Source organism: Pristis pectinata, chromosome 3 (genome assembly GCF_009764475.1).
Source record: "Pristis pectinata isolate sPriPec2 chromosome 3, sPriPec2.1.pri, whole genome shotgun sequence".
Classification (NCBI taxonomy): Eukaryota; Metazoa; Chordata; class Chondrichthyes; order Rhinopristiformes; family Pristidae; genus Pristis; species Pristis pectinata.
This window is the reverse complement of record NC_067407.1, coordinates 67396969-68550401: the sequence shown is the minus strand read 5'-3', so window position 1 is coordinate 68550401 and position 1153433 is coordinate 67396969. Positions and strand designations below refer to the sequence as shown.

The following is a 1153433-nucleotide window of genomic DNA, read 5'->3' as shown; positions in this document are numbered from 1 at the left end:
CCAAGATCCCTCTGTTCATCAGCGCTGTTAAGGATCCTGCCATTAATTGTGGACTCTCTCTATGTTGGATCTCCCAAAGTGGAGCACCTCACACTTGCCCAGGTTAAACTCCATCTGTCACTTCTCCACCCATATCTGCAACTGATCCATATCCCGCTTTATCCTTTGGTAATCTTATACACTATCCACAATGCCATCAATTTTTGTGTCATCTGCAAACTTACTCACCCTCCCTACCACATTTTCATCCAAATCATTTATATACATGACAAACAACAGAGGTCCTGGTAGAGATCCCTGCAGAACACCACTAGTCACAGACTTCCATCCAGAATATGACCCACCCACCACTACCCTCTGTCTTCTATGGGCAAGCCAATTTTGGATCCAATCAGCCACGTCACCATGGATCCCATGCATCCTAATTTTCTCGATCAGCCTATGATGCAGGACCTCGTCGAATGCCTTACTAAAATCCACGTGTACAACATCCACTGCTCTACTTTCAATCACCTTCATCACCTCCTTGAAAAACTCAATCAGGCATGTCTGACTATTCTGAGAGTTTTTTTTGAGGAGCTGACCATCTCTATTTAGGCTATGCTTCTCCAAATGCCCATAAATCCTATCTTTAAGAGTCCTCACAAATAGGTTCGCTATGACTGATATGAGACTCACCGGTCTATAATTTGCAGGATTATCCCTATTCCCCTTCTTGAACTAAAGATAAACATTAGCTACCTGCCAGTCCTCCAGCATCACACCTGTGGCTAGCGAAGATACAAAGATCTTGGTCAAGGGCCCATCAGCTTCATCTCTTGCCTCTCTCGATCACTTGGGGTATATCCCATCAGGCTCTGGGGACTTATCACTTTAATGTTTTTGGTTGGACAAACTAGGGTAGTTTTCTTCAGAGTGTCGGAGGCTGAGGGGAAACTTGTTAGAAGTTTATAAAATTATAAGAGGCATAGATAGGGGAGACAGTCAGAGTCTTTCTCCCAGAGCAGAAATGTCAAATACTAGAGGGCATAGCTTTAAGGTGAGAGGAGGGAAGTTTAAAGGGGATGTGTGGGGCAAATTTTTTTTTTTTACATAGAGTGTGGTGGATGCCTGTAATGCGCTGCCAAGGGTGGTGGTGGAAGCAGATACGACAGTGGCATTCAAGAGGCTTTTAGATAGGTACATGAATATGCAGAAAATGGAGTGATATGGATCACATGCAGGTGAGGGGTAATATACAAAGCTTACCAGTGACACAAAGCTGGGTGCCAGTGTGATTGTGGGGAGGATGTAGCGAGGTTTCGGTAAAACAGGCTAAATTAGTGGGTGAGGACATAGCTGATGGAACATAATGTCATCCACTTCGGTATGTACAATTATTCAGGTCCCTGGTGAGATCACACCTGAAATATTGTGTGCCCCTGATCTAGGGAAAATTATGGCCCGGGCTATTTCCATTGCTGAGACTCCAGCAATATGTTCTCACTGGTGAAGACTGATGTAAATTATTCACATCATATCTCAGCCCTCTTTCTCCTTGACTACATTCCTTTTTCATCCCTAACTGGCCCCATCCCTCATACAACAGTTTCCTGTTCATGTGTCCACAGAAGAGTTTTGCTGCCAGTCTGCTCTCAGTCTTTCTCTTTCCTTTTGTTTACTTCCCTTTTGAACTTTCTTTCATTAGCCTGGTTCCCATGTGTTCACAACCTGGCATCTATCATATTTTATTCTGTTCTCTATCTTTTTGGTCATCCAGACAGGTCTGGATTTCTCTCCCCTTCTCCCTCATGGGAATATACACTGACTGTAGCTGAAACATCTCCACCTTAAAGACCCCCATTGTTATACAATGAGTTTTCAAGCAAACCTTGGAGCAGTAGTTGAGGGGAGATCAGATGGAGGTGGACAATTGTGATACATTCAGATAAGAGGTGTTCTCTTTAGCTGATGGCACAAGGACTGGGGAACACAGATCGAAGTAGTAGAGGGAGATCTGAGGAAGAACTTCCTCGCACCATGAGTGGTGATGACCTGACCTGTGAATGGGTGAAAGCGAAGATCAATAGTTCCATGAGGATTGACACTTGCAGGGATATGAGGATGGAGCAGGGGAGTGGGACAAAGCAGATTGTTTTACAGAGGGCCAGCACAGACTCTATGGGCTGAAGGGCTTCCTCCTGTGCCATTCTGACTGCATGAAATACAGGCAGGATAACAATTTTTCCAAACAGGTGAATCAGGTGTTGACACAGTAACTTCTGAGAAAGTTGATCAAGAACAGCCAGCATGGCTTTGTGAAGGGAAGATCATGTCTCACAAGCCTGATAGGGCTCTTTGAGGAGGTGACCAGGAAGACTGATGAGGGTAGTGCAGTAGATGTGGTCTACATGGATTTTAGTAAGGCGTTTGACAAGGTTCCACATGGTAGGCTTCTTCAGAAGGTCAGAAGGCATGGGATCCAGGAAGGCTCGGCTGTGTGGATTCGGAATTGGCTTGCCTGTAGAAAGCAGAGGGTTGTGGTGGAGGGAGTGCATTCAGATTAGAGGGCTGTGACTAGTGGTGTCCCACAGGGGTTGGTTCTGGGACCTCTACTTTTTGTGATATTTATTAGTGACTTAGATGAGGAGGTAGAAGGGTGGGTTAGCAAGTTTGCAGACGACACAAAGATCAGTGGTGTTGTGGATAATGTGGAGGACTGTTGAAGCTTGCAGAGGGATATTGATAGGATGCAGGGCTGGGCTCACAAGTGGCAGATGGAGTTCAATCTGGAGAAGTGTGAGGTGGTACACTTCAGAAGGACAATCTCCAAGGCGGAGTACAAGATTAATCGCAGGATTCTGGGTAGTGTGGAGGAGCAGAGGGATCTGGGGGTTCATATCCACAGATCATTGAAAGTAGCCTCACAGGTGGATAGGGTAGTTAAGAAAGCTTATGGGATGTTAGCTTTCATAAGTCGTGGGACTGAGTTTAAGAGCCACGAGGTAATGATGCAGCTCTACAAAACTCTGGTTAGACCACACTTGAATTACTGTGTCCAATTCTGGTCGCCTCATTATAGGAAGGATGTGGAAGTGTTGGAAAGGGTACAGAAGAGATATACCAGGATGCTGCCTGGATTGGAGAGTATGCATTATGAGGAGAGACTAAGGGAGAGATATCTAAGGGAAAGATTACTCTTTGGAGAGAAGGAGGATGAGGGGAGACATGATAGAGGTATACAAAATATTAAGAGGAATAGAGTAGACAGCCAGCTCCTCTTTCCCAGGGCACCAATGCTCAATACAAGAGGGCATGGCTTTAAGGTAATGGGTGGGAAGTTCAAGGGAGATATCAGAGGGAGGTTTTTCACTCAGACAGTGGTTGGTGCATGGAATGCACTGCCTGGGGTGGTGGTGGAGGCAGATACTTTGGTCAAATTCAAGAGATTGTTAGATAAGCAATATGGAAAGGGTTAGATAGTCTTAGGCATGGTTTAAAGGTCGGCACAACATGGTGGGCTGAAGGGCCTGTATTGTTCTATGGTTCTAAATCTGTGTATGTGTCTATCTTATATGGGAACGTAGAATCTATACACCTCTCTGACCCACAAATGGACAAGGTCTTGACAACTGCTCCTATTATCATTTATTGTCAGCGTAATCATGCTTCAGTTATACAAGGCGTTAGTGAGACCACTGTGACATACTGTGCACACTATTGATCGCTTTATTTAAGGAAAGATATTAACACTGGAAGTTGAGGAGACACAAGAGACAGCAGATGCTAGAATCTGGAGCAAGACACAATCTACTGGAGGAACTCAGTGGGTCAAGCAGCATCTGTGGGGGCACAAGGAATTGTTGGTGTTTCGGCAGGGTTTTGACATGAAATGTCGACGATTCCTTTCCTCCCACAGATGCTGCTCATCCTGCTAAGTTTCACCAGCAGATTGTTTGTTGCTAATGTTGGAAGCAATTCCAAGAAGTTTCATGAGACTAAAACCTGGAATAGGCAGGTAGTCCCATGTAGAAATGTAGGTCAGGCTAGGATTGTATCGACAAGAGCTGGAAGAGTGAGGAGGAAGAGATTGAAACATACAAGATCCTGAAGGCTCTTGACAGAGAAGATGTGGAGAGGATATTTCCTCTTGTGGGAGAATCCAGAACTAGGGGCCACTGGTTAACTGTTAGGGGTTGCCCACTTAAGACAAATGGTGCAAATGTTTCGTCTCAAAGGACCAAGTCTATGGAACGCTTGTCTGGAGAGTGAGGGAAGCAGATTCTTGGAATGATTTTAAGACAGAGGAAGATAGATACCTAGGAAGTACGGATGTAAAGCTGACCAAGGGTGGACTAATCCAGGAGAAGTATGAAGAACAGCATCAGGACAAACCCTGAGAACTACAGATGACTGCTGGTCAGACCATCTTTTAGGCAGATGAATCAAGAACACCACACCATCAAAATTTTGACTCTATCAATTACCTGGAAGGTGCTATTTATTTATTGGGGGCACAGTGGTGCAGCAGGTAGTCCTGCTGCCTCACTGTTCCAGGTTCAACTCTGATTTACAGTGCTGTCTTTGTGGAGTTTGCACGCTCTCTCTAGTGTTGCGTGGGTTTCCTCCCACATCCCAAAGATGTGCTGTTTGTAGGTTAATTGGCTGCAGTAAACTACTCCTGTGTTGGTAAGTCATAGGATCTGGGAAGAGTTATATAGTACAGGACGAGGCCCTTCAGTCTATTACATCTGTGCCAACCGTCAACCATCCAGTTACACTCATCTTACATTAATCCCATTATATTTTTTATTCTCCGCACATTCTCATCAACTCCCCCAGGTTCTACCCATTTATGCCATTCAAAATTTTGTAAATCTCGATAAGGTCCCACTCTCCGGCCTCCGCTTCAAGGAAAATGGCGTATCCCATCTCTCCTCAGAACTGAGATGCTCAATCCCAGGCAACATCCCAGTAAATCTCTTCTGCACCTTTTCCAGTGCAATCACATCCTTCCTATAGTGTGGTGACCAGAACTGCAGACAGTATTCCGGCTGTGACATGACCTATGTTTTATTAAGTTGTAATACAACCTCCTTGGTCTAATATTTTATGCCCCAACTAATGGAAGCATGTATCCCATACACTTTCTTCACCACCTTCTATATACATGTTCTGCCACCTTCAGGGATCCATGGACTTGTACCGTGAGGTCCCTCTGTTCCTCACTACTCCCTTGGACCCTAACATTCATTGTTGATGTTCTGCTCTTATCAGTCCTCTCAGATACATTACACTTCACTAATCAGGATTAACTTCCATTAGCCGTTGTTCCACACATCGTACCGACTGATCAATATCATCCTGTACCCTACAAAACTTCCCCTCACTATCAGCAACACCAGCAATTTTCATGCTAACTGCAAACTTACGGAATTCGCATCCAAATTGTAAATCTGTATAAACAAACATGAGTGTCGTAACCTTGACCCCTGTGTTGCACCACCTGTCACAGGCTTCCAATCACAAAAGCCCTTCACCATCACTCTCTGTCTCCTATCCTCAAGCCAATTGTGGATCCAGTTTGTCAAATTGCCCTGGACATGGACTCTAACCTTTTCAACCAGGGTCCTATATGGGACTTTGTCAAAGGCCTTAATGAAGTCAGCATAAACTACGTCAATCCCACTACCAAATATATTTTGCTACCACTTCGAAAAACTCAATCAAACTGATCAGACTAGATTCTCACCCCAACAAAACCATACTGACCAACTTTGTATAATTCCTCTAAGTGCAGTGATTCAGAATTTTTTTCCAATAATTCCCCTCCCACTGATGAGGCCTGAAATTACCTGGCTTACTCCTGCTACTCTTCCTGAATAAACGTATATCTGCTGTCCTCCAGCAATCTGGTACCTCACCTGTGGCCAGCAAAGATTTAAAAATCTCTATTAGGGCCCTAATCTCCTCACTTGCCTCCCAAAGCTGCCTGGGTCTCATAGTTTAACTGGGGTTTAAACTAGTTTGACGGGGGGATGGAAACCAGAACACCAGGTCAGAAAGTGGAGGGATTGAGAGGAAGGCAGAATTCATGATCAATGAATCTGTAAGGACGGACGGGCAGGAGCAAGGTAACAGACATAATGGGACGGACAGGTTGAAGTGTGTTTATTTTAATGCTAGGAGTATTAGAGCATGGATCAGGACACAGAACTATGATGTTGTGCCCATTACAATAAGACCATAAGACACAGGAGAAGAATTAGGCCATTCGGCCAATCAAGTCTGCTCCACAATTTGATCGTGGCTGATTTATTTATCCCTCTCAACCCCATTTTCCTGCCTTCTCCCCGTAACCTTTGATGCCCTTACTAATCAACGAACCTATCAACCTCCATTTTAAATACCCCCAATGACTTGGCCTCCACAGCTGTTTGTGGCAATGAATTCCACAGATTCACCACCCTCTGGCTAAAGAAATTCCTCCTCATCTCTGTTCCAAAGGAATGTCCTTCTGTTCTGAGGCTGTGCCCTCTGGTCCTAGACTCTCCCACTACTGGAAACATCCTCTCCACATCCACTCTATCCAGGCCTTTCAATATTCAGTTGGTTTCATTGAGATCCCCCCTCATTCCTTCTAAACTCAAGCAAGTACAGGCCCAGAGCCATCAAATATGTTAACCCTTTCATTCCCGGGATCATTCTTGTAAACCTCCTCAGGATCCTCTCCAATGCCAGTACATCCTTCCTTAGATATGGGGCCCAAAACTGCTCAAAATACTCCAAATGTGGTCTGACCAATGTCTTATAAAGCCTTAGTATTACATCCTTGTATATATTCTAGTCCTCTGGAAATGAATGCTAACATCGCATTTGCCTTCCTTACTACAGACTCAACCTGCAATTTAATGTTTAGGGAATCCTGCACGAGGACTCCCAAGTCCCTTTGCACCTCCAATTTCTGAATTTGCTCCCTGTTTAGAAAATGGTCACTTCTTGGCCCATTCTCCCAACCTGTCCAAGTCCTTCTGCAGACTCCCTGCTTCTTCAACACTACTTGCCCCTTCACCTATCTTTGTATCATCTGCAAACTTGGCCACAAAGCTATCAATTCCATTTTCCAGTGAAAAGTAACGGACCCAACACCGACCCCTGAAGAACACCACTAGTCACGGGCAGCCAACCAGAAAAGGCCCCCTTTATTCCCACTCTTTGCCTTCTGCCAGTCAGCCAAACTTCTATCCATGCCAGTACCTTTCCTGTAATACCACGGGTTCCTATCTTGTTTAGCTGCCTCATGTGTGGCACCTTGTCGAAGGCCTTCTAAAAATCCAAGTAAACAACATCCACTGACTCTCCTTTGTCTATCCTACCTGTTACTTCCTCAAAGAATTCCAACAGATTTGTCAGGCAAGATCTCCCCTTAAGGAGACTATGCTGACTTCAGCCTATTTTATCATGCGCTTCCAAGTACCCCAAAACCTCATCCTTAATAATGGACTCTAAATCTTACTAACCATTGAAGTCAGGCTAACCAGCCAATAATTTCCTGTCTTTTGCCTTCCTTCCTTCTTAAAGAGTAGAGTGACATTTGCAATTTTCCAGTCCTCCAGAACCATTCCTGAATCTAGTGATTCATGAAAGATCACTACGAATGCCTCCACAATCTCTTCAGCTACCTCTTTCAGAACCCTGGGGTGTAGTCCACCTGGTCTAGGTGACTTATCCACCTTCAGATCTTTCAGCTTCCAATCACCTTCTCCTTAGTAATAGCGACTACATTCACTTCTGCCCCCTGACTCTCTCGAATTTATGGCATGTTGCTGGTGTCTTCCACAGTGAAGACTGATGCAATATACTTATTCAGTTCATCCACCATTTCTTTGATCCCCATTACTACTTCTCCAGCATCATTTTCCAGCAGTCTGATGTCCACTCTTGCCTCTCTTTTACTCTTTATAAATCTGAAAAACATTTTTATACTATTGGCTAGCTTACCTTCATATTTCATCTTTTCCCCTCTTTATTGCTTTTTTAGTTGCCTTCTGTTGATTTTTAAAAGCTTCCCAATCCTCTAGTTTTCCACTAATTTTTGCAATATTGTATGTCTTCTCTTTTGCCTTTATGCTGTCTTTGACTTCCCTTGTCAGCCATGGTTGCCGCATCGTCCCTTTAGAATGCTTCTTCTTCATTGGGATGAACTGATCCTGTTTTCCAAAATACTCCCAGAAACTCCTGCCATTGCTGCTCTACCGTCATATATGGTCCCCTTCCAATCAACTTTGGACAGCTCCTCTCTCATGCCTCTGTAGTTACCTTTACTCAACTGTAATAACGATACATCTGATTTTAGTTTCTCCTCAAACTGCAGTGTGAATTCTATCATATTATGATCACTGCCTCTTAAGGGTTCCTTTACCTTAAGCTCCCTAATCAAATCTGGTTCATTGCACAACACCAAATCCAAAATTGCCATTTTCCTAGTGGGCTCGACCACAAGCTGGTCTAAAAAGCCATCTTGTAGGCATTCTACAAATTCCTTCTCTTGGGATCCAGTACCAGCCTGATTTTCCAAATCTACCTGCATATTGAAATTCCCCATGACCACTGTAACATTGCCCTTTTCACATGCCTTTTTTAATCTGTTCCCCACATCCTGGCTACTATTCAGATGCCTGTATATAACTCCCAACAGGGTCTTTTTATCCTTGCTGTTTCTTAACGCTACTCACAAGGATTCTACGTCTCCTGATACTATGTCACTTCTTGCTACGGATTTTATTTTTTTTAACCAACGAAGCTACCCCACCCCCTCTGCCCACCTGCCTGTCTTTTCGATAGGATGTGTATCCTTGTATGTTTAGCCCCCAGCTGTGATCTTCTTTCAACCACAACTCTGTGATGCCCACAACATCATACCTGCCAATTTCTAACTGCGCTATAAGCTCATTTACCTTATTTTGTATACTGTGTGCATTCAAATATAACACCTTCAGTCCTGTATTCACCACCCTTATTCTCACATTTGTCTCCATGCTGCCTGAAGTTAAGTTCTTATCCCTTTCTAAACTTTGTTTTATTCTTTATTCTGGAGATTTCAATAACCTCTCCTGCACTCTCCTTTTTTTTTTACTTTATCCATACTTTTCCAATCTGTTGAACCCATCTCCGTACTATTTAGTTTAAAGACCTATCCACAGCCCTAGTTATGCAATTCGCCAGGACCCTTGTCCCAGCATGGTGTAGGTGGGGCCTGTCCCATCGGAACAGCCCCCTCCTTCCGCAAGACACAAGAAATTCTGCAGATGCTGGAATCTGGAGCAATACACAAAAAGTGCTGGAGTAACTCAGCAGGTCAGGCAGCATCTATGGAGGGAAATAAACAGTTGACATTAGGGGCCAAGACCCCTCATCAGGACTGGAAGAGGGCAGAAGCCAGAATAAGGGTGGGGGAGGGGGAGGAGCACACGCAGGCAGGTGATAGGCGAGTCCAGGTGAGAGGGGGAAATGGGTGGGGGGAGGGGGGGGTTAAGATGTAATAAGCTGAGAGGTGATAGGTAGAAGAGGCAAAGGGCTGAAGGAGGAGGAATGTGGTAGGAGAGGGCAGTGGACCATGGAATAAAGGATGGGGGAGGGGAGGGGAGGAGAGGAGATGGGCAGGTCATCAAGGCGGGGGAAGGGAAGGGAAGGGAAGGGAAGACCACAGGAATAAGGGAAGACAAAGGAGTGGGGGAAGTAAAAGGGGTGGGGTTACCAGAAGTTAGAGAAATCGATGTTGAGGCCATCAGGTTGGAGACTCCCAAGGCAGAATATGAGGTGTTGTTCCTCCAATCTGCATCTGGCCTCAACGTGGCAGTAGAGGAGGCCATGGATAGACATGTCAGTGTGGAGTGGGATGTGGAATTGAAGTGGGTGACTGCCGGGAGATCCTGGCTGTTGCAGCGAACGGAGCAAAGGTTCTCGATGAAGTGGTCACCCAATCTGTGTCGGGTGTCACTGATGTACAGGAGGCCACACTGGGAGCACCAGATGCAATAAATGACACCCTTGGACTCATGGGTGAAGCGCTGCCTCACCTGGAGGGATTGTCTGGGACCCTGAATGGTGGTGAGGGAGGAGGTGTAGGGACAGGTGTCGCACTTGGTGCGGTTGCAGGCATAAGTGCTAGGGAGTTATCAGTAGGGAGGGATGAATGGACGAAGGAGTTGTGGAGAGAGCGATCCCTGCGGAAAGCAGAGAGGAGGAATGAGGGGAAGATGTGCCCAGTGGTAGGATCCCATTGGAGGTGGCGGAAGTTGCGGAGAATGATGTGTTGGATGTGGAGGCTCGTGAGGTGGTAGGTGAGGACAAGGGGAACCCTGTCCCTGTGATGTCAAGGGTGGGGCAGACATGCCGGAAGTGGAGATACAGCATTGATGGTGATGGAAGAGAAATCCCGGTTACTGAAAAAGGAGGACATTTTTAAAAAATTTTATTTACAGCATGGTAACAGGCCCTTCCAGCCTAACGAGTCCGTGCCACCCATTTTAAACCCAAATTAACCTACCTGTACGTCTTTGCAATGTGGGGGGAAACCGGAGCACCCAGAGGAAACCCACGCAGACAAGGGAGAAGGTACAAACTCCTTAAAGACAGCGACGGGAATCGAACCCTGATCACTGGCGCTGTAATAGCGTTGCGCTAACCGCTATGCTACCGTGCTGCCCTGATGTTCCAGAATGGAAAGCCTCATCATGCGAACAGATGCGACGAAGGTAGAGGAACTGGGAGAAGGGGATGGCATCCTTACGAGTGACTGGGTGGTAAGAGTTATTGGTTTATTATTATTGTCACTTGTACCGAGGTACAGTGAAAAGCTTGTCTTACAAACCGATCATACAGGTCAATTCATTACACAATGCAGTTACATTGAGTTGTACATTGTAGTACAGGTAAAAACAATAACAGTACAGAGTAAAGTGTCACAGCTACAGAGAAGGTGCAGTGCAATAAGGTGCAAGGTCACAATAAGGTAGATCGTGAGGTCATAGTCCATCTCATTGTATAAGGGAACCTTTCAATAGTCTTATCACAGTGGGGTAGAAGCTGTCCTTAAGTCTGGTGGTGCGTGCCCTCAGGCTCCTGTATCTTCTACCCGATGGAAGAGGAGAGAGAATGTCCCAGGTGGGTGGGGTCTTTGATTATGCTGGCTGCTACACCAAGACAACGATAGGTAAAGACAGAGTCCAAGGAGGGGAGGCTGGTGTCCATAATGCGCTGGGCTGTGTCCACAACTCTCTGCAGCTTCTTGCGGTCCTGGGCAGAGCAGTTGCCGTACCAAGCCGTGATACATCCAGATAGGATGCTTTCTATGGTGCATTGGTAAAGGTTGGTGAGAATCAAAGGGGACAAACCAAATTTCTTTAGCCTCCTGAAGTCAAGGTAACTGTGGGAGTCAGTGGGTTTGTAGAAGATGTCTGTGATTAGTCTGTCTCTGCAGATGAAGACAGAGATCCAGAAAGGAGAGAGAGGTGTTGGAGATGGACCAAGTGAATCTGAGGGCAGGGTGGAAGTTGGAGGCAAAGTTGATGAAATTGATGAGCTCAGTGCAGGTGCAGGAAGCAGCCCCAATGCAGTCATCAATGTGGTGGAGAAAGAGTTGGGGGGAGTTACTGGTGTAGGCTTGGAACATGGACGATTCCACATAGCCAAAGAGGCAGGCATAGCGGGGACCCAAGCGAGTACCCATGGCTATATCTTTAGTTTGGAGAAAGTGGGAGGAGCCAAAAACGACATTGTTAAGGGTGAATAATAGTTCTGCCAGACAGATGGTGGTGGTGGTGGTGGAGGGGAATTGGTTGGGTCTGTTATCGGAGAAAGAACAGAGGGTCTTAAGGCCTTCTTGATGGGGGATGGAAGTGTACAGAGACTCAATGTCCATGGTGAAAATGAGGGCTGAGGAACTGGAAGTTGTTGAAGTGATGGAGAGGATGTGAAATGACACGAACATAGGGAGGAAGGGACTGAACTTCTTCCACAATACTGGTGCCAATGTCCCACATATTCAAAAACCACTTCTGCCGCACCAATCTATGAGCCATGCATTTAACTCTCTGATCTTATAGACCTTGTGCCAATCTGCACGTGGCTCAGGTAGCAATCCAGAGATTATTACCTTTTAGTCCTGCCTTTTAATTTTATCCTGAGCTGCTCAAATTCCCTCAGCAGAACCTCTTTACTTGTTCTAAGTTGTTGATACCCACATGGAGCAAGAATCTCAGAGATTTGCTTGAGAGAGGAGCAGGACTAGATGTTTAATGCTCCAGGGTTTCAATGTTTTAGAAAAGATAGAGGAGGAGCTGGTGGGTTGGGGGCGGGGAATGGTGTTGGGGGGGGGGGGGGGGAGGTTGGTGGGAGTTGGTCTATTAGTTAGAGGACAATATCACAGCTGCACTCAGAGGGGACATAATGGAGGGCTTATCCACTGAGTCTATATGGGTAGAAGTCAACAATAAGAAAGGTGCAATCACTTTGATGGGATTATACTACAGACCGCCCAATAGCCACTGCGACATTGAGGAACAGATGTGCAGGCAGATTAGGGAAAAATAGCAGCGTTATTGTCATGGGTGACTTCAACTTCCCTAATATAGACTGGGACCTGCTCAGTGCAAGAGGTTTAGATGGGGCAGAATTTGTTAGGTGCAACCAGCAGGGTTTCTTAAATCGGTATGTAAATATTCCAACAAGAGAAGTGGCCGTACTGGACCTGGCGTTTGGAAATGAGCCTGGCCAGGTGCCTGACCTTTCATTGGGAGAACATCCAGGGAATAGTGACCACAACTAAGTTTTAAGATAGCTATGAATAAGGATAAGTATGGATTTTGCAGGAGAGTACTAAATTGGAGTAGGACAAACCATGAGAGCATGAGGTAGGAACTAGGGAGAGTTAATTAGGAACAGCTGTTTTTGGGCAAGTCCACATCTTACATGTGGAGAGTGTTTAAAGACCAACTGCACACAGTACAGGACAGGAATGTTCCAGTGAGAAGGAAGGACAAGGATGGCAAGGTAAGGGAACCTTGGATGTTGAGAGAAGTGGTGAACTTAATCAAGGAAAAGGAAGCATATGTAAGGTTTAGGAAGCTAAAATAAAACGGAGCCCTTGAGAATTATAAAGGTTAGAAAAGAATTCAAAAAGTAAATTAGAAGAGCCAGAAGTGGCCACGGAAAGTCCTTGGCCAGTGTCGTGGTTACCCGCAATAAATAGATGACCAGGAGAAGCAGAAGATTACTCAAGAAGTTAAACTTTTATTTGCAAAGAAAAGTTGTGACAGTCAGACAGTCAGTTACTAGTCACGCTCTGACTACTGCCCTCTCTGACTGCCCCCGAGCAAAGCTCGAGGGCCTTTTTTTATACCTTTTTTCTTAGCTCAATTACATTGTTGCACTCCATCATGTTCTCTCTTATCTTCACAGTTTCATCCTTCACCATTTGCCTCCTTTCACAGTTGTCTCCTGGCTCACAATCATTTGTCTTTCGCCACAGTCATTTCCTGACTCAATCGCAGGGTGCCCCAATTATTTATGGGCATTGGGAGTACTGGTACTAGGCTACAGAACTATCAGTTATAAAACAATACTAGGCTTATTCGCTACAAGGCTAACAGTTATAAAACATTACAATGTGTCTCTATTACTTATGAGTTCTAAGACTCGCTTGCACCTGGCTTATCAGTTATGAAAACTATCAGCTACACAACTGCTACAAAATCATTAGTCGCACTAGCCCTAATGACCATTAGCTACACAATAAATCAAAAGTGTCTCCCTAGGAATGGGCTAACTATTTCTTTAATGAGCTATATGTTTCCTGCACTAAGAGTTTCCCGCGCTCAGGCTGGAGAAGGAGGCGGCCCAGTGGCCATCTTAAGGAGATCAGCAGCCATCTTAAGCACAGAGCAGACTATGAATAAAAAAAATATAGCCTCTACTTTCTATATATTCTATATTCCCCCCTTTGAGACCTAATGGTCTCACATAGAGAGAGAATTCAAAAGGGCACGGCATTTAGATGCCCAATCATCCCAAAAACAGGTATAATGTACTTTTCGTGCATAAGCCCCATGGATTCACTCTCTATTTCCCAGGCCAGAGGGCCAAAAACCCATCCCTCCGTAGCGGAGACAGGGAAAAAGACCCTGAGGCCCTCACAGACTATTCCCAACATAAACATAATTGTCATCCGCAGTGTTATCGTCATCATTCGGCACATCTCCCTAAGTCAGATCATAGAGGTATATTGTTGCAACTTCCTTCTCCGGGGGGTTCAACTCAGCCATTGCCAGAAGTATCGGAAACTGTTTCGCTGTGGCGTGCACTAGAAAGGACTTAAAGAGTGGAAGGAAGCAGCACAAGATAAGTGTAGACATAAGCAATGCCATACCCACAACCATTGCAATTTTGGTTAACCAGGCTCCCCAACCACCTAACTTATTTTCCAGCCAATCAAAAAACTGATGTCCAAACCCTGCATTCTGTTTAACCTCTTTCCTCAAATTTTTCAGTTTATTCATTGCCTTAGCAAAGGATCCCTCAGGGCTGGTGTTATTTGGTACAAAAGTACAACAATGTTCCCCAAACAGTACACAGACACCTTTTTTATCTTTCTCATCACTTGCCCCCTTGCACAATGGTCTAGCCCATGTGCCTCTGAAATGAGGGTAGTCAACAAAGGGGTGGGTACTACCAACAAACCATCATCCGTGCTCCATAAGCCTTCCTGGTTCCGCTTGGCTCCTCTTTGTCTCCACATTGTTTGTTCTGCTAGAGTTGCCTTACCTTGCATTTCAATTATGTCCTCCATTACGGGTTCTGGACTCACTGAGGTGCAATAACAGCCAAACAACATCCAGAGGCTTTCCTGGCTGCTTCATCGGTAGCCTGATTTCCCTTTGTCACCATGTCATTTCCCTTTTTATGCGCCTGACATTTTATAATAGCCAACGCTCTAGGTTTCATCATTGCTATTATTAAATCTAAAATTTGCTGACAATGCTGTATAGGGTCTCCATTGCTTTTCTTGAACCCTCTTTGTTTCCATACTGCTCCAAACAAAAATGACATACTCCATGAGCATATGCTGAATCCATATAAATATCAACTTTCTCACCCTCCATCATCTCACATGCTGCTGTCAGAGCCTTAATCTCTGCTAATTGAGCTGAACAGGGTTGTGGACAAGCTTCCAGCCTAATTGTTTTAAACTGAGACTGATCCTGTTGCACCACTGAAAATCCTGCGTGATTTCCATTGTGGTCTCTGTAGCAAGAGCCATCCACAAACAAAATCTTTTTATCTACCTCATCCAAGGGTTCTGACTGTAAATCCACTCTTAATTTGGCAAATATCATTGTATCCCTTACACACTCATGGGGCTCTCCTTCATAGCCCAGTGGAACATAATCAGCTATGTTACTTGTGGTACACCTTTGTATAGTTATGTCTGGAAATGTCAGTAACATCCGAAATGCAACTATCCTAGCTGGTGTCAGTACAAACTTTCCCTTTTCCAATAATTCTGCTACCTTATGATGCGTGTACAGAATCACAGGATAACTCATGGTCACAGATGATGCTTTCTCATAAGCATAGTACAATGCTGCTAGTCCCTGATAACAAGGTGGATATCCCTGTGCCACCTCATCCATTCTGGCACTGTAATATGCTATTGGCTGTTCTGTTCTCCCTATGCCCGTCTCCTGTGTACATAACCTTCCTGTCTGTTCGACACAGAGATGAAAGACCTTTTCATAATCAGGCAAAGCTAGCACTGGGGCTGACTGCAATTCCTGCTTAAGAGTGTTAAAGGCTATTTCTGCCTCCTCATTCCATTGCAAAACACCCTTCAAGTCTGTATGTCCAGCTTCCTTCATCATTTTCCTCTTTGGCATCACAATTTCAGCATATTCTCCAATCCAGTCTGAACTGTATCCTGCCACTCTCAAAAATGTCATCATCTGTCCTACTGCCTGAGGTTTAGGAGCCTTAGTTATCGCCGCAATTTGATCCGGCGCTATCGACTTTGCTCCCTTAGATATTAATCTACCCAAATATTCCACCTGCCGTTTACAAAACTGCAGCTTCTTTCTGGATACTTTATGACCTCCACATGCCAATCTTTCTAACAAAGCCAGAGTATCCCGCTCGCACTGTTCCTCACTTTTGGAGCAAACCAAATCATCCACATACTGTATCAGTGTACTTTCCAATGTTACACCCTTTAGGTCTGCCTTCAGTGTCTGGTTAAAAATATGTGGTGAATGCTTAAATCCCTGCTGCATCCTAGTGTAAGTATACTGGTTACCTCTGTAATGTTGTCCGCCACATTCGTTAAGCCAGCTGAAATCATCAGTTCTCTTAGTTTCAGGGTTCCCACTACCTTTACCAGTAGTGCCTTCAAGTCACCTATTGCCAGTAAATGTCCTGTGGTCTCGTCCTCAAAGGCTCTAATCCATTTTCCTGCTCCTTCATATATACTGGGTAATGCATTTTTTTAACCCTTCCTGGTCCTGGGACCCCAAGGAATGTACTGTGGCTGTCCTCCTCCGTTTACCAGTAGGGGCTGTAATCCCACTGTCTCTTCCCGACCCCTGGCTTTCTATTTCATCCTCTGACTCTTCGCCACTCTCTGATTCTGTCTCTATTTGTATTTTCTGCCACGTCAGCCTTTCCAGGGTTGCTTTTCTCCCTCGCTTCTCTTTTTGTTCTCTTCCTAGATTTCTTTCTTCCCCTTCTATCTCCAGCAGTCCTCTCACTACTGGGCATTGTTTCAGGTTCCCTTCATCTGGATAGGGAGGGGGTTTTTCTGCTCCTCTTAAATCTGGATATAGAGGTGACCCTTCCTCCTCTTCTTCTATAGGGAGTTGTTTTTCTAACTCTTTGGCACCCTGTCTAGTTACTATTGGTGCCTGATATGCTTTCCTTACTCTTTCTCCTCCCATCCTAAAGAGTTTTAGCATCTCCGCCTCCTGCTCCCTCTTCTGGTTTCTTCTTCAGATTTGTCTTTTGGTTTGTAGTTTTTGATTAACCCCTTCATTTCCTCACACAGACTTAAGTCAAAAATTCCCTCTTTTGGCCATTTCATAACTAGATCTTTGGTTCTCTTTTCCCATTTTTCCAAAATTTTTGTGATATCACTTTTAGACACTGGAAATTTTTCACTTAATATTTCACCTGCAGTTCCTTTTCCCATCATGTTGTTTTACAGGGTGTTTCTCAGAATCTCACAACTTACTTGTTAGCACTATTGTTTCTGATACTGCTTCTACACCTAACTCTATAATTTTTACTGCCCAATTTGCCGGCTTTTATATTATTTAATCTTATCCAATTTATCAAAAGATTCTTACCTCTTCTGTTCTGCCCGTGCAGACCCCTTCCTACAGCAGTATCCGCAGAACTTTCTTTTACACCTCGTCCGTTCAGACTCTCCTGCGAGGTGGTATCCACGAGGACTTTCTGCCCTGCCTGTTCAGATCCTCGTCTCCTGCGAGGCGGTATCCAAAGGGGCCCTGCCCGTTCAGACCCTCATCTCCTGCGAGGCGGTAGCCACAGGGACTTCTCTTATCCTGTCCATGCAGACCCTTGCTCCCTGCAAGGCGGTATCCACAGGGGCCCTGCCTGTTCAGACCATCGTCTCCTGCGAGGCGGTATCCACAGGGACTTACCAACACCACGTGGAATTTTTACTTTAATCAATTTCTATTCTACTCACCCCAGTGCGCAGTTTTCTTGACCAATCCTCTGATTCTCCTTTAATTTCAATTTATGCCAGATTCTTTGGATCGGAGAGATCCTTCGACAATCGTTTAACACTTCTGTGTCCGGAGACCTCCCACACCCAACAGAGTTTTGGTCCGAATTAACAGTGAAAACGCTTATCTTTTTCTGGGTCGTCACCCTTTACACTCTGCTGGTCTCGTGGGGGTCCCCTAGGGACTAGGAAGTGTCCTTGATTTGTCGTTCTTTTCTTATGGATTTCTTTCCGACCCTGCTCGTGACGCCAAATTTGTTGTGGTTACCTGCAATAAATAGATGACCAGGAGAAGCAGATTACTCAAGAAGTTAAACTTTTATTTGCAAAGAAAAGTTGTGACAGTCAGACAGTCAGTTACTAGTCATGCTCTGACTACTGCCCTCTCTGACTGTCCCCGAGCAAAGCTCGAGGGCCTTTTTTATACCTTTTTTCTTAGCTCAATTACATTGTTACAATCCATCATGTTCTCTCTTATCTTCACAGTTTCATCCTTCACCATTTGCCTCCTTTCACAGTTGTCTCCTGGCTCACAATCATTTGTCTTTCGCCACAGTCATTTCCTGACTCAATCGCAGGGTGCCCCAATTATTTACAGGCATTGGGACTACTGGTACTAGGCTACAGAACTATCAGTTATAAAACAATACTAGGCTTATTCGCTACAAGGCTAACAGTTATAAAACATTACAATGTGTCTCTATTACTTATGAGTTCTAAGACTCGCTTGCACCTGGCTTATCAGTTATGAAAACTATCAGCTACACAACTGCTACAAAATCATTAGTTGCACTAGCCCTAACGACCATTAGCTACACAATAGATCAACAGTGTCTTCCTAGGAATGGGATAACCATCTGTTTAATGAGCCACACTAAATCAAAAGTGTCTCCCTAGGAATGGGCTAAATATTTCTTTAATGAGCTATATGTTTCCTGCACTAAGAGTTTCCCGTGCTCGGGCTGGAGAAGGAGGCGGCCCAGTGGCCATGTTAAGGAGATCAGCAGCCATCTTAAGCACAGAGCAGACTATGAATAAAAAAAAGTATAGCCTCTACTTTGTATATATTCTATACCAGTAGGATTAAAGAGAATCCCAAGGCATCCTATACATTTATCAAGAGCAAGAGGATAACTAAGGAAAGGGTAGGACAACTCAAGGATATTAGAATTGGTTTATTATTATTACATGTACCAAGGTACAGTGAAAAACTTGCCTTGCATACCATTCTCACAGATCAATTCATTACACAGTGCATGGAAGTAGTACAAGGTAAAACAGTAACAGAGTGCAGAATAAAGTGCAACAGCTACAGAGAAAGTGCAGTGTAGGTAGGCAATAAGGTATAAGTTCATCATGAGGTAGATTGTGAGGTCAGGAGTCCATCTTATCATAACTAGGGAACCATTCAATTGTCTTCTAACAGCAGGATAGAAGCTGTCCTTGAGCCTGGTGGTTTGTGTATTCAGGCTTTTGTATTTTCTGCCCGATGGGAGAGGGAAGAGAAGAGGATGTCCGGGGTGGGTGAGGTCTTTGATTATACTGGCTGCTTTACCGATGCAGCAAGAAGTATGGACAGGGTCCATGGAGGGGAGGCTGGTTTCCGTGATGTGTCCACAACTCTGTAGTTTTGAGAATAATCGTGGCGGAGGTGTTGCTGCCTCTCCTTACTGATTGCAGTCTGTTGGTTAGAAAGTCAAGGATCCAGTTGCACAGGGAGTTGTTAAGTCCTAGGCCTCAGAGTTTGGGGATGAGTTTGCTTGGAATTATAGTATTGAAGGTGGAGCTGTGGTTAATAAGCAGTAGTCTAACGTAGGTGTCTTTACTGTCCAGATGCTCCAGAGTAGGACCAGAGAGATGACATCCAGTCTCTTGAAGCACTTCATGATGGTGGATGTCAGAGCCACCAGGCAGTAGTCATTAAGGAGAGGAGAATGTGGGCGTTTGCATCGGTATTTACTGAGAAGGATATGGAGGTTTTTAAGATCAGCGTGGAGCATGCTGGGTATGAGGTAATGTTGGGTCTCTTGAAGAATGTTAAAGTGGTTAAGTCCCCAGGGCCTGATGGAATATACCCCAGGTTATTGAGAGAGGCAAGATATGAGATTGCTGGGGCTTTGACCAAGACTTTTGTGACCTCTCTAGCTATAGGCGAGGTCCCAGAAGACTGGCAAGTTGCAATGTTGTTCCATTAGTCGAGGGAAATGGGGAAAATCCTGGTAACTATAGACCAGTGAGTCTCATGTCAGTGGATTCTTAGGGATAGGATTTATAAGCATTTGGAAAACTATGGCCTAATTAAGGACGGTCAGCATGGCTTTGTGCAGGCCAATTCATGGCTTATTAACTTGATTAAGTTTTTCAAGATGATGAAGGTAATTGATGAAGGTAGAGCTGTGGATATTGTCTATATGGATTTTAGTAAAGCATTTGACAAGGTCCTTCATCGTAGGCTCATTCAGAAGATTAAGATGCATGTGATCCATGGTGACTTGGCCTTTTGGATTCAGAATTGGCTTGCCCATAGAAGACAGAGGGAGTGGCTGATGGGACTTATTCTAGTTACTCACTTGTAGACTTACCTGTAGGTAGCTGTTACCAGTCTATATTTGACAGCATCTGCAGTCACTCATCTCCATTGTACAACTCCACTGCAAAGTCTTTTCAAGGCTTGCTTACTTTGAAGAAGATTCCCTCTTGCTGCCTGTCTGACCTGCTGAGTTCCTCCAGCAGCTGATTTTTTTGTTCCCGATTCCAACATCTGCAGTCCCGTGTCCACATTTACCAGGTTCTACCTTTTGATACTGAAATCAGCCTTCCCTCAATTCAGGACTTTACTTTCCAGACCATTCTTAGCCCTTCCCGTAACTACCATGAAACCTAGTAATTCTACGTCCAAATGCTCTCCCACTGACACTTCAACCACTTGCCCAGTTACGTCCCTAAGATTAGATTCAGTACGGCCCCTTCTCCAATAGGACTACTTACTGGATGTACATTCTAATCATTCTGTGCCTTTCACACTAAAGCGACCGCAGTTTACCACTGGGGAAATTGAAATCCCTGACTCCTATAACCCTATGATTCTAACTTTTCTCTGTGATTTGTATACATGTGTGTTCATCTATGTGGACTCAATATTGAATTATTTAGGTTTAGATAACACTCTTTCAGAGAAATCCCTTCATCACCCTCCCCATTACCTAGACTCATTTGTTTCTCTTTCTCAGATCAGATGACCAAGTGCATCCTTGGACCTTCTGGGAAGCAAGGAAAAAAATTGCAGAGGCCCTTGCAGAGATATTTGCTTCATCCTTAGCTACAGGTGAAGTTCTGGAATAATGAAGGGTGGCTGATATTGTACAATTATTTAATAAGGCTGGCAAAGACAAGCCAGGGAACTGCAACCCAGTGAGTCTGACATCAGTGGTGTACATTACTGGAGGGGATTCTGAGGGACAGGATCTATCTACATGTGGATTGGCAAGGTCTGATTAGGTATAGTCAGCACAGCTTTGTGCATGGTAAATCGTGTCTGACAAATGTGTTAAGAGTTTTTCCAAAGAGGTTAACCAGGAGATTAGATGAGGGAGGGCGGTGGACATTGTCTATATGGACTTCAGCACAGACAGCGTGGCAGGCAAGTCTGTAAGGTTAGATCTCATGGGATCCAAGAGGAGATTGCGAATTGGATTCATGATTGGCTTGATGATAGGAAGCAGAGGATGATGGTCGAAAGTTGTTTCTCAGACTGGAGGCCCGTGACTTAATGGTGTGTCACAGGGGTCGGTGCTGTTTGTTACCTATATAAACAATTTTGATGGGAATATACAAGGCATGGTTAGTAAGTCTGTGAATAATACTGAAATAGGTGGTATCATAGATAGTGAAGAAGGTTATCAAAAATTACAGAGGGATCTTGATCAGCTGGGAAAGTGGGCTGAGGATTGGCAAATGGCTTTCAATTTACCTAAGTGTGAAGTGTTGCATTTTGGGAGGTCAAACCAAGGTAGGACTTTCACAGTGAATGGCAGGTCCCTCAGGAATGCTGGAGAACAGAGGGACATAGGATTACAAGTACATAGTTTGGTGAAGGTGGCGTCACAGGTAGACAGCATGATGAAGGCAGCATTGGCTTCTTCAGGCAGCCTTCATCAGTCAGGGAAATGAGTATAGGAGTTGGGACATTATGTTGCGATTTGACAAGACGTTAGTGAGACCACACTTGGCATATTGTGTACAGTTTTGGTCACCCTGTTATAGGAAAGACATCACTAAACTGGTACAGGTGCAGGAGATTTACAAGGATGCTGCCAGGAACCAAGGGCCTGAGCTATAGCAAAAGGTTGGGCAGGATAGGACTTTATTCCTTGGAATGTAGGAGATTAAGGGGTGTCCTTATAGAGGTGCATAAAATCATGAGGGGTATAGATACAGTGAGTGTACAATATTTTCCCAGGGAAGGGTAACTAAAAACTGGAGGACATATGTTTTTAGGTGAGAGGTGAAAGATTTGAAAAGGAACCTGAGGAGCAACTCCTCCAAGCAGAGTGTGGTGTGCAAATGGAATGAGCTGCCAGAGGAAGTGGTTGAAGCAGGTACAAAAATAACATTTGAAGACATCTGGATAAGTACATGGATAGCATGGGTCTAGAGAGATATGGGCCAAATGTGGGCAAATGGGACTAGCTTGGTAGGCACTATGGTCAGCAAGGACAAGTTGGGCAAAAAGGCCTGTCTCCATGCTGTGTTACTTTATGATGTGTCCCTCATTTGATATATCAGCTGTTTCTGTTTCCACAGGTGTTGCTGGACTTGCTGAGCATTTCCTGCCTTTTGTTTTTATTTTAGGTTTCCAGCATCTGCAGGCCTTTAAAATTTTTTTATCTGCTCTTCTATTTTCTGTGGACTGTTAGGAGCCCTGCTTCAAACAGCAGCACAGTGATCATTCCCCTTTTGTACCCAAGCTCCACCACATATAGTCATAGAGTTATACATCATGGAAGCAAGCCCTTTGGCTCAACTGGTCCATGCTGATCAAGATTTCCATCTAAGTTAGTCCCATTTGCCTGCATTTGGCCCATATCCCTCTAAACCTTTCTTATCCATGTACCTGTCCAAATGCCTTTTAAAATGTTGTTAATGTACCTGCCTCAACCACTTCCTCTGGCAGGTCATTCCATATACTAACCACTCTCTGGGTGAACAAGTTGTCCCTCAGGTTCCTATGAAATCTCTCCCCCTTCACCTTAAACCTATGATCTCTATTTCTTGACTCACCAACCCTGGGAAAAAGACTGAGTGCATTCCCTGTCTACGCCCCTCACAATTTTATAAATCTTTATAAGATCACCCTTCATTCTCCTATGCTCCAATGAAAAAAAAATCCAACCTGCTCAACCTCTCTCCATAACTCAGTCCCTCGATTCCTGGTAACATCCTTTCCAGATTAATGGCATCTATCCTACAGCAGGGTGACCAAAACTGAACACAATATTCCACGTGCAGCCTCACCAACGTCTTGTACAAAATCCCAACTTCTATATTCCGTGTCCTGACTGATGAAGGCCAGCATGCCAAAAGTCTTCTTCACCTAGGGTGGTTCAGGAGGGTTTAAACTAGTTTGCGAGGGGGATGGGAACCAGAGGGGTAGGTCAGAGGAAGAAGTGGATGTGGAAAAGTCAGATCTAACATGTAGAGAGGCTTTGAGGAAGGAGAAGCAGAGTACAGGGTATAAAAGTAGAAAGGTGGATGGGCTAAAGTGCATTTACTTAAATGCAAGAAGTATCAGGAATAAGGGTGTAAGGGCGACGAACTGAGAGCTTGGATAAGTACATGGGACTATGATATTGTGGCTCTTGCAGAGACTTGGCTGTCACCAGGGCAGGAATGGATATTGAATATTCCTGGATTTCAGTGTTTTAAAAGGGGTGGGGGGGGGGGGAGGGGAGAGAAGAGGAGCAGGGGTGGCATTACTGGTCAGGGATACTATTACAGCTGCAGAAAGGGTGGATAATATAGAAGGATCCTCTCCAGAGTCAGTACTGGTGGAAGTTAGGAACAAGAAAAGTGCAGTTACTCTACTGGGAGTATTCTATAGGCCCCCCGGTAGCAGCAGGGATACTGAGGAGCAGATTGGGAGGCAGATTTTGGAAAGGTGCAAGAATAACAAGGTTGTTATCATGGGAGATTTCAACTTCCCAGATATTGATTGGTACCAGCTTAGTGCCAAAGGTTTAGACAGGGCAGAGTTTGTTAAGTGTGTCCAGGACAGATTCCTGTCACAGTATGTTGACAGGCCATATTGGATCTAGTATTAGGTAATGAACTGGGTCAGGTGACAGATCTCTCGGTGGGTGAGCATTTGGGGGACAGTGACCACGGCTCCCTAACCTTTAGCATTGTCATGGACAGGGATAGGAGCAAAGACGACGGGAAAATATTTAATTGGGGAAGGGCAAATTATGAGGCTATAAGGCTAGAACTTGAGAGTGTAAATTGGGATGACATTTTTGAAGGGAAGTGTACTATGGAGATGTGGTCATTGTTCAGGGATCTCTTGCAGGATGTTGGGAATAAATTTGTCCCAGTGAGGCAGAGAAAGAATGGCAGGGTGAAGGAACCATGGGTGACAAGAGAGGTGGAGCAACTAGTTAGGAAGAAGGCAGCAGCATACAAAAGGTGTAAGCAGCAAGGATCAGAGGAATATAGAGCAGCAAGAAAGGAACTTAAGAAGGGGCTGAGGAGAGCAAGAAGGGGACATGAAAAGGCTTTGGTGAGTAGGGTTAAGGAGAATAAAAAGAAAACCATAGAACCATACAGCACAAAACAGGCCCTTCGGCCCACCGTGTCGTGCCGTCCATCAGACCACCCTCACACTACCTAACCCCTTCCTCCCGCATATCCCTCTATCTCACGTTCCTCCATATGCCTATCCAACAAGCTCTTGAACCTGTTCAATGTATCTGCCTCCACCACCACCCCAGGCAGTGCATTCCATGCACCAACCACTCTTTGGGTGAAAAACCTCCCTCTGACATCTCCCCTGAACCTCCCACCCATAACCTTAAAGCCATGACCTCTCGTCTTGAGCATTGGTGCCCTGGGAAGGAGGCGCTGACTGTCTACTCTATCTATTCCTCTCAATATTTTATATACCTCTATCATGTCTCCTCTCATCCTCCTCCTTTCCAGTGAATAAAGCCCTAGCACCTTAAGCCTCTCCTTATATTCAATACCCTCCAATCCAGGCAGCATCCTGGTAAATCTCCTCTGCACCCTCTCCAATGCCTCCACATCCTTCCTATAATGAGGCGACCAGAACTGAACACAGTACTCTAAATGTGGCCTAACTAGAGTTTTGTAAAGCTGCATCATAACCTCGCGGCTCTTAAACTCAATCCCGCGACTTATGAAAGCCAACATCCCATTGGCCTTCTTAACTGCTCTTTCCACCTGTGAGGCAACTTTCAACGAACTGTGAATATGAACCCCCAGATCCCTCTGCTCCTCCACACTGCCAAGTACCTTGCCGTTTACCCAGTACTCTGCCCTGGAGTTTGTCCTTCCAAAGTGTACCACCTCACACTTCTCTGGATTGAACTCCATCTGCCACTTGTCAGCCCAGCTCTGCATCCTATCAATATCCCTCTGTAAGCTCCGACAGCCCTCCACACTATCCACAACACCGCCTATCTTAGTGTCGTCCGCAAACTTACTAACCCAGCCCTCCACCCCCTCATCTAAGTCATCTATAAATATCACAAAAAGTAGAGATCCCAAGACTTTTTTCACATACGTGAAGAGCAGAAGGATGATGAGAGTTAAAGTAGGGCCAATTAGAGACAAAGGTGGGAAGATGTGCATGGAAGCTGTGGAAGTAGGTGAGGTTCTCAATGAATACTTCTCTTCAGTATTCACCAAAGAGAGGGGCCTTGATGAAGCTGAGGACAGTGTTGATAAGGGTAATGTTCCAGAGCATGTAGATATTAAGAGAGAGGATGTGTTGGAGCTGTTAGAAAACATTAGGACAGATAAGTTCCCGGGGCCTGACAGAATATTCCCCAGGCTGCTCCACGTGGCAAGGGAGGAGATTGCTGAACTGTTGGCTAGGATCTTTGAGTCCTCGTTGTCCACGGGAATGGTACCGGAGGATTGGAGGGTGGCAAATGTTGTCCCCTTATTCAAAAAAGGTAGTAGGGATAGTCCAGGGAATTACAGACCAGTGACCCTTATGTCTGTGGTGGGCAAGCTGTTGGAAAGGATTCTAAGAGATAGGATCTATGAGCATTTAGAGAATCAAGGACTGATTTGGGACAGCCAGCATGGCTTTGTGAAGGGAAGATTATGTCTCACAAGCCTGATAGGATTCTTTGAGGAGGTGACCAGGAAGATTGATGAGGGTAGTGCATGGATTTTGGTAAGGCGTTTGACAAGGTTCCACATGGTAGGCTTCTTCAGAAGGTCAGAGGGCAAGGGATCCAGGGAGGCTTGGCCGTGTGGATTCAGAATTGGCTTGCTTGTAGAAAGCAGAGGGTTGTGGTGGAGGGAGTGCATTCAGATTGGAGGGCTGTGACTAGTGGTGTTCCAGAAGGATCGGTTCTGGGACATTTACTTTTCGTGATACTTATTAATGACTTGGATGAGGGGGTAGAAGGGTGGGTTAGCAAGTTTGCAGATGACACAAAGGTTGGTGGTGTTGTGGATAGTGTGGAGGAGCGTCAAAGCTTGCAGACAGATATTGATAGGATGTAGAGCTGGGCTGAGAAATGGCAGATGGAGTTCAATCTGGAGAAGTGTAAGATGGTACACTTTGGAAGGACAAACTCCAAAGCAGAGTACAAGGTTAATGGCAGGGTTCTGGGTAGTGTGGAGGAGCAGAGGGATCTGGGTGTTCATATCCACATATCACTGAAAGTTGCCTCACAGGTGGACAGGGTAGTTAAGAAAGCTTATGGGATGTTAGCTTTCATAAATTGTGGGATTGAGTTTAAGACCCACGAGGTAATGATGCAGCTCTACAAAACTCTGGTTAGGCCACACTTGGAGTACTGTCCCCAATTCTGGTCGCCTCATTATAGGAAGGATGTGGAAGAATTGGAAAGGGTGCAGAGGAGATTTACCAGGATGCTGCCTGGATTAGAGAGTGTGGATTATGGAGGAGAGACTAGGGGAGCTAGGGCTTTACTTTTTGGAGAGAAGGAGGATGAGGGGAGACATGACCGAGGTATACAAAATATTAAGAGGAATAGATAGAGTAGACAGCCAGCGCCTCTTTCCCAGGGCACCAATGCTCAATACAAGAGGGCATGGCTTTAAAGTAATGGGTGGGAAGTTCAAGGGAGATATCAGAGGAAGGTTTTTCACCCAGAGAGTGGTTGGTGCATGGAATGCACTGCCTGGGGTAGTGGTGGAGGCAGATACGTTGGTCAAGTTCAAGAGATTGTTAGATAAGCATATGGAAGTTAAAATAGGGGGATATGTGGGAGGAAGGGGTTCGATAGTATTAGATGTGGTTTTAAGGTCGGCACAACATGGTGGACCGAAGGGCCTGTATTGTGCTGTATTGTTCTATGGTTCACCTCCGTCTACCTGTTTCCTCAGGGAACCTTGTTTTGTATTCCTAGGACCCTCTGTTCTACAACACTCCCCAGAGCCCTACCAATCACTGTGAAAGTCCTACCCTCATTTGTCTTCTCAAAATGCTATACCTCACACTTATCCAAATTAAACTCCATTTGCCATTCCTCAGCCCACTTACTCAGCTGATCAAGATCCTTCTGTAAATCCTGATAACCATCCTCATTGTCAATGACACCACCTATTTTAGTGTTATCTGTAAACCTAATAACCATGCCTTCTACATTCTCATCCAAATCATTGACATAGATGTCAAATAGCAACAGGCCCAGCACCGAGCCCTGGGGAACACCACTAGTACCAGGACTCCAGTCCAAAAAACAACCTTCCACCATCACCCTCTGCTTCCTACCATGAAGCCAATTCCCTGGATCCTATGCAATTTAACTTCCCACAGCAGCCGACCAGGCAGAACCTTATCAAAGGCCTTACTGAAGTCTATTTGGATACGTCTACCGCCCTGCCCTCATCAACCTTCTTGGTTACTTCTTCAAAAAACTTAATCCAATTTGTGAGACGTGACCTCTCAAGTACAAAGCCATGCTGACAATCCCTAATCGACCCTGTCTTTCCTAATGCTTGTATATCTTATCCCTCGGAATCCCCTCTAGTAACTTATCTACCACAGATGTTATGCTTGCTGGTCTATAGTTCCCAGGTTTTTCTTTGCAGTCCTTCTTAAATAAAGGCACAACATTAGTCACCCTCCAGTCTTCCAGCACTTCACCCGTCAATGATCATGCATAGATCTCAGCCAGGGCTCCAGCAATTTCTTCTCTAACTTCCCACAGTGTTCCTGGATATACCTGATCAGGCCCTGGAGACTTATCTACCTTCATAGACTTTAAGACATCCAATACCTCCTCTGCTGTAATGCAGACTATCCCCAAGACATCCCCATTAACTATCTCAAGTTCCGAATCCTTTATATCCTTCTCCATGGTAAAAACAGAGGACAAAAAATTGATCGAGGACCTCAACCATCTCCTGCGGCTCCAAACAAAGATTTTTGAGGGGCCCAATTCTCTTCTTAGTTACTCTTTTCCCTTAATATACTTGCACAAACTCTTTGGATTCTCCTTAATCTTCTCTGCCAAAACTATCTCATGCCCCCTTCCCCACCACCATCTCCCCCCCCCCCCAAAATTTCCTTCTTGAGTATACTCCTGCATCGCCTATATTCCTTCAGGAATTCACGATCTCAGCTGCCTGTATCTGCCTCCTTTTTCCTGACCAGAGCCTCAATATCCTTTGTCATCCAGTGTTTCCTACTCCTGCCAGCCTTGCCCCCTTGCCCTTCACTCTAACTAGAACATGCAGATGTTGAACTCTCGATATCTCACTTTTAAAAGCCTTCCCACTTTCCAGACGTCCCTTTGCCTGCAAACAACCTACTCCAATCAACTTTGCAAGTTCCTGTCTAACACCATCAAAATTTTCCTCACCCCAATTTAGAACTTTAACTTGTGGACCATATCTGTCCCTTTCCATAGCAAATTTAAAACTAATACAACTATGATCACTGGTCCCAAAGTGCTCCTCCACTGACACCTCAGTCACTTTGTCCTACACCATTTCCCACGAGTAGGTCAAGCTTTGCCCTATCCCTGGTAGGGCTTTCAATATATTGCCCGAGGAAACTTTCCTGAATGCACTTAACAAATTCCACCCCATCTATGTCCTCAGCACTATGGCAGCCCCAGTCTATATTAGGAAAGTTAAAACTCCCTATGACAACCCTATTATTCTTGCAACTTTCTGTAATCTCCCTGTATATTTGTTCCTCTAATTCCCTTTGTCTATGAGGGAGCCTACAGTAAAATCACAACAAGGTGGTCATCCCCTTATTTCTGAGCTTCACCCATAAAACCTTTACTGGACAACCCCTCAAGTAATTTCATCCTGGAATGCTACTGCGATGTTCTCCTTAATCAGAAATGCAACTCCCCCTACTTTGTTTCCTCCACCTCAAGCACTTGTACCCTGGAACATTAGATTGCCAGTCCTGTCCCTCTGTTAGCCATGTTTCTGTAATGGCTACAAGATCCCAGTCCAATTTAGCAATCCATGTCATGGGTTCATCCACCTTCCCTGTCAGGCTTCTTGCATTGTAATAAATGCAGTTTAATCCAACAGTCTTTCCTCCTGTCATGCTGCTGCCCGTCTTGTTTACTGACCTTGCTGTCATTGAATTCTGTCTCAACTTCTAAACTTCCATCTCCCTCACTTCTGCTTTGGATCACACCCCTCTGCCAATCTAGTTCAAACCTTCCCTCAGAACAGTAGCAAATCTTCCGGCTAGGATATTGGTCCCCCTCCAGTTCAGGTGCAACATTACCTCTAGCCCACAAGAGATCTCAATGATCCACAAATCTGAATCCCTGCACCAACTCTTCAGCGACAAATTCATCTGCCATATCCTCCTATTCTTCCCTCACTAGCCTGTGGTGCTGGGAGTAATCCAGGTATTACTACCCTTGAGGTTCTGCTTTTAAACTCTTTCCTAACTCCCTATGTTCACTCCACAGGACCTCATGCCTATTTCTACTTGCGTCATTTGTGCCAACATGTATGACTTCTGGCTGCTTCCCACCACCACCAACCGCCCCCCCCCCCCCAAAAAAAATGTTCTCCAACCGCTCAGAGACATCCTTGACCCTGGCACCAGGGAGGCAACGCACCATCCTACAGTCCCTTTTGCAGCCACAGAATCTCCTGTCTGCCCCTGTAGTTATCAGCTCTCCTGTCACTATCGTCCTTTCTACCTTCACCTTTCCCTGCTGAGCATCAGAGCCATAGATATGGCTGCTGCTGCCACCTTCTCCTGTATGGTCATCATCCCCCCCCCCCAACCCCCGCCACTTTCCAAAATAGTATATTTGTTTTCAAGGGGAATGGTCACAGGTGAATCCTGCACTGTCTACCTCCTTAACCTTTCCTGGTGGTCACCTAGCTACCTGCACCCTAGGTGTGACCACCTCACTGAAACTCTGAATCCCAGGAGGACCAATATCCTGGCGGGGAGGTTTGCTAAGGCTGCTGGGGAGAGTTTAAACTAGAATTGTTGGGGGGTGGGATCCGAACCGGAGAGACTGGGGAAGAGGTGTTTGGCTCTCAAATAGATAAAGCTAGTAGTAGGTATGATAGGCAGGATGATAGAGAAGGGATGTGCTCAGACAGGTCTGAGATGTGTCTATTTTAACGCAAGGAGTATTGTGAACAAGGCGGATGAGCTTAGAGCTTGGATAAATACTTGGAGCTATGATGTGGTGGCCATTACACAGACTTGGATGGCTCAGGGACTGGAATGGTTGCTTCAAGTGCCGGGTTTTAGATATTGCAGAAAGGACAAGGAGGGAGGCAAAAGAGGTGGGGGAGTGGCACTGTTGATCAGAGATAGTGTCACGGCTATGGAAAAGGTGGACGTTGTGGAGGGACTGTCTACGGAGTCTCTGTGGGTGGAGGTTAGGAACAGGAAGGGGTCAATAACTTTACTGGGTGTTTTTTTATAGGCCGCCCAATAGTAACAGGGATATTGAAGAGCAGATAGGGAAGCAGATCCTCGAAAGGTGTGAGAATAACAGAGTTGTCGTGATGGGGGATTTTAATTTCCCAAACATCGATTGGCATCTCCAGACAGTGAGGGGTTTGGATGGGGTGGGGTTTGTTAAGTGTGTTCAGGAAGGATTCTTGACGCAATATGTAGATAGACCTACAAGAGGAGAGGCTGTGCGTGATTTGGTATTGGGAAATGAACCTAGTCAGGTGTCAGATCTCTCAGTGGGTGAACATTTTGGTGATAGTGATCATAATTCTATCTCCTTTATGATAGCATTGCAGAGAGATAGGAACAGACAGACTAGAAAGGCGTTTACTTTGAGTAAAGGGAATTACGAGGCTCTCAGGCAGGAAATTGGAAGATTAAATTGGGAACAGATGTTCTTAGGGAAAAGTACAGAAGAAATGTGGCAAATATTCAGGGAGTATTTGTGTGGAGTTCTGCATAGGCATGTTCCAATGAGACAGGGGAGTCACGAGAGGATACAGGAACCGTGGTGTACAAAGGCTATAATAAATCCAGTCAAAAGGAAAAGAAGAGCTTACAAAAGGTACAGAGAGCTAGGTAATGTTAGAGATCTGGAAGAGTATAATGCTAATAGGAAGGAGCTTAAGAAGATTAGGAGAGCCAGAAGGGGACATGAGAAGGCCTTGGCGGGCAGGATTAAGGAAAACCCCAAGGCGTTCTACAAGTATGTGAAGAGTAAGAGGATGAGATGCGAAAGGGTAGGGCATATCAAGTGCAGCAATGGGAAAGTGTGTATGGATCCGGAAGAAATAGCGGAGGTACTTAATGAATACTTTATGTAAGTATTCACCACGAAAAAAGATCTGGGGGATTGTAGTGGGGGCTTGCAGTGGCCTGAAAAGCTTGACCATGTAGATATTAGAAAAGAGGTGGTGCTGAAACTTTTGGAAAGCATCAAGTTAGATAAGTCGCCGGGACCGGATGAGATGTACCCCAGGTTGCTGTGGGAGGCGAGGGAGGAGATTGCGGAGCCTCTGACGATGATCTTTGCATCGTCTATGGAGACGGGAGAGATTCTGGAAGATTGGAGGGTTGTGGATGTTGTTCCCTTATTCAAGAAGGGGAGTAGGGATAGCCCAGGAAATTTTAGACTGGTGAGTTTTACCTCAGTGGTTGGTAATCTGATGGAGAAGATCCTGAGAGGCAGGATTTATGAACATTTGGAGAGGTATAATATGATTAGGAATAGTCAGCATGGCTTTGTCAAGGGCAGGTCCTGCCTTACGAGCCTGATTGAATTTTTTGAGGATGTGACTAAACACATCGATGAAGGGAGAGCAGTAGATGTAGTGTCTATGGATTTCAGCAAGGTGTTTGATAAGTCACCCCATGCAAGGCTTATTGAGAAAGTAAGGAGGCATGGGATCCAAGGGGACATTGCAGTGTGGATACAGAACTGGCTGGCCCACAGAAGGCAAAGAGTAGTTGTTGAAGGGTCGTATTCTGAGTGGAGGTCGGTGACCAGCGCTGTAGCTCAGGGATCTGTACTGGGACCCTTGCTCTTTGTGATTTTCATAAACGACCTGGATGAGGAATTGAAGGAGTGAGTTAGTAAGTTTGCAGATGACACAAAGGTTGGGGGTGTTGTGGACAGTATGGAGGGCTGTCAGAGGTTACAGCAGGACATAGATAGGATGCAAAGTTGGGCTGAGAAGTGGCAGATGCAGTTCAACCCAGATAAGTGTGAAGTGGTTTATTTTGGTAGGTCAAATATGATGGCAGAATATAGTCTTAATGGTAGGACTCTTGGCAGTGTGGAGGATCAGAGGGATCTTGGGGTCCCAGTCCGTAGGACGCTCAAAGCGGCTGCGCAGGTTGACTCTGTGGTTAAGGTGGCGTGTGGTGTATTGTCCTTCATCAATCGGGGAATTGAATTTAGGAGCCGGGAGGTATTGTTGCCGCTATATAGGTCCCTGGTCAGACCCCACTTGGAGTATTGTGCTCAGTTCTGGTCACCTCACCACAGGAAGGATGTGGAAACCATAGAAAGGGTGCAGAGGAGATGCCTGGAATGCGGAGCATGCCTTATGAAAGCAGGTTGAGGGAACTCGGCCTTTTCTCCTTGGAGCGATGGAAGATGAGGGGGGACCTGAAAGAGGTATATAAGATGATGAGAGGTATTGATCGGGTAGATAGTCAGAGGCTTTTCCCCAGGGCTGAAATGGTGGCCATAAGACGACATAGGTTTAAGGTGCTGGGGAGTAGGTATAGGGGAGATGTCAGGGGTAAGTTTGCTACTCAGAGTGGTGAGTGCGTGGAATGGGCTGCCAGCAACGGCGGTGGAAGTGGATACGATAAATCTTTTAAGAGACTGTTGGATAGGTACATGGAGCTGAGAAAAAGAGGGCTATGGGTAAGCCTAGTAATTTCTAAGGTAGGGACATGTTCAGCACAGCTTTGTGGGCTGAAGGGCCTGAATTGTGCTGTAGTTTTTCTGTTTCTATACTCTCAGCATCCCAGATGATCTTAAGTGCGTCCAGCTCCTTATCAGTCAGCTCGAAGCTGCAGCTGGACACACTTCCCACAGCTGTGGTCCTCAAATGCGCTGGAAGTCTCCCTGATCTCCCACATCCTGCAGGACGAGCATATCACTGCCCTAACTGCCATCCAGATGCACCAAGTGTGAAGACTAAAGTTGAAAGACTAAAGTTGAAAGACTTTACCTGTGCTCACCTTAACTTTTACCTCTGCTCAACCTCTTCAGCAAAGCCTCACAACCAAAGCCTCAGCACTTTGACATCAAACACAACCACTCTCAAAATGGCCTTCCTTTTATACCTGCAAAACAAGTTTTAAAGTCTGCAGGCTCCTCCCTTCTGCTGCTAAGGCCGCTGGGCCTCAAAAACAAGTTCTGAAATGCAAAACAAGATGGGATCGGATACGATCACTACATTTTAGAGGCACTTTGACAGACACTTAAAGACGAGGTAAACAACAATATGGACCTAATGCAAATGGGATTAGTGCAGATGGAAAAAAAGGCTGGCATGGATGTAGTGGGCGGAAGGGTCTGTTTCTGTGCTGTACAACTCTATGACTCTACAATTCTGAGGAAGATAGGTAGGGCAGCAGGATAGGTAGGGCAGCAGGATAGGTAGGGCAGCAGGATAGGTAGGGCAGCAGGATAGGTAGGGCAGCAGGATAGGTAGGGCAGCAGGATAGGTAGGGCAGCAGGATAGGTAGGGCAGCAGGATAGATGGCAAGAATCATTTTCCCTTGTTGGAGTTCTAATCCATTAGGGCATTGGTATAAGGTGAGAGGTAGGATGTTTAGAGAGACTGAGGGGGGATTTGTTCCACACAAAGTAGTCAGAATTAGGAGTGCGTTGGCTGAGATGGTGGAGGCCGACCTTATCACAAGACTTAAAAATTTAGATGAGCACTTGAATCACCAGTCATAGAAAGCTATGGGCCAAATGCAGTTAAATTTGACTGGTATAGTTAAGTACAATGGTCAGCATGGACGTGGTGGACCAAAGGCCCTGCTTCTCTGCTGTATGTCACTATGACTCTGTCAAAATGAATAATTTATTTCCTGCATTACATTTCATCTGTCAAAGTTTTGCCCACTCACTTAACCTTTCGAAATCTGTGCTCTTCACAACTTGCTTTCCTACCTCTCTTTATACCTCAGCAAATTAGGGTCCTTTCACCTGTCATTAAGACATGTAAATAGTTGAGGCTCCAGCACTACTCCCTGCGGCACCCTACTAGTTTCAGCTTGCCAGCCTGACAAGAATCTAATTTTACCAACTGTTTGTTAACCAATCATATGAATATATTACCCTTAATGCCATGTGTTCTTAGCTTCAGTCATTGTCCTTTACGTGGCAGCTCTTCAAACGCTTTCTGGGAATTCAAAAGCACTACATCCATTGGTTCCTCATTATCCACCCTATTTATTACCTCCTCTAAGAACTCTGATAAACTTGCCAAAAACAATTACCCTTCTATAAAACCATGGTGATTCTACTTAACGGTCCTTTAATTTTCTAAACACTCTGCTATTACTTAATAATGAATTCCAGAATTTCCCCAACCAAAATGACTTCTAAGGTTCTTGGATTCAGTCTCTCTCCCTTCTTAAAATGGGTGATACTCTTATGATTTTCAATCCATTGAGATCTTTCCTATCTATGCCTCTCTCAATTTTGTATAAACTATCAAATCACTCCTCAGTCTCCTCTGCTCCAAGGAAACAAACTCTACCTATCCAGTTTCTCCTCATAACCAAAACATTCCATCTCATGAAACATCCTGGTGAATCTCCTCTGCATCCTCTTCAGTGCAATCACATCCTTCCTATGCACACAGTACTCCACCTGTCCAAATCAATGTTTTACAAACTTGCACCAAGACCTTGCTGCTCTTGTACTCTGTGCCCTGGCTAATGAAGGCTAGCATCCCATATGCCTTCTTTATCACCTTATCTTTGCTGCCACCTTCAGGGATCTTTGGACTTGTACTCTAAGATTCCTGTGTACATCAATATTCCCAAGGGCCCATCATTCATGGTATACATCCTTCACATATTAGACTCCCCAAAATGCATCACCTCTCACTTTTCAGGATTAAATTCCATCTGCCATTACCCTGCACAATTTACCAGCTGATCAATACTATTCTGTAGCCTACGAGTATCCTCACCATCAACACCAATTTTTGTCATCAGCAAACTTACTAATTTACAATACTCCCACATTCACATTGAAGTTGTTAATGTATATAAAACAGAGCAAGGGTCCCAGCATAGATCTCTGTGGTACAGCACTGCTCAAATGCCTCCAATCACAAAATCAACCTTATTACCAATTTTGGATCCAATTTACCCAAGTTCCAGTGGGTCTACCCTTTTGGACCAGACCATTCTCCATCAGTCAGATGATTTTTTTTTGATAATAGAGAGATGTTGGAATAGGGAAGGAAACAGTCTCTCAGATGTGATTCTGCATTTTCAGAATTGGTAAATAGGGGACCCAGCAATTTTCACTAGTGACTCAAGGGGGCGAAGAGTGAGGCCTAATAGGAGGAAATGATCTTGGGATATTCCCTTTGATTCATTATTGACCAGTCTGTACATTACATATCATCTGAGCTTTGTATGTGCCTGGAACTGGAGCACAAGAAAAAGTTCAATTAAAGCTGCGTCTCTAAAACTTTTCAATTATAGTCATAGACCAATAAAGCATAGAAACAGGCCCTTTAGCCCAACTTATCCATGCCGACCAAGATGCTCATCTGAGCTAGTACCTCTTACCTGTATTTGGCCCATATCCCTCTCAACATTTCCTGTCCTCAACATATAAAATGTCTCTTATATGTTGTTATTGGACCTGCCTCAACCACTTCCTCTGGCAGCTTATTCCAGTTACACACCACCCTCTGTGAGAAGTTGCCCGAGGTCCCTTTTAAACCTTTCCCCTCTCACCTTAAACCTATGCCCTCTAGGTTTTGATTCCCTTTCCCTGGTAAAAAGACTGTGCCCCACATGATTTTATACACTTCTATAAGATCACCCCTCAGTCTCCTATACCCCAAGGAATAAAGTCCTCGCCCATCCAATCTCTCCCTACAACTCAGGCTCTCAAGTCCTGGCAACATTCTCATAAATTGGGTCAATGCTTTCCACCAATGGAAATGAAAATGCTTCAGAGTGGTAAGGGTTGATTCTCCCATTCAGTCCATCACGTAACCCAGTGTTCTAGTTATTACATTTCAGCCCTGTCCTTCCATTAGATTGGGAAATGTTGATGAATCAAGAGACATAGATGACCTTGTACATAATTTATTGAAAGCTCACATACTGATGCACCGGGCAATTAGGAAGTAAATGGTATATTGGCCTTCATACCAGGATTTGAGTACAAGAATAGGGACGTCTTTCTACAATTATCCAGTGCCTTGCTGAGACAAGACTTGAAGTAATATTTACAAATTTTGATCTCCTTCCCCAGGTAATGCACTTGCTATGGTGTGAATGCAGTGGAGATTCATAAGGTTAGACCTTGGGATGGCTGATTTGTTGTAGGTTCAGTCTGAGCCTGTACTCTCAAGAGTTTAGAAGAATGAGAGGTGGCCTTACTGAAGCATACTCAATGTTTAGAGGGCTTGACAGAGTGCATATTGAAAGGTTTCCCATGGCCAAGGCGGCTATAAACTACAGGTCACAGTTTCAAGGGGTAGACCATTTAGGGTTAGAATGAGAAATTTCTTCATTCACTAGGAACTGAATCTTTGGAATTCTGACCAGAGGCTTGTGAAGACTCAGTGATTGACTGCATTGAAAACATTACTACATTTCTGGATATTAAAGGAATCCAGGGGATTGGGCATGAAAATTTTACTGAGATAGATTGGACAATATCTTGCTGAGTGGCCTGCTCCTACTGGTGTTCTTTCCTCCTCCTCCTCACTTGCTTCTGTTGCAAACCAACAATTTTCATCTTTTTATTAACTAATAATAGGTTCTAGTTTGGAAGAACATGAAACACCACTGAAATAAAGTGAAGGGCAGGAACAGGGACATGATGGTCAAGGTAATGCACATTCCAAGATAACAGTTCCAACAAATGGCTAGGCCACCCACTCAACTGACCAGTTAGGGCATTTCAGATTGTGAGGGGAAATTGTTTTGGATTTGATCAAAGTAACTTTACCAGAAGTTTATATACAGACACTGAAACTTTGTGTCATAAATACGGGGAAGAAAAATGCATGTTGAATGAAAAATTGAGGATTAAAGCAGACTTCGTTCTGAAGGAGGAAGAGATCAACAACTAACGTGGTAGTGGGAGAGGCAGAGAGTTTAATGGATTAGATGTTGAGAATTAACACCATAAGCCAGTCAAACTAATAAGACAACTTGTTAACCATAGAATATCAAGGAGCTAATAAAAGAACAAAGTACATCAAGTAAAGACAAATATAAATTGTCTAAAAATACCAATATATTTTCCAATGCCTTGTGTCAGTTTCTGCTCCACTTCTATACCTGAAAGATTTCATTCCTCTGTATAATTTTTTTTGATCATAGTGAAATAATTTCTCAATCTTGATTTGTCCACCTCTACATATTTACAACCTGACTCTACTCCTTCCAGTTGAGATCTACTGTTCCTAGATTCCCTGCAACAATAATCCTGCAATCTTTGCAGAATTAGCTATTTTTTTTAATGTTAATTTAGTTTGTTAATCTGCTTTCATCATGTTTCATCAATTTGTACTCACTGGATCCCTATATATTCAGGTATATGTCTTATCAGTACTCTTTGACCAATGTTCACAGGAATACACTCCCAGCTGATTTGTTACACTCTCACCTTTGAAATGGGCCCTTCATTGAATTGTGTTTTATGGGATTGCTTTAATGTTATTAATGTCATGTTATTGCTACACTTATCTCACACCAACCAACAGTAGTAAAAGTACGGGTCCTCAGCTTCAACTTTAACTATTCTATAAAACCTTAAGTTCAAACATGGGCAAAGAAACCTGCTGATTACTATCCAGCATCCTCCCTCAGCGAATGAATAAGGTGTCTCAAAATTCAACATGAAGAATGCCTCAGTAACATCAGTGTAGTAGGTACACCCATCTCACTGTGACACAGGATTTACAAGTAAGCTAGGCAATGGAAGCAGTAAGAAAATCCAGTAATGATAGGATGCAGAGCTGGTCTGAGAAGTGGCAGATGGAGTTCAATCTGGAGAAGTGTGAGGTGGTACACTTTGGAAGGACAAATTCCAAGATGTTGTACAAAGTTAATGGCAGGATTCTGGGTAGCGTGGAAGAGCAAAGGGATCTGGGGGTTTATATACACAGATCACTGAAAGTGGCCTCACAGGTGGATAGGGTAGTTAAGAAAGCTTATGGGATGTTAGCTTTCATAAGTTGTGGGATCGAGTTTAAGAGCCGCGAGGTAATGATGCAGCTCTGCAAAACTTTGGTTAGATCACACTTAAAGTACTGTGTCCAGTTCTGGTTGCCTCATTATAGGAAGGATGTGGAAGCGTTGCAGAGATTTTCCAGGATGCTGCCTGGTTCAGAGAGTATGCATTATGAGGAGAGACTACGGGAGCTAGGGCTTTACTCTTTGGAGAGGAGGAGGATAACAGGAGACATGATAGAGGTATACAAAATATTAAGAGGAATAGATAGAGTAGATAGCCAGTACCTCTTTCCCAGGGCACCAATGCTCAATACAAGAGGGCATGGCTTTAAAGTAATGGGTGGGAAGTTCAAGGGAGGTATCAGAGTGAGTTTTTTTTTACCCAGAGAGTGGTAGGGGCATGGAATGCGCTACCTGGGTGGAGGCAGCTACATTGGTCAAATTCAAGAGATTGCTAGATAAGTATATGGAGGAATTTAAAATAGAGGGATATGTGGGGGGAAGGGGTTAGATAGTCTTAGGTGAGGTTTAAAGGTTGGCACAACATTGTGCTGTACTATTCTATGATTCTATGAAATGGATTATAGTTCTGCCACATACAATTGTTAAGATGTAGATTACCATGATCTAATTCCATGGTGGGAAAAGCCGGTGTGTTGTTCAATAAGGTGGATGCCGACAAATTCAAGGCCACAAGCTGGGTTCCAATTCCTGGTCAGAATCAGCTCATGGAGGTAACCTGGTCAGCATGGACAATTTGGGCTGAAGTGCCTGTCTCCATACTGTATAACTATGACTCATTCGTGATACCTTCCATTGATGGATATACATGAACATGCCTATACTCACTTAAAACAGATACTGGAACATGACTGAAGCCACCAATCTAGAAAGAAAGTATTAGTGTTTAGGTGTTATTTAGAAGTAAACATAGCTTATTTCTGTTGGCTTCAAACAGCACAAATGTATGAGAGTAAGCTTGACGTATGAGAGTAAGGTTGTACGTCAACACTTGCTTCAAATGCAGTGCTAGTTTAAAATCAGAACAGAAGAAATCCAACATCCAGATAGCACAACTTGAAAAATCTTTTAATGATGGTTAGAGAATTAGAAACCAATTATGAGTGGAAAATATACAAAAAGGTTGTGACTGAGTTATAGTGTTTGACTCGACAGATGAAAATATTTTCAATACTCCATCACAAGCAACTACTGTTTGACAAGAATGAACTGAAACTCAAAGAAGAATTAAAATCAAACAATGGACTGTGACAAGATTTGCTCACAAATCTAGGTAAACGATAACAGTGTTAAAAGGTCAGTTCTTTAACCTGAATATCAATGAAACCTGAATACCAGGCCAATCCACACCCTGACCAGGTAACAATTAAATGGGACAGCTACAAAGCAATGCAATCTAAATGCCCTCCATAACTCAGATTCTGTTTCAAACCTCTGCTCCCTGTGAAAAGTGTCCCCATTTGCACCTCTCCACTGCCACACCTAATGCTACACAAATGGCCAAACCTGACCCCACGAAACCTGTGCACTGCCACCCTGGCACAGTATAGAGCAATTGCTATAGTATTCCAACTGTAACTTAGTGAAATAAAGCACTACAAGAGAGCAGTGACAGAGTCCACAGAATCACAGTCACTCAAAATGCTTTCACTCTCTCTGTTACTACAGCTGGTAGCAGTAAAGAATACATTCGTCCAACACAAGGAAGCTTCACTGTTTTAAAGAAAGCACTGTTTGGTGACTGTCCAAACCAAAATCACATCAGGTTAAAAACAATGACTTTAAACCCAGTTACCTTGGTTTGGAGCCCCCAGATAAAAATTGAGTCAGGTTACCTTGGTAGAGCTTATATAAACTGAAATGGAATGGCCTAATTTCTTCTCTCTAGTCCTGCTCTTGGTAATCCAATTGCATTCCGGTTATTATAATAATCTCTGTGAAACACAAGACAGAATTAAATCATTGCAGTTACATGTAGACCACGTCCATTGAAAATACGAGTTCCTTATTCTTCAGAGATTTCAGTTTATGAAAAGATTGGTCAGGATTACTTCAACCTCCCATCACATTCTCCTGATCTATAAGGAGCATTTACAGTTACATGGTCATGGCACTTGCAACTGTTGCTGGTGGTGAAGGATCATGAAAAGGATGAAAAGGTTGCCTGCCAAAGGTTTTCATTAATCCCAAGGAACTTGTCTTCATGGCAGCAGTTGACTGGGAAGGTACCACCAAAGCCATCTCCATTCATACCAGCTCCAGCACCTGGAAACAATGTCACAGGTCAATGAATGACTATACCTGAAGATAAAACAACCCCCAGAAAAGCAAATGGCAAAGACCTCCCAATCTAGAATAAAATGAGAAATAACCCCACCCGAAACACCAAAACTGCACTCCTCAGTAATAACCTCACTGCTCCTCCTTTAAATGCAGTGCCTCATTCTAACCCGCTCTTACAGTAAACACAGATGCATTGCCCTTGTGGATTTAACCATGAGGAAAGCTCCCTGGGATACCCATTCTAAATATACTGTAACTTTGAGGTCATTTTTACACTTTTCATTCTTTGCTCACCTTTATTGTGCCTTGGCTGTTAGCAGCTATTAAGACATTTGATTCCTGTTGAGTAAAAAAAAACATGCTTAAACAGCACTCACAAAGGTTATAATATAATCAATCTGAATCTTCATGAAATCACAAACTACAACAGTCCACTGACAGAACTCCATGCTATACATTCACTACAATAGTTCAGTTCACTGATTATTCCTCTTAGTGAACCACAGTAGCCTCTATTCTAGAGTGCAGATACCTGTATATACATGTCCTCTCCTTAGCTAAATGGTGGTAAAACCCAGGAATTGGTGCTGAACTGCCAAGCCGATTTTCATCTGCTGCCCACTCACATAAGCATTCAGGATTCCCAACATTGAAGTATACGCCCATTCTATTTATTGAAACAATTTATTGCATAACCCAAGGGAATGGGCACCATGTGTCCCTTGAAATCTGAATCAAATATTGTGGCCTCAAGATCAGCGATCTTTTCATCAAAAGAAACACAGAGTCAAAACGTTAAGCTGCAAATGGCAGACAGCATGGAAGCTTCCAAATGTACCATCACAGCACAATTAGCTAAGTTACCACTCCCTCGTGTACAATGAACACATCTGTCCTCCTCCAGCCTGTATTATCCTTCAATAGACTAAATAAACAGCCACTTATTCGGTCAACAATATCCTCTGACACCATGAGTAAATAATGTAGTCAGTCAGGTAATGCACTAAGTCAGATTAAACATCCGACAGCCACATCTTCCAACCACTAAATAGCGTCCTACAGCAATATAGCAGAAATGAGTCCTTCGGCCCAACTCGTCCATGCAGACCAAGGGGCCCACCTTAGTTAGTCCCATTTGCCCACATCTCTCTAAACCTCTTCTATCAATACACTTTATCTAAATGTCATTTAAATGTTATTGTACCTGCCTCAATGGCTTTCTCTGATAGCTTGTTCCGTATTATTCTTATTCTCAGTTTATCTCAACGCTGGTGCCCCACAAGGCTGCGTCCTCAGCCCTCTACTCTACTCCCTATCTACTCATGACTGCGTGACCAGATTCTGCTCTAACTCCATCTACAAGTTTGCAGATGATACCACCATAGTGGGTCGTATCTCAGATAATGATGAGTCAGAGTACAGGAAGGAGATAGAGAGATTACTGACATGGTGTCATGACAACAACCTTTCCCTCAATGTTAGCAAAACAAAAGAGCTGGTCATTGACTTCAGGAAAGGGGGCGGCGTACGTGCACCTGTCTACATCAGTGGTGCTGAGGTTGAGAGGTTTGAGAGCTTCAAGTTCCTAGGAGTGAACGTCACCAATAGCATGTCCTGGTCCAACCACATAGACACCATGGCCAAAAAAAGCTCACCAGTGCCTGTACTTCCTCAGGAGGCTAAAGAAGTTTGGCATGTCCCCTTTGACACTCACCAACTTTTATCGATGCACCATAGAAGGCATCCTTTCTTTTTCAATCTTTTTATTAGTTTTCAATTTAATATAGATTGATATATAGCATCAATATTTATACATGTAATACAAAGAGATCAGGATAACAATCATAGCATAGATAATCATAAAGAACAATAAAATATTTAAAAAATCTGTAGATCCAACGATCTCTTAGTAAATATAATATAAAAGAAAGGAAAAGATTTATTATGTAAATTAAAAAACCCCCAAATCAATAAGAAAAATTGTAAACAATATAAACTAAACAAAAAAAATTAAAAAAAAAATAACAAAAAAAACTGGGCTAAAATTTCTCAGTAGAAACAGAGCAATATTATGTCGTCAAGTCCGCTCCTCCAAGTTGAAAAAGTTATTGATAGGGGATCTCTACATCATGTGAAAATATTGAATAAATGGACTCCAAATATCTTCAAATTTAAGCGAAGGATCGACAGTACCACTCCTAATTTTTTCCAAGTTTAAACATGATATAGTTTGAGAAAACCATTGAAAAGTAGTAGGAGGTATTGGATCCTTCCATTTAAGCAAAATGGATCGTTTGGCCATTAATGTAACAAAAGCAATCATACGGTTAGCAGAAGCAGATAAATGGCCAGGCTCTATCCTTGGTAATCCAAAAATTGCAGTGATAGGGTGAGGTTGTAAATCAATCTTCAATACGTTTGAAATAATGTTAAAAACGTCTTTCCAATATTTTTCCAGAAGAGGACAGGACCAAAACATATGTGTCAAAGAAGCCACATTCGGTTTACATCTATCACATATAGGATTTATATGGTTATAAAAACGAGCTAACTTATCTTTGGACATATGGGTCCTGTGGACTACCTTAAACTGTATCAACGAGTGTCTGGCACACATTGAAGATGTATTAACTAAATGAAGAGTTTTCTTCCAAGTCTCTATAGGTAGAGATGTCTGGAGTTCGCTTTCCCATTCATTCTTAATTTTGTCTAATGATTCTAGACGTATTTTCATAATTAAATCATAAATTATTGCTATCAAGCCCTTCTGACAAGGATTAAGACCTAAAATTTTTTCCGTAGTTTCAATTTTGTAAAGTGTCGGAAAAGAGGGTATAGTAGTTTTTAAAAAATTTCTAATCTGCAAATATTGAAAAAAGTGTGATCTAGGCAAATTATATTTATTAGACAATTGTTCAAAAGATGAAAAACAGTTATCAATTAATAGATCATGAAAACATACTATTCCCTTCCTTTTCCATATGGAAAAAGCTGAGTCAGCTCTAGATGGATGAAAGAAAAAATTAGATTGAATGGGACTTGACAAATTAAATTTATTCAATCCAAAATATTTATGAAATGGAAACCATATTCGTATTGTATGTTTAACAATTGGGTTAGTCGTATGTTTACTTAATTTGGTAAGTGCAAAAGGGAGTGAAGCACCTAAAACAGAAACTAATGAAAATTCAAGAATTGATTGGTGCTCAAGGCATACCCATTTGGGGCATTGAATTACATCAAAATCTTGTATCCAAAAAATTAAATATCTGATATTAATTGCCCAATAATATAATCTAAAGTTAGGCGAGGCCAAACCACCATCCTTTTTTAGTTTTTGTAAATATTTCTTACTTAACCTTGGGTTTTTATTCTGCCAAATATATGAAAGAATTTTAGAATCAATAGTGTCAAAAAAAGATTTCGGGACAAAAGTTGGAATTGCTTGAAATAAATATAAAAATTTTGGTAAAATATTCATCTTGATCACATTAATTTGGCCTACCAATGATAAAGACAGCAGAGACCACTTAGTAAATAATTGTTTAACGTGGTCAATTAAAGGCAATAGATTAGCTTTAAATAAGTCCTTATGTTTCTTGTTAATTTTAACACCCAAGTACATAAAATAGTCAGTTACCAATCTAAAAGGTAATTGGTTATAAATTGGGGTTGAAGGCATCCTATCTGGATGAATCACGGCTTGGTCTGGCAACTGCTCTGCCCGGGATCGCAAGAAACTGCAGAGAGTTGTGGCCACAGCCCAGCACATCACGGAAACCGGCCTCCCCTCTATGGACTCTGTCTATACCTCTCGTTGCCTTGGTGAAGCAGCCAGAATAATCAAAGACATGCACCCCCCACCCCCCCCGGGGTCATTCTCTCTTCTCCCCCCTCCCATCAGCAGAAGATACAGGAGCTTAAGGGCACATACCACCAGGCTCAAGGACAGCTTCTATCCCACTGTTATAAGACTACTGAGCGGTTCCCTCGTACGACAAGATGGACTCTTGACCTCTGAATCTGCCTTATTACCTTGCACCTTATTGTCTACCTGCACTGCACTTCCTCTGTAGCCGTGACACTTTACTCTGTATTCTGTTATTGTTTTTACCCTGTACTATCTCAATGCACTGTGTAATAAAATGATCTGTAGAAATGGTATGCAAGACAGGTTTTTCACTGTACCTTGGTACAGGTGGCAATAATAAACCAAGACACACACTACTCTCTGCACGACGTTGTCCCTCAGGTCCCTTTTAAATCTTTCCTCTCTCACCTTAAACTTGGGCATGCAAAAGTTTGGGCACCCCTGGTCAAAATTTCTGTTACTGATGACCTGATTTCCAAAAGGCATAAAGTTAAAGATGACACATTTCTTTAATATTTTAAAGCAAGATTACTTTTTTATTTCCATCTTTTACAGTTCCAAAATAACAAAAAAGGAAAAGGGCTCAAGGCAAAAGTTTGGGCACCCTGCATGGTCAGTACTTAGTAACACCCCCTTTGGCAAGTATCACTGCTTGAAAATGCTTTCTGTAGCCAGCTAAGAGTCTTTCAAATCTTGTTTGGGCGATTTTCACCCATTCTTCCTCGCAAAAGTTCTGAGAGATTCTTGGGCCGTCTTGCATGCACTGCTCTTTTGAGGTCTATCTACAGATTTTCAATGATGTTTAGGTCGGGGAACTGTGAGGGCCATGGCAAAACCTTCAGCTTGTGCCTCTTGAGGTAGTCCATTATGGATTTTGAGGTATGTTTAGGATCATTATCCTGTTGTAGAAGCCATCCTCTTTTCATCTTCAGCTTTTTTTTAAACAGACGGTGTGATGTTTGCTTCCAGAATTTGCTGGTATTTAATTGAATTCATTCTTCCCTCTACCAGAGAAATGTTCCCCATGCCAATGGCTGCAACACAAGCCCAAAGCATGATCGATCCACCCGTGCTTAACAGTTGGAGAGGTGTTCTTTTCATGAAATTCTGTACCCTTTTTTCTCCAAACATAACTTTGCTCATTGTGGCCAAAAAGTTCTATTTTAACTTCATCAGTTCACAGGACTTGTTCCTAAAATGCATCAGGGTTGTTTAGATGTTCCTTTGCAAACTTCTGACGCTGAATTTTGTGGTGAGGACGCAGGAAAGGTTTTCTTCTGATGACTCTTCCATGAAGGTCATATTTGTGCAGGTGTCACTGCACAGTAGAAGAGTGCATCACCACTCCAGAGTCTGCTAAATCTTCCTGAAGGTCTTTTGCAGTCAAACAGGGGTCTTGATTTGCCTTTCGAGCAATCCTACGAGCAGTTCTCTCAGAAAGTTTTCTTGGTCTTCCAGACCTCAACTTGACCTCCACTGTTCCTGTTAACTGCCATTTCTTAATTACATTACGAACTGAGGAAATGGCTACCTGAAAACGCCTTGCTATCTTCTTATAGCCTTCTCCTGCTTTGTGGGCATCATTTATTTTAATTTTCAGAGTGCTAGGCAGCTGCTTAGAGGATCCCATGGCTGCTGATTGTTAGGACAAGGTTTGAGGAGTCAGGGTATTCATAAAGCTTTGAAATTTGCATCACCTGGCCTTTCCTAACCATGACTGTGAACAAGCCATAAGCTCTAACAAGCTAATGAAGATCTGAGACCTTGGTGAAAGTTATGAGAGCTCAAATCTCTTGGGGTGCCCAAACTTTTGCATAGTGCTCCTTTCCTTCTTTTTCACTCTAAAATTGTGCAAAACAAATACACTAATCTTGCTTAAAACGTTGAAAAGAAGGTTTCATCTTTAACTTTATGACTTTTGGAGATCAGATCACCTTCTACTCACTTAACTATTCACAGTAACAGAAATTTTGACCAGGGGTGCCCAAACTTTTGCATGCCACTGTATGCCCTCTGGTTTTTGGCTTCTTTTCTTTGGGAGAAAAGACTGTGCGCATTCACCCCATCTATGCCCCTCATGATTTTATGCACCACTATAGCATTATCCCTCAGTTTCCTATGTTCCAGGGAAAAAAGTCCTAGCCTGCCCCACCTCTCCCTACAACTCAGGCCCTTGAGTCCTGTCAATATTCTTGTAAAGCTTCTTTGCACTCTTTCCAATTTAATGACGTCTTTCCAATAACACAGTGACCAAAGCTGTATAGGATATTCCAAGTGTGGCCACACCAATATCTTGTACAACTGCAACATAACTTCCCAACTTTAATGCTCAATGCCCTGACCAATGTCCTGAAATATTTATTGTGTCAATAATTTTCTGACATTTTGACTTTAGCAGTCAACTTTTTTTAAAAAAAATTGCAGAACGTCAAGAATCACTGGCAAGGGCAGTAAGCAATACCCTTTCTTCACTGACCTTGAAGGTTGTGATAAGTTGCTTTCAGAAACCACTATAAACATTCCACCATGTCACCATTAGATAGGGAGTTTTGGGACTGTAACACAGTGACAATGAAGGAAAGATGATATTTTAAAATCAGTACTGTGTGCATGACTTGCAGGTATTCCATGTATCTGCCTGCCATGTCCAAACAGGTGGCAAGGGTCGTGAGCTTGGGATATAATGCTGAAGTAGCTTTGGTTAGTTGCTTTAATGCAATTTGAAGGCAGTGTATACTGCATTCAGTGTGTGTTGGTGAGCAATGAATAGCGAATGAGATGCTACTCAAGCAGACTATTTTGCCTCCAATGTTAAATGCTGTAGGAGCTGCACTTATCCAAGTGGACAATATGTCTTCATATTTTTGATTTATGCCTTGGAAGCAGTGGAAAGGGAATCCAGATGCAACTCACTTAGAACACAGAACAGTACAGCACAGGAACAGGCCCTCCAATCCACGATGTTGTGCTGAACTGATTAAACTGGTCATTAAATACCTAACTAAAGTCATCCCTTCTGCCAACATAGTGTCCATATACCTCCATTCTCTGCACAGTCATGTGCCAATCTAATAGCCTTTTAAACACCACTATTGTATTTGCCTCCACCACCACCCCTGGCAGCACATTCCAGGTAACCACCACTCTGGGGAAAAAAACTTGCTCCGCACATCTCCTTGAACTTTCACCCCTCATCTTAAATGCATACCCTCGAGGATCAGAAAGGGTGGGGTGGGGGGTGGGGGGAAAATTAAGGTACTCTAGTTCAAGGTGATCACTGCTGGCATTTGTGGAGCCCAAATAATACCCAATTCTCAACCCATACCCAACCATCCTCCAAGTTTTATTGCATGCAAAGCTTGCTTTGAGTTGTGACTGGATTAACACTGGGCAATTGCCAGCAAACATCTAAGTACTGACCTTGCAGGGAGGTCATTGATCAACAAATTGAAGATAGTCTGGCCAAGGACAGAACCCTTGAGGAACTCCTGGGTTTATGATTGACCTCCAACACCACCTTTTTTGTATATGATGCATATTCAGTGAGTGAAAAGTTTTCCTCTTGATGCCATCTTCAGATTTACTCTGTACACTCAAAGAGAACTTTGATGTCAATCCGATCTGAACTCTGAAACTCAGCTCAATTGCCCATGTTTGGACCTTTGCTGAAATGAAGTGTGGAGTTGAGTAGTCCAGATCCCAAACAGAGCATTGGTGAGCAAGTGCCTCTTGATGGGACTCTTCACAACATCTTTCATCTCTATGCTGACAGTAGACTAATGTGGTGATAATTTACTAGATTAGGTGCCCTTTCTTTTGGAAACAGCCAAGGAACAGCACTTCAAATATCCATGTTTCTGTGCAGATGTCAGAAATGTGGATATTGAAGTGGTGTTCCTTGGCTGTCTCCAAAAGATAGGACACCTAATTCAGTAAATTACTATATCAGAACAGCATAAATAGACCAAAACTAGTTCTGAAGAACAAATCTTCAGTTGGGCAACCACCACATGGTAAGTGTCGCAGCCTTTGCTTGATTTACTGCACTCATCCGTTTGTCAATGTCATGAAAAATAATCAAATTGGCTAGAGATTCCTTTCTGTGATGGTGAGAATCTCAGCAGCAGGTAGGGATGGATCTTCAACTCAGCACTCCTGGCTGAAGACGACTACAGAGTGAGAGTTATATAGCATCCATGCCAACTCATAGACTGGGGCTGCCTTAGTGCAAGAGGTTTAGATGCGACAGAATTTGTTAGGTGCATCCAGGAGGGTTTCTTAAATCAATACGTAGATAGTGCATTCTGGACCTGGTGTTGAGACGTGAGCCTGGGCAGGTGACTGACCTTTCAGCGGAAACAGTGCTCACAACTCCTTAGGTTTTGATAGTTATGATTAGGGATAAGTATGGACCTTCCGGGAGAGTATTAAATTGGAGCAGGGCAAATTACGAGTGTATTAGGCAGGAACAAGGGAGAGTTAATTGGGAAATAGCTGTTTTTGGGCAAGTCCACTTCTGACATGTGGAGGTTGTTTAAAGACCAACTGCACAGAGTACAAGACAGGTATGTTCCAGTAAGAAGGAAGGACAAGAATGGCAAGGTAAAGGAACCTTAGATGTCAAGAGAGGTGATGAATTTAATCAAGAAGATAAAGGGAGCATATGTAAGGTTTAGGAAGCTAAAATCAGATGGAGTCCTTGAGGATTATAAAGAAGAAAATAACTCAAGAAGGGGATTAGGAGAGCCGGAGGAATCATGAAAAGTCCTTAACAAGTAGGATTAAAGAGAGTCCCAAGGCATTCCATGCATACATCAAGAGTAAGAGGATAACTAGGGAAAGGGTAGGACCACTTGACAAAGGAAGAAACATGTGGTTGGAAGCAGAGTATGTGGGCAAGTTCCTAGATGAATATGTTGCATCGGTATTTATCAAGGAGAAGGACATGGAGGATAGTGAGATTAGTGTGGAGTGTGCTAATAGGCTAGGGCATTTTGAGCTAAAGAAAGAGGTAGCGTAGGGTCTCTTAAAGAACATTAAGGCGAATAAGTCCCCAAGGCTTGATGGCATATACCCCAGGTTTTAAGAGGCAAGAGATAAGATTTCTGGGGCCTTGACCAAGATCTTCATGTCCTCTCTAACCACAGGCAAGGTCCCAGAGTACTGGTGAGTAGCTAATGTTATTCCATTATTCGAGGGAAATAGGGATTATCCTGGAAATGAAAGACAGGAAGCTATTGGGTAGGATTCTTAGGGATAGGATTTGACAGGATTTGGAAAACCATGGCCTGATTAGGGATAGTCAGTACGACTTTGTGTGGGGCAAGTCGTGTCTTATTAACTCGATTGAGTTTTTTGAGGAGATGACGAAGGTGATTGATGAAGGACTGTGTAGGTTGTCTACATGGATTTTACTAAGGCATTCGACAAGGTCCCTCATGGTAGGCTCATCCAGAAGATTAAGATGCATTGGATCCATGGTGTATATAAAATGACCTGGATGAAAATGTGGATGGGTAGGTTAGTAAGTTCACAGATGATACAAAGATCGGTGGTGTTGTGGATAGTGTAGAAGATTGCCAAAACATAATAGCAGGATATAGATCAGTTGCAGATATGTGCAGAGAAAAAGCAGATGGAGTTTAATGCAGCCAAATGTGACTGCACAGTTTGATAGAGTGGTAATGAAGGTGTATGTCATGCTTACCTTTATTAATCAAGGTATTGAGTTCAAGAGTCAGGAAGTTACATTGCAACTTTACAGAGCTCTGGTTAGGCCACATCTGGAGTACTGCAGTCAGTTCTGGTCACTCCATTATGTGGAAGGATGTGGAGGCTTTAGAAAGGGTGCAGTACAGGTCTATGAGGATGCCCTGTAATCCGTGCTATAAGGAGAGGTTGGACAAACTTAGGTTGATTTCTCTGGAGCAGCAGAGGTTGATTTCTCTGGAGCAGCAGAGGTTGAGGGGAGACCTGACAGAAGTGTATAATATTGAGAGGCACAGACAGAGTAGACAGCTGGTATCTTTTTCCCCAGGGTTGAAATGTCTAATACTAGAGGGCATGCATTTAAGGAGAGAGGGGGTAAGTTCAAAGCAGATATGCAGGGCAAGTTTTTTTTTAAACACAGTGGTGGGTGCCTGGAATATGCTGCCGAGGGTGTTGGTGAAGACAAATATGATAGAGGCATTTAAGAGGCCCTCAGATACATGAATGTACACAGAATGGAGGCATATGGGCATTGTGTAGGCAGAAGGGATTAATTTAGTTAGGTATTTAATTACTAGTTTAATTACTTTGGCACAACATCGTGGGCCGAAGGGCCTGTTCCTGTGCTTTACTGTTTTATGACCCAACCCATTCATGCTGACAAAGATGCCTACCTGAGCTAGTTCCATATCCCTCTCAACTTTTCCTATCCATGAACCTGTCCAAATGTCTTTTAAATGATATAACTGTACCCACCTCTACTGTAGCAGTTCCTCTGACAGCTCATTCCATAGGTCCACCACCCTGTGTGTGAAATAGTTTCCCCTTAGGTCCCCCTTAAATCTTTCTCCTCTCACCTTTAACCTTGTCGTGGCTATCCCTTAAGGTCGAGGATGGTGGTCTTCGTTCCGTTGATCTATTTATGGGCTCTCAAGTGGCTTATGAGTCCAATCTTGGCTCTGAAAGTTCTTCCGCATTCAGGACAGGTAGTTCCAGATGGCAGATCGGGCTTTGGTTGTTGCTGCTTCTCTTTCCATTTTCTTCTCTTTTCCTCTAATTCTGCACATCTATTGGCTTCAAAAGTTGCTGTTCCTTCTCGGATGATGGTTTGCCAGAGTTTCCTGTCCTTGGCATTGGTTTCCCAATTGTTGATGTCGATGTTACATTTCTTCATGTTAGCTTTTAAGACGTCTTTGACTCTCTTCAATTGTCCGCCTCTTTTACGTTTGTCTACTTTAAGCTGGGAGTAGAAGATTTGCTTCGGCAGACGTTCGTCTTTCATCCGAACAACACGATCTTAGTTGGTTCTTGATAACATAGGCTTCAATGCTTGTTGTTTTTGCTTCATTTAGCATGCTGACGTTGGTTCTTCTATCTTCCCAGCTGATATTTAACATATTTCGAAGACAGCGGTGATGGAACTTTTCAAGTGCCTTCAGATGTTGTCGGTATGTTGTCCAAGTTCCTGATGCATACAGGAGCTTTGGGATCATCACTTCTTTGTACACTAACATTTTAGTGTCTGTTCGGATGTCACGATCATGAAAGACTCTTGTTCGGAGATGTCCAAAAGCTGTCCCAGCACATTTAAGACTATGTTGTATCTCGTCATTAAGGTCTACACTGGAGGAAAGGTGACTTCCAAGATATGGAAAGTGGTCCACATTTTCCAGGGTTGTTTCACCAAGTTGAATTGATGGTTCTATCCGATTTGTCTCAGTTGGTAGATGATCTGAGTCTTCTTGGAATTGATGGTAAGTCCAAGTTTCGTGTACGCATGGTTAAAGGCAGCCAGAATCTGTTGTAGGTGGTTTTCTGAAAGAGCTGCCATCTGCGTATTGGAATTTGATGAGGGAACTCGTAGATGTCTTGTTTTTGGACTTTTCAGGTCGATAGGACATCCCATAGGAGTTCCCTTGATACCGAGTCAAACTCTGTCCACCTGTTCCACCGTTGAGGTCTTGGTTGGATTGTTCTTTGTAAGGGACCTCACCATTGACCTTACCGCCAAGGGTGACCCTACCAGGAGCATAGCTCCAGATGGCATCGCTCTCGGGATCTCAGGACCACACAAGGTTCTCCACCACGACAAGGTGACAATCCACGGAGAAGACCTTTAACCTATGCCCTCTAGTTTTGGACTCTCCTATCCTGGGATGACTCCTATCCTGAGCATCCACTTTATCTATACCCCTCATGATTTTATAAACCACAAGAAAATCAGCCCTCAACCTCCTATGCTCCTATGCAGGGAAGATAATCCCAGCCTATCTAGTCTCTCTTTATAACTCAAACCCTCCAGTCTTGGCACCATACTTGTGAATCTTTTTTGCACTCTCTCTATCTTAATCACATCCTTCCTAGAGTATGGCAAACAGAACTGCACAAAATATTACAGGTGTGGTCTGACCAATGTCCTATACAACTATAACATGATGTACAAACTTTGTACTCAATGCCACGTCCGATGAAGGTAAGCATGTCTCACGCTGTCTTCAACTCTTTGTGAAACAAAATGGCGCCAGAAGGGGTCGATGTTTTGTGTGCAGCTCACAAGGGAATCAAGTACTCCCCTTTGGAACTATTACAGCTGAAATCTGCAGCCACAGAGACTGCAGTAAGTAACATTGTTTTAACCTATTTAAAAGAACTAATGATCTCAGACCTGAGGCTCAGGAATCCAGACCACCCAAGGAATGAGTGCAGCAGCTGCAAGATCAGGGGAGGTCTCCATTGTCTCAGAAAATGTGGCTGCCAGGGAGGACTCCAGGTAAAACTGAAGCACAGGGCCCTGAGGAACCCCCTCCCTACCATACTCCTGGTTTATGCAAAATGCTGATTTCCTGTCACTGGAAAATAAAATTGAAGACCTCAGAGCAAGAGTGCAGTACCAGAGGGACATCAGGGACTTCAGAGACATGGCTCACTCCCAGCACTCTGGACACAGTGCTCCAGCCCAAAGGCTTCATCATCTACCGCATGGACTGGATGGCAACATCAGGTAAAGGCAGAGGCTGCGGCGTTTGCTTCACGTTGCTTCCTGTTGCCCCGATCACCGACCTAGAAAATCTGGCAGTCAAATGTTGTCCGCCGTCCAAGGGAGCTCTCTGCCGTCATCCTGGTAGCAATGTACAATCCACCCAACAGATGTCAGGCTGGCACTGGATCATCCGATCATCGAAGGGAACTTCACCAGGCTAGCTTGAGGACGACTTTGGCTATCTACCACCAATACGTCACCTGCAGAACCAGAGGAGCCAACACACTTGATCACTGTTGCACCACCATCAAGAATGCTTACCGTGCCATCCTACGCACATACTTGGGCCAGTCCTATCACCTGGCTGTACTTCTACTCCCAGCATATAGGTGGAGACTAAGGACTGCAGCATCAATGGTGAGGATGGTGAAGATATGGTCAAGGGAGGCGGAGGAGCGTTTCCAGAACTGCTTTCAATCGGTGGATTGGACCATATTCAAGGATTCATCTTCAGATCTGAATGAGTATACCACAGCCATCACTGACTTCATCAAGACCTGCGTGGATGAGTGTGTGCCTTCGAGAACATAGTGCTCCCAAACTAGAAGTCCTGGATGAACCAGGAGATTCGCAGTCTGCTGCGGGCTAGCTCTGTGGCTTTCAAGACTGATGATCCAGAATCCTACAAGATGTCCAGGTACGACCTACGGAAGGCCAGCGTAAGAGCAAAAAGGCAATTCCGGGTGAAGCTGGAGACAGAATTGGATGCACGATAGCTGTGGCAGGGTTTGCATGCCATTACTTCCTACGAGGCAAAACCTAACAGAATGAATGGCAGTGATGCTTCAACCTCTGACGAGCTCAAAGTCTTTTATACACGCTTTGAAAGGGAGAATAAAACATTGCGAATCCCCACAGCATCCGGCAACCCTGTGATCTCTGTCTCGGAGGCTGATGTCTGAACATCCCTCAAGAGGGTGAACCCTTGCAAGACATGAGGTATACCTGACTGGGAACTGAAAACCTGTGCTGACCAACTGGTTGACTGTTCAAGAACAACTTTAACCTCTCACTGCTGCAGTTTGAGGTTCCCATACGCTTCAAAAGGGCAGTAATCATTCGAATGCCCAAGAACAAGGTGAGCTGCCTCAGTGTCTATCACTCAGGAGCACTCATATATACACTCATATGAAGTGCTCTGAGAGGTTGGTTATAGCTAGAATTAACTCCTGCTTGAGAAAGAACTTGCACCCACTGTAATTTGCCTACTGCCACAACAGATCTGCAGCAGATGCCATCTCACTGGCCCTCCACCCTGCTTTGGAGCACCTGGACAACCGCAAAACATGTCAGGCTACTGTTTATCGATTACAGCTCAGTGTTCAACACCATCATCCAATAGCATCAGTACTAATAACCAAGTTTCAAAACCTGTGCCTTTGTACCTCCCTCTGCAACTGGACCTTCAACTTCCTTATTGGAAGACCAGTCAATGCAGATTGGCAATAACATCTCCTCTCTGACAATCAACGAAGGTGTACCTGAAGGATGCATGCTTAGCCCACTGCTCTACTCTCTCTACACTCATCTGTGTGGCTAAGCACAGCTCAAATGCCATCTATAAATGTGCCAATGACACCACTTTTGTTGGCAGAATCTCAGATGGCAACGAGGCTTACAGGAGTGAGAAAGATTGGCTGGTTGAGTGGTGTTGCAACAACAACCTCGCACTCAATGCCAGCAAGACCAAGGAGCTGATTGTGGACTTCAAGAAGGGGCAGGAGGGATAACGTACACCAGTCCTCATTGAGGGGGTCAGCGGTGTAAAGGGTGAGCAGCTCACGTTCCTGACCTTCAACATCTGAGGATCTATCCTGGGCCTAACATCACGAAAAAGGGCACGCCAGCTTCTCTACTTCATTAGGAGTTTGAAGAGATTTGGTACATCAAAGACTCTACAAATTTCTGTAGATGTTCGGTGGAAAGCATTCTGACTGGTTGCATCACAGCCTTTATGAAGCCTCCAATGCACAGGATCACAAGAGGCTGCAGAGGTTATAAACTCAGCCAGTTCCATCATGGGCATAACCCTCTGCACCATTAATGACATCTTCAAAGAGGTGATGCCTCAAGAAGGTGGCATCCATCACTAAAGATCCTGACCATCCGGGACATGCCCTCTACTCGTTACTACCATCAGGGAGGTGGTACAGGAACCTGAAGACCCACACTCAACAATTCTGGAACAGCTTCTTTCCCTCTGCCATCAGATTTCTGAACGGTTCATGAACCCATGAACACTACCTTGTAATTCCTTTTTTTCTGGACTATTTATTTTTGTAATTTATAGATTTTTGTCTTTGTACTGTACTGCTGCTGCAAAACAACAAACTTCACGTCATATGTCAGTGATAGTAAATCTGATTCTGTCTCTCACCATGTTAAGGGAACACCCATTCAGCCCATTGTGCCTGTTCTGCTTTTCAACATTGATCATCTACCTCAGTGCCACTTTCATCCACTAACCAGTCTTGAATATACTCAGCAATAAGGTTCCACAGTTCCAAAGACTCCTCACCATCCAGATGAAGAAATTTTTTCTCACTTCAGTCCTTACGTTAAGACTATGATCTCTGGTCATCAACTCCACATCTACCCTGTCAAGCCCCAGTCAAAATTTGTACACTTCTAAACTCAAATGAGTAAAGGGCCTAGGCTACTTAATCTCTCCTATGACCAACCCACCATCCCAATGATCAAGGATGAACCACAGTATTCCCTCCTTTACAAGAATATCCTTCCTTAAATAGGGAGACCAGACCAGCACTCAGTATTCCAGATAGGGAAAGGGGAAACCCAATATATAGGAGGGAAAAGCAGAGCAGTGACAGGTGGACAAAAGAGGGGAGGCGGGGTGGGCACAAGGTGGTGATAGGTAGATACAGGTAAGAGATAATGATAGGCAGGTGCAGGGGAGGTGGGGAGAGCAGATTCACTGGGGGATGGGTCAAAGGTAAGGAGAGAGAAAAAATATAAAAAAGGCAGTAGAAAAAAAAGTTGCTAGGAAAGGGAAGAAAAGCAGCAGCATGGTGTGGGGATTACTGAAAGTGGGAGAATTCAATGTTCATGCCATTAGGCTGCAAGGTTTCAAGAGGGAAAATGAGGTGCTGTTCCTCCAGTTTGCGCTTGGAATTCTCCTGGCAGTGGAGGAGGCCAAGGACTGACATATCTGTGAAAGTGTGGGAAGGGGAGTTGAAGTGACTGGCAACGGGGAGTTGCAGATCGCAGTTACGGAGCGCAGGTGTTCTGCCAAATAGTCACCTAATCTACGTTTTGTCTCACCAATGCAGAGGAGGCCACACTTGGAGCACTGAACGCAGTAGATGATATTAAAGGAGGTGCAGGTGAATCTCTATGTCTCACCTGAAAGGACTGTTTGGGTCCCTGGATGGAGGTGATGTAGAGGCAGGTGTTGCACCTATGGTGGGGGCAGTGGAAAGTTCCCGGGGTGGGAGCAGGATGAGTGAACTAGGCAGTCGCGGAGAGCGCGGTCTAGGTTGCATCTAATGATTACGGAGAATATCACAGCAATAGCCCAGGATGAAATTCCTGAGAGATCCTCCAGTGAGACTTTATGGTTATAACCACGAAATAAGATGGGGATCATCGGCTTGTTGAGGAACAAATGTGCAGCTAGACTGCAAAAGGATGCAAGAATAAAAGGGTTATCATAGTAGGGGACTTTAACTTTCCTAATGTAGACTGGGCTTAGATGGGGTGTTCAATGTGTTCACCAAAGTTTCCTCAGGTAATACATAGAAGGCCCTACTAGGGAGGAGGTAAAGCTTGACCTACCTTTGGGAAATGGGGCAGGACAAGTGACTGAGGTGTCAGTGGGGGAGCACTTTGGGACCAGTGACCATAGTTCTAGTCGGTTTAAAATAGTTGTGGAAAGGGACCGATCTGGTCTACAAGTTCTAAATCTGGGCAAGGCAAATTTTGAACTTGAAAAAGTTGATCGGAGTAGGTTGTTTGCAGGTAAAGGGACATCTGACAAATGGGAGGCTTTTAAAAGCGAGATAGAGAATTTAAGATCTGTATGTTCCTGTTCGAGTGAAGTGCAAGGCTGGCAGTCGTAGAGAATTCTGGATGAGGAAGAATACTGATGTTTTTGTCAGGAAAAAAGCAGCGTAGGTCAGGTACAGACAGCTGCGATCAAGTGAAACCCCTGGAGCATAAGGAATGGAGAGTATACTCAAGAAGGAAATCATAATGGCAAAAAGGGGGCATGAGATAGCTTTTGTAGAGAAGATTGAGTATCCAAAGAGATTTCACAAGGAAAAAAAAGAGTAACTAGAAAGAAAATAAGTCCCCTCAAAGACCAAAGGGGACATCTCTGTGTGGAGCTGCAGGAGATGGGTGAGGTCCTTGATCAATATTTCTCCTCTGTTTTTACGATGAAGTATAGGAATACTTTGGAACTTGAGTGTTTCATTTTGGGAAGACAAATGAGGGTAGGGCCCAGGGAACTAGAGGGCATAGGTTTAAGGTGAGAGGGGAGAAATTTAATAGCGACCTGAGGGGGAACTTTTTCACCCAGCAAGTGCTCAGTATATGGAATGAGCTGCTAGAGGAAGTGGTTGAGGCAAGTATACCAACAACATTTAAAAGGTACTTGGATTGGAAAGGTTTAGAGGGATATGGGCCAAATTGGACTTGTTTAGATGGGAATCTTGCTCTGCTGGATCAGTTGGGCTGAAGGGACCATTCCTGTGCTATATGACTCTTTCAAGCCTGCAAATTAATAACAGCACTACCTAAAGAGGGAAAGAGAAGAAAATGGCACCTTGATTAAGCTAAAACAATTGTGACTTACTGCTTGCAATTCCTACGCCATATGCGAAATTCAGGATGCTTCATTGAGTCACATCTGTGGGAATTGTTTACAGAGAGAGGTCAAGCTTGAGGGGTTCCGTGGTCACTGTGGAGCTTCAGAGAGCCTGCGTTTCTTGGATTGAACAGTTCCTAGAAGTGGTTACATCATAGCCAACGCCAACTCATTTTAGAACAAGCGTTGGAAGTCGAGTACAAGGTTGCAGCAGACCAAGAAAGATGGGCAAATTTAGAATGCATGTTCATCATGTACATGCACTTACACAAGACTGGTAAGCTGCAGGCATAAATAGTCATGTGGAATATGATGTAGTAGCCATAACTGACAGTTCAGAATAGCAGAGGACTGGAGGAAGCTCAATCTTGTGCTGAGGAATGAGGTGGCCCAAGTAAACCAAGTATCAGTGGAAGACCAAATGGGAAACAGCAATCATTGTATGGAGGAGGACAATATGCAATTTGAAGCAGGATTTTTTAACTGAAGGAGGGCTAACTTCAGTGGGGTGAGGGGCAACTTCAGTTGATCAGTCCAGGTTCAAGTACAATCAAGTGCTAAGTTGGAGATCTGAGGGGTAAGTTTTTCCCCTACACAGAGGGTGGTGAATATCTCAAACAAGCTGCCAGAGGAGGTTGTGGAGGCAGATACAATTACAATGTTTAAAAGGCTTTTGGATAGGAAAGTAGGATGATACAGGTCTGAGGTGGACAAATGGGATTAGCATAGATAGGCACCACAGTCAGCATGGATGAGTTGGGATGTAAGGGCCTGTTTCTGTTCTGTACAATGATTCAAAGACAGGTAATACAAACAGAACATTGGTTGAAATGTTTCCAGTATTGGCTCTGCATATTCCCACAGGGAAAGGAGATGAAACCAAAACCAGAAGTTCCTAGATAACAATGGGGACAGAGAATATGATGAAATATAAATAATTGTCAAAGTCAGACAGCATAGAAATGCGCCCTTTGGCCCACCACATTTGTGCTGACCAAACTAATCCCCTTTGCCAGCAATAGCATCATATCCTTCTAAGCCTTGTTAATTTAAGTGTCTGTCTCTGAAATGTGGTAATTGGATCCAACTCCATCACCTCCTCTGATTGGGAAAGCCAGGAAGGCAGTGGATCTCAGGAGAGCGAGTTTGTGGAAGGTCTACGGGATGGCTTTTTGGAGCAACTTGTTGATGAGCCCACCAGGGGATCAGCTGTTTTGGATTCAGTGCTGTGTAACGAACCAGAGGTGATTAGGGAACTAAAGGTAAAGGAACCATTAGGAACTAGCAATCACAATATGATTTAGTTCAGTTTCAAATTTGAAAAGGAGAAGCTAATATCAGATGTGTCAATATTTCAGTGGAACAAAGGAAATTACAGTGGCGTGAGAGAGGAACTGGCCCAAATTGATTGGAAAGGTAAGCTAATTGGAGGGACAGCAGAGCAGAAATGGTGGAATTTCTACAAGAAATAAGGGAAATGCAAGATATATTCCAAGAAAAAAGGTTACGAATGGAAAAATGGCACAAATGTGGATAACGAGAGAGGTGAAGGCTAAAATAAAAGCAAAAGGGAGGGCATACAAGGAAGCAAAAATTAGTGGGAAAACAGAAGACTGGGAAACTTTTAAAAACTTACAGAAAGAAACTAAGGTGGTCATTAGGAAAGAAAAGATGAATTACGAAAGGAAATTGGCAGATAACATTCAAAAAGATACTAAGAGTTTTTTTTAAATATATGAAGAGTAAGAGAGAGACACAGGTTGATATAGGACCAATTGAAAATGGTGTGGGAGAGATTATAATGGATAACAAAGAGATGGCAGAGGAACTAAATGAATATTTTGCATCGGTCTTCACAGTGGAGGACATCAGCAATATACTGGATAGTCAGGGATCTTGGGGATAGAACTGAATTCAGTTAAGATTACTAGAGAGAAGGTGCTTGGGAAGCTAAATGGACTAAAGGCAGATGAGTCTTCAGGACCGGATGTGATGCACCCCTGGGTTCTGAAGGAGGTGGCTTCAGAGATTACAGAGGTATTGGTGATAATTTTCCAGGAATCAATAGACTCCGGCATGGTTCCGGAGGACTGGAAGGTCGCAAATGTAGTTTCGCTGTATAAGAAGGGTGGGAGACAGCATAAAGGAAATTACAGACCTATTAGTCTGACATCGGTGGTGGGAAAATTATTGGAAACGATCCTCAAGGATGAGGTTATGGAATACCTAGAGGTGCAAGGCAAGATAGGCCCAAGCCAGCATGGTTTCGTGAAGGGAAGATTCTGCCTGACCAACCTACTGGAGTTTTTTTTTTGAGGAAATCTCAGATAGGGTGGATAAGGGAGAGGCTGTGGATGTTGTGTATTTAGACTTCCAAAAGGCCTTCGACAAGGTGCCACACAAGAGGCTGATTAATAAGATGAGAGCTCATGGAATTACAGGTAGGATATTGGAATGGGTGGAGCATTGGCTGGTAGGCAGAAAGCAAAGGGTGGGAATAAAGGGATCCTGTTCTGGTTGGCTACCAATTACTAGTGGTGTTCCGCAGGGGTCGGTGTTGGGGCCACTTCTTTTTACTTTGTACATTAATGATTTGGATTATGGAGTAAATGGTTTTGTGGCTAAGTTTGCAGACGACACCAAGATAGGTAGAGGAGTAGGGAGTACTAAAGAAATAGAAAGGTTGCAGAAAGACTTAGTTTAGGAGAATGGGCAAAGAAATGGCAGATGAGATTCAATGTTGAGAAATGTGCCGTTGTACACTTGGGAAAAAGAAATAAATGGGCAGATTATCTAGATGGGGAGAAAATTCAAAGTACAGAAGTACAAAGGGACTTGGGGGTACTCGTGCAGGATACCCTAAAGGTTAACCACCAGGTTGGATCGGCGGTAAAGGAAGTGAATACTATGTTAGCATTTTGAGTATAAAAGTAAGGAAGTGTTGATGAGGCTCCATGGGGCACTGGTGAGACCTCATTTGGAGTACTGTGCGCAGTTTTGGGCCCCGTATCTTAGGAAGGATGTACTGATGTTGGAGAGGGTTCAGAAAAGATTTATGAGGATGATTCCTGGAATGAAAGGACTTAGCGTTTGTTAGCTCTTGGACTGTATTCACTGGAGTACAGAAGAATGAGAAGGGACCTCGTAGAAATATTTAGAATGTTGAAAGGACTGGACAGAGTAGATGTGGTTAAGCTATTTCCCCTGGTGGATGAGTCCAGGACGAGAGGGCACAATCTTAGAATTAGAGGGTACCAGTTTAAAACAGAGATGAGGAGAAATTTCTTTAGCCAGAGGGTAGTGAAATTATGGAATCCTTTGCCACGTACAGTTGTGGAGGCCCAATCATTTGGGGCATTTAAGGAGGAGATTGATAGGTATCTAATTAGTCAAGGTATCAAGGGATATGGGGATGAGGACGGAAATTGGGGCTAGATAGGAATAGTATTAGTTTAGCTCATGGAGCAAACTCGATAGACCGAATGGCCTACTTCTGCTCCTTTGTCTTGTGATCTTGTGATAGAGCATTCTAGATATCAACCACTGTAAAAAAGACTTTCTCCTCAGATCTCCTTTGAAACTCCTTCTTCTCACCTTAAACCTATGGTCTCGTTTCTTTTATATATACCCCTACCATGGGAAAAAGATTTTGACCATCTGCCCTATCTATGCCTCTCATAATCTTCTATACCTCTATCAGGTCACCCCTCAGCCTCCTTTGCTCCAGGGAAAACAAGCCCAGCCAATCCCATCTCTCCCCAAGTCCTCGAATCCAGGCAACATCCTGGTGAATCTCCTCTGTATTCTCTCCGGCACAATAACATCCTTCCTGAAGTGTGGTGACCAGAACTGTTCACAATACTCTAAGTGCTGCCTAACCATTGTTTTTTTTTTAAATAGTTGCAACATAATGTCCCATTCTCCTATATTCTATACCCAGAGTAGATGTGGCAAGTATGCCTATACCTTCTTCACTACACTATCAACCTGTGTTGCCACTTTCAGCGAGCTGTGAACTTGGAGTGCCAGATCTCTCTGTTCATCAACATTCCTCAATACTCCACGATTTACTCTATGTCCCATCCCTACCTGTCTTCCCAAAATGCATCACCTTGCACATGTTGGGATTAAATTCCATCTACCAACAGTCCACCCAACTTTCCATCTGATCTATATCCTGCTTTGGCCTTAGACAACATTCTGCACTTTCAAAAACAACAACCAATTTTTGTGTCATTTGCGAACTTACTAATCATACCTTCTACATTCACATCCCAGTTGTTAATATCTCTCAACTAACGGATAAACTCCTAGCACCGATCCCTGTGGTAAACCACTCGTCACAGACCTCCATTCAGAAAATAAAACAGCCTTCCACCACTACCCTTGACCCTGCTCATCACCAGGGAATTTTTGGATCCAATTAACCAGTTCACTTGGATCCCATGCACATGAACGTTCTGGACTGGCCTACTATGCTGTACCTTGTCAAATGCATTACTAAGGTCCACATAGACAATGTCTACTGCCCTGTCTTCAACAATTTCCTTTGTCACCTCCTTAAAAAACAATCAAATTACTGAGACAAGACTTCACCCCACACATAGGCATGGTGATTATCCCTGATTTGCCCCTGCCTTTTCAAATATACATAAAACCCATCGCTTAGAATGTTCTCCATTAATTTCACTACCACTGATGTAAGGCTCACCAACCTGTAGTTACCTGGCTTATCCCTGCTGCTCTTCTTAAATAAAGGAACATTAGCTGTTCTCCAGTCTTTTGGTACCTTATCTGTAGCCAACGAAGAAGCGAAAATCTGTGTCAGGTCTCCAGCAATCACCTCCCTCAGTTCCCATAGCATGCTGGGATAGATCTCATCTAGCCTGGGGATTTATCCACCCTTATGTGTTCCAAGACATCTAACATCTCCATTTTCTTAATATCCACATACCCCAGATTATCAACATATCACTCCATGAACTCACTATCATCCAAATCCTTCTCCTTAGTGAATACAGACAGCAAGTTTTCATTTAGGATCTCACCCATTACTCCTCTGGTCCCCAAGGGGACCCACTATTTCCCTAGATATCTTCTTGCTCCTGATATACTTAGAGAATGACTTAGGATTCTCTTTAATCTTACCAGATATTTCATGGCCTCTTTTTGTCCTTCTAATTTCTTTAAGTACTCTCCTAAACTCTCTACATTCCTCAGGTGTCTCGGTTGATTGTAGTTGCCTATATATGACGTATGCTTTTTTTCCCTGACCAAACTTTCAATATTCAAGGTTCCCTAATCTTGCCATCTTTGCCATTCACTCTTACTGGAACATGCTGGCCCTGAACTCTTGCTAATGCTCTTTTAAAAGACTCCCCACTTACCAGATGTTTTACTGGAAAGCATCTGTTCCCAATCTACTTTTGTCAGATCTTCTCTTGCAAAAATCAGCCTTCTGCCAATTTAGGACCTTAACAGGAGGGCCAACTTTATCCCTTTCCATGACTACATTGAAACTTATGTGGGTGTACGACTCATATCAGGTGAATAATTCATGAGAACAAGGCCAAAAAATTTAAGAGGGGAGATAAGGTGGAAAATGCAAAAAAAGAAGAAATAAAAGCAGGAATCGATAGAAGTAATAAAAGCAGAAAATGCTGTAAATACTCAGCAAGTAAACTGCATCTGCGGAAAGAGAAACAGAGTTAACTGAAACTGACAGAGTCTTCATCCTGAAACATTAGCTGTTTCTCTTCCCTCAGATGTGGCTTACCTGCTGAGTATTTAGACCATTTCCTGTTTTTACAATAGATTTCCAGCATCTGCAGACTTTTGATTTTCACATGATAAAAGGCAGTTAACATAAAAGGGAACCAAAAGTTCTTCAAAAGGCATGTAAACAGTAAGTGGATAGTAAGAGATATCTTAGACCCATGAGGGAACATTACGTCGATCTCTGCATAGAGGGGGAAGAACATGGCTCTCATAATTCATGTCATTCTTTACCAAGGAAGAGTTGATTATCAATATAGAGCATTTTCTGGGGCTGTGTTCATTGAGTAGAAATCTTCATGGGGTGGATGGATGGTGCTAATGGATGAGCTAAGAATTGTTAATGAGGATATACCAAAGAAGCTAGCTATACTTCAAGTGGATAATATACTTAAAGTGGATAAACTACCTGACCCAGATGGGATGCATCCTAGGTTGTTGAGGAAGTAAGGGAGGGAATCACAGGGACCCTGTCATCATTTCAAACATACATAGATTCAGGACTGGTGCCTGAGGGATGGCACATGTTACACTCGTGTTCAAATGGTGGAGTAAGTTCCAGATGCAATGATCAGGGAGTAAATCAGCAGTCACTTAAACAACTGCAGATTAATCAAAGAAAGCTGATTTGTTAAGGGCAAATGACATTCAATTAACTCAATAGGACTTTCTTAAAAAGAGAGGGTAAAAGAGCAAATGTAGTGGATGCAGAATGTATGGACTTACTAATGGCATTCAATAATGCGCTTGTGATCAATACTGAATCTCATGGAATAACAGAAGCAGCAACAGCATGGTAAGGAAATAGGGTGAGTAACAGATGACAGTGGTGATGAGAGGTTTATTTATGGACTGCCCTATCTACACCCCTCAATTTTATACACCTCAATCTTTTCCCCTCTTAACCTTCTCTGCTCCAGGGTAAACGGACTAGATTCTCCACTCACTCTTCATAACTGAAACACTCCATCGCAGGAAACATCCCGGTGAATCTTCTCTCCAACCTCTCCAGTGCTATCACATCTTTCCTATACTGTAGTGATCAGAACTGTACACAGTACTCCAGATGATGTCTGACCAACATTTCATAAAGTTTTGAGCACGACATCCCTGCTCTTGTATTCAATGCCACAACTAGTAAAGACCAGCACTCCATGCGCCTTGTTAACCTTGGTATTGACTGAATCTTTGGACTTGTACACCAAGGTCCCTCTGTTCCTCAATAATCCCTAGGACCCTACCATTCATGGTGTATATCTTACCCTCATTGGCACTCCTAAAATGCATCACCTCCCATTTATCAAGATTAAACTCCATCTGCTATTTCTCAGCCCATTTCACCAACACATTGATATCACCCTGTAGCCCAAGACTACCCTCCACAGTCAGCAACTCCACCAATCTTCAAGTCATCTGCAAACTTACTGATCATGCCTTCTACATCCACATCCAAATATTACAAACAGCAAGGGTCCCAGCACTGATGTCTGTCGAACACCACTAGTCATAATCACAAAAACAACTATGACCTGCTGTCTCCTACTGCCAACCTAACTTTGGATCCAATTTATCAATTTTCCCTGAATCCCATGGGCCCTCATCTTTAGGACCAGTCTCCCATGTGGGACCTTGTCAAAGTCTACCGCACTGTCCTCATCAATACACTTTGGTACCTCTTCAAAACAAATCAGATTGGTCAGATAGGAACTGCCCTTATCCAAGGTATGCTGGCCATCTCGGATTAGTCCCTAACTTTCCAAATGATCATTCTATCCCTCATTTTCTTCCACGATAACTTCCCAAATTAGTCAAATAAGATATTCCCTTCATATCGATGTTGACTCTGCTTAATCCTATTATTGTTTCAACCAGGCAGGCCTTAAGTCTGTTTTGCCAAAATTTTATCAGCATGTGAACTTTGCAACTAGGGGCAATAACACATTAGACCTGGTGTATACAAACACCAAAAACTCATATAGAGTAGCCCCCCCCCTTCCCCATACTGGTAACTCTGACCACCTAGCTGTTATGCTCACACCTGCATATAGACCTAGGGTGAAATAAGACAAGTCAGTGGTCAGAGAAGTTAAAATATGGCCACAGTAAGCAATTTCAGCATTGCAAGACTGTTTTGAAAATACACAGTGGGATATCTTTAAAGGGGCAGCAACATATGACAATGTCATTGACTTGCAGGAATACACAGAGACCATCATTGGCTACATCAATAAATGCATAGATGATGTGACTGTGGTCAAAACCATCAAGGTGCGTGCCAATCAGAAACCTTGGTTGACTGGGGAAGTTTGTTCACTGCTAAGAGCCCGTAATGCTGCATTTGAATCTCAGGACATTGCTGCATACAGATTGACAAGGAAAAACTTGTCCCGGGGGATCAGGGAGGCGAGGAGGCTATATGGACAGAAACTTAACAGCCACTTCACAAACAACAAAGACACAAGTCGTTTGTGGCAGGGATTTCAAACAATCACCGACTACAAGCCCCGCGCCCCCCCCCCCCGCAGATATGTCACAATGATCCCTCTTTACCAGATAAACTTAATGTCTTTTATGCACGTTTTGAGGCAAACACCACCATTCAGGCACAGATGCTTCCACCATCAAGAGACCAGGTACTTCAGCTGTCTACAGCGGGAGTGGAAAAAGGCCTTTGCCAGCGTCAATCCATGTAAAGCTGTGGGGCCAGACAACATTCCTGGACGTGTTTTAAAGGATTGTGCAGAGCAGCTGAAGGATGTCTTTGCAGACATCTTTAATATCTCGCTCAGCCAGGCAGTAGTGCCCACTTGCCTCAAAAGTGCCATCGTTATTCCTGTCCCTAAAAAGTCAGACCCAGCCTGCCTGAATGACTTCCGCCCTGTGGCCCTTAGACCAATAATAATGAAATGCTTTGAGCGATTAAGACCTGTTTTCCTGCAAACTTAGATCCCCTACAGTTTGCATATAGAGTCAATCGATCCACAGAGGATGCAATCTCCACTTTGCTCCACCTCACATTGTCACATCTGGAGGGGAAGAATACATACGCCAGGATCCTCTTCATCGATATCAGCTCAGCATTTAACACGATCATTCCACAACAGCTGGTGGAAAAGCTGAGGCTGTTAGAGGTGGATACTGGCATTTGCAATTGGGTTCTCAATTTCCTGATGCAGTGGCAGCAGATAGTTAGAGTTGGCAGTCATACATCAGGAACCATCTCAGTGAGCACAGGCTCACCTCAAGGCTGCGTCCTGAGCCTTTTACTGTTCAGCCTGCTCACACACAATATTGCATTGCTAGATTCAGCACCAACTACATCATTAAGTTCGCTGATGACACAACAGTGGTGGGTCTCGTCAGTGACAATGATGAGTCTGCATATAGGATGGAGGTGGAGCAGCTAACAGTGTGCTGTAGATTCCACAATCTCACCCTCAATGTGGACAAAACAAAGGAGATAGTGATTGATTTCAGGAGGGCTGGCAAGCATGATCATACAGCGCTGACTATTAATGGTGCTGCTGTGGAGAGGGTCAGCAACATTAAGTTCCTGGGGGTTCACCTAGCGGATGATCTGACCTCCACTATTAACACTGCAGCCATCGTTAAAAAAGCCCAGCAGCGGCTTTATCCCCTCCGGAGACTCAGAAAGGCAGGCCTCCCTATTTCATACCTCATCACTTTTTTATAGGGGCACCATTGAAAGCATCCTGACCTACTGCCTCACCTCCTGGTTTGGTAGCTGCAGGCCTATGAACAACAGCAGCTCAATAGGATGGTGAAGACAGCTAGCAGGATCATTGGTGCCCCTCTCCCCTTTTTGATGGAGATCTATCAGCAACGCTGCGTTCGCAGAGCTATGACCATCATTAAGGACTTTCATCACCCTTCTCACGACCTGTTTTCCCTCTTGCCATTGGGGAAGAGGTATAGGAGCATCTGCTCTAGATCTAGTAGGACACTGAACAGCTTTCTCCCCCCACAAGCAGTCAGGATCATAAATGGACTGTGTCCCCTTCCACTTCCACCGACAAGCTCTCCCTCCACACACACGTACATACTCATCAATACAGAAACAGTTTGATAGTTACCTGATACGTTGAACTTCATCTCGAACTGAATAAGCACTTATTAATACATAAACGCACTTTAACAGATATGAATATGTGGTGTTGATATGTTTTTAGTTTTGTTTTAGAGATGTTTTTATAGACTATTTTAGATATTTATCACTGTTCTTTTTGTTGCACTGATATGAGCTGGTGAGAAACAGTATTTCGTTTTTTTTTGTGTATGTAAATACTCAGAGAAATGACAATAAAGTAAATCTTGTTTTCAAGGTATTCTGTTGTTACGTATTTCATTATAGTGTAGTGACCTACCTTCGAGGCAAGCGAACCGGCTCCGAGAACAGTGTGCGTTGGCAGGAACGCTGGCCGCAAAATAGCACCGGGCCTTCTTCGACAGTGAGGAGAGAAAGCCTGCATGCGGGAAGAGTTGGTGACGTATTGCGGGCGTCACTTCTGCCTGGAGAGGGCGGGATCCCTAATAGGTTTAAAGGATAGCGCGGGAGGTTGAAAAATAAATCAGTCTCGAGTTCAGACCTCCGACTGCGTGTTTCATTCTTAGATCAGTGCACAGCACCTCGCCACATTGGTGACCCTGACGGTCCAAACGGGAGTTGGACCGATGATGATCAACCCTTCAGTTGTTCACGCAGTTTCACTTAAACTGCCAACTTTTTGGATGCTGCGGCCCTGACTGTGGTTTGATCAAGCAGAGGCCCAGTTCCAGGTTCGATGGATTTCTTCTGACTCCAGGCGCTACTATTAAGTGGTGAGCTCCCTCGACCAGGAGACAGCCGCTCAGGTCGAGGACTTCATTCAGTCGCCACCGGAGGAAGGCAAATACACAGCATTCAAAGCGCTGCTCGTTCGCACCTTCGGCCTCTCACAGCAGGAGCAAGGCGCCCGCTTGCTGCACCTGGATGGTTTGGGAGACAGGCCACTGTCCGTACTAAGAACGAAATGCTGGCCCTGGCTGACGGACACAAGCCCTGCCTCATGTTCGAGCAGGTGTTTCGAGAGCAGCTGCCCGAAGACATACATCTGCTACTCGCTGATGCAGATTTCAGTGACCCCCGGAAGGTGGCAGCCCCGGCAGACGTGCTGTGGAAGGCCAAGAGGGAGAGCGAGATGTCCGTCGCACAGATCACCAAGCCACGTGCCCAACGGCAGACCAGACCAGGCCCAGCAATGGAGCGCGCGCAACCTGGAGGCAGCAGTGAGGGATCCAACGTTCAGTGGTGTTTCTACCATCAGCAGTGGGGCGCAGAAGCCCTCCGGTGTCGCCCGCCCTGTGAGTTCCCGGTAAACGCCGAGGTCAGCCGCCGCTGATTGCTAAGGCGGCTGGCCACCAAGACAGCCTTTTGTTCATCTGGGACAAGCAATTGGGACGCTGCTTCTTGGTCGACACCGGAGTGGAAACCAGCGTTTTACCCCCGACGGGACACAACACCCTCAACAGGGAGCCAGGACCCACCCTCAGAGCCGTGAACGGCAGCACGATATGAACCTACAGCACCTGCACAGTGCAGCTGCAGTTCAGCGCCAGCCGGTTCACGTGGGACTTCACACTGGCCACCGTGGCCCAGCCACTCCAAAAGGGGTGGACTTCTTGCGGGCCCACAGCCTACTGGTTGACTTACACGGGAAAAGACTGGTACGTGCCAAGACTTTTCAGACGTTCTCCTTGGGTGAAGCCAAGTTGCCGGCTCCACACCTGGACTTCGTCACGCTGTCAGACAACGAATTCACCAGAATCCTGGCGGACTTCCCATCGGTTCTGGTGCCGCAGTTCATGACAGCCATACCCAGGTACGGAGTACAGCATCATATCCCGACCAAGGGACCACCCCTCCACGCCTGCGCACGACGGCTTCCCCTGGACAAGCTCCGCCTGGCGAAGGAGTTCAAGCGGATGGAGAATTGGGGATTATATGGAGGTCTGGCAGCCCATGGGCATCCCCCCTGCACATGGTGCCCAAAGCAGCCAGGGGCTGGAGACCGTGCGGCGACTACCGTCGGTTGAACGAGGCCACAACCCCAGACCGCTACCCCGTACCCCACATACAGGCCTTTGCAGTGAACCTGCACGGGGCGAGCATCTTTTCCAAGGTAGACCTCGTCCGGGGATACCATCAAATCCCGATACACCCTGAAGACATCCCCAAGACAGCGCTCACCACCCCGTTCGGCCTGTTCGAGTTGCTCAGGATGCCTTTCGGCCTGAAGAATGCCGCACAGACATTCCAGCGGCTGATGGATGCCGTAGGACGCGACCTGGACTTCGCATTCATCTATTTGGATGACATCCTCATAGCCAGCCGCAATCGCCAGGAACACCTGTCCCATCTCCGCCTGCTCTACTCCCACTTGAGTGACTTCGGCCTCACCATAAACCCGGCCAAATGCCAGTTCGGGCTGGACACCATCGACTTCCTGGGCCACAGAATTACCAAAGACGGGGCAACTCCCCTGCCCGCCAAGGTAGACATGATCCGCCACTTCGCCCAGCCCTACACGGTCAAAGGCTTGCAGGAATTCGTTGGTATGGTCAACTCCTACCACCGTTTCCTCCCCTCGGCAGCACAAGTCACGCGCCCTTTGTTCACCCTGATGTCGGGTAAAGGCAAGGACATTACTTGGGACGAAGAGGCCGCGCCCGCCTTAGCAAACGCCGCGATGCTGGTGCACCCCAGAACGGACGTCCCAACCGCCCTCACAGTGGACATGTCCAACAAGGCAGTCAGTGGGGTGCTGGAACAACTCATCGAAGGGCGCTGGCAACCCCTAGCATTCTTCAGCAGGCACCTGCGGCAACCTGAACTCAAGTATAGTGCTTTCGACCGGGAGCTGTTAGCACTTTACCTGGCTATCCGGCATTTCAGGTATTTTTAGAGGGCAGGCCGTTCACCACATTCACGGACCACAAACCATTGACTGTCACATTCACAAAGGCGTCCGATCCCTGGTCGGCCCATCAGCAGCGACATCTGTCCTACATCTCCGAGTACACGATGGACACCCAGCATGTCTCGGGAAAGGACAACATCGTGGCGGACGCACTCTCCAGACCAGCTATCCAGGCCCTGTCCCAGGGAGTGGACTACACAGTGCTAGCAGAGGCACAGCAGGCAGACGACGAGTTGCCCAGCTACAGGACCGCAGTCTCGGGTTTTCAGCTGCAAGAGTTCCTAGTAGGCCCAGGTGGGAGGATCCTCCTATGCGACATAGCTACCGGCCAACCTCGCTCCATTGTCCCAGCAGCCTGGCGGCGGAAAGTTTTCAACTCCGTATATGGTTTGGCGCACTCATCCATCAGGACAACCGCCCAGATGGTCTCCAGCAGGTTCATGTGACACGGACTCTGCAAACAGGTCAGCGAGTGGGCCAAAACGTGCGTGCAGTGCCAAACAGCCAAGGTGCAGTGGCACACCAAAGCACTGCAGCAGCAGTTTGAGCCCACCCGCCGGAGGTTCGAACACATTCATGTGGATATTGTGGGGCCCCTGCCTGTGTCGAGAGGAGCGAGGTACCTCCTAACTATGGTCGACCGATTCACAAGATGGCCAGAGGCTGCCCCGCTCACTGACATCACCGCCGATTCCTGCACCCAAGCGCTGATCACAACCTGGGTAGCACGCCCACATTAACTCTGACAGAGGCGCCCAGTTCACCTCCAGCCTGTGGTCAGCCGTGGCCAGCCTGCTGGGAGCATGTTTACACCACACAACCGCCTACTACCCACAGTTGAATGGGCTGGTGGAACGCTTCCACCGCCACTTGAAGTCTGCTCTCATGGCCCGCCTGATGGCCCAACTGAGTGGACGAGCTCCCCTGGGTCCTGCTGGGAATCCGCACAGCACCCAAAGAGGATCTGCACATCTCGTCGGCCGAGCTGGTGTACAGAGCACCCCTGGTTGTCCCAGGAGAGTTCATACCAGCCCCAAGGGGGTAGGAGAAAGAACCGGCAACAGTCTTGGACAGACTACGCGAGAAGCTCTGCAACCTGGCCCCCGTACCGACTTTACGACATGGACAAACCCTGACCTGGGTACCCAAAGACCTGCAGAACTCCAAGTTTCTTTTCGTTCAAAGGGGTGTGCACCGGACACCTCTGCAGTGGCCATATGAGGGACTGTTCAAAGTACTGAGGAACAACGGGTCCACATATGTTCTGGACATCGGGGGGAAAGAAGAAGTGTTCACGGTGGACCGGCTCAAACCGGCCCATGTGGACGTCACAGACTGTTGAGGCTCAGGCTCCACGGCGCAGAGGCAGACCGTCCAAACAGCAACTGTCCCAAACTGTGGACTTTGGGAGGGGTATTGCCAGTTCTGGGTGGGGGGGGGGGTGGGGGGGAGTTCATGTAGCGACCTACCTTTGAGGCAAGCGAACCGGCTCCAAGAATGGAGTGCGCGCCGGCAGGAAGGCCAGCCGCAAAATGGTGCCGGGCTTTCTTTTTTGACAGTGAGGAGAGAAAGCCCGCGCGCGGGAAGAGTTGGTGACGTATTGCGGGTGTCACTTCCGCCCGGAGAGGGCGGGGTCCATAACGGGTTTAAAAGCTGGCACGGGAGGTTGAAAAATAAATCAGTCGAGTTCAGACCTCTGACTGCGTGTTTCATTCTTAGCTCAGTGCGTAGCACCTCGCTACAATAGATTCTAAAAATTGACAGTAAACAAATAATTTGGTAGTTCACCATTTTCTTCTCTCTCAAATAGTACAGTCACATTTGTAGATGTACATCATCAAGCCCTTGGAATTTGATCTTTTATCTCACCTACTTCTTGACTTATTTTGAAACTGCTTAAAACACTGGTTAGGCCATACATATTTCTCTCCCCACAGATGCTATATGATGTTCTGTGTGTTTCCAGCTTCTTTGTTTGATATTAGAGAAATGGAACTGAAATGATTGCTCTACATACTACAGTATGTGAGTCCAGCATCATTTACTTCACCTGAAACATCTTCCAACATGCACTGTGTATACAATCACCTTTACACTGGTCGTAACATCTCCTAACACTAAATATATCACCACTTACCCCATCTGGTAATGCTCTCCAACACACAGCACTGACAAATTCATTGGTATCATCCTCCTTTTTGTCTTTGTCCAAAACACTTTTAACTGTGTCAAATTTAAAGGTGAGCAGTGTTTTTGAGAGCCCCTTATAGTAGAGGTAGAGAGAATTGTTTTCACTTCCTGGAATGAGAAACAAGATTAAAGCCACACTCTCAAAATTCATTATTTAACACACAGAGTCCATCATTAATATCCATCAAGATTTCAGAACAAACCCACAGTTAAGCAGTAAGAACAACAAATGGATTATGATATCTTGTACAGAAACTGGTGGGATTACTTGACATGAGGTGGTGGTAGTGGGTGTAAGGAGAGAGAATGTATGGTGGAGCAGCCTACTTATTACAATACAGAAGGCAGCAATCGCCCCACTGGTCAGCTCTCAGGAGAGCAATCCCATCAGCTCTATTCTCACTTCCTCAATTCCCTATAACCCTGCAACAATTCTCTCTCACAGATGCACCAATTTTCCTCTCATTCCTTTGCCACTTATCGACAGTCAATGGAGACCCATGTGATCATAGGGACAATATGCAAATTCCACAAAGGCAGTACCCAAGATCTGGACCAAATACAGGTCCCTGGAGCTGAGAGGCTGGAGCACCAACTGCAGTATGAATATGCCACCCATACTCCTCACAGAAGTCTTGGAATTCTCTCATTTAACCTCAGCCTCAAAAACTGGTCCTTAAAAAAAAATGCCTCTCAAGCCAATCTCATACTTTAACAGCTCCTCCCTTGCTATGGTGTCAACTTTTACTTCAGTGGACTTCCTCAGGACATTTTTCCAAATAGATAACTTTTCATCAGAATCAGAGAACCTTACACCATCAATTAAGGATGCACCATCTCTGTGGTACAGTCCTCACCCGTACCTTCCCAGTAACATTTTTCTTCTCAACTATGTTTTGCAAGTTCCTTCTCAAAATTATCATTGCATTTACTTTAACTTCATTTTCAGAGAAATTCAAATAGTCAAATTCCACTTCAGTTGCTGCTGTCAATTCTTGGAGATCCTTTAATATAAAAATGTTTTTGATTTCAATGATGATCAATAAATTATGGTCTGTCCAAAAGATGATTTGGATATAGGATATAAAATTTTCATATTTCCAAGTAAAAAGTCACATCAACATTTACTAGTGGCTGCCATGTTAGTTGCATCAATGCTGTTTGCTGGGGAGAACTGGTGAACAAATGTTGAAGGTTTACTAAGACAAAACACCCTCTCTCACCTACAACTGATGCAAATTATTTCTACTTAGGCCTCCACACTCAGTATTAAAGTCAGTCACTTACCACAGGCGATATAATCTCCATTAGATGCTAAACCCACAAAGTTCTTTTCATTGATGTGACCTTTAAATGACCGCAGGCAGTGTGGTCTGTTCACATTCCACAGCTTTAACTGACTATCTGTTGACCTGCAAACAAACTCCATGTCAATAACCACAGTGTAAAGGAAGGTGATCATCTTCAGAGGACCATGATGGGCTTCACCTACTCTATGTGAACTGATCTGTGAATTTGAAACAGAAACATGGAATAGGAGGGAAGGAGGGAAACTCAAACAGAACAGAAAAAATAGGCTGTTTATCCCTTCGAGCTTGCTCCATAATTCAATATGATCATAGTGGATCATTCAAATTCAGTACATGGTTTCAGCTTTCTTTCCATACAGTTGATCTCCTTAGCCATTTAACCATAGAACCATACAGTACAAAACAGGCCCTTCGGCCCACCATGTTGTGCCGTCCATCAAACCACCCTCACACTACCTAACCCCTTCCTCCTGCATATCCCCCCCATCCCACACTCCTCCATATGCCTATCCAACAAGCTCTTGAACCAGTTCAATGTATCTGCCTCCACCACCACCCCAGGCAGTGCATTCCATACACCAACCACTCTCTGGGTGAAAAACCTCCCCCTGACATCTCCCCTGAACCTCCCACCCATAACCTTAAAGCCATGACCTCTCGTCTTGAGCATTGGTGCCCTGGGAAGGAGGCGCTGACTGTCTACTCTATCTATTCCTCTCAATATTTTATATACCTCTATCATGTCTCCTCTCATCCTCCTCCTTTCCAGTGAATAAAGCCCTAGCACCTCAAACCTCTCCTCATATTCAATACTCTCTAATCCAGGCAGCATCCTGGTAAATCTCCTCTGCACCCTCTCCAACGCCTCCACATCTTTCCTATAATGCGGCGACCAGAACTGAACACAGTACTCCAAGTGTGGCCTAACTAGAGTTTTGTAAAGCTGCATCATCACCTCGCGGCTCTTAAACTCAATCCCGCGACTTATGAAAGCCAACATCCCATTGGCCTTCTTAACTGCTCTTTCCACCTGTGAGGCAACTTTCAATGAACTGTGAATATGAACCCCCAGATCCCTCTGCTCCTCCACACTGCCAAGTACCTTGCCATTTACCCAGTACTCTGCCCTGGAGTTTGTCCTTCCAAAGTGTACCACCTCACACTTCTCCAGATTGAACTCCATCTGCCACTTGTCAGTCCAGCTCTGCATCCTATCAATATCCCTCTGTAAGCTCCAACAGCCCTCCACACTATCCACAACACCGCCTACCTTAGTGTCGTCCGCAAACTTACTAACCCAGCCCTCCACCCCCTCATCTAAGTCATCTATAAATATCACAAAAAGTAGAGGTCCCAGAACCGATCCCTGCGGGACACCACTAGTCACTGCCTTCCAATCCGAGGGCACTCCTTCCACCACAACCCTCTGCTTTCTACATGCAAGCCAATTCCTAATCCACACAGCCAAGCTTCCTTGGATCCCTTGGCCTCTGACCTTCTGAAGAAGCCTACCATGAGGAACCTTATCAAACACCTTACTAAAATCCATGTAAACCACCGCACTGCCCTCATCAATCTTCCTGGTCACCTTCTCAAAGAACTCTATCAGGCTTGTGAGGCAAGATCTTCCCTTCACAAAGCCATGCTGGCTGTCCCTAATCAGTCCATGATTCTCTAGGTGTTCATAAATCCTATCCCTTAGAATCCTTTCTAACAGCTTACCCACCACAGACGTGAGACTCACCGGTCTATAATTCCCTGGCCTATCCCTATTACCTTTTTTAAACAAGGGGACAACATTCGCAACCCTCCAATCCTCTGGCACCATCCCCATGGACAACGAGGACTCAAAGATCCTTACCAGCGGTTCAACAATCTCCTCCCTAGCCTCTTGAAGCAGCCTGGGGAAAATCCCATCAGGCCCCAGAGATTTATCTGTCTTAATATTTGAACTATATCTAACTCCTTCATGTATATATTTATTGATCTGATCTCAATGGCCTTTTGTGGTAGAGAATCCACATGTTCTCTAGACTTTGGACAAAGAAATTTCTCACCTCAGTCCAAAGTGGCTTATCCTATATGTTTAGGCTATGACTTATGATTGTGGACTACCACACCTTCAGGGACATCCTCCCTGCATTTAGTCTGTACAGCTTCAATGAGGTACCTCTCATTTGAATCATAGAGACATACAACACAGAAACAGGCCCTTTGGCTCACCAAGCCTGCGAGGACCATCAACCACCCATTTACACCAACCCTACAAAAATCATTTGTTTTATTTTCCCCACATTCTTATCAACTTTCCCCAGATTTTACCAGCCACCAACACACTGGGGCAATTTACAGTGGCCAATTAACCTAACAACCAACATATCCTTAGGATCTGGGAGGAAATCCTTGCAGTCACAGGGAGAACTTGCAAACTCCACAGACAGCACTGGAGGTCAGGATTGAACCAGGGTCTCTAACTGTGCCACTGTGCTTCAGTTTTCTAAACTCTACTAAATACAAGCCTAATCATTCCAATGTTTTTTCATACCTCACTCGTGCCATCCTTGGAATCAGTCTGGTGAACCTTCCTAGATCTGCCACCATAGCAAGAACATCTTCCTTAAACAAGGAGATCAAAACTGCACACAATACTCAAGGTGAGGTCTCACGAAGGCTCTGTATGACTGCAGACAGATATCCCTGCTCCTCAAATCCTCTCATTATGAAAGCTTGCATGCTTTCATTGACTGGTTTATAAAGGAGAACCAGGTCTCATTACATGTGGAGTTACAAGGGTTGTACAGGACAAATACAGGCTCTTTGTCCTAACTCGTCCATGCCAACCACAATGCCTATCTACACTAATCCCATTTGTCTGCATTAGGTCTGTATCCCTCCACACCTGTCCTATCCAAGGACCTGTCCAAATGCCTTTTAAACATTGTATCTGCCTCAACCTCTGGCAGCTTGTTCCATATAATCACTACTCTATGTGGGGAAAAGCTTGCTCCTCAGACCTCCTTCAAACTTCTCCCCTCTCACAAACCTGTGCCCTCTAGTATTAGATTGGCCAGCCCTTGGAGAAAGACTCTATCTACGCCCTTAAAAACCCTCCTACACTCCACGAGAACAAATCCAACCTATCCAATCTCTCCTTATAACTACAGCCGTCCATTCCAGTCAACATCCCAGTGAATCTCTTCTGCACTCTCTATTGCTCCCACATCCTTCCTGTAGTGTGGGATCAGAACTGTACAAAGTACTAAGTGCAGCCTAACCAATTTTTGTACAGCTACAACATGATGTCCCAACTCTTATGCTCAGTGCCTCAATTTATGAAGGCAAGCATGCATTCTTTACTACCCTATCCACCTGTGTCACCATTTTCAGGGAGCTGTGAACTTGCACCCCAAAGATCTCTGTACATCAACATTCCTAAGGCCCCTGCCATTCACTGTACAAGTCCTACCAGTATTTGACATCCCAAAATACACTTCACACCTGTCTGGATTAAGTTCCATCTGCCACCACTCCACTCAACTTTCCAGCTGATCTCTGTCCTGCTATATCCTTAGACAATAGTCTTTGCTATCTATGACTTCACCAATTTTCGTGTCATCACTAAAATTACTAATCAGACTTGTGTATGACAAACAACAAAGTACCGATCCCACTGCTCACGGACCTCTATCCAGAATAGCAGCCTTCCACTCTTAGAAACTTGGACATTTTCTTTGTGGTATCTCAAATGCACTTTCATTGGGCAAGCCAGTTCAGAATTCAAGCTTGCAATTTACCCTGGCTCTGCTCAGTGGCAATCATCAAGATAACCCCACTTAAGCATCAGCTTAAAAGAAAGTGCAGTTGAGATACCACGGAGAAAAAGATGTTTGAATTAAAGAAAATGTCCAAGTTTCTGTCAAGTTTTAAATTCTGTTGCCCACCCAGCCATCACTCGATTCCTTTTCAGTTTATGAGTTGCTGTGAGGCCCAAAGAATATCCCAGTCAGAGCAATAACAAAAGCTCTCAGTTCTCATTATATTTCCCCACTACCTGGTAAGGTGAAGAGATATGGAAATGTATGGAACCGAAGACCAATGTGAACGACTGATGCCCCAACCCCAAATGCATCCCTTCAAAGAAAATGATGGGATTTGCTATAGAGCCACAAGTGTCTCTCAATGGGGTCAAAGGGAGGTTCTTAAATTGACATGCAAGTCATTACAGATCTATGAACAAAAAGCTCAAGAATCGAAACAGAACTTACGCTGAAACTATTTCTTCTCCGATTACAAACTTGGCATATGATACTGCCTTGCGATGTCCCTTAAAGACCATGATAGGCTGTTTTGTATTCCGCAAATCATAATAATGGACACAATGATCTGTGAAAGCACAATTTTTGACCTTAAAAATAGAGTACATTTTGCAAGCTTCAGTCAACAATAATGTTTTAATATCTATAGTTTTAAATATATATGAGAGAGAGAGAGAGAGAGAGAGAGAGAGAGAGAGAGAGAGAGAGAGAGAGAGAGTAACCACAGTGTATGAAATTGGGCACCTATAAATAAGTATGCAAACCGCAAGAGATAATCTACAATCAGTGGTACTTAACTATAACCCAAGAAACACAAGCAGGGTTAGATCATTTCACCCTTCCAATTAGGCTCATTCAAGCCTAATTTCCCTCACTATTCCATATCCCTATATTCTGTTAATAACAAAAAATTCAGTTGATCTGTCTTAGGGTCATACAGTTCAGAAATCTGCCCTTCAACCCATCATGTTCATGCTGATCATCAAACATCCATCTATACTCATCTCATTTATCAACTTGGCAACTCAAGAGCTTGTCTAGATACCTCCTAAATGTTGTGAGAATACCTACCTCTAATACCCCTCAGAATCGCAACCACCCTCTGGTTGAAAATATTCTCTCTCAGATGCACTCTAAATCTCTTACCCCTTAACCTAAACTTATGCCCTCTAGTTTTAGATACCTTTGATTTGGGAAAGCAAAATGATCCCAATATGCTATCCATATAACCTTACCTAACGGTGCTGCTACTTTCGGAGATCATTACATATGGCTGTGTTTCTGGATTTAAGGTGACTTTGATTTGGGAAAGCATATATATTTAACTACGTCCTTCATAATTTATGTTCACTTCTGTCAGGTTCTCCCATAGGCTCCACTGCTCCAAAACAAACCCTGCCTATCCAGTCTCTCCTCATAGTTGAAACATTCCATCCCAGGCAACATCCTGGTGAATCACCTCTTTAGCCTCTCCAGTGCAATCATGTTCTTCCTCACAGACCAGAACTACAAACAATATCCCAACTGTGGCCTAACCCACGTTTTATAAAATTGTATGCTAACTTCTGTTGTTATATTCTATGGCCTGGCCAATGAAGGCAAAAATGGTAAATTAGTCATTTGATTTATTATTGTCACATGTACCAAGGTGCAATGAAAAACTTCGTTTTCCATGCCATCCATACTGATTATTTCATCACATTACATTGTGGTAGTACAAGGGAAAAGCAACAACAGAATGCAGAATAAATTGTTACAGTTACAGAGAAAGTGCAGTGCAGGCAGACAATAAGGTGCAAGGTCATAATGAGGTACAGGAAGTCCCCGGGTTATGAGCGGGTTCCGTTTTTGAGACTGTTCATAACCCGATTTTGTGTGTAACTCGGAACAGTGTCCGCGCATGCGCACTTGGCCTGGGGATCACAACTGCACTGCGCACTTGGCCCGGGGACCACGAAGGTCGGTTCGTAAGTACGGACACTTGTAAGTCGGGCACTTCCTGTATTTGAGGTCAAGAGTCCATTTTATCATACTGGGGACCATTCAATATTCTTATAACACCGGGATAGCTGTCCTTGAGCCTGGTGGAATGGGCTTTCAGGCTTTTGTATCTTCTGCCTGATGGGAGGGGGGAGAAGGGAGAATGTCCAGGGTGGGCGGGGTCTTTAATTATGTTGGCTGCTTCACCGAGGCATTGAGAAGTGTAGACAAGAGTCCATGGAGGGGAGCTGGTTTTCGTGATGTGCTAAGTTGTATCCACAACTCTCAATGATCCCAATATGCTATCCATATAACCTTACCTAATGGTGCTGCTACTTTCGGAGATCATTACACATGGCTGTGTTTCTGGATTTAAGGTGACTGGTACCATGGTGGTACCACAGGACACAAAGTTCTGAAGGTACTTTATCACTGATGATAGAACAAAGCCCTGGAACTAATTTGCAGGAGTGTTTTGTTAATATTCACCGCACTTCCTCTAAGGCTGGAATTTACCGTAAAATTCCACTCATCTGGCACATTATTACACAATAGCAAAAAAATTTCCAGTGAACCTGGAGAGTTCAAGGGTGCATGGGAACTGGGGACCCAGTGAGTTCAAGGGTTCGCAGGTGTACCTGGTCAACTGGTTCCAGCAAAACTGTAATGAAACCTATCACAGAATGGCAGAAGCCAGTCACTGCAGCCTAGATGGGAGCTAATACCAAATGTGCTGGGCCCCTTCACTGGTGAGGTCAGCTCCCAACATGAGGAGGGGGTGGGAGGTGGTGTAACAGTGCTATCAGGATACCCACTCAGATATCTACCACCCTAACTCCCCAGTTGACAGATCAGAGCAACCTACGAAGAGACTGATGTTTATTCTGACCTATGCATCCCTCTACCACTTTACACAACACAAACTATTACCCATGATCAACCTGAGACAAACTAGGTTACCTTTGCCCACACAGTAACTACTGACAGCCATGTCCTATAGTCTCAAATTCATACCGAGACCAGGTTGATGAGGACAAGAATGTAAGATTTGAATGCAATGTACGCCACAATGGTCCAGTGAGGGAGGAGGGAGCGAAATGCCACGAATGACAAATCTACCATCTTCAACCACAGGCATCACCGACAGTATCAGAAATAGACCATGCCCTAAAGTATATCCACAGTAGGGTGGCTGGAACTATTGAATGGATGAAACTTATTTAGGAAGGTCACCCAGAACACTTGGAGCAACATGTTATTCCTACCAATGCTAGATTCAAATTATTTTCCCACATGGCCAGTTAGAGATAACAGATAATGTAGATGTAGGTCCACGTAGGGACATGTTTTCATAGGGATTTGGGTAGATCATCTGTTGTGGGGCTTCTTACTGGCTTAAACTGGAACCCGCTTCAGCTTTCTTCCTCCCAGTGTCAGATTTCTCTCCATGGGGCCGACAAGGGTGTGTGTGTTAGGGATTGTTAGACACGGAACATCTCTCAAGAATTATGTGGATAGAAGCTATTAATACAAATGAGAACCAGTCTTCAAACAAAAACTGTCACAATCCAACATTCATTGTGTATTGAAATTAACCATTGGGCATGGGACATTCTGATTCTGCACCATTGTAAACTACATAGGGGAAAACAATAAATGTTTGTTTGTAATCAGCCCTCACTGAAACTCACAGGAGATCAGGGAAGGTATTAAGTGGCCATCTCCTATCACTTAATGCATATTCCTGCATAGTTCAAGACATATTTGTTTTGTCAATTAATATTCTAGGTGTTTGCATATCCCTCAGTACTGTAATAAAACTATACTTTGGGTGTCTGGGGTTTTATGTTCAGAACCCTTCAGACCATCCACAGGTGGTGTTCAGATATGCAAAGATGTCCTGTCAGTTGGGATGTGCTCGCATTATATGTAATTCTACTAAGTAACATTTTTGGGTGTAGACAGGTAAAAGTAGGTAATTATAATTTGGCACTACAGGTTGTAAAGGCGGCTTTTGGCATCATGGCATTCATAAATCAAAGTATTAAGTATAGGAGTTGGGATGTTATGGTGAGGTTGTATGACACATTGGTGAGGCCAAATTTGGAGTATTGTGCGCAGTTCTGGTCACCTAACTATAGGAAGGATATCAGTAAGATTGAAAGGGTGCAGAGAAGATTTACTAGAATGTTGCCAGGTCTTCAGGAGTTGAGTTACAGGGAACGATTGAACAGGTTAGGACTTTATTCCTTGGAGCGTAGAAGAATGAGGGGAGATTTGATAGAGGTTTACAAAATTATGAGGGGTATCGACAAAGTAAATGCGAGTAGGTTCTTTCCACCTAGATTAGGAGCGATAAGTACGAGGACGTGGCTTTAGCGTGAAAGGGGAAAAATTTAGGGGGAACATTAGAGGGAACTTCTTCATTCAGAGTGGTGGGAGTGTGGAACGAGCTGCCATCTGACATGGTAAATGCAGGCTCACTCTTAAGCTTTAAGAATAAATTGGATAGATATATGGAGGGGAGAGGTCTGGAGGGTTATGGACCGAGTGCAGGTCAATGGGACTAGCGGAATAAAGTTTCGGCACATACTAGAAGGGCCGAATGGGCTGTTTTCTGTGTAGTGTTCTATGGTTCCATAACTATTGAAACTGTCGAATATCTAAAATACATTGAGGTTTTGTACTCTAAGCACAAAGATAGCAATGGGCAATTAAATATACAGATTCTCAGGGGGTCAGTGGGGGAGGGGGGAGAGAGAGGTGAAGAAGAGGGATCCTTCTAGAATGCCTGCTTGTTGTGCTGAATACAGACCTTTTTTTTTAATCTACGGTTCCAGTCTCCATGTGGGTCATTGACGATCACAACACAGCCTATCCTAACAGCAGTTTACATCCCACCCCAGGTGGACATGAAACTTGCATTCGATGAACTATACTCCACAATTAAAGCCTTGAAATAGTATACCGAGGCCTTGTTCATCACTGCTGGGGACTTCAACAAGGCCAGCTTCGAGAGTGTTACCAAAATATTATCAGCAAGTCTCCTGTCCCACAGGGGCTCCAAACACCCTCAGCGACTGCCACACAACTATTGAAGAGACCGATCCATGCCCCAGCTGCACTTTGGAAAAGCAGACCATCAGGATGTGCTCCTTCTCCCTGAAAAGCTCGAGAACACATACCAGCAGACTCAAGGACAGCTACTATCCTGCTATTATCACTCTTCAACGGATCTCTTTTACGCCAAAGATGAACTCTTGATTACTCAATTTACCTCATCATGGCCCTTGCACTTTATTTGTCCACCTGCACTGCACTCTCTCTGTAACACTATATTCTGTATTGCTTTTTCTCCCCTTATTGTACTACTTCAATATACTTATGTTTGGAATGGTCTGTCTGGATGGCATGCAAACAAAAGCTTTTCACTGTATGTCAGCACATGCGACAATAATAAACCAATTACCACATCTTTCCCCATAACTGAAGTCCTCCAGTCCAGGCAACATTCTGGTTAATCTCCTCTGCACTCTCTCCAGCAGAACCACATCCATAGTATGGTGACCAGAAGTGTACACAATACTCCAAGTGCAACATAACTGGTGTTTTGTAAAGCTGCAACATAACATCCCAACTCTTTAATTCTATACCCAGACCCATGAAGCCAAGCATGCCATTTGTCTTCACCACCATATCCACTCTTTTTTGCCACTTTCGGGGACTATAGCCGTAGATCTCATGGTCTCTGTCAACATTAACATTCCATTGTACCCTACCATTTACTCTATATGCCCTATCCCAATTTGACTCCCAAAACACAACACCTTGTATAGGTCAATATTAAATTCCATTCACCATCACCCTCTGCTTCCTACTATCAAGCCAATTATATATCTACTTAGATAGCACTCCCCAGATCCCACGCGATCTAACCTTCCAGACCAGCTTCCATGCAGGACGATGTGAAAGGCCTTGCTGAAGTCCATATAGACAACATCCACTACCCTGACCTCATCAATCCTCTTGATGACCTCTTCAAAAAGCTAACAGTTTTGTGAGACATGATTTTCCATGCACAAAGCTTTGCTGACTATCCCTAATCAGACCATGTCTATCCAAATGCTGGTAGATCCTGTCCCTCAGAATCCCTTCTGGAAACTTACCCACCACTGATATCAGGCATATCAGCCTGCAGTTCCTGGCTCTTCTTTGCTGTCCTTCTTAAATAACAGTACAACATTAGCCACCCACCAGTCTTTTGGAACTTCACCTGTGGCTATAGGTGATATTTCTCACAAGGTCTGAAGATGCACTTGGTCAGGCCCTGGGGATTTATTCTCTTTAATGTGCTTTAGGACTGCCAATATCTCGTCTTTAGTATGTTGTATATGGTCCAAGATATCACAACTCATTTAACTTAATTCCTTAGCTTCCATGATCTTCTTCACAGTAAAAATTGATGAGAAATATTCAAAGATCTCACCCACATCCTGTGGCTCCACACACAGATGACTATGCTGGTCTGTAAGTGGACAGAGTCTCTCTCTAGCCACCCTTTTAATCTTAATACACCCATGAAATCCCTTGGGATTTTCTTTGACTTTGCATGCCAGATCCATTTCATACCCTCATTTTGTCCTCCTGATTTCCCTCTTAAGTGTACTCTAAAACTTGTTGAGGGAATCATTTGATCCCGACTGTCTAAACCTGATGTAGGTTTCCTCCTTTTTCCTGACCAGAGCCTCAATAACTCTCGTCAACCAAGGTTCCCTAAACTTGCCAGTCTTGCCCTTCATCCTAACAGGAACTTGCTGTTTCTGTCCCTGATATCACACTTTTAAAAGACTTCCACTTGCCAGATGTCCCCTTACCTGCAAACAGTCTCACCGAATCAACTTCTGCAAGATCCCACCTAATGCCTCCAAAACTGGCTCTGCCCCAATGCAAGACTTTAATTTGTGGACCAGTCCTATCTTTCTCCATAACTATTTTAAAACTACTAAAATTGTAGTCACTGGTACTCCCCCACCACGTTCCCTAGGAGGAGGTCCAGTGTCACTCCCTCTTGTAACTTTCTTGGACACATTTAACAAATTCCACCCCATCCAAGCCCTTTGCACTATGGGTGACCCAAGTCAATATTAGGGAAGTTCAAGTCTCCCACTAATTATTCTTACAGCTTTCTGTGATCTCTCTACACATCTGCTCCTCTAGTTCCTGCCGACTTTTGGGGGGGGGGGGGGGGGGGCTCTAGTACAGTCCCATCAAAGTGATAGTTGATGGAAATAGACTTGCAGGACTGCAGAGACAGAGCAGGAGAGGGGGACTAGCTGAACTGCTCTACACAGCCAGCATGGACTCACTGTCCCTCAAATGATATTGCAAATTTTTTCAGCTCAAGTTCACTTCTTACAAAGAGGATGATAGAAGCACTGCTGTGGTAATCAGAATGATCCCCGTTTCTGTGACACTAAAACTGAAGCAGCTGCTTTCATCAATTCCTGTCGATCTTGTTGCATGTTTTAGAAGTTTAAGAGCAGCACTTCGTAAACCAGGACAACTCTAAATTCACATCATCTCTACAACAAGAAAACACCATAGTCCAAATAATAGATAAAAAACATATTTCAGAGGATGTTACCTGCACATCCGAAGGCCAAGTGGTACCTGGAGGTTGGGCTGAACTTAACGCAGCAAACATTGGCCTTTGCTTCAATGCTTGCCACAGAGTTATCCAGGTTTGTGGACCACAATTTCACTGAAATTAAACCAAAGGAATGAATAAAACAACCATCAAATCATAAAACAAATTAAATCGGCAAATTTGCCATCAGGGAAATTCTGGATGACACGAATATCCCAGCCTTGATTAAGAGGAATACTTCTCTGTCCTAAAAGCCAGATGTATGACTCCATTTGCTGTCTGCTGAGTTTGATAGCTCCGGACAGCTTCAATAACAATGGATCAATTTTTCCTCCTGTGCTTGTTTGAAAACTTGATCTTCTTAATTCTACTTTGCCCCCTTTCCCAAAAACTGATGTCTCCTGCAAAAGCTTGGAGGTCTGCAAATACCCAGCAATCAAACAATCTGGAAGTTTTATAATCTGGAAGTTTTAAATTTCATTTAAAATTGTGCCATTGAATTAACAGTGCAGGCATCTAGATTAATAGAGTAACACAACCACCACACTCTCATCCCCAGTGGAGATGGATTTGGAAACATATAAGACATGTTGACCTTGGACCAGAAAATCTTCTGGCAGAATCAGGCATCTTCTCTCTTTCAAGTAAATTTGATCTCATACATGGGAACTTATCTAGTCATAAGAACATAAGAAATAGAAGAGCATTCTGCCCCAAGCATAAACTGCCATTCATCAAGATTGCGATGATCTTCCATTTCAACACCATCTTCTCATCTTACCTCCTTTTTCTTTGGTTTTCTAATATCCAAAAATATTTCTCAATTTTGAATGAAATCAATGATTGAGCCTCCATAACCCTCTGGGACAGAGAATTCCGACAATCCACTATTCATGAAGTGAAGAAATAGATCCTCATTTTAGTCCTACATGGCCTATCCCTAATTCTGAGACTGATTCCAACTTCTTGAACACCTCAACCAGGGAGAATATCCTCCACAGGTGAGCCCCTTAACAATCTAGAATGTTTCAATGAGGTCACCTCTCAATGTTGTAAGCTCTAGAGAATAGAGGTCTAGTCTTCTCAATCTTTCCTCTTATAACAGACCTGCCTTCTCAGGAACTCATCGGGTGAATCTTCACCAAGCTGTCTCAAAAACAAGTCAATTTTTTTTTAAGCAAGCAGACCAAAATTGTACATAATACTCCAGATGTTGTCTTACCAAGGCCCTACATAATAATAAGACATCTTTACTCCTTTAATAAAGGCCAACATACCATTTGCCTTCTTAATTGCTTGTTGTACCTGTATGATAGCTTTCAATGACTTGTGTATAAAAATACCATGGTCCCTTTGAAAATAACATTTCCCAACTTTCCACCATTTCAAAAACACTCATCATTTCTGCTTTTTCTATCAAACCTCATTTTTCCAGATTGTACTGTTACTAGCTCGGCTTGCATCCTCATTTCAATTCATGTTGCCACTTACACTTGTTCCATCAAACTTAGAAATGTCCTCTTTGGTCATTGATACACATTGTGAATTGTTGGGACCTCAGTGGCCACAGCCTGCAAACCTAAGAAGGACTCATTTATTCCTGCTATCTGTTAACCAACTCTCAATCCAAACTGGTATATCATGTGCTCTACCCTTGTTCACCAACCTCTTGTGGAACCTTGTCAAAAGCTTAGAAAAATTCTAATATGCTGCATACACTGGTTACTCTTCACCTACTCTGCCTATTCACACTCAAAGAGTCAGAGAGAATCACAGAGCTGTACAGCACAGAAACAGGCCTTACGACCCAGCATGCTCACACTGACCTTTTTACCCATTTACACTCATCCCATTCACCCACATTAGCACCATATCCTTCTATGCCTTACCTACTTAGGTGTCTGTCTAAAGGCCTCTTAAACATAACAATTGTATCTGATCTACCACCTACTCTGGCAGCACGGTCTAGATATCAACCCCTCTCTGCTTAAAAATAAACTTTCCCCTCAAATCCACTTTAAAATTCCTACTTCCCAGCATAAACCTATGCCCTCTTGTTTTTGATACCCCTACCACAGGAAAAAGATTTTGACTATCTACTCTATCTGTATCTTCTATAATTTTATATACCTCTATCAGCCTCCTTTGCTCCAGGGAAAACAAGCCCAACCTATCCAATCTCTCCCCATTACTAAATTCCTCTATCCCAGGCAACATCCTGGCGAATTTCTGCATCCTCTCCAGTGTAATCACATCTTTCCTATAATGTGATGACCAGAACTGCAGCAATAGAATTCCAATAACTTAATTAGATACGATTGCCCTTTTATAAATCCATGTTAACGACTTTTACTTTCTCACTTACACTGGACCTTTGGTTCTGTGGATATTTCTGAGAGCTTTCTATGTCGTCTTCTGTGAAGACAAAGTAGCTGTTTAATTTCTCCGCCATTTCTTTATTGCCCAATATGAATTCGCCTGTCTCAGGAAGGGACATGGATTTTTCCCCATTAATCTTTTCCTTTTTGCATATGCATGGAAGCTGTCCCCATGCATTTTTATGCTTATTAGTTCACATTGTATATTTTCCCTTCATCAAATCTTGGTCATCCTTTATTGAATTCTAAAGCAATCCAATCCTCAGGCTTACAGCTCTTCTGGCAAATTTATAAACCTTTTCCTTAGATTTACCATAATCTGTAAATTATCTTGTAATCCATGACTGGAAACCCATTTTCCTCTTCTACCTTTTTGCCTCAAGGAATGTATATTTGTTGCAAATCATGTAAATTGCTCATCATTTCCTGAGTACTATTATACCCTTTAAAGTGTTTCCCAATCAACTACAGTCAACTAATTCTTCATATCGAAATTTTCTTTGTTTGGATTGAAATGCATCACTTTGAAATAATGTAAAATTCCATCATTTTACGGTCATCCCCTTTGCAACAGCATTTTGAATTAACCCTTTCACACTTCACAATACTAGAATCTAAGACAGACTGCTTCCAAGTTGGTTTCTCAACATACCTATCTGGAAATCCATCTTGTATACATTCCAAGAATCCATCTTCTACTTTGATTTGCTCAGTTTTCATGTAGATTAAAATCCCAAATGATTACAGTGTTATCTTTGGTACATGCACCCCTAATTTCCTCTTTTCTCACACCACAACCACTATGGGTTGCCTATAGCAACCCGCACTGTCTTCTGCCTCCTGCTACTTTGCAGTTCTACCTCTATTTCCCTCAACTTGGCACTAATGTCATTGTTTTTTTTAATTTATTGCGTCATCCGTTTTGTATAATTTATGTTAATTTAAGTTTATGCAAGTTACATTTGTAATGTACTGTGCTGCTGAAAAACTGATTTTCAAGGCATTTATACCCTGGGTATGTATGCCCACAACAATAAACTTGAATCCAAACTGATTCTAATGCTATATTGACCCAGTATCCTTCCGAATAACTCCTGTCTATGCCGGCTCACAAAGCAATCCCATTCCCCACATCCCATTTACTTTCCTTGCAACCTATTCATCCCACATTTCCAGTCCTACCACATGAGGGGTAATTTACAGTGGCAAATTAACCTGAAACTGGAGCACCTGGAAGTCCACATGGTTACAGGGAGAACGTGCAAAGTCCACAAAGACGACACCAAAGATCAGGATTGCTGGGTCACTAAAACTGAAAGGCAGTAACGTTACCACCTGTGCCACTGTGTTACCCAATGTATTATTCCTGCACTCTCTAGCCACAGGTTCATTTGGTCTATCCTCCTATTTTGTCCTTGTCAGTACTGAATGTAACCCTGATATCATGAACTTCAAGACCTGCTCTTCAATAGCTCCTTAACCTCTAGTTGCTGAACTTCAACCCTGCCCTTTACCCTATCCCTTTTGGATAGTCTACCTTCAATAACATTGCAATTTTCTGTGGCCTTTTGCCTACTTTGAGACATGTACCGATGAAAAACTTTCTTGCAGTACAAGTAGCAATCATTTGAGCATTGATGAAAATATGCAGATTCCTTCCTACTTGATCCATGCTCCTCAATTAAGTGTAAAAAATGCTTGACAGGAGGAGTACAGGGTGATGTTTCCCTGGGTAGGTGCCTCAAACCACAGGTCATAGTGTCAGAATAAGGGGTCAAATCAGGGCTGAGGTAAGAACAGATTTCCTCATACAGTACGTCCTGGAATTTTGGAATTCTCTACCCAATGGGGCATGGAGGCTCAGTCACCGAATATATTCAACAAGGATGGAAGAATTTTAGATATGAAGGGAATCAGTGAACACGGAGTTAGTGTAGATTCGTGGTGCTGAAGTAAAAGATGAGCCATGAATTTTTTTAACCGCTAAGTTGGTGCAGGAGGCCAAATGGCTAACTACTGCTCATGTTCATCTCACTGCATAGTGTTGATTTATAGGTCAGGTTGACTGGAACAAAATTTAGACAGGGTCAGGTTGAAAGTTAGTTTTATGAGAATGTTTGTGAAGTGCAGGAGATACTGTGGTTGAGTGCTTGCCTCACTGGGCATGTGAGATTACCTTTAGCATCGTCAGAGCCTGAAGCAAGGAGCTTGGGATCCATTAGATTAAAATCCACACTCCAACATCGCTTTTCATGCTCCTGTGATGGAAATGCACAACAGCCGAGTAAAAATAAGCTCAAATTCAGGGTATGGTAATATTGTTAAGAGATGTTATGGGTCAAATGATGAAAGGAAGACATCCTTTACACTAATCCACAAATATGAGTCTCATTTAAAAAACATCAACTTGCTTTTGGGGTACTTATCTTAGTCATAGACACGACAATCTCAAGGGGGTTGGGAGTGGGTTGGCAGGGCTGAGGGAAGGGCCTGGGAGTGTCTTATTGAGGGGAGAGCATAGGGAGAGTGGAGATGCTCAATAGGGGAGAAACTGGATACGGCTGTATTTGTTTCCCTTGGAACGGAGGCGGCTGTGGGCAGACCTAACAGAGATATACAAAATTACCAGGCAAGAGGTCAGTAAACTTTTCCCATAGCAGAGATGTCTGTAACCAGCGGGCGTAGGTTTAAGGCAAGTAGCTAGGGGGATACAAGGAAGAATTTCACCCAGCGGGTAGTTGGAGTTTGGAATGCACAGTCTGAGAGTACTGGAGGCAGGTACTCACACATTATGTGGCAATACCTGGAGATCACATGAGGCAGCGAGAGGGAGTTACAATGCTGACGAGAGCTATAAAAGAGAAGTAGGTATAGCAGGATCAGACATATTGGCGTGGTCATTTTGAAAATGGCTGTTTCTGAGGTTGGCGTGCTGTGATTGAAGTGAAAGTTCAGGCTTAATTTGGTGAAAATAATCTGTTCATTATAATATTTTGCAAAACTATACAAGTGTGGAACTGGTGGGACCATGATTAGAACAGGAAGAACCATTCTCTTCTATTTCTTAGGAGGACTGGGATAAAGGATATGGAGACCAGGGCAGTTTTATGTTCCTCCTTCAGGATGTGGGAGATCAGGGACATTTCCAGTGTTCCTGGTGATGATACCTGTGGGAAGACTGCAGTTGCAGCTCCTGTCAGACCACAAAGCAGCTGGAGTTGCAGTTGGACTTGCTGAGTAGCTAGGATGCAGAAAATGTGGAAGATAGTTTGTTTAGTGAGTTAGTCATGTTGCAGGTACAGAGAAGAGATGGGTGACTACCAGATAGGGCAGTAATGCAGGCAGGTAGTGCATTCCCCTCTCAAATATGTATACAGTGTGGGTTCCTTTTTTTGGGGTGGGTGGGGGAATGGCATCTCAGAGGAAAGCAGCAGCAACAGCCCAGTTCATGGCACCATCGAGGACTTTGATGTACAAAGGGGAAGGAATAAGACTGGGAAGGTGATTGTGTTCGGGGATTCTATCATAAGGCAGGATGATGCACTTTTCTGTGGCTGCAAATGAGATTCTAGGATGGTTTGTTGCCTCTCTGGTACTAGGGTCAAGGATGTCTTAAGAGTGGCTGCAGGACATTCTGAACAGCCAGAGATTGTGGTACATGTTGGTATCAACAACATAAGTAGAAGGGATGAGGTCCTGCAACACAAGTTGAGAGAGTTAGGAAGTCATTTAAAGAGCAGGACCTCAAAGGTTGTAATCTCTGGATTGCTTCCAGTGCCACAGGCTACTGAGCATAGGAATAGAAGGATGGGTTAGATGAATGTATGGCTCAAGGGATGGTGCAGGGGGATGGAATTTAGGTTCCTGGGCCACTGGGACCATTTCTGGGGAAGGTGGGACCTGTAAAAGCAGGATGGGTAGCACCTAAATCAGACCAACATCTGTGCAGGGATATTTACATGCTATTCAAGAAGGTTTGAACTGAATTGGCAGGGTATGGACTCAGAATAGATATTCAGGTGGGGAGGTACAGTCACCTAGAGGAGAAAAAGTTACCGAGTCCAGTAGTCAGTGCAGGCGGGTAAATGCACGAGTTAAATTGCATTTATTTTATTGCAAGGAGTCTAACTACTAAAGTAGGTAAACTTAATGCTTTAATTAACATGTGGGACGACAGTATTGTTGCCATCACCGAAACGTGGTTGAAAGAGCAGCAGGGCTGGCAACTCAGTTGCTGGGATATAGAATTTAGGCAAGACAGAGGGGACGTCAGAAAGGTGTCAATACACTGTTCATCAAGGGATGCATTGACTTCAGTATTGAGGGAACATATACCATAAGGTTAGTCAGACAAGGCCATCTGGGTAGAGATTAGGAACAAAATGGGGGTGTATTACAGACAGTCAATAGGAGATTGAGGGACAGATATATAGGCAAGTAGCAGGGAGATGTAATAAAAGTAGGGTTTATAATATTAGGGGATTTCAATTCCCCAGATATGAACAGGGATTGCCTTAGTGTAAATTTTGGAGGTGTGTCCAAGACAGCTTCTCAACACAGCTTGTAGATTACTCAGAGGGAAGGAAATTTACTGGACCTTATATTGGGGAATGTAGCTGGTCAAGTGGAGGGAGTGTCAGTGGGGGAGCATATAGGAGACAGCAACCATAACTCTTTATATTTCAAAGTGGTTAAAGTAAAAGGTTGATGAAAAATCAGAAAAAAACCTGCAGATGTTGGAAGTCTGAAATAAAAACAGAAAAAGCTGGAAACACTCAGCAGGTTAGATGAGGCCTGACCAGCTGAGTATTTCCAGCACTTGGATTTATGATGGAAAAAGACAGGGATGAACCAGGAATAAATTGGTGAAGGCCAATTTCACTAAAATAAGACAGGACTTGGCAAAAGGTAGACTGGGAGCATTTATTTGCAGGCAAGTCTACATCTGCACAGTGGGAAACATTCAAAGGAGAAACAGCGAAAATTCAGTGCTAACATCCTTGCAGGAGCAAGGATGAAAGCCAAGAGTAACAAGCGCAGGGAACCCTGGATGTCGAGGGATATTGAGGGTTGGATAAAAAGAAAAAGCATATGGCAAGTATAGGGAACTAAAGATGGGGGAAGCCCATCAAGAGTATAAAAAGTGTAGGGAGGCGGGTTGAAAAAGAAATTAGGAAGGAAAGTAGGGTCACAAAATATCACTCACAGACAGGATTAAGGTAAAGAGAGACACAAGAGACTGTAGATGCTGGAATCTGGAGCAAAAACCAAACTGCTGGAGGAGTTCAGCGGGTCAGGCAGCATCTGTGGGAGGAAAAGGATAGTCGACATTTTGGGTGGAGACCCTGCACCAGGACTGATAGTGTAGAGGGAAGACAGCCAGGATAAGGAGCAGCAGGAAGGATGAGGCTGAGGCTGGTAGGTGATGGGTGGAACCAGGTGAGGAGAAGGACGATGGGCAGATGGAGCCAGGTGAGGAGGGAGAGGTGTGGAGTCGGGAGACAGCGGCTGGTGGGTGATAGAGACACAAGGAGGTAGATGGAGCCAAATGTGGGAGGGGAGGGTGGAGGAAGAGACAGAGGCTGGAAGGTGATAAGTGGAGAAATAAGACACTGTAGGTGCTGGAACCTGATAAGGAAGGAAAGTGAGAAGTGGATACAGATGGGGGAGAGATGATGGGCAGATGGAACAAAGTGGGTGGGGTGGAAATGAAATGGGAAAACTGGATTAACGGGGGGGTGAAGAGGAGGTTGACCAGAAGGATAGAGAAAAGAGCACGGGGGTGTGGTTTACCTGAAGTTGAAGATAATTAATTGTTCACACCATTGGGTTTGTAGACTACCCAGGCAGAAAAGGAGGTGCCGTTCCAGTTTGCTTTTGGCTTCATCCTGGCAGTGGAGAAGGCCAAGAACATTGTGGGAACAGGAAGTGGAGTTGAAATGGGATGAAACCAGGAGATGAGGTAAATCTGAAGGCATTTTACAAATACACTGTGGGCAAAATAACCAGGGAAAGAGGGTCCAGGTAAATGGGCAAGGTACCAATACTGGTATTCGCCAAGGAGAAAGTCATGGAGGATAGCAGGATCAGGAAAGGCAATGCTGATATTCTAGGGCATGTTGATGTCAAGATGGTAATATTGGGTCATTTGAAGAGCATTTTGGTGGATAGGGCCAGAGTTTACTTAGAGAGGCAAGGGAGGAGCTTATGGAGGGCCTTGACAGAAATCTTTGCATCCTCTTTAGCCACATGCAAGGTCCCAGAGGACTGGAGAATAACCAATGTTGTTCTGTTTAAAGGTAGTAGAGATAAATCAAGAAATTATAGGACAGTGAGCCTTACATTAATGGTAGGGAAATTATTGGAGAAGATTTTCAAGGATAGGATCTAATCCCTTCAGGAAAAATAGACTGATTAGGGATAGCCAGCGTGGAGAATCTGGGTAGTACATTCCTTATGAACTTGAGATGTTTTGAGGTGATGAAGATGATTGATGAGGGTAGAGCAGTGGACATGGACTTCAGTAAAGCTTTTGACAAAGTCCTTCATGGTACGCTGATCCAGAAAATGAAAGCTCATGGGACCCATGAAGATTTAGTAGATTGGATTCAAATTTGGTTTGGCCGTGGAAGGAGGGCAGTGGTGGAGAGGTGACCGGAGGGGTCTGTGGCCTGTGGCATTCCACAGGGATCAGTGCTGGGACTTCTGTTGTTTGTGATGTACATAAACAATTTGGATGAAATCTCAGTTTTTTGAAGAATTAACCAAGAGCATAGATGAGTAGTGGACATTGTCTATATGGACTTCCGCAAGGCCTTTGATAAGGTTCCACATGGCAGGTTGGTCTGGAAAGCTAAATTGCATGGGATCCAGGAAGAGATTACCAGTTAGATTCATAATTGGCTCGATGGTAGGAAACAGAGAGTGATGGTCAAAGGTTGTTTCCAGGACTGGAGGCCTGTAACTAGCAGTTTGTCACTGGGGCCCGTATTGGAACATTTTTTTATTGATATTTATATAAACAATTTGGATGTAAATATACAAGGCAGGGTTAGTAAGTTTGCAGATGATACTGAAATAGGTGGTGTCGTACACAGTGAAGAAGATTATCCAGAATTACAGGGGGATCTTGATCAGCTAGATAAGTGGGCTGAGGATTGACAAATGGCTTTCAATTCAGATAAGTGCAGTGTTACATTTTGGGAAATTAAACCAGGGTAGGACTTATAAAGTGAACTGCAGGGCCCTGAAGAGTGCTGTTAAACAGAGGGACCAAGGAGTACAAGTATATAGTTCGCTGAAAGTGGCATCACTGGTAGACAGGGTGGTGAAGAAGCCATTTGGCACACTGACCTTCATCAGTCAGGGCACTGAGAATAGGAGTTGGGATGTTATGTTGCAGTTATACAAGTCATTGGTGAGACCGCACTTAGAGTATTATGTAGAGTTTTGGTCGCCCTGTTATAGGAAAGACATAATTAAACTGGAAAGAGTGCAGAGATGATTTATGAGGATGTTGCAAGGACTTGAGGGCCTGAGTTATATGGAGAGGTTGGGCAGCCTAGGACTTTATTCCTTGGAACGTAGGAAGTGACCTTATAAAGGTGTATAAAATCATGTGGGGCATAGATAGGGTGAACACACAATCCTTTTCCCGGGAAAGGGGAATTATAAACTAGAGGGTATAGATTTAAGGTGAGAGGGGGATGACTTAAAAGGGACTTCATGGGGAATGTCTTCATGCAGAGGGTAGTGGGTATATGGAATGAGCTGCTGGAGAAAATGGTAGAGGCAGGTACAATAATAAGGATAGTTGGATAAGTATATGGTTAGGAGGGATTTAGAGGAATGTGGGCCAAATGCAGGTAAACAGGACTAGCTTGGTGGATGCCATGGTTGGCATTAACGAAAGGCCTGTTTCCTCGCTACATTACTCTATGACTTTATGAAATATTGATGTGCTGATTAGTAAGTTCGCTCAACACAAAAATTGGCAGAGTTGTGGATAGTGGCAAAGTTGTAAAAGGATTCAGCAGAATATAAAACAGTCGGAAACATAGGCAAGAGAAATGGCAGATGGAGTTTAATACAGACAAGTGTGAGGTGTTGCATTTCGGGAGGTCAAATGTGAGGGGAAAGTAGACAGTAAATGGCAGGACCTGTAGGAGCACTGAAGTACAGAGATACAGGCATCTTGGGATGCAATTCCATAGCTCCCTGGAAGTGGCAATACAAGTAGATAGGATGGTAAAAAAGGAATATGGCATACTTGCCATCATTGGTTGGGGCATTGAATATAAAAGTCAGGTAGTCATGTTGCAGCTGTATAAAACTCTGGCTTGACTTCATTTGGAGTATTGTATGCAGATAGAGTCATAGATGGAGTCATTGAGTCATACAGTCCGGAAACAGGCCCTTCAGCCCAACTGGTCCATGCTGACTAAGATTCCCATCTAAGCTAGTCCCATTCACCAGTGTTTTGCCCATCCCCTCTAAACCCTTCACATCTACGTACTTGTCCAAGTGTCTTTTAAATATTGTTTATGTACCTGCCTCTACTATTCCTGCACTCTGGCAGCTTATTCCATATACTCACCACTCTCTGGGTGAAAAAGTTGCCTCTCAGGTTCCTATGAAATCTCTCCCTACTCACCTCATTGCCCTTTAGTTCTCAATTCCCCAACCATGGGAAAAAGGCTATGCACATTCACCCTTTGTCCCTCATGATTTAGTACACTTCCATAAGATCACCCCTCATTCTCCAATGAGGAAAGTCCCAACTTGTAGAAAAGATTTATGAGGATGTTTCCAGGACTAGAGGGCCTGAGTTACAGGGAGAGGTTGGCCAGGCCAGGTCTTTGTTCCTTGGAGCATAGGAGAATGAGGGGTGATCTTATAGAGGTTTACAAAATCATGAGGGGCATAGATAAGATGGATGGTAACAGTCTTTTCCCCAGGATAAGGGAGTCCAAAACTAGGGGGCATAGATTTAAGGTGAGATGGGAAAGATTTAAAAGGAACTTGAGGGGCAACTTTTTCCCACACAGAGGGTAGAGCAGAGTATATGTAACGGCTGCCAGAGGAAGTGGTTGAGGTGGGTACAATAGTATTATTTAAGCAGCACTTGAATAGGTACATGCAGGGGCAGGGCTCAGAGGGATATGGGCTGAACACAGGAAACTGGGACTAGAGGAGTGGGCACCATGGTCAGCATGGACTTGTTGGGCCGAAGGGCCCGTATTAATGCCTGTATTGCTCTATGTCTTTATGCTCAACCTCTCTCCATAACTCGGTCCCTTGAGTCCTGGCAATGTCCTCGTGAATCTCCTCTGCATTCTTTCCAGCTGAATGGCATCTTTCCTATGGCAGCGTGACCAAAACTGAACACAATATTCCAAATGCAGCCTCACTAGCACCTTGTACAATTGCAACTTAAACATCCCAACTTGTATTCTCAATGCCCTGACTGATGATGGCCAGCGTGCCAAAAGCCTTCCTCACCACCGTCTACTTGCGATGCCACTTTCAGGGAACCTTGTAATTGTACTCCTAGGTCCCTGTTCTACAACACTCCCCAGGGCGCTACTGTTCACTGTCAAAGTCCTACTTTCATTTGTCTTTCCGAAATGCAACTCTCACACATATCCAAATTAAACTCCATTTGCCATTCCTTGGCTCATTTACCCAGATGATCAAGATCACCTTGCATATCCTGATAATCATCTTCACTGTCAATGGCACCACCTATTTTGGTGTCATCACAAACTTACTAACCATGCCTTGTATATTCTCATCCAAATAATTGATATAGATGACAAACAGCAATGGGCCTAGCACCGACCCAAGGGGAACTAGTCACAAGCCTCCAGTCCGAGAAATAGCCTTCTATCATCACCCTCTGCTTCCTACCATCAAGCCATTTGTGTATCCAATTAGCCAACTCTCCCTGGATCCCATGTGATCTAACTTTCCACAGCAGCCTACCATGTGGAACCTTATCAAAGGCCATACTGAAGTCTTCCAATACTGCACCTGTCACTAACAATGATGCGTACATCTCAGCCAGAGCTTCCACAATTTCTTTTCCAGCTTTCCACAGCGTTCTTGGATATACCTGATCAGGCGCTGGAGATTTATCAACCTTCATAGGTTTTTAGATATCCAGTATCTCCTCTGCTGTAATACTGACGATCCCCAAGACATCCCCATTAACTATCAGGTTCTGAAGTCCTATTCCCCAGCAAAAAGAGGAGAAATATTCAATGAGGAACTCGCCAATCTCCTGCGGCTCCACACAAGGATGTCCTCTTGGTCTTTGAGGGGCACTATTCTCTCTCCAGTTATTCTTTTTCCCTAAATATACTTATGAAATCTCTTTGGATTCTACTTACTCTTCTCTGCCAAAGCGATCTCATGTCCCCTTTTTGCCCTTTTGATTTCCTTCTTGAGTATACTCCTGCATCCCCTATACTCCTGCAGGAATTCACTTGATCCCAGCTACCTATACTTGACCCATGCCTCCATTTTTTTCCTGACAAGAACATCCATACCACTCATCATCCAGGGTTCCCTACTGTCAAATCAGTGTACGACTTGTAGTATGAATGGTAGGGCACTAGGGAGTGTAATACAACAGAGGGACCTAGGAGTACAAGTGCATAGTTTGTTGAAAGCAGTGTCACAAGTAGGTAGGGTGGTGAAAAAGACATTTAGCACATTGGCCTTCATCAGTCAGGGCATTGAGTATAGGAGCTGGAACATCATGTTGCAGTTATACAAGTCATTGGTGAGGCCACACTTGGAGTACTGTGTACAGTTTTGCTCAGCCTGTTGTAGGGAAGACGTGGTTAAATTGGAAAGAGTGCAGAAAAGATTTACGAGGATGTTGCCAGAGGACTGGAGACCCTGAGTTATGGGGAGAGATTGGCCAGGCTTGGTCTTTATTTCTTGGAGCATAGGAGAATGAGGGGCGATCTTATATAAGTGTTTAAAATTACGAGAGGCATAGATAAGGTGGATGGTAACAGTCTTTTTGCGAGTGTAGGGGAGTCCAAAACTAGGGGGCATAGATGGGATGAAAGGAGAAAGATTTAAAAGGGACCCAAGAGGAAACCTTTTCACACAGAGGGTGGTGAGTATATGGACTGAGCTGCCAGAGGAAGTAGTTGAGGCAAGTACAATAGTATCATTTAAGCAGCACTGGATAGGTACATGGAGGGGAAGTGCCTGGAGGGATATGGGCCGAACACAGGAAATTGGGATGAGATGGGTAGGCACTGTACTCAGTGGGCCGAAAGGCCTGTTTCTGCACCATATTGCTCAATGACTCTACTGCCAGCCTTGCCCTTCACTCGAACAAGAACATGCAAATCTTGAACTCTCGCCATCTCACTTTTAAAAGTCTCCCACTTGCCAGGTGTCCCATTGCCTGCAAACAACCTACTCCAATCAACTTTTGCAAGTTTCTGCCCAATACCATCAAGATTTGCCTTGCCCCAATTTAGAACTAACTTGTGGACCAGTTCTGTCTCTTTCCATAACTGATTTAATAGAAACGAATAGAACTACAGTCACTGGTCCCAAAGTGCTGCCCCACTGTCACCTCAGTCACTTGTCCTGCCCTATTTCCCAAGAGTAGGTCAAGCTTTGCCCTCTCCCTGGTAGAGCCTTCTATTTTTTGCCTACAAAAACTTACCTGAACACAACAAATTCCACCTATCTAAGCGCATAACACTTATGGAAGTCCCAATCTGTATTAGGAAAAGTAAAATCCCCCACTATGACTACTATTCTTGTAACTTTTGCCTATCTCCCTAGGTATTTGTTCCTCTAATTCCCGTTGACTATTAGGGGGCCAAAAGTACAATCCTAGCAAGCTGAACACCCCCTTCTTGTTTCTCAGCTCCACCCATAAAGCCTTACTGGATGATCCCTCAGTTACTGCATCATGGACTACTGCTATGATGTTCTCCTTAATGAGAAATGCAACTCCCCTCCTCTTTTCCCCCACCTCTATCCCACCTATAGCAGCAGTACCCTGAAACATTTAGCTGCCAGTTCTGTCCCTCCCTTAGCCATGTTTTTGTAATGGGTAGATTATCCCAGTCTAATGTAGCTATCCATACCCTGAGTTCATCCAACTTCCCTAATGGGCTTCTTGCATTGAAATAAATGCAATTTAATCCAACACTCTCCTCACTCCCAGCCCTGCTGCTGCCTGTCTTGTCTACTGATCTTACTGTCATTGAATTCTGTCTCAACTTCCAGCCTCCCATCTGCCTCACTTCTGCTTTGGATCCCAACCCTCTGCCAATCCAGTTTAAATCCTCCCTAGTAGCACTGGCAAATTTGCCCATCAGGATATTGGTCCCCCTCAAGTTCAGGTGCAACCCGCCCCTTTTTACAGGTCATCTTTGTTGCAGAAGAGATCCCAATGGTCCATAAGTCTGAATCCTGTCCCCCGCACCAACTCTTCAGCCACACATTCATCTGCCATATCCCCCTATTTTTACCTTCACAAGCACATGGCACTGGGAGTAATCCAGAGATTACTCTACCCGAGGTCATTTTTTTTTAAACTAACTTCTGATATTCACTCTGCAGGACTCATCCTTTTTTCTACCCATGTCATTTGTGTCAACATGCACAATGACTTCTGGCTGCTCACCCTTCCCCTTGAGAATGTTCTGCAACCACTCAGAGACATCCTTGACCCTGGCACCAGGGAGGCAACACACCATCGTAGAGTCCCTTTTGCAGCCACAGAATCTCCTGTCTGCCCCTGTAACTATCAGGTCTCCTATCATTATAATCCTTTCTGCATTTACCCTTCCCACTGAGACTCAGACAGTCCTGGTGGCACAGACCTGGCTGCTGCTTTCTCCTGAATGGTCATTTCCACATTCCTCCCCCCCTCCTCCACCCAAACATTATCCAAAACAGTATACTTGTTTTCAAGGGGAATGCTGCACAGTCTACCCCCTCTCTCTTTCCTGGCGGTCACCCACCTACCTGCAGCCTAGATGTGACCACCTCAATGAAATTTTTTTTTATCTATGATGCTCTCAGCATCCCAGATGATCTTAAATGCATCCAGCTCCAACTCCTTCATGTAGTCAGTTAGGAGCTGCAGCTGGACACACTTCCTGCAGGTGTAGTCCTCAGGGACACTGGAAGTCTCACCGATCTTCCACATCCTGCAGGACGAGCATACCACACCCTAACTGCCATCCTGATACACCAAGTGTGAAGATTAAAGTTTTGGTCAGTTCTTTACAGGAAGGATGTGGAGGCTTTGGAGAGGGTGCATAAGAGGTTCACCAGTATGTTGCCTGGATTAGAGAGTATTAGCTATAAGAAGAGGTTGGACAAACTTGGATTGTTTTCTCTGGACCATTGAAGGCTGAGAGGTGACTTGATAGAAGTATATAAAATTATGAGAGGTATAGAGACAGGGTAGATTGTCAGACTCTTTTTCCTCCAGAGTGGAAATATCAAATACCAGACGGCATAGCTTTAGGGTGAGAGGGAGAAAGTTTAAAGGAGATTTACAAGTCAAGTTGTTTTTCTTTTAACTGAGTGGTAGATGCCAGAGGAGGTGGTGCAAGCAGATACAATAGCAATGTTTAAGCAGCACTTAGACAGGCACAGTAATGGAGGGATACAGATAAGGTGCAGACAGGTGGGATTAGTTTCGATTGGCATCATAGTTGGCACAGACAGCAAGGGCTGAAGGGTCTGTTCAATGTTCTCTGTGCACCCACTGGTTGGCATGGACATACTGGCCTGAATGGCCTGTTTCTATGCTGTATGACTCTATAATATTTAACTAACTTCTACATGAGCAACTGAATTACTGAGGTAGAGAAGGATACGAACCAAGAGCTGGAACATGGGATTAGGGTAGATGGGTGCCTGATGATCAATATGGATATCGTGGGGCATAGGACCTGTTTCTACCCCACATAACTGTCAGTCCATGAATTAAGGGCAGGGATGTGACCGATAGTAAAGCCCTGCTGGAAGCTACCATGCTTCAAGATGGAACTGAACGGTGCCCTGCTTTGTTATAATCAGTTAGTTCTGATGAAATGTTATCTACCTGAAACATCCACTGTTTCTCTCTCCACAGATGCTGTGTGAACTGCTTAGAATTTCTAGCATGTTTTTTTTCAGATTTCTGGTGTGTGCAGCTTTTTGCCATTCAGATCTTGGGGCTTGCTTGTGAGTTTCACTTTACAGGACTCAATAAGTAGCAAACTTGCCTCTTTTAAACAGCAGCCAATAAAAAGGTAGGACCAAGCAGAGCAGCCATTGTGACAGTAGTCTAGTGTAGGAGTGGGGAACTGAGGCTGAATAAAGTGACCCTGATGTGGGTGTGACAGGGGATCTTCGAAAAGGCTTCAGTGAGGCGACACAGGTAAGAATAGGCAAGGTTTTATATTGTTGTTGATCTTTATCACTTGATTCAGTGTAGGCAGGATGGTAGTTGAGGCAGTGGAATGATCCTCCTGCAAAATGTCAGAAGTCAGGGAACCTCACGATCTCCATAATGATTACATCTGTAGGAAGTGCACCCAGCTGCAGCTCCTGATAGATCAGGTCAAGGAACTGCAGCTGGAGTTGGATGTACTCAGAATCATCCAGGAATCTGAGAGCATCACAGATGAAACTTTTACAGAGGTGGTCACACCCAAGGTACAAGCTTCAGATAGATGAGTAATCACCAGGAAAAGAGAGTAAGCAGTCAATGCAGGGTTCCCCTGTGGCAATTCCCCTCACTAACGGTATCTTTGGATACTGTTGAGGGGGATGGTCTTTCAGGGGCTGCAACAGTAGTCAGGTCTCTGGCACTGTGGCTGGCTCTGAGGCTCAGAGGGAAAGGATGCAGACAGACAGGGTGATAGTGATAGGAGACTCCATAGTGAGGGGGACAGACAGGAGATTTTGTGGCTGCAGAAGAGACACCAGGATGGTGTATTGCCTCCCAGTGCCAGGATCAAGGATGTCTCTGAGCAGCTGCAGAAAATATTTGAGGAGGGAGGGCGAACAGCCAGAGCTCATTGTACAGGTTGGTACAAATAACATAGGTAGAATAAGGGATGAGGTCCTGCAGAATGAGTATAGGGAGTTAGGTAAGAGGTTAAGAAGCAGGACCTTGAATGTAGTGATCTCTGGATTACTCCCAGTGCCACCCAGTTCTCCCAGTGTCTAGCGAGGTCAGATATAGAAGGATAGGCCAGATGAATTTGTGGCTGAGGAGATGGGCAGGGCAGGGTATCAGGTTCTTGGACCAGCGGGATCTCGTCTGGGTTAGAGGTGAACAGTACAAGAGGGATGGGTTGCACTTGAACCAGAGAGGGACCAATATCCATTTGCTAGTAATACATGGGAGGGTTTAAACTAGATTAGCAGGGGTTAGGACTCTGAGCAGGAGTAAGTCGTGGGATAAAGCAGTAGGCAGTGAGAGCAAGTTTGGTAATCAGGATAGCCAGGGGCACAGTAAAGGCAGGGAAAAGAATACCCAGTTAAACTGCATTTATTTCAATGCATGAGGTTTGACAGGTAAGGCAGACAAACGCAGAGCATGGATTGGCTCCAAGGACTGGGATGTTATAGCCTTAACAGAAACATGGCTGAGAGAAGGGCAGGACTGGCAGCTCAGTATTCCAGGATACAGATGCTACAGGAATGCGAGGAGGGGGTGTTGCCTTCTTGATAAGGGAGGACATAACAGTAGTACTTAGGGATGGCATTCTTGGGGGATTGTCCAGTGAGGCCATATAGGTAGAACTTAGAAACAAGAAGGGGACGGTCACTCTAGTGGGGCTGTGTTATAGACCCCACCCCCCAATAGTTAGCAGGAACTTGAGAAGCAGGCATGCAGAGAAATTGCTCGTAGTTGTAAGAATAACCATAGAACCATACAGCACAAAACAGGCCCTTCGGCCCACCGTGTCGTGCCGTCCATCAGACCACCCTCACACTACCTAACCCCTTCCTCCTGCATATCCCTCTATCTCACATTCCTCCATATGCCTATCCAACAAGCTCTTGAACCTGTTCAATGTATCTGCCTCCACCACCACCCCAGGCAGTGCATTCCATGCACCAACCACTCTTTGGGTGAAAAACCTCCCTCTGACACCTCCCCTGAACCTCCCACCCATAACCTTAAAGCCATGACCTCTCGTCTTGAGCATTGGTGCCCTGGGGAGGAGGCGCTGACTGTCTACTCTATCTATTCCTCTCAATATTTTATATACCTCTATCATGTCTCCTCTCATCCTCCTCCTTTCCAGTGAATAAAGCCCTAGCACCTTAAGCCTCTCCTCATATTCAATACCCTCCAATCCAGGCAGCATCCTGGTAAATCTCCTCTGCACTCTCTCCAATGCCTCCACATCCTTCCTATAATGAGGCGACCAGAACTGGACACAGTACTCTAAATGTGGCCTAACTAGAGTTTTGTAAAGTTGCATCATAACCTCGCGGCTCTTAAACTCAATCCCACGACTTATGAAAGCCAACATCCCATTGGCCTTCTTAACTGCTCTTTCCACCTGTGAGGCAACTTTCAACGAACTGTGAATATGAACCCCCAGATCCCTCTGCTCCTCCACACTGCCAAGTACCTTGCCGTTTACCCTGTACTCTGTCCTTCCAAAGTGTACCACCTCACACTTCTCCAGATTGAACTCCATCTGCCACTTGTCAGCCCAGCTCTGCATCCTATCAATATCCCTCTGTAAGCTCCGATAGCCCTCCACACTATCCACAACACCGCCTATCTTAGTGTCGTCCGCAAACTTACTAACCCAGCCCTCCACCCCCTCATCTAAGTCATCTATAAATATCACAAAAAGTAGAGGTCCCAGAACCGATCCCTGCGGGACACAACTAGTCACTGCCTTCCAATCCGAGGGCACTCCTTCCACCACAACTCTCTGCTTTCTACATGCAAGCCAATTCCTAATCCACACAGCCAAGCTTCCTTGGATCCCTTGGCCTCTGACCTTCTGAAGAAGCCTACCATGAGGAACCTTATCAAATGCCTTACTAAAATCCATGTAGACCACATCTACTGCACTACCCTCATCAATCTTCCTGGTCACCTCCTCAAAGAACTCTATCAGGCTTGTGAGGCAAGATCTTCCCTTCACAAAGCCATGCTGGCTGTCCCTAATCAGTCCATGATTCTCTAGGTGTTCATAAATCCTATCCCTTAGAATCCTTTCTAACAGCTTACCCACCACAGACGTGAGACTCACCGGTCTATAATTCCCTGGCCTATCCCTATTACCTTTTTTGAACAAGGGGACCACATTCGCAACCCTCCAATCCTCCGGCACCACCCCTGTAGACAACGAGGACTCAAAGATCCTTACCAGCGGTTCAGCAATCTCCTCCCTAGCCTCTCGAAGCAGCCTGGGGAAAATCCCGTCAGGCCCTGGAGATTTATCTGTCTTAATATTATTTAACAACTTCAACACATCCTCTCTTGATATCAACAACCTCGAGAACATTACCCCTACCAGCACTCCCTTCCGCATCATCAAGACCCCTCTCCCTGGTGAATACCGAAGAGAAGTACTCATTCAGAACTTCTCCCACTTCCGCCGCCTCCAGGCAAATTCTCCCACCTTTGTCCTTAATCGGACCTACCTTCACCCTAGCCATCCTCCTACCCTTCACGTACTTGAAAAAGGCCTTGGGATTTTCCTTAACCCTACTAGCCAAAGCCTTTTCATGTCCCCTTCGAGCTCTCCTCAGTCCTTTCTTAAGTTCCTTCCTCGCTACCCTATATTCCTCACGGGCCCTGTCTGAACCTTGCTGCTTATACCTCACGTATGTTACCTTCTTCTCCCTAACAAGTCGTTCCACCTCTCTCGTCACCCACAGTTCCTTCACCCTGCCATTCCTTCTCTGCCTCACTGGGACATATTTATCCCTAACATCCTGCATAAGATCCCTGAATATTGACCACATCCCCATGGTACATTTTCCTTCAAAAAGGACATCCCAATTTACACTCCCAAGTTTTCTCCTTATAGCCTCGTAGTTAGCCCTTCCCCAATTGAAAAACCTCTTGTCCTCTCTGCACCTGTCCCTGTCCATGACAATTTTAAAGGTTATGGAGCAATGGTCACTGTCCCCCAAATGCTCACCCACCAATAGATCCTTCACCTGTCCTGGTTCATTTCCTAAAACTAGATCTAACATGGCATTCCCTCTGGTCGGCCCGTCAACATACTGCGTCAGGAATCCCTCCTGGACACATTTAACAAATTCTGTCCCATCTAAACCTTTGGCACTAAGCAGGTTCCAGTCTATATTTGGGAAGTTGAAGTCTCCCATTATAACAACCCTGTTATTTCTGCTAGTTGTACTAGTGGGGTTGTACTAGTGGGAGATTTTTATTTTCCCATTATTGGCTGGACTACCCAGAGTGTTAAGGGCCTGGACGGGATGGAATTTGTGAAGTGTGTCCAGGAAAGTTTCCTGAGTCAATATATAGAAGATCCTACTCGGAAGGGTGTAATACTGGACCTTCTCTTAGGGAACGAGGTAGAGGAAGTAACTGAAGTGGCAGTCAGGGTGCACTTTGGCTCTAGTGACCATAATTCTATAAGTTTTAAGACAGTAATGGAAAAGGATAGGACAGGTTCACAGGTCGCAGTTCACTAGAGCAGGACTAATTTTGGGGGAAATCTAGCGGACGTCTATTGAGTGAGTCTGTTTGAAAGCAAAGGAATGAATAGCAAGTGGGAGGCTTTTAAGTGTGATATCAAGAGTCCAGGATCAGCACATTCCTGCAATGGTGAAGAGTAAACTTGGCAAGGGCAAAGAGAGGCTATGGGATGGATCTGGCAGGTGAGGTTACTTAGGGATCAACAAGGCTGCCTATGCCTTGAGCCGCAGGAGATGGGTGGGATTTTTAACAAGTATTTATCCTCATTGTTTACCGAGGAGAAAATCATGGTTTCTCAAGAGATAAGGTTAACCAGTAAAGATGTTTTGAAGTATATTTATATTACCAGGGAGAAGGTATTTGCAGCCTTACAGAATTTTAAGGTGGCTAGATCCCCTGGGCCTGAGAGAGTGCATTCTAGGCCTTTGTGGGAGGCTTTGTGGGAAGAAACTGCGGAGGCCTTTGCAGAGATATCTGCTTTATCGTTAGCCACTGGTGAAGTTCCCAAAGACTGATAGGTGGCTAATGTTGTACTGTTGTTTAAGAAGGGTAGCAAGGACAAACCAGGGGATCACAGGCCAGTCAGCCTGACATCAATAGTGGGAAAATTACTGGAGGGAATTCTGAGGGACAGGATCTACTAGCATTTGGATAGATAGGGTCTGATTAAGAGCGAGCATGGCTTTGTGCATAGAAAGTCGTGCTTGACGAATCTTTTAGAGTTTTTTTTTGAAGAGATACCAAAAAATGGTAGATGAAGGGAGGGCAGTGGATGTTATCTACTTGGACTTTAGCAAGGCCTTTGACAAGGTCCCACATGGAAGGTGGGTCTGGTAGGTTAGGTCCCATGGAGAGCTAGTTAGGTGGATTCAAAATTGGCTTGAAGGTAGGAAGCAGAGGGTGGTGGTTGAAGGTTGAGAGTAGTGGTGTGCCACAGGGGTTGGTGTTGGGACCCTTGTTATTAGTTGTTTATATCAATGCTTTGGATGTAAATGCACAAGGCTTGATCAGTAAGGTTGCAGATGTCATGAAATTAGGAAGCGTTGTAGACCCTTCGGCCTAACTGGTCCATGCCAACCAAGGATCAACTCTATTTGTCAGTGTTTGGCTCATAACCTTCCAAACCTTTCCTATCCATGTACCTGTCCAACTGTCTTTTCAAAGTTGTTATTATACCAGACCACTTCCTCTGCCAGCTCATTCCACATTTTGTGTAAAAAAAAAGTTGCCCCTCAAGTTCCTATTAAATCTTTCCCCTCTAGTTCTCGATTCCCTAACCCTGAGAAAAAGAACGAGTGCATTCACCCTATGATTTTATACCTAAATAAGATCACACCTCAGTCTCCTACACTCCAAGGAATAAAGTCCTAGCCTGTCCAACCTCTCCCTACAACTCAGTCCCTCAAGTCCATGCAACATCCTTCTGATTCTTTTCTGCACTCTTTCCAGTTTAATAACATCTTTCCTATCGCAAGGTGACCAAAACTGAATACAATACTCCAAGTGTGACCTCACCAGCACAGGGGGGGTGGGGTAGGTGAGGAGAAATGGGGAGGAAACGTTTCTTAACTTCACCTAACCTTTCCTTATAGCTGTGGTCTCTGGTAATATCCTGACAGGCCTGCTCTGTACCTCATCTGCACCTAAATTAAATCTGATGGAATATAAACCAGTCATAAATCAGTCACCAGCACTAAACAGCTGAGAGAGTATATGCCACTATCATATCAATCTTCAATAAGTTCAGGTCCTTTGAATTTAGTAGAATTAATGATGGGAGGTGAACACTGTAGACAGCCAACTACACAGATGCAAGGGACAAAGATGACTAGAAACTTTCCATCCAATAGTTGCTCAGATGTCATGAATAAGTCCCGAGTTGTCAACCAAATGATGACTGATGAAATAGACTTCCACCCTAAACATTATGAATTGCAAATGTGGCTAAGTTGACATTTGTAAAATATTCAATATTTGAAGCAAAATATTCAAATCACCCTACATTCTATACGCATTAACAATTCCCAAGGAGTATGAAGCTGATGTTTTTCTACTAAGCGAAACAAACCAGCCAAACCAGCATAGGACTTATACTATGAATGGTAGGGCACTAGGGAGTGTAATGGAACAGAGGGACCTAGGAATACAAGTGCATCATTCATTGAAAGCAGTGTCACAGGTTGACAGGGTGGTGAAAAAGGTGTTTAGCACGCTGGCCTTCATTAGTCAGGGCACATGGTACAAGAGTTGAGACATTATGTTGCATTTGTACAAGTTGTTGGTGAAGCTGCACTTGGCTGTGTAGTTTTGGTCCCAATATTATAGGAAAGACATGGTTAAACTACAAAGAGTGCAGAAAAGATTGATGAGGATGTTTCCAGGATGAGAGGGACTGAGTCGTAGGAAAGGTTGGGCAAGCTAGGTCTTTATTCCTTGGAACATAGGAGAATGCGGGGCGACATTATAGAAACATTTAAAATTATGAGAGGCATAGATAAGGTGGACAGTAACAGTCTTGTCCCCAGGGTAAAGGAGTCCAGAACTGGGGGGCATAGATTTAGGATTGGTACATGGAGGGGCGGGGCTTAGAGGGAGATGGGCTGAATGCAGGAAATTGGTACTAGCTCAGTGGGCATCATGGTCAGCATGGACTTGTTGGGCCAAAGGGCCTGTATCCATGCTGTATTGTTCTACGGCTCTATATAATTGGCATTGCTTGCCATGACTTCAGTTACATCAGGTAATCATTTAAAGTTGGTTACAATTCAGGCCAGTGAAGTAGTCCAGCATTTGCCATGACCTTACAGGTGTGAAGTTCATGCTACCATTGGGGTTAGAACAATGAATTTTAGAAATATGGACCAGGGTATGCCACATAGCCACTAAAGCCTGCTCTTCCTTTCAGTAAGATAACAAACGATTTTTTCTATATTTAACCACACAACCCTTTATTTTACAACTCATCTCCCCCCCCCCCCCCCCCCCTTTTCTGTCTACTGTTTTGCAATTCATTTTGGTCTTTTTTCATTTCTGTGCAGATAATCCTATTCTTTCTTTGCTGTTCAGTAACTCATCACATTCCTCTCTCTGATTCCACTTATATCATCTCTCTGACTTCACTATTCATCCCACTTCCTACTCCATTATGCAAGTTAACCTCCCTCTTCCCCACTACTGCTCCTGTAAACTGCTGGCCTTCTCATTTTACAAGACATCTCATCCTCTCCACTAGTGTGAATACGTCCTAACCCTATGCTATTCTTGCACATAACCCTGTCTCTACTATAGAAGAGGACCAGATTAACTTTGCAACTTTACAGAAGTAAAATGTTCCAAAATGAATAGTTACACAGAAACATAGAAAAACTACAGCACAATTCAGGCCCTTCGGCCCACAAAGCTGTACCGAACATGTCCCTACCTTAGAAATTACTAGGCTTACCCATAGTCCTCTATTTTTCTCAGCTCCATGTACCTATCCAACAGTCTCTTAAAAGACCCTATTATATCCGCCTCCACCACCGTTGCTGGCAGCCCATTCCATGCACTCACCACTCTGAGTAAAAAACTTACCCCTGCATCTTCCCTATACCTACTCTCCAGCACCTTAAACCTAAGTCCTCTTGTGCTACCATTTCATCCCTGGGGAAAAGCCTCTACCTACCCGATCAATACCTCACATCATCTTATATACCTCTATCAGGTCCCCCACTCATCTTCCGTCGCTCCAAGGAGAAAAGGCCGAGTTCCCTCAACCTACTTTCATAAGGCATGCTCCACAGTTCTATAGATTATACCTCACGGTGGATGTGCTCACTTTGGACAAACTGCAGTCTAGATTTATCACAATGCAAGGCTCATTGGTCTGAAGCATAGACAGTTTCTCCAAAGATGCTGAGTATCTCTTGCATTATCTTTTTCTTAAACCTTAGATTTCTCACACATCAAGTTTTTCACTTTTCTTTGGACTCCAAGGGTTAAATTATGAGGATAATCTTGAGGAAAACAGTTTAGGTATATGGCAATTATTTCCCTTGACTGAGAAGTCTTGGATTTAGGGCATTATCTAAAAATCAGAGCCAGGTCTTTCAAGAGAGAAGTTTCAGTCTCTTCTATAAATGGCAATTTTATATCCAAGATTAATGTAAATATTAAGGGACATGGGCAAAATCAGGTTATGGAGTTCACTCAAAATTCAGCCATCAACATCATTGAAGAAAGCAGGCTCAAGGACTCAAAAGATTTGCTCCTCTTTCCACATTTCACTGTGCAAGTTAATCTGCCTTGTCATTGATATCTCACTAAAAATGGTAGAAGGGCCTTCATTTTGGTTCAATTTAAGGAATGAGCTGGTTCAGACAAGATACTGAGCACCAACTGATCAGAGAATCTAATATATCCCTCTTGATAAAAGTCCATGCATGACAAGTTGAAGTAAAATTGATAATCAACACCCAAGGTTCACAAATGTCACCGTGGTTTACAGCTCAAATTACCTTTAAGTGGGAGGTAAATGGCAGTGCATAATAGATGTTACTGTACCTGGTAGACCTTTGATCTCTGCCCTGTGAATCCATCCCACAAAATCACTGTCCCTTCATAGTCACTGCTTGCTAACAAGTTCTTGTGGTAGCTGCTCCAGCTGATACAGCTGCAATCAAATCAGAACAGTCATTAGAAGCTTTGAGCCTAATTCCCTCACAAATATATTTCTGCAGACCAACAGCTTTCTACTTTAACCAACCAAAAGTGCATTCAGCCCCTCGAGTTGTTCAGTCATTCAGATAGCAGCTAAACTGTTATTGCTTCCTTTTCTGTCTTTGCCCCTTTGATATCCTTGCTCAATTAAAAGCATACAGCACGAAAACAGGCCCTTCAGTCCAGCTGGTCCACACCGACCAAGATTCCCATTGAAGTTAGTCCCATTTGCCCCATCTCCCTCAAAAACTTTCCTACCCATGCACTTGTCCAAGGGTCTTTTAAATGTTGTTAATGTACTTGCCTCAACAACTTCCTCTGGCAGCTCATTCCATATGCTGCCCACCCTATGGGCAGAAAAGTTGCCCCTCAAGTTCCTATTAAATTGCTTCCCTCTCACCTTTAACCAAGGTCCTCTAGTTCTGATTCCCCAGCAACAATTTCATTGCCACCCCTTGCACCTGCGTGGAACTCGACAATTTCATACTCAACTCTTTCTTCGCTATATCGACGACTGCATTGGTGTCACCTCTTGTACCCATGCAGAACTCGACAGTTTCATAAAAGACAGAACCAGTCCCCTTCCACTAACCCTCTCCTCCACCTGGCTGAACTTGTCCTCACCCTAAACAACTTCACTTTTGATTCCTCTCACTTTCTACAGACCCAGGGCATAGCTATGGGCACTCACATGGGCCCCAGCTATGCCTGCCTCTTTGTTGGCTACGTTGAACAGTCTCTGTTCCAAGCCTACTCTATCCCCATTCCTCAACTCCCTCTCCACAAAATCAACAACTACATTGGTGCCAACTCTTGTACCTGTGTGGAACTCAACAGTTTCATAAATTTCACCAAATTTTTACCCTGCTCTCCAATTCACTTGGACTATCTCTGACACTTCTCTGCTTTATCGATCTTTCCATCTCAGCAGATTCCTTATCCACCGACATCTTCTACAAACCCACTGACGCCCACAGCTACCTTGATTACAGTTCCTCCCACCCTGTCTCTCGTGATCCCTCTTTCTCAATTTCTCTGCCTCTGCCACATCTGTTCCCATGATGAGGCTTTCCACTCCAGGACATCCGAGATGTCCAACTTCTCTAACTGGGGCGACTGTGGTCGAGAGAGCTCGCACCATATCTCTGCCATTTCCCGCACCTCTGCTCTCACCCCTACTCCTCCCAGGCCCAATAGGGATAGGGTCCCCCTTGCTCTCACATTTCATCCAACCAGCCTACATATCCAACACATCATTCTCCACCACTTCACCATCTCCAATGGGACCCCACTACCAAGCATATCTTCCCCTCCCCATCCCTTTCTGTCTTTCGCAGGGGCCGCGCTCTCTGTGACTCCTTAGTTCACTCCTTCTACCCCACCCATCTCACTCCCACCCCAGGAACTTTCCATTGATCCTGCCATAGGTGCAAGACCTGCCCCTAACACCACCTCCATCACTCCATCCAGGGACCCAAACAGTCCTTTCAGGTGAGACAGAGATTCACCTGCACCTCCCTTTATATCATCTACTGCATTTGGTGCTCCAACTGTGGCCTCCTCTACATTGGTGAGACCAAACGCAGACTAGGTAACCATTTCACAGAACACCTGCAATCTGTCTGTACCCGTGATCTGCATCTCCCCATTGCCAGTATTTCAACTCCTTGTCCCACACTTTCACAGGTATGTCAGTCCTTGGCCTCCTCCACTGCCAGGAGAATTCCAAGCGCAAACTAGAGGAACAGCACCTCATTTTCAGTCTTGGAACCTTGCAGCCTAATGGCACGAACATTGAATTCTCCCACTTTAGGTAATTCCACCCCACCTACCATTCTTCTTCTCTTCTTCCCTTTTTTTGTCCTCTCTTCTTATCTTTTACCCATCCCCCGGTGGATCTGCTCTCCCCTCCTCCCCTGTACCTGCCTGTCACTATCTCTTACCTGCATCTACCCACACCACCTCCCCTCTTTAGTCAACCTATCACTGCTCTGCTATTCCCTCCTATTTATTGGGCTTCCCCTTTTCCAATCTTCAGTCCTAAAGAAGGGTCCTGACCCGAAACGTTGACTGCCTGCTTTTCTCCATGGATGCTGCCTGACCTGCTGAGTTCCTCCAGCATCATTGTGTTTTTCACCTGGGAAAAAGACTCTGCACATTGTGTTGAAAACTTCAATTGCCTGCAACTTCAACAGCTTTTAGAGCAGTGAATTTCAGACTCGCTCAGTTCTTGCTAACAACCATGAAGAGTATAGCACTCATTTTAAAATTATCCACTTGTTCTGGACTTCCCAACCTACTGCGCAAGCTCCCATAATTGTTTCTACTTTTCAATTACATCACACACATCTTTGAAACTTGAAGGAATAAGACCAAATCAAATCAATTTTCCCTCAATGTGATGCTTTAGTCTTGGAGTAATTCTGTTGAACCTGCCCTGGCAAGTCCAACAAATCCTTCCCCAAGTGTGTTACTTACAACTGAACAGTTCTGATCAAGGCTGCTCTATAATGCTGTGAATTGCTGAAGCACACTCTACACCACTTTGCCATCCAGTCCACATGATCAAGGACAATATTCCAATAATTTTTTTTAAAATATTGTATCTATCCAAGAATTTTTCTTCTGTCATGGAAGCTAAACCTCTCCCCAAACTCAGATTTCAAATCAAAATGATGATAAAATACGAAGTCAGGCCATTTAGCCCATCGTAATTGTTTGAAAATGCTGTCCAGTTAGTACCACACAGCCCTGAAAACATCAATTTTCAGAAACACATTGAATTTCCTCCCATTGAAATTATGGGCAGGAAACCATCAATGCGCAACAATCAATGGGCTTCTACTAAAGGCAGCCATTTATTCCATCAATCCTCTTCAGCCTTTTGAATAACTTTACTCTTCTTTATTAGAGTAAAAAGGCATGACTTTGTCAATGATTATGGCTACACAACTTCAGCAGATCCTCACAAATCTTTTCTGCCAAACTCCTCTGCTTTGATAGGTCATTAAATAGTGAAAAATTATACCATACTGCATACATCTTTAGAGTGCCTGAAAAGCTAATAAGTCAGGATTATACAGCAAAAAAAAAACACAGGCCCTTCAGCCCAAATTATCCATGCCTACCATGTCTATTTGGTTGTATTTGACCACATCTCCCTCTAAACCTTTCATATCTATGTACCACTCGAAGTGTCTTTTAAACATAATTACATCTTATCACCTCACCAGCCTCTACCACCTCCTCTGGCAGCTCGTTTCATACACCCATCACCCTCTGTGTCAAACACCTGCTGCTTAGGTCCCCTATAAATCTATCCTCTCTCTCCTTAAACACATGCCATCTAGTTTTAGACTCCCCTACAAGGGGAAAAAGACTATCCACCTTCTTTGCCCCTTGTGATTTTATAAACCTCTACAAGGTCACCCCTCAGCCTCCTACGCTCCAGAGAGAAAAGCCCCAGCCTATCCTTATAACTCAAGCTCTCCAGTACCTGTAACATCTTTGCTAAACTTTTCTGCACCCTTTCCAGTTTAATGACATCCTTCCTATAGCTGAAAGGCCCGAACTGAGTGCAATACTCCAAGTGTAGTCTCACCGACAACTTGTACAGTTGTAGCATGATGTCCAACTTCTGTAATCAATGACCTAACCGACAAAGGGAAGAATACCAAAACACCTTCACTACCCTGTTTACATGTTGGCACTTTCAGGGAACTATGTACCTGTACCCCACTGTCCCTCTGTTCTACAACAATCTCCAAGGCCCTACCATTTACTGCGCAAGGCCTGCCCTGGTTTAACTTATCACTTAACTTGTATTTTTCCAAGTTAAATTCCATCTGCCATTCCTTGGCCCACTTCACCAGTTCATCTAGACCTTGTTGTAATCTTAGATATCCTTCTTCACTGTCCACTACACCAACTTTGGTGTCATCCACAAATTTACGTTAACAACATTGTCATCCAAATTGTCAACACAGATAACAAACAACAGTAGACTAAGCACTGATCCCTGTGGTCACAGGCCTCTAATCTGAATAACAACCCTCCACAACCACCATCTGACTCCTTCCACCAAACCAATTTTGTATCCTATTGGCTAGCTCACCCTGAATCCTATGTGATCTAACCTTCCAGACTAGCCAACCATGCAGGACCTTGAAGTCCATGTAGACAATGTCTATTTCCCTCCCCTCATCAAGCCTCCACACTATCAATCATCAAATCCTTGTCCTTCCAAATGCTGGTAGATCCTGTCCCTCAGGATCCCCTCCATTAACTTTCCCACCACTGATGTTAGGCTCACCGGTCTGTAGCTCCCTGGCTTGTCCTTGCAGCCCTTCTTAAATTCAAGCACATTAGCTATCCTCCAATCATCCTGTAGCTCACCCATGGCTCAAGACAATGTAGGAATCTCTGCCAGGATCCCTTCAATCTCATCCCTAACTTCCCACAAAGTCCTCAGATACACTTGATCAGGCCCCAGGAATTTATCCACTGTTGTAATGTGGAAATGTTTACATGTATTACTATTCACTTCCCTTCATTCCTTAGCTTCCATGACGTTGTCGATGGTAAACAGTTGAGAAATATTCATTTAACACCTTGCCCATCTCCTGTGGCTGCACACATAGATGACCACATTGATCCTTAAGGGGACCTATTCTTTCCCCGGATACCCTTCTGCTCTTCACCTTACCTGCCAAAGCTTCCTCATGCCCTCTTTTTGCCCTCCTGATTTCTCACGTACCTCTACATCCCCTTTACTTAAGAGTTTCATTTGATCCCGGCTGCCTGTGCCTAACATACACCACCACCTATTCCCTGACTAGACCCTCACATCCCTCATCAACCAGGGTTCCTTAATCCTGCCAGTCTTGCCCTTCACTCTGCTATCCCTGTACTCTGTCTCCCTATCAGAAATTAATTCTGCTGACACTTGGGCACACAGATCAGTGATTACAGTTAACGTGCTCACCTGATTTTAGAATTGCAGGTCATTTCATTGACCGGATAATGAATGTCAACAGCATCCTGAATCACTGTCCCATATTCAAACACCTTGATTCGCTTTGTCACACCAGCAATTGCAAAAAAATCACAATCTCGATCAAATTCAATGCTGCAAGGCAAAAGGCAAAAATCTCAAACAAGTTGTAAGAGGTGAAGTGAGAGGACAGCAGGGATTAACTGACTATATTCTGCCATAAGAGGCATTGAGAATAATAACCAAATAGCGAGAAAGGAGTTCAGGACTATCACAACCCCTACAACAAATACAGTAATTCCAACAAAGATGCTTTGTCATAGCACCTTTTCTCTCCCACTCACCCCACCTGATTGCAATCTCTCTCAGCAGTCGCACCCCCATCCCCGCTTTTCAGGCCCAATTCCAGGTGTAATCCATCCCCACAACTTACCTAGAAACAATACTTGAGCCATTGTATAAGTCATTAGCGTAGGAGAGAGTGGCAAGGGGCCTTACTGAGCTGTACCGTGTAAACTTTGAAAGACACTCCTGAAATTCTTCCAGTTGATTAACTGATCTGGTTTCATCTGTAATATGTAATACAAAGAGTCAGTCTTATCTCCATTCCTGACATGTGATATAATTGTAACCTCAATGAATCTGACCAATATTAGACTGGGTGAACTCAGCCAGCAAGCTGATCCCCAGTTTCGCATTGAATCACCATGCCACAAACAAGCTGTTGATCTTTGCACAGCACACCCTGAGAAGGCAACCTCAAAAATGAGGTGACAATGGATGCTGCAGTTTGTTACCCTAAGGAGACGACAATGGGTGAGAATCCCATTTGACCACCTGTGAACTCCAGCAGGTTAACCTGCAAGGACTTGAAAACAAAAGGAGTTTCTACTGCCAGCTATTTAGTAGTTTTAAGCAATATAGAACATTTAAAACATAATCTAAGGGATACAATGCACATTCAACTTAAGTATATATTGTCAAAGGGATAGGCAGTATTTGTACAAGATAGTTTTTTGAGACAATTATGTAAATAGTCCCCCCAGAGAAGTGGCTGTGCTCCATCTTATTTTAGGAAATGAAACTGCACAGGTGGTGGAAGTCTCAGTTCGGAACACTTCAGAAACAGTGACCATAATTCTGCAAGTTATAAGGTACTTATGAAAAGGGACAAGGTTGGTCCTTAAACTGAAGTCCTAAATTTCTGATTTCAATAAAGAGGACTAGTGAAAGTAGACTGGGAGCAGAGGTTTGTGGTTAAAACAGTATCTGACAGACAAGAATGTATTAAGAGCGAGCAAGAGTTGAGGGACAGCATGTTCTGGTGAGGGTCAAAGGCAAAGATAGCAAAATTAAGGAACCTATCTTGCAAGAGGGGCAAGCAGGGCGGTATGCAGGAGTCTCCTGTGGCTGTCCAACAAGAAGGAGCTAGATAGGTTTCTTATAGATAGGGGAATCAAGGGATATGGGGACAAGGCAGGAACAGGATATTGATTGTTGAGGATCAGCCATGATCTCAAAATGGCAGTGCAGACTCGAAGGGCCGAATGGTCGAATGGTCTACTTCTGCTCCTATTGTCTATATCACTCTGGATACTATTTGGGGCTGAGAGGGAGAATAGCCTCTCATGGTAAAGCAACAGCAGCAGCCAGATGAGTGACATGACTGGCTCTGTTGTACAGCAGGGGAGGTCAAAGTCTAGGTGAGCAGTAGTGATAAGGGACTCTTTAGTCAGTGGCACAGATAGGAGCTTCTGTGCCCATGAGTGAGACTCCAGGATGGAGTTTTGTCTCCCTGGATGAAGGATGTCTCTGAGCGGACAAAGGACATTCTGAAAGGGGGGGGTGGGGGTGGGTGAGCAGCCAGAGGTCGCAGTCCATATTGATGCTAATGACATAGACAGGAAGAGAGATGAGGTCCTGCAAAGAGAATTTTGGAAGTTAGTAGGAAGTTAAAAAACAAGACATACAGGGTTGTAATCTCAGGATTACTCCCTGTGCCGCATGTGAGCGAGGCAAGAAATAGGAAGATAGTACAGCTAAATGTGTGACCTAGGAGCTGGTACAGGAGGGATGGCTTCAGGTACATGGATCACTGGGCTCTCTTCCAGGGCAGGTAGCACCTGTACAAGGACGAAGAATTGCACCTAAACTGGAGGGGGACGAATATCCCTGCAAGAAGGTTTGCTAATCCTACTTGGGGGTTTAAACTAGCATGTCAAGGGGTGGGAACTGGAGAAGTAGGTCAGCAAGTTGAGGGACTGAGGGAAAGGAGATTAGGTTGAGCAAGTCTGAAAGAATGGATAGGCAGGAGCAGGTTAATGAACACAGTGGTACTGAGGGGCTGAAGTGTATTTATTTCAACGCAAACAGTATTGAGGTGAGACAGATGAATTTAAAGCCTGGATCAGTGCATGGAACTACGAAGTTATCACAAGACAAGACAAAGGAGCAGAAGTAGGGCATTTGGCCCATTGAGTCTGTAATAGTTATGGCTATTACAGAGACTTGGTCAAGAGAAGGGCAGGACTGGCAGCTCAATGATCCAGCCTTGGATGTTTCAAATGCAACAGAAAGGTCTATAAAAGAGGTGGTAAGAGTTGCAATACCAATCAGGGAGAATGTCACAGCTGCACCAAGAGGGTATCCTGGCTCATCCAGTGAGGCAATATGTGTAGAGTTCAGGAATAAAAGGTGCAATCACTCTGATGGGGTTGTACTATAGGCCTATCAATAACCAGCAGGAGATGGAGCAACAGATATGCAGGCAGATTGTGGAAAGTGACAGAGCTGTTGTAGTGGGTGACTTTAATTTCCTTAGTGGTTGGGACCTCCTTAGTGCCAGAGGTTTAGATGGAGTAGAATTTGTCAAGTGCATGCAAGAGAATTTCTTAAAAGAGTAAGTAGATAGTCCAGTCAGGGAAGGAGCCACCTTAAGATAAGAATAAGGAATAAGGATAAGACCAGAGCTTGAGGGAAAGTGCTAAATTGGGGGAAGGCTAATTAGGAAATTCAGCATGTCCCAATTGACCCTCACCAATTTTTTGTAGAGTCATCCTATCTGGATGCACCACAGCTTGGTGTGGCAACTGCTCTGCCCAGGATCGCAAGAAATTACAGAGATATGGAGACAGCTCAGTCCATCATGCAAACTAGCCTCCCCTCCATGGACTCCGTCTACACTTCCTGCCGCCTCGGGAAAGCAACCCTCAAAGATCCCTCCCACCCTGGATATACTCTCTTCTCCCTCCCTTCAATCAAGTAGAAGATACAAAAGCTTGAAAACATGCACCACCAGACTCAAGGACAGTTTCTGCACTCTTTCCAGCTTAATGGCATCTTTCCTATAGCAGGGTGACCAAAACCGAACACGATATTCAAATGTGGCCTCAGTAATGTCTTGTACAACTGCAACATAACATCCCAACATCTACTCTCAATGCCCTGACTGATGAAGGCCAGCGTGTCAAAAGCCTTCTTCACCACCGTCTACCTGCAATGTCACCTTCAGGGAATCATGTACCCCTTGGTCCTTCTGTTCTACAACACCTCCCAGATCCCTGCTGTTCACTGTGAAAGTTCTACCCTCATTCGTCTTCCCAAAATGCAACACCTATCACTTATTCTAATTAAACTCCATTTGCCATTCCTAGACCCACTTACCCTCTATAAGATCCCTCTGTAATTCCCGACAACCATTTTTAATGTCAGTGAGACCACCCATTTTAGTGTCATTTGCAAACTTACTAACCATGCCTTGTACATTCTCATCCAAATCATTGATATAGATGACAAATAACAATGGCCTTAGCACCGAGCTCTGGGGAACACCACTAGTCACAAGCCTCCAGTCCAAACAAACAACCTTCCACCATCACCCTCTGCTTCCTACCATCAAGCCAATCATGTATCCAATTAGCAAGATCCCACGCAATCTAACTTTCCAGAACAGACGAGCAGGCAAAGTCTTTACCGAAGTCCATATAGACTACATCTTTCGCCCTGTCCTCACTATCCTTTACTTCTTCAAACAACTCAATAAAATTCATGGGACATGATCTCTCACACATCAAACCATGCTGACTATCCCTAAGCAACCTGTTTTACCAACTGCTTGTATATCTTATCCCTCAGAATCCCCTCAGGTAACTTATCTACCACTGATATATTTGGCTTACTGGTCTATAGTTCCCAGTTTTTCCTTTGCAGCCCTTCTTAAATAAAGGCACAGCATTAGCCACCTTCCGGCACTTCACCTGTCGCTAATGATGATGCATATATGTCAGCCATGGCTCCCATAATTTCTTCCCTAGTTTCTTATAGTGTTGTTGGATACAATCGGTCAGGCCCTGGAGGTTTATCTACCTTCGTATCTTCTAAGACATCCAATACCTCCTCTGCTGTAATGCAGACTATTCCCAAGACATCCCCATTAACTACCTCAAGTTCCGAAGTCTTCATTGTCTTCTCCATAGTTAAAAGAGAGGAATGTTCATTGAGGACCTCACCCATCTACCACAGCTCCACACAAAGATGCCCACTTTGGTCTTTGAGGGGCCCAATTCTCTCTCTAGTTATTCTTTTTCTTATAAAATCTGTTTGGATTCTCCTTAATCATGCCTCTTTTTGCCTTTGATTTCGAGTATACTCATGCATCTCCTAAACTCCTCCAGGGGTTCACTGGATCCCATCTGGCTGTACCTGACCCATGCCTCCTTTATTCTGACCACAGCCTCAATATTCCTCATCATCCATGGTTCCCTACTCCTGCCAACCTTGCCCTTCACTAACAGGAACAGGCAGATCTTCATCTCTCGATATCTCACTTTTGAATTGGCTGGGCTTTCTCCCCCTCAAGCAAAGGAGGCTGAGGAGTGACCTGATAGAATTATAAAAGATTGTAAGGGGCATAGATTGGTTAATTGTCAAAATCTTTTTCCCATGGAAGGGGTATCAAAAACAGGAGAGCATAGCTTTAAGGAGAGAAGGAGGAGTTTTAATGGAGATTTGAGAGGCAAGTTTCTTTTACATAGACAGTAGTCAATATCTGGAATGCACTGCCAGAGAAGGTGATTGAATTAGATACATTTACTGTGTTTAAAAAGCATTTAGACAGAAAATTTAAAAAGGCAAGGCACAGAAGGATACAGTCCTAATACAGGGAAATGAGATCAGTGAACTTGGTCCAAAAAGTTTGGCATGGACGCAGGATTCGTTTCTATGCTGTATGACTATAGAAGAAAGAGTCTTACCTGATAGACGAGATAACCTGGTCGAGAAATAACATTGCTCGAGATCCTCAAAATGAGCAGTTAATCGCTTGCGTCGGGAGGCCAATGTGTTGTTGTATGTTTGTCTCTTTCCCTGCAAACACAATAAAGCATCTGTCAAAGACTATATGCTAGAAGGCAGCAACAGATTTAACAAGCCCATTTGATCATCCAGTCTTTAAGCCATGCTGAAACTGCAACACCCCAACTCTCCCATCACATTTCTGATACACTCGGAATAAATAATCTGTATTCATATTTACTCATATTTAACGTTGTGCAATAACACAAGATGCTTCAGAGAAGCTGTAAACAAAATGTGGCACCAAACCATAAAGGGAGAATTGGACAGTACAAACAATGAAACATCCCGTGCTTCAACCTTAAGATCAATAAATCTAACTCCTGGTTCACCTTGTCCTTTGGATGCAAGCTCAGGACCAGAGCAACAGGCCAGGTGAATATAAAGCTTGAGGCATTGCCATGGGTCCAACAATTCCAATCCCTAGAGCACATCATAAGCCCAATGAAACCAAATCTCTGAATTAGTAACAATGGCTTCAGTGGATCTAAACTCTGGACAAGCCAAAATGTCCCAATGAAAAAGATTCTTGGGTTGGAAACTAATCATTAAAAAAAATCATATATCTGACTACAATTCATATTGGTAATGGTTGTAAATAAATCACCAGCTCACCTGTGAACTTCCACTGAAACCAGGGTGCTGGGAATATTCAGGAGAGTCCATAATGCTACTGAAAATGATACAAGAACAATAAGGAATGTTATCACAGAACAGTTATAGCAGAGGAGGTGGCCTTTCAGCCCACTGCACCTGTGCCGGTTCTCTACTGGAGCAACTCACCAAATCCACACCATTGCTCCTTCTCCATAGCCTTGCTAATTTTTTTTTACCATATATTTATCCAATTCCCTCTTGATATATCATTGCATTATTTAAATGAGCCCAAAACTAATAGCTTTGCTCTTCAGAATTCAACACAAGAACATAGGAAATGCTGGTAGGCCATACTGCTCTTTGAGCCAGCTCACTACTCATCTGATATAATTTGATCTCTGATCTGATATTCCTGTCTTTTCACACTCACCTCAATGCCCCAAGGGCCAAAAATCTTAACCTTGAATATACTGAGTAACTCGACCTCCCAACTAACATCACCCCACATTTCAACTAAACTTTGACACATTCTACTCCACTCAATTTCATTTGAAAACTGGATTGATCCCTGGGATTTAGGGGTTAAGCTTTCCTGTACCACCTCCAAGGCACGCATAACCTTCCTTACAAGAGGACCAAATGGGTACACAATACCCCAGGACATAAGTTCAAAGTTCTTTTTTTTTTAAAAAACAGTTCCAGCTTAACTTCCTTACTTTTCCAAGAAAATATTCTACCTCCCTTCCTAAATACTGCATGTCAACTCTGTTCCTTGTAATATGACAGCTGGATATCTCAGAACTTAAACATTAATCATGTCACACTATTAAAATATAGCTGTGTTCTTCTTAAATGGATAACCTAATTTCCATGGAAATCTGCCATTTCTAAAGTAATTTGGCAGAGGGAATGACAGTGAAATACAGTATTAGGAAGGAAAAAAAGTGTAGAAAGAATTGGGAGATACACCTACTTATACAATGGAAATCATACATTTTCTTATTTTGTAGGATCTGACCAAGCAAAGGTCTTAAGGTCAGACAGCTTTACAGTGCATATGACAAGTAGTCAGGTGGGATAATGAAATTGGAAAGCTGGTTCAAAAATGGCCAGGACTGAGCACTAAATATTTCTATATACAAAAGATTCAGGAAAGGTAGAGAAAGAAAGAAAACAACTATAGCAGTATTAAGGAAAATATTGAGGTGCTGGAGGTAGTGGATGTTCCTGAGGGATTAAAGACAGAGTCTGTATGATAGTTATGAAATAATAGGGGTGCCATCACACTGTCAGATTTATTCAGCGGGATAGGACAGAGGAGAAAATGTGTACAGAAATTAGCGAAGTGTTATAGAAGTGACAATGGGGGAACCTCAGTTATCTTAGTAATGGACCACTTGGATGCAAAGAATGGCACTAATTCTGTTAAATTTGAAGCTAATTGATTTTGTTGGATGAGAGGCAAGTGAAGATCACAAATTATGATAAGTGTCTTGCTGGACAAGCGAGAGATTGTTTAAGATGAAAGAGGGATTCTATTGGAACAGCTCAGTGGAGGAACATTAACAGATTAATTCACATCACATATATGCACCTCTGTCAAGGCCATTATAGCAAACAATTAAAATATAACCATTCTGCTGTAATTCTGGAGTCAAATATATCCCAGATGCGTAAAAAAGATGAATTTTATTCCTTAAAGTATATTAATAAATGAATTGGGGTTTAAGACAATCTAGTAAATTCATAATCACCATTACTAAATAACTTAATTAACTGAATTTAAACTGACAACTCTGGATCATCAACCAATTCCTCTGGATTGTTTACCCGGTGACTCAAACATTAGTTTGTTGCTCATGAGGAATGGTGAGAGTTCTATTAAAGGACAGGTTCATGGGACTCTGTTGCTTATAAGGAATAGATAATTCTGAGTTGTACCACTTATTAGAAATTGGAGCTGTCCTCATTTCTTGATCGAATCTAATGCATATTTTTATGAATCAATTACCCACAAACTGAAAAGGGTGCTAAGTACCTGTGTGATGGGGATGGTGCTTCAAACTGCGGAACTGTGCTATCCAGGTTTGGCACGCGAGTCAATTCACTCATCGGAGAATACAGACCTGTTGGCTCATTGAATATCAGACCCTGAAAGAAATCCTTACATTAATGCATTTCATTCTCATTGTTGAAAATGTTGCTCCTACTTGTCCACCTCCCTCAATCCAAAATCCTCCATGCAAAACTTCAGCATTCACTATGTTCCTTCAGTTACCAAAAAACTTGTGTCACTGCCCAAACACTGTAACAGCAAAGATAAAAGTAATAGCGTAGGTTGTCTCAAGGACCTATCCTTGGGCTTTCTCTTTCCCATGCTTCCCATTCTAGGCAATATCATTCAAAAAGAACCAAGTTCAGTCTGGTTATATTCAAGGATAAAGAAAATGCGGATATCTAAGTGCTGATGTGAAAGAAATCCAGTTTCAATGAGTTGGAGAGTTTAAATGTCAAGGTGAATTAAAATTGCAGATTGGCAGGTGAAATTTATTGAGAAATAGGAACCATGCAAGAATAGACCTTGAAGGAAAACTGCAATTTGCTTATAGTTCTTTCAATTTAGTTCACTGTAGCAGTTGATCATGATAATAGAGTCATAGCGTAATAGTTATACAGCATGGAAACAGACCCTTCGGCCCAACTCATCCATACCAACTAAGATGCCCATCCAGGCTAGACTCACTTGCCTAAGTTTGGCCCATATCTCTCCAAAAATCTTTCCTATCTGTGTATACGTCCAAACATCTTTTAAATGTCATTAATGTACCTGCCTCTACAACCTCTGGCTGCTCATTCCATATACATACCACCCTGAAGAAGTTGCCTCTCAGGTCTCTTTTAAATCTTTCTCCTCTCAACTTAAACCTATGCCCTCTACTTTTTAAATTCCTTTTCCCTGGGAAAAAGACCATCTATTCGCCCTATCTATGCCCCTCATGACATCTCCATACACCTCTATAACATCACCCCTCAGTCTCCTACACGCCAAGGAATAAAGTTTTGAAATCTTTCTATCTCATCCAAAAACCATACAATTAGGAATGTTGTGCTGCCATTTATATCCTTTAAGCCACGTGTCAGCATTAACTATGAATAGCTGATGCAGCTCTTCACCCAGGATACTCCAACAAAACCTCTCAAACCACCAACATCTACCATCAACAAGGACATGGGTGCAGGCACATGGGAACACCACCAACTACAAATTCTCCTTCCTCTCACATAGCTTTCTAACCTGGAAATATCCTTGAACTTCCTCCACATCAGCACTGTGCGAGTACTTTCGCCATATGGACTGCAACAATTCAAGGTGGCTTATCATCAATGTCTCAAGGACAATTAGCGACACCCAGACCCTGAAAATGAATTTAAATAAAAAATATTTCTGCACCCGAGACCTTGAATCATCTCCATTCTTCACTTAGCTCCTTGCATTATAAACTTCCTTGCCATTCATCTTTGAGCCTTTGTTTCCTTTGACTTCCAAAATAATTTTCCACCTTCCACAACTGGCCTTGCTTCTTTCCTATCCAAATCAATGGTCAGGTTTCCATGCCTTTGCCTAAATAGTTTAAACCTAATTGCATGGAGAGACTTCCCGCAATGATTCTGGTTCCAATTGTACTGAAGTGAAACAATCCAACATGTACAAGTCTCACCTGCCCAGGAAGGGTTCACAATACCATGTGAACTAAATCCTTCCCTCCTAGCTGCATCAGTACATGGGACAAAAGTAAACTGAAAGTAAAACCTTGTAGGGAAGACCTCAACACTGAAATGGACCACTATAGTGAGTCAGAGTCATACAGCACAGAAATGGGCCCTGCGGACCATGACGTCCATGCCGCCTTTCTGCCCATCCACACTATACCCATTCTCTTATGCCTTATCTTGTCTAAATGTCTCTTCAACATAGTAACTGTATCTGATTTTATCAACTCCTCTGGCAGCATGTTCCAGACATCAACCACTCTCCGTATAAAAAAAACTTACCTATTTAAAACTCCTTCCTCTCATCTTAAACCCACATCTTGTTTTTGATACTCCTACCATGGGAAAAACATTTCAAATACCTTACCCATTCATCATAATTTTATACATCATTGTCAGGTGATCCTTCATCCTCCTTCACTCCAGGGAAAACAAGCCCAGCCTATCCATTCTCTTCCCATAACTGAAGTCCTCCAATCCAGATAACACCGTGGTGAACCTCCTCTGCATTCTCCCCAGTGCAACCACATCCTTCCTATAATGTGGTGAATAGAACTACACACAATACGTATGGAATGCCTTAGAATTCTCCTTAATCTTACCTGCTATAGATACTTCATGGCCCCTCCTTGCTCTAATTTCTTTCTTGTACCATCCTACACCCTCTATAATTTCTCAAGGGACTTGCCTGATTGTAGTTGCCTACACCTGTCACATGCTTCCTTTTGTTTTCCTTATCAAACCTTCATCCAAGTTTCCCTAATCTTGCCATCTTTGCCTTTCACCCTTACCAGAACATGCCAGCCTGAACTCTTGCTAATGCTCTTTTAAAAGACTCCCAGTTGTCAGATGTTGTTTTACCCACAAGTATTTGCACCTAATCTACTTCCTGTTGTACACAAGCTGTTCATCGCCCCACTCCATCCCATACACTCAGAACATTATTCAGCTGCTCAAACCAGGAAGACAACACACTATCCAAGAATTGATTCTACAGTTTTAGAAATATCAGTTTTCTGTCATAACTACTGAGTTATCAATCCCAGCACAAGCGAGCTACCCATGGTGATGTGGATTTAGCTCTGGCCATAATTCATAGTGAATTGAATAACTGTCAGTGAGCATAATGCACTCAAGGTACTACTTGTCCTGGTCCTCCTTGCTCATCTGGCTGTCATCCATTCATTCGCTACCTATACATTCAAACCATGGGATGACCACCTCCAACGTGAGGTACAGTTCTCAGTCTCACGACGACCTCCAATGATCCCAGATCTCGAGTATGAGCACCTCAGCTGAGCATCAGTTGCAAGCCTGACTAAGAACAGACCGCGTACTGCCATGCCTAGGCAACCTCTGGACTCAGAGGCCAACAAAGCAGCGTAATATCTAGACTTATAGACGAGCACAATTGTTAACTTATGGACCAAAAATCGAGCTGCTGGAGGAACTCAGTGGGCCAGGTACCATCTGCGGAGGGAAATGGACAGTCGACCCAGTGCAGATGAAGGATCTCAACCCGAAACTCAACTGTCCATTTCCCTGCACAGATGCTGCCTGATCTGCTGAGTTCCTCCAGCAGCTTGTTTTTTGTTCTAGATTTCAGTATTTTCAGTCTGTGTCTGTAGGTAACAAGGGTTTCTCAAACAGTTATTAGAGAACATTAAGCTTTGTTTTCAGATCATCTGTTCTGAAGTGTTCAGAAATGAGTCTAGATTTCTTTGCTAGCATTTCAAAAATGAACTTAAACATAGGTGAAACAGTTTTGTAAAAAAAAATTACAAACCTCCACTCGTTTGATATCCTCCTCAAGAACATTCAGCTCCTTTTGTAACTGTTCCAGTTGCTGTGAAAGGAAATTTGAAACAGTTAACCTTAGCAGTAACCTTAAAGGATAAAAGTTCTGTCATAAATCCAATTTAACCCACATCATCCAGTAAGATGGGGTAACCCTCCCACCACCCAACTGTACCTTTCCTATCCAAGTACCTGTCCAAATGCCTTTTAAATGTTATAATTCTATCTGCCTCCACCACCACCTCTGGCAGCTCGCTCCAAATAACCACTGTGTTATAACTGTGTGAAAAACTTACCCCTCACATCTCCTTTAAATTTTCCCTCTCTCACATTAAACTTGCGCTCTCTAGTTCTCAACTCCCCTGCCCTGGGAAAAAGATTCTGACCTATCTATCCTTTGTCTCTCAATTATATAAACCTCTTTATGATCACCCTTCAGTTTCCTATGTTCCAGTGAGAATAAACCCAGCCCATCTAATCTCTCCTTGTAACTACAGCCCTCCATTACAGGCAACATCCAGGTGAATCTCTGCTGCACTCTCTCTATTGCCACCACATCCTTTCTATAGTGTGGGATCAGAAATGTACACAATGCTATAAGTATAACCTAAACAATGTTTTATATAGCTGCAACATGATGTCCCAATTCAATACCTTGACCTGTGGAGTCCAGGATATCAAATTACTTCTTCATTACCCTTTCCTATCCAAGTACCTGCCCAAACACCTATTAAACATTGTAACTGTATCCGCCTCCACCTATGTGGCCAATTTCAGGGAGCAATGGATTTGCACTCCAAGGTCTCTATATACTTCAATTCTCCTAAGGTCCCTGCCATTTACCTTATGTCCTACCAGAATTTGACTTCCCAAAGTACATTAGCTCACATTTGTCTGGATTAAATTCCATTTGACACCACTCAACATTCCAGCTGATCTATGTCTCTCTGTGAATACTTATACAACCTTCTTTATCTACAACTCCCATCAATTTTCGTGTAGTCTGTAAATTTACTAATCAGACCACCAATATTCTCAGTCATTTATATGTATTACAAAGGTCCTAGCACTGATTATAATTTCCAGCCAGAAAAAGTCCCACCCACCACCACTGTCTCCTATCACCAAGCTAATTTTGGATCCAGTTTGCCAATACGCCTTTGATCCCTTGTGCCTTAACCTTCTGGACCAGACTACCATGCAGGACCTTGTCAAAGGCCTTACTGAAGTCCATTTAAACCATGTCTACTGCTCTGTCTTCATCAATTTTCTTAGTTGCTTCCTCAAAAAACAGATTTGAGAGACAAACTTCTCTTTAAAAGAAAATATACTGACTCTTCCTAATCAGTTCCTGCCTTTCCAACTTAACGCAAATCTTGTGTCTCAGAATCTTCTCCAACAACTTCCCTACCACTGATGTAAGGCTCACCAGCCTTTAGTTTCCAAGCTTATCCCTATTGTCCTTTTTGAATAAGACAACATTAGCTATCCTCTAGCCTTCTGGTACCTCACCTGTGGCTAACGAAAGTGCAAAAATCTTTGTCAGAGCCCCAGCAATCACTTCCATTGCTTCCCTTAGCATCCTGTGATAGATCCCATCAAGACATGGGGGTTATCCACCCTAATGTGGTTCAATATTTCAGACTCCTCCTTCCTCATACAGATGTGGTCGATTATATCAGTGTACCCCTTCCTCAAATCAGCATCCGCATCTTTCTTGGTTTCATCCACTGGCTCCACTGATTACCCCAATGACCCAAGGGGACCTATTCCTTTCTTAGCCACCCTTTGCTTCTAATATAAAAGGTCTTAGAATTCTCCTTAATCCTACTTACCTAGGTCATTTTCATGGCCCCTTTTTGCCCCCCTAATTTCTTTGTTCTCTCTTACATCGCCTGTAAACCTCCAGTGACTTCTTTAATACCAAGCTCCTATACCTGATATATGCCACCTTTCTTTTCTTCAAACCATCAATATCCTTCGTTAACCAAGGTTCCCTAAACTTATCATCTCTGCCTCTTACCTTTACAGGGAGATGCTGACTCTGAACCCTATCTCCTTTTTAAATGCCTCTCACATCAGATGTTATTTTCTTCTCTAGCAGCTGCTCCGAATCTACCTCCCAAGTCCTTCTTACACCATCAAAATTCGCTTTCCCTTATTTAGGACCCTAACTTGAAGATCAATTTTATAAGATATCTTTATTAGTCACACAGTGAAATGCACCTTTTGCGTAGAATGTTCTGGGGGCAGCCCACAAGTGTTGCCACACTTCTGGCGCCAACATAGCATGCCCACAACTTCCTAACCTGTACCTCTTTGTAATGTGGGAGGAAACCTGAGCACCCGGAGGAAACCCACGCAGACACAGGGAGAACATGCAAACTCCTCATAGGCAGCAGCCGGAATTGAACCCGGGTCGCTGGCGCTGTAAAGCGTTACGTTAACCACTACACTACCGTGCCTGCCCATGACTACCTTGACTATCTTATCTGTTTCCATGACCACCTTGAAGCCTACTGAAGTAAGATCACTGTTTACAAAGAGTTCCTCCACAAACACTTCAATCACTGGCGAAGGGTCTCGATCCAAAATATCAAATAGTCCATTTCCCTCGATAGGTGCTGTCTGACCCACTCAGTTACTCTAGCAGTTTGCATGTTACTTCTATCACTTGCCTCTCACCATTTCCTGAGGTCAAGTATAGCTCCCTCCCTGGTAGGACTCTCTACATACTGCTTCAGAAAACCCTCTTGGATGCATTTTACAAATTCCTCCCCATACAAGTCTCTTACAATAAGGCAATAATAAAATCCCCCACTACTACAACCATAAGGTCTTATACCCTTCTGTGATCTGCCTACATCTGTTCCTCTAATTACTGCTGACTATTGGGAGGCATATAGTATAACCTCATCATAGTACAGCCCCTTTCTTATTGCTAAATTTTACCCTTATAACCTGACTGGCTGATCCCTGCAGGACATCCCCCTTGAGTACTGCTGTAATGTTCTCCCTGATCAGTGGTGCAACACTCTCTTCCCTTTTGCACCCCGTCATGTCTGAAACTTCTGTGCCCAGAACATTGAGCTGCCAGTCCTACCCTTCCCTCAACCACATTTCCGTGATTGCGCTGATCCATGCTCTCAGCTTATCAGTCTTACCTGTGAGGCTCGTTGTATTAAAGTAAATGCAGTTAAGCCAACCAACCTTCTCACACTGCCCCTCCTTTCTCTGCCCACTGGACTTGCCAGTTCTATTTTCTACAAATGAGTCAGTCTCCCCACCTGCTGCACTGTCATTCTGGGTCCCACCCACCCTGCCTTATTAGTTTAAATCCTCCCAGGTAGCACTACAAAATCTCCCTGCACGGATATTCGTCCCCCTCCAGTTCAGGTGCAACCCAGCTTTTTTGTACGGGTTATGCCTCCCCCAGAAGAGATCCCAATGATCCAAAAACCTGAAGTTGCTGGGAAAGTGAGGGAGAACAAAAATAGAATTAGTGTAAGATCGGTGTAAATGGGTGCTTGGTGGTCAGCACAGACTCAGTGGACTGAAGGGCCTGTTTCTGTGTTCCATGAGTCTGATTGAACTTCTACTTCGATTTGAGGGGCAGACTGGGCCTTGGTTTAACATCTGAACCAAAGAAATCATGTGCTGCAGTCCTTCAGTGGTGCACCTAATTTCAGGCAAGGCAATGAGAAACCACTGGTGTGGGACTTGAATTCCAGTTCAAGGGTAAGTGCTGCCCTCTAAAAACAGGTGTCATATACAGCATTAACTGCTGCCAGATTGCATCTGAACAGGACTTTCAAATAGGCCAGCTAATGGGGGAAAACTACAACAAAAAGCCAAACTAACCTCCTTCTTATTCCTTTTTGCCTCCTGAAGAAACTCCATGAGGATATGCAGCTGAGCTGCCTGTGATTCCTATGCAAAAAAAAAGTGGCAATGATTATAAATGCAAAACTCCACCACACACATCATCTTGGCCCTGTCACTGCATGGGCTGACAGAGATTCGAACATAGAAAAACTACAGCACAGTTCAGGCCCTTCGGCCCACAAAGCTGTGCCAAACATATCCCTACCCTAGAAATTACTAGGCTTACCCATAGCCCTCTATTTTAGTCAGCTCCATGTACCTATCTAACAGTCTCTTGAAAGACCCTATCGTATCCACCTCCACCACCGTTTCCGGCAGTCCATTCCACGCACTCACCACTCTCCGAGTAAAAAAAAACTTACCCCTGACATCTCCCCTATACCTACGCCCTAGTACCTTAAACCTATGTCCTCTTGTAGCCACCAATTCAGCCCTGGGGAAAAGCCTCTTACTATCTACCCTATCAATACCTATCACCTTATACACCTCTATCAGGTCCCCCCTCATCCTCCGTCTCTCCAAGGAGAAAAGGCCGAGTTCCCTCAACCTGCTTTCATAAGGCATGCTCCGCATTTCAGGCAGCATCCTTGTAAATCTCCTCTGCACCCTCTTTATGGCTTCCACAACTTTCCCGTAGTGAGGCGACCACAACTGAGCACAGTACTCCAAGTGGGGTCTGACCAGGGACCTATATAGCTGCAACAATACCTCTCGGCTCCTAAATTCAATTCCCTGATTGATGAAGGACAATACACCATATGCCTTCTTAACCACAGAGTCAACCTGCGCAGCTGCTTTGAGCATCCTATGCACTCAGACCCCAAGACCCCTCTGATCCTCCACATTGCCAAGAGTCCTACCATTAATACTATATTCCACCAACATATTTGACCTACCAAAATGAACCACTTCACAGTTATCTGGGTTGAACTGCATCTGCCACTTCTTAGCCCAACTCTGCATCCTATCTATGTCCTGCTGTAACCTCTGACAGCCCTCCAAACTATCCACAAGACCCCCGACCTTTGTGTCATCTGCAAGCTTACTAACCCACCCCTCCAATTCCTCATCCAGGTCATTTATAAAAATCACAAAGAGTAAGGGTCCCAGTACAGATCCCTGCGGTACACCACTGGTCACTGACCTCCATGCAGAATACAACCCTTCAACAAATACTCTTTGCCTTCTATGGGCCAGCCAATTCTGGATCCACACTGCAATGTCCCCTTGGATCCCATGTCTCCTCACCTTCTCCATAAGCCTCGCACGGGGTACCTTATCAAACGCCTTGCTGAAATCCATATACACTACATCTACTACTCTCCCTTCATCGATGTGCTTCGTCACATCTTCAAAAAATTCAATCAGGCTCGTAAGGCAGGACCTGCCCTTGACAAAGCCATGCTGACTATTCCTAATCATATTATACCTCTCCAAATGTTCATAAATCCTGCCTCTCAGGATCTTCTCCATCAGCTTACCAACCACTGAGGTAAGACTCACTGGTCTATAATTGCCTGGGCTATCCCTACTCCCCTTCTTGAATAAGGGAACAACATCCGCAACCCTCCAATCTTCCGGAACCTCTCCCGTCTCCATAGACAATGCAAAGATCATCGTCAGAGGCTCCGCAATCTCCTCCCTCGCCTCCCACAGCAACCTGGGGTACATCTCATCCGGTCCCAGCGACTTATCTAACTTGATGCTTTCCAAAAGTTTCAGCACCACGTCTTTTCTAATATCTACATGCTCAAGCTTTTCAGGCCGCTGCAAGCCCCCACTACAATCCCCCAGATCTTTTCTCGTGGTGAATACCGACGTAAAGTATTCATTAAGTACCTCCGCTATTTCTTCCAGATCCATACACACTTTCCCACTGCTGCACTTGATAGGCCCTACCCTTTCGCATCTCATCCTGTTACTCTTCACATACTTGTAGAACGCCTTGGGGTTTTCCTTAATCCTGCCCACCAAGGCCTTCTCATGTCCCCTTCTGGCTCTCCTAATCTTCTTAAGCTCCTTCCCATTAGCATTATACTCTTCCAGATCTCTAACATTACCTAGCTCTCTGTACCTTTTGTAAGCTCTTCTTTTCCTTTTGACTGGATTTATTATAGCCTTTGTACACCATGGTTCCTGTATCCTCTCGTGACTCCCCTGTCTCATTGGAACATGCCTATGCAGAGCTCCACACAAATACCCCTGAATATTTGCCACTTATCTTCCGTACTTTTCCCAGAGAACATCTGTTCCCAATTTAATCTTCCAATTTCCTGCCTGAGAGCCTCATAATTCCCTTTACTCCAAGTAAACACCTTTCTAGCCTGTCTGCTCCTATCCCTCTCCAGTGCTAATGTAAAGGAGATAGAATTATGATCACTATCACCAAAATGTTCACCCACTGAGAGATCTGACACCTGACCAGGTTCATTTCCCAATATCAAATCAAGCACAGCCTCTCCTCTTGTAGGTCTATCTACATACTGTGTCAAGAACCCTCCTTGAACACACCTAACAAACTCCACCCCATCTAAACCCCTCACTGTCTGGAGATGCCAATCGATGTTTGGGATATTAAAATCCCCCACCACAACAACTCTGTTATTCTCACACCTTTCTAGGATCTGCTTCCCTATCTGCTCCTCAATAACCCTGTCACTACTGGGCGGCCTATAAAAAACACCCAGCACAGTTATCGACCCCTTCCTGTTCCTAACCTCCACCCACAGAGACTCCGTAGACAATCCCTCCACAACATCCACCTTTTCCGCAGCCGTGACACTCTCTCTGATCAACAGTGCCACTCCCCCACCTCTCCTGCCTCCCTCCCTGTCCTTCCTGAAACATCTAAAACCCGGCACTTGAATCAACCATTCCAGCCCTGGAGCCATCCAAGTCTCCGTAATGGCCACCACATCATAGCTCCAAGTATCGATCCAAGCTCTAAGCTCATCCGCCTTGTTGACGACACTCCTTGCGTTAAAATAGACACACCTCAAGCCTGTCTGAACACGTCTCTTCTCTATCACCTGCCTATAGTACTTACTCCTAGCCTCCTCTATTTGAGAGCCAAACACCTCTTCCCCAGTCTCTCCAGTATGGATCCCACCCCCCAACGATTCTAGCTTAAACTCTCCCCAGTAGCCTTAGCAAACCTCCCCGCCAGTATGTTGGTCCCCCTGGGACCTGCCCCAAAAGAGGCCCCAGTGATCTAGGAAACTGAATCCCTGCTCCTTACTCCAATCCCTCAGCCACGCATTTAACCTCCTCCTCATTCTTTTCCTATACCCACTGTTGCTTAGCACAGGCAGTAATCCGGAAATTAATACCTTTGAGGTCCTGCTTCTCAACTTCCTTCCTAATTCTCTATAGTCTCTTTTCAGAACCTCATTCCTTTCCCTACCTATGTCGTTGGTACCAATATGTACCACGACCTCTGGCTGTTCTCCCTCCCCCTTCAGGATATCTTGGACGCGATCAGAAACATCCCGGACCCTGGCACCTTGGAGGCAAACTACCTTCCTAGTTTCTTTCCTGCGTCCACAGAATCGCTTGTCTGCCCACCTAACTGTAGGGCCCCTATCACTAGTGCCCTCCTCACTCCTTCCCTACCCATCTGAGCCACAGGGCTGGGCTCTGTGCCAGAGACACAGGTCGGCTGTCTCCCCCAACAGTACTCAAGCAGGAGTACTTATTGTCAAGGGGTACAGCCACAGGGGTACTCTCTAGTACCTGACTCTTCCGCTTCCCCCTCCTGACTGTGACCCAATTGCCTGATTCCGATGTTCCCGGCGTGACCACCTGCCTATAACTCCTCTCTATCACCTCTCACTCTCAGATTGTAATGCTGGCAGAGGTCAATGAAAGTTTCTTCAGTGCTACAAATAGGTACAATAGTGGGTCAAACAGCTTCTGAAGATGACACTGCCGTAACCTGTACCCATGTCCATTTCTCTACACTCTGCTGTAATAAAACCCATTGACATCAGTTTTAAATTCCAACTGGACCCCAACATCCATGATTTTTAGATTTCCACGAGCCTGTGTAAGTGTTAACCAATTTCTCTCCAATTAAGCTATCCGTCTTTGTTCTAGATTTCCTTATCTTAGAGTAGAATTTCCAAGTACCCTATCAAATCTACTTATCACTTTAAAATGCATGATCACATCAGTTCTCAGTCAAACACCTAATTACAGGTTAAGGATATAGTACAGCAGGCTTAAAGGGCCAGTTCTACACTCTTACTCCTACTTAGTTAAGGTTTGAATTCAAATAGTATTTTTTTAAATCATAATAAATATGGCAAAATGCTTCACTGAAGATTTTTCAAAATGCTACTAAATAAGTCAAAGAGATACTACCCCTTCCATCTATTGTTCCAAAAAAAATAGTGGTTGATTGGAGAATTTAAGAACGACAACTGCTTAACACAACTGGAGTAGAGCAGTTCTGGGTCACATATCTTAGGAGAGATTGGAATAGTGTTCATGCCAACCAAAAATTGTCTTTGGTTCATCCCACCAAGCAGCTCCTTGCCCACAGCCACACTGGCCATGACTGTTCAGGTGTTCATCCAGGGACTACTTGCATGCGATGAGTGATTCCTCCTCGACTACCCCATCAGGCAGTGAGTACTAAACCCCTATCACTCATTGAGTGAAATAAACGTTTCCTCAACTGCACTCTACCAATTTATTGTGTATTCCCTCACCTTGTTTGCATTACCTTGCATTCCTCCATACCGAATTCCATCTGCAACTTTTGTGCTCACCCAATCACATTGATACCTTCCCTGCAATCCAGATCTTCCTTCCTCCCTCTCAACCAAACTGCCAATTGTGGTATTACCAACATAGTGCTTAATGTGCTTAATTAATTAATCTTCTACTTTAATCTAAATTATACAAATGTACCATGAGAAGGGAACCTGTGGAATTGCACTGCATGCAGTCCTCCAGTCAGTGATGCTCCTGTCAACTGTTACCCTTTGCTTTATTCCATTGAAATACATTTTAAGCCAGTTTGCCATTTCCTTTTGGATCCAATGGGCTTTTCTGTTTTTGACCAATCTTATGTGGAATTTTGTCAAAGACTTTGCTGAAATCCACGTAGACCAAGTTAAAGGCTTTATATTCATCAACACTCTACACTGCCTCAAAAAATTCAATCAATCCTTCCAACCTCTACAAACAGGCTACCATTTTAGGCTCTACTATTTCCCTTCTAATTTACTCTCCCTTCACTTATTTTTTCATTACGACTTAAAGGGTTTTTCCTTGATATTACCTGCCAATATATTTTTCATGCACGCTCTGTCTTCTATATACTTTTTTTTCCTGAATTTCATCTCTGTACCTTGCATAAATCCTCCAGGTTTTCCATAATGTTCAACTCTTATCACATTCATAAACTTCCCTTGTATGTTTCCCCTTGTCCTGTATGGACCTTGAGCTCCCTGTGGGACCTGAAATTAAGAGCTCCTCTTTTGCTTTGAATACACATTTTTTTTGAACCGTTGAATAACCCCCACTGATTTACCTTCAAATTTTAGGTCCACTTTTGTCAAATCATACGTCAACCTAGTAAAGCTGGCCTTGCCCCAGTTTAGAACTTTTTCTTAGTTTACCTTGGTTCTTTTCTATCACTATATTAAATCTATCAGTAATGATCACTATCCCCAATATCTTCTCTCAGTGTCATTTTCTATTTGCCCAGGTTCAGTCTAAAACTTCTTAGTCACACCATCTCTCCTGATGGGCTTTTTTGCATCTTACTCTAATCAACGTGAAGAGTAAATATTCTCACAAATATTCTCACTATTTCCCAGCTAACAGAGTAAATTGGATCTCCAATAATCAATGCCGTGTGATTTTTGCACTACAGAAATTTATGTATATATTCACTTTTCTATCTCCCTCTGTTAGAGAGTGTATCGTACAATCCCATCAATATGACTGCCCCTTTATTCCTCTTTCCTGTATATCAGTCTCCTTACAGCTGTGTGGAGCATTGGCTACATCATTAATATGTTGAAAGTCAGGTTATGGATTAGATTAGAAGTATAGCTAGAAAACTCAAGGTTTTCCTTGCATGTAAACACTAACTATACATCAAAGCAATGTGATCAGGGAAGAAACAGCTCACTGGTCTGAAGGAGGAAAAAATAAAATTATACATTAAAAGATATTACTGCATATGAATATTTGCCAGTAACTGACTGTAGGGGAGAGACACCTAGGCCTGGATTATCTCAATATTGCATGTTTGACATCCACCCCTCTTGACTGACACTCGTCCTGGTCCCTCTCCTCCCACCCAATCCACTGCCCATCACCACTGACCAACCGCTTAGCTCCATTATCTTCAGACAGAATGTAGAATACTCACAGCTTCCAGCTGCTGTTTTTTCTGCATTATAAGCTCCAGCATGAGGTTTACATTGGCAAGATCCAAACTGTCCTGGTCTGTGATTAAAACATCTTGTATCGCTTGCCATCTGTGACCATTCTAGAAAGGAAAGCAGGTAACATAAAAATACATCAACATTTAGACTCCAGCTAGAATAGAAAAAGCAAAAAGCTAGTTCCATCAGCAGCAAAACCAACCCTCAGCCATCCCGTCCCTGTCTCCCCTCAGCCTATGCATGTTGTTACTGCATCCCATGTCATTGCTTTCCGATTCCTCCACCCCTTTTCCCTTGCTGCTCTCCTGCCCCACATCATCCCACTGTCTTCTCATCCTGCTCCACCACCCCCTATCAGGTCCCCTTCATCATACTGCTCTGCATTATCAATCCCTCAAAGTCAAACTCACTCTGACTTTGCCCTTCTATACAATTCCTTCTCATCCCAAAACTTACTCCAGCACATAACATCCTTGCAAAGTATCCTCCTGGTGCATGCCATTATCATCTAGAGATGCCTCCACTACCCAAATGCATGCCACCATCTTCCTAGCTTGAACCCCTGGTGAACAGCAATTCCCCTAGCAATATCACTTCTCAATATCTGATAGCCTGAGTGACTAATTTCCTTTGATTTTTCCAGTAGACTTCAATTTTTGTTGACATCCTTTAAGCAATTCTGCCACCCAATCTGTCAGTACCCATTCTACCCTTCATCGTGAAAGGCTAATATTGCACCTTAGTAATCATTAAATGAGCTTCCACTAGACAGTTTGCAACACACTCAGCTCAGCGTGGTATTTGTGGTAATATCCATCAGTACTTACTGGGTGTTCCAGTTTTATTCGCTTATCTTCAAACCTTTGCTTCTGTTTCAGGATTAGTTCATTAACTATAGGGAAACAATTACCCAAGCAGTAATTAAATGTGATTAATAAAGAAAATTAATTGCTCTAACTTCACTTTACAATTGATAAGCTGGGCAATGACATCAAGCAGACCAGCTTAATGGGGTTTTATAGTTTTCATCAATGTAGCACAGCTCCCCACACTGACTCAGGAATCCTGTGCTCCGTACTTTTCTTAGTACATCCATCAGGAAAGGAAACATCCCTTGTCATTACTTCACTTCTCCTGCCTTTCCACTGCATCACAATAGGAACAGAGAAACAAGAGTAGCCCACTTAGGTTCTCCAGCCTGTTCTGCCATTTCTGTGAGATTTTGGCTCCTTGGTACCACCTTTGCCCCAAATTCCTTGTTTAACAAAAATGCAATCTTAAAAAAAAGTAATCACTGACCTAGTATCAATTCTAGTTTATGAAAGGGGGGTGTCAAATATCATCCTTTCCATACAGAACCACTTCCTAATTTCATTCCAGGAAAGCCTGGCTGTAATCTTTCACCCCAGTCAACACCCCTATAAGTCCTTGGCAAATTCTTGGCAGTAGGCATTTACCTATAACTCCTAGGTTGATGCTTATGTCTAAATCATTTTAATTCTACAGGCCTCCTCTCTCCAAACCTTCAGTTCTCCACTTCTCTCCGTACTGCTGAGTACCTAAGAAATCCCACTCAAGTAAATGTATCAGTAAATGAGTCCAGATGCTATCCTTTATTAGCCAAGGAATAGAATTTGAGAGTAGGGAAGTTATGCTGGGAGTATATAATACATTAGGCCATGGCTTGAGCACTGCTACAATTTTGGTCACATTATTGGAGATGCAAAAATAATATACAGAGAAGACTTACAAAAATGTTGCTGAAAAATTGCAAATATGATAAGAGATTGGAGAAGCTATGGCTGTTTTGTTTTGACAAGAAACTGAAGTATATTACAAGGGGCCAAGATAGAGGTGATGAGAAGGAAGTTTAGGAAAAGGGTCTCTGATGTGAAACATTAGCTGTTTCTCTTTCCACAGATGCTGCCTGACCTATGTGCTTGCAGCATTTTCTATTTCATATTTCAAGCGACTGTAGATCTTTTAAAGAGGAGTGGAGTCACAGAAAGACAGGGTGGTGAAGGCAGCTTTTGGCATGCCAGCCTTCATCAGTCATGGCATTAAGTAGAAACGTTGGGAGGCTATAGTACAAGACATTGGCAAGACCACACTTGGAGAATTGTATTTAGTTTTGGTCACCCTGCTATAGGAAAGATATTATTAAAGTGGAAAGAGTGCAAAATAGATCTATGAGGATGTTGCCAGGACTTGAGGGACTGATTTATAGGGAGAAGTTGGACAGGCTAAGACTTTATTCCTTGGAGCGTCGGAGACTGAGAGGTGATCTTATAGAGGTGTATAAAATCATGAGGGGCACAGTTAGGGTGAATGCACTCAGGCTTCTACCTAGGGTTGGGGGAATCAAGAACTAGAGGGCAAAGGTTAAGGTGAGAGGGGAAGATTTAATAGGAACTTGAGGGGCAATTTTATTTCATTACACAAAGTGTGGTATTAATGTGGAATGAGCTGCCAGAAGTGAGTCAGATACAATAACAACTTTTAAAAGGCAGTTGGACAGGTACGTGGATAGGTAAAGTTTAAAAGGTTATGGGCCAAACACTGCCAAATGGGACTGGCTTCAATGGACATCTATTCAGCATGGACCAGCTGGGCCAAAGGGCCTGCTTCCATACTGTATGACCTTAGCAGAGGAGTCAAAAACCAGGGGATATAGATTTAAACTAATTGGTAGAAGGATTGGGGGGAGATGAGGCTTAGAGGGAAGATTCTTAGGAGGAGGTGGGAATAGAACTCACTTCCTGAATGGGTGGTGGAGGTAGAAACCCCCATCATATTTAAAACAGCATCTGTCCATCACCGACATACCTATCCACCTGGGTTTCTCTCCCTTGGTTCACCTTTGCTATCCCTCTATTTGGTTCCATCATCCCTCACTTATCTGGTTCCACCCATCACCTACTAGCTTGTCTCTAACCTCCCCCTCCCTTCCTCCACTCGATTCCATCCGTTTTAATCTCCCCACCCCCATTTCTTTCCACCTATCATGTACCAGCCTCCGTCTCACCCCTTGTCTTTATACCAGCTATCTTCCCTCTAAGTCCTGATGCAGAGTCTCGACCCGAAACATTGATCATCCCTTTGACTTCACAGGTGCTCAGTTCTTCTAGCAGTTTATTTCTTTTGCTCCAGATTTGAATAGTACTTGGATGTGTATTTGAAGAGCCATGACCCAGTGCTGGAAGGTGGGATTAGGCTGGGCAGCTCTTGTTCAATTGGCCAATGCACAATGGGCCAAATGATATCCTCTATTATATATTTTCTATGACTAAAATATGCAACATGGATTGGATGCAGACTCAAGCTCCCTCTAGTGTCCAAAACTTCTTCGATCAAGTGGAACAACATGGTTTTGCTTCAAACTGAAGATTGTCAGTAGTTCAGTATAACACATTGCTCAATTTACAGCTGAATATCTGCTCTCTTTTAGATATTCAATATGGAATTCAGAAGAAATGTCTTTATCAAAAAGTGGTGTGAACATGGAGCTCACTATCACAAGAGGTTAAAACAAATGATATGGATGTACTTAAGGAGAGGCTGGACAATCAGGAAGTAGAAAGGAATAAAGAAATATACTGAGAGATTTAGAGAAAGATGGGAGGAGACTGGAGCAGAGTAGCTGCTTGTGTGGACTGGCTGGGCCGAATGGCCTGTTCCTATGCCATTCTATGTAATCACGTGTATTTTCTTAGCTGCTGAGTCAATCACATTGATTCAGAGAATAAACGATCATACTGATATGAACTCAGGATTGTCAGATTTGTGCCATTTATTTAAAGTGCTGTTATCCCATGCTTTTTATAATTGTCCAGAATCAATCCTTGCAGCCAACCTCTGTCACAATTATTCTCAATACTGGTGCCCCACAAGGCTGTGTCTTCAGCCCCCCACTCTACTCCTTATACTCTCACAATGGCATGGCCAGATTCTGCTCTAACTCCATCAACAAGTTTGCAGATAATACTATCGTGGTGGGCCATATCTCAAATATAGATGAGTTGGGTACAGGAAGGAGATAGAGAGCTTAGTGACATGGTGTCATGACAACAACCTTTCCTTCAATGTCAGCAAAACAAAAGAGCTAGTCATCGACTTCAGGAAGGAGGCAGTGCACATGATCTTGTCTACAACTGTGCTGAGGTCGAGAGGGTTGAGAGCTTCAAGCTCCTAGGAGTGAGCATCACCAATAGCCTGTCCTGGTCCAACCACGTGGACGCCACAGCCAAGAAAGCTCACCAGCACCTGGTAGGGCAACTGCTCTGCCCATCACTGCAAGAAACTACAGAGAGCTGTGGGCACAGCTCAGCACATCACAGAAACCAGCCTCCTCTCCATGGACTCTGTCTACACTTCTCACTGCCTCAGTAAAGTGACCAGCATAATCAAAGACCCCACCCACCTGGGACATTCTCTCTTCGCCCCTCTCCCATCAGGCAGAAGATACAAAAGCCTGAAAGCACGTTTTACCAAGCTCAAGGACAGCTTCGATCCTGCTGTCATAATACTATTGAATGGTTCTGTAGTACAATAAGATGGACTCTTGACCTCACAATCTACCTCGTTACGACCTTGCACCTTGTCTATCTGCACTGCACTTTCTCTGTAACTGTAATACTTTATTCTGCATTCTGTTATTGTTTTACCTTGTATTACATCAATGTACTATGTAATGAATTGATCTGTATGGAAGGTATGCAAGACAAGTTCTTCCACTGTACCTCGATACATGTGAGAATAATAAACCAATTTACCTTTCCAGGTTGCATCATATTCCTTGTATACACTGCTTCTACAATACACAGAGCTCATTTTGTTGATCAGTTTTACTGATATTATTCACCAATTTGATCTTACGAACAGCGACTTACCTAGAAAGTTAGGGTACAGCTGATCAACATTATCAATCACATAGTTACACTTCGGACACCGATTACTGACCTCAAGGCTCTGCCGAATACATTTATAGCTGTAGAAAGACCAGGCAGCAAGTTAGAATATTCATCCTCAACCCAAATGATTATACTGCCTGAGTATTGCATCTCATACCATTTCTTATTAAACTTCTCATTCAAGTGCTCATCTTTCTTCAACAATTAAACAGTCTGATCTGAAGATTACTCCAAACAGGACATAGATAGCCCAACTAGAGGTGGTACTGGACCCAATCTTAAGGAATGTAGCTGGGTAGGTGGTTGGAGTGACACAGGGAGAGCATTTTGAGGAGAGTGACCATAACTCTAAATTTCAAAGTAGTTAAGGAGAGAGACAAGGATGGTCTGGAAATTAAGGTCCCAAATGAGGGAAAGGCTGATTTCAATATCATAAGGCAAGACCTGGCAAATGTAGACTTGGGGCAGATATTTGCAGGTAGGTATACAATTGGGCAAGTAACATCATTCAGAAGTGAATGAATGAGAGATCAAGAAAAAGCATATTCTGAGAAGGGTGAAAGGTGCAGACAGCAAATCCAATGAACTCTGGATGTCAGGGGATTCAGGGGTCTGTATAAAGAGAAAAAAGGAAACCTTTGGCAGATGCAGAGAACTGAAAACAGGGAAGGCTGTTCATGAGTATAGGGGAGCACTTAAAAAGGAAATTAGAACACAAAAGGGAGGCATGAAGTATCACTAGCAGACAAGATTAAGGAGAAGATGAGGCATTTCATAAATAAAGGGCAAGAGGGAACCAGGAAAAGAGCACGGCCCATTAGGCACTGAAATTTGTGTGTGGAGTCAGAACACAAGTTAGGTCTTAAATGAAGACCTCATCTGTATTCACTAAAGAGAAAGACATTGTACATGGAGAATTCAGGAGGAAGGGGAGGTGAAATTCTGGAACATATCATTAAAGGAATTAGATAAAGCTGGAGAAATCCCCAAGCCTAATGAAATGCATCCCAGCAATGGGAGGCAAGGGAGGATACAAAGGTAAAAACCTCAAGGCCCTGAAAGAGATTTTTAAATCTTTGCTGGTCACAGGTGAAGTACCAGATGATTAGAGGACAACAAATATGGTACTCTTATTCAAAAAGGACAGCTGGGATAAACTGGGTAATTTAAAGCTGTGTCTAATGTCAGAGGTAGGGAAGTTATTGGAAAAACTCCTGAGGCACAGGATTCATACACTTGGAAAGGCAGGGATTAATCAGCATGGTTTTGTTAGAGGGAGATCCTGTCTGACCAATTTGACTGAATTTTTCAAAGGGTAGCAAAATGTATTAGTGAGGGGGGAGTGATTGATGTAGTCTACTTTGGCCAACTGGAGACAAAATTGGCTTGATAAGAGAAAAAGAATAATGGTGGACAGTTGTTTTTGTGATTAGAAGCCTGTGACCAGTGCTGTAGCTCAGGGATCCTGCTGGAACCCTTATTGTTCGTTTTATATATATATATATATATGAAAGATTTGGATGTAAAATAGGAGAACTGATCAGTAAGTTGCAGATGACAAGAAAATCGATGATGTTGTTGATAGTGAGGAGGACAGTTGTGGGTTACAGGATGATAATGACCTATTGGTGAGATGGGCAGAGTAACGGAAGATGGAATCTAATCCTGATAAGTGTGAGGTGATGCACTTTGGAATGACTAACAAAGCTAGGACATACACCATGAATGGTTAGACCTTAGGAAGTATTGAGGAACAGAGGAACCTTGGTGCAGCACAGGTAGAAAAGGGGGTTGAGAAGACAAACGGATACTTACCTTCATTAGCCAGGACAAAGAACATAAGAGCAGGTAGGTTATGATACAAAAAACATTAGTGAGGCCACATCTGGAGTACAGCTGGCCACAGTTGAAGTCAGCACACTTTAGGAAGGACGTGACTGCACTAGGGACGATGCAAAGGAGATTCACCAAGATGTTGCCTGGGCTGGAGCGTTTCAGGCATGAGGACTGGCATCGTGGATATGGAAGGAAGGGAAACAAGCACTAGTGTCATGGAACATATAGAGATTAAAAAGGAGGAGGTACTTGATGCTTTACAGTGAATAAACGTAGATAAATCCCCAGGGCCTGACAAGATATTTCCTCAGACCTTGAGAGAGACGAGTGTAGAAATTGCAGGGGCCCTGGCAGATATGTTTAAAATGTCCTTAGCCACAGGTGCGGTGCCAGAGGACTGGAGGATAGCTCATGTTGTTCCATTGTTTAAGAAAGGCTCGAAGAGTAAACCAGGTAATTACAGGCCAGTGAGCCTGACATCAGTAGTGGGTAAATTATTGGAAGGTGTTCTGAGAGATAGGACATAAGTATTTGGACAGCCAAGGGTTGATTAAGGATAGTCAGCATGGCTTTGTGCGTGGTAGATCGTGTTTAACGAATCTTGTGGAGGTCACTAAGAAAGTAGATGAAGGTAAGGCTGTGGATGTTGTCTACATGGACTTTAGTAAGGCCTTTGACAAGGTCCCACATGGGAGATTAGTTCAGAAGGTTCAGTCAATGGGTATCCATGGAAAGGTTGTAAACTGGATTCGAAATTGGCCGAGTGGGAGAAGACAGAGTGGTTGTGGATGGTTGTTTCTCAGATTGGAGGCCTGTGACTAGTGGTGTGCCTCAGGGATCTGTGTTGGGGCTATTATTGTTTGTTGCATATATCAATGATCTAGACGATAATGTGGTAAATTGAATTAGCAAGTTTGCGGATGACACTAAGATTGGAGGTGTAGTGGACAGTGAGGAAGGCTTTCAAACCTTGCAGGGGGATCTGGACCAAATGGAAAAATGGTCCAGAAAATGGCAGATGGAATTTAATGCAGACAAGTGTGAGGTGTTGCATTTTGGAAGGACAAATCAAGGGAGGACATACACAGTAAATGGTAGGGCACTGAGAAGTGCGGAGGAACAAAGGGATCTGGGAGTTCAGATACATAATTCCTTGAAAGTAGAGTCACAGGTAGACAGGGTTGTAAAAAAAAGGCTTTTGGCATCCTGGCATTTATAAATCAAAGTATTGAGTATAGGAGTTGGAATGTTTTGGTGAGGTTGTATAAGTCATTGGTGAGACCAAATTTAGAATATTGTGTGCAGTTCTGGTCGCCGAACTACAGGAAGGATGTCAGTAAGATTGAAAGAGTGCAGAGGAGATTTACAAGAATGTTGCCGGGTCTTCAGGAGTTGAGTTATAAGGAAAGATTGAGCAGGTTAGGACTTTATTCCTTGGAGCGGAGAAGAATGAGGGGAGATATGTTAGAGGTTTATAAAATGATGAGGGGCATAGACAGGGTTAATGCAAGTAGGCTCTTTCCACCTAGATTAAGAGAGATAAGTATGAGAGGACACGGCTTTAGGGTGAAAGGGGAAAGGTTTAGGGGGAACATTAGAGGGAACTTCTTCACTCAAAGAACGGTGGGAGTGTGGAATGGGCTGCCATCTCATGTGGTAAATGCAGGCTCGCTTTTAACTTTTAAGAGTAAATTGGATAGATACATGGACGAGAGAGGTCTGGAGGGGTATGGGCTGGGGACAGGTAGATGGGACTAGCAGAATAGTGTTTCGGCACAGACTAGAAGGGCCGAAAGGCCTGTTTTCTGTGCTGTAGTTTTCTATGGTTTCTAGGAGAGACTGGATAGGCTGGGTTTATTTTTCTTTAAGCAAAGGCAGCTGACAGAGGTATACAAAATTATGAGAAGCCCAAGGTAGATAGTAGGAAACGTTTTGCCTTAGTAAAGGTTTCTAACGCTATAGGGCACAGATTTGGGTAAGGGCGAAGAGATTTAGAGGGAAGCTGATAAGAAACTTTTTCACCCAGAGAGTGGCTGGAATCTGGAATATGCTACCTGAGTTGGCAGTGAAGACATCATCACAGGTGGATGGAGGTGAAAAGGGTGTTTAGCATGCTGGCCTTCATCAGTCAGGGCATTGAGTATAGGAGTTGGGACATTATGTTGCAGTTGTACAAGTGTTGGTGAGGTCGCACTTTGAAGTACTATGTAGTTTTGGTCACCCTGTTATAGGAGAGACGTGGTTAAACTGGAAAGAGTGCAGAAAAGATTTCAGGGTGTTACCAGGACTCGAGGGCCTGAGTTATAGGGAGCGGTTGGCCAGGCTAGGTCTTTATTCCTTGGAGTGCAGGAGAATGAGGGGCGATCTTATCAAAGTTTTTAAAATCATGAGGGGCATAGATAAGGTGGACGGTAGCAGTCTTTTCTGTAGGGTAAGGGAGTCCAAAATTAGGGGCATAGAGTTAGGGTGAGAGGGGAAAGATTTAAAAGGGACTTGAGGGGCAACTTTTTCCACAGAAGGTGGTGAGTATATGGATTGAGCTGCCCCAGAGGTTGAGGCAGGTACAATAGTATCATTTAAGAAGCACTTGGATAGATACATGCAGGGGCAGGGCTTAGAGGGATATGGCCTGAATGCAAGAAATTGGGACTAGGTAAATGGGCACCATGGTCAACATGGACATTGGGCCGAAGGGCCTGTATCTATGCTGTATTGTTCTATGACAGAAGATTTTTCAAGGAAGTGATCAGTGGATTCATCATCTGTGATGGATGCAATGGGAATGCGAATATCAAGAGGACAGCCATGAACATGGATAGAGAGAGGTGAGAGTGAAAGATAGGAAAGACTGAAAGATGAATTGAGAAGTTTTATATCACCGAGAATACAGTTACTTGCTGCAGAGGCAAAGGAATAAAGCAATGAAAGCATTTCATTGAGAATGTTATGATACCTGGGTAGATATTCAAGAATTTGAATTTTAAATGAGGGGTGAAACTGAAACAATGTCAAAGGAAGAGGTGCCATAGTAGGGAAAGAGACAAAAATATAATTGCAGCAGGGAAAGTTGTGGAGGGGTACAGCAGACCAACGCTTCATTTAAACGGAAGTGAAGTGTCAACCATTGTCTAGGTTTATGTCAGGACATAATGTTGATGCAGTTACCCACAAAATGGATATAAAGTGGCTTAGAGGGATATGGCCCGAATGTAGGAAGTTGGGACTAGATGAATAGACACCATGGTCAACATGGACATTGGGCTGAGCAAACAAAAATTTTGTAGGAAGGTGAGAAGTAAGAGGTAATGATGATCCACTGGTAGAGTCCACAATTTGATACCGAGCTGGATTGGCAGGAGACAGACCACAGAAAAAGCAACCAAAGTTGCTGCTCTTGTGCAGGCCTACAGCTTATAATTATTACTAAACACACTCACTATAATGTTTCCTCACACCTTTAGTGAGGAGACAAACTCATCAAAATGCTAGTTTTTTTTAAAAAAAGGCTCTGGTCTTTGTTGTCAAGACCACTATTGTTGTCTCTCCCCAATAGCCCCTACGAAGGTGATGACGAGTTGCCTTCTTGAATCACTACAGTCCTTTTGGTGAAAATGCTTCCAGAGTGTTGAGTAGCAAGTTCCAAAATTTAAACTCAGAGAAAGGAGGAATAATGATATATTTCTAATTTAAAATGGTCTACAACTTGCAAGGGAATCTGCAGGTGGTGGCGTACCCCTGCGTTTGCTACCCGTGTCTCACTAATGATAGAGGCTGTGAACTTGGAAGATGCTGAGAGCAGTCTAGGCAAATAACTGCTGTGCATTTTGTAGATAATGCGCACAGAAACCACAATGCATTGGTGTTACAGGGAGTGACTGTTCAGGATGGTGGATCGGGTGCCAATCAAAAGGGTGCCGTTTTGAACTGAATGTCATAAATCTTCGAGTGTTGTTTGAACTGCACTTATTCAGGCAAGTGATAAGTATTCCAATACACTCTTGACTTAGTGGAAAGGCTTTGGGGAGTCAAGTTGAGAGTAAATCACTACAGGATACTTAGTCTCTGACCTGTTCTTGTGCCATGGGACTTGTGGTTAGTCCATTTGTGTTTCTGATCAATGGCAACCCTTGAGATATTGATGTGAGGAACTCAGACGGTCATGTTACTGAATGTCAAGGGCAGATAGTTAGACTTTCTCATATGATGTCAGCATTACATGCCACTTATTGACCTATTCCTAAATCTTGCTAAATTGTCTAAATCTTGCTGAACACAGGTATCCTCTGCTTCATTTTCTGAGCAGTGGCAAAGGGAATTGAATATTGTGTAATTTCAGCGAACATCTCCACTTGTAACCTTTTGGTAGGTCACTAATGAAACAGTTGAAGGAGTAGCCAAAACCAAGTGCTGGAGGTGATTTGACAGCTGGGACTCTCATTTCAATCAGTTCTCATAAGTTTCTGGAATTAGAGCACAGGGAATCTGCTAATTTTATGGAAAGAGTACTCAAGTTTCTAACTGTTTCCTTCCCAGTGGTAGGATCAGAAATGGAGCTATTATGTGTATGCTTAGCGCACACCTTACTTATTGACAAGCGTGTCTCCAGACCTGATTTTCAATTGGTTAAGGTGCAAACTTTGCACTTTTAAGGATATATGGACCTTTACTTAAGTTATTATGCTAAATCACAAATGCTACATTCACATTTCAAGACAGGAAAGCAACAATGCATTAAGTGAAAATAATATTTACCTGCTAAAGAGCCATTAAAAGTTGCTTCTCATTACAATTCAGTCACATTTTAATAGAACACCACTTCATTTGCATAACACCAACAGAACTTTATCATTTTGACAGCAACAACATTAAGTTTAGGCATCTTTGTCTTTATCTTTAAAAACTCTGGGGTATTTAACTACGAATCTGCTGATGAGCTCATAAAAATCATACTTGTGAAATCCCAATAGTTGCGGAGAGTCATTTAGTTTCATTGTTATTCTTGTAATTCCTTTGCATTTATTTCTGGTTAACTCCAATTAAAGCAGGCTTGCAGATTATTTTTCCCCATTGAACTTCCTATTTCATTTTTATACCTTAGAAAAATCTGAAAAAGAGATAGTTGTCTACAACAAAGTTACTTAATGCCATGCACTTACCAAAAACTGTGACCACATTTTGTCATATGTGCCTCTTCAATCATCTCAAAACAGATAGGGCTGTGAAAGACCAAATGGAAACTGTTACCATCCATTATCACAACAGGACCATGGGCTAACAGCTCATGTCACTATTCACTATTTGAATAGCAAGTCACAAGGAATGGTCAGTGATACAACCTATTCTCTCAATATAGCTCAGGGAAGAAAAGGCCAGGATCACGGCTGATTATCATGGGCCATGTGGAAATTGCAGTGTCACTAGTCAAGTTGCTCAACACAGCACCAACGGTTACTGGCCAACATAAACAGTGCAAGCTCAAAAGGAAACAATCTCTGATCCTTGTAACACTGAAAAGCAGATGAATTTTGATGAAACAGAAGATCCTGCCAAAAATACCAAACGAAACATCAGATTACTAACGAAACTGATCAGAGCAAATCTCTGACCAGGGCAAGAATGACACTTAAAAGTCACTTGGGGAACCAGAAGCACTCAAACTACTTACTGGGTTCCTTGGTAACGAACCAGTTCCTTTTTACAATTGTCCATTAGCCAATTTTGTCAGTAAGTCAGAAAATACAAAAAAACTTGATGTGGTAACCATACCTCCATAATATTGTAATGAATGGTATCCAAAGCACAGAAGACTGATAAAAACAATTGCTCAAAGTGGAGAGGGAGGGGAAACTAGTTCTGCCATTCATAGGAATGAACATCTGCATATACATAGGACTTTTGAACTTAATGACATTATGGGAGATCATTCGTATGTAGGGCAAGATGCTTGTAACCCAGGGCCTGTAAAGGTGACACTGGACCACAAGCAAATAAGCACAAATTAAAAACCAAAGCCAAATGACATGCCAAATCATAACAGGATCCCTACAGGCCATTTTCCTGTCATATCTGGCACAGCACCCTGCAATACAAAGTAGCAAGTGATAATGACAAACATACACAAGGGTAAGCCACCTTCTACAAGGGCACCAACAAGTACACCTTCAATCATCGAGGATTCGCTTTTTGTCTTTTTCCATACCACTGACTACAGCACCAGAATCAGCCAAGGCTACCCACTGGCAGAAGAAATGAAAAAACTTTGGCAGCAAAGCTACTGAAAGTAACCTGTGAGTAATTACCACCTACACACCTCCACAATCTGGCTCCAATTACCAAAGACAAACACAGCAGAGCCTGAATGGATTGGGAGTTGAATTCAGCAGATGCTAGTTTCTCACAAAATCGTGGGGCCCCTATGCAACTAACCTGTTAGGAGAAACCTAGAACATTACAGCACAGGTCAGGCTCTTGGGCCCACAATGTTGTGCCAAACTAATTAAACCAATGAATCCTAATTAATCTACTCTCTCTTTCCTGCACAATGACCATATCCCTTCCTTCTCTGCATATTAGTGTAGCAGTTAGCGTAACACTATTACAGCGCCAGCTACGCCGGTTCAATTCCAGTTACTGTCAGGAGTTTGTATGTTCTCCCCGTGTCTGCATGGGTTTCCTCCAGGTGCTCTGGTTTCATCTCATCTCACATTCCAAAGACATATGGGTTAGGAAGTTATGGGCATGCTACGTTGGCGCTGGGAGCATGGCAACACTTGCGGGCTGCCCCCAGAACACTCTACGCAAAAGATGTATTTCACTGTGTGTTTCTATGAACATGTGACTTATAAAGACATAATATGCCTATCTAAGAGTCTGTTAAACACTATGCTAACTGCCTCTACCACACCCCTGGCAATGCATTCCAGGCCCCCACAACTCTGTAAAAAAAAACTTGCCTCATACAACCTGGCTGCGCAGGTTGCCTCTGTGGTTAAGCAGGCATATGGTCTGTTGTGCTTCATCAATCAGGGAATTGAATTTAGGAGCCGAGAGGTATTGTTGCAGCTATATAGGTCCCTGGTCAGACCCCACTTGGAGTACTGTGCTCAGTTCTGGTTGCTTCACTACAGGAAGGACGTGGAAGCCATAGAAAGGGTGCAGAGGAGATTTACAAGGGTGCTGCCTGGAATGCGGAGCATGCCTTATGAAAGCAGGTTGAGGGAACTCGGCCTTTTTTCCTTGGAGTGACGGAGGATGAGGGGGGGACCTGATAGTCAGAGGCTTTTCCCCAGGGCTGAAATGGTGGCCACAAGAGGACATAGGTTTAAGGTGCTGGGGAGTAGGTATAAAGGGGATGTCAGGGGTAAGTTTTTTTACTCAGAGAGTGGTGAGTGTGTGGAATGGGCTGCCGGCAACGGTGGTGGAGGCGGATACGATAGGGTCTTTTAAGAGACTGTTGGATAGGTACATGGAGATGAGAAAAATAGAGGGCAATGGGTAAGCCTAGTAATTTCCAGGGTAGGGACATGTTCGGCACAGCTTTGTGGGCCAAAGGGCCTGAATTGTGCTGTAGTTTTTCTATGTTTCTATCTCCTTTGTACTTTCCCCCTTACCTTAAATACATGCCCTCTAGTACAAAATATTTCAATCCTGGGGCAAAGATACTGGTTTTCTATGCCTTACATAATTTTATAAGCTTCTACCAAATCTCCCCTCAGCTTTTGCCATTCTGAAGAAAACAACCCCAGCTTGTCCAGCCTCTCCTTACAACACGTTCTCTAAACCAGGCAGTATCCTGGTAAACTTCCTCTGCACCCTCTTCAAAGCTTCCACATCCTTCCACATTAAGGAATCCTTCCACATAAGGCAACCTGAATTGAATACAATACTCTAAAATATGCCCCAACCAGAGTTTTATAAAGCTGTAACAAAACTTGTCAGTATCTCAGATCTCAATTCCTCGATTAATGAAGGTAAGCACACCATACGCCTACTTCACCACCCTATCAACCTGTGTGGCCACTTTTAAGGAGTCATGTACCTGGACCACAAGATCCCTCTGTTCATAAATGTTGTTATGGATCTTGCCATTAATTGTGTACTCTCTCTATGTTGGATCTCCCAAAGTGGAGCACCTCACACTTGCCCAGGTTAAACTCCATCTGCAACTGATCCATATCCCGCTTTATCCTTTGGTAATCTTATACACTAGCCACAATGCTACCAATTTTTGTGTCATCTGCAAACTTACTCACCCTCCCTACCACATTTTCATCCAAATCATTTATATACAGTGGCATGCAAAAGTTTGGGCACCCCTGGTCAAAATTTCTGTTACTGTCAATAGCTAAGCGAGTAAAAGATGACCTGATTTCTAAAAGGCATAAAGTTAAAGATGACACATTTCTTTAATATTTTAAGCAAGGTTACTTTTAAATTTCCATCTTTTACAGTTTCAAAATAACAAAAAAGGAAAAGGGCCCGAAGCAAAAGTTTGGGCACCCTGCATGGTCAGTACTTAGTAACATCCCCTTTGGCAAGTATCACAGCTTTCCGTAGCCAGCTAAGAGTCAATTCTTGTTTGGGGGATTTTCACCCATTCTTCCTTGCAAAAGGCTTCTAGTTCTGAGAGATTCTTTGGCCATCTTGCAAGCACTGTTCTTTTGAGGTCTATCCACAGATTTTCAATGACGTTTAGGTCGGGGGACTGTGAGGGCCATGGCAAAACCTTTCAGCTTGTGCCTCTTGAGGTAGTCCATTATGGATTTTGAGGTGTGTTTAGGATCGTTATCCTGTTGTAAAAGCCATCCTCTTTTCAGCTTCAGCATTTTTACAGGCGGTGTGATGTTTGCTTCCAGAATTTGCTGGTATTTAATTTAATATCTACCAGTGAAATGTTCCCCATGCCAATGGCTGCAACACAAGCCCAAAGCATGATCGATCCACCCCTGTGCTTAACAGTTGGAGAGGTGTTCTTTTCATGAAATTCTGCACCCTTTTTTCTCCAAACATATCTTTGCTCATTGCGGCCAAGAAGTTCTATTTTAATTTCACCAGTCCACAGGACTTGTTTCCAAAATGCATCAGACTTGTTTAGATGTTCCTTTGCAAACTTCTGACGCTGAATTTTGTGGGGAGGATGCAAGAAAGGTTTTCTTCTGATGACTCTTCCATGAAGGTCATATTTGTGTAGGTGTCACTGCACAGTAGAACGGTGCACCACCACTCCAGAGTCTGCTAAATCTTCCTGAAGGTCTTCTGCAGTCAAACGGGGGTTTTGATTTGCCTTTCGAGCAATCCTACGAGCAGTTCTCTCAGAAAGTTTTCTTGGTCTTCCAGACCTCAACTTGACCTCGACCATTCCTGTTAACTGTCATTTCTTAATTACATTACGAACTGAGGAAACGGCTACCTGAAAATGCTTTGCTATCTTCTTATAGCCTTCTCCTGCTTTGTGGGCATCATTTATTTTAATTTTCAGAGTGCTAGGCAGCTACTTAGAGGAGCCCATGGCTGCTGATAGTTGGGACAAGGTTTGAGGAGTCAGGGTATTCATAAAGCTTTGAAATTTGCATCACCTGGCCTTTCCTAACGATGGCTGTGAACAAGCCATAGCCCTAACAAGCTAATGAAGGTCTGAGGCCTTGGTGAAAGTTATCTGAGAGCTCAAATTTCTTGGGGTGCCCAAACTTTTGCATGGTGCTCCTTTCCTTTTTTCACTGTAAAATTGTACAGAACAAAAATAATACACTAATCTTGCTTAAAATGTTGAAAAGAATGTTTCATCTGTAACTTTTATGACTTTTGGAGATCAGTTCATCTTCTACTCACTTAACTATTCACAGTAACAGAAATTTTGACCAGGATGCCCAAACTTTTGCATGCCATTGTATATGACAAACAAGAGGTCCCAGTAGAGGTCCCTGCAGAATACCACTAGTCACAGACTTCCATCCAGAATATGACCCACCCACCACTACCCTGTCTTCTATGGGCAAGCCAATTTTGGATCCAATCAGCCACGTCACCATGGATCCATCCTGATTTTCTGGATCAGCCTACCATGCAGGACCTTGTCTAATGCCTTACTAAAATCCATGTGTACAACATCCACTGCTCTATCTACAATCACCTCCTTGAAAAACTCAAATGGGTTAGTCAGAGATGACCTGCCCCGCACAAAGCCATGGTGACTGTCCCTAATTAGACCATGCTTCTCCAAATGCCCATAAATCCTATCCATAAGAATCTTCTTGAATAGCTTCCCTACCACTGACACGAGACTCAAAGGTCTATAATTTCCAGGATTATCCTCCTTTCCCTTTTTGAACAAAAGGAACAACATTAGCTACCCGCCAGTCCTCCGGCACCACACCTGTGATACAAAGATCTTGGTCAAAGCCCCAGTAATCTCATTTTTCATCTCTCTCAATAACCTAAGGTATATCCCATCAGGTCATGGGGACTACTCAACCTTAATGTTTTTCAAGAGACCTAACATCACCTCTTTCCTAATCTCAAAATGCCCTAGCATCTTAAGCATGCTCTACTTTGATTTCACTATCCTCTACATCCTTCTCCTCCGTAAATACCTACGCAAAGTACTCATTTAGAATCTCGCCCACATCCTCCCCCTCTAAGCACATTCCCTCCTTTATCCTCGAGTGTCCTACCCTCTTCCTCGTTATCCTCTTGCTCTAGATGTATGTGTAGAATGCTTTGGGATTCTATTTAATCCTACTTGCCAAGGACTTTTCATGGCCCCTTCTAGCCCCAAGTCCCTTCTTTATTTTCCTTCTGGTTCCTCTAAAGTGGTCAAACACCCTGTTCCATTCCAAATTCCTAAACCTTACATACATTTCCTCCTCCTTCTTCATTAAATTAACTACCTCTCATCATCATTCAAGATTCTTGTACCTTGCCATCCTTGTCCTTCCCGCTTACTGGAACCTTCCCTCTTACTCTGAGCAGCTGGCCATTAAACAACTTCCACATGTCAGATGTAGATTTGCTCAAAAACAACTCTTCCCACTTAACTCTCCTTAGCTCCTGTCTGATGCCCTCATAATTTGCCCTCCCCCAATTTAATATTTTTCTGCAAGGTCCACTCTTAACCTTATCCATAGCTATCTTAAAGCTTAAGTTGTGATCACTGTGTTCACCCACTGAAAGGTCAGTCACCTGGTCATGCTCATTCCCCAGTACAAGATCCAGTACAAGACCCTCTCATTGGACTATCCACATACTGCTTCAAGAAACCCTCTTGGACACAGCTAACAAATTCTGCCCTTCCTAAACCTTTTGAACTAAGGAGCTCCAAGTCCTGGCTGTTTGGGGGTCTATAGTATAATCCCATCAGAGTGATGGCACTTTTATTATTTGAGAGTTCTACCCATGTAGTTGATGAGCCTTCCATTTCTTCCCGTCCGAGTGCAGCTGTAATATTATCCCTGACCAATAATGCAACCCTTGCCCCCCTTTTTTTAAATCTCCCTCCCCCATCTCTTATAAAACCTTGAAACCTGGAAGATTAAACAAACCAGGGATCATAAAATGAGGTCACCCACTTCAACTCAATGCATCCTGCATTACCAATGACACAAAGAGGCCTGTGTGAAAGTCATTCATAATTGGACTGTTGACATAAAGGTGATATCAATGCAGTGCTTCAAAGAAAATGGCCAATACTATAAGTCAGCAGAAAAAAGCCAATACCACCACAAAACCTCACACAAAACAGAAAAAAAAGTGTCACTCATTATCAACACTAGTTTATGAAAATGTCAGACACTGAATATTTTAACAAACAGGCGAGTAGGGTTAAGGAGAATCCCAAGGCTTTTTTCTCATATGTGAAGAGCAAAAGAATGACAAGAGTAAAGGTAGGTCTGATTAGAGACAAAGGTGGGAAGATGTGCCTGGAAGCTGTGGAAGTGGGTGAGGTTCTCAATGAATACTTCTCTTCAGTATTCACCAAAGAGAGGGGCCTTGATGACGCTGAGGACAGTGTTGGTAAGGTTAATGTTTTAGAGCATGCAGATATCAAGAGAGGGGATGTGTTGAAGCTGTTAGAAAATATTAGGACGGATAAGTCCCCGGGGCCTGACAGAATATTCCCCAGGCTGCTCCGTGAGGCGAGGGAGGAGATTGCTGAACCACTGACTAGGATCTTTGAGTCCTCGTTGTCCACGGGAATGGTACTGGAGGATTGGAGGGTGGCAAATGTTGTCCCCTTAATCAAGAAAGGTAGTAGGGATAGTCCAGGGAATTACAGACCAGTGAGCCTTACGTCTGTGGTGGGTCAGCTGTTAGAAAGGATTCTAAGAGATAGGATCTATGAGCATTTAGAGAATCATGGACTGATTAGGGACAGCTAGCATGGCTTTGTGAAGGGAAGATCTTGCCTCACAAGCCTGATAGGGTTCTTTGAGGAGGTGACCTGGAAGATTGATGAGGGTAGTGCAGTAGATGTGGTCTACATGGATTTTAGTAAAGCATTTGACAAGGTTCCACATGGTCGGCTTCATCAGAAGGTCAGAGGGCAAGGGATCCAAGGAGGCTTGGCTGTATGGATTCAGAATTGGCTTGCCTGTAGAAAGCAGAGGGTTGTGGTGGAGGGAGTGCATTCAGATTGGAGGGCTGTGACTAGTGGTGTCCCACAGGGATTGGTTCTGGGACCTCTACTTTTCGTGATATTTATTAATGACTTGAATGAGGGGGTGGAAGGGTGGGTTAGCAAGTTTGCAGATGACACAAAGGTCGGTGGTGTTGTGGATAGTGTGGAGGGCTGTCGAAGCTTACAGAGGGATATTGATAGGATGCAGAGCTGGGCTGAGAAGTGGCAGATGGAGTTCAATCCGGAGAAGTGTGAGATGGTACACCTTGGAAGGACTAACTCCAAAGCGGAGTGCAAGGTTAATGGCAGGATTCTGAGGAACATGGAGGAGCAGAGGAATCTGGTGGTTCGTATCCACAGATCACTGAAAGTCGCCTCACAGGTAGATAGGGTAGTTAAGAAAGCTTATGGAATGTTAGCTTTCATAAATCGTGGGATCGAGTTTAAGAGCTGCGAGGTAACGGTGCAGCTCTATGAAACTCTGGTTAGACCACACTTGGAGTACTGTGTCCAATTCTGGTCGCCTCATTATAGGAAGGATGTGGAGGCATTGGAAAGGGTGCAGAGGAGATTTACCAGGATGCTGCCTGGATTAGAGAGTATGGATTATGAGGAGAGACTAAAGGAGCTAGGGCTGTTCTCATTGGAGAGGAGGAGGGTGAGGGGAGACATGATAGAGGTATACAAAATATTAAGAGGAATAGATAGAGTGCACAGCCAGCACCTCTTTCTCAGGGCACCAATGCTCAATACAAGAGGGCATGGCTTTAAGGTAATGGGTGGGAAGTTCAAGGGAGGTATCAGAGGGAGGTTTTTCATGCAGAGAGTGGTTGGTGCATGGAATGTGCTGCCTGGGGTGGTGGTGGAGGCTGATACATTGGTCAAGTTCAAGAGATTGTTAAGATAAGCATATGGAAGAATATGTGGGAGGAAGGGGTTAGATAGGTTTGATTTAAAAGACGGCACAACATGGTGAGCCGAAGGGCCTGTATTGTTCTATGGCTATCAGGAATATTAAAGTATTAAAGAGTAATGTGCACAGTTCTGCTTACCACACTACAGGAAGGATGTGGTAGAAATAGAGAGAATGCAGAAGAATTCACTGTGCTGTTATGTGGAATTATAGGGCTGTAGTTATTTTCACTGGAATGTAGGAGGCTGAGGAATGACCTTATAGGGGCTTACAAAATAATGATGGACATAGATAGGACAGTCAGAATCTCTTCTCCCAAAGTAGGGGAATCTAGAACTAGAGGGCACAGGTTTAAGGTGAGAGGGGAGAAACTTAAAGGAGATATGATAAAGAAAGACAGAACTGAGTTTAGGGAACCTTGGTCGATGGGAGTTATTGAGGGTCTAGCCAGGAAAAAGGAGGCATACATTAGGTTTAGGCAATTGGGAAGTAAATCCCTCAATGTTTATAACTGTAGGAGTGCACAAGAGGGAAATCAGGAGGGAAAAAGGGCATGAGATGGATCTAGCAGGCAAGGTGAAAGAAAATCCCAAGATTCTATAGGCATATTAAGAATAAAAGGGTGGATAAGGAGAGAATAAGTCCCCTTAAAGACCAGCATGGCTGCCCACATGTGGAGCCATAGGAGATGGGTGAGATTTTTAATGAGTATGTCTCATCAGGTTTTACTGTGGAGAAAATAATGGATGCCAGGGAATTGAGACAAATGAATTGTGGTCTTAGACCACATACAAATTACCGAGGTGGTTTTGGTGGCCTTAAAGTACACTAAGGTGGATAAATACCTAGGGCCAGACCAAGTGCATCCTCAGACCTTGTGGGAAGCTGCGAAAAAATTGCAGGAGTCCTTGCAGAGATATTTGCTTCATTGTTGGCCACAGGTGATGATCTGGAAGGCTGGAGGGTGGCTAATGTTGTACCATTACTTAAGGAGGGCGGCAAAAACAAGCCAGGGAACTACAGGCTGGTGAGCCTGACATAAGTTACTGGAGGGGATTTGAGGGACAGAATCTACCAGCATTTGGATAGACAAGGTATTGGTATATTATCGTCACTTGTACTGAGGTAGAGTGAAAAACTTGTCCTGCATACCGATTGTACAGGTTAATTCATTACACAGTGCAGTTACATTGAGTTAGTACAGAGTGCATTGATGTAATACAGGTTAAAAACAATAACAGTACAGAGTAAAGTGTCACAGCTACAGAGAAAGTGCAGTGCAATAAGGTGCAAGGTCACAACAAGGTAGATCGTGATGTCATAGTCCATCTCATTGTATAAGGGAACCTTTCAATAGTCTTATCACAGTGGGGTAGAAGCTGTCCTTAAGTCTGGTGGTACATGCCCTCAGGCTCCTGTATCTTCTACCCGATAGAAGTGGAGAGAAGAAAGAATGACCCGGGTGCGTGGGGTCTTTGATTATGCTGGCTGCTTCACCAAGACAACGAGAGGTAAAGACAGAGTCCAAGGAGGGGAAGCTGGTGTCCGTGATGCACTGGGCAGTGTCCACAACTCTCTGCAGTTTCTTGCGGTCCTGGGCAGAGCAGTTGCCGTACCAAGCTGTGATACATCCAGATAGGATGCTTTCTATGGTGCATCGGTAAAAGTTGGTGAGAGTCATAGGGGACAAACCAAATTTCTTTAGCCTCCTGAGGAAGCAGATGTGCTGGTCAGTTTTCTTGGCTGTGGCATCTATGTGATTTGACCAGGACAGGCTGTTGGTGATGTTCACTCCCAGGAACTTGAAGCTCTCAACCCTCTCGACCTCAGCACCATTGATGTAGACAGGTGCATGTACACCATCCCCTTTCCTGAAGTCAATGACCAGCTCTTTTGTTTTGTTGATGTCGAGGGAAAGGTTGTTGTCATGACACTCAGCTCTCTATCTCCTTCCTGTACTCCAACTCATCACTGTTTGAGATACGGCCTAACTCCATCTGCAAACTTGTAGATGGAGTTAGAGCAGAATCTGGCCACACAGTCACGAGTGTATAGGGAGTAGAGTGGAGGGCTGAGGACGCAGCCTTGTGGGGCACCAATGTTGAGAATAATGCTGCCTATCCTCACTGATTGCGGTCTGTCTGTTAGAAAGACAAGGACCCAATTACAGAGGGAGGTGTTGAGTCCTAGGTCTCGCAGTTTGGTGGCTTTGTGCATGGGAAAGAGAGAGCGGAGAGCGGAGAGAGCGGAGATTGCCGGAAAATAACGAGGTTTTTTTTCTCTTTCTAGCGTTCGGGACAGCGGCGAGTGACTGCGCAGGCGCGTGACGTCACCCGGAAGCGCGCGGGCGATTTAAAAGTCGAAGGTTCGCCTTCAAGTTTTCTTTCCAGCGACGAGAGAGCGGAGATTGCCGGAAAATAACGAGGTTTTTTTTCTCTTTCTAGCGTTCGGGACAGCGGCGAGTGACTGCGCAGGCGCGTGACGTCACCCGGAAGCGCGCGGGCGATTTAAAAGTCGAAGGTTCGCCTTCAAGTTTTCTTTCCAGCGACGAGAGAGCGGAGATTGCCGGAAAATAACGAGGTTTTTTTTCTCTTTCTAGCGTTCGGGACAGCGGCGAGTGACTGCGCAGGCGCGTGACGTCACCCGGAAGCGCGCGGGCGATTTAAAAAGCAGACGAGCATATCTAGCGGGCAGCGTCGGAGCGGGCAGTGGAGTGAGAGGGAGCAGAGTGGGTTGGGCTTTGGCTCAACGGGCTTCGGCGAGAGCGGGAAAGAGGCGAGATTATAGAGAGGGGTGAGTTATTAGTTTAGTTTAGTGTTGAGCTCAGTGATATTCAGCAGTATGCATCTGGGATTAGTGTTGTGTTTGGAGTGTCAGATGTGGGGCCCCTGGGAGACGACCAGACTCCCTGATAACTACATCTGCGCAAAGTGCACCGAGATGCGGCTCCTCAAGGAACGGATTGAGAGTCTGGAGCAGCAGCTGGATGACCTTCGGTTGGTTAGGGAGAGCGAGCAGGAGATAGACAGGAGTTATAAAGATTATGTAGACAGCACCTCAGTGGCAGTCCCCCTCAAAAACCGATATCTCATTTTAGATTCGGTTGGAGAGGATGACTTCATAGAGGAAGACCTCAGCAGCCAGGACCTTGGCACCGTGTCTGATACTGTGGTCCAGCAGAGGAAGAGACATGCAGTGGTTATTGGGGATTCGATAGTAAGGGGTACGGATAGGAGATTCTGCGATAGCGATAATGAGTCTCGGATGGTGTGTTGCCTCCCTGGTGCCAGGGTATGGGATATCACAGACCGTGTCGAGAATATTCTGAGGGGGGAGGGTGAGCAGCCAGAAATCTTGGTACATGTAGGTACCAATGATGTAGGTAGGAAAAGAGAAGAGGTCCTGAAGGAGGAATACAAGGCATTAGGGAGAAGGTTGAAAAGTAGGACCTCAAGGGTAGTAATCTCAGGACTACTACCCGTGTCGCGTATCAATGACAGGAAGAATAGAAAGCTCTGGCAGTTAAATGCGTGGCTGAGTGACTGGTGCAAGGGGCAGGGCTTCAGATTCTTGGATACCTGGGACCTTTTTTGGGGGAGGCAAGACCTATTTGCTAAGGATGGGTTGCATCTAAACTCCAAAGGGTCCAATATCCTGGCGGGAATGTTTAATTTAGTTGTAGGGGAGGGTTTAAACTGATCTGGCAGGGGGATGGTAACCAGGATGCTAGGTTACAAGATGCTAAGGTGAGGGAGAAAGTGTATAGAAACGAATCCATTGAGGATGGCAAGAATGACAGGCAGGTGATAAGTCAGGATAATTTACTGAATAATAGAAGTACAACAAATCCGGATGTTAGGATACAGAATGTTAGGATCGGGGATGAGGATGTTCGGTTACCGAATGTTAGGATAGGGGATGAGGTCTACACGAACATGTCTAAGATAGTAGGTAGCGAAGATAGTAAGAAGGATGGACAGGTAGAAAGTCAGGATAATCTGCTGATCAATAGAGGTACAATAAAATCAATAGCAGATACCAGTCTAAACATACTATATTTAAATGCACGTAGCATCAGGAATAAAGTAGATGACCTAGTGGCACAACTACAGGTTAATAAATATGACATCGTTGCAATCACTGAGTCGTGGCTTCATGATGGATGTGATTGGGAACTGAATGTCAAGGGGTATACAGTATATAGGAAGGATAGGAGGGTAGGCAGAGGGGGAGGTGTGGCCATGATGGTTAGTAGCGATATAAAATCAATAGAAAGGAAGGACATTGGGTCAGAGGAGGTGGAATCCTTATGGGTGGAGCTGAGAAATAGCAAGGGTAAAAGAACAATAATAGCAGTCATATATAGGCCCCCGAACAGCAGTCAGGAAGTGGACCATAAGTTGCAGATTGAGATAGAAAAAGCATGTCAGAGTGACAATGTGAAGATAATTATGGGGGATTTTAACATGAAGGTGGACTGGGAAATGCAGCAAGGCGGTAGTACTCAGGAGAGTGAGTTTGTGGAATGTCTAAGGGATGTTTTTCTGGAGCAACTTATTGAGGAGCCCACCAGGGGATCGGCTGTTTTGGATTGGGTGCTGTGTAGTGAACCCGAGGTGATTAGGGAACTAAAGGTAAAGGAACCACTGGGAACAAGTGATCACAATATGATTGAGTTTAGTTTCAAGTTTGAGAAGGAGAAGCTGATAACTGGTGTATCGATATTTCAGTGGAATAAGGGAAATTACAAAGGTATGAGAGATGAGTTGGCCCAAATTGATTGGAGGAGTAAGTTAGCTGGAGGGACGGCAGAGGAAAAATGGAAGAAATTTCTACAGGAAATAAGGACAATGCAGGACAGATATATTCCAAGAAAAAAGAAGGTTTTGAATGGAAAAAAGGCACAGATGTGGATAACGAGGGAGGTGAAGGATAAAATAAAAGCAAAAGGGGCGGCGTACAAAGTAGCAAAAATTAGTGGGAAAACAGAAGATTGGAACGATTTTAAAAATCTGCGGAGAGAAACTAAGAAGGTCATTAGGAAAGCAAAGATGAGTTACGAAAGGAAGCTGGCGGACAACATTCGGAAGGATTCTAAGAGTTTTTTTAAATACATAAGGAATAAAAGAGAGACACGGGTTGACATAGGACCAATTGATAACGGTGCAGGAGGTATTATAATGGATGATAGTGAGATGGCAAGGGAATTGAATGAATATTTTGCATCGGTCTTCACCGTGGAGGACATAAGCAATGTGCCCATTAGTCAGGAGTCTCACGAATTGGAGCTGAGTTCAATTGAGATTAATAGGGAGAAGGTGCTTGGAAAACTAAAGGGGCTTAAGGCTGATAAGTCTCCCGGACCGGATGAGGTGCATCCCCGGGTTCTGAAGGAGGTGGCTGTGGAGATAGCGGAGGCGTTGGCGATTATTTTTCAGGAATCGATAGATTCTGGCATGGTTCCGGAGGACTGGAGGGTAGCGAATGTAGTTCCGTTATATAAGAAAGGTGGGAGGCAGCACAAAGGCAATTACAGACCTATTAGTCTGACGTCAGTGGTGGGAAAATTATTGGAGTCTATCCTCAAGGAGGAGGTTACCGAATACCTAGAGGCGCAAGGCAAGATAGGACCTAGTCAACATGGTTTTGTGAAGGGGAGGTCCTGTCTGACCAACCTATTGGAGTTTTTTGAAGAAATCACAGGTAGGGTGGATAAGGGAGAGGCGGTAGATGTTGTGTATTTAGACTTTCAAAAGGCCTTTGATAAGGTGCCTCACAAGAGACTGATTAATAAGATGAGAGGTCATGGAATTATGGGCAGGGTAGCAAAATGGGTGGAGAATTGGCTGGTTGGCAGGAAGCAAAGGGTGGAAATAAAAGGATCTCGTTCTGGTTGGTTACCGGTTACTAGTGGTGTGCCGCAAGGGTCGGTGTTGGGGCCTCTCCTTTTTACCTTGTACATCAATGATTTGGATGATGGAATAAATGGTTGTGTGGCTAAGTTTGCGGATGACACCAAGATAAGTGGAGGAGTAGGGAGCATAGAGGAAATAGAAAGAATGCAGAGGGACCTAGACAGTTTAGGAGAATGGGCAAGAAAATGGCAGATGAGATTCAATGTTGAGAAATGTGCAGTTGTACACTTTGGAAGTAGAAATAAGCGGGTAGATTATTATCTAGAAGGAGAGAAGATTGATAGTGCGGTAGTACAAAGGGACTTGGGGGTACTTATACAAGATACCTTAAAAGTTAACCACCAGGTTGGATCGGTGGTTAAGAAAGCGAATGCTATGTTGGCATTCATCTCGAGAGGTATAGTGTATAAAAGTAAGGAAGTGTTGATGAGGCTCTACGGGGCGCTAGTGAGGCCTCATTTGGAATACTGTGCGCAGTTTTGGGCCCCGCATCTTAGGAAGGATGTGCTGACGTTGGAGAGGGTTCAGAGGAGATTTACGAGAATGATTCCAGGAATGAAAGGGCTTAAGTATGATGAGCGTTTGTCGGCTCTTGGACTGTACTCGCTGGAGTACAGAAGGATGAGAGGGGACCTCGTAGCGACATTTAAAATGTTGACAGGTAAGGATAGAGTAGATGTGGCTAGGCTGTTTCCCTTGGTGGGCGTGTCCAGGACCAGAGGGCACAATCTTAGAATTAGAGGGTACAGTTTCAAGACAGAGATGAGGAGAAGTTTCTTTACCCAGAGGGTGGTGAAATTGTGGAACTCCTTGCCACGCACAGCAGTGGAGGCCAGATCAGTGGGGGTGTTCAAGGAGGAGATAGACAGATATCTAAATAGTCAGGGTATCAAGGGATATGGGGATAAGGCTGGCAAATGGGATTAGAATAGTTTTTTTTTCCCACCCCATTTCTTTTTCCCTTTTCCTTGGAGCAGACTCGATGGGCCGAATGGCCTGCTTCTGCTCCCTTATCTTGTGATCTTGTGTTTGACAAATCTGTTAGAGTTTCTCAGAGGTAACAAGGAGGATATACGAAGGCAGGGTGGTGGACGTTGCTGATTTAAATTTTAGCAAGGCCTTTGACAAGGTAGGCTAGTCTGGAAGGTTAGATCGCATGAGATCCAGGTAGAGCTAGCTAACTGGATTTGAAATTGGCTTGATGGTAGGAGAGCAGAGGGTGATGGTGGAAGGTTGTTTCTTGAACTGGAGGCCTGTGATTGGTGCTGGGAACTTTGTGGTTCGTAATGTATTTTAACGATTTGGATGACAGTATACAAGGCATGATTAGTAGGTTTGCAGATGACACTAAAGTAGATGGTATCGTAGACAGTGGAGAAGGTTATCAAAAATTACAGAGAGATCTTGATCAGCAAGATAAGTGGGCCAATGATTGGCAAATGGCTTTCAATTCAGGTAAGTGGGAAGCGTTGCATTTTGTGAAGTCAAAACAGGGTCAGACTTGCATAGTGAATGGTAGGGCCCTGGAGAATGTTGTAGAACAGAGTATAGGTACATAGTTCATTGGAAGTGGTATCACAGGTGGACAGGGTGGTGAAGAAGGCATCTGAAATACTGGCCTTCAGTCAGGGTATTGAGTATACGAGTTGGGACATTCTGTTGCAGTTATACAAGACATTGGTGAGGCTGCACTTGGAGTATTGCGTACAATTTTGGTCACCCTGTTATAGAAAAGACGTTATTCAGCCAAAAAGAGTGCAAAGAATATTTACAAGAATGTTGCCAGGTCTGGAGGGCCTGAGTTATAGGGAGAGGTTGGGCAGGCAAGGACTCTATTCCTTGGAATGTAGGAGACTGAGGGGTGACCTTATAGGTGTGTATAAAATCATGAGGGGCATAGATAGGGTGAATGCACACAGTCCTTTTCCCATAGAAAGGGATCCAAAAACTAGAGAGCATAAGGTTTAGAGTGCGAGGGGAAAGATTTAAAAGGGACCAGAGGGACAACTTCTTCACACAGAAGATGGTGCGTATACAGAATGAGCTACCAGAGAAAGTTGTTGAGCCAGGTACAATAACATTTAAAAGACATTTGGAGAGGAAGATGGATAGGAAAAGTTCAGAGGGATATAGGCCAAATACAGTTAAATGGGACTAGCTTGGGTGGGCACCTTGGTTGGTATGGACAAGTTGTGCCGAAGGGCTTGTTAACATGCTGTATTAATTTATAACATCTGAGGGTAAGTTTCTCACACAGAAGGTGGCAGTTATCTGGAACGAGCTGGCAAAGGCGATCGTGGAGGCAGATACTATTACAATGCATCTGACTGGAGGGGAACCAATATCCTTGCTGGGAAGTTTGCTAGTGCTACTCGGGAGGGTTAAACTAGAGTGACGGGGGATGAGAACCACAGCAGCACGGCAACAGGTGGAAGGATTGCGGGCAAGAAAGATAGTATAACAAGTAAGATTGAAAGGAAGAACAGCAATGGACAGGCTAATAAACATGGTGGGACTGATGGGCTAAAATGTGTTTATTTCAATGCTATGAGTATTATGGGGAAGGAGGATGAACTTAGAGCCTGGATCAGTACATGGAATTATGATGTTGCCATTACAGAGAACTGGATGCATGAGGAACAAAACTGGCCACTCAACGTTCCTGGGTTACGTTGTTTTAGACGTGATAAAGAGGGTGGTAAAAGAGGTGGAGGGGTTACACTACTGATAAGGGAGAATGTCACAACTGTACTCAAAGGACACACTGGGACAATTTGGTTGGCGTTCAGAAATAGGATAGGTGCAATTACATTGATGGGATTATACTATAGGCCTCCCAAGAGCCACCAAAAGGTGGAGGAAAAGATATGTAGACAGATTACAGGAAGGTGCAGAGACAACAGGATCATCATAGTGGGGGACTTCCCTAGTATTGATTGGAACTTCCTTAATACAAGCAGCTTAGATGGGGCAGTATTTCTTCAGTGCATCCAAGAGGGGTTCTTGAAACAGTATGTGGCAAGTCCAACTAGAGGAGAGAACATACTGGACCTAGTTTTGGGAAATGACCCAGGCCAGGTGGCAGACCTGATAGTGGGTGAACATTTTGGGAATAGTGACCACAACTCATTATGTTTTAAGGTAGTTATGAGTTAATGATAAAATTGGATCTTGCAGTAAAGTACTAAATTGGGGGAGGAGAAATTATGACAGGATAAGGCAAGGAGCTAAGGGACATTGATTGGGAGCAGCTGATGTCGGACAAGTCCACGTCTGACAAGTGGGAGTTGATTAAAGAGGGTAAGGCAGTGGACGTTATCTACATGAACTTTAGTAAGGCATTTGACAAGGTCCCTCATGGAAGGTTGATTCAGAAGATAAACATGCATGGGATCCAGGGTAAATTGCAAGTTTGGATTCGGAACTGGCTTGCCCATAAAAGACTGAGAATAGGGGTAGAAGGCTGTTATTCTGACTGGAGGTCCATGGCAAGTGGTGTTCTGCAAGGATCGGTGCTGGGACCTCTGTTGTTTGTGATATATATCAATGATTTGGATGAAAACGTAGATAGGTGGATTGGCAAGTTTGGAGATGACACCATGATTGGCGCAGTTGTGGACAGTGTAAAGGACTATCAAAAAATACAGCGGGATACAGATCAGTTACAGATATGGGCAGAGAACTGGCAGATGGAGTTTAATCCAGGCAAGTGTGAGGCATTGCACTTTGGAAGGTCAAATGAAAGGAGAATGTATACAGTTAATGGTAGGCCTCTAAATAGCATTGAAGTATAGAGGGATCTTGGGGTCCAGGTCCATAGTTTACTGAAAGTGGCTATGCAAGTGAATAAAGTGGTTAAAAAAAAAGGCATAAGGAATGCTTGCCTTCATTGGTAGGGGTATTGAGTACAACACTTAGAGTACTATGTCCAGTTCTGGTCGCCTCATTATAGGAAGGATGTGGAGGCGTTGGAGAGGGTGCAGAGGAGATTTACCAGGATGCTGCCTGGATTAGAGAGTATGGATTATGAGGAGAGACTAAAGGACTTTACTCATTGGAAAGGAGGAGGATGAGGGGAGACATGATAGAGGTATACAAAATATTAAGAGGAATAGATAGAGTGGACAGCCAGCACCTCTTTCCCAGGGCACCAATGCTCAATACAAGAGGGCATGGCTTTAAAGTAATGGGTGGGAAGTTCAAGGGAGATGTCAGAGGGAGGTTTTTCACCCAGAGGGTGGTTGGTGCATGGAATGATGGTGGAGGCTGATACATTGGTCAAGTTCAAGAGATTGTTAGATAAGCATATGGAGGAATTTAAAATAGAGGGATATGTGGGAGGAAGGGGTTAGATAGTCTTAGGTGTGGTTTGAAGGTCAACACAACATGGTGGACTGAAGGGCCTGTATTGTGCTGTATTGTTCTATGGTTCTATAACAGTAAGGAAACCATGCTGCAGCTATATAAAACTTTGGTCAGACCACACTTGGAGTATCGTGTGCAGTTCTGGTCACCCCATTATCGAAAAGATGTGGAGACTGTGGAAAAGGTGCAGAAGAGGTTTACCAGGATGCTGCCTGGATTAGAAGGTATGAGCTACAAGGACAGGTTGAACAAACTTGGGTTGTTCTCCTTAGAGTGTCAGAGGCCAAGGGGAGACCTGATAGAGATCAAGGTTGGTACAACATTGTAGGCCGAATGGCATGTCCAGTGCTGTACTGTTCTGTGTAATGCTTAAAAAGCGTTTGGACTGGTAGGATAGGCATTAAGGGAGACGAGCCAAATGCAGGCAAATGGGATAGTGTAGATAGGCATCATGGTCGGCATGGAGAGGTGGGATGAAAGGGCCTGTTTCTGTGCTGTATGATTCTATGATTTTATGAAAACATCAGCATCATCACTAAAATGGCCGTGAGGGAAAAGAGTCATTGTTCACCATCAATGGGCAACAGCACCATGAGGAAACAATCATTTTAAAAGCAACAACAGGGTCCTGAACAAATCACCAGTTACAGTGTCACCTATCACAATGGGCTCTCAGGAAAAAGTCAATGGGAAATTCTCTGGGCACTGTCCACTATGTTATTCCAAAGCTCTGAGGAAAACATCAGTTTTACTGCCCACCATCTCAATGCATGGCCATTCTGAAGCAAGTATCAACGTCACTGAAAACTCTCCAAACACAGACTTTGAGAAGTATCTGGACAAGTACCACCAAGGATCACCAAGGCATAGAAGGTGGAATTAGTATAGATAGGTACTTGATGGATGGCATGGAAAGGTGGGCTAAACACAGAATACGCCCAGGAACATGTCCTTCAGCCCACCATGTGTGCTGACCATGATGCCAATCTAATCCCATCTGCCTGCACATGGTCTACATCCACCCGTTCCTTGTCTGTCCACTTGTCTGTCTAAATGCCTCTTAAATGTTGCTATCGTTTCTGCCTCCACCACCACCCCTGATAGTACGTTCCAGGCACTACAACTCTGTGTAAAGAAAGTACGTTCCAGGCACTACAACTCTGTGTAAAGAAAGAACCTATCTCACACACCTTTAAATTTTCTCCCTCCCACGTTAAATGCTTGTCCTCTAGCCTTCAACGTTTCCACACTGATGAAAAAAAGTCTGGCCATCCACTCTATGTCTCTCAATTTTATTCTATCAGGTCTCCCCTCAGCATCCGATGCCCCAGAGAAAACAATGCAAGTTTGTCCAACCTCTCCTTGTAACCAATCCAGGCAGCATCCTGGTGACCCTCTTCTGCACCCTCTCCAAAGCCTCCACATCCTTCCTGTAATGTGGCGACCAGAAGTACACACAATACTTCAAATGTGGCCTAACCAAAGTTTCATAAAGCTGCAATGCGAGTTCTAACTTTTATGCTCAAACTCAGAATGATAAAGGCAAGCATGCCATACGCCGTTACCACCCCATCCACGTGTTGTCACTTTCAAGGAGCTATGGACTTGCATCCCAAGATTCCTCTGTACATCAATGCTTCTAAGGATCCTGCCGTTTACTGTTTCCTAAAGGGCCTATTTCTGTGATGTATGACTCTATAACATGGCTACTCGGAAGTGGTTAGCTTCACTGTTACCTCAACAATACAATGCATCGAAAGGGAGGGTGGACAGCCAGAGGTCGTTGTACATGTTGGTACAAATGACATAGGCAGAACAAGGGATCAGGTTCTGCAGAATGAGTATAGGAAGTCACGTAAGAAGTTAAGAAGCAGGACCTCAAGGGTTGTGATCTCTGGATTAATCCCAGTGCCACGTGCCAGCAAGGTCAGAAATAGAAGGACAGGCCAGATGAATAAGTGGCTGAGGAACTGATGCAGGGGGCAAGGATTGAGGTTCTTGGACCATTGGGATCTATTCTGCGGTGAAGGCAACCTGTACAAAAGGGACACATTGCACTTGAACCAGAGGGGGACCAATACCCTCCAGGGAAATTTACTAATGCTACACAGGAGGATTGGCAGGACGAAGGGACTCTGAGCAGGAGCAAGTCATGGATAAAGCAACAGCCAGCAAGAGCAAGTTTGGTAATCAGGATAGCCGGGGGCACAGTAAAGGCAGCGAAAGGAATACCCAGTTAAACTGCATTTATTTCAATGTATGAAGTTTAACAGATAAGGAAGACGATCTCAGAGCATGGATTGGCTCTGAGGACTGGGATGTTATTGCCATAACAGAAACATGGCTGAGAGAAGGGTAGGACTGGCAGCTCAATATTCCAGGATACAGATGCTACAAGTATGCAGAGGTACAGGTAAGAGAGGAGGGATGTTGCCTTTTTGATAAGGGAGAACGTAACAGCAGTACTTAAGAGATGACATTCTTGAGGGATCGTCCAGTGAGGCCATATGGGCAGAACTTAGAAACAAGAGGGGAGGGTCATTCTGGTGGGGCTGCATTATAGACACCACAATAGCCAGTGGGAACTTGAGGAGGTGTGCAGAGAAATTGCTCATAGTTGTAAGAATAATAGAGCTGTATTAGTGGGAGGTTTTAATTTCCCCAGTATTGACTGGACTAGCCAGAGTGTGAAGGGCCTGGACAGGGTGGAATTTGTGAAATCTGTCCAGGAAAGTTTCATGAGGCAATATATAGAGGATCCTTCTCGGGAGGGTGCAATACTGGACCTTCTCTTAGGCAACAAGGCAGGGCAAGAAACTGAAGTAGCAGTCAGGGAGCACTCTGGTTCTAGTGACCATAATTCATTAGTTTTCAGAAAGTGGAAAAGGATAGGACAGGTCCATGGATTAAGGTCTTAAACTGGAACAGGGCTAATATTGGGGGTAATTAGGCAGGATCAAGCAGAGGTTGATTGGGTGAGCCTGTCCAAAGGGAAAGGAACGATTAGCAAGTCGGAGGCTTTTAAGAGCGTGCTATCAAGAGTTCAGAAGCAGCATGTTCCTGTTAGGGTGAAGGCAAACCTGGCAAGTTGAGGGAATCTTGGCTAACAAGAGATATTGAGCCTCTGGTCAAAAAAAAGGAAGAATACATTGGGTTTAGGAGATAGAGGACGATTGCTTCACTTGATGGCCATAAAAAGATTAAGAAAAAAGGGAAATCAGGAGGTCAAAGAGGTAAGAGTATAAGATGGATCTGACAGGTATAGTTAAGGAAAATCCCAAGAGGTTGTATAGCTATATAAAGCGTAAAAAGGTGGCTAGGGAAAGAGTAGGTCCCCTTAGAGATCAGCAGGAGTGCCTGTCTTGAGCTGCAGGAGATAGGTGGAATTTTCACCGAATATTTCTCCTCACTGTTTACTGAGAAGAAAATCATGGTTGCTCAAGAGATAAGGGAAACTAGTGGAGATGTTTTGGAGGAAATTCATATTACCAGGGAGGAGGTATTTGCAGCCTAACACACATTAAGGTAGATAAATCCTAAGGGACTGACTGAATGCCTCCTCGGACTTTGTGGGAGGCTAGAGAAGAAATTGCGGAGGCTCTTGCAGAGATATTTGCTTTATTATTAGCCACCGGTGAAGTTCCCGAAGACTGGAAGGCGGCTAATGTTGTTCCATTGTTTAAGGGCAGAAAGGACAAGCCAGGGAACTGCAGGCCGGTCAGCCTGACGTTAGTGGGGAAGTTACTGGGTGGAATTCTGAGGACAGGATCTGCCACCATTTGGATAGACAGAGTCTGATTAGGAGGAGTCAGCATGGCTTTATGTGTGGAAAGTCATGCTTGACCAACCTTTCAGAGCTTATTTGAAGAGGTAGTCAAAAAAGGTATATGAGGGTAGGGCAACGGATGATGTCAATTTGGACTTTAGTAAGGGTTTCAACAAGGTCCCGCATGGTAGGCTGGTCTGGAAGGTTAGGTCGCAAAGAAACCAGGGAGAGCTAGTTAGTTCGATTCAAAATTGGCTTGGAGGTAGGAACCAGAAGGCGGTGGTTGAAGGTTGTTTCTCGAAATGAAACCAGTGACCAGTGGTGTGTCGCAGGGATGGTGTTGGCACCCTTGTTATTTATATAAGTTATTTGCATGCGAATGCATAAGGCTTGATCAGTAAGTTTGCAGATGACATGAAATTAGGAGTTCTTGTTGATAGTGAAGAAGGTTATCGTAGATTACTGGGGGGGTTCTTGATCAGTTAGGGAAGTGGGCCGAGGAGTGGCAAATGGATTTCAAAACAGATAAGTGTGAGGTGATGCATTTTGGAAAGTCAAAACCAGCGTAGGACTATCAATAGCACTGGGGAGTTTAATAGAACAGAGGGACCTATGAGTACAAGTGAAAGCAGTGTCACAAATAGTGTGGTGAAAAAAGCATGCAGCGCACTGGACCTCATCAGTCAGGGCACTAAGTATAAGGAGTTGGGACACAATGTTGCAGTTACACAAGTCATTGGTGAGTCCGCACTTGTACAGTTTTGGTCACCCTGTTATAGGAAAGACATTGTTAAACTGGAAAGAGTGCAGAAAAGACTTACGAGAATGTTGCCAGGACTAGAAGGCCTGGGCTATAGAGAGAAGTTGGCCAGGCTAGGAACATAGGAGAATGAGGGATGACCTAACAGAAATATTTAAAATTATGAGAGGCATAGATACAGTGATGGCCATAGTCTTTTCCGCAGGGTAGGGGAGTCCAAAGTTAGGGGGGCATAGATTTAGGGTCAAAAGGGAAAAATTTAGAAGTGACCAGAGTGGCAACTTTTTCATGCAGAGGGTGGTGAGTATATAGAATGGGCTGCCAGAGGAAGTGGTTGAGGTATGTACAATAGTTTAAGTAGCACTTGGATTGGTACATAGTGGGGAGGGGCCTACATGAATATGGACCGAATGCAAGAAAATGGGACTAGATGGGTGGGCACCTGGTCGGCATGGACTTGATGGGCCAAAGGGTTTGTATCCGTGCTGTATTGCTCAATAACTCTATAACATAGAAACAGGCCCAACGGCTCACCACGTCCATCCATACGCATGTGGAAATGTGTTCAAATGTGCCAGTCTCTGCACCCTCTCAGGCAATGATTTTTTTTCCCTTAATACCCTTGTTAAATAAAAGTCTTCATGAGTGCTGTCACCCCAGTATTTCCCCCCATGCTGTCCACAGACTGCTCCATACTTGTCTTGTTGGCTGTGGTCAACACAGACCCTCTGCTGCCCCATTCAATCCCATCCACTACATCAGGAACTGGACTCCCCCCATTGAGCAGGATCCACGGTGACGCTGACACTCAACGCCAGTCAGTGACGGACAGTCTCGCGCCCCCGGACAGCGCTCTGAGGCCCGGGAGGCTCCGCTACGACGCCAGCGGGCAACGCTCACGGTCCAAGGCGCAGGCAGACCGGAGGTGGAGCTGCTCCACACCACGGGTTGGGCCTCCCTCCCTCCCCTTGTTGGCGCCGCGGGGAGAGGCTGATTCCCGGGCCGGGGAGTCCCGTGCGGCCCAGCGTAGGTGTGGGGCTGGTGCCGCAGGTCGAGGCGCAGTGACAGGGGCCAACCCGGCCAGCCAGCCAGAGTCCACCGCGGCCGGCCAGCCAGAGTCCACCGCGGCCGGAGGTGGGCCCGGGTCTCGCCTGACTTCCACCCCATTCCTCACCCCTCCACACACCCCACCCCCCCCCCCCGCACCCCGGCCTCCCTCCCACCTCACTCACCACACGAAGTCGCTGCTCTTGTCCTCGTACGAGTTCACCAGGCCGTTAAGGAGCGGCCGCTTCTTGTTGCCAGCGGCGGGAGCTTTGCCGGGCCCGCGGCTACTGCCCGGGACGGGGGCGGAGGCGGAGGCGGGGGCGCCGCTCACCGAGCCAGGCCCAGTGCCAGCCCCGGGCCCGGGCACGGGCTGCGGGCTCGAGCTGTGGCGGTTACTCGCCATGTCCGCGCTCGGGGACTGCTCACGCAGCGCCGCCAACCACCGGAAGGTAGCCGCATGGCATCCTGGGAATCGTAGTCCATTGGGAGTCCGGAAATGGCTACGGCAGGGCCGGAGATTGGAGTGGGCGGGACATGAGCGGGAGGCGGTCTTCTGGGGTGGGCGGGGCCTGAGCAAGGAGAGGGATCTGAGACACGTGGGCGTGGCTTGAACAAGAAAAGAGGTGGGAGACGCGTGGGCGGGGCCTGAACCAGGAGGGCGTGGCCGGTGCGGGGCATGGGCGGGGCCTGAGCAAGGAGAGGGGTCGGAGACGAGTGGGCGGGGCATGAACCATAAGGGCGTCGCTGGTGCCGGGAATGGGCGGGGCCTGAGCTGGTAAAGGGCGGGTATTGAGTCAGGAGTAGATGGGATTTAGGTTAGTGCATGCAAGTTTGGTTTGGGTGCACGAATGTTTCCAATGAAAACAGAAAATAGTGAAACACTCGGTGAGTCGGGAAGCATCTGTGGAGAGAGGTACATAGCTGATGTTTCAGGTGCGGGACCTCTCATTCGTTCTAGGGAGGGGAAGGGAGGGCGGAGAGAGGCACAGCCGGTTCTAGAGCGCATGTTCTCTGGTCCCTCGGCGTTTGTGTGTTCAGTTAGATGATCGGGTGTGCCAAGAGCTGGCTTCTGTGAATGACAGACCTCGGGAGACCAAGACGGGCAAGTCATGTCACATAGTTTCCTCGTCTTTGCCACTGACATGCGGCCTTATACCATCAATGACTGTGACCATTCTGTTTGTGCACCACTGTTGAGGGACTGCCCACCTTTGAACGTGTACTGGTTGTGGAAGTTGTTTAACTTGGTCTATTCTTTGCAGCTTTTGTGGTGCTGCACCCCACCACCCTCCAACAGTGAAAGGTCCACCCAGTGAGAGCCTGGAAAACATGGCAGACATTCATGCTGAAATTCATTTTTGCCATTGGGGTGTCCACACAGCCTTTGACCACCTGAGGAAAAGGGAGGTTAGAAGATCAAGACCTTAATCCCGCACTAAGCCATGGTCTAAGGCACTGAAGAGGTACCATAAATGCTGCCTCTGCTAAATCCTCCATTGTTAGTCATCTACATTAACAATTTGTCATATTTGTAATATACTCTGCTGCAAAAAAAAATGATTTTCATGGCATTTATATCCTGTGTAAGTATGCCCATGACAATAAACTTGAACTTGATCATGACAAACATTGATAAGGTCACAGTCTTTTTCACAGGGTATGGGAGCCTAAAACAAGAGAGGATAGGTTTGAGGTGAAAGGGGAAAGACTTAAAGGGGACCTGAGGGACAAGTTTCTCATATTGATGGTGCTGAGTATGTGGAATGAGCTGCCGAAGGAAGTGGTAGAGGTGGGTACAATTATGATATTTTAAAGACATTTGGACAGATACATTGATAGGTTTAGAGGGATATGGGTCAAACACAGGCAAATGGGACTAGCTAAGGTAGACAACTTGGTTGGTATGGACAATTTTGGGCCAGAAGGTATATGCTGTATAACTATAAATCTACTGAGAGGATAAGTGAATGAACATCAATGTTTTCACCTAAGCCCAATATTCCCAGCATTAATACCCTTGTTACACTTAGCAACACTGGGCAGACCACATAGTTCTCATGGCTGACAGCAGATTTCTGAAACAGACATAATATTTTGGCTCTGTAATGAGAAGCAATTCCCAGGCAGACATTGAGGATAAGAATCAAGGACGTCCTCCAAAATCCTTACAAAAAAAACCCCACTGACTGCTGCGAATCTCTGGTCCATGAGAAGCAGCATTCAAGATGATACTGAGAAGCTTGTCCATATATTGGGAACACACCAAAACCCAATGTGTAATGAATTGATCTGTACGAATGGTATGCAAGACAAGTTTTTCACTGTACCTCGGTACAAGTGACAATAATAAACCAATACCAAAACCAATGGTGGAAGGAGTTCCCCTCACAAACCTGCCCACCCCACCAGGCACCTCCTGTGGCAGAGTGCTATATTGGGTTCCCAGGTAAGCCTTGAAGCCAAAGAACTGGAGTGGAAGCAGGTCATCCTGGATCCTGAGGTGCAGCAATGAAACTCTGCTGAAACTTCACTAATTTAGCACCTCCTTCTTAGATGCCTGATATTGCTACTTTTCTACAATCTTCACCATACAGATGTTGGATTCCTGGCATGGGAGCTAGGGACCTGGTGTGCAATTAAAGATCATAGTAAAATGCAATTCTTCTGCTGCTGCAACTGCTGCCTGCAAAGCTCAACAGATGCCTAAACTACAACTGCTGGATTTCTTCTGAATCTAAATCATCTTATACATGGTAGAGCCATGCACATGATATCCTCTGGATGTGATGACTATCTCCACAGGGACTCTCCCAAGGCTATCACAAACATTATATCTGCAAGAGGTAATTACGTTTACCACCATGTTACTAGTGTTTCTTCAGAGCAATGAATCTCAACCTACATGGAGCAGCAGTGACAAATTTATACAGATGCACTGTTGAAATTATACTGACTGGTTGCATCGTGGTGAATGCACAGGAACGCAAGAAGCTGCGGAGAGTAGTGGACTCAGCTCAATACATCACTGGCACATCCCTCCCCACTGTCGGTAGTATCTACAGGAGGCGCTGACTCAAGAAGGGAACATCCATCATCAAGGATCCCCACCATCTGGACCATTCCATCTTCTCGCAGCTACCATTGGGCAGGAGGTACAGAAGCCAAGTCCCACACCACCAAGTTCAAGAACAGCTACTTCCCTTCAATCATTCGGTTCTTGAACCATCCAGCACAACCTTAATCAATACAGTTTAGTAACACTCTGACCACTTGAATCACTTCACACTAAAATGCTTTGGTTTTTTTTTGTTCTAATTGTATTCTTTCTTGTAAAAATTCTGTATAATTTATGTTTTTCTTGTAAATGCTGTTATCTGATGCCACATGCTATAATGCTGCTGCAAGCAAGTTTTTTCATTGCACCTGTGCATATGACAATAAACTCTGACTTTGATGCAGAATGGACTTTGCTCTGACCAGCTAGGAGAGGGCAAAGATTGTACTCTTCAGAATGAGGGACTTCACTGACCATTACCTCAAGTAGCTCAGTACGGCCACCACTAACCAATTTGTGATTCCTGATGGGCAGCTGCTGGATTAGATCTGTGCTGGTGGGCACAGCCCCTACATGAGGGATAAACCAAGTGGACCACAAGTAGGTCAAGAGAGAATTTCTAACATGCATGTTTGGAAAGTGCTGAGAAATAAACTCAGCCAAGATGTGTAGAAATCAATACATTTTAAACCATCGAACAATGTGTCCACATAAAAATAAACTCTCAAAACTCCAAAATGTTAACAATAGACCCATAGAACAATACAGGCCCTTCGGCCCACCATGTTGTGCCGCCCTTCAAACCACACCTAAAACTATCTAAACCCTTCCTCCCACATATCCCTCTATCTTAAATTCCTCCATATGCTTATCTAACAATCTCTTGAACTTGACCAACATATCAGCCTCCACCACCAGCCCAGGCAGCACATTCCATGCACCAATCACTCTCTGGGTGAAAAACCTCCCTCTGCCATCTCCCTTGAACTTCCCACCCATTACTTTAAAGCCATGCCCTCTTGTAATGAGCATTGGTGCCCTGGGAAAGAGGCGGGGAATGACATATCCCCATCTGTGCAGAGCCTTCACAAGCAACTCAGTATCTTTGTCATTTGTCTCTTTGTCCGGGCTGGCCAGCAACAGGTTATCTACATATTGGATGATGGTGGAGCTACCGGAAGAGTTAATGATGTCAGCTGTTTACGAACAGTCTGCGAGAATAATATGGGTGAATGAATAAGGCCTTGCGGAAGGCACGTCCATGTATACTGCCGTCCCTCATAAGTGAAAACAAGAAGGTACTGGCTGTCTGGGTGCAGAGGAACTGCAAAGAAGGCACGCTGTAAATCGATTACCATAAACACCGTAGATGCCGCAGGAATAAGACTCAGTACAGTGGCTAGATTTGGCACGATAGGATGCATTGCATCACAATGTCATTGATAGCACGTAAATCCTGTACTAGGTGCCACTCAGAGCTTCCCGGTTTCGGGACCGGGAAAATCGGTGTGTTGTAGGGGAAGTGACAGGGTACGAAGATGCCTTGATGTACCAACAAGTCCACCAGTTCCCTAATGCCTTCACGTGCTTCCGGCTTCAAAGGGTACTGTGGTATGGACAATAGCTGGACGTTGGGTTTTACCGATATGTGTACCGGTGCACAGGTGGTTTTTCCTACCTCATATGGAGACACAGACCAGACCTCATCAGGAATTTCTGTCCTGTCCTGCGACCGGTGATGTTTCAATATGCCAAGGAATTCTTGAGCTGTCGCACAGTACGTCAACACGCCTTGAGGGAACTCCTGCTTAGTAGTCAAATTAGGATCAGCAAGATTCACCAAGTTCCTTAGCTGTATGTCATTTATTAATAGTGAGTGTGACATGTGGATGGATTAACCCTGTTTGCTTCCACATCATATCTGGCACTTCTGCAATCAGGGCTGTTCCTCATCTTTTCCTGTCAAGTGTACATTAACTATGTGTCCTTCATACGGCTTAGAGAAGTACTTCTTCTCCCAATCACGACCAGTGGGATCATAGCACAGGGTGACATGAGGGTTAAACAGGTCAGAAAAACGTGGCACCGGGGGAAGGTCTACTGACCACTATTGGGGAGGGCTGAGTGCCGCTAGGGCTCGTGGCTGCACAGAGGGTGAACTCACATAGAGCCCCCTATCAGTACACAATACTTCCACTTCAAGTCCTCTGAGCAAGTCCCTTCCAGCCAAATTGCAACCCAAATCCGATGTGATGGTGAAGGGTAACGTATGACTAGTGTAATCATAAGTCACTTGTAAGGGTGCTGTGGTCGGATAGTCTCTGAGATTACCTTCCAGTCCAGATATTCGAACAGTACGAGTAGCTACAGGGAATCCGTATTCCTCCACGAGTTCCTGATCCAGAGTGGATAAGATTGCCTCTGTATCATTCAAAAATGGAAGAGGAACTCCCTGCACCTTCATCATCACAATGGGCTCTTCACTTCTCCCTGATACTATTAACGGAAGAGCCCTACCTTGCGACCTCAGGTCACTGTCTGAAGGGGTTGTTGGTGGTAAAGGGTACCCTCCTTCTCTCATACCTGCTGTCTGTATTCACCTGGTGATCAATAGGACATTCCCACTGCCAGTGTCCCTCTCGCCCACACTTAAAGCAGACCTCCCTGCGTGGTGGTGGTAGTCCATTGAAAATATTTGGTTGATAGGATCTTTGGAGGAGAATCTGTGTTGCTCCTCTGAGAGGATCAGCACTGCTAGAATATGGCCAATCTTCCCAGTCATCAACTCCCATCGGTGCACATAGGGGAAACTCATACTTCACGCGGGGCTTGATTGAGGGTCCAGTTTCCTCTACATTGCTGGGCCAAAAAGCTAGTACTGCCCTGCAGGATTGTTCCCTTGTATTATTGCACCAGTCTAAATTGGTTTTTGCTAATGATGCTGTTTTCTCTGGGAGACACTGCATCAGAATGGGATTAAATTGGGCGGACGGCTGTCCATTATTGTATGTCTGATATGCTGTAGTAAAGCGTTCCCAAAATTCTTGGGCTGTCTCTTGAGAAGTAGGTTTACATTCCAGAACCTTACTCATATCAATTGGGTCTTTTCAAACTCTCCGAGAGAGCTGTCAATATAATATTAACTTGTTGATGCGGTTATCATTTTGCTGATTTAAATCTTCATATGCATCAATAGGATTTCCCCCCTCCTGCAGGAAGCAGCATTGCTGCCTTCCATTTAATATTCTCTTCAGGATTCAATATGGCATGACAGAGGGAAAGAAGATCTCAGGGTTGTGCTTCGTATGTGGTCTGGGTAGATCGTATATAATTTACGAATCCAACTGGATCTTTGTTTCTATCTGGGCGTGATGGGCTATTAGTATCATCTCTTGGAGTTTCCACGGTGTATAGATCTGCATAGTGTCATCTTGGCCCGGAGCACCCACTCGGGGATTGGGGAGTACTTGAACCGGGTGCATTCTTGCCTCAGGGCTTTTTTCCCTCTTTGCTCTGCGGTCTATTTTCACATGGTCAGCTATCGTTTCTACTGCTTGCTCATCCCTGATGGGAGGCTGGGCTTGAGGTATTTGCTCCGCACCACGAGGTGCTTGTACCAGTTCCTGCGGTGGTAAAGCCTGGGATCCCTGGGGGGCATACGCCGGTGGTCTCACCCATAAGGAATCTTCCAATTCCTCATCTTCATCATTCTGCAAGAATGGGGTCGCCATGCCTGACAATGAGTCCCCGGGGTCATTATTGGTCTTTTTACCTTTGGCCATTTTATTAATCAGTTGGCGCTGCGCCTGGACTTTGTTATTCTCCGCACTTCTTGGTTGTCATACCATTCACACTCAGCCTTTAGTACCTCCTAGTCTTTGGGTGCACCCTCCTTAGTACATAACTCAATCCCCCCCTAACTTGCATTGTCCCTCCAACTGCATTCTTTTATCTTCTGCCACTCTTTTAAACTTTGTTCTTTCCATTCTTTAATTTGTTCTTTCCATTTCTTTCCTACATCCTTTTTCCATAATAATTGTTCTGCTTCCTCTAAAATTTTTACTGACCAAGTATCACCTGGCAGCCAGTCTGTGTTACCCAATTTTGTTGATAAAGCTGCTGCCAATTGTCTAGATTCCTTTTGATGTTCTGGGTGCAGATAACACATTTGTTGCACCGGGGCACCCCCATCACTTTTATCTAAAGCTTGTCCCATTCTACTAAATGTCTGCTGTCCGAATCACAATTTATCCTGGCCTCACTGCCACAGGGCGAATTACGATTTATAGTCAGGGAAACAGATAGGAGGTTCTGGGGCAGTGAGCATGAATCCTGGATGGTATGTTGCCTCCCAGGTGCCAGGGTCCGGATGTCTCTGATCGGGTCCACAGGATTCTTGAGAGGGAGGGAGAACAGCCAGAAATCATGGTTCATGTTGGTACCAACAACATAGTAGGAAGAGGAATGAGGTCCTGAAAAGTGACCAAGGCAGAAGGCTGAAGAACAGGACCTCAAGGGTAGCAATCTCGGGATTGCTGCCAGTGCCACGCGATAATGAAGGTAGGAATAGGAGGAGATGGCAAATAAATGCGTGGCTGAGAAGTTGGTGCAGGAGGGAAGGTTTTAGATTTTTGGATCATTGGGATCTCCTCAGGGGAAGGTGGGACCTGTACAGAGAGGACGGGTTACACCTGACCCTGAGGGGAGCCAATATCCTTGCAGCCAGGTTTGCTAGGGTGGTTTGGGAGGGTTTAAACTAATTTGCGAGAGGGATGGGAACCAGAGGAATAGGTCAGAGGAAGAAGGGGATGGGGAAAGGTTAGATCTAACAGGCTTTGAGGAGAAGCAGAGTACAGGCTATGAAAGTAGTAAGGTAGATGGGCTAAAGTGTATTTACTTAAATGCAAGAAGCATCAGGAATAAGGGAGATGAACTGAGGGCTTGGATAAGTACATGGGACTACGATATTGTGGCTATCACAGAGACATGGCTAACATCAGGGCAGGAATGGATATTGAATATTCCTGGTTTTCAGTGTTTTAAAAGGGATAGGGATGGGGGCAGAAGAGGAGGAGGGGTGGAGATACTGGTCAGAGACACTGTTACAGCTGCAGAAAGGGTGGATAATGTAGAAGGATCCTCTCTAGAGTCAATATGGGTGTAAGTTAGGAACAAGAAAGGAGCAGTTACTCTACTGGGAGTATTCTATAGGCCCCCCGGTAGCAGTAGGGATACTAAGGAGCAGATTGGGAGGCAGATTTTGGAAAGATGCAAAGATAACAGGGTTATTATAGTCGGAGACTTCAACTTCCCAAATATTCTTTGGCACCTGCTTAGTGCCAAAGGTTTAGACAGGGCGGAGTTTGTTAAGTGTGTCCAGGACGGATTCCTGACACACTATGTTGACAGGTCGACTAGAGGGGATGCCATATTAGATCTAGTTTTAGGTAATGAACTGGGTCAGGTGACAGATCTATCGGTGGGTGAGCATTTGGGGGACAGTGACCATTGCTCCATAACCTTTAGAATTGTCGCGGACAGGGATAGGAGCAAAGAGGATGGGAAAATATTTAATTGGGGAAAGGCGAATTATGAGGCTATAAGGCGAGAACTTGAGAGTGTGAATTGGGATGACATTTTTGAAGGGAAATGTACTATAGGGATGTGGTCGATGTTCAGAGATCTCTTGCAGGATGTTAGGGATAAATTTGTCCTGGTAAGGCAAAAAAGGAATGGCAGGGTGAAGGGACCATGGGTGACAAGAGAGGTGGAAAAACTAGTTAGGAAGAAGAAGGCAGCATATATAAGGTGCAAGCGGCAAGGATCAGACAGGTCTTGTGACGAATATAGGGTAGCAAGGAGAGAACTTAAGAAGGGGCTGAGGAGAGCGAGAAAGGGACATGAAAAGGCTTTGGCGAGTATGGTTAAGGAGAATCCCAAGGCTTTTTACTCGTACGTGAAGAGCAGAAGGATGGCTAGAGTAAAGGTAGGTCCGATTAAAGACAAAGGTGGGTAGCTGTGCCTGGAAGCTGTGGAAGTGGGTGAAGTTCTCAACGAATACTTCTCTTAGAAGAGAAAATTTGATTTGCGGAAGTATTAGGACAGTTAAGTCCCCGGGGCCTGATGGAATATTCCCCAGGCTGCTCCGTGAGGTGAGGGAAGTGATTGCTGAACCATTGGCTAGGATCTTTGAGTCCTCGTTGTCCACGGGGATGCTACCGGAGGATTGGAGGGTGGCGAATGTTGTCCCCTTATTCAAAAAAGGAAGTAGGGATAGTCCAGGGAATTACAGACCAGTGAGCCTTACGTCTGTGGTGGGTAAGCTGCTAGAAAGGATTCTAGGAGAAAGGATCTATGATCATTTAGAGAATCATGGACTGATTAGGGACAGCCAGCATGGATTTGTGAAGGGAAGATCATGTCTCACAAGCCTAATAGGGTTCTTTGAGGAGGTGACCAGGAAGATTGATGAGGGTAGTGCAGTAGATGTGGTCTACATGGATCTTAGTAAGGCATTTGACAACGTTCTGCATGGTAGGCTTCTTCAGAAGGTCAGAGGCCAAGGGATCCAGGGAGGCTTGGCCGTGTGGATTCAGAATTGGCTTGCCTGTAGAAAGCAGAGGGTTGTGGTGGAGGGAGTGCATTCAGATTGGAGGGCTGTGACTAGTAGTGTCCCACAAGGATTGGTTCTGGGTCCTCTACTTTTTGTGATATTTATTAATGACTTAGATGAGGGGGTGGAAGGGTGGGTTAGCAAGTTTGCAGACGACACAAAGGTCGGTGGTGTTGTGGATAGTGTGGAGGGCTGTCGAAGCTCACAGAGGGATATTGATAGGATGCAGAGCTGGGCTGACAAGTGGCAGATGGAGTTCAATCTGGAGAAGTGTGAAGTGGTACACTTTGGAAGGGCAAACTCCAAGGCGGAATACAAGGTAAATGGCAGGATTCTGGGAAGTGTAGAGGAGCAGAGGGATCTGGGGGTTCATATCCACAGATCACTGAAAGTTGCCACACAGGTGGATAGGGTAGTTAAGAAAGCTTATGGGATGTTAGCTTTCATAAGTCGTGGGATCGAGTTTAAGAGCCGCAAAGTAATGATGCAGCTTTACAAAACTCTGGTTAGACCACACTTAGAGTACTGTGTACAGTTCTGGTCGCCTCATTATAGGAAGGATGTGGCGGCGTTGGAACGGGTGCAGAGGAGATATACCAGGATGCTGCCTGGATTAGAGAGTATGGATTATGAGGAGAGACTAAGGGAGCTAGGGCTTTACTCATTGGAGAGAAGGAGGATGAGGGGAGACATGATAGAGGTATACAAAATATTAGGAGGAATAGATAGAGTGGACAGCCAGCGCCTCTTTCCCAGGGCACCAATGCTCAATACAAGAGGGCATGGTTTTAAGGTAATGGGGGGGGAAGTTCAAGGGAGATGTCAGAGGGAGATTTTTCACCCAGAGAGTGGTTGGTGCATGGAATGCGCTGCCTGGGGTGGTGGTGGAGGCTGATATGTTGGTCAGGTTCAAGAGATTGTTAGATAAGCATATGGAGGAATTTAAGATAGAGAGATCTGTGGGAGGAAGGGGTTAGTTAGTCTTAGGAATGGTTTGAAGGTCAGCACAACATGGTGGGCCAAAGTGCCTGTATTGTGCTGTATTGTTCTATGGTTCTATGCCAGACTATGTTTCCAAATGAACTCTGTTTCCAAACGAAGTCTGTAGTACTACTTTATTTCCAAATGAACTTATCCCAAATGAACTTATTACTTATTCCATACGACCTTTTTTATACCAAACGAACTTATCTTTACCAAACGAAGTTACTTACTCCACATAAACACTAATTTTTACCAAACGAACACCAAACAAACTCTTTTTCTTTATTCCATATGAATTCTAATTCCAAACGAACTTTAATTCCGAACGAACTTATACCATATTGTAGCAACTCACCGTCTGAGCAAGCGAACCGGCTCGGCGGTCGGGTCGCACGTCGTTGGAGAGGCGAGGCCCAAGATGGCACTGGGCCTTTGTCTTCCCCAAGTGACGGGGAGAACCCGCGTGCGGGAAAAGTTTGATGACCTAGTGCATACGTCATTTCCGTTTTCAGTGGGCAGGAACCGTTCCTCTTAAAAGGCGGGAAAATAAATCAGTTTTCATTCTGCAACTCGACTAGTGTCTTACTTTCGCCTAGTGGTAGCAGCCGCTACATTGGTGAACCTGACGGTCCAAATGGATTTTGGACCCACACAATGGATGACAACGCAGCAGCCAACGCAGTGGCACTCAAGCTGCCCACCCTTTGGACGCTTCAGCCCCGCGTCTGGTTCGACCAGGCCGAAGCACAAATCCAACTTCGGCAGATCACCCCCGACTCCACACAGTACTACAACGTGGTCAGCTCCCTGGACCAGGAGACAGCCGCTCAAGTTGGAGACTTCATCCAGTCTCCTCCAGAGGAAGGCAAGTACCCGGCTTTCAAAGACACTCTTATTCAGACCTTCGCCTTCTCCCGTCGTGAGCGCGCCGCCCGCCAGCTTCATCTCGATGGCCTGGGGGACAGATGAACGAGATGCTGGCCTTGGCTGAGGGACACAAGCCCTGCCTGATGTTCGAACAGGCTGTCCTCGAACAACTACCCGACGACATTCACCTGCTGTTGGCCCACGCCAATTTTAGCAACCCACGTGAGGTAGCTGCCCGGGCAGATGCCAAGTCGCCAGACCGCGGGCCCAACACCTACCTAAACCAGTCCCAGCGACCGAGCGACCACACCCCAGAAACACAGACGACGACACTGGCGACCAGCTGTGTTTCTACCATCAGGGGTGGGGCGCAGAGGCCTGTTGATGCCGCCCACCCTGCAAGTTTCAGGGAAACGCCAGGGCCAGCCGCCGCTGATGGCTACGGCGGCTGGCCACCAACACAGCCTCCTATTCGTTTGGGACAAGCAGTCTGGGTGTCATTTCCTCGTCGATACCGGAGCAGAGGTCAGTGTTTTGCCCTCGACCGGCCGCGACACTCATAGCAGACAACAGGGTCCTGCACTCAAAGCCGCAAATGGCACAACGATACGAACTTTCAGTACTCATACAGTTCAATTACAATTCGGCAACAGCCGTTTTACCTGGAACTTTACCCATGCTGCCGTCGCCCAGCCACTCCTGGGAGCCGATTTCCTTTGGGCCCACAGCCTGTTAGTCGACCTGTGAGGGAAGCGGCTAGTGCACTCCAGAACTTTCCAAACCTACTCCCTGGGAGAAGCCAGCCTACCAGCCCCGCGCCTGGACTCCGTTCCCCTGTCTGGCAACGAGTTCACCAAGCTCCTAGCTGAGTTCCCACCGGTTTTGGTACCTCAGTTTACAAATTCGATGCCCAAACACAGGGTGCGGCATCACATCATTACCACAGGGCCACCCCTTCATGCCCGAGCACGACGACTACCTCCAGACAAGCTCTGTCTGGCAAAGGAAGAGTTCCGCCGCATGGAGGAGCTGGGGATCGTTCACAGGTCAGACAGCCCCTGGGCCTCCCCCCTGCACATGGTCCCCAAAGCCACCGGCGGGTGGAGGCCCTGCGGTGACTACCGCAGGCTAAATGACGCCACTACCCCAGACCGCTACCCCGTCCCTCACATCCAGGACTTCCCGGTGAACCTACACGGGGCCCACATCTTCTCCAAGGTGGACCTCGTCTGGGGATACCACCAAATCCCGGTCCACCTTGACGACGTCCCCAAAACTGCACTCATCACTCCATTTGGCCTCTTCGAATTCCTTCGAATGCCATTCAGCCTTAAGAATGCCGTGCAGACCTTCCAGCGGCTGATGGACGCAGTAGGCCGTGACCTGGACTTCGTGTTCATTTATTTAGATGACATACTAACTGCCAGCCGTGACTGCCAAGAACACCTTTCCCACCTCCGCCAACTGTACTCCCATCTCAGTGATTTCGGCCTCACTATCAACCCGGCCAAGTGCCAATTCGGACTTGACTCTATCGATTTCCTCGGCCACAGAATCACCAGCAAAGGAGCAACACCCCTACCCGCCAAGGTAGACGCTATCCGCCATTTTGCCCCGCCCAACACGGTCAAAGGCCTGCAAGAATTCCTGGGGATGGTCAACTTTTACCATCGATTCATCCCTGCAGCAGCCTGTATCATGCGCCCTTTGTTCTCGCTGATGTCTGGCAAGGGCAAGGACATCGCCTGGAACGACGAGGCTGCGGCTGCCTTCGTTAAGGCCAAGGACGCCCTGGCAGATGCCGCGATGCTGGTACATCCTAGGACAGATGTCCCAACCGCCCTCACGGTAGACACATCCAACACTGCAGTCGGTGGGGTACAGGAACAACTAATCGAAGGCCGTTGGCAACCCTTGGCATTTTTCAGCAGGCACCTTAGACCACCTGAACTGAAATAGAGCGCTTTTGATCGGGAACTTCTAGCGCTGTACCTGGTGGTCCAGCATTTCCGGTACTTTTTAGAAGGCAGGCCTTTCACCGCTTTCACTGACCATAAGCCTTTGTCCTTCGCCTTCTCCAAGGTCTCTGATCCCTGGTCAGCTCGTCAGCAGCGACATTTGTCTTACATTTCTGAATTCACAACGGATATCCAACATGTCTCCGGAAAGGACAATGTCGTTGCTGATGCGCTTTCCAGACCAACCATCCACAGCCTGTCCCTGGGTGTAGACTACGTGGCCCTGGCTGACACACAGCAAGCTGATGACGAGCTGCCCAGCTACAGAACCGCAGTCTCAGGCCTGCAGCTCCAAGGTTTCTTAGTCGGTTCAGGTCAGCAGACCCTCCTTTGCGATGTCGCAACAGGTCAGTCCCGCCCTATAGTTCCTGCAGCCTGGCGGAAACACGTTTTCAACTCGGTACACGGGTTGGCGCACCCATTCATCAGATCAACTGTCCGACTGGTCGCCAGCAAGTTCGTCCGGCACGGCCTGCGCAAACAGGTCAGTGAGTGGGCCAGGACTTGTCCGCACTGCCAGACATCAAAAATCCAACAACACACCAAGGTCCCCCCCACAGCAGTTTGAGCCTCCCCGTAGAAGGTTCGACCACATCCACGTCAACCTCGTTGGTCCCCTGCCAGTTTCAAGAGGAGCCTGGTACCTCCTTACCATCGTGGACTGGTTCACAAGGTGGCCAGAGGCAACCCCTCTATCTGACATCATGACTGATTCCTGCACCCGGGTGCTGCTCACAACTTGGATCTCGCGTTTTAGTGTTCCTGCCCACATCACTTCAGACAGGGGCGCCCAGTTTACCTCCAGCCTATGGTCTGCATTAGCGAACATGCTAGGGACGCAGCTGCACACCACCACGGCCTACCACCCTCAATCAAATGGGTTGGTAGAACGTTTCCACCGCCATCTGAAATCAGCCCTGATGGCCCGCCTGAAAGGTCCTAACTGGGTCGACGAACTGCCTTGGGTCCTGCTCGGCATACGCACTGCCCCCAAGGAAGATCTCCATGCTTCGTCAGCTGAACTCATGTACGGTGCGCCCCTGGTTGTCCCAGGGGAGTTCATACCTGCCCTTCGGGGGCAAGAGGAACAACCCGCAGCAGTCCTGGAAAGACTGCACAAGAGGCTCGGCAGCTTGGCACCGATTCCCACTTCGCGGCATGGTCAAGCCCCATCCTGACAGCCCAAGGAACTACGAGACTGTAAGTTCATTTTCGTTCGCAGGGGTACACCCTGGGCACCATTCCAACGACCATACAAGGGGCCGTTCCGGGTCGTCAGGAATAATGGGTCCACCTTTATTTTGGACACTGGGGGCAAGGAAGAAGTCTTCACGATGGACCGCCTCAAACTGGCCCATTTAGATCTACAACAACCGGTCGAGGTCCCGACACCGCGACGCAGACGCTGACCTCCTAAGCAACGGCTAGCACAGCCCACGAACCTTGGGGACCGTATCACCGGTTCTCGGGGGGGGGGGGGGGGGTTGTGTAGCGACTCACAGTCCGAGCAAGCAAACCGGCTCGGCGGTCGGGTCGTGCGTCATCGGAGCGGCGAGGCCCAAGATGACGCTGGGCCTTCGTCTTCCCCGAGCAACGGGGAGAACCCACACGCGGGAAAAGTTTGATGACGTAGCGCATACGTCATTTCCGTTTTTGGTGGGGGGAACCATTCCTCTTAAAAGGCCCACGCAAGGCAGGAAAATAAATCAGTTTTGTTCTGCAACTCATCGACTAGTGTCTTACTTTCGCATTGCGGTAGCAGCTGTTACAATACGAACTTTAAGTATTTAGATCTCTCCCCAGTGTTACACAAAATGAACTCTTTTTTTCACCATACGATTATTTCTTAAAAATAACACGCTCCTACCTGTGAATTTCTTTGTTCTCTTTCCTGGTTCTTTTTGGATCTCGGCAGGGAACCAGATCTACCTCGGATGAGGGACCACAGTGTTCCCAAAGGTCAATGTAGGAGTCAGACACAAGGGGTCTGAAGGCGCCTTTATTTCTCCTGTTGACCTTCCGAACGCCGCATGCCACTTACTCAGTCCGGAGGTGTCCAGGTATCCCAGCGAAATCCTGCTGACTACGCCAAATGTGAAAGTCGTTCGACGCTGTAATAAAGCAAAGACAACCAGAACCAAGGAGTGTACAACAAGCACTTTATTTTTCTTTCGCTAGCGGGAGTGACGGATACAGAGAAGGAGTAAACAGTGTAACCCGAGCTCTGTATTGATCCTCACTCAAAGATTCAAGTGCCAGGGTCCCTCTTTTATACTTAAAACAAAGAAGCCTACGTGCTAAGTTTCACATACCAAGCTCTCCTAATAATTTATTTTTTCTTAATTATAATGATTTACTCTTTGCTTCATTATCCATTATTTTTCTTTTCTTTAAGCACTTTGTAACTCAACAGCAGTTCATCATGTTACGATCTGAAGTGACAGACAGCTCCAGGCTCCAAGGATAACTGCTTATCGCAAACAGCTCGCAAAGACGGGGATACTCCTTACTTAACCACTTCTTTGATTTACACAAGGCACCTGGATATCATGCATCTCTACTATAGTCATGCAATGGTTAGGCCACAGCAGCTGAACAACATTAACCCTTACATTCTCAGTTACTTTTACAACATCCTTCCTGTAACTGGGTGGTCAAAACAGAACACAGTACTCCAAGCGTGGCCTCACCATCAACTTGTAGGATCACAACATCACCTCCCAACTTCGATGTTCACTGCCCTGACTGATGAAGGCCAGCATGCCAAAAGCTTTCTTCACTGCCCTATCTACCTGTGACTCCACTTTTAGGAAATTATGCACCTGTATCCCAAGGTCCCTCTTTTCTACAACAGCACCGCGGGACCTTCTGTTCAATGTAAAAGTCCTATCTTGATTTGTCCTCCCAAAATGTGACTCTTTGCCCGTAATTAAACTTCATTTGCCATTCCTCAGCCCACCTACCCAGCCAATCAAGATCCCCCTGCAATTCTTGATGCTCTTCACAGTCTATGACACTACCTATTTTAGTGTCACCTGCAAACTTATAAACTATTCCTCGTATATTCTCATCCAAATCATTAATATAGATGACAAATAACAATGGGCCAGCACCGACACCTGGGGCACACCACGAGTCACAGACCTCCAGTCTGAGAAATATCCTTCCACCATCACCTTCTGTTTCCTACCATCCAGCCAATTTTGATCTCCCATGCACAAAAATCTGAACCCCGGCCCTTGCACCAATTCTTTAGTCGCGCATTCATGTGCCATATCTTCCTATTCTTTCCCTCACTAGCATGTGACATAGGGAGTAATCCAGAGATTACTACCCTGGAGGTTCTGCTTCCTATCTTCTTCCCTAACTCCCTATATTCATTCCACAGGACCTCATCCCTACTTCTACCTATGTCACTTGTGCCAACATGCACAATGACCTGGCTGCTCAATCTCCCCTTTTAGAATATTCTACAGCTGCTCTAAGACATCCCCGACCCTAGCACTAGAGAGGCAACACACCATCCTGAATTCCCATTTGCAGACAAAGAACCTCCTGTGTGTCCCCTATCACTAAAGTCCTGTTTGCCTTCAGCCTTCCCTGCTGTGCCCCAGAGTCAGTCACGGTGCCATGGTCTTGGCTACTGCTGCTTTCTCCTGAAAGGACATTTCTCCCCACCCCACCCCACCCAACCACCACCCCACCCACCCCCCAACGGTATCCAAAGCGGTATACTTGTTTTTGAGGGGAATGGCCACAGGGGATTCCTGCACTCTTTTCCTATTCCCCCTGCTCTTCCTGGTGGTCACCCAACTATCTGTAGCCTGAACCATACCTCACCTTTCAGCTATGATATTCTCAGCATCCCAGATGGTCCTAAGTACATCCAGCTCCAGCTCCACTTCCTTGACCCAGTCCTTCAGGAGCTGCAGCTGGGTGCATCTCCCACAGGTGTAGCCCTGGGACACCGCAAGTCTCACTGACCTTCTACATCCTGCAGGAGGAGCATGCCACTGCCCTGACTATCATACTGCCTACTTTAAAGTACTAAAAGTTAAAAGTAACGGACCTTACCTGTTCTTACCTTTAACTCTTCACAGCCTTTTCTCACCGAAGCCTCTTGAGACAAAGCCTCAAATACCTGCCACTCCAACACCGGCCACACTCTCAATGGCCGCTCCAAAAATGGCCACTCTGCATTACCTTGCCTTTTTAGTGGCTGCTGTGCCTTTTACTCAACCAATCAGGACTGCCTGCTACCTCCTCCAATCACTCTCTCACCTCTGTAACAGACTTTTCTTTTAATCTTCCTGCTCCTGCTGCTCAGGACTGCCTCTCTGCAAAGGCTTTCTGCTTTCAAAGAAAGGAATTATGATTATGGTCATGACTGTGGCTTTGCCTCGGTCAGAGTTTGGAGATGACCATTGGACAGTTTCATGGCAGTTTCTTGCTGGTTATATATGACAGAGTAAATCTAACATGGTTGTCAGCATTACGTCCACCACTATGGGAGAGAGATGCATACAAGATTCCTTACCAACAGATAATGGTTCCACAATCTACATCTGCAGTTTCCAAAAGATAGAAACACATGAACTCATCAGCTTAATACGAATGGCAAAGCAGAAAATGATGACAAAACTGTGAAAGCACCTTTCACGACACAGAGGTTGCTCTCTCCGCAACTCCCTAGTCCGGTCATCTCACCCCACTGATCACCCTCCAGGCACTTATCCCTGTAACTGTGCAAAGTATTACATCTGCCCCTACACCTCCTCCCTCACCACCATTCAGGGCCCTAATGAGTCCTTCCAGGTGAGGCAGCACTTCACGTGAATCCATCGGGGTCATTATTGCATTCAGTGCTCCCAGTGCAGCCTCCTCTACATAAGTGAGACCTAACACAGCTTGGGGAACCACTTCATTGAGCACCTTCGCTCTGTCTGTTGCAACAGCAAGGATCTCATGGTGGCCAGCCATTTTAATTCCACTTCTCATTCCCACACTGACATGTCTGTTCACGGCCTCCTCTATTACCACGTTAAGGCCAGACGCAGGTTGGAGGAACGTCTCATAATCTAGCTTGGTAGTCTCCAAACTGATGGCATCAAAATTGATTTCTCTAACTTCAGGTAACCACTCTCCCTGTGTTTTCCTTTCCCACCCCCCTTGTTTTCCCTCATTCCTGTGGTCCCTTCACCCCTTCTCTTTCCTCTCGCCTATCCTCATGACCTGCCTACCTCCTTCCCTTTATTCCATGGCCAACCGTCTTCTCCTATCAGATTCCATTTTCTTCAGCCCTTTGCCTCTTCCACCTATCACCTCCCAGCTTCTCACATTCTTCCCTTTCACCTTCCCTCCCCCACCTACCTCCCTTCCCCTTCTCATCTGCCAACTTGTGCTCCTACCCCTCCCCCTTTATTCTGGCTTCTGCCCTCTTCCTTTCCACTCCTGATGGTCTCAGCCCAAAATGTCAACTGTTCATTTCCCTCCATAGATGCTGACTGACCTGCTGAGTTTCTCCTGCATTTGGTGTCTGTTGCTCTAGATTTCCAGGATCTGCAGTCTCTCGTGTCCCTTTATCCAGAGCTTCTAGCTGAAAGATTGGTGTAGGGGTAGGTACAGCAGAGAGACTCACCAGCAGAGGTTTATGACATTACTTCCTACAGTAGCCTCCTTACTGACTGAGGAAGACACTTGTGCAATTATTATGGTGATGAACCGTTTGGAAACAAAACTTGAGATTGACGACTTTTCAGAAACAGGCTCCCTTCATTCTTGTGAAGTCTCCAAAGCAAGTTAGGAAATGCAACACCTTAGAAGTCCCAGAAGATAAAGACATTGATCACAGACCTGGAGGACATGTCAATGTCTGCCTTAATTCAAAGATTACTGTTTTTATTTATATGGCCTATCTGTGATTCATTTTGTTTTGGTCAATATTCAATATGTGTGCGTGTGTGTGTTTTGAACTATTGAATTAGCTAGATCGAACATAGTCATACAGCACAGAAACAGGCCCTTTGGCCCATCATGTCCACACCGGCCATTTAGTACCTAACTGTATTTACCAGCAAGCTTCCGACAGCCTCCTATACCTTGATGTTTCAACTGCTCATCTGAAAGGTTATTCTGAGTGCAGTGAGTTCCAGGTTTCAGTCACCCTCTGGGTGAAAAAAATTGTAAGATCCCCTCTAAATTTACAACACCTTACTTTAGACCTCTGGTGTCTAATCACAGAAATCTTTGCTGAGGGGTAAGGTTTCTCACTACCTATCCTCACAATTTTGTACACCTCTATCAACCTTCTCCTCTCCATGTAAAACAAAACAAACCCAGCCTATCAAGTCTCTCCTTATAACTAAAATGGTCCAGCACTGGTAAATCTCCTCTGCACCTTCTCCAGTGCAATCGCATCCTTCCCATAGTGTGGCGACCAGAACTGCACATGATAGTCCAGCTGTTACCTAGCCAATGTTTTATAAAGATGTATTAAGACTTCCTGCTCTTATATTCCATGCCCAATTAGTGACTTCTTAACTGCTCTTTTTATCCTGTGTTGTCACCTTTACTAATCCTTGGATAGGTAAACCCAGGTCCCACTGTTCGTTGATACTCCTTAGGGGTCTCCCTCTCGGAAACTATGACTGGGAACACCTTTGCTGAATGTATCTTGTGCATGAGTCATCATCTTGGGATTTGTCAGCTGATTCCTCCATGACCTACAGAAAAACAATAAACTCCTGAAACTACTGCAATCTTGTCTGTTTAAATTAAGCAGTTGTTTCTTTAACAACTGCTGGGTATATCTATTGTATAAAGAGATACTGGTACAGAAGGTACAGATCCCCAAGTAGTTCCATGACTAGGTTGCAGAGAAACCACAGGTGGGAAGGATTTTCCCGCACCAGCTTCCAAGAAGCATTTGAATCCATTGCATGTCTCGGTAACGGATAAAACCGTTCTGATGGTATGTGATTTTATTCAATGTACGAGCGAGATCAATTTCTACACAATTACATGAAAGTATGTTATCTTTCACTCAACTGGGTTGCTCAGGTCCACACATAACCATTGGACTGACATATCACAGAAGATCATTCTCTCTACAGAAGATTTTGCAACTACATTTTTCAATATTTCCACTCTTCATAATGATTCAGAAAATAAAATTAACATTTATTATTCTTTAGAATTTGAGATGTTAGAATGCACATTCCAAAGGAGTGGAAAGAAAAGGGGTTCTTCAGTTCAATATGGTGGTTGGTAAATATAGTTTAATGGTGCCACATAGTGAAGGCCCATCAGACCACAGTAACTACAAGAGGGAGACGGCTCTATATCCAGACTAACTGGCAACAAACTTCAGGCTTCAGGAAAAGTGTGGATGTACTCCAGGAACTCTCAGAATTTGCGTGCAGTCAGCACAAATCAACATGCCCCACTCTACATTCAGCCAGTTTCAGAGCCACCAGAACCGCACGTAAACTATCAGCATGACCGCAAAGACGGCAACAGCTGCCAGCTTGGCATATGTCGAACGCATGTTCAAGTACTTGGCATCTTGTCGGTACTTCTTCGACAGGCTGGAAAGACCACTGGCTTTGCTGTCCAAAGCTATAACAACAAAGAATGAGAAGGAATTATTCCAAACCTGGCATCTGGAAGGTAGTGATTGGGATCAATGGGTTGTGGGTGAAGCAGAGACATGAACCATCAATTCTGCTAAATACAACTGCACTTTAACCACTCAGACCCCAAGGCTGTCCAATGTTGCCAGAAGCTGTGTGTGGTTTCATCGATTTTACCCTGCAATCTAATCTTCTACAGTAGTATACACACTCCTATTTAATTTCCTTCTGTAGTCCACATACTCTTCCCATTGTAAAGTATACCCACCCATTTAATCTTCCAAGATAAAGCTCGATGAATGTTCTCCCCAACTCTGGAAAATCTAAAATTTCAAGCTGACAATTGAATGCTGCAGAGTTACTTAGCACTATAAACATCTCAGAGGGAAAAACACTGCTAGACTAACTCAGCAGGTCAGTCCGCATCTGTTAACATCTCCTTGGACCCAGTAATCACTGGTAGCTCTATTTGAAGGGAAAGTTTAGTCTGGATAGGAGAATGTAAGAGGAGGGGTGACGTTATCAAGGTTTATCAAGTCATGAGGTAAAGGTAAGGTGGGTGGTCGCAGTCTTTTCCCCAGGGTAGGGGGAGTCCAAAACTAGGGGGCACGGACAGGGTGAGAGGAAAAGAGTTAAAAGGAACCTGAGGGGCAACTTTTTCATGCAGGGAGTGGTGAGTATATGGAACAAGCTGCCAGAGGAAGTGGTTGAGGCAGGTACAATAGTATCATTTAAGAAGCACTTGGATTGGTAACTACAGGGGTGGGCTTAGAGGGATATGGGCCAAATGCAGGAAATTGGGACTAGATGGATGGGCACTATGGTCAGCATGGACTCATTGGGCCTAAGGGTCTGTATCTATGCTGCATTGCTCTATGATTCTGTATGAGGTGTAATTCATTCTGTATTTCAAGCAAAATATTTATCTTTATCAACACATCCCCACTCGTGAAAAAGCAGTAACACAGTTTCAAAATAATACAGGCAGGATGATAGTTGGGGCAGTGGAATGCTCCTCCTGCAAGATGTGGGAAGTCAGGGAACCTCCTGGTCTCCTTGATGACTACATCTAGAGGAAGTGCACCCAGCTGCAGCTCCTGATAGACCGGGTCAAGTAATTGGAGTTGGAAGTACTCAGGATCATCTGGGAATCTGAGAACATCATAGATGAGACTTCTACAGAGATGGTCACACCCAAGGTGCAAGCTTCAGTTAGATGGGTGACCACCAGAAAAAGTAAGGGGAGTAGGCAGTCAGTGCAGAGATCCCTTGTGGCCATTCCCCTCAGGAACAGGAATACCTCTTTGGATACTGTTGAGGGGGATGCTTTTTCAGCGGCTAGCAGCAGTAGTCAGGTCTCTAGCACTATGACCAGCTCTGAGGCTCAAAGGGAAAGGGTGCAGTCAGACTTTGGCAATAGTGACAGGAGACTCGATAGTGAGGTGGCAGAAAGAAGATTCTGTGGTTGCAGAAGAGATGCCAGGATGGTGTTTTGCTTCCCAGGTGCCAGGGTCAAGGATGTCTGTGAGCGGCTGCAGGAAGTACTCGAGATGGAGGACAAACAGCCAGAGGTCATCGTACATGTTGGTACAATCATACAGAACAAGGGATGAGGTTCTGCAGAATGACTATAGGGAGTCAGCTAAGAAGTTAAGAAGAAGGACCGAGGGTAGTGATCACTGGATTACTCCCAGTGCCACGTGCTAGCAAGGTCAAAAACAGATAGGCCAGATGAATGCGTGCCTGAGGAGCTGGTGCAGGGGTCAGGGATTCAGGTTCTTGGACCAGTGGGAGCTCTTCTGGGGTAGAGGCAACCTGTACAAGAGGAATGGGTTGCACTTGAACCAGAGAGGGACCAATATTTATGCATGGAAATTTGTCAATGCTACATGGGAGGGTTTAAACTAGATTGGCAGGGGGGTGGCACTCTGAGCAGGAGCAGGTCATGGGATAAAGCAGCAGCCAACGAGAGCAAGTTTGGTAATCAGATAGCCAGGGGCACAGTAAAGGCAGGGAAAGGAATACCAGTTAAACTGCATTTATTTCAATGCACGAGGTTTTACAGGCAAGGCGGATGAACTCGGAGCGTGGATTGGCTCCAAGGATTGGGATGTTATAGCCATAACAAAAACATGGCTGAGAGAAGGGGAGGACTGGCAGCTCAATATAGATGCTACAAGTGTGGCAGAGGTACAGGTAAGTGAGGAGGAGGTGTTCCCTCTTTGATAAGGGAGGACATAACAGCAGTACTTAAGGATGACATTCTTGTAAGATCGTCCAGTGAGGCCATATGGGTAGAACTTAGAAACAAGAAGAGGAGGGTCATTCTACTGGGGCTGTGTTATAGACCTCCCAATAGTCAGTGGGAACTTGAGGAGCAGGTGTGTAGAGAAATTGCTCACAGTTGTAAGAATAGTAGGGTTATATTAATGGGAGATTTTAATTTCCCCAGTATTGACTGGACTACCCAGAGTGTTAAGGGCTTGGATGGGGTGGAAGACACTGCCACCACACTACAGGAAGGATGTGATTGCACCAGAGAGGATAAAAAGGAGATTTACAAGGGGCTAGAAAATTATGGGTAGGAGGAGAGACCGTCTTGGCTGGGGCTGTTTTCTTTGGAACAAAGGATTCCGAGGGAAGATTTAACTGAGGTGTATGAATTATAAGAGGCCTTAACGAGGTGAGCGGGAAGAATATTTCCCTTTGTAAAGAGGACAAGAGGGCATAGGTTTAAGTTATTTTGCAGATGGTTAGTAGAGAGTTGAGGAAAATGGTTCACATTCAATGAGGAGTGGGCATCTGGAACATTGGTAGCAGAGGTATAAGTACATTATAAAATTGCCAAGATAACTCATGGAAAGCCATAACCCACAAGGCTATGGGCAAGAGCTGGGCAGTGACATTTACCTGGTCCAATTTTGACTGGTCTCCTTCTGTGCCATGGACTTTGATCATTCTATGGAACATAAATGCCATGCTGATCTTTACTGTAATGGGACTGCAGTACAATGTTAGGAATTTTGGCTGTATTTTGTACAGCTGTTTGGTGAGATTAGATTATAATTGGAGCACAGTTTTGGTCTCCAAGCTTACCCAAGGAAGGATGCATTTGTCTTGGACTCATCAGAATGATTCACAGAATAAGGGGCTGGTCTGATTTGGAAAGATCAACTTGAATGAACCTTTACTCAGTGCAGCTGAGAAGAATGAGAGTTGATCTCACTAAAGCAGAGGTTCAGGGAAGGAGCATAACTCAGTGACATTTTCTAGGTCTAGGGGCAGAAATTCAGAAGAAGGAATCAGCTGTGTAGAACTGGATAGGGAGTAAGTTCTTCATTCAAAGGGTTATGAGCCTTTGGAGTTTCTCAACTCCAGAAGGCTGTGGATGGTGCTGTGTAGCTTCAATGCCAATACCGACAGATTCTTGGATTCTTAAGGGGAAGGGCATGAAAGTGAATGGAGCAGAGTATTACCATGGCAGTACTCGGTTTAAGGATTTTAGCTTAAAATCATAGGATGGTTACAGCACAGAGGTGATCATACTTCCCATCACCTCTGTGCTAGCTCTCTATGAGAGCAACTAATTTCAACCTCTGCCCTTTCTCTAGAGCTTTGCAAATTTTTCATCACCATATCTTTCCAATTCTGTGTTGAAGGCTGCAGTGGAACCCGTCTGTACTACATCTGCAGGCAGAGCTTCCCAGATTCCAACCACAAGTTGCACAATTAACTTTTTTCCCATTAATATATACCTGTGGCCCCTAGTCCTCTACACCTTCACCAATGTGAACAGACTCCCAATATTCACTGTCCAGACCCTTCGTCATTTTCTATACTTCTATCAAACCTCCCTCAGTGTTCTCTAGAGAAACCAGCCCCAACCTCTCCAATCTGTTCTTGTAACTGTGGCCCTACATCCCAGAAACCATTACAGTAAACCTCCACTGCATGTTTCCCACATTGAAGCAACCAGACGTGAACACAGTACACCAGATGAGGTTGGATCAGTGTTTTATGAAGGTTCAGTGCAATCTTCTTGCTTTTGTACTCAATGTCTGTGTTGATAAAGCCCAGAACCATGTTTGCCTTATTAACTGCATTCTCAACCTTCCCCACCTTCAATGATTTCTGCACCTTTACCCCAAGGCGCCTCTGTTCCTGAACCTCTTTAGAACAGTATCCTTTATTCCAGATTACCTCTCTTATTTTTCCTACCACCTCACAATTCTCTGTATTAAACTTCATCTGCCATTTGTCTGTCCATTCTATCAGTATATTCTTCTGCAATCTTTCACTATCCTCACACTGCCAAGTTTTGTTTCGTCTGCACATTCAGAAATTGTGGATAATCCACAATTTCCATTGGGAGCAAGAGGAGAGCGAGCGGAATCAGCCAAGGACTTCCAAAAAGATACGTTTTTTTCTAACAGTTTGGGGGTAGTGGGGATAGACTGCGCAGGCGCGTGACGTCAGTCGGTAGTGCGCGAACAGTTTAAAACGAAGACTACCATAACCAGCAGGCAGCGTTCGGAGCGGGCAGTGGAATGAGAGGGAGTAGGGTGATTGGGCTTTGGATCAACGGGCTTAGGTGCTAATTGAGGAAAGAAAGGAGTATGAGTGCAGTTTTCTGTGCTTGGTGTCAGATGTGGGAGTTCCCGGAGTCTCCTAGCCTCAGGGACGGCTACATCTGCACCCGGTGTATCGAGCTGCAGCTCCTAAGGGACCATGCTAGGGAACTGGAGAGGCAGCGTGATGACCTTTGTCTGGTCAGGGAGAGTGAGGAAGTGATAGAAGTTATAGGCAGGTGGTCACACCGGGGCCACGGGAAACAGGCAAGTGGGTCAACGACAGGAGGGGGGAGGGGAAGAGTCGGGTACTAGAGAGCACCCCTGTGGCTGTACCCCTTGACAATAAGTACTCCTGCTTGAGTGCTGTTGGGGGAGACAGCCTACCTGGGGGAAGCAACAGTGGCAGTGTCTCTAGAGCAGAGTCCAGCCCTGTGGCTCAGAAGGGTAGGGAAAGAGAGAGGAGGGCAGTAGTGATAGGGGGCTCTATAGTTAGGGGGGCAGACAGGCAATTCTGTGGACACAGGAAGGAAACTCGGATGGTAGTTTGCCTCCCAGGTGCCAGGGTCTGGGATGTTTCAGATCGCGTCCAAGATAACCTGCAGAGGGAAGGAGAACAGCCAGAGGTCATGGTACATCTTGGTACCAATGACATTGGTAGGAAAAGGGATAAGGTCCTGAAAAAAGACTATAGGGAGTTAGGAAGGAAGTTGAGAAGCAGGACCTCAAAGGTAGTAATTTCAGGATTACTGCCTGTGCCATGCAACAGTGATTATAGGAATAGAATGAGGTGGAGGATAAATGTGTGGCTGAGGGATTGGAGTGAGGGGCAGGGATTCAGATATCTGGATCGTCGGGGCCTCTTCTGGGGCAGGTATGATCTGTACAAAAAGGACGGGTTGCACTTGAATCCCAGGGGGACCAATATCTTTGCGGGGAGGTTTGCTAAGGCTACTGGGGAGAGTTTAAACTAGAATTGTTGGGGGGTGGGATCCGAACTGGAGAGACTGGGGACGAGGTGTTTGGCTCTCAAATAGAGAAAGCTTGTAGACAGTACGAGAGGGAGCATAGGCAGGTGATAGAGAAGGGACATGCTCAGTTTGAGACGTGTATGTGTGTATTTTAACGCAAGGAGTATTGTGAACAAGGCGGATGAGCCTACAGCTTGGATAAATACTTGGAGCTACGAGGTGGTGGCCATTACAGAGACTTGGATGGCTCAGGGACAGGAATGGTTACTTCAAGTGCCAGGTTTTAGATGTTTCAGAAAGGACAGGGAGGGAGGTAAAAGAGGTGGGGGAGTGGCACTGTTGATCAGAGATAGTGTCACGGCTGCAGAAAAGGTGGACGTCATGGAGGGATTGTCTACGGAGTCTCTTTGGGTGAAGTTTAGGAACAGGAAGGGGTCAATAACTTTACTGAGTGTTTTTTATAGGCCGCCCAATAGTAACAGGGGTATTGAGGAGCAGATAGGAAAGCAGATCCTAGAAAGGTGTGAGAATAACAGGAGTTGTTGTGATGGGGGATTTTAATTTCCCAAACATTGATTGGCATCTCCATACAGCAAGGAGTTTAGATGGGGTGGAGTTTGTTAAGTGTGTTTAGGAAGGATTCTTGACACAATATGTAGATAGGCCTACAAGAGGAGAGGCTGTGCTTGATTTGGTATTGGGAAATGAACCTGGTCAGGTGTCAGATCTCTCAGTGGGAGAGCATTTTGGAGATAGAATTATGATCACTATCTCCTTTACAATAGCATTGGAGAGAGATAGGAACAAACTAGAAAGGTGTTTAGCTGGAGTAAAGGAAATTATGTGGCTCTCAGGCAGAAAATTAGAAGCTGAAATTGGGATCATATGTTCTCAGGGAAAAGTACGGAAGAAATGTGGCAAATATTCAGGGGATATTTATGTGGAGTTCTGCATAGGCATGTACCAATGATACAGGGAAGTTACGATAGGATACAGGAACCGTGGTGTACAAAGGCTGTAATAAATCTAGTCAAAAGGAAAAGAAAAGCTTACAAAAGGTTCAGAGAGCTAGGTAATGCTAGAGATCTGGAAGAGTATAAGGCTAACAGGAAGGACCTTAAGAAGGAAATTAGGCGAGCCAGTAGGGGACATGAGAAGGCCTTGGTAGGCAGGATTAAGGAAAACCCCAAGGCAGTCTACAAGTATGTGAAGAGCAAGAGGATAAGACGCGAAAGAATAGGACCTATCAAGTGCAACAGTGGGAAAGTGTATGGATCTGGAAGAAATAGCGGAGGTACTTGAGTAAGTGCTTAAGTCTGGATGAACTTTGGCTCAGAGTTGATGAGCTGGAGTCGCAGCTACAAACACTGCGCAGCATAAGGGAGGGAGAGAGTTATGGAGACACGGTCCATCAGGTGACAGTCACCCCCCCTTAGAGCAGGTACATATGAGGTTCAGGAGGCAGATAGAATGGTGACTGTCAGGGGAGGGAAGAGGAAGAAGTAGTCAGGCAGGCAGACAGAGCAGGGAACCCCGGAGGCTGTTCCCCTCCATAACAAGTTTTCTGCCTTGGAAGCTGTTGAGGGGGATGACCTGCAGGGGCCTAGCTGCAGTTACCAGGTCTCTGGCACTGGGACTGGTACAGCTGCTCAGAAGGGAAGGGTGGGAAAGAGACATGCGGTAGTGATAGGGGACTCGATAGTCAGGGAAACAGATAAGAGGTTCTGTGGCAGTGAGCATGAATCCCGGATGGTATGTTGCCTCCCAGGTGCCAGGGTCCGGGATGTCACTGATCGGGTCCACAGGATTCTTGAGCGGGAGGGAGAGCAGCCAGAAGTTGTGGTCCAGGTTGGCACCAATGACATAGGTAGGAAGGGGGATGAGGTCCTGAAGAGTGAGTTCAGGGAGCTAGGCAGAAAATTGAGGAACAGGACCTCAAGGGTAGCAATCTCAGGATTGCTGCCAGTGCCACGTGATAGTGAAGGCAGGAATAGGAGGAGGTGGCAGATAAATGCGTGGCTGAGAAGCTGGTGTAGGAGGGAGGGTTTTAGATTTCTGGATCATTGGGATCTCTTCTCGGGAAGGTGGGACCTGTACAGAGAGGACGGGTTACACTCGAACCAGAAGGGGGCCAATATCCTTGCGGCGAGATTTGCTAGGGTGGTTCGGGAGGGTTTAAACTAGTTTGTGAGGGGGAAGGGAATGGGGAAAAGTTAGATCAAACAGGTAGAGAGGCTTTGGGGAAGAAGCAGAATACAGGCTGTAAAAGTAGTAAGGTAGATGGACTGAAGTGTGTTTACTTAAATGCAAGAAGTTTCAGGAATAAGGGGGATGAACTGAGGGCTTTGATGGGTATGGGGGACTATGATATCGTGACTATTACTGAGATGTGGCTGACGTCAGGAGAGGAGTGGATATTGAATATTCCTGGTTTTCGGTGTTTTAAGAGGGATAGGGAAGGGGGGAGAAGAGGAGGAGGGGTGGCGATACTGGTCAGGGACACTGTTACGGCTGTGGAAAAGCTGGATGTTGTAGAAGGATCATCTCTAGAGTCCGTATGGGTGGATTTAGGGAACAAGAAAGGAGCAGTTACTCTACTAGGAGTATTCTATAGGCCCCCCGGTAGCAGTAGAGATATAGAGGAGCAGATTGGCAGGCAGTGTTTGGAGAGAAGCAAAAATAACAGGGTTGTTATAATGGGAGACTTCGACTTCCCAAATATAGACTGGAACCTGCTTAGTGCCAAAGGTTTAGATGGGATGGAATTTGTTAAATGTGTCCAGGAGGGATTCCTGACGCAGTAATGTTGACAGGCCGACTAGAGGGAATGCCATGTTAGATCTAGTTTTAGGAAATGAACCAGGACAGGTGAAGGATCTATTGGTGGGTGAGCATTTGGGGGACAGTGACCATTGCTCCATTACCTTTAAAATTGTCATGGACAGGGACAGGTGCAGAGAGGACAAGAGGATTTTTTATTGGGGAAGGGCGAACTATGAGGCTATAAGGAGAGAACTTGGGAGTGTAAATTGGGATGTCCTTTTTGAAGGAAAATGTACCATGGAGATGTGGTCGATGTTCAGGGATCTTATGCAGGATGTTAGGGATAAATATGTCCCGGTGAGGCAGAGAAGGAATGGCAGGGTGAAGGAACCGTGGGTGACGAGAGAGGTGGAACGACTTGTTAGGGAGAAGAAGGTAGCATATGTGAGGTATAAGCAGCAAGGTTCAGACAGGGCCCGTGAGGAATATAGGGTAGTGAGGAAGGAACTTAAGAAAGGGCTGAGGAAAGCTAGAAGGGGACATGAAAAGGCGTTGGCTAGTAGGGTTAAGGAAAATCCCAAGGCCTTTTTCAAGTACGTGAAGGGTAGGAGGATGGCTAGGGTAAAGGTAGGTCCAATTAAGGACAAAGGTGGGAGAATTTGCCTGGAGGCGGCGGAAGTGGGAGAAGTTCTCAATGAGTACTTCTCTTCAGTATTCACCAGGGAGAGGGGTCTGGATGACGCGGAAGGGAGTGCTGGTAGGGGTAATGTTCTCGAGGTTGTAGATATCAAGAGAGAGGATGTGTTGAAGTTGTTAAATAATATTAAGACAGATAAATCTCCGGGGCCTGACGGGATTTTCCCCAGGCTGCTTCAAGAGGCGAGGGAGGAGATTGTTGAACCACTGGTAAGGATCTTTGAGTCCTCGTTGTCCACAGGGATGGTGCCGGAGGATTGGAGGGTTGTGAATGTTGTCCCCTTGTTCAAAAAAGGTAATAGGGATAGGCCAGGATTCTAAGGGATAGGATTTATGAACACCTAGAGAATCATGGACTGATTAGGGACAGCCAGCATGGCTTTGTGAAGGGAAGATCTTGCCTCACAAGCCTGATATTAGAGTTCTTTAAGGAGGTGACGAGGAAGATTGATGAGGGCAGTGCGGTGGATGTGGTTTACATGGATTTTAGTAAGGCATTTGATAAGGTTCCTCATGATAGGCTTCTTCAGAAGGTCAGAGGCCAAGGGATCCAGGGAAGCTTGGCTGTGTGGATTAGGAATTGGCTTGCATGTAGAAAGCAGAGGGTTGTGGTGGAAGGAGTGCCCTCGGATTGGAGGGCAGTGACTAGTGGTGTCCCGCAGGGATCAGTTCTGGGACCTTTACTTTTTGTGATATTTATAGATGACTTAGATGAGGGGGTGGAGGGCTGGGTTAGTAAGTTTGCGGATGACACTAAGATCGGCGGTGTTGTGGACAGTGTGGAGGGCTGTTGGAGCTTACAGAGGGATATTGATAGGATGCAGAGCTGGGCTGACAAGTGGCAGATGGAGTTCAATCCAGAGAAGTGTGAGGTGGTACACTTTGGAAGGACAAACTCCAGGGCAGAGTACTGGGTAAATGGCAAGGTACTTGGCAGTGTGGAGGAGCAGAGGGATCTGGGGGTTCATATTCACAGTTCACTGAAAGTTGCCTCACAGGTGGAAAGACCAGTTAAGAAGGCCAATGGGATGTTGGGTTTCATAAATCGTGGGATTGAGTTTAAGAGCCACAAGGTGATGATGCAGCTTTACAAAACTCTAGTTAGGCCACACTTGGAGTACTGTGTTCCGTTCTGGTCGCCTCATTATAGGAAGGATGTGGAGGTGTTGGAGAGGGTGCAGAGGAGATTTACCAGGATGCTGCCTGGATTAGAGAGTATTGAATATGAGGAGAGGTTTAAGGTGCTAGGGCTTTATTCACTGGAAAGGAGGAGGATGAGAGGAGACATGATAGAGGTATATAAAATATTGAGAGGAATAGATAGAGTAGACAGTCAGCGCCTCCTTCCCAGGGCACCAATGCTCAAGACGAGAGGGCATGGCTTTAAGGTTGGGAGGGCATGGGAGGTTCAGGGGGAGGTTTTTCACCCAGAGAGTGGTTGGTGCATGGAATGCATTGCCTGGGGTGCTGGTGGAGGCAGATACATTGGACAGGTTCAGGAGCTTGTTGGATAGGCACATGGAGGAATGTGAGATGGAGGGATATGTGGGAGGAAGGGGTTAGGTAGTGTGAGGGTGGTTTGATGGACGGCACAACATGGTGGGCCGAAGGGCCTGTTTTGTGCTGTATGGTTCTATGGTACTTAATGAATACTTTACATCAGTATTCACTACAGAAAAAGATCTTGGTGATTGGAGGGAGGACTTTCAGCAGGCTGAAAAGCTTGAGAATGTAGATATTAAGAAAGAGGAGGTGCTGGAGCTTTTGGAAAGCATCAAGTTGGATAAGTCGCCGGGACCGAATGAGATGTACCCCAGGCTACTGTGGGAGGTGAGGGAGGAGATTGCAGAGCCCCTGACGATGATCTCTGCATCATCGATGGAGATGGGAGAGGTTCCGGAGAATTGGAGGGTTGCGGATGTTGTTCTCTTATTCAAGGAAGGGAGTAGAGATAGCCCAGGGAATTATAGACCAGTGAGTCTTACTTCAGTGGTTGGTAAGTTGATACGAGTGGCAGGATTTATGAACATTTGGAGAGGTATTAATATGATTAGGAATAGTCAGCATGGCTTTGTCAAGGGCAGGTCCTGCCTTATGAGACTGATTGAATTTTTTGAGGATGTGACTAAACACATCCATGAAGGGAGAGCAGTAGATGTAGTGTATATGGATTTCAGCAAGGCATTTGATAAGGTACCCCATGCAAGGCTTATAGGAAGTAAAGTGGCATGGGATCCAAGGGGACATTGCATTGTGGATCCAGAACTGGTTGCCCCACAGGAGGCAAAGAGTGGTTGTTGACAGGTCATATTCTGCATGGAGGTTGGTGACCAGTGGTGTACCTCAGGGATCTGTTCTGGGACCCTTACTCTTTGTGATTATTATAAATGGCCTGGATAAGGAAGTGGAGGGATGGGTTAGTAAGTTTGCGGATGACACAAAGGTTGGAGGTGTTGTGGACAGTATAGAGGGCTATCAGAGGTTACAGTGGGACATAGATAAGATACAAAACTGGGCTGAGAAGTGGCAGATGGAGTTCAACCCAGATAAGTGTGAAGTGGTTCATTTTGGTAGGTCAAATATGATGGCAGAGTATAGTATTAATGGTAGGACTCTTGACAGTGTGGTGGATCAGAGGGATCTTAGGGTCCAAGTCCATAGGACACTCAAAGCAGCTGCACAGGCTGACTCTTTGGTTAAGAAGGCATATGGTGTATTGTCCTTCATCAATCGTGGAATTGAATTTAGGAGCCGAGAGGTAATGTTGCAGCTATATAGGACCCTGGTCAGACCCCACTTGGAGTACTGTGCTCATTTCTGGTCACCTCACTACAGGAAGGATGTGCAAGCCATAGAAAGGGTCCAGAGGAGATTTACAAGGATGCTGCCAGGATTGGGAAGCATGCCTTATGAAAACAGGTTGAGGGAACCGGGCCTTTTCTCCTTGGAGCGACGGAGGATGAGGGGGGGACCTGATAGAGGTAAATAAGATGATGAGAGGCACTGATCGTGTGGATAATCAGAGGCTTTTTCCCAGGCTGAAATGGTTGCTACAAGAGGACATAGGTTTAAGGTGCTGGGGAGTAGGCAGAGAGGAGATGTCAGGGATAAGTTTTTTTACTCAAAGTGGTGAGTGCATGGAATGGGCTGCTGGCAACGGCGGTGGAGGTGGATATGATAAGGTCTCTTAAGAGACTTTTGGATAGGTACATGAGCTGAGAAAAATAGAGGGCTATGGGTAAGCCTAGTAATTTCTAAGGTAGGGACATGTTTGGCACAGCTTTGTGGGCTGAAGGGCCTGAATTGTGCTGTAGGTTTTCTATGTTTCTATCCTGATCAAATACGGTCTCTTATGATGAAAATATGAATTAAATGTTTATTTTGAAACAAATGCTAACATCAGTGAAAATGATCATAATACTGTTGGATTTAAAAAGACAAAGCAAACAGTCCACTCACAGGAGGGACCATCCCCATCCTTATCCAGTCCGCCTACACGCAAGTCCTCTTCCACACTGTAGGAACTATTACGGAACGGTCTTTAAAGTTACAGCCAAATCCAATCCAAATGGGTGCTCTATGACAGGGGTCACCCTTTCAATTAAAGGTTGATGTTGTGCAGGAACACAGGTAAAGTTTCAGGGTCTGAACAATTGGTCAGACTGGGCGAGATCTGTGGCTGAGCTCAACGCTGCGGGCACTGTTACGTTTACACAATACTAAGAGGATTTCTCTTCCACTCCCTTTTTGAAGGAACCACCCAGCACATCTTAAGTTGCTGATGTTCATACATAGAGGCTTTACCTGAAAGTGCTTCTCCTCGCTGCAACACCTCTTCAATATTCGCCACCATTATTCTCTGCACATCCTGCAGCTCTGTGTTTATGGAGCCGAGGTTTCTCCGTGCTCTGCTGTCGATGTAGGATTTCTTTGTTTTTTGAATGTATGTGTCTGAAAGAAAATGTAAACAGCAAAATTTAGTTACACTTCACAATCACCACTCTACATAATCTGGCTCATTACCGCCCAGTCATCTCCCAGTTATCAGCAGAGTAATGGATGGTGTCCAGCAGTACTGAATCACTAATAACCCACTCTCTGATGCTCAGCCTGGGTTTTGCTGGAACCACAAAGCTTAACATGGGCTGAGGTGAGAGTCTCTGTCCGTGAAATCATGGGAGCATTTAACTGAATGGGGCATTAAGAGCCTGGGTAAAGTATGAAGTAAATGCACATCAAGGAGAACACATTTCCCTAGCTGGAGTCAGACCTGGCCAAAGGAAGGTGTTTGTAGTTGTCACAGGTCAATCATCTCAGCCCCAGGACACCACTTCAGGAGTTCCTCAGGGTAGTGTCCTGGGCCCAACCATCTTTAGCCGCTTCATCAACGATCTTCCTTCATCAGGTCAGGAGCGGAGATCTTTGCTGATGCGTGTACAATGTTCAATTTCATTTGCAGCTCCTCGGCAAATGAACCAATGAATCAGTCCACACCTGCACACAGCACCATGCAGGCACAGTCGATAATTCCAAGCACACAAGTGCCAGGCAGTGACCATCTCTAACAAGTGCACATCTAACCACCTAACCTTGACGTTCAATGGCATTAACATTGCTAAGACTCCACCATCAACATTCTGGGATTATCAATGACAAAATCTAACTGGACCAACTGCAGAGGTACCAAGGCTGGGTACTGTACACCAAGTAATCATCTTCCAAATCCCTCAAGTCTTTCCACTATCTATCTATCTATCTATCCATCCATCCCAAGTCAGGAGTGTGATGGAATACTCTCCAATATCACAAGATACTCAACTCATCCAGGATAAGGTTCTCACTTGACTGGTACCATCCTGGACATGGATAAGGAGTCACTGCGCTGTGGTGGTGGATGGTTTTTCCACCACTGCAGTTGTTTGTTGGGGCTTCTTCTTTTGCATTTCCCAAACCCACAACTTCTTCCACCAAGTAGTACAGGGCAGGAGGTGCATGGGAGCAACTGCCAATCATACATCCATGTGATACGGAAACATATCATCGTTCCTTCATCATCACAGGATCAAACTCCTGGAATTCCGTCCCAGCCTTTTTTCCAGGGTTGGGAGATCAAGAACTAGGGGACATAGTTTTAAGGTTAAAGGTGAAAGGTTTAATAACAACCTGAGGGGCAACTTTTTCTACACAGTGGGTGGTAGATAAATGAAACCAGCTGCCAGAGGAAGTGGTTGAGGCAGGTATATTAAATACATTTAAGTAGTATGTGGGCAAGTATATGGATGACAAGAGTTTAGAGGGATATGGGCCAGGTGCTAGGATGTAGGATTAGCCTGAATATACATCCCTCCCTGCCATCGAGGACATCATCAAGAGGCAGTGCCTCAAGAAGGCAGCATCCACCATTAAGGACCTCATCACCTGGGACACGTCCTCTTCACGTTACTACCATCGGGGAGGAGGTATAGGAGCCTGAAGACCCACACTCAACGTTTCAGGGACAGCTTCTTCCCCTCCACCATCAGATTTCTGAACTGCTGCCACAAAACAATAAATTTCATGACATATGTCAGTGTTAATAAACCTGATTCTGATCTTAGTTGGCATGGACACGCATGGGCCAAAAGGCCATTTTATGAACAGCACCACGGGTCTCGTTTGCCACAAGGCCAGAAGCAGCTCATGATGGCAGCTCTGCAGCAGCTTTTCAAGGACAATTAAGATGGTACTGTAGCAACCTACCTCTGAAGCAAGTAAACCGGCTCTGAGAACGGAGCGCGCATCGGCAGGAAGGCCGGCCACAAAATGGCGCCAGGCCTGCTTCTTCGACAGTGAGGGGAGAAAGCTAGCGCGCGGGAAGAGTTGGTGACGTATCGCGGGCGTCACTTCCGTCCGGAGAGGGCAGGATCTGTAATGGGTTTAAAAGCTAGCGCAGGAAGTTGAAAAATAAATCAGTCTCGAGTTCAGACTGCGTGTTTCATTCTTAGATCAGTGCATAGCACCTCACTACATTGGTAACCCCGATGGTCCAAACAGGATTTGGACCGAAGATGACCGACCTTTCAGCTGTTCACGCAGTTTCACTTAAACTGCCAACTTTCTGGACGCTGCAGCCCCGACTGCGGTTTGATCAAGCAGAGGCCCAGTTCCAGGTTCGACAGATTTCTTCCGACTTCACGTGCTACTATTACGTGGTGAGCACCCTTGACCAGGAGACAGCTGCCCAGGTCGAGGACTTCATTCAGTCACCACCAGAGGAAGGCAAATACGTAGCATTCAAATCACTGCTCATTCACACCTTCGGCCTCTCACAGCAGGAGTGAGGCGCCCGCTTGCTGCACCTGGACAGTTTGGGAGACAGGCCACCATCCACACTAATGAACGAAATGCTGGCCCTGGCTGACGGACACAAGCCCTGCCTCATGTTCGAGCAGGCGTTTCTAGAGCAGCTGCCCCAAGACATACATCTGCTACTCATTGATGTGGATTTCAGTGACCCCCAGAAGGTGGCGGCCCGGGCAGACATGCTGTGGAAGGCCAAGAGGGAGAGCGAGGTGTCCGTCGCACAGATCACCAAGCCACATGCCCAACGGCAGACCAGACCAGGCCCGACAACGGAGCGCGCGCAACCTAGAGGCAGCAGTGAGGGAGCCAACGTTCAGTGGTGTTTCTACCATCAGCAATGGGGCGCTCGCCCTGTGAGTTCCCGGGAAACACCGAGGCCAGCCGCTGCTGATGGCTACGGCAGCTGGCCACCAAGACAGCCTTTTGTTCATCTGGGACAAACAATCAAGACAGCGCTTCTTGGTCGACACCGGAGCAGAAATCAGCGTTTTACGCCCAATGGGGAGCGACACCTGCAACAGGGAATGAGGACCCACCCTCAGGGCCGCAAACGGCAGCACGATACGAACTTACGGAATCCGCACAGTGCAGCTGCAGTTCGACATCAGCCGGTTCACGTGGGACTTCACACTGGCCGCCGTGGCCCAGCCACTCCTAGGGGCGGACTTCTTGCAGGCCCACAGCCTACTGGTTGACTTACTCGGGAAAAGGCTGGTACATGCCAAGACTTTTCAGACATTCTCCTTGGGCGAAGCCAAGTTACTGGCCCCACACCTGGACTCCGTCACGCTGTTGGACAATGAATTCACCAGAATCCTGGCGGACTTCCCATCAGTTCTGGCACCGCAGTTCACGACAGCCATACCCAGACACGGAGTACAGCACCACATCCTGACCAAGGGACCACCCCTCCACGCCCACGCACGACGGCTTCTCCAGACAAGCTCCGCCTGGCGAAGGAGGAGTTCAAGTGGATGGAGGAATTGGGGATTGTACAGAGGTCCGACAGCCCATGGGCTTCCTCCCGCACATGGTGCCCAAAGCAGCCGGGGGCTGGAGACCGTGCGGCGACTACTGTCGGTTGAACGAGGCTACAACCCCAGACCGCTACCCCGTACCCCACATACAGGACTATGCAGCGAACCTGCACGGGGCGAGCATCTTTTCCAAGGTCGACCTCATCTGGGGATATCATCAAATCCCGGTACACCCTGAAGACATCCCCAAGACAGTGCTCATCACCCCGTTTGGCCTGTTCGAATTCCTCCGGATGCATGTCGGCCTGAAGAACGCCGCACAGACGTTCCAGCGGCTGATGGATGCCGTAGGACGCGACCTTGACTTCGCGTTCATCTACTTGGACAACATCCTCATAGCCAGCCGCAATCGCCAGGAACACTTGTCCCATCTCCGCCTGCTCTACTCCCACTTGAGTGACTTCGGCCTCACCATCAACCCAGCCAAATGCCAGTTCGGGCTTGACACCATCGACTTCCTGGGCCACAGAATTACCAAAGACAGGGCAACTCCCCTGCCCGCCAAGGTAGACATGATCCGCCACTTCGCCCGGCCCAACACAGTCAAAGGCTTGCAGGAATTCGTTGGTTTGGTCAACTTATACCACCGTTTTCTCCCCTCGGCAGCACAAGTCACGCGCCCTTTGTTCACCCCGATGTTGGGTAAAGGCAAGGACATTACTTGGGACAAAGAGGCCGCGGCCGCTTTCGTTAAAGCCAAAGAAGCCTTGGCAGACGCCGCGATGCTGGTGCACCCCAGAACGGACGTCCCAACCGCCCTCACAGTGGACGCGTCCAACAAGACAGTCAGTGGGGTGTTGGAACAACTCATCGAGGGGTGCTGGAACAACTCATCGAGGAACCCCTAGCGTTCTTCAGCAAGCACCTGCGGCAACCTGAACTCAAGTATAGTGCTTTCGACCTGGAGCTGTTAGCACTTTACCTGGTAATCTGGCATTTCAGGTACTTTTTAGAGGGCAGGCCGTTCACCGCATTCACAGACCACAAACCATTGGCCTTCGCGTTCATGAAGGCATCCAATCCCTGGTCGGCCCATTAGCAGCGACATCTGTCCTACATCTCCGAGTACACGACGGACATCCAGCAAAGGACAATGTTGTGGCGGACGCACTCTCCAGACCAGCTATCCAGGCCCTGTCCCAGGGAGTGGACTACACAGTGCTAGCAGAGGCACAGCAGGCAGACGACGAGTTGCCCAGCTACAGGACCGCAGTCTCGGGTTTTCAGCTGCAAGAGCTCCTAGTAGGCCCAGGTGGAAGGATCCTCCTATGCGACATAGCTACCGGCCAACCTCGCTCCATTGTCCTGGCAGCCTGGCAGTGGCAAGTTTTCGACTCTGTACACAGTTTGGCACACCCATCCATCAGGACAACCATCCGGATGGTCTCCAGCAGGTTCGTGTGGCACGGACTCCGCAAACAGGTCAGCAAGTGAGCCAAAACGTGCGTGCAGTGCCAAACATTCAAGGTGCAGCGGCACACCAGAGCACTGCTGCAGCAGTTCGAGCCTACCCACCAGAGGTTCGACCACATTCATGTGGATATCGTGGGGCCCCTGCCTGTGTTGAGAGGAGCGAGGTACCTCCTAACTATGGTTGACCAATTCACAAGATGGCGAGAGGCGGCCCTGCTCACTGACACCACCGCGGATTCCTGCGCCCAAGCTCTGATTGCAACCTGGGTAGCAAGCTTCAGTGTACCGGCCCACATTACCTCTGACAGAGGTGCCCAGTTCACCTCCAGCCTGTGGTCAGCCGTGGCCAGCCTGTTGGGAGCACGTTTACACCACACAACCGCCTACCACCCACAGTCGAATGGACTGGTGGAACACTTCCACTGCCACTTGAAGTTGGCTCTCATGGCCCGCCTGTTAGAGCCCAACTAGGTGGATGAGCTCCCCTGGGTCCTGCTGGGAATCCGCACAGCACCCAAAGAGGATCTGCGCACCTCGTCGGCCGAGCTGGTGTACGGCGCACCCCTGGTCGTCCCAGGAGAGTTCATACCAGCCCCAAGGGGGCAGGAGGAAGAACCAGCAACAGTCCTGGACAGACTACATGAGAGGCTCAGCAACCTGGCCCCCATACCGACTTCATGACACGGACAAACCCCGACCTGCGTACCCAAAGACCTGCAGAACTGTAAGTTTGTTTTCGTTCAAAGGGGCGCGCACCAGACACCTCTGCAGCGGCCATATGAGGGACCGTTCAAAGTACTGAGGAACAATGGGTCCACATATGTTCTGGACATCGGGGGTGGGGGGAAAGAAGTGTTCACGGTGGACTGGCTCAAACTGGCCCACGTGGACTTGTCGCAGACTGTCGAGGCTCAAGCTCCTTGGTGCAGAGGCAGACTGCCCAAACAGCGACTGTCCCAAACTGTGGAATTTGGGAGGGGTATCGCCGGTTCTGGGGTGGGGTCATGTAGCAACCTACCTTCGAGGCAAGCGAACCGGCTCAGAGAATGGAACGCACATTGGCAGGAAGGCCGGCCGCAAAATGGCGCCGGTCCTTCTTCTTTGACAGTGAGGAGAGAAAGCCCGCGCACAGGAAGAGTTGGTGACGTATCACAGGCGTCACTTGCGTCCGGAGAGGGCGGGATCTGTAACAGGTTTAAAAGCTAGCACAGGAAGTTGAAAAATAAATCAGTCTCAAGTTCAGACCTCCGACTGCGTGTTTCATTCTTAGCTCAGTGCGTAGCATCTCGCTACAGTAGCTTTGACATCGTGTAACTGAATAAAAAACACACTGCAGGTAGCTAGCTCCAGCAGATCACTACACAATGAAGGAACAAATTCCCCACTCCTTTCACACCACCACCCCTCAGATGAGATCTCTATTCCTATTCTCCTGTACTCCTCTAACTCTCCATTGTATTCACATGTCAGGAGTAGACTTTATTCCAGTCTCACTTTTATTCCTGGGCAGTCTATTATTCCCTTGGGATTACTTGGTTAGAAGACTGTATGATTAAGAACAATTCAATAGGGGAACTAGTTTGGAGGAGAGAAGTAGGATATGCAGAGAAAACCGTTGGGAGAAGCGATGAATGGAGTGCAAATACTTCAGGTCCTAACTGGGACTGAACTGGGGGCCCTGGAAATGGAGCTGGAAGTCATGCGGGATAAGATCGTCAAGTCCCAAGGAAGGACACACGACTGCGGTAGCAAGTCTGGGTGAGATACTATCCCAACTATTTGGATGGTAGTCACCATTGTAGGGCAGGCACGGTAGTGTAGTGGTTAGTGTAATGCTATTACAATGCCAGCGACCCGGGTTCAATTCCAGCCACTGTCCGTAAGGAGTTTGTACCTTCTCCCCGTGTCTGCGTGGGTTTCCTCCGGGTGCTCCAGTTTCCTCCCGCATTCCAAAGACGTATTTCCTCCCGCATTCCAAAGAAGTTGTGAGCATGCTGTTTTGGCACCAGAAACGTGGCGACACTTATGGGTTGCCCCCAGAACACTCTACGCAAAACACTGTGTGTTTCAATGTACATGTGACTAATGAAGATATCTTATCCTATTTCTGCTGAATACTTCTAGGTGAAATATCTTGGTGAATTCTCTTTTTCAACAACATAAAAGCTTCCCTTTCAACCGTCTTACCCACACTAAACACTTATAAGCAAAATTGGGAGGCAGCTGGATGTGAAGGACAAGAGGGGTGATTGCAAACAAAGGCAAGACTAGGGAATGGTATACTCACTACTCACCAAATTCAATGAAAGAGTAAGGGCGAGAGACTGTTGGGACCTTCTTTCCATGCTGTTCATCAAATTCTGCCTGCAGGTCTTCAAGATATGCAAAAGCCAATTTTTTTGAATATGCTGCATCGCATAAAACCAGATAGCAGACACCTTTCTCTATCACATAACTGTAAAAGAAAATATTGTGTTACAGGAATAACTCTTATTAAGGCAAGAGTTCCCTGATCACATAAGGCACTAGATCTGACACTTCTTTTCCAAATGAAATTTTCCAATCACCAACTGCAGCCGAAGCAGGAGATAAAGGTTTCCAGATTAACAGCTCATCCACAAAGATGCAACTCTGACTCCGCAATGCCACTTCACAATGGATCATCTGTCCATCTTAAATTCCAACTGAAGTGTTAAACCCCTGTTTATATCTTGCTGATTATTTACAAATAGACACTAACTATGCAGGTATACAGGCATCATCTGAATATTTAGTGTTAGATAGGGTCATTATTGGTCATTTAGTGCAATGCAACTATTTAAAAACTCATGTACACAATGTGGTGGCCTTATATAGAGGTTTATAAGATCATGAAGGGCAATGATAAGGCAGATGGTCACAGTCTTTTTCTCAGGGTAGAGGATATAGATTGAAGGTGAGAGGGGAAAGATTTAAAGGGGACCTGAGGGGCAAGTTTTTCTACACAGAGGGTGGTGGGCATATGGAATGAGTTTCCAGAGGAAACTAGAGGCAGGTACAATTACACGTTTAAAAGACATTTGGACAGGTACATGGATAGGAAAGGTTTGGAGGGATATGGGCCAAATGCAGGCAAATGGGACTAGCTCAGGAAAGCACCTTGGTGGGCATGGAAGAGTCGGGCCGAAGGGCCTGCCTCCACACTGTATAACTCTATGGCCCCATGTAGAAAACAGCGGACTTTTAAGAGGATACAGATGGCTGATGAAATTTGACACAAGTAAATGCAAAGTATTGCGCTTCAGAAAGATGAATGAGAAAATCCAATATGAACACAAGGCACAATTCTAAAAGAGGAACAACAGCAGAGAGATCAGAGGTATATGTCCTTACACCATTAAGAATGGCAGGGAAGGTGGATAAAGTGATTAAATAAGAAAAGGGGCAAAGAGACCATATGAGAAAAGAGTTGCACATTTATACATGGAGGAGTATGGCATATTAAGGACAAAGATGGGAACATCACATGGATACTCAGGACAAGAGTTAAGCTACTAGATGAACACAGACATCTGCCTTCACCAGGGAAGGTGGTGCTTCCACAGTAATACTGAAGGAGGAGATGGCTGAGACACTGAACACATTAGAAACTTACAATATGAAGGTATTAACAAAGATGACTAAACTTAAAGTAAGTCACCAGGACTGTTTGGGATGCCTCCTGGGATTTTGAGGGTAGTAGAGGAGGAAATCATGGAAACACTGACCATAATTTTCCAATGCTCTTTGGATATGGAAATACTAACAGAGGATGTACAGTAGCAAATGTAACTCTCTTTTTCAAGAGAGTAAGGATGAGGTCACAACTACCAATAGTCACTTGGCGGAAAATAAGTTAACTAAGGCAAGCTAACATAGATTTGTTACGGGCAAGCATGGTTAACAATTTGATGGGGTAACACAATGGAGTACATAGTCATAGAACAGTACAGCACTGGACAGGCCATTCAGCCCACGATGTTGTGCCGATCTTGATGCCAATTTATATTAAATGTCTTCCTCCTGTGTATCATCCATATCCCTTCATGTTTATATGTCTATCTAAAAGCCCCTTAAACTCCACCAAACTGCCTGATTCCACGACTTCCTCTGTAACCCATTCCAGCCACCTACCACTCTGTGCCTAAAAAACTTGCCTGTCACGTAGCCTTTAAACTCCCACCCACCTCTCCCTCCCCCCAACCTTAAAATCATGTCTTCTGGTGTTTGACATTTCTACCTGGGGAACAGATTCTGACTGTCAACCCTATCTAAGCCTCTCATAATTTTAAAATCCTCTATCAGGCCTCCCCTCAGCCTCCGATGCTCTAAGGAGAACAACCCAAGTTTGTCCAACCTGTCCTTATAGCTCGTACCCTTATAGCTATAGCTCAGTCTTCTAGAAGGCTTTTGATAAGATGCCACATGATAGACTTATCAACAAAGTTGAAGCATACAGCACAAAAGGGACATTGACAGCATAAGAAGATGGGTAAGTAACAGTAAGATGTAAGATGCAAGATGGGTAAGTAAGCAACAGGGCGGACATGTCACAGAGAGATGTAGAAACAGTAGGGTTATAGCAGTAGGTGACTTCAACTTCCCTGACCGTAACTGGGATCGCCTTAGTGTGAAAGGCTGAAAGGGGATAACCTTTAAGGTGCATCCAGGAGTGCTTTTTAAGTTTGTTAACTCCAGGTATTAACGGTTCAGGTAAAAGTGATCACACAGACATGGCTGCAAGGACAGCATTGATTAGGATCTGCACATTGGTTGGGTACATGACATCCAGGAAGGGCAGGAAGCTAGCAAAAGGAGAGGGGTGGCCCTGTTAATTAATGATGGTATTATCACAATAGAGAGGGATGAACCAGTGAAGGAAATCTGGATGTAGAAGTGGTTTGGGTGGAGATTAGTAGAAAAAGCAAAAGTTCACCTGTGGGAGTAGAGTAGAGGGCACTGAACAGTAATCAGATGGCAAGACAGAGTAAAAAGGATGAAATAACAGGTGGGATATGGAAATAATCATGCAGGATTTTAATTTGTTTAGAGAATAAAAATACAGATGAACAAGGTAGTTCAAAAGAGTGCTTTCAGATAGTTTCTGACAAGAGCACATGGAGCTAACCAAAGGGCAGATGATATCGTGCAGTGAGCTAGATTTAATTCATGACCTTGTTGTGAAGATAGCCTGAGGTAGCAGTGATCTGAATTTTACACTCGGTTGAGGGAGAGACAGACAGATCCACGACTTGTATTTTAATCTTAAATAAGGACAATAAAGAGGGCAAGAAAGGAGAGATCAGAAAACCAGGTTACAGGATTATACAACCAAACTGCAGAAGCAGATACTTAAGGGAATCTTACTGAAAACATAGAATAGAAACGTTCCAACAAGAAAGGAAAATTCTAAGGAGCGGAACCAGCATCTGTGTTAACTAAAAAAGTTAGAAGTAGTATCAACGTTAAACAAAAACAGGTGACAGGTCAGCTTCTTATTGTAATTACCTCATCTACTTTCCCTGGTAGCTTGTTCCACATATGCACCACCCACGGTATGAAGATTATGTATCCACTTCCTGGATCCCATGCAATCTAACCTTCCACGTGGGACCTTATCAAAGGCCTTGCTAAAGTCCAAAAAGATAACATTCACCGCCCTAGCTTCATCAATCCTTGTCTATCCAAATGCTGAAAGATCCTGTTCCTCAGAATCCCCTCCAGTAACTTACCTATGACTGATGTCAGGCTCACCGTTATAGTTCCCTGACTTGTCTTTGCTGCCCTTCTTAAATAACAGTACAACGTTAGCCACCATCCAGTCTTCCGGAACTTCACCTATGTCTAAAAAAGATGCAAATTTCTCTGCAAGGCCCTCCACAATTTCTTCCCTAGCTTCCCACAAGGTCTCTTCCTTAAAGGGCGATATCGCAGAGTCACATAATCATACAGCACAGAAAGAGGCCCTTCAGTCCAACTCATCCATGCTACCCGAGATACTCATCTACACGAATCCCATTTTCCTGCATTTCGTCCATGTCCCTCTATTCCTTTCATATCCATGTACCTGTTCAAATGCTTTCTAAACACTACGACTGTACCTGCCTCTACCACCTCCTCTAGTCACTCATTCCATATATCCACCACTCTCTGTGTGGAAAAACTTATCCCTCAGATCTTCCCCTCTCACCTTAAACCTGTGTCCTCTAGTTCTAGACCCCCCCCTCCACCCCCACCTTGGGAGAGAGATTCCGACTTATCTATCCTACCAATGCCCCTCATAATTTTATAAACCTCCATAAGGTCACGCCTCAGCCTCCTAAGTTCCAGTGAAAATAAATCCAGCCTATACAAAACCTCTTTGAAATGAAAGGGCTCTGTTCCAGGTAACGTCCTGGTGAATCTCTTCTGCACTTTTTCTAGTGCTACCACATCCTTTCTATAGTGTGGTGACCATAAATGCCCACATTATTCCAAGTGTGGCCTCACCAATATCTTGTACAGCTGCAATATGATGCCCCAACTCTTCCACTCAATGTCCTGCCTATGAAGGCAAGCAAGTTAAATGCCTTCCTTACCATCCTATCCACCTGTGTTGCCATTTTCAGGGAGCTATGAACTTGGACTCCAATGTCTGTTTGTACATCAACTCTTCAAAGGTCCCTGCCAGTATATGTCCGGCCAGTATTACATGGTCCCAAGTGCATTACCTCACATTTGTCTGAATTAAATTCCATCTGTCACCGCTCCACCCAACTTTCCAGCTGATCTATGTCCTGCTGTAGCTTTAGTCATCTCCTCACTATCTACAACTCTACTAATCTTTGTGTCATCAGCAAATCTAGGTGGAAGCGGAATCTTTGAATATTTTTTAAGAGTTTGAGAGATTCTTGATGCGGAAGGGTGAAAGATTATTGCAGATAAAAGGGAGTGAAAGGTTATTGTAGACAGACTGAATGCAGCAAAGGTGAGAACAGATCAGTGGTTGAGCAGGTTCTAGGGGCCAAGTAGCCTTCCCCTGTTCCTAATAAATCTGCTGGAATGGAAAGGTTTAGTTCTGTGGGCCAAGCTGGCATTGCACACAACCAGGATACACTCAATGGGCCAAATGGTGTGGCCCTTCAATGATTCTACAATGCAATTGAGTGGATTGCTGGCCCACTTGAGAGGGGAGACAAGAGTCGGCCCATGGGTCTGGAGTCACACATAAGCCAGATTTTAGGTGCAGGCAGTAAATTACATTCTCACTAGGCTGTAGGTGCATTCAGTGGCTCTTTACAATGCCTCATAGTTTCACCATCACCATCAATGGCATTACACTACCAAGATTTTTCTAATTAACTAGATTTAAATTGCTAAATAAGCTATCCAAAACCCCAGCCTTGGTGGGATTTGAACTCAACAGTTGGGTTTTTGGGTAGTTTGCATGGTGATGTAATCACTATACTGCCATACTTTTGCACCATCTGAAGACCACATGGTCACATCAAGTAGGATCAGCCCAGGTAGGATATCTGCTGTAACAGAACTGAAAGTACACAGAGGTTCACTGTCAAAACCCTTGGAAACATAACCCAGGAACAACAATGTCGTAAAGAGGGATCGAAGTGTGCTAGAGATTCTGCAAGGGTAGCACTTACTGGAAGGACATAGATCCTGCTTGCAACGTACACCGAGTGGGTGACTGCTCATTAAGCTTGCGGAACAGCTGTTTGGCCTGGCTCTGATAGAGTTGCAGATCTCGTCCAGACTGAAAGAAACAAAACAATATGTTAAGCAAAGACGGGATAAGGAATATTTAATTCAAACTGTACTAGTACCAACTCCATATTGTTTGCAGCACCACCTTAATACACTTCCCACTCACATTATGCAGATGCTCAATCCATGATTCAATTCCTGCACTGTTTGTGTATTTATATCTCTAATTCACTCTCCATGGTGATTAAAGGACTTAATGCCTCTCATTCTTTTCTCTATCCTTTTACAGGATCTAGGTGTTGCTGCTCTGGCCAACATTTATTGCCCATCACAAAGTGGTAGTGAGTCACCTTCTTAAACCACAACAAGGGGCGGCACGGTAGCGTAGCGGTTAGCGCGACACTATTACAGCACCAGCGATTGGGGTTCAATTCCTGTCGCTGTCTGTAAGGAATTTGTACGCTCTCCTGGGTCTGCGTGGGTTTCCTCCCACATTCTAAAGACGTACGGGTATGTTAATACGGGTTTAAAATGGGCGGCGCGGACTCATTGGGCCGGAAGGGCCTGTTACCATGCTGTAAATAAAATTTAATTTAAAATCTCTGTGGTTAATTTATTGCCTAACCAGCATCACTGCAGGAGTTCCAGGATTTGGATCCAGTGCCAATAAAGGAGAGCAATGATAGCATCTTCCTGCAGCCTAAATCTTTTCTCCTCACTGTCAACCACATGGACAATCAGGTCCTGCATGTTTGGCTAGTCCAGAAAGATAAGAAACAAGGGATCCAAGGCGAGCTGGAAAACTGGATCCAAAATAAACCTGGTGATCGGAAGCAGAGGGTGGTGGTGGAGGGATGTTTTTTTGATTGGAAGTCTGTGACCAGTGTTTTGTGACTGACAAAACTGAGCCACATGGAAGCTGTAACTGGGAGATATAGAAGTCATTACTTGAAACAGCAGATCTTCTGGAAAGAATCTAGATTTGTCTCCAGACACAATGTTTTATATTCTTTTTTATACACAAAGATAACAATAAACAATTAGCTACAGTTTCAATGGCTATAATCCCTACTTTAACATTTTGAATGTAGACAGGTAACTTTGCAGAATTATATATGGAATCATAAAGCAATACAGCAGGGATACAGGTCCTTCGGTCCAACGAATCCATACCGGCCATGGTGCCTACCCAGCTAGTCACAATTTCCTGCGTTCAGCCCATATCCCTCTAAGCCCCGCCCCTGCATGTACCTATCCAAGTGCTTCTTAAATGAATCTATTGTACCTGCCTCAACCACTTCCTCTGGCAGCTCGTTCCATATACTCACCACCCTCTACATGAAAAAGTTGCCCCTCAGTTCCCTTTTAAATCTTTCCCCCTCTCACCCTAAACCTATATCCCCTTGTTTTGTACTCCAATACCCTGGAGAAAAGACCATCACTGTCCACCTTATCTATGCCTCTCAGAATATTAAAGACTTCCACAAGGTCGCCCCTCATTCTCCTACGTTCCAAGGAATAAAGACCTAATCTGGAAAACCTCCCTATAACTCAGGCCCTCTAGTCCTGGCAACATCCTCATAAATCTTTTCTGCACTCTTTCCAGTTTCACCATTTCTTTCCAGTTTCACCATTTCTTTCCTATCACAGGGTAAACAAAACTGTACACAGTCCTCTAAGTGCGGTCTCTCCAATGACTTGTACAAATGCAACAAAATATCCCAGCTCCTATACTCAATGGCCTGACTGATGAAGGCCAGCGTGCCAAGTGCCTTCTTCACCACCCTGTCCACCTGTGATGCCACTTTCAATGAACTATGCAATCGAACTCGAGATTCCCCTGTAATCTATGATAACATTCTTCACTATCAACAACACCTCCTAATTTCATGTCATCCGCAAACTTACTGATCAAACCTTGTGCATTTGCATCACATCACATATAAATAACGAACAAGAGTCCCAACACCACTAGTCACCAGCCTCCATTCTGAGAAACAGCCTTCAACCACCACCCTCTGCTTCCTACCTTTGAGCCAACTTTTAATCCACCTAACTAGCTCTCCCTGGATTCCATGGGACCTAACCTTCCAGACCAGCCTACCATGCGGGACCTTGTCAAAGGCCTTGCTAAGTCCAAATAGACAACATCCACTGCCCAATCCTCATCGACCTTTTTGGTTACCTCTTCAAAAACCTCTAAAAGGTTTGTCAAGCGCTACTTTCCACGCACAAAGCCATGCTGACTCCTCCTAATCAGACTCTGTCTATCCAAATGTTGGTAGATCCTGTCCCTCAGAATTCCCTCCAATAACATCTCCACAACTGATGTCAGGCTGACGGGTCTGTAGTTCTCTGGCTTGTCCTTGCTATCCTTCTTAAACAACAGAACAACATTAGCTACCTTCCAGTCTTCAGGAACTTCACCAGCAGCGAATGATGAAGCAAACATCTCTAGGCCTTTGCAATTTCTTCTCTAGCCTCCCACAAAGTCCTAGGATGCACCCAGTCACGCCCTGGAGATTTATCCACCTTAATGTGCTGTTAAGCTGCAAATACCTTCTCCTTGGTAATATGAATTTCCTCCAAAACATCCTCCCTTATCTCATGAGCAACCAAGATTTTCTCCTCAGTAAACACAGAGGAGATATAGTCGTTAAAGATCCCACCCAAGTCATACAGCTTGAGACATAGGCGGCCCTGCTGATTTCTAAGGGGACCTACTCTCTCCCTGGACATCCTTTTACTCTTTATACGTCTATACAACCTTTTGGGATTTTCCTTAGCCTTACCTGTCAGATCCATCTCATACCCTCTCTTTGCCCTCCTGATTTCTCTCTAAAGTGTATTTTTATTTTTTTTATGTATAGTTATCAAGCGATTCACTCATCCCAAACCTCCTAAACACAATGTATGCTTCCTACGCTTTCTTGACAAAAGCCTCAAAATCCCTCATCAGCCAAGGTTCCCTAAACTTGCCAGGTTTACCCTTCACCCTAAGAGCTCCTGGACTCTTGATCTCTCACTCTTAAAAGCCACCCACTTGCTGTTTGTTCCTTTCCCTTCAAACAGGCTCACCCAATCGACCTCTGCTAGATCCTGGCTAATTTCCCCAAAATTAGCCCTTCTCCAGTTTAGGACCCTAACCTGTAGGCCTGTCCTCTCCTTTTTCATCACTATATTAAAACTAACAGAACTAATCCTTTTCCATCACTGATATCTGGAACGCGCTGCCAGAGGAGGTGGTGGAATCAGATACAATCACCGTCTTTAAGAGACATTAGACACGCATTTAAATAGGCAAGGCATAGAAGGATATGGACCTAGTGCGGGCAAATGGAATTAGTGTAGGCAGATAATAAGTTCGGCATGGACGTGGTGGGCCAAAGGGCCTGTTTCTGTGCTGTACAATTCTGTGACTCTATTACCCACAGCTAATGTTTGTATTATTTGCAAACCTTTATCATGCTCCCAACATTTAGGCCAAAATCAAAAAGTGAAGCAAGGGGTATTGAGTAACAGCCTTCCAGTCACAGAAATACCCGCCAGCCATCGTCCTCTGCTTCCTGCGTCAGCCACTTTCAGATTCAGTTTGCACAATAAATGACAGGCACTGGAGAGCGCTGTGTAACAAAGAGACCTTGGGGTACAGGTACATAGTTCTCTGAAAGTGGTCACAGAGGTAGACAGAAGGTGTATGGCATGCTTGAGCATTGGGCATTGAGTACAAGAGTTGGAATGTCATGTTACAACTAGGCATTGGTGAGACCGCACCTGGAATATTGTGTGCAGTCCTGGTCACCATACCATAGTATCCTCAAGGATGTTGCCAGGAGTGGAAGGCTTGAGTAAAAAGGAGAGACTGGATAGGTTGGAACTGTTTTCCCTTGAGCAAAGGAGGTTGAGGGGTGACCTTATAGAGGTTGACAAAATCATGAGGAGCAGAGATAAGGTGGATGCTCACAGTCTTTTTCCCAGGTTAGGGGAGTCTAAAACTAGAGGGCACAGGTTTAAGGTGAGATGGGAAAGACTTACAGGGAACCTGAGATGCAAGTTTTTCCCACACAGAGGGTGGTGGATATATCGAATGAGCTGCCAGAGGAAGTGGTAGAGGTGTGTGCAATTACAATGTTTAAAAGATACTTGGACAGGTACATAGATAGGAAAGGTTTAGACAGATATGCGCTAAATGCAGGGGGACTAGCTCAAGAAGGCACTTTGGTCAGCATGGACGAGTTGGACCGAAGGGCCTGCTTCTGTGCTGTACAACTATGACTGCTGTCACTTGGAAAAAGACTTGTTTATTCCTGCTCCTTGCTTTCCATCAACCACATCAGCACTTTACCCCTAATTCCATGAGCTTCATTTCTGCACACTAGTCTCTTAGATAGGATCTTATCGACAGCCGTCCTAAAGTCCAAATACACCACACCCACTAATTCTCCCCATCTAGTCTGCTGCTTACATCCTCAAAAATTCCAGGAGATGTATCCAGCATGATCTTCCTTTCACAAATTCTTGTCCGATCATCTCACTCTTCTTCATTATTATAAAGGAAGACGACATTTCCCCCACCACTGATGTGAGGCTAATTGGTCTATAATTCCCTGTTTTCCCTCTACTTTACTTTCTTTGTATAGAGGTGACATTAGCTACCCTGCAATCCGATGGAACTATTCCAGAGTCTAAAAAATGTTGGAAAATGGCCACTGATGCCTCCACTATTTCAGGGTCACTTTCCCAGGTGCTCTGGGATGCATTCTATTGGGCCCTGGGGATTTATCAGTCTGCCAATCCCATCAACCTCCCCAACACAAGTTCCCTACTATTCCTGATTTCCTTCAGTTCCCTCGCTCACTGGGCCCTGTGTTCCCCAACATTCCTGGGAGGTTATTGATGTTCTGCTTTGTGAAGTCAGACCAAAGTACTTGTTTAACTAGTCTAAAATGTCTTTGTTCACTGTACCCTGTTCCTGACTACAAGGGATTTGTCTTCACCAATCTTTTTCTCTTCACGTATCTTTACAAGCTTTTCCACTTGACTTTTATGTTCCCTACAAGATTACTCTTGTACTCTATTTGTTGTACTGACAACAGATCCCAGTCCTCATTCAGGTATGCTGCTTTTTTGGGCCAATACATTGTCGCTTCTTGGATCTAACACTATCCTGAGTTTCCTTTGTCAGCCACAGTTGAGCCAGCCTTCCCATTTAATTTTTGTGCAAGAAACAAACAATTTCATTTACATAGACTTAAGCAAGGCTTTTGACAAGGTCCCACCTAGTAGGCTGGTCCAGAAGGTTAAGGCACAAGGGATCAGAGGCCTGTTGGCAAAATGGCTTCAAACAAGGAGGCATAGGGTAGTGGATGGCTGTTTTTCTGACTGGACTATTGATGTACTTCAGGGATGGGTACGGGGACCTTTATTGTCTGTAATATGTAGAAATTACTTGAATGAGAATATAGATATTCTGATTAGTAAGTTTGCAGACAAAACAAAAACGTGTCCTGAACCAGGGTCTTTACCCAAAATGTTGAATATCCCTTTGCCTCCACAGATGCTATCTAACCCACTGAGTTTCTCCAGCAGTTTATTTTTCGATCATTTAGAACCGCACACGGAGAGTCAATGCGAGTCATTCAGAGAAAGTTGCATCTGACAAACAACTGAATTTGAGGAGGGAATGTGGAGAGTTGATGTGGTTAGCTCAGCGGACAAATGTCGTATTATACGAGGATTTTAGCAAAACGCCTGGTAGATTGAACAAGTAAAAGCCCATGGGATTCAAAGAAATATAGCACACTTAGTTTAAAAACTGACAATGGCCAATGAATGAAGAGAAATCTGGATGTAGTGGGTTGCAGAAGGCTGGACCCACTACACTTTACTGTAGATATTCATGATTCAGTTTAGGGGACGTGGTCAGGAAACATAAACAGAGTTCTACAAATTCACAGCAGGTCACACAACACAAGTAGGAAAAGAATCTGTTTCAAAATGATGACGTCAAACTCTCATTACAGGTACTGATGAGTTTTTCCAGCATTTTCAGTTTTATTTCAAATTTTCTGCACGAAGAACATTGCCATGAAACGGATTAACTGCAAGAAGGCGTGAACTGGTGAGTTGGACAAAAAATGGCAAATGTACCTCATTCTGGGGGAAAGGACAAGGTGAAGCTCGGAGAGCGGGACCCAGTGTCGGTGCTCGGTCCCCACTCCTGAGCAGCGACGGGGACCGGTCAGCGGGCATGAGCGACCTGCCGGAGCCACCGGGCCACCTCCGACCCGTCCTAGCAAACCGCGCACGGCCAAGAGGGGCCGAAGGGCCGGCTCTCACCTGCTCATCCTCTTGCATGGAGGCGGCGAGCGGCAGGCCGTCGGCCACCCGGGCGATCATCGTCAGCAGCACCATCGTGGGTCGGCTCCCCGCCGGCCCGGAGGCTGGGCTCTCCTGGGCTGGTCTGGGCCGGGCCTCGGGCTCTCCTGGGCTGGTCTGGGCCGGGCCTCGGGCTCTCCTGGGCTGGTCTGGGCCTCGGGCTCTCCTGGGCTGGGCCTCGGGCTCAGGTTGCCCTGATCTGGGCCACTTCCCGCCACCCCAGGGTCTCGGGCTGTCCTACACTGGGCCTAGGCCTTGGGCTCAGCTCTGCTTGGACTTGGCCTCAGCTCTGCTTGGACTTGGCCTCGGACTGCACTGCCGTCACCAGCAGAGGGAGTGGTTGTGGGGACGGGTGAACGGGCGGGGCGGGGATAGGGCGGGACTTCACTCCGGCCGTCCACTGACCCCGGCTTTGAGCTTCGACTCCCAGACACTGGGGACGAGTGCAGTGGGGCGGGGAGGGGGAGGAGGGGGCGGGGCGGGGAGGGGGAGGAGGGGGCGGGGCGGGGAGGGGGCGGGGGGGGAGACGGGGAGGGGGAGGGGGGGGCGGGGAGGGGGAGGGGGGAGACGGGGAGGGGGAGGGAGGGGCGGGGCGGGGAGGGGGAGGGGAGGGAGGAGGGGAGGGGGGGAGGGGAGGGGGGGAGGGGAGAGGGGAGGGGGGGAGGGGGGAGGGGGAGGGGGGGGAGGGGAGGGGGGAGGGGGAGGGGAGGGAGAGGGGGGGAGGGGGGGAGGGAGGGGGAGAGGGGGGAGGGAGGGGGGAGGGAGGGGGGAGGGGGGAGGGAGGGGAGGGGAGGGAGGAGGGGGAGGGGGGAGAGGGGGGGAGGGAGAGGGGAGGGAGAGGGGGAGGGGAGGGGGAGGGGAGGGGGAGGGAGAGGGGGGGAGGGGAGGGAGAGGGGGGGAGGGGAGAGGGGGGGAGGGGAGGGGAGGGAGAGGGGGGGAGGGGAGAGGGGGGGAGGGAGGGAGAGGGGGGGAGGGGAGAGGGGGGAAGGGAGGGAGAGGGGGAGGGGAGAGGGGGGAGGAGGGGAGGGGAGAGGGGGGAGGAGGGGAGGGGAGAGGGGGGGAGAGGGGGGAGGAGGGGAGGGGAGAGGGGGGGAGAGGGGGGGAGGGAGGGAGGGGGAGGGGGGAGAGGGAGGGAGGGGGAGGGGGGAGAGAGGGAGGGAGGGGGAGGGGGAGGCGGAGGGGGAGGGAGGGAGGAGAGGGAGGGGAAGGGAGGGAGGAGAGGGGGAGAGGGAGGGGGAGGGAGGGAGGAGAGGGGGAGAGGGGGGGAGGGGGAGGGAGAGGGAGAGGGAGGGAGGGGGGAGAGGGGGGGAGGGGGAGGGAGAGGGAGAGGGAGGGAGGGGGGAGAGGGGGAGAGAGAGGGAGGGGGAGAGAGGGAGGGGGGGAGGGGGAGAGGGGGGGTGGGAGGGAGAGGGGTTTGTGGGAGGGGGAGGGGGGAGGGGAGAGGGGGTGGGAGGGGGAGAGAGGGAGGGAGAGAGAGAGGGGGGGTGGGAGGGGGAGAGTGAGGGAGGGAGAGAGGTGTAGAGAGAGAGGGGGAGGGAAGGAGAGGGAGGGAGAGGGGGAGAGGGAGGGAGGGATAGCGGGAGGGAGGGAGAGGGAGGGGGGAGGGAGAGGGGGGAGAGGGAGAGGGAGGGGGAGGAAGGGGGGAGGGAGAGGGGGGAGAGGGAGGGAGAGGGAGGGGGAGGGAGGGGGGAGGGAGGGGGAGGGAGGGGGGAGAGAGAGGGGGGAGGGGGTGGGAGGGGAGAGAGGGAGGGAGGGATAGCGGGAGGGAGGGAGAGGGAGGGGGGAGGGAGAGGGGGGAGAGGGAGAGGGAGGGGGAGGAAGGGGGGAGGGAGAGGGGGGAGAGGGAGGGAGAGGGAGGGGGAGGGAGGGGGAGGGAGAGGGAGGGGGAGGGAGGGGGAGAGAGAGGGGGGAGGGGGAGGGAGGGGGAGGAAGAGGAGGGGTATGGAGGGGAAGGGAGGAGGGAGAGAGAGGGAGGGGGTGAGGAGGGGGAGGGGAGAGAGGGAAAGGGAGTGGGAGAGGAGGGGAAGGGAGAGGAGGGGAAGGGAGTGGGGAGAGGACGGGAGAGAGAAGGGAGGGAGGGGGGAGAGGAGGGGAATTGAGTGAGGGAGGGGGAGAGGAGGGGGAGGGAGAGGGATGGAAGGGGAGGAGGGGCGAGGGAGGGGAGAGTGGGGTGGAGGGGTGGGGGAGGGTGGGAGTGGAGGGCAAGCTGGGGAGGGGAGAGTGAGGGAGACCTGGGGAGGGGAGGGAGGGAGGGAGGACTGGGGGTGAGGAGGGAGGGAGGAGTGGGGAGGGGGGAGTGGGGAGTGAGGGTTGGGGAGGGAGGGTGGGGGGGTGAGGGAGGGGAGGGGGAGAGTAGTGAGGGAGGGCGGGCTGGGGGGAGAGAGGGAGGGCTGTGAGAAGGGGAGTGGGAGGCAGGGCTGGGGAGGGGAGAGGGAGGCAGGGCTGGTGCAGGGGGAGGGAGGGCTGGGGAGGGGAGAGGGAGGCAGGGCTGGTGCAGGGGGAGGGAGGGCTGGGGAGGGGAGAGGGAGGCAAGGCTGGTGCAGGGGAGGGAGGGCTGGGGAGGGGGAGGGAGCGTGGGAGGGCTAGGGAGGGGGTGAGGGTGTGGTAGGGATGGGGGAGGCCTGCGTAGTGGGGAGAGGGAGGGGAGGGGTGAGAGTGATGGCTGTGGAGTGGGCTGGGAGGGACAGCCGTGGAGGGGTGGAGGGAGGGCTGACGGGGTGATGGTGGGTTGGGGAGGAGGTGGGATGGAGGGAGGGCTGGGGAAGGGGTGACGGAGGGCTGGGGGGTACTGGAGGGAGGGAGGGCTGGGCAGAGACCGGTGAGGGATGGCTGTGGAGGAGGGGTAGGGAGGGCTGGGGAGCAGGGGGGAGGAAGGAAGGGAGAGCAGGGGGCGGGAGTGCTGGGTAGTGGAGGGGGAGGGATGGAGTGCTGTGGGGAGGGGAGGGAGGGCTGGTGAGGGGAGTGGATAAGGGGGGCAGAGGGAGGGAGGGCTGGGGAGTGGGAGGGAGGTTGTGAGGGAGGCTGGGGAGGGGAGTGGGAGGTGGGGATTGAGTGGGAAGGGGGGATGGGGGAGGAAGGGGAGTGAGTGGGCACGGAAGGGGAGGGGGTTGGGGGTATGGATGGGAGGTGGGTAGGGATGTAGGGCTGAGGGGGAGAGGGAGGGAGGGGAGGGTGGGGGGATTGAGGGCTGAGGGGAGGGGGAGGCAGGGAGGGGAGGTGGGGGGGCTTGGGAGGTGGGGTGGGAAGGCTGGAGGGGGGAAGGAGGGAGGGAGGGGTGTGGGGGAGGGAGCGCTGAGGGGAGAGAGGGAAGGGGATGGGAGGCAGGTAGGTGGGTGGTGGGAGGGGGAGGGGGAAGGAGGTGTGGCGGGAGGGAGGGCGTGGGGTTGGGGACAGGAGGGAGTGGTGGTGGGGAATGGAGGGGTGGGGATGGGAGGGGAGTTGGGACGGGAAGGGAGCAGTATGGATTGGGGGTGGGGAGGGGAGCATTGTGGAGGTGAAGGGCACGGGAGGGAGGGGTGTGTGGGGGATGGGGGAGGGGAAAGTGGGGAGGGGTGTGGCAGTAGGAGGGAGAAGGTAGTGAGGGGCAATGGGACTTAGGGGAGGATGGGAGGAGGAAGGATGGGGGAGGGGCAGTGGAGTCAGAATGGGGGACGGAGGGTGGAGATGGAGGGAGGTGGGTAGGGATGGAACGGGGGAGCGAGGAAGGGAGGGTGGTGGAACTGGAGGAGGGAACGGGGAGGCAGAATGGTGGGGAATGGAACGGGGTGGAGGGATGGGAGTGTGGAACGGGAGGGGAGGTGGCGGGGGACGAACAGAATGGGAGGGAGTAGGGGGACGGAATGGGGGAGGGCGGGATTGAGGGGAGTAATGGAACGGGAGGGTACAGAACGAGGGAGGGAGGCTGACGGGGGACGGAATGGGAGAGGGAGGGAGGCGGACCAGGGGATGGCGGAACGGGGTGGTGTGGGACAGGAGGGGGGAGGGGATGGAACGAGGGAGCCAGGGGGAGGGACGGAACGGGGGAGGGTGGGGTGGGGGCGGATGGAACAGTTGGGGTGACAGGATGGTGGATCGATGGGGATGGAATGGAGAGTGTGGTGGGGGATCCGTGGGGACAGAACAGGGGGGTGGGTAGGTGGTCGGTGGGGACACGGAGGAGGTGTGGGTGGTCATTGGGGATGGGAGGTGGGGGTGTAGGTGGTTGGTGGAGGTGTGGATGGTTGGCGGGGACCGGTTGGGGGTGTGGGTGGTTGGTGGGGTTGTGTTTGGGTTGTCAGTGGGATGGGGTTGGTGTCAGTCAGGACAAGAACAATCGCTTTCCACACACCAGCCCCTCACAGCCTAGGGACTCTATACCACATCTCAGGAAAGATGTGGAGGTTCGGGAGGACACAGTGATTTACTGAAGCGATTCCAGAGACGACTTACCTTTGGGTCTGTGAACAGGCTGGAGAATCCCTGTCTGCTCTTCCCTGGAACAGAGGAGGTTGCAAGGCAGACAGAAGGAGAGGCAGATGGAGTGAGGTGGGGGGTAGAGGAGGGTGAAGGTGGACATACCTGCTGGAGGGAGATAAACAGGAACACAAAGGGCTATCAGTGCTGAACCCTGATAAGTAGAGGTGATAATGGGAACTATTAGGGGAGAGGTGAGGGGCAGGTGGAACCAGATTGGGGAGGGTATACACTGGGTAAAGTGTGTGGCTAATATGTGGATGGGGTCTGTAGGGGAAGAATATGGGAAAGGGGATAAAAATGGGACTGGAGGAGGTTGGGAGGATAGAGAGGGCAGGGGGGAAACACACTGGAGGTGAGGGTTACCTGAAATTGGGAAACTCAACATTCATGCCATTGGGTTGTAGAATACCCAGGCAGAGCATGAGGTGTTATTCCTCCAGTTTGTGTTGGGCCTCACCCTGGCAGCGGAGAAGGCAGAGGATGGACAGGTCGGTGTGGGGATGGGGAGGTGAATTGAATTGGCATGCAACTGGGAACTTGGGACAGCCATTGCAGACCAAGCGTAGGCGCTCTGTGAAACAGTCACCCAGTGTGCACTTGGTCTCACCCATGTAGAGGAGACCACATCGGGAGCACCAAATGCAGTAAACGAGGTTGAAGGAGGTGCACATGAATCTTTACCTCATCTGGAAGGGCTGTTTAGGTCCCTGGATAGTGGTGAGGGAGGAGGTGCAAGAATGAGTGTTACACCTCCTGCGAGGCCAGGGGAAAGTGCCTGGGGTTAGGGAAGGGTGAGTGGGGAGGGAATGAGTGGACCAGGGAATCATGGAAGCAGTGGTCCCTGCAGAAGGTGGAATAGGGTAGGAAGAGAAAATGTGGCTGATGGTGGGATCTCATTGCAGCTGGTCGAAATGACAGAGGATGAGGAGGCTCCAGAGAGTGAAAGGTGAGGACTACGGGAACTTTATCTCTGTCCTGTCTTGAGCGAGCTGGAGTGAGAGCAGAAGTCTGAGAAACAGAGGAAATGCGAGATTGGGCTCCCATCAACCATAGTGGAAGGGAAACCATGCTTCCTGAAAAAAGAGGGCACTTCAGATGTCCTGAAATGGAAGGCTTCAGCTTGGGAGTGATACGGTGGAGACGGACAAACTGGCAGAAAGGGATGGCATCCTTAAAAGAGGCAGTGGGAAGAGGTGCAATCTCAGTAACTGTGGGAGTCAGTGGGTTTATAGTAAATGTCAGATTTCCCACTCATTGATGGGATCATGGTCCAGGGGTTGGTATGAAGAGGTATCCGAGAGCTGTTGTCTGCTTGTGTGTTCCAGACTGCAGCCAATCTGGGAGAAAAAGCTTTTCCTCATATCTCCTCTAACCCTCTTAGTCCACCTTAAATCTATGCCCTATGGTTTTAGACTTCTCTGGGGGGAGAAGTCTCTTACCATCTCCCTATCTATAGCTTCATAATTCTGTATACCTCTCATCCTCCCCCAGAGAACAACCCCAGCCTATCCAGTCTCTCCTCATAAGTGAAACACTCCATCTCAGGCAACATCCTGATGAATTTCTTCTGCACCCTCTCCAGTGCAACAACATCCTTCCTATAGTGTGGTGACCAGAAATTAACACTACTCCATTTGTGGCCTAGCATCCCATATGCCTTTTTCACCACCTGGTCTATCTGTGCTGGTACCTTTAGGGATCTGTGGACTTGTACACCAAGGTTGCTGTGTTCTTCAACATTCCCTAGAGCCCTGCCATTCATGGCAGATGTTCTACCCTTATTACACCTCTCAAAATGGATCAGCTTGCACTTTTCAGAGTTAAATTCCATCTGCTATTGCCCTGCCCAATTTAAAAGCAGATCAATATTACTCTATAACCCTCATCATCCACAACATTATCCATTTTTGTTTCATTCGCCAATTTACTAATCATACCACTTGTACTCGAATCCAAATCTTTAATGTGGATATAACAAACAATAAGGGCCCCAGCACTGATCCCTGTGGTACACCACTGGTCAGAGGCTTCCAATCACTAACTAAGCCCTCACCATCTCCATCTGCTCAGCCTCTGCAGCCATGACCTTGTCCACTCAAATGTCTTTGCTCCAAGGAGAACGACTCCAGGTTCTCCAGTATGACTCGATGGCTGAGATCTCTCACACCATCAACCATCTTAGTAAAACTTTACCGAACTCTCTGGGACCTCCACACCCTTCTCTAAGTTTGGTGAACACAACTGGATGTAGCGCTCCAATGTTTTGTACAGGTTCAACATTATTATCCTGCATATCTACCTTATGCCAATGGTTATGAATTCCAACATCCCAAATGTTGGGGTGTTCTAAAATTATTTTATAAACTGCATTCAAAGCCCCCTGCAGTCTTGGTGGGACCTGCTCTGTCCCTTTTACCTCCTCTCTTCCCAGGATCCAACATTCTTTCCAGATGAAGCTGCAATTCAACTGCATTTCTTCCGATCTAGTGTACTTCAGCTAGTGTTCACCATGTGGTCCTCTCAGCACTGGAGAAACTATACTGCGTGATCATTTTTCAGAACACCTCCATTCTGTCTGCATCACCTCTTTCTTCAATCCTCTGCCCCACTCCCACTCTGATTTCTCTGTTTGGATCTTCAACATTGTTTCACTAATGCCCAAAATAAACTTGAAGACCAGCACTTCATCTTCCAACTCAGCAGTTTTCAAGGCACAGCAATGAATTCAACAACTTCAGATACAGGTATCCCTTCATTTATGAAGGATTCCATTACAGTATATGGTTCCCATCAGTTTCAGTTTAAACTCTGGTGTGTTTCAGAGATTAAGAACGTATCAAAACACTTAAAAATACATCACACAAGTATTTATAATTATAAAACATATTATTTACAAGTAATAAATTAAGATAAAAACATAATAAGTATTCACTAAGGACTTCTTTAATCCCCAGTTCCACTGTCTCTCTCTCTCCCCCAGGATCACCATCTTCCCCCTGCCCTCCCACCATCACCATCTCTACCCTGCCCATCCCCTTCAGCCATGTCACTGACATTCTCTCACCCCCAGTGTTGCTCTCTCTCTTTCTTCCAGTGTCACCCTCTCCCCCAGTGTCATCCTCTCTCTTGGGGTGCAAGTCTACAGCTCCCTGAAAGTGGCAACACAAATAGATAAGATGGTAAAGAAGGCGTATGGCATTTATCATTCGGAGCGCTGAGTATCAGAGTCAGGAAGTCATGTTGCAGCTATATGAAACTTTGGTTAGGCTGCACTTTGAGTATTCTGTGCAGTTCTGGTTGCTGCGTTACAGGAAGGATGTGTAGGCTTTGGAGAAGAGGTTCACCAGGATGCTGCATGGACTAGACAGTATGAGCTATCAGGAGAGGTTGGACAAACTAGGGCTGTTTTCTCTGGAGTGTTGGAGGCTGAGGGGAGACCTGATAGAAGTTTATAAAATTATGCGAAGCATAGGTAGCCAGTATCTTTTACCCAGGGTAGATGTATCAAATACAAGAGGGCATAGCTTTAACATAGAACACAGAACAATACAGCACAGGAACAGGCCCTTCTGCCCACCATGTCTGTGCCGAGCAAGACACTGAATTAAACTAAATCTATTCTGCCTGTAGAGGATCCATATCCCTCCATTCCCTGCATGTTCATATGTCTATCTAGTAGTCTCTTAACACCTCTATTGTATCTGCCTCCACCACCACCTCTGGCAGCCCGTTCCAGGCATCCACCACTCTCTGTATAAATAAACATAAAGAATGTTCACCATGAAACATGCAAGAGGCTTTGACCCCCAGTTTTTCTCTCTCTTTCTCGCTCACCCCCCCCCCCCCCCCCAGCATCACCCTCCTTTCTCCCAGGATCACCATCTCTCCCTCTTCCCCTCCAGCATCACCCTCCCCTCCTCTCTCCCAGGATCACCATCACCTGCCCCCCCAGCATCGCCATCTCTACCCTGCACTCCCCCCCCCCACCCCAGCTCACCTCACCTCACTGACACTCCCTCTGGCATCACCCTTGCTCTCAATTCCACAGTCCTCCCTCTCCCCTCACTCTCTCTTTTTCTTCCCCCCCCCCCCATGTCACCCTCTCTCCCTCTGATGATGCTGGGGGGGGGGGGGGGGGGCAGAGGAAGATGGTGATCCTGGGAGAGAGGGGGAGATGGTGATGCTGGAGGAGGGGGAGAGAGAGACAGTGGAATTCGGGGTTAAAGAAGCCTCTTGCATGTTTCACTTGGTGAACACTTTTTATGTTTTTCTTGTCTTAATTTATTACATGTGAATAAAATGACATTTTATTATTATAAATACCTGTGTTGATTTATTTTTAAGTGTTTTGATATTTTGATACATTCTCTCTTGGGGTGCAAGTCCATAGCTCCCTGAAAGTGGCTACACAATTAGATAGAGTGGTATAGAAGGTGTATGCCATGCTTTGCTTGCCTTCACCAGTCAGCCTTGATGAGTATGTCACCACCATCATAGACTTTATCAGCAAGTGTGTTGAGGACTATGTACCAAAGAGGACAATCTGGGTGTTCCCCCAAACCGGAAATCATAGTTGAATCAGGAGGTCCACTCCTTACTGAAGTCGAGGACTGCTCCACACAAATCTGGTGTTCATGACCTTTACAAGATATTGAGATATGACCTCTGTAAAAGCTATCAGGAATGCCAAGAGACAATACTGGTTCAAAATAGAGTCCCAGACCAGCTGTCAGTTGTGGCAGGGCTTACATGCTAAAACGGGCTACAAAACAAAGTCGGGCAGCATGGTTAATAACAGTGCATCCCTTCCTGATGAGAATGCATTTTATGTGCATTTTGAACAGAAGAGAGGTGGATTGTCACCACCCACCCTGACAGCCTCTGATGCAACTGAACCCGTGGTCACCGTCGAGGACGTAAGGTTAGTCTTCCAGAGAGTAAACCTGAGGAAAGCATCTGGCCCAGATGGTGTCCCTGGCTGAGTACTCAGATCTTGTGCTGATCAGCTGGCAGGGGTATTTGCAGACATATTTAACCTCTCCCTGCTTTAATATGAGGTTCCCACCTGTTTTAAGAAGACTGCTAATGCTGGTACCAAAGAAAAACAAGGTAACATACCTTTAATGACTACTGACCAGTGCCTCTGACATCCACCATCATGAAGTACTTTGAGAGGCTGGTCATGGCACGCATAAACGACAGCGTCCCAGACAACCTTGACCCACTGCAATTCACCTACCGCCATAACAGGTCTACAGTGGATGCCATCTCCCTGGCCCTACACTCATCTCTGGAACATGTGGACGGTAAAGTACACCTATGTTAGACTGTTGTCTATTGACAACAGCTCCACCTTCAATTCTATGATTCTAAGCAAACTCATAACCAGACCCCGAGACCTGGGATTCAACACCTCCCTCTGTAACGGGATCCTTGACTTTCTGACCAAGACCACAATCAGTGAGGATAGGCAGCAACACCTCCAGCATGATTATTCTCAACACTGGTGCCCCACAAGGCTGCATCCTCAGCCCTCCACTCCCTATATACTCATGACTGTGTGGCCAGATTCTGCTCTAACTCCATCTACAAGTTTGCAGATGATACCACCGTAGTGGGCTGTATCTCAAATAATGATGAGTTAGAGTACAAGAAGGAGATAGGGACCTTAGTGACATGGTGTGATGACAACAACCTTTCCCTCAATGTCAGCAAAACAAAAGAGCTGGTCATTGACTTCAGGAAAGGGGATGGTGTACATGCACCTGTCTACATCAATGGTGCTGAGGTCAAGAGGGTTGAGAACTTCAAGTTCCTAGGAGTGATGATTACCAATAGCCTGTTCTGGTCCAACCATGTAGATGCCATGGCCAAGAAAGATCACCAGTGTCTCTACTTCCTCAAGAGGCTAAAGAAATTTGGCATGTCCCTTTGACATTCACCAACTTTTATCAATGCACCATAGAAAGCATCCTATCTGGATGCATCACGGCTTGGTATGTCAAATGCTCTGACCAGGACCGCAAGAAAGTGCAGATAGTTGTGGACACAGCCCAGTGCATCACGGAAACCAGCCTCCCCTTCATGGACCCTGTCTATACTTCTCACTGCCTTGGTGAAGCAGCCAGCATAATTAAATAGCCCACCCACCAGGGTCATTCTCTCTTCTCTCCTTTCCCAACAGGCAGAAGATACAGGAGCCTGAGGACACATACCACCAGGCTCAAGGTCAGCTTCTATCCCATGGTGATAAGACTATTGAACGGTTCCCTTATATGATGAGATGGAGTCTTGACCTCACAGTCTACCTTGTTTGACCTTGCACCTTATTGTCTACCTGCAATACACTTCCCTGCAGCTGTGACACTTTACTCTGTATTCTGTTATTGTTTTTACCTGTACTACCTCAATGCACTGTGTAATGAATTGATCTGTACAAACAGTATGCAAGACAAGTTTTTCACTGTACCTCAGTAAAAAAGGCAGTAATAAACCAATACCAATACCAGGGTATTGAGTAGAAGAGTAAGGAAGTCATGTTGCAGCTGCATAAAACTTTGGTTAGGCTGCACTTCAAGTTTGTGTGCAGTCTGGTTGCTGCATTGCAGGAAGGATGTGGAGGCTTTGGAGAGGGCGCAGAAGAGGTTCACCAGGATGCTGCATGGATTAGAGGGCATGAACTATAAGGAGAAGCTGGACAAACTTGGATCATTTTCTCTGGAGCTTTGGAGTCTGAGGGGAGACCTGATGGAAGTTATAAAATTATGAGAGACGTAGATAGGGTAGACAGTCAGAATCTTTTTCCCAGTGTAGATGTGTCAAATACCAGAGGGCATAGCTTGAACATAGAACATAGGACTGTACAGCACAGGAACAGGCTCTTTGGCCCACAATGCCTATGTCAAACATGATGCTGAACTAGTTTTCTTCTGCCTGTACATGATCCATATCCTTCCATTCTCTATGTATTCGTGTGTCTATCTAACAGTCTCTTAAACACTACTGTCGCATCTATTTCCACCAACACCCCTGCCAGCATATTCCAGACACCCACCACACTTTGCGTAAAAAAAAACTTGCTCCACACATGTTCTTTAAACTTTCCCCCTTTCACCTTAAATGCATGTCCTCTCGTACTTGACTTACCAACCATGGGAAAAAGATTCTAACTGTCTACCGTATCTATGCTTCTCATAATCTTATAAACTTCTGTCAGGTCTCCCCTCAGGCTCTGACGCTCCAGAGAAAACAACCCAAGTTTGTCCACTCTCTCCTTATAGCTCATACCCTCCAATACAGACAACATCCTGGTAAACCTCTTCTGCACCCTTTTCAAAGCCTCCACATCCTTCCTGCAATGGGGTGACCAGAATTGCACGTAATATTCCAAGTGCAGCCTAACCAAAGTGTTATACAGCTGCAGCATGACTTTCTGACCCTTATATTAAACACCCTGACCAATGAAGGCAAGTGTGCCATGTGCATTCTTTACCACCTGTCTACATGTGTGGCCACTTTCAGTGAACTCTGGACCTGGACTACAAGATCCAAGATTTAAGTTGAGAAGGGGAGGTTCAAAGGAGATGTGTGAGATAGATTTTTCACACGGAAGGTGGTAGGTGTCTGGAACGGGCTGCCAGGGGAGTGGTGGAACCTGATATGATAGAGGCATTTAAGAGGTTTTAAGATAGATGAATATGCAGTGAACGGAGAGATATGGATCATGTGCAGGCAGAAGGGATTAATTTGGCATCATGTTTGGCACAGACATGGTGGGCTGAAGGGCCTGTCCTGGTGCTGTACTGTTTTATGTTCTCTCCCCTGTGTCACCCTCTCTTTCTCCCCCTGTCACCCTCTCTCTCTCTCTCTCCCCCGGTGTCACCCTCACTCTCTCCCCATGTCACCCTCACTCTCTCCCCCAGAGTCACCCTCTCTCTCTCCCCCTGGTGTCATCGTGTCTCTCTCCCTCCCTCCCTCCCTCTCCTCCCTCTCCTCCCTCTCCCACTCTGCCCCATTGTCACTCCTCTCTGTGCCCTCTTTCTTTATCTCCCCCCTCCCCCATTTCTCTCCTCTCTTTGTTGTCCTCTCTCTGCCTCTGTCATTTCTCTCTGTCTGTCTGTCTGTCTGTCTCTCTCTCTCTGGCCCTCTCTCTTTCTCTTACTCGCTTCCTCTTTCTCTTTTTCTCTGTCTGCCTCCCTCTCTCACCCCATTACCACATCTTGTACACTCACAGATCTTTGGTTGTCTCATGGCTGGTGGGCTGCTGCATTACTGGCTGATGTGTTGCATTGTTGACCATGAGCATTGACGCTGTTGACACAGTTAGCCACTCTCAGTGTGTGTTGCTGCACTGTAGGTTTAGCAGTTAAAATGAGGGTTGTGGAAAGTTTCAGTATTAGTGTCTTGTGGTGATGGTTCTGTCAGCACATTGTCCTCGGATGCTCCCTGTGGTGCCGGCAGTGTTTCTGAGCAGGTGTCTACACCTACACAATACACAGACTCCAACACCTGCAAACTCTAAACTGTTCTTGATGGTAGTAAACTTTGACAAGCATACAGCCGCTTCTGTCCCAAGTTGGGTGTTTACAGGAAGTATTAACCTCGGAACTCCTGCTGCAATCTCTCTGCCCTAGATTGTGTACATCACTGTGTTCTGCTCCAGCATCTACTCCACATCATTGGTTCAGTGTTTGCCACAGATGCCAGTAGTGTTCAATACAGACCTTGGTAGAGGATTAGATACCCCAGCGATGTGCTATCTAGGCTTGACAATAGTGTGATGGTTTAAATATCTCCATTACATACTTGGAGATACAAGAACTGTAGACGCTGGGGCCTGGAGGAACAAACAATCTGCTGGAGGAACTCAATGGGTCAAGTAGCATCTGTGAGGAGAAAGGAATTGTCAACGCTTCAGATTGCAGATGCAGAGTCTCAACCGGAAACGTCGACCATCACTCTGCCCCACAGTTGCTGCTCAACCTGCCAAGTTCCTCTAGCAGATTGCTTGTAGCTCTATTATATCCTTCACTGGCTTGTCGGTATTTTTAAGTATTCCGGTGTTGCCATACATCGTAATGTGTTCAGGTTTAACAACCGAGTGATGTCTTACATAATAAAAGCAGAAATGTTGGAAACACTCAGCAAACATAGAGCATCTGTGGAAAGAGAAGCAGAGTTGACGTTTCATTAAAAAACTGGGAAAAGAAAGTTCAAAGTTGCAGAGGAAGTGGGGAGGGGCAAGAGAACTAAAGAAAAGGTCGATCAGGAGAAATTGAACGATACAAATGGGATGGTGCCAGCTGAGAGAATGTGGTGAGGTCTGGTGAACAACACGATGTGTGTCTCAGAGGTATAAATAGAATGAAATATGATCCACCCAAAGAGGAGAGAAAAGTGAATGCTGGAAATGTGAGCAACAGGCTGGTTATCTGAAATGACTGAATTCAGCGTTGAGTCCGGAAGGCTGTGATATGTGAAGTGCTGTTCCTCAAGGTTACTTTGGGCATCGGTGGAGAGTTTGAGTGGGAGTGGGATGGAGAATTAATGTGAAAGACAACTGGAAGCTTAGGGTCATCCTTGTGGACCAAATGGAGGTGGTCTGAAGATTTGTCACACAATCTGTGTTTGGTTTTTCCAGCATAGATCACGTTATGAGTGGCGAATAAAGTACACAGATTTGGAAGAAGACTTATTCGTTTTGTTATCACTTCTCATTCTACTGAAATGCAGTGAATGCTTACACATTCTACTCAATCCTTCCTCATAAGGCATGAACTTCATCCCAGGAACCTGCAGTAACCTTTCTGCACTCATTTGTCCCAACCTCTCAGCCCTTCAGTAAAAAAAAAGATTACTAAAGACAAATATAGGTTCCTTACATCAGAAACAGGGGGATTTATACTGGGAAACAAAGAAATAGCAAATACTTTGGTTCTACTTTCACACAAGGTCACAGATAACCTTCCAGAAATGCAAGCAAACCGAGAGTTGAATGAAAAGGAGGACAAAGAAAATAAGTATTCGTAAAACAAAATAGTGGTGGAGAAATTAATGTGACTGAAACCAATAAACCCCAGTGCTTGATAGTCTGAATCCTAGTGTGCTAAATGAGGTAGCCATGGAGATAGTGGATGCACTGGTTTCAATTCTATTGATAATGGGACAGTTTCTGCAGATTGGTGAATGGTGAATATACCCACACTATTTAAAAAAGGAGAGAGAAAAACAGGAACCACAAGCCAACTGGCCTAATATCAGCAGCAAGCAAAAAGCTATTGGATTTGATAACGGAACACTTTGAAAATAATTTGGGGATTAGACAAAGTCAAGGTGAATTTATGAAAGCCAGATTGTGTTGTACAAACCCACTGGAGTTTCTTGAGGATGTAGCTGGTAGAATAGATAAGGATGGACCGGTGGATGGAGTGCAGTTGAATTTTCAGAGAACCTCTGATAATGTGCAAAATGAAATCATTGGGGATTGTGGCAATAATCTGGCAAGGACTGAGAATTGGTTGACAGAGAACAGAGAAACCAGCTTTATTCCCAGATGGCAGTGATTTGGACGAGGGAACCAAACATAATAATTCTAAGTTTGCTGACAGCAAGAAACTGGGTGGGATTTGAGCTGTGGTGAGAACAAGAAGTGTTTTAGACAAGGTGAGTGAGTGGGTAAATACATGGCAGAGGCAAAACAGTGTGTCTAAATTGAAGCTATCAACTTTGGTAAGTCAAACTGAAAGGCAGAGTATTATATAAATGGTGATAGGTTGGGAAATGTTGGTATACAAAGGGATCCCTGTGTCCCTGTACACCAGTCACTGAAAGCTGATGTGCAGATTCAGCAAGCAAACGGAAGGGGATTTGAGTACGGGAGCCAGAATCTCATATTGGTTCTTAAGACAAAGAAGGAGGTCATTGAGCCCATCAAGTCCATGCCAGCTCTCATACCAATCCCATGATGCCATTCCCCCACATTTCCCTGTAACACATTATCATGCCCATTAACTTCCCATCCATACCCCCACCCAACCCTAGATTTCCTCCGCATGCTCCCATGTCCCAAAGACAGGTTACTTGGCTGCTAGCGTGGGTGGCTGATCAAAATTGAAAACTACGATTGGGCTGGACACATGGGAGGCAGGGAAAGCCCTGTCTGGGGGGATCTGGAACCAGGACTGGCAGGATACTTGATAGAGGTGTACAAGATGATAAGAAGCATAGATCAACTGGACAGTCAGAGACTTTTTCCCAGGGTGACAATGACTAACACAAGGGATCATAATTTTAAGGTGATTGGAGGAAGATATAAAGGGGATGTCAGGGGTAAGCTTTTTACACAGAGAGTGGTGGGTGCCTGGAATGCACTGCCAGCAGAGGTGGTGAGGGCAGATACATTAGGGACATATAAGAAACTTAGATAGACACATGAATGATTGAGAAATGGAGGACTCTGTGGGAGGGAAGGGTTACATAGATCTTAGAGCAGGATAAAATGTCGGCAGAACATTGTGGGCCAAAGGGCCTGTACTGTGCTATAATGTTCTATGTTCTATGATACAAGGTGATACATTGGATTGAGATGGGGTGAAATTTCTGCAGCCAGAAGGCTGTGAACCTCACCAACAGTGTTCACTCAGATTCCAGTCCTGTGTACAGCAGCTCCTCATTGAGCAAGTTCTTAGGTTTGTTCCTTGAGAATTCCTCTGGCTCCACTGGACCCAGTATGGTGTGGAGGTCTGGACAAGTTTTACAGGAAGGTGGGGCAGACTAATTCCAAAGCTTCCTCCTGCTGGGTGTTGTCCTACAGCCTGTTTCACATTAGCTGTCCTGTATATTGTGAGCTGTCCCAAGCCCTCCGATATCCATCGCACCCAGCACAGCTCCACCCCCTGTGCCTGTCCCACTGATGTCTGGAGCACATGTTGGGAACAGGAGCAAACCTGGTCTGAGGGTTTGGCAGTCGGAAGGCCTGAAGGTCAGAGAGTCTGGGTCACGTTCAGAGGATTGAGGCCAGGGACAGTCTGGGTCCAGGTAGTTTTCTTCACTGATGAGAGAGACGGTGATGTTCTGTGTATTGAGATTGGAGTGGCTGCGCCGTGGGGGAATCTCAGCTGGGGGCTTTCTGTGGGGGCTTTCTGTCCTCATGGTATCTGGTGTGCTGGGCCAGAAGTCCGTGCTTCAGCGACCTTGCCCCTTTCACTCAGTGACACCAGCTGTGAATTTAGGAAGTTAATGTCAAATGCACTCCAAGAATAGAAACGTGAGAGTAAAAATGGGCAAGTTAAAGGGTTAACTGAACTTGCACTGAACTGTAACACTTGGGTGGTGTAGAACCCCTGGGAGATGCTGCTTAGTAACACCTCCCAAGGCTTTAGACAATACTAAGAAGTACTTGAGCATTTCAGAACAGAACAGCGCAAGAAATAGTACAAAAGTAGGCCTTCTGTCCATCAAATCTGTTCACCTTCCATCAAGATCAAAGCCAACCTTCTACCTCAGCACCATCTTCTTGCACTATCCCCTTATCCCTTGATTCCATTAACATCCAACAGAAGGGGATTGGAATGTCACCACCTGCCCTGACAGTCTCCAATGCACCTGAACCCTCAGTCACTGTTGCAGATATAAGATCAGGCTTCCAGAAAGTGAACCTGTGAAAAACACCTTGCACAGGTGGTGTCCCTGGCTGTGTTCTTAGATCCTGTGCGGGGGTATTTGCAGACATCTTTAACCTCTCTCTGCTTCAATCTGAGGTTCCCACCTGCTTTAGGAAGACCACTATCATCCCGGTACCTAAGAAAAACAAGGTAATGTGTCATAATGACTACTGACCAGCGGCTCTGACATCCACCATCATGAAGTGCTTCAAGAGACTGGTCATGGCACGCATTAACTCCAGCCTCCCAGACAAACTCAACCCACGGCAATTCGCCTACTGCTGAAACAGGTGGACACCATTTCCCTGGCCCTACACTCATATCTGGACAGTAAAGGCACCTACGTTGGACTATTGTTCATTTACTACAGCTCTGGCTTCAATACCATAATTCCAGGCAAACCCATCTCCAAACTCCTCCTTTTGCAACTGGATCTTTGACTCCCTGACCAACAGACCGCAGTCAGTGAGGACAGGCAGCAATACCTCCGCCATGATTATCCTCAACACTGGTGCCTCACAAGGCTGCGTCATCAGCCCCCTACTCTACTCCCTATACACTCATGACTGTGTGGCCAGATTCTGCTCTAACTCCATCTACAAGTCAGAAGTTGTGCAGCCAGAAGTCATGGTTCATATAGGTTCATATATGACATAGGCAGGAATAGGGATGAGGTCCTGCTAAATGATTTTAGTGAGCTAGGTAGAAAGTTAAAAAGCAGGACTTCTAGGGTAGTAATCTCAGGATTACTACCCGTGCCACGTGCTAATGAGGTGAGAAATAGATACACAGTGGGGTTAAATATATGGCTAAGGAGCTGATGCAGGAAGGAGGGCTTCAGATTTATGGGTCACTGGGCTCTCTTCTAGGGCAGGTGGGACCTGCACAAACAAGACAGCTTGCATCTGAACTGGAGTGGAACCAATATCCTCACCGGGAGGTTTGCCGGTGCTACTTGGGAGAGTTTAAACTAGAGTGGCAGGGGGATGGGAACCACAGCAGCAGGGCAACAGGAAGTAGGGTTGAGGGTAAGAAAGATGGTATGACAAGTAAGATTGAAAGGAAGGACGGCAAGGGACAAGCTAATAAACATGATGGAACTGATAGGCTAACATGTGTTTATTTCAATGCTAGGAGTATCTGGGTAAGGAGGATGAAATTAGAGCTTGGATCAGTATATGGAATATGCTGATCCAAGCATATGGAAGATGTTGTTGCCATTACGGAGACCTGGTTGTGTGAGGGACAGGACTGGCTGCTCAACGTTCCTGGTGTTCATTGTTTTAGATGTGATAGAGAGGGGGGTAAAAGGGGTGGAGGGGTTGACCAAGGGAGAATATCACTGCAGTACTCAGAGAGGACACACCAGAGGGCTCATCCACAGAGGTAATTTGGTTGGAACTCAGAAGTAGGATAGGTGCAATTACACTGATGGGATTATACTATAGGCCTCCCAATAGCCACCGAGAGGTGGTGGAACAGATATGTAGACAGATTATGGAAAGGTGAAGAAACAACAGGCCTGTCATAGTGGGGGACTTTAACTTCCCCAGTATTGATTGGAAATTCCTTAATACAAGAAGCTTAGATGGCACAGGATTTCTTCAGTGCATCTAAGAGGGGTTCTTGAAACAGTATGTGGAGAGTCCAACTTGAGGAGTAAACATACTGGAGTTAGTGTTGGGAAATGAGCCAGGCCAGGTGACAGACCTGATAGTGGGTGCCAGGAGAAGTCCAGCGCAAACTGGAGGAACAGCACCTCATTTTCCGTCTCGGAACCTTGCAGCCCAACCTCATGAACATTGAATTCTCCCACTTTAAGTAATCTCCTCAACCCCACCTCCCCACCTCCACCCCCACCCCCACCCCCAACCATGCCTCTTCTTTTCTTCCCTTTCCTATCCTATCTCTCTTTCTTCTACCATTTTTTCCCTCCTTACCTTTGACCCATTGCCCAGTGGATCTGCTTTCCCTTCCTTCCCTGCACCTGCCTATCACTATCTCTTACCTGCATCTATTGGGCTTCCCCTTTTCCTAGCTTCAGTCCTGAAGAAGGGTCCTGACCCGAAATGATGACCACCTGCTTTTCTCCACGGATGCTACCTGGCCCACTGAGTTCATCCAGCATCACTGTGTTTTTCATCGGGACATTCCACCATCTGCAGTCCTTTGTTTCAAACGAGCTGGTCATTGACTTCAGGAAGGGGGGGCATACACACACTCCTGTTTACATCAATGGTACTGAGTTTGATAGGGTTGAAAGCTTCAAGTTCCTCAGAGTGAGCATCACCAATAACCTGTCCTTGTCCAACCACATAGATGTTATGGTTAAGGAAGCTCACCAGTGTCTCTACTACCTCAGGAGACTAAAGAGATCACCAACTTTTATGCACCATAGAAAGCATTCTATCTGGATGCATCACATCTTGGTATGGCAGCTGCTCTGTCCAGGACCACAAGAAACTGCAGGGAGTTGTGAACACAGCTCAGCACATCACAGAAGCCAGGCTTCCCTCCATGGACTCTGTCTACACTTCTCACTGCCTCTGTAAAGCAACCAATGTAATCAAAGACCACACCCACCCCGGACATTCTCTCTTCTTCCCCCCCCGTCCCATCTGGTAGAAAATACAAAAGCCTGAAAGCTCGTAGCACCAGGCTCAAAGACAACTTCTATCCTGCTGTTATAACGCTAATGGTCCCCTCGTACAATAAGAAGGACCTCACAATCCACCTCGTTATGGCCTTGCAATTTATTGTCTATCTGCACTGCACTTTCTCTGTAGCTTTATTCTGCATTCTGTTATTGCTTTTCCTTGTAATACCTCAATGCACTGTTGTAATGAAATAATCTATATTGACAGCATGCAAAACAAAGTTTTTCACTGTACAATAATCAACCAATTCAATTCAATCTAACAATTTCAGTTTTGAATCAACTCCCTCTAAGGCAGAAAATTCCAATGATTCACCAGAAGATGGTCTACCCCTCATTCTCAAAGTGTACTCTTTGTAAGTTGCGATGAGATCTCCATTCATTCTACTGAAGGCCTTGTCTACTCAATCTGTCCTCACACCGCAAGCCTACCATCCCGGAACCAGTCTACTGAATTTTCATGAGAGCCTCTCTCTGACAAGTCATAAAGTCACAGAGTCATAGAGCACTACAGCACAGAAAAGGCCCTTCAGCCCATCTAGTCCATGCAGGTCTGGTTTTCTGCTGTCCCATCCTACCTGCACCCAGACAATAACCCAACATACCTCTTTCATTCATGTGCCTATCCAAATTTCTCGTAAATTTTACAATTGAACCCGCATCCACTCCTTCCGCTGGCAGCTCATTCCACACTCACACCACCCTCTGAGTGAAGTAGTTCCCCCCTCAGATTCCCCTTAAATATTTCACCTTTCACCCTAAACCTAGGATCTCTAGTTCTAGTCTCAGCCATCCTGAGGGGAAAAAGCCTGCATGCATTCACCCTATCTGTACCCCTCATAATTTTGTATACCTCTATAAGATCTCCCCTCATTCTCCTGCACTCCAGGGAATAAAGCCCTAACCTATTCAACCTATCCTTGTAACACAGGTCCTCAAGTCCCAGCAACATCTGTGTAAATTTTCTCTGCACTCTTTCAAGCTTATTGATATCTTTCCTGTAGGTAGGTGACCAGAACTGCACACAATACTCTAAATTTGGCCTCACCAACATCTTATACAACTTCAACATAACATCCCAACTCCTGTACTTAATGCCCTGACTTATGAAGGTCAATGTGTCAAAAGCTCTCTTTACAACCCTATCTACCTGCGATGCCACTCTCAAGGAATTACAGATCTGTGTTCCCAGGTCCCTTTGTTCTTCCACACACCTCAATGCCCTAACATTCACTGCGTAAGTCCGACCCTGACTTGTCCTCCCAAAGTGCATCACCTCACACATGTCCACATTAAATTCCATCTGCCATTTTTCAGCCCAATTTCCAGTTGGTCCAGATCACTTTGCAAGCTTTGATAGCCTTCCTCGCTGTCCATTACACCCCCAATCTTAGTGTCATCCACAAATTTGCTGATTCAGTTTACGACCTTATCATCTAAATCATTAATATGGATGATAAACAACAACAGACCCAGCACCGATCCCTGCAGTACACCACTAGTCATAAGCCTCCAATCAGAGAGACAACCGTCTACTGCGATTCTCTGGCTCCTCCCATTTAGCCAACATTGACTCCAACTGACTACTTCATCCTGAATGCCAAGTGACTTAACCTTCTGGAGCAACCTCCCATGTGGGACTTTGTCAATGGCCTTGCTTAAAGTCCATGCAAACAATGTCCACCACCTTTCCTTCATCAACCTTCCTGGTAACCTCCTCGAAAAACTTTATAAGATTGGTTAGAAATGACGTACCATGCACAAAGCCATGTTGACTATCCCTAATCAGGCCCTGTCTATCCAAATAGTTATATATCCTGTCCCTCAGAATACCTTCCAATAATTTACCCACGACTTACCTCAGGCTCACCAGCCTATAATTTCCTGGCTTATTCTTAAAACCTTTCTTAAACAACAGACCAACATTAGCTATCCTCCAGTCCTCCGGCACTTCACCCGTGGCTATGGACATTTCAAATACCTCCCACAAGGTCTGAGAGGACACCTCATCAGGCCCTGGGGATTTATCCACCCTAAATAGCCTCAAGACAGCAAGCACCTCCTCTTTCGTAATCCAGATACGGTCCATGACCTCACTACTCTTTTGCCTCAGTTCTACAGTCTCTGTGTCTGTCTCCTGAGTAAACACAGATGCAAAAAATCCATTTAAAATCTCCCCCATCTCTTTTAGCTCCATGCATAGATGACCACACTGATCTTCAAGAGGACCAATTTTGTCCCTTGGTATCCTTTTGCTTTTAATATAGCTGTAGAAACCCTTTGGATTCTGTTTCACCTTGCCAGAGCAACCTCATGTCATGTTTTAGCCCTCCTGATTTCTCTCTTAAGTGTTCTCTTGCATTTCTAATACTCCTCAAGCACCTCATTTGATCCTAACTGCCTATACCTGATATGCACCTCCTTTTACTTTACCAGGGCCTCAATATTCCTCGATAACCAAGGTTTCCTAAACCTGTTAGCCTTGCCTTTTATCCTAACAGGAACATACAGATTCTGTACTCTCAATATTTCACTGTTGAAGGCCTACCACTTATCAAGCATCTCTTTGTCGGAAAACAACCTATCCCAATCCACGCCTACCAGATCCCTTCTGATGCCATCAAAATTGGCCTCCCTCCAGTTTAGAAACTTAACCGAGGACCAGTCCAATCCTTTTCCATAATTATCTTGAAACTAATGGAATTATGATCACTAGATCCAAAGTGTTCCCTACACTCACTTCTGTCACCTGCCCTGACTCATTCCCAAAGAGGAGATCCAGTATTGCATTCTCTCTAGCTGGGACCTCTACATATTGATTAAGGAAACTGTCCTGAACACATTTGACAAACTCGATCCCATCCAGTCCTTTTACAGTGTGGTAGTCCCAGTCAATATGTGGAAAGTTAAAATCACCTACTATCACAACTTTATATTTCCTGCAACTATCTGTTATCTCTCTACAAATTTGCTCCTCTAAATCCTGCTGACTATTAGGAGGTCTATAATATAGTCCCACTAATGTGGTCATCCCCTTTTTATTCCTCAGTTCCATCCAAATTGACTTGGTAGTCGAGCCCTCTAGTATGTCTTCTCTGAGCACTGCTGTGACATTTTCCCTGATGAGTAATGCCACCTGTCCCCCTTTAATACCTCCTATCCTATAGTGTATCCTATTTTAGGTTAGGAGAGCCCATGCTCCAGGTATGGTCTCACCCAGGCACAAGATAACTGCATTAAGCCTTCCTTACTCCTGCCTGCAAATTCTCTTGTAATAAAGGCTAACATATCATTTGCCTTCCTTCTTGCTTGTTGAACCCCAGCATATTCGTCTTCAGTGACTCGTGTATGAGCACACTGAGATCCCTGCGAAGGTCAACACAACCCCTTTCCTCACTATTTCATATTCTGCTTTTCTTCACCAAAGTAGATGCCCTCACATTTTCCATACTCTATTCCATCTCCCACATTCTAGCCCACTCATTCAGCTTGTCCAGATCTCCTTGTAGCCTCATTACATCTCCTCCATACTCACAATCCCACCTAGTTCAGAATCAGCAAACCTGGAAATATGACATTTGGTGCCGTCAGCCAAATCACTGGTATAGATTGTGAATATATATCTGTGGCCCAAGCACTGATCCCTGTGGTACCCACTAGTCACAGCCTACCAGCCTGAGAAAGATCCATTGATTCCCACTCTTTGTTTTCTGTCTGACAACCAAATCTCAATCCATGTCAGCATAATATCCCTAAGACCAACCTCCTGTATGGGACCTTACGCCTTGAAAAATCTAAATACACCATAGTCACTGGTTCCATCTTACTTATTCAACCAGTCATATCTTAAAAGAACTCCAACTAATTGGTCAAACATGATCTTCCTTTTATCCATGTCAGCTTTTCAAGGTGTTCTGTTATCACAGCCTTCATTATAGATTCCAGAATTTTCCCTACCACTGGAGTGTTGTGTTCAGTTTTGGTCACCCTGTTACAGGAAGGACTTGATTAAACTGGAAAGAGTGCAAAAAAGATTTACAAGGATGTTGCCAGGACTCAAGGGACTGAGTTATAGGGAGAGGCTAGACAAGCTGGGCCTTTATTCCTTGGAGCGTAGGAGACTGAGGGGTGATCTCATAGAGGTATATAAAATCAAGAGGGGCATAGATAGGGTGAGCAGTCTGTTTTCCAGTGTTGGGGAATTGAAAACTAGAGGACATAGTTTTAAGGTTAGAGGTGAAATGTTTAATAAGAACCTGAGGGACAACTTTTTTTTACACATTGGGTGGTGGATAAATGGAACCAGCTGCTAGAGGAAGTGGTTGAGGCAGGTAAAAAAGATACATTTAAGAAGTATGTGGACAAGTTTATGGATGACAAGAGTTAAGAGCAACATGGGCCAAGTGCTGGGAAATGGGATTAACTTGAATATATAGTTTGGTTGGCATGAGAAGAGTTTCCTACTTTCTCTCTCTAATGAATACTGGGGTTACATTTGCTACCCTCCAATCCTCAGGAAGAATCCCAGAGCTTGGCTCCAGAACTCATCACAAACTCAGTTCAAAGTATTGCTATTGGTTTATTATTGTCAGTGGACCAACAAGCCGAGTACCAGTCGCTAGGTGAGGGAGACTGCCCTTAACATCAAGGGAACTGATGGAGTGTGGCATCACGAGCCCTTGTAAGACTGAAATAAGTGGGTATAAAAAAACCCACTCCAGTGGTTGGAGTCACACCTTGCACAACAGAAGATGGTTGTGGTTGTTGGCGGTCAATCATCCCAGCTCCAGAACATCACAATAGGTGTTCCTTAGGACAGTGTCCTGGGCCCAAACATCTTCAGTTGATTCATCAACCACCATCCTTTCATCATAACATAAGAAGTGAATGTATTTTTTGATGACTTGTACAATGTTCAGTTCCATTCACAACTCCACAGCAAACAAAGCAGTCCATGTCAACATGATTTAAGAATGAGAGGGAACCTCATTGAAGCAAATAGAATTCTGGCAGGACCAGTAGGAAAGCTGCAGGGAGGAATTGTTCCCTGGCTGAGGACCAAGAACCAGGGCTCATCCTCAGGATATAGAGTGTGACATTGAGGATTGTTCAGTTTTGGTCAGACTGTTATAGGAAAGATGCCACTAAGCTAGAAAGAGTGCAGAGGAGATTTACGAGGATAGTGCCAGGACTTGAGGAAGTTAGATATGGAGAGAGGTTGAACAGGTTGGTACTTTTATCATTGGGGTGTAGGAGAAATGAGGGATGATCTTACAGAGGTGTATAAAATCATGAGAGGCATAGATTGGGTTAATGTGCACAGTCTTTTTCCCAGTGGTATCAAAAGCTAATAGGTTTGTGAGTAGGGAGAGATTGAATAGGAACCTGAGGGACAATTTTTCAGTGGTCAGTACATAGAATGAACTGCCAGAGGAAGTGATTGAGGCAGATACATTAACAACTTTTAAAAGGTACTTGGACAGGTACATGCATAAGAAAGGTTTAGAGGGACATCGGCCAAATGCAGGCAAATGGGACTAGATTAGATGGACATCTTGGTTGGCATGGACCAGTTGAGCCAAAGGGCCTGTTTCCATGCTGTATGACTCTATGACTGAGATGAGGAGGCATTTCCCCACAGAGGGTGTGAACCTGAGGAATTCCCTCCCACAGAGGTCTGTGGAGGCCACGTCACTGAGTATACTTGAGAAGGAGGCAGGTTGATTTCTAGACACAAAAGGCATCCAGGAGTATGAGGAGAGATTGGGAATGTGGTACTGAAGTACTGAAGTAGAGGATTAGTCCTGATCATATTGAATGGGTAAGCAGGTCCCAAGGGCTGAATGGACTCCAGCTGCCCCGATGTTTCCATCCACCCCACTAGTTTTGTGATCTTCCCTGCCTTCCACTTCCCACAGAGAGCCTTAAATCTGGTTGATGTTGTATCTGGTGTCATCCAGCTCCACTCAGGCCTGTGTGCGAAGCTGGGGTTTCTGGCAATGGGAATATTTGCCTGAAGAATTAGTATCAGCATAATGCAGCAAAAGGCTAACCTGAAGCAAGTGATGGATTCCCCAAGGAGGGAAGTGTCATATTCATCTTTTTCTTCCATCAGGCCGTCCCTCAGGATTAAGGACAACTTGCTTCCACTATGGTTTTAAGTGTTCGAAGGTGACTGATGAAGCCTCGTCCACAGATGGGGCAGGAGGTGTTGACAGTTTAGGTGTGTGGGGTAGTTTGTGAGATGGCACAGTCCTTACTCAGTGCTCTTGTGTGTTCCTGATGCGTGGTTCCCAATCCCATCCCAAATGCACCTCCTTCACCTTGAGCCGTCCTGTGCCAGAGGTTCCTAGGACTCAGCAGGGATCTGGCACCTCTTCAAGGAGGCTCTGAGATCACTTTTGAATTTTTTCTCTGTCTGTCCACTTTCCTTCCCTGTGATTGAGCTTGGGATAGATTATTTGCTTCAGGAATCTCCAGCTCTATCCACAGTCCCATGTAGGTTCTTAGCACTGCCAACAATGTTGTCAACCCAACATGGTCAACAAAGCAGCAATTAGAAAAAAAATGGAAATTACTGGAAGCATGATTGGGAAATTACTGGATGACATCAGATCAGGTAGCATCTGTGAAGAGAGAAACAGAGTCGAGGACCTAGTGTTCAAACTGAGAAAACAAACATGATGTAAGTTGTAGAGAGGTGGAGGATCGAGAAAACCAACAGTTGGAGAGAAGAGAAATAAACAAAGGAAAAATTTGGAGGCAAAAGAAATAAAGAGCAACAAACAATGTGCTGGAGGAACTCAGCGGGTTGAGCCAGATGTTTCCCCAGATGTTTCTGGGGAAGAAAGGAATTGTCGACTTTTCAGGTCGAAATCCTGCATCAGAACTGAGTATGGAGAGGAGAGATGGCCGGTATTAGTAGGTAAGTGGGAATGGTGAGACAGGAGTCCAAGGCGATTGGTGGATTGGGGAGGGGTGTAAGATGACAGGCAGGTAGGGGAGGGGAGGTGGGGTGGAGTTGGGAGACAGTGGCAGGTGGGTGATAGATGGAAGCAGGCAAAGGGAGAGAAAAAAATGAGAGGCAAATGGAGTGAGGTGGGGGGATGGGAGAGTGAAGGTAGAGACAGCTACAGGAGGGAGATAAGCAGGAACACAAAGGGCTACCGATGGTCGAATCTGAGAAGTAATGGAAATGAGAATGGGAACCATCAGGGGAGAGGTGAAAGGCAGGTGGAACCAGATCCAGATGGGGGAGGGGTGGGGGGTGGGGAGGGATAGAGGGGTGGGAAGCCTATGGGTGAACTGGGTGTGTAGTGGGTGGATAGAATGGGGAAGGGGAAGGAGAAGACAATTGGTGAGGGGGGGCTGGGTGGGGGTTGGAAAGGGGAGAAATATGGGAGGACTGGAGGAGGATTGGAGAGAGAGGGAAGGGAATGTGGAGATAGGGGGAAAACCTACAGGATGGGAGGGTTACCTAATATTGAAAAACTCAATGTCATTGGGTTGTTGACTATCCAGGTGGAATATGGATGGGGACAGATGAGTGGAGGGAGTGGTCCTTGCAGAAGGCAAAAAGGGGTGGGAAGGAGAAGATGTGGCTGGTGGTGGGATCTTGTTGCAGCTGGTGGAAATGACGAAGGATGATGTGCTGGATGTGGAGGCTGGTAGGATGAAAGGCGAGGACGAGGAGGTCTCTCTCTGTTCTGTCTGGAAGCAGGTGGGGTGAGAGCGGAAATACAATTAACAGAGGCAATGCAACTGAGGGCTCCATCAACCACACTAGAAGGGAGGCCACACGTCCTGAAAAAAGGGCATTTTGGGGACCTTAGGAGTGGCGATGTACAGAGGATCCCTGAGGTGCAAGTCCATAGTTCCCTAAAAATGGCGACACAGGTGGATAGGGTAGTGAAGAAGGCATTTGCTATGCTTGCCTTCATAGGCCAAGGCATTGAGAATAAGAGTTGGGATATCATGTTGCAGCTGCACAAAACATTGGTTAGACCGCACTTAATGTATTATGTACAGTTCTGGTCATCACACTACAGAAAGGATGTGATTGCACTGGAGAGAGTGCAGAAAAGATTCACCAGGATGTTGTCTAGAATGGAGGGCTTTAGTTATAAGGAGAGATTGGATAGTCTGTGGCTGTCCTCACTGGAATGTAGGAGGCTGAGGGGTGACCTTATTGGGGTTCATAAAATTATGAGGTATATAGATAGTATGAATAGTGAGAACCTGTTTCCCAGGGCAGGGGAGTCTAGAACTAGGGGGCACAGGTATAAGGTGAGAGGGGAGAAATTTAAAAGAGATCTGAGAAGTAAGTTTTTCACAGATTATCTGGAATGAGCTGCCAGAGGAGGCTGTTGAGGCAGATACAATTACAGTTAAAAGGCATTTGGACTAGGTGGGCTGACGGGTGCGTTTCCTTGCTCTATCTATGATGCTCATCTCCTGTCATGGCATGTTAGTGTGCCCAGGACTTAATACTAAATTCACTCAGGCTCGTGTTGGGGGTGTGGGTCTGGGATGGTGCTGACCTCAGACCCCACTGTTGGGTGGGGGTGTGAATGTGAGGGTTTGTGTGTATGAGAATATCTATGGATCAGTGTGTACATGTTAATTTTTGTGCGTGTGTCTGTGTGGGCTCGTGTGTGCAGGAGTGTGAGTGAGGTTGGAGTGTGTACATGTGAGAGAGTGTGTGAAACAATGTGTAAACATATGTCATTTGAAGATTTGTAAACATGAGGATGTGAATGAGTATGAATGCATGTTTGTGTGTGGGAGTATGAGTGTATGTGCGCATGTTTGTATGTGTGTGGTGTATGTGTGTGCATATGTGTGTTTATGTGTCTTGTAGTTTCTGTGTGTGTCTGTGTGTGTGCGCCTGTCAGTGTCTGTGTGTGTGCATATGTCTGTGTGTGCGTTTGTGCGTGTGTGCGTGTGTGTCTGACTCGGGTGTGTGTGTGTGTGTGTGTGTGTGTGTGTGTGTGTGTGTGTGTGTGTGTGTGTGTGTGTGTGTAAGTGTGCACAAGGTTTAACAGGAGTACATGACAGAGTGGACACAAACTTTGCTCCAACTGACAGGAGGATGAGGTCAGCAAGTGGGAGTTTCTGGAATTGAGAGTTCTCTGTGACTCTTCCATATTTGAAAAGTTTGTCCAGCACATTCCTGAGTGCTGACTCAGTGCTGCTCTTCCATGGTAAATACTTGTGGTAAAAGGCAAAACCAGTCTGATTCCTTTACTGACTGTCAACCCTCCAATGGCAGCTCACTGCCTAATGAGGCAAAAGAGTGAGAAGCCCAACTCTTGCTTTCCCCAGCTGTGGAGAGAGAGAGAGAGAGAGAGAGAGAGAGAGATAGAGAAGGGGAGAGAGAGACAGAGAGAGAGAGCGAGTGAGAGAAGAGAGAGAGATAGAGAATGGAAAGAGGGACAGAGACAGAGAGGAAGAGAGCAAGAGATAAAGAAAAATGGATGGAGATCTGGAGAAAGGTGAAAGTAATAAGGAAGGGAGGGTGATAGACACAGGAAGTCAGAGAGTGCTGAAGAGACAGACATGTTCCAAGCTTTCTCCCTCCCCAAGATGAATCCTGGGCTGGGCTGTCTGCCAAATGCCCAAGAAGCTGCAAGTTGCTCTCGGATAGTTTCAACATTAATCTTCTCCTGTTGATATTCCCAAATCCTGCCATGAATGTCTATATTAATGTAGAGAGAGTGAGACTGAGGGAACTGATGGAGTTCAACAATCCCTTTGAGTCCATGTTTAAATCCCAACCCTGGTCTCTACTTTCCTGACCCTGATCCTGTAACAGACAATAACGGACACCCCTCGTAGTGAAGGTGATCTGTGGGGAGGGCAGGGAGGAGGACAGGAGCAACACTTTGGGTGTACCCTATTTGATTCCAAAGGTAGATTCTATCTGGAGCCAACCCAATGGGAGCAATGCCATGGTCCACCCTGGAAATAGTGTGTGGACTGAGTCTATTGGCACCCGAGCAAACGAAATCCAACTGTGCTTGTGTGGGGCTGGGTTTGGAACTGCCTGCTGTCTACGAGCAGACAGTCATTGTGCAAAAATGTGTCTGTTTGGACACTGATCGTCAGTAGTGATTGTTGCTGTGACCATTGCTCCACTCAACAGTCATTAACCATTTCAATCTTGGTGTTGCAGAGACATCTGTCCAGTTATAGAACCATACAGTACGGAAACAGGCCCTTCAGCCCAACTGGTCCATGCCGACCAAGGTGCCCACCTAAGCTAGTCCAATTTGCCCACAGTTGACCCATATCCCTCTAAACCTCTCCTATCCATGTACTTGTCCAAGTACTTTTTAAATGTTATTAATGTACCTGCCGCAACTACTTCCTCTGGCAGCTCATTCCATATACTGACCATGTTCTGGGTGAAAAAGTTGCCCTTCAGATTCCTATTAAATCCCTCCCCTTTCACCTTAAACCCATGCCCCTTAAACTTATGCCCGCTAGCTCTTGATTCCCCAACCCTGGGTAAAAGACTGGGGAGTTTGTGGATGACTTTTGTTTCTTTGGGGGATGTGAGCATCACCAGCATTTACTGCCTATCTCCATCTGTCCAAGAAGCTGAGAGTGAGCTGCCAGTCCTTCTGGTGAAAATATTCTCACGTGACATTCAATAGGGAATTCCAGGATGCAACAATTCCAAGTCAGGATGGAGTGTGACTTAGAGGGAAGCCTGCAGGGGTCGGTGTTCTGATGTCCTGCTGTGCTTGGTGATAGAAGTCGTAGGATTGGGAGGTGCTATCGGAGTAACTGTAGCTACCACACACCGTGCTCTGGTGGTGGGGAGAATTAATGGTTAATGTGGTGGATAGGGGGCTGATTGAACTGGCTGCTTGATATAACGATATGTGTGAGGCTGGCATTGTAGATGATGCTGAAGCACTTCAGGCAGATGTGAACTCACTGGGCCCTATAACTGCAAATAATGTTTGCCAGAGGAAATGAACACAGGTGTGGAGATACAAATAAGAATATGCAGATACCTCTCAGAGAAAAGCACTAAAACAGGTGGTGAAAGACTGCTCCAGTGAAGGCCTGAAGAGCTGGGATACAGTCTCAAGCCAGTCCCAGGGTAGTGCTTTTAGTTGCAGTAAATGGTTGTACTGAGGAAATCCAGGATAGTCTGTGAGTGGTAGGGCACTGAACCTCAGCGAAATGTATAAGTCAACTTTGATTTTATGGCTAGTGAGGACACTACACATTTCTATATGTATATGGTCTGTATATGGTCCTCAACCAGCTGGTGGTTCACCTCTACTAAGTGCAGATAGACTGACGTTCATCATCGAAAAGAAACAGATCTTCAGAATCAGTATCAGATTTATCATCACTGAATTAAATGACATGAATTGTGTTGTTTTTGGCAGCAGTACAGTGTAGAGACAAAGAATTACTATAAATTACAAAAATAAATAAATACTGCAAAAAGAAGGAAACACGAGATAGCGTTCATGGGTTCACGGAATCATGATGAGAGAGATGGCTTGGGCATTTCTACTCTGTCCTAAATAGACCATCTAGAATTACTGATGAAGCAATAAATCACATTCCACAATTTCCAACAAACCTCGCTCTTGGCCAGGCCTGGCGGAAGTTCAAAAGTCACTGTCACAATGATCATGTTGAGAAGCTCCAGGATCAGATGCTATACCGACAGAAGTCTTCCCTGTTCTCCCTGTTGACTGAGAAGCTGAAAGAGCTACTTCAGGTGTTAACAAGGAGAAAACACCCCAGGACTTCAAGGATACCTCAATTACACACCTATAGAAGCGTACAGGGAACCGTCAAATCTGCAATAATCACAGAGGAATCTCTTTACTCTCGACTGCTGGTAAATCCTTCCTGGAGTCCTGGTAAATGGACTGACCACTCACTTTGAGGAATGCCCACTTCCAGAAAGCCAATGTGGTTTCTGTGAAGAGTGTGGAACTGTAGACATGATCTTACGCAAGACAACTCCGAGAGAAGTGCCAAGAACAAGACTGCAGCTTGTTCACTACTTTTGCCGGTCTCATTAAAGTTTTCAACATTTATTGTGAAGGCCTGCGGAAGATCATGGTTACCCTGAGAAGTTCATCACAATTGTCTGATGACTCTATGATGGTATGATGGCCAGCGTAATGGATAAAGTAGAGTCTTCAGACCCATTCCCAGTCACCAGTGGTGTGAAACAAAGTTGTGTGCTTGCCCCTGCATTGTTTAGTGTGATGTTCTCTGCAATGCTGTCTGATGCCTACCCTGATAAAGAAGATGGAATCGACCTTACATACAGGACTGATGGGGATCTTTTTAACCTAAAGAGACTCTCAGTCATACCCAAAGTACGAGGAGCCACTTAGGGGACTTCCTCTTTGCTGATGACTGTGCACTCAGTGCAAGCTCAGAAGCGGATATGCAGCAAAGCTTGGACAAATTTGCTGGTGTCTGTGGCAACTTTGGCCTCACAATTAGCACCAAGCAAAAAGGAGTTATGCACCAACCTGTAACAAACACCCCAATACACAGAAGCAAAAGTCCTTGTGAGGCTTGGTCAGAGGCTTTCAGTTGTGGACAGACCTTGGCAGCACTGTCTAGATCAGTCAATGTTGATGATGAAGTCAGCAACAGGATAGCAAAAGCCAGCTCTGCTTTTGGAATTAAAAAGTGTGAGAATGAAGAGGAATCAGCCCACAGAAGGTATATCGTGCTGTTGTCATATCCATGTTACTCTATGTTTGCGAGACATAGACAGTGTACAGCAGACATGCCAGACAGCTCAACTACATCCATATTACCTGTCTGTGCAGACACTTCACAAGACAAGGCAAGATTGCAGACACACAGATTCCGTCCCAAAGTCACCTCCCCCACATTTACATATTGTTAAAAGAATCACAGATCAGGTGGGCAGGACATGTCAAGAGAATGTCTGAGGACAGAATACCAAAGCAGCTACGTTATGGAGAACTGACTGAGGGCAAACACTCAGTGGTGGACAGAAAAGGAGATTCAAAGACTCTCTTTGAAGAGTTTCAACACTGACACATCCCACTGGGAACAATATACATTGGATCACCCTGTATGATGTATCCACATAAAAAGGAAGCTAGAATAGAGGAAGCAAAGAGGAAAAGAGAATCTTGAAAATCAAGGACCACTGATGCATCCCCACACCTCTATTACCAGATTGGTCTAATCAGACATCTCCATGAGCATTGCAACACTATAGACGATGTCGTGGTCTCACAAGTGACAAATACTAGTGAGGACACTACATCAAACCCAAAACAAGGTCAGATGTTCAGAGCTATTTCATCTGCCACAGGTGGGGACAGATTCCTTCTCCCTGGAATTACTGCCCAGTATCTCCCTCTCTCTCTGTTCTTACACACTTTGTGTCTCTCAGCTGTTGGTCTCTGATATTATTGCCTCATTTCTCTGTGCTGTCACTCTCTGATTGTCACGCTCTCCCTTTCTGCTGTTATCCCAGAGCTTGCCACTCCTTGGTATTCCTCTCCCACTGCCTTTACTGTCTTGTTTTCTCTTACACAGTTTACTTTCTCTCCCTGTATTGTTACTACACTGGTTTATCACTGCAGTTTCATTCTTATTATCCTCCAGTTTCTCTCTGCTGCTATTCTTATACCCATTCTTATAGTTATTACAACAAAGAGAGAGGCCATTTGGCCCACTTGGTTCATGCTAGCTCAAGGGGATCAATCCCATCAGTCCCACCCTCCCTCTGCTTATCTCCCTGTACCCCTGCCACTCTCACTGACATGTCTCTCACCCCCACTTTGATTCTTTTACTACTGACCTGTGCTGGAGGTCAGTTAGCCAATTAATCTGAAAATTAACTGTTGGATTATCTACTGGTCTTCCTTATCCCTCATTGCTGTTTCCCTTCTTTAGTAGGTGGGGGATGTGGGCATTTACTGCCCTTTCCGTATTGGACAGGGAAGTGCCCCACAGGGCAGTAGGAGAGGAAGGTGCAGGATACTGAAGGGAAGGCGATATATTTCCAAGAAAGGTAGGTGTGAGGGGAACCTGTGTCTTGTGGCGTTATGTACATTCTCTGCTCGCTGTCCCTGCTGTTCCTGCCCCTCTGATTTTCCCTTTTTCTCTCTTGCTCTCTCCTTCCCCGCATTTCCCTGTATTTTTTGAGTTGTAGCTGATCCAACGTGGGCCTCACCTGAGCCTTCCATTCTCCTCCCTTCTCTCTCGCTCACCATCCAACAGGATGTGAAAGAGGGAATTGTTAACTTGGCTTGGAAGTTGGCCAAGGATTGACTGAGTCTGTAGTATTTGATTGGAACCTTTTATTTACACATTGAGCTTCAGCCTGCAGTGTTATGGAGCTGAATTCCATAACACTGCAGTCATTTAACTAGCTCCCACATAATGATCCCTGTAAAAAATGCTGAACGTCTCCTGAGAGTCCTTTGTGGGTTAGGGTCAGGGCTCTTAGAATCTAAAGTTAGTACACACCAGCTAAATTTAGTGTATTATAGTCAGAAGTATGAACTGCTTTCTTACTGGGGCGGGGTGCATAAAGTCATCTTAGAACAAGCCCTCAGTTCAGTATGCAATCAGTGAAATAAACAGGAAGTTTTAGTCAATGTGTGAGCTTTGACGTCAGATGTGAAAGCTTTAAAGTTGCTGACCACAGGCTGCTTTTGGGTAAGGAGCACAGAGTGAGCTCAGAGACACAAGAGGAAGAGAGGGAGCAGGAGAGAGCTGTCAACTCTGCTGCCACAGCCACAACTCGTTGACAGGACTTGTGACTCCGGGTCAGACTGAGTGATAAGAATGTAGCTTAAAGAGCAGGTTGGACCCTGAAAATGTCATCAGGCTGCCTCGGGAGCTGAACCAGTGAGGTGAGTCTCAGTTTAAGCAGCACAGAGTCGGAGCTAAGACTGAGTTTCATGACATGTTTAAACTGGGCCTGCCAGGTAGGTCCAGACTTGTTCCGGTAAGGGTGTGGTGAATGATTGAACGAGTCGTTTGTATCACAGTCTCTGTAGCTTCACTCAGTCAAGGACTTGTTTAAGGCACTCACATACTAACTTAATATTTGATCTCACTGCGCGTGGCAGATGCTCCTGTGTGGTGCCGAATGCTCCAAGTACATCTCGATGCCATTTCCTCTACACGTGGTAAAAGAGGAACGATTTTACTGCTTTAGACAGCTCGGGCCGAGTGTGTTTCAGTCAGACCTGTCTGTGTGCAGTGTGAGTGTGTATATGTGTCCGAGTGTGTGTGCCTGTGTGTGAGTGTGTGCGAGTGCGTGTGTGTCTGAGTGTGTGTGTCTGTATGTGTGCGTGTGTCTGTACGCGAATGTGTGTCTGTGTGAGTGTGTGTGTGCCTATGTGTGAGTGTGTGTCTGTGTGAGTGTGTGTGTCTGAGTGTGTCTGTGTGTGCGTGTGAGTGTCTGTGTGTCTGTATGTGTGTGTGTGTGTGTGTGTGTGTGTGTGTGTGTGTGTGTGTGTGTGTGTGTGTGTGTGTGTGTGTGTGTGTGAGAGTCCCTGTCAGCTCCTGTGAGTAAAGGAAAGCGAGTCTCAACTAGCTGTTTCGACAGGTTACTGGGAGTAAGCTGGCAAACACAGACAAGACACAGTGATAAAGAGGAACAAACCGCTCTGGTCCAGGACTGTGCTGTCCATTTGTGTCTCGGGGTTTTGGGGGAAATGGGTAGGTGGGATCTTGCCCATCACTGCTCCATTCTGCTCTATTTTTGTTCATTTCCAGCTCTGGCTATCATTGGAAAGGCCCCTCTTTGCTGTTGAGGAGGTGATGAGCTGTTGCCTTGCTTCGTCTTGTGGTCGAGTTGAGCGAGGGAGGTGTGAACAGGAAGAATATCAGTCCCTCTCACACATTCGCCAGACATGTGCATCATGGGCTGTGCCAGCATTTATTGTGCATCCCTAAATTGCCCTGGAACTGAGGCGGGTGGTTCAGAGTCAGCCACGCCTGCCCATTGCTCTGTGTCATTGTATACCCTTATCTTACACTTATTAAGCTCAGATTTATCAGGTCAGCAGCCATTGCTTTTGTTAGACAGAGTTACGTTTTGTGTGAAAAATGTGCACCCAGCTTCACTCCTACGTCTGCCTCTAACTTTATGGTCCTAGAGTCATAGACTTATACAGCATGCAAACAGGCCCTTCGGCCCAACTCGTTCATGCCAACCAAGGTGTCCTCCTGAACTAGTCCCATTTTCCTGCACTTGACCCATATCCCTCTAAATCTTTCTCATCCATGTACCTGTCAAACTGTCTTTCAAATGGTGTAATTGTACCTGCCTCAACTACTTCCTCTGGCAGCTCGTTCCATATACCCACCACCCTCTGTGTGAAGGAGTTGCTCCTCAGGTCCCCTTTAAATCTCTCCCCTCTCACTTTTGCCTTCTAGTTTTAGCCTCCCTGAGAAAAAGACTGTGACCATTCACCTTATCTCCACCCTTTAAGATTTTATAAACCTCTATAAAGTCACCCCTCAGTCTTCTTCACTTGAGGGGAAACAGTCCCAACCTATCCAGTGTCCCCTTATAACTCAAACCCTCCAGTCTTGGTAACATCTCCCCTTGTTCTGGACTCCAGTAAAGCAAAAAAACTCCTAATTGTTTCTACCCTATTTAACTTTTCAGTATCCTGAGATCCTGAATCGACCCACCCCTTAATCTCCTGTAATCCAGGGAAGATTGGTAATCTAATCTCTTTTTATAACCTAATCTTCAGAGTCCAGTTCATGTCCTGGTGAGTCTGTGCAGTATTCAATCCAAGACTATATCCTTCCAAAGATTCAGTGCCTGAAACTCCGTACAGTTGTACAGATGTGTCGAGCAAGAGGTCACATAGCTAGAGCAGAATGTCCCATCCACATTGCAGAGGCTAACATTCCAGGACACTTTCTCATTTACCTTTCCAACTGATTGTTCCCTTTTGGTGGTCTGTGTCCATGGGTCTCTGAATTGTCCATGTATTCCTTATGTTTCAGTTGTACAAGACATTGGTAAAGTCATGTTATGTTGCAGTTGTACAAGACGTTGGTGAGATCACGTTATGGTGCAGTTGTACAAGGTGTTGGTGAGGCCATGTTATGTTGCAGTTGTAACAAGACATTGGTAAGGTCACATTATGTTTGCAGTTGTATAAGACGTTGGTGAGGTCACATTATGTTGCATTTGTACAAGGCGTTGGTGAGACTGCACTTGGAGCATTGTGTACAGTTTGGGTCACTCTGTTATAGGAAAGACATCATTAAGCTGGAAAAGTGCAAAGAAGATTTATGAGAATTTTGCCTGAACTCAAGGAACTGTTGGGGAGAGGTTGGGCAGGTTGGGACTTTATTCCTTGGAACGTAGGAGACTACGTATTGAGGGGCACAGATGATGAGAAAGCACACAGTCTTCTTCCCAGGGAAGGGGAATCAAGGCATAGGTTTAAGGTAAGAAGGGAAAGATTTAAAAGGGACCCAAGAGGCAAATTCTTCATACAGAGGGTGTTGTGTGCCTCGTCCAACCACGTAGATGCCACAGCCAAGAAAGCTCACCAGCGCCTCTATTTCTTCACGAGGCTAAAGAAATCTAGCACGTCTCCTTTGACCCTCACCAACTTTTATTGATGCACCAGAGAAAGCATTCTATCTGGACGCATCACAGTTTGGTATGGCAACTGCTCTGCAGGAGACTGCAAGAAACTGCAGAGAGTTGCGGACACAGCTCAGCACATCAGGGAAACTAACCTCCCTTCCACCTACACTTCTCACTACCTCAGTGAAACAACCAACATAATCAAAGACCCCACCCACCCTGGACATTCTCTCTTCTCCCCTCTCCCATAGGGCAGGAGATACAAAAGCCTGAAAGCACATACCACCAGGCTCAAGGACAGCTTCTATCTCATTGTTATAAGACTATTGAATGGTTCCCTAATACAATAAAATGGACTCTTGACTTCACAATCTACCTCGTTATGGCCTTGTGCCTTATTGCCTGCCTGCGCTGCACTTTCTCTGTAAATGTTACACTCGATTCATGTGGGACTTTGTTGGTTGGGGCATAGAATTAAAGAGCAGGGACGTTCTTGTACAACTTTATAAAACTGTTTGTAGTTCTGGTCACTGAAATACAGAAAGGGCGTGAATGCACTGGAGAGGGCACACTGAAAAGATTCACAAGGATATTGCCTAGGAGAGACAATATCCTGGTGAGGAGAGACTGGATAGGCTGAGTTTGTTTTCCATGGAAGGGAGGACATAGGGGGAAACCTACAGAGGTGTACAGGAGTATGAGAGGCACAGAGTAGATAGTGGGAATCCTATCCCCAAAACAGACATGTCAAAAACTAGAAGATGTAAATTTCATGGAAGAGGGAAGAGGTTTGGAGGGGATCTGAGGAAGATGTTTTTCACCCAGAGGGTGGTTGGAATCTGGAATACCCTGCCCGAGGGGGTGGTGGAGGCAGAGATTCACAAAACAATTAAGAAGTATCTGGACAAGCACTTGAATCACCAAGGCATAGAGAGATACAAGTGCTGGTGAATGGGAGGAGTGTAGATAGGTATTTGGACATGATGGGCCAAGGGGCTGGTTTCTGTGTGAACATTTGTTTATAATTTGTTTATAATTTTACACTGCTATCTACTCTGTGCTGCTAATTGTTATGTCATTCACAGATTTGAATGTAATTTGTTATGAACAATCTAGTGAATATTTACAAATCTCTTTTTAGTTCATTTAAATGTCATAGAGTCATTACAGCATGGAAACAGGTCCTTCAACCCAACTCGTCCATTCTGACCACCTGAGCTGGTCCCATTTGCCCGCGTTGGGCCCATATCTCTTTAAATCTTTCATATCCATGTACCTGTCCAACTGTCTTGTAAATGTTGTAATTGTACCTGCCTCAACCACTTCCTCTGGCAGCTCGTTCCATATACCCACCACCCTCTGCAGGAAAAAGTTGGTCTGTGACTGTTTTCTTAACACCAACAAAAGCCATTGCAGTTGTTTCTCTATTTCTAATTTCTTTGCAAAGATATATATATTCTTCCACAATAGAGATTGGTGCAAAATAATCATTATAATCATTAAATGCATTTGCTGCATTCTCTTTTCAATTTACAGTATTGTCATCACTTTCAAAGTGCTCACATTATCCTAGATTGTCCCATTTCTTGCAATTAAGTTATCAAACTAGACTTCTTTATGTGCTCCAATTTTATAACTCTATTTCCTTTCGCTAGTTTACATATCTCACTGCCGGCCTCCCAGAATTACACTATTTTTTTGTCTACCTGTATGTTTTCTCTATGGGCTCCTTGTTAAAAGTTCAGCTGTTGCCAACTCAAGTCTGTAATTTTGTAACCAGAGCTTTGCTGGCAGGGTACAGAATCAACTTCTTAAGGAGCTGGGTATGTGGTAAGGTCAAGGGATACAGTATGGAGAGTGTTCCAGGGATAGGGGTCTGGAGAGGGCATGGGGTTCGTGGGGTTAGGGATGACGAGGGTTACCTGGGGTTAGGGATTTACAAGGGTTCCTGGGGTTAGGGGTGAGGAGGGGTTCCTGGCATTTGGGGTGAGGAAGGATTCCTGGGGTTGGGGGTGAGGAGGGGTTCCTGGGGTTTGGGGTGAGGGCAGGGTTCAGGGTGGGGAGGGGGTTCCTGGGGTTCAGGGTGAGGAGGGGTTGCTGGGGTTCAAGGTCAGGAGGGGATCCTGGGTTTTGGGGTGAGGGCGGGGTTCTTGGGGTTCAGGGTGAGGAGGGGTTGCTGGGGTTCCGGGTGAGGGCGTGGTTCCTGGGGTTGGGGTTATGGTGAGGTGGGGGATCAGTGAATATGATATCAATGGGCAGCGGTCACTTTGTGTTTGGTGTCTAATCCAGTGTTATTGCTTCCTTTCTGCAGGAGTCTCATGGGTCACGGAGTGGGATTGGCACTTCACTCTTTCCCCAGAAGATCTCCTTATGCTTGGGGTTGAAGTTAGCTTTTGTCTGGACCCTCTTCACCTGACCCCCGATGCTTGTGAGAGAGTCAACAGCCGGTGCCTGGTGTGAGTGTAAGCGAGTGTGAGCAGTGCCCTGGTTTGTGTCCCGTGTGAGTGTGAGTAGTGTGGTCTGCTTCCAGCGTGAGTGTGAGCTTGCCCTGAGGGCCAGGCCATTTGCGACGATGCTGGAGCAGGTGTCTTCGTTTGTGGATGCGATATGGGAGCTGATTGTGAACAAGCACTCGGAGGGGATGTATAACTCGGTCTGCCTGGTGGTGCTGCTGACCCTGCCCTTGCTGCTGCTACTGCTTGCCCTGTGTCTCTGCTGTCAGGGCTGCTGTGGTCGTGGCTCTCGCTGCAGCTGCTGCCACCGACGGCAAGCCATGGCTCGGAAGAAAAAGCTGGATGACCTTTGGATTCCAAGCCAGCCGCAGCCCATCATGATGGAGAGCCTCTCCATGTCAGTGTGACTCTGCAGCGGGACTTCCTGTCACCTTGCACTCCACGCACCCCCTCCCCTTTGGAAAGCAGGACCACAGCTCGGCTGGCCACATCTGGAGGGATCACTCCACACCTGCTGCTGAATCCTCAGAGACCTTTGTCCCTAAGTAATCTCGGCTGTGCTGGATGGGTCAGTCCAGGGCTTTTGGAAACTCCCGCCCCTCCCCACCGCCTCATTCACACCAGCTCACAACGCAGGGATGGGAGTTGAATCACTCCACTCCAGCACTGGACTCTACACACCACATCCCAGCTCTCCATAACGCTTCAAGGCTAGGTTCTGTGGCGTGGACTCTTCTGTTATTGAAGGATAATGTCTTATATCACTGCATAGTGTTTACAGGTCTGTTACAGTGTGACCGTGCAACACAACGAGATGCTTGTACTTCCCTAGTGTCAGTGGTATAGACAGGTGTGGCTACACAGATGTTCAAACCGACACACAATTCTGTAACTTTTTTTTATTGAACCACACTTTCTTTTGGAAGAGGTGTCTTAGATCATTTCAAAACTTACAAGAACGACCAAGCTTCTTAAGCTGGTGAGCTCCACAACTGACAACAGAGACCCACTGGCTGATTTGTGCCAGACAGACTGATAGATTTTGTAATGAGTTGGGGTAACTCTGTTACAAGACTGGCTGCACTGGGTGAGAAGCTGGACTCTGTGCCTTTAGGTTTTCCCTGTTTTCTCTTTATTCTAATGGATGTATTGACTTTCTGTTTGAAGCTTGTAGTGGAATGCCTGTTCAAAGGGGTTTGTTCCTCCCAACTTATATGGAACAGCTGTCAGCCCATGGAAACAACTGATGCTGTACCCAATGCTACGGGGCAAGGCAGTGAGACTGCCACGGGTCACTCACCTCCTTGACCTACTGTCCAGTCCATGTGTCGTGGGACTGGTCATCAATGTAAAGTCTGAGTAAATGTCTGAGGAGGGGAGTCTGGGCTCAATGTACTCTGTGCCTGCATCTCCACATAACATGGTCAACAGCAATGTTACATTCGTGTAAATAAAATATTTTCTGTTTTTTTTGAGATCCATACTGATCACGTAAAAAGTAAATATTTTGGGGAAAAAAAGAGATTAACAGATGCATGCACTTGGCTGTAGTGGAACCACAATTGACACAATTTACTAAACTACATGGATCTGTCACACGTCAATACAACTTGATCAACCAGCCACCATTCTACACATCAACTTCCATACACAGTGGCCAGATCCCCAACATTGCACTGGGATTCCTTAGACAATATCTGGGGTTCAATCTGCCTTGTTTGGGATTCTAAGTACATGGACGGGGTTCACTGTGTGAGGATATTTCAGAGGAGAAAGTCCATTCTCAGGGCTGTGGTGTCCCATTCCACATAAGGATGAATGCTCCGTATTCTCCACTGAATGTCCAACATCAAAGTCGAAGTCAAGTTTATTGTCTTATGCACGAGTACATGTATGCTCAGGTGCAATGAAAAACTTACTTGCAGCAGCATCGCAGGCACATAGCATCACCTAAGCAGCATTCACAAGAAAAACATAAATTAAACATAAATTATACCCAAGTTTTGCAAGAAAGAACACAATTAGAACAAAAAAAACCCACAAAGTCCATTTTAGTGCAAAATAATCAAAGTGGTCACAGTGTTGTAGTGATTAGAGTTGTCCTGGTTGGTTCAAGAACCGGATGGTAGCTGTTCTTGAACCTCGTGGTGTGGGACTTCAGGCTTCTGTACCTCCTGCTCGATGGTAGCTGCCGGTAGATGTCATGGCGTGGATGGTGGGGATCTTCGATAATGGATGTTGCCTTCTTGAGGCAGCACCTCCTTTAGATACTTCCAGTGATGGGGAGGGATGTGCCTGTGATGTATTCGGCTGAGTCCACCACTCTCTGCAGCTTCTTACATTCCTGCATATTCAAATTCAATAAACGGGACCTGGGTTACATCTGGTGTTCAGGCTTTTTCTGCAGTGGCACTATTTCAACATATAGAGGCTTGGGTTATCTATACCGGGGGGGGGGGGGGGGGGTCAGGGTGGATGAGACTATGCTGTAAACTAGGATGTAAGTTCTAGTGGGCAATGGAGAGCTGGAACCCAGGACGTGAACATGGATCTGTGTCCTGACTGAGGTCAGGGGCAGGGTTTGTATGGAGGGAAATGGTGGATTCTGGTCCTTCCTGAAACCAGGCTTTTCAACTTAAACTGTGGTGGGCTGGGCTATACTGGGAAACCATCATAGATGGTATGACACGGGATAAGCAATGGCCAGCACGGAAAGAAATAGTACATGATTTTCATCAGGTAAATGTCCCTTTCAAACACAAGGACACAACAGGAAAAGTGAGCTAGCTGTGAATTAAATCTAAGTATATAAATATAAAATGGACTGGGGGAACTTCCATACAGATGTGAAAAGTAAAAGACCAACAAAGGAAAGACAGGAGAAATTATAGTGGGCAACAAGGAATTAAATTTATAATGGCCAAAGGAATTAAACAGCTTCTTCACAGAAGACTCACAAAGCTTCTTGTAACACTTGAGAACCAAAGGTCCCTGTGCAAATGAGAAAGTAAAAGGAATTAGTAGTAATAAAGAAATTCTACTAAAGTTAATGAGCCTGAAAAGTGATAAATCCCAAGTATCTGTTGACCTTTGGTGCAGAGAGTTGAACGAGGTGGCAATGGAAATGGTGTACATTGTGGTTATCGATGTCTGCGTTTCTGTCGACTCAGGGAATGCTCCTGCAAGTGTTTGCTGGACTATTTCAGGAAGGGAAAAGAAAGCAGGAAACAAAGAGCATGAATAAATGGGTAATTACTGGTGGGTAGTACAGGGACCTGACAGCCTGGCATCCGGTGCGAGAAAGATTCTTGAATCCAGAGCAATTTCAAGAACAGAGAATAATGAGAGAAATCAAACTTTGAATCCTTTGAGGATGGCTGGAGTAGAATCAATGAGGGGGAACCAGTGGATGTGGTGGATTTGTTTACTCAAGGTTTTCAACAAGGTGCCAGAGTGGAAGTTGGTGAACAAGGTGAGAGCATGTGGAATTGGGGTAATGTACTTGTTTGGATTTGATGAACAGATAGTAACGCAGAAAATAGGAGCAAGAGAAGGCCATTCAGCCTTTTAACCCTGCCCCCTCATTCAAACTAATCACGGCTGATCATCTAGATTCAGTAGCCATCATCTAATTCCAGGAGTTGTGTCCAGCAGGATTTCCCTTTCCACATTGACCTTGTCTGATCACGTCACACTTCTCCAAGTGCAACACACAAAGAAGCTGAAGGAACTCAGCAGGTCAGCCAGCATCTATGGAGGAAAATGGACAGTCGACGTTTTGGGTCGAGACCCTTCACCAGACTCTTCTCGAAGTGTTACTATTACACCCTTTATATGGACTCCAGCATTTTCCCCACCACTGATGTCAGGCTGACTGGTTTATAATTCAATGTTTTCCCTCTACTTCCCTTTTGAAGTACTGGGGTGGTGTTAGCTACCCTGCAATCTGTTGGAACCTTTCAAGAGTCCAAAGGAAGTGGAAAATGGGCACCAATGCCTCTAATATTTCAGGGTCACTTCCCTCAGTGCTCTGGGATGCAGATCATTAGGCCCTGGGGATTTATTGGTTTTCAACCCCCTCAAATTCTCCAACACCAGTTCCCTACTAATTCCTGATGTCCTTCAGTTCCTCCCTCTCACATGTGCTTCTCAACGTTTCTGTGGATGTAATTCTAAGTATGAATGTAATTGATCTGCTATTCCCCATTATACATTCCCCCATTTCTGACTGTGAGGGACCTACATTTCTCTTTACTAATCTTTTTTTTCATTAATAAAAACAGAAAACATTGGAAATACATGGCAGGTCAAGCAGCATCCGTGGAGAGAGAAATTGTTAATGTTTCAGGTTTGAGACTCTTCATCAAAATTGGGAAAGAGAGAAAAGTTAGTTTTCAGGAGCAGAGATGGGGAATGGGTGGGTAGAACAAGGGGATAGGGTGGTACCATAACACTTAATGTGACCGATATCATTAGATGATGCATCTTTGTTACTGTAATAGGATTTGTAACTGCAAGGCTGTGGGACACACCCAACAGGTCAGACTACACAAATAGAAAAAAGAAAAACTGATCCAAAATGATGGCAGACAGAAATGGCCAGTTCAGATACAGAAGGAAATAGACCATAAGATCATAAGACATAGGAGCAGAATTAGGCCACTCAGCCTATCGAGTCTGCTCTGCCATTCAATCATCACTGATTTTTTTTCAACCACATTCTCCCGCCTTCTCCCCGTAACCATTAGCCCCCTTACCAATCAAGACCTAACAATCTCTGCCTTAAATACACCCAATGACTTGGCCTCCAGAGCCTTCTGTGGCAATAAATTCCACAGATTCACCACCCTCTGGCTGAAGAAATTCCTCTTCATCTTAGTTCTAAAGGGACATCCATTTATTCTGAGGTTGTGTCCTCCGATCCTAGACTCTCCCACTAATGGAAACATCCTCTCCATATCCACTCTATCCAGGCCTTTCATTACTTGGTAGGTTTCAATGAGATCCCCCCTCAGCCTCCTGATCTCCATCAATTACAGGCCCAGAGACATCAAACACTCCTCATATATTAAGCCTTTCATTCCTGGGACCATTCTTATGAACCTCCTCTAGACCACATCTTTACTCAGATATGGGGCCCAAAATTGCTCACAATACTCCAAAAGTGATCTGACAAATGCCTTATAAAGCCTCAGCAGTGCATCCTTGCTTTTATATTCTAGTCCTCTCAAAACGAATGCCAACATTGCATTTGCCTTCCTTACTACCGACTCAGCCTACAGGTTAACCTTAAGGGAATCCTGCACTAGGACTCCCAAGTCCCTTTGCACCTCTGATTTCTGAATTCTCTCCCTATTTATAAAGTAGTCTAACCAAAGTGATTCTAACCAAAACCAATTCTTCTTACCAAAGTGCATAACCCCACAATTCCCCACACTGTATTCCATCTGCCACTTCTTTGCCCACTCTCCTAACCTGTCCAAGTCCTTTTGCAGACTCCCTGCCTCTGCGACACTGTCTGTTCCTCCACCTATCTTGCTATTCTCTGCAAACTTGGCCACAATGCCATCAGTTCCTTCATCCAGATGATTAAAGTAAAAAGTTGCAGTCCCAACACTGACCCCAGAAGAACTCCACTGGTCACCGGCCACCATACTGAAAAATACCCCTTTATCCCCACTCTCTGACTTCTGCCAGTCAGCCAATCTTCTGTCCATGCTAGTACCTTGCCTCTAGTACCATGGGCTCTTATCTTATTTAGCAGCCTCATGTGTGGCACCTTGTCAAAGGCCTTCTGAAAATCCAAGTAAACAACATCCACCAACCCTCCTTTGTCTAACCAGCTTGTTACCTTCTCAAAGAAATCTAATAGATTTGTCAGACAAGACCTCCCCTTAACTGTGCCTATTTTATCATATACTTCCAAGTACTCTGAAATTTCATCCTTAATAATGGACTCTAAAATCTTACCAACCACTGAGGTCAGGCTAACCGGCCTACAATTTCCTGTCTTTTGCCACCTTCCCTTCTTAAACAGGGGTGTTATACTTGTAATTTTTCAATCCTCTGGGACCTTCCCTGACTCCAGTGACTCCTGAAAGATCACGAATAATGCCTTCACAATTTCTTCAGCTATCTCTTTCAGAACCCTGGGGTGTTGTCCATTTGGTCCAGGCAATTTATCCATCTTCAGGCCTTTCAGCTTCCCCAGTACCTTCTCCTTAGTAATGGCCACTACATGCACCTCTGCCCCCTGACTCTCTTGAATTTCTGGCATGTTGCTGGTGTCTTCCACTGTGAAGACTGATGCAAAATGTTTGTTTAGTTCCTTTGCTATTTCTCTGTTCCCCATTACTACTTCTCCAGTGTTATTTTCAAGTGGTCCAATGCCCACTCTTGCCTCTCTCTTACTCTTTATGTAGCTGAAAAAAGTTTTAGCATCTTGTTTTATATTATTAGCTAGTTTACCCTTTTATTTCATCTTATCCTCCCTTATAGCATTTTTTTGGTGTCCTCTGTTGGCTTTTAAATCTTTTGGCTTCCTACTAATCTTTGTATGGCTTCTCTTTTGTTTTTATGTTGTTCCTGACTTTCATTGTCAGCCATGGTTACCTTGTCCTCCCCTCAGTGTCCTTTTTCTTTCTTGGGATGAAATTCTGCTGTGTCTCCGAAATTATTCCCAGAAACTCCCGTCATTGCTGCTTCACCATCTTCAATGCTAGGGTCCCTTTCCAATCAACTCTGGCCAGCTCCTCCCTCATCCCTCTCCACTTACGTTTACTCAACTGTAATACCAGATTTCAGCTTCTATCTCTCAAACTGCAGGGTGAATTCTGTGATATTATGATCACTGCCTCCTAAGGGTTCCTTCACCTTAAACTCCCTGATCAAGTCTGCCTCATTACGCAACACCAAATCCAGAATTGCCTGTTCGCTAGTGCGCTCCACCACAAGCTGCTCTAAAAAACACCTTGTAGACATTCCACAAATTCCTTTCCTTGCAGTCCACCACCAATCGGATTTTTCAAGTCTGTCTGCATATTCAAGTCCCCCATGATCACTGTAATATTGCCTTTCTCATGTGCCTTTTCTATCTCCTGGTGTATTCTGTAGCCCACATCCCGACTACTATTCGGAGGCAGAGAAATGGCGGAGGAAAGAGTGAGTTGGAGAATTCAATCCAGAAAGCTGCAATATGCCCTGATGGAAGATGAGGTTTCATTTCTCAGGCTTATGTTGGGCCTTGTTGTAACTGCATAAGAGGCTACAGATGGATTGGTCTGAGTGCAAATGAGATGGGAATTAAAGTGACAGGCAACCAGAAGCTCAGGGTCACTTCTGTTGACTGAATGCAGACACTCTGCAAGGTGAACACCCACTCTGTGTTTTGTTTCTCCAGTGTAGTGGAGGTCACATTGTCGAGACCTAATGTAGTACACTGGATTGGAGGTGCAAGTGCATCACTATTTCACCTGGAAAAGTCTCTGGATGGTGGGAAGGGGAGAGGTGAAAGGACAGGTATTGCATGGGAAAGTGCCAGAAGAGGGTGAGTGGTAGATGGGGATGGAAGTCACAAAGGGAGCAATCTCTGTGAAATGTGAAGGAGAGGAGAATGTGTCTCTGGTGGTGGAATCTGGTTGGAGTTAGTAGAGATTATGAAGGATGATCTGTTGAATGCAGAAGCTGGTGGGTGGAAGGTGAGGAAGGAGAGCTCCCTTCTTGATCTGTCCGGGAGGAGAGGGCTGAGAGTGGGGCTGTGGAAAATAGATGAGGAGTGGTCAAGGACTTCTCCCACTATGGTCAGGGGGTACCCACTGATCAGGAAGAAGGAAGATATTTCAGAGGCACCTTCCTGGAATGTCATAGACTAATATAGCACAGAAACAGCCCTTCTGCCCAGAATGTCCATGCTAGTCAATAAGTACCCATCTATACTACACCGATTTACCAGTACTTGGTCAGTAGTTTTCTCTGCCTTGGCAAATCAAGTGATCATTTAGGATACTTATTAAATGCTATGACAGTTGCTGCCTCCACCACCCACTCAGATAGTGTATTCCAGATTCCAACCATCTTCTCAGCGAGAATGTTCTTCCTCAGGTTCCCTATAAACCTTTTACCTCTTACCCCATGCCTTATAGTTTACACATTTCTGCTATCCTATCCTTGCCCCTCATAATTTTGTATTACTCTATCAGTCCCTTCTCTTCCTCCTCTGCTGCAATGAAAAAACCCACTCTATCCATTCTCTCCTCATAACTGAACTGCTCCATCCAAGGCAATATCCTCTGCACCCTCCTCTACAATAATGTGTTTCCTATCGAGTGGGGACCATGTCTCATCAGAGCAAATGCAATGGAGAAGGAAAAACGAGGGGAATGGAATGGAATCTTTACAGGAGGTAAAGGGGGAGGGAGTATAGGCGAGAGATCAGTGGGAGTCTGTGGCCTTACAATGGATGTTTATGAGTCGTTGATCACCTGAGATGGAGGCAGAGATAGACCACAAAAAGATGAGAGCAAGGTGGAAATAGAGAATTTTTGGATTTCTCCATCTTCATGTCAGGGGTTAGGCTAGCCACAAACATCCATTCCTAGCCTACAGACTCAACTCTACCTTCACCCTTCCCTGCCTCCTGTAGGGACTCCATTACTTTCATCTCTGCCACATTTGTTCCAACAATGAGACCCTCCGCACTGGTGTCTCTGAAATGTCTTCCTTCTTCCTGGACCATGGCTTCCCCTCCAGCAGAGTGGACAGAGACTTGACCACATCTCCCTATTTCCTGCACCTCTGCTCTTTCTCCCTCTCCTCCTGGATGGAGCAAGAGCAGAGTTCCCCGGCCCACACCTTTCACAACTCCAGCCTTCGCATTCAACAGATAATCTTTCACGCCAGCTTCACCAAGTTTCCACGTCCAGACACATCTTCCCCTCCCCACCTCTTTTAGCAATTTGATGGGACCTCTCCCTTTGTGATACCCTGATCCTTTCCCATGCAACCACAGGGAATACAACATCTGAGTTTCCTTTCCTGCTCACCATCCAGGGACCCAAACCATCCTTCCAGGTGAAGCAGTGGTTCACTTGCACTTCTCCCAATCTAGTGTACCACATTCAGTGTTCACAATGTGGTCTCCTCTACACTGGAAAAACCAAACACAGCGTGGCTGCCCTCTTGGCAGAGTGCCTGTGCTCAGTCCACAGGAGTGACCCAGAGCTTCCTGTTACCATCGGTCAGACTGGGAGTGGGATGATGAGTTAAGGTGGAATACAGCAGGAAGCAGTGAGCAACAATGCTGGGTTTTGACCCCAAATGCTGACAGTTCCTTGTCCCCACGGACTCTCTGATTTCCTTCTGCAGATTGCCTGTTGCTTCTGGATCTTGGTGGCAAAGACAGGGGCAAGACTAAAGTGACCAACCAGTACCACAGCAGAGGGGTCAACAGTTGGTTTACGAACCCTGTAGAAAAGCACTGGGATCAGTCCTGTCCAGCACCCTAGCTGGGTGGTGACTTTCACCTCCAGCTCCTGCCAGTTTCTGGCCAGGCTTCCTCAGCAGGGCTCAGGTAGACTCCCTGAGAGAGGCAGTGTGTGGTACTCCACATGAGTGGTTCCATCTCCTCTGCATGGAGTCCATTCACTATTGACTACCAAGAGTCCAGAACATTTCTCCTTATTGATCTGTGCAGAAGACATGGCCGAAAAGATCTGCCGGTACTTGGGCATCCGCCACAGGTCAATGAGATCTGTGGCCACAAGGAGCAAGCTGTTAGTGGAAGCTGAGAGGTCGAACTCTATGGCCAGTACACGCAGTGGCAAATCTGTCAACCTCCTCCTCCTCCTCCTCCTCCTCCCCCTCCTCCAGAGTGTCTCCACTCTGATGGAATACAGCCGGCTGGACATAACATTCCTGACACACAGATCTCCCAGATTATATGGGATGGTCTCGGCCCCAGTAACTCTCACCACATATTCTGCAGCAGAAATGTGGCCCAAGTTAAAACGAGTGTAGAGTCCTGAAACGGTACTGGTCCAGTGGCTTCTCCTGGTTGAGCAGAGATCTGTGACTGACAGACCAGGCTTTACGAAAGGTGAAGCAGGTCTTTGACCAAATGAATGTTGCCCTGAATGGACCAGCCCGGGACCATGGTCCACCCTGGTCCATTCTGGATGAAAAACACGATGATACTGGAGGAACTCAGCAGGCCAGGCTGCATCTGTGGAGAAAGGCATGCGGTCAACATTTCACATCAGGACCCTTATTCAGGACTGAAGATAGGAAAAGGGGAAGCCCTATGTATAGGAGGGAAAATCAAAGCAGTGATAGGTGGACAAAGTGGGGGAGGCGGGGGGACACAGGGTGGTGATAGGTAGATGCAGGTAAGAGATAGTGATAAGCAGGTGCGGGGGAGGAGGGGAGAGCGGATCCACCGGGGGATGGGTCAAAGGAGAGAGAGAAAAAAAGAGGCTAGGAAAGGGAAGAAGAGAAGAAGCGAGGTGTGGTATGGGGGTTTTGTGGGGAACTGGGGTGGGGATTACCCAAAATGGGAGAATTCCATGTTCGTGCTGTTAAGCTTCAAGATTCCAAGACAGAAAATGAGGTTCCTCCAGTTTGCGCTTGGACTTCTCCCAGCAATGGAGGAGGCCGAGGACTGATATATCAGTGATACTGTGGAAGGGGAAGTTGAAGTGACTGGCAACAGGGAGATGCAGGTCACGGACCCATTCTGGATGTTCGGTCTATTCCATTAATCAGACATCCATCCACAACACTTAGCTTCCAGCCAATTAGCCAGGCTTAAATCCAGTTTACCCTCTCCCTTGAATCCTCTTTTTTGACCGGTTATGATCTAGGAGCTTGTCAAATCCTGGCTAATTGATACTTCAAACTCACTGAAACACACCGCCCTCACTGATCCTCCTGGCTACCTCTTCAATCAACTTAGTCAGAGATGAACTTCCCTTACAAATCCATGCTAACTGTCCCTGCTTAATCTGTGCCTTTCGTTAGAATGGATTCTAATAATGAATCAGTGAAGTTAAACTAACTGCTCTGTAATTTCCTGTAATCCCTTCCACTCTCTCTGAACAACTTTGGCCAGGGAAGATTGGAAAATTGTCATCAAAGCCTGTGGAATTATATCCCTTCCTCCTGTTTACAGCCTGGGATAACTTCCATCCAGACCTGGAGATTTATCCATTTACAAAGACACTAAATGCCTTAAAATATCCTCCTTTGCTGTATTCTACACATCCTTCGTAATGCAACATTAACCTTCTCTTCAGTGAAGGTGGTGACACAGTCATAATCTATACCAAGTACTCTGAATAACGTTACATGGTGTGATTCACTACTAGCATCCCAGCATCCCACGACATGCTGACTGAGAGACAGCTGTGGGTGGAGAAACAGAGAGAATGTTTTAAACTGAGGTGTGACATGAAGGGAAAATTAAGAATTACATGTTAATTCTTTTCATTTATTCATTCACAGCAGGTAGAAGTGTTGCAATACCGTAATATTGTTCATCCCAAATTACCCAGAACAGATGAACCAAGCATCTTCATGGGTCTGGAGTCACAAATAAACCACAGCCAATTATTTTCCCTCAGCAGCTCCAGAGAAATGGGTTCAGTCCTGACCTCCGCTGCTGTCCATGTGGGGTTCCCCCGGGTGCTCCGGTTTCCTCCCACATCCCAAAGATGTGCGGGTCAGTAGGTTAATTGTCCACTATAAATTAACCCGAATGTGTAGGTGAGTAGTGGAATTTGGAAGGAGTTGATGAGAATGTGGGGAGAATTTTTAAAAATGGGATTAATGTAGGATTAGTGTAAATGGGTGGTTGATGGTCAGGGCAGACTCGATGGGCTGAAGGGTCTGTTTCCATGCTGTATTTCTCTATGACTCTAAGGACCTTGTTCACTTTCTCTACCTTCACACACAGGTCACCTATTTTGGTCCCAAGCAGCCCTCAGTTATCCTCCTGCTCTTTATTTCTTACAACAGCACCATCAGGGCCATGCCAGCTCCAAGGGGGGGGGGGGGGGGGGGGCAGTCTCACAGTGTGAGGGCAGGCATGGTAGTGTAGTGGTTAGTGTAACACTTTACAGCGCCAGCGACCCGGGTTCAGTTCCGGCCACTGTCCGTAAGGAGTTTGTACGTTCTCCCCGTGTCTGCGTGGGTTTCCTCCAGGTGCCCTGGTGTACTATGAAAGCACATGGCTGTCCTGTGACAGTGACAACACTGACCCCTCTGGTCGGACGATAGCATTGCTCATTGGGTCGGTAGCGACACCACTGTCAATCAAGATTTGGCTCCACCCCACCCATTAGGTATACACCTAGGGATTGGTCTTTGCGAGCACCTTTGTTCCTGGGCACACCTAACCATTGGCCCGTTTAAACACCTTTGTCCTTGCTGGATCACCCAGCCCTCCAGCAGTATAAGAAGTGCTGCATGTTTGGTTCTCGCTCTCTCGCTCCGAAGATGTTGAGGTAAGCTGTGCACTACTTCAGGGTAGTTAAAGATTCCAGGGAGCATTAGAGCCAATGCTTGTCCAGAGTCAAGGTGTTCAGACATTGTATTGTTTATTCCTTGATCATTTGTAGCCAGTTTATTGTGTGTGTATATGTGTGTGTGTGTGTGTGCGTGCATGTGTCTATATGTGTGTGTGCGTGCATGTGTGTATATGTGTGTGTGTGTGTGTGTGTGTGTGTGTGTGTGTGTGTGTGTGTATCTCACCCCTGTGGCGATTTCCCTCATGTTCGCAATCTCCTGTATGTGTGTGTGTGAGAGTGTGCATCTGTTCCCATTCAATCTGTCCCCGCGTTTGCCTTTGTGATTAAACTATTTTTAAAATCCAAGGACTGTGTCCAGAGTCCTCCATCTTTAAGATCTGAAAGAATCTTCTCCCACATTCCAAAGACATATGGGTTAGGAAGTTGTGGGCATGCTATGTTGGCGCCGGAAGTGTGGCGGCACTTGAGGGCTGCCCCCAGAACGCTACTCAAAAGATGCACTTTACTGTGTACTTCGATGTACATGTGACTAATAAAGATATCTTATCTCCTTATTTCCCTATACCCCTGCAACTTATTCTCTCTCATATGCTCATGAACTCCCCTTCCACGCTTGCCACTCACCCACACACTGGAGGCAAATTACAGCGGCCAATTGACCCACTAACCCCCCACGTCCCTGGGTTATGGGAGGAAACCAGAGCACCCAGAGTCACAGGGAGCACGGGGAGCACATGCAAACTCTACAGTCAGCATCTGAGGTCAGGATTGAACCGGGGTCTCTGGAGCTGTGAGGCAGCCGCTCTAAATGATGCACTGCTGTGTTCTACTTAGATCAAATCTTCAGATTTTCTCTGACTTTTCTCGCTGGTGTTTTGTTACCCCTCTCTGCTTTCCTTTTGAAAGAGTGATTATTCCAACACAGTGGGGTGTCTCATTTACTCTAATATTAACTGGGTTACAGCCAATATCACTTTGACATGTCCTGTACTCTTTCAGGCTCTCCCCTGTATTAAGCTCTTGATCTCTGACATAAGCATCCCTTTATTGCCTCATCCTACTCTTTGCACCTTGTTAGCCGGGGGTCTGGATTTGGTGGCCCCACTGTTTTCCTTTCCAGGAACAAGTTTACTCTGAACTCTTGACCCTGCTTGTTGAGGACCTCCCACTGCTCTGAGGCTGATTTTACCTTCAAGAAGCTGTTTCCAGTCCTGTTTTGCGGAATCACTTCCCAGACTAGTAAAACTGGCCTTACCCCAAGAGAGGATCTTAAAGGTAGAACAGTACAGCACAGGAACAGGCCCTTCAGCTCATGATGTCTGTGTCGACCATGATGCCAATATGAAGTAATCCCATCTGTCTGCACATGATCCATATCCCTCCATTCCCTGCCTGTCATTGTGCCTGTCTGAATGCCTCTTAAAACGTTACTATTGTACCACACTCCAGGTTTTCCTCTTCTTTTATCACTGTATTTTTCCATAACTATGCTAGATTAACTGATTTATGAACAATACCACAAACTGTTCGCACATGATGACTCCTTCCACCTGCCCAGCTATGTTCTGATAAACTAAATCCAGAATTTGCTGGTTGGGTGTGAAACCTTCAGGCAAAAATGCAAATATATCCGAATGAGAGTCAAAGTTGAGTTTATTGCCACATGCACAAGTACATGTGTGCACAGGTGCAATGAAAAACTTACTTGCAGCAGCACCACAGGCACATAGCATCACATAAGCAGCATTCACAAGAAAAACATAAATTAAACAATTTTTACAAGAATGAACACAAATAGAACAAAAAAAAAACAAAATCCATTTTAATGCAAAGTGGTCAAAATGTTGTTGCAATGTAGTGATTAGGGTTGTGCCGGTTCGTTCAATAACCAAATGGTTGAAGGTAAGTAGTTGTCCTTGAACCTGGTGGTGTGGGACTTCAGGCTTCTGTACCTCCTGCCCGATGGTAGCTGTGAGAAGATGGTATAGCCTAGATGGTGGGGATCTTTGGTGATGGATGTTGCCTTCTTGAGGCAGCACCTCCTGTAGATACTACCGATGGTGGGGAGGGATGTGCCCCTGATGTACTGGGCAGAATCCACTACTCTCTGCAGCTTCTTACGTTCCTGTGCATTCGAATTTTTGTACAAGACCATGATGCAGCCAGAGAGAGACACAAGAGACTGCAAATGCTGGAATCTGGAGCAACAAACAATATGCTAGAGGAACTCAGTGGGTCAAGCAGCATCTGTGGGAGGAAAGAAATTGTTGCCGTTTTGAGTTGAAACCCTGTATCAGGACCAGGATAGTTTGAACAGTTCATCTGTAGAAGTTTGTTGGAGTGTTCAGTGACAAGCTGAACCTCCTGAACCTCCTAAGAAAGTAAAGCCACTGGCACACCTTCCTTGTGATTGTCAGTGTGCACTGCACTTTCTCTGTAATTGTAACACTTCATTCTGCATTCTGTTATTGCTTTTCCTTGTACTGCCTCAGTGCAGTGTTGTAATGAAAAGATCTGTATGGATGGCATGCAAAACATAGTTTTTCATTGTACCTCCGTACATGTGACAATAATAAACTAATTTACCAATTCAATTTACCAATTTGTGATTGCACCTATGTGCTGGGCCCAGGACAGATCAGATATGTTAATATCCAGGAATTTAAGGCTACTGACTCTCTGCACCACTGATCCCCCAGTGTACACTGGCGCATGTTCACCCTCCTTCCACTTCCTAAAGTCAACAATCAGCTCTTTAGTTTTACTAATGTTGAGCAAGAGATTGTTGTTTGCGGCACCACTCAACCAGGTGTCCTATCTCGATTGGTAAGCTGACTCATCACCATCTGTGACTTGTCCAACAGTGGTGTCATCAGCAAATTTGTATATGGCATTGGAGCTGTGCTTATCCACACAGTCATGTGTGTATAGAGAGTAGAGCAGCAGCCTTGAGGTGCACCTGTGTTGATGGTCAGCGAGAAGATTTTTTATTTCAAAAATAAACTTTATTCAGAACAAAAATATAAACAAAGGAAGAAAACAGTGCAAAATATAATAGCTTAACATTCATGATTGTTACATTCAGTAGTGTAAAACATAAAGAGAAAAAAAAACACATAAATAAACATAGCACCATTGTCACTCGCGTGGCTCCGTGAGGTGATAGCCCTTTCACTGTTCCAGGGGCTTCCCCACCCAACTCGGCCCCTCCACGTGTGGTAGCAGAAGGAGCCCAGACTGTAGTCCTTCCCCACAGAGATTTAGCATTGGCTGAACCGAGCTTCAGTGCATCCCTCAGCACGTACTCCTGCAGCCTGGAATGCGTCAGTCAGCAGCATTCCCTTGCGGTCATCTCGCTGTGCTGGAAGACCAACAAGTTTTGGGCAGACCAAAGGGCGTCCTTCACTGAGTTTATGGCCTTCCAGCAGCACTTGTGTGGAGCAGCAGCAGTATGTGTGGAGACGGATGCAAGGGCCCATGTTCCATTTCATCACCAGCAGCTGCATAACAGAGGATCCTCTGATCTATGGGCTGTTCCCGCGGACGCACACTGAGTCAGCAAGGAGGAGATGTTGTGACCAATCCTCACTGATTGAGGTCTGCCGATGAGGAAGTTGTGTATCCAGTTGCAGAGGGAAGTATGGAGGCCCACGTCAAGAATTGGTTGACCTCTTTCCCTCTGACATTGACTGTAACCCCAGTTAATATTAGAGTAAATGAGACATCCCACTGTGTTGGAATAGTAACAATTTCAAAAGCCAGCAGAGATATCACGTCTTTCGGTGCAGTGTCATTATATGCCTTTATGACCAATGTCTCACCTGAGTAGACCTGATTAATACACTGCAGTAAGATAACTCAATGCAATCTATTCTTGTGGTCTTGCTTTACATTATCCTGCATTGTAGATTAATTTTTGATGTGTTCTGGGACAGGTAATTTCTACAAGCACAGCCACTGTCCACACCTCCCCATCTATAGATCCAGTCACTACCTCACGTCAGCATTGGCATTTACTCCTCTCGTTTGTGTTCCAGCAAGTTACACCTCCTTACCCTGTCTGTATGGATCTGTACTCTACAATGTGGGTGTCTAATTATATAACTCCTCTGCCTTTAATCAAAAAGGGATTTTCTCAGTTAATCCAGGAACATCCCTACAATACTGAAGCAACAAATTCTGGCTGATGCAGAGGGCCTCCAAGGAGATTTGAAACTTTCATATATTTCAAACATAGTTCCACAGAAATCAAAACAGAAAACTGGAAGTACATGTCAGGTCAGGCAGCATTTATGGGGGGAGAAACAGAGTTAATGTTTTAGATTGATGACTATTCATTAGAAGCAGAAAAGGAAGCAAACAAGCCTGCAGAGAGGGGCGAGGGTGGATTGTCTGTGATATGGCAGAGATCAAAGTCATCAGGGTAACAATTGCTGCAAAAACTAGTAGTTAGATTAAAAAAAAGAAATAACTTGAAATGGAAAGGTCCAGTCACATGTTTGCAGAGAGAAAGAAAAGTTGTGGTTACCCGAAAATGTTAAATTCAATATTAGGTTCCAAGGGCTGTCATGGACGCAGACAGATGAGATTCTGTTCCTCAAGCCTGCACTGGGCTTCACTGAAGTAAAGTAAGGGGGTGAAGGCAGGGGGTAGATAGGAGTGGGCTGGAGAATTACATGCAGCTAGGTCACCAATGTGGGCTGCATGGAGTGGTCTGTGAAGAGGTTACCAAATCTGTGTTTGGATCCACTTCCTTATCCCATCCCTTCCAACTTATCCCATCCCACCCTACCCCACCTCATCACACCCACTCTGTCCCATCTCACCCTGTCCTACTGTACCCACCCCACCCCACCCCATCCCACACTACTCTTCCCACTTTACTTCAGCCCATCCAAGAGCCATGGAGTTGTATAGCATAAGTGGACCATTCAGCCCACAACTTATTCCAGATATCAACTACTGTCTATGTAAAAAACTTACCCCGAGAGCCCCTTTAAAACTCCTTTCTCTCACCTTAAACTTGTGCAGCCTAACCAATGTTTTGTAAAGTTGTAACATAATATCCCAACTCTTGTATTCTATGCCCCAACCTATGAAATCAAGCATGTCATATGCCTTCTTCTCCACCCTATCAACCTGTGTTGCCACTTTCAGGAAACCATGGGCTTGGATCCCAAAGTCTTGCTGTTCATTCTCACTCTGTCCTACTGTACCCAACACCACCGCCCCCCCCCAATCCAATCACTATCTACCCAAGCTCACTGCCTCCCCAATCAAGCCAGCCCACCCCACCTCACCCCACCCTACCCACCTCATCTCATTTTACCCTACCTCAAACCACCCTACTCACCCCACCCCACACTGGTGCCAGAGGTTCTGCCATCCCTTTCCTCGTGAGCTTTGAAGTTCTGTGGGACAAACTGCTCACCAATAAATTCTCAATGCAGGTTGATCCCTGTTGGACTTCACAGGGAGGCAGGGTCTTTGGCTCAGTCCGATGGATGACAAGCTTGTGTTGACGACATTATCAATGTTGCGAGCCAGAGCTCCTCGCTAGAGAGAACCCGGCTCTAGAGCTGAATGGGCTGGAATGCCAGGTTATGCTCTTAGGAATTGTGGGCAGTCATCTGCTTGAGGTTTTGCCTCCCTCTCCCTCCCTCCCTCCCTCACCCGATTACCCCACAGGACCCTGCCTCTGCCATCAGGGTGACGTCATTGCTGCTGGCAAAACAGTTGGAGTATCTGTTATGTGTCTGGTGGGCCACGTCCATCAAACTGTGCCAAAGGGCCCAGGTTTCCCCATGGAGTGAGCAGGTCCTTCAAGAAAATGAAGGAGGAGGAGTGGGAGGAAGCAATGGGTCTTTGTCTTCCGGCAGCATGATCTGTAACATCATGGCCGACACATCAAATGTTGTTGGGTGGGCAGTCTGAGCTGCCTGTGCTCTGGGGTGTTAAATTGGGGCTCTGTTTGTCCCGCTCAGATGAAAAGCTAGCTTGGCACAGCCTCTCAAAGCAATCTCTGTGAATGATTGTAAATTAAAGTGCTTTTGATGAAAGACAGCCTACTCACTTTATACCAAAGAAGTTACTCTGATACTCAATCACTCACTGGTAACACAGCAGCTAACCTGCACAGGCATCCCAGATGTCACAATGTGACAATGATCATGGATAATACTGAATAGGGGACAAATATGGGCCTGCACACCCAGCAGGACCCTCTGCCGTTCTCCAAAATAACAGAGCATCTGCTCTGAAAGCAAGTGTCAGGTTCTTGTCCACAGTTTTGCAACTACCATAAGCAAAGATATCTTCACTGTGTCTCACATGATCTCACATGACAGAGAGGCCTCAAGTTACGTTCACAGGTTCACCCTCCCTAGGACTTTAGAAAAGTTTTCGACAAGGTCCCTCATGTAGGCTAGTCCAAAGATTAAGGCACATGGGATTCATGTGAGTTGGATTCAAAATTAGCTTGGGCATAGAAGACAGAGCATAGTGGTGGAACAACACACACAAAATGCTGGAGGAACTCAGTAGGTCAGGCAGCATCTATGGAGGGAAATAAACAGTTGACATTTCGGGTCAAGACTCTTCATCAGGACGCCGTGGTGGAGGAGGTTATTCTGCCTGGAGGTTATACATATGTATACAGAAATGATTTGGATAAAATGTAGGTGGGCTGATTAGTGAGTTTGCAGATGACACATAAATTGGTGGAGTTGTGGAGAGTGAGGAAGGTTGTCAAAGGATTCAGCAGGATGTAGATAGAGTCACAGAGTCATACAGCAGGGAAACAGGCCGACCATGCCGACCAAGATTCCCATCTAAGGTAGTCCCATTTGCTTGCATTTGGCCACTGTCCCTCTAAACCTTTCCTATCCATGTTCCTGTCCAAGTGTCTTTTCAATGCTGTTAATGTACCTGCCTCAACCACATCCTTTGGCAGTTTGAAATATGGGCAGAGAAATGGCAGAGGGAGTATAATCCGGGCAAGTGTGAGGTGTTGCACTTTGGGAGGTCAAATATAAGAGGAAAGTATACAGTAAATGGCAGGACCCTCACTGCATCAATGTACAGAGGGATCTTGGGGTCCAAGTGGAAACACAAGTAAATCAGCATGCTTGCCCTCATCGGTCAGAGCACTGAGTATAATAGTTACAGCAATTAAAAGGCACTTGGACAGGTACATGGATAAGAAAGGTTTAGAAAGCTATGGGCCAAATGCAGCCAAATGTGGCCAGTTCAGGTAGGCACCTTGGTCAGCATAGACAAGTTGGGCTGAAGGGCCTGTCTCCATGCTGTTGACTCTTATGACTCAATAAGGTTGAGCTAGTTGATGCTCTGCACTTCTTTCCAAAGGCCTTCAATGAAGTGCCACTGATTAGATTGGAGTCAGATTTGTACAGTACAGTACAGGCCCTTCGGCCCAGCATGTCCATGCCAACCTTTTTGCCAATCTGCACTAATTCCATTTGCCTGCATTAGGTCCATATGCTGCTGCACCCTGCCTATTCATGTACCTGTCTAAATGCCTCTTAAACATAGTGATCGCATCTGATTCCACCAGCTCCTCTGTCAGCGAGTTCCAGATATTAACCCCTCAGATTCCCTTTAAAACTCCTTCCTCTCACCTTAAAACTATGCCCTCTTGTTTTTGATACCCACCCATGGGAAAAACATTCTATTTAGCCCATTTATGTCTCTCATAATCTTGTACACTTCTATCAGGTCACCCCTCAGCCTCCTTCACTCCAGGGAAAACAATCTCAGCCTATCCAGTCTGTCCCCATAACTAAAGTCCTCCAATCCACACAACACCCTGGGGAATCTCCTCTGCACTCTTGCCAATGCAATCACATTATGTGGTGACCAGAACTGCACAAAATACTCCCAGTGCCATCTAACCAGTAAAGTTGCAACATAATGTCCTAAATTTTATATTCTATGATGCAAATCTCAACAGCCTACAGCTAATTGCCTTATCCCTGCTGCCCTTCTTAAATAAATAAATAACATTAGCTGTTCTCCAATCTGCTCATACCTCACCTGTTTGTAACAAAGATGAAACATCTCCATCAGGACTCCACCCGCCTCATCCCTTGCTTCCCATTGCATCCTGGGATACATCTTGTCAGGCCCTGGGAATTTATCCACCTTTATATGTCCCATGGCATCTTTATACTGATTTGCTCTAGATTATTCATGTACCTCTCCCTGAACTCATCACGTTCCATGTCCTGGTGAATACAAATTATTAAACAAAGAATAACGGGCTGCTGTGAATTAAGGATTGGTGAACAAAGAGAAAACGGAATAGAAACACAAAAACATGAAAACATAGGAGCAGGAGAAGGCCATTTGGCTCTATGAGCCTGCACTCCCATTCAACATAATTGATCTCAGTACCAAGTCTCTCTCCCCACTCCCCTTGACGCCTTTTGTCCAAAAACCTCTCTAACATCTTAAATATATTCCACAATTTGACCTCAATTGAGAAAGTTCCACAGGTTTCCCATGCTCTGAGGGAAGGAAATTCTCCTCTGATCAGTCCTAAGTGTCTTACCCCATGATCTCAGTCTCCTCGGGCAGTGGAGAAATCTCCCTGCATCCATCCTGTCAGTTATTTACAGTCTTTGTCAGTGATTTGGATGAGGAGATCAAAAGTGGGGAAGGCTTGTTGATGATCCAAAGCTGGTGACAATGCAAGCTGGTGAGAGGGATGTGGAGAAGTTTCAGGAGGATTTCGACAAATGTACCAGCAAGGACATGGCAAGGGAAATATTATGTGAAGAAATGCGAGATCATCCACAGAGACACAAGGAATTTTTCTTAAAAGGCAAGAGATTAAAAGGTGTTGGTGTTCAATGGATCTGAATGTCCTTGTAAGTGAATCACTGAAAGTTAACATTTTGACACAGCAAACAATTAGGAAGGGAAAATGATGCTTTGACCTTTATTCCAGAAGAATTTGTGTACAAATGTAGAGATGTCTTTCTCCAATGGTATGGGCCACTGGGGAGATGCCATGAGGAATATTATGTAAATATCTGATCTCTCTACCGGAGGAAGGATGTTTGTGTGAGAGAGGGAGTGTGGTGAAGGTTCACTAGAGAGATTCCCGGGATGGTAGCTTTGTCATATGATGTGAGATTAAGTAAACTAGGCCTATACTCTCTTGATTTTAAAATAAGAGGTGATCCCATTGAAACATACAAAATATTACAGGACTTGATGAGGGAGATGTTTTTCCTTGTTTAGGGGTAACCAAAACCAGGGATCAGCATTTCAAAATAGAGGTTGGTCATTCAGTACTAAGATGAAAAGAAAGTACTTCACCCAACGAGTTTTTAAATTTCTGGACCCAAGAGGGCAGCGGAGTGAGAGGGAGCAGAGTGTTCTGGGCTTTGGCTCAAGGGGCTTCGGCGTAAAGGGTCGAGGAAAGGTAGGTGACTTGAGTTACGGAAGGAGTATGAGTGCAGTTTCCCGTACTCAGTGTCAGATGTGGGAGTTCCCAGAGTCTCCCTACCTCCTGGAAGGCTACATCTGCGCCTGGTGTGTCGAGCTGCAGCTCCTGAGGGACCGTGTTAGGGAACTGGAGATGCAGCTCGATGACCTTCGTCTGGTCAGGGAGAATGAGGAGGTGATAGAGAGGAGTTATAGGCAGGTGGTCATGCCGGGACCACTGGAGTCAGGCAAGTGGGTCACAGTCAGGAGGGGGAAGGGGAAGAGTCAGGTACTAGAGAGTACCCCTGTGGCTGTACCCCTTGACAACAAGTACTCCTGCTTGAGTACTGTTGGGGGAGACAGCCTACCTGGGGGTAGCAACAGTGACAGTGTCTCTGGCACAGAGTCCAGCCCTGTGGCTCAGATGGGTAGGGAAGGAGAGAGGAGGGCACTAGTGATAGGGGACTCTATAGTTAGGTAGGCAGACAAGCGATTCTGTGGACACAGGAAAGAAACTTGGAAGGTAGTTTGCCTCCCAGGTGCCAGGGTCCGGGATGTTTCAGATTGTGTCCAAGATATTCTGAAGAGGGAGGGAGAACAGCCAGAGGTCGTGGTACATATTGGTACCAACGACATAGGTAGGGAAAGGAATGAGGTCCTGAAAAAAGACTATAGAGAATTAGGAAGGAAGTTGAGAAGCAGGACCTCAAAGGTAGTAATTTCCGGATTACTGCCTGTGCTAAGCGACAGTTGGGTATAGGAACAGAATGAGGAGAAGGTTAAATGCATGGCTGAGAGATTGGAGTAAGGAGCAGGGATTCAGTTTTCCGGATCATTGGGGCCGCTTTTGGGACAGGTATGACCTGTTCAAAGAGGACGGGTTGCACTTGAATCCCAGGGGGACCAACATACTGGCGGGGAGGTTTGCTAAGGCTACTGGGGAGAGTTTAAACTAGAATTGTTGGGGGGTGGGATCCGAACCGGAGAGACTGGGGAAGAGGTGTTTGGCCCTCAAATAGAGAAAGCTAGGAGTAAGTAACATAGGCAGGTGGTAGAGAAGGGAAGTGTCCAGACAGGCTTGAGATGTGTCTATTTTAACACAAGGAGTATTGTGAACAAGGCGGATGAGCTTAGAGCTTGGATCGATACTTGGAGCTATGATGTGGTGGCCATTACACAGACTTGGATGGCTCCGGGATTGGAATGGTTGATTCAAGTGCCGGGTTTTAGATGTTTCAGGAAGGACAGGGAGGGAGGCAAAAGAGGTGGGGGAGTGGCACTGTTGATCAGAGATGGTGTCACGGCTGCGGAAAAGGTGGACGTCGTGGAGGGATTGTCTACGGAATCTCTGTGGGTGGAGGTTAGGAACAGGAAGGGGTCAATAACTTTACTGGGTGTTTTTTATAGGCCACCCAATAGTGACAGGGTTATTGAGGAGCAGATAGGGAAGCAGATCCTAGAAAGGTGTGAGAATAACAGAGCTGTTGTGATGGGGGATTTTAATTTCCCAAACATTGATTGGCATCTCCAGACAGTGAGGGGTTTAGATGGGGTGGAGTTTGTTAGGTGTGTTCAGGAAGGGTTCTTGACACAGTATGTAGATAGACCTACAAGAGGAGAGGCTGTGGGTGATTTGGTATTGGGAAATGAACCTGGTCAGGTGTCAGATCTCTCAGTGGGTGAACATTTTGGTGATAGTGATCATAATTCTATCTCCTTAATGTTAGCACTGGAGAGAGATAGGAACAGACAGACTAGAAAGGCGTTTACTTGGAGTAAAGGGAATTATGAGGCTCTCAGGCAGGAAATTGGAAGATTAAATTGGGAACAGATGTTCTCTGGGAAAAGTACGGAAGATAAGTGGCAAATATTCAGGGATATTTGTGTGGAGTTTTGCATAGACATGTTCCGATGAGACAGGGGAATCACGAGAGGATACAGGAACCGTGGTGTATGAAGGCTATAATAGATCTAGTCAAAAGGAAAAGAAAAGCTTACAAAAGATACAGAGAGCTAGGTAATGTTAGAGATCTGGAAGAGTATAAGGCTAAAAGGAAGGAAGTTAAGAAAGAGATTAGGAGAGCCAGAAGGCGACATGAAAAGGCCTTGGTGGGCAGGATGAAGGAAAACCCCAAGGCATTCTACAAGTATGTGAAGAGCAAGAGGATAAGATGTGAAAGGATAGAGCCTATCAAGTGCAGTAGTGGGAAAGTGTGTATGGATCCAGACGAAATGGCAGAGGTACTTAATGAATACTTTACATCAGTATTCACTATGGAAAAAGATCTGAGGGATTGTAGTGGGGATATGCAGCGGCCTGAGAAGTTTGAGTGTATAGAAATTAGGAAAGAGGAGGTGCTGGAACTTTTGGAAAGCATCAAGTTAGATAAGTCGCCGGGACCCGATGAGATGTACCCCAGGCTGTTGTGGGAGGCAAGGGAGGAGATTGCGGAGCCTCTGACAATGATCTTTGCATCGTTGATGGAGACGGGAGAGGTTCCGGAAGATTGGAGGGCTGCGGATGTTGTTCCCTTATTCAAGAAGGGGAGTAGGGATAGCCCAGGAAATTATAGAGCAGTGAGTCTTACCTCAGTGGTTGGTAAGCTGATGGAGAAGATCCTGAGAGGCAGGATTTATGAACATTTGGAGAGGTATAATATGATTAGGAACAGTCAGCATGGATTTGTCAAGGGCAGGTCCTGCCTTACGAGCCTGATTGAATTTTTTTGAGGATGTGACTAAATACATCGATGAAGGGAGAGTAGTAGATGTAGTGTATATGGATTTCAGCAAGGCATTTGATAAGGTACCCCATGCAAGGCTTATGGAGAAAGTGAGGAGGCATGGGGTCCAAGGGGGCATTGCAGAGTGGATCCAGAACTGTCTGGCCCACAGAAGGCAAAGAGTAGTTGTTGAAGGGTCGTATTCTGAGTGGAGGTCGGTGACCAGTGGTGTAGCTCAGGGATCTGTACTGGGACCCTTACTCTTTGTGATTTTCATAAACGACCTGGATGAGGAAGTGGAGGGGTGGGTTAGTAAGTTTGTGGATGACACAAAGGTTGGGGGTGTTGTGGATAGTTTGGAGGGCTGTCAGAGGTTACAAAGGGACATAGGTAATATGCAAAGTTGGGCTGAGAAGTGGCAGATGCAGTTCAACCCAGATAACTGTGAAGTGGTTCATTTTGGTAGGTCAAATATGATGGCAGAATATAGTATTAATGGTAGAACTCTTGGCAGTGTGGAGGATCAGAGGGATCTTGGGGTCCAAGTCCATAGGACGCTCAAAGCGACTACGCAGGTTGCCTCTTTGGTTAAGAAGGCATATGGTGTATTGTCCTTCATCAATCAGGGAATTGAATTTAGGAGCCGAGAGGTATTGTTGCAGCTATATAGGTCCCTGGTCAGACCCCACTTGGAATATTGTGCTCAGTTCTGGTCACCTCACTACAGGAAAGATGTGGAAGCCATAGAGACAGTGCAGAAGAGATTTACAAGGATGCTGCCTGGAATGCGGAACATGCCTTATGAAAGCAGATTGAGGGAACCTGGCCTTTTCTCCTTGGAGAGACGGAGGATGAGGGGGACCTGATAGAGGTGTATAAGATGATGAGAGGTATTGATCGGGTAGATAGTCAGAGGCTTTTCCCCAAGGCTGAAATGGTGGCCACAAGAGGACATAGGTTTAAGGTGCTGGGGAGTAGATGAGATGTCAGGGGTAAGTTTTTTACTCAGAGAGTGGTGAGTGCATGGAATGGGCTGCCGGCAATGGTGGTGGAGGCGGATATGATTGGGTCTTTCAAGAGACTGTTGGATAGGTACATGGAGCTGAGAAAAATAGAGGGCTATGGGTAAGCCTAGTAATTTCTAGGGTAGGGGCATGTTCGGCACAGCTTTGTGGGCCGAAGGACCTGAACTGTGCTGTAGGTTTTCTATGTTTCTAATAGGAATGTGGAGGCTCAGTCACTGAGTACATAGAGTCACAGAGCATGGAAACAGGCCCTTTGACCCAACTCATCCATGCCAACCAAGTTGTCTACCTGAACTAATCCCATCTGCCTGTGTTTGGCCCACATCCCTGTAAGCTTTTCTTATCCATGTACCTGTGTAAATGACTTTTAAACATTCTAATTGTACCCACCTCTACCACTTCCTCTGGCAGCTTGTTCTACATACCCACTACCCTCTGAAAAACTTTCCTCTCAGGTTCTCTTTAAATCCTTGTCCTCTCCCTTTAAACCCATACCATCTAGTTTTAGACTTCTCTGCCATGGAAAAAAGACTGTGACCATTCAACTTATCCTGGCCCACTTCCCCAGTTCATCTCAATCCTGTTGTAATCTTAGATAACCTTCTTCGCTGCACACTGCACCACCAATGTCGGTGTCATCCGCAAACTTAGTAACCATTAATATAAATGATAAACAACAGAGGACCCAGCACTGATCCCTGCGGGACACCACTGGTTACAGGCCACTAATCTGAATAACAACCCTCCACTCCCACCCTGTAACTCCTTCTACCAAGCCGATTTCATATCCAGTTGGCTAGTTCACCCTGTATCCCATGTGATCTAACCTTCTGGGCCATCTTACCACTTTTTGAGGTTATAACCATCTGTTCTGATACTTGAAACCCCAAAGGATTCTGGAAGATTTGCCCAAATAATTTCTCCTTCAGAATCCATGTTAACTCCTGGCCTTTTGCCTTGTTCAATTTCCCTTCTGCTCTTTGATAAGGTGTTGACCAAAACTTGCTCCCGCAGCCACATCTTTCCTCAGCAAATGGAGACACAAGAGACTGCGGATGCTTGCATCTGGAGAACCACACAATGTGTGGAAGGAACTCAGCGGGTCGAGCAACATCTGTGGGGGGAAAGGAATTGTTGATGTTTCGGGTCAAAACCCTGAGAGTGGAGCGGGGAGATGGCCGGTATGAGGAGGAGAAGGGGAGTGGTGAGAAAGGATTCCTAGGTGATTGGTGGACTGAGGAGGAGTGTAAGATGACAGGCAGGTGGTGCCAGGTCAGGGAGGGGAGTGGGGGTGGAGTTGGGAGACAGTGGCAGGTGGATGATGGATGGAGGCAGACAGAGAGAGAGGAAAAAACATGGAGAGGGGAGTGTGAAGATAGGAGACAGCTGCTGGAGGGAGATAAGCAGGAGCACAAAGTAAAGGAGGTGAGAATGGGTCCCCCCCCGGACCTGTGTGTGGTAGGTGGATGCAACCGGAAGGAAGGGGATGAAGATGGATGAAGGGGTCTGGGGGAAGGGTGGGAAGTGGGACAAAAATGGGAGGACCAGAGGATCAGAAGGGGGTGGTGGTTGGGGGGGCGGGGAAGGGGGGTGAAGAGGGGATAAAATGAAGGAGGAGGGGAGTTACTTAAAATTGGAAAACTCCATATTCATGCCATTGGGTTGCAGACTACTCAGGCGGAATATAAGGTGTTGTTCCTCCATTTTGCGTTGGGCTTCATCCTGGCAGTAGAGAAGGCCAAGGATGGACCTTGCCATGCACTCCTCAATGACCCCTGGCACTTTCCCCTGCCCTCACAGTAGATGTAACACTTGTCCCTACACCTCCTCCCTCACCACCATCCAGGGACCTAAACACCCTTCCAGATGAGGCAAAGATTCAGGTGTGTCTCCTCCAACCTCGTCTACTGCGTTTGATGCTCCATCGGCGAGACTGAACGCAGACTATTTGGTGAAACACCTTTGCTCAGTGTGCCATGGCCATCCCGAGCTCCCAGTTCAGATCCTTTCAACTCCCCTTCCCATTCCCACACTGACCTGTCCATCCTCGGCCTTCTCCATTGTCAGGATGAAGCCCAACTCAAACTGGAGGAACAAAACCTTCGTTCCACCTGGGTAGTCTGCAACCCAAATGGCATGAATATGGAGTTTTCCAATTTTAGGTAACCACACCCTCTTCCTTTTTTTCCTCTCTCCCTCCCCTTTCTCCTCCCGCCCCTTATGATCCTCCAGTTCTCCCATTTTTGTCCCACTCCCCACCCTCCCCCCAGCCCCCCTTCACCCATCTTCGTCCCCTTCTGCCTCCTGGTTCCAACCACCCACTTATTATCCAACCACCCACTGCTTATCTCCCTCCAGCAGTTGTCTCCTATCATCACACTCCCCACCTTGCTCCATCTGTTGTTTTTCCTCTCTCTCTGTCTGCCTCCATCCATCATTCACCTGCCACTGTCTCCCAACTCCACCCCCACTCCCCTCCCCGACCTGGCACCACCTGCCTTGTTATCTTACACCCCTCCTCAGTCTGCCAATCACCTAGGAATTCTTTCTCACCACTCTCCTTCTCCTCTTTATCCTGGCCGTCTCGCCTCTCCACCCTGTCCTGATGCAGGGTTTCAGCCTGAAACATAGACAATTTCTTTCCTCCCACAGATGTTGCATGATCCATTGAGTTCCTCCAGCACATTGTTTGTTGTTTCCTTAGCAAATGTCCAGTGGTGACATTATCTCACCCAATTACACACAGTCCCTTGATTCTACCCAATACACCTCACCCCCAACTTCTCTGCTACTTAGACTAACCTCCTCACTATCCACAACTCCACCAACTTTAAAAACTTACTAATTCGATCACCTGCATTTTCATCCAAATCATTTAATATTGCTAACAGAGGTTCCAGCACCAATCATTGCGGAACACCACTGGTCACAGACCTACATTCAGAATAACCCCATCCATCACTACCCTCTGTCTTCTATGACCAAGCCAATCTTGCATCCAACTATGGATACCATGTGACTTAACCTTCTGGACAAGATTACCATGAGGGACCTTGTTAAATGCTTTGTTGAAGTCCATGTAGACAACATCCATTGCTGTACCCACCTCAATCATCTTCATTACTTCCTCAAAAAATGTGATCAATTCATATGACACAAAGCTATGCTGACTGTCCCTAATGAGTCCACATTCTTCCAAATGCATGTGAATCCTGTCCCTAAGAATCTTCAACAATTTCCCTACCACAGATGTAAGGCTCACCAGCCTATACATTCCTGGTTTGACTGTGTTGCCCTTCTTAAACAAACGAACAATGTTGGTTATTCTCCAGTCCGCTGGCACCTTGGCCATGGCTAGAGAGGATACAAAGATCTCTGTCAAGCCCCCAGCAATCTCCTCCTTTGCTTCCCTAAGCATCCTGGAGTAGATCCCATCAGGTCCTAGGGACATTCTCTTTAATATTGTTAAAGACACCCAGCAGCTCCTCCTTTTTAGTATCGACCTGCCTGAGAATATCAACATAGCCCTCCCTGATCTCACCATCAACCATGTCCTTCTCCTTGGTGAGTACCGATGTGAAGCATTCATTAAGAACTTCACCGACTTCCTCTGACACCACACATAGATCCCCTCCTTTGTCCCTGAGTGGACCTAAACTTTCCCTAGCTATCCTCTTGTTCTTTTTTATAAAAGTAAAATGCCTTATGATTCTTAATTCTACTTGCCAAGGATATTTCATGGCCCCATTTAGTCCTCCTGAGTTCCTTCTGCATGCTGTTCCCTGTTTTCCATGTCCCTCCTTCCTTAAACAGTGGACTTACACTTGTTACATTCCAATCCATGGGAGCAGTTCTGGAGTCTATGGGAACAACTCAAAAACCCATGGGAACTGCTCTAGAATAAATGGGAACTGTCTCAGAATCAATGGCAAGTGTTCTAGAATCCATGGAGACTGTTCTGGTGTCTATAGGAGCTGTTCTAGAAATGTGGGAACTGTTACAATTATAGGGTTATGGAGAGATGCAGCACAGGAACAGGCCACTCTGTCCACTGAGTCTGTGCCAACTATCAACCACCCATTTACACTAATCCTACACCGATCCCATTCTATTCTCCCCACATTCCTATCAACTCCCCCCAGATTCCACCACTCACCTACACACTAGGGTCAATTTACTGCAGCCAATGAACCTACAAACCTGCAGGTTGCAGTTGTATAAGGCGATGGTGAGACCGCACTTGGAGAACTGTGTACCGTTCTGGTCGCCCTGTTATAGGGAAGATGTCATTAATCTAGAAAGAGTGCAGAGAAGATTTACGAGGATGCTGCCAGGGCTCAAGGGTCTGAGTTACAGGGAGAAGTTGGGCAGGTGAGGGCTTTATTCCTTGGAATGTAGGAAACTGCAGGATAACCTTATAAAATCATGAGGGGTATAGATAGGGTGAATGTACATGGTTTTTTTCCCCAGGGAGTGATGAACTAAAAACTAGAGGCATAGGTTTAAGGTGAGAGGTGAAAGATTTAAAAGGGTCCCAAGGGGCAACTTTTTTTTTTACACAGAGGGTGGTATCTATGTGGAAATGAGCTGCCAGAGAAAGTAGTTGAGGCAGGTACATTAACAACTTTTAAAAGACATTTGGACAGGTACATGGATAGGAGCGATTTAGAGGGATATGGGAAAACATGGGCAAATGGGACTAGCTTGTGGGCACCCTGGTTGGCATGGATGAGTTGGGCATATGTCTTTGGCATATGGGAGCAAACCGGAGCACCTGGAAAAAACCCATTCAGTCACAGGGAGAATGTGCAAACTCCACACTCAGACAGGACCTGAGGATGGGATTGGAGTTGTGTGGCAGCGGCACTACCAATGAAATTTTGGAAGATGACAACTTAAAGCACCCACCACTTCCAGAGCTAGGATTAACCTCCAGAATCTCCTCCCCGCTGCCCTGTTTCTCCAAGTGTTTCACTAAGTGTAACAGAATCAGAATCAGGTTTATTATCACTGACTATGTGATGTGAAATTTTCAGTTTTGCAGCAGCAGTAAAGTGCAAAGACATAAAATCACAATAAATTACAAAAATAAATAGTGCATTAAAAGGAATAACAAAGTAGTGTTCATGGATCGTTCAGAAATCTGATGGCGGAGGGGAAGAAACTGTTCCTAGATCATTGAGTGTGGGTCTTCAGGCTCCTGTACCTCCTCCCTGATGGTAGTAACGTGAAGAGGGCGTGTCCTGGATGGCAAGGGTCCTTGGTGATGGATGCCGCCTTCTTGAGGCACCACCTCTTGAAGATGTCCTCGATAATGGGGTGGGTTGTGCCCGTGATGGAGCTGGCTGAATCTGCAACCCTCTGCAGCCTCCTGCGATCCTGTGCATTGGATCCTGTCAAGTCTGGACATACCAGGCAGTGATGCAACAAAATAATCCCTTTGTTCTGCACCTTTGAAGTGGTGCAGAATTCCAAGGTGCTGCAGGAGCATGCTGTCAACCAACACTTGACCCTGCACTGTTGCAGACAAGGTCACAGAGGGAAGTGAAACCAAGGATTAGAATTTTAAAACTGCAGAGATATTTTGTCAGGCGTCAGTGAATAGGATTTGGAGCAACTGTGGACATAGCTTATGTTGGAGAGGGAGGGTGCTGCAGAAGTTGGAACAGTCAAGTCTGGACTTAACAGAACGTTTCTGCAGCAGGTTTGTGGATTCATTGGCCTGGAGCTGAATCAGTTCACCAGGTACAGTTCCAGCATGGCCCACCAGAGGGCATCACTGGGGCACCTGAGTGTGTCTCACGTAAAGTGTGGCCTTCAGCTCACAGACAGGATTTACAATGTAAGTGATAAATTACGTGCTCTGCGCTCAGCTTTACACAAAGAGGCTGTTCCCCTGCCCCACAACCCACCTCAGCTCTGAGGGGAAGGAATCTCCAGCACACACATCTCTTCAATCTCCATTCTAGAGCTATGTTAGCTGACCTCAGAGGTTGAGCTGCATTGTGAGCCCAAGTCATCACCGACCCTTTCACCAACTTGAGGATGGACCTCACACTCAACATCAACATCCGCAAGGCAAGGGACCCCTATCACCTACCCCACTCCAACACACTGCCCCAACAATAAAGGTGCCCTGTGAGATCCTGAAAAATGTGGACCAAAGTCAAATTTATTGTCACATGCACAAGTACATGTATGCACAGGTGAAATGAAAAACTTATTTACAGCAGCATCATAGGCACATAGCATCAGGTAAGCAGCATTCACAAGAAAAACAAATTAAACATAAATTGTGCACAATTTTTACAAGAAAGAACATAATTAGAACAGAAAAAAGACAAAGTTCATTTTAGTGATCAAAGTGGTCATAGTGTTGCTAATACTCTAGTGATGAAGGTTGTGCCAGTTGGTTCAAAAGAAGTGAATAGTTGAAGGGAAGTAGCTGTTCTTGAATCTAGTGGTGTGGCACTTCAGGCTTCTGTGCCTCCTGCCCGATGGTAGCTGCAAGAGGATGGCATGGCCTGGATGTTGGGGATCTTTGATGATGGATGTCCTACCCATATCTCATTCCCATATCTCACATCCTATATTTCAGGAGTTACATCTCAAAGGCAGACATCAGCAACAACCTTCACCACCACCTTTAATGCACTGTCTGAGAAAGACTATGCTTGAAGATCAAGACAAACCTGGCACCAAACTCACCGCCAACTGCTCAGCAGTGGCACCTCGCCCTGTACTCCTGAGGCTGGACCACACAGAGCAGGCACCTCAGGGACTTCAGGGAAATCACCAACTTGCTCCAACAGGATAGGTGGACACTCCCAGCCAACACCGGAGGACCCAGTTACTCTGTCAGCCCCGCTGAGCAGGCCACATTGTTCTCATGCCCAATGCTCACCCTCAAAACAAGCACACTGTTCTGAGATCTGTCACCGAAAGGGACCAGGTGGATGGAGGAACAGATCCAAGGACACACTTAAAGACGGCTCTGTACATCGACACGCCAACGGGAGGTCCTGTCCATGAACACAAGCAGACCATGCCAAGGCACACTTCTACCCTTTAACCCTAACTAACCTACACTAACCTGGACGTACAGACCATCGACACTTGAGAAACTGCAGATGCTGAAATCTAGATAATAAACACGATGATGCTGGAGGAACTCAGCAGGCCAGGCAGCATCTGTGGAGAAAAGCAGGTAGTCAACATTTCGGGTCAGGACCCTTCTTCAGGACCTGACCTGAAACGTTGACCTCCTGCTTTTCTCCATGAATGCTGCCTGGCCTGATGAGTTCCTCCAGTGTCATCGTGTTTTTCAGACCATCAACACTCCCATGTCACCTTCCTCTCCATCCCAAAACACTGCCTGAGCCTGGGCTATCACCACAACCTCAATCCCTTACCAAGACAAATGGTGCTCCAACTTCTGTCACCTGTCAGAGTCCAGAAACAGACCCTTTGGCCCACCATGCCATGTCAACCATCAAGTTCCCATCTATATTAATCCCATTTACCAGCAAATGGCCTGTCTTCTTCCACGTCATGGCAATTCAAGTGCCGAACTAGTACCTGCCTCCACCAGCTCCCCAGACAGTCGATCGCGTCTGGGTGAATAAGTCCCTCCTAATCCTCCTACTCATTACCCTAAACCCATGCCCTCCACAAGGGGAAAAGGTTTCTCACTATCTACCCTGCCTACGCCATTCATAATTTTATAGACCTCTATCAGGTTCCTCTGCTTCAAGGAAAACAAACCCAGCCTGTCCAGTTGCTCCTCATAACTGAAATGTTCCAGCCTGGTGAATCTCCTGCGTACTCTCTTCCAGGTTAATCACTTCCTTCCTATTGTGTGGTGACCAGAATTGCCCAGTCTTCCAACTGTGGCCTAACCAATATACAACATAGAACATGGAACAGTACAGCACAGGAACAGGCCTTGCGGCGCACAGAGTCTGTGCTGACCATGATGCCAAATTAAACTAAACCCATCTGCCTGCACATGGTCCATATCCTTCCATTCCCTGCTTGTCCATGTGTATGTCTAAGTGCCTTTTAAATGTTGCTATCGTATCTACTTTCACCACCTCCCCAGCAGTGCATTCCAGGTACCCACCTCTCTTTGTGTAATAAAACTTGGCTCAAATCTCCTTTAAATTTTCTCCCTCTCACCTTAAATCTCTGTGCTCTAGTATATTTGACATTTTCACCCTGGGAGAAAGACTCTGACTGTCTCCCTATCTGTCAGGTCTCCCCTCAGCCTCCAACACTCCAGAATAAACAATCCAAGTTTGTCCAACTTTTCCTTGTAGTTAATACTCTCTAATCCTGGCAACATCCTGGTGAACCTCTTCTGCACCATCTCCAAAGCCTCCACATTTTTCCTGTAATGTGGCGATCAGAACTGCACACAATACTCCAAATGTGTCTTAACCAAAGTTTTATACAGCTGCAACGTGACTTCCCAACTTTTATACTCAATGGCCCGACTGATGAAGGCAAGCATGTTGTACGGCTTCTTACCAACTTATATACTTATGTTGCCACTTTCAGAGAGCTATGGGCTTGCACCCCAAAATCCCTCTGTACTTCTAAGGGCCCTGCCTTTTACTTTCCCCTTACGTTAGACCTCTCAAAGAGATTAAGCTCCATCTGCTGTTTCTTCACCCATATTTCCAACTGATTTATAACCCACTGTATTCTTCAACAACCTTCCTCATTATCCACAACTTCACCAATTTTTGTGTCATCAGCTCACCTCTATTTTTGTCGACATCACTTATAAACAATAGAGGCCCTAGCACTGACCTCCAGCCAGAGTAACACCCTACACCACTACACTCTATCGTCTATGGCCAAGCCAATTCTGAATCCAAACGGCCAAGGCTCCACAGATCCCATGCATCTTAATCTTCTGGATCAGCCTACCATGAAGGACCTTGTCAAATGCCTTACTAAAGTCCATGTAAGCAACATCCACTGCCCTACCCTCATCAATCACCTTTGTCACCTCCTCAAAAAGGAGCGGCACGGTAGCGTAGCGGTTAGTGCAACGCTATTACAGCGCCAGCGATCGGGGTTCGATTCCCGTCACTATCTGTAAGGAGTTTGTACGTTCTCCCGTGTCTGCGAGGGTTTCATCCTGGTACTCAGGTTTCCTCCCACATTCTAAGGACTTATGGGTAGGTTAATTTGGGGGTTTAAAATGGGCGGCGCGGACTTGTTGGGCTGGAAAGGCCTGTTACCACGCTGTAAATAAAATTTAAAATTTAAAAAAAACACTTAAATCAAATTTGTGAAACAGGGCCTCCCCAGCACAAAACCATGTTGACCCTCCCTCATAAGTCCATGCTTTTCAAAATGTGAGTAAATCCTGTACCCAGGGGTCTTCTTCAGTAATTTCCCTCCCACTGATATAACAGGCCTAATAATTTCCTGGAATTATCCCCATTTCCCATCTTAAACAAAAGAACGACATTGGCTACTCTCCAGTCCTCTGGGACCTCACCGGTGGCTGCAGAGGATACAAAGATTTTTGTCAAGACCCCAGTAATCTCCTCTCTTGCCTCTTCCAATAACTTGTGATAGATCCCATCAGGTCCTAGGGACTTATCTAGCTTAATGTTCTTCAAGAGACCCTTTGTTTTACAAAGTTGTACCATTACATTCTTTGCCCTGGCTAATAAAAATAACTAATCAACCTATGTCAGCCTAACTGGCTCATTCACCTGTGGTGTCACCCTCAGATTCTTGGACCTGTACCAACATACTCTCTAGTTCCCTACCATTCCTTGTGCTATCAGTCAACCCACTTCTCCATATTAAATTCCATCTGCTGATGCTCTGCTTACCTTGCTAACTAATTGTTATCATCCTCATCGAATCACAGAGAGATACAGCATGGAAGCAGGCCCCTTGGCCCACTCAGACCATACCAGCCACAAGCCACCCTTTACATCAATTCTCCCCACATTCTCACCAACTCCTCCCAGATCCTACCACCCACAAACACACCAGGAACAATTTAAAGCTGCCAATTAACCTACAACCTGCACATCTTTGGGACGTAGGAGGAAATGGGGTCACCCGGGGGAAACACACAGAGGCACAAGGAGAATGTGCAAGCTCCACACAGACAGCACCCGAGGTCAGGATTGAACCAAGTTCTCTCAAGCTGTGAGGCAGTGGTTTTACGAACTGTGCCACTCTGCCACCCAATCCTGTCATCAAAGGCTATTATCAACACCACCACCAATTTCTAGGTCATCTGCAAACGTACTAATCATATCTCCCACATCCGTAACCAAATCGTTAATGCAGATACAGACAGTAAGCATGCCAGCACTGATTCCAACCACTCCCTCCGTACCGCCACCCCCCTCCCCAATGGTGCGGCGCTCCCTCCGTACCACCCCCCCCCCCCCCCACGGTGCTTGTTACATTTTACCTCTTTAACCAGGAATTTTGTCTCCTGTTGAAATAATTTCTGATAAGAATCCGTGGTGCTGGAGTTCTATTCCCCCACATGCTGGCTGGTATATCTGGAATATTTTGCTTTCCTCCCCCATCTCTCCCTATGTAGCTCCTGATGTGTGGGTGTCTCTGGCATGACCAGAATTTAGTACCCATGGTGAACTTACTCTGAGGAGTCTAAGGCTTGAACTTCTGCCGTCTGTGTGGTTACAGAGCTCCTGCAGGGATGTTGGTGAGTTCCAACAACGATGGAGCAAATCAACAGACAAAATGCCTGGTTAAAGAGGTAAGGTGTAACAAGCACTGTGGGAGGGAAGGTACTGAGGAATGCATCTGGGATGCAGTTGTTGGGCCCCACTGGAGCTGCAGGTCTCAGGCTGCATGGGAGCGGCAGGTGCCAGGTTGCACCAGAGCTTCAGCTGTCGGGCTGCACTGCTGCATGTCTCGGGCAGCACTGGAGCTGCAGATGTTGGGCTGCACTGGAGATACAGTTGCTGATCAATGAGTCACTGGTAGAGGTTGTAGGAAAGTTGCATCATGAACAGACCATGTCTAGCTGGAAAGGTCTGGGCCTTTTTTCTTCGGAGGATGAAAGCCTCAAGTGGCCAATTAGAGGTCTTTAAAATTGTGGTAAATCCATAATCTCAGCAGGCCATTCAGCCCATCAAGTCAGTGCCATCCCTTCAGTACCGTTCTCCAGCCCTTTTCCCACAGCTGCCCATCCATTTCCCTTCTGAAAGTTTGGATTGACTTTGTTCCTACCCTCCTGCAGCCAGTGAGTTCCAGATCCTAACTCCTCGTGTTTATACAACATTCCATCACACCCCCCTCATCCTTTCTGCCCAATTATTTGCATCCTTGTCCCTGGCTCTTGAACAATCACTAATGGGAACAGCTTTGTGCTGCTTTCCCTCTCTACACCAGTTCTGTCTATATCTTCATGTCCCTCTATCAGATCCTCCTTCAACTCCAGTTTATCCCTTCTAATCCTGTGTCTGGTATCACTCACCCCTCCAACTACTTCCCTAAATGTCTTCAGCACCCTCTCCGGGACATTCATATCCTCTGAGGTCCAGTAACCAGAACTGCACCCAATATTACAATTATGGCTGAACCAATGTTTTCCACAGATCCAACCTCATCTCTCTGCATCTATTTATGGATCCCAGGACCCCACATACTCTATGAACTTCTCTCTCAACCTGCCGTCAAGGATTTATGAACACCATGTTCCCCTGTCCTTGCACAGTCCTCAGAACCCTGCCATTCAGTCTACACCCTCTCCTTACCCTTTCTGCCAAGGTGAACCAACTCTTACTTCCCTGTATCAAGTCCCATCTACCACTTTCTTGCCCACTCTGCCAGCCTTTCCATGTTTCCTTGCCGTCTGTCACTATTCTCCCCACTGTTCCAAGCTTTGAGTGAGAGGTGTTGCCCCCTAACGCTATATCTCAGATATAGCTCTGAACCCCACACTGTCCACCATCCTCCCATCTAAAAAAAAACAACCGTTGACCACAGTTCCCTGCTCTCATCCCTCCAAACTCATTTCCTATCCACACTGCCACTTGTCCATTAATTCCAGGGACCTCATCTCTTCTCACCGACTGTTCATGAGGGACTTTGCCAAATGCCTTTAGAAAATCAGTGTAGATAACATCTACAATACTCCCCTCATCAACCTTCAGTTACCTCAGCAAAAATCCCATCAGACCCATCAAACACAGTTTCCCTTTAACTATTTCATGTTGACTCTCCTTTATGAACTCAAACCTTTATCCACATTACACCAGAGGTGTGGATGGTCTAAAGGCACATAAAGATAGATAAATGCCTGGGCAAGTGTACCCTAAGAAGTGTGGAAAGAAATTGCAGTAGCTCAGGCAGAGATATTTGCATCATCTTTAGCTTTGGGTGAAGATCTGGGAGGTTGTCTTTATAAAAGAAGGGCTGCAAGGACAAGCCAGGGATCTACAGGTCAGCGGTGGGTAAGTTACTGGAGGGGATTCTGAGCGACAGGTTCTACAAGCATTTGGAAAGGCAAGAACTGATTAGGGATAGTCAGCATGGCTTTGTGCATGGGAAATCATGCCTTTCGAATTTGATTGAGTTTTTTTTTGAAGAGGTGTCCAAAGAGGATTGATGAGGGCAATATGGTAGACACTGTCTATGTGGACTTTAGCAAAGCTTTTGACAAGTTGCTGCATAATAGGCCAATCTGGAAGACTGGATCACATGGGATCCAGGATAAGGTCACCAACTGGAGACAAAATTGGCTAAGTGAAGGAGTCAGAGAGTGGTAGTGGAGGGTTGTTTATCAGATTGGAGGCCTGTGGCCAGTGGTGTGCTGCAGGGATTGGTGGTGGGAGCCCTGTTTGTCATCTATATTAATGATTTGGATGACAATGCTATTAACATGGTTCATAAGCTTGCGGATGGCAGATGACACTAAAATTGGTGGTGTAGTGGACAGTGAAGGTTGTCTAAGGCTACATCAGGATTCAGGTGAACTGGGCGAGGTGTTGCATTTTGGCAAGTTAAGCCAGGGCAGGACTTACATAGTAAATGACAGGGCCCTGTGGAAAGTGTAGAATAGAGAGACCTAGGGCTACAGGTAGATAGTTCCCTGAAAGTGGTGACCCAGGTAGAAAGAGTGGTGAAGGTAGCATTTGGCACACTTGCCTTCATCAGTCAGGGCATTGAGTACAGGAGATGGGACGTCATGTTACAACTGTACAAGTCATTGGTGAGACCACACTTGGAGTATTGTATGCAGTTCTGGTCACCCACCTATAGGAAGGATGTCATTAAATTGGGAATGGTGCAGAAATGATTCACAAGTTTCTAGGAGTGAACATCACCAATAGTCTGCCCAAGCATGTAGACAACACGGCCAAGAAAGTGCACCAGCGGCTCTACTTCCTTAGAAGGCTAAAGAAATTTAGCATGTGTTCTCCTCACCAGTTTTGTCTGATGCACCACAGAAAGCATCCTATCCGGATGCATCCTGGCTTGGTATGGCAGCTGCTCTGCCTGAGACCACAACAAAACTACAGCAAGTTGTGGACACAGCTCAGCACATCACGGAAACCAGCCTCCCCTCAATGGACTCTGTCTATACTTCTCACTGTCTCGGTAAAGCAGCCAACATAATCAAAGACCCATCCACCCTGGACATTATCTCTTCTCCCCATTTCCCCCCCCCCCCCCCCACCATTGGGCAGAAGATAAAAAACCTGAAAGCACATACCACCAGGCTCAAGGATAGCTTCTATCCCACTGTTACCAGGCTATTGACCTGCCCCCTAGTATAAGATGGACTCTTGATCTCAACCTACTTCGTTATGGCCTTGCACGTTATTATCTACCTGCACTGCACTTCCTCTGTAACGTTTACACTTTATTCTGCATTCTGTTATTGTTTCACCTTTGTACTACCTCAATGCACTGTTGTCATGAAATGATCTGTGTGGATGGTATGCAAAACAAAGTTTTTTTTTAACTATACCTCAGTCCATGTGACAATAATAAACCAATTTGTTTATTGGAGAACGAAACAGAGAATAGTGAGAATGTGCAAGGGTACTTTGAGATCAGGGAGGATGTGGTGCTGGGTATTCTGAGGAGTATCAAGGTGGATAAGTCCCCAGGGCCTGATGGGATATACCCCAGGTTATAGAGAGGCGAGAGATGAGATTGCTGGGGCCTTGACCAAGATCTTTGTGTTCTCTCTAGTCACAGGCGAAGTCCTGGAGAATAGCTAATATTGTTCTGTTGTTCAAGAAGGGAAATAGGGATAATCCAGGAAATTATAAACCGGTGAGCCTCACATCAGTGGTAGGGAAGCTATTGGAGAGGATTCTTAGGGATAGGATTTATGTGCATTTGGAAAGGCATGGCCTGCTTAGGGACAGTCAGCATGGCTTTGTGTGGGGCAGGTCACATCTGACTAACTTGATTGAATTTTTTGAGGAGGTGACAAAGGTGATCGATGAAGGTAGAGCTGTGGATGTTGTTGTTTACATGGATTTTAGTAAAGTGTTTGACAAGGTCCCTCATGGGAGGTTCATCCAGAAGTTTAAGATGCATGAGATCCACAGTGATTTGGTTGTTTTGAATTCAGAATTGGCTTGTCCGTAGAAGACAGAGGGCAGTGGTTGAGAGGTGTTATTCTGGCTGGAGATAGGTGACCAGTGGTGTTCCACAGGGATCACTGTTGGGACTGTTATTTATGAAATATATAAATGACTTGGATGAAAATGTGGATGGGTGGGTTAGTAACTTTGCAGATGACTCGAAGATTGGTGGAGTTGTGGATGGTACAGAGGGCTGTCAAAGGATACAGTGGGATATAGATCAGTTACAGATATGGGCAGAGAAATGGCAGATGGTGTTTAATGAGCAAGTGTGAGGTGTCGCACTTTGGGAGGTCTAATATAAGAGGAAAGTATACAGTTAATGGCAGGACATTTAACAGCATTGGTGTACAGAGGGATCTTGAGGTCCAAGTCCATAGATCACTGAAAATGGACACGTAAGGAGATAGGGTGGTTAGGATGGCATATGGCATGCTTGCCTCCATTTATTGGGGCATTGGGTATAAGAGTCAGGAAGTCATTATGAAACTTAGTCCTCACTTGAAGTATTGCGTGCAATTCTGGTCACCCCTTTACAGGAAGGATGTGGAGGCTTTGAAGAGGGCGAAGAAGCGGTTTACCAGGATGCTGCTTGGATTAGTGGGTATGAGCTGTAAGGAGAGCCATTGAGTCCAGAAACAGGCCCTTCGTCCCAAAGTCAAAGTCGAGTTTATTGCCATGTGCACAAGTACATGTACGTACAGGTGCAATGACAAACTTACTTGCAGCAGCATCACAGACACATAGCAGCATATTAGCAGCATTCACAAGAAAAACATAAATTAAACATACATTATACACAATTTTTTACAAGAAAGAACACAATTATAACAAAAACACAATGTCCATTTTAGTGCAAAGTGATCAAAGTGGTTATAGTTTGATCACTTTAAACCTACGCTCTCTTGTTCTTGATTCCCCAGCCTTGGGAAATTCTGAGTGCATTCACCCTATCTATGCCCCTCAGGATTTTATACATCTCTATCACATCACATCTATCTACACTCCTAGCCTGTCCAACTTCTCCCTATAACTCAGTCCCTCAAGTCCTGGTAACATCCTTTTAAATCCTTTCTGCATTATTTCCCATTTAATAAAATCTTTACTATTGCAGAGCAACCAGAACTGAACACAATACTCCAAGGGTAGCCTCACCAGCACCTTGCACCAGCACCTTTATACTCAGTGCCCTGACTGATGAAGGCCAGTGTGCCAAAAGCCTTCTTCACCATCCTGTCTGCCTATGATACCACTTTCAGGGAACCATGTACTTGTACTCCCAGGTCCCTCTGTTCTACAACACTCCCCAGGGCCCTACCATTCACTGTGAAAATTGTACCCTCATTTGTCTTCCTAAAATGCAACACTTTGCACTTATGAATTAAATTCCATTTGCCATTCCTCAGCCCACTTACCCAGCTGATCAAGATCCCCTTGTAACTTGTATTAACCTTTTTCATTGTCCACTATACCACCTATTTTAGTGTCATCTGCAAACTTACTAACCATACCTTATGTTCTCACCCAAATCATTGATATAGGTGACAAACAACAATGGGCCCAGCACCGAGCCCTGGGGAACATCACCATTCCCCGGCTTCCAGTCCAAGAAACAACCTTCCACCATCATCCTCTGCTTCCTACAATCAAGCCAATTGTGTATCCAATTAGCCATCTCTCCCTGAATCCCATACAATCTAGCCTTCCATAGCAGCCTCCCATGTGGAACCATATCAAAGGCCTTACTGAAGTCTGTATGGATCATGTGCCCTATCCTCATTGTTTTTTTTTTGATGATGTGACCTAAAAGATCAATCAAATTTATAAGATGTGATCTCCCATGCTCAAAGCCGTGCAGACTAACCCCTAATCAATCCCTGTCTTTCCAGATGCTTGTTAATCTTATCCCCTCCAGTAACTTACCTAACACAGATGTTAGACTTACTGGTCTATAATTCCCAGGATTTTCTTTGCAGCCTTTCTTAAATAAAGGCACAACATTCACCACCCTCCAGTCTACCGGCACCTCACCTGTGGCTACTGATGATGCAGATATCTCAGCTAGGGCTCCCACAATGTCTTCTCTAGCCTCTCGTGTTCTTGGATATATCTGGTCAGGCCCTGGAGATTTATCAACCTTCATATATTTTAAGACATCCAGTACCTCCTCTGCTGTAATACTGACTATCCTCAAGACATCCCCATTAACTATCTCAAGTTCCAAAGTCCTTCTCCCAGTAAAAAGAGGGGAAGTATTTATTGAGGACCTCACTCATTTTCTGCGACTCAACACAGAGATGTCCCCTTTGGTCTTTGAGGGACTCTTCTCTCTCTAGCTACTCTTTTTCACTTAATATAAAACCTCTTTGGATTCTCCTTAATCTTCTCTGCCAAAGCTATCTCATGCCCCCTTTTGCCCTCCTGATTCCCTTCGAGTACACTCTTGCATCCTCTATTCACAATCCCAGCTGCCTGCACCTGATCCATGCCTCCTCCTTTTTCCTGGCCAAGGTCTCAATATGTCTTGTTATCTAGGGTTCCCTACTCCTGCCAGCTTTGCCCTTCACTCTAACAGGAACATGCAGACATTGAGCTCTCACTATCTCACCTTTAAGAGCCTCCCATTTGCTGGAGGTCTCTTTGCCCACAAACAACCCCCTCCAATCAACCTTTGCAAGCTCCAGTCTCATACCTTCAAAATTTTCCTTGCCCCTATTTAGAATTGAACCTGTAGACCAGATCTGTCCCTTCCGATAACTACTTTAAAACTAATAGAACTATGGTCAGTGGTCCCAAAGTGCTCTCCCCTGTCACCTCAGTCACTTGTCCTGCCCTATTACCCAAGAGTAGGTCAAATTTTACCCTCTCCCTAGTAGGGCCCTCTATATATTGCCAGTTGGAAACTTTCCTGAACACACTTAACAAATTGTGCTCCATCTAAGCCCTTAGCACTATGGCAGTCCCAGTTGATCCTACTATGACATCCCTATTATTCTTGCAACTCTACACAATCTCTTTGCATATCTGTTGCTTTGATTCTCTTTGACTATCTGGGGGCCTACTGTACAATCCCAACAAAATGATCATCCCCTTATTTCTCAGCTCCACCCGTAAAGCCTCACTGGATTATCGTACAGTAATTCAGACACACCCCTTAATCAAAATGCAATTCTTCCTCTTTTCTTTCCTCTGCATCTATCCCACCTGAAGCACCTGTGCCCCAGAACCTTAAGCTGCCAGTCCTGTCCCTCCCTTAACCATGTTTCTGTAATGGCTATAATATCCCAGTCCCACGTCACTATCCAAGCCTCAAAATCATCCACCTTACCTGTCAGACCTCTTGCATTGAAACAAATGCAATTTAATCCAATAGGTTTTCCTTGCTCACTGACATTCTCCTGCCAGTCATTCCTATTCAACTTGCTGTCACTGACTTCTGCATCAGTTTCCAGCCTCTCATCTACTTCCCTGAAACTTAGGATCCCAGACCCCTGCCAAACTAATTTAAACCCAGCCTAGGTAGCACTAGCAAATCTGCCCACTAGGATATTGATCCCCCTCCATTTCAGGTGCAATCTGTCCCTCTTGTACAGGTCACGTCTACCTCAGAAGAGGTCCCAGTGGTCCAAAATTGGAATCCCTGCCCCTGCACTAACCCTCCTGTTCTTGCCCTCACTAGCATATGGCACTGGAAGTAATCCAGAGATTACTACCCTCAAAGTCCTGCTTTTTAACTTAATCCCTAGCTCCCTATATTCACTCTGCAGGACCTCACCCCTTTCTCTACCTATGTCATTTGTTCCAACATGCACAATGACTTCTGGCTGCTCCCCCTCTCCCTTGAGATTGTCCTGTAGGTGCTCTGTGACATCCTTGACCCTGGCACCAGGGAGGCAACACACTATTCCAGAGTCCCTTTTGCAGCCACAGAATCTCCTGTCTGCCCCTGTAGTTATTTTTCATCCTTCCCTGCTGAGCCTCAGAGCCAGTCCTGGTGCCAAAGACCTGGCTACTGCTGTTTTTTTGTCCTGAACAATATCCAAAACAGTATCCCCCAACAGTATTTGTTTGCAAGGGAAATGGCCACAGGAGAATCCTGCACTCTCTGCCTACTCCCTTTTCCTTTCCTGATGGTCACCCAACTACATTCTGCCTGTATTTGGTGACAGTGATCATAATTCTATCTCCTTTACAATAGCATTGGAGAGAGATAGGAACAGACAGACTAGAAAGGCATTTACTTGGAGTAAAGGCATTTACTTGGAGTACTTATGAGGCTCTCAGGCAGGAAATTGGAAGCTTAAATTGGGAACAGATGTTCTCAGGGAAAAGTACAGAAGAAACGTGGCAAATATTCAGGGGATATTTGTGTGGAGTTCTGCATAGGCACATTGCAGTGAGACAGGTAAGTCACGATAGGATATAGGAACCGTGGTGTACAAAGGCTGTAATAAATCTAGCAAAAAGGAAAAGAAAAACTTACAAAAGGTACAGAGAGCTAGGTAATGTTAGAGATCTGGAAGAGTACAAGTCTAACAGGAAGGAGCTTAAAAAGGAAATTAGGAGGGCCAGTAGGGGACATGAGAAGGCCTTGGCAGGCAGGATTAAGGAAAACCCAAAGGCATTCTACAAGTATGTGAAGAGCAAGAGGATAAGATGTGAAAGAATAGGTCCTATCAAGTGCAGCAGTGGGGAAGTGTGTATGGATCTGGAAGAAATAGCAGAGGTACTTAATGAATACTTTACGTCAGTATTCACTACGGAAAAAGATCTGGGGGATTGTAGTGAGGACTTGCAGTGGGCTGAAAAGCTTGAGCATGTAGATATTAGGAAAGAGGAGGTGCTGAAACCTTTGGAAAGCATCAAGTTGGATAAGTCACCGGGACCAGATGAGATGTACCCCAGGCTGCTGTGGGAGGAAAGGGAGGAGATTGCGGAGCCTCTGACGATGATCTTTGCATCATCGATGGAGATGGGAGAGGTTCCGGAAGATTGGAGGGTTGCGGATGTTGTTCCCTTATTCAAGAAAGGGAGTAGAGATAGCCCAGGGAATTATAGACCAGTGAGTTTTACCTCAGTGGTTTGTAAGCTGATGGAGAAGATCCTGAGAGGCAGGATTTATGAACATTTGGAGAGGTATAATATGATTAGGAATAACCAGCATTGCTTTGTCAAGGGCAGGTCCTGCCTTACGAGACTGATTGAATTTTTTGAAGATGTGACTAAACACATCGATGAAGGGAGAGTAGTAGATGTAGTGTATATGGATTTCAGCAAGGCATTTGATAAGGTACCCCATGCAAGGCTTATTGAGAAAGTAAGGAGGCATGGGATCCAAGGGGACATTGCAATGTGGATCCAGAACTGTCTGGCCCACAGTATTCTGCATGGAGGTCAGTGACCAGTGGTGTACCTCAGGGATCTGTTCTGGGACCCTTACTCTTTGTGATTTTTATAAACGACCTGGATGAGGAAGTGGAGGGATGGGTTAGTAAGTTTGCGGATGACACAAAGGTTGGAGGTGTTGTGGATAGTATAGAGGGCTGTCAGAGGTTACAGCTGGACATAGATAGGATGCAAAGTTGGGCTGAGAAATGGCAGATGCAGTTCAACCCAGATAAGTGTGAAGTGGTTCATTTTGGTAGGTCAAATATGATGGCAGAATATAGTATTAATGGTAGGACTCTTGGTAATGTGGAAGATCAGAGGGATCTTGGGGTCCTAGTCCATAGGACACTCAAAGCAGCTGCACAGGTTGACTCTGCGGTTAAGAAGTCATATGGTGTATTGTCCTTCATCAATCGTGGAATTGAATTTAGGAGCTGAGTGGTATTGTTGCAGCTATATAGGACCCTGGTCAGACCCCACTTGGAGTACTGTGCTCTGGTCACCTCACTTGGTGCTTTACTCATTGGAGAGGAAGAGGATGAGGGGAGACATGACAGAGGTATACAAAATATTTAGAGGAATAGATAAGAGTGGACAGCCAGCACCTCTTTTCCAGGGCACCAATGCTCAATACAAGAGGGCATGGCTTTAAGGTAATGATGAGAAGTTCAAGGGAGACATCAGAGGGAGGTTTTTCACCGAGAGTGGTTGGTGCATGGAATACACTGCCTGGGGTGGTGGTGGAGGCAGATACATTGGTCAAGTTCAAGAGATTGTTAGATAAGCATATGGAGGAATTTAAGATAGAGGGATATGTGGGAGGAAGGGGTTAGATAGTCTTAGGAGTGGTTTGAAGGTCGGCACAATATGGTGGGCCTTAGGGCCTGTATTGTTCTACGGTTCTCACTACATGAAGGATGTGGAAGCCATAGAACGGGTGCAGAGGAGACTTACAAGGATGCTGCCCAGAATGCAGAGCATGCCTTATGAAAGCAGATTGAGGGAACCCGGCCTTTTCTCCTTGGAGTGACAGAGGATGAGGGGGGACCTGATAGAGGTATACAAGATGAGAAGAGGTATTGATATGTGGATTGGCAGAGGCTTCTCCCCAGGGCTGAATTGGTGGCCACAAGAGTACATAGGTTTAAGGTGCTGGGGAGTAGATATAGAGGAGATGTCAGGGGTAAGTTTTTTTTTACTCAGAGTGGTGAGTGCGTGGAATGGGCTGCCAGCAACAGTGGTGGAGGCAGATACGATGGGGTCTTTTAAGAGACTGTTGGATAGGTACATGGAGCTGAGTAAAATAGAGGGCTATGGGTAAGCCTAGTAATTTCTAAGGTAGGGACATGTTCGGCACAGCTTTGTGGGCCGAAGGGCCTGAATCGTGCTGTAGGTTTTCTGCTTCTCCTAGGTGTGACCATATCGTTAAAACTCCTATCTATGATACTCTCAGATGATCCTGAGTGCATCCAGCTCCAACTCTGGCTTCTTCACATGGTAAGTCAGGAGCTGCAGCTGGACACTTCCTACAGGTACAGTCCTCAGGACACTGGAACTCTCCCTGATTTCCCACATCCTGCAGGAGGAGCATGCCACTGTTCTAACTGCCATCCTGACTGCTCAAAGACTGAAAAGGAAAATTTAAATTAAAGAACTTTACCTGCATCTCTGCTCTGCTTTCTCTCACCAAAGACTCTTTACTTACCACTCAAACACTGGTCACTCTCACAATGGCCACTTTGCTGGACGCTGCTTTCCTTTTATTGGCTGATGTGTTTCACAATTAGCCAATCAGAAATGCTTTTCAGAAAGGCTCTTTTAGCCGATCAGAATGGCTCTTTTATAAACTTCCCACAGCTGCTCCACCTCCTGGCTCTCAGACCCTCACATTCTGCACATTAATTACCCTTTTTGTTATTAAAATGGATAACTTATGTCATTAAGGAGGTTGGACAAAGTTGTGTTGTTTTCTCTGGAGTGTCGGAGGCTGAGGGGAGACCTGATGGAAGCTTATAAAATTATGAGAGGCATAGATTGGGTAGACAGTCAGAATCTTTTTCCTAGTGTAGAAGTGTCAAATACTAGAGGGCATGCATTTAAGGTGAGAGGGGGAAGTTTAAAGGAGTTGTGTGGCGTAAGTTTTTACACAGAGAGCGGCTGCTTGGGGTGGTGGTGGAAGCAGATTTGAAGGTGTTGTTTAAGAGGCTGTTAGACAGACACATGACTACAAGGAATGGAGGGATATGGATCATGTACAGGTAGAAGAGATTTAGTTTAGCTCGGCATCATGTTCGGTGCAGACAGCATGGGCCAAAGGGCCTGTTCCTGTGCTGTACAGTTCTATAATAATTCACCAACACAGTGGTGACACTGATGCAGTATTCAGGAGACACAGTTACTGCATCCAGGATACAAGAGTTCAAAAACAATATTGTGAAAACTAGACAGTAACATCATCCACCACCTCATTCATCAAATATTCCCAGGGCAGGGTAAGCATGGGTTAGGCACTGTAAAGCTCCATCCACACTGTCCCATCACGCACTCCCGGGGCAGGGACAGCATGGGTTAGATACAGAGTAACACTCCCTCTGCCCTGTCCCACCACACACTCCCAGAGCAGAGACAGCACAGACTAGATACACATTGTTGCTCCCTATCCATCATTCCATCAAACACTCCTGGCAGGTTCATTGTGGATTAGACACACAGCTAATCCTGCAGCATTCTGTCACATAGTCCCAGGGCAGCATGGGTTCAGTACAGAGTAAAGCTCCCTTGTTCCATCAGACACTCTCAGGGCAAACACAATACAGGTTAGTACAGGTAATTCTCCTTCTCCTCTCTCCTGTTGCACATTGCCCAAGCAGACAGCACAGGCTAGATACAGAATGAAGGTCCCTCTGTACTGTCCCATCACTCACTCCCAGGGCAGGCATCGATGGATGAGACACAGAGTGAAGATCCCTCTGCACTGTCCCATTGCAGACCTGGGACAAGGTGGGGGCAGCACAGGATAAATACAGAGTAAAGCTTTGTGAATAATGCTGCTCCCTCTGGGCTGAGCTCTGAATAATGAAGCATGTGTCCACGTAACAGTGCAGTCTGGTGCTGACTAACCCAAGGATCAAGTCTAATGAGGGGTCTCCAACATGTGGAGTGACTGACACCAACACAGCAGGAGCTCACGGAATCTCGGCACGTATCAGAAAATGGCATTCTGTTGCCATGGCAGCCAAATCCTGCTGCAGATGCAGAGCGAAAGCCGCGAGCAGCAGAAAGCCTATCATGTGAATGTGAACTTTCACCTTGTGTCTTTGTGCTGTTGAATAAAGAAGGGAAAACAATGAAGGAGCAGAGAAGCCACACAACTCACTGCAGCAAATTAACACCCAAGGCGTTTCCCATGGATACTGCTGGTGTCTCAGATGGGAATGAAGGAGATTGTAGATTTACACAGCTCCCCATGCTGTTTCTTGCTATTTATATTATCCAGGCTGAGTCAGCCAACGCAAGACTGAAGAAGCACTGCTTTCTGTGAGTGGTGTTGCTGAGAAGTGTTTCTTGCCAGAGGAACATTCCTGAGGGAGTGCTGCACTGTTGCAGGGACACTCAAGGTGTCTGAAAGTTCTTTGAAACTGAAGGAGTAACTGTGAAGAAGACATAGTGGGGGCAGCACACAGACCCAAACTGACCCGAAGGTGAAGGAATCCTACACCAGGACTGGAGGGGTAACCCCTGCTGGAACGGGGTTATTTGAGCCCCAGCATCCTTTGCAGGAGAGAGCACTCAGGCCTCAGATTAACATCCGATAGGAAGAATAACTCCAGCATAAGAGAAACTGCGGGAAATGTTCAGCATGTCAGGCAGCATTTGTGGACAGAGAGGCAGAGTTGATGCCCCTTCATCAGAAGTGGCCCTCTCTCAGCAGTGCCTCCTCCCTCAGGACTGCAGTCAGAGGGCAAGGCAGGGAGTGCTGCTCTCCTGGAGGGTCTGTACAAGTCGGGTCTATTATCATGGGCACAAGTACAGTGAGGTACAGGTGCAATGAAAAACTTGCTTGCAGCAGCATCACAGACACGTAGGTTCAGACAACACACAGAACATAAATTATACATAAATTATACATGACAGTGAAGAGAAAAAGACTGTGTGAAACAAGACATCAGTGCAAAAAAAGATAAAATCAGAAACAAGTCCATGGCAGTGCAAGAGGTGGTCTGTAGTGTTCTGTTGCTGAGGTAGGCTGATGGTTGTGCAGGTCGGTTCAAGAACCTGGTGGTTGTAGGAAAGTAGCCGTTCCTGAACCTGGTGGTGTGGGACTTCAGGCTTACATACCTCCAGCCCGATGGCGGCAGTGAAAAGAGGGCATGGCCTGGATGGTGTGGATCTTTGATGATAGATGCCATTTTCTTAATTTTGTTAATTTTCAAAATGTCATAATCATAGTACAGCACAGAAACAGGCCCTTCAGCCCCTCATGTCCATACTGATCTGTTCACCCAACTACACTAATCTCATTACCTACGTTAGGACTGTATCCTTCTTTGCCTTGCCAATTCAAGTGCCTGTCCAAGCATCTCTTAAACACAATGATTGCATCTGATTCCACCACCTCCTCGGGCAGCACATTTCAGATATCAACCACTCTATATGTAAAAAACTTACCCCTCAAATCCTCTTTAAAACTCCTTCCTCTCAGCTTAAACCTATGCCCTTTTGTTTTTAATACGTAGAGTCATAAAGTCATTAAAAAAAGGTAGAAGATAAATGAGGGTGAGGTAGTGGTATTTGGACATTAGCAAGGCCTTTGACAAGGTCCTGCATGGTAGGCTGTTCGAGAAGCTAAGGTCCCATTGAATCCAGGGGAGCTAGTTAGGTGCATTCAAAATTGGCTCGGAGGTAGGAAGCAGAGGGTGGTGGTTGAAGGTTGTTTCTCAGAATGGAGGCTGGTGACTAGTGGTGTGCTGCAGATGTTGGGACCCTTGTTATTCATTATTTATATAAATGATTTGGATGCAAAGCACAAGACTTGATCAGTAAGATTGAAATTAGGAGGTGTTGTTGATATTGAAGAAAGTTATCTTAGAATACAAGAGGATCTTGTTCTGTTAGGGAAGTGGGCTGAGGAGTGGCCAATGGATTTCAATACAGATAAGTATGAAGTAAGCATAGGACTTGTACTATGAACAGTTAGGGGACTGGGGAGTGTAATGGAATGGAGGGACCTAGGAGTACAAATGCATGGTTCACTGAAAGTAGCATCACAACCCACATATCTTTGGGATGTGGGAGGAAAATGGAGTACCTGAAGGCAAGCAAACTCCACACAGACAGCACTGGAGTCATTCAGCCCACCACGTTCACACTGATCAATGGGCACCCAGCTGTATTAATCCCATCTTCCAGCACTTGGTCTGTAGCCTTCCATGCCCCGGCAATTCAAGAGATCATCCGGATACTTAAATGCTGTCGGTGACTCTGCTTCCACCACTCTCTCCGGCAGTGTGTTCCAGGTACTCCCCACTCTCTGGGTGGAAAAGGTCCCCCTCAGATCCCCTCTAATACCTTCTCCATGGTAATATGAATGTTTTCCAAAACATCTCCACTAGTTTTCCTTACCTCTTGAGTAACCATGATTTTCCCCTAGGTAAACACCGAGGAGCAACATATGTTAAAAATCCTACCCATCTCCTGTGGCTCAGGACATAGGCGCCCTGCTGATCTCTAAGGGGACCTACTGTCTCCCTGGCCACCCTTTAACACTTAATATAACGATAGAACCTCTTCGGATTTTCCTTAACCTTACCTGCCAGATCCAATGCATGCCCTCTCTCTGCCCTCCTCATATCCCTCTTAAGAGTATTCTTAATCTTTTTATAGTCATCAAGGAATTCACTCATCCCTGATCTCCTAAACACAATGTATGCTTCCTTCTTTTTCTTGACCAGAGCCTCAATATCTCTCATCGGCCAAGGTTCCCTAAACTTGACAGGTTGACCCTTCACCCTAACAGGAACATGCTGCTCCTGGACTTTTAAGATATTACTCTCTTAAAAGCCTCCCACTTGCCATTTAGCCCTTTCCCTTCAAACAGGCTCACCCAATCAACCTCTGTTAGATCCTGCCTAATTCCCCCAAGATGAGCCCTGCTCCAGTTTAGGACCCTGACCTGTGGCCCTGTCCTATCTTTCTCCATCACTATCTTAAAACTAATAGAATTATGGTCACTAGAATTATTGAGAGAAGAGGGCTTGAGTTACAAGGGGAGGCTGAATAGATTGGGACTATTCTTCCCCAGAATGAAGGAGGCTGAGTGGTGACCTTATAAAATATAAAATATTTTTATTAAAATATATAAAATATTTTATAAAATCAAAATAAAGGTGTTTCATATCATGAGGGGTATAGATAAGGTGGATGATCACAGTCTTTATCCCACTGTGGGAGGAATCTAAAACTAGAGGGCATAGGTTTTAAGGTGAAAAGGGAAAGACTTAAAGGGGATCTGAGGGGCAACTTTTTCACACCTAGGGTGCTGGGTTTATGGAGCGAACTGCCTGAGGAAGTGGTAGAGGTGGGTACAATTACAATGTTTAAAAGACATTTGGATTAGTACATGGATAGAAAAGGTTTAGAGGGATATGGGTCAAATGCAGGCAAATGGGACTAGCTTAGATGGGCATCTTGGTTGGCATGGACGTGTTGGACCGAAGGGCCTGATTCCGTGCTGTATTACTCCATGACTCTCCATGTAAGTGCAGTTCAGGTCGACAAATAAAGTGCAAGGGCATGACGAGGTCAATTGGGCGGTCAAGAGTTCATCTTTGTCGTACATGAGTCCTATAACAGCGGGATAGAAGCTGTCCTTGAGGCTGCTAGTGTGTTCTCAAGCTTTTGTATCTTCTGCCAGAGGGGAGAAGAGGTAATGACCGGGGTGGGAGGGGTCATTGATTTTGTTGGCTATTTTCCCAAGGCAGCAGGAGGTGTAGATAGAGTCAATGGAGGAGAGGAAAGGATTTCAGGTCAAAACCCTGCATTAGGACTGAGAGTGGAGAAGCGAGATGGCCAGTATAAGAAGAGAAGGGGAGTGGTGATTGGTGGACAATTCCTTTCCCTCCGCAGATGCTGCTTGACCCGCTGAGTTCTTCCAGCAGATTGCTTGTTGCTTCAAATTCCATCACAGGTAGACAGGATGGTGAAAAAGATGTTGAGCATTGCTGGCCTTCATCTGTCAGGGCATTGAACACAGGAGTTCACCCGGAGTACTGGGTACAGTTTTGGCCACCCTGTTATAGGAAAGACATGGTTAAACTGGAAAGAGTGCAGGAAAGATCTACAAGGATGTTGCCAGGATGAGAGGGCCTGAGTTACAGGGAGAGGTTGGCCAGGCTAGGCTTTTGGAGCACAGGAGAATGAGGGGTGATCTTATAGAGGTTTACAAAATCATGAAGAGAAGATTCTTAGAGACAGGATTAGTGGGCATTTGGAGAAGCATAGGCTGATTAGAGACAGTTAGCATGGCTTTGTGAGGGGCAGGTCGTGCCTCACGAGCCTGATTGAATTCTTTGAGGATGTGACAAAGCACATTGATGAAGGTAGAGCAGTGGATGTAGTGTACATGGATTTTAGTAAGGCATTTGATAAGGTTCCTCATGGAAGGCTCATTCAGAGAGTCAGGAGGAATGGTATCCAGGAAAACTTGGCTGTGCGGATTCAGAATCGGCTCACCCATAGACAAGAGGGTGGTGGCAGATGGAGCGTATTCTGCCTGGAGGTCAGTGACCAGTGGTGTTCCGCAGGGATCTGCTCTGGGACCCCTGGTCTTTGTGATTTTTATAAATGAATTGGATGAGGATGTGGAGGGGTGGGTTAGTAAGTTTGCAGATGACACGAAGGTTGGTGGTGTTGTGGATAGTATTGAAGGTTGCTGCAGGTTACAACAGGACATTGATAGGATGCAGAGCTGGGCTGAGAAGTGGCAGATGGAGTTCAACCCAGAAAAGTGTGAAGTGATACACTTTGGGAGATCAGAGGATTGGAGATTCCATCTAAAGGACAGCTATGGTGAGGAGACCTGCCTGCACCTTGAGGCTGTGCCCCTTGACTGAGGCTGTGGAGCTGCTGAGTAGCTGTTGTGGGGTCTTGGCAAAGACCGAGTGGGAGTGGGAGCTGAGTAGGGCAGAGTGCAGAGGCCGAGAGTGGGTCAGGGTAAAGCCCGGGTGCCCAGCAGTAGTGGGGAGTGCACTGATATTTGGGGAAGGGCTTGTGGTATTCTGAAGATAAAGTCATACAGCACAGAAACAGGCCATTCAGCCCACCACATCCATACTGACCAGTGGGCACCCATCTGTATTAATCCCATCTTCCAGCACTTGGTCCATAACCTTCTTTCCCTCAGTGATTTAAATGCTCGTCTAGACACTTCTTAAATGCTGTCGGTGACTCTGCTTCCACCACTCTCTCCGGCAGGGTGTTCCAGGTACTCCCAACTCTCTGGGTGAGAAAGGACCCCCTCACATCCCCTCTAAATCCCTCACCCCCTACCCTCAATCTATGTCCTCTAGTTTTGCCTACCTCTGATATGGGGAAAAGTTTCCTACCGTCGATACTATCTATGGTCCTCAATGTTATCCCCCCTTAACCTCGTTCACTCCAGGGAAAACAGACCCAGCCTCTCCAGTCTCTCCTCATAACTGAAGCGTTCCACCCCAGGTAACATCCTGGTGAATCTCCTCTGCACCCTCTCCAGTGCAGCCGCATTGTTCCTGTGGCGTGGTGACCAGAGCTACATGCAGTTCTCCAGGTGAGGTCTGACCACTTGTTTTATAAAGTTGGAGCATCACCTCCCTGCTCCTGTATTCAGTGCCCCATCTAATGAAGGCCGGTATCCCATGAGCCATCTTAACCATGCTGTCTACCTGCACTGCCACCTTCAAGGATCTTTGGACTTGTATCCCAACGTCCCTCTGTTCCTCAATACTCCCTAGGGCCCTGCCATTCACAGTGTATGTCCCAGACTCATTAGTACTCACAAAATGCATCACCTCACATTTATCAGGATTAATCGTCATCTGCCATTTCTCCACCCATTTCACCAACACATCGATATCCGTGATGTCCATGATATCTCTGATCGAGTTCTCGATATTCTCAGGAGGGAGGGTGGGCAGCCAGATGTCGTGGTCCATGTAGGGACCAATGACGTGGATAGGAAAGAGGAGGAGGTCCTGCAAAGAGAGTTTAGAGAATTAGGTGCAAAGTTGAAGGACTGGACCTCCAAGGTTGCAATCTCAGGATTGCTACCCATGCCACAAGCTAGTGAGGCTAGAAATAGGAGGATCATGAAGCTAAATACGTGGCTAAGGAATTGGTGCAGGAGGGAGGGCTTCATGTTTCTAGACAATTGGGCTTTATTCCAGGGAAGGTGGGATCTGTTCAGACGGGACGGTTTGCACCTGAACTGGAGGGGGACTAACATTCTTGCAGGTAGGTTTGCTAGTGCTGCTCCAGGGGGTTTAAACTAGATTTTCAGGGGGAGGGGAACCAGAGTGTTAGAGCAGATAGTGAGGTGGAGGAGGAAAAATGTCATGCGAGGACTGCAGGTAAAGACAGAAATCAAAGGGTTGTATGTGATAGAAATGTTCTCAGGTGCATCTATTTCAATGCAAGTAGTATTGTAGGTAAGGCAGATGAGCTTAGGCCATGGATTGGCACGTGGGATTACAATATTATTGCTATTAGTGAGACTTGGACGCAGGAGGGGCAGGACTGGCAGTTTAATGTTCCGGGGTTCCGTTGTTTCAGACGTGATAGAGGGGGAGGGATGAAAGGGGGAGGAGTGGCATTACTGGTCAGGGAAAATATCACAGCTGTGCGGAGACAGGACAGCCCAGAGGGCTTGTCTACTGAGGCCATATGGGTGGAGCTGAGGAATAGGAAAGGTGTGACCACACTAATAAGGTTGTATTATAGACCGCCCAATAGTCAGAGAGAATTGGAGGAACAAATCTGTAGTGAGATAGCAGACCGATGTAAGAAACAGAAAGTTGTAATGGTAGGGGATTTTAACTTTCCACGTATTGACTGGGACTCCCACACTGTGAAAGGGCTGGATGGCTTGGAATTTGTCAAATGTGTTCAGGAAAGTTTTCTATATCAATATATAGAGGTACCAACGAGAGAGCATGCAATACTTGATCTCCTATTAGGGAACCAGACAGGTCAGGTGACAGAAGTATGTGTAGGTGAGTATTTTGGGTCCAGTGACCATAATGTCATTAGTTTCAAGTTAATTATGGATCAGGACAGGTCTGGTCCTCGGGTTGAGGTTCTAAATTGGAGAAAGGCCAATTTTGTGGAAATGAGGAAGGATCTAGGAAGAGTGGATTGGGATAAGTTGTTTTATGGCAAGGATGTGCTCAGTAAGTGGAAGGCCTTCAAAGGCAAAATTTTGAGAGTGCAGAGTCTGCATGTTGCTGCCAGGATTAAAGGCAAAGGTAACAAGCGTAGGGAACTTTGGTTTTCAAGGGATATTGGTGCTCTGGTTGAGAAAAAGAGAGAGGTGTATAGCAGGTATAGGCAACTAGGAACAAATGAGGTACTTGAAAAGTATAGAAAAAGTAAGAAAATACTAAAAAAAGAAAATCAGGAAGGCAAAAAGAAGACATGAGGTTGCTTTTGCAGATAATGTGAAGATAAACCCGAAGGGTTTCTACAAGTATATGAAGAATAAAAGGATAGTAAGGGACAAAATTGGTCCCCTAGAAGATCAGAGTGGTCATCCATGTGTGGAGCCTCAGGAGATGTGGGAGATCTTAAACAGTTTTTTTGCAACAGTATTTACTCAGGAAACTGGCATAGTGGATATGGAAGGAAGGGAAACAGGCAATAGTATCATGGAACATATAGAGATTAAAGAGGAAGGAGGTGCTTGCTGCTTTACAGCGAATAAAGGTAGATAAATCCCCCAGGCCTGGTAAGATATTTCCTTGAACATTGAGGGAGACTAGTGTAGAAATTGCAGGGGCCCTGACAGATATATTTAAAATGTCCTTAGCCACGGGTGCGGTGCCGGAGGACTGGAGGGTAGCTCATGTAGTTCGGTTGTTTATAAAAGCATCTAAAAGAAACCAGGTAATTACAGGCCAGTAAACCTGACATCAGAGTGGGTAAATTATTGGAAAGTGTTCTGAGAGATCAGATATACAAGTATTTGGATAGCCAAGGGCTGATTAAGGATAGTCAGCTTGGCTTTGTGCGTGGTAGATCGTGTTTAACGAATCTTGTAGAGTTTTTCGAGTAGGTTACCAAGAAAGTAGATTGAAGGAAAGGCTGTGGATGTTGTCTACATGACAAGGTCCCACATGGAAGGTTAGTTCAGAAGGTTCAGACACTAGGTATCCATGGAAAGGTTGTAAACTGGATTCGAAATTGGCTGTGTGGGAGAAGACAGAGAGTGGTAGTGGACGATTGTTTCTCAGACTGGAGGCCTGTGACTAGTGGTGTGCCTCAGGGATCTGGGCTGGGGCCATTGTTGTTTGTTGTCTATATCAATGATCTAGATGATAATGTGGTAAATTGGATCAGCAAGATTGCTGATGATACTAAGATTGGAGGTGTAGTGGACAGCGAGGAACGCTTTCAAAGCTTGCAGAGGGATCTGACCCAACTGGAGGAATGGGCCAGAAAATAGCAGATGGAACTTAATGCAGACAAGTGTGAGGTGTTGCATTTTGGAAGGACAAGTCAAGGTAGGACATACACAGTAAATGGTAGGGCACTGAAGAGTGCAGAGGAACAAAGGGATCTAGGAGTTCAGATACATAATTCCCTGAAAGTGGCATCGCAGGTAGACAGCGTTGTAAAGAAGGCTTTTGGCATCCTGGCATTCTTAAATCAAAGTATTGAGCATAGGAGTTGGGATGTTATGGTGAGGTTGTATAAGACATTGGTGAGGCCAAATTTGGAGTATTTTGTGCAGTTCTGGTCACTTAACTATAGGAAGGATATTTGTAAGATTGAAAGAGTGCAGAGAAGATTTACTAGAATGTTGCCGGATCTTGAGGAGTTGAGTTACAGGGAAAGATTGAACAGGTTAGGACTTTATTCCTAGGAGCGCAGAAGAATGAGGGGAGATTTGATAGAGGTTTACAAAATTATGAGGGGTATAGACAGAATTAATGCGAGTAGGCTCTTTCCACCTAGATTAGGAGAGATAAGTATGAGAGGACATGGCTTTAGAGTGAAAGGGGAAAAGTTTAGGGGGAACATTAGGGGGAACTTCTTCACAAACAGTGGTGGGAGTATGGAACAGGCTGCCATCTGATGCAGTAAATGTGGGCTCACTCTTGAGTTTTAAGAATAAATTGGATAGATACATGGACGGGAGAGGTCTGGAGGGTTATGGACTGGGTGCAGGTAAATGGGACTAGCGGAATAACGTTTTGGCACAGACTAGAAGGGCTGATTGGCCTGTTTTCTGTGCCGTAGTGTTCTATGGTTCTATGGTTCAATCACCCTGTGACCTAAGACGACCCTCCACACTGTCAGCAACTCCACCAACTTCGTTCCATCTGCGAACTTACTGATCATGCCTCCAACATCCATTTCCAAATCATTCACATGTATTACAAACAGCAGGGGTCCCAGCACCAATCCCCGTGGAACACCACTGGTCACAGACATCCAATCACAAAAACAACTCTCTGCCATCATTCTCTGCCTCTATTGCCACGCCAATTTTGGATCCAATTTCCCAGCCTGCCTGGGATCCCAGGGGCCCTAATCATTAGAACCAGTCTCCCACGTGGGACCTTGTCAAAGGCCTTATTGAAGTCCATGTAAACCACATCTACTGTACTGCCCTCCTGATACACTTTGTCCTTGACAAAGCTATGCTGGCTATTGCTGATCAGTCCCTGCCTTTCCAAGTGATCATTAATGATTTGTCCTACTGTACCCTGCACTGGCTGGCCCAGTGTTCACTGCGCTGGCTGGTCCAGTGTTCACTGCACTGGCTGGTCCAGAATACTCTGCACTGGATGGCCCTGGATACTCTGGAATGAATATTATTTCACTTTCAAGTTTCTCCTCAGTTGTCAAACTCTGTGTCTTTTACAGTGAAATCCTTGTAGATTGGAAGCTTTTTATTGGAGTTTGCTCTTTCAGGTGAAGAGGTAAACTCTTCTCGACGGGGCCCCTGTTGTCATGGGGGAGTCTGCACTGAGAGAAATTTTTCCAACTGGGATCAAGTGCAGTCGGCTGAGCAGACTTCGAGTGTATCAAAGGGGAGGCTGAAAAACTACTGTGGTTTGGAGTGCTGTGGTCTTCAGAGTGCTGGCTTCACAGAAGGGAGGGGAAGGGAAGGAGGAGAGGAGGGGAAGGAGGAGGAGAGGGAGGGAGAGAAGGGAGGGACAAGAGAGGGAGGGAAGGAGGAGAGGGAGAGAGGGGAGGAGAGGGAGTGAGGGAGGAGAAGGAGTGAGGGAGGAGAGAAGGAAGGGAGAGGAGAAGGAGGAGGGAGGAGGGAGGGAGAGGAGAGGAGAGGAGAAGAATGGTGCTGAGGAGGGTCCGTGGGAGCTTGTCAACACTGGTTTGACATTGTGACATTGGTGTAGGTTGGGTTGCTGGCTGCTGAGTTTTGTGATACTTTTCTAATTTAATGAAGCACAGGACCCGATTGTGCAGAGGTTAAACACAGCATAGGTTCAGCAGCTGGGAGTGGTCACAAGAATCACATGTGCACTTCAACAAGTTTTACACCTCCGAATGTAGTAATTAGTCTTTGGAGGGGAATAAGGTGACTGGTATGATTAATATTCTTTAATTAAGGGGCCTAACAAGGAGTTTAACTTGAGGATTGTTTGTTTCTACTTGTGTTACATTTTAAGTAAAGGGACTCAGTTTAAAATTAAAAGTAAGGCAAAGGAGCTCAGTTCTCCGTGACATACAGCGTGTGGGATCTCCGAGACACTCCTTGTCTAGGTGATCATCTCTGTGGAAGGTGCATCCAGTTTGGTGACCTTGAGCACCGTGTTTCAGAGCTCAAGCTCCAACTGGAGCTACTGCACGACATCTCTGAGGCAGAAACTTAGGTGGACAATGTCTAAGTGGGGATCAACCTGCAGCTTAAGGAAATACAGTCAGAGAAGGAATGAGTGACCACCAGGAGGAGGAAAGAAGGCAAACAGCAAGTCAGGAAAACAGAGTGCATCCCACTCCAGGGCTGCTTTTCCATGTTGGAACTGGTGAAGATGTGTGTTCCTCTGTGGAATGCAGACAGAGTGAAGTTCACAGCACAGTGGGTGGCTCACTGCACAAGGGGATCGGGGAAGTAGGTGCAAGGGCAATGGTGATCCGAGACTCAATAGTGAGGTGAATGGAAAGGCACTTACAGATGGAATTTAATATCAACAAGGGTGAGACTATGCATTTTGGGATGTCATATAGGGCTTTGACATATAGAGTAGGATGGTTAGGAATGTTGATGAACAGAGATACATGGGGGTCCATGTCCATAGTTCCCTGAAAGCAGCAACACGGGTGGATAGGGTGACAACGAAGGCATGTGGCATTCTTGCCTTCATAGGTCAGGACATAGGATATAAGAGTTGGGATGCTATGTTGCAACTTTACAAAACACAGATTAGGCTGCACTGGGAGTACCGTGTGCAGTTCTGGTCACCACACTATAGGAAGGATGTGAATGCACTGGAGAGAGTGCAGAGGAGACTCACCAGGATGTTTGCCTGGATTGGAGGACTTTAGGTATGGGAAGAGATTGAACAGGCTGGGCTTGTTTGCCCTGGAACAAAGGAGGTTGAGGAGTGACTTGATAGAGGTAAATAAAATTATAAGAGTCATGGATAGGGTAGGTAGTCAGAATATTGTTCCCATGAAACAAGAAGGCTTAGGTTTAAGGTGAGAAGGAGGAGCTTCATCGGAGATCTGAGGGGTAAGTTTTTTACACAGGGAATGGTTGATATCTGGACCTTGCTACCAGAGGAGGTGGTGGAATCAGATACAATCACTATGTTTAAGAGATCTTTAGATGACACTTAAATAGGCAAGAAGTAGAAGGATACAGTCTTAATGCAGGCAAATGGGATTAGTGCAGATGGGCAAAAAGCTCAGCATGGATGTGGTGGGCAGAAGGACCTGTTTCTGTGCTGTACAACTCTGTGACACTTCTGTGGCTATAGATGTGAACACAGCATGGCATGTTGCCTCCCTGGTGTCAGGGTCAAGGATGTCTCAGAGTGGCTTCAGGGCATTCTAATGAAGGAGGATATACAGCCAAAGGTTGTGGTCCACATTGGTTCTAACATCAGGGGTAAAAAGGGGGAAGAGGTATTGCATTATGAATTTGGGAAGCTTGTTAATAGAATAAAGACCAAGTCCTCTATGACTGTAACCTCTGGATCAACTCGTGAGTATAGGAATAGGAAGGCAGGAGGTGTGGCTTGAAGAGGTGGTGTAGGAGGGAGGGCTTCAGATTGGTTAAACTAATTTAGCAGCAGTATGAGACACAGAATCGAGGGGCGGGGGGTGGTGGGTAAGGAACATCCAAACGTAGAAGGAAAGCTAAGTCCAGTAGGCAGATCCACATAGACTTGATAAGGCACATGGGAGGAAAGGAAAGCTAAATGGAGTCATAGAGTCATACAGCATGGAAACAGGCACTTCAGCCCAGCTAGTCCATGCCAACCAAGTTGCCTACCTGAGCTGGTCCCATTTACTTGCATTTGGCCTATATTCCTCTAAACCCTTCCTATCCATGTACCTGTCCAAATGTCTTTTAAATGTTGCTAATGTATCAGCCTCTACCACTTCTTCCGGCAATGAGTTCCATGTACCCACCACCCTCTGTGAGAAAAAGTTGCCCCTCGTGTCTCCTTTAAATCTTTCCCCTCTTACCTTAACCCTATGCCCTCTGGACTATGCCCTGGGAAAAGACATTGACCATCTGCCTTATCTATGCCATCTATTTTAATGCATGATTTGGGAATGCAGATGAACTTACAGCATTGGTTAGCACTTGGGAATAGAGACACAGAGACATGGTTCAAAGAAAGGGCAGGGCTAACAACTCAACACTCCAGGTTGTGGACTCTTGAATCTTCAGGCATTACGGGGAGTGGGGATGCAAAGGAGGCAGTGGCATTGCAGTTTTAATCAAAGAGTCCATTACTGGGAGGTTCTTCAAGTAATGCCATATCTGTGGAGCTTAGAAATAAAAAGGGGGTGATCACTTTGCTGGGATAGTACTTCTAGCCTCCCAACAGTCAGTGGGAGACAGAGGAGAAGATATTTGGACCAATTAAAGAGAAATGTTAAAATGATAGGGTAATAACATAGGGGGTTTTAACTTTCTGAAAATTAAATGGGAAAAGGAGAGCTTTTTGTTCCAAAGACGGGCTGTAGCCGGGCAAGTGTCAGTGGGAGAGCGTTATGGAGACAGTGACTATGATTCAGTAAGTTTTAAGATTATTATGGGGAAGGGTAAGGACAATCTGGAAATTAAGGTCCTGAATTGGAGGAAGGCTGATTCCAATATGATAAGGTAGGACCTGGCAAAAGTTGATTGAGAGCAGCTACTTGCAGGTAAATCTACATCTGACAAGTTGGAGTTGTTAAAAGTGAAAAAGTGAAAGCTCAGGGCCCGTGAGGGTTAGAGGTAAGGACAACAAATTCATGGAACCCTGGATATCAAGGGATGTCAAGGAGTATAGAACAAAGAACATAAAACAGTGCAGCACAGGAACAGGCCCTTCGGCCCATGATGTCTGTGCCGACCTTGATGCCGAATTAATTTAATCCCTTCTGCCTGCACATGATGCATTCCCTGCATATTCATGTACCTATCTAAAAGCCTCTTAAACTTAGATAAAGAAAAAAATGGCAATTTATGGTAAGTATAGAAAACAAGACAGGCCTCACACGGATGAAGAGAAGGCATGTAACGTCATCGCTGGGTAGGACTGTGGAAAATCCCAAAGCAATTTATCAATGTATTAAGTGCAAGAAGGTACCGAGGGAGAGAGTGGGGCCTATTAGGTACCAAAGACGTAATCTGTGTGTGGAGCCAGAGGATGCAGGTAGGGTTTTAAATGAACACTTCTTATCTGTATTTACTATGGAGAAAGAAATTGTAGTCAGAAAATTCAGCGAAGGGGATGGTGGAATTCTTGAACAAATTACCATTGAAAAGGAGGATGTCTTAGATGCCTTAGCATACTCAAAGGTGGATAAATGCAATGTACCCCAGGCTTCTATCGCAGGTATGGGTAGTTGCTGGGGCTCAGACAAAAATCTTGAAATCTTTTCTCGCCGCAGGTGAGGTGCTAGATGACAGGTGGACAGCAAATGTAGTACCTTTATTCAAGAATGGCAGCTAATGACAGCCCAGTGAGTCTAATGTCGGTTGTAGAGAAGTTATTGGAAAAAGTGCGAGGGACAGGATTAATTTACACTTGCATAGACAAGTGTAAATTAATAAAGAATAGTCAACACAGATTTGTTAGGGGCGTATCTTGTTTGACTACCTTGAATTAATTATTGAAGAGGTAATCAAGTACGTACGTGAAAAAAGCCTTGGGATTCTCCTTAACCCTACTCGCCAAAGCCTTTTCATGTCCCCTTCTCGCTCTCCTCGGCCCCTTCTTCTCTCCTTACTACCCTATATTCCTCATGAGCCCTATCTGATCCTTGTTACTTACACCCTATGTATGCTGCCTTCTTCTTCCTAACTAGTTTTTCTACCTCTCTTGTCACCCATGGTTCCTTCACCCTGCCACTCTTTCTCTGCCTAACTGGGATAAATTTATCCCTAACATCCTGCGAGAGATCTCTGAACAACGACCACATCTCCATAGTACATTTCCCTTCAAAAATGTCATCCCAATTTACAATCTCAAGTTCTAGCCTCATAATTTGCCCTTCCCCAATTAAATATCTTCCCGTCCTCTTTGCTCCTATCCTTGTCCATGACAATGCTAAAGGTTAGGGAGCGGTGGTCACTGTCCCCCAAATGCTCACCCACCATCTGTCACCTGACCCGGTTCATTACCTAATACTAGATCTAATATGGCATTCCCTCTCGTCGGCCTGTCAACATACTGTGACAGGAATCCGTCCTGGACACTTAACAAACTCTGCCCTGTCTAAACCTTTGGTACTAAGCAGGTGCCAATCAATATTTGGGAAGTTGAAGTCTCCCATGATAACAACCCTGTTATTCTTGCACCTTTCCAAAATCTGCCTCCCAATCTGCTCCTCAGTATCCCTGCTGCTACCGGGGGGCCTATAGAATACTCCCAGTGAAGTAACTGCTCCCTTCTTGTTCCTAACTTCCACCCGTACTGACTCGAGAGAGGATCCTGCTACATTATCCACCCTTTCTGCAGCTGTAATAGTATCCCTGACCAGTAACGCCACTCCTCCTCCTCTTTTCCCCCTCCCCCCCATCCTTTTTAAAATACTGAAATCCAGGAATATTCAATATCCATTCCTGCCCTGGTGACAGCCAAGTCTCTGCAAGAGCCACAATATCATAGTTCCATATACCTATCCAAGCTCTCAGTTCATCACCCTTATTCCTGATACTTCTTGCATTTGAGTAAATGCACTCCAACCCATCCACCTTTCTACTTTTATACCCTGTACTCTGCTTCTCCTTCCTCAAAGCCTCTCTACATGTTAGATCTGACTTTTCCACATCCACTTCTTCCTCTGACCTACCCCCCTGGTTCCCATCCCCCTCGCAAACTAGTTTAAACCCTCCCAAACTACACTAGCAAACCTGCCTGCAAGGATATCGGTCCCCCTCGGGTTCAGGTGTAACCTGTCCTCTCTGTACAGGTCCCACCTTCCCCAGAAGAGATCCCAAAGATAGAAAAATCTAAAACCTTCCCTCCTGCACCAACTCCTCAGCTACGCATTCATCTGCCATCTCCTCCTATTCCTACCTTCACTATCACGTGGCACTGGCAGCAATCCTGAGATTGCTACCCTTGAGGTCCTGTTCTTTAACCTTCTGCCTAGCTCCCTAAACTCACTTTTGAGGACCTCATCCCTCTTCCTACTTGTGTTGTTGGTACCAACATGTACCATGACTTCTGGCTGTTCTCCCTCCCGCTGAAGAATACTGTGGACCCAATCAGAGACATCTCGGACCCTGGCACCTGGCAGCATACCATCCGGGATTCATGCTCACTTCCACAGAACCTCCTAGTTGTTTCCCTGACTATTGAGTCCCCTATCACTACTGCCTTCCTCTTCTCCTCCCTTCCCTTCTGAGCAGCAGGACTGGTCCCAGTGCCAGAGACCTGGCTACTGCTGCTTGATCCCTGCAGGTCATCCCCCTCAACAGCTTCCAAAGCGGAAAACCTGTTATTGAGGGGAACAGCCTCCGGGGTCCTCTGCACTATCTGCTTGTTCTCTTTCTTTTTCTTTTTCTCTCCCCTGACAATTACCCTTCTATCTACTTCCTGTACCCTAGAAATACCTGCTCTAAGGGGGGGTGACTGTCTCCCGATGCACAATATCTACATAACTCTCTCGCTCTCTGATACTCTGCAGTGTTTGAAGCTGCGACTCCAGCACATCAACTCTGAGCTGAAGTTCCATCAGCCGCCAGCACTTACTACAGAAGTGGTCACCATGCACCACAACCGGGTCCACTAGCTCCCACATCAAGCAGCTGCTGCACATCACCATGTCCTCCAGCTGAACTAATTCTTTCCCTACCTAGTTTTATCCTACTTAAAATTTATAACAGGTAACAGTTAGTGAAATGGTCAGGGCAATGCTGAGCTTGAAAATGTGACGTGATGCACTTTGGGAGGATGAATAAGGCTAGCACATTCACAATGAACATTCTGGCCTTAGGGAGTATTAGGGAACAGAGGGGCCTCTCTTTACGAGTCCAAGGAACTGTGAAGGTGGCTGCACAGGTTGCTAAGGTGGTGTAGCACATATATAGAATACCTGCCTTGATTCGATGGGGCACAGAATACAAGAGCAGTGAGATTTGGTACAGATTGGTTTATTATTGTGACTTGTACCGAGGTACAGTGAAAAACCTGTCTTGCATACCATTCATACAGATTGATTCATTATAATAGTGCATTGAGGTAGCACAGGGTAAAAACAATAACAGAATACAGAGTAAAGTGTCACAGCTACAGCAAAGTGCATTGCAGGTAGACAATGTGGTGCAAGGTCATAAGGAGGTAAATTGTGAGATCAAGAGTCCATCTTACTGTACTAGGGAACCGTTCAATAGTTTTATAACAGTGGGATAGAAGCTGTCCTTGAGCCTGGTGGTACGTGCTTTCAGGCTTTTGTATCTTCTGCCTGATGGGAGAGGGGAGAAGAGAGAATGTCCCTGGTGGATGGGGTGTTTGATTATGCTGGCTGCTTTACTGAGGCAGTGAGAAGTATAGACAGAATCCATGGAGGGGAGGCTGGTTTCTGTGATGTGCTGGGCTGTGTCCACAACTCTCTGCAGTTTCTTGTGGTCTTGGGCAGAGCAGTTGCGATACCAAGCCATGATACATCCGAATAGGATGCTTTCTATGGTGCATTGATAAAAGTTGGTGAGTGTCCAGGGGGACATGCCAAATTTCTTTAGCCCCCTGAGGAAGTCGAGGCACTGGTGAGCTCTATGTGGTTGGACCAGGACAGGCTATTGGTGATATTCACTCCTAGGAACTTGAAACTCTCAACCCTGTCCCCTCAGCACCATTGATGTAGACTGGTGTATGTGCACTGCCCCCTTTCCTGAAGTCAATGACCAGCTCTTTTGTTTTGCTGACATTGAGGGAAAGGTTGTTGTCATGTCACCATGTCAACTAAGCTCACTAAGTTCTCTATCTCCTTCCTGTACCTTGACTCATCATTATTTGAGATATGGCCCACTACAGTGGTACCATCTGCAAACTTGTAGATAGTGTTAGAGCAGAACCTGGCCACGCAGTCATGAGTGTATAGGGAAAAGAGTAGGGGACTGAGGATGCAGCCTTGTGGGGCACCAGTGTTGAGGATAATTGTGCTTATCCTTACTGATTGCGGTCTGTTGATCAGGAAGTCAAGGATTGATTTGCAAAGTGAGGTGTTGAGTCCCAGATTTTGGAGTTTGGTGATGAGCTTGCTTGGAATTACTGTATTGAAGGTGGAGCTGTAGTCAATAAACAATAGTCTAATGTAGGTGCCTTTACTGTCCAAATGCTCCAGAGATGAGTGTAGGGCCAGGGAGATGGTGTTAGCCGTGGACCTGTTTTGACAGTAGGCAAATTGCAGTGGGTCGAGGTTTACTGGGAGGCTGGAGTTAATGTGTGCCATGACCAGCCTCTCAAAGCACTTCATGATGGTGGATGTCAGAGCCACCAGGCAGTAGTCATTAAGGCACGTTACCTTGTTTGTCTTAGGTATCGGATGATAGTGGTCTTCTTAAAACAGGTAGGAACCTCAGTTGAAGCAGGGAGAGGTTAAATATGTCTGCAAATACTCCTGCCAGCTGATCAGCACAATATCTGAGGACACGGCCAGGGACACCATCCAGACCAGATGCTTTCCAGAGAGTTCACTCTCTGGAAGACTGATCTTACATCCTCAACAGTGACCATGGGTTCAGGTTCATTGGAGGCTGTCAGGGTGGGTGGTGCGTGCACAGAATGTGTTAAGCTGATCAGGAAGGGATGCGCTGTTGTTGACTATGCAGCCCAACTTCATTTTGTAGCCTGTTATAGCATGTAAGCCCCACCACAACTGGCGGCTGGTCTGGGACTTGATTTTGGACTGATATTGTCTTTTAGCATCTTTGATAGATTTACGGAGGTCATATCTCAATTTCTTGTAAAGGTCAGGGTCACCTGATTTGAATGCTGCAGTCATGGACTTTAGTAGGGAGTGGATCTCCCTGTTCATCCATGGTTTTCAGTTTGGAAACACTCATATTGTCCTCTTTGGTACACAGTCCTCAACACACTTGCTGATAAAGTCTGTGATGGTGGTGACATATTCAGCAAGGCTGGCAGCTGAGTCTTTGAACATGGACCAGTCCACTGACTCAAAACAGTTGCGTAGAAGCTCATCTATTTCCTCAGACGAGCATTGGACGAGTTATAAGACATTGGTTAGGCTACAGCTGGAGTGCTTTGTATAGATCAAGTCACCACACTATAGTAAGGACTTGATTGTGCTAGTGAGGACGCAGAGGAGATTCACAAGGATGGACTGTTTCAGTTACAAGGAGAGAGTGAACTGGTTGTTTTCCATGTAGCAGAGGGGGCTGCGGTGGAACCAGATACAATTCTGAGGGGCAGAGACAGGGCTGATAGTAGGGAACATTTTCCCCCTAGCATAAGTGTCTATGATCTGAGGGCATTGGTTTCAGGTGAAGGGGAGGAGTTTTAGCTGGGATCTGAGGAAGAACATTTTCACTCAGGGGGTGGTTACAATCAGGAACACACTCCCTGAGGAAGTGGAGGCAGAGACTGTCACAGCATTTCATAAGTATCAAGTTGAACTCCTAAACACTGAGACATAGAAGGCTACTGGCTGGGTGCCGGACAAAGGATTTATGTAGATGGGTACTCAGTGGTTGGCATGGACACAGTTGTTCCATGCTGTCTGACACCACTGGCACAAGTTACCTGCACTGGATGGCTAGAATATTCTGCACTAGATATTCTGGTTAGCCTCTATGGTTGCCCCAGGCTTCCCTGCACCGGTGTTCAGATTCCCCTGCACCAGCCAGTTCAGGCTCCCTTGCACTGGTTAGTTCAGGCTCCCCTGCACTGGCTGGCCCTGGGCCACTGTGCCTTGCTGGCAACCACAACCCTTCAAAGGCCATCCAAATTAACCCCTACACTGGATGGGCCACACTGGCTGTCCCTGCACTAGTGGACATCTGTAACCCTGCACTGGCTGGTACCAAGCTATTCTGCGCTGGTGAACTGACCCAGAATATCTTGCACTGGCTGCCTCAGACTACTCTGCACTGGCTAGCCAAGCCTAGACTTCACTGGCTGGCACAGGAAACCTGGTACTGTCCAGGCGATGATACCCTGCACTGGCAGGCCCACTCTACCCTGTACTGCTGATTCGTTCCACCCTCTACTGGCTGGCCCAGGCTACACAGAACTGGCTGGCTCAAGAGACCGTGCACTAGTTCAAGAGACTATGCACTGGATCAGGGTGCACTGCACTGGCTCAAGAGACCCTGCACTGACCTGCCCACTCTCCACACACTGACAGGGTTACATTACTCAATACTGGCCAGCCAAGCTATCCTGCACTGGCTGGATACTTGGCACTGGTGAGCACCTTCTACCGGGCACTGGCAGGCACAGAGTACCATCACTGGCTGGAATGAGCCGCTTTGCACTGGCTGGCCCATGCCCTACATATCCCATTTACCAGCACTTTGTCCACAGCTTTCTCTGCCTCAGTGATTCAAGTGCTCATGCAGCTGCTTCTTAAATGTTGTGCGAGTCTGTGCCTCCACCACCCCATCAGACAGTGCGTTTCAGATTCCAACCACTCTCTGAGTAAAAAAATCTTCCTCTGATCCCCTCTGAACCCCTTACACCTTACCTTAAGCTATCCTGCACTAGATGGCCATGTTACCCTGCTCTGGATAGGATAGGCCAGCCCTTCCTGTAGGTAAACACTGCCCTGCAATTGCTGGCCCATAGTATCCAGCACTGGCTGACACTGGGCCACCAGCACTGGCTGGCACTGGGTGACCATACACTGGCTGACACTGGGCTACCCTGCACTAGTGGACAGTGGACTGCCCTGCATTGCACTGACTGGTTGTGGGCCACCCCTTGCTGGCTAGTACTGGGTTACTGAACACTGGCTGGCACTGGGCTACACTGCATTGGCTGGCACTGGGTTATCCGGCCCTGGCTGGCAGTGGACTACGCTGAACTGGCTGGCCAACAGTACGCTTCATTGGCTGGAATAGTCCATGTCACACTGGCTTGAGCACACTGCCCTGCATGGCAGGAAAATGCTACCCTGCACTGGCTGGGCAGTGGCACCCTGCACTGGGTGGGCCATGTTACCCTCCACTAGCTGGCCCTGGCTGGATACTTGACACTGCTGAGCACTGCTCAGCATTGGCAGGCACAGGGCACCATGCACTGGCTTCAGTTAGTTCCTTGCATGAGCTGGCCTCAAGTTTGACAAATCCCATTTACCAGCACTGGGTCTGTAGCTGTTTCTGCCTGGTGATCCAAGTGCTTGTCCTGGTACTTCTTAGATACCATGAGAGTCTCTGCCTCCACCACCTCTCAGGCAGTGCGCTCCAGATTCTGACCACCCACTAGAGAAAAAAAATCTTCCTCTGATCAGGGTAAATGTCTTGCCCTCACCTTAGGCTACCTTGCACTGGCTGGAACATCCAGCCCTGCACAGACTGACCCAGTTTACCCTGTAACAAGGACAGAAATACTGGAAGAACTCAGCCAGTCAAGCAGCATCTGTGGAGGGAGAAACCAGTCAACATTGTGGGTCAGGGACCCTTCCTCAGAACAGGGGGGAGAGTGGAGGGTTTACCATTTTGAAAGCAGAGCTGAGGGAAGGAGAGAGGTGTAAGTCAGAAGATGAAATGGAGATCTGGAAGGCACGTGGCAGGAAATGGATCACTGGGAAATTGGTGGGGAAACAGGATGGGGATGTTCTGAGAGCTGGCATAGATGTGACGGACCAAATGGCCTCCTCCTATGTCATGAGAACTAGGGGATGTAGGAAAGAAAGAAATTCAGGGGGCAAAAAGGGAACATGAAATTAACTTGGCAAGTAGGGTCAAGGAGAAGCCTAACACCTTTTGTAAGTACATTAGAAGCAAGGGGATAGCTAAGGAAGGAATAGGGCCCCTCATGAACCAACAGAGAAATGTGTGGAGTCAGGGGATATGAGAAAGGTTCTAAATCAGTATTCAGCAGGGAGAAGGATGTGGAGGCTGGAGAGTTAGGGGAGGGGTACCCTGATGTTCTGTCTGTCCCAGGAAGGAGGAAGTGCTGGAGATCTTGGGTAGATAATCCCTTGGGCCTGTTGGGATCCATCCCAGGATGCTAAGGGAGGAGATTGCTGGAGCTCTGACAGAAATGTACATGGACTTCAGTAAAGCTTTTGACAAGGTTCCACATGGTAATCTGGTCCAGAAGGTTAAGGCACAAGGGATCCAAGGCGTGTTGGCAAACTAGTTCCAAAATTGAAAGGAGGCAGAAGATAATTGTGGATGGGTGTTTTTTTCTATATTTAAGTGGGAACAGTGCTGGGGCCTTTGTTGTTTGTGTGTACATATATATATATATCTATAAAGGGACAACCAGCAAGTGGGAGGCTTTGAAAAGTGTGATATCAGGAGTCCAGGAGCAGCATGTTCCTGCTAGGATGAAAGGCAATGCTGATAAGTTTGGGGAACCTTGGCTGACAAGAGATATTGAGGCTCTGGTCAAGGAATAGGAGGCATACAGGATTAGGCATTCAGGATCAAGTGAATCCCTTGATGTATGTAAGAAGTGCAGGAGTACACTTAAGAGGGAAATCAAGAGGGCAAAAAAGAGGGTGTGAAATGGATCTGGCAGGCAGAGTTAACGAAAATCCCAAGAGATTCTACATGTCTATTAAAAATAAAAGGGTGGCTAGGGAGAAGTTAGGTTCCCTTAAAGACTAGCACGGCCATCTACGTATGTGTGGAGCCATATGAGATGGGTGAGAATTTTAAGGAATATTTCTCATCAGTTTTTACAGGACAAATGTGAGGTGATGCACTTTGGGAGGTCAAATTCTGGTAGGACATATAGAGTAAATGGCAGGGACCTTAAGAACGTCGATGTACAGAGGGACTTTGGGGTTCAAGTCCATAGCTCCCTGACAGTGATGACACAGGTGGGTGGGGTAGTGAGGAAGGTATTTGGTATGCTGGCCTTCATAGACTAAGGCACTGCGTTGGGATGCCATGTTGCAGTTATACAAAACACTTGCTAGACCTCACTTAGAGCATTGTGTACAGTTCTGGTCACCACACTACAGGAAGGATGTGGTAACAATAGAGAGAGTGCAGGAGAGACTCACCAGGATGTTGCTGGGAATGGAGGGCTGCAGTAAAAGCAGAAATTGGATAGAACATAGAACATAGGACAGTGCAATGCACAGGAACAGACCCTTTGGCCCACCGTGTCTGTGCCAAAGAGATGTTGAATTAAACTAAATCTCTTCTGCATGCTTCTTAAATGCCACTATCATATCTGCTTCCACCACCACCCCTGACAGTCCATTCCAGGCACCCACCACTCTCTGTGTAAAAAGCTTTCCCTGCACGTCTCCTTTAAACTTTTCCCCCTCTCACCTTAAATGCATGCCCTCTAGTACTTGACATTCTTACCCTGGAAAAAAGATACCAACTGTCTACTCTATCTGTGCTTTTCATGATTTTATAAACTTCTATCAGGTCTCCAATGCACCAGAGAAAACAACCTAAGTTTGTCCAATCTCTCCTTATCGCTCATACCCTCTAATCCAAGCAACATCCTGGTGATCCTCTCCTGCACCCTCTCTAAAGCCTCCACATCCTTCTTGTAATGGGGCGACCAGAATTGCACACAGTAGGCTGGGGTTATACTCACTGGAATGTAGGTGACCCTATAGAGGTTTATAAAATCATGAGGGGCATAGATAGGATAGATAGAGTCTTTTTTCTCCCATGGCAGGAGAGTCTAGAACTAGAGGGCACAGGTGAGAGGGGAGAAATTTACAGGAGATCTGAAGGGTATGTTTTTCACACACAGGGTGGTGGTTGTCTGGAATGAGCTGCCAAAGATGGTGGTGGAGGCCGATACAATTACGCTTCAGAGGCATCTGGACAGGTACTTGGATAGCAAAGGCATAGAGGGATACAGGCTTAACGAAGGCAAATGGGATTAGCGTGGATAGGCATCATGGTCGGCATGGACAAGGTGGGCCGAAGGGCCTGTTTCTGTGCTGTACAATTCTATGGCTCTATGAAATGTAACTAATGGGGTAAATGGAATTAAGGTATAGATCGAGCATGATCAAAGTGGAAGATGTTAAGGTTTAGTGGCTGAATAGGTTCTCCCATTCCTGTGGAGTGGGGATCAAAACCAGCTCTTGAAGAGAGTGCTGGATTAAAATCAATGCTCTGGGCTGAAATGTCTTAATCTCCCAAATGGAAGATCATCCCTCAGCCACTGTCAGCCAGTGTTACAGTGGATGGAATCCACTGTACAGGATGACCACTGGGCTCCATGTAATTAGGGCTGGCAGAATTACTGAAATAGGGAGGAGTGCAGGGGTCTGAGAACATTCCCCACCATACAAGTGATGCAGCAGAGGGAGTGAAGCCCAGAGTGCAGACTGAGTGGACTGTGGTGTATCAGATCCCAGGCTGGTAAACGTGGAGGCTGCAGAGGTAGCCCTAAACCATCCTGCACACCCTGAGACCATCACCCATCACCCCCCTGTACCCTCACTCCCCCTCACATCCCCCACCTCCACCATCACACCTCCCTCCAGCTCCCTATACCAGCCTGTCTGTCTGCAGCCTCCTCCTCTGCCAGAGTGAGGACCAGCATAAACTAGAGGAACAACATCTTCTGTCTAGGCACTGAGTGACCTTCTCTCACATTTACATGGTCCATCTCCGACACCTCCCTTCCCTTTCTGGATTTCTCTGTTTCCATCTCAGGAGATACACTAGCCAATAACATTTTTTACAAGCCCACAGACTCCACAGCTACCTTGTCCAGACATCCACTCACCTTGCCTCCTGTAAGGATGCCATTCCTTTTTCCTATTTTCTTCATCTCTGTCACATTTGTTCCAAAGATGAGTCTGCTTGCTCTGATGCCACTGAAATGTCCCCCTTCCTGAAACATGGCTTCCCCTCCACCACAGTGGATGGAGCTCTCAACCGTGGTTCCTCTATTTGTCGCTCGTCAGCTCTCACCCCCTCTCCCCCGAGACAGAAGAGTTCCCTGGTCCTCACCTTCTAGCCTATTAGCCTTCACATTCAATGGATTATCCTGAGCAATTTCCGCCAGCTCCGGCAAGGTCCCACAACCAGTCACATCTCCCTCTCTCCAGCCCTTTCTGCATTTCACAGGGACAGCTCACTTTGTGATTCCCCGGTCCCCTCTTCTGCCCCACCCACCATCTTCTGTGCCACAGTATCTTCCCATGCAACCAGAGGAGATGTAACACCTCTCAATTCATCTGTCCCTCCATCCAGAGACCCAAACAGCCTTTCCAGGTGAAACACCAATTCACTTGCACTTCTTCCAATCAGTGTTCACGATGTGGACTCCTCTACACTGGAGTCCAAACACAGGTTGGGTGATCACTTTGCAGAGCTCCTGTTCTCAGTCCGAAGGGGGTGACCCTGAACTTCCTGTTACGCGCCTCTTTAGTTTTCAATCCCACTCCCATTCTAACTTGTCTGACTGAGACCTTTTCCGCTGCCAGAGATGGCTCAACGTAGACTAGAACAACATCACCATGTGATCTTCTGCAATGAACATTGAATTCTCCAGGGAACTAGGAAGAAGGTTGAGAAGCAGGACCTCTAGGGTAGTAATTTCAGGATTACTACCTGTGCCACGTGCTAATGGAAGTAAGAATAGCAAGATCTGGCAGATGAATGTGTAGCTGAGTGACTGGTGCAGGGGGCAGGGCTTCAAATTTCTGGATCATTGGGACCTTTTTTGGGAGAGGCATGACCTATTCACAAAGGATGGGTTACATCTGAACTCCAAGAGGTCCAATATCGTGGCGGGAATATTTAATTTAGCTGTTAGGGAGGGTTTAAACTAATCTGGCAGGGGGATGGAATCGAGGATGTAAGGATACAGGATGTTAGGATAGAGGAAGAGGTATATAGGAACAAGTCCAAGTTAGTGTGCAGTGAAGATGGTAAGAAGGACTGGCAGGTGAAAAGTCAGGATAAATTGCTGAACAATAGAAGTAAAACAAAATCAGTAGCAGATACAAAATCAGGCCTAAATGTACTATATTTAAATGCACGTAGCATTAGGAATAAAGTGGATGACCTAGTGGCACCACTACAGATTAAAAAATATGACATTGTGGCAATCACTGAGTCATGGCTTTATGACAGATGTGATTGGGAACTGAATGTCCAGGGCTACACAGTATATAGGAAGGATAGGCGGGTAGGCAGAGGGGATGGTGTGGCCCTGATGGTTAGTAATGATATAAAATCAATAGAAAGGAAGGACATTGGGCAAGAAGAAGTGGAATCCTTATGGGTGGAGCTAAGAAATAGCAAGGGTAAAAGGACAACAATAGCAGTATAGGCCCCTTAACAACAACCGGGATGTGGACTATAAGTTACAGTTAGAAATAGAAAACGTGTGTCAGAGAGACAATGTTAAGATAATTATGGGGGATTTTAACATGAAGGTGGATTGGGAAAGCCAGCAAGGCAGTGGATCTCAGGAGAGTGAGTTTGTGGAATGTCTACGGGACTGCTTTTTGGAGCAACTTGTTGATGAGCCCACCAGGGGATCAGCTGTTTTGGATTGGGTGTTGTGTAATGAACCGGAGGTGATTAGGGAACTAAAGGTAAAGGAACCATTAGGAACTAGCGATCACAATATGATTGAGTTCAATTTCAAATTTGAGAAGGAGAAGCTGATAGCAGGTGTATCGACATTTCAGTGGAACAGAGGAAATTACAGTGGCATGAGAGAGGAACTGGCCCAAGTTGATTGGAAGAGTAAGCTAGTTGGAGGGATGGCAAAGCATAAATAGATAGACTTTCTACAAGAAATAAGGAAAACGCAGGGTAGATATATTCCAAGAAAAAAGGTTTTGAATGGAAAAAAGGCACAAATGTGGATAATGAGAGAGGTGAAGGCTAAAATAAGAGCAAAAGGGAGGGCATACAAGGAAGCAAAAATTAGTGGGAAGACTGGGAAACTTTTAAAAACCTGCAGAAAGAAACTAAGAAGGTCATTAGGAAAGAAAAGATGAATTATGAAAGGAAGTTGGCAGATAACATTCAAAAAGATACGAAGAGTTTTTTAAAATATATGAACAGTAAAAGAGAGACACGGGTTGATATAGGACCAATCGAAAACAGTGCGGGAGAGATTATAATGGATGATAAAGAGATGGCAGAGGAACTAAATGAGTATTTTGCATCGGTCTTCACTGTGGAGGACATCAGCAATATACCAGATACTCAGGGGTCTCAAGGGATGGAACTGAGTTCAGTTAAGATTACTGGAAAGAAGGTGCTAGGGAAGCTAAATGGACTAAAGACTGATAAGTCTCCCGGACCAGATGAGGTGCATCCCCGTGTTCTGAAGGAGGTGACTTCAGAGATTGCAGAGGCATTGGTGATAATTTTCCAGGAATCGATAGATTCCTGCATGGTTCCGGATGACTGGAAGGTCTCAAACTCCTCACAGACAGCACCTGAGGTCAGGATCAAACCTGGGGTCACTGGAGGTGTGACGCAGTGGCTCTACCCACTGCAACATTGTTTCCACCCCCTCTCCAATTCACAGATGGTCGTGGGTATATGGAACAAGCTGCCAGAGGAAGTGGTAGAGGCAGGTACAATTGCAGTGTTTAAAAGACAGGTACAAGGATAGGAAAGGTTTGGAGGGATATGGGCCAAATGCGGGCAAAGGGACAAGCTAACATGGGAATCTTTGTTGGTATTTCTCTCTAGAGTCAATATGGGTGGAAGTTAGGAACAAGAAAAGGGCAGTTACCCTCCTGGGAGTATTCTATAGGCCCCCCCGGTAGCAGTAGGGATACTGAGGAGCAGATTGGGAGGCAGTTTTTGGAGAGATGCAAAAATAACAGGGTTATTATAACTGGAGACTTCAACTATCCAAATATTGATTGGCACCTACTTAGTGCCAAAGGTTTAGACGGGGCGCAGTTTGTTGACCTAGGACGGATTCCTGTCACAGTATGTTGACAGGCTGACTAGAGGGAATGCCATATTAGATCTAGTTTTAGGTAATGAACCGGGTCAGGTGACAGATCTATCGGTAGGTGAGCATTTAGGGGACAGTGACCATTGCTCCATAACCTTTAGAATTGTCATGGACAGGGATAGGAGCAAAGAGGACGGGAAGATATTTAATTGGGGAAAGACGAATTATGAGATGAGAACTTGGGAGTGTAAGTTGGGACAACATTTTTGAAGGGAAATGTACTATGGAGATGTGGTCGATGTTCAGGGATCTTTTGCAGGATGTTAAGGATAAATTTGTCCCGATGAGGCAAAGAAGGAATGGTAGGGTGAAGGAACTGTGGGTGACGAGAGAGGTGGAACAACGAGTTAGGAAGAAGAGGGCAGCGTACATAAGGTGTAAACAACAAGGATTGGACAGGGCTCGTGAGGAATATAGAGTAGCAAGGAAGGAACTTAAGAAAGGGCTGAGGAGAGTGAGAAGGGGACATGAAAAGGCTTTGGCGAGTAGGGTTAAGGAGAATCCCAAGGCTTTTTTCTCGTACGTGAAGAGCAGAAGGATAGCTCGAGTAAAGGTAGGTCCGATTAAAGACAAAGGTGGGAGGATGTGCCTGGAAGCTGTGGAAGTGGGTGAGGTTCTCAATGAATACTTCTCTTCAGTATTCACCAAGGAGAGGGGTCTTGATGATGCTGAGGACAACGTTGATAAGGGTAATGTTCTAGAGTACGTAGATATCAAGGGAGAGGATGTGTTGGAGTTGTTAGAAAATATTAGAACAGATAAGTCCCTGGGGCCTGACGGAATATTCGCCAGGCTGCTTCGAGAGGCGAGGGAGGAGATTGCTGAACCGTTGGTTAGGATCTTTGAGTCGTCATTGTCCACGGGAATGGTACTGGAGGATTGGAGGGTGGCGAATGTTGTCCCCTTATTCAAAAAAGGTAGTAGGGATGGTCCAGGGAATTACAGACTAGTGAGCCTTACATCTGTGGTGGGTAAGCTGTTAGAAAGGATTCAAAGAGATAGGATCTATGAGCATTTAGAGAACTATGGACTGATTAGGGACAGCCAGCATGGCTTTGTGAATGGAAGATCTTGCCTCACAAGACTGATAGGGTTCTTTGAGGAGGTGACCAGGAAGATTGATGAGGGTAGTGCAGTAGATGTGGTCTATATGGATTTTAGTAAGGCCTTTGATAAGGTTCCTCATGGTAGGCTTCTTCAGAAGGTCAGAGGCCAAGGGATCCAGGGAGGCTTGGCTGTGTGGATTCAGAATTGGCTTGCCTGTAGAAAGCAGAGGGTTGTGGTGGAGGGAGTGCATTCGGATTGGAGGGCTGTGACCAGTGGTGTCCCACAGGGATCAGTTCTGGGATATTTTGTGATATTTATTAATGACATAGATGAAGGGGTGGAAGGCTGGGTTAGCAAGTTTGCAGATGACACAAAGATCGGTGGTGTTGTGGATAGTGTGGAGGGCTGTAGAAGCTTGCAGAGGGATATTGATCGGATGCAGAGCTGGGCTGACAAGTGGCAGATAGAGTTCAATCTGGAGAAGTGTGAGGCGGTACACTTTGGAAGGACTAACTCCAAGGCGGAGTACAAGGTTAATGGCAGGATTCTGGCGAGTGTGGAGGAGCAGAGGGATCTGGGGGTTCATATCCACAGATCACTGAAAGTTGCCTCACTGGTGGATAAGGGAGTTAGGAAAGTTTATGGGATGTTAGCTTTCATAAATCATGGGATTGAGTTTAAGAGCTGCGAGGTAATGATGCAGCTCTACAAAACTCTGGTTAGACCACACCTGGAGTACTGTGTCCAGTTCTGGTCGCCTCAGTACAGGAAGGATGTGGAGGCGTTGGAAAGGGTGCAGAGGAGATTTACCAGGATGCTGCCTGGATTAGAGAGTATGGATTATGAGGAGAGACTAAAGGAGCTAGGGCTGTTCTCATTGGAGAGAAGGAGGATGAGGGGAGACATGATAGAGGTATACAAGATATTGAGAGGAATAAATAGAGTGGACAGCCAGCGCCTCTTTCCCAGGGCACCAATGCTCAAAACAAGAGGACATGGCTATAAGGTATTGGGTGGGAAGTTCAAGGAAGATGTCAGAGGGAGGTTTTTCACCCAGAGAGTGATTGGTGCATGGAATGCGCTGCCTGGGGTGGTGGTGGAGGCTGATACATTGGACAAGTTCAAGAGATTGTTAGATGTGGGAGGAAGGGATTAGATAATCTTAGGTGTGGTTTGGAGGGCGGCACAACATGGTGGGCCGAAGGGCCTGTATTGTGCTGTATTGTTCTATGGTTCTATGGTTCTATGGACGAGTTGGGCCGAAGGGCCTGTTTTCGTGCTGTATTATTCTATGATTCTATGACTCTAAATCTATCGATATTGTGTAAGTGATCAGACAGAACAGCTCAGAAAGAGTTCAGCTTCAACGAAGGAGCTTGAGAGCTTGCTTCAGGCTGGAGCTACCTGGAAGTCAGTGGGAATGGACCTGAGAGTAATCAGGAGAGGAAGGAGTGTAGGGGAAGTTTTTGAAAATAAAATCAGAGAATGACTGTATAGGAAGACTGTTCCCTCTCTTCTGAGAGGCTGTTGGTTATGTTGCAACTTGCAGCAAGAAGCATATAATTAAAATTAGTAACAAACAAGGTTATTATCTAGACTAATGCATTATAAAGAGCTGATTCGTTAATTGTATTTCAAAATCGAGCAGGTACAACTAAAAGGTACACAATGAAGGGTCAGATGTGGTTCACTTGGGATAATGAATTAATAAAATGTTTATCTGACAAGTGAAGAGAGAAGAATTTAACCTGCAGAGCTGGGAGAGAAATGGGGAAAGGGAGCACATTGATCATGAAGTGACCACCTACACTCTCCACATCTGTACCAACAACATGGGCAGGGCAGGAATGGAACTTCTACAGTCAGACCTTCACAAAACAAAAATGTTGTTGACAGTATGGAGGGTAGTCTCAGGCTACAGGGGAATATTGATAAATTGGGTGGGGCAACGGCAGATGGAATTAAATTCTGATAAGAGGGGAGGAGCCAGCAGCTTTCAAAGAGTTGCTTCTGATTAGCTGAGTTCCACACACTTTTGCCAATAAAAGGAAGGTAGGGTCAAGCGGAGCAGCAATTTTGGAGTGGCTATTTTGAGAGAGGGCCAGTGTAGGAGTGGGCAGCTGAGGCTTTGGCTCAAGAGGCTTCAGTGAGGAACAAGTAAGAATCAGGTAAGGTTTTTATTTTCCTGATAATCCGTGACCTTTGATAGTGCAGATAAAATGGCAGCCAGGGCAGCTCCTCCTGCAAGATGTGGGAAGTCAGGGAACCTCACTCTCTCCCTGATGACTACATCTGTGGGAAGTGCGCCCAGCTGTAGCTCCTGACAGACAGGGTCAGGGAACTGGAGCTGGAGTTGGATGTACTCAGGATCATCTGGGAATCTGACAACCTGACTTTTACAGAGGTGGTCACACCTGAGGTGCAGGCTACAGATAGATGGGTGACCACCAGGAGAATTAAGGGGAGTAGCAGACAGAGCAGGGTTCCCCTGTGGCCATTGCCCTCACTAGCAGGTGTACCCCTTTGGATGATGTTGGGGGGGGCGGGTGACCTTTCAGAGGCCAGCACCAGTAACTGGGTCAGTGGCACTGTGCCCGACTCTGAGGCAAAGAAAGGAAGGGTGAAGTCATTTAAAACAATAGTGATAGGGGACTCGATAGTAAGGGTGAAGTGGTTAGCATAACGCTATTACAGCGCCAGCGACCCTGGTTCAATTCCGGCCACTGTCTGTAAGGAGTTTGTACATTCTCCCAGTGTCTGCTTGGGTTTCCTCCGGGTGCTCCGGTTTCCTCCCACAGTCCAAAACCATATGGGTTAGGAAGTTGTGGGCATGCTATGTTGGCACCGGAAGCATGGTGACACTTGCGGGCTTCCCCTAGAATACTCTACGCAAAAGATGCATTTCACCATGTGTTTCGATGTACATGGGATTAATAAAGATATCTTATCTTTTCAGAGACACAGATTGATGTTTCTGTGGCCGCAATCATGACTCCAGGATGATGTGTTGCCTCCCTGGTCTCAGGGTCAAAGATATCTCATAGCGGGTACAGGACATTCTGTGAGGGGAGGGTGAGCAGCCAGAGGTCGTGGTTCATTTAGATACCAATGACATAGGCAGGAGCAGGGATAAGTTCTTGCAAAATGATTTTAGGGAGCTAGGTAGAAAGTTAAAAAGCAGGACTTCCAGGGCTGTAATCTAAGGATTACTACCCATGCCATGTGCTAGTGAGGAGAAGTGAGAAATAGATACACAGTGCAGTTCAATATGTAGCTAGGGAGCCGGTGCAGGAAGGAGGGCTTAAGATTTATGGATCATTGGGCTCTTTTCCAGGGCAGGTGCGACCAGTACAAACAAGATGGTTTGTAACTGAACCGGAGGGGAACCAATATCCTCGCTGGGAGGTTTGCTGGTGCTACTTGGGAGGGTTTAAACTGGAGTGGCAGGGGGATGGGAACCACAGCAAATTGTAGGATTGAGGGCAAGAAAGATGGTAGGTCAAGTAAGACTGAAAGGAAGGGCAGCAATAGACAGGCTAATAAACACGGTGGGACTGATGGGCTGAAATGTGTTTATTTCAACGCTAGGAGTATTACGGGTAAGAAAGATGAACTTAGAGCCTGGATCAGTACATGGAATTATGATGTTGTTGCCATTACAGAGAGCTGGATGCGTGAGGGACAGGATTGGCAGCTCAATATCCCTGGCTTTCGTTGCTTTAGGCGTGATAGAGAGGGGCGTAAACGAGGTGGAGGGGTTGCACTACTGATAAGGGAGAATGTCACAGCAGTACTCAGAGGACAACACACAAAAGGTTGGAGGAACTCAGCAGGTCAGGAAGCATCTCTGGAGGGAAATAAACAGTCGTCTTTTCAGGTCGAGACCCTTCATCAGGACTGGAAAGGAAGAGGGCAGAAGCCAGAATAAGGTGGTCAGGGGAAGGGGAAGACCACAAGCTGGCAGGTGATAGGTGAGTCCAGGTGAGGGGGAAATGTAGGTGGGTGGGTGAGGGAGGATGAAAGGGTATGATGTAAGAACTTAAGAGGTGATAGGTAGAAGAGGCAAAGGACTGAAGAAGGAGGAATCTGGTAGGAGAGGGCAGTGGACAATGGAATAAAGGGAAGGAGGTGGGGAATAGATGGGCAGGTCATGAAGGCGGGGGTGGGGAAAGAGAAGGGGTGAGCGGGCCACAGGAAAATGCTGCTGAGGCCGTCAGGTAAGAGACTACCAAGGCAGAATATGAGGTGTTGTCCCTCTCACCTGTGTCTGGCCTCAACATGGCAGTGAAGGAGGCCATTGATAGACATAGTATGGGAGTGGGATGTGGAAATGAAATGGCTGCCACCAGAAGATCCTGGCTCTTCCGTCCGCACAAGTTGTACAAGAACCATAAAAACCATAGAACCATAGAACCATACAGCACAAAACAGGCCCTTTGGCCCACCATGTTGTGCCGTCCATCAAACCACCCTCACACTATCTAACCCTTTCCTCTCGCATATCCCTCTATCTCACATTCCTCCATATGCCTATCCAACAAACTCTTGAACCTGTCCAATGTATCTGCCTCCACCACCACCCCAGGCAGGTTGCCCCTCATTCTCCTACGTTCCAAGGAATAAAGACCTAGCCTGGCCAACCTCTCCCTGTAACTCAGGTGCTCTAGTCCTGGCAACATCCTCATAAATCTTTTATGAACCCTTTCTAGTTTAACCATGTCTTTCCTATAACAGGGTGACCAAAACTGTACACAGTAATTCAACTGCGGCCTCACCAGTGACTTATACAACTGCAACATAATGTTCCTACTCCTACATTCAATGTCCTGACTGATGAAGGCCAGCATGCTAAATGCCTTTTTCACCACCTTCTCTACTTGTGACGCTGCTTCAATGAACTATGCACTGTTCCATTACACTCCCTAGTGCCTTACCATTCATAGTATAAGTGCTATGTTGGTTTGACTTTCCAAAATGCACCAGCTCACACTTATCTGCTTTGAAATCCATTTGCCACTCCTTGGCCCACTTCCCTAACTGATCAAGATCCCCCCGTAATCTACGATAACCTTCTTCACTATCAACAACACCTCCTAATTTTGTGTTATTCGCAAACTTACTGATCAAGCCTTGTGCATTCACATCCAAATCATTTATAGAAATAATGAACAACAAAGGTCCCACACCAATCCCTTCAGCACACCACTAGTCACCAGCCTCCATTCAGAGAAATAACCTTCAACCACCATTCCTACCTCCGAACCAATTTTGAATCCACCTAACTAGCCCTCCCTGGATTCCATGGGACTGAACCTTCCAGACCAACCTACCATGTGGGATCTTGTCAAAGGCCTTACTAAAGTCCAAATAGACAACATCTACTGCCCTACCCTCATCTATCTTTTTGGTTACCTCTTCAAAAACTTTAAAATATTCATCAAGCACAACTTCCCATGCACAAAGCCATGCTGACTCTTCCTAATCAGACTCTGTCTATCCAAATGCTGGTAGATCCTGTCCCTCAGAATTCCCTCCAGCAACTTCCCCACTACTGATGTCAGGCTGACCGGCCTGTAGTTCCCTGGCTTGTCCTTGCTATCCTTCTTAAACAAAGGAACAACATTAGCCACCTTCCAGTCTTCGGGAACTTCACCAGTGGCACTGCAAGGGTCTCCGTAATTTCTGCTCTAGCCTCCCACAAGGTCCAAGGATGTACTCGATCAGGCCCTCGATCCACCTTAATGCACTGCAAGGCTGCAAATTCCTCCTCCCTGGTAATATCTCCCTTATCTCTTGAACAACCATGATTTTCTCCTCAGTAAACACAGAGGAGAAATATTTATTAAAAATCCCATCCATCTCTTGCGGATCGAGACATAGGCAGCCCTGCTGATCTCTACTCTCTCCCTGGCCACCCTTTTACTCGTCAGAAAGCAATAGAACCTCTTGGGATTTTCCTTAACCTTACCTACCAGATCCATCTCATACCCTCTCTTTGCTCTCTTGATTTCCCTCTTCAGAGTATTCTCAATCTTTTTATAGTCATCAAAGGATTCACTTAACCCCAAACACAATGTATGCTTTCTTTTTTTTCTTGACCAGAGCCTCAATATCCCTCATCAGCCAAGGTTTACCCTTCACCTTAACAGGAACATGTTGCTTCTTGATTCTTGATATCACTCTTAAAAGCCTCCCTCTTGCTACTCGTTCCTTTCCATTCAAACAGGATCACTCAATCAACCTCTGCTAGATCCTGCCCAATTTCCCCCCAGATTAGCCCTGCTCCAGTTTAGGACTCTGACCTGTGGAACTGTCCTATCCTTTTCCATTACTATCTTAAAACTGATAAAATTCTGGTCACTGGAACCAAAGTGCTCCCTGACTGCCACTTCTGTTATTTGCCCTGCCTCATTCCGTAAGAGGAGGTCCAATTTTGCACCCTCCTGAGTAGGGACCTCTATATATTGACTCAGGAAATTTTCCTGGACACATTTCACAAATCCCACCCTGTCCAGGTACTTAAACACTCTGGGCAGTCCAGTCAATACCGGGGAAATTAAACTCTCCCATTAATACAACTCTATTACTTTTACATCTATCAGCAATTTCACTAGACATCTGCTCCTCAAGTTCCTGCTGACTATTGGGGTGTCTATAACACAGCCCCACTCGAGTGACCCTCCCCTTCTTGTTTCTAAGTTCTACCCATGTTGGATTGCTGTCTGGATTGGAGACCATATCTTATGAGGATAGGTTGAGCGAGCTAGGGATTTTCTCTTTGGAGAGAAGGAGGATGAGAGGTGACTTGATTGAGGTGTACAAGATGATAAGAGGCATAGATCGAGTGGATAGTCAGAGACTTTTTCACAAGGCGAAAATGGCTAACACGAGGGGGCATAATTTTAAAGTGACTGGAGGAAGTTATAGGGGGATGTCAGAGGTAACTTTTTTACACAGAGATTGGTGGGTGTGTGGAACGCACTGCTGGCAGAGGTGGTGGAGGCAGATATATTAAGGACATTTAAGAGACTCTTAGGTAGGCACATGAATGATTGAGAAATGGAGGGCTATGTGGGAGGGAAGGGTTAGATACTGTAGATCTTAGAGCAGGACAAAATGTCAGCACAACATCGTGGCCCAAAGGGCCTGTACTGTGCTGTATTGTTCTATGTTCTGTATGGCCTCACTGCACGATCCCCCAAGAATGTCATCTCTAAGTACCACTGTTACACCCTCACTTGTCAAAAAGGCAACACCCACTCCTTGCTTACCTGTATCTCTGTCACACCTGTAGCATCTGTATCCTGGAATATTCAGCTGCCAGTCTGTTGTGAGAAAAGGTTATTTTGGGTCTCAAAGGTAGAGGACTCTGGACACAGTCTTTGATTTTATTCACAAAGACAAACACGGGAACAGAATGAATGGGAACGGATGCATATTTGCACACATAGAACCATAGAAAACTACAGCACAGAAAACGGGCCATTCAGCCCTTCTAGTCTGTGCCGAAACATTATTCTGTTAGTCCCATTTACCTGCCCCCAGCCCATACCCCTCCAGACCTCTCTCATATATGTATCTATCCAATTTACTCTTAAAAGTTAAGAGCGAGCCCGCATTTACCACATCAGATGGCAGCCCATTCCACACTCCCACCACTCTTTGAGTGAAGAAGTTCCCTCTAATGTTCCCCCTAAACCTTTCCCCTTTCACCCTAAAGCTGTGTCCTCTCGTACTTATCTCTCCTAATCTAGGTGGAAAGAGCCTGCTTGCATTAACTCTGTCTATGCCCCTCATCATTTTGTAATCCTCTATCATATCTCCCCTCATTCTTCTCCGCTCCAAGGAATAAAGTCCTAACATGCTCAATCTTTCCCTGTAACTCAACTCCTGAAGACCCGGCAACATTCTAGTAAATCTCCTCTGCACTCTTTCAATCTTACTGACATCCTTCCTGTAGTTCGGCGACCAGAACTGCACACAATATTCTAAATTTGGTCTCACCAATGACTTATTCAACCTCACCAAACATACTTTGATTTATAAATGCCAGGATGCCAAAAGCCTTTTTTACAACCCTGTCTACCTGTGACTCTACACGCACACAGGTGATCGCGGAACGTGAGGGGAATCACAACAAGAGTGAAGTGCACGCACACACACACATGCACACACACACTCAGACACACACACACAGACACACACACTCACACACATACACACGCACACACATACACGCGCACACACGCTCACACATGCACGCAGACACACATGCACACACAGTGAAAGTAGTTACAAACGATCAGGGAAAACGCAATACTGTGCCTGAACCCCCTGAGTCTGGACAAGCAACGGCTCTATGCTACCGGGAATCTACTTAGGACGCTCCTAAACCTTTGTGGAAGTGCACACTCTTACCAATGGTCCCTCGGCATGGCTTTGACCCCTGCAGCAATCGAGAAAGAGAAAGGGCCACGCACATGTGGCATCCTTTATAGTGCTGGTGAGCTGGGTGGAGCTAGCTCAGGTAATTCAACAGGTCCAATAGGTCGTGTCCAGGTACAAAAGGTGTGTACGGGAACCAATCGCCAAGAGTGTGCACTAATGGGTGGCTGGAGCCAGACCTTGATTGATGTCGCTTTCGACCAGTACTCGATGGTGTCACATGACAGCTATGACCTTTCATACTACATTCCACCCCTCGAAAGTTACACCACATGCCAATCACGGGAATAGCTATAACTAAGTTAACAAATATGTGTCAGTATGAGGTACTAATGGAAGGCTGAAGTGGTTCTAATAATCTGGCAAGCACAGAACAAAATACAGATAACTATAACAACTAAAGTGAGGGCAGTGGCCGAGTGGATGATAGTTGACCACCATCCCCCCAGTGAGCCAAACAGCCACCAGTTTCCCCATGAGGTGTTGTGCTAGAGGAGCTGGTCCCTTGCTTTTTGTAGTTTAGTCATCGAGTCCTGAATGTGAGCAGCCAGGTTGGTTATGTTGCTGGACTCATCGGGGATAAAGGTACAGCACTCCTTTCTGATTGCTGCACAGGTGCTACCGTCTGCAGCAAGTAGGTAGTCCAGGGCCATCCGATTCTGAAGGGCTACCAACCTGACGGCAGCCAGCTCCGCTGCCATCCTCATCAGGGCATTCTTGGTACGTTTCAGTGACATTTTTGTTTCATCCACCATCACCTGGAGCACACTGGTCATCCGGATGACTTCACAGGACAGCTGGTCCGTGCCATACATGGGAAAGGCTACCATCCAGAACCTCTCCGCCTCCATGATGGCTCTTTTGTCCCGGTGGCCGCTGTATGCCGGGTGCTCCCCATGGTCATTGAGAGCGTGGATATAGGGCACCACAAACGCTGGAAAACAGCAACCGTACCAGCTCGTGGGGAGCCACGGGTAAGCATGGTGCCCACAAATCCAGTGGGTCCTGTTCAAAGTCCAGGGAGCCCCCAGCTTAGCGATGCTGCTGGCGGTGGTCACTGAGGCCCCTGGGGGTACCAGTTCCACTGGCAGTCACTATGGCCAACTGAAAAGGTGGAACTGTGCTCATTCTGGAGTCTGCACCAGCATTCCCTCGGCTTACTCAGCGGCTGTGGGATGACAGTGAGGGTCAGGTGGAGGTCAAATTGTAGGAAGGGAAGTACCAGCTCCTGAAACACCCACCCCATCGGGAATCGCTGGAAGGAATGTCCTGTAGTGGTGAGGGGAGTGGTGGGGGACTACCATCGCACCCCCCCCCCCCCAAACCGATATACCGAACCCAACAGGCGCAAAAAGTCTGTGTAAGCAGTTCATTTGGAGATTATCCAGGGGGATCGCTGTAAGTGATAGAGCTTCACCGGCGTGTGCTGGGGTTCAGACGCAAATCCAGCAGTCTGATTGGTTGGAGGTGTTGGCGAATTTGTAAGTGATTCTGAGGAAGGTGTTAGCAGGCGTTCCAGTGCTGATCATCGCAGTGAGCAGAAGGAGTGACTGGAGTGGTGCCATCATCCTGTAGCAGGGTGGGAGGGGGGTTTGAGGAACAAACTCATTCTCGGCGGGTCAGGTGTTGGGTTTGGAGACAGGACAGGTTAGTTTGACCCGGAATCGTGACCTAACAGGTGTCCCCGGGACCACGCACAATGACTTCTCCCTTCTGAGGGGAACCTTGTGGCTGTCTGTCCCAGAATCTTCCGGAGTCCTCGGTCTTGGAGGGTTTGGGATCTTGCGAGTCAGGAGGTGGGGAGTGTGCTAGGTGGCGGGATAATGGGGACCCTCCTTGGCCAGTGGGCCGTGTATTGAGCTGGTCAACGGCCTGCTGCAGCACGCCTGACCACCCCTGCAGTGTGCAGGAAGGCATTAGCGTGCGTATTGTTTCTTTCAGCAGGCTGTTCATTCTTTCTATCAGGCCCGATGCTTGGGGATGGTAGGTGAAATGGAACAGCCATGAGATCCTCGCCTCAGCCACCCAGTTCTGTACCTTAGCCCACGCAAAGTGTGAGCCCTGATCGGATTGTACCTCCCATGGGGCTCCATAGATGGAGGAGAGGTACTGCAATCCTGTGATGGTGCTGTTCTGGTCAGCCCTCTCACAGGGCACCGCCACCAGGACACCCGAGTATGTGTTCACCATCGTCAGGGCGTATTGTTTTTTATTGTGGCATGGGAGCGGTCCGATATAGTCTATTTGCCACACGCGACCCGCTCCCATGCTGTGGCGAATGTGACTCGGTGGCCCTGCCGGCCAGCCTCATGGTTTCACTTGTTGGCAGATGGGGCAGTTTACGACAGTGAGGGTGACCCCGAACTGCTGGCCCAGCGACGCGTACTGTCAGCCCCTAGGTGACCGCTCTTGCGGTGTGCCCATGAGGCTAGGGCACTGAGGTCAGGTTCCGCCGGGGAGATGGTAGCGCAGCATATCTGGGCAGCCTGGTCCATAGCGGCATTATGTATGGCCTCCTGGGTATTTTTGTGGGTATGAGCATCCACGTGGTGGACCGAAATCTGTCCTTGGGCGGCCTGATCTCAGATGAAACACCAGTGTCTCTGTCCCCAGAGGGGGTGTCCATGAATTTCCCACCCCGTTTCGTGCCACCGTGCCATCCACACCGCCATACTGTTGGCTACTGCCCAAGGGTCGGTATAGATGTGGACCGGCCTGGTGGTGTTCTGTTGGGTGAGTGCTACTGCTGCCAGTTCGGCCAATTGGCTGGACCCACCCACTCCCTCTTTTGTCAAGGTTTTCCTTGTGTCGGGATGAAGTGCCGCTGTTTTCCAGTACTGTTCCCCATTTTTCCAGCGGCTGGTGCCGTCCGTGAACCAGGCGTGCAGTTTTTGTTCGGGGTCGAGGGAGTTGAAGGGTCGGCCCCAGGAGACGGGGGAGGGCTGGATCTCAGGTATGTCCGGGGGTGGGTCCTGGGACTGGGGGAAGGACATGACCTGTTCGTGGAAGCGACTGAACCCTTCTGGACCGGGTTTGGCCCGGTCCGCGATGTACCACTTCCACTTCACTCTCGAGGACCTCTGGGCTCGGCCCTCTTTGCGTGTGGAGTCGGGGGACTTAACCCAAGGCATTATGGGCAGGTGGGGATGAAGGACCATGGGGTCGGTACCGGTTTTGGTGCTCGGTTGCGAGGAGCACCAGGTAGCAGGCCAGCAGCTGGTGCTTGAAGAGGCTGTAGCAGGTGGTAGCCTCAGGCAGTGACTTGGTCCAGAAGCCGAGCGGGACTCTGCATGCCTGGACCTTCTGCCAGAGGCTCCACTTGGCCACTGACTTGCTAGTGGGGACCTATAACTCAGAGGGGACCCCTTCCTGACGGGGTGGGGGGGGAGTGTGGTGAGGGGCAGGGCTTCCTCCACCACCTGTTTGGCTGCTTCAAAGGCAGCCTGCTGTTCAGGCCCCCACAAGAAGGCAGCTTTCTTGCAGGAGATCTTATAGAGGGGTCTCAGGAGTATGGTAAGATGAGGTATGTGTTGCCGCCAATAGCCAAGGAGGCCCACGAAACTCTGGGTGTCCGTCTTGTTAGTGGGGACGGCAAAATTTAAAATTTTGTTCCGTGCAGTTTCAGGGATGTACCTCCTGTCTGTGTGCCATTGGATTCCAAGGAACAATACATTCTGGGCTGGGCCTTGTACCTTTTCCATATTAATGGCCCAGCCCCACTCTCTGAGGGAAGATATTAACATATCAAGAGCCTCTGAGACAATAGCTTCTGAAGGCCCCTGTAAAAGTACTTCATCTATATAATGGGTGACTGACACCCCGGGGGAAGGTGAATGGCTTGCAGGTCCATGGAGATTAACCCATGGCATATTGTGGGGCTGTGGATGTAACCTTGCGGTAGACATTGGAATGTGTATTGTCTCCCATCCCAGGTGAATGCAAATTGGTCCTGGGAGGTATGGTGGAGGGGGATGGAGAAGAATGCATTAGTCAGATCTACAACAGCAAACCATGGTTTGTCTGGGCGCCCTGATATATCTTCCACCAAAGTGACTATGTCGGGTACCGTGGATGCGAGGGGGGAAGCAGCCTTGTTCAAGTGTCGGTAGTCCACCGTCATGCGCCACGTCCCGTTCTTTTTATGGACAGGCCAGACGGGGCTATTAAAAGGGGAGGCTGTGGGTCTAATGACTCCCCCCGCAGCAGGGCTTGGACGGCCTCTGTGATGTCTTGGTGTCCCTCTGGCACCCAAGACTGCTGACTGCAAATAACTTTGGAGGGAGAGGGAACAACGACCGGTACCCACTTGGCCACCCCGACTACCACTGTAGCCTGGGCAACTCCAAAAGTGAACTTGCCCCGGTTGGTGTGTAGAGACGGTCCCTTTAAGACGTTAATTCCCAGCATCCATTCAGTGGAGTCTGCAATTAAAACAGTTACAGTTCGGGGAGGTTGGTTCCCGATGGTCATGCGGACCCTGACTTCCTTTGTGAGCAAAAGGGAACCCCTCATTTGTGCCCCCTTCCACGCAGTAGGGTTCCCTGGGACGATGGTGTGCTGGGCACCCGTGTCGACAAGTGCCATCCACCTCTGCACGTTCCCCTTTCCCCAGTGTATCGCTACGGGTATGTGTGGCCTCAGGTCCCCACGGGCATGGGAGGGCGATGGAGCAGATGTGCTGGGGACCCTGGCCTTCATCCTATGGGAGCGGGGTGGGGGGCTGCCACCCCATGGCTGAGGGTTCCTGCTGGCAGAAATGGGACATTTCCTGTCGCAGCAGGTCCCGGAGCTGAACCTGGAGGGCAGGGAAGGCTGTTTCAGGTGAGGGAGGGGCAGAGGCAGTATTGGTGTCTGCAGGGGCAGCCCACGTGGTCCAGCGGTTGGGGGCGCCCCCTGTGTCGGACTTGGCCCCAGGGTGGTCGCGGGTTGTCCCCCAGCCGGGCTTTCCCCCACAGAGCTCCTTCCATCGTGCGTGAAGAGCAGAGGTTGGGATCCTGTCTATGCTAGCGCAGTCCACCCCTGCGCGCAACAGGTCCAGGTACAACTGTTTGTGTGTGAGATGAGAGGTGGTGTCCCCAGCCCTTGTCTCCACTTTATGGACCAGGGGTGGGCGCACCCCGCTGCATGTACTCTAGCCCTTCCAGGAGAGTGATGGCTTCCCGCTAGCTGGTCCCATGAGGGGCACCACCACTGGCCTCAGGTCGGGGTGCACGGTGGTGACCAGGAACCTCGCTAGTGCACTGGTCGTGGTGGTGTTCTCTAACAGCTCGAGGTTGCCCGTCCCCGCATAAATGCCGGTCACTAGAGCCCACTCCCTGATGACCCTGGTGCCCTCACTAACTGTGTCCACTGTGGTCGCCCGTATAGATCCCACTCAAGGAGGGTAGGGTACTGGACCCTTACGGCGGCCACTACCCGATCCCACGGGGTAGCAGTGTCCCCGATCCCTCCCGGTGGCGCCCGCAGGCCGTTATTAATGTTTTGTTGGTCCGACGAGCTCCCCAGGGTGCTTGCTTCCTTGTGAGAGAGGATCACGTTGGGGGACCCCTTGTCCCACAGCCAGAGCAGCCACACGGCCAGTGGTTTGCGCGACTGCTGATGGTACCGATCAGCCAGCTGGGTAAGCTCCTTAACGGAGAAGTCCTGGGTCTCTGTGGTCTTGGAGGGACCGTGGGCACTTTCCCCTGCGTGGGTCCCATCCTGACTCCCTTTCCTTTTGTGGCGGACCTGGGACCGCGTGACGATGGGTCGAGCCTGCAGGGCCTTGGGTGCGTAGGGCGGGGGGCGAGTGTGATGGTGCTCAGGCTCTTCGGGTACTCTCTCCTCGTCATTATCCATCCATATGTCCCCATCCCCCAGCCATGCGTCCAGCTTGTCGCCATGCTGGACCAAGGCTTGGATTTTAAATGGGTCTGGTTGCCAGCTAGACCTGCGGGCGGCTTGCTCCTGCTGTACTTGAATCAGCTGGCAGGCGACCTCGGTACCCCTGGCCTTGAGGTCATTGGCCCATGTCTGGGCAGTCTAAACTGCTTCCTGCAGCGTGCAACATTGCTGCTGGAGCATCTCTATCTCCTTTTCCCTCTGTAGACATGTACTCTGCAACTGGCTAGTAATCTCAACCTGATGCCTCAGGTGGGACGTCAGGAGCCAGAAGGCACCCCTTTGACTCCCTTTGGCGCTGGGGAACCCCGACTTCTGGAGGAGGGCCACCACATGGTGCCCCAGTTTCTTACCACGTGGATCTAACTGCTCAGCCCAGTCCACTGGCATACCATGGTCTGCCAGCATACTGGCCAAGCTCCCAAATCCCTCTATCTCGTCAGTCCACCCAGGAATCCTTGCCTCAGTGCCCACACTTTACTTCTTTCCCTTGTTCCAGAACATCCTGCCCGCACCTGTGTCCAGCCAAGACCTTTAAGACCCTGCTCACAGCTCCAAATGCTGTGAGAAAAGGTTCTTTCGGGTCTCAAAGATAGAAGACTCTGGACACAGTCTACGGATTTATTCACAAAGACAAACCTGAGAACAGAATGAATGGGAACTGATGCACACTCGCACACATGCACACAGGTGATTGCGGAATGTGAGGGGAGTCACAACAGGGGTGAAGTACACACACACACACACACACACGCGCGCGCACACACACACACACACACACACACACACACACACACACACACACACACACACACACACACACACACACACACACACAGTGAAACTAGTTACAATTGATCAGGGAAAACACAATACAGTGCCCGAACCCCCTGAATCTGGACAAGCATCAGTTCTACGCTACTGGGAATCTACTTAGGACTCTCCTAAATCCTTGTGGAAGTGCACAACCTTACCAATGGTCCCTTGGCATGGTTTCGACCCCTGCAGCAATCGGGAAAGAGAAAGGACCACGCACATGTGGCATCCTTTATAGTGCTGACGAGCTGGGTGGAGCTAGCTCAGGTAATTCAACAGGTCCAATAGGTCGTGTCCAGGTACAAAAGGTGTGTACGGGAACCAATGGCCAAGAGTGTGCGCTAATGGGTGGCTGGAGCCAGACCTTGATTGACAGTGGTGTCGCTTTCGACTGGTACTCGATGGCGTCACATGACATCCATGATCTTTCATACTACACAGTCCTGCCATGTTTCAGCCATGTTTCTGTTATGGCTATAACATCCCAGTTCTTAGAGCCAATCCATGCCTTCAGTTCATCCACCTTACCTGCTAAACCTCGTTCACTGAAATAAATGCAGTTTAACAGGGTATTCCTTTCCCTGCCTTTAATGTGCCCCTGGCTATCCTGATTACCAAACGTGCTCTCGCTGGCTACTGTTTTATCCCATGACTTGCTCCTGCTCAGAGTCCCACTCTCCTGCCAATCTAGTTTAAACCCTCCTGTGTATCACTAGCAAATTTTCCTGCAAGGATATTGGTCCCCCTCTGGTTCAAGTGCGACCTGTCCCTCTTGTACAAGTCGTCTCTACCCCAAAAGAGATCCCAATGATCTCTGCCCCCTGCATCAGCTCCTCACCCATTAATTCATCTGGCCTATCCTTCTATTTCTGACCTCACTAGTACATGGCATGGGGAGTAATCTGGAGATCACCACCATCAAGGTCCTGCTTCTTAACTTCTTCCCTAACTCCCTATACTCATTCTGCAGGACCTCATCCTTTGTTCTACCTATGTCAGTTGTACCAACATGTACAGCAACCTCTGACTGTTTGCCCTCCCTCTCGATACTTTTCTGCATCTGCTCAGAGACATCCTTGACCCTCGCACTCAGGGAGCAACACATCATCCTGGTATTTCTTCTGGGGCCACAGAATCTCCTGTCCTCCCCCCTTTCTATCGAGTCTCCTATCACTATCATGAGGGGCAATTTTTCTATGCAGAGGGTGGTAGGTGCCTAGAATAGGTTACCAGGGATCAGAATGGGTTAGTAGTGGAATCAGGCAGTTTGGTAGAGTTTAAGAGGCTTTTGGATAGACACATGAATATAAAAGGCATGGAGGGATATGGATGATAAACAGGAGGAGGACATTTAGTGTAAACTGGTGTCAAGATCGGCACAACATCATGGGCTGAATGGCCTGTCTAGTACTGTACTATCCTATGATCTATAAGTGTGAGGTGGTACATTTTGCGGGGGGGGGGTGTTAAATAACAGGGGTCAACAATGAATGATGGGTACCCAAGGAGTACTGAGGAACAGGTGGACCTTGGTGAAGGTAACTGCATAGGTAGATATGGGGGTGAAGATGGCATGTGGATTCTTGCCTTCATTAGCTGGGGCACAAAATATAAGAGTAAGGTCATGGTACAATTTTAGAAAACATTGGAGAGGCTGCAGCTGGAATATTGTGTACAGTTGTGGTTGCCACACTATAAGAAAGATGTGATTGCACTGGAGAGGGTGCAGAGGAGATTCACCACGTTGCTGCCTGGGTTGGAACATTTCAGTTGTGAGCATAGACTGGAAAAGCTGGGTTTGTTTTATCTCTAGCACAGGAGGCAGAAGATGGACCTGACAAAAGTATACAAAATCATAAGGGGCATAGACAGGGTAATGTTTTTCACTATAGCACAGATGTTTAATGTTAGAGGGCAAAGTTTTAGGGTAAGGGATAAGAGAGGATTTGAGGAAGATCCTCACCCACCCAGTGCATGGTTGGAAGCTGGAACACACTGTCTGAGTGGAGGTTGGAGGCAGGTCCTCTAACAACATGTAAAAAGTATTTGGACAAGCACTGGATCGCAAAGGCACGGAAGGATAGGACTGAGTGCTGCCAATGGAATTAGTGTAGATAATCACGGTCGACATGGACGTGGGCCTGTTTCTGTGCTGTACGATGGTTTGGCTCTGTGATCTGATGAGGAAGTTTAAAAAGTTGAACTCAAAGTCTGTAAGCTCTGGGTTTCTGGCAGTGCCAGCCACAGCAGGGCTTGAAGTAGAACGACAATCCTTGCTAAAGACACAGTAGAAGAGGGAGACCTTCAGTTTCCTGGGGTACTGAGACCAGTTGTGCAGCAGTTGGACCTCAACAAGGCCAGGAACAATGAGCCTGTTGTGAGCTTCATTTTTTTGACTGGGGAGCCAAGAATTAGCAGGGAATTAACACCAGCATGTAGCAGCAGGTACAAGAATAAGGTACACACAGCAGTGGGGCAGTCTGACAGGACCAGAGGAGAAGCAGGAGAAGGTGAAGTGGAGAGCATACAGGCCCTGGGGACATCCACCTTTATCTTTTAAAAGAGACCCATCACCACTTCCTTCTTAATATCAACATGCCCTGGAATATCAACATACACCTCCCTCATCCATGTCCTTCTCCTTGGTGAATATCGATGCTAAGTATTCATTAAGGATCTCACCCACTTCCTCTGGCTCCACACACAAATCCCCTCCTTTGTCCTTGAATAGACCTACCCTTTCCCAATTTATCCTCTTGTTTTTAACATATTTATAAAATGCCTTGGGATTCTGCCAGAGGTGGTGGTGGAGGCAGATACAATAGAGGCATTTTAAGAGGCTCTTAGATGTGCACACGTAGGGAAGGTAGGAATATGGACCATGTGCAGGTAGAAAGGATTAGGTGTCATTAGCTTAATTAGTTCGGCACAGATATCATGGGCCAAAGGGCCTGTTCTATGTTCTATGTCTATTCTCCTTAATCCTACTTACCAAAGACATTTCATGGCCCCTTTTAGCCCTCCTAATTTCCTGTTTAACTTCTTTCCTGCTTCCTTTATACTCCTCAAGGACTTTGTCTGATTTCAACTTCCTTTTGCTTTTTGACTAAACTTACAATATTTCTTGTTGTCCAAGGTTCCTGAACCAAGTCATCCTTATCTTTCATCCTCACAGGAACATGCTGGTCCTGAACTCTAATCAACTGGCCTTTAAATGGCTCCCATGTGTCAAATGTAGACTTACTGTTGCTCCAAATCTAATTGTTTCAAACAAGACTCATTATCTCATTAGCTTGTTTTCACGACTCCTTTAGTTACACAACTCTTTACTTTCACAACTTCTAGAATCCATTACCTTCATTCAGATATCACCCACTCTGGATGGATCTGGCTGGGGCACGATCTTGCTGAGTTCTTCTTTGGGTCCCTGACTCAGGGCTGTCTTCTTCAGTGCTTGGTCTCCGGAGTCATTGTTGCCCATTATCTCACAAGGCACATTTTTATACATTTCTTCACATACTTTGCAGACATTGCTTAGTTCTTTATTGCCATTTACAGAGCTGTAATTCCAATCCTTATCCGTACAAGTATATATTTTTTTAACTCCCTCAAATTCCTGCTGGTGCCATCCCACAATTACTTCAACCATTTGGTCCCTTAATTATCAGAATGTTTTTTGTGTTTTTTCCAATTTATCAAATCACCCCCTTCACAAGATGTCATTTCCCAAAATATCCACATTTGCTTATTCTGTCCTCTGGATAGCTCCCGGTGGGATGGTTTACAATGGGATAGTTCACAGGTTTGTAAAGCTGTCTCAGCTGTGTTCTCAGGAGTTGATAACATGACCTCCCTTCACTGCATTTCTTGGTTCTGGGGTTCCCAATGTCACGTCCGAGCAGCAGGGTGTCCTCACAGAGCCTGATGGGATACTTGACATTGTTCTAGTTGCTTTACAACTTCCACCTGAAACCCTTCAGAAGATGAGGATGATGGAAGCGGTTCAGCACTGAGCAAAAATTCAACAGAATCAGCCACATAATTACAGTGGCAACAAAACTTTATCCCAGTCTGTTATCGATCATCTGTATTTCAATCTATCTATTCACCCCCGCTCCCCTCCATTCACCCAGAAAACTATAGGTATTTATCCATCCATCCATTTACCTGTATCTGTCTATATCCTACCCCTTGGTGAACACTTGAAAAGCTAAAGCACAGTGGATGGGACTGGATGGGTGGACGCCATAGTCGGCATGGACTCGTTGGGCCGAAGGGCCTGTATCTGTGCTGTATTGCTCTATGGCTCTACATAAACCACAGACCAAGTACCAGTAAATGGGATTAGTATAGATAGGTACTTGATAGCTGACATGGACATGATGGGCCGAAGGGCCCGTTTCTGTGCTGTGCTATGATTCAACTTTTGGTTAATCTCTGTCCACAATCTAACTATTCCCTTTCTACTCTCAAACCACCTTTTAATATTTCTGTGCATGTATTTAGTTATGGTTATCCATTATAACCTTGACCTTCCATCTATTTCAATCGTCAGTCAATCAAGACATCACAGTATCAACTATCCTGTCACACAACTATCCATCTGTGTAATTCACTGAGCTATTGAACAAATACATTTTTAATCTGTTTTAGCAGTAGGCATGATTGATTTCCAAATGAATGACAGATATTGGTAAATAAATATGGCTGAAGAAATTAAGGAGACTAAAATCTGGTAAATACCCCAGGCAGTGGCCAGCACACTCTGTTCTAACAGAGGCAGCTGCACAGAAAATGGATACTTTGTTGGTGATCATTCACAGTTCTGCAAAGGAATCACGATCAGAAGCAGAAAATTTGACACTGCCACTCAAAAGAGGAAGCGTTAAAATTGGGATCTGTGGGCAAGTTAAACGTTATGATGTCAAAATAATGGAATCTAATAAGGATGTGGTAAAGAAGTGGTAGAAAGTCATCATCTGACTAGGCAGAGTCAACGTGGTTTTTGAAAGCGACAGAGTTAGGAAAGAGAGAGAAGACGAGGGATGCATGGCATGTTTGGATTTTCAAAATATACCTCATAAAGTGCCGCAAGAAAAGGGTACCTGAAATTGCGTGAATAGAGCATTAGGAATCAAAAACTAAAGGGCATAGGTTTAAGGTGAGAGGGGAACGATTTAAAAGGGACCTGAGGAGCAACTTCTTCTCGCAGAGGGGTTGCGTATGTGGAACAAGCTGCCAGAAGTAGTGGTTGAGGTAGGTACAATAACAAAATTTAAAAGACATTTGGATAAATCCATGGATCGGAAAGGTTTAGAGGGTTATGGGCCAAATGTGAGCAAACAGGACTAGCTTAGTTGGGCACCATGGTCGAAGCTGGGTCGAAGGGCCTATTTCTGTGCTTTGACTCTAAAAGGCAGAAAAGAGAATGAGAACAAATGAAGACACAAGAGACAGTAGATGCTGGAATCTGGAGCTTGTCTCAGTCCTGATGCAGGGTTTAGACCCAAAATGTTGAGAATTCCTTCCTCCCACAGATGCTGCTCGACTCGCTGATCTCCTCCAGCAGTTTATTTGTTGCAAGGGAATAAATGGGTCACTTTCAGCACTGTGGTTGTTCCTGGTGGGAACCAGTACTGGCCTGCAGCTACTTACAACATATAGTATATTTCCAGACCAAAGAACAGAATGCAGTTTATCCAGATTTGACAATGATACAAAACGGGGCAGGAGTTGTGAGGAAGATGCAGAGCCCTGGAAAGGAATACAGCAGGTTAAGTGAGCAGGCAGTACACAGAGCAGAATGTGGGGAAGTGAGATTAGTCATTTGCGATAAAGGATATGTATTTTTTAAGTGGAGAGAAACTAGTATATATTGGTGTCAAGACAGAGGAAATTGTTGGGTATCTCAAATACAGGAAGTAACTTATGAAGGGAAAATGATATCTTGTTGAAATGAGGCTGTGGTTTGTTGAAGCCTCTGTACTGTGATAGTGTTTACTTGACTGATTCCTGGGAAGGGGGATTGTGCTGTGAGGAAAGATGTGGAGAAAGGGACTCTTTTCAGGAAATTCCAAGAATGGGAGGTGATCTCATGGGAACATGGAAGATTTGGTTGAGGGAAAAGCAGGCCAGATGTGAAGAAGTTATTTGCTGTGTGAACCAGGGGCATAATCCCTACAAAATGAATCAGTTATTTACCACTGAGTTGAGAAATTGCCTCAAGATATTCCTGGGTATTGGAATCCTCAGCCACAGAGTGTGAGGACGCTCAGTCATTGAATGTATTCAAGGTTGACATTGATCAGTTATTAAACATAAAAGGAATCAGGAATTCTGAAATCAAACAACAAAGTAAACAAACTTAATGAGCCATGGACCAAGCGGCTGGAAATCTGAATCAGAAACAGAAAATTCTGGAAATACTCAGCAGGTCAGGCTGCATCTGTGGAGTAAGAAGCAGAGTTGATGCTTCCAGACAACGACTTTTCAGCAGAAGTGGCCAATTCTGGAACAAACTGGAAAGGGTGGTTTTCCGAAATTGTTTAATTAAGTCCTGAGGAATGTAATGTGCTGTTTCTTGAACTTGCACAGAGCTTTGATGGAACAGTGTTGGGAGAGGGAGGGGGGCAGGAGACAGAGAGCTTAGGGAGTGGAGCAGAGAATTAAAGTGATAGATGAATGAAACTCTGGGCCACCCTTGAATTCTGTAAAGTGGTTACCCAATCTGTATTTAGTTTCTCTCCTGTAAAGGGAGCCACATTGTGAGCACCATGTGCAGTGCACCAGATGTACAATTAACTTGCTGCTTCACCCGGACAAACTGCTGGAGTGCCAGGATGGTAGGAAGGGAATGGAGAAAAGGGTAGATGCTGTATCTGTGTCATCCGTGGCATCAGAAAGTGAGTGGGTGTTGGAGGAGATGGAAGAGAAAACCAGGGAGTCACACAGGGAACAATCCCTTCAGGGGAGGGGAGGGGTGGTGGAATCTCGCTGGAGGTGCCAGAACTTATGGAGGATACCCGTTTGGATGTGGAGGCAGGTGGGGTGTGGTGAGGACCAGGGGAACCCAATGCTGGTTCTAGCTGGGAGGAGAGAAAGTGAGAGCAAGAAATAGTGATGATGTGGTTGAGAGCTCTGTGAACTAGGGCAGAAGGGAAGCCACAGTTACAATGCAGGAAGATGTTCCAGAGGCAGGTGTGAGGAGGTCTCGGAGAGCTGGCGTTTGGCCTGTGTAGAGGTCAGTTCACCAAACAACAATAACGCTTTAGATCACATGGTATCCAAGGAGAGCTAGCAAACTGGACACGAAATTGGCTGGATGGTAGGAAACAGAGGGTGATGGTGGAAGGATGTTTCTCGGACCAGAGGTCTGTGACTAGTGGTATTCCCCAGGGCACGGTGCTGGGCCCATTATTATTTGTTATCTATATTAACATTTTGGATAAGGATATACAAGGAATAGTTAGTAAGTTTGCAGATGGCATTAAAATAGGTGGTGTTGTTGACAGTGAAGAGGAGAATCAAGAATTGCAGAGGGATCTTGATCGGCTAGGTAGGTGGGCTGAGGAATGGCAAATGGAATTTAGTTCAGATAAGTGCAAAGTGTTACATTTTGGAAGGACAAATCAAGGTAGGACTTTTACATTGAATGGAAGAGCCCTGGGTACTGTTGTAGAACAGAGGGACCTTGGAATACAGGTGTATAATTCCCTTGAAGCTGGGTCACAGGTAGCTAGGACAGTGAAGAAGACATTTGGCATGCTGGTATTCATCAGTCAGGGCATTGAATATACAAGTTGGGAGGTGAGGTTGCGATTGTACAAGATGTTGGTGAGGCTGCACTTGGAATGTTGTAGTTTTGACCACCCAGTTACAGGAAGGATGTGATTAAACTGGAAAGAGTGCAAAAGAGATTTGCAAGGATGTTGCCAGGACTCGAGGGACTGAGTTATAGGGAGACGTTAGACAGGGTAGGTCTTTATTCCTTGGAGCGTAGGAGACTGAGGATGATCTCATAGAGGTATATAAAATCATGAGGGTGAGTGGTCTGTTTTCCAGTGTTGGGGAATCGAAAACAAGAGGACATAGTTTTAATGTTCGAAGTGAAAAGTTTAATAAGAACCTGAGGGGCAACTTTTTTACACAGTGGGTGGTAGCTATATGGAACCAGCTGCCAGAGGAAGTGGTTGAGGCAGGTACCTCCGATACATTTAAGAAGTATGTGGACAGGTATAACTTCTCAGTTCTGATCTCCCACCTGGTTTGCTAAATCTAGATCAACTGTAATCCAATCAGATTTAGCAGCAGGATTATGGGACTAGATGGCCTACAGCTGCTCTTAGTCTGTGCCTTTTATATCATCCATCAGTCTGAGAATCTATCTGTCAATCCCTGGGTCTCTGCCCTCCTTATCAACCATCAACATATTTCTAGCTTTTATCTTTGAATTATTCATCTCTCTTGCTACTGCTTCTCTATTTATCCATCCATCCACACATCTAACACTCTGATCTCTCAACTCTTTCTCTCTCAAGTCCTTGACCTACTCTCTGTGGTAATATGTCATGTAGCTGCCTTTGGTCATACGACTGTGAGAATTTCACCTGCCTCATCATCTGTTTGAATACGACCACAGCATCACCAGCAGTGGCTCCTCCTCTCATATCACCCTTGCCACCTCTCGAGGATCTATGTTTGGGCCCCTCCAATTACTCCTCTGCACCCTGTCTCTCAGTGACATCATTCAGAAACACAGCACCCACTTTCAAGTGGCCACATCCAGCCCTTCCAAAGTCCCTCCCCACTCACCCTGAGATGAGATTCTGGCCACAAATCATAGCACCAACAAAACCTCCACCATATGGCCAGACCCCAGTCCTGCCTCATCTTTTTTTAAGATTTCTTTATTAGTCACACGTACATCGAAACACACAGTGAAATGCATCTTTTTTGCATAGAGTGTTCTGGGGACAGCCCGCAAATGTCGCCATGCTTCCGGCGCCAACATAACATGCCCACAACTTCCTAACCCGTATGTCTTTGGAATGTGGGAGGAAAACAGAGCACCCAGAGGAAACACACACAGACACGGAGAGAACGTACAAACTCCTTACAGACAGCAGCCGGAATTGAACCCGGGTCGCTGGCGCTGTAAAGCATTGTGCTAACCGTTACACTACTGGTGCTATGGCCATAACTTCTGGATCTAACAGAGTCCTGTCCTCCTTCCATCTGCTTCCTTTCATAATCCTGCTGCCCAAGAGTAATCTCAGTTCACCCGTTAGCTTGGTGTTTCTTGACTGAGACCTGATCACTGTCCATCAGTACTTTGCTTTCAAATCCCTGAATAACCTTTGCCTCTCTGTCCATAACTTCTCCTAGCCTCACACCCTCTGCTCTGCCCAGTTTCTCCTTCCTTCAGCAGCCAGCTGTTCCAGGCCTAGCCTCTGGTTTTAGGTCATTACTCCCACCCTTCACCCTCCTTCCAATCCACTCTGTCCACCTGCCTCTAATTCCAGTTCCTCCAAATCTACCTCTGACCAACATTTGATCACCTCCCTTAATTCAACCTCAAATCTCCCCGTTTCCAACTTTGTCTGCCCACACCCCTTGGGAAGAGGGAAATTTTACTATGTTAAAGCGCTATATAAATGCAAGATATTGTTGTATTATCTGTATGTCTGCTTGTGCCCATGTCTATGTGGGGTTTTGTATGTTACATGTGTGTGACTGTGTTTGAGTGTGCGTGGGTGTGTGGATATGTGCATGGGAGAGTTTATCTTTGTCTTACTGTGTTAGTATGTATGTATGTACTTGTATATGTGCCCCTATGCATGTGTGTGTGTGTGTGTGTGCACATGTGATTGAGAGGGTGTGAGGATCGATGCAGTGAGCTTCATGTGAGATGTGAGTGGATGTGCTGAAGCCATTGTTCACTGCCCCCTCTGGTATCGTTCTGCCAGTGACTGAGCAAGTCCCTCACTCACTCTTTCTCTCTCTGTCACTCTCTCTCTACCACCTCAAGGAAGCTTACTTTGCAGAGCTCCGAAGCTGACACATGAAGCACGTTCAACTCAGGTAAGTGTCTGTTGCATTTTATATATTGGGACTGTGTAACTGAGTGGCTCAGGTTGGTGTGGAGCTTCACTTCATCGCCAGCTGGTTCTCTCACACACATCGGCAGAAGCATTCACACAAAGGCGATCTTTAAGGTTATGAAGCCTGCTGCCTGTTCCTGCCTCAGTCTGTTTGCTGCTGACAAACATTCAATGAGCACATTCAACTGAAAATAACGCTTCACTGATCCGATCATTCTTTTCAAAGCATTCAACAGGCTCAAAACCTTTGTAGGCATGTTTTGGCTCATGTCTGACTGAATAATATTCTGATAAATAAATTGCCAGACTCATCCCTTTGAGTGGAACTTGCTCTGGATCTGTTACCTGCTCAAATCAAGTTAACCATCAAGTGTGTGAGGAGGGTAAGTGACAGATATCTGGGTGTGTTCCCACAACAGGCACCACTCAGGATACATGTCCAACTTTCCGATAAATAACTATTGCCAAATTTTAGCCCTGCTCCAAAACACTGAGCAAACCAAGGTGTTAGCACTACCTTGGGCACGAATGAGACAGACAGTGACTCTCTCTGGGATATAGTTCGACTTCCATTGACTCTGTCTACCGCACATTTCTATGCACTCTGACTCTTACTGGGATAGAGTTCCACACAGATCTTTGCACTGGGGTACATATTCATGGACACTGATGCTCACACAGGGACTGTTCCACAGGCACCAACATTCATCCAAAGCAGATTGACTCTCACTAGGGTACAGTTCCACTGTGGGATACACCAACACTCCCAAGGATACAGGCACCACCAACACTGACAATCCCTGGGTTACAGACACTTGTACACAGATTCTACAGACCCTGACTCTCACTGGGTATGGGTTCCACAATCACAAGGGTACTCAGTCAGTTACTATTGCAGTAACACTGATACTCGTTGAGGCTCAGGACCCATACACAACTTTTGGGATAAAAACAACAGTGGAGATATTCAGCAGGTCAGGCAGCGCCTGTGTGGAGAGGATAAATGTAAATGTTTCAGCTCTGACAGAAGTTAGAAATCAAACACATTTTAAATGTCTGAGGAGGGAGCGGAGTGGGAGAACAAAGGGAATGTCTGTGATCGGGTGGAGACCAAAGAGACTGAATGATTGTGTCGGTGCCAGCTGAGGGAGGGTGGTGAAGGCTTCTTAATTACTGCTGATCTGTGTGGAGGAGATGTAAATGGAGGGATATGCAAGAAGGTAGAGGAGAGAGGAAAGTAAAGCATTGTTGGAAATCTTAAATAAAAGAGAACGCCTGTGGAGAGAATGAACCTGAGTTAATGTTACAGGTGGAATCAACTTCCATCTATCTGGCAAATTTTTTGTCACAAACTGGAAAGGTTGGTTATCCGAAATAACTGAAATCAGTGTTGAGTCCTGAGGGCTGTAATATGTCCTGTCAGAAGAGGAGGAGTCTATCCTTGAGATACAGGCTCCACAGACCCTCAGCCATCCATTGCATTCATCCTGATATTAGTACTATGTCCTGCTCTTGTACAAAACTGAAAGGTTCATCACCTTTGCTGCCAATTTCCACCAGCTCTCATTTCCACATGGTCCATATCTGACTCCTCCCTCCCCTTCCTCGATATTCTCATTTCTTCTCAGTGGACAAGCTAGTCACCAAGATCCATTACAAGCTCACTGTCTCCCCACAGCTGACTTGACTACATCTCCTTCCACCCTGCCTCCTGTACCACTACAATCCAATCTCCCAGGTCCTCCATCTCCACTGTATGTTCTGATGATGAGAATTTCTGTATAAGATGTCTTCCTTTTTTCTTAACTGTGGTTTCCACTCTGCCATAGTAGTCAGGGATCTCAACTGTGCCGGTTCCATTTCCCACCCTTCTGCCCTCAGCCCCTTCTCCTAGAGCAAGGATAAGAGTTCCCCTTGTCCTCAGCTTTCACCCACCAGCCTCCACATTCAACAGATCATCCTCTGTAATTAGAACAGAGAACATAGAACATAGAACATTACAGCACAGTACAGGCCCTTCGGTCAAAGATGTTGTGCCAACATTTTATCCTGCTCTTATAGCTACCTAACCCTTCCCTCTCACATAGCCCTCCATTTCTCTAATTGTTGTCAGCTCTAGAGGAATTCCACCACCACATCTGACTTTTCCTCCTCCTGAAGGGAACAGGCCCTTAACAGCTCCCTGGACCACTCCTCCATTTTCACGAACCCCCTTCTCATGCCACTTCCAAACACAACTGCAGGAGAGGGAATATTACCTTTGCTTTTATTTTGACCCTTTTGCACCACCCAGCAACCCGAACAGCCCTTCCAGGTGAGGTAGCATTCCCCTTGCACTTCTTCCAATCTATTGCACTGCATCTGCTGTTCATGCTGTGGTCTCCACTACATGGAGAACCCATGCAAAGGCTGGGTGACCGCTCTGTGGAGCACCTGTGTTACACGCAGGAAACTTGTGTGATCTGTACAGCACCAAACTGTGCCCGGCACTACAGTCTGTGGTTTGAACCTTGTGCTTCATGTGTACTATGCATGTGGATTCTGTCATGTCTGATGCATCTCTCATATGAACCATCCCTTGGTGAAATTGCACTACGTATGTGTCTGACTAAGAAACATTGTGGGTCACACAAATAGAAGCAGCTTCTCACATCACTTGACTCACTGCAGCTGTGCTATTTAAAGAGATATCCAGCCACTTTCACTTGCTGTCACACTGGGAGGTCACCAGGGGAAAGAAGTCTTCAAACATCAAAGCAAAAAATCCAGTGTTTAAATTGTCACCAAGTCTTGTACGATAAGATGGACTCGACCTCACAATCTACCTCATCATGGCCCTTGCACCTTATTGTCTACCTGCACTGTACTTTCTCTGTAAGTGTAACACTTTTATTCTGCAATCTGCTGTTGCTTTTCCCTTGTACTACCTCGATGCACTGATGTTGTGAAATGATCTGTATGGATGGGCAGGCCAGGACTTCATTCAGTGGAGTGTAGGAGACTGACGGGTGATCTTATAGAGGTGTATCAAATCATGAGGGGCAAAACTAAGTTTTTCCACTGTACCTTGGTACATGTGACAATAATAAACCAATTACCAATTTTGGGGTTTTCAGTAAGGAAAGAGCTATCTTGGAGAATCTGGGGCATCTTTTTACAACATGACTGGGGCTGCTCACTACCTCACAAGCAGGGCACGGTGAGGTAAACGTATCTGCTCAGGTTACATGCTGTGAGAAGCTCACCCAGCAAAGCTGGACACTTCCTCTCCTGACGAATGTGTCAGAGATCTCGACCCTCATATCAGACTATTGAACGGTTCCCCAGTACGATAAAATGGACTCTTGACCCCACAATCTACCTCGTTATGACCATGCACCTTATTGCCTACCTGCACTGCACTTTCTCTGTAGCTGTGACACTTCACTCTACATTCTGTATTGTTTTAACTTGTACTACCTCAATGCACTGTGTAATGAATTGATCTGTAGGAACGGTATGCAAGACAAGTTTTACACTGTACCTCGCTACAAGTGACAATAATAAACCAATTCCAATTCATCACAAGGGCAGCAGGACCTATACACAGTAAAGTACAAAATTAGCCAAGATTAAATACTTATTGAAACACGTGGTTAGAAATAACTGTAGGTACTTTATACTTTTACAGCAACACCAGACATTTCAACAAACTGGTAGCAGGCCAGCCTATCTCTGCATCAGGTCCTGTCAACACAATAATTCTCAGGCGATCAAGTTTAAAATCCTCACCCGCATTCATCAATCCTGCCAGGGATTGGACCTATCCTGCCCCTGAAATCCTCTCCAGCCTCTCATCCCTTCCCATGCCTCACCTCCACCTCCTGACACCCAGGGGAACCCTCCCACACCACCACCACTTCTGGCTGCTTCACACATGTTCGCTCCCTTACACATGTTTTGCTTTGGGACTTTTTCCTGAACCCCAGCTCTCTCAGTCCCTTCCTCACTCTCAGTCTCAAAATGTGTCGTTTCTGCTGAGCTTTTGGTCAACTTGACTAATTTGGCTGGGAAGGCGTGGTCAACTTGATGAAAATAAAACAAATCTTTACTTATTCTTGGATTAGAAACAGGGAGAGCAGATACATAGGTCTACTTTGTGTTTGAGAGAATGAGGGGTGGAGAGAAAGAGAGAGAGGAAAGGTGAGAGAGAGGAAGGGAAAGGGAGGGGGAAAGAGAGAGAGAGGGATAGAGAGAAGAAGGTGAGAGGAAGAGAGAGGGAGAGACAAAGAGAGAAATAGAGGGAGGGAGAGTAAGGGGGAGGGGGAGAGAGAGGGAAAGGTGAGGAGATGAAGAGGAGTGAGAGGGAGGAAAGGAGAGGGGGGAGAGAGAGAGAGGGAACAGAGAGAGAGAAAGAGAGAGAAGGGGAGTGTTAGAAGGGGGCAGTGGGGAGAGAGAGATGCCAGGCTGCTCTCTTACAGCCACTCCTCTACTCACCCTCCCTTCATCTCCCCCTTCCTCAGTTCTCTCTCCACCGTCTCCCCTCTACATGACTCCCTCCTCTCCTCCTCATGCCACATCTTTCACAGGTGCTCTGCTGCTTCTCAGGTTGAAGCTGAGTTCAGTGGCTTGGGTCAGGTTGGGCAGTGAAATCTGCCCCTCCCACTGAGGCAGAGATTCAGGTTTGGGATCTGAGGGGAGGAGCCAGACCAACAGGATGGGAGGGCGCTGCATAATAAGGGGGAGGGGAGGATTCAGAGCAACTGAGGGAAGAGCCACTGAGAGTGGGAGGAGTTGGTCTGGCAGGGGGAAGGAGGGATCAGTCTGTCAGGGGATGGGCCGCTCCAATGATGGGGTGGGCTACAATGGCAGGGAAATTTGGAGTCAAATGTGGCCCCAGCCGATGTTCAGGGTTGAAGATGAAAGCTTCCAGGACATGAGCTCTCCACGGCCACAGAGTTCAGTGGAAGGGAAGCTGAAAGGAAAAGAGCAGGAAATAGAGGAGTCTACAGAGTGTGTTGCTCTGAAACCCGCTCTCACCAATATGGGGTGCTCAGTGTGATGATACCGCGAAGGAAAGTAGCCCAGAATGGGGTATCACAGGAAAAGGACTCCACAGGAGGGAAGCAGTGAAAGAACAATAGAACAGTACAGCACAGGAAAAGGTCCTTCGGTGCACAATGTTTATGCCAACTACAATACCAATTTAAACTGCACATCTACCAGCACATGGTCCATATCCCTCCATCCCTTGCTTGTTCATGTGTCTGTCTAAATGCCTCTTATCTGCTTCTACCGCCTCCCCTGGCAGCCCGTTCTAAGCACCTGCCACTCTCTGTGTAAAATATCTACCTCGTAAACCTTTATACTTTCTCCCTCTCACCTTAAACCTATACCCTCTAGTATTTGACATTTCTACCCTGGGAAAAATATTCTGGCTATCTACCATATCTATGCCTCTCATAACTCAATAAACTTCTATCAGGTCTCCCCTCAGCCTCTGACAATCCAGAAAAAACAATCCAAGTTTGTCCAACTTCTCCTTATAGCTCATGTACTCCAATCCAGGCAGCATCGTGATGAACCTCTTCTGCATGTTCCCCAAAGCCTCCACATTCTTCCTGTAATGTGGTGACCAGAACTGCACACAATACTCCAAATATGACCCAACTAAAGCTTCCCCAATTTTTATACTCAACACTCCGACTGATGAAAGCAAGTATGCCGTAAGCCACCTTTACCACTCTATCTACTTGTGTTGCCACTTTCAGGGAGCTATAGACTTGGATCTCAGGATCCCCTGATACATTAATGCTGTTAAGGGTCCTGCCATTAACTGTACACTTTCCCTTTACGTATGACCTCTCAAAGTTCATCACCTCACACTTGTCCAGATTAAACACCATCTGCCATTTCGCTGCCCATATTTCCAAAGGTTGGCGTTTAGATGTCATTGTGGATTCCAGGGTTCAGACAGATATTTTTGTAACCATCAACATGAGTCACAAGTGTTGTGTTGTCCCTGTGCTATCAGGGCAGTAACTTCATGGGGGACAGTACACAGCAAGTGCAATGAGAGGAGGTTAACTGATGCACTGGTTTCTGATGAAATTTTGATTCTCAAATATGATTCACTTCAAGGTAATTGGTTTATTATTGTCACATGTACCAAGATACAGTTAGAAACATTGTTTTGCATGCCACCCATACATATCCTTTCATTACAACAGTGCATTGAGGTAGTACAAAGGAAATCAATAACAGAATGCAGAATAAAGTGTTATAGTTAAATATAGTTGTGCGGGTAGACAATAAGGTGCAAGGGCCTGACGAGGTAGATTGTGAAGTCAAGAGTCCATCTTATTGTACAAGAGGCCCGCTCAATAGTCTTATAACAGTGGGATAGAAGCTGTCCTTGAGCCTGGCGGTACATGCTTTCAGGCTTTTGTATCTTCTGTCCTAGGAAGGAGGATGAAGAGAGAATGTCTGGGGTGGGTGGGGTCTTTGATTTGATTTTGCTGGCTGCTTTACCAAGGCAGGGAGAAGTGTAGACAGAGTCCATGGAGGGGAGGCTGGCTTTTGTGATGTGCTGAGCTGTGTCCACAACTCTCTGCAGTTTCTTGCGGTCTCGGGCAGAGCAGTTACCATACCAAGCTGTGATGCATCTGGATAGGATACTTTCTATGGTGCATCTATAAAAACTGGTGAGGGTCAATGGGGACATGCTGGATTTCCTTAGCCTCCTGCGGAAGTAGAGGTGCTGGTGAGCTTTCTTGGCCATGGAGTCAATGTGGTTGGACCAGGATAAGCTATTGGTAATGTTTACACCTAGGGACTTGAAGCTCTCAACTCTCACTACCTCAGTGCCATTGATGTAACCAGGAGCACATGCACCACCCCTTCCTGTAGTCAATGACCAGCTCTTTTGTTTAGCTAACATTGAGGGACAGGTTGTTGTCATGACATCTCTGGATTATTCCTGGTGCCATGTGCTAGTTAGGGCAGGAATAGAAAGATAGAACAGATGAATGTGTGGCTGAGGAACTGATGGAGGGAGCTGGTTTGGATCGTTGGAACCTCTTGGATCATTGGAACCTCTTCTGGGGCAGGGGCAACCTGTACAAGAGGGACGAGTTGCACCTTAACTGGAGGGGAACCAATATCCTGGCTGGGAGGTTCACTGGTGCTTCACAAGAGGGTTTAAACTAGTTTGGCAGGGGTGGGAACCAGAGCATCAGGTCAGAAAGTGGAGGGATTGAGAAGAAGGTAGATGTTGTGACCAGTAAGAACAGGCAGGAGCAATGTAAAGGACACAATGGGACGGATGGTTTGAAGTGTGTGTGTATTGATGCTAGGAGTATTATGGGTAAGGGTGGTGAACAGAGCATGGATCAGTACATGGAACTATGATGCTGTGACCATAACAGAGACTTGGTGAGAGAGGCACAGAACTGGATGCTTAATGTTCCAGGGTTTTGATGTTTTAGAAAAGATAGAAAAGGAGGTAAAAGAGGGTGGGGTTGTGCTATTAATCAGGGACAATATCACAGCTGCACTCAGAGGGGACATAATGGAGGGCTCATCCACTGACAAGGGAAATAGACAGTCGACGTTTCGGGTCGAGACCCTTCATCAGGACTCATGAAGTCCTGATGAAGGGTCTCAACATGAAACGTTAACTGTCTTTCCCTCCATAGACACTGCCTGACCTGCTGAGTTCCTCCAGCATTTTGTGTGTGTGTGTTGCTCCTGATTCCAGCATCTGCAGAACCTCTTGTGACTCATCCACTGAGTCTATATGGATAGAACTCAAAAACAAGAAAGGTGCAATCACTCTGATGGGATTATACTACAGGCCCCCCCCAATAACCGCTGGGACATTGAGGAACCAATATGCAGGCAGATAAAGGAAAGGTGTAAAAACAACAGGGTTGTTATCGTGGGTGACTTCAACTTCCCCAAAAAAGACTGGGACTTCATTAGTGCAAGAGGTTTAGATGGGGCAGAATTTATCAGGTGTATCCAGGAGGGTTTCTTATGTCAATATGTAGATAGTCCAACAAGAGGAAGGGTTATACTGGACCCGGTGTTGGTAATCAGCCTAGCCAGGTGACTGACCTTTAAGTCAGAGAACAGTTAGGGAACATTGACCACAATTCCTTAAATTTTAAGATAGCTATATATAAGGATAAGTATGGACCTTTGCGGGACAGTATTAAATTGGAGCAGGGCAAATTATGAGACTATTGGTCAGGAACGAGGGAGGGTTAATTGGGAACAGGTGTTTTTGGACAAGTTCACATCTGACATGTGGAGGGTGTTTAAAGACCAGCTGCACAGAGTACAGGACAGGTATGTTCCAGTAAGAAGGAAGGACAAGGATGGCAGGGAACCTTGGATGACGAGAGAGGTGATGAATTTAGACCAAAAGAAAAAAGAAGGGTATGTAAGGTTTAACACAAACAAAATGCTGGAGGAACTCAGCAGGACAGGCAGCATCTATGGAGGGAAATGAACAATCAACGCTTCGGGCCGAGACCCTTCATCAGGACTGGAAAGAAAGAAGGCAGAAGCCAGAATAAAAGGGGGGAGGGGGAGGAGCACAAGCTGGCAGGTGATAGGTGAATCCAGGTGAGGGGGGGGAAGGTAAGTAGGGTAGAAGAGGCAAAGGGCTGAACAAGATGTAATCTGATAGAAGAGGACAGTAGACCATGGAGTAAAGGGGAGGTGGGGAACTGGAGGAAGGTGTGGGTGAAGGGCAGGTCGTGAGGGCGGGGGTGGGGTAAGAGGAGGGGTAAAGGGGCCAGAGGGATAAGCAAAAACCAAAGGTGGGTGGGGGAAAAATGCGGGGAATGGTTACCAGAAATTAGAGAAATCAATGTTGATGCTGTCAGGTTTGAGACCACCAAGACGGAATATGAGGTGTTGTTCCTCTAATCTGCATTTAGCCTCAACTTGGCTGTAGAGAAGGACATGGACAGACATTTTAGTGTGGGAATGGGAAGTGGAATTAAAATGGCTGACCACTGGGAGATCCTGGCTGTTCCAGTGGACAGAGCGCCGGAACAGCCAAGTGTCTCCTTATGGAGCAAACTTGTGTCTCCATATGTAAGGTTTAGGAAGCTAAAATCAAACAGAGCCCTTGAGGATTATAAAGAAGCCAGAAAAGAACTCAAGAAGAGAATTAGGAGAGCCAGGAAGGGCCATGGAAAGTCTGTGGCAAGTAGGATTAAAGAGAATCCCAAGGCATTCTATATACACATCAGGGGCAAGAGGATAACTAGGGAGAAGGTAGGACCACTCTAGGATAAAGGAGAGAACACATGCTTGGAGGATGTGAGTCAGGTCCTAAACGAGTACTCTGCATCAGTATTTACCAAGGAGAAGGACGTGGAGGATAGAGAGATCAGTGCTGAGCATGCTAACATGCTAGAACATTTCATGATAAAGAACGAGGTAGTGTTGGGTCTCTTAAAGAACATTAAGGTGGATAAGTCCCCAGTGCTTGGTGGGATATACCTCAGGTTATTGAGAGAGGCTAGAGATGAGATTGCTGGGGTCTTGACCAATATCTTCATGTCATCTCTAGTCACAGGTGAGGTCCCGGAGGACTGGTGAGGAGTGAATGTTGTTCCATTATTCAAGAAGGTAAGTAGGGACAATCCTGGTAACTATAGACCGCTGAGTCTCACGTCAGTGGTAGGGAAGTTACTGGAGAGGATTCTTAGGGATAGGATTTATGACCATTTGGAAAACCATGGCCCAATTAGGGACAGTCAGCATGTCTTTATGCAGGGCAAGTCGTGTCTTACGAACTTGATTGAGTTTTTCAAGGAGATGACGAAGGTGATTGATGAAGGTAGAGCTGTGGATGTTGTCCACATGGATTTTAGTAAGGTGTTTGGCAAGGTCCCTCATGGGAGAGTCATCCAGAAGATTAAGATGCATCAGATCCAAGGTGAATTGGACGTTTGGATTCAGAATTGGCTTGCCCATAGAAGACAGAGTGTAGTGGTCGATGGGACTTATTCTAGCTGGAGGTCCGTGACTAGTGGCACTCGGCAGGGATCCATACTGGGACCTCTGCTGTTTGTGATGTATATAAATGACTTGGATGAAAATGTAGATGGTGGGTTTGTAAGTTTGCAGACGATACATGGATTGGTGGTGTTGTGGATCGTGTAGAAGCCTGACAAAGGATACAGTGGGATATAGATCAGTTGCAGATATGGGCGGAGAAATAGATAGAATTTAACCAGGCCAAATATGAACCATTGCGCTTTGGGAGATCAAATGTAAAGAGACAGTACACTGCTAATGGCAAGACCCTTAACATTGTTGATGTGCAGAGGGATCTTGGGGTTCAAGTTCATAGCTCCCTGAAATTAGCTACACAGCTTGATGGGGCGGTAAATGAGGCGTAATGCATGCTTGCCTTTGTTAGTTGAGGAACTGAGGTTAAGAATCAGGAAGTTATGTTGCAGCTTTATAAAACTCTGGTTAAACCACATCCAGAGTATTGTATTCAATTCTGGTTGTCCCACTACAGGAAGGATGTGGAGGCTTTGGAGAAGGTGCAGAAGAGGTCCACCAGGATGTTGCCAGGTGCTAAAAGGAAAGGCTGGACAAACTTGGGTCATTTTCTCTGGAGTGGCGGAGGCTGAGGGGAGATCTGATAAAGATTTATAAGATTATTAGAGGCACAGGGAGAGTAGACAGCCAGTGGCATGCATTTAAGGTGAGAGGGGGTAAATTCAAAGGAGATGTACAAGGCAAGAGAGTGGTGGGTGCCTAGAATGTGCTGTAGGGGTGGTGGTGGGGGCAAATACAACAGAGATCATAGAGTCATAGCATCATGGAATACTACAGCACAGAAACAGGTCTTTCAGCCCATCTAGTCCATGCCGACCTGATCTTCTGCCTTGTCCCATCTACTTGCACCTGGACCAGATCCCTCCAAACCACTCCCATCATTTACCGATCCGAACTTCTCTTAAATGTTACAATTGAACCCACATCTATCACTTCTGCTGGCAGCTCGTTCCACACTCGCACCACCCTCTGAGTGAAGGAGTTTCTCCTTAGATTCCCATTAATATTTCACCTTTCACCCTAAACCTATGACCTCAGGTTTTAGTCTCACTCAACCTGAGGAGGAAAAAGCCTGCATGTATTCACCCAATCTATACCCCTCATAATTTTGTATACCTCTATAAGATCTCCCCTCATTCTTCTGCGCTTCAGGGAATAAAGCCCTAACCTATTCAACCTTTCCCTATAACTCAGGTCCTCAAGTCCTGGCAACATCTGTGTAAATTTTCTCTGCACTCTTTCAAGCTTATTGATATTTTTCCTGTATGCAGGTGAACAGAACTGCACATGATACTCTAAATTCGGCCTCACCAACATCTTGTATAACTTCAACATAACATCCCAATTCCTGTACTCAATGCCTTGATTTATGAAGGCCAATGTTCCAAAAGCTGTCTTTCCAACCCTATCTACCTGTGATACCACTTTCAAGAAATTACGGATCTGTATTCCCAGGTCCCTTTGTTCCACTGTACACCTCAGAGCTCTACCATTCACTGTTTTACCCTGGTTTGTCCTCCCAAAGTGCATCACCTCACACTTGTCTGCATTAAATTCCATCTGCCATTTTTCAGACCATTTACCGAGTTGGTCAAGACCACACTGCAAGCTTTGATCATCCCACTAGTCACAGGCCTCCAGTCATAGAGAAAACCATCTACTAGCACTCCCTGGCTTCTCCCGCTAACCCAATGTTGAATCCAATTGGCTACTTCATACTGAATGCCAAACAACTTAATCTTCTTCAGGCTTCATGGGCTTTGCTTCGGAGGACTTTGGAGCAGATAAGTTTTTCTTTTTTTATCTTTTTTGTTAGGGTTTTAAGAAAAAGGCTTAGTTTTTAATAGGGTTGTAACTTATTAGGGTTAGTGTTTTTATAAGGTACTTTTATAAGGGTTGTCAAAGTTTAAGTGGTAGAGTGGGGGCTGGATTGCGCAGGCACAACGCGGGCAGTTTAAAAAGCCAACCCCATATCCAGTGGGCAGCGTCGGAGCAGGCAGTGGAGTGAGAGGTAGCAGACTGTTCTGGGCTTTGGCTCAAGGGGCTAAGGCGTAAAGGGGCGAGGAAAGGTAGGTGACTTGAGTTAAGGAAGGAGTATGAGTGCGGTTTCCTGTACTCAGTGTCAGATGTGGGAGTTCCCGGAGTCTCCCTGCCTTCAGGAGGGCTACATCTGCACCCAGTGTGTCGAGCTGCAGCTCCTGAGGGACCGTGTTAGGGAACTGGAGATGCAGCTCGATGACTTTCGTCTGGTCAGGGAGAATGAGGAGGTGATAGAGAGGAGTTATAGGCAGGTGGTCACGCCGGGACCATGGGAATCAGGCAATTGGTTCACAGTCAGGAGGGGGAAGGGAAAGGGGAAGAGTCAGGTACTAGAGAGTACCCCTGTGGCTGTACCCCTTGACAATAAGTACTCCTGCTTGAGTACTGTTGGGGGAGACAGCCTACCTGGGGGAAGCAACAGTGGCAGTGTCTCTGGCACAGAGCTCAGCTCTGTGGCTCAGATGGGTAGGGTAGGAGAGAGGAGGGCACTAGTGATAGTGGACTCTATAGTTAGGTGGGCAGACAAGCGATTCTGTGGACGCGGGAAAGAAACTCGGAAGGTAGTTTGCCTCCCAGGTGCCAGGGTCTGGGATGTTTCTGATCACGTCCAAGATATCCTGAAGGGGGAGGGAGAACAGCCAGAGGTCGTGGTACATATTGGTACCAACGATATAGGTATGGAAAGGAATGAGGTCCTGAAAAGAGACTATAGAGAATTAGGAAGGAAGTTGAGAAGCAGGACCTCAAAGGTATTAATTTCTGGATTACTGCCTGCGCTAAGCGACAGTGGGTATAGGAACAGAATGAGGAGGAGGTTAAATGCGTGGCTGAGGGATTGGAGTAAGGAGCAGGGATTCAGTTTTCTGGATCATTAGGGCCTCTTTTGAGGCAGGTATGACCTGTTCAAAGAGGACGGGTTGCACTTGAAGCCCAGGGGGACCAACATACTGGTGGGGAGGTTTGCTAAGGCTACTGGGGAGAGTTTAAACTTGAATTGTTGGGGGGTGGGATCTGTACTGGAGAGACTGGGGAAGAGTGTTTGGCTCTCAAATAGAGGAGGCTAGGAGTAAGTACCATAGGCAGGTGATAGAGAAGGGAAGTGTTCAGACAGGCTTGAGATGTGTCTATTTTAACACAAGGAGTGTTGTGAACAAGGCGGATGAGCTTAGAGGCTTGGATTGATACTTGGAGCTATGACGTGGTGGCCATTACGGAGACTTGGATGGCTCTGGGGCTGGAATAGTTGATTCAAGTGCCGGGTTTTAGATGTTTCAGGAAGGACAGGGAGGGAGGCAAGAACGGTGGGGGAGTGGCACTGTTGATCAGAGATAGTGTCACGGCTGCGGAAAAGGTGGATGTCGTGGAGGGATTGTCTACAGAATCTCTGTGAGTGGAGGTTAGGAACAGGAAGGGGTTGATAACTGTGCTGGGTGTTTTTTATAGGCTGCTCAATAGTGACAGGATTATTGAGGAGCAGATAGGGAAGCAGATCCTAGAAAGATGTGAGAATAACAGAGTTGTTGTGATGGGGGATTTTAATTTCCCAAACATTGATTGGCATCTCCAGACAGTGAGGGGTTTAGATGGGGTGGAGTTCGTTAGGTGTGTTCAGGAAGGGTTCTTGACACAGTATGTAGATAGACCTGCAAGAGGAGAGGCTGTGCGTGATTTGATATTGGGAAATGAACCTGGTCAGGTGTCAGATCTCTCAGTGGGTGAACATTTTGGTGATAGTGATCATAATTATATCTCCTTTACATTAGCACTGGAGAGGGATAGGAACAGACAGACTAGAAAGGTGTTTACTTGGAGTAAAGGGAATTATGAGGCTCTCAGGCTGGTTTTCGGTGTTTTAAGAGGGATAGGGAAGGGGGGAGATGAGGTGGAGGGGTGGCGATACTGGTCAGGGACACTGTTACGGCTGTGGAAAAGATGCATGTTGTAGAAGGATCATCTCTAGAGTCCGTATGGGTGGAGTTAAGGAACAAGAAAGGAGCAGTTACTCTACTAGGAGTATTCTATAGGCCCCCCGGTAGCAGTAGAGATATAGAGGAGCAGGTTGGCAGGCAGTGTTTGGAGAGAAGCAGAAATAACACGGTTGTTATAATGGGAGACTTCAACTTCCGAAATATAGACTGGAACCTGCTTAGTGCCAAAGGTTTAGATGGGACAGAATTTGTTAAATGTGTCCAGGAGGGATTCCTGATGCAGTATGTTGACAGGCCGATGAGAGGGAATGCCATGTTAGATCTAGTTTTAGGAAATGAACCGGGACAGGTGAAGGATCTATTGGTGGGTGAGCATTTGGGGGACAGTGACCATTGCTCCATAACCTTTAAAATTGTCATGGACAGGGACAGGTGCAGAGGTTTTTCAATTGGGGAAGGGCTAACTACGAGGCTATAAGGAGAGAACTTGGGAGTGTAAATTGGGATGTCCTTTTTGAAGGAAAATGTACCATGGGGATGTGGTCGATATTCAAGGATCTTATGCAGGATGTTAGGGATAAATATGTCCCGGTGAAGGAGAAGGAATGGCAGGGTGAAGGAACCGTGGGTGACGAGAGAGGTGGAACGACTTGTTAGGGAGAAGAAGGTAACATACGTGAGGTATAAGCAGCAAGGTTCAGACAGGGCCAGTGAGGAATATAGGGTAGCGAGGAAGGAACTTAAGAAAGGGCTGAGGAGAGCTAGAAGGGGACATGAAAAGGCATTGGCTAGTAGGGTTAAGGAAAATCCCAAGGCCTTTTTCAAGTACGTGAAGGGTAGGAGGATGACTAGGGTGAAGGTAGGTCCAATTAAGGACAAAGGTGGGAGAATTTGCCTGAAGGCGGCGGAAGTGGGAGAAGTTCTCAATGAGTACTTCTCTTCAGTATTCACCAGGGAGAGGGGTCTTGATGATGCGGAAGGGAGTGCTGGTAGGGGTAATGTTCTTGAGGTTGTTGATATCAAGAGAGAGGATGTGTTGAAGTTGTTAAATAATATTAAGACAGATAAATCTCCGGGGCCTGACGGGATTTTCCCCAGGCTGCTTCGAGAGGCTAGGGAGGAGATTGCTGAACCGCTGGTAAGGATCTTTGAGTCCTCGTTGTCTACGGGGGTGTTGCCGGAGGATTGGAGGATTGCGAATGTGGTCCCCTTGTTTAAAAAAGGTAATAGGGATAGGCCAGGGAATTATAGACCGGTGAGTCTCATGTCTGTGGTGGGTAAGCTGTTAGAAAGGATTCTAAGGGATAGGATTTATGAACACCTAGAGAATCATGGACTGATTAGGGACAGCCAGCATGGCTTTGTGAAGGGAAGATCTTGCCTCACAAGCCCGATAGAGTTCTTTGAGGAGGTGACCAGGAAGATTGATGAGGGTAGTGCGGTGGATGTGGTTTATATGGATTTTAGTAAGGCATTTGATAAGGTTCCTCATGGTAGGCTTCTTCAGAAGGTCAGAGGCCAAGGGATCCAAGGAAGCTTGGCTGTGTGGATTAGGAATTGGCTTGCATGTAGAAAGCAGAGGGTTGTGGTGGAAGGAGTGCCCTCGGATTGGAAGGCAGTGACTAGTGGTGTCCCGCAGGGATCGGTTCTGGGACCTCTACTTTTTGTGATATTTATAGATGACTTAGATGAGGGGGTGGAGGGCTGGGTTAGTAAGTTTGCGGACGACACTAAGATAGGCGGTGTTGTGGATAGTGTGGAGGGCTGTCGGAGCTTACAGAGGGATATTGATAGGATGCAGAGCTGGGCTGACAAGTGGCAGATGGAGTTCAATCCAGAGAAGTGTGAGGTGGTACACTTTGGAAGGACAAACTCCAGGGCAGAGTACAGGGTAAACGGCAAGGTACTTGGCAGTGTGGAGGAGCAGAGGGATCTGGGGGTTCATATTCACAGTTCATTGAAAGTTGCCTCACAGGTGGAAAGAGCAGTTAAGAAGGCCAATGGGATGTTGGCTTTCATAAGTCGCGGGATTGAGTTTAAGAGCCGCGAGGTTATGATGCAGCTTTACAAAACTCTAGTTAGGCCACATTTAGAGTACTGTGTTCAGTTCTGGTCGCCTCATTATAGGAAGGATGTGGAGGCGTTGGAGAGGGTGCAGAGGAGATTTACCAGGATGCTGCCTGGATTGGAGGGTATTGAATATGAGGAGAGGCTTAAGGTGCTAGGGGTTTATTCACTGGAAAGGAGGAGGATGAGAGGAGACATGATAGAGGTATATAAAATATTGAGAGGAATAGATAGAGTAGACCGTCAGTGCCTCCTTCCCAGGGCACCAATGCTCAAGACGAGAGGTCATGGCTTTAAGGTTATGGGTGGGAGGTTCAGGGGAGATGTCAGAGGGAGGTTTTTCACCCAAAGAGTGGTTGGTGCATGGAATGCACTGCCTGGGGTGGTGGTGGAGGCAGATACATTGAACAGGTTCAAGAGCTTGTTGGATAGGCATATGGAGGAACGTGAGATAGAAGGATATGCGGGAGGAAGGGGTTAGGTAGTGTGAGAGTGGTCTGATGGACGGCACGACACGGTGGGCCGAAGGGCCTGTTTTGTGCTGTATGGTTCTATGGTTTAAATTGGAAGATTAAATTGGGAACAGATGTTCTCTGGGAAAAGTACGGAAGATATGTGGCAAATATTCAGAGGGTATTTGTGTGGAGCTCTGCATAGACATGTTCCGACGAGACAGGGGAGTCATAATAGGATACAGGAACCGTGGTGTACGAGGGCTATAATAAATCTAGTCAAAAGGAAAAGAAAAGCATACAAAAGGTACAGAGAGCTAGGTAATGTTAGAGATCTGGAGGAGTACAAGGCTAAAAGGAAGGAACTTAAAGAAAGAGATTAGGAGAGCCAGAAGGGGACATGAGAAGGCCTTGGCGGGCAGGATTAAGGAAAACCCCAAGGCGTTCTACAAGTTTGTGAAGAGTAAAAGGATGAGATGCGAAAGGATAGGGCCTATCAAGTGCAGCAGTGGGAAAGTGTGTATGGATCCAGAAGAAATAGCGGAGGTACTTAATGAATACTTTACGTCAGTATTCACCACGGGAAAAGATGTGGGGGATTGTGGTGGGGACTTGCAGCGGCCTGAAAAGCTTGAGCATGTAGATATTAGAAAAGAGGTGGTGCTGAAGCTTTTGGAATGCATCAACTCAGATAAGTCGCCGGGACCGGATGAGATGTACCCCAGCTTGCTGTTGGAGGCGAGGGAAGAGATTGTGGAGCCTCTGACGATGATCTTTGTGTCATCGATGGAGACGGGAGAGGTTCCAGAAGATTGGAGGGTTGCGGATGTTGTTCCCTTATTCAAGAAGGGGAGTAGGGATAGCCCAGGGAAGTATTGAATGGTGAGTCTTACCTCAGTGGTTGGTAAGCTGATGGAGAAGATCCTGAGAGGCAGGACTTATGAACATTTGGAGAGGTATAATATGATTAGGAATCGTCAGCATGGCTTTGTCAAGAGCAGGTCCTGCCTTACGAGCCTGATTGAATTTTTAGAGGATGTGACTAAGCACATCGATGAAGGGAGAGCAGTAGATGTAGTGTATATGGATTTCAGCAAGTCGTTTGATAAGGTACCCCGTGCGAGGCTTATGGAGAAGATGAGGAGACATGGGATCCAAGGGGACATTGCAGTGTGGATCCAGAACTGGCTGGCCCACAGAAAGCAAAAAGTGGTTGTTGAAGGGTCGTATTCTGAGTGGAGGTCAGTGACCAGTGGTGTACCTCAGGGATCTGTACTGGGACTCTTACTCTTTGTGATTTTTATAAATGACCTGGATGAGGAAGTGGAGGGATGGGTTAGTAAGTTTGCGGATGACACGAAGGTTGGGGGTGTTGTGGATATTTTGGAGGGCTGTTTGAGTTTACAGAGGGACATGGATAGGATGCAAAGTTGGGCTGAGAAGTGGCAGATGCAGTTCAACCCAGGTAAGTGTGAAGTGGTTCATCTTGGTAGGTCAAATATGTTGGCGGAATATAGTATTAATGGTAGGACTCTTGGCAGTGTGGAGTATCAGAGGGATCTTGGGGTCCGAGTCCATAGGACGTTCAAAGCGGCTGCACAGGTTGACTCTGTGGTTAAGAAGGCATATGGTGTATTGTCCTTCATCAATCGTGGAATTGAATTTAGGAGTCGTGAGGTATTGTTGCAGCTATATAGGTCCCTGGTCAGACCCCATTGGAGTATTGTGCTCAGTTCTGGTTGCCTCACTACAGGAAAGATGTGGAAGCCATAGAGAGGGTGCAGAGGAGATTTACAAGGATGCTGCCTGGAATGCGGAGCATGCCTTATGAAAGCAGATTAAGGGAACTCGGCTTTTTCTCCTCGGAGAGACGGAGGATGAGGGGGGACCCGACAGAGGTGTATAAGATGATGAGAGGTATTGATAGGGTAGATAGTCAGATGCTTGTCCCCAGGGCTGAAATGGTGGCCACAAGAGTCCATAGGTTTAAGGTGCTGGGGAGTAGGTATAGAGGAGATGTCAGGGGTAAGTTTTTTACTCAGAGAGTGGTGAGTGCGTGGACTGGGCTGCCGGAAATGATGGTGGAGGCTGATACGATAGGGTCTTTCAAGAGACTGTTAGATCGGTATATGGAGCTGAGTAAAATAGAGGGCTATGGGTAAGCCTAGTAATTTCTTGGGTAGGGACATGTTTGGCACAGCTTTGTGGGCCGAAGGGCCTGAATTGTGCTGTAGTTTTTCTATGTTTCTATGTTTCTGGACCAGCCTCCCATGTCAGACTTTGTCAAAGGCCTTGCTGATGTCCATGTTGGCAATTGTTCACCACCTTTCCTTCATCAACCTTCTTGGTAGCATCCTCAAAAAACTCTATAAGATTGATTAGAAGTGATATACCATGAACAAGGCCATGTTGACTATCCCTAATCAGGCCCTGTCTATCCAAATACTTATATATCCTGTCCCTCAGAATACCTTCCAATAATTTACCCATGACTGATGACAGGCTCACTGGCCTATAATTTCCCGCCTTATTCTTCGATATTGAGCTGTCAGTATATTGAGCTGCCAGTCCTGCTCCTCTTGTAACCAAGTCTCACTAATGGCTACAACATCATAATTCCACAAGCTGATCCATGCTCTGCCTAACCTACAGTACCCCCTGGATTGAAATGGACACATTTCAGAACATTAATCCCACCATGTTCATCAACCAGTCGATTTATGTCTATGCTTGTCGGCTTAACATCTACTTTCCCCACAGCCTCTCAACTTGCTGTCCTGCCACTCTGGTTCCCACCCCACTGCAACTCCAGTTTAAACCCTCCTGAGCAGGAGGATATTGGTCCCCCTCCAGTTCAGGTGCAAACCGTCCTGTTTGTACAGATCCCACCTGCCCTGGAAGAGAGCCCAATGATCTAAAAATCTGAAGCCCTCCCTCCTGCACCACCCGCTTAGCCGTGTGTTAAACTGCACTATCTTCCTATTTCTTGCCTCACTAGCACATGGCATGGGCAGCAATCCTGAGATCCCCACTATGGAGGTCCTGTCTTTTAACTTAGCACCTAACTCCCTGAACTTGCTTTGCATGTCCTCGTCACCCTTCCTGCCTATGTCATTGGTACCGATGTGGACGACAACCTCTGGCTGCTCCCCCTCGCCCTTAAGAATGCTGTGGACTCGATCTGAGATGCCTCTGACCCTGGCACCTGGGAGGAAACATATCATCCGGGTACCTCGTTCCCTTCCACAGAATCTCCTGTCTGTTCCCCTAACCAATGAATCCCCCATCACTACTGCACTTCTCTTTTCCCCCCTTCCCTTCTGAGCCACAGAGCCAGACTCAGTGCCAGAGACCTGGCTTTCCCCGGTAGGTTGTCCTCCCCAATGGTATCCAAAGCAGTATACTTGTTATTGAGGTGATCAGCCACAGGGATACTCTGCACTGACTGCCTATCACCTTTCCCTCTCCTGACGGTCACCCATCTACCTACATCCTGCAACCTTGATGTGACTGCCTCCCTGTAACTCCTGTCTATCAACCCCTCACCTCCCGAATGCTCCAGTTCCCTGACTTGGTCTGTAAGGAGCTGCAGCTGGAGGCACTTCTTGCAGGTGTAGTCATCAGGGGCACTGGAGGACTCCCTGACTTCCCACATTCTGCAAGAGGAGCATACTACTGCCTTGACTGCCATTCCCACTGCTCTAACTGTGCAACAATAATGAAAGAAAGAGAATTTACCAGAACCTCACCTTAGCCCTCACTCACTTCCTCCGCCTCTTCACACCGAAGCCTCTTGAGCCAAAGCCTCAGCTCCCCACTCTGACATTGGCCCACTTTCACAATGGCCGCTTCAAAATGGCCACTCTGCTTGACCCTAGCTTCTTTTTATTGGTGTTCAAGAGGCTCTTAGCAAGCACATGAATGTGCAGGAAATGGAGGGATATGGACATTGTGTAGGCAGAAGGGATTAGTTTAGTTGGTTATTTGATGACTAACTTAATTAGTTCAACACAACATCATGGGCTGAAGGGCCTGTTCCTGTGCTATACTGTTCTGTGTTCTATGTTCTATGACAGCATGCCACTCGGCTCTCTATCTCTTCCCTGTACTCTGACTCGTCATTATTTGAGATTCAGCCCAGTACAGTGGTGTCATTTGCAAACTTGGAGATGGAGTTCGAGCAGAATTTGGCCATACCGTCATGAATGTATAGGGAGTAAAGTAGGGGGCTGAGGATGCAGCCTTGTGGGACACCAGTGTTGAGAACAATCATGGTGGGGGTGTTTCTGCCTATCCTTACTGATAGCAGTCTGTTGATCAGGAAGTCAAGGATCCAGTTGCAAAGGGAGGTGTTGAGTCCCAGGTCTAGGAGTTTGGAGATGAGTTTATTTGGAATTATGGTATTGAAGGCAGAGCTGTAGTCAATAAACAATAGTCTACCATAGGTGTCTTTGCTGTCTTGATGTTCCGCCATGGACCTGTTTCAACAGTAGGCGAATTGCAGTGGGTCGAAGTTGTCTGGGAGGCTGGAGTTAATGTGTGCCATGACCAACCTTTCAAAGCACTTCATGATGGTGGATGTCAGAGCCACCGGGTGGTTGTCATTAAGACATGTTACCTTAGTTTTCTTATTTTACCTTGTTTTTTTCATTTTCCTGACAAAAGTTGATAAGATTACGAGAGGCAGAAATAGTCAGAATCTTTCTCCCAGGATAGAAATGCCCAATACTAGAGGGGATGCATTTAAAGTGAGAGGGGGAAAGTTTAAAGGAGAAGTTTTGTACATGGAGATTGGTGGGTGCCCAGAATGCGCTGCCAAGGGTGGTGCTGGAGGCAGATACAATAGAGGTGTTTAAGAGGCTTTTAGGTACACATGAATATGCAGGGAAAGGAGGGATATGGATCACACTTCGGCAGAAGAGATTTTGTTTAATTCGGCAAGGTGTTTGCTACAGACATCGTGGGCCGAAGGGCCTTTTCCTGTGTTGTACTGCTCTATGTTCAATGGTTGTTGTGGGGCATTTAGGGAACAGTATTGTAATATGATAAGAATTCTAAATAAAAATTGGCAATGACTTTATTCAACCTGGAACTCTGCTTGAGTAGAAAACTACCTTGAAATATGTGGCATCAACAAACAATGGCTAATGTTTAAAGAATTAATACATAGCTCACGTAATATGTATCTCATTAAGGCAAACAGAACCCAACAGGCAAAATGGATCAGCAATGTCTTTCAAGAAAAGTTACTGAAAATATGAGATCAAAGGAAAAAATACATAATGTTGTCAAAAAGGCAGCAAGACGTGAAGGTTGAGAAAATATCAGAATTCAGCAAAGGAGGACCAAGACATTGATAGGAAAATGAAAAGCAGAAAATGAGAGTAAGTGAGCAATAAATATAACCAGAGACTGTGGGATCTTCTCGAGGTATGGAAAAGTTAAGATGGGTCTCTTGAAGACCAAGACAGGAGAAATTATGTGTGGAATAATAGCAGAGAAATTAAGTCGATATCTCACTTCATAAGAAACAAAAGCCCTCCCAGAAACAGTGGTGAAGTACAGGTCGAGATTAGAACCAGAGAGTCATAGAGTCTTAGACCACAGAACCGGGTCCTTTGGCCCTCCATGTCCATAATGAACATCAAGTACCATGCATACCCATCCCACTTAGCACCAGTTGGTCCATAGCCTTCTACATCTTGGTGATTGAAGTGCTCATTGGTCCTGTATAGTGTGTTACTCTTAACTATTACAGGACTTGAGTATAAGAGCATGACACAAAAATAAGTGGAAAGGCATGTTGTGATCAGATGGAAAAGGAGAAAGGAGAAGGATCGATTGAGTGACTAGGCAAAAAACTGACAAACGGAATTTGATGTGGAAAAGTGTGAAATCATGCACTTCGGGAAGAGGAATTAAAAGGTAGATTATTATCTAAATGGAGAGAGGCTGTAAATTAGTGAACTTCAGAGGGATCTACGTGTTCCAGTGCATGAATCACAAGAAGTTAGCAGGCAGGTCCACCAAGTGGTTGAAGCAAATGGCATTTTGTCCTTTATTACAAAAGCTTTAGAGTTTAAATATAGGGAGGTTTGTTACAGTTATACAGGGTATTGGTGAGGTCACACCTGGAGTACTGTGCACAGTTTTGGTCTCCTTACCTAGAAAAGGATCTAGTACCATTGGAGAGGCTATCCAAAGGCGATTCAGCAGGATAACTCCTGGGATGAGAGAGATGGCCTAACAACAAAGGCCAAACATTTTGCAATTTCTTCACTAGCTTTCCACAATGTCTTTGGATACACTTGATCTGCCCTGGGGATTTATCCAACTTAATATGCCTTAAGAGGGAATACTCTGGTAGGACACCAGGGAGAGTAATGGAACAGAGGGACCTAGGAGTACAAGTGCATAGTTCGTTGAAAGCAGAGTCACAGGTAGACAGGATGGTGCAAAAGGCATTTAGCATGCTGGCCTTCATCAGTCAGGGCACTGAGTATGGGAGTTGGGACATTATGTTGCAGTTGTATAAGTCATTGATGAGGCCACACTTGGAGTACTGTGTACAGTTTTGATCACCCTGTTGTAGAAAAGACGTGGTTAAACTGGAAAGTGTGCAGAAAAGATTTACGAGGATGTTGCCAGGACCAGAGGGCCTGAGTTGCAGGAAGAGGTTGGCCAGGCTAGGTCTTTACTTCTTGGAACGTTGGAGAAAGAGGGACGATCTTATAGAAAAGTTTAAAATGATGAGAGGCATAGATAAGGTGGACAGTAACAGCCTTTACCCCAGGGTAGGGGAGTAAAAAACTGCTGGGCATAGATTTTGGGTGAGACGGGAAAGATTGAAAAGGGACCTGAAGGGCAACTTTTTTATGCAGAGGATGGTGAGTAGATGGAATGAGCTGCCAGAGGAAGAGGTTGAGGCAGGTACAATAGTATAGTTTAAGAAGCACTTGGATAGGTACATGGAGGGTCAGGGCTTAGAGGGATATGGGCCAAACGCAGGAAATTGGGACTATATGGGTGGGCACCATGGTCAGCATGGACTGTTTGGGCTGAAGGGCCTGTATCCGTGCTGTATTGCTCTATGTCTCTAAGACTGCCAAGACTTCCTCTGTTGTAATGTGGATATGTCTGTATTCTTTGGAGTTTATATGAAATTCTAAAACTGAATTTTGAATTCTAATCCTAAATCGGGTCAAGGCTAATTTTGATGGGATTAGAGAGGAACTTGCGAAGGTTGATTGGGAGAGGCTGTTTGTAGGTAAAGGGAAGTTGGGGGGGGCTTTTAAATGTGAGATAGGGAGAGTTTAGGGCCAAGATGTTCCCATTAGAGTGAAGGGCAAGGCTTGCGGGAATAGGGAACCCTGGTTAATGAGGGATATTGTGGCGCTGGTCAAGAAAAAGGAGGTGGTATGTGTCAGGTGTAGACAGCTGGGATCAAGTGAGTCCCTTGTGGAGTCTAAGGGATATAGGAGTACACTTAAGAGGGAAATCAGGGGGGCAAAAAGAGGACATGAGAATAGTTTTGGCAGATAAGATAAAGGAGAATCCTAAGAGATTCTACAAGTATATTATGAGCAAAAGGGTAACTAGGGAGAGATTAGTTCCCCTTCAGGATCAAAGTCAAAATCGAGTTTATTGCCATATGCACAAGAACATGTATGCACAGGTGCAATGAAAAACTTAGTTGCAGCAGAATCAAAAGCACATAGCATCATTTAAGCAGCAGTCCAAAGAAAAACATAAATTAAACATAAATTATACACAGCTTTTACAAGAACGAAAACAATTATAACAAAAAAAAATCCATTTAAGTGCAAAGTGATCAAAGTGGTCATAGTATTGCTAAACTGTAGTGATTAGGGTCATTTATGTGTGGAGCCACAGGAGATAGGCAAAGTGTTAAATGCATATTTTGCATCTTTATTTACCATGAAGAAGCTCATGGAAGCAGGAGTTAAGGGAAATGAATAATGATGTACTGGAATGCATCCACGTTACAACAGACGAAGTGCTGGTGGGCTTAAGGCATACTGAGGTGGATAAATCCCTGGGCTGGATCAAGTGTATCTGAGGATATTGTGGGAAGTTAGCGAAGAAATTCTGGTGGCACTGTAGCGTAGTGGTTAGCACGACACTATTATAGCGCCAGCGATCGGGTTTCGATTCATGTTCACTGTCTGTAAGGAGTTTGTATGTTCTCCCGTGTCTGCGTGGGTTTCCTCCAGGTGCTCCAGTTTCCTCCCACATTGCAAAGACGTACGGGTAGGCTAATTTGGGTTTAAAATGGGCGGCACGGACTCGTTGTGCTGGAAGGGCCTGTTGCCATGCTGTAAATAAAATTTAAAAAATTTAATTAAAAAAATTACAGTGGCCCTGGCAGAGATATTTGCATCATCTGTAGCACTGGTGAGGTACTGGACAACTGGAGGATGGCCAGTGTTGTGTCTTTGTTTAAGAAGGGCCGCAAGGACAAGCCAGGGAAGTATAGGCCAGTGAGCTTAACATCAGTGGCGGGGAAGTTACTGAGGGATTTCTGAGAGACAGGATCTATCTGCATTTAAAAAGGCAGGGACTGATTAGGGATAGTCAACATGGCTTTGTGTATGAGGAATCACAAATTTCATTGAGTTTTTTGAAGCAGTAACGAAGAAGGTTGGCAAGGGCAGGCTTTAGCGAGGCCTTTGACAAGGTTCTGCATGGTAGGCTGGTCTGGAAGGTTAGATCACATGGCATGCAATTAGACACAAAATTGGAAGGAATCAGAGGGTGATAGTGGAGGTTGTTGTTCAGATTGGAGGCTTGTGACCAGTGGTGTGCCGCAGTTGTTTGTCATCTATATTAACAATTTGGATGACAATGTTATTAACATTGTTAGTAAGTTTACAGATGACACCAAAATTGGTGGTGTGGTGGACAGGGAAGAAGGATATCTAAGATTACAACAGGATCTAAAGAACCGGGGAACTGGGCCAAGAAATGACAAATGGAATTGAACTTGGACAAGTGTGAGGTGTCGCATTTTAGCAAGTTAAACCAGGGCAGAACTTGCACAGTAAATGGCAGGGGCCTGGAGGGAGCTGTAGAACACAGAGACCTAGGGGTACAGGTACATAGTTCCCTGAAAGTGGAGATACAGGTAGACAGGATGGTAAAGAAGGTGTTTGGCACATTTGCCTTTATCGGTCAGTGCATTGATTACAGGAGTTGGGACATCATGTTACAACTGTACAAGTCATTGATGAGACCACACTTTGAGTATTGTGTGTGGTTCTGGTCACCCAGTTGTAGAAGGATGTCATTAGCGGGAAAGGTTGCAGAAAAGATTAGAACATAGAACAGAGAAAAACTACAGTACAATTCAGGCCCTTCGGCCCACAAAGCTGTGCCAAACATGTCCCTACCCAAGAAATTACTAGGCTTACCCATAGCACTCTATTTTACTCAGCTCCATATACCGATCTAACAGTCTCTTGAAAGACCCTATCGTATTAGCCTCCACCACCATTTCCGGCAGCCCATTCCATGCACTCACCACTCTCTGAGTAAAAAACTTACCCCTGACATCTCCTCTATATCTACTCCCTAGCACCTTAAACCTATGTCCTCTTGTGGCCACCATTTCAGCCCTGGGGAAAAGCCTCTGACTATCTACCCTATCAATACCTCTCATCATCTTATACACCTCTATCAGGTCCCCCCCTCATCCTCTGTCTCTCCAAGGAGAAAAGGCCGAGTCCCCTCAACCTGCTTTCATAAGGCATGCTCCGCATCCCAGGCAGCATCCTTGTAAATCTCCTCTGCACCCTTTCTATGGCTTCCACATCTTTCCTGTAGTGACGCGACCAGAACTGAGCAGAATACTCCAATGGGGTCTGACCAGGGACCTATATAGCTGCAACAATACCTCCCGGCTCCTAAATTCAATTCCCCGAGATTCACGAGATGTTACCCGAACTGGGGGGTTTAAGTTATAAGAAAGGATTGGATAGGCTGGGACTTCTTTTCACAGGAGTGAATGAGGCTAAGGGTGACCTTATAGAGGTATAGACGATCTTGAGGGACAGCATCAGAATAAAGGGAGGTCCCTTTAAAACTGAGATGAGAAGGAATTTCTTCAGCCAGTGGATGGTGATTCTTTGGAATTCATCGCCATGGAGGTCTGTGCAGTCCAAGTCTATGAGTGTATTTAAAGCAGAAATTGATAGGTTCTTGATTGGTAAGGGGATTAAGGGTTATGGGGAGAAGGTGAGAGAATGGGTTTGGGGAAAAAAAAATCAGCCATGATGGGCTGAATGGCCTAATTCTTCTCCTATATCTTATAGTCATATAGTGGATGGTCACAGTCTTTTTGGCATGGTAGGGGAGTCTAAAACTAGAGGAAAAAGATTTAAGATGAGAAGGGAAAAATTTAAAGGGACCTGAGGGGCAACCTTTTCAAATAGAGGGTGGTGAGTTTGTAAGACAAGCTGCCAGAGGAAGTTGTAAAGGCGGGTACAATTACAATGTTTAAAGGACATCTGGACAGGTAATTGGATTGGAAAGGTTTAGAGGGACATGGGCCAAATGCAGGCAAATGGGACTAGCTCAGGTAGGCACCTTGGTCAGCATGGACATTTTGGGTTGAAGGGTCTGTTTCCATGCTGTATTGCTCTATGACTCTAAGAATGAGGGGTGATGTCATTCAGAGATACAAGGGCTTGAAGGGGAGATGTTGAGATGTTTTCACGAGTCAAATGAGGAAACATGGTTTGAAAATAAGGGGGCAGTATTTTAAAACTGAGCTGTGCAGTAATTTCTTTCAGCGGACTGTTGTGGTATGAAGTTATTGGAAGTACCTAAGGTGGTACGTTAAGGAGGTAGAGAAATTTTTGAAAGATCGGGGAATTTAGGAATATTAGGCACTGGCCAGGGTAGGCGAATCAAAAACTGGAGGGCACAGGTTTAAGGTGAGAGGGGAGAGATTTAAAGGGGATCTGAGGGGCAACATATTCACACAGAGGGTGATGGGTATATGAAACGAGCTGCCAGAGGAAATGGTAGAAGCAGGTACAATTGCAACATTTAAAAGACACTTAGACAGTTACATGGATAGGAACGGTTTAGAGGGATATGGGCCAAATCCAGGCAAATGGGACCAGCTCAGGAAGGCACGGATGAGCTGGGCAGAAGGATCTGTTTCTGTGCTGTATGACTCTGACTTAATGAAATGGATAAAATTCTTCCAGGGCTTGAAAGGTAGATGAATGAGTGATGTTTCTCCTGGCTGGGGTGTCTCAAAATAAGGTGTCCATTATGCAGGGCTGAGATGAGAAAAAAATTCTTCATCCAGATGGTGGCAGTCTTTGGAATTTGAGTAAATCTGAGGCAGAGGTTGATAGATCTTTCTGTATTAAGAGGAAAGTGATATGGTATTAGTAGAGAAATGTTTCACTACGGTTAAGGACCAGCTATGGTCTTATTGAATGGCAGAGCAGGAGTGAGGGGCCAAATGGTTCTTCTGTCATTATGCAATAGAAGGAAGGATGAATGTCCTGAACTTGCCATATGGGGCAGGAATTGAAAGCAACCAACCTCAGCTACTGGAACAAACAACAGGGTGGGAGATGTGGTCTATACGGACCTCAGTAAGGCCGTTGATAAGGTTCCACATGGTAGGCTGCTATGGAAAGTTAGATCGCTAGGAATCCAGGGAGAGCTGGCTAATTGGATACACAATTGGCTTGATGGTAGGAAGCAGAGGGTGATGGTGGAAGGTTGTTTCTCGGACTGGAGGCCCAGGACTAGTGGTGTTCCCCAGTGGATGGTGCTGGGCCCATTATTTTTTGTAATCTATATCAATGATTTGGATGAGAATGTACAAGGCACTGTTAGCAAGGTTGCAAATGACACTAAAATAGGTGGTGTGGTTGATAGTGAAGATGGTTATCAGGAGTTACAGGGGGGTCTTGATCAGCTGGGTAAGTGGGCTGAGGAATGGCAAATGGAGTTTAATTTAGATAAGTGCGAGGTGTTGCATTTTGGGAAGACAAATGAAAGTAGGACTTTCACAGTGAATGGTAGGGCCCTGGGGAGTGTTGTAGAACAAAGGGACCTAGGGGTATAAGTACATGGTTCCTTAAAACAGATAGACAGGTAGTGAAGAAGGTTTTTGAGATGCTGGCCTTCATCAGTCAGGGCACTGAGTATAGAAGTCTGGATGCTATGCTGTGGTTGTACAAGACATTGGTATTGGTATTGGTTATATTATTGTCACTTGTACTGAGGTACAGTGAAAAGCTTGTCTTACGAACCGATCGTACAAGTCAATTCATTACACAGTGCAGTTGCATTGAGTTAGTACAGAGTGCATTGATGTAGTACAGGTAAACACAATAGCAGTACAGAGTAAAGTGTCACAGCTACAGAGAAAGTGCAGTGCGATAAGGTGCAAGGTCACAACAAGGGTAGTTCATGAGATCGTGAGGTCATAGTCCATCTCATTGTATAAGGGAACTGTTCAATAGTCTTATCACAGTGGGGTAGAAGCTGTTCTTAAGTCTGGTGGTACGTGCCCTCAGGCTCCTGTATCTCCTACCCGATGGAAGAGGAGAGAAGAGAGAATGTCCTGGGTGGGTGGGGTCTTTGATTATGCTGACTGCTACACCAAGACAACGAGAGGTAAAGACAGAGTCCAAGGAGGGGAGGCTGATGTCCGTGATGCGCTGGGCTGTGTCCACAACTCTCTGCAACTTCTTGCGGTCTTGGGCAGAGCAGTTGCCATACCAAGCCGTGATACATCCAGATAGGATGGTTTCTATGGTGCATTGGTAAAAGTTGGTGACAGTCAAAGGGCACAAATCAAATTTCTTTAGCCTCCTGAGGAAGCAAAAGCGCTGGTGAGCTTTCTTGGCCATAGCATTTACGTGATTTGACCAGGACAGGCTGTTGGTGATGCTCACTCCCAGGAACTTGAAGCTCTCAACCCTCTCGACCTCAGCACCATTGATATAGACAGGTGCTCCTTCCCTGAAATCAATGACCAGCTCTTTAGTTTTGTTGACATTGAGGGAAAGGTTGTTGTTATGACACCATTCCACTAAGCTCTCTATCTCCTTCCTGTACTCCGACTCATCGCTGTTTGAGATACGGCCTACAACGGTGGTATCATCTGCAAACTTGTAGATGGAGTTAGAGCAGAGTCTGGCCACGCAGTTGTGAGTGTATAGGGAGCAGAGTAGAGGGCTGAGAACGCAGCCTTGTGCGGCACCAGTGTTGAGAATAATCGTGCCGGAGGTATTGCTGCCTATCCTCACTGATCACGGTCTGTTTGTTAGAAAGTCAAGGATCCAGTTACAGAGGGAGGTGTTGAGTCCTAGGTCTCTGAGTTTGGTGAGGTCGCATTTGGATTATTGTGTTCAATTTTGGTCACCTTGCTATTGGAAAGGTGCCATTAAGCGAGAAATAGTGCAGAGGAGAGTTACGAGGATGTTGCCAGGACTCGGGGCACTGAGTTATGGAGAGAGGTTGAGCAGGTTGGGACTTCATTCATTGGAGCACAGGAGAATGAGGGGTGATCTTATAGAGGTATATAAAATTATGAGGGGCATAGACAGGGTGAATGCGCACAGTCTTTTTCCCAGGGCTGGGAAATCAAGAACTAAATATATGGTGAGAGATTTAATATGAACATGAGGGGCAACGTTTTCACCCAGAGTGTGGTCAGTGGAATGAGCTGCCAGAGGAAGCGGTTGAGGCAGGTATATTAAGAACACTTAAAAGGTACTTGGACAGGTGTGTGGATGTGTGGATAGGAAAGGTTTAGAGGGATATGGCCCAAACATGGGCAAATGGGACTCGCTTAGGTGGGAATTTTGGTTGGCATGGACCAGTTGGGCCGAAGGCCCTGTTTCCATGCTGTATGTCTCTATGGCTCTATGAGGTATGGACTATGTGCAGGCAGATGGGATTAGTTTAAATTGGCTTCATGGTTGGCACAGGCTTTGTGGGCTGAAGAGCTGTAGACCTGTTTCCATGATGTATGAATCTATGACTCTATAACATTGAGACAAAACAGGTGTAGTTTCTACAGCCAGTTTCTCAGGACCTGGGGAGGCAGTTAAAAAGTAAGACCTCCTTCGGATTATTCTCAGGGCTGTTCATTATTGAGACCAGAAATAGGAAGTTTGGACATGCATGGTTAAAGACATGGTGCTGGCTCCTGGACCACTTCTGGAGGGACACAAATTCAATGCTCCTTAAGAGGTGCATTGAGTTTGTGTCCCTCCAGAGGCCAATGTGGTTCTGGGATAATTCACTAATGTGGTTGAGGAGGGCTTCATGTCCCTCCTGCTTGTGATATCCAAAGACGAATAAAGGACACAAATGAGTGGGACTGTCAGTGCTGGACAGTATTCAGTGGAATCAGACCAAGAGAGAGTGAAGGAAGCACAAAGACAGGTTTTGAATGCATGTAGAAAGTGTGGTGAATAAGGTCAGTGGGCAGAAAGCACAATCATTCCAAAAGGGATTATATAATGTAGCTGCGATGACTGAAATGTGGCTCAGAAATGGATAGAATTGGGCACTTAATATTCCTTGTACAAAGTGTTTAAAAAAGATAAGGAAGAAAACAAGGAGGCAGGTACTAATTAAGGAAAATATTACAGTGCTAGAGAGATGTTTTCAAAAGGTCAACTGCAGAATCTATTTGGCTCGAGTTACGAAACTAGAAGGGAGCGATCACACCACTGGGGATATTCTGGAGATCACTAAACACTGAGTGGGAGTTGGTGGGAAAATGTGTGACATTGGGAGACTCCAATCAGCCATATTTGATTGAGATAATTTTCCAGCTGAGAGCTCAAAGAAGAGAAGATTCCCTGAAGTATGTCCAGGAGAACTTCCTTGATCAGCATGTTTTTGCCCATTGTAGAAGGAGGTATCACTGTGTCACCTACTGTATCACCACTGTTTCACTGGCTTGTAAGTAGGAGAAGACTTGGAGAGCAGTGATCATCAGATTGTGAGGTTCTGACTGGTAACAGAGAGAGGCATTGGGTAATCTGAAATAGAACTTCCATAAACTGGAGGAAGGTTAACTTCAATGGCATGTGAAGCACTGACCAGACTAAAGCAGAAAACATACAATGTGCTGGAGGAACTCAGTGGGTCAAGCAGCATCTGTGGAGTGAAAGGAATTGTTAACGTTTTGGGTCGAAACCCTGCATCAGGATGGAGAGTGGAGAGGTGAGATGGCCAGGATAAAGAGGAGAAGGGGAGTGGTGAGAAAGGATTCCTAGGTGATTGATGGACTGGGGAAGGGTGTAAGATGACAGGCAGGTGGTACCAGGTCAGGGAGGGGAGCGGGGGTGGAGTTGGGAGACAGTGGCAGGTGAATGATGGATGGAGGCAGAGAGAGAGAGAGGAAAAAGGGAAAAAAACAGATGGAGCAAGGTGGGGGGAGGGGAGGGTGAAGGCGGCTGGAGGGAGATAAGCAGCAACACAAAGGGCCACCAGTGCTGGATACTGATAAGTAAAGGAGGTGAGAATGGGAACCATTAGGGGAGAGGGGAATGGCAGGTGGAACCTGTGTGTGAAGTGGGTGGATGGAACCAGGAGGGGGAGGGGGACAAAAATAGGTGAAGGAGGGCTGGGGGGAATGTGGGAAGGAGGACAAAAATGGGAGGACCAGAGGATCAGAAGGAGAGGAGGGCTAAGGGGGGAAAGAAGGGAAAAAGGGGGTTACCTAAAATTGGAAAACCCAGTATTCATGCTCAGTATGCAGTATGACCTGCTGAGTTCCTCCAGCACTTCTTGTGTATTACTCCAGATTCCAGCTTCTGCAGAATTTCTTGCGTCTCAGTATTCATGCCATTGGGTTGTCGACTACCCAGGCAGAATATAGTCAAGAGTAACCAAGGCTAAAGCAGAATATTGGTAGGTGAGAATGTAACAGGAAAACGGGTGGGCTTCAAAGGGGAGTTTTTTTTAGATGCAGCCAAGTATATGCCCACACAGATTGAAGGTAAATGAAGCAAGCCAGAGCTTCATTTACTTTCAATCCCTAGTTCGGAATAAAGGATTATATGATGCAGGTTGGTGAGCTGAGGGGGAAGTGAAAAAGGAAAAAGAGGGTCTTAGAAAAGTGTGACATTTAACATAAAATAACTAAAGAGTTCAGTAGGCACATAAATTAGTAAATTGGTAATTGGAAAATTGGTTTATTATCGTCACATGTACCGAGGTACAGTGAAAAACATTGTTTTTCATGCCATCCACACAGATCATGTCATCACAACAGTGCACTGAGGCAGAACAAGGGAAAAGCAATAACAGAATGCAGAATAAAGTGTCACAGCTACAGAGAAAGTGCAGTGCAGACAGACAATAAGATGCAAGGCCATTACGAGGTAGATTGTGAGGTCAAGAGTCCATCTTATAGTATTAGGGGACCATTTAATAGTGTTATAACAGTGGCATAGAAGCTGTCCGTAAGTGGGAAGTAGGAGAAAGTTTGGGGATAATTATGAAGAATGAAAGTGTTCCAGAACTAGCTGGAATACTTAATGCATGTTTGTACTGATCTTTGCCAAGCAAGAAGAGAGTGCCAGAATTAAAACGGAAGGGATAAAGAAAGGCAGGCTCTGCTGAAAGCAAAAGAGTTACCTGGATGAGATGGGATGCCTCCCAGGTGGAGTGAGGGAGACAGACTGGAAGTTGTGGAAGCATCATAATCTTCCAGTCTCTGCTAGATACTGGACAGGTGCTGAAGGATTGGAAAATAATAAGTGCAATCTGTTCAAAAAGCGAACAGGTCAGGAAACTATAATAGTTGCCATTCTGAAACTAGTAAGTGAAGGTCCCAGGAGTGTGGTCATTGGGGACTGACAGACAGTGAAGGTCCTGGGGGTGTGGTCAATGGGGGATGATGGACAGTGAGTGTCCCCAGGGTGTGGTCAATGGAGAATGACAGACAGTGAAAATCACCAGGTTGTGATCAGTGATGACTGATAGTGAAGGTCCTCGGGGTCTGTTCAGAGGGGGTTGACAGACAGTCAGTGAAGGTCCTCAGGGTATGGTGAAGGGGATATGACAATCAGTGAAGTTCCCAGGAGTGTGGACAATCGGGGATGACAGACAGTGAAGATCACCCTGGTGTGGTCAATGTAGATGACTTCAGGAAGACCTTCGTTAAGGTCCCGCATGATAGCCTGGTCCACAAGTTTAGGTCCTATGGAATCCATGGAGAACTAGTTAGATGGATTCAAAATTGGCTCAGAGGTAGGAAGCAGAGGATGATGGTTGAAAGTTGTTTCTCAAAATGGAGACCAGTGACTGGTGGTGTGCCACAGGAGTTGAAGTTGGGACCTTTGTTATTTATATACAGTAAATGATTTGGATGTGGATGCACAAGGCTTGATCAGTAAGTTTGCAGATGACATGAAATTCGGAGGTGTTGATAGTGAAGAAGTTTGTCATAGATTACAGGGAGATCTTGATTAGTTGGGGAAGTGGGCCAAGGAGTGGCAAATGGATTTCAATATAGATAAGTGTGAGATGATGCATTTTGGAAAGTCAAACCAGTGTAGGACTTACAGTATACTATGAATCGTATGGCACTAGGGAGTGTAATGGAACAGAGGGACCTAGGAGTACAAGTGCATAGTTCATTGAAAGTGCTGTCACATGTAGACAGGGAGGTGAAAAAAGACATTTAGCATACTGGCCTTCATCAGTCAGGGCACTGAGTATAGGAGTTGGAACATTATGTTGCAGTTGTACAAGTCATTGGTGAGAGTTTTGGTTACCCTATTATAGGAAAGATGTGGTTAAACTGGAAAGAGTGCAGAAAAGATGAGCATGTTGCCAGGATGAGAGGGCCTGAGTTACAGGGAGAGGCTGGCTAGGCTAGGTCTTTATTCCTTGGAATGTAGGAGAATGAGGGGCAACGTTATAGAAATGTTTAAAATTATGAGGGGCAGAGATAAGGTGGATGGTAACAGTCTTTTCCCCAAGGTAGGGGAGTTCAAAACTAGGAGACATAGGTTTAGGGTGAGAGGGGAAAGATTTAAAAGGGACGTGAGGGGCAACTTTTTCATTCGAAGGTGGTGAGTCAATGGAACAAGCTGCCAGAGGAAGTGGTTGAGGCAGGTACTGTAGTATCATTTAAGAAGCACTTGGATAGGTTCATGGAGGGGAAGAGGTTGGAGGGCTATGGGCCGAATGCAGGGACTAGCTGGGTGGGCACCATGGTTGGCGTGGACTCGTTGGGCTGAAGAGCCTGTATCCGTGCTATATTGATCTATGACAGACAGTGAAGGATCGGGGGTGTGGTCAACGGGGGATGACAGGCAGTGAAGGACCCGGGGGTGTGGTCAGTGGGGGATGACAGGCAGTGAAGGTCCTGGGGGTGTGGTCAATGGGGATGACAGACAGTGTAGGACCCCAGGGTGTGGTCAATGTGGGATGATGGACAGTGAATATCCTGGGGGTGAGGTCAATGGATAACAGATGATGGAAGTCTCCAGGGACCCTTTATGATGTATAGATATGCTTTAATGATTTTGCAAGGACTTGCAAGGTTCTCTTTCCAAATCTGCAAATATGTCAAGCTTGGGGATTGTAAGCAGTGTGCAGAATAGTGATAGACTGCAGGAGGATACAGGTAGGCTGGCAGAGTGGGCTGTTAAGTGGGAGATGAAATTTAATTCAGAGATGTGTGAACTGATTCACTTTGGCAGAAAGAAGATGAGACAATAGAAACGGAATGACACAATTCTAAAGAGCATGCTGGAGCACAGGGATCTGGCTGCACATAAATCCTTGAATGTGGGTGGGCAGGTTGAGAATGGTTTAGATGCATGCATGATCCTTAAATTTATAAACAGAGGCAAAGAGAACAAAAGCAGGAAGCTCAAGTAGGTTAGACTGTAGCTAAAGTATTGGGTCAATTCTCATCAGTGGACCTCAGGAAAGATATGAAGACCCCAGAGATGAGGCAGTGAAGATTCACAAGTTTGTTTCCTAGGATGAGGAATTTCAGCTGTATTGGGTGGAGAAGCAAGAGTTGTTCTTCTTGGAGCAAAGACTGAGGTGGACAAAATCATGACAGGTCTAGAGAGGGTGGATAGAGGGAAGCTGTTGCCATTGGCAGATGGTTCAAGGAGACGCGAATTTTAAACCTGGAACAAAAGCTACAAGAGCCACAGAGACAAAAGGTACAAGAGCTTATTTAAAGACAGAGCCACAGAGACACACAGCACAGAAACAGCCATTGGACCAACAGATTGCACCTACCTACCCACTTACCCATAACCTTCTATGCCTTGGAGATTCAAGTATTTGTCTAGAAACTTCTTAAATGCTATGAGAGTCTCTGCCTCCACCACCCCATCAGTAGTGTGTTTAGACTCCAACCACCCTCTAGGTGAAAGAATTCTCACTCAGATCCCCTCCAACCCACCTACCTCTCACCTTATACCTTGTGCCCTCTTGTCTCCAACATGCCCAGCATGGAAAAAAGACCCTTACCCTCTGCAGGCAGCAGTTAGGCGGGGGTTGTTTAAGGATAGTCAGCACGGCTTGGTTTGTGGGAGATCAAATCTCATGACTTTGACTGAGTGTTTTGAAGAAGTAAGAAGGTCAATGAGGGCAGGGTGGTAGATGTGGTCCATATGGATATCAGTAAGGCCCGTGACTAGTGGTGTTCCCCAGGGGTCGGTGCTGGGCCCATTGCTATTTGACATCTATATCAATGATTTGGATGAGAACGTACAAGGTATGGTTAGTAAGTTTGCAGATGGCACTAAAATAGGTGGTGTCATTGACAGTGAAGATGGTTATCAGATGGGATTAGTTTAAATTGGCTCCATGGTTGGCACAGACATTGTGGGCCGAAGGGCTTGTTCCTGTGCTGTACTGCACTATGTCCTTTAGTAATCTCTACAGAAAATGAAAAAGATGTTCCCAAGCACCAAGTAGACAACCTCAAAGCCACATGACGTTGAGGGGGCCAATATTGCCCCTGCTTAGAAACATAGAAACATAGAAAAACTACAGCACAATTCAGGCCCTTCAGCCCACAAAGCTGTGCTGAACATGTCCCTACCCTAGAAATTACTAGGCTTACCCATAGCCCTCTATTTTTCTCAGCTCCATGTACCTATCCAACAGTCTGTTAAAAGACCCTATCATATCCGCCTCCACCACCATTGCCAGCAGCCCATTCTTAGGTGTGAAGCGTGGAGGTGGAGTATTTGTGGGACTCCAGGGTGTGGCTCGGGACCTGTTATCATATTCAGAGAGGGGTCCCCCGTCACCACCTGCCTCTCCTTGGGCTGCTCCTCACCTTCTGTCCCTTTGCTCCCGGCTGGAGGTCTCAGGTGGAGAGCAAACTCTTCTAACAGTCAGGCAGTGCACCAGAGAACAGATATGTGATTGCTCAGTGTGTAGCTAGATGGAGCGCAGCTTGGGGATGTTCTTAAATTTTAAATAAAGTAAGCCAGGGTGAGTTATTTAAGGTTTTTTAAAGGCTGGACGATCCAGTAGAATGGATTTAATTTTTACTGGATAACCATTTCCCTGAAAGTAGTGTCACAAGTAGGCAGGGTGGTGAAGAAGGCTTTTGGCACGCTGGCCGTTACCGGTTGGGCACTGAGTAAAGGAGTTGGGATGTTATATTTAATTGTATAAGATGTTGGTAAGGCTGCATTTGGAATATTGTGTTCAGATTTGGTTACCCTGCTATAGGAAAGATGCCATTCAGCTGAAAATAGTGCAGAGGAGATTTACAAGGATGTTGCTGGGATTGAAGTTGAGCAGGTTGGAATTTTATTCACTGGAGCAAAGGAGAATGAGTAGTGACATTTAGATGTGTTTTAAATCATGAGGGGCACAGATTGGGTGAATACACACAGTCTTTTTCCCAGGACTGAGGAATCAAGAACTAGAGGGCATAGGTTTAAGGTGAGAGGAGAGAGATTTAATAGGAACCTGAGGGGCAACTTTTTCACCAGAGGGTGGTCAGTATATGGAATGAGCTGCCAGAGAAAGTGGTTGAGGCAGGTATATATTTTAAATGTTCTTAAAAGGCACTTGGATAGGTATATGGATAGAAAAAGTTGAGAGGGATATGCACCAAACGCGAGCAAATGGGACCAGCTTAGATAGGCATCTTGGTCGGCATGGACCGGTTGGGCTGAAAGGCCTGTTTCCATGCTGTATGATTCTATGACTCTGTGACCATTTAATTAAAAAAAAACATATTAGCCGTGTAGAAGTGTAGAGTAACTGAATACATAGCTGATCGGAGCCCTTCCCATCAGTTGCATCCCTGCTGTTTGATTGGCTGGCTAGGTACAGGAGCATTTGGGAATTGATGGAACCTGTGAGGTCCCCAGCAGCTGCTCTCAGAAAGAATGTGCTTCCTGAGGAGCATCAGCTCAGGGTATTGAACTGCAGTCTGAGTTACCTTGGGGAAGAGGAGCGTTATCTGGGCAATTTGATCCAGGAAGTGGTCACAGCTCTCCGGTTATAAAGTCGCCTGGATTTGGGCAGTGGTCAAGGACAGAAAGGTGTCAGGTACGTTTGGGCCCCAAGGATATGGTGATGCAGGAGCCTCAGCCTTTGACCTTTGAGAAATTAGGAGGGCAAAAAGGGGCCATGGAACATCATTGGGAGATAAGGTTAAGGTGAATTATATAGGTATGTTAAGAGGAAGGGACTAACCAGAAAAAGACCATAGGGGCAATCTGTGCATGGAACTGGGGATGTGGACAATGTTGTAAATGAATATTTCTCATCTGTATTCACCAAGGAGAAAGGTGTGGTAGAAGGATAGCTTAGAGCAAGGAACAATGATGTTCTGGAACATGTTAGCATTAAAAAAGAGGTGTCATATAAATCCCCAGGGCCCCATGAGATGAACCCCAGCTGAGAAGACTGTTGGAGCCCTGACAGACAATTTTTTTCATCTTCATTAGCCATGGATGGAGTACCAATTGACTGGAGGACAGCTAATGTTGTTCCTTTGTTCATGAAGGACAGCAGGAATAAGCCAGATACCTACTGGCCATTCAATCTATTGAATCAACAGGAAACTATTGGATAAGGGACTAAAGGACAGGATACATCCACACTTGGAAAAGCAAGGATCGATTAGGGATAGTCAACAAGTGCAAGGTGTTGCACTTTGGTCAGTTAAACCAAGGCAGGATTTACACAGTAAAGGTCCTGCAGAGTGTTGTAGAACAGAGACCTAGGGTACAGGTACATAGTTTCATGAAAGTGGCGACACAGGTAGACAGGGTGGTGAAGAAGGCGTTTGACGTACTTGCCTTCATCAGTCAGAGCACTGAGTACAGGAGTTGGGATGTCATGTTACAACTGAGACCACATGTGGAGTATTGTGTGCAGTTCTAGTCACCCAGCTATAGGAAGGATGTCGTTAAGCTGGAAAGGGTGCAGAAAAGATTCATGAGGATGTTGCCAGGACTGGAGGGTTTGAGTTATAAGGATAGACTGGATAGGCTGGAACTGTTTTTCCTGGAGTGTAGGAGGCTGAGGGGTGACCTCATGGAGTTCTATAAAATCATGAGGGGAGTATACAAGGTGGATGGTCCCAGTCTTTTTTCCAGAGTAGGAGATAAATTTAAAAGAGACCAGTGGGGAAACTTCTTCACACAGAGGATGGTGGTGAGTTGCCAGAGGAAGTGGTAGAGGTGGGTACAATTACAATGTTTAAAATACATTTGGGCAGGTACATGGCAAGAAATGTTTAGAGGGATACGGGCCAAATGGAGGCAAATGGGATAAGCTCAGGAAGGTAACTTGGTCGGCATGGACGAGTTAGGCCGAGGGGCCTGTTTCCATGTTATATTACTCTGTAACTCTATGACTTTGTTCCTGGGAAGTCTTGTCTCACAAGTATGATTGAATTGTTTGAAGAGGTAACTAAGCATAATCATGGAGACAATATGGTTGATGTTGTCTACATGGACTTCAATAAGTGACAATATCCCACGTGGTTGACTGGTCCAGAAGGTTAGAGCTCATGGGATTCAGGGCAGACTGACTAATTGGATCCAAAATTTTCTTGGTAATAGGAAGCTTGCTTTCTTGATTGGAAGTCGGCGATCAGTGGTGTACCACAGGCATCAGTGCTGGGACCCTTGATATTTGTGGTACACTAACCACTTGGATGTGAATGTGGATGTGAATGACAAATAATTTTGCAGATGGTGAATGTTGGTGATGTTGTAGATAGTGAGGAAAGTTGTGTGAGGTTACAGAAGAATATAGATCGAATGGACAGTTGGGTGGAATGTTGGCAGATGGAATTTAATCCTCTCAAATGCAAAGTGATACATTCAGGGAAGGTAAACAGGGTAGGACATGTACAACAAAAGATAGGGGCCCAGAGAGTGTCGAGGAAAAGAGTCATCTTGGGGTCTAAGATCCCTGAAAGTAGCAGCACAGGTGGATGTAGCAAAGAAGGCATACGGCATGCTTGTCTTCATTAGCCGTGGTATAGAATGTAAGAGCTGGGACATCACACTACAGCTTTACAAATCATTGTTCATTGGATAGGCTGCGCTCAGAGTACTGTGTGCAGTTCTGGTTGCTACACTATAGGAAGGATTTGGTTGTGCTGCAGAGAGTGCAGAGGAGGTTCACCAGGATGTTACCTGCTTTGGAGCATTGCAGTAATAAAGAGAGACTGGAGAGGCTGGGTTTATTTTCCTTGGAGCGGAGGAGACTGGGGAACCTGATAGAAGTATACAACATTTTGAGGGTGATACATAGGGTAGATAGAGGCAAAGAGTCATAGAGACAGAGTCATAGAATCATACAGCATGGAAACAGGCCACCTGGCCTAACTGGTCCATGCTGAACAAGATTCCCATCCAAGCTAGTCCTATTTGCCTGTGTTCGGCCCATACCCCTCTAAACCTTTCCTATCCATGTACCTGTCCAAGTACCTGTTAAATGTTGTTAATGTACCTGCCTCAATCACTTCCTCTGGCAGCTCATTCCATATACTGATGACTCTTTGGGTGAAAAGGTTGCCCCTCAGATTCCTATTAAATCTCTCCCCTCTCACCCTAAACCTATGCCCTCTAGTTCTTGATTCCCCAACTCTGGGAAGAAGGACTGTGACAATTCACCCAATCTATGCCCCTCATGATTTTATGCACCTCTATAAGATCACCCCTCATTCTCCTGCGCTCCAATAAAAGAATTATTAACTGCTCGTCCTCTTTCCATAACTCAGTCCCTTGAGTCCTAGCAGCATCCTTGTAAATCTCCTCTACACTCTTTCCAGCCTAATAGCATCTTTCCTATAGCAGGGTTACCAAAACTGAACACAATATTCTAAATGCAGCCTCACCCACATTTTGTACAACTGCAACTTAACATCCCAACTCCTATACTCAATGCCCTGACTTGAAGGCTAGCTTGCCTTTTTCACCACCCTGTCTACCTGTGGTGCCACTTTCAGGGAGCCATGTCCTTCTACCCCCAGGTCCCTCTGTTCTACAACACTCCCCAGGGCCCTACTGTTCACTGTGAAAGTCCCACCTGATTTGTCTTCCCAAAATGCAACACTTATCCAAATTAAAATCCATTTTCTATTCCTTGGCCCACTTACCCAGTTGACCAAGATCCCTCTGTAAATCCTGATAACCATCTTCACTGTCAATGACACTGCCTATTTTAGTGTCATCTGCAAACTTACTAACCACGCCTTGTACATTCTCATCCAAATAAGACAATCTCTGTTAACCCAGTTTGTTTGAACAGGAGAGACACTGGAATCTCTTGACTTGGGTGATAGTTTTGACTTTTCAGCAGGATATTTTTTCAATGGTACTTTCAAGAATTTGTTAGAACTTGTTTTATCCAAATCCCTGGGGAACATCACTAGTCCTGGGCCTCCAGTCCGAGAAACAATCTTCCACCATCACCCTCTGCTTCCTACCATCAAGCCAATTATGTATCCAATTACCCAGCTCTCTCTGGATATCTCTCTATCCCCTGCCTGCTTGTGTGCCTGTCTAAATGCCTCTTAAACATTGCTGTCGTATCTACTCCTACCACCTCAGCAGTGCATTCCAGGCACTTTCTGTATAAAAACGTTACCTTATAAATCTCGTTTGAACTTTCCTTTTCTCATCTTAAATCTACATCGTCTACTACTTGACCTTTTCTATCCTGGGAAAAAGATTCTGACTCTCTTCCCTTTCTATGCATCTCCTAATTTTATAAACTTCTATCAGGTCTCCCCTCAGCCTCTGCAGCTTCAGAGAAATCACTCCAAGTTTGTCTAATGTCTCCTTAAAGCACATGCCCTCCAATCCAGGCTGTATCTTGGTGAACCTCTTCTGCACCCTCTCCAAAGCCTTCACATCCTTCCTGTAATGGGGCGAACAGAACTGCACACAATACTCCAAATGTGACCTAACCAGAGTTTTATGCCTTCACCTGTGTCCTTACACCTCCTCTGGGTCACCACCACACCCTGCACTGTGTCACTCCTTTCACCAATTGATCTTCCCTGTTCTCTCTTAGTTCACCAATAAAACAAAAATGTTGCACATGTTCCAGAAACACACACATATAATCTTGGACTTTGGATATGACTCTCTCAATTGAGTGACCACAGATGTTATTCAGATTCAGTTTATTGTCATATACATCAGGATGAAATGAAATTCCTTGTTTGTGTGAAGCTCACAGAGTAAATAGTAGAGATGGTAATAATAAATACCAACAATAAATACAGTGACGAGCACAAAACAACAGAATGGTGCAAAGATTGTAGTGCAATTTGAAGTAGTGCAAAAGGAAATGCTAAAGTGACAATAACGGAATAACCAAGAGAGGTAGAATTAAGAGACAGAGAACATGGCTGCACCACTGGGAAGGGAATGTAAAAGAGGTGACTGGTTTAGAAGTCTGATATCAGTGGGGAAGAAGCTGTTCTTGAGTCTGGTCATCTGGGCTTTCATGCTCCTGTATCTTCTCCCAGAAGGCAGAAGAGAGAAATGGGAATGGCCAGGGTGGCAGGCATCCCTGACGATACTATTAGTCTTCTTGATGCAACACACCATGAACATGGACCGGATGGAAGGAAGTGAGGAGCCTGTGACGGACTGGGCAGTGTTTACCACTCTCTGCAGGTTCCGTCGGTCCCGAGCAGAGTAGTCGCCATACCAGGCTGAGATACAACCCATCAGGATACTCTGTATGGCATATCTGTAGAAGTTCAAGAGAATCCTTGTGAAGCTGAAACTTCTTAGATGCCTCAGAAAGTATATACGCTGATGTGCCTTTTGGTCATGTACCTGTCACATCATTGTAACCCACCAGTGACTTACACTGAGCAGCAAAACATGACAACATCTGTCGGTCTCATCACCCATTGAACATATCCTGACCCTTGTCTCACTGGGTTTGGTCCAGCCATAAGGCTGCAGGGGTCATCTATCCACAATATGGCACCCTTGAAGACATCGAACCAATGGACTCCTTGAGGGATCAGTACCATATTCTCTTCTTTTAAAGCTGAAACTTCATGACCTCAACAACATAAAGACCATTGGAAGGGCAAAGTCCCTGGATCTGAGTGTCCAACCATGGAGAACGTACTGACACTGATGTTGGGAACACTGTCTGAAGCTCATGCACTCTCCATAATGTGAATGTTGACCAACCTCTGGTCACTCTCTATAGTCAATCACTTCAAGGTAGAAGGTTGACTGTTTACCTTTGAATGGGTTTATGTTGAGAAATTACGTTATCAGGTACTTGGTTTGATAATCTGAGGCTGGTATCTCTTTTCAAACATCAACACTCCAATTATGGTTCAGTTGGTTCCATGCTAGGTCCACTTGTCTTCCACATTCATGCTTCTTACGGCACATGAAACCATTCAGCCCATTGATTGTATGGCACAGAACAATCCCATTCGCCCACTAATTTTCCCTGTAACCCATTCTCCCTACGTTCCCATCAATTCCACCATCTATCATTTATGTACAAACTAGGGGCAATTTACGACGGCCAATGAAACCACCAACCAGCATGCCTTTGGAATGTGCAAGGAAACCAGAGCACCCAGAGGAAACCCACACAGTCACAGGCAGGGCATGCAAACTCCAGGCAGACAGCACCCAATGTCAGGATTGAACTGGGGTCACTGGAGATGTGAGGCATTGTTCCACTGTTAATCATAGAGTAATACAGCATGGAAACAGGCCCTTCAGCCCAACTTGCCCATGCTGACCAAGGCACCCATCTAAACTAGTCACATTTGCCTGAGTTTGGTCCATATCCCTCTAAACCCTCTCTATCCATGTACCTGTTCCAAGTGTCTTTTAAATGCTCATGCAATCCCTTCTTAACACACGGCTGCAGCTGCACGTTGGCTTTCAGAGATTTGTGTCCAAGGATACCAAACTTCCTTTGAACATCAACACTTCCCAATCGCTTATAAAAATATTTAACTTCCTCTGTTTTTTCTGCTGAAGTTCTTAACCTCACCTTTCTGAATTCCATCTATCATGTTGCCCAGTCACTCACCTTGAAGCCTCCTTACTCTTTACTCACTACTCACATTACCACTAAGTTTCAAGTCACTGGCAAACTTCTCAACATTATGCTTGGTCCGCTCAGCCAAACTGTAAATATAGACTGTGATTAGAACAGCATAGGAACAGGCCCTTCGGCCCACCATGTCTGTGCTGAACACGATGCTGAATTATATTAAATCTCTTCTGCCTGCACATGATCCATATCCCTCCATTCCCTGCATAATCATGTGCCTATCCAACAGCCTCTTAAACACCACTATCATATCTGCCTTCACCACTCCCCCTGGTACCCACCACTCTGTGCAAAAAAACTTTCCCCACACATCTCCTTGGAACTTACCCCCTCTCACCTTGAATGCCTGTCTTCTGATATTTGACATTCCTATCCTGGGAATAAGATTCTGTCCACCCTATCTATGCCTCTCATAATCCTGTCATTTGGTTTGGTTGCCAGCACCGATCCTTGCAGCACCCGGTGGAGCAGCAGTCAGTGCCGCTCCACAGCTCCGGGGACCTGCGTCCAATCCCAAGCTCAGGCACTCACTGCATCAAGCTTGCAGATTCCCCCTGTGACCAAGTGGGTTTCCTCCCACAGCCCAAAGAAGTGCCAGCAAGTTAACTGGCCCCTGTATGTTATCCATTAGTGTAGGTAGGTGGCAAAAGGTTAAGTTGATGTGCATGTGAGGGAGAGTAAGCTGCAACAGGGAAGGGAAATGAACTGTCGAGACACCAGAGACCGCAGATGCTGGAATCTGGAGCAACAAACAATCTGCTGGAGGAACTCAGTGGGTCGAGCAGCGTCGGGGGGTGGGGTGGGGGGGAAGGAACCATCGATGACCTGGGTCGAAACCTACATCCGGACAGATGCAGTCTCGACCCGAAATGCCAACAACTCTCCTCCTCCCCACAGATGCTGCCCAACCCACCGTTCCTCCAGAAGATCACCTGCTGCTGAACAAACTGATGGAATACTTGGAGTACTTGGAGTACTGAGCTCAGTTCTGGTTGCCTCACTACAGGAAGGATGTGGAAGCCATAGAAAGGGTGCAGAGGAGATTTACAAGGATGCTGCCTGGAATGCGGAGCATGCCTTATGAAAGCAGATTGAGGGAACTCGGCCTTTTCTCCTTGGAGCAACGGAGGATGAGGGGGGACCTGATAGAGGTGTATAAGATGATGAGAGATATTGATCGGGTAGATAGTCAGAGGCTATTCCCCAGGGCTGAAATGGTGGCCACAAGAGGACATAGGTTTAAGGTGCTGGGGAGTAGACATAGAGGAGATGTCAGGGGTAAGTTTTTTACTCAGAGAGTGGTGAGTGCGTGGAATGGGCTGCCGGCAACAGTGGTGGAGGTGGATACGATAGGGTCTTTTAAGAGACTGTTGGATAGGTACATGGAACTGAGAAAAATAGAGGGCTATGGGTAAGCCTAGTAATTTCTAGGGTAGGGACATGTTCGGCACAGCTTTGTGGGCTGAAGGGCCTGAATTGTACCGTAGTTTTTCTATGTTCTATGTTATAAATGCTTTGCTGGGAGCTGGCGCGAACCCATTGTAACTGTATGAACAATCTAAACTGGCTGCCCTGCGAAGCACCTACTCACCAACCTTGTATGGGATGTCATTGAAAGCCTTCTGAAAATCTAAATACACCACACCCACTGGTTCCACCTCATCTATTCAACCAGATACATTCTGAAAGAAAGATCCAGCAAACAATCATTTCCAGCATGTTCCCAACTACCAGCACTTGTAGAAATCTGTGCAGTCCTGGTGGACACAAACAGTGGACAACAAAATGATGTTTAATGCACAGTACACTATACTGGTCCACATCCTTCAGAATCAGCTTATTCTCCCTCACATGCAGTGTCACTAAAGAGTCTTACAAATTTCTATGGATGTACAATGGAGAGCATTCTGACTGGTTGCATCACAGCCTGGTATGGAGGTGCCAATGCACAGGATCGCAAGAGGCTGCAGGGGCGTGTAGACTCAGCCAGCTCTATCACGGGTACAACCCGCCCCACCATCGAGGACACCTTCAAGAGGCAGTGCCTCAAGAAGGCGGCATCCATCACTAAGGACCCTCACCATCCAGGTTATGCCTTCTTCTCATTACTACCATCGGGGAGGAGGGACAGGAGCCTGAAGACTCACACTCAATGATTCAGGAGCAGCTTCTTCGCCTCCGCCATCAGATTTCTGAATGATGCATAACCCCATGAACATGACCTCATTATTCCTTTTTTTTGAACTATTTATTTATTCTTGTAATTTGTAGATTTTTATGTCTTTGCACTGTACTGCTGCTGCGAAACAACAAATTTCATGTCATATGTCAGTGACAATAAATCTGATTCTGATTCTAATTCTAAGTTCCTTGGTCTCACTAGTGTTGAGGGCCAGGTTGTTGAGCGACACCATTCAATCAGTCAATCTATCTCACTCCTGTAAACCTCCTCATTGCCATCTGAGATTCGACCAACAACAGCGGTGTCATTGGCAAATTTATAGATGGCATTTGAGCTGTGCTTAGCAACACAGTCATGAGTGTTGAGAGAGTAGACCAGTGGGCTAAGCATGCATCCTTGAGGTGCGCCTGTGTTGATAGTCAGCGAGGAAGAGATGTTGTTGCCAATCTGCACTGACTGTGGTCTCCCAATAAGAAAGTTGAGGATCCAGTTGCAGAGGGAGATACAGAGGCCCAGAATCTGAAGCTTGATTATTAGTACTGAGGAGGTGATGATGTTAAACGCTGAGCTGTAATTGATAAACAGCAGCCTGAAGTATGTCTTGTGGTTTTCCAGGTGCTCCAAAACAGAGTGGAGAGCCAGTGAGATTGTGTCTGCTGTAGACTTGTTGTGACAACAGTCGAATTGCAGCAGGTACAGGTCCTTGCTCAGGCAGGAGTTAATTCTAGCCATAACCAATCTCTCGAAGCACTTCACTCCAGTAGATGTGAGTGCTACCAGGTGATAGTCGTTGAGGCAGCTCACCTTGCTCTTCCTGGGCACCAGAATGATTGCTGCCCTTTTGTAGCAGGTGGGAACCTCAGAGCACAACAGTGAGGGGTTGAAGATGTCTTGAACACTCAGCCAGTTGGTCGGCACAGGTTTTCAGTACCTGGCCAGGTACACCGTTGGGGCCTGAATTATCTCATTCCCACAAACACTGTCACCGCATAATCAAGGAGTGAGCAATGGGTCAAACATAACATTCTTGGGGATGTACCAAACGGCGCTGCGGAATGATTGTTTGAACTTCAGCAGGTCACAGCTCCTCAGGAATGTGCCTTTGTCTTAACAAATACCATTGTGGATAAGATTCCACTGCCTCACAGCTCCAGAGATCTATCCTGACCTCAGGTGCTGTCTGTGTGGAGTTGGCATGTTCCCCTTGTGAACTTTCCCAGTTCTGTTAAAGGGTCTCGGACCTGAAACATTGACTCTGTTTCTCTCTCCACAGATGCTGCCTGACCTGCTAAGTGTTTCCAGCATTTTCTGTTTTTATGTCATATTTCCAGCACTTACAGTGTTTTGCTTTTCATGTGCTCTGTGGGTTAATTGGCTGTTGTAAATTATCCCTAGTGTGGGTAAGTAGCAAATGAGCCAAGGGAGAGTTGAGTGGCACGTGAGAGAGAATAAGATGCAGGGTTACAGGGAAATAACAAGATGGGATTGGGACTGAACAGGTTGCTTCTCTGGGAGCTGCCATAGGCTGAATTGTTTCATAGAACATTACAGCACAGTACAGGCCCTTCGGCCCATGATGTTGTGCCGACATTTTATCTTGCTCGAAGATCTATCAAGAGAAACAAAGGACTGCAGATGCTGGAATCTAAATGAAAAACACTATGATGCTGGAGGAACTCAGCAGGCCAGGCAGCATCCGTGGAGAAAAGCAAGCTGTCAGTGTTTTGGGTCAGAACCCTTCTTCAGGACTGAAGGTAGGAAAAGGGGAAGCCCAATATATAGGAGGGAAAAGCAGAGCAGTGATAGGTGGACAAAAGAGGGGAGGCGGAGTGGGCACAAGGTGGTGATAGGTCGATGCAGGTAAGAGATAGTGATAGGCAGGTGTGGGGGAGGAGGGGAGAGCAGATCCACCAGGGGATGGGTCAAAGGTAAGGAGAGAGAGGGAAAAAAAAGGTAGAAAAAAGAGAGATAGGCAAGGAAAGGGAAGAAGAGAAGAAGCATGTTGGGGGGGCGGTGTTGTGAGGAAGGGGTTGGGAATTACTTAAAGTGGGAGAATTCAATGTTCAACACTATGATGCTGGAGGAACTCAGCAGGTCAGGTTAAGATCTGTCTAACCCTTCCCTTCCATCAGTATGAGAAGATCTGCTTTGTGTTTGACCTGTTATAATGGATTATGCTGCCTGGTGTCCCTCAAGCATTGAATGCTGCTAATTATGTCACATCAGTGCCCTCAGAAATATTGGTGAATAGCTCAGAACCAAAACTTTCTCCAATGTGGAACTGTGAGCCCCAGTGCTCCACAAAGCACCGCAACACTAACGTTTCAAAGACAGGGAACCCGCTCCCTCTTGTATGGTAAACTGGGGGGTATGGACTCCCAGTGACACAGATACCACCACAACGTGATTTCCTTGGATTTGAAACCTACATGTCTGTAACTAACTGAGGCAGCCACTTCAGGTTATTTTCTTTCTACACAAGCAGTCTGCAGGTGTACAAGGGAAATGATGTCGAGCATTATGTTGACTGAAACATAATCACAGCGAGCTCACCTCTACGTTACCACCAAGGTCATATGATTGCATTGAATAAAGGCTAAAGATGATACACACAATTATACAAGTGCTGTTCTTCTCTGCCTAGCCATCCTTCTCACACCACTACATGTTCCAGTGAAGCCAAATGCTAGCAGTCCGTAATGACAAAGTATTTAGTGAACATAACTATGTGACGGCTGAAATCAGTGAAATTTACACAGTTAACAGTTATAATAAGAATGATTCACCCAAAATCTTCCCTAATGTGACAGCTTTCCACGTTATTTTGCTGGGCCTATAACTTGGGAGCAGAGCTCCCTGGTGGAAGGCTGCTCCCTCTCCTTAGGAGGGAAGGCTGATCACCAGCAGTTCCAGGTGTAGGCGGCCTGGCCTCCCACCTCGGAATGTGTGGGAGCAGATGGGGGGTGGGGGGGGGGCGCGAAGATGTAGCAACGTGTGCTGATGTTCTCAGAGGAACAGTATTTTGTTGCCTCACAAAGTCACTGACTCTCCCTGGGACTGGGATGGTGTAAGGCAGATCACACTGCAATGGTCACCATCTCCTGCCTGAGGTCTGCACTTGATAGCAACCCACTGGTTGCAACTGTTTCCTCAGATATGGCCAACATTTGCTCTGATAGGCCAGTTTTCTACTCTGATATGGTAGCAGTATGGTCTGATATACCAGCTCTTTGCTCCAACATGACAGTTGTTGCTAATATGCCAGCTATTTGTTCCAGCATGACAGCTGTTGCTCCAAAATGACAGCTGTTGCTAATGGCCAGCTGTTGTTCTGATGTGCCAGCTGTTCATTCCATTGTGCCAGCTGTTGTTCTGACGTACCAGCTGTCTGTGTATTTCTTCAGATATCAAGTGACCTTGCAGAGATGGGAAGCTGGCTCAGGCACCACAGGACTGGTTACACAGGGTACAATACTGATATATTAACGAGGGTGCCTTGTGCAGTCTCTGGGAAGACAATCAGCATTACTACACACTGAAAACGCACACACATAGTGAAAGTCAGGAGTCAGCAACATTTGGATGAACAGATGTGGCTTAGCCACACGGTGCCACAGCACATCTGACTAACGGCAGGGAAACTGGTTCACCGACTCATACTGCGCTATGGGTCCCATGAATACCAACTCCAGGAACTGGTAGTTCCACACACACTGACTCCTTGTTGCTTATGGATACAAAAAAAATCAATCTTCAGTGGATCCACAGATAGAGGCATTAAATGAGTAGCAGTTCCACAAATTTGGAGATGTACAGGTCAGGTGTGCCAGACTTGAAACTGAATGCTATACAACTCCACACAGTCTCCCATTGGGATATAGTTTCAGAGACAGTAACACTGCCTTGGACGCAGTTTCGTGTAAAGAGATAGGAGGGAGTCTACAGAGTGCTGCCGTACAGAAGGATATGGAAGTCTCATTCAAGACACAGAGTTTGCCTGCACGTATAGGAGGTAATCAGGAAGGTGAATGGAATGTTGGCCTTTAAGACAAAAAGGATAGATATAAAGGTAGGGAATTCTTACACAAAAGCACAAAGCATTGGTGAGGGGTCTGCTCACATTTAAAGAGGGGTCTGCTCACATTGGATACATGGTTACAAAGTCCTACAGTACAAAGCAGGTCCTGTGGCCCACCACGTTCATGCTGATCTTTTTGCCCATCTATTCTAATTTCATTTGTCCCCATTAGGTCTATACCTTGCCTATTTCTGTCCAAATGCCTCTTAATTGTAGTGTTTGTATCTGATTCCACCACCTCCTCTGGCAGCACATTCCAAATATCAACCACTCACTGTGTAAAAAAAACTCACCTCTCAAATCCCCTTAAAATATCCTACCTCTCATCTTAAGACTTTGTTTTTGATACCCCTACCACAGGAAAAAGGTTTTGACTATCTCCCCTCTCATAATCTTGTACATTTCTATCAGGTCACCCCTCAGCCTCTCTCACTCCAGGGAAAACAAGCCCAGCCTGTCCAATCTCTCCCCATACCTAAAGTCCTCCAATCCGGGCAACATCCTGGTGAATCTCCTCTGCACTCTCTCCAGTGCATTCACATCCTTCCTATAGTGTGGTGACCAGAACTGCACACAGTACTCCCAGTGCAGCCTAACCGGAGTTTTGTAAAGTTGCAACATGATGTTCCAACTCTTATATGCTATGTCCTGACCTATGAAGGAAAGCACATCTTCACCACTTTAACCATCTGTGCTGTCACTTTCAGGGACAATGGATTTGGACCCCTAGGTCTCTCTGTTCATCAACATTCCTTAGTGCCCTACCACTTACTGTTATGTCCTACCCTTATTTGACTCCCCAAGTCTCATGAAGAAGAAGGTTGAACAGTTGGGCCTATACTGACTGGAGTTTAGAAGAATGAGAGGTGATCTCATTAAGTCATAGATTCTGGAGGAGGTTGAGAGTGTGGATGTTGAGAGGATGTTTCCACTAGCGAGGGTATCCAATACTTGTAACTTTTCCAGTTCTGATAAAAGGTGATGACTGAAATATTCACTCTGTTTCTGTCTCCACAAGTGATGCCTGATCTACTGAGCATTTTCAGCTCTTTTCTTTTATTCTTAGTACTGGGAGTATTATTATCAAAGTCAAATTTATTGTTCAATGCACAAGTACACGTATGCATAGACAGGTGCAATGAAAAACTTACTTGCAGCAACATCAGATACACAACATTCACAAGAAAAACAAATATAAATTATCCAAAATTATACAAGAAAGAACACAATTAGCACAAAAAAATAAAATGTAATAAAATGTAAAAAAATAAAATGTCGTGTAAAATGGTCATAGTTTTGCTATACCAAGGTAGTGATTAGGGTTGTGCAGATTGGTTAAGGAGTCGCCCATTTCAGATGGAGATGAGGAAGGATTTCTTCCCTCAGAGGGTGGTGAATCATTGGAATTCCCTAACCCAGGGACTGTGAGACCGTGAATGTCTTCAAGGCAGAGGTTAACAGACATTCAAATTCCAGGAAAATCAAAGGTTATGGGAAGAGTGTTTTTGAGGCCAACAATTGGATCAACCAAGGTCTTACTGAATGGCTCAAGGGTCTAGCTGGCCCACTCTTGTTCCTGTTTCTTCTGTCCTTACATTCTAGATCTTTTCTTCTTTTGTCCCAGCTAACGCTACAGTAATTTAAATCCCCAACTCTCCCTGCCTTGTTATTTCTGACTTGTCAGAAATCTGCCCATATAATTAACACTTCCATTTGACTCTGACCATGACATTCTCCACAATATGACTACTGCTTTTTTTGTTCCTCAGTTTTATTTATCTTTCTGGCACTTCACCCATCCACACAACTACAGTCATTTCCTTAACCAACATTGCTACACATCCTGTTTTACCCCTTCTCCTCAGCTGTCTGCATCCCCCCTCCCCCCCAAATGAACTATCTCATCCTGAAAACCCTGTCACAAGAAATGTTCAGCTGCAACTCCTACCCACACTTAACCCAAGTTTCAGTATGACCACTATGATGTATAATGTTAACTGTACTTTTAGAGTCATAGGGTTATACAGCACAGAAACAGGCCCTTCAGCCCAAATCATGCATGCTGACCAAGTTGTCTACTTCAGCTGGTTCCACTTTCTCACATTTGGCCCATATCCCTCTAAACCTTTCCTATCCACATACCTGTCTAAACGTGTCTTAAACAAGGTAATTGCATTCACTTCTACCACTTCCTCTGGTAGTTCATTCCACATTCCCACCACACTGAAAAACTTACCCCTCAGGTTCCTTTTAAGTCTTTCCCTTCTCACCTTAAACCAATGCCCTCTAGTTTTAGACTAACCTATCCTGGGCAAAAGACTGTGACCATTCACTTCATATGCCCCTCATGATTTTACATACATTTATAAAGCCACCCCTCAGTCTCCTATGCTCCAAGGGAAAACAGTCTCAGCCTATCCAGTCTCTCCTTATAACTCAAGCCCCCCAGTCCCAGTAACATCCTTGAGAATCTTTTCTGTATCCTTTCCTATAGGATGACAACAAGAAATGCACACAATACTCCAAGTGTGGTCTCTTATCAACAACTTGTATAGTTGTACTGCACTCTAACTGTAACACTATATTCTGCATTCCATTATTGCTTTTCCCTTGTACTATCTCAATGTACTGATGTGATGAAATGATCTGTATGGATGGCATGCAAAGCAAAGATTTTCACTGTACCTCAGTATATGTGACAATTATAAACCAATTTACATGATGTCCCGACTCCTGTACTCAGTGCCCTGAGTACCAAATGCCTTCTTCACCACCCGGTCCTTCTAGGTACTTGTACCTCTAGGTCTTTCTGTTCTACAACACTGTCCAGTGCCCTTACTGTGTAAGGCCTGTCCTGGGTTAACTTATCAAAATGCAACACCTTTAAATCTTTCCCTTCTCACCTTAAACCTATGCCCTCTAGTCTTTGATTCCCTCTCCCTGGGAAAAAGGGTGTGAATTCGCTCTATGCCCCTCATGATTTTATACACAAGGTCACCCCTCAGTCTCCTAAAGTCTTAGCCTGCACAAGCTCTCTTTAAATTAGTTTCTTGAGTCATAGAATATGGAGCATAGAACAGTACAGCACAGGTACAGAACCTTCAACCCACAATGTTGTGCCAAACTAATGAAACTAATGACACCTAATCCCTGCTGCCTTCAAGTGGTCCATTGCCCTCCATTCTCTGCACATTCACGTACCTAAGAACCTCTTAAATGCCTCTGTTTGTATCTTCCTTCACAATTACCTCTGGCATTGCATTCCTGGAATGCATCCCTTCTGGACCAGGTGACTTGTTTACTTCAAGCACAGCTAGATTTCTTGTCATAAATAAATAAACTGCTTGAGGAACTGAGTGAGTCGAGCAGCATCTGTGGAGGGAAAGGGATATTTCAGGTTGAGCCCCTTCATCTGGACTGAGAGTGTAGGGGGAGATAGCTGGCATAAAGAGGTGAGGGAGGAGTGAGGCAGGGGCTGGTAGGTGATTGGTGGAAGCAGGTGAGGAGGGGGATGATGGGCAGATGGAGCCAGGTGGAGGAGGGGAGAGTGGAGGAAGAGACAGGTTGGGAGGTGAAAAGGTGAAGGTGATTTTGATGCTGCCTGACTCATTGAGTTCCTCCAGCATTTTGTTTGTTTGCTCCAGGTTCCAGCACCTGCGGTCTCTGTTGCCTTGATTTCTTGTTGGCTTGACTATCCTGATTGAAATCCTTCCCACTCCTCTCAATTTCTACTGCAGTTTCTGAAGTTCTGCATTGGATTTCCCCATCACTCTCGACTATTAATCTAACCCCCTTGTGATCCAATGTCTTCTAGGCCCCAAGTGTTCTTCCATTGATATGGGACCCACTTGGTTCTTGTCCTTCCCCTCAAACCCCTCCCCTACTAAAGGTTCACCTCTGTTTCTGTGATGTCCTTTACCCCAGCATTAAGCAGGTAACATTTCATACAGTACTCGGTTACAGAAACAGCTGTCTCCCACTACCTACAACCACTGCACCTTGGTGTCTCCCATACCCCGATGTAGTCCATTGCCCCATAGTTCTATGGGTTTTCTTCAAGAATCACAATGCCCGGTAGTGGCACACACTGTGGAGATTGTTCTGCTTCCCACCAAATGGCCACCTGCTTCCTCTCAGTGGTTTCAGGGTGGTCTCTTTGCAATCTCCCACCTGGATCCATGCATTGCAGTGACTCCAGCTGCTCCTCAGGTTGAGATCAGGCACTTCAACTCAAGTAAATGGAGGCACTGGCTTAACTCATAGAATGATGGAATTATACAGCACAGGAACAGACCCTTCAGCTTAACTTGTCTATGCCAACCAAGTTGCCTACCTGATCCAATCCCATTTACCTGCATTTGACCCATATCCTTTTCTAAACCTTTCCTATCCATGTACCTGTCCAAATGTCTTTTAAATGTTGTAATTGTACCTGCCTCCACCACTCCCTCTGGCAGCTCATTCCATATACTCGCCACCTTCTGTGTGAAAAAGTTGCTCTTCAGTTCACCTTTAAATCTTTGCTTTCTTGCATTAAACCTATGCCCTGTAGTTTTAGACTCCCCTACCCTGGGAAAAACACCGTGACCATCCACCTTCTCTATGCCCCTCATGATTTTATATACCTCTAAAAGGTCACGCCTTAGCCTCCTACGCTCCAGGGAAAACAGTCCAAGTCTATCCAGCCTCTCCTTATAACTCAAGACCTCATGAATTTTTTCTGCACCCTTTTTAGCTTACTGATATCCTTCCTATAGCTGGGCGACCAAAACTGCACACAATACTCCAAGCATGGTCTCACCAATGACTCGTACAGTTAGGTCTGCAGGACACCAAGTCTTCTAAAGTTCCTACAGTACAGGGATTATAGGCAAAAGGTCTCAGCTAGCTCCTAATGATGGGGAAACTATTTCTTCTCTATCCCCTTTGCGGAGAGGTTCATTATTAACTTATTACTCAGATGGAACATCCTCTGTAGTTGCAACCTCTGCCTTCCCATTTAAGTAACACAAATCTGAAACCATTGATTCCTTCCTCCTGTGCATCAGATTCCCGAGTTCTGCACTCTGTTCAATTTGTTTGTCAGCAGGATCTGTTCACATCCAAAAGACCTGAATCAGCTCCTGCTGACTGTAATTATCAGCTATTTAGGTACCAGTTCTAAATGACCATCCAATTAACATTAATTACCACTGGGACACAGCTTGTTTACTGTTGACAAAACTCTGAAAAATAGTGCAAGTGAAATGCATAGCCAAATTGAATTCCATAAGGAAAATGTTTTTGAAAGCAGCCGCTCACTCACCGATCAATGAATTGAAGGATAAACAATAGCCTTAAAACTGGGGTGAACTTCTGTTCTCTCTCCCCTCAGCTAATTCTTTCATTTCAGACACACATTCAGCTTCCCTTGAATGCTGCAATTACATCTGCTCCCACAGCTTCCCCAGGCAGTTCATTCCAATCCCTCACCACTTTTGTGTAAAACAACTATTCTTGTCACCTTTGGTTCTTTTGCCAGTAGCATTCCATATACTATAAAGGAAGGCCATTCTTGCCTATCAAGTCTACTCTGGCTCACAGGTTCTATTCCCCACTAATTTCTCTTCTAACCGATTCTCCCCACATTTCCAGCAACATCCCCAGATTCTGCCATTCACCAACACACGAGTCAATTTGCATTGACTAATGAACCTACTGACTCACATGTCTTTGGGGTGTGGGAGGAAACCTACATGGTCACAGGGAGAACGTGCAAACTCCACACAGACAGCACCGGAAGTCAGGATTGAATCTGGGTTACTGGAGCATGAGGCAGCACACTGTTACCCTTCAATCTATGTTCCCTCATTCTTGACCCCTCTACCAACAGGAACAATCTCCCTCTGAGTTCATCCTTACATCCCACCATCAGATCCCCTCTTTGCATCTTTCCTAGTGTTAAGCCCAGATACAATGCTCCAGTTGTAGCCGAACCAGTGATTTACAATGGTTCATCATCACTTCCCTGCTCCTGTATTCCATGCTTCTGTTTATAAAGCCTGGTATCCTTCATTTTTTTGACAATTTTCTTCCCAGGTCCACCACTCTCGACAATTTATCCACATATACCCCCAGAACTCCCCGTCTCTTGCCCCTTGTGGAACTGTGCCTTCGTTTGCTTTGTTGCTTCTCATTCTTCCAACCAAAATTAAACATTTCACATTTCTAAGCTTTAAGTTTCACTAGCCACCCACCTGCCCATTCCACCAACGTCCCCTTGCTGTCCATAACTTTCCTTTCCTCATAGTTCATGAGAACGTAGAACAATGGCAGTATGGTAGAACGTACAGCGCAGGAACAGGCCCTTTGGCCCACCATATCTGTGCTGACCATTGTGCCAGTTTAAACTAATGCCATCCATCTGCACATGGTCTATATCCCTCCATTCCCTGCCTGTTCATGTTTCTGTCTAAATATCTCTTAAATGTTGCTTTCATATCTGCCACCACCTCCCTGCAGCCCGTTCCAGGTACCTACCACTCTTGGTACAAAAAAAAACTTGCCTCAAATCAACTTTAAACTTTCCCTCTCTCACCTTAAACAAATGCCCTCTAATATTTAACATTTCCACCCTGGGAAGACACTATCTATGCTTCTCCTAATTTTATATATGCCCATCAGGTTGTCCCTCGGCCTCCATCGCTCCAGAGGGAATGATCCAAGTTCATCCAACCTTTCCATAGAATCAGAGTTATACAGAACAGAAACAAGCCCTTTGGCCCAACTCATCCATGCCGACCAAGTTGCCTGCCTAAGCTTGTCCCATTTGCCTGTGTTTGACCCATATCCCTTTAAATCTTTTGTGTCCAAATGACTTTTAAATTTTATCATTGTACCCACATCTACCACTTCTTCTGGCAGCTCGTTCCATATACACCACCCTGTGCGAAAAATCTGCCCCTCAGATCCCCTTTAAATCTTGCCCCTCTCACCTTATCTGTCCCTCATGATTTTACATACCTCTATAAGATCACCCCTCAAACTCCTTTGCTCCAGGGAAAACAAATCCCAGCCTATCCAGTCCTTCCTTATTTAAGCCCTCTAATGCCAGTCACTTCTTTGTGAATCTTTTCTGCACCTTTTCCAGCTTGGTAACATCCTTCCTATAGCTGGGCAACCAGAACTTCACACAATACTCTAAGTGTGGTCTCACCAACTTCTTGTACAGTTGTAACATACTAGGTAAAACTCTCCAATTGAGGCAATATCTTGGTGAACCTCTTCTGCATCCTCTCCAAAGCCTCCAAGATACTTCCTATAATAGGGTGACCAGAAATGCACACAATACCCCAAAGGTGGCCTGACCAAAATTTTATGCAACTGCAGCATGACTTTCCAACTTTTGTACTCATTGGTGAAGGCAAGAATGCCGTATGCCTTCTTTACCACTCTCTACTTGCATTGCCACTTTCAGGGAGCTATGAACTTGGACCCAGACCTATGGACTTGTGCTATGTCTTCAAGTTTTGTATCATTTGCAAATTTGGGAATTGTGCCCTATGCACTCAAATCATTCATAATTAAGGAAAGCAGTGATCCTAATACTGACTGCTGGAAGACTTTATCACATACTTCCTCCAGTCCAAAAATCAACCCTTCACCACTTCTCTCTTCCTTCTCACATGGTTGATTTTCTATCCATACTTTTAATCCTTGGTCTTCAATCTTGATGACAAGAACCTTGATGTGGTACCTTATAATAAGCCTTTTGGAAGTCTATATATACCCCATCAACTATATTTCCCCCATTCACCCTTGCTGTTACTTTATCATTCTATTCAGTTACTTTGACATAAATTACCTTTAATGAAAGCTTAACTAATCAATGCACATATGTCCAAATGACTGCTGATTCACCTGCTGATTATTGGTTCCAAAATATTTCCCACCTTTGAGGTTAAGCTGTCTGGTATAGAGGTACAGTCCCTGAGTTACAAATGCCTGACTGTAGGACATCCCGACATATGAACAAGCTCCTTTAATATTATTAATACTTTGCATCGGTCTTCATAGTGGAAGACACCAGTAACATGTCAGAAATTCAAGAGAGTCAGGGCGCAGAGGCCATTACTAAAGAGACATGCTGGGGAAACCTGAAAGGCCTGAAGGTGGATAAAAAACACCTGAAACAGATGGGCTACACCCCAGAGTTCTGAAGAGATTGTGAAGGCATTGGTAGTGATCTTTCAAGAATCACTGGAGTCAGGGGGGGCCCCCAGAGGACTGGAAAATTGCAAATATAACATCCCTGTTTAAGAAAGGAGGGAGGCAAAAGACAGGAAATTATAGGCTGGATGGCATGACCTCAATGGTTGGTAAGTCCATTACTAAGGATGAAATTTCAGAATACTTGGAAGCATTTGATGATATAGGGTGAAGTCAGCACAGTCTTGTTAAGGGGAGATCTTGCCTGACAAATCGGTTAGAGTTCTTTCAGGAGGTAATAAGTAGGTCAGACAAAGGAGAGCCAGTGGATGTTATTCACTTTGATTTTCAGAATGTCTTTGACAAGGTGCTGCACACTGGGCGGCGAAACAAGAGCTCATAGTGTTAGAGGCAAGGTACTAGCATGGATAGAAGGTTGGCTGACTGGCAGAAGTCAGACAGTGGGGATAAAGGGGACATTTTCAGGATGGCAGCCGGTGACCAGTGGAGTTCTGCAGGGGTCAGTGTTGGGACCGCAACTTTTCACTTTATACATTAATGATGTGGATGAATGAACAGATGGCATTGTCGACATGTTTGCAGATGATACAAAGTTTGGTGGAGAGACAAGTAATGTTGCGGAGGCAGGGAATATGCAGATTCCAGCATCTACAGTCCTTTGTTTCTCAAATATGCAGAAAGATTTGGACAGGTTAGGAGAGTGAGCAAAGAAGTGGCGGATGGAATAGAGTGTAGGGAAGTGTGGGGTTATGCACTTTTGTAGGAAGAACAAAGATGTAGACTATTTTCTAAGTGGGGAGAGAATTCAGAAATCAGAGATGCAAAGGGATGTGGGAGTCCTAGTGTAGGATTCCCTTAACGTTAACTTGCAAGTTGAGTTGGTAGTAAGGAAGGCAAATGCAATGTTAGCATTCATGTTACCAATCTCTTGGTGGGTTTACAGATCTCTTGGTGGGTGAGCATTTGGGGGACAGTGACCACCACTCCCTAACCTTTAGCATCGTCATGGACAAGGCTAGGAGCAAAGAGGATGGGAAGATATTTAATTGGGGAAGGGCAAATTATGAGGTGATAAGGCTGGAATTTGAGTGTAAATTGGGATGACATTTTTGAAGGGTACTATGGGGATGTGGCCGTTGTTCAGGGGTCTTTTGCAGGATGTTAAGGATAAATTTGTCCCAGTGAGGCAGAGAAGGAATGGCAGGGTGAAGGAACCATGGGTGATAAGGGAGGTGGAACAACTAGTTAGGAAGAAGAAGGCAGCGTACATAAGGTGTAAGCTGTAAGGATCATATAGGTCTCTTGAGGAATATAGAGTAGCAAGGAAAGAACTTAAAAAGGGGCTGAGGAGAGCCAGAAAGGGGATATGAAAAGGCTTTGATGAGTAGGGTTAAGGAGAATCCCAAGGCGTTTTTCACATACGTGAAGAGCAGAAGGATGATGAGAGTAAAGGTAGGTCCGATTAAAGACAAAGGTGGGAAGATGTGCCTGGAAGCTGTGGAAGTGGGTGAGGTTTTCAATGAGTACTTCTCTTCAGTATTCACCAAAGGGAGGGGCCTAGATGATGTTAAGGACAGTGTTGGTAAGGGTAATGTTCTGGAGCATGTGGATATCAAGAGACAGGATGAGTTGGAGCTGTTAAAAAATATTAGGACAGATAAGTCCCCGGGGCCTGATGGAATATTCCCCAGGCTGTTCTGCGAGGTGAGGGAGGAGATTGCTGAACCGTTAGCTAGGAGCTTTGAGTCCTTGTTGTCCACGGGAATGGTGGCAAATGTTGTCCCCTTATTCAAAAAAAGGTAATAGGGATAGTCCAGGGAATTACAGACCAGTGAGCCTTACGTCTGTGGTGGGTAAGCTGTTAGAAAGGATTCAAGGAGATAGGATCCATGACCATTTAGAGAATCAAGGACTGATTAGGGACAGCCAGCATGGCTTTGTGAAGGGAAGATCATGTCTCACAAGCCTGATAGGGTTCTTTGAGGAGGTGACCAGGAAGATTGATGAGGGTATTGCAGTGGATGTGGTCTACATGGATTTTAGTAAGGCGTTTGACAAGGTTCCGCATGGTAGGCTTCTTCAGAAGGTCAGAGGGCATGGGATCCAAGGAGACTTGGCCGTATGGATTCAGAATTGGCTTGCCTGTAGAAAGCAGAGGGTTGTGGTGGAGGGAGTGCATTTGTATTGGAGGACTGTGACTAGTGGTGTTCCACAAGGATCGGTTCTGGGACCTCTACTTTTTGTGATATTTATTAATGACTTGGATAAGGGGGTAGAAGGGTGGGTTAGCAAGTTTGCAGATGACACAAAGGTTGGTGGCGTTGTGGATAGTGTGGAGGGCTGTCGAAGCTTGCAGAGGGATATTGACAGGATGCAGGGCTGGGCTGAGAAGTGGCAGATGGAGTTCAATCCTGGGAAGTGTGAAGTGGTACACTTTGGAAGGACAAACTCTAAGGCAGAGTACAGGGTTAATGGCAGGATTCTGGGTAGTGTGGAGGAGCAGAGGGATCTGGGGGTTCATATCCACAGATCACTGAAAGTTGCCTCACAGGTGGATGGGGTAGTTAGGAAAGCTTATGGGATGTTAGCTTTCATAAGTCGTGGGATCGAGTTTAAGAGCCATGAGGTAATGATGCAGCTCTACAAAACTCTGGTTCGACCACACTTGGAGTTATGTGTCCATTTCTGGTCTCCTCATTATAGGAAGGATGTGGAAGCATTGGAAAGGGTGCAGAGGAGATCCACCAGGATGCTGCCTGGATTGGAGACTATGGATAATGAGGAGAGACTAAGGGAGCTAGGGCTTTACTCACTGGAGAGAAGGAGGATGAGGGGAGACATGATAGAGATATACAAAATATTAAGAGGAATAGACAGCCAGAGCCTCTTTCCCAGGGCACGAATGCTCAATACAAGAGGGCATGGCTTTAAAGTAATGGGTGGGAAGTTCAAGGGAGATGTCAGAGGGAGGTTTTCACCCAGAGAGTGGTTGGTACATGGAATGCACTGCCTGGGGTAGTGGTGGAGGCAGATACGTTGGTCAAGTTCAAGAGATTGTTAGAAAAGCATATGGAGGAATTTAAAATAGGGGATATGTGGGAGGAAGGGTTTAGATAGTCTTAGGCGTGGTTTAAAGGTCGGCACAACATGGTCAGCCGAAGGGCCTGTATTGTTCTATGGTTATTTCCAGAGGACTAGAATATAAAAGCAAGGATGTACTGCTGAGGCTTTATAAGGCATTGGTCAGACCACATTTGGAATATTCTGAGCAATTTTGGGCCCTGTATCTAAAGATGTGCTGGCCCTGGACAGGGTCCAGAGGAGGTTCACAAGAATGATTCCGGGAATGAAAAGCTTAACATATGAGGAGTGTTTGATGTCTCTGGACCTGTACTCGATGGAGTTCAGAAGAGTGATGGGGGATCTCATTGAAACCTACTGAATACTGAAAGGCCTGGATAGAGTGGACATGGAGAGGATGTTTCCAGTAGGAGAGTTGAGATTCTGAATCAGAATCTGATTTATTATCATTTATATGACATGAAATTTGTTATTTTACAGCAGCAATACAGTTCAAGGACATAAAAATACTATAAATTACAAAAATGAATAGTGCAAAAAAAATGAGGTAGTGTTCATGGGTTTGTAGAACATTACAGCACTGTACAGGCCCTTCAGCCCACGATGTTGTGCCAACATTGTATTATGCTCTAAGATCTATCTAACCCTTCCCTCCCACATAAGTCACATGAATGATAGAGAAATGGAGGGCTATCTAAGAGTCTCGTAAATGTCCCTAATTTATCTGACCCACAAACTCTGCTGTCAGTTCATTCCATGCACCCACCACTCTGTAAAAAATACCTATTTCTGACATCCCCCCTATACCTTCCTCCAATCACCTTAAAATTATGCCCTCTTATGTTAGTCATTTTTGCCCTGGGAAAGAGTTTGACTGTCCACTCGATCTATGCCTCTTATCATCTTGTACACCTCTTATCAAGTCACCTCTCTTCCTCCTTCTCTCCAAAGAGAAAAGCCCTAACTCACTCAACCTATCCTCATAAGACTGCACTCCAATCCAGTAAGCATCCTGGTAAATCTCTCTGCATCCTCTCTAAAGCTTCTATAATGAGGTGACCAGAACTGAACAATACTCCAAGTGTGGTCCAACCAGAGTTCTAAGGAGCTGCAACGTTGCCTCACAGCTCTTGAAGTCAATATCCTGACTAATGAAGGCCAACACACCAGATGCCTTCTTAACAACCCTATTGACCTGCCTGGCAACCTTGAGGGATCTATGGATGTGGATCCCAAGATCCCTCTGTTCCTCCACACTGTTAAGAGTCCTGCCATTAACCTTGTATTCTGCCTTCAAATTCGATCTCCCAAAGTGTATCACTTCACACTTTTCCAGGTTGAACTCCATCTGCCATTTATCAACCCAGATATGCATTCTGTCAGTACCCTGTTGTAATCTACAGCAACCTTCTACACTATCCACGACACCACCAGCCTTTGTATCATCAGCAAACTTCCATTTATAAAGTCATTTATAAAAATCACAAAGAGCAGGGGTCCTAGAACAGATCCTTGTGGAACACCACTGGTCACCGACCTCCAGGCAGAGTACACTCCATCTACCACCACCCTCTGTCTTCTATGGAAAAGCCAATTCTGAATCCACACAGCCAAGTTTCTCTGGATCCCATACCTCCTGACTTTCTGAATGAGCCTTCCATGAGGAACCTTATCAAACACCTTACTAAAGTCCATGCGCACCACATCCACCTTCATCAATGTGCTTTGTCACATCCTCAAAGAATTCAATCAGGCTTGTGAGTCACGACCTGCCCCTCACAAAGCCATGTTTCTAATTGACCTATGCTTCTCCAAATCCCCATAAATCCTGTCTCGAAGAATCTTCTCCAGTAATTTGCCCACTACTGAAGTAAGACTCACTGTTCTGTAATTCCCAGGGTTATCCCTACTCCCTTCCCTGAAGGAACAACATTTGCCATCCTCCAATCATCTGGCATTACTCCTGTGGCCAGTGAGGACACAAAGATAATCACCAAAGTCACAAGAATCTTTTGCTTCACGTCCCAAAATAAACTTGGATATATCCCATCTGGCCCTGGTGACTTATCTATCCTAATGTTTTTCATAAGTTCCAGCACATCCTCTTTCCTCATGTTGACGTGCCCTAACATATCAGCCTGTTGTACGCCATCCTCACAAACATCAAGGTTTCTCTCACTGGTGAATACTGAAGCAAAGTATTCATTGAGGACCTCCCTTACCTCTTCCAACTCCAACCACATTTGCACTTTTATCCCTGATCAGTCCTACCCTCACTCTTGTCATCCTCCTATTCTTCACATACATGTAGAATGCCTTGGGGTTTTCCTTAGTCCTACTCACCAAAGCCTTCTCATGCCCCCTTTCTGCTCCCCTAAGTCTATTTGTAAACTCCCTCCTGGATACCCTGTATCTCTCCAGAGCCCGGTCAGATCCATGCCTTCTAAACCTTAAACTTCTTTTTCCCTCTTGACAAGATATTCTATGTCTCTTGTCAACCACGGTTCCTTACCCTGCCTCAGTGGGACAAATCTATCCAGAACCCCATGCAAGTGCTCCCTAAACAACCTCCACATTTCCGCTGTGCACTTCCCCAGGAACATCTGTTCCCAATTTACACTGCCAAGTTCCTGCCTAATAGCATCATAATTCCCCCTCCAATAAAATACTTTCCCATATCATCTGCTCCTATCCCTCTCCAAGTCTATGGTAAAGGTCAAGGAGTTATGGTCACCATCTCCAAAATGCTCTCTCACTGAGAGTTCTGAAACCTGATCAGGCTCATTGCCTAGTACCAGGTCCAGAATGGCCTCTCCTCTCGTCGGCCTGTCCACATACTGTGTCAGGAATCCATTCTGGACACACCTAACATTTAAGAACCTCTTAAATTCTTCTATCATATCTGCCTCCTCCATCACCCCTGGCGGCACATTCCAGGCACCCACCATTGTGTAAAAAAAACACCCAGCACATCTTCTTTGAACTTACTCCCTCTCACCTTCAATGCACACCTTCTTGTATTAGACATTTTGACCCTAGGCAAAAGATACAGGCTGTCTACTCTATCTATGCCTCTCATAATCTTATAAACTTCTCAACCAATACTTAGCCCATCCAGAATCTTAACTACATTTCCATTGCTAAGACTCCAGCAACATCTTCCTTGATAAAAACTGGTATAAAATACTCATTTAACACCCAAGTCGAGCCCTTGGCCTCCATGAGTAAAGTTCTTTCTCGGTCTCTCTCCATGTACAAGTTTTTTTTGCCAATAGAATATTTTTGGTTTCACTTTTACGTTTGTCTTTTCTCATGCTGTTTTTGTCTCTTATTTTCTTTCTTACTTCCCCTCTGAACTTCCTGTACTCCTCCTGGTCCTCACTGGTATTAACAACCCGACTCTGGCATATGCTCTTTTTCTGTTATTTTAGAGTCATAGAGCCATAGAGTTATACAGCATGGAAATAGGCTCTTTGGCCCAACATCCACACCAACCAAGTTGCCCGCCTGAGCTAGTTCCACCTGCCTGTGTTTGACCCATCTCCTTCATAGAACGGGTCCACCATTCCAGAGAAAACAACCCAAGGCTCTCCAACCTCTCCTCATAGCACATGCCCTCTAATCCAGGCAGCATTCTTCTTCTGCACCCTCTCCAAAGCCGCCACATCCTTCCTACAACAGGGTAAGGAGGATTGAATGCAGTGCTCCAGATGCAACCTAACCAGAGTTTTATAAAGCTGCAGCATAACTTCCTGACTCTTGAACTCAATGCCTCGGCTAATAAAAGCAAGCATGCCATATGCCTTCTTTACCACACTATTGACTTGTGTGGCCACTTTCAGGGAGCTATGGACTTGTACCCCAAGATCCCTCTGTACATCAACACTGTTAAAGGTCCTGCCATTAACTGTGTACTTTCCCTTTACATTTGATCTCGCAAAGTGCAACACCTCACACCTGGTTGGATTAAGCTCCATCTGCTATTTCTCCATCCATATCTGCAACTGATCTATATCCTGCTGTATCCTTTGGCAACCTGATACACTATCAACAATGCCACCAATCTTTGTGTCATCTGTCAACTTACTAATCCATTCATCCACATTTTCATTCAGGTCATTCATGTATATCACAGACAGCAGAGGTCCCAGTACAGATCCTCGTGTACACCATTGGCCATGGACCTCCAGCCAGAATAAGTCCCAGCGACAACTATCCTCTGCTTTCTATGGACAAGTCAATTCTGAATCCAAATGGCTAATTCACTTGGATCCCATGCATCTTAATCCTCTGGATGAGCATCCTATGAGGGACCTTGTCAAACACCCTAATAAAATCCATGCAGACAACATTCACATCAATCACGTTCATCACCATCTCAAAAAACTCAGTCAAGTAAGACATGACTTGCCCTGCACAAAGCCATGCTGACTATCTCTAATTCAGCCATGGTTTTCCAAATGCTCAAATGCTATCCCTCAGAATCCTCTCCAATAGCTTTCCTACCACTAATGTGAGACTCACTGGCCTATAGTTTTGAGAATTATCCATGTTTCCCTTCTTAAACAATGGAACAACATTAGCTATTCACCAGTCCTCCGGGACCTCACCCGTGGCTAGAGAGGACATGAAGATCTTGGTCAAGGTCCCAACAATCTCATCTCTTGCCTCTCTCAATAACTTGGGGTATGTCCCATACAACCTGGGGACTTATTTACCTCGATGTTCTTCAAGAGACCCAACAATACCTCTTCCTTAATCTCAAAATGCCCTGGAATATTTGCACACTCCGTGCTGATCTCACTATCCTCCACTTCCTTCTCCTTGGTAAATACTGATGCAAAGTATTCATTTAGGATCTCATGCACATCCTCCCCCTCCAAGCACATGTTCCCTCCTTTATCATTGAGTGGTCCTACCCTCTCCCTAGTTATCTTCTTGCTCTTGATATATGTATAGAATGCCTTAGGAGTCTCTTTAACCCTACTTGCCAAGGACTTCTCATGGCCCCTCCTGGCTGACCTAATTCCCTTCTTGAATTCTTTCCTAGCTCCTTTATAATCCTCAAGGCCCCTATTTGATTTTAGCTTCCTAAACCTTACATACACTTCCTTTATCTTCTGGACTAAGTTCACCACCTCTCGTCACCCAAGTTTCCCTGCTATCCCTGTCCTTCCTTCCTACTGGAACATACTGTCACAATGTCACACGAAGAACGAGGTCGCAGAGAACCCAAATGCAGAACACCAGAAAGAGACTGGAGTCGGGATGCTTCCTCGGTACCGAATGCAGCATGACAAACAGAAGGAATCTTGCCTGGAGACTCTGAGATGAGTCCCGACACAGAAACAGGGTTTTCTAGGAGAAACCATGAAACCGTGACTGCTCTGGAGTTAACAGCTCTAAGCAGCCAGGAGATGGAGTATACCCAGAGATAGACCAATAATCTGGCAACCAGTGTTTGTGAAACCAGGGTTCTTATACTAGTCTCCTGAAGGAACTCAGGTGTGTCATTAGGCAAATAGTAGTGCATGGAAACTATGTGCTGCACAACAAGGCACCATCAGTGTTGATAAGAGGCAGAATTCAGACCAGCACTCGGAACCATGACAGTAGCCCACCCCCCCTTCCCCACCCTCAATGGGAGCCTCCAGGCGACCCACCAGGCTTGTCCGGATGGTTCTGATGGAATACCTGAATGAGGGAAGGGTCCAAAATGAAGGAGCGAGGAACCCAGGAACATTCCTCCGGACCGTATCCCTCCCAGTTGACCAAGTATTGCAGACCCCTGACCCAGCAGCACACATCCAGTAAATGCCAGACGGTGTATGATGCGGGGGGGGGCCGGGGTGGAGGGGTCTCAGCCAGAGGGCACAGTGCATTGCTAACCACCGGCTTCACCTGGGACATGTGGAAAATGGGATGTATCCTCAGAGCTGTAGGCAATTTGAGCCGGACCGCCTTGGGATTGACAATCCACTCAATCTCAAAAAGTCCCAAGAAGCGAGGGGACGAGATTCTTGGGCTCGTCTTTGAGGGGGATGTCCTTAGCTGAGAGCCAAACCTTCTGCCCAGGCCAGTACTCCGGTGAGGAACCCGATGATGATCAGCCATTCTCCGGTTGCGGCTGGCGGTACAGAGCAGTGCTGCTCGTGTGTCCTCCCAGACCTTGCGGCAATGGCAGAGATGGTCCTGAACTGAGGACATGGCGATGTCCCCTTCATGGATGGAGAACAGAGGGGATTGGTAACCCGTTGAGCATTCGAAGGGGGATCTGCCGGTGGCAGTGCAGACCAGAGAGTTGTGGGCGTACTCAACCCAAGCAAGGTGGGTGCTCCATGTAGATGGGTTGTTTGCTGTTATGCAGCATAGTTCTGCTTCCAAATCTCGATTCGCCCGTTCCGTTTGGCCATTTGTCTGTGGATGGAAACTGGACAATAGGCTTACAGATGTTCCGAGGGCCTGACAAAAGGACCTCCATACTGCAGAAACAAACTGGGGACCCTGGTTGGAAATAATGTCTGCAGGGATTCCGTGGAGGTGGAAGACATGTTGGATGACCAAGTCAGCTGTCTCCTGAGCTGTAGGGAGTTTGGGAAGGGCCACAAAACGCACTGCTTTGGAGAATCGGTCCACTATGGTGAGGACAGCTGTGTTCCCGTGAGAAGGGGGCAGTACTGTGACAAAATCCAGGGCAATATGGGGCAACGGATGGCTAGGTACGGGTAAGGGACGAAGCAGTCCAGCAGGTGGTCAGTGGGAGGCTTTTCCACAGGTGCAGACAGAACAGGCAGAAACAAAGGAACGGGTATCAGCATCCATGGAGGACCACCAGAAGTGTTTCTTCAAAAGGAAAAGCGTCCTATCAATCCCCAGATGGCAGGCGAAATGAGAAGAATGTCCCCACTGAAGAACCTGAGACCGCACAGACTAGGGTACAAAGAGGCGGTTGGGTGGTCCATTACCTGGGTCAGGTTGGGCCTGTTGGGCTTCCTTGACTACAACCTCGATCTCCCAGGTGAGGGCCGCCACCACACAGGACTGGGGAAGGATGGTCTCGGGGTTAGGATGGTCCTCCTCGGTAGTGTATTGCCTGGAGAGAGCATTGGGATTCTCATTCTTGGACCCAGAATGATAGGTTAATGTAAACCTGAACCTGCCAAGGAATAATGCCTACTGGACTTGGCGGGAATTCAGGTGTTTGGCAGATTGGATATATTCCAGGTTCTTGTGGTCTGTCCAAATGATAAACAGACGTTCTGCTCCCTCAAGCCAGTGTCTCCATTCCTCTAAAGCAAGCTTGACTGCTAGTAACTCCCTGTTCCCTACGTCATAATTACATTCAGCAGGGGACAACTGGTGAGAAAAAAAAGCACAGGGGTGCAGTTTCTGATCCAGACCCGAGTGTTGTGAGAAGACTGCTCCCACCCCGGAGTCGGAGGCATTGACCTCCACAATGAATTGACTGGAGGGGTCTGGTTGGACCAGGATGGAGGAGGACATGAAGCATTTCTTCAGCTCCAAGAGCACTGAGTCAGCTTCGGGGTTCCAACGAAAAGGGGTTGTAGGTGAAGTGAGTTGAGTAAGGGGCACTGCCACCCAACTATAATTTCTAATGAAACAGCAATAGAAATTTGCAAACCCCAGAAACCGTTGGAGTTGTTTACGTGTCATGGGTCGAGGTCACTCCGCCACTGCCCAGGTCTTCTCGGGATCTGTCCTCACTAGTCCACTCTCAATGATGTATCCTAAGAAGCTGACGGAGGGGACATGGAATTTGCATTTCTCAGCCTTGACGAAGAGCTTGCTTTCCCAAAGCCTCTGGAGGACCTGACGGACATGCTGGGTGTGTTCCTGGAGGCTACTGGAGAAGATCAGGATGTCATCCAGATAGACAAACACAAATTGATTTATGCAGTCTCGTAGGACACCATTGATCAGAGCTTGGAAGACGGCGGGAGGATTGGTGAGGCTGAGTGGCATTACCAGGTATTCGAAGTGGCCGAGAGGGGCATTAAACGCTGTTTTCCACTTGTCTCCCTCCCTTATTCTGACCAGATGGTAAGTGCTTCGTAGATCTAATTTAGAGAATATGGTGGCCCTGTAAAGTAGTTCAAAAGTGGAATTGATGAAAGGCAGTGGGTATTTGTTCTTGACAGTTATGTTATTTAGGCCCCGGTAGTTGATGCATGGACACAGTGAACCGTCCTTCTTCCTCACAAAGAAGAACCCTGTGCCTACCGGGGAGGATGAGGGACGAATAATGCCTGTGGTGAGAGATTCATCAATATACCCCTCCATTGCTTCCCTCTCTGGTTGGAACAAGTTATATAACTGACTGGTAGGTAGCGGAGCTCCGGGGAGAATGTCGATCGCACAGTCGTATGGTCGGTATGGAGGCAGGGAAAGAGCCCGTTGCTTGCTAAGTACTTGTTGCAGGTCATGATACTCGGCTGGGACCCTGGACAAGTCTGGGGTTTTGGCAGCCGACGAACTAGTTGTAGCCTTTACTGAGGAGAGGGCCGACTGGAGACAAGTGGAGTGGCAGAATGGACTCTAACTGGCTATTCTGCCCATGGACCAATCGGTTTGGGGATTGTGGCAGCTCAACCAGGGGTACCCAAGAACCATCGGAGTATGTGGGGAGGCTATCAGGTGAAATTGGACCTACTCCCGATGGTTTCTAGAGATAAGCAAAGACAGCAGAGGTGTATGATGTGTGACTCGGGTCAACAGTCTTCCGTCTAGTGCCTGACCTTCTAGAGGGGTACACAGTGGCTCCTGAGGAATCACGGCCCGGGAAGCTACATCTTTGTCCAACAGATTTCCCTCAGGGCCGGAGTCCACCAAGGCGGAAAGGGACAGGGACTGTTGGAGGTACCTTACGGTAGCTGCAATCAGCATCCGGTTCTGGGTGACAAAAGGGAAAGTTGTCTAGCTCACAGGACCCCCCTCTCTACTGGTGAGCCCTCCCTTTTGGCTGAAGGGAACAAGTGGCAAGAAAATGGCCAGGCTGGCCGCAATAGAGGCAATTCCCAGCTCTAAACCTCCAGCGTTGTTCGGTGGGAGAAAGGCAGTTCCGTCCCAGCTGCATAGGTTGTCCCCTGGGGTGGTGCAATCAGCCGGGTTGGGAGCACCTCTAGAAGCAGAAAGAGCGGAGAGGCTCGGGCTAGGAGAGGCTGGGAAGGTGACCCGTGGGGTAAACGGAGGTGTTGGACGAACCGTCCTCTCTCTCTGCCTTTCCCAGAGTCGGTTCTCCAGCCTGGTGGCTAGGGAGATCAACGCATTCAGGCTGGTTGTCTCATCTCTTGCTGCCAACTCACCCTTTATCTTGTCGCCGAGGCCTTGCTGAGAAACCCCCAGAGAGCCTCATCAATCCACCCCAAGTCAGCTGCTAACATCTGGAACTCCATGGCGTATTCCATGACACTGTGGGAGCCCTGACGGAGGGTGAGTAGTCGCTTGGCTGCCTCTTTACTCCTAACGGGATGGTTGAAGGCCTTTCTCATTTCTGCAATGGATGTGTGAAATGAAGAGCAGGTTTCTGGCTGATTGTACCAGAATGCAGTGGCCCATTCTAACACACTTCCTTGCAACAGCCCCATGACAAATGCTATCTTGGATCTATCAGTGGTGTACATAGAGGACCACTGCTCAAACATTAATAAGCATTGTAGCAGGAAGGACCAGCACTTTCCCAGATCCCCAGGGTAGGGTTCTGGGTCAGGTACATGCGGTTCGTTGGGTGGTCAGGTCGTCGAACTGTAGGGTGATGCTATTACAGATTGTCCAGGCTGGTCAGACAGAGTTCGGAGCGGAAGAGGTAAGAAGAGTGAGGAGTCAGCTGACCTGTTCACTGATCTGCCCAACAGTCACTGCTAGGGTACAGACATTTTCCATAATCTCCCAGAGCTGCTGGTCGTGCCAGCCCAGAAGTGTGCCCTGGATGGTGAGGGCCTCTTGCAGGGGATTCATGTCCGCTGGGTTCATGTTGGGCCAGATTATTCTGTTACAATGTCACACGAAGAGCGAGATCATGGAGAACCCAAATGCAGAACACTGGAATGAGACTGAAGACAGGATGCTTCCTTGGTACTGAACGCAGAACAGCAAACAGAAGGAATCTTGCCTCAAGACTCTGAGACAGAGTCCCGACACGGAAACAGGGTTTTCTTGGAGAAACCGGGACTGCTCTAGAGTTACCAGCTCTAAGCAGCCAGGAGACAAAGTATACCCAGAGAAAGACCAATAATCTGGCAACCAGTGTTTGTGAAACCAGGGTTCTTATACTAGTCTCCTAATAATAATAAACTAATTATCACAACAGGATAGAAGCTGTCCTTGAGCCTGGTGATACGTGTTTTGTATCATCTACCTGATTGGAGGGGCAAGAAGAGAGAATGTCTGGGGTGGGAGTGGTCTTTGATTGTGCTGGCTTATTTTCCGAGGCAGTGAGAAATGTAGACAGAGTCAGTGGAGGAGAGGCTGGTTTCTGTGACATGTTGAGCTGTGTCCACAACTCTCTGCGGTTTCTTGCGGTCTTGGGCAGAGCAGTTGCCATACCAAGCTGTGATGCGTCTGGATAGGATGCTTTCTATGGTGCATTGATAAACATTGGTGAGGGTCAACAGGGATATGCCGAATTTCCTTAGCCTTCTGAGGAAGTAGAGGACAACAAAGTTGCACATTGTCCCACAATGCACTTGCATAAGAAAGAAGTGAACAATTTCTGTAGCATCACATTTTGGAGGACACAGGTTGAAAGACAACACGTGCAGACACATGGCTGATTAAACCTAGTGCAGTGCCTTCAGTTCTACCACAACGCTCTGTCATATAAACCACATTCCACACACGAATACACATGTGAATTTTGAAATGGTGAGACTTCGGGTAAATGAGGATGTTCACAGAGACCTGGATATCCTGGTACCCAAGTCACTGAAAGTCAACTTGCGTGTACAGCAGGCAGTCAGAAAGGCAAATGGTACATTGGCCTTTACTGTGAGATGATGGGAGTACAAGAGTAAAGATGTTGTATTGACATTCTATGGGGCCTTGGTGAGAATACATCTTGAGTATTGCACATAGTTTTGGTCTTTTCTCCTAAAAAATGAATGTACTTGCTATAGAGGGAGTGCAGAGATGATTCACCAGACTGGTTCGAGGAATGGTGGATCTGCTGTATGGGGAGAGGTTCAGAAGGCTGGGCATCCATTCACTGGAGAGGCGATGTTGTTGAAACATACAATATTCTGACAGGGCTCAACCGGGTGGTTGAAGGGAGACTGTTTCTTCATTCCGGCTGAGGAGCCTGGAAGCAGGGAGACAGTATCAGAAGGGGAAGGTTACCAAGCACTGAAACAACGAAAACATTTCTTTACCAGATCCAATGTTCTGCCTTTGTCTGAGAAGGGCAACAGGGACAAACCAGGAAATTATAAGCCAGTGAGCCTTACATCAGTGGTGGGGAAATTATTGGAGAAGATTCTTAGAGACAAGAATTACTTGCATTCGGAAGAGCGTGGACTTAGTAGGGATAGTCAGCATGGCTTTGTGTGGGGGAGGTCCTGCCTCACAAATTTGATTTTTTTGAGGTGACGAAGATGATTGACGAAGGTAGGGCAGTAGATGTTGTCCATACGGCCTTTAGTAAAGCATTTGACAAGGTTCCTTATGGTGCGCTGGTCCAGAAGATTAATTCACTTGGACTCCATGGTGAGATGGTAAATTGGATCCAGCCATAGAAGTCAGAGGGTACTCGTGCAAGGGTATTATTTCAACAGGAGGTCTGTGACAACTGATGTTCTGTAAGGATTGGTATTGGAATTGGTTTATTATTGTCACTTGTACCAAGGTACAGTGAAAAACTTGTCTTGCATACCATTCGTACAGATCAATTCATTACACAGTGCATTGAGGCAGTACAGGGTAAAAACAATAACAGAATACAGAGTAAAGTGTCACAGCTACAGAGAAAGTGCAGTGCAGGTAGACAACAGGTGCAAGGTCATAACAAAGTAGATTGTGAGGTCAAGAGTCCATCTCATCGTATAAGGGAACCATTCAATAGTCTTATCACAGTGGGATAGAAGCTGTCCTTAAGCCTGGTGGATAAGACTGTGATAAGACTATTGAATGGTTTCCTTATATGATGAGATGGAATCTTGACCTCACGATCTACATTATTATGATCAGTGCTGGGACCTCTGTTGTTTGTTATACATTAATGATTTGGATGAAAATGTAGGTGGGCAGTTTGCAGATGACACAGGCGATGTTGGAGTTGTGGACAGTGAAGCGGAAGGTTGTCAAAGGACATATCAGGATATTGATCAGTTGGAAATTTGGGCAGAGAAATGGCAGATGCAACTTAATCCAGACAAGAGTGAGGTGATGTTCCCTGGGAGGTCAAATGCAAGAGGAAAGTATATAGTAAGTGGCAGGGCAACGACGATCATTGACGTACAGAAGGATCACAGTTGGGGTGCAAGTCTGCAGCTCCCTGAAGGTGGCAACACAAGTAAATAGGGTGGTAAAGAAGGCGGATGCATGCTTGTCTTCATCAGTTGGTTGAGGCATTGAGTGTAAACGTTGGGAAGTCATGTTGCAACTGTATAGGCCACATTTGAAGTATTGTGTGCAGTTCTGGTTACCACACTATAGAAAGGATGTGGAGGCTTTGGAGAGAATGCAGAAGAGATTCACAGGATGCTGCCTGGATTGCAGCGTATTAGATATAAGGAGAAGTTGAACAAACTTGGGTTGTTTTCTCTGGTGTGTCAGAGACTGAGGGAGCCCTGATAGAAGCTTATAATATTATGAGAGTCATAGATACAGTAGCTCAGATAGTCAGAGTATTTTTCCCAGGGTGGAAATGTCAAATACTAGAGGGCATTGCTTTAAGGTGAGAGGGGGAAAGTTTAGTGGAAATTTGTGAGGGAAATGTTTTACACAGAAAATGGCAGGTGCTTGGAACACACTGCCAGAGGAGGTGGTAGAAGCAGATAAAATAGTGGCATTTAAGAGGCATTTAGACAGACACATGAGCAAGTGGGGAATGGAGGGATATGGACCATATGCAAGCTGATAGGATTAGTCTGATTTGGCATCATGCTCAGTGCAGACATGGTGGGCTGAAGAGCCTGTTCCTGTGCTGTACTGTTCTATGTTCTATATTCACACAGAGGAGGTGAACCCTTGATATTCTCTGCCCTGGTGGATTGTGGAAGCTTAGACATTGATGGCATCCAAAACAAAGATGCATAGATTTCTGGAGGTTAAAAGAATGAAGAGATATTGGGACAATGGTCAAAAACTGCACTGAGGTAGAAGATCAGCCCTGCTCTGAAAGAAGCACAGAGCAGTCTCCAGGGGCTCGCTTCCATTTATTTTTATGATGTCCAAAGAAGTATGAAGTTAATCATTTGTGGAAGGAACAACATTGAAAGTGCAACAAAGATCTTGAAAGTCAATTCTGACAAAGGGTCTTTGATCTGAACCATTAACTCTGTTTTCCTTCCCAGAGATGTGGCCTGACCTGCTGAGTATTTCCAGCACTATAACAAAGCGGCCCAGGTGTGTTTACACACAAATCTATGGGAGTGGCAGGCCAAGCTGACACGACTGGTTAAAAAATTCATCGTGGATCCTTCTTGTTGCCGGATGTTCCAGGAGTTCCCCCACAGTGAGGGCGTGCTGACCGAGCAGCAGGAATCCACACACAAGTTGTGGTCGTCACAGCAACTCATTTGTCCTCTATTTATGTTAGTGGACATGCAAATATTGCAGCCTGGTTCTTAGGTCTTGCCTGCCACTTAGAAACCTCCCATATGGCAAAGAGCGCTATTAGCACATGGTGATCAGATACTTGGCCTTTTGGTCCTAGCCCAAAGGCTAGCTGTTCCTCCACTCTAAGCAGGTTGGTAGGGTTGTTAAGAAGACGTATGGTGTGTTGGCCTTCATTGGTCCGGGTATTGAGTTCAAGAGCTGCGAGGTAATGTTGCAGCTCTATAGAACTCTGGTTAGATCACACTTGGAGTATTGTGTTCAGTTCTAGTCACCTCATTATGGGAAGGATGTGGAAGCTTCAGAGGTGGTGCAGAGATTTACCAGGATGCTGCCTGGATTGGAAAGCATGTCTTATGAGAACAGGCTGAGCGATCTAGGGCTTTTCTCTTTGGAGTGAAGGAGGATGAGAGTTAACTTGATAGGGGTGTACAAGTTGATAAGAGGCAGAGATCGAGTGGACAGTCAGAGACTTTTTCCCCAGGGCGAAAATGGCTAACACAAGGGGGCATTCTCCACGAGGCTCAAGGACAACTTCAATCCCACCGTTACAGGACTATTGAATGGTTCCTTTATATGATGAGATGGACTCTTGACCTCACAATCTACCTTGTTATGACCTTGCACCTTATTGTTTACCTGTACTGCACTTTCTCTGTAGCTGTGATACTTTATTCTGTATTCTGTTATTGTTTCTACCCTGTACTATCTCAATTCACTGTGTAGTGAATTGATCTGTACGAATGGTATGCAAGACAAGTTTTTCACTGTACCTCAGTACAAGTAACAATAATAAACCAATACCAATACAAATAATTTTAAGGTGATTGGAGGAAGGTATGGGGAGATGTCAGAGGTAAGTTTTTTACACACGGAGTGGTGGGTGTGTGGAATGCACTGCCGGCAGAGGTGGTGGAGGCAGATACGTTAGGGATATTTAATTTGGGCAGCATGGTAGTGTAGCAGTTAGCATGATGCTATTAAAGAGCCAGCAATTGAGGTTCAATTCCCAGTAAGGAGTTTGTGCATTCTCCCCATATCTGTGTGGGTTTCCTCCGGGTGCTCTGGTTTCCTCCCACATTCCAAAGACGTACGGGTAGGTTAACATGGGTTTAAATAGGGCGGTGCGGACTTGTTGGACCGGAAGGGCCTGTTACCGTGCTGTACAAATAAAGTTTTTAAAAAAAATTTTAAGAGCCTCTTAGATAGACACATGAATAATAGAAAAGTGGAGGGCTATGTGTGAGGGAAGGGTTAGATAGATTTTAGAGCAGGATAAAATGTCGACACATCATCGTGGGCCAAATGGCCTGCACTGTGCTATGATGTTCTGTATTCTATGTTCTACATAGCCCTCAAAAACACCTTGAAGTTGCTTCTAGTTCATTTCTTGTATATTACACAACCTTGGCCAATACTCACATAATAGACAGTTTGCCCATTTAGCTAAGGGCACCAGTTTATGATGTTCTTCAATCTTACCCACTGTGCTACAAGCTTTGTTTATGAAACAGTAGGCACTTAGCTAACAGATGCAGAGATAAAACTCTGATCACTTTCTCCCACATCACTCTATCATGAGAATGGGAATGCTGAGATTAAGAGCATTCTTAAATTTTATCAATACGTTCCAGCGTTGAATTTTATAAACAGTGGGATAGAAAATCAAAGCAAGGAACTCACAGGTGGACAGGGTGGTGAAGAAGGCATTTGGCATGCTGGTCTTTATCAGTTAGGGCACTGAGTACAGGTTACTGCTGTAGAGGACACCACACTTGGAGCGTTATTTGCAGCTCTGGTTGCCCAGGCTGTAGGGAAGGACGTCATTCAGCTGGAAAGATTCACAAGGATGATAGTGGGTCTGGAGGGCCTGAGTTAAAGGAGAAGATGGACAGGCTGGGACTTTTTTCCCTGTAGTGTAGGAGGCTGAGGGGTGATCTTGTGGAGGTTAATAAAATCATGAAGGGCACAGATAAGATGAATGGTCACAGTCTTTTTCCCAGGATAGGGGGCTCTAAAACTGGAAGGCATAGGTTTAAGGTGAGAAGGGAAAGATTTCAAGGGGACCTGAGGGGTAAGTTTTTCACACAGAGGGTGATAGGTATGTGGAATGAGCTGCCATATAAGATCACAACATTTAAAATATTTAAACAGGTACATGCATAGGATAAGTTGAAAGGGATATGAGACAAATGCAGGCAAATGGGTCCAGCTCAGGTAGATAACTTGCTCCACAAGTTGGGCTGAAGGGCCTATTTCCATGCTCTATAACTCTATGACTCTATGACTGATTCTGCTGGGATTTTCTGGCCAATTCTGGCTGCCGCACTTTTGGAAGGTTGTCCAGGCCTTGGGAAGGAATCAACGTGATATATGAGAGTGTCAACGTTGACAGGTAACACACAGAGAATAAACTGGGTTTGGTCTCCTTCGAGCCTGTGCAAGGAAGATGAGTTGAAAGGTAAACCTTTTGAAACAAGATTCAGTTAAGCCACAGATAAAGATGTAACAGAGCAGCATGGTCTGAGGAAGGCTGTCTGCTTCTGAAAGGTTTCTGTGAAAGGAGTTAGGTGCATTGTGCGGAAATATTTTCCTGGTAAGCCTTGAATTCTGATCCATTTTTTTAAATTGTGTCAAATTGTCACTGCATCTGATGCAACCTTTGAGTTCAGTCAACACAATCAGCTCTGTATAAATTGTTCTCACTCACTCAACCATTATGATTCATTTTTGCATCACTTTCGAAGCTAAAAATAACCACTGCCGTGATGACAACTGCTGACTCTCCTGCTGCTCACTCCGTTTTACATGTGAATGCTGTGGCCTCAACAAGTCCGCCATACCTCATCATCCTCCTCAACTGCTTCCCATCCTCCCCCTTCCTCCATCATGAAGACCCCACGTTTCCTGACCTGTTTCGCTCCCTTGCACCATGCACACACTCATTCTCACAATTGTTAGGAACTGCACACAGATCGAACCACGTGTAACGCACATGTCCTCTCAGTTGAGGCCTGTATCTCCCAACCACATTCTGTGTTCCAAATCTTAAACCTAGCGACGTTATACCCTGCACTGGTTAATATTCTGCATACAGTTAATAGCAAAAATAAAAGTCTCCAAATAAATCTTGCAGTATGTTGATAATCGGTTGATACAGAAAGCAGGGGTAAAGGAATCCACTCTGAATGGCAGCATGTCAAAACAAAGAAAGTGGAAGGAACTTACCTCATTCTTCAGCTTTGTGCATGACACATGTAGATGTCTTGGATGAAGAAAGGGTTGTATATCCAATTCTGCACTTGTTAAGTTAGAGATAGATAAACTGGTGTGGGTATAAGTCAGAGAAATGAGTAGAAGGCTAAAAGCTTGGCCATACTATGAGGTTTTAAGGAACACCTTCAACATGGAAAAGCAGAGCGAGTTTGAGTCAAGGAGGGTCTTTGCAAGAGAGAGCCCGGGACACCGGCAGGTGGAGGTATGGAAGCCAGAGGAAGGTTTATGGAGACTTTGGATATACAAGAAGCCAGGTCTGAGAAAGCACCAACATTTCAGAGATCTCTGACGTTGCAGAGCTTGTAGAAGGATGAAGACATGGTGGGACTTGGAAAAAAAGGCTTAGGAATTTTAAAATTCTTTTGGGCAAACCAGGCAAGTGTGAGGTGTTACACTTTAGGAGATCAAATGTAAAGGGAAAGTCCACAGTTAATGGCAGGACTGATATGCAGAGGGATCTTGGGGTCCAAGTCCATAGCTCCCTGAAAGTGGCCGCACAAGTAAATAGGGTGGTAAAGAAGGTGATGGCATGCTTGGCAATTATTGGTCGAGGCATTGAGTTCAAGGAAGTTATGTTGCAACTCTATAAAACTCTAGTTAGGCTGCATCAGGAGTATTGCATTCAATTCCGGTCGCCCCATTATACGAAGAATGTGGAGAGTATGGAGAGGGCGCAGAAGATGTTTACCAGGATGCTGCTAGGATTAGAGGGTATGTGCTTTGAGGAGAGGTTGGAGAAACTTGAGTTGTATTCTCTGGAGTGGTGGAGGCTGAGTGGAATCCTGAGAGAAGTTTATAGATAGAGTAGACACCTTTATATTTCTCCCAGGGTTGAAATGTCTAATACTAAAGGGCACATGTTTAAGGCGAGAGGGGGAAAGGAGATGTGCGGGGCAAGTTTTTTACACAGAGAGTGGTAGGTGCCTGGAATGTGCTGCCAGGGGTGGTGGTGGAGGCAGGTACGATAGAGGTGTTTAAGAGGCTCTTAGACAGACACGTGAATATGCAGAGAATGGAGGGATATGGGCCATGTGCAGACAGAAGGGATTAGGTGTCATTAACTTAATTAGTTTGGCCAAACAGGCTAAAGGGCCTGTTCTTGTGCTGTAGTTTTCTTTGTTTTATGTTCTAATTAATGTCTACTTAAAGAGGAGCCAGTGTGGGCTAACTACGCCCAGAGCTATGGATGAGCAGGGCGGTGTGAGTTCAAACAGAGTTTGGTTGAATTTGATGGCAGAAGATCCCCCTACCTGATGAAATAGTTTCTCTTTCTGTACCCTATCAACTCCTTCTTAACATCCTCAGCTACATCAATTCTTAATATTCCATTTTCAGGGCAATTTTGTTCCTGGCAACAAAATTTCCAATCTCGATAGGTTGAAGCAAAAACAAGGAATGTTGGAAAGTCTCAGCAGCTCAGGTAGCATCTGAGGTAAAAGAGCCTTCTTCAGAACCCTTCCTCTTTGATCTGATTCTTTTCCTACAGATGCTACCTGTTCTGCTGAGTGTTTCCAGCATTTTCTGTTTTTATTTCAGATTTCCAGCATCTACAGTTTGATTTCCATTGATTGCTGGATTGGTTGACCCAGGCATGACTGCAGTGTTGCATGTGCAGAGTGAGGCATGAGAGGGAATGAGGTGGTGGGAGCAGGACAGTTGGGTAAAGCACAGTGGAACATCACCTCCTCTCACCCTCAGTCCTTCTCCTCTACTCCCACTATCCATACTTCCTGTCACTCTTTCCATTTCCTTTCACTTGCCTCCTCTTGATCCAGTCTCCACTTCATCCCATCCTCTCATAGTCATAGAGTTACACAGCACAGAAGCATGCCAACCAACTTGTCCACCTGAGCTAGTCCTATTTGCCTGTGTTTGGCCCATATCTCTCTAAACCTTTCCTATCCACATACCTGTCCAAATGTATTTTAAACATTGTAATTGTACCCGCTTCTACCACTTCCTCTGGCAGCTCATTCCAAATATCCAGCACCCTCTGTGTGACAAACTTGCCCCTCAGTTCCCCTTTAAATCTTTCCCCTCTCACCTAAACCTATGCCCTCTATTTTAGACTCCCCTACCCTGGGGGAAAGACTATGACCATTCACAATCTATGCCCCTCATGATTTTATAAACCTCTGAAAGGTCAACCCTCAGCCTCCTTCACTCCAGGGAAAACAGTCCCAGTCTATCTAGTCTCTCTTCATAACCCAAACCCTCAAATCCCAGCAACATCCTTGTGAATATTCTCTGCACTCTCTCTAGCTTAATCACATCCTCCCTATTGTATGGTGACCATAACTACAAACAATATTCCAGGTGGGGTCTCACCAATGTCTTGTACAGCTGTAACCTGATGTCCTAACTCTTATTCTCAATGCCCCGTCTGATGAAGGCAAGCATGCCATGTGCCTTCTTCACCATTTATCTACCTCTGTTGCCACTTTTGGGGAACTATGTACCTGTATCCCTTGGTCTGATCAATGACATGCTCCAGGGCCCTGCCAATTCACAGTGTCTGTCCTGCCTTCTCCAAATCGTCCTTGCCCCATCTCCCACAATTCACCTATAGCCCAACCTCCCATTCACCTGCTTCAACACAGCCTCACCTTCACCCCCATCCTCTTCTAACCCCTCCCTCGCAACATCTTCTCCCCTCAGCCCCTTCCTTCGATTTCTCCTCACCCACCCCACATCCATCACATGGTCCTCTGAAATGAGAAGCCAGAGGGGTGGCAGAGGTCTTCAAATGATGAAATAGAGTAATGAGAAGACGAAGGAATCCGAACTATGGTTGTCGACATTTATCATCTCAATGCGTGAATGAATTCAGGAGAAGTATCAATATATATAACCTGGCAGCCAGAGGGATCACTTGAAGTGAGAAGAGAGATGCATTCAGGAAGAAACTGTGCAAGCAGGTGAGGGAGGAAAGAACACAAGGGCAAAGAGAGAAGTGTTAGGTGGGGGCCTGAGTGGAGGCTAACTCCCTGAGGCACTACTCCTAGGTATGGGAAAGTAAAGGAGATCACGGCACATGTGTGCCTCTCTCTGCTGGTGACGGCTGTTAATGTCTCAATGTCTGAATGATTCTGAGTCACTCTGCTGAATTAATTCAGCTGCTGTGTAACATGACGAATGACAGTACAAAAGCCAGTCTGTTACATTAGAAAGGACTGGGATCACACTAGGCGGTGAAAGTGCTAAGTGCTCGTTAAACCCACACTAAACTATGAGGCCGGACCTGCATCAAATTGCTGTTCATTTTCCATGATTATCTTTCTATTCCTGTTGCTTTCTGCCTTCAAACAACACGCCTGCATCAGTCATCCTGTTGTCACCTTTTCATTTCTGCCAGTCCCATGACCACACCAACAAGTGGTCTCCAGTAGTGGCCCTTCTCTGTCCGTGGTCCTGCCTACTACCAGTGTCTATCAGTGTCTGCCACCATTCTCCGCGAGGGGTCCTGTCTACTACCAGTGTCTATCAGTGTCTGCCACCATTCTCCACCAGAGGTCCTGTCTACTACCAGTGTCTATCAGTGTCTGCCACCATTCTCCACCAGAGGTCCTGTCTAATACCAGTGTCTATCAGTGTCTGCCACCATTCTCCGCGAGGGGTCCTGTCTACTACCAGTGTCTATCAGTGTCTGCCACCATTCTCCGCGAGGGGTCCTGTCTACTACCAGTGTCTATCAGTGTCTGCCACCATTCTCCACCAGAGGTCCTGTCTACTACCAGTGTCTATCAGTGTCTGCCACCATTCTCCACCAGAGGTCCTGTCTAATACCAGTGTCTATCAGTGTCTGCCACCATTCTCCACCAGAGGTCCTCTCTACCACCAATCCCACCCACTCCATAATCCATAACCCACCAATCCATAACCCACTCTGCTTCCAGTTTATATCAGTGGTCCTGACTGCTACATGTCTCCTTCAATGGCCCTGTCCATGACTACTCTACCTCAATGGCCCTGTGCATTATTAGTGTGTGCCAGGAACCTAAATTACCATGCAATCAAAGACCTAACTGTTGCTTTCAGCTCCCCTGTCCATTACAGTCTTTGTCAGTGTTAAGCAAGGAACATGTATATAGTGACTTTATTTACAGGGTTCAACACTGAACTGTACACACACTGGAGTGGAAAGTTGCCCTTGGTTGGGTGAAATCCCATTGAGGCAGTTGGGTAATTTAACTTTAGTTAATTAACTAAATAACCTCAACTGAAAAACTGGTGTTTGTAATGGTGACTGAGAAGCAACCAGATTGCAGTTAAAACCAGATTGTAGTTAAAACCCATCTGGTTCACTAACGTTCTTTAGGGAGGAAAAGTCTGCTTTATAAGTGAGTTAAAAACCAGCCCACACATGCACGCAGCAAGACCTAGACAACATCCAGCGTGGGCTGAGAAGCGGCAAGTGATTGAGGCAGAATCATTGCAAGTTTACAGCATGGAACAGCGGTGTGTGTAGGAGCAATATCAGTGCCAGGCGACCGACATCTCCAGGGAGATGGAGCCTCACCACCTACCCTTAGGTTCAACAACATTCCCATTGCTAATCCCAGAAGTGACCACTGACCAGTTCCTCAACTGGACTAGAACCATAGAGTCATAGAGCAATAGAGCACGGATACAGGCCCTTCGGTCCAAATAGTCCATGCTAACTACTGTGCCCACCCATATAGTCCCAATTTCCTCCGTTCGGCCCATATTTATCTAAGCCCCGCCTCTCCATGTACCTATCCAAGTGCTTCTTAAGTGATACTATTGTACCTGCCTCAACCACTTCCTTTGGCAGCTCATTCCATATATTCACCACCCTCTGCATGAAAAAGGTGCCCCTCGGGTCCCTTTTAAATCTTTCCCCCTCACCCTAAATCTATGCTCCCTTAGTTTTGGACTCCCCTGCTCTGAGAGAAAGACTGTTACCATCCACCTTATCTATGCCTCTCATAATGTTAAACACTTCTATAAGGTTGCCCCTCATTCTCCTACATTCCAAGAAATAAAGACCAAGCCTGGCCAATCTCTCTCTATAACTTAGGCCCTCTCATTCTGGCAATATCCTTGTAAATCTTTTCTGCACTCTTTCCAGTTTAACCACGTCTTTCCTACAACAGGGTGATCAAAACTGTACACAGTACTCCAAGTGTGACCTCACCAACAACTTATACAACTGAAACATAATGTCCTGGCTCCCATACTCAGTGCCCTGACTGTTGAAGGCCAGCATGCTTAACACCTTTTCACCACACTGTCTACCTGTGATGCTGCTTTCAACAAACTATGCACTTGTACCCATTAACATGAATACCATGGTTACAAGGTCACGTCAGAGGCTGGCTATCCTGTGTTGAGTAGCTCACCTCTGGAAACACCAATGTGTCTCCATCATCTACAAGTCACAAGCCAGGAGTGTGCTGGAACATTCTGCTCCTGCCTGGATGTGCAGCTTGGAAGCATAGACATTTATGGCAGAGGAGGTCCCTGGTGTCCATACTGACCAAAGAGGAATGCAGGTTGATCCCACTTCCCATTGTTAATCCATGGCCTCAGAGGTTACAGCTCTTCAAGAAATTCAACAACACTCAGGACCTGACTGGTACCTTGTCCATCATCCTAAACATTCATCTCCACTACCTGAAATGTGTGCCCCCTACAAAATCACATGGGCCTGTCAGTGCAGCAGACCAGCTCCCCTTCACCTTCTGTTAAGGAGTGACACGTAATACTGTCATTTCTGGCAACAACAACATCGCCTGAGAAAGCTGACAAGGCCTCCAGAAGGATTTCTGTCACTGTCCATGGGCCTGAAATGACACCCCATTAGAAGGTAAGGGCTCACTTCAATCTCTGGTAACCAGCTTCGACTAGTACTGCTCACTCACTGAAGCTGTGGGATAGCCTGATAAACATTAGCTAGCCACGGAAATGACATCAGTGAGACTGCCCCAGTAAATCTGTGGTGATCCCTACACTGATTCAAATAGGGGCCGATGGAATTCAGTCCAGAGAAGTATGAGGCAAGGGAAGTTACGTTAAATGAGAGGAGCTGAGTGTTGTGGAAGAATGGGAGGACTTTGGAGAGCATGTCTGCACATCCTTAAAGGTGACTGGACAGGTCATGAGGTAGTTAAAGAGCCACAGAGGATGCTCGCACAAGGAATAGAAGATGAAACCAGGGGAATTATACTGGAACTGTGTATCCACACTGGCTAGTCCACAGCTTGAGCACTGGTTAGCGTAACGCTATTACAGTGCCAGTGACCCGGGTTCAATTCCGGCCACTGTCTGTAAAGAGTTTGTACATTCTCCCCGTGTCTGTGTAGGTTTTCTCCGGGTGCTCCGGTTTCCTCCCACATTCCAAAGACGTATGGTTTAGGAAGTTGTGGGAATGTTATGTTGGCGCTGGAAGTGTGGCGCCACTTGTGGGCCGCCCCCAGAACACTCTACGCAAAAGATGCATTTCACTGTGCGTTTCGATGTACATGTGACTAATAAAGATATCCTATCTTATGTCTGGTCACTGCATTACAGGGAAGATGTGATCAAACTGGAGAGGGTGCAGAGGAGATTCATAGGGTGTTACCAGGGCTGGGAAACTGCTTTTGAGGCAAGATTGCTGTTGTTTTCTTTGGAACAGTGGCGGCTGAGAAGAGGCTAAAATGAGGTGTGTAAAGTTATGAGCCACCTTGTTAGAGTAAATAAGGAGGACTTAATTCTCTGAGCAGGAGTGTCACATCCAAGGGGTCAGTCTAGAGGCGAGATGAGGAAAGGATCTCTCACCCAGAATATGGTGGGGAATGGAGCTCACTGCCTGAAAGGGTGGCAGAGACGGAAACCCCCATCATGTTTACACAGTGCTGGGATGTGTTACTGGAAGGGCTGTGATGTGCAGGGCCACAGACCCAGTGCTGGGAGGGGGTTTTTCAACTAGTCTAAGCACAATCAGTTGACTGGGCTCCTGCATTGTGAGTTTTCTATGATTCAGCAGCTAATTGTTTAACATTCAGGGAGAAGTATGGTAATTACAGGCCAGTTAGGTTTTCATCAGTGGTAAATTATTGGAAGTTTTTTTTTAATGGAACATATACCAATAGTTTCGAAGTTGATGTGGGAGGCATGAATAAGAAATTTGCAAATAATACAAATGAGTCCTGATGCAGGGTTACAACCCGAAACGTCGACAATTTCTTTCCCTCCACAGATGCTACTTGACCTGCTGAGTTCCCCCAGAAGATTCCAGCATCTGCAGTCTCTTGTGTCTCGAAAAGAGACGTGTTGTTGACATTGTGGAAGAGATTTGGACTGCATGGAACAGTGGTGTGGGAAAGAAAATGTAACTGAACACGGAGAAGGGTGAGGGATTGTATTTTGGGAGGACAAAGAAGGGAATGGTAGCATGTTCAACTATAGGGGAAGAGAGTCCTCATCCTCAATTCACTCAAAGGAGGCAAAACAAGCAGTAAATTGAAAAGCAAAAACTCACAGATAAAAGCAGAAAATAGTGGAAGTGCTCAACAGGTCAGGCAGCATCTGTGGAAAGAGAAGTAGTTAATGCTTCAGATTCATAACCCTTCATCAGACCTCAGGAACGAGAGAAAACAATCTAGTTTTCAGTAGCAGAGAAGGTGGGGAAGGGATGGGTAGAGTAAAGGAAATATCTCTGATGGGGTGAGACCAGATGCTTCAATGCAGCAGTCAAGTAGCAAATAATGCTTCTTTGTGTAATGTGCTGTTAATGGGCAGTTAGCAATGCATAGACTGAGAAAGGATAAGGAGTCAAAGGGAAGGGTTGTGGTGAGTTGGGTATTCTGATGGGAGAAATGGTCTGAAACTGTGGCCAAAGAAATAGGAACAAAAGCAGAGGAAGAATAGATCAGTGTCCGCTTGGGCTTGGAAGTCATTACAATGGGGACAATTGGGGGGGGGGGGTGTGGGGGTGACACTGAGACCTCTGCTGAGGATTAGTTGTTCAGGATCAGAGAGGGACTGTGAAAACACATCAAGGAGTGGGGTGTGGAACTGGAGCAGGGAGAGATGGGGCCCAAGGGAAGAGAAGGAAATGAAAGGTCAGGAGTATTGGAACAAAAGATCTCTTGCAGTCTGCAATCCTTGTTGTCAGAAAAAAAAAGGAAAAAAGCCTCCTGTTACAGCACGGAGTGCAGCAGAGAATAATGTGGGGCTGCACGGCCCGGCAGCTTTGAGGTCGAGTGATCTGCAGTTAGCAATGAACAGATTGAGAGAAAATAAGAGGTCAGAGGGAGGAGTGTGGGTGGATAGTGAATTCTGCAGGTGGGCGTGCAGAAGCAACACATGACAAAGGTATTTGGTCTCACCCTATCCAAGATATTTCCTATATTTTTACCCAACCCTCCCCCACCTTCTCTGCTACTGAAGCTAACTTGTTTTGGAATCATACAGTCATATAGCACAGGTCCATGCTGACCAAGATTTCCACCTAAGCTAGTCCCACTTACCCATGTTTGGCCCATATCCCTCTAAACTCTCCTATCCATGTACCTGTCCAAGTACCTTTTAAATGTTCTTAGTGTACCTGCCTCAACCACTTCCTCTGGCAGCACATTCCATATACTGACCACCCTCTGGGTGAAAAAGTTGCCCCTCAGGTTCCTATTAAATCTATCCCCTCTCACCTTTCACCTGCACCCTCTAGTTCTTCAATCCCCCAACCCTGGGAAAAGGACTGTGTGCATTCACCCCATCTATGTCCCTCATAATTTTATGCACCTCTATAACGTCACCCCTCATTCTCCTATGCTCCAACAAATAAAGTCCTAACCTGCTCAACCTCTCTCTACAACTCAGTCTTTCAAGTTTTCTCTTTTTCCCAATTCTGATGAAGATTTCCAGACCTGAAACCTTAACTGTTCCTCTTTCCATAGATGCTGCCTAAACTGCTGAGTGTTTCCAGTCAGTTTCTGTTTTTATTACTAGGCAGTGTTGGTTGTCAAGTACACCCTCGGTTGAATGGCATTCTTTTGCTACTATTTTGTGCTTCGGGACTGACACAGCACAATCCTAGTGCCCAAACCTCAGTGTCTCCCTGACACCTAGCACAGCCACGGCAGACTCTGAACATTTCTAAAACAATTACCTTTGCTAAGTAGCACAACTTCCTCACACCCAACTCTTTCTCCACTCACTGTCTGACACTGATGATCCTCTGACAGCACAGGTGGGATAGGGGATAGTGGGGGATCCAATGTTTCATACTGCTATCTCCTGAATTTTTCATGTGAGCTGAACACATGGTGCTCGCTGGATCGAAGGCCAATTGTCAACACTGGCACCCAACCAGCACTGATTAATGTGATAAGCTGTTTAGTCTGAGCACTTTCAGCAGGTGTGGCCATTTATTCCTCCTCAACGTGACAGAAGGCACCAGAGAGGCTAAAGAAGTGCGAATATCACTCAGAATTTTCCATCCAAGTGGGTCTGTGAGAGCCCATTTTAATGGTCATATAGATGATATTGGTCATATTTCTTTAGAGCAGCAGAGGCCGAGGGGAGATTTAACAGAAGTTTATAAAACGATGTGAGGCATAGATGGACAGCCGGTATCTTTTTCCCAGGATTGAGGTCTAGTACTAGAGGGTATGTATTTAAGGTGTGAGGGGGAAAGTATAAAGATATGTGGGGCAAGTTTTTTTCCACAGAGAGTCGTGGGGGTCGGGGATGCACTGCCAGAGGCGCTGGTGGAGGCAGATAGCACAGGAGCATTTAAGAGACCCTGAGGTAGACACATGAATATGCAGAGAAGGGAGGGATATGGTCAATGTGCGGGGAAGAGAGATTAGATTAATTAGGGGTCATTGGTTTAATTAGTTCAGCACAACATGGTGGGCCGAGGGGCCTGTTCTGTGCTGTACTGTTCCATGTCATAGATATAACACCTGTACTGTATTTTACTGGATAAATATCAACTATATGTTGCTGGTGTAACAGTTCTGTTTACATAATACATTTTGGGTTAGTTCTTTCTCATTCAATCAATGGGGGTGGATGAAGAGGCCCATCCCACCTCTCTGAGAAAGGATGTGGTGAGGTAATGTAGATCTTGTGCTGGAAGTACTCCCATAGTGCTGTTGTGTGGGTGCCCAGTGACTTGCTCCTGGCAATGAAGCAGGTCTTCATGGTGTCCCACCTGGAGAGGAACATGCAGGTGGTTTTGTCCCGATGTCCCCTTCCAAGAGGTTGAAGTGACAGGTTGGAGAGGTGCTGTCAGAACAGGCTGTGTGAGTAATTGCAGTGCATTGTGTGGAGAGTACACACAGCGGTCACTGTGTGCCAGTGTTTGGGGTGGTGGGCAAGAGGGCTTCTTTGTCCTGGATGGTGTTGAGCTTCTTGAGTACGTAAGAGCACAGATCTTCAACACTACAGAGCAAAACAATGTCAGATGGAATTTGCTCTCAATAGGTGCGAGGTGATACAATTTGGGAGGTCTAATAAGTGCAGGGAATACACCTGAAGGTGTATTGAGGAACCAAGGGACCTTGGTGTACAAGTCCACAGATTCCTAAAGATGCCAGCACAGGAGAAAGCGTAATAGATAGAACAGTACAGCACAGGAACAGGCCTCTTGGCCCATCTTGTTGTGCTGAACGAATTAAACTAGTAATTAAATGCCTAACTAAACTAATCCCTTCTGCCTATACACTGTCCATATCTTTCCATTCACTGCACATTCACATTCTAAGAGCCTCTTAAATGCCCCTATCGTATTTGCCTCCACCACCACCCCTGGCAGCACATTCACCCCAGGCACCCACCACTCTCTCTGTGTAAAAAAAAACTTGTACAGAGGTGTCCCTACTAGCTTGGATGCATGCCTTCATGAGCTGGTGCATGGAAATAAGAGCAGAGAGGTCTTGGTACAGCTTTATAAAACATTGGTTAGGCCACAGCAGGAGTACTGTGTCCATTTCTGGTCACCACACTACAGGAAGGATGTGACTGTACTGGAGAGGGTGCAGAGGAGATTCACCAGGATCAATACACAAAAAGTACCGGAAGAACTCAGCAGGTCAGGCAGCATCTATGGAGGGAAATAAACAGTCGACGTTTTGGGCCAAGACCCTTCATCAGGACTGGAACTGAAGAGGACAGAAGCCTCCACAGATGCTGCCTGACCTGCTGAGTTCCTCCAGCATCTTGTGTGTATTACTCCAGATTTCAACATCTGCAGAATTTCTTATGGCTCAGATTCACCAGGATGTTGCCTGGGATGAAATTTGGAGAGGAGATTGTGGGTTAACCTGATAGGGGGAGACAAAATGATGAGGGGCATAGATAGGGTGGAAAGTAATAAACTTTTCCCATAACACATATAAAGCCAGAGGGCAGAGGCTTAAGTTGAGGAGTAAGAGATTGGCAACTGGCTAATTACAATCATTGGTCACATGTACCAAGATACAGTGAAAAGCTTTTGTTTTGTGTGCCATCCAGATACTTCATTCCATACATAAGTACATTGAGGTAGTACAAAGGAAAACAAAACAGAATGCAGAAGATAGTGTTACAGTGAAAGTACAGTGCAGGTAGACAAATAAAGTGCAAGGGCCACGACAAGATCGACTGGGAGATCAAGAGTTGATCTTTATCATACAAGAGGTCCATTCAAGAGTCTCATAACAGTGAAATAGAAGCTGTCCTTGAACCTGGTGGTATGTGTTCTCCTTTTGTATCTTCTGCCCAATGGGATGGAGGAGAAGAGAGAATGACCAGGATGGGAGGGGTCTTTAACTGTGTTGGCTGCTTTCCTGAGGCAGTGGGAAGTGTAGACAGAGTCTACAGAGCATTCAGAACTCTCTGCAATTTTTTGCAGCTTCGGGCAGAGTAGTTGCCATACCAAGCTCTGATGCATCCGGATAGGATGCTTTCTGTGGTGCATCTGTTAAAAATGGTGAGGGTCATCGGGGTTATGTCGAATTTCCTAAGATTTAGAGAGGATTGGGAAAAAGATCCTTTCACCCAGAGGGTGGTTGGAATCTACTTGACAAGGCGGCAGAGGCAGGTACTCTCACAATATTGAAAAGTATCTGGGTGAGTATTTGAATGACCAAGGCATAGAAGCTACAGACGAAGTGCCGTAAATGGTATAAATATAGATAAGTACGAGATGGTTCGCATGGATATGGAGGGCCAAATGGCCTGTTTCTATGCCGTGTGACTGTAACTATAGCAGTTCTCTGCAGTAATCTGTGTTGTTCTCTCTCTGGAGAATGAATAGAATTGGCTGAAGGTTGTTTTTTGTGATGCTGGGACTGCAAGAAGCTCAAGAGGGAAGTTGGTTGCAAATGCTGTATCCATCTTTTACACCCATTTGTCTGAATCTGCAATAGTGCTACCTAACCATTCTTAGTTTTAGTCATCAAAGTTCCCCACTCAGAGTGCACCTTGTGCCCTTGTTTTCAAATGTTCTAAGTATTGTTCAATATGGAGGAGTAATGACTCATTAGATGAAGGAGGGTGGCAGATGATAATCAACAGGAGCTTTCCTCACCAGTGACTATGAAGGAGTTCTTCAGGATATTGGCCTAAAGGTAAGATTCTGTGAGTCTGACGGCACCTGCCTCTTGCTACTCATTGAATGTAGCTACAGAAGAGCTCTCATTTTGGACATATCCATTGAAAGTCAAGAAGATGACTATCCAGGACTGTCTGGGCTTGGTGTGCTTTTCTTGTGACTACCCCTGACACTGAGGTTGATACTGTGTGGTCTGAGCAGTATCGTTATTCACTTTGGCAGAAGTTTGAAACAATGAGACAGCAGATGCTGGAATCTGGATGTAAAACACAATGATGCTGGAGGAACTCAGCAGGCCAGACAGCATCTGTGGAGAAAAACAGGCAGTCAATGTTTTGGTTCAGGACCTTTCTTCAGGACTGAAAATAGGAAAAGGGAAAGCCCAATAAATAGGAGGGAAAAACAGAGCAGTGATAGGTGGACAAAAGAGGGGAAGCGGGGTGGGCACAGGGTGGTGATAGGTGGTTTGAAACAATGGAGTGTTTGTGAGGGAGTAGGTCTGGATCTTGAGGGTGGGATGGCTGTACGGTCCAATTGAAGGTGAGCCAGGTGGAAAGTTACAACACAATAGCTTCATGGCATCCGTTACTGATACCAGTATTATCTCCAGATTACTTAATTAACTGAATTTAGATACCCTAATTGCTGTGTGGGATTCAGACTCATGATTCCAGATAATTATTCCCGGCCTGTGGATAACTTGTTCAGTAACAAAATCATCATTCCAAAATAAATTGGATAATAGCACTTCTGCACATAGAAGAAAGGTTATATTTCAGAGCAATATTTTCCTCTATACAGCACACAGGTATAAAAATCCTGTGAAAATACACACTATAGAGAAAACGCTGTATATAATGCACATATCTAACCGTGTAAAGGATTTCAGGAAACAAAACCCATTAATAGGAAAGGTTTGGAGGGATATGGTCCAAATTCAGGAAAATGGGACCAGCTCAGATAGACATCTTGGTCGGCATGGATGGGTTGGGCTGAAGGGCCTGTTTCCGTGCTGCGTGACTCTACGACTCTCTGACCCCAAAGTTCCGTTGTACAACTAGAACTGGGATGTGCTGCCAGAGGAGGTGGTGGAATCAGATACAATCTACACTTGCATGGCTTTGTGCATGGAAAGTCATCCTTGACAAACCTGTCAGAATTTTATGAAGAAGTAACCAAAAAGGTAGATGAGGGTAGGGCAATGGATGTTGTCTATTTGGCCTTCAACAAGGTAGGCTGTTCTGGAAGGTTAGGTCCCATGAAATCCAGGGAGAGCTAGTTAGGTGGATTCAAAATTGTCTCAGAGGTAGGAAGCAGAGGGTGGTGGTAGAAGGTTGTTTCTTGGAATGGAGGCTGGTGACTAGTGGTGTGCCGCAGGGACCCTTGTTGGGACCCTTGTTATTCATTATTTATATAAATGATTTGGATGCGGATGCACAAGGCTTGGATGACACGAAATTAGGAGGTGTTGTTGGTAGTGAAGAATGTTATCGCAGATTACAGGGGGATCTTGATCAGTTAGGGAAGTGGGCCGAGGAGTGGCAAATGGATTTCAATACAGATAAGCTTGAGGTGATGCATTTTGGAAAGTCAAACCAGTGTAGCACAATGAATGGTAGGGCACTAGGGAGTGTAATGGAATAGAGGGACCTGGGAGTACAAGTGCATAGTTTGTTGAAAGCGCTGTCACAGGTAGACAGGGTAGTTAAAAAGGCATTTAGCACACTGGCCTTCATCATTCAGGGCACAGAGTATACAAGTTGGGACATTTTGTTGCAGTTGCATCAGTCGTTGGTGAGGCCTCATTTAGAGTACTGGGTACAGTTTTGGTCACCCTGTTATAGGAAAGATGTGGTTAAACTGGAAAGAGTGCAGAAAAGATTTATGAGGATGTTGTGAGGACTGGAGGTCCTGAGTTATAGGGAGAGATTGGCCAGGCCAGGTCTTTATTCCTTGGAACATAGGAGAATGAGGGGCGACCTTCTAGAAGTGTTTAAAATTATGAGAGGGATAGATAAGGTGGATGGTGACAGTCTTTTCACCAGGGTAGGGGAGTCCAGAACTAGAGGACATAGATTTAGGGTGAGAAGGGAAAGATTTAAAAGGGACTTGAGGAGCAACTTTTCTCACGCAGAGGTGAGCATATGGAATGAGCTTCCAGAGGAAGTGGTTGAGGCAGGTACAATAGTATCATTTAAGAAGCACTTGGATAGGTACGTGGAGGGGCGGGGCTTAGAGGGATATGGGCCGAACACAGGAAATTGGGACTACATGGGTGGGTACTGTGGTCGGCATGGACTCGTTGAGCTGAAGGGCCTGTATCCGTTCCTTATTGCTCTACGGCTCCATGACTCTATTTTTGAGGCATTTAAACAGACACTTGAATAGGCAAGGCATAGAAGAGGCAAAGGGCTGAAGAAGAAAGAATCCGGTAGGAGACGGCAGTAGACCATGGAATAAAAGGAAGGAGGTGGGGAATAGATGGGCAGATCATGAGGGTGGGGGAAGGGGAAAGGGGAAGGGTGAGGGGGCCACAGGAATGAGGGAAGGTAGCCAGTCACTAGAAGGGTACTATTTGCTTTGTTGTGTGCCCCTTTAAGAGCATTGAGATCACAGCTGCTTGGCTAAAGCTAGCAGCTGCAAGAACTTGTGAAGGATGAAACTGACACAGTGAAACAGGAAAGACCATTACTCCGTGAACCTTGCAATGAAAGTTCTTGATCTGTGCAGGACTTTTGCAAACAGCATTAGGGTAACCCAGCAGGTGTTGTAACACAACTAAAATTTAGTAAGACATCTTGGCTTTATTGGGTTCAGCATTTCTATGCAACACTCCCTAACTAATTTGATGTAATATTACAGTGTTAATAACACCTCCTTTTGTGGAGAATAGAACAGAGTCAACTATCATCAGGTTGTCTGTGACTCTGTTACTCTACACAGCTTCTGCCTGACCTTCTGGGCATTTCCAGCATTTTCTGTTTGTATTTCACCTCTGTCCTTATTCTGAGACCATGGCCCCGGGTTCTCGAAACCCCAGCCAGCGGAAGCATCATCTCTGGTTTGGTTAGGCTGCACCAGGAGTAGTGTGTGCAGTAGTTTGCTTTGTAAATACTCTTGTATACTGTGTACAATATCCTCCGTGTGTAACAATGTACAGTTTAGGTATATAACGTGACATGCATTAAGAGTTAATAAGAGATCTGATCATACAAAACAGAGTAAAATGCTCTGAAGTAAATGTCACAGATATATCAGAATCAGAATCAGATTTATTATCACTGATTTATATGACATGAATTTTGTTGTTTTGCGGCCGCAGTACAGTGCAAAGACATAAAATTACTGTAAATTACAAAAACAAATATATCGTGCAACAAAAAAAGGAATAATGAGGTAGTAGAACATAGAACATAGAACAATTACAGCACAATTCAGGCCCTTTGGCCCACAAAGCTGTGCCGAACATGTCCCTACCCTAGAAATTACTAGGCTTACCCATAGCCCTCTATTTTACTCAGCTCCATATACCGATCTAACAGTCTCTTGAAAGACCCTAACGTATCAGCCTCCACCACCATTTCCGGCAGCCCATTCCACACACTCACCACTCTCTGAGTAAAAAACTTATCCCTGACATCTCCTTTATATCTACTCCCCAGCACCTTAAACCTATGTCCTCTTGTGGCCATCAATTCAGCCCTGGGGAAAAGCCTCTGACTATCTACCCAATCAATACCTCTCATCATCTTATACACCTCTATCAGGTCCCCCCTCATCCTCCGTCTCTCCAAGGAGAAAAGGCCGAGTTCCCTCAACCTGCTTTCATAAGGCATGCTCCGCATCCCAGGCAGCATCCTTGTAAATCTCCTCTGCACCCTCTCTATGGCTTCCACATCTTTCCTGTAGTGAGGCGACCAGAACTGAGCATAGTACTCCAAGTGGGGTCTGACCAGGGACCTATACAGCTGCAACAATACCTCTCAGCTCCTAAATTCAATTCCCTGATTGATGAAGGACAATACACCATATGCCTTCTTAACCACAGAGTCAACCTGCGCCGTTCATGCACCATTCAGAAATCTGATGGCGGAGGGGAGAAGCAGTTCCTGAATCGTTGAGTGTGGGTCTTCAGGATCCTGTACCACTTCCCTGATGGTAGTAACAAGAAGAGGGCATGTCTCGGATGGTGAGGGTCCTTCATGATGGGTGGTGCCTTCTTTTGACACTGCCTCTTGAAGATGTCCTCGATGGTGGGGAGGGTTATGCCCATGATGGAGCTGGCTGAGTCTACAACCCTCTGCAGCCTCTTGCAATCCTGTGCATTGGAGCCTCCATACCAGGCAGTGATACAACCAGTCAGAATGCTCTCCACCGTACATCTGTAGAAATTTGCAAGAGTCTTAGGTGATATACCAAATCTCCTCAAACTCCTAATGAAGTAGAGCCACTGGTGTGCCGCCTTCATGATTGCATTAATTTGTTGTGCCCAGGATAGATCCTCCGAGATGTTGACACCCAGGAACTTGAAGCTGCTCACCCTTTCCACCTCTGACCTGTCAATGAAGACTGATGTGTGTTCTCCCGACTTCCCCTTCTTGAAGTCCACAATCAATTCCTTGGTCTTGCTGACATTGAGTGCAAGATTGTTGTTGCGACACCAGTCAACCTGTCACTATATATATGTCACTGTGACTCATTCTTTAGTAAATTTAACAGGTTTTTACTGCAGACAACACAATATAACACAAAGTGTTTTGGATGTCATAAACCCATATCTTGTCCAATGGTTCCAACACTCATGCAGTATTAGCATGTAATAGCACTTGACCATTAGTCAGGATGTACAGCACTGAAAAAAAAATTCAGTCCAACCAGTTGACGCAAGTGATTCTGTTCCACCTGAGTATTCTCCTGTCCTGATAGTGTGGATTGTGAGGAGGATGCAAAGAGGCTTCAAAGAGGTTATAGTAGGTAAGTGAATGGGGAGATGAAACATACTGTGGTAAAATATGTTATCTTTTACTTTGGCAGAAAATGTAGAAAGCTGGGGCATAGTTAAATAGTGAGAGTTTGAAAGGTGTTGGTGTACAGAGCGACTTGGGTTTCTGAAAGTTAACAAACAGGTTCGGTAAGGAAAATAGTATACTGGCATTTTTTGCAAGATGATTTGAATGCAAGGGTAGAAATATCTGATTTCAATTGTAAAGAGCCTTGTGATACGGCATCTGGAATATTGAGCACAGGTCTGGTCTCTCCATCTAATGAAAGACTTAGCTGAGAGAGAGACAGTGTATGAGATTGAATCCTGAGGTAGTGGGTTTACCAGAAGAAGGAAGGTGAAGTAGATTGGGACTTGCTCTTGGAAGTCTTGAAGAATGAAATGTAATCTCACAAATTCTTGACAGCATAGATACAGGGAATAATAGATTCATACGGTGCAAAGCAGGGCCTTTAGCCCAATGTCCACGCCAACCAAGATGCCTGTCTATGCTAATCTCATTAGCCTGTGTTTGGCCCATATCTATCTAAACCTTTCCTATCCATGTATCTATCCAAATGTTTTTTTTAAGCTTTGTAATTGTACCCTCCTCTACCACTTCCTCTGGTAGCTCGTTCCAGAAACCCACTACCCTCTGTGAGAAAACCTTGCCTCTTGGGTACGGTTAAACCTTTCCCCTCTCACCTTAAATCTATGCCCTCTAGTTTTAGTCTCCCCTATGCTGGGAAAAATACTGTAACCCATCCATCCTATCTGTGATTTTAGAGTGTAGAAACGTTTTACCAGGATGTTGCCTGGACTTGGGGGCCTGACTTACAAGGAGAGCTTGTGTAGACTAGGATTTTATTCCTTGGAACGTAGGAGATTGTGGGGTGACTTGATAGAGGTATATAAGATTATGAGGGGCATAGACAAGGTAAGGAACATTGTCTGTTTCCCAGGGAGGGGGTGCTAAAAACTAGACAGCATTGTTTAAGATCAGAGGACAGAGACTTAAAAGGAACATCGGGGCAGCTTCTTCACGCAAATGGTGGTGTGTATTTGGAATGAGCTGCCATAAATAGTGGTTGAAGCAGGCACATTAGCAACATTTAAAAGCCATCCAGATAAGTACATGGGTAGGAGAGGTTTAGAGGGCTATGGGCCAAATGAGGGTAAATGGGACTAGCTAGCTGGGCAACACAGTTGGCATGGATGTGTTGGGCCGAAGGTCCTGTTCCCACATGTAAGACTCTACGATTGTCATAGAGACCCTTATCCTCCTTTGCTCCAGGGAAAACAGTCCCCATCTATCCAATCTCTCCAGTCCCAGCAACATTCCTGTGAATCTTTTCTGTATCCCTCTCGCTTAATCACATCCTTCTTATGGTATGGCGACCAGAACTGCACATAACACTCCAGGTATGGTCTAACTGTGGATGATGATTCACCTGGCTGGTTTCTAGAGCCAGGGGTCACGGTCTCAGAATAAGGAGTTGGCCACTCAGGAAAGAGAGGAGATAAAAATTCCTTCACTTAGAGGATGACCACCAACTTGCCAATTCTGACTCCTAGGTTTCATCACCTTGACAGTAATGGACAGAGCTCACAATGTCCTAAACTCTGCAATTCCCTCTCTAAACCTATCCTCTCCAAAAGTCTGGGCTCAGGAAGAGCATGCATTGTTCTTTTACAACCTGTTCTGTCATCCAAAAACATTCATGGTTGATCTGAGACATAACTCCTTCCATCTGCCTCTTTCCCAAACTCTTCATGTCTGTGATTAATAAAACCAACTAACCTCAAATGTAAAAATAATAATTTAATAAAATTGGATACGGCATCCATCACTGAGGACCCTCACCATCTGGGATGTGCCCTCTCCTCGTTACTACCATCAGGGAGGAGGTACAGGAGCCTGAAGACCTACACTCAATGTTTCAGGAGCAGTCTCTTCCCCTCTGCCATCAGATTGCTGTATGGTCCATGAACCCATGAACACTACCTTGTTACTCGTTTTTTATTGCACTATTTATTTATTTTTGTAATTCATAGCAATTACAAAACAACAAATTTTACATCATGTAAGTCATTGATAATAAGTCTGTTTCTGATTCTGATTCAATTGGAACTTTTGAAAGCGAGTTCTATATTTCTGATACTCTCTGTGTTTAGGTGTTTCCTAACTTCACTTCTGAAAGAGCTGGTATGGTCATTCTTCCTGGCTTCCTCAACTAATAGAAATAAAGATTCCAATCAGTATCTTGCAAATTCAATCAAATCATCTTGTAACCTTTAAATTTGCAGTGAACACAGCTTTAGTTTGTGTTCTTTCTCTCTATTGGTTTACCCCTGGAGTCCTGGTATCTTTGTCAAATCTGAGGTGCACCTTCTCAGGTCCAATATATACTTACAAAGTTGTGCGGTCCAGAACAGCTCCCAGTACTCCAACTCTGTACAGCTGGAGCATGCCCCCTACTCCTGTGTGTTCTAGTCTCCTGGATATAAAGCCCAGCAATACATCAGCTTCTCTGATTATTTTCTGTTTCTGTCATGGACAAAGAGCTGAATTGGACTGGTCTTTCCTTTACAATTGACTGCCCATTGAGTGACTTTGGACCTCCCCTGAGTTTAGATTTTCTAGATTTTCAGATTGCCTAGAAATTGTGTTTTACCTTCCTGTGCGGCCATTAAACAGGTGATGCATGCCTGAGCTCTGTCCAGTCAGATCTAATTAAAAGTTTGTGAAGTGGGCAAAAATCCATTAAAAACAATGCTGTGGCATTTTGCACATGGATTCATGTGCTAAAACAGGATTAGTGGAGTTCCTGTTGGGAGTGCTCACAGTGCTTACTGTGAGAAACAAATCAGTCTCCCAATACAGCCACAGCAGACAGGTGGTCTTCAAGGGAGGGGAAAAACACAGGACGAGGGGTGAAGGTGGAGAGCCACAGCACTCTGCAGTGTGTCTGGTTCAATCAGCTCCCACACCACTGCTATGAGGGAGCAGCACCCACAGCAGGCTGTGCTAGACTGTTTGTACACAGAGGCTGTGGTCAGTGAAGGTAATGCTGCTGATTTACTCTCCATCACACTGACCATTGAAAAGAGAGGCTGGCAGATGCTGGGAGCAGAGCACTGATGTGACAGAGCTTTCAGCAGACAACGCATTGCTGATCTTTGTGCTATCAGTTCCTGGTCTCATCAAGGGAGCATAGGTCATGGGTCACCCACAGAAGCTCCAATCTTTGCCGCAGTGGAGGAAATGTTCACTGCGTAAACTGTGATTGAGCACCTGATCTACAATAGCATTACACGCACAAACACACGATCTATGACATCACTTCACGTGCATGCCAGGGTGAAATGCAATGCACAGAAGTGCTCAGCCCAGTTTCCGGAAGCATGTGTTTTTACCCAGACGTTTGCATGATCTGCTTCAGGTACAACCACTTTTATGTGTGATTTCTACATGAAACGAACAGTGAAAACAAGTCCAATTTCTAGGCTTATCCTTTTCAGGTCCAAAGTTCCGGCCTTCATATTTGTCTCCCTTAAAATCCCTCAAGGAACAGTTTTGTCCATCTGTTATTCCTTTGTGACACTTCCATTGCTTACAACTGCCCCTGTCTGTGTCACAAGCATTCTTGGTATGTGGCTCTGTATCCCATCATTTAAGTCCTGTACAAAAAGTGAACATCTCCTGGAATGGGCAGATGGACTAATGTCGAGGTTAGGCTTGCATCTACTGGAATTTAGAAGAGCGGGAAGGGACTTAGTTGAAACATACAAGATCCTGAAGGGTCCTGACAAGGTGGACATGGAGAGGATGTTTACCCTTGTGAGAGCACCTAGAACTAAGTATCACGATTTAAAACCAAGAGCCGCTCTTTTAAGGCGGAGGAAAGGATATTCTTTTTCTCAGAGGACCATGAGTCTTCTCCTCTTCAAAGGGTACAGAAGCAGAGCCTTTGAAAATCTTTAAGGCAAAACTAGATGGTTTCTTAATAAACAAGGGATGAAAGGTTCCTCAGGATAGACAGGAATGTTGTTGAAGTTGCAGTCAGATAAACCTTGAGTTTGTTGAGCACTGGAGCAGGTTAGAGGGGTTGTGGCCTTCTTCTGCTCCTAGTTTGTATGTATTTATGTGGAGGTGCAAGTCGTCAACTTGGGTGTTGTGCCACCCTCCACATCCTGCCCTGACCACACTCATTTGGTTCTATGAGTTACTTTGCAGACCCTGTGATTGCAGTCTGGGCTATCTGTTTTGCCACCATTTTCTCTTCTTTATAACCCTCAGTTAGTGGGATCTGCTAATACTTCCTCTGATCTGCTAATATTTCCTCTTCACCTTTCAAGCCACAGCTTAGGACTTCTACGGATGGCACACTGGCACAGTAGGTAGTGCTGCTGCCTCACGGCTCCAGAGACCTGGGTTCAATCCCGACCTCTGGTGCTGTCTGTATGGAGTTTGCATGTTCTCCCTCTGTGACCGTGTGGGTTTCTCCCAGATGCTAACGTTTCCTCCCACATCCCAAAGATGTGTGGATTGGTAGGTTACTTGGATCATGTAAATTACCCCAGTGTGTGTGGGTAGTGGGAAAATCAACAGGGTATGTGAGGGAGAATGGGTTACAGGGAAATAAGTGAAGGAGTGGGTCTGAAGGGATTGCTCTGAGAGCCAGTGTAGACTCAATGGGCAGAATGGCCTCCAATGTCACGAGAAATATGAGAGTGATGAAAGGCCATCGATGAGGATGCTAACTCTATTCCTCGCTGCACACTGTTCTCTGATCTGCTGAGTATTTCCAGAATTTTCTGTTGTTACGTTTACATTAACATTTATAATCTATCAGAGCCATAATGACTGGTGCAAATCTGATCACAGGCGGCTGAGTCCTGGAATTGCATGAAGGCTTTTGTTTTGTGTGTCGGGATTCTGGGTGCTGGATGTTACATGTTGGGTACTGGACAGTGGGTGTGGGGATTGGATGTTCAGGGTGGAGTATTGGATGTTGGGCACTGGATTTTGGGAACTGTGTGTTGTAAATTGGGGTCTTACATGTTGTATGTAGAGTAATGTGTGTTGGATGTTGGGTATTATATGGTGTATGTAGAGTGATGTGTTTTATGTTGGGTATTATATGTTGTATGTAGGGTTATGTGTGTTGGATGTTGGGAATTACATGTTATATGTAATGTGTGTTGTATGTTCGGTATTACATGTTGTATGTCGGGTAATGTGTGTTGAATGTTGGGTGTTATATGTTGCATGTAGAGTAATGTGTGTTGTATGTTAGGTATTACATGTTGTATGTAGAACAATGTGTGTTTTATTTTGGGTATTACATGCTGTATGTAATGTGTGTTGCATGTTGGGTATTACATGTTGTATGTAGGGTTATGTGTGTTAGATGTTGGGTGTTGCATATTATGTTGGGCCATAGAGACAGTACCTTCAGCCCACCATGTCCCTGCTGACCATCGAGTACCTATCTATATTAATCCCATTTACCAGCACTTGGGCCATCAGCTACAATGCCCTGATTCCAATAATCTGCTCCTCCAGATTTTCTTAAAGTTGTGAGTAGCACTACCTCCACCACCTTCTCCGGCAGTGCGTTCCAATGCAAACACTCCTGAGTGAAAACTCTCAGATTGCCCCTGACCTCTTACTCCTTACCTACACCCTCTGGTCTTAGACACCTCTGCCATGGGAAAAGAGTTTTTTACTATCTATCCTATCTATGCCTCTCATAATTTTGTATACCTCTATCAGGTTCTCCCTCAACTTCCTCCACTGCAAGGAAAACAAACCCAGTCTTCGTAACTGAAACGCTCCATCCCAGGCAACATCCTGGTGAATCTCCTCTGCACCCTGTCCAGTGTAATCAGGTCCTTCCTATCATGTAGCGATCAGAACTGCACACAATATCTCAGCTGTGTTCTCACTAATGTTTCATAAAGTTGTACCAAGACCTCCCTGCTCTTACACTCCAATGCTCCAGCTAATGAAGGCAAGCAGGCTGTAGGCCTTCTTCAACATCTTCTCTACCTGTGCTGCCACCCTTCTGGGCTCTTTGTTCTTGTACATCAAGGTTCTTTTATTCTTCAATACTCCCCAGTACCCTATCATTCATGATGCATGTCCCATCCTTATCGGAAGCCCAAAGTGCATCACCTCACACTTATCAAGATGAAAAACCATTGCTGCACACAACTTACCAATGACCAATATTGTTCTGTAGCCTAAACCTGTCCTCCTTATTCTCAACAATTTTCATCTGCAAACTTACTAATCATACTAATCATCAATGTATGCAACAAACACAAGGGTCCCAGCGGTGATCCCTCTGGTTCACCGTTGGCTACAAGCTTCCAATCACAAAGAAACAACTCCCCACCATCCTCCTCTGTCTCCCATTACCGAGCAAGTTTTGGATCCAATTTTCCAACTTGCCCTGGATCCCATGTACACTAACCTTTGGACCAGCCTTCCATACGAGACCTTGTCAAAGACCTTAAATGAAGTCCATGTAGACCACATCAACCACACTGTCCTCATCAATTTATTTAGTTACCTCTTCAAAAAACTCAATTAAATTAGTCAGACAGGATCTCCTAGTGACAAAGCCAAGCTGACTATCTCTGATCATTCCTTGCCTTTCCAAATGTAGATTAATCTGTCCCTCAGGAATTTTTCCAGTAATTTCCCTACAGCTGATATTGGAGTAATCGGGCTAAAATTACCTGGCTTATCCTCGCTGCCCTTCTTGAATAAAGATACCACATTTCCTGTTTTCCAGTTATCTGCCACCTCCCCTTTGGCCAGCAAAGATTCAAATCACTCTGTCAGGGCTCCATTGTCCCGCGCTCCCCCCACCATCCCCATCCACCCTGTGCCTCCCATAGTAGCCTGGTATATGTCACATCAGGACCTGGGGATTTATCCGCCTGCTCAAACATCTAAAGCTCTTTTTAGTCCAAAGGTGCTCTAAAATTTCACTATCCCAAGTGAAATTTCCAACATACAGAATACAGATGAAAAATACTTATTTTAGACCTCACCCACTTCCTCTGGCTCCATGCATAGATTCCCTGTTAGAGCCTAAGGTGCTGCACTCTTCCCTGGTTATCCTCTTGTACTTACAAAATGTCTTGGGATTCCCTTACTCATATCTGCTAATGATAATTTGTTGCCCCATCTTTACTTTCCTAATTTCTTTTTTTAAGCACCTGCCCCCCTACACTCCCTATACTCTTGACAGGCCTTCCTCATTTTTAGTGCTCTGTACATTTTCTTTTTAACCCTCAATATCCCTTTACATCCAGGATTCTCTGGACTTGCTGTCCTTAACCTTCAACCTTAGGGAAATTCATTGGCCGTGAACTCTCACTATTTCACTTTTAAATGACTCTCACTTGTTAGATGTACATTTACCTGTAAGTACCTTCTCCCAATCTACATTTGCCAGATCCTGATCAATGATGTTGAAAGTGGCCTTCTCCCAATTCAGGACCTGAACTCCCAGACAATCCTTATCCCTTCCCATAAGTACTTTGAAACTTACCGAGTTATGGTCACTATCTCCAGATGTCTCACCCATTGACACTTCATCCACTTTCCCAGCTTCATTCCCTCAGATTAGGCCCAGTACTGCCTCATTTCTGGTAGGACTATCTATGTACTGTCACAAAAGTATCTCCTGGATGCACTTTAAAAATAGCACCCTGTCCAGTCCTTTCACACTAAGGCAATCCCAGTTAATATAGGGAGAGTTACCCACATATCTGCTTACTGTTGGGAGGACTGCAGTGATATCCCAGCAAAGTGATCACCCTTTTTTTTATTTTCTAGTCCTTTCCCAAATAGCGTTATTTAAAGAACCTTCCAAGACTTCCTCCCTCATTACTGTGGTGATGGTCTCTTTGATCAACAATGCAATGCCCCCTCCTCTTCTACATCCCCCATCACACCTGAAGCTTCTTTACTCTGGAATATTGAGTTGCCAGTTCTGCCCTTCTTTCAACTATGTCTCAGTGATGGCAACAATATTGTCAACTTCCCTTGCGCTGTTCAAGTTCATCTGTCTTACCAGTCAGGCTCCTTGCAGTAAAGTAGATGCAATTTAGCCTTCCAGTCCTCCCATGCACCTTTACATGTCTGTTCTACCTTCGGGACTGGCCAAGTTCTTCTTCTACATTCGACTGAACCTTGCCCCCAACTATACATCTACTCTGTGTTCCACCCTCCTGCTCCTGTAACATCTCTAAAAACATTAAATGTGACAAATACGTGTTTTGCTGTTGGGTATTGGACATTATAAATTGGACGTGAGATCTGGCAAACGGATTGTGGTTGTTGGGAATTGAGTGTTGGTTTTCAGCTATTAGAAACTATTGGGGGATCTTGGGAAATGGATCTTTGGTGTTGGGTCCTAGATATTGGGAATTGGATATTGGGAACTGGGAATTGGAAGTTGGGAGTTGGGAGTTGGATGGTGGGAGTTGGGCATTGGGCATTGGATGTTGGAAGCTTCATGTCGGCTGTTGGGCATTAGCTATTGGTCATTGGATTTGGGAGTTGGATGTTAGATGTTGGGAGTTGGATGTTGGGAGTTGCATGTTGGCAACAATTGGTTGTTGGGCATTGGATGTTTGCAGTTTGATGTTAGCTGTTGGGAGTTGGATGTTGGGGATTGAATGTTGGGGTTGGAATTTAGGGGTTGGATGTTGGTGGTGGGGTCGGGGGTTGGGAGGCAGGGATTTGATGTTGGGGTTGGATGTTAGGGATGGGGGTTGTGGTTTGGATGCTGGGGGCTGGGAGTTGGAGGTTGGATGTTGGGGGTTGGGGTTTGGATGTTGGGAGTTGCATGTTGGCAGTTGTGCATTGGTTGTTGGGCATTGGATGTTTGCAGTTCGATGTTAGATGTTGGGAGTTGGATGTTGGGGATTGGATGTTGGGGGTTGGAATTTAGGAGTTGGATGTTGGGAATTGGGGTTTGGATGTTGGGGTTGGGGTTTGGATGTTTGGGGTTGGGAGTCGGAGTGGTGTTGGGGGTTGGGAGTTGGGGCTTTGATGTTGGGGTTGGATGTTGGGGTTTCGGGTTGGGGTTGGGTGCTGGGAGTTGGACACTGGGTATCGTATGTTGTGCAGCAGCTCTTGTAGAACCAGTCTTGATGTTGAAGGTGATAAGGAAGTGCCTTGTTCTGAATGCTAACCCTCACTTACTCTGTCTCTCCCAAAGGCACCAGAGATGTTTGCCATTGCCTCAGAGAACTTGCCTCCCACTATGGACCAGTCGTTCAGAGCCGTGACAGAGGCTGACCCTCAGGACACCCTGCTACCAAGTTGGAAGGTGGGGGCGAGGCAACCCTGCACTATGCTGATGGCACACTGCTGGCCGGAGGACTCACTGGGCAGCGCCAGCCCCAGCCCCGGGGCCATGGCCCGGGACACCAGCTCTTGTTTCAGTTTCGATGGCAGCAGCTGGTCCAGTGTACCGGTGTGGGGGCTCAGCCCACTGCCCCACGACCAGGCCGCCTTCCCCCTCAGCCCCCGCGTCATGCAGAGGAGGGGGGGGCTGGTGGAACAGCGCGACATCATCAGGGCGCACGAGGCGCACAAGCTGCAGAGCACGCCGCAAGCGCGTCGCAGAGAGTGGGAGTAAGTGTGTCCTGGGGTGGGAGTGGGAATGGGAGTGGGAGTGGGAGTGGGAGTGGGAGTGGGAGTGGGAGTGGGAGAAAATGTGCCCAGGGGTGGGATTGGAGTAATTGTGTCATGGGGTGGGAATGGGAGTGGAATTAGGTGTACCCAGAGAGTGGGAATAGGAGTCGGAGTAGGAGTGGGATTGGGAGTGGGAGTAAGTGTACCTGAGGAGTGGCAGTGGGAGTAACTGTGTCATGGGGTGGGAGGGGGAATAAGTGTATCCTGGGAGTGGGAGTAAATGTATCCTGGGAGTGGGTGCGGGAGTGGGAGTGGGAGTAAGTGTATCCTGGGAGTGGGACTGGGAATGGAGGTGAGAGTAAGAGGAAGTGCAGTGTAAGTGCAGCCCAGGCCCAGTGCAGGGAGTGGGAGCAGGAACTGCCACAGGAGGGTGTGAAGGATGAAGGCAGACAAAGGAGGATGAGGGGAGAGTGGTGGAGAAAGTGAGGTGGAGGCGAAAGAGAGAGAGAGGGGGGGGCAGGGAGAAGGTGTAGGGGAGAGGGGAGAAGAGGGCAAGAGAGAATTATAGGGAGATGGTCAGAATCTTTTTCTAACCATCTCCCTATCATTAGGGCTACTCTCTAGGGGTTTAAGGTGAGAGAAAGGAGTTTTAAAGGGGATCTGAGGGGAAAGTTTTTTACACAGAGTGTGGTTGACATCTGGAACATGTTGCAAGAGGAGGCGGTGGAATCAGGTACAATTACTGAGGTATTTAGACAGGCACTTGAATAGGCAGGACATAGAAGGATAGGGATTTAATACAGGCAAATGGGATTAGTGTAGACGGACAAAAAGGTTGGCATGGACGCGATGGGCCGAAGGACCTGTTTCTGTGCTGTACAACTCAGTGACTCAGTGAAGGAAGAAAGGAGGGTGGATAGCAGAGAGAGAGAGGCATGGAGACAGATGGGAGAGGGGACGATGAGGAGTGGAGGGAGAGGATGGGGAAGAGATGAGGGGGGGGAGATAGAGAGAGAATCATCAAGAACATGACTGATGCTCTCCCGCATTGCTGCTTTACTGAATAAACTTCATATCCCTTGATTTCTTCAGAGTGATAGAGAGATACACACAGATCTTTCAGCCCATTGAGTTTGTGCTAACCCATTTGCACTAATCCTATATTTAATACCCTGAAATCCACTGATCTCTGTTTTGAATGAACTTTGTGACTGAGCCTCCACAGCCCTTCAGGTTAGAGAATTCCCAAAGATTATCACCATGTCCCCTCATTTCTGTCCCAAACCAACCCTCCCTTAATCTGTGCCTCTTCGTTCTAGACCAGGGAACCATTCTCCCTGCATCTCTTGTGTCAAGCCTTTGAAGTATTTTGTATGTTTCAATCAGGTCACTTTTCATTCTTCTGGACTCCACACAATAAAGGTCTATCTACTCAATCTCTCCTCACTTGACATACTTGCCATCCCAGGAGCCAATTGCGCCCTCTCTATGCCAAGTACATCCTTTTATTAGATAAGCAGACTAAAGTTGTACACATTACACCAGGAGCAGTATCACCAAGGTCCTATATAATGCAGTATGTTATTGCACTGCACTTTCTCTGTAGCTGTGACACTTTACTCTGTACTGTTATTGTTTTTACCCGTACTACATCAATGCACTCTGTACTAACTCAATGTAACTGCACTGTGTAATGAATTGACCTGTATGATCGGCATGCAAGACAAGTCTTTCTCTGTACCTTGGTACAGGTGACAATAATAAACCAATACCAATAACATATCTTTACTCTTGTACTGAAATGCTCTTGAAATAAAGGCTAACGTAACATTTGTCTTCATAACTGCCAGATGCAGCTGCACTTCAGCTTTCAGTAACTTGCGTACAAGGACACCCAGGCTTTGTTCGAACATCAATGTTTCCCAATCTCTCACCACTTAAAAAATACTCAGCATTTCTATTTGTCCCATCAACGGATCACCTCATATTTTCCACATTGTACTCTGCCAGCCATATTGTTGTCCACATTCAGTTGAAGCCTCCCTACATCACCACTCACATCCCTGCTCAGCTTCACATCATCAGTGGACAGAGAAACCTCACATTTGGTGCCCTTGGCCAGATAGTCAATGTGGGTTGTGAATCGGAGGGCCCAGGGGTGGATCCAATTGGTATCACAGTCTGAGAAGGGAAGTTTGTTTTGACTCTTTGTTCTCTATCAGTTAACAATCTCAATCCACACCAGTGTATGACCTCCAATTCCATGTGCTCTAACCTTGTTCGCTAATCTCCTGTGTGGGAACTTATCAAAAACCTTCTGAAATTCCAAATACTCCACATCCACTGGTCCCCCTACTTGATATATCCCAAAGAACTCCAGTGTCAAGCATCACTTCCCTTTCATACATCTGTGTAGACTCTGCTAGATCATATTATTATTTTCTAAGTGCTTTGTAAATTCCAACAACTGTTGTCAGGGAACATGTCTGTAATTCCCTGCTTTCCCTCTCCTGCCTTGAATAGTGGGTCACTTTTGCCACCCTCAAGCCCACAGGAAAATGCCGAATTTTGGAAGCTGATAATCAAAATATCTAATATCTCCATGGCCATCTTTGTCAAAACTTTGGGATATAGGTAATCACATCCAGGGTGAACAGTTTTCAGTCTTATTAATTTTCTGAGTGGAGTAAATTGGTAAATTGGTTTATTATTGTCACATGTACCATGGAAGAGTGAAAAGCTTAGTTCTGCATGGCACTCATACAGATCATTTCATCATATCAGTACATTGAGGTAGTACAAGGGTAAACAATAACAAAATGCAGAATAAAGTGTTACCGTTACAGAGAAAGTGCAGTGCAGGCAGACAATAAGGTGCAAGGCAATGACGAGGTAGAATGTGTGGTCAAGAGTCCATCTTATCGTACCAGGGAGAGTTCAATAGTTTATAACAGTGGGATAGAAGCTGCATTTAAGCCTGGTCTTTCGTGCTTTCAGGATATTTTTGTATCTTCTAACTGATGGGAGGAGGGAGAAGAGAGAATGTCTGGGGTGGGTGGGGTCTTTGATTATGTTGGCTGCTTTATCGAGGCAGCAAGAAGTGTAGACAGAGTCCATGAAGGGAAGGCTGGTTTCCATAATATGCTGAGCTGTGTCTACAATTCTCTGCAGTTCTTGCGGTCTCGGGCAGAGCAGCTGCCATACCAAGCCGTGATGCATCTATGGTGCATTGATAAAAATTGGTGAGGATCAATGGGGACATGCAGAATTTCTTTAGCCTTCTAAGGAAGTAGAGGCACTGGTGAGCTTTCTTGGCCATGCTGTCCACATGGTTGGAGTGATGTTCTCTTCTAGGAGCTTGAAGCTGTCAACTCTCTTGACCTCAACACTGTTGATGTAAACAGGAGTGTGTGCACCACCCCCCTTCCTAAAACAATGACCAGCCCTTTTGCTTTGCTGACATTGTGTGTGTGTGTGTGTGTGTGTTTATGCGTTTATGTGCCAATGTTTGTTTGTGAATGTATATGTGCATGTGTGTACTAATAAACTAATATCTAATATCTAGTGTGTGTGTGTGTGTGTGTGTGAGAGAGAGATAGAGATAGAGAGGGAGGGGAGGACTTTAGCGAGGGGAAGAGTAGATGACTGAGAGTGGAGAGAAAAATAAGGGAGAAAGGGGAGCAGGGAGCTCGAGAGAGGAAAAGACTGGGACAATAAGGATGAAGAGAGAAATAGATAAATGGAGGAAGAGAAAATGTAGTGGAAAAGAGGGGAGGTTTGGGGAAGTTAGGGGAATCAATATTGAGGCCGTCTGGTTGGAGACTACCAAGGCGGAATATGAGGCGTTGTTCCTCCAACCTTCATCTGGCCTAAACGTGGCAGTAGAGGAGGCCATGTTGTTATGGGAGTGGGATGTGGAAGTGAAGTGGGTGGCCACCAGGAGATCCTTGCTTTTGTGTCAGGCGGAGCAAAGGTGCTCGATGAAGCAGTCACCCAATCTGCATCAGGTCTCACTGATGTAGAGGAGGCTGCACCGGGAGCACCGGACGCAATAAATGACACCTTCAAATTCACAGGTGAAGCGCTGCCTCACCTGGAAGGACTGTCTAGGGTCCTGAATGGTGGTGAGGCAAGAGGTGTGGGGACAGGTGTAATACTTGGTGCAGTTGCAGGGATAAGTGCCGGGAGGGTCATCAATGAGGAAGGATGAGTGGACAAGGGAGTCACAGAGAGAGCAATCCCTGTGGAAAGCGGAGAGAGGGGGGGAGAGGAAGATGTGCCTGATGGTGGGATCCAGTTGGAGGTGGAGGAAGTTGTAGAGAATGACATGTTGGATGCAGAGGCTTGTGGGGTGATAGGTGAGGACAAGGGGAACTCTGTCCCTGTTATGTTGTGGGGGAGGAGGGGTGAGGGCAGATGTGCAGGAAATGGAAGAGATGTGGGTGAGGGCTGCATTGATGGTGGTGGAGGGGAAACCTTGTTTACTGAAAAAATAGGATATCTCGGATATAGCGAGATAGGGAGGTCAAATGGAGAAAAAGAGATGTCAAGGGGAGAAAGAATCAAGGACAAAGAGAGAGAGAGAAAACAAAGGGAGAAGAGGATGATGACGAGAAGGAGAGAGGGGACAATGAGAACAAGAAAAACAAATAAAGATGTGGAGAATGAGAGAACAGGGAAAGAGAGGGAGAGACAGACGATGAAGAGCAAAAGAGGAGAAAGATGAGCGTTGAGGAGATAGAATACATAAATAGAGAGGATGTGGAGCGGGAGAGGGGAGGAGGGGAAATGGAAGGAGATATTTATAGAGACAGGACAAGCAAAGAAAAAGGATGGATGGGAGGAAGAGGGAGAAAGGAGAAAGAGAGACTGCGGATGGGAGAGAGAAAAAAAGAGGATGGAGTCAGAGAGACACTCCATCCAGTTGGTCAGCACAGGTTTTCACTGGTACACTGGTAGGTGGTTGGTGAGTGTTTCCATAGAAACACAAAATAAGAGCAGGAGAAGGCTATGTGTCCCTTTAAGACTGCTCTGCCATTGAATCCGAGGTGTGTTGTCAAACTGGATCCAAAACTGGGTTGGTGATAGGAAGCGGAGGGTAGAGGTGGTTGGGAGTTTTCACTGACTGGAAATCTGTAACACGTGGTGTACCACAGAGATCAGTGCTGGGACCTTCGTTGTTAGTAATATATATATACAGTAAATGATATGAATGAGAATGTGGGTGATCTGATTAGTAAGTTTGCAGATGACACAAGAATTGGTGGATTTGTGGATAGTACAGAAGGTTATCAAAGGATACAGTGGGGCATGGATCAGCTGGAAGGTTGCATGGAGCAGTGGCAGATGGAACTAATCCAGACAGGTGTGAGGTAATGCATTTTGGGAGGTCAAATTCTGATAGGACACATAGAGCGAATGACAGGGTCCTTAGGAACGTTAATGCACAGAGGGACCTTGGGGTGTAAGTCCATAGCTCACTGAAAATGGTGACACAAATGAATATGGTAGTGAAGAAGGCATTTGCTATGCTTGCCTTCACAGGTTGAAACACTGAGCATCAGAGTTGGGACATCGTGTTGCAGCTGTACAAAACATTGGTTACGAGTACTGTATACAGTTCTGGTCGCAACACTACATGAAGGATATGGTAGCAATGATGTGAAGAGTGAGTGCAATAGTACAAGAGTTTGTTTCCCTGGTGAAAATGATATAATGGAAGTCTGTAATTCCCTGGAGGGACTGCTTATAGAGTTTTCATAGAATCATACAATTTTCGTGTCATCTGCAAATTTATTAATCACACCTCCTACATTCACATCTAAGATATGAATGTATATAACAAGCACCTATCTCTATGCTACACTGCTGGTCACAGGCTTCCAATCACAAAAACAAGCCTCCACTATCCACCCTCTTTCTCCTATTACCAAGCCAATATTGGATCCGGTTTGCCAACCTGGAATCTCCTGGGCCCTAACCTATTGGTCCAACCTTCCACTTGGGCCCTCATCAAAGACCATGTGGACCTAGTCCATGCAGATTACATCAACTGCACTGCCCTTATCAGCACCTTTTGTTACCGCTATGAAAACTTCAAACCATTTGCTGGGACAAGGTTTTCTCCTAACAAAGCTGTGCTGACTAACTTTGATTAACCCCTGCCTTTCCAAGTATAGCTTAATCCTGTCCCTCAATTTTTGCAATAACTCTTGACCACTGATGTCAGACTCACTGGCGTTATCCTGCTGCCCCTCTTGAATAATAACTCCATTTTAGTGGTTCCTTATTCCAGAATATCACCACCTCCTCCCTGAAATCTCCAACTGCAGGATCCTTCTCCTTCATGAATACACATGGGACTTGTTCATTTAATACCTCACTGAAGTTCTTAGGTTACAGACACAGACCCTAAAGTACCCTATTCTTTTCCTGGTTACCCTTACACCCTTATAAAATGCTTTGGGATTTTCCTTAATCTTGGCTGCCCATGATATTTTGAAATCCCTCTTTGCCTTCCCAATTTTTTTAAAAAGTAAGATAAGATATTTTTATTAGTCACATGTACATCAAAACACACAGTGAAATACATCTTTTTTGCATAGTGTTCTGGGGGCAGCCCGCAAGTGTCGTCACGCTTCCAGTGCCAACATAGCATGCCCACAACTTCCTAAACCATACATCTTTTTGGAATGTGGGAGGAAACCAGAGTACCCTGAAGTTTATCCATGCACACACGGGGAGAACGTACAAACTCCTTACAGACAGTGGCTGGAATTGAACCCGGGTCACTGGCGCTGTAATAGTGTTATGATAATCACTACACTACCATGCCTACCCTACCCTTTCTATACTCATAAGGGGCCTCCCTGTTTTCAGAGCTCTTTACCTGTCAGATTCTTCTTTTTTCCTCTTTATCCAACCTTTTGTAGCCTCTGACATCCAACGTTCATGTACATATCTTTTAACCTGCTATGAGAGACAAGGGAGGAGATTGCTCAGGCCCTGATAGAGACTTTTATATTGTTGTTAGCCAGAGTTAGGTTACCAGGTGACTAGAGGAGAGCAAATGTAGTTCCTGTTTACATCAATGGTGCTGAGGTCGAGAGGGTTGAGAGCTTCAAGTTCCTGGGAGTGAACATCACCAACAGCCTGTCCTGGTCAAATCACATAGATGCCATGGCCAAGAAAGCTCACCAGCGCCTCTACTTCCTCAGGAGGTAAAAGAAATCCCATTTGTCCCCTTTGACTCTCACCAACTTTTACTGATGCACCTTAGAAAGCATCCTATCTGGATGTATCACAGCTTGGTATGGCAACTGCTCTGCCCAGGACCACAAGAAGCTGCAGAGAGCTGTGGATATAACAGACACCAGCCTCCCCTCCTTGGACTCTGTCTTTACCTCTCGTTGTCTTGGTGTAGCAGCCAGCATAATCAAAGACCCCATCCACCCAGGACATTCTCTCTTCTCTCCTCTTCCATCGGGTAGAAGATACAGGACCCTGAGGCCACGTTCCACTAGACCTAAGGACAACTTCTACCCCACTGTGATAAGACTATTGAACGGTTCCCTTATACAATGAGATGGACTATGACCTCACGATCTACCTTGTTGTGACCTTGCACCTTTTGCACTGCACTTTCTCTGTAGCTGTGACACTTTACTCTGTACTGTTATTGTTTTTACCTGTACTACATCAATGCACTCTGTACTAACTCAATGTAACTGCACTGTGTAATGAATTGACCTGTACGATTGGTTTGTAAGACAAGCTTTTCACTGTACCTCAGTACAAGTGACAATAATAAACCAATACCAATACCAATACCTTTACTTATGACGGGCAGCAGGAGTAAACCTGGCCGCTCTTGGCCAGTGAATCTTACTCATTGATCAGTGATTAAGGAAGCTATTTGAAAAATTTTGAAGAGACAGGATTTGTCTACACTTGGAAAGGCAGGGTTTGATTAGGGACAGTCAGCGTGGCTTTGATCATGGGAAGTCCTGTCTCACTAATTTGATTGAACATTTTTGAATTGGTAACTAAGTATATCGATGATAAGATTTCTTTATTAGTCACATGTACATTGAAGCACACAGTGAAAAGTATCTTTGCATAGAATGTTTTGGGGGCAGCCTGCAAGTGTCGCCATGGCACCAACATAGTACACCCACAACTCCTAACCCGTACGTTTTTGGAATGTGGGAGGAAACCGGAGCACCTGGAGGAAACCCACGCAGTCATGGGGAGAACGTACAAACTCCTTACAGACAGTGGCTGGAATTGAACCTGGATCACCGGCACTGTAATAGCGTTATGCTAACAGCTACACTACCGTGCCTGCCCAGTAGTGTGAGGGCACTGTAGATGTTGTCTACACAGACTTCAGTAAGGCCTTTGGTAAGGTTTCGTGTGAAAGATTGGTCCAAAATCTTAGAACTCATGGGACCTGGGATGGTCCCAGCAAAGGTCCCAGCACCAATCCCTGTGGTACACCACTTGTTACAGGCTTCCGTCGGAGAAACTCCCACCACTGCCTCCTATCACCAAGCCAGTTTTGGATCCAGTTTGCCAACACAGCTTGGATCCCTTGTGCCTTAACCTTCTGGATCAGCCCATCATGTAGGACCTTGTCAAAAGCCTTACTGAACTCCATGTCTACTGGTCTGCCTTCATCAATTTTCTTAGTTACCTCTTCAAAAAACTTAACCAAATTTATGAAACATGATCTCCCCACTGTGCAGACTCCTCTTAACCAGTCCCTGTCTTTCCAAGTAAACATAAGTCCTGTCTCTCAGAATCTTCTCCAACAATTTCCCTAACACTGATGTAAGGCTCACCAGCCTGTCGTTTCCAGGCTTATCCCTACTGCACTTTTTGAACAAGAGGACAACATTAGGGGCATAGTGGACAGCAAGGAAGGCTATCAAAGCTTGCAGTGTGATCATGACCAGCTAGGAAAATGGTCTGAAAAATGGCAGATGGAATTTAATGCAGAAAAGTGTGAGGTGTTGCACTTTGGGAGGACAAACCAGGGTAAGACTTACACATTGAATGGTAGGGCTCTGAGGTTGCAGTAGGACAAAGGGACCAGGCAATACAGATCCATAATTCCCTGAAAGTGGCATCGTAGGGAGATAGGGTGATAAAAAGAGCTTTTGGCACATTGGCCTACATAAATCAGAGCATTGAGTACAAGAGTTGGGATGTTATGTTGAAGTTGTACAAGATGTTGGTGAGGCTGAATATAGAGTATTGTGTGCAGTTCTGTTCACCTGCCTACAGGAAAAGTATCAATAAGCTGGTGTCACGAACCAGCAACAAAAGAAACACACTGAGCATGATTTAGTGTTAAAAACTATTTTATTAATCACTACTTATGATAATATGTAAAATAAAAGTAAAAATGTTAGTATGTTAGAATTCAAAAATGTTAAACCTCGAACGTTAACCCCAAAACTAAACTCTTCGTGTGTGTGTGTGACAAAGTCCAAAACTCCCAGTTCCGGAATGGTTCTTAAAGTTCAGTTCCGCAAGCCATAAGGTGAAACATGAGCAAGGGCTTCTTCAACAACCACCGTTGTCTGAAGATAAGATGTAGATGTAGAAAAACATAGAGAGAGTACATACGAAATCCAAATGTTCCATGATGGAACCCAAACGACACTTCAGTGTTTACTCGGTAGTGACTTCCTCACCCCGAAAAGCATCCGAACCGTGGTCGTCCACATACAAATACCTGTTTCCTTCTACAGGTCAGCAACAAAGTGAACTCCACCGGATTACTTCCAACTTCCATACATGGATTTCAGTGGCAAACACAGTTATTGTTTCTCATCCATCGATAGAGAAAACTAGCAGGCTGGTGTCTCTCTCTCTTCTCTCTCTCTCCTTCTTCTTCTTACTTCTTCAATAACGTCATTACGTCCTTTATCTTCTATTGACGTAAGCACGCCCCACACACACATACACACACACTCTCTATCTTAAAGGGACTTTCACTGAGTCCATAACAGAGTGCAGAGAAAAGTTACAAAGATGTTGCTGGGACTTGTGTTATAGGGAAAGGTTGAATAGGTTAGGACTTTATTCCCTGAAGCACAGGAGACTGAGGGGAGATCTTATAGAAGTATACAAAATTATGAGGGGTATAGATAGGGTGAATACATGCAGGCTTTTTCCCCTCAGGTTGGGTGAGACTAGAATTAGAGGTCACAGGTTTAGGGTGAAAGGTGAAATATTTGAGGGGAAACTTCTTCACTCAGAGGGTGGTGCGAGTGTGGAATGAGTTGCTAGCGGAAGAGGTAGATGTGGGTTCAACTGTAACATTTAAGAGAGGTTTGGATAGGTACATGGATGGGAGTGGTTTGGAGGGATATGGTCCGGGTGCAGGTAGATGGGACGAGGCAGAAGATCAGGTTGGCATGGACTAGGTGGAGAGAAGGGCCTGTTTCTATAGTACTATAGTACTCTATGTGCTATAGTACTCTGTGACTCTATTAGCTATCCTCCAGTCATCTAGTACCTCACTCAGGCTAACGAAGATGCCAAAATCTCCGTCAGAGCCCCAGCAATCTCCTCCCTTGTGTCCCATAGCATCCTGGGATAAATCCTCTCAGAACCTGAGGATTATCCAGCCAAACATGTGCTAATATTTCTCACACTTCCTCCTTCCTGATACAGACATATTCCAGAATATCAGCATTAACTCTTCAGCCTCCACATCTTTCTCCCTGGTGAATACTGTTGAGAAGTTTTCACTTAGGGCCTTGTTCACATCCCCTGCCTCCACACACTGATTACCATTTTGGCCCCTGAGGGGACTTGCTCTTTCCTTAGCTACCCTCTTGCTTCAGAAATACTTATAAAAGGTTTTAGGATTCTCCTTAATTCTACTTGCCAAGGTCATTTCATGTCCCCTTCTTGCCCTCCTAATTTCTATTTATACATCCCTGACAAACCATGTTACTCTTTTGATACCAATTTCCTATAACTAACATATGCTTCCTTCTTTTCCCTGATCAAATCTTTGTTGACCAAAGTTCCCTAAACTTACCAACTTTGCAGACTCTGAACTCTTACTACATCACTTTTAAACACCTCCTCCTTACCAGATGTAGTTTTCCCCTCTAGTAGCTACTCCTAACCTAACTCTCCCAGGTTCTGTCTTACACTATTGAAATCCACCTTTCCCCAGTTTAGGGCCCTAACTTACGGACCAACATTGTCTTCCTCCTTCACATTTATTTCCTTCCATAGATGCTGCACGACCTGCTGAGTTCCTCCAGCGTTTTGTGTGTGTTTCTCCATCACTACCTAGAAGCTTTTGTTTTCTAGAAGCTTCTTTTTCTTTTTCAATCTTTTTATTGAATTTCAAATTAATTCAAATTAATATACATAACATTAATGATTATACCTATGATGCGAAGAGATCGGGATAACAATAACAACAGTTAATATTTATATTCACAAGGAGTAAAATAAGTAATCTAGACCTCCTGCTCTCTTGCTAAGTGTACATAATGCAAAACAAATGAAATTGAAAAGAAATTTGATTATATGAAAAGAAAAACACCCAAATAAAAAAAAATACAGTAATAGACAAATGCAAACCAAAAATTTCAAAGAGAAAAAAACTGGACTGATATTTCTTAGATTAAAAAAAGACTATTATGTCGTCAGCTCTGCTCCTCTATATTCAAAGGTTATTGAAAGGGATTCGAAAAAGGTCAGCTTATACCATATGGAAATACTGAATAAATGGACTCCAAACTTCCTCAAATTTAAGCGAAGGATCAATAGTACCACACCTAATTTTTTCTAAGTTTAAACATGTTATAGTTTGAGAAAAACATTGAAATGTAGTAGGGGGTATAGGGTCCTTCCATTTAAGTAGAATGGATCTCTTGGCCATTAATGTAACAAAAGCAATCTTATAACAAGCAGAAGCGGATAAATGGCCAGAATCCATCATTGGTAACCCAAAAATTGCAGTAATAGGATGGGGTTGTAGATCAATATTCAATACAGTTATTAAAAATAATATTAAAAATGTCTTTCCAATATTTTTCCAAAAGAGGACAGGACCAAAACATATGTGTCAGGGAAGCCACCTCTGAATTACATCTATCACATATAGGATTTATATGGTGATAAAAATGGGCTAAATTGTCCTTCGACATATGGGTCCTGTGAACCACCTTAAACTGTATCAAAGAATGTCTAGCACACATTGAAGATGCATTAATTAATTGGGGAATTTTCTTCCACGTCTCTGTAGGTAAGAATATCTGGAGTTCTCTTTCCTATTCATTCTTAATTTTATCAAGTGTCTCGAGACGTATTTTCATAATCAGATCATAAATTATTGCTATCAAGCCCTTTTGGTAAGAATTAAAACCTAAGATTTTTCCTGTAATTTCAGTTTTATATAGTATCAGAAAAGAAGGTAAAGTAACTTTTAAAAAGTTTCTAATCTGTAAATATTGAAAAAAAATGTGATCTAGGCAAACTGTTCAAAAGACATAAAACTGTTATCAATGAATAAATCATGAAAGCATGTTATTCCCTTCATTTTCCATAAAGAGAAAGCTAAGTCAATTCAAGATGGTTGAAAGAAAAAATTAGATTGGATAAGACTTGATAAAATGAATTCATTCAATCCAAAAAATTTACGAAATTGAAACCATATTCGTATTGTATATTTAATTATTGGGTTAATCATTTGTTTACTCAATTTAGTAAGTGCAAAAGGGAGTGAGGCTCCTAAAATAGAAGCTAATGAAAATCCTTGCACTGATTCATACTCAAGATACACCCATTGAGGACATTGAATTACATCTAAATCTTGTGCCCAGAAAATTAAGTATATAATATTAATTGCTCAATAGTAAAATCTAAAGTTAGGCAAAGCCATACCACCATCCTTTTTTAATTTTTGTAAATATTTCTTACTTAACCTTGGATTTTTATTCTGCCATATACGTGAAAGAATTTTAGAATCAGTAGAATCGAAAAAGGATTTCGAGATGAAAGTTGGAACCGCCTGAAGTAAATACAAAAATTTTGGTAAAATATTCATCTTAACTGCGTTAATTCGGCCAATTAATGATAGAGACAATGGGGACCATTTAGTAAACAATTGTTTAACATGATTAATTAAAGGTAAAAACTTAACTTTGAATACGTCCTTATGCTTCTTGGTAATTTTAACACCAAGATACGTAAAATAATCAGTCACTAATCTAAATGGTAATTGCCTATAAATTGGGACTTGCATATTTAATGGGAAAAGTTCACTCTTATTAAGATTTAATCTATAACACTAAACTGAGCAAGCAATGACAATGCTGCAGGGATAGATTTCTCCGAGTTAGAGGTATAGACTAACAGGTCATCTGCATATAGTGATATCTTATGGGTCCCTTTTCCATGAGTGATACCAAATATATTAAAAGAGTCCTGAAAGGCAATTGCCAAGGGTTCCAAGACAATGTCAAATAATAAAGGGCAGCCCTGCCTAGTACCTTGAAAAAGCCTGAAAAAGGGGGTCTCTGATTATTAGTAAGTATTGAAGTCATAGGTGTGTGGTAAATCAATTTAATCTTGGATATAAAATTTGGGCTAAAATTAAATTTCTCAAGCGTGTTGAATAAATATTCCCATTCAACTCTATCAAACGCCTTCTCGGCATCTAGCGAGATAACACATTCTGGGATTATAGATGAGGGGGTATATACAATATTCATTAACCTCCTAATATTAAAATGCAAATAATGATTCTTAATAAATCCTGTCTGGTCATCAGAAATAATTTGTGGAAGTACCTTTTCCAGTCTAGAAGCCAATATTTTGGAAAAAATTTTGGAGTCCACATTCAATAAAGAAATAGGTTTGTAAGATGCATATTCAGTAGGATCTTTATCCTTCTTTAGAATTAAAGAGATAGTTGCTTCATAAAAGCATTGTGGTAATTTACCTACTGATAGGGCATCTTTAAAAATTTTACCTAACCAGGGAGAGAGAAGATCAGAAAATGATTTAAAAAATTCAACTATATACCCATCGGGACCCTAATTCATTGAAGAAATTGCTTCCTTTATTTCTTCCTCCGAAATGGGTGCATCTAATATTGAACATTCATTAAGTGATAATTTTGGAGTCTTCAAATTCCTTAAAAATTCATGCATTGATGTAGGAACCTCAGAAAATTCTGATTGATATAAAGAAGTATAAAATTCTTGAAAAGATTTATTAATTTGATCATGGTCCACCGTGTAAGTACCATCTTGTTTACGAACTTTAATAATCTGACGTTTAGTTGAAGCAGCTTTCAGTTGGTTGGCCAACAATTTACCAGATTTATCACCATATATATAAAACTGACTCCTGGTTTTGAGTAATTGATTTTCAATTGGAGATGTTAATAATAAACTGTTTTGTAATTGAAGTTCAGTTCTCTTTTTATAGAGCTCCAAATTAGGAGCATCAGAGTACTTTTTATCGATTTCTTCGATCTTATCAACCAATATACGTAATTCATTATTAGTTCGTTTTTTCAATCCAGCAGAGTGTGAAATAATTTGACCACGGATATAAGTTTTAAAGGTATCCCATAATATCCCACTGGAAATTTCTCCCATAAAATTAGTTGAGAAGAAAAAGGAAATCTGTTCTTTAATAAAATGAACAAAGTCTAAATCCTGCAATAGAGAAGAATTGAGTTGCCATTGTCTAGCACCAGAGGGTACATCCACTAATTTAATTGATAGTTTCAATGGCACATGACCAGAAATGGCAATTGCATCATACTTACAGACAATAACAGATGGAGCTAATCGAGAGTCAATAAAAATGTAATCAATCCTAGAGTAGTCGTGATAGACATGAGAAAAGAATGAAAACTCTTTATCATATGGGTGTAAAAATCTCCAAACTTCTAAAATTCTGGAATCAACTAAGAAGGAATTAATAAAGACAGCGGATTTGTTTGGAAGTATGTGATTTGACACAGATCTATCCATAGAACGGTTTAAACAGCAATTGAAATCTCCACCCATAATCAATGTATATTTGTTTAAATTAAGAAAAGATGCAAATAAATGTTTAAAAAACTCGGGATGATCCACATTAGGTGCATAGACATTAACCATAACAGCTTTTTTATTATGAAGTAAGCCAGTAATTAATAAAAATCTACCATTCGGGTCTGAAGTTGTTTCATGATGAACAAATGAAATTGAAGAGTATATAAAATAGAGACTCCTTTCACCTTTGCTTGTGAATTAGAATGAAACTGTCGACCACTCCAAAATCTAAAAAAGTGCTGATTATCCTCTCTCCTAATATGAGTCTCCTGCACAAAAATAATCTGAGCGTTCAGTCTATGAAAAACTTTAAAGATCTTCTTTCGCTTAATTGGATTATTTAAACCGTTCATATTCCATGAAACAAAATTAATCACCTTATCCATTTTAACAGACTAAAAACATACGGTATGTGAAGGGTTAACCTTATTGCATAAGAGACTCCTAAACAGGAAGAGGAAAAAAAGTTCAAAGTGGAGCCGGATATGACGACAATTCAGGCATATTTGTAGTTTATCAGTCCAGAGGAAAAAAACAACTAACTTTAAACAGCCCCACCCACAAAAGCCTGAAAACTGGCCAACAGACAGCCAGAATGCTACCCACTAAGTTACTTAACCCCACCCCTTTTGGTGGCAAATCTCCAAGTTAAGAGGCATGCAAAGCACCACTGTTAGTCAAAACATGAGATTACAAGTACCCAAAATAAGAATTTTGAAATGTAAACAGACTTTCTAACAGAGTTCTACACAAACAAGAATACTGACAATCGACATTTAAAGCATACAATCTTACTACTATTTCAAAAGGAAAAAAAAGCGATGAATCACTCAATCAGATTCTCAATTATTACCAAAACAAACCATTAAAAATATTAAAGTAAAATAATAAAAAGAAAAAAAAGAAATGTTACATAAAGATATGGTAAGTATCCATGTTCCAGATCCAAGCACGAAAGTGTTAACAGAGGGTAGGAAAAATATCTCTGAACTTAAAAAGCGCTCAAGTCTGTAAGATAATTAATACCTAGTAGACCAAATAGGTATAAAAATCAAAGAATAGCACGTTTCTTAACCATCTGAAGTTAAAAGTTAATCTTGAAGGAATCCTTCGGCTTCCTTGATGGAATTAAACCATCGGCGTGATTGATCGGAGAGTATAATTCTCAAGCGTGCAGGAAACACTAATGCAGGTTGATCGTTCCCTTGATAGAGTCGCGACATAATCGGTTTATAACGCAGTCTGTCTTTCATAACTTCTGGGCTGTAACCTTCAACCAGATGAAACTTCCAATCTTTATATTGGATCATTCTTCGACGACGAGCGATCGAATCAAATGGTCTTTGGTACTCACATAGTGAAATCTCAGTATTACTGGCCGTGGTTTTTGCTCTGCCAGGGGTTTTGGTCTTAATGCTCGATGAGCACGATCAAGTATGGGATGTTCAGAAAAAACTTCAGAGCCAAACACATCCATCAAAAGTTTAGAAAAGAATTCAGTAGGATTACCAGCTTCAGCATCTTCGGGAAAGCCAATGACCCTCAAATTACTTCTCTGACTGTGGTTTTCTAAATCAGTAATCCTCTGTCTCTGCTGTTCCAGTCTCTGGATGGTCGCAGTTAAATCTTTTTCCGGTAAGCTCAGTCTGCGATCCCTCTCTTTGCCAGCTTCATCCAGTTGAGCAACTAATTGCTGTTGTCGAGCATTCTCCTGTATGAGTGTAGTTTGTCTGTCTTCAATCTCCTTTAAGAACATTTCCAAAGTAGCAAATCTCTGGTCAAGCTTTTTAACCAGTTTAGAAATAGCTTCTAAAGTAAGTTGAGGGTCTCTATTATCCTTGCTATCAGCTGCAGCTTCCGCTCTGGTGTTCATTTCCGGCAATTAAAAATCAAATTCAGTCTTGTAAAAGTGTTATAAAAGTCTTATTAAAGGGTGGTGTACAAGAAATTAAAAGGTGAGTGGAGCAGAGCCAAGATATGACCTACTCCATCTAGCACCACCAAAAGAGTCCTCTTCTAGAAGCTTCTACCTAGAAGTTTATAGGAAGTGACCATGAACTATAGAAACATAGAAACATAGAAAAACTACAGCACAATTCAGGCCCTTCGGCCCACAAAGCTGTGCCGAACATGTCCCTACCCTAGAAATTACTGGGCTTACCCATAACCCTCTGTTTTATTCAGCTCCATATAGCTATCAAACAGTCTCTTGAAAGACCCTATCGTATCCGCCTCCACCACTGTTTCCAGAAGCCCATTCCATGCACTCACCACTCTCTGAGTAAAAAACTTACCCCTGACATCTCCTCCATAGTGTTCATTGGTGGCGAGTCTGTGGAGAGAGCCTCCAGTTTTAAATTCCTGGGGGCATACATCACCGAGGACTTTTCCTGGGCAATACACACCTCAGCTGTTGTTAGGAAGTCACAGCAATGCCTCTATTTTCTGAGGTAATTGAGGAGAGCCAGACTGTCTCAGAACATTCTGGTGAACTTCTACCGGTGTGCGGTGGAGAGCATCCTGACATACAGCACTACTGCTTGGTATGCCAGCTGCAATAGGAAGGAGCAGAAGGCTCTGCAGAGGGTCATCAAGACGGCCCAAAACATCATTGGGACTCAGTTACTAGCGATGGAGGACATCTATCAGGCTCGATGTCGGAGCAGGGCTTTAAACATCATTCGAGAACCAGCTCACTCTGCTCACTACCTTTTTAAATACTCCCCTCTGGTAGGCGATACAGGACAATACATGCACACACTACAAGACTGAAACAAAGCTTTTTTCCCAAAGCTGTTAAATTGTTGAACGTGGACTGACACCTCCTATACATACTTACACACACATACTATGTCTTCCCCCCTTTACTGGCTGGACTCATCATGATGTTATTTAATATATTGATATTGATATGCTGCTGATTATCATTATTATTATTATCATGGTTCATTTGCACACTGCCTTTTTTTATACTTTATATTTGTGTAAGTATGTTTGTTTTATTTTGTAAGTTATAATTGCTCTTATCAATTTACTGTTTTGGTTTTTATTAGGCAAGGGAGTGCCATCGTAATCTCGTTGTGTTGTTGTTGCAACAACAATGACAAATAAAGAAATAATAATAATAATAATATACCTACTCCCCAGCACCTTAAACCTATGTCCTCTTGTGGCCACCATTTCAACCCTGGGGAAAAGCCTCTGACTGTCTACCCGATCAATACCTCGCATCATCTTATACACCTCTATCAGGTCCCCCCTCATCCTCTGTCTCTCCAAGAAGAAAAGGCCGAGTTCCCTCAACCTGCTTTCCTAAGGTATGGTCCGCATTCCAGGCAGCATCCTTGTAAATCTCCTCTGTACCGTCTCTTACCTGTAGTGAGACCTTCCACATCTTTCCTGTAGTGAGGCGACCAGAACTGAGCACAATACTCCAAGTGGGGTCTGACCAGGGACCTATATAGCTGCAACAATACCTCTCGGCTCCTAAATTCAATTCCCCAATTGATGAAAGACAATACATCATATGCCTACTTAACCACAGAGTCAACCTGTGCAGCCGCTTTGAGCGTCCTTTGGACTCGGACCCCAAGATCCCTCTGATCCTCCACACTGCCAAGAGTTCTACTATTAAGACTATATTCAGCCAACATATTTGACCTACCAAAATGAACCACTTCACACTTATCTGGGTTGAACTGCATCTGCCACTTCTCAGCCCAACTCTGCATCCTATCTATGTCCCTCTGTAACCTCTGACAGCCCTCCAAACTATCCACAACACCTCCAACCTTCGTGTCATCCGCTAACTTACTAACCCACCCCTCCACTTCCTCATCCAGGTCGTTTATAAAAATCACAAAGAGTAAGGGTCCCAGTACAGACCCCTGAGGTACACCACTGGTCACCGACCTCCACTCAGAATATGACCCTTCAACAACCACTCTTTGCCTTCTGTGGGCCAGCCAGTTCTGGATCCACATTGCAATGGATCCCATGTCTCCTCACCTTCTCCATAAGCCTTGCATGGGGTACCTTAATCAAATGCCTTGCTGAAATCCATATACACTACATCTACTGCTCTCCCTTCATCCATGTGCTTAGTCACATCCTCATATTATACCTCTCCAAATGTTCATAAATCCTGCCTCTCAGGATCTTCTCCATCAGCTTACCAACCACTGAGGTAAGACTCACCAGTCTATAGTTCCCTGGGTTATCCCTACTCCCCTTCTTGAGTAAGGGAACAACATCCGCAACCCTCCAATCCTCCGGAACCTCTCCAGTCTCCATCGACAATGTAAAGATCATCGTCAGAGGCTCCGCAATCTCCTCCCTCGCCTCCCACAGCAACCTGGAGTACATCCCATCTGGAATGGATGGGATGTATAATCTATGGTCACTGTTCCCAAAGGGTTCCATAACAGACACTTCTATACTTGCCATTCCTGATTCCTTAAGATAAGGTCAAATACAGCTCCATCGCTAGTAGGACTCTCTATAGACTGGAGCAACTCAGCTGTTGCAGCATCTGTGGGAGGAAGGGAACTGTCAACAGGGAGAAGAAGGTGTTGCTGGTGGTGGAATCATTGAAGGTGGAGGAAGTTATGGAGGATGATCCACTGAGAATGGAGATTAGTGGAGTGAAAAATGAGGAGACTTTTTTATAGCTGAGAAGACAGAGGGTGGGAAGCAGAAGTGACTTAGTTCTCCAGAGACAGGGACAAGAGCTGTGTCAGTTGTGACTGAGGGGATACCACAGTTGAGGAAAAGGAAGAGATGTGACCTGTGCTGCTGGAGATTTCAAGCACTTCCTGTTCATATTTCAGATTTTTAATTGTTTTGAGATTACTTTAATGGAATGAGATTAATATTGGTGTTCAGATGCTGGTGGTTGTAGAAGACAGAGGGTAGTGGTGGAAGGGTGTTATTCTGGCTCGAGGTCCATAACCAGTGGTGTTCCACAGGGATCAGTGCTGGGACCTCTGTTATTTGTTATTTGCAGCTGCTTGATGTGGGAACTCGTGGACCTTGCTGCGGTCCAAGATGGCCACATCTGCAGTAAGTGCTTGAGGCTGGACGAACTTCGGCTCAGAGTTGATGAGCTGGAGTCGCAGCTACAAACACTGCGCAGCATAAGGGAGGGAGAGAGTTATGTAGACACGGTGCATCAGGAGGCAGTCACCCCCCTTAGAGCAGGTACATCTGAGGTTCAGGGGAGGGAAGAGGAAGAAGAAGTCAGGCAGGCAGACAGAGCAGGGAACCCCGGAGGCTGTTCCCCTCAATAACAGGTTTTCCGCCTTGGAGGCTGTTGAGGGTGATGACCTGCAGGGGCCTAGCTGCAGTTACCAGGTCTCTGACACTGGGACTGGTACTGCTGCTCAGAAGGGAAGGGTGGGAAAGAGACATGCGGTAGTGATAGGGGACTCGATAGTCAGGGAAACAGATAGGAGGTTCTGTGGCAGTGAGCATGAATCCTGGATGGTATGTTGCCTCCCAGGTGCCAGGGTCCGGGATGTCACTGATCGGGTCCACAGGATTCTTGAGTGGGAGGGAAAGCAGCCAGAAGTTGTGGTCCATGTTGGCACCAACGACATAGGTAGGAAGGGGGATGAGGTCCTGAAGAGCGAGTTCAGGGAGCTAGGCAGAAGACTGAGGAACAGGACCTCAAGGGTAGCAATCTCGGGATTGCTGCCGGTGCCAGGCAATAGTGAAGGCAGGAACAGGAGGAGGTGGCAGATAAATGCGTGGCTGAGAAGTTGGTGCAGGAGGGAGGGTTTTAGATTTCTGGATCATTGGGATCTCTTCTCGGGAAGGTGGGACCTGTACAGAGAGGACGGGTTACACCCGAACCAGAAGGGGGCCAATATCTTTGCGGCTAAGTTTGCTAGGGTGGTTCGGGAGTGTTTAATCTAGTTTGTGAGGGGGGAAGGGAACCAGAGGAGTAGGTCAGAGGAAGAAGGGGATGGGGAAAAGTTAGATCAAACAGGTAGAGAGGCTTTGGGGAAGGAGAAGCAGAATACAGGCTATAAAGGTAATAAGGTAGATGGACTGAGGTGTGTTTACTTAAATGCAAGAAGTGTCAGGAATAAGGGAGATGAACTGAATGCTTGGATAAGTATGGGGGACTATGATATTGTGGCTATTACTGAGACGTGGCTGACGTCAGGGCAGGAGTGGATATTGAATATTCCTGGTTTTTGGTGTTTTACGAGGGATAGGGAAGGGGGGAGAAGAGGAGGAGGGGTGTCGACACTGGTCAGGGACACTGTTACGGCTGTGGAAAGGATGGACGTTGTAGAAGGATCATCTCTGGAGTCCGTATGGGTGGAAGTAAGGAACAAGAAAGGAGCAGTTACTCTACTAGGAGTATTCTATAGGCCCCCCGGTAGCAGTAGAGATATAGAGGAGCAGATTGGCAGGCAGTGTTTGGAGAGAAGCAAAAATAACAGGGTTGTTATAATGGGAGACTTCAACTTCCCAAATAGAGACTGGAACCTGCTTAGTGCTAAAGGTTTAGATGGGACTGAATTTGTTAAATGTGTCCAGGAGGGATTCCTGACGCAGTATGTCGACAGGCTGACTAGAGGGAATGCTATGCTAGATCTAGTTTTAGGAAATGAACCAGGACAGGTGAAGGATCTATTGGTGGGTGAGCATTTGGGGGACAGTGACCATTGCTCCATAACCTTTAAAATTGTCATGGACAGGGACAGGTGCAGAGAGGACAAGAGGATTTTTAATTGGGGAAGGGCGAACTATGAGGCTATAAGGAGAGAACTTGGGAGTGTAAATTGGGATGTCCTTTTTGAAGGGAAATGTACCATGGAGATATGGTCGATGTTCAGGGATCTTATGCAGGATGTTAGGGATAGATATGTCCCCGTGAGGCAGAGAAGGAATGGCAGGGTGAAGGAACCGTGGGTGACAAGAGAGGTGGAACGACTAGTTAGGGAGAAGAAGGTAGCATACATAAAGTATAAGCAGCAAGGTTCAGACAGGGCCCGTGAGGAATATAGAGTAGCGAGGAAGGAACTTAAGAAAGGGCTGAGGAGAGCTAGAGGGGGACATGAAAAGGCGTTGGCTAGTAGGGTTAAGGAAAATCCCAAGGCCTTTTTCACGTACGTGAAGGGTAGGAGGATGGCTAGGGTAAAGGTAGGTCCCATTAAAGACAAAGGTGGGAGAATGTGCCTGGAGGCAGCGGAAGTGGGAGAAGTTCTCAATGAATACTTCTCTTCGGTATTCACCAAGGAGAGGGGTCCTGATGACGCGGAAGGGAGTGCTGGTAGGGGTAATGTTCTCGAGGTTGTAGATATCAAGAGAGAGGATGTGTTGAAGTTGTTAAATAATATCAAGACAGATAAATCTCCGGGGCCTGACAGGATTTTCCCCAGGCTGCTTCGAGAGGCGAGGGAGGAGATTGTTGAACCACTGGTAAGGATCTTTGAGTCCTCGTTGTCCACGGGGATGGTGCTGGAGGATTGGAGGGTGGCGAATGTTGTCCCCTTGTTCAAAAAATGTAGTAGGGATAGTCCAGGGAATTACAGACCGGTGAGTCTCACGTCTGTGGTGGGTAAGCTGTTAGAAAGGATTCTAAGGGATAGGATCTATGAACACCTAGAGAATCAGGGACTGATTAGGGACAGCCAGCATGACTTTGTGAAGGGAAGATCTTGCCTCACAAGCCTGATAGAGTTCTTTGAGGAGGTGACGAGGAAGATTGATGAGGGTAGTGCGGTGGATGTGGTCTATATGGATTTTAATAAGGCGTTTGAGAAGGTTCCTCATGGTAGGCTTCTTCAGAAGGTCAGAGGCCAAGGGATCCAGGGAAGCTTGGCTGTGTGGATTAGGAATTGGCTTGCCTGTAGAAAGCAGAGGGTTGTGGTGGAAGGAGTGCCCTCAGATTGGAGGGCAGTGACTAGTGGTGTCCCGCAGGGATTGGTTCTGGGACCTCTACTTGTTGTGATATTTATTAATGATTTAGATGAGGGGGTGGAGGGCTGGGTTAGTAAGTTTGCGAATGACACTAAGATCGGCGGTGTTGTGGATAGTGTGGAGGGCTGTCGGAGCTTACAGAGGGATATTGATAGGACGCAGAGCTGGGCTGACAAGTGGCAGATGGAGTTCAATCCAGAGAAGTGTGAAGTGGTACACTTTGGAAGGACAAACTCCAGGGCAGAGTACAGGGTAAATGGCAAGGTACTTGGCAGTGTAGAGGAGCAGAGGGATCTGGGGGTTCATATTCACAGTTCACTGAAAGTTGCCTCACAGGTGCATAGAGCAGTTAAGAAGGCCAATGGGATGTTAGCTTTCATAAATCGTGGGATTGAGTTTAAGAGCCGCGAAGTGATGATGCAGCTTTACAAAACTCTAGTTAGACCTCACTTAGAGTACTGTGTTCAATTCTGGTCACCGCATTATAGGAAGGATGTGGAGGCATTGGAGAGGGTGCAGAGGAGATTTACCAGGATGCTGCCTGGATTAGAGCGTATGGAATATGAGGAGAGGCTTAAGGTGCTAGGGCTTTATTCACTGGAAAGGAGGAGGATGAGAGGAGACATGATAGAGGTATATAAAATATTGAGAGGAATAGATAGAGTAGACAGTCAGTGCCTCCTTCCCAGGGCACCAATGCTCAAGACGAGAGGTCATGGCTTTAAGGTTATGGGTGGGAGGTTCAGGGGACATGTCAGGGGGAGGTTTTTCACCCAGAGAGTGGTTGGTGCATGGAATGCACTGCCTGGGGTGGTGGTGGAGGCAGATACATTGGACAGGTTCAAGAGCTTGTTGGCTAGGCATATGGAGGAATGTGAGATAGAGGGATATTTGGGAGGAAAGGGTTAGATAGTGTGAGGGTGGTTTGATGGACGGCACAACATGGTGGGCCAAAGGGCCTGTTTTGTGCTGTATGGTTCTATGGTTCTATGGTTATATATTATGTACACAAATAATTTGGATAAACATATAGGTCGTTTAATTTATATGTTTGCAGATGACGCAAAATTGGTGAATAGTAAGGAAGGTTGTCAAAGGATACAGCAGGATACAGATCAATTGGAAATATGGATGCAGAAGTGGCAGATGGAGTTTTATCCGGTCAAGTCTGAGATGTTGCACTTTGCGATGTCTAATGTTAGGGGAAAGTACAGAGTAAATGGCAGGATCCTTGACTGTATCAATGTACAGAGGGACCTTGGGGTCCAAGTCCATAGCTCCCTGAAAGTGGAAACACAACTCGATAGGGTGATAAAGAAGGCATACAGCATTGAGTATAAAAGTGGGGAAGTCATGTTGCAGCTGTATAAAGGCCACACTTGGATATTGTGGGCAGTTCTGGCTGCCACCTATATTGAAGGATATGGAGGCTTTGGAGAGTGTGTAGAAGAGGTTCATTGGGACATTGGCTGGATTGGACTGTATTAGTTATAATTAGAGGTTGGACAGATTTGAATTGTTTTCTCTGGAGCAGCAGAGGCTGAGGGACAACCTGATAGAAGCTTATAAAACTATGAGAGGCATAGATAGGGTAGACAGTCAGAATCTTTGTCCCAGGATGAAAATGTCAAATACTAGAGGACCTGGTTGGCGCAGACATGTTGGCCTGTTCCTGTGATGTACTGTTCCATGTTCCATGAGATAGACCTGGGTGTCCTTGTACAAGAAACACAGTATATTCGCATGCTAGTTACAAAGATGGGAAAAGGGATGGAGTGTAAAAGTAGAGACTCCTTGCTACAGGAGCACAATGTTACTCCGGCTGGAATCCTGCCGACGGTTTTTATCCCCTTATTCAAGGAAGTTTATGAGTCCTCGGAGGCAGATCTGAGGAGGTTCACCATATTGATTCCTGGCAAGAAGGGATTGACATGAAGAAAGGCTCAGTAGCTTGGGCCCAAACTTGATGGAGTTTGGAAGAATGAAAGGTGAGCTTATGGAAGTAACTAAGGTTCTGAGGGGGACTGACAGGGTGAATGCAGACTGGATCCAGGTGAACCATAGTTTCAGAGTGAGGAATTGTCCACTTCAGGCAGAGATGAGGACGGTTTCTTCTCTCTAATGATCATCACCCTCTGGAATTCCTTCCCCTAGAGACCTGTGGAGGCAAAGTCTTTGTGTATTCGAGGCTGAGTTTGACTTTTGGTCTGCAAGGGAGCTAAAGACTATGGAATTAAGCGGAGATGATAAATTCAAATTGGCTGTGATCTTACTGAACAGGAGGCTCGAAGGCCCAATTGATTGATATCTTATGATGGACAAGGTGAAGACAGCAGGTTTCCCACTTAAATGGCATTAATGAAACATTTAGCATTTGGTGATTACCACAAGATACATGGTCACCGTTTAGTGGTACCAGCTTTATCTTCATTCCATCTCGTTATTTCATTCCCTCCACTGCGACATTGGGGTTTAAACTTGTGCTCCCAGAGCAGCAGAGAGTGCAGAGGAGATTCACCAGGATGTTGCCTGGATTGGAGGGCTGTAGTTACAAGGAAAGGCTGGGCTTGTTTTCCCTGGAGTGATGGAGGCCGAGGGATGACTTGATAGCGGGATATAAAATTGACAGACATACTGTAGATAGGATAGATAGTCAGAATCTTTTTCCCGTGGAAGGGGTATCAAGAACAGGAGGGCATAGGTTTAAGAGGGAAGAGGTTTAGAGGGGATTTGAGGGGAAAATTTTTCTAAAGAGTGGTTGATATCGGGAAGGCGCAGCCAGATGAGGTGAAGGAATCAAATACAGTTACTGCATTTAAGGAAGATTATAGACAGGCATAGAGGGATATGGATCTAGTCCTGGAAAATGGGACGTGTAGATGGCCAAGAAAGTAGGTGTGGACATGATGGGCTGAAGGGCCTGCTTCTGTGCTGAAAGACTCCTTGACTCTTGAAGTCTTTGGATTAACAGTCCACACTTCTTGCTCATGGTCTCTCTCTCTCTCTCTCTTTCTTTCTCTCTCTCTCTTTCTTTCTCGCTCTCTCTCTTTCTCTCTCTCTTCCTGTTTCTCTGGTTTCTCCCCCTTCCTCTCTCACACTGATCTCCAGGTTTTATCTTTCTCTCTCACCCATTTGTAGCACTCCTCATGTTTTACTTCTCACCCCTTCTTGTTTCAATGTTTGTCTCTCACAGGGCTGCCTTGCTCTCTCTCTCTCACTCATTTCCTCCTCTTATTTTATTTCTCCCCCATTGTCTCTTGTATCTCTAAGATAGAACAGTACAGGAGGAACAGGCCCTTCAGCCCACAATGTCTGTGCTGACAATAATGCCAGTTTAAACTAATCCCATCTGCCTGCACAGGGTGCATATCCCTCCTTTTGCTACCAGTTCATGTGTCTTTCTAAATGCCTCTTAAACATTGCTATTGTATCTGCTTCCACCACCTGGCCTGGCAGCCTGTTTAATTAGTTTCTCGTTTTCCTCTACTGCAGCCTGTCACCCATCGATTACTGTGAACACTACCGCTGCACAATATTGTTTACCTTTTAACCTTTTATTGTGAGTTTGCTGGAGAATGTGTACCAGGATTTCCAGAGGGGTATTACAGTTTAAATCCTGTAGCTCGTTACCTCAGCACTTCTGCACCTTGGTTTGGAGGACCATTTCCCACTGTAACCCATTCCTTATCCAGGAGCTTTCCCACAATTGTTGTGACTCTGATGCTCTTTGTTAACTCAGCCGTTTGTATTTTTCATACAGATCTTAACTGGCTGAGTCATGCACAGTGGGCAATTACTGTAACAAATTCCAAAAAAGAATGTTGCTTTCAAATAATCAAGAGTTCAGGCTCATCAGGAGTTATCGCTCTCACTGACTTCACTCTCTGTTTGTTTCTCTCCCTCGCTTTCACTCCTGTCAGGGTTTATCTCTATGGGTTTCTCACTCTCTCCCTTGCTCACTCACTCCTTTATGAGGGTTCTCTGTACTTCTCTCTCTCCCTTTCTCCCCAGTTGAAGAGAAAGGGTGGCGCCTCAGAGAGACTGATGTGCAAAGTCCTGTCATCAGAACACAGAGAAACTGGGAGAATGGACTACAGCCCTTACAGGAAGCAGGCAGAGGTGTAGTCAAGGGTATTGTTTAGTTCTGTGCACAACTCTATGGGGTGGATATCCAAGGTTTGGAGAAGGTGGACTGGAGATTTACCAGGGAAGTCCAGAGATGAAGATCTGTGAAGTTTGGAGGCTTCAGAAACTGGGATTGTTCTGATTAGACCAGAGAACAATGGGATATGTATTTAGGTACTTAAATTAGGAAGAGGATTGAATGGAGGGGACGGTGAAGAGTAGAAACTGATTCCAGAGGCCATTTGATATAATTGACAAATGAGGCAGAGAAATGGTGTACAGTTTTGGTCACCCTGTTATAGGAAAGACATCATTAAGCTGGAAAGAGTGCAAAGAAGATTTACAAGAATGTTGCCAGGACTTGAGGGCCTGAGTTATAGGAAGAGGTTGGGCAGGCTAGGACTTCATTCCTTGGAACGTAGGAGACTGAGGGGTGATCTTTTCAAGGTACATAACGTCATGAGGGGCAGAGAGAGGGTGAATGCACTTTTTCCCAGGGAAGGGGAATCAAAAACTAGAAGGAATAGTTTTGAGGTGCGAGGGGAAAGATTTAAAAGGGACCTGAGGGGCAACTTGTTCATGCAGAGGGTGGTCCGTATATGGAATGAGTTGCCAGAGGAAGTGGTTGAGGCAGGTACAATTACAACATTTAAAAGACATTTGAACAAGTACATGGATAGGAAGGGTTCAGAGGGATATGGGCCAAACACAGGCAAATGGGATTAGCTTAGGTGGGCACTTTGGTTGGCATGGACAAGTTGGGCCAAAGTGCCTGTTTTCATGATGCATTACTCTATGACTCTATAAATTTAAAGATATTTTTGAACACAGCAAACGTGATTTGGGGCTGTGCTGTCTGAAACAGTGGTTCAATACTAACTTTCAAAAGTGAATTAAATAAGTACACCGTGGAAAATTTTCATCGAAAGGTGTGGGGAGAAAGCAACGGTGGGGGACTAATTGTCTAACCCTTCCAAAGTGTGTACACAGATTCAATGGGCCTAGACCTCAGTATGTCAGAAGGATGCTCATGCTTTGCTGCTTTTGTCTTTGATCTTAGAGTGTGTGTAGTTGGTACATGTTGAAGTTAACATGTAGCTGCAACAAGAAGTTGGGAATCACCAACTACACATTTCTCGATGATATGAGTAACAGGAGTAAAGATGTCTTGCTTTAATTACATAGGACCCTGGTGAGAATCAAATATTGAGTGCAGGTCCAGGCTCCCTACCCAAGGAAGGTTATACCAGTGATAAAAAGAGTGCAACAAAGGTTCACCTGATTCATTTGTGAGATCAAGGGTTTGTGCGGTGACGAGATATTAAGTAGACAGAGTTTGTATGCTCGAGAGTTCAGAAGAATGAGAGGTGATATCACTAAAATGTTGACGCAGTGATGACATTTCCCTTGTCTGAAGAGTCTCGAACAAGTGGTCTGCCATTCAGGAACGAGGTGTCAAGAAACGACTTTACCAGAAGGAGCTGAGTTTTTGGAATTCTCTCCCTGAAAGTAGAGTGGAGGACTATTCACTGACTGCTACTGAAAGATCATTGGATCTTAAGGGGGTCAAGGGATTGAGTTCAGTGCAGGAAAGTTTTGCTGAGGCAGAAGATCTGCCACAATCTCACCGAATGGAGAATAGGCTCAGGGGACCAAACAGCCCAGACTTGCTTCTATTTCTTATCTTCTTGTAAAGCACCTTGATGTCTCACCTCGATGGATGGTGCATTGCAGGGTATAAATGTGATGGTAGTGACGTCGATGCTTAAAGTAGTGAAACCACAAACACAAGAAAACAGGAGCAGGAGTTGGCCACTCAGCCCTCAAGTCTGTCCTGCCGTTCAGTGTGATCAACCCCAGCCCTCAAATCCTCCTCTGTGCCATCACTCAATGTATCTACCTTCTCTTCAAATACTTCCAGTGGTTTAGCCTCCATGACCCTCTGGAATACAGAATTCCAAAGCATCCTAACTTCTTTAGCCGTTTGTGATAGAACAATTATGAATTCCCAGGAAAGAGCCGAGTGATGTTTGTTGCTCAACCGCCTCCAATATTTTTGTAAATCAGGGTCAAAACCATGCACGTTCACCAACACCCTGTGCAATTTTAACAAATGCCCTGAGTAGGCTGCCCATCGAGTGGGCTACTTTGTCGGGGACACTGAGGCGATTCCAGAGTGTAAATCGGTCAGGGTGTGGTTGCAGTTACCTGCAGACAGACTGCATGACAACCAATTCCTCTTCCACCAGAGCTGTGGAGCTGTAGTTCCTCTGGGAGAAGATGGTGCCTTTGGCAATGAACCCCAGCAAATCACCCAGAAGCGGTGGAGATGAGAACAACAGATTTATCTTCCAGACAGTGATCCTCCACAGATTGCAGGAAGGATAGGTATAAGTCTACAGAGAGAACATACAGCTACTATTCCAGATATGTTTTAGCACACAGAAATTTGAAATTTATTTTCAATCTGCCCTGGGAGTCTTGTAGTGTTTGTGGGATTACAGAAGGAACTGTCCTATTTTCTCACCCATGGTATTGCTCGACCTTGAATGATCTGGCAGAACCATGTTGAGGTAGTTTTACTCTGCATCTAAGTTGTGGGAATTCGGTTGGGGCAGTGGGGAGGAAGCCCTTGCCCTGATATATCAGATCTGGGATAGCCATCAAGGAAGCTTCACCCTGCCTATCTCGTGTTGTACCTGGACATGAAATATAGGATGAGATAGCATAGGGGAAAGTTTTACTCTGAACTTAACCATGCTACACTGAAGTGTTCAATGGGGACTTTACTTAAAAAACTTGACGACTGCCCTCCAAGGGTGTCCAAGAATGAGTGACATGTCAGTGTATGTATAGAGAGCTTAATCCCAAAGTTAGCTCATATACCAGCCTTGGGAATGTGTGAGTATAGACTGAACTGGCAGTTTTTTCTATGACGAACTGGCATGGTGTTGATATATACTGTATCCAGTTATTAATAATATAGGTTTATTAACATTTATTATTATTAACATAAGTTTATCCTGTATTTAAGTTATGACATACCATCCTTTAGATTGGTGTGGTCACATAGAGGAAGCTTCACACAGCATTGCCTTCACACAACAGAAGCTGTAACTGCCCTTGGAGAAACAGAATAGAGTTTTAATTTCTATCTACCAATAATCAACATGCCTGGGTGTTTTGAGGTGTTTCATTCTGCAGCAGGCTGCCATGGGTCAATCTGGGGGTGTTTGATGAGAAAATATAAAGAGAATTTACATGTAAACCATGCCATAACCCTAATGTGTGGAGAGCAAACTTTACTACCAAACTTTAATTGCCTTGGTGATATTTGTTTCAATAACACAGTAAAGCAAACACCACATCTCTTCCACGTTGGGAGCAGTTCACTCTGTATCTAAGCTCTTTTGAACTCTGCCTGGGAGTTTCCAATGGTCCAGTGTGGAGGGAGCAAAACTTTGTTTTTAACCTTAAGCATTAAAACATAAAACGGTACAGGACAGGAACAGGCCCTTCAGCCCACAAAGTCTATTCCAAACACAATGATAAATTAAACTAAATCTCTTCTGACATACATGATCCATATCCCTCCATTCCCTGCATATTCATGTGTCTATCCAACAGCCTCTTAAAAGCCACTATCATATCTGCCACCACCTCTACCCTTGGCAGCACATTCCAGGCACTCACCACTCTTTATGTTTAAAAAAAAACTGCCCCACACATCTCCTTTGAACTTTCCCCATCTCACCTTAAATGCATGTCCTTTAGTACTTAACATTTCTACCCTGGGAAAAAGATACCGGCCGTCTACTCTATTTATTGTCTCTCATAATTTTATAAACCTCTATCAGGTCTCCCCTCAGATCCACGGCCCCAGAGAAAACAACCCAATTTTGTCCAACCTCTCCTAATCCAGGCAGCATCCCGGTAAACCTCTTCTGCACCCTTTCCACAGTCTCCACATCCTTCCTGTAATGAAGCGACCAGAACTGCACACAATACTCCAAGTGCAGCCTAACCAAAGTTTTATACAGCTGCAACATGACTTCCTGACTCTTGTACTCAAAACCCTGACTAATGAAGGTAGGCATGCCTTACGCCTTCTCTACTACCCTTTCTACTTGTACCCTGATGTGCCTACGTTGGAATGTTGTACTATTCCACATTTTTGGAGTTTAGAGTCTTGCTGATGCATTGCCAATTGCTTTGACTAATTTGTTCCTGGATGTAAGGACATCATTAAGGTACAACAGATGATCAAAAACTGCGACACCCAGCAATAGATCCCAGGGTGGGAGAGGTGGGGCAGGACTGGATGGTCCAGCAAGATGTTTGCATACGAAGTGGAAAGGTGGGAGGAAGTTAAGTTGGCTGCAATCAAAGTACAGAGGCTCCCTGAGTTATGGATAACCTGACTTAGGAAATCCAACTTTATGCAATTTCTCCTAAACACATTTAAAGCACTTTCAAGTCAGTAATAATAATAAAATGTATCATGGTTTTCGCTAATGATTGGATACAGTATATATTCCATTAGATTAAGGTGTTAAGGAGATACTTCAATGAAAGAATTATAGCAAGTATGTGTAGAGCGATACCATATGGTCTACTATAGACGGTCACAGGACGTTTCTGACTTACGGAGAAGTCAGCTTACAGACAGTTCCCTTGCGGAACCCTGATGGAATCTGGGGACTACCTGTACATGCCTGAGGGGGAGGAGAGGGCATAAGCTTCATTTCAGTTCTGGTGACGGGTAGTCATAGAGTTGTACAGCACAGAAATAGGCCATTTTGCTCACCAGGTTCATAGCTTTCGACACCTTGGTGATTCAAGTGCTTGTCCAAATGCTTCTTAAATGTTGAACTTGTCTCCCTCCATCCTCTCTGGCAGCATTCCTGATTCCAACTACAACACAGGTGGAAAGGGGGAAGACGTCCTGCGCAGTGAGTATAGGGAGTTAGGAAAGAGGCTGACAAGCAGGACCTTGAAGGTAGTAATCTTTGGGTTACTTCCGGTGCCATGTGCTAGTCACAGCAGGAACACACAGATAGGACAGATGAATATGTGGCTGAGGAACTGGTGCAGGGGGCAGGGTTTCAGGTTCTTGGATTATTGCAACCTCTTCTGGGGCAGGGTCAACCTGTACAAGAGGGACAGGTTGCACCTTAACTGGAGGGGAACCAATATCTTGGCCAGGAGGTTTGCTGGTGCTACTTGGGAGGGTCAAAGCTAGTTTGGCGGGGGGATGGGAACCAGAGCAGCAGGTCAGTAAGTGGAGGGATTGGGAGGAAGGTAGATGTCATGATGAGTCAGTCTGTAAGGAAGGATGGACAGGGATAAGGTAATAGACATGATAGGACAGACTGGTTGAAGTGTGTTTATTTTAATGCGAAGAATATTAGGAGTAAGGCTGATGAACTTAGAGCATGGATTGGTACATGGAACAATGATTTTTGTGGCCATGACAGAGACCTGGTTGTGAGAGGGACGGTACTAGATGCTTAATTTCAGGGTTTCAATGTTTTAATCTAAGAAACAACTTTTGACCATCACCCTCTACTTCCAACCACTGAGCTAATTATGAATTTAATCCGCTTTCTCCCCCTGGATCCCATGCGGTCCAACATTCCACACTACCCTGCCATGAGGGACCTTGTCAAAGGCCTTGCTAAAGTCCATACAAACAACATCCACTCCCCACCTTATCTACCCTCTTGGTTACCTCCTCAAAGATCTCCAAGAGATTTGTCAGACACGACTTCCCAGGGACAGCCGTGCTGGTTGTCTCTGTTACTCCAAATGTTGGTAGATTCTGTCCCTCAGAATCCTCTCCAACAATTTACCCATCACTGATGTGAGACGCACTGGCCTGTAATTTCCCGACTTGTTTTTGCTACCCTTTTTAAACAATGGTACCACATTAGCCACTCTCCAGTCCTCCAAAACCTCACCTGTGGCCAGAGGTGAAGCAAAAATATCTGCAAAGGCTTCTGTAATTTCTTCTCTAGCTTCCCATGGGGTCTGAGAATGGACCAGGTCAGACCTTGAGGATTTGTCTGCCTTAATGCATTTTAAGGCTTCCAATACCTCCCCCCTACTAATTCTAATTCAGTCCAAAACATCACCACTCATTTCCCCTATATTCTTAACTTCCATCGTTTCTCCACAGTAAAAACAGAAGAGAAATATTCGTTTAAAATTTCACCCATTTCTTTAAGTTCCACACACAGACAGCCATGATGATCTTCAAGGGGACATATTCTCTCCCTAGTCACCCTTTTATTCCTAATATATCTATTGAATCTCTTGGGATTTTGCTTCACTTTGCCTGCCAGATCCTTCTCATATCCTCTTTGTGCCCTCCTAACTTCCCTCTTAAGTGCACTCCTACACTTCTTGTAGTCATTGGTTCACTAGTTCCCAATTGTTTCTGCGCAGTGTATGCCTCTCTCTTTTTCTGAACCAGATCCTCAATATCTCTCGTCAACCAGGGTTCCCGAAACCTGCCAGTCTTGCCCTTCACCCTCCCAGGACCACGGAGGTACTAAACTCTTGGCATCACACTTGGCAGAAGCTCCTTTCTCTGCAAACAATCTCGCCCAATCAAGCTCTGTAAGATCCCGCCTAATGGCTCCATAGTTTGCTCTGCCCCAGTTCAGGACCCTAACCTGTGAACCATAGAACCATAAAAACCATAGAACCATACAGCACAAAACAGGCCCTTTGTCCCACCATGTTGTGCCGTCCATCAAACCACCCTCACACTACCTAACCCCTTCCTCCTGCATATCCCCCCATCCCACACTCCTCCATATGCCTATCCAACAAGCTCTTGAACCTGTTCAATGTATCTGCCTCCACCACCACCCCAGGCAGTGCATTCCATGCACCAACCACTCTCTGGGTGAAAAACCTCCACCTGACATCTCCCCTGAAGCTCCCACCCATAACCTTAAAGCCATGACCTCTCGTCTTGAGCATTGGTGCTCTGGGAAGGAGGCGCTGACTGTCTACTCTATCTATTCCTCTCAGTATTTTGTATACCTCTATCATGTCTCCTCTCATCCTCCTCCTTTCCAGTGAATAAAGCCCTAGCACCTTAAGCCTCTCCTCATATTCAATACTCTCCAATCCAGACAGCATCCTGGTAAATCTCCTCTGGACCCTCTCCCACGCCTCCACATCCTTCCTATAATGAGGCGACCAGAACTGAACACAGTACTCTAAGTGTGGCCTAACTAGAGTTTTGTAAAGCTGCATCATCACCTCGCGGCTCTTAAACTCAATCCCACGATTTATGAAAGCCAACATCCCATTGGCCTTCTTAACTGCTCTTTCCACCTGTGAGGCAACTTTCAATGAACTGTGAATATGAACCCCCAGATCCCTCTGCTCCTCCACACTGCCAAGTACCTTGCCATTCACCCAGTACTCTGCCCTGGAGTTTGTCCTTCCAAAGTGTACCACCTCACACTTCTCCGGATTGAACTCCATCTGCCATTTGTCAGCCCAGCTCTGCATCCTATCAATATCCCTCTGTAAGCTCCGACAGCCCTCCACACTATCCACAACACCGCCTATCTTAGTGTCGTCTGCAAACTTACTAACCCAGCCTTCCACCCCCTCATCTAAGTCATCTATAAATATCACAAAAAGTAGAGGTCCCAGAACCGATCCCTGCGGGACACCACTAGTCACTACCTTCCAATCCGAGGGCACTCCTTCCACCACAACCCTCTGCTTTCTACATGCAAGCCAATTCCTAATCCACACAGTCAAGCTTCCTTGGATCCCTTGGCCTCTGACCTTCTGAAGAAGCCTACCATGAGGAACCTTATCAAACGCCTTACTAAAATCCATGTAAACCACATCCACTGCACTGCCCTCATCAATCTTCCTGGTCACCTCCTCAAAGAACTCTATCAGGCTTGTGAGGCAAGATCTTCCCTTCACAAAGCCATGCTGGCTGTCCCTAATCAGTCCATGATTCTCAAGGTGTTCATAAATCCTATCCCTTAGAATCCTTTCTAACAGCTTACCCACCACAGACGTGAGACTCACCTGTCTATAATTCCCTGGCCTATCCCTATTACCTTTTTTGAACAAGGGGACAACATTTGCCACCCTCCAATCCTCCGGCACCATCCCCGTGGACAACGAGGACTCAAAGATCCTTACCAGCGGTTCAACAATCTCTTCCCTAGCCTCTTGAAGCAGCCTGGGGAAAATCCCGTCAGGCCCCGGAGATTTATCTGTCTTAATATTATTTAACAACTTCAACACATCCTCTCTCTTGATATCTACAACCTCGAGAACATTACCCCTACCAGCACTCCCTTCCGCATCATCAAGACCCCTCTCCCTGGTGAATACCGAAGAGAAGTACTCATTGAGAACTTCTCCCACTTCCGCCGCCTCCAGGCAAATTCTCCCACCTTTCTCCTTAATCGGACCTACCTTCACCCTAGCCATCCTCCTACCCTTCACGTACTTGAAAAAGGCCTTGGGATTTTCCTTAATCCTACTAGCCAAAGCCTTTTCCCCTTCTAGCTCTCCTCAGCCCTTTCTTAAGTTCCTTCCTCGCTACCCTATATTCCTCACGGGCCCTGTCTGAACCTTGCTGCTTATACCTCACGTATGTTACCTTCTTCTCCCTAACAAGTCGTTCCACCTCTCTCGTCACCCACGGTTCCTTCACCCTGCCATTCTTTCTCTGCCTCACTGGGACATATTTACCCCTAAGATTCTGCATAAGATCCCTGAACATCGACCACATCTCCATGGTACATTTTCCTTCAAAAAGGACATCCCAATTTACACTCCCAAGTTCTCTCCTTATAGCCTCGTAGTTCGCCCTTCCCCAATTGAAAAACCTCTTGTCCTCTCTGCACCTGTCCCTGTCCATGACAATTTTAAAGGTTATGTAGCAATGGTCACTGTCCCCCAAATGCTCACCCACCAATAGATCCTTCACCTGTCCTGGTTCATTTCCTAAAACTAGATCTAACATGGCATTCCCTCTAGTCGGCCTGTCGACATACTGCGTCAGGAATCCCTCCTGGACACATTTAACAAATTCCATCCCATCTAAACCTTTGGCACTAAGCAGGTTCCAGTCTATATTTGGGAAGTTGAAGTCTCCCATTATAACAACCCTGTTATTTCTGCTTCTCTCCAAACACTGCCTGCCAATCTGCTCCTCTATATCTCTACTGCTACCGGGGGGCCTATAGAATACTCCTAGTAGAGTAACTGCTCCTTTCTTGTTCCCTAATTCCACCTATACGGACTCTAGAGATGATCCTTCTACAACATCCAGCTTTTCCACAGCCGTAACAGTGTCCCTGACCAGTATCGCCATCCCTCCTCCTCTTCTCCCCCCTTCCCTATCCCTCTTAAAACAGCGAAAACCAGGAATATTCAATATCCACTCCTCTCCTGACGTCAGCCACATCTCAGTAATAGCCACGATATCATAGTCCCCCATACCCATCAAAGCCCTCAGTTCATCCCCCTTATTCCTGACACTTCTTGCATTTAAGTAAACACACCTCAGTCCATCTACCTTACTACTTTTATAGCCTATATTCTGCTTCTCCTTCCCCAAAGCCTCTCTACCTGTTTGATCTAACTTTTCCCCATCCCCTTCTTCTTCTGACCTACTCCTCCGGTTCCCTTCCCCCTCACAAACTAGTTTAAACCCTCCCGAACCACCCTAGCAAATCTCACCGCAAGGATATTGGCCCCCTTTTGGTTCGGGTGTAACCCGTCCTCTCTGTACAGGTCCCACCTTCCCGAGAAGAGATCCCAATGATTCAGAAATCTAAAACCCTCCCTCCTGCACCAGCTTCTCAGCCACGCATTTATCTGCCACCTCCTCCTATTCCTGCCTTCACTATCACGTGGCACTGGCAGCAATCCTGAGATTGCTACCCTTGAGGTCCTGTTCCTCAATTTTCTGCCTAGCTCCCTGAACTCGCTCTTCAGGACCTCATCCCCCTTCCTACCTATGTCGTTGGTGCCAATATGGACCACAACTTCTGGCTGCTCTCCTTCCCACTCAAGAACCAGTCGTATCCTTCTCCATAACTATTTTAAAACTAATAGAATTATGGTCACTGGACCCATAGATCATGCCGACTGATATTTTCGCTACTTGCTCTACCTCATTCCCCAGAAGGAGGTTCAGTGTTGCACCCTCTCTAGTAGGTCCCTCTCTGTATTGATCAAGGAAGCTTTCTTGGACACATTTCACAAATTCCATTCCATCCAGCCATTCACACTATGGTTGGCCCAGTCAATATTAGGGAAGATAAAATCTCGCACTAACACTACTCCATTATGTTTACAACTAGCTGCAATCTCTCTGCATATCTGCTCCTCCAATTCCTGCTGACCACTTGGGGGCCTATAATACAATCCAAACAGAGTGACCATCCCCTTCTTGTTTCTAAGTTCTACCTATATGGCTTCACTGGATGATCCCCCAAGAATATCCTCTTAAGGGCCATTGTTATGCCCTCTTTTATCAAGAAGGCAACTCCCTCTCCTCGCTTACCTGTACCTCTGTCACAACTGTAGATTTGTATCCTGGAACAGTGACCTGCCAGTCCTGCCCTTCCCTTAGCCATGTTTCTGTGATGGCAATGATATCCCAGTCCCCAGAGCCAATCCATGCCCTGAGTTCATCCACCTTACCTGTCAAGTCTCTCGCATTGAAATAAATGCAGTTTAAACCAATGGTCTTTCCTCTCTTTTTACTGTGCTCCTGTCTATCCTGACGACTAAATTTGCCCTCATGGGCTGCCACTCTGATGCTCAGGACATCATCTCCCTGCCATTCTAGTTTAAACTCTCCTGGGTACCACTAGCAAATCTCCCAGCCAGGATATTGGTCCCCTTCCAGCTCAGGTGCAACTCATCTCTCTTGTACAGGTCACCCCCTACCCCAGAAGAGATCCCAATGATGTACTTGTGATATACTTGTTGCTGAGGGGAATGGCCACAGGGGGACCTTCCACTGTCTGTCTCTTCTCCTTTAGCTCTCCTAGTGATCACCCAACTATCTGCAGCCTGTACCTTAGTTGTGACCACCTCACTGAAGCTCTTGTCTATGATGCTCTCAGCATCCTGGACAAACCTAAGTATATCAAACTCCAGCTCCAGTTCCTTAATATGGTCAGCCAGGAGCTGCAGATGGGCTCACTTCCTACAGGTGAAATCATCGGGAATATTGGCAGTCTCCCTGATCTCCCACATCCTGCAGGAGGAGCATGCCACTGCCCTAACTGACATCCCAGCTACTTTAATAGGGAGAGTAATTCTAAGGAAAACCTTGCTTAGACCTACCAGCTTAGCGTCCTCTCACCTAAGCCTCCTGAACCAAAGCCTCAGCACTTACACTCAAACACAGCCTCTCCCAAAAATAGCTGGTCCAAAATGACCACTTCGCTAGAGTCTGCTTCCCTTTTATACCTGGAAAAAAATGTAAAAGCTGCTGGCTGCTCCCTACTGCTGCAACAGACATCAAGAGCAAGAAGATAACTAGGGAGAGGTTAGGACCACTCAAGGATAAAGGAGGGAACACATGCTTGGAGGCGGAGGAGCCCTAGAACAATACAGCACAATACAGGCCCTTTGGCCCACCATGTTGTGCCGCCCTTCAAACCACACCTAAGACTATCTAACCCCTTCCTCCCACATATCCTTCTATTTTAAATTCCTCCATATGCTTATCTAACAATCTCTTGAACTTGACCAACGTATCAGCCTTCACCACCACCCCAGGCATCGCATTCCATGCACCAACCATTCTCTGGTTGAAAAACCTCCCTCTGATATCTCCCTTGAACTTCCCACCCATTACCTTAAAGCCATGCCCTCTTAAATTGAGCATTGGTGCCCTGGGGAAGAGGAGTTGGCTGTCCATTCTATCTATTCCTCTTAATATTTTGTATACCTCTATCATGTCTCCCCTCATCCTCCTTCTCTCCAATGAGTAAAGCCCTAGCTCCTTTAGTCTCCCCTCATAATCCATACTCTCTAATCCAGGCAGCATCCTGGTAAATCTCCTCTGCACCCTTTCCAACGCCTCCACATCCTTCCTATAATGAGGTGACCAGAACTGGACACAGTACTCCAAGTGTGGTCTAACCAGAGTTTTGTAAAGCTGCAACATTACCTCGCAGCTCTTGAACTCAATCCCACGATTTATGAAAGCTAACATCCCATAAGCTTTCTTAACTACCCTATCCACCTGTGAGGCAACTTTCAGTGATCTGTGGATATAAACCCCCAGATCCCTCTGCTCCTCCACACTGCCCAGAATCCTGCTATTAACCTTATATTCCGCCTTGGAGTTTGTCTTTCCAAAGTGTACCACCTCACATTTCTCCGGATTGAACTCCATCTGCCACTTCTCAGCCCAGTCCTGCATTCTATCAATATCCCTCTGCAAGCTTCGACAGCCATCCACACTATCCACTACACCGTCGAACTTTGTGTCATCTGCAAACTTGCTAACCAACCCTTCCACCCCCTCATCCAAGTCGTTAATAAATATCACAAAAAGTAGAGGTCCCAGAACCGACCCCTGCGGGACACCACTAGTCACAGCCCTCCAATCCGAATGCACTCCCTCCACCACAACCCTCTGCTTTCTACAGGCAAGCCAATTTTGAATATACACGGCCAAGCTTCCCCGGATCCTTTGGCCTCTGACCTTCTGAAGAAGCCTACCATGTGGAACCTTGTCAAACGCCATGTAGACCACCTCTACTGAACTACCCTCATCAATCTTCCTGGTCACCTCCTCAAAGAAACCTATCAGGTTTGAGAGGCAAGATCTTCCCTTCATAAAGCCATGCTGGCAGTCCCTAATCAGTCCATGATTCTCGAAGTGCTCATAGATCCTATCTCCTAGAATCCTTTCTAACAACTTACCCACTACAGATGTAAGGCTCACTGTCTGTAATTCCCTGGACTATCCCTACTACCTTTTTTGAATATGGGGACAACATTCGCCACCCTCCAATCATTCCGGTACCATTCCCGTGGCCTTTGAGGACTCAAAGATCCTAGCCAATGGTTCAGCAATCTCCTCCCTCGCCTCATGTAGCAGCCTGGGGAATATTCCATCAGGCCCCGGGGACTTATCTGTTCTAATATTTTCTAACAGCTCCAACACATCTTCTCTCTTGATATCTACATACTCTAGAACATTACCCTTACCAACACTGTCCTCAGCGTAATCAAGTCCCCTCTCCTTGGTGAATACTGAAGAGAAGTTTTCATTGAGAACCTCACCCACTTCCACAGCTTCCAGGCACATCCTCCCACCTTTGACTTTAATCGGACCTACCTTTACTCTAGCCATCCTTCTGCTCTTCACGTATGAGAAAAAAGCCTTGGGATTCTCCTTAACCCTACTTGCTAAAGCCTTTTCATGTCCCCTTCTTGCTCTCCTCAGCCCCTTCTTAAGTTCCTTCCTTGCTACTCTATATTCTTCACAAGCCCTGTCTGATCCTTGCCGCTTACACCTTGCGTATGCTGCCTTCTTCTTCCTAACTAGTTGTTCCACCTCTCTTGTTACCCACGGTTCTTTCACCCTGCCATTCCTTCTCTGCCTCAACGGGACAAATTTATCCCTAACATCCTGCAAGAGATCCCTGAACATCAACCACATCTCCATAGTACATTTCCCTTCAAAAATGTCATCCCAATTTACACTTTCAAGTTCTTGCCTTATAGTCTCATAATTTGCCTTTCCCCAATTAAATATCTTCCCGTCCTCCTTGCTCCTATCCCTGTCCGCGACAATGCTAAAGGTTATGGAGCAGTGGTCGCTGTCCCCCAAATGCTCACCCACTGAGAGATCTGTCACCTGACCCGGTTCATTACCTAAAACTAGATCTAATGTGGCATTCCCTCTAGTCGGCCTGTCAACATACTGTGACAGGAATCCGTCCTGTACACACTTAACAAACTCGGCCCTGTATAAACATTTGGCATTAAGCAAGTGCCAATCAATATTTGGGAAGTTGAAGTCTCCCACGATAATAACCCTGTTATTTTTGCATCTTTCCAAAATCTGCCTCCCAATCTGCTCCTCAGTATCCCTGCTGCTACTGGGGGCCTATAGAATACTCCCAGTAGAGTAACTGCCACCCATATTGACTCTAGAGAGGATCTTTCTACATTATCCACGCTTTCTGCAACTGTGATAGTATCCCTGACCAGTATCGCCACCCATCCCCCCACTTCTCACCACCCCCCCCCCTCCCGTATCCCTTTTAAAACACTAAAAACCAGGAGTATTCAATTTCCATTCCTGCCCTGGTGTCAGCCATGTCTCTGTAATAGCCACAATATCATAGTCCCATGTACTTATCCAAGCTCTCTGTTCATCCTGATTTAAGTAAATGCACTTTAGCCCATCCACCTTTCTACTTTTATAGCTTGTACTCTGCTTCTCCTTCCTCAAAGCCTCTCTGCCTGTTAGATCTGACTTTTCCCCATCCTCTTCTTCCTCTGACCTACTCCCTGGTTCCCATCCCCCTTGCAAACTAGTTTAAACCCTCCCGAACCACCCCAACAAACCTGCCTGCAAGGATATTGGCCCCCCTCGGGTTCGGGTGTAACCTGTTCTCTCTGTTACAGGTCCCACCTTCCCCAGAAGAGATCCCAGTGTTCCAAAAATATAAAACCTTCCCTCCTGCACCAACTTCTCAGCCACACATTTATTTGCCATCTCCTCCTATTCCTACCTTCACTATCACGTGGCACTGGCAGCAATCTCGAGATTGCTACCCTTGAGGTCCTGTTCTTCAGCCTTCTGCCTAGCTCCCTAAACTCATTTTTCAGGACCTCATCCCTCTTCCTACCTATGTCGTTGGTACCAACATGAACCACGACTTCTGGCTGTTCTCCTTCCCACTCAAGAATCCTGTGGACCCGATCAGAGACATCCCGGACCCTGGCACCTGGGAGGCAACATACCATCCGGGATTCATGCTCACTGCCACAGAACCTCCTATCTGTTTCCCTGACTATCGAGTCCCCTATCACTACCACCTTCCTCTTCTCCCCACTTCCCTTCTGAGCAGCAGGGCCAGTCCCAGTGCCAGAGACATGGCTACTGCTGCTAGGTCCCTGCAGGTCATCCCTCTCAACAGCTTCCAAAGCGAAAAACCTGTTATTGAGGGGAACAGCCTCTGGGGTCCTCTGCACTATCTGCCTGTTCGTTTTCTTTTTCCTTTTCTCTCCCCTGACAGTCACCCTTCTATCTACTTCCTGGACCCCAGAAGTACCTGCTCTAAGTGGGGTGACTGTCTCCAGATGTACAGTATCCACATAACTCTCTTCCTCCCTGATGCTCCACAGTGTTAGTAGCTGCGACTCCAGCTCATCAATTCTGACCCGAAGTTCCTCCAGCCTCAAGCACTTACTGCAGACGTGGTCATCGTGGACCACAGCAAGGTCCACGAGCTCCCACATCAAGCAGCTGCAGCACACCACCATGTCCTCCATCTAAACTAATTGTTTTTCTCCCTCTACCTACTTTTTTCCTACTTAAAAAATTATAACAGATAACAGGTAAACCTTACCTTTACTTACCAGCTACTCACCTGCCTCGCCCCTTTAAGCCGAAGCCCCTTGAGCCAAAGCCCAAAACACTCTGCTCTCTCTCACTCCGCTGCCCGTTCTGACGCTGTCCGCTGGATATGGCGGTCTTCTTTTTAAACTGTGTGCGTGTGCTAATGACTGACATCACGCACCTGCGCACTTACTCCCTGCTATCCCCAAAACCATTAGAAGAAAAAAAAACTTATTTCTTCACAACTCCTCTGCTGCTTCCATTCACTCGCCTCTCGCTCCCGATCAAAGCACCAAAGACTTCCCTTCTCTTTTTAAACTGTGCACGTGCTAATGACTGACATCACGCGCCTGCGCACTTACTGCCCACTATCCCCGAAACCATTAGAAAAAAAACTTATCTCTTCGGAACTCCTCGGCTGCTTTCATCTGTGGGTGAGGTCCAAAATGAATACTTTGTGTCGGTATTTACTGAGGAGAAGGATGTGGAAGATAGGGAGATCAGTGTGGAGCGTGCTAATATGCTGGGGCATTTTGAGATTAAGGAAAAGGTAATGTTGGGTCCCTTGAAGAACATTAAAGTGGATGTCCCCAGGGCCTGATGGGATATACCTCAGGTCATTGAGAGAGGCAAGGGATAAGATTTCCGGGGCTTTGACCAAGATCTTCATGTCCTCTCTAGCCACAGGCAAGGTCCCAGAGGACTGGCAAGTAGTTAATGCTGTTTTGTTGTTTAAGAAGGGAAATAAGGATAATCTTGGTAACTATTGACCAGTGAATCTCATGTCAGTGGTAGGGAAGCTATTGGAGAGGATTCTTAGGGATAAGATTTATGAACATTTGGAGAGCCATGGCCTAATTAGGGACAGTCAGCATGGCTTTGTGTGGGGCAATTTGTGTCTTACTAACTTGATTGCGTTTTTCAAGGACGTGACAAAGGTGACTGATGAAGGTAGAGCTGTGGATGTTGTCTACATGGATTTTAGTAAGGCATTCGACAAGGTCCCTCGTGGGAGGCTTATCCAGAAGATTAAGATGCATGGGATCCATGGAAACTTGACTTTTTAAATTCATGATTGGCTTGCCTATTGAAGACAGAGGGAGGGTAGTGGTCTATGGATCTTCTTCTGGATGGAGGTCTGTGACTAATGGTGTTCCACAGGAATCCATACTGGGACCTCTGCTGTTTGTGATATATATACATGACTGGGATGAAAACATAGATGGGTGGGTTTGTAAGTTTGCAGAAGGTACAAATATTTGAGATGATGCAAAGTGTAGAAGATTGCTCAAGGATGTAGCAGGATATAGATCAGTTTCAAACATAGGCAGAGAAATGGCAGATAGAGCTTAATCCGGCCAAGTGTGAGGTGTTGCACTTTGGGAAAGCAAATGTAAAGGGACAGTACACAGTTAATGACAGGGATCTTGGGGTTCAAGTTCATAACTTCCTGAAAGTGGCTGCACAAGTTGATAGGGTAGTAAAGAAGGAATATGGCATGCTTGCCTTTATTAGTGGAGGTATTGAGTTCAAGAGTCAGGAAGTTATATTGCAACTTTATAAAACTCTGGTTAGGCCGCATCTGGAGCATTGCATTCAATTCTGGTCGCCCCATTATAGGAAGGATATGGAGGCTTTGGAGAGGGTGCAGAAGAGGTTTAGCAAGATGGTGCTATAAGGAGAGGTTGGACGAACTTGCGTTATTTTCTCTGGAGTGCCGGAGGCTGAGGGGAGACCTGATAAAAGTTTATAAGATTATGAGGGGCTTAGATAGAGTAGACAGCCAGTATCTTTTTCTCAGGGTCAATATGTCTAATACCAGAGGGCATGTATTTAAGGTGAGAAGGGTAAGTTCAAAGGAGATGTGTGGGGCAAGTTTTTTATACAGAGGGTGGTGGGTGCCTGGACTGCACTGCCAGGGGTGGTGGTGGAGGCAGATATGACAGAGGTGTTTAAGAGGCTCTTAACTAGGCACATGAATGTGCAGAGAATGGAGGGATATGGACATTGTATAGGCAGAAGGGATTAGTTTGGTTGGCTTTTAATTACTAGTTTAATTATTTTGGCACAAGATGATGGGCCAAAGGACATGTTCCTTTACTGTACTGTTATTTGTTCTCTTTCTCAGGGTGAAAACTTTCCCCCTCAGATTCCCTCATAACCTTCTTCCTCTACCTTAAACTAATGCCTGCTTGTTTATGATATCCCTGCCATGGGAAGAGGATTTTGGCTATCTACCCTTTCTGTTCCTCTCATAATCTTCAATACTTCCATCAGGTAACCTGTCAGCCTCCTTCACTCCAGGAAAAACAAGCCCAGAATATCCAATCTAACTCCATAACCTAAGTCCTCCAATCTAGGCAACATCCTGGTGAATCTCCTCTGTACTCTCTCCAGTGCAGCCACATCCTTCCTATAGTGTGGTGACCAGAACCACTCACGATACAGTCTGAGTACAGTCTAAGCAGTGTTTTGTGAAGTTGTACCATAACATCCCAACCCTTATATTGGAGATTTTCAGGTAGTTTCCCTGTCACTGATGGAAGACACAATGTCCTGGCATACCCCTGGTACCATTCTTGAACAAAAGAATAACACGAGTCTTCTGGTACCTCATGTGCAGTGAATCAGGTTCTCAGAATTCTCCTCCCTTGATTCCCATAGCAGCCTGGGATTCATCTTATCAGGCCCTGGGGATTTATCCACCCTTCTGCACTCCAAGATATCTAGTGCTGATATGCTCCGGAATATCACCGTCCCTCTCCCTGAAATTGAATTCTATTCCATTGATTCAACTTGACCTGCTGAGTTTTTCCAACACTTTCCGTTTTCATTCCCAATTTTCAACATCTGCATTCCTTTTGATTTTCAAGTCTGTGGTAAACAAATAGGGGCCAACTTCTACCAAATAGTGTTTGGAAATGCTTTAGTAAATGTGGAATTGTCACTATTTCTTTTGATATAATTTTTTTAAAACAAAGGTAACAGTTCTTTTTATGTCTAGTCTTTACCCTAATTCCAACCCGCTTTCAATGAGAATGATTTGCTGAAAATATTGAGCAGTACATGCTGTACCCCCCAGAGGGCGCTTCACCCTGGCTCCCCAGTCCTGTGTGATCAGATGTTGCAGTGGGAGCTTCACTCTGTGTTCACTTGCTGCATGTGCCCTGCAGTCGTTATATTCCTCTGTTTCTCAGCAAAGCTACAGTTCCCAAGTAGTACAGCCTCACAATGCAGAAGTGGGTCATTAAGCCCACTGTACTGATTCTTGAAGCACACCTATAAGACCCATTCCACAATTACGTCCTGTCAGCAGGTTTCATTCTGAAGTCCCAGACCCGGATGTGTTTGATGAGCAGTTCAGGGGGAACATGCTTTTCCTGCTCTGGGAATTATAGATGGGACATTGTAGAGGAAATTTCCTGCACATAGCATGTGCTGTGTCTGCTCTGGAATGTGTTAAAGGAGAGTTTCCCTGGATATCTTAGAAGAGGAATATGGGGCAGTGTGTGATTTAGCTCCATCAGATAACACTGTCTGGTCTTCAGTCAACTTTGGAGGGACTTTGATCTGCATGTGGCCCATACTCATGCTACGCTGAAAGCTTTTGATGGGAAACTGCTTCTGAAATTAGCTCGTGGTTCAACATATGTTTGGGACTAACATACTTGACCTGTTTGAGTTTGAGGTGGGCAGAAACCTCTGCTCTGTCAGTATCTGCTCCATCATTACATGCCCCAAGAGTGCTTGATGGAAGATAAAAGTTTTGCTCTGGTCTAACCCTTGCTGTAACTTCACCATACATTGTTTAAACAGAGTCAAAGGTGCAGAACTCCATCTTTGGCCTGCCTGAGGAGTGCTTTACAGGGCAGAGGGAGCATCATTCTTACCTGATGTGAGGACATAATGCCCTTGGGAGGACTAATAAGTGTAGAAAATACACAATGAATGGTAGGGCCCAAGGGAGTACTGAGGAGCAGAGGGACCTTGGTGGACAAGTTCAAGATTCACTGAAGGTAACTTGGACAAGTACATGGTTCCCTCAAAGTGGCATCACAGGTAGACAGGGTGGTGAAGAAGGCTTTTGGCACGCTGGCCTTCAGCAGTCAGGGCATTGAGTACAGAAGTTGGGATGTTAAGCTGCAGTTGTACAAGATGTTGGTGAGGCCACATTTGGAATATTGTGTTCAGTTTTGGTCACACTGTTATAGGAAAGATGCCATTAAGCTGGAAAGAGTACAGAGGAGATTTATGAGGATGCTGCTGGGACTCGAGGGACTGAGTTATGGAGAAAGGTTGATCAGGTTGGGACTTCACCGGAGCATGGGACAATAAGGAGTGATCTTAGAGGTGCATAAAATCATGAAGGGTAGAGATTGGGTGAATGCATTTGGTCTTTTTCCCAGGGGTGGGGTTTCAAGAACTAGAGGACATATGTTTAAGGTGAGAGAGGAGAGATGAACCTGAGGGGCGACTTTTTCACCTAGAGGGTGGCATCTATATGGAATGAGCTAACAGAGAAAGTGGTTGAGGCAGGTACATTAACAATATTCAAAAGGTACTTGGACAGGTACATGGATAGGAAATGTTTAGAGGGATATGGACCAAATGTGGGCAAATGGGACTAGCTTAGATGGGAATCTTGGTTGGCATGGACCAGTTGGGCCAAAGGGCCTGTTTCAATGCTGTATAGCATTGTCTGCTACCCTGGGGAAAAGGATTGTGGCCATCCACCTTATCTGTGTCCCTCATGATTTTATAAACCTCCATAAGGTTAGTGCTCAGCTTCCTTCGCTCCAGGGAAAGCAGTCCCTGGAAAACAGTCTTGATGAGAAAAATAGGAGGTGGGACCGGAGTGACAAGTTGGTACCACAGGTTGGAGGTCACTGGTTAAGACTGCACAGATAGATGATAAAGAAGGTATACAGGATACTTGCCTTCATTAGCATACAAGATAAGAGTAAGGAGGTTGTGGTGCAACTTTATAAAACATTGGTTAGGCCACAGCTGGAGTACTGTGTACAATTCTGGTTGCCACACTACACTACAGGAAGGATGTGATTGCACTGGAGAGGGTGCAGAGGAGATTCATCCCAGGATGTTGCCTGGGATGGAGTGTTTCAGTTATGAGGGGAGACTGGGTCTGTTTTCTTTGGAGTGAAGGAGGCTGGAGGGGGCTGATAGAGGTGTACAAAATTATGAGGAGAATTGATAGGCTGGATAGGACCAGCTCCCAAGTTTCTGGCCTGAATCCGAAAAGCAATTGCAGCCCAGTGGGGGTCAGCTGGGATCGGATTGCCCCACACTATTGACCCCTTCGACACCCACTTTGATGGGACTAGCAGAGGCTTTGGCCATGAACCATGATAGCGTGTGGCTCACTCCGCTGCCTACGCCACACCCTCAGCTGATCTCCCTGACAGACAGAGGACGGTCTTCTGCTGACAAAGGAGTGGAGACATTCTCACTCAAGGTGACCATGTCCCTGACTCTGAACATGTTCCAGTAAAAGATGGGCAACTCCCTCAGAGCGGCTGATGCCCGCTGCTGGGAGCTGTGTAGCAAACCGAAGCCAGTGGTCAGCTGGGAAATGACACCAGCGGGGAGGATGCTTTATGGGGGGGGGGGGGTTATCTCTGCAGGGTCAAAGGTAGCGAGTCATGACCCAGGTACAGACATACACCAGCAACTGACCTCCCTCCTCAATTAGGAGATTCAGAACAGCGGCGCTGACCCAATATTTCCTCTTACCCGGGAAGAATTCCATGAGCTCAAAGTCATTGAATTATGCAGAACAGAAACAGGTTCTTCGGCCCAACTTGTCCATGCTGACCAAGTTCCCCACCCGAGCTAGTCCCAGTTGACCATGTTTGACTCATGTCCCTCTAAACCTTTCCTATCCACGTACCTGTCCAAATATCTTTTAAATGTTGTAATTGTACCCGCCTCAACCACTTCCTCTAGCAGTTTTTTCCACACACACACCACCCTCTATGTGAAAAACTTGCCCCTCAGCTCCCCTTTAAGTATTTCCCTCTCACCCTAAACCTACGTCCTCTCATTTTAGACTCTGCTACCCTGGGAAAAAGATTGTGACCATCCACCTTATCTGTGTCCCTCATGATTTTATATACCTCCATAAGGTTAGTGCTCAGCTTCCTTCGCTCCAGGGAAAACAGTCCCTGGAAAACAGTCTTGATGAGAAAAATAGGAGGTGGGACCGGAGTGACAAGTTGGTACCACAGGTTGGAGGTCACTGGTTAAGACCAGTGCCTGGTCCCTGTAGGAAAATTCAGAGCAGTTGTGCCCAGTGCTCTAGCCAAACAGTGAGTTGCAAGTTTTCCAACCAGGCTTCCTTGGTGGGGCTCGGGTTGACTCTATTTAAGAGGTGTGCTCCCTGCAAATTGTCTCATATCCTCTGGCAAAGAATCCACTCATCATTGACCTCCAGGTATCCATAATATTTCTCCCGATTGATTCACATGGTAAAGATCTGCTGGCACTCAAGCATTCTCTACAGGTCAATGGGATCTGTGAGCATAAGGAACATGTTGGCATAAGCTGAGAGGTTGATCTGCACAGAGTCAAACCTGTCAGCCTCCACCACCGAAGACAAAGGAATAGTTCCATGCAGATGTAGATGCAGATGCACAGGGCAGGCATGGTAGGGTAGCAGTTAGCGTAACGCTATTACAGCACCGGCGACCCAGGTTCAATTCTGGCCATTGTCTGTAGGGAGTTTGTACGTTCTCCCCATGTCTGCGTGGGTTTCCTCTGGGTGCTCCGGTTTCCTCCCCCATTCCAAAGAGTTATGGGTTAGGAAGTTGAGGGCATGCTGTGTTGGTGTCGGAAGCATGGCGACATTTGCGGGCTGCCCCAGAACACTCTATGCAAAAGATGTATTTCACTGTGTGTTTTGATGTACATGTGACTAATAAAGATATCCTATCTTACCTGTTATCTTATGTAATATAGCTGGCTGGAAATGGGCCATCCCTGATCCCTCCCAAATTAAAAGGGCACCATCAAGGACCCATTAACTCAGTGGCAACACATAACAGTCAGGGTCCGAATGCATGCAGAGTCCAACAGTAGTACTTGTGATCTATTCATATCATCGAATGTCTTCTCCTAATCAAGAGAAAGAAAGGTAACTGACTGACCAGCCCTCTGAGGAGGGTGAACCAGGTGCTGAACCAGGTGACTGTCCTAAATGGACTGGCCTGGGTGCTGGACATGGCCCAGGTAAAGATCTTCTAATCGACGTTGAGAATTTAGACCAGTTACCAGTTTCCTAAAATGGGGAGGTTGCCTCCCTTGGGCAACAAGACGACAATTGTCCTGTGGCATCTCGCAGGGTGACAAGCTTTCCCCCAGGACTCGCATACAATTGTTCCCCTCACTACACATGCCCTCCCAGCCCCCAGATGGAAGAGTGAAGTCCAAGAATCATACAGCACAGAAAAAGGCCATTTGGCCTACCACTTCCATGCTGACCTGTGGGCACCCATCCACACTATATTCCCATCTCCCAGCACTTGGTTCATATCCCTCCATACCTCGGTGATTCAAGTGTTCGTCTAGACACTTCAATGTTGTCAGTGACCCAGCTTCCATCATTCCCTCAGGCAGTGTGTTCCAGGTACTCACCACTCTTGGGGTGAAGAAGGTCCCCCTCAGATCCCCTCTAAACCTCTCCCCCTTCCCCTCAATCTATGTCCACTGGTTTAATTCATTTCTAAGGGGAAAAGTTTCCTGCAGTCTACCCTATCTCTACCCCTCATAATTTTATATACCTCAGCCATGTCCCTCTTAACCCCCTCTGCTCAGAGAAAACAGACCTAGCCACTTCAGTCTCTCCTTGTAATTGCGGCACTCCATCCCAGGCAACATCCTGGTGAATCTCCTCTGCACCCTCTCCACATCCTTCCAATAGTGTGGTGACCAGAACTGCATACAGTACTCCAGCTGAGGGCTGTCCAAGCTTTGACAAAGTTGGAGCATAACTAGACATCCACAGTGATGGGACCTCTGGAGGCTTTGGCCACACAAACCTCGGTGATGTGAGTCTCACTCCTCTGCTGGCTGGTCTGTCTCAATATCTAGACACCTGGTAGGCAGAGAGCAGTTCTCCACCAGCAGGGGAACACACTGACTGGAGGTGACCGTGTCCCATTCTCAGAAGATGCCATGGTAAAAGACGGTCATCTCCCTCAGAGCACTGCTGATGTCTGCCATCAGGAGCTGTGTATTGTCTTGAAAGCACTGACCCCAGTGGAAAAAGTACATCACCAACACACACCATCACGGTGATGTAGCAGTTAGTACCATGTTATTACAGCACCAGCAACCTATGTTCAATTCCCACCGCTGTCTGTAAGGAGTTTGTACGTTCTCCCCATGTCTGCGTGTGTTTCCTCTGGGTGCTCCAGTTTCCTCCCACATTCCAAAGACGTACAGGTTAGGAGCTGTTGGCAAGTGTTTCAATCTTATACACCCCTATAAAATCACCTCTGTCTCCTATGCTCCAAGGAATAAAGCCCCAACCTGCTCAAGGTCTCTCCATAACTCAGTCCCTCGCATCCTGGCAACATCCTGGTAAATCTCCTCTACATTCTTGCCAGCTTAATGGCATTTTTCCTATAGCAGGGTGACCAAAACTGAACACAATGTTCCAAGTGCAGCCTCACCGATGTCTTGCACAACTTCAACATAACATCCCAACTTTTATACTCAGTGCCCTGGCTGATGAAGGCCATTGTGCCAAAGGCCTTCTTCACCACCCTGTCTACCTCCGACACCACTTTCAGGGAACTATGTACCTGTATTCCTAGGTCCCTCTGTTCTACAACACTCCCAGAATCCTACCGTTCACTGTGAAGAGTTGGCAGTGGAAGGAGAAAACATATTTGAGAGCTATTCTACTGGACCAAAAGAAATTGGGGTGATCCCTGATTCCCACCCCCCCCAAACCCCTCCAGTTGGTTCAGGTGGGAAAGATGATGCTCGCCAGGAATGAAGGGCAGGAAAATTGTGCAGTGCTCTCCAGTAGGTTCCACCCACAGTGAGCCCTTGCCGAAGGCCAGGGATGCAGCTCAATCAGACTTCAGGAAAACACAGCCTTCCTGTGTAATGTCCTAAGAGCCAACAACCTCTGCCTTCACACAGGTCTCCATACCAACGTTGGAATGGACAGATCTTGAACCCTTTCTTTGATATCGGGGGTGCCTGCACCTGCCACAGGCGCAGAGCTGCAGGAGGTCCCCACCACGGGAGAAGATGGAGTGGCCATGGGACCACATGCTACACCAACCCCCAGTCGAAATAGCAGCAAAAATGCAAAGTAAAAGTTTAAGGAGTTGAATTACCAAGGAAGATGACAATGTTGTTATGGTACACCTTCAGTTGGAGGAGGCCTTTACCCTGATCACTTGAAAGTGCCTCAGTCTTACTGCACTTTAAGATAGAACACAGAACAGTACAGCATCGGAATCGGGCAGTTGGGTCACAGTCAAGAGGGGGGAGGGGAAGGGGAAAGGGAGGAGTCAGGTACTAGAGAGTACCCCTGTGGCTGTACCCCTTGACAATAAATGCTCCTGTTTGTGTAATGTTGGGGGAGACAGCCTACCTGGGGGAAGCAACAGTGGCAGTGTTTCTGGCACAGAGCCCAGTCCTGTGGCTCAGATGGGTAGGGAAGGAGAGAGGAGGGCACTAGTGATAGGGGACTCTATAGTTAGGTGGGCAGACAAGCGATTCTGTGGACTTAGGAAAGAAACTCGGAAGGTAGTTTGCCTCCCAGGTGCCAGGGTCCAGGATGGTTTAGATCGCGTCCAAGATATCCTGAAGGAGGAGGGAGAACAGCCAGAGGTCGTAGTATATATTGGTACCAACGACATAGAGACTATAGAGAATTAGGAAGGAAGTTGAGAAGCAGGACCTCAAAGGTAGTAATTTCCGGATTACTGCCTGTGCTAAGCGACAGTGGGTATAGGAACAGAATGAGGAGGAGGTTAAATGCATGGTTGAGGGATTGGAGTAAGGAGCCGGGATTCAGTTTTCTGGATCATTGGGGCCTCTTTTGGGGCAGGTATGACCTGTTCAAAGAGGATGGGTTGCACTTGAATCCCAGGGGTCCAACATACTGGTGGGGAGGTTTGCTAAGTCTACTGGGGAGAGTTTAAACTAGAATTGTTGGGGGGTGGGATCCGTACTGGAGAGACTGGGGAAGAGGTGTTTGGCTCTCAAATAGAGGAGGCTAGGAGTAAGTACCATAGGAAGGTGATAGAGAAGGGATGTGTTCAGACAGGTTTGAGATGTGTCTATTTTAACACAAGGAGTATTGTGAACAAGGCGGATGAGCTTAGAGCTTAGATTGATACTTGGAGCTATGATGTGGTGGCCATTATGGAGACTTGGATGGCTCTGGGGCTGGAATGGTTGATTCAAGTGCCGGGTTTTAGATGTTTCAGGAAGGACAGGGAGGGAGGCAAAAGAGGTGGGGGAGTGGCACTGTTGATCAGAGAGAGTGTCACGGCTGCGGAAAAGGTGGACGTCGTGGAGGGATTGTCTACGGAGTCTCCGTTGGGTGGAGGTTAGGAACAAGAAGGGGTTGATAACTGTGCTGGGTGTTTTTTATAGGCCGCCCAATAGTGACAGGGTTATTGAGGAGCAGATAAGGAAGCAGATCCGAGAAAGGTGTGAGAATAACAGAGTTATTGTGATGAGGGATTTTAATTTCCCAAACATCGACTGGCATCTCCAGACAGTGAAGGGTTTAGATGGGGTGGAGTTTGTTAGGTGTGTTCAGGAAGGGTTCTTGACACAGTGTGTAGGTAGACCTACAAGAGGAGAGGCTGTGCTTGATCTAGTATTGGGAAATGAACCTGGTCAGGTGTCAGATCTTTCAGTGGGTGAACATTTTGGTGATAGTGACCATAATTCTATCTCCTTTACGTTAGCACTGGAGAGAGATAGGAACATAGAGACTAGAAAGGCGTTTACTTGGAGTAAAGGGAATTATGAGGCTCTCAGGCAGGAAATTGGAAGATTAAATTGGGAACAGATGTTCTCTGGGAAAAGTACAGAAGATATGTGGCAAATATTCAGGGGGTATTTGTGTGGAGTTCTGCATAGGCATTTTCCGATGAGACAAGGGAGTCACGAGAGGATACAGGAACCATGGTGTACGAAGGCTATAATAAATCTAGTCAAAAGGAAAAGAAAAGCGTACAAAAGGTACAGAGAGCTAGGTAACGTTAGAGATCTGGAGGAGTACAAGGCGAAAAGGAAGGAACTTAAGAAAGAGATTAGGAGAGCCAGAAGGGGACATGAAAAGGCCTTGGCGGGCAGGATTAAGGAAAACCACAAGGCGTTCTACAAGTATGTGAAGAGTAAGAGGATGAAATGCGAAAGGATAGGGCCTATCAAGTGCAGCAGTGGGGAAGTGTGTATTGATCCGGTAGAAATAGCAGAGGTACTTCATGAATACTTTACGTCAGTATTCACTACGGAAAAGGATCTAGGGGATTGTAGTGGGGACATGCAGCGGCCTGAAAAGCTTGAGCATGTAGATATTAGAAAAGAGGTGGTGCTGAAACCTTTGGAAAGCATCAAGTTAGATAAGTTGCCGGGACCGGATGAGATGTACCCCAGGCTGCTGTGGGAGGCGAGGGAGGAGATTGCAGAGCCTCTGACGATGATCTTTGTGTCGTCGATGGAGACGGGAGAGGTTCCGGAAGATTGGAGTGTTGCAGATGTTGTTCCCATATTCAAGAAGGGGAGTAGGGATAGGCCAGGGAATTATAGACCAGTGAGTCTTACCTCAGTTGTTGGTAAGCTGATGGAGAAGATCCTGAGAGGCAGGACTAATGAACATTTGGAGAGGTATAATATGATTAGGAACAGTCAGCATGGCTTTGTCAAGGGCAGGTCCTGCCTTACGAGCCTGATTGAATTTTTTGAGGATGTGACTAAGCACATCAATGAAGGGAGAGCAGTAGATGTAGTGTATATGGATTTCAGCAAGGCATTTGATAAGGTACCCCATGCAAGGCTTATGGAGAAGGTGAGGAGACATGGGATCCAAGGGGACATTGCAGTGTGGATCCGGAACTGGCTGGCCCACAGAAGACAAAGAGTGGTTGTTGAAGGGTCGTATTCTGAGTGGAGGTCGGTGACCAGTGGTGTACCTCAGGGGTCTGTACTGGGACCCTTACTCTTTGTGATTTTTATAAACGACCTGGATGAGGAAGTGGAGGGGTGGGTTAGTAAGTTTGCGGATGGCACGAAGGTTGGGGGTGTTGTGGATAGTTTGGAGGGCTGTCAGAGGTTACAGAGGGGCATAGATAGGATGCAGAGTTGGGCTGAGAAGTGGCAGATGCAGTTCAACCCAGATAAGTGTGAAGTGGTTCATTTTGGTAGGTCAAATATGTTGGCGGAATATAGTATTAATGGTAGAACTCTTGGCAGTGTGGAGGATCAGAGGGATCTTGCGGTCCGAGTCCATAGGACGCTCAAAGCAGCTGCTCAGGTTGACTCTGTGGTTAAGAAGGCATATGGTGTATTGTCCTTCATCAATCAGGGAATTGAAGTTAGGAGCCGAGAGGTATTGTTGCAGCTATATAGGTCCCTGTTCATACCCCACTTGGAGTATTGTGCTCAGTTCTGGTCACCTCACTACAGAAAAGATGTGGAAGCCATAGAGAGGGTACAGAGGAGATTTACAAGGATGCTGCCTGGAATGCAGAGCATGCCTTATGAAAGTAGGTTGAGGGAACTCGGTCTTTTCTCCTTGGAGCGACGGAGGATGAGGGGGGACCTGATAGAGGTATATAAGATGATGAGAGGTATTGTTCGTGTAGATAGTCAAAGGCTTTTCCCCAGGGCTGAAATGGTGGCCACAAGAGGACATAGGTATAAGGTGCTGGGGAGTAGATATAGATGTCAGGGTAAGTTTTTTTACTCAGAGAGTGGTGAGTGTGTGGAATGGGCTGCCGGAAACGGTGGTGGAGGCAGATACAATAGGACCTTTCAAGAGACTGTTAGATAGGTACATGGAGCTGAGTAAAATAGAGGGCTATGGGTAAGCCTAGTAATTTCTAGGGTAGGGACATGTTTGGCACAGCTTTGTGGGCTGAAGGGCCTGAATTGTGCTGCAGTTTTTCTACGTTTCTATGTTCTATGTAGCACAGGAACAGGCCCTTCGGCCCACCACATCTATCCCAACCATGATGCCAATTTAAACTAATCCCATCTGCCCTCCATTCTCTACCTTGTTCATGTATCTGTCTCAATGCCTCTTAATGATTGCTATGGGAAAAAGAACTGTGACCATTCACTTTATCCATACCCCGCATAACTCTATGTACCTCAATATCCTGTGCTCCAGTGAGAATAATCCAATTTTCTCAAATCTCTTTTTGTAACTAAATCCTTCCATTCCAGGCAACATCCTGGTGAATCGCTTCTGCACTCTTTCCAACACTACCAGTTTCTCCTTTGCTTCCCATGACACCTGGGAATAGATTTCATCAATCCCTGGGGATTTCCCCACCTCGATGAGCATCAATTTCTCTAACACTTACTCTTTCCTGATACATACGTGTTCCAGACTATCAGCCAGAGCAGAACATGTACAGTAAATGGTCGGGTGCTAGAGTGATGATGTGCAGAGAGACCTTGGAGTTCAAGTCCTTGGTTCTCTAAAGGTGGCAACACAGGTGGATAGGGTGGTGAGGAAGGCATATGGCATGCTTGCCTTCATAGGTCAGAGCTTGGGTGTTATGTTGCAACTTTACAAAACACTGGGTCAGTTGCACTTGTACTGTGTGCAGTTCTGGTCACACTATCGGAAGGATGTGGTTGCACTGGAGACGGTGCAGAGGAGATTCACCAGGATCGGACCTGATGGAAGTTTATAAAATGATGAGAGGCATAGATAGGTTAGGCAGTCAGAGTCTTTTATTACCAGGGTGGGGGTGTCTTAAGACAAGGGGATAGACATAAGGAGAGAGGAAGGAGGTTTAGAGAGAATCTGAGGGGAAATATTTTCACAGTGTTGGAATCTAGAACACACTGCCTGAGTGGGTGGTGGAGGTGGATACTCTCACAAAAGGCATCTAGATATGCATTTGAATCGCCAAGGCATAGAAGGCTGTGGACCTAATGCAGGTAAAGAGCATTTGCATAGATGCATGCAATAGTCAGTGTGGGCATAGTGGACCATTCTTTGCTATACAACACTGACTCTGTGAATATACCGACCAAGATCGTTTTCTCTACCTGTGCTGCTCATAGTTTTGTATACCTCTATCAGGTCCCCACTCAGCCTCCTCCCCTACCTACCTTGGGACTATTAGATGGATCATTGCAGACTTTATTCCTGATTTAACCTATAATGTGCCTACCTTGTTACAGTTTTGATGCCTAGCTCATAAAGTCTGCAGCAGTATAGAGTGATCTTTTCTGTATAACTGCAGTAGTGTGTACTTCCAAGCCTTGGGCTGTTTGTTAGGTCCTTCCCCAGTATCCAGCCAAAACAAGAGCCATATAAGCACATGAGGGAGATGGATATTAGGATGTATTGAAGGGGTTAAATGATGACGTGAAGCACAACCGTCAGCATGGACCTGATGGGTTAAGTAATCAGTTTCTGTGGTGCAAATTCGATGTAATTCAATACAGCCCAAATGCAGACTATTGGAACATGGGAACTGGGCAACAAAACAAAATCCACAATTTTAAATGTGATAAGTGCTTTTCCCAGTGTCCAGCCAGTGTTGTGCCCACCCTAGAAGGTATTTCATGGGAATGTCTTGATTGGTCTTCATACTGTACTACTTGGTGAATATTTAAAGAGTATTTCAGCCTGTATCCACCTGCAATATAACCGCCCTAGGAATGTTTTCTGATTGAGAAAACAATCAGAAAACATTCCTAAGGCGGTTATACGTACGTGTCTATCCTGGACCTTTTAAGGGGCAGTGTAGATGGAGCTTTACTCTTTCCCAAATGCATGCAGTGCCTGCCTGGGAATTGTTGATGGGAAGGTACAGTGTGAGCAGTTCTGCATTTGACCTGCTTTGGCCCTGCCCTGGAAGGTTTAACAGAGCAATAGAATAAGACTTCCAGTGAGAATCTGCTTGACATAATTTTCCATGATGAACAATGGATGTTCAGTGTTGGTTACCTCATGTTAAACTTGGTGAGCTTTCTTTGCTGCCCTGAGTTAGTACTGAAGAGTCGAATATCTGGTTATTTATCTTTTTGTCAAATCTCACTGCCGTGTTTCCAATGTTACCACATCACCCTATACATTCATGACTGTGTGGCCAGATTCTGCTCTAACTCCATCTACAAGTTTGCAGATGATACCACTGTTGTAGGCCATGTCTCAAACAGCGATGAGTTGGAGTCCAGGAAGGAGATAGAGAGCTTAGTGGAATGGTGTCATGACAACAACCTTTCCCCCAATGTCAACAAAACAAAAGAGCTGGTCATTGACTTCAGGAAAGGGGGCGGTATACATGCACCTGTTGACATCAACAGTGCTGAGGTTGAGAAGGTTGAGAGCTTCAAGTTCCTGGGAGTGAACATCAGCAACAGCCTGTCCTGGTCAAATCACGTAGATGCCACAGCCAATAAAGCTCACCAGCGCTTCTACTTCCTCAGGAGGCTAAAGAAATTCGGTTTGTCCCCTTTGACTCTCACCAACTTTTATCGATGCACCATAGAAAACATCCTATCTGGATGCATCACAGCTTGGTATGGCAACTGCTCTGTCCAGGACCGCAAGAAACTGCAGAGTTGTGGACACAACCCAGCGCATCACGGACACCAGCCTCCCCTCCTTGGACTCTGTCTTTACCTCTAGCTGTCTTGGTGAAGTAGCCAGCATAATTGAAGACCCCACCCACCCGGGTCATTCTCTCTTCTCTCATCAGGTAGAAGACACAAGAGTCTGAGGGCACGTTCCACTAGACTTAAGGACAGCTTCTACCCCACTGTGATAAGACGATTGAACGGTTCCCTTATACAATGAGATGGACTCTGACCTCACAATCTACCTTGTTGTGACCTTGCACCTTATTGCACTGCACTTTCTCTGTAGCTGTGACACTCTACTTTGTACTGTTATTGTTTTTACCTGTACTACATCAATGCACTCTGTACTAACCCAATGTAACTGCACTGTATAATGATTTGACCTGTACGATCGGTATGCAAGACAAGTTTTTCACTGTACCTTGATACAAGTGACAATAATAAACCAATACCAATACCAATATCAAGAGTACTTATCTAACTGCAGAACGTGGTGGTGAGAGATGGAGGTCTTTTCCTTCATGCTGGGAAGGAATCACTGACTTTGGCCCTATAATTTCCAATGTCCTTCATCACTGGGTGTAGGTCATCTGTGGAATATTGAAAGAGACGGATTTCTCTAATTCATTGTCAGTTTCATTTTTAGGGACTAGGTTTAAGGTCAGAGGTAAGAGGCCTGGGGGGGGAGGCATCTGTTTTGGACGCGGGTACTCCCACAACACTTAAAAAACAACAGGACGAGCACTTAATTGCCAGGGATAGGGGACAGTGGACCAAGTGCTGGTAAATGGAATTAGTATGGTTAGCTACTTGTTGGTTGATATGAACATGGTAGGTTGTATGACTACATCCCTTTTTCTGACAGGACTATTGGGATCAAAGAACAAAATGCTGGAGGAAATCAGCGGATCAGGCAGCACCTGCGGAGGGAAACTATTGGGATGTCGTGGATTTTATTTTTTGTTGCCCAGTTCCGTGTTCCAATAGTCTGCATTTGGGCTGGATTGAATTACATTGAATCTGCACCACAGAACCTGATTATTTAACCCATCTGGTCCATGCCGACAGTTGTGCTTCACCTCATCATTTATCCCCTTCAAAACATTCTAATATTCCTCTCTCTCGTACATTGGTATACAGCTCTTGCTTTGGTGCCAGGATGGAATACTCTGAAATCATAATGTAAGTGTTGATGGCAATTCTGCTCCCTGGAATATTTTCCTCCATGTGAGCCACTGAATTTCTTTGCCTTTTGGTGTGTGCTCAGTGGCAGACTTAGTGCAAATTGAATCTGTTTTTCTCACCTGCTCCATTTGCATTAATTTAGTTCAATGTTGAATTTTCATATTCGTGAGTAGATTTTTAAAAATAAGGATAATTTCGTGCTTTAATTGTCTCTGGGGAGCACGGTAAATGTGTGACTCTCCAAAAGCACATTCCTCTGAACACTCATTAACAAGATGTGTTCTGTTCTGAATCAGGTGATTACTGCTGATGACTTTGTGATTGCCCCCAAGCAAACCATGTTATTGTTGTGGGTTGGAGGTGGGCAAATCATCCAGGGATCCTGTTCCTGATCAAAATCCAGTGCTGGAGAGTGCACACAATGCTGTGCATGGAGAGGATCAGGCGTAGCTGAGATGTTTTCCTGCAGACACCCTGGGCTGATATTGACTTCTGGCTGTGTTACACGTAGACCTTAGTTCAATGACCAAGAAATTCTAATGTGCATAAAAATGTGTGCAAAAGTGTTGCTGTGAAGGGACATGTGCCAGTTGTTGGTGGGGTCAGAGGAAAATTGGGCGTGTTACGTCAGAAGGTGTAAACATTGTGACTCCTGGGCCTTAAGTACCAGAATGACCATGTGTTATTTTAGGCAACACCTGTGAATATAAAACCACAATTTACAGCTAAGGTGGCATTCTATTGAGGCATTTCAGTGAAATACCATGAGAAGGGGTCCTTCCCTTATCCCTTTCTCACCCTAATTCTACAGAATGTCTTACTCATGGTCAGTTCTCTTTATCGCCTGGTCTGTCTTAACCAATCTCCATTTTGTCTTCTGTATTACATCTCACTCCTTCCCCCAGCTCTGCTTTGCAAACTGTAAATTCTCCCCTCATGCCCCCATTCTGAGGAAGTGGTCCTGACCCATATTGTTGACCAATGTCTCTTTCCACAGATGCTGTTTGACTGGCTGAATTCTTTCAGCATCTCTGTTTTTGTTTCCGAGTTTTATCAAGTTTGTGGGAACTTATCTTGCCTGGGTTTATCCAGTGTGGTAGGATGGATGCCACTAGTTTTAAATAGTTTATTGGAACTCATCTTGCCTGATTTCACCTAGTATGGTTGGTCTAGTCTTACCTACTTTAAGCTCGTTTGGTAGAACTAATGTTCTCTATTTTTAACCAGATTGGTGAAACTTCTGTTGTATTATTATATTTAGTTTGGTGTGATGGATATCACTAAGTTTTATCTAATATTTTACAACTAACTTTAGTTTTACCCAGCTCAGTAGGACAGAAATTGCCTAGTTTTATTTAGTTTTGTGGAACTGATGTTCCCAAGTTTTATCTGGTTTACTGGGACAATTATTGACAACTTTAATCTGGTTTGTTGGTGCTGATCTTGCCTAGGTTTGTCCAGTTTGTTAGAAATGCTCTTTGTTTAATTCATTCATTGGAAATGATCTTACGAGTTTTACCTAGTTTGTTCGGACTGGCCACGCCTAGTTTTCAACAGTTCATTGGGATGGATTTTACCTGGTTTTGTACAGTTTGTAGGGACTGTTCTTGCATTGGTTTATCTACTTTCAAGGGACAGATCTTAATGCAGTTTTAGAGTCATAGAGCTATGGTTATACTGCACAGAAATAGGCCTTCAGTCCATCGTGTACATGACATCTGTCAAGTACCCATCAATACTCCTGCCGTTTTTTTCCAAAGCCTTCTATGCCTTGGTGAATCAAATGCTCCTATAGATACTTCTTAAACATTGAGAGACATTATCACCCCTTCAGGGAGTGCTTTGCAGATTCTGACCACTTTGGCGAAAACTTCTTCCTCAGATCACATCTTACCCTTACCTCTTACCCCAAACCTATGGTCTCTAGTTTAAGACACCTCTACTATGGTTTACTACTATCTACCCTAACTACGCCCCTCAGAATATTATCTATCTCAGTCAGGTCTCTCCTCAGCCGAGGGAAGCAAGCAAATCTCCTTGGCACTCTCTCTGGCACATTCACATCCTTCCTAGTGTGTAACAACCAGAACTGAACACAGTATTCTAGCTGTACCCTAACCAATGTTTCATGAAGTTATACCATTAGCGCCCTGCTCTTATAATCCATACCCCAGCTAATGAAGACAAGTATATTTCTTTACTGCCTTATCTCAGCTTGCACATCAAGCTTCAATTCTATCTGACAGTTGGGGAGTGATGACATAGAGCAAAGAAAAGAGACAAAAGAATGTGGGAGTCACGAAGTACAGAGCAGGAGGATATGGCCAGCAGACCCTACAGTCATAGAGTCATTGAGTAATGCAGCGCAGAAACAGGCCCTTCAGCCCAACTCGTCCATGCCAACCATGGTGCCCACCAAGTTAGTCCCATTTGCCTGTGTTTGGCCCATATCCCTCCCATCCATGTACTTATCCAAATATCTTTTCAAGGTCAGGCTGGGCATGTCCTCCACTCCCAGAAAGATATAAAATAAACCAGCCGAGCCAATATCACAGATGGATGACTGGTAAAGACCAAGAAATCAATTTACCTGAAGTTGTAGAATTCAATATCAAGTCTAGAAGGTTACAATGCACCCAAGCAGAAGATGAGTGAATTGCAACCTTCTGGACCATACATGTACCTCCTGGACTCTCAAACCACCCCATTCACTCTTTGACTAGATAACCTTGTTTACAGCTTATCCCCATGGTCACCCTGGTTCAACCGATCCCACTGCCTCACCCTCTCTACAGCTTTACAATCTTTTCTTGTCTCCTTTTCAGTTCTGATGAAGGGTGTCCAGCCTGAAACATTAGCTCGGTTTCATTTCCCAGAGATGCGGTCTGACCTGCTGAGTATTTCCAGATACAATCACTACTTTTAAGAGACTTTAAGACTGGCAATTAGATAGGTAAGGCACAGACAGATACAGACCTACTGCAGGTAAATGGCATTGGTGCCAATGGACAAAAAGGTCAGCATTAGACATGGTCGGCCAAAGGGTCCACTTCTGTGCTATATGACTCTATGACTCTATTTTCCAGTTGTCTAGCTTCTACTGTTTCAAAGGAGGATTGGAAGATTATGGCAACAGTTACTGCAACCTGCATCTCATGCTTGTTCACCAGTCTGGGTTGTATTCCATCCACAGCAGGTGACTTGTTCACCTGAAGCATTGCCTTTCCAACACCACCTCTGTGTTAATTTTCACCTAATTCATTATCTTTATTCCCTTGAGATTTTTGCAGCATCTTCTTTAGTGAAGACTGATACAAAGTACTCATTCTGCATTCCAGCCCTCCTCACAGTCTCCAATCATCTCTTACCCTTTGGAACCTAATCAGTTTCATCCCTCTGCTGTTCTTGTGCCAATAGAAGTTCATGGGTTTCCTATATATTTTAATTGTCACTCTGAACATGTTGTCCCACTATTCTTATTGTCTAGTGCCATTTTCATCTCCCTTTTCAGCTGACTACAATTAGTCTTGTCTTACTTGAATTATCATCTGACATGTATCACACACCCTTTTTTACTTCATTACCTTCCCTATGTTTTTTTGTCATCCAAGAAGCTGTGGCTTTGCTTCCCCTGTAAGCATGTACCCAGCCTGTACTTGAATGTCACCCATTATTCTGGTATAAGTTAACCTGCCAAAATTTGGCTCCACTTACCTGCACCAGATCTTCTCTTATCCTAATTAAGTTTGCCCTACTACCATCATGAAATTCTACTTTAAATTTTCCCTTGCCTCTCCCATTATGAATCAGAACCTCATGATCACTGCTGTCCAAATGGTCTCTCACTGATATCTGGACAACTTCATGCCCAAGGACCAGATCCAGCTATGTCTCCTTCCCCTTTGGGTAAAAGAAACATCTGATCATGAAATAAGAACAGTGGATGCTCAGTGGGGCAGGCAGCATCTGTGGAAAGAGAAGTTGAGTTAACATTTCATAGGAGAGTTTGGACAAACTTGGATTGTTTCCTCTGGAGTGTTGGAGGCTGATAGAAGTTTATAAAATTATGAAAGGCATACATAGAGTAGGCAGCCAGTATCTTTTTCCCAGAGTTGACATGTCTAATACCAGAAAGCATGCATTTAGGGTGAGAGGGAGTAAGTTCAAAGGACATATGTAGGGTAAGATTTTTACACAGAGAGTGCATTGAATGCGCTGCCAGCAGTGGTGGTGGAGGCAAATATGATAGAGGTGCTTAATAGGCTCTTAGGTAGGCACATGAATTTGCAGAGAATGGAGGGATATGGATCATGACCAGAAGAGATTAGGTGTCATTCGCTTAATTAGTTCAGCACACACCGTGGACCGAAGGGCCTGTTCCTGTGCTGTACTGTTCTTTGTTTTATGTTCTAAGAACTGGGTAAACAAAGCTTTAAGTTGCAGAGGAAGTAGGTAGGGGCAAGAGAACTAAAGGAAAGGTCTGTGATGAGGTGATGATCAGGAGAGATTGAACAATACAAACAGGATGATTATGAGAGAATGTGGTGAGGTCTGGTGAATAACACAATGTGTGTCTCAGGGAGGTATAAATAGAATGAAATCTGATCCACCCCAAGAGGAGAGAAAAGTGAATGTTGGAAATGTAAGCAACAGGCTGGTTATCTGAAATGATTGAATTCAGTGCTGAGTCCGGAAGGCTGTGATGTGTGAAGTTGGGAGATGAGTGCTGTTCCTCAAGCTTACTTTGGCCATCAGTGGGAGTGGGATGGAGAATTAAAGTGAAGGTCAACTGGAAGCTCAGGGTCACCCTTGTGGACCAAATGGAGGTGTTCTGCAAATTCGTCACCCAATCTGTGTTTGGTTTTAGAGGAGACCACATTATGAGTGGTGAATAAAATACACAAGCTTGGAAGAAGTTCCAGTATGGATGCAAATGAAAGTGCCATAAGAAGGCGATTGGGTGTTGGCAGGGTTGGAAGGATTGATCAGACTGTCCTGGAGTGAATGGCCCCTTGGGAATACTAAGAGGCAAGGAAGGTGGAAGAAGGTGCTGGCACCGTGTTGAAGATGATGAAAATTGGAGGCAGGTGGGATGAAAAATGAAGACAAGAGGAATCTTATCCCTGCTCTGGGTGGGAAGAGAGGAGGTGGGATCATAGAAACATAGAAAAACTACAGCACAATTCAGGCCCTTCAGCCCACAAAGCTGTGCTGAACATGTCCCTACCCTAGAAATTACTAGGCTTACCCATAGCCCTCTATTTTTCTCAGCTCCATGTACCTTTCTAACAGACTCTTGAAAGACCCTATCGTATCCGCCTCCGCCACTGTTGCCAGCAGCCCATTCCACGCACTCACCACTCTCTGAGTAAAAAACTTACCCCTGATATTGTGGCCTCCTCTTGTGGCCACCATTTCAGCCCTGAGGAAAAGCCTCTGACTATCTACACAATCAATACCTCTCATCATCTTATATACCTCCATCAGGTCCCCCCCTCATCTTCCATCGCTCCAAGGAGAAAAAGCCGAGTTCCCACAACCTGCTTTCATAAGGCATGCTCCGCATTCCAGGCAGCACCCTAGTAAATCTCCTCTGCACCCTTTCTATGGCTTCCACATCCTTCCTGTAGTGAGGTGACCAGAACTGAGCACAATACTCCTAGTGGGGTCTGACCAGGGACCTATATAGCTGCAACAATACCTCTTGGCTCCTAAATTCAATTCCCTGATTGATGAAAGACAATACACCATATGCCTTCTTAACCACAGAGTCAACCTGCGCAGCCGCTTTGAGCATCCTATGGACTCGGACTCCAAGATCCGTCTGATCCTCCACACTGCCAAGAGTTCTACCATTAAGACTATATTCCACCATCATATTTGACCAACCAAAATGAACCACTTCACACTTATCTGGGTTGAACTGCATCTGCCACTTCTCAGCCCAACTCTGCATCCTATCTATGTCCCTCTGTAACCTCTGACAGCCCTCCAAACTATCCACAACACCCCCCAGCCTTTGTGTCATCCGCAAAAAGACTCAAAAACAAGCAGAAGAGAGAGAAATGGAACAGACATGGTTGAGAGGCCTGGCGACCTCAAGGGAAGAGAAATCACAGTTGAGGAACAACTGATGCAATGGGAATGGAGAAACTGGGAGAATGGAATTGAATCTTTATGGCGAGCAGAGTATGTGGAAGTTTAATAAAACAAAAACTGGTCGATAACCTATCAACTGAGAAGGAGAGAAGAGGGTTGAGGAATTGAATGGAAAAGTCACATCTGGAACATGTGAATGTGAGAGCAGGGTGGAAATTGGCAGTGACAGCAATACAATTTTCGAGTTTTGTGCAAGAAACATTAATGTCATGGAAAAAGAGTCCTGGGAGAGGGCCTGTGTAGGACTGAAGCAAGCATTGTTCCACATATCCCACAAGGCCAGGCACAGCTTGGGCCCACGTGAGTTCCATCTTTAGATCAAGAGGAATTGAGTGGCTAAAAGACAAGTTGTGTGAAATGAGAGCAGTTCAGTCAGGGAGAGAATGGTGGTCAGAGGTGACTGGTTGAACCTCTGCTCAAGTAGGTGAAGGGTACCCAGACAATCCCGGTGTGGGATGGAAGTGTAGAAGGATTGGGTGTCCATGGTGGCTGAGAGATAGTTAGGACAGGAAAACTGAAAACAATTAAAGTAGACAAGAGCATCAGAGGTGTTATGGATGCAGGAGGGAAGGAACTGGTATTGGTTTATTATTGTCACACGTACTGAGGTACAGTGAAAAACTTGTCTAACATACCGTTCATAACAGATCAATTCATTACACAGTGCATTGAGGTAGCCAAGGTAAAACAACAACAGAATGTAGAATAAACAGCTACAGAGAAAGTGCAGGTAGACAATAAGGTGAAAAGTCATAACAAGGTAGATTTTGAGGTCAAGAATCCATCTTATTGTACTAGGGAACCGTTCATTAGTCTTATAACAGTGGGACAGAGGCTGTCCTTAAGTCTAGTGGTACGTGCTTTCAGGCTTTTTTATCTTCTGCCTTTGGAAGAGGGGAGAAGAGAGAATGTCCGGAGTGGGTAGGGTCCTTGATTATGCTGGCTACTTTACTGAGGCAGCGAGAAGTATAGACAGAGTCTATGGAGGGGAGGCTGGTTTCCGTAATGTGCTGGGCTGTGTCCACAACTCCCAACAGTTTCATGTGGTCACGGCAGAGCAGTTGCCATAGCAAGCTGTGATGCATCCAGATTGGATGCTTTCTATGAGGCATCAATAAAAATTAGTGAGGGTTGACGGTAACATGGCAAATTTCTTTAGCCTCCTGAGGAAGTAGAGGCTCTGGTGAGCTTTCTAGGCTGTGGCATCTACATGATTGGACCAGCACAGGATATTGGTGATGTTCACTCCTAGGAACTTGAAGCTCTCAGCTCTCTCGACCTCAGCACTGTATGACAGGTGCATGTACACCACCCCCTTCCTGAAGTCAATGACCAGCTTTTTTGTTCTGCTGACATTGAGAGAAAGTTTGTTGTCGTGACACCATGTCACTAGGTTCTCTATCTCCTTCCTGTACTCCGATATGGCCCACTAGGATGGTATCAACTGCAAATTTGTAGATTGAGTTAGAGCAGAATCTGGCCACACAGACATAGGTGTATAGGGAGTTGAGTAGGGGGCTGAGGATGCAGCCTTGTGGGGCACCAGTGTTGAGAATAATCATGGCAGAGGTGTTGCTGCCTGTCCTTGCTGATTGCAGTCAGTTGTTCAGGAAGTCAAGGATCCAGTTGCAAAGGGAGGTGTTGAGCCCCAGATCCCAGAGTTTAGTGATGAATTTGCTTGGAATTATAGTATTGAAGGCGGAGCTGTAGTCAATAAACAACAGTTTAACGTAGGTGCCTTACTGTCCAGATACCCCAGAGATGAGTGTAGGGCCAGGGAGATGAAGTCTGCCGTAGATCTGTTTTGGCGGTAGGCAAGTTACAGTGTGCAGAGGTTTTCTGGGAGGCTGGAGTTAATGCGTGCCATGACTAGTCTCTCAAAGCACTTCATGATGGTGGATGCCAGGGCCACCGGTTGGTAGTCATTAAGGCACGTTACCTTGTTTTTCTTAGGTACCAGGATGATAATGGTCTTCTTAAAGCAGGTGGGAATTTGAGATTGAAGCAGGCAGAGGCAAAATATGTCTGCAAATACTCCCGGCAGCTGATCTGCACAGGATCTAAGGGCATGGTCAGGGACACCAGGGGCCACCAAAGGACCTTGGACAAGGAGAGAAAGAATGGAGTCAAGGCAGGAAGAAAAAAGTTCTGTGGGACAAGAACAGGCTGAAACAACAGGCACCCTAAGATGACCCTGCCTGTGGATCTTGGGGAGGAGACAGAAATGGATTGTGTATATTTGGGGGATTATGAGACAGGCATCTGTAGAACAAAGGTGACCTGAGCAAGGAACACATTTCAGACACTTCTCCCTTTATTTAGCCATTACAATGACCACTCTATGGCTCTTGTATATTTCTATCTCCCCTGTGCCTCGATCTCCCTCTCATCTCACTTCTTTTTCTCTCCATATCCTCATACAAGTTCTTATCTGGAATTGGAGAGAATGCAGAGCAGATTCGCCATGATGCTGCCTTGCTTGGGTTGTTTCAGCTGTAAGGAGAGACTGGATAGGCTGGGTGGGATACAAAATCCTGCAGCAGCACATTTTTTGCTCCATTTACCAACATTTGGTCTATGGCCTTCTGGACCTTGGTGATTCAAGTGCTTGTCTGGTTACTTCTTCAATAGTGAGAGTCTCTGCCTCCACCACACACTCAGGCAGTGTATCCCAGATACCAACCATCCTCTGGCTGAAAAATTTCTTCCTTGGTTTCCTTCTAAATCTAGAGCCCATTACCTTAAACCATTACCTTAAACTGGGCATAGATTGGATAGATTGTGAGGAACCTTTTCCCTTAGCAGAGACATCTATGACCAGGGGTGTGGTGGAGGCAGAGACTCTCACTATTGAAGAAGTAACCAGACAAGCACTTGAATCACCAAGGTCCAGAAGGCCATAGACCAAATGTTGGTAAATGGAGCAAAAAATGGGCTGCTGCAGGTACTCAGTGCATCAGTCAGCATCTGTGGAGGGAAATGGATGTTCCCATCTGCCCACCCCACCTCCCTTATCTGGTTCCTCTCCATCTTCCTTTCTTATCAGATTCCAGAATCTGCACCTCCACATCACCTCCTAGCCTATGTCACTATCTGCACCCTTCCCTCCCTAACTTGACTCTGACTGCCCCACCCCTTTTCCTCACCTCTTTATCCAGGCTATCTCCCCTCTATCTCTCAGTCCAGATGAAGGGACTTGACACACAACGTCAACTGTCCCTTTCTCTCCATGGGTGCTGCCCAACCCACTGAGTTCCTCCAACAGCTTGTTTTTTGCTCCATATTCCAACATCTCCAGTCTCTTGTGTCTCCATGTTGGTAAAGCAAATTGGTTTAGTTAGCTCACGTGCTGGTTGGTCTGCACATGGTAGGTCAAAGGACCTGCTTCTGTGCTGTATGACCCTATGAATATGCTGATGACTGGAGATCATGGAAAGTTGAAAGAAGTTAGTGTCAATAAGAAAAACATATTTCAGAAATTAATAGGATTGAAAGATGATAAATCCCCAGGACATGATGACTTTCATCCAAGTTTTGAAAGAGGTGGCTCTGGAGATAATGGATGAACTTACAAAATACCATAGATTTGAGAAAAATTTCTTCAAGCTGCAATTGTTTCTGACTTCTGGCAGCATCTCCAAGCAATGTTCTCTGGCATACCCACAGACTTTCATACTGAGAGATACTGGAAGGAGCTCAAAACAGCCCCCACTTGGCAAGTGGTGAAACCATTGGTGACCTCACCCATTGGCATCAGGGCTGTTTTGATGAAAAGGGAAAACAATGTCGAGGTTCAAGAAATCCTCAGATTGAAAGGAAGAACTTACTGCACTCGGAACTTCAACAGAATGCGTCAAGTAGGCCAAGAGCCACGAAGCTGCAGGCGTCAATGGTATACCAGATACTCCTCATGGCTGGCAACAAGGAACTGGTATTGAAGTTCTATAAACTTATTTTTGGAATGTGGGCCAGGGAGTGGACGAAAACCAACATCATTGATTTCGTTAAGAGGGACAAGTCATTATGGTAATTATTGGGGGGTTGGCTTGCTCTTCACTGCACGGAAGTTAAACTGGAATCCTGCGAGGCAACCAAGAAAAATGTCACGAACCACGTCCAGATCTGTGCATTTCCTTCATCAACTTCACAAAACTTTGACTTGCAAAGTCTTACGAAAGGTATTGACCAGATATGGCTGCCCAGCCCAGTCCATCAGATTTCTAAAGCTTCTGTTTGACCATTCTCTGTATGGGTCGGAGATAGTTTCACATATCTCTCAAACAGTGTTCAAGTCAGCTATCATTACGCAGCCTGGTTATCTCAGCAATCAGTTAGTCCTCACCAAAGGCTACTTTCCCATTAGAATTTGTTTTAGATAAGTGGATGGAGGGTTCTTTAATCTCTGTCTGAAGGTCCAGGTTTCTAAGTCATCAGTCTGATGAACCCACCATCCTTGCACACACCAAGGAACACCTCAATTCTATGTTGTATCTCTTTGTTGAGTGTCAGCCAGTCCAGAAACTCTTACTCAACATTGAGAAGCTCAAGATCCTGAAAACAACCCTCCGCAATTCGTCACTGATGACAGACCCTGGAGATAGATCATTTCCTCAGTGATCACCTTCACTGCTGTAAATGGAACTGATGAGATTCACCATTGGGCCAGTTCTGTTTGAAACTCTGAGGTCAACAGAGAAATTGAGGTGGATTTGCCAGACACCCTTGGGCTCAAACAAAACTTTAATCATAGATTTGATGAGTGACCTCCTGAGCTTCTCTTTCCAGGAGTACACACTGGATTGCCATCAATTGTGGATGGCAGACTTGTTATACTTAAATGAAAGACCATGAACACACCTGATTTCACATGAGTAAAATACACAGTTCATTGTTTGCGGACAATTGCTGTCTCCGTGCTGTGAGGTGCAGTGGGAGTCTGAAATATCATTGGAAGCCATGAAACAACTCACAGAATAAGACAAGATCACTTCAACCATGTGAAACCAGAGTTATGGAGTCGTACAGCATGGAAACAGGCCCTTCAGCCCAACTCGTCCATGCCGACAAAGGTGCCCACGTTTGGCCCATGTCCCTCTAAACCTTTCCTATCCATGTACCTGTCCAAGTATCCTTTAAACATTGTAATAGTACCTGCCTTTTCCACTTTCTCTGGCAGTTCGTACCACATACCCACCACTCCCTGTGTGACAAACTTGCCCATCAGATCCCCTTTAAATCTTTCCCTTCTCACTGTAAGCCTCTGCCCTCTAGTTTTAGACTCCCCTACATTGGAAGTCTACATGCTCCTCATGATTTCATAAACCTCTAGAAGATCACCCCTCAGCCTCCTTCGCTCCAGGGAATACAGCCCATCCAGTCTGTCCTTATAACTCAAGCCTTCCAGTCCTGGTAACATCCTTGTGAAACTTTTCTGCACCCTTTCCAACTTAATCACATCCGTTTTATGGCATGGCCAGCAAAACTGCACACAGTACTCCAAGTGCTGTCTCACCAAAGACTTGTACAGCTGTAAATGACGTCCCAACTCCTGTACTCAGTGCCCTGACTGATGAAGGCAAATATGCCAAACACCTTCTTCACCACCCTGTCTGCCTGTGTCTCCACTTTCAGGGGATTATACTAAATTAATTTTAGAGTTGAGGCTTTCTCATTTCCTTGTGATATAGGAGGAAACCATTTGGCCGACTGACTATGCTGGCTCACAAAGCAATCCCATCTATCCCATTCCCCCAGTTATTTTGCTCTAATCTATTCTCTCTCACAACTCCCCCCTGATTCTTCTCCCACCAATTTACAGTAGCCAATCAACCTACCAAGCTTCTGTGTGAGGAAATCAGAGTAGCTGGGGGAATCCCACAAGTTCACAGGGAAAGCCTGCGAACTCCACCTGGACAGCACTTGAGGGCAGGATTAAATCTGTGTTGTGGAGCTGAGGCAGCAGCTGTATTTGTTGTGCCACTGTGCCACCCTGAGGAAGCACCTTCAACAAAGGAAAGTGACAAACTTGAACTCCCTCCCAGCTGGAGTTTTCAGCTTGGAGAGGGTCGGAATTTTGATGGCTGAGGATATTTAGGAACACAAAGCAGAAACAAGCCCAGATCAGCCATGATGCTTCCAGTCATGAACCACAGTACAGCACAGGAACAGGCCCTTCAGCCCACCGTGTCTGTGCCGAACATGATGCTGAATTAAACTAAATCCCTTCTGTTTGTACATAATCCATACCCGTCCATTCCCTGCATATTCATGTGTCTATCTAAAAGCCTCTTAAATGTCACAATTGTATCTGCTTCCATCACTACCCCTGGCAGTGCATTCCAGGCATTCAGCAATCTCTGTGTAAAAAAAACTTGCCCTGCACATTTCCTTTGAACCTACTCTCTCTCAATTTACATGCATGCTCTCCAGTATGAGACATTTTGACCCTGGGAAAAAAGATTCTGATTATCTGCCCTTTAATAGATTACCCTATAATCTCAAAGTTTTGTAAATTTCTATCAGGTCTCCCATCAGTCTCCGACACTCCAGAGAAAACAACCCAAGTTTGTCCAACCTCTCCTTATAGCACATACCTCCTAATCCAGGCGGCATCCTGGTAAACCTCTCATGCACCCTCTCCAAAGCCCCCACATCCTTCCTGTAATGGGGCAACCAGAATTGCACACAATACTCCAAATGCAGCCTAACCAAAGTTTTACATAGCTGCAACATGACTTCCTTACTCTTATACTCATTGTCTTGACCGATGAAGGAAAGTATGCCATATCTCATCTTTACCACCCTATCTACTTGTGTGGCCATTTTCAGTGAGCTATGGAATACAATGATGTTAAGGGTCCTGCCATTTACTGTATACTTTCCATTTACATTAGACCCCTGAAAGCACAATCCCTCACACTTGCCTGGATTAAACTCCATCTGTCATTTCTCCACCCATATCTGTAACTGATCTATATTGTACGGTCCTGTGAGAATTAATTGTAAAGACAAAGCCATCAATATTTGATGAGTGGAACGTTGGGTTACTTGGCACGACACGGTGGGCCGAAGGGCCTGTTTTGTGCTGTATGGTTCTATGGCACAAGGCGGAATTGTCTGGCATAGAATTATTGTGACCAAACTGTGCTGAAGCTCCCCTCTGGCTGCTCTGAGCTGAGCTCTCCTCATTGAGAAACGATCAATGCATCCATGAAATGAAATTACAGCGCAGAAAAACCAGGAGTTTGGCACTCCCAGCCCAGGGGCTATACAGAGAGGATCTTCCCAGAGATTTGCAAAGAAGGAGTCAGACAGGAGCATGGAGAACGGTCCAAGGAAAGACTGCAGAACGTTTGAGAGTTGTGGACAGATGTGTGTAAGAAGGGACTGAGAGAGGTCAAGTAAAAACAGAGAATGCTAGAAGTACTCAGAGGGTCAGGCAGCATCCGTGGAAAGAGAAACGGTTGAAAATAAAAACAACTGTAGATGCTGGAAATCTGAAATAATAAAAAAAACAGAAAATGCTGGAAACATCGACCTGAAACATTAACTCAGTTTCTCTTTCCACGGATGATGCCTCACCTGTTGAATGTCTCCAGTATTTTGTGTTTTTAGTTTCAGATGTCCAGCAACTGCAGTTTTATTTTATTGATTTTCACACAGAGGCCATGGAGGTTTAATACATGCCGAGAGGTAAATAAGGACTGGATGTGAATGAAGGGGGAGCGGAGGAATCACGCGATACATATATCTAATGGAGTTAGTTGTATGTGTAAGGATAACTATCAATCGCGAATACAAGGGAGTGAGCGTGAAATTTACAGGATGAGCACGGTAGAAGTGCGGCTCTTCCCGAGATGTATGTGATGGTGTGATAGAGATGGATAATTGGAGATGAGTATGAATCATCATCGAGATGTGGATGGTTCGGATGCAATGGGAAGGACGGCTGTGTGTCAGTGTTGGGGGAGGGTGTGGGGAGCTGCAGCGAGCGGATGGGCAAGGTTTGAGCGTGGAGCAGCGGCGCTTTGAGGGAGCGGGCTGTGGTGGGCAGTCGCTGCCGCTGCCGTGCCGCACCTTGTCCCACAGGCGGCAGTGTGAGGCTGCCCGCGGGCGCCAGGGCGCTGGCTGCGACCTCGGCGGATCCACGGTCACCCAGCAAGCGGAGAGCCCGCGCACCCCAGCGCCCGGCCGGTCGCAGGTTCGATCCTCCGCGGGGCCGCAAAGTAAGGAGCCTTTCCCCGACGCTGCGCTTTGGTTTTTTTTTGCCTTTAGAAGATTGAATTGTACGGATAGGTCCGGGTGTGTTTTACACTGCAGAGAGACAAAAACCTACCCGCTGTGTTCACCGGAGGGTCGCTCCTGTCCTGGAGCGGTGGGAGGAGGGGGAAACACCGAGATGGGGTGGGGGAAAGGGAGAGGAGGAGGGGGGAGAGGGGCCGGGGTCCAAGGTCCAGCCGGGCGCAGGTCGGAGGTCATCCCCCAGTTGTGGCGAGCTGTGATCCCCAAGCCTGGTGGCGGGGGTCCGGGCGTCGGCGGAGACCACCCTCCCTCCATCCCCTCCACCGCCCGCCGGGCAGTGAACGAAGCACCGGGCCGGCGGGAGGGAACCCGGAGCCCGGCAGCCGCTGCCCAGCCCCGCCGTCTGCTGGGCGAGAGTGAGTGCGGGGCGAGGGAGGGACAGTGGATTTCCATCCCCTCAATCTGTCACCCCACTCTCTCCATCGCACTCCATTGCTCCCTCACATCCCACATCACTTCCCTCCATCCCCATCCCTCCATCCTCATCCCTCCATCCCCATCCCTCCATCCCTCCTCCCCGTTCTTCCATGTCTCGATCCCTCCATCCCTATCCATCCTCGTTCTCACTCGCCCCTCCCCTTCAGCCCCCTCTGATTTTTCCCTCCTAATCCATCTTCCCATCCCTCACTCTTCCCCGTCACCTTCCCTCCCCCTTTCCCTCCCTTCCCTCTCTTTACCTGCCTTCCCTCCCCTTCCCTCACTTCCCTCTCTCCCTTCCCCCTCACATTTCCTCACTCCTTCCCCACCCCCTTCCCCCCTCCTCCTCCCCATCCACCTCCCCCTCCCTCTCCCCATCCCCATCACGTTTACTTGCCCCTTCCCAATTTTCCTCACTCCTTCCCCACCATTCCTCACCCCTTTCCACCCACATTCCTCACCCCCTTCCCCTCACCTTTCCTTGCCCCTTCCCCACTCCCCCATTCCCCCACTCCCATTCCTCTTTCTCTCCTTTCTCCCTTCTCTTCCCTTTTCTCACCCCCTCCCCCCATTCCCCTTTTCTCCCCCCTCCCCCATTCCCCTCTCCCCCTTCCCCTCTCCCCATACCCTCCTCCCTTCCCACCCTCCCTTCCCCTCTTCCCCTTCCCCTTCCTCTCACCTTCTCTCACCCCTTCACCCTTCCCCAACTCACTCCCCTTCCCTGACCCACTCCCCTTACCTCCCCATACTCTTTTCCTCCCCCTACCCCTACCCTCCCCTTACCCCTCCCCTTCCTCCCTTACACCATTCCCCTTCCCCCTCCCTTCCACCACCCTTTCCCCTCCCTTTCCCCTCCCCTCCCATTCCCCCTCCCTTCCCCTTTCCCCTCCCCTTCCGCCTTCTTCTTCTCCCCTCTTCTCCTCCCTCTTTCCCTTCCCCCTTTCCTCCCCTTTCCTCTTCCCTCCCCATTCCCCCTCCTCATTCGCCCTCCCCATTTCCCCTCCCCTTCCCACTCCCCCATCCCCCTCCCCTCCCCTTCAAAATTCACCACCCCTTCCCCCTTCCCCCATTCCCACCCTACCCTCCTCACTTCCCCTTCCCCTTTCCCCTTCCTCTCACCTTCTCTCACCCCTTCACCCTTCCCCAACCCACTCCCCTTCCCCTACCCACTTCCCCCTCCCCTTCCCCCTGCCCTGCTCCCCTTCCCCCTCCTCTTCCCCATTCCTCCATCCCCTTCCCCTTCCCCATTCCTCCATTCCCATCCTGCCCTCCTCAACTTCCCCTTCCTCCTCTTCCCCTTCCCCTTCCTCTCATCTTCTCTCACCCCTTCACCCCTCCCCAACCCACTCCCCTTCCCCTACCCACTTCCCCCTTACCTCCCCATATGCCTTTCCTCCCTCCTTCCCCCTTCCCCCTCCCCTCCCCCTTCCCCTCCCCTTCCCCTTTCCCCTCCCCTTTCCTCCCCTTTCCCTTTCCCCTCCCCTTCCCCTCACCTTGTCACCCCTCCCCTTCCCCTTCCCCCTTCCCCATTCCCCCATGCCCTTCCCCTTCCCCTTCCCCATTCCCCCATCCCCTTCCCCCATCCCCTTCCCCCTTCCCATCCCCATCCCCTTCCCATCCCCTTCCCCCTCCCCTTCCCCATCCCCATCCCCTTCCCCTCCCCTCCCTTCCCCATCCCCTTCCCCCTTCCCCTTCCCCATCCCCTTCCCCATCCCCTTCCCCTTCCCCATTCCCTTCCCCCAGCCCCTTCCCCCACCTCTTCCCCACCCCTTCCCCCCTCCCCTGCCCCCACCCCTGCCCCCTCCACTTCCCTCCTCCCTCACCCCCTTCCCCTCTCCCCTTTCCCCCTTCTCCCTTCCCCCATCCCCCTTCCACCTTCCCCTCTTCCCCTTCCCCTCTTCTCCTTTGCCCCTTCCCCCTCACCTTTCCTCATCCCTTTCCCCCATGAGATACAGGAGTAGAATTAGGCCATTCAGCCCATCGAGTCTGCTCCACAATTCAATCATGGCTGATTTTGTTTTTATTCTCAACCCCATTCTCCTGCCTTCTCCCTGTAACCCTTAACCCCCTTACCTATCAAGAACCTATCAATCTCTGCCTTAGAAGACTTGGACTTCACAGCCCTCTGTGTCAACAAATTCCACAGATTCACCGCTCTCTGGCTGAAGAAATTCCTCCTCATTTCACTTTTAAAGGGACATCCCTTTATTCTGAGGCGCCTCTGATCCTTGACTCTCCGCTAATGGCATCCTCTCTACGTCCACTCTATCCAGGCCTTCCAGTATTCTGTAGGTTTCAATGAGATCCCCCATCATCCTTCTGAACTCCATCGAGTACAGGACCAGAGACATCAAACACTCCCCAAATCTTAAGCCTTTCATTCCTGGGATCATTCTTGTGAACCTTCTCTGGACCCTCTCCACATCCTTCCTTGGATACAGGGCTGAAAATTGCTCACAATATTCCAAATGTGGTCTGACCAATGCCTTATAAAGCCTCAGCAGTACATCCTTGCTTTTATATTCTAGTCCCCTCGAAATGAATGCTAACATTGCATTTGCCGCCTTTACTACTGACTCATCCTGCAGGTTAACCTTAAGGGAATCCTGAACTCGGATTCCCAAGTCCCTTTGCACCTCTGATTTCTGAATTCACCATCCCCTCCCTCTGCATCTGTCACCCTATTTTCCTCCCTATTCCTCAGCCTCCCTATTCCTTTCTCCTTCCCTCTTCTCGCCCGCCCACCCTCCTTCATCTTCCCCTCCCCTGAACTGCACGCTCCCTCCCTCTTCCCCCTCACCGTCATCCTCCAACCTTCCCCTCCTCACTCTCCCCCTCCTCACTCTCCCCCTCCCTCTCCCCCTCCCTCTCCCCTCCCTCTCTCCCTCCCTCTCTCCCTCCTTCTTCCCCCTCCTCATCATCCTCCATCCTTCCCCTCCTCATTCTCCCCGTCCCTCCATCCCTCCCTCCCCCCCTCCCCTCTCCCTACCCCACGAACCCCTCAGCCGTCTCAGCCGCCTGCTCTCTCTCCACAGGATGGCTCGGTTTGGGGAAGCAGTGAGCGGTTTGTCTGCCGAGCCGGCCCGGAGCAGGGGAGGAGCCGACACCAGGTGCCGGTGAGCGGAGAGACAGCTGCGGCGGCGGCTGCGGCAGGAGCAGCAGCAGTGGCGGCGGCAGCAGCGCAGGGCTCAGCCGGGTTCAAGCAGAGCCGGGCGCAGCGGGCGCGCACCATGGCTCTTTACAACCCAATCCCCGTCCGACACAACTGCCTGACTGCCAACAGATCCCTCTTCCTGTTCGGAGAGGACAACATTGTCAGGAAGTCAGCCAGAAAAGTCATCGAGTGGCCATATCCTTCCACGTCTGCTCACCCGAGCAACGGTCTTGGTTGTGTCTCACCCCATCCATTGCATCTCATCCCCTCACTGCCGTCTCTCCCCACCTTCACACCAAGTCACAGAGTGGTACAGCACAGAAACAGGCCCTTCAGCCCACCACATCCATGCCCACCTTTCTGCCCACCTACACTTATCCCATTTTCCCTATTTTAAGTGACTGTCTAAATGCCCCTTAAACATGGTGATTGTACCTGATTCCACCACCTCCTCTGGCAGCAAGTTCCAGATATCAACCACTCTCTGTGTATTTTAAAAAAACCTTCCCCTCAGATCCTCTTTAAATCTCCTTCCTCTCACCTTAAACCTCTGCCCTCTTGTTTTTTGTACCTCTACTATGGGGAAAAAAAATTCTGACTATCTACTTATAATGCACTATGTACTACTATGTAATACTATAATACTAGTTTATAATGTACTACTTATAACTTACTAAGCCTCTTATAATCTTACACACTTCTATCAGGTCACCCCTCAGCCTCCTTCGCTCCAGGGAAACCAAGCCCTGGCTATCCAATCTCTCCCCAGAACTAAAGTCCTCCAGTCCAGGCAACATCCTGGTGAACCTCCTCTGCACTCTCTCCACTGCAATCACATCCTTCCCATAGTGTGGTGACCAGAACTGCACACAGTACTCCCAGTGCGGTCTAATCTGTGATTTGTAATGTTGTGACATACTGTCCCAACTTTTATATGTTGGGGCAAAGAATATAAAAGCATCTACCCACTCGCCCCTCCTCCCTCTAACTCTTCCCTCCCTCCTACCCATCCATCCCCCCATTCCCCCCACTCTCCCCTCCCATCCCTCCTCTCACTGACTGTTGCTGATGAATAGGCATTCATTCCCTATTTCATGTCTCTGCACTTTGCCCAAACCACCTCAAGCAAACCCCGGAAAATTGCTGATGGAAGCAGATCATGCCAGGTGCCGTTTCTATTGTCATTTCTTGAAGGAACAAGGGAGCGTTTAAATGTGCTGTGGAAAGGGTTGCTGAGAAACCCTTGTCTGAGGAAGCTCCTATCCCTTTTACAAAGCCAGGGCGAACAGAAAGTTCCCCTGACCTACAACTGTGGCCATGGCTGTGCACTTCATTGACTGTAATGTCAGACTTGTGGCTTTATGTTGTATTCATGACAGATTGTAGAGAATCTTCATCCACTGGACTGAGCTATTAAATGGCTTCCCTGCTTGATGACACTGAGATTCAAACCTCAATGCAGGTAATTCTTACCATTTAATCAGTGTGTACATTGTTGTGTAGAATTGTAATGAGGTAAGCTAATTTGTAACCCAATCTGGCATTAACACTGCTTCTCCGTTTGTGGATTTGACTCAGAAACACCTTTAGTGAATTCTGAGAGACTTCCTCTGAATTTCTCCCTCCCCCGCTCCACTCCCAGAGTTTGTGATTCACCTTGAAGTGTGGTAGTTTTAGAACAAGCTCTCATCCATCCTTGCCTCATGATTACACTTGTGCTTTTCACTAGGCACCCCCACCTGATGCCAGTTAACTCTGTGCCTTTTCTTGTAGCCCTTGGTTGGCTCGGGTTGGTTTCTGCTTATTGTTGATTGCAGATGTTGATGGAATTGATGGTGGTAGATGTTGAATGTCAAAAGAATGTGATCAGACTCTATTGCTGATGATGGTTGTTGTCTGGCACCTGTGTAGCATAAATGTTAAGTACTTTAAAATTAATTAATGATGGGAATACAGATGTCAATGGAAGCATATATTTCTCATCGTGGGATGTTTTGGGAAGGAAGGGTAGAGAATCCTGCCTGCTCCATACCCCATCAGCAGTAAGCATCAGACCCCAACAGTGGTCATTATTCGAATCACACCTGTATTCCTTTCCATTTCTACCCTTGCTCCCCTACCATTTAACTACCCAACGACCACCTTCCCAACTTCCCCCATCCTCCATTCCTGCCACCACCCAATCTAGATTTGGTTTGTAACTTTTGTTTGAGCTGGAGTCTGTGCAAAATGTGGCAGAAAATATTTTAAGTGTGGAATTTTTTTTGACTCTTCATTTCTTTTCAAGAGATTCAATTTTGTGGAGGTCCTTGGACAGGGTTCTACCTTTCCACTAATGTTCCCATGATTTCTTTCTGATAGGATTCATATCAACCGGAAGGTTTATATATCAAGCTATTTCTTGCTGTAACAGTAGGATGTGAAGGGAGAGCTCGATACTTGTAGAGAACATGCACATGGCTGGAAGTGCAGATCTTCTTTTATCCATTGTCAGGATGTAGGCTGACATTTATTACCCATTTCGAGGGCAGTGGTGGGAAAATGCCTTTTGGAACTGTAGCAATCAATGAGCTGATTGTACTCCCACAATACGGTGAATTGTGCAGCTTCTCCATGTTGATCCTGTGATGGTGAAGGAATGATCAATATGTTTCCAAATAAACACAATGCAGTACCTGGAGGTGAGGGTTTATTCATGCACCACTTGAGAAATGTCAAAGTCGAGCTTATTGTCATATGCAAAAGTACGTACAGGTGCAATGAAAATCTTACTTGCAGTAACATCACAGGCATCATGTGAGCAGCATTCATGAGAAAAACACAAATTAAACACAATTTTTACAAGAAAGAACACAATTAGAATAAAAAAAACGAAGTTCATTTTTGTGCAAAGTGATCAAAATGGTCATATGTTGCTAAACTGTGATGATTAGGGTTGTGCCAGTTGGTTTAAGAACTGAATGGTTGAAGGGAAGTAGCTGTTCTTGAACCTGGTGGTGTGGGACTTCAGGCTTCTGTACCTCCTGCCCGATGGTAGCTGCAAGAAGATGGCATGGCGTGAATGGTGGGGATCTTTGATGATGGATGCCTTCTTGAAGCAGCAGCTCCTGTAGATACGACTGATGGTGGGGAGGGATGTGCCCATGATGTACTGGGCAGATATAATGGGTGTGGGAAGAGCTGCTGAAGAATCCTTCGCGCCTTGTGTAGTTGATCCTTCATGCTGTATCTGTGGTCTAAAGAGTCAGGAGATGTTTAAGCTCATGGATAAAGGTACAGTGCAAAGACATAAAATTACTATAAATTACAAAATAAATAAATAGTGCAAAAAAAAGGAAGAATGAAGTAGTGTTCATGGGTTCATGGATCTTTCAGAAGTCTGATGGTGTAAGGGAAAAAGCTGTTCCTCAATCATTTGAATGTGGGTCTTTAGGCTCTTGTACCTCCTTCCTGATGGCAGTATTGAGAGGAGGGCATGTCCCGGATGGTGAGGGTCCTTAGTGATGGATGCCGCTTTCTTGAGGCACTGCACCTTGAAGGTGTTCTCGATGGTGGGGGGGGCTGTGCCCGTGATGGAGCTGGCTGTGTCTATAACCCTCTACAGCCTCTTGTAATCCTGTGCATTGAAGCCTCCATACTAGGTTGTGATGCAACCAGTCAGAATGCTCTCCACGGTACATCTATAGAAATTTGCAAGAGTCTTTGGTGACGTACCAAATCTCCTCAAACTCCTTAGGAAGTAGAGCTGGTGTGTGTTTTTCGTGATTGTATCAATGTATTGGGCCTATTGATACTATCATATATAATGATACATATATACATAAATACATTTATAATGATACATATATACAATGTTTCTACTGTACCTCCTGTGTCAACCACTTCCTCTGGCAATTTATTCCATACATTCACCACCATCTGTGTCAAAAAGTTGCCCCTCAGGTCCCTTTTAAATATATACCCTCTCACCCTAAACCTATGCCCCCTAGTTTACGACTCCCCTACCATGGGGAAAAGACTGTCACCATCCACCTTATCTATGCCTCTCATAATTTTAAACACTTCTATAAAGTCACTCCTCATTCTCCTACGTTCTAAGGAATAAAGACCTAGCCTGGCCAGCCTCTCCCTATAACTCAGGCCATCTAGTTCTGCCAACTAGTTGAAGAGTTTTTTTTTTCTCTGACTGTTCAACAATGTAACTTGGACTGATGCCAACGTTTTCAAAATTATTTTTATTCTTTTGAGAAATAAAAAAAATAGAGTGAACACAAGGACTTTGGATTGTTCGTCTAATCCCTTGTGATACAAGTAACACCGCTATACTGTTAACACCAGTGATCCATCAACATTAGGGGGCTATCTCCAGTAGTACTTGTGGCACTTCCTCACCCAAGCTGGGATGTGGGCACAGACTGCTTCATTCTGGAGAAGCTGTGCATAGAACTGAACAGTCTTCAATCATTAGTGAAAGTCACAATTCTGACATGAGAGAGGGAAGATCAACAATCAGGCAGGTTTCTGCCTTGGGTGGATATAAAAATTGCAAGGCATTATTTAAAGGAGAGGATGGGAGCTATCTCTCATTTTCCATCCAATAGTAACACTCACTCAACAGGATTATCTGGTCATCATCACACTGATGTTTATGGAAGTGCACTGTGTGTAAACTGGAAGCCACATTTTGGCATTGCAATCACACTTGACAAGTACTTCATTGACTACAGTGTATCTCAGAATGCCCCAAGAAACTCAAAATTTTCCTCATAATTCTTTATCAATCTTAAACTAATCCCATTCTCTCAATCGTTCCTCACACCTTTGGAAAAATCACAGACATCTCCCGCTGTCTCACTCTCCCCACAGCCTTGAATCTATCCCAGACTAGTCCACTACCCTGTTTGTCCTCACAACCATGAATCAGTCCCAAGCTAATGCCATCATCCCACTCTTTTTCCTTAGAATAGTCCTATTGTGGATTGAGGGATGAATTTTGGGAGAGGTCTTTCACGTCCATCCTCACAAGGAGTTGGGGTTTCAGTTTAGTCTCATTGTGTAAAGTCCAGAGCTGACTGTACCACCTTGCTCCTGCCATTTCCCCATGCTTGGCAGAGGGATGCATACAGGAATTTAAGTTTGACTGCAAGTGAAGGACACTTCTTATGAGCATACAGAGACCCGTATGTGTCTTCTTTGTGCTTAATAGTTGATGGGTCATGGTCTGTAACCCCGCTGTCTGTCGGGGTTCTGCCAACGCATGCTCCTGTCGGGGTGGTTTGTATCTGGAATGATAGGAAGACTGATATTTGGGGATGAATTATTGACTGGAATCCAATCACAGGGTCCTGGGTCGGTGGTGGGGGAGAGGGATTTTATAGGTAGAATGTCAGATTTGCAGTAGCAAATCCACATCAATAAAAACAATCTGCTGGAGGAATTCAGTGGGTCAAGTAGCATCTGTGAGGGGGGTTTGGGGTGGGAGGGAAGGAATTGTCAATGTTTCGGGTCGAAACCCTGCATCAGGACCCTGAGTTCCTTCAGCAGATTGTGTGTCACTTCACATTCCAGCATCTGCAGTCTCTTATGTCTCTATTTCCTGTTTGAAATTGGATTGAAAGGGTTGAAATAGAGAGGTCCCCAGCAGTGAGTTACATTCTGGAATCTAATGTATTGGGGAGTTGTGAGCACCTGTAAATAAACACGACTGGTGGAATCATAGCATCGTTAAGGCATGCTGCAGTGCTGGTCGGTGAAGGGAAAGTCTGGCTGCTGTTGCTTTGTGATGGCAATGACTGTGATTGGGGTGCCTGCTGTTTGTGAGTTGTGGCCTCGCTGAGTGTTAAACACAGGGCTTGCTCGATCACGGACCGCTGAGAGGAACCGGGTGGGCAACAGATTCCTGCTTTGCTTTGAATAATTAATATTCTGCAGATCAGTGCAAATAAAATCCAAAGGATCAGGCTTTGAGTTGCTTCTGGCTGTGGATCTGCAGTAGTTGGTCCGTGTTCACTGGTTACAGGGAGCCCTCCCCCATCCCAACAGCCCACACTGGGGCTGCCTCACAACTGGGCAATGATGCTTTGTGTTTTCCCGTTATACAAATGCTGATGCAGATTCGAGCCCAGTGGGATGCCAGCTCTTCCCACGGGCAGTGGATGTTAATAAACTGATTAATATTCTGTCAGGCACATGGCTGAATATTTTATATGAGGACACAGCACTGAATTTTCTGCAACTGTTTCTCAGTCTCTACTACTGAAGTCGGCAGAGGCAATATACCATCTGTTTATCCTTATAAACATAAACTAATCTTCTGCAACACGAGTTAGAGAAACCCCTCTGCCTGACAGAAGACAGAGTGCAAAGAGAGAGAGATGATGATGAAGAGTACAGGTCATTCCTGAGTTATGAACACACAACTTATGGACACCTACAAGGAGCTCCCATGATATTATTAAATTCACAAGTCCAATGCACAGGTGAACTAATTTCTCCTCTCTCCACTTATAATAATCGTTCTTTACTGGTCTTTTGATGCCATTCATTACAGTGCTGTAGAGGTGTGGTTACCATTTCAAGTGATTTGTGTGTATTTTCTGACTTATGGACAAAATCAACATATGGACGTCTGTAGAAATGGAACTGGTTCATTACCCAGGGACAGCCTGTACGTCCTTCACCACTTCTGTTTGGGTGGGCCCATTACACCAACCACAAAGCCATTCTTCACCAATGAGGGCAGTCAGTTACTGTTAGTGAGATCCTTGGCTATAGTAGAATCACCACACACCAATTGTATCTTCACCCTACTCCAGAGAAGCTTACATGAGGGCAAAAGGACACGGGCATGCTTTATATTTCCCATCCCCACCTAACCGAGGACATTAATGCTATCCCCTTACCCCACCTCTGTGCTATGTGCCTGGGGGTCATTGCCAACACCCAGCAATTCAACAAACATACAGATACACAGGGAACCTTTCTGCCTGCAGGCTCGTTCTATCACTCAATGGCTGATCCATTCCTCTGCCCCTGTTCCATATCCCTGCATCATTATCAATTGCAAGCTCCAACTATTTTCTCCTCAGCATTTCAAGACAGTGGAATTGCAAATATGTTTTTTTTAATAAAGATTAATATCTGAAACATATGTTGCATCATGTGACAAGATTCAATTGCGGTTTCAAACCAGTTGCAGAGGGCGTTAAGTGTTTTTGCAGCTATTTGTCACAGACGCAAGCATCTCTGTGAACCAATTAATGCTGATCAGCAGAGGCAAGGGCCAGTGTCAGTCCCACTGAGCTCTGTGACTCACTGCTGCTGGACTGCAAATGGATCAGAGGTTCATGTAACCCATCAATGCTATCCCATCCCTGGCTGATTCCACTATTTGGGAGGTATCAGGGTAAATCAAAGGAGAGGCACTTAGGGGAATGAGAAAAAGAAAATTCTGAATCATGGGGAAAGGTGGGCTCGACGAACACTTACTTCTATGATCTTCCCAAAGAAATGTGCCTTTGAAGTGGTCAGCCTTGTCATAGAATTGTATAACAGAAATAGGCCAGGTCGACCCACCTTGTCCATGATACCATTCTACGCTAATCACATTTGCCCACATTTGGCCCGTATCCCTCTGTGCTTTTTCTATCCAAATACCTGTCCAAATACCTTTTTAAACAATGTTATTGCATCGGCCTCCATCAACTCTGGCAGCTCGTTCCAGAAAACGACCAGCCTCTGTGTGAAAAACTTACCCCTCAGATCTCCTTTAAATTTCTCCCCCTCACCGTAAATCCGTGCCCTCGAGTTCTAGACTCCCCTACCCATAGAACCATAGAACAGTACAGCACAATACAGGCACTTCAGCCCACCATGTTGTGCCGACCTTTAAACCTCGCCTAAGACGAACTACCCCCTTCCTCCCACGTATCCCACTATTTTAAATTCCTCCATATGCTTATCTAACAATCTCCTGAACTTGACCAACGTATCAGCCTCCACCACGACCCCAGGCAGTGAATTCCATGCACCAACCACTCTCTGGGTGAAAAACCTCCCTCTGACATCTCCCTTGAACTTCCCACCCATTACCTTAAAGCCATGTCCTCTTGTGTTGATCATTGGTGCCCTGGGCTGTCCACTCTTAATTGTCTATTAAGACAATCTGTCTATTCCTCTTAATATCTTGTATACCTCTATCATGTCTCCCCTCATCCTCCTTCTCTCCAATGAGAACAGCCCTAGCTCCCTTAGTCTCTCCTCATAATCCATACTCTCTAATCCAGGCAGCATCCTGGTAAATTTCCTCTGCACCCTTTCCAATGCCTCCACATCCTTCCTATAATGAGGCGACCAGAACTGGACACAGTTCTCCAAGTGTGGCCTAACCAGAGTTTTGTAGAGCTGCCTCATCACTTTGTGGTTCTTAAATTCGATCCCACGACATGAAAGCTAACATCCCATAAGCTTTCCTAACTACCCTATCCACCAGTGAGGCAACTTTCAGTGATCTGTGCATATGAACCCCCAGATCCCTCTGCTCCTCCACACTGCCCAGAATCCTGCCATTAACTTTGTACTCTGCCTTGGAGTTAGTCCTTCCAAAGTGTACCACCTCACACTTCTCTGGATTGAACTCCATCTGCCACTTGTCAGCCCAGCTCTGCATCCTATCAATATCCCTCTGTAAGCTTCGACAGCCCTCCACACTATCCACAACACCACCAACCTTTGTGTCATCTGCAAACTTGCCAACCCACCCTTCCACCCCCTCATCTAAGTCGTTAATAAATATCACAAAAAGTAGAGGTCTCAGAACTGACCCCTGTGGGACACCGCTAGTCACAGCCCTCCAATCCGAATGCACTCCCTCCACCACAACCCTCTGCTTTCTACAGGCAGGCCAATTCTGAATCCACACTGCCAAGCCTCCCTGGATCTGTTGCCCTCTGACCTTCTGTAGAAGCCTACCATGTGGAATGCCTTACTAAAATCCATGTAGACCACATCTACTGCACTACCCTCATCAATCTTCCTGGTCACCTCCTCAAAGAACACTGTCAGGCTTGTGAGGCAAGATCTTCCCTTCACAAAGCCACGCTGGCTGTCCCTAATTAGTCCATGATTCTCTAAATGCTCATAGATCCTATGTCTTAGAATCCTTTCCAGCAGCTTGCCCACCACAGACGTAAGGCTCACTGGTCTGTAATTCCCTGCACTATCCCTCCTACCTTTTTTGAATAAGGGGACAACATTTGCCACCCTCCAATCCTCGGGTACCATGCCTGTGGACATCAAGGACTCAAAAGATCCTAGCCAATGGTTCAGCAATCTCCTCTCTCATCTCGCAGAGCAGCCTGGGGAATATTCCGTCAGGCCCTGGGGACTTATCTGTCCTAATATTTTCTAACAGCTCCAACACATCCTCCCTCTTGGTATCTACATGCTCTAGAACATTACCCTCACCAACACTGTCGTCAGCGTCATCAATACCTCTCTCCTTGGTGAATACTGAAGAGAAGTATTCATTGAGAACCTCACCCACTTCCACAGCTTCCAGGCACATCTTCCCACCTTTGTCTCTAATCGGACCTATCTTTACTCTCATCATCTTTCTGCCCTTCATGTATGAGAAAAAAGCCTTGGGTTTCTCCTTAACCCTACTTGCTAAAGCCTTTTCTTGTCCCCTTCTTGCTTTCCTCAGCCCCTTCTTAAGTTCCTTCTTTGCTACTCTATATTCCTCAGGAGCCCTATCTGATCCTTGCTGCTTACACCTTATGTATGCTGCCTTCTTCTTCCTAACTAGTTGTTCCACCTCTCTTGTCACCTGTGGTTCCTTCACCCTGCCATTCTTTCTCTGCCTCACCAGAACAAATTTATGCTAACATCCTGCAAGAGATCCCTGAACATCAACCACATCCCCATAGTACATTTCCCTTCAAAAATGTCATCCCAATTTACACTCTCAAGTTCTTGCCTTATAGCCTCATAATTTGCCTTTCCCCAATTAAATATCTTCCCGTCCTCTTTGCTCCTATCCCTGTCCATGACAATTCTAAAAGTTATGGAGCAGTGGTCGCTGTCCCCCAACTGCTCACCCACTGATAGATCTGTCACCTGACCCAGTTCATTACCTAACACTAGATCTAATATGGCATTCCCTGTAGTTGGTCTGTCAACATACTGTGACAGGAATCCGTCCTGGACACACTTAACAAACTCTGCCCTGTCTAAACCTTTGGCACTAAGCAGGTGCCAATCAATATTTGGGAAGTTGAAGTCTCCCATGATAATAACCCTGTTATTTTTGCATCTTTCCAAAATCTGCCTCCCAATCTGCTCCTCAGTATCCCTGCTGGTACCGGGGGGGCCTATACAATAATCCCAGTTGAGTAACTGCTCCTCTCTTGTTCCTAACTTACACCCATATTGACCCTAGAGAGGGTCCTTCTACATTATCCACCCTTTCTGCAGCTGTAATAGTGTCCCTGACCAGTAACGCCACCCCTCCTCCTCTTCTCCCCCCTCCCCATCCCTTTTAAAACACTGAAAACCAGGAATATTCAAGATCCATTCCTGCCCTGCTGACAGCCAAGTCTCTGCAAGAGCCACAATATCGTACTCCCATGTACTTACCAAGCTCTCAGTTTATCACCCTTATTCTTGATACTTCTTGCGTTTAAGTAAATGCACTTTAGCCCATCCACTTTTCTACTTTTATACCCTGTACTCTGCTTCTCCTTCCTCAAAGCCTCTCTGCCTGTTGGATATGACTTTTCCCCATCCCCTTCTTCCTCTGACCCCTCTGGTTCCCATCCCCCTCGCAAACTAGTTTAAACCCTCCCAAACCACCCTAGCAAACATGCCTGCAAGGATATTGGCCTCCCTCGGGTTCAGGTGTAACCCATCCTCTCTGTACAGGTCCCACCTTCCCTAGAAGAGATCCCAATGATCCAAAAATCTAAAACCTTCCCTCCTGCACCAACTTCTCAGCTATGCATTCATTTGCCACCTCCTCCTATTCTTACCTTCATTATCGTGTGGTACTGGCAGCAATCCCGAGATTGCTACCCTTGAGTTCCTGTCCTTCAGCCTTCTGCCTATCTCCCTAAACTCACTTTTCAGGACCGCATCCCTCTTCCTACCAATGTCGTTGGTACCAACATGAACCATGACTTCTGGCTGTTCTCCCTCCCGCTCAAGAATCCTGTGGACCCGATCAGAGACATTCCGGACCCTGGCACCTGGGAGGCAACAAACCATCCGGGATTCATGCTCACTGCCACAGAACCTCTATCTGTTTCTCTGACTATCGAGTCCCCTATCACTACCGCCTTCCTCTTCTCCTCCCTTCCCTTCTGAGCAGCAGGACCGGTCCCTGTGCCAGAGACCTGGCTACTGCTGCTTGATCCCTGCAGGTCATCCCCTCAACAACTTCCAAAGCGGAAAACCTGTTATTGAGGGGAACAGCGTCCGGGGTCCTCTGCTCTATCTGCCTGTTCATTTTCTTTTTCCTTTTCTCTCCCCTGACAGTCTTTTTGAACTATTCCCACGCTACCGACTGATGTCACGTGCCTGCGCAGTTACTCCCCGCTATCCCCTGGGAAAAAGATTGACTATCTACCCTACTTACACCCCTCATAATCTTATAAGCCTCTAGAAGATCACGCCTCAGCCTCCTTCGCTCAAGGGAAAGTAGTCCCAGCCTGTCCAATCCCTCTGCCTTCTTCACTACCCTATCCACCTGTGTCATCACTTTCTGGGAGCTATGGACTTGCACCTCAAGGTCTCTCTGTACATCAACACACCTAAGGTCCCTGCCATTCACTCTATGTGTCCTACCAGAATATCACCTCCCAAAGTGCATTACCTCCCACCTGTCTGGATTAATTTCCATCTGCCACTACTCCGCCCAACTTTCCAGCTGATCTATATCCCACTGTATCCTTAGACAACCTTCTTCACTATCTACAACTCCACTAATCTTCGATTTGTCTGCAAACTTACTAATCAAACCACCTACATTCTCATCCAAGTCATTTATAGACGTTACAAACAACAAAGGTCCCAGCATCGACCCCTGTGACACACCACTGGTCACAGACTTCCAGTTAGAATAACCTCTGCCTCCTATCACCAAATCACGTTTGGATCCATTTTGCCAACACACCTCGGATCCCTTGTGCCTTAACTTTTGCACCAGACTACGATGCGGGTCCTCGTCATAGAGTCATGGAACAATACAGCATGGCTACAGGGTCTTTGACCCAACAAGTCCATGCCGACCATGTTGTCCACCTAGCTAGTCCCAATTTCCTGCATTTGGCCCATATCCCTCTAAGCCCTGCCCCTCCATGTACCTATCCAAATGCTTCTTAAATGATACTATTGTACTTGCCTCAACCACTTCCTCTGACAGCTTGTTCCGTATACTCACCTCCTTCTGCATAAAAAAGTTGACCCTCAGGTCCGTCTCACCCTAAACCTCTGCTCCCTAGTTTTGGACTCCCCTACCCTGGGGAAAAGATTGTTACTGTCCACCTTATCTATGTTTCTCATAATTTTAAATACTTCTATAAGGTCGCCCCTCATTCTCCTGCATTCCAAGGAATAAAGGCCTAGCCTGGCCAACCTCTCCCTGTAACTCAGACCCTCTGGGTCTGGCAACATCCTTGTAAATCTTTTCTGCATTCTTTCCAGTTTAACCACATCTTTGCTCTAACAGGGTGACCAAAACTGTACACAGTGCTCCAAGTGCGGCCTCACCAACAACTTATACAACTGCAACATAATGTCCCAGCTCCTATACTCAGTGCCCTGACTGATGAAGGCTAGCATGCTAAACATGGGGACATGAAAAGGCTTTGGCGAGTAGGGTTAAGGAGAAGCCCAAGGCTTTTTTCTCGTACGTAAAGAGCAGAAGGATGGCTAGGGTAAAGGTAGGTCCGATTAAAGACAAAGGTGGAAAGATGTGCCTGGAAGCTGTGGAAGTGGGTGAGGTTCTCAATGAATACTTCTCTTCAGTATTCATTAAGGAGAGGGGTCTTGATGATACTGAGAACAGTGTAGGTGAGGGTAATGTTCTAGAGTTTGTAGATATTAAGAGAGAGAATGTGTTGGAGTTGTTAGAAAATATTAGGACAGATAAGTCCCCAGGGCCTGATGGAATATTCCCCAGGCTGCTTCGTGAGGCGAGGGAGGAGATTGCTGAACCCGTTGGTTAGGATCTTTGAGTCCTTGTTGTCAATGGGCTTAGTACCAGAGGATTGGAGGGTGGCAAATGTTATCCCCTTATTCAAAAAAGGTAGTTGGGATAGTCCAGGGAATTACAGACTGGTGAGCCTTACGTCTGTGGTGGGTAAGCTGTTAGAAAGGATTCTAAGAGATAGGATCTATGACCATTTGGAGAAACATGGACTGATTAGGGACAGCCAGCATGGCTTTGTGAAGGGAAGATCTTGCCTCTCAAGCCTGATAGTGTTCTTTGAGGAGGTGACCAGGAAGATTGATGAGGGTAGTGTAGTAGATGTGGTCTACATGGATTTTAGAAAGGCATTTGACAAGGTTCCACATGGTAGGCTTCTTCAGAAGGTCAGAGGCCAAGGGATCCGGGGAAGCTTGGCCATGTGGATTCAAAATTGGCTTGCCTGTAGAAAGCAGAGGGTTGTGGTGGAGGGAGTGCATTCTGGTTGGAGGGCTGTGACTAGTGGTGTCCCGCAGTGATCAGTTCTGGGACCTCTACTTTTTGTGATATTTATTAACGACTTAGATGAGGGGGTGGAAGGCTGGGTTAGCAAGTTTGCAGATGACACAAAGATTGGTGGTGTTGTGGATAGTGTGGAGGGCTGTCGAAGCTTGCAGAGGGACATTGATAGGATGCAGAGCTGGGCTGACAAGTGGCAGATGGAGTTCAAACCGGAGAGGTGTGAGGTAGTGCTCTTTGGAAGGACAAACTCCAAGGTGGAGTACAAGGTAAATGGCAGGATTCTGGGGAGTGTGGAGGAGCAGAGGGATCTGGGGGTTCATATGCACAGATCACTGAAAGTTGCCTCGCAGGTAGATAGGGTAGTTAAGAAAGCTTATGGGATGTTAGCTTTCAAAAGTCGGGGGATCGAGTTTAAGAGCCGCGAAGTGATGATGCAGCTTTACAAAACTCTGGTCAGGCCGCAGTTCTGGTCACTTCATTATAGGAAGGATGTGGAGGCGTTGGAAAAGGTGCAGAGGAGATTTATCAGGATGCTGCCTGGATTAGAGTATGGATTATGAGGAGAGACTAAAGGAGCTAGGGCTGTTCTCATTGGAGAGAAGGAGGATGAGGGGAGACATGATAGAGGTATACAAGATATTGAGAGGAATAAATAGAGCCAGTGCCTCTTTCCCAGGGCGCCAATGCTCAAAACAAGAGGATATGGCTTTAAGGTAATGGGTGGGAATTTCAAGGGAGATGTCAGAGGGAGGTTTTTCACCCAGAGAGTGGTTGGTGCATGGAGTGTGCTGCCTGGGGTGGTGGTGGAGGCTGATACTTTGGACAAGTTCAAGAGATTATTAGATAAGCATATGAAGGAATTTATGTTAGGGGGATATGTGGGAGGAAGGGGTTAGATAGTCTTAGGTGTGGTTTGAAGGGCGGCACAATATGGTGGGCCGAAGGGCCTGTATTGTGCTGTATTGTTCTATGGTTCTATGGTAAATGCCTTTTTCACCACCCTGCCTACCTGTGGCGCTGCTTTCAACAAACTATTCAGTTTTTCTTCTAGGTCCATCTGTTCCATCTCCCTAGTCCCCTACCATTCATAGTATAAGTCCTACACTGGTTTGACCTTCCAAAATGCAGTACCTCACTAAATGGGTATTGAAACCCATTTGCCACTGCTCAGCCCACTTCCCTAACTGATCAAGATCCCCTGTAATCTACACACCTTGTCAAAAGTCTTCAGAAGTCCATGAAAAGCCAGTCTACCACTCTGCCTTCATCAATTTTCTTAGTTACCGGATGTGCTGAGTTGTGTCCACAACTCTCTGTAGTTTCTTGCAGTCTCAGGCAGAAAATACCTGTCAGGAGTGGGAATCAAACCCACACCTCCTGCGGAGACTGCGACCTGAATTCAGTGCCTTAGATTGCTCATCCATCCTGATGATCAACTTTGCTTGTTACCCTTGCAGGGATATGCTCACTCTGAACTCTTACTGCCTCACTTATAGAGACACAAAAAATTCTGCAGATGCTGGAATTTGGAGCAATACATAAAAAGTGCTGGAGGAACTCAGCAGGTCAGGCAGCATCTATGGAGGGAAATAAACAGTCGATGTTTCGGTCCGAGACCTTTCATCAGGACTTTCCTGTCTTGATTAAGGGTCTCGGCCTGAAATATCAACTGTTTTTTTCCCTCCATGGATGCTTCCTGACCCGCTGAGTTTCTCCAGAACTTTTTGTGTATTGTCCCGCTTACTAGATGTAGTTTTCCCCTCAAGCAGCTGCTCCCAACCTACTTCCACCAGGTCCTGTCTTACACCATTGAAATCTGCCTTCCCCCAGTTGAGGGCCCTATCTTGAGGACCAACCTCCATCACCACCTAGAAGCTTACCGAACTATGGTCACTGGGTTCCTCCACAGACAATCATTGCCTGTCCTTACTCCCTAAGGTCAAGTGAAACTCCAATCCTAGTAGGATTCTCTAAATACTGCTTCAGAAAACCTGCTTGGATGCACCTTACAAATTCATCCCCATTTAATCCCCTTACACGAAGGCAAATCAGGTCAATGTTGTGGAACTTAAAATCCCCCACTACTACAACCATAAGGTTTTACACCCTTTTGCGATCTGCCTAGGTCTCGGTTCCTCTAATTTCTGCTGACTATCGGGAGGCACCTAGTATAACCTCATCATCATACAGCCCCTTTCTTGTTGCTAAGTTTTACCCATATAACCTGACTGGCCGATCCCTGCAGGACATCCTCCCTGAGTACTGCTGTAATGCTCTCCCTGATCAGTGATGCAACACCCTCTTCCCTTTTGCACCCCCTGTCGTGTCTGAAACTTCCATGCCCAGAACATTGAGCTGCCAGTCCTGCCCTTCCCTCAAACATGTTTCCGATATTGCAATAACATCATAATCCCTTGCGCTGATCCACACTCTCAGCTCATCCATCTTACCTGTGAGCTGAGGGCGTGGATCAGTGCATTACTTCCTCTTACCCTGTTCTATCAACAACACCATCATGTCAGCTGCAGACTTACAATCAAACCTCCTACATTCACATCTACATCATTAATACATATAACAATTAGTGATAACTTTGCAGGTCAAGCCCCTCGGTATTATAGCAACAGTTTAACTCATTTGATATGCCAATAACTTTCCTATTTGAAGGCATGGTTGCTATAGCAATAATATTACCAACCAAAGTTCTTTGTGGTATGCCAATAACTTCACCAATTGAGACCCCAGTTGTTATGGTAATAACTTTACTATTGCAGACTCTGGTTGTTATTGCCAATAACTCATTGCAGATAATAACTTGAGTAATAACTTACAAAGGCTCTTTGTGTTATGACAGTACCTTTGCTTGATGATGGCCTCAATGTGATGGCACTAACTTTTCTGCTTGAGACCCTTGGTATCATAGCAATAACATTACTCTGTAAGGCCCCAGTTCTTATGGCAATAGCTTTGTAAGTTGAGGCTCTTGCTGTTTTGGAAGACACTTCACTGGTCAAGGCCCTTGGTGTTTTTGCTAATAACTTTTTTATTCAAGACCCAAGGTAATTACTAGTCTTACATGTGTTGACACCGACTTTACAAATTGATGCTCCTAGAGTTATGATAGTTGGTTTATTAGTTGAGCTTCTTTATGTTATGGTGGTAACTTTTCTATTCAAAGCTCTTAGTGTCAAACTCTTAGTATTACCAACTGTGATACTCTGTGTTCTGGCAATAACTGCATTAGTGGAGGTCCTAATGTTATAGCAATAACTTTACTGGTCATTGCTTTTGGTATTATGCAGATAATGTCGATGCCCTTGGTGTAATGGCTATTTGAAGCTCTTGATGTTATGCCAAGGCTATTGCTGCTCTGGCAATAATTTTACATGTTGATAACTTTGGTACCATGGCAGCAACTTTACTAATTCAGGATCTTTGTTTTATGATAATTACTTTACCAATTGAGCTTCCCTTGGCTTAGTGACAGTATTTTACCTGTCAAGGTACTTGCTGTTGTGACAATTACTTTCCTGGTGGTCGCTCTTGATGTTATTTCATGTATACCTTTTCTTACGATGGAGGTCATTTGGCCCATATGCTGGCTCTTCGAGCAGTCCCATCAGTCCCATTCCCCTACTTACTTCCCCCCCTAACTGCTGCTCCATTGTACCACATTAACTTAATGGCATGTCTATTACTAGTTAGGGTTCTTGGTGTTATGCTAATAACATTGTTATTCATGCCATTAAGTTTACTGGTTGGTAATGTGAAAATTATTTTACCGGTTGATGACCTTGAGGTAATAGAAATAACTACTCTCGTCGAGATCTTGGATCAATGGGAATACCTTTACTAGTCAGGGCCCAAAATGTAATATTGGTATCTTTACTGTTCAAGGCTTCTATTATTAGCTTAACAAGGCCCTTAATGTTATGGCAATAACTTATTAAGACCCTCAGTGTTATGGTAATACATTTACTTGTCAATGTAATGGGTGCTCTGGGCCATATATTTATTGGTTGAGGCTGTTTGTGCAATGGTGGTAACCTTACTGTTCAAGTCCCTAGTTATTTGGGCTATAACTTCCACTGGTCAGGATTCTTGATGTTATGGCAATGACTTTACTAGATGAGGCCTTTGTTGTTACAGTAAGAATTTTAATATGTGGCCCATGGCGTTATGGTGATATCTTTACAAATCAAACCATTGGTGCTATAGCAGTAACTTTGGTATTCATCATGACTATAACTTTACTTGTCGAGACCCATGATGTTATAGCAGTAACATAATTAGTCAAGCATCTCAGTGTTATGGTAATAGTTTTTGTATTTGAGACCCTTTGTGTTAAAATTAAATTGGTAATTTTTTTTTCCTATTTCTCATATACTGGGGTACAGTGAAAAACCTTGTTTTGCATGTCATCCATACAGATAATTTCATTACATCAGTGCATTGAGGTAGTACAAAGGAAAACAATAATAAGATGCAGAATAAAGTGTTACAGCTACAGAGAAAGTGCAGCACAGGTAGTTAATAAGGTGCAAGTCCATAACGAGGTGGATTGTGGGGTTAAGAGTTCATTTTGTCGTACCAGGGGACCACTCAATAATCTTATAACAGCGGGATAGAACCTGTCCTTGAACCTGGTGGTATGTGCTTTCAGGTTTTTGTATCTTCTGCCCGATGGGAGGGGGAGAAGAGAGAATGTCCAGGGTGTGTGGGGTCTTTGATTATGTTGGTTGCTTTGGGGCAGTGAGAAACGCAGACAGAGACTATGGAGGGGAGACTGGTTTTTGTGATGTGCTGAGATGTGTCCACAACTCTCTGAAGTTTCTTGAGGTCTCAGGCAGAGCAGTTGCCATACCAAGCCATGATGCATCCAGATAGGATGCTTTCTATGGTGCATCTATAAAAACTGGTGAGGGTCAAAGGGGACATGCCAAATTTCCTTAACCTCCTGACGGAGATGCGCTTTCTTGGCCATGGCGTCTACACGGTTGGACCAGGACAGGCTATTGGTGATGTTCACCTCCTCGAAGTGGACTGCCCCCCCTTCCTGAAGTCAATGACCAGCTTTCTTGTTTTGCTGATGTTGAGGGAAAGGTTGTTGTCATGACACCATGTCACCGGGCTCTCTATCTCTTTCCTGTACTCTGACTCATCATTAATTCTTATTTGGCCCACTATGGGGGTATCATCTGCAATCTTATAGATGGAGTTAGAGCAGAATCTGGCCAGTCTTGAGCATATAGGGAGTAAAGTAAGGGGCTAAGGACACAGCCTTGTGGGGCACCAGTGTTGAGGATAATTGTGATGGCAGAAACTTTACCAGTCTATATTTGAAGTGTTTTGGCACTATTAGTTCTCAAGACCCTTGCTGTTATACCAATAACTTTAGTTATTGAGTCACTGGTGTTATGCCAATATCTACCTGTCAAAGTTCTAGTTGATATGGCAATACATTGATAGTGAGATCTTTGATGTTATGGAGGAATCTTGGATGTCCTTGCTGTAATAACAGTAACTTTAGACCGAGAACCTCCACTAACAAATTACTCTATTATACTAAAAGATTCCTCTGGCAATGAGGTAACTTTACTACCTGATGCAATTTGTGACATGGTCATAATGTTACTTTATGGAGCTTGCTGGTGTTACTTTGATAACTTTGCTGAGCAAGGTCTCTGGTGTTGTGGTGGTAATTAACTAGTGACACCCTTGGTGGCAATGGCAATACTTTACTGGTCAAAGTCCCAGGTGTTTTGACAGTCAGAATCAGAATCAGAATCAGATTTATTATCACTTACTTATGATGTGAAATTTATTGTTTTGCAGCAGCATATACAGTGCAAAGACATAAAATTACTATGAATTTCAAAAATAAATAGTGCAAAAAAAAGGAATAACATAGTGTTCATGGGTTCTTGACCATTCAGAATGGCGGTGGGGAAGAAGCTGTTCCTGAATCATTGAGTATGGGTCTTCAGGCTCCTGTACCTCTTCCCCATTGGTAGTAACTAGAAGAGGGCATGTTCCGGATGGTGAGGGTCTTTAGTGATGGGTGCTGTCTCTTGAAGATGTCCTCAATGCTCGGAAGGGTTGTGCTCTTGATGGAGCTGGCTAAGTCTATTACCCTCTGCAGCCTCTTGTGATCCTATGCATTGGAGCCTCCATACCAGACTGTGATGCAACCCATCAGAAGACAGTCAGAACTGGTCAGTGTACTAATTGGTACTCTTGATATTTATTGATAAATTCATTAGTAGACATCTGTGGTGTTATTTGGTAAGTTTGTTGGTAGAGGCCACTGGTGTTGTGCACTGGCTGTACGAGCTATGGTATTGGTGGTAATTTTACTTGAGTATTTTGCTTTCTTTGCAGTCACTAAGACCCTTGGAGTTATGGAAGTAGCTTTACCAGTGGACACCATTGGGTTTGTAGTGGAGGGCATTGATGTTATTGTGGTCATTTTACTTGTCAAGGGCCTTGTTGAGAGTATAGTGGTGATATCTTGTAGAGATTCCTAGTATAATGGAAAGAATTTTACACCAAGAGATTCAACAAGTAAAATTACCCCATTATACCAAAGGCTTCTACTAATAATATGGTAACTTTACCACTGGAGGCAATTTGTGTTATGGCTGTCGGGTCACTGGTGGAGGATGTTGGTGCTGTGGCAGTGTGAGACCTGTGTTATTGTGGTAACTTTACAGTGGAGGCCCTTTCGGAAGTCGAAGCCCTTGGTATTGTGATGATACCTTTACTCATGGAGACCTTGGTGCTAAGGCAGTGACTTTATTCCAAGTGCTTACACTGGTAAAATTATCCTTTTGCACAAAGGGTTTCCATGAGTCATAAGTTACTTTATTACTGGTGGCACTTGGTAATGTGGTGATAACTTCACTAGTGAAGGACTTAGGTTTTACAGCAGATGGCTGTCGGTGTGGTGACAGTGAATTTACTCATCAAGGTCTTTACTGTTTTAGTGGAACTTCTGAGGCAGTCCCTGAGGATCACGGATGATTAGCTGCCACTCTGGTTTTTGTGGGTTCTGTGGTCTCTAATGAACCAACGTGAGAACCATGGACCCTTCCACAGATGGGACAGGAGGTAATTTGTGAGGTGGTACACTCCTTCCACTTATGCAGGGCTCTGTGTGCCCCAATTCGTGGACTTGAAGTTCTTGACAACATCCCAGCGCTTTAAGTGGACATGAGCCAGGGGATCCAGAGAGTCGGTGGGGGTATTGCACTCCAAAGAAGATTTGAATCTTTTCCTCAATCGGCCTCAATCACTTCCCAAGACAGAACTTGGAAAAAATGACCAAACGGGAGTCCGGTGTCGATGTGTGAATGACATGGCCTACCTTACAGAGCTGACCAACTTTAACCAAGGGCCTCAGTTCTGGAGATGTTGGCCTAGGAAAGGAGGCTGATGTTGGTTGGCTTTTCCTTGCAATGAATCTGGAGGACTTGCAGAGACAGTGCACAATCTACCAGGCAGCAGAGATGCCTGCTCTCTGTATGCTTCTGAAACTTGGACTACCTACAGCAGCGTGATACATCCAATTCAGTCATCACATGTCAATGACCGTAGCAACAAGCTCCAACTCAATCACCAAGACCTCCTGCTTCCTTGTCTGTAACTCTGCCTCTGCAACTCATCTGTGGCTGAAATCCTTCTCCAAGCCTTTGTGACCTTAACAATATCTGTACTCCTGTGGCCAATCCCTTGCCTTGCATCCTCTGTGAAATGGTTCTCCAGACATCTTTTACACATGATCTTTACACCTGTTCCCTCATCACTCCTGGCTGCTGACTTGCATTAACACTTGGTCAAACAACACATTGATTGTGCTTAGAGACACAAGAGCCTGCAGGTGGTGGAATTTGGATCAAAAAATGAGCTGCTGGAGGAACTCCGCGGGTCAGGCAGCATCTGTGGAGGGAATTGGACAGTCAATGTTTCAGGTCAAGACCCTTCATCTGGACGTGAAATGTTGACTGTCCATTTCCCTCTACAGATGCTGCCTGACCCACAGAGTCCCTCCAGCAGTTCATTGGTTTTTCTTTCCTTGTTTTTGGTTCTCACTTTGAGCTGCTCCTTCTTTCTCTGTAATCACCTCCGTCTTGTAATCACCTCCGTCCTGTAATCAGAGGGGAACTTTATCACCCAGAGAGTGGTGTGTAGCTGGAATGCCTGAGAAAGTGGTGGAAGCAGAGTCACTGACAGCATTTGAGAAATGTCTAGATGAGTACCTGAATTGTTTTGGCATGGATGGTTATGCCAAAAACACAGGTTTATAGGGTGGTGAAGAAGGCATGTGGCATGCTTGCCTTCATAGGTCAGGGCATAGAATATAAAAGTTGGATGTTATGTTGCAACTTTACAAAAAACTGGTTAGACCACACTTGAAAACCATTTGCAAATCTGGTTTTCACACTACAGGAAGGATGTGATTGTGCTGGACAGGTAGCAGAGAAGGTTCACTGAGATGTTGTGTGGACTAGAGGACTTTAATTGTGGGGAGGGATTGCATAGGTTGGGCTTATTTTCCCCGGAGTGAAGGAAGCTGAGGGGTGACCTGATAGAAGTGTATAAGATTGTGAGAGACATAGATAAGATTGATAGTCAAAATCTTTTTTCCGTGGTAGGGGTATCAAAAACAAGAGTATAAAGGTTTAAGGTGGGAGGTAGAAGTTTTAAAGGGAATATCTGAAACGTGCTGTCAGAGGAGGTGCTGGAATCAGGTATAATCACTGTGCTTAAGAGATTAATAGCCAAAGCATAGAAGGATACGGTCCTAATGCAGGCAAATGGGAATGGGGTAGATGGACAGTAAGGTCAGAATGGACATGGTGGGCCGAAGGGCCTGTTTCTGTGCTGTACTACTCTATGACTCTCTTCCTTTCCTTTTCATACAACTATAATACACTGATGGCTTTGCCAGCTTTGGTTCTATTGATTGTCATCTTGCATCTGAGTCAGGTGGTTTTGTTTTAAGTCTCACTCTGGAAGCACGAGTACAAAATTCAAGGCTGACACTTCAATGCACCTAGTGAATACTGCCATCCTTTAGATGGTTCTTTAAACCAATCTCTCCCAAGTGGATGAAAAAAAAATCCATGGTTGTTTATCCCTCTGTGAATAATACAGGCTCATAATCACATTTCTGTGATGTGGATTTTCGATGGGTTCAGTGGGTTGCTGTGTTTCCTACGTACCAATGATTATTCCACTTCAGAAGTACTTCATAGACTGTAAAGCACTCAGGGTGACCTGAGCCTGTGAAAGGTGATGTTGTTGCTACAGTGGCACTCTGTCCATGCCTGTTGTAAGTTTGAATACATGAACATCTTATTATGTGCAATTGCGGAATAGTCTATTATTACCTAGGAGCTTATTTCCATCAAATGTATGTGTGATCTGATAATATATTTGGCTTAGCTCTGGACCTGTGTATATAGAAATGATCAATTTGTCTTTGTAATTCTATGTGCTTGCTTTGCAGTACAGTAATCAGTTACATCATTGGGTTCTGTTCCTGCTGTGAAATGTTGGCATAATGGTTGAGAGTGGTAATATCACTTATCTGCGTGGATGGTGATAATTGACTGCTACATTGGGCTTTGTCTCCATTCTGTGTGTGTGCTTCAAGCTTACTGCTCTGTTGGCCTCTTTCCTGTCCTTTGCATGGTGATATAATTGTTCCAGATAATTGGCTCTGCCCTTGCATGAAATGGTAAAACTTGCTGTTTTGTAGGGCTTTTCTCATTGTGGCTATAATTTATTGGTACATTGCAGCTAATCTGTATACATGGTCTTAATTTGTTCATGTGCTAGACTCTGTCCATTTCCTGAAAATAATACTGCAACCTGCTGTGTTCTGCCTGTAGCTTGCTATTTGGGTAGAATTTGGTACAAAGTAATCCATCCCCCTGTAAATCTTGGCATTATCTCTTAGTTTGGTTCTAATCTTGTACCTTGGGGTGCAAGTCCATAGCTCACTGAAAGTGGCAACACAGTGTGGATGAGGGAGTGAAAAGGCATTTTGTATGCTTGCCTTCATAGGCCAAGGCATTGAGCGTAAGAGTTGGGACAATCATGTTGCAGTTGTACAAAACATTGGTGAGACCGCACTTGGAGTATTGTGTGCAGCTTTGGTCACCACTCTGCAGGAAGAATGTGGTAGCAATATAGAGATTGCAGGAGAAATTCACCGGGATATTGTCTGGAATGGAGGGCTGTGGTTATAAGGAGAAATTGGATAGGCCGGGACTGTTTTCCCTGGAGCAAAGGAGGCCGTGGTGTGACCTTATAGAGGTTTATAAATTCATGAGGGGGCATAGATGAGGTGAATGGTATCAGTCTTTTTCCCTGGGTAGTGGAGTCTAAAACTAGAGGGCATAGGTTTTAAAGTGAGAGGGGAAGATTTAAAGGGATGGACCTGAGGGGAACCTTTTCACACAGAGGTTGGTGGGTACATAAATCAAGCTGCCAGAGGAAGTGTAAGAGGTGGTACAATTACATTGTTTAAAACATTTAGGCAGGTACATGGGTAGGAAAGGATTAGAGGGATACAGGCCAAACACAGGCAAATGGGACTAGCTCAGGAAAACACCTTGGTCAGCATGGACGGGTTGGGCTGAAGTTCAAGTTTATTGTCATGGCATAAATTCCATGAATATTAGCTTCCTGCAGTATAAAGATGACAAACATAAATTGCATAAACTTGAATTAACATAAATTAACACAAAGGCTCTGTTTATGCACTGTATAACTCTATGATTCTATGACTCTGGAATGAATTTTTTTCTGTTATCCCAGTCCCTCTTCTCTGTCCGTTGCTAGAATTGGGCGGTTCTGATGTATAAATGTAGACAATCAGATTTTATTGGGCTCTGTCTGTAACCTATACATGTATTGGTATTGGTTTATTATTGTCACTTGTACCGAGATACAGTGAAAAACTTGTCTTACAAACCGATCGTACAAGTCAATTCATTACACAGTGCAGTTACATTGAATTTACATGTTACATGTGCAGTTACATGTGGCTCTTACCTGTTGGTAGATATGGGTACATGGAAATCATGCAAGTGTTTCTGGAGGGGATGCAAAAATATTTGTACACAACCTGGACTGAGAGCAATAATGCAAAGTTTGAGTCTCTGGAGTGAGCAGCAAATGCTTGAAACACTCAGCAGTTCAGACAGCAGCTGTGAGGAGAGAAACAAGAGCTGACTTGTCAGGTCAATCAGAGTTTCTGGAGAGATTAATACAATGCAAGTACATGTCTTTGGAATGAACAATATCATGTAATTTGTTATCAGAGTATAGCTGGAAGGGGGGGGAAAACTGTTTAACAATAAAAGACTTGAAGATGTGGCAGTTTTGTTTTCCCTGGAACTTGAGTCTTAACAACTCTCTTCCTCAAAGGATGGGGGAGGCAGAATCTTCGATTTTTTTAAAACAGTTATGGATACATTCTTGATAAGCAAGGGTGTGAAAGATTACTGCGGCTCGGCAGCAATGCGGGGTTGAGTCAGCAATCAGATCAGCGTGGGCTTATTAAAGTGAGTTACTCCTGATTTGCACGTTCTCATGAATGCGGTGGGGAGGGAGTTCTGTGACAGGGAGGAAGTGGGTTCTGCTTTGTGCCTGTGGTGTTTTACTTTTAAAGCAGGAAGTTTTTAAAATTTGTCCTGTGCTAGTGATTATTTACAGTGAGTGGCTATTGAGTTGAGTTGACGTTACAGTGATGTTAAGGGATCATGCCAAATGCTCCTTCTCCACTTTGAGCGGTCATGGCCCAAGTCTTGGAAGGATATAGGAGTGCAGGGATCACTTCTCTCCAATATGCAATGAGCTTTTGTTTGCCAGATTTAAGGTCATGATCTCCAAAACTCTCTTCCTCAGCTAGTCATAGGCTGCACTGGGCCATTGAAGTCATGGGTTACTTTCATCATCAACGTGTGTCTTGCTGAACAATGTCTCCTGAGATCTGGTGCGCAGATGGTGGAAGTATTTAAGAAGTATCTATGTGAACACTTGGATTGCCCAGGCATAGCAAGCTACAGACCAATTGGGATGAGTGTAGATGGGTAATATGTGGTCAGTATGTACCACTGATGGTCTGTGCTGGATGAATCTATGGTCTCACTGTATACCTTTATTGTTGGAGAGCTTGTTGTGTGGAAGGGAGAGGTTGACAGAGAACCATTATCTTGTGGATGTTAAGGGTAAAGCCTGTTTTCTCGTGTGATCCTCAAATGAGTCTTTTTCAACTTTTAAGGTTCTAAAATAGCCTGTTCCCTTGTTGGTTCCTCAAAATACTGATCTAGTTGAGGTGTATATGGAATGAGCTGCCAGAGGAAGTGGTTGATGTACAGTACATACGATAACCATACTTGAAAGACTCTTGGACTGGTACATGGATAGGAAAGGTTTAGAGGGATATGGGCCAAATTCAGGCAAATGGGACCAGCTTAGATGGGAATCTTGGTCAGCATGGACCAGTTGGACTGGAGGGCCTGTTTCCATGCTGTATGAGTCAGCAATGACTTGAAGCTTGGCCTCTGCACATGCACAAACATCATCTGCGTACCACAACCTGGCTACTAAGGTTGGATGAACCTTGGTTCTTGGATGTAGGTGCTGAAGTTTGAACAGTTTCCAATTGGCCCCGTGGAACAGCTATACTCCAGCGGATAGCTCAAGGAGTAGTGGTGCAGTGTTGTAATAAGGATGATTGAAGGAAGTGTTGGGGCATTGATACTGCCTTGTTTGATACCAGTCTTTGCTGGAATCTGGAGCAAAATAACAAGTTGAGCCCTGATGCAGGGTTTCAACCTGAAGCATCAACAATTCCTTTCCCCCATAGTATGCTGAGTTCCTCCAGCAGATCGTTGCTGGTCTTTACTGAGGTGGGTTCTGTAGACCCGTAGGTTAGAATCATGGTTTGATGCCTTCATGAGGCTTAACTTCCGGTGAATTTGGAGAGGGTATTCCACAATCTTTGCTGGTAGATGCAGTCAAAGGTTTTAGTTGAGGTTACTGCTGCTCCCTTGTGTTCTTCAAGTTGCCGTGCGGTAAGGCCACATTTTTTGTGGGTTGAGATGGAACCTCCTTGACCATCAGGAGAAGAGTTGATGAAGCCCCTTAACTACCAGATTATTATTTAACCCTTTCTTATTGCACAATGCTCAATCTAAAATAGCCTGTTCCCTTGTTGGTTCCTCAAAATACTGATCTAGAAAACTATCTCCATTAATTCATCCTCCACACTATTACTGCTAATTTAGTTTGCCCGGTCTATACTTAGATTCAAGTCTCAAATGGTTTATTGTTACATTCACGTCTAATTTCCTGATTTATACCTGCCCTACATTACCACCACTGTTTGAGGCCTATGTACAACTCCCACCAATGTTGTCTGCCCTTTGCTGTTTCTTAGCTCCACCCAAAATGATTAAATATTTTTGATTTCCTGAGCTTAGACCCTTCCACTTCACTGTCTTTAATCCATCCTTCATTTTAAAGTCAATCCTTTTCCTTTTCTAATTTGCCTATCTCTTTTAAAAGTTGTGTCCAGGAATCTTGCAACCATATCTCTGTAAAAACTATTAGATCATACCCATTTATTTGTATTTGTGCCATCAACTCACCCACCTTATAGCAAATGCTCTGTGCATCCAGATAAAGAGACTTCAGTTTTGTTTTTTTTTTACAGTTTTTCCCTGCTCAGGCTCTAATTGGAGTTATGTTTGGATGTACTGTCCTTTTCTGACACACTCTGTGGTAATCATTACCATTTTGCTATCCTGTACCATTAATTTGTCCTTTCTTTTCATCTTAAGAAATTCCTTCTCACCAGAACTCCCCCAGCCTACCAGTGTTTAGTTGAAAGTCTCATCTGCAACCCCAGTTATTCAATTAGGTAGTACACTGTCCCAACAAATACCTTTCCTTCCCCCAGTACTGGTGCCAGTGCCCAATGAATTGAAACTCATTTTCCCACACCAAGCTTTGACCCACAAATTCAACCCTTTGATCTGATTGACCTATTGCCAGGTTGCACTTGGCTCAGGTAGGAATCTAGAGATTATTACCTTAGTAGTCCTGTCTGAATTTAGAGATTAGTTTCTCACATTTTTGGCAGAACTTTGTCAGTCCTGTATATGCCAGTGGTTCCCAGATAGACCACAAGAACTGGATCTTTCTCCTCCCACTCTACGTTCCTGTCTAGCCTTGGGCAGGCAACCCATCCTTCAGGCTACAAGATGATGGATGTAGCTGCAAGGTGGCTGGTGGAGATCAAAGATTGACCAGCAACCACATATGCATTTTGAGAAACTTCCATTCGAGTCATTGATCGGAAGTCTGAGATGAATAGTGAAGATTACCTGGGGAGTTTGATCCAGGAGGCAGCTGTAGCCCTTGGAGTCATGAGTCATACAGCATGGGAACATGCCCTTTGGCCCAACTCGACGATGCCAACCAAGGTCATCTAAGCTCGTCTCATTTCTCATGTTTGGCCAATATCCCTCAAAGCCTTTCCTATCCATGTACCTGCCCAAGTACCTTTCAAATGTTGCTAATCTACCTGCCTCAACCGTTTCCTCTGGCAGTGCATTCTATATACTGACCACCCTCTGTGTGAAAAAGTTGCCCCTTGGGTTCCCATTAAATCTCTTCCTTCTCAACTTAAACCTAATCCCTTTAGTTCTTGATTCCCTTTCCCTGGGAAAAAGACTGTGCACATTCACCCTATCTCTGCCCCTCATAATTTTATACACCTCTATATGATCACCCCTCAGGCTCCTCCTACAAAAAAAATCCCAACCTGCTCAACCTCTCTTCATAACTCAGTCCCTCGAGCTTCTAAATCTCCTCTGCACTCTTTCTAGCTTAATGGCATACTTCCTATGGCAGGGCGGCCAAAACTGAACACAATATTCCAAATGCAACCTCATTTGGATGAGGAAATAGTTTGGATTTGAACGGTGGTCAGGAACAAAAGAATTTGACTAACAGAGACTTCTGGGCACTCAGAATGATGATGTCCAACAATTAAAAAGTTAAATACCTTTTTCACTTCTCAGTTTTCTCTTTGATGAGTAAATTTCATAATAAAAGAAGGCCGAATCTTTTGGACAGCATTTGTAAGGAGAGTAAAAAACGTTATGTTTCTACACATGCTGCCCCATTGGTCGAATATTTCTTGGTTTATCTGCTTTATTTCACACGTCCACTATGTTGATAATTAATTGGTGTATTGTTTCAGATGAGTTTCAGTTTGACCTCATCTCTGCCTAGGCTTCAGCCCATGTTATAAAGCATGCAATCCAGCCAGAGCCACTCATTTGTAGTCTGAAGTCAGAATCCAAGACAATCTCTCCCATCTTGGGTGTAAATGTAATGGTAAATTGGTAAATTAAATTAAATTGGTAAATTGGTTTATTATTGTCACACGAACCGAGGTACAGGGAAAAACTTTGTTTTGCATGCCACCCATACAGATCATTTTAGTACAACAGTACATTGAGGTAGTACAAGGAAAAACAATAACAGAATGCAGAATGAAGTGTTACAGTTACAGAGAAAGTGCTGTGCAGGCAGACAATAAAGGTGCAAGGCCTTGATGAGGTAGATTGTGAGGTCAAGAGTCCATTTATCGTACTAAGGAATCATTCAATAGTCTTATGATATTGGGATAAAAGCTGTCCTTGAGCCTGGTGGTACAAGCTTTCAGGCTTTTGTATATTCTCCCTGATGGGAGGGGGGAGAAGTGAGAATGTCTGGGGTGGGTGAGGTCTTTGATTATGCTGGCTGCTTTACCAAGGCAGCGAGGAGTGTAGACAGACTCCATGGAGAGGAGGCTGGTTTCCGTAATGTGCTGGGCTGTGTCCACAACTCTCTGCAGTTTCTTGCGGTCTCGGGCAGAGCACTTGCCATACTAAGCCATGATGCATATGTGTAAAAGTTGGTAAGGGGCAAAGGGGACATGCCAAAATTCTTTAGCCTCCTGAGGAAGTAGAGACACTGGTGCACTTTCCTGGCCATTGCACCATGCTACTCCCCTTTTAATTGAGGTAGCTCAAGCAAAAAGATGAAGGATCAAATGTAGGACCTCCCTGATCTGTATGTAGTTATTAGAACATAGAATGTAGAACAGTACAGCACAGGAACAGGCCCTTTCGGCCCACCATATTGTGCCAAACTAATTAAGCTAATGGTGCCTAATTAAGCTAATCTTTTATGCCTGCACATGGTCCGTACCTCTCCATTCTCTGGATATTCATGTGACTGTCTAAGAGCCTCTTGAACACCTCTAAACATATTCTGCCTCCACCACCACCCGTGGCAGTGCATTCAAGCCACCCACTACTCTCTGTGTAAAATAAAACTTGTCCTGAACATCTCCTTTGAACTCTCCCCCTCTCACCTTAAATGCTATTGAATTCGGCCATGCTGGATGTTAAACTTGATTTTAGACAGGTAATAAAAGCCACATGCAGTGTTAAAAATTGGTGGCACTATGGCTAGGTGTAGAGGTCACAGATTTGTCTCATGGAGTGAAGCATCAAACTGACTGTCCCTACTCCCAGTGTCTGAGGCATGTGGTCTCCAGTCAGTCTTGCTGCAAACCTCTACAGGAGAATAAATGTTGGCTGTAACCTTATTGATGAGCATCACCTGAATAACATTAGAAACATAGGCAAGTGGGCTACCAGACTCTGGGGACGAGGCAGGGTTGGGGGTTCTGCTTCTGCTCCTCATTACTTTAATTGGCCAGTGTTTGAGGTTAACCACTGGGTCAGCATGATAGCATTAGATAATAACTGCTGCACAGTTGAACAGAGACACAGTCTGAGGCTGAAATATTTATATCCTTTAAACTAGGAAACTTGCAAATAGGCCGCCCTGATTGATCTGCCTCTTTGTCTGATAATTATGCAGCTGTAGATTTGGGTGCTGAGAACCGGGCCTTGTTCAATGTCTTCACATTTATGCTTGGCTGAATAACAGACTGTTACCAACTTTCTGCGCAGACTAAGCAAGTAGCAAAACAAGCCCAGGCTGATGGAGACTGTCTGCTTTCAAACCTGATTTTGAACTGGTAGACATACAGTTATCAGTTATTGCCGGTAATAAACTAAGCAAGCTTCCCAGATTTGCTTCAGGTTTCAAAACATCTTGTTTACCTTCATCTCTTGAATAATAACCAAGTAATTATTCTGCTGTGGGAGCACTATGCAGCTTGGTTTGCAGTGGCTTAGATCTTTCTAACCTTTACACTTCTAGCTAAATAGGTCATTTATGCAGCACATATATATAAATAAAAAAAATCTGGTTATTGATTTATTATTTAGTTCACAATCTAATTATGAGAGATTAATTGGCGGTTTAAATTTCACTCCTGATGTCAGCCCCAGATGTACTGTACAAATGTGGAGTAGATAAGAAAGAGGATCAATGTTCCTTTTAATATACTGATTTTTTTTGCACTTCAGCAAAACTTGCTGCTTATATGACACAGAATTCTACATAAGCACAAGGTCAGGATAGGTCCTTGAATCCACAGACTTGAATCCGAAAGGCTCTAATGTCTAACTGGTGGCAGGGTTTAAGATATCTCTTTGGGGCTGGAGAGGAACTTGGATTGGGAAAGAAAGATTGGATCGTCATGGTCAATCTCATGACAATCCATTGCAGGCACAGCAGAGTACGGGAAAAATACCACCAATGCTGTCTTGGCAAAATCTTCCAAATCCACAGCATGGTAAGTAAACTGACATCAGTGTCCACTTTCACACCATCGTCCCCAGCATTGAAAGCCTAATTACAATCACTTGGCTCCCCTGGGCAAGCCACATCGTCCATAAGGCTGACACCATTCTCTTGAATCGGATATATTATTCCAAGCTCTGTCATGGAAAATGAACTAACAGGAAAGAAGATTCAAGGATGTTCTTGACCTGTGCCAACCATTGGCCAATAGCTGCTGAAAATGGAGCAAAAGCATTCAGGAAGGCACTGAGAACCTTGACTGGATGTGGAGATCATGAAGAAACAGCAAAATACCCACCCATCCACATCATCAGGCACCTGCTGCTCCATTTCTGGTGGAGACAGAGGACCCTGCAGGTACCTCACTGGCCTTGTTACCCATCTCAGAGTCCACAGAATTGCAGTGAAAGTGACTCGTCGTTGATCCTTTGGGACTGTCCAAGAAGAAGAAAGTAGAACTGAAAAGTAGAAAAATATAGAACTAAAAAAGAACTTCTGATAGGGGGAGAAAGAGAGCCAGGGTTAAAATTAACAAGCAGAACCACAAAAGCCTAGGGTCAAATCGAGAAGAAAATTAAATGTGTGGCTTAGATTGGTGTGAGGGAAATGGGTTTCAATTCATAGGACACTGGTACCAGTAATGGAAAATGAGGGGACTGTTTGGCTGGGACACACTTCACTTGCAGTGGACTGTGGTAGTGTCTTGGTAAATCAATAATTAGGGCTAAAGATAGAACTTTGAACAAAGTAGTGTGGGGGGGTTGGTGGTGGGGGTGTTGGTGGTGGGGAGGTGTGGGGTGCAGAGTTCTGGTGTAGTGAGGTTTAGAAGGTTAAAGACAAAGGTGTAAGCTGATAGGGCAGGGTAATAATGTGGGTGAGACTCAGTTATTGGGTGACCTAAACCTGGAAATGTATGTTCCAAGGTACAATGTTTCAGAAAGATACACAGAATGGGAAGGAGAAAAGAGAGGCAGTGACTCAGAAACTCAGTAACATGGAATCAATTTGTGTGGAGTTAAGGAATCACAAGTAGCAGAAAACACTGGTGGGATTAGTCAAGAGGCCTCCTAACAGGAGCTGCATTGTTGGATGTACCATCCATCAGAAATAGTAGAAGGTCATACAAAAGGTAGAACAGTTCATGGGAAACTAATCTTCAATGGAATGCAAAGAAAACCTACATCACTAACAATGCCCTGTGTCAATATCCAAATGCCAAAAGACATTGTCCCACAGCAACTCTCTGGCAATGATAAGCACCAGCACTAGTTGATCCTGAAGTAATGTTCTCTCAGTTCTACAGCCAGTTAAGTGAATCACTCAGAAACAGCCATCAATGACAGGACTGTATGAGTTTGAGGACACACCTTGGAAATGACTTTCCTTTCACTGTGGAGAGTTTGACCACTGAGCTCTGAGCCATTGTTTCAAAATTACAACTGGCAGCACCTTCGTTAAACCAGTCACAGCCTTAAGTGACCTCTACATAGTACCAAGTGCCCTTTGGAATGCTCATGAATTCATGTTGAATTGAACAGCAAGATTAAAGTCCCCCAAGAATACTGTTCTACCTTTGTCACAATCTTCAGTTATTTCTGATGAATGGTATATCCAATAAGACAGCTTCCTTTAGGAGACCTACTGACTAGTCCTTCCAACTGGAAGTTGTCACTCAACAATGGTGCAGTTAGTAGCGTAATAGAGTCATGCAACGTGGAAACAGGTCTTTCAGCCCAATTTGTCCATGCCGACCAAGATACCCATCTAAACTAGTCTCACTTGCAGTTCCAGACACCCAGGTTCAATTCTGACCTTGGGCGCCATCGCGTGAAGTTTGCACGTTCTCCCTGCGACTGCATGGGTTTTCCCCGGTGCTCTGGTTGCCTCCCACAACCCAAAGACATGGGGGTCAGTAGGTTAATTTGCCACTGTAAGTTGCCCCTTGCGTGTAGGTGAGTTGATGAGAATGTGGGGAGGATAAAAAATTGAGGTAATGTAAGATTAGTATGAATGCAAGTCCTATTTCCATGCTGTATATCTCTGTGACTGAACCATCAAACCTGTCTCACGAGTCTTTACAGGGAAGAAGGAAGAAAGCAATGAGCATGCTATACTGTGTCTGTACAAGGGCAAGCAATTGTCCATCGATAAACCACAAAGAGTTGATACTTGTCCACTGCAGACTACCGACAACGCCACCCTGCTGATCAAGCACAAAGTAAAAGGAACATTTTGTGATCGTCCTCAATCATGAGTTGAAAGTAAGTTGTGAAATGGTGGACTCAATCAACCGAAGGCTGCTTCACTTTCTGCTCAGAGATCCACCAAGTCAAGAGGAGCCACAGCTGGAAAGGCAGCTGGAGCTTGGGAATGCTGGGCTGAAGTCTTTTGATGTGGTGGCCCTATTCCTCCCAAAACACTGCTAGGCTTGTGTATGTTTTTGCTAGGAAATTGACAGTGTTAAAATCAGGTTTAATGACAGTGTTAACCTCAGTTGCCCTTACTGAGTGATCAGCAGCATTTACTGAATTCCTGTGCCCAAGCTGCAGCCCTTGTTGGCTTCTATATCGAAAGAAAACTGAGGTTCAGTACGATTCATCCCCTGGCAGCAATGCACCACCTCCATCACTACTCGAAATAAAAGTGAACAGCAGCCAATTAAACAACGTCAAGTACCCCTGCTACCTTGGTAACCAATGACACAAGCTGTGACAACGAACTTCCAGCACGTTTAAAGTCAGCAGCTCAGCTTTTGGTTGCTTACAAAAATAACAAGTTGGGGGAGGTTTTTTTTAGTCAAAGTGTCTGTACAATGCTAAATTAACAGAGCTGCTCTGCTCCTTTGTCTGCTTTACTCCTTGAGACCTGCCAATGTTGAATAACTTAATGGTTTCAATAACCCCACCTCAGCAGCACAATCGGAAGCTAATCGACTCTGTTTCTCTCCTCAGGTGCAGGTTGACTGCTGATTATTTTCAACATCCTATGTTGTTGTCCTGGAAGTTAAGTAGGCTGAGAAAATCACTAACAGCCACAAGTAACCATGCCTACTGTACAGACCACGCTGACACATAGACACATAAACATATCTTATACATGGGCTGCCTAAATGACTTCTATACAGCAAGTTTGTAAAAGGCAGTACAGGCCATACTTGACTTATAAACCCCTGACTTATGGACACACCTGGCTTATGGATACCCCTTCATATGAACGAGCTAACTTACAAATGTTCGACTCTATGAAAATTGTCCGATGAAATTTTAAACAATTTTTGAAACAAATTGAGCTTCCCTGACTTTATAGCAGAGCTTCACTGGTGATCGTCAGGGAAACCGAGTGATTTGGAGTTAGCCAGCGCAGTCGGGGCCTGGCCCTGCAGCTGTACAAGGTGGAGACAATATTGTCGGTGAGAATTGGTGGTTTGAGCCACTGTATGGGCTTTTCCGAGGTCTGTATGGGGATGGATTTGCTGGCGGCTTTGGGGCTGCAGGCATCTTCTGAATGGTGGGAATGGGCTATTTCCATGTGCCTTCTCTCCACCTCCACCCCATGCACCCCTGAGCCACAACAGTCAGGGGCTAGGTGGAGCTAGGCAGAGCTGGGAGCGCTGAGCAGACTCACTGTGTGTGCCAGTGAGACCGGCTGATGGCCGCTCCTCCCTCGCCTGCTCACTCTCCTGTCACAGCCGTTTCTGTGATCCTCTCCCACACACTGTGTCTGTTCATAAATTGCTAAATTGGTTTACTATTGTTACATGTACCAAGGTACAGTGAAAAGCTTAGTTTTGCATGCCATCCATACATATCATTTCATTACAACAGTGCATTGAAGTAATACAAGGGAAAACAATAACTGAGTGCGGAATAAAATGTTACAGCTACAGAGAAAGTACAGTGCAGGTAGACAATAAGATGCAATGTCATTATGAGGTAGATTGTGAGGTCAAGAGTCCATCCCATTGTACTAGAGTACCGATCGATACTCCTTGAACCTGGTGGTACGTGCTTTCAGGCTTTCGTATCTTCTGCCCATTGGGATGGAGGAGAAGAGAGAATGTCCAGGGTGGGTGGGGTCTTTGATTATGTTGGCTGTTTTTCTGAGGCAGCGAGAGATGTAAACAGACTCTATGGAGGGGAGGCTGGTTTCTGTGACGTGCTGAGCTGTGCTCACAACTCTCTGCAGTTTCTTGCGGTCCCAGGCAGAGCAGTTGCCATACCAAGCCATGATGCATCCAGATAGGAAGTTTTCTATGGTGCATCTATAAAAATTGGTGAGGGTCAAAGGGGACATGCCAAATTTCTTTAGCCTCCTGAGGAAGTAGAAGCGCTGGTGAGCTTTCATGGCTGTGGCTTCAACATGGTTGGACCAGGATAGGTGACTGGTGATGTTCACTCCTAGGAACTTGAAGCTCTCAATCCTCTCGACCTCAGCACCATTAATGTTAACAGGAGCATATGCACCGCTCTCATTCCTGAAGTCCATGACCAGCTCTTTTGTTTTGCTGACATTGAGGGAAAGGTTGTTGTCATGACACCATGTCATTAGGCTCTCTATCTCCTTCCTGTACCCTGACTCATAGTTATTTGAGATACGGCCCACTACGGTGGTATCATCTGCAAAGTTGTAGATGGAGTTAGAGCAGAATATGGTCATGCAGAGTAGAGTAGGGGGCTGAGGATGCAGCCTTGTGGGGCACCAGTGTTGGGGATAATCGAGAGGGGGGTGTTGCTGCCTATCCTTACTGATTGCGGTCTGTTGGTCAGGAAGTCAAGGATCCAGTTGCAGAGGGAGGTGTTGAGTCCCAGGTCTAGGAGTTTGGAGATGAGTTTGCTTGGAATTATAGTATTGAAGGTGGAGCTGTAGTCAATAAACAATAGTCTAACGTAGGTGTCCAGATGCTCCAGAGAAGACTGTAGGGCCAGGGAGATGGCATCCACCATGGACCTGTTTTGGCAGTCGGCAAATTGCACTGGTTTGAGGTCTCTGGGAGGCTGGAGTTAATGTGTGCCACGACCAGCCTCTCGAAGCACTTCATGATGGTGGATGTCAGAGCCACTGGGGTAGTCGCTGAGGCCCTTCATTAAGGCGGTAAGTCATTTCTCACTTTCGAACAGCTCTGGGGAACTGAAACCTGCCATAACCTGGGGACTGGCTGTACTTGTTCCTCCCAAACTTCCCTGGCCGACGACACAAAGTAGCACAATTAGTCTGCCTGGCTGGCCAATGGTCTGGGAGGATGCAGTCCGTAATACGCAACCTTGGCACCTTATTACAAAGAATGCAGAATGAACAACAGAGTAGCAGTGGCCCCCTTGGCTGACAGGAGAAGGGAACATAGACACCAATGTGGCAGACACAAGAGACTGCAGAGACTGGGATCTGGAACAACAAAAAGCCCGCTGGAGGCACTCAGTGGGTCAGCCAGCATCTGTGGAGGGGATGGACAGTCGATGCTTCAGGTCGAGACCTTCATCTGGACTGAAAGATAGAGGAGAGACGGCCAGTGTAAAGAGGTAGAAGGAAGGGGTGGGGCAAGAGCCGGCAGGTGATGGGCGGATCCGGGTGAGGAGGGGTGATGGGCGGATGGGGGGGGAGGGTGGGAATAGCGACAGAGGCTGGGAGGTGGGAGGTGGAGGTGACAGAGGGCTGCAGATGGTGGAATCTGATAGGAGGGGAAGGTGGAGCATGGAATCATGGGAGGGAGGTGGGGAGGGCAGATGGGAACAGTGGGGGGGGGACCCACCACCAGCCACATCTTCACCTTCCCCCCTTTCTGCTTTCCACAGGGATCACTCTCTCCATGACTCCCAGCGAAACACACAGTGAAATGCATCTGAAATGTATCCCAATGTTCCGGGGGCAGCCCGCAAGTGTCGCCACACTTCCGGTGCCAACATAGCATGCCCACAACTTCCTAACCTGTATGTCTTTGGAACGTGGGAGGAAACCAGAGCACCCGGAGGAAACCCACGCAGACACAGGGAGTGAGGGGCAGATGGAGAGGGTGGGGGAGGGGAAAGAAACAGGGTGATGGGGGCTGGGGTGGGGGTGGAGGAACTGGGTAGATCAGGAGGGGAGAGAAAAAGGACAGAGGGGGAGCAGTTTACCTGAAGCTAGAAAATTCAATATTCATGTTATCAGGTTGTAGACGATCCAGGAATGTGAGGTGCTGTTCCTCTAGTTTGTGTTTAGCCTCACCCTTGCAGTGGAGGAAGCCGAGGACAGACATGTCGGTGTGGCAATGGGGAGGGGAATTAAAATGGCGGCACCCGCGAGCTCCAAACGGCCACGGCGGATGAAGAAAAGGTGCTTGGCAAAGCGGTTGCCCAGTCTGTGTCCAGTTTCACCAATGTACAGGCCGCATCAGGAGAACCGGATGCAACAAGTAAAGCACATGAATGATTGTCTCACCTGGAAGGACTGCTTAGGGCCCTGGATGGTGGTGAGGAGGAGGTATAGGGACAGGTATAGGGGCAGGCATGGTAGTGTAGCTGTTAGTGCAACACTATTACAGTGTCAATGACCTGGGTTCAATTTTGGCCACTGATTGTAAGGAGTTTGTACGTTCTCCCTGTGTCTGCGTGGGTTTCCTACAGGTGCTCTGGTTTCCTCCCACATTCCAAAGACGTACAGGTTAGGAAGTTGTGGGCATACTATGTTGGCGCAGGAAGTGTGGCGACACTTGCAGGCTGCCCCTGGAACATTGGGATGCATTTCAGACGCATTTCACTGTGTATTTCGATGGGAGTCATGGAGAGAGTGATCCCTGTGGAAAGCAGAAAGGGGGGAAGGTGAAGATGTGGCTGGTGGTGGGATCATGTTGTAGCTGGCGGATGTTGCAAAGAATGATGTGCTTGAAGACAGAGAAACTGAGAGAAAGGAATGGAGTCTTTACAAGTGACAGGGTGGGAGGAGGTGTGGTCGAAGTAGCTGTGAGAGTCAGTGGGTTTGTAGTAGATGTTGGTGGAAGAGAGGTGTCAGAGGTGGACCAAGTTTCTTTTTCTCAGTTTCTGTCTTCACCACATTTGTTCTGGACATGAGGCCTTCCACTCCATGACATCTGAGCTGTCATAGAAACATAGAAACATAGAACAACTACAGCACAATTCAGGCCCTTTGGCCCACAAAGCTGTGCCGAACATGTCCCTACCCTAGAAATTACTAGGCTTACCCATAGCCCTCTATTTTTCTCAGCTCCATGTACCTATCCAACAGTCTCTGAAAAGACCCTATCATATCCGCCTCCACCACTGTTGCCGCCGGCAGCCCATTCCACGCACTCACCACTCTCTGAGTAAAAAACTTACCCCTGACATCTCCTCTATACCTACTCCCCAGCATCTTGAACCTATGTCCTCTTGTGGTCACCATTTTAGCCCTGGGGAAAAGCCTCTGACTATCTACCCGATCAATACCTCTCATCAACTTATACACCTCTATCAGGTCCCCCCTCATCCTCCGTCTCTCCAAGGAGAAAAGGCCGCGTTCCCTCAGCCTGCTTTCATAAGGCATGATCTGCATTCCAGGCAGCATCCTTGTAAATCTCCTCTGCTCCCTTTCTATGGCTTCCACATCCTTCCTGTAGTGAGGCGACCAGAACTGAGCACAGTACTCCAAGTGGGGTCTGACCAGACACCTACATAGCTGCAACAATATCTCTTGGCTCCTGAATTCAATTCCCTGATTGATGAAGGACAATACACCATATGCCTTCTTAACCACAGAGTCAACCTGTGCAGCCGCTTTGATCGTCCTATGGACTTCGACCCCAAGATCCCTCTGATCCTCCACACTGCCAAGAGTCTTACCATTAAGACTAAATTCTGCCATCATATTTGACCTACCAAAATGAACCACTTCACATTTATCTTGGTTGAACTGCATCTGCCACTTCTCAGCCCAACTTTGCATCCTATCTACGTCCCTCTGTAACCTCTGACAGCCCTCCAAACTATCCACAACACCCCCAACCTTCGTGTCATCCACAAACTTACTAACCCACCCCTCTACTTCCTCATCCAGGTCGTTTATAAAAATCACGAAGAGCAAGGGTCCCAGTACAGATCCCTGAGGTACACCACTGGTCACCGACCTCCACACGGAATACGACCCTTCAACAACTACGCTCTGCCTTCTGTGGGCCTGCCAGTTCTGAATCCACACTGCAATGCCCCCTTTGATCTCATGCCCCCTTACTTTCTCAATAAGCCTTGCGTGGGGTACCTTATCAAACGCTTTGCTGAAATCCATATACACTACATCTACTGCTCTCCTTTCATGGATGTGTTTAGTCACATTCTCAAAAAATTCAATCAGGCTTGTAAGGCAGGACCTGCCCTTGACAAAGCCATGCTGACTATTCCTAATCGTATTATACCTCTCCAAATGTTCATAAATCCTGCCTCTCGGGATCTTCTCCATTAGCTTACCAACCACAGAGATGAGACTCACTGGTCTATAATTCCCTGGGTTATCCCTACTCCCTTTCTTGAATAAGGAAACAACATCCACAACCCCCCAATCTTCCGGAACCTCTCCTGTCTCCATAGACGATGCAAAGATCCTCATCAGAGGCGCTGCAATCTCTTCCCTCGCCTCCCACAGCAGCCTGGGGTACATCTCATCCGGTCCCGGCGACTTACCTAACTTGATGCTTTCCAAAGGTTTCAGCACCACCTTTTTCTAATATCTACATGCTCAAGCTTTTCAGGCAGCTGCATGTCCCCACTACAATCCCCTAGATCCTTTTCCGTAGTGAATACTGATGTAAAGTATTCATTAAATACCTCCGCCATTTCTTCCGGATCCATACACACTTTCCAACTGCTGCACTTGATAGGCCCTATTCTTTTGCATCTTATCCTCTTGCTCTTCACATACCTGTAGAATGCCTTGGGGTTTTTCTTAATCCTGCCCGCCAAGGCCTTCTCATGTCCCCTTCTGGCTCTCCTAACCTCCTTCTTAAGCTCCTTCCTATTAGCCTTATACTCTTCCAGATCTCTAGCATTACCTAGCTCTCTGTACCTTTTGTAAACTTTACTTTTCTTTTTGAATAGATTTATTATAGCCTTTGTACACCACGGTTCCTGTATCCTGTCGTGACTCCCCTGTCTCATTGGAAGATGCCTATGCAGAACTCCACACAAATATCTCCTGAATATTTGCCACATTTCTTCTGTACTTTTCCCTGAGAATATCTGTTCCCAATTTAATCTTCCAATTTCCTGCCTGAGAGCCTCATAATTCCCTTTACTCCAAGTAAGTGCCTTTCTAGTCTGTCTGTTCCTATCTCTCTCCAGTGCTAACGTAAAGGAGATAAAATTATGATCACCATCACCAAAATGTTCACCCACTGAGAGATCTGACACCTGACCAGGTTCATTTCCCAATACCAAATCAAGCACAGCTTCTCCTCTTGTAGGCCTATCTACATATTGTGTCAAGAATCCTTCCTGAACACACTTAACAAACTCCTCCCCATCTAAACCCCTCACTGTCTGGAGATGCCAATCGATGTTTGAGTAATTAAAATCCCCCATCACAGCAACTCTGTTATTCTCACACCTTTCTAGGATCTGCTCTCCTATCTGCTCCTCAATATCCCTGTTACTATTGGGCGGCCTATAAAAAACACCCAGTAAAGTTATTGACCCCTTCCTGTTCCTAACCTCCACCCACAGAGACTCCATAGACAGTCCCTCCATGACATCCACCTTTTCTGCAGCCTTGACACTATCTCTGATCAACAGTGCCACTCCCCCACCTCTTTTGCCTCCCTCCCTGTCCTTTCTGAAACATCTAAAACCCAGCACTTGAAGAAACCATTCCAGTCCCTGAGCCATCCAAGTCTCCGTAATGGCTACCACATCATAGCTCCAAGTATTGATCCAAGCTCTAAGCTCATCCGCCTTGTTCACAATACTCCTTGCGTTAAAGTAGACACATCTCAAACCTGTCTGAGTACATCCCCTCTCTATCACCTGCCTATCGTACCTACTACTAGCTTTCTCTATCTGAGAGCCAAACACCTCTTCCCCAGTCTCTCCAGTACAGATCCCACCCCCCAACAATTCTAGTTTAAACCCTCCACAGTAGCCTTAGCAAATCTCCCTGCCAGGATATTGGTCCCCCTGGGAGTCAAGTGCAACCCGTCCTCTTTGAACAGGTCATACTTGCCCCAAAAGAGGCCCTAATGATCTAGAAATCTGAATCCCTGCTCGTTACTCCAATCCCTCAGCCACGCATTTAACCTCCTCCTCATTCTGTTCCTATACCCACTGTCGCTTAGCACAGGCAGTAATCCGGAAATTACTACCTTTGAGGTCCTGCTTCTCAACTTCCTTCCTAATTCTCTATAGTCTCTTTTCAGGACCTCATTCCTTTCCCTACCTATGTCGTTGGTACCAATATATCCCACGACCTCTGGCTGTTCTCCCTCCCCCTTCAGGATATCTTGGACGCGATCTGAAACATCCCGGACCCTGGCACCTGGGAGGCAAACTACCTTCCAAGTTTCTTTCCTGCGTCCACAGAATCGCTTGTCTGCTCACCTGACTATAGAGTCCCCTATCACTAGTGCCCTCCTCTCTCCTTCCCTACCCATCTGAGCCACAGGGCCGGACTCTGTGCCAGAGACACTGCCACTGTTGCTTCTCCCAGGTAGGCTGTCTCCCCCAACAGCACTCAAACAGGAGTACTTATTGTCAAGGGGTAAAGCCACAGGGGTACTCTCTAGTACCTGACTCTTCCCCTTCCCCTTCCCCCTCCTGATTGTGACCCACTTGCCTGACTCCCGTGGCCTTGGTGTGACCACCTGCCTATAACTCTTTTCTATCACCTCCTCACTCTCCCTGACCAGATGAAGGTCATCGAGCTGCATCTCCAGTTCCCTAACATGGTCCCTCAGGAGCTGCAGCTTGACACACCGGGCGCAGATGTAGCCTTCCAGGAGGCAGGGAGACTCCGGGAACTCCCACATCTGACACTGAGTACAGGAAACCGCACTCATACCCCTTCCTTAACTCAAGTCACCTACCTTTCCTCGCCCCTTTACGCCGAAGCCCCTTGAGCCAAAGCCCAAAACACTCTGCTCCCTCTCACTCCACTGCCCGCTCCGAAGCTATCCGCTAGATATGGCGGTTTGCTTTTTAAACTGCCCACACCTTACCTGCTGACGTCACACGTCTGTGCAGTCCAGCCCTCACTATTCCCGATTAAAAACTTATAAAACAACTTAAAAAAGAACCTTATAAAATCTAACCCTTATAATAAAAACCCTATTAAAAATAAAGAGGGAAAAAACTTATCTGCTCCGAAGTCCCGATGTCTTCTGAAGTGAAACCCACGAAGCCTTCGAAGTATTTTTTTCTACCCGCTTTTTAAACTGCCTGCGCCTTACCTTCTTTATTAGGACGCAGTTCCTCCTCCTCTGATATTGATGGAGCCCTCACCCACAGTTTTATTTCCCATACTTCTACCCTTACCCCATCCCACTTCCCCTTCCCCCTCCTCCCCAGACAAAACAGGGACAGACTTCCCCTCGTCCTCAGCTACCACCCACCAGCCTATGCATCCAACACATCATTCTTCGCAACTTCTGCCGGCTACAACGAGATCCCACCACCAACCACATCTTTACGTGCCCTCCCCTTTCTGCATCTCTCCTTCCATGACTCCCTGGTCTGCTCATCCCTCCCCTTTCATCCCACTCCCTCCCCAGACACTCTCCCCTGTAACCATAGGGGGTGTAACACCTGTCCCTACACTTCCTCCCTCACCACCATCCAGGAACCTAACAGCCCTTCCAGGTGAGGCAGTCATTCACATCCACCTCCACCAGCGTTGTTTATCGCATCCAGTGCTCCCAATGTGGCCTCCTCCACATCAGTGAGACCGGACACAGACTGGGCGATCTCTTCACCGAGCACCTTCACTCCATCCACTGTGGCCATCTGGAGCTCCCCAGTGCCAGCTATTTTAATTCCCCTCCCCATTCCCACACTCACATTTGTCTGTCCTCGGCCTCGTCCACTGCCAGGGTGAGGTTAAACACAAACTAGAGGGACAGCATCTCATATTCCACCGGGGTAGTCTATAACCCAACAGCATGAGAATCGAACTCGCCAACCTCTGGTAAACTGCTCCCCCTCTGTCCTTTTTGTCTCCCCTCCTGATCTACCCGGTTCCTCCACACCCACCCCGGCCCCCGTCACCCTGTTTCTTTCCCCTCCCCCACCCTCTCCATCTGCCCCTCACCCCCACACTCCTCCCACTGGGTGCCCTCCCCACCTCCCTCCCATGATTCCATGCTCCACCCTCCCCTCCTATCAGATTCCACCATCTGCAGCCCTCTGTCACCTCCACCTCCCACCTCCCAGCCTCTGTCGCTATTCCCACCCTCCCCCCCCCCCCATCCGCCCATCACCCCTCCTCACCCGGATCCACCCATCACCTGCCAGCTCTTGCCCCACACCTTCCCTTCACTTCTTTACACTGTCTATCTCCCCTCTATCTTTCAGTCCAGTTGAAGATCTCGACCTGAAACATCAACTGCCCATTTCTCTCCAAAGATGCTGCCTGACATGCTGAGTTCCTCCAGCATCTTGTTGCTCCAATATTCCCTGGCACATTCCCTAACCCCATGTGTGGAAACTAATCTCTAGGATCAATCGCTGTCATCCTTGAACATAAGTGATGGTGGTTACACTTTAAATTAGATGTTTCTCTGGAGAGTTGGCAGTGATACAAATGGGCTTGTTTCTTGATAGAATGCTGCAACACATGGTTTTTACAGAAATTCTTTCAATTCAAGTGTACTTAATTACAGAGCGTGTCCTATCATACAATTGTCTCAATTGGGACTACTTGCAGATAAGTGTTTATGTCTGTGCTGGGCTGGGGATGTTTTAACACAATGTTCTGTGTCTGGAGTTGTTGTACTGCAGATGTAATGTCCATGGAGAGGTTGCCTCTAACTTTAACTCACCTTATAGAGTTGTCTTTGTATCCAGCAGCAAGAAGTCGTCCATCTATCACTATTTGCAGGACTCATTCACCACTTGCCCGTCAGTTTCTGATTTATTTCTGCAAGACTATGGTGCTCTCTAGACCGTGTTAAAGTTGCTGTGCACTACAGGAAATGCTGTGCACTACAGGAAATGCTGCGCACTACAGGAAATACTGTGCACTACAGGAAATGCTGTGCACTACAGGAAATACTGTGTCGGGTCCTGAATGATGTGCTGTAGCCAATTTTCTCTACAAACTATTGGCTCGTGTACATGAATGTGTTTGTAGGCACTTTTATCTGGAGTTCAGCACAGTCTGGAAAAGGAGTAGAGAAGCTCATGGAGTAGAATGAAAGTGGGGAAAAGGCTTTGAACAGAAGGTGTGCAACTTCTAGGGTCTTCAGTCACCTGTCCTTTGACCTGAACTTCAGCAGGGAGCAGTGCAGGAGGCTTCTCTCAGTGAGTAAGGCTGTCCTTCAAATGTTCCATCTGCCGTAAGCCGCTCTCCAGTTTCGGAGCAGGGGAAAGGTGACCATCAGCACAGTTCAGGTATCCTCCATCCCATAGCCGACTGATTGTCAGCACTTCCTAAGGTGCTGTCACCTGCTGAAGAGGGAGCTCACTGTCACTCTGCCATCCAGGAGATCTTTGTACATTTCATTCTCCCTTGTCAGAATGAGCAGCTTTGCGAGGGCTGGTGTAGAGTGCAGGCTGCTTTTACATTGATTGGGATGGCCCTCTGCAGCCAGAAGGGATTCCACTCTGTTGGTGAAAAACCAGGGTGTGACCAAACATAGCGCATCAGTGTCCCAACAGCTGTCGCTATCTTCTCGTACTGTAACTGCACCATCTGCGTTCCACCCTCCGTGACAAACAGGAGGTGGATTTTGGGCAGGCAGGAATCTCCCATGGTGGCAGTTTTTGACACTGACATCCAACCTGGGCAATGTGCCATAATGCCACACAAAGAATGATGGAATAGAATTGGCTTGCTCAAGATTTATTCCAAGAATTGGCAGAGCCAGTCCCAGTGTGTTCCTCCAATGTGGCGGCCATTGTATCAGTCTCAGCACCAAGTGCTGAAGTACAGGTGTTGGTGTTTCAGGGATTTCCAAAATACACAACTAGAAGGAGTGCTATAATGCAAGATTTGTTATTTTGAATGGTATGGTGAAGTACAAAACTTTGCCTTACAGTTGGCTAAATTCTAAGGGTTGATATTTCTGCAGTGTTCTGGACCAGAGAGGTATGAGTGCAATTATACAGTTGTCCATATTTCACTGAGACATACAGCATAGGGCCAGGCCTTTTGGCCCACCATGTCCATGCAAGCCACTGAGTACCACAGGATCTCAGAGATTCCTGCTATATAAGTGTAAATATATTGGAAGAAAATGCTGTAATACTGTTGATTGTGCCTCTGGAGAAATTGTTATATTGCTTATGTTTAAGCTTTGAAAGGGAGCGGTACATTAAAAGTGTACTTTATTACTGGGAGAATTATAGGTGTTCCAATATTTGACAGAATCAGAATCAGATTTATTATCAGTGACTTATATGACATGAAAATTGTTGTTTTGTGACAGCAGTGCAGTGCAAAGACATAAAATTACTATAAGTTATAGAAAAAAATAGTGCAAAAATAGAAATCTGATGGCGGAGGGGAAGAAACTGTTCCTGAGTGTGAGTCTTCAGGCTCCTGTACCTCCTCCCTGATGGTAGTAATGAGAAGAGGGCATGTCCCAGATGGTGAGGATCCTAGTGAGAGCAATAATGCATGTCTCTGGAGCTGTTGTCTAATACAAGTATGGTTCCAGTTCAGGTAATTGCTGAAAGGGTCCCAAACTACAAGTGTGCATGTTTTTTGAGGGAATGCTATTATATATCAATACAGATCTCTCAAAGATGTCCATTAATAGAAATGCACATTTCTGTGGAGTATCATCAAACAAAGATAAGTGTGTGTGTCACTGGATGGAGATTGATAACACAATTGTACCTGCTTTGGGGGAAGTGCTGTAACACAGAGGGACATTTCTCTGGGAGGAGAGAGAAGGACGATGGAGGGAGAGTGGAGGAAGGAAGGAGGAGGGGAAGAAGAAACAAAAACAATTAGAAAAGAATTTTTAAAGAAGAATGTTGGAAATGTTAGAATAGGTGAGGGAGAACCAATGGATATGGGGTATTGATGCTTTCAGAATGTTTTTGATAAGGACTCACCCAGAACATTCGTCAATATGATTAAAGCACCCAGAGTTTTACCTTACTATGACATAAATGGAGAGCATTTGGCCAGTCATGCTCATGCCAGCTCCCAGCAGTGCAATCCCATTTCTCCCTCTGCTTATTTCCTTTTAGTTCTGCAATGTTACTCTCTCTTACACACAGTCATCAACTACCCTTTGATTGTCCTGCTACCTTCTGAGGGGTAACTTATAGTTGGCAGCTGTCCTTGGGATGTGGGAAGAAACAAGAGTAGCCATTTGTTTCATTTACACAACACGCATTGAACCTGGGTCACGGGAGCTGTGCTAATGTGCTGCCCACTATACTGACACGGATTACAAATTGGTTATTGGACAGGAAGCAAACGGTTGGAATAAACAGGACTTTTTCAGGGTGCCAGACATGTTAGGTCAGAGATTGGACCCTCTCTATTCACAACCTCTGCTAAGTTTTGGCTAAGGGGCCTTTCCAAGTTTGCTGCTGGGATCATGAATAGGAACAAGGATGTGAAGATGTTTTAACAGGAGGTGGACAAGCAGACTGAGCAGCTGAGAAGATAGCAGATGCAATATAATGTGGAGTAGCATGAAGCTATCCCACTTTGGTGCACAAAATAGAAAAGAAGGGTATTTTTGAAATGGTGATAGGTCAGGAAATGTTGTGAGAGACCTGGGTGAACTTGTACACAAATCACTGAAAGTTAACATGTGGGACCAAGCAATAGAGAAGCCAAATGGTACATTGGCTTTTATAGTATGTGGAGCTGAGTGCGGGAGTAAAGAAATCTGAGTTCATTTAAAACGGTAGATTTTTGGATATTAGAGTAATCGAGGTTTATGGGGATGGTGCAGGAATGTGAGGCTAAGATAGAAGAACAATCTTAGGATTGTTCCTCTATTTATGGATGGCAGAGTGTTTATGTTCTCATGTAAACCCAGTTCCCTGTACAGAGATTGTACGCAAATTACTTTGAAGGTGTCTCGTTAAAACCTGGATATCTTCATCACTCACTCAACTAATCTCCAGTTGCTCTGTGACCTCTCTATCACTGGACCCTAATGGGCAGTTTGGGATATCCAGGAGTGGCCCTGACATTCCTATGCAGGCATGTCCACTGCCTTCAGTTTCTGCACCACCTGTTCCAGAGCAGTAGCAGGCTGGTTTCCAACCAGGGCCGCCTGCTGGTTGCCCGGTTAAGGACCCCATTGCATCACCTGGAACCATCCACAAGTTGTCCAGGGATATGTGATGCAGGCAGTGTGATGGGATGTGCACAATGGTTCATAAAACATTGTTTCATATACTTGGGTCATGTTTATTTTTAAATTTTCTTACACATGAATTCCATGAGAGCAAATTTTATTCCATATCTGAAATTTTTGGGTAGTGATTTGTAAATTCTGTAAGGGAAAATTTCCGTTAGCCGAATGGCTGTAACATAGGTGTCGCCTGTATATGTTTCAGTAAGGTTACCTCCCATTCTTGTAAACTCAGTGAGTTTATCCAAACCTGCTCGATCTTCCTTCATAACTAAACCAGGAATGAACCTAGTAAATTTTCTTTGTGTTGCCTCCAATGCAAGCATATCATCTTTTCATATAGAGACCAATACTGTACACAGTATTCCAGATATGGTCTCAACGATGCCCTATAAAAACTTACCTACTTTTATACTTCAAACCCCTTGTGGTAAAAGCCTTGTGGTAAAAACATTGAATTCTGAAATTTCAGTAAACTGCTCCCCCTCTGTCCCTTTTCTCTCTCCTCCTGATCTACCCAGTTCCTCTTGCACTCACTCCAGCCCCCATCACCCTGTTTCTTTCCCCTCCTCCACTCACTCCATCTCCTCCCACACTCACCCACACACTCCTCCCACTGGGTCCTTTCCCCCCACTGTTCCCATCTGCCCTCCCCACCTCCCTCCCTCGATTCCATCCTCCACCTTCCCCTCCTATCAGATTCCTGTCACCTCCATCTATCACCTCCCAGCCTCTGTTGCTATTCTCACACTCTCCCCCTCCATCTGCCCACCACCCCTCATCACCTGGATCCACCCATCACCTGCCAGCTCTTGCCCCATTCCTTCCCCTCACCTTTTTATACTGGCTATCTCCCCTCTACTCCTTCAGTCCAGATGAAGGGACTCAACCTGAACCATCGGCCCTCGACAGATGCTGCATGACCCGCTGAGTTCCTCCAGCATCTTGTGAGTTATTCCATTTCCCTTCCTAGTTACAACCTGTACCTGGAGGGTGACATTATGGGTCATCTATGAGGATGGCCAGATCCCTTTCTACAGCAGCATTCTCTAGTCTATATACATTCAAATAATCTGCTTTTCTGTCCTTGTGCACCTCCAGGTCTTTGTATGTCCTGTATTGTGGTCAGCCCATCACTGGCAGTCACACAAATCACATGAAGAGCAGCATCTGGGCTGGTGGTTGTGAGAGTTCAACCAAACAGCAAGGTGCTGTCTTCCTCCCTGCCTTGGTCGTTTTTGGCCTGCTGTGCTTGGTTGATGGGAGAAAAAAAGCACATAGAAGGGGTGATGGTGAGGAGGAGGATTGTATGCTTACACCATCTGCATTGTGTAAATCAGCAGAGTATGTGATTAAAGGAGAATGGAATGTGAGAAGGGTGGTTAGTCATCAGCATTCTTCTACCTTCTCCGTGGCTGTGGTCCCCAGCGATAGTGAAGTCTCTCCTCCAGAGTACTGAGCATATGTTTGGCACCGGTCTGCGCTGTTTGCTGTGTCACTTTGTCCTGCGAGGAAGAAGGAACTGTGTCAGTGAATGCCATGTCTGCCTCATGTCCCTGAATAGGTGGAAGAGTAGACAAGTTGAAAGATGTGTTCATGAGTGTTGGGGGAATGCTTAGTGTGTGAAGGTGGCATGGGATGGATATGAATAATGAATGGTGGTTCTTTCTTGTTTGGTTAGTGGGGCTATTGGTGAAGGGCAAGGCTGATGATGAACTTAGGGATGAAAGGAAACTCAAAATGTCTTCACTGACCATGTGATCATTAAACTCCTTCAAGCGTGGGAGTGCTGCCCTTAGGACTTTTCTCCTGACACTCATCCCCTCTGCCACTATTCTGTGTTGCTCAACTGCATATCTTGATGACTTCTTTCCCCTCTTCTTCTCTCCACCCCAGAGCAATGTCTGAGAATTGGGGGGTTTATTCCTCACTGCAGTCTGCCATCCCATATGACATCCTCCCAGCTGTGGAATGAGCTTATGTGGTGCCAGTGAGCCTAATATCAGTGGTGGGAAAGATCCTGGAGGGGTTTCTGAGACACAAGATCTATCTGCATTTGGGCAAGGTCAAAGCATGGCATTGTGTGTGGGAAATCATGTCTCATAAACTTGATTGAGTTTTTCGAAGAGGTTACCAAGAGGATTGACAAGGGGAGGGTGGTAGATATTGTCTACATGGGCTCTTGCAAGGCCTTTGACAGGGTTCTGCATGGTAGGCTGGTCTGGAAGGTTAGGTCATACGGGACCCAGGGTGAGCTCGCCAATTGGATACAAAATTAGCTTCGTGGATGGAGTCAGAGGGTGGTAGTGGAGGTTTTTTTTCAGATTGGAGACCTGTGATCAGCGGTGTGCCACAGGGCTCGGTGCTGGGTCCACTGTTGTTTGTCATCTATATTAATGATTTGGCTGCCAATATAGTTGGGATGCTGTGGATGACACCAAAATTGGTGGTGTGATGGACGGTGAAGAAGATTGTCTAAGGTTACAACAGGATCTAGATCAACTGGGAAAGTGATCCAAGGAATAGCAGATGGGATTTAATTCAGACAAGTGCGAAGTGATGCATTTTAGGAAGGTAAACCAGGGCAGGACATACATTGTGAATGGAGGAGCCTTGGGGAGTGTTGTAGAACAGAGAGACCTAGGGGTACAGGTCCATAATTCCCTGAAGGTGGCTTCACAGGTAGACAGAAGGGTGAAGAAGGCACTTGGCACACTTGCCTTCATCAGTCAGGACACTGAGTACAGGAGTTGGGAAGTCATATTATAACTATACAAGACATTGTTGAGGTCTGCACCTGGACTATTGGATGCAGTTCTGGTTGCCATATTATGGGAAGGATGTGATTAAGCTAGAGAGGGCACAGAAAAGATTTACAAGGATGCTGCCAGACTGGAAGGCTTGAGTTATATGGAGAGACTGGAGAAGCTGGAACTGTTTTCTCTGGAGTAAAGGAGGCTGAAGGGTGACCTTTATACAGGTTTATAAAATCATTCTGCGCCCTCTCTAGCTTAATTACATCCTTCCCATAGTATGGCATGGATAAGATGAATTATCATAGTCTTTCTCCCAGGGTGGGGGAGTCTAAAACTAGAGGGCACAGGTTTAAGATGAGAGGAGAGAGATTTAAAGGGGACTTGAGAGACAAATTTTTCACAAGGGCTGATGGATATGTGGAACGAGCTGCCAGAGGAAGTGGTAGAGGCAGGTACAATTACAACATTTGAAAGACATTAGGATAGGTACATGGATCGGAAAGCTTTAAAGGGACATTGGCCAAAGGCAGGAAAATGGAACTAGCTCAGGAAGGCACCTTGGTCAGCATGGAGGAGTTGGGCTAAAGGGCCTGTTTCCATGCTGTATCAGTCTATGGTGCTATGTATCTATGACCATTTGCAGTTGCAGAGCACCTCCCAGTGCTGTGAATAGTGGTATCTGATAGCTGAGAACAGGGCATGAATTACTCAGACTGCCTACACTGGTTTGCAGAATGTGTGCTCCTTACCAGTTTTTTCCAGGGTTATCGAGTTTCGCCCCATGCATGTCTTGGGAGTGAGCCCATTATTACAGGGGAATGTTTCCAGAGGAGGTACTGCTGTATAGGAGTACATTTCCCCCGATGGCGAGGTGCTACAATGGACTGTATGTGTGTAGGGAGAATATAACAAAAGTGAACCTGTCCCAGAGACTTCAGTAACACAATTAAGTATCTATTCAGCTTGAGCAATAACGACTTCTTGCATGGGAGCAATGTTCTTTGGCTTGACTCATGGCATTCACTCTCCCTGCGACCTTCGTGCCATTTATCTGTATGCTTTGAGTACCTTTTTCTAAAGTGAGTACTTCATTAGAAATGGCCGTGTTTCTGCACATGTGGTCTCATACAGTGGTATCTGTCAATGGTGTGAATGTGGAAGTGTTTAAAGCAGTGCTATGGTACAAAGTCTCTGACAAGATGGCTGTGATACAACTGTGCATTTCTGCGGACAGAGTGATACAATACATAGGTGTAAGAATCTGGATGTAGCACATCCCTGTAAGGATTGCAGTGATGTTTTGTTTCCATAGAGGGAGTATCAGTTAGACTGATGTCAGTTATAGGGAAAATACTAGAATCTATTGTTAGGAAAGTGGTAGCAGAGGACTTGGAAAATAATAACAAAAATGGGTAGAGCCACCATGCAATTATATAAGAAAAATGCCATTTGAAAAATCTGTCAGTGTTTTGAGGTTGTGACGAGCAGAGTAGGTAAGAGTGCATCAGTTGATGTGTATTTGGACTTCAAAAAGACCTTCAATGATGTCCCACATGATATAATTAAAAAAAATAGAGGGCATGGTATTGAGGGTAGTACACTGGGCAAGAATGAAGATTGACGGATGGGAAAGATTTGGAATGAGCGGCTCATTCCTGGGTTGGGAGACTATTACCAGCAGGGTGCCACAGGGATTGGTGCTGGAGTCCCAGCTGTTCATAATCTTTGCCAATGATTTGGATAAAGGAATCGTGTTACGTATCCAGATTTGCTGATGGTACATAGCTGGTGGTAGTGGGACTTGTGACAGGGCCCCAGAGAGCCTTCAAGGGTATACACAGAGGCTAAGTGAATGGGGAAAGATAGGGCAGCTGGAACGAAGTGCGGAAAATGGGAATTCTTCCACTTGGTAGAAAAATAGAAAAGTTGAATGTTTTTTTAAATGGGGAGAGATTGATATTTAGAGGGACCTGGCTGTCCTTTTACATAAATCACTGATACTTAGCATGCAGATACAACAAGCCATTAGGAAAGCCTGGTATGTTGCTATTTGATCAGAAGAGTCGAGACGTCTTGATCCAATTACATAGAGTTTTGGTACGAGATCACATCTGGGCTATTGTGTCCAGGTCACATCTGGGCTATTGTGTACAGGTCACATCTGGGCTATTGTGTACAGGTACAGGTTCAGGTCTGAGATGAGAAGAATATTTTCATCCTTACAAAGGATACATTTGCCAAGTACAGTTAAAGTTCACCCAGTCGATTACTGGGACACAAGGAATATGGGCAGGTGGAAGTAGTATTGGGATGTTGCTCTGTATGGACAGACTGGGCACACACTGGACAGTATTGGGATGTTGCTCTGTATGGACAGACTGGGCACATGCTCTCTTGAATTCATGATCTCACTGAAACGTACAAAATTCTGACAGGGCATAACAAGGTAGAACCTGGAGTCACAGTCTCAAACTAAGAGGGTGGCAATTCAGGTCTGAGATGAGAAGAATCTTTTCATTCAGGGAGTGGTGAATCTTTGAGACTCTCTAGCCAAGGGAACTGCAGAGCCTCACTCACTGAATGCATTCACAACCAAGAGACTTTTAGATGTTCAGTGTGGCATTTTGTGATGTCAAATGTAAGGGGAAAGTGTACAGTAAATGGCAGGACGCTTAGGAGCATTGATGCACCGAGGGATTTTGGGGTACAAGTCCACGGCTCCCTGAAAGCAGCAACCGCGTACTTGCCTTCATTGATTGGGGTATGGAGTATAAAAGTTGGCAAGTCATGTTGCAGCTGTATAAAACTTTGGTTAAGTCACATTTGGAGTATTGTGTGCAGTTCTGGTTGCTGCATGACAAGAAGGATGTGGAGGCATTGGAGAGGATGCAGAAGAGGTTCACCAGGATGTTGCCTGAATTAGAGAGGTTGGACAAACATTATTGTTTTCTCTTGAGGCTGAGGGGTGACCTGACAGAAGTATATAAAATTTTGAGAAGCATAGATAGGCTAGACAGAATCTTTTTCCCAGGGTGGAAATGTCAAATACTGGACGGCATAGGTTTAGGTGAGAGGGGGAAAGTTTATAGGAGATGTGCAGGCCAAGTTTTTTTACACAGAGAGTGGTGGGTGCCTGAAGTGCACTGCCAGGGTGGCGGTGGAAGCAGATACAACAGAAGTGTTTATAAGTCTGTTAGACACACACAGATAGGCAGGGAATAGAGGGATACAGACCCTGTGCAGGCAGATGGGATTAGTTAGATTGTCAAATATTTGGCACGGACGTGATGGGCTGAAGGGCCTGTTCCTGTGCTGCACTGTTCTATGTTCTTTAAGGAATTAGAGGATATAGGGTTAGTGTAGGAAAGTAGCACTGAGGTGCAATTACAGCTATTTGTACTGAGTGGCAGAGAGGACGGGAGGGACAGATAGGTCTCCCCCTACATCTCTGCTTGATGTTCTGATGCACTGCATAACCAGCTTTTTCTTCCCTCAAAGGATTGCTGTCATGCAAATGTCGCTGGAAGGACTGTGTGATATAAATGTATGATTGCTTTGGGAGTACTACAACACAAGCTTTCATTCCTCCAAGGGGAGTGCAGTAGCACAATTTTCTTTTAATATTCATTTGTGTGATGTGCGAGCTGTTGGCCAAGCCAGCACTGGATGCCTTTCCCAAGATGCTGAAGCGTAGATGGTGGTGAACAACTCTTTCGAATGGCTGAAGTCCTGAAGGCAAAGACACTCCCACAGACTTTGTTTGGTAGGGAGTTCCAGAGCAGTGCCACCATGATTGATGAAAGAGCTGTAATATATTTTTATGTCAGGATGGTGTGCAAGTTCGCAGTCTGCTCAGGTACATTTCCCTGGGGGAGAGGGTGAACAAGGGTGGGAGGGACCGTTGCTGCACTACAAGACTTTGGCCTAGAAACTTGACTGTACTAGAAAAAGCGCACTAGAATAGCAGTGGCCGAAGGGACCTGTACCAGTTTGATCTGCTGCTCCTGTCTAAAATCCATGTGTGCACCTCAAGAAATAATTGCAGTATTTAGAGTCATAGAGCTGTACAGCCCAGAGACAGGCCCCTTGATCTAACTCGACCGTGACAGCGAGTGACGCCGATCTACACTAATCCCATGTGCCCACATTAGTGCCGTCCGTCTACGCCTTTCCTATCCCAGTACCTGTCCAAGTACCCTTTAAACGTTGTAATTGTGTCCGCCTCTAGAGCTGCCTCTGGCTGCTTGTTCCAGGTAGCCACCACCCTCTGTGTGGAAAGACTTACTCCCTCAGATCACCATTAACTTTCTCCCCTCTCACCGTAAACCCGTGCCCCCTAGTTCTAGAGTCCCATCCCCTGGGAAAAAGATTCTGGCTATCTACCCTATCTATGCCCCTCATAATTTTATATATCAGCCTCCCATGCTCCAGGGAAAATAGTCCCAGCCTATGCAACCTCTCCACATAACTACAGCCGTCCATTCCAGATAACATCCTGGTGAACCTCTTCCGCACTCTCTCTATTGCTACCACATCCTTCCTGTAATGCGGTGACCAGAACTGTAGGCAATGATCCTAATTTGGCCTAACCAATGTTTTGTGCAGCTGCAACATGATGTCCCAACTCTTATACTCAGTGCTTCAGCCAATGAAGGCAAGCATACCAAAATGAATCTTCACTACCCTACCTGCCTGTGTCACCACTTTCAGGGAGCTATGAGCTTGCACCCCAAGGTCTCCCTATACATCAACCCTCCTAAGACCCCTGCCGTTTATTCTATATGTCCCACCAGAATTTGACTTCCCCAAGTGCATTACCTCACACTTGTTTGGCTTAAGTTCCATTTGTTCTGCTCATCTTTCCAGCTGATCTATGTCCCACTGTATCCTTAGACAACCTTCTTCACAATCTATGATGCCACCAATTTTCATGTAGTCTGCAAACTTATTAATCAGACCACCTACATTCTCATCCAGGTCAGTTATTTATATATGTATGTTCACCACTACCCTCTGCCTCCTATCACCAATCCAATTTTGGATCTAGTTTGCCAACACACCTTGGATCCCATATGCCTTAACCTTCTGGACCAGCCTACCATGTGGGATCTTGTCAAAAGCCTTACTGAAGTCCATGTAAACCACATCTACCACTCTGTTTTCTTCAGTTTTTTCAGGGAGCTCCTCAGAAAACTCAATCAGATTTGTGAGACATGATCTTCCTGCACAAAACCATGCAGAATCCTCCTGATCAGTCCCTGCCTTTCCAAGTGAACATAAATCCTGTCCCTCAGAATCTTCTCCAACAACTTCCCTACCATTGACATAAGGCTCACTGGCCTGTAGTTTCCAGGCTTATCCCTACTGCCCTTTCTGAACAGGAGGACAACATTATCTATTTTCCAGTCTTCTAGTAACTCACCTGTGGCTATTGAAGATGCAAAAATCTCTGTCATAGCCCCAGCAATCTTCTTCCTTGCATCCTATGGCATCCTGGGATGGATCCCATCAGTCCCTGGGGATTATTCACCCTAATGTGCACCAAGATTTCTCACATTTTCTCCTTCCTGATACAGACATGCTCCAGAATACTAACATGTCTCTCCCCTAACTTTCCATCCTCTACGTCCTTCTCCCTAGTGAATACTGATGAGGAGTAATCATTTCAGACTCCACTCATCCCACTCCGATTTGATCAGAGGCTATTTGCTACTTGGCCTGTTTATACAACATTTGATGAAAGTGATTTCAGTAGTCTTGCTGACATGGATGATTCACACCTCCACCTCTGTAGGAGGAGGCCCTGATTGACACTGCCATTGGGACCCTTTACTGCAACACTGGAATACTGACCATGGGAGCAGCACCCCATCTCCTTTTCTCTACATAGGAAATATTTCTGGAAACACTTTAGGATGTGGAGGCTATGGAGAGGAGGAAGAAGAGGTTTACCAGGATGTTGCCTGGATTTGAGGGCATGTGCCCTTTGGAGAGTTTGGACAAACTTGGGTTGTTTTCTCTGGAAAGGCAAAGACTGAGGAGAGACCTTATAGAAGTTTATAAAATTATGAGAGGCATAGATAGGGTAGGCAGCCGGTATCTTCTCCCCAGTGTTGAAATGCCTAATACTAGAAGGCATGCATTTAAGGTCAGAGGGGGAAAGTTCAAAGGAGATGTGTGAGGCAGGTTTTTTTACACTAAGTGTGGTGGGTGCCTTGAATGTGCTGCCAGGGATGGTGATGGAGGCAGATACAATAGAGGCATTTAAGAGGCTCTTAGACAGAAACGTGAATGTGCAGAGAATGGAGGGATATGGACCAGGTGCAGGCAGAAGGGATTAGGTGTCATTAGTTAATTAGTTTGGCACAACATGGTGGGCTGAAGGGCCTGTTCCTGTGCTGTACTGTTCTATGTTCCATTGGTGCAGCAATTGGAAGAGTTATGAACATAAGAAACTGAAGTAAGAAAGATACTTCTGTGAATCTCTGGAAGTCTGTCCTTTAGTAGGTTGATCAGATGCTGAGACCCTGTTCCAGTGAGTGGCAGTGTTGTAGATGTGCTGTCCCGTAGCATCCATGATCGGGGTGCTGATGTTCCCACAGAGTGCTCGTGGCTGTTAGTGAACCAGTTCACCAGGACAGCTGCTACTCAAAATGAGACAGTGCGGGCCGTCGAGCCAGGACCTGCTCCCCAAGGCCATCAACTTCAGTGTAAGGAAGCAGCCGGCCACCAGTTGCCCAAAGGGAATTCGGGAGCATTGAGTACAGACAGATAGGCAGGCAAAGCACTGAAGGTTGACAGAAGGGTGATTAGTTAACAGTTCTGTTTTTGGCATGGATTGGTTTGTCTTCCTGATTTGTGCTGCAGTGGACAATGAGGTGATGAGAAGGAGGGGAATGATAACCTGGAAACTGTTGCCATGAGCTTTGGGTTCTATACGGAATGTGAGCTTGGACAAACTTGGGTTGTTTTCTTTGGAGCGTCAGAGGCTGAGGAGTGACTTGATATTATAAGAGGGAACATAGTCAGAATCTTTTTCTCTTTCACCCATGATGTTGTGCCGAACTAATTAATGACACCTCATCCCTTCTGCCTGCACCTGGTCCATATCCTTTATTCTCTGCATATTCATGTGACTTCTAAGAGCCTCTGAAATGCCTCTGTCTTATCTGCCTCCACTAACACCCTCGGCAGCACATTCCAGGCACCTACCACTGTCTGTGTAAAAAAAACTTGCTTTGCACACCTCGCACCCCCCCCCCCCCCCCCCCCCCCCCCCCCACCCCCCCCCGCCGCCTCACCTTTAATGCATGCCCTCTAGTATTAGACATTTCAACCTTGGGGGAAAAGTACCGACTATCTCCTTTATTTATGCCCCTCATAACTTTATAAACCTCTATCAGGTCTCCCCTCAGCTTCCGCTGCTCCAGAGGAAACAACCCAAGTTTGTGCAACTTCTTATAGCTCATGTCCTCTAATCTAGACAGCATCCTGGTAAACTTCTTCTGCACCATCTCCACCTTCACATCCTTCCTGTAATGGGGCAGCAGAATTGATGATTACTGATTATGGGAAAATATGGAGCTGTCTAACCAATACGTGATTTGACAGGGATGGAGAAAGGAAGATTCACTCCAGTGGGGTCTTCCTCTTGACAAAATGCTCGAGCGCAGCCTTGTCATAACACACATCTTGTTTTGTCAGAGGAAGAAGTGCAAGATGTTATGGCAACACTCTGGTCCAAGCATTGGCACCTGTTAGACTGCATGATAGTCTGAGCAAAGGGATGTAACAATGTTCACATCACCGTTGCCATGATGCACACTGATGACTGTAGGGCTGACCACTGCTTAATCTGCTCTCGCATTTCCTTCAACCTGGCCCTGAAACATCATCAACAGAAGCGTTGTTCCTGACATCCCTACCAAGGAGTTATCTCAAGTCGTCGAGTTTATGTCATGTGGACAAGTACAGTGAGGTACAGGTACAATGAAAAACTTGCTTGCAGCAGCATCACCAGCATGTAGCAATAGACAACACATAGAATATAAATTATACATAAATTATACATGACTATGAAGAGAGAAACAAAAAGATTGTGCAAAACAAGACACTACAAAAAAAAGACACAATCAGGGATGAGTCCATGGTAGTGCAAGAGGTGGTCCGTAGTGTTCTGTTACTGAGGTAGGCTGAGGGTTGTGCAAGTTGGTTCAAGAACCTGATGGTTGTAGGAAAGTAGCCATTCTTGAACCTGGTGGTGTGGGCCTTTAGGTTTCTGTACCTCCTGCCAGATGGTAGCGGTGAGGACAGGGCATAACCCGGACGGTGGGGATCTTTGATGATGGATGTTGCCTTCTTGAGGCAGCACCTCCTGTAGATACTACTGATGGTGGGGAGGGATGTGCCGATGATGTACTGGGTGAATAAAGGTAGATAAATTCCCTGGGCCTGACAAGATATTTCCTCGGACCTTGAGAGAGACTAGTGTAGAAATTGCAGGGGCCCTGGCAGATATATTTAAAATGTCCTTAGCCACGGGTGCGGTGCCGGAGGACTGGAAGGTAGCTCATGCTGTTCCGTTGTTTAAAAAAGGCTCTAAAAGTAAACCAGGTAATTATAGGCCAGTAAGCCTGACATCAGTAGTAGGTAAATTATTGGAAGGTGTTCTAAGAGATCGGATATACAAGTATTTGGATAGCCAAGGGCTGATTAAGGATAGTCAGCATGGCTTTGTGCGTGGTAGATCGTGTTTAATGAATCTTGTAGAGTTTTTTTTGAGGAGGTTACCAAGAAAGTAGATGAAGGAAAGGCTGTGGATGTTGTCTACATGGACTTTGGTAAAGCCTTTGACAAGGTCCCACATGGGAGGTTAGTTCAGAAAGTTCAGTCACTAGGTATCCATGGAAGGGTTGTAAACTGGATTCGAAATAGGCTGTGAGGGAGAAGACAGAGAGTGGTAGTGGATGATTGTTTCTCAGACTGGAGGCCTGTGACTAGTGGTGTGCCTCAGGGATCTGTGCTGGGGCCATTGTTGTTTGTTGTCTATATCAATGATCTAGATGATAATGTGGTAAATTGAATCAGCAAGTTTGGAGGCGTTGTGGACAGCGAGGAAGGCTTTCAAAGTTTGCAGAGAGATCTGGACCAACTGGAAAAATGGGCCAGAAAATGGCAGATGGAATTTAATGCAGAAAAGTGTGAAGTGTTGCATTTTGCAAGGACAAATTAAGGTAGGACATTGTCAGTAAATGGGAGGGCACTGAGGAGTGCAGAGGAACAAAGGGATCTGGGAGTTCAGATACATAATTCCCTGAAAGTGGCGTCACAGGTAGACAGGGTTGTAAAAAAGGCTTTTGCCATCCTGGCGTTCATAAATCAAAGTATTGAGCATAGGAGATGGGAGGTTATGGTGAGGTTGTATAAGACATTGGTGAGGCCAAATTTGGAATATTGTGTGCAATTCTGGTCACCTAACTATAGGGAGGATATCAGTAAGATTGAAAGAGTGCAGAGGAGATTTACTAGAATGTTGTTGGGTCTTCAGGAGTTGAGTTACAGGGAAAGATTGAACAGGTTAGGACTTTATTCCTTGGAGCGTAGAAGAATGAGGGGAGATTTGATAGAGGTTTACAAAATTATGAGGGGCATAGACAGAGTTAATGCGAGTAGGCTCTTTCCACCTAGATTAGGAGAGATAAGTACGAAAGGACATGGCTTTTGGGTGAAAGGGGAAAGGTTTAGGGGGAACTTCTTCACTCAAAGAGTGGTGCAAGTGTGGAATGGGCTGCCATATGATGTAGTAAATGTGGGCTCACTCTTAAGTTCTAAGAATAAATTGGATAGATATATGGACGGGAGAGGTCTGGAGGGTTATGGACTGGGTGCAGGTAAATGGGACTAGCGGAATAACGTTTTGCACAGACTAGAAGGGCCAAATGGCCTGTTTTCTGTGCTATAGTGTTCTATGGTTCAAGAAAGACACACTGATTTCCATCTGGAGCCACAGTGCACATAGAGTTATAGAGTCATAACACTGAAACAGTCCCTTTGGTCCAACTGGTCTATGCTGACCAAGGTTTCCCCCTAAGCTTGTTCCATTTGCCTGCATTTGGTCCATATCCCTCTAAACCTTTCCTATCCATGAACCTGTCCAAATGTATTTTAACTGTTATTGTACCTGCTTCTATCACTTCCTCTAGCAGCTTGTTCCATATACCCACCAGCCTCTGCATGAAGTTGCTGCCCCTCAGGTCCATTTTAAAACTTTCCCCCCCTCATCTTAAACCTATGCCCTCTAGTTTTTGGTTCCTTTTCCTGGGAAAAAGACTGTGCGTTCACCCTGTCTATGCCTGTCATGGTTTTATACATCTCTATAAGGTCATCACTCAATCTCCTATGTTCCAAGGAATAAAGACCTCACCTGCCCAACCTCTCCTTATAACTCAGGCCCTTGAATCCTGGCAACATTCTCATAAATCTTCTTTACTTTTTCCAACTTGATAACATTATCTTCACCTCGTGGCAGTGCTCAGGAAAATGCAGGGAGCACCACCACTCTCAAAACATGGCTGTCTGTCACTTCATTAAACACTTTGACTCAATCACTCAGGAGATACTGTTGAACTAATGGCAGTGATATGTTGGTCCATGTTAGAGTAAGCCAAAGGGTCACAATGCTCAGCTTTAGCTATCTATAGAAATTTCTCACATAGAACAGAGAACAGTACAGCACAGGAACAGGCCCTTCAGCCCACTCTGTCTGTGCTGACCATGATGCCAATTTAAACTGCACATCTGCCTACACATCGTGTGTTTGCTCCAGGCAAGCCATGATACTAACAAATAGATCTACAACTGAATATTTTTCAGTGAAGATCAGTGTCAATTTCTCGCACTGCCATGTTGTACTTCACCTCCAACAACCTTCCTGTGGAAGTGGAACTGATTTTTCAGACTGATCGGAGAACTGTTCACTAAAACATCCCAGATGATGGGCTTCCCAGTCAACACCTGCAAGACTAAGGTCCTCTGCTAACCTGCCCCATAAGGTTCACAGCAATACTCTGGGAAATATGGACTGCTTCCCATATCTCATCAGCCACCTCTCAATGAAGGCAGACATTGATGATGAACCTCACCACCATTGTCAATACACCAGTGTAGCCTTTGGTCAATTGAGGGAAAGGGTGGTTGAAGATCAAGATCTTAAACCAGGCACAAAGCTTATGATCTACTGAGCATATGCTTCTGAGATCTGAGCTACCTACAGCAGGCATCTTGACGCTGGAAAAATAGCTCCAGCACTTTCGCCGCAATATCCTCCAAATTCACAGGAAGGGGAAGCAGACCAACGTCAGCTCCCTCTCCCAGGCCAGCATCCCCAGCACTGAGGCCTGAGTCAAGTAATTGGGTAGGCCCTGTGGTGTGCATGCCTGCCATCAGATTCCCAAAAAATCTCATTGGAGGTGATTACAAGGTGAATGTGCTTAAAAAAAAAACTCCTTGAAGGGCAACTTCTCCACTGACTCAGGAAAATCCCTGACTCATGACCACATCAAAGTGACATGGGCTGGTATTGAGAACCTTGAGGCAATACATTGGCCCTGCATCAGAAGAATGAGTACACCATCTCACTGGCTCCCCTGTCAACCTTCTCCTGTCCCATCTATTGAAGACTGTGGTTCCCACATCTGCCACATCAGCCACCTCAGAACCCATGAACCAGAGTGGAAGCAAGTTGCCCTCGAGCCAGACAGAGTGCCAAAGAAGATATAAGTGCAGTCTTTCATCCAAATCCTCTCTAAGTAAAGGACCAGTTCAAGTTTATTGTCATGGTCATACATACCCAGGGTATAAATGCCATGAAAATTAGTTGTTTGCAGCAGCATAGTACACTACAAACATGACAAACAAAAATTGCAAAAACTTAAATTAACGTGATGGTGCTGAAGGGTGGTGACATTTTGCAGCAAGCTCCCAAGGAAATAACATTCCCGTTCCTACACTTTAACATACCCTTTGCCTTCCTAATTACTTGCTTCACCTGCATATTGGCTTTCAGTGACTGATGCACAAAGACATGCCCTTTGAACATCAACAATTTGCCATCTGTCGCCATTTGAAAAAATATTCTGCTTTTCTGTTTTGTGCACCAAAGTAGATTAACCTTTTGTTTTCCCATTATATTGTACTTGCCATATTGTTGCCCGCACTCTCAGATTTTCTATAATCTCTTGAAGTGGTTCACACCCTCCTCTGTACTCAGAATTCCTCTTGGCAGCAAACTTGGAAATAGGACATCTGGTCCTTCAGCCAAACCTTTGATGTAGATTGTGAATAGCTGGGGTCCAATCAGCAATCCCTGTCGGACCCCACTAGTTGAAGCTTTCCAATTTGAGAATGGGCTATCTACATTCTTTGCTTCTGTCTCAACCACTTCTCAGTCCATTATCCCCCATTCTGTGTTTTAACCCTGATGACCATCCGCTGAGAACCATAGAACCATACAACACAGAAAACAGGCCATTCGGCCCTTCTAGTCTGTGCAAAACGTTATTCCCCTAGTCCCATTTACCTGTGCCCAGTCCATAACCCTCCAGACCTCTCCCGTCCATATATCTATCCAATTTATTCTTAGAACTTAAGAGTGAGCCCTCATTTACTACATCAGATGGCAGCCCGTTCCACATTTTCACCACTCTTTGAGTAAAGAAGTTCCCCCTAAACCTTTCCCCTTTCACCCGAAAGCCATGTCCTCTTGTACTTATCTCTCCTAATCTAGGTGGAAAGAGCCTACTCGCATTAACTCTGTCTATGCCCCTCATAATTTTGTAAACCTCTATCAAATCTCCCCTCATTCTTCTACGCTCCAAGGAATAAAGTCCTAACCTGTTCAATCTTTCCCTGTAACTCAACTCCTGAAGACCCAACAACATTCTAGTAAATCTCCTCTGCACTCTTTCAATCTTACTGATATCCTCCCTATAGTTAGGTGACCAGAACTGCACACAATACTCCAAATTTGGCCTCACCAATGTCTTATACAACCTCACCATAACCTCCCATCTCCTATACTCAATACTTTGATTTATGAACGCCAGGATGGCAAAAGCCTTTTTTACAACCCTGTCTAACTGTGACGCCACTTTCAGGGAATTATGTATCTGAACTCCCAGATTCCTTTGTTCCTCTGCACTCCTCAGTGCCCTCCCATTTACTGACAATGTCCTACCTTAATTTGTCCTTGCAAAATGCAACACTTCACACTTTTCTGCATTAAATTCCATCTGCCATTTTCTGGCCCATTGGTCCAGATCTCTCTGCAAACTTTGAAAGCCTTCTTCGCTGTCCACAACGCCTCCAAACTTGCTGATTCAATTTACCACATTATCATCTAGATCATTGATATAGACAACAAACAACAATGGCCCCAGCACAGATCCCTGAGGCACACCACTAGTCACAGGCCTCCAGTCTGAGAAACAATCATCCACTACCACTCTCTGTCTTCTCCCTCACAGCCTATTTCGAATCCAGTTTACAACCTTTCCATGGATACCTAGTGACTGAACTTTCTGAACTAACCTCCCATGTGGGACCTTGTCAAAGGCTTTACCAAAGTCCATGTAGACAACATCCACAGCCTTTCCTTCATCTACTTTCTTGGTAACCTCCTCAAAAAAAACTCTACAAGATTCGTTAAACACGATCTACCACGCACAAAGCCATGCTGACTATCCTTAATCAGCCCTTGGCTATCCAAATACTTGTATATCCGATCCCTTAGAACACCTTCCAATAATTTACCTACTACTGATGTCAGGCTCACTGGCTTGTAATTACCTGGTTTACTTTTAGAGCCTTCTTCAATCAACGGAACAACATGAGCTACCCTCCTGTCCTCCGACACTGCACCCGTGGCTAAGGACATTTTAAATATATCTGCCAGGGCCCCTGCAATTTCTACACTAGTCTCTATCAAGGTCCTAGGAAATAGCTTATCTAACTTTATTTGCTGTAAAGCAGCAAGCACCTCCTCCTCTTTAATCTCTATATGTTCCATGACACTATTGCTTGATTTCCTTCCTTCCATATCCACTATGCCAGTTTCCTGAGTAAATACTGATGCAAAAAAACTTTAAGATCTCCCCCATCTCCTGAGGCTCCACACATAGCCCACAACTCTGATCTTCTAGGGGACCAATTTTGTCCCTTACTATCCTTTCAATAATCCTTTTAATATACTTGTAGAAACCCTTCAGGTTTACCTTCACATTATCTGCCAAAGTAACCTCATGTCTTCTTTTTGCCTTCCTGATTTCCTTTGTTAGTATTTTCTTGCATTTTCTATACTCTTCAAGTACCTCATTTGTTCCTGGTTGCCTATACCTGCTATACACCTTTCTCTTCTTAACCAGATCACCAATATCCCTTGAAAACCAAGGTTCCCTATGCCTGTTAACTTTGCCTTTAATCCTGGCAGGAACATGCAAACTCTGCACTCTCAAAATTTCGCCTTTGAAGGCCTTCCACTTACTGCCAGAAAACAACTTATCCCAATCCAATCTTCCTAGATCCTTTCTCATTTCCACAAAATTGGCCTTAGTGTGGCAGATGAGAAAATTGAGGAAAATATAGAAGTTATAGTGAGAAGTTCAGTAGACGGGTCAGGCAGGGCAGGGAGCGAGGAAGGTCTGATAGGCTAAACTGCATTTACTTTAATGCAAGAAGCCTGACAGATGAGACAGATGAACTCAGGGCATGGAGTGGTACATGGGACTGTGATATTATAGCCATTACCGAAACATGGTTGAGGGAGGGGCAGGACTGGCGGCTCAATGTTCTGGGGTACAGAGACTACAGGTGTGATACAGGTGGAGGTTAGAGAGGAGGGGGAGTTGCATTTCTGATTAGAGAGAACATTACAGCGGTACTTCGAGAGCATAGTCCTGGGGGAAGAGTCCAGTGAGGCTATATGGGTAGAACTTAGAAATAAAAAGGGTGATCACTTTGACAGGATTGTATTATAGGCCCCCCAGTAGTCAGTGGGAATTAGAGGAGCAAATATGTAGGGAGATCACAGAGAGCTGTAAAAATAAGTGTTGTAATAGTAGGTGATTTTAACTTCCCTAATATTGACTAGACTGCCACAGAGCTAAGGGATGGGGCAGCATTTAAGTGTGTCCAGGAAAGTTTTCTCAAGCAATATGGAGATAGAGAGGGAACTACACTAAACCTCATCTTAGGAAATGGGGCTGGACAAGTAGTTGACATGTCAATGAGGGAGTACTTTGGCACACGGTCGGGGGCAGGCATATAATTATTATATGCCTGCAACACTATTATAGCACCAGCGAATCAGGTTCATTACTGGCCACTGTCTGTCAGGAGTTTGTACATTCTCCCTGTGTCTGTGTGGGTATCCTTCAGGTGCTCCGGTTTCTTCCCACATTCTAAAGATGTATGGGTTAGGAAGTTGTGGGCACACTATGTTGGCGCCAGAAGCATGGGGACACTTGCAGGCTGCCCCCAGAACACTACGCAAAGATGCATTTCACTCTGTGTTTCGATGTACATGTGAGTCATAAAGATACCTTATTTTATAATTCTATTAGTGTTAAAGATAGGACTGGTGCAGAAATCTGAAATGAGGGTAAGGCTAATTTGATGGCAATAGACAGAAACTTGTAAAGATTGATTGGGAGAGGCAGGTAAAGGAACATCTGGCAAGTGGGAGACTTTTAAAAGTGAGAATTCAGGGTCAACATGTTCCTGTTAGAGTGAAGGGCAAGGCTGGCAGGAGTAGGGAACCCTGGTTGATGACAGATGTTGGTAGATTGGTTTATTTTTGTCACATGTACGAAGGTACAGTGAAAAACTTTAGCATGCCATCCATACAGCACATTTCGTCACATCAGTGCATTGAGGCAGTACAAGGGAAAGGCAATAACAGAATGCAGAATAAAGTGTTACAGTTTCAGAGAAAGTGCAGTTCAGGCAGATAATAAGGTGCAACACCATAGCTAGGTAGATTGTGAGGTCAAGAGTCCATCTTATTGTACTAGGGAACTGTTCAATAGTCTTATAACAGCATGATAGAACCTGTCCTTGACCATGGTGATATGTGCTTTCAAGCTTTTTTATCTTCTGCTTGATGGGAGGGGGGAGAAAAGAGAACGTCTGGGGTGGATGGGGTCTTTGATTATGTTGGCAGCTTTACCAAGGCAGCGAGAAGTATAGACAGAGTCCATTGGAGGGGAGGCTGGCTTCCGTGATGTGCTGAGCTGTGTCCACAACTTTGCAGTTCCTTGCAGTCTTTGACCAAGCCACGATACATCCATATAGGATGCTTTCTCTGTTGCATCTATAAAATTTGTGAGGGTTGATGGGGACATGCCAAATTTCTTTAGCCTTCTGAGGAAGTAGAGGGGCTGGTGCATTTTCTTGGCCATGGGATCTACGTGGTTGGACCAGGACAGGTTATTGGTGATGTTCACTCCTAGGAACTTAAAGCTCTCAACCCTCTCGACCTCAGCACCATTGATGCGAACAGGTTATTTACACCATTGATGTGCACTGCCCCACTTCCTAAAATCAATGACCAACTCTCTTGTTTTGCTAACATCAAGGGCAAGGTTGTTGTCATGACACCATGTCACTAGGCTCTCTATCTCCTTCCTGTGCTCCAACTCACTGTAATTTGAGATTTGGCCCACTCTGGTGGTGTCATCTGCAAACATGTAGATGCGGTTAGAGCGGAATCTGGCCACGCAATCATGAGTGTACAGACAGTAGAGTAGAGGACTGAGGACGCAGCCTTGTGGGGCACCAGTGTTGTGGATAATTGTGGCGGAGGTGTTGCTGCCTATCCTTACTGATTACGGTCTGTTGGTCAGGAAGTCAAGGATCCAGTTGCAAAGGGAGGTGTTGAGTCCCAGGTCTAGGAGTTTGGTGATGGGTTTGCTTGGAATTACAGTATTTGAAGGCGGAGCTGTGATCAATAAATATTTGTCTGATGCAGGTGCTTTTACTATCCAGATGCTCCAGAGATGAGTATTGGGCGAGGGAGATGGCATCTTCCTTGGACCTGTTTCAGTGATAGTGATACAGTGGGTTGAGGTTGCCTGGGAGGCTGGAGTTAATGTGTGCCATGACCAGCCTCTCGAAGCACTTCATGATGGTGGATGTCAGAGTCACTGGGTGATGGTCATTAAAGAACGTTTTCTTGTTTTGCTTAGGTACAGGAATATTAGTGGTATTCTTAAAGCGGGTAGGAATCTTAGATTAAAGTAAGGAGAGGTTCAATATGGGTAACAATTTGTGTACACAAAATAGAAATTACCTCCAAGTTTAAGAAATGCATCAATCCTGATTACAGGAAGCAGAAAATGTCTGTTAATTAGCGAAAGGCCTAATGCCGTCCTGATCGGCGCAATATCTAAGGACACGGCCGACGACTCCAAGTGTGCCAGATGCTTTCCGCGGGTTTACTCTCCGGAAGGCTGATCTGATGTCTGTGAGTCCAGATACATTGGAGGCTGTTGGGCAGGTGGTGATATTTCTTTTCCCTCTGTTCATTACGCGCATAGAATGCATTCTCATCAGGAAGGGATGTGCTGTTGTCAGCGATGCTGCCTGACTTTGTTTTGTAGTCTGTTATAGCATGTAAGCCCTGACACAACTGACGGCTGGTCTGGGACCCTACTTTGGCCTGGTGTCATCTCTTACTTCCTTGATAACTTCGCAAAGGTTGTATCTCGATTTCCTGTATAGGTCAGGGTCACCTGATTTGAACGCCGCAGTGCTGGACTTCAGTTGGAAATGAATCTCCTGGTTCATCCGTGGTTTCTGATATGGAAACATCCAGACTGACCTCTTTGGTACACAGTCCTCTACACACTTGCTGATAAAGTCTGTGATGGTGGTGACATACTCAGCTAGGTTGGCTGCTGACTCTTTGAATATGGTCCAGTCTACTGACTCAAAGCAGTCATGTAGAAGCTCCTGTAAGTCTCAGACCAGCACTGTACATCTTTCTGTACCAGATCCTCAGGTTTCAGTTTCTCTTTGTATGCAGGGTGGAGGAGCACAGCCTGGTGGTCTGATTTACTGAAGTGTGGGTGGGTGTAGCTCAGTACGTGTCTTCGATGGTTGTGTAGGGTGTTTGGGCCCCTTGTGGGATAGAAGATGTGCTGGTAGTATTTTGGTAACACACTCTTGAAGATGGCCAGAGGCTCTGGTTGGGAAAAAGAATGAGGCATATATCAGGTGCAGGTAGCTGGGATCAAGTCTTGTTTCATAGAACACCTGCACTCTTTCCATAACTGCGATCTGCATCTCCCCGTTACCAGTCACTTCAACTCCCCCTCACACTCCATCAAAGATATGTCAGTCCTTGGCCGCCTCCACTGCCAGGAGAATTCCAAACACAAACTGGAGAAACAGCACCTCATTTTCTGTCTTAGGACCTTACAGCTGAACAGCATGAACATTAAATTCTCCCACTGAAGTAAACCAAACCCCCCTACCCCCCACCGACCACCATGCCACTTCTTTTCCTCCCTTTTCTAGCCTATCTCTTTCTCCTCACCAATATCTTATCTTTTTCCTCTACTCCCCTCCCCCCATGGGGCACCTGCCTCCATACCTTTGACCCATCCCCTGGTGGATCTGCTCTCCTCTCCTCCCCCGCACCTGCCCATCACTATCTCTTACCTGCATCGACCTATCACCACCTTGTGCCCACCCCGCATTCCCTCTTTTCTCCACTTATCACTGCTCTGTTTCTCCCCTATATATTGAGTTTCCCCTTTTCCTATCTTCAGTCCTGAAGGTTCCTAATCCGAAACATTGACTGTCTGTTTTTCTCCATGGATGCTGCCCGACCTGCTGAGTTCCTCTAGCATCTTGTTGTTTTTTCATCTGGGATCAAGTGAATCCCTTGTGAAATATAAGAGATATAGGAGTACAATTAAGAAGGAAATTAGGAGGGTGAAAAGGGAATATGAGATATTCTTGGCAAATAAAGTAGAAGAAATTATAAGAGATCCTATAAGTATATTAAGAACAAAAGGACAACCAGGGAGAGAATAGGTCTCCTTAAGGATCAGTATGGTTGTCTATATGTGGAGCCACGGGAGATGAGCAAGCTCTTAAATGAATACTACTTGTCTGTATTTGCCATGGAGAAGAACATGGAAGCTAGGGAATTCTGGGATTCTGGGAAGAAAACAGTGATGTCCTGTAACATATCGATATTAGAAAGGAGGAGGTGTTGACGGTCTTGATGTACAGAAAGGTGGATAAATCCCCAAGGCCTGAGCAAGTGTGTCCTGGGAGATTGTGGGAAGAAAGAAAAGAAATTGCTGTGGGCCTGGCAGAGGTATTTATATCTTCCTTAGCCATGGGTGAGGAATTGGAAGGTTGGAGGGTGGCTAATGTTGTGCCCTTATTTAAGAAGGGAACTACAGGCTGGTGAGCCTAACATCACTGGTGGGAAGGTTACCGGAGGGGATTCTGAGAGATGGGATTTGGGAAGGCAAGGACTGATTAGGGTTAGTCAACATGCCTTTGACAATGGGAAATCGTGTCTTGTGGACTTCATTGAGTTTCTTGAAGAGGTGACCAAGAGGATTGAGGGAAGGCAGTAGATATTCTGTACATGATATTCTGGACTTTGAGGTCATGCATAGGAGGCTGGTCCAGAAGGTTAGATCACAATTGAAATCCAGGGTAAGCTAGCCAATTGGGTACAAAATTGGTTTGGTGGAAAGAAACAGAAGGTGGTAGTGGAGGGTTGTTTTTCAGACTGGAGGCCTGTGACTGGTGATGTGCCAGAGGGATCGGTGCTAGGTCCCCTGTTGTTTGTTGGATGAGACTGTAAGTGGCGTGATTAGTAAGTTTGTGGATGACACCAAAATTGGTGGTACAGTGGACAGTAAAGAAGGTTTCTAATGTTAAACAGGATATTGGGAAAGTGGGCAAAGGAATAATGGAATTTAACTCAGACAAGCGCGAAATGATGCCTTGTGGGACGTTAAACCAGGGCAGGGTATACATTGTGAATGACAGGGTCCTGGGGAGTGTTATAGTACAGAAGAACTTGGGGTATAGGTACATAGTTCCCTGAAAGTGGCAACACAGTTAGACAAAGTGGTGAAGTAGGCATATTTGACTTCATCAGTCAGGCTGTTGAGCACAAGAGTAGGAATGTCATGTTACAGCTATATAAGACGTTGGTCAAAGTCGAGTTTATTGTCATATGCACAAGAACATGTATACACAGGTGCAATGAAAAACTTACTTGCAGCAGAATCATGGGCACATAGCATCATATAGGTAGCATTCACAAGAAAAACATAAATTATACACAATTTTTACAAGAGAGAACACAATTAGAACAAAAAAATGTCAATTTTAGTGCAAAATGATCAAACTGGTCACAGTGTTGCTGAACTGCAGTGATTGTTTTGCTGGTTGGTTCAAGAATAAAACGGTTGAAGGGAAGTAGCTGTTCTTGAACCTGGTGGTGTGGGACTTCAGGCTTCTGTACCTCCTGTCTGATGGTCGCTGCGAGAAGATGGCATGGCCCAGATGGTGGGGATCTTTGATGATAGATGTTGCCTTGAGGCAGTGCCACCTGTAGATACTACTATTGGTGGGGAGGAATGTGCCCATGCTGTATTGGACAGAGCTGATGAATTGCTGAGATCACAGCTGGAATATTGCGTGTAGCTCTGGTCGCCATACTGTAAGAAGGATATGGTTAAGCTGGGGAGGGTGCAGAAAAGATTCACAAGGATGCTGTTGGAACTGGAGCACTTGAGTTATAATGACAGACTGGATAGGCTGGGACTGTTTTCCCTGGAGTGAAGCAGGCTGAGGGGTGACCTTATAATCGTTTATAAAATCACAAGGGGCATAGGTAAGTTGGATTGTCAGTCATTTTCCCAGGATAGTGGTGTCCAAAACTATAGGTTTAAGGTGAGAGGGGAAAGATTCAAAGAGGACCTGAAGGGCAAGTTTTTCCACACAGAGGGTGGTGGGTATATGGAGTGAGTGGTCAAAGGAAGTGGCAGAGGCAGGTACAAAAGTAATTTAAAAGACACTTGGACAGGTACCTGTCAGGAAAAGTTTAATGGGATATGTGCCAAAGACAGGCAAATGAGATTAGCTCAGGAAGCCACCTTGGCCGGCATGGACCAGTTGGGCCAAAGGGCCTGTTTCCATGCTGTGTAACTCTAGGATCATGGCCATGTGCAATTCTGATCACCACAGCACAGAAAGGACGTGATTGCACTGAAATTCACCATGATGTTATCTAGGATGGAATATTTCATTTATGGTGAGACTGGATGGTCTGTTTGTTTTTTTTGGAGCAAAGGAGGCTGAGGGGGAACCTGCAGGAGGTATCCAAAATTATGAGTGGCGTAAGTAGGGTAGATTTTAAGAAACAACTTGGATGTGAATTATAGAAATTATGATTGACACGATAATTGGCAGTGTGGTTGATAGTGAAGAGAGCTATGATATTGATCAACTGGTAGGTTGGATGAGCAATGGTAGATGGAATTTAATCCTGAAAGTCTGAGTTGATGCATTTTGGGAGGTCAAGTGATGGTAAAGCATACAGCATAAACACAGGTCTCTGGGGAATTGTTGGGGAATAGAAGACCTTGGTGCACAAGTCCATATATTCCTGAAAATAGCAGTACTGGTAGATAAGGTGGTTTAGAACACTTACGGGGCACTGGCCTTCATTAGCTGTGGTATTGAATATGGAGGTCTTGATAAAACTTTTTAAAATGTTGATTCAAGTTCTTGGATCATAGGGATCTCTTCTGGGGAAGTGTTGACCTGTACAAGAGATGGGTTGCACCTGAGCTGGAGGGGGACCAACATCCTGGCTGGGAGATTTGCTCATGCTACTCAGAAGGGATTAAACTGGAGTGGCAGGGGTGTGGGGCCCTGAACAGTAGTGACTGATGAGAAATAAGGGGATAATACTGTAGCTGATGAGAGCAAATTTAGTTGTCAGGATAGACAGGAGCACAGTAAAGGGAGAGGAAAGACCATTGGTTTAAACTGCATTTATTTCAATGCAAGAGGCTTAACAGGTAAAGTGGATGAACTCAGGGCGTGGATTGGCTCTGGGGACTGGGATATCATTGCCATCGCAGAAACATGGCTGAGGGAAGGGCAGGACTGGCAGGTCACTGTTCCAGGATACAAATCTACAGCTGTGACAGAGGTACAGGTAAGAGAGGAGAGGGAGTTGCCTTCTTGATGAAAGAGGGCATAACAATGGCCCTTAGAGAGGATATTCTGGGGGGATGATCCAGTGAGGCCATATGGGTAGAACTTAGAAACAAGAAGGGGATGGTCACTCTGTTTGGATTTTATTATAGGCCCCCCAGTAGTCAGTGGGAATCGGAGGAGCAGATATGTAGAGAGATTTGCAGATAGTTGTAAACATAATAGGGTAGTATTAATGGGAGATATTAACTTCCCCAATATTGACTGGGCCAACCATAGTATGAATGACTTGGAGGGAACGGAATTTGTGAAATGTGTCCAAGAAAGCTTCCTTGATTGATATATAGAGGGACCTACTAGAAAGTGCAACTCAGGACCTCCTCCTGGGGAATGAGGTAGGGCAAGTGGCGGAAGTGACGGTGTGCGAGCACTTTGGGTCCAATGACCATAATTCTATTAGTTTTAAAATAGTTATGGAGAAGGATATGACCAGTTCACACATTAAGGTACTGAACTGGGGCAGAGAAAATTTCAGAGCCATTAGGCGGGGTCTTGCAGAGCTTGACTGTGTGAGATTGGTTGCAGGGAAAGGAGTGTCTGTTAAGTGGAAGGCCTTTAAAAGTGTGATGCCAAGAGTTAAGGGTCTGCATGTTCCTGTTAGGGTGAAGGGCAAGGCTGGCAGGTTTCAGGAACCCTGGTTGGTGAGAGATATTGAGGCTCTGGTTAAGAAGGAGGGAGGCATACCCTGCGCATAAGAAATTGGGAACTAGTGAATCTCTTGATGACTACAAGAAATGTAGGAGTGCACTTAAGAGAGAAGTTAGGAGGGCAAAAGAGGGTATGAGAAGGATCTGGCAGGCAAGGTGAAGCAAAATCCCAAGAGAATCTACAGATATATTAAGAGTAAAATGGTGGCAAGGTCTCCTTAAAGATCAGCACGGCCGTCTGTTTGTGGAACCAAAGGAAATGGGTGAGGTTTTGGATGAATGTTTATCTTCAATTTTTACTGTGGAGGAAACAATGGAAGCTAAGGAAATGGGGGAAATAGGTGGTGTTGTCTTGGACCACATACAAATTAGCAAGAAGAAGGTATTGGAGGCCTTAAAGTGCATTAAGGTGGATATATCCCCAGGGCCTGACTTGGTGCATTCTCAGATGTTGTGGGAAGCTAGAGAAGAAATTGCTGAGGCCCTTGCAGAGATTTTTGCTTCATCTCTGGCCACAGGTGAGGTTCCAGAGGACTGGCAAGTGGCTAATGTGGTACCATTGTTTAAAAAAGGGGTAGCAAAAACAAGCCAGGAAGTGAGTCTGACATTGGTGGTAGGTAAATTGCTGGAGGAGATTCTGAGGGACAGAATCTACCAACATTTGGAGAAACAGACAATCAGCACGGCTTTGTGCGTGGGAAGTCATGTCTGACAAATTTCTTGGAGATCTTTGAGGAGATAACCAAAAGGATTGATGAGGATAGGGCAGTGGATGTTGTCTCTATGGACTATATAGTCCCTCATGGCAGGCAAGTCTGGAATGTTAGATCGCATGGAATTGGGGGGAGATAGCAAATTGAATTCCTGATTGGCTCAATGGTAGGAAGCGGAGGGTGATGGTCAAGGCCTGTATCTAGTGGTGTGCCACGGGTTGGTGCTGGGACTGATATTTGTAATTTATAATTTATATAAACGATTTGGATGTGAATATACTCATGGTTTGTAAGTTTCTGAATGATACTAAAATAGGTGGTGTTGTAGATAGTGTAGAAGATTATGAAAAATTACAGGGAGATATTGATTAGCTGGGTATGTGGGCTGAGGATTGGCAAATGGCTTTCAATCCAGACGAATGTGATATATTGCACTTAGGGAGATCATACCAGGGTAGGACTTGTGCAGTGAATGGTAGGGTACTGGGGAGTGTTATGGAACAGAGACCAAGGAGTGCAAGTGCAAATTTTGTTGAAAGCGGTGTCACAGGTGGACAGGGTGGTGAAAAAGGTGTTTGGCATGCTGGCCTTCATCAGTCAGGGCACTGAGTACAGAAGTTGGGAAGTTATGCTGCAGTTATATAAGATGTTGGTGAGGCTGCGCTTCGAGTATTGTGAACAGTTTCGGTCATCCTGTTGTAGGAAAGATGTTTATTAAACTAGAAAGAGTGCAGAAGAGATTTATCAGAATGTTGCCTGGACTTGGAGGCCTGAGTTACAAGGAGAGGTTGCGTGGACTAGGACTTGATTCCCTGGAATTTAGGAGATTGAGGAGTGACCTGATAAGGGTATATGAGATCATGAAGAGCATAGACAGGGTGAAAGCACATAGTCTTATTCCCAGGAAGGGGATGTTAAAAAAGTCGGCATGGATGAGTTGGGCTGAAGGGTTTGTTTCCATGCTGTATGACTCTATGGTTAGGCCACAGGAGGAATATTGTGTGCAGTCCTGGTTGCTGCTCTATATTGCACTGGAGAGGGTGCAGAGGAGATTGACCAGGATGTTGCCTGGGATGGAGTGCTTCAGTTATGAAAAATGACTGGATGGGCTGGGTTGTTTTTCCTGGAGTGGAGGAGGCTGAGTGGGGACCTGATAAAGGTATATAAAATTGAGGGGCATAGATAGGGTGGGTGGTGAGAAACCATTCCCCATAATGGGACATCTAAAAGCAGAAGCCTTGGGTTTAAGGTGAGAAGTAAGAAAGCCAGAAGGGATATGAAGTTTTCTCCCCACCCATGGGTGGTTGGAATCTGGACCGCACTGCCTGACAAGGTGGTGGAGGCTGGTAGTCTCACCCTACCTAAGGTATCTGGATCTGCACTTGAATTTGCAAAGCATAGAAGGCAAGAGTCCAAGTGTTGGTAAGTGGGGTTAGAATAAGTGGGACGATGGTTAACCTGGACTTGGTGGGCCGAAGGGCCTGCTTCTGTGCTGTACATCTCTGATTCTAAGTGTCTGAGCCCTTGGTGGAGGTATGAAGATACAAGTGTGCCCCCCTATGGAGGGAGTTCTATAATTGTGTTTTTTTTCTGAAAGGAGTTCCACAATGCAAGTGATAAAAGAGTGATAACATACACATGCCATTCCCTGGATGAATGCCCTAATACAAGTGTATGCTTCCCTGGGGAGAGCTCCACTGAGTGGTATCGCACAAGTCCTTGCTTTCATGGAGTGAGTAACAGTAGTGTGAGTTAGTCTGGAGGGAGTGCAGCAATGCAGGCATATTTCACTGATGGGAGTGCTATACTACAAGTGCACCCCTCTCTGCAGGGCATGCTGCTACACAAGAATGTTACAGCATCATGGAGCAATACAGGCCCTTTGGCCCAACCAGTCCATGCCGATCATGTTGTTCAACCAGCTAGTCCCAATTTCCTGCATTCAGCCCATATTCCTCTAAGCCCCACCCCTCCATCTACCTATCCAAGTGCTTCTTAAATGACACTATTGTACTCGCCTCAACCACTTCCTCCAGCTGCTCATTCCATCTACTCATTACCTCTGCGTGAAAAAGTTGTTCCTCGGGTTCCTTTTAAATCTTTCCCCTTTCATCCTAAATCTATGCCCCCTAGTTTTGGCCTCCCCTACCCTAGGGAAAAGACAGTTACCATTCACCTTATCTATGCCGCTCATAATATTATACACATCTATAAGATCACTCATTCTCCTACGCTCCAAGGAATAAAGACCTAGCCTGGCCAACCTCTCCCGAGAGCTCAAGCTCTCTAATCCTGACAACATCCTCATAAGTCTTGTTTGCACTCTTTCCAGTTTAACCACACCTTTCCTATAACAGGGTGACCAAAACTGTACACAGTACTCCAAGTGCAGTCTCACCAATGATTTATGCAACTGCAACAAAGTGTCCTAACTCCTAGAGTGGAGGCAATGCTGCAATCCAAAGTGTGTGTTTACCTTGCAGGAATGTGACAATAAAAGTGTGTTCCAAAGGTGGTACTATAGTGCTGGTATGTATATCCCTGGTGTGTGTGAAATTGTGGTTCCCTGCAGGAATTGCTACAGTGTGTTTCCCTAGAAGGGAATGCGAGTGTGTGATTCCCTGGAGGGAGTGCAGCATTACAAGATTGTTTCCTTTGTTTGCCTTTCCTGGAGGGAATGCTACAGTAGAGTCTGTATTACCACAGACAGAATGCTCCATGATTTTGTGTTACCCTGGAGGAGAGCTATCATACGAATATGTGATTCCCTGGCAGAAATGCAATACTGTCGGAATGTGCTCCACTTGAGGGACTGTGGAGCACATTCCGGCAGGTGTTCCAGCAGGTGTCCCAGCAGGTGTCCATTTCCCCAGAGCAAGCAGCATAATACCTGCATGCTTGAGTGCTATGATACAAGATTGTATTTACTTTTTGGCATACGATTATGTTACATCATTCCCACTGTGCAGTTTTGGGCCCCATATCTTAGGAAGGATGTTGGAGAGGGTTCAGAAGAGATTTACAAGAATGATTCCCGGAATGAAAGGGCTTATGATGAGCGTTTGTCGGCTCTTGGACTGTACTCACTGGAGTACAGAAGAATGAGAGGGGACCTCATAGAAACATTTAGAATGTTGAAAGGACTGGACAGAGTAGATGTGGTTAAGCTGTTTCCCTTGGTGGGTGAGTCCAGGACTAGAGGGCACAATCTTAGAATTAGAGGGTACCGATTTTAAAACAGAAATGAGGAGAAATTTCTTTAGTCAGAGGGTAGTGAAATTATGGAATTCTTTGCCACGTACAGCTGTGGAGGCCCAATCATTGGGGGTGGTTAAGGAGGAGATTGATAGGTATCTAATTAGTCAAGGTATCAAGGGATATGGGGATAAGGCCGGCAATTGGGGCTAGATAGGAATAGTTTTAGTTTAGCTTATGGAGCAGACTCTATGGGCCGAATGGCCTACTTCTGCTCCTTTGTCTTGTGATATTGTGTGTATCCCTGGAAAATGTGCAAAATACAAGCTTGTGTTTCCCTGAATAGAATGCCATAACACCTTGGAGAGATTTTTGTATCTCCTTGTATCTCCTTGGAGAGATTGCTTCAAAAAGGTGTTTCCTTGGCAGGATTGCTATAACATAAGTGTACGTTTTGCTCAAAGCACTGTCCTCATTAAAGACTGTGTGTGTCTTCTGGAGGGACTGGTCTAATAGATGAGTGTTTCCCAAGAAGGAGCACCATAGTACAATTTTGTTTTCCCTGGAATGTGAGCTTTAATAGCTTTGTGTGTTTCTCTCAAGGGACTGTGATTTAATACAAGTGTACACTTAGAATCATACAGTCATACAGCACAGTGGAAGGCCCTAGACCCATGCCAACCTTTTTGCCCATCTACACTTATTTACCCACATTAGGACCTCCTTCTACCCAGAGAGTATGCATTAGTACAAGATTGTTTCCCTCAAGGCAAGTGCTACAATACTAGTCTGTTTCCCTGGTGGGAATGCAGTGTTATAATACCAAGAGTGCATTTACCTTGAGAGAATGCACAATTGTGTTATAGCACCAGTTATAATACTAGTGTTATAATACTTGAGGGAATGCACTCTAGTATTACAGCCCATGTATCATAACACTAGTATTACAGCGTCAGCCGTAGGTGAGGTACCAGAAGACTGGAGGAAAGCTAATGTTGTCCCCTTGTTCAAAAAGGACAATAGGGATAAGCCTGGAAACTACAGGCTGGTGAGCCTTGCATCAGTGGTTGGAGAAGATTGAGGGACAGGATTTATGTTCACTTGGAAAGGCAGGGACTGATCAGGAGGCGTCTGCATTTTTTTGTGCAGAGAAGATCATGTTTCATAAATCTGTGTTTTTTGAGGAGTTAACTAAGAAAATTGAAGGCAGGGCAGTAGATGTAGTTTACATGGACTTCAGTGAGCTTTTGACAAGATCCTGCATAGTAGTCTGGTCCAGAAAGTTAAGGCACAAGGGATCAAAGGCATATTGGCAAACTGGATCCAAAATTAGCTTGGTGATAGGATACAGGGTCGTGGTGGGTGGGGGTTTTCTCTTACTGGACATCTGTGACAAATGGTGTACCCAGGGATCTGTGGTGGGACCTTTGTTGTTTGTAATATATGTATAAATTACTTAGATGAGAATGTAGGTGGTCTGATTAGTAAGTTTGTAAATGACACGGAAACTCGGAGACATAGGTCAAAGAAGGTTCTCTAAGGATACAGTGGGACATAGATCAACTGGAAAGTTGGGCGGAGCAGTGGCAGATGAAACTTAATCCAGACAGGTGTGAGGTAATGCACTTTGGGAGGTCAAATTTTGATAGGACATACTGAGTAACTGTCAGGGATCTTAGGTGCATTGATATACAGTGAGAGCTTGGGGTGCAAGTCCATAGGTCTCTGAAGGCACTGACAGAGGTGGGTCAGGTGTGAAGATTGCATTTAGTATGCTTTCTTTCACAGGGTGAGGCACTGAGTATAAGAACATGGTTAAGAAGGCATATGGTGTATTGTCCTTCATCAATCGTGGAATTGAATTTAGGAGCCGAGAGGCAATGTTGCAGCTGTATAGGACCCTGGTCAGACCCCACTTGGAGTACTGTGCTCAGTTCTGGTCACCTCACTACAGGAAGGATGTGGAAGCCATAGAGAGGGTGCAGAGGAGATTTACAAGGATGCTGCCTGGATTACGGAGCATGCCTTATGAAAGCAGGTTGAGGGAACTCGGCCTTTTCTCCTTGGAGCGACGGAGGATGAGGGGGGACCTGATAGAGGTGTATAAGATGATGAGAGAAATTGATCGGGTAGATAGTCAGAGGCTTTTTCCCACGGCTGAAATGGTTGCCACAAGAGGACATTTTTTTAAATGTAAATTAAATTTTTAATTTTTTTTTATTTACAGCGTGGTAACAGGCCCTTCCGGCCCAACGAGTCCATGCCGCCCATTTTAAACCCAAATTAACCTACCTGTATGTCTTTGCAATGTGGGAGGAAACCAGAGCACCCTGAGGAAACCCACACAGACATAGGTGGGGAGTAGGTATAGAGGAGATGTCAAGGGTAAGTTTTTTACTCAGAGAGTGGTGAGTGCGTGGAATGGGCTGCCGGCAACGGTGGTGGAGGCGGATATGATAGGGTCTTTTAAGAGACTGTTAGATAGGTACATGGAGCTGAGAAAAAGAGGGCTATGGGTAAGCCTAGTAATTTCTAGGGTAGGGACATGTTCGGCACAGCTTTGGGGGCTGAAGGGCCTGAATTGTGCTGTAGGTTTTCTATGTTTCTATAAGAGTTGGGAATTCATGTTGCAGCTGTACAAAACATTGGTTGGATCGGACTTAGAATATTGTGCACAGTTCTGGTCACCACACCACTGGAAGGATGTGGCAGCAATAAAGAGTGTGGGAGAGATTTGCCAGGATGTTGCTGGGAATGGAGGCTTGCAGTTACAAGGACAGGTTAGATAGGCTGGGTTTGTTCTCACTGGAGTGTAGAAGGCTGAGGGCTGACATTATCGAGGTTTATAAAATCATGTGGGGCATAGATAGGGTAGATAGCAGAGTCGTTTTCTCAGGGCAGGGCGTCTAGAACTCCAGGGCACAGGTTAACAGTGAGGGGAGAAATTTAAAGGAGATCTGAAGGGTAAGTTTTCCACGCAGAGGGTGGTGGTTATCCAGAAGAAGCTGCCAGAGAATGTTGTAGAGGCAGTACAATTACAGCATTAAAAAGGTGTTTGGACAGGCACTTAGATAGGAAAGGCATAGAAGGATACAGGCCTAATGCGGGCCAATTGGATTGGTGTAGATAGGCACCACGGTTGGCATGGACGAGGTGGGTCTGCCTCCCTGCTGTGTGTATTTATGTGCATGCAATAGTACAATAGTTTGTTTCCCTGGAGAGAAAGATATTTGGAGTTTGTCATCCCCTGGAGGGAATCATACAATCTGTAATTCATAGAATCGTACAGCACAGAAACAGCCCCTTCGGCCCACTGTACCATGCTGACCATTGTGCACGCCTATACTGATCCCATTTTGCAGTACATGGCCTGTATCTATCTACACCTTGGCAGTACAAATGCTCATTGAGATACTTAAATATTGTGAGAGTCTCTGCCTTCACCATCCCTCAGATAGTCCTCCAGGTTGCTACCACCCTTTGGGTGAAAAAACATCTTCCTTGGATCCACTTTAAACTTCCTACCCCCTACCTTTAACCTGTGGCCTTTGTTTTTAGACACCTCTTTTATGGCAGAAAAGTTTCTTACTGTCAATCTTGTCTGACCTACCTACCAAGTCCCTCACGTTGTATTCCTCGAACAGGTACACCTCCTTCAGCCTCTTCTCCAAGGGAAGCAAACCCAGCATCTCCAGTCTCTCCTCATAACTCCATCCCAGGCAACATCCTGGCAAATCTCCTCTGCACCCTCTCCAGTGTAATCAGAACTGCACAGAATATCCCAGCTGCAGCCTAACCAATACTTCATGTAGTTTACCATAACCTCCTGGTTCTTATATTCTCTGCCCTGGGTAATTAAGGCAAGTATCTCAAGTGCATTCTTAACCACCATATGCTCACACCAAGAATCATTGGATTTGTACCCAAGGTCTCTGTTTCTCAATACAATAGAATTCAATAGTCCAGCCTTCGGACTTTCATGATGTCAGTCCACTGGATGTTACTCAAGACACCAACCCACCTTTAATTCACTTTTATTTTGATGTTACACAACAGTATCATAGATTTTGAACTTGGTGATTTTTAAGAGACCATGTGAAACAAAACCCAGTGAGGTTAAAGGGAGCACTGAAAATGGGGCTCTAGTGAGGTTGAAGGGAGTGTGGGTACAGGGCCCCAGGGTGGTTCAGAGAAGAAGTCGCTCAGGAAACAAAGAATGGTGTTTATAGCTGGTGGTGTTGGCATTGAGGAGAGTATCCTTAGGCTACAGGATGACATTCAGCTGGTAAATTGGCTTCCAGAACAATCGCAGATGGTATTTAATCCTGATAAGTCTGAGGGGATGTACTTTGAGGTGTAGCATTTGCCATGAACCCTAGGGCCTTAGGGAATATTACGGGTCCGTGTTTCCCTGGAGACAGTGCTGTCTTGTGGGTGTCCGTTTCATGGGAAGGAATGCTGTAATGTGGGTTTGTGTTTCCTTGAAATGAGTGCTGTAATACACGTGTTTGTTTCCACTGAGGGAGTGATGTAATGCGTTTTCCTTGAGTGAGTGCTTATATAAGTGTACTTTTCCTTTGGCTGACCACTGTGGTTCTTGTTTCCCTGGAAATAGTGTCAAAATACAATTTTGTTTCCTTTGAGGAAATGCTATAATGCCTGTCTTGAGGGTCTGGCATATCTTGTAAAACCTATCCATGGAGGGAATGCTGTGATACAAGTGTACATTTCTTTGGAGGTGGTGCTGTAATATCAGTGTGCATTTCCTTGCAGGGAACAAGTGTGTTTGTCTCTGGAGAGTGTGCATCTCTCTCTGGAGTGAGAACAAAGTGATTGTGTATCTGGAATGAGGTTTACAAAACATACGTTTCCCTGGAGAAAGATCTTCCCAGGAAGTGTTAAGTGTTTGCTTCCCTAGAGGGAATACAATTGTATGTTTCCCTGGAGGGATTTCATTGATATAGGTGGGTGTGTCAATGAAAAGACAGCTATAAATACAGGTGTGTTTCCCTAGACAGATTCCTGTAATATGTGCTTTCTGCAGAGATTGTGAAAATACAATTGTGCCTTTCCTTTGAAGGCGTGGTATAAAACTAGTGTTTGCTTCCCAAGAGAGTGTTTCCCTGAAGTGTGTATTTACCAGAGGAAGTGGCCTTATGCATCTTCGCATTGTCTGAGTGACAGCTGCAATGTAAGGTTATGTGTTGTCTGTGGTGTGTGTATCTATACCAGTGTTTGTGGATCTGGAAAGAATGCTGTAACAAGCATACGTGAGTCTGGAGAAAGAGCAATAACACAAGGTGTATATGTTTGGAGAACATGCTGTAATAAAGGGGACGTGTCCCTGAGAGAATGTTACAACGGTATGTGTCGCGGGAGGAACTGCTGTGATACAAGGATTTGTCTCTTTGGATGGAGTGCTTTAATACAAGGAGTGTGTCTCTTTGAATGGAGTCTTGTGGGCAAGTGCATATGTCTCTGGAAGGACTGGAATACAGCAATATCCTTGCTGGGAGATGTGCCATAATACAAGGACATGTGAGTTCAAAGCAAGTGTATGTCTGTAGAGGGAATGCTGTAATACAAGAGTATGGGTATCTAGACGGGGTGCTGTCATACAATGGTATTTGTGTCTGAAAGGAATGATATGAGGTGATGCATTTTGGGAAGTCAAATAGGGGGAGGACACAGAGTAAAAGGTAGGGCATAGAGGAATGTTGATGAACAGAGAAACCTAGGGGTCCAAGTCCATAATATCCTGAAAATGGCAACACTAGGGTGATGAAGGAGGCATAGGGCATGCTTGCCTTCATTGGTGAAGGCATAGAATATGACATTATGTTGCAACTTTACAAAGTACTAATTAGACTGCACTCGTGTGCAGTTGTGGTCACCACACTATAGGAAGGATGTGATTGCACTGGAGAGAGAGTGCAGAGGAGATTCGCTGGGACGTTGCCTGTATTGGAAGACTTTAGTTATGAGGAGAGATTGGATAGGTTGGGCTTGCTTTCTCTGGAGCGAAGGAGGCTGAGGGGTGACCTGATAGAAGTGTGTATAATTATAGGTAGATAAGATAGATGGTCAGACACATTTTTCCATTGCAGGAGTATCTGAAACAAGAGGGCAGAGGTTTAAGGTGAGAGGAAGGAGTTATAAAGGGGATTTGAGGGGAAAGTTTTTTTTAAACAGTAGGTGATATCTGGAATGCATCACCAGAGGAGATGGTGGAATCAGATGCAATTACCATGTTTAAGAGGCATTTAAACAGGAACTTGAATAGGCAAAGCATAGAGGGAAATTACAATGGTATGAAAGAGGAGTTGGCCCTAATTGATTGGAAGAGTAAGCTGGCTGGAGGGATGGCAGAGGAGAAATGGAAGGAATTTCTACAGGAAATAAGGAAATTGCAGGATAGATATATTCCAAGAAAAAAGGTTTTTAATGGAAAAAAGGCACAAATGTGGATAACGAGAGAGGTGAAGGCTAAAATAAAAGCAAAAGGGGCGGCGTACAAAGAAGCAAAAATTAGTGGGAAAACAGAAGACTGGGAAGCTTTTAAAAACCTGCAGAGAGAAACTAAGAAGGTCATTAGGAAAGAACAGATGAATTATGAAAGGAAGTTGGCGGATAACATTCGAAAGGATACTAAGAGTTTTTTTAAATACATAAGGTGTAAAAGAGAGACACGGGTTGATATAGGACCAATTGATAACGGTGCAGGAGCTATTCTAATGGACGATAGAGAGATGGCAGAGGAATTGAATGAATATTTTGCATCGGTCTTCACCGTGGAGGACATCAGCAATGTGCCGGTTAGTCAGGAGTCTCACAAAATGGAATTGAGTTCAGTTAAGATTACTAGGGAGAAGGTGCTAGGAAAACTAAATGGACTAAAGACTGATAAGTCTCCCGGACCGGATGAGGTGCATCCCTGGGTTCTGAAGGAGGTGGCTTTAGAGATAGCGGAGGCATTGGCGATAATTTTCCAGAAATCGATAGATTCCGGCGTGGTTCCGAAGGACTGGAGGGTTGCAAATGTAGTTCCGTTGTATAAGAAAGGTGGGAGGCAGCATAAAGGAAATTACAGACCTATTAGTCTGATGTCAGTGGTGGGAAAGTTATTGGAATCTATCCTCAAAGACGGGGTTACGGAATACCTAGAGGCGCAGGGCAGGATAGGTCCTAGCCAACATGGTTTTGTGAAGGGAAGATCCTATTGGAGTTTTTTGAAGAAATCACAGGTAAGGTGGATAAGGGAGAGGTGGTAGATGTTGTGTATTTAGACTTTCAAAAGGCCTTTGATAAGGTGCCTCACAAGAGACTGATTAATAAGATGAGAGGTCATGGAATTACGGGTAGGATAACAGAATGGGTGGAGCATTGGCTGGTTGACAGGAAACAGAGTGGAAATAAAAGGATCTCGTTCTGGTTGGTTACTGGTTACTAGTGGTGTGCCACAGGGTTCGGTGTTGGGACCGCTCCTTTTTACCTTGTACATTAACGATTTGGATGATGGAATAAATGGTTTCGTGGCTAAGTTTGCGGATGACACCAAGATAGGGGGAGGAGTAGGGAGTATTGAAGAGATAGGAAGGTTGCAGAGGGACCTAAACAGTTTAGGAGAATGGGCAAGGAAATGGCAGATGAGATTCAATGTAGGGAAATGTGCAGTTGTACACTTTGGAAGCAGAAATAAGCGGGCAGATTATTATCTAGGAGGAGAGAAAATCCAAAGCACGGAAGTACAAAGGGACTTGGGGGTACTCGTGCAGGATACCTTAAAGGTTAACCACCAGGTCGGATCGGTGGTAAAGAAAGCGAATGCTATGTTGGCATTCATTTCGAGAGGTATAGTGTATAAAAGTAAGGAAGTGTTGATGAGGCTCTACGGGGCACTAGTGAGGCCTCATTCAGAATATTGTGTGCAGTTTTGGGCCCCACATCTTAGGAAGGATGTGTTGACGTTGGAGAGGGTTCAGAGGAGATTTACGAGGATGATTCCAAGAATGAAAGGGCTTACGTATGAGGAGCGTTTGTCGGCTCTTGGACTGTACTCACTGGAGTACAGAAGAATGAGAGGGGACCTCATAGCGACATTTAAAATATTGATAGGAAAGGACAGAGTAGATGTGGCTTGGCCGTTTCCCTTGGTGGGTGAGTCCAGGACCAGAGGGCACAATCTTAGAATTAGAGGGTACAGTTTCAAAACAGAGATGAGGAAAAATTTCTTGAGCCAGAGGGTGGTGAATTTGTGGAACTCCTTGCCACGTATAGCAGTGGAGGCCAGATCAGTGGGGGCATTCAAGGAGGAGATAGATAGATATCTAAATAGTCAGGATATCAAGGGATAATCGGCCTTATGCCGGTAATTGGGATGAGAATAGTTTTTTTTTTCTTCTTCCCCATTCCCCATTTCTCATTTCTATTTCCCTTAACTTGGAGCAGACTCGATGGGCCGAATGGCCTGCTTCTGCTCCCTTGTCTTGTGATCTTGTGATAGCGACAGAGGCTGGGAGGTGGGAGGTGGAGGTGACAGAGGGCTGCAGATGGTGGAATCTGATAGGAGGGGAAGGTGGAGCATGGAATCATGGGAGGGAGGTGGGAGGGCAGATGGGAACAGTGGGGGGGGGGGGACCCAGTGGGAGGAGTGTGGGGGTGAGGGGCAGATGGAGAGGGTGGGAGGGGAGAAAGAAACAGGGTGATGGGATTGGGGTGAGTGTAGGCAGAACTGGGTAGATCAGGAGGGGATAGAAAAGGGACAGGGGTGCAGTTTACTGGCTAACCCGGCAGAATGTGAGGTGCTATTCCTCTAGTCTGTGTTTGGTCACACCCTGGCAGTGGAGGAGGCTGAGGACAGACATGTCGGTGTGGGAATGGGGAGGGGAATTAAAATGGCTGGCAACCAGGAGCTCCAGACAGCCACGGCGGACAGAGAAAAGGTGCTTGGCGAAGTGGTCGCTCAGTTTGTGTCTGGTCTCACTGGTGTAGAGGAGGTCACAACGGATGCAATAAGTAACGCTGGTGGACTTACATGTGAAAAACTGCCTCACTTGTAAAGACTGTTCAGGGCCCTGGATGGTGGTGAGGGAGGAGGTGCAGGGACAAAGCACTTGGTATATGTTCCTGGAGAAAGGACTATAGGGATGGATTTCTGAAAGCAGTTGTTTGCATCTCTGGGGAGTGCAAAAGTGAGTGTATCTGGAGGGAATGTTATAGCACAGGGTGTGTGCGTCAGAGGAAGTGTTACATCACAAGAGTGTGTGTGTGGAGGGAGTAGCGGAAAACCAGTGCATATTTCCCTCGAGATTGCTGTAATCCAAAAGTATGTGTCTGGATGGAGTGCTATCATACAGGAGGATGAATCTCTTGATAGAGTACTGTAACATAAGGGAATGAGTCTCAGAGGTTATTGTGTAATGCTTGGCAAGTGTAGCACAGAACATAGAACAATACAGCACAGGAACAGGCCCTTTGGCCCACAATGTTGTGCTGAACTAATTAAACTAGTAATTAAATGCCCAACTAAACTAATCCCTTCTGCCTACACAATGTCTGTATTCCTCCATTCTCTGCACATTCATGTGTGTAAGCCTCTTAAATGCCTCTATCATATTTGCCTCCCTTACCACCCCGAGCAGCTCATTTCAGGCACCCAACATTCTCTATGGACTTGGATTCCTCAAACTCTCTGTACATCATACTGTCTTGCCATTAACTGTGTACTGTCCCTTTTACATTTGACTTTCCAAAGTGCAACACCTCACGCTTGGCTGGATTAAATTCCATTGCCATTTCCAAAGCAAGACTACTTTTATTTTCATCTTTTACCACTTCAAAATAACAGAGGAAAAGGGCCTGAAGCAAAAGTTTGGGCACCCTGCATGGTCAGTACTTAGTAACACCGCCTTTGGCAAATATCACAGCTTGTAAATGCTTTCTGTAACCAGCTAAGAGTATTTCAATTCTTGTTTGGGGGATTTTTGCCCATTCTTCCTTGCAAAAGGCTTCTAGTTCTGTGAGATTCTTGGGCCATCTTGCATGCACTGCTCTTTTGAGGTCTATCCACGGAATTTTGATGATGTTTAGGTCGGGGGGCTATAAGGGCCATGGCGAAACCTTCAGCTTGTGCCTCTTGAGGTAGTCCATAATGGATTTTGAGGTATGTTTAGGATCGTTATCCTGTTGTAGAAGCCATCCTCTTTTCATCTTCAGCTTTTTTTACAGACAATGTGATGTTTACTTCCAGAATTTGCCGGTATTTAATTGAATTCATTCTTCTCTCTACCAGTGAAATGTTCCCCGTGCCACTGGCTGCAACACAAGCCCAAAGCATGATCGATCCACCTCCGTGCTTAACAGTTGGAGAGGTGTTCTTTACATGAAATCCTGCACCCTTTTTTCTCCAAACTTTCCTATGTCCTCACCTCAAAATTCAGCATCAGAAGTTTGCAAAGGAACATCTAAACAAGCCTGATACATTTTGGAAACAAGTCCTGTGAACTGATGAAGTTAAAATAGAACTTTTTGGCCACAATGAGCAAAGGTATGTTTGAAGAAAAATGGGTGCAGAATTTCACGGAAAGAACCTCTCCAACTGTTAAGCACGGGGGTGGATCGATCATGCTTTGAGCTTGTGTTGCAGCCAGTAGCATGGGGAACATTTCACTGGTAGAGGGAAGAATGAATTCTATTAAATACCAGCAAATTCTGGAAGCAAACATCACATTGTCTTTAAAAAAAAAGCCGAAGATGAAAAGAGGATGGCTTCTACAACAGGATAACAATCCTAAACACACCTCAAAATCCACAATGGACTACATCAAAAGGCACAAGCTGAAGGTTTTGCCCTGGTCCTCACAGTCCCCTGACCTAAACATCATCGAAAATCCGTGGATAGACCTCAAAAGAGCAGTGCATGCAAGATGGCCCAAGAATCTCTCAAAACTAGAAGCCTTTTGCAAGGAGGAATGGGTGAAAATCCCCCAAACAAGAATTGAAAGACTCTTAGCTGGCTGCAGGAAGTGTTTACAAGCTGTGATACTTGCCAAAGGGGGTGTTACTAAGTACTAACTATGCAGGGTGCCCAAACTTTTGCTTCAGGCCCTTTTCCTTTTTTGTTATTTTGAAACTGTAAAAGATGGAAATAAAGTAATCTTGCTTAAAATATTAAAGAAATGTGCCATCTTTAACTTTATGCCTTTTGGAAATCAGGTCATCTTTTACTCGCTTAGCTATTCACATTAACAAAGTTTGACGAGGGGTGTCCAAAATTTTGCATGCCACTGTATGTATGCCTGAGTTAGTTCCACCATACAATGGGGTCTGCCGCTGGAGTTTTGGAAAATGTCTCTGGAGTGCGTGATATAAATCATCTTTTGTCACTGGGTGGAGTGCTGCAATACAAGGGGTTATGTTTCTGGAGTGAGTGCTATAGCACCAAGGTTGTCTGTGGAGGGAGTTGTAAAAATACAAGTGTCTGTACCTTTGGAGGAAGTGCTATAACACACTGATTAGTGTAACGCACTGATTTGTACAATATAATGGGCTGTATGTCAGTGGGGAATGCGAGAATACAAGGGGGGTGTGTCTTTGGAGGGAAAATTGGAAAACACATTTTGTTCTTTTCAGCACAATACACGCCCTTTGGCCCACAATGTTGTGCCAAACTTTAAACCTCACCTAAGACTATCTAACCCCTTCCTCCCACGTATCCCTCTATTAAATTCCTCCATATGCTTATCTAGCAATTTCTTGAATTTGACCAATGTACCTGCCTCCACCACCGCCCCAGGCAGCGCATTCCACATCCCAACCACTCTCTGGGTAAAAAAACCTCCCTCTGATATCTCCCTTGAACTTCCCACCCATTACTTTAAAGCCATGCCCTCTTGTATTCAACATTGATGCCCTGGGAAAGAAGCGCTGGCTGCCTACTCTATCTATTCCTCTTAATATTTTGTATACCTCTATCATGACTCCCCTCATCCTCCTTCTCCCCAAAGAGTAAAGCCCTAGCTCCCTTAGTCTCTCCATATAATGCATACTCTCTAAACCAGGCAGCATCCTGGTAAATCTCCTCTGCACCTTTTCCAACGCTTCCATATCCTTCCTATAATGAGGCGACCAGAACTAGACAGAGTACTCAAAGTGTGGCCTAACCAGAATTTTGTAGAGCTGCATCATTACCTCGCAGCTCTTAAACTGGATCCCACGACTTATGAATGCTAACATCCCATAAGCTTTATTAACTACCTGATCCACCTGTGAGGCAACTTTCAGTGATCTGTGGATATGAACCCCCAGATCCCTCTGCTCCTCCACACTACCCAGAATCCTGCCATTAACCCTGTACTCTGCCTTGGAGTTTGTCCTTCCAAAGTGTACTACCTCACGCTTCTCCGGATTGAACTACATCTGCCACTTGTCAGCCCAGCTCTGCATCCTATCAATGTCCCTCTGTAAGCTTCGACAGCCCTCCACACTATCCACAACACCACCGACCTTTGTGTCATCTGCAAACTTCACAACCCACCCTTCTACCCCCTCATCCAAGTCATTAATAAATATCACGAAAAGTAGAGGTCCCAGAAATCACCACTAGTCACCACTAGTCACAGCCCTCCAATCTGAGTGCACTCCCTCCACCACAACCCTCTTCTTTCTACAGGCAAGCCAATTTTGAATCCACATGGCCAAGCCTCCCTGGATCCCTTGGCCTCTGATCTTCTGAAGAAGCCTACCATGTGGAACCTTGTCAAATGCCTTACTAAAATCCATGTAGACCACATCCACTGCACTACCCTCATCAATCTTCCTGGTCACCTCCTCAAAGAACCCTATCAGGCTTGAGAGGCAAGATCTTCGCTTCACAAAGCCATGCTGGCTGTCCCTAATCAGTGTATGTTTCTCCAAATAGTCATAGATCCTATCTCTTTGAATCCTTTCCAACAGCTTACCCACCACAGACGTAAGCCTCACTGGTCTGTAATTCCCTGGACTATCCCTACTACCTTTTTTGAATAAGGGGACAACATTCACCACCCTCCAATCCTCTGGTACCATCCCCGTTGACAACGAGGGCTCAAAGATCCTAACCAATGATTCAGCAATGTCCTCCCTCGCCTCACGAAGCAGCCTGGGGAATATTCTGTCAGGCTCCGGGTACTTAGAAACCATAGAAACCATAGAAAAACTACAGCACAGAAAACAGGTCATTCGGCCCTTCTAGTCTGTGCCGAAACATTATTCGGCTAGTCCCATTTACCTGCCTCCAGCCCATACCCCTCCAGACCTCTCTCGTCCATGTATCTATCCAATTTACCCGCATTTCCCACATCAGATGGCAGCCCATTCCACAATCCCACCACTCTTTGAGTGAAGAAGTTCCCTCTAATGTTCCCCCTAAACCTTTCCCCTTCCACCCTAAAGCCATGTCCTCTCGTACTTATCTCTCTTAATCTAGGTGGAAAGAGCCTACTTGCATTAACCCTGTCTATGCCCCTCATCATTTTATAAACCTCTATCATATCTCCCCTCATTCTTCTCCACTCCAAGGAATAAAGTCCTAACATGCTCAATCTTTCCTTATAACTCAACTCCTGAAGACCCGGCAACATTCTTGTAAATCTCCTCTGCACTCTTTCAATCTTACTGACATCCTTCCTGTAGTTCGGCGACCAGAACTGCACACAATATTCTAAATTTGGTCTCACCAATGATTTATACAACCTCACCAAAACATTCCAACTCCTACACTCAATACTTTGATTTATAAATGCCAAGATGCCTAAAGCCTTTCTTACAACCCTGTCTACCTGTGACTCTACTTTCAAGGAATTATGTATCTGAACTCCCAGATCCCTTTGTTCCTCCGCACTCCTCAGTGCCCTACCATTTACTGTGTATGTCCTCCCTTGATTTGTCCTTCCAAAATGCAACACCTCACACTTGTCTGCATTAAATTCCAATCTGTCCTAATATTTTCTAACAACTCCAACACATATCTCTCAATATCTGCATACTCTAGAACATTACCCTCACCTACACTGTTCTCAGCATCATCAAGACCCCTCTCCTTGGTGAATACTGAAGAGAAGTATTCATTGAGAACCTCACCCACCTCCACAGCTTCCAGGCACATCCTCCCACCTTTGCCTTTAATCGGACCTACCTTTACCCAAGCCATCCTTCTGCTCCTTATGTACGAGAAAAAAGCTTTGGGATTCTCCTTAACCCTACTCGCCAAAGCCTTTTCATGTCCCCTTCTCGCTCTCCTCAGCCCTTTCTTAAGCTCCTTCCTTGTTACTCTATATTCCTCATGAGCCCTGTCCGATCCTTGCTGCTTACACCTTATGTATGCTGCCCTCTTCTTCCCAACTAGTTGTTCCACCTCTCTCGTCACCCACGGTTCCTTCACCCTACCATTCCTTCTCTGCCTCACTGGGACAAAACTATCCCTAACATCCTGCAAAAGATCCCTGAACATTGCCCACATCTCCATAGGTCATTTCCCTTCAAAAATGTCACCCCAATTTACACTCCCAAGTTCTCGCCTTATAGCCTCATAATTCTCCTTCCCCCAATTAAATATCTTCCCGTCCTCTTTGCTCCTATCCCTGTCCATGACAATTCTAAAGGTTATGGAGCAATGGTCACTGTCCCCCAAATGCTCACCCACTGGTAGATCTGTCACCTGACCCAGTTCATTACCTAAAACTAGATCTAATATGGCATTCCCTCTAGTCGGCCTGTCAACATACTGTGCCAGGAACCCATCCTGGACACACTTAACAAACTGCGCCCCATCTAAACCTTTGGCACTAAGTAGGTGCCAATCAATATTTGGATAGTTGAAGTCTCTCATTATAATAACCCTGTTATTTTCACATCTCTCCAAAATCTGCCTCCCAATCTGCTCCTCAGTATCCCTACTGCTACCAGGCGGCCTATAGAATACTCCCAGGAGGGTAACTAACCCTTTCTTATTCCTAATTTCCACCCATATTGACTCTAGAGAGGATCCTGCTACATTATCCACCCTTTCTGCAGCTGTAATAGTATCCCTGACCAGTAACGTCAGCCCTCCTCCTCTTCTCCCCCTCCCCCCATCCCTTTTAAAACACTGAAATCCAGGAATATTTGGGGTCCATTCCTGCCCTGGTGACAGCCAAGTCTCTGCAAGAGCCACAACATCATAGTTCCACATATTTATCCAAGCTCTTAGTTCACCTCCCTTATTCCTGATACTTCTTGCACTTTAGCTCATCCACCTTTCTACTTTTGTACCCTGTACTCTGTTTCTCCTTCCTCAAAGCCTCGCTACATGTTAGATCTGACTTTACTTCTTCCACTGACCTACCCCTCCAATTCCCGTCCCCCTTGCAAACTAGTTTAAACCCTCCCGAACCACCCTAGCAAACCTGCCTGCAAGGATATTGGCCTCCCTCAGGTTCAGGTGTAACCCATTCACTCTGTACAGGTCCCACCTTGCCCAGAAGAGATCCCAATGATCCAGAAATCTAAAACCTTGCCCCCTGCACCAACTCTTCAGCCACACATTCATCAGCCATGTCCTCCTATTCTTACCTTCATTATCACGTGGCACTAGTTACCCTTGAGGTCCTGTTCTTCAGCCTTCTGCCTACCTCTCTAAACTCGTTCTGCAGGACCTCATCCCTCTTTCTACCTATGTCGTTGGTACCAACATGTACCATGACTTCTGGCTGCTTTCCCTCCCACTCAAGAATTCTGTGGACCTGATCAGAGACATCCTGGACCCTGGCACCTGGGAGGCAACATACCATCCGGGATTCTCGCTCATGTCCACAGAACCTTCTGTCTGTTCCCCTGACTATTGAGTCCCCTATCACTATTCCCCTTCTCTTCTTCTCCCTTCCTTTCTGAGCAGCATGACCAGTCCCAGTGCCAGAGAGCTGGCTTCTGCTGCTTGATCCCTGTAGGTCATCCCCCTCAACAGCATCCAAAGCGGAATACCTGCTTGTTGAGGGGAAAAGCCTTCGGGGTCCTCTGCACTGTCTTCCTGTTCCCCTTCTTCTCTCCCCTGACAGTGACCCATCTCTCTGCCTCCTGGACCCTAGAAGTACCTGCTCTAAGGTGGGGGTGACTGCCTCCCGATGCACAGCATCTACATAACTCTCTCCCTCCCTGATGATCTGCAATGTTTGAAGCTGCGACTACAGCTCATCAATTCTGAGCTGAAGTTCCTCCAGCCTCGAGCACTTACTGCAGATGTGGTCACTGTGCACCATAACAGGGTCCACTATCTCCCACATCATACAGCTGCAGCACATCGCCATGCCCTCCATCTGAATTAGTTTTTTTTCCTACCTAGCTGTAGTCTACTTAAAAATTTATAATGATAACAATAAACCTTGCCCTTACCAGTTATTCACCAGTGTTGTTGCAGATGGCCTCCGCCTCTTGATGCCGAAGAGAATGCTAGATAAGTGGATCCCGCCTAAGCCCGTTGAACCAAAGCCCAATCACCCTGCTACCCCTCACTCTGCTGCCCACTCCAACACTGCCCACTGGATATGGTGGTCTTTTTAAACTGTTCGTGCGCTACCCGCTTACGTCACACGCCTGCACAGTCTTGCCTCACTATTCCCAAATAGAGAAAAAACACTTAGCTGCTCCGAAGTCCAAAGTTTGCTGAAACGACCTGAAAATCTCTCGAGAGGGTGTTCTGTAATACAAATGTATGTACCTCTGGAGGGTGTGCAATAAAATGCAGTTATGTGTGCCAAGAGAGAGTTCTGTAATACAAGGGTATGTGTCTCAATAGAATGCTTTAATACAATGTTTTGTGTCCCTGGAAAAAATGGTGTAACACAATAGTTTGTGTGCCTGGGGGAATTGCTGCAAAACAAGGGTGTGTGGTGTCTTTGGAGGGATTACCAGAATACATATATCTCTCCAGAGAGTCATGGAGTTGTATACCATGGAAAAAGGCCCTTCGGCCCAACTCATCTGTGCCAACCAAGTTGTCTACCTGAGTTGGTCCCATTTGCCTTCATTTGGCCCATATCCTTCTAACCCTTTCCTATCCATGTACCTGTCCAAATGTCTTTTAAATGTAATTGTACCAGCCTCTACCACTTTTGGCAGTTCATTCCATATACCCACCACCTTCTGATTGGAAAAAGTTCCCCCTCAGATCATCTTTAAATCTTTCCCCTCTCACTTTAAATCTTTGCCTTATAGTTTTGGATTCCCCTATCCTGGGGAAAAGACTTTGGCCGTCCACCTTATCCACACCTCTCACTGATTTTATAAACCTCTATAAGGTCACCCCTCAGCCTCAAACCCCAGGGAAAAACATCCCAACCTATCCAGTCTCTCTTTATAACCCAAGTCCTGCAATAACTTCCTCATAGATCTTTTCTGCACCCTCTGTAATTTAATGACATCCTTCCTATAGCAGGGCAACCAAACTGTATGCAATATTCCAAATGTGGCCTTACCAATGACTTTTACAATTGTAAAATGACATCCCAACTCCAGTGCTCAATATTCTGATGAATGAAGGCAAGTGTGCCAAACACCTTCTTCACCACCCTGTCTATCTGGTTGCCAGTTTCAAGGAACTATGTACCTGCACCCTTGGGTCTCTCTGTTCCACAACACTCTCCAGGGCACTACCATTTACTGTGTAGGGTGTGAGTCTCTTATTGAAATACAAGGTTATGTGTCCCTGGGGACAGTGGTACTTTGCAAAGATGTGCCTCTCTGCAGTACTGTAATAACAAGTATATTCTGTAATTGAAGTGTGTGAGTCTCTGGTGGGAATGCTGAAATGCAACTGGATGCATCCCTGGAGAGAGTGCATTAACACTAATGCATCTGTCACTTGTGGAAGTGCTGTAATTGAAGGGAATGCAGAGAGTTATATTATAACTGTATACCTCTCTGGTAGGGGAGCTATAATACTGGAGCTGACGCAGAGCTGTCATACAAGGGTATATGCCTTTCAAACTTGTGAGGCTGTTGTAATATATGGAGTATTATAGTACAAAATTATGTGCCTCTGGAGGGAATACTCTAATACAATATTATGGCAGACTATTGAACACCCATTTTCTGAGGGCAAGGTAAATTGGTAATTGGTTCACAACAGTCACATGTATCAAGGAACAGTGAAAAACTTTGTTTTGCATGCCGTTCATACAGATTATTTCATCACATCAGTGCATTGGGTAGTACAGGGGAAAACAATAACAGAAGGCAGAATATAGTGTTACAGTTACAGAGGAGCAGGTGAGGAAACATTCAGTGGGATGGAGAGGGAGAGATGCTTGGAGCAGAGGATGGAGGAGGGAGCTAAGTGATAGGGTGTGAGAGAGGTCAGTGGAGAGTAAGGGTGTGGTGGTGCACAGGTACTCCAGGGAGGGTGAAGTGAGGGGCTTAGAGGAAACTGAGGGAGAGGAGATTTGGGGATGGTGGTGGTGAGGGTGGTCGTTGGTAAATGAGAAGATCACAGAGTTAGACAGCATGGGAACAGGCCCTTCAGCCCAGAATCAGGTTTATTATCACTGACATATGTCGTGAAATTTGTTGTTTTGAGGCAGCAGTACAGTGCAAGACCTAAAGACATGAAAATTACTATAAGTTACAAAAATAAATAGTGCAAAAGAGGAATAATGAGGTAGTGCTCATGGACTGTTCAGAAATCTGACTGGAGGAGAAGAAGTTGTTCCTGAAATGTTAAGTGTGGGTCTTCAGGCTCCTGTACCTCCTCCCAGATGGTAGTAACGTGAAGAGGCATGTCCTGGGTGGTGAGGATCCTTAATGATGGATGCTGCCTTCTTGAGGCACCGCCTCTTGATGTCCTCTGGCGGGTAGGGTTGTGCCCATGATGGAGCTGGCTGAGTCCACAACCCTCTGCACCCTCTTGATCCTGCACATTGGAGACTCCATACCAGGCAGTGATGCAACCAGTCAGAATGCTCTCCAGCATACATCTGTAGAAACTTGCAAGAGTCTTTGGTGACATACCAAATCTCCTCAAACTCCTAATGAAGTAGAGCCACTGGCATGTCGCCTTTGTGGTTGCATCAATATGTTGGGCTCAGATAGATCCTCTGAGATGTTGACACCCAAGAACTTGAAGCTGCTCACTCTTTCCACCACTGACCCCTCAATGAAGACTGGTGTTTGTTCTCCCGACTTCCCCTTCCTGAAGTCCACAATCAGTTCCTTGGTCTTCAGTTCGTTGGTCTTACTGACGTTGAGTGTGAGGTTGTTGCAATTGTTGGGATGGTACCAGAGGATTGGAGGGTGGCGAATGTTGTCCCCTTATTCAAAGAAGGTAGTAGGGATAGTCCAGGGAATTACAGACCAATGAGCCTTACGTCTGTGGTGGGCAATCTACTAGAAAGGATTCTAAGAGATAGGATCTATGATAATTTAGAGAATTAGGGATAGCCAGCATGGATTTGTGAAGGGAAGATCTTGCCTCACAAACCTGATAGGGTTCTTTGAGGAGGTGACCAGAAAGGTTGATAAGGGTAGTGCAGTAGATGTGGTCTACATGGATTTTAGTAAGGTGTTTGTCAAGGTTCCACATGGTAGGCTGCTTCAGAAGGTCAGAGGCTAAGGGATCCAGGGAGGCTTGGCCATGTGGATTCAGAATTGGCTTGCCTGTAGAAAGCAGAGGGTTGTGGTGGAGGGAGTGCACTCAGATTGGAGGGCTGTGACTAGTGGTGTCCCACAGGGATCGGTTCTGGGACCTCTACTTTTTGTGATATTTGTAGATGACTTAGATGAGGGGGTTAGCAGATGATACAAAGATTGGTGGTGTTGTGGATAGTGTGGAGGGCTGTCGAAGCTTACAGAGGGATATTGATAGGATGCAGAGCTGGGCTGACAAGTGGCAGATGGAGTTCAATCCAGAGAAGTGTGAGGTGGTACACTTTGGAAGGACAAACTCCAAGGCAGAATACAAGGTAAATGGCAGGACTCTGGGCAGTGTAGAGGAGCAGAGGGATCTGGGGGTTCATATCTACGGATCATTGAAAGTTGCCTCACTGGTGGATAGGATAGTTAAGAAAGCTTATGGGATGCTAGCTTTCATAAGTCATAGGATCGAGTTTAAGAGCTGCAAAGTAATGATGCAGCTTTACAAAACTCTGGTTAGACCACACTTGGAGTACTGTGTCCAGTTCTGGTCGCCTCATTATGGGAAGGATGTGGAGGCATTGGAAAGGGTGCAGAGGAGATTTACCAGGATGCTGCCTGGATTAGAGAGTATGGATTATGAGGAGAGACTAAAGGAGCTAGGGCTTTAATCATTGGAGAGAATGAGAATGAGGATGAGGGGAGACATGATAGAGGTATACAAAATATTAAGAGGAATAGATAGAGTGGACAGCCAGCGCCTCTTTCCCAGGGTACCAATGCTTAATACAAGAGGGCATGGCTTTAAGGTAATGGGTGGGAAGTTAAGGGAGACGTCAGAGGGAGGTTTTTCACCCAGAGAGTGGTTGGTGCATGGAACGCGCTGCCTGTGGTGGTGCTGGAGGCTGATACGTTGGTCAAATTCAAGAGATTGCTTGATAAGCATTAGGAGGAATTTAAAATAGAGGGATATGTGGGAGGAAGGGGTTAGATAGTCTTTGGAGTGGTTTGAAGGTCAGCACAACATGGTGGGCCAAAGGGCCTGTATTGTGCTGTATTGTTCTATGGTTCTAAGGTAACTCCACTCAACCAGCCGATCTTTCTCACTCCTGTACACCTCATCGCCATCTGAAATTCTGCCAACAACAGTGGTGTCATTGGTGAATTTATAGATGGCGTCTGAGCTATGCCTAGCCACACAGTCATGAGTGTAGAGAGAGTAGAGCAGTGGGCTAAGCACACATCCTTGAGGTGCGACTGTGTTGATTGTCAGTGAGAAGGAGATGTTACTACCGATCTGCACTGACTGTAGGGAAGTTTAGGATCTGGTTGCAGAGGGAGGTACAGAGGCCCAGGATTTGAAGCTTGGTGATTGGTACTGAGGGGATGATGGTCGATCTTGTCTGTGCTGACCAAGCTGCCTACCTGACCTAGCATCTGCGCCTGAGCCCATGCATCTTTTGTGTGTGTTTGGGGGTGTGTGTGTGAGTGAGGGTCACAGAGTTGTATGGCATTAAACAGGCCCTTCAGCCCAACTTGTCCATGCTGACCAAGTTGTCTACCTGACCCAGCAACTGTGCCTGAGCCCACACATTTTGTGTGTGTGTGTGTTGTTGGGTCTGTATCTGTGTGAGTGCATGTCATCGAGTTGTATGGCACTAAACAGGCCCTTTGGCCCACCATGTACATGCTAACCTCTTTGCCCATCTAAACTAATGCCACTTGTCCACATTTGGACCATGTCCTTCTGTGCCTATTTAAGTTTCTGTCTAAATGCCTCTTAAACATCATTGTATCTGAATTATACTATAACTTCCATACTTGTATATTCTACATCACGGCTGGAAGGCAAGTGCTCTGTGTCTCACTGACACCCTATGTGGGGTAAATGACCCTCCAGCTCCCATTAACATGGAACCAGCATGCTACAGACATCAGAGCACATGTCCCAACACTGGAGGCTATGGATGAAGTCAAGGAAGAATTCTATTCTGACCTTGTTAAACCTCTAGCCCATTTAAGAGGGAAACACACCAAGTCATTGTTAACTCATTCACTGGAGCCTATGAGAGGTACACGCTCAAAATCCTCAAGGCATTCGCCCTCTACCAATGTGCTCCCACTGTATAATACTGCCCTCTGACCATAAGGGCCTGACAAGACCCTGTAAAACATAAATTGCTTCCCAAAGACAGACATGGATGATGAGATTCACGATCCACAAAATTCATCCATGCATCCACACAACCTTTGGAGATCTGAGAAAAATGTGTTTGAAGATCAAAAAGCCTAACAGAAAGCTGGTCCCTGTCCCCCTGCATTCTACTGAAACGTGGACAGCCTATTCCAGGCATCTGAAAGTACTGGAGAGGTACGACCAACACTTTCTCTGCAGAATTCTCCAAATCCACTGGCAGTATAAGTGAACCAACATCATGATCCTCTCCCAGGGCAACTTCCCTGCAACTGAACTCAATTGCACTTAATATCGCCATCAGGCAGGCCGTGTCATTTGTATGTCCAACACACGGTCTGCTCTGTCTGAGACAGGCAGTCTGCTCTGAGCTCCATCACAGCATGATCGAGGAAACAATGTTCTCAAACCCTCCTTGCAGAAGGGTGACATCCCCACCAAATGCCCATGCTGATGAATCCCACCTACCAGCACTAGGTCCAGAGTCTTCTGTACCTTGATGATTCAAGTACTCATCGAGGTGCTGCTTAAATGTTGTGATTGTAACTGCCTCCACCAGTCATTCATGCACTTTGTTCTTGATTCCAGCCACCCTCTGGGTCAAAGATTCCTCCTCACATCCCCCCCTAATCCACTTACCCCCTCACCCTAAACCCATGACCTCCAGTTTTAAATACCCCCACTATGGGGAAAAATTTCTTACTATCTCCCTGATCTATGCCACTCACAATTTTTGTATACTTCTGTTAGGGGCTCCTTCAGCCTCCTCTACTCCATAGTAAATAAACACAGCCTATCCAGTCTCCCAGTAAGTGAAATATTCCATCCCAGGATCATCCTGCTAAATCTCTTCTGCACCCTCTCCAGTGCTATCACATTCTTCCTATAGGGTGGTGACCAGAACTGGATATAGTAATCCAGCTGTGGCTTGACCAGTGTTTCATAAAGTTATACTGTAACCTTACATCTGTGACCCATCTAATGAAGACAAGTATCTGTGTGCCTTCTTCATCACTTTATCTGCCAGTGCTACCACCTTTGGAGACCCTTGGACTTGTGTACCAAGTTTCCAGTTCCTCTGATATTGGTATCCTATGGCATGCTGTTGGAAGACTGAAGGATAGCAAATGTTGTGCCTTTATTTAAGAAAGGCTGTAAGGATAGACCTGGTAATTATAGACCAGTTAGCCTAACATCTGTGGTAGGTAAGTTGCTGGAAAGCATTCTGAGGGATAAGATATACTTGCATTTGGAAAGGCAAGTGTTGATATGGGGTAGCTAGCATGGGCTTCGTGCATGGGAAATCTTGTCTTATGAATCTGAGTTTTTTGAAGTGACGAGGAAGGTTGCCGAGGGGAGGGTGGTAGACGTGCATGTGAATTTCAGTAGTGTTTTTGATAAGGTTCCACGTGGTTGTCTGCTCTGAAAGGTTAGATCACGTAGCATCCAAGGAGAGATAGCAAACTGGATACAAAATTGGCTGGATGGTAGGAAACGGAGGGTAGTGGTGTAAGGATGTTTCTCAGACCGATCTGTGACTAGTGGTGTGCCCCAGGTGTCAGTGCTGGACCCATGTTATTTTTCATCTATATTAACGATTTTGATGAGAATATACGAGGAATAGTTCGTAAGTTGCAGGTGACACTAAAATAGGTGGTGTCACAGATAGTGAAGAGGAGAATCAAGAATTGCAGAGGGATCTTGATCGGCTGGGTAGGTGGGCTCAGGAATGGCAAATGGAATTTAATTCAGATAAGTGCAAAGTGTTACATTTTGGGAGGACAAATCTAGGTAGGACTCCTACATTGAACAGAAGGTCCCAGAGTACTGTTATAGAACAGACGGATCTTGGACTACAGGTGTATAGTTTCCTAAAAGTGGAGTCACAGGTAGATAGGGCAGTGAAGAAGGCTTTTGGCATGCTGGCCTTCATCAGTCAGGTTATGTCACGATTGTACAAGATGTTGATGACGCTGTACTTGGAGTGTTGTGTTCAGTTTTGGTAACTGTTATAGGAAGGATGTGATTAAATTGGAAAGAGTGCAACAAGGATGTTGCCAAGACTCAAGGGACTGAGTTATAGGGAGAGATTAGACAGGCTGGGCCTTTACTCCTTGGAGTGTGGGAGACTGAGGGGTGATCTCATAGAGGTATAATAAAATCTGAGGGGCATAGAAAGGGTGAGTGGTCATTATTTTCCAGGGTTGGAGAATTGAAAATAAGAGGACATAAAGGTTAGAGGTGAAAGGCTTAATAAGAACCTGAGGGGCAACTTTTTCTAAACAGTAGGTGATAGATAAATAGAACCAGCTACCAGAGGAAGTGTTGAGGCAGGTACATTAGATACACTTAAGTATGTGGACAGGTATATGGATGACAAGAGTTTAGAGGGAAATAGGCCAAGTGCTAGGAAATGGGATTAGCTTGAATGTGCTGCCAGGGGTGGTGGTGGAGGCAAATATAACAGACATTTAAGAGGCTTTTAGATAGGCACATGAATGTGCAGAGAGTGGAGGGATATGGACATTGTGTATGTAGAAGGGGTTAGTTTAGTTGGGCATTTAATTACTAGTTTAATTAGTTTGACATGACATGATGGGCCAAAGGGTCTGTTCCTGTGCTGTACTGTTCTACGTTCTAGGTATCATCCTGTAGCTAAGACTACCCTCCTTACCATCAACAACACCACTAATATTTGTACTTTCTACAAACTTATGAATCATATCTAAATTTTTAACGTGTATAATAAGGGTCCCAGCACTGATCCCTGTGGTACACCACTGGTTACAGGCTTCCAATCACAGAAATCCTGCACCATCGCCCTCTATCAATCTCACCACCCTTATCAACATATATTTTTACTTCTTCAAAAACCTCAATCAAATAAGTCAGGCAGGATTTCCCACCCACACACCTGTGCTGAATATCCTTTATCAATCCCTGTCTTTCCAAGTGTAGATTAATCATGTGCCTCAGAAATTTTTACTGTAACTTATCACTGATGTGAGACTCACTGGCATGTAATTAGCTGACTTATATCTGTTGCTGTTCTTGAATAAACATACTATATTTCCTGTCCTCCTGTCATCAGTTACCTCGCCTGTAACCAGAGAAGATTTAAAAATCTTTGTCATTGTCCCAACAATCTACCCCCCCCCCCCCACCCCCTTGCCTCCCAGAGCAGCCTGGGATATATCTCGTCAAGCTCTGAGGATGCCTGTTCATTTTTAACGATAATATGTTCTAGAATTACACTGCCCCTCTTGAATTCCCCAACTACAATATCCTTCTCCTTTATGAATATAGATGAGAAATTTTCTTTTAATATCTCACCATCTGGCTCCACACACAGATTGCGACTTTGGTCCCTAATGGCCCTACTTTTTCCTTGATTTCACCCCTTGCTTTTTCCTCAGTCTTGTCCGCATGTGATATTTCATGTCCCCTCTTTGCTCACTAAATTTCTTTTATGTGTCCCCCTTACACTTTCAATTGTTCTGAAGGACCTTCCCTATTTTCAGGTCTCTCCACTTGCCATGTGTTTCCTTTTGTTTTATCCAGCCCTCAATTTTCCTTGACAAGTGTTTGCTGTAGTCCCTTTCACTTCTGTTTGTATTACAATATTACTCCTGTCTTGAGGTATTATTTGTAACATCAATGGACGAGTCTGGAAGGGTTGCAAAACATCTTTGGATGCATGTATGTGGAGTGCTAATTTAGAAATGTATCTGTGTATGAAGCCCTGATATTCAAGCATGCATGTCTCTGAACTTCAGTGTAAGAATGCAAATCTGCTTGTCCTTTCAATTAACACTTCAGTCCAACTGCACACATTCCAGTACCCTGACTGGTTGCATCATGGTCTGGTATGACAATTTGAATGTGCAGGAACATAAGAAGCTGCAGAGTGGTAGAATGAGCCCAATACGTCACTGGCACATCCTTCTCCACCATCGGTAGTATCTACGTAAGGCTCTGCTTCAAGAAGGCAACATCTATCATCAGAGATCCCCACCATCCAGGCCATGCCATCTTCTTACAACTGCCATTGGGCAGGAGGTACAGAAGCCTGAAGTCCCACACCACCAGGTTCAAGAACATCTACTTTCCCTTCACTATTTGGTTCTTGAAATGACCTGCACAGCCCTAATCACTACTTCAGTATAGCAACACTATGACCACTTTGCACTACAATGGATTTTGGGTTTTTTTTGTTCTAATTGTGTTCTTGTTTTATTTTGTATAACTTATGTTTAATTTATGTTTTTCTTGTGAATGTTATCTCCAATGCTACATGCCTGTGCTGCTGCAAGTAAGTTTTTCATTGCACCTGTGCATACATGTACTTGTGCATATGACAATAAACTCGACTTTGACTTTGAACATGTCTTTTAGGAAAGAATGCATGTCATTGACAAGGATATTATGCTTGGTGATCTCTATCATAACAGACAGAACTCTGAACAGTTGTTGGGTGTTGACTGGTGTTGGGCATGTAAACAACATGGCCTGTCCATTGTAGCTTATTAGGTATAACAAGGACTGAGGATGTTGGCCTGGATAAGGACATTGACATCGGTTTGTTTGCAATTAATTTGGGGAATTTTTCTGAGACAACATTGGTATTTCTTCAGTGCCTACTGTAAGTAGTCCAGGTTTCAGAAGCACATAGGAGAACAGTGGTCATTGGTGCCCAGTAAATCTTGAGTTTTGTATCTTCTTGAGGCAGTGCCTCATGTAGATACTACTGATGATGGAGAGAGATGTGCCCGTGATGTATTGGTCTGAGCTTTTGAATTTCAAATACCCCTTCAATCAACCAAAGACTGTGTTGGCAGTTGAAGGCAGTGATCATCATTGATATTTGTCTTCGCTGAGCTGTGGTGCCTGAGATATGACAAGTAAAGACACCTATGTTAAACTATTGTTTATTGACTACAGCTCCACCCTCAACACTAATTCTAAGCAAGTACATCTCCAAGCTCCTAGACCTGGGACTCAACACCTCCCTTTGCAACTGGATCCTTGACTTCTTGAACAGCAGCAGTAAGGATAGGCAGCAACACCTCAGCCATGATTATTTTCAACACTGGTGCCCCCACAAGGCTGCGTCCTCAGCCGCCTACTCTAATCCCTATATACTCATGACTGCGTGGCCAGATTCTGCTCTAACTATCTGCAAGTTTGCAGATGACACCACTGTTGTGGGCTGTATCTCAAATAACAATGAGTCAGAGTACAGGAAGGAGATAGAGAGCCTAGTGACATGGTGTCATGACAACAACCTTTCACTCAATGTCAGCAAAACAAAAGAGCTGGTCGTTGACTTCAGGAAGGAAGGTGGTGCACATGCTCCTGTTTACATCAACAGTGCTAAGTTTGAGAGGGTTGAGAGCTTCAAGTTCCTAGGAGTGAACATCACCAAAGGCCTGTCCTGGTCCAACCATGGCTAAGAAAGCTCACCAGTGCTTCTACTTTCTGAGGAGGGTAAAAAAATTTGACATGTCCCCTTTGACTCTCACTAATTTTTATCGAAGCACCATAGAAAGCATCCTATCCAGATGCATCACGGCTTGGTATGGAAACTGCTCTGCCCATGACTGCAAGAAGCTTCAGAGAGTGGACACAGTTCAGCACATCATGGAAACCAGCTTCCTCTCCATAGACTCTGTCTACACTTCCCGCTGTCTTAGTAAAGCAGCCAACGTAATCAGAGACCTCACCCAGCCTGGACATTCTCTCTTCTCCACCCTCCCATCGGGCAGAAGATACAAAAGCCTGAAAGCACGTACCACCAGGCTCAAGGACAGCTTCTATCCCCCAGTTATAAGACAATTGAACGGTTCCCTAGTACAATAAGATGGACTCTTGACCTCACAATCTACCTTGTTATGACCTTGCACCTTATTGACTACCTGCACTGCACTTTATCTGTAACTGTAACACTTCATTCTGCATTCTGTATTGTTTTACCTTGTACTACCTCGACACACTACTGTAATGAATTGATCTGTATGAACGGTACGCAAGACAAGTTTTTCACTGTACCTCAGTACATGTGACAATAATAAACCAATTTACCAAGTAGTCTTCATTTCCCACAGTCTTGCTGAAAATCTTTATTGTCAGAGGGCAGTGTGGTGTGGCATCTGAGGTCTTGTGGATTTTAGTGTAAGGCCTCCTCTTTAGCAAAACTGCCATTGAGCTGGAAAGAGTGCAGAGGAGATTTACGAGGATGTTGCCGGGACTTGAGGGACTGGAGAGGGAAGTTGAGCAGCTTGGGACTTTTTTCATTGGAGCATTGGAGAATGAGGAGTGCTCTTTTTGAGGTGCATAAAATGATGAGGCGCATGGATAGGGTGAATGCACACAGTCTTTTTCCCAGGGTTGGGGAATCAAGAACTGGAGCGCATAGGTTCAAGGTGAGAGGGGAGAGATCTAACAGGAACCTGAGGGGCAACTTTTTCACCCAGAGGGTGGTCAGTATATGGAATGAGCTGCCAGTGGAAGTGATTGAAGCAGATACATTAAAAATGTTTAAAAGGTGCATGGATAGGAAAGGTTTAGAGGGATATGGGCCAAACGCAAGCAAATGGGACTAGCTTAGGTGGGAATCTTGGTCAGCATGGAACAGTTGGGCCAACGTACCTGTTTCTGTGCTGTTTGATTCTGTGACTCTATGACTCTCATTTGCTTCAGCAAATGTCGTTATGTTATCAATATCGTTAGGTTATTTTTTTTGTTTATTGTGTTATGTAAGCTGTGTATAATTTATGTTAATTTAAGTTTGTCATATTTGTAATGTACTGTGTTACTGCTGCAAAAAGCTAATTTTCATGGCATTTATGCCTTGTGTATGTTTGCCCATGACAATAAACTTGAACTTAAATGTGAAGATGGCTTGGAGATTGGTACCTGAAGGTGCAAAAACCCAAGTGTAATCTGAATACTAAGTTTGAGTAACCATGGCTAAGTGTAGTCACCTCAGGTCGAACAGCTTCCCACTAATTCTGAAGATTAACCCCACACTTGAAACCTCTCTGAAGAAATGCAACATCTCCACTGACCCCTGGGAATCTCTAACCCTTGATCATTCAAAGTAGAAAAGGAGCATTTAGGATGTTGAGAACCTCAAACCCACTCCTCTGGAGTGGCAGAAAGTGCAGGCCACCTCACAAACTGCCCACTTGTCCTGTTGCTCATCCCTCTGGCATATCAGTGGACCAGCCTGCAGTTCCAATATTGGCCTCTTTAGGAGTAGAAGTAAGTCATCCTCAATCCTGAAGCCTGTGGATATGTATCCAGAAGGAGTGCAATATTCATAATAGTAAACGTGTGGAGCAAGAGCTAAAATATTGGCATAGGGTTCTTCATATGAGGTGTTCTATAACAAGTTACATATCTCTGAAGGAACTGCTGTAGTTAGTGTATTGTCAGCTCTGGAAAGAACGCGGTAATATGTGGTACACATACAAGATGTCCTCTGCAATCAATGCTATACCAAGAGGCTGCATGCATTATACTTTGCTGAACACCCCTCTGGGCACCGACTTGTCCATTTGTGTCCCATTTGAAGTCATAGCTCATAGATTCATACAGCACAGAAACTGTCCATGCTGACCAAGATACCTGTCCCAACTAGTCCCATTTGCCAGTGGTTGGCCCATAACCTTCTAAACCTTTTCTATCCATGTACCTGTCCAAGTGCCTTTTTAAATGTTGTTAATGTACCTCCCTCAACCACTTCCTCTGGCAGTTCATTCCACATACATACTACCTCCTGTGTAAAAAAAAATTGCGCCTCAAGTTCCCATTAAATCTTTCCCCTCTCACCCTGAACCTATGCCCTTTAGTTCTTGATTCCCCAACCCTGGGAAAAGGCCTGAGTGCATTTACCCTATCCATGCCCCTTATGATTTTATACACCTCTATATGATCACCCCTCAGTCTCCTACGCCCCAAGGAATAAAGTCCTAGCCTGTCCAACCTCTCCCTATAACTCAGTCCCTCAAATCCTGGCAACATCATTGTAAATCTTTTCTATACTCTTTCCTGCTTAATAACATATTTTCTGTAGCAGGGCAACCAAAACTGAACACAATACTCCAAGGGTAGCCTCACCAGTACAACCGCACCATGACCTCCCTACTGTTGTACTCTATACTTAAACAAATTTATACTCAAATTTGTTATGTGCATTTGTAGAATATCATATTAGTCCTTTATGACTAGCAAGAATCTGGAATGTGTGGAAAACAGTGAAGAGCTGGTGCCAGTATACAAGAAACCTTGATACCCTGATGCCAGAGTGTGGGTACAACATCAACAGTCCTTCAGTCACTTGGCTCCACTTGTATAGCCAGGAACAATTGGAAAATTGTGGTCAGAACTTCCACAACTTCCTCCCTTGCATTTTATTTAAAGAGTCTGAGACATTGCATCTGGGCCAGGTAACTTGTCCTTTTTCAAAGACGCTATATCTGTGGGAAACATTCCAGAGTCATTGGCATTTTGGAAGACGGCATCCTGATTTCAGTGTACATATTCCAGCACATCAAGTTTCTCTCCGCACTGTGAGCTCATTGAAGTGGAGATGCATGTTTATGGAAAAACACTGAAAAGTGAACCTGACTCCCTAGGGAGTTTACATAGAACACAGAACAGTTCAGCACAGGAACAGGCCCTTTGGCCCATCATGTCTGCACTGAACACAATGACAAATTAACCTAATTCTCTTCTGCCTGCGCATGATCCATATCCCTCCATACCCTGCATGTTCATCTGTCTTTCTAACAGCCTCTCAAATGCCACTATCATATCTGCTTTCACCACTCCCCCTGGCAGTGTGTTCCAGGAGCCTACCACTCTCTGTGTAGAAAAAATTGCCCCACACATCTCCCTTAAATTTTCCCCCTCTCTCCTTAAATGCACGCCCTGTAGTACTTGACATTTCTGCCCTGGGAAAAAGATTCTGACTGTCTATTTATGCCTCTCATAATTTTATAAACTTCTATCAGGTCTCCCCTCAGCCTCTGCCACTCCAAAGAAAACCATGTAAGTTTGTCCAAACTCTCCTCATGATTCATGCCCTCTAATCCAGGCAGCATCCTGGTAAACATCTTCTGCACTCTTACCAAAGCCTTCACATCCTTCCTGTAATGAGGTGACCAGAACTGCACACAACACTCCCAAGTGTGGGCTAACCAAGTTTTATATAGCTGCAACGTGACTCCCTTACTCTTGTACTCAATGCGCCAACCAATGTAGGCAAGCAAGGCATACACCTTCTTTTCCACTCTATCTACTTGCGTGGCTGCTTTCAGGGAGCAATGGACTCTTGCCCCAAGGTCCCTCTGTTCATCAATGCTGTTAAGGGTCCTGCCATTTACTATACACTTTCCCCTACATTTGACCTCCCAAAGTGCAATATCTCACACAATAATTCAAGTGTTCATGTTGTGGAATGATGTACTTTTATTACATGTGCATGGGTTTCCAGAGAGACTGCTGTACTTTCTTGATTTACACTAGGTGCCTTGGCATGGAGATAAAATGCCACTTTCATCTGTGTTTAGTGTCAGATGCCACCTTGGTGGAGGAGTGGGGGCCCTATCCAGAATCAGCTGCCTGGAGGGTTGTTGTAGATTAATTGCATCTCTGAAGGGAATTCCATTGTCACATACAGAGACCTTCGGCTTCTGAGTCATCCTCAATGTGAACCAGCCAGAGCACCCAGCACCTTACTTGGAACCGAGCACAAGGAACCCACACAAACTGCAACACGAAAATTGCATGTTTTTAGTACTTGTGTATGAAACCTGCAAATTTCTGGTTTAGCACCTCCAACATTGAATCATGATAATTATCAATTAGCCCCAAACTGAACTATCAAACATTTGCTGCTTATTAGCACATTCATCTGTTTACATTCTTCCACCAAGATGTTCCCATGAAGCTGCTGGCGAACTCAATGAAGGTGGAGGGAGGTCAATAATAGGAGATGACTTCACCTGAAGGTCCTGATATGCTGAATGTAGACGGTCCGAAAAGGGATGATGTGAAGCAAGAGAGGACCAAGGAGCAGGAATCAGCCGGCACGCAATAGTTGGGATAATTTTGGCTGTGCCAAAGTTTGGGAAATGTTCCTGATGATCTCTGAGTACTTGTTGGCAATGGAATGTCTAGTTTTCTTTAACATTTAAACTCCCTTTGAATACATGATTCTGGCCACTATCATCGCCAACTGTGTTGTACTGGCTTTGGAACAGCACCTACCCAACGGAGACAAGACTCCTATGGCCAAAAGTTTGGTGAGTGTGAAGTTGTCCGTTGGGGAGTTGTTGGGGGGAGCTAGAGGAGAGGGTTGAGGAGGAAATGGAGGGTGAGGTGCCTTTGGACTTTGTGGTGGGGATGTGTGAGGTCCTAAGTAGCTGGCTGGGTGGGGGGGGGGGGGGTAAAGATCTGGGAATCTGAGGTGAGGAACTGAGGGATGGATTTGGAATTGGAAATGGAGGGCTGGATTAGAATTTGCAAATTGTGAAAAATTAAGCGGTGAGGATTCAAGGTTGAGGATCTTGGGGGAGAGGGATGGCGATGTGAGAAGGTTGAGGATCTTGGGGGAGAGGGATGGCGATGTGAGAAGGTTGAGGATCTTGGGGGAGAGGGATGGCGATGTGAGAAGGTTGAGGATCTTGGGGGAGAGGGATGGCGATGTGAGAAGGTTGAGGATCTTGGGGGAGAGGGATGGTGATGTGAGAGGCTGTGAGAAGGGAAAGAGCTGGGCATGTGGGTGAGTTTCTCAGTGAGGGGGGCGAGGAGAGGAATGGTGACAGAGACGGTGTTAGAATCTGGGAGAAACAAGATGATGGATGGGTTGCTGTGGTGGTCATTGTATGTGTTTCATTTGATGAGTTACCTTTGCATACTGATGTCTGGTTAAAGTTATTCTCCAATATAAGCTTTTCAAACAAATTCTGTTGTAATCTTTCAATCTGAAACCAATGCCATTGTCTTCTTTTATATTCCTTCCCACCAGGAACAAACTGAGCCATATTTTATTGGGATCTTTTGTTTTGAGGCTGGGATTAAAATCGTAGCTCTGGGATTTGTGTTCCACAAAGGATCGTATCTTCGAAATGGCTGGAACGTAATGGATTTCATCGTCGTCCTGAGTGGGTAAGTGATTCCAGACTCCTTGTCTTTTCAGAATGCACTGCACAGAAAATGGCCCAACAAGACCACTGGGATCCATATAAACCTTACCACTCATCTTCACCACAGACCACCAGGATGCCATTCTATTTCTGTTCCCATGCCACAGATTTCCATTGGCGTTGATTACCACATATCTATTGGACCGACAGAAACGCCTCCTTCTGTGCCCACTGCATCAAGCTGACTCATAACTTCAGAGATCTTTGTTGGGAAGTCACTCAGAGAGGTGCAGGGGGCCAGTAACCTGTGCGACTGTCAAGTCAGGTATGGGTGACCAGTCCTGAAGGGTGGTAATAAATTAAAGGCTTACCTGAAGAGATTTGCCCCTTGCCCAGAGGTCTCACAGAGTCGTCAGGGGTTCCCAGGCAGTGCTGAACTGGCATCGACAAGATGTTGTGAAAGTTGCCCAAGTTTGTCCTTCACAAAGTGCAGGACAAATCCAATCTGTTGAATTACCATAGAGTTAGTCTCCTCTCCATTATCAGTAAAGTGGGGACAGTGACCATTGCTTGGGGGACAGTGACCATTGCTCCATAACCTTTAAAATTGTCATGGACAGGGACAGGTGCAGAGAGGACAAGAAGATATTTAATTGGGGAAGGGCGAACTATGAGGCTATAAGGAGAGAACTTGGGAGTGTAAATTGGGATGTCCTTTTTGAAGAGAAATGTATTTTGGAGATGTGGTCGATGTTCAGGGATCTTATGCAGGACATTAGGGATAAATATGTCCCAGTGAGGCAGAGAAGGAATGGCAGGGAGAAGGAACCGTGGGTGACGAGAGAGGTGGAACGACTAGTTAGGGAGAAGAAGGTAGCATACATAAGATATAAGCAGCAAGGTTCAGACAGGGCCCGTGAGGAATATAGAGTAACGAGGAAGGAACTTAAGAAAGGGCTGAGGAGAGCTAGAAGGGGACATGAAAAGGCGTTGGCTAGTAGGGTTAAGGAAAATCCCAAGGCCTTTTTCACATACGTGAAGGGTAGGAGGATGGCTAGGGTAAAGGTAGGTCCGATTAAAGACAAAGGTGGGAGAATGTGCCTGGAGGCGGCAGAAGTGGGAGAAGTTCTCAATGAGTACTTCTCTTCGGTATTCACCAGGGAGAGGGGACTTGATGACGTGGAAGGGAGTGCTGGTAAGGGTAATGTTCTCGAGGTTGTAGATATCAAGAGAGGATGTGTTGAAGTTGTTAAATAATATCAAGACAGATAAATCTCCGGGGCCTGACGGGATATTCCCCAGGCTGCTTCGAGAGGTGAGGGAGGAGATTGTTGAACCGCTGGTAAGGATCTTTGAGTCCTCGTTGTCCACGGGGATGGTGCCGGAGGATTGGAGGGTGGTGAATGTTGTCCCTTTGTTTAAAAAGGTAGTAGGGATAGTCCAGAGAATTACAGACCGGTGAGTCTCACGTCTGTGGTGGGTAAGCTGTTAGAAAGGATTTTAAGGGATAGGATTTATGAACACGTGGAGAATCATGGACTGATTAGGGACAGCCAGCATGGCTTTGTGAAGGGAAGATCTTGCCTCACCAGCCTGATAGAGTTGTTTGAGGAGGTGACGAGGAAGATTGATGAGGGTAGTGCGGTGGATGTGGTCTATATGGAGTGATAAGGTTCCTCATGGTAGGCTTCTTCAGAAGGTCAGAGGCCAAGGGATCCAGGGAAGCTTGGCTGTGTGGATTAGGAATTGGCTTGCCTGTAGAAAGCAGAGGGTTGTGGTGGAGGGAGTGCCCTCGGATTGGAGGGCAGTGACTAGTGGTGTCCTGCAGGGATCGGTTCTGGGACCTCTACTTTTTGTGATATTTATAGATGACTTAGATGAGGGGGTGGAAGGCTGGGTTAGTAAGTTTGCGGACGACACTAAGATCGGCGGTGTTGTGGATAGTGTGGAGGGCTGTCGGAGCTTACAGAGGGATATTGATAGGATGCAGAGCTGGGCTGACAAGTGGCAGGTAGAGTTCAATCCAGAGAAGTGTGAGGTGGTACACTTTGGAAGGACAAACTCCAGGGCAGAGTACAAGGTAAATGGCAAGGTACTTGGCAATGTAGAGGAGCAGAGGGATCTGGGGGTTCACATTCACAGTTCACTGAAAGTTGCCTCACAGGTGGATAGAGCAGTTAAGAAGGCCTATGGGATGTTAGCTTTCATAAGTCGTGGGATTGAGTTTAAGATCCGCAAAGTGATGATGCAGCTTTACAAAACTCTAGTTAGACCACACTCAGAGTACTGTGTTCAGTTTTGGTCGCCACATTATAAGAAGGATGTGGAGGCATTGGAGAGGGTGCAGAGGAGATTTACCAGGATGCTGCCTGGATTAGAGTGTATGGAATATGAGGAGAGGCTCAAGGTGCTAGGGCTTTATTCACTGGAAAGGAGGAGGATGAGAGGAGACATGATAGAGGTATATAAAATATTGAGAGGAATAGATAAGACTAGACAGCCAGCGCCTCCTTCCCAGGGCACCAATGCTCAAGACAAGAGGTCATGGCTTTAAGGTTATGGGTGGGAGATGTCAGGGGGAGGTTTTTCACCCAGAGAGTGGTTGGTGCATGGAATACACTGCCTGGGGTGGTGGTGGAGGCAAATACATTGGACAGGTTCAAGAGTTTGTTGGATAGGCATATGGACGAATGTGAGATAGAGGGATATGCAGGAGGAAAGGGTTAGACAGTGTGAGGGTAGTTTGATGGACGGCACAACATGGTGGGCCGAAGGGCCTGTTTTGTGCTGTATGGTTCTATGGTTCTATGGTGAAAGCTATCACCAGCAATGCTACAGTCATCTACATGGGCTTCAGTATGTCCTTTGACAAGGTCCTATGTGGGAAAACTATGTGTGATCCATGGCAAGTTGGAAAACTTGATACAAAATTGGCTTGGAAGGATAATGTTGGGGGTCAATTTTGTGGTTGGTGGTCTGTGACCGGTGAGTGTACTACTGTGATATCTGGGACCATTGCTAACAACATGGATATGAATAGAGGAGGTGTGATTGGGAAGTTCGCATATGACATGCAACTTAGTGACATTGTTAGTAAGTGAGAAGGATAGTCAGAGACTACAGGATGATGTCGATCAGAGGTAAGATGGGCAGACTAATGGCAGATGGACACTACAAGGTGATGCACTTTGGGAGGATGCATAAGGGTAGGAAGTACGCAATGGATGGCAGGGCTCTAGAGAGTATTGAGGAACAGAGGGACCTCAGTGGATGTCCAACGATACCTGAAGGTGGCAGCATAGGTAGATAAGCACCAGGTATAGTGAGAGCAGCCACCTTCCGATGGACTGTGAGGTTGGGGTGCTGCAGCTGGGATCAAAGATTTGGTGCACGTCAGGATTCAGTAAGGAGACTGAGTAGTGACCAGCTAAGGTTTGTCCTCTCTCTCTTTGCGGAAGGGACTGGTGATAAAGGATATGGAAGCTAAGTCAGTGGTATGCTCCTCCTGCAAGCTGTGGGAGATAGGGGACATCTCTAATCTCTGTGGTGACTGTACCTGTGGGAAGTGTGTCCAGCTGCAGCTCTTGTCAGATCACATGGAGAGGTTGGAGAGGGGGGCAGACAGGTGCTTCTGTGGCCCAGGGCAAGACTCCAGGATGGTCTGCTGCCTCCCTGGTGCCAGGGTCAGGGACGTCTCAGAGCAAGTACAGAACATTCTGAGGGAAAAGGAGAACAGCCAGAGGTGGTTGTACACATTGGTACGAATGACATAGGGAGAAACGGGGTCAGGTCCTGCTGAGTGAACTTAGATTGCAGATCACTTGGAATTATGATATTATTGTAATCACCGAAATGTGGTTGAGGGAGGGGCAGGACCGGCAGCTCAATGTTCCGGGGTACAGAAGTTTCAGCTGTGACAGAGGGGATGCAAAAGAGGAGGAGTTAGAGAGAACATCACAGCAGTATGTAGAGAGGATACACTGGATGGATTGTCCAGTGAGGCCATATGGGTAGAATTTAGAAATAAGAGAGGGGTGATCACTTTGTTGGATTATACTATAGGCCTCCCAATAATCAGCAGGAATTAGAGGAATAGATACCTAAACAGGGTTATAGTAGTGTGGGATTTTAACTTTCCCAGTATTGACTGGAATTGCCTTAGTGCAAGGGGCTTAGATGGGGTGGGATTTGTTACATGGGTCCATGGAAGTTTTTTGAGACAATATGTGGAAAGTCTGACAAGAGATGGGGCAGTACTAAACCTTCTGTTAGGAAATAAAACCGGGAAGGTGGTGGAAGTGTCGGCAGGGAAACACTTTGGAAACTGTAACCACAATTCTGTCAGTGTCAAGTTAGTTATGGAAAGAGATAAGGTGAGTCCTCAAGTTAAAGCCTTAAACTGAGGGAAGGCTGATTTCAGTAGCACAAGAGAGGACCTGGTGAAAGTAGATTCGGAGCAGATGCTTGTGGGTAAAACAACATCTGACAGATGGGAGTCTTTTAAATGAGAGTTAGCAAGAGTTCAAGGCCAGTATGTTCCAGTCAGGGTGAAAGGCAAAGATAGCAAGATTAGGGAATTCTGGATGTCAAAGAATACTGAAGGTTTGATCAGGAAAAAAATGGAAACATATGGCAGGTATTGGCAATTGGATTTGAGTGATTCTCTTGAAGAATATAGAGTGAGTAGGAACACAAGAAAATAGGAGCAGGAGTAGGCCACCAGAACCCTCAAGCCTGCCCCTCCATTCAATATGATCATAGCTGATCTATGCTGGCCTCAACTCCTCTTCTATGCCATAGAACATAGAACATAGAAAAGTACAGCACAGGAACAGGCCCTTCAGCCCACGATGTTATGCCGAACTAATTAAACTACTAATTAAAAGCCAAGCTAAACTAGTCCCGTCTTCCGACACAAGTCCATATCCCTCCATTCTCCGCATATTCATGTGCCTATCTAAGAGCCTCTTAAAGCACCTCTGTTGTATTTGCCTCCACCACCACCGTGGAAACACATTCCAGGCACCCACCACTCTCTATGTAAAAAACTTGCCCCATACATCCCCTTTGAACTTTCCCCCCTCACCTTAAATGCATGCCCTCTAGTATTAGACATTTCGACCCTGGGAAAAAGATTCTGACTGTCTACTGTATCTATACATCTCATAGTCTTGTAAATTTCTATCAGGTCTCCCCTCAGCCTCTGCCGCTCCAGAGGAAATAACCCAAGTTTGTCCAACCTCTCCTCATAGCACATGCCTTCTAATCTAGACAACATCGTGGCAAACCTCTTCTGCATCCTCTACAAAGCCTCCACATCCTTCCTGTAATGAGGCGACCAGAACTGAATGAAATACTTCAGATGTGGCCTAACCAGAGTTTTATAAAGCGGCAACATAACTTCCTGACCATTGAACATGCCATACGCTTTCTTTACCACCCTATTAACTTGTGCAGCCTCTTTCAGGGAGCTATGGACTTGGACCCCAAGATCCCTCTCTACATCAATACTGTTAAGAGTCCTGCTATTAATTGTGTACTGTCCCTTTACATTTGAAAGGGTCAGTTCACAATAACCATTAATTCCTCAATCTTTCAAATATTTATCTCTCTCCATCTTAAGTATATCGAATGACCTGGCCTCCACCATCCTTGGGAGCAGAGAATTCTAGGGATTCATTACCTTCTGAGAGACAAAGTTTCTACACATCTCAATTTTAAATGATCAACCCCTTATCTTGTAGCTATGTCCCTTTGTTCGTGACTCTGCCCGTAGTGAAAACTGAAGGAAAAAATTAGGGGGTCAAAAAGGGGCCATGATATATCCTTGGTAGGTAAGATAAAGGAGAATCCCAAGACATTCTATAAGTATATAAGAGAAATAGGGTAGCGAGAGAAAGAATGGTCCCCTTAGAGACCAAAGGGGATGTGGGCAAGATCCTAAATGAATATTTCTTATCACCAAGGAGAAGGACGTAAATATAGGAAGTTCAGAGAGGGGTATGTGGATAATTTAGAGCAGGGCAGTATTAAGAAGGTGGAGGTGTTAGATGTCTTGGAATGCATAAGAATGGATAAATCTCCAGGGCTGGATGAGGTCAATTATAGAATGCTATGGGAAACAAAGGATGACATTGCTGGGACCCTAACGGAGATTTTTGCATCTTCAATACCACAGGTGAGGTACCAGAGAACTGGAGGATAACTAATGTTGTTCCTTTATTTAAGAAATGCAGCAGGGATAAGCCAGGTAACTACAGGCCAGTGAGCCTCACTTCAAATTATTGGAGATAATTCTAAGGGATAGATTTACGTATGTTTGGAAAGGCAGGGGCTGAATAGAAATTGTCATCATGGCTTTGTGCAGGGGAAATCCTGCTTCACTAATTTGATTGAGTTTTCTGAAGCGGCGACTAAGGAAATTGATGAAGGTAGAGTGGTAGATGTTATCTGTGTGGACTTCAGTAAAGGATTTGACCAGTCCCGCATGGTGGGTTGACCCAGAAGGTGGCACATGGGATCCATGGTTAATTGGATCCTTGGCGATAGGAGGTAGGTGATAGTGGTGGTAAAATGCTTTTCTGGTTGGAAGTCTGTGACCAGTCGTTAAGCTACAGGGACCTTTGCTGTTTATGATAAATATCAATGATTTGGATGTGAGTGCAGCACATATGATTAGTCAGTTTGCTACTGACATGAAAGTTGGTGGTGGTGTAGATAGTGAGGAAGGTTGTCTAAGGCAGGACATAGATCAGATGGAAAGTTGGACTTAATGTTGGCAGATGTAACTTGATCCTGATACATCTGAGCTGATGGATTTTGGGAAGTCAAATAGAGGTAGGACATAAGGATTGTTGGTGAATAGAGAGACCTAGGGGTTCATGTTCATAGTTCCCTGAAAGTGACAACATGGGGTGGATAGGGTGGTGAAGAAGATAAATGACATGTTGACTTTCATAGGTTGGGATATAGAATATGACAGTCAGGACATTATGTTGCAACTTTACAAAACTCTGTTCAGACTGCACTTGGAATATGGTGTGCAGTTCTGGTCAGCACACTATAGGAAAGATAGGATTGTGCTGGAGAGAGTGCAGAGGAGGTTCACCAGGATGTTGCCTGGATTGGAGGACTTTAGTTAAGGGGAAAGATTGAATAGGCTGGGCTTGTTTTCTCTGGAGTAAAGGAGGCTGAAGGGTGACCTGATAGAAGCTCATAGAATTAAGAATGGCATAGATCGAGTAGATAGAATCTTTCTCCCTGGGTAGAATTATCAAAAGCAAGAGGGCATAGATTTAAGGTGAGAAGAAGTTTTAAAGGGGATCTGAGGGAAAAGTTTTCTTTTACACAGAGGGTGGTTGATATCTGGAACTCACTGCCAGAGGAGATGGTGGGATCAGATACAAATAGTATCTTTAAGAGGTATTTAGACAGACAGCTAAATGGGCAAGGCACAGAGGATGTGGAGCTAATGTAGTCAAATGGGATTTGTGTGGATGGGCAAAAAGTTCAACATGGACGTGGTGGGCTGAAGGGCCTGTCCTCTGTTGTACAGGAGGTGGCAAAGGGATATGGGATATTTGCCTTCATTAGTCAGGGCACTGAATATAAGAGCAGGGAGGTTATGGTATAACTGTAAAAGCTTGGGGTCACGGCTAGAGTACTGTGTTTTCTGGTTGCACATGAAAGGAAGGATCTGATTGAAATGGGAAGAGTGCACTAGGATGGAATGTTTTGACTATGAGGAGAGATTAGTTTTCCTTGCTGCTTTAGTTTTCCTTGAAGTGAAGGAGGCTAAGGGGAGACCCAACAGAGGTATACAGGGTTATCAGGAACATAGAATAGATAGCAGGAAACATTTCCCTATATCAGAGGTATCCAAAACCAAGAGCTTAGGTTTATCAGAAGAACTAACAGGTTTAGAGGGGACCTGAGGAAGTTCACTTACAGGATCTGGACATCCCTTGTGAGGCCAATATTTACAGAGAGTGGTTAGAACCTGGAACACACTGTCTGAATAGCTGGTGGAGGCAAGTACCCTCACCACATTTAAGAATTATCCAGATGAGCACTTGAGTCGGCAAGACATGGTCCAAGTGCTGGTAAATGGGATTGATATAAGTGGGTATTTAATGGTCTGCAGACATGGTGCCTGTTCTGTTCTTGATGAATCAAGTAGCCTGGTAAACCTGCAGGGAAAAGCACTACAGAGGTTGGAGTTATACCTCACACAGAAGGAAGATGGTTGTTGAAGGTCAATCTCTCCACCTGCAGGAGTGCCTCAGTGTAGTGTCCTGTGTCCAGTCGTCTTCGGCTGTTTTACCTTCATTCTGTGAGGAGGTCAAAGTGGGGATGTTCACTGATGATTCCTTGTGGTAGTTAAGAACTTTGCTGTCCCTGTGCTGACTCATATCCAGTCCCAGTCATTGTCAGCCTTGCACATTCAGAACAACACCATCTCCCTTTGAGCCACTTCCTCAATGTTAGTTGAAGAACATGAAGGTGGATAAGTCCCCAGGACCTGGTGGGATCTATCCCAGAGGCAAGAGAGGAGATTACTGGAGCTGTTCAGAGATCTTTGTAACTTCATAGCCATGGGCGAAGTCCCGTGGGACTGGAGAGTAGCCAATGTTGTTCCGTTGTTTAAGAAGGGAAATAGGGATACTCCAGGAAATGATTGGCTGGTGAGTCTCGTGTTAGTGATAGGGAAGCTATTGGTGATGATTCTTAGGGATAGGATTTACATACATTTGGAAAAGTATGGCCTAATTAGGAGCAGTCAGCATGGCTTTGTGCAGAGCAGGTCATGTCTTACTAGCTTGAGGTGGTGACCAAGGTGATCAATGTTGCAGTGGGTAGTGGATGTTGTCCACACAGACTTGAGTTAGGCATTTGACAAGGTCCCTCATTGTAGTCTGATCCAGAAGATTAGGGTACACGGGATTCATGGTGACTTGGTTGTTTGGATTCAGAATTGGCTTGCCCATAGAAGTCAGAGGGTCGTTGTTGAAGGATATTATTCTGGCTGGAGGTCTAACACCAGTGGTCTTCCGCAGGGATCAGTACTGGGTCCGCTGTTGTTTGTGATACGTATAAATGACTTGGATGAAAATGTAGATGGGTAGGTTGGTAAGTTTGCAGCTGACACAAAGGTTAGTGGAGTTATGGACATTTACTTTGGGCAAGTGTGAGGTGTTGCACTTCGGGACATAATAGAGTCATTGAGTCATAAAGTAAGGAAAGGGGCCCTTCGGCCCAATGGGTCCATGCCAACCAAGATGCCCATCTAAGTTAGTCCTATTTGCCTGCGTTTGGCCCATATCCCTCTAAACCTTTCCTATCCATGTACCTGTCCAAGTACCTTTTAAATGTTGTTATTGTACCTGCCTCAACCACTTCCTTTGGCAGCTCATTCCATATACTGACCACTCTCTGGGTGAAAAAGTTGCCCCTCAATTTCCTATTAAATCTCTTCCTCTTCACCTTAACCTATGCCCTCTAGTTCTTGATTCCCCAACCCTGGGAAAATAATGGTGCTCATTGACCCTAACTACACCCCTCATGATTTTATACACCTCTATGAGATCACCTCTGTCTCCTATGCTCCAATGAAAACAGTCCCGACCTGCTCAACCTCTCTCCATAACTCAGTCCCTTGAGTCATAGCAACATCCTTGTTTGATCTCCTCTGCACTCTTTCCAGTTTAATGATATCTTTCCTATAGCAAGGTGACCAAAACTGAACATAATATTCCAAATGCGACCTCACCAACGTCTTGTACAACTGCAACTTAACGTCCCAACTTCTATACTCAGTGCCCTGACTGATAAAGGCCAGCATGCCAAAAGACTTCTTCACCAGTCTGTCTACCTGCAATGTCATTTTCAGGGAACCATATACTTGTACTCCTAGGTCCCTCTGTTCCACAACACTCCCCAGGGCCCTACTGTTGTGAAAGTCCCACCCTCATTTGTCTTCCCAAAATGCAACACCTTGCACTTATCCAGATTAAACTCCATTTTCCATTCCTCGACTCACTCTGTCAAGATTCCTCTGTAAATCCTGATAACCATCTTCACTGTCAACGATGCCACCTATTTTAGTGTCATCACAAACGTACTAACCATACCTTGTACATTCTCATCCAAATCATTAATATAGATAGCAATGGGCCCAGCACCAAGACCTGGGGAACACCATTAGTCATGGGCTTCCAGTCCAAGAAACAACCTTCCACCATCACCCTCTGTTTCCTACCACCAAGGCAATTATGTATCCAATTAGCCAGCTCTCCCTGGATCCCGTGTGATCTAACTCTCCATAGCAGCCTACTATGTGGAACCTTATCAAAGGTCTTACTGCAGTCTATAGACCATGTCTACTGCCCTGCCTTCATTGACCTTCTTAGTTACTTCAAAGAACTCAATCAAATTCATGAGACATCATCTCCCACAGATAAAGCAGTGCTGACAATCCCAAATCAACCCCTGTCTTTGCAAATGCATATACATCTTGTTCCTCGGAATCCCCTCCAGATACCTACAACAGATGTTAGGCTTACTGGTTTATACTTCCCAGGTTTTTCCTTGCAGCCCTTCTTAAATAAAGGCACAACACTTCACCCGTCGCTAAGGATGATGCATATATCTCAGCCAGGGCTCCCACAATTTCTTCTCTAGATTCCCACAGTGTTCTTAGATATATCTGATCAGGCCCTGGAGATTCATCTACCTGCATATGGTGTAAGACATCCAGTATCTCCTCTGCTGTAATGTGGTCAAATGTATGTGGAAAGTATATAGTATATGGCAGGACCCTTAACAGTATCAATGTACAGAGGGATCTTGGGGACCAAGTCCATAGTTCCCTGAAAGTGTTCTTGCAAGTAGACAGGGTGATAATGAAAGCATATAGCATTATTGGCTTCATTGGTCAGGGCACTGAGTGCAAGAGTCAGGAAGTCATGTTGCAGCTATATGAAACTTTGGTTAGACCGCACTTGGAGTATTGTGTGCAGTTCTGGTCACCCCATTATAAGAAGGATGTGGAGACTGTGGAGAGGGTACAGAAGAGATTTACCAGGATGCTGTCTGGAGCTATAACAAGAGGTTGGACAAACTTGCATTGTTTTCTCTGGAAGGTCAGAGGCTGAGGAGAGACCTGATAGAAGTTTATAAGATAATGATAGGCATGGATAGAGTGGACAGTCAAAACTTTTTCCCACGGTTGCAACGACTAGTACTATAGGATGTGCTTTTAAGGAGAGAGGGGAAAGTTTTTTACACAGTGTGGTGGGTTCCTGGAATGGACTGCCAGGGGTAGTGGTGGCAGCAGACACAATATAGGTGTTTAGAAGGGCACATGAATGGGGGCATAAGGATTATGTGCAGGCAAAAGAGATTTAGTTTAATTTGGCATCGTGTTTGGCACAGACCTGGTGGGATGAAGGGTCTGCTCCTGTGTTGCACTGTTCTATGTAATCACTCAACCAGTGTTGACCATGTCTTCATCTTCCAAAGTACTCATCTCTGAAATTGTCTGCATAATATTTTCTTCTATCTCTCTTTCCTTCTTTATGTCCCTCCTTAAAACCCGTTTCTTTCACTAAGATTTTGGTCATTTGTCCTAATATCTCCTTGTGTGGCTGGGTGATAACACTCCTCTGAAGCAGCTTGGGACGTGGAAAGTGCGATATAAGTGGCAGTTGTTCATGGTTGGACATGAGATTTTGAAAGATGCGTCATAAATGTGAGTTCCTTTTCTCTCTCTCTCTCTCTCTCTCTCTCTCTCTCTCTCTCTCTCTCTCACTCTCTTTCTCTCTCTCTCTCTCTCTCTCTCTCTCTCTCTCTCTCTCTCTCTCTCTCTCGTGTTCTTTCCCATGAAGGAACAGCAGCTGTAAAAGCAATACCTCAAAGAACAGAAACCTGCATTAATATTGCACCTTTAATATGGTGAGGCATCTTAAGGCTTTATGCAGGAGCATTATCAAACTAAATTTTATCGAGCCAGGTTAGGAGCCATTAGGACAGGTGTATAACAGCTTGATTAAAGGTCCAGGTTTTACTGAGGATCTTAAAAGTGGAGAGGTTTAGCAGATGAATTTCAGTGTTGGAAGCCTACACAACTAAGATCATGGACATCATTTGGGGAACAATGGTAAACATAGATACACAAAATGATGGGCAATATATTTTATTAGCTTATGCATGTCTGTTAGTGAAATGGAAGCAAGGATAAATACTCTGAAAAGTTTGGGAATAGAATCTGATAAAACAATGAAGTGATTGAGAAGGAAATAAATATCCAAAGAAATGGACAAATATTTACATGTATGAGAGAGAAAGGGAGAGAGCGAGAGACGGAGAGAGAGAGATACAGAGAGAGACCGACAGACAGAATATATCTGAGATCAGTGTGTCAGCATGAAACAATTTGTGATACATGCTTTCACAATCTGCAAGGATCAGAATGTAGATTTCAAAAAAATTTCTCCACAGGAGTTGGAGAAAAGTTGAAGCTGTACAGAACATTGGTGAGACCACATCTGGAATATTGTGTGCAGTTTTGATTGCCATGCCATAGGAAGGATGTGATTCAGCCAGAGAGGGTACAGAAAAGATTCACAAGGATGTTACCAGGTCTTGAGTTAGGAGGAGAGACTGATTAGGCTGGGGCTATTTTCCCTGGAGCGAAGGAAGCTGAGAGGTGACCTTACAGAGGTTTATAAAATCATGAGGGGCAGAGATAAGGTGAATGGTCACAGTCCTTCTCCAAGGGTAGGGGAGTCTAAAACTAGAGGGTGTAGTTTAAGGTGAGATGAGAAGGATGTTAAGGGGACTGAGGGGCAACATTTTGACCCAGAAGGTGGTCAGTATATGGAATGAGCTGCCAGAGGAAGTGTTTCAGGCAGGTATATTAACAACATTTAAAAAGTACTTGGACAGGTACATGAATAGGAAGGGTTTAGAGGGATGTGGCCAAATGTGGGCAAATGAGATTAGCATAGGTCGGCAAGGATGAGTTGGGCCAAAGGACCTGTTTCTGGGTGTACTACTCTATGTCTCTTTCCAGTTGAGGAGTTGAGGACAAGAACAGCAACCGTACAGATTCTGAAAATTTCCTGACTGGATTGTCCAGGAGTATCTTTGCAGGACTGAAATTAATATGTGAACATATAAACTCTGAACATAGAAACAGAGAAACTCTGAAGTATTTCTCACATGGTGAAAGCAGAATATTTGCGACTGGTCAGCAGTGCATCAGCCTGCTGTGGATGGAAGTGTACAGCAGCTGCTCCTGCTGTTTCTACTGCTTGTGCCCAAGTCCCCCGAAGGCACTGATGTGTTTCTCAGGACAGTGGCAAATGCTCAAGCACCACGTTCATCCCCTTTCACCTCCCTGCAACAATCTGCTCCAAGCAGCCATGTCATTTCTCATTGCATCTCTCCACTGTTTATATGTGAAATCGGGGACAACTGTCAGATTCACAAAGCTTGCATTTGTACAGAGTCTTAGACATAAAGTCATACAGCACGGAAGCAGGCCCTTTAGCCCGACTGGTCCATGAGCACCAAAATTCCCATCTAAGCTAGTCCCATTTGCCCATGTTTGGCCCATATCCCTCTAAACTTTTCCTATCCATGTACCTGTCCAAGTACCTTTCAAATGTTGTTAATGTACCTGCCTCAACCACTTCCTCTGGCAGGTCATTCCATTAACTGACCACTCTCTGGGTGAAAAAGTTGCCCCTCAGGTTCCTATTAAATTTTTCCCCTCTCACCCCAAACCAATACCCTCAGGTTCTTGATTCCCTAACCCTGAGAGTTTGTGGAGCAACTCCCAGGCTGCAAGTCGTCAGGCATTTCCCAAGGGCTTTGTTAAACAAAAATTTGTTGCTGAGCCACAAAAAGTTAAGCCAGGTAATGGAGGTTGGCATTCAGGAGGTAGGTAGAGAGGTGGAGCAGTTTAGGGATGGAATTCAAGAACCTTGTGTGTTGTGGAATGAAGGGACTGAGTGGTTCAGACACCGAGGCCGATCGTTGTGTTAGTCACTCTTGAGATGTGGGCAGAACTGTCCAGGACAATATTTATCAATACTCACAATGGTTCCCTGATCCTGTGTCCTCCTGGGCCATTTCAGTAAGCAGATAAGAGTCATCAACTCTGCAGATGGTTGGAGTCAGGTAGGGGTATGTCACAGGATGAATGGCAAATTACCTTTCCTAAAGGATGTCAGAGAAACATGTTTTCATTAGGCCACTGTGATAGCTGCTTTGTATTCTGGATTTATTGAATTAACTAAATTTCAATGTCTCAGTTGCCCAGGGGAATCATGTCTTCATATCAACCAGTGACACACCACTATCTCTCAGCTAACATTCATCTCCCAACAAAACATTAATTCCACCACTTGTTCAGTTATCTGAAGCAACTTGTATTGGTGCAGCTCAAAGGAGAGAAAGACATGCAAACTCTCGGGAAGTTCCAAGACCTCAGGCTGTCTCTACACACAAAAATAAAGTCCCCCAGCTCTCCCTTCAGTTGTTCACTGAGACATCGGTGTTGCAGAATAAATGTCTTATTGCAATGGCTGTACTGCTGACACTCCTGCACACCCACATTACTGCCCTTCGGCGCAGTGCTCTGTCTATATTTTCTCTTTGACTGTGGAGCTGTTCCTGGGACACTGGGAATGCACTAATATCTCAGGGGTAGGAGCTGAGCTCACAAGTGGTTTAGACAGGGAGACTGTAAACAGGGCACTTTCAGACCAGGCCTCAACATTTAAAAGCAGATTTGAAAATGCTGCAGCCCATCCTGAATTTCCAGTGCCTGAGTGTCATCTTGATAAAGATCATAGAAGAGAGAAAGAGAGAGAGAGAGAGAGAGAGAGAGAGAGAGAGAGAGAGAGAGAGACCTCAGCTGTTTGCCCAACCTGCAATTCCTGGGGCTCTGTGTGGAGGGCATGTTTTCTTGTGGCCCCTCAGGCTGCTGGCCTTCCTGATGCTTCACAGCATGCACTCATAACCCTTGAATTAACATAACAGCACCAGTATAACCGGGTTATAGAAGGAATTCAAAACCTCACTACCATCACTGCAAAAGGCGGAACAGACTTATTTCCTCATTATGGACAATTATCATAGAAAAGCTTTGACTGTGGAACATGACCCATAGAGTCCTGAGGCACCAGCCCATTCTACAGAGCAGGGCATGGTAGTGTAGCGCTATTACAGTGCCAGCGACCCAGGTTCAATTCCGGCCGCTGTCTGGAAGGAGTTTGTACGTTCTCCCCGTGTCTGCGTGGGTTTCCTCCGGATGCTCTGGTTTTCTCCCACGTTCCAAAGATGTACAAGTTAGGAGTTGTGGGCATACTGTGTTGGTGCCGGAAGCGTGGCAACACTTGGATGCTGCCCCAGAACACTCTACGCAAAAGATGCATTTCATTGTGTGTTTCGATGTACATGTGACTAGTAAAGATATCTTATCTTATCTTAGGTGTAACAACTCACAATACATGGGGAATATATCTCAGCTCCAGCTAATGTCACATTGCAAACAACAGCTGCCTTCTTGTTACAACATAAGAACATAAGGAAATGGGAGCAGGTGCAAACCAGTCAGCCTCATAAACCTGCCCAACCATTTAATATGATCTGGCACAGGCCTCACCTCCTCTTCTGTGCTGGTTGCCCTGATTTTTCAAAATGTATCTACCTCTTTAAATCCCCCCAAAAGATCTGGCCTCCACAACTCCCTGGGGTACAGAATCGCAGAGATTCACCACCCTCTGTGAGAAGAACTTTCTACACATCTCAGTTTTAAATAACACCACCACCCCAATCTATGTCCCTTCATCCACTTGCAGAAACATCTCAACATTTAACCCGTCCTGTTCCCTAAGGATTAAACATGTTCTAAACTCCAAAGAATACAGATCCAATTTCTTTAGCTGGTTGTGACAGGACAACACTTTCATCCCAGGAATTAGCCTGGTGAAGCTCTTTTGGATTGCTTCCAACGTTACCATATCCTTTCTTAAATAAGGAGACCAAAGCTGTGCAGAGTACTCCAGGTGTGGCCTCACCAACACCCTGTACAACTGTAACAATACTTCCCTATTTCTAATCTCCAACCCACATACCATAAAAGCCAATTTGTCATTTGCCTTCCTGGTGCAACTGCCTGCTTACTTTTTGCAATTCGTGCACAAAACACCTAGATTTCCCTATACTTTGCTCATCTATAATCTTTCTCCATTCAGACAATAGACTGCCTTTAGATTCCTCTTACCAGTGGGTGACTTCACATTTATTCATGTTAAACCCACTTGTTTTCGCCCACTCACTCAACCCATCGATATCCTGTTGCAGAGACACTTATCCTCATTGCAGCGTGCTCCTGAGGTCATTCTTTACCATTTGGGGGATGGGGGATGGGGGATGATTGGTGGTGAGACCATGAATAGGTCTCCAGAGTAATATTTAGATAATGGGAGAGGGAGAAACTACTGAGGAATTAAACAAATATGATGTGTCTATCTTCACACAAAAATATTGTACAAAATATCAGAGAACGCAAGGTTCAGTGCAAATGAGGAAGTACAAGAAATTAGTATAAGGAAAGAAATATTAATAGAGAAAGCATGGGGACCACCCATTTTTTTCACATTGAATTGCCAGAGAAAGCAGGATATGAAGTTCTACTGATACCCAGCGGAGCTTTACACCCAGTGATTGGCTTTAGAAGTATGGTCAGTGTAGGTAATGTTGGGAAGTGTAAGAGCGTGTGCACACAGTGAGCCCAACAGCACATCTGGTATTTTTTTGACAGACTTGAAGCAAAAACATTTCCGTTTACTTGAAGGATTTCAAACTTCAGTGGTCAATCTTCAGTTGCATTTCAGGCTTGTATTAGAGTCACAGAGACATACAGCATGGAAACAGGCCCCTTGGCCCAATTGGCCCATGTGTACCAAGACGCCCTATCCGAGCCAGTTCCATTTGCCCATGTTTGGCCCATAGCCCTCCAAACTTTTCCTATGCATGTACCTGTCCAAATACCTTTTAAATGATGTTAATGTACCTGCCTCAACCACTTCCTCTGGCAGCTCATTCCTTTTGAGTGAAAAGGTTGCCACTCAATTTCCTATTAAGTCTCTCCCCTCTCACCTTAAACCTATGCCCTCTAGTTCTTGATTCCCCAACCCTGGGAAAGAGACTGTGCGCATTCACGCTATCGATGCCCCTCATGATTTTGTATACCTCTATAAGGTCACCCTTCATTCTGCTACACTCCAATGAAAACAGTCCCAATCTGCTCAACTTCTCTCCATAACCCTTGAGTCCTGGCAACATCCTTGTTTGATCTCTGCACTCTTTCCAGCTCAATGGTATCTCTCCTATAGCAGGGACATGAAAACTAAACACAATATTCCAAATGCAGCCTCGCCAACATCTTGTAGAACTGCCACATAACATCCCGACTTCTATACTCAAAGCCTTGCCAGCCAACAGCTTCCTTCACCACCCTGTCTACCTGATGCCACTTTCAGGGAACCATGTACTCCTTGGTCCTTCTGTTCTACAACACTCCCAGGGCCCTACCGTTCACTGTGAAAGTCCTACCCTCATTTTGTCTTCCCAAAATGTAATACCTCACACTTATCTAAATTAAATTCAATTTGTCATTCCTCATCCCACTTTCCCAACTGATCAAGATGCCTCTGTAAATCCTGATAACCACCTTTACTGTCAACGACACCACCTATTTTAGTGGCATCACAAACTTACTAACCATGCCTTATACATTCTCATCCAAATCATTGATATAGATGACAAACGGCATTGGGCTTTGCACTGAGCCCTGGGGAACACCACTAGTCACAGGCCTTCAGTCCAAGAAACAACCTTCCACTATCACCCTCTGCTTCCTACCATCAAGCCTGTTGTGTATCCAATTAGCCAGCTCTCCCTGGATCCCGAGTGATCTAACTTTCCATAGCAGCCTACCATGTGGTGCCTTATCAAAGGCCTTACCAAAGTCCTTATAGACTACATCTGCTGCCCTGCCTTCATTGACCTTTTCGATTACTTCTTCAAAAAACTTGATTAAATTTCTGAGGTATGATCTCCCACACACAAAGCTGTGCTGATTATCCCTAATCAGCCCATCTTTCCAAATGCATGTACTGTATATCTTATCCTTCAGAATCCCCTCTAATAACTTACCTACCACAGATGTTAGACTTACTGGTTTATCGTTCCAAGGTTTTTCTTTGCAGCTCTTCTTAAATAAAGGCACAACATTAGCCACCCTCCAGTCTTCTGGCACTTCACTCATTGGTAATGATGATGCATATATGTCAGCCAGTGCTCCTGCAATTTCTTTGGAGTATATTAACTATATGCCAATCACTGAAGGCGATATAATTTAGCTGACATCTCTGACAAGTTGATCTAATAACAATAACACTACCAGTGATTTAAATCCATCACACACGATTGCTATTAAGCTCTTGCCTCTCTCTATGGAATGAAGTTCCAATGTGTAGATAAGGTGAATGGAAAAGAAAACAAAAGGAAAGGTCTCTGAAAGGATGAAAAACAGAAATGATCAAATATCAAAAGCAGTAAGAGTGCAGGATGAGAGAGGGGAGTAGATGGATATTGAAGAAAGTTGGGTAGGCCTCACCTCTTCTCTGCATTTAAAACATGGAACAATACAACACAGGAATACGTAGGCTCTTCAGCCCACAATGACTGCGCCAGCCATGATGTAAAATTAAACTAATCCCATCTGCCATACCTGTCTAAATGGTTCTTAAACTTTGCTATCTGTATACATTTGATGTCCCAAAATGTATCACCTCACACTTGTCCAGATTAACCTTCATCTGCCATTCCTCTGCCTGAATCTCCAACTGGTCGATATCCTTCTGTATCCTTTGACAACCTTCATCTTTAACCACAACTTCACCAATTTTTGTGTCATATACAAACTTACTAATTGGACCATTTACATTTTCATCTGATTCATTTATTTATATATATCACAAACAACAGAGGTCCCAGCAATAATCCCTGTGGAACACCACTGATCACTGACCTTCAGCCAGAACCACACCCTTCCACCACTATATTATGTCTTCCATGGCCAAGCCAGTTTTGGGTCCAATTTACCATGAATCTCATGACATTTAATGTTCTGGACCAACTTAGAGATAAAATTTGTTTTATCTCTATTGTTCCCTGGTTTTGAGGAAAGGTTATCGAGCCCTGTTCCATGCTGGCCAAGTGTGCCTGGTCCCATTTCCCAGGTCTCTGTATTTAACACTTTAAAGCAAGTGGATCACATATTGATTAATTTTAAATACAATGGGACATTCTGCCACTACCATACCTTTAGGCAATGAGATCCAAATCCATAACACCCTCTGGGTTAAAATAAATCTCTCCTAGTTATTGACCTGTTTAGAGTCATAGAGTCACACAGCCTAGAAACAGGCCTTTTGGCCTAACTGGTCCATGCCAAGCAAGATTCCCCTCTGAGCTAGTGTCATTCGCCTGTGTTTGGTCCATATCCCTCTAAACCCTTCCTATCCATGTAGCTGTCCAAGTGTCTTTGAATGTTGTTAATGTACCTGCCTCAACCACTTCCTCTGATAGCTTGTTCCATATACGGACAACTCTCTGTGTGAAAAAGTTACCTCTCAGGTTCCTATCAAATCTCTCCCCACTCACCTTAAACCAATGTCCTCTAGTTCTTGATTCCCCATCCCTGGGAAAAAGACTGTGTGCATTCACCCTGTCTATACCCCTCATGATTTTATACACCTCTATAATATCACCTCTCATTCTCCTATACTCCAATGAATACAGTACCCGCCCAACCTCTCTCCAAAACTCAATCTCTCAAGTCCCAGCAACATCCTCGTAAAGCTCCTCTGCACTCTTTCCAGCTTAATGGCATCTTTCCTATATCAGCGTTACCAAAACTGTACACCATATTCCAAATGCAGCCTCACCAATGCCTTGTACAACTGCAACATAACATCCTGACTTCTATGCCCTGACTGATGAAGGCCAGCGTTCCAAAAGCTTTCTTCACTGTCCTGTCTACCTGTGTCTCCAATTAGCTTTCGTTAGGAGAAACAGTGTGTTCTATCCATTCCAGCCATACTAGTTATAAATGCATTTCAATCAAATCTTCCCTCAGCCACTTCAGTTCTAAAGACAACAACTCTGGTGTAGCCTTTCTTTCCTGATAACTAAAACCATTCAGGCCTGACAATATCATAATAAACAGTTCAGTGTCCCCTCTCTCAACAAAACATCCATTCTCTAATACGGTAACCAGAATTATGCACAGTACTGCAGCTGCGGTCTGACTAGAATTTTACAATGTGCAAACATACTCCTTTTGCCAAGAAGGGGGAATATCCCATACATCTTCAAGTTATTTAAAGAGGAACTTGTGGATATATTATACCCAAATATTCAAAACTTTGTCACATGAAAGAAAGATGTATTAGATGCATTAACAGGCTTAAGGGTGGATAAGTTGAGGTATTCCAGACTGCTATGGGAAGGAGGATATTGCTTGGACTCTAGCGACAGAAGAGGTGCCAGGTGACAGGAGGACACCAAATTTGATACCTTTGTTGAAGAAGGATAGAAGGGATAAGCCAGTTAATTACAGGACAGTGATTCTAATATCAGTGGTAAGGAAATCAGTGGAAAGGAAAATTCTGAGGAGTAATCTACACTTGGAGAGATGGAGATTGATTAAAGATAGCTTGGCTTTGTTAATTGGAAGCCTGTAACCTGTGGTGTACCACAGGGATCAGGCTGGGATCCGTACACTTTGTTATATACATTAACAATCAGGATGTGCATGTAGAAAGTATGATTAGGAAATTCACAGATGACTTGAAGTATTGTTGATAGAGAGGAAGTTGTAGAACAATATTGGTTACAAAACAATATTGCTCACTTGGTAAAGTTGGCAGAGAAATGACAGATGGAATTTAATCCTGAAAAAATGTCAGTTGATACATTTGAGGAGGACTAATAAGGCCAGTGCATACACAATGAATGGTGCAGTTCTTGGAGGTATTGTGGAACCAAGGGACCTTGGGAGTGCAAGTCCAAGAATCCCTGAAGGCAGCAGCACAGGTAGATAAGGTGGTTAAGACAGGATAGTTGCCTTCTCTAATCAGTGCATAGAATATAAGAGCAGGGAGGTCATGATATAGCTGTATGAATCATTGATTTGTACACAGCTGAAGTACTGTGTGCAGTTCTCAGCCACCACACAATAGGAAAGATGTGAGTGCACTCGAGGGGGTGCAGATTTATCGGGAAGTTGCCTGGGATGGAGGAGAAACTGGATGGGCTGGGTTTGTATTCTCTGGAGTGGCGAAGGCTGAAAAGTGACCTGATTGAGCTATATAAAATTCTGAGGAGCATGGATCGGGTAGGTGATGAGAAACTGTTCCCTTAGCAGATGCGTCTATGACAAGAAGACACACGAGAACACAGGTAAGCAGGAGCAGGAGTAGGCCATTTGGCCATCAAGCTAGCCCCACTATTCATCATGAACATGGCTGATCTATCCCAGGCCACAACTCCTTCTCTGTGCCAGATCCTTATAGCCCTTAATACACCGATCTATCAAACATTTACCTACCTCCACTTTAAATCCAATGATCTACCCCCCCCCCCCCCCCCCACAGCTCTCTGAGGCAGAGAATCCAGAGATTCACCACCCTCTGCATCAAGAAATTTTTAGGTACCTCAGTTTTAAATGATCGGGTCTATCTTGAAACTATGTCCCCTTGTCTGAGATTCTCCCACCAGTGAAAACATCATGATATCTACCCTGTCATGCCCCTTAGGATCTTAAGGTAAGGTGTAAAAGCTTTGAGGGGATTTGAGGAAGGATTTTTTCACCCAGACAGTGGTTGAAATCTGGAACATGTTGCTAGATGGGATAGTGGAGATAAATATTCAAACATTTCAGGATTATTGAGACGAGCATTTGAAATAAATCTTGTAATTGTACCTGCCTCGACCACTTCCTCTGGCAGCTCGTTCCATATACTGACCACCCTCTGTGTAAAAAAAAGTTGCCCCTCAGGTCCCCTTTAAATCTTTCCCCTCACCTTAAACCTATACGTTCTAGTTTTAGACTCCCCTAACCTTGGAAAAAGACTGTGACCATCATAATGCCTCTCATAATTTTATAAACCTCTCACCTCTGAAGGTCACCTCTCAGCCTCCTTCACTCCAGAGGAAAAAATACCAGCCTATCCAATAACTCCTTATAACTCAAGCCCTCCAGTCCAACATTCCTATGAATCTTTTCTGCACCCTCTCTAGCTTAATCACCTCCTCTGGTGTGCTGACCAGAACTGCACACAATACCCTTCTGAAACATGATACTTGTACTCCACGGTCTTGCTTTTCAACAACATTCCCCAGGGCCCTGCCATTTACTGTGTTGGTCCTGGTCTAGTTTAACTTCATAAAATGCATCACTTCACACGTCGGATTTAAATTCCATCTGCCATTCTCTTACCCACTTTCCCAGTTGATCTAGATCCTGTTGAAATCTTACACAACCTTCTTCACTGTCCCCAATTTTGGTACCATATGCAAATTTACAAATCATGCTGCCGACATTCTCTTCCAAATCAATAATTACATCTAACAAACAGTAAAGGATCCAGCACTTATCCTGCAGAACACCACTGTCAACAGGTTTCCTATCTGAGAAACAACCTCCACTGCCACCCTCTGACTCCTTCCATCAAGCCAATTTTGTATCCAATTTCCTGAGTCATCCTAGGTCCCAAGTATTCCAACCTTCCAGACTAACCTGCTTGTCAAAGGCCTTGCTAAGGTCCATGTAGATAACATTTACTGACCTGTCTTTGTCAATTCTCTTGGTAATCTCTTCAGAAAAAAAATCTCAAGCAGATTTGTGAGGCATAATTTACCATGAACAAAGTCATGTTTACTATCCCTAATCAGTCCTTGCCTTTCCAAAAAAATCATGTCCCTCAGAATCCCTTCCAATAATTTTCTCACCAGCCTGTAGTTCCCTGGCTGGTCATTGCAACCCTTAATAAATAAAGGCACAACATTAACAACCCTATAGGGCCTATCAAGTGCAGCAATGGGAAAGTGTGTATGGATCAGGAAGAAATAGCAGAGGTATTTCACGAATACTTTACATCAGTATTCACTACAGAAAAAGATCTGGGGGATTGTAGTGAGGACTTGCAGCAGGCTGAAAGGCTTGAGCATGTAGATATTAGGAAAAAGGAGGTGCTGGAACTTTTGGAAAGCATCAAGTTGGATAAGTCGCTGGGACTGGATGGGATGTACCCCAGGCTACTGTGGGAGGCGAGGGAGGAGATTGCGGAGACTCTGACGATGATCTTTGCATCATTGATGGAGACGGGAGAGGTTCCAGAAGATTGGAGGGTTGCGGGTGTTGTTCCCTTATTCAAGAAAGGAGTAAAGATAGCCCAGGGAATTATAGACCGGTGAGTCTTACCTCAGTGGTTGGTAAGCTGATGGTGAAGATCCTGAGAGGCAGGATTTATGAACATTTGGAGAGGTATAATATGATTAGGAATAGTCAGCATGGCTTTGTCAAGGGCAGGTCCTGCCTTACAAGCCTGATTGAATTTTTTGAGGATGTGACTAAACACATCGATGAAGGGAGAGCAGTAGATGTAGTGTATATGGATTTCAGCAAGGCATTTGATAAGGTACCCCATGCAAGGCTTATTGAGAAAGTCAGGGGGCATGGGATCCAAGGGGACATTGCAATGTGGATCCAGAGCTGGCTGGCCCACAGAAGGCAAAGAGTAGTTGTTGAAGGGTTGTATTCTGCATAGAGGTCGGTGACCAGTGGTATACCTCAGGGATCTGTTCTGGGACCCTTACACTTTGTGATTTTTATAAATGACCTGGATGAGGAAGTGGAGGGATGGGTTAGTAAGTTTACGGATGTCACAAAGGTTGGATATGTTGTGGATAGTATAGAGGGCTGTCAGAGGTTACAGAGGGACATAGATAGGATGCAAAGTTGGGCTGAGAAGTGGCAGATGCAGTTCAACCCAGATAAGTGTGAAGTGGTTCATTTTGGTTGGTCAAATATGATGGCGGAATATAGTCTTAATGGTAAGACTCTTGGCAGTGTGGAGGATCAGAGGGATCTTGGGGACCTCGTCCATAGGACGCTCAAAGCGGCTGCGCAGGTTGACTCTGTAGTTCAGAAGGCATATGGTGAATTGTTCACATCAATTGTGGAATTGAATTTAGGAGCCGAGAGGTATTGTTGCAGCTATATAGGTCCCTGCTCGGACCCAACTTGGAGTACTGTGCTCAGTTCTGGTCGCCTCACTCCAGGAAAGATGTGGAAGCCATAAAAAGGGTGCAGAGGAGATTTACAAGGATGCTGCCTGGAATGCGGAGCATGCCTTATGAAAGCAGGTTGAGGGAACTCGGCCTTTTCTCCTTGAAGCGACGGAGGATGAGGGGGGACCTGATAGAGGTGTATAAGATGATGAGAGGCATTGATCGGGTAGATAGTCAGAAGCTTTTTCCTAGGGCTGAAATGGTTGCCACAAGAGGACATAGGTTTAAGGTGCTGGGGAGTAGGTATAGAGGAGATGTCAGGGGTAAGTTTTTTACTCAGAGAGTGGTGAGTGTGTGGAATGGGCTGCCGGCAATGGCGGTGGAGGCGGATACAATAGGATCTTTTAAGAGACTTTTGGATAGGTACATGGAGATGAGAAAAATCAAGGGCTATGGGTAAGCCTAGTAATTTCTAGGGTAGGGACATGTTTGGCACAGCTTTGTGGGCCGAAAGGCCTGAATTATGCTGTAGGTTTTTCTATGCTTCTATGTTTCTACCCTCCAGTCTTCCGGTACCTCACCAGTGACTAACAAAGATACCAAGATCTGTACCAGAGCCTCAGCAATCTCCTCCCTTGCTTCCCACAGCACCCTAGGATCCGCCTTTATGCACTTCTGGCCTGCCAACGCCTCCAAAGTGCTGATATGCTTCAGGACATCACTATTCTCTTCCCTGAACTCCTGAGCTTCCATGTCCTTCTCCACGGTAAATACAATGAGAAGCAGTCAAGACCTTGCCCATCTTCTGTGGCTCCACACTGATTTTTAAGGCGACCTATTCTCTCTTTAGTTACCCTTTTGCTCTTAATCAATGGTTCAGGCAGCATTTACTGAGAGTGGTGAAGAAGGCTTTTGGCATGCTGGCTTTCATCAGGGCATGAGTATAGAAGTCGGGATGTTATGTTGCAGTTGTACAAGGCATTGGTGAGGCCGCATTTGGAATATTGTGTTCAGTTTTGATCACCCTGGTATAGGGAAGATACCATTAAGCTGGAAAGAGCGCAGAGGAGATTTACGAGGATGTTGCCAGGACTTGAGGAGCTGAGTTAAAGAGAGAGGTTGAGCAGGCTAGGACTTTATTCATTGGAGCGTAGGAGAATGAAGTAGAAGTATATAAAATTATGAGGGACGTAGACAAGGTGAATGCACACAGGCATTTTCCCAGGGTTGATGAATCAAGAACTAGAGGGCATAGTTTAAGGTGAGAGGGGAGAGATTTGATAGGAACCTGAGGGGCAACTTTTTCACCCAGGGGGTGGTCAGTATATGGAATGAGCTGCCAGAGGAAGTGGTTGAGGCAGGTACATTAATAACATTTAAAAGACACTTGGACAGGTACATGGATAGGAAATGTGTAGAATGGGTATGGACCAAATGTGGGCAACTGAGACCAGCTTAGAAGGGTATTTTTGTGGCATGGACCGATTGGGCTGAGTGGCCTGTTTCCATGCTGTAGGACTCTATAACTGTAACAGAATTAATGTTTCATTTTAACTGCCTTTCATTGGACCTGGGACAAAACAATTTGTAAAATGCAAAGAAGTGAGACCAACCTGTTGTTATTCTTCAGTCCTTTTACTACCTTCCCACTTTGCACAGAGAAAAGAGAGTCATAGAGAAGAGCAGCATGAAAACAGACCCTTCGGCCCACTGAGTCAATACTGACCATCAACCACCCATTTACACTGACCCTACATTAATCCCATTTTGCAGTCACTCCTTTTGTCATTGAATCTTTTCTGGCTTCCAACCTCTTAGAGATCTCCTTCTTCTGTTCTCCCCCTTCTCTGCACATGAGAACTTGTTCCAGTTCTAGCAAAGGGTCTTCAATCTGAAACATTCACTCTGTCTCTCTCTCCAGAGATGCTGCCTGACCTGCTGGGTATCTCCAGCACTTTGTTTTGTTAATGACCTATGTCTGGATATACGGGCACAAAATTTGTATGTGATTCAAACTTAGATACATTTTCACTGGACAATCAATGATTATGTAATATAAAGGGTACTATTCTAAAAAGGGGTGCAGGGACTGAGAGAGCTGGTCAAGAAGTGCACACTCCCTTGAAGTGACGGGACAGGCTGAGAAAGCGTTAGAATGACATATAAAGATCTGGGCTTTCAAAAAAGTAATATAAAGTACAAAAGGAAGTAGAACACTGGTTGCTCACTGCTACAGTGTGTCCATTGCAAAAAGGACGTGAAGGCCTAGAGAGGGTGCAGAGGAGAATTTGTGGAAGGTACTTGTGGTTGATGTACTTCAGTTAAGTGGACGGACCAGAGAAACTAAGGTGATTCTAGGTCATCTGGGGTCTAAACAGAGTAACTACAGGATAACTGCTTCCATTGAATGGTTGAGTACAGTCACAAAGCACACCAATCAGAAGTGATTAACAAATAAACAAGAGGGCAAAGAACATTTTCACTGGAAGCTAGTCATAATGTTGCATTCAGTTCCTGGAAAGGAAGTATTGGTGTTGGTTTATTATTGTCACATGTACCGAGATACAGAGAACACAGAACAGTACAGCACAGGAACAGGCCCTTCGGCCCACTATATCTGTGCTAAACATGATGCGGAATTAAACTAAATCTCTGCTGCCCATACGTGATCCATATCCCCCCATTCCCTGTATATTCATGTGTCTCTCTAACAACTTCTTAAACGCCACTGTTGTATCTGATTCCTCTGCCACCCCGGCAACACATTCCAGGCACCCACCACTCTCTGTGTAAAGATCTTGTCCCACACAGCTCCTTTAAGTTTTCCACCTCTCACCTTAAATATGGTGGAAAGCTTTTGTTTTGTGTGCCATTCAGTTGGATCAGGCCTACATAAGTACATGGAGGTCGTAAAAAGAAAAGCAGAATGCAGAAGGCCCCCTCTGAATGCACTGCCCTCCACCCTCTCCGCACCTCACCATCAAACCCGCAGACAAGGGCGGTGCTGTTGTAGTCTGTTGGACTGACCTTTACCTGGCAGAGGCCAGACAGCAGCTCTTGGACCTACCCCTGGTCCAGGAGCCCATGGACCATCATCAGGTCACTGTCTTCTGCACCATCACTGACCTCATCACCTCCAGAGATCTCCCCTCCACAGCCTCTGACCTGATAGTTCCCCAACCCTGCAGTGCCTGTTTCTACCTCCGACCCAAGATTCACAAACCCAACTGCCCTGGTAGGCCCATTGTTTCTGCCTGCACCTGCCCTACTGAACTCGTCTCCTCATACCTCGACTCCATCTTGTCCACCACCATCCCCCCCACCCCCGGTCCAGTCCCTTCCTACCTACATCCGGAACACCTCTCATGCTCTCCACTACTTTGACAACTTTCACTTCCCTGGCCCTGACCGCTTCATTTTCACCAATGGATGCCCAGTCCCTGTACACTTCAATCCCCCATCAGGAAGGCCTCAGGGCTCTCCGCTTCTTTCTGGAAAACAGACCCAACCAGTTCCCCTCCACCAACACCCTCCTCTGCCTAGCAAGGTGTTGCAGCAGAGTGCAGAGTATAGTGTTGCAGTTACAGGGAAACTTCAGTGCAAAAGATTCAGTGAAACAAGTAAAGATTCAGTGGTGACACAAGAAATTCTGCAGATGCTGGAATCTGGAGTAACACACAAAAACTGCTGGAGGATCTCAGCAGGTCATGGAGGGAAATAAACAGTCGAAGTTTCAGGCCGAGACCCTTCATCAGGACTGGAAAGGATTCAGTGGTGGCTCTCAGAACAGTGCTGGGTAAAAACACGAAAGTGAATGCTGCAGGGCTTTGGGAAAAGAGTCAAGGAGTGGGGCTGACTGGATTACTTTCACAGAGAGCTATAGGGGGCTGAATGGTTTCCATCTATGCTGTACAGTAGGTAATGAGGTAATGCTTATCACTGGGTAGGAATTCAGCGCTCACTGTTAATCCTACCAAGATCATTGCCTGGAAGCTGTGAGGCACGTAGTATTTGAGAATCATGGCCTTTACTAAGCACAAATAAATTCCCTCTCATCTCTGTTTTGAGTTCTGTATATTGCAGTCATTCAAATGTCATGTCACCCTGGCAGCCTACAATTCTTGCAGCTGATTGCCATGGAGATTCCTTGGCTGCCAGGTAACCGTTCAATTACTTTGTTCTCATCTTTGGTCTAAAAACCCTGCTAAACCTTTATGTCAAAGCAGGGAGATAGATTCACACAAGGAAGTCGCTCCAGCCCACAATGTCTGCCAGGTCCAGTGGAACTCTCCATTTAGTCCCACTCCCGACTCATGGTTCCTAATTCTTTCTTTTCCACACACGTAACCAGTAATAGAGGTGGAGAAATTGATATGAGGAAATTGAAGAGACAGTGAATGGGGGAAAATTAGATAAATATAAAAGAAAACAATAGGAGCAATAGAGAATAAGATAAAGTAAAAATTCTGCGTCAGGTGTGTCGAGCTGCAGCTCCTGAGGGACCGTGTTAGGGAACTGGAGATGCAGCTCGATGACCTGCGTCTGGTCAGGGAGAATGAGGAGGTGAGAGAAAGGAGTTATAGGCAGGTGGTCACATTGGGGCCACGGAAGGCAGGCAAGTGGGTCACAGTCAGGAGGGGGAAGGGGAAGGGGAAGAGTCAGGTACTAGAGAGTACCCCTGTGGCTGTACCCCTTGACAATAAGTACTCCTGCTTGAGTGCTGTTGCGGGAGACAGCCTATCTGGGGGAAGCAACAGTGGCAGTGTCTCTGGCACAGAGTCCGGCCCTGTGGCTCAGGAGGGTAGGGAAGGAGAGAGGAGGGCACTAGTGATGGGGGACTCTATAGTTAGGTGGGCAGACAAGCGTTTCTGTGGACGCAGGAAAGAAACTCTGAAGGTAGTTTGCCTCCCAGGTGCCAGGGTCCGGGATATTTCAGATCGCGTCCAAGATATCCTGAAGGGGGAGAACAGCCAGAGGTCGTGGTACATATTGGTACCAACGACATAGGTAGGGAAAGGAATGAGGTCCTGAAAAAAGACTATAGAGAATTAGGAAGGAAGTTGAAAAGCAGGACCTCAAAGGTAGTAATTTCCGGGTTACTGCCTGTGCTAAGTGACAGTGGGTATAGGAACAGAATGAGGAGGAGGTTAAATGAGTGGCTGAGGGATTGGAGTGAGGGGCAGGGATTCAGATTTCTGGATCATTGGGGCCTCTTTTGGGGCAGGTATGACCTGTTCAAAGAGGACAGGTTGCACTTGACTCCCAGGGGGACCAATATCCTGGCGGGGAGGTTTGCTAAGGCTACTGGGGAGGGTTTAAACTAGAATTGTTGGGGGGTGGAATCCGAACTGGAGAGACTGGGGAAGAGGTGTTGGGCTCTCAAATAGAGAAAGCTGGTAGTAGGTATGATAGGCAGGTGATAGAGAAGGGACGTGCTCAGACAGGTTTGAGATGTGTCTATTTTAATGCAAGGAGTATTGTGAACAAGGCAGATGATCTTAGAGCTTGGAGCTATGATGTGGTGGCCATTACGGAGACTTGGATGGCTCAGGGACTGGAATGGTTACTTCAAGTGCCGGGTTTTAGATCTTTCAGAAAGGACAGGGAGGGAGGTAAAAGAGGTGGGGGAGCAGCACTGTTGATCAGAGATAGTGTCATGGCTGCGGAAAAGGTGGACGTCATGGAGGGACTGTCTATGGAGTCTCTGTGGGTGGAGGTTAGGAACAGGAAAGGGTCAATAACTTTACTGGGTGTTTTTTATAGGCTGCCCAATAGTAACAGGGATATTGAGGAGCAGATAGGAGAGCAGATCCTAGAAAGTTGTGAGCGTAACAGAGTTGCTGTGATGGGGGATTTTAATTTCCCAAACATCGATTGACATCTCCAGACAGTGAGGGGTTTAGATGGGGTCGAGTTTGTTAAGTGTGTTCAGGAAGGACTCTTGACAAAATATGTAGATAGGCCTACAAGAGGAGAAGCTGTGCTTGATTTGATATTGGGAAATGAACCTGGTCAGGTGTCAGATCTCTCAGTGGGTGAACGTTTTGGTGATAGTGAACATAATTCTATTTTCTTTACATTAGCACTGGAGAAAGATACGAACAGACAGACTAGAAAGGCGTTTACTTGGAGTAAAGGGAATTATGAGGCTCTCAGGCAGGAAATTAGATTAGATTGGGAACAGATGTTCTCAGGGAAAAGTACGGAAGAAATGTGGCAAATATTCAGGGGATATTTGTGTGGAGTTCTGCATAGGCATGTTCCAATGAGACAGGGGAGTCACGAGAGGATACAGGAACCGTGGTGTACAAAGGCTCTAATAAATCTAGTCAAAAGGAAAAGAAAAGCTTACAAAAGGTACAGAGAGCTAGGTAATATTAGAGATCTGGAAGAGTATAAGGCTAATAGGAAGGAGCTTAAGAAGATTAGGAGAGCCAGAAGGGGGCATGAGAAGGCCTTTGTGGGCAGGATTAAGGAAAACCCCAAGGCATTCTACAGGTATGTGAAGAGCAAGAGGATAAGATGCGAAAGAATAGGGCCTATCAAGTGCAGTAGTGGGAAAATGTGTATGGATCCGGAAGAAATGGCAGAGGTACTTAATGAATACTTAATGAAAATGGCCAGGTGTTTGGTGTTCAGTCATGGGCCCTGCCTCTGCTCTCATTTTTAAATTCTGTTTTCAGGGTTTGATCAGTGTTGTTGGGGTCACATTTATGGCCCACCTCAGTTATCCTTGAGAAGGTGATGGTGGACTACTGCAGTCTTTCCGGTGAAGGTACTCCCACAGTACTGTTGTTAGGAAGAACAGAGCAGTAAAGGTACAACTGAGTGGCTTGCTGGCCATCTCAGAGTCTACCACTTGGGTTGTGTCTGGAGTCACGTATAGACCAGAGAAGGACAGCAGGTTTCCTCCCCCGAAGGACATCATAGAGTCACAGAGTTATATACCATGGAAACAGGCCCTTTGAACCAATTCATCCATGCCAACCAATTTGTCTACCTGATTTGTCTGGTCCGATTTGTCTGTGTTTGACCTATATCCCTCTAAACCTTTCGTATCCATGTACCTGTCCAAATGTCTTTTAAACATTGTAATTGTACCCCCCTCTACCACTTCCTCTGGCAGTTTGTTCCATATACCCACCACCCTCTGTGTAAAAAACTTGTCCCTCAGATCTCCTTTAAATGTTTCCCCTCTCTCCTTAAACCTCTGCCCTATAGTTTTAGACTCCCCTACCCTGGGAAAAAGACTGTGACCATCATGATTTTATAAACATCGAGGTTACTCCTCAGCCCCCTTCGCTTCGGGGAAAAGACTCCCAGCCTCGTGGTGGGCAGAGCTTACACTGATACTGACTGTGACAGCAGACTGCATGAGACCAGCAAGAACTCCTCTGACGTGGGATCCGTCAGACACTTTAACAGAAAGATGGCTCTTGCTCAGTTCAGCAGCAGGGGTTTCGATCTGGAGTTGGGCTCGAGTTTCTGGTGTCAGGCTCCAACTCACCACCGCCCAACTCAAACATCGTAAGGCAGCGACATTCATCCAAACTGGGACGAGTTTTATTTTCAGATGGGTGGGGGGAGGGGTTAACAAGAATCCTCTGATAAATATGTATTTGGACCTTTGAGTGGGTTAGAGTGGGGTTGCTGTAACTTCTGTGTCAGGGGTCTACAAATAATGTCTGAGGTCAGACATAAAGCACAAAAATTGAGCAAGTGGGTGAGGCTGAGCTGACAGAAGAAGGGACAAACAACCAGGAGCCACACAGTGACAAATGGCAAAGATAATCTCTCTAAGGAGCTTCAAACCGAAGAAGCCCTGGGGAAACTTTCAAAAGCCTCATCAATATTTAACATTCTGTGATTAGTGTGACGACCGAGGAGAGTGATGAGGTTGGGGTTTATAAAAATAAATTGCTCCAAGAATCCTTCAATCCGACATGTCCCTCAGGGCAGGGTGACATAAAATAAAAACAGTGGATATCTTTTGTGCTTTACCCATGGTATTTGTGTGAGAGTGAGGTGAAGTGAAAGGCATTGTCTCTACGAACCAACAAGAATGATAAACAATCCAGTTTGTGCTAATCAACCATCCCTCCAGAAAACTGGCTGTTACAGTTTTGGATTCTCTCGACCTTCTGCCCTTCACTTCCATGGACAGCCCAGTGTCCCTTTCTGTTGACAGCACAGCCACCAACACTGACCTCACCGTATCTCCTCATCCCACATCCTTTCCTTCTCACCATAACTTTTATTCATCTCTCTCTGGTCCTCATCTTTGCAGCTGTATAAAACTTTGGTTAGGCCTCACTTGGAGTATTGTGTTCAGTTCTGGTCACTCCATCACAGGAAGGATGTGGAGGCTTTGCAGAGGGTGCAAAAGATGTTTACCAGGATGTTGCCTAGATTGGAGGGTATGTGCTATAAGGAGAGGGTGGACAAACTTGGGTTGCTTTCTCTGGAGCGGCGGAGGCTGAGGGGAAACTTGATAGAGGTTTATAAAATAATGTGAGGCATCAGTCAGAGTCTTTTTCCCAGGGTGGAAATGTCAAACACTAGAGGGCGTTTGTTTAAGGCGAGGGGGAAAAATTTAAAGGTGATATTTACACAGACAGTGGTGGGTTCCTGGAACTGGCTGCCAGGGGAGGTGGTGAAAGCAGATGCAATAGGGGTGTTTAAGAGGCATTTAGACAGGAACATGAATATGCAGGGTACAGAGGGATATGGATCATGTGCAGGCAGATGGAATTAGTTAAAATTGGTTTTGTGGTCAGCACAGACATAACGAGTCTGTGTTGTTCCTGTGTTGTTCTGTTCTGTCTCCTTTGTTCTATGTTCTTTTTCTCAAACCCATCTACTCACCATATTCCTCAATCCCACTTACCCACCTCATCAAATCCTTCAATACCACCATACCATCTCCTTCCATTGCCCTCAATTTCACTCCCTCATCTTTGCACAATATCACTCATCTGCCAAGAGCTCATGTGACAACCTTAGCATCCTGCCCTGGGAACCTTTTTATTTCATCCCTTAATCCCAAGTAGAGGTCCAGCCTCACAGCTCCAGAGATCCAGCTTCAATCCCAGCCTCCAGTGCTGTCTGTGTGGAGCTTGCACGTTCTCCCTGTAACCTCACGGATTTCCTCCAGGTGCTCTGGTTTCATCCCAAATCCCAACGATGTGCGGGTTGGTAGGTTAATTGATCATCTAAATTGCTGCTAGGGAATAGGTGAGTGGTAGAAGATAAGATATCTTTATTAGTCACATGTACATTGAAACACATAATGAAATACGTCTTTTGCGTAGAGTGTTCTGGGGACAGCCCACAAGTGTCGCCACGCTTCCGGCACCAACATAGCATGCCCACAACTTCCTAACCCGTACGTCTTTGGAATGTGGGAGGAAACCGGAGCACCCGGAGGAAACCCACGCAGACATGGGGAGAACATACAAACTCCTTACAGACAGCAGCAGAAATTGAACCCGGGTCGCTGGCGCTGTAATAGCATTACGCTAACCGCTACACTACTGTGCCTGCCCTGTAGTGTGTAGTGAGAGTAAAATGGGTTTAGTGTAAATGGGTGTTTGGTGGTCAGCACAGACTTGGTGGGCGAAGGGCTTGTTTCCGTGTTGTATAACCGTATGACCTTCTTTCTGACTCACTCAACCCCTGAAAACCATCTACCCAATTTTGCATCGTATCCACCTATACCTTTCTCACCATAGTCTCTTGTCCCATGTACTTTCTGTTCATGTCACCTTATAGCCTCGGCATGCCCTCCATATGTGAACCCCAATTACCCATCATCTCATTCCATCTCTCAACCACACCTACCCACCATGCCACCATATCCCTCAGCTCTACCAGCCTGCATTGTCACCATACCTTTACCCCACCCATCTTAATGTGTGCATCAAATCCAGGTGACAGGGAAGCCCCATATACACTCAGCTTTGGGCAAGCTCATATGGTTTACCATCTCCAGTCCTGGGCATCAGGGAATTATTGGTTTTCAACAGGATGCATTGTGGAATCTGAGGAAGTTATTGATGCTAGATTAGAGGGTATGAGCTATAAGGAGAGGTTGGGCAAATTTGAGTTGTTTTCTCTGGAGCATTGGAGGCTGAGGGGAGACCCGATAGAAGTCTATAAGATTATGAGAGGCATAGATACAGTAGACAATCAGAATCTTTTTTCCAGGGTAGAAATGTCAAGTACAAGAGGACACGCGTCTGGGGAAGGTTTAAAGGAGATGTGTGGGGCTAGTGTTTTTAAACAGAGAGTGGTGGGTGCCTGGAACCTACCAGGGCAGTGCTGTAACCTAGGCTGCCAGGGATGGTGGTGGAAACAGATAGGATAGTGGTGTTTAAGAGGCTGTTGGATAAACACATGAATATGCAGAGAATGGATGGATATGGATCATGTGCAGATAGAAGAGATTCAGTTTAATTCGGCATCATGTTCGGCACAGACATTGCGGGCTGAAGGGCCTGTCCTTGTGCTATACTGTTCTATGTTCTACAAGATTTATATCATATCTACAGGTTGGATAAATTTGGTATACATATAGAAATGGGAGTGATCAAATCAAGCTGCAGAATGTTGTAAAGCAATCTACTGGATTGAAATTGAGGAACTGCTTTCACTGCATAGAGAATCCAGAAGATGCAACATAAAGTCTAAGCAAGAACTGGAATCGGGAAACACCTCACCTGAAGCAGTGAATCTGGGATTCTTCCCCAACAGCTGCTGAAAGGGCATTCACTTGTAATTTTCTAGACAGATGTTTCTTTGGGAAAGGAAGCAAGAGAAGTGGAGTTTGTATGCAGATCATGAGAGTTTGAATGGAAGACCAGCATCAATGGCCTGACAGAGTTCCTGTTTCCATGTAATACAGAGTTAGGAGACTGTGGTCGGAAATGAGTTAAAAATGGGCAAGTACAGTGTTCACAGGTGGAGGATACATTGAGTCATGAGTACAGAAACAGGCCCTTTAGGCCCACCATGTCCATGCCAACCATGGAATACCCACCTATACTCACCTGATTTTCCAGCAATTGGCCATAGCCTGTGCTTTGGTTGTTCAATTGTCTATCTAGGTAATTAAATACTGTGAGAGTACCTGCCTTCAACAACCCTCAGGCAGTGCGTTCCAGATTCCAACCACCCTCTCGGTGAAAAGAATCTTCAGATCCCTTTTAATTTCATGCCCCTTATCCGAAACCTATGCTTTAAAACCTGTGGTTTTATACATCTTTGCAATGGGGAAGTTTCTTACTCTGTAGACTTGCTACATCCCTCATCTTTCTGTGTACCTCAGTCAGATCCCCCCTCAGTCTCCGCTGCTCCAAGGAAAGCAAGCCCAGCCTACTCAGTGCCTCCTCATAACTACATCGTTCTGTCCGTGACAACTTCCTGGCGAATCTCATCTGCACCCTCTCCAGTGCATTCACATCTGTCCAACAGTGTGACAATCTGAACTATACTCAATGTTTTACAATGTTGTACCCGAACCTCCCTGTTGTTATATGTTATGGCCCAGCTCATGAAGGCAAGTATCCCATAAGCCTTCTTCACAACCTAATCTTCCTGTGCTGCCATTTTCAGGGATCCTGGACATACCAAGGTCCTGCTCCTTAACACTCTCTGTTCCTGTCCTGCTCCTTAACACTCTCTGGGACCCTACCATTCATTATTAGTACCCCCAAAATGTAACACCTCACACTTACCAGGATTAACTTCCACCTGACATTACCCTGCCCTTCTTACCAGGATCATTCCTGCAGCCTAACATTACCCTCCTCACTGTCAACAACAGCATTAATTGTGTGTCATCAGTAAAATTCCTAATCACATCTCCTACATTCGCACACAAATAATTGACCTATATAACATATTTTCAGGATACCAGTACCCCATGGCCCCGTGGAGATATTTGTATCATCTTTAGCCATAGGTGAGGTGCTGGAAGACTGAAGGGTGGCTAATGTTGTGCTTTTATTTATGAAGGGCTGCAAGGAAAAGCCAGGGAACTACAGGCCGGTGAGCCTAACATCAGTGGTAGGTGAGTTACTGGAGGGGATTCTGAGAGACAGGATCTATTTGCATTTGGAAAGGCAATGATTGATTAGGGATAGCACAGCTTTGTGGTAGTAAATTGTGTCTCACAAATTTTATTGAGGTTTTTGAAGAGAGTGACCAAGAAGATAGATGAGGGCAGTGCGGTAAACGTTGTCTACGTGGACTTCAGAGAGGCATTTGACAAGGTGCCAACACAGTTGGCTGGTCCAGAAGGTTGGGACCCAGGGCGAGCTAACCACTTGGATACAAAATTAACTTCATGGTAGGAGATGGAAGGTAATTAAGATTGGAGACCTGTGACCAGCGGTGTGCCACAGGGATTGGTGCTGGGTTCGCAGTTGTTTGTCATTTATATCAGCGATTTGGATGAGAACGCAGGTGGCATGGTTAGTAAGTTTGCTGAAGATACTAAAATTGGTTGTATTGTGGACAGTGAAGAAGATTTTCTCAGATTACAACATGATCTTGATCAACTTGGCCAGTGGGCTGATGGATGGCAGATGCAGTTTAATTCAGATAAATGCGAGGTGTTGCGTTTAGGTAAGACAAACCAGGACAGGACTTGCATAGTAAATGGTATGGCCCTGGGAGTGTTGTAGAACAGAGAGATGTTGAGGTACAGGTACATAGTTCCTTGAAAGTGACGACACAGGTAGACAGGGTGGTGAAGGCGGTGTTTGGCACACTGGCCTTCATCAGTCAGGATACTGAGTATAGGAGCTGGGACGTCATGTTACAGCTGTACAAGATGTTGGTGAGGTCACATGTGGAGTACTGTGTACAGTTCTGTTACAGGAAAGATGTCATTAAAACTGGAAAGGGTGCAGAAAAGATTTACAAGGATGTATTCGGTATTGGTATTGGCTTATTATTGTCACTTGTACCGAGGTACAGTGAAAAACTTGTCTTACAAACCGATCATACAGGTCAATTCATTACACAGTGCAGTTACATTGAGTTAGTACAAAGTGCGTTGATGTAGTACAGGTAAAAACAGTAATGGTACAGAGTAAAGTGTCACAACTACAGAGAAAGTGCAGTGCAATAAGGTGCAAGGTCACAACAAGTGACGTGAGGTCATAGTCCATCTCATTGTATAAGGGAACTGTTCAATAGTCTTATCACAGTGGGGTAGAAGCTGTCCTTAAGTCTGGTGGTACGTGCCCTCAGGCACCTGTATTTTCTACCTGACGGAAGAGGAGAGAAGAGAGAATGTCCCAGGTGGGTGGGGTCTTTGATTATGCTGGCTGCTACACCAAGACAACGAGAGGTAAAGTCAGAGTCCAAGGAGGGGAGGCTGGTGTCTGTGATGTGCTGAGCTGTGTCCACAACTCTCTGCAGCTTCTTGCGGTCCTGGGCAGAGCAGTTGCCGTACCAAGCCGTGATACATTCAGATAGGATGCTTTCTATGGTGCATCGGTAAGAGTTGGTGAGAGTCAAAGGGGACAAACCAAATTTCAAAAAAACAGGGACTGGGGGGTTTCACTTATAAGGAGAGACTCGATAGGCTGGGACTGTTTTCCTTGGAACATAGGAGGATGAGGGATGACCTTATAAAATCATGAAGGGCATTGACAAGGTGGATGGCCGCAGTCTTTTTCCCAGGCTAGGGGAGTCTAAAAGTAGAGAGCATAGATTTAAAGTGAGCGGGGAAAGATTTAAAGGGGACTTTAGGGGCAACTTTTTCACACAGAGGGTGTTGGGTATATGGAATGAGCTGCCAAAGGAAGTGGTAGAGGCAGGTACAGTTACAACACTCAAAAGACATTTGGGCAGGTACATAGATCGAAAAGGTTTACCAGGATATGGGCCAAATGCAGGCAAATCAGGTAGGCAACTCAGTGGGCATGAATGAGTTGGGCCAAAGAGCCTGTTTCTGTGTTGTACAATCTCTCTGACTCTATGCGTGAATGACCAATGCTTTCCAGTAACAGAAAACAACCATCTACCATCACCGTCTGCCTCAGATTACAAAGCCAATTCTGGATCCAATTTGTCAACTTGCCTTGGATCCCGTGAATTCTAACCTTTTGGACCAGCATGACATGTTGAGCCTTGTCAAAGGCTTTATTGATGTCCATGTAGACAACATCAAATCCAATGAAAGTAAAAAAATCCCACAGATGCTGGAAATCCTGAAATAAAAGCAGAAAATCCCAGAAAAGCTCAGCATGTCAGGCAGTATCTGTGGAGAGAGAAATGGTTACCATTTCAGATCCTAGACCTTTAGCCAGAACTCTATTGTTCTCATCAATACTCTTTGAAAAAAATCAATCACATTTTCAAACAGGATCTCTCATAACAAGATCATGCTGACAATCTTTGATTAATCCTGGCCTTTCTAATTGAAGACTACTTTTTGTCCCTCAGAATTTTGTCCTATAACTTGTCTTCTCACCAACATCTTTGTACGAGACATTGTTGAGGCCACATTTGAAATATTGTATTCATTTATGGTCACCCTGCCTTAGGAAAGTTGCCATTAAGCTGGAAAGAGTGCAGAGGAGATTTATGAGAATGCTGCCGGGACTCGAGGGACTGAGTTAGGGAGAGATGTTGAGCAGGTCAAGAACTAGAGGGCAGTGAGAGGGAAGAGATTTAATAGGAACCTGAGGGACAACTTTTTCCATCTAGAGGGTGGTCAGTATGAGCTGCCAGAGGAAGTGGTTGAGACAGGTACATTAATAACATTTAAAAGGCACTTATACATGGATAGGAAAGGTTTGGAGGGATGTGGTCCAAGCGTGGGCAAATGGGACTAGCTTAGGTGGGAATCTACGTCGGCATGGACCAGTAGGGCCAAAGGGCCTGTTTCCCTTCTGTATGCCTCTATAAGTCTATAACTTCCCTAGCATTGACATTAGAATCACAGGCCTATAACTACCTGGCTTAACCTTTCTGCCCATCTTGAATAATGATACCACGTCTGCTTTCCTCCAGTCAACTGGCAACTCACTGCAGCCAGGGAAGATCTAACAATCTCTTTCAGAGCCCCAGCAATCTCCTCCCTTGTCTCCATGCCAGTTTGGATGCATCTCATCATGCCCTGTGAATATATCCATGTTTAAGCTTGCTGAGATATCTAATACCACCTTTTTTAATGACAGCATGTTCTGGAGTTTCACCATCCCTCTCCCTGCCTTCTTCAACTACAAGCTCCTTCTTCTTAGACAAGTTTCCATTTAAAATCTTTTCACTCATATCTGTTCCAAGGATGTGGGCTTCACAGCCTGAGCCACCATTTAATTGTCAATCCCTAGTTGCCCTTGACAAGGTGGTGGTGAGCTGGCTTCTTAAACCGCTGCAGTCCTTGAGGTGTGGGTATTCCCACAGTGCTGTTAGGGAGGGAGTTCCAGAATTTTGACCCTGTGACAGTGAAGGAACAGCGATATATTTCCAAGTCAGGATGGTGTGTGACTTGGAAATAACTTCCAGGTGGTGGTGCTCCCCATGCTTTGCTGCCCTTGTTCTTCTAGCTGGTAGAGGTTGTGGGTTTGGAAGGAGTTTTGGTGAGTTGCTGCAGTGTATCTTGTAGATGGTACAAACTGATGCTACTATGTGTCGGTGGTGGAGTGAGTGAATGGATGTGGATGGGGTGCCCATCAAGCAGGCTGCTATGTCCTGCATGGTGTCGAGCTTCTTGAGTGTTGTTGAAGCTGCACTCATTCAGGCAAGTGGAGAGTACTCCACAACCCTCCTGACGAGGTGAGTTACTCACTGCTTGATTCCTAGCCTCTGACGTGCTCTTAGAACCTGTAACATAGAAAAGTACAGCACAGGAACAGGCCTTCGGCCCACCTTGTCTGTGCCAAACACAATGCCAAATTAAACAAAATCCCTTTGGCCTTCACATAATCCATATCCCTCCATTCCCTGAGTATTGGCGGTACGGTAGTGTAGCGGTTAGCGTAGTGCTATCACAGCGCCAGCGACCCGGGTTCAATTCCAGCTGCTGTCTGTAAGGAGTTTGTACGTTCTCCTAGTGTCTGCATGGGTTTCCTCCGGGTGCTCCGGTTTCCTCCAACATTCCAAAGACGTGCGGGTTAGGAGTTATGGGCATGCTATGTTGGCACTGGAAGCATGGCAACACTTGCAGGCTGCCCGCAGAGCATTCTACGCAAAGATACATTTCACAGTGTGTTTCGATGTACATGTGACTAATAAAGGAATCTTATATCTTATCTTTATCTTATTCATGTATCTTAAACGCCTCTTTTATATCTGCTTCTACTACTACCCTTGCCAGCCCTTTCCAGGCACCCACCACTCTCTGGGTAAACAAACTTGCCTGCATATTTCCTTGAAACTTTTCACCTCATACCTGAAATGCATGACCTCTACTATTTGACATTTCTACCCTTGGAAAAAGATTCCGGCTGTCTACCCTATCTATGCCTCAATTCTATCAGGTTGCCCCTTAGCCTCCGACACTCCAAAGAAAACAAGCTTAGTTTGTCCAACCTCTCCTTATAGCTCATACCCTCCAATCCAGGTAGCATCCTGGTGAACCTCTTCTGAACCATCTCCAAAGCCTCCCTATCCTTCCTATAATGGGATAACAACGTTGTGTACATGGCTACTCCAGCTCAGTTTCTGGTCAATGGTAACCCTCCAGGATATTCGTAGTAGGGGATTCAGTGATAGTAATGTCATTGAATGTCAGGGGGTGATGGTTGGATTTTCTCTTTTTGGATATCATCATTTCCTGGGAGTTGTGTGGCATGAATGTTACTTGGCACCTATCAGCCCAGGCCTGCACATTGTCCAGGACTTGCTGCATTTGGATGGAGACTGCATTTGAATTATCCGAGGAGTCACGAATGGTGCTGAACATTGTGCAATCAGCAAACATCCCTGCTATCTAAACTTACCATAGAACCATAGAATAATACATCACAATACAGCCCCTCGACCCACCATGTTGTGCCGCGCTTCACACTACACCTAAGACTACTTAACCCTTTCCTCCCACATATCCCTCTATCTTAATTCCTCCATATGCTTATCTAACAATCTCTTGAACTTGTCCAATGTATCAGCCTCCACCACCACCCCAAGCAGCACATTCCATGCACCAACACTCTCTGGGTGAAAAACCTCCCTCTGATATCTCCCTTGAACTTCCCACCCATTACCTGAAAGCCATGTCCCTCTTGTTTGAGTATTGGTGCCCTGGGAAAGAGGGGCTGGCTGTCCACTCTATCTTTTCCTCTCAATATCTTGTATACCTCTATCATGACTCCCCTCATCCTCCTCTCTCCAATGAGAACAGCCCTAGCTCCTTTAGTCTTTCCTCATAATCCATACTCTCTAATCCAGGCAGCATCTTGTAAATTTCCTCTGCACCCTTTCCAGCGCCTCCACATCCTTCCAATAATGAGGCGACCAGAACTGGACACAGTACTCCAAGTGTGGCCGAACCAGAGTTTTGTTAAGCTGCATCATCACTTCACGGCTCTTAAACTCGATTCCCCCAACTTATGAAAGCTAACATCCCATAAACTTTCTTAACTGCCCTATCTAACTGTGAGGCGACTTTCAGTGATCTGTGGATATGAACCCCCAGATCCCTCTGCTCCTCTACACTGCCCAGAATCCTGCTATTTACCTTGTACTCTGCCTTGGAGTTTGTCCTTCCAAAGTGTACCACTTCACACTTCTCTGGATTGAACTCCATCTGCCACTTGTCAGCCCAGCTCTGCATCCTATCAATATCTCTCTGCAAGTGCCGACAGCCCTCCACACTATCCACAACACCACTGATCTTTGTATGATCTGCAAGCTTGCTAACCCAGCCTTCCACCCCCTCATCCAAGTCATTAATAAATACCACAAAAGTAGAGTCCCAGAACCGATCCCTGTGGGACACCACTAGTCACAGCCCTCCAATCTGAATGCACTCCTTCCACCACAACCCTCTGCTTTCTGCAGGCAAGCCAATTTTGAATCCACACAGCCAAGCTTCCCCAGATCCCTTGGCCTCTGACCTTCGGAAGAAGCCTACCATGCGGAACCTTGTCAAACACCTTACTAAAATCCATGTAGACCACATCCACTGCACTACCCTCATCAATCTTCCTGGTCACTTCCTCAAAGAACCCTATCAGTCTTGTGAGGCAAGATGTTCCCTTCACAAAGCCATGCTGGCTGTCCCTAATCAGTCCATGATTCTCTAAATGCTCAGAGATCCTATCTCTCAGAATCCTTTCTAACAGCTTACCCACCACAGACGTAAGGCTCACCGGCCTGTAATTCCCTGGACTATCCCTACTACCTTTTTTAAATAAGGGGACAACATTCGCCACCCTCCAATCCTCTGGTACCATCTCCGTGGACAACCAGGACTCAAAGTTCCTAGCCAATGGTTCAGCCATCTCCTCCTTCACCTCATGAAGCAGCCTGGGGAATATTCCGTCAGGCCCCAGGGACTTCTCTGTCCTAATATTTTCTAACAACTCCAACACATCCTTTCTCTTAATATCTACATACTCTAGAACATTACCCTCACCAACACTGTCCTCAGCATCATCAAGACCCATCTCCTTGGGTGAATACTGAAGAGGAGTATTCATTGAGAACCTCACCCACTTCCACAGCTTCCAGGCACATCCTCCCACTATATCTTTAATTGGACCAACCTTTACCCGAGCCATCCTTCTGCTCTTTACGTACGAGAAAAAAGCCTTGGGATCTCCTTAACCCCTACTCGCCAAAGCCTTTTCATGTCCCCCTTCTCGCTTTTCTCAGCCCTTTCCTAAGTTCTTTCCTTGCTACTCTTATTTTCTCACGAGCCTTGTCCGATCCTTGCTGCCTACACCTTATGTATGCTGCCTTCTCCTTCCTAACTAGTTGTTCCACCTCACTCGTCACCCACAGTTCCTTCACCCTGCCATTCCTTCTCTGCCTCACTGGGACAAAATTATCCCTAACATCCTGCAAAAGATCCCTGAACATTGCCCACATCTCCATAGTACATTTCCCTTCAAAAATGTTGTCCCAATTTACACATCCAAGTTCTCACCTTATAGCCTTATAACTTGCCTTACCCCAATTAAATATCTTCCCGTCCTCTTTGCTCCTATCCCTGTCCATGACAATTCTAAAAGGTTATGGAGCAGTTGGTCACTGTCCCCCAAATGCTCACCCACCAATAGATCTGTCACCTGTCCCGGTTCATTACCTAAAACTAGATCTAATATGGCATTCCCTCTAGTCGGCCTGTCAACATACTGTGTCAGGAATCCGTCCTGGACACACTTAACAAACTGCGCCCCATCTAAACCCTTGGCACTAAGTAGCTGCTAATCAATATTTGGAAAGTTGAACTCTCCCATCATAATAACCCTGTTATTTTCGCATCTTTCTAAAAACTGCCTCCCAATCTGCTCCTCAGTACCCCTACTGCTACCGGGGGGCCTATAGAATACTCCCAGGAGGGTAACTGCCCCTTTCTTGTTCCTAATTTCCACCCATATTGACTCTGGAGAGGATCCTTCTACATTATCTACCCTTTCTGCAGCTGTAACTGTGTCCCTGACCAGTATCGCCACCCCTCCTCCTCTTCTCCCCCCCCATTCAATATCCATTCCTGCCCCGATGTCAGCCATGTCTCTGTAATAGCCACAATATCATAGTCCCATGTACTTATCCAAGCTCTCAGTTCATCTCCTTATTCCTGCTGCTTCTCGCATTAAGCAAATGCACTTTAGCCCATCCACCTTACTACTTTTGTAGCCTGTACTCTGCTTCTCCTTCCTCAAAGCCTCTCTACCTGTCAGATCTGACTTTTCCCCATCCCTCTCTGCCTCTGACCTACTCCTTCGGTTCCCTTCCCCCTCACAATCTAGTTTAAACCCTCCTGAACCCTAGCAAACCTGGCCGCAAGGATATTGGCCCCCCTCAGGTTCGGGTGTAACCCATCTTCTCTGTACAGGTCCCACCTTCCCGAGAAGAGATCCCATGATCCAAAAATCTAAAACCCTCCCTCCTGCACCAACTTCTCAGCCACGCATTTATATGCCATCTCCTCCTATTTATGACCAAAGGAAGGTAAATGATGAAGCAGCTGAAGATGGTTGGGCCTAGGACACTGCCCTGATGAACTCTGGCAGAGCTGTCCTGTGGCTGTGATGATTGACCTCCAACCACCACCGCCATCTTCCTTTGTTCTCAGTGTGATTCTCACCAGCGGAAGGTTTGCCCCCAATTCCCATTGACTCCAGTTTATCCAGGGCTCCTTGATGTCACACTCAATCAAGTGCTGCCTTGATGTCAAGGGCAGTTCCTTTCACTTCACCTCTGGAGTTCAACTCTTTTGTCCATGTTTGGACCAAAGCTGTGTTGAGGTCAGGAGCTGACTGACGTTGGCAGATCCCAGACTGTGCTACTGTGAGCAGATTGTTGCTAAGCAAGTGCCATCATCTGCCCCCATACACTGATTAACCCTTTGGTCTGTAATGAGCTTGACTCTTTCCCTGTGATCCTCTTTCCCTGAATATGTTTATAAAATGGTCTGAGGTTTTCCTTTTTCTTGTCTGGCAATGATATTCAATGCTCCCTCCCTTTGCTCCTAATTTATTTTTTAAGTATCCGCAACCTGTACTCCTGTTGGGCCTTCGCCTTTTTCAGCTTTCTGTAGCTACCATAAACTTTCTTATTTTGCTTCATCAGTATATGGAATGAGCTGCCAGAGGAAGTGGTTGAGGCAGGTACATTAGCAACATTTAAAAGGCACTTGGACAAGTACATGGATAGGAAAGGTTTAGAGGGATATGGACCAAGCATGGGCAAATGGGACTAGCTCAGATGGGAATCTTGGTTGGGCCAAAGGGTGTGTTTCCATGCTGTATGACTCTATCCAACCCTTGATATCCTTTGACATCCAGGATTCCTTGGACTTGTCCCAGCCTTTCACTGGCGGCGAGTTTGTGAGGTGAACATCTCCTTCAGGGCCTCTGTGTGCTCTGGGGTGCTCAGAGATTCCCAGGAGTAAGTGGGGATGTTGCATTTCATCAAGGAGGCTTTCTGCATACCCTTGAACTTTTGCCTCTCTTCACCTGGTGACCTTGTTCCATGACAGAACTGAGAGTGTCTGATATCAGACATGTGAGGGACATGCACTGCCCAATGAAGCCACCTGACTATAACTGGGGCCAGAAGAGGAAACTGATGTTAGTTCACTTCCCTTTTCAGGTAGTTTGGAGACTTTGACAGTGACAGCATTGCTTTAGGTCATCCAGGTCTCAGAAGCCGATAGGAAGGCAGTCATCATTGCTGTCCAGTTTCAGGAGATTAGTGCCAGGTCTGAGGCTTTGATCTTCAAACACCCCTTTCCTCAATCAACCAAAGGCTGCGGTGATGCATCAAAGGCAGTCTGCCTTCACAGGCGGATGGTTCTTGAGATACATGAGGAGGTCCACTTTTTCCAGACCCTGCATAAACCTTTATTGTGCTGTGTGCTGAGGAGTACGAGGTTCAGAGGGGAGTAAGTGTAGAGGGGGCTGTGTGATGCAGCAGGGGCAGGTTGACAAAGGACCTTGTCCTGCATCTCAATCTTCCTCTGCCTCCTTACTGAAGAGTTGCTCCCTGAATCACAGTGTGGATTCCATCCATCCATAGGCAGGGTGGACACAGGGTCATCATTGTACAGCACATAAACAGGCCCTTCGGCCCACATGTCCATGCTGGCCATTATCCCATTTACCAGCACCTAGTTTGGAGCCTGCTCTGCCTTGGTGATTCAAGTGCTTTTCCAGATTCTTCTTAAATGTTGTGAGTGCCCTTGGCTTCACCACCCCCTCCAGCAGTGTGCTCCAAATTGCAGCCACCCTCTGGGTGAAAATGTTATTCCTCAGATCCTTTCTAAATCTCACCTTACATTTATACCTTCTGGTCTTAGACACCTCTGCCATGTGGAAAGATTTCTTACTATCAATGCCTCCTATAATTTTGTATATCTGTATAAGGTCTCCCTCAGCCTCCTTTAATCCAGGGGAAACAAGCCGAGCCTTTCTGGTCTCCCCTCATAACTCATACACTCCATCCCAGGCAACATCCTAGTGAATCTCCTCTGCACCTTCTCCAATGCAATCACACCCTTCCTATGGTGTGGTGACCAGAACTGGACACAGTACTCCAGCTGCGGCCTAACCAATGTTTTATAAAATTATACCAAGATCTCCCTCCACTTACTGTATATTCTGAGCCCCAGCTAATTTTTAAAATTAAATTTAAATTTTAATTACAGCGTGGTAACAGGCCCTTCTGGCCCAACGAGTCCGCGCTGCCCATTTTAAACCCATATTAACCTACCCATACGTCTTTGCAATGTGGGAGGAAACTGGAGCACCCGGAGGAAACCCACGCAGACCCAGGGAGGACATACAAACTCCTTACAGACAGCGACGGGAATCGAACCCCGATCGCTGGCGCTGTAATAGCATCGCGCTAACCGCTACGTATGCCTTCCCGTATGCCTTCCTCATCACCCTATCTGCCTGTGCTGCCTGTCAGGGATCTTTGGACTTGTACACCAAGATCCCTCTGTTTCTCAAAACTCTCAAGCGCCCTGCCATTGATGGCATATTTCCCGCCCTTGTTAGCTTCACCTGACACTGATGATCGGCACTGATCTGCACTAAAAGACAACTCCAAGAAAAGTGCAGGGATCCGCACCAGCAAAGCTTTATTGGACCCTGGCAGTGCCTATGACTGCGGCTGCCCACAGATATTCATCCCCATGGTACATTTGCTCCATGATAGCCTACAACAGAACCATACTCAGTGGAGAACTTTGTCAAACAAAGCCGCGTCATTGCCCCTACACTCTTATCCATCTCTCTTACTGCATTGTTGCACCTCACATCCTGTGGGAGTGGAGCTTCTCTTCAAAACTAATGGGTTGTTGTTCAACCTTTGGTAGTTGCACTCCAGGGGCAGGGTTACCCAAACCTCTGCTGTTAAGCTGCAAAATGCAGACAGCATTTGCATTTTCCCACACTCAGAGGTTGAGCTCCAAGCCATCATCGCTGCTTTCACTGCACCCAGCATGCAGTTAGCTGCTTGCAACTGGCTTGAAGGTAAATTCATGTTGAGGCTGTTTGGAGAGTGATTAATGTCCCTCATTCTGCAAGTTCTCCAAGTTTGTCATCACCTGTACTTAATTAGCAACTTCACTCAAGTCTGGCCTTTTAATGAAAACATTTCATGACAAGTGGAAGGATATCATTGAATGCAGAACAGAGCAGTCCGCACAGGAACAGGCCCTTCAGGGGGAAGTGGTATACATAAATCGTTCTTTGAAAACAAGACAGGTTCAAAAAGCATTGAGGATCCTGGACTTTATAAATTGAGGCATGGTAGATCAATTAAGTCACGATGAGCCCTTTATAAAACACTGGTTGGGTCACAGCTGGTGTATCATAAACAATAGAACAGTACAGCACAGGAACAGGCCCTTTGGCCCACAGTGTCCATGTTGACCATAATGCCAATATAAACTGGGCATCTGCAAATGCATGTGGTCCGTATCCCTCCAGTCCCTGCCTGTTCATGTTTCTATCTAAATGCAACTTAAAGGTTGCTATCGTATCTGCTTCCACCACTACCCCAGGCAGCATGTTCCAAGCACCCACCACTGTCTGCGTAAAACAAAACCTGCCACGCACATCTCCTTTAAAACTTTCCCCCTCACCTTAAACTTATGCCTCTAGCATTTTGGCATATCTCACCCTGGGAAAAAGACTCTGACCCTATCTATGCCTCTCATATCTATCAGGTCTTCCCTCAGCCTCCGATGCTGCAGAGAAAACAACCAAGTCTGTCCAACCTCTCCTTATAGCTCATACTCTAACCTCTTCTGCACCCTCTCCAAAGCCTTCACATCCTTCCTGTAAAGCAGCGATCAGAACTGCACACAGTAGTCCAAATGTGGCCTAACCAATGTTTTATACAGCTGTAACATAACCTTTCTGCCCAATGACCTGATCAATGAAAGCAAGCATGCCACATACCTTTACGACCATATCCGCAAATGAAGCACATAAACTTAAGGGGCAGCTGCAGGAAGACTTTCCTTCCAGTACACCATCCCTTGTCTTGGTGCACAGTCTTCTCAAAGCTGGGTTTATGGGGTGTGGAGAAGGGTTTGTTGGGAGCCTGGAACATAGAACATGGAACAGTACAGCACAGGAGCTGGCCCTTCGGCCAACGAAGTGGTGCCAGACTAATTAAACTAGTAATTAAGCGCCTAACTAAACTCGTCCCTTCTGCCTACGAAATGTCCATATCCCTGCATTTCCTACATATTCAGGTGCCTATCTAAGAGCTTCTTGAATACCTCTATATATCCACCACCACCCCAGCCAGTGGATTCCAGGCACCCACCACTCCTTTCTGTAAAAAAAAAACGACCCGCATATCTCCTTTGAACTTACCCCTCTCATCTTAAATGCATGCCCTCTGGAATTAGATATCTCGACCCTGGGGAAAAGATAGTAGCTTCTACTCTATATATGCCTCTCATAATCTTATAAAATTCTATCAGGTCTCCACTCAGCCTCTGCCGTTCCACAGAAAACAACACAAGTTTGTCCAACCTCTCCTGTGAGGTCCACACTTATCCTTATCTATAGGTATCTTAAAACAGGTCCACACTTATCCTTATCTATAGGTATCTTAAAACAGTTATGGTCACTGTTCCCTGACAGTTCTTTGGGAACTTCATCAGTAGCTAACAATGAAGCAAAATCTCCGCAAGGGCCTCCACAATTTCCCCTCTAGCCTCCCAAAGACTGGAAGGTGGCTAACGTTGTTCCGTTGTTTAAGAAAGGTAGCAAGGACAAGCCAGGTCAGCATGACATCAGTAGTGGGAAAATTCCTGGAGGGAATTCTGAGGAACAGGATCTACCAGAATTTGGATAGACAGAGTCTGATTAGGAGGAGTCAGCATGGCTTTGTGTGGGGAAAATCGTGCTTGATGAACCTTTTAGAGTTTTTTGGAGAGGTAACCAAAAAAGGTAGATGAGGGTAGGGCAGTGGATGTTGTCATTTTAGCAAGGCCTTCGCCAAGGTCATGGTAGGCTGGTCTGGAAGGTTACGTTGCATGGAATCCAGAGAGAGCTAGTTAGGTGGATTCAAAATTGGCTCGGAGGTAGGAAGCAGAGGATGGTGGTTGAAGGTTATTTCTTGGAATGGAGACCGGTGACTAGTGGTGCCTAGTGACTAGTGACTAGAGGCCGGTGACTAGTGGTTGTTATTCGTTATTCATGTAAATGATTTGGATGCGAATGCACAAGGCTTGATCAGTAAGTTTGCGGATGACATGAAATTAGGAAGCATTGTTGATAGTGAAGAAGGTTATTGCAGATTACAGGAGGATCTTGATCAATTAGGGAAGTGAGCCGAGGAGCAGCAAATGGATTTCAAAACAGATAAGTGTGAGGTGATGTATTTTGGAAAGTCAAACCAGCGTGGGACTTATACTGTGAATGGTAGGGCACTCGGAAGTGTAATGGAACAGAGGGACCTAGGAGTATAAGTGCCTAGTTCGTTGAAAGTGGCATCACAGGTAGACAGAACCTGTATCTGTGCTGTATTGCTCTATGACTCTACGACCTTTCTTATTTTTGAGTTCTAGCCGTATAGACTCAGTGGATGAGCCCTCCATTATGTCCCCTCTGAGTGCAGCTATGATATTGCCTCTGATTTATTGTGCTACTCCTCCCCCCAACTTTTACCTCCTGTATCTTTCTAAAACATCGAAACCCTGGAAGATAAAGCACCCAGTCCAGTCCCTCCTAACTGGAACCACAGTGTCCCGGCAAATCAGCCAGGGTTTCTGCTCCTTAACAGAGTCAGTTGCTCATCGTGCCAAACTGTGCGAGAGAATGAGATCAGTTTCTCAGTGACGTAAGTATGAATGTCCCTCAATTCCAGACGCCTATTTTTCTACCACTTGGACTTCCTTCTAGTATTCCAATATATAACTCGTTCCAGGAAGCTATTCTGTAAATTTCCAGCCTGTAACTCACTCACAGGTGTCTGTTATTCTGTGTATAAAGTGTCTGGACCCCAGGTTCCAAACGTGTGTCAGTCATGGTTTAATTGGTTGCATTCCTCTCTTTGTGTTGGAAGGCTGTGGTTTTAAATCCCACTCTGGCAATCTGAGCACATATCACTCTAGTGCCATGAGGACTTGTCCTCTCAGGAGGATGTAAAAGATCCTTTGACACTGTTTTGAAGAGTCACCCTCCCATCCTGGTCAAAGTTCATTCCTCAGTCAATGCAGATTGACCTCAGTTTTGCAGTTATTGGCAAAGCAATCATGAGCGCAAACACCCAGAGAAGATGTGCTCAGTTTTACAGCATAATGCCAACAAATGCCTATGATTTCAGCGTGATTACACCTGGTCATTGTGCAAATGCTGTTTGTGGGAACATCTATGTGCAAATTAGCTGCATGTCTCCAACATTATACGTGTGACTGCTTTTAGTGAAGTACATTATCGGCTCTAGGAGGCTTTGGGGTGTCAGTAGCTCATGGCAGGTGTAATGTGTTTTATTCTGAATGAAAATTATCTGATCCCCCTGAACCAAAGCACCGGGAATATTACCCCCAGCTACCTGTTACTGTGGTTGATATTTGAGTCACACTCTTTTCTCTTTCAAAAGATAATATTAAGAAGAGTTATAATTCAACTAGCTGATAATGCTGGCACCTGGGAGATGTTTAATGTCAATGGGTGTCGTTAATGGGAGCAGAAAAGAGAGGAAGAAGTTCACCACCTGACAGTGTAATCCTTCTGTGTAATATTACTAGGTTAAATTATTCGGGTGCAGGTCCTCCCTAGGTTATGAACTCCCAACTTGTGGACACCCCGTACATATGGACAAGTGTTTGGGAGGCCAGTGGGATGGATGGGGATGGACTTGCTGTAGGCATCTTCTGCCGGGTGGGAACGGGGCATTTCTGCATGCCTTTTCTCCCCCTCCTCCCCTCGGGAGAGCGAGCAGGCACGGGAGGAGTGGCCGCCAGCCGGCCTCACTGACTCGGTGAGTGAGGGAGTGAGTCTGCTCAGCGCTCCCAGCTCTGCCCAGTTCCACCCAGCTGCAACGATTGTGGAGGTTGGGTGGAACCGGGCAGAGCTGGGAGCGCTGAGCAGACTCACTCCCTCACTCACCGAGTCAGTGAGGCCGGCTGGCGGTCACTCCTCCCGCGCCTGCTCGCTCTCCCGTCACGGCTGTCTCTGTGATCCTCTCCCATGCCCTGGGTCTGTTCATTTCCAAACCGATGAACAGTTCTCAGGAGCGGAGCCCTGCCATAGCCCAGGGTCTGCCTGTACTCACAGAAGCACGGCTAACTTCGGTTGAGGTGCAGTGGGAGGAGTGCGAGTTCTCTTCCTCATCCCAGAGTCACAGTCCAACTCTCTCCTTTCTCCCTCCAGGCTCCTGGCCACAGCGGCGACGCATTTCAACCTCCGAACCCTGAGGGCAGTCCGTGTACTGCGACCTCTGAAGCTGGTGTCTGGAATCCCCAGTGAGTCTGCTTTTCATAGAATCACAGAATTGTTGCAGCACAGGAGGAGGTCATTTGGCCCATTGTGTCCATGTCAGATCTCTACTGGAGCAACTAACTGGTTCCATCCCCCTCTGTAACTTTGCACATTTTTCACCATTGTACATTTATCCAATTCCCTCTTGAAGACCACAGTGGAACCTGTCTCCAACACATCCACAGGCTGTATATTCCAGATTCCAACCACATTCTGTCTAAAATAAGTCTTTACTTGTGTCACTATTCATTCTTTTCTCCTTCTCTTTATACCTGTGCCTCTAGTCCTTGACTGCTCCACCAAGGGGATCAGACTGCCACTGTTCACTCTGTCCAAACCCTTCCTCATTTTATAAACTTCCATCAGATCTCCCCTCAACTCCTCTCTCATAACTGCAGGCCCTCTTACCAAGAACAATTCCCACGTTCATCACTGCACCCTCTCTCACAGCTTCACCTCCTTCCTGTAATGAAGTGACCAGAATTGAACACAAAACTCCAGCTGAGGTTGGATCAGTTGGACCGCAAGGTTCAGTGCAATCTCCTTGTTTTTATCCTCAATATTTCTGTTGATAAAGCTGAGAACTGTGTATGCCTTATTAACTACTTTTCTAACCTTCCCCACTACTTTCAATGATTTGTGCACCCACACCCCAAGGTCCCTCTGCTCCTGAACCTCTTTAGAACAGTATCCTTTATTCTAGATTGCCTCTTCTCATTCTTCCTACCACCTCACACGTCTCTGTATTAAACGTCATCTGCCATGACTGCCCATTCTACCAGACTGTTTATATCCTGCTGCATTCCATCACTCCCCTCTTCACAGTTCACAATCCTGCCAAGTTTTGTGTCATAGACAAATTTAGAAACTGTGACTTCTGCCTCCAAGTCTAATCATTAATATCATTAAAAAAAATGGCCTCAATACCAATCCCTGAGGTAGGTTGTCCTCCAGTCAGAAATATCACCCTTCATCTTGACGCTCGCTTCTTCCCTGCACATTCCATGCACATTCATGCACCTATCTAACAGGTTCTTAAACGCCACTATCATATCTGCCTCCACCACCACCCCTGGCAGCCTGTTCCAGGCACCCACCACTCTCTGGGTAAAAAAAACCTTGTCCTCTTTAAACTTTCCCCTCACACCTTAAATGCACATCCTCTAGTATTTGACATTTCAACCCTGGGTGAAAGATTCTGACTGTCTCCCCATGGGTAGACATGGGAATGTGATATTGCTGGTATTACAGAGGGGGCCGAAAATGGCTGATGGGGAGTGGTTTTGAGGCAAAGGGGACAAAAATAGGAAAACAGGGAGAGAGAGATGGGGGAAAGGGGAAGGGGGGGGAAGACAAACCACCAGAGGTGAGGGTTATCTGAAATTGGAAAACTCAACGTTTGTGCCATTGGGTTGTAGACTACCCAGACACAGTATGGGGTGTTGTTCCTCTAGTTTGTGTTGAGCCTCACCCTGGCCATGGAGAAGGCCAAGGACAGACAGGTCGGTGTGGGAATGGGGAGGGGAATTGAAATGACTCGTAAATGGGAGCTCAGGACAGACATTGCGGACCGAGCGTAGATGTTCTGCAAAGCGGTTGTCCAGTCTGCATTCAGTCTTGCCGATATAGTGGAGGCCACATTGGGAGCACTGAATGCAGTAAGATGAGGTTGGAGAAGGTGAACGTGAATCTTTGCCTCACCTGGAAGGACTGTTTAGGTCCCTGGATGGTGGTGATGGAGGAGGCGTAGGGACAGGTGTTACATCTACTGCGAGGGCAGGGGAAAGTGCCAAGGGTCAGGGAGGGGTGGGTGGGGAGGGATGAGCAGACCAGAGGGAGTGGTCCCACGGAAGGCGAAAAGGGGTAGGGAGGGGAAAATGTGGCTGGTGGTGCAATTTTGTTACGGCTAGCGGAAGTGATGTAGGATGATAGGCTGGATGCGGAGGCTCATAGGGTGAAAGGTGAGGACTAGGGGAACTCCATATCATCGAGTATAGGAGTTGGGACATTATGTTGCAGTTGTACAAGACATTGGTGAGGCCACACTTGTAGTATTGTGTACAGTTTTGGTGGCCCTGTTATAATAAAGACATCACTAAACTGGAAAGAGTGCAGAGATTTTCAAGGATGCTGCCAGGACTCCAGGGCCTGAGTTATAGGGAGAGGTTGGGCAGGTTGGACAATAACAACATTTAAAAGACATTTGGTTAAGTACATGGATAGGAGAGGTTTAGAGGGATATGGGACTAGCTTGCTGGGCACCATGGTCAGCATGGACGATTTGGGCTGAAGGATCTGTTTCCATGCTGTATTACTCTATGACTCTTTGACTCTATAAGGCCTTTGACAAGGTCCAACATAAAGGCTGGTTCATGGGATCTAAGGCAAGTTGGCAGATTGGTTCCAAAATTGGCTTGGTAACAGGAGGCAGAGGGATGGTGGAGGGTCGTTTTTGTGACCGGTGGTGTAGCACAGGGATTGGTGCTGGGTCCCTTAATGTTTGTTGTCTATGCTAACGATTTAGATATGAATGCAGGGGTGTGATTATTAAGTTTGCAGATGGAGTGAAAATCGATAATGTAGTTGATCATGAGGAGGACAGTGGTGGGCTACAGGATGATAATGACTAGTTGTTAAGATGGGCAGAGCATTAGAAGATGGAATCTAATCCCGATAAGTGTGAGGTGATGCACTTCGGGATGACTAATAAGGGTAGTATATACACCATGTCTGGTAGGGCCTTAGGGAGTAGTGAGGAATAGAGGGACTTGCTATACAAGTCCAAATATCCTTGAAGGTGGCAGCACAGTAGATAAAGTGGTAACAAAGGCATACAGGATATTTGCCTTCTTCAACTGGGTCACCAGAGGATAAGAGCAGGGACATTTGGATACAACTTTATAAAATATTGGTTAGGTCTCAGTACCGTACACAGTTCTGGTTGCCATAGTATAGGAAGGATGTGAATGCACTGGAGAGGGTGCAGAGGAGATTCACCAGGGTGTTACCTGGGATGAAGTGTTTTGATAGTTAGGAGGGATTGGATAGGCTGGAATTGTTTTCCTTGGCAGAGAGGTGACTGAAGAGGGACCTGATAGATTATGGGGATGTTGATAGCAGGAAACCTTTCCCTATCACCAAGGTGTCTAAATGGGAAGGTATTACAGTAGGAACAGAGGTTTCGAGGGGATCTGAGGAAAAACATTTTCACCCAGAGGATGGAATTTGGAATTCCCTGCCTGAGAAGGTGGTGGAGGCAGATACTCCCACAAGAGTTAAGAACTATCTTGATGAGCAATTGAATCACCAAGGCATAGAAGGCTATGATCCCAGTGCTGATAAATAGAACTAGTCCTGATAGGTACATGATGGTCAGCATCAACATGATGGTCAGCATCAACATGATGGGCAGAGGGGCCTGTTTCTGTGCTCTATAGTACTGCAACAAAGGGAATATCTCTGAGGGGTTGGACCAAGGTTGCCATGCTGATAAGCTGTTGATGGACCAACTGGTTAATAACGGGCAGTTAGAGAAAGAGAAAACAAACACATGGTCAGGAGCTGAGGTTTTCCCTGAGAGTGTGAGGGAGGACAACTAGGAGATCAGCAGGAGGCTGCTCGTAATCTGTTTTTGTTTTGTTTTCCTGCTCTATAGGTTTGCAGATTGTGTTGAAGTCCATCATGAAAGCAATGGTCCCTCTGCTCCAGATCGGCCTTCTCCTTTTCTTTGCCATCCTCATGTTTGCCATCATCGGCCTGGAGTTCTACTATGGTAAACTGCACCGTACCTGCTACACAGATGATGCTGGTAAGTGTCGCCAGGAAGTATCTTGGGCTGCCTTAGACTGGCAGATTCTTTGACAAGTCGGCATTCAAGAGTGCTGTAGTCCACTTCCAATATGAAGGAATGTTTGGCCAATCCCAATTCGTAAGAATCCTCGGCCGTACTGACAGTGAGGGAATATGTAGCCTATCCTGTGGACTGGGTCCCCTTGCCAAGAGCAGACCTGAAGCAGTGTACCAGGGCCATGAAGGAACCAGGTATGGTTCAGAGGCATGGATAGAAGCTGTGACTGGTCATAGATGGTGGGTGAGGACACAGACAAATGGAGCAATCGTGGTGATCATGGGTGGATAGGCAGAACTGATCAGTTGAAAGGGGCCATGCTTACCTGGAGAAGGGAGAGTGGCCAGGTATACCAGGAAATGCACAAGGGATGAAAAGAGTGGTCAGCTAGCCAAAAGCAATCAGGCATGTGTAAGGCTGAACAGAGAGTGACTGGAAGACTCTGCATTAATTCTGACAACACTAAATTCTGCAGTGTCTTCGGGAGAGGCTTTCTGATTGGTGGGATGATACTTGATGAAATAATGCCCTTGAAGTGGTGCATGTCATTGCTAATCAGACCACCAGGCCATGCTCCTTCTCCCTGCATACAAACAGAAGCTGAACCAGGAGGATCCAGTACAGAAATTTGTGCAGTGCTGGTCTGAGGAAATAGATGAGCTTCTACGTGACTGCTTTGAGTCAGTGGACTGGTCCATGTTCAAAGACACAGCTGCCAGCCTAGGTGAGTATGTCACCGCCATCGCAGACTATATCAGCAATTCTGTTGAGGACTGTGTACCAAAGAGAACAATAAAGGTGTTTCCAAACCAGGAACCATGGATGAACTGGGTGATTCACTCCTTACTAAAGTCGAGGACTGCTGCATTCCAATCAGCTGACCTTGACCTTTACAAGAAATCGAGATATGACCTCTGTAAATCTATCAGAGATGCCAAGAGACAATATCAGTCCAAAATCGAGTCCCAAACCAGCCATCAATTGTGGAAGGGCTTACATGCTGAAACAGGCTACAAAACAAAGTCGGGCAGCATCACCAACAACAGTGCATCCCTTCCCAATGAGCTTAACGCATTCTATGCACGTTTTGAACCCACCCTGACAGCCTTCAATGTACCTGAACGCATGGTCTCCATTGAGGATGTAAGGTCAGTATTCCGGAGAGTGAACACGTGGAAAGCATCTAGCCCAGATGGTGTCCCTGGCTGTGTCCTCAGATATTGTGCTGATCAGCTGGCGGGGGTATTTGCAGACATATTTAACCTCTCCTTGCTTCAATCTGAGGTTCCACCCACTTTAAGAAGACCACTATCATCCCAGTACCTAAGAAAAACAAGGTAACATGCCTTAATGGCTACAGACCGGCGGCTCTAACATCCACTATCATAAAGTGCTTCAAGAGGCTGGTCATGGCACGCATTGACTCCAGCCTCTCAGAAAACCTTGACCCACTGCAATTTGCCTACCGCCGAAACAGGTCTACAGTGGATGCCATCTCCCTGGCCCTACACTCATCTCTGGAGCATCTGGACAGTAAAGACACCTACGTTAGACTATTGTTTATTGACTACAGCTCCGCCTTCAATACTATAATTCCAAGCAAACTCATCACCAAACTCCGAGACCTGGGACTCAACACCTCCCTCTGCAACTGGATCCTTGACTTTCTGACCAACAGACCACAATCAATGAGGATAGGCAGCAACACCTCCAGCACGATTATTCACAACACTGGTGCCCCACAAGGCTGTGTCCTCAGCCCTCTACTCTACGCCCTATATACTCATGACCGCATGGCCAGATTCTGCTCTAACTTCATCTACAAGTTTGCAGATGATACAACCGTAGTGGGCCGTATCTCAAATAATGATGAGTCAGAGTACAGGAAGGAGATAGAGAGCTTAGTGACATGGTGTCATGACAACAACCTTTCCCTCAATGTCAGCAAAACAAAAGAACTGATCATTGACTTCAGGAAAAGGAACGGTGTACATGCACCTGTCCACATCAGTGGTGCTGAGGTCGACAGGGTTAAGAGCTTCAAGTTCCTAGGAGTAAATATCACCAGAAGCCTGTCCTGTTCCAACCCCATGTAGACGCCATGGACAAGAAAGCTCACCAGCGCTTCTACTTCCTCAGGAGGCTAAAGAAATTTGGCATGTCCCCTTTGACACTCACCAACTTTTATCGATGCACCATAGAAAGCATCCTATCTGGATGCATCACAGCTTGGTATGGCAACTGCTCTGCCCGGGACCGCAAGAAACGACAGAGAGTTGTGGTCACAGCCCAGCACATCACGGAAACCAGCCATCACTCCACAGACTGTCTATACCTCTTGCTGCCTTGGTGAAGCAGCCAGCATAATCAAAGACCCCACCCACCCGGGACATTCTCTCTTCTCCCCCTCCCATCAGGAAAAAGATACAGGAGCCTGAGGGCACATACCACCAGGCTCAAGGACAGCTTCTATCCCGCTGTTATAAGACTATTGAATGGTTCCCTTATACAATGAGATGAACTCTTGACCTCATAATCTACCTTGTTGTGACCTTGCACCTTATTGCACTGCACTTCCTCTGTAGCTGTGACACTTTACTCTGTGTTCTGTTATTGTTTTTACCCTGTACTACCTCAATGCACTGTGTAATGAATTGATCTGTACGAATGGTATGCAAGACAAGTTTTTCACCCTCGGTACAAGTGACAATAATAAACCAATACCAATACCAATAATGTGCATCTTGGGCAGAACTGTTGCCAAAGGATACATACCCAAGAGTTATGCATTGCTGACAGATTTCCACTACTCACACTTTGCTTTCGAAAAACACGAAGGTATCCTGCTTTACCTTGGATTTCAACATTGCACATTAATCACCCATTATTATACTGCAGTAACCTTGCCTTTTATTGAGATGGCATTTGTGAATGACTGTCCACACTTCTGGGCAGGAAGTGAGCAGTTTCAAGTGTGGAGTTTCGTTCCTTCAGATTGTAGATGTGGAAATTTTCAAAATGACAGATTTGTTTATTTTGTATAATTTTCTTACTGTTCCATTGTCTCTGTTTTCTCTCTCAAACCAATCTTTCTTTCTCTGGAGTTGTTCTCTGGAATGGCAGAGGCTGAAGGGAGACCTGATAGAAGTTTATAAAATTATGAGAGGCATAGACAGAGTAGACAGTTGGTATCTTTTTCCCAGGGTCAAAATGTCTAATACTAAAGGGCATACATTTCAGGTGAGAGGGGGAAAGTTCAAAGGAGATGAGCAGGGCAAGTTTTTTTACACAGAGAGTGGTGGCCCAGAATGCACTGCCAGAGGTGGTGGTAAAGGCAGATACGATAGAGGCATTTAAGAGGCTCTTAGACAGGCACATGAGTATGCAGAGAATGGAGGGATATGGACCATATACAGGCAGAAGGGATTAGGTGTTATCAGCTTCATTAGTTCAGCACAATATCGTGGGTTGAAGGGCCTGTTCCTGTTCTGTACTGTTCTATGTTCTTTCCCTCTCTAGTTCTCTGGGATCTGATTTGACAAGTCCTGCTGTTCTTTTCAATTATTACGTCTCATTTATTGAGGTGAATTGGTTACCCAATTGGTTTTTTCCTGCACTTTATAGTTTTGCACTTTTAGCAATGCTATGGGCTAAGTGTTTTTGAGCTGAAGTTTGCAAGAGCAAATCTAACTAACCGGGCAGGTGATGCGATGCTATACTATAATTTTTAATGGACCTGTCTGTTTCTCCAGCTCAACATTGGGAAGTGTGCATTTTAAATGAGGAAGTGATTGACGATCACATCATTAATCAATAGCCTCATTTTTGAATTCAGAGTTAAAAGACAGAAATCAAACCTGAAGCCCATTACAGGTATGTATTTATTGTAGGGACAAGGCCAGCATTTATTGTCTCTCCCAAATTGCCCTTAACCACCTTCTTGAACCACTATGGCGTTGTTGGGAAGGGAGTTCCTGGATTTAGACACAGCAACATTGAAGGACAGGGTGGTGTGCGACTCGGAAGGGAATCTGCAGGTGATGGGTTGCCATGCATTTGCTGCCCTTGTGCTCCTTGGTGGAAAAGGTCGTAGGTTTGGGAAGTGTCGTTGGAGTAGCTGGGTGAGTAACTGCAGTGCATTTTGCAGCTGCTACACACTGTAACCACTCTGCAGTGGTGGTGGAGGGAATGAATATTTTGGGTGCCAAGAATGTCTATCAGGTGGGTTACGTTATTCTTGCTGGTCACTCAAAGCTTCTTGAGTGTTGGTGGTACTGCACTCATCCAGAGAACTGGACTGTATTCTATCACACTCCTGACTTGTGCTCTGTAGATTAAGTCAGGAGACAAGCCATTTCCAGCAAGTTGCCAATCTCTGAGTCTCTCACTGTCAGGAGCTCTTGCTGTGATGTCCTAGAGATGGATGGTTGACCACCAACAACCACAACCATCTTCCTTTGTGTGAGATATGACTTCAACCATTGGAGTGTTTTCTCCTCAACACCCATTGGCTCCAGTTTTACCAGGGCTCCCTGATGCCACAAGAGATGGCAGTTGCTGGAATCTGGAGCAAAAAACAAACAGCAGGAGCAGGTCAAGCAGCATCTGTGGAGGTAGATGGATGGTCAACTTTTCGGGTCAAGACCCTGCATCAAGCTGAAGGTGGCTGAGCCTCCTCTGCTCCAGCACTCACGGGCTGGGCCCTGCATTGTTGAACTTGTGACCTTTCTAGCCTGTGAGGCTCAGTTCCCCACCAGGCTGAGCCCTGTCCATTGGGGCAGTAGGACAGAGAACAGTTTTATTTATTTTGGAATGTGGGAGTCACTGGTAAGGCCAGATTTATTGGCCATTCATAGTTGAGGAGGTGGAGGTAAGCCATCTTCATGAACCGCTGCATTCCTTCTGGTGAAGATGCTCCCACAGTGCTGTTGGCAAGGATGTTTCAGGATTTAGACCCAGTGATGAAGGACTTGGATATGTTTCAAAGTTAAGATGGTATGTGGCTTGGACAAGTACTTGCTGGAGGTGGGGTTCCCCTGTGCCTGCTGCCCTTGTGTTTCTTGGTGGTGGAGGTCACAGGTTTGGGAGGTGCTGTCAGAGTAGCCCAGATGAAGGCCACAAAGATTGGTGGCATTGCGGATTGCATAGGAGATTGCCAAAGGATACAGCAGGATATAGATCACTTGCAGATATGGGCGGAGAAGTGGCAGATGGAGTTTAATCTGGGCAAGTGTGAGGTGTTGCACTCTGGGATATCCAACATAAAGGGAAAATACACTGTTAATGGCAGGATCCTTAATAGCATTGATGAACAGAGGGATCTTGGGGTACATAGCTCCCTAAAAGTGGCTGCAGAGGTTGATAGGGTGGTAAAGAAGGCATGTGCATGCTTGCCTTTATTAGTTGAGGCATTAAGTTCAAGAGCTAGGAAGTTTTGTTACAGCTTTATAAAACTCTGCTTAGGCCACATTTAGAGTATTGCGTTCAATTCTGGTTGCCTCATTATAGGAAGGATGTGGAGGCTTTGGAGAGGGTGCAGAAGAGGTTTACCAGGATGCTGCCTGGTTTGAAGGACACATGCTATGAGGAGAGGTTGGACGAGCTGGTACTATTTTCTCCAGAGCAGCGGAGGCTGAGGGGAGACGTGATAGAAGTTTATAAAATTATGTGAGACATAAAGAGCCAGTATCTTTGCCCCAGGATTGAAACGTCTAGTACTAGAGGGCATGCATTTAAGGGGGACAGTACAAAGGAGATGTACTGGGCAAGTTTTTTTTACACAGAGAGTGGTGGGTGCCTGGAATGCACTGCCAGGGGTGGTGGTAGAGGCAGATAGCATAGGAGCATTGAAGAGACTCTTAGATAAACACATGAATATACAGAGAAAGGAGGCATATGGTCAATGTGCAAGGAAGAAGGATTAGATTAATTAGGAGTCATTGGTTTAATTAGTTCTGCACAACATTGTGGGCCAAAGGCCCTGTTCTGTGCTGTACTGTTCTATGTCCTATATGAATAACCCAGTATAGTTGGTACACACTGCACCCATGGCGCACTGGTGGTAGAGGGAATGAATAGTTAGGGTGGTCTATGGGGTGTCAACCAAGCAGCCTACTTTGCCCTGGTTTCTGTTGAACCTTGAGAGTTGTTGATCTGGACTCACTTGGTAAGTGGAAACTATTCCATCATACTCCTGACTTGTGCCTTGCAAATGGTGAAAGGGCTTTGCAATGTCAAGAAGTGAATCAGTCGTCAAAAGACACTCTACCTTGGACCTCCTTCTGCAGCCACAGGATGTATATTGCTGTTCCAGCTGAGTTGGTGGGGGTATGGCAATGGTATTGCCATTGGATGTCAGCTTTAGTGGATGGTAGAAATGGTCACTGCCTTGCACTTCTGTGGCCTCTTATCAGTCCATGTCTGAATATTGTCCGGGTTTTGCTTGCAAGCAGGCAAGGACCACGTCATATGCTGAGGAGTTGCAAATGGAATTGTAGATTGTGCAGACATACCCACTTCCAACTTTATGATAAAGCAGCTGAAGATGATTGGGTCAAATACACTGCTCTGAGGAATTCTGGAAATGATGCCTTAGTGCTCGGATGACTGACCCCCGACAACCACAACCTTGGTACAAGGAATGATTCCGACCATTGGAATGTTTTCCTTTCGAAGATTATTAACGTCACTTTTAGCAGGAGTCCTTGACGTTACATTCTGTCACATTCTGTCAAGTGCTACCTCAATGTGAGAGGTAGTCACTCAGCTCACTTCTGGAAGTTCAGCTCTTTCTTCCATGTTTGGACTAAGGCTGTGATGGGTTCTGGAGCTAAGTGATGTTGGTGAAACCCAGACTGTCAGTGAGTAGGTGAGTAAATGCTGCTTGATCCTTCAACTGGTGTTGGCTATTGTTCCAGTTATATCTCTTCCAGTTATGTGTATTACACTGCTCTACGTTGTCTGCCATAGCCAATGGATTGGCACTTATTTCTGAGTTCAAGTCCCATTCCAGAGGCTTGAGCACACATCCCAGATTGGCACTTTAGTGTACTGTGGCACAGCACTGTTGGAGAAGATCCATGGTGGTATCAATACAATACTGAGGGAACATGTTCCAGAGGCACCATTGTTTAGATAAGGTGTTGTCTTTACTCGAGTGGAAATAAAAAATTCCATGCCAGATGATGAAAAGAAAGGGCAGGAAGGATTTGATAGAGTGGCTTTGGTGGATGAGTGATTTCAGCTGTAAACTGAATCTGGAGAAGCTCCTTGGAACAAAGATTGAGGGGAAGATTTAGTGTGTAGGCAAGAGTCCATGGAGGAGAGGCTGGTTTCCATGATGCGCTGAGCTGCGTCCACAACTTTCTACAATTTCTTGTGGTCTTGGCTGAGCAGTTACCATAGCCAATGGATGCATCCAGATAGGATGCTCTCTATGATGCAACTATAAAAATTGGCAAGGGTCAATGGGGACATGCTGAATTTCCTTAGCCTTCTGAGGAGGTAGAGGTACTGGTGTGCTTTCTTGTCCGTAGCATCTACGAGAATGGACCAGGACAAACTATTGGTGATGAACGTGAAGCTCTCAACCATCTCCACCTCAGCGCCATTGATACAGAGGTGTGTGCTTCACCCTGCCCCCTGAAGTCAATGACCAGCTCTTTTGTTTTGCTGATATTGAGGGTGAGGTTATTGTCATGACACCATCACTTGGGGCTTTCACTGGGGAACTGGATGATCACTTGACAACGTGTGATTTGTTGTGCTGTGGGGAACGAGCCAGAGAATGGGACCAGCGTAATTGGAGGGTAAGAAGCTGGCACAATCTGATGGAGTGAATAGACCTCTGTACCATTGCAACTGATTCTGAGTGGAGGATTATCTTGTGTCCCTGGTATCCCTCAAACAGCATTACCAAAACAGATTGGAGACACCAGAGACTGCAGATGCTGGGATCTGGAGCAGCAAACAATGTGCTGGAGGAAGTCAGCGAGTTGAGCAGCATCTGTGGTGGGAAAAGGAATTGTCAATGTTTTGGGTCGAAACCCTGCATCAGGACTAAGAGCAGAGAGGTGAGGTGGCTAGTATAAAGGTGGGAAGGGGAGTGGTGAGACAGGAGTCCAAGGTGATTGGTGGACTGGGGGGTGGGGGTGGCGGGTGTAAGATGACAGGCAAGTGGTGCCAGCTCAGGGAGGGGAGCAGGGCTGGAGTTGGGAGATAGAGGCAGGTGGATGATAGACAGAGGCAGTCAAAGCAAAGGCACCAAAACAGACAGTATGGTTGTTATTTCATTTCTGTTTGTGTGAAATGGCTGTCACATTTTCCACCCTACAATCATGAGCACCCTTGAAAAGGTACTGTACTTTCCCTACAGTGTTTTGTGATGCAGAAAGTGCTGAAGAAACACATCTTCATTTGAGTACTCTTTCATGTGTTTTTCTGATTGACACTCACAGCAGCGGAAGAACTGGAGTTGCAGTTTCCCTGTGGCACTCAGGAGCCGGCCCGTCTCTGTCCAAATGGCACCGTGTGTTCGTACTGGATCGGACCCAATGACGGCATCACCCAGTTCGATAACATTCTGTTTGCACTGCTCACTGTCTTCCAGTGCATCACCATGGAGGGATGGACCACCATTCTCTACAACGTAAGTGCGATAAGGTGGGAATGTTGTCCTTGGATTATGTCACAGGATAAGCCCATTTGGCCCATCAGGTCCATGCCAGCTCCCACCAGAGCAATCATAGAAGTTGCATTCTCCTCCTTATCTCTGTATTGGTGATAGGTCCTACGATGTTTATAATGAGTTGGATGTGAATATTGCAGATGTGAATAGCAAGTTTACAGATGACATAAAAATTTGTGGTGTAGATAGTGAGGTTATCTTGTGTTATGGAATAATAAAGATCAGCTGGTTGGGTATACAGTCGAATTTTTTAAATCCTTTTCTGTTGGGGGGTGGGATCCATACTTGAGAGACTGGGGAAGAGGTGTTTGGCTCTCAAATAGAAGAGGCTAGGAGTAAGTACCATAGGCAGGTGATAGAGAAGGGAAGTATTCAGACAGGCTTGAGATGTGTCTATTTTAACACAAGGAGTATTGTGAACAAGGCGGATGAACTTAGAGCTTGGATCGATACTTGGAGCTATGATGTAGTGGCCATTATGGAGACTTGGATGGCTCTGGGGCTGGAATGGTTGATTCAAGTGCCGGGTTTTAGATGTTTCAGGAAGGACAGGGAGGGAGGCAAAAGAGGTGGGGGAGTGGCACTGTTGATCAGAGATGGTGTCACGGCTGCGGAAAAGGTGGACGTCGTGGAGGGATTGTCTACGGAGTCTCTGTGGGTGGAGGTTAGGAACAGGAAGGGGTCGATAACTTTACTGGGTGTCTTTTATAGGCCGCCCAGTAGTGACAGGGTTATTGAGGAGCAGGTAAGGAAGCAGATCCTAGAAAGGTTTGAGAATAACAGAGTTGTTGTGATGGGGGATTTTAATTTCCCAAACATCAACTGGCATCTCCAGACAGTGAGGGGTTTAGATGGGGTGGAGTTTGTTAGGTGTGTTCAGGAAGGGTTCTTGACACAGTATGTAGATAGACCTACCAGAGGAGAGGCTGTGCTTGATTTGATATTGGGAAATGAACCTGGTCAGGTGTCAGATCTCTCAGTGGGTGAACATTTTGGTGATAGTGATCATAATTCTATCTCCTTTACGTTAGCACTGGAGAGAGATAGGAACATACAGACTAGAAAGGCGTTTACTTGGAGTAAAGGGAATTATGAGGCTCTCAGGCAGGAAATTGGAAGATTAAATTGGGAACAGATGTTCTCAGGAAAAAGTACTGAAGATATGTGGCAAATATTCAGGGGGTATTTGTGTGGAGTTCTGCATAAACATGTTCCAATGAGACAAGGGAGTCACGAGAGGATACAGGAACCGTGATGTATGAAGGCTATAGTAAATCTATTAAAAAGGAAAAGTAAAGCTTACAAAAGGTACAGAGAGCTAGGTAATGTTAGAGATCTGGAAGAGTACAAGGCTAAAAGGAAGGAACTTAAGAAAGAGATTAGGAGAGCCAGAAGGGGACATGAGAAGACCTTGGCAGGCAGGATTAAGGAAAACCCCGAGGCGTTCTACAAGTACGTGAAGAGTAAGAAGATGAGATGCGAAAGGATAGGGCCTATCAAGTGCAGCAGTGGGAAAGTATGTATGAATCTGGAGGAAATAAGCGGAGGTACTTAATGAATACTTTACGTCAGTATTCACTACGGAAAAGGATCTAGGGGGCTGTAGTGGGGACATGCAGTGGCCTGAAAAGCTTGAGCATGTAGATATTAGAAAAGAGGTGGTGCTGAAACTTTTGGAAAGCATCAAGTTAGATAAGTCACTGGGACAGGATGAGATGTACCCCAGGTTGCCGTGGGAGGCAAGGGAGGAGATTGCGGAGCCTCTGATGATGATCTTTGCATCGTTGATGGAGACGGGAGAAGTTCCGGAAGATTGGAGAGTTGCGGATGTTGTTCCCTTATTCAAGAAGGGAAGTAGGGATAGCCCAGAGAATTATAGACCAGTGAGTCTTACCTCAGTGGTTGGTAAGCTGATGGAGAAGATCCTGAGAGGCAGGATTTATGAACATTTGGAGAGGTATAATATGATTAGGAATAGTCAGCATGGCTTCGTCAAGGCAGGTCCTGTCTTATGAGCCTGATTGAATTTTTTGAGGATGTGACTAAACACATCGATGAAGGGAGAGTAGTAGATGTAGTGTATATGGATTTCAGCAAGGCGTTTGATAAGGTACCCCTTGCAAAGCTTATGGAGAAGGTGAGGAGACATGGGATCCAAGGGGACATTGCAGTGTGGATCCAGAACTAGCTGGCCCACAGAAGGCAAAGAGTAGTTGCTGAAGGGTCGTATTCTGAGTGGAAGTCGGTGACCAGTGGTGTACCTCAGGGATCTGTACTAGGACCCTTACTCTTTGTGATTTTTATAAACGACCTGGATGAGGAAGTGGAGGGGTGGTTTAGTAAGTTTGTAGATGACACGAAGGTTGAGGGTGTTGTGGATAGTTTGGAGGGCTGTCAGAAGTTACAAAGGGACACAGATAGGATGCAGAGTTGGGCTGAGAAGTGGCAGATGCAGTTCAACCCAGATAAGTGTGAAGTGGTTCATTTTGGTAGGTCAAATATGTTGGCAGAATATAGTATTAATGGTAGGACTCTTGGCAGTGTGGAGGATCAGAAGGATCTTGGGGTCCGAGTCCATAAGACGCTCAAAGCGGCTGCGCAGGTTGACTCTGTGGTTAAGAAGGCATATGGTGTATTGTCCTTCATCAATCAGGGAATTGAATTTAGGAGTCGAGAAGTGTTGTTGCAGCTATATAGGTCCCTGGTCAGACCGCACTTGGAGTATTGTGCTCAGTTCTGGTCGCCTCACTACAGGAAAGATGTGGAAGGTCTCACTAGAGGAAAGAGAGGGTACAGAGGAGATTTACAAGGATCCTGCCTGGAATGCGGAGCATGCTTCATGAAAGCAGGCTGAGGGAACTTGGCCTTTTCTCCTTGGAGAGACGGAGGATGAGGTGGGACCTGACAGAGGTGTATCAGTTGATGAGAGTTATTGATCGGGTAGATAGTCAGAGGCTTTTCGCCAGGGCTGAATTGGTGGCCACAAGAGGACATAGGTTTAAGGTGCTGGGGAGAAGATATAGAGGAGATGTCAGGGGTAAGTTTTTTACTCAGAGAGTGGTGAGTGCGTGGAATGGGCTGCCGGAAACGGTGGTGGACGCGGATACAATAGGGTCTTTCAAGAGACTGTTAGATAGGTACATGGAGCTGAATAAAACAGAGGGCTATGGGTAAGCCTAGTAATTTCTAGGCTAGGGACATGTTCAGCACAGCTTTGTGGGCCGAAGGGCCTGAATTGTGCTGTAGTGTTTCTGTTTCTATGTTAGTAACAGACCATTTTATGTATTTGGGTGTTAAAATTACCAAGAAGCACAAGGACCTGTTTAAAGTTAATTTGTTACCTATAATTGATCACGTTAAACAATTATTTACGAAATGGTCCCATTATCTCTATCATTGATAGGCCGAGTTAATGCGGTTAAGATGAATATTTTACCAAAATTTCTATATCTATTTCAGGCAATTCCAACTTTCATCCCGAAATCTTTTTTTGACACTATTGATTCTAAAATTCTTTCATATATATGGCAGAATAAAAACCCAAGGTTAAGTAAGAAATATTTACAAAAATTAAAAAAGGATGGTGGCATGGCTTTGCCTAACCTTAGATTTTACTATTGGGCAATTAGTATTAGATATTTAATTTTTTGGGCACAAGATTTAGATGTAATTCAGTGTCCCAAATGGGTATACCTTGAGTATGAATCAGTGCAAGGATTTTCATTAGTTTCTATTTTAGGAGTCTCACTCCCTTTTGCACTTACTGAATTGAGTAAACATATGACTAACCCAATAGTTAAACATACAATACGAATATGGTTTCAATTTCGTAAATTCTTTGGATTGAATAAATTTAACTTAGCAAGCCCCATTCAATCTAATTTTTTCTTTCAGCCATCCAGAATTGACGTAGCTTTTTCTTTATGGAAAATGAAGGGAATAACATGTTTCCGTGATTTATTCATTGATAACTGTTTTTTTTTAAATCGATAACTGTTGTTTCCTCTGGGTGCTCCAGTTTCCTCATTATTAGACAACTGTTCAAAAGATTTTGCTTTGATTTTTTTTTATTTACAGTGTGGTAACAGGCCCTTCCGGCTCAACGAGTCCACGTCGCCCTTTTTTTTTATACCCACATTAACCTCCCACATTCCAAAGACGTGCAGGTAGGTTAATTTGGTTTTTAAAAAAATGGGCAGCGTGGACTCGTTGGGTCAGAAGGGCCTGTTACCACGCTGTAAATAACAAAAAATCAAAAGAAAAATCTTTTGAACAGTTATCTAATAAATACAATTTGCCGAGATCACACATTTTTCGATACTTACAGATTAGAAATTTTTTAATCTTCCTTCTTTTCCGACTCCATATAAAATTGAAATTACAGAAAAAATTTTGGGCTTTAATCCCTATCAGAAGGGCTTGATAACAATAATTTATGGTCTAATTATGAAAATACGTCCAGAGCCACTTGATAAAATTAAGAATGAATGGGAAAGAGAACTCCAGATACTTTTACCCAGAGACATGGAAGAAAATTCTTCAGTTAGTTAATACACCTTCAATGTGTGCCAGATACTTTATACAATTTAAGGTGGTTCACAGGTCCCATATGTCGAAGGACAAGTTAGCCCATTTTTATCACCATGTGACAGATGTAATTCAGGGGTGGCTTCCCTGACACACATTTTGGTCCTGTCCTCTTTTGGAAAAATATTGGAAAGACATTTTTAACATTATTTCAACTGTATTGAATATTGATTTACAACCTCACCCAATCACTGCAATTTTTGGGCTACCAATGATGGAATCTGGCCACTTATCTGCTGCTGCTTGTCATATGATTGCCTTTGTTACTTTAATGGCCAAGAGATCCATTTTGTTTAAATGGAAGGATCCAATACCTCCTACCACTTTTCAATGGTTTTCTCAAACTATATCATGTTCAAACTTAGAAAAAATTAGGAGTGGCACTATTGATTCTTCGCTTAAATTTGAGGAAGTTTGGAGTCCATTCATTCAATATTTTAAAATTAAAATTTTATTTACAGCATAGTAACAGGCCCTTCCGGCCCAACTAGTCTGCACCGCCCATTTTAAACCCAATTAACCTACCCGTACTTCTTTGCAATGTGGGAGGAAACCGGAGCGCCCGGAGGAAACCCACGCAGACACGGGAGAACGTACAAACTCCTTACAGACAGCAACGGGAATCAAACCCTGATCGCTGGCGCTGTAATAATGTCGCACTAACTGCTCGATATAGATCCCTTTTCAATAATCTTTGAATTTAGAGGAGTGGAGTTGGCGACATAATAATGCTCTTTGTTCATCGAGAAATATCAGTCCAGTTTTTTTGAAATTTTTTCTTAGTTTGTTTCGTTTTATTACTTATAATTTTTTTTCCGATTTTTGTTTTTTTATATAATAAATCTTTCTTTCTCTTTTTGATATTTTTTGTAATATCTTCATTTACCAAGAAACTGTGGGGCCTAGAATATATTTTTTTCATTCTTTATGACTATATATGTCATGATTGTCCTCCCGATCTCTTTGTTATATGTATTAATCTGTATTAATTTGAAAACTAATAAAAAGATTGAAAAAGAAAAAGAATAAAGATCAGCTGGAAAGCTTGGTGGAGCAGTGGCAGATGGAACTTAATCCTGACAAGTGCAAAGTGATACATTTTGGAAGATTAAATAGGGTAGGACATATGCAGTAAATGGTAAAGCCCAAGGAAGAGTTGATGCACAGAAGGATCTTGGGGTACAAGTCCATAGATACCTGAAAGTGGCAGCACAGGTAGATAGAGCGGTGAAGAAGGCATATAGCATATTTGCCTTCGTTAGCCATGGCAGGGAATACAAGAGCAGAGATGTTACAATTAAGTAAAACATCGGTTGGGCCACAGCTGGAGTACTGTGTGCAGTTCTGGTCACCACACTATATAGGAAGGATGTAATTGCACTGGAGAGGATGCAGATGAGATTCACCAGGGTGTTGTGTAGATTGGAGGACTTCAATTACAAGGAGAGATTGGAGAGGCTGGGTTTATTTTCCCTGGAAGCCGAGAGGTGACCTGATAGAGGTATATAAAGTTACGAGGGGGTATAAGGTGGATATTAAGAATCATTTTCACATGTGGGTGTGCCTAAGACAAGAGGACATTGGTATAAGGTGATGGGTAAGAAGTTTAAAGGGGATCTGAGGGGGAATTCTTTCCACGCAGTGGTTGGAATCTGGAACGCACTACATGAGACAGGTACTCTCACAACATTTAAGAAGTATCTAAACAGTTAAGGAGTCACAGTCATACAGCACGAAAACCCAACTGGTCCGTGCCAACCAAGATTCCAATCTAAGCTTGTCCCACTTACCCGTGATTGGCCCGTATCCCTCTAAACCTTTCCTATCCATATACCTGCCCAAGTTCCTTTTAAATGTTGTTAACACTTGATGTTGTTCAATAACTTGAATTGCAAAAGCATAGAGGGTTATGCACTAAATGCAGGTAAATGGGATTAATATAGCTAAGTACAGTGATAGGTGCAGACATGATGGGCTGAAAGGCCTGTGCTGTATGGCCCTATGACTATGAGTTGAAGTACTATGACAATGTGCTCTGGCTATGACTCAAGGATATGGGGAGAGAAGAGATTGTATTGAATGGTGAAATAGGTTTGAAGGGCCAAATGGCCTCCTTCTGCTCTTCTTTGTTTTAAACCATAGAACTATTCAGCACAAAACAGGCCCTTCGGCCCACCATGTTGTGCCGTCCATCAAACCACCCTCACACTATCTAACCCTTTCCTCCCACATATCCCTCTATCTCACATTCCTCCATATGCCTATCCAACAAACTCTTGAACCTGTCCAATGTATCTGCCTCCACCACCACCCCAGGCAGTGCATTCCATGCACCAACCACTCTCTGGGAGAAAAGCCTCCCCCTGACATCTCCCCTGAACCTCCCACCCATAACCTTAAAGCCATGCCCTCTTGTCTTGAGCATTGGTGCCCTGGAAAGGAGGCACTGACTGTCTACTCTATCTATTCCTCTTGATATTTTATATACCTCTATCATGTCTCCTCTCATCCTCCTCCTTTCCAGTAAATAAAGCCCTAGCACCTTAATTAAGCATCTCCTCATATTCCATACGCTCTAATCCAGGCAGCATCCTGGTAAATCTCCTCTGCACCCTCTCCAACGCCTCCACATCCTTCCTATAATGCGGCGACCAGAACTGAACACAGTACTCTAAGTGTGGTCTAACTAGAGTTTTGTAAAGCTGCATCATCACTTCACGGCTCTAAAACGCAATCCCACGACTTATGAAAGCTAACATCCAATAGGCCTTCTTAGCTGCTCTATCCACCTATGAGGCAACTTTCAGTGAACTGTGAATATGAACCCCCAGATCCCTCTGCTCTTCAACACTGCCAAGTACCTTGCCATTTACCCTGTACTCTGCCCTGGAGTTTGTCCTTCCAAAGTGTACCACCTCACACTTCTCCGGATTGAACTCCATCTGCCACTTGTCAGCCCAGCTCTGCATCCTATCAATATCCCTCTGTAAGCTCCGACAGCCCTCCACACTATCCACAACACCACCGATCTTAGTGTCGTCTGCAAACTTACTAACCCAGCCCTCCACCCCCTCATCTAAATCATTAATAAATATCACAACAAGTAGAGGTCCCAGAACCAATCCCTGCGGGACACCACTAGTCACTGCCCTCCAATCCAAGGGCACTCCTTCCACCACAACCCTCTGCTTTCTACAGGCAAGCCAATTCCTAATCCACACAGCCAAGCTTCCCTGGATCCCTTGGCCTCTGACCTTCTGAAGAAGCCTACCATGAGGAACCTTCTCAAACGCCTCATTAAAATCCATATAGACCACATCCACCGCACTACCCTCATCAATCTTCCTCGTCACCTCCTCAAACAACTCTATCAGGCTTGTGGGGCAAGATCTTCCCTTCACAAAGTCATGCTGGCTGTCCCTAATCAGTCCCTGATTCTCTAGGTGTTCATAGATCCTATCCCTTAGAATCCTTTGTAACAGCTTACCCACCACAGACGTGAGACTCACCGGTCTGTAATTCCCTGGACTATCCCTACTACATTTTTTGAACAAGGGGACAACATTCGCCACCCTCCAATCCTCCGGCACCATCCCCGTGGACAACGAGGACTCAAAGATCCTTACCAGTGGTTCAACAATCTCCTCCCTCGCCTCTCGAAGCAGCCTGGGGAAAATCCTGTCAGGCCCTGGAGATTTATCTGTCTTGATATTATTTAACAACTTCAACACATCCTCTCTCTTGATATCTACAACCTCGAGAACATTACCCCTACCAGCACTCCCTTCCGCGTCATCAGGACCCCTCTCCTTGGTGAATACCGAAGAGAAGTATTCATTGAGAACTTCTCCCACTTCCGCTGCCTCCAGGCACATTCTCCCACCTTTGTCTTTAATGGGACCTACCTTTACCCTAGCCATCCTCCTACCCTTCACGTACGTGAAAAGGCCTTGGGATTTTCCTTAACCCTACTAGCCAACGCCTTTTCATGTCCCCCTCTAGCTCTCCTCAGCCCTTTCTTAAGTTCCTTCCTTGCTACTCTATATTCCTCACGGGCCCTGTCTGAACCTTGCTGCTTATACTTTATGTATGCTACCTTCTTCTCCCTAACTAGTCGTTCCACCTCTCTTGTCACCCACGGTTCCTTCACCCTGCCATTCCTTCTCTTTCTCACGGGGACATATCTATCCCTAACATCCTGCATAAGATCCCTGAACATCGACCATATCTCCATGGTACATTTCCCTTCAAAAAGGACATCCCAATTTACACTCCCAAGTTCTCTCCTTATAGCCTCATAGTTCGCCCTTCCCCAATTAAAAATCCTCTTGTCCTCTCTGCACCTGTCCCTGTCCATGACAATTTTAAAGGTTATGGAGCAATGGTCACTGTCCCCCAAATGCTCACCCACCAATAGATCCTTCACCTGTCCTGGTTCATTTCCTAAAACTAGATCTAGCATAGCATTCCCTCTAGTCAGCCTGTCGACATACTGCGTCAGGAATCCCTCCTGGACACATTTAACAAATTCAGTCCCATCTAAACCTTTAGCACTAAGCAGGTTCCAGTCTCTATTTGGGAAGTTGAAGTCTCCCATTCTAACAACCCTGTTATTTTTGCTTCTCTCCAAACACTGCCTGCCAATCTGCTCCTCTATATCTCTACTGCTACCGGGGGGCCTATAGAATACTCCTAGTAGAGTAACTGCTCCTTTCTTGTTCCTTACTTCTACCCATACGGACTCCAGAGATGATCCTTCTACAACGTCCATCCTTTCCACAGCCGTAACAGTGTCCCTGACCAGTATCGCCACCCCTCCTCCTCTCCTCCCCCCTTCCCTATCCCTCTTAAAACACCAAAAACCAGGAATATTCAATATCCACTCCTGCCCTGACGTCAGCCACGTCTCAGTAATAGCCACAATATCATAGTCCCCCATACTTATCCAAGCCTTCAGTTCATCTCCCTTATTCCTGACACTTCTTGCATTTAAGTAAACACACCTCAGTCCATCTACCTTATTACCTTTATAGCCTGTATTCTGCTTCTCCTTCCCCAAAGCCTCTCTACCTGTTTGATCTAACTTTTCCCCATCCCCTTCTTCCTCTGACCTACTCCTCTGGTTCCATTCCCCCCTCACAAACTAGATTAAACACTCCCGAACCACCCTAGCAAACTTAGCCGCAAAGATATTGGCCCCCTTCTGGTTCGGGTGTAACCCGTCCTCTCTGTACAGGTCCCACCTTCCCGAGAAGAGATCCCAATGATCCAGAAATCTAAAACCCTCCCTCCTGCACTAACTTCTCAGCCATGCATTTATCTGCCACCTCCTCCTGTTCCTGCCTTCACTATTGCCTGGCACCGGCAGCAATCCCGAGATTGCTACCCTTGAGGTCCTGTTCCTCAGTCTTCTGCCTAGCTCCCTGAACTCGCTCTTCAGGACCTCATCCCCCTTCCTACCTATGTCGTTGGTGCCAACATGGACCACAACTTCTGGCTGCTTTCCCTCCCACTCAAGAATCCTGTGGACCCGATCAGTGACATCCCGGACCCTGGCACCTGGGAGGCAACATACCATCCAGGATTCATGCTCACTGCCACAGAACCTCCTATCTGTTTCCCTGACTATCGAGTCCCCTATCACTACCGCATGTCTCTTTCCCACCCTTCCCCTCTGAGCAGCAGTACCAGCCCCAGTGCCAGACACCTGGTAACTGCAGCTAGGACCCTGCAGGTCATCCCCCTCAACAGCCTCCAAGACAGAAAACCTGTTACTAAGGGGAACAGCTTCCGGGGTTCCCTGTTCTGCCTGCCTGCCTGACTTCTTCTTCCTCTTCCCTCCCCTGACAGTTACCATTCTATCTGCATCCTGAACCTCAGATGTACCTACCCTAAGGGGGGTGACTGTCTCCTGATGGACCATGTCTACATAATTCTCTCCCTCCCTTATGCTGCGCAGTGTTTGTAGCTGCGACTCCAGCTCATCAACTCTGAGCCGAAGTTTGTCCAGCCTCAAGCACTTACTGCAGATGTGGCCATCTTGAACTGCAGCAAGGTCCATGAGTTCCCACATCAAACAGCTGCAGCATATGACCATGTCCTCCATCTGACTACCTTTTTTTCCCCCTAGTTAATCCCACCTAACAATCTATAATAGACAACAGGTAAACCTTACCTTTACCTACTTACCAGCTACTTACCCTCCTTGCCCCTTCACTCCGAAGCCCCTTGAGCCAAAGCCCGACCACTCTGCTCCCTCTCACTCAGCTGCCTGCTCCGACACTGCCCGCTCTATAGGCTGTTTGCTTTTTTAAACTGCCTGCGCCGAACAGTCTTCCGAACTGAAGCCCTTGATGCCTCCGAGGACTTCGGAGCAGCTAAGTTTTTTTCTTTTTATCACTTTTATTAGGGTTTTAAGTGTAAGGGTTAGTTTTTGTTAAGGTTTTAAGTATAAGGGTTAGATTTTTATAACTTTCTTTAGTAAGTGTTTTAAAAGTTTTTTCTAACTAGTCGAGTGGGGGCTGGACTGCGCGGGCACGGCGCAGGCAGTTTAAAAAAGCAAACAGCCTATAGAGCGGGCAGTGTCGGAGCAGGCAGCTGAGTGAGAGGGAGCAGAGTGGTCGGGCTTTTGCTCAAGGGGCTTCGGCGTGAAGGGGCAAGGAGGGTAAGTAGCTGGTAAGTAGGTAAAGGTAAGGTTTACCTGTTGTCTACCATAGATTTGTAGGTGGGATTAGCTAGGGGGAAAGAAAAACAAGGTAGTCAGATGGAGGACATGGTCATATGCTACAGCTGTTTGATGTGGGAACTCGTGGACCTTGCTGCGGTCCAAGATGGCCACATCTGCAGTAAGTGCTTGAGGCTGGACGAACTTCGGCTCAGAGTTGATGAGCTGGAGTCGCAGCTACAAACACTGCGCAGCATAAGGGAGAGAGAGAGTTATGTAGACATGGTCCATCAAGAGACAGTCACCCCCCTTAGAGCAGGTACATCTGAGGTTCAGGATGCAGATAGAATGGTGACTGTCAGGGGAGGGAAGAGGAAGAAGAAGTCAGGCAGGCAGGCAGAACAGGGAACCCCGGAGGCTGTTCCCCTCAGTAACAGGTTTTCTGTCTTGGAGGCTGTTGAGGGGGATGACCTGCAGGGGCCTAGCTGCAGTAACCAGGTCTCTGGCACTGGGTCTGGTACTGCTGCTCAGAAGGGAAGGGTGGGAAAGAGACATGCGGTAGTGATAGGGGACTCGATAGTCAGGGAAACAGATAGGAGGTTCTGTGGCAGTGAGCATGAATCCCGGATGGTATGTTGCCTCCCAGGTGCCAGGGTCCGGGATGTCACTGATCGGGTCCACAGGATTCTCGAGCGGGAGGGAGAGCAGCCAGAAGTTGTGGTCCATGTTGGCATCAACGACATAGGTAGGAAGGGGGATGAGGTCCTGAAGAGCGAGTTCAGGGAGCTAGGCAAAAGACTGAGGAACAGGACCTCAAGGGTAGCAATCTCGGGATTGCTGCCAGTGCCACGTGATAGTGAAGGCAGGAACAGGAGGAGGTGGCAGATAAATGCGTGGCTGAGAAGTTGGTGCAGGAGGGAGGGTTTTAGATTTCTGGATCATTGGGATCTCTTCTCGGGAAGGTGGGACCTGTACAGAGAGGATGGGTTACACCCGGACCAGAAGGGGGCCAATATCCTTAGGGCTAGGTTTGCTAGGGTGGTTCGGGAGGGTTTAAACTGGTTTGTGAGGGGGAAGTGAACCGGAGGAGTAGGTCAGAGGAAGAAGGGGATGGGGAAAAGTTAGATCAAACAGGTAGAGAGGCTTTGGGGAAGGAGAAGCAGAATACAGGCTATAAAAGTAGTAAGGTAGATGGACTGAAGTGTGTTTACTTAAATGCAAGAAGTGTCAGGAATAAGGGAGATGAACTGAGGGCTTGGATAAGTATGGAGGACTATGATATTGTGGCTATTACTGAGACGTGGCTGACGTCAGGGCAGGAGTGGATATTGAATATTCCTGGTTTTCGGTGTTTTAAGAGGGATAGGGAAGGGGGGAGAAGAGGAGGAGGGGTGGCAATACTGGTCAGGGACACTGTTACAGCTGTGGAAAGGATGGATGTTGTAGAAGGATCATCTCTAGAGTCCGTATGGGTGGAAGTAAGGAACAAGAAAGGAGCAGTTACTCTACTAGGAGTATTCTATAGGCCCCCCGGTAGCAGTAGAGATATAGAGGAGCAGATTGGCAGGCAGTGTTTGAAGAGAAGCAAAAATAACAGGGTTGTTTTCATGGGAGACTTCAACTTCCCAAATATAGATTGGAACCTGCTTAGTGCCAAAAGTTTAGATGGGACGGAATTTGTTAAATGTGTCCAGGAGGGATTCCTGACGCAGTATGTTGACAGGCCGACTAGAGGGAGTGCCATGCTAGATCTAGTTTTAGGAAATGAACCGAGACAGGTGAAGGATCTATTGGTGGGTGAGCATTTGGGGGACAGTAACCATTGCTCCATAACCTTTAAGATTGTCATGGACAGGGACAGGTGCAGAGAGGACAAGAAGATGTTTAATTGGGGAAGGGCGAACTATGAGGCTATAAGGAGAGAACTTGGGAGTGTAAAGTGGGATGTCCTTTTTGAAGGGAAATGTACCATGGAGATGTGGTCGATGTTCAGGGATCGTATGCAAGTTGTTAGGGATAAATATGTCCCAGTGAGGCAGAAAAGGAATGGCAGGGTGAAGGAACCGTGGGTGATGAGAGAGGTTGAACGACTAGTTAGGGAGAAGAAGGTAGCATACATAAGGTATAAACAGCAAAGTTCAGACAGGGCCCATGAGGAATATAGAGTAGCAAGGAAGGAACTTAAGAAAGGGCTGAGGAGAGCTAGAAGGGGACATGAAAAGGCATTGGCTAGTAAGGTTAAGGAAAACCCCAAGGCCTTTTTCACGTACGTGAAGGGTAGGAGGATGGCTAGGGTAAAGGTAGGTCCGATTAAAGACAAAGGTGGGAGAATGTACCTGGAGGCGGCGGAAGTGGGAGAAGTCCTCAATGAATACTTCTCTTCGGTATTCGCCAAGGAGAGGGGTCTTGATGACGCAGAAGGGAGTGCTGGTAAGGGTAATGTTCTCTAGGTTGTAGATATCAAGAGAGAGGATGTGTTGAAGTTGTTAAATAATATCAAGACAGATAAATCCGGGGCCTGACGGGATTTTCCCCAGGCTGCTTTGGGAGGCGAGGGAGGAGATTGCTGAACCTCTGGTAAGGATCTTTGAGTCCTCGTTGTCCACGGGGATGGTGCCGGAGGATTGGAGGGTGGCAAATGTTGTCCCCTTGTTCAAAAAAGGTAGTAGGGATAGTCCAGGGAATTACGGACCGGGGAGTCTCACGTCTGTGGTGGGTAAGCTGTTAGAAAAGATCCTAAGGGATAGGATCTATGAACACCTAGAGAATCATGGACTGATTAGGGACAGCCAGCATGGCTTTGTGAAGGGAAGATCTTGCCTCACAAGCCTGATAGAGTTCTTTGAGGAGGTGACGAAGAAGATTGATGAGGGTAGTGTAGTGGATGTGGTCTATATGGATTTTAGTAAGGCGTTTGATAAGGTATCTCATGGTAGGCTTCTTCAGAAGGTCAGAGGCCAAGGGATCCAGGGAAGCTTGGCTGTGTGTATTAGGAATTGGCTTGCCTGTAGAAAGCAGAGGGTTGTGGTGGAAGGAGTGCCCTTGGATTGGAGGGCAGTGACTAGTGGCGTTCCACAGGGATCGGTTCTGGGACTTCTACTTTTTGTGATATTTATAGATGACTTAGATGAGGGGGTGGAAGGCTGGGTTTGTAAGTTTGCGGATGACACTAAGATCAGTGGTGTTGTGGATAGTGTGGAGGGCTGTCGGAACTTACAGAGGGATATTGATAGGATGCAGAGCTGGGCTGACAAGTGGCAGATGGAGTTCAATCCGGAGAAGTGTGAGGTGGTACACTTTGGAAGGACAAACTCCAGGGCAGAGTACAGGGTAAATGGCAAGGTACTTGGCAGTGTAGAAGAGCAGAGGGATCTGGGGGTTCATATTCACAGTTCACTGAAAGTTGCCTCACAGGTGGATAGAGCAGTTAAGAAGGCCTATGGGACGTTAGCTTTCATAAATCGTGGGATTGAGTTTAAGAGCCGTGAAGTGATGATGCAGCTTTACAAAACTCTAGTTAGACCACACTCAGAGTACTGTGTTCAGTTTTGGTCGCCGCATTATAGGAAGGATGTGGAGGCGTTGGAGAGGGTGCAGGGTAGATTTACCAGGATGCTGCCTGGATTAGAGCGTATGGAATATGAGGAGAGGCTTAAGGTGCTAGGGCTTTATTCACTGGAAAGGAGGAGGATGAGAGGAGACATGATAGAGGTGTATAAAATATTGAGAGGAATAGATAGAGTAGATAGCCAGTGCCTCCTTCCCCGGGCACCAATGCTCAAGACGAGAGGTCATGGTTTTAAGGTTATGGGTGGGAGGTTCAGAGGAGATGTCAGGGGGAGGTTTTTCACCCAGAGAGTGGTTGGTGCATGGAATGCACTACCTGGGGTGGTGGTGGAGGCAGATACATTGGACAGGTTCAAGAGTTTGTTGGATAGGCATATGGAGGAATGTGAGATAGAGGGATATGCGGGAGGAAAGGTTTAGATAATGTGAGGGTGGTTTGATGGATGGAACAACATGGTGGGCCGAAGGGCCTGTTTTGTGCTGTATGGTTCTATGGTTCTATGGTTCCTCCAAACCGAAGCCCTCGAGTCCTTGAGTTTGTTTCTAGAGTGGCAAAGGAGGAGAGAAGGTTTCATGGAGGTGCACCAGGTGCCAAATAATAGGTTTTGCTGGAGGTGACAGAGAGAAATTTTCTACTGGTCAACAATTAGAGGGCACACAACTGGCAAAAGAAGCAAAGGGAAAATGGGATATTTTTAATGCAGGAATTGTGATCTGGAATTGTCTGCCTGGAAGTGTGGTGGTGGAAGCAGATTCAATAATACCTTCCAAAATGGAATTAGACATGTTGTGGAGAATGAGCAGGGCCAGTGGACTAATCGGACAGCGTTTTTCGGGAGTCAGTACAGGCACAGTGGGCTGTATTGTTCCTTGATTCCATGTGCAGGCTAAAGGTGGGAACTGACCCTGCCATAACCAAACACCCCCAATCAGACAGACATATGGATGATGAGCAGGAATCAGCCATTCAGCTGCTTGACTTAATTCTATTTTAGCTGATGTGGTTGTAACCTCAGAGTAACTACAGTAAACCTTGACATATGCTTATGAAGAGTCAAAGAGTCATACAGCATGGAAACAGGCCCTTCGGTCCAACTGGTCCATGCCAACCAAGATGCCCCATCCAAGCTAGTCCCATTTGTCTGTGTTAGGCCCATAACCTTATACACCTTTCCAATCCATGTATCTGTCCAACTGTCTTAAAAATTGTTCTTGTACCTGCCCCAACCATGTCCTCTGGCAGCACATTCCACACACATACCACCCTTTGTGTAAAAAAGTTGGCCCTCAAGTTCCTATTAAATCCTTCCACTCTTAGTTTAATCCTTTGCCCTCTAGTTCTTGATTCCCCAACCCTGGGAAAAAGCCTGAGTGCATTCACCCTGTCTATGCACCTCATGATTTTATACACCTCTATAAGATCACCTCTCAGTCTCCTACACTTCAAGGAATAAAGTCCTGGCCTGTTCAACTTCTCCCTGTAAATCAGTCTGTCAAGTCCTGGCAACATCCTTGTAAATCTTTTCCGCACTCTTTCCAGTTTACTAATATCTTTCCTATAGCAAATATAACATCTGCTTCTGCCATAAAAATAAATGAAGGCTCTGGTTCCACCAGCTTTTGATCAAGAGATAAACTCTCTTATACTTTTATTGATATAGAGGGAGACTATTTGCCCATTGGGTTCATGCTGCTTCCCAGGAAAACAATCTATTTGTCCCACCATCATGACCACCTTGCAACCTATAGTTCCTCACATGTGCCCATCAACTTTCCCCTGATGCTTCATTGCTATTACACTACACTAGGGGCTCTCTGCAGGAACATAAGAAGCTGCAGAGAATAGTGGACTTAGTCCAATACATCACAGGCATATCCCTCCCCACCATCAGTAGTATCTGCAAGAGGCACTGTCTCAAGGCAGCATCCATCATCAAAGATCCCCACAATCCAGGCCATGCCATCTTCTCACAGCTGCCATCAGGCAGGAGGTACTGAAGCCTGAAGCCCCACACCACCAGGTTCAAGAACAGCTACTTCCCTTCAGTCATTCAGTTCTTGAACCAACCAGCACAACCCTAATCACTACCTCAGTATTGTAATGCCATGACCCACTTTGCTCTACAATGGACTTTTTTTTGTTCTAGTTCTGTTCTTTCTTATATAAATCATGTTTAATTTATGTTTTCTTGTAAATGTTGTGTATCTGATACTATGTGGCTGTGATATTACTGCAAGTAGGTTTTTCATTACACCTGTGCACACACGTACTTGTGCATATGACAATAAGCTTGACTGACTTTAGGGGGTCATTTACAATGGCTAATTAATCCACCAGCATGTGTTGGGGAAGCTGGTGCACCCAGAGGAAACCCAGGTAGAGAGAACATACAAACTCTATATGGCCAGCATCTGAGGTCAAGTAGGAATCGGAGTTGCAGGACCTGTGTGTCAGGAGCCCTGGAGATTTGGGTCAATGTATTCATCAGCCAACATCATAGAACATAACAGCACAGTACAGGCCCTTTGGCTCATAATATTGTGCCAACACTTTATCCTGCTCTAAGATCTATCTAACCCTTCCCTCCCACATAGCTTCATGAATGATAGAGAAATGGAGGGCTATCTAAGAGTCTCTTAAATGTCCCTAATGCATCTGCCCCCACAACCTCTGCTGGCAGTGCATTCCACGCACCCACCACTGTGTAAAAAAAACTTACCCTTGACATGCCCATTATACCTTCCTCCAATCACCTAACAATTATGCCCCCTCACGTTAGCCTTTGTCGCCCTGGGATAAAGTTTCTGATTGTCTACTCGATCTATGCCTCTTATCATCTTGTATACCTCTATCAAGTCACCTTTCTTCCTCCTCTCTAAAGAGAAAAGCCCTAGCTCACTCAACCTATCCTCATAAGACATGCTCTCCAATCCAGGCAACATCCTGGTAAATCTCCTCTGCACCCTCCCTAAAGCTTCACATCCTTCCTATAATGAGGTGACCAGAACGAAACACAATACTCCAAGTGTGGTCTAACCAGAGTTCTATAGAGCTGCAATATTACCTCGTGGCTCTTGAACTCAACACCCCAACTAATGAAGGCCAACACACCATATGCCTTCTTAACAACCCTATCGACCTGCGCGGCAACCTTGAAGGATCTATGGATGTGGACCCCAAGATCCTTCTGTTCCTCCACATTGCTAAGAGTCCTGCCATAAACCTTGTATTCTGCCTTCAAATTTGATCTCCCTAAGTGTATCACTTCACAAAACTCCATCTGCCATTTCTCAGCCCAGGTATTGGAACACATAATCTGGCATTTATCTTGTACCCACTTTTGGACATCTTGCTGTTCACTAATTTGTTCCCACCTTTCCTGCCTCACAAGGTCAACAGTTTAAGGTCACTCCATTGGGTGTGATGCTGTTTCAGATGGCCTGAGTTTGTGAAAGGGGCAGTATTCCTTTCTGTGGGCCAATGTGAATTTGGAAATGAGGTGTAGCTAAGTAATTAACAAAGTACCTTGTATTAGAATTTTTCTGTTGACAAGGTTAGCACCAAGGTGCAGAACATTTGAAGTTGATGCCAATGCACTGGTTATTAGAATTTCTTTGCATTCTACATGTGAAGTGGTGAACTGTGGCTCAGTTGGTTGTACTCTTGGTTCTCAGTCAGAGGGTGTGGTCAAATCCAGAAACGTAAGAGCAACAATCCAGAGCATGCTGAGGAATACTGATGGGTAAAACTGAAGGTTGGGTTCTTCAAACAAGGCCACACTGGGTTTCTGAAGATGAAACTGGGTTTCAGTTTCTGACAGGACATTCCAAAGAAGGTCAATGGAGTTCTCCCTGGCATTATAGATAACAATTACCCCCCAATCAACATCCTACAATAGATTGCTGCTTGTATAAACTTGTCATAAGTTGATTCCCATGATTTCTACACTTGCCAGCGACCACAACTCAAATTCATTTTCTGTAAAGTAGTTTAGGAGTGCTGGAGGTTGTGACATGTATAAATGCAGAGTTTTGTTTCCAAAGGTGCTGTGGGGTAATGTTATAAAGTCACAGTCATACAGCACAGAAGCGGACTCTGGTCCGCACCAGCGATCAACCACCCATTTACCCTGATCCTATTTTATTTTCCCCACATTCCTGTCAACTTCCCCCAGATTCTACCACTCAGCCACACACTAGGGGAAATTTAATGGCCAACTAACTTATTTGCACATTGCTGGAATGTGGGAGGAAACCACACAGTCACAGGGAGACTCCACATAGACAGCACCAGAGGTCAGGATGAATCCTGGTTGCTGGAACTGTGAGGCTCCATTGGTTGTGCCACTGTTCTGTCCTGTGATGATGTCTGTGATGCCAGATTAATTTGTGCTCCCGTATATTTTTACAAAGTCTGCTCAGTGGATCCCAGAGAAAGGGGCAGGTGCTCATTGGAATGGATTATGGGTTGGTGGTTTGTCAGTTTTAAACTGGCTGCAACAACATTAGTGAAAGACCAGTGTATGTATTAGAACAGAGCTCTCGTCATACAAAAAGGGTTTGACTAGCTGACTGCACCACTGCAGATAGCAGGGGATTGGCCTCACCATGCCTGTTCCAATGTAGGAAGAGCCCAGTAAACCACACTCACTGCTCACTTGAGCTCACTGACCTTCCTCACATGAGTGGCGCAAGTCAGACACTACCTGCTGACCTCAGACACTGAATATATTGATACCACTAATGGACTCCATTCACAATTTAATCAATGACCACACTGACTGAGTAAAATTAATCCAATCATTGACCCACAAAGATAAATACCGATCTGCAAAGGTTCTATACGGGAAGAGAAAACAATTAATTAAAACAAATTTAGGTCACTGAGTCAGAAATAGGGATAATTATAATGTGAACAACAAAATGCAGACCAGAGCAACACAGAAGGCGCTGAGGGAAGACAGCGGGTCAGGCAGCATCGATGGAAGAAAATGGACAGTCAACATTTCAGGTCAAGACCCTTCATCTGGACTGAAAGGTAGAGGGGAATAGACAGTATAAAGGGGTGGAGAGAGAGCTGGCAGGTGATAGGTGGATCCAGGTGAGGAGGGGTGATGGGCGGATGGGGGAGGGGAGAGTGGGAATAGCGACAGAGGCTGGGAGGTGGGAGGTGGAGGTGACAGAGGGCTGCAGATGGTGGAATCTGATAGGAGGGGAAGGTGGAGCATGGAATCATGGGAGGGAGGTGGGGAGGGGAACCGATGGGAGGAGTGTGTGGGTGATGGGCAGATGGAGAGGGAGAGGTTGGCAGAGGGGAAAGAGCTAGGGTGATGAGGACCAGTTGGATCAGGAGGAGAGAGAAAAAAGATGAAAAAAGGAAAAATAGGGGAAAAGGGACAGAGGGGAGCAGTTCCCGGAAGTTTGAGAATTTGACATTTATGCCACCAAGGTTGGAGACTGCCCAGGTGGAAAATGAGGTGTTGTCCTCTAGTTTTCGTTTGGCCGTGATCTGCCAGTGGAGGAGGCCGTGGATAGACATGTTGGTGCGGGAATGTGAAGCAAAATGGCTGGCCACTGGGAGATCCCAGATGGCACAGCAGAAATGCAGATCAATTAGCTACATACTTTGGTGTGTCTTCGCAAAGGAGGATGAAAATAACCTCCCAGTAATGTCGGGGAACAAAGACTCAAGTGAGAGGAACGAACTGAGTGAAATCAGTATGAATGGGGAAAAAATGCCTGAATTATGCTGTAGTTTTTCTATGTTTCTATGAAATTAATGAGATTGAATCTACATCATAGGATACATAGGATGTAAATACTTAAGGATGTGGCCTTAGAAATAATAGATGCACTCCTGATCATTTTCTGTAGCCTCCAGAAGAGTCCCAGTGACCTGGAGGTTTGTGAATATAGTTCCATTATTTCAAAATACAAGATAAAGGGAAAATAGAATTATGGACCAGTTAGTCGAAAGTTGCTATTGGGGAAGATCAAGAGCCCTTATTAAAAATATCTAGGAAAGGACCATCTGCCAAGTGGGAGGCCTTTAAAAGTATGATGCCAAGAGTTCAGGGCCTGCATATTCCTGTTAGGGTGAAGGGCAAGGCTGGCAGGTTTAGGGAACCTTGGTTGACTTGAGATATTGAGGATCTACTTAAGAAAAAGAGGGAGGCATACACTGCACAAAAGCAATTGGGAACTAGTGAATCTCCTGATGACTATCAAAAATGTAGGAGTGCACTTGAGAGGAGTTAGGAGGGCAAGAACAGGATATGAAAAGGATCTGGCACACAAGGTGATGCAAAATCCCAAGAGCTTCTATAGGTATATTAAGAGTAAAAGGGTGAATAGGGAGAGAATATGTCCCCTTAAAGGTCAGCCTGGCTGTCTGTGTGTGGAACTTTTGAGATTTTTAATGAATATTTCTCTTCAGTTTTTATTGTGGAGAAAACAATGGAAGTTAAGGAAATGGGGGAAATGAGTAGTGATGTCTTGAACCACATACGAATTAGCAGGAAGAAGGTATCGGAGGCTTTAAAGTGCATTGTGGATAAATACCCAGGGCCTGATCTTGTGCATTCTCAGACGTTGTGGGAATCTAGAGAAAAAGTTGCTGAGGCCCTTGCAGAGATTTTTGCTTCATCTCTGGCCACAGGTGAGGTTCCAGAGGACTGGAAAGTGGCTAATGTGGTACTATTGTTTAAAAAGGGTAGCAAAAACAAGCCAGGAAACTACAGGCTAGTGAGTCCGACATCAGTGGTGGGTAAATTCCTTGAGGGGATTCTGAGGGACAGGATCTACCAACATTTGGAGAGATAGGATCTGATGCAGGACAGTCAGCACGGCTTTGTGCGTGGGAAGTTGTGTATGACAAATCGCTTGAAATTCTTTGAGGAGGTAACAAAGAGGGTAGATAAGGGTAGGGTAGTGGATGTTGTCTATATGGACTTCGACAAGGTCCCTCATGGCAGACTAGTCTGGAAGGTTGGATCGCATGGGATCCAGGAAGAGATAGCAAAATTGGATTCATAATTGGCTCAGTGGTTGGAAGCAGAGGGTGATGGTCGAGGGTTGTTTCTCAGACTGGAGGCCTGTGTCTAGTGGTGTGCCATAAGGGTCAGTGCCTGGACCTTTGTTGTTTGTAATTTATATAAACGATTTGGATGTAAATGTACAAGGCATGGATAGTAAGTTTGCGGATGATACTAAAATCGGTGGTGTTGTAGATAGTGTAGGAGGTTTGAAAAACTACAGGGGGCTCTTAGTTAGGTCAGTATGTGGGCTGAGGATTGGCAAATGGCTTTCAATCCAGATAAATGTGAGGTATTCATTTTGGGAGATCAAACCAGTGTCGGACTTATACAGTGAATGGTTGGGCCCTGGGGAGTGTTATGGAACAGAGAGACCTAGGAGTACAAGTGCATAGTTCGCTGAAAGCGGCGTCACAGGTAGACAGGGTAGTGAAGAAGGTGCTTGGAACACTGGCCTTCATCAGTTAGGGCATTGAGTACCGAAGTTGATAGTTATGATGCAGTTATATCAGATATTGGTGAGGCCCAACTTGGAGTATCGTGTACACTTTTGGTCACCCTCTTATAGGAAAGATGTTATTAAACTAGAAAGAGTGTAGAAAAGATTTACCAGGATGTTGCCTGGACTTGGAGGCCTGAGTTACAAGGAGAGGTTGTGTAGACCAGGACTTCATTCCCTGGAACATAGGAGATTGAGGATTGACCTTATAGAGGTATACGAGATCATGAGGGGCATAGACAGGGTGAAAGCACATAGTCTGTTTCCCAGGGAGGGGTGCTAAAAACAAGAGGGCATAGGTTTAAGATCAGAGGTGAGAGATTTAAAAGGGACATCAGGGGCAGCTTCTAAACAAAGGGTGGTGCATATTTGGAATGAGCTGCCAGAAATAGTGGTTGAGGCAAGCACATTGGCAACATATAAAAGCCATCTAGATAAGTACATGGATAGGAGAGGTTTAGAGGGCTCAGGGTCAAACGCAGATGGGTGGGACTAGCTCACTAGGCAACACAGTTGGCTTGGATGAGTTGGGCCGAAGGGCCTGTTTCCATGCTGCATGACTCTATGACTCTGATAGTGGAAAACTGTGACAAGGGACAGAGTCAGCATAGATTTACGAGAAGGGAAGTCACGCTTGACAAATCTACTGGAATTCTTTGAAGAGGTAATCAGCAGAATAGATGAGGGAGAACTAGTGGATGTGGTGTATTTGGACTTTCAGAAGATTTTTGTAAGGTCCCACAAAAGATTATCATTCAAGATTAAAGTACAGAGGATTGGAGTGAGATACTAACAGGGACAGAGAGCATGAAATAGAAATGGAATAAGCCTGTCTTTTTCCAAGTGACATGCAGTGGCTGGTGAGATACCACAGAAGTCAGTGCTGGCACCCCAGCTATTCAGGATGTGTATTTTGAATTTAAGGGAATTAAATGTCATATATCCAAATCTATAGACAATGCAATGCAAATTGGGTGGAAGTATGAACTGTGAGGATGATGTAGAGAAGTTCCAGTGTAATTTGGACAGGTTGAGGGAATGGGTTAATGTAGATAAACATGGCAATAAACAGGTAGGCAGATTATTATCTAAACAGGAGAATGTCATGAAAAAAAAGAGGTGCAACAAGATCTTGCAGTCTTTGTGCACTAGTCAATGAATAGTACTGCACATTAAGTGCACAATAAGAAGGCAAATACTATGTTGGCCTTCAGATGGGAAGATTTAAGTTCAGGGGCAGCGTTGACAGTACAGTTATACAGGTCTTTGGTGAGACCTCACCTTGAGTATTGTGTGCAGTTTTGGATTCCATATGCGAGGAAGTTGTTCTTGCTATGGAGGAAGTTCAGGGAAAGTTCACCGGAGTGATTGCTGGGATGGTATGAATGTTATAGAGTAATGCAGCACAGAAACTGGCCCTGCGGCCTAACTTGTCCATGCCAACCAAGGTGTCCATCCGAGCTCGTCCCATTTGCCTGCATTTGGCCTGTATTGTAAACTTCGTAAACTGCAGCTTCCTCTGGCAGCTCGTTCCACATATCCGCCACCTTCAATGTGAAAAACCTGCCCCTTTAAGTCTTTCCACCTCACCTTAAACCTATACCCTCTAGTCTTAGACTCCCCCACCCTGGAAAAAGTGTGTGACCATCCACCTTACCTATATCTCTCATGATTTTATAAACCTCTTTAAGGTCACCCCTCAGCCTCCTGCACTCCCAGAATAAGAGCCCCAGCCTATCCAGTCTCTCCTTATAACTCAAGTTCTCCAGTCCTGGTAACATACTTGTGAATCTTTTCTGCACCCTTTCCGGCTTGATGACATCCTTCCTATAGCTGGGTGACCAGAACTGAGCACAATACTGTCAGTGTGGTTCTACCAAATACTTGTACACTTGTAATATGACATCTCAACTGTTGTATGAAGAGAAATTGGATCGATTAGCCTTTATTCTGCAGAGTTAAGAATGTTCCCAATGACGGGGGAGTCCAGCATCAAGGCTCACATTCTCAAGATATGCGATAACCCATGAAGGACTGAAATGGAGGAATTTCTTCACCTAGAAAGTAGCGAACCTGTGAAATTCTCTACTGCAACAAGCAGTTGTTCATTGAATATATTGAAGGAGGAGTTGGATGTGGTTGATGGGCTAAAGGGGGAGAGAGGAACAGGACTAAATTTGGATGATCATATTGAATGGAGAACGAAGGGCTGAATGGCCTTCTCCTGATCCTATTTTCTGTGTTGCTAACTGAAGAAATAAGAGCAACATGCAGCCACCTAGCCCTTTGAGCCTTCTCCACCATTCAATATGATGCCTGTCCGCCTATCTCAGGGCTACTCTTCAGCACTGTCACCTTATCTATCTATTCCAGAATTAATGTCCAGAAACCTATTGCTCTGTTTGGAATGAACTCAATGACAGCTTCCGCAGCATCCAGGGTAGAGAATTCCCAAAGGGTCACCATTCCCTAAGTAGGGAAGCTTTGCCTCATCTCAGTCCTGAGAGGCTGTCCCTTATTCTCAAGTTGGTTCTAAACCCTTCATTCAGGGGAAGCATCCTCCCAGCATCTTGTTTGTCAACCCGTTCAGCAATTTGGTAGGTATTGATGAGATGGCTTTCCAACCTTCTAAACTCTTGCGACCATGGGTCTAATCTCCATCTTCTGATACAATAAACCCACCTTCCCTGGAACTCGTCCAACAAATCTTCACTGCCACTCCCTCTGTGGCAAATGCATCTTTGGGTAGGGAGACCAAAACTCTGCACAGTTTACCAGGTCCAGTCTTGCCAATGCTCCATACAATTTCAGTAGGACTTCCTTAGTCCTGTAACTGAACCACTCTCGTTATAGAGGCTAACATACAAGCGCCACAGTGGTGCAGTGAGTAGAGTCGCTGCCTCGCAGCGCCAGAGACCCAGAGTCAATCCTGACCGTGGGTGCTGTCTCTGTGGAATTTGTATGGTCTCCCTGTGACTGAGTGTGTTTCCCCTGGGTGCTCTGGATTGCCCCACGTGCAGGTTGGAAGGTTAATTGGCTGATGTAAATTGCTGCTAGTATAGGTGGGTGTAGAATCTGGGAAAGTTAGTCATAGAGTTGTCCAGTCTGGAAGCAGGCCCTTTGACCCAACTCATCCATGCCCATCTACACTAATCTACAATGATCCCATTTACTGCATTAGGTCCCTATTCTGCTATACATTGCCAATCCAAACATCTCTTAAACCAGTTGTTCACTCCATATCAATGATTTGTATGAGGAGATCAGATGTAATATATCCAAATTTACTGATGGTTCAAAGTTGGGCGGCAGTGTGGGGTTGGGGGAGAATAGAAATGCTTCAGGGGGATTGACAGGGTAAGGGAACAGAAAAAGACATGGCACATAGAACATAGAGTCATAAAGTCATACAGCATGGAAACAGGCCCAACTGGTCAATGCCAACCACGATGCCTATCAAAGCTAGTCCTATTTGCCCACATTTGGCCCATTTCCCTCTAAACCCTTCCTATCCATGTACCTGTACGAGTACCTTTTAAATCGTGTTAATGTGCCTGCCTCAACCACTTCCTCTGGCAGCTCATTCCATACACTGACCACTCTCTGGGTGAAAAAGTTGCCCCTCAGGTTCCTATTAAATCTCTCCCCTCTCACCCTAAACTTATGCTGTTGCGTGAAAAGGTTCTTTTGGAATCTTAAAGATGGAGGACTCTGGACACAGGCTTTGGATTTTAAAAGTAGTTTAATCACAAAGGCAAACACGGGGACAGAATGAATGGGAACAGGTGCACACTCACACACACACATGCAGGAGACCACAAACATGAGGGGGAATTGGAACGAGGATGAGATACACACTCAAACAATAAACAAGGTACAGCTTATCAAGGGATAAATACTTCAATGCCTGAATACCTTGACCTAGACAAGCATTGGCCCAAACACTCCCTGGAATCTGACTAAGATGCTCCCAAACCACATGGTGGTGCACACTCTTACCAGTGGTCTCTGCAGTATGGTTTCACTACTCCTGGGGCAGTCGAAAGAGAGAGGGCCAGGGAAGTGCAACACTCTTTATAGTGCTGGGAGGCTGGGTGGAGCCTGACCAGGTGATTTAGACAGGCCAATGGCTTGGAGGTCAAGGACAAAGGTTCCAGGAACAAAGGTGCTCTCCTAGGCCAATCCCTATGCGCACACCTGATGGGTGGGGTGGAGCCACGCAAATCCCCAGGCAACTGATCAGATCAAAGATCCACAGTCCTACCACAACTAGTTGTAAATGGTAGAGAATACTTAAGCAGCTAATGAGAAGAGGGGGCTCTAAAAATGGCTCCCATCCTTGATGATAGTGGAATCCAGCACGTGAAGGTTGAAGATTCGCGACATGTTTAGCTTGAAATACTGTGAGAATGATACGTCTCAGCTTCCATCCGAGATCCTCACCATCACAGAAGCCAGTCTTCAGCATATCTATTTCACATGATGCCAGGAAGTGGCTGAAAGCACTGGACACAGAAAAGCCTATGGGACCAGACAAAAATCCAGCTGGCGTACCAAAGAGCTATGTCCGAGAACCAGCCATGCCTCGAGCCAAGCTGTTCCAGTACAGTTACAACTGACCTCTACCCGATACTGAGGAAACGTGCCCAGATATGTCTTGTCAACGAAGGACAGGACAAACCCAGTATGGTTAATTACTGTCTAATCAGTCTACTCTCAATCACCAGGAAGGTGGTGCATGTGTTATTGACTGTGTTATTGAGCATTACTTGCTCACTAATAACCTGCTTACCAATGCTCACTTCGGATTATGTCAGGACCACTTGCCTCCAGAACTCGTCAGAGCCATGGACCAGAGCTGAACTCCAGAGGTGAGGTGAGAGTAAACGCCCTGAACACCAAGACAGCATTTGACTGAGTATGGTATCAAGAGGCACAAGTAAAGCTGATGGTAAGGGGAATCAAGTGGAACTCTCTCCAGTGATTGGAGTCACAGCTTGCACAAAGGAAGATGGTTAATGGAACAACTCTCTTCAGAAGTTCCTTTGAATAATATCCTGAGCCCAATCATCTTCAACTGCTTCAGCAATGACCTTCCTTCCATCATAAGATCAGTGGTGGGGATGTTCACTGATGATTGCACAATGTTCAACTTCATTTGCAACCCTCAGCACATGAAGCAGCCAATGCCTGCGTGTAGCATGAGCTGTCAAATGGTAAATAGCATTCCCACTTCAGAAGAGCCCAGAAATGGCCATCTCTGACAGATGCCAATCACCTATTCTTGACATTCAATGGCACTGACCCCACCATCAATATCCTTGAGGTTACTGTTATCATGGATCAGTCATGTAAGTACTGTGGCTACAAGAGCAGGCCAGAGTCTGGGTATCCTGCAGTGCATTACCTGCTTCCTGACATCCCAAAGCTTTTCCAACATTCTCGAGGCAAAAGTCAGGAGGATGATAGAGCAGTACTGACAGTGCTTGAGAAACTCCACACCATCCAGGATGAAGCAATCTACTTGATTAGTTTCATCTGCCCCCTAAGCGTGCACTCCCTCTAGCATTGTCTAAACAAGTTTCCAATGTGTGCCCTCTACTAAATGTCATAGTCATAGAGTTATACAGCATAGAAACAAGCCCTTTGGCCCAACTGGTCCATGCCAACCAATGTGTCCCATCCAAGCTTGTCCCATTTGCCAGCGTTTGGCCCATAACCTACTAACCCTTTCCAATCCATGTACTTATCCAACTGTCTTTTAAAAGTTGTTATTGTACCTGCCTCAAGCACTTCCTCTGGCAGCTCATTCCACACACGTACCATCCTTTGTGTAAAAAAAAGTTGCCCCTCGGGTTCCTATCACATCTCTCCCCCCTCACCTTAAACCTGTGCCCTTGATTCTCCAACCCTTGGAAAAAGCCTGAGTGCATTCACCCTATCTATGCTCCTTGTGATTTTATACACCTCTATAAGATCACCCCCTCTCAGTCTCCTATATTCCAAGGAATAAAGTCCTAGCCTGTGGAACCTCTCCCTATAATTCAGTCCATCAAGTCCTGGCAACATAAATCGTCCTGCAAAAACTCACCAAAGCTGCTTCAGCAGCAGCCCTCCAATCCACAACGATCTCACACATAATCTCTTCATCATCATTGGGTAAAAATCCCAGCACTTTCATCCAAGTGGGAGTACCTTCACCACAAGTGCTGCAGGGGGTCAAGAGGGCAGTTCACCACTTCCTTCTCCAAGGCAGTTATGGGATGGTCTTGCCTGCAACAGCTGATTTATGTAACCATTAAAAATGGTTACCAATAGAATTCACCTACCAATATGAAGGCATCATTAGCTTAATTTGTTTGGCACAACATCGTGGGTCGAAGTGCCAGTTCCTATGTTCCATGTTCTTCATCATTCCAGATGAAAGTGTTTGCACTAGGACGATGGTTTGCCTCTTTCTGAATGGTTTAGAATTTCAACTTTGGAACAGCCATTTCTGCCTAACCAGTTCAGTGATACTTAACAGAAGCAATTATCATAATCTTGTGTGTCCTTCTGATTCCTTCGTCTTTTCCTTCTATTTCCCGTCATTTTCTCATCAAATCTAATCCTAAATTGTTGACATGATTTCTCTCTCAAATTGCTCAAGAATTCCAGAGGTTCACAGCTCACTGCATATGCAAAGAGATTTCTCTTTCTGTCTGTTCAAGAGCATTGTAATGTCATTCCAGATCCCTTCAGTTATTGTAGATACTTTATCTTCAGCTATTGCATCCAGTCCTTTCCCATTCACAATCTTCTAGGATCTTCTTAGTTCATGGGACATTGGCCCTAATTTTGAGTGCTCTGTTGTAAGAACATCATAGTCATACAGCATAGGCTCCTTGGCTGACATCAAGCACCGATCTATATAATTCTCATTTACCAGCATTTAGTTCAGAGTGTCCTATTGAAGTGCTCATCCAAATGCTTCCAAAAATGTTGTGAGTATACCTGCCTCCACCACCTTCTCAGGCAGTGTGTTCCAGACTGCAGACACCCTCTGGTGAAACATTCCTTCCTCAGATCCCCTTTGAACCTCTTTCTCCTCACCTTAAACCTATGCCCTTGGGTCTTGGACACCTCCGCCATGTCAACGTGTTGCCCTCAGCACATGTTCTCTCTCCGAAGCTCAACAGGTCAAACAACTCATTCATTCCAGCGTATGTTCTGGCACTGGAAACTGTGGTGCCTCCATTGGGAGGTGCCATTACACATGGCACACTTGGATAGGCAGTGTCCATTATGAACAGGAAGGCAAGCGGATGTGGACCACAGTTCATGACCTCAAGGCATGCCACCAAGTTTTACTACCAGTGAAGGTACATTTGACAACTAAAGCAAAATTCTGCAGATGCTGCAGATCTAAAATAAAACCAAAGATGCAGGAAATACTCAGCTGGTCAAGTGGCATCATTAGAAGTCTAGTTGCTGCTATATTGAAAGGTATTGTAAGGAGTTTAATCTGGCCAAATGTGAGGTGTTGCACTTTGGGAGGTCAACTAAGCGCCCTTAACAGTGTTGATGTACAGAGGGATCTTGAGATCCAAGTCCATAGCTCCTTGAAACTGGCTACACAAGTTGATAGGGTGGTAAAGAAGGTGTATGGCATACTTGCCTTTATTAGTCGAGGCATTGAGTTCAAGAGTCAGGAAGTTATGTTGTAGCTTTATAAAACTCTAGTTAGGCCGCATCTGGAGTGTTGCATTCAATTCTGGTCACCCCATGTGGATGTGGAGAGGGTGCAGAAGAGATTTACCAGGATACTGCCTGGATTAGAGAGTATGAGCTATAACAAGAGGTTGGATAAACTTGCGTTGTTTTCTCTGGAGTGGCAGAGGCTGAGGGGAGACCTGATAGAGGTTTACAAGACCATAAGAGGCATAGATAGAGTAGACAGCCCGTATATTTTTCTCAGGGTCGAAATGTCCAATACTAGAGGGCATGAATTTAAGGTGAATGGGGGCAAATTCAAAGGAAATGTGTAGGGCAATTTTTCTTCACACAGAGAGTGGTGGGTGCTTGGAATGTGCTACCGGGGTGGTGATGGAGGCAAATGTGACAGAGGCATTTAAGAGGCTCCTAATTGGCACATGAATGTGCAGAGAATGGAGAGATATGTACTTGTGTAGCCAGAAGGGACTAGTTTAGTTCATCTTTTAATTATTAGTTTAATTAGTTCGGCACAATATCATGAACTGAAGGGCCTGTTCCTGTGCTACATATATAGAACATATAGAACACTACAGCACAGTACAGGCCCTTTGGCCCACAATGTTGTGCCGACATTTTATCCTGCTCTAAGATCTATATAACCCTTCCTTCCTACATAGCCCTCCATTTCTCTATCATTCATGTGTCTACCTAAGGATCTCTGCAATGTCCCTAATGTATCTGCCCCCACAACCTCTGCCGGCAGTGCATTCCACGCACCCACCACTCTCTGTGTAAAAAACTTACCCCTGACATCCCCCTTATACCTTCTTCTAATCACCTTAAAATTATGTTCTCTCGTGTTAGCCATTGTCACCCTGGGAAAAAGTCTCTGACTGTCCACTCGATCTCTGCCTCTTATCATGTACATGTCCATCAAGTCACCTCTCATCCTCCTTCTCTCCAAAGAGAAAAGCCCTAGCTCGCTCAACCTATCCTCATCAGACATGCCCTCCAATGCAGACAACATACTGGTAGATCTCCTCTGCTGTGCTGTACTGTTCTATGTTCTCTGTGGATCTTGGAGCCATTGCAACTGGGATCGTTTGCAATGATAAAGTTACAGCAACAGACTCTGAGCTAGTACAATGGGGATGATCAGCACTTGGGTCACAGCCCAGGATAATGTCAGTGGTCACTAGAGAATAGAACTGTTGAGAGGGTTCGAGGTGCCACAGTGAGATGATAATGACCACTAGATCTTGATTCACAGCAGAGGGTACAGCAGAGGTTCCCACAGCCCAGCGTCAAAAGGGAAAAACTTCTCTGGGTGCTGGAAGTCAGAAATAAAACCAGAGAAACACTCAATGGGTCAGGCTGCACCTTTGGAAAGAGAAGTGGTCTCTCAGATCAATGAATCTTCAACATTTTCAGTTTGTGGTCACAGAAAAGTATGATGAGAGAGATCACAAGAGTACAGGCCAGGGCAGGGTAGAGGGGTCACTGGAACAGGGCTGTGGCCAAGTGCAGGATAGAGAGGTTACTAAACTTTGGATTGTACCATTGTGTGATGCTTGTAGTCAGTAAAGTTGGTGTCACTGTCTAATGAGGGGGAGGGGGAATAAGTGGAATGTGGAGTTTCACCCCTGTAGGGTTATTAAAACTTGGTTTTTAAGCTTACGTGATGGTTGAGATCACTACAGCCAGGACTTATGTACATTGTGAAGTCTGGCGAGATTTCCATGGTCACTGCAAGTCAAGGGTGAAGTTTAGGATCACTACAGTTCACATCAAAGACCAACCTTGAGGCAGAGTCACTGCAGACATGCTGCCCAGTCTGATGCTAGTCTAGCCTGATGTAATGGGAGGCACTAAACCCATTGTTGAAGCTTCGGTTATTTTTAGGGGTCATTAAACCTAGAGTCACGGTGCAAACTGTTGGAGGGAGGAGTGCAGATTGGGTCATTTTCCAACTGGAGACAGGGATCGTTGCAACAGAAGTGGAATCATTGAGGTCTTCACAGTTGAGATCTCAGCAAAGTGTAACGAAAGCTTGGGTCACAACATAGGATTGAAGCCAATTGTGAAGATGGTGTTCATTACAGCTGCTGTTACAGGCTGCCACGATGAAATGGTACACAACAACAGTGGTGGTGGTGTCAATGGAGCCAGGATTATAGCCCAGCCAGTGTGAGTCTAGGATGCCACATCTTGGGGCTGTGATCATATCCAGCTCAGATGCAAGTGTAAACTAGTGCTACGGCAGCATGAGTCACGACCCAATGAACCAAACAGTGATAGCTTAGATAATAGACCAGTGTCAAATAGGTGTCACGACACCTGTTTGATGTCAGAGGCAGCTTGATTCACGGCACAGTGTAGTTATAGGAGACAAGACAGCTGGAGTCAAGCCCAGTGTGATAGTAGGGTTAATGGCAGCCTAATGTGGCTGACGGCACCAAATGTCATATTTCCAAGTTGACGATGATACAAAACTGGATGGATTGTGGGTATGGCGGAGGATGTAAAGAGACTTCAAGGGGATGTAGACAAACTGAGTGAGTAGGAAAGAACGTGATGGATGGGAGGTTAATGTGGAAAACGTGAGGTCATCCATTTTAGAAACATAGAAACATAGAGAAACTACAGCACAATTCAGGCCCTTCGGCCCACAAAGCTGTGCCGAACATGTCCCTACCCTAGAAATTACTAGGCTTACCCATAGCCCTCTATTTTACTCAGCTCCATGTACCTATCTAACAGTCTCTTGAAAGACCCTATCGTATCAGCCTCCACCACCGTTTCTGGCAGCCCATTCCATGCACTTACCACTCTCTGAGTAAAAAACTTACCCCTGACATCTCCTCTATACCTACTCCCCAGCACCTTAAACCTATGTCCTCTTGTGGCCACCAATTCAGCCCTGGGGAAAAGCCTCTAACTATCTACCCGATCAATACCTCTCATCATCTTATACACCTCAATCAGGCCCCCCCCATCCTCCGTCTCTCCAAGGAGAAAAGGCCGAGTTCCCTCAACCTGCTTTCATAAGGCATGCTCTGCATTCCAGGCAGCATCCTTGTAAATCTCCTCTGCACTCTCTCAATGGCTTCCACATCTTTCCTGTAGTGAGGCGACCAGAACTGAGCACAATACTCCAAGTAGGGTCTGACCAGGGATCTATATAGCTGCAACAATACCTCACGGCTCCTAAATTCAATTCCCCAATTGATGAAGGACAATACACCATATGCCTTCTTAACCACAGAGTCAACCTGCGCAGCCACTTTGAGTGTCCTATGGACTCAGACCCCAAGATCCCTCTGATCCTCCACACTGCCAAGAGTCCTACCATTAATACTATATTCCACCAATATATTTGACCTACCAAAATGAACTACTTCACACTTATCTGGGTTGAACTGCATCTGCCACTTCTCAGCCCAACTCTGCATCCTATCTAGGTCCCTCTGTAACCTCTGACAGCCCTCCAAACTATCCACAACACCCCTAACCTTCGTGTCATCTGCAAACTTACTAACCCACCCCTCTACTTCCTCATCCAGGTCGTTTATAAAAATCACAAAGAGCAAGGGTCCCAGTACAGATCCCTGAGGTACACCACTGGTCACCGACTTCCACTCAGAATACGACCCTTCAACAACCACTCTTTGCCTTCTATGGGCCAGCCAGTTCTGGATCCACACTGCAATGTCCCCTTGGATCCCATGTCTCCTCACCTTCTCCATAAGACTTGCATGGAGTACCTTATCAAATGCCTTGCTGAAATCCATATACACTACATCAACTGCTCTCCCTTCATCGATGTGCTTAGTCACATCCTCCAAAAATTCAATCAGGTTCGTATGACAGGACCTGCCCTTAACAAAGCCATGCTGACTATTCCTAATCATATTATACCTCTCCAAATGTTCATAAATCCTGCCTCTCAGGATCTTCTCCATCAGCTTACCAACCACTGAGATAAGACTCACCGGTCTATAATTTCCTGGGCTATCCCTACTCCCCTTCTTGAATAAGGGAACAACATCTGCAACCCTCCAATCTTCTGGAACCTCTCCCGTCTCCATCGACGACGCAAATATCGTCGTCAGAGGCTCCACAGTCTCCTCCCTTGCCTCCCACAGCAACCTGGGGTACATCTCATCCGGTCTCAGCGACTTATCTAATGTTTTTCAAAAGTTTCAGCACCACCTCTTTTCTAATATCTACATGCTCAAGCTTTTCAGGCTGCTGCAAATTCCCACTACTGATGCATAGAACAAAAAAAAACAGGTTTTTTTTAATGGTGAAAGATCAGGGAGCACTCATGTTCAAAGAGACCTGTGTGTGCTTGTACACACCTCACTGAAAGAAGATGTGCAGGTACAACAAGTGATGAGGGTGGAGAAAGGGATGTTGGCTTTTATTATGAAAGGATTCAAAACAGGGATAAGGAAGTCTTACAACAAGTGTATACACCTTGGTGGTACTGCACCCGGAGTATTGTGTACAATTTTGGTCTCCTTACTTAAGAAAGGATGTACAGGCCAAAGAGGGAGGGCAGAGAAGATCCACTGGACAGAGTTGTTTTGTATGAGACTGAGAAGACTAGGCCTGCTTCTCCATGGTTAGAAGAACGAGACGAGGTTTTACTGAAACTTTACGGACTTTTTACAGGATTAAGAAGGGTAGATGTAAGCTAGATGTTTTCCCTGGCTGAGGAGTCTAGGACCAGGGTTCACAGTCTCAAAAAAATGGGGAGTGTGATGAGGAGAACATACTTCACATAGTGAGTGATGGATCATTGGAATTCTCTGCTCTGGAGGAATGTGGAGGCTCAGTTGTAAATAGATTTCTGGATGCTAAAGGAATCAAAGGATACAGAACATGAAACAGTACAGCAGAGGAACAGGCCCTTCCGTCCACAATGTCTGTGCTGACCATGGTGCAAATCTAACTAATCCCATCTGACTGCATATGATCCGTATCCCTCCATTCCCTGCCTGTTCATGTGCCTGTCTAAATGCTTCTTAGACACCACTATCATACCTGCCTCCACCACCTCTCCTTGCAGCACATTCCAGGCACCCGCCACTCTCTGTGTTAAAAACTCTTGCCATAAAAATTTATTTTAAACATTCTCCCTCTCACCTTTAGTATTTAACATTTCTACCCTGGGAAAAAGACTCTGACTATCTATCCTATCTATGCCCCTCATAATTTTATAAACTTCTATCAGGCCTCCCCTCAGCCTCCAGAGAAAACAATCCAAGGTTGTCCAACCTTTCCTTAAAGCTAATACTCTTTAATCCAGACAACATCCTGGTGAATGTCTTCTGAACCATCTCCAAAGTCTCCATATTCTTCCTGAACTGCACATAATACTTTGAATGTGGTCAAACTAAAATTTTATGCAGCTGCAAATAAGTTCCTGACTTTTATACTCAATGTCCCAACTAATGAAGGCAAATATACCGTAGGCCTTCTTTGCCACTTTTAGGAGGCTATGGACTTGCACCCCAAGATCACTCTGTACATCAGTGCTTCTAAGGATCCTACCATTTACTGAAAACTTACATCATCCAAGTTATTTATCTATATCACACACAACAAGCATTGAACCTTGCAGAACACCACTGGTCACAAACCTTCAGTCATAAAAAACACACATCCACCACTACCCTTTGTCTTCTATGACCGAACTAATTTTACATACTACTTACCAACTCACCGTGGATCCCATGTGACCATAAGGGACCTTGTCAAATGCTTCATTAAGATCCAAGTAGACAACATCCACTGCCCTATCCTCATCTTAGTCACCTCCTCAAAACACCACCTCATTAAATTTGTGAGACGGGACCTCTCCCACACAAAGCCATGCTGACTATCCCTAATAGGTCCATGCTTTTCCAAATGTAAGTAAATCCTATTCCTCAGAATCTTCCCCAATAATTTCCTACCACTGATGTAAGGCTCACTGGCCTATAATTTCCTCGCTTGTTCCATTTTCCTTCTCAAACAAAGGAGCAACACTGGCTATTCTCCAATCCTCTGGGATCTTGCTTGTGGCTAAAGAGGTTACAAAGATCTCTGTCGAGGCCCCAGTAAGCTCCTTCCTTGCCTACCTCAACAACCTTTGATAGATCCCATTAGGCCCTGGAACATCCACCTTAATGTTCTTCAAGAGGCCCAACAGCTTCTCCTTCTTAATATCGACCTGCCCTGGAATATCAACATAACCTTCCTTCAACCCACTGTCATCCATGTCCTTGGTGAATACCAATGCAAAGTATTCATTGAGTACCTCACCCACTTTCTCTGGCTGCAAGCATAGATTTTCTCTTTTGTCCTTGGGTGGACCCAGCTACTCTCTTGCTCCTTATGTACTGATAAATTGTCTTGGGATTTCACAGCCCCTTTTTAGCCATCCTAATTCCTTGTTTAAGTTCTTTTCAGCTTCCTTTTATTTCTCAGGGGCCTTGTCCAAATTCAGCTTCCTAAACCTGCCATATGCTTCCATTTTCTTTTTGACTAAATTTACAACATCTCTCGTCATCCAAGGTTTCTGAACCTTGCCATCTTTATCTTCACAGAAACATGCTGGTCCTGAACTTTAATCAATTGACCTTTAAACAACTCCCACATGTTAGACATTATCTTACCTATTAGCAGCCACTCCCAATCTACTATCCCCAGCTCCTGCCTAATACTGTTGTAATTAGCCTTCCCCCAATTTAGCACTTTCCCCCAAGCTCATGTCTTATCCTGATCCACAACAATCTTAAAACATATGAAATTATGATCACTCTTCCCAAAATGCTCCCCCACTGAAACTTCAATCACCTGGACAGGCTCATTTCCCAATACAAGGTCTAATATGGCTCCTTCCCTGGTTGGACTATCCTCATAATGTTTCAAGAAACTGTCCTGGATGCACCTAACAAATGTTTCCCCATCTAAGCCCCTGGCACTTAGAAAGTCGCAGTCAATACTGGGGGATTTAAACTCACCCACTATACTCCCCCTGTTGCTTTTACATCTTTCCATAATCTGCCTATATATTTGTTCCTCCATCTCCTGCTGGATATTGGGAGGCCTATAGTATAACCCCATCATAGTGATTGCACCTTTCTTATTGCTGGGCTCCACCCAAATTGCCTCACTGGATGAGTCCTCCAGGATGTCCTCTCTTAGTGCCACTGTGACGTTCTCCCTGATCAGTAACACAACCCCCCCCACCTCTTTTACAGCCTTCTATATCATGTCTGAAACATCTGAATCTTGGAATGTTGAACTGCTATTTCCGTCCTCTCTCAACCAAGTCTCCGCAGTGGCTACAACTTCACAGTTCCATGCACTAATCCAGGCTCTAAGTTCATCTGCATTGACCTCTAATACTCTGCATTGAAATAAACAGTCCATCAGCCCCACCATGCTCACTACCTGGTCTTGCCTGTCCTTCTTATCAGGCTTACTTGGCCTAACTGGTATACTAGTTGGAGAGGGAAACAGCCACAGGAGACTCCTGTACTGCCCGTCTGTCCCTCCTGGTGATAATCCATCTATCTGGCTGGACCTGTGGTGTGACCACCTCCCCAAAGCACCTGTCTATAACATTCTCTGCCTCCTGAGTGCTACTCAGTGAGTCCAACTGCCGCTCCAACTGATCCATGTGGTCTGAGAGGATCTGCAGCTGGACACACTTCCTACAGACATTGTCGTCAGGGACACTTGTCCTGATCTCCCACATCTCAGAGGAGGAGCACACCACTCCACTGACTGCCATTACTGCCCCTTTAATAACTAGTGGATTAAAAGAAAAGGAAAGACCATACTTTGGTGCTCTTTGCCTCCTCACCAAAGCCCCGCATTCGCCAAAGCCCGCAATTTGACCTCAACAGCAGCACTTCCTCCACAAGCCATCCCTTCTCAAAATGGCCGCTCCAAGATGGCTGATCCCATTAGAGACTGCCTCCCGTTTATATGCTTGTACCGCCCATTTAAACCTTGTCCTCAGCTTCGACATGATGGTATATGCAGGAAGATTGGGCAGAGATTAAAAAAACAACCTTGATCTGGATGAACGGTGGAGCAGGTTACAGAGGCCAGGTGGCCAACACCTTATATACTTACTGGAGCTGGGGTTACTGTCATGTGGAGGTCATCACAACACAATTGTTGCCCTGTGTGATCCGTGTAGTCAAAGGTTTGGAACCCATTGCGATAGCAGAGGTCTTTACAGCTCAGGTCACAGACTGGATCATAGCCCTGGGTGATAGCCTTTGGAATATTGTGTTCAGTTTTGGTCACCCTGCTGTGGGAAAGATGCCATGAAGCTGGAAAGAGAGCAGAGGAGATTTATGAGGGTGTTGCTAGGACTCAAGGGATTGAGTAATGGAGGGAGGTTGAGCAGGTTGGGATGTTTTTCATTGGAGCATAGGAGAATGAGGGGTGATCTTATAGAGGTGTATAAAATCATGAGGGGCATAGATAGGATGAATTTTTTTCCCAGAATTGGGGAATCAAGAACTAGAGGGCATAGGTTAAAGATGAAAGGGGAAAGATTTAACAGGAACCTGAGGGGCAACCTTTTCACCCGGAGAGTGGTCAGTATATGGAATGAACTGCCAGAGTAAGTGGTTGAGGCAGGTACATGAACAACATTTAAAAGGTACTTGGACAGGTACTTGGATAGGGAAGGTTTAGAAAGATATGGGCCAAACATGGGCAAATGGTACTAGCTTAGATGGGAATCTTGGTCAGCATGGACAAGTTGGGCCAAAGGACCTGTTTCTGTGCTGTATAATTCTATGACTCTACAGCTAGGGTCATCACCTGGAGTAATTCTAGAATCACAGCCTGGAGTGAATGAAGTGGATTGGTGCTGTTAGGGTCAAAGCCCAGTATCGAGTTATCCATAACTACCATTGAGGTTAAGACCCATAATGAGAGTAGGGATCAGACTGTTGGGGGCATGGCCTCGTGTGATGGGAGGGATTGCAACCAGTGCATCATAGCCCAGTGTGAAAAAGAGGGGTTACGAGTACAAAATTCAAGATGTAATAAGGTGGCAGCGAATGGGACAGCTTGGGTCATGGTTTAGTGTGATGGGGAGAGTCATGCTCCATCCATACATTCCTCCCACTGATTCCCCTCCCTACCTCCCTCCTTTTATTCCATGTTCCACCTTCCTCTCCTCTCAGATTCCATCATCTTCAGCACTTCAACCTAGCAGCTGCCAGCTTCTGATGCCATTCCCCCCTCCCCTCCCCCATCTGCCTATCACCCCTCCTCACCCGGATCCACCTATTGCCTCCCATCTCTTGCTCCACCCATTCCCCTCACCTCTTTATACTGTCTCTCCCCTCCATCTTTCAGTACAGATGAAGTGTCCGTTTCCCTCCACATATGCTGCCTGACCCGCTGAGTTCCTCCAGCGCTTTGTGTGTTGCTCCAGATTCCAGCATCTGCAGTCTCTTGCGTCTCCTGGGTAGGGTCATTATTGCTAGGGTTGCCCTGGTGTGAGAGAGGGAAAAGCCTAGCAGTGTGATGAGAGGAGTCACTACATCCAAGGTCGTATCCCAACATGATCACCAATGCCCTCATCATTGCCCTTTTTGATAGTGGGAGGTCACTGCAGGTCGTGTCGTAGCCTGGTGTACTGGGGCGTTACAGCTAAAGTTCCAGCTTAGTGTTCAGGGAATGGCTGATAACGCTAGACCCATGGATCAGTGTCACCGTGGGGATCACAATCATTCCCCTTGCTGCTCTTCCAGTTGGTCACGCATGCAGTATTGAATACAGTTTGGTGGCAGATGGCATCCACTTCAATAGCTTTGCCTATCTCCATCCGTGGTTCAGCCTGTCTGCTGTCGTAATCATTATCAGGAGCTCTGCTGCTCATTCCGTACCTCATGCCAAGTGCCTTTTACTCATCACCTTGGAAAACAAATTCATGATAAGCAAAGCATGAAATGTTGGAGGGGGTAGGCAAGAATCTTGAGTTGAGCTGATAATCAGATCAGCCATGATCTCTCAAGTGGTTGAGGGGCTTACCACTATCCTGTAGACACAAGAGACTGCAGATGCTGGAATCTGGAGCAACAAACAATCTGCTGGAGGAACAGCCTGGAGTGAATGAAGTGGATTGCTACTGTTAGAGTCAAAGCCTAGTATCGAGTTATGGATTACTACCATTGAGGTTAAGACCCATAATGAGAGTAGGGGTCAGACTGCTGGAGGCATGGCCTCGTGTGATGGGAGGGATCACAACCGCTGCGTCGTAGCCCAGTGTGAAAAAGAGGGGCCACGACTGCAAAATTCAAGATGTAATAAGGTGGCAGTCAATAGGTCAAGCAGCATCCGTGGGAGGAAAGGAATTGTCAATGTTTCGGTGTTTCATTCCTGATGCAAGGTTTCAACCCAAAATGTGGACAGTTCCTTTCCTCCCACAGATGCTGCTTGACCCGCTGAGTTCGTCCAGCAGATCGTTTGCTACTCCTATCGTAATTTGTTTGTTCACATGTATATTTGTACACTGACTAATCCACCTTGGCTTCTGGACCTCAGCACCTCATTCTTAAAACTTATATGCCAAAGCCGTGCTCTGCACTGAGCATGGCAGTTCCAAGAATGTTGGGTGGTGTGGTTAGGGGAGGATGGGTATGAATGGCCAGCGGCAGACTGGGAATGGATCGTAGAATTTTGAGGGAGCTTGAAGAGTCTGGAGTTCCTTCTAAAGAGCAGGGGCCCGTGCGATACCAGCCTGGTGCTCTCAGGCTTTACTAATCCCATCTATGAGACCTAAGCGACAGATGCCATGTGACTGTGAAGACCAGATGTAAAGGGAGATTTCTTCTTGTGTTCTGCAGACCGATGATGCCTTAGGGGCGATGTGGAACTGGCTGTACTTCATCCCGCTCATCATCATTGGCTCATTCTTTGTGTTGAACCTCGTTCTTGGAGTGCTGTCTGGGTAAGTGCACCAAGTTCAACCGTCCCCAAGGGAAAAGTAGGTTCCTTCGCAATAAACCAGATGTTATCGACCCAGAAGAAGGGTCATTGTCCAGCTGACCTCACAGCTGCAGATCAAGGACCAACAGAACAATATTGATCAGCCGGTAAGTTGGGTGGAACAATGGCAAAGGGACTTTAATCCCGACATGTGAGGAGGTGTGTTCTGGGGGTCTAATCTGAGTAGCATATACACCATAAATGTAGGACCCTCGGGAATTATTGAGGAACAGAGAGACCTTGGTGTATATACATCCATAGATCCCTAAAGATAACAAGAAGGCTTATGGAATGCTGGCCTTCATTAGCTGGGGCTTAGAATATGGGGGCTTGAAAGTCATTGAATACAGCTTTATAAAACCACAGGTGGAGTGTTATGTGATTTTTTTTTGGTCACCACACTATAGGAAGGATGTGATTTCACGAGAGAAGGTGCAGAGGAGATTCACCAGGATGTTCCCTGGGAAGGAATGTTTCAGTTACAAGGACAGACTGGATAGTCTGAGTCTGTTTTCCTTGGAGTGGAGGATGCTGTGGGGGCCTGGTAGGAGAATAGAAAATTATAAGATACATAGATAGGGTGGATAATGAAGAACCTTTCCCCATAACAGAGGTGTCTAAAACCAGAGGGCACAGGTTTAAGATGAGATGTAAGGGGCCTGGGGAGCTTTTGAGGAAAAATCTTTTCTCCCAGAGGGTGATTGCAGTCTGGGATGCACTGCCTGAGAAGGTGACGGTGACAGAGACCTTCACAACATTTAAAAATATCCGGACAACCACTTGAACCACCAAAGCATAAAAGGCTACAGATCCATTGCAGGTAAATGGGGTTGGTATAGATAGGTATTGATGGCAGCTTGGATATGATGGGCCAAAGAGCCTGTTTCTGTGCTAATTGAGTGAACCTAGAAGCACTTTGAAATCAAAATGGCCTTTCTACTTGATGAAACAAGGAAGAACTCAGTTGATTCAGAACAAGATTATTGTTGGATTTAAGCAGGCTGCATTATCTGGAAAATAATGGAATATGGGTAGTTTTAAGAATGAATAATGTGATTCCTGTGAAGAAGTTATGGAAAAAAGCTGGGGAAAGGTCATCACTTAATGAATATGTATCACAATTTTGTCTTCCTATAAAAGATGTTACTTTAAGAGTTTGGATGTGGACCACTCTAGTTCCACAACTAGTTTCCAGCACCTGGGTGAGACAAACGTTAATCCATTTGTGGTAACACATGTACAGTCCCAGATATCCGAATGCATGGAATTGGGACCTGCAGAAGTTGCTTCAAGGCAGAAAACAAAGAAAGAGGATAGTAAACAGTGAGGTTCTTCAGGGCTCAGCGCTGGGATCGCTGATTTTATGACACATTGTTAACAGGGGAAACCATTGTCCTAATGCTGGCAAGTAGGACTAGTGTAGATGGACAAAAAGTTTAGCGTGGGCATGGTATGCTGTAGTGCCTGTTTCTGTGCTGTACAACTCTCGGACTCCATAACTTCAATGCCTAGGGTAAGATTTCCAAATTTGCATAAACCACAAAAATGCAGGTGTGGTAAACTGTAAGGAGAATAGTGATGGTCAAAGACACAATTAGGCTGGCAGAATGGACAGAGAAGTGGCAGATGAAATTTAATGCAGAGAAATGTGAAGTCAAGTGCATTAGTATAAAAATAGGGAGAGGCAAGAAAGATGAAGTGGCACAATTTGTAGTCTGCAGCAACAGGGAGACCAAGATGAATGTGTGTATAAATCCCTGAAAGAGGGAGGACATGTTGAAAGCACGGTTAGAGTCATATTATAACCAAACAGGCCCTTTGTCCCACCGCTGGCCATAATAATTCCATTTTCCAGCAGTCAGCGCATTGCTTTCAATGCCATAGCATTTCAAGTGGTCACCCAAAATCCTTAAATGTTGTGAGAGTCTTTGCTTCCACTAGTCACCTAAATGTCACTATCATATCTGCCTCCACCATCTCCCCTGACAGACTGTTCCAGGCACCCACCACTCTCTGTGTAATAAACTTATCCCACACATCTCCTTTAAATTTTCCCCCTCTCAATTTCAACCTATGCCCTCTAGTACTTGACATTTCTACCCTGGGAAAAAGATTTGACTGTCTACACTATCTATGCCTCTCATAATTTTTATAAACTTCTGTCAGGTTGCCCCTCACCTCGGATACTCCAGAGAAAACAACCCAAGTTTGTTCAACCTCTCCTTATGGATAATATACTCCAATCCAGGCAACAATATCTGGACCCTCTCCAAAGCCTCCACATTCTCGCTATGGTGTGGCAACACAATACTCCAAATGAGGCCTAATCAAAGTTTTATACAGCTGCAATATGACTTCCTGACTCTTATATTCAATGCCCTGACCAATGAAGGCGAGTATGTCATATGCTTTCTTTACCTCCTTATCTACATGTGTTGCCACTTTCAGGGAGCTATGGACTTGGACCCCAGGATCCCTCTGTACATCAGTGCTCATTAGGGTCCTGCCATTTACCGTATACTTTTAAATATATATTTTATTTATATATTTTTTAATATATTAAGTAATATATATTGATATGGTATACTGTTACATTTGACCTCCCAAAATACATCACCTCACACTTGCCCACGTTAAACTCCATCTGCCATTTCTCTGCCCAAATTTCCAACTGCTGTATATCCTGCTGTATCCTGTAGCAACCTTCCTCACAATCCACAACTCCACCAATTTTCATGTCATTGAGTCATTTCATGTCACCTTCAAACTTACCAATTAGACCACCTGCATGTTCTCCAAGTCTTTAACATATATTTCAAACAATGGTAGGACTCTTGGCAGTGTGGAGGATCAGAGGGATGTTGGGGTCCGAGTCCATAGGACGCTCAAGGCGGCTGCGCAGGTTGACTCTGTGGTTAAGAAGGCATATGGTGTATTGTCCTTCATCAATCGGGGAATTGAATTTAGGAGCCGAGAGGTAATGCTGCAGCTATATAGGTCCCTGGTCAGACCCCACTTGGAGTACTGTGCTCAGTTCTGGTCGCATCACTACAGGAAGGACGTGGAAGCCAGAGAAAGGGTGCAGAGGAGATTTACAAGGATGCTGCCTGGAATGCGGAGCATGCCTTATGAAAGCAGGTTGAGGGAACTCGGCCTTTTCTCCTTGGAGTGACGGAGGATGCGGGGGGACCTGATAGAGGTATATAAAATGATGAGAGGTATTGATCGGGTAGATAGTCAGAGGCTTTCCCCCAGGGCTGAAATGGTAGCCACAAAAGGAACATAGGTTTAAGGTGCTGGGGAGTAGGTATAGAGGAGATGTCAGGGGTAAGTTTTTTTACTCAGAGAGTGGTGAGTGCGTGGAATGGGCTGCCGGAAACGGTGGTGGAGGCGGATACGATAGGGTCTTTTAAGAGACTGTTAGATAGGTACATGGAGCTGAATAAAATAGAGGGCAATGGGTAAGCCTAGTAATTTCTGAGGTAGGGACATGTTCGGCACAGCTTTGTGGGCCGAAGGGCCTGAATTGTGCTGTAGTTTCTGTGTTTCTAATAGAGGTCCCAGCACTAATCCCTGCAGAACACTACTGGTCACAGGCCTTCAGTCAAAAAATACCCCTCCACCACTACCCTCTGCCTTCTATGACTGAGCCAATTTTGGATGCAATTTACTATTCACCACGGATTCCATGTGACTTAACCTTCTGGACTACCTTCCCATGTGGGACCTTGTTAAATGCTTTACTAAAGTCCATATGGACAACATCCACTGCCCTATCCTCATCAAACATCTTAGTCACTTCCCTATAAAAGTCAATCATGTGAGACAGGATCTCTCCTGCACAAAACCATGCTGACTTTCCTTAACGAGCCCACGCTTCCAAATGTCTCCAAATTCTGTCCTTATAAATCTTCACCAATAATTTCACTACCACTGATGTAAGGCTCACCGGCCTATAATTTCCTGGTTTGTCCCAGTTGCCCTTCTTAAACAAAGGAACACAGACTCATTCTTAATATTGACAGGCCCTGGAATACCAACATAGCCCTCCCTTAACTCACCATCATCCATGTCCTTCTTGGAGACTACCAATGTGAAATGCTCATTAAGGACCTCACCAACTTCCTCCGACACCACACAGAAAATCCCCTCCTTTGTCGCTTAGTGGACTTAACCTTTCCCTAGCTACCCTCTCGCTCCTATTATAAATAAAAATGCCTTATGATTCTCCTTAATCCTACTTGCCAAAGACATTTATTGGTCCCTTTTAGCCCTCCTAATTTCTTGTTTAAGTTCTTTCCTGCTTCCTTTATATTCCTCAATGGCATTCTCTGATTTCAGCTTCCTAAATTTTACATATGTTTCCAATAAAGTGAACTTACACTATCTCTTGTCAATGCACAGTCTAATATGGCCCCTTTCCCGGTTGAACTATCAACAAACTGTTTTGAGAAACCCCCTTGCATCCACCTAACAAATTCTGCCCCCTCTAAGCCCCAGTCAATACTGGGGAACTTAAAGTTACCCACCACAACAATCCTGTTGTTTTCACACCTTTCCATAATCTGCCAACATATCTGTTCCTCTATCTCCCCCTGGCTATTGGGAGGCATCATTGTGATTGTACCTTTCTTATTCCTGAACTCTACTCATATTGCTTCACCAGATGAGACCTCCAAGATGTCTTCTCTTAGTGCAGCTGTGACATTCTCCCCTGTCAGTAGTGCAACTCCCCCACCTCTTTTACAACCCTCTCTATCATGTCTGAAACATCGAAATCCTGGAACATTGAGCTGCCAGTCCTGCCCTTCTCTCAACCAAATCTCTGTAATGATTACAATATCATCTTTCCATGTAGTAATTCAGACTCTAAGCTCATCTTCCTTCCCATTATACTCCTTGTATTAAAATAAATACACCAGACCATCATTTCTTATGTACTCATTGACCTGGCCCTGCCTGTTTTTTACCATTAGAATTGAGTCGCCACTACACTGCTGACCTACTGCTCCAGTTTCCACCCTATCTGACCACACTAGTTTGAACTCATCAGGCTCTGCAGAGATTTATTGGCTGTTAAGTTCACAGAGGTATCTAATATTTCCTCCTTTTTAATGGTAATTTGTTCTGGAACTCCATCAACAATGTCTTTCTTTATTGCAAATACAGATGAGAAACATTCATTAAAGACTTAATTTAGCTTGGCATCATGCTCGGCGCAGACATCATGGGCCAAAACACCTGTTCCTGTGCTGTACCGTTCTATGTTCTATGATCTCACCAGCATCCTCCATCACTATACACAGATTGTCTCTCATGGGCCATACTTTTCCCAGGTTCCCTTTGTCTTTAATATACATAAACTGCTTTGGGATATTCCTGAATCATGCTCACCAGTGCTATTTTATGCCCACTTTTACCCTGCGGATTTCTTTTTTAAGTACCACCATCATTTTCTATACTCCTGTAGGGCATCTTCTGTTTTCAGTTTACTCTATCTGCTACTTTTTTCTTTATCCAGCCTTCAATATCCCTTGATTTCCAGATTGTAAAACACGTGGGATGCTCGGATTCTAGTTGTGAAGAGACAAGGTGAACAAAGCAGGAGGTTATGATGAGCCTGCACAAAACACTGCTAAGGGCACAATTAGACATTGGGCAAAATTCTGGTCATTGGACTTTTAGGAAGGACGTGAAAGTCTTGAGAGAGTGGGAGGACCCTTAGGAGCATTGAACATAGAGGTATCCTGGGGTCCAAGTCAAGAGCTCCCTGAAAGTGGCAACACAAGTAGATAGGGTGGTAAATTCGGACTGTTTTCTCTGGAGAGTTGGAGGCTGAGGAGAGACCTAATAGAAGTGCATAAAATTATGAGAGACATGGATAGGGTAGATAGTCAGAGTCTCTTCCCCGGGGTCGAAATGTTAAATACTAGAGGAGGTAGGTTTAAGGTGGGAGGGGGAAAATTTAAAGGAGATTTTTTTTACACAGAGGGCGGTAGGTGCCTGGAGCACATTGCCACAGAAAGTGGTGAAAGCAGGTAAAATAAGCAGCATTTAAGAGGCATTTAGACAGGCACATAAACGAGCAGAGAATGGAAGGATATAGGCAGGTGGCATTAGTTTAGATTGGCATCATGGTCAGCACATGATGGGCTGAAGGTCCTGTTCCTGTGCTGTACTGTTCTAGGTTCTTTGAGTGCAGTAAAGGTTTAGAATAATGGCTGCAGGAATGAGGAATCTCGGCTGCAGGTTAGACAGGCAAAGCTGCGGTTGTTCTCCTTGAAGCAACAACTACAGGGGGATTCGATACAGGTGAACAAGATGATGACTGGTGTTGAGAGGGGAGAGAAAGGGAAGCTGTTCCCAATATTAGGTGATTGAAGGAATGGGAGATAGTTTAAAATCATGAACAAAGACTACGAGGTCAATGTGAAGAAAAGCTTCACATAGTGGTGATGATCTGGAACTCACTCTCTGGGGTGGAAGCAGGATTCTCAGGGTTTTCAAGAGAGATGTGGAAAGGCACAAGGGGAAGTAAGTTGTAGGACTGTCTGCATTGCTCTTCCAGGAGCTGGAATAAGAGCATAAGAAAATAGGAGCAGGAGCAGGCCACTCAGCCCCTTGGGCCTACCCTGCCCTTCAATATGACCATGGCTGATCCATCCCAAGCCTTGTCACTCCTGTGTCAGTTCCCCATCACCCGCAATTCTCTGACCTTTCAAAAATGTATCTGCTTCCTCTTTAAATATCCCCAATGATCCAACCTCCACAACTCTCCAGGGTAGAGAATTGCAGAGATTCACCACCCTCTGCAAGAAGCTAAATGACCACTCCTTGATCTCGTAACAATGTCCCCTTGATGACATTCTCCAACTGGTGGAAATATCTTGTCATCTACCCGGTCATGTCCACTCAGGATCTTTTATGTTTCATTCCTCATTTTCCTAAGCTCCAAAAATACAGCTCTAATTTCTTTGGCCATCATTAGAGGACAAACCTATCATCCCAGGAATTAGCCTTAGGAATCCCTTATGGACTGCCTCCAATACCAGTATATCACTTCTTAAATGAGGAAACCAAAGCTGTGCATGGTACTCCAGGTGTGGCTTCACCAACACCCTGTACAATGTAACAATAACTCCCTATTACAGAACTCCAACCACCTTGTGATAGAGGCCAACCTACCATGTGCCTTCCCAACCATCTGGTGCATCTGCCTGCTAACTTTTGTGACTCATGCACAAGAACACCCAGATTTCTCTGAGTTTTGCTTCTGAATGCAATCTTCCTCCATGAAGCCTGCCTTCATATTCCTCTTACTGAAGTGCATGACCTCACATTTTCCCACATTAAACTCCATTTGGCAAGTATACTCCCAATTACTCAACCTGTCAAAGTTGCAGAACACAAATCTCCTCATGGCAACACACCCTCCCACTATTTTCATATCATTAGAAATCGTGGATACCTTTCACTCTACCCCTCACCCAAATTACTGCAGGCCAAGAACCGATACTTGGGGTACTCCACTAGTTACATCCTTCCAGCCTGAAAAATACCCGTTCCTTCGAACTCTCTATCTTCAATCCTGCTGACACACTTCCCTAAGTACCTCGAACTCTTATCCTTGCACCGGCCTTTTATGTAGCACCTTGTGAAATGCCTTCTGAAAATCCAAATATACTACAACTAGAGTTCCCCCTTATCAAATCTGCATATTACATCCTCAAAGATCTCCAGCAAATTTGTCAGACATGATTTACCTTTCATAAAACAATGTTGATGTGGTTTGATTATGCCAAGCTTCTCTATGAGCATAGCAATCTCTCCTTGATTGTAGACTCCAGCATATCGACAGCATCAAATGTTAAGCTAACAGGATATAGTTACCCACTTTTATGCCTTCTTCCCATTTTGAACAATGGTCTAACACTTGCACTTTTCCACTCTGCTGGTACTTTCCCAGCTGCACTGGTTGACTCTGTGGGAAAGAAGGCATATGGTGTATTGTCCTTCATCAATCATGGAATTGAATTTAGGAGCCGAGAGGTAATGTTGCAGCTATGCCTTGAGCTCCTCGATGTGGGTGTAGACTCAAAACTGGTCCTAAAAGGGATCATTTTACTGATAGTAGACTCCCTGGTCAGACCCCACTTGGAGTACTGTGCTCAGTTCTGGTTGCCTCACTACAGGAAGGATGTGGAAGCCATAGAAAGGGAGCAGAGGAGATTTACAAGGATGCTGCCTGGATTGGGGAGCATGCCTTATGAAAACAGGTTGAGGGAACTCGGCCTTTTCTCCTCGAAGCGACAGAGGATGAGGGGGGACCTGATAGAGCTGTATAAGATGATGAGAGGCATTGATCGTGTTGATAGTCAGAGGCTTTTTCCCAGGGCTGAAATAGTTGCCACAAGAGGACATAGGTTTAAGGTGCTGGGGAGTAGGTAAGGAGGAGATGTCAGGGTTAAGTTTTTTACTCAGAGAGTGGTGTGTGTGTGGAATGGGCTGCCAGCAACGGTGGTGGAGGCAAATACAATAGGGTCTTTTAAGAGACTTTTGGATAGGTACATGGAGCTGAGAAAAGTAGAGGGCTATGGGTAAGCCTAGTAATTTCTAAGGTAAGGACATGCTTGGCACAGCTTTGTGGGCCGAAGGGCCTGAATTGTGCTGTAGGTTTTCTATGTTTCTATGTTTCTGACTCTGAGTTTGATAAACTTCAACCACAGGCTCCACTGTGGCTCCTTTCTTGAAACCCTCTGCATGTTCATGTGCCTATCCAAGAGTCTCTTAAATGCTCCTATGCCATCTGTCTCCACCACTAGCCCTGGCAGTGCATTCCAGGCCCTCATCACTCTCTGTGTAAAAAACTTGCCTCACACCTCTTTTCTACTTTCCCCTCTCACCTTACATACATGCCCTCTCGTACTAGACATTTCAATCCTGGGAAAAAGACACTGCCTGTCTACTCTATCTATGTCTCACATCATTTTATAAAATTCTGTCAGGTCTCCCCTCAGCTTCCGCCGCTCCAGAGAAAACAACCCAAGTTTGTCCAACTTCTCCTCACAGCATATGTTCTCCATACCAGGCAGCGTCCTGGTAAACCTCCTCTGCACCCACTCCAAAGCTTCCACATCCTTCCTGTAATGAGGCCAACAGAAATGAATGCAATACTCTAAATGTGGCCTAACCAGAGTTTTATAAAGCAGTAAGATAACTTCCTGGTTCTTGAACTCAATGCCTCAACTCATGAAGGCAAGCATGCCACACACCTTCTTTACCACCCTATTAAACCCTGCTAAGACTTTTAAAGAACCATGTACCTGGACCCCAAGATTCCTCTGTTCATCGGCGCTGTTAAGGATCCTGCCATTAACTGTGGACTCTCCCCTTATGTTGGATCTCCCAAAGTGCAGCACCTCACACTTGCCTGGATTAAACTCCATCTGCCACTTCTCTGCCCATATCTGCAACTGATCTATATCCCACTGTATCCTTTGACAATCTTCTATGCAATCCACAACACCACCAATCTTTGTGTCATCTGCAAATTTACTCACCCACCCTACCACATTTTCATCCAACTGATTAATGGCAAACACAGAGGTCCCAGTACAGATCCCCGCAGAACACCACTAGTCACAGACTTCCATCCAGAATATGACCCACCCACCACTATCGTCTGTCTTCTATGGGCAAGCCTAATTTTCTGGATCAGCCTAGCACGTGGGACCTTGCCGAATGCTTCACTAAAATCCCTGTATACAGCATCCACTGCTCTACCTTCATCCATCACCTTCATCACCTCCTTGAATAACTCAATCAGGTTCAGTAAGACATGATTTGTCCCGCACAAAACCATGCTGACTGTCCCTAATTGGACCACACTTCTACAATAAATCCTATCCCTAAGATTCCTCTCGAATAGCTTCCCCACCACTGACATGAGACTCATCAGTTTATACTTTCCAGAATTATCCTCATTTCCCTTCTTGAAAAAGGAAACAACATTAGCTACCCATAGGTTCTACAGCACCACACCTGTGGCTAGAGGAGATACAAAGATCTTGGTTAAAGTATATCCCATCTGGCCCTGGGGACTTATCCACCTTAATGTTTTTCAACAGACCTAACATCACCTCTTTCCGAATCTTGAAATGCCCTAGCATCTTAGCGTGCTCTACTCTGATCTCACTGTCCTCTACATCATTCTCCTTGGTAAATACCAACACAAAACATTCATTTAGTATCTCACCCACATCCTCTGCCTCTAAGCACATTCCCTGTATCCTTGAGCAGTCCTACCCTTTCCTTAGTTATCCTCTTGCTCTTGATGCATGTATAGAATGCCTTGGGATTTTCTTTAATCCAACTCACCAAGGACTTTTCATGACCCCTTCTAGCTCTTCTTGAGTTTCCTTCTGGTTCTTTTATAGTCCTCATGCCCTGTTTGATTCCAGCTTCCTAAGCCTTATGTCTGCTTCCTTCTTCCTCTTGACAAAATTAACTACCTCTCTTGTCATCCAAGATTCCTGTCCCTTGCCATCTTTGTCCTTCCCTCTTACTGGAACAAACAGGTCCTGTACTCTATGCAGCTGATCTTTAAACAACCTCCACATGTCAGATGTGGATTTTCCCGAAAACAACTTTTCCCAATTAACTCTCCCTAGCTCCTGTCTGATGCCCTGATAACTTGCCCTCCCCCAATTTAATACTTCATAGAACATTGAACACAGAACACATAACAGTACAGCACAGTACAGGACCTTCAGCTCATGATGTTGTTCTGACCTATAGAAACACCAACTAACCTTTCTAATGATCAATCTAACCTTTCCCTTCTACACAGCCCATAACTCTCCATTTCTTACACCCATGTGCCTAGGCCTATCTAAGAGTCTTTTCAATTTCCCTATTGTATCAGCATCTACCACCAGCCCTGGCAGTGTGTTCCAGGCACCCACCACTCTCTATGTAAAAAACCTACCTCTGACATCTCTCCTAAACTTACCTCCTCTGACCTTAAACTGATACCCTCTAGTATTGGCCATTGCCGCCCTGGGGAAAAGGTGCTACCTGTCTACTCTGTCTGTGCCTCTCATAATCTTATACACCTCTATCAAGTCATTTCTCATCCTATGCCAATCCAAAGAGAAAACCCCTAGCTCGCTCAACCTATCCTCATAAGACATGTTCTCTAATGCAGGCAGCATCCAGTTAAATTTCCTCTGCACCCTCTCTAAAGCTTCCACATCCTTCTTATAATGAGGTGACCAGAACTGAACACGATACTTTAAGTGTGGTCTAATCAAAGTTTTATAGAGCCGCAACATTACCCCACGGCTGTTGAACTCAATCTCCCAACTAATAAAAGCCAGCACTCCATACGCCTTCTTAACCACCCTATCAACTTGCATGGCAACACTGAGGGATCTGTGGACTTGGACCCCAATATCCCCCTGTTCCTCCACACTACTAAGAATCCTGCCATTAACCTTCTATTTCACCTTCAAGTTTGTTCTTCCAAAGTGTATCACTTCACGCCTTTCCGGATTGAACTCTATCTGCTACTTCTCCACCCAACTCCGTATCCTGTCTATATCTTGTAACCTACGACAACGTTCTATACTATTCACAACACTTCCAACCTTCATGTCATCTGCAAACTTACTAACCCCCCCCCCCTCCACTTCCTCATCCAAGTCATTTATAAAGATTATAAACAGCAGGGGTCCCAGAACGGATCCCTACGAAACACCACTGGTCACCGACCTCCAAGCAGAATACACTACATCTACCACCATCCTCTGTCTTCTGTGGACAAGCCAATTCTGAGTCCACGCAGCCAAGTTTCCATGGATCCCATGCCTCATGACTTTCTGGATGAGCCTCCCATGGGGAACCTTGTCAAATGCCTTACCGAAATCCATATACACCACATCCACTGCTCCATCAGTTTGTTTTGTCACCTCCTCAAAAAACTCAATTAGGCTCATGAGGCATGACCTGCCCCTCACAAAGCCATGCTGACTATCCCTAATAAGACTGTGCTTCTCCAAATGCTCATAAATCCTGTCCCTAAGAATCCTCTCCAATAGCTTGCCCACCACTGACGTAAGACTCACTGGTCTATGATTCCTAGTATTATCCCTATTACCTTTCTTGAACAAGGGAACAACATTTGCCATCATCCAATCGTCTGGTACCATTTCTGTGGCCAGGGAGGATGCAAATATCATCGTCAATGCCCCAGCAATCTCTTCCCTCACTTCCCGTAGTAACCTGGGGTATATCCCGTCCAACTCCGTGGACTTACCTATCCTAATGTTTTTCAGAACCTCTTCCTTAACCTCAACAGATTCCAGCACATTAGCCTGTTCTCTGCTGACCTCACATTCATCAAAGTCCCTCTCCCTCGTGAACACTGAAGCAAAGTATTCATTAAGGACCTCACCTACCTGCTCCACCTCCAGACAAATGTTTCCCCCTTTATCCCTAAGCACTCTTACCCTCACTCTAGTCATCCTCCTGTTCTTCACGCATGTTTAGAATGCCTTGAGGTTTTCCTTAATCCTACTTGCCAAGGCCTTCTCATGTCCCCTTCTAGCTCTCCTAAGTCCCTTCTTAAGCTCCTTCCTAGTTACCTTATAATTCTGAAGAGCCTTTCCTGATTTTTGCTTCCTAAACCTTAGGTATGCTTCCTTCTTCCTCTTGACTAAATGTTTCACCTCTCTTGTCAACCATGTTTCCTTTACCCTACCATCCTTTCCCTGTCTCAATGGGACAAACCTGTCCAGAACTCCATGCAAGTGTTCCCTAAACAGCCTCCACATTTCTGCTGTGCATTTCCCTGAGAGCATCTGTTCCCAATTTACACTCCCAAGTTCCTGCCTAGTATTTAGCCTTCCCCCAGTTATTAGGTGTGTCAGAAATCCTTCCTGGACACACCTAATAAATTCTGCCCCATCTAAACCTTTTGCACTGAGGAGGTGCCAATCAATATTAGGGAAGTCGAAGTCTCGCATGACAACAACCCTGTTATTTTTGCACCTTTCCAAAATGTGCCAACTTATCTGCTCCTCAGTGTCCTGGTGGCTATTGCGGGGTCTATAGAATACTTCCAATAGAGTGATTGCTCCCTTCCTGTTTCTGACTTCCACCCACACTGACTCAGTAGACGATCCCTCCATGATGTCCTCCCTTTCATGCAGCTGTGTTGCTATCCCTGATTAACAATGCTGCTCCCTCCCCCCTCTCCCAACACTTTACATCCTTCCCTATCCCTTTTGAAACATTTAAACCCTGGAACATCAAGCAGCCAATCCTGCCCTTGCAACACCGAAGTCTCTGTAATGGCCACAACACCGTAATTCCACGTACTGATCCATGCTCAAAGTTCATCACCCTTATTCTTAATACTTCTTGCATTAAAGTAAACATATTTCGGCCCATCCAACTGATTATGTTTATGCCCTATCCACTGCCTATCCTTTCCTGCAAGGTCCGCTCTTGTCCTTATTCATAGCTATCGTAAAGCTTGTGTTTCCCAAGTGTTCGTCCATTGAAAGGTCAGTCACCTGACCACACTCCTTCCCCAGTACAAGATCCAGTATAGCCTCCCCTCCAGTTGGACTATCCACATGCTGCTTCAAGAAACCCCCTTGGACACACCTAACAAATTCTGCCCTATCTGAACCTTTTGAACTAAAGAGTTCCAGTCTATGTTGGGGAAATTGAAGTTACCCACAATGATAACCCTGTTGTTTTCGCTCCTTTCCATAATCTGCCTGTATATCTGCTCCTCAGTGTCCCTATGGCTATTTGTGGGTCTATAGTATACACTATCAGAGTGATGGCATCTTTCTCATTTTTGAGTTCTACCCATATGGACTCAGTTGATAAGCCCTCCATTTCTTCCCCACTGAGTGCAACTGAGATACTGTCACTGACTAGCAATGCAACCCCTCCCCCTCTTATACCTCCCTCCCTGTCTCATCTAAAACATTGAAACCCTGGAACATTAAAATAAGATATCTTTATTAGTCACTTGTGCATCGAAACACACAAGTGAAATGCATCTCTTGCGTAGTGTTCTGGGGGCAGCCCGCATGTGTCACCATGTTTCCAGTGCCAACATAGCGTGCCCACAACGTCCTAACCCGTACATTTTTGGAATGTGGAAGGAAACTGGAGCACCCAGAGGCAACCCACGCAGACACGAGGAGAACGTACAAAATCCTTACAGACAGTGGCTGGAATTGAACCCTGGTCACTGGCACTGTAATAGCGTTATGCTAATTGCTACACTACTGTGCCTACCCTCATTAAACAGCCAGTCCTGTCCCTCTCTCGACCAGGTCTCTGTAATTGCCATAACATCATGTTTCCATGTACTCGTCCATGCTCTAAGTTCATTGTCTTTACTCTTAATACTCCTAGCATTGAAATAAACACATCTTAATCCATCTGTCATGTTGTTTATATCCTCTAGCTCCTGCCTATCCTTCCTCACAGTATTGCCTCCATTCTGTGACCTGCTGCTCTGGTTCCCATCCCCCTGCCGATCTAGTCTAATAATATATGCCTCTTTTTAAAATTTGATACCACGCTTCCTGCATTAGTGTATGGATCATCCTTTTCATAGAAACCTTATTTCTAATGGAGTGTATGTTTGCAGAGAATGAAGAAACATTTCTTTAAAAGTCTTCCATTATTAACTATCTTACCTCTTAATGTGCTTTCCAATCCACTTTAGCTGTAATGGCCTTCATTCTTTTGTAATTGCCTTTATTTAAATTAATGTTCAGACCTACGTTCATCATCCTCAGCCTGAATATGAAGTCCTGTCATGTTATGAGCACTCATCCCCTGAGGATCTTTTTCCTTCTTTACCATGAAATCATTAATTAATCCTGTCTCATTACACATGACCAGATCTAAAACAGATTGTTCCCTGGCTGGTTCCATTCTAGGAAACTGTCCCGAATACACTCTGAGCTTATCCTCAAACTTTGCTTTGCCAATTTAATTTAACTGTTCTATATGAAGATTAAACTCACCTAAGATTATTGTGGTAGCTTTCTTGCACACCCCCATCATTTATTAATTCATACTCTTTTGTACAGCTAGTAGCTGTGCCTTCTTTCCCTTGGTATTTCTTTTCTTTATCCTAATCCTAATCTCCTGAGCCAACATTACTGTCTGATCATGGCCTTGATTGGCATAACTACAACACCTCCTTTTCCTTTCCGCCTATGCTCCCGAAATGTCAACTAGTCAACTACCTCCAGAATATTCGGTTCCCAGCACTGGTCTTCTTGCATCCATGTCTCTGTAATGGCTACCAGATTGTCACTATTTCAGTTTGCCTGATCAGTTCATCTATCTCACTATTAGTGTTGTGTGCGTTCAATTTTCCTGAAGTTGATCCTGGCTGGAGATGCACAAGTATCTATACACACTCTGTTCCTGGTTAATCACCACCCATGTTGCCACCTTACACTGTTGCCTCGTCCTTTCTCTTAAGCTTTACAATTCATCCTCAAATGTCTGCCCATCCCTCACAGTATAATTTAAAGCCTGAAGACTTGTGATCTGCCCTGAGTTGACCAATCTCCATGTGTTAGGGAGACTGCAGATACTGGAATCTGGAGCAAAAAACAAACTGCAGGAGGAACACACAAAACACTGGAAGAACTCAACAGGTCAGGCAGCATCTGTGGGAAGAAAGGAATTGTCGATGTTTCGGGTCGAGACCCTGAGAGCATAGAGGGGAGATAGCCAGAATAAAGAACTGAGAGGAAAGGGTGAGGCAGGCAGGCGTTAGGTGGAACAAGTTGAGGAGAGGGGTGATTGGCAGATGGAGGCGGATGAGGGAGGGGGAGGGATGGAGATGAAAATAGCGGCTGGTAGGTGATAGGTACAGACATAAGGAGAGAAAAAAATGGGCAGATGGAACCAGGTGTGAGGAGGGGAGGGTGGAGGGAGAGATGGAGGCTGGAAGGTGATAAATGGAGACACAAGAGGCTGTAGATGCTGAACTCTGTTAAGTAAGGAAGGAGATAAGTGGAACCAGATTGCAAATCAGAAGAACAACACCTCATATTCCACCTGGGTAGTCTACAACCAAATGACATGACCACTGAGTTTTCCAACTTCAGGTAACCCAGAGTCCCTGTGCTCCTTTCTCCCTCCTTCTGATCTACCCGGATTCTCTCACCTGTCCCCTTTCTCCTACTGGCCCCCAATTTCATTTCATTCTCCCAACTGGTTCCACCTGCCCACCATCCCTCCCTTGTCTGGTTCCACTTATCACCTTCCTTACTTATCAGATTCTAGCACCATTTGGGTCTCCACTTATCTCCTTCCAGTTGCTGTCTCTACCTCCATCCTCCCCTCCTCACACCTGGATCTGTCTGCTCCCTTTTTTGTGTCTCCTTATTTGTCTTTACCTATCACCCACCAGCCACTGTCTCCCAACTCTGCTCCTCCCTCTCCCCCACCTGGCTCCATTTGCACATCATCCCCCTCCTCACCTGGTTCCACCTATCACCTACCAGCCCCTGCCTCACCCCTCCTTCTCATCTCTTTCTACCGGCCATCTCCCCTTACACTCTCAGTCTTGATGAAGGGGCTTGACTCAAAACATCAACCATCCTTTTGCCTCCACAGATGCTGCCTGACCCATTGAGTTCCTCTGGCAGTTTGTAGCTTGCTCTGTATGTTCAGGTGCAGGGACGGGTCTTCAGACACTTCAGGAAAGTTTCCCAATGGATTTTGTTTTTTCTGTCTGGTATAAGGCAATCCTGATGATGACAGCAGCAAGAGGTGGGGGCTGAAACTGGGCTGACACCAGCACTAACTCTTCTCTCTGCTTCTCCCAGTGAATTTGCCAAGGAGCGGGAGAGGGTGGAAAATAGGAGGTCGTTCCTGAAGCTCCGGAGGCAGCAACAGATTGAGCGGGAGCTGAACGGATATCGGGCCTGGATCGACAAAGCAGGTGACCGATCGGTGGGGGAGGGGGAGTAGAGAGAAGCTGACAGAAGGTCACTGAGGTCCGGTTGGACTTGTTCCTGAAGGATCTCCAGCCTTGATAAGCCTATGAGCCTGTCCTCACAGTGCCTCTTTCATGGCCGGCTGGAATGTAAATACACTTCAGTTGGGTAGTTGTTAAGAAGATGATGGTTTGTTCTATCTTTCTCATTGTAATAGTTATAAAACTGCCCAGAATCAGGTTTATTATCACTGACTTACGTGATGTGAAATTTGTTGTTTTATGGCAGCAGTACAGTGCAAAGACTTAAAAATTAACATAAATTACAAAAATAAATAAATAGTGCAAACAAGAAAGGAATAATGAAGTAGTGTTCATGAGTTCATGGACCATTCAGAAATCTGATGGTGGAGTAGAAGAAGCTGTCCCTAAATCATTGAGTGTGGGTCTTCAAGCTTCAAGGCCCTGGCTTTTTTCACAGCTCTTTCACTATGGGGGTTTGCCAAGGTTAGCCCTTTACTCCAGGCCAATTCTGGAGGGATGGTAATACCAGTCAGAGTCCAAGCAGCTTGCTGGGAAGCCTAATCAAGGAAGTGTTCAAAGTCTGGTAACAGAGCAGATTTGGAAGGGAATAGAGAATTGTTGGAATTGGGCAATTGGTGAAAAACAAAGTCACTTCCACATACGACATATCTCCAGGGATGAAACCTTTCTCCCCTGTGAGACCCTTGCACTGTCTGACAGCTTTGTTCCACACCTGATCTGCCTCACACCTCGTCCTCCTCCTAAAGCTTATATCACAAGCTTAATCCTAGCCCCACCTCAGTACTCCACCTCAGTCCTGGTACCAATAACTCAGTCTTATACTGTAATCATCCAACCCCACAACTCCTCTCACCCTCACCAATGCACTCCTTCATGGGTTTCCCCTCTCATACCAATGGCTACTAAACTCATGACACCTCACCATTCACACCTCTACTCACTTGCAGCATTATATCCCTCACCCCTCACAAGGCCACCTCTCACACACCCATTTCCTCACCCCTCACGACGTTACCTCCTCAGGAACTGGTGCTGGGATTGTGACCCAGTGTGTGTGTCCATACCAGTGCCTTTCTAGGATGAGCCATTCACTGCAACACCAAACTCTGGGTGCTCTAAAAATTACCCTCATGGACCGTCCTTCGCACACTCTGCCTTTGTCAAAGGTCAGGGGTCAGAGGTGAATGCTTCAGAATCAGGGCAGTCAGTGCTGTCCAAGTGGGGAGCAGTTGGTGTCAAGAGTAAGGACAGAACTGGAGTTGATTGGGTCCAGAGGCCGGTGAAGATGAAGGAAGGGGCAAGGCTGGGAGTGATCAGGGCTGGAGTAGTGGTCACTCAAGGCCAGAGCTGGTGAAGGGTGGGTACAGTCCAAGTTTGGGGCCAGAGGAGGGGTGGAGGTGGTGTTAAATCAGGAGTCATGATGTACCCAGGAATCTTGGGGTCCAAGTCCACAGCTCCCTGAAAGTGGCCATGAAAGTTGATAGGGTCGTAAAGAAGGTGTATGGCGTGCTTGCCTTCATTGGTCAGGGCACTGTGAGTATAAGAGTCAAGAAGTCACGTTGGAGCTGTATAAAACTTTGGTTAGGCTGCACTTGGAGAACTGTGTGCAGTTCTGGTCACCCCATCGCAGGAAGGATGGAAAGGCTTTAGAAAGAGTGCAGAATGCTGCCTAGGTTAGAGGGCATGAGCTATAAGGAGAGGTTGGACAAACTTGGGTTGTTTTCTCTGGAGCATCAGAGGCTGAGGGGAAACCTGATAGATGTTTATAAAATTATGAAAATAGACAGCTGGTATCTTTTTCCCAAAGTAGGAATGTCAAGCACTAGAGGACATGCACTTAAGATGAGAGGGAGAAAGTTGAAAGGAGATGTGTGGGGCAAGTTTTTCACCCAGAGAGTGGTGGATACCTGGAACACGCTGTCAGGGTGCTGGTGGAGGCAGATACCATAGCAGCGTTTAAGAGGCTGTTAGACACGTGAATGTGCAGGGAATGGAGGGATATGGATCATGTACAGGCAGAAGAGATTTAATTTAATTCAGCATCATGTTCGGTGCAGACATGGTGGGCTGAAGGTCCTGTTCCTGTGCTGTACTGTTCTCTGTCCTGGGTGGGTGAACTTATGGGATAAAGCTGTTAAAAGAAAAATGTTGCACATACTGGAAAACAGAAATCAAACAGAAGGTGCTGAAGATAGCTCAGTCATAGAATCCAGAAAAAGGCCCTTCAGCCCACCGTGTCCATGCTGACCATCAAGTATCAAGTATCTAGCTATATTATTCACATTACCAGCACTTTGTCTGCAGTGTTCTTCTATGCCTTGACCAGAAAGCATGTACAGAGAGTAATTAAGTTAAAAGTTTCATCTCAATGACCTTTCAACAGAGCTGTCCAGTGATAGGCCCGCCTCAGTCTAATGTGTGTTCCTGTGATCGCTGGCCTCCAGTATGCATTTGAGACAAGATCCACCTACAGCAGGCACCTCAAAGAACTGCAGAGATACCACCAACGCTGTCTCTGAAGAATTTTCTCCAAATCCACTGGCAGGATCAGTGAGCCAACATCAGCAGACTCTCTCAGATCAACATCCCCAAAACTGAGGCCCTGATTACACTCTTTTGGGAAGGGCATAACATTGTCTCTTTTGGGAAGGGCATAACATTTGCACGCCTGACATCTGACTCCCAAGACAGACCCACTATGCCGAGCTGGGTCATGTACAAAAATACGAAAATATAGGCACAGGAGTAGGGCCCCCTCAGGCCATGGGTGGACGGAGGAAATTCAGGGACATCCTCAGAAAATGTCTTCATCGTCTCCTGGGAATCCTTGTCCCACAACAGCTCAAACGAGCAGAGTGTATCTGGGATGGCACCAAGTCAAGCTGGGAAATCCAGCACAAGCATTGGAAGGAATGTCCCACCTGTGGAAGTGTCTGCAGGTCCTACATCGCCTCATCAGTCACCTCAGTTGAACAGTATAGCTGGCAACGATGCATCCCTCCCTGATGAGCTCAATGCATTCTATGCACGTTTTGAACAGAAGAGGAATGGAATGTCACCACCCACCCTGACAGCCTCCAATGCACCTGAACCCATGGTCACCATTGCAGACGTCAGATCAGCCTTCTTGAGAGTGAACCCGCGGAAAACATCTGGTCCAGATGGAGTCCCTGGCCGTATCCGTAGATCCTGTGCAGATCAGCTGGTGGGGGTATTTGCAGACATTTTTAATCTCTCCCTGCTTCAATCTGAGGTTCCCACCTGCTTTAAGAAGACCACTATCATCCCAGTGCCAAAGAAAAATAAGGTAACATGCCTTAATGTCTACCACCCGGTGGCTCTGACATCCACTATCATGAAGTGCTTTGAGAGGCTTGTTACGGCACGCATTCAGCCTCCCAGACAACCTCAACCCACTGCAATTCGTCTACCGCCGAAACAGGTCCATAACGGAAGCCATCTCCATGGGCCAAATCTCAAATAACAATGAGTCAGAGTACAGAGGTAGAGAGCCTAGTGGCATGGTTTCACAGCAACAACTTCTCCCTCAATGTCAGCAAAACGAAGGAGCTTGTCATTGACTTTAGGAAGCAGGGCGGAGCACACGCTCCTGTCTGTATCAATGGTGCTGAGGCGAAGATGGTTGAGAGCTTCAAGATCCTGGGTGTAGATATCACCAATAATTTGTCCTGGTCCATCCACACGCCTCTACATGGCACACCAATGCCTCTACTTCCTCAGAAGGCTAAGGAAACTCAGCATGTTCCTGGTGTAATTGGGTGGTGCGGGCTCGTTGGACCAGAGGGGCCTGTTACCATCCTGTATAAATAAAGTTTTAAAGTTTTATGTCTCTCCTCAATTTTTACAGTTGCACCATAGAAAGCATCCTATCCGGATGCATCACAGCTTGGTATGGCAAGAAACTGCAGAGAGTTGTGGACGCAGCCCAGCGCATCATGAAAACCAGCCTCCCCTCCATGGACTCTGTCTATACTTCTCCTGCCTCGGTAAAGCAGCTAGCATAATCAAAGACCCCACCCACCCTGGATGTTCTCTCTTCTCCCCTCTCCCATTGAGCAGAGGATACAAAAGCTTGAAAGCACGTACCACCGGGCTCAAGGACAGCTTCTATCCCGCTGTTATCAGACTCTTGAACAGACCTCTCATATGATAAAGATAAATTCTTGATCTACCAATCTACCTCACCGTGGCCCTTGCACTTTATTTGTCTCCCTGCACTACACTTTCTCTGTAATTGCAACACCATATTCTACATTCTGTTTTCTTTTGACTACCTCAATGTACTTATGTATGGAATGATCTGTCCGAATGGCACGCAAACAAAGCCTTTCACTGTATCTTGGTACATGACAATAATAAGCCAATAAACCAATAAAACAAACCAATAACCAGAACCCACAGAACCGGAGTGGAAGCAAGTCATCCTTGATCCCAAAGGACCACCCAAGGAGAAGGAGAGCACCTCAAAACAAAGTGACCTGGTTTCCTGGAGAGTTGTGTCATGGGTGAAAGCACAATTAGCAACTGAAAGTGCCCAGTCAAATTCTTGGCTCAGACTGATTCATCCCATAGGTTGCCATCATCATGTTCCATTCAGGAAATTGTCAGGTTACCCAAACCCCATACTTTCACCACTCAACCACTCAACCCTCGCCCGTACTCAGCCACTCGCCCTCATCCCTGCACATTCTAATCTCCTCACCTTCACTACCTTAAACCCTAGCCTCCTCACACATTCCCCACCTCTTCACAAACTCTGCTTCCCAATACAACTCCTCCACATCCTTTTACAGGTCCCAAACAGCTTCACACCACCTCTTCAGCTGCTTCATCAATGTCCTGCTATAGGAAGCTAGGGAGAAGATCTCTGGGACCCTGATGAAGATATCTTAGTCATCATTGGCCACAGCTGAATTACCAGATGACTGGAAGGCAGCAGATGTGGTACTGTTATTCAAGAAGGGCAGCAGGGATACAACAAGTGATTATTGCACAGTTAATCTAACGTTAGTGGGAGTAAAATTATTGGAAAAAATTCTGGAGAAGATTAATTTACACTTTGACAAAGACCCGCATGGTAGGCTGGTCCAGAAGGTTAGATCACATGGGATCCACTGTGAACCAGCCAATTGGATACGAAATTGGCTAGGTGGTAGGAATCAGAGGGTGGTAGTGGAGGGTTGGTTTTCAGATTGAAGGCCTGTGACCAGTGGTGTGCCGCAGGGCTCGGTGCTGGGTCCACTGTTGTTTGTCATCTATATTAATGATTTGGATAAGAATACAATTGACATGGTTAGTAAATTTGCAGGTGACACCAAAATTGGTGGTATAGTGGACAGTGAAGAAGGTTGTCTAAAGTTATAACAGGTTTACTGAGAAAGTGGAATAAGGAATGGCAGATGGGATTCAACTCAGACAAGTTAAATGAGGTGTTGCATTTCGTTAACTTAAACCAGGACAGGACTTATGCAGTAAATGGTAGGGCCTTGGGGAGTGCTATAGAACAGAGAGTCCTCGGGGTATGTATATAGTTCCCTGAAAGTGACGACAAGGTAAATAGAGTGGTGGGGAAGGCATTTAGCATGCTTGCCTTCATCAGTCAGGGCACTGAGTACAGGAGTTGGGATATCATGTTAGAACTATACAAAATGTTGGTGGGACCACACTTGGCGTATGATGTGCAGTTCTGGTCACCACAGTACAGGAAGGATGTCATCAAGCTAGAGAGGATGCAGAAAAGATTTAGAAAGGTGTTATTGGGACTAGAGGGCTTGAGTTACAAGGAGAGACTGGATGGGCTGGGACTGTTTTCCCTGGAGCGTAGGAGGCTGAAGGGTGACCTTACAGATGTTTGTAAAATCATGAGGGGCATAGATAGGGCAAATGGTCAGTCTTTTTCCCAGAGTAGCGGGGTCTAAGTCTGGAAGGCATAGGGGTGAGAGGGGAAAAAGTTAAAGGGGACCTGAGGTGCAAGTTTTTCACAATGAAGCGTGGTGGGTATATGGAACGAACTGCCAGAGGAAGTGGTAGAGGGGGGTACAAATATAACATTTAAAAGACATTTGGACAGGTACATGGATATGAAAGGTTTAGAGGGATATAAGCCAAATGCAGGCAAGTGGGACTAGCTCAGGTAGACATCTTGGTCAGCACAGATGAGTTGGGCCGAAGGTCCTGTTTCCATGCTGTATAACTCCATGACTCACTTTTGCTCTTTCTCTTTCTCCCAACAGAGGAAGTGATGTTACTGGAAGAAAATAAAAATGCTGGAGAGAAATCAGCCCTGGATGGTAAGATTTCCTCCATGTGTTTAGTTTTCTGTCAATCTCGTTCTGTCAGGACCCTACCCAATCCCACCCCATGACAGGACTGCATATCCAACACCTTCTAAATAACATGACACCTTTCTCCTTCCCTTTCCCAAAGGGGAAAACTTCATATTTATCCATGTTATACTGCATCTGCCATGTCTTTGCCCATTCTATCTAAGTCACCCTGAAGCCCCTCTCAATCCTCCTTACAGTTCACAATTACACCCCCCCCACCCAGTTTAATGTCACCTTCCAAATTCTGAAACATTGCATTCTGTTCTCACATCCAGATCATTGATATTTACTGTAAACAGCTGAGGCCCAGGTACTCACCCCTGCCATACTCCACTATTCACCACCTATCACCCTAGAAGAAGAACATTAATAAGATTCTGGTAATTCAACACAATCAACATTGGCAGATTTTCTGGAATATTGGATGTTATTTCTAAGAATGCTACATGCTTTTAATTCATCTTTTTTTTTAGATATTACACTATTATAATAAATTTTCCAGTGAACCAAGTATATTTGAAAGGAGCCACAAGAGACCACAGATGATGGAATCTGGAACAACAAGCAAACTGCTGGAGAAACTCAGTGGGTCAGGCAGCATGTGTGGGGGGAAATCGACTTGAGTTTTCGTGTTCAGATCCTTTATCTGGACTGAAAGATAGAGGGGAGACGGCCAGTGTAAAGAGGTAGAAGGAAGGGGTGGGGCAAGAGCCGGCAGGTGATGGGCGGATCCGGGTGAGGAGGGGTGATGGGCGGATGGGGGGGGGGGGGGAGAGTGGGAATAGCGACAGAGGCTGGGAGGTGGGAGGTGGAGGTGACAGAGGGCTGCAGATGGTAGAATCTGATAGGAGGGGAAGGTGGAGCATGGAATCATGGGAGGGAGGTGGGAGGGCAGATGGGAACAGTGGGGGGGGGGGACCCAGTGGGAGGAGTGTGGGGGTGAGGGGCAGATGGAGAGGGTGGGGGAGGGGAAAGAAATGGTGATGGGGGCCGGGGTGGGTGTGGAGGAACCGGGTAGATCAGGAGGGGAGAGAAAAAGGACAGAGGGGGAGCAGTTCACCAGAAGTTGGAGAACTCAGGTGTTCATGCCATCGAGTTGTAGACTACCCAGGTGCTGAGGTGAGATGCTGTTTGAAAGGATCATTTGATCCATGCTCCAGTGAGTTTAAAGAGAGCTTGGGAACCAGTGCCCCGATAAGTGGAAAGGGAGCATGGGAAGTGGGGCCCTGGTAAGTGAAGAGGGAATGTGGGAAGTAGGGAAGTGAGTGGAGAGGGAACTTGGGATGTGGGGCCCTGGTGAATGGAGAGGGAGCGCAGACATCACCTGGTGAGGCAAATGCTGAAACATTGGGACTTGCGAATAATTGGACAGCGGATTATCTGAGTTTTACTGTATTCCTACTCTCTGTTTGCTATCTGTCAACCAGTTTTCAATCCATGCCAATACATCATCCCCAGTAGCATGCATTCCAATCTTACACACCAACCTTTAACATGGGACTTTAACAAAGGCTTTCTGAAATTCCAAGTTGACCACATCCACTAGTTTTCCCTGATCTGTTTCACCAATCATATCCTCAAAATACTATGATTTGCCTTTCTTAAATCCACTTTGACATTGTTTATGTCTCACCCTGTTGATACTTTCTAAGTGCCATGTTATCAAGTCCTTCATAACAGTTTCTAGTGTTTTCCCTGCTCCTAATGCCAGGCTAACTGGTCCTTAGTTGCCTGTTTTCTCTCACCCTCCTTTTTTTAAATACTTGCCACCTTCTAATCTGTGGGAATTGTCCCATAGCTTATAGAATTCTGGAAAGTAATCAGTGTATCCACTACTTTTTTTAAACTTTTGTTTATACAGCACAGTAACAAGTCCTTCCGGCCCAGTGAGTCCACGCCGCCCATTTAAACACATGTTAACATCTCCGTACATCTTTGGAATATGGGAGGAAACTGGAGCACCCATAGGAAACCTATGCAGACACGGGGAGAACCTACAAACTCTTTACAGACAGCAGAGGGAATTGAACCCCGATTGCTGGTGCTGTTATAGCATCACACTAACCACTTCCTTAGCACTTTCTGATGCAAACGATGAAGCCCTGGGGATTTATCAGCTTTCAGTCCCATTAATTTCTCTGGTATTATTTTCTCATTAATACTAATTTCCTTTACTTCCTCACCTTCATTAGATTCTTGGTTCCCAACATTTCTTGCAGAGTTGGAGGGTTAAACAACATGGACAGTCTTTGCTGATTTTCAAACTCCCACTTACACTAAACCTGCACTGATCCCATTTTATTCTCTAATTGTTCCCATCAACTGCCCCTGATTCTACTCTCACTTACACACTAGGGACTATTTGAACATAGAACATAGAACAGTACAGCACAAGAACAGGCCTTTCGGCCCACAATGTTGTGCTGAACTAATTAAACTAATGACACCTAATCCTGCCTGCCTGCACATAATCCATATCCTTCCATTCTCTGCACATTCATGTGCCTATCTAAGAGCCTCTTAAAAGCCACTACTGTATCTGCCTCCACCCTGGCAGTGCATTCCACACACCCGCCACTCTCTGTGTAAAAAACTTGCCCCACACATGTCCTTCGAATTTTCCCCCTCTCACCTTAAATGCATGCCCTCTAGTATTAGACATTTCAACTCTTGGACAAAGAAACTGGCTGTCCACTCTATCTATGCCTCTCATAATTTTATAAACTTCTATCAGGTCTCCCCTCAGCCTCTGCCACTCCAGAGAAAACAACCTACATTTGTCTGACCTCTCCTCATAGCACATGCCCTCTAATCCAGGCAGCATCCTGGTGAACCTCTTCTGCATCCTCTCCAAAGCCTCCACATCCTTCCCATAATAGGGTGACCAGAACTGAATGCAGTACTCCAGGTGTGGCCTAACCAGAGTTTTATACAGCTGCAACATAACTTTCTGTGCACAGTTTGCAGTCATCAATTAACCGATCATCCACACATTTTTAGGATGTTGGAGGAAACTGGAGCACAGAGGGGGGGTGGGAACCCATGGAGGTACAAGGAGAATGTGCAAACTCCACACAGACAGCACCAGAGGTCAGGATTAAACCTGATTAAAGTCAGCAGCTCTATTAACTGTACCACTGTGTCACTTAAAACCTACTTGTATCCTCCTGTGTAATAACTCCACCCATTCACAAACCGCCAGGTCCTCACCCATTGTCATGTCCCAGAACCCACCCAGTTCCATCTCCAATATGATCTCATCCATCCACAACCCCACCAGGACCTCTCTCACCAGCACCCGTTAGGACCATCCCTACAGGCTCTCCCATATCCCCCATTATTCTGCCAGATCCTCACAATCAGGAGACAAGAGTGATGGAAGGCAGCAACATAGAGTGATGGAGGATGAAGCAAAAAAGATGAGAGAAGGAGTAACACACAAATTCTGGAAGAACTCAGTGGGTTAGGCAGAATCTCAATTGGGGTCAAGACCCTTCATCTGGACTGGGAAGGGAGTGCTGTACGGATGGCTGATTACCTCTTTGCCACCTCAGTCAGTGCTTTAGTGAGTCCACAGTATGAGTGGACCTCCATTCAGTTCAGTTTGGATGCTGCATCTCTTCTCTAAGATTGTCCTCTTGGTGTTAATGTTGAATACTCGGCAATTTCATCACTGACAATTTCAAATACAGACTTCTGTATTTGGGAGCTATAAGCTTTGTTTGAGATAAATAAACACCTTGTTTTCAGTCCTTAGAAGAGCAACAATCAAAAAAGGCCGAATGGAAATGATCCACACAGAATCGAGTGATGACCACTACACTGAAATATCTTCTGTGGGTAAGTCTGAATCGTCCTTAGATGAGATTGTTAGTCATAGACCTACAAAGCATGGATAAAGGCCCTTCAGTCTAACTCATCCATGCCGACCAAGGTGCCTTCCTGAGCTAGTCCGATATGGTATTGGTTTATTATTGTCACATGTACTGAGATACAGTGAAAAGCTTTTGTTTGCCTGCATGTAGCCCATATCTGAAACCTTTCCTATCCACGTACCTGTCCAAATGTCTTTTAAATATTGCAATTGTACCCACCTCTACCACTTCCTCTGGTAGCTTGTTCCATATGCCCACCACCCTCTGTGTGAAAAAGTTGCCCCTCAGGTCCCTTTTAAATTGTTCCCCTCTCACCTTAAATCTGTGCCCTCTAGTTTTAGACTCCTATGCTCCAGGGAAAACAGCCCCAGCCTATCCAGTCTTTCCATATAACTCAAGCCCTCCAGTGCCAGCAACATCTGTGTGAATCCTTTCTCTACCCTCACCAGCTTACTCACATCCTTCCTATAGTACAGCAACCAAAACTGCACACCTTATCCCAGATATGGTCTCACCAATGTCCTATACAACTGTAACATGAAGTCTCAACTAGAACATAGAACAGTACAGCACAGGAACAGGCTCTTCAGCCCATGATTCTGTGCCAAGCACGTCGCTAAATAAAACTAATCCCTTCTGCCTGCACTTGATCCATATCCCTCCACTATCTGCATATTCATGTGTCTATAAGCCTCTTAAACGCCACTATCGTATCTACTTCCACCTCTGGCAGCCTGTTCCAGGCACCCACCACTATCTGTGTAAAAAAATCTGCCCCGCACATCTCCTTTAAACTCCCCCCCCCCCCCTCAGCTGAAAACTGTGCCCTCTCATATTCAACACTTCTACCCTGGGGAAAAGACTCAGACTGTCCACCCTATCTATGCCTCTTATAATTTTATTAACCTCTATAGGTCCACCCTCAGCCTGCAATGCTCCAGAGAAAATAACCCAAGTCTGTCCAATCTCTCCTTATAATTACTATCGTCTAGTCCACTCTATTTACTTGCATTGCCACTTTCAGGGAGGTATGGATTGGACCCCAAGATCCCTCTGCACAACAATGCTGTTAAGGGTCCTGCATGAACTCTAAACTTTCCCCTTACATTTGATCTCCCGAAGTGCAACACCTCGCACTTGCCCAGATTAAACTCCATCTGCCATTTCTCGGCCCACATCTGTAACTGATCTATATCCTGCTGTATCCTTTGGCAATCTTCCATACTATCCACAATGCCACTAATTTTTGTGTTATCTGTGAACTTACTAACCAACTCATCTACATTTCCATCCATGTCATTTATATTTATAATACAAACAGTAGAGGCCCCAGCACTGATCCCTGCAGAACACCACTGGTCACAGACCTCCAGGCAGAACAACACCCTTCCTCCACCACCACCCTCTGTCTTCTATGGGCAAGCCAATTCTGAATCCAAACTATCAAGTCACCGTGGATCCCTTGTGTCTTAATCTTCCTGATCAACCTACCATGAGGAACCTTGTCAATCACCTTACTAAAGTCCATGTAGCCAATATCCACTGCACTACCCTCATCAATCATCTGTCACTCCTCAAAAAACTCAATCAAGTTAGTCAGACATGACCGCTGCCCCGCACGAAGCCACGCCAACTGTCCCAAGTTAGCCCATGTTGTCCCAAATGTGAGTAAATCCTATCCTTAAGTATCCTCTCCAATAGCTTACCTACCACTGATGTGAGGCTCACCGGTTTATAATTTCCTGGATTATCCCTATATATCCCTTCTTAAACAAAGGAACAACATTGACTACTCTCCAGTTCTCTGGAACCTCGTTTGTGGCTAGAGAGGGCACAAAGATCTTGGTCAAGGACCCAGCAATCTCATCTCTTGCATCTTTCTATAACCTGGGGTATATTCCAAAGGACCCTGATTTATCCACCTTAATGCTCCTCAAGAGACCCAACACCGTTCCCTTCTTGTTATCAAAATGCCCGAGCATATTTGAATACCCCACACTGATCTCACTATCCTCCATGTCTTTCTCCTTAGTGAATACCAACACAAAGTACTTTTCAGTACTTGTGCCTGTCTTAATGTCTTTTAAACATTGTAATTATAGCCACTTCTATTACCTCTTCTGGCAGCACTTTCGATATACTCACCACACTCTGTGTGGAAAACTTGCCACTCTGGTCCCTTTCAAAACTTTCCCCTCTCAAATTAAACCTCGGCCCTCCAATTTTAAACTCTCCTACCTTTGGAGAGAGACTGTGATCATTCACCTTACCTCTTTAAGGTTACCTACGGTACAGGGAAAAAAAACCCAGCTTCTGCAGTCTCTCCTTATATCTCAAGCCCTCTAGTCCCGGTAACATCCTTCTGAATCTTTCCTGCACCCTTTCCAGTTTAATGACATCCTCCCTATAGCTTGGCCACCAGAACTGCACCCAATATTCCAAGTGTGGCCTCACCAACATGTACAGTTGCAACATGATGTCCCAACTCCTGTACTCAATGCTCTGACTGATGTGCCAAACATCTTCTTCACCACCCTGTCTTCCTAATGTCGCCACTTTCAGGGAACGATGTACCTGTATCCCTAGGTCTCTCTGCCATTTTCTGTGGCCCACGGGCCCAAGGAACCTTGGAGTGTTTGCCCACAAGTACATAAAGGCAGCAGGACAAGACAGTAAGGTGGTTAAAAAGACATGCAGGATGCTCTCTATTGGCCAAGGCACAGAATAAAAGAGCAGAGGGGGTATCCTGGAACTGTATTCAATACTAGTTAAATGAAAGCTTGACCAATGTCTCATCACCACTCAAAAGATGTGTTTGCATTGCAGAGAGTGCAGAGGAGACTTATGAGGACGCTGCCAAGACCGGTAGATTGTAGCAATGAGGAAAGATTAAAAAGGCTTGGGTTCTTTCTTTGCAACAGAGAAGATTGAGGGGAGACATCACTGAGCTGTGTAAAGTTAAGAAGAACCTTGATAGTGTAAATAGGAAGGATCTATTTCCCTTGGTAGAAGAATCAAAAGCTAGGACACATGGGTTTAAAGTAGGTGATGGGAGCAGCTGGAAGTCTTTTAACCTGTAGAGTGTAGGGGTCTGGAATCCACTGTCTGAAAGGGTGGTGGCAGCAGAAACCCCATCACATTTACACAGCGCCTGGTTGGGCTGTGGCCTGCAGACCATGGAGCTAGTGTCAGGCGCTGAATTAGACTGGGCAGCTTGATTATAAACAGCAGAGGCCCGGTGGGCTGAATGACTGTCTGGGTCACAAACTTCCTGTGATCTCTGACACCCAGTTAGACCTCCCTGTATTTCACTTGCTCCCAGTGCTGATGGACTGGAATTTTCCCCAGTTGAACAGAAGGAATACCAGCCCTACCATAAACACATTTCCAAACCACCCTCCTTGGTGTCCCGTCTGATCCCGACATGAGTATTCTACTTCTATTCATCACAAGGCCATTTACATAGAACAGTACAGCACAGGAAAAGGCTCTTTGGCCCACGATGTTGTGCTGAACTAATTAAACTAGTAATTAAATGCCTAACTAAACTAATCCCTTCTGCCTACACAATGTCCATATCCCTCCATTCTCTGCACATTCATGTGCCCATTTAAGAGCCTCTTAAACACCTCTATCCTATTTACCTCCACCACCACCCCTGGCAGCACATTCCAGGCACCCACCACTCTCTATGTAAAAAAACTTGCCCCACACATCTCCTTTGAACTTTCCCCCTCTCACCTTAAATGCACGCCCTTAGGTATGAGACATTTCGACCCTGGGAGAAAGATACTGGCTGTCTATCTATGCCTCTCATAATCTTACAAACCTCTTTCAGTTCTCCCTTCAGCCTCCAGCACTCCAGAGAAAACAACCCAAGTTTTTCTCTCCTTATAGCACATGCCCTCTAATCCAGGCAGCATCTTGGTAAACCTCTTCTGCACCCTCTCCAAAGCCTCCACATCCTTCCTATAATGGGGCGACCAGAATTGTATGCAATACTCCAGATCCAGTCTAACCAGAGTTTTATAAAGCTGCAACATAACTTCCTGATTCTTGAACTCGATGCCTCCACTAATAAAGGCAAGCATGTCATATGCAAATTTGCTTGTACTGTAACATTAACCAATGTCACTTTTAGTGTTGTTGTCTCCAAGTCGAATATTCCAGGCTGACCACTTCCACCATGTTAAATATGTCAAGCCCATTCATTCATCTACCCTGTACGGTGGCACCTGATCCAGCAGCACCTCAACTTTAAATTCTCAACTCCTGTTCTCATCCCTCCATCCTGCTGCCCCTCACTGTTTCTGTAATCTCCTGCAACTTGCTACAACTTTGTCACAATGGTTCAAGACATTTGCACTCCTTTTATTGTGGCCTGTTGAAGATCATTCGTTCCCCTAGTCATGTGCTTTTGGCCTTTAGCTCTGGAATTCCCTCCCTAAACATCCCCGTACCTCCCACTCCTCCTTTCTGAGGTCCTAATATCAGCTTGAATGGTTTGGAGTGAAATGTTAGTTGACTCCTCTTGCTGTGGAACATGTTGGTACATTCTTTTTGCATTGTAATTTCTTCTTCAGTACAAGTTTTGTTCTGCAGACTTTGTTGGTCCTGACGATGATGAGGACATCACCAGACCTTTCTGTCACACTGGGTACTGACCACTACCACGAACTGTAGCACAAGTTTACAGGCATAGTACTTGATGAAGGGAGTGTGCTCTGGTGTCAAGCAGGATCTCGTGTTACCACAACAGAAGGAACCCCTCAAGTCTGATGCCATTGTTAGATTAGGCCTGACCTCAAGTCCAAACAGCTGCCTTAATATCCTTCCCCAACATAAATTTGGCTTTAAAGTTCTCAGCTAATCCCACCCGTGGAAGGTTGAAATGCGAGGAGAAATGCCCAGAATGTTTAAACAAATACTTACCAAAACAGAAGGAGGCCCATTAGATCCATGTCAACAGAGAAGTGCCATCAGTGACTTATTCCCTACACCTACATTCTCCATCAACTCCCCTCTGGTTTATCGCGCTTTACCTACACTAAGGGGTAATTTACAGCAGCCAGTTAACCTATCAGCATCCCTAGAATGTGTGAAGAAAGTTGTATTTGATAGAAGCCCACCAGTCATGGGGAGAACATGCAAACTCCATGCAGAGAGTGTCCAAGGTCAGCATCAAACCCAAGTGTCTGGAGCTGTAAACAGCAGCGCTGACAGTGTGCCGTACTAAACCTATTGCTTTGCCCTTTGGTTATAGACCTCCACACTGGAGCAATTAGTTTCTCTCTATCTGTCCCATCCAATCCTTTTATCATTTATAAACATATTCATTCAATGTTCTAAAGACAAGTCAGTACAAAACTGATCTATGTGATTGTCCTCAGTATTTGACCCTTTAGATCTAGTTTTATCCTGGTGACTATCTTAAGCGAGCTCATTGCTTGGATGAAGGATATTCAGTTTCAAAAAAGTCGTTTGTACTTATTTTCATTAGTAGTATAGATGTTTCCATTCAAAGGAGAGTCTAGAATCTGAAGACACAGGCTTGGAATAAAGGGATGTCCCTTTAGAACTGAGATGAGGATGAATTTCTACATCCAGAGGGCGGTGAGTCTATGGAACTCGTTGTCACAGAGGGCTGTGGAGGCCAAGTCATTGGGGGTATATAAGCCAGAGGTTGATAGGTTCTTGATTAGTAAGGGGGTTGAGGAGAAGGTGGGAGAATGGGATTGAGAAAAATATCAGCCAATTGAATGGTGGAGCAGACTCAATGGGCCAAATGGCCTAGTTCTGCTCCTATATCTTATGCTCTTTCTGTCAAGAGTGGTCTCCCTCCCTCCCTCCCTCCACCTTGGTCGGCATGGACGAATTGGGCTGAAGGTCCAGTTTCCGTGCTGTATAACTCTATGACTCTAAGGTTATCTCTTTCTTGCTTTGTCCAGGGTCCCCGCTGGCAAGGGCCAGCATCAAGAGCACCAAGCTGCTGGAGGGTTCTTCTTATTTCCGCCGCAAGGAGCGCATGCTACGCATTTCCATCCGTCACATGGTCAAGTCCCATGCCTTCTACTGGATTGTCCTGGGTCTGGTGGCCCTAAACACAGTGTGCGTTGCTATCGTCCACTATGACCAGCCCTTGTGGCTTTCCAACTTCCTTTGTAAGTATATTACCATCCCAAGGGTGTAGTACCTTCTATTGCATACCATTTGTTGACCCGCTGGTTCAGGTTGAACTGCATCATATCTAACTGAAGGTAGCAAATCGACCTTGAAGTAAATTCCATCTATCCACCTGATTCGCACAATCCCTATGACTTGAACAAAATACACACATCCATTAAAAGCTTAAATTGATCTAAGCTCATCAGGTTGTTGGAGGAAGAAGTTTCTGCATCCCCCCTACCTGCAGTGTGAAGGAGTGTTCCTGGTATCATTCCTACCTGACCCAGCTCTCACTGTGAGAGTGTCCTTGTCCTGCACTCCCTGACACAGAAAACGCTACCACTTTATCTATCCTCTTAAACATTCATTATCTCAACACCGTGCCTGAGGACTTCTTCCCTCCCCTTGCCCTCTGCCCACCCGCACTACCCCACTGCCAGGGAATTTTCAGAGAGAGGCAATAAAACAAAAAAGGAACCTCTGGATCCAAACTCCTCCCTGAAACCTTCTGACACCCCCATCCCGAAGAGATCCCATGCTTTCTATGTAAAGGACACCTTCTGTAATTGTGGCCCTGTCCAGCTCTCTCCTGCAATAGTTTGCTCCCTTCTCAGGTGTGTGCTCCTCTTTCTACCAGCTGGAGAAGGGAACTGACACAGCAGGCGGGCAAGCAGCAAGTCACCCCAGTGCTACTTTAACGGTCCCAGCCTCTTGCTTCATGATTTGGGGCAGGAGGGCAGACAAGGTACTTGTCAATCCAGCATCATCCATAATGCTTTCCACAATCTCAGAATGCACCAAAGCACTTCTAAATGGATGGAGTGTGGGTGATTACATAATGGGGGCCCAGAAAAAGGGAAACGTGTGTGGGCTTTACTTCTAGAAGGCATTCCTCTGAAGTTTGCTGGTGCTGAATTTCACAGAACTGAAAGCAACTTATTGTCCTGGCTCAGAGGCAGACTGATCAACAGGACACAGAGGAAGAATAATGGGCAAGTTCTCAGGTTGATGGGGTTCCACCAGTCACATCTCATGACTATTTGTAGAAATCATAAATGGTGTAGATGTCAGGATAGGAAGCTTGTTGAAGGTACAAAGTTAGGCCTTGTAAATGGGAGCTTCAAGTTCTGAAGATATGTTAATAGTGATGTGCCAAACTGTGGCAAGTGGTTTTCAGCACAGATTAAAGTGAGACCATCAACCCTGAACTTGAAAAGGATACAGCAGAGTACTTTCTCAAAGGGGAACAACCAAAAGCCGTGAAGATTCAAAAAGGCCCCTCCTCTGGCCCCCTCACCACAATCAACCCCTGCCCCCATGAAGATTATTTTAAACTACCGTGGATGCTACTAAAAATAATCAGTAAGGTGGAAAGAGTACTGACCTAACATCCAGAACTCAAGGGCACAAGAGAGGTAGAAGTTCTGTGGTGGCTGGACAAAACCTTAGTTAGTTGCCTTTGATAAAAGTTATAGTCCAGACAACAGTTGGTATCAGCCAGTGGCAGAAGTGTGAGCACTTCTGAGAAGTAAAGTGCCTTGGAATGACCTGAGAAGTATATGAATGCAAATGTATTTTTTTATTATTAAGACCTGCATTTGGCTCCCTGTGAGAGGCTCCCTGGTCTGTGCAGTGGGATGCAGTGCCTATCCTGAAATGGGAAGCTCTTCCTTCTTCACCGCTGAGATACGAAAAACTGCCGTCCCTCCTGCTCACCAGTTCACCCCACCCCACCTCACCCCAACCCAACCCGAACCCCTCAACCAGAGGCACCCAGGGAACAGGCCAGAGCTGGGGATGGACTGGGTGGCAGCTCTGTGAGAACAAAGCAGACTGGGGCTGCTCATGGGATCATGCTGTGCCTCTCACACCGTCTGGTCTCTCTAATCCATCCCATTTCCTTTTCTCAGACTATGCCGAATTCACCTTTCTGGGTCTCTTTCTCTCCGAGATGTTTCTAAAGATGTACGGCTGTGGTCCTCGACTTTATTTTCACTCCTCCTTCAACTGTTTTGACTGTGGGGTGAGTTCACAAATATCCATCTCATCAAAGAACACTCCTCCATTGTATCTGGTAGCAGACCCCTGCAGAACTGTGTGCTGTTATCCAGTAGTAGACCCCTGCAGTACTGTGTGCCTTTGTCTGGTAGTAGATCCCCACAGTACTGTGTGCCTTTGTCCGGTAGTAGACCCCTGCAGTACTGTGTGCCTTTGTCTGCTTGCGGATACCTGTAGAACTGTGTACCTTTGCCTGGTTGCAGACCCCTGCAGTACTGTGTGCCTTTGTCTGGTAGCAGATCCCTGCAGTGCTGTGTGCCTTCGTCTGGTGGCAGACCCCTGCAGTGCTGTGTGCCTTTATCTGGTAGCAGACCCCTGCAGTACTGTGTGCCTTTGTCTGGTAGCAGATCCCTGCAGAACTGTGTGCCTTTATCTGGTAGCAGACCCATGTGGTACTGTGTGCCTGCGTCTGGTGGCAGACCCCTGCAGTACTGTGTGCCTTTGTCTGGTAGTAGACCCCTGCAGTACTGTGTGCCTTTGTCTGGTTGCAGACCCCTGCAGTACTGTGTGCCTTTGTCTGGCAGTAGACCCCTGCAGTACTGTGTGCCTTTGTCTGGTGGCAGACCCCTGCAGTACTGTGTGCCTTTGTCTGGTAGTAGACCCCTGCAGTACTGTGTGCCTTTGTCTGCTTGCGGATACCTGTAGAACTGTGTACCTTTGCCTGGTTGCAGACCCCTGCAGTACTGTGTGCCTTTGTCTGGTAGCAGATCCCTGCAGAACTGTGTGCCTTTATCTGGTAGCAGACCCCTGCAGTACTGTGTGCCTTCGTCTGGTGGCAGACCCCTGCAGTGCTGTGTGCCTTTATCTGGTAGCAGACCCCTGCAGTACTGTGTGCCTTTGTCTGGTAGCAGATCCCTGCAAAACTGTGTGCCTTTATCTGGTAGCAGACCCATGTGGTACTGTGTGCCTGCGTCTGGTGGCAGACCCCTGCAGTACTGTGTGCCTTTGTCTGGTAGTAGACCCCTGCAGTACTGTGTGCCTTTGTCTGGTTGCAGACCCCTGCAGTACTGTGTGCCTTTGTCTGGCAGTAGACCCCTGCAGTACTGTGTGCCTTTGTCTGGCAGTAGACCCCTGCAGTACTGTGTGCCTTTATCTGGTAGTAGACCCCTGCAGTACTGTGTGCCTTCGTCTGGTGGCAGACCCCTGCAGTACTGTGTGCCTTCGTCTGGTGGCAGACCCCTGCAGTGCTGTGTGCCTTTATCTGGTAGCAGACCCCTGCAGTACTGTGTGCCTTTGTCTGGTTGCAGACCCCTACAGTACTGTGTGCCTTTGTCCGGTAGCAGACCCCTGCAGTATTGTGTGCCTTTCTTTTTCAATCTTTTTATTAAATTTCAAATTAATACACATAACAATAGTAATTATACACATGGTGCAAAGAGATCGGGATTACAATAATAAACAGTTGACATATACAAACACAGGGAGTAAAATATAATAATCTGAACCTCCCAATTTCTTACTAAATGAACATGATACAAAAGAATTTGAAAAGAAATTTGATGATATGAAAAGAGAACCCCAAAATTTAAAACAAAACCATAGTGAAACAAAGGAAAAAGATAATAATAATAAACAAAAGCAAACCAAAAACTTCAATAAAAAAGCTGGACTGTTAATTCTTCGGTTGAAAAACATTATTATGTCATTAGCTCTGCTCCTCTATATTCAAATAGAAGGTTATTGAAAGGGATTCAAAAAAGGTCTGCTTACATCATATGGAAATACTGAATAAATGGGTTCCAAATTTCCTCAAATTTAAGCGAAGGATCAACAGTACCACTCTGAATTTTTTCTGAGTTTAAACACGTTATAGTTTGAGAAAACCATTGAAATGTGGTAGGAGGTATAGGATCCTTCCATTGAAATAGAATGGATCTCTTGGCCATTAATGTAACAAATGCAATCATACAACAAGCTGAAACGGATAGATGGCCAGAATCCATCACTGGTAACCCAAAAATTGCAGTAATAGGATGAGGTTGTAAATCAATATTCAATACAATTGAAATAATATTAAAATGTCTTTCCAATATTTTTCCAAAAGAGGACAGGACCAAAACATATGTGTCAGGGAAGCCACCTCTGAATTACATCTGTCACATATAGGATTTATATGGTGATAAAAACAGGCTAACTTATCCTTAGACATATGGGTCCTGTGAACCACCTTAAACTGTATCAAAGAGTGTCTAGCACACATTGAACACGTATTGACTAATTGGAGAATTTTCTTCCATGTCTCTATAGGTAAAAGTATCTGAAATTCTCTTTCCCATTCATTCTTAGTTTTATCAAGTGTCTCTAGACGTATTTTCATAATCAGATCATAAATTATTGTTATCAAGCCCTGCTGATAAGGATTAAAACCTAAAATTTTTTCTGTAATTTCAATTTTATGTGGTATTGGAAAAGTAGGTAAAATAACTTTTAAAAAATTTCTAATCTGTAAATATCGAAAAAAATGTGATCTGGGCAAATTGTATTTATTAGCCAACTGTTCAAAAGACAAAACACAATTATCAATGAATAGATCATGAAAGCATGTTATTCCCTTCATTTTCCATAAAGCTAAATCAATTCTGGATGGTTGAAAGAAAAAATTGGATTGGATAGGACTTGATAAAATTAATTTATTCAATCCAAAAAGTTTACGAAATTGAAACCATATTCATATTGTATGTTTCGTTATTGGGTTAATCGTTTGTTTACTCAATTTAATAAGTGTGAAGGGGAGCAAAGCTCCTAAAATAGAAGCTAATGAAAACCCTTGTACTGACTCATGCTCAAGGTACACCCGTCAGGGACATCGAATTACATCTAAATCTTGTGTCCAAAAAATTAAATATCTAATATTAATTGCCCAGTAGTAAAATCTAAATTATCACCATCCTTTTTTAACTTTTGTAAATATTTCTTACTTAACCTTTGGTTTTTATTCTGCCATTTATATGAAAGAATTTTAGAACCAATAATACCAAAAAAGGATTTCGAGATGAAGGTTGGAACCGCCTGGAATAAATACAAAAATTTTGGTAAAATAGTCACCTTAACCACATTGATTCAGCCAATCAATGATAGAGACAATGGGGACCATTTAGTAAGCAATTGTTTAACATGATCGATTAAGGGTAAAAAGTTAACTTTGTATACGTCCTTATGCTTCTTGGTAATTTTAACACCCAAATAAGTAAGATAATCAGTCACTAATCTAAATGGTAATTGCCTATAGATTGGGACTTGCATATTTAATGAAAAAAGATCACTCTTATTAAGATTTAATCTATAGCCAGAAAAAAACACTAAACTGAGCAAGCAGTGATAATGCTGCAGGAATGGATTTCTCATGGTTAGAGATATAAAGTAACAGGTCATCTGCATATAATATCTTATGCGTCCCATTTCCACGAGTAATACCAAATATGTTAGAAGAGTCCCGAAAGGCAATTACCAAGGGTTCCAAGGCAATATCAAATAGTAAAGGACTTAAAGGGCAGCCCTGTCTAGTGCCTCGAAAAATCCTGGAAAGGGGGGAATCTCTGATTATTAGTAAGTACTGAAGGCAGAGGTGCATGATATATCAGTTTAATCGCGGATATAAAATTTGGGCTAAAATTACATTTCTCAAGCGTGTTAAATAAATATTCCCATTCGGCTCTATCAAATGCCTTCTCAGCATCAAGCGAGATAACACGTTCTGGAATTGTAGATGAAGGGGGTCCATACAATATTCATTAATCTCCTAATGTTAAAATGTAAATACTGATTTTTAATAAATCCAGTCTGGGTGTCAGAAATAATTTGTGGAAGTACTTTTTCCAGTTTTGAAGCCAATATTTTGGAAAAAATTTTGGAGTCCACATTCAATAAAGAGATAGGTCTGTAAGATCTTTATCCTTTTTAAGAATTAAAGAGATAGATGCTTCATCAAAGGATTGTGGTAATTTACCTACTGATAGGGCATCTTTAAAAATTTTACCTAACCAGGGAGAAAGAAGATCAGAAAAAGATTTTAAAAATTCAACTGTATACCCATCGGGACCAGGTGTTTTACCCGAATTCATTGAAGAAATTGTTTTCTTTATTTCTTCCTCCGAAATGGTTGCATCTAATATTAAATCTTCATTTAGTGATAATTTCAGAATCTTAAATTTCCTTAAAAATTCATGCATTAATGTAGAATCCTCGGGAAATTCTGATTGATAGAAAGAAGTATATAATTCTTGAAAAGATTTATTAATTTGATCATGGTTAACTGTCCAATTACCATCTCGTTTACAAACTTTAATAATCTGCTTCCCTGAGACATACATTTTGGTCCTGCCCTCTTTTGGAAAAATATTGGAATGACATTTTAATATTATTTCAATTGTATTGAATATTGATTTACAACCTCATCCTATTACTGCAATTTTTGGGTTACCAGTGATGGATTCTGGCCATCTATCCATTTCAGCTTGTTGTATGATTGCATTTGTTACATTAATGGCCAAGAGATCCATTCTATTTCAATGGAAGGATCCTATACCTCCTACCACATTTCAATGGTTTTCTCAAACTATAACGTGTTTAAACTCAGAAAAAATTCGGAGTGGCACTGTTGATCCTTCGCTTAAATTTGAGGAAATTTGGAACCCATTTATTCAGTATTTCCATATGATGTAAGCAGACCTTTTTTGAATCCCTTTCAATAACCTTCTATTTGAATATAGAGGAGCAGAGCTAATGACATAATAATGTTTTTCAACCGAAGAATTAACAGTCCAGCTTTTTTATTGAAGTTTTTGGTTTGCTTTTGTTTATTATTATTATCTTTTTCCTTTGTTGTTTCACTCTGTTTTTTTTATTTTTGGGGTTCTCTTTTCATATCATCAAATTTCTTTTCAAATTCTTTTGTATCATGTTCATTTAGTAAGAAATTGGGAGGTTCAGATTAGATATATTTTACTCCCTGTGTTTGTATATGTCAACTGTTATTATTGTAATCCCGATCTCTTTGCACCATGTGTATAATTACTATTGTTATGTGTATTAATTTGAAATTTAATGAAAAGATTGAAAAAGAAAGACAATAATCTGACGTTTAGTTGAAGCAGCTTTCAGTTGGTTGGCCAGTAATTCACCAGATTTATCACCATGTATATCAAACTGACTCCTAGTTTTGAGTAGTTGATTTTCAGTTGGAGATGTTAATAACAAACTGTGTTGCAATTGAAGTTCAATTCTCCTTTTATAAAGCTCCAAATTAGGAGCGACAGAGTATTTTTTATCAGTTTCTTTAATCTTATCAGTACTGTGTGCCTTTGTCCAGTAGCAGACCCCTGCAGTACTGTGTGCCTTTGTCTGGTAGCAGATCCCTGCAGTACTGTGTGCCTTTGTCTGGTAGCAGACCCCTGCAGTACTGTGTGCCTTTGTCTGGTAGCAGATCCCTGCAGTACTGTGTGCCTTTGTCTGGTAGCAGATCCCTGCAGTACTGTGTGCCTTTATCTGGTAGCAGACCCTTGCAGTACTGTGTGCCTTTGTCTGGTATCTGACTCCTGCAGTACTGTGTGCCTTTGTCCGGTAGCAGGCCCCTGCAGTACTGTGTGCCTTTGTCTGGTGGCAGACCCCTGCAGTACTGTGTGCCTTTGTCTGCTAGCTGAACCCTGCAGTACTGTGTGCCTTTGTCTGGTAGTGGACCCCTACAGCAAGATGCAGCTAACTGATATCAGACCCTAGTAATTTCACATGACAGCCCTGTCTCATGCTATCTGCTATCAGCCCCTGTAGTAGTGGGCAGAGATATCTGATATCAGACATCTGACAGAGTGTTGGAATGTGTTAGATATCGGACCCAAAATTCCTGTGACTGTCTTAAGGATCAGATGCCTGTAATTTAGTTTGGCTGTCTGATTTCAAACCTTTGCAATACCAAATGGCTGTGTCTGTATCACCTCTGCGTGGTGCAGTCTGACAGTATCTGATGTCTGTTGTCGAGTGTGACTGTGTCCCTATCATATTGTGCGACTGCGATTGATGCCAGAATATTGTGACTTTATCTGGTATTTGATACTACCACCGATAGTATTGTATGCCTGTATCTGGTATCATACATCTTTAATTCAGTAATGGACAACAGCTGTACCGTGAGACTGTGCTGTTATCAATGTCTTGTTGTATTGCCTGGCTGACTTTAATCATACCTTAGGCAGCATGCCAGACTCTTCCATCACAATTCTTGTGTATGTCCTATCGTACAGACAGGATGGCCCCTCCCTTCAGGGATGGATTCGCCCTGGGACTGCTCACATTGACTCCAGATCCCATGAAGTGCCCCAAGGTAAAAATGGGCAAGGAGATCTACTCCTGATTATCATCTATCATCCTTTCTCAGCTGATGAATCAGTGCTCCTCCATGTTAAATAAAACTTGGAATATACTATGGGGGAACTTACTACCAACAGTGGTTTGGTAACAGCACCACGGGTCAAGCTGGCTGAGTCTGAAGGGATTGTGGTCAGAATGGATTTATGGCAAGTAGTGAGTGAAGCAACACAAGTGATAAACTTACCTGACCTCAGCTTCATCTGTCCACCTGTGGGAGATGCATCTATCCCAGATGTTACTGGTAGAGGTGACCAGTTCTTGAGGAGATAACGTCTCATCTCTACATCAATGACCAAGGGATAAACTGAGTAATTACAGACCAATCAGTTTAAATTGGTAAATTGATAAATTGGTCTGTTATTGTCACATGTACCGAGGTACAGTGAAAAACATTGTTTTGCATGTCATCCATACAGATCATTTCATCACATCAGTATGCCAGGGTAGTACAATGGAAAAGCAATAACAGAATGCAGAATAAAGTGTTACAGTTACAGAGAAAGTGCAGTACAGGTAGACAATATGGTGTAAGGCCATAATGAGGTAGATTGTGAGGTCAAGAGTCCATCTTATTGTACTAGGGTGCTGTTCAATAGTCTTATAACAGCAGAATCGAAGCTGTTCTTGAGTCTGGTGGTACGTGCTTTCAGGCTTTTGTGTCTTCTGCCCAACAGGAGGACGGTGAAGAGAGAATGACCCAGGCGGTTGGGGTCTTTGATTATGTTGGCTGCTTTACCAAGTCAACTAGAAGTGTAGACAGAGTCCCTGGAGGGGAGGCTGGTTTCCATGATGTGCTGAGCTGTGTCCACAACTCGTTGCAGTTTCTTGTGGTCTTGGACAGAGCAGTTGCCATACCAAGCTGTGATGCACCTGGACAGAATGCTTTCCATGGTGCATTGATAAAAATTGGTGAGGGTCAATGGGAATGTACCAAATTTCTTTAGCCTCCTGAGGAAGTGGAGGCATTGGTGCACTTTCTTGGACATGGCATCTATGTGGTTGGACTAGGACAGGCTATTGGTGATGTTCACTCCCAGGAACTTGAAGCTCTCAACCCTCTCGACCTCAGCACCATTGATGTAGACTGGTGCATTGTGCACCGCTCCCGTTTCCTGAAGTCATTGATCAGCTCTTTTGTTTTGCTGACATTGAGGGAAAGGTTGTTGTCATGACACCATGTCACTATCTTCTTCCTGTACTCCGACTCATCATTATCTGAGATTCAGCCCACTATGGTGTTATCATCTGCAAACTTGCAGATGGAGTTAGAGCAGAATCTGGCCACACAGTCGAGAGGGTATAGAAAGTAAAGTAGGGGGATGAGGACGCAGCCTTGTGGGGCACCAGTGTTGAGGATAATCATGGCAGGGGTGTTGCTGCCTATTCTTACTGATTGTGGTCTGTTGGTCAGGAAGTCAAAGATCCAGTTGCAAAGAGAGGTTTTGAGTCCCAGGTCTCAGAGTCGGGAGATGAGTTTGCTGTGAATAATAGTATTGAAGGTGGAGCTGTAGTCAATAAATAGTAGTCTGACGTTGGTGTCTTTACTGTCCAGATACTCTAGAGATGAGTGTAGGGCCAGGGAGATGGTGCCTGCGGTGGACTTGTTTTAGTGGTAAGCAAATTGCAGTTTAACCAGTTGTAGCAAATTATCCATTCTTAGCAACATTATAAGCCTTCATTTAGAAAGCACGGTTGAATTAGGAAGAGCTAGCAGGCATTTTTTCAGGGAAGGTTGTGTCAAACTAACTTGATTGATTTTGTGCAGAGGATCAGTAAGGACGATCAAGTGTTTGGTAACAAGCCTCCGCCATAATGTGTGACTGTGCCTTGTACTAGATTCTTGTTTCAGCCTGATGGCATCTGGTGGCAGATTTCTGTGCTACTGAGTGGGTATTGCTCATGGGTATTCACCAGGGAGCAGGATGTGGAGGCTGGAGAGTCATGCTGATATTCTGGAGCATGTCTGTATCAGGAAGGAGGAAGTGTGAGAAATATTGGCACACATTTGAGTGGATAATCCCCGGGTCCTGATGGGATTTAACCCAGGATGCTACGAGACACAAGGGAGGAGACAGCTGTTGTTTGCATGACTTAGATGAGAATATAGGTGGTCTGATTAGTAATTTTGCAGGCAACACAAAAATTGGTGGAGTAGTACCTGTGCAAAGAAGGTTGTTTAAGGTTACAGTGGGACATAGATCAACTGGAAAGTTAGGTGAAGTGGTGGCAGATGGAATTTCATCCAAACAAGTGTGAGGTAATGCACTTGGGGAGTCAAATTCAGACATATCGAGTAAATGGCAGGGATCTTTGGAGCATTTATATACTAAAGGACCTTCAACTGAAAATCCATAATTCCCTGAAAATGGAGACACAGGTAGATAGGGTAGCAAAGAAGACATTTTATATTCTTGACTTCATAGGGTGAGGCATTGAGTATTAGAGTTGGGATGTCCTTTTGCAGCTGAACAAAACATTGGTAAGGCCAAATCAGGAGCATTATGTACATTTCTGGTCAGCATACCACTGGAAGGATGTGGCAGCAATAGAGAGGGTGCAGAAGAGATTAACCAGGATGTTGCCGGGAATGGAGGGCTGTAGTTATAAGGAGAGTTTGGATAAGTTGGGTTTGTTCTCACTGGAATGGCGGAGGCCGAGAGGTGACCTTAAAGAAGTTTATAAAATTATAAGGGCAGAGGCAGAGGCAGGGGAGGGATTTTTCCCAGGGTAAGGGAGTCTAGAACTAGAAGGCACAGGTTTAAGGTGAGAGGGGAGAAATGTAAAGGAGATCTGAGGGGTAAGTTTTTCAAACAGAGGGTGGTGATTATCTGGAACAAGCTGCTGGGGGTGGAGGAGGTAGATACAATTGCAATGTTTAATGGACATTTGAACAGGTACTTGGATAGGAGAGGTGTAGAGGGACACAGGCATCGTGGTCAGTATGGATGTGGTGGGCCAAAACGGCCCCTTTCTGTGCCATGTGTTTCTGTGATTCTATGATTCTGGTGGCAGTCCCCTCCAGTACAGTGTGATGGTGTCTGATTAGAGCACGTGGACTTTAGCAAGGGTCTTAATAAAGCCCCACATGGCAGGCTGGTCATAAGAGTAAAAGCCCAAGTGTGGGTCAGTGGCAGGAAGCAAAGGTTAATGACTGATGCATAAAAACAAACTACTGGTGGAACTCAGTGGGTCGAGCAGCATCCGTGGGGAGAAAGGAACTGTTGACGTCTTGGTTAAGACCCTGCATTATGAGAATGTTGCCAGGACTCAAGGTCCTGAGTTATAATAAGATTTTGGGCAAGCTAAGACTTCTTTGGAGCATAGGAGACTGAAAGTTGACCTTGAAGAGTTGTACGAAATCATGAGGAGCATAGAAAGAGTGAATGCACTCAGTTGTTTACCCAGGGGAATCAAGGGAGAGGTTTAAGGTGAGAGGGGAGAGATTTAATAGGAACCTGAGGGGTAACTTCTTCATGCAGAGGGTGGTCAGTACATGGAATGAGTTGCTAGAGGAAGTGGTTGAGGCAGGTACATTAACGACATTTAAAAGACATTTGAACAGGTATTGGTACTGGCATATTATTGTCATGTGTACCGATACAGTGAAAACCATTTGTTTGCTTGCCATCCAGACAGACCCTTGTAATATGGCATTACTGTGTCTGATAATAGTCCATTGTTCCCTGGTGTCAGTACTATGCGTACTGGCAGAAGATCATTGTGATAATGCATAGGTGATCCATTTAATAGTAGGTGTCCTGCAATAGAGCTTGATAAAATCTGGAATCACCCTGTCAAAGGCTGCGTCAGGCTGAAGAGACAATGTAGAGTGCCAGGCGACCTGTCCACTGACACAGCTGCTGGACACTGCAAATGCCACAAGACGTCAAAGATGGACTGAATGTATGGAATCTTTTGGTTTCATCACTGAAGTCAGTGAGCAGGGGCCTTCCTGAATAAACTCACGCCTGCAAATGTAGAGGAAGCACCAAACGCTAAACTAAAACCTGATGCCATTGCTACCTACCTGATAGCCAGCTTGAAATTATTGAGAAAGTAAGGAGGCATGGGATCCAAGGGGACATTGCAATGTGGATTTAGAACTGGCTGGCCCACAGAAGGCAAAGAGTGGTTGTTGAAGGGTCGTATCTGCATGGAGGTCAGTGACCATTGGTGTACCTCAGGGATCTGTTCTGGGACCCTTACTCTTTGTGATTTTTATATACGACCTGGATGAGGAAGTGGAGGGATGGGTTAGTAAGTTTGCGGATGACACAAAGGTTGGATGTGTTGTGGATAGTATAGAGGGCTGTCAGAGGTTACAGTGGGACATAGATAGGATGCAAAGTTGGGCTGAGAAGTGGCAGATGCAGTTCAACCCAGATAAGTGTGAAGTCGTTCATTTTGGTTGGTCAAATATGATGGCAGAATCTAGTATTAATGGTAAGACTCTTGGCAGTGTGGAGGATCAGAGGGATCTTGGGGTCCGAGTCCATAGGACACTCAAAGCGGCTATGCAGGTTGACTCTGTGGTTAAGAAGACATATGGTGTATTGTCCTTCATCAATCGTGGAATTGAATTTAGGAGCTGAGAGGTATTGTTGCAGCTATATAGGACCCTGGTCAGACCCCATTTGGAGTGCTGTGCTCAGTTCCGGTCACCTCACTACAGGAAAGATGTGGAAGCCATAGAGAGGGTGCAGAAGAGATTTACAAGGATGCTGCCTGGAATGTGGAGCATGCCTTATGAAAGCAGGTTGAGGGAACTTGGCCTTTTCTCCTTGGACCGACAGAGGATGAGGGGGGACCTGATAGAGGTGTATAAGATGATGAGAGGCATTGATCAGGTAGATAGTCAGAGGCTTTTCCCCAGGGCTGAAATGATGGCCACAAGAGGACATAGGTTTAAGGTGCTGGGGAGTAGGTATAGAGGAGATGTCAGGGGTAAGTTTTTCACTCAGAGAGTGGTGAGTGCGTGGAATGGGCTGCCGGCAACGGTGGTGGAGGCTGATACGATAGGGTCTTTTAAGAGACTGTTGGATAGGTACATGGAGCTGAGAAAAATAGAGGGCTATGGGTAAGCCTAGTAATTTCTAGGGCAGGGACATGTTCGGCACAGCTTTGTGGGCCAAAGGGCCTGAATTGTGCTGCAGGTTTTTCTATGTTTTTATGTTTCTAAATGCAAGCTGCACAAACAAGGATGGCATTCAATTCTGGTTGCCCTGTTACAGGAAGGATGTGGAGGCTTTGGAGAGGGTGCAGAAGAGGTTTACTAGGATGCTGCCTGAATTAGAGGGCATGTGCTATGAGGAGAGTTTGGACAAACTTGGGTTGTTTTCTCTGGGGTAGCAGAGGCTGAAGGGAGACCTGATAGAAGTTTAGAAGATTATGAGAGGCATAGATAGAGTAGACAACTGGTATCATTTTCATGGGGTTGAAATGTCTAATACTAGAAGGCATGCATTTAAGGTGAGAGGGGGTAAATTCAAAGGAGATGTGTGGGATAAGTTTTTTACACAGAGAGTGGTGGGTGCCTGGAATGCGCTGCCAGGGGTGGTGGTGGAGGCAAATACAAAAGAGGCATTTAAGGGGCTCCTAGATAGGCAAATGAATGTGCAGAGAATGGAGGAATATGGACATTGTGTAGGCAGAAGGGATTAATTTATTTAGGCATTTAATTACGAGTTTACATAGTTCGGCACAACCTTGTGTGCCAAAGGGCCTGTCCTATGTTCTATATAAGAAACCAATGTCAACTGAGGAATGCTGTGACAGCCTGCCCTGAGAAGGATGTCGCAGCTGGGAGATCTAACATGGTCTGGAGGCACAGCTCCTGCTCAGGATCCCCAACTTGGTGCCAAATGGGAAATTATTTTGCCAGACCTGGACATTTTTTGGTACTTAATGTTGCAGCTGCACAAACATTGGTTAAACCACATTTGGAGTATTGTGTACAGTTCTGGTTACCACACTACAGGAAGGATGTGGTAGCAACAGAGAGAGTGTGGGAGAGACTCACCAGGATGTTGCCGGGAATTGAGGGCTGCAGTTATAAGGAGAGATCGGATAGGCTGGGTTTGTTCTCACTGGAACATAGGAGGCTAAGGGGTGACCTTATAGAGGTTTATAAAATTATGAGGGGCATAGATATGATAGACAGTCAGAGGATTTGTCCCAGAGCAGGGGGTCTAGAACTAGAGAGCACAAGTTTAAAGTGAGAGGGGAGAAATTTAAAAGGACCTGATGGGTAAGTTTTTCACACAGAGGGTGGTGTTTATCTGGAATGAGCTGAGAGAGGAGGTGGTGGAGGCAGGTTCAATTGGATAAGAAAGGTGTAGAGGGATATGGGCCTAATGCAGGCAAATGGGATTAGTGTAGGTAGACATCATGGTCGGCATGGGTGAAGTGGGGTGAAAGGGCTCATGTCTGTGCTGCACGATTCTATGATTCTCTGAATTAAGAAATGAAAGTCCCCTGTGGAATGAGATCAACAGACCAGAGCTCGTAACGACAGACCACTGCAAGGGAGTCTGTGCCCTTAAGTTTAAAATCTTTATTCTAGCTTTCAACTCCCTGCTTGTCTTCGCCCCTTCCTTTGTAATACTCACTAGGGCTCTAACTCCTTCAGTTGTTTGTGATATTCCAACATCTGACTCCTCTCTGAATTTAACAGTACTAATAATGTTCATTGTGACTTTGGAATTCCCACTGTGTACCTCCCAATTCCTCTCCCTCCCTTTTTCATTTAGTGACCATGCTTTTGGTTACTTATCCCAATGTCTTCTGGCTCAGAGATTGATAAAGCATGTGGGGACTTTCCATGATGTTAAGATGTTGTAAGACAAGTTCATAAGGTCTCAAAGGGCAAGGACTCTGGACACAGTCTTTGGAGTTAAAATAATTTTATTTACAAAGACAAACACAAGAAAAAATAACAGGGGCAATACACACATACACACGGGTGATCGCGAATGTGGGGGGGATTGCAACAAGGGTGAGATGCACACATGCGCGCGCGCACACAGACACACAGACACACACACACACACACACACACACACACACACACACACACACAGAACAAACTGTGTACGAACAAATCAAGGAAGAAACAATACGATGCCTGCCACCCTCCTCGACTCAGTGCAAGCATCGGCTTTATGCTAGAGGGATCCTTAACTAATTACTCTTAAAGCAGTGCACAGTTTACCTCAGTGTCCCTCGGAAACAACAAAGATAGTGAACCAAGCACATGCGGCACTCTTTATAGTGCTGGAGGGCTGGGGGTGGTCCAGCCCAGGTAGTTCAAAAGGGCCAATGGCCAAGTGAGCCAGGTACAAAAGTGTTTAAAGCGACCAATCGTCAGGTGTACCCAGAGGGGCAGGGGTGGAGCCAAACCTTGATTGACAGTGGTGTGTCTTCCGACCAGATAGAGTCAGTGTTTTCATCTGACCAGATGGGGTCAGTGTTGTCATGTGACAGCCACGACCCTTCACAATACGTAAGGATACTAAGGTGTTGTACTGCGTGACTTTATCAATTGTCAGACCCTGTGAACAAAGCGCGACTGTACCTGGTACCAAATCTATACAGTAAACTGGGAAAGAATCTGGGCTTGGATCCTGAAGTCCCCTTGCAATGCCCAACAAGAGGACCTGAACAGAAAACATTCAGCAGGTTTGGTAGTATCTATGGAAATGTAACTCATGTGATGAAGGGTCTCTTACCTGAAACATTGACTCTGTTTCTCTTCCCATAGATGCTGCCTGGTCTGCTGAGTGTTTCTTACAGTTTCTGTTTTAATTTCAGATTTGCAGCATCTGCAGTTTTTATTTGATTTCAACAGCACCTAATAGTCATCTGTGATGGTACTGTCTGACTGTCTTGTACTACACCCTGCCATAGTAGATGGCCCTGTATCATTGTGACTGGCACCATACCCCAGCAGTGCTCTATGATTGTGCTTGGTATCAGAGGCTTTCAAACTGTGTGGCTGTGGCTACAACAGCTCACTGTGGTATTGTCATAGAATAAATATATCATGGAAACAGGCCCCTTGGCTCAACTGGTCCATGCTGACCAAGATTCCCATCTAAGCTAATCACATTTGACCACATTTGGCCCATATCCCTCTAAATGTTTCCTATCCATGTACCTGTCCAAGTGTCTTTTAAACATTGTTAATGTATCTGCCTCAACCTCTTCCTCTGGCAGCTCATTCCATATACTGACCACTCTCTGGGTGAAAAAGTTGCCCCTCAAGTTCCTATTAAATCTCTCCCCTTTCATCTTAACCTATGCCCTCTAGTTCTTGATTCCCCAACCCTGGGAAAAAAGACTGTGTGTGTTCACCCTATCAATGTCCCTCATGATTTTATACACCTTTATAAGATCACCCCTCATTCTCCTATGCTCCAATGAATGAAGTCTCAACCTGCTCAACCTCTCTCCATAACTCAGTCCCTCAAGTCCCAGCAGCATCTTCGTAAATCTCCACTGCACTCTTTCCGGCTTAATAGCATCTTTCCCATAGCAGGGTAACCAAAGCTGAGCACAATATTCCAAATGTGGCCTCAGCAACATCTTGTATTCTGTGCCTGTTCTTTGTGTCATTTCCGCAATATTACTGGCTCTGTTTCTGGAATCAGAACCTTGTTCGTATCATGTGACTGTGCCTGGTACTGGGCTGCTCTAGATTCCAGTATCTCCAGTCTCTTGTGTCTCCACTGTCTGATTGTGTCTGCTTTAAGCCCCCTATATTACTGCAATACTGCATGACTTCACATTACATTGGCACTGTATATCTCTGCCTGCTATAAGTTTCCTGCAATTGTGTCTGTTGTCAGATATCTGTATGGGAAGCAGTAGCCTGGTGATTAAATTATTGCTCTAGTAATGCAGAGGGCTGGCCTAATGGTCTGGAAACATGAGTTCAAATCCATCCATGGCAGCGGGGGGATTTAAGTACTGTTATTAAATAATTAAGCATAAAAAAAGATATTAATAGTGGTGACCATGAAACTGGCAGATTGTCAAAAATATCCATCTGGCACATGGTTGTCCTCCAGGGAAGGTAATCTGCTTTTATTACCAGTCTGGCTCATACAGGGCAAACTACAAAGTGGTTGACTTCTAACTGTGCTTTGAAAGGGCCCCATATTGCTACTTCAAAACACAGTAAGTCTTGGCTCAAGCAGCAGATTTAGACATTGCAAAGGCACACCCAATCTATCTGATTCTGAAAAGTCCCTTCTCACCAGTGTTTGAGGAATGGTGCCCTCAGCTGGGATAGCCCTCCTACAGAATAGTCAAGTGGCAATGTGGCATAGTAGTCCTCACAGAATCACAGCTTTCTGGCAAGGACATCCTCTCATCGCCATCACAACTTCTCATCGCCAGGTACTCCCAGGGTATGAGCACCCGACTTATGCCCAGTCCACAGATACGAGCGAGTGTTTGGGAGACAGGCAGGATGGATGCCGGCTGCAGTGGGGCTGTGGGCATCTCTTGCCATGTGTGAGCTCGGTTTGCGGCCGCATTTCTGACTTGCGAACCAACCGGTTTACAAACAGTTCTCGGCAATGGAAGCCTGTCGAAACCTGGGGAGGACCTGTGGTGGTAAACAGGAGGAAGTGACCATACTCCGTAGCATTTTCAGTAAACCTGAAGTCTCCTGATATCAGGGCAAGTGTGGTCAACTACCGTCCCTCGGTACATGTTGAACACCACATGCAGGGACACATAGAGTAGTAAGAACAAGGAATGAACTCTCAGTATCCCTCCAAATACCTGCCAGACTAGATCTCCCAAGCTGATGACCAACCAGTCATGGGAGATAACCCTGCTTGACATTCTCCTCACTCGTTGACCTGTTGTAGATACACTTGTCTTTGACAGCATTGATAGGAATGACCGCCACCCTGTCCTCAAGAAGAAAGGGTCCCACCTCCACTCTGTAGGCATCTTCCATTGTGTTGTCTGCTAAATGCAATCAATTCCAAACAGATTTAGCAGCCAGGAGACACCAGAGACTTCAGATGCTGGAATCTGGAGCAAGAAAAGATGCTGGAGGAACTCAATGGGTCAGACAGCATCTGTGGAGGGAAGTAGACAGTCTATCAGCAGCAGCAGAACTGCATTCCACCATAATCTGTAACCGCGTCTGGCATATCCACACCCTACCATTAGGAGATCTATGCAGGTTCAGTGAGGAAAGACAGGCCAAGAACAGGATGAGACGTGAATAAAGCAGGTGAAGATACAAGATACAGCCTATATCTGCTAAACAGCCAAAGCAATATGCAAAACAATAGAATTCCACAATCAACAGATCAGATCCAAGCATTACAGCCATGAGCAGTTGGAGACTTTTAAACAAGGGGGCTACAAGAACATCCCAACCTCAATGATGGTGGAGTGCGATATGTGTATTCTAAATGCAAGGCTGAAATATTTGTTTCAGCTCAAAGTGCCATCTGGGCTTCTTCCTTATCTAGTCCCCCATCAAAGAAGCCAGCTTTCACCTTCTTAAATTAACTCCATGTGATGTCAAAAAGCAGCTGACAGCACTGGTTACAGCAAAAAAAAATAGGGCCAACAATTTGCTCAGCACGGTGTTGAAGATCTATGCTTGAAGAACAGCCAATCTGTTTAGTAGTTACATATCTACTGACATCCGTCTGACCTTGTGGAAAAATGGAGAGGTATATCTTGTTTACACAGAAGGATAGATCCATCTCTGTCAAGAGAGAGTCATGTCACTTATTCCTTACATTCTATTTCTGATTTACCCACCATCTACATCCTGAAGGGTCACCATTGACCAGAAACTCAACTGGGACCAGCCACATAAGTACTCTGGCTCTAAGAACACTTCAAAGTTGAACATCTTGCACAAGTGACTCATCTCCTTACCTCCCAATGCCTTTCCACCATCTACAAGTCACAGGCAGGAATATGATCAAGTATTCTTCACTTGCTTGAATGAGTGCAATTCCAACAACACTAGAGAAGCATGACACCATCCAGGACAAAGCAGCCTGTTCATCTGACACCCAGGCCTCCACTCTAAACATTCACCCCTTCTACCACTGCTGCTGTGTTACTGTACCTGCTGGAAAATGCACTGCATCCACTCACTGAGCTACTCCATAGCCCTCCCCAAACACTTGACCATGATCACCTCAAAATGTGAACTGGCAAATACATTGGAATTCCCATCTGGAACCATGAATATAGAACAGTACAGCGCAGGAACAGGCCCTTCGGCCCACCATTTCTGTGCTAAACTAATTAAACCAGTAATTAAATGCATAACTAAACTAATCCCTTCTGCCTACACAATGTCCATATCCCTCCATTCTCTGCACATTCAGCGAAGAGCCTCTTGAACGCACCTATCTTATCTGCCTCCACCACCACCCCTGGCAGAACATTCCAGGCACCCACCACTCTCTGTGTAAAAAACTTGCCCCACACATCTCCTTTGAACGTACCCCCTCTCACCTTAAATGAATGCCCTCAAGTATTAGACATTTCAACCCTGGGAAAAAAGATCCCAGCTGTCTACTCTATCTATGCCTCTCTTAATCTTATAAACCTCAATTAGATCTCCCTCAGTCTCCGCCAGTCCAGAGAAAACAACCCAAATATGTCCAACCTCTCCTTGTAGCACATTTCCTCTAATCCAGGCAGCATCCTGGTAAACCTCTTCTTCACCCTCTCCACATCCTTCCTATAATGGGGGTGACCAGGACTGAATGCAATACTCCAGATGCGACCTAACTAGAGTTTCATAAAGCTGCAACATAACTTCCTGACTCTTGAACTCAGTTCCTCAACTAATAAAGGCAAACATGCCACTTTCAGGGAGCTATGAACTTGGACCCCAAGATCCTACTGTACATCAACACTGGTAAGGGTCTTGCCATTGACAGTGTGTTGTCGCTTTACATTTCATCTCCCTTAGTGCAATACCTCACATTTGCTCAGATTAAACTCCATCTGCCATTTCTCTGCCCATTTCCACAACTGACCTATATCCTGCTGTATCCTTTGGCAGTCTTCTACGCTATCCACAACACCACCAATCTTTGTATCGTCTGCGAACCTACTAACCCACCTATCCAGGTCATTTATATATATCACAGACAGCAGAGATCCCAGTACAGATCCCTACGGAACACCACTAGTCATGGACCTCCAGCCAGAATAAGTCCCATTGACCACTACCCTCTGTCTTCTATGGGCAAGCCAATTCTGAATCCAAACGGCCAATTCATGTGGTTCCCATGCATCTTAATCCTCTGGATAAGCCTCCCATGAGGGACCTTGTCAAGCACCTCACTAAATCCACGTGGACAATATCCATGGCTCTACCTTCATCAATCACCTTCATCACCTCCTTGAAAAGCTCAATCAGGTTTACTAAGACATGACCTGCTCCGCACAAAGCCATGTTGACTCTTCCTAATTAAGCCATGGTTTTACAAATGCTCACAAATCCTATCCCTAAGAATCCTATTCAATAGCTTCCCTACCACTGACATGAGACTCACTGGTCCATAGTTTCCAGAATTATCCCTATTTCCCTTCTTTAAATATGGAACAACATTAGCTATTTGCCAGTCCTCCGGGACCTCACTTGTGGTTAGAGAGGACACGAAGATCTTTGTCATGACTCCAGAAATCTCATCTCTTGCCTCACCCGACAACCTGAGATATATCCCATCTGGCCCGAGATATATCCCATCTGGCTCTGGGAACTTATCCACCATCATGTTCTTTAAGAGACCCAACACGACATCCTTCTTTATCCCAAAATACCCTAGCGTACTAGCACACTCCACACTGATCTCCTTATCCTCCACATCCTTTTCCTTGATAAATACCAATGCAAAGTACTCATTTAGGATCTAACCCACATCCTCCACCTCCAAGCACATGTCTCCTGCTTTATCTTTGAGTAGTCCTACCTGCTCTCTCTAGTTATCCTCTTTCTTTTTCAATCTTTTTATTAGTTTTCAAATTAATACAGATTAATATATCAATGTTTATACATGTAAATACAAAGAGATCAGGAGAACAATCATGACATGGATAATCATAAAGAACAATAAAGTATAAAAAAAAACTGTAGATCCAATGATCTGTTAGTGAATGAATATAATATAAAAGAAAAAGATTTATTATAAAATATAAAAGAAAGAAAAAAAATCCCGAAAACAATAAGAAAAAATATATCAAACCAAACTAAGCTAAAGAAAAGAAAATTCAAAAAAAACAAAAAAAAACTGGACTAAAATTTCTCAGGAGAAACAGAGCAATATTATGTCGTCAACTCCGTTCCTCTAAATTGAAAGGTTATTATAAGGGGATCTATATCATGTGAAAATATTGAATAAATGGACTCCAAACTTCCTCAAATTTAAGCAAAGGATCAACAGTACCACTCCTAATTTTTTCCAAGTTTAAACATGATATAGTTTGAGAGAACCATTGAAAAGTAGTAGGGGGTATTGGATCCTTCCATTTAAGCAAAATGGATCGTTTGGCCTCTAGTTATCCTCTTGCACTTGATGTATGAATGCACTAGAATGCCTTAGGATTCTCTTTAATCCTACTTGCCAAGGACTCTTCATGGCCTCTTCTGGCTCTCCTAATTCCCTTCTTGAGTTCTTTTCTAGCTTCTTTATAATCCTCAAGGGCTCCATTTGATTTTAGCTTCCTAAACCTTATATACACTTCCTTTTCCTTCTTGATTAAATTCACCACCTCTCAAGGTTCCCTTACCTTGCCATCCTTGTCCTTCCTTCTCACTGGAACATACCTCCTGTTCTCTGTGCAGTTGGTCTTTAAACACCCTCCACATGTCAGATGTGGACTTGTCCAAAAACATCTGTTCACAATTAACTCTCCCTATTTCCTGCCTAATACTCTCATAATTTGCCCTACTCCAATTTAATACTGTGCTGCAAGGTCCATGCTTAAGTATATGCATATATACCATATAGTTATCTAAAAACTTAAGGAGTTGTGGTCACTGTTCCCTAACTGTTCTCCCACTGAAAGGATCAGTCACCTGGCCAGGCTCATTACCCAGCACCAGGTCCAGTACAGCCTCTCCTCTCACTGGGCTATCCACATACTGATTTAAGAAGCCCTCCTGGATGCACCTGATAAATTCCGCCTCATCTAAACCTCTTGCACTAAGGAGGTCGCAGCCTATATTAGGGAAGTTGAAGTCACCCACGACAACAACCCTAACATTCCTTAATCTGGCTGCTTATCTGTTGCTCAATATCCCAGCGGCTATTGGGGAGTCTGTATTATAACCCCATCAGAGTGATTGCACCTTTCTTATTTTTGAGTTCTACCCATATAGACTTGGTGGATAAACCCTCCATTATGTCCTCTCTGAGTGCAGCTGTGATATTGTCCCTGATTAATAGCACAACTCCCCCCCCCCACCCCCACTCCTTCTACCTTCCTCTCTATCTTTTCTAAAACATCAAAACCCTGGAACATTAAGCATCCAGTCCTGTGCCTCTCTCACACAAGTCTCTGTTATGGTCACAGCATGATAGTTAATGTACTGATCTATGCTTTAAATTCATCAGCCCTAATACTCCTAACATTAAAATAAACACACTTCAACCTGTCAGTCCCATTGCGTCTATTACCTTGCTCTTACCTCTTCTTCCTTACAGACTTACTGGTCATCACATCTGCCTTTCCCTCAATCCTTCCACTTTCTGACCCGGTGCTCTGGTTCCCACCCCCCTGCCAAACTAGTTTAAACCCTCCTGAGTGGTATTAGTGAACCTCCTGGCCGAGATATTGGTTCCCCTCAGTTACAGGTCACCTCTGCCCCTGAAGAGGTTCCAATGATCCAAAAACCTGAAACCCTGCCCCCTGCAGCAGTTCCTCAGCCGCACATTCATCTGTTCTATCTTTCTATTCCTGCCCTGACTAGCACATGGCACCAGGAGTAATCCAGAGATCACTGCATTTGAGGTCCTGCTTGTCAGCCTCTTTCCTAACTCCCTATTCTCACTGCGCAGGACCTCTTTATCCCTTTCTACCTGTGTTGTTGGTATCAACCTGCACCACGAACTCTGGCTGCTCACCCTCCCCCTTGAGAATGTTCTGCAGCCGTTCTGAGACATCCTCGACCCTGGCACCCGGGAGGCAACACACCATCCTCTTCTGCGGCACAGAAGCTCCCGTCTGTCCCCCTGACTATCGAGTTCCTGTTACTATTGCCCTGCCTGATTTTACCCTTCTCTGCTGAGCCTCAGAGCTGGCCACGGTGCCACTGACCTGGCTGCTGCTGCTGTACCTTGATAGGTCATATCCCCCCCAACAGTATCCAAAGGGGTATAGAACCATAGAACCATAGAACCATACAGCACAAAACAGGCCCTTCGGCCCACCATGTTGTGTCGTCCATCAAACCACCCTCACACTACCTAACCCCTTCCTCCTGGGTGGGTGGGGTCTTTGATTATGTTGGCTGCTTTACCATGGCAGCAAGAGGTGTAGACAGAGTCCATGGAGGGGAGGCTGGATTCCGTGATGTGCTGAGATGTGTTCAGAACTCTCTGCAGTTTCTTGCAGTCACACCAGAGCAGTTGCCATAGCAAGCTGTGATGCATCCTGATAGGATGCTTTCTATGGTGCATCGATAAAAGTTGGTGAGGGTCAACGGGGACATGCCAAATTTCTTTGGCCTCCTGAGGAAATAGACGCACTGGTGAGCTTTCTTAACCATGGCATCTACGTGGTTGGACCACGACAGGAGTGGACACGAGTGATGTTCACTCCTAGGAACTTGAATCTCTGAACCTTCAGCATCATTGATGGAGGCAGGAGCATTTGCACCGCCCCCACCTTCCTGAAGTCAATGACCAGCTCATGGTGTCAATGCCCTGACACCATGCCACTAAATCTCCTCCCTTCATACTCCCTCCCTAGTGCAATCATGTCCTTCCTGTAGTGTGATAACCATAAATGCACACACTGTGGCCTAACCAAATTGTACCATGACCTCCAGGTCTGTGCTCGGGCTAATGAAAGCCAACAACCTGAATGTTTACTTCATTACCTTATCTACTAATCATCTGGCACTCCTGGGACATTGGCAGTGCTGGACAACCGATTTTCCGGATTATTGGCAGTTATTTCCATCATTACCTCAACATTTTTTTAAAATTCATCTTCTTTAGATGTTGCGTGGAATGATAATACATTTTCCAGTGAAACAGATAAGTCGAAAGGCAGGGCAGAACCGGAGCAACAAACAATGTGCTGGGGGAACTCAGTGGGTCAAGCAGAATCTGTGGTGGGGGGAAAGGAATTGTCGACATTCTGGGTGGAAACCCTGCATCAGGACGGGGTCAAAAGGCAGGGCAAACTGGCCCTTGATGAGATGGGAGGGAGCGCAGGAATCGAGGTCTCAGTGAGTCTAAGGGAGCCCTAGAACCGGGGCTGTGGTGAGCAGAAGGGAATGGGTGAAATGGTCTCCAGTGAGTGGAGAGGGAGCGTGGGAGCCGTTATGCCTGAGGAACATGGGTACCAGTTTCCCAATGTTTCAGAGTGATCACAGGAACCAGGGCCCTGGTGAATACGCCAAACGTTACCTGTGATGAGCCAGGTTCCAAACTGCCAGAATTTCTGAATAGCCGGACAATGATTATCAGAGTTTTACTGCAGTGGGTACTTGAGTCAGGAATTCCTCACCCAAAATAATGAGTAATTGTGTTTGGAATCTTACATGCGTAATAATCAGGGTCAGTGTTTGGACTTATGCACACCTATTAGAGTGTGACACATAAACATTGAGTGACAGTCTGGAGTCATACAACCAGAATACAGTAGAACTGTGCCTGTGATCAGTATACTGAGTTCCAGTTTTCCTTTCATAAAACCGTGTTGGCTTTTCCTAATTACCTTGCACAAGCATTTGCAGTCTACTAGAGTGAGCTGACTAGAGTTAGAGTCACCTTGGTTCTGGAATGGAAGCAACAAAGGATGACACATTTCCCATTCATCGTATAGATTAGCCTGACTCCTGCAAGAGGTGTTGGAGGCAAGGTGAAGTATTGCAGCGAGGAAGACTGAGAAAAGTTTTGGGACAATGAAGTATGCCTTGCTGCACCCTATCTATCTTGGGCTCAGGTCTGCTGTGAAACCATTGGTTAGACTCATGGTCTGCATACAATTGTGCAGCATATGTAGAATGGTAATGAATTGTTGAGGATTTGACAAGGATTATCCATAATCCATTGAAGGCTTCTGTGAAGGTGAGAAATGCCACATCTGGTGATTGGTACTGTTGTCCAAGTTTGTAGCATGATGAAGAATCGTCCATGTTGCCGCCCGATGGACAGAATTCAAATCATGGTTCATGGAGCAGCTCTTCAGCCACAGGGAGGAGACAGTTGAGGGAGACCTTTGCAATGACTTGCCCTGTTATAGACAGAGGAAGGTCCCTCTGTAATTACTCCAGTTAGATGATCTCCTTTCTTGAGGATGGTCATGATAACAGTATCTCTGAGATCATTCACTCCGCTCTTCTCTTCCCAGAGGGAGAAGTTGCAGAGACTCCAGACCAGCTCATTCTTGACAGCCGCCCACTTCCTGTTTGCCCCTCAAGGAAGCATACCCACTACAGTAAAACTACATTATCCCAGCATGCTATTTGGTGGACAATTTGGTTGGCATGCATGAGTTGGGCTGAAGGGCCTGTTTCCGTGCAGTGTAACTCTATTGGATATTACCCTGAATAATGCTCCAACATACTTTTAATTCACCTCTTTTAGGTGTTATACAGTAGTGTAATGAGTCTTCCAGTGAACCAGTGAAGTTAAGTGGGAAACAGGGCCCCAGTGAGTTTCAAGGGAGCACAAGAAATGGCGCCCTGGTGTGTCAGAGGGAGCACAGGAACTAGAGCCCCAGGATGTGAGAGGGAATGTGTGAACTGGGGCCCCAGTGTGTTAAAGGGAGCATGGGAACCAAGCCCCCAGTGTGTCAGAGGGAGAGGTAGAATCGAGGTCCCATTATGTTAGAGGCAGTGCCAGAACTGGGGCCCTGATGTGTCTGGGAGTGGGGAAGCTGCGGTCTCGGTGTGTCAGAGGGAGAGTGGGAAGTGGGGCCGCCTTTGTAGTAAAATGAGCATTAGAAGGCAGGAGAATGGGGTCGAGAGGGAAAAATAAATCAGCCATGATCGAACAACAGAGCAGAATCAAGGGGCTGAATGGCCTAATTCTGCTTCTGTGTCTTATGGAATCACCACCAGATACTGAACCATCCAGATTTCCTAATAATGGGATCATGGATGATCAGAGTTTTGCTCCTCGTTATTTGAGCTGGCCATCTCCTGTCTGTTATCCTCATTCAGGGCAGTGAGGCCAGCATTAAAGCCTCTGAATTGCTTGGCTGTTGGAGCAGACAACATTTAGATCTGTTCTTATCAGGGTTGTACACAAGGGTCCCAGTGCTCCAGGTATTGGTGAGTGATTGGTAAAAATTGGTAAATTAGTATACTGGTTTATTATTGTCGGATTACCAAGGTACAGTAAAAACCTTGTTTTGCATGCCATCCATACAGATCATTTCATCACATCAGTGCAGTGAGGTAATGCAAAGGAAAAGCAATAACAGAATGCAGAATAAAGTGTTACAGTTACAGAGAAAGTGCAGTGCAGGTAGACAATAAGATGCAAGGCCATAACGAGGTAGCTTGAAAGGTCAAGAGTCCATCTTATCGTACTGGGGACCATTCAATAGTCTTATAACAGCTGGATAGAAGCTGTCTTTGAGCCTGGTGGTACATGCTTTCAGGCACTTGTATCTTCTGTCTGATAGGAGGGGGGGGAGATGTCCTGGGTGGGTGGGGTCTTTGATTATTTTGGCTGCTTTACTGAAGCAGCGAAAAGTATAGACAGAGTCCATGGAGGGGCAGCTGGTTTCCATGATGTGCTGGGCTGTGTCCACAACTCTCTGCAGTTTCTTGCAGTCTTGGGCAGAGCAGTTGCCGTAACAAGCGGTGATGCATCCTGATAGGATGCTTTCTATGGCGCATCGATAAAAATTGGGGAGTGAACGTTGTCAGTATGTGATGTCTTTTATTGCGGGGCAGCCACCACACAGACTGGGAGCTCTTGGTCCACTGGCAGGGTGTGTGAAGACCAGGCCCTGCTCAAACAGGTGGACATGGTGACAGGTCCCTGCTGACATTACTGACCATGGGCATGCAGACACATGCACTCACTCACAGACAAACACTCAGGACACAGGCACAAGCAATCTTGTTCTTTCCGTCTTCTCTCATCCAACATTGCTTTTATTCCAGGGAGACAGTTTTACTTTGTCTGGTATTAGAACTTGTCAGTCCTCTGTTGTACTGTTTGATCGCACTGGTTTCAGATACTTGCAAAAAGTCTGCTATCAGACACAACTATACCATGACAGAGCTTATACACTAATGCTGTTATTAATCTAAATCTGCAGGCTGGTCTACATCCAAGTCTATCTCACAGCCTATATTCTTGTCTGTTCCCTCATGGGTGTCTCATCTTGTCTCCCAGCTTGTATTCCATTCTATATGCCAATCTGTCCATCAGCCTGGCTTGTAGTCTGTATCCCAGTCTGCTTCAGACAGATTGCAGCCTGCATCCCAATACTTTCCTGCACCCTGGTCCATATTCCAGTCTATGTCTCAGCCAGTGTCCCAGACTATACCAAGTCTTTGTATCATTGTCTCTCTTGACTTGTTATCCCAGTCTATATCCCAAACAATGTCCTGGCTTCCACCTCTAATTCAATCCTTTGCTCAGCAGGTTATTATCGGCAGTATCTTTGATGTGGTATGGACAATGATTCGGCCAGAAACATCATTTGGCATCAGCGTTCTCCGTGCACTGAGATTACTCCGAATTTTCAAGATCACAAAGTAAGTAGAAGTTAGACCAGGGGCTTGTGTCAGACTTCCAACACTGGGACCACCTCCTTACTGGTGACCACCCACACACTGGCAGCTGCTGCTGACTGGACTCTATAATGGGGAACAAGGAAATGGCAGAGTATGGGAAATAAGGAAATGGCAGAGGAATTGAACACATATTTTGGTCTGTCTTCATTGTAAGAAAAAAAAAGTTGCCAGCAATACAAGGGAACAAAGATCTAGCAAGAATGAGAAATCAAAAGAAATAAATATCCAATAGAACAATTGAAAAGTTAGTTGCAAGCCAAGTCAAGTTTATTGTCATGTGCACAAGTACGGTGAGGTACAGGTACAATGAAAAACTTGCTTGCAGTAGCATCAGAGGCACGTAGGTACAGACAACACACAGAACATAAATTACACATAAATTATACTAGACAGTGAACAGAGAGAAAAAAAAGACTGCAAAAACGAGATGTTAGTGCAAAAAAAACACAGTCAGAGACAAATCTGTGGTAGTGCAAGAGGTGTTCTGTTGCTGAGGTAGGGTGAGGGTTGTGCAGGTTGGTTCAAGAACCTGGTGATTGTAGGAAAGTAGCAATTCCTGAATCTGGTGGTGTGGGACTTCATGCCTTCTGTTCAACAGCGGTAGCAGTGAAAAGAGGACATGACCCGGATGGTGGGCTGGGGATTCTTGATGATAGATGCTGCCTTCTTGAGGCAGCGTCTCTTGTAGATGCTGTTGACGGTGAGGAGGGCTGTGTCCGTGATGGACTGGGCTGTGTCCACTATTCTCTGCAGCCTCCTGCATTCCTCTGTGTTGGAATTGCCGTACCGGGCCATGATGCAACCAGTCAGGATACTTTCAACAGTGCATATGTTTCTGAGAGTATTTGGTGACATGCCAAATCTCCTTAAACTTCATAGAAAGTAGAGGCACTGGCATGCCTTCTTTGTGACTGCATCAATATGCTGGGCCCATTTCGGGTCATCCGAGCTGTTAACGCCCAAGAATTTGAAACTGCTTACTCTCTCCACCTCTGGCCCACCAATGGGAACTGACACGTGGTCTCTCGACTTCCCTGTTCTGAAGTCAATGATTAGTTTCTTGCACCAAAAGCAAATAAATGATAAGGAATCAATAAACTTTTTCCCAGAGTTTTGAAGGAGGTGACAATTGAGACAGTAAATGCCATGAATTTCATCTAAAATTCTATCGGTTCTAATTGTTCCTGTGGATTGGAGGACAGCAAATGTGACCCCACTGTCTAAGGAGAGAGAACACAGGAAATTAGCAACCTGTTGGTGTAACATCATTGGCAGAGAAGGTGCTGGAGTCTGTCATGGGGATTATAATAACAGAACAAGTTGAAAAGAATACTGGCATTATGCAAAGACAGTGTGGATTTATGAAAGCAAAGTGAAACAGGAAATGCTGGAAATACTCAGCAGGTCAGGCTGCACCTGTGAGAAGAAAATAGGGTTAACTGTATCAACTGAAAGACCCTTCACCAGAAGGGAAGGAGACACAAGATGCAGGAAGGGTGGGGGAGGGAAATGCCTCTGAAAGGATGAAACTAGGGTAACTGAGCTGTGAGTGGGACCAGTTAGAGAGTGAAAATTGACAAAAGCCTGTGGGAGTTGTGAAATGCAGAGCAGGAAGATGTGCCCGGCAGATCAGGGTGGGTATGTCCTCCACTCCCAGAGAGAAAAGAAAGAAAAAAGAAAGGTTAAAGACCATACAAGCTGAGCTAATATCACAGATGATCGACTAATACAGACAAGAAAAATCAAGTTACCTAACATTGTAGAATTCAACAAACTGTTTTACTGATCTTCTGGGTGGTTTGAGGATGTAACTCACAGGATAGATAAGGGAAAAACCAGGACATACGATGCATTTGGATTTTCAGAAGGTCCCACAGAGGGAGTTGGTCAACAAGGTTAGAACACACAGAGTCGGGGATAATATACTGACATGGAAAGAGAATTGGTTAAAGAGAAAACAAAGAGTAGGAATAAACAGATCCATCTCAGGATGGTAGGCTGTGACTCATGGGTACCACAGGGATTGGTGCCTGGGCCACATATAGATAATCACTATCTGTATCAATGACTTAGCTGAGGGCACCCAATGTCATATTTCCAAGTTTGCAAATGATACTAAACTAGGTGAGAGTATGAGTAGAGACGAGATGTGGCATGTGGACAGGCTGAGAGAGTGGGTGAGAACATGACGGATGCAATGTAATGTGGACACTTGTGAAGTGATCCACTTTGGTGCACTAATCAGAAAAGTAGTGACACGCTAGCAACAGTTCATCACTGGACCACAGCCCATAGCTTGATTCTCTTTCTTTGTCAATCTTTTTATTGAATTTCAAATTAATTCAAATTAATATACATAACATTAATGATTATACATATGGTGCGAAGAGATCGGGATAACAATAACAACAGTTAATATTTATACTCACAAGGAGTAACATATGTAATCTAGACCTCCCGCTCTCTTGCTAAGTGTACATAATGCAAAAAAAATTGAAAAGAAATTTGATTATATGAAAAGCAAACCCCCAAATCAAAAATAATATAATAATAGATAAAAGCAAACCAAAAACTTCAAAGAAAAAAAACTGGACTGATACTTCTAGATTAAAAAAAACATTATTATGTTGTCAGCTCTGCTCCTCTATATTCAAAGGTTATTGAAAGGGGTTCGAAAAAAGTCTGCTTATATCATATGGAAATATTGAATAAATGGACTCCAAACTTACTCAAATTTAAGCGAAGGATCAACAGTACCACTCCTAATTTTTTCTAAGTTTAAACATGTTATAGTTTGAGAAAACCATTGAAATGTGGTAGGAGGTATAGGGTCCTTCCATTTAAATAGAATGGATCTCTTGGCCATTAATGTAACAAAAGCAATCATATGACAAGCTGAAGCAGATAAATGGCCAGAATCCATCATTGGTAACCCAAAAATTGCAGTAATAGGATGGGGTTGTAGACCAATATTCAATACAGTTGAAATAATATTAAAAATGTCTTTCCAATATTTTTCCTAAAGAGGACAAGACGAAAACATTTGTGTCAGGGAAGCCACTTCCGAATTACATCTGTCACATATACGATTTATATGTTGATAAAAACAGGCTAACTTGTCCTTAGACATATGGTTCCTATGAACCACCTTAAACTGTATCAAAGAATGTCTAGCACACATTGAAGATGTATTAACTAATTGGAGAATTTTCTTCCATGTCTCTGTATCTGGAGTTCCCTTTCCCATTCATTCTTAATTTTATCAAGTGTCTCTAGACGTATTTTCAGAATCAGATCATAAATTATTGCTATCAAGCCCTTCTGATAAGGATTAAAACCTAAGATTTTTCCCGTAATTTCAGTTTTATATAGTATCGGAAAAGAAGGTAAAGTAACTTTTAGGAAGTTTCTAATTTGTAAATATTGAAAAAAAAATGTGATCTAGGCAAATTGTATTTATTACACAACTGTTCAAAAGACATAAAACTGTTATCAATGAATAAATCACGAAAGCATGTTATTCCCTTCATTTTCCATAAAGAAAAAGCTAAGTCAATTCTAGATGGTTGAAAGAAAAATTAGATTGGATAGGACTTGATAAAATGAATTTATTCAATCCAAAAAATTTACGAAATTGAAACCATATTTGTATTGTATGTTTAACTATTGAGTTAATCATTTGTTTACTCAATTTAGTAAGTGCAAAAGAGTCCTAAAATAGAAGCTAATAGAAGCTAATTAGCTAATAGAAGCTAATGAAAATCCTTGCACTGATTCATACTCAAGATACACCTATCAAGGACATTGAATTACATCTAAATCTTGTGCCCAGAAAATTAAGTATCTAATATTAATTGCCCAATAGTAAAACCTAAAGTTAGGCAAAGCCATACCACCGTCCTTTTTTAATTTTTGTAAATATTTCTTACTTAACCTTGGGTTTTTATTCTGCCGTATATGTGAAAGAATTTTAGAATCAATAGAATCGAAAAAGGATTTCGAGATGAAAGTTGGAACCACCTGAAATAAATACAAAAATTTTGGTAAAATATTCACCCTAACTGCGTTAATTTGGCCAATCAATGATAGAGACAATGGGGACCATTTAGTAAACAATTGTTTAACATGATCAATTAAAGGTAAAACCTTAACTTTGAATAAGTCCTTATGCTTCTTGGTAATTTTAACACCCAGATACGTAAAATAATCAGTCACTAATCTAAATGGTAATTGCCTATAAATTGAGACTTGCATATTTAATGGGAAAAGTTCACTCTTATTTAGATTTAATCTATAACCAGAGAAAATAATAAACTGAGCAAGTAGTGATAATGCTGCAGGGATAGATTTCTCCGGGTTAGAGATATAGAGTAACAGGTCACATGCATATAGTGATATCTTATGGATCCTCTTTCCACGAGTTAGAAGAGTCCTGAAAGGCAATTGCCAAGGGTTCCAAGGCAATATCAAATAATAAAGGACTTAAAGGGCAGCCCTGCCCAGTGCCTCAAACAAGCCTGAAAAAGGGGGATCTCTGATTATTAGTAAGTATTGAACTCATAAGTGTGTGGTAAATCAATTTAATCGTGGATATAAAATTTGGGCTAAAGTTAAATTTCTCAAGCATATTGAATAAATATTCCCATTCAACTCTATCAAACGCCTTCTCGGCATCTAGCGAGATAACATATTCTGGGATTATAAATGAGGGGGAATATACAATATTCATTAACCTCCTAATATTAAAATGCAAATAATGATTCTTAATAAATCCTGTCTGGTCATCAGAAATAATTTGTGGAAGTACTTTTTCCAGTCCAGAAGCCAATATTTTGGAAAAAATTTTGGAATCCACATTCAATAAAGAAATGGGTCTGTAGGATGCACATTCAGTGGGATCTTTATCCTTTTTAAGAATTAAAGAGATAGTTGCTTCATAAAAGGATTGTGGTAATTTACCCACTGATAGGGCATCTTTAAAAATTTTACCTAACCAGGGAGAGAGAAGATCAGAAAAGGATTTTAAAAAATTCATCTGTATACCCATCAGGACCAGGTGTTTTACCCGGATTCATTGAAGAAATTGCTTTCTTTATTTCTTCCTCCAAAATGGGTGCATCTAATATTGAACGTTCATTAAGTGATAATTTTGGAGCCTTCAAATTCCTTAAAAATTCATGCATTGATGTAGGATCCTCAGAAAATTCTGATTGATATAAACAAGTATAAAATTCTTGAAAAGATTTATTAATTTGATCATGGTCCACCGTGTAAGTACCATCTTGTTTACGAACTTTAGTAATCTGACATTTAGTTGAAGCAGCTTTCAGTTGGTTGGCCAACAATTTACCGGATTTATCACCATGTATATAAAACTGACTCCTGGTTTTGAGTAATTGATTTTCAATTGGAGATGTTAATAATAAACTGTTTTGTAATTGAAGTTCAGTTCTCTTTTTATAGAGCTCCAAATTAGGGGCATTGGAGTATTTTTTAATTGATTTCTTTAATCTTATCAGCCAATATACGTAATTCATTATTAGTTCGTTTTTTTTTAATCCAGCAGAGTATGAAATAATTTGACCACGGATATAAGCTTTAAAGGTATCCCATAATATCCCACTGGAAATTTCTTCCATAAAATTAGTTGAAAAGAAAAAGGAAATCTGTTCTTTAATAAAATGAACCAAGTCTAAATCCTGCAACAGAGAAGGATTGAGTTGCCATTGTCTGACACCAGCGGGTACGTCTGCTAATTTAATTGATAGTTTCAATGGCGCATGATCAGAAATGGCAATTGCATCATACTTACAGTCAATAACAAATGGAGCTAATCGAGAGTCAATAAAAAAGTAATCAATCCCAGAGTAGTTGTGATAGACATGAGAAAAGAATGAAAACTCTTTATCATATGGGTGTAGAAATCTCCAAACTTCTAAAATTCTGGAATCAACTAAGAAGGAATTAATAAAGACAGCAGATTCGTTTGGCAGTACACAATTCGACACAGATCTATCCATCGAAGGGTTTAAACAACAATTGAAATCTCCACCCAAAATCAACGTATATTCATTTAAATTAGGAAAAGATGCAAATAAAGGTTTAAAAAACTCGGGATGATCAACATTAGGTACATAGACATTAACCGTAACAACTTTTTTGTTATGATGTAAGCCAGTAATTAATAAAAATCTACCATTCGGATCTGAAATTTTTTCATGATGAACAAATGAAATTGAGGAATCTATAAAAATAGAGACTCCTTTCACCTTTGCATGTGAGTTAGAATGAAACTGTTGATCCCTCCAAAATCTAAAAAAAGCTCTGATTATCCTCTCTTATAATATGAGTTTCCTGCACAAAAATAATCTGAGCGTTCAATCTATGAAGATCTTTAAAGATCTTCTTGTGCTTAATTGGATTATTTAAACCGTTGATATTCCATGAAACAGACTAAAAACATATGGTATGTAAAGGGTTAACCTTACTGCACAGGAGACTCATTAACAGGAAGAGGAAAAAGAGTTCAAAGAGGAGCCAGATATGACGACAATTCAGGCATATTTGTAGTTTATCAGTCCAGAGGAAGAAAAGATTAAAAGAATAAACATTAACCATAACCACTTTTTTATTATGAAGTAAGCACCTCACTGGTTGCTACAAATATAAACTGTTCCTCACTGACTCCAACACATACTGGGACCAGTGGCTCACTGGTTCCGCCACATTGGTGCCAGCGCTTCACTGCTTAACCCAGAGAGGCATAAATCCTTCACTGGCTCAACCACATAGTGACAAACTCCTCCCTTGTTCCCTTAGGAAACCAGCAGTGCTTCACTGGTTCTTCTACTGTGCCACCAACTCTTCACTGACCCCCACACATTGGTACCAGGGTCTCAGTGGTACTCACACAGAGACAAAAGCTGCTCACTAATTCCAACACAGAAGGACCGGCTCTCCCCTGGATTCTCCGCACTGCAACAAGCTCTTAACTGATTTCCACACAAAGGAACCTGCTCTCCTCTGGTTCCCACACACTCCACACCAATTCATTCATATCACCGTTCTTCCTCCTTACTGGTGCCTCTACACTGGAGCCAGGTTCTCACTGGTAGGCAGCACCCCCCTGGCCTCAGCTCCTCACTGCTTCCCACTTCTACTCTGACCTATCTGTCTCCTGCCTCCTACACCGTACGTGAGGAAAAACGTATCATTTTCCAGCAAGGCATTTTGTAGCCCTCTGTACTCCAGAATGAATTCAACAATTTGAGATAATCAGCCTTTCCATTCAGTATCAAAACCCAAACTGGCCACTAACGGCCACTGACCTTCACCATTTATTCCTTCTCACAGATGCTGCCCAATCTACTATATCTTGAGAACGAGAAACATAGAAACATAGAAAACCTACAGCACAATTCAGGCCCTTCGGCCCACAAAGCTGTGCCGAATATGTCCCTCCCTTAGAGACCCTTAGCCCTCTATTTTTCTCAGCACTATGTACCTATCCAAAATTCCCTTAAACGACGCTATCGTATCCACCTCCACCACCATTGCCGGCAGCCAATTCCACACACTCACCACTCTCTGAGTAAAAAACTTACCCCCGACATCTCCTCTATACCTACTCCCCAGCACCTTAAATCTATGTCCTCTTGTGGCAACCATTTCAGCCCTAGGAAAAAGTCTCTGACCATCTACCCGATCAATACCTCTCATTATCTTATACACCTCTATCAGGTCCCCACTCATCCTCCGTCGGTCCAAGGAGAAAAGGCTGAGTTCCAAGGCATGCTCCACATTCCAGGCAGCATCCTTGTAAATCTCCTCTGCACCCTCTCTATGGCTTCCACATCTTTCCTGTAGTGAGGCGACCAGAAGTGAGCACAGTACTCCAAATGGGGTCTGACCAAGGTCCTATATAGCTGCAACAGTACCTCCCAGCTCCTAAATTCAATTCCCTGATTGATGAAGGACAATACACCATATGCCTTCTTAACCACAGAGTCAACCTGTGCAGCTGCTTTGAACGTCCTATGGAGTCGGACCCCAAGATCCCTCTGATCCTCCACGCTGCCTAGAGTCCTACCATTAATGCTATATTCTGCCATCATATTTGACCTACCAAAATGAACCACTTCACACTTATCTGGGTTGAACTCCATCTGCCACTTCTCAACCAGCTTTACATCCTGTCTATGTCCCACTATAACCTCTGACAGCCCTCCACACTATCTACAACACCACCAACCTTTGTGTCATCTGCAAACTTACTAACCCATCCCTCCACTTCCTCATCCAGGTCGTTTATAAAAATCACAAAGAGCAAGGGTCACAGTACAGATCCCTGAGGTACACCACTGGTCACCGACCTCCATGCAGAATACAACCCTTCAAACCACTCTTTGCCTTCTGTGGGCCAGCCAGTTTTGAATCCACAATGCAATGTCCTCTTGGATCCCATGCCTCCTTACTTTCTCAATAAGCCTTGCATGGGGTACCTTATCAAACGCTTTGCTGAAATCCATATACACTACATCTACTGCTCTACCTTCATCGACGTGTTTAGTCACATCCTCAAAAAATTCAATCAGGCTCGTAAGGCAGGACCTGCCCTTGACAAAGCCATGCTGACTATTCCTAATCATATTATATCTCTCCAAATGTTCATAAATCCTGCCTCTCAAGATCTTCTCCATTAGCTTACCAACCACTGAGGTGAGACTCACCGGTCTATAATTCCCTGGGCTATCTCTACTCCCTTTCTTGAATAAGGGAACAACATCTGCAACTCTCCAATCTTCTGGAACCTCTCCCATCTCCATCGACGATGCAAAGATCATCCTCAGAGGCTCCGCAATCTCTTCCCTCACCTCCCACAGCAGCCTGGGGTACATCTCATCCGGTCCCGGTGACTTATCCAACTTGATGCTTTCCAAAAGTTTCAGCACCACCTCTTTCCTAATATCTACATGCTCAAGCTTTTCAGCCCGCTGCAAGTCTCCACTACAATCCCCCAGGTCTTTTTCCATAGTGAATACTGACGTAAAGTATTCATTAAGTACCTTTGCTATTTCCTCGGGATCCATACACACTTTCCCAATGTTACACTTGATAAGTCCTATTCTTTCACGTCTTATCCTCTTACTCTTCACATACTTGTAGAATGCCTTGGGGTTTTCCTTAATCCTGCCCGCCAAGGCCTTCTCATGTCCCCTTTTGGCTCTCCTAATTTCCTTCTTAAGCTCCTTCCTGTTAGCATTATACTCTTCCAGATCTCTAACATTACCTAGCTCTCTGAATTCTTTTTTATTTCAGGTTTCCAGAAATTTCAGTGTTCTTATAGCATCGTAGAGTATGACAGCACAGAAAAAGGCCCTTTGGCTCAATTCATCCTTGCCGACTATGGTGTCCACCAAGCTAGACCCATTTGCTTGCATTTGTCCCATATCCCTCTAAACCTTTGCTAGCCAAGTACCTATCCAATTGTCTTTTACATGTTGGCACAGTAGTGTAGCAGTTAACGTAACACTATTACAGCACCAGCGACCCGGGTTCAATTCTGGCAGCTGTCTGTAAGGAGTTTGTACGTTCTCCCCGTGGGTTTCCTCTGCGTTCTCCGGTTTCGTCCCACATTCCAAAGGCATACGGGTTAGGAAGTTGTGGGCATTATATGTTGGCACCAGAAGCGTGGCGACACTTGCAGGCTGCCCCCAGAACACTTTACACAAAAGATGCATTTCACTGTGTGTTTCGACGTACATGTGACTAATAAAGATATCTTATTGTACCTGCCGCAACCACTGCTTCTGGCAGCTCATTCCATATACCCACTACCCTCTGCATTGAAGAAGTTGCCCCTCAGGTCCCTTTTAAATCTTTCATCTCTCACCTTAAACCTATGCCCTCTAGTTTTTAGTTACCCGTCCCTGGGAAAAGGACTGTGTGCGTTCACCTTATCTATGCCCCTCATGATTTTACACATCTCTATAAGGTCACCCCTCAACCTCCTACATTCCAATGAATAAAGTCCCAACCTGCCCAACCTCTCCCTATAACTCAGACCCTCTGGTCCTGGCAACATTCTCGTAAATCTTCTCTGTACTCTTTCCAGTTTAGTGACGTCTTTCCTATAACAGGCCGACTAAAATTGTACACAGTACTCCAAGTGTGGTCTCATCAACATCTTATTGCTGTTCCAACAGCATTTTTTCTCTTTCTTCTGTTCTCATTCATCTGCAATTTACATCTCTCCAGATTATGTCACATTTAATAAGCCTTCCCTCCCCTCTCTTGGCTGGCACCACCACTCTGTCAGCTTGTGTCCCTTGCTTTCCACCCTGTCTCCGACATTCTCTGTGTGCTTTCCACCTTTCCCTCTTCCCTGCAACTTCAAACACATTGGATTTCCAGGTTTTACTAGTTCTGATGAAAGATTGTTGACCTGAAATGTTCTCAGTTTCACTCTCTGCAGATGTTGCCCGACCTGCCGAGTATTTCCAGCAATTATGAGTTCATTCTAGTTAGATCATGATGTAAAACATAAGACACAGAAGCAGGAGTAAGGTCCACCTCTGTAATTCTTCAAAACCCAAGTGATTGCAGGCACAGTCTGCTCCATCTCTCCTCACACACACCATCCAGAAATCAATCACTGTACTCCCTCTAATGCTAACCTGCTATTCTCTAGGATGGAAGAACAAGCCTGTTTGCAAAATTCCACCCGCAGTCTTACCAGAACACTATATAATGGGAGCAAGACTCAAATCTTCTTGCAAACAGGCAAATATATGGTTTACCTTTCTAATTGCTTGCTGCATCTGTTTGTACCAAGGACCATCAAAACACCTACACCTTTCAAAGTCTCACCATTTAAAAAATATTCTTCCTTTTCAGTTCTTTTGTCTAAAATGAATGACCTCACATTTTTCCACATTATATTCCACCACCCATTGACTTAACCTGTCCATATTCCTGAAGCCTCTCTGCATTCCTCTCCACAGCCCACACTGCCAGTTCACTTTGAACCATCAGCAAGTGTACGTAGTACATCTCCCCTCATCCAGATCATTGATTGGATTGTGAACATGCGGGGTCCCTGCACTGATCCCCTGCAGCAGACCAAAAGCCTTCCAGTCTGAAAATAACTTAATTTGTTTCTGTTTTATACCAGTTAACCAATCCTGAGTCCACCCCAGTATATTACCCCCAACACAGTAATTTTGTTTAATAATCCCATGTGTGGCAATTTACCAAAGACCTTCTGAAAGCTCAAATACATCATATCAACTTGCTTCACTCTTATCTATTCTGCTAGATATAGCCATGTAAAGTTCCAACCAAATTGTCAAGCTTGTTATTTCTATCCAATATCATTTGTCATCGATTCCAGCATTTTTCCTGCTACTGATGACAGTTTAACTGGGATATTGTCCCCTATTTTTTCTCTCCTTCCTTAAATTGTGGGGTTCCTTAATTGTTTGCTTCCCTCAGTCTGTGGGAACTGCCCTAGTTGTGGAAGGTGATAACCAGTGTATCCACTCTCTTCATGGTTACCTCCGTCAGCTCTTTTGGATGGTCCTTAGATCCTGGTTCTGTCTAATTTCTTTACCATTTCCTCAGTTCTCCTCTCACTCTGTAGGGGCAGACATTAACTGTTGCTCTTTCCTTTTTACATATCTAGAGAAGCTCCCACAGTTTCTTGCTGCTCCACCTTCTCAATGTCATTGCCCTCCTTTGCTGAATTCTCAAATTTTCTCAGTTCTCTGGCTTACTGCTTCTGTTTGATGATGTCAGCCTAATGGAATACTATCTTTAAATCCTCTCAATAGCCACTTATCCTGTGTTTTATGTCTTACAGTGCTATATATTACTTGTAAACCATGAATTAATTCTTTAAATTAGCTATCACTGGTTTCACATCTTTTCTAGTTTTCTAATCTTTCATAGACAGCTCAAGCCTTGTGCCTTCGTAGTTGCTTTATTCAGATTTAGTTCTACGCTGACACTAACTCTTCACTGGTTCTCACCCTGGCATGAACTACTCACTGGTTCCTACACACTGGCACCAGTTCCTCACTGGGTTCCTACACTTGGCACCAACTCCTCACTGGTCCCTACACACTGGCACTGACTCCTCGCAGGTTCTCTCATAAACTTTCATACAGAAGGTGGTGGGTATTTGGTAGGAGCTGCCAGAGGAAGTGCTTGAGGTAGGTACAATAACAACATTTAAAAGACATTTGGACAAGTACTGTACATGGATAGGAATGCTTTAGAGGGAAATGGGCCAAATGCAGGCAAATGACACTAGCTTAGGTGGGCATCTTGGTCAGCATGGACCAGTTGGGCCAAAGGGCCTGTTTCTGTGCTGTATGACACTATCAGCAGATCCATGTTGTCTCTGTACAATCTGTATATTGACTTCCCCTCCACAAACACAAATGCAGTCCCGGCACAGGTATACACACACTCACTCTCCTTGCTTGTGAACTCTCCCCTTACACATCCATTCCCATCTTTCTGCACAGGCCCAATCTGTTCCCCGCTACTCCCTGGTTCCGCAGACACCAGCCGAACTTCTGTGTAGTCTTTCATTGTCTGAGTTTTATTCACCTGTGATAATCCTTTCCCTTTCTCTTCCAAAGGTACTGGGCCTCTCTGCGGAACCTTGTAGTCTCCTTAATGAGCTCGATGAAATCCATCATCAGCCTCCTGTTCCTCCTCTTCCTCTTCATCGTTGTGTTTGCTCTGCTGGGGATGCAGCTGTTTGGTGGTCAGTGAGTATTCCCCGCACATTTGGTTGATTTAACTATCAGCTCAGCTTGCTCCAACTCCTCTCGCTCGTCAGGGATATTATTGCCAACTTCTTCGTTACCCCTCAAACCCATTCTCACACCTTTCCAGCCACATCCCATTTCACCCCCACCTACCCACCTGACCATACCATCGAACCCACATACCCCTGTCTGATCACATTTCTCACATACCTACCAACACTCTCCTCCAGCCTCACCTCAGCTGCTTCACACTGTAATCCATTCTCCATTTCTCATTCTGCTCACTAAATATCTGGAAAATGGCAGCTCACTCATTTGAAAACGCGATTGCATGTTATTTGATGGAATGTTTTGCAACCATTCTCAAGATGTGCTGCCAACATTTATTGCCCTTGTGCTCAGAAAGGAAGGGGAGACCTGCCTTGAATTGTTGCTGGTTTGGTGAAGGTGCCAAGTGCTGTTAGTTTGGAAACACCAGGATTTTGCACCAAGAAAAAGATGAAGGGAGCCACGATATCCGATCAGATTAGGATGATGTGTGCATTGGAGTGGATCTTGGAAGCTGTAGTGTTCCCATGTGCCTGCTGTCCTTGAGTTTTCATGTGCTAGAGGTTATGGTTGCTTTCTCAAATGTTTTGATGTTGGTGTTTTGCTTTCTATGGATAGTACACTGTGCAGCCAATGTGCATCAAAGATAATGGCAGTAACTATTGAATATAATGTCAGGACTGCCACTAGAACAGACTGCATTGTGAATGGGACCTAGCAGTTGGGAACATTATTGGAGACTATTCCTTCACACTCCAGACTTGTGCCTTATCGATGGTGGAAAGTTGAAGAGTCAAGGGGCAAGTCTCATGCTGCAGAATTTCCAGACTCATGGCACACCAGGTAGAGCAGCTGCCTCACAGCACCAGAGACCCAGGTCCAATCCCAACCTTGGGTGCTGTCTGTGTGGAGTTTGCTCGTTCTCCCTGTAGCTGTGTGGGTTTCTCTGGAGTGCTCCATTTTCCTCCCACATCCCAAAGATGTGCAGGTTGGTGGGTTAATTGGTCACTGTTAACTGCTGCTAGAGCGGTGGGATCTGGGGGGGCAGTAGATGAGAATGTGGGGAGGATTAATGTAGGATTGATATAAATGTGTGGTTGGTGGTCAGCATGGACTCAGTGGGCTGAAGTGTGCTGTATCTCTCTATTACTGCACCAACCCATCGCCCCTAGTAATGATACATGAATGACTGATGTTTTTTGTTTCATTGTGAAACCTTCAAGTCCTTTCACATGTTCTTTTCATCTTAGATTCAACTTTGAGGAAGGTACACCTCCAACCAACTTTGACACCTTTCCCGCTGCGATCATCACTGTGTTTCAGGTACAAGTGACCAGCACTTTAAATGAAGGTTCAATAGTGCATGAATAAGTCAGAGTTACACAGAGGTACATTGAAGAAGGGAGAAACCTATCAGTCAGAGTACTTAGTTTACTTATGGTGTATTTCTTATAATATGTCCCACTGTGTATAGCACTTGATAATGAGCAGAAAGAGCAAGTAATATTCATCAGAAGATTTTCAACAATTGTCAGTAAGGAACAAAGATGTGTAATATGAGTCAAAGGCCAATAGACTTGTCTAACAATAGCCAGCAATTGTTGCCAATTTTTAACAAGTGAGTGAATGGTGAAGATGTAAAGCAACGTGACATGGTTGAAGATTAGTTGACAAGTGATGAAGATTGATAATGATGATGAATACTGATGAAATGTGAAGCATTGATGAAGATATGTAATAATAATCTGTGCAGTGAAGAGGTGTAACATTGGTAAGTGAGCGAAGATGTACAACACTGTTGTAATCCTTCCAGTTAATTGTCGTCGATCCTTGAGTGATAATTTTGGATCTTTCTACAAAAGTAGTCAGGTCCTATTTCAAGCAGATTAACAAGATTAACAATGCTGGTTTAAGCCCAACTATAACATGAGTGTACGAATTACAACAATATTGTCACATTTCTATATCCATTCTTCAGATCAAAAACCTTCTCTATTACTAAGTCGTTACTGGGTGTTAGGGTTATGTAATGTCACTGAGTGAATGATGATGCTGTGTAATGTTGGTTAACAACTGATGAAGATTTGTAACATTAGTCAGTGACTGGTGAAGATGTGGAACAATTGCCAATGAGCCTAAAGATGTGTAACTTCAGTTGGCTGTGAAGATGTGTCAATGTGACGATCATGTTGCAGCTGTACAAAACATTGGTTGGACTGCATTTGCAGTACTGCCTGCAGTTCTGATTGCCACACTACGAGAAGGATGAGATTGCATTGGAGAGAGTGCAGAGGAAGTTCACCGGGATGCTGCCTGGATTGGAGGACTTGAGTGATGGGGAGAGATTGGATAGGCTGGGCTTGTTTTCCCTGGAGCAAAGGAGGCTGAGGGGAGATGTGATAGAAGTAGTGTAGTATTATGAGAGGGAAAGATGGGGTAGATAGTCAAAATCTTTTTCCCATAGTAGAGGTATCAAAAACAAGAGGGTAAAGGTTTAAGGTGAGAAGAAGGAGTTTTAAAGTGGATTTGAGGGTTAAGTTTTTTACACAGAGAGTGATTGATATCTGGAATGTGCTGCTGGAGGAGGCAGTGGAATCAGATATGTTTAAGAGGCATTTAGACAGACAAACAGGCAAGGCATGGAAGGATGTAGTCCCAATGGTTATCATGAACATGGTGGGCCAAAGGGCTCATTTCAGTGCGTTACATCCATGGCTCTATGACCCTACATATGTTACATTAGTCAATAAATGGTGAAGACATTGCATACAGACAGGTTAAGGTGTAGTGAGTGGTGAAGTTGCATGAGTCATTTAGAGGTGAATGTGCAGACATATTCACTGAAAGGTGGACATGTGTAACATTGATCATTCACTGATAAATACTTTTAATGGGCCAGTGAATGGGTACAGTAAGCAACCTCAATCAGTGTTTGGTAAAAACACACAACAGGATGAAGTGAATGAGGCAGATGTGGGTCACCTGTCAGTGAATGGGCAGACACGGTAGTGTAGCGGTTAGCATAACACCATTACAGTGCCAGCGACCCGGGTTCAATTCCAACCACTATCCGTAAGGAGTTTGTACGTTCTCCCCGTGACTGCGTGGGTTTCCACTGGGTGCTCCGGTTTCTTCCCTCATTCCAAAGATGTATGGGTTAGGAAGTTGTGGGCATGCTATGTTGGCGCCGGAAGCGTGGCAACACTTGCGGGCTACCCCTAGAACATTCTACGCAAAAGATGCATTTCACTGTGTGCTTCAATGTACATGTGACTCATTAAGATATCTTATCTTATTTTATCTTATCTTAAAATAAGCAAACGTTAGTGAGTTTTGTAGATACATAACAATAAAGGTGATATGTAATTTTAATACTATTTGCTAAAAATATGCGTCATGAATCAGTGAGGATATGTAATGTTATACTGTTACCTCACTTATTGCTCAGGACGTATTACTGGGAACAAAGGCACTGGTGAAATCTGTGTGAAAAGGGGTCATTACAGCAGTACAGGTCCTCCCCAGCTTACAAACACCCGACTTATGGACACCATGTACATACACACAAGCATTTGGGAGGCCAGCAGACGGCCACTCTTAACCTCACAATAGCATAGCTCTGTGTACAGTGATTCATTGAGGGAAAATGCGAAGGTAGTTGCTGGTCATGGAGCTTGTGACTGCAGAGAAATCTCTGAGCTGAGGAGAGCTTGCAACCAACCAGAGGGAGAGGAGCCAGCAGCTTTTATCACAAGTGAATGGAGAAAGAGAGAGACTGATGTCATATTGGACAAACTTGGATTGTTTTCTCTGGAGCATTGGAGGCTGAGGGGAGACCTGATAGAGGTTTATAAAATTATGAGAGGCATAGATAGAGTAGACAGCTGGTATCTTTCTCCCAGGGTAGAAATGTCAAATACAAGAGGACACAGCTTTAAGGTGCAAGGGGGAAAGTTTAAGGGAGATGTGCGGGGCATGATTTTTTTTTACACAGAGAGTGACAGGTGCCTGGGACGGGCTGCCAGGGGTAGTGGTGGAAGCTGATACGATAGTGGTCTTTAAGAGGCTATTGGACAGACACATGCATATGTAGTGAATGGAGGGATATGGATCAAGTACAGGCAGAAGAGAATTAGTTTAACTCAGTATCGTGTTCAGCACAGACGCGTTGAGCCGAAGGGCCTGTTCCTGTCCTGTACTGTTCCAGGCACTATCTGGGCAGTCTGCCAGCACATACAGCAGTCATTGGCAGGGAGGTGCTGGCCAGGGTCCTCACATCTGTTGAGTGGCCACACCACTTGTCCCAGCACATCCCTCACATGCTGCCATTTCCCATTGCATCAGTGGAGGACTCCACACCAGGTTGCGTGGCAATAAGATCATCATTTCTATCAGAGGGCAGGGCTTCACATCAGGTTCCTGGCAAGTGAGCACACAACCCACGCAGTTGTCTTTTTTCAAGTACTATGAGTGTTTGAACTGGAGGACTAAGGGCATTACATCAACTCAGTTTTCTGTAAACAGGATACTGGTGTATTCAGTGAGTGGTAATGGAAATCAGTGTTAATTTCCTGTTATTTCACTGTGCTTCCTTACTGTGGCCCCAGCCATCTCCACAATAAGCTTTTGCTCCAAATCTTACCTTTGCAAGTTTGATTTTCCTCTGGTTATGCAGCCAGAGTAATATGTGATATTTTCCCTGCAGATTTTGACGGGTGAAGACTGGAATGAGGTGATGTACAATGGGATAAAATCGCAAGGAGGTGTGAACTCAGGAATGTGGTCTTCCGTATATTTCATTGTCCTCACACTCTTCGGAAATTGTATCCTTTTGCTGGGTAAATTTCCTGCTCTTCCAGACTCCATGTTCTTGCTTTGGTTCAAACCACACTCTGATTAGGAACTCAAGGATCCTCTTGTTAGAGTGATTAATGGGCCATCTTGCTGGTGTAAGAGAAGGTGCTAAAATTATTTTTACATGATATTGGCCACTCAGTAGGATATCACTCAGCCCCACATGTGAGATTGTTGGTAGTAAAGGTATCACTGAAGGAAATGACATCTCCATAAAGGAGATAACCCAACACATTAATTGCCCAGAATTTGCTGGAGAATTCACATTTTGCGGCATGCGCCTTCATAATTTTTCCAGTATCTTTCAGTTTATGCATGGCAGATAGAATTAATGCGGGCAAATTGGGGTCACTGGGCTGAACAGTTAGACCGATAGTTGGTCTCACCTGACAATCATAGTGAGGACTGAAGATAGAAACAAAGAATTGATGGGGGGTTAAAGTCAAATCTGATTCAGAAAGAGAAATACGATAATGAAAGATTGACGAAGAGAACAAAATTGGTGACAGGAAGGAGAAGTAAGGATCTATTACTGGAAAAAGAAATACACATCAAGTTTGTCAAATGGAGACACAAGAGAGACTGCAGACGCTGCCTGACCTGCTGAGTTCCTCCAGCACTTTGTGTGTGTTGCTCAAGTTCTAAAACTTCTGGCAACAAGTTACCAACTTCCTATTTGACTTGGGTGGTTCAGTGGCTTTGGAGGAACACACATTTATTTGTTAAAAGAACCCTAACATTTTTAACTCCTGACCCTAACTTTCTGCAGGTATGTTATTGGCTAGTTGTGATATTAAGTGCTAGAACTCTGGTTTTCCAGCAGAGGTTGAGAGTCAATGCCATTAAAGTCTGGGTCTATAAAGTTAAACCATGGACAAATGAAAGGAGATCAAAGCGGGACATTCCAGTATAGGTCCTTCAGGGAGAACAACTTGCTGTGGGCTTTGACCCAGTGACAACCCCGTGAAGATTGCCAAGTGAAGACTGTTGGAAAGTTTAAATGGTTGTGCCCCAGGTTGCATGGGGACAACAGAAGCTCCCAAGAGTGAACAAAAGAACATTTTGTTGGGCAGTTAATCAAGATAGAATCCCTCCATGTCAAGAGAACACCATTTCCAGCTTAACTTCCACAGGCAGCTTGCGCATTATGTCGCAAAAAATAAACTGCTGGAGGAACTCAGCGGATCAGACAGCATCGGTGGAGATGGAGGGATGGTCAGTGTTTCAGGTCGAGACCCAACATCAGCACTGAGAGTGTAGAGGGAAGGTAGCTAGAATATAGAAGTGAGAGGGACAGGTGAGGCAAAGGTTATTAAGTGATAGCGGGAACCAGATGAGGGAGGTGATGGGCAGATGAAGCTGAGTGGGGGACGGGGAGTGTTGAGACAGAGGCTGGTAGGTGATTGGTGGAACCAGATAAGGACGGGACGATGGACAGATGGAACCAAATTGGGGAGGAGAAAGGAAAGGTGAACCAAAGGAGAAGAAACCCAGGAAGATAGGTATGTGGGTGATGGGCAGATAGAACCAGGTGGGGGTGGGTGATGTGTAGGTAATGGGAGGGGGGGCGGTGGAGGAGGGATGGAAAAGGTGAACAAACGGAAGGAGACCCTGGGTGGACTGGTGGGAGTGGAAAAGGAACACGAAAGGAGTGGGTTACCTGAAACTGGAAAACTCAATGCTCATACCATTGGGCTATGCAAGCGGAAAATAAGGTGTTGTTCTTCTAGTTTGTGCCGGACCTCACTGTGGCAGTGGAGAAGGCCAAGGACGGACAGGTCGGTGTGGGAATGGGAAGGGAAGTTGAAATGCCTTGCGAGCGGAAGCTCGAGATGGCCGTTGCTGACAATACAGACAGGTGCTTTGCAGAAGGGTTGCCCAGTCAACACTTGGTCTTGCCAATGTATAGGAGGCCACATTGCGAGCACCAAAATGAAGCAGGTGTGAGGCCCCACAATACCGCATACTGTATGAGAAGATACACCCGCATTTGGCAGCCACCTGTGACACCTGAACTCTGTGCCGAGTGAACCGTGTGCAGAATGCTGAATTGAGAGGGGATGCTGAGCCCACCTGTTAATTCTCTGGTCGGTGAGGATACCAAATGGGGAAACTGAATTCTGTTCTCACCAGTTGAATTTCCAGCAAAGGTTCAGCAGTTTGAGACCATTCTGGGTGTGCCACGCACACCTCTGATTTACGGTTTCCTGGCTGGTTGGAGGATTTGGTTTGGCATTCCCTGCAAAGGCTAAACTTCTCCAGTAAGCCCCATTAATACACTTTTAAGGAGGCGGTCTTATTGGTTCATCAGTCAACTCATTTTCTGAATTCCTTAACTCTGATGAAAAGACACCTTGCTGAATGTGTTTCTGGCAATCGCAGTTGATAATCTTGCTAATGCCCAGGAGTTGACAAAGGTATTACCTCAATATAATTATTTTAATGTCAAACAGATAGAAAAGTGGTCCACTGCAGATTCCTTCCAATATACTTCAGCGGGGACACTTGCACAGTTTCCATACAATAGAGACCAGCGTAGGGACATTATTTAAATCCCGCACAATACACACAGGAAACTGTACAGATTCCACATTATACAGACAAGGGCACAGACACTGAACAGATTCCATAAAATACAGACTGGGACAGACTGTTTAGACTCCCTACAATACAGGCTGGGGTAGGAATACTGTTCAGATTCCATACATTACGGTCAGGATGAAAGGACACTGTACAGATTCCATATGATACAAGTTGGAACAGAGACACTGTACAGATTCCATACAATGTACACCCGGGGATAGACACTGTACTGATTCCATGAATACACACTGTGGCAGAGATATTGTACAAATTCCATACAATGTAGACTCAGGCATAGACAACGTACAGATTCCCTTAAATACAGTTCCAGGGTATAGAAGTTTCAGGTGTGGGGGGGAGGTGGTGATCTAAAAGAGGAGGGGGCATTGAATATTAATTAGGGATTAATTAATCATGGCAGTTCACAGGGATGATGTCTTGGTAGGCTCTTCCAATGAGGCCTTATGAATACAACTTAGAAATAAGAAAGGGGTGATGACTTTGCTTGGGTTATGCTACAGTCCCCCCAACAGTCAGCAGCAGATAGAGGATCAGGTATGTGGACAAATCACAGAAAGATGAAAGAGGAATAAGGTTATAGTAGTGGAGGATTTCAACTTCCCCAATATTGACTGGGATTGCCTTTGAGTAAGGGGTTTGGATGAGGAGGAATCTGTAACGTGCAGCCAGGAGTTTTTTTTAGCAAATATGGAGATAGTCCTACTGGAGAAGGGTCTGCACTGGGCCTAATCTTGGGAAATGAGGCCAGGCAAGTGGTGAAAGTTTCAGTGGGGGAGCACTTTGGTAATAATGATCATCATTCTGTAAGTTTCAAGGTAGTTATGGAGAGGGATGAGGATGATCTGGAAGTTAAGGTCCTATATTGAGAGAAGGTGGTCATATATTCACCAAGGAGAAGGACATTGTCATTGGAGGGGTCAGGGTGAGGAAGAGTGATGTTCTGGAGCATGTGAGCATTAAGGAGGACCTGTTAGATGTTTTGGAATAAATCCCCAGGGCCAGATGAGATGTATCCCCAGCTGCTTTGGAGGGCAAGAGAGGAGATTGCTGGGGCCCTGATGGAGAGTTTTGCGACTTCACTGGCAACAGATGAGGTGCCAGAAGACTGGAGACAACAAATGTTGTTCCTTTGTTCAAGAAAGGCAGCAGGGAAAAGCCAAATGATCACAGGCCAATGAGTATGATATCAGTGACAGGGAAACTATTGGAAACAAAATTCTAAGGGACGGAATTTGCCTACACTGGGAAAGGAAAGGATTGATCAGGAATAGATAGCATGGCTTTGTTTGTGGGAAATACTATCTCACTAATTGTTCGAAGAGGTAACTGAGAAGGACAATGCAGTTGATGTTGTCCACATGGACTTTAGTGAGGACTTTGACAAGGTCCATGGCTGGTCCATGGGATCTAGGGCAAGTTGGCAAATTGAATTCAAAAATGTCTTGGGTTTATGAGACAGAGGGTGATGATGGAGGGAAGGTTTTCTGGTTGGAAGTCTCTGAACGTAGGAGGTATGATTAGCAGGTTTGCAAATGACATCAAAATTGGTGGTGTTGTGGATAACGAGGAAGGTTGTCTGAGGCTATAATTCAGATGGAAAGTTGGGCAAAGCATTGGCAGATGGAATTTAATCCCAACGCGTGCAAGGTGATGCATTTTGAGATGGCAAACGAGGGTATGACATATACAGTAAATGGTAGGGCCTTAGGTACGCTGAGGTGCAAGTCCATAAATCCCTGAAAGTAGCAGCACAGATGGAAAGCACAGTGAAGAACGCACATGGCATGCTTGCCCTCATCAGCTGTAGCACAGAATATTAGAGCTGAGATATCATGTTACAACTTTATTGCATGTCAGGCCACAACTGGAGTACTGTGTGCAATTCTGGTCACCACACTATAGTACAGATGTGAATGCACTGGTGAGGGTGCAGAGGAGATTCACCAGGATGTTGCCTGAGATGGAGTGTTTCAGCTATAAGGAGAGACTGGGTAGGCTGGGTTTGTTTTCTTGAAGCAGAGGAGGCTGAGGGGTTGGCTTGACAGAGGTACACAGAATTCTGAGGGCAATAGATAAGGTTGATGATAAGAATCTTTTTCCCAGGGTGGGGGTGTCTAAGACAAGAGGGCGCAGGTTGTAGGTGAGAGGTAGGTGGGTTGGAGGGGATCTGAAGGAGAATTCTTTGCACCCAGAGGGTGGTTGGAGTTAGGAACACAGTGCCTGAAGAGGTAGAGTCAGGTACTCTCACAACATTTAAAGAAACATCTAGACAAGCACTTGAATTGCCAAGGCCTGGAAGGCTAGGAACCTCAGTGGATATGCAGGGTCAGTAAAGCTGGGTGCAGTGGTCGGCATGGATGTGGTGGGCTGAAGGGCCTGATTCTCTGTTGTACAATGCCATGACTATAACAAGCTGGAACAGAAACACTTAACAGTTTCCTGACAATACAAATGGGACTGGGCCACTATGCAGATCCCTTACAATATAGACTGGGGTGAGTGTAGATTCCATACGATTCAGACTTAATGATGAGACTGTATAGATTCCATACAATGTAGACTGGGGGTGAACATAACATAGATTCCATACAATGCAGACAGTGGGGAGACCGCATAGATTCCATACAATGCAGACTGGGGTGATACAGTACAGATTCCATACAATACAGACTGGGTGAGAATACCATATAGATTCCATACAATGCAGACTGGGGCAAGGATACCACATAGACTCCATACAATACAGACTGGGTGAGGATACTGTATATATTCCATACAACACAGACAGTGAGGTGACTATAGATTCCATATAATACAGCCTGGGGCAAAGACACCACATAAATTCTATACAATACAGATGGGCTGAGGATACTGTATAGATTCCATACAATGCAGATTGGCCTTGGGCACAATACAGGGTCAAACAATACAGACCATTGCTTTGATTTTCTAGTCATTAGTCAGAGATAGTGGGTTTGAGTCCTATTTCAAATTGAACATCTAATTTAGTCTGACACCGATTCATCATCAAGCTGCTCTGCAGTGCTGCAGGGGTTGTACCGCTAAAACATTGCACTGTGGGAGGGGCGGTACTGAGGGAGGGTCACACTGTGGGAGGGGCAGTACTGAGGGAGTGTCACACTGTGGGAGGGGCAGTACTGAGGGAGTGTCACACGGTGGGGGGGCAGTGCTGAAGGACGGTACTGAGGGAGCACCGCACTGAGGGAGGGGCGGTACTGTGGGAGTGTCACACTGTGGGAGGAGCAATACTGAGGGAGGGTCACACTGAGGGAGTGTCAATACCGTCCCACCCGCAGTGTGACACTCCCTCAGCATTTCATGGTATTTCACCTTTGTTCCAGGAGGAGCAGGAAGAGGAGGAAGCCATCAACCAGAAACACGCTCTGCAGAAAGCAAAGGAAGTCAGCCCCATGTCGGCCCCAGGGTTCCCCTCAACAGAGTGAGTGAAAGAAACACAATTGCACATCTCATGTCAAAACACAGACCACAACACAACCCAATGGCATGAACATTGAGGTTTCCAGTGTTGGGTAACCCTCCCTGTGATGTGTTTTCTCTCTCTCTCTCTCTCTCTCTCTCTTTCACTCTCACTTTTCCTTTCCAATCTTCCTCCAGTCCTCCCATTTCTGTCTCCTTTCCCACCGCTCTCCCCTCCATCACCCATCTTCATCCCCCTCCCCCTCCTGGTTCCATCCACTCCCAACACACATAGTTCTCCCACAAGCTTTCCCCTTTCCCCCCACCCTCCCCTGCCCCTCCCATATTTTGTTCTGGTTCCACCTGACATTAACCTCTTCCCTAATGTTTCCCATTATTACCTCCTTCACTTATCGAGACAGAGAGCAAACAGCATGGATACAGGCCCTTCAGCAACACCAGTCCATGCCGACCATGGTGCCCACCCAGCTAGTCCCAGTTTCCTGTGTTCAGCCCATATCCCTCTGAACCCTGCCCCTGCATGTACCTATCCAAGTGCTGCTTAAATGAATCTATTGTACCTGCCTCAACCACTTCCTCTGGCAGCTCGTTCCATATACTCGCCTCCCTCTGTGTGAAAAGTTGCCCCTCGGGTCCCTTTTAAATCTTTCCCCTCTCACCCTAAACCTATGCCCCTAGTTTTGGACTCCCCTACCCTGGGGAAAAGACTGTTATCGTCCACTTTATCTGTTCCTCTCATAATTTTAAACACTTCTATAAGGTCGCCCCTCATTCCCCAATGTTCCAAGGAACAAAGACGTAGCCTGGTCAACCTCTCCCTAAAACTTTGGTCCTGGCAACATCCTTGTAAATCTTTTTTTTCTGCACTCTTTCCTGTTTAACCATGTCTTTCCTATAACAAGGTGACCAAAACTGCACACAGTACTCCAAGTGACTTTTACAGCTGCAACATAATGTCCCAACTCCTATACTCAGTGCCCTGACTGATGAAGGCTAGCATGCTAAATGCCTTCTTTTTCACCTCCCTGTCTACCTGTGGTGCCACCTTCAATGAACCATGCACTTGTACACCTAGGTCCCTCTGTTCCATTACACTCCCTGTTGGCCTGCCATTCATAGTCTAAGTCCCACGCTGGTTTGACTTTCCAAAATGCATCAGCTCACACTTATCGGTATTGAAATCCATTTGCCACTCCTCAGCCCACTTCCCTAACTGATCAAGATCCCCTTGTAATCTACAATAACCTTCTTCACTATGAACAACACCTTCTAATTTCATGTCATTCGCAAACTTACTGATCAAGCCTTTTGCATTCACATCCAAATCACTTATATAAATAACAAATAACAAGGGTCCCAACACCGACCCCTGCGGCACACCACTAGTCACTGGCCTCCATTCTGAGAAATAACCTTCAACCACCACCCTCTGCTTCCTACCTCTGAGCCAATTTTGAATCCACCTAACTAGCCGTCCCTGGACTCCATGGGACCAAACTTTCCAGACCAGTTTGCCATGTGGGACCTTGTCGAAAGGCTTGCTGAAGTCCAAATAGACAACTTCCACTGTCCTGCCTTCATCTACCCTTTTGGTTACCTCTAAAAGATTCATCTAAAAATATTCTTAAAAAAACTCTAAAAGATTCATCAAGCACGACTTTCCACACACAAACCCATGCTGACTCCTAATCAGAGTCTGTCTATCCAAATGATGTTAGATCCTGTCCCTCAGAATTCCCTCCAGTAACTTCACCACCACTGACATCAGGCTCAATGGCCTGTAGTTCCCTGGCTTGTCCTTGCTACCCTTGTTAAACAACGGTACGACATTAGCCACCTTCCAGTCTTCGGGAACTTCACCAGTGGCTAACGGTGAAGCAAATATCTCTGTAAAGGCCTCCACAATTTCTTCTCTAGCCTCCCACAAAGTACGAGGATGCACTCAGTCAGACCCGGGGACATATCCACCTTAATGCTCTGTAAGGCTGCAAATACCTCCAACCTCGAAATATGAATGCCCTCCAAAACATCTCCCTTAACTTGTTTCTCTTATGTCTTGAGCAACCATGATTTTCTCCTCAGTAAACACCGAGGAGAGATATTCATTAAAAATCCCACCAATCTCCTGTGGCTCAAGATGTAGGCGGCCCTGCTGATCTCCAAGGGGACCTACTCTCTCCCTGGCCACCCTTTTACTCTTAATATAGCCATAGAACCTCTTGGGATTTTCCTTAACCTTACCTGCCAGATCCATCTCATACCCTTTCTTTGCCCTCCTGATTTCCCTCTTAAGAGTATTCTTAATCTTTTTATAATCATCAAGGGATTCACTCGTCCCTGACCTCCTAAACACAATGTATACTTCCTTTTTCCTGACCAGAGCCTCAATATCTCTCGTCAGCCAAGGTTCCCTGAACTTACCAGGTTTGCCTTTCACCCCAACAGGAACATGCTGCCCCTGGGCCCTTGATATCACACTCTTAAAAGCCTCCCACTTGCCATTTGTTCCTTTCCCTTCCACAGGTTCTCCCAATCAACCTCTGTTAGATCCTGCCCAATTCCCCCAAAATTAACCCTGCTCCAGTTTAGGACCCTGACCTGCGGATCTGTCCTATCCTTTTCCATCACTATCTTAAAGCTAATAGAATTATGGTCACTAGAGCCAGGGCTCCCTGACTGCCACTTCAGTTACCTGCCCTACCTCATTCCCTAAGAGGAGGTCCAGTATTGCACCCTCCCAAGTAGGGCCCTCTATATATGGACTCAGGAAACTTTCTTGGACACATTTCACAAATTCCACCCCATCCATGCCCTTAAAAGACCTGCCCTTTTCTCAGCCTTGTTTCTGTTATGGCTATAACATGCCAATCCCCAGAGCCAGTCCACACTCTGAGGTCATCCACCTTACCTGTTAAGCCTCATGCATTGAAATAAATGCAGTTTAACTAAGTATTCCTTTCCCTCCCTTTACTGTGCCCTGGCTATCCTGATTGCTAAACTTGCTCTCGCCAGCTACTGCTAGTTTAAACCCTCCCATGTAACACCAGCAAATTTCCCTGCAAGGATATTGGTCCCTCTCTGGTTCAAATGCAACCTGTCCCTCTTGTACAGGTCACTTCTACCCCAGAAGAGATCCCAATGGTCCAGGAACCTGAATCCCTGTCCCCTGCACCAGCTCACCTGGCCTATCCTTCTATTTCTGACCTTGCTAGAATGTGGCACCTGGAGTAATCCAGTGATCACTACCCTCGAGGTCCTTCTTCTTAACTTCTTATCTAACTCTCCATACTCATTCTGCAAGATCTCATCCCTTGTTTTACCTATGTCGTTTGTACCAACATGTACAACAATCTCCAGCTATTCACCCTCCCCATCGAGAATGTTCTGCAATCACTCAGAGCCATCCTTGACCCTGGCACCCAGGAGGCAACACAGCATCCTGGTGTCTCTTCTGCGGCCACAGAATCTCCTGTCTGCCCCCTTCTCTATTGAGTCTCCTATCACTATTGCCCTGTCTGACTGTACCCTTACCCTCTGAGCCTCAGAGCCAGTCACAGTGCCAGAGACCTGACTACTGCTGCTCACCCTTGAAAGTACATCCCTCTCAACAGTATCCAAAGAGGTATACCTGTTAGTGAGGGAAATGGCCACAGGGGAACCTGGTACTGACTGCCTCCTCCCCTTACTTTTCTTGGTAGTCACCCATCTATCTGAAGTCTGCACCTTGGGTGTGACCACTTTGGTAAAAGTCTCATCTGTAATGTCCTCATCATCTGGTTCCTTGATCCAGTCTGTCGGGAGCTGCAGCTGGGTGCACTTCCCACAGACGTTGTCATCAGGGAGACCATGAGGTTCCCTGACTTCGCACATCTTGCAGGAGGAGCATCTTATCAGTATCCAGCACTGGTAGCCCTTTGTGTTCCTGCTTATCTCCCTCCAGCAGCTGTCTCCACCTTCACCTTCCCCTCCCCCCACCTCACTCCACATGCCTTTTTTTCTGCCTCCATCCATCTTGCCTCTGTCTCCCAACTCTACCCCTCCCCCTACCTGGCTTGACCTGCCCGTCATCCTTCACCCCTCCTCAGTCCACCAATTGCCTCTAGCTCTGTCTCACCACTCCCCCTCCCCTCTTTTTCCTGGCCACCTCCCCTCTCCACTCTCAGTCCTGTTGCAGGGTTTCGACCCAAAACATTGACAATTCTTTTCGCCCCTACAGATACTGCTCGATCTGCAGATTGTTTGCTGCTCCAGCTTCCAGCAACTACAGTCTCTTGTGTCTCCACAAACCAGCTTTAGTTCAACCAATGTAGCCCAAGAGGGCAGACAATGGTTGGAGGGGGTCACTATTTGAAAAAAAAGCATCACCCATTTGAGAGTTATGAAGCAAAGTTCTTTCTCTCAGAAGATCGTGAATCTTTGGGCCTCTCTTCCTCAAAGGGCGATGGAAACAGAATCCTTGAATATTTTTAATGCAGTGGTAAATACGTTCTTGTTAAACAAAGGGATGATGGTGATGACTATCAGATATAGCAGCAAAATTAGGCCATTCAGCCCATCGAGTCTGCTCTGCCATTCAATTGTGGCTGATTTTTTATTCAACCCCATTCTTCTGCCTTCTCCCTGTAACCCTTAACCCCCTTAACAGTCAAGAACCTATCAATCTCTGCCTTAAATACACCCAATGACATGGCCTCCACAGCCCTCTGTGGCAACAAATTCCACAGATTCACCATCGTCTAAATGAAGAAATTTATTCTGAGGCTGATTCCTAGATTGTCCTACTAATGGAAACATCCTCTCTACGTCCACTCTCTCCAAGCCTTTATTCCGTAGGTTTCAATGAGATCCCCCCTCGTCCTTCTGAATTCCATCAAGTACAGGCCCAGAGACATCAAACACTCTTCACATGTTAAGCCTTTCATTCCCAGGATCATTCTTGTGAACCTCCTCTGGACGTCTCCAGGGCCAGCACATCTTTCCTTTGATATGGGGCCCAAAACCAGTCACAATATTCCAAACGCAGTCTGATGGTCTTGTGATAGACAGGAATGTGGAACTGAGGTTACAGTCATAGATGCCATGGTCTTATTAAATGCTAAGCAGGCTCCAGAGGCCAATTGGCCTACTCCTGCTCCTAATTCATATGTTCTTAGCAATATAATTCCTCAAATTCCTGATAGATGGTCAACAGTCATCATCGCAAATGACACAGCAGTCAGGACAAGGCAGAGGTAGATGATGTCATAATCAGGTTTACAAACCATGTGACATATTTTACATCGGGAAGAAATGCCACAAGTTTAAGAGAAGGGGAAAGGATGTAATAATTTGGAGGTGGAGCAAATCATGATTAAATTCACACAACAAAATAGAATGTGAGAGAGGGATTTTTGTGTCCTGGATACAGGAATGTGAGAGAGGAATTTTTGTGTTCCGGACACAAGAATGTGAGAGAGGATTTGTGTGTCCTGGATACAAGAATGTGATAGGGGGTGAGCGTGTCCTGGATGCAGGAATTTGAGTGGAGGTTTTGTGTACCCTGGAATACCAGTGAGAGCTTGTGGTGTCCCAGATACAGGAATACTCGTGTCCACAACACCACAACAACCTTCCCATTCTTCCAATTCCATCAGGTGGCACAGTTGATGCAGCAGTTAGTACTGCATCCATCCAGGTTTGCCCCTGTGTGCTCCAGTTTCCTCCCACATCACCAAGCTGTGCTGGTTGGCAGGCTAATTGACTGCACTATGTTGCCCAAAGGTTCAGGAGAATCAGGACTTAATGGCCAAGTGGGGGAAGAGGGAGAATGGAATTAATGGAATTGCTCTGAGAGCTGGCACAGACTTGATGGGCTGAATGATCTGTTGTGTGTGCAAGGGTGCTGCCTGGATTAGAGGGTATGAGCTGTAAGGAGAGGTTGGACAAACTTGAGTTGTCTTCTCCGGAGCAGCAGAGGCTGAGGGGAGACCTGGTAGAGGTTTATAAAATTGGGCATTGACAGGGTAAACTGCCTCAAGTTAAAAATGTTAAGTACTAGAGAACATGCATTTAAGGTGAGAAGGGTAAAGTTTAAAGGAGATGTGTTTTACACAGAGAGTGGTGGGTACCTGGAATGCACTGCCAGGGCTGGTGGTGGAGGCAGATATGATAGAGGCATTTAAGAGGCTGTTAGATGGACACATGAATATGGAGGGAATAGAGGGGTATGGATTGTGTGCAGGCAGAAGGGATTAGTTTAATTTGGCATCGTGTTTGGTGCAGACATGGAAGGCTGAAGGGCCTTTTCCTGTGCTGTACTGTTTTTATGTCCTATGTTTGTAAGGAAATATAAGATTTCTTTATTAGTCACACGTACATTGAAACACACAGTGAAATGCATCATTTGCGTAGAGCGTTCTGGGGGCAGCCCGCAAGTGTCACCATGCTTTCAGCACCAACATAGCATGCCCACAACTTCCTAACCCGTATGTCTTTGGAATGTGGGAGGAAACCAGAGCACCCGGAGGAAACCCACGCAGACACGGGGAGAACGTACACAGTCCTTACAGACAGCAGCCGGATTTGAACCTGGGTCGCTGGCGCTGTAAAGCATTACGCTAACCGCTACACTACTGTGCCTGCCCACTTTATGAGAAAATTATGAGATAGAGGAGTCAGAGGAAGTGATGTGGGTTCACAGCTGGAAAACAAACACTAGGAACAAACAGGCCCACCTCAGATTGTCAGGCCTGAGGTGAGGCAGGAGAGCAGGTATGGAGATCCATTGCACTATGTCCTCTGTGTTGTGTTGTATATTGTACAGTTATTGCATTGTCCTTATTGCTTCCCGTGCATGTTCCAGGAGGGAATTTCGGAGGCATAAGCACATGTCCATCTGGGAGGCCAGAACCAGTCAACTGAGGCGACGCATGCAGATGAGCAGCCGCGAAGCTCTGTTTGCCGAGGCTCTGCAGGGACTGGAGGGGAGCAGGTACCGGAGGCACCGGTCCAGGATCTTCGAAGGCGAAAGCCTCCGGCGGCTGGGTGACCATCAGGCCAAGGACATTGACCAGCTCGGAGAAGGTGGCAAGCGGGAAGCCTTCAAGAGTCGGTCGCTGCGCAACAACTGGCAGCCGGCTGAGGCGAGCAAGGAAGGCTCCTCGATAAAAGTGAACGGGGATCAGGACCACAGGCAGGGGCGGGCGCTCAGCCGCAACATAGAGGCTGGGCAGAGCTTCAGAATGGCTGAGCCTGTCAGGGCCAAGAGGAGGTACAGGTCTCTCTACAAGGAAGCGAAACTGGGGCTGGAGGGGAGTGCTGAAACCACTCTCAGCCACCGGGCGGGCAAGAGCAAGGAGGAGGGGCTGTTGCAGCAGCTTCCCGAGGAACAGGAGAGCAGCCAGTCAACCCACGGCCCTGAGGAGAAAAATGCTCAGCAGCAGATGAAGGCATTCTCTTGGCAAGGAAAGCCACACACAAGGTTGGCAGTGCCTGAAAGGGGTTTTAAGTTAGTGTCTGCCTGGACCACTGTCAAATTATCAGACATCAAACAGACAGTAGCAGATAGGCCCGCAATCTGCCACGCTTCCCAAAGCAGTCTATCCAAGCCCAGTTCAGTTTTAACAGGGCCAGCGTGATGCCCAAGGCCCCTGCTTCCTTCCCATTCCCTCTCCTTCCTTCCCTCCCTCCTATACCTTCTCCCTCTTCGTCCCCTTCCCTTCATCCCCTCCCTCCTCCCTATCTCCCTCCTCTCTATCCCCCCCTCCCTATCTCCCACTCATCTCCTTTCTTCTCCCTCAACCCTTCCTCCTCCTTGCACCCCTCCCTTCTTCCCACTACCTCCCTCTCCTCCTCCTCCTTCTCCCCATCTCACTCCTTTAGGAGGCATAGGTTTAAGGTGAGAGGGGAAAGATTTAAAAGCAACTTAAGGGGCAAATTTTTCCACACACAGGGTGGTGGGTCCATGGAACGAGCTGTCAGAGGAAGTGATTGAGGCAGGTACAGTGGGCAACATTTAGAAGACATTTGGACAGGTACATGGATAGGAAAGGTTTAGAGGGATATGGGCCAAAAACAGGCAAATGAGTCTACCTCAGGCAGACAACTTGATTGGCCTGTTTCCGTGCTGTATAGCTCTATGACTGTATGATTCCTCCCTTTCTGCTCTTCTTTCCCCCTCCTTCCCTTCATCTGCACCTCCACCCCTCAATTACCCCACTTCATCTCCCTGGGAAGTCTGGGAGGACCCAACTTAGCAGGCACAGTCCTGGTTTAAAACTGGCTGTCTTCCCGTGTCACCAGAATACCTCCCAGGGACCACATTTTAAACACCAGTTATAAATCACAGAGTAAATGATTACAGGAGACAAAGACGAGAAAAACTGCTTTAAAATATTTGTAGAAAATTTTTGGACTAGGAGTCAAGCATCAGTCTTCCAGAAACTAAAGTATAAGTTCATTTCCAAGTGACTGGGACGGAATGCAGAATGACAGAGTCAATGCCAGACCTGGTGCAGTGCAAAACTTACTGTGTCCTCACTTCCTGCCCGAATATATCTGTCCAACTAAGGTCTAGATATCTGGGGCATAATGTCTGACCAGTGCCTGAGAGGTGACCTTATAGAGGTGTATAAAATCATGAGGGGCATAGATAGGGTGAATGCACTCAGTCTTTTTCCCAGAGAAAGGGAACCAAAACCTGGAGGGCATAGGTTTAAGGTAAGAGGGGGGAGATTAAAAGGGACCTGAGGGGCAACTTCTTCACATAAATTAGCTGGGCATAATGTCCGACCAGAGCCTGTATATCTGGCTTATGTTTAAGAACCTTTATAACTCTGACATAACATTTGTGACCCTGCCCCTCCTTGAGGTCCAGTCCACGAAGTAAATAGGCAAGTACAGGATGAAACTCTCCAGTCTGGCATTCTGTGGTCTGACATGTTTTGAATCTGTAGTTCAGATCTGTAATAATTAACTAATTCTAAGTAAGACTGAAAATTAACTAAGATCTGTACCAACCTGTAGCTAATTACCCTACCCTACTTTAGCGATCTCAGCTAACAGTGATTCCGACTTATGGAAGCTTTGGGTTACAAGTAGCTCTTGAAGCTTTACGTGACTCAGGGAGTATCTGTACTTAAAAGGAAAAATGTCATTAAATTGGAACGACTGCAAAGAAGACTTACAAAAATGTTACCAGGAGTCATGTTATAGGGCCTATGTTATAGGGAGAGGTTGGGCAGGCTAGGACTTTATTCCCTGGAGAGTAGGAGACTGAGAGGTGACCTTATAGAGGTCTATAATATCATGAGGGGCATAGATGAGGTTAAAGCACACAGTCTTTTTCCCAGGGAAGGGGAACCAAAAACTGGAGGGTATAGGTTTAAGGTGAGAGGGGAAAAAATTAAAAGAGACCTGAGGGGTCTACTTCCTGTGGCAGCTCATTCCATATAACCACGACTCTTTCACACAGAGGGTGGTGGGTACATGGAATGAGCTGCCAGAGGAAGTAGTTGAGGCAGGCACAATAACAACATTTAAAAGACATTTGGCCAGGTACATGGATAGGAAAGGTTTAGAGGGATATGGACCAAACACAGGCAAATGAGCCTAGATCAAGCAGACAACTTGATTGGCATGGATGTGTTGGGCCGATAGCCCTGTTTCCCTGCTGTAGGACTCTGTGACTCCTGCTCAGAGGATGATGATCAGGGGCAATTTCTGTGATCTGGATGTTCTGTTGTCCGACTGCAGTCAGGTCCCAAAGGTGCGGGACTAGAGAGTTTCAACCTGTTTAAATCACTTTTACACTTATTTTCTCCACCGGCCCATTTTAATGATCTATATACCCGGAGCTGCTCTACCCCACCTTCCCCCTCACCACTCACTGAAACGCCATTGGTTTCCAGCTGCCAACCACTTCTAAAGTACTCTCTCCTATCCTTATGACATCCAGCATGGATAAATTCACTTCTCCCTGAGATGAATCCATTTGTCACCAAATTCTCAATCCCCTCTATCTGGTAGTACCTTTTCATTATTTAACGTTTCCCTTTATATGCACTCTTCGCCCACTTGGATATGTGGTTTTCAATTCCATTACCAAGTGGAAGTGATGTGAGGCTCCATTCCACGTTCATCCTTCTTTAGGGTTCCAGATTGCTGTGAGATTTACAACTGCAAAGCCCCATTGTCTCCTGTTAACATTAAAATATCACCATGAAATATAACAATGAGTAACGAATAACATGTCTTTACCCACACAAGAACTACCAACTTGTTTTGAGGACATCTGTCAATAAGTCTATTCTCACTGTAAACACAAGAACTAGAGTTCCGCACTGCTTTCTCTCTGTCTGTAAAATCCTCTCCAACACTGGCTTGGTCAGAATTACATTTTAGCTGCCTCCATTTTAAGGTTACAAAATCTTACCTTAATTGTACTTGTAAAATGTAGACCAACAAGCAGAAAGGTAAGGGACTCTTGCGGAAGGTGAAGGGGAAAGGGAGATGACTGAAATGACCTCACACGTCTCATTACAACTGTCTCTACACAGCTCCACAAATCAAAGTCTTGGTGCAGACTCAAGCCCATCCGGCAGGCAAGTGGAGAAGGACAGTACCACGGTGACCGAGAGTGAAAAAGTAGACAGTGCAAAGAACAGCAAGCAGGTCAATGAACAAACCAGCCTGTTAAACTTGCAGCTGGATCTGCAAACCACTCAGATCTCCCCAGGAGAGAGGGAGCTGACTACCAGTTCCAGGGACACTGAACAGGACAAGACTCGGGAGCAGACAGAGATCGATGTAGACTGTGAAAACACAGAGACACCCATGGATTCCCTCGTCACACCAGGTAGGAACCTCTGTGGTATCAGAGATGGGATTGGAGAGAGAAACTTTTCTGAATCTTTGAAGATGATCAAAGGTAACTCCACAAAAAGTGTTTAATGTCGGGGTTCAGTGAGAATCTTGAATGCTGCGCTAGAGCCAGATTATCATTGGGCTGATGGGTGCACACTTTGTCAAACAGATAATGCAAGGATGCTTAGCTCCAATTCACAGCCATTTACAAATGAGGGTAATACCATTATACTTGGTTGTGCAGATCAAAACCATTGCCAAACAACCAAATCAGCAGCTGGATGTGATATGTCATGGCCTTTATTTCTATAGACTCACAGAATAATACAGTACAGAAACAGACCCTTCAGACCAACTCATCCATGCCGACCAAGTTGCCAACCTGAGCTAGCCCCATTTTCCTGCGGTTTGCCCATATCCCTCTAAATCTTTCCTATCCATGTACTTGCCTAAAAATCTTTTAAACATTGTAGTTGTGGCCTCTACCATTTCCTCTGGCAGCTCATTCCATATACCCAGCACCTTCTGTGTGAAAACATTGCCCCTCAGGTCTCCTTTAAATCTTTTCCCTCTCACCTTAAATCTATGCCTTCTAGTTTTAGACACCCCAACCCTGGGAAAAAGACTGACCATCCACTTTATCTACGCCACTCATGATTTTATATACCTCCATAAAGTCATTCCTCAACCTCCTACACTCTGGAGGAAAAAGTCCTTGTCTACCTTATCTCTTCTTATAACTCAAGCCCTCCAATCCCAGTGACATCCTTGTGAATCTTGTCTGCATCCTCTCTAGCTTAATCACATCCTTCCAATAGTAAGCCGACCAGAACTGGATATAATATTCCAGCTGTGGTCTCACCAACATCTTGCAAAGATGTAACATGAAGTCCCAACCCATGTACTCAAAGTCAAAAGCCACATGCTGCAGTTGACGACTTTGTATGTACTGTTGCTCTGCATTACAACTTGTCACTCTCTTCCCAATGACCCCCTCCCAATGACCCATTCCAGTATTCAAAATGTTAAAGACTGATTATTGCCTTGAGACCTCAATGTCACAGCTTCCAGTTAAAAGGATGTAATGCACAATGTCACACTCTGTAGTTAACAATGTCACACCCTTTACATCACAATGTCACTCTGTAATTCACAATGACACACTGTAATTCAGAATGTCACACACTGTAATTCACAATATCATACAGTGTAATTCACAATGTTATACTGTAATTCACAATGGAATGGGTACTGGTGCCTCTACTGTTTGTGATGTATATAAATGACTTGGATGAAAACACGGTGGGTGGGTTATTAAGTTTGCAGATGACACAAAGATTGCTAGCATTGTGGATGGTGTAGAGGATTGCCAAAGGATACAGTGAGATATAGGTATAGTTGCAGATATGGGCAGAGAGATGGCAGATGGAGTTTAATTCGGCCAAGTGTGAGATATTGCACTCTGGGAGATCAAATGTAAAGGGAAAGTACACAATGGATGGCAGGACTCTTAACAGCATTGATATATGAAGGTATATTGGGGCCCTAGTCCATAGCTCCCTGAAAGTGGCTGCACAGGTTGATAGGGTGGTAAAGAAGGTGTATGGCATACTTGCCTCTATTATTCAAGGCATTGAGTTCAAGAGTCAGGAAGTTATTTTGCAGTTTTATAAAACTCATGTTTGGCTGCACTTGGAGTATTGCATTCAATTCTGGTTGCCCCATTACAGGAAGGATGTGGAGGCTTTGGAGAGGGTGCAGAAGAGGTTCACCAGGATGCTGCCTGGATTAGAGGGCAGGTGCTACCAGGAGAGGTTGGACAAACTTGGGTTGTTTTCTTTGGAGCAGCAGAGGCTGAGGGAAGACCTGATAAGGTTTATCAAATTATGAAAGACATAGACAGAGTCGACAGCTGATATCTTTTTCCCAGGGTCGAAATGTCTAATACCAGAGGGCATGCATTTAAGGTGAGATGAGGAAAGTTCAAAGGAGGTGTTCAGGGCAAGTTTTTTTACACAGAGAGTGGTGGGTGCCTGGAATGCACTGCCAGGGGTGATGGTGGAGGCAAATACGATAGAGGCATTTAAGAGGCTCTTAGATAGGCAGATGAATATGCAGAGAATGAAGGGATACAGACCATGTGCAGGCAGAAGGGATTTAATTTAGTTTAGGCATCATTAGCTTATTTAGTTTGGCACAACTTTGTGGGCTGAAAGGTCTATTCCTGTGCTGTACTGTTCTATATTCTGTGTTCTAATGTAACACTGTGTAATTCACAATGTCATACTATAATTGTCAGTTTCAAATGTTATAAAATCACCATCTTGCTCTGCCTAATTCTCAATATTGTCTTCTGCCATGTTTATCGTCACACTCTTTTTGTGCTACCCACACTGTTATTCTGTGTCACACTGTTGTCCCCAATGTCACACTGTTGTCCACAATGTTACACAGTTGCTCTCAATGTCTGTCAATGTCACACTGTTGTTCTCTGTGTCACACTGTTGTCCCCAATGTCACACTGCTGTTCTGAATGTAATTCCATTGTTCGCAATGTTACACTGTTGTTCTCACAATCTCCCTTTTGTTCTCAATGTCACATTGTTATCAATGTCACACTGTTGTCCCCATTGTCACAATGTTGTTCTGAATGTAATTCCATTCTTCTCAATTTCACACTGTTGTTCTCCAGGTTCATACTGTTGTTTTCAATGATGTTCTCAAAGTCACACTGTTGTTCTCACTCTACACTGTTCTCACTATCTCACTGCCCTTGATGTCACATCATATTTTTTAGTATTTATTTGTTGCAAAACAACACTTTGTGTTTCTCTGTGAGACACTCTGCTGTACCAAATGTGATGCTCTGTTACAATGTCAAACTGTAGTTCTCCCCATAATCGATGTTACACCAAATGTTGCAGTCACCACCTCTCAATGTCAAGCCCATTCCCCCTAAACCTCTGGTGCCTCCAGTGCCTATCTCTGTAGTTCACATTGTCAACCGTTGTTCTGCCCATGTCGTACTGTGCAGTTATAAGTGTTGTCCTCTGGTTATTTCATGGTCACTCTGTAACTGTAAATGTCACAGCCTGTAATTCTCAATCACAAAACTGTTCTCACTATCACTCTCTGTGCTCACTGTGACTCTCCGTATTGCCTTCTGTACCTCTCCTTGTCATTGTTTGTTATTTGCAATTCTGAACTAATTCCCCTACCCTGGGAAAAAGACTGTTACCATCCACCTTATCTACGCCTCTCGTAATTTTAAACACTTCTATAATGGCGCCCCTCATTCTCCTACGTTCCAAGGAATAAAGACCTAGCCTGGCCAACCTCTCCCCATAACTTAGGCCCTCTAGTCCTAGCAACATCCTCATAAGTCTTTTCCACACTCTTTCCAGTTGAACCACATCTTCCCCATAACAGGGTGACCAAAACTGTACACAGTACTCCAAGTGTGGCTTCACCAATGACCTGTACAACTGCAGCATGAAGTCCCAGCTCTTATACTCAATGCCCTGACTAATGAAGGCCAGCCAGTATGCTAATTGACTTTTTCATCACCCTGTCTACTTGTGACACTGCTTTCAATGGACTACGCATTTGTACTCCTAGGTCTCTTTGTCCATCACACTCCCTAGCACCCTGCCACAGTCATTTTCATGCACTCTATTTCCCAGCATCACCAGCAATGCCTGGTCTTTTGATGTACACTAGCCTCCAGACTCTGGAACTGTGGGCTTTAGATAACAACAACTGTCAGTGTTGTACCTTTCCTCTGCTTTACATCCCTTTGCTCAGGGGGATCCTGGCTCTCAGCTCGTTACACTCCCCTCTCTTCCTGAAGGGATAACACACTATAAAGGTGTATAAAACCATGAGGGGGCATAGATAGGGTCAATGCGCACAATCTTTTTCCCAGAGTTGGGGAATCAAGAACTAGAGGGCATAGGCTTAAGGTGAGAGGGGACAGATTTAATAGGAACCTAAGGAGCAACCTTTTCACCCAGAGAGTGGTCAGTGTATGGAATGAGCTGCCAGAGGAAGTAGTTGAGGCAGGTACATTAACAACATTTAAAAGACACTTGGACAGGTACATGGATAGGAAAGGTTTGGAAAGATATGGGCCAAATGTGGGAAAATGGGACTAGCTTAGATAGGTCGGCATGGACCAGTTGGGTCGAAGGGCCTCTTTCTGTGATCTACAATTCTACCTATGACCCTACAGTTACAGGGTCCTGCCTCTCCTCTCCTTGCCTAGGAAGACCTCCCTTCCTCTGTAGCATGTGTATGGGCCCTGACCTCCCCCTCATCTGATGGTGTGACTGACTGATAGCCCTATGTCCCCTCCCCTTCCCCCCAGTACTGAGTGTCGATGGGGCTCAGTCCCCTCTCTCCTCTCCTCCTGGCACTGAATCTCACCTCGCCCTGGGTCCCCTCTGTCATCCAAAGTGGGTTTGTTGGTCACAGGATGGAGACAGGATAAACCAGTTTGGAGTGAAGTAGGCCATTTGATTTCGATGCATTTTCTGGGTTTCTTTTGCAGGAAATATGTGCGGCAGCAGTAGTTCGGTAAAAGATGAAGAGAAGAAACCCAAGGCGATTATACCCTACAGCTCCATGTTCCTCTTCAGCACAACCAACCCGTAAGTCACCTCAGTTCCTATCTGCTTGCCAACCTCCCTGGACCTCTGTGAGCCCAGGCTAATTAAAAATTAAATTCCCTAACATTGCTCCACATGTCCAGTTCTGGTCGCCCCATTATGTGAAGGCTTTGGAGAGGGTGCAGAAGAGGTTTACCAGGATGTTTCCTGGATTAGAGAATATTGGTTATAAGGAGAGGTTGGACAAACTTGGATTGTTTTCTCTGGAGCGCTGGAGGCTGAGGGGCGACCTGATAGAAGTTTATAAAATTATGAGAGGCATAGATAGCTAGACAGTTGGAGTCTTTTTCCAGAGTAAAAATGTCAAATACTGGAGGGCATGCATCTAGAGGGTGTTCCGGTTTCCTCCCACATTTCAACACGGGTGTAATTGGGCGGCATGGGCTCGTTGAGCCAGAAGGGCCTGTTACTGTGCTGGATAAATAAAGTTTTAAAATGAGAAGGGGTAAGTTTAAAGGAGATGCATTTTACACAGAGAGTGGTGGGTGCCTGGAATACACTGCCAAGAGTGGTGGTGGAAGCAGATATGACAGCGGTGTTTAAGAGGCATTTAGACAGACACATAAACAGGCCGGGAATGGAGGGATATGGATCATGTGCAGGCAGATTGGATTAGTTTCATTTGGCATCATGGTCGGCACAAACATCATGGGCTGAAGAGCCTGTTCCTGTGCTGTACTGTTGTATGTTCTATGCTTTGTCTCACTGAAGACTGTAAATGGCACGGATGCTGCCTGGCCTGCTGAGTTCCTCCAGCATCATTGTGTTTTTCATCTAGATTCCAGCATCTGCAATCCTTTGTTTCTCAAGCACTCTTGTGCTTACTAGGTCTGCAATTTTAGTGCTAATTACCAGACACCATGATTTGACCCCACTTAGGGGCTTGAAAATAGAAAGTTGCCTGTTCAACATAATGCTGCTGAGACCATATGGACGCTCCTCAAAAACACCTTTCCACCAAGGTTATCCAGGGCAGAACATTGCAGATGTTGGAAATCTGAAAACAAAAAGTAGCCAATGTTAGAAACACTCAATAGGTCAGGCAGCATCTGTGGAGAGAGAAACAGAGCCAACATTTTCTGGTCAAATGTTTCCCATGAGAGAACTAAAGGGTCCGTGCACCCTGTTCTCTGCGGGACCACAGTAAGGTATGGGGATGCAGGATGGCACTCAGTGGCATGTTGTGGCACAGTCACAGAGGTGTTACTGGGGCTTCTGGTGGAGCAGCTGCAATGGAGATGTAACCCAGCAGAGGTGGGGGGTGCGAGATCACAAACACAACAAAAGCAAGGGATATGGGAAGAGAATACCAAACAACTGGCAGCCACAGTAACATGGACACACAAGACCAGTCCAGATGAAGGATCTCAATCCGAAATGTCGACTGTCCATTTCCTTCTACAGATAGAGCACAGAACAGTACAGCACAGGAACAGGCCCTTCAACCTACAATGTCTGTACCGAACATAGTGCTTAATGAAACTAAATCCCTTCTGCCTGTACATGATCCATATCCCTCCATTCCCTGCATTCATGCGCCTATCTATAAACCTCGTAAACCCCACTATTGTGTCTGCCTCCACCACCACCCCGGCAGCACATTCCAGGCACCCACCACACTCTGTGTAAAATAATTTGCCCCACACATCTCTTCTTAACTTCCCCTCTCTCACCTTAAATGCATGGCTTCTAGTATTTGACATTTCAACCCTGACAAAAAGATACCAGCTGTCTACCCTATCTATGCCTCTCATAATTTTACAAACTTCTATCAGGTCTCCCCTCAGCATCTGCTGCTCCAGAGAAAACAGCCCTAGTTTGTCCAACCTGACCCGTTGAGTTCCTCCAGCAACTCGCTTTTGCTCCAGCTACATAACATATGTCTCACTGACAAATGCAAGAGCAGTGAATGAGCAAAGTCAGGGTTGGTCACTGATACATGCTGCTCAATAACTGGGCTAACAACAGTACCCACTCCCTCCCAACATACTGTAATTCACATTCCCCCAGCAATTGTTTGGTTACAAGTTACAGTGATGGCAAGGAGGTGAAAGGTGCAATAGGCACAAGATATGCAGGGAAGATGAGTTGAGTATTGACCACTTCTAAAAGTCCTACCACCCACCCTTGACCTTCCTCGACCACTCCCACACTAGCAGATTCTAGAGGTCACCATCGACCAGAAATTCAATTAAACCAGTCATATCAACACTGTGGATACAAGAACAGGCTGGGTATCCACCTCCTGTCATCCTAAAACCTCCCCACGAATCATAGAGTAATACAGCATGGTAACGGGCCCTTCGGCCCAACTCATCCATGGTGCTCACCAAGCTCGTCCCATTTCCCCGTGTTTGGCCCATATCCCTCTAAACCCCTCCTGTCCATGTACTTATCCAAATGTGTTTTAAGTGTTGTTATTGCACCTGCCTCAACCACTTCCTTTGGCAGCTCGTTCCATATCTGCTCCTTTGTCTTGTGGTCTTGTGATACGCACCACCCTCTGCGTGAAGAAGTTGCCCCTTGGGTCCTTTTTAAATCTTTCCCCTCTCACCTTCAACCTATGCCCGCTAAGGTTTTTAGTTACCCTTCCCTGGGAAAAAGACTGTGTGTGTTCACCCTATGATTTTATACACCTCTGTAAGGTCACCCCCCTCAGTGTCCTACACTCCAAGGAATAAAGTCCTACCCTGCCCAACCTCTCCATGTAACTCAAGCCCTCAGGTCCTGGCAGCATCCTCATAAATCTGACCTCTCTGATGCTCTGATTTCCATGAGGCAGAAACCAGGAGTGTGATGGAATACGTTCCACTTGGCTGTATGAGTGCAGCTCCAACACTGGGGAGGCTCAGCGTCACCCAGGAGAGAGCATCCCATTTGGTTGGCAAGTTACAGATCAGCAGTGCTGGGTTCTGGAGGAGGGCCAATGAGTCTCCACTCCAGGATTCCAGCTTCGCTCTTTCAGGCTTTCTGTGCAACTGCCCCAAAGAGTAGGCCATTCAGCCCTTCGAGCATGTCCCAACATTCAATATGATCATTGCTAATCAACCAAATTCAGTGCCCTGTTCCAGGTTTCTCTCCCTATCCCATGATCCCTCTCGCTCTCCTTAAACAGTCTGTTGGAGGAACTCAGCGGGTCGAGCAGCATCTGTGGGAGGAAGAGAACTGTTGACGTTTCAGGACACGAGCCTGCATCAGGACTCCTGATTCCAGCACCTGCAATATCTTGTATCTCTTTCCTAAATACATTTAATGATTTGGTTCCAATTGCTTTCTGAGGTGGAGAAATCTACAGATTCACCACTCTCTGGGGGAAGAAAAATTATTTGGATGTGAATATATAAGGCATGGTTAGTAAGTCTGCGGATAATACTAAAATAGGTGGTGTTATAGACAGTGTAGAAGGTTACGAAAAATTACAGGGGGATCTTGATCAGCTCGGTTTGTGGGCTGAGGATTGGCAAATGGTTTTCAGTTCAGGCAAATATGAGGTTTTGCATTTTGGGAGATCAAACCAGGGTAGGACTTACGGTGAATGGTAGAGCCCTGGGGAGTGTTATGGGACCCAGGAGTGCAAGTGCATAGTTCACTGAAAGCGGCATCACAGTTAGGTAGGATGGTGACGAAGGTGTTTGGCACATTGGCCTCCATCAGTCAGGGCACTAAGTATAGGAGCTGGGAAGTTACATTGCAGTTATATAAGATGTTGATAAGGCCGCACTTGGAATATTTTGTACAGTTTTGGTCACCCTGTTATAGGAAAGATGATAGTGAACTAGAAAAAGTGCAAAAAAGATTTACCAGGATGTTGCCTGGACTTGGGGGCCTGAGTTACAAGGAGAGGTTGAGTAGGCCAGGACATTCCCTGGAACATAGGAGATTGAGGGGTGTCCTGACAGTGGTATATAAGATCATGAGGGGCATAGGGTGAAAGCACATAGTCTTTTTTCCCAGGGACACTAAAAACAAGAGGGCATAGGTTTAAAGTCAGAGGTGAAAGATTTAAAAGGGACATCGGGGCAGCTTCTTCGTGCAAAGGGTGGTGCATATTTGGAATGAGCTGCCAGAAATAGTGGTTGAGGCAAGCACATTAGCAACATTTAAATGCCATCTAGATAAGGACATGGATAGAAGAGGTTTGGAGGGTTATGCCAAACGCGGGCAGATGGGACTAACTCGCTGGGCAACACAGTCGGCATGGACCGAGTTGGGCCGAAGAGCCACTTTCCATGCTCTATGACTCTATGACTCTAAGAAATGTTTCCTCATCTTGGTCTCAAATGGCTGACCCTGTATCCTTCGACTGTGACTTGGACTTGCCTACATCGTTCCTGCATCTGATCTGTCCGGTCCTGATAGAACTCGCCCATCCCCTCTCCCTGCTGTTCCCATCTGCCCACCATCCATTGTTTATTTGGTTCCATGCTCCACCTTCCTTTCCCTTCAGATTCCACTATCGGCAGCTCTTTGTTACCACCACCCATCACCTCCCAGCCTCTGTCGCTATCTCCACTCCTCCCTCCCCAACTTGACTCCATCTGCCGATCGACCTCTCCTCACCAGTATCCACCTATCGCTTGCCTCACTGCCCCACCCCCCATCACCTCTTTATCCTGGCTATCTCCCCTCTACGCTCTCAGTCCTGATGAAGGGTCTCAACCCGAAACATCAACTATTCCCTTCCCTCCACAGACGCTGCCTGACCTGCTGAGTTCCTCTAGCAGTTTCTTTTCGCTTCGCATCCCAATGTCTACAGTCTCTGTGTCTCCTGATGGAATTGTGTACATTTCTGCGAGATTCCACCTCTCATTCTTCTAAATGCTGGTAAATAGAAGCCCACTTGTCCCAATCTCTCTTCATACATCAGGAATCAGTCCGGTGAACCACTGGGAGTAAAATGAGATTGGTGTGAATAGGTGACTGAAGGTCAGCGGGGACTTGGTGAGTGAAGGGCCTGTTTCTGTGCTGAACATGATTCTATGATTGCACGACGTCTCTGCAGTGACTGTTTCTCCCTCGGCAGGGTTCGCAGGGCATGCCACTTCATTGTCAACCTGCGGTACTTTGAGATGTGTATCCTTCTGGTGATTGCAGCCAGCAGTGTGGCCCTCGCAGCGGAGGATCCCATCAACAAAGACTCAGCTAGAAATCAGGTAAGGCCAATTCAAGTGTCACTCTCTGGGGACAGGGATGGGCTGCTCAAGTCCTCTGGATTGTTCAGCGTTGCCTTGGAGTTGGAGTTAAGGAACAAATGGAGAGAAATACCACAGGACCCTAAAGAAGGCATATGGCCTGCTTGCCTTTATTAGTTGAGGCATTGAGTTCAAGAGTGAGGAAGGTATGTTGCAGCTTTATAAAGCTCTGGTTAGGCCCCATCTGGAGTATTGTATTCAGTTCTGATCGCCCCATTATGGGAAGGATGCTTTAGAGAGGGTGCAGAAGAGGTTTACCAGGATGCTGCCTGAATTGAGGGCATGTGCTATAAGGAGAGGTTGGACAAACTTGAGTTGTTTACTCTGGAGTGGTGGAGGCTGAGGGGACACCTGATGGAACATTATAAAATTATGAGAAGCACAGATAGACAGCCAGTATCTTTTTTCCAGGGTTAAGTTGTCTAATATTAGAGGGCATGCATTTAAGGTGAGACGGGGTAAGTTCAAAGGAGATGTGCAGGGCAAGTTTTTTTTACACTGAGAGTGATGGGTGCCTGCAATGTGCTGCCAGGGGTGGTGGTGGAGACAAATATGACAGAGGCATTTCAGAGGCTCTTAGGTAGCCACATGAATATGCAGGAAATGGAGGGATATGGACCATGTGCAGGCAGAAGGGATTAGGAGACATTTGTTTAATTAAGTTCAGCACAACATTGTGGGCCATAGGGCCTGCTCCTGCGCTGTACTGTTCTACGTTCTATGACCCATAAGTTCAAAGCATTTGTATCTCTCTGCGTGTTGGAGTAAAATGTAAATATTGACAGTACAGTGTCAGCCAGTGATTGAGGAGACACACATTTTGAGATATACTGAGAAACTATAATAATAGTTTATTATGACAGTAGAACATTTATTATGAGAGCAGAGCAGTTAATATTACAACAGATCTGTTACCTCTGTAGTTTTCATTACTACAGCAGGGTATTTTTTACCACAGCTGAGCAGCTTTTACTACAGTAATTTTCATTACTACCATGGAGCATTTATTACTACTGCTGAGAAGTTGTTGCCACAGCAAAGCACTTATATCTTAAGCAGAGCGGTTATTTCTTCAGTAGAGTGTTTATTACCAGAGCAAATAGGTTAATAACGAAACCAAGACATGTGGGGTCAGTGCAGGAAAATGATGCAGAGATAAAAGGTCAGTCACAATCTTGTAGAATGGCTAAATAGGTATGAGGGGCCGAATGGCCTTCTCCTGCTTCAATTTCTCATGTTTTATGCAGCAGTGAAGAGCCAGGATGTGGATCTTGACACCTAATATTTAGGCCCCTTGTTTTGTGTTGCTGCAACAACAACCTCTTGCTCAACATCAGTAAAACTAAAGAGCTGATTGTTGAGTTAAGGAAGGGAAAGGAGGGTGAACATGCACCAGTCTACATTAGGGAACCGGCAGTGAAGAGAGTCAGCAGCTGTAAATTCCTGGGCGTTAATATATTGGATGACCTGTCCTGGCCCCAGCACAAGGAAGGTGCACCAGCGTCTTTACTTTCTTTGAAGGTTAAGGAGGTTCAGCTTGTCACCGAACACCCTAACAAACTTCTACAGATGTACTGTTGGAAGTATCCTGACTGGTTGCATCATGGCTTGGAACGGCAATTCAAATGCGCTGGAATGTTGGAAGCTACAGAGAGTAGTGGACTCTGCCCAATACGTCCTTCCCCACCATCGGTAGAATCTACAGAAGGCACTGCCTCGAGAAGGCAACATCAGTCATCAAAGATCCCCACCATCCGGGCCATGCCATCTTCTCGCAGCTACCATCGGGCAGGAGGTACAGAAGCCTGAAGTCCCACACTACCAGGTTCAAGAACAGCTACTTCCCTTCAACCATTTGGTTCTTGAACCAACCAGCACAAACCCAATCACCATAGTTTAGCAACACTATGGCCACTTTGATCACTTTGCACTACAATGGACTTTTTTTTGTTTAAATTGTGTTCTTTCTTGTTAAAATTGTGTATAATTTATGTTTTCCTTGCAAATGCTGCTTTTATGGTGCCATGTCCCTGTGATGCTGCTGCAAGTAAGATTTTCATTGCACCTGTACACACGTGGACTTGTGCAGATGACAATAAACTCGACTTTGACTTTGACTTCGACTTTAGTACCTCAGTGGTCCTTGTTCACCTTTGGGTATATGATTTTATTCTCACTCCTTGTGCTTTGAGGAATGAATGGAATAATCTTGTCAGGTATTCCCTTGGGACCAGGGCTGATGTGCTTCTGCTTCAATTGTGTGGGTTCTGGGGTAAGTGATGATGGGAATGTAGAAACTGCAGACCTTACCACAGACGGGGCAGGAGGTGCCCGAGGGGACGGTGGATGGGCAGTTTGTGCATTCCTTCCATCATCTTATGCAGAACTCCACATGTTCCCGATGCATGTACTAGAGGTTCTCATTGAAGATGCTTGTAAGTTTACAGCAGAGAATAAGACCATTGAGTGATCATGTCTGTGCTGACCAAGGAAGACCTTTGGAGACCAATCCCCCTTCCTTATCAGGTTGTAGCTCCACAACTGCTCTTCCAAATGTTTCCAAAATGTGCTGAGGGCTTCTGCCTCCACTATCTCCAGTCAGACAATGACTTGCATATCCCTCACCACTCTATATGATTTTTTTTGCTCTCTCAACTTCCTTCTGTCTCCCAACCCCACCCCTTCCCACCCCCCCTCCACTTGGCGCCAACTGCCTGTCATCCTTCATCCCTCCTCGATCCACCAATCGCCTACTGGCCCTTGTCTCACCCCCCACCCCTCCTCTTTATACTGACCATCTTCCCTCTCCACTCTCAGTCCCTTGATGCAGGGTTTCAACTTGAAACATTGCCATTTCTCCCCACAGATGCTGCTCGACCTGCTTCTAAATCTCCTACCCACGACAGTTTCATAAACCTACACCCTTAGTTTCTGATCTCAAGCACCTGTTCCAGCAGGTGACGTGATGCCTGCATCGTCATGACTCGGAGATATATATACTGCAATTCTTTTTTCTTCACTGGGTCAAGATTCTGAAGCTCCTTACTTGTAGCATTTTGGGAGTTCCTGTGACACATGTACTGCAGCAGTTTATGAAGGTGACTCATTCAAAATCAATTAAGTCCTGAGACACCAGAGTCTGCAGATATTGGAATCTGGAGCAACAAGCAATCTGCTGGGGGAGCACAGCGGGCCGAGCAGCATTTAGAACATAGGACATAGAACACTACAGCACCGTACAGGCCCTTCGGCCCACAATGTTGTGCCGACATTTTATCCTGCTCTAAGATCTATCTAACCCTTCCCTTCCACATCGCCCCCCATTTCTCTATCATTCATATATCTATCTAAGAGTCTCTTTAGTGTCCCTAATGCATCTGCCCCTACAACGCACTCACCACACTCTGTGTAAAAAAACTTACCCCTGACATCCAACTTATATCTTTCTCCAATCACCTTAAAATTATGCCCCTTCGTGTTAGCCATTGTCGCCCTGGGAAAAAGTCTCTGACTGTCCACTCAATCTATGCCTCTTTTCATCTTGTGCACCTTTATCAAGTCCCCTCTCATCCTCCTTCTCTCCAGAGAAAAGCCCTAGGTCACTCAACCTATCCTTATAAGACATGCTCTCTGATCCAGGCAGCATCCTGGTAAATCTCCTCTGCACCCTCTCTAAAGCTTCCACATCCTTCCTATAATGAGGCGACCAGAACTGAACACAATACTCCAAGTGTGGTCTAACCAGAGTTCTATAGACCTGCAACATCACCTCGCGGCTCTTGAACTCAATACCCCGACTAATGAAGGCCAACACACCATATGCCTTCTTAACAACCTTATCAACCTGTGTGGCAATCTTGACAGATCTATGGATGTGGACCCCAATATCCCTCTGTTCCTCCACAGAGGAACAGAGATTTTCCCTGTGGGAGGAAATGGCAATGTTTCAAGTTGAACTCCTGCATCAAGGGACTGAGAGTGGAGAGGGGAGGTAGTCAGTATAAAGAGGGGGGGAAGGTTGAGACAAGGGCCAATAAGTGATTGATGGATTGAGGAGGGATGAAGGATGACAGGCATACAGAGCCAAGTGGAGGGGAGGGAAGGGGTGGAGTTGGGAGACAGAGGCAGCTGGGTGATAGGTGGGAGAAAGCAAGGAAAAGAAGGGCAGATGGAACTGGGGAGCGGGAGTGTAGAGGTTTGGTGGGGGAGAAGGGGAGGATGGAGATGAGATGGAAGTTGGAGGGTGATAAGAGGGGACACAAAGGCTATCGGCGCTGGGAAATACTGAGGAAGGACACGTAGTTATAGTAGCAAGTCTCAGTAAGAACGTGGTTGAAGAGCCGGAGAGCAGTGGAAACCACGGAGGGGGAGCAGTGAGAGAGGGTCTCACAGGGCTCCCATCGAAGAGAGGAGTAGAACTTCTTCGAAGTCAGCTTGCTTTGAAGAGACTCCGGAGGAGTAAAATGGAGACACAAGACACTACAGATACTGGAATCTGTAGCAAAAAAACAATCTGTTGGAGCTCAGTGGGCCTTACCGGCAATACAAAATGTCCTAACAGAGAATAAAAACAAACAGGCACCTGCTAGGTACCAAAGGTTTAGACGGCGCAGAGTTTGTTAAGTGTGTCCAGGATGGATTCCTGTCACAGTATGTTGGCAGACCGACTAGAGGTAATGCCATATTAGATCTAGTATTAGGTAATGAACCAGGTCAGGTGATAGGTCTCTCAGTGCGTGAGCATTTGGAGACAGTGACCACCGCTCCCTAACCTTTAGCATTGTCATGGACAAGGATAGGAGCAAAGAGGACAGGACGATATTTAATTAGGGAAGGGCAAATTATGAGGCTATAAGGCTAGAACTTGCGAGAGTAAATTGGGATGACATTTTTGAAGGGAAATGTACTATGGGGATGTGGTCGTTGTTCAGGGATCTCTTGCAGGATGTTAGGGATAAATTTGTCCCGGTGAGGCAGAGAAAGAATGGTAGGGTGAAGGAACCATGGTTGATAAGAGAGGTGGAACAACTAGTTAGGAGGAAGAAGGCAGCATACATAAGGTGTAAGCAGCAAGGATCAGATAGGGCTCGTGAGGAATATAGGGTAGCAAGGAAGGAACTTAAGAAGGGGCTGAGGAGAGCAAGAAGGAGACACGAAAAGGCCTTGGCGAGTAGGGTTAAGAAAAATCCCAAGGCTTTTTTCATTTATGTGAAGAGCAGAAGGATGACGAGAGTAAAGGTAGGACTGATTGGAAACAAAGGTGGGAAGATGTGCCTGGAAGCTGTGGAAGTGGGTGAGGTCCTCAATGAATACTTCTCTTCAGTATTCACCAAGGAGAGGGGCCTTGATGACGCTGAGGACAGTGTTGGTAAGGTTAATTTTTTTTAAACTTTATTTACAGCATGGTAACAGGCACTTCCGGCCCAATGAGTCCGCGCTGCCCATTTTAAACCCCAAATCAACCTACCCGTACATCTTTGGAATGTGGGAGGAAACCGGAGCACCTGGCGGAAACCCACGCAGACATGAGAGAATGTACAAACTCCTTACAGACGGCGACGGGAATCAAAACCCGATCGCTGGTGCTGTAATAGTGTTGCGCTAACTGCTACGCTACCGTACCATTCTAGAGCATGTAGATATCTGTTAGAAAATATTAGGACAGATAAGTCCCTGGGGCCTGACGGAATATTCCCCAGGCTGCTCCGCGAGGCGAGGGAGGAGATTGCTGAACCATTGGCTAGGATCTTTGAGTCCTTGTTGTCTACGGGAATGGTACCGGAGGATTGGAGGGTGGCAAATGTTGTCCCCTTATTCAAAAAAGTTAGTAGGGATAGTCCAGGGAATTACAGACCAGTGAGCCTTATGTCTGTGGTGGGCAAGCTGTTAGGAAGGATTCTAAGAGATAGGATCTATGAGCATTTAGAGAATCATGGACTGATTAGGGAGAGCCAGCATGGCTTTTTGAAGGGAAGATCATGTCTCACAAGCCCGATAGGGTTCTTTGAGGAGGTGACCAGGCAGATTGATGAGGGTAGTGCAGTAGATGTGGTCTACATGGATTTTAGCAAGGCGTTTGACAAGGTTCCACATGGTAGGCTTCTTCAGAAGGTCAGAGGGCAAGGGATCCAGGGAGGCTTGGCCATGTGGATTCAAAATTAGCTTGCCTGTAGAAAGCAGAGGGTTGATATGCCTCAGAGAGTGCATTCAGATTGGAGGGCTGTGACTAGCAGAGTCCCACAAGGATCGGTTCTGGGACCTCTACTTTTTGTGATTTTTATTAATGACTTGGATGAGGGGGTGGAAGGGTGGGTTGGCAAGTTTGCAGATGACACAAAGGTCGGTGGTGTTGTGGATAGTGTGGAGGACTCTCGAAGATTGCAGAGGGACATTGATAGGATGCAGAGCTGGGCTGAGAAGTGGCAGATGGAGTTCAATCTGGAGAAGTGTGAGGTGGTACACTTTGGAAGCACTAACTCCAAGGCAGAGTACAAGGTTAATGGCAGGATTCTGGGGAGTGTGGAGGAGCAGAGGGATCTGGGGGTTCATATCCACAGATCACTGAAAGTTGTCTCACAGGTGGATAGGGTAGTTAAGAAAGCTTATGGGATGTTAGCTTTCATAAGTCATGGGATCGAGTTTAAGAGCCGCAAGGTAATGATGCAGCTCTACAAAACTCTGGTTAGACCACACTTGGAGTACTGTGTCCAGTTCTGGTCGCCTCATTATAGGAATGATGTGGAAGCGTTGTAAAAAGTGCAGAGGAGATTTACCAGGATGCTGTCTGGTTTGGAGAGTATGGATTATGAGGAGAGACTAAAGGAGCTAGGACATTACTCTTTAGAGAGAAGAAGGATGAGGGGAGACATGATAAAGGTATACAAAATATTAAGAGGAATAGATAGAGTAGACAGCCAGCGCCTCTTTCCCAGGGCACCAATGCTCAATACAAGAGGGCATGACTTTAAAGTAATGGGTGGGAAGTTCAAGGGAGACATCAGAGGGAGGTTTTTTACCCAGAGAGTGGTTGGTGCATGAAATGCACTGCCTGGGGTAGTGGTGGAGGCAGGTATGTTGGTCAAATTCAAGAGATTGTTAGATAAGCATATGGAGGAATTTAAAATAGGGGGACATGTGGGAGGAAGGGGTTAGATAGTCTTAGGCGAGGTTTAAAGATCGGCACAACATGGTGGGCCGAAGGGCCTGTATTGTGCTGTACTGTTCTATGGTTCTATGGTTCTAAAAGGTTGTCAGAGAAGTGATGAAGTTAATTGGGGACTGAATGGTGATCCACTGGTGGAAACAGAAGCTAAGTACTCAGTAATTATTTTGCATTGTTGCATTCAATGAAAGGGGTACTTTGGCAAAGCAGAAGGTTGTTTGGACATGAAACGAGATAAAAATGCATGTGGAGGATTTATTAGAAAAGCTGGAGTAACTTGAAATCACTCAGTCTGAAAAGAATGTATTGTTGTTTCCTGAGGAAATAAGGATAAGCAAAAAATTCTGGAATTTTTGGCCTCAGTCTCGTAATCCTCTTTAAGTGCAAGGAACTGGAGGATTGTAAATGTTACACCCACAACAGAAAAGGTGAGAAGGATAAACCTGGGATGTGCATGCTGAAGTTCATGGTGAGTAAGCTTCTAGAAACTATACTTTGGGGTTAATTAACAACCAGTTGTACATGCATCAACTCAAAAAGCAGAGACAACATGGATATGTGATGGACAGACAGTGTCTGAGCAACGACTGGGTTTTTTTGTTGAGGCACAATAGGAGTGGATGAGGACAATGCAGTTGATGTTGTGTGAATACATCTTCCAAATATATTTAGTTAACTACTGCACTGAAGGTCATGGAATAAAAGGGGCTAACATTTTGGAGTAAAATTTATCTGTGAGATAGAAGACATTGGATAGAAGAAACAGGAATACGTTAGACTATTGTTTATTGACTACAGCTCTACACTCACACCTGCATGGCCAGATTCTGCTCTAACTCCATCTACAAGTTTGCAGATGATACCACCGTATTGGGCCAAATCTCAAATAATGATGAGTTGGAATACAGAAAAGAGATAGAGAGTTTAGTGACATGGTGTCATGACAACAACCTTTCCCTCAAAACAAAAGAGCTGATCATTGACTTCAGGAAGGAGGGTGGTGCCCACGCTCCTGTTTACATCAATGGAGCTGAGATTGAGATGGTTGAGAGTTTCAAGTTCCTAAGAGTGAACATCACCAATAGTCTGTCCTGGTCCAACCAAGTAGATGCCACGGCCAAGAAAGCTCACCAGCACCTCTACTTCCTCAGAGGATGCTAAAGAAATTTGGTGTGTCCCTGTCGACCCTCGCCAATTTTTATCGATGCACCACAGAAAGTGTCCTATCTGGATGCATCATGGTTTGGTATAGTGACTGCTCTGCTTATGACCACAAGAAACTGCAGAGAGTTGCAGACACAGCTCAGCACATCATTGAAACCAGCCTCCCCTCCGTGGACTCTGTCTACACTCCTCGCTGTCTCAGTAAAGCAGCCAACATAATCAAAGACCCAACCCACCCCAGACATTCCCACTTCTTTCCCCTCCCCCTCCCCCATTGGACAGAAGGTACAAAAGCCTGAAAGCATGTACCACCAGGCTCAATCCCACTGTTACAAGACTATTGAAGGATCCCCTAGTATGATAAAATGAACTCTTGACCTTACAATTGACCTTTTCATGGTCTTGCACTGTATTGTCTGCCTGCACTGCACTTTCTCTGCAACTGTATCACTTTATTCTGCATTCTGTTATTGTTTTCCCTTGTACTACCTCAATGCACTGATGAGGTGAAATGTTCTGTATGAATGGCATGCAAAACGATGTTTTTCACTGTACCTCGATGCATGTGACAATAATAAACCAATTCCAATTCCAAAAGAGTGGTATCACTGAAAGGTCAGAACTGGGGCCACTGTTCTTTTTCTTTGGCCCTGATCACTTGTACTTGAAGATATTGTGCACAATTTCAAAACTTTCAGAGGATGTGAGACCTAACATTGCAGTAAGCAGTGAGGATGATCATACTTGACTTCAAGAGGAAGTCACTGGGGGAATGAGTAGACTCCTGGAAGATGAAATTCAATGTAGAAAAATGTGCAGATTTGGTAAAGTAAATCAGTAGGGTTTTTAATCATAAAGGTGAGCATCGTCAAAAAAATTTTGAAGATAATAGTTAACAAAATAATTAACCTTCTTTCATATGATGTGAAAAACCCTGCACTCGTTGTCCAGTCAGAGGCCTCCTGAGATGCCACTGGCTGGACGTCTCACTGGATGGGTTAACACGATGGGTTCTGACTGTAGTGGCACCTTGGGCCATTGGTGTTTTCCATTTGTTGAGCTGCTGACCAGAGAGTCCATTGCCTATGTGCATTCTGTTGATAGCTACCCATGGTCTCCCAGGGAGGATGGAGTCAGTGATGAGGTTTTTGTTCCCTGCATTTGATGCACCTTTGTGCCCACTGCACACATTGTGACTGCTGATTCCCAGAACAGCTGGTGTGACTTTAACTCCTTTTATGGAGGTTTTGCCAAGTCTCTGTGAATTAGAGTCATACAGTCGTAGAGCACAGAAACAGGCCCTTCTGCCCACCATGTCCATACTGACCTTTCTGTCCATCTACCTAATCCCATTCACCTGCTTTAGGACCCTATCCTTCGATACATTGTCTATTCAAGTGCCTGTGTAAATGCCTCTTAAATGTAGTGATTGTATCTGATCCCACCACCTCCTCTGGCAGCACGTTCCAGATATACCATCAAACATCACTGCTCACCTTCCTCACCGAAGGCAGATGCTCACCAAAGCCTGCACTTTGACCTTAACAGCAGCACTTTGACCTCACAGCCCTCAAGATGGCTGCTCCCACTACACCCAGCACTCCTTTTGTACCTTGCTCTTGACGATCATGTAGGTGATTCCATTCTCGCTGCCGCTCCTAGGCTTCACCTCCACCCTTCCTCGTGCTACACTCGCTCTCGGTGATCCTACAGTCTCAAAGCGGCCTTTGGGCCTTACCTCTCTCGCTCTCGGTGATCCTGACCACTGTGGAGGGAGGCTGGTGTTGTGCATGATACTGCTACCTCGTGGGCGACAGTGGAATTGCAGTGAATGACGGGCAGGGGGATGTGGGTTGACACTATGAGCCACCCCATGGGAGTGGTCTTTAGGACCCCTGCCAATATCCACAAGGTGGCATTTAGCTGCGCATCTGCAGTCTCTGTACAGCAGACCCTGGGTCACAAGGCAGGGCTATGTACTGCAGGAAAGTGTCTCAGGCCAGTGTTGTGGGGCTGAGTGTTCTGGCTGTTCTCCCACATGACATTCTGATAAATTGGTAAATTGGTTTATTATTGTCGCATGTACTGATGTACAGTGAAAAGCTTAGTTTTGCATGCCATCCATACAGATCAGTTCATCACATAAGTGCATCGAGGTAGTACAAGGGAAAACAATAACTGAGTGCAGAATAAAGTGTTACAGTTACAGAGAAAATGCAGTGCAGGCAGACAATATGGTGCAAGGTCATGATGAGGTAGATTGTGAGGTCAAGATTCCATTTATTGTACTGGGGGACGATTCAATAGTTTTATAACAGTGGGATAGAAGCTGTCCTTGGGCCTGGTGGTACGTGCTTTCAGGCTTTTGTATCTTCTGCACGATGGGAGGGGCGAGAAAAGAGAATGTCCAGGGTGAGTGGGGTCTCAAGGCAGCGAGAAGTATAGACAGAATCCATGGAGGGGAGGCTGGTTTCCTTGATGTGCTGAGCTGTGTCCACAACTCTCTGAAGTTTCCTGCGGTCATGGGCAGAGCAGCTGCCATACCAAGCCGTGATGCATCCAGATAGGACACCTTCTATGGTGCATCGATAAAAATTGGTGAGGGTCAAAGGGGACATGCCAAATTATTTTAGCCTCCTGAGGAAATAGAGGCACTGGTGAGCTTTCTTGGCTGTGGCTTCTATGTGTTGGGTTTCCAGAGCAGGTTCACCCTTTCATACAGTAACAACAGAAGCTTCTTTTAATCTAATATTACCCTTAATCTTAGTGAGGCAAAACAGTGGTCTGCACAAGCTTCAAAGGGTACAGTATCACCTTATCAAAGGCAGTTAAGGATTGGCATTGCTAGATATGTCCACATCACCTCTGTGAATATTTAAAAGAAGCGAATGGAAAATGATGATCTGAGCCTCCATTATTTTCTCCCATACTTTCCTTAACAGTCTAAACCTACATTTCATCTGGATGTGGAGATAGGCCTGCTTTCAAAGATGTTTGTTATATTTATCTGATCCATGTATTTCACAATCCTCCTCTTCAACTGTAATGTCTTTTTGAAGATAAACACCAAATGTTCTTCAATAACCATACCTCTATCTCCTACCTACCTTTTGGTTCTCTTAACAGGCCCTAATCTTTCCTTAGTTACCCTCATGCTCTTAATAGAGTTATTGAAACATCATTGAGGTTCCATTGATTTTCTTTACCAAAATTATTCATGACTTCTTTTTTCTCCCCTAATTTCCTCTTCATTGCCCTTAGTTCCCCCCTCAAATCCACCAACACACCCCTATCTACACTTGCTATACTTCCCTCAGCTTTGTGAAGTTTTGACTTTTCACGATCTAATACCTGCGTCTTGAAATCAGTTCACACAGCACTGTTAGATGTGGCCTTAACCATGAGTGAATTGTATCCTGTCATACCACTTAGAAGAGCCATCCTGCTTCTTTCCTTTGGGATTCCCACTTTGGCTGGAGATATGTTCTCACCATAATTTTGCTCCAATGATGTTGTTGGTAGTGCAACATCATTTTCTAGCCTTTCCCTTGAAAATTCAAGCATGTTATATCAATTGGTTATTCACAGACCAACCAGGTTTTCACAATGCTCTTTGTTCCATAATTTTAAGGATCACTCACGACCTGAATTGCATCTTTGCTTTTCTGTTTGACTGCTCTCCTCAGCACATCCGTTCCTAGACTGATGCCTCCACAGAGCCACTTTATAGTTTCTGACCCTATAAAAGGTTTGCAGTGAAAGGAAGCTGCTGCTGATGCAAAGCTTGCAAATGGAACCTGGGCATCAAAGGGGAAGCACACCTCAACTGAGGAGGCACAGAAAGATTCATTCCAAAGACCTTATTCTCCATCTGCCCCCTCTTCCCCAGTGGCTACAAGCAGCCATGTTCTTGTCTGGACCTCTCTGAGGAGCAGTGTGTGGAGACATTAAGTTCATCAACATTAGCACTGAAGTCTGTGTCCCTCCACACCTCCAGCCTCACACCTACATTACCCTGCATCAGAAGGAATGTCAGGATGATGGAAAACCAAAGGGGAAAGTCGAAGTGGATTTGCAGGGGGAGGGGAACCAGAGTGTGAGAGCAGATAGTAAGGTGGAGGAGGAAAAAGGTCATGCGAGGACTGCAGGTATTGACAGAAATCAAAGGTTTGTATGTGATAGAAATGTTCTCAGGTGCATCTATTTCAGTGCCAGGAGTATTGGAGGTAAGGCAGATGAGCTTAGGGCGTGGATTGGCATGTGGGATTACGATGTTATTGCTATTAGTGAGACTTGGATGCAGGAAGGGCAGGACTGGCAGCTTAATGTTCCGGGGTTCCGTTGTTTCAGACGTGATAGAGGGGGAGGGATGAAAGGGGGAGAAGTGGCATTACTAGTCAGGGAAAGTATCACAGCTGTGCATAGACAGGACAGCCTAGAGGGCTCATCTACAGAGGCCATGTGGGTGGAGCTGAGGAACAAGAAAGGTGTGGCCACACTAATAGGGTTGTATTATAGACTGCCCAATAGTCAGAGGGAATTGGAGGAACAAATCTGTAGTGAGATAGCAGACCGATGTAAGAAACAGGAAGTTGTAATAGTAGGGGATTTTAACTTTCCACATATTGGGACTCCCATACTGGGAATCCCACACTGTCAAAGGGCTGGATGGCTTGGAATTTGTCAAATGTGTTCAGGAAAGTTTTCTAAATCAATATATAGAGGTACCAAGAAGAGAGAATGCAATACTTGTTCTTCTATTAGGGAACCAGACAGGTCAGGTGACAGAAGTATGTGTAGGTGAGCATTTTGGGTCCAGTGACCATAATGTCATTAGTTTCAAGTTAATTATGCACAAGGGCAGGTCTGGTCCTCGAGTTGAGGTTCTAAATTGGATAAAGGCCAATTTTGTGGAAATGAGAAAGGATCTAGGAAGAGATGATTGGGATAAGTTGTTTTCTGGCAAGGATGTGTTCAGTAAGCAGAAGGCCTTCAAAGGCGAAATTCTGAGAGTGCAGAGTTTGTATGTTCCTACATTAAAGGCAAAGTTAACAGGCATAGGGAACCTTGGTTTTCAAGGGATATTGGTGATCTGGTTAAGAAAAAGAGAGAGGTGTATAGCAGGTATAGGCAACTAGGAACAAATAAGGTACTTGAAGAGTATAGAAAATGTAAGAAAATACTAAAAAGGGAAATCAGGAGGGCAAAAAGAAGACATGAGGTTGCTTTGGCAGATAATGTGAAGGTAAACCCAAAGGGTTTCTACAAGTATATTAAGAGTAAAAGGATAGTAAAGGACAAAATTGGTCCCCTAGAAGATCAGAGTGGTCATCTATGTGTGGAGCCGCAGGAGATGGGGGAGATCTTAAACAGTTTTTTTGCATCAGTATTTACTCAGGAAACTGGCATAGTGGATATGGAAGGAAGGAAATCAAGCAATAGTGTCATGGAACATATAGAGATTAAAGAGGAGGAGGTGCCTGCTGCCTTACAGCAAATAAAGGTAGATAAATCCCCCGGGCCTGATAAGATATTTCCTTGGACATTGAGAGAGACTAGTGTAGAAATTTCAGGGGTCCCGGCAGATATATTTAAAATGTCCTTAGCCACGGGTGCAGTGCCGGAGGACTGGAGGGTAGCTCATGTTGTTTCATTGTTTAAAGAAGGCTCTAAAAGTAAACCAGGTAATTACAGGCCGGTGAGCCTGACATCAGTGGTAGGTAAGTTATTGGAAGGTGTTCTAAGAGATCGGATATACAAGTATTTGGACAGCCAAGGGCTGATTAAGGATATTCAGCATGGCTTTGTGCGTGGTAGATCGTGTTTAACGAATCTTGTAGAGTTTTATCAGGAGGTTACCAAGAAAGTAGATGAAGGAAAGGCTGTGGATGTTGTCTTCATGGACTTAGTAAGGCCTTTGACAAGGTCTCACATGGGAGGTTAGTTCAGAAGGTTCAGACACTAGGTATCCATGGAAAGGTTTTAAACTGGATTCAAAATAGGCTGTGAGGGAAAAGACAGAGAGTGGTAGTGGATGATTGTTTCTCAGACTGGAGGCCTGTGACTAGTGGTGTGCCTCAGGGATCTGTCCTGGGGCCATTGTTGTTTGTTGTCTATATCAATGATCTAGATGATAATGTGGTAAATTGGATCAGCAAGTTTGCTAATGACACTAAGCTTGGAGGCGTTGTGGACAGCGAGGAAGGCTTTCAAAGCTTGCAGAGGGATCTGAACCAACTGGTAAAATGGGCCAGAAAATGGCAGATGGAATTTAATGCAGACAAGTGTGAGGTGTTGCATTTTGGAAGGACAAATCAAGGTAGGACATACACAGTAAATGGTAGGGCACTGAGGAGTGCAGAGGAACAAAGGGATCTGGGAGTTCAGATATATAATTCCCTGAAAGTGGCGTCACAGGTAGACAGGGTTGTAAAAAAGGCTTTTGGCATCCTGGCATTCATAAATCAAAGTATTGAGTATAGGAGTTGGGATGTTATGGTGAGGTTGTATAAGACATTGGTGAGGCCAAATTTGGAGTATTGTGTGCAGTTCTGGTCACCTAACTATAGGAAGGATATTTGTAAGATTGAAAGAGTGCAGAGGAGATTTACTAGAATGTTGCCGAGTCTTCAGGAGTTGAGTTGCAGGAAAGATTGAACAGGTTAGGACTTTATCCCTTGGAGCGTAGAAGAATGAGGGGAGATTTGATAGAGGTTTACAAAATTATGAGGGGTATAGACAGAGTTAATGCGAATAGGCTCTTTCCACCTAGATTAGGAGAGATAAGTATGAGAGGACATGGCTTTAGGGTGAAAGGGGAAAAGTTTAGGGGGAACATTAGGGGGAACTTCTTCACTCAAAGAGTGGTGGGAGTGTGGAACGGGTTGTCATCTGATGTAGTAAATGCGGGCTCACTCTTAAGTTTTAAGAATAAATTGGATAGATACATGGACGGGAGAGGTCTGGAGGGTTATGGACTGGGTGCAGGTAAGTGGGACTAGCGGAATAACGTTTTGGCACAGACTAGAAGGGCTGAATGGCCTGTTTTCTATGCTGTAGTGTTCTATGGTTCTATGGTTCTATGAAAACCAGGGGACTGCAGTGGGGTGGTGGTGGTGAGGAGAGGTCGAGGGACACAAGCTGCAGCTGCAAATGAACGTCATCAGTGCCGGGCAGTAAAGAGGGGAGTCGATCTGCCCCGTTGTCACCACATGTCCAATAGCATGCAAATTTGTACAGGAGAGGAAGGACATTTGGTTCCAGCAGAGTCAATGTCCACAACAAACATAAGATGCTTGAGCAACATTTAAAGGGGCATCAACCTGCAACATTAGCTCAGCTTCTATCTTCCACCCACCGAGGTCCAATTTCACATGTTCCCTTTAAATTCACCTGGTTCTGTTTCTCATGCCGTTTGATGCTCACCAGGGCCCTGTTTCCACGCTCCATTTAATCTCAGTGGAGCCTCATCTCCCATGCTTCTTTTAAACCTGCTGGGTTTGCTAAAAAATCCCACTATGTAACGTCTAAAATAAAAGTGAATTGAATGTGTGTTGAACTGAATTAACTGGAATAACATCCAGTTGTCCGGAAATTTTACCAGTCTGGCACCACCCAGCTGCTAGATCAATGGAGTTTATGCAAGGATTCTGGAGTGACCCTCCATGTTTCAGCATCACTTAAGGTGAGAGGGGGTAGGTTCAGAACAGACGTGAGGGGTACGTTTTGGATGCCTGGCATGCATTGCCTGATAGGGTGGTGGAGGCAAATTCATTTGGGGCTTTTAAGAGGGGCTTGGATGGGCACATGAGGAAAATAGAGGGTTATGGGCATTCTGTAGTTAGGAAGGGTTTGCTATGTCGGCACAACATTGTGGGCCGAATGGCCTGTTCTGTGCTGTACAGTTCTATGTTCTATCTGGCCACTGGAGCATCACCTTGTTAAAGAATTGGCTGAAACTGTACAGGATCTCACCAACTGACTGAAGGCATCAATACAGATCAATTCATCACATATTGAGCTAGTACAAGGGAAAAGCAACTACAAGGATACAGAATGAAGTGTTACAGTTACAGAGAAAGTGCAATGCAGGCAGACAATAAGGTGCAAGGCCATGATGAGGTAGATTGTGAAAGTCAAAAGTCCATCTTATAGAACCATAGAACCATATAATATATAGCACAATACAGGCCCTTTGGCCCACCATGTTGTGCTGACCTTTAAACCTTGTGCACCCTCCAGCAGTTCTTGTGAAATCAATATATCTGCCATACTGACCAATAACAAGAGCAGGACAATGCTTTCAATGCATTATTAAAGTTTATGTAACCTCCACCTCTGTGATTGCTGGTTGAAGTGCCTTGGCTGCATTTACATCAGCATGGACAGATGTCTACCTCCGATATAAATAATCTCCTGATAGGAGATGTTTGCCCTCATGGCAAACATCTCCTTACAGGAAACATCCTCCCAGATGTTGATTGCAGTCAGCCACCTCAACAGACTCTTAGAACATAGAACATAGAACAGCACAGCCCAGGAACAGGCCCTTCGGTCCACAATGTTGTGCCGAACCAATTACATTTGTAATAAAATGCCCAACTAAACTAGTCCCTTCTGCCTACGCAATGTCCATATCCTACCACTTCCCTCACATTCGTATGGCTATCTAGAGCTTCTTGAACACCCCTATCATATTTTCCTCCACCACCACCCCAGGCAGCGCATTCCAGGCACCCACGACTCATTGTGTAAAAAAACTTGCCCCACACATCTCCTTTGAACTTTCCCCCTCTCACCTTAAATGCATGCCCTCTGGTATTAGACATTTCAACCTTGGGGAAGAGATACTGGCTGTCTACCCTATCTATGCCTCTCATAATCTGACCTCTGTCAAGTCTCCCCTCAGCTTCCACCGCTCCAGAGAAAACAACCCAAGTTTGTCCAACCTGTCCTGAAAGCACATGCCCTCTAATCCAGGCATAATCCTGGTAAACCTCTTCTGCACCCTCTCCTAAGCCTCAACATCCTTCCTGTAATGGGGCAACCAGACCTGAATGCAATACTCCAGATGTGGCCTAACTAAAGTTTTATAAAGCTGCAGCATATCTTCCTGACTCTTGAACTCAATGAGAGCAAGCATGCCACATGCCTTCTTTACCACTTTATCAACCTGTGTAGCCACTTTCAGGGAGCTATGAATTTGGACCCCAAGATCCTTCTGCTCATCAACACTGCTAAGGGTCTTGCCATTAAGAGTGTACAGTCTCTTTACATTTGATCTCCCAAAGGTGCAACACTTCACATTTGGCCAGGTTGAACTCCATCTGCCATTTCTCCGCCCATATCTGCAACTGATCCATATCCCACTGTATCCTTTGCTAGTCTTCTACACTATTCACAAGACCACCAGTCTTCGTATCATCTGCAAATTTACTAACCCACCCATGTATATTTTCATCCAGGTCATTTATATACATCACAAACAATAGATGTCCCAGTGCGGATCCCTGGGGAACACCACTAGTCACAGACGTCCAGCTAGAATAAGTTCCATCAATCACTACCCCCTGTTTTCTGCGGGCAAACCAGTTCTGAATCCAAACGGCCAATTCACCTTGGATCCCATGCATCTTCATCTTCTGGATGAGCCTCCCACGAGGGACCTTGTCAAATGCCTTACTAAAATCCATGTAGACAACATCCACAGCTCTACCTTCATCAGTCACCCTCATCACCTCGTCAAAAAACTCTATCAAGTTAGTAAGACACGACTTTCCCTGCACAAAGCCATGCTGACTGTCCCTAATTAGGCCATGGTTTTCCAAATGCTCATAAATCCTGTCCCTAAGTATCGTCTCCTGTAACTTCCCTACCACTAAGTTGTCTACTATTCTTGCTGCATCAGTAAAGCAGCCAACATAATCAAAGACCCCATCCACCCCAGACATTCTCTGTTCTTCCCCCCCCCCCCATCAGGCAGAAAATACAAAAGTCTGAAAGCACATACCACCAAGCTCAAGGACAGCTTCTATCCTGCTGTTATACGATTGAACGGTTCCCTTATACCATAATGGGTGGAAGTTAGGAACAGAAAAGAAGCAGTTACACCTACTGGGAGTATTCTATAGGCCCCCTGGTAGCAGCAAGGATACTGAGGAGCAGATTGGGAGGCAGGTTTCGGAAAGATGCAAAAATAACAGAGTTGTTATCATGGGAGACTTCAACTTCCCAAATATTAACTGGCACCTGCTTCATGCCAAAGGTTTAGATGGGGAAGAGTTTGTTAAGTGTGTCCAGGACAGATTCCTGTCACAGTATGTTGACAGACCGACTAGAGGGAATGCCATATTAGATCTAGTATTAGGTAATGAACCGGGTCAGGTGACAGATCTCTCGGTGGGTGAGCATTTGGGGAACAATGACCACCGCTCCCTAACCTTTAGCATTGTCATGGACAAGGATAGGAGCAAAGAGAACGGGAAGATATTTAACTGGAGAAAGGCAAATTATGAGGCTATAAGGCTGGAACTTGAGAGTGTAAATTGGGATGACATTTTTGAAGGGAAATGTACTATGGGGATGTGGTTGTTGTTCAGGGATCTCTTGCAGGATGTTGGGGATAAGTTTGTCCCAGTGAGGCAGAGAAGGAATGGCAGGGTGAAGGAACAAGAGAGGTGGAACAACTAGTTAGGAAGAAGGCAGCATACATAAGGTGTAAGTAGCAAGGATCAGATAGGGCTCATGAGGAATATACGGTAGCAAGGAAGGAACTAAGAAGGGGCTGAGGAGAGCAAGAAGAGAACATGAAAAGGCTTTGGCGAGTAGGATTAAGGAGAATCCCAAGGCTTTTTTCATGTACGTGAAGAGCAGAAGGATGACGAGAGTAAAGGTAGGACCGATTGGAGACAAAGGTGGGAAGATGTGCCTGGAAGCTGTGGAAGTGGGTGAGGTTCTCAATGAATACTTTTCTTCAGTATTCACCAAGGAGAGGGGCCTTGATGATGCTGAGGACAGTGTTGGTAAGGTTAATGTTCTAGAGCATGTAGATATCAAGAGAGAGGATGTGTTGGAGCTGTTAGAAAATCTTAGGACAGATAAGTCCCCGGGGCCTGATGGAATATTCCCCAGGCTGCTTCACGAGATGAATGAGGAGATTGCTGAGCCGTTAGCCAGAATCTTTGAGTCCTCGTTGTCCACGGGAATGGTACCGGAGGATTGGAGGGTGGCAAATGTTGTCCCCTTATTCAAAAAAGGTAGTAGGGATAGTCCAGGGAATTACAGACCAGTGAGCCTTATGTCTATGGTGGGCAAGCTGTTGGAAAGGATTCTAAGAGATAGGATCTATGAGCATTTAGAGAATCATGGACTAATTAGGGACAGCAAGCATGGCTTTATGAAGGGAAGATCTTGCCTCACAAGCCTGATAGGGTTCATTGAGAAGGTGACCAGGCAGATTGATGAGGGTAGTGCAGTAGATGTGGTCTACATGGATTTTAGTAAGGCGTTTGACAAGGTTCCACATGGTAGGCTTCTTCAGAAGGTCAGAGGGCAAGGGATCCAGGGAGGCTTGGCCGTGTGGATTCAGAATTGGCTTGCCTGTAGAAAGCAGAGGGTTGTGGTGGAGGGAGTGCATTCAGATTGGAGGGCTGTGACTAGTGGTGTCCCACAAGGATCGGTTCTGGGACCTCTACTTTTCGTGATTTTTATTAATGACTTGAATGAGGGGGTGGAAGGGTGGGTTGGCAAGTTTGCAGATGACACAAAGGTCGGTGGTGTTGTGGATAGTGTGGAAGGCTGTCAAAGCTCACAGAGGGACATTGATAGAATGCAGAGCTGGGCTGAGAAGTGGCAGATGGAGTTCAATCCGGAGAAGTGTGAGGCGGAGTACAAGGTAAATGGCAGGATTCTGGGGAGTGTAGAGGAGCAGAGGGATCTGGGGGTTCATATCCACAGATCACTGAAAGTTGTCTCACAGGTGGATAGGGTAGTTAAGAAAGCTTATGGGATGTTAGCTTTCATAAGTCGTGGGATCGAGTTTAAGAGCCGCGAGGTAATGATGCAGCTCTACAAAACTCTGGTTAGACCACACTTGGAGTACTGTGTCCAGTTCTGGTCGCCTCATTATAGGAAGGATGTGGAAGCGTTGGAAAGGGTGCAAAGGAGATTTACCAGGATGCTGCCAGGATTATAGAGTATGGATTATGAGGAGAGACTAAAGGAGCTAGGGCTATACTCATTGGAGAGAAGGAGGATGAGGGGAGACATATAGAGGTATACAAAGTATTAAGAGGAATAGATACAGTGGGCAGCCAGCGCCTCTTTCCCAGGGCACCAATGCTCAATACAAGAGGGCATGGCTTTAAGGTATTGTGTGGGAAGTTCAAGGGAGATATCAGAGGGAGGTTTTTCACCCAGAGAGTGGTTGGTGCATGGAATGCGTTGCCTGGGGTCGTGGTGGAGGCTGATACATTGGTCAAGTTCAAGAGATTGTTAGGTAAGCATATGGAGGAATTTAAAATAGAGGGATATGAGGGAGGAAGGGGTTAGATAGTCTTAGGTGTGGTTTAAAGGTCGGCACAACATGGTGGGCCAAAGGGCCTGTATTGTGCTGTATTGTTCTATGGTTCTATAAGATGGACTTTTGACTTTCACAATCTACCTCATCATGGCCTTGCACCTTATTGTCTGCCTGCATTGCACTTTCTCTGTAACTGTAACACTTCATTCTGTATCCTTGTACTTGCTTTTCCCTTGTACTAGCTCAATATGTGATGAATTGGTCTGTATGGATGGGATGCAAAACTAAGCTTTTCACTGTACCTCGGTACATGTGACAATAATAAACAATTACCAATATTGGTTTGCGTTCACTACATATTAAGGGAAAGGCTGGAAAATGATGTTGCACTACCAATAGAAAGCTTGCACCTGAGGGCCCCACATTAGTTCTGCTCTAAGGAAGGAAAGAGGGAAGAGTATTTTGAACATTACAGCACAGTACAAGCCCTTTGGCCCATAATGTTGTGCCAACATTTTATCCTGCTCTAAGATCTATCTAACCCTTCCCTCCCACATAACCCTCCAATTCTCTATCATTCATGTGGTTATCTAAGAGTCTGTTAAATGTCCCTAATGTATCTGCCCCCACAACCTCTGCTGGCAGTGCATTCCACGCACCCACCACTCTCTGTGTAAAAAAACTTACCCCTGACATCCCCCTTATACCTTCTTCTAATCACCTTAAAATTCTGCCCCCTCGTGTTAGCCATTGTCGCCCTGGGAAAAAGTCCTGACTGTCCACTCAACCTATGCCTCTTATCATCTTGTACACCTCCATCAAGTCACCCCTCATCGTCCTTTGCTCCAAAGAGAAAATCCCTATCTTGCTCAACCTATCCTCACGAGATATGCTCTCCAATCCAGGCAGCATCCTGGTAAATCTCTTCTGCACCCTCTCTAAAGCTTCCATATCCTGATGGAGATATCTCATTGGTCTGCAGAAAATGGCATTGGAATGCCTGACCTTTCTGTCAAGTGAAGGCAATAAGAATGGCAAATCCTTTGGGGCAAAGCCGTAGTGTCTCATGGGCGAGTGAAATGGTGGCTACATCTCAGTAACCAGCTTCTTGCAGATGAAGAAGTCCTGCTGATACGATGCATCAATATTTTGACTCTCTTACCATGATAGCCACAATGCATGTATCCTTTAATAATAATGCATTGTTAGATTTCTTACAATTATGAGAGACATTGACTGCTGGAATCTCTGCAATTGCAGACAGTTGCTAAGATTTCATGTGTAAAAATGCACAAAATATGAGACAGAATAACCATCTGTAGGCTTGTGCAAGAGTTCCTTCCCTGGGCTCTTTGCTGACTCTAGCTACATTTTTAGGGATTTTTCTGGAGTTATGAAATCATGGGAAGTGGATATTGATTAAAATGAGAACCAGTCTTCAGGACAAGTAACAAATACTATCACAAATAAAACCTGTTCACAGTTCATCAACTGATACTTTAAGGCCATTGAAACCAATCATTGGGTGTGGGATCTCCAGATTCTGTAACTATGCAGGGGAAGACAATCAATGAATGTTCATGTTAATTGGTGCTTCTTGTAACCCTCATGATGAGATCAGGGATTAAACCATTAAATTACCATCTCTTGTATTAATATGTCATTAATATGCCACTTAATCCACAGTTCAGGACATGTCTGTTTCTTCACTTAATATTCTGGCTGTTTGTATATTCAGGGAGCCATCCTTCAACACTGTACCAAAAGAGGTATATTCTAGGTATCTGGGGTTTGTGTTCAGAGGCTCTCGGACCAGCCACCAGTATTTGAATATTCAAATAGTTAGGATGTGTTCCAATTGTAACTACGTAATTCTGCAAAGTTACCTGGCGCCATTCAGAAAGTAAGTAATTATAGCCATTGAAACTGTCGTTGATTGTTTATTGTTGTATTTGTGTTTAAAAAGTATAAAACATAATGTAGGGATAGAAGAACTAGATTCTCTCCAGAATATCTATTGTGTTGAATAAAGACTTTTATATCTCCCAGCTACAGCTTCTGTGTGGCTCAGTTCAGCAGTCACAATGTTTAAGGTTCAATCATAGATTTATAAGAATGTAACAAATAGGAGCAGGAGGCTGCTCCACCATTCTTGATGGTCAATGCTCATTTTCTGCCATTTTTCTGCATATCTCCATATGCTTTAATTGCCTTAACATCCAGTAAACTATCAATCCCTGTTCTGAATGAATTCAGTGTCTGTACCTCCACAGCTCTCAGGGGAGAGAATTCCTTCTGTGTGAAGAATTTCTCATCACAATCTTGAAAAGCCTACCCCTTATTCAGAGACTGTGTTCCAGACTCCTCAGCCAGATATCCTCCCTGCATTGGGTCTGTCAAGCCCTTTAAGACTTTTAATGATATTCAGTGAGAATTCCTTTCATTGTTCTAAACTCCAGAGAATACAATACTATTCAAACAAAACAGAAAATGCTGGAAAAAAACTCAGCAGGTCAGGCAGCATCTGTGGGAAAAGAAACAGACAAAATGTTGGGGATTTGTCAGTTATATAGTCGGACAACACAATAACGGGCCCTTCGGCCCATCACGTGCATGTCAACCGTTTTGCCCTTTGGTTCTGACGAGGTGTTGCAGATCAGAAACGTTGACTATACCTCTTCCCACAGATGCTACCTGACTTGCTCAGTGTTTCCAGCATTTTCTGTTTTTGTTTCAGATTTCCAGCATATATAGTTTTTTTTAATTTTCCTACAGCACTCAATCTCTCTTCATAGGGCAAAATAATGCTCGGTAGTTCCCTGTTATCACTCTCCCTTGTTTCTGAAATTTGTTCTCCTCCAACCTGCATGAAATATCCCAGAATCTGTACAGTTTTGGAAAGTAATAGTGAGAGCATCTGCAAAGCCACTTCTTTTAAAACTTAAAGATTGTGCAGAGAATGGAGGGAGATGGATATTTTGTAGGCGGAAGGGATTAGTTTAGTTAGGCATTTAATTACTAGTTTAATTAGTTTGGCAAAACATCGTGGGCAGAAGGGCCTGTTCCTGTGCTGTACTGTTCTGTATTCATTGCTTAGCAGTAAATCCACACAAAGGTCTGACAAATATCAGCCTTTGACAATGAAAATCAAACAAAAGTGCCCAGCGTTATACAGTACATGGTTGGGACTGAAAAATAAATGTATAAAACTATTCAACAAAGTCAAAGAAAAGTCAAGTTTTCATTAAAAGGAAACTTAAACCACTATTAATTATCTATTTAACTGCAACTGTTGCCTCTACATTGTGCTGGCTGTCCATGTAGACTTTATGGTCCTGTCACCATGTTGTGGTGCTCTCTTGTAGCCATGTTCTTCTTGCCCCTTTCCAAGGCCCTGTCCACAGTGTGCTTCCGCAGTGTTCCCAGGAATTAGCTGTCTGCTCCCTGGTGGTTGCGGGGAACCACTTCTCTGTTTCTACAACACAACAATCCAGTTGTGCCAATGTTTGATGCCTCATTGCTCATTGCTGATTGCTGGTGATGTTCTGATAGGATTGCACTCTAAAACCTGCCGCAGGATACGCTGTGTTACTGGAGCATTGACAGTGGTTGATAGGAGTGTGTATCATTCCAGAGCAGAAGTGGCAATCAGGGAAGGTGAAATCATGTTCAAAGCAGCTGAGGCAGATAATCTGAAGAAGTCAGGACCCAAGGCATTATGGCAGAAAGAAAATTACTAAGCTTTTCCAGACAGATCATTCAGTTTTCTGGGAAAGATTCCAATAAGAAGAAAACAACATAGCTACAGTCAAGTCAGAAATGAGGAGATCCTGGAGTCTCTGGTTTAAGATGGAAAAGGTACAACATAGTGGTCCTGACAAACTCAAGAGATCTGTTCTTCTGCAGAAATGAGTGACCACTGAGATGCTGACCACAGAAATCCAGATGCCCTCTCCTGCACACAGTGCGTCAAGGCACAGACTACAACTCCACGTTTGTGAAAGTTGGGCGTGTGTGAAATCCACCATATTGAGAGCATTGTTTTGACTTGGAAAAACATCAGGAGAACCCACAGACGGAGGAAATGGGAATGTATTGTGGTAGAGTTAGTCGAGGAAAAGCAGAACTTAGATTGAAACCAGAGATCACATCTCTTAGGAGTAAGAAACACAAAAGGAAAAAAGTCAGAAGATCCTCTGTTAAAAAAGGAAGTAGCAGATGTGTTTGTAACTGTGTACACTCCTAATCGTATTCTCTCTCTCTCTCTCTCCCTCCCCCTCTCTCTCCCCTATCTCTCTCTCCCCCTCTCTCTCTCTCTCTCCCCCTTTCACTCTCCCCTCTCCCTCTTTCCCCCTCTACCCCTCTCTATCTCCCTCTCCCTCTCTCTCTCTCCTCCCCTTCTCCCCTTTCTCTCTCTCTCCCCCTCACTCTCCCCCTCTCTCTCTCTCCTCTCTCGCTCTCTCTCTCTCCCGCCCACCCCCCCTTTCTCTCCCTCTCTCTCATACCAACTCCCAGGTGCTCAGGTACTTCGACTATGTGTTCACAGGAGTTTTCACCTTTGAAATGGTGATAAAGGTAAAGCATTTCATTATAGAACGTTACTATAACCCCTCCTTTCCTGTTTACTGAAAGACCTACATCCACCAACCTGCTGGATGCCTCTGCAGACTTAGCACTTATGATTCCTCCTGCATCCCCCCATCTGGATGTTGAGATCTCCATCCCAACCATGTATCCAAGGACGGTACACCATGAGGCAGTACACCGTGAGACAGTACACCATGAGGCAGTACGTGAGGCAGTACACCGTGAGGCAGTACGTGAAGCAGTACACTGTGAGGCAGTACACTGTGAGAAAGTACACTGTGAGGCAGTACACCGTGAGGCAGTACACCGTGAGACAGTACACCATGAGACAGTACACTGTCAGACAGTACATGAGGCAGTACACCATGAGGCAGTACACCGTGAGACAGTACAGCATGAGGCAGTACACTGTGAGACAGTACACCATGAGGCAGTACACCGTGAGACAGTACACTGTGAGACAATACACTGTGAGACAGTACGTGAGGCAGTACACCGTGAGACAGTACACTATGAGGCAGCACATGAGGCAGTATACCATGAGGCAGTACTCTGTGAGACAGTACACCATGAGGCAGTACACTGTGAGACAGTACACCGTGAGGCAGTACACCTTGAGGCAGTACACCATGAATGCGGGTTGGTAAGTTAATTTGTTGCTGTAAATTGCCCCTGGTATGTGGATGAGGGATAGAGTCTGAGATATCCAGTCCCTCTACACCTTCATCCCCCACCGGGATGTCCAGTTCTTCTACACCTCCATCCCCCACCGGGATGTCCAGTCCCTCTACACCTCCATCCCCCACCGGGATGTCCAGTCCCTCTACACCTCCATCCCCCACCGGGATGTCCAGTTCTTCTACACCTCCATCCCCCACCGGGATGTCCAGTCCCTCTACACCTCCATCCCCCACCGGGATGTCCAGTCCCTCTACACCTCCAGCCCCCACCGGGATGTCCAATCCCTCTACACCTCCATCTCCATCTAGATACCCATTCCTTATTTGCCTCCAGTCCCTCAGGATGTTCCTCCCTCTGTCCCTACATTCCCCTCAATGTTGTTCGGTCCCTTGTGCCCTCCATACCCCAATGCAATGCCATCCCTCTCCTTCTCCACCCCCTGCAGAGCCCTTCTTTCAGGGTTGCCTCCCTGAGCTATCATATTCAACCAGATAGCTTCAAAATATATATCTTGGTTGACAAATATTCTTTCAGGAGCCAAAGATCACCATTGTGTGGGACAAATTTTCCTTCCTGTGTGTATAATGCCACACAATGTGTCGGACTAAATAAAAAAAAATGACCCCACTAAACAATTAAAACAACACATATGCACTCACAGAAACACTCTGAAAGGTCTTCAGCAAGGTAATGAAATTATGAAATAATGACTAAAAGGGTGGAATATAATTCTGTTAGTGACAGGTATCATAGCTTAACACTGGCTAGTTTCACTATATCAATTCTTTCCCAGTGACATTGTTGCTTGAAAAAGAGCATGTAAAATTTTGAGTGCTTGGAGTTATCAGTTTGAAACTAAAGTCACATACCATGACATAGAATAAGATATGTGGGTCACTGGTTAAGTGTACAATTATCTGTTGATGTAGAATTCTTATCATACAGAAATGTGCCAAAATGCTTCACAGTGTGGAAAGGAAAGGCATCAAGTCTTGGTCATGCAGATGTATTCACAATAGGTGAAAGCTGGAGAGCTCCAGAAAGGCAACTGTGGATCTGGGGGTCTGGATGTGACAGAGGGATAGGAGACCCACAAGAGTTCAGTGACCAGGTGGTGAGGTGACATGGCCAGAGGAGGCTGCATTTTGAGGGAGAAGTATAGAAGAGATTTAAATAGGAGAATGAAATTTGGATGCATTGTGGGAGAGTTGCCAGTGGTGGTCTGTGGGCACAGGAGAGATGGAGTGCATCACAGATCTCTTTCACCCTTCCATTGGCAGAAGAGTTTCCATCTGACATAGTCAAAGAGTTATACGGCACAGAAACAGATCCTTTAGCCCAATCGTTCATGCCAACCAAGGAGCTAACTTGAATCCCATTTGCCTGCATATGGTCCTTATCCCTCTAAACCATTCGCAACTATGTACCTATCCAAATGTCCTTTAAATGTTGCAATTATACCCACCTCTGCCACTTCCTCCAGCAGCTCGTTCCATATACGCACCACATTTTGTGTGAAAAACTTGCTCCTCAGGTCCCTCTTAAATCTTTCCCCTCTCACCTTAAACCTAGTTTTAGACTCCCCTATCCTGAGAAAAAGACTGACTATCCACCCCATCTCTGCTCCTCACGATGCTATAAACCTCTGTAAGGTCACCCCTCAGCCTCCTTCACTCAGGGAAAACAGTCCCAGCCTATCCAGTCTCTCCTTATAACTTAAGCCCTCCAGTCCTGGTAACATCCTCATGAATCTTTTCTGCACTCTCTCTAGCTTAATGATATCCTTCCGCTAGTGTGGCAACCAGTCTTGGCTCTAAGCCCAGAACATCTTTGTTTAAATCACCTCCAGAATCAGAATCAGGTTTATTATCACTGACGTATGTCGTGAAATTTGTCGTTCTGTGGCAGCAGTACAGTGCACAACATAAAGACTTAAAAATTACTAAGTTACACAAATAAATAAATAGTGCAAAAGAAGAATAGTGAGGTAGTGTTCATGGGTTCATGGACCATTCAGAAATCCGATGGCGCAGGGGAAGAAGCTGTTTCTGAATCATTAAGTGTAGGTCTTCAGGCTCCTGTACCTCCTCCCCAATGGTAGTAACATGAAGAGGGCATGTCCCGGCTGGAGAGGGTCCTTAATGAATGATGCCGCCTTCTTGACGGACAGCCTCTTGAAGATGTCCTTGATGGTGGGGAGGGTTGTGCCCATGATGGAGCCTTCCCATTCCTTCCTCATTTTGCTTGCAGTTTAAAACACCTTTTTGGTCAAATTATGGGTCATCAGCATGAAAAACTTTTACGCGACTTGGTGCCTAGTACTACTCTGTGAAGCACGCTGGGACATTTTACTATAGGTGCTATATCAGTGCAAGTTGATGTTGTTCTTTCAGACTTAAAAACAGGCAAAGCTGAAATGTGAAGTTACTGTTGATTAATTATTTAGGTGTGATCCTTTCTCTAGATGATAGACATTGGTTTGATTTTCCATGAAGGCTCATATTTCCGCGACGTTTGGAACATTCTGGATTTCATTGTAGTGAGCGGAGCACTGGTCGCATTTGCTTTCACGTAAGTGGCTGAGGGTAACCGGAATTTTTCTATTGCAGGTTCAGCTTAGGCAAGAGAGACTCCAGAGGTTGTTTTTTTGGGGGAGGTTACAGAATAAATGACTCTTTCCAAACCAATCAGACTTGCCCAGGGACAACATAGAGTCATACAGGACAGAAACAGGCCCTTCGGCCCAACTGGTCCATGCCAATCAAGATTCCCACCAAGGCTCATCCCATTTCCCTGCACTTGGCCTGCATCCCTCTGAACCTTTTCTATCCATGTCCCTGTCCAAGTGCCTTTTAAATGCCTCAACCACTTCCTGTGACAGCTCATTCCATATACGGACCACCCTCTGGGTGAAAAAGTTGCCCCTCAGGTTCCTGTTAATTCTTTCCCCTCTCACCTTAAACCTATGCCCTCTAGTTCTTGATTCCCCAACCCTGTGAATAAGACTGTGACCATTGACTCTATCAATGATCTTATACACCTCTATAAGATCACCCCTCATTCTCCTACGCTCCAGTGATTAAAGTCCCAACCTGCTCAACCTCTCACCATAACTCAGTCCCTCGAATCCCCGCAACATCCTCATAAATCTTCTCTGCACTCTTTCCAGCTTAATGGCATCTTTTCTATAGCAAGGTGACCAAAACCGAACGCAGTATTCCAAATGCAGCCTCACCAATGTCTAGTACAACTGCAACATAACATCCCAACTTCTATTCTCAATGCCCTGACTGATGAAGGCCAGCATGCCAAAAGCCTTCTTCACCACCCTGTCTACCTGCAATGCCACTTTCAGGGAACTATGTACTTGTACTCCCAGGTCCCACTGTTCTACAACACCTCCCAGGGCCCAACCTTTCACTGTGAAAGTCCAACCCTCATTTGTCTTCCCAAAGTGCAAATTGTCTTCCCAAAGTGTCTTCCCACTTTGCGCTGTAACAGTATGGGTTAGATATGTAGTCTAGCTTACTCTACTCTGCCCCATCAACCCCTGGGGTAAGTACAATATGGGTTAGATACATAGTGAAGCTCACTCTACACTGCCCATCAAACACCTGTGGAGGTACAGAAGAGGGCACTGAAAAATATAATTTCCATACTTCTGTTTAATAGTTACAAGAATATTAATGATAAGAAAAAAAAGACTTTTTGACAGACACTAAGCAAGACTTGGGTATCTGTGTGAGGTAGAGCACTGGATGTTGACCAACCAACACATCAACTGGTGTGGGGAAAGTTAAAAAGAAAGGACAAAGCAAGTGTACAGGATAAGAATCTGAGTAATGATAACCAGGGAATGTCAGAAAGGGACAGTGAGTACAAGCAGACCTCCAATGGAGTCATTGGCCTTTATGGCAAGGGAATTTGAGTCCAAGAGGGGAGACATCTTGCTTCAATTACAGAACTCCAGTAATCTGACACCTCAGGACTATGGTGGTGCTGACCTGGCAGATTTTCTGGACTTTTGGATTCTATTCCCATTAATACCCAAGCCACTATTAATTCACTCTTTTTTAGATGTTACACAGCACTAATTTTTGAGTGAAACAGGTGAGTTTAAAGAGAATGTGGGTAACAGGGCCTATGAGTTTAATAGGAGCATGGGAAATGTGAATCTAAGGGAGTGTGGGAACAGGTCCCTGGTGTGTTAAAAGGGAGTGTGGGAACAGGTCCCCCCTGAATTTAAATGGAGCATGGTAATGGGGCCTTGTTGGGATCATCAAGTCATTTTGTATGGCCTAGAAACTGGCTCTTCAGCCCATCAGACCTGTTGCCGTTCCGAGCTCCATCTCATTCCAGATTCCAACTACACTTTCTGTGAAAAACTCACCCCTCTGATCCCCGTTAAAACTCCTCCCTCTCACCTTAAGCCTATGCCCTCTAGTTTTAGACACCCCTACCTCGGGAAACAGACTCTGGCTATCTATCCTATCTATACTCCCCGTAATTTTATGTACCCCTATCACATCATCTCTCAGCCTCCCGCCGATAGTCTCAGCCAATCCAATCTCTCCTCATAACTTGCACCGTTCAGTCCAGGCAACATCCTCGTGAATCATCTCTGCACTGTCTCCAGCTTAATCACAGTTTTTATAAAGATTATAGGGAGTATGGGAATGGGCCCCGGTGAGCTGGATGCCAAACCATTGGGATTTATGAACAATCAGAGAGCTGATAGCACGCGGTTTCCGCGGGCACCCTAGTTGAGTTCTGCGCTCAGTGGGCCCCTCAGGGGATCGCGTATGTCATGGACGGTACGAACACGATTCTTATTTGAAGTGTCGCGTGTCGCGTTGACGGGTGTGGCATTGCGTGTGTGTTTCGTTAGTATTAGTTTGCATTCTCTACCGTAGTATGTCGTTGCGTAGTTTCTTCTTTTCTGTATTAGATGTCGTGTATTGACACTGGTTGTCTTTTGAAGTGCTTTTAGCGAATAAACGTTTATTATTAAAAAAATCAGAGAGCTGATTGTTGGAGTTTTACTGTATGTTGGTCCCTGCTAAGACCAGACTTGAAATGTCTGATCTCCCTCCCTAAACAAGGATATACTTCCAACAGAGGGAGTGTAGCAGAGGTCCACCATGTTGATTCCTGGGAAGACGGGGTTATTGTGTCAGACTTGACTTTGTAAGAGTGGGACGCAATCTCATTGAAACACACAGAATTGTTAAGGTACTTACCAGGGTAGACACAAGGATGATGTTTCCCCTGACTGTGGTGTCTAGAACCTGGGGTCTCAAAAAAAGGGGATGACCTCTCAGGACAGAATTTTTGAAAATCTCTACCCAAAAGGACCGTGGAGGATCGGTCGGAGAGTGCAGTCAAGGCAGAGATTTATAGACGGGCAGATATTAAGGGAATTCTGGAACTTGGGGATAATGCAACAAAGTGGGACTAAAGTATAAGTTCATCCATGATCTTAATGAATGGTGGGCAAGCACAAAGGGCCATTTGGTCTTCCCCTGCTTCTATTCCTTATGTCTTTAACAGTGGGTTATCTGGAGGGCATGGGACATTTTATGAAGCCAAAGATACATCCAGTCATCACTAACTCCATTCAGAAGGGATACGCTGCTCCGGCAGTCTTTGTACACTATTGCTGGTATCTTGACATGTGTTGATATCTCTCTGTTCACATTCATCTTGCTTGACTTACTAACCTTGCACTCTACTCTTCTCTCCTTTCTCCTCTGAATTCTCCTCCCTCCCAAGGAATCTCATTGGGTAATTATAATTGATATCTTTTTTGTGTCATGTAGAGGAAGCCTCAGAAACTACACCACATCAAATGATGGGTTAGGATCCAGGATGTGTTGTTTGAATGTTCCTGTATCAGTGGATTTGTTAAGAGTTCGGAGATAATTATTGGTGGAATGAGAATGAAAGGCAGCCGCGATGCTTGATTCACCTCTGAGAACATGGCAGGCCATAGAGATATACAGCAGAGAAACAGGCTCTTCGGCCCACTGAGTCTGCACTATCAACCACCCACTTACTTTAATCCTACATTAACCCCATTTTACTCACCCACATTCTCATCATTCCCCCCCCCCCAGATTCTCCTGCTCACCCACACTAGGGGCCAATTAACAGCGGCCAATTAACCCAACAGCCAGCGCCTTTGGTACATGGGAAAGAACAGGAGCACCCAGATGAAATCCACACAGTCACAGAGAGAATGTGCAAATTCCACACAGGCAGTACCAGAGGTCAGGATTGAACCTGAGTATCTGGAGCTGTGAGGCAGCGGCTCTACCAGCTGAGCCACTCTGTCACCTTAAACAACCAGTTGGAGAACTGTTGTGACAATAGCAGAGGATGGTTATGATCCATCGACCTGTGGATTGTGGGATCAGCACACTTCAGCTTCACCACTCTGCTGTTCACGTCTTGCAAGACGTGCAAAGCTGTTCACGTCTTTGGGAGACATTTCGGTTGCATGTCATTGACTTCTCAGGTCACATAGACCAGACCAAACAGGAGTGGCAGGTTCACAGTGAACCAGGTATTTAATGCTGAATATTATGTACCTTTCTACGTTTCACGTCCACATTCTAAGCCTCTGTTTAATGCTTGTAAGTTATACCATTAATGCACATATTCTGTAAGTTGCTCCCGTTTAATGTCTGTGTACAAATCTTTTGTCAGTGTTTAATATCAGTGTGTTAATCTCACCCGTAGGGGCTCCAGTGGGAAGGACATAAACACCATCAAATCTCTACGTGTTCTGCGTGTGTTACGGCCACTGAAGACTATAAAGCGACTCCCTAAGCTGAAGGTATGGTGTTATATTGCTGGTTTCAGTTTTAGGGTGCTAACGAGCAGTGTTTTCTCTGCCTGTTACCAACTCAAAGTTATGGGGCTTGCTCATAGTTGCTGTCAACTTCCTTCTATCATCCTTCTTAATCGCCAGGCTTCTGTTCATCATCACACCTCCTTCTCACTTCATTTGATGCATCTCGAAATTCTCACATTTTCTGCTATTTTCCCAGAACCTCAAAACTGTGGAAATTGCCAACTCCCCTCAGTTCTCCCTCCCTGCTGTAACTTGCAACCAATCACTTAGTGATACATCAGAAAAGGCATAAGATCTTCAAAACAGCCAAAGTCTGTTCATTTGGTATCCCATTATGTCCTAACCTTGTACTCACATCATCATTGTCCAGTCAGGGTGGGGAAGTTTTCTTAAGTGATTGAGGATGACCTACTGATATTTGTACATCTAAAAATGATTTTTTAGGAATGGTTATACCTGTTATAAATCCCTTATTTATCACCTGAACATTGATTCCAAGGCGGAACAAATCTTTAGTTCTGTTGGTAGAGGCAGATACAATTATGTTTATAAGGAATTTGGAGAGGATCATGGATTGGAAAGGTTTTGACGAATATGGGCCAAACACAGACAAATGGGACTAAGAATTGGACCAGAAGGCTGTATAACACTATGACACTATAAGATAAGATCTTTATTAGTCACATGTACATCAAAACACACAGTGAAATGCATCTTTCTGTGTTGAGTGTTCTGGGGGCAGCCCGCAAGTGTCGCCATGAGTCCAGTGCCAACATAGCATGCCCACAACTTCCTAACCTGTACGTCTTTGGAATGTGGGAGGAAACCCACACAGACACGGGGAGAACATGCAAACTCCTTAAAGACAGTGGCCGGAATGGTTCTTTTCCTTGTGGTCAGGGGAGCTGATTGTGACTAAAGATTGTTCCAATATCTTTTTTGCATTCTGACATCCATTCTACATAATATGAGGAAAAATGCGTGAACCGGCTGTACACCTCTCAAATCCGCTCAAACATTCAATAAGATCAAGGCTGATCAACTTGCAGTTCTCCATGTACCCCACATCTCTCAACCCACTTAATGTCTGAACATCAATCAGTCTCATCTGCAGGTTAGATGAAACTGATTGATGTTACTCATTAACTGATCGGTGGCCAGTGAGTTACCATCCATGACCCTAGGATAGGGAATTCCTAAGATTAATGACCGACTGACTGAAGTCTTTCCTTATCTCACTCCCAAATGGCCGACCCTTTATCTGGAAGCAAAGTTCTCGACCCTCCAGCTAAAGGAAACAAGGAAATGGCCTGCCAGTGTCTGTCCTGTTCACCCTTCCAATAATGTTAGATATTTCATTGACATCATTTCTTGTTCTTCTGAATTTCATAGCCATTTATTATTTATTCATCATAAGATAACTCTTTCACCCCAGGAATCAATTCATTGAACCTCAGCTGTACTACTTCTGAGGCAAGTATATCCTACCTAGAGTGACTCTTATTTTCCTCAGTCGCCTAAAACCTCTCGCACCCTCCTCACAGCTCACCTTCTCATCTACCTTTGGATCATTAGCAAACCTAAGATCATGAAGGCAGAAGCCCAAGGATTGATTACAGCCTGCCAAGCCAAAGAGACCCATTTATTCTAGTCTGTTAACTTCATTCTAGTGGATATGTTACGTTCAGTCCCTGGTCTTTAATCTTATGTTGCCACTTCTGTGTGATACCTGATCAAATGCCTTTGAAAATTCAGATTCTCCTTATCCACCTCACTTTTCTACACTCAGTATATTCACACCATTTGGTATTGGTATATTATTGTCACTTGTACTGAGGTACAGTGAAAAGCTTGTCTTACAAACCGATCATACAGGTCAATTCATTACACAATGCAGTTACATTGAGTTAGTACAGAGTGCATTGATGTAGTACAGGTAAAAACAATAACAGTACAGAGTAAAGTGTCACAGCTACAGAGAAAGTGCAGTGCAATAAGGTGCAAGGTCACAACAGGGTAGATTGTGAGGTCAAGAGTCCATCTCATTGTATAAGGGAACCATTCAATAGTCTTATCACAGTGGGATAGAAGCTGTCCTTAAGTCTTTTGTCAAATACTATTTCTGTTACATAAAACATATGCTGATTCTGCATAATCATGATTTTTGGAGTGCACCATTTCCATATCCCTTTCTTTCTTTTTCAATCTTTTTATTGAATTTCAAATTAATTCAAATTAATATACATAACATTAATGATCATACATATGGTGCGCAGAGATCGGGATAACAATAATAACAGTTAATATTTATATTCACAATGAGAAAAATATATAATCTAGACCTCCTGCACTCTTGCAAAGTGAGCGTGATACAAAAAAAATTAAAAAGAAATTTAATTATATGAAAAGAGAACCCCCAAATCAAAAAATAATAATAATAATAAACAAAAAGTATTAAAGTGTATTAAAGTATTAAAGTATTAAAGTAAAAAGTATAAAAGTGGGTAAAAGTATCTGGAGTTCTCTTTCCCATTCATTCTTCATTTTGTCAAGTTCCTCTGGACGTATTTTCAGAATCAGATCATAAATTATTGCTATCAAGCCCTTTTGATAAGGATTAAAACCTAAAATTTTTTCCATGATTTAGATTTTATATGGTATCAGAAAAGGTAAAATAACTTTTTTAAAATTTCTAATCTAATAAATATTGAAAAAAATGTGATCTAGGCAAATTGTATTTATTGGACAGCTGTTCAAAAGACAAAAAACAGTTATCAATGAATAAATCACAAAAGCATGTTATTCCCTTCATTTTCCATAAAGAAAAAGCTAAATCAATTCTGGATGGTTGAAAGAAAAAATTAGATTAGATAGGACTTGATAAAATGAATTTATTCAATCCAAAAAATTTACAAAATTGAAACCATATTCATATTGTGTGTTTAACTATTGGGCTAGTCATTTGTTTACTCAATTTAGTAAGTGCAAAAGGAAATGAGGCTCCTAAAATAGAAGCTAATGAAAATCCTTGCACTGATTCGTACTCAAGATACACCCATCAGGACATTGAATTACATCTAAATCTTGTGCCCGGTAAATTAAGTATCTAACATTAATTGCCCAATAGTAAAATCTAAAGTTAGGCAAAGCCATACCACCGTCCTTTTTTAATTTTTGTAAATATTTCTTACTTAACCTTGGGTTCTTATTCTGCCATTTTTATGAAAGAATTTTAGAATCAATAGTATTGAAAAAGGATTTTGAGATAAAAGTTGGAACCGCCTGAAATAAATACAAAAATTTTGCTAAAATATTCATCTTAACCGCATTGATTCAGCCAATCAGTGATAGAGATGATTTAGTGAACAATTGTTTAACACGATCAATTAAACCTAAAAAGTTAACTTTGAATAAGTCCTTATGTTTCTTGGTAATTTTAACTCCCAGATACGTAAAAATAATCAGTCACTAATCTAAATGGTAATTGCCTATAAATTGGGACTTGCATATTTAATGAGAAAAGTTCACTCTTATTAAGATTTAATCTATAACCAGAGAAAACAGTAAACTGAGCAAGCAGTGATAATGCTGCAGGGATAGATTTCTCCGGATTAGAGATATCAAGTAGCAGGTCATCTGCATATAGTGATATCATATGGGTCCCATTTCCACGAGTGATACCAAATATGTTAGAAGGGTTCCGAAAGGCAATTGCCAAGGGTTCCAAAGCAATGTCAAATAATAAACAACTTAAAGGGCAACCCTGTCTAGTGCCTCGAAAAAGCCTGAAAAAGGGATATCTCTGATTATTAGTAAGTATTGAAGCCAAAGGTGTATGATATATCAATTTAATCGTGGATGTAAAATTTGGGCTAGAATTAAATTTCTCAAGTGTGTTGAATAAGTATTCCCATTTGACTCTATCAAACGCCTTCTTTGCATCTAGTGAGATAACACATACTGGGATTATAGATGAAGGGGTATATACAATATTCATTAACCTCCTAATATTAAAATGCAAATAACAATTCTTAATAAATCCTGTCTGGTCATCAGAAATAATTTGTGGAAGTACTTTTTTCCAGTCTAGGAGCCAATATTTTGGAAAAAATTTTGGAATCCACATTCAATAAAGAGATGAGTCTGTAAGATGCACATTCAGTGGGATCTTTATCCTTTTTAAGAATTAAAGAGATAGTTGCTTCATAAAAGGATTGTGGTAATTTACCCACTGATAGGGCATCTTTAAAAATTTTACCTAACCAGGGAGAGAGAAGATCAGAAAAGGATTTAAAAAATTCAACTGTATACCCATCAGGACCAAGTGTTTTACCCGAATTCATTGAAGAAATTGCTTTCTTTATTTCTTCCTCCAAAATGGGTGCATCTAATATTGAACGTTCATTAAGTGATAATTTCAGAGTCTTCAAATTCCTTAAAAATTCATGCATTGATGTAGGATCCTCAGAAAATTCTGATTGATATAAAGAAGTATAAAATTCTTGAAAAGATTTATTAATATGATCATGGTCCACCGTGTAAGTACCATCTTGTTTACGAACTTTAGTAATCTGACATTTAGTTGAAGCAGCTTTCAGTTGGTTGGCCAACAATTTACCAGATTTATCACCATATATATAAAACTGACTCCTGGTTTTGAGTAATTGATTTTCAATTGGAGATGTTAATAATAAACTGTTTTGTAATTGAAGTTCAGTTCTCTTTTTATAGAGCTCCAAATTAGGAGCATCAGAGAACTTTTTAATTGATTTCTTTGATCTTATCAGCCAGTATACGTAGTTCATTATTAGTTTGTTTTTTCAAACCAGCAGAGTGTGAAATAATTTGATCACGGATATAAGCTTTAAAGGTATCCCATAATATCCCACTGGAAATTTCTTCCGTAAAATTAGTTAAAAAGAAAAAAGAAATCTGTTCTTTAATAAAATGAACCAAGTCTAAATCCTGCAATAGAGAAGGATTGAGTCACCATTGTCTGGCACCAGTGGGTACGTCCGCTAATTTAATTGATAGTTTCAATGGCGCATGATCAGAAATGGCAATTGCATCATACTTACAGTCAATAACAGATGGAGCTAATCGAGAGTCAATAAAAAAGTAATCAATCCTAGAGTAGTTGTGATAGACATGAGAAAAGAATGAAAACTCTTTATCATATGGGTGTAGAAATCTCCAAACTTCTAAAATTCTGGAATCAACTAAGAAGGAATTAGTAAAGACAGCAGATTTGTTTGGCAGTACACGATTCGACACAGATCTATCCATCGAAGGGTTTAAACAACAATTGAAATCTCCACCCAAAATCAACGTATATTCATTTAAATTAGGAAAAGATGCAAATAAAGGTTTAAAAAACTCAAGATGTTCAACATTAGGTGCATAGACATTAACCATAACAACTTTTTTGTTATGAAGTAAGCCAGTAATTAATAAAAATCTACCATTCGGGTCTGAATTTTTTTCATGATGAACAAATGAAATTGAGGAATCTATAAAAATAGAGACTCCTTTCACCTTTGCTTGTGAGTTAGAATGGAACTGTTGATCCCTCCAAAATCTAAAAAAGCTCTGATTATCCTCTCTCCTAATTTGAGTTTCCTGCACAAAAATAATCTGAGTGTTCAGTCTGTGAAGATCTTTAAAGATCTTCTTGTGCTTAATTGGATTAATTAAACTGTTCATATTCCATGAAACAAAATTAATCATCTTATCCATTTTAATAGACTAAAAACATATGGTATGTAAAGGGTTAACCTTACTGCACAGGAGACTCATTAACAGGAAGAGGAAAAAGAGTTCAAAGAGGAGCTGGATATGATGATAATTCAGGCATATTTGTAGTTTATCAGTCCAGAGGAAGAAAACAACTAACCTTAAACAGCCCCACCCCCCATCCACACAAGCCCGAAAACTGGTCAATAGGCAGCCAGAAGACTACCCGTTAAATTGCTTAACCCCACCTCTTTTGGTGGCAAATCTCCAAGTTGAAAGGAATGCAAGACACCACCGATAGTCAAAACATGAGGGTACTAGTACCCAAAACAAAGTTTCAAAATTTAAACAGGCTTGCTGGGAAAGTTCCACAGTTAAAAATACTGACAGTCGACATTTTAAAAAATACAATCTTACTATAATTTCAAAAGAAAGAAAAAGACAATCAGTCACTCAGATTCTTAATTATTACCAAAACAAACCATTAAAAATATTAAAGTAAAGTAATAATTAAAAAAAAGAATTGTTAAATAGAAACATGGTAAGTATCCATGTTCCAGAACCAAGCACGAAAGTGTTAACAAAGGGCAGGAAAATATCTCCGGACTTAAAAAACGTTCAAATCTGTAAGTTAAGTAATACCTAATAGACCAAATAGATATAAAAATCAAAGAATAGCACGTTTCATAACCGTCTGAAGTCAAAAGTTAATCTTTGAGAAATTCTTCGGCTTCCTTGATGGAATTAAACCATCGGCGTGATTTATCAGGGAGTACAATCCTCAGACAAGCTGGGAACAATAGTGCAGGTTGATAGTTCCCTTGATAAAGTCGCGACATTATCAGTTTATAACGCAGTCTCTCTTTCATAACTTCTGGGCTGCAATCTTCAACCAGACGAAACTTGCAATCTTTATATTGGATCATTCCTCAACAACGAGCGATCGAATCAAATGCTCTTTAGTACTTACATTGTGAAATCTCAATATTACTGGCCATGGTTTTTGCTCTGCCAGGGTTTTGGTCTTAACGCTCGATGAGCACGATTAAGTATAGGATGTACAGAAAAAACTTCAGAGCCAAACACATCCATCAAAAGTTTAGAAAAGAATTCGATAGGATTACCAGCTTCAGCGTCTTCAGGAAGGCCAATAATCCTCAAATTGTTTCTCCAACTGCAGCTTTGTAAATCAATAATCTTCTGTCTTTGCTGTTCCAGTCTTTGGATGGTCGCAGTTAAATCTTTTTCCAGTAAGCTCAGTCTATGATCTCTCTCTTTGCCAGCTTCATCCAGTTCAGCAATTGATTGCTGTTGTTTAGCATTCTCCTGTATGAGTGTGATCTGTCTGTCTTCAATCTCCTTTAACAGCATTTCCAAAGTGGCAAATCTCTGGTCAAGCTTTTTATCCAGTTTAGAAATAGCTTCCAAAGTAAGTTGAGGGTCTCCATTACCCTTGCTATCAGCTGCAGCTTTAGCTCTGGTGTTCATTTCCAGCAATTAAAAATCAATATCAGTCTTATAACAGTATTAATAAGTCTTACTAAGGGGTGGTGTACAAGAAATTAAAAGGTGACTGGAGCAGAGCCAAGATGTGACCTACTCCATCTAGCGCCACCAAGAGAATCCCTCCATATTCCGAACAATAGAAATAATAGATTCTCACATATTCCCTCCTGTTATCTAATTCTCTCTCTCTCTCTCCCTCTCCCTCCCCTGTGGTGTTATGGTGCCTACCTTCCAATCCACTGGAACCATTCCAAATCCAAGCAATTCTGGAAGGCAGTTACAACTGCATCTACAATTTCTGCAGCTATCTCTTTTACAATACTAGAATGCAGGTTATGAAATTCAAGGACATGCCAACTGTCCAATATCTTTTTTTTAAACTGGTTTTAATTACCTTGATCTCCTCAATGCTATTAGATCCTTAGTTCCTCATTAATCAACCTTGACTATTAAACTTCCCACCCTCTTTACCCCTCAGGTACTAGACTTATCTTCACAAGTCTCTTCCACTCTACCCATGTGTGGAACTCTTTCAATCCATCTCTACCTTTCCTGCTAATGTACCCTTATGTTCTTCCCCTTTACCAAATTCATTTACTGACTTTGAAGATGCTGCTGTCCTGTACCTGACAAATCAGTTGAGTCTCAGCAATGTCCCTTCACCCATGAGTCAGAAGGCTCACCCAGAGTCCCACCCCAGCGACCGTAGAAGTCTAGAGTGACCAACCAATGTACAAGTTAGAGAGTGGGGTACTATCAGATGTTACCCAAAAACTCCCAACTGCTTGGCCAGATGGACATATAAGATTAAAAATCACAAAAACTGAAGATGCTGGGAATCTGAAGTAAAAACAGCAAATGTCAGTATCCCTGAGTAGCTGTGGAAAGAGAAATAGAGAAAGTATTTCAGGTCAAAGACCCTTTGTCAGGATATTAAGGATTCCTTAGCATTGTTTCAGAGATGGGCAAGGCAGGTTATCCTGGTCAATATCTACCCATCAAATTATACCTAAAATCAATATCTGTTCATTGGCACAGTGCTGTTTGTGGTAGCTGTCATGCATAAATTGATTGCTGCATTTCCTACATTGCAATAGTGTCTATACCTCAAAAATGCATTGGAGTGGTGAAGAACATCATGACATCAGAATTGAAACAAGGCCTTCTTATGACTTGTTTGTTAACATTAAGCTGCTTCCTTTGATCGAAAGCTGCTCCCAACTGTTCTCGTTCAGCCACACGTCTCTGTGATTGGTGTAGTTTAAATTTAAGACACAAGTCTCATACATAGTCACATTACTGTCAAACTCAGCATGAAACTTCTCATTCTGGTCACTCTGCCCCAAGGTTCATTTACCATAAATTCAATGGATCAAGTAATCTGGAATGAAAGGCAGTATTGACACGGCATTGATCACAGAATTACTGGATTAACTTAGAAAATGATTGGGTTCATGACTGTCCTTACAGGTATTAGATCTGCTAACCTTGCCAGTCTGACCCCAGACCAACAGCCATGTGGTCCCCTCTTGAATGGTCTACAAATCTCTCAGTTATCAAGCAATTGTCTGAAGTACATTAATGGAAGAAGGATTGTCAGCAATGCTTACATCCTGAGAATAGTTTTAAAAAATAATTAATCCTTTCCCCACTGTGCGATACTAAATCTGAAATATCCACTTAGATCCCCAATTAACTGGCCCAGAAACTTATCCAGAACACATTACCTGAGCTTGTTGTCCACCCTATTTTTGCCACATTGTACAGTCCATATAAAGATTACCATAGGATCACTTGGAAAGGCAGGGACTGATCAGAGATAGCCAGCATGGCTTTGTCAGGGTCAGATCCTGTCTGACCAATCTGATTGAATGTTTTGAATGAGTAACCAAGTGTAGTGATGAGGGCAGTGTAGTAGATGTGATTTACATGGAATTCAATAAGGTCCCACATGGGAGGCTGGTCCAAAAGTTCAGGCCCATGGGATCCAGGGAAAATTGGGAAATTGGATCCAAAGTTGGCTTGGCAATAGGAGATAGAGGATGATGATAGAAGGTTGTTTATGTGATTGGATGTCTGTGACCAGCAGTTTTCCACAGGGATCGGTGCTGGAACCCCTGCTGTTTGTAATATACGTGAATGATTTGGACGCGGATGTAAGAGGCATGATCAGCAAGTTTGCAGATGACACAGAGATTGGTGGAGTTGCTGACAGTGTGGAGGGTAGTCTAAGGCTACAGGGTGATATCGATGTGTTGGTGAAATGGCTGAGAAATGGCGGATGGAGTTTAATTCTGTGAAGTGATGTGTTTTGGGAGTATTAATAAGGCTAATGTGGTCTTATTTACTTTCACCATTGTTAAATTTTCTGGATTAGAAATCCCACCTGATTTCTAAGAGCTATCACTGCAAGTAACTCACTGCACAAAATTGGTCATGAACTGCAGATGAGGTCATGTAATGCAGAGGGTGTTGAACCTGTGGAACACACTACCAGGGAAGGTAGTGAAGGCCAAATTGCTGAATATATTTCAGGAAATAGATTGACTTCTAGGACTAAAGGGAAAGAACAGAACATGGTATTGAGATGAAGGATCTGCCCTGATCATATTCAATAGTGGAGCAGGCTCAAAGGACTGACTGACCTATGTTTCAATTGTGTTAGTGCACACACACACACACACACACACACACACACACACACACACACACACACACACACACACACACACACACACCACATGGAGTGTGCATTGGGGGATGTCAGTCTCCATATGATGTTGAATTGGAGGCTCCCATGTTGGAAAAATGACTTGCATGATTTGTGCCTGTTGTGTGAAAAGGTTCTTTTGGAGTCTTAAAGATGGAGGACTCTGGACACAGGCTTTGGATTTTAAAAGTAGTTTAATCACAAAGGCAAATGCGGGGACAGAATGAGTAGGAACAGATGCACACTCACACACACACGCAGGGGACCGTGGACATGAGGGTGGATTACAACGAGGATGAGATACACACACACACAAACACACAATAAACAAGGTACAGCTTATTAAGGGATAAACACTTCAATGCCTGAATACCTTGACCCAACAAGCATTGGCCCTAACACTCCTTGGAATCTGACTAAAACGCTCCCAAACCATGTGGTGATGCACACTCTTACCAGTGGTCTCTGCAGCATTGTCTCACTACTCCTGGGGCAGTCGAAAGAGGGAGACCAGGGAAGTGCAACACTCTTTATAGTGCTGGAAGGCCCGGCCTGGTGATTTAGACAGGCCAATGGCTTGGAGGTCAAGGACAAAGGTGCCTACCAGAGCTAATGGTCAGGCAGGTTCAGGAACAAAGGTGCTCTCCCAGGCCAATCCCTATGCCCACACCTCATGGGTGGGGTGGAGCCTAACCTCGATTGACAGTGGTGTGACTTCCAATCCAATGAGCAATGCTGTCATCCGACCAGAGGGGTCACTCTTGTCACTGTCACATGATAGCCATGTGCTTTCATACAACAGTGCCCAAGGTACCAAAGGGAACAACCGGAAGGATGATCCCACCAGCTAATTTATAAGGGTAGTCAAGCATTTGAAGGTTTGTTATGAACATATGACCATAGGAAAGAGGAAAAGGAAGAGGCCATTTAATGGCCGAACATTTGGAGCAGAAGTCATTGAATCTTTTCAGAGCAGAGATTTGGAATTTTCTTAACTTCATTGAGATGGACTGCTTTTTCCCTTAAAGAAAGGTGCTTTAATGGTGGTTCTGCTGGTACTGCAGCCTGACCAGGAGTGGACTGAAGGAGAGGGAGGAATTCTGAAGTAGAGGGCTGATAGTGGGGAACCCAACCCTCACTGGGAAGCCACACCATTGGCTCCAGCTCTTCTTAGAGCAATTCAGTCAGTTGCTAAAGGCAATGTTAACAATGTTTTATCACATTCTGCAGGCACAGCTCCAACCACACACTTATACCTGGACTTCTCTACCCAGGTCATAACCATTGTGGACCTGAATGTCCTCACCCCTGCGCCATTCCACATCTCACAGGCTGAGGTCACTACAGCAGTAGGAACATCACTGATGCTCTCCACTCATGGAGAGGGAGGGGATTTCATCTGCTTCTCGCTGAGTAGTGACCTGCAGACATTGCTGGGATTACAAGCTTCCTGAGATCACTATGAGTATTGAACTGCATTCACGTGGTGTTTCCAGATCCTTGTGTCAACACCACTCATAAGTCACGAAGGTATCAATTTCTGGTCTGTGGCTATAAGCAGAAATTCTTCATGTTGAACTGGTAATTGGTAATTGTTTTATTATTGTCGCATATATCGAGGTACAGTGAAAAGATTTTATTTGCACGCCATCCAGACAGATCATTCCAAACATAAGTACATTGAGGTAGTACAAAAGGAAAAAAAAATGTGCCAAATATGATGTTATAGTTACAGAGAAAGTGCAAAGCAGGTAGACAAATAAAGTGCAAGGGTCATGACAAGGTGCATTGAATGATCAAGAGTTCGTAATTTAGTGTACAAGAGAGCCATTCAAGAGTCATACAACAGCGGGATAGGAGCTGTACTTGAGACTGGTGGTACATGTTCACAAGTTTTTGTGTCTTCTGCCTGGTGGGAAAGGGGAGAAGAGAGAATGACCAGGGTGGGAGGGGTTTTTGGCCTATTTCCCAAAATATCAGGAAATGTAGATGGAGTTCATGGAGGGGAGGCTGGTTTACATGATGGACTGGGCTGTGTTCACAACTCGCGGCAACTTCTTGCAGTCTCGGGCAGAACAGTTGCCGTACCAAGCTGTGATGCATCCGGATAGGATGATTTCTGTGGTGCGTCTGTAAAAATTGATGAGGGTCAACGGGGACATGCCGAATTTCCTTAGCCTTCTGAGGAAGCAGAGGTGCTGGTGAGCTTTCTTGGCCCTAGTGTCCATGTGGCTGGACCAGGACAAATTATTGGTGATATTTACATCTAGGAACCTGAAGCTATCAACCATCTCCACCTCAGCACCACTGAACAGCACGTACATGGGAATCTCACACAACTCTTTCATCCTTCTCTTTCCTTGCTCTTCACCCCCATCTGCAGTGCTGACCCTATTGCAGTGTGTCATGGGACCTCCACGAGGCTGGTTGAGAATGCCATGAGGATCCCCAAGACAGGACTCTGGTGTTTGGACTGATCAGAGGGCACTCTCAGAGACACAATGTGCCTGATTGTTTCCTGCAGCACAGAGTGGAACCCAGTCAATATGCCTGCAACAGAGAAAGGGAGGTTAGGAGTAGGAAGATACCATCAGTCCAAGCCATGATCATCTACATCAATTAGTGGAGGGAGAGGAAGAAAAGGATGATGAGGGCAGGCTACCATCACTCCACCTTACATTCACAATCACCACCACCAATGCTGATGCTCCCCTAGCATTGGAGGAAGCTGCACATATGGTGATACTGGGTCTATGCACAGGATGCAGAGAAAGCTGCACATATGGCAATAGACTGGGTCCATGCACAGGACTCAGGAGTGTGTTGCATACAGTGATAAAGGCCAGTGGAGAGAACTACACACTGTGGTACACTAGGACTGTGCATGGGACAGAGGACAGAGCTGTGCATGGTAATACTTTGGGTCCATGTGCCAAACGGAGAACAGACCTTCGCACAGTGATGGGCTGTACTTATGCATGGGATGGAGGAGGGAGCTGCATTGTGATAGAGTCATAGAATCCTACATCACCCTTTGTCCCAACACGTCCATTCATACCCATCTCTACTACAACTAGTACTTGGTCCGTAGCCTTCTCTGCCTTGGCTATTCAAGTACTCGTCCAGATACATCTTCAATGTTGTGAGAATACCTGTCTCCAGACCTCAGGCAATTCGTTCCAGATTCCATCCACCCTTTGGAAGAAAAAGTTCTTCCTCAGATCCCCTCTAAACCTCTTTTCCCTTGTCCTAAACTTTTGTCCTCTCATTTTACTCTGCTCTGCCGTGGAAAATGTTTCCTACTTTCTAGCCTATCTATGCTCCTCATAATTTTGTATCCTTATACCAAGTCCCCCCTCAGCCTCCTCCACTCCAAGAAAAACAAACCCAGCCTCTCCAGCCTCTCCTCACGTGTGAAACACTCCACCTCAGGCAACATCCTGGTGAATCTCTTCTCCGCCCTCTCCAGTGCAGTCAGCTCTGTCCTATCGTGTTGTCTCATTGCATAATGTTCTGCTTGTACTTTTCATGTATTTGATTTTCTTATACTCTCTGCTTCTACTAATGAAGGCTAGTATTTCTTCATCATCATCCTATCAACCTCTACTGCCTCCTTCAGGGTTCCTTGAACTTCTATGGCAAGGTCCATCTCTTCCTCAATATTCCCTGGGCCTCGATCACTCATTTTGCAATTCCTATCCTTATTCATCCTCTCAAAGTTTATTGCCTAATTTGGATTAAATTCCATCTCCCATTGTTTTAGTTATCTTTCCAATTGATTAATCTGGTCCTGAGGCCTAAGACTTTCCTCATTATCAACAACACCACCAATTTTTGTGTCATCTGAAATTCATTAATCATCACATCTACTTTCTCATGAAAATTGTTGATGTATGTAAGAAACAATAAGGGTACCAGCACCAGTCCTTGTACAAATGCTACAAATCGCAGAAACAACTCTCCACCAAGTTCACTTGGACTATCTCTGACACTTCACTCCCTTTTCTGGAGCTCTCTGACTCCATCTCAGGAGACAAACTATCCACCGATATCTGCTGCAAACAGACCAACTCCCACACTGACTACACCTCCTCCCATCCTGCCTCCTGTAAGGACACCATCCCCTTTTCTCAGTTTCTCCATCTTCACCACATCTGTTCTCAAGATGAATCTTATGCTCTGGGGCTGCTGAAATGTCCTCCTCCTTCCTGAAATATGGCTTCTCCTCTACTGTAGCAGATGGAGCCCTCACACACATTTCCTCCTTTCCCCGCACATCTGCTCTCACACCCCTTTCCCCAGACAGAATAGAGATAGAGATCTCCTGATCCTTGCCTTTCACCCCATCAGCCTCCACATCCAACACATCGTCCTTCACCATTCACCAACTCTAACGTGATCCCACCACCAGTCATATCTTACTCTCTCCCACCCACCCCCTTCCTGTTTTCTGCAGGGACAACTCTGTTCATAAGTCCCTGATGTGCTCATTCCTCCCCTCCTCGTCCCCTGGCACTTTCTCCTGTAACTGTTGGATGTGTAACACCTACTCCTTCAGCTCCTCCCTCACCACCATCCAGGGACCTAAACAGCCCTTCCAGGTGAGGCAGAGATTCACCTGCATCTCCTCCAACCTTGTCCACTGCACTCAGTGCTCCCGATGTGGCCTCCTCTAACTGGCGAGACCAAATGTAGACGAGGCAACTGTTTTGCACTGCACCTCTACTCTGTCCCCAACGGCCATCTGAAACTTTCAGTTGCAAGTCATCTTAACGGTTAGCGCGACGCTATTACAGCACCAGCGATCAGGGTTTGATTCCTGTCAGTATCTGTAAGGAGTATGTACGTTCCCCTGTGTCTGCGTGGGTTTCCTCCGGGTGCTCCGGTTTCCTCCCACATTGCAAAGACGTACGGGTAGGTTAATTTGGGTTTAAAATGGGCAGCGCGGGACTCGTTACCATGCTGTAAATAAAATTTTTTTAAAAACTCTCCTTCCCACTCCCACACTGACTTGTCTGTCCTCGGCCTTCTCCACTGCCACAGAGTGTCCAAGCACAAACTGGAAGAACAACATCTCATATTCCACGTGGGTAGTCTGCAACACAATGGTATGAACATCGGGTTTTCCAATTTCAGGTAACCCACGTCCCCGGCGTTCTCCTCCCACACAGGCTCTGCTCACCTAGGTTTCTTCTCCCTTTGTTCACCGTTTCCACCCCTTCCCCATCTGGTTCCACCTATCACCCACCCTCTGTCCCACCCTCCATCAGACTGCTATATACTGGCAACGTATCCCCTTCTCTCTCAGTCGTGATGCAGGGTCTCCACCTCCACAGATGCTGACTGGCCTGCTAAGTTCTTCCAGCTTTGTATTTTTGTCTCCACCATCACCCTCTGTCGCTTTAGCTGCTCATGATAAGACAACCCTATCGTCCCAGGAGTTAGACAAATGAATACCTTGTGAACTGCCTCCAATGTCAGTACAGTACATGGGCAGGCACGGTAGTGTAGCGGTTAGCGTAACACTATTAAGGAGCTAGAGAACCATAGAACCATAGAGCACAAAACAGGCCCTTCGGCCCACCATGTTGTGCCATCCATCAAACCACCCTCACACTATCTAACCCTTTCCTCCCGCATATCCCTCTATCTCACATTCCTCCATATGCCTAGCCAACAAACTCTTGAACCTGTCCAACGTATCTGCCTCCACCACCACCCCAGGCAGTGCATTCCATGCACCAACCACTCTCTGGGTGAAAAACCTCCCCCTGACATCTCCCCTGAACCTCCCACCCGTAACCTTAAAGCCATGCCCTCTTGTCTTGGGCATTGGTGCCCTGGGAAGGAGGCGCTGACTGTCTACTCTATCTATTCCTCTCAATATTTTATATACCTCTATCATGTCTCCTCTCATCCTCCTCCTTTCCAGTGAATAAAGCCCTAGCACCTTAAGCCTCTCCTCATATTCAATACTCTCTAATCCAGGCAGCATCCTGGTAAATCTCCTCTGCACCCTCTCCAATGCCTCCACATCCTTCCTATAATGCGGCAACCAGAACTGAACACAGTACTCTAAGTGTGGACCTGGGTTCAATTCCAGCCACTGTCTGTAAGGAGTTTGTACGTTCTCCCCGTGTCTGCATGGGTTTCCTCCGGGTGCTCCAGTTTCCTCCCACATTCCAAAGATGTACTGGTTAGGAAGTTGTGCGCATGCTACATTGGCACTGGAAGCATGACAACACTTGCAGGCTGCCCCCAGAACACTCTACACAAAAGATGCATTTCACTGTGTGTTTCAACGTACATGTTACTAATAAATAAATCTTATATCATTACTGCAAGGGGAACAAAACTGTGCACAGTACCCCAGGTGTTTTCTCACCAACATGCTGTACAACTATAATGATAATTTCCTATTTCTAATCTCCAATCCTCTTACAATAAAGGCCAATATACCTCACCATGTTGCACCTCCCCACTAACCCTTTGTGATTCATGCACAGTTACATCTCAATCGCTCTGAACTTTGTTCATCTGCAATCTCTCTCCATTTAGATGATAGTCTGCCTTTTCATTCCTCTTTCCAAAGTGCATGACTTCATTTTCCCATTTACTGAGTTTTCACCCACTTGCACAGTCTATCTAAATCCAGAACAAAGTAAATAAATCATAAATATATCTTCATTGCAACATGCGCTCCCAGCATGTTACCAGCAAACTTGGATACATTACACTCTGTCCCCTTCACCAGGTCATTAAAATACATTGTAAATAGTTGACGGCCAGGAACTTATCGGGCACTCCGAGAGTTACATCCTTCCACCCTGAAAATGACCCATTTATTCTGATTCTGTGCTTTCTTTATGAGAAACGATCTTCAATCCATGCTTACACACTTACCGCAATTCCATAGCTTCTAACCTTCGTGTGGCTCCTTGTCAAAAGCCTTCTGGAAATCCACAACATCTACAGGTTCCCCTCTATTACATCCTCAAAGAATTTTGGCAAAGTATTGGTATTGGTATTGGTACAGTTTTGTACCGAGGTACAGTGAAAAACTTGTTCGTACAGGTCAATTCATTACACAGTGCAGTTACATTGGTTTAGTACAGAGTGCATTGAGGTAGTACAGGTAAAAATAATAACAGTACAGAGTAAAGTGTCACAGCTACAGAGAAAGTGCAGTGCAGATAGACAATAAGGTGCAAGGTCACAACAAGGTCGATCATGAGGTCAGAGTCCATCTCATCGTATAAGGGAAATGTCCAATAGTCTTATAACAGTGGGATAGAAGCTGTGGTATGTGCCCTCAGGCTCCTGTATCTTCTACCTGATGGAAGAGGAGAGAAGAAAGAATAACCTGGGTGGATGGGGTCCTTGATTATGCTGGCTGCTTCGCCAAGGTTGTCAAAGAGCTGGTAGTAATGCTGCTGCCTTACAGCTCCAGTGATCTGGGTCCGGTACTATCTGTGTGGAGTTTGCACATTCTCCCTGTGACCACATGGATTCCCTCTTCGGTGCTCTGGTTTCTCCCACATCCCAAAGATGTGCAGGTTGGTAAAATGTGGGAGAGTTGATGGGAAAGTGGGGATAATAGAATGGAAGGTGTATAAGATTAATGTAAAATGCCTACTTGATGGTCAGTACCGATTCGATGGGCCAAAAGGCCATGCTGCAGGGGTCCATGACTCTGTAATTTACCTTTCATTAAGCAGTGTTGATTTGGATTAATTACATTATGGTTCTCTAAATGACAAGCTGTTTGTTCCTTTTGGAGCAACACATAAGGTGCTGGAGGAACTCAGCAGGTCAGGCAGCATCTGTGGAGGGAAATGAACAGTCGACGTTTCGGGTCAAGACCCTTCACTTGGACTGAAAGATAGAGGGGAGATAGCCAGTATAAAGAGGTGAGGGGGAGAGGTGGTGCAAGAGCTGGCAGGTGATAGGTGGATCCAGGTAAGGAGGGGTGATAGGCAGATAGAGGAGGGGAGGGTGGGAGTGCAAATTTCTTTTTTTTTTGCTGCCCTCCAGTCATCTGGAAAAAGAATGAGAGGGGATCTGAGAAAGAACTTCACCCACCCAGAGAATGGTTGAAACATGCTCTCTGAGGGAGTGGTGGAGGCAGAGACTCTCACAACATTTAAAAAGTATCTAGGTGAACATTTGGATCGCCAAGGTACAGAAGACTATGGACCAAGCGCTGATAAATGGGATCAGTAGAGGTGGGAATTGGATAGTCATCCTGTACATGATGGGCTGAAGGGCCTGTTTTTGCACTGCATGACTCTATGAATCCATGAGCACAAGGCACTGGAAGTAATCCAGAGATTACAACCATAGACATTTTGCTCTTTAATTGCTGAGCGAACTCCCTAAATTCATTTTAGGGATGAATTATACCACTATAGGGTTCAATTATACCAACATTGTTTGTACCAATGTGGACCATGGTGTCTGGCTGTTTACCCTCCCTCTTTTGAATGCCCTGCATCTGTTCTATGACATTCTTGACCCTGGCATCAGGGAGGCAACACACCATCTTGGATTCACATCTCTGGCCACAGAAGCATCCATCTATTTCCCCTATCGAATCTCCCACCACTATTTTTCCCTTGGACTCTTGGTCCAAGCACTTTGTGCAGCTGAGACATCCACAGTGCTGTGACCTTGGCTCTGGCTAGACTCCCCAGAGATACATTCAACCCACTATCTTCCAACAATTTTGGAGTGATATCCCTAACTACATGCCTGCTGTCTTCCTTACTGTGCCTGCTGGTCACTAGTTCCTTCTCTGACTGCCTTCCTTTCTGCTATTCATGTAACTTTCAGCCACACAGATGCACCATTGTGCCTCCAGCTGGTACTCGAGCTCCAAACTGCAATACTCAAAGTGACCAAAACTAGATACACCTCCCTAGTGGTCATCTAGACCAAGAGGAGTGCCTCGGAATTCCTCATGCTACACACTGTACAACGCATGGAATTGCGTACTTTTAATTTAGATAGGGTCTACATTAATGCAGTCTCTGTCCCTGCACGATATGTGGACTGTAAAGGTGAAAATGCTCAACAACACTTTATTAGCGGCAATAACACACAATCAGTGTTGAGAAATCTGAAGCCCCCTCTCTGACCAGTGCCTGCAGCCTGAGATGGCAGCAGTCTGGGATAGTCTGCAACAGTGCACAGGGTGAAGGGGATCACTGTACATGATGGTACACTGAAGCTTCCCGGAGCAAGATGGGACACCTGGTTGAGTGGTACTGCAAGAACAACCTCTCGTTCAACATCAGCAAAGCTACAGAGCTGATTGTTGACTTCAGGAAGGAGAAGTAGAGTGAACATGTGCCAGTTAACATTGGGAGATCAGTGGTGGAGAGAGTCAGCAGCTTTAAATTCCTGGGCGTTAACATATCGAATGACCTGTCCTAGGCCCAGCACATAGCTGCAATTATAAGTAAAGCACGCCAGCATCTTTACTTGCTCAGGAGGTTAAGGAGGTTCAGCTTGTCACTGAACACTCTAACAAACTTCAACAGATGTACTGTTGAAAGTATCCTGACTGGTTACATCATGGCCTGGTACGGCAATTTGAATGTGCAGGAATGTAAGAAGCTGCAGAGAGTAGTGGACTCAGCCCAACACATTACTGGCACATCCCTCCCCATAATTGGTAGTATCTACAGGAGGCGCTGCCTCAAGAAGACAACATCCATCATCAAAGATCCCCACCATTGGGGCCATGCCATCTTCTCGCAGCTACCATCGGGCAGGAGGTACAAAAGCCTGATGTCCCACACCACCAGGTTTAAGAACAGCTACTTCCCTTCAACCATTCGGTTCTTGAACCAACCAGTAAAACCCTAACAACCACTACAGTTTAGCAACACTATGACCACTCTGATCACTTTGCACTAAAATAGACATTGTTTTTGTTTTGTTCTACTTGTGTTTTTTTCTTGTTAAAAATATGTATAATTTGTTTAATTTATGTTTTTCTTGCGAATGCTGCTTATATGATGCTATGTGCCTGTGATGCTGCTGCAAGTAAGTTTTTCATTGCACCTGTGCATACACGTACTGGTGCATGTGGCAATAAACTCGACTTTGACTCCTTCTTGAAACCCAAAGGCCAGATTCAAACAAGGAGTGTGATGGAGTCATCACCAATTCTCTGGATAAATAGCAGCATAAACACTCAAAATGATCAACAGTACTCAGTTCAAAGCTGCCCACTTGATTGGCACCCCAGATTCCTGCTAATCATAACCTCTACTACCTGGGCATTGTGAGGTTACAAGTGTTCTACTGACTTGGCTGCAGCTACTGTATTGGAGAAGCAGGACAAACAAAGACCTGCAGAAGATGGATACTGTGAGAAGTACAGTAATGATTAGTTCATGTTCTATGACTTTTATCATAATTGAATATCAGGGCTGTGAAGCATATCTTTTGAAAAAAAGTTAATGCCAAATTAATCCCAATTTCAATGACTTTGATACATAGTGATAGAATGCCAATACCTTTTGGGTGTTTTTCAACATTTAATTCAATTAATTCAATTTCAATTATGCAAGGTGTGGAGTGCTCAATGGATTAATTACTTCTCATTGTAAGTATCAAACTGGAAAAAGATAAGCAAGTAGTATATCTTAGAGCTGTCAGTTGATCACCATTAATTCATGTGATTAACTGCATTTTATCACATTAATTATACACAAGGCATTAAAATGAATTGTATTCAATATCGTCTGTGTGCCAGATTGGGCACTCTGCCATACTTCTGACCCAGGTAGATGCCACCCAACTTGTTGAGTTTCTCTGGTGTTTTCTGTTTTTAATAATTGTAAGATTTTTTAAAATTGTCACAGTAAACTGTAGCTCTCTACAATCTACGTTCAGCAGTATTGTAAAAGGAGCAAAGAGAAGGCTTCTGTTAGATTTTGCCATTTCACAGGTCACACTGCTCTGAGAATTTTTATTCAGGATGGTTAGCATCATTGTACAACCCATATCCATATTCCTCCCACCATTCCACCTTGCAAGCACATCACTAGCCATCCAGGATGGAGCAGCTGACTTGATTGACAGCCCACCATCCAGCCAAAACATTCATTCCCTCACCACCGATGCATGGTGGCTGCTGTGTGACCATCTGCTAAATCTGCTGCAGTTCCTTGCCTAGACTTGTCTGACAGCATCTCCCAAACCTACCCCCCCCCCCCCCATCACCAAGGACGAGGGCAGTAGGTGCACAATGCACCACCACTGAAGGTTCTCCTCCAAGGAAACATCTTAAAACATTCGAAACAGTCCAAGAAAAGTTTGTAAGTGTAACCACCGGAATGGGTGGGTTGACTTAGATGAAGTTGGACAGGTTAAGTTTGTACCTGCTGGAGTTCAGAAGACTGAGAGGAGACTTGATTGAAAAGTATAAGATGCTGAGGGGTCAAAATTCAAAGTCAAGGTCGAGTCACCTCATATGCACCAGTACGTGTATGCACAGGTGCAATGAAAAACTTACTTGCAGCAGCATCACAGGCACATAGCATTAGAGATACAACATTCACAAGGAAATCACAAAATAATCATAAATTATACAACATTTTTATAAGAAAGAACACAATTAAAACAGTAAAAAATCAGAAGTCCATTGCAGTGCAAAGTGGTCATAGTGTTGCTCTACTGAGGTAGTGATTAGGGCTGTGCTGGTTGGTTCAAGAACCAAATGGTTGAAGGGAAGTCGGTGTTCTTGAACCTGGTGGTGTGGGACTTTAGGCTTCTTGCACCTCCTGCCCGATGGTAGCTGCGAGAAGATGGCATGGCCCAGATGGTGGGGATCTTTGATGGATGTTGCCTTCTTGAGGCAGCACCTCATGTAGATACTACCAATGGTGGGGAGGGATGTGCCCGTGATGTATTGGGCTGAGTCCACTACCCTCTGCAGTTTCTTACGTTCCTGCACTTTTGAATTGCTGTACCAGACCATGATGCAACCAGTCAGGATACTTTCAACAGTACATCTGTCTTGCCAGGATGGGTGTAGAGAGGATGTTTCCAAATGTGAGAGGATCTGTGATAGGTCATTGTTTAGGACAGAGGTAAAGGAAGATAAAAATAAAAATTTCTCAGGGTCATAAGTCTTTGGAATTCTCTTCCTCAAAGGGAAGCAAGGATTTTTAATATTTTTAAGGCAGAGCTAGAGAGATTCTTGATAAGCAAGGAGGGGAAAGGTTACTGGGGGAAGACGGGCAAACAGAGATGAGCTTACTATCAGATCAGCCACAATTTTAATAAATGGCAGAGCAGGATTGTGCAACTAAGTGACGTCTCCAGTGCCTTATTCGAATATTTGAAACGCACACAAAATCCTCAACTGGAAATATATCACCATTGCTTTATCGTCACAAGGTCTAACTCCTTGAATTCCCTGGGCAACAAAAACCACACTCATCAGTTAAGGATGGACAATAAACGATGGCCTTGCCAATCATTCCCACTTCCTGAAAAAAATGAGTATTTTCCTCTCTGTACCCTGTCAAGCCCTATAAGAATCTTGTAATTTTTCATGAGCTCTCGTCTCATTCTTGTAAACTCTGGTGAATACAGTCCCAGTTTACTCCTTATTCAGCAAACCCACTATCCCCAGAACAATCTCATGACTTCTCACTGCACTCTCTCCATTGCATATACAACCCTTTTTTGGTAAGAAGACCAAAACTGTACAGGATGTCCCAGGGTTATGAACAGCCGACTTACGGACACACCCTACATGGAAACGAGCGCCCATAATATTATATTCAAAAGTCCAACATGCGTACAGACGTTCATTCCTTTGAACAGCTGAACTAGTTCGCCCAGAGAAACAAAGGACTGCAGATGCTGGAATCTAGACGAAAAACACGATGATGCTGGAGGAACTCAGCAGGCCAGGCAGCATCCGTGGAGAAAAGCAGGCGGTCAACATTTTGGGTCAGGAAACGATAGGAAAAGGGGAAGCCCAATATATAGGAGGGAAAAGCAGGAGCAAAGCAATATTCACGGCATGAATATTGAATTCTCCCACTTTAGATAATCCCCACCCCCCTTCCCCACAACCCCCCCCCCCCCACTATGCTTCTTCTCTTCTTCCCTTTCCTCGCCCTTATCAATCCTCTCTCTTCTTACCTTTTACTCATCCTCCGGTGGATCTGCTCTCCCCTCCCTCTGAACATCTGCCTATCACTATCTCTTACCTGCATCTACCTATCACCACCTTATGCCCACCCCGCCTCCCCTCTTTTGTCCACCTATCACTGCTTTGCTTTTCCCTCCTATATATTGGGCTTCCCCTTTTCCTACCTTCAGTCCTGAGGAAGGGTCCCGATGCAAAACGTTGACCGCCTGCTTTTCTCCACGGATGCTGCCTGGCCTGCTGAGTTCCTTCAGCATCATTGTGTTGAACTAGTTTCCCTTCTCTCTCCACTTTTAGTAATTGTGTTTTATTGGTCTTGTGTGTTTATGATGCCATTCAGTACAGTACTGTGGAGGTGTGATTACTATAGCGAGCGATTCTTGCGTAAAAATTGACCTTTCAACATCTGTAAAAACGGAAACCATTCTTTACCTAGGGATATCCTGTTCATAATACCTCAGGTACCATCTCAATAATGGGTGAAATAATTGAAGAAAAACATCTTTGCTGCTGGGCTCAAATCCAACATAACATTTAGGCAAACATAATATTTTCCCTCCGCATCACTTTTAGCATCATGTGTTGGCATTCATGTGAACAGTGGAGTACACCGCTCTATTACAGATCAGTGGGGTACACTGCTCTGTTACAGATCAGTGGGGTGCACCGCTCTGTTACAGATCAGTGGCGTACACTGTTCCATTACAGATCAGTGGGGTACACCGGTCCGTTACAGATCAGTGGGGTACACTGTTCTGTTACAGATCAGTTGGGTATACCACTCTGTTATAGATCAGTGTGATATACTGCGCTCTCACACATCACTTTCATACACTGCCCTCTTGTAGAACGGTGTGATAAACTGCTCTCCCGCCAAACGTGTGTGAGATTAACTGCTTTCTCACACACCAGTGCAATAAACCACTCTCACACAATAGTGAGGTAAACCAGTCTGTTACAGCTCAGTGATAAAATCTGCAGCCTCACAAACCAGTGGAACACAATGTTCTCTGACAGATCAGTAGTTACACCTCTCTATCCCAGACCAGTTTGGACTCACTGTTCTGTCACAGGTCATGAGGAAACACTGCTCTCTCAGTTCAATGAGGCTCAAGTGGTCTCTCACAGAACAGTGAGGTAAGCAGCACTCTGAGAGACAGTGGAAGAAACTGCTCACTGATCAGTATCATGGACCACTCTTGTCAGATTTCAACCTTGAGAGAATGGTGTCCGAGGTAGTTGCAGTACAGACATCTTTATTTGTTACTCCCATCCTCTGACAGTAATTCCTGATGTAGGGTCTTGACCCGAAATGTCAACCATCCCTCTGCCTCCACAGATGCTGTCGGACTCACTGAGTTCCTCCAGCAGTTTGGTCTTTTGTCACCTATAACTTACTTTTCATAAATTCTTTCCGATCCCATTGCGGTTTTCTAAGTACAACTTCAACTCTCTTAATAATGCATTCTAGTATTTTTCTCTATTATTGATGTCAGGCCAATGAATTGTTAATTCAGTGTTTTTCCCCCTCCTTTTTTAAATGGTGGGTTACATTTCCTACCTTCCAACCTGTAGGAAACGTTCAAGGATCTTTGAAAATTTGGAAGGTGATATCCACTATTTCTACAGCCACCTCCTTCATAACTTTGAGGGGCAAATCATCAGGTCTTGGAGATTTATCAGCTTTCAAGCCCACTAATTTATCTGATGCTTTTAATTTATGAATGCTAGTTTCTTGCAGTTCCTTGTTTTTTTTTGAGATCTGTTGTCCTCCATTAATTCCTGGAGGTTTTCTGTGTCTCCTTCCATGAAGACAGACATAAAATATTAATTGAATTTTATTTCCATTTCCTTATTCCACAAAGTAATTTCTCCGGTCTTAATCTGCTGGGAACCCACATTACTTCTGCTAATCTTTTCCTTTCTACTTGAAAGTTTTTACAGTTTGCTTTTTGTATGTTTCACTAGATTGCTCTACTTTCCCTTTTCCTATCAGTACCTTAGTCATTTTCTCAATCCTCAGGCTTTCTCCTCTTCTTCACAACATTATAAAACTTACAATTTCAGAGGGATAGGGGCCAAATGTGGGAAAATGGGACTAAACTTAGATGGGCATCTTGGTCGGCATGGACGAGTTGGGCCGAGAGCTTTTTCCATGCTGTTTGACTCTATGACTCTTATGTAAAAGCTTTGTTAGCTACAGCTGCACAAGTTCGCTGCTGAATTTTTGACCCATGTTGTAAAAATGAATTCTTGCATATCATATGTTTCCCAGTCTGCCATATCTAACTCACACGACATCAATTTAATTAATTTAACTTAATTATTTTATTATTGTCACCGAGCTACAGTGAAAAATTCTGTTTTTAATGGCATCCATACAGATCATTTCAAAACATGAGTACATTAAGGTAGTACAAGGTAAAAGCAATAAAAGAATGCAGAATAAAGTGTTACAGAGAAAGTGCAATGCAGGTAGTGAATAAGGTGCAAGGGTATGATGAGGTAGACTGAGAGGTCAAGAATCCATCTTATCGTAAAATGTCCATTCAAGATTCATAAAAGTGGGATACAAGCTGTTCTTGAGCCTGGTGGTATGTGCTTTGCAGCTTTTTTATCTTCTGCCCAGTGGGAGGGGGGAGAAGAGAGAATGTCCATGGTGGGTGTGGTCTTTGATTATGTTGGCTACTTTCCTGAGGCAGTGAGAAGTGTAGACAGAGTCCATGGAGGGGAGGTTGGTTTCCGTGATGGGCAGAGCTGTGTCCACAACTCTTTGTAGTTTCCTGCCTTCTCGGGCAGAGCAGTTGCCAAACCAAGCCGTGATGCATCTGGATAGGATGCTTTCTGTGGTGCATCTGTAAAATCTTAATAGTTGGCATGGTTCGGATTCATGATCCAGATTTCAGATTGAACTAAATCACATTCAATTTCTGTATACTATATTTGTTTTTGAGTTGTAGAGTTGTATGGCAGAGGGATGGGCCAATTGGCCCACCCCGTTCATCCCAACCATAATACCTATCTACCCTGATCACATTTGCCTGCACTAGGCCCATTCCCTCAACTCCTTCCTATCTGAAGACATGTCCAAATATCTTTTAAACATTGTAATTGTACCTGCCTCTACAAACTCCTCAGGAAGCTCGTACCAGATAACCACCACCCTCTATGTGGAAAAACTTGCCTGTCAGATCTCCTTTCAATTTCTCCCCTCTCATCTTAAGCCCTCAAATTCTTGATTCCCCTGCCCTGAGGAAAATGCCCTAACAATCTCTCCTATCTGGATCCCCCATAATTTTATAAGCCTCTATAAGGTCATCCCTCAGCCTCCTACATTCCAATGTGAGTAAACCCAGCCTTTCCGATCTCTACTTATAAGTAAAGCCTTTCATTCTAGGCAACATCCAGGCGATCTCTTCAGCATTCTTACTAATACTACCACATCCTTTCTGTAGTGTAGCAACCAGAACTGTGCATAATACTCTATGTGTGGTCTGACCAATTTTCTGTACAGCTGCAACATGACATCCCAACTCTTATTAGAACAACGCCTCATATTCCACCTGGGTAGTCTATAACCCAATGTCATGGACATTGAGTTTTCCAACTTATTGGTAACCCTTACCTCCTCTCCCCTCTCTCCCACTGATCCACCTCCCATCCTCCCATTTTTGTTCCCTTTCCCATTTCTGCTCCAGCCTCCCACAACCCATTTTTGCCCCCCACCTCCAGCTTCCATCCGCTTACGACACACACACTTCACCCACCAGATTCCCTCCCCCATCTGCCATTCCCCTCTCCCCTAATGGTTCCCATTATCACTTTCTTATCAGATTCCACCACTGGTGGCCCTTTGCGTTCCTGCGTATCTCCCTCCAGCAGCTGTCTCCACCTTCACTCTCCCTTCCCCCACACCTCGCATCATCTGCCTCTTTTTTTCTTGTCTGCCTCCATCCATCATCCCCCTACCTCTGTCTCCCAACTCCACCCCTGCTCCCCTCCCCTACCTGATGACCTGCCCGTCATCCTTCACCCCTCCTCAGTCCACCAATCACCTACTGGCTCCTGCCTCACCACTCCCCCTCTGCTGTTTATATTGGATACCTCCCCTCTCCATTCTTAGTCCTGATTCAGGGTTTCAACCTGAAACAATTCTGTCCCCCACCCCCCCCCCCCCCACGGATGTAGGTTGGTCCGCTGAATTCGTCCAGCATTTTGTTTTTTGCTCCAGATTCCACTATCTGCAGTCTCTCATGTCTCGAATTCTTATTATTATTACTCATTATATTATAATGATCACTCTTTGCTGAACTATAAGATTTCCCTTTTGTCATAGCACGTGACTAGATCTAAATAGTCTGCTTCCTCATTGGTTTTTCAACATACTGATCCACAAAACCATCTCTTACATACTCCATGAATTTGAGCTCTGCGCTATTAATGCTGATTGAAGTTGCCCAGTCTATATACAGATTAAAGTCCTCCATATATTCCTCATGTTGTATGCATTTCTAATTCCCTAATTTGTGCTATGTCTTGATTTACCTCGATATATTTTCCATGAATGCTTTCTGCCCCTTGCTGTTCCTTAGCTCCATCCAAACTGATTCTATCTTTTGATTTTTCTGAGTGAGGTTCCTATCTCTCTACTGTCTTTATCCCACCCTTTTTCACTGGAGCTATTCCTCATCTTTTCCATTTTGCTCCAATCTAAAATCTAAGCACCCTGCAACATTTAACTCCCAACACTGGTCACTTTGCAACCACATCCCTGCATTGGCTGTTAGATCATAACCATTTATTTATATTTGTGCCATTAATTCACTTATCTCACAACAGATGTCGAGTGGAATTCAGATAAAAGACCTTAAGTTTTTCCTTTTTACTAGTTTTCCCTGCTCTGTCTCTAATTCGAGGTGCAATTGTATGTTTCTTTGTCCCTTCCTGACAGACTTTGGTTACCTTCATCCCTTTTCCTACCCCCCCCCCACCCCGCCCCATTCCCTTTTTCTTCACCTTTCTAAATTTCTCCTTCCTAGAACACTGCCCGTGCCTGACTATTCAGTTTAAAGTTTTTCTTATTCTCTTTCATGTATGGATATTAAAAATAAATCTTTCATTGGCTGTTCATTAATTATTTAGTTATGTAGAGCTGAGGTAAAAAGATTTAGTTTAATTACGATTCTGGTGCCATGTTCACCTCTGGCAAAATGACTACTGAATATTTTTCTGTCGTTACCGCTGAGTTTACCACCTATGTCCCACAGAGGCATTCTCAAAATCCTGATTTTTCTTTCACAGTTAGTATACCTGCAAATATTTTACTTGTGTTTTATATTTATGTTCATATTCCTCATTACCCCCCTACATTCCTTTATTAATTTCTTTTCCTATTCCTTTTGTCATCCTGTCCTTTATTTTGCGGGTAATATGTATGTGCCTTTTTTACATTTTGCTCATTTCTTCCACTATTTGTGATATGCTGTTACTGTCCCAGTTTGTTTCATTATTGTGATGTACTTATCCTGAACTGATTGCCATTTGGATGTCTCCCACTGCTGTTGTTATTTCACAGTACGTTAATCACATTGGTTTCTACTAATTTTATTATTATCCCCTTCAAAATGTACTTTTTTTCAGTTGTTCTTTGGTTTTAGGCCATAAAGATTGCCATAAACATTATATTGTAATCACAATCACCTAGGTGATCTACAAAAGCTTCTCCAATCTGCTGATTTGGTATCTACCTCATTTTGCTACTCATAGCATTCCATTTATGCTGTGTCTCATTATATCTCCAATGTCACCCTGATAAAGTGGCAGTGAACAGTAATATCACTAGTCTTTTTATTCTAAGGAGAAAATTCAAGGCTGGAGAACAGAATAGTGGTTTGTGTTGGGAAGGAACAGAGTCATCCCTGGTAAACTTTTAAAATTAAATGCCCTTTATCTGAATGCAAGAAGTATTTACCGCAAGACGGAAGAATTTGCAGCACAAACTTCAGAATCAGAATTAGGTTTATTATCACTGATTTATATGATGTGAAATTTGTTGTTTTCCAGCAGCAGTACAGTGCAAAGACATAAAATTACAAAAAAAAGGTCCCCAGTGATGGATTTTGCCTTCTTGAGGCACCATCTCTTGAAGATGTCCATCTGATCCATTGCTGAGGTTTGGTTGCAGAGTGACCAAATTTGGGAACTGGAGTTCCAGGATAGTTGATTGTCAGAAAAAAAAGGCAAGATTGAAAATGGTGGCAACATTTGCAATGAAACAGGGGAAGATAAAGAGAGCAGCGGGAAAAGATGTTTATCAAGAAAATCAGGATCCAGAAGGACTGGGAGCAAAGAAATAATGAAGGACAGGAAACATTGGTGGCAATAACGTCTCGGCCTCATAACTATGATTATTTTCTTGGACAGTGTAAATCTAGGAAAAGGAGCAAATAATAAAGGTTAGACAGTAATTGTAGAAGATTAATTTCAATATAAACAGAGCAAAATAAGTCAGCAAAACCAGCTTGGAGTAACTGTTGATGGAGTGCCTTCAAGATAACGTGAAGGACACCAAGAGTTTAGCCTGCTTTGAACCTTATATTATGGATTGAAACAAGGTTAATTACTCAAACTGGATAGCGGCAGTGATCATATAATGATGGATTTTGTATTAAGTTTTAGAGATAGGATCAAAACTAAGAACTCATGTTTAAACAAATTGCATAAGTATAAAGCACCAAGATCCAAGGTGACATGGCCATTTGGATTCAGAACTGGCTTGTCTGCAGAAGGCAGAGTGTAGTGGTCAATGGGACTTAATCTAGCTGGAGGTCTGTGACTAGTGGTGTTCTCCAGGGATCCGTACCGGGACTTCTGCTATTTGTGATACACATAAATGACCTGGGTGAAAATGGGTTTGGTGGATTAGTAAGTTCGCAGACGATACAAAGATTGGTGGTGTTGTGGATAGTGTAGAAGATTGCCAAAGAATACAGTGGTATATAGATAAATTGAATATATGGACGAAGAAATGGCAGATGGAGTTTAATCTGGCCAAATGTGAGGTGTTGCACTTTGGGAGGTCAAATGTAAAGAGACAGTACACAGTTAATGGCAGGCTGCTTAATTGTTGATCTACAGAGGGATCAAGGGGTCCAAGTCTAGAGCTCCCTGAAGGTAACTGCACAGGTTGATAGGGTGGTAAAGAAGGCATATGGCATGCTTGCCTTCATTAGTCCAGGCACTGAGTTCAAGAGTCAGGAAGTTGTGCTGCAGCTTTATAAAACTCTAGTCAGGTTTCATCTAGAGTGTTGCATTCAATTCTGGTTGCCCCACTACAGGAAGGATGTGGAGGCTTTGAAGAGGGTGCAGAAGAGGTTTAGAAGGATGCTGTCTGCATTAGAGGGCATGTGCGATGAGGAGAGGTTGGACAAACTTGTGTTGTTTTCTCTGGAGCGGTGGAGGCTGAGGGGAGACCTGATTAAAGTTTATAGAATTATGAGAGGCATAGATAGACAAGGCAGCGGTATCTTTTTCCCAGGGTCAAGGTGCCTAATACTGGAGGGCATTTAAATAAATAATTAATAATTCTGAATAATATTACAATCTCTTGAGGCATAATAGAAAAGAATACATTTTAAAAGATGAGAGACTAATCCTTGCATGTAAATCACAGGAACTACAAGCAATTTGGAAGTCAATATCTGCCTTTGTGGCAAGGGGATTGAAGTCTGAGAGAAAAAATGTCTTATTTAATTTGAAAGGCTTTGATCTGGGGAGAGTAGCCTGTGTGGGTCTGATTATGTCAGCAAGGATATACTTGGCTTGAAGTCGATGCAGCAAAGGAGAGGACCATTTTTGGAGGGGAGGAAGCCTGCATCCATAGGGTTTGGAAGAATGAGCAATGACCTGTTAGAAACAAGAAATTCTTGCCAGTTGACATTTGTCTTGGCTAAGGAGTCAGCTCTCTGTCTGAAAGTCTCAGGTTATTAGTTTGGACAATTGGGACTGAGATAAGGGGATTCTCACACAGAGCGCTGTGGATGCTGAATATGTTCAGTAATTCAGAGGGTATTAGAACAGAGCTGGAAAGTAGGCTTGAGTAAAATAGGTGGTGGAGCAGACTGAGGAGGCTCAATGTCTGTTCCATTTCTCATTCCTTCCATTGACACACCTCAGTCTGTCTCCAACACAATTCACCTCCATCTGCATCACAGCGTTGCCATTTCCTCCTCTCCAATCTGGACAAGTGGTAATGAAGGTATAGATGATAAGACTGCCAGTGGGCTTGGGGTTCTCTGCTGATGGCATGGGTTACTATCCTGTGGCATTCTGGTTTCAGGCAGTGTTCGACTGCGTGGTGACATCACTGAAGAACGTGTTTAACATTCTGATAGTCTACAAACTCTTCATGTTCATCTTCGCAGTGATCGCCGTGCAGCTCTTCAAGGGCAAGTTTTTCTACTGCACAGATAGCAGCAAGATGACCAAACAGGAATGCAGGTAATGATGCAGACCCCAAGCACAAGGAGTGTGAGCCCAGCTCACACTGACCCTGCACACACATCACAGTGTCCACATCAGCTCACACTGACCCCCACACTCACACATACTACAGCTCACACTGACCCTGCACACGCACCACAGTGTCCACATCAGATCACACTGACTGCACACACAACACCATGTCCACATCAGGTCACATTGACCCTGCACACACTCCACAGTGTCCACAGCAGTTTATACTCACACTATACACACACCACAGTGGGTACACTATGTGACACTGACACTATGCACACACCACAGTATCTAAGTCAGCTCACACTGACACTACAAACACTCCACAGTGCCCACACCAGGTCAAATTGACACTACACACACACCACAGTGTCCATATCAGCTTACAATCACACTATGCACACCCCACAATGTCCACGTCAGATCACACTAAAACGACACACACACCACAGTGTCCATATCAGGTCACATTGACACTGTACACACAACATGGTGTCCACATCAGATCACAGTGAAACTACACACACATCATAGTATCCATATCAGGTGACACCCACACTTACACACACACAACACAGTGTCCATATCAGATCACACTGACACGACACACACATCATAGTATCCACATCAGATCACACAGACACTACACTACACACACACACACACACCACATTATCCAAGTCAGCTCACATTGACACTACACACAGACCAGTGTCCACATCAGCTCACACTGACACCACACACACACACCACAGTGTCCACATCAGATCATACTGACACCACACACACACCACAGTGTCCACATTCACTTTGCACACAAACACTCCACAGAGTCCACATCAGGACACACTGACACTACACAAACAGCTCAGTCTCCCATTAGCTCACACTGACATTATACACACACCATTGTGTCCACACCAGGATACACTGACACTACACACACTCTGCAGTGTCCACGCCAGGTCACACTGACACTACACACACACACACACACACACCACAGTATCTATATGAACACACACCAGACTGTTCACATCAGGTCACACTGACACTACACACATACCACAGTATCCACAGCAGGTCACACTGACACTACATCGTCTCTCGTGTGCACAAAACTCTGCACAATTTCCTCATTGGATTTAACTTTTCCCATGAGAATCGAATATTTTGGTATTTCTTCCTATTTTGCAATTGCAAATATATTTGAAACTTCTTGTTTGCTGTCAGACATGTATATTTTGAATTTAAAATTTAAATTTAAGTTTTAAATTTAAATTTTATTTACAGTGTGGTAACAGGCCCTTCCAGCCCAGCTAGTCCGCGCCGCCCACTTTAAACCCAATTAGCCTACCCCTACGTCTTTGCAATGTGGGAGGAAACCGGAGCACCCGGAGGAAACCCACGCAGACATGAGAGAACGTACAAACTCCTTACAGACAGCGATGGGAATTGAACCCCGATCGCTGTCGCTGTAATAGCTTCGCACTAACCGCCACGCTACCGTGCCGCCCACGGTACGGTTTTGTCTGTGTGAATTTCTGTACTTGGCTTTGTATGAATCTTAATCTTCCCTTTCTAAACAAGCTGAATCATTATTTAACTCCTCATCCTGGATCTCTCAAGATCACAGCTTTTTAAATTGTACGCTGTTCCCCGGATGATCGGTGCATATTTCATATTTACAATCGATGTTAATGATAGACGAATGGTCCGAGAATCTTTCTGATAGTTTTCCTCACTATAAACACAAGATGGAGAAGCAAGTGCGAGAATGACTCAGAGTCTGCCTGACATTGATAATTGGGAAATGGTTGGAATCGATTATTAAGGAGATAATAACAGAACGTTGGAAAGTCATACAAAAGGTACAGAGAGCTAGGTAATGTTAGAGATCTGGAGGAGTACAAGGCTAAAAGGAAGGAATTTAAGAAAGAGATTAGGAGAGCCAGAAGGGGACATGAGAAGGCCTTGGCGGGCAGGATTAAGGAAAACCCCAAGGCGTTCTACAGGTATGTGAAGAGTAAGAGGATGAGATGCGAAAGGATAGGGCCTATCAAGTGAAGCAGTGGGAAAGTGTGTATGGATCCAAAAGAAATAGCAGATGTACTTAATGAATACTTTATGTTAGCATTCGCCACGCGAAAAGATCTGGGGGATTGTAGTTGGGACATGCAGCGGCCTGTAAAGCTTGAGCATGTAGATATTAGAAAAGAGGTGGTGCTGAAACATTTGGAAAGCATCAAGTTAGATAAGTCTCCGGGACCGGATGAGATGTACCCCAGGTTGCTGTGGGAGGTGAGGGAGGAGATTGCAGAGCCTCTGACGATGATCTTTGCGTTGTCGATGGAGAAGGGAGAGGTTCCGGAAGATTGGAGGGTTGCAGATGTTGTTCCCTTATTCAAGAAGGGGATTAGGGATAGCCCAAGGGATTATAGACCGGTGAGTCTTACCTCAGTGGTTGGTAAGCTGATGGAGAAGATCCTGAGAGGCAGGATTTATGAACATTTGGAGAGGTATAATATGATTAGGAATAGTCAGCATGGTTTTGTTAAGTGCAGGTCCTGCCTTACGAGCCTGATTGAATTTTTTGGGGATGTGACTAAACACATCGATGAAGGGAGAGCAATAGATGTAGTGTATATGGATTTCAGCAAGGCATTTGATAAGGTACCCCATGCAAGGCTTATGGAGAAGGTGAGGAGACATGGGATCCATGGGGACATTGCGGTATGGATTCAGAACTGGCTGGCCCACAGAAGGCAAAGAGTGGTTGTTGAAGAGTCATATTCTGAGTGGAGGTCAGTGACCTGTGGTGTACCTCAGGGGTCTGTTCTGGGACCCTTACTCTTTGTGATTTTTATAAATGACCTGGATGAGGAAATGGAGGAGTGGGTTAGTAAGTTTGCGGATGACACGAAGGTTGGGGGTGTTGTGGATAGTTTGGAGGGCTGTCAGAGGTTACAAAGGGACATAGATAGGATGCAGAGTTGCGTTGAGAAGTGGCAGATGCAGTTCAACCCAGATAAGTGTGAAGTGGTTCATTTTGGTAGGTCAAATATGATGGCAGAATATAGTATTAATGGTAGAACTCTTGGCAGTGTAGAAGATCAGAGGGGTCTTGGGGTCCGAGTCCATAGGACGCTCAAAGCGGCTGTGCAGGTTGACTCTGTGGTTAAGAAGGCATATGGTGTATTGTTCTTCATCAATCGGGGAATTGAATTTAGGAGCCGAGAGGTATTGTTGCAGCTATATAGGTCCCAGGTCAGACCCCACTTGGAGTACTGTGCTCAGTTCTGGTTGCTTCACTACAGGAAAGATGTGGAAGCCATAGAGAGAATGCAGAGGAGATTTACAAGGATGCTGCCTGGAATGCGGAGCATGCCTTATGAAAGCAGGTTGAGGGAACTCGGCCTTTTCTCCTTGGAGAAACGGAGGATGAGGGGGACCTGATTGAGGTGTATAAGATGATGAGAGGTATTGATAGGGTAGATAGTCAAAGGCTTTCGCCAGGGCTGAAATGGTGGCCACAAGAGGACATAGGCTTAAGGTGCTGAGGAGTAGGTATAGAGGAGATGTCAGGGGTAAGTTTTTTACTCAGAGAGTGGTGAGCGCGTGGAATGGGCGGCCGGCAACGGTGATGGAGGCAGATACGATAGGGTCTTTCAAGAGACTATTAGGTAGGTACATGGAGCTGAGTAAAATAGAGGGCTACGGGTAAGCCTAGTAATTTCTAGGGTAGGGACATGTTCGGCACAGCTTTGTGGGCCGAAGGGCCTGAATTGTGCTGTAGTTTTTCTATGTTCTATGTTCTCATAAGACAGTGGTGGTGTGGTCTCATGAAGGGGAAATTACACCCAACGACGTTATTAGAGTTCTTTCAGGAAGTGTTATCCAGGATGGATCGCGGGGAACTTAGAGACATCCAGTTGTACAGCAGAGAAACAGACTCTTCAGCTCAGCTCATCAGTGCCTATTATCATCAATCCCACTTGCCTGCATTCATTTCATATCCGTCTGTTCCCTGCTCATTCAAGTACCTGTCCAGATGCCTCTTAAATGTTCCTGCCTTCACCATGTCCTCTGGCAGCTCATTCCAGATACCGACTACTGTTTACCCCTCCCCTTTGTATTCCTGTGGGTATGGGTTTCCTCGGGGCATTTGAAAAGATGCCACACAAAAAAAGCTTCACAAAGTAAGAGTTCATGGTGTTGGAGGTGATGTATTCATCATAGACAGTAAGTCGTAGAGAGGCACAGCATGGAAACAGGCCTTTCGGCCCACCGAGTCTGTGCTGACCATCAAGCACCCATGTTCGCTCTAATCCTACTCTAACCTAAATCATTCCACCCCACACTCCCATCAACTCCCCTCCCAGCCCGACTAGATTCTACCACTCACCTATTCACTTGGGGCAATTAACCTGCAAACCCACACATCTTTGGGATGTGGGAGGAAACTGGAGCACCCGGGGAGAAACCCACACAGTCACTGGGAGAGCGTGCAAACTCCGCACAGTTAGAATCGGAGACCAGGATCGAACCCAGGTCGCTGGAGTTGTGAGCAGCTGTACCAGCTGCATCACTGTGGCGCCCAGTGATAGCGGATTGGCCTACAGGCAGGAAGCAGCAAGTAAGAATGAGGCTGTCATTTTCCGGCAAAAGTCTGGAAGGTGGGAAACGTGACCTCATCCGCTTTGGTCAGAAGATTAGGAGCAGAATATTGTTTAAATGGAAACAGACCACTTCATATTTTTCTACAGAATGATCTGGAGGTTCTCATCTATGAAGTGCTCAAAGTTAGCATGCAGGTACAGGTAATCAGGAATACAAGTATAGTTTTCACCTTTTTGTAAAGAAAATTTTGCTGTAATTGTATTAATATTCAAGAAAAGAGGGAAACTATAGGCCAGTCACGCTGAGGGAAGGTGCTGGAGCCCATTATTAAGGAGGTAACAGCAGGTACTTCGAAAGTAATATGACAATCAAGATGAGTCAACCTGGGTTGTGAGAAGGCTACTGTGTTTGACAAATTTGCTGGAGTTCCTTAAGGATGTAGCAAGCTGGGAGGATAAAGGGGAACATGCAGATATAGTGCACTTGGATTCCTGGAAGGCATTCAGTAAGATAGAGTCATAGAGTCATACAGCATGAAAACATGCCCTTCGACCCAACTGGTCCATGCTGAGCAAGATTCCATACTGTTAATGTACCTGCCTCAAACACTTCCTCTGGCAGCTAATTCCATTTACTGACCACCCTCTAGGTGAAAAAGTTGCCCCTCAAGTTGCTATTAAATCTCTCCCCACACCTTAAACCTATGCCCTCTAGTTCTAGGTTCCTCAACTGTGAGGAAAAAACTCTGTGCATTCGCCTTATGTATTCCCCTAATGATTTTACAAACCTCCATAAGATCACCTCTCAGTCTGCTGTGGTCCAAGGAAAAAAGTCCTAGCCTGTCCAACCTCTCGCTATAACTTATTTGCTCGAGTCCTGGCAACATCCTTGTAAATCCTTTCTGCACTCTTTCCAATATAATAACATCTTTCCTACAGCAGGGTGACCAAAACTGAACACAATACTCCAAGTGCAGCCTCCCAATGTCTTGTACAACTGCACCATGACCTTTCAACTTCTATACTCACTGCCCTGACTGATGAAGGCCAGCATGCTAAAAGCCTTCTTCACCACCCTGTCTACCTGTGACTCCACTTTCAGGGAACCATATACTCATACATGAAGGTCCCTCTGTTCTACAACACTCCTCAGGGCCCTACTGTTCACTGTGAAAGTCCTACCTGGATTTGACTTTCCAAAATGCAACACCTTGCACTTATCTGAATTAAACTCCGTTTGCCAAATCTGAAACAAAATCATAAAATTACTGGGAAAACTCAGAAGGTCAGGCAGCATCTGTGGAATGAGATTACAAAGGATCTGATGGTCCTAGTACAAGGGACACAAAAAGAAGGCACGCAATAACTCAAGTAATTACAATGGTTAGTGAAACACTGCAAGGGTTGATGAGGATGCACCTGAAATGCTTTTGTCTCCATATTTAAGAAATGCTATACTTCGACTGGAGGTATTGCGGAGAAGTTTTGTTTGGTTGATTCTTAGGATGTGGGAATTGACCTGCAAAAAGAGTGGAGCATGTTGGACCTATACGCCTCAGAGTGTAAAGGCAGAGTGGTAATCTTATTGAAATATATCAGATACCGAGGGAGATTGACAGGTGGATGCTGAGATGATATTTCCCCAAGTGGACGGTTTGGAAACTAGGGGACATGGTTTTAGAACAAGGAATTGACCATTTCAAATGGAGAAGGGGAGGAATTTCTTCCCTCAGTGCTGTGAATCTTTGGCATTCTCTCCCACAGAGATAAGATAACATAAGATAAGATATCTTTATTAGTCGCACGTACATCAAAACACACAGCGAAATGCATCTTTTGCATAGAGTGCTCTGGGAGCAGCCCGCAAGTGTCGCCACGCTTCCGGCGCCAACATAGCATGCCCACAACTTCCTAACCCGTACGTCTTTGGAATGTGGGAAGAAACCGGAGCTCCCGGAGGAAACCCACGCAGACACGGGGAGAACATACAAATTCCTTACAGACAGTGGCCGGAATTGAACATGGATTGCTGGTGCTGTAATAGCGTTACACTGACTGGCAGAGTTGTGTAATATATTCACGGCAGAGACTGACAACATTTAAGCTATAAGTTAGTCAAAGTGTATGGAGAGTGAAAACAGGAAACTGGTCATGAGGCCAAGATTGAAGCAGCCATGATCTTACTGAGTGGGAGCAGGCCCTGTGTCTTACATTCTTTTTTATCGACTGTGTGTTCCAGTTTCCCGGAGCAATCTCTCCATTTACTCCTCACCTTCAGGCTGTCCTCCCATGCTATGAAAGTCTGTGTATACAACAGCTCCAGCAGGAAAACTCGCAGAGAATTGGGACGCCTCCCAAACTAAAGTTTCCTGCTGCTTACGTCCACATAATTGTGTTCACCTCTATCACGTCCCCTGTCAGACTCCACCACTCCAAGGAAAACAACCCCAGCCTATCCAGTTATAGTTGAAACACTCCATGCCAGGCAACATCCTGGTGAGTCTCCTCTGCACCCTCTGCAGTGTAATCATGTCCTTCCTATGAAAAAACAACAAGATGCTGGAGGAACTCAGCAGGTCGGGCATCATCCATGGAGAAAAGCAGGTAGTCAACATTTCGGGTCAGGACCCTTCTTCAGGACTGAAGGTGGGAAAAGGGGAAGCCTAATATATAGGTGGGAAAAGCAGAGCAGTGACAGGTGGACAAAAGAGGGGAGGCGGGGTGGGCACAAGGTGGTGATAGGTAGATGCAGGTAGGAGATAGTGATAGGCAGGTGTGGGGGAGGAGGGGAGAGCAGATCCACCGGGGGATGGGTCAAAGGTATGTAGGCAGGTGGTATGGGAGGAGGGAAGGAGAGGGAAAAGAGAAAGAAAAAAAGAGAAAAAAAGAGAGAAAATGGCAAGGAAAAGAAATATAGGCTAGGAAAGGGAAGAAAAGAAGAGGCAAGATGGTGGTGGGGGGTGGGGGGGAGGGGGTTTGGTTTACTTAAAGTGGGAGAATCCAATGTTCATCCCATTAGGTTGTAAGGTCCCAAGATGGAAAATGAGGTGCTGTTGCTCCAGTTTGCATTTGGACTTCTTCCGGCAGTGGAAGAGGCTGAGGACTGACGTACTAGTAAAGGAATGGGAGGGGGAGTTGAAGTTTCCCAGTCCATCACTGATATGTCAGTCCTCGGCCTCCTCCGCTGCCGGGAGAAGTCCAAGTGCAAACTGCAGCAACAGCACCTCATTTTCCATTTTTGGACCTTACAGGCTAATAGGATGAACATCGGATTCCCCCACTTTAAGTAAACCAAACCCCTCCCCCACCATCTTGCCTCTTCACTTCTTCCCTTTCCTAGCCTATCCTTTTTTCTCCTTGCTTTTTTTTCTCTTTTTTCTCTCTCCTTTTCCTCTGCTCCCCTCCCCACATGCCACCTGCTTCCATACGTTTGACCCATCCCCTGGTGGATCTGCTCTCCCCTCCTCCCCTGCACCTGCCTATCACTATCTTACATAGAACATACATAGAACATAAAACATAGAACACTGCAGCACAGTTCAGGCCCTGCAGCCCACAATATTGTGCCGACATTTTATCCTGCTCTAAGATCTATCTAACCCTTCCCTCCCACATAGCCCCCCATTACTCTATCATTCATGTGTCTATCTAAGAGTCTCTTAAGTGTCCCTAATGTATCTGCCCCACAACCTCTGCCGGCAGTGCGTTCCACACACCCACCACTCCCTGTGTAAAAAACTTACCCCTGACATCCCTCCATTCACCTTAAAATTATGTTCCCTTGTGTTAGCCATTGTTGCACTGGGAAAAAGTCTCTGTCCACTCGATCTATGCCTCTTATCATCTTGTACACCTCTATCAATTCATCTCTCATCCTCATTCTCTCCAAAGAGAAAAGCCCTAGCTCGCTCAACCTATCCTCATAAGACATGCTCTCCAGTCCAGACAACATCCTGGTAACTCTCTTCTGCACCCTCTCTAAAGCTTCCACATCCTTTGAGGCGACCAGAACTGAACACAATACTCCAAGTGTGGTCTGACCAGAGTTCTATAGAGCTGCAACATCACCTCGCGGCTCTTGAACTCAATACCCCCACTAATGAAGGCCAGCACTCCATACGCCTTCTTAACAACCTTATCGACCTGCGTGGCAACCTTGAGAGATCTATGGATGTGGACCCCAAGATTCCTCTGTTCCTACACACCGATAAGAGTCCTGCCACTAACCTTGTATTCTGCCTTTGAATTTGATTTCCCAAAGTGTATCACTTCACACTTATAAGGGTTGAACTCCATCTGGCACTTCTCAGCCCAGCTCTGCATTCTATCAATATCCTGTTGTAACCTACTGCAACCTTCCACACTATCCACAACACCACCAACCTTTGTATCATCAGCAAACTTACTAACCCACCCTTCCATATCCTCATCCAAGTCATTTATAAAAGTCACAAAGGGCAGCGGTTCCAGAACAGATCCCTGAGAAGCACCACTGGTCACCAACCTCCAGGCAGAATATGCTCCATATACCACCACCCTCTGTCTTCTCTGGGCTTTTACCTGCATCTACCTATCACCACCTTGTGCCACCAGGCCTCCCCTCTTTTGTCCACCTATCACTGCTCTGCTTTTCTCTCCTATATGTTGGGCTACCCCTTTTCCTATGTTCAGTCCTGAAGAAGGGTCCTGACCAGAAACGTTGACCGCCTGCTTTTCTTCATGGATGTTGCCTGGCCCGCTGAGTTCCTCCAGCATTTTGTTGCTTTTTTCATCTAGATTCCAGCATCTGTTTCTCGTGTCCTTCCTATAGTGTGGCAACTAGAACTGCACATAATGTTCCAGCTGTGGCCTAACCAATGTTTTATAAAGTTGTACCATAACGTCCCTCATATGTATCCTTCACCACCTTATCCAACTGTGTTGCCATGGTCGAGGATCCTTGAATTTGTACACTGAGGTACCTCACTTCCTCAATACTCCCTGGTGGTCTACCATACATGGTATGGGTCCTACCCTGATTAGTCCTCTTAAAGTGAATCACCTCACACTTATGGCTCTGCCTATCTTATCAAATCATCAATATTGTTCCATAGCCTAATTATATCTTCTCACTCTCAATATTACCACCAATTTTCAGGTGTCTGTAAATTTACTAATCAATGGGTCGGAGAGTAGTTAATGTAATCCCAAAATTTAAAAAAGGAGGCAAAGAGAAAACAGGAAACTGTAGACTAATTAGCTTAACATCAGTGGTGGCAAAAGTATTCAATCCATATAAAAGATGTAACAGGAGAGCACTTGGAGAAGGGTAACAGGATTGGCAAAGGTCAACATAGATTGAAAATCGTGCTTGACAAATAGAGTCTTACAGCACAGAAACAGGCCCTTTGGCCCACCATGTTCATGCTGATCATCGAGTACACATCTACACCAATCTCAGTTCCCAATACTTGGTCTGTGGCCTTCTGTGCTTTAGTCCTCATCCAGATATGTTTTAACTGTTATGAGAGTCCCTGCCTCCACCACTCAGCCAGACAGTGTGTTCCAGATTCCACCCTCTGTGGGAAAAATTTCTGCCACAGATCTCCTCTAATATCTCTCGCCCCTTACCCTAAACCTTTGATCTTTCATTGTTTGTGAGGAAAACTTTCCTACTGTCTACCCTATCTATGCTACTCAGTTTTGTACTGCTCTATTAGGTTTACTCCCTCAGCCACCTCCACTCCAAAGTAAACAACCACAGCCTATCCAGTCTCTCCTCTTAACATAAAGCTTCCATCCAAGGGAGCATCCTGGTGAATCTCCTCTGCATCCTCTCCATAAATTACTCTGCGTTTGGAGAGGCAGAGATTAATTAAACATAGCTATCATGGCTTTGCTAGGGAAAGAGTTTAAATTTTAATTTAAATTTAAATTTTGGAAAGAGTATTTAAATTCTGGAAAATTTAACAAAGTGTTTAGATGAGGGCAGTGTAGTTGGTGTAGTCTAAATGGATTTCAATAAAACCTTTGACAACTTCCCACAAGGGAAATAGGTCCAAAAGATTAGTGCCCATGGGATTCAAGTCAGGTTGGCAAATTGGATCCAAAATTGGCATAGTAAACTATGACAGAGGGTGTTTCTTACAGTACATATATTAATAATTTGGATATAGGAGATATGGTTAATAAGTCTGCAGATGACACAAAAATTGGTGGTGTTGATGATCGCGAAGGAGATAGTTGTATGCTACCGAATGATATTGGTCAGTTGGTATTGACAGAGCAATGGCAGTGGAATGTAATCCTGATAAGTGTGAGCCGAAGTATTTTGGGATGACTAATAAGTAGGTTTGGTATTGGCACGTGTACTGAGATACTATGAAAAAACTTAATTTTGCAAACCATCCATACAGATCATTTCAAAACATAAGTGCTTTAAGGTAGTACAAAGGAAAAGCAATAACAGAATGCAAAATATTGTGTTATGGTTACAGTTACAGAGAAAGTGCAGTGCAGGTAGACAGTAAGGTGCAAGGGCCATGATGAGGTAAATTGTGAGGTCAAGAGATCATCTTTAATGTATCCGAGGTCCGTTCAAGTGTCTTATAACAGCAGGATAGAAGCTGTCCTTGAGCCTGGTGGTGAGGGTTTTCAAGCGTTTGTATCTTCTGCCTGATGGAAGGGGAAGAGAAGAGAGAATGTCCAAAGTGGGAGGGTCTTTGATTATGCTGCTTGCTTTTCAGAGACAGTGAGAAGTGTAGACAGTGTCAATGGAGGGGAGGCTGGTTTTCGGGATAGACTGGGTTATGTCCGCAACGCTACGCAACTTCCTGCGGTCCTGGGCAGAGCAGTTGCCATACCAAGCCGTGATGCATCCAGATAAAGATGTTTTCAGTGATACATCTAAAAAGTTGGTGAGTGTCAATGGGGACATGCCAAATTTCTTTAGCCTCCTGAGGAAATAGAGGCGCTGGTGAGCTTTCTTAGCCATAGTGTCTACATGGTTGGACCAGGACAAGCTATTGGTGATGTTTACACCTAGGAACCTGAAGCTTTCAACCATCTCCTCCTCAGCACCATTGATATAAACAGGAGCGGGTGCTCTGCTTCACTTCCTGAAGTGAATGACCAGCTCTTTTGCTTTGCTGACATTGAGGGAAAGGGTGTTGTCATGACACCATGTCCTTAGGCTCTCTATCTCCTTCCTGTACTCCGACTCATCATTATTTGAGATTTGACCCACTTCAGTGGTGTCTTCTGTGAACTTAGAGCAGAATCTGTCTGCACAGTCATGAGTGTATAGGGAGTAAAGTAGGGGGCTGAGGACACAGCCTTGCGGGGCACCAGTGTTGAGGATATTCATGGTGAAGGTATTGCTGCCTATCCTTACTGATTGTGGTCTGTTGGTCAGGAAGTCAAGGATTCAGTTGCAAAGGGAGATGCTGAGTCCTGGATCTGGAAGTTTGGAGATGAATTTGTTTGGAATTATGGTAATGAAGGCAGAGCTGTAGTCAGTAAATAGGAGACTGATGTAGGTGTCTTTGTTATCCAGATGTTCCAGAGATGAGTGTAGGGCCAGGGAGATAGTGTTTGCCATGGACTTATTTTGTCGGCAGTCAAATTGAAGTGGGTCGAGGTTGTCTGGGAGGCTGGAGTTGATGTGTTCCTTGACCAGCCTCTCGAAGCACTTCATGATGGCGTAGGACATGTGTAATGAATGGTGGGACCCTGGTGAGTATTGACGAGCAGAGGGATCTTACTGTAGATGTGTAGGATTCTCTGAAGGTGGCAGCAGAAATGGGAAAGTTGGTGAAGGAAGGTATATGGGATGGTTGCCTTTGTTATGCAGGGCTTAGTATATAAGAACTGGGAGGTTATAAAACAACCTTATAAAACATTGGTCAGGCCAAGAGCGCAGGAGTGGCAGGAGGCCAGCTGGCCCCTGATGCCTGCCCCACCATTCAATGTGACGATGGTTGATCTGCCTCAACTCCTTCATGTGCCAGATCCCCATAGCTCTTATTCCCCCAGTCTTTCAAAATTTCATCTAGCCCCACTTTATCTACTTCTGATAAGCTAGTCTCCGCAACTCTCTGCTACAAAGAGTTCCAGATATTTACCAGTCTCTGTGAAAAGAAATTTCAATGTACCTCAATTTTAAATGACTGGCCCCTTATCTTGAAACCTCCTTTAAGATTCTCCTTTGAGTGAAAACATCTCAATGTCTTCCCTGTCATGCCCTCTTAGGATCTTATGTGTTTAATAAAATCGTCCAACAACGGACACGGGCCCTTTCATCCCACCTTGTCCATGCTGACCGTGATGCCTATCTACACAAACCCCATTTGCCTACATTAGGTCCCTGTCCCTCTACACCTTTCCTATCCAAGTACCTGTTCAAATGCCTTTTAAATGATGTATTTCTATCGGCCTCCACCATCTCCTTTGGCAGCTCGTTCCAAGTAACCACCACCCTCTAGATGAAAAACTCCTCCGATCTCCTTTAAATTTCTCCCCTCTCACCTTAAACCTGTGCCCTCTAGTACTGGACTCACCTGCCCTGGGAATATGATACTGACCATCTATCCTATCTATGCCCCTCATAATTTGTGCTGTGATGACCAGAACTGTGCACAATACTCCAAGTGTGGTCTAACCAATGTTTTGTACAGCTGCAACATCAGCTCCCAACTCTCACACTCAGCGCCTCATCCTATAAAAGCAAGCATACCAAATGCTTTCTTCACTATCCACCTGCGTTGCCACTTTTTGTGAGCTACAGACTTGCACCCCAAGGTCCCTCTGTCCATCAATGTTCCTAAGGTCCCTGCCATTTACTCCATATGTCCTACCAGAAGTTGACCTCCCAAAGTACATTACCTCACACCTGTCTGGATTAATTTGCATCTGGCACTGCTCCGCCCAACTTTTGATCTGATCTACCTTCTTTGCTATCCACAAATCCACCAATTTTCACCTCGTCCGCAAACTTACTGATCAGAGCACCTACATTCTCATCCAAATCATTTATTTCTCCCCTCAAAGATTTAAATGTGTCCTTCCTCACCACTACCCTCTGCCCCCTATCACCAACCCAATTTTTGATCCAGATTGTCAACACACCTGAGATCCATTAAGCTTCAACTTTCTGGACCAGCCTACCATGTGGGATCTTTTCAGAAACCTTACTAAAGTCCATGTAAACCATGTCTACCACTCTGCCTTCATCAATTTTCTTAGTTACCTTAATTTCTGGGCCTTAATTTCCAGATCATCCTTGTCCCATTCCTCTTGTCCCTTGAAATTTAGAGTTTTGCTCTCTGTTCCCAAAATACTCTCCCACTGATACTTCAACAACTTACCTGACTACATTCCCTAATGTTATGTCCAGTACAGCCACTACCTCACAGGACTATCTAAGTACTGGATCAAAAAGCTCTCCTGGATGCAATTTAATTATCTCCCCCCCCATCCCCCACCCGCCAAGCCTTTCACACTAAGACAATCTTAGTTAATACTGGGGAAGTTAAAATCCCTGCTACTGTAAGCCTATTACTCTTAAATCTCAGTGACTTGTCTATGTATCTGCTCCTCTTTCTCCTGCTGAGACCTGTAATATACCCCAGCACAGTGAACGTCCCCTTTTTGTTCCCAATCTTTATCCATATGGTCTCATTAGAAGAGCCTTCTTGGACATCCACCCTCATGAGCACACAGTGGATGCTTTAATCAACATTGCAATGCCCCCTCCTCATGACACCCCGCCTGCCATGCCTGAAGATTTTAAACGTGGATTGTTGAGTTCTCTCCTTTCAACCATGCCTCTGTGAACGCAACAGTATTATATTCCCATCTGCTGATCTTCCTTACTAGTCGGCCACTTTGCACTAAAATATATGCAGTATAGCTTTCCATTACTTCCGTGTGCCTTAGTATGCCCATGTCTGCTCTGACAACTGCATTGACTTAGTTTTCCTCCTTGTATCTGCTCTCCAACTGTACATGTATCCAGTGTTCCATTCCCACGCCAAATTAATTTAAACCTTTACCAAAAGCACAAATAAATCTCCCTGAAAGGGCGTTGGACCTGTTTCAGCTTGTGTAGGTCTCACTTTTCTCAGAAATGGCAACACACCATCCTGGGTTCATGTCTACGGCCCTAGAAACACCTCAGTACTGAGTTTCCACCCACTACTGCCCTTGGACTCTTTCTCTCCCCACTCATTCAGCTGAGCCACCCACATTGGTAATTGGTTTATTATTGTCACATGTACCAAGGTACAGTGAAAAACTTTGTCTTGCATCCCATCCATACAGATCACTTCAAAACATAAGGTTGTACAAAGGGAAAGGCAATAACAGAATGCAGAATATGGTGTTACAGATACAGAGGAAGTGCAGTGCAGGTAGACAATAAGGTGCATCCAATCACCCCCATCATTTTCCAACACAGACAAGTGGCTGTGGAGCAAAATGCAGTCCAGGATATCCCCAACTACCTTTCTGCCTCCTTTCCTGTGTTTGGTGGTCACCCATTCCATCTCTGACTACCATGACTGCCATTCCGTTAGCTGCCGGTGACCAATCCCTGAAAATGTGCTATCCACATCAGTGTCAGCTTCACTACAGTGTCTCCAGTCAAAACTCAAGTTCCAAAACCCAGCGTCAAGCTAACCAAATTAAAGGCCAGGTATAGGAGTGCAGCTTAAGGGATAGTGCAGGCAGGATGACTTTAGATTTTTGAATCACTGGGGCCATTTCTGGAGAAGGAGGGACCTGCACAAGTTGAGCAGGTTGCACACGAACTAGAATAGGCCCAACATCCTCGCAGATGTAGTCATCTAGACCACACAGTGGGTCTTGGAATTCCCACAGCTGCAAGCTGTACATTAGGAAAGATGCTATTAAGCTAGAAAGAGTGCAAAGGAGATTTACGAGGATGTTGTTGGGGTTCAAGGGACTGAGCTATGGAATGAGGGGTGACCTTACAGAGGTGTATAAAATCATGAGGGGCATGGATAGGGTGAATGCACTGTCTTTATCCCAGGGTTAGGGAATCAAGAACTAGAGGCCATAGGTTTAAGGTGAAAGGGGAGAGATTTAATAGGAGCCTGAGGGGCAACTTTTTCACCCAGGGAATGGTCAGTATATGGAATGAGCTGCCAAAGGAAGTGGTTGAGGCAGTACATCAACAACATTTAAAAGGTACTTGGATAGGTACATGGATAGGAAAGGTTTCAAGGGAAATGGGCCAAACGTGGGCAAATGGGACCAGCTTCGATGGGAATCTTGATCGGCTTGGACCAGTTGGGCTGAAGGGCCTGTTTCCGTGCTGTGTGATTCTATCACACGAAACTGAGTCATTTGCTTTATGTGTAATTGAGAAAGAACTATTAAAATGTAATCCAACCTCTGTTCCCAAACTTTGTTTGAGTTTTTAACAAAAGACAAAAATACCAACCATCACCATCCTGACTGGTACCAATGTCACACTGTCCAACCAAAGGCCAGTGTTGACAAGATCCTATTGAATCTCCAAACCGAAACTCCCTCACTCACCAAAGGCCTCACTGCACTTTGAGATCCACAATGAAAATTGACTAGAATTGCTCATAAATTCAAGTAGCAGCATACATGAGCGAGAACCAGTGGGTTTAGATTTCCAAAAAAGTTCTCAATCAGATCCCACATAAGAGATTAGGTTCAAATTAAAGCACATGGGATTGTGGGTAAGGTGTTGAAATGGAGAGAGAACTGATTGACACACGGAAACAGAGAGTAGGAATAAATGGGTCTTTTTATGAGTGGCAGCAGTGACTAACAGGATAATCAGGGATCAGTGCTGGGACCCCAGAGAATGAACTTGGATAAAGCTAGGTGGGAGGGTGAGTCTTGAGGAGGATGCAGAATAGTACCAGGTTTATTTGGATAGGTTATTGGAGTGGGCAGATGCACAGCAGATGTAGTGTAAGGTGGATAAGTGTGACATTATCCACTTTGGTGGCCATAACAGGAAGGCAAATTGGTAAATTGGGAAATTAAATTAGTAAGTTGGTTTATTATTGTCACATGTACCGAGGCACAGTGAAAAACTTTGTTTTGCATGTCATCCATACAGATCACTTCAGTATAAACAGTGCACAGAGGTAGTACAAGGGAAAAGCAATAACTGAATGCAGAATAAAGTGTTACAGTGACAGAGAAAGTGCAGCACAGGCAGACAATAAGGTGAAAGGCCATGACAAGGTAGATTGTGAGGTCAAGAGTCCATCTTATCGTACTAGGGAACTGTTCAATTGTCTCATTACAGTGGGATGGAAGCTGTCCTTGAGCCTGGTGGTTCGTGCCCTCAGGCTTTTGTATCTTCTGCCTGATGGGAGAGGAGAAAAGAGAGAATGTCCGGGGAGGGAGGGGTCTTTGATTACATTGGCTGCTTTACAGAGGCAGAATTATTATCTGAATGGCAGTATATTGGTGAAACGGGAAGTGTAACAAGACCTGGACGTACTTACGCCCCAGCTACTGAAGGGTGATGTGTGTGCACTGGCCCACCCCTCTCACAGCTGGCTGGGCAATGTTTCTGCCCAGGCTGAGTGAATCTATCTTTAAAGGGGATATTCCTAAAAATTTAAAAAAAGTCAATTGAAAATTGGTTAGATACATTGTGTACAGTTCTCATCACCACACTACAGGAAGGGTGTGGTAGCAATAGAGAGAGTGTAGGAGAGACTCACCAAGATGTTGCCTGGAATGGAGGGCTGTAGTTATAAGGAGAGATCGGATAGGTTGGATTTGTTCTTACTGGAATGTCGGAGGTTGAGGGGTGACCTTATAGAGGTTTATAAAACTATGAGGGGCATAGACAGGATGGATAGTCAGAGTCTTGGTCCCAGGGCAGGGTAGTCTAGGACTAGAGGGCACAGGTTTAAGGTGAGAGGGGAGAAATTTAAAGGAGATCTGAGGTGTAAAGTTTTCACATGGAGGGTGGTGGTTATCTGGAATGAGCTGCCAGAGGTGATGGAGACAGCATTTAAAGATGGATAGGAAAGATATATAGGGATGTGGGTCTAATATAGTCAAATGGGATTAGCATAGATAGCCATCGTGGTCGGTATGGATGAGTTGAGCTGAAAGGGCCATTTCTGTGTTGTATGTTTCTATGATTCTCTATGAAAATTGGAGCCCCCATAGGTCAGGGCTGGTGTACTGACCTCAGTCACTCTGAGACATTCCACGATTTTGTGTGCGCTTATGATTCTGTGTGTACATACATTCATGTGCATTTGTTAGTGTTTTTGAGTCAGTATGCATGCAAATGTCCAGAGCGTAATTGGAATTCTTTGTCTGACATCTTTTCAGAGGCCAGTTTGTGCTGTACGAGACCGAGAATAAAGTTGTTGATCGGGAGTGGAAACGTTATGACTTCCATTATGATAATGTTGTCTGGGCCCTGCTGACACTGTTCACCGTCTCCACAGGAGAGGGCTGGCCACAGTGAGTATTTCCATCAAAGGCAACCTTTGCTTCCACAGTTTGAACATTGTGGCTCTTGAGATCACTTTAGGAGGTGCATTCACTGCTGCAGCATTCCCTTGAGTCTGGAGTATGAAGGGGCGATCTTTGGAGGAGTTTTAAATATTTAAAGGGATTGATCAGGTTGACAGAGAGGGACTATTTCCTCTGCTGGTTTAGTAGAATAGAGGAGCAAAAACTAAAAATTGGGGCTGTGTCCTTCAGATATGGTATCAGGAAGGACTTCTTCACTCAATGTTAGTAGAAATGTGGAACCCTGCACCAAATGTCAGAGTCATGCAGCCCAGAAGCAGGCCATTCAGCCCACTACGTCCATGCTGACCAGTGGGCACACATCTGTATTAATCCCATCTTCCTGCACTTGGTCCGTAACCTTCTTTCCCTCAGTGATTTAAATGCTCGTCCTGACATTTCTTAAATGCTCTCAGTGATTCTGCTTCCACCACTCTCTCCGGCAGGGTGTTCCAGCTGCTCCCCACTCTCTGGGTGAAAAAGGTCCCCCTCACATCCCCTCTAAATCCCTCACCCCCTACCCTAAATCTATGTCCTTATTTTATCTACCTCTGATTTAGGGAAAGGTTTCCTGCAGTTTCCCCCATATATACCCCTCAATTATCCCCTCTTAACTTCCTCCACCCCAGGGAAAACAGAGCTAGTCTCTCCTGTCTCTCACAGAGCCATAGGGTAAGCCAGCACAGAAACAGGCCCTTTGGCCCACCGTGTCTATGACAACCAAGGTACCTACCTATCTGAATCCCATTTACTCATTTTACATCCACAACCTTCTATGCCTTGGCAATTCAAGCACCTGTCTAGGTGCTTCTTAAGTGTTGTGAGAGTCTCTGCCTCCCCCACTTCTTCATGCAGCACCTTCCATACTCGAACCGCACTCTCAGATACCCTCTGACCGTCCCACCTCTGATCTTAGACACACAGTATGTTCTCTTGTTTTAGACACCCCCACCAATTTTGCTGTCTACCTCCTCTATCATCCTCATAATTTTATATACCTGTAATAGGTCATTCGTCTGTCTCCTCCACTCCAGGAAAAACAAACCTAGCCTATCCAGTCTCTTCTAACAACTATAACGTTGAAATCCAGGCAACATTCTGGTGAACCTCCTCTGCACCCTCTCCAGTGCGACCACATCCTTCCTATAGTGTGGCAACCAGAACTGGACATAGTACTCCTGCTGTGGGCTAACCAATGTTTATTAAAGCTCTAACACCACATCACAGATGTTCTATGACACGGCTAATAATCCCATATATGTTTTTCGCCATCTTATCCACCTGCACTGCCACCTTCAAGGATCTTTGGATGTACTCCAAGGGTCCTCTGTTCCTCAATACTCCCTGGGACCCTACTATTCACAGTGTATGTCCTAGACTCATTAGTACTCACAAAATGCTTCACCTCACATTTATCAGGATCTGCTATTTCTCAGCCCATTTCACCAACACTTCGATACCACGCTGTAGCCTTAGACTGCCCTCCGCACTGTCAGCAACTCCACCAATCTTTGTGTCATCTGCAAACTTACTGTTCATGCCTCCTACATCCACGTCCAAATCATTAACCTGTATTACAAACAGCAGGGGTCCCAGCACCAATCCCCGTGGAAAACTGCTGGTCACAGACATCCAATCATAAAAACCACTCTTGACCATCACCCTTTCCGATTGCCAAACCAATTTTGGATCCAATTTCCCAACTTGTCCTGGATCCCATGAGCCCTAACCTTTCAGTGTTTGAGGGACCTTATCAAAGGCCTTACTGAAGTCCATGTAAACCACATTTACTGCACTGGTCTCATCAATGCAGTTTGTTAACTCTTCAAAAAAATCATTCAGATTGGTCAGACAGGATGTGCCCTTGACAAAGCCATGCTGGCTATCTCTGAGCAGTCCCAGCCTTCCCAAGTAATCATTAATCCTGATTCTGTGTCTCAGACTTACCTTTTGTTCAGGAAGGATTTCAGAATGTGAGGCAGAGCAATGGATTTAAGATAAGATAAGGTATCTTTATTAGTCACCTGTACATTGAAACACACAGTGAAATGCACCTTTTGCGTAGAGTGTTCTGGGGGCAGCCCGCAAGTGTCGCCACACTTCTGGCGCCAACATAACATGACCACAACTTCCTAACTTGGACGTCTTTGGAATGTGGGAGAAAACCGGAGCACCCAGAGGAAACCCATGCAGACATGAGGAGAACGTACAAACTCCTTACAGACAGCGGCCGGAATTGAATCCAGGTCACTGGCGCTGTAATAGCGTTACATTAACTGCTACACTACCATGCCTGATTTGAGATACAAGACACATAATCCAACTGAATGTTGAACAGAATGCAGGATCTGAGGACTCACACAAATTCCTATGTTGCTGTGTCCCTTTCTCCCTGAGGGACCATAGGATTAGACAGCCATCAGTTTACAGGTATCCACCCAAGTGTAATTTCTATTCAGAGAGTGATTGGGATAAACCAAACTCTGTATAATTATCCGCCCTGGGGAAAGGACTAGAGAATATCAGTAAGTGTGCAGATGTCATCCTGAGAGAGAAAAACAGAGTAACACCCATCACAGTACTGGTCGTTCCTTACACATTTACCCAGGGCTCAAGAGAACAAGGCAAACCCTACTGATACTTGCCGCTCCCCACATCTACGTCTGCAGGCTGCCCTGTCAGGGAAGCTGAGACCTTGTCTTTGAGTTGTGTGTGCAGTATTTCATTTGAAAAGGTTTTATTAACGTGTTAAACTCTGTGTTCTGTCAGGGTCCTGCAACATTCCGTAGATGTGACAGAGGCTGACCAAGGACCAATCCCAGGGAACAGAATGGAAATGTCCATCTTCTACGTTGTATATTTTGTCGTATTCCCCTTCTTTTTCGTCAATATCTTCGTGGCCTTGATAATCATCACCTTCCAGGAACAGGGAGACAAGATGCTGGAGGAGAGCAGCCTGGAGAAAAACGAGGTCCTCTTTGTCTTGGTTCACTCACTCTGCTACACATCACACTGTCCAATTCCCTTCCTACCTCATCCGCTCTTCACACCACATTCTACCGCTCCCTCCACAATCCACACTCCCTGGCTTCCTCCATTTATAGTTTAATCTCTCTCACAATTCATTCTCCATCAAAATTCATTTTTTCCTTCATAACCTGTTTCTCTTCCACTGACACATGTTGGCAAACTGGATCCAAAATTGGGTTGGTGATAGGAGGCAGAGGGTAGTGGTGGGTGGAAGTCTATAACCAGTGGCGTACCACAGGGATCGGTGCTGGGACCTTTGTTGTTTGTGATATATATATAAATGACTTGGATGAAAATGTAGGTGGCCTGATTAGTAAGCTTGCAGACAACACAAAATTGGTGGATTCTTGGACAGTGAAGAAGGTTGTCAAAGGATACATGGAATGAGCTGCCAGAGGAAGAGGTAGAGGCAGATACAATAACAATGTTTAAAAGATATTTGGGCAGGTCCATGGATAGGAAAGGTTTAGAGGGACGTGGCCCAAATGCAGGCAAATGGGACTAGCTCAGCTAGGCAACTTGGTCAGCATGGATGAGTTGGGCCGAAGGGCTGATTCTGTGCTACGTAACCGTATGACTCTATGATCATCTCTGCTCCAAATGCATCTTAACTACATTCCTCAGTCAAAGAAAATTGGGACATTACGGAACAGGAACAGGCCCTTCAGCCGACTATGCCTTTGCCAGCCATGATGCCAAATGAAACTGCACATCTGCCTGCACATGGTCCATATCCCTCCATCCCCTGCCTGTTCATGTGCCTGTCTAAATGCCTCTTAAATGTTGCTGTTGTATCTGCTTCCACCTCTTCCCCTGGCAGCGCTTTCCAGGCACCTACCACTCTGCATTCTAACACTTACCTCTCAAAACTTCCTGGTACAGATGCTGGAAATCTGAACTAAAAACAAGAAGTGCTGGAAACAGCAGGTCAGGAAGCATCTACAGTGAGAGAAGCAGTGTGTTTCTCTTCCAACACACTACTTGACATGTCGAGTGCTTCCGGCATTTGCTGTTTCTATTATAGTCCGAAGTGGGTTGGCTTTAAGAGGAATGAAAGCATGTTATTTTATGATGGTTTCTTCTCTCTTGGTTCACTGAGTTTGCAAGCAACTCCTTTCTATACAAATTAGCTTTGTCAAAGGGATTTACCAAAAGCAGACACGGAGTATTGTCTCCAGTCCTAGCCTCCTTATTCAGAGAAGCCTTGGAGGCATTGTTCTCAAATCTCCCTGGGTTAACTCCTGAACCGAGGGAGATGAGCCTGAATAGGATCAGCCAACACTCACTGGGATTTAGAAGAATGAAGATGTTCTCAATGAGACACTCGAGACTGTAGGTGCTGGAATCTGGAGTGAAAAACAAACCACTGGAGAAACTCAGTGGGTCAGGTAGCATCTGTGGAGGGAAAGGGATGGTCGATGTTCTCACTGAAATGTGCAAGATTGTGCAAAGTAGATGTTGAGGTGCTGTTTTCTTAGGCTGCAAAGGATAGAATTAGGAGACATCATCTCAGGATAAAGGTAATTGATGATTGGTAATTGGTTTATTATTGTCTCATGTACTGGGATACAGTGAAAAGCTTTTGTTTGCATACCATCCAGACAGATCATGTCCTACATCAGTACAAAAAAAAACAGAATGCAGAATATAGTGTTACATTTACAGAGAAAGTGCATTGCAGGCAGACATATAAAGTGGAAGAGCCATGACGAGATAATTGAGGGATTAAGAGTTCATCTTTTCGTGCATAAGAGGTCCTCTCAAGAGTATTATAACAGCTGGGGAGAATCTGTCCTTAAGCCTAGTGGTATGTGTTCTCAAGCTTTTGTATCTTCTGCCTAATGGAAAGAGAGGAGAGGGAATGTCCAGGGTGGGAAGGGCCCTTGATTATGCTGACGGCTTTCCCGAGGTAGCGAGAAGTGTAGATGGAGGGGAGGCTTTTTTTTGTGATGGACTGGGCTGCGTTCACAACTCTGCAATTTTTTGCAGTCTTGGGCAGAGCAGTTTGCCGTACCAAGCCAGATACGATGCTTTCTGTGGTGCATCTGTAAAAGAGGCTGAGGGCTGAAATAAAGAGATAATTCTTCACCCAGTCAGCTGTGAATTGTTGAAATTCTGTACCTCAGGAGGTGTGGAAGTCAGTTCTTCGGTATATTCAAGCACCTTACATGTTTGATCTTTGCATACGAAGGGAATCAAGAGACAATGGAATGGGGCAGAAAGGGAGATGGGATGGAAGTTGTGCTGTGATCATTTAAAATGTTGGTGCAGGTTTCAGATGCCAAAAAGACAGGCTTTTATTCCTCTTAAAGCCAACTCACTTCAGCTTTTACTTTTTATGTTCCTGTGCTCTTCACACCATACTCTTTCCTTCACACCAAGCTTTCAATTACAGATTTCACACTTGCTTCATGATTCACAATTCTTATTCAATTTTCCTTCATGCTGCACATGCTCTCTGCCACATTAAAGGGACAGGGAAACAAAGCAGCAGATTTAAAGGCTGCGCTGGCATTGTCCCTTGCTATCATCCAGTAGCCACTCCCTCTTACAGATTTTTTTCTCCCCCCGCCCCCCCCAAAACAACACTGTTGTCGTTCGCAATCTTTCCCACAGGAGTCCTGTATCAATAGTAACTTCTTCACTGAGGTTCATGCTCCTTTACCCGCCACTTCCCCATCTCTGTGCGTCTCTGCTCTCACCAATCCCTGTTCAAGTTCGTCCTTTCCCCTTTTGTTGTCCATTGGTGAAATCATCCACCGCAGCTCCCACCACGCACCACGCACATTAAATTCAAACATAGAACAGGCCATTCAACCCACTATGTCTGTGCTGACCATGACGTTATATTAAACCTCCATTCCCTGCACATTCGTGTGTCTAACAGCCTCTTGAACACCTCTATTGTATCTGCTTCCACCATCACCCCTGGCAGCCCGTTCCAGGCACCCACCTCTCTCTGGGTAAAAAAACTTGCCCCGCATATCTTCTTTAAATTCTCCCCCTCTCACCATAAACCTATTTGACATTTCTACCCTGAGAAAAAAGATTCTGACCTGAAAAAAGACTATGATATGGCTGTCATAATTTTATAAACCTCTATCAGGTCTCCAACGCTCCAGAGAAAACAACCCAAGTTTGTCCAACCTCTCCTTATAGCTCATGCCCTCTAATCCAGCCAGCATCCTGGTGAACCTCTTCTGCACCCTCTCCAAAGCCTCCGGATCCATATTGTAATGTGGTAGCCAGAACTGCACACAATACCCCAAGTGCGGCGTAACCAAAATTTTATACAGCTGCAAATTCTAATATCTCTTCATCTATGATTTCGACCTTTACCGATAGTTACTCTAACTCCCACCCTGCCCTCTCCCTCCACCTCACCGCTCAAGCCTCTCCTCCATTCTGGTCCTGCACTCCATTCCACCTCACCCCTCAGCTTCCCTCCAGCTTGCTCAGTAGCTCCCAACCTCCTGCACTGACCATTCACACAGCATTGCCAACTTTATTGCTATGTTTTGATGAATTTGACACTGCATCTTCTCCTTCCACCTGGGTCCACTCCTGACACAAAGTGATCTCCATTATTGCCTGGAGTAAATAAACCCAGGGCAGCAAGAGAATTATGCAGTGAAGGGTTGTCCGTTGTAATTCTAGTCTAGATGTCATCTTGTGTGTGTTTTCTCCTCAGAGAGCCTGTATCGATTTTGCCATCAGTGCCAAGCCTTTGACAAGGTACATGCCACAGAACCGACAGACATTCCAGTACAGAGTCTGGCACTTTGTGGTGTCACCTTCATTCGAGTACACCATCCTGACCATGATAGCGCTCAACACTGTAGTCCTCATGATGAAGGTAGGTGTGGCTGCATGCCATAGGTTCAAAACCTGTTACAGTCATGCTGGGGAATGTTGAGTAAAAATGTACTCCCTAGTGTACTCCTCACACTGCATTTGCAATGTCCCTGAGCTATCTCTAAGACATTTGGATAAGTACATGGATAGGAAAGGTTTAGAAGGATAGGGGCCAAATGCAGGCTAATGAGACTAGCTTAGGTGGGCATCTTGGTGGACATGGACAAGTTGGGCTGAAGGGCCTGTATCTGTGCTGTATTACTTTATGACTCTGTGTCTCTGCTCCTCCAGTTCTTGTCTATTTTTTCCATCCCCAGTTTTGATTGCCCCACGTTTGACACCAATGACTTTAGCTGCCAAGGCTTCTCACTCTAAAATTTCACCCCCCTTCCCCAGATTTCATAAATCTCTCTCTGGCCCTCTGAATTCCTTTCTTCCTGTGAAGGATCAACTTAAAACCTACCTCTTTAGCAGGATCTTTGGTTGTCCAGCCTATTATCTCCATTAGAATCATAGAGTAGACCCAGTAACACTCTATAATGGAGTACTACTGAGTAATGCACTTCTAACATTAGGTTACCACACATGGTTAGATCTGCAGTGCAGGGCAATTGAGAGTAAATCTAACATTCTTCAAGACCACTTTACATCTGTTACACTGGGTGTTGCTATGTTACACAGAGTTACTCCCTGTGGCACTAGATAATGCTGGGTTACTTCCTGTAAGATGGAGTACTACCGATAAACATAATTCTAACATCAGGAAAGATCTTGTGGGTAATTCTCCTGACAGATATTTTACACCACAAAAGAGAGGGATAATGCTAATGTTATTGTTAATGCTGGTAAGTATAAAATATCAAATGGGCTAAACATAGCCAGCCTGTGATGAATCCCATGGGCTGTAACCTTCTGGACCTGCGAACCCTGTGGGACCTTATCAAAGACTATCTAGACCATCTAGACAACATCTACCACTCTCCCCTTATCAATGTGCTTAATTCCCTCCTCAAGAAATTCAATCAAATTTGAGAGTCGGAATTTCCCACAAGCAGAGCGTATCCTTAATCAGTTCCTGCCTTTCTAAGCATAGATAACTCCTGTCCCTTAGAATCTTTTCCAATAGTTTCCCCACCATTGACATAAGACCCACTTTCCTGTAGTTCCCTAGCTTACCTCTGCTGCCCTTCTTGAATAAAGACCACTAGCTCCACCTACAGACAGGTCTGATGGTCTGCTGGCAATTTTCACTATTTGTCAGAGATATTGGGAGCATCTAATTCATTAAAACATTTAAAAATGATTAAAACAAATTTAAAAAGATCAATTTATTGAGAAACACATGAATGCTGATAATTAGTTAAATACAAAATTGTACTTAGAAATACATAACTTGCCTTCACTTACATTTTAAAAGGAAGTCCTTACATTTTAAAAGGTTAGTGACCACATTTGGATTAACGTGGCTGTGATGGCTGTGCCTCCTGTGGCTCGTGTGGAGCTGAGGTGTATGCTGCTTCTTTGCTCAGTACCTTATGGAATGTTGGTGAGGTCATGGGGATTCCAGAGGCAGGGTGAGAGGTCAGAAGCACACAATCGGCCTCCAGTGCAGTGCTGACTTTCACTGGGCAGATGTGGAAGTCCAGCACCCTTGCAGCTTGCCGGCAGTTCCCCAGGAACCCACCAGCTTCCTGGCTGCACATTATGGTCCAATGGGTCATAAGCTGTCATACTGCACAATACAGGATAACGCACTGCAATGCAGGTTAATTGAGACTAAATGAGGGGCTATGTGGGAGGGAAGGGTGAGATCGATATTAGGGCACAACATTGTGGGCCGAAGGGCCTGTACTGTGTTGTAATATTCTATGTTCTATGTTCTAAAGTCCTTCTGGACTGTTTTTAACAACAGGAGCACTGGGTGTTGCTAAGTTACACAGGATTACTCCCTGTAGCACTGGATAATGCTGGGTTACTTCCTGTAAGATGGAGTACTACTGATTAACACAGGCTGTACTTGACCTGGGGTTAGGAAATTAAACCAGGCAGGTGGTGGAAGTGCCAATGGGGGAACACTCTGGGAACAGTGACCATAGCTCCATAAAGGATATGGAAAGGGATAAGGTTGGTCCTCAATTTAAGGCCCTAAATTGGGGGAAGGCTGATTTCAATAGCATAAGGCAAGTCAGTATCAAGAAGGTGGAGATGTTAGATATCTTGGAATGCATAAGGTGTGAAAAATCCCCAGGGCCGAGTGAGATCTATCCCAGAATGCTATGGGAAACGAGGGAGGAAATTGCTGGGGTCCTGCAAGGATTTTTGCATCTTCATTAGCCACAGGTGAGGTACCAGAAGACTGGAGAACAGCTGATGTTGTTCCTTTATTTAAGAAGGACAGCAGGAATAAGCCAGGTATCTTCAAGCCGGTGAGCCTTATGTCAGTGGTAGGAAAATTGTTGAGGAGAATTCTAAGGGATAGGATTTATATATATTTTTAAAGGGAGGGACTAATCAGGAATAGTCAGCATGGCTTTGTATGGGGGATGTCCTGTCTCACTAATTTGATTGAGTTTTTTGAGGAGGTAACAAAGGAGGTTGATGAGGGCAAGGCGGCAGACGTTGTCAGTTTGGACTTTAGTAAGGCATTTGACCAGGTCCAACATGGTATATTGGTCCAGAACATTCAAGTGCATGGGATCCAAGGTGGGCTGGCTAATTGGATCCAAAATTGGCTTGGTGATAGGAGGCAGTAGGTAGTGGTAGAGGATGTTTTTCCAACTGGAAGTCTGTGACCAGTGGTGAACTGCAGGGAATGGTGCTGGGACCTTTGCTGTTTGTGATATATATTAATGACTTGAATGTGAATGCAGGAGGTATGATTGGTAGGTTTACAGATGACACAAAAATTGGTGATGTTGTGGATAGTGAGGAAGGCCGTCTAAGGCTACAGCAGGATATAGTTCAGATGAAAAGTTGAGTGGAGCATTGGCAGGTGGAATTTAATCCCAACATGTGCAAGGTGGTGCACTTTGGGAAGTCAAATAGGGGTGGGACATATGCAGTAGATGGTAGAGTACTAAGGAACACTGATGAACAGACAGACCTAAGGGTCCGCATCCATTGTTCCCTGAATGTGGCAACACAGGTCAAGTGGGTGGTGAAGAAGGCATATGATGTGCTTGCCTTCATGGGTCAGGGCATAGAAAATAGGAGAATGGGACTTTATGTTGCAACTTCACAAAACACTGGTTAGGCTGCACTTGGAGTATTGTGTACATTTCTGGTCACCACACTTGATGATGGATGTGGAGACACAAGAGACTGCAGATGCTGGAATCTGGACCAACAAACAACCTACTGGAGAAATTCAGTGGGTCAAACAGCATCTGTGGGACGAAAGGAATTGTCAACGTTTCGGGTCAAAAACCGTACATCAGGTTTCGATGCAGGATTTTGATCCAAAATATCAACAGTTCCTTTCTCCCCCACACAGATGCTGCTCAACCTGCTGAGTTGCTCCAGCAGATCGTTTGTTGCTTAGGATGGATGTGATTGTGCTGGAGAGAGTGCAGAAACAAGAGGGCAAAGGTTTAAGGTGAGAGGAAGGAGTTTTAAAGGGGATCTGAGGGGAAAGTTTTTTACACAGAGAGTGGTTAATAGAGGGACATTGCAGAGGGACATGGATAGGATGCAGAGCTGGGCTGAGAAGTGGGAGATGGAGTTCAATCCGGAGAAGTGTGAAGTGGTACACTTTGGAAGGACAAACTCCAAGGCAGAGTACAAGGTAAATGGCAGGATTCTGGGCAGTGTGGAGGAGCAGAGGGATCTGGGGGTTCATATCCTCAGATCTCTGAAAGTTGCCTCACAGGTGGATAGGGTAGTTAAGAAAGATTGTGGGATGTTAGCTTTCATAAGTTGTGGGATCAAGTTTAAGAGCCGCAAGGTAATGATGCAGCTCTACAAAACTCTGGTTAGACCACACTTAGAGTACTGTGTCCAGTTCTGGTCGCCTCATTATAGGAAGGACGTGGAAACATTGGAGAGGGTGCAGAGGAGATTTACCAGGATGCTGCCTGGTTTAGAGAGTATGCATTATGAGGAGAGACTAAGGGAGCTGGGGCTGTACTCTTTAGAGAGAAGAAGAATGAGAGGAGACATGATGGAGGTATACAAAATATTAAGAGGAATAGATAGAGTAGACAGCCAGCACCTCTTTCCCAGGGCACCAATGCTCAATACAAGAGGGCATGGCTTTAAAGAAATGGGTGGGAAGTTCAAGGGAGATATCAGAGGGAAGTTTTTTACCCAGAGAGTGGTTGGCGCATAGAATGCACTGCCTGGGGTGGTGGTGGAGGCAGGTACATTGGGCAAATTCAAGAAATTACTAGATAAGCATATGGAGGAATTTAAAATAGAGGGATATGTGGGAGGAAGGGGTTAGATAGTCTAAGGCAAGGTTTAAAGGTTGGCACAACATGGTGGTCCAAAGGGCCTGTATTGTCCCGTGCTGTTCTATGCTATCTGGAAGGTGCTGCCAAAGGAGGTGGTGGAATCAGATACAATCGCTACATTTAAGAGACATTTAGACAGACACTTAAATAGGCAAGGCTTAGAAGAATACGGTCCAAATGTAGTCAAATGGAATTCGTGTAGATGGGCAAAATGGTCAGCATGGATGTGGTGGGCCGAAGGGCCTCTGCTGTGTGATTGACTGTTGTTCTATAATTTTGGGTAGATCCTGTGTAAGGCAGAAGATACAGGTAAAGTTCCTAAACAATATTTTACATCTGTCTTCACAAAAGAGAAGGATAATGCTGATGATATAGTTGAGATGGATGTGTCTAAAATATTTGATGGGATAAACATAGTAAAAGAGAAAGTGTTAAGGGGTCTAGTGTGGATAAACTGTTGAGCCCAGAAGAAATATATCCCAGGCTATATTAAAGGGAAGGAGGGAATTGCAGGGTCTGTTGCCATCACCTTCCCATCACCTCGGGCTGCACAGTTGGTGCTGGATAATTGGAAGAGTGTTAAGAGTAGCTGAACAAGGGAGGAGAGGAATAAACCAACTAATTCCAGGCCAGTTAGTTAAATAACTGGTGGGAAGATTACTGGGATCCCTTACAAGGACAGAGTAAATCTTAACTTAGAAAGATACAGATTGATTAGGGGCAGCCAGCAGAATTTTTTAAAGAATGGTTGTATCTAACTTAATTACATCTATGGAGGAGGTAACAGTGAGGGTTATAGAATCAGACAGCCCCTTCAGCCCACTGTGTCGGTTCAGGGCAGTGTGCTTAAGGTAATCCACTTGGATTTCAGCAAGGCTTCTGGCAGCTCTCATATCGAAAAAGTAAAAGTCCTTGGGATCAATGGAGAATTATAGATTGGGCCTTGGAGTGTACGTCCACAGATCTTTAAAGGTATCAGGACAGGTGAAAAAAGTGGTCAAAAGGTCATACAGGATGCTTTCCATTATTAGCCGGAGCACAGTTTCTGATCATTGTGTTACGGGAGGATGGGATTGCACTGGAAAGGGTGGAGAGGAGATTTACGAGGTTGTTATCAGGGCTGTAAAGTTGTAGAAAGGGGAAAGATTGGATAATGGGGTTGTTTCCTTTGCAAGAGAGGAGGCTGAGGAAAGAGTTAATTCAGATGTATAAAATAATGATAGACATTAATCAGGTAAATAGGAAGGATCCATTTCCCTTTTGAAAGGGGTCAAAGAGTAAGGGTGTAGATTGAACGCAATTAGTAGAAGGAGCAGAGGGAAGGGTTAGAACATTGTCTTTCATCCAGGAGATGGATGGGGTTGGGGTCTGGAATTCACTGCGTGAAGGAGTGTCAGGAGCAGAAACCTCCATCATATTTAAACAGTCCTTGTCTACGTACTTGACAAGCCATAACCTGTGGCATTATACACCCAGTGCTGGAAGCTGGGGCTCTTTTTAACTGGTATAGACATAATGAGCTGAATGGTTTCCCTCTGGAACACCGAACAGTACAGCACAGGAACAGCCCCTTTGGCCCACGATGTGCCAAACTAATTAAGCTAACGACAGCTAATCCCTGCTGCCTGCAAATATCCATATACCGCCATTACCTGCACATTCATGTGCCTATCTAAGAGCCTCTTAAATGCCTCTATCATTTCTGCCTCCACCACCACCTCTGGCAGCGCATTCCAAGCACCCACCACTCTCTGTGTGAAAAAAATTGCCCCGCACATCTCCTTTGAACTTTCCCTCTCTCACCTTAAACACATGCCTTCGACATTTTGACCCTGGGAAAAAGATACCAGCTGTCTACTCTACCTATGCCTCTCATAATTTTATAAACATTATAACATTTATAAAATATCAGGTCTTCTCTCAGCCTCCATTGCTCCAGAGAAAACAACCCAAGTTTATCCAACTTCTCCTTATAGAACACGCCCTTTTATCCAGGCAGCAACCTCTTCTGCACCCTCTCCAAAGCCTCCACATCCTTCCTGTAATGGGGTGACCAAAATTAAATGCAATACTCCAGATACAGCCGAACTAGAGTTTTAAAAAGCTGCAGCATAACTTCCTGACTCTTGAACTCAGTACCTCGACGAATAAAGGCAAGCATGCCTTAGGCAGCCACTTTGAGGGAGCTATGTGCTTGGACCCCAAGATACCTCCATACATCAACGCCGTTAAGGGTCCTGCTCTTTCCTGTGCACTTTCTACGTCATGAATCTTCCATGATCATTGCCCGATTACTGGTAAATTTCCCCTGCTGCTGGTGATGTTTCCACCCAGCTGCATTTTATCCTGTAGCCATACCAAACGTCCAATAGACCTCAGCTGCTGTGTGTTCAATGAGGGCCTTATTGTGCCCCAGTTCCTGGCATGAAGATGGCTTGACTAGTTCCCACACAAACTGATGAACTTCTCTCAGCTTCTGACACACTGCTGCAGTGTTGCGCTGAAGGCTTCAAAACTGATTTTGGTTTGTCAAATTCTTTGGAGTTTGTCGAAAGTCAAGCTTCTGAGACCAAATAAAGGAGAAGCTGCAAGCATTTTTCTATAACACCGATCTTCACTTTGCACTGAGGATGCTTTGTTTCTCAGTGACACTGATGTAGTTTGTTTGATCTCTGGTTTCACAGAACAATGTTTAGACCCCATGGGTTAAATGAGAAGCTGTACCCGAGTCACTCACCGTCACTGTGTTCAGGGGAATAGTGCATTGAGATATAGAGCCTGTTATGCCAAATATCATCAGATTCAAGGAGACGATTCCAAGCGAGGTTGTATTGATGATAATCAGAGGAAATGCAAAGTGGAAGCTTTCGCTGTGTAATGTAGGATGTAATTACAGAACCTTAAAACCACAGTGGGAGATCATTCATCCTCTCTCATGGTCATACAGCATAGAAACAGGCCCTTCAGCCCAACTGGTCCAGACCCACCAAGATTCCCATCTAAACTCATCCCATTTGCCTGCATTTGGCTCATATCCCTCTAAACCTTTCCTATCCATGTACCTGTCCAAGTGTCTTTTAAATGTTGTTAACGTACCTGCCTCAACCACTTCCTCTGGCAGCTCATTCCATGTATGAACCACCCTATGGGTGAAAGAGTTGCACTTCGGGTTCCTATTAAATCTTTCCCCTCTCACCTTAAATCAATGCCCTCTGGTTCTTGATTCCCTAAACCTGGGAATCAGACTGTGCACATTCACCCGATCTACGCCTCTCATCTCTGTTGTCCTACTTAGTCATGAACAGAAGTATGTTCTGTTGGATCTGGGGATGATATTGTCCAGAAGGTTCTTCAGAAGTCAAGACTGAGGCACAAATCTTGTGATAACATCCATTTTATTAGATGTTCATAACAAAGAAGTGACAGTAAAGAGCAGCGAGCAACTAACACAGCAGCAAGTAACCAGGAGTAACTAACAAAGAACCTGTCTCGTGGTCTTTCTTTATGCTGAAAACTGGTTCAAGCTGAATAGATAAAGGAGTCTTTCTCTGATGAGAACAGTCTGTGAAACAACAAGGACAGGCTTGATTTACGTTGCCATGACACCTCAGGCTCACAGACAAAGAAACTACAGAAGTACAGAACCAACGATACGACAAATTACTGAACATCTGCTGAACATTTACAGACAAACTGGTGATTATACAAACATAGTTTGGGAGGGGAATGGGAACCTGAGTGACAGGTCAGAGGTTGGTGCATATAGTGTACATGTAAATACAGAGTGTAGAAAGACTGTGAGGAAGGATAGGCAGTTGAAAGGGCAAAATTGCAGTCTGTTGAATGGGCTGAAGTGTGTCTACTTTAATACAAGAAGGATCAGGAACAAGGGTGATGAACTTAGAGCATGAGTAAGTACGTGGAACTATGATGTGGTGGCCATTACAGAGACTTGGCTGTCACAAGGGCAGGAATGGCTGCTGGATATTCCGGGGTTTAGATGTTTCAAAAGGGGCAGGGATGGAGGTAAAAGAGGTGGGAGAGTGGCTTTGCTGATCAGGGACACTGTCACAGCTGTAGAAAGGGAGGACATCCTGGAGGGATCGTCTACTGAGTCAGTGTGGGTGGAAGTCAGAAACAGAAAGGGAGCAATCTCTCTATTGGGAGTATTCTACAGACCCCCCAATAGTAGCAGAGACGCTGAGGAGCAGATCGGGAGGCAGATTTTGGAGAGGTGCAAAAGTAACAGGGTTGTTGTCATGGGTGATTTCAACTTCCCTAATTTTGATTGGCACCTCCTTAGTGTAAAGGGGACAGATGGGGCAGAGTTTGTGAGGTGTGTACAGGAAGGATTCCTGACACAGTATGTGGACAGGCCGACAAGAGGAGAGGCCATACTGAACCTGGTACTAAGCAATGAACCTGATCAGGTTTCAGATCTCTCGGTTGGAGAGCATTTTGGAGATAGTGATCATAACTCCTTGACCTTTACCATAGCCTTGGAGAGGGATAGGAGCAGACGGTATGGGAAAGTATTTAACTGGCGGAGGGAGAATTATGATGCTATTAGGCAGGAACTTGGGAGCGTAAATTTTTGGGTAAGTGCACAATGGAAATGTGGAGGTTGTTTAGGGAATACTTGCATGGGGTTCTGGATAGGTTTGTCTGGTTGAGGCAGGGTAAGGATCATAGAGTGAAGGAACCAAGGTTGACAAGAGATGTGGAATATCTTGCCAAGAGGAAGAAAGAAGCTTACCTGAGGTTTAGAAAGCATGGATCAGACAGGGCTCTGGAGAGTTACAAGGTAGCCAGGAGGGAGCTTAAGAATAGACTTAGGAGAGCTAGAAGGAGGCATGAGAAGGCCTTGGTGAGTAGGTTTAAGGAAAACCCCAAGGCATTCCACACGTATGTGAGGAATAGGAGGATGACTAGAGTGAGGGTAGGACTAATCAGGGATAAAAGAGGAAACATGTGCCTGAAGTCAGAAAAGATAGGTGAAGTCATTAATGAATACTTCGCTTCAGTATTCACCAGTGAGAGAGACCTGGACATTTGTGAGGATGACATACACTGGGGCATCTCAACGTGAGGAAAGAGGATGTGCTGGAACTTTTGAAAAACATTGGGATAGATAAGTCACCTGGACCAGACAGGATATATCCAAGGTTATTACAGGAAGCAAGGGAAGAGATTGCTGCGCCTTTGGCGATGATCTTTGCATCCTCACTGGCATTGGGAGTAGTGCCAGATGATTGGAGGGTGGCAAATGTTGTTCCTTTGTTTAAGAAAGGGAGTAGGGATAACCCTAGGAATTACAGACCAGTGAATCTTACTTCAGTGGTGGGCAGATTACTGGAGAAGATTCTTAGAGACAGGATTTATGGGCATTTGGAGAAGCATAGGCTGAGTAGGGACAGTCAACATGGCTTTGTGAGGGGCAGGTCATGCCTCATGAGCCTGATTGAATTCTTTGAGGATGTGACAAAGCTTATTGATGAAGGTAGAGCAGTGAATGTGGTGTACATGGAGTTTAGTAAGGCGCTTGATAAGGTTCCTCATGGAAGGCTCATCCAGAAAGTCAGAAGGCATGGGATCCAAGGAAACCTGGCAGTATGGATTCAGAATTGGCTCGCCCATAGAAGACAGAGGGTGGTGGTAAAAGGAGCATATTCTGCCTGGAGGTCGGTGACCAGTGGTGTTTCGCAGGGATCTGTTCTGGGACCCCTGCTCTTTGTGATTTTTATAAATGACTTGGATGAGGACGTAGAAGGGTGGGTTAGTAAGTTTGCTGATGACACAAAGGTTGGTGGTGCTGTGGATAGTGTAGAAGGTTGCTGTAGGTTACAACAGGACATTAATACGATGCAGAACTGAACTGAAATGTGGCAGATGGAGTTCAACCTGGAAAAGTGTGAAGTGATACACTTCAGAAGATCGGATTTGAAGGTAGAATACAAGGTTAATGGCAGGACTCTTGGCAGTGTGGAGGAACAGAGGGATCTTGGGGTCCACGTTCATAGACCCCTCAAGGTTGCCGCACAGGTCAATAGGGTTGTTAAGAAGGTGTTGGCCTTCATTAGTCGGGATACTGAGTTCAAGAGCCACGAGGTAATGTTGCAGCTCAATAGAACTCTGGTTAGACCACACTTGGAGTATTGTGTTCAGTTCTGGTTGCATCATTACAGGAAGGATGTGGAAGCTTTAGAGGGTGCAGAGGAGATTTATTAGGATGCTGCCTGGATTGAAGCGCATGTATTATGAGGATAGGTTGAGTGAGCTCGGGCTTTTCTCTTTGGAGCGAAGGATGAGAGGTGACTTGATCAAGGTGTACAAGATAAGAGGCATAGATCAAGTGGACAGTCCGAGACTTTTTCCCAGGGCGAAAATGGCTAACATAAGGGAGCATAATTTTAAGGTGATTGGAGGAAGGTATGGGGGGGATGTCAGAGGTAAGTTTTTTACACAGAGAGTGGTGGATGTGTAGAACACACTGCTGGCAGAGGTTGTGGGGGCAGATACATCAGGGACATTTAAGAGACTCTTATATTGTCACATGAACAATAGAAAAATGGAGGGCGATGTGGGAGGGAAGGGTTAGATAGATCTTAGAACATAGAACATAGAACAGAGAACAATTACAGCACAGTTCAGGCCCTTCGGCCCACAAAGCTGTGCCAAACATGTCCCTACCCTAGAAATTACTAGGCTTACCCATAGCCCTCTAATTTACTCAGCTCCATATACCTATCTAACAGCCTCTTGAAAGACCCTATCGTATCAGCCTCCCCCACCGTTTCCGGCAGCCCATTCCACTCACTCACCACTCTCTGAGTAAAAAACTTACCCCTGACATCTCTATATCTACTCCCCAGCACCTTAAACCTATGTCCTCTTGTGGCCACCAATTCAGCCCTGGGGAAAAGCCTCTGACTATCTACCCTATCAATACCTCTCATCATCTTATACACCTCAATCAGGGCCCCCTCATCCTCTGTCTCTCCAAGGAGAAAAGGCCGAGTTCCCTCAACCTGCTTTCATAAGGCATGCTCCACATTCCAGGCAGCATCCTTGTAAATCTCCTCTGCACCCTCTCTATGGCTTCCACATCTTTCCTGTAGTGAGGCGACCAGAACTGAGCACAATACTCCAAGTGGGGTCTGACCTGGGACCTATATAGCTGCAACAATACCTCTCGGCTCCTAAATTCAATTCCCTGATTGGTGAAGGGCAATACACCATATGCCTTCTTAACCACAGAGTCAACCTGCACAGCCGCTTTAAGCGTCCTATGGATTCGGACCCCAAGATCCCTCCAATCCTCCATACTGCCAAGAGTCCTACCTTTAATACTATATTCCGCCAACATATTTGACCTACCAAAATGAACCACTTCACACTTATCTGGGTTGAACTGCATCTGTCACTTCTCAGCCCAACTCTGCATCCTATCTATGTCCCTCTGTAACCTCTGACAGCCCTCCAAACTATCCACAGCACCCCCAACCTTGGTGTCATCAGCAAACTTACTAACCCACCCCTCCACTTCCTCATCCAGGTCATTTATAAAAATCACAAAGAGTAAGGGTCCCAGTACGGATCCCTGAGGTACCCCACTGGTCACCGACCTCCACTCAGAATATGACCCTTCAACAACCACTCTTTGCCTTCTGTGGGCCAGCCAGTTCTGGATCCACACTGCAATGTCCCCTTGGATCCCACATCTCCTCACCTTCTCCATAAGCCTTGCATGGATACCTTATCAAATGCCTTGCTGAAATCCATATACACTACATCTACTGCTCTCCCTTCATCAATGTGCTTAGTCACATCCTCAAAAAATTCAATCAGGCTCGTAAGGCAGGACCTGCACTTAACAAAGCCATGCTGACTATTCCTAATCATATTATACCTCTCCAACTGTTCATAAATCCTGCCTCACAGGATCTTCTCCATCAGCTTACCAACCACTGAGGTGAGACTCACTGGTCTATAATTCCCTGGGTTATCCCTACTCCCCTTCTTGAATAAGGGAACAACATCCACAACCCTCCAATCTTCTGGAACCTCTCCTGTCTCCATGGACGACATGAAGATCATTGTCAGAGGTTCTGCAATCTCCTCCCTCACCTCCCACAGCAACCTGGGGTATATCTCATCCGGTCCTGGTGACTTATCTAACTTGATGCTTTCCAAAAGTTTCAGCACCACGTCTTTTCTAATATCTACATGCTCAAGCTTTTCAGGCCACTGCAAGTCCCCACTACAATCCCCCAGATATTTTTCCGTGGTGAATACTGATGTAAAGTATCCATTAAGTACCTCCGCTATTTCTTTTGGATCCATACACACTTTCTCACTGCTGCACTTGATAGACCCTATCCTTTCACATTTCATCCTCTTACTCTTCACATACTTGTAGAACGCCTTGGGGTTTTCCTTAATCCTGTCCCCTTCTGGCTCTCCTAATCTCTTTCTTAAGTTCCTTCCTTTTAGCCTTGTACTCCTTCAGATCTCTAACGTTACCTAGCTCTCTGTACCTTTTGTATGCTTTTCTCTTCCTTTTGACTAGATTTATTATAGCCTTCATACACTACGGTTCCTGTATCCTATCATGACTCCCCTGTCTCATTGGAACATGTCTGTGCAGAGCTCCACACAAATATCCCCTGAATATTTGCCACATATCTTCCGTACGTTTCCCAGAGAACATCTGTTCCCAATTTAAGCTTCCAATTTCCTGCCTGAAAGCCTCATAATTCCCTTTACTCCAAGTAAACACCTTTCTAGCCTGTCTGTTCCTATCCCTCTCCAGTGCTAATGTAAAGGAGATAGAATTATGATCACTATTACCAAAATGTTCACCCACTGAGAGATCTGACACCTGACCAGGTTCATTACCCAATATCAAATCAAGCACAGCCTCTCCTCTTGTAGGTCGACCTACATACTGTGTCAAGAACCCTTCCTGAACACACCTAACAAACTCCAACCCATCTAAACCCCTCACTGTCTGGAGATGCCAGTCGATGTTTGGGAAATTAAAATCCCCCATCACAACTCTGTTACTCTCACACCTTTCTAGGATCTGCTTCCCTATCTGCTCCTCAATAACCCTGTCACTATTGGGCGGCCTATAAGAAACACCCAGCACAGCTATCGATCTCTTCCTGTTCCTAACCTCCACCCACAGAAACTCCGTAGACAATCCCTCCACGACGTCCACCTTTTCCGCAGCCGTGACACCATCTCTGATCAACAGTGCCACTCCCCCACCTCTTTTGCCTCCCTCCCTGTCCTTCCTGAAACATCTAAAACCTGGCACTTGAATCAACCATTCCAGCCCCGGAGCCATCCAAGTCTCCGTAATGGCCACCACATCATAGCTCCAAGTATCGATCCAAGCTCTAAGCTCATCCACCTTGTTCACAATACTCCTTGCATTAAAATAGACACATCTCAGCCTGTCTGAACACTTCCCTTCTCTATCACCTGCCTGTGATACTTACTCCTAGCCTCCCCTATTTGAGAGCCAAACACATCTTCTCCAGTCTCTCCAGTACGGATCCCACCCCCCAACAATTCTAGTTTAAACTCTCCCCAGTAGCCTTAGCAAACCTCCCCACCAGTATGTTGGTCCCCCTGGGATTCAAGTGCAACCCGTCCTCTTTGAACAGATCATACCTGCCCCAAAAGAGGCCCCAATGATCTAGAAAACTGAATCCCTGCTCCTTACTCCAATCCCCTAACCACGCATTTAACCTCCTCCTCATTCTGTTCCTATACCCACTGTCTCTTAGCACAGGCAGTAGTCCAGAAATTACTACCTTTGAGATCCTGCTTCTCAACTTCCTTCCTAATTGTCTATAGTCTCTTTTCAGGACCTCATTCCTTTCCCTACCTATGTCGTTGGTACCAATATATACTACGACCTCTGGCTGTTCTCCCTCCTCCTTCAGGATTTCTTAGATGCGATCAGAAACATCCCGGACCCTGGCACCTGGGAGGCAAACTACCTTCCAAGTTTCTTTCCTGTGTCCACAGAACTGCTTGTCTGCCCACCTAACTATTGAGTCCCCTATCACTAGTGCCCTCCTCACTCCTTCCCTACCCATCTGAGCCACAGGGCTGGGCTCTGTGCCAAAGACACTGCCACTGTTGCTTCCCCCAGGTAGGCTGTCTCCCCCAACAGTACTCAAGCAGGAGTACTTATTGTCAAGGGGTACAGCGACAGGGGTACTCTCTAGAACCCGACTCTTCCCCTCCCCCCTCCTGACTGTGACCCAATTGCCTGATTCCCATGGTCTCGGCGTGACCACCTGCCTATAACTCCTCTCTATCACCTCCTCACGCTCCCTGACCAGACGAAGGTCATCAAGCTGCATCTCCAGTTCCCTAACACAGTCCCTCAGAAGCTGCAGCTTGACATACCGAGCGCAGATGTAGCCCTCCTGGAGGCAGGGAGACTCCGGGAACTCCCACATCTGACACTGAGTACAGGATACCGCACTCATACTCCTCAAGTCACCTCCCTTTCCTCGCCCCTTTACGCCAAAGCCCCTTGAGCCAAAGCCCAGGACACTCTGCTCCCTCTCACTCCGCTGCCTGCTCCGATGCTGCCCGCTGGATATGGTAGTTGGCTTTTTAAACTGCCCGCGCCATGCCTGCACAGTCCAGCCCCCACCCTACCACTTAAACTTTGAAAACCCTTATAAAAGTACCTTATAAAAACACTAACCCTAATAAATTACAACCCTATTAAAAACTAAGCCTTGTACTTAAAACCCTAATAAAAAGATAAAGAAAAACTTATCTGCTCCGAAGTCCTCCAAAGCGAAGCCCACGAAGCCTCCTAAGTTTTTTTCTTTTTTCTGTCCCCGCTTTTTGAACTGCCCGCCGCGCCTGCGCAGTCCAAAGCAGGCATCTTAAAGCAGGATAAAATAGTGGCACAACATCATGGGCCCAAGGGCCTGTAGCGTGCTATATTATCAAGCATAAAGAAAGTTCAACTGCAGGAAAAATAACAATTTAAACCCTAATCCAACATTTCCACCCTGTGATTCTAAATACAACATTTTGAATCGGGACATCTGAAAATTCAGAGGTAGGAAAACTTGCGGTACCAGCGTTGAGTATAAGACTTAATCATGTTTAGTGGTTGGTGACTTCTGGCTGGTTAGTGATTTATTCACTGTACCCCAGCCGCGTAGGCACTGAGTCAGAGGTTACTAGCACATTAACCCGAGTGCTTTTTGTCTCTGTCTTCAGCTCCCAATACCACCTTAGCTCGCTTGCAGAGGCTAGCGTGTATCCTTCGACCTTTACTGCTGAAGTAGTAATGAGCAGCACCTGATAGGGCCCTTGCCACCGAGGGTCCAATAGCTGTTTATGTGGTTGCTTGATCAGGACCCATTCCCCAGGAAACAAGGTGTGTCCTCCTCCTGCTGGATTGCTCCAGCCAGCAGAAACCTGTGGAAAAGCAGACTGAACAGCTTGGGTCAGTTTTACACAATAGTCAACTAGGCTGTCTGTCACAATGTGTCCATCAGCCTCTTTGAGATCAGTAGTTCCGGGTAGTGACATGGGTCGTCCTGTGACCACCTCAAATGGGTTTAACCTAGTCCTTTTGTTGGGGTTGCTCTGGTGATGCATAACACCATGGGGAGGGCCGTAGGCCATGGTATATCCTCCTCATGATACTTAGTCAGTCTTTGTTTGATAGTCCAATTCATTCGTTCCACCTGTCCTGATGAATCTGATTGATGTGGACAATGGAAAGACCATTCAGTGTTCATCAGTCGGCATAACTCCTGACATACACTTCCAGTGAAGTGTGTCCCTTGGTCCAAATCAATGTGACACAGCAATCCCCTTCTAGGGATGAAGTCCTTGATCAGAGTTTTTGCTGTATACGTGGCAGTGGCTTTCCTTGCTGGAATAGCCTCCATCCAGCTTGAGAACTTGCCCACTATTACCACTACGTCTGAGTGTCCTTGGCATTTTGGTAATGTAATGTAGTCCACTTGTAGGTACAAAAATGTTCCGGGTGGGGCTGGAGCACTTAATTGTGGTAACTTTTCTGCTGCTCCAAGGTTCGTTTCTGTCATGTCATGCATCTTTCCAATGTTCGTTGAGCTTGTGACTTGAACTTTGGATTCCACCACCATTGGGGGAATCTGCTGGTCATCTTTTCCTCTCCAATATGTCCTAAGGAGTGCAAAATAAGGAAGCAATGTGGTTGGGGCTACCAGTCTGTGACCAGCGCCATATCTCCATGCTCCGTAGTTGTTTAATTTCCCACCATTCTCCATCCAGGACCATTTCTCTTCTCTGCTCCAATTCCCTCCCACATTCCAAAGACGTTCCAAGGGTTAGGAGCTGTGGGCACGCTATGTTGGCACTGGAAGAGTGGCGACACTTGCGGGCTGCCCCCAGCACATTCTCAGTAACACAAAAAGACACATTTCACTGTGTTTTGATGTACATGAGACTAATAAATAAGTATCTAATATCTACCTCATGCATCGAGCTTCCATTTCTCGAATATCCTGTATGTTCGTGTGTGATAGAGAGTTCCAGTTTAAATAGACAATAGACAATAGGAGCAGAAGTAGACCATTCGGCCCTTCGAGTCTGCACCGCCATTTTGAGATCATGGCTGATCCTCAACAATCAATATCCTGTTCCTGCCTTGTCCCCATATCCCTTGATTCCCCTATCTATAAGAAACCTATCTAGCTCCTTCTTGAAAGTGCCCGGAGAATTGGCCTCCGCTGCCCTCTGAGGCAGTGCATTCCACAAATTCACAACCCTCTGGGAAAAGAAGTTTTTCCTCCCCTCTGTCCTAAATGGCCTAGCCCTTATTCTTAAATCATGCCCCCTGGTCCTGGACTTCCCCAACATCTGGAACATATTTCCTGTCTCTATCTTGTCCAATCCCTTAATAATCCTGTATGTTTCAATCAGATCCCCTCTCAATCTTCTCAATTCCAGCATGTACAATCCCAGTCTCTCCAACCTCTCAGCATAAGACAGTCCCGACATCCCCGGAATTAACCTCGTAAACCTACGCTGCACGCCCTCTATAGCCAGGTTATCCTTCCTTAACCCTGGAGACCAAAACTGTACACAATACTCCAGGACTGGTCTCACCAGGGCCCTGTACAAATGCAAAAGAATCTCTTTGCTTTTGTACTCAATTCCTCTTGTAATACAGGCCAACATTCCATTAGCCTTCATCACTGCCTGCTGCACTTGCTCATTCACTTTCAGTGACTGATAAACAAGGACTCCTAGATCCCTTTGTATTTCCCCCTTACCTAACTCCACACCATTCAGATAATAATCCGCCTTCCTGTTCCTGCTCCCAAAGTGGATAACCTCACACATATCCACATTAAACTTCATCTGCCAAGTATCTGCCCACTTACCCAACCTATCCAAGTCACTTTGAATTCTCCTAACTTCCTCTTCACATGTCGCACTGCCACCCAACTTTGTATCATCAGCAAACTTGCTAATGTTATTCACAATGCCTTCATCTAAATCATCAACATAGATCGTAAATAACTGCAGTCCCAGCACCGAGCCCTGTGGCATCCCACTAGTCACGGCCTGCCATTCTGAGAAACATCCATTCACCCCTACCCTTTGTTTCCTATCCGCCAACCAGTTTTCTATCCATGTTAATACCTGCCCCCCAATTCCATGAGCCCTAATTTTACCCACCAATCTCCTGTGCGGCACTTTATCAAATGCCTTCTGAAAGTCGAGGTATACAACATCCACTGAATCTCCCTCATCTATTTTCCTGGTTACACCCTCAAAAAACTCCAGTAGATTAGTCAAGCATGATTTGCCCTTAGTAAATCCATGTTGACTCGACCCAATCCTATCATTGCTATCCAAATATGCCATTATTTCATCCTTAATAATGGACTCTAGCATCTTCCCCACCACAGATGTTAGGCTAACTGGACGATAGTTCCCCGCTTTCTCCCTCCCTCATTAGCCATTCTCCAATCCTTAGGAACTGACCCCGAATCTAAGGAACATCGGAAAATGATCACCAATGCATCCACAATTTCTAGAGCCACCTCCTTTAGTACCCTGGGATGCAGACCATCTGGACCTGGGGATTTGTCAGTCTTCAGCCCCATTAGTCTACCCATCACCATTTCTTTCCTAATGTCAATCCACTTCAGTTCCTCTGTCACCCTCTGCCTTTTGTCCATCCTTACCTCTGGGAGATTTCTCACGTCTTCCCCCGTGAAGACAGATCCAAAGTACTTATTAAATTTGACTGCCATCTCCCTGTTTCCCGTAATAATTTCACCCGATTCGGTCTTCAAGGGCCCAACATTGTTTCTAACTAACTTCTTTCCCTTCACATACCTAAAAAAGCTTTTGCTATCCTCCTTAATATTCCTGGCTAGCTTGCCTTCGTACCTCATTTTTTCTTCCCGAATTACCTTTTTAGTTAACTTCTGCTGCACCTTAAAAATTTCCCAATCTTCTATCTTCCCACTCAGCTTGGCTCTGCCATACTTCTTCCTTTTTAACACAATGCTATCTCTGACTTCCTTTGTCAGCCACGGTGGCCCCTTTCCCCTCTTTGAGTCTTTCCTTCTCTGGGGAATAAACTGATCCTGCACCTTGTGCATTATTCCCAAGAATACCTGCCATTGCTGTTCCACTGACAATTCTGCTAGGATGCCCGCCCAGTCAACTTTAGCCAGCTCCTCCCTCATGGCTCCATAGTCTCGTTTGTTCAACTGCAAAATTGACCCTTCTGATTTGCCCTTTTCCCTCTCCAACTGCAGATAAAAACTTATCATGTTATGGTCACTACCTCCCAATGGCTCCTTTACTTCGAGTTCTCTTATCAAATCCTGCTCATTACACAGCACTAAATCCAGAATAGCCCTCTCCCTGGTCGGCTCTCGTACCAGCTGCTCCAAGAATGCATCCCGGATGCACTCTATAAACTCCCTTTCCTGGGGTCCAGTACCAGCCTGATTTTCCCAGTCCACTTGCATATTGAAATCCCCCATAACTACTGTGACATTACCCTTGCCACATGCCAACATTAACTCACTATTCAGCTTGCACCCAATATCCATGCCACCGTTCGGAGGCCTGTAGATAACACCCATTAGGGTCTTTTTGCCCTTACAGTTCCTCAGTTCTATCCATGCTGACTCTACTTCTCCTGATTCAATGTCCCCCCTTGCAAGGGACTGAATCTCATTCCTCACCAACAGGGCCACCCCACCCCCTCTGCCCACCTTCCTGTCCTTACATGTATACCCTTGTATACCCTTGAAAATTCATTTCCCAGGTCTGATCTCCCTGCAGCCATGTCTCCGTTATCCCAACAACATCATACTTACCCATTCGTATCTGAGCTTCAAGCTCGCCTACCTTATTCCTGACACTCCGTGCATTCAGATATAGGATTTTTAACCCATTTCTCCTCTCTCCATTCATATTAATGTTCCGAAATGTTCCTACCTGTCCTCTACCCTCCATCTCACTATCCTCCCTCTCATTCTGGATCCCCTCCCCCTGCAAATTTAGTTTAAACCCCCCCGAGCAGCATTAGCAAACCTTCCTGCAAGAATGTCAGTACCCCTCCAGTTCAGGTGTAAACCGTCCCATTGGAACAGATCCCATCTTCCCTGGAACAAATCCCAATTATCCATAAACCTGAAGCCCTCCCTCTAGCACCATCCCCTCAGCCACGTATTAATCTGCCTAATCTTCCTATTCCTCTCCTCACTCGCATGTGGCACAGGTAGCAATCCTGAGATTGTTACCCTGGACGTCCTGCCCCTCAATTTAGCACCTAACTCCCTGAACTCCTTACGCAGGACCTCCTCTCTTTTCCTGCCCACGTCGTTAGTCCCTACATGGATCACGACATCTGGGTTCACGCCCTCCCTCCTGAGAATAAGTTTGCTCTCACAACTTTAGTTGTCAAATTCACTTTATTTATTTCTTTTATTCCTTTTGTTCCTTCCCACGCTGCCCTTTTTGCTGCCTTGTCCGCCAGTGCATTTCTGGGGATGGCTTTTACATTTCAATACAGCCACTTCTGATGGCAATTGTATAACATTCATTAATTCTTGTACCAACTGGCCATTTTTGATTCTACAGCCATAAGAAATCCCCTTTGCCTCCATAAATTTCCAAAATCGTGAACAACACGAAAAGAATATTAGGAGTCTGTGCAGATGTTCGCTGACTTTCCTTCAGCCATCTTACAGGCCTCAACCGGGGCTTTCAGTTTTGCCTGTTGCACAGAGTTACCAGGAGCCAAACTTCCTGATGCCAGCACTTCAGTTTCACAGACAATAGCCTATCCAGCCAGTCTAACTCCTCCTTCAACCATCGAGGAGCCACCTGTCAACAGAATCAGATCCGGGTGTGGGAGGGGCATTTCTTTGTGGAGGTTTGCACCTTCATGACATGTCATGGTCATCATAGTCTGCCGTGTCCAATGGCAACAGTGTAGCTGGATCCACTGGACTCGCTCGCTGGATGACGATGTTAGGTGCCTCAAGAACACTGGAGCATTTGGACCACAGAGCAGCCGTTGCTTGAGAGACCCTATTCATTGTCAGTAAGATGTGTACAGAGTGAGGACATTGGACATTCAAAACTTGATCGAGCACAATGCTGGAAACAGCCATGACTGCCAGATTGGTGACATGGACCCCATCCCAGTGCTACATTATCAAATTTGGCAGAATAATAGCCAACGGGATGCCATGGGTCTCCATGTTCCTGAGTCAAGACTGCTGTCATGTAGCCGTGTTTCTCATTGACATGTAGAGTGAACAGTTTACCCACATCAGGGATTCCTAAGGCAGCTGCTGTGCATAATGTTGCCCTTAGAGTTTGAAACACTTTTAATTATTCTTCAGTGAGAGTCATAGGGTCATCTGAGCACCTGCTGCCCTTTAACAAATTGTTAAATGGCTGTGCGATTTCAGTATATGAATCGACCCATGCTCTATTGTAGTTACACAAACCTAGACATGGGCGGAGTTGCTGGACTGTTGCAGGTGATTGCTGATTTGATAGCCTTCATACGATCCTTGGTGATTTCCCGCTTACCTTGGGAAATTCTTTGTCCCAAGTAAATTACTTCCTCTTGCAATTGTGCCTTGTCCAAACTTGCTTTTGTGGCCCTTGAAGGATAAATAATCAAGTAAGAAGAGTGCATCACATTCATGCTGGTCTGCAGTGTCAGATGCAATCAGGACATCATCCACATATTGTATGATGGTCGAATCAATAGTTGGTAAATTGCTCAGATGTTGTCTTAGAGCCATGTGGTAGGCAGTTGGGCTGTTGTGGAACCCTTGTGGCAGCCTCGTCCACTGGTGTTGCTGTCCATTGACTGTGAAAGCCAACCATGGTTGACATTCAGGTACCAGAGGTACAGACCAGAACCCGTTGGCCATGTCAATAACTGTAAACCACCTGTCTGACGGTTTCAGTGCATTGAAAATGTTTGAGGGTCAGCCACTAGAGCGATTAACTTGTCAGTACATCGAATGGCAACCCTGTAATCCACTGTCAGTCTCCAGGTGCTATTCACTTTCTTAACAGGCCAGACCGGACTGTTTGATGGATCGTGAGTTCTGACAAGAATCCCTCGTTCCTCCAGCTCATTGACAAAAGGTAAAATGCCTTCCATAGATGTTCTGCTGAGAGGATTCTGCTTAGTACATGGGGGCACCTTTCCAGTAAGCTTGACAGGGTCCATTTCCAGCAGGCCACAGTCATTTTTGTCTTTCAACCATATTAGGTAATTTGTTAGTTCAAATTTGGCTTACCGCATGAGGTTCCAGGTGACCTTACCTTTCACAAACTCAGGGTGAGAATTTAAAGTCAACAAGACATCCATTCCAAGGAGAGGTTGCGAAATATCTCCCACCCAGAATTGTATTTTTCACAGATGAGGCCCAACCTGTACTTCAACTGGTCTGGTTTTGGTTCAAGTGATTTTCTGTCCTCCAGCACCATTGACACATCTGCGAATATTGGTCAGTGGTACTTTGCATTTTTGGGCAAGAGTTTGGGTTATACACATTAGTTGAGCTCCAATATCCAATAGGAACAGGACACTCATTTTCAATCAGTAGTGTGACATATAGACCATCTGTTTTTTGCTCTATCAAGGCGAGCGAGGTCTGCAGGGAAGGAGTTAGTCATTTTTTGACTTTGAGGCTGCATCGATTGCATCCAAAAGTTGCCTTTGTTGTTCAGTAATTATTCGTTGTTCAGCAATCTTTTGTTGAACCCATGCCATCTGGTCTGAGTCTCCCAACATTGGTGGAGCGGATGGTTGAGCTTGTTTGCATTGAGCCTGTCTCTGTTGACCACCTCGTTTTCTGGCCCAACAAGTTTTAGCCCAATGTCCCATTTTACCACAGTCGTGACATTCTTCTTTAGGGACTCTTTACTTCGTTGGTCATCGGGTAATCCTGCCTGTAATGCTCTTACTTCAACTTCCATGTCTCATTCCACTCGTTTAACGATGCCCACTAACTTGTTGTATGAAGTGTCAGGTCCAATCCAATCGGATTTTGTCAACCAGACCATCCTGGCAACGTCTGGTTTTAGGTCATCCATGAAGGTTGACTTCAGCGGACCATTGTCAGATCCCTCTGTTTTATCCTCATTTACCATTGGAACTCCTGAATGGTTCAACCACGCTGTTTTGAAGCACTCCTCATATTCAGGGACGTCCTCGGAATTCCTTTGTTTATAGTCAGCTACCTTTCCCCAGTCTGTTAGCATTGGGGTCTGTTCATTCAACCACAGCTTAATGGCACTCCAACCACTTTGTAGATTTTGCTTATCACCTCCCATGTGAGTACCAACGCTACCCATCAACTGTTTGACTTGACAAGGAGATAACACAGTAGCCAGAATTTGGATGCCATCATATGGGTGCAGGTTGTATGTATTCTTAATATGCAGAAGTTCAGTCCAGATCTTTGAACCACCTTTTTTAGGACGTGGGACCTCTTTGAACCATATATCAATTTTCTCAGGTTCAGCAGATTCATGAGAAAATACTTGTCGTCCTACACAGGATCCGTCGTCATTCCTGTGCAGCTTCCCGGACTTGGTCTTTAAGGGGGCTACCAGTCCTGTTTTCTCATCATTAACATCGTCGCTTGAATCACTAGAGGTTGCTGTTGTGTCAGTGTCATGTTCATTCTGCAATTCCTCTAAATTTGGATAGCGGCGCTGATTTGGATTATTGTCTGATGTAAGGGGTGTATCCCAATGGGGAGGGCCAGTGACAGGATCGCCCCTCTGAGTACAAAAAATTCTGCAGATGCTGGAGTCTGGAGCAATACACAAAAAGTGCTGGAGGAACTCAACAGGTCAGGCAGCATCCATGGAGGGAAATAAACAGTCGACATTTCGGGCCGAGAACCTTCATCAGGATCTCCATGGATGCTGCTTGACCTGCTGAGTTCCTCCAGCACTTTTTGTGTATTGCCCCTCTGAGCACACTGCCTCAGTTTGTCTCTGAGCTCCATACACTTCGACTCTTATCACACTTAGCCTTTTGTTTCCTCACTTGTTCAGTTAACACACGGATTTGCCCTTTAGATTTTTTACAGTCTCAATCATGCTGAAGTTGTAATTTGTCACAATTCTCCTTTTCCATTTTCACTTGTTCAGTTAAGAGACATATCTGTTCTTTAAATTTTTCACAGTCTTTGTCATACTGACTTTGCAACTGAACATGTTCTTTCTTTCTTTCTTAGTTGTGATAAGACTGCTAACATCCATCCAGTTTTCTCCTTCCTCTCAGGCATTCTCTGGATGTTACCCCATGCCCTTTTAGTATCATCTACCAGCCAAATTCCATTAGACTCAGCATTGATGATATATTTCGTTCTGATTTCTTCACTGATCTTATCCAGTTGGAATACTTTATTTAGATAAGAACTCAAATCTTCAATCATCTGTTCACACGTAACAACTGGAGGTTCAGTTCCCCCTTTTTCTGTAGTAGGTTTCTTCTCTAATTTGGCCATGGCATTACATCTCCTCCTACAACACTTAGAGCAATTAATTGCCCACTTACTGGAGCTCCCTTAGCCTGTATCCCCAGATTGCAACCAAAATTCAAACGGACTGTGCACAGCCGACTAAGTTACACCTCATGCACAACCGATGAGTACGATTTAACTTCACTGTTAGACTTCCTTTAGAAAGTGTATTGAAGTAGGAACTTAGTGCTTCTCTGATGATTAGGAAAGTAAGGAGGAAGGTCTTACCTCCTGTTAAGTGCACATATCAAAACTTTCCCTTTCATCTGGGAGTCTTCCACATCCTTAATCTTCTTAACTATCCTGCCGACTCCCCCAAGTTGTTGGATCTGGAGATGATATTGTCCAGAAGGTTCTTCGGAAGTCAAGAATAAGGTGCAAATCTTGTGGTTACAGCCATTTTATTAGATGTTCGTAACAAAGAAGTGACAGTAAAGAACAGCGAGCAAGTAACACAACAGCAAGTAACCAGGAGTAACTAACAAAGAATCTGTCCAGAGGTCTTTCTTTATGCTGAAAACTGGTTCAAGCTGGGTAGATAAGGGCGTCTTTCTCTGATAAGAACAGTCTGTGAAACAACAAAGACAGTTTTGATTTATGTTGCCATGACACTTCAGGCTTACAGACAAAGAAACTACGGAAGTACAGAACCAACAACACTACAAATTACTGAAAATCTGCTGAACATTTACAGAGAAACAGGTGATTATACAAACACATAAGCAAGCATAAAGAAAGTCAAACTGCAAGAAAAATAACAATTTAGACCCCAGTCCAACACTTCTTAATGAGCAACTTCGTAATTTGATATAATCACATGCAGCTATGCATAAAATGGTTGTCATACAGAATTAGAGAGTAGAAGAGTAAAGAAAATCAATGATTTGTTTATTGTACAAGTGGACGTCATTGTGATGAAAATAATGTCTGCCTAGTCTCACTGCAACTAAACTTTGGTCAGATGTATTCCTCTTTAATGCGGAAAGTTACCTCCTCACCAATTGGCTGCTGTACTTTGCCCCTAGTGTGTAGGTGAGTGGTAGAATGTATCGGTATTGGTATTGGTTTATTATTGTCACTTGTACCGAGGTACAGTGAAAAACTTGTCCAGCATACCGATCGTACAGGTCAATTCATTACACAGAGCAGTTACATTGGGTTAGTACAGAGTGCATTGTGGTAGTACAGGTAAAAACAATAATAGTACAGAGTAAAGTGTCACAGCTGCAGAGGAAGTGCAGTGCAATAAGGTGCAAGGTCACAACAAGGTGGATCATGAGGTGAGAGTCCATCTCATTGTATAAGGGAACCGTTCAATAGTCTTATCACAGAGGGATAAAAGCTGTCCTTAAGCCTGGTGGTGCGTGCCCTCAGACTCCTGTATCTTCTACCCGATGGAAGATGAGAGAAGAGAGAATGACCCGGGTGGGTGGGGTTTTTGATATACTGGCTGCTTCACCAAGGCAGCGAGAGGTAAAGACAAGGAGGGGAGGCTGGTTTCCGTGATGCGCTGGGCTGTGGCCACAACTTTCTTCAGTTTCTTTCGGGGAGTTGACAGGAATGTGTAGGTTAGTGGGAATGGGTGGTCGACTGTCAAGGTGAATGTGGTGGGCTGAAGGGCCCGTTTCCGTGATGATTAGCTCTGCGACTCTATGATCCACATCACATTCTTACAGTAGTATTAAAAACAAGCAGGGCCTTCAATAAGATACGATATGACAGTAGATCTGACCAATCAACCCGAGAGAGAAGATGATCAGAGTAGATCTCAAGCAAGCCTGTCCATGAGTCTGAAATGAAACCAGGGAATGCTGGAGAGACTTAGCTGGTCAGGAAGCATCTATGGAGGGGAAAGCAGAGTTCAGTGAAAGATCATCAAACTGAAACATCTTCTCTGTTTTTCTCTCTCCACAGATGCTGGCTGACCAGCTGAGTATTTTTTGACATTTTCTGTTTTAATTTCACAGCATCAGTAGTTTTGTTTCTGGATTTTCAATTGCTGTTCATGGTTTCAAAGGCTGCATCCACTATTCCCACAGGACAATTAAGACCATCAGATTTAGGAGCAGAATTCGGCCATACGGCCCATCAAGTCAGCTCTGCTATTCAATCATGGCTGATTTTTTTTATTCAACCCCATTCTCTGGCCTTCTTCCCGTAACCCTTAACCCCCTTAGCAATCAAGAACCTATCAATCTCTGCCTTAAATACACCCAATGGCAGCCTCCACAGTCCTCCACAGCAACGAATTCCACAGATTCACCACCCTCTGGCTGAAGAAATTCCTCCTCATCTCAATTTTAAGGGGATGTCCCTTTATTCTGAGGCTGTGCCTTCAGATCCTGGGCTCTCCTACTTATGGAAGCACCCTCTCCATGTCCAGTCTATCCAGGCTTTTCAGTATTCGATAGGTTTCAATGAGATCCCCGCTCATTTCTTCTGAACTCCATCGAGTACAGGCCCAGAAACATCAAATGCTCCTCATTAAGCCTTTCATTCCTGGGATCATTCTTGTGAACCTCCTCTGGACCCTGTCCAGGGCCAACACATCTTTACTTAGATAAGGGGCCCAAGATTGCTGACTATATTCCAAATGTGGTCTGACCAACACCTTATAAAGCCTCAGCGGTACATCCTTGCAGTTGCACTGCCTCGGCTCAGCATTGCCTGAGTTATCAGCAGAGGGTATTCAACGATGTGAGGTGCTGTCGGAATGCTGAGCCCTATGGACGATTCACCACCTCAGGTGGAGCCTGTCTTGGATCAGCGGGAGGTATATTGGAAGTTGGGTCGATAGGTTTAGGCAGCAACTCCACTGGTTCTCCCAACTTCCAATGAGGAATGTCGTTTGGTGCTAGCAGTTCTGGGAATTTCTGTCCATACATCTTGGAAGGACACACCCACTGGGTACACTGTAGTGGTTAGCATAACACTATTACAGCGCCAACGACCCGGGTTCAATTCCTGCCGCTGTCTGTAAGGAGTTTGTACGTTCTCCCCGTGTGTCTGCGTGGGTGTCCTCCAGGTGCTCCAGTTTCCTCCCACATTTCAAAGACGTACGGGTTAGGAAGTTGTGGGGAGGCTATGTTGGTGCCGGAAGCGTGGCAACACTTGCGATCTGCCCCCAGAACACTACGCAAAAGGTGCATTTCACTGTGTGTTTCGATGTACATGTGACTAATAAAGATCTATCTAATCTAGTCTTGAGTGGGTCTGGATTAGTACTGGAAACACAACTGACTGCAGATGTTGGAAGCTGAAGCAACAAACAATCTGCTGGAGGAACTCAGCAGGTCGAGCAGTATCTGTGGGGGGGATGGCTGACATTTTGGGTCAAGACCCTACATCAAGGCTAAGAGTGGAGAGGGGAGATAGCCAGTATAAAGAGGTGAGAGGCAGGGGTGGGCAGGAAACCACAGAGGGGGAGCTGTGAAAGACACAGACCTCCCGTTGAAGTGAGGAGGAAAACTTCTCCAAAGTGGGCTTTCCTTGAAGAGACTTTGTGGTGGGATTGTAAAATGGATCAGTAATGCAGGATGGAACTGGGTAACACTGGGCTCCACACTGCACTTCTGACTTTCATCCCTCATCAATGTGTTATGGCTACAATCTAGTAAAACGCGCTGTGACGGGTAATACTCACTACCACTGGGCCTATACAGTCCATCAGTGGATTATCTGGGCCATCTCCTAGTAGCACTAACAGTTTTACCAGGATATTGAGTATAGAAGATGGGATGTTATGTTGCAGATGTACAAGATGAAGGTGAGGCCTTATTTGGAACATTGTGTTCCGTTTTGGTCTCCCTGATATAGGAAAGATGCCATTAAGCTGGAAAGAGTGCAGCGGAGATTTGTGAGGGTGTTGCCAGGACTCAAGGGACTGAGTTATGGAGAGAGGTTGAGCAAGTTAGGATTTTTTTCACAGGAACGTAGGAGTATGAGGGGTGACCCTGTAGAGGTGTATAAAATCATGAGGAGCATAGATAGGGTGAAACTGCACAGTCTGTTTCCCATGGTTGGGGAATCAAGAACTAGAGGGCATAGATTTAAGGTGAGAGGGAAGAGATTTAATAGGAACCTGAGGGGCAACTTTTTCACCCAGAGAGTGGTCTCTATATGGAATGAGCTGCCAGAGGAAGTGGTTGAGGCAGGTACATTAACAACATTCAGAAGGAATTTTGACAGGTACATGGATAGAAAAGGTTTAGAGGGATGTGGGCCAAATGGGTGCAAGTGGGATCTGCTTAAATGGGAATCTTGGTGAGCAAGGACCAATTGGGTCGAAGGGCCTGTTTCCGTGCTGTCTGACTCTATGATTAACCCTTACTGTGGGTGGGATTCACTGCCCCATTTTGTTCTCTGTTGCTCAGTGCATTTAGTTCCGGTCAGAGCTATTTATTGACTTCCTCGGAGCCCAGTACACTGTTGTGTTGGCTTGTTGGACTGTAACCTGACTGTCCATTTGCTTTTCCTTTGCAGCATCATTCTCCCCCACCTGGCTTCGTGAGTGTGCTGAAACTGATGAACATTGCCTTCACCATCACCTTCACCCTTGAGTGCATCCTCAAAATCATTGCCTTCGGATTCCTGGTGAGTACAGTTAGAAGATTAACCACCTTTTGGGTAAGATATTATGACAAAACCTAGGGTGAGGAATGGTGTGCCAAGAATCAGGCCACACAATCTTGTGATGCCCAAGGTTATACCCTGGGATCAGCAATGCACAAACCTCACCACTTTATCGAGGGCATGGAGCTAGATGATGCTTTTCTCCATCTCCTCTATGTCATTCCTGCCTTGTGAAGGTTAGATTGCGCAGAGAGATGGACCTGTTTAACCCTTGCACAGCCTGCCCCTGGGCAGTGTGTGATAGGATAGTGTGAGGGAACCTCCAACGTGATGAAAATGTAATGTGATAGGACGGGTTGGATAGGCATGGTGTTTTAACACAGGGAACCGCTGTGGATTCAGTAAGCTCCAACAGTCAGACTATGAGTGAGAACCATCCTGATTAACTGCAGCTCGAATTATCCTCTTGTAAGTCCACAGGAGCAGCAGTTACTGTTTAAAGTGATCAAAGAGGCATTGAATGTTCTGACTTCTTATGTTGATTCCTCCCTTACAGAACTACTTCCGAGACTCCTGGAACGTATTTGACTTTGTGACTGTGGTGGGCAGCATCAGTGAGATCATTGTGACAGAATGCAATGTACGGTGCTTCAATGCCATACCCCCTTAGTGTGCGGAAGTGTGTGAGACTTGGCATGATTGGAACATGACTGGGTGTGAGGTTATGTACGAAAGAGAATATGTGAGAGTATCAACTGGGAGGGTGGGAGACAGTGTGATTGTGGGTTAGTGCAATAAGTGAAATTATGCCAATAAGAGAAGGAATAGGTTCAAGGTGAGTGGGGGGGAAATTTTAGGGGGGACTCGAGAGGCAAGTTTTTCACACAGAGGGTGGTAAGTATTTGGGACAGAGGAAGTGGTAGAGGCAGGTACAGTTACAACATTTAAGAGGCATTTAGACAGGTACATGGATGGAAAAGGTTTAGAGGGATGTGGGCCAAATGCAGGCAAATGGGACTAGCTCAGGTAGACATCTTGGACAAGTTGGGCCAAAGGGTCTGTTTCTGTGCTGTATAACTTTATCAAGTGTGGGAGAGTATGAGAGAGGCCACAATCACAAACAAGAAGCTGAGGGGACACCTAATAGAAGTTTATAAGATTATGGGAGGCATAGTTAGGGTAGACAGTCACGGTCTTTTCCCCAGGGTAGAAATGTCAAATACTAGAGGGCATGCATTTAAGGAGAGTGGGGAAATGTTTAAAGGAGGTGTGTGGGGCAAATTTTTTATGCACAGAGTGGTGGGTGCCTGGAACAGGCTGCCGGGACGGTAGTGGAAGCAGATCCAAAAGTAGCGTTTAAGAGGCTGTTAGATAGACACATGAATATGTGGGGAATGGAGGGATATGGATCATGTGCAGGCAGAAGAGACTTAGTTTAATTTGGCTTCGTGTTTGCCACAGACATGGTGGGCAGAAGGGCCTGTTCCTGTGCTGTACTGTTCTGTGTTCTATGTTTTAAGAGGGGTCACAATCAGAGTTGTATGACTAGGAGACAGGGTGAAGTTGAGAGTGGGATTGAGTGAGAGATATGTGAGGAAATAAGTGAGGAGAATGTAAGAGAGGGCACAACCGTGTGCAAGGAGCATGTGGGCAAAGAGAGGATCCCCTGGATTGGGAGTTGTTGGGGTTCAGGGTAGAGGGGCTCTAATGGGTTGAAAGGGAGAGAGAGATAGTGTAGGGGAGCATTCTTGGGGGTTCAGGGTAGAGAAGCTCTAATAGTGCAGGGCAGTGTTCTTAGAGTACAGTGTAGAGGGGCTCTGATAGTGTAGGGGAGTGTTATTGGGGTTCAGGGAAGAGGGCTTCTGATGCGGTGAAGGGGAGTGTTCTTGGGGTTCAGGGTAGAGGGATTCTGATGCGGTGAAGGGGAGTCTTCTTGGGGTTCAGGGTAGAGGGGTTCTGATGCAGTGAAGGGGAGAGCATCTCTGATGGTGTAAGGGAATGTTCTGTGGTGGGATGAGGGTACTATTGGGGTGTATGATTCAGGCCATTAGTTAGATAGAGAAACATTCTTGCATTGTAGTGTTCGAGAGCTGTTGATGGGATGATGGGGAGAAGGTCTCTGACGGAGTCAAGGAGCTGGGCTTCAGTGTAGAAGTGTGTGGACAGTGGACCAGTGGAACCTACTGTCTTTCACTGACAAGATCTGAGAATTTGGGTAACAGGGAAGGGCACAGAATGACAAAGAATCCCGTAAGTGGCATGCAGTCCATTATTTGGTAATAAACCAGTGAGTGGGCAGATCTGATCTGAGTTGTCACTGTAATCTCTCCACAGCTGAAGTTCGTGAACCTGAGCTTCCTGAAGCTGTTCCGTGCTGCCCGCCTCATCAAGCTGCTACGTCAAGGTTACACCATCCGCATCCTCCTCTGGACCTTCGTGCAGTCCTTTAAGGTAGAAGTTTCTCCCTAATTCTTCCAGCCACTGTACTGCGAACAGTCGCCAGATCAACGTGTTAGACAGAGGTTGCCCGCTCCGCACACTCACAACATTATCCCTCCAAGTCTCTAAGGTCCTGCAGCTCATTCTGAGGTTCATCACTTCTGCTTGACATGGTGCAATCTCAGGACAATGCTGGACTACCCTTTCCCTAGTCTTACACACTGCCCCTTGTTCTGAGCATTAGAATGAGGCATGATTGTACTCGTTAAGATGTTGATACACCATTGAAAAATTAATGCACTTTTCAGATAATTGTATTATAATTCTATTAGTGCACTGTTTAATTATCATAGCAATACACCAATGCCTCACTTCTGTAACTAGAGAGATAATGTTGTTGCACTGGCTAAGTATTATTGCATTGGACAAGTGTTGCTGCAGTGGGGTGGTTCTTTTGTGCTAAATTGGGACCTCAAGAAATTCCAATAACATGGCAAGTGGGTGTAGTGGTTGGAGCCTTGCAGATCCTGTAACCCAGATTCAATCCTGACTGGAGAAATGGGACTGTTGGAAATGTGCTGAGGCCCAGCACAGATTCAGTGGGCTGAATGGCTTCCTATGTCATATCAAGTTATTAACCATAAGAAATCTGGGTTTCTCTATGTGTTCTGCATCTTCTAATTAGTATGATAAGACACTCCCAACTGCACAATCCCCACCATCGGAAGTATCTACATGAGGCGCTGCCTCAAGAAGGCAACATCTATTATCAAAAATCCCCACCATCCAGGCCATACCATCTTCTCACAGCTACCATTGAGCAGGAGGTACAGAAGCCTGAAGTCCCACATCACCAGGTTCAAGAACAGCTACTTCCCTTCAACCATTCAGTTTTTAAACCAATCTGCACAGTCCTAATCATTAACTCAGTATAGCAACACAATGACCACTTTACCTGGAATGGACTGTGCTTTGTTTTTGTTCTAATTGTGTTCTTTCTTGTATAAATTTGTATAATCTATATTTAATCAGACTCAGAATTCAGAATCAGTATCAGAATCAGGTTTATGATCACTGACATATGTCGTGAAATTTGTTGTTTTGCGGCAGCAGTACAGTGCAAGACATAAAGACATTAAAATTACTATAAGTTACAAAAATAAATAAATAGTGCAAAAGAGGAGTAATGAGGTAGTGTTTATGGGTTCATGGACCATTCAGAAATCTGATGGCAGAGGAGAAGCTGCTGCTCCTGAAACATTGAGGGTGGGTCTTCAGGCTCCTGTACCTCCTCCCTGATGGTAGTAACGAAAAGAGGGCATGTCCCGTGTGGTGAGGGTCCTTAATGATGCCTTCTTGAGGTACCGTCTCTTGAAGATGTCCTTGACCGGTGGGGGGGGATGGGTTGTGGGGTGGTTGTGCCCGTGATGGAGCTGGCCAAGTCTACAACCCTCTTCAGCCTTTTGTGATCCTGTGCATTGGAGCCTCTATACCAGGCAGGGATGCAACCAGTCAGAATGCTCTCCGCCATACATCTGTAGAAATTTGCAAGAGTCTTTGGTGACATACCAAATCTCCTCAAACTCCTAATGAAGCAGAGCCGCTGGTGTGCCTTCTTTGTGATTGCATCAATGTGTCAGGCCCAGGACAGGTCGTCTGAGATGTTGACATCCAGGAACTTAAAGCTGCTCATCCTTTCCACTGCTGACCCCTCAATGAAGACTGGTGTGTGTTCTCCTGACTTCCCCTTCCTGAAGTCCACAATCAATTCCTTGGTGTTGCTGACATTGAGTGCAAGATTGTTGTTGCGACACCACTCAACCAGTCAATCTTTCTCACTCCTGTGAGCCTCCTTATCATTATCAGAGATTCTACCAACAACAGTGGTGTCATTGGCAAATTTATAGATGGCGTTGGAGCTGTGTCTAGCCACACAGTCATGAGTGTAGAGAGAGTAGAACAGTTTTTCTTGTGAATGTTGTGTTTCTGATGCTGTGTGCCTCTGATGCTGCTGCAAGTAATCTATCATTGCACTTGTGCACACATGTACTTGTGCATATGACAATGTACTCAACTTTGACTTTGACATTGTTGTCCCTAGGCTCTCCCATACGTCTGCCTCTTGATTGCAATGTTGTTCTTCATTTATGCCATCATTGGAATGCAGGTGGGCCCCTCTGTTATACAGAAAGATTCACCATGTCAACAGAACGGTGTGAGTATTCAATGTGCTAACAGAATCTCTCCTTGTAATCTTTTCCTGGATTTATGTAGCTTTTTGGAAATATCGGGCTGGACGATCATACCCCCATCAATCGACACAATAACTTCCACACCTTCTTCAATGCCTTGATACTGCTGTTTCGGTGAGTCATACCCGTAGCTCCCAGAGGTGGAGAATCAAGCAGAACCAGTCAGACTCTGAACATATTGGTATTGGTATTGCTATTGGTTTATTATTGTCACTTGTACCGAGGTACAGTGAAAAACTTGTCTTGCATACCGTTCATACAGGTCAATTCATTACACAGTGCAGTTACATTGGGTTAGTACAGAGTGCATTGAGGTAGTTCAGGTTAAAACAATAACAATACAAAGTAAAGTGTCACAGCTACAGAGAAAGTGCAGTGCAATAAGGTACAAGGTCACAACAAGGTCCATCTCATCGCAACTGTTGCATTCCTTTTCAAAGCTTAGTTTATAGATAGAACCATAGAAAACTACAGCACAGAAAACAGGCCATTCGGCCCTTCTAGTCTGTGCCAAAACGTTATTCCGCTAGTCCCATTTACCTGCACCCAGTCCATAACCCTCCAGACCACTCCCGTCCATGTATCTATCCAATTTATTCTTAAAACTCAAGAGTGAGCCCCCATTTACTACATCAGATGGCAGCCCATTCCATACTCCCACCACTCTTTGAGTGGAGAAGTTCCCCCTAATGTTCCCACTAAACCTTTCCCCTTTCACCCTAAAGCCATGTCCTCTCGTACTTATCTCTCCTAGTCTAGGTAGAAAGAGCCTATTCGCATTAACTCTGTCTATACCCCTCAACTTTGTAAACCTCTATCAAATCTCCCCTCATTCTTCTGCTCTCCAAAGAATAAAGTCCTAACCTGTTCGATCTTTCCCTGTAACTCAACTCCTGAAGACCCGGCAACATTCTAGTAAATCTCCACTGCACTCTTTCAAACTTACTGATATCCTCCCTATAGTTAGGTGACCAGAACTGCACGCAATACTCCAAATTTGGCCTCAATGTCTTATACAACCTCACCATAACATCCCAACTCCTGTACTCGATACTTTGATTTATGAATGCCAGGATGCCAAAGGCCTTTTTTACAACCCTGTCTACCTGCGACGCCACTTTCAGGGAATTATGTATCTGAACTCCCAGATCCCTTTGTTCCTCCGCACTCTTCAGTGCCCTACCATTTACTGTGTATGTCCTACCTTGATTTGTCCTTCCAAAATGCAACACCTCACACTTGTCTGCATTAAATTCCATCTGCCGTTTTCTGGCCCATTCTTCCATTTGGTTCAGATCCCTCTGCAAGCTTTGAAAGCCTTCCTCACTGTCCACAACGCCTCCAATCTTAGTGTCATCAGCAAACTTGCTGATCCAATTTACTACATTATCATCTAGATCATTGATAAAGACAACAAACAACAATGGCCCCAGCACAGATCTGTGAGGCACACAGGCCTCCAGTCTGAGAAACAATCATCCACTACCACTCTGTCTTCTCCCTCACAGCCTATTTCGAATCCAGTTTAAAACCTTTCCATGGATACCTAGTGTCTGAACCTTCTGAACTAACCTCCCATGTGGGACCATGTAGACAACATCCACAGCCTTTCCTTCATCTACTTTCTTGGTAACCTCCTTGAAAAACTCTACAAGATTCGTTAAACACGATCTACCACGTACAAAGCCATGCTGACTACCCTTAATCAGCCCTTGGCTGTCCAAATACTTGTATATCCGATCTCTCAGAACACCTTCCAATAATTTACCCACTACTGATGTCAGGCTCACCGGCTTGTAATTACCTGGCTTACTTTTAGATTCTTTTTTAAACAACGGAGCTTCCCTCCAGTCCTCCGGCACCACACCCGTGGCTAAGGACATTTTAAATATATCTGCCAGGGCCCCTGCAATTTCTACACTAGTCTCCCTCAATGTCCGAGGAATATCTTATCTGGCCCAGGGGATTTATCTACCTTTATTCACTGTAAGGCAGCAAGCACCTCCTCCTCTTTAATCTCTATATGTTCCATGACTCTACTGCTTGTTTCCCTTCCTTCCATATCCTCTATGCCCGTTTCCTGCATAAATACTGATGCAAAAAAATTGTAAGATCTCCCCCATCTCCTGAGGCTCCACACAGACAACCACTCTGATCTTCTAGGGGACCAATTTTGTCCCTTACTATCCTTTTATTCTTCATATACTTGTAGAAACCCTTTGGATTTACCTTCACATTATCTGCCAAAGCAACCTCATGTCTTCTTTTTGCCTTCCTGGTTTCCTTTTTTAGTATTTTCTCACTTTTTCTATACTCTTCAAGTACCTCATTTGTTCCTAGTTGCCTATACCTGCTATACACCTCTCTTTTCCTTAAGTAGATCACCAATATCCCTTGAAAACCAAGGTTCCCTATGCTTTTTAACTTTGCCTTTAATCCTAGCAGGAACATGCAAACTCTGCACTCTCAAAATTTCACCTTTGAAGGCCTTCCACTTACTGAGCACATCCTTGCCAGAAGACAATTCATCCCAATCCACTCGTCCTAGATCCTTTCTCATTTCCACAAAATTGGCCTTTCTCCAATTTAGAACCTCAACTCGAGGACCAGACCTGTCCTTATCCATAAGTAACTTGAAATTAATGGTCACTGGGTTTTGGGTCACTGGACCCAAAATGCTCCCCTACACATACATCTGTCACCTGACCTGTCTGGTTCCCTAGTAGGAGATCAAGTATTGCATTCTCTCTCGTTGGTACTTCTATATATTGATATAGAAAACTTTCCTGAACACATTTGACAAATTCCAAGCCATCCAGCCCTCTCACGGTGTGGGAGTCCTCGTCAATATGTGGAAAGTTAAAATCCCCTACTATCTCAACTTTGTTTCTTACATCGGTCTGCTATCTCACTACAGATTTGTTCCTCCAATTCTCTCTGACTATTGGGCAGTCTATAATACAACCCTATTAGTGTGGCCACACCTTTCCTGTTCAGCTCCACCCATATGGCCTCTGTAGACGAGCCCTCCGGGCTGTCCTGTCTCCACACAGCTGTGATACTTTCCCTCACTAGTAATGCCACTCCTCCCCCTTTCATCCCTCCCCCTCTATCACGTCTGAAACAACGGAACCCCGGGACATTAAACTGCCAGTCCTGCCCCTCCTGCATCCAAGTCTCACTAATGGCAATAATGTCATAATCCCACGTTCCAATCCACGCCCTAAACTCATCTGCTTTACCTTCAATACTCCTTGCATTGAAATAAATGCACCTGAGAACATTTCTATCACGTACAAACCTTTGATTTCTGTCTTTACCTGCAGTCCTTGCATGACCTTTTTCCTCCTCCTCCTCACTATCTGCTCTAACACTCTGGTTCCCCTCCCCCTGCAAATCTAGTTTAAACCCCCAGGAGCAGCACTAACAAACCTACCCGCAAGTATGTTAGTCCCTCTCCAGTTCAGGTGCAAACCATCCCATCTGAACAGGTCCCACCTTCCCTGGAACAAAGCCCAGTTGTCTAGAAACATGAAGCCCTCCCTCCTGCACCATTTCCTTAGCCACGTGTTTAGCTGCATAATCCTCCTATTTCTAGCCTCACTAGCTCGTGGCATGGGTAGCAATCCTGACATTGCAACCTTGGAGGTCCTGTCCTTCAACTTTGCACCTAATTCTCTAAACTCTTTGTTGCAGGACCTCCTCCCTTTTCCTATCCATGTCATTGGTCCCTACATGGACCACGACATCTGGCTGCTCCCCCTCCCTCCTGAGAATATCGAGAACTCAATCTGAGATATCGTGGACCCTGGCACCAGGGAGGCAACAGACCGTCCGGGATTCTCGATCTCTCCCACAGAACCTCCTATCTGTCCCCCTAACTACTGAGTCCCCTATCACTACTGCTCTCTTCTTTTGCCTCCTTCCTTTCTGAGCTGAGGGTCCCATCTCAGTGCCAGAGACGAGACCACTGCCACTCATTCCTGGTAGGTCGTCCCCACCAGCAGTATCCAAAACAGTATACTTATTGTTGATGACGGCCACAGGGGTGCTCTGACCTGTCTGTCTATACCCCTTCCCTTTCCTGACAGTCACCCAGTTACCTGTTTCCTGACTTTTAGGGGTGACTATCTTCCTGAAACTCCTGTCTATTTCTACCTCTGCCTCACGAATGATCCAGAGTTCATGCAGCTCCAGCTCCAGTTCCCTAACTCGGTTAGTCAGGAGCTGCAGCTGGATGCACCTTTTACAGGTGTGGTCATCAGGGACAAGTGTGTCTCTCTAATCAACCACTCAACACTCTGTTTAACCCTTCAGTTGCCCTCCACTTATTAAGCTTTTAAAAGACACTCACTGGACCTGAAGAGGACCCACTGCTCCAACGGCTCCTGGGCTCCTTCTGTAAAAGAAAAGCCCACGAAACATACAAGCTTTTAACAGACACCATCAAAAACCTCTCTGTCAGCTTTACTGAGTAGGCAGAAGAAGTTATACATAATGTGTACAGTAGAACTTTCACTGTTCTGAAATTAAAGAATGCTTGAAAGATCGAGATATTTACTTAATGTATAATGCAATTAATAGTTTTAGAATTTTATTTCAGCAATAAAAAAATCTAGAAATAAATCCCTGATCTCATTAAGAGTGCCGATGAAACTGGGAGATTGTTGTAAGGTCCCAGCTGGTTCACTGAGGCTTTTTGAAAGGGAAACCTCTTATCTGTAACCAGGCTGTCCCACACCCATATGGTTCACAGAATACAATAAACTGAGGTGACTAGTGAAAGGGAAGAAGATTTGAGTACAGAGTAAGGGTGATGTACCAGAATTATACAGCACCTTGGTGAGACCGCACTTGGAGTATTGTGTACCTCTTTGGTTTCCTTACCTAAAAAACAGGGTATATTTGCAGTGAGAGCAATGCAACAAATATTCACCAAACTGGTTCCTGGGATAACAAATCATCTAAGGAGGGATTAGTAGGCTAGGCTTCTTATTCTCAAAGGTCTAGAAGAATGAGAGGTGACCTTATTGAAATGTGCAAATTCTTATGGATCCCAAAACAGTGGATGGCAGAGCAGGCTTGAACAGCTAAATGGCCTGCTTCTGTTTCTTATGTTCTTACGAAAATAAAATGAACCAAGAGAAAGTCTGGGAAACGAACATTAAATCAAATTTTCAAATCTTCACTAGTGATGTCAATAGTAAATGGGCAGCAATTTGGCTTGACTTGGGATAAAGAAGGTGATCCGTGTGTAGAGGAAGCAGGCTCAGCTAGGATACTGAATGAGTACTTTCTATAGGTCTTTGTCAAGGAATATGATGCTGCCAGATCTGAGGGCAGTGGGAGGTCTTCCTCAATGGTTCTACTGGGTTGAGGATAGAACAGTACAGCACAATACAGGCCCTTCAGCCCACAACGTTGTGCCGACCTTTAAACCTCGCCTAAGACTATCTAAGCCCTTCCTACCACATATCCCTCTATTTTAAATTCCTCCATATGCTTACCTAGCAATCTCTTGAATTTGACCAATGTACCTGCCTCCACCACTGCCCCAGGCAGCGCATTCCACATCCCAACCACTCTCTGGGTAAAAAACCTTCCTCTGATATCTCCCTTGAACTTCCCACCCATTACTTTAAAACCATGCTTTAACTCCTTTGCCATTTTGGATTCTTTCACTCCTTTTGAGGGCAGTATGGGAGGTAGTGTGCTTCTTCTACCGTTATCCCCTGGGTTCCACTGATCCCCTTGGCTGAAGGTTCAAGGACTAAGGATACAATATAAAATTTTGGGCCATAGAAGGACTGTGATGAAAATGTTTACATAGAGGGGAATTCTGTGTCAGGGTTTTCAGATGGGACTTTGTTATGCATGAGGGAGAAAATAATATACAGGGTTACGGGGAAGGAGCAGGGGACTGGGGCAAGGGTTTGCTCTACTTGGAACCAACAGAGGCTCAGTGGGCCCAATTCTGCTATCCCAGATACTCCACCACTTTAAGTGGTCACGGGCAGAAATTCCCATGATGTTACATTTTTCAAAGAGACTTTGAGAACACTCTTAAATCTTTTCTCCTGGAGTATGCATTTTTTAAGTTGGATGCCAGGCATGTGAAAAAAATGGCTTAGGGCCTTGGGAGATAGTCTGGGAAAGAGCACTGACATTGGTTTGTTCTGTATTAACCCAAACTATCCTGCCAGTAGATTGGTAATTGGTTTATTATTGTCACATGTACCAAGATACAGTGAAAAACTTTGTTTAGTATGCCATCCATACAGATAATTCCATTGATAAGCACATTGAGGTAAGTACAAAGGATAAGCAATAACAGAATGCAGAATATAGTATTACAGTTACAGAGAAAGTGCAGTGCAGGCAGACAATAACGTGCAAGGGCCACAACAGGGTAGATTGAGAGATCAAGAGTTCAACTTTATCGTATGTCATCGTTAAAGAGCCTTATAACAGCGGGACAGAAGCTGTCCTTGAGCCTGGTGGTACGTGCTCTCAAGCTTTTATATCTTCTACCCAATGGGAGGGGGGAGAAGAGAAAATGACCGGGGTCAGAGGGGGTCCTTGATTATGCTGGCTGCTTTCTCAAGGAAGCAGTAAGTGTAGATTTGGAGGATTTTGCAGAGGCTATTGCCGTATCTTTCCAGTGCTTTGAGGCTCCTGCTGTAGGTCGAAGAACGGGAGGTGGTGGGTGGGGTGAAATTTGGTACGAAGGCACCAAAAATGCCGATGCTGCTTCAAGTGAACAGTGCCTGGTCCAGGTGTATCCCAGGCCATTGAGGGAGGTGGGGCTGGGTGCAGAACGGCCAGTAATAGTTTTCCAAATCTCCCCTACAGTGGAGGACTGGAAAATGGCAAAATTGATACCCCTGTTCCAAAAGGAGTGCAAGACGATGGGATTAATGTCAGTTGTGGGAATGCTTTTAAATCAATACTCAAAGATACAATTGACAGGTACTTGGAAAAGCTTGAGTGGATAAAGGAAAGCCAACATGGATTGGTTAAAGACAAATTATGTTTGACAAGGACTGAATTTTCTGATGAAGGTGAACAGAGAGAATGCAGTGGAAATCTACATGGGTACTCATAGTCATTTGATAAAGTCCCTTGCAACAGGCTGACATAGCAATGTAGAATTAGTGGGCCAGGGACAGCGTGTATGGGAGTTCAAGGGTAACACACAGTGATGGTCCCAGGGGATCAGTCATGGGGCCACTAGTTTTTTTTGGAATATATAATAATGACTTAGATATAGGTTGTTCAGGATAACATTTCCAAATTTGCAGATGACATGAAACTTATAAAGATGAGAGGGGGACTGGTGGGACGGGAACCAGTAGGTGATTGGTGGACTGAGGAGGGGTGAAGAATGATGGCAGCTGGTACCAGGTGAGGAGGGGGAGGGATGGAGTTGGGAAACAGAGACAGATGCATGACGGATGGAGGCAGAGAGGAAAATAGGAGCAGCAGATGAAGCAAGGTGGGGGAAGGAAGGGTGAAGATAGGAGGGAGATAAGCAGGAACACAAAGGGCTACTAGTGCTGAATACTGACAAGTGATGGAGGTGAAAATGGGAACCATGTGGGGAGGGGAATGGCAGATGGAACCAGAACCAGAAGTGGGGGTGGGGGGGCGGGTGGGGTTTGGGGGGTGAGTAAACCTGTGGGTGAACTCTGTGTGTGTGTGTGTGTGTGTGTGTGTGTGTGTGTGTGTAGTGGGTGGATGGAACCAGGAGGGGGATGAAAATGGGTGATGGGGGCTGAGGGGGGTGGCAAAGGGGACTAAGATGGGATTGGGAGGAGAAGGGGGGAAGGGGGAAAGAACCCACCCGAGGAAGGGGGAGGTTAGCTAAAACTGGAAAACTCAACGTTCATACCATTGGATTGTAGACTATCCAGGCGGAATATGAGGTGTTGTTCCTGAAATAGAGGAAACTGTTCCCATTAGTTCAAAGGCCAGGGGATACAGATTTGACATTCTGGGCAAAAAGTAGAAAGGAGATGCAAGAACAGTCTGTGTTTCTGCCACATTAACAGGACTGTGTGCTTCCTGCAGGAGTGCGACTGGCGAGTCCTGGCAGGAGATCATGCTGGCCTGCCTGAGTGGGAAGGAGTGCGAAGGGACCAGGGAGCCCACCTGTGGCACAGACTTCGCTTATTTTTACTTTGTATCCTTCATATTCCTCTGCTCATTCCTTGTAAGTGGCAATCTAAGAGCAAAAAACAAATGTTGACTGTCACCATGTTGAATCAAGATCTGGCCATTTGTGACCATTGGAGTGTTTCTCTAATCTGTTAATACTTTGCCCCATGCATTCAGAATCCTGATGCCCTCAGTCAGGTATCCCTGACTAACCCTGCTTGCTGGCAATCAGCCTTGGTTCTGTGCATTGGGCTCTCATTTCTGCATCAAGTTCCAGGTCCATTTCCTATTTCTAACTTGAGCACACAGTCTAAGCTGATGCTTAAGTGCAGTGTTTGTGGAATGCTGTGCTCTCATTGGGGTTGATGTTTGCAAGAATGATTAAAATATGGCTCTGCATACCCTCGGAGATGGACATAAAGAATTTTGAAGAGCAGAGGCATCCTGGCCAATATTTACCTTTCTACCAACATCACTAAAACAGGGGAAGGGTTGTTATTTTTCTCTTGAAGAAGGCCCTCAACCCACTCACACACACGGACACATACACACAGACACGTACACAGACACAGACACGCATGCACACATACACACACACAGACAGGTGCACACACACACACACACACACACACACACACACATACATCACCACAGTTACATATGAGCACATCAACCACACTCATGCAGAAATCAATTTGCATACACTCGCACACTCAGACACAGCCTTAGAACATGGAACAATACAGCACAGGAACAGGCCCTTCCGCACACCATGTTGTGCTGAACTAATTAAGGTAATGACATCTAATTAAACTAATCCCTTCTCCCTGTATGTGGTCCATATCCCTCCATTCTCTGCATATTCATGTGCCTATCTAAGAGCCTCTAAAATGCCTCTATCCTATCTGCCTTCACCACCACCCCTGGCAGCACATTCCAGGCACATTCCAAAAACCTCCCCCGCACATCTCCTTTGAACTCTCCCCCTCTCACCTTAAATACATGCCCTCTAGTATTAGACATTTCAACCCTGGGGAAAAGATATCATCTGTCTATCTATTCCTTTCATATTCTTATAAACCCCCACCAAGCCATGTGCACACACAACCACAAACACTTTACCTGGTATCATGGCCAATATTTATCCCTTGCACAAAATCACTTACACAGATTACTATTTGTGGAAGCTTGCTAAGCATAAATTAGGATGCTATGCTTATTATATTATAACACTTTGCAAAGCATTTCATTGTCTGTCAAACATTTGGAGTCATCCTTTAGTTGTGCATGTTATTTTATAATCAAAATTCTTTATTTTAATCGGTGTTTCACCAAAGCACCTTCCCTCAATCTCTGGTGTGGGGATTCCATGCTCTTTCCGTACTCAGCAGGTCAGAGCTGCAGTCCCAGAGTTGTAAGCCTTCCACCACTTGGGACCAAGTCTGTGACCCTACATAGTGGCTGCACTGCCAGACTCTTGGTGCCCCTGTTGAGCTTCATCTTCAGGAGCCCCGAGAACTCTCAGCCGTGCAGAACCACAGTGGCTGAGTTGGTTCCTCCGGGGCACCCCTTTGTGCTGGGGTGTTGATTCAGCTCTCGCAGCTTGTGTTTGGCAGGAGGAACTTCTGCCCCCATTTTGAAAGAAATATCCATTGCCTTACAGATGCTGAACCTGTTTGTGGCTGTCATCATGGATAACTTTGAGTATCTAACACGGGATTCATCCATCCTCGGCCCACACCACTTGGATGAGTTTGTGCGGGTCTGGGCTGAATACGATCGGGCTGCCTGGTAGGTGTCCAAGCCTGAAGGGGCAACCTCTTGCTAAATATTTAGTCATGTTATAGGATGAGCCAAGCGATGAAGCAGAAATATATAATGAGAGAGGAAAGAGGAGCTGCATTGCGCTAATAGTGGAAGATTCCTGACACCACAACATGTCATGTGATGGGGAATTTAGCCTGAGGGAAATTGTTTCATTTGACATTTCTACCCGACACCTGCACACTGACACATGTTCCTTCCTCACCCTCAGGTAGTTATTGGTGTCCCTCAGTCCCTCTCACTCAGAGAACTAACTGTACAATAACTAGTGTTTCTCAGTCCCTCTCCCTCATGAAAATAACTGTATGCTGTCTCAGGCTCACCGCCGCCTTCTCTTGTTAACCATGCCCACCCTGAAGAGAATTTTAAAAAATCAGGAGAGGAGGATTCTGGTAGAGTTCCAGACATAGAACATTACCATGGTAATGGTCGCAGTGGCATTGAACTTCTTAGCCTCCAGCTGGTTTCGAGTGAAGGCAGCTGACTTATGCCATGAGTCACAGTGAGCCACTGCTGGTGTAGCATTAGGGACTCGGTGCAGGCTCGCACTTAGAGAAAAGGGAATTTTCTCTCCTGTTCCTTAGCATCAGGCAGCGAAGGTATCCAAATCCACCGTGGAGGTAGACTTCAGAGAGTGTTGGACTGCAGTCACGTGGTGTTAAGCATTCCACACAGGAACCCTGATCTGTTTGTTAACCCTCTAACTTCAACCTGTGTGGCTCAATGGTCAGTGCTGCACCTACAGGAAGATCATATGACCCCGTCACAGCTCTGAGGTATCTACTGTGCCAACCACGGTCACTATCCAGACCAATGGGTGGCTTGAAGGACAAAGACTATCCCCCTAACTTGTGCTGCCTCACTGCGATACAAGCTCCTGTAAACACTGACCAATAGGCACAGGGCTGATAGGAGTGGAGGTAACAATATCTGAGAATCAGATTTATTTTCACTGACTTATTTGACGTGAAATTTGTTGTTTTGCGGCAGCAGTACAATGCAAAGACATAAAATTACGATTAAATTACAAAAAATAAATAAATAGTGCAAAAAAAAAGGAATAAAGAGGAAGTGTTCATGGGTTCATGAACCATTCAGAAATATGATGGTGGAGGTGAAGATGCTGTTCCTGAATCATTGAGTTTGTGTCTTCAGGCTCCTATACCTTCTCCCCGATGGTAGGAATGAGAAGGGGCATCAATCAGCGATTTTCTGATGTCTATACTAGTCTGAGGCTGATCTGCTGAATACCTTGTAAGGGTTTCCTGCTTCATCAATCATCTCCTGCGCCCTCCACAATCTGGTGATCATTCAGAGGTGGCCCTTGTTCTTTGCCCCACAGCAAGTGGAACAGAAAGAGAAACAGCAAGGCAAGGGGTGATGAGTAGATGTATCAGATCATCTGACTCAGTGGACGGTTCTGTCTTTCAAATAAAGGTTCAGACAAAGAGGCAGGCAGTGGCCACCTGAAGCCCAGACTTCCAGCATTGAGACTTAGGATGATAAGATCTCATGTGCAACTTAGGTACTGAACACCTCCAAAAACCTCCTTGGCAACATATGGCATTACCCACCACTGCTCTCCCAGGGACAGCCATTGATTAGTAACTCAGCAAACATGAAATTCTTGTGCAACAAACAATCCACTGGAAGAACTTAGCGGATCGAGCAGCATCTGTGGGAGGAAAGGAATTGTCAACATTTCAGATTGAAACCCTGCGGTTGTGGGTTGCAGTCCTGATGCAGGGTTTCGATGTCAACAGCTCCTTTCCTCCCACAGATGCTGCCTGAACAGCTAAGTTCCTCCAGCTGATTGTTTGTTGTTCCATAGTCCAGCATCTGCAGTCTTTTGTGTCTCCATGAAATTCTTGTGACTGCAGGAACATTTCTGCACCAACTCCTGACCTCACAAAGGCTCTGTGCCATCTGCAAGTTTGCTGAGAAAATGTCCCTACTTGTGTCAATGAGTGCTGCTCCACTTGTCTCTTTGCCTTGTCCTCAAGCAGCAAGAGGAAAGATAACATGGCAACTGTTGCAATGGGAATTAGGATCCCTCTTTAATCTTATTTATGCACAGGTTTTGTGCACCCCGAACAGCATGGCCTGTAATGATTATCTCCAGTTGTTCTCGAGAACTGGTGAGGAGCTGATTTCTGGATCTTCTGCGTTGTTTGTGGTGGAGGAACTGTCACTGTGTTGTACAGTGGGTCACAGTGACCACTGTGGAATGACAAGATGGTGTGTGCCTGGTGGCAGTGATAAAACCAAGCGATCAGTGTACTTGCACTCCTCACTGTTTCTTCTTGAGATGCCAAGGAAGCCATACAAGCTGCTGCCATCACTCTAAAGATGTGACAACTACAGGCACCAAGCCAAGTGAGTTACTACAGCCAAGGGGCTGGCCAGCAGTGAACATTCAGGGGGAGCCTATCCACGTTCAGATTGAAGATATGCTTTCAAAACTGGAACAGTAGGTTAAGTGGTGTATCATTGGCATTTTGGATCAATGGGCAATCACAGTAACTACAGCCTCTGAATCATTTTACCTCTTAGTGTGCACCAGCACTGAAACGTCAAAGAGATGGGGACTAAGCTCACTTCTTCTGCATGATATCGGAGAGAGACTAAGGACACCAGTCAATGTAGAGAAATTCCCTTTGGGTGAGGGATTGAGAGCTACCAGCATACAGTATAGGAGGCAGAGGGAGTGGGAAATACCAATGTTTATAAATCTCCCTGAAGGAGAGGGACTGAGAGACAACAGTCAGTGTACAGTTCTTGTTTCATTTTTTTGGGACGTAGGCATCATTGCCACAGTCAGCATTTATCACCCATCTCCAATTGCCCTCAGGAAGGTGGTGGTGAGCCTCCTCTTTGGCCCACTGCAGTCCTTTTGCTGAAGGTACTTCCACAGTGCTGCTGTCCAGAGAATTCCAGGGTTTAGACCCAGCGATCCATTTCCAAGTCAGGAAGGAATGTGACTTGGCAGGGAACCTGCAGGCCTTGCCTGCTGCGCTCGTCCTCCTTGAGGGCGGAGGATGATTAAATAGGGTGAGAGCCAGCGATGAGAGGTCAGTAGGGCATAACTGGGAGATAGCAGCCTAGATGTTAAAGTGCAGAACATCACTTCTTCAGAATTGTGTGTTAGTCCAAAAGCAGATCTACGTACCCAGAAATGCTGTGGGTCAGACAAGTACATTGCTCCTTGAGACAGAGAGGCTCTTCTGACTGGGTTCTCTCAAATGCCTCAGCCTCTCCCTTCCTGCCTCGCTCTGCTGGGCCTTGACCAACACTCCCATCTTTTAGTGAGATAAGGACATCTCAGCCATCAACACAGATCACAGCATTCCTCAGCCCCACTGAACACAGTGATCAGACCTCCAACTCAATCCCCCAAAATATCCCGCGAGAAATGAAGGATCTCTTTAACTCAAACGCAGGGGTGGGGCCACCTTCCTACTCTTCAGACCTGGCTTCCTGTACATGGCTCCCTTGCGACCCAGTTCCTCTGGGCTAGTTTCCAATTCCCATCGCGATAATAATGACACCACTGCCTACTCTGCACATGTCTGGCACTTGGTGGGGAACATAAGACGCATTAGTTGCAATGTTGCAAATCACAACTGGAATTCTGCCCACATTGGGCTAACACACGACACCAATGAAAATGGTGTTCTGCTCTCGAACATCCAGGTTGATATCTCTTGGTTAGGCCTTATTGTCCTTTCACTGTTGGTTCTCACTCCATTTAACCATGTTTGTTGTTCTTACCACCAATCAATGCCTTTGGGAACCAACACTTGCCATCAGGCAGATCGCTCTGAATCAGAGGAAGAGCAAGTCTCCCCCACAGAAGTAGTGCTGAAGTGTGTTCTTGTCGAGAGATGGATCTGTCTCTCTCTCTCTCTCTCTCTCTCTCTCTCTCTCTCTCTGGCTATTGTTGTCTAACTGACTGTGCTTTTTTTGTAGCGGAAGGATTCACTATAAGGACATGTACGCAATAGTGTGTATGATCACACCCCCCCTGGGACTGGGGAGGAAGTGCCCTTGTAGGGTGGCCTGCAAGGTTTGCTCCATATTAACTTCACAGCCAGTGGTTATCCCCCTCTGGCTGGGGAACAACACACCTCCTTTAAAGAGACAGAATCTCAACTCTGCTGCACCTCACTAGTTTGAATCTGCTGACAGAGGCCATCTCAAAACGGCCAGGAGCCAGTTCCAGATGTGGGTGGGTGGGTGGGTGTTCTTCTTGGTCTCAGTGCACCACTCCTGCTGCCACAGGTACCAAGTGTCGCTAACTTTGTATTCCTGGAGGCTCACTTTCATCTATGTTTTGCTGTTACCTTTTTCAATAAAGTTGGCCATCTGCTCACACATGCTCTTACCACTCTCTTTCTTTCACTCTCTCATACATATACTTTCCTTCTCTCACCTATCCACATGGACAAACACTCCCTCACACACATACATACGCACCATTCTCTCTCATATACACACCGTTCTCTCTCACATACACACTCTTTCTCTTATACATATACACCGTTCTCTCTCAATCACTCTTTTTCTGTCACATACACAATCCCTCTCCATCTCTTTTATATGCATTCTCACATACACACTGTCTCTCTCTCTCTCTCTCTCTCTCACACATACCATCTTTCTACACACACACACACACACACACTCCTTCTCAAACATACATATTGACGCTATCACAGACATTCCCTCTCTCATACACTCTCAGTATTACGCAATTCCTGGCTCTTTCTTTCTCTCTCTCTCTCTCTCTCTCTCTCTCTCACACACACACACACACACACACACACACACACACACACACACACACACACACACGCACACACACACTCTCACTCTGTCACACATACATGTGCACACACTCAATCTTACACACTTCTGGTTCTTTCTCTTTTTTGCTCACTCACAAACACACACATGCACTGTCCTGCACATTTCCTGCCTCACACCTCTCTCTCTCTTAAACACACACCCAAACACACACACATGGCCACAGTTGCTCAAATTGACAGACACACTCTCATACACACAGACACACACAATCAGATGTGCACTCACAAACATCCACACAAACAAAAATCAGCTTATAAACACAATCACTCAAATATGCACAAACAGAAATGCACTTAAGTGCATGTGTGCAAGCACAGATACACACTCAGACATGTAAGCACTAAAGACACATTTCACCCACTTTCACACAATTACCTACACACAAACACTGACTTGCCCTCAGTATAAACTCACACAAAGGCACACTCTTAATGAAACATACTTTCTATGTCTCTTCCACACACACACACACACACACGTACAAACATATTAATACACACATACTGATACACACACAAACTCAGCCCCCTCACATAAACCAGACTTGGCACCACCAGGTTTGGCATTGTTTAGAGGGAGTGATGAAAAACCTCTGAGGACCAGCACTGCTCAACGCATCACTGGTCTCTCCAGTAGGTCAGGAGCCTATTCCATTTTTGCTCATGTGCATGAGTTGAGAACCTAATGGAGGATGCACCCTATGATATTGTAACATTTGGATGGGGCCTTGATATTAAACAGGAGGTGCAGACCTGTGTAAAGAGAATAGAACTGAGAGAAACTGTTTCTTTAATGAGGCTGAAATGCATACTCCACATGCATGGGATGCATGTCTTCCTCCCCACCCTCTCTCCCTCCCTCACTCTCTCCTCTCCTCTGACTCTGCTTGTGCACTGATACTGTTCATCCAGTAGGAAATTAACCAGAAACCCCATCATCTCTTGGGACCTTACCGAGTCTGATCACATTCTACCACCACATTTATGCAACAGCTGAACTTTGGATAGACAAAGAATAAAGACCTTGAAATAATTGGCAAATAAACCAAGGAGATAATTTTACACAGCAGGTTGCTGTGATGTGAAACACACTGCCTGAAAGGGTGGTGGAAGCAGATTCTGTAGTAACTCTCAAAAGGGAACTGGATTGGTGCTTTTAAGGGAATAAAATTTACAGAGCTCTGGGGAAAGGGCAGTGGGGTGAGACTGATTGGATAGCTCTTCCAAAGAGCCTGCACACGCACGATAGATTGATTTGCCACCTTTGGCTTTATGTTTTTATAATTCTAAGAAAAAAGGACTGTTCTGCTGATTGAGATAGATGTGATTAACTCTTTCCTGTTCTGTTTCTCCTGGACATGCTTACCATCCCCCTCCCTCCATGCAAAGCGGCCGAATCCATTACACTGACATGTATCAAATGCTGACCCTCATGTCTCCACCGCTGGGTCTGGGGAAGAAATGTCCTTCGAAAGTTGCTTACAAGGTAGAAGGAAAACAAAATCAGTCTGTGCCTGCCTGACACTGAAAAGATATTTATCACTGTTTATGTTCTGGGGTGGATAGAGCCAATTCTCAATCTAATGGGGGTTATTTTTTTAAATATCATCCATTATTATATGTATTTGATGATTATCTTTTCTCTGTAATTAGTCTTGGCGTACCATGACTTGTTTTACCCTGTTCTGCAAGTTGTGTATTTCTCAGGGTGGAGGATATTCATATAGGGAATGGAATCTGAACACTTGACACTTGTACGGAAGATGTTATTAAACTAGGAAGAGTGCAGATTTACCAGGATGTTGCCTGGACTTGGGGGCCTGAGTTACAAGGAGACGTTGCGTAGACTAGAACTTTATTCCCTGGAACGTAGGAGATTGAGGGGGTGACGTGATGGATGTATATGAGTGGCATAGACAGGGTGAAGGCACATAGTCTTTTTCCCAGCAAGGGGGTGCTAAAATCAAGAGGGCATAGGTTTAAGATCAGAGGTGAGAGATTTAAATGGGACATCAGGGGCAGCTTCTTCACACAAATGGTGGTGCACATTTGGAATGAGTTGCCAGAAATAGTGGTTGAGGCAGGCACATTGGCAACGTTTAAAAGCAATCTACATAAGTACATGGATAGGAGAGGTTCAGAGGGCTATGGCCCAAATGCGGGCAGATGGGACGAGCTCGCTGGACAACACAGTCAACATGGATGAGTTGGGCCGAAGGGACTGTTTCCACGCTGTATAATTCTATGACTTGACCTTGAGCAGATAATTCCTCTGAGGTTTTTATAGGGATGGTATAAAGGGATCTGTACTCCAGAACTAACCTGAGTGGAAAAGCTTCTATTGCAAAGCATTATTTAACACTCCTCACCTTGATGCACAGAAAGAAACAGGATGAAGTAACCACAGCTTTCCTGACCATTTTCAGGAAGTAAATGGTGCCTGAAAGGGACGATCTGCATGTCAGTGACTTGCTAGAATGCAGACGTTCTGTACAAAATGTTGGCGGGAGGTGCGCGGTTTGATCAGTCATTTAACCCTTTGACCTGTCACCCCACAACACTCACTGCCTTTAATCCCATACTGGAAACTTTTGGTATTGACGAAACAATCCCTGTAAAGAATAGTTGGATCCTCGCAGGTTTTAAGGGCATTGCCAGTTCTGGATAATGTCTGGCTGTCCTGTAAATATGTATTTCATTGCTTTAGTTGTTTGTAGCTTGTAGCACTGCTTGAACTGAATAATCAAGACCCAATGTATGGGTAATCCCCAATAATTTGATTGATTGAACATTTTTATCCGTGTGGACAGAGCCTGAATTCTGTGCCTCAGTACAGAGGAGACACCACTCATTAAAGGCTAGAAAGTCATGACTTCCATTTCAAAGCCTCCAACCTTGATACGGCACATATTACGTCAAGCCAGACAAGGTCCAAGGCACAGGTACTCTCCTCTGTCCAGACTGTAGCTCACCAACATACAACGTTTTTTGAGACTATCTAGTTGTCCGCAGTGGCCTTGGGCTAGGAAAGGAGGCAGAGTTGGTTCAGGATCCTGTCAGTATCCAGAATCAGGTCAGATTTCAGTGTGTGTCCCAGGGTCACCAAAGGAATAGGCATTGGGAAGTGCAGGGTACCAGACAGCAGGCAAATACGCAGCTCTATAAACCCCTCTGTAATGAGAGATAGTTCCTTCGAGAAAGGAAACGTGAAAATTAGGGTAAGGACAATGGAAATTAATAGGTGGTGGAAGTGTGTCATTGAGATGGAAGGTGTCACCCAGGCAGTGACCAGAGTTTGCTATTCCCCTGTCTAATCATGTCTGCATCTCTTCATACGACATCCCTCTCCCTCTCTCATGCCCTCTGCCTCCTCCCCTGTCACTATTTCTCCTCCCTCTTTGTCACTTCCTCCTCTCTCTGTCTTTCATAGCGTCATACAGCAGGGAAACAGGCCCTTTGGCCCAACTGGTCCATAACGACCAAGATTCCCAGCTAAGCTAGTCCCATTCGCCCACGTTTGGCTCAGATCTCTCCAAACCTTTCCTATCCAAGTACCTGTCCTAGTACCTTTTAAATGTTCCTTTAAACCTGCCTCAACCACTTCCTCTGGCAGCTCATTCCACATACTGACCACTCTCTGGATGAAAACATTGCCCCTCAGGTTCCTATTAAATCTCTCCCCTCAGATTAACCCTCTAGTTCTTGATTTTCCAACCCTGGGAAACGTGCCCACCTATGCCCCTCATGATTTTATACACCGCTAGAAGATCACCCCTCGTACTCCTACGTTCCCGTGAAAAAAAAGTCCCAACCTCTCTTCATAACTCAGTCCCTCGAGTCCTGGCAACATCCTTGTAAATCTCTGCCCTCTTTCCAGCTTAATGGCATCTTTCCTACAGCAGGGTGACCAAAACTGAACACAATATTCCAGATCCGGCCTCACCAACGTCTTGTGCAACCGCACCATGACATCTCCACTTCTATACTCAATGCCCTGATGAAAGAAGGCCAGCACGTCAAAAGCCTTCTTCAACACCCTGTCTAACTATGATGCCACTTTCAGGGAACCATGTACTTGTACTCCTCGGTCCCTCTGTTCTACAACACTCTCCAGGGCCCCACCATTCACTGTGAAAGTCCCACCTGATTTGTCTTCCCAAAATGAAACACTTATCCAAATTAAACTCCATTTTCCATTCCTCGGCCCACTTACCTTAGTGATCAAGATCGCTCTGTAAATCCTGATAACCATCTTCACTGTCAATGACACCACCTATTTTAGTGTCATCTGCAAATTTACTAACCTTGTCTTGTATATTCTCATCCAAATCATTGACATAGATGACAAATAGCAATGGGCCTAACACTGACCCCTGGGGAACACCACTAGTCACAGGCCTTCAGTCCAAGAACAACCTTCCACCATCACCCTCTGCTTCCTACCATCAAGCCAATTGTGTATCCAGTTAGCCAGCTCTCCCTGGATCCCACGTGATCTAACTTTCCATAGCAGCCTACCATGTGGAACCCTATCAAAGGACTTACCAAAGTCCTTATAGACCACATCTACCATCCTGGCCTCATCAACCTTCTTGGTTACTTCCTCAAAAAACTCAATCAAGTTCATGAAATATGATCTCCCATGCACAAAGCCATGCTGACTATCCCTAATCAAATCCTGTCTTCCAAATGCTTTATACCTCATCACTCAGAATCCTCTCTATTAACTTACCTACCACAGACATTAGGCTTACTGGTCTATACTTCCCAGGTTTTTCGTTGCAGCCTTTCTTAAATAAAGGCACAACATTAACCACCCTCCAGTCTTCCCCGTCGCTAATGCTGATGCATATATCTCAGCCAGGGCTCCTGCAATTTCTTCTCTAGCCTCCCACAGTGTTCTTGGATATACCTGATCAGGCCCTGGAGATTTATCTAACTTCATACATTTTAAGACCTTCAATACCTCCTCTGCTATAATGCAGACTATTCCCAAGACATCCCCATCAACTATCTCAAGTTCCAAAGTCTTCATATCCTTCTCCACAGTAAAAACAGGAGAAATATTCCTTCTCTCTTGCGCTTCCCTATCCATCCCTCTTTGCTTCACCTTCTCTTGGTCACTCCCTCTCTATCTCAGAACCAGTTTCCTACACTAATCCCAAATCTTTTGATTCCTTTAGTATCTAAAAGTCCATTGATTCCTTGACTATAGAGCTACTGAGCCTCCACAGCCCTCATGAGTAAATAATTCTGAAGGCGTTACCCCCAGGTGAAATTCCTTCTCATCTCTGTCCTGAATTCCAACCTCTTATCTTCTGACCAACTGCTGGTTCTAGACCACCCCCCATCGAGAGAAAGCATCAGCCTCACATCTACCCTGCCAACTCCTGCATTTTGCTTAATCTCTCCCATATGAGCAACCCACCATCCCAGAAATCAGTCTGGGATCTTCCCTCACTTTCTCCTTTTGCCTCTCCTTCTGATTGTCCCTCCCTCTGTCCTTCAAGCTCCACATTTTTACCCCTCTGCCTCTTCCTTTCTTTGCCTCCACTTCCACCTCCCTGCCCCCCTCATCCTTTGAATCCTTCTCATTTATACCTAGAAATTCAATCACATACTGCTTCAGGCTTATACAGTTGAAAACGTATTTTTCCAGGAATCACCATGACCACTTCCAAATGGTTCTGTACCTTTCTGTAAACTTGACTGGACACTTCCAGGTGTGAGTTACCCTTGCATCACTGACACAAATTCAGTGACAGAGGTACTTGTAATGATGTTATTGGCTTTGCATTTGTTGTATTCAAGGAGCAACATCATTGTTCACTCCCAGGACTTGCCAATGCAGCACTGGACTGGAGCCGCCAGCATCTGAGTCCTTTACCTATGGCCCCTACTTATGTTGCAGCCTTCTGGTGCTACACCACATTGACTCTAACCCTGTCACACCCCATCACCCATCCTGTAGCATTGTCAATTATACAACCCCATGTTCCCCTGACCCTTCAATCTCCTGACACTCACCACCCTTCGAGGTCCCAGACCCTGACCCTCTGGTTCACTGATTACGTTTTAGCACAGCTCAAGGTGTCCCCGCCACTCAAACCCACTCCCCTGACTTATAGGTTTCAATCTCGAGAACCATCCCCTTACGATCTCCCCATTCCTCAAGGCCAGGGCCCAAACTTCCAACTGGTCAACACTGGCATCCCTTGACCTCCCCCGTATCTCCTTCTTCCCAGGCACCTGACCCAACCACTCTCCAGTCTGTAGACCCATCCCTAATGGGGCATCAATATCCAACACTCCTCCTCCCCAGGCCATTGAGTTTACTACTTCCCAGTCCTAGAATGATCATTGCCCAATCCTGGACTGTCCATCCCACCAATCCTGGTCCTTGACTGATCATTGCCCAGTCCTGGACTGTCCATCCCACCAATATCTCTCTTTCTCTCTCTCGCTCACTCTCTGTTTCTTCCCCCCCCCCCCCCCCGCCCCGCCCGCCTTGCTCTCCCCTTCTCTCTCCATCCTGTACCTGTCCTGGGAGTATTTGATCGAAACAGTGTTAAATGAAGTTTTATTTTCCACCTAACCCATGGGTGCAACATCTATCATGGTATAGATTGTTGAAATAGGGACATACAGAACAGGAGGGAAAGGAAGGTTTGAGGATGGGAGTGAAGGGAAGCTTGCAGAACTTTATTGGATTTCATCCTGTATTTCAATTGGAATTTTGTATCACAGACAACAGAATCATAAAATTTACATTACAGAAAGAGGCTCCACCTTCCAGCACTGCAGGTCACGGCTCTTCAAGTGCTGTTTAAATGTGATGGTGATTTCTGCCTCCACCACCCTTTCAGACAGTGAGTTCCTTACCCCCACCACTCTCTGGGTGAAAAGACTTTTCCTCATATCTGCTCTAATTCTTCTACTAATTACTTTAAATCTATGCCCCTTGTTCTTAACTCCTTGGTTAGGTACCTCATAGTTACTTAACCTCAATTAAGTCTTCCCTCTGTTTCAAAGAAAACAACACTGGCTTATCCAATCTTTCATCTTTGAATATTCAGGTCAAGGTAACGTCCTCATAGATCTCCTCTACAACCCCTCCAGTGTAATCACGTAATTCTTGTATTGTACTGACCAGGATTGTATGCAGTACGCAAGGTGTGTCTGACTAGTGTTATACACAGTTCCAGCATAACTCCTTGTTTTTATATTCTATGCCTCTTCTAATGAAGAAAGCTTCCCAGATAGGTTTTTAACCATGCTACTAGTACCTTCAAGGATCTATGGATGTATTCTCAAAGGTCTATCTGTTCCTTCATACCACTCAATATGCTCTCATTTACAATATGTTTCCTTGCCTCATTGTACCTCCCTGGATGCATTACCTCACACTTCTCCGGATTAAGTTCCATTTTCCATTTTTCCACCTGACTGAGCAGATCATCTCTATATTCCTGCAGCCCAAATCTTCCTTTCTCACTGACAACCACATAGCTAATGTCTGTATCATCTGCAAACGTCTTTATCTTCTCTCTTCATAGTGGTCTAACTCACTAATTCATTTGGCAAAAAGGACCCCTATGGAACATCCTACCAGACATAAAAACACTTGCACCCATTGCCCTTCGCTTCCTGCTATTCAGCCAATCTTGGATCAATTTGTTCTTTTCCTTGGATCCCAAGGGTTTTTACCTTTTTTTTACATAGCTTGTTATGGGGTACCCTGTCAAAAGCCTTTCCAAAAAAAATGTAGATAACATCAAACACAGAATCTCACAGAAGTAAATAGCAAAAAGTAAAAGCAGAGTAAAGGGAGAGTTGGGACATCATGTTGCAACTTTACAAAGCACTGGTTGGACTGCACTTGGAGTATTGTGTGCAGTTCTGGTCACCACACTATACCACAATATATCCGTGGTCACCACACAGATGTAGTTGTACTGGAGAGGGTTCAGATGAGATTCACCAGGATGTTGCCTGGATTGAAGGACTTTGGTTCGGGGGAGAGATTGGACGGGTTGGGCTTGCTTTCCCTGGAGCGAAGGAGGCTGAGGGGTGACCTGATAGAAGTGTGTAAACTTATGAGAGCCATAAATAGGATAGATAATCAAAATCTTTCTCCTATGGTAAGGGTATCAAAAGAAGAGAGGAAGGAATTTTAAAGGGGAACTGATGGGTAAGGTTTTTACACAGAGAGTGGTTGGTAACTGGAATGAACAGCCAGAGGAGGTGGTGGAGTCAGATACAATCAATGTGTTTAAGAGGCATATAAACAGGCACTTGAACTGGCAAGGCAGAGAAGGATACGGACCTAATGCAGGCAAATGTGATTAGTGTAAATAGGCAAAAAGGTTGGCTTGGCCTTGGTGGGCCGAAGGGCCCATTTCTGTGCTCTACCACTCTAGGACACTGATGTTTCCCTTGACTGCCACCTATCACCAAGCCAATTTTGGATCCAGTTAGCAACAAAGATTCTGCTGGAGGAACTCGGCGGGTCAAGTAGCATCTAGAGAGGAAGGAATTGTTGATGTTTCGGGTCGAGACCCTGGAAACTCAGGACTAAGAGCGGAGATGGCCGGTTTTAAGAGGAGAGGGGGAGTGGTGAGAAAGAGGCCTGAGGTGATTGGTGGACTGAGGAGGGGTCGAGCCAGGTACGGGAGAGGGAGAGGTGGAGTTGGAAGACAGAGGCAGGTGAGTGATAGATGGAGGCAGACGAAAAAAGAGGCAGATGGAGTCAAAGGGGGGGAGGGGAGGGTGAAGGTGGAGACAGCGGCTGGAGGGAGATAAGCAGCAACACAAAGGGCAACTGGTGCTGGACTGAGTAAAGGAGGTGAGAATGGAAACTATTAATGAGCTCTTGACCCACTGAACATAATTCCTCTTACCTTGATTCCATCCTGTCTCCCCTCGTCCAGTCCTTTCCCACCTACATCCGGGACACCTCGCATGGGCAGGCACGATAGTGCAACAGTTAGCGTAATGCTATTACAGTGCCAGCCACCTGGGTTCAATTCCGGCCGCTGTCTCTAAGGAGTTGGTATGTTCTCCCCATGTCTGCGTGAGTTTCCTCCGGGTTCTCCGGTTTCCTCCCACATTCCAAAGATGTACGGGTTAGGAAGTTGTGGGCATGCTATGTCGGCGCCGGAAGTGTGGCGACACTAGAGGGCTGACCCCAGAATATTCTACGCAAAAGATGCATTTCACTGTGTTTCGATGTACATGTGACTAATAAAGAAATCTTATCTTATGCACTCCACATTTCTGATGACTCCCGATTCCCTGGCCCCCAACACATCATCTTCACTGTGGATGTCCAGTATTTATACCTACATCCCCCAAAAGGAAGGTCTTAAAGCCCTCCGCTTCTTTCTGCAACAAAGATCCAACCAGTTCCCATCCACCAACACATTTGTCCACCTGGCTGAACTTGTTCTTGCCCTGAACAACTTCACTTTTGGCTCCACTCACTTCCTGCAAATCAAAGATGTACCCATGGGCATCTGTATGGGCCCCAGCTATTCCTGTCTTTTTATTGACTACGTGGAACAGTCCCTGTTCCAAACCTTCTCCGATACCACTCCCCAACTCTTCCTCCGTTGGTGCTGCTTCCTGCACCCATGCAGAACTTATCAATTTTATCACCTTTGCCACCAACTTCCATCCTGGTCTCAAATTCATGTGGACCTTTTCTTGATCTCTCTGTCTCCATCTTAGGAGACAAACTATTGACTGCTATTTACTATAAACCCACTGACTCCCACAGCTAATTAGACCACACCCCTTCCTGCCCTTTCTCTTGTAAGGATGCCATCCCTTTCTCCCAGTTTCTCTGTCTCCACCACATCTGTTCTTAAGATGAGACCTTCTGTTCCAGGACATCTGAAGTGCCCTCCGTTTTCAGGAAGTGTGGCTTCCCTTCTGCTGAGGTTGATGGAGCCCGATCTCGCATCTCCTCTGTTTCTCGTACCTGTTCTCACCCCAGCTCCCTCCAGACAGAACACAGACAGAGTTCCCCTAGTCCTCACCTTTCACCCCATGAGCCTCTGCATCCAGCACATCATCCTTCATCATTTCCACCAGCTGCAACAAGATCCCACCACGAGCCACATTTTCCCTTCCCCACCCCTTTCCACCTTCAGCAGTGACCACTCCCTCTGTGGCTCCCTGGTCCACTCATCCCTCCCCACCTACCCCTCCCTGACCCCTGGCACTTTCCCCTGCCCTCGCAGGAGGTGTAACACTTGTCCCTTCACGTCCTCCCTCACCACCATCCAGGGACCTAACCTCCCTCCCAGGTGAGGCAGAGATTCACGTTCACCTCCTCCAACCTTGTTTACTGCATCCGGCCTCATTTATATCGGTGAGACCAAGCACAGACTGGGCGACCGTTTTGCAGAGCACCTCCACTCGGTCCACAATGGCCATCCCGAGCTCCCAGTTGCAGACCATTTCAATCCCCTTCCCATTCCCACACTGACCGGTCCATCCTCGGCCTTCTCCACTGACAGGGTGAGGCAAAATGCAAACTAGAAGAACAACACCTTATATTCCGCCTGGGTAGTCTACAACCCAATGGTATGAACATATAATTTTTTTAATTTCAGGTAACCCTCACCTCTGGTGTGTTTCCCCTCTCTCTCTCCCCTCCTCCAGTCCCCCATCACCCACTTTCATAGATCATAGCTCATAGATCATAGAACAGTGCAGCACAATACAGACCTTCAGCCCACAATGTTGTGCCGATCTTTAAACCACGCCTAAGACTATCTAACCCCTTCCTCCCACATATCCCCCTATTTTAAATTCCTCCATATGCTTATCTAACAATCTCTTGAATTTGACCAACGTACCTGCCTCCACCACCACCCCAAGCAGTGCATTCCATGCACCAACCACTCTCTGGGTAAAAAACCTCCCTCCGATATCTCTCTTGAACTTCCCACCCATTACTTTAAAGCCATGCCCTCTTGTATTGAGCATTGGTTCCCTGGGAAAGAGGCGCTGGCTGTCTACTCTATCTATTCCTCTTAATATTTTGTATACCTCTATCATGTCTCCCCTCATCCTCCTTCTCTCCAATGAGTACAGCCCCAGCTCCTTTAGTATCTCCTCATAATCCATACTCTCCAAACCAGGCAGCATCCTGGTAAATCTCCTCTGCACCCTTTCCAATGCTTCCACATCCTTCTTATAATGAGGCGACCAAACTGGACACAGTACTCCAAGTGTGGTCTAACCAGAGTTTTGTAGAGCTGCATCATTACCTTGCGGCTCTTAAACTCAATCCCACGATTTATGAGTGCTAACATCCCATAAGCTTTATTAACTACCCTATCCACCTGTGAGGCAACTTTCAGTGATCTGGGGATATGAACCCCCAGATCCCTCTGCTCCTCCACACTCGCCAGAATCCTGCCATTAACTTTGCACTCCGCCTTGGAGTTTGTCCTTCCAAAGTGTACCGCCTCACACTCCTCCGGATTGAACTCCATCTGCCACTTCTCAGCCCACCTCTGCATCCTATCAATGTCCCTCTGCAATCTTCGACAGTCCTCCACACTATCCACGACACCACCAACCTTTGTGTCATCTGCAAACTTGCCAACCCACCCTTCTACCCCCTCACCCAAGTCATTGATAAAAATCACGAAAAGTAGAGGTCCCAGAACCGATCCTGCAAGAGATCCCTGAACAACGACCACATCTCCATAGTACATTTCCCTTCAAAAATGTCACCCAATTTACACTCTCAAGTTCTAGCCTCATAATTTGCCTTTCCCCAGATAAATATCTTCCCGTGCTCTTTGCTCCTATCCTTGTCCATGACAATGCTAAAGGTTAGGGAGCGGTGGTCACTGTCCCCCAAGCGCTCACCCACTGAGAGATCTGTCACCTGACCCGGTTCATTACCTAATACTAGATCTAAAATGGCATTCCCTCTAGTCAACCTGTCAACATACTGTGACAGGAATCCGTCCTGGACACACTTAACAAACTCTGCCCTGTCTAAACCTTTGGTACTAAGCAAGTGCCAGTCAATATTTGGGAAGTTGAAGTCTCCCATGATAACAACCCTGTTATTTTTGCACCTTTCCAAAATCTGACTCCCAATCTGCTCCTCAGTATCCTTGCTGCTACCGCGGGGCCTATGGAATACTCCCAGTCAAATAACTGCTCCTTTCTTGTTCCTAACTTCCACCCATACTGACTCTAGAGAGGATCCTTCTACATTATCCACCCTTTCTGCAGCTGTAATAGTATCCCTGACCGGTAACTCCATCCCTCCTCCTCTTCTCCCCCCCTCTAGATCATGCTAGATCTAGTTTTGGGAAATGAACCAGGATTGGTGAAGGATCTATTGGTGGGTGAGCATTTGGGGGACAGTGACCATTGCTCCATAACCTTTAAAATTGTCATGGACAGGGACAGGTGCAGAGAGGACAAGAAGGTATCTAATTGGGGAAGGGCGAACTATGAGGCTATAAGGAGAGAACTTGGGAGTGTAAAGTGGGATGTCCTTTTTGAAGGGAAATGTACCATGGAGATGTGGTCGATGTTCAGGGATCTTATGCAGGATGTTAGGGATAAATATGTCCCGGTGAGGCAGAGAAGGAATGGCAGGGTGAAGTAGCTGTGGGTGACGAAAGAGGTTGAACAACTACTTAGGGAGAAGAAGGTAGCATACATAAGGTATAAGCAGCAAAGTTCAGACAGGGCCCGTGAGGAATATAGAGTAGCGAGGAAGGAACTTAAGAGAGGGCTGAGGAGATCTAGAAGGGGACATGAAAAGGCATTGGCTAGTAAGGTTAAGGAAAATCCCAAGGCCTTTTTCACCTATGTGAAGGGTAGGAGGATGGCTAGGGTAAAGGTAGGTCTGATTAAAGACAAAGGTGGGAGAATGTGCCTGGAGGCGGCAGAAGTGGGAGAAGTTCTCAATGAATACTTCTCTTCGGTATTCACCAAGGAGAGGGGTCTTGATGATGTGGAAGGGAGTGCTGGTAAGGGTAATGTTCTCGAGGTTGTAGATATCAAGAGAGAGGATGTGTTGAAGTTGTTAAATAATATTAAGACAGATAAATCTCCGGGGCCTGACGGCATTTTCCCCAGGCTGCTTCGAGAGGCGAGGGAGGAGATTGCTGAACCACTGGTAAGGATCTTTGAGTCCTCGTTGTCCACGGGGATGGTGCCGGAGGATTGGAGGGTGGTGAATGTTGTCCCCTTGTTCAAAAAAGTTAGTAGGGATAGTCCAGGGAATTACAGACCGGTGAGCCTCACGTCTGTGGTGGGTAAGCTGTTAGAAAGGATTCTAAGGGATAGGATTTATGAACACCTAGAGAATCATGGACTGATTAGGGACAGCCAGCATGGCTTTGTGAAGGGAAGATATTGCCTCACAAGCCTGATAGAGTTCTTTGAGGAGGTGACCAGGAAGATTGATGAGGGCAGTGTGGTGGATGTGGTTTACATGGATTTTAGAAAGGCGTTTGATAAGGTTCCTAATGGTAGGCTTCTTCAGAAGGTCAGAGGCCAAGGGATCCAGGGAAGCTTGGCTGTGTGGATTAGGAATTGGCTTGCATGTAGAAAGCAGAGGGTTGTGGTGGAAGGAGTGCCCTCGGATTGGAGGGCAGTGACTCGTGGAGTCCCGCAGGGATCGGTTCTGGGACCTCTACTTTTTGTGATATTTATAGATGACTTAGATGAGGGGGTGGAAGGCTGGGTTAGTAAGTTTGCGGACGACACTAAGATCGGCGGTGTTGTGGATAGTGTGGAGGGCTGTCGGAGGTTACAGAGGTATATTGATAGGATGCAGAGCTGGGCTGACAAGTGGCGGATGGAGTTCAATCCGGAGAAGTCTGAGGTGGTACACTTTGGAAGGACAAACTCCAGGGCAGAGTACTGGGTAAATGGCAAGGTACTTGGCAGTGTGGAAGAGCAGAGGGATCTGGGGGTTCATATTCACAGTTCATTGAAAGTTGCCTCACAGGTGGAAAGAGCAGTTAAGAAGGCCAATGGGATGTTGGCTTTCATAGGTCGCGGGATTGAGTTTAAGAGCCGCGAAGTGATGATGCAGGTTTACAAAATTCTAGTTAGGCCACACTTAGAGTACTGTGTTCATTTCTGGTCGCCTCATTATAGAAAGGATGTGGAGGCGTTGGAGAAGGTCCAGAGGAGATTTACCAGGATGCTGCCTGGATCAGAGAGTATTGAATATGAGGAGAGGCTTAAGTTGCTAGGGCTTTATTCACTGGAAAGGAGGAGGATGAGAGGAGACATGATAGAGATATATAAAATATTGAGAGGAATAGATAGAGTAGACAGTCAGCGCCTCCTTCCCAGGGCACCAATGCTCAAGACGAGAGGGCATGGCTTTAAGGTTATGAGTGGGAGGTTCAGGGGAGATGTCAGGGGGAGGTTTTTCACCCAGAGAGTGGTTGGTGCATGGAATGCACTGCCTGGGGTGGTGGTGGAGGCAGATACATTGGACAGGTTCAAGAGCTTGTTGGATAGGCATATGGAGGAATGTGAGATGGAGGGATATGCGGGAGGAAGGGGTTAGCTAGTGTGAGGGTGGTTTGATGGACGGCACAACATGGTGGGCCGAAGGGCCTGTTTTGTGCTGTATGGTTCTATGGTTCTATGGTTCTATCTATGTCGTTGGTACCAACATGAACCATGACTTCTGGCTGCTTTCCCTCCTGCTCAAGAATGCTGTGGACCCGATCAGAGACATCCTGGACCCTGGCACCCGGAAGGCAACCTACCATCCAGGATTCCTGCTCACACCCACAGAACCTCCTGTCTGTTCCCCTGACTATCGAGTCCCCTATCACTATTGCCCTCCTCTTCTCCTCCCTTCCCTTCTGAACAGCAGGACCAGTCCCAGTGCCAGAGACCTGGCTTCTGCTGCTTGATCCCTGTAGGTCATCCCTCTCAACAGCATCCAAAACGGAATACCTGTTATTGAGGGGAACAGCCTCTGGGGTCCTCTGCTCTGTCTGCCTGTTCCCTTTCTCTTTCTCTCCACTGACAGTCACCCATCTATCTGCCTCCTGGACCCTGGAAGTACCTGCTCTAAGGGGGGGTGACTGCCTCCCGATGCACAGCATCTACATAACTCTCTCCCTCCCTGATGATCCGCAGTGTTTGAACCTGCGACTCCATCTCATCAATTCTGAGCCGAAGTTCCTCCAGCCTCAAGCACTTACTGCAGATGTGGTCACCGTGCACCACAGCAGGGTCCACTAGCTCCCACATCAAGCAGCTGCAGCACATCGTCATGCCCTCCATCTGAACTATTTTTTCCCTACCTAGCTGTATTCTACTTAAAAGTTATAACAATTACAGTAAACTGTACCTTTACTTACCAGCTACTCACCAGTGTTGTTGCAGATGGCCTCCGCCTCTTGATGTCGAAGAGAATAATAGATAAGTGGATCTCCCCTCGCCCCTTTACCTCCTAAGCCCGTTGAGCCAAAGCCCAATCATTCTGCTACCTCTCACTCCGCTGCCCGCTCCGACACTGCCCGCTGGATATGGCATCCCCCTCGCCCTCCCAGTTCCATCCACCCACTCCCCACACACTTCACCCAGTGTATCCCCTCCCCCATCTGGTTCCATCTGCCATTCCCCTCTCCCCTAATGGTTTCCATCCTCACCTCCTTCACTTATCAGAGTCCAGCACTGGTGACACACAATGATCTTATTGAATGCTGGAACAGTGTCAAGGAGTTGTGTGACCTCTTCCTGTTATTGCTAAGTACTTAAAGGATTGATGTACCTAGGGTTTCTCATGAGGCTGGTTTCTGTGTACTTTTCAGCTTTTAAGCTGTGAATATTTAGAGGGACTAGTCCCTTTGTGTTTCTGCTCATCTCCCTCCAGCCACTGTCTCCAACTTTCACCCTCTCCTCCCCCCATCTCACTCCATCTGCCTCTTTTTCCCCTTTGTCTTCTTCTACTTATCACCCACCAGCCACTGTCCCCCAACTCTACTCATCTCCCCTTCCCGACCTGGAACCACCTGCCTGTTGTTTTACACCCGTCCTCAGTCCACCAATCATCTCGGGCTCCTGTCTCACCACTCCCCCCTCCCCTTTATACTAGCCATCTCCTCTCTGCATTCTCAGTCCTGATGCAGGGTTTCGACCCGAAACATCAACAATTCCTCTCCCCCCACAGATGCTGCTCGACCCACTGAGTGTCAAACATAATTCAATTTTCATGTATCCATATTGACTCTGCCCAACTCCATCATTATATTCTGGCTTCCCTGTTCCCATTTCCCTAATGCAGATTCTGTCATTTTCCCTAATGCTGATGTCAAGCTAACTGGTCTGGAGTCCACCTCCCCCCCTCCCCACCCCCTCCTCCGCCCCTCCTCCGCTCCCACATTCAGAAGGGAGAAGAACAGAGATGGAAATGAACAGAAGAAGATTAGTGCAAGGTTCTTGGAAGCAGAGTAAACAATGGTTGGAAAAGAGAAAAAGCAGGACAACACAGAAACAGGCCCTTCGGCCCACCACGTCTATGCTGACCATCAAGTACCTATCTACATCGATCCCATTTACCAACACTTGGTCCATAGCCTACTGTGCCCTGGTGATTCAGATGCTTTTAAAATGTTACTTAGAACATAGAACAGTACACCATAGGACAGGCCCTTCGGCCCACGATATTGTGCCGAAAATGTTGTTAGAGTACCTGCCTTCCTCACTTTGTGTGAAACATATTCTTCCTCAGACCCCCTCTAAACCTCTGACACCTCACCTTAAACCCACATCCTCTGATCTCAGACACTCTACTATGGTGAAAAATTTCTTACTATCCACCCTATCTATGCCCCTCATAATTTTGTCCACCTCTGTCAGGTTGCCTCTCAGTCATCTCCACTCCAAGGTAAACAAGACCACTCTATCCATTCCCTGCTCCTAGTTGAAACACTCCATCCCAGGCAGTGTCCTGATGCAGGGTTTCAACCCGAAACATCAACAATCCCTTTCCTCCAACAAATGCTGCTCGATCCGCTGAGTTCCTCCAGCAGATTGTTTGTTGTTCCATATTCCAGCATCTGCAGTCTCTCATGTGTCTCCATCCTGGTGAATCTCCTCTGCACCCTCTCAAAAGCAATCGCATCCTTCCTCTAGTGTGGTGACCAGAAATGCATACAATGCTCTAAGTGCGGTCTGAAAATATTTTGTAAAGTTGTACCAGGACCTCTCCGTTCTTATATTCTGTGCACCAGCTAATGAAGGAAAGTGTCCTGTATGCCTTCTTCACCACCTTATTTACCTGTGCTGCTGCCTTCAGGGATCCTTGGACTTGTAAACCAAGATCCCTCTGTTCCTCAGTACTCCCTCGGGATGTACCATTCATGGTGTATGCTCTACCCCTGCTATAACCTCCAAGATGCATCACTTCACACTTACCAGCTTTAAGTTTCATCTGCCATTACTAAGTGAAAAAGGCAGATGTGGTGCAGGCATTTGTAGACAAATGAAGTTGTTATATTTTAGCTTTTACTGAAACATGACTTAAGTAGGAGCAGGACTGACATCGTAACATCCTTGGGTATAGAGCTTCTAGATAAAGGAGAGAAGGGTTGAAAAAACAGTAAGGCACTGACAATCTTTTTTAAAGTAACAATTGCATCTCTGGGAATCATTATACTTTAGAAGGTTCATAAAATAAGTATGTTGAACAAAGGAGTAAAAAAAAGGGGACATTCACCTTGTTGACAGTGTACAAGATCTCCAAACAGTCCAGGTTGATGAAGAAACAAGTATGGAAACAAATCTTTTATTGGAGCAAAACCAAGAGGGTGGTAAGGATTTCAGTTCCCCAAATATTAACTGTGATGCAGTCAGTACGAACAGTACAGAAGGTGCAAACATTCTAAAGTACCTTCAGGAGACCTGCTTTTAAGCCAGTATGTAATAAGACCATCTCAAGAAGGGCGACAAACAAACTTTTGGAGGAACTCAACGGGTGGAGCAGCATCTGTGGGGAGAAAGGAATTGTCCACGTTTTGGGTCGAAACCCTGCATCAGGATCCTTCCCCTCTAGGAGGGCAGTTCTGTATTTATTGTTTGGAATGAAGCTGAATAGTAGGAGAGCATTTCTTTAGAAAATAATTCAGTTCAATTCAGCATAGACAGGACAAAGATAAAAGAGTGTTGTTTTAGTGTAAAGGCAATCTTACCAGACTGGGAAGTGGACAAGAAACAGTTACTCCAAGATAAATCTTTTTTTAGCCCAGAGGGCTTTTAAAAAAGACATTCAAGGGGTTCAGAGTGAACAGGTTCCTACAAAGATAAAGGGCAAGACTGTCAAATCTGGAGCCCCTGGATGATGCGATGAAGAGGGTTAGGATAAGGCAAAAACAGGCCAGAAACTAAGATGCAGCAGAAGGCCTGGAAGATGTAGGAAGTATAAAAGTGTAATTAATGGGGACATTTGGAAAACCAAGGAAGAGAAAATTCTGGCAGAAATCTTCTATGTACTTAAAACAAAGAATGAGTAGAATCTATCAGGTGTGACTTTGGAGGATGTGGATAAGGTTCTTAATGGACATCTTGCAATTGTTAACAAAGGAATATTGTTAACATAGGTGAGTGTGGAATGAATTTGGTAAAAGAGGAAATATTAAGGCATTTAACATCTTTGTAAGTGGATAGATTACCAGGCTGAGATGAAATATACATCAGGCTGTTAAGAGAAGCAAGGAACGAAACTGCAGAAGGTCTAACTAAAATTTTCCCCAATTCTCTCAGGTGACATCCAAATGCAGGGGCCATGCTAAGGAAGTTTGCAGATGAAACATTGGCCATGCAGTTGACAATAGAGCACTTTAGACAGGAGAAAGATATAAATGGTCTCGTCAGATAGGGGAGAAATGGCAAGAGGAACTGAATTCCGAGAGGTGTGACATAACACATGAAAGGAGGTGCAACAAGGTGAGGTAGTACACAATAAATGGGAGGATAGTGAGTGGTGTTGAGGGACAGAGGGATCTTGGAGTCTGAAATCCACTGGTCCTTAAAGGAAGCAGGACAGGTCAATAAGATCAACAAACCAGATGCTGGAGGAGCTCAGCGGGTCAGGCAGCATCTGTGGGGGGGAATGAACAATCGACATTTGAAGTCGAGACCTGAAACGTTGACTACCCATTCCCCTCCACAGATGCTGCCTGACCTGCTGAGCTCCTCCAGCATCTTGTTTCTTGCTCCAGATTCCAGCAACAGCAGTCTCTGGTGTCTCCAGGTCAATAAGATGTTTGGAAAGGCACAGAGGATGATTTTTCTTTACCGGCTGAGGCACAGAACTTTTTTTATTATTTCATAAATAACCTTTATTCATAGTAAGATATATATACAAAAAGAAAAACACAGTGCAGAACTCTTTACATTCTTAGTGTCATTTGGTCAATACATTCAGTAGTGTTATCACTTTTTTTTAACACAGCACCATTGCCACTCATGTGGCCCCCTGGGTTGATACACCCTTCCGTATAAGGACAGTGATCTTATGCTGCATATAGCTTCATAAGACCACAACACCTTAAGATACAGGAGCAGAATTAGGCCATTCAGCTCATCGAGTCTGCTCCACCGTTCAGCCATGGCTGATTTTTTTTTAATCCCATTCTCCCACCTTATCACTCTCTGTCTTGGTCTCCACAGCCCTCTGTGGCAATGAATTCCATGATTCACCACCCTCTGGCTGAAGAAATTCTTCCTCATCTCAGTTTTGAAAGGACATCCCTTTATTCTGAGGCTATGCCCTTGGATCCTGGACTCTCTTACTAATGGAAACATCCCCTCCATGCCCACTCTATCCAGGCCTTTCAGTATCCAGTAGATTTCAATGAGATCCCCCCTCATCCTTCTGAACTCCATTGAGTATAGGCCCAGAGCTATCAAATGCTCCTTAAACCTTTCAGGTGAATGAAAAGGCCTTTCATTCCTGGGATTATTCACGTGAACCTCCTCTGGACCCTCTCCAGGGCCAGCACATCTTTCCTAAAATATGAGGCCCAAAATTGTTCACAACACCAGCATCTTGAGCACTGCGTACGGTTCTGGTCACCATATTACAGGGAGGATGAGATCGCACTGGGGAGGGTGCAGAGAAGATTTACGAGGATGTTGCCAGAACTGGGAAATGGTATCAGTGAGAGAAAGTGGGGAGTCAGGGGATTTTCACTGTGAGGCTGAGTGAAAACGTAACTGAGGTGTGTGGAGTTATTAGGGACCTGGCTAGACCAGCAGAGGGGTCACATCTGAGGGGGTGTAGACTTACAGTAATTGGTAGGTCTTGAGGGGAGATGAGGAAAGGGTCTCTCACCCAGAGTCTGGTGGGGAATGGAGCTCACTGCCTGAAAGGGTGGTGGAGACAGAAACCCCCATCGCGTTTACACAGTGCTGGGATGTGTTACTGGAAGGACTGTGACCTGCAGGGCTACAGACCCAGTGGTAAAGGAGGTTTAGACTAGATGACTCTTTGTTGACTGGTACAGGCACAGTGGGCTGAATGGCCTTTTCTGTATACGTTTTCTGTGAGTCTGTGAGTAAAAGGGTGACTGTGCATCTGTTAAACAGCATAACTTAAATGCAATTACATGATAGGAGGGGTCTGGATGAAGGCTTCCTTGCAGAATGTAGATGACCCCATCCACTGCTGTTAGTGGATACAAAACTTGACAACCTGCCTGAACTCTCCTGCCATTTCCAAGGTTGATGTCCCAAGAAAAAAAGTGGAGGCAAATTATTAGAGTGTGAAACAAGAAAGTTGTTGATTTTCTTTCAATGCTTTTGTTTATTTGTCATGAAAATGCTGGACTTGGGAAGATTGACAGGCAGTGAAGAATGTTGTGAGTATGGGATCAGGGGATGGCCACAGTGAAGGTTGGGAAGCCAGTGGTGAGATGGTGGGACAGGGTGGTTGGTAGGGCATTTGCTAGAGTGTTCAGTGACATGCCTTCACAATGTTGGCTACATTACTGGGTACCTTAAACCTCAGAGACTTCTCAGTGGTTGGAAGGTGCAGGACATGGAGAAGTTGGAGAAGGCAGTTAGATAGGGGGGGAGGTGAGAGAAGGATAGGGGAAAATAATGCCCTTGTGAGAAAGCACATAACCTGCTAGAGTCACCGGATCTGTTGTGGGAAGTAGCTAGATCCCAGTATGGAGACAGGATGAAAAGGCAGCATTGCTGGATCTGGCTGTGGCTTACTGTCCTTCTCCTTTATAGAGGCTGGTACTGATGAATATGCCCGTGACCGAGGACAAGACTGTCCACTTCACCTCCACCCTCATGGGCTTGATCAGGACTGCACTTCAAATCAAGCTTGCAAGAGGTAAGGGGGACATTCACCGTTGGTGTCACACCAACTGCTCCACAAACCTTAACTGGAGGTAAACACAACTGGAACTCTGTGCTATGGTTGTGACAGTGAAATGTCTCAAGGTGTATCACGGGGTGTTCATCAGACACAACTAAAATGCTGCAGAGGATAGAGACCTGAAATAAAAACAGAGGTAGCAGGAAATAGTCAGCAGGTTGGAGGAGCATCGGTGAAGAGAGAAACAGATTGAAAAACATGATGATACTAGAAGAACTCAGCAGGCCAGGCAGCATTTGTGGAGAAAAGCAGGCGGTCAACGTTTCGGGTCAGGACTGAAGTTAAGAAAAGGGGAAGCCCAATATATAGGGGGGGAAGAGCAGTGATAGGTGGACAAAAGAGGGGACGCCGGGTGGTGATGGGTAGACACAGTTAAGAGATGGTGATAGGCAGGTGCGGGGAAGAGGGGAGAGCAGATCCACCGGGGATGGGTCGAAGCAAGATGGTGCAGAAGCTTGGCGACTCATTGCAAGCTGCTCTCTACAGATAAGATACAGGACCCTGAGGGCACGTACCACCAGACTTAAGGACAGCATAATCAAAGACCCCACCCACCCGGGACATTCTCTCTTCTCTCCTCTTCCATTGAGTAGAAGATACAGGAGCCTGAAGGCACGTACCACCAGATTTAAGGACAGCTTCTACCCCACTGTGATAAGACTATTGAACAGTTCCCTTATACAATGAGATGGACTATAACCTCACGATCTACCTTGTTGTGACCTTGCACCTTATTGCACTGCACTTTCTCTGTAGCTGTGACACTTTACTCTGTACTGTTATTGTTTTTTTACCTGTACTACCTCAATGCACTCTGTACTGACTCAATGTAACTGCACTGTGTAATGAATTGACCTGTACGATCAGTTTGTAAGACAAGTTTTTCACTGTACCTTGGTACAAGTGACAATAATAAACCAATACCAAAGAAGAGAAGAAGCATGGTGGGGGCAGGGGGGTGTTGTGGGGAGGGGGGGTGGGGATTACTTAAATATGAATTCAATATTCATGTCATTAGGCTGCAAGGTTCCAAGATGGAAAATGAGGTGCTGCTCCTCCAGTTTGCGCTTAGAAATCTCCTGACAGTGGAGGAGGCCAAGGATTGACATATCAGTGATAATTTTACGTCTTGGAACCTTGCAGCCTGCTTTTCTCCACAGATTCTGCCTGGCCTGTTGAGTTCCTCCAGCATCATTGTGTTTTTCATCTAGATTCCAGCATCTGCAGACCTTTGTTTCTCTAGAGAAACAGATTAACCTTTTAGGTCAATGGCCTTTCATCACAGCCCTCATCAGGTCACTGGACGTATAATTCTACCATTTCTCTGACCCGCACACATTCTCACTGTTTCTCAAACCTCAACAGGTTAAGCAACATCTGTGGAGGGAAATGAATTGTTGACTTTGAATCCAGATGAAGGGTCTCAACCTGAAACGTTGACAGTCCATTTCCCTCCACAGATGCTGCCTGACCCACTGAGTTCCTCCAGCAGCTCCAGATTCCAACATCTGCAGTCTCCTCCCCTCCACAGTCTCACCCTCCCTCACTCTCACCGTCCCTCACTCACCATCGCCTTCACTCTCATATCTCCCTCACTCTCACCATCTTCTTCCCTCTCACCATCTGCCTCACCCTCATTCCTACCCTATCCCTCACCCTCAACATCACATTATAACCTTTAATTCTATTCTCTTTCCACATCTCCACCCATCTTCTCAGCTTACATTAGTCTCACATTCTCTCCATCTCCAAGAATCTCACCTCCATATCCTCAACCCCAACCATCCAACCTTTCCAGTGGATGCCTCATCTCAGAGCAAAACCATGTTCTTGTTAGTGGCTGAACTAGGTCTTCAACAACTCAATTATTGGTTCACATTCCACTGTGGCAGTTCCAACATTTGATTTCAATTTCAAAACACCAAATAAAAGCCATATCTATTTCTAGACCAACTCTAAGCAGCAGGGTAAATGAATGGACTAATTTTAACACCAGTCAATAATCATGAATTATTTTCCAGGTCCCCGATATTATGGAAGTTTCTTTTTGACCTTTAGGGAGAGCAGTCCCACTCCAATGTGTCCGACTTGTAACTAATCCACTCATTTAAGATCCATGCCAAACATCTCAGGACAACTCGATACAGTCAAAATGCGGCCTTCCACAGAATGCCCATGTCCCAAGAATGACTCGGAAGAAGTTTTTAACCTTGCTTCTTTACAATATCCTTCCATTCCACCTTCTCATCATATTCCTTACTCTGACCTTTGCAGTGTGAACCTTGACTTCTTGCAATACTCATAAATACCAGCCACAGTTTGCAGATTGTACACATTGTATGAAAATAACCAACTCAATAATCTACAACATTGCTAGATAGGAACTTCATTTATATATTTCCTGTGATCAGTATATCAACTCCAACTCTTCCCAAGGCTTATTATTAATTTCATGTTATTCTTAATGTGCTTCTTGTCATAAGATTTGCCCTGTTACAGAACAAGGTATCTGTCCACTGAGTGATGTTTCTCAGTCATTCTCTCAATTTTCCCCTGAGAGGGCATCCCTCCAACAATATCCAGTGAAGTACAGAGACACAAGAGACTGCAGATACTGGAATCTGGAGCAACACACAATCTGTTGGAGGTTCAAGCAGCATTTGTTAGGGGGAGTGGAACTGTCAACATTTCGGGTCCTGATGCAGGGTTTCGACCTGAAACATAGACAATTCCTTTCCCCGCTTTTGTTGCTCCAGTGAAGTACATATATCTGAAGGGGGATGGCCACAGGGCACTCCTGCAATACCTGCTTTACCAGGTGGTCTCCCATTAACTATCTGCCTGTGCTGACAACAATTTGGGATGACCAAATGATACGAGCTATCCAAAATTTCCTCAGCTCCACAGTAAGTCCAGCAGTGCAACACGGTTAGTCAGGAACTGCAGCTGGTGTTGTCACCAGGGACACTGGAAGCCTCCCTGATTTCTCACATATTGCAGGAGGAGCGTACATGGGGGCTGAGTTCTCCTGCTGTGGATAACCCATGAATCTCCTAATTTACTTTAGAGTAATTAGGAAATTCAAGAGTTATCCATAGCAGGAGAACTCAGTCCTTTAATTTAAAGGGAGTAATTAATTGCTAATTACTACTGAATTATGCTAGGGGCTTTATTCCAGTCTAAGGACAACCTACTACAAACTGAATTTTGTGTCTGAAAATGTTACACACTTAGCTCTCTGCAATAGATTTTAAATAGTTGGGACCCAAGCATGTATTCCAATGGTACCTCCCTCACTGCAACCTGCCAATGATCCACTTATTCCACTCCTTGTACACTGATCTCTGAAGATAGTAGAACAGGTAGATAGGTGATTAAGAAGGCACCTAGAATATTTGTCCTTATTGGTAAAGACACAGAACACAGCAACATGGAGGTCATGCTCGAACTGGATGAAAGACTCCTACAGAACTGGAAATTTCTGGAAATTTGAGATAACAAATGTACTTTAAATTGCAGCGAAAAGGAGGGGGTGTTTGTGAGGGGGTTAAGACCAAAGCTGTCAAGATAACAATTATTTTAAAAACTGACGGATGGAGACAGAGACAGAGACAGAGACAGAGACAGAGACAGAGAGACAGAGACAGAGAGACAGAGACAGAGAGACAGAGACAGAGAGACAGAGAGACAGAGACAGAGAGCATTCTTGGAACAGAATAGGTTATAAAGGGATCTTATTGAGGAATTCTGATTGAGACTGACAGGAACTAGTTGGTGCAGAGATGTCTATCTAAGTGTATAGGAGTTGTAAGGCTATCTTGCAGTTGTGCAAGATGTTGAGATGTTGGTGAGACCACACTTGGAGTATTGTGTACAGTGTTGGTCGCGCTGTTAGAGGAAAGACATCATTAAACTGGAAAGAATGCAGCAAAAATTTATGAGGATGTTGCCAGGATTCAAGGGCCTGAGTTATAGGGAGATGTTGGGCAGGCTAGGACTTTATTCCTTGGAATGTAGGAGACTGAGTGGTGACCTTATAGAGGTGCATAAAATCATGAGGGTTATACATAGGGTGAATGCACACAGTCCTTTTCCCAGGGAAGGGGAACTAAAAACTAAAGGCCATAGGTTTAAGGTGAGCAGTAAAAGATTTATAAGGGACCTGAGGGGCAACTTTTTCATGCAGAGGGTGGTGCGTATGTGAAATGAGATGCCAGAGGAATTGGTTGAGTCGGGTAGAATAACAACATTTAAAAGACATTTAAATAAGTATATAAATGGAAAAGGTTTAGAGGTATATAGGCCAAACATGGGTAAATAGGACTAGCTTGGTGGGCACCATGGTCGGCATGGATCAGTTGGGCCAAAGGACCTGCTTCCATGCTGTTTTATTCTATGACTCTGTGAGAAGGAGGGACTAAAATACTCCAGTCAGTGCACAGATATCTCCCAAAGAATGACACTTAGAAGCACCAAAGTTATACAGAGGCAATGTTTGTCTGTACAATTAAATTGGTAAATTGGTAAGATGGTTTATTATTGTCACATGTACAGTAAAAAAAATTAGTTTTGCATGCCATGCATATAGATCACTGAATCACAACAGTGCATTGAGGCAGTACAAGGGAAAGCAATAACAGAATGCAGAATAAAGTGTCACTGTTACAGAGAAAGTGCAGTGCAGGCAGACAGTAAGGTGCAAGGCCATGACGAGGTGGATTGTGAGGTCAAGAGTCCATTTTATCATTCTAGGAATCTGTTCAATAGTCTTATAACAGCAGGGTAGAAGCTGTCCTTGAGCCTGGTGGTACGTGCTTTCAGGCTTTTGTAAGGTATACCCCTGAGAGAGACGGAGATCAGTTAATACACGATAGCACTCTGATGGAGGAAAGTTGAGAGACCAGAGATCACCTTGAGGAAGAGGGACAGAGGTCATACTTAGACATCACCCAAACCCATAACTTTTACCACCAAGATGGACAAGGGCAGCAGATGCCTGGGAACACCATCCACTGCAAGTTTCCCTCCATATCACACAACATCCTCAGACTATATCACCAGTCCTTTATCAACATTGGTTCTAAATCCTGGAAATTCCCTCCCCCACAGCACTGCAGAGACACCTTTATCAGAAGGACAGGAACCATTCAGGAAGATGGCTCACCCACCTCCTCCAGGGCAAGTCAAGTCAAAGTCGAATTTATTGTCATATACGCAAGTCCATATATGCAGAGGTGCAATGAAAAACTTACTTGCAGCAGCATCACAGGCACACAGCATAAGAGGCACAACATTCACAGGAAAAACATAAATTAAACATAAATTATACAATATTATACAAGAAAGAACACAGAAAGACAATGAAGTCCATTGTAGTGCAAAGTATTACTATACTGAAGTAGTGATTAGGATTGCAGATTGGTTCAAGAACCAAATGATTGAATGGAAGTAGCTGTTCTTGAACTTGATGGTGTGGGACCTCAGGCTGCTGTAACTCCTATCCGATGTGAGAAAATAGCATGGCCCTGATGGTGGGGATCTTTGATGATAGATGTTGCCTTCTTGAGGCAGTGCCTGCTGTAGATACTACCAATGGTGGGGAAAGATGTGCCACTGATGGATTGGGCAGAGTCCAATACTCTCTGCAGCTTCTTAGTTCCTGCACATTCAAATTGCCGTTCCAGACCATGATGCAACCAGTTGGGATACTTTCAACAGTGCTTCTGTAGAAGTTTGTTAGTCTTCGTTGACAAGCCAAACCTCTTTACCTCCTAAGAAAATAAAGACGCTGATGCGCCTTCCTTGTGATTGCATCTACACGTCACCCTGTGAACAATCAGGACTTCAGTATTTGGTTCCAAAATACTTTCCACTGTACATATGTAGAATTTTGCTAGAGTGTTCAGTGACATGCTGAACCTCCCTAACCTCCTAAGAAAGTAGAGACTCTGGTGCGTCTTCCTTGTGATTGCATCAGCTAGAGATGGACAATAAATGCTGGCCTGACCAACAATGCCCACGTTCTGTAAGTGAGTAAATATAGAATTCTCAGGGAGATATTTGAATACCAGTAGGTCTCTTTCAATCATTTCTCAGGGAATTGTTTGTATGCTGACTATTGTCTGTTATTTCTGAGTTTGGGGAGATATTGATGTACTCTCCAGATTGTGAGTTATAAACAGGTAAATACTGACATGCGATTCCTGAACAAACCTCTTTGTCAGGTGGAGCGGACAAGCAGCAGCTGGATGCAGAGCTGCGAAAGGAAATCATGACAATTTGGCCTCACCTCTCACAGAAGACCCTGGACCTCTTGGTTCCCATGCACACATGTAAGTGAAGCAGAAACACATATTGCTGGAAACACTCAGCAGGTGAGGCGGCATCTGTGGAGATAGAAACAGGTAACGGTTCAGGTCGATGACCTTTCAGTAAGTAAGGCATGTCCCTCTCCAGGAGAGGTGTGCTGTACCATGAACAGTCTATAAATGTGCTGGAAATGGCCATGGACATCACCCTCAGACTTCAGTAATCACATATCAACCATCAGCCATGCCTGTCTAGGTTGGAAGCCCATTGCAGAGGAAAGAAGTGCAAGTTCCCTGAATTACAGATTTTTGAATTGCATTCTGGTCATCCAGCTAGAGAAAGGACATCATTAAAGAGTGCAGAAAAAATTCACAAGGACGTTACCAGGACTTTCGTTATAAAGGAGAGACTGGATGGGCTGGGACTTTATTCCCTGGAGTGTTGGATGCTGAGGGGTGGCTTTATAGAGGTATATAAAGAGGTAGACAAGGTGGATGGTCACTATCTTTTTCCCAGGATAGGGGAGGCTGAAGCTAGAGGGCATAGGTTTAAGGTGAGAGGGAAAAGATTTAAAGGGGACCTGAGGGGCAAGTTTTTCGTACAGAGGGTTGTGGGTATATAGAACGAGCTGCCAGAGGAAGTGGATACAATTACAATGCTTGAAGGGAATTTAGACAGGTACATGGATGGGAACGGTTCAGAGGGATATGGGCCAAACACAATCAAATGGGACCAGTTCAGGTTGGCACCTTGGTGGCATGGACGAGTTGGGCCGAAGGGTCTGTGTTCATGCTGTATGACTCAACGATATGCATTTCATTTCCTGAACAGAACCACTGTATGTGGACTTCACCCTTCTATCATGGGCCTCCAAATGTAGATCCAAAGTCTGACCCTTTTCAAACACGAGGACAGTTGTGGGCCCATAAATATTCCATCCAAGAGGATCTGTGCCACACTACCATTTTAAACTGTGGACTTCCACATTGTGGTGTCAAGGAACCATACCTGTTCCTTGTTAAATGGCAGTGCATGAGGTAATTGTGCTTTTACTGTTTACCTTTGATGGTTGTATGTGTTTGCAATGTTCCTGATCTCTGGACCACTGAATATCTTCAGATGGCACAGTGGCGTAGCTAGTTGAGCTGCTGCCTTACAGTACCAGAGACCCGGGTTCAATCCCGACCTCAGGTGCTGTCTGTGTAGAGTTTGCCCATTCTCCCTGTGACCGCATGGGTTTCCCCAGAGTGCTCCGGTTTCCTCCCACATCCCAAAGACGTGCGAGTTGGTGGGTTAATTGGCTGCTGTAAATCGCCCCTTGTGTATGGATAAGTAGTAGAATCCGCAGGGAGTTGAAGACAATGTGGCGAAAATAAAAAATGGGATTAATGTAGGATTGGTGTAAGTGGATGGTTGATGGTCAGCATAGACTCAGTGGGCCAAATGGCTTGTTTCTGTGCTGTATCTCTCTATGACTCTATCTTCCACTCTCCTCCAGACACAGACTTAACAGTTGGGAAAATCTATGCTGCCATGATGATCATGGATTACTACAAACAGAGCAAGAACAAGAAGTATCAGAAGCTGCAGGAAGAGCAGGTACTGGCCTTGGGATAGACATTAACTAAGTGTCGCATGCAATGAGAAATTGAACTGTGGGCTGAAAACAGGATAGAGAAGATGGAACGGATGAAAAGGGGGAGGAAATGGAAAGGTGAAATAAGTGTGGTGGAGGGGTGGGTGGGTGAAAATGGCGAAGAGGTGCCCAGGTGAATTGGGGCAGAGAAGTGGTGGACAGGGTGCACAAATTCTAATGTGAGGGAAGGTGGGCTGGACAAAATTAGGAGGGGAGCCGGGTCAAACTGTATGCGCGAATGGACGTGTGTCTGGGAGCCGGAGGTGGAATAGTTGACGGCGTTGGGAGAGGATGAGATGTGAAACTAAGCTAAAGGGAGATGAACGAAAGGAGTTCTGGGGAAGATGGGGTGGGTAAAATTGAGGAGGCAATTTTTGAGAGGAAGGTGTAATTAGTGGGGGATGGGGTCAGAAATAAAGTGGATGGGTAAATAAGTGGACAAAGTGTTGAGGTCCTCATGCTCAGCTCCTCAGCTGACCGGGGATGACACCTCCAAACAAGTGGCAATGTTTCACCTGCTCCCTCATTTTGTGGCACTCTCACTACTCACTCCACTATTCAACAGCACAGCAATAGTGATAGCTGTGGTGATTGCGTTGTTAATGATTCTTCACCAACTGCCCTGTCAGTAACAGGCTTCAGGTCACAAGCTGAGAGAGAAGGTGCAACAGCGATGTCGTGTGTGGATGTTTGACATGGCAGATCAGCAGGCAGAATGAGTCATTATTTTGCTTCCTTTTATCTCAGAGGGTTGCGCTCTTAACTGTAAATAAAGATTGGTGGTATTGTGGACAGTGTAGAAGATTGCCAAAGAATATAGCGGAATATAGATCAGTTGCAGCTATGGGCAAAGAAGTGACGGATGGAGTTTAATCTGGTCAAGTGTGAGGTGCTGCACTTTAGGAGATCAAATGTAAAGGGACAGTGCACAGTTAATGGCAGGACCCTTAACTGTGATGATGTACAGAGGTATCTTAATGTCCAAGTCTGTAGCTCCCTGAAAGTAGCTGCACAGATTGATAGGGTGGTAAGGAAGGTATATGGCATGCTTGCCTTCATTATTCAAGGCACTGAGTTCAAGAGACAGGAAGTTATGCTGCAGCTTTATAAAACTCTGGTTAGGTCGCATCTGGAATATTGCATTCAATTCTGGTTGCCCCATTATAGGAAGGATGTGGAAGCTTTGGAGAGGGTGCAAGAGGTTTACCAGGATGCTGCCTGGATTAGAGAGCATGTGCTATAAGCAGAGGCTGGACAAATTTGGATTGTTTTCTCTGGAGCGGCGGAGGCTGAGGGGAGACCTGATAGAAGTTTATAAGATTATGAGAGGCATAGATAGAGTAGACAGCCAGTGTCTTTTTCCCAGGGTCGAAATGTCGAATATCAGAGGGCATGCATTTAAGATGAGAGAGGATAAGTTCAAAGGAGATATGTGGGGGAGGTTTTTTACACAGTAGTGGGTACCTGGAATGCATTGCCAGGGGTGGTGGTGGAGGCGGATACAATAGAGGCGTTTAAGAGGCTCTGAGATAGACACATGAATGTGCAGAGAATGGAGAGATATGGACATTGTGTAGGCAAAAGGGATTGGTTTAGTTATGTGTTTAATTACTAGTTTAATTAGTTTGGCACAACATGGTAGGCCAAAGGGCCTGTTTCTGTGCTGTACTGTTCTATGGTCCATGATCCAGTGTGGCTGAGTGACCCCTCTCTGAGTTATGGACTGAGTTATGGACTGAGTTATGGACAAGCCACACAATGTGATGAATACACCATCTTTCTTTGTTTAGAGTCGAACACCCATGTTCCAGCGGATGGAAGCTTCCTCTCTACCTCCTCAGATCATCTCGAGCACTAAAGGTCTGCCCTTTCTGCAGGCAGATAGAGGACCTGACTTGTAAGTTGCATGCAATTGCTGACCTTCTGATCAGACAGTGCGTCATTCGTGGTCTGTGACTCTCCGTGCTAAAATCTGATCGGAAGTCTTTAACTGAATCCCAGTTTCAAAAGTGTTTTATAGAGAGGTCAAAACCAATAAGCTCTTCAGCACCTAAAAGGGACCATTAAAGCAATACTGCAGCTTTCTTGAAGGCGATCCATCAGTTGTAGTGTGCACACAGGGCTCAAGTATGAGTGTGCAGGGGAACAGGTCTCACACACCAAAACATGCAGAGACCTTTCCCCCGCCAGGTACATCAACAGATCACTCATGGGGTCAGAGGCCAGAGGGATAACTGGCCTGGGCAGGGAGAATTGGAGCTTGACTTGGTTTAGGTCAGAGGCATTGGGAATGGGCAGGATCAATAGAAGGCGCAGAATGTAGGAAAGGGGCAGCATTGAGAGAAGGGACAACATAATTATCGAGGACAGCTTCAAGAGAAGGGAAGAGGCAGGATGGGATCAAGGTGGATGAAAGGGTCGGACTGAGGGAAGAGGTGGGACTGAGGAAGGGGAGGGATTGAGGGAAGAGATGGTATTGAGGAAGGGGTGGCATCAGGGGAAGGGGTGGCATCAGGGGAAGGGATATCGGGAGCTAGAAGCACAATTGGGTTGTGAGATAAGGAATTGGACACACGATCTTCCAGAGTCCAGAGTGTGGTGAGGGGCCAGGCACTCTGTCAGGCCACAGCCCATACAGTTGGATCCTTTAGTGGGAACACTACTAAGACTGTCAGCAAAGGCTGGGATTATGTGGATATGGACACCGTGAAATCTGGAGACCCAACCCACAAAAGAGCAACAATTCGAGTTCAAAGGCAGCAGGCCAGATACTGAACCTTGGCACAGCCTTCAACCCCGCAGCATTTGCCCGAGTAAGTGGCCTGTGCCATGTTCAACCCTCCCCCTGCAAACGTATTCTGCCCCCAAGGCACTAGCTTATGGTGCACCATGTATGATGCCTGATGTTTGGTGACCTCTGAGAGTAAGTGGACCAAACATATGAAGGAGCTGGAACAACATCTTGGGAGCACTTGACCATACACAAAGAATCCAGTCTCTCAAAGATATAGTGCTGTGCAGAATAACTTCTAGCTACGAGTGTCTGAAAGAGTTTTTTGCAGAACAGGCAGGAGCTAAGTGGGAGAGTCACGGAACAAGGGGACGTAGTTACAAGATAAGGGGCCGGTCATTTAAAACTGAGGTGTGGAGAAATTTCTTCTCTCAGAGCGTGGTGAATCTCTGGAATTCTCTGCCCCCGAGGGTGGTGGAGGCCCGATCAGGAGATATATTTAAGGTGGAGATAGATAAATATTTGAAAAATTGAGGAATTGAGGGTTATGGGCAACTGGCACAGACGAGGAGTTGAGACCAGCATAGATCAGCCATGATCATATTGAATGGTGGGGCAGGCTTGAGGGGCCGAGTGGCCTACTCCTGCTCCTGTTATACATCCTCACCCTTTTAGTCCCCCATGTCTGTCTGAGTAGCATTGACTCAATTGAGTAAAATTAATGCCTCCAGACTCCTGGTATGGAACCTTTCTCACTGGGGGAGTTGCTGCAGATAGATCTCCCGTTGTTGTAAGGGACAGCGCCCTTTGGCAGTCTATATACTTCTGAGCATAAGAAGGTTGGACTTTTTCAAGTCCATCTCACCCCCCATAATGTACTGGACAGTTCAGCCAATAGCTTTCCCACCAGTGGGTCCGAGATCCTGTGGTCAAATTCCCTGCAGAGGTTTGAGCTCATAATGTAGGCTGATGCTCGGGTGTGTTTCTGAGAGAGTGCAGTGACATCAAGGTGCCAGGTTTTCAGGTAAGATCCATGACCGCCCTGTCCTCTCTAATGTAAACAATCCCAGGGCCAAATTTATAGGTGAATAAGGAAGTTCTAGCCAAATCTCATCCCTCATGTAACACTGCCAAAGCCATTGTCTGATCATTATCACATTGCTGATGAAAGAAGCCCCAGTGTATGGGCAGTGACAGTGTTTCCTTGACTACTTTAGTGGCTAACACTGGATAAATTTCAGAGGTTACAAAGCACATCGGTGTGAGCTCAGCCCAGCACCTTCTCTCTGACTTCCCTCCATTCTCTTCCCCTCACAGGGATAGCAGGAGTGAATTTGCCCCCTTGGTACCTTTACCTCCAGTCATGTTCCAGCAGGGCAGAACTTCAGGTCAAGGAGAAGAAATCCACAACCAACGGCCAAAGGTAGGGATACAACCTCCAGACAGACCAGAGTAACATGGGGAGAGGGAAGGCAGTGGGTCCGATACAATCTGTCGGAGACCTAGGAAGATCATAGATATAAAATAATGGGTGGGAGGATAATGAGGAAGAACGGTCTTGGATTTAATGGGAAGAATGAACAGATATCAGCATAAATACTGTGTACATTAACAGATCAAGTGGCAAGATTTGCACAGAACATAAGTGATGTACAGATTGGCTGGATGTGCAGAGATTAGCAGAGTGTAAACAGATTCACAGAATATGTACAAATAAGCAGGGATTGACATGTTGTGAAGATCAGGAATTAAACAGGTTGGGTCGAGAAGACGAAATCCTGCTCGCATTAGCAGGGTTTGTGCAGATTACCAGGCTGAGCATAAAATAGGAGGGTCTGTACTAATTTAACACTGTATATAAATTTAAAAACAGATATCCAGATTGCTGGGTGCCAACAAATTGCTAGGACAAGCGAAGATTAACATTATGTAGAGATCAGCATGATACATAAAGATTAGTAGTGGATTTACAGAGTACAGGGAAATGTCAAGTTGCCAAGACATGTACAAATCAACAAGATTTGTACAAGTTGACCAGTTTGTAACACATAGAACAGTACAGCACTGGACAGGCCATTCAGCCCGCAATGTTGTGCCAACCTTTGGTTTTGGTATTGGTATTGGTTTATTATTGTCACTTGTACCGAGGTACAGTGAAAAGCTTGTCTTACAAACTGATCGTACAGGTCAATTGATTACACAGTGCAGTTACACTGAGTTAGTACAGAGTGCATTGATGTAGTACAGGTAAAAACAATAACAGTATAGAGTAAAGTGTCACAGCTACAGAGAAAGTGCAGTGCAATAAGGTGCAAGGTCACAACAAGGTAGATCGTGAGGTCATAGTCCATCTCATTGTATAAAGGAACTGTACAATAGTCTTATCACAGTGGGGTAGAAACTGTCCTTAAGTCTGGTGGTACGTGCCCTCAGGCTCCTGTATCTTCTACCCAATGGAAGAGGAGAGAAGAGAGAATGTCCCAGATGGGTGGGGTCTTTGATTATGTTGGCTGCCTCACCCAGACAGCGAGAGGTAGAGACAGAGTCCAAGGAGGGGAGGCTAGTGTCCGTAATGCACTGGGCTGTGTCCACAACTCTCTGAAGTTTCTTGCGGTCCTGGGCAGAGCAGTTGCTGTACCAAGCCGGTACGTATCAAATCTTGGTGCCAATTTATACTAAATGTCCTCCTCTTGTGTATCGTGGGTTCCAAAGACACACAGGTTAGGAGTTGTGGGCATGCTATGTTGGTGCAGGAAGAGAGGCGACACTTGCGCACATTCTCAGTAACACAAAAAGAAGCATGTCACTGTGTGTTTCAATGTACATGTGACTAATAAATAAATAAATACTTATACTTATCTTTTATATCCCTCCATTCCCTTCATATTCATGTGTTTATCTAAAAGCCTCTTAAACTTCACCAAACTGCCTGCTTCCACTACTACTCCTGGTAACCCATTCCAGGCACCTACTACTCCTCGTGTAAAAAAACTTGCCCTCACATCACCTTTAAACTTCCCCCCTTTATCCTTAAAAACATGTCCTCTGGTGTTTGACATTTCTACCCTGTCTGACTGTCTACCCTGTAATTGCCTTTCATAAGTTTATAAACCTCTATCAGGTCTCCCCTTCAGCCTCTGCTGCTCCAGAGAAAACAATACAAGTTTATCCAACCTCTCCTTATAGCTCATACCCTCTACTCTAGGCAGCACCCTGGTAAACCTCTTCTGCGCCCTCTCTACAGTCTCCACATCCTTCCTATAATGGGGCGACCAGAACTGCACACAATACTCCAAGTGTGGTCTGACTAAAGTTTTATATAGCTGCAACATGACATCCTTACTCTTGTACTCAACACCCCTACCAATGAAGGCAAGCATGCCATACGCATTCTTTACCTCCTTATCCACTTGCGTAGCCACTTTCAGTGAACAATGGACCTGGACCCCAAGATCCCTCATACCTCAATGCTATTAAGAGGTTTACCATTAACTGTATACTTTCTCCATTCATTTGACCTCCCAAAGTGCAACACTTCACACTTGCCTGGATTAAACTCCATCTGCTACTTCTCTGCCCATACCTATAACTGATCTAAGTCCCACTGTATTCTTTGATAGTCCTTTACCACTGTCCTTGGTGTCATCTGCAAACTTGCTAATCAACCCATCTGCATTTTCATCCAAATCATTGATATATATCACAAACAGAGGTCCCAGCACCGATCCTTGCGGAACACCACTGGTCACGGACCTCCAACCAGAATAACAGCCTTCCACCTCTACTCTCATCTTCCATGGACAAGCCAGTTCCGAATTCAAACTTGCAATTTACCCTGGATCCTATGCATCTTTATTTTCTGAATCAACCTACAATGAAGGGCAATAATGCCTTAGTAAATAATGCCATATCAAATGCCTTAGATAATGTCTACTGCCTTACCCTCATTAAGCACCTTTGTCACCTCCTCAAAAAACTCAATTAAGTTTGTAAGATGTGACCTGCCGAACACAAAGCCATGCTAACTGTCCCTAAGCAGGCCATGCCTTTCCAAATGTGCATAAACCCTACCCCTCAGTATCCTCTCCAATAACTTTCCTACAACTGACGTGAGGCTGACTGACCTTCCTGGATCATCCCTATTTCCCTTCTCGAACAAAGACACAACATTTGCTACTCTCCAGTCCTCCAGGAACTCCTGTTGCTAGTGAGGACACAGATCTTTGTCAAAGACCCAGCAATCTCCTCACTTGCTTCTTTCAATATTCACATGCACACATCAGTGCTCTTATTCCTGTAAAAAAAAGTCATTCAGAGCAAGGCAGCTGATATGTTCAGCACTCCATTCACCATCCGAGTCATTCATTCCCTCCACCAGCAGTGCACAATGGCTGCTGTGTGCACCACCTACAAAGTCCACTGCAGTCACTTGCCCAGGCTACTCCAACCTCATCTCCCAAACCCACAACCTCTCCACCAAGGAGGACATGCAGCAGGCACATGGGAACAACACCACCTACAGGATCCCTTCCAATCCATGCACCATTCTGACTTGGTCCATCATCACCGGTCCATCATCGATGCTGGGTCTAACTCCTGAAACTCCCTCTGGTACAGCACTGTGGGAGTCCCTTCATCAGATCTCTACAGTGGTTCAGTAAAGGAGTTCACTGGTACTTTCTGAAAGGCAGGAAGAGTTGGACAATAAGTTTTGGCCTTGCCAGTATCATGTGCGTCCTGTAAATGAATAAATTTCTGGTTGGAAGTGTGATCCATACTGGGACCCCTGCTGTTTGTGATATATATAAAAATGACTTGCATCAAAATGTGGATGGGTGGGTTTGTAAGTTCACAGACGATACAAGGATTGGCAGTGTGGACAGTGTAGCAGATTGCCAAAGGATACAGCAGGATGTAGATCAGTTGCAGATATGAGTAGAGAAATGGCAGATGGAGTTTAATCTGGCCAAGTGTGAGGTGTTGCACTTTGGGAGATCAGATGTAAAGAGACCCTTAACAGTGTTGATGTACAGAGGGATCTTGGGGTCCAAGTCCACTGCTCCCTGAAAGTGGCTGCACAGGTTGATAGGGTGGTAAAGAAAGCATATGGCATACATCAAGTTCAAGAGTCAGGAAGTTATGTTGCAGCTTTATAAAACTCTGCTTAGGCTGCATCTAGAGTATTGCATTCAATTCTGTTCACCCCATTATAGGAAGGATGTGGAGGCTTTGGAGAGAGCGCAGAAGAGGTTTACCAGGATGCTGCCTGGATTAGAGGGCATGTGCTATTATAAGGAGAGGTTGGACAAACTTGGTTGTTTTCTCTGGAGCAGCAGAGACTGAGGAGACACCTGATGGAATTTCATAAAATTATGAGAGGCATAGATAGACAGCCAGTAGCTTTTTCCCAGGGTCAAAATATCTAATACTAGAGGGTATACATTTGTGAGAGAGGGTAAATTCAAAGGAGATGTGCGGGGCAAGTTTTTTACACAGAGAGTAGTGGGTGCCTGGTGGTGGAGACAGATACGATAGAGGCGTTTAAGAGGCTCTGAGACAGGCACATGAATGTTCAGAGAATGGAGGGATACAGACATTGTGTAGGCAGAAGGGATTAGTTTAGTAGGCTTTTAATTACAAGTTTAATTGGTACGTCACAACATGGTGGGCCCAAGGGTCTGTTCCTGAACTGTACTGCTCTATGTTCTAAAGTAAAATGCTGATAAGTTGTTTGTGTCCTGGTCATCTATTTAATCTCTGGTAACCTGTAGACATACTGATAATCTGCAAACATTATATCAATCTGTAGAAACTTTGATGGAGCTATAAATGCCCCAATAATCTTTGAACATTTGTTTTATTGACTTATGGAATGAGGCATTCACTGACAAGGCCAGTAGTTACTGTCCTTACTACTCACTGCACTGAGCCACCTTGCTGAATTCTTGCTGCCAATCAGCTTCAGTGTTACCAGGGCTCTTGATGCCACACTCAGACTAACGCTGCCTTTTAATTTGTTTATATTTGTTCTTGACATCAAGGACAGTCACTCTCACCTCACCTCTGGAATTCAGCACATTAGTCTATGATAATTGGGGGGCAGGTTCTCGGAGAGCAGGTACTGCTTGGTTGGACTGTCAACAGCCCCTTCCACCGCTTTGCTGATGATTGAGAGCAGACTGATCTGGCAATAATTAATCAAATTGGATTTATCCTGGTTTTCACAAACTGGACATCCCTGAGGGATTTCCCATATTGTTGGAAAAATATGGAAAATGTCCAAACTGCACAGCTCAGGTGGAGGCATGGAGACACATGAAACTGAAGATGCCGAAATCTGGAGTAACACACAAAATGCTGGAGGAACTCAGTGAGTCAGGCAGCATCTACAGAGAGAAATGGACAGACAATGTTTCAGGTTGAGACCCTTCATCCAGACATCCAGTTCATTTCTCTTCATAGATGCTGCCTGATCCATTGAGTTCCTCCAGCATTTTGTGTGTTGGATGGCTAGTTCTGGAGTGCAGGTCTTCAGCATAACAGGCACAATATCATTTGGACCATCACCTTTATCAAGTGCTGTTAAAAATTCCTTGATTCAAATTGGCAGAACATAAGCGATGGCTGAGACCTCAGGATGAATCATCCTCTCGGCATTTTTGTTTGCTAATGTTTCATCTTTAACCTGTGGTGCTGTGCCTCTGTGAGAGATGGGTAAAGTTCCCTCTATATTTTCAGTTTAATTAATGTCAGGATACAGCAGGTTTGCAGATTTTTGATCTGTTGATCACATTATTTTCTCTTTTGCATCTAGATTCAAGCTTAGATGTTGTTTTGTACTGCAAATTCACTAGGGTCGCTTCCTTTCATGGACTCTGTCTACACTTCCCGCTGCCTCGGGAAAGCAGCCAACATAATCAAAGACCCCTCCCACCCCAGACGTCCTCTGTTCTCCCCCCTTCCATCGAGCAGAAAATACAAAGGTTTGAAAACACACACCACCAGGCTCAAGGACAGCTTCTACCCAGCTGTTATAAGACTTGAACAGATCTCTTGTACAATACAGATGAACTCTTGAACTCATGATCTATCTGGTCATGGCCCTTGCATTTTATTTTTCTGAACTGCAAATATTTACCTGAACTGCACTTTCTCTGTAACTGTAACACTATATACTGCATTCTGTTATTGCTTTTCCCTTGTACTACCTTGATGTACTTATGTTTTGAAATGATCTGTATAGATGGCATGCAAAACTAAGTGTCTCATTGTATCTTGGTACATGTGACAATAATAAAACAATTACCATTTTTAGGTGTAGCCGTTGCTGTTCATTAAACCAGGGTTAGTCCCTTAGCCAGAGAAAAAAAGGACTACAGATGCTGGAATCTCAATGAAAAACACAATGGTGCTGGGGGAACTCAGCAGGCCAGGCAGCATCCGTGGAGAAAAGCAGGCAGTCAACGTTTTGGGTCAGAACCCTTCTTCAGGACTGAAGATAGGAAAAGGGGAAGCCCAATATATAGGAGGGAAAAGCAGAGCAGTGATAGGTGGACAAAAGAGGGGAGGCGGGGTGACACAGGGTGGTGATAGGTCGATGCAGGTAAGAGATAGTGATAGGCAGGTGTGGGGGAGGAGGGGAGAGCAGATCCACCAGGGGATGGGTCAAAGGTAAGGAGAGAAAGGAGAAAAAAGGTAGAAAAAAGAGAGATAGGCAAGGAAAGGGAAGAAGAGAAGAAGCATGGTGGGGGGGGCGGTGTTGTGGGGAAGGGGGTGGGGATTACCTAAAGTGGGAGAATTCAATGTTCGTGCCGTTAGGCTGCAATGTTCCAAGACGGAAAATGAGGTGCTGTTCCTCCAGTTTGCGCTTGGAATTCTCCTGGCAGTGGAGGAGGCCGAGGACTGACATATCAGTGATAGTGTGGGAGGGGGAGTTGAAATGACTGGCAACAGGGAGATGCAGATCGCGGTTACAAATAGAGCGCAGGTGTTCTGTGAAACGGTCACCAAGTCTGTGTTTGGTCTCACCGATGTTGAGGAGGCCACACTTAACCAGATGTTAATGGAAGAGTGAGGGATTTGGTCATTCATGGGTCATTCCTGTATGCACAGTGATGGTCCAGCCTCATCACTCCAGTGAGTCAGGTTCTATTCTGAGCTCTACTGCTGTCTGTGTGGAGTTTGCACTTTCTCCCTGTGACCACATAGGCTTTCCCAGGGTGCTCTGGTTTCCTCCCACATCCCAATGATGTGCTGATTTGTAGGTTAAATAGTTGCTCTATGTTGCCCTTCTTGTAAGTGGTTGGTGGGAGAATCAGAGGGGTTTGGTTTGGTTTGGTTTATTATTGTCACATCTACCAAGGTACAGTGAAAAGCTTTTGTTTGCATGCCATCCAGACAGATCATCCCATACATAATTAAATCGAGGTAGTAAAAAGGAAAACAGAATGTAGAATATAATGTTGTAGTTACAAAGAAAGCGCAGTGCAGGTAGACAAATAAAGTGCAAGGGCTACAACGAGGTAGATTGGGAGATCAAGAGTTCGTTCTTTAGTGTATGGGAGTCTGATACCAGCGGGATAGAAGCTGTCCTTGAGTGGTACATGTTCTCAAGCTTCTGTGTCTTCTGCTCAGTGGGAGAGGGGAGGAGAGTGTCCGGGGTGGCGGGTTGATTAAGTTGGCTGATTTCCCAAGGAGGAAGTGTAGATGGAGTCAACAGAGGGGAGGCTGGTTTATGTGATGACCTGGGCTGCGTTCACAGCGCTCTGCAATTTCTTGCTGTCTTGTTCAGAGCAGTTCCCATACCAAGCTGTGACGCATCCAGATAGGATGCTTTTTATAGTGCATCTGTAAAAATTGGTAAGAATCACTGGGGATATGCTGTATTTTCTTAGCCTTCTGAGAAAGTAGAGGTGTTGGTGTGCTTACTTGACTGTGGGGTCAACGTGGTTGGACCAGGACAAATTGTCGGTGATATTTACACCTAAGAACCTGAAGTTCTGGGAAGGAATGTGTTATGATGACTGGGATAGATGGAATTGCTCTTAGATGAACTCGATGTACTAAATTGTCTCCTTCCATGTCATAACAGAAGCCACTTGCCGATTGGGTCTTTGCCAGCTCACTGTAGTCAAAGCAGTCAGTCCCAGTTCTCCCTCTATCCCTGTACCACTGTGTTTATTTCCCTCAAATTATGATCCATAGTTAGGAAAGAAATTAGGAGGCCAAAAAGGGATCATGAAATGGCTTTGACAGGTAGGCTTAAAGACAATCTCAAAACCTTTTACAAGTATATTAGGAGCAAGAGGGTAGTGAAGGAAAGAGTTGGTGCCCTCAGGGACCAAAGGGTTAATGTGTGTGTGGAGCCAGAGAATATGAGCAAGGTCCCAAATGAATACTTCTCATCCGTTTTCACCAGGGAGGAGAGTGTGGAGGCTGGAGAGTTAGGGGAGGAGTGTGTTGATATTCTGAACATGTCTGTATCAGGAAGTGTGAGAAATATTGGTGCACATTAGGATGAATAAACCCCCAGGGCCTGATGGAATCTATTCTAGGATGCTATTGGAAGCAAGCGAGGAGATTGCTGGGGTTCTGACAGAGATTTTTGCATCTTCGTTAGCCTGGCTGAGATACCAGAAGACTGGAGGAAAGCTAACGTTGTCCTCTTGTTCAAAAAGGGCAGTAAGGAAACTACAGGCCGGTGAGCCTTACATCAGTGGTAGGGAAGTTGTTGGAGAAGATTCTGAGGGACAGGATTTATCTTCACTTGGAAAGGCAGGGACTGGTTAGCAGGAGTCAGCATGGTTTTGTGTCGGGAGATCATGTCTCACAAATATGATTGAGATTTTTAAAGGAAAAACTAAGAAAATTGACAAAGGCAGGACAATTAATGTAGGATTCATGGACTGCAGTAAGGCCTTTGACAAGGTCCCACATGGTAGGTTGGTCCAGAAGGTTAAAGGACATGGGATCTGAGGTGTGTTGGCAAACTGGATCGAAAATTAACGCAATGATAGGAAGCAGAGGGTAGTGGTGAATGGGTGTTTTTCTGGCTGGAAGTCTGTAACAAGTGGTGTACCACAGAGATCGGTGCTGGGACCATTGATGTTTGAATTATATATAAATGACTTGGATGAGAATGTAGGAGGCTTGATTGGTAAGTTGGCAGACATAAAAACTGCTGGCATTGTAGAGATCAAAGAAATTTCCCTAAGGGTACAGCAGGACAGAGATCAGCTAGAAAGCTGGGCAGCGCAGTGGCAGATGGAACTTAAACCAGAGAAGTGTGAAGTGATAAATTTTGAGATGGGCGATGCTGGGAGGACAGTAAATAGGAGGGACCTTGTGAGTGTTGATGTAACTTTGGGGTGCAAGTTCATAGCTCCCTGAAAAATGGCAACAGAGGTGGATAGAGTAGTGAAGAAGGCATTTGGTAGGCTGGTCTTCATAGGCCAAAGCATTGTCTAAGAGTTGAGAGATCATGTTACAGCTGTACAAAACGTTGGGCAGACTGCACTTGGAGTATTGTGTATAGTTCTGGTCACCACACTACAGGAAGGATGTGGTAGCAATAGAGAGAGTGCGGGAATGATTCACCAGGATGTTGCCTGGAATGGAGCAGAGGTTGGATGGGCTGGGATTGTTCTCACTGGAACATAGGAGGCTGAGGGGTAACCTTACAGAGGTTTATAAAATGATGTGGGGCATAGATAGCCATTTTCCTACGGCAGGGGAGTCTAGAAATAAAGGCAGATGTTTAATGTGAAAGTAGAGAAATTTAAATGAGATCTAAGGGATAAGCTATTCAGACAATTGGTGGTGGTTATCTGAAACAAGCTGCCAGAGGAAATGGTAGCAGCAGATACAATAACAAAGGTTAAAAGGTGTGAAGACAACAACTTGACAGGAAAGGTTTAGAGGGAAATGGGCCTAATGTAGTGATCAGCATTGACAGGAATCAGTCAGCAGGTGGGCCAAAGGACCCGTCACTGTGCTGCACAATTCTATGACTCTATGACTATGATCTGCCTGAGAGTAGCAACAATATGATGGTATCCACCTGAGTGGCTGTGTGAGTGCCGAGGTCTGATGATGTGTGGCTCCATGTATTCTCATTGTGGTTGTGTGTGGGTATTTGCCTGAGTGTTGGTGTAACTGTCTCCTTGAGTGTTGGTGTATGTGATTGTCTGCCTGAGTGTTGCTTCATGTAATTGTCTGCCTGAGTTTTGGTGTCGGTAACTTTCTGCCTGAGTGTTGGTGCAAGTAAATGTCTGCCTGAGTGTTGATGTATATCATTGTCTCCTTGACTGTTGGTGGATGTAATTGTCTGCCTGAGTGTTGGCGTCGGTAACTGTCTGCCTGAGTGTTGGCGTCTGTAACTGTTTGCCTGAGTGTTGGTGTATGTAATTGTCTGCCTGAATTTTGATGTAGGTAACAATCTGCATGAGTGTTGGTGCATGTAACTGTCTGCCTGAGGGTTGGTATCGGTAACTGTCTGCCTGAGTATTGGCATCTGTAACTGTCGGCCTGAGTGTCGGTGCATCTAAGAGTCTGCCTGACTGCCGGTGCATGTGAATGTCTGCCTGAGTGTTGGTGTCAGTAACTGTCTCCCTGACTGTTGGTGCATGTAACTGTCTGACTGAGAGTTGGTGTTGGTAACAGTCTGCCTGAGTTTTGGTGCATGTAATTGTCTACCTAAGTGTTGGTGTAGGACACTGTCTGCCTGAGTGTTGATGCATGTATCTGTCTGCCTGAGTGTTTATGTATGTAATTTTCTGCCTGAGTGTTGGTGGCGGTAACTGTCTGCCTGAGGATTGGTGCATGCAATTGTCTGCCTGAGTTTTGATATTGGTAATTTGTCTGCTGAGTATTGGTGTATGTAAATGTCTCCCTGAGTGTTGGTCTCGGTAACTGTCTACTTGAGAGTTGGTCTATGTAATTGTCTGCCTGAGTGTTGGTGTTGGAAACTGTCTGCTTGATTGTTGGTGTATGTAACTGTCTGCCTGAGTGTTCATGTATGTAATTTTCTGCCTGAGTGTTGGTGTATGTAACTGTCTGCCTGACTATTGATGAATGTAATTGTCTGCCTGAGAGTTGGTGTATGTATAGTCTGCCAGAGTGCTGATGTTGGTAACTGTCTGTCTGAATGTTGGTGGATGTAATTGTTTGCCTGACAGTTGGTGCATGTCAGCGTCTGCCTGAGGGTTGGTGTAAGCAATGATCTGCCAGACTGTTGGTGTATCTAACCATCTGCCTGAGTGTTGCTGTATGTAACTGCCTACCTGACTGCTGGTGCATGTAACATTCTGACTGAGAGTTGATGTCGGTAAATGTCTGCCCGAGCGTTGTTGTATGTAACTTTCTCTCAGTGTTGCTCCATGCAACTGTCTGCCTGAGTTTTGGTGTATGAAATTGTCTGGCTGTGTGTTGGTGCATGTAACTGTCTGCCTGACTGCTGGTGCATGTAACTGTCTACCTCAGTGTTGGTGTCGGTAACTGTCTGCCTGAATGTTGTTGTATGTAACTTTCTCTCTCAGTGTTGCTCCATGCAACTGTCTGCCTTAGTTTTGATATATGTAATTGTCTGCCTGAGTATTGGTGTTGGTAACCGTCTGCCTGAGTGTTGGTGTCGTCAACTGCCTGCCTGAGTGTTGGGGTCGGTAATTGTCTGCTTGAGTGTTGCTGTATATAACTGTCTGCCTGAGAGTTCATGTATGTCGTTTTCTGACTGAGTTGGTGTATGAAATTGGTGGATGTAACTGTTTGCCTGAGTGTTGATGTATGTAATTGTCTGCCTGTGTGTTGGTGTATGTAACTGTTGCCTGACTGTTGATGTATGTAATTGTCTGCCTGTGTGTTGGTGTATGTATTATTTGCCTGAGCGTTGGTGTCCGTAACTGTCTGCCTGAGTGTTGCTGTATGCAATTCGTCTGCCTGAGTTTTGGTGTATGTAACTGTCCGCCTTAGCATTGATATACGTAATTATCTGCCTGAGCGTTGGTGCATCTAAGAGTCTGCCTGACTGCTGGTGCATGTGACTGTCTGCCTGAGTGTTGGTGTCAGTAACTGTCTCCCTGACTGTTGGTGCATGTAACTGTCTGACTGAGAGTTGGTGTCGGTAACTGTCTGCCTGAGTGTTGGTGTATATAATTGTCTGCCTGAGTGTTGGTGTGGGTAATTCTTTGCTTGAGTGTTGGTCTATGTAATTGTCTGCCTGATTGTTGCTGTATATAACTGTCCGCTGAGAGTTCATGTATGTAATTTTCTGACTGAGTTGGTGTATGAAATTCTCTGCCTGCATGTTGGTGTATGTAACCGTCTGCCTGAGTGTTGACATCAGTACTCGTCTACCTGTGTGTTGGTGTATGTAACTGTTGCCTGACTGTTGATGTATATAATTGTCTGCCTGTGTGTCGGTGTATGTATTATTTGCCTGAGCGTTGGTGTCCGTAACTGTCTGCCTGAGTGTTACTCTATGTAATTTGTCTGCCTGAGTTTTGGTGTATGTAACTGTCTACCTTAGTATTGCTATATGTAATTGCCTGGCTGAGTGTTGGTGGATGTAATTATCTCCCTGAGTGTTGGTGTCCGTGACTGTCTGCCTGAGTGTTGGTACACGTAACTATCTGCCTGAGTGTTTGTGTCGGTTACTGTCTGCCTGAGTGTAGGTGTATGTAACTGTCTGCCTGAGTGTTGGTGTATGTACTTGTCTGTCAGAGTGATGGTGGATGTGATTGTCTGACTGAGTGTTGGTGTCGGAATCTGTCTGTCTGAGTGTTGGCGTCTGTAACTGTCTGCCTGAGTGTTGGCGTATGCAATTGTCTGCTAAGTGTTGGTATATGTAATTGTCTGCCTGAGTCTTGCTGTATGTAATTTGTCTGCCTGAGTGTTGATGTATGTAACTGACTGCCTTGGTGTTGATGTATGTAATTGTCTGCCTCAGTGTTTGTGTCTGTTTCTGTCTGTCTGAGTTATGGTGTATGTCACTGTCTGCCTGAGTGTTTGTTTATGTAACTGTCTCCCTGACTGTTGGTGTATGTAACTGTCTACCTGAGTGTTGGTGTATGTAACTGTCTGCCTGAGTGTTCATGTATGTAATTTTCTGCCTGAGTGTTGGTGGCGGTAACTTTCTGCCTGGGTGTTGGTGCATGCAATTGTCTGCCTGAGTTTTGATATCGGTAATTTGTCTGCTGAGTATTGGTGTAGGTAAGTGTCTCCCTGAGTGTTGGTGTCGGTAACTGTCTACTTCAGAGTTCATCTCTGTGATTGTCTTCCTGGGTTTTAGTGTATGTAATTGTCTGCCTGAGTGTTGGTTTCTGTTACTGTCTGCTTGAGTGTTGGTGTATGTAACTGTCTGCCTAAGTGTTGGCGTCAGTAAGTGACTGCCTGTGTGTTGGTGCATGCAACTGTCTGCCTAACTATTGATGTATGTAATTGTCTGCCTGACTGTTGGTGTATGTAAGTGTGTGCCTGAGCATTCGTGTATGTAATTGTCTGCCTGTGTATTGGTATATGTAACTGTCTGTCTGAGTGTTGGTGTCAGTAACTGTCTGCCTGGGTGTTGGTGTATGTAAATCTCTGCCGAACTATTGGTGGATGTAATTGTCTGCCTGAGGGTTGGTGGAAGCAATGATCTGTCAGGCTGTTGGTGTATCTAACTGTCTGCCTGAGTGTTGGTGTCAGTAACTGTCTGCCTGAGTGTTGGTGTCAGTAACTGTCTCCCTGACTGTTGGTGCATGTAACTGTTTGATTGAGAGTTGGTGTCTGTGAATGTCTGTCCGAGGGTTGGTGTATGTAATTTTATCTCTCAGTGTTGCTCTATGTAATTGTCTGTCTGGGTGTTGATGTTTGTAACTTTCGGCCTGAGTGTTGGTGTATGTAATTGTCTACCTGAGTGTTGGTGTCGGAAACTGTCTGCCTGAGTGTTGCTGTATATAACTCTCTGCCTGAGAGTTACCATAGAACCATAGAACAATACAGCACAACACAGGCCCTTCGGCCCACCATATTGTGTCACCCTTCAAACCACTCCTACGACTATCTAACCCCTTCCTCCCACATATCCCTCTAACTTAAATTCCTCCATATGCTTATCTAACAATCTCTTGAACTTGTCCAATGTATCAGCCTCCACCACCACCCCAGGCAGCGCATTCCATGCACCAACCAATCTCTGGGTGAAAAGCCTCCCGCTGACATCACCCCTGGATTTCCCACCCATTACCTTAAAGCCATGTCCTCTAGTTTTGAGCATTGGCGCCCTGGGAAAGAGGCGCTGGCTGTCCACTCTATCTATTCCTCTCAATATCTTGTATATCTCTATCATGTCTCCTCTCATCCTCCTGCTCTCCAATGAGAACAGCCCTAGCTCCTTTAGTCTCTCCTCATAATCCATACCCTCTAATCCAGGCAGCATCCTGGTAAATCTCCTCTGCACCCTTTCCAACACCTCCACGTCCTTCATATAATGAGGCGACCACAACCGGATGCCTAACCAGAGTTTTGTAAAGCTGCATCATCACTTCACGGCTCTTAAACTCGATCCCCCAACTTATGACCCATAAGCTTTCTTAACTACCCTATCCACCTGTGAGACAACTTTCAATGATCTGTGGATATGAACCCCCAGATCCTTCTGCTCCTCTACACTGCCCAGAATCCTGCCATTTACCTTGTACTCTGCCTTGGAGTTTGTCCTTCCAAAGTGTACTACCTCACACTTCCCTGGATTGAACTCCATCTGCCACTTGTCAGCCCAGCTCTGCATCCTATCAATATCCCTCTGCAAGCTTTGACAGCCCTCGACACTATCCACAACACCACCGATCTTTGTGTCATCTGCAAACTTGCTAACCCACCCTTCCACCCCCTCATCTAAGTCATTAATAAATATCACAAAAAGTAGAGGTCCCAGAACCAATCCCTGCGGGACACCACTAGTCACAGCCCTCCAATCCAAATACACTCCCTCCACCACAACTTTCTACAGGCAAGCCAATTTTGAATCCACACGGCCAAGCTTCCCCAGATCCCTTAGCCTCTGACCTTCTGAAGAAGCCTACCATGCGGAACCTTGTCAAACGCCTTACTAAAATCCATGTAGACCACATCTACTGCACTACCCTCATCAATCTTCCTGGTCACCTCCTCAAAGAACCCTATCAGGCTTGTGAGGCAAGACCTTCCCTTCACAAATCCATGCTGGCTGTCTCTAATCAGTGTATGTTTCTCCAAATGCTCATAGATCCTATCTCCTAGAATCCTTTCCAACAGCTTACCCACCACAGACGTAAGGCTCACCGGTCTGTAATTCCCTGGACTATCCCTACTACCTTTTTTGAATAAGGGGACAACATTCGCCACCCTCCAATCCTCCGGTACCATCCCCGTTGACAACGAGGACTCAAAGATCCCAACCAGCGGTTCAGCAATCTCCTCCCTCGCCTCACGAAGCAGCCTGGGGAATATTCCGTCAGGCCCCAGGGACTTATCTGTCCTAATATTTTCTAACAACTCCAACACATCCTCTCACTTAGTATCTACATACTCTAGAACATTACCCTCACCTACACTGTTCTCAGCATCATCAAGACCCCTCACCTTGGTGAATACTGAAGAGAAGTATTCATTGAGGACCTCACCCACTTCCACAGCTTCCAGGCACGTCCTCCCACCTTTGTCTTTAATTGGACCTACCTTTACCCTAGCCATCCTTCTGCTCTTTACATACAAGAAAAAAGCCTTTGGATGCTCCTTAACCCTACTCGCCAAAGCCTTTTCATGTCCCCTTCTCGCTCTCCTCAGCCCTTTCTTAAGTTCCTTCCTTGCTACTCTATATTCCTCATGAGCCCTGTCCGTTCCTTGCTGCTTACACCTTATGTTTGCTGCCCTTTTCTTCCTAACTAGTTGTTCCACCTCTCTCGTCACCCATGGTTCCTTCACCCTACCATTCCTTCTCTGCCTCACCAGGACAAATTTATCCCTAGCATCCTGCAAAAGATCCCTGAACATCAACATCTCCATTGTACATTTCCCTTCAAAAATGTCACCCCAGTTTACACTCTCAAGTTCTTGCCTTATAGCCTCATAATTTACCCTTCCCCAATTAAATATCTTCCCATCCTCTTTGCTCCTATCCTTGTCCATGACAATTCTAAAGGTTATGGAGCAATGGTCACTGTCCCCCAAATGCTCACCCACCGATAGATCTGTCACCTGACCAGGTTCATTACCTAAAACTAGATCTAATATGGCATTCCCTCTAGTCGGCCTGTCAACATACTGCATCAGGAATCCATCCTGGACACACTTAACAAGCTGCGCCCCATCTAAACCTTTGGCACTAAGTAGGTGTCAATCAATATTTGGATAGTTGAAGTCTCCCATTATAATAACCCTGTTATTTTCACATCTCTCCAAAAATTGCTTCCCAATCTGCTCCTCAGTATCCCTACTGCTACCGGGGGTCCTATAGAATACTCCCAGGAGGGTAACTGCCTCTTTCTTATTCCTAACTTCCACCCATATTGACTCTAGAGAGGATCCTTCTACGTTATCCACCCTTTCTGCAGCTGTAACAGTGTCCCTGACCAGTATCGCCACCCCTCCTCCTCTTCTCCCCTCCTCCCTATCCCTTTTAAAACACTGAAAACCAGGAATATTCAATATCCATTCCTGCCCTGATGTCAGCCATGTCTCTGTAATAGCCACAATATCATAGTTGCATGTACTTATCCAAGCTCTCAGCTTATCACCTTTATTCCTGCTGCTTCTCACATTCAAGTAAATGCACTTTAGCCCATCCACCTTACTACTTTTGTAGCCTGTATTCTGCTTCTCCTTCCTCAAAGCATCTCTGCCTGTCAGATCTGACTTTTCCCCATCCCCTTCTTCCTCTGACCTACTCCTCCAGTTCCCCTTCACAATCTAGTTTAAACCCTCCTGAACCACCCTAGCAAACCTAGCCCTAAGGATATTGGCCCCCCTCAAGTTTGGGTGTAACCCGTCCTCTCTGTACAGGTCCCACCTTCCCCAGAAGAGTTCCCAATGATCCAAAAATCTAAAACCCTCCCTCCTGCACCAACTCCTCAGCCACGCATTTATCTGCCATCTCCTCCTGTTCCTACCTTCACTATCGCGTGGCACTTGCAGTAATCCCGAGATCGCTACCCTCGAGGTCCTGTCCTTCAGCCTTCTGCCTAGCTCGCTAAACTCACTTTTCAGGACCTCATCCCTCTTCCCACCTATGTCGTTGGTACCAACATGAACCACGACTTCTGGCTCTTCTCCCTACCGCTCGAGAATCCTGTGGACCCAATCAGTGACATCCCGGACCCTGGCACCTGGGAGGCAACAAACCATCTGGGATTCATGCTCACTGCCACAGAACCTCCTGTCTGTTTCCCTGACTATTGAGTCCCCTATCACTACTGCCTTCCTCTTCTCCTCCCTTCCCTTCCTAGCAGCAGGACCGGTCCCAGTGCCACAGACCTGGCTACTGCTGCTAGGCCCCGGCAGGTCATCTCCCTCAACAGTCTCCAAAGCAGAAAATGTGTTACTGAGGGGAACAGCCTCCAGGGTCCTCTGCTATACCTGCCTGTCCGTTTTCTTTTACCTTTTCCCTCCCCTGACGGTCACCATTCTATCTACTTCCTAGACTCCAGAATTACCTGATCTAAGAGGGGTGACCGTCTCCTTATGTACAGTATCTACAAAACTCTCCCCCTCCCTGATGCTGCACAGTGTTTGAAGCTGTAACTCCAGCTCATCAATTTTGAGCCGAAGTTCCTCCAGCCAAAAGCACTTACTGCAGGTGTGGCCATCGTGGACCGCAGCAAGGTCCACGAGTTCCCACATCAAGCAGCTGCAGCATACCACCCTGTCCTCCATCTGAACTAATTCCTTTTTTTCTCCCCCCTAGTTTTTCCAACTTAAATATTTATCACAGATAACAGGTAAACCTTACCTTTACCTACCTACCAGCTACTCACCTGCCTTGCCCCTTTACGCCGAAGCCCCTTAAGCCAAAGCCCGACCACTCTGCTCCCTCTCACTCTGCTGCCCACTCCGACGATGCCCACTGGATATGGTGGTTTGCTGTTTTAAATGCCTGCGCCGCGTCAGCGCAGTCCAGCCCCCACTCTTCCCGACGAAAACTTATAGAAACACTTAAAAAAGAACCTTATGAAAATCTAACCCTAATAATCACAACCCTATTAAAAACTAACCCTTATAATTAAAACCCTGTTAAAAAATAGATAAAAAGTAAAACTTAAAACGTATCTGCTCCGAAGTCTTCCGAAGCAAAACCCATGGAGCCTCTGAAGTTTTTTTTCTCTCCCTGCTTTTTAAAATGCCTGCGCCGCGCCTGCGCAGTCCAGCCCCCACTTATAGAAACACTTATAGAAACACTTAAAAAAGAACCATATAAAAATCTAACCCTAATAATCACAACCCTATTAAGTTAATGTATGTAACTTTCTGACTGAGTTGGTGTCTGAAATTCTCTGCCTGAGCGTTGGTGGATGTAACTGTCTGCCTGCGTGTTGGTGTATGTAACCGTCTGCCTGAGTGTTGGCGTCAGTACCTGTCTACCTGTGTGTTGGTGTATGTAACTGTTGCCTGACTGTTGATGTATGTAATTGTCTGCCTGAGTTTTGGTATATGTAACTGTCTGCCTTAGTATTGATATATGTAATTGTCTACCTCTGTGTTGGTGTATATAATTATCTCCCTGAGTGTTGATGTTGGTTACCGTCTGCCTGAGTGATGGTGTATGTAATTGTCTGCCTGACTGTTGGTGCATGTAATTGTCTGCCTGAGTTTTGGTGCAGGTAAATATCTGCCTGAGTGTTGGTGCATGTAACTGTCTGCCTGAGGGTTGGTATCGCTAACTGTCTGCCTGACTGTAGGTGTATGTAACAGTCTGCCTGAGTGTTGGTGTATGTAATTGTCTGCCTGAGAGTTGGTGCATGTAAGTGTCTGCCTGAGGGTTGGTGTAAGCAATGATCTGCCGGACTCTTGGTGTATGTAACTGTCTGCCTGAGTGTTGGTGTCGGTAACTGTCTACTTGAAAGTTGGTCTATGTGATTGTCTGCCTGGGTGTTGGTGTATGTAATTGTCTGCCTGAATGTTGGTGTCGGAAATTGTCTGCTTAAGTGTTGGTGTATGTAACTGTCTGCCTGAGTGTTGGTGTATGTAACCGTCTGCCTGAATGTTGACGTAAGTGTCTGCCTGTGTGTTAGTGCATGTAACTGTCTGCCTGACTACTGATGTATGTAATTGTCTGCCTGAGAGCTGGTGTATGTATAGTCTGCCAGAGTGCTGATGTTGGTAACTGCCTGCCTGAGTGTTGGTGGATGTAATTGTTTACCTGAGAGTTGGTGCATGTAAGTGTCTGCCTGTGGGTTGGTGTAAGCAATGATCTGCCAGACTTTGGTGTATCTAACTGCCTGCCTGAGTGTTGGTGCATGTAATTGTCTGCCTGAGTGTTGGTGCATCTAACTGTCTGCCTGACTGCTGGTGCATGTAACTGTCTGACTGAGAGTTGGTGTCGGTAAATATCTGCCTGAGTGTTGGTGTATGTAAATTTCTCTCTCAGTGTTGCTCTATGTAACTGTCTGCCTGAGTTTTCATGTAACTAATTGCCTGCCTGAGTGTTGGTGTTTGTAACTGTTGGCCTGAGTGTTGGTGTATGTAATTTGTGTGCCTGAGTGTTGGTGTATGTAACTGACTGCCTTAGTGTTGATGTATGTAATTGCCTGCCTGAGTATTGGTGTTGGTAACTGTCTACCTGAGTGTTGGTGTTGGTAACTGTCTGTCTGAGTGTTGGTGTCAGTGACTGTCTGCCTGAGTGTTGGTGTCGACAATTGTCTGCCTAGTGTTGGTGTATATAATTGTCTGCCTGAGTGTTGGTGTCGGAAACTCTCTGCCTGAGTGTTGCTGTATATAACTGTCTGCCTGAGAGTTCACGTATGTAATTTTCTGACTGATTTGGTGTATGAAATTCTTTGCCTGAGTGTTGGTGTATGTAAACGTCTGTCTGAGTGTTGGCATCAGTACCTGTCTACCTGTGTGTTGATGTATGTAATTGTCTTCCTGAGTGTTGGTGTTGGTAATTTGTCTGCCTGAGTATTGATGTATGTAATTTTCTGCCTGAGTGTTGCTGTCAGTAACTGAGTGTCGGTATTGGTAACTGTCTGTCTGAGTGCTGGTGTATGTAACTGTCTACCTGAGTGTTGCTGTCAATTACTGTCTGCCTGAGTGTTGCTGCATGTAATTGTCTGCCTGACTGTTGGTGTCGAAAACTGTCTGCCTGTGTGTTGGTGTATGTATCTGTCTGCCTGTGCGCTTGTGTCGGTCACCTCTACTTGAGTGTTGGTGCATGAAATTGTCTGCCTGAGTGTTAGTGTAGGTAACTGTCTGCCTGAGTGTTGTTGTATGTAACCATCTACACAAGTGTTGGCGTCTGCATGTCTGCCTGACTGATGATGTATGTAATTGTTTGCCTGACTGTTAGAGTCTGTTTAGTTTGCTGTAGTGTTGATGTTGGTAACTGCCTGCCTGAATGTTTGTGTATGAAATTGTCTTCCAGAGGATTGGTGTTGGTAACTGTCTGACTGAGTGTTCATACATGTAATTTTCAGCCTGAGTGTTGGTGGATGTTACTGTCTGCTTGAGTATTGGTGAACTTAATTGCCCACCTGAGTGTTGGTGTATGTAATTGTCTGCCTGAGTGTTGGTGTATCTAACTGTCTGCCTGACTGCTGGTGCATGTTACTGTCTGCCTGAGTGTTGGTGTCAGTAACTGTCTGCTTGACAGTTGGGGTATGTGATTGTCTGCCTGAGTGTTGGTGTATGTAACTGTCTGCCTGAGTGTTGGTGAAAGTAATTGTCTGCCTGAGTGTTGGTCCCGGTACCTGTCTGCCTGAGTGTTGGTGTATGTAACTGTCTACTGGAGTGTTGGTGTCAGCAACTGACTGCCTGAGTTTTGGTGTTGGTAACTGTCTGCCTGAGTGTTGGTGCATGTAATTCTCTGCCTGAGTGGTGGTGTATGTAACTGTCTGCCTTAATGTTGGTGTATGTAATTGTCTGCCTGAGGGTTGGTGCAGGTAAGTGTGTGCCTGAGTGTTGGTGTAAGTCATTTTATGCCGGACTGTAGATGTACCATAGAACCATAGAACCACAGAACCATACAGCACAAAACAGGCCCTTCGGCCCACCGTGTCGTGCCGTCCATCAGACCACCCTCACACTACCTAACCCCTTCGTCCCGCATATCCCTCTATCTCACGTTCCTCCATATGCCTATCCATGTATCTAAATGTTTGCCTGAGTGCTGGTGCATGTAACTGTCTCCCTGAGTGTTGGTGTCTGTAAATGTCTGCCTGAGTGTTGGTGAATGCAAATGTCTGCCTGAGTTTTGATATCAGTAAATTGTCTCCCTGAGTGTTGGTGTCTGTAACTCTCTGCCTGAGTGTTGGTATTGGTCACGTCTGCCTGAGTTTGGCGTCAGTAAATTTCTGCCTGTGTGGTGGTGTATGTAACTGTCTGCCTGACTGTTGATGTACGTTATTGTCTGCCTGAGCATTGGTGAATGTAACGGTCTGCTTGAATATTGGTGTAATAATTTTCTGCCAGACTGCTGGTGCATGCAATTGTCTGCCTGAGTTTTGATATCAGTATATTGTCTGCCTGAGTGTTGGTGTATCACAAGACAAGACAAGGGAGCAGAAGTAGGCCATTCAGCCCACCAAGTCTGCTCCAAAGAAAAGGGAAGAAAGAAAAAGAAATGAGAAATGGGAGGGGGGGGGGAAACACTATTCTAACCCCAATTTCCGGCCTTATCCCCAGATCCCTTGATACCCCGACTATTTAGATATCTATCTATCTCTTCCTTAAACGCCTCCAATGATCTGGCCTCCACTGCTGTACGTGGCAAGGAATTCCACAAATTCACCACCTTCTGGCTAAAGAAATTTCTCCTCATCTCTGTTTTAAACCTGTACCCTCTAATTCTAAGATTGTGCCCTCTGGTCCTGGACTCACCCACCAAGGGAAACAGCTTGACCACATCTACTCTGTCCAGTCCTTTCAACACCTTAAATGTCTCTATGAGGTCCCCTCTCATTCTTCTGTACTTCAGTGAATACAGTCCAAGAGCCAACAAACGCTCATCACATGTAAGCCCTTTCATTCTGGGAATCATCCTCGTAAATCTCCTCTGAACCCTCTCCAACATCAGCACATCTTTCCCAAGATATGGGGCCCAAAACTGTGCACAGTATTCCAAATGAGGCCTCACTAGTGCCCTGTAGAGCCTCATTAACACTTCCTTACTTTTATACACTATACCTCTCGAAATGAATGCCAACATAGCATTCGGTTTCTTTACCACTGATCCGACCTGGTGGTTAACCTTTACGGTATCCTTCACGAGTACCCCCAAGTCCCTTTGTACTTCTGTACTTTGAATTTTCTCTCCTTCTAGATAATAATCTGCCCATTTATTTCTGTTTCCAACGTGTACAACTGCACATTTCTCAACATTGAATCTCATCTGCCATTTCCTTGCCCATTCTCCTAAACTATCTAGGTCTCTCTGCAACCTTCATGTCTCCTCAATACTCTCTACACCTCCACCTATCTTGGTGTCATCTGCAAACTTAGCCACAAAATTATTTACTCCATCATCCAAATCGTTAACGTACAAGGTAAAAAGAAGCGGCCCCAACACCGACCCCTGCGGAACACCACTAGTAACCAGTAGCCAACCAGAACAAGATCCTTTTATTCCCACCCTTTGCTTCCTGCCAACCAGGCAATGCTCCACCCATTCTGTTATCCTACCTGTATGTAACTGTCTGCCTGAGTGTTGGCATCAGTACGTGTCTGCCTGTGTGTTGGTGCATGTAACTGTCCGTCTGACTGTTCATGTATGTAATCGTCTGCCTGAGTGTTGGTTTTGGTAACTGTCTGCCTGAGTGTTGGTGTCGGTTACTGTCTGCCTGAGTGATGGTGCATTTAATTGTCTGCCTGACTGTTGGTGTATGTATGTTTTGCCCCAGTATTGATGTTGGTAACTGCCTGCCTGAGTGTTGGTCTATGTAATTGACTGCCTGAGTGTTCATGTATGTTATTTTCTGCCTGAGTGTTGGTGTATGAAATTGTCTGCTTGAGTGTTGGTGTATGTAACTGTCTGCCTGAGTATTGGTGTATTTAATTTTCTGCCTCAGTGTTGGTTCATGTAATTCTCTGCCTGACTGTTGGTATATGTAATTGTCTGCCTGAGTGTTGGTGTATGTAACTGTCTGTCTGAGTGTTGGTGTCGGTAAATGTCTGCCTGAGTGTTGGTGTTGATAACTGTCTGCCTGAGTGTTGGTGTTGGTAATTTGTCTGCCTGAGTTTTGGTGTATTTAACTCCCTGCCTGAGTGTTGGTGTCGGTAACTCTCTGCTTAAGTGTTTGTGTATGTAACTGTCTGCCTCAGTGTTGGTGTCGGTAACTGTCTGCCTGAGTGTTGGCGTATGTAACTGTCTGCCTGAGTGTTGGTGTCGGTAACTCTCTGTCTGAGTGTTGGTGTATGTAACTGTCTGCCTGGGTGTTGGTGTCCGTAACTGTCTACCTGAGTGTTGGTGTATGTAATTTTCTCTCTGAATGTTGCTGTATGTAATAGTCTGTCTGAGTGTTGCCTGAGATTTGCTGTATTTAACTGTCTGCCTGAGTGCTGGTGTCAGTTACTGTCTGCGTGCGTGTCAGTGTATGTAATTGTTTGCCTGATCGTTGGTGTCGGTGACTGTCTGCCTGAGTGTTGGTGTCGGTACCTGCCAGCCTCAGTGTTGGTGCATGTAACTGCCTGCCTGAGTGTTGGTGTAAGTAATTATCTGCTGGAGTGTTGGTGTATCTAACTGTCTGCCTGAGTGTTGGTGTTGGTTACTGTCTGCCTGAGTATTGTGTATGTAGTTGTCTGCCTGATGGTTGGTGTCGGTTTCTTTCTGCCTGAGTGTTCATGAGTGTAGTTGTCTGCCTGAGTGTTGGTGTCGGCAACTCTGTGCCTGAATGTTGGGGTACATAACTGTCTGCCTGAGTTTTGCTGTTTCTACTTCTCTTCCTGAGTGTTTGTGTCAGTAACTGTCTGCCTGATTGTTGGTGTATCTAACTGTCTGCCTGAGCGTTGGTGTCGGTAACTGTCTGCCTGAGATTTGGTCTATGTGATTGTCTGCCTGAGTGTTGGTGTATGTAACCATCTGCCTGAGTGTTGCCATCAGAAACAGTCTGCCTCCTATTTGGTGTATGTAATTGTCTGCCTGAGTGATGGTGTCGGTAACTGTCTGCCTGAGTTTTTCTGGATGTAACTGTCTGCCTGAGTTTTGTTGTTGGTAACTGTCTGCCTGTGTGTTGGTGTCTGTAACTGTCTACCTGAGTGTTCGTGTATGTAACTGTCTACCTGAGTGTTGGTGTATGTAACCATCTGCCTGAGTGTTACCGTCAGAAACAGTCTGCCTCTGTTTTGGTGCATGTAACTCTCTGCCTGATTGTTGGTGGATGTAATTGTCTACCTGAGTGTTGGTGTCAGTAACTGTCTGAATAAGTTTTTCTGCATGTAACTGTCTGCCAGAGTTTTGTTGTTGGTAACTGCCTGCCTGAGTGTTGGTGGATGTAATTGTCTGCCTGAGTGTTCATGTATGCAATTGACTGCCTGAGTGTTGGTGTATGTAACTGTCTGCCTGAGTGTTGATGTTGGTAACTGTCTGCCTGAGTGTTTGTGTATATAACTGCCCACCTGAGTGTTGGTGTCAGTAACTGTCTGCCGGTATTTTGGTGTATGTAACTCTCTGTCTGAGTGTTGGTGTAGGTAATTGTCTACCTGAGTATTGCTGTATGTATTGATCTGCCTGAGTGTTGCTGTCAGTAATTTGTCTGCCTGAGTGTTGGTGTATTTAACTGTCTGCCTGAGTGTTGGTGTCGGTAACTATCTGCCTGAGTGTTGGTGTATGTAATTGTCTGCCTGAGTGTTGGTGTCAGTAACTATCTGCCTGAGTGTTGGTGTATGTAATTGTCTACCTGAGTGTTGGTGTCATTAATTTTTCTGCCTGAGTCTAGGTGTATGTTATTTTCTGCCTGCGTGTTGGTGTATGTAACTGTCTGCGTGAGTGTTGCTGTCAGTAACTGTCGGCCTGAGTGTTGTTGTATGTAACCGTCTGCCTGTGTGTTGGTGTATGTAACTGTCTGTCTGATTGTTGGTGACTGTAACTGTCTGCCTTAGTGTTGGTGTTAATAACTGTTTGCCTGAGTGTTGGTGTTAGTAACTGTCCGACTGATTGTTGGTATATGTAACTGTGTGCCTGAATGTTGGTGTCGGTAGTTTGTCTGCCTTAGTATTGGTGTATGTAACTGTGTTCCTGAGTGTTGGTGTCGGCAACTGACTGCCTGAGTGTTGATGTGTGTAATTGTCTGCCTGACTGTTGGTGTTGGTAACTGTCTCCTGAGTATTAGTGTATGTAATTATCTGCCTGAGTGTTGGGGTAGGTAACTGTCTTCCTGGTGGTTGGTGTCGGTAGCTGTCTGCCTGATTTTTGGGTATGTAACTTTCTGCTTGAGTTCCGGTGTATGTAACTGTCTGCCTGAGTGTTGGTGCAGGTAATTGTCTGCCTGAGTGTTCGTGTGGGTAACTGTCTGCCTGAATCTGGTGCATCAGAATATTAGAATCAGAAGCAGTTGCAGGACATTCAGTCCCTCATGACTGCTGTGCCAAGCAGTCAAACCATGACTGATCTTTCACATCAGCACCACTTTGCTGCACTAACCCATATATTGGTAATTGTTTTATTGTTGTCACATATTCTGAGACACCGCTTTTGTTTTGTGCCCTTTAATATCAAAATAATTATCAGCCTCTCTCTTGAACCGGTGACTAAACCCTCACCACCTCTTGAGTTGAGGATTCCACTCCACTCCACTCCATTTGACTTGAATGTCTGACCACTTCGTCTGACACTTTGACCCTTGGTTATAGACTCCCCAGCCAGGGGAAATATCGTTCCTTTGTCTACCCTGTCAAACTGCATAAGATTCTGTATGTTTCAATGAGATCAGCTCTTCCTCTAAACAATAAGGAGTGTAGGTAGAGTATACTTAATCTCACAGCACAAACCACCCATTCCAAGAATCAGTCTAGTGAATCTTCACTGTATCCCCTCTATCACAATTATATCCTTCCGTAAGTCAGGAGACCCAGTCTGTACACAATATTCCAGGTACAGTTTTTAATCACAATTAGACATGACAACTCCTGTAGCAACAAACAATCTGCTGGAGGAACGCAGTGGGTTTGGACTCAACCGTGGGGGGAAAGGAATTGTCGATGTTGCAGGTCGAAACCCTGCATCACGACTGAGAGTGGAGAGGGGAGTTGGCTGGTATAAAGGGGAGGGGGGAGTGGTGAGACGGTCTCAGAGGTGATTGGTGGACTGGGGAGGGGTGTAAGATGACAGGCAGGTGGTGCCAGGTCGGGGAGGGGAGCGGGGGTGGAGTTGGGAGACAGTGGCAGGTGAATGATGGATGGAGGCAGACAGAGAGAGAGGATAAACAACAGATGGAGCAAGGTGGGGGGAGGGGAGGGTGAAGGTGGAGACAGTGGCTGGAGGGAGATAAGCAGCAACACAAAGGGCCGCCAGTGCTGGATACTGATAAGTAAAGGAGGTGAGAACGGGAACCATTGGGGGAGAGGGGAATGGCAGGTGGAACCAGAACCTGGTAGTGGTGGGGGGTGGATTGCGGGGAACCTGTGTGTGAAACGTGTATGATGTGGGTGGATAGAAACCGGAAGGGGAGGGGGATGAAGATGGATGAAGATAAGCTAAGATAAGATAAGATAAGATCAGATCAGATCAGATCAGATCTTTATTAGTCACATGTACATCGAAGCACACAGTGAAATGCATCTTTTGCGTAGTGATTTTGGGGGCAGCCCGCAAGTGTCGTCACGCTTCCGGCGCCAACATAGCATGCCCACAACTTCCTAACCTGTACCTCTTTGGAATGTGGGAGGAAACCGGAGCACCCGGAGGAAACCCACACAGACATGGGGAGAATGTACAAACTCCTTACAGACAGTGTCCAGATTTGAACCCACGTTTCTGGTGCTGTAAAGCATTATGCTAACCACTATGCTACCGTGCTGGAAAGATATGAGGGAAAGTGGACAAAACTGGGAGTACCAGAGGAAGCTTAGAAGCAGGGGGGGGGGGAGGTGGGGATAAGGGGGGGTAAAGGGGAAAAAACACCGGAGTGGAAGGTTACCTAAAGCTGGAAAATTCCATGTTCATTCCATTGGGTTGCAGACCACCCAGGTGGAATATGAGGTGTTTCTCCTCTAATTTGTGCTGGGCCTCGCCATGGCCTTGGAGAAGGCCAAGGATGGACAATTGAAATGGCATGCAGCTGGGAGCTCAGGATGAACATTGTAGACTGAACATAGATGCTCTGCGAAATGGTCACCCAGTCTGCGCTTTGTCTCACCAATGTAGAGGAGGCCACATCGGGGGCACTGAGTGCAGTAGACAAGGTTAGAGGAGGTGCACATGAATCTTTACTTCACCTGGAAAGACTGTTTAGGTCTCTGGATGGTGGTGCAGGAAGAGGTGTAAGAACAAGTGTTACATCTACTGCCAGAAGTGCCAGAGCTCAGGGAAGGGTGAGTGAAGAGGAACAATTGGACCAGGGAGTAACAGAGGGAGTGGTCCCTGTGGAAGGTGGACAGGGGTGGGGAGGAGAAGATGTGGCTGGTGGTAGGATCTCCAGAGACAGATTAACCACAGACATCTTTCACAAACCCACTGACTCCCACAGTTACCTTGACGACACCTCTTCCCACCCTGTCACTTGCAAGGATACCGTCCCCTTCTCCCAGTTCCACCATATCTGTTCCCATGATGAGACTTTCCACTCTAGAACATCCAAGATGTCCTCTTTTTTTCAGAAAACAGGGTTTCCCTTCCACCACCATCAATGCAGTCCTCACCCACATCTCCTCCATTTCCCGCACGTCTGCTCTCACCTCGTCTCCCTGCCGACATAACAGGGACAGGGTTCCCCTTGTCCTCACCTACCATCCCATGAACCTCCGCATCCAACACATCATTCTCCACATCTTCTGCCGTCTCTATCAGGATCCCACCACCAGGCACATCTTCCCCTCCCCTCTCGGCTTTCCACAGGGATTGTTCTCTCCACGACTTCCTTGTCCCCTTGTCCCTCCCCACCGATCCCCTTCCAGGCACTTATCCCTGTAATCATGCTAAGTGTTACACTTGACCCTAAACCTCCTCCCTCACCACCATTCAGGGCCCTAAACAGTCCTTCCAGGTGAGGCAGTCTGTTACATGTGAATCCACTGGTGTCATTTATTGCATCTGGTGCTCCCAGTGTGGCCTCCTCTACATTGGTAAGACCCGACATAGATTGGGGAACTGCTTCATCGAGCACCTTCACTCCGTCCGCCATAACAGCCAGGATCTCCCGGTGGCCACCCACTTCAATTCCACTTCCCATTCCCACACTGACATGTCTGTCCGTGGCCTCCTCTACTGCCAAGTTGAGGCTAGACGCAGATTAAAGGAACAACACCTCATAATCTGCCTTGGTAGTCTCCAACCAGACGGCATCAACATCAATTTCTCTAACTTCCAGTAACCACTCCCCTCTGTTCTCCCCACCCCCCACCATTGTTTTCCCTTATCCCTCTGGCCCCTTTACCCCTTCTCTTTTCCCACCCCTGCCCTCACGACCTGCCCATCACCCACACCCTCCCTCTGGTTCCCCACCTCCTTCCCTTTATTCCAGGGTCTATTGTTCTCTCCTATCAGACTCCATCTTCTTCAACCCTTTGCCTCTTCCACCTATCACCTCCCAGACTCTCACATCATTCCCACTCTACCCCCCCACCTGCCTAATTTCCCTCCTCACCAGGACTCACCTATCACCTGCCAGCTCGTGCTCCACCCCCTCCCCCCCACCGTCTCATTCTGGCTTCTTCCCCCTTTCTTTCCAGTTCTGATGAAGAGTCTCAGTCCAAAACGTCGACTATTCATTTCCCTCCATAGATGCTGCCTGACCCACTGAGTTCCTCCAGCGTTTTGAGTGTGTTGCTCCAGATTTCCAGCATCTGCAGTTTCTCTTGTGTTGAGCAAAAAAATAAACTGCTGGAGGAACTCAGCAGGTCAGGCAGCATCTGCAGAGAGATGGTCGATGTTTCGGGTCAAGACCCTACACAAGGTCTGCAGGTACCATCATCTGCAGTCTCTTGTGTCTCCATTAAAAAATACTCACCTCTTTTATTGTTTCTACCAACGTGAATGACCTCACATTTTTCCATCTGCTATGTTATTGTTGTTGCCCATTCACTCAGTTTATCAATATCCAGGAGATTAAGATGCATGGGACCTACAGTGATTTGGCCTTTTGGACTCAGAATTGGCTTGCCCATAGAAGACAGATGGAAGTGGTCGATGTGTCTTACTCTGGTTGGAGGTCTGTGACCAGTGGTGTTCCGCAGGGATCCATATTGGAACCTCTGTTGTTTGTGAAATATATAAATGACTTAAATGAAAATGTGGATGGGTGGATTAGTGTGTTTGCAGATGACACAAAGATTGGTGGCGTTGTGCATGGTGTAGAAGATTGCCAAAGCAGGATATAGATCAGTTGCAGATATGGGCAGAGAAATGGCAGATGGCATTTAATCTGGCCAAGTGTGAGGTGTTGCACTTTGGGAGATCAAATGTAAAGGGACATTACACAGTTAATGGCCGGACCCTTAACAGTGTTAATGTACAGAGAGACCTTGGGGTCTGAGTCCATAGCTCCCTGAAGATGGCTGCACAGGTTGACAGGGTGGTAAAGAAGGTGTATGGCATGCCTGCCTTTATTAGTCAAGGTATTAAATTCAAGAGTTAGGAATTTATTTTGCAGCTTTATAAAACTCTGGTTAGGCAATATCTGGAGCATTGCATTCATTTCTGGTCGCCCCATTATAGGAAGGATGTGGAGACTTTGGAGAGGGTGCAGAAGAGGTTTACCAGGGTGCTGTCTGGTTTAGAGGGCATGTGCTATAAGGAGAGGTTGGACAAACTTGGGTTGTTTTCTCTGGAGCAGGGGAGGCTGAGAGGAGACCTAATGGAGGTTTATAAAATTATGAAAGGCATAGATAGAGTAGACAGCCGGTATCTTTTTCTCAGGGTCAAAATATCTAATACTGGAAGGCATTTCGGGTGAGAGAAGGAAAGTTCCAAGGAGATGTGTGGGGCAAGTTTTTTACACAGAGAGTTGCCGGTGCCTGGAATGTGCTGCCAGAGGCAGTGGTGGAGGCAGATAAGATAGAGGTGTTTAAGAGGCTCTTAGATCGGCACATGAATGTGCAGAGAATGGAGGGATATGGACTATGTGCAAGTAGAAGGGATTAAGTGTTGTTAGCTTAATTAGTTTGGCACAACATGGTGGGCTGAAAGGGCCTGTTCCTGTGCTGCACTGTTCTCTGTTCTAATATCCTTTGAAGCCTCTCTGCATCCTCTTCACAACCCACAGTGCTACCCAGCTTTGTATTAGAGCAAACATGGATACATTACACTTCATCCCCTCAATCTATTCATTGATTTACTGTAAATTGTGAACAGTTTGGGGTCCTGCACCCATTCTTATGGTACCTCACCAGCCTCCCATACAGAAAATGACCACTTATTTCTACTCTTCCTTTTCTGACCATTAACTAATCCTCATTCCTTGCTGGTACAGGTGATCCCCGAGATACGATGGGGGAGGGGGTTGTGTTCCCAGAAAACCGTCTGTATCGCAGTCTTCTATAAAGCAAATCCGCATCATCTGTGAATGCAAATTGAAAAAAAATTGACACATGAATTCCATGAGAGCAAATTTTTACTCCATGTCAAATATTTTAGTAGTGGTTTGTGGATTCCATAAGGGTGAATCTCCATTACCCAAACTGCTGTAACATAAAGCTACAGTGTATATTACTCCAATCCCTAGTTTTCTTTAATAATCAGTTGTGGGACACCTTATTGAAGGCTTTATAAGAGATCAAATATGCCACGTCCACCAATTTGTATTCTGCTTGATACAAGCTCAAGAAAAAAACTAATAGATTTGTCAGACATGATATCCCTGCCCAATCTTATTATTTCCTCCTCAGTTGTAGGTTCCAGCATTTACTCATGACTATTATCAGGCTAACTGGTCAGTACTTCTCTATCTTCTCTCACTCTCCTTTTTTCAGCAGTATTGTTACATTTCCTACCTCCCTACCATTCTAGGATCTATTGGATTTTGGAAGATGACAATCACTGCATCCAATTTCTCCATAACAGCTTCTTTTAAAACATTGGGATGCAGGTCATCACACCTGGAGCCTTATCCTTTCAGCCCTGTTCCTTCCTCCAAGCCTACTTCCTAGTGACGATTATTCCTTTCAGCTCCTCGGTCACTGTAGTCCAGCTGTTCTCCACAATTTCCATGAAATTCTTCTTCCAGGAAATTGAAATATTTGTTTAAAAAAAACTATTGACTGTCCATTTCCCTCCATAGATGCTGCCTGACCCACCGAGTTCCTCCAGCTTTGGCTCCCATTCCTTTCACTCTAAACTATAATTTCTGTGCACAAACTATAATTTAATTAAAAAAAGATAAAAATATTTACTTCACAATAGCAATGTGGAATTTACCTACTGAAATGTCTTTAATATTTTTATTTACTTAAAACCCCAAAGTGAGTAATGAGAACCAGTCTATCAGGAAGGGACAGAACATATAAAGGTACCAGTGTACCTCCAGCTTTTTGTGTGTTGCTCCTGATTTCCAGCATCTGCAGTCTCGTGTCTCCAATTCTTGAGTTTATATTCTCTGCCATTTCCATCTTCTCCAATATAATTTCTCCAGTCTCATTAGCTTTTGCTAATCTTTTCCTTTGTACATAGCTATAGAAGGATTTAACATTTTTTTCTATTTTTCATGCTAGATGACCCACACGTTCTCTCCCCATCAACTACTTGATCCACCTTTGCTGAATACTGAATTACTTTCACTCCGCAGGCTTCCTGCTCCTATTGGCAAAATTATAGACTTCTTCCTTTGACCTAGTACTATCTTTAACTTCTGTTAGCTATGTCTGGACATTTTTCAAATGTTGTTTTACTGCCTTAAATAAATATTTACTTGTTGCAATCTCTGCATTAATTCTTTAAGACATTGCTTGTTTTCATACCTCTTAATCTCAATTCCCAATTTGCCATCATTCATGTCTCATGCCTTCATATTTTGTGTCTTTAGATTTAAGATCCTGTTTCTATAATTATCTAAATTACATTCACTTTTAATATAAAATTCTATCCTATTGTGATCGATATTCCCTAAAGGCAACATAAATAACTCTTCCTCATTGCACAACACTGAGAGGCGGTAGATGTCGTGTATTTAGACTTTCAAAAGGCCTTTGACAAGGTGCCGCGTAGAGACTGATTAATAAGATGAGAGGTCATGGAATTACAGGTAGGATAACAGAATGGTGGAGCATTGGCTGGTTGGCAGGAAGCAAAGGGTGGGAATAAAAGGATCTTGTTCTGGTTGGCTACCGGTTACTAGTGGTGTTCCGCAGGGGTCGGTGTTGGGGCCACTTCTTTTTACCTTGTACGTTAACGATTTGGATGATGGAGTAAATGGTTTTGTGGCTAAGTTTGCAGATGACATCAAGATAAGTGGAGGAGTAGAGAGTATTGAGGAGACAGGAAGGTTGCAGAGAGACCTAGATAGTTTAGGAGAATGGGCAAGGAAATGGCAGATGAGATTCAATGTTGAGAAATGTGCAGTTGTACACTTTGGAAACAGAAATAAACGGGCAGATTATTATCTAGAAGGAGAGAAAATTCAAAGTACAGAAGTACAAAGGGACTTGGGGGTACTCGTGAAGGATACCGTAAAGGTTAACCACCAGGTCGGATCAGTGGTAAAGAAACCGAATGCTATGTTGGCATTCATTTCTAGAGGTATAGTGTATAAAAGTAAGGGAGTGTTAATGAGGCTCTACAGGGCACTAGTGAGGCCTCATTTGGAATACTGTGCACAGTTTTGGGCCCCATATCTTGGGAAAGATGTGCCGATGTTGGCGAGGGTTCAGAGGAGATTTACAAGGATGATTCCCAGAATGAAAGGGCTTATGTATGGTGAGCGTTTGTTGGCTCTTGGACTGTGCTCACTGGAGTACAGAAGAATGAGAGGGGACCTCATAGAGACATTTAAAATGTTGAAAGGACTGGACAAAGTAGATGTGGTCAAGCTGTTTCCCTTGGTGGGTGAGTCCAGGACCAGAGGGCACAATCTTAGAATTAGAGGGTACAGGTTTGAAACAGAGATGAGGAGAAATTTCTTTAGCCAGAGGGTGGTGAATTTGTGGAATTCCTTGCCATGTACAGCAGTGGAGGCCAGATCATTGGAGGCGTTTAAGGAAGAGATAAATAGATATCTAAATAGTCGGGGTATCAAGGGATATGAGGATAAAGCCGGAAATTGGGGTTAGGTTTTTTTTGTTTTTTTTTGCCCCCCCCCGCCCAATTTCTCATTTCTTTTTCTTTTTTCCTTTTCTTTGGAGCAGACTCGATGGGCCGAATGGCCCACTTCTGCTCCATCGTCTTGTGATCTTGTGAACACTTAATCTAATATAGCCCATCCTCTCACTGGTTCCTCAACATAGAACATAAAACATAGATCAGCACAGCTCAGGAATAGGCCCTTCAGCCTGCCACGTCTATGCCAAGCATGGTGCCAATTTAATCTGCTTCCATCTTCTTGCACATGGTCCGTATCCCTCCATTCCCTGTCTGTTCGTGTGTCTGTGTAAATGCCTCTTAAGCGTTGCTGTCATGTCTGCTTCCACCACTTACCCCAGCAGCACGTTCCAGGCACCTAGCACTCTCCATGTAAAAATAAAACTTGCCTTGCAAATCTCCTTTAAATCTTCCCCCTCTCATCTAAACCAATGCCCTCTAGTATCTGACATTTCCACCCTGGGAAAAAGACACTGTCTACCCACCTATGCCTCCCGTTCTTTCATAAACTTCTATCAGGTCACCCCTCAGCCTCCGACTCTCCAGAGAAAACGATCCAAGTGTGTCCAACATTTAAAAGACAAGTAACAATACTTAAAAGACATGAAAGACATTTGTATAAGGACACGGATAGGCAAGGTTTAGAGGGATATAGGCCAAACACAGGCAAATGGGACTAGCTTAGGTCGGCACCTTGGTCGGCATGAAAGAGTTGGGCTGAAGGGCCTACTTCCTTGCTGTATTTCTCTATGACTCTCCTTATACTGATATAGAAACCATCTCTGATATCATTCTCCACACAATTACTGCTCATTTGGCTTGCCCAGTCTGTCTGTAAAACTCTCATGATCATTGTATTCTCTAATTTCCTGATTTATGGCAAACTCTCCATTACAGTTTGGTTGCCTATTAACGACTCCCATCAATGTACTCTGCTACTTATTTATTAGCTCCACCCCAGTTGACTCCATGCCTTGATTTCCTGAGGTATAGTCTCTCCGCTCTGCCATCTTTATACCGTTCTTTATTCCCGGGACTTCCTCACCTCATTTTCCAATTTGTCTACCTCTTTCAAAGTGTTGTATCCTGGAACATTTAATTCTGAATGTTGGTTACTTTGGAACAGTGTCTCTGTGCTGGGTGGCACAGTGACATAACTAATCGAGCTGCTGCCTCACGGCGCCAGAGACCCAGGTTTGATCCTGACCTTGGGTGCTGTCTGCGTGGAGTTTGCGCATTCTCCCTGTGACTGCGTGGGTTTCTTTCAGGTGCCAAGGATGTGCGGGTTGGTGGGTTAATTGGACACTGCAAATTGCCCCTCATGCATAGGTGAGTGGTGGACTTTGGGGGTAGTTGATGGCAGCATGGGGAGAATAAAAGAAGATTAGTGTAGGTGTGTGGTTGATAGTCAGCATTGACTTGGTTGTCTGAAGAGCTTGTTTCCATACTGTATGATTGCCTGGCTGTTAGATGGTACTCACTTATTTCTTTTTGCGCCAATAATCCACCAATCTTGCAATGAATGCTGCCTTAATCCAGCTAAAGAACCTGCAATTTTATCTTTTTTACCATTTTTCCCTGTTCCATCTCTAATTGGAGGTACACTTGTATCTTTATATGTTCTGTCCCTTCCTGATAGACTGGTTCTTATTACTCATTTTGGGGTTTTAAATAAATAAAAATATTAAAGACATTTCAGTCGGTAAATTCCACATTGCTATTGTGAAGTAAATATCTTTTTTTTTATTAAATTATAGTTTGTGCACAGAAATTCTAGTTTAGAGTGAAAGGAATGGCAGCCAAAGGTTTTCAAAGAGCATTGAGTAAGCTGCTTGTGGATCAGTAGCCTAGAATGGCGAAGGGAATGTTTTCCACTGTAGATACGGTCTCCACATCATACACAGGGGTTCCAATGGAAATGTAAGCAGAATAACTGAAAATTGTGGCAGGTTAAGTTTGTGGCTGGAAGGTTTGGTCCACACACAAGATTTTTAAATGTAATATTTACCTCTTTATTAGATATTCAGCAATATTCATTGTTTCTGTTTGGTTTGTATTATACAGGAACTAAAGAAAGTAAAAGTGGAATATCCTCATTATGGTCACTATCTCCCCATCGAAAACCAGGGCCGGGCAGTGTCCATGCCCCGACTTGAGACCGAGTCTGAGGTAAATGCTGCTTTCCTCCCTGTCCGTAAACCAATACATTTGTTTTTGTTTTCTCTATTTCTTCCTATGCTGCAAAGAACTTTCTCCAAAGCACTCTGCAATCCATTTTGCTGTTGAATTGATGGATGCCTGAATCTGTCAACTAGGGATTGAATCTGTCCCTGTTCCATCTACAAAAACTATTCATAAAATATTAAATCTTTTCTTTGCCTGAGCTGCTCTGTGTCAACTGTTTCAACGTCCAAAGCCATTGGCTGTGACAAAATTTTCCCATCCTCCTGATGAGTCCACACCCGCACTCTCATGGTTTTAAATGTCCATTTCTCATTGGACACAAGGTCTATGTTTGGTATAGATTTATAATCATTTTTTCACTCTCATACTTTAAGTGCCAGTTAATAAAACCACAAACTTCAATGAGTTTGGTTTTACCAAACTGTGGCCGGGTTCAAACATTGGTCTCACTTTGTGGTTTACTCAAGGGGTTGACTTCTATGTATGTGAATCAAGCTGCGACATGCCTTCAAAATGTTCTTAAATTAAGAATTTCTAAGGAATGAGCCAAAGCTGGAGATCGGTGAGTAATTCATAACAGTAATATCCAGTTTGGATTTAAAAGGGCTGCACGTTTGAGAAAATGACTAAATTGCAGAGAATTATAGATACATACAACAGAGGAAATGACCCTATTGGCCCACCTCGTCCATGCCAACCGTGATGCCTATCAACACTAATCCTATTTGCCCACATTAGGCCTGTATCCCTCTATGCCTTTCCTATCCAAGTAACTGTCCAAATGCTTTGTAACTGTATCGGCCTCCACCACCTCCTCTGGCAGCCCGTACCAGACAACCACCACCCTCTGTCTGAAGAACTAACCCCTCCGATCTCCTTTAAATTTCTCCCCACTCACCTTAAGCCTGTGTCCTCTAGTTCTAGACTACCCTAACCTGGGAGAAAGACTCTCACTATCCATCCTATCTATGCCCCTCATAATTTTATAAACATCTTTAAAGTCACCCCTCAGCCTCCTACGTTCCAGTGAGAACAAACCCAACCTATCCAATCTCTCCTTATAACTACAGCCCTTCATTTCCGGCAACATCGTGGTGAATCTCTTCTGCACTCTCTCTATTGCTACCACATCCTTCCTGTAGTGTGGTGACCAGAACTATACACAATACTCCAAGTGCATTTTAGCCAATGTTTTGTACAGCTGCAACATGATGTCCCAACTCTTATATTCATTGCCCCACCCTATGAAGGCAAGCATACCAAATGACTTCTTCACTACCCTATCCACCTGTGTCACCAATTTCAGGGAGTTAAGGCACCCTGAGATCTGCACATCAATGCTCCAAAGGTCCATGCCATTTACTCTATGTCCTTCCAGAATTTGACTTCCCAAAGTGTATTACCTCACACTTGTCTGGATGAAATTCCATCTGTCACCACTCCTCCCAACTTTTCAGCTGATCTATGGAGAAGCTCATGCAATGCAACAGAATTTAGGGAGGTTGAAGAGTACCAAAGCTCTTCAGATTTATATAACAGAAATCCAAGAACGAAGAGCCAGGTTGTGTAAGTGTTGGAATTAAAATGACTGTTCTCATTACATCTGCCTTAATACGACACTTAGCTGGCTGAAGAGTTAGATATTTGTTGTTCTTGTGATGACAGTCAGCTGAAGATCCAAGCCCCATGAAGCGTTCCTTCTCCACATTTGCTGCCAACCACCCAAATAGCACCTGGCTCAATGAATACTCTTTGGAGCAAGCTGGTCCAGAGGACCTTTACCAAAAATGGAGCCGAAGACCTCTGAGGTCATCCAGCAGGTCTTCAAATGCAGGTAGGCTTCAGGTCTGACATTGTCCTTTTTCTTACCAAATAAACTTTATTCATCATAAAAAAAAACTATATACAACAATAAAACAGTGCAAACCTTTACACTCGTGTACGGATCCATCATTAGTCAGGTCAAAACCTTGACATATGTTCTGACTGGGTGAGTAAGGAAGCACTAAGGCTTCAGCTACATCTCGCAGACTCCAAACCATAAGCGCAGGTGACCTTGTAGTTCATTTGGCTTCCGCGCCACGTTTCCAATCCCAGAGGCACACATGTGAGTTCCACCCATGGGATACTCAACTAGCATGCAATGCAGGAAGCAAGTCACACACTGAAAGGCAATAAAGGTCATTTGGCAAAATTATTCAGGGATTACCAAGTATCAATAAACAAATATACATTAACAACATCACCTGAAACACCAGATCTGTTTCTCTCCCCTGGGCTGCTGTTTGTCCTACGTCTGATTCCATGTCATTACACACGGTCTCCCTGGCTGCTTGCATTGTGTCCTCTCTGAGAAATGGAATTGAAATTGGTATTGATTCACGTGTACCGAGATACAAGGAAGAACCTTGTTTTGCATGCCATCCATACAGATCATTTCACAACATCAGTACGTTGAGGTAATACAAAGGGATTGGCGGCGGAAGCGTGGTGGCACTTGTGGGCTGCCCCCAGAATACTCAACGCAAAAGATGCATTTCACTGTGTGTTTCGATGTACATGTGACTAATAAAGATATCTTATCTTATCTTATAACAGAATGCAGAATGTAGTGTGACTGTAGTTTTTCTGGGCTTTATGATGCATTGCTGTCTAAGTTTCTATTCACCCAACTCATCTTCACTATACTTAATATTGCTTGAAGCCCTGATCGAGTTGAGTTTGTCTGTGGAGAATTCTCAGCAAGGCTGAGTTCTGAGTTATCTCTTTCTGGGCACTCCCTACGCAGGCAGCCACGAGAGAGGCCGTTCCAAGGAGAGGAAGCACCTGCTCTCACCTGAGAGGTCTCTGTGCAACTCGGAGGAGCGCGCTCAGCACCTACAGCACCGGTGCCAGGACCAGAGGGTGTCTCGATCACCAAGCCCTGGACATTCACACGGTGTACGGGAGCAGGTAGGTCCCAGGATTTTACTCCTACCCACTGATCTCTCAGTGATGAAGAGTTTAATGCCACGATGTAAAAACCAAAGTCCATTGTACTCTGAAGGTCCTTTCACACATACACACCAAATACGTGGCGACAAGCAATCTGCTGAAGGAACTTAGCGGGTCGAGCAGCATCTGTGGGGGGAAAGGAATTGTCAATGTTTCAGGTTGAAACCTTGCATCAGGTCTGAGAGCGGAGAGAGGAGGTGGCCGGTATAAAACGGAGAAGGGGAGTGATGAGAGGGGGGCCTGAGGTGATTGGGGTGTCAGATGGCAAGCAGATGGCTCCAAGTAGGTGACAGCTGGGGTTGGGAGACAGAGGCAGGTGGGTGATGGGTGGAGGCAGATGGAGCGAGGTGGGGGGAGGGGAGGGTGAAGTTGGAGACAGCGGCTGGAGGGAGATAAGCAGGAACACAAAGGGCCGCCAGTGCTGGAATCTGATAAATAAAGGAGGTGAGAATGGGAACCATAAGGGGGCAGGTGAAGGGCAGGTGGAACCAGATGGGGAAAGGGATTTGGTGGGTGAGAAGTGTGGGTAGTGGGTGGATGGAACCAGGAATAGGACAGAAATAGAACATGGAGCATTGACTACTACAGCACAGTACAGGCCCTTTGGCCCACAATGTTGTGCCGACTCTTTATCCTGCTCTAGGATCTATCTAACCCTTCCCTCCCACATAGCCCCCATTACTCTATCATTAATCTAAGAGTCTCTTAAATGTCCCTAATGTATCTGCCCCCACAACCTCTGCCAGCAGTACGTTCCACGCACCCACCATTCTCCGTGTAAAAAACTTACCCCTGACATCCCCCTTATACCTTCCTCCAGTAACCCTAAAATTATGTACCCTCATGTTAGCCATTGTCGCCCTGGGAAAAAGTCTCTGACTGTCCATTCGATCTATGCCTCTTATCATCTTGTACACCTCTATCAGGTCACCTTTCATCCTCCTTCTCTCCAAAGAGAAAAGCCCTAGCTCACTCAACCTATCCTCATAAGACATGCTCTCCAATCCAGGCAGCATCCTGGTAAATCCCCTCTGCACCCTCTCTAAGACCTTCCACATCCTTCCTATAATGAGGCGACCAGAACTGAACACAATACTCCAAGTGTGGTCTGACCAGAGCTCTATAGAGCTGCAACATCACCTCGCGGCTCTTGAACTCAATACCCCGACTAATGAAGGCCAACACTCCATACACCTTCTTAACAACCCTATCGACCTGTGCGGCAACCTTGAGGGATCTATGGATGTGGACCCCAAGATCCCTCTGTTCCTCCACACTGCTAACAGTCCTGCCATTAACCTTGTATTCTGCCTTAATACAGTGATACAGTGATAAATGAGTGATGGGGAGCTGGAGGTAAGGTATGGGAAAGGGGACAAAAATAGGAGTACCAGACACTGATCTACTAATCTAAAGTGATCACAAAGGCCTGGTAAAGAAATAGACATTTCACTATTTCACACAGAGGGTGGTGGATACATGGAACGAGCTGCCAGAGGAAGTGTTTGAGGCAGGTACATTAACAACATTTAAAATGCACTTGGACAGGTACATGGATTGGAAGGGTTAAGAGGGATATGGGCCAAACGCGGGCAAATGGGACTAGCGTGGATGGGAATCTTGGTCGGCATGGATGAGTTTGGCCAAAGGGCCTGTTTCCGACTCTATGACTGTATGATGTTAGCATGCAGTGTTTCCTCGACATTTCACCCCCTCCAAAGATTGTCTACGCCACCCCCGCCTTCAGTTTATCTCTCCCCTCCCCCACCATCTCCTGCTTTTCTATCCGCCTCACCATCCTGATTTCATGCCTCCTCCCCTCACACTCGTGTTATCTGTCCCAGTTTTTACTCTGATGTGGCATCTTTCAAACAGCACATCATCACTGCTAGTGTTGTACCCTGTACCACTGAGGGGATGTTGGGAACACGGCTACCTGTTCTGCACCGCACACTCCCACTGCCCTCTCTGGGGGTAGTGTTGCCAAGGGAACCCAGAACACTTCTTCAAGTGGTACAGGGCTTCTTCTGCACTTGTCTTGAAGGGCAGAGGAGACATGAGAGACTGCAGGTGATTGAACCTGGAGCAACACACAATCTGCTGGAGGAACTCAGTGGGTCGAGCAGCATCGGTGGGGGGAAAGGAATTGTCAACGTTCCGCGTTGACACCCATACCCCACCCCCTGCTCCCCATCACCCATCTTTCAATCCCCCTCCCCCTTCCCTAGTTCCATCCAGGCACTACCCACACAATTCGCCCACAGGCTTCCCTCCCCCTCCCCCTATCTGGTTCTGGTTCCACCTGCCCTTCACCTCCCCCCTAATGATTCCCATTCTCACCTCCCAGCTCTGGTAGCCCTTTTGTGTTCCTGATCTCCCTCCTGTCTCCACCTTCTCCCTCCCCTTCCCACACCTCACTCCATTCGCCTCTTTTTTTTTTCTGCCTCCATCCATCACCCACCTGTCTCCCAACTCCACCTCTCCCCCTGCCTGGCTCGACCTGCCTGTCATCCTTCACCCCTCCCCGGTCCACCAATCACGTACTGGGCCCTGTCTAACCCCTCCCCCTCTCCCCTCCGGCCATCTCCCCTCTCCACTCTCAGCCCTGACACCGGGCATCTACCCAAAACGTTGACAATTCCTTCCTCCCCCCCCCCCCCCCCCCCCCCCCCACCCCCACCCCCTCGACCCGCTGAGTTCCTCCACAGATTGTTTGTTCCTTATAGGACCATGAGCCTTGGCACCTCATCCTGAAGGCGGCAGCTCCCTTCATTCTGCTCCTCCTTCGCCCTCCACTGAAGATGTCAGGGCACCTCGTGTAACCCAGTGCCCAGAGAGGGATTGAACCAACAACCTCCCCACTCAGAACCAGGCTGCTGAGATGTGCCTGTACTGTCTGGAGAGTGAGGGTTCACTGTGGCTGTTAAATCCACCAATTGAAACACAGCAACCGTCCGGCTAACATGATTTTTGTTTATAAATCTCCTTTCTGTTTTCTGTGCCTCCAGGTTAACAGTTCTGTGAGTGAGAGCCCAGTCCCTACCACGTCTGGGGCCAGTACACCCAAGCATGGACGGAGACAGCTCCCACAAACCCCCACCAAGCCACGGCCCCACATCTCGTATTCACCCGTGGCGCAGCGCCCTGACACCTTGTCGCCCCCCTCCAGCCAAGCCACCCCACGGAGCAGAGAGGCCAGATACCAGTCCCTGAGAGTTCAGCCCAGCAAGACGCTGTGGACCGAGTCTCCTGGCCTGAACAAGAAGACTGACAGCCAGCACTCAACGCCACTGCGGTACATATCGGAGCCCTCCCTGACCCTCCACGACGATCTGGGCAGCCTGGACCAGGCCCTTGGTGAGGAAACGCTCACCTTCGAGGCTGCAGTGGCCACGAGCCTTGGCAGGTCCCACACCATCTCTTCCGCTCCCCCTCTCAGGCACTCCTGGCAACTGCCCAACGGGAGTTACCGCACTCGAGTGGTGCGGTGCGGAGCAACAACTGTCCCCGACCCCTTCACTGACACCGACGAGGACGACAAATGCTAAACCTGGCACGAATCCAAAGGGGGTGGGCAGGGGAGCGAAGGGGGAGGACGGGAGAGGAAATCAAATCACCGTGGTGCGTGGCTAAAAGGAAAAAACAAAACTAGGAGGTCTGCAGGTCTGCAGAACCCTTCGAGGCGCTGAAGGAACCAGACATTCCAGGAGTGTGGTCTCCAAATGTGAAAGATGAAGGTTTTGCTCCCACCTCTCCCAAATCCCCAGCACCCCACACTGGGCCATGCATGGATAAGTCAAAGTGCAAGTTGGCATTACCCAACCATATTTGGACAGCGGTGTCATATCGGGAGATTCAGTGAAGGAACGTTGCAAAAGACCTCACGCCCTTGCTGAAGGCAGCATTGGATGAGTCTCCCGGGTCCTTCCATTTGTACGTTTACCAACAGTGACTGACACAGCGGACAGGGAGAGAGTCAAGCCTGCTGCTCCCTCGCTCTGAGTCCCATAGGTCGTGTGTTGCTTGAAACCCCGAAATTGCCAATCCCCAGCTCGCCCTGTCTTGGGGAGGCAGCAACCCTCTTGCCTTTCCTCCTCGTTTTTTGATCACCCATTATCTTTATATTTGAAAATGTTCTATTCTTTCTGAAAATCTAAACCAAAAAAAAGCTGGGTTATACAAATATTTTTAAGGATTTCACCAAAACGGGAACTGTGTGGGCAGGGTCAGCTGTGCCATGTGACTACAGCAGGAACAGACAGGCGGCTCCAGTTGTGACTACAGCAAGAAGAGACAGTTGATGCTGGTCCTGACAACAGTGAAGCCTGACAGCCATCACCAGCTGTGACTACAGCAGGAGTCTCCAGCTGTTACTACAGCGAGAATAGACAGGTGATTCATACTGTGACTACAGCAGGAACAGACAGGTGTCTCCAGCTGTGACTACAGCAGGAACAGACAGGCGTTTCATTCTGTGACTACTAGTAGGAACAGACAGGCGTCTCTAGCTGTGACTACAGCAGGAATAGAAAGGCATTTCATTCTGTGACTACTAGTAGGATCAGTCAGATGTCTCCTGCATTGATTACAGAAGGACCAGGCAGGTGTCTCCATCTGTAACTACAGTGACACCACACTGTCGCCACCAACTGTGACTACAGCAGGACCAGTCAGGTGTTTCCAGTTGTGACTACCATGCAGTTCATTGCAGAATAATTTGGCAATAATAAGCACTCCCGAATTGTGCAAAGACCACATGAAACTTAATGTGCCATAATGCTGCCATTTCTGAAGTGCTTAAACAGAGAAAGTAGAAAAGTTTTATTTGTAAATAATTACAGTTCACCTTCCTTACTTCTGCCACCTTCCTGCAATCCATTTCCTACTCCCTGCCTGAAAGATTGCCCAGTGTGTGCTTCTAGTATGATGCATGGAGTTTGGAAAGTTCTGTCAACCTATTGAGTTCAGTGACTAACTTACTGGCATGTGATTGAGATTTTAAGAAGTGTTTCTGATTTCTTTTCCAATATATGAAACATGTTTAAATTAAACGCTTGATTTTTAATGCAAGATGACCATAACACTCACTGGGCTTCGCCCCAGTGGCATTGACTGAAACTCAGCCACTGTCTAGCCTTTTGACATTGTACCTTTGGCACTGCAATAGCCCTTTATAAAGTGTATTGTGTGGTATTGACAATCAGAATGCTAAAAGTTGTTTGCTTTGTCCTGGAGCTTTAACTTTTATGTCCAAATAAATAAAAAGCCTTCACCAGGTGATGGTGTTGTAGTTTTGAGAGTGATCCAGATGGCCTGCCTCCAGCCTCCCGAGGGTCCACAACAGTGTGTGGATGCCCGCCCCGTGTGCTGGGGACACTCCACCATGGCCATGTGGGGCAAGGGAGATGGTCAACACCGTCCTCTCTGAAGAGGCTGGAATGCGGCAGCGACAAAGGTGAAACCCTTCGGTGAGGGAGGCAATGCAGCACTCTCAACCAGTCCCAGCATATGGTTTGAAGGTGCTTGGACTTGGGGTGAGGAGAAGGCAAAGGTGGGTTCCAGTTGGTTGTGGGAGCTTTGGGGCTTCCCTCACCTGCTGATGTCAATGAGGGGCTGTGGGGTAACGCTGGGGAGGGGGGGGTGACCCCAGGGAGGAGGGGGCAGGTGGTGACCCTGGGAAGGTGGGTGTGACACTGGACAGAGGGGGTGACCCCGGGTACGAGGGGAGGAGGTGTGGGTGGCCCTAGGGAAGGGGGAGATGGGAGTGACACCAGGGAGGTGGGGGTGATCCTAGGGAGGAGGTGGTGGGGGTGGAGATGTGGGTGGCCCCGGTGGCCCTGGGGAGGTGCGGGTGGCCCCGGGGACAACTACTGACAGGACCACAGGGAGGGGTGGAGGTGACCCCAAGGGCTGGTGAACAGCAGGGTTGAAGGTCCAGAGGCACCCTCCTGGCCAGGGTCCCATCCTCATCCTGCAGTCACACACCCCCCACCTCCTCCCCCACCCCCCCACCCCCCCCCCCCCCCACTTGCATGTATCCCTACCCCATCCTCCCTGTACAATGACCTGCCTTTCCTTGACACTCCACTCTCCTCAAGTACCCCCCCGCCCATTGCAGTCGTTCAGGACGTCCCCTGTCCTCAGCTGCAGAAGGAAGCACAGACAGCAGGGGATGAGGGGCAGGGTCATAGGTGGTCCAGGGGGTGTCACAGGCAGGGAGGTGGTGATGGAGATCAGTCACCCTTCGAGATCGTTGGCCCCTGGAGACAAGAGGATGGGCCGTTCAGTCCTCACAACTGCCTGAAGACAATGAAACAGGTCAGGCAGCACTCTCTTACACTCAGGGTTCAATATGATCACCACTCAGTTATACCAAAGTCAAAATTGAGTTTATTGTCATATGCACAAGTACATGTATGCACAGGTGCAATGAAAAACTTACTTGCAGCAGCATCACAGGCACAAGAAAAACATAAATTAAACACAATTTTTTTCAAGAAAGAACACAATTAGAACAAAACAGAAGTCCATTTTAGTGCAAAGTGATCAAAGTGGTCATGGTGTTGCTAAACTGTAGTGATTAGGGTTGTGCTGATTGGTTCAAGAACAGAATGGATGAAGGGAAGTAGCTGTTCTTGAACCTGGTGCAGGCTTCTGTACCACCTGCCTGATGGTAGCTGCGAGAAGATGGCATGGTGGGGATCTTTGATGACGGAGGTTGCCTTCTTGAGGCAGCACCTCCTACAGATATGACCGATGGCAACACTTCTTTCATGCAGTGCAATCACACCTCTTCCCCTCGTGCTCATTGGACACAGTGGGTGAATCCCTGGTGGAACTTGCATCTTCTGAGAGACTCATGCTCATCCTGCCCCAACTCAAATACTCCCACCGAGGGGGCTTTCAGGGTGAGAGTGAGAAGATGGTGGAGATTCAAAAGAGCAGAAATCTGCAGGTGCTGGAAGCCTGAAGTCGAATGTCAGAAACAGGTCCTGATGCAGGGTCTGGACCTGAAACGTTGAATATCCCTCTGCCTCCATGGATGCTGCCCAACCCGCTGAGTTCCTCTGGCAGTTTGTTTCTGGCTTTGAATTAGATAGGATGTTTGCCCCACACTTCCTTGGTCAGAAGGAGAGGTCCCTCCGCAAGAAACGGTCAGCAGGTCAGAGGGAGTGAACGTCTCAGGTTGAAGACCTTTCATCAGAATTGGGGAACAGCTGGAATACAAGCGTGTTTGAGGTTGAGGGGAAGGGGGAATGGTGGAGAGAGCAAAGGGCTGTCTGTGACCATGTGGAGACTCAGAGAGACAGCACGATGCACGTGGTGTAACCGCTGGCTGAGGGAGGGAGCTGTCTGCAGGAGGTGTAGGGGGAGGGAGGCAGAATTGAAACGATGCTGGAACGGTGAGTTGCAGAACACTGCAGACGCTGGAATCCTGAGAGGAAAGAGAATGCTGGAAACACCCAGCAGGTCGGGCAGCATCAGTGGAGAGGGAGACCCCGAACTGAAGTTCCGTCAGCACTGACCAGTTCTGACACAAGCTGGACAGGTTGGTTATCTGCAGTTGCTGAATTCCGTGGGAGTGCCTGGGTGGAAGATGAGACACTGCACCTCACACATACATTGATTTGGTTGGAACAGTGTCGGAGGCCAAACCCTGAGCCGTCAGAGTGGGATAGAGTCATACAACATAGAAACAGACCCTTCAACCCAACCAGTCCAAGCCAACCAGCATGCCCATCCAAGCTAGTCCCATTTGCCCGCATTTAGCTCGTATCCCTCTAAACGGTTTCCTATCCATGTACCTGTCCAACTGTCTTTTAAAAGTTGTTATTGTACCTGCCTCAACCACCCCCTCTGGCAGCTCGTTCCATATACTCGCCATCCTCTGTGTAAAAAAGTTGCCCCTCAGGTTCTTATTAAATCTTTCCCCCCTCACCTTAAACCTAAGCCCTCTAGTTCTTGATTCCCCAAAAGACTGGGAAAAAGACTGAGTGCATTCACCCTTATCTATGCCCCTCATGATTTTATACACCTCTATAAAGTCTCCTCTCCTACACTCCAAGGAATAAAGTCCTAGCCTATCCAACCTCTCCCTATAACTCAGTCCCTCAAGTCCTGGCAACATCCTTGTAAATCTTTTCTGTGCTCTTTCCAATTTATTAACATCATTCCTACAGCTGGGCGAACAAAACTGAACACAATACAAAGGGATAGATAATTAATGTGACAGGTGGCTGGAAGCCCAGAGCCACCAGTGCAGACCAAACAGAGGTGGAGAATCTGCATCAGAGGCCAAAGCCCCCTGCGGCTGCACACAGAGGTCCTATTTCCAGTGGCTGTCGATGACCTGGAGAGTTATTGAACAGCAACGGGGACTGTGCTAAACACTGACAGGTCTTTCAAGAAAACTGATGCCGATTGCAAGGAGAATGGATGAGGCGTGCTGAAACGGTCAGTGGTTCAGTGTTTCAGGCCACTGTGATAAACCCATTTGACTGACAGAGAGACATGGACAGGAGCCAGTGAAAAACTTGTTTATAGAAGTACATTGTGGCAGTGAGATGAGGCAAGAGCAAGACATGGAAGAGGAAAGGCTGGGGAAGGAGTCAGGACAGAGAAAGCGACTTGCATACGTTTTGACCTCTGCATTGGTGTCATCTGAGTAAATCTTGGATGAGGTGTACAGGAATGAGATAGACCTGTTGATTGAGTGGTGTCGCAACAACAACCTCACACCAACATCAGCAAGATCAAGGAATTGACTGTGGACTTTAGGAAGGGGAAGTTGGGAGAACACACCCCAGTCCTCATTGAAGGGTCAGTGGTGGAAAGGGTGAGCAGTTTCAAATTCCTGAGCATCAACATCTCAGAGGATCTATTGTGGAAATCAACACATTGAAACAATCACAAAGAAGGCACATCAGTGGCTTTACTTTGCTGGGAGTTTGAGGAAATTTGGTGTGTCACCAAACACTCTGATAAAATTCCATAGATGTACGGTGGAGAGTATTCTAACTGGTTGCATCACAGCCTGGTGTGGAGGCTCCAATGCGCAGGATCACAAGAGGCTGCAGAGGGTTATAGACACAGCCAGCTCCATCACCGGCACCACCCTCGCCACCATCGAGGACATCTTCAAGAGATGGTGCCTTAAGAAGGTGGCATCCATCATTAAGGACCCTCACCATCCGGAACGTGCCCTTTCCACATTACTACCATCGGGGAGGAGATACGGGAGCCTGAAGACCCACAGTCAACGATTCAGAAGCAGCTTCTTCCCCTCCGCCATCAGATTTCCGAACGGTCCATGAACCCATGAACACTAGCTCATTATTACTTTATTTTGCACTAGTTATTTTTGTAATTTATGATAATTTTATGTCTTTGTGTACCGCTGCCACGAAGCAACAAATTTCACAACATATAAGTCAGTGATAATAAACCTGATTCTGATTCTGAATAAGGGAATCCTCTGCCATCCCAGTCTGTAACCAGCGCTGAATTACCCTCAACGCCTTCCTCCTCTTGCTCCTCCTCCTCCACAGAATGGTCCACAAGGCTCTAAATTCTGGGTGTCTTGCAGCACCAAATATCACATCTGGGCCAAGAGGTGCAGAGGCACCACACTGCAATGATTCACATCTCCTAATCAGGGTACACCTCAAGATCTGTGAAGACACCTGAAACACATCTCCAGCATTTCAGTACCCTATTCATTAACACACTGGGCAGTCTCAAGGCATCTGTTCTAGCTCTGGAGACTAACTGACATCATCAGAAAATCTGGATGGGGGCATCCCTTGTACTTACAAATCCTGAGACCTCAGGGAGTTTGAACTGCTGGAGGACAAAGGGCTCCTGGCATCTCCTCAGGGATTTTTATTCATTCATTCCTCAGGATCTTGGACCACAGGAAGGATTCATTGGCCATCACTAATGGTCCTTGAAAAACTGCTGGTCACAGAGTCAAAGAGCAATACAGCACAGATACAGGTGCTTCGGCCCAACCAGTCCATGCTGACCATGGTGCCCATCCATCTTGTCCCAGTTTCCTGCGTTCAGCCCATATCCCTCTAAGTCCCGCCCCTCCATGTACCTATCCAAGTGCTTCTTGAATAGCACTATTGTACCTGCCTCAGCCACTTCCTCTGGCAGCTCGTTCCATATACTCTTCACCCTCTCCCTAAAAAAGTTACCCCTCAGGTCCCTTTTAAATCTTTCCCCTCTCACCTTAAATCTATGCCCCCTAGTTTTGGACTCCCTGCCCTGGGGAAAAGACTGTTACTGACCATCTTATCAATCCCTCTCATAATTTTAAACATTTCTATAAGGTCATCCCTCATTCTCCTACACTCCAAGGAATAAAGACCTAGCCTAGCCAACCTCTCCCTGTAACTCAGGCCCTCTAGTCCTGGCAACATCCTTGTAAATCTTTTCTGCACTCTTTCCAGTTTAACCACATCTTTCCTATAACAGGGTGACCAAACTATACACAGTACTCCAAGTGCAGCCTTACCAACAATTTATACAACTGTGAGATAATATCCCAACTCCTATACGCAATGCCCTGACTGATGAAGGCCAGCGTGCTAAACGCCTTTTTCATCCTGTCCCTCAGAATTCCCTGAAGTAACTTCCCCACTACTGATATCAAGCTGACCAGCCTGTAGTTCCCTGGCTTGTTCCTGCTACCCTTCTTGAACAACGGAACAACATTTGCCACTTTCCAGTCTTCGGGAACTTCACCAGCAGCTAACGATGAAGCAAAAATCTCCACAACGGCCTCTGCAATTTCTTCTCTAGCCTCCCACAAAGTCCTAGGATACATTTGGTCAGACCCTGGGAATTTATCCACCTTAATTAGGCTGCAAATACCTCCTCCCTGGTAGTGTGAATGTCCTCCAAAACATCACCACTAGTTTCCCTTATCTCTTGAGCAACCATGATTTTCTCATCAGCAAACACCGAGGAGAAATATTCGTTAAAAGTCCCACCCATCTCCTGCGGCTCAAGACATAGGCAAGCCCTGCTGATCTCTAAGGGGACCTACTCTCTCCCTGGCCACCCTTTTACTCTTTATATAGTAATAGAACCTCTTGGGATTTTCCTTAACCTTACTTGCCAGGTCCATCTCATGCCCTCTCTTTGCCTTCCTGACTTCCCTCTTAAGAGTATTCTTAATCTTTTTATAGTCGTCAAGGAATTCACTCATCCCTGACCTCCTAAACCCAATGTATGCTTCCTTCTTTTACTTGACCAGAGGCTCAATATCTCTCGTCAGCCAAGGTTCCCTAAACTTGCCAGCTGGTGAACCACTTTCTTGAAGCGCTGCAGTGTTTCTGGTGAAAGTGCTCTTAGGATTTAGCCCCGGCAATGAGGAAGGAGCAGAGATGTATTTCCAAGTCAGGATAGCCTGTGACTTGATGGGGAACCTGCAGATGGTGGTGTCCCGTGCACCTGCTGCCCTCATGCCTTCTTACATAGAACATACAACAGTACAGCACAAGAACAGGCCCTTCTGCCCATCATGTCTGTGCCGAGCATGATGCCAAATTAAACTAAAACTATCTGCCTGCACATGATCCATATCCCTCCATTTCCCTGCATATTCATGTTCATGCCACTTAAACACCACTATCGTATCTGCCACCACCACCACCTCTGGCAGCGCATTCCAGGCACCCACCATGCTCTGTGTAAAAACTTGCCCTGCACATCTCCCTTAACCTTTCCTCCTCTCACCTTAAATTCATGTCCTCTACTATTAGACACTTCGATCCTGTGAAAAACATTTTGACTGTCTACCCTACCTATGCCTCTCCTAATTATATAAACTTCTCTCAGGTCTCCCCTCAGCCTCCGACGCTCCAGAGAAAACAATCCAAGTTTGTCCAACCTCTCCTTATAGCCAATACTCTCTAATCCAAGCAGCATCCTGGTAAACCACTTCTGCACCCTCTCCAAAGCCTCCACGTCCAAGGAGCCTCACAGGTAAGTCAGATGAGCTTAGAGCATGGATCAGTACATGGTATTACAATATTATTGCAATCATAGAAATGTGGTTGAAGCAAGAGCAGGACTGGCAGTTTGATGTTCCAGGATACAGAAGTTTCAGACTTGACAGAGGGGGGATGCAAAAGTTACACAACTGATAAGGTGAGTTATCTTTATTAGTCATATGTACATCGAAACACACATCTTATGCGTAGAGTGTTCTGGGGGCAGCCTGCAAGTGTCGCCATGCTCCTGGCGCCAACATGCCATGCCCACAACTTCCTAACCCGTACATCTTTAGAATGTGGGAGGAAACCGGAGCACATAATGGTTGTACTTAAAGAATGTACAAACAATCTGCTGGAGGAACTTATCGGACCAAGCAGCATCTGTAGGGGGAAGGAACTGCTGACATTTTGGGTTGAAACCCTGCATCAGGACTGAGAGTTGAGAGGGGAGGATAGGTGACTGGTGGACTGAGGAGGAGTGAAAGATGATGGACAGATGGGGTCAGGTAGGGAGGAGAGCAGAGGGGTTGGCAGACAGAGGCAGGTGGGTGGTGGATAGAGGCAGACAAAATAAAGGGCGGATGGAGCAAGGTGGGGGGGGAGGGGAGGGTGAAGGTGGAGACAGCTGCTGGAGGGAGGTAAGCAGCAACACAAAGGGCCGCCAGTGCTGGACCCGTAAAGGAGGTGAGAACGGGGACTGCTAGGGTAGAGGTGAAGGGCAGGTGGAACCAGATCCAGATGGGGGGAGAGGTGGGGAGCCAATGGAAGAAATGTGTGTGGTGGGTGGATGGAACCAGGAGGTGGAAGGGATCGGAGATGGGTGATGGAGGGGCTGGAGGGACGGGTGGGAAAAGGGACAAAAATGGGAGGATAGGAGGACGATTAGGTGGGAACACACCGGAGATGGGAGTTACCTAAAATTGGAGAACTCAATGTTCGTGCCATTGGGTTGTATAATACCCAGACGGAGTATGAGATGTTGTTCCTCCAGTTTGTGCTGGGCTTCATCCTGGCCATGGAGAAGGCTGAGGATGGACAGGTCAGTGTGGGAATGGGAAGGAGATTGAAATGGTGTGCAACTGAGTGACCAGAATGGCCATTGCAGACAGAGCGCAGGTGCTCTGCGATATGGTCGCCCAGTCTGTGCTTGGTCTCATTGGTGTAGAAGAGGCCACATCAGGAGCACTGAATGCAGTAGACAAGGTTGGAGGAGGTGAATGTGAATCTTTGCCTCACCTAGAAGGGCTGTTTAGGTCCCTAGATGTGGTGAGGGAGGAGGTGTAAGAACAAGTGTTACACCTCCTGTGAGGGCAGGGGAAAGTGCCAAGGGTCAGGGAGGGGTGGGTGGGGAGGGATGAGTGGACCAGGGAGTTGTGGAAGGAGTGGTCCGTGAAGAAGGTGGAAAGGGGTGGGGAGGAGAAGATGTGGCTGGTAGTGAGATCTCGTTACAGCTGGTGGAAATGACAAAGGTTGATGCGCTGGATGTGGAGGCTGGTCAGGTGAAAGGTGAGGACTAGGAGAACTATATCTGTGTTCTGTCTGGAGGGAGCTGGGGTGAGAACAGGTACGAGAAACAGAGGAGATGCGAGATCGGGCTCCATCAACCACAGCAGAAGGGAAGCCACACTTCCTGAAAAAGGAGGCAACATCCATCATCAAAGATCCCCACCATCCAGGCCATGCCATTTTTCTTGCAGCTACCATCGGGCAGGAGGTACAGAAGCCAAGTCCCACACCACCTGGTTCAAGAACAGCTACTTCCCTTCAATCATTCAATTCTTGAACCATCCTGAACAACCCTAAGCACTACCTCAGTACAGCAACACTATGACCACTTTGATCACTTTGCACTAAAATGGACTGTGCTTTTTTTGTTTTAATTGTGTTCCTTCTTGTAAAAATTATGTATAATTTATGCTTAATTTATCTTTTTCTTGTGAATGTTGTGTATCTGATGCTCTGTGCCTGTGATGCTGCTGCAAGTAAGTTTTTCATTGCACCTGTGCACACATGGACTTGTGCATATGACAGTAAACTCAACTTTGACTTTGACTTTGACTTTGACTTCAAGAACGAGAGGACACAGGTTTAGAGTGAGAGGGGAGAGATTTAATAGGAACTTGAGGGGCAACTATTTCACCCAGAGGGTGGTCAGTATATGGAATGAGCTGCCAGAGGAGGTGGTTGAGGCAGGCACAACAGGACAGTTGTCTAAGGCTACAGCACATGTGGCTTCGTGCATTCCCATCCCCAAATTCTACCACACACCCATACCATTCACCGTAGGCAATTAACCCACCAACCCGCATGTCATCGGGATGTGGGAGGAAACCAGGGCACCTGGGAAAAACCCATGCAGTCACAGGGAAAACATGCAAACATGTCGGCCAGGAGGTTTATGTACAAACTGAGGTTGAAATGAAAAAGATGGTAGAGTCATAGAGTCACAGAGTTAAACAGCATGGAAACAGACCCTTTGGCCCAACTTGTCCATGCCGAACAAGATGTCTACCTAAGCTAGTCCCATTTACCCACGTTTGGCCCATATCCCTCTAAACTTTTCCTATCCATGTACCTGTCCAAACGTCTTTTAAACGTTAAAACATTTTTTTTAAAACTTTATTTATACAGCACGGTAACAGGCCCTTCTGGCCCAACGAGCCGCACTGCCCAATTACACCCTTGTTAACCTATCTACCCGTATGTCTTTGGAATGTGGGAGGAAACCGCAGCACCCGGAGGAAACGCACACAGTCACGGGGAGAACGTACAAACTCCTTACAGACAGTGACGGGAATCGAACCCTGATCGCTGCTGCTGTAATAATGTTACACTAACCGCTATGCTACCGTGCCGCCCCATGTAAATGCATCCTCTACCACTCCCTCTGGCAGCTTATTCCACATACCCACCACCCTCTATGTGAAAAACTTGCCCCTCTGGTCCCCATTAAATGTTTCCCCTCTCACCTTAAACCTATGCCCTCTAGTTTTGGCAAACCCTACTTTGTGAAAAAGACTGTGAGCATCCACCTTATCTGTGCCCCTCATGATTTTATAAACCTCTATAAGGTCACCCCACAGCCTCCTTCACTCCAGGGAAAACAGTCCCAGCCTATCAAATCTCTCCTTAAGCTCTCCAGTCCTGGCAATATCCTCGTGAACCCTTCTGCACCCTTTCCAGCTCATTAACATCCTTCCTATCGCTGGGCAACCAGAACTGCACACAATACTCCAAGTGTGGTCTCACCAATGTCTTATACAATTCTAACATGACATCCCAGCTCCTGTACTCAGTGCCCTGACTAATAAAGGCAAGTGAGCCAAATGTTTTCTTCATCACCTTGTCTACCTGTGTCACCACTTTTAGAGAATTATGTGCTTGTACCTCTAGGTCTCTCTGTTCTACAACACTCTCTTCCATTCACTGTGTGAGGAGAGAAATAAGAGGAGAAGTGGGTAGAAATAATTCAGCTAAATATTGAAGTCACTAAGGTTAAATAGTTGCTGTGAGGGAGAGGATAATTGAACAGCTAGGACTTTATACGTGAGACAGTAGGATTTTCCAGGGATGCTCAAGTAAGGGCTGGGTAGAGTAGTCAGCAATGGAATTATATTCATGGAGTGTACCCATGAATGTACCCATGAGTGTACCTGCTCACCCAGCCTGGAATATCTAACGGTGAAGTGTCGACCATTCTATCTGCCAAGGGAGTTCGCTTCAGCTATCCTGATGGCAGTCTACATCCCACCACAGACGGACATGAAGCCTGCACTCAATGAGCTATACTCTGTGGTCAACAACCTTGAGACAGGATACCCTGAGGCCCTCTTCATCATCGCACGGGACTTCAATCAGGCCAACCTCAAGAGTGTGTTACCAAAATACTATCAGCACATCTACTGCTCCACCAGGGGCGCCAACACCCTTGACCACAGCTATACAACCATCAAAGGTGCCTTCCGAGCCACCCCTTATCCTCACTTTGGGAAATCAGACCACCAGGCTGTGCTCCTTCTCCTTGCATACAAACAGAAACTGAAATGGGAGGATCCGGTACAGAGAGTCGTGCAGTGCTGGTCTGAGGAAGCAGATGAGCTCCTACGTGACTGCTTTGAGACAGTGGACTGGTCCATGTTCAAAGACTCAGCTGCCAGCCTTGATGAGTATGCCACCACCATCACAGACTTTATCAGCAAGTGTGTGGAGGACTGTGTACCAAAGAGCACAATATGGGTGTTCCCAAACTGGAAACCATGGATGAACCGGGAGATCCACTCCCTACTGAAGGAGAGGACTGCTGCACACAAATCTGGTGATCCTGATCTGTACAAGAGATCGAGGTATGACCTTTGAAAAGCTATCAGGGATGCGAAGAGACAATACCAACTCAAAATAGAGTCCCTGACCAGCCGCCAGTTACAGCAGGGCTGACGTGCCATAACGGGCTACAAGACGAAGTCGGGCTGCATAGCTAACAACAGCGCATCCCTTCCTGATGAACTTAACGCATTCTATGCGCATTTTGAACAGAAGGGAAGTAGATTGTCACCATCCACCCTGACAGCCACCAACACAGCTGAACCTGTGATCACAGTGGAGGACATAAGATCAGTCTTCCAGAGAGTGAACATGAGGAAAGCACCTGGCCCAGATAGTGTCCTGGGCCACGTGCTCAGATCTTGTGCTGATCAGCTGGCAGAAGTATTTACAGACATATTCAACCTCTCCCTGCTTCAATCTCAGTTTCCCTCCTGTTTTAAGAAGACCACTATCATCCCGGTACCAAAGATAAGCAAGGTAACATGCCTCAATGACTACCGACCAGTGGCTCTGACATCCACCGTCAGGAAGTGCTTTGAGAGGTTGGTCATGGCACACATCAACTCCAGCCTACCAGACAACCTGGACCCACTGCAATTTGCCTATCTGCGAAACAGGTCTACAGCGGATGCCATCTCCCTGGCCCTACACTTAGCTCTGGAGCATCTGGACAGTAAAGACACATACGTTAGACTGTTGTTTATTGACTACAGCTCTGCCTTCAATACAATAATTCCTAGGTCACCAAACTCCAAGACCTAGGACTCAACACCTCCCTCTGTAACTGGATCCTTGACTTCTAACAAACAGACCGCAATCAGTGAGGATAGGCAGCAATACCTCCGGCACGATTATTCTCAACACTGGTGCCCCACAAGGCTGTGTCCTCAGCCCTCTACTCTACTCCCTATACACTCACGACTGTGTGGCCAGATTCTGCTCTAATTCCATCTACAAGTTTGCAAATGATACCACCGTTGTAGGCCGTATCTTAAACAGTGATGAGTCGGAGTACAGGAAGGAGATAGAGAGCTGAGTGGAATGGTGTCATGACAACAACCTTTCCCTCAATGTCAACAAAACTAAAGAGCTGGTTATTGACTTCAAGAAAGGGGGCGGTGTACATGCACCTGTCTACATCAATGGTGCTGAGGTCGAGAGGGTTGAGAGCTTCAAGTTCCTGGGAGTGAACATCACCAACAGCCTGTCCTGGTCAAATCACATAGATACCACGGCCAAGAAAGCTCACCAGCACCTCTACTTCCTCAGCAGGCTAAAGAAATTTGGTTTGTCCCCTTTGACTCTCACCAACTTTTACCGATGCACCATAGAAAGCATCCTATCTGGATGTATCACGGCTTGGTACGGCAACTGCTCTGCCCAGGACCGCAAGAAGCTGCAGAGAGTTGTGGACACAGCCCAGCACATCACGGACACCAGCCTCCCCTCCTTGGATTCTGTCTTTACCTCTCATTGTCTTGGTGAAGCAGCCAGCATAATCAAAGACCCCACCCACCCGGGACATTCTCTCTTCTCTTCTCTTCCATCGGGCAGAAGATACAGGAGCCTGAGGGCACATACCACCAGACTTAAGGACAGCTTCTACCCCACTGTGATAAGACTATTGAACAGTTCCCTTATACCATGAGATGGACTATGACCTCACGATCTACCTTGTTGTGACCTTGCACCTTATTGCACTGCACTTTCTCTGTAGCTGTGACACTTTACTTTGTACTGTTATTGTTTTTACCTGTACTACATCAATGCACTCTGTACTAACTCAATGTAACTGCACTGTGTAATGAATTGACCTGTACGATCGGTTTGTAAGACAAGCTTTTCACTGTACCTCAGTACAAGTGACAATAATAAACCAATACCAATACCAATACAATGTGGAAATAGTCCATTCAGTTGAAGGTCAAAGTCGAGTTTATTGCCACATGCACCAATACGTGTATGCACAGGTGCAATGAAAAACTTACTTGCAGCAGCATCACAGGCACATGGCATCAGATACACAACATTCACAAGAAAAACATAAATTAAACATAAATTATACACAATTTTTATAAGAAAGAACACAATTAGAACAAAAAAAAGTCCAAAGTGGTCATAGTTTTGCTATACTGCAGTAGTGATTAGGGCTGTGCAGGTTGGTTCAAGAACCAAATGGTTGAAGGGATCTTTGATGATGGATGTTACCTTCTTGAGGCAGCACCTCCTGTAGATACTACTGATGGTGGGGATGGATGTGCTTGTGACGTATTTGGCTGAGTCCACTACTCTCTGCAACTTCTTAATGTTCCTGCGCATTTGAATTGCTGTAACAGACCATGATGCAACCAGTCAGGATACTTTCAACAGTACATCTGTAGACGTTTGTTAGAGTGTTTGGTAACAAGGCGAACCACCTTAACCTCCCAAGAAAGTGAAGACACCGGCACAGTTTCCTTGTGATTGTATCTATGTGCTGGGCCCAGGACAGGTCATCCGATATGTTAACGCCCAGGAGTTTAAAGCTGGTCCTCAGTGTATTGTGGTTCCCCTGAGCCTCTCCGCCCTTTCCTCATCTTCTGCTGTCACTATGCACTGTATTCCTTTCTCACTTGTTTACCTTCCACATTGTGTGTCAAGTCACTCCCCTCGGGAGCCATTCGGCAGCTGAAAGGAGCAGGAGTCTGGGCTGTCTTGTTTGCCTCACCTTGCTGTCCTGATTTAGGTGATTACAGGAGCAACAAGCAGCCACAGGGTGTCACCGTTGGTTTATTTTTTAAACAGTGAACTCACACTGGTTGAGTTTCTCTTTCCTTACCACACAGGAGGCCCACTCTGAGAACAACCCTATTCCCTCACTTATTTCCCTAGAACTTATTCTCCCCTCATTCCCATCAACTCCCCTCAGATTCAATCACTCACCTACACAGCAATAGACCACATAACCTACCAACCCGCACATCTTTGGGATGTGGGAGGAAAGCAGAGCACCAGGGAACCCATGAAGTCACAGGGAGAACATGCAAACTCCACACAGACAGCACCAGATGTTGGGATCCAAGCCAGGTCAGTTACGCTGGGAGGTATCTCCACTGTCCTTCAGTGCCAACTGATCATCCTTCATATTCAACTGGTGTCGCTGTCAGTAAGGCTGCCCCCAACCTCCTGACCAAAAGGAGATGACTCCAAGCCCCAGCTCCTGCTGTCCGCTATCACACGAGCCTCCAAACTGAGGCACGAGATTTCGGGAAATCATTGAGTGTTCAGGATAATCCCCACGGAATGAGGAGTGTGGATAAGGATTTGAACACAGGTGAGGAACAGATGAAATAGCAGACTATTATGCAATTTTCCAAATGTGCTGGGAACTCGAATGATAACCCTGATAGCACTCAACAAGTGGCAGAGGGTCAAGGGAATATAGACCAACTCCCTTAGAAACCCACTGCTGTCTCCACCCCAGCTACATGTGGAAAGAGCCCCACTCGACCCCACTAGTCAGAAAGTTATATTGCAGCTTCTAAATACCTGGTTAGGCTGCATGTGGAGTATTGCATTCACTTAATAAGGATGTGGGGACTTTAGAGAGGGTGCAGAAGAGGTTTATCAGGACGCTGCCTGGATCAGAGGGCATGTGCTATAAGGAGAGGTTGGACAAACTTGGGTTGTTATCTCTGGAGCAGCAGAGGCTGAGGGGAGACCTGATAGAGGTATATAAAATCATGAGAGGCATAGATAGACAGCCGGTATCTTTTTCCCAAGGTTGAAATTTCTAATACCAGAGGGCATGCGTTAAAGGTGAGAGGGGGAAAGTTCAAAGGGGATGTGCGGGGCAAGTTTTTTACACAGAGAGTGGTGGGTGCCTGGAATGCACTGCCAGGGGTGATGGTGGAGGCAAATACGATAGAGGCGTTTAAGAGGCTCTTAGATAGGCAGATGAATATGCAGAGAATGAAGGGATACAGACCATGTGCAGGCAGAAGGGATAAGGTGTCATTAGCTTAATTAGTTTGGCACAACATTGTGGGCCGAAGGTTCTATTCCTGTGCTGCACTGCTGTACGTTCTATGTTTGGTGTTCCAGTGCCGGGGCACAGACTGGATAGTCCAGCTTTCCCGAGTTCAGTGGGAAACCTGATGCCATTTCACTTTCCCATCAGTGCACTGCAGGCAGAACCTGTCCCTTGACCAGCTGATTGAACCATCTAATCCACTGCAGGGTTGTAGGAACACCCGAATAGATTCCAGTCCGCAGACCAGCGCCCCCCCTCCCCCCGCCTCGCCCACTCCCCCACCCCCTCACCGCCCCGGGTGTCTGTTACTTTACATACAAACTATCCTAACCTTGCGAATAATTTCCAGGTTGTAACCCACTCCTGGATGACAGGGTGATGCAAAAAGAAAGCAGCAATTTTGGGAAAATCAGATTGAATGTATTTCAACAGGGTGCCGTCAGTGAAGCTAAAAGCATTAAGTGTCTTCAGGGAGTAAGCAAGATCATGAGCTGGTCTAATGACTTCTCTCCCCTCCTGATCTACCCAGTTCCTCCACACCCACCCCGGCCCCCATCACCCTGTTTCTTTCCCCTCCCCCACCCTCTCCATCTGCCTCTCACCCACACACTCCTCCCACTGGGTCCCCCCCCCCCCCACTGTTCCCATCTGCCCTCCCCACCTCCCTCCCATGATTCCATGCTCCACCTTCCCCTCCTATCAGATTCCACCATCTGCAGCCCTCTGTCACCTCCACCTCCCACCTCCCAGCCTCTGTCGCTATTCCCACCCTCCCCTCCCCCATCCGCCCATCACCCCTCCTCACCCGGATCCACCCATCACCTGCCGGCTCTTGCCCCACCCCTTCCCCTCACCTTTTTATACTGGCCGTCTCCCCTCTCCCTTTCAGTCCAGATGAAGGTCTAGACTCAAAATGTTGAGTGTCCATTTCCCTCCACAGATGCTGGCTGACCTGCTGAGTTCCTCCAGCAGTGTTTTGTTTTCACTAATGATTTGTATTATTCTTCTGTTCCAATCAGATGCGGCTAATGTTCAGATCTTAATTTCCCCTGTCATTACATTGGAGCTATCCTTGTGCTGCGTCAGGTCTGGGACTCACAGAACAGCAGTTTCCTTCCTCAGTGCAAGTCAGCATTATGAGTCAGAGAGCAGCCAATGTCAGCAGTGACTTCAGCCCAGGTCAAGCTGGAGTCACCTGCCTGACAGACCAGTGACTCAAGAGAACCAAGCTGTGTACAGAAAGTGAAGAGAGAAACTGAGAAGTGAAACAGGCAGAGAGCACGCATCAGCAGTCAACGAGAATGGGAGCTGAACAACTCAAATAAACTTATGTGTAGTCAACAAAAGTGGAATCACTTAGAGATTAGAAAGGGGATCCTCTGGTGTTGGCTGACATTCTAAATACTTTGCATCCATCCTTACAAAGAAGGAATATCTCTGGCCCATCACTGCACAGAGAAGGAGCGTTCCGATGGAGTTGAGAACCTGGAGTTCACGTGTCAGGCCCTGGGTAATCGGTGAAGGAGTGCACCACCTCACAAACTACCAGCCCACTTGCCCCGCATGAGGGGGGAGTCTGCAGATCCCACTTTGCCTTCATCAGCCAGAGATTGCTGGGAGTCAGTCGGGATGTTGCTTTTCACCTTGACCTTGAGCACACGCTTGAATCTTTTTTCTCTGTCTGCTGCTGTCCTCTTCTCCCAGTAGTAGAGCTTCGAACAGTGTGGTGCTGGGCATCCAAATTCAGTCAAATTCAGCTTTATCACCATATCCCTTGATCCTTCCGGCCCTTAGTTTGACAACTCCTTCTTGAAAATATTTAATCGAACACAGAACACAGAACAGTGCAGCACAGGAACAGGCCCTTCACCCCACCGTGTCTGTGCTGAACATGATGCCAAATTAAACTAAATCCCTGTTGCCTGTATATAAGATTTCTTTATTAGTCACATGTACATCGAAACACACAGTGAAATGCATCTTTTGCATAGAGTGTTCTGGGGGCAGCCCGCAAGTGTCGCCACACTTCTGGCACCAACATAGCATGCCCACAACTTCCTAACCTGTACATCTTTGGAATGTGGGAGGAAACTGGAGCACCCGGAGGAAACCCAGGCAGACACGGGAAGAACGTACAAACTCCTTACAGACAGTGGCTGGAATTGAACCCGGGTCACTGGCGCTGTAATAGCGTTACGCTAACCACTAAACTACTGTGCATGATCCATATCCCACCATTTCCTGCACATTCCTGTGTATATCAAAGAATCTGCTAAACACCTCCACTATACCTGCTTCTAGCCCATTCCATTCCAGGCATCATACCAGCCCATTCCAAGCACCCACCACTCTCTGAGTTAAAAACTTGCCCCACACATTTCCTTTAAACCTTCCCCCTCTCGCCTTAAATGCATGTCCTGTAGTATTTGCACATAATGATTTGGCTTCAACTGCTTTCAGTGGCACAGAATTCCATAGATTCACCACTCTCTGGGAAGAAGAAAAGTCTCCTCATCTCACCCCTTATCCTTAGAATGAGACTCCTGGTCTGAGTCTCCCCAGGCACCAGGAACATTCTTCCTGTATCAAGATTGTTTGCAGATTGTTTGTTGCTCCAGATTCCAACATCTGCAGTCTCTTGTGTCTTTTTCCTGTAGTAAACTTGTCCAGTCCTGTTAGAATTTTGTAGTTTGCTATGAGATTCCCTTTCATTCTTCTAAATGCAAGTGAACAAAAGCCTAATTAATCCCATCGCCCTTTGCTTGTCAATCTTGCTTTGCCAGGAATCAGTTGGCAAACCTTCGCTGAACTCCCTTCCTTGTGAAAGCATCCTGCTTCAGGTACTGAGACCAAAGCTGCACACAATGCTGAAGGTGTACAACTGCAGCAAGACTTCCCTGCTCCTATCCTCTGAATCCCCCCCACTGTGAAGGCCAGTATACAGCTTGTCTTCGTAGCTGCCTGTTGCACCTGCTTAAGGATGTCCAGATCACCTCCCCCTTTCATGACCTATCACCATTCTGATAATTAGCTGTCTTCCTGTTATTGACACCAAAGTCAATGACCTCACATTGATCCACAATTTACTGCATCTGCCACATATCTGCCCGCTCCCTCAACATGTCTGAATCAGCCTGGAACTTCTCTACACCCTCCTCAAGAACCACCCTCCCACCCAGCTTTGTGTCCTCTACAAACTTGGAAATAATACATCTTATTCCAAATCATTACTGTATACCATGAACAGCAGGGGTGCCAGCACTGATCACTGTGGCCTCCCACTGGTCAATCCTCACCAGGCCTCTGCTCAGTCCAGGCGCAATATAAAAGCAGTGATGCCAAACAGCTGCACTCCCGCAAAGGCAGGCTTCATTCCAGGTGTCCACAGGTAACGCTATTACAGCGCCAGTGACCCGGGTTCAATTCCGGCCACTGTCTATAAGGAGTTTGTATGTTCTCCCAGTGTCTGTGTGGGTTTCCTCCAGGTGCTCCGGTTTCCTCCCACATTCCAAAGGCACGTGGGTTAGGAAGTTGTGGCATGCTATGTTGGCGCCGGAAGTGTGGCGACACTTGTGGGCTGCCCCCAGAACACTCTACGCAAAAGATGCATTTCACTGTGTGTTTCGATATACATGTGACTAATAAAGATATCTTAATCTACCTTGACCGCTACATCAAGGAGTGAGACTGAAGCCCTCCTTTTCCATGTTGGTAGACCTGTCTGTCTTTGGTCTGGCCTCAAACCTAGGTCTTCCCCTGGTTACAGGCAGAGGTAATGGCAGATCCAATACCGGGGGTGGTAAGGTTGCAGGGGTAGCAGTGGTGTTACAGGGGTGGGTGGGGGTGCTGTTGCAAGGGTGCTGGTGGTATTGTATGGATGGGAGTTAGTGTTGCAGCGGTGGGGTGGTGTTGCAGGGTTGGTGAAGTGCAGTGGTATTGCAGGGGTGGGAGGTATTGCAGAGGTTTATGTTGGTGATGCAGGGATAGGTGTGTTGCAATGGTGTTGCAGGGGTGGGTGTGTTGAAGTGGTGTTGCAGGAGTGGGTGTGCTACAGTGGTGTTGCAGGAGTGGTTGATGGTTTTGCAAGGGTGGCTGTTAGTGTTGCAGTGGTTTGGGGGTTGGTGTTGTAAGGGTGGGTGTTGTGTAACAGGGGTGGGGGAAATGTGGAGGGAGAGGGAAGTAAACACTCAGATCTGGACCTCCTGGTTCCAGACCAAGGTTGGGTTCAAGCCTTGTGCCTCCATGTTGGACCTCCCTTGGAAGAATCACGGAAGGCTGTCGGGGGGACAGATCATCCTCTGGGTGGGTCCTCCATGTCCATCACACAAAGTGGTTGGCAGGACCAGACTGAGCGAGCTGCCCAAGACCTGAAGCACACAGCTGACAGACCGGGTCTGCGCAGGTAGTGAGTGACCCCACCTGACCTCGTCCTCACCAGTCTACGGCAGCAGGTGTACTTGTCCAGGTAGGAGTGACCCACCACAAATTCCATATGGACACCAAGTCCCATCTCCACACCAAGGTCACCATCTATCTTGTGTCACACTACAAACATGACTCAGGACAGATCCGGCGTTCATGAGGAGCTGTGGACCATCAGCAGCAGAAATGTCCACCACCACAATCTGTCATCCCATGGGCCAACACATCCCTCACTCTGCCATTACCGTCAAGTCAGGGGGTCAACAGGAGGGAGTGCTGGGAGCAGTCCCCTTGTTCAAAGTAGGTACACAGTGGGTGGGGCCCTTGTGATATCGAAGCAGAGCTAATACATATCGGCCGGGATTTGGATGGCAGGGACCTGAGATTTCCTCTGCTCCACCTTACAGCCCCAGCAAAGGGTCAGACACATGCACATCCCGCCATGTTCTAATGCCATGTCCCTGTGATGCTGCTACAAGTAGGGTTTTCATTGCACCTGTGCAGACATGTACTTGTGCATATGACAGTACACTTGATTTTGACTTTATAAGATATTTTTATTAGTCGCCTGTACATCGAAACACACAGTGAAACGCATCTTTTGCATAGTGTTCTGCGAGCAGCCCGCAAGTGTCACCATGCTTCCGGCGCCAACATAGCATACTCAGAACTTCCTAACCCGCACGTCTTTGGAATGTGGGAGGAAACCGGAGCACTCGGAGGAAACCCATGCAGACACATGGGGAGAACGTACAAACTCCTTACAGACAGCGGCCGGAATTGAACCCAGGTCACTGGCCCTGTAATAGCATTACGCTAACCGCTACACTACCGTGCCTGCCCACTTTGATGTTTCCCAGCCCCAGTGACTGACAGCAGTTACAGTTCCACCTTCAGTATCACCACAGCTGCAGAAGGAGCCCCCCCTGATCCTTTCAATATCTCTGCACATCAACTGGAGATGTTGTGGAGGCCAAACATGTCTGTTTATTTGAGCAATATTTTTACATTTCACCTCAGTTTGGACTTTTCACAACACAGAGGAGGGTTCTCTGCAAACGCCCGGTGGGAAGATAAACATTCCCAGCGGGTGAGAGTGAGCAATGGATTCCAGACACTCCAAAAAAATTGAGCCACTGGAGGATCTCAGCGGGTCAGGCAGCATCTCTAGAGGGAAACGGACAGTCAATGTTTCAGGTCAAGACCCTTCATCTGGACTGAAAGAGAAGAGGGGAGATAGACAGTGTAAGGAGGTGAGGGGAAGGGGTGGGGCAAGAGCCGGCAGGTGATGGGCGGATCCGGGTGAGGAGGGGTGATGGGCGGATGGGGGAGGGGAGGGTGGGAATAGCGACAGAGGCTGGGAGGTGGGAGGTGGAGGTGACAGAGGGCTGCAGATGGTGGAATCTGATAGGAGGGAAAGGTGGAGCATGGAACCAAACAAGGGAGGTGGGGAAGGCAGATGGGAACAGTGGGGGGAGGGTTTGCTCCAGATTCCAGCATCTGCAGTCTCTTGTGTCTCCAAAAGGTGGGAACAAATGTATGGACAGGCTGTGACGAGTGGGTTCCACAGTTATCAGTGCTTGGGCCCCAGTTATTCATGATCCATGTCAACGATTGGCTGAGTGGATGAACTGTCCAATTTCTAAATTTGCTGATGATACTAAACCAGGTGGGACTGTGGGTACGGGGGAGGATGTAAAGAGGCTTCAAGGGGACATGGACAAGCTGACTGAGTGGGCTAGGATACTGCCGATCCAATACACGCTGAGCCCTCGCTACTGATGGGATAGGGCCACGAACTTCCGTCGGATAACCAAACACACAGATACTTCCCACACCGCTGGCGATGACACAGGCGTGGAATGGTCGACCCCTCCACGGAGAGGACATGGGATTCAGCCCGTCAGAAGTTCCTGTAGATGGCAGCAACACATCAAACTCCCGCACAGCCTCACATCACCTTTCTCAAGAATCCTTCTGATTCCGAACTCACCAAGTCCGTGTGGGACTGAGTCCCATTGAGAGTCGGCACTGGGAGGGGAGGGGAGGTGGGAGAGATGGGGGAGGGGGGAGGGGAGTGGGCGGGATCTTGAAGAGGACAGGAGAGGAAAATTTGCACTTTTATACAGGAACAAGTGTTTGGAGAATGCATGGGCTGGTGTGTCAATGACGTCAATAAATCCTGAAAACTTGTCACGTTTGACCAGCAGATTTTACGTGGCAGATGTTTGTGGCTGAACCTGCTTTCCTCTGTGCACCGCAGGCTGAGATTAGGATCTGTCTACTTTTCTTATTACTTTGCAACCACAGTACCTTCACTGGCATCAGCTGGCCTGACTTTAGCCTCTTATGACACTGGCAAGTTTACTCACAGCAGAAAAATTATCACTGTGAACTTCATTGGAATGTTATATAACAAACCCAGCAGAACTGAAGCACCCAACCTTTGAACATGTTAAAGTAATTTTGATGTGAAGGCAGCCCGGGTTCAGGGAGAGCGGGGTCGGAGGGATGGAGTGCCGAGCCGACCTTGCCTCTGGCAGTGGTGTCAGGGTTATCTGACAGAGTCCAGAGCAGGAGGCGAAGAAGCCGTCTGCTGTGTTGGTGAGTGCCTGGTTTAGGCTGTCAGCCTGAAGTGCAACTCCCGAAAATAAACCAGTAATTCCCGTACTGCAGCCAGAAATAATTAGAATTCAGCAAACCAAACAAGTTTCGAGAAGTCTGGATAACCTCAACAGTTTTGCAATAAAACCATCTAGATGCATGGAGTGGAGGATGTAAATTTCCTTCCCAGATGAAAGCCGTGTTATATTATTGACTGTTGTTTGAAACTCTCATGACCAACGGAAAATTAATGTTGCAATATTTACCAAATCAGGGTTTTTCAAAGTCCACAGCCAGGTTACATGGAACAGGGATTTAAAAGGACCTGAGGGGCAAGTTTTTCCACAGAGAGTGGTGGGTATATGGAAGGAGCTGCCAGAGGAAGTGGTAAAGGCAGGTACAATTACAGTGTTTAAAAGACATATGTAAGGTATGTATGATAGGAAAGGTTTAGAGGGATATGGGCCCAATGTGGGCAAATGGGACTAGCTTACACTAACTAGTTTAGATGGGCATCTTGGTCAGCATGAACGAGTTGGGCTGAAGGGCCTGATTCTGTGCTGTATTACTCTATGACTCTATAACAGTGCAGCAGTGGAACAGGCCCTTCGGCCCCCCATGTCTGTGCCGACCATGATGCCAATCCAAACTAATCCCATCTGTCTGCACACAGTCTATATCCCTCCAACTGCTGCCTGTACATGTGCCTGTCTAAATGCCTCTTATCTGTCAAAAGCAGATGTCTGGAGGCTGACGGGAGACCTGATAGAAGTTTATAAAATTATGAGAGGCATAGACTGAGTAGACAGCCAGAATCTTTTTCCCAGGGTAGAAACGTCAAGTACTAGAAGGCATGCATTTAAGGTGAGAGGGGGGACGTTCAAAGGAGATGTGCGGGGCAAGTTAATTTTACACAGAGAGTGGTGGGTGCCTGGAATGGGCTGCCAGGGGATGTGGTGGAGGCAGATAAGATAGTGGCATTTAAGAGGCTATTAGATACATGAATATGTAGGGGATGGAGGGATATGGATCATGTACAGGCAGAAAGGATTAGGTTCATTTGGCATCATGGTTGGTGCAGACATGATGGACCAATGGGTTTGTTTCTGTGCTGTACTGCTCTGCACTGTATGTTGCACGTTCTATGTGCCCAGTGAGTGTCAGTATGTCAGCTCTTCTCACCCTCAGGAGGAAAAGGCTGTAACTTCTCAACTGAGGAAGGAGGGAAATTAATTTGTGTCGATGACTTTGAATGTTTAGCGTTAGAAAGCTGGCTCCCTGTCACAAGCAGATACTCCAACACTGCCAACATAAAACACGTCTCCCAGAAAACTCAGCAAGGGTAGAAGAAGCCAGTTACAACCAGAACATGCATTCCCTCAAATAGCAGGATATCTGGGAATTTCTCCAGTTCCTCTGGTTCAGAATTTTACCCCTACTTCTGCAGTCCACTACCTTCCCAACAATAACCCCTCAAACTCTTCCCAAAAGCTGCTCCTGCATTACAAGTGCCTGCTCCTAATGTCCTGAGCTGGCTGTAGAAAGCTCTGTGGTGGTCTGAGCTGGACATAAAAGGAACTATAAAAATGCAGGCCTTTCCTGCTCACGAGCTGTCCACAGTTGGGAAAGAACTCCCTTGGTGGTAAGTGAAATATTAAATGGCAACCTCCCAATCCCCCAAAAGCCCTGGGCAGTCAATTATATAGTAGGAAGGTTCCCAGCAAATTTCAACACAGCAGATATAATCATCCTGTATTATCTGTTGTAGTAACGATCCAAGATAAAGAGAATAGAAACAAAGGGCAGGACAATCACCCCTCAAGACTGCTCCACCATTCAATACAATCTTGGCTGATCTTCTATCTCATTATCACTACCAATCTCACACTCCCGATTCCCTTTGTGGCTAGAAATATACCTACCCCCTTGCTAAATATATTCAGCCATATGTGGGAAAAAATTCCACATGTTCCCTTCCCTTCCCTGTGAAGGAATCCCTCCCCAATCCAGTCCTCAATACCCCACCCTGTATCCTGAGATAGTGGCCCCAGGTTCCAGACACCCAACCAGGGTAAACATCCTCCCGGCATCCAACTTATCCCGTCCTGTCAGAAGTTTGCATGTTTGAACACTGGTGGGTTTTTTTTCTGAGAAGATAAAAAAGACGAGGAGGCGTACAGAAGTGAGATAGATCAGCTGGTTGAGTGGTGTCGCAACAACAAACTTGCACTCAACGTCAGCAAGACCAAGGAACTGATTGTGGACTTCAGGAAGGGGAAGTCGGGAGAACATAGACCAGTTCTCATTGCGGGGTCAGTGGTGGAAAGGGTGAGCAGCTTCAAGTTCCTGGGCATCAACATCTCAGAGGATCTGCCCTGGGCCCAACACATTGATGCAATCACGAAGAAGGCATGTCAGTAGCCCTACTTTGTGAGGAGTTTGAGGAGATTCAGTATGTCACCAAAGACTCTTACAAATTTCTATAGATGTACGGTGTAGAACATACTGACTGGTTGGATCACCACCTGGTATGGAGGCTCCAACGCACAGGATCACAAGAGATTGAAGAGGGTTGTAGACTCAACCAGCTCCATCACAGGCACCACCCTCCCCAACATCAAGAGGCCGTGCCTCAAGAAGGCAGCATCCATCATTAAGGACCCTCACAACCCGGGCCATGCCCTCTTCATGTTACTATCATCGGGGAGGAGGTACAGGAGGATGAAGACCCACACTCAAGGATTCAGGAACAGCTTCTCCCCTCCGCCATCTGAGTGGCCCATAAACCTATGAAAACGACTTAATTATTCCTTTTGTTTTGCACTATTCATTTATTTTTGTAATTTATTGTAATTTTATATCCTTGCACTGTACTGCTGCCGCAAAAAAATTTCATCACATCAGTGATAATAAACCTGATTCCGATTCTAAGATGAGTGAAAGTTTGACAGTTCATCAGAAGACAGCACTTCCGGCAAAGCTGCACTTTGGCGACAAATCTGCAATCGGCAGGCCGTCACTTTAACGACAGCAGTGCTCAGAATAAACCAAGTTCTGGGGAACAGAAGATCCAATAAACTCCCTGTCCGTGATCTGACTGGCTTTGACTTGTTTCTCATTTGGAACACCGCCATCCTCTGTTATCTAATTCCACGAAATCTGTTACATTGCTGAGCGAGAATTACACGTTATTTAAACTGCAGCGGATTATTTTTTTAAAATAAGATCAGGGAGCTAAGGATGTTCTGCCAGAGCGCTGGCAATTGTTGTTCAAAGCTTTAGATTCAAATTAAAAATAAAACTGCTAATGCTTCCCGACCCAAACTTTGGGGGGGGGGGGGGTGAATGTTTGTCAAACAAGGCACGGGTCACAGGATGCCATGCAACTAATATTTGGGACCTAATTTGATTGCAGGCGATTACCCTGGGCACCAACGGTGCACCTTTGCAACACGGCGAAGGGAAAATCACCGAACTTACTGACCCCGTTGCGGGACGAGTTCGGATTCTCTCGCCTTTGCCCAGATGCTAATCTACATGTGTTATATTTCTGCATCTTATGCAATGCAACGAGGGCCCCTTCGGTCCCAGAGATTTCCACGAATCGGAAGCACAGAAGGCGGGTAGGGAAGAGTGGGGGGGGGGGGGTGGTGGTGGAGGAGGGGGAGGAGTGGAGCAACAGCAGCCAGGAGAGGAGGTGCTGGTAACACCCAGAGCCCGGGCAGCACCAATGACCGCAGCACATGGGCCGGCCCGGGGCAGTATCACATCCCGGTAGCACCAATCACCTGGGCAGGGGCGTTTGCTGCATGTTATAAATGCAACCTCTCGGGCTGCTTGTACGGCAACCGAATGAAAAGCTGCAACGGTGGATTGAAGAGTGAGCGGTGCCTGCAAATTTAAAGGTATAACTGGAGCGGGCAGCAAGCCGGAGCGGTGACTCTCTCCCTCCCCCCTTCAGCGCCCACCCCAGGGGAACAGACTGTAGCTGAACCACCTGAGCTTTGCAGAAGTTGCCGGCTTCTAGTTTGCCTGTTATATCGCTGCTTTTATCTTGGTCAGCGGTTTTTCCAGTAAAAAAAAACCGTGTACTTGTAATAATTGGGAATTTTGTTTTGTAGTATTTTTGGTGGAGGATGCGGATCTCTCGATGTGTCCTGTTTCTGGTAAAAAAAATCGGTAATAGCAAGCCGACGATATGGCGGAATCAACATGTAGGTTGATGTTCAGTCCAAGTAGACGTTAGGGCATCTTGTGAGAATCGATCGCTTGGTGGTGGTGGTGGGGGAGGAATGCATGATTTGCATGGCGGGGTGTGATCCAGGAATGTAATTTGCGGGTTTGATCAAAAGTGCATCCAGGAAATAATTGCGGGATTGATCAGGGTGAACCCAGAAGTCAATTGCGCCCGGGCTGGGCTGCATATGTTGCAGCGAGCCGCGGTGGGTATGTATGGGACGAGCGGGGCTGCATGCATGGGTCGCCGGGGTCGGTGCCGCGCAGGGCTGCAGGCTTCCGCTCCTTGCTGCAGCGATGCCGGGCGCCCGAGGCGGCGGCCCCACGTTCCTTTGTTGGCTGGCCGGCGTGCGCGGTGCGCTGCCCCGCCGCCAGCCGCCCCTCCGTGTGCCGAGGGGAGCTAACCCGTGCTCCGTCTCTCCCCGCCAGACCTACAAGATGGCCACTTCAGCCAGCGCCGGCCTCAACAAGGTGGTCAAGAAGAACTACATGGAGCTGCCGCAGGACGGCAAGGTGCAGGCCATGTACATCTGGATCGACGGCACAGGAGAGGCGGTACGCTGCAAAACCAGAACCCTGGCGCGGGAGCCCAAGAACATTTCTGGTAGGTCAAGCCCCATCCCATCCCCTGGGGATATGTAGGCCAGTAACCCCCTACATGGGCAAACAGACACGTACAGACAGACGGAGGCAGACAAGCAGAGAGAGAGAGACCCAGAGAAACACATGCACAGAGGCAGACAGGCTGTGTGTGTGTGTCTGACACACACACACACCTTCAGTTTACCGAGCACCACCGAGCCTTGAACTGGCTCTGCCCTCAGTCCTCACAGTAGCCATGTGTTTTGGGTCCTGCTCTAGCTGCCTGTCTGCATTTGCCTCCCTTTCTGCTTTGCTTCTCTCTCCTTCCTCTGCCCCTTTACTCAGCTTGCTGCTCACATAGGCTGCCTCTGCCTGACCAGCTGCTGGGTGCTCGGGAGGTGTCTGGCCCTGCACTCTCTGGGTATGGACATGCCTTTGCTGGGCCCTGGTGCTCATGCCAGCGAATGCACCTAAAGCCTGGGATCTGTGCACCTTATGGCTTCCCAGTTATTCCTAATGTAAACATTGGAGAAATGCATCGGCCTGGAGCCAATTTAAACTTGCTTAAATCCAGATGAAGCTCTGCTTTTTTTTGAGAATTTTTAGAAAGTCTGCTGAGCTGTAATGAATGAAGCGTGTCAGCTTTGCTGTGGTGAGCACTGCAGTCACCAACAGTAACACTCCCATTCTGTGTGATGCTCTTCACAAAGCCAATCAAATGCAGCTGTGCTTGTTGTGCCTTGTGTCGCAAGTTCTTTAGTCCATGTCTGTGCTGTGAATGCACTGTTTCAGTGCAAGGTGTGAAATTGCAGTAATTTCTCCTGCATCACAATTTTACTAAAATTGCATTGCAAATGTTTCTATTGCAGCAGACATGGTTGGCTATCTTCCCCTAGACTCTGGGCAACGTGATTGTTGCAGTTGTCTGCTTTGGAGACCCCTGGTTGAAGGCAATGGTCTGCCTCAAAAAGTTCACTATGGAGTTTTAATTATTTGCAAGTAAGATGCATAAATATGACATGGGGTAGGGAGGTGGTTGGTGGGGGATAAAACCATTTAGAGCAATTTCCCAGTGTCTTGGAATGAGCTTCAAATGCATAATAGTTCTGCTCGCGCTGCCTCCAGATTTCTTCACATGATGTGCTGAAACAATGTGAGCTGCTGTTCATGAAGTAGCTGTGTTGTCTGAATGGTCCTTTCTTTGAGCCGGGACACTTTTGTTTCCGTGTTCCGTTTGGTCACTGCGACTTATTCTTGGTCACTGTGATCCATTTCAGATCTCCCAGAGTGGAACTTCGATGGCTCCAGTACCTATCAGTCGGAGGGATCCAACAGTGACATGTACCTGATCCCATCTGCCATGTTCCGGGATCCCTTCCGTCGGGACCCAAACAAGCTCGTTCTGTGCGAGGTTCTCAAGTACAACAGAAAGCCAGCAGGTAGGGAAGGAACAGAGTTGTCAGCGGAGTCCTGGGTGAGGCCACTTGGTTCATCTTGCATTTTGATAGTGCTGCCCAATTGTCTCTCCCTGTAGCCCTGCAAGTTTTGTGTGTTAATCACTTGGCAATAGTGTTTATGCTTGCATGGGTGTTTCTGGTTAATCATCCTTTGGAGGGAAGGGGCATTGGTGTAGAGGAAGAGGGCAAGTTCTTATGGTCACTCCTCCCATTCTTAGAACATTACTGCACAGTACAGGCCCTTCGGCCCACAATGTTGTGCTGACCTCTTAACCTACTCTAAGATAAATCTATTCATTCCCTCCTACATACCCCTCCATTTTTCTATCATCCATGTGCCTAAGTCTCTTAAATGCCCCTAATGTATCTGCCTCTACCAGACCCCTGGCAATGCATTCCATGCACCCACCATTCTGTGTGTCTGTGTCAACTTGTCTCTCTCTTCCACCACACACCCCCCACCCCCCCCATACTTTCGTCCAATCACCTTAAAATGATGCCCCCTCATGTTAGCCATTTCTGCCCTGGGAGAAAGTCTGACTATCCACTCGATCTAGGCCTCTTATCTTGTACACCTCTATCGGGTCACTTCTCATCCTCCTTTTCTCCAAAGAGAAAAGCCAGCTCCACTCTAATTCTGGTGAATTTCCCATGGAACTGACCCTCCCAAGCTGTCATGATGTCAAGCTAACATGATGTCCTTAAGATGCAGGCCTCCAGTCCCTTTCTCTCCAGAATGAGACATTCCCTGGTCTGCTGAATCCAAACTGCCCCATTGATACCACAGGGCAGTGGAAACCACCTTTATTTCATGTGCTCAACCAAGTGCCCCATTGGCAAACCCTAACCCAGCAGCCAGTGGTGAACAGCTGATACTCTCTGCCCCAGAGATTGGGATGCTTGCTTTCATTGGCCCTTACAAATCAGACTTGTAACTCTGAAATTACTGCTGTTCAAAGTTTACTTTGAGAAGTGTAGAATCGTTACACCACAGGAAGAAGCCAACCAATCCTTTAGCTTCCTGTTGAGCAATTTCTTCAGTCCCATTTCCCCTCTACCTGTAGCCCTGTAAATTTTATCTGTGTAGTTCTCTTCAGTACCCTGATTAGAACATGGAGAACATAAAACAGTAGGTCCCATACACCTGCTGCCCTCCTATCTTCTTGCATAGAACAGCACAGGAACAGGCCCTTTGGCCCACCATGTCTGCCAACCATGATGCCAATTTAAACTGCACATAGTCTACATCCCTGCATTCCCTGCCTGCTCATGTCAGTCTAAATGCCTCTTAAACATTGCTATTGTACTTGCTTCTACCACTTCCCCCAGCAGCGTATCCAAAGCACTTATCACTCTGTATAGTAATAAAATGTTGCTTCACATATCTCCTTTAAACTTACCCTCTCTCCTTAAACTTATCCCCACTATTTGACATTTCCACCCTGGAAGGAGAAAGACCGACTAGCTACCTTATCTATACCCCTAAAATTTTAGGTCATGTCTTCCCTCGGCCTCTGCTGCTCCATAGTAAACAACACAAGTTTGTCCAACCTCTTCTGCAGCATCTCCAAAGCCCCCACATTCCTGCTGTAATGGGGTGACCAGAACTGCGCACAGTACCCTAATTTTTGTCATTTGATTAAAGCTTCTCTGCCTCTATCACCCTCAACTTAAGAACACTAACTTTTCATGTTTACTTTTGCACAAACTAGTATTAAAATAGTTTCTTTTGAGGGGAAATTGCTACATAATTGATGTTACAGCCTGTTGTTTGTTTCTACAGAAAGTAATCTTAGGAATTCCTGCCAGAAAATCATGTCTATGGTTTCAAACCAAATCCCCTGGTTTGGGATGGAACAGGAGTACACTTTGCTGGGTACAGACGGACACCCCTTTGGATGGCCTTCCAATGGTTTTCCTGGACCACAAGGTATGTTATCCCTTTCAATCTTTTTTAACAAAATCTTAATGATCCTGGGAGTAAGACCTTGTATTGCCCAGCATGTCTGGGGAATGTGGGGAGAACAAGATGGGATTAGTGTAAGTGGTGCTTGTTCAGCTTGGACTTGATGGGCTGAAGGTCCTGTTTCTCTGCTGTTTGACTGTCTTCCATTTCTAGTCATTTGTCAATGCAGTGATTAAGTTTCAGGGTGTTCCCAGGTTATGAACATCTGACTTGTGGACACCCCTACATATGAACAAGCTCCCATAAGTTCAAAAGTCTGATGTACATGCATACATTCATTCCTACAAACGACAGATCTAGTTTCCTCTCTCTCCACTTTTAGTAATTGTTCTTATCAGTCTGAAGTGTTTCTGATGCCATTTTTTACCTCACTGGAGGTGAGGTTACCATATTGAGTGATCATGTATTTCTGATTTGTGGTCAAAATTGATGTAGACATGTAAAAGCAGGACCTGTTCATTACCTGGTACAGCTGTATTAGACTGACAACCCAGGCATGGAAGCAGATCCCATTACTGTGAAATTTACCTTCTGTTGTGTCTGACAACAAAACCATTGGTCTTTACCCAGTCGGGACTGTGAGATGTTTAATGTGCTCTGCAACAACCCAACCAGCTGCACAGGAACAGCTGCATTAAAGCAGGAAAAGAATAAAACCAAACAGGCTGCTGATGTCTCCCTCTCTACACCACCAAAACCAGGTATGGCAGAATTACTCCAGCCCCATGAGCCTGTAAGGTCCTCAAACTGTGGTTCTGGTGTCCAAAGGAAACCTCCTGTTCACCACCTCCTGTCCTCCTTCAGCTGATGAGTTGGCCCACCTGTGTTGAAGAACGGTTGGAAGCACTGGGACATGATCGGAACTGTAGATGGAGACTGCCCTGTCCATCATTGAGAATGACTGGGTAGCAGCATCACTGGGTGACCTGGGTCAGGGAGTGAGTTAAGCAACATGGGTATAAACCCATCTGAGCTTGTCCTCACTGTCTACCTGTGGCAAGTGGAACTATTTGTGACCAGTGGTGGGAGTGACCACTGCACAGTCCCATTTCAAGACTCCCTCTGGACAGGATAAGTGTGCTAACTGGGTTAGACTCCAACAGACTCTGACTTGGATCTACCGTGCCTGTGTGACACCGAGCAGCAGCAAGAACACACTGCTCTGTGACCTTGTGGCCCAGCACAGCCCTCACTGCCTCTACTGCCAAGCTAAGGTATCAGGACTGGTTCATTGAGAGGGCTTGCAGCACCAGCTATACTAAAAGAGGTGTTAACTTGTAGCCTCCTGCTCCATCTGGTCAGGAATGGTGATGGGCATTTCAACAGAACAGGAGGTGGCAGCTTGAACATCCCACCCTCTGATGGCAGGACCCAGTGTGTCAGTGATGGAGATGAGGCTGAAACATTCACAGCAGAAGTGCTGAGCCCCACTGTCACAGAAACCAGTCGGCAGACAATTGATACACTCCAGGTGATACTGAGAGCAATGGATACAGCAGAGACTATTGGACCAGGCAATATCCCAGCTGTAGCAATGAAGACTTGTGCTCCTGAACTGTCTGCACCTTTGGCCAACATGTTGCAGTAGAGTTACAACACTGGCAGCAATTGCCCTGTTCACAAACACTGACAAATCCAATCTACCTCATTACCACCCAAAAAATTTACACTCCATCACCAGCAAAGTGATGGAAGCCATCATCAACAGTTCTATCACACAACTTGCTCACCAGTAACCTACTTGCCCAGATCCAGTTCATGATACAGGACTGCTGGTCTCCAGACCTCTTCACAGCCTTGGTCCAAACCAGGGCAAAGAGCTGAATTCCACTGGTCAGATGAAAGTTACTGCCCTCAACATCAAGGCAGCATTTGGCAATGTTGTCTAGGCACCCTGGTAAACCTGATCAAAGGGAAAACCTGACTGGTTGGAGTCAGACCTTACACAGGGGGAGGTGGTTGTCAGAATTCAGTTGTCCCAGGACATTGCTGCAGGAGTTCCTCAGGACAGTGTCCTGGGTCCAACCATCTTCAGCTGCTTCATCAACAATAATCCACCAAAAGATTGAACATCTCCACTTCCAATGTTCAATTCCAGTTACAACTCCACAGCAAATGAAACAGCCCATGTCTGTATGCAACAAGATCCAGACAACATTCAAGTGTGGACTGATTAACCTTCATGCCCCAAGTGCCAAGCAATGACCACCTCCACTTAGTGCCATTTCCATCACTGAGTTCTCCACCATCAATATCCTGGGGTCACCATTGATCACAAATTCTGTGGCTGCAAGGGCAGGTGAGAGACTGGGTCTCCTGTGGTGAGTGACTTGCCTCCTGACACCAAGGCCTTTCCACTGTCAACAAGGCACATGTTGGGAGTGTGATGGAACACTATCAGCCTTAATGATTGCAGCTCCAACAACCCTGAAATACCAAAAGCAGCCCACTTGATCAGCACTTCATCAACCACCACTGGCATATAGTGTGAACCATCAACAAAATGCACTGCAGTTAGTCTTGGGGTCCTCAGACAGCAACTCCCAAAGCTAAAGCCTCTTCCATCAAGGACAAGGGCAGCAGGTGAATGGGAACACCACCATCTGATGCACACCGTCCTGACTTGAAAATACATCATTGGTCCTTTATCACTGGGTCTAGATCCTGGAACTCCCTCCCCAACAGCACTGAGGGAGCACCTTTACCTGAACATCTGCAGCAATTCAAGAAGACTGCACCACTCCATTTCCACCTCCTCAAGGGCAGTTGAGGATGGGTGATAAGTGTTGGCCCTGCCAGTGATGCCCATATCTTGAAAAAGGAATAAGCATCTAGTTACTTCCATTCCTGCTGTTCAACTGCTATCAGTCTAATTATGTAATGTTTGTTACAGGACCCTACTACTGTGGAGTTGGTGCAGACAAAGCTTATGGTCGCGATATTGTAGAGGCCCATTACCGAGCCTGCCTCTATGCTGGAATTAACATCTCTGGAACAAATGCTGAGGTTATGGCTTCACAGGTAAGATTAGATGCATTGAGGTGTTTGGTAATCATTCCTTGAAGAACTGATAAAGAATTTGTGGTGAGGTCAGAGTTTGAAGTGCTGATAGTTTTGAAGAGGAGAAATTCCCCATGTAGGAGAATCCATGCAGTCATTTATGTTCATTAAATTCCATTTTCAACATGCATTGCTGAGTATGTTGATTGGCAGTGTAATTTCTCCTGCTTAGATGGCATTCTAGGACTTGAGCTGTGAATTGTTGGTAAGTGGGTGGAAGATGAGCCTGACAGCTACAGGGAGTGGATGGGCAGAGGTTGAGAGAGACCACAGATCAGCAAATGCCTATGTGGATTTGTGAAAGCAAACATTGTTTTACTGACTTGACATGAATATCTTTTGCCCAAGTGGTATCTCTGGTTGGATGTGGTGATGTTGTGTGACACAGTGAGACTTGTTAACATTGAAGTGTGATGTACTGAACTAACAACAAAATAGCCCAAAGACTGAAAGGGTATGGCACTTCAAAATGGGCTTGTTGTGAAATTCAGAACAAATGAGTGGTTGGGGTAGTTTAGTGAAGTTGCCAGCATAGACCATGGTTCTGGTATGCTCTGGTACAAAGCACAGTGCAAGAAGTTGAGGTACAGAACTTGTAAACCTGATGCTGGGTTTTGACCTGAATTGTCAACAATTCCTTCCTCTTCCACACACCCTTTCCTCCAGCAGTCTGTTGCTACAGAACTTGTAAATGCAATTGGTGGATATTGGGGTGTCATTTGGCAGGCTTGCCCCACATAGAGATGGGAAGTGATCATCTTGCTGGGAGGAAGGATGAGCTGACAAGTGCACCAAAGCATAATTATAATCCCAAGAGAAGGAGGCTTGCTGATGCCTCTGATAATGGTGCCCTTCCTCACTGCTAGAATACCAGCTTGGAATTTTTGTGGTTGCTTCTGGAGCAGGACTTGAACCATCTAATTAGGGAAGTGCTGCTGGGGGAGGGAGTTCTAATGTTTAGACCCAATGATGAGGGACCAGCAAAATATTTCCAAGTCAGGGTGATCTACAACTTGGAGGGGGAACCTACAAGTGGTGATGCTCCCCTGCACTGGTTGCCCTTCTGTTGATGGGAGAGGCTGTAGGTTTGGGAGTTGCTGTTGGAGTAGCCTAGATGAATACAACTGTGGTGGTGGAGGGAAGGAGAGTTCAGGTTGGTCAGTAGGGTGCCAATCAAAATGACCACCTTCGTCTTGGATGCTGAGGTCTTTGAGAGTTGGAGCTGTTCACCCAGGAAAAGTGGAGAGTATTCCACCACATCCCTGACTTGTGCCTTGAGATGTCAAGAGGTGAGTCACTCACCACAGGATCCCCAGCCTCTGACCTGCTGTGGGCAGGTATTTGTGTAGCTGGTCCAGTGGAGTCTGATATTGAGTTGCATTAAAGTTTTACTTGTGGAGGACAAGATTTTGTCTGAAAATGGCAAATGGTCTATTTCTATGCCAGAATATTCAGGGACCGTTTTTGATTTTGGTGGCAGGTTCCAAAGGTCTGATTTTATGGTTGGGAGTAACCAGCTGCAAGTATAACCATTCATTTTGTATCAGGGAGAAAGATTTGGGGGGTAGTGGGTCCTGGTGCTGGTTGGGGCAGGATAGCTAAATGGACACTCAGGAGATGGGTGGGTCACAATGATCAGAGTAGAGGCCTTAAGGTGATTTGTGGCAGCTGGCTTTCTAAGTGTTGGTGGCAGTGCCTCTGAGCTTGTGCTGGCCATGCTTGGGAGTTTCATTGAGCAAGTAAATGAGGCTAAGGTGGAAGAACACACTGAATGGTGGAATGGTCTTGGAGATGGTAACCTGTTACTCCAGATTCTCAGTAGTAGTCAAGTCAAAGTTTATAGTTGCACAGCACAAACAAGCCCTTCAGCCCAACTCATTCATGGTGCCCACTAAACTAGTCCCATTTGACCATGTTTGGCCCTCTGAACACCTCCATCACACATACTTACCAAAATATCTTTTAAGTGTTGATATTGTACCTACTCAACCAATTCCTCACAGCTCATTCCATATACTCACTGCCCCTCAGGTCCCTTTTTTAAATCTTTCACCTCTCCTTAAACCTATGACTTCTAGTTTTTGTTCTCCTTCCCTGGGGAACAAGACTGTTCTCCCTATCTATACCACTCATGATTTTGTACACCTCTATAAGGTCACCCCTCAGTCTCCTATATTCCAGAGAATAAAGTTCTAGCCTGCCCAACCTCCCTATAAGCTCAGGTCCTTGAGTCCTGGTAGCATCCTCTTGAATCACCTCTGCACACTTTCCAGTTTAATGAGTGTTACTGATATTAGTTACACTACACCACCCTAACTGTGCAGTTCATTGAGGCTCTGTCCTGCTTCCCTGGGGCTCCTAAAGGAGATGTTGTCGGGTGATCCTCTACAATCCTATGGGCTGCCAGGAGTATGGTTAAACCACCTCCAAAAAGACATCTGGACAATAAAGCTGGAACTTTTGTAACTGCTCTGAGCTACCAGTTACAGGAGAAGCTTGTAGAAAATGTGGCTCTCAGAGCAGAGTTGCTGCAGTGTAGTACTGGGCACTGAAAATTATTTTCTTGCTTTTGAACTAATCTCTACTTTTCAATTTTATTACAGTGGGAGTACCAAGTTGGGCCCTGTGAAGGCATTGCCATGGGTGACCACTTGTGGATGTCACGATTCATTCTGCACAGGGTGTGTGAGGATTTTGGCATCATTGCCAGCTTTGACCCCAAGCCCATACCTGGAAACTGGAATGGTGCTGGCTGCCACACCAACTTCAGCACCAAGACCATGCGGGAAGATGGCGGGTTGAAGTGAGTATTGAACCTTGGGGCTTGGTCTCAAATGTCCACCACTCAAACCAGAAGTGGGGGAAGCCTCCACATTCTGACCTTGCTACCCTCAAGAGGGGTTAGGGTGTGAAACATGAGCTGTTGGGGAATACTTGTGCATAACTGGTGGGTAATTAATGGTATTAAAGTGTGAATTCTCCCCTTTGGTAGGCTGGAGTTGCACAATCAGGAAGGATTGAAGGAAAATTCAAAGTCTAAAGTCAGTTTATTGCCACATGCACAAGTACATGTATGCACAGGTGCAATGAAAAACTTGCATCACAGCCACATAGCATCATATATGCAGCATTCACAAAAGAACATAAATTAAACTACAATTTTTTTTTTAAAACAAAGAACATAATTAGAACAAACTCGGTCCATTTTAGTGCAAAGTGGTCATGATGTTGCTGAACTCTATTGATTAGGGTTGTACTGGTAGGTTCAAGTACCAAATAGTTGAAGGGAAGTAGCTATTCTTGAACCTGGTGGTATGGGGCTTCAGGCTTCTGTAGCTCCAGGAGGATGGCATGGATCAGATGGTGGGGATCTTTGGATATTGCTGTCTTGAGGCAGCCCCTCATAGATATTACCAATGGGGAAGGATGTGCCCATGATGTATTGGGCTGAGTCCCCTTCTGTCTGCTGCTTCTGTTCCTGTGCATTCAAATTCAGCACAAAGCAGTAAAAATGTTCTTTCCTTTAGATTCATTGAAGAATGCATTGAAAAACTGGGGAAGAGGCATCAGTACCACATCCGTGCCTATGATCCCAAGGGAGGGTTGGACAATGCCAGGCGTCTGACAGGCTACCATGAAACCTCCAATATCAATGAGTTCTCGGCTGGAGTTGCCAACAGAGGAGCCAGCATCCGCATACCACGTTCTGTTGGCCAAGACAAGAAGGGTTACTTTGAAGATCGCCGTCCATCTGCCAATTGTGACCCCTACGCGGTCACTGAAGCATTGGTCCGTACATGCCTATTGAATGAGACTGGTGACGAGCCTGTTGAGTACAAAAACTAAAGTATAATGGACCTGGCATCTGTAGCAGTGATTTCTTCAGAACTCTCCTATACTGTCCAGGTGCTGAGGGGAAGGGGAGGGAGGTGTTGTTTTGATTTATATTTCTGAACATTATTTCTTCTGTATCTATCTGGAAGGTGAGGGACATGTGTGGGCAAGACATCTAAACTGTTCTTTTATCTTGAACAGTGAAAGATATATCTTCAAGTTGACTGGTCAACTTCACATGGACAATAACCTGTAATTTAATGCAGTCAACTTTGATATTAAAGCAGGGCTTTTTTTATTAAAATACAACATTAATATTTTTTGGTTGAGTGACACTTTCTCTACTAAAAGAAAGTCTCTTGGATCTGTAGTGATCCACAGTAAAATACTAATACTGTAGGCTGCACAGTTTTACTAAGTTTTAATGGTAGTTTGCATTTTCTTCAGATAAATTTTCTGCAGTGCTTGGAGATGTTCTACAAAATGGCTGGGCTAGTGGTGTTAAACAGTAGTTCATGACAACCCTGTCATGATGACCAATTCCATATTAAATTATGTTAATACTTTGGAGGAACCATCCTCAAAATGGGAGCTAGGGTTTCATGAAATCAGTCATACTATAGTCCTGTACAGTAACAACCTGGTGCAGTCTGGCCAGCTAATGTAACAGTAGTGCAGGAAGTTCTAGAGCATCCTAAGTGATGCCTTGCATTTAATGACTAAGCTTATCCTAAGGATGATTCCTTAAAATATCAGATGTGCTTGGCTAATCTCTGGATGGGGGAGGAGGGGGTTTGTGGATCTTAGGGTATTGTTTAACAAATATTTGTAAAGTTGAGCTGTGATACTAATTGTGCATTCTATTTTTCAAGAAGGAAGGGGTTAATAGTAACCAATGTGTGTCTGTCCCTTGTGAGTTATTGTTTGCTTGACCTTTTTGATTTAAAAAAAATAAGGCATTACGGGGAAAAGTTCAGTTGTAAAAAATTATTTCCAAGTTTTTCTGTAGTCCCTGCTGAGGTACATGTACAGGGAATAACTCCCAGTGCTACATTTTTGTCAGTTTCTGAAGCATGCTGTAAGCATTGATGTCTTTTTAACTGTATTTTGATGGTACAGATTTGTTTCAGGGGTTCAACTTTGCTGTAGATTTTTTTAATTGAACTTTTTTAAATTGCTATCTGAGTCTTGTATTTTGAATTGTCATTGCTAAAATTTGAGTAAAGTGGATTTTAATCACTTGGTGTCTATGAATCAAATCTGCAGTGAGTCTTGTATGTTGTGGACACCCACACCATGCCTGGTCTGCAAGGACACTTGTAGGAAAGGGGTGTGTTTTGCACATTTGCTTGGCCACTATTGGGTCACTCACTGTCCAACATGACCTCAAAGTAATTTCCACTTCCCTGCTGACAGATGGGTACTTCAGGTATTTTGACACTGGTACTGTCTTTTCAAAACTGAATGTTGGTCTAAAATGGGATGTACTGCACAGCGCACAACACTGGCCCTTGCACCTTGGTTTTGAAGCAGTGCCTGGGGCTTTGTGGACTGTCGCCCTCTGCTTTCATTCACAAATCCACCTTTTACTATCAACCAATCAGCCCAGCACCTGCTGTTCTCCATTTCCTCCCTCAGAACTTGCTAATCAATTGCAGTGTAACACACTGGGCTATAGAAGATTGCAATGTTGCTAATATTTTCGTTGCTAAAACCCCAAAGAACCATTCTAATTCAAATTTAAAAACCACTGGGAACATTGGGGACACTCAGCAGGTCAGGCAGTGTGATGAGAGATCCTGTTAACCTCTGAGAACCTTGTACCTATCTGCCTGAGCTGCCTTCACACTGCTTTAGAAGGCCCTGCCTGTTGGGTACTGACTTGATTTTCCTATTGATGCATCAATGGCAGGTTTAATGAACCCTGATGCAGGGTTTCAACCTGAAATGTCAACAATTCCTTCCCTGCCCAACCCACAGATGCTGCTCGACCCACTGAGTTCTTCCAGATTGATTGTTGCTCCAGATTCCAGCTTCTGAAGCCTCATCTGCAGATTTAATGTTGTCCTTTAACCTTTTTGGTTGAAGGGAAAGGAGCACACATTGCTGGGTAACTTGGATTTCCCAGAGGTCCCTGTGTGGTTGCAGTTCAAACTGTTCCTGTGACCAGAGACCAGCTCAGACTTCAACCATTGAATGGCAATGTCGCACAAGTGATTTCCTGAACTGCTGTACAATAGCTTGCAAAGTCATGTGTTTATTAATGGAGTGGTGTGTGGGTGGGACTGGAGGGATTCCACCACACTGAGTAATAAACCAAACATTGCTCTCCACATTCAGTGATTTATTGGAAAAGGATTACGGTCTGCAGACAGCCTGAACTTGATTGTTACAGATGAGGCACATCCAACAGCTATAGCTCAGCAAGGTGGATGTAATGCAGTTTTTGCACCTCCTGTGAACTGTGGAGGGGAAAAAATGCACAGATCTTCCTGGGGGGGGAAACAAAGGAAAGTGTGGGTAACTATCTTGAGCATGTACACAGGGTTGGTACCTTCCTGCAACTGCACCAGTTCTAATGTCATATGATTTTGGTGTGGATCTTTCTCACTGGCCAATGCACACATACTGCCTGGTCTGAAGATAGCAACCCTCAGAGGAGCAGTGCTAGCTGGTTCCCTGCAGGGTGACCTTTGAGAGCGCGGGGGTTGGCAGATGCGAAGGACTAATTTGTACTAAAGCTATCAACTGAACATGGCTGGGTTTGTTGCATAATGGAATGCATTATGTTTGCCTAGTGTAAAGCTTGCCAGGAAAGGTGACACTTACCTGGGTACAGTAACCACTATCAGGGTAATGCTAACAATGCTAGCAGCGTTTCTATGGGTGTGACGGACCTGGAATTATCCACCAACCTGAGAAACCACAAAGGCTTGCTTTCTGTTTGTTTATGAAGTTCCTGGTGCAGAATTGGCTATGGACCAGCAGTGATCACAATTGAGTGAGTGACTAGATTGCCCCCTCCGTCCACTGAAAGAACAATTGCCAAGCCCCACACCACCTGTCTGGTTAAAATAGTGACAGAAACAGTTCTTCGCCCGCCTCTCCCCACACACACCCCCCGCCCCCGGAACAGGCCAGCCTTCAAGGTGCTGTTCTGGTTGAACAGTGTGAGCTCTCCCATGGGCTAGCAATTCACATGCATTGTGTTAAAAGGAGCTATAAGTAGGAGCAGGGGAGGCCATTCAGCCTCTGCAGCCTGCTGCCCCATTCATCATGATCATGGCTGATCTTTTACCTCAGTGCCATTTTCTTTCCATATCCCATAATGTGCAGACATTTAACCAATCCCTGCTTTGAATGAACTCAAGTGACCGATCCTCCACAACCCTTTGGGGTGGAGAGTTTGAAGTTTCACCAGCCTCTAAGTGAAGACATCTTCCCTCATCTCAGTCCAAGGCAGCCCAGCTCTTCTGTGCCACCTGGTCCCAGACTCCTCAGCCAGGGTAAACACCCTCCCTGTGTCTGCAGCTCCATAGAACCAGGCAGGAAGGTGGGATTACTGGGATCACCACGGTAACCTCAGCATCTGGTGTCCTGCAGTCAGCTGGACCCTGGTGGCTTCACGCCAGCGCCCACTGTGGAGAGAGAACATGTGGAGACCAGGGGACGTCGAGAGATTGAGGAATCACTGGGCCATGAAAAATAACGACTCCCCCCCCAACTCCTCGCGTTGCTTCAAGATTCAGGTCCTGGGGGGGATGTGAAGCCAAGGACATGAAACTGTGGAGCGTGGGGGGGTGGGAGTGTCACAACTAGGCTCACCCTATCAGAGAGACTCCTCCCCTACATGGTGTAGGGTGAATGGGCATCCATTCCCCACAGAGGGACCCCCTGAGTGAACACAGTCTCCCATACCTAAGGGGAGACTCCCATATTGAACACAGTCCCTCACATTCCCCACACAGAGACCCCTATATTGAGCACAGCCTCCCGTTCCCACGGAGAGACTCCCATACTGAACACACTCCCTCCCATTACCCATGGCAAGACCCTCCCAATATCTGCTCCTCTCTCTGCAGATGCTTCCCAACCTGCTGAGCATTTCCAGCGCTTTGGATTCTATTTCAGACTTCCAGCATCAATTGAATGATTCCCGGTTTCCCAATGTGGACACGTTAAAGAGCCTGGGTTTGTACTCCCTTGACTTCAGAGAAATGAGAAACAAAAATCTCACTGAAACTTGCAAAATACTTACAGAGGCTGGATGCAGGGAGGGTGTTTACCCTGGCTGAGGAGTCTGGGACCAGGTGGCACAGTCTCAGAAGAAGAGCTGGGCCACCTCGGATTGAGACAAGGGGAGATGTCTTCACTCAGAGGCTGGTGAAACTTCGAACTCTGCACCGTTGTGGAGGATCAGTCACTTATGTTCATTCAAAGCAGGGATTGGTTAAATGTCTGCATATTATGGGATACGGTAGGAAAAAGGCACTGAAGTAAAAGATCAGCCATGATCATGATGAATGGGGCAGCAGGCTGCAGAGGCTGATTGGCCTCTCCTGCTCCTACTTATAGCTCCTTTTAACACAATGCATGTGAATTGCTAGCCCATGGGAGAGCTCACACTGCCTGTGACAAGGGGCTTCGGAGACTGGGGTGATAATGATGGTAGACAGGAGACTGCAGATGCTGGAATCTGGACCAACACAAAAGGCCTGGAGGGACTCAGCAAGTCAGGCAGCGTCTGTGGAGGCAAATGGACAGTCGATGTTTCAGATCGAGACCCTTCATCTGGACTGAATGATAGAGGGGAGATAGATAGTATAAAGAGGTGAGGGAAGGGGTGGAGCAAGAGCTGGCAGGTGATGGGTGGATCCAGGTGAGGAGGGGTGATGGGTGGATGGAGGAGGGGAGTGTGGGAATGGTTTCAGAAGCTGGGAGGTGGAGGTGACAGAGGGCTGCAGATGGTAGAATCTGATAATAGAGGTAGGTGGGGCATGGACCATGGAACGAGGGAGGTGGAGAGGGCAGATGGGAGCAGTGGGGGAGGGGAACCGGTGGGAGGAGTGTGTGGGTGAGGGGCAGGTTTCCTCCCTTTATTCCACACTCCACCACCCTCTCCTATCAGATTCCATCGTCTTCCGCCCTCTGTCACTTCCACCTCCCAGCTTCTGACATCATTCCCGCTTTCATCCACCTATCACCCCCTCACCCGGATCCACCCATCACCTGCCAGCTCTTGCTTCCCCCTTCCCCTCACCTCTTTACACTGGCTATCTCCCATCTATCTATCAGTCCAGTTGAAGAGCCTCAACCTGAAACATCGACTGTCCATTTCCCTCCACAGATGCTGCCCAACCCACTGATTTCCTCCAGTGCCTTGTGTGTTGTGGTTGGGTTGATAATGATGGTATGTGTACACCACACCACATGGTTGATAAGGCTTGTCCTTGCGAGTCACACTACTTTAACTTTGTGTTCTCCCACTTAGTAAAAAAACATGCTGAAGTTGTGCCAAGGGACTGGTCTGAAGGAGAATCACCAACCTTGAAACTGTTCCCCAATCAGCGGCAGCCTCAGGCAGCCCGCCTGTACCGCAAAGTCTGGTGCCAGGAGCTCCTTCCTGACACATTCTGCGATGTCCCAGGAAAGATGTGGACATGGATTGGAACTACAACCCCACAAAACTCAGGACCATGAGGAGGTGGTGGTGGTGGTGGTGGTGGTGGTGGGGGGGGGGGGAGGTGTGGTGGTGGTGGGGGGGTGGGTGAGGTGGGTGGGAGGGGTTGCAGGGGTGGGGTGGGGGGGGGGAAGAAGGCAAAGAGTTCAGAACTGAGTGCACAGGGCAAGATAAAGGGGAGTCAGAGTATTGCAGGGGTTGATATTGTGGGCTGAATGGCCTTTCATTGCAGTAACCACACTGTAATTTAGCGATTTTTGAAGGATTCATTAAGTCCTCAAAGGGATAAATTGGATTTTACAAGCAGGTCACCCGAAGGAAGATGGTGTCTGTTCAGGTGCACGAGACCTACAAGCCCTCACCGGCAAAAAAGCTCCCTGCGCCCTGATGCAGGGTCTTGATCCACCGACCATCCCTCTGCCTCCACCAATGCTGCCTGACCCACTGAGTTCCTCCACCAGTCTACATGTTGCTCCAGATTGAGCATCTGCAGCCTCTTGTGTCTCCACAGTTACAGTACATCCACCCTTAAATGATGAGGCCAGTCCTGTACCCATTCCTCCAGATGTGTTTCCACCAATGACGTGTATAACTGAAGCACAACTGAAGTCCTCACCAGCCATGTCTTGGCCAAGCAACATGCCAAAGCCCCAGGGGTGGGGGAAGAGTTACCCAGTCAGAAACATCCCTGACTGCAGATGCTGGAATCTAGATGAAAAACACGATGATGCTGGAGGAACTCAGCAGGCCAGGCAGCATCCGTGGAGGAAAGCAGGCGGTCAACGTTTCGGGTCAGGACCCTTCTTCAGGACTGAAGGTGGGAAAAGAGGAAGCCCAAAATATAGGAGGGAAAAGCAGAATAATGATAGGTGGACAAAAAAGGGGAGGTGGGGTGGGCACAAGGTGGTGATAGGTAGATGCAGGTAAGAGATAGTGATAGGCAGGTGCGGGGCAGGAGAGGAGAGCAGATCCACCGGGGGATGGGTCAAAGGTAAGGAGAGAAAGGAGAAAAAAGTTAGAAAAAAAGAGGCTAGGAAAGGGAAGAAGAGAAGAAGCATGGTGGGGGGGGGGGGTGGGGGGGTGGAGTTGTGGTGAAGTGGGTGGGGATTACCTAAAGTGGGAGAATTCAATGTTTATGCCGTTAGGCTGCAAAGTTCCAAGACGGAAAATGAGGTGCTGTTCCTCCAGTTTGTGCTTGGAATTCCCCTGGCAGTGGAGGAGGCCGAGGACTGACATATCAGTGATAGTGTGGGAGGGGGAGTTGAAGTGACTGGCAACAGGGAGCTGCAGATGGTGGTTACAAACGGAGCGCAGGTGTTCTGCGAAATGGCCACCTAGTCTGCATTTGGTCTCACCAACGTAGAGGAGGTCACTCTTGGAGCACCGAATGCAGTAGATGATGTTCAGGGAGGTGCAGGTGAATCTCTGTCTCACCTAAAAGGACTGTTTGGGTCCCTGGATGGAGGTGATGGAGGTGGAAACATCCCAGATTTCGGGGCTGGATGCCCAGCCAGTCCGTTCAGAAACCAAACTGCAGCCAGGGGTCCTTTCACACAATGAAGGCTGATGGTGCTGGAGCAGATGAGAGGAGCCCACTGTGGGTGTCTGCAGGAAGGTGTTACAGCTCCCTTCTGGGCATCAGCACCCACTGGGTGCACTTAAGCACAACCCACCGTCCATCCAGTGGCCACACTAGAAGTAGTCCAGGCCTGAGGAAGTGAACAGTCCCAGCCTATCCAGTCTCTCCTTATAACTCAAGCCCTCCAGTTGCAGCAACATCCTCATGAATCTTTTCCGCACCTTCTTTAGCTTAGTGATGTCTTTCCTACAGCTGGGCAACCAGAACTACAAGAAGCAGATGTGAACATTTCCAGATCTTACCCGCTGCACTGGGAGAAATCAGCTTTCATCGGCGGAACACTGGGGAACACATCTCACGGGAATCCCAAAAATTCAGCCTTTTAATACACTTTCCACTAAAAATCCTGCAGGGTATGGGGCAAGTTTCGCGTGGGGGATGCTGGGAGCTGCATCTTGCGGGACATATTCCATGGGGTTTAAAACAAGGGTGGCACTGTCATTAAACAGCTGGATTTCTATAAATAAATGTTGGGATTTTGGTGGAGGAATCCCAAGCTGCTGGCCACACCATGGTAACAGGCTCTGACACAGCAAACATGCCTTTTGCAGAGACAGTGAGCTGTAACTCATTAACCCAACAGCTAGAATTGGGTGGGGCAGTCTGGAAAACCGACAGCCAAACCAGGGGTTTGGACAGGCTCTGCCGTGTCACCTTCATAAGCCCACGTGGGCAGAGTTGACTGAGGCTCCTGCTGTCCAGGTCCATCAGTCTACTTGTTGCAAAGGAAGGACAGCTGTTTGCAGCTGGGGAGTGGAACAATGACACAGGGGAGGCTGCCTGATGTGCACCGCGAGCGCCACCACCTCTGTCTCTGAGTCAGGAGAGCTGTGGTCCAAAGACTGAACTTTCAACCCAGACTGAGCTGGGGCTTCACTCTTGGGGTTCTGTCGACCTGGGGAAACCTGGTCTTTGAGGAGCTCTGGTCAACATTCACCCTGAACCAGAATCACTCAAACCAAAGGTCTGCTTGTTATTGCAGTGCAGTGTGAGAGAATTTTCTGTGAACGAACTGACAGTCACAGTTTCTGCATTCCAACAGCACTGCCCTTCAAGGTATACTGCAATGGCTGTCATGAGTTTTCAGGAAAGGCACTATATAAATCTTTCTTAGCTTCCTCACTTACTTTAGTTGAAAGGAAAGCCCAAAGTCACCAGAATCAAAGAGCAAGGTAATTAATAATTGGTTTATTATTACCAAAGTACCAAGGTACAGGGAAAAGCTTGTTTTGCATGCCATCCTTAGAGATTATTTCATCACATCAGTGCATTGAGGTGGTACAAGGGAAAAGCAAAAACAGAATGCAGAATAACGTGTTACAGTTACAGGAATCAAAAAAGTAAAAAGAATGACAGATGGTGGAATTCTGAAACGAAGAGAGGAAATGCCGGTGATACTCATCAGGTCGGGCAGCAGCCATGGAGGGAGAAACAAGGTCAGCGTTTCCAGCCAACGTCTCTTCGTCGTGACTGGAAAAAGTTAGGAAACAAGCATGTTGTAAATTGCCAAGACTTGGAGGGGCGAGGAGGACAGAGTGTCTGCGATTAGGGAAGATGGGAGAGGAGGATGGCACGGACCGGTGTGGACGGAGAGCGGGACAGCTACACTGACTGGTAGAGGTGTAAATACGGAGAGGTAAGAGATGAGCTAAAAAGCAGGTTGATAACCTTCCATTGTAACTGGCCAAGAATGAAAAGAATGAAAAGCTGCAGATGCTGGAAATCTTAAACAAAACCGGACAATGCTCAAAACGCTCAGCAGGCCAGGCAGCAGCTGCGGAGAGAAGAGCAGAGCCAATGCCCCAGGTCGATGATGCCCCCATTGTGAAAGCTCATTGACCCTACCCACCTCTCCACGCATACCACCCAACCCAATGAGCATTCCCAGCATTCCCTGTCCTTACACCAGTTCTGACACAAACTGGAATGGCTGGTTATCTGAAACTGATCATTTCAGTATTGACATGTGGTGGGCAGAGTTGTTTGAGCAATTTCCAGTATTTCCCAGTAATTTCCAGCAATCTCCAGTCATATTTTACTAAAATATTACACTTGGCTGAGAATTTTCTCTCAGGAGTAAATCTCTTCCAGTTGTAGTCACAAGCCCTTAATCACACAAAACTTTAAAACCTGACCTTATTCCCTTCATATTCACAACTCCAAGAGGTTTCCAGAGTTGACACCACGACAAACTCAGGGTCACACTGGAAATAGGGTTTGGTCAGTCAGCTCACTGTGGTCAGTGGGAGGGCTGTTTCCACCAGCAACATCTGCAGAGGAGCCATGGGGAGGTCACTTCTGGAGACAGAGCCCACCTTGGGCAGCCTGACCTTCTGGGAGTTCCTCTGAATCTGTTCCTCCATCTCAGAACCTCTGCTTCTGACTGAGGGGCAAACATCCATCTAATTCAAAGCAAACAATAAACTGCCGGAGGAACTCAGTAGGTCAGCCAGCATCTGGGATGATCGACGGCTCAGGTTGAAACCCTGCATCAGGACCGAGAGTGTAGAGAGGAGATAGCCCGTTCCTTCTCTCTCCTTCTGATCCATCCAGGTTCTTCCAACCCCACCACCCCAACACCCCCTTAACCCAGATTCATTTCCCTCCCGAACCTGAATCCCTTTATACTGTCTGTCTCCCCTCAGTCCTGATGTGCGGTCTTGACCTGAAAAGTCAACCATCCCTCTTCCTCCACAGATGCTGCTGCATTCGTCCAGAACTTTTCTTGCTCCAGATTCCAGCAAGTGCAGTCTCTCATGTGGTCCCATCTAATACCACTGACATCAGAACCCCTCCAGGTTCCCTTGGCAGGCTGGAGACTCCAGGTCTGAAAACGTGTGGGTTGGAAGATGATGCGGTGCCTTCCTCACACCAGCTGGTGATGTGACAGTTCACCAGGCCTGAACACAAGACACAACAATCCAAGACTTGGTCAGCATGGATGAGTTGGGACAAAGGGTCTGTTTCCATTCTGTATTATTCTTTGAGACCAATGGGAATCCATGTGGTAACTGGTAATTGGTAATTGGTTTATTGTTGTCACATGGAATTTAATTCAGATAAGTGTGAAGTGTTACGCTTTGGAAGGACAAATCAAGGGAGGAATTTTACATTGAACAGAAGGGCCCTGGGCACTGTTGTAGAACAGAGGGACCTTGGAGTACATGTGCAGAGTTCCCTTAAAGTGGAGTCACAGGTAGATAGGGCAGTGAAGAAGGTTTTTGGCATGCTGGCCTTCATCAGTCAGGGCATTGAATACAGAAGTTGGGAGGTTATGTTGCCATTGTTCAGGATGTTGGTGAGGCCACGCTTGGAGTATTGTGTTCAGTTTTGATTGGTATTGGTATTGGTTTATTATTGTCACTTGTAATGAGGTACAGTGAAAAACTTGTCTTGCATACCGATCGTACAGGTCAATTCATTACACAGTGCACTTACATTGAGTTAGTACAGAGTGCATTGATGTAGTACAGGTAAAAACAATAACAGTACAGAGTAAAGTGTCACAGCTACGGAGAAAGTGCAGTGCAATAAGGTGCAAGGTCACAACAAGGTAGATCGTGAGGTCAGAGTCCATCTCATTGTATAAGGGAACTGTTCAATAGTCTTATCACAGTGGGGTAGAAGCTGTCCTTAAGTCTGGTGGTGCGTGCCCTCAGGCTCCTGTGTCTTCTACAGGAAGAGGAGAGAAGAGAGGATGTCCCGGGTGGGTGGGGTCTTTGATTATGCTGGCTGCTTCACCAAGACAATGAGAGGTAAAGACAGAGTCCAAGGAGGGGAGGCTGGTGTCCGTGATGTGCTGGGCTGTGTCCACAACTCTCAGCAGTTTCTTGCGGTTTTGGGCAGAGCAGTTGCCCTACCAAGCCGTGATACATCCAGATAGGATGTTTTCTACGGTGCATCGGTAAAAGTTGGTGAGAGTCAAAGGGGACAAACCAAATTTCTTTAGCCTGCTGAGGAAGTAGAGGTGCTGGTGAGCTTTCTTGGCCGTGGCATCTATGTGATTTGACCAGGACAGGCTGTTGGTGATGTTCACTCCCAGGAACTTGAAGCTCTCAACCCTCTCGACCTCAGCATCATTGACGTAGACAGTTGCGTGTACACCGCCCCCTTTCTTGAAGTCAATGACCAGCTCTTTAGTTTTGTTGACATTGAGGGAAAGGTTGTTGTCATGACACCATTCCACTCAGCTCTCTATCTCCTTCCTGTACTCCGACTCATCACTGTTTAAGATACGGCCTACAACGGTGGTATCATCTGCAAACTTGTAGATGGAATTAGAGCAGAATCTGGCCACACAGTCGTGAGTGTATAGGGAGTAGAGTAGAGGGCTGAGGACCCTTCTGCGCCCTCTCCAAATCCTCCACATTCTCCCTATAGTGGGACAACCAGAAATGCACATTAATATTGATGTGAGGAACCTTGACAACATGCTTCCCAGAGTCCAGAGAAGGAGTGACCATTTGGCGAGGAATCTTGGAGCCAGGAGTGTTGGAAGCAGGACCACTGATAGTGGACCAATTAAAATTCAGGATGGGCAGGGGGTAGAGATCCAGTAGGGCTGAAGGAGGTTATGGACCAGGGAGTAAAACACAGGGCAACAGTAACAGAAGTGTTGCCTGGCGAGGACCCACAGTTCCTGACTCTCACCTTGTGTGAAGAAGTATTATAGAAACATAGAAAATAGGGGCAGGATAAGGCCATTCAGCCCTTTAGTCCTGCTCCCCCCATTCAACATGATCATGGCCAATCATCCACTCCGTTCCCTGTTCCCAACTTCTCCCTGTATCACTTGATCCTTTTGGCATTAAGGAAAATATCCCACTCCTTCTGGAGTTTATTTAATGATGTGGACTCTCAAGTTAGAGAGTCATGGAGTAATACAGCACAGAAACAGGCCCTTTGGCCCAACTGGTCCACACCGACCAAGGTGCTCATCTAAGCTAGTCCCACTTGCCTCAGTTTGGCTCATATCCCTTTAAACCTTTCCAATCGATGTACCTGTCCAAAAGCCTTTTAAGTGTCTAACCTGTACCTGCCTCAACCACTTCCTCTGGCAGCTCATTCCATATATGCACCACCCTCTGCATGAAGAAGTTGCCCCTTGGGTCCCTTTTAAATCTCTCCCCTCTCACCTTAAACTCATGCCCTCTAAGTTTTGATTCCCCTTCCCTGGGAAAAAGACTGTGTGCATTCACCCCATCGATGCCCCTCGTGATGTTACACATTTCTTTAAGGTCACCTCTCAGTCTCCTAAACTCCAAGGAATTAAGTCCTAGCCTGCCCAACCTCTCCCTATAACTCAGGCCCTCGAGTCCTGGCAACATTCTCGGAAATCTTCTTTGCACTCTTTCCAGCTTAATGATGTCTTTCCTATAACAGGGTGACCAAAACTGTACTCTCTTGAAGTTCTTTGAGGATATGACTGGTGGAGTGGATAAGGGGAAGGCAGTGAATGTGAAACATTCAGATTTCTGGAAGATTATCAATGGTCCCACATAGAATTTGGTTACAGCACATGGAGACTAATATATTGACAAGGATTGAGAATTGGTTATGACAGAAAACCAAGACTGGAATTAACTGACCCTCTCCGGTTGGCAGGCTGTGGGGTACTGCAAGGTCAATGGTTGTGCTCCGGCTGTTCACAATCTGCTTCAGCAACTTGGTTGAAGAGACCCACTGTCATGTCTCCAGGTTTGTGGAGACTCAGCTCCTCAGCTAGGTGGGATTGGGGGTACGGAGGAGGACTAAAGAGGCCTCGGGGGGGGGAGGAAGTGGACTGACTGAGTGAGTGAGTCAGAAGGTGGCAGGTGAGACATAGTGTGGGAAAGTGTGAGGTCATCACTTTGGTGAATGTAACCAGAAAGCGGAGTATTTGTTGAATTGTGAGAGATTGAGTCATGTTGATATTCAAAGGTAGTTGAGTACATTTGTAAAGGAGCCACTGAAGGCCAAGATGCAGGGAAAGCAGGCTGTTGAACTTGTGTAAGACTGAGATTAGATGAAGGGCACTGAATGTGGTGCCACTGGATGCAGTGGCACTGGGTGCAGGAACGTTGGATTCAGGGGCACTGGATGCGGGATCACTAGATGCTGCGGAACTCATGCAGAGGCACTGGATGCAGGGGCACTGGGTGCAGAGGGTCTGGGTGCAGGGGCATTGGATGCAGGGGCACTGGGTGCAGGGGCACTTGGTACAGTGGCACTGGGTCCAGGGGCACGATGCAAAGACACTGGGTGCAGGAGCACTGGATGCAGAGGCCACTGGATGCAGGGGTGCTGGGTGCAGGAGCACTGGGTGCAGTGGCACTGGATGCAGGGGCACTGGATGTAGAGCGCACTGGAAAAAGCAGAATGGGCAGGGACACTTTTCCATAGATAAGAATACTGTGAAGGATGGCCAAATAAAGTCTTTTATCACTAGAAATGTGTCAGTAGGGTAGATATGGAGAACAGTTTTCCACATAAGGAAATACAAAACCCAGTCATAAATATAACAACTACGCCACTAATAAATCATGAGAAATTTATCTCTGAACGAGCATTTAGAATGTGGAACTCACTGCTGTGTTGGGTGATTAAAGCAACAAGCATCTGAAGGAGATCGATATTGGGGAGAGAGGGAGGGACGGAGAGAGGGGGGAGAGCAGGAGGGAGAGAGAGAGGGAGAGGAGAGAGCAGGAAGGAGGAAAGCAGGACGGAGAAAGGGAGGGAGAAGGAGAGAGTGATGAAAGCAGAAAAGAGGGTGAGAGAGGAATGGAGAGGGGGGAGGAAGGGAGAAAGAGTGGGAGGGAGAGTGGGGTAGGGAGAGATTGAGGGGGAGAGAGGAAGGAAGGGAGTGAGGAGGCATAGAGAGAAGGAGAGGGAGGGAGAGGAGGGCGAGGAGAGCCACAGGAGCAGAGGGAGGGAGAGAGAGATGGAGAAAGAGCAGGAGGGTGAGAGGAGGCAGTGGGAGGGAGAATCATGTAGGGAGGGAGTGGGGGAGGGAGGGAACGGGAGTGAAAAAAATGGAGGGAAAGAGAAGAAGAGAGTGAGGGTCAAAGAGGGAAGAAAATGCAGGAGGGAGGAAGGGTGTGAGAGATGGAAGGAGGGAGAGGGGTGAAAGAGAGAGGGAAGGGAGAGCGAGAGTGGGAGAGGGAGGGAGAGGGGGGAGGGGTAGGGAGAGAAGGATGGGAAAGGAAGGAGGAAGAGAGGGGGAGGGATGGGGAGATGGAGGGAGGAAGGGAGAGGGGGAGGTTATGGTCTGTGGGCAGGCTGTGGTGGGTGGGAGGAGCCTGCTGGGGAGGTGGGTAGACCAGACACCAGCAGGAATGAACAGTGGACTCCCGGCAATGTGCTCCCTGTGACTGGTGACTTTGGCAGCCAGACCACAGCCCTCTCTCTGCCTGACCAACACCCACCCACTCACCATCCCCACAGCTCACCCCGCACACACCACGGCTGCTGTGACGGCACCACTGGCTGTTAAAGGCACACAATACAAGGCCAGCAGCACCTTCCTGGAGAGTTTATTTCTGTACACATTCAGCAGAGAGGTTCCTGAGGGCAGGAACCTGCTCCCAGGTTCAGTGGGAGCCGCTGGATAGACAGGAGGGTAACCTACTCACAGGAGGGTGTGTGGTGTGTGAGGGACCCCACAGCCCCTCCTACAGACCACCTCCAGTGTTCCCAACCTCAATCAATCTACACCCACCCTCCCTCTCACCCAGGTTCCCTCACCCCTCCCCCTCTCCCCGTCTGTGTCTGCTCTCCCACCCACTCTCTGGGACATGCTACTCCCTGCCTTCACTCTCTGGGACCTGCTACTCCCTGCCTCCACTCTCTGGGACCTGCTACTCCCTGCCTCCACTCTCTGGGACCTGCTACTCCCTGCCTCCACTCTCTGGGACATGTTACTCCCTGCCTCCACTCTCTGGGACATGCTACTCCCTGCCTCCACTCTCTGGGACATGCTACTCCCTGCCTCCACTCTCTGGGACCTGCTCCTCCCTGCCTCCACTCTCTGGGACATGTTACTCCCTGCCTCCACTCTCTGGGACCTGCTACTCCCTGCCTCCACTCTCTGGGACATGTTACTCCCTGCCTCCACTCTCTGGGACATGCTACTCCCTGCCTCCACTCTCTGGGACATGCTACTCCCTGCCTCCACTCTCTGGGACCTGCTACTCCCTGTCTCCACTCTCTGGGACATGTTACTCCCTGCCTCCACTCTCTGGGACCTGCTACTCCCTGCCTCCACTCTCTGGGACCTGCTACTCCCTGCCTCCACTCTCTGGGACATGCTACTCCCTGCTTCCACTCTCTGAGACATGCTACTCCCTGCCTCCACTCTCTGGGACATGCTACTCCCTGCCTCCACTCTCTGGGACATGCTACTCCCTGCCTCCACTCTCTGGGACATGTTACTCCCTGCCTCCACTCTCTGGGACATGCTACTCCCTGCCTCCACTCTCTGGGACCTGCTACTCCCTGCCTCCACTCTCTGGGACATGTTACTCCCTGCCTCCACTCTCTGGGACCTGCTACTCCCTGCCTCCACTCTCTGGGACATGCTACTCCCTGGGATCTGCTGCTCTCTCACCCTCTCTCTGGGATCTGCTGCTCTCTCACCCTCTCCCTGGGATCTGCTGCTCTCTCACCCTCTCCCTGGGATCTGCTGCTCTCTCACCCTCTCTCTGGGACCTGCTGCTCTCTCACCCTCTCCCTGGGATCTGCTGCTCCCTGCCTCCAGCATGCAGCAGCCACTCTGCCCATGGAGGCTGCTGACCTCTCACACCCTCGAGTGGTGTGTGGGGGGGAATGGGGGGGGGAGGAACCCTTTGGCAGGTGGCAGAGGAAATGGACCATGTCTGCGTAAAGCTTCACCGCACTCAACACAAACACCTTCATCAGCACAGTTCCTTCACCAGCAGGAGTTCGGACGTGTCCCAGTAACAAGCACTCCCATGCATGGAGCCTCTGTGTGGGGGAAATCCTGCCTCCTTAATTTGATTGGAGTTTTTTGAGGTGGTAACAAAGGAGATTGATGAAGGCAGGGTGGTAGATGTTGTCTATGTGGACTTTAGTAAGGCCCTTGACAAGGTCCCACAAAGGCACCTGGAAGTCAAGGCGAATGGCTGATTGGATCCAAAAACTGGCTTGGTGATAGGAGGCAGAGGGTAGTGGTGGATGAGTGTTTCACTGGTCAGAAGTCAGTGATCAGTGGTGTACCACAGGGATCAGTGCTGGGACCTGTGCTGTTTCTGACATATATTAACCACTTGGACTTGAACGCAGGAAGTATGATGAGTAAGTTTGTGGATGACACAGAAATTGGTGGTGTTGCGGATGGCAAGGAAGGAGATGTCAGAGGTAAGTTTTTTACACAGAGAGTGGTGGGTGCGCGGAACGCACTGCCGGCAGAGGTTGTGGGGGCAGATGCATTAGGGACATTTAAGAGACTCTTAGATAGCCACATGAATGATAGAGAAATGGAGGGCTATGTGGGAGGGAAGGGTTAGATAGAGCAGGATAAAATGTCGGCACAACGTCATGGGCCGAAGGCCCTGTACTGTGCTGTAATGTTCTATGTTGTCAAAGACTACAGCAAGATATAGATCACGTGGAAAGTTGGGCCGAGCGTTGGCAGATGGAATTTAATCCTGACAATGTGGTGATGCAGTTTGGGAAGTCAAACTGGGGTAGGATATATGCAGTAAATGGTAGGGCACTGATGGTAAGATCGTCGATGAACAGAGAGACCTAAGGTCCAAGTCCATAGTTCCCTGAAAATGGCAACACAGGTGGAAAGGTTGATGAAGGAGACATATGACAGGGTTGCCTCCATCGGTTGAGGCATAGAATACAGGAGAACGGGACATTATGTTGCAACTTCACAAAACACGGATTAGGCCACATTTGGAGTACTGTGTGTAGTTCTGGTCACTACACTACAGGAAGGATGCGATTGTGCTGGAGAGAGTGCAGCGGAGGTTCACCAGGATTTTGCCTGGATTGGAGCATTTTAGTTAATGGGAGAGACTAGTTAGGCTGGGCTTGTTTTCCCTGGAGCAAAGGAGGCTGAGGGGTGACCTGATAGAGGCATATAAGATTATGAGAGACATGGATAGGGTAGATGGTCAGAATCTTTTTCCTATGTAGGGGTATCGAAAACAAGAGGGCAGAGGTTTAAGGTGAGAGGAAGGATTTTAAAGGGGATCTGAGGGGCAAGTTTTTTTACACAGGGAGTGGTTGGTATCTGGAACATGTTCCCAGAGGAGGTAGTGGAATCAGAGGCATTTAGACAAGGCATAGAAGGATATGATCCTAATGTGGGCAACTGGGATTAGTATAGATAGACGAAAAGGTTGACATGGACGTGGTGGGCCGAAGGGCCTGTGTCTGTGCTCTACAGCTCTGTGACATTAGCCCAGCACCGACCAGTGCCTGTGGAACACGTGTCACTCAGCTGTACCTGGCCAAGCAGACACCCAGTGGAGTCAAAGAATTAAGCAATAGATCCCTCCGGCACCACAGCATCACAGCACTGGAGCGCTATTGCACTGGAGCATGGCAGCACTGCAGCACTGGATTACTGCAGCCTAGTGGCACTGGAGAACTATTGCACTGGGGCACTGGAGCATTCCACCATGGCAGAACAGCAGCACTGGAACACCATAGCACCACTGCAAATTAAGAGAAGATGAAGATTAAGATATCTTTATTAGTCACATGTACATCGAAACACACAGTGAAATGCATCTTTTATGTAGAGTGTTCTGGGGGGCAGCCCACAAGTGTCGCCACGCTTCTGGCACCCACAACTTCCTAACCCCTATGTCCTTTGCTTCCATGACAACCCAGCCCAGCAAAGCAAGTGGACCTTAATGCACACCGATTCTTACCTCAACACGTCTTAACAGGGATAAACCCGGTTAACACGTACACCACATGCGCTCAAGTACCATTCCCATACAAACAGAGGGCAGCAACCATGAGGGATGTCTGTACCCATCCTGCAGGGCCCAGTGAGCATCTGGCTCCTACACTGTGAGGAATCTTCCTATGACTGCAAGGCTGATACCTGGTCAAACCCTGTAATCTGGCACGCACCAACAATGCCCAAATTCTGATAACTGAACAAATAAGAAAATTATACAGCAGTCAGTGAATTTAAAGGGGTTTACCTTCCTCGCTATCCACAACACCACCAGTTTCTGTGTCATCCACAAACTTACTCAATATACTTCCTGCATTCACGTCCAAGTCAATAATATACATCAGTAACAGCACAGGTCCCAGCATCGAGTGCTCCAAGCGTGGCCTCCTCTACATTGGGCAGACCAAACGCAGACTAAGTGACCGTTTCGCAGAACACCTGCACTCTGTCTGTAACCGTGATCTGCATCTCCCCGTTGCCAGTCACTTCCACTCTCCCTCCCACACTATCAGTGATATGTCAGTCCTCAGCCTCCTCCACTGTCAGGAGAATTCCAAGCGCAAACTGGAGGAACAGCACCTCATTTTCCATCTTGGAACCTTGCAGCCTAACGGCACGAACATTGAATTCTCCCACTTAAGGTAATCCCCACCCCTCTTCCACACAATGCCCCCCCAACCATCCTTCTTCTCTTCCTCCCTGTCCTGTCCTCACCTATCTCTCTTTTTTCTACATTTTTTTCCTTTCTCTCCTTATCTTTGACCCATCCCTTGGTGGATCTGCTCTCCCCGCTCTCCAGCACCTGCCTATCACTATCTCTTACCGACATCTACCTATCACCACCTTGTGCCCACCCCACCTCCCCTCTTTTGTCCACCTATCACTGCTCTGCTTTTAAGATAAGATAAGATAAGATAAGATAAGATAAGATAAGATAAGATAAGATAAGATAAGGTAAGATATTTATTTATTAGTCACATGTACATCAAAACACAAAATGAAATGCGTCTTTTTGCGTTACTGAGAATGTGCTTGGGGGGCAGTCTGCAGGTGTCGCCACTCTTCCGGCACCAACATAGCATTCCCACAGCTCCTAACCTGTACATCTTTTGGAACTCCCTCCTATATATTGGGCTTCCCCCTTTCCTAAGCTTCAGTCCTGAACAAGGGTCCTCTCCAGGGATGCTGCCTGGCCTGCTGAGTTTCTACAACATCATCATGTTTTTCATCGAGATTCCAGCAACAGCAGTGCTTTGTTTCTCCAGGGTCCTGTTTTGTTGGCTGGTGACCCCTTAAGTATGATCTGGGTTGGTCTCCTGTGGACAGTAAGATCGTGACTCTGGGAGTAGGTGTCCTTATAGGAATGCCTTTCTTCTGCCAATGAGTGACCACAAGCTAAGTGACCTGCTCCCTCTCCTGTTCCAAGTGGAAGAAAACACGGACAGAAACCAAACACGTATGACCACCTACTCGGCATTGCAAATTATTTGATTAAATACATGAAGAAACATTTCATACTGTGTCAAGGACAAGTATGGAAATTAGACAGTAAGGGTTAAATGATATAAAGTATGATGTTGTTAGCAGAATTACAGACGGACTGTAGTCTTATTTAAACCCCTGCCAACGTGGACCATTAAACCTATACTAGTCCATTCACATCTTCTGAAAGATAACGTTGAGTGCCTAATTTGAATGTATTTATAATCCTAATTTTAGAAAGTGACTTCTTGTGACAGATAGTGGATGATTCTAATTAGAGGCTTTTTTGAGGAGGGAGCAGGTTTATCTACTCTACTGCTCTTGTTTCCCCCACATCTCTCTCTTCTACCAATATATTCTGTGCCTTATAAGAATTCTGTTGCAGTTTTTCATGTCATTTGCCCATAATTTCCCTCTAACTTTGGGATTTATCCTCTTATGGGTAATGTCTGGTAGATGTGTCTGGTACAGCCACTTCATTCCCTCTGTGCCTCTTCAGCTGTGGAGTGTGCCTGTATTATCCTTTCCTCAACTGTACAATCCCATGATCCAGGCTGTAACAATAGGCCCTTGTGATCTGAACCAGAGCCTCACGGATTTCACCCACATGACTTTATAATCATCTCAGAGGCTCGCTGAGAGCGGTCTTTACACTGTTTGTTCTTCAGTGTACTGCTTACAGGCAAAACTACAAAGTTTAGTTGATACCACTTTCCATCTCAGTCTCTGTACAAGCACATAGTTCGCTGGAAGTGGTGTCACAAGTAGACAGGGTGGTGAAGAGGGCCTTTGGCACACTGGCCTTCATCAGTCAGGGCACTGAGTATTGGAGCTGGGAAGTTATATTGCAGTTACACAGTATAAGATGTTGGTGAGGCCTCTCTTGGAGTACTGTGTAAAGTTTTGGTCACCCTGTTATAGGAAAGGTGTTAATGAACTAGAACAAGTGCAGGATGTTGCCTGGACTTGGGGGGCTGAGTTGCAGGAAGAGGTTGCGTAGATTAGGACTTTATTCCCTGGAATGTAGGAGATTGAGGGTGACCTGATAGAGGGACATAAACAGAGTGAAGGCACATGGTCTGTTTCCCAGTGAGGAGCTGCTAAGAACAAGAGGGTATAGGATTAAGATCAGGGGCAGTTTCTTCTTGCAAAGGGTGGTGTGTATTTGGAATGAGCTGCCAGAAATAGTGGTTGAGGTAGGCACATTGGCAACATTTAAAAGCCATCTAGATAAGGACATGGAAAGGAGAGGTTCAGAGGGCTATGGGCCAAATGCGGGACTAGCTCGCTAGGCAACACAGTTAGCATGGACAAGTTGGGCCAAGGGGCCTGTTTCCATGCTGTATTACTCCATGACTCTATAGCTCCAGCTGAATCTCCCCCTCCCTGCTGGATGCTCTTAGGGTGTGTATGGTGCTGCTTAATGCAAGGTTTCCCTCACTCTTCCCCACTGCCTTTAACAGTGGCCTCACTGAGCCCCTGGCTAGCTTGATACAGGGGATTGGCATTCACTGGGAGACGTTAGCAGTTCTGTACCAAGTTCTCAACATTCTCCCTTTTTCAGTGTCAGGAAGCTGGGGACTGCCATGCAAAGGTGGAATTCTCCGACTGTTGGCCGAGCCTTGGCTGCAGTTCCCACTGCACTCTGACATCGCTGTGGAACCTACCCATGAACCGGAGCAAGCTGAGCATGCCGATGTCTATACATTGAGAGGAACAGCGGTGATGGAGAAAGGTATAAAGCAATAAACAGTTTTAGTTCAAGCAATAAACTTGGGTTTGATGCTTTTAATTTGTCATGGTATAGGTCATTTTAAGTAATTTTAATTTTAAAAAAAGCTTCAGTTGTTTGATCTTAACAACTGTTGAATGCTTCTGAATGTCAGGGGCATCAAAAGAACGTTCCTGGTTTTCATGGTCCATGTGATTATTGCAAAATAACTGCTCATTCCTGATGTCACTTGGGAAGGTCCTGTTTGTGAGGTATGAGGCTGAGAGACAGCATAGGAAGGTGTGGAGCACATCATGTCAAGTCAACAATCCCACCTCCTGACACTTGGTCTGTGAGTCTGCAGATCACAGCTCTTTAAGTGACACATTTCAATGTGGTGAGGACTTCTTGCTTCACTGTCCTTGTACTCCAGAACCTCACACACTGGGTGAAATCATTTGCTCTCAACTCCTCCTAACTCTTCATTGAGTTGGTAAATTGGTTTATTATTGTCTAAGGTGCTGGGGAGTAGATATAGAGGAGATGTCAGGGGTAAGTATTTTACTCAGAGAGTGGTGAGTGTGTGGAATGGGCTGCCGGAAATGGTGGTGGAGGCGGATACGATAGGGTCTTTCAAGAGACTGTTAGATAGGTACATGGAGCTGAATAAAATAGAGGGCTATGGGTAAGCCTAGTAATTTCTAGGGTAGGGACATGTTCGGCACAGCTTTGTGGGCCGAAGGGCCTGAATTGTGCTGTAAGTTTTCTATGTTTCTATGTTTCTAAGAACTTGTCTTGCATACTGCTCATACAGATCAATTCATTAGATCAAATCAGATCAGATTTCTTTATTAGTCACATGTACATCGAAACACACAGTGAAATACATCTTTTGTGTAGAGTGTTCTGGGGGCAGCCCGCAAGTGTCGCCACACTTCCGGTGCCAACATAACATGCTCACAACTTCCTAACCCGTACATCTTTGGAATGTGGGAGGAAACTGGAGCACCTGGAAGAAACCCACACAGACATGGGCATTACATAGTGTACTGAGGTAGTAAAAGGCAAAACAATAACAGAATGCAGAACAAAGTGTTACAGTTACAGAGAAAGTGCAGTTCAGGCAGACAATAAGGTGCAAGTCATAACGAGGTAGACTGTGAAGTCAAGAGTCCATCTTAGCGTACTAGGGAACTATTCAATAGTCTTATCACAGCGGGACAGAAGCTGTGTTCCACCTCTCTGCTTCAGAAACAGATCCTTTCCATCATCCTCTCATAACTTGATACAACGCAGGTGAATCTCACTTCCGTTCCCTACGTTGCACAGAAAACAACTCCAGCCTGGTGAGTCTCTCCTCATCCTGACAGTGCTCCTGTTACAGAAGTTTGTTGATAGCAAAACTGGTCACACATACCACCAGGCTCAAGGACAGCTTCTACCCCACTGTGATAAGACTATTGAACGGTTCCCTTATACGATGAGATGGACTATGACCTCATGATCTACCTTGTTGTGACCTTGCACCTTATTGCACTGCACTTTCTCTGTAGCTGTGACACTTTACTCTGTACTGTTACTGTTTTTACCCTGAACTACCTCAATGGACTCTGTACTAACTCAATGTAACTGTTCTGTGTAATGAATTGACCTGTACGATCGGTATGCAAGACAAGTTTTTCACTGCACCCTGGTACAAGTGACAATAATAGACCAATACCAATACCAATAATTATTGGACCCTTTCTGTTCCTTAGTTGTTGACCTCCCTTGTCGGTCTTTCTGGCAGGTCGTCCCTCCACTCAGCCCTCATTGTTTCCCTAACCAATGTTACTTCACTGCTCGACCTCTTTGAAAGCCCAGAACGCCACCACTGCACTTCGATAAGTACATATGCCCACGCCACAGTGATTTCCAGGATCATCTCCCGGGTCCTGCTGTGATGGTGGAATGACTGCAGCCCACCTCGGGGTCACTCCCTCTCTCCCTGCTCATATGCAGCATGAGGAGAGAGAGAGATTGGATGACTGAGGAGAATATGTTCCTGGATGGATGGGTGGAGAGCATTGTCACTGGTAGCTCTGGGGGAGAGACATGACTTTGCACAAAGATGATACTGTTTGGGAATGGACAGCATTGACAGCGAGGGATGT

General features: G+C 45.6%; 5 protein-coding genes across 9 annotated transcripts; 3 read left to right on the top strand and 2 right to left on the bottom strand.

Moving 5' to 3' along the window:
• Positions 1-37860: 37860 nt before the first annotated feature.
• On the bottom strand, positions 37861-175468 carry cop1 (COP1 E3 ubiquitin ligase). Of its 2 annotated transcripts, none has more exons than XM_052012552.1 (20): positions 175211-175468; positions 150803-150862; positions 143790-143887; positions 139728-139792; positions 138885-139004; positions 132473-132541; positions 128601-128660; positions 125082-125194; positions 123062-123116; positions 122347-122458; positions 117528-117663; positions 117086-117229; positions 111946-112054; positions 90889-90970; positions 86332-86448; positions 79158-79275; positions 74870-74994; positions 73530-73690; positions 41487-41531; positions 37861-41174 (listed from the first exon to the last, which is right to left on the bottom strand). In XM_052012552.1, the coding sequence occupies exons 1-20, from the start codon at positions 175426-175428 to the stop codon at positions 41157-41159; spliced, it is 2025 nt and encodes a 674-aa protein (XP_051868512.1). In that variant the 5' UTR covers positions 175429-175468; the 3' UTR covers positions 37861-41156. The 2 variants fall into 2 exon arrangements, with proteins under 2 accessions (XP_051868512.1, XP_051868510.1); XM_052012550.1 differs by having other exon boundaries at positions 37862-41174; positions 123062-123119.
• A 20028-nt stretch (positions 175469-195496) lies between these two features.
• On the bottom strand, positions 195497-228489 carry LOC127568576 (vesicle-trafficking protein SEC22b). 2 transcript variants are annotated; one of them, XM_052012492.1, is made up of 6 exons: positions 228209-228433; positions 228042-228176; positions 221642-221751; positions 216278-216438; positions 208996-209142; positions 195497-196179 (listed from the first exon to the last, which is right to left on the bottom strand). In XM_052012492.1, the coding sequence occupies exons 2-6, from the start codon at positions 228114-228116 to the stop codon at positions 196025-196027; spliced, it is 648 nt and encodes a 215-aa protein (XP_051868452.1). In that variant the 5' UTR covers positions 228117-228176; positions 228209-228433; the 3' UTR covers positions 195497-196024. The 2 variants fall into 2 exon arrangements, with proteins under 2 accessions (XP_051868452.1, XP_051868451.1); XM_052012491.1 differs by having other exon boundaries at positions 228042-228489.
• Positions 228490-267779: 39290 nt separating this feature from the next.
• LOC127568577 (uncharacterized protein KIAA0040) lies at positions 267780-269400 on the top strand. The gene has a single exon (XM_052012493.1). The coding sequence runs from the start codon at positions 268037-268039 to the stop codon at positions 268322-268324; it is 288 nt and encodes a 95-aa protein (XP_051868453.1). The 5' UTR covers positions 267780-268036; the 3' UTR covers positions 268325-269400.
• Positions 269401-476652: 207252 nt separating this feature from the next.
• Positions 476653-1092607, top strand: LOC127567879 (probable voltage-dependent R-type calcium channel subunit alpha-1E). Of its 2 annotated transcripts, none has more exons than XM_052011039.1 (47): positions 476653-476894; positions 554567-554880; positions 664343-664448; positions 665174-665313; positions 717197-717288; positions 720960-721112; positions 729608-729798; positions 770758-770861; positions 787783-787898; positions 794192-794248; positions 798035-798124; positions 804108-804320; positions 806235-806347; positions 832587-832699; positions 845386-845517; positions 846816-846888; positions 850271-850388; positions 852769-852836; positions 856386-856483; positions 863324-863941; positions 867018-867316; positions 871874-871973; positions 877015-877144; positions 902545-902604; positions 905762-905868; positions 910039-910135; positions 941618-941778; positions 959757-959891; positions 962712-962913; positions 966664-966828; positions 995845-995955; positions 996491-996574; positions 998269-998385; positions 1000475-1000540; positions 1000648-1000739; positions 1008696-1008837; positions 1010446-1010573; positions 1016864-1016960; positions 1036736-1036841; positions 1043111-1043218; positions 1044694-1044794; positions 1046622-1046728; positions 1048880-1048985; positions 1084233-1084337; positions 1086018-1086186; positions 1087141-1087304; positions 1090355-1092607. In XM_052011039.1, exons 2-47 carry the CDS (start codon positions 554762-554764, stop codon positions 1090892-1090894), a joined length of 6513 nt encoding a protein of 2170 aa, XP_051866999.1. In that variant the 5' UTR covers positions 476653-476894; positions 554567-554761; the 3' UTR covers positions 1090895-1092607. The 2 variants fall into 2 exon arrangements, with proteins under 2 accessions (XP_051866999.1, XP_051867001.1); XM_052011041.1 differs by lacking the exon at positions 476653-476894 and adding an exon at positions 550887-551038.
• A 25857-nt stretch (positions 1092608-1118464) lies between these two features.
• LOC127567880 (glutamine synthetase, mitochondrial) lies at positions 1118465-1131086 on the top strand. 2 transcript variants are annotated; one of them, XM_052011042.1, is made up of 8 exons: positions 1118549-1118617; positions 1118834-1118926; positions 1119378-1119552; positions 1120808-1120969; positions 1122771-1122917; positions 1125847-1125974; positions 1128617-1128816; positions 1129541-1131086. In XM_052011042.1, the coding sequence occupies exons 2-8, from the start codon at positions 1118849-1118851 to the stop codon at positions 1129857-1129859; spliced, it is 1209 nt and encodes a 402-aa protein (XP_051867002.1). In that variant the 5' UTR covers positions 1118549-1118617; positions 1118834-1118848; the 3' UTR covers positions 1129860-1131086. The 2 variants fall into 2 exon arrangements, with proteins under 2 accessions (XP_051867003.1, XP_051867002.1); XM_052011043.1 differs by lacking the exon at positions 1118834-1118926 and having other exon boundaries at positions 1118465-1118617.
• Positions 1131087-1153433: the final 22347 nt, after the last annotated feature.

Excerpts from the sequence above, each read along its gene's own strand:
- cop1 (XM_052012550.1), bottom strand. The coding sequence starts at position 175,428 with ATGGCGAGTAACCGCCACAGCTCGAGCCCGCAGCCCGTGCCCGGGCCC. Across the intron at positions 139,793-143,789 it reads GCTGTACCCTAACTTTCTAG|TTAATGAACTAATCCTGAAA; the intron begins GTAAGTCGCTGT and ends GTTTCCCTATAG. Across the intron at positions 41,532-73,529 it reads GGAGAGCATTACCAGATGGG|GAATCAAATGTCTTAATAGC; the intron begins GTAAGTGGTGAT and ends TTTACTCAACAG.
- LOC127568576 (XM_052012491.1), bottom strand. The coding sequence starts at position 228,116 with ATGGTGCTGCTGACGATGATCGCCCGGGTGGCCGACGGCCTGCCGCTC. Across the intron at positions 216,439-221,641 it reads GCAGGATCTATGTCCTTCCA|TTATGTGATAGAGAAAGGTG; the intron begins GTAAGTGCTACC and ends TTTCTTTTACAG. Across the intron at positions 196,180-208,995 it reads GCGAGGAGAAGCACTTTCAG|CTTTGGACAGCAAAGCCAGT; the intron begins GTAAAGCCTCTA and ends TTGTTGTTATAG.
- LOC127568577 (XM_052012493.1), top strand. The coding sequence starts at position 268,037 with ATGCTGGAGCAGGTGTCTTCGTTTGTGGATGCGATATGGGAGCTGATT.
- LOC127567879 (XM_052011039.1), top strand. The coding sequence starts at position 554,762 with ATGGCTCTTTACAACCCAATCCCCGTCCGACACAACTGCCTGACTGCC. Across the intron at positions 554,881-664,342 it reads AGAAAAGTCATCGAGTGGCC|TCCCTTTGAATACATGATTC; the intron begins ATATCCTTCCAC and ends TAACATTTAAAC. Across the intron at positions 1,044,795-1,046,621 it reads AGAAGCTGCAGGAAGAGCAG|AGTCGAACACCCATGTTCCA; the intron begins GTACTGGCCTTG and ends TTCTTTGTTTAG.
- LOC127567880 (XM_052011042.1), top strand. The coding sequence starts at position 1,118,849 with ATGCGGATCTCTCGATGTGTCCTGTTTCTGGTAAAAAAAATCGGTAAT. Across the intron at positions 1,125,975-1,128,616 it reads CTGAGGTTATGGCTTCACAG|TGGGAGTACCAAGTTGGGCC; the intron begins GTAAGATTAGAT and ends ATTTTATTACAG. Across the intron at positions 1,128,817-1,129,540 it reads CGGGAAGATGGCGGGTTGAA|ATTCATTGAAGAATGCATTG; the intron begins GTGAGTATTGAA and ends TCTTTCCTTTAG.